General features: G+C 45.5%; 30 protein-coding genes, 9 long non-coding RNA genes and 1 other non-coding gene across 102 annotated transcripts; 20 read left to right on the forward strand and 20 right to left on the reverse strand.

Annotated features, from left to right (window-relative positions):
- Positions 1-5049: 5049 nt before the first annotated feature.
- LOC148054750 (uncharacterized) lies at positions 5050-179157 on the reverse strand. 2 transcript variants are annotated; one of them, XR_015706368.1, is made up of 6 exons: positions 178452-179157; positions 176333-177090; positions 115085-115134; positions 53837-53982; positions 6720-6832; positions 5050-5160 (listed from the first exon to the last, which is right to left on the reverse strand). It is a non-coding gene; the product is annotated as an uncharacterized LOC148054750 (long non-coding RNA). The 2 variants fall into 2 exon arrangements; XR_015706367.1 differs by lacking the exon at positions 5050-5160 and having other exon boundaries at positions 6426-6832.
- On the forward strand, positions 131924-141227 carry LOC148054751 (uncharacterized). The gene is made up of 2 exons (XR_015706366.1): positions 131924-132071; positions 139095-141227. It is a non-coding gene; the product is annotated as an uncharacterized LOC148054751 (long non-coding RNA).
- A 9619-nt stretch (positions 179158-188776) lies between the features above and the next one.
- Positions 188777-235287, reverse strand: IPMK (inositol polyphosphate multikinase). 3 transcript variants are annotated; one of them, XM_087764838.1, is made up of 7 exons: positions 234895-235287; positions 229821-229906; positions 213492-213588; positions 205368-205490; positions 204398-204570; positions 195614-195695; positions 191550-194598 (listed from the first exon to the last, which is right to left on the reverse strand). In XM_087764838.1, the coding sequence occupies exons 1-7, from the start codon at positions 235142-235144 to the stop codon at positions 193964-193966; spliced, it is 1446 nt and encodes a 481-aa protein (XP_087620964.1). In that variant the 5' UTR covers positions 235145-235287; the 3' UTR covers positions 191550-193963. The 3 variants fall into 3 exon arrangements, with proteins under 3 accessions (XP_087620966.1, XP_087620964.1, XP_087620965.1); XM_087764839.1 differs by lacking the exon at positions 205368-205490; XM_087764840.1 differs by lacking the exons at positions 204398-204570; positions 205368-205490 and having other exon boundaries at positions 188777-194598; positions 229781-229906; positions 234915-235287.
- Positions 200997-213360, forward strand: LOC148054752 (uncharacterized). 2 transcript variants are annotated; one of them, XR_015706365.1, is made up of 3 exons: positions 200997-201948; positions 205279-209046; positions 213139-213360. It is a non-coding gene; the product is annotated as an uncharacterized LOC148054752 (long non-coding RNA). The 2 variants fall into 2 exon arrangements; XR_015706364.1 differs by having other exon boundaries at positions 205279-208968.
- Positions 235288-243498: 8211 nt separating the features above from the next.
- Positions 243499-259605, reverse strand: CISD1 (CDGSH iron sulfur domain 1). 3 transcript variants are annotated; one of them, XM_087764841.1, is made up of 4 exons: positions 259430-259605; positions 258718-258834; positions 252232-252437; positions 243499-245738 (listed from the first exon to the last, which is right to left on the reverse strand). In XM_087764841.1, the coding sequence occupies exons 2-4, from the start codon at positions 258809-258811 to the stop codon at positions 245649-245651; spliced, it is 390 nt and encodes a 129-aa protein (XP_087620967.1). In that variant the 5' UTR covers positions 258812-258834; positions 259430-259605; the 3' UTR covers positions 243499-245648. The 3 variants fall into 3 exon arrangements, with proteins under 3 accessions (XP_087620967.1, XP_087620968.1, XP_087620969.1); XM_087764842.1 differs by lacking the exon at positions 259430-259605 and adding an exon at positions 259146-259215; XM_087764843.1 differs by lacking the exons at positions 258718-258834; positions 259430-259605 and adding an exon at positions 258070-258215.
- A 188-nt stretch (positions 259606-259793) lies between these two features.
- On the forward strand, positions 259794-277483 carry UBE2D1 (ubiquitin conjugating enzyme E2 D1). Of its 8 annotated transcripts, none has more exons than XM_087764441.1 (8): positions 259871-259914; positions 267674-267737; positions 267832-267863; positions 270063-270180; positions 270637-270714; positions 270980-271085; positions 273419-273512; positions 276586-277483. In XM_087764441.1, exons 4-8 carry the CDS (start codon positions 270130-270132, stop codon positions 276629-276631), a joined length of 375 nt encoding a protein of 124 aa, XP_087620567.1. In that variant the 5' UTR covers positions 259871-259914; positions 267674-267737; positions 267832-267863; positions 270063-270129; the 3' UTR covers positions 276632-277483. The 8 variants fall into 8 exon arrangements, with proteins under 8 accessions (XP_087620566.1, XP_087620567.1, XP_087620569.1 ...); XM_087764443.1 differs by having other exon boundaries at positions 259897-259914; positions 269105-270180; XM_087764444.1 differs by lacking the exon at positions 259871-259914 and adding an exon at positions 260046-260459 and having other exon boundaries at positions 269105-270180.
- Positions 277484-279534: 2051 nt separating this feature from the next.
- TFAM (transcription factor A, mitochondrial) lies at positions 279535-289064 on the forward strand. Of its 3 annotated transcripts, XR_015706284.1 has the most exons (9): positions 279535-279691; positions 279848-279984; positions 281957-282027; positions 283650-283799; positions 285256-285351; positions 285485-285608; positions 286399-286455; positions 286652-287157; positions 288120-288255. XR_015706284.1 is itself a non-coding variant. In XM_087764439.1 (8 exons), exons 1-7 carry the CDS (start codon positions 279624-279626, stop codon positions 286419-286421), a joined length of 669 nt encoding a protein of 222 aa, XP_087620565.1. In that variant the 5' UTR covers positions 279535-279623; the 3' UTR covers positions 286422-286455; positions 288120-288255. The 3 variants fall into 3 exon arrangements, 2 of the variants coding, with proteins under 2 accessions (XP_087620565.1, XP_087620563.1); XM_087764439.1 differs by lacking the exon at positions 286652-287157; XM_087764437.1 differs by lacking the exons at positions 285485-285608; positions 286652-287157 and having other exon boundaries at positions 288120-289064.
- A 327-nt stretch (positions 289065-289391) lies between these two features.
- Positions 289392-292663, forward strand: DNAJC9 (DnaJ heat shock protein family (Hsp40) member C9). Its single transcript, XM_087765224.1, has 5 exons — positions 289392-289649; positions 289741-289881; positions 290104-290358; positions 291154-291237; positions 291989-292663. Exons 1-5 carry the CDS (start codon positions 289470-289472, stop codon positions 292106-292108), a joined length of 780 nt encoding a protein of 259 aa, XP_087621350.1. The 5' UTR covers positions 289392-289469; the 3' UTR covers positions 292109-292663.
- Positions 292664-292848: 185 nt separating this feature from the next.
- FAM149B1 (family with sequence similarity 149 member B1) lies at positions 292849-309622 on the reverse strand. Of its 3 annotated transcripts, none has more exons than XM_087765222.1 (15): positions 309483-309622; positions 308402-308506; positions 307683-307815; positions 306546-306688; positions 305786-305905; positions 305012-305182; positions 303140-303327; positions 302741-302871; positions 302099-302152; positions 301517-301629; positions 300658-300864; positions 298676-298802; positions 298230-298355; positions 297183-297264; positions 292849-295415 (listed from the first exon to the last, which is right to left on the reverse strand). In XM_087765222.1, exons 1-15 carry the CDS (start codon positions 309572-309574, stop codon positions 295333-295335), a joined length of 1875 nt encoding a protein of 624 aa, XP_087621348.1. In that variant the 5' UTR covers positions 309575-309622; the 3' UTR covers positions 292849-295332. The 3 variants fall into 3 exon arrangements, with proteins under 3 accessions (XP_087621348.1, XP_087621347.1, XP_087621349.1); XM_087765221.1 differs by having other exon boundaries at positions 302741-302907; XM_087765223.1 differs by lacking the exon at positions 302099-302152 and having other exon boundaries at positions 302741-302907.
- LOC148054753 (uncharacterized) lies at positions 301536-308381 on the forward strand. Its single transcript, XR_015706424.1, has 5 exons — positions 301536-301648; positions 303628-304016; positions 305058-305156; positions 307804-307885; positions 308190-308381. It is a non-coding gene; the product is annotated as an uncharacterized LOC148054753 (long non-coding RNA).
- A 14-nt stretch (positions 309623-309636) lies between the features above and the next one.
- On the forward strand, positions 309637-321623 carry ECD (ecdysoneless cell cycle regulator). Its single transcript, XM_087765220.1, has 13 exons — positions 309637-309826; positions 309942-310059; positions 310251-310338; positions 312021-312199; positions 312951-313143; positions 314031-314159; positions 314658-314783; positions 315738-315823; positions 316612-316718; positions 318141-318318; positions 319706-319773; positions 319901-320121; positions 320750-321623. The coding sequence occupies exons 1-13, from the start codon at positions 309637-309639 to the stop codon at positions 320978-320980; spliced, it is 1914 nt and encodes a 637-aa protein (XP_087621346.1). The 3' UTR covers positions 320981-321623.
- A 7509-nt stretch (positions 321624-329132) lies between these two features.
- On the reverse strand, positions 329133-343711 carry NUDT13 (nudix hydrolase 13). 4 transcript variants are annotated; one of them, XM_087766859.1, is made up of 9 exons: positions 343675-343711; positions 335854-335965; positions 334803-334942; positions 333853-333960; positions 333382-333488; positions 332370-332495; positions 332026-332137; positions 331218-331372; positions 329133-330625 (listed from the first exon to the last, which is right to left on the reverse strand). In XM_087766859.1, exons 2-9 carry the CDS (start codon positions 335934-335936, stop codon positions 330431-330433), a joined length of 1026 nt encoding a protein of 341 aa, XP_087622985.1. In that variant the 5' UTR covers positions 335937-335965; positions 343675-343711; the 3' UTR covers positions 329133-330430. The 4 variants fall into 4 exon arrangements, with proteins under 4 accessions (XP_087622985.1, XP_087622983.1, XP_087622984.1 ...); XM_087766857.1 differs by lacking the exon at positions 343675-343711 and adding an exon at positions 337520-337645; XM_087766858.1 differs by lacking the exon at positions 343675-343711 and adding an exon at positions 336728-337287.
- On the forward strand, positions 340602-378786 carry P4HA1 (prolyl 4-hydroxylase subunit alpha 1). 7 transcript variants are annotated; one of them, XM_087766852.1, is made up of 15 exons: positions 340602-340620; positions 350999-351115; positions 352026-352122; positions 354713-354864; positions 357356-357493; positions 360042-360281; positions 361478-361668; positions 362207-362383; positions 366338-366408; positions 372561-372660; positions 374169-374222; positions 376407-376472; positions 376969-377037; positions 377745-377841; positions 378294-378786. In XM_087766852.1, exons 2-15 carry the CDS (start codon positions 351028-351030, stop codon positions 378362-378364), a joined length of 1611 nt encoding a protein of 536 aa, XP_087622978.1. In that variant the 5' UTR covers positions 340602-340620; positions 350999-351027; the 3' UTR covers positions 378365-378786. The 7 variants fall into 7 exon arrangements, 5 of the variants coding, with proteins under 5 accessions (XP_087622978.1, XP_087622977.1, XP_087622975.1 ...); XM_087766851.1 differs by lacking the exons at positions 340602-340620; positions 366338-366408 and adding exons at positions 343508-343646; positions 365164-365234; XM_087766849.1 differs by lacking the exon at positions 340602-340620 and adding an exon at positions 343508-343646.
- Positions 367137-377797, reverse strand: LOC148054754 (uncharacterized). 5 transcript variants are annotated; one of them, XR_015706697.1, is made up of 5 exons: positions 377667-377797; positions 376945-377490; positions 374934-374999; positions 373605-373890; positions 367137-368499 (listed from the first exon to the last, which is right to left on the reverse strand). It is a non-coding gene; the product is annotated as an uncharacterized LOC148054754 (long non-coding RNA). The 5 variants fall into 5 exon arrangements; XR_015706698.1 differs by having other exon boundaries at positions 376945-377236; positions 377667-377795; XR_015706700.1 differs by having other exon boundaries at positions 373605-373732; positions 376945-377736.
- Positions 377792-387704, reverse strand: LOC148054755 (uncharacterized). 2 transcript variants are annotated; one of them, XR_015706694.1, is made up of 7 exons: positions 387582-387704; positions 386130-386280; positions 385826-386020; positions 384417-384620; positions 382531-382655; positions 378278-380778; positions 377792-377928 (listed from the first exon to the last, which is right to left on the reverse strand). It is a non-coding gene; the product is annotated as an uncharacterized LOC148054755 (long non-coding RNA). The 2 variants fall into 2 exon arrangements; XR_015706695.1 differs by lacking the exons at positions 384417-384620; positions 385826-386020.
- Positions 387023-401168, forward strand: PLA2G12B (phospholipase A2 group XIIB). Of its 2 annotated transcripts, none has more exons than XM_009466025.2 (4): positions 387023-387907; positions 394257-394345; positions 396455-396620; positions 399215-401168. In XM_009466025.2, the coding sequence occupies exons 1-4, from the start codon at positions 387532-387534 to the stop codon at positions 399331-399333; spliced, it is 750 nt and encodes a 249-aa protein (XP_009464300.2). In that variant the 5' UTR covers positions 387023-387531; the 3' UTR covers positions 399334-401168. The 2 variants fall into 2 exon arrangements, with proteins under 2 accessions (XP_009464300.2, XP_087622987.1); XM_087766861.1 differs by having other exon boundaries at positions 387587-387907; positions 394257-394333.
- A 2930-nt stretch (positions 401169-404098) lies between these two features.
- Positions 404099-435535, reverse strand: OIT3 (oncoprotein induced transcript 3). 3 transcript variants are annotated; one of them, XM_087766848.1, is made up of 9 exons: positions 435517-435535; positions 424427-424835; positions 423842-423952; positions 419787-419909; positions 416720-416842; positions 411775-411935; positions 410710-411125; positions 406289-406388; positions 404099-404781 (listed from the first exon to the last, which is right to left on the reverse strand). In XM_087766848.1, exons 2-9 carry the CDS (start codon positions 424833-424835, stop codon positions 404590-404592), a joined length of 1635 nt encoding a protein of 544 aa, XP_087622974.1. In that variant the 5' UTR covers positions 435517-435535; the 3' UTR covers positions 404099-404589. The 3 variants fall into 3 exon arrangements, with proteins under 3 accessions (XP_087622974.1, XP_009464299.1, XP_087622973.1); XM_009466024.2 differs by lacking the exon at positions 435517-435535 and adding an exon at positions 428483-428563 and having other exon boundaries at positions 424427-424801; XM_087766847.1 differs by lacking the exon at positions 435517-435535 and adding an exon at positions 427508-427631 and having other exon boundaries at positions 424427-424801.
- On the reverse strand, positions 434257-529044 carry MCU (mitochondrial calcium uniporter). Of its 3 annotated transcripts, none has more exons than XM_087766856.1 (8): positions 528860-529044; positions 449028-449097; positions 444745-444915; positions 443712-443816; positions 440384-440544; positions 439692-439895; positions 437357-437473; positions 434257-436148 (listed from the first exon to the last, which is right to left on the reverse strand). In XM_087766856.1, exons 1-8 carry the CDS (start codon positions 528989-528991, stop codon positions 436032-436034), a joined length of 1077 nt encoding a protein of 358 aa, XP_087622982.1. In that variant the 5' UTR covers positions 528992-529044; the 3' UTR covers positions 434257-436031. The 3 variants fall into 3 exon arrangements, with proteins under 3 accessions (XP_087622982.1, XP_087622980.1, XP_087622981.1); XM_087766854.1 differs by having other exon boundaries at positions 434257-436152; XM_087766855.1 differs by lacking the exon at positions 528860-529044 and adding an exon at positions 511089-511120 and having other exon boundaries at positions 434257-436152.
- A 7923-nt stretch (positions 529045-536967) lies between these two features.
- Positions 536968-649704, forward strand: MICU1 (mitochondrial calcium uptake 1). 5 transcript variants are annotated; one of them, XM_087763870.1, is made up of 15 exons: positions 536968-537067; positions 538129-538219; positions 545094-545192; positions 549782-549943; positions 564926-565109; positions 572003-572165; positions 583094-583137; positions 596459-596524; positions 597747-597861; positions 608150-608232; positions 613322-613519; positions 632249-632386; positions 638607-638715; positions 646553-646642; positions 648761-649704. In XM_087763870.1, exons 4-15 carry the CDS (start codon positions 549783-549785, stop codon positions 648919-648921), a joined length of 1512 nt encoding a protein of 503 aa, XP_087619996.1. In that variant the 5' UTR covers positions 536968-537067; positions 538129-538219; positions 545094-545192; position 549782; the 3' UTR covers positions 648922-649704. The 5 variants fall into 5 exon arrangements, with proteins under 5 accessions (XP_087619996.1, XP_087619994.1, XP_087619998.1 ...); XM_087763868.1 differs by lacking the exon at positions 545094-545192 and having other exon boundaries at positions 648761-649701; XM_087763872.1 differs by lacking the exon at positions 545094-545192 and having other exon boundaries at positions 646553-646685; positions 648761-648890.
- Positions 649705-650286: 582 nt separating this feature from the next.
- On the forward strand, positions 650287-670499 carry DNAJB12 (DnaJ heat shock protein family (Hsp40) member B12). 4 transcript variants are annotated; one of them, XR_015706191.1, is made up of 9 exons: positions 650287-650561; positions 654143-654317; positions 655782-655927; positions 659073-659258; positions 661283-661362; positions 662521-662630; positions 665753-665925; positions 666974-667789; positions 668518-670499. XR_015706191.1 is itself a non-coding variant. In XM_087763873.1 (9 exons), the coding sequence occupies exons 1-8, from the start codon at positions 650429-650431 to the stop codon at positions 667093-667095; spliced, it is 1125 nt and encodes a 374-aa protein (XP_087619999.1). In that variant the 5' UTR covers positions 650287-650428; the 3' UTR covers positions 667096-667125; positions 668518-670499. The 4 variants fall into 4 exon arrangements, 3 of the variants coding, with proteins under 3 accessions (XP_087619999.1, XP_087620000.1, XP_087620001.1); XM_087763873.1 differs by having other exon boundaries at positions 666974-667125; XM_087763874.1 differs by lacking the exon at positions 650287-650561 and adding an exon at positions 650673-650882 and having other exon boundaries at positions 666974-667125.
- A 3186-nt stretch (positions 670500-673685) lies between these two features.
- Positions 673686-675205, reverse strand: DDIT4 (DNA damage inducible transcript 4). Its single transcript, XM_087765861.1, has 2 exons — positions 675089-675205; positions 673686-674851 (listed from the first exon to the last, which is right to left on the reverse strand). Exons 1-2 carry the CDS (start codon positions 675183-675185, stop codon positions 674376-674378), a joined length of 573 nt encoding a protein of 190 aa, XP_087621987.1. The 5' UTR covers positions 675186-675205; the 3' UTR covers positions 673686-674375.
- A 4402-nt stretch (positions 675206-679607) lies between these two features.
- ANAPC16 (anaphase promoting complex subunit 16) lies at positions 679608-687756 on the reverse strand. Of its 4 annotated transcripts, XM_087765388.1 has the most exons (5): positions 687364-687756; positions 685568-685725; positions 683509-683636; positions 683320-683394; positions 679608-681482 (listed from the first exon to the last, which is right to left on the reverse strand). In XM_087765388.1, the coding sequence occupies exons 1-4, from the start codon at positions 687417-687419 to the stop codon at positions 683335-683337; spliced, it is 402 nt and encodes a 133-aa protein (XP_087621514.1). In that variant the 5' UTR covers positions 687420-687756; the 3' UTR covers positions 679608-681482; positions 683320-683334. The 4 variants fall into 4 exon arrangements, with proteins under 4 accessions (XP_087621514.1, XP_087621513.1, XP_087621515.1 ...); XM_087765387.1 differs by lacking the exon at positions 683509-683636 and having other exon boundaries at positions 687364-687692; XM_087765389.1 differs by lacking the exons at positions 683509-683636; positions 687364-687756 and adding an exon at positions 686834-686961.
- Positions 687127-725649, forward strand: ASCC1 (activating signal cointegrator 1 complex subunit 1). 4 transcript variants are annotated; one of them, XR_015706445.1, is made up of 11 exons: positions 687844-688000; positions 689176-689294; positions 690543-690642; positions 691582-691679; positions 693111-693289; positions 700609-700745; positions 702955-703074; positions 707025-707149; positions 708990-709069; positions 717802-717923; positions 725030-725649. XR_015706445.1 is itself a non-coding variant. In XM_087765385.1 (10 exons), the coding sequence occupies exons 2-10, from the start codon at positions 689189-689191 to the stop codon at positions 725141-725143; spliced, it is 1059 nt and encodes a 352-aa protein (XP_087621511.1). In that variant the 5' UTR covers positions 687127-687243; positions 689176-689188; the 3' UTR covers positions 725144-725649. The 4 variants fall into 4 exon arrangements, 3 of the variants coding, with proteins under 3 accessions (XP_087621511.1, XP_087621512.1, XP_087621510.1); XM_087765385.1 differs by lacking the exons at positions 687844-688000; positions 717802-717923 and adding an exon at positions 687127-687243; XM_087765384.1 differs by lacking the exon at positions 717802-717923 and having other exon boundaries at positions 687846-688000.
- Positions 725650-728914: 3265 nt separating this feature from the next.
- On the forward strand, positions 728915-734593 carry SPOCK2 (SPARC (osteonectin), cwcv and kazal like domains proteoglycan 2). 2 transcript variants are annotated; one of them, XM_087767412.1, is made up of 10 exons: positions 728915-728946; positions 731872-731917; positions 732204-732318; positions 732409-732511; positions 732596-732704; positions 732780-732899; positions 732986-733204; positions 733597-733659; positions 733790-733927; positions 734024-734593. In XM_087767412.1, the coding sequence occupies exons 1-10, from the start codon at positions 728929-728931 to the stop codon at positions 734167-734169; spliced, it is 1077 nt and encodes a 358-aa protein (XP_087623538.1). In that variant the 5' UTR covers positions 728915-728928; the 3' UTR covers positions 734170-734593. The 2 variants fall into 2 exon arrangements, with proteins under 2 accessions (XP_087623538.1, XP_087623537.1); XM_087767411.1 differs by lacking the exon at positions 728915-728946 and adding an exon at positions 729242-729472.
- Positions 734594-735171: 578 nt separating this feature from the next.
- TYSND1 (trypsin like peroxisomal matrix peptidase 1) lies at positions 735172-737216 on the reverse strand. 2 transcript variants are annotated; one of them, XM_087765969.1, is made up of 4 exons: positions 736201-737216; positions 735987-736120; positions 735715-735810; positions 735172-735623 (listed from the first exon to the last, which is right to left on the reverse strand). In XM_087765969.1, the coding sequence occupies exons 1-4, from the start codon at positions 737214-737216 to the stop codon at positions 735412-735414; spliced, it is 1458 nt and encodes a 485-aa protein (XP_087622095.1). In that variant the 3' UTR covers positions 735172-735411. The 2 variants fall into 2 exon arrangements, with proteins under 2 accessions (XP_087622095.1, XP_087622094.1); XM_087765968.1 differs by having other exon boundaries at positions 735715-735900.
- Positions 737217-737720: 504 nt separating this feature from the next.
- SAR1A (secretion associated Ras related GTPase 1A) lies at positions 737721-743240 on the reverse strand. Of its 3 annotated transcripts, none has more exons than XR_015706337.1 (8): positions 743158-743239; positions 742750-742824; positions 741424-741543; positions 740813-740878; positions 740056-740159; positions 739587-739718; positions 738562-738880; positions 737721-738080 (listed from the first exon to the last, which is right to left on the reverse strand). XR_015706337.1 is itself a non-coding variant. In XM_087764654.1 (8 exons), exons 2-7 carry the CDS (start codon positions 742805-742807, stop codon positions 739232-739234), a joined length of 486 nt encoding a protein of 161 aa, XP_087620780.1. In that variant the 5' UTR covers positions 742808-742824; positions 743158-743240; the 3' UTR covers positions 738202-738880; positions 739193-739231. The 3 variants fall into 3 exon arrangements, 2 of the variants coding, with proteins under 2 accessions (XP_087620780.1, XP_087620779.1); XM_087764654.1 differs by lacking the exon at positions 737721-738080 and adding an exon at positions 739193-739237 and having other exon boundaries at positions 738202-738880; positions 743158-743240; XM_087764653.1 differs by lacking the exon at positions 737721-738080 and having other exon boundaries at positions 738202-738880.
- A 306-nt stretch (positions 743241-743546) lies between these two features.
- On the reverse strand, positions 743547-754695 carry PPA1 (inorganic pyrophosphatase 1). The gene is made up of 11 exons (XM_087764652.1): positions 754577-754695; positions 754327-754391; positions 751478-751531; positions 750912-751031; positions 748763-748849; positions 748326-748452; positions 747677-747804; positions 746066-746151; positions 745770-745839; positions 744596-744635; positions 743547-743884 (listed from the first exon to the last, which is right to left on the reverse strand). The coding sequence occupies exons 1-11, from the start codon at positions 754680-754682 to the stop codon at positions 743853-743855; spliced, it is 915 nt and encodes a 304-aa protein (XP_087620778.1). The 5' UTR covers positions 754683-754695; the 3' UTR covers positions 743547-743852.
- Positions 754696-754812: 117 nt separating this feature from the next.
- Positions 754813-759053, reverse strand: NPFFR1 (neuropeptide FF receptor 1). The gene is made up of 4 exons (XM_087764650.1): positions 758980-759053; positions 757098-757394; positions 756164-756263; positions 754813-755814 (listed from the first exon to the last, which is right to left on the reverse strand). The coding sequence occupies exons 1-4, from the start codon at positions 759020-759022 to the stop codon at positions 755013-755015; spliced, it is 1242 nt and encodes a 413-aa protein (XP_087620776.1). The 5' UTR covers positions 759023-759053; the 3' UTR covers positions 754813-755012.
- Positions 759054-760258: 1205 nt separating this feature from the next.
- On the reverse strand, positions 760259-768914 carry LRRC20 (leucine rich repeat containing 20). 2 transcript variants are annotated; one of them, XM_087766673.1, is made up of 5 exons: positions 768746-768914; positions 767434-767583; positions 765619-765695; positions 762462-762699; positions 760259-760826 (listed from the first exon to the last, which is right to left on the reverse strand). In XM_087766673.1, exons 1-5 carry the CDS (start codon positions 768825-768827, stop codon positions 760675-760677), a joined length of 699 nt encoding a protein of 232 aa, XP_087622799.1. In that variant the 5' UTR covers positions 768828-768914; the 3' UTR covers positions 760259-760674. The 2 variants fall into 2 exon arrangements, with proteins under 2 accessions (XP_087622799.1, XP_087622798.1); XM_087766672.1 differs by lacking the exon at positions 762462-762699 and having other exon boundaries at positions 765619-765786; positions 768746-768903.
- On the forward strand, positions 763407-765667 carry LOC148054757 (uncharacterized). The gene is made up of 3 exons (XR_015706654.1): positions 763407-763533; positions 764523-764674; positions 765641-765667. It is a non-coding gene; the product is annotated as an uncharacterized LOC148054757 (long non-coding RNA).
- Positions 768915-769462: 548 nt separating the features above from the next.
- On the reverse strand, positions 769463-769534 carry TRNAE-UUC (transfer RNA glutamic acid (anticodon UUC)). The gene has a single exon. It is a non-coding gene; the product is annotated as a tRNA-Glu (tRNA).
- Positions 769535-769639: 105 nt separating this feature from the next.
- On the forward strand, positions 769640-773171 carry EIF4EBP2 (eukaryotic translation initiation factor 4E binding protein 2). Its single transcript, XM_087765530.1, has 3 exons — positions 769640-769823; positions 770577-770753; positions 770838-773171. The coding sequence occupies exons 1-3, from the start codon at positions 769685-769687 to the stop codon at positions 770867-770869; spliced, it is 348 nt and encodes a 115-aa protein (XP_087621656.1). The 5' UTR covers positions 769640-769684; the 3' UTR covers positions 770870-773171.
- A 4538-nt stretch (positions 773172-777709) lies between these two features.
- On the forward strand, positions 777710-799536 carry PALD1 (phosphatase domain containing paladin 1). Of its 5 annotated transcripts, none has more exons than XR_015706435.1 (20): positions 777710-777832; positions 785450-785652; positions 785800-785902; positions 786079-786258; positions 786332-786496; positions 786638-786798; positions 786970-787045; positions 787703-787854; positions 787940-788036; positions 788144-788248; positions 791249-791344; positions 791561-791695; positions 792327-792443; positions 792529-792708; positions 793415-793612; positions 793964-794104; positions 794554-794625; positions 794803-794943; positions 795301-795477; positions 795824-796109. XR_015706435.1 is itself a non-coding variant. In XM_087765324.1 (20 exons), the coding sequence occupies exons 2-20, from the start codon at positions 785468-785470 to the stop codon at positions 799479-799481; spliced, it is 2610 nt and encodes an 869-aa protein (XP_087621450.1). In that variant the 5' UTR covers positions 777710-777832; positions 785450-785467; the 3' UTR covers positions 799482-799534. The 5 variants fall into 5 exon arrangements, 4 of the variants coding, with proteins under 4 accessions (XP_087621450.1, XP_087621452.1, XP_087621453.1 ...); XM_087765324.1 differs by lacking the exons at positions 795301-795477; positions 795824-796109 and adding exons at positions 797712-797867; positions 799332-799534; XM_087765325.1 differs by lacking the exons at positions 795301-795477; positions 795824-796109 and adding exons at positions 797712-797867; positions 799332-799534 and having other exon boundaries at positions 777745-777832; positions 785455-785652.
- Positions 799537-813402: 13866 nt separating this feature from the next.
- ADAMTS14 (ADAM metallopeptidase with thrombospondin type 1 motif 14) lies at positions 813403-848393 on the forward strand. Of its 4 annotated transcripts, none has more exons than XM_087767120.1 (22): positions 813403-813516; positions 813931-814352; positions 821445-821601; positions 822863-823059; positions 830781-830864; positions 832598-832754; positions 836787-836892; positions 837066-837209; positions 839088-839220; positions 839344-839457; positions 840830-840978; positions 841199-841374; positions 842197-842330; positions 842531-842654; positions 842792-842875; positions 843032-843195; positions 843894-844059; positions 845376-845508; positions 845639-845846; positions 846217-846343; positions 846802-846912; positions 847606-848393. In XM_087767120.1, exons 1-22 carry the CDS (start codon positions 813444-813446, stop codon positions 847959-847961), a joined length of 3519 nt encoding a protein of 1172 aa, XP_087623246.1. In that variant the 5' UTR covers positions 813403-813443; the 3' UTR covers positions 847962-848393. The 4 variants fall into 4 exon arrangements, with proteins under 4 accessions (XP_087623246.1, XP_087623247.1, XP_087623248.1 ...); XM_087767121.1 differs by having other exon boundaries at positions 842795-842875; XM_087767122.1 differs by having other exon boundaries at positions 832598-832745.
- Positions 848394-852397: 4004 nt separating this feature from the next.
- Positions 852398-855997, reverse strand: LOC104013555 (steroidogenic acute regulatory protein, mitochondrial). Its single transcript, XM_087766027.1, has 7 exons — positions 855934-855997; positions 855554-855661; positions 854655-854800; positions 853971-854129; positions 852935-853119; positions 852639-852732; positions 852398-852499 (listed from the first exon to the last, which is right to left on the reverse strand). The coding sequence occupies exons 1-7, from the start codon at positions 855995-855997 to the stop codon at positions 852398-852400; spliced, it is 858 nt and encodes a 285-aa protein (XP_087622153.1).
- A 1877-nt stretch (positions 855998-857874) lies between these two features.
- LOC148054759 (uncharacterized) lies at positions 857875-870970 on the forward strand. Its single transcript, XR_015706759.1, has 3 exons — positions 857875-858111; positions 870607-870741; positions 870832-870970. It is a non-coding gene; the product is annotated as an uncharacterized LOC148054759 (long non-coding RNA).
- On the reverse strand, positions 862954-875360 carry LOC104013553 (microsomal triglyceride transfer protein). Its single transcript, XM_009466075.2, has 18 exons — positions 875294-875360; positions 873958-874139; positions 873609-873752; positions 872994-873101; positions 872220-872336; positions 870406-870545; positions 869956-870109; positions 869105-869262; positions 868548-868713; positions 867988-868095; positions 867648-867860; positions 867303-867517; positions 866599-866696; positions 865370-865491; positions 864718-864945; positions 864276-864400; positions 863807-863977; positions 862954-863516 (listed from the first exon to the last, which is right to left on the reverse strand). The coding sequence occupies exons 1-18, from the start codon at positions 875358-875360 to the stop codon at positions 863369-863371; spliced, it is 2664 nt and encodes an 887-aa protein (XP_009464350.1). The 3' UTR covers positions 862954-863368.
- Positions 875361-882734: 7374 nt separating this feature from the next.
- SGPL1 (sphingosine-1-phosphate lyase 1) lies at positions 882735-930729 on the forward strand. 2 transcript variants are annotated; one of them, XM_087766765.1, is made up of 14 exons: positions 882735-883006; positions 907255-907420; positions 909342-909409; positions 911376-911523; positions 913208-913287; positions 914822-914950; positions 921951-922039; positions 923191-923296; positions 923778-923876; positions 924940-925089; positions 925349-925587; positions 926236-926382; positions 927414-927534; positions 927633-930729. In XM_087766765.1, the coding sequence occupies exons 1-14, from the start codon at positions 882791-882793 to the stop codon at positions 927771-927773; spliced, it is 1899 nt and encodes a 632-aa protein (XP_087622891.1). In that variant the 5' UTR covers positions 882735-882790; the 3' UTR covers positions 927774-930729. The 2 variants fall into 2 exon arrangements, with proteins under 2 accessions (XP_087622891.1, XP_087622892.1); XM_087766766.1 differs by lacking the exon at positions 882735-883006 and adding an exon at positions 898437-898537.
- Positions 930730-931554: 825 nt separating this feature from the next.
- On the reverse strand, positions 931555-936659 carry PCBD1 (pterin-4 alpha-carbinolamine dehydratase 1). The gene is made up of 4 exons (XM_087766768.1): positions 936402-936659; positions 933215-933346; positions 932769-932849; positions 931555-932228 (listed from the first exon to the last, which is right to left on the reverse strand). Exons 1-4 carry the CDS (start codon positions 936402-936404, stop codon positions 932130-932132), a joined length of 315 nt encoding a protein of 104 aa, XP_087622894.1. The 5' UTR covers positions 936405-936659; the 3' UTR covers positions 931555-932129.
- A 40479-nt stretch (positions 936660-977138) lies between these two features.
- Positions 977139-980723, forward strand: LOC148054760 (uncharacterized). Its single transcript, XR_015706254.1, has 4 exons — positions 977139-977446; positions 977885-978025; positions 979202-979384; positions 980511-980723. It is a non-coding gene; the product is annotated as an uncharacterized LOC148054760 (long non-coding RNA).
- Positions 980724-1135448: the final 154725 nt, after the last annotated feature.

A 1135448-nucleotide genomic window follows, 5' to 3' on the forward strand; every position in this document is an offset into this window, starting at 1 on the left:
AAGATATGGATTCACTCTCCTCATTTCACACTTTTTCCCAGCAGAGCTCTGGTGCAAATTAAATCTGTGGTTTGTGCGGCAGTGGGAGAAGATCGAAGTAATTTAGTAGAAGAAATCCCCAAAAAACTCCCTTCAGATATGAATCCCAGACGGATCAATTTCACTTGTTCCTTGCAAGTGCAAAATGCAGACTCCTGTCTAATCACTGCAAACATTAAAAGTGCTGCAAAATCAGCTATTTCATGAAATAAAAAGCTTCAAGCATAAAAACATACCCTTGGATTTCCGAAAACGGCCTGGCCACTGGGAGAAGTGCCAGGCATACCGGCGTCAGACAGACACAGTATTACTAAGAGTCTACGAAAATCTCTCGTTGCAGCTTCACAGCATATCAGGTCTCTGTATCAGTGGCTAAACAATAGCTTCTCACACCTCAGCTTTTGTTGTGCTCTTCTCAGACATGCCTTTCTCCTACATAAGCTTTCAGACAGCTTCTAGATAGAACAACTGAATGGCTAAATCATAAAAAGGTTTTAAAAGAGGGATAACTGCATAGCTTTCGTCTGACTCTGTGTCTGACAAGATCTCGGGTATATATGAACACTTTTTACCTACACAAGTGATCTGGCGCTGTTCAAACTGCAGGACTCAGCACAGAGATGCAGTGTTTCTCCAGGCCCGCTTTGGAGGTTACCTTCTTGGCAGGTCGATAACTTGAGTCAGAGCCTCCATTATGGGGTGACATTATGATTCTTTGAGTAAAGACAGCGAAACCCTCTTTTAAGTTTCTTGCACGTGTCCCATCATACTGTAATAGCACTTGAACAAGTGGGAGCAGCCAGGCCTTCCTCAATTTTTATGCCACACATCTCAAACAATGGCAGAGAGAGATTTGGAATAGCTATTTTCCACCAAAAGTTGGTCAGTCAGCGTGGTGGGTCACTCTAATAACATCTCCTCAACACTGATCTATATCCTATTACTGCCCAAGCTGCACCTCCTGCCTTTATTGACAGCATTTAGGGGGTTAGCCAGAGGGGTAGGGACCCAAAGGCAGTCACCAGCAATCTGCCATTTATCAAACAAGCTCAGAGCATCTCCATAGAGATGCTAGCACAGCTGCACCTTCACAGAGGGTTTTTGCAAGGCAAAGCCAGGGCACTGAGACACTGTCAAGCATGTTATTCCCCTCTGCAGTATCATTCTGCTTTCTAAGGGACTGCAAAGAACAATCAGGAGAGCAGAGCTTTTCACTGGTGGTATATAGATAAATAATTTGGCAATGAATGACAGAGCATAATAACTGTGGGTAAGAGAAAAAACACGTTTTGTGAATTGGAGACTCTCCCAACAACCAGTTGTTATCACTAAGCCTAATGTAAACAGTCTTTGCTGCTTTCTCCTGGTGTTTTCCTTTCCATTTCCATTTCATTTCCAATCCTCTCTGACATGGTCATTTGAGAGGGGGCTGCAATTATAGGGAAAAAGTAACCTTTGCTTCCCTGTAATGGGGTTCAGGGGAGCCTCAGGGCTGTTTAATTTCCATATGCCTCCTGGAACAGCCCGTTAATGCATTACCGAGGGGACTGTAGATGTGTATAACGTGCAGTCATCTCCTCCCAAATTAGTCTCAGTGTGAACTGGACATGGCCACAAGTATTGCTCATAAAGAAACAAGGAACTGAGGAAAGACGGATGGATGAACGTTAGTGCTATTCAGTAAAGATTTTGTGTCCCATCTCCTGGTTCTGGCCACCTTTTTGCCTTCTTTTGTCCCCTTTTCTTTCCCACTACTGCTTTTGTGAGTAGAGAGACATTTTCAGGAGCAATTTGAATGAAGCAGAGTGGTTCACCACAAGCTTGCAGAAAGGTGTCCATGCTCAGGAGGTAGTTCCTGGTAAGGCAGGAAAGAGGATTATGGGGAAAAGACTAAAGGAGGAGTGGAGACCACCATCGCTGGCACAAGGCACAGGAAATGACATGGACAAGAGGAACAAGCTGTGATCAAAATGAAGGGCAAGTATGAAAATTTGGATATCAATGTTTGGGCTAAAGCATAGCTTAGCTGGGTTAATAACATGGAAAAATAGAGATGGGATAGCTGGGACAGGAAATATTTGGATCCCAGTTAAGAAATTTGACTGAAGAGAGAGAACATAAATTTGGGAGTTTTATTCAGCATGCTGTGACAATTTGGGGTGAACATTACTTCCTGTACTGGTAAATAAAAAAGCCCACTCTTACCACCTGTAACTGCACGGCTTGTGTCCAAACAGCCAAACTCTTAATATCCCAAACAACATGGTCACATCCAGTCTGTCGGCTGGGACCACTCTCTGGGCTATGCTAACTCCAGAGATCAAAACTAAGGGAGAGCCTCTGCTAACATTTTAATAGTACACATGATTGTGAGGCCTGGCACGGTTTAATTTCCCACACAACCCAGATTTGAGAAAAGGAAACACTAGAGATGAAGACAATTTGATCATTTGCCTTGATCATGCAGACAGTGGTGGTAACATAAAACATCACAGACTAGGATATAACAGAAACAGCTTGGGCAAAGAGATCATGAACTCTGATTTGGGAATGGCAAACTTGAAAAAAATAGTAAACACATATGAACACAAACAGCCCATAGTAAAGCCTTGCCTAATCGTCCTTCAGCCTCCTTCCTTCACAAAATTTTGAACAGCAGGGGCTAAGACTTAGCTGAGGTCATCTAGTCTGATATCATCAAAACCAGATGATGTCTTGAAAACTCACGTAACTGTTACAAATCTGTTTTCTTCAAAGCAAGAAAACACTGTGAAGGCTTTTATGAACAGGAGACTAGTGATCTTGCTAGCTTTACATCAAGTATTCTTCATATTTCACTGTTTCAATGACATCAGAAAATAGCAGACACAAAAATACGTGGATTCTGCAAATTTTGCATTTTTCTGCACTTTTTGCTGTTTCTCTCAAGATCCAGGCTTTGATATGGGGGGGAGGGGGAAATCCTTATGTTTATATGTATTTACATTACAAAGACCCTTCACAGTAAAAAGCATTGCCCTTTTTTTGACTTAGTTATAGATACCTGCCACAGATACTGACTTAGCCATAGATACTAGCCATTTTTTGACTTAGCCATAGATACCTGGGATGGTATTCCTCCCCTCTACTACATCAATGATGTCTTAATTTCAAAGATTAGTAGAAACTTTGTAAAGAATATCATGCTAAAATTTAGATTAATCTGTTAGGGGGTCACTGTCATTATAGAAAAAGATTTAATTTTAACCAGGTAAGAGAAAAATAAGGACCAATCAATATAGTTGCCTCTCAAAAAGTCTACTCAGACTACTTAATTTGCAATTCAGGCATATATGCACATTAACAATCGTAATTAATAATACATTCCTGCATCTAGCATAAAATACCTTCAGTTCTTTGTTTCCTAGGGACCAACTGGAAAAAAAAAAACTTAATTGGGCTTAAGAAAAGCCTTTGCAAACACTACATACAGGTTATAAACTTAATTGTGCACAGATGGAGTCATTTGGTCTCTACATCATTTTGGACAGTATTAAACACTGTTGATCATCTATTAGAATGAAAGAGCTGATTATAATATTAAAAATCAAGGCAGGAAGGAAGTATTTTTCCTTCACAAAGCTTGGTTGTAAATAAGTGATTTTAAAAAACAACAAGCAGGAATGTGCAGTTTGCAGACTATCCCTGCGCTGACAGTGCGCGTACATGGGTTAAACCTCTGACATGTTTTCAGCCTGCACTTTAAGAAGCATCCCTAATCCTGGGTATTGATGGAATTAAGATGTTTGCCTCCATTTCTCCTCCCAAACGTCTTCAACTTTGCACAGTAATATGCAAATACACACATTTGGAAAGGAACAGTCAGGTTTTGAAAGAGAGCACAAGTGAAACTGCAGCAAAGAAAAGGTGGTCTTTACTCACAGGTGGGTTAAGCCTGCTCCCTAATGGGAATCCAAGATGCTACAGTGGTAACAGCTCAGGAAGAGCTCTGACTAGCTATTTTCCATCTTTGAATTAAAAGCCAGATTTGCAAGATTCAGGCGAGCAGCATGCAACTCAGAAGTCCCATGGCCAATAGCTCAACTGAATAACACACTACCAGGCAATATGTATTGTTTCTGCCAAGGAATGGGTTTTTAAGAGCTGCTTGTACCAAATGCCCCCGAAGCTCACCCAGTGTGCTATTTCAAACCACTTAGGAAACTCTTATTGCACGAAGCACACCTATGCAATATGATTTTGCTCAGCTTGTGCTTCCATGAAGCAAGTCGTTCTGCTTCTGAATATACTTTGGATACATCTTCTTAGGCTTTATTATAAAAGCATGAATTCCACCCTTTTCAAGTAGTAATACAGCCAGATTCCTCACTGTGGGTTACCTACATGAACGCATCCTTGAGAACAAAAACATCCTCACCAAAACCAAATGTAAAAAACCCACTAAAATCAATTGCACATGAAACTACAATGTTGTTTATTTCTGAGTATGTTGCAATGACATTAGTTTTTATTAAGCTCTAATTGTTGATGATTAATCTGCAGTCTCTTTCCTCACTCCAGGAGCAAGGCACTGAGACACTGCTCTGTGTGCCCCAGCTGAATTTTCAAGCCTTTTTCTCCAGACTGATCCACCACGCTTTGAAAAGTCGGATCCGAGGGCTATTTAGGGTCTTATCAGATATTTGACTCTGAGATATCCACAAACAAGAAGGAAAGAGGATGGTACAAAGTCACTTTGCTCTATAACCACATGTGACACAGAGTCTCATCATTTTATTACATTTTGCTACAGAGCAACTTCAACAACAGGAAAAGCAGTATGAAAAGGGACGAACAGGAGTGAGTCTTTCCCACTTTTAGCACTTAGAAATCTAGGAAAGGGGAGAAGGGAAGGAGACACAATCAATGCACATCCACACTGCCCAAGCACAAGAACTTGGCAGGAAGCCAGCACAATTTGTAAAGCTTCACTCAGCTTATGTTCGTCTCTTTTGGGGAAACAGTTTGCAGCTCAGATCAGTCAAGCTCCTTCTTCCTCTTTTCCACCAGACTTTCTCCCTGGAGACTTTACCCCGGTACCTCTTATCCCAGAAACGGTCACAGACGCAATGCTGTTGGGCACTTAGAAGGTGAAAAGTAATACAGAAATAATGCTCCAACAAAATATAGCTATTTCCTTAGCACCTGCATTCTCTACAGACAACACTAAGGACATAAAATTTTCAGTGCATGGGTAACCTTTGCCTTTTTCAAATTTCTCTACAAAATACTCACCTCCTGATAAAAACAAAGCAGCTACTATGCTGCACTTCGCTCTGTACATGCTGGATGCAGATAGCTTTAAATAACTTGTGATTGATTACTGGATTGAATAACCAAAAAAAGCTAAGGCTACGAGCACAGCCCTTAGTAACACTCAAAGGCTGAGTGTTACGGCTCACCTCTGCTTAGAAGGAAATGTAGATGAAGATTAACGAAGGATTTGGACAACAGCACAAGCAGTTCTGTAGGAAGTTCTGTAAGACAAGCCTGGTATCTTCTGGATTGTAAGGGCATCCTCTGGAGGACATCCAATTGCTGTCCAGAGTCCTGTACTTTCATTTTTTACAAAATGACTGCTGTCCAAAGTCCTGTACTTTTTATTTTTACAAAATGATGTAATTGGAATCATATACTTGTAGCACAGACACCATTTCACTTTTACAATAGAACAAAGCAAAACTGATGTGTATTGATCTGTCCATACAACTCTAATAAAGCAGAACTCCTTATACAGTGTGATTTCTCTTCTGATTGTATTACTCTTCCTTATTACTTTTATGTCACAGACACAATATTTTACTCATTCAGTGACATTAACAGTAACTTTACTGATATGGAGCACTGTGCTTATGTTGTTAATATGGGACTAAGGTCCAGCAGTTTTATATTGAATACATTTTCACTTGTTTCACTGAAACTGCCAAATGCCAGCTGAATCATATGTCTCTTATCTAAACAGACTTCAGATTATTAGCGCAAGAAACAGATTTTTCAAAGAACTTTCATTTACCCATTAAAATATTTTTATTCTTTTGAAAACTGAAAAAAAGTCCCTAAATGTATGTGTGCAGCCAACTTCTCAATGATACATTAAACAGCTCACACAAGCAGTAGCTGTAATGTAGATGCAAAACACCAGGAGCCAAAATTATGTAAAATGGCCTATGTCAATACTATAGCTAAAACCAAAAGTATCCCTCAGTGCACAATGCAAATAGCAGCAAAGAAACACAGAGCAGGAGACAGATGATGGGAATGGTAGTTTGTCCTCAGCTTTCAGCAAGGTTTTTGCAGGGACATTCCATAGAAACTGCTTTGGGGGTTTGAGGAGGGCCAGGTACAGGGATGGGAAGACAGTGGGAAGGCTTCAAGGACTCCAGGATGAGGCAGAGAGCCTCTGACAGTGTCAAGGGGTGAACCACCAGCCCTGCCAGGTAGCCTGGGGTGGCAGAGAAGGGAGAGGACAGTTAGAAGAAACTGCCCATCTGCAGTCCGTGCAGACAAGACCAGGATGCAGCCCTCATCTTTGCAGCAGGGAGGCTCTGCTCCCACACTGGCACAGGGAAGACCAGGAGCTGTGAGGCGACGGCTTGTACATGGAAAAATAATCATTAGCAGCAGCATGAGTGGGAACATACCTGTGGTCATTCCACATTTCATCAGTCAGAATTTACTTTTTCATGTAGATGCAGACCTCGATCTCCAAAGCCTTTGAAAATACTTCTCCCTTCAAACAGCCACAGACTTCCTCCTGTTGAAAAAGAAACAACTTGAATGAACTACATGCAGAGCATTTTCTCTTCTTATAAGCTTACCCGTGTAGTGGATTGACCATGGCTGGCTGCCAGACACCCACCCAGCTGCTCTCTCACTTCCCCTCCTCAACAGGCCGGAGAGAAAATAACAAGGAAAAGCTTGTAGGTGGAGATAAAGACAGGGAGATCACTTACCAATCACTGTCATGGGCAAAACTGACTCAACTTGGTGAAAACTGATTCAATTTAGTACCAATTAAAGTAGAGTTAGATGGTGAGAAACACAGACAAAAATTAACACGCAATCCCCTCCTTCCCAAGCTCAATTTCACTCCTTCATTCCTGACTCCTCTCCCACCCTGAGCGGCACAAGGGGTGTAGAATGGGGGTTATGGTCAGCCCATAACGGCCCCTCTCTGCCACTCCCTCCCCACACCTTTCCCCTGCCCCTCCAGGGCTCTGGCACCTGGAGCACCTCCTCCTTCTCCTCCACCTCAGTGCTGACAGGGTCGTTCCTCACACTTTTCTCCTCACTCCTCACATTTCCAGCATTTTTCCCCTTTTTTACATCTATTTCCTTGAGGTGCCACTGCACCTGGCTGCGGGGTCGCCAGAACCTGCCGGAACCAGCCAGAGCTGGCTGTGCCCACCCTAGCCTCTCCTCACAGACCCCTCAGGTCTGCTGCCACCCCTGGGCACGGGCACCCTGTAACGAGGGAGGCTCCTTGAGCCACCATCACTTAATAACAACATACACTCACTGCTTGCTGTGGTGTCAGGATGCTCGTCTTCAGTCTCTTTAAGGTTTCACTGTACAAGCACACCACACACAGGAGAAAAACACCTCCAAACCCCACATAACAGCCTCCTCTGCTGTTGCACAGCCCTGAACCACACACGCCTCGCTGGCCCCGGGACGGCAGGGAGCCAGTGAGGGCCTGACAAACTTTCCACTATGGAAGCTGTTCGGCATCGGTAACTCTACTATTCATGTCCTCACTTAATGCCTCTCCCCTCTAGTCGCCAAATATTAGTGAAAGGCAGATGACTAAGGGAAATAAGGCAGAGTGAGATAACAAATTATACATGCAGCTGTTCATTGACTCATTAAAAGCCACGCCTACAGCTGCACACGGAAAACAGAGATGAATACACAAGGAAAGCAGAAAATGAGAACATATCCCGAACTTTCATAGGGGCTGACAGTTGCTATGTGTATCTTGGTTCTATCGTGATGAGTAGGTTGTGGGAAGGCACCAGTCTAATCTGTTTTCTGCCTCCATTCTTCTGTCAGGTATTCAGCAGATGATACAATGAATCACCTTTAAATTCAAGATTTCCCTTTTTAATTGAACTCTAAAATTGCATTAGTCTGTATTCATGCTATCATTAACAATAAATGTGTGGGGTTTTTTTCTTCCCTGTTAAAAGCCAAAGCTGCTCATCCAAAAATAGCTACTGCCCTTTAGCCCAATAGGTTTTATGTGTATATTTTTCATATTATCATCTCATGCTTTTAGCCTCAGTAATGATATTCCAGTAATTAGATACAAACTGGCATGCAAATTGCTAGTAGCAGGTTCCCCTCAGTTATCTCATTTATAGCATGATAAAATTTTTACTTCCAGGAAAGTCAAAGGCAATGACAGAGGAATAGCTCACAACACACCAAGCGGTGGCTGACACACAGTGTGACACTCCAGCTGTGCGGTCCAGGATCATTGCTATAAATTGAGGCTGTTCCATGCCCAGATGTCCATCGCCGTTCTTTGCCCCTTGCCTACCCTGCATCCTGTCTCCAAAGTACTGATGTAAAGACCAAACCTCTTTCTCACTTTACTGATGTGGTTTTTTTCTGGTTGATGAATCCTAACATCTCTATAATCCTGCACCACAGCAAGGTTTCATATCTGCAGAGCTCTGCCCTACAACCCTATTGCAACTTCATCCTCACCTGAGCTCAGGTTTCAGATATTCAGTGTGCTGAAGTGCATGTGTGGGGTTGCCACAGGAGTTAAGAGAAGAAAGAGCATTTCATCACCCAAAGCACAAGCTTTTACAACTTGATTAATTCTGAGCTGCACGACATACTATGCAATCAGGACAGAAAAAAACACAGTTGTCTACGTTAGATCAGTGAATCAAAAATACATTCTTAGCGATGACAGATATCTACATTTTATTTTATTCTTTCAGTTTGATGTTGCTAAATATACATTTTAAATAGCGACAGCCCTTTTGGTTGTTCAGAAGGCAACAATATTCTCTGGGTTGCTACATGTCTGCTGAAAATTGGGCCACAGTTCATTCCTGGGTCAATGTCCATTGCTAATAGGAATAATTTTATACCAGCAATTCTTTGATTTTAGTGAGAATGAAAGCTCCACATAGACAGGGCTTAAGGCAGTTCTACTGTGTATCTGTCCTCACTTGGAAATAGGGTGTTATCTCCAAGAAGCTGGGCTGGCAGTGAATTACCTGTCCCTTCTCCTGAGTGTTGACAAGGCTTCTGTAAGTGGGGAATAAGCAATTCAGGAGACGTAAGCGGTAATCAGCCAAAAGGCCTATCAAAGTTTCAGAACGCAGGATGACATTGCGCTTCCTTTGCTTTTCATTAAGGGCCTGGTTTTCCTTACAGGTCACATTTACAACTGGTTTGTGTAGCTGCTGTAGCAATTACCACAAACGACAGCCCAGCCCCAGGAAAAGGGCAGAGACACTGCAGAGTGAAGCAAAAGGAGCCTTGGAGAAAATACGGACTGTGGTAGAGATTTCCCAGTGACTTCTGCAAAGCCAGCTCTCTGTTTGTAATGCGCACCTATTTTCTTCCCCTCACATAAACATACACGCTAGATGCCACTTGTGAGGTTTTATTCGTTAATTTTCTAGAGTCCTTTGAGATTCTGATGTTTGATCAGTACAGTGTTGATTCTTGATATTGAGCTATGAAATTCATTGAAATAAAAAAGTCTACCAGCGGACGGTAAGAAAATGAAGTATTGCCACTCCGAATGAAAGAGCAGTGTGACTAATGACAGTGTCAGGAATCTGATGCTCTCTGAAACTAGTGCTGTATATTAAAACAGCCCTTCTGTACTGATAACTTTCAGAAAGGACTATAATAGCATCCTTTCAACTAGAGCTTTCCATCTCTCCAGATATTTCATTGCACTCCTAACTTCAATATCACCTTCGTTTTAATAGCAAGGCTCTGCATTATAATATCCCCCATGCTTTGGCAGGGCCTAAAAACACCAGTGCGGTTGGTAGCAGAGACAAAGTTTAAGCTTCGTCAGAAATCTCTGCAGAAAACTCTAAGTATATATACACTTTTGATGTAGAAATTTCTTTTGGTCTGAAAACTATTACACCAATTGCCAGCAGAGGGGACTTTCTTTGCCCTTATCAAATTAAGAAAGTAAATAACAGTTGATAGGTGAGAGGGGGTGGGGTGTTTTTATGTTTTGGGTTTGTTTTTGGGGTTTTTTGTTGTTTTTTTTAAATCAAAGTGTATTTGAGCTCATTAACTTCATGAGTTTTCACAGGCTGATTAAAATGTGCCCAACTCTAACACATGTGCCAGGCAGCTGGTATTTTTTTCTAGGAAGAAAAAAGAAACAACAGGGCAGAGTACTGACATGTACCCCATATATTTTAAATAACTTGTGACTGCAGACCGGTGGCTTAAAGTGTGTGAGGATTCTCAAAGAAACTAGGAAACTGCTTTGCCCAACCATGCAGTGTACTGAAAGAGGCAATACACAGGTAGCAAGTGCAGTACTGCTAGTCAGTGACTATAGCAGCCCGAACCATAGCTCTGATGCCACTTTATGTACACTTAACCAGCTCCTTATAGAGTGTCTCATGCTTTCTCCTATCAGTTAACACATATGTTCCATATCACATTATTCCACTTTTGCCATTAGGTACTTTATCCATAGACTGAGCACTTGCAAAAGGACCAGCCAGACTAGCAATTACCACCACAGTTCATGTTCTATATCATTAAATAGGCTTTATATTATGTCCAGCTCTCTCAATCCAATAGCACAGGTATCCTGCACAGACTGTCATTAGCCCTCAGACAAATTATGGCCACTCTGCTCCTCCCTCTGGCAGCTCACTTGAATGCTCCATTACCTTGGCTGCACGCTAACGATGATCAACTGCCATATATTTCAGGCCTCTATTGGCATTACTACAGAAGGCATCCCTGCAATTGCCAGTGACCGCATTAACGAGCACTTTTCCATACACACAACTAAATTTTGGAACCAGGAGTTCCCACAGGAGGCTAAATAGACCAGAAGTATAAACAAAACCAAGTTGATTCCCATTTGGTTCCTGTGCAAAGGGCTTTTTTACCTTCCAGCCCAGCTTAGCAGAAGTACCTCCGTTTTTTTATCTTCCCCACTGCAGCACTTTGCAGTGATTTGAACCTCTATCTGCATGAAGCAGTGGAGCAAACACCTATCAGAGGAGGCCAAGCTATTCAGCCAGCGCAGCCATTCGATGGATGCTGTGCCACTGGCGGCCCCAAACTGTGCCCGGCTCTGTTACAGATCAGTTTGGTACTGGGAACAGCGGCCTCAGAGCTGTGTTAACTAACTGCGATAATCAATAGGAAAAGTGGCCCAACACTTAGCAACCTTGGTAAACATCACCCCCTTGCCACAAAAAACAGAAATGGATATGTACCCAGGCTGGGGAATGGTAAACGCTGGTCAGCAGAAACAACTTAAAAAAGGATGGAAGAGAAAATAACACATCCAGAAACTCAGTGTCACAGTTTCCATACCTGGAGGAAATGCTGCCTGTAGGACTCATCACTCACAGCACAGGGCATATTGCCTGGCATTCAAGGGCTAAACATAAATCCAATAGATGTTGATGGGCTTCACCTGGGATGAGACTAGTCCCACTTCTGTACAGAGAAGCAGCATGTTGAGGGCTCACATCTGGCACCTGCACCCGTGGCTGGTTTATGCAACTGCTTGCTGACCCCTATGGGGTCCCAGCACTGCATCACCACCAGCCTACTGCCCAGGCACGTCCCGTTCCCCAGTGAAATTGTGTTCTTCAAAATACTCATGATTTACCAGTCAAAATCCCACGTGCTATCCCTGCAAGCCAGCAGGCCACCATACTGGCCAGTTTGTTGTATTGCACAGCTGGATGAGACTGCACAAGCTGTACAAAGTCTGCCCTTCGGGCACATTGAAGACAAGTGTCAAATAAGTTGGTAGACCTGGGAGACAGAGAGGGAATTGCAGGGACAGCAGCAGAAAGTGATCTGGGCTTAAACCACATACCAGATCTCTGCTGCTTCTCTGCTCTTGTGTATAAAATCCTTCCTTATTCATGCAGCTGAGCAAACTTGGGTGGATTTGCCTCCTCTCCCAGACAGAGTGTCCAGAATGGGCTTAAAATAAAGGATAGCAATTGACATATAGATTTCTTAATAATGGCCTCCACCAAAGGCACTTTGTTATTTTTCTTTGTTACACAAGTTGGCCACTCAGCACATGCACAGCAACTTCTCTCCTGAAGACAGTGAGAAAAGAAGCCACAGCTCGGCAAAAGCCAAGTTCTACCACGCGCTAATTGCATTCGCAGAGATCAATAAGCTCCAAGCAGCATCTCTGCCTGGCTGCCACGGGGGGCGACTGGCAGCACAGAAGTGGAGCTATGCCAGGAGGGTGCCTCCCTACCACAGGGGCAATTAAGACAGGTGTAGGAGAGCTAAGAGGAGTGTGGGTTTTTTCTCTACCACACAAGCAGCTCAGAGTTCACTGACCAATCCTATCAGGAAAACCAAACTGGCCTCTCACCTGGGAAACACTGAGCATTTTCAATTCCCAGGGCAACCAGTGGGATCAACGGGTGCTCAGCCTCCTCAAGGGCTGCATAAGCAAAGCAAGGCCAAGCCCTTGCAGCTGCAAACATGCTGTTTGGAAACTTCTTCCCGCACACACCCCAAAACTTCTTTTCTCCAGATTCTTTCTGGTATTTGCATATAGCACAGGCTCATGTTTGTGTCTTGCCTTCAAGACACAAGTGTCCTGTGGTTAGCTCACTGCAGCACATCTTCATTAGTAGCATGAGGGGAAGCAGCTCCGGCAGAGGGAATGTCTGTCATCATGAAATAAAACATTCTCATTAAAAAATAAATCTATTTCCCGCAACTTTTTCTGGTGCTTTATTCCCTTTTGACTGTGCTGGTGAGCCTAAGTATAACCAAGCAATTTGAGTAACTGTAACAACTCAACAATAACTTGACAGTAAATAGGAGTAACTCTCTTTCAAAGGGCCAGCCCAAATTTCAGCACGTTCAGCGAATCTTACAGGATCCATAAACACTTTCTAAGTACAAGCTAGAAGCAAGTAGACACCTTGTTCTTTTCTTTTTTCCTCCTGTTCCATTTATACTCTTATCTTTTTTTTTTTTATGTGATTGATTTTTTTTTAAGCTTCTCTCAGCTATCCTTACTTCATCTTTTGCGATGTCCATCTCAACCAAAGAATGAGGGGATAGTGTTTAATATAATCTGATGTAGCAGAAAGAGCCAAAACAAGCCAAAGGGCAAATCCATGTAAAATAACACTAGATACTAATGATCCCTACAGTGTTAGACTTCAGTCAGCATTTAACCTGAGAGTCCTCTATTAATGCAAATGGAAATAAGTAAGGTTTTGTCACATCCTGATCCACATTATAGCAGAAATAATCAGCCATTGCCACAGAAGCTTTCGAAAAAAAGACTCAAATGAACAGAAATTGGTAAGATAAAAAAGCCACTATATAAAGCATATTCTTCTTATTAATGTTATGCATTTTTATGTTCCAGGAATCAAAACAGCATACTTCGTGTGTATTCAGAAATCACAGTTGTATTCTGAAATGTTTAATTTACATGCAAATTAGATTCAGGGACCTACTAGTTGCAGATATTCCCTCTCAGTCATAAACTGGCCTTTAAGCCTAAGTAAAAGGATAATATTATGGCAACAAGATTATTACTGGTCCTGTAAAAGTTTAGCTTTGAAAGGCCATACAGATTTGATTCAGTGAACAGGAATTGTAACACAGAAGAAAAAAGAAACATTATAACAATGAAAAATCTGGATCACCAGAGCAGCAAATGTGAAATTGCTTAATTTTAGAATAAACATAATAAACTGAAGATTTTTGGAATTACACGGCTTGCTTACGTGCGAATCGTCTAGCTGACGAGGCCTGTATATCACCTTTATTCTTCCAGAGAAAATGCTGACAGTTTACACTATTTGGTCCACAATCTCTTATGTTAGCCCAATATATTTCAATGACGTACTACTTAAAATGGTTTCATAGTGGTGACAGATACATAAGAAGTAGTTTAGCAACAGAAGGCGTTATTATCCAAAGCCTGATGAAGTGAAAGGAAGAACTCCATAATGCATTTAACCACAACAGCTCTGTCTTGTACAAGCCTTGACAAACAACTCTCCAGAGAATTATTTTAATGCACCGTTCAGCAAAGCACTGGACTATTCAGGAGCTGCACCTTGGGTGAGCAGTGGTACAGTATTTAGCCTTGATCATCACTCTAACAGATAAAAATGTTCTATGATGGAAAATTGCACATCCTGAAACCAAACCAAAATAGAAATATGCTTTTTCTAATGCTTCACATTAGGTTAGGCAAGTAGGAGATACTGAAAAATAAAAGAAATATTTTCTCTTTGCCTGCCTCTGGCTCAAGACGTCTAAATGGAACAGTTCTAAAGACATCTTAAATGCAGTATATTAAAAAGGTGCATGTTTTCACATTTGAGCCCTTTCCATGGAAACGGAGGGCATCAGACATCCTGCAAAACCAAGCCTCTTAATCTGTGAAAGGCTAAAATCTTGTGACTAGCCCCTGTTTCACAGAGGAGAAAATCACGTCATATAGCTCCCTTCTTGCAATTTTACCATACGTAGAAATAAAACATTATAGCATCGTTACATTGTCCATGGATGTGAGTACAACAGCAACGCGAACCTGCAGAGAGCCCACAATGGTTTCACAGTAATGCAAGAATATAGTAAGAAATTGTTTGGGAAGCGCCTGAAAATGCCATGACAATGTCATTAAGAGCCTTTTGCACTGTGATGGGAAAACAATTTGAATGCTGCTTGCGTAGAGGTTCTTATTACAAGGTTTTCACGTTGGAAAATTAGTTTAGCAAAATGATTTCCATGCGTGTCTGCAGAATTTTCACACCCATGCCATTACTAAGTACAGGCCTAATTTCTACCTGCCTGTGTGCTGTACAGCTTTCACTGAAGTGTAAGATGCTGCAAAGGTGATCTCAATCAAGAGTGTGCAATTAGACCCTTGTTTCAGTGTCAACCCGAAACCGAATTGGCAACAGTCGTTTTATCACACAGCTGGAGAAGGAAATCTTGCCCTTGTGGTGATGGATAAAGATACCATAAATTAAACTGGCAGCCCAAGTGAGTTACGTCTCCAGAGACAGGCTGTCACACTACTCATTTAAGTAGGGCTTTGTGACAGAAAATTTAAAAAGTAGGTAAAACTCATCTGTTTCGGCTTCAGGCTGGGCAGTGACAAGTTAAACACTCCATTACCAAACTAAAAATAGGTTAACACACTTTGCTTGCAAAGACACTGCTTCTCTAGGAGCCGAGGCTCCTAAACACAGCCAGGTCCCAGCTCCCATCAACCAGGTAACATATTGTGCCGGTGCCACGCACAGCACAGTTGGATGGGGAGCAGCTAGAAACCCTGTTTGCCAGGAACAGCGTGGAAGCGTGCCTGGTCTCCACCTGCAAGCGCCCTCCAACACTCGTGGTTGCTGCTATGCTGTAACCTTCTCATGACCTTGTCGTTCCTTTGGTCTTAAAATATTGATGTGTAGTGAATGATAAATTCACCTGCATAGAAAAGTCCTCATATATAGGACAGAAAAGAGGAGGAAGGAATCTGACCAGTTAAACATGGACAAGTCACTGTCCCAAAATCTCTGTGACAGCAGTAAAGGGCGCTTAGTGCCTGCCAGACAGATGGGACCTGTGTTCTCTAACTCATTTTCTACCAACATCCTCAAGTATATCATAAGATTTTATATTATAAATGTCCTCAGCTAGTTCAAGCACTTCAACAATTTCACTTCTTAATTATGCTCCAGGCAAAAAAAAAAAAAAAAAAAATCCATTTTTTGGTCTTTCCCTAGATAGAAATTCCATCTGTTATCTTAGCTATTCTACTCCTTTTTTTTTGAACCAGCTTACCTCCTTTTTTTTCCTTTTTTTGAAATTGGATGACCAAAACCCTATGCTCCAAACATAGTCTATGAAGTACTTCATATAGTGTTAACACAACACCTTGGAGACAGCAGTTTTCCCTGCTTGACCCAAACCAATATCTTATTAAACAACTTTTGCTGCTTATGCAGTAGACTGGGGATTTAAATGTGACATACCTAGTTTGATTTCCTTGACAAAGACAGGATTTGACTTGTAAGCTTTCTAGGTATCCCCATGCCTGCAAATATTACATACATTAATTTAGAACATTAACTTAAAAAGCAGGGCATTTATGTGAATGGCTGTGAATATTTTATGTTGGTGTTAGAGAAACACTTGCAGTATGTAGGCTTCCATGGAAAAAGCTAGTTATATTAAGTTATTTATGTCAGGAACTACAATGCCAGAGTTGAACTTTCATTCTGTTCCCTTCCATATACACAGTAAGTTATGACCATTTACTTTCCCCCCGCGTTCCCTCAAATAATACACTGTAATGGAATAACACGCTTTCTCTCTCTAACCGTGCTGACCCAGGTGGCATCTGGCAGTGTTATTAATTTGCACACACCAGGCAGAGTCCCTTGAGACCACGGACATGAAAAATCCCAACACAGAGTGCAACTGCCCACTGTAGATAAAACAGACTACATCAAAACTATACTGTGAGTCATCTCCGATTCCCTTGCATGCACTTTGCAGCAAGGTAAGGCCACTGGACTGCAGGAACTCATCCAGCATGAGCTGGTGACGCCAGGCTCTGGTGCTTGCGTTGCTGCTTTTCCAACCCAGGACCAGAGCAGGGAAGAACAAGAGGTAGGAAGTGCTCAAGACAGCTCGGGCAGGATGCTCTGGAAGGGCTGTCCCTCTGCCTAGGACAGAAAGTGAATTTACTTCTAAAATAATTCAGGGCCCTGCCTTAAAATCCATCTTGAGGGCAGCATGGTCACAGCATTTCATTTTATCCGAAAGATGAAGCTTTTTGATTGAAATTAACTATTCCCATTAAAAAATGTTCATAATGCAGAAAGGAGGAATTACAGCACACATTTCAGCTGCCTCAAAATGGTGGTAGCACACAGCCTCTGTTACAGAGGGAGCCTGGTGCTTCCTGGGAATATATAATCATTTCTTCTCTCAATTTCTCTTCATCCTTCAAGGAAACGGGGATTTTCTTCACTAAAATGTTCCCATACAGGTATCTTTGTATCGCTATCAGTTCTTCCTGTCATCATTTCATTTCCTGAATAATTTCATAGCTCACTGCTCTGACCCTCTCCTAGTCTTTCCATTTTTTTCAGTTTGAAGAGAACTACTGCATTACCACTGACTTATTAGGATTTTATCTATGGCTAATTATGACTGATTTCAATAACCTGTTTTTCAAGCTCTCACAAACTATTGATTAGCGCACACATTCTTTAAAACCCTTGCCTCAGATTCACACACTACATTAACTCATTAATGATTCCTACAAAAGACAGATAATAATATGATAAATCATTCCAACTGCCGCAAAATTTGCACATGCAGCTCTTAACCTTGTTCCGCCTGATCCCAGACAGGGGACCGTGTAAATACAGTTCACTGTGCTAATTAATCTATTGTGTTCTCTACAGAACAAGGTAATAAACAGCCTAATCAGGGAAAAAGGTCTTGAAAGGCTCACGTGCCCACTTTGATGTGGTGAACATTTCATAATGTTGCCATTTACACTGACTGTGCCTGCAAAGCAGGAAAGGAAAAGGAGTAATATCATCTGTGCATGCGTTCTACATATACGCATATATGTAGAGCATCTTAATGTCCAATTGAAGCTTGTTGAGAAGATTGCTTTATAGCAAGTGGAAGAAAAGAGGCACGTAAGAAAACAATTCTTCCTACCTACTGCGTTTTCTTGAATGGGATGTGATGATGGGAGAGACTGGACAGCTGGATTAACCCAGCTTCCTGACACTTTAGAGGCTTGAATTTGGTTCAACTGAACCTCATTGCCCATGTATAACTCTGTGTGTGCTAGGCCTGTTCCTACACTACCAACGCTGTGCAAAGTGACTCTGAGAGTAATAAACGCTTTTTTTCAAATCAGCTCCTGGTATAAAAAAATATTGGTTATTAAAATAAATATAAGGGTGTTATTGTTATTTTTTAAAAATGTTTGAATGGAAAAACTTCTATACCCCTTTTCTAGATTTACTCCGAATACCCCTGCATCTTGCAAATGCTTCAGCCTCTCTAAGCCAGCCTGAAGTTACAAATATGTGTTTGACATACAGATGAATCCAGGCCTACACATTTTACTTAGCTGGCCTTTTGCATTAGGTCCTGTTTCACAGTTAGCGAAGCAAAGCAACATGGTCACCAGAAAAATAGCTTTTGGTCTAACATGAAAGGAAATAGCTTTTTGCAGCTTATTACAGAGTACTCCTACTGAACTAAGCGGGGGGAAAGTGAAGCACAGAATGAGACAGGCCAGCCTTCTTACCAAGTTTTACTCCATGCAGCCTAAAATTGCTTTTCCTCCAAGAATCCCTAAGCTTACTGGGCAATTACAAACAAATTTGATAAGAGATGGAGGTCTCAGAAGTTTTTAAGTTCCTACAGGTTTTTTAACACTGCCAGCGGGATAAAAGCATGCCTCAGTCTGCCTCTTAGTCTGCAGCCTTTCCATAAGTGGAAAAGTAAGTCTCCACTTACGGAAAGGCTGCAGACTAAGTTCAGTAATTACATGCCGTTGCTAAGTAGTATACACGTACTGCGAGCCACCCAGCACACCCATCCCTCAGACCCAGCCACAATACTTGCCTCCTCTTCTGCAGAGGCAACTGGAGACGTGGGAGGGAACTCGGGATACAAAGGGGACACTGGAGATACTCAAGCGAGAGAATTACAGTATTAGGCAAGAGCCGCAAACCCTTATGAATTTAGGTCTCATTCCTTCTTCTGTAAACATAAGGACTTGCTTCTCTCTTTTAACTGCAAAAACGCTAATACAAAGTTAGGACTCCTAAGAAAATAAACATCTTTTGATTTTTATGTTGCTCTAAATAATGTCAATAGTAACATTCACATAGTAAACATAATTATTAAGACTGGATCCTATTAAAAAAAAAAAAAAACAACACCACCAAAGTTGAACTTGGAAAACCACTTGCTTGTGGTTAACAGAGATGCAGCTCTGCCTCTAAAGAGGTCTGACTACCTCCAAGTGAGCTTTCTCTGCCTAAGGCTCTCTTTCAGGAATTACATTTCAGGTACAGAGCTGTTACCTATCATTTATACAGATATGAAGCAGATAAAACATTATACAATAGCAGAAACCACTTTGGTTTAAGCTGGCAATGGAAGTTATTATCACCTAACCGCTGTTTAGTAGCCCGCATTAAATGAACTTTCAGCTCCAGCTCCAGGGGGACAGGAGGAAAAGCTCCCAAAAGCTTCGAAACACCAAACCACAGCTGCAGCCCTGCCAATTCAGGTTTTTTGTGTGGCCACGCTTGAAATTCACTTTAAAGATAAAGTTTCCTTTCTAAGGATGGTTATAGAATCATAGAATCGTTAAGGTTGGAAAAGACCCTTAAGATCATCAAGTCCAACTGTTAACCTAGCACTGCCAAGTCCACCACTAAACCATGTCCTCAAGCACCACGTCTACACATCTTTTCAATACCTCCAGGGATGGAGACTCAACCACTTCCCTGGGCAGCCTGTTCCAATGCTTGACCACCCTTTCGGTGAAGAAGTTTTTCCTAATATCCAACCTAAACTTCCCCTGGCGCAGCTTGAGGCTGTTTCCTCTCATCCTATTGCTTGTTACTTGGGAGAAGAGACCGACAAGAGGAAACTCTGATGGAGGTCCGTAGCGGTCCTGACGTGCAAATCGGTCGTCCAACCCGAGTCTAGGGGCAGAAGGCTAATCAAACCATCTAGTAGCTGGTTCCCGCTTAAGTTTCCCTCAGGACAGCTGGCACTTGGCAATGGGCAGTTTTACCTGGTAAAGCAAATGATTTGAGGTCTTGGGGCTGAAACGATCTCAACCTATTCTCAAACTTTCAATGGGTAAGGGAGCCGGCTCGCTGGCATGGAGCTGTGCCGTGGAATGTGAGTGCTCAGTGGGCCACTTTTGGTAAGCAGAACTGGCACTGCGTGATGAACCAAATGCCGGGTTAAAGGTGCCTGATGCCGACGCTCATCAGAGCCCAGAAAAGGTGTTGGTTGATCTAGACAGCAGGACGGTGGCCATGGAAGTCGAAATCCGCTAAGGAGCGTGTAACGACTCACCTGCCGAATCAACTAGCCCTGAAAATGGATGGCGCTGGAGCGTCGGGCCCATACCCGGCTGTCGCTGGCAGTGCGAGGCCCGTGGGGGCTAGGCCATGATGAGTAGGAGGGCTGCTGCGGTGAGCCTTGAAGCCTGGGGGCGTGGGCCTGGGTGGAGCCGCCACAGGTGCAGATCTTGGTGGCAGCAGCAAATAGTCAAATGAGAGCTTTGAAGGCCAAAGTGGAGCAGGGTTCCGTGTGAGCCCCAGGCGCACCACCGGCCCATCTCACCCACGCTGCCCGGCCGGGGAGGTGGAACGTGAGCGTCCGTGCTAGGACCTGAAACATGGTGAACTATGCCTGGTCAGGGCAAAGCCAGAGGAAACTCTGGTGGAGGTTAAACCCAGATGAACTTGGCCATCTGGTTTTCAGGGCAGCTAGAGCTCAACCAATGCAGCCACCAGGGAAATGCAAGAGGTGCCAGCAGTGCTGCCACATCCCAGAGGCACTGGGCGCCTTTACATGATGCTTCAGCTACGCAGCCAAGACACTGCCTCAGTGTCTGTGCTTACACCTGTGGCACTGACTCATTTGATAGCTTCTTATGGATCTTCCAACCCAACAGCCATGCCAACTGTTGAAGTACTACATGTAAAGTAACCTGAGATCACAGCTCTGAATGCTTCCCGGCATGAGTAAAGCAAAAGCACAAGTGCAAAGATAGCGCCAAGTCTTTCCCCTTAGGAAGCACCAGGTATAGGCATTCCCTGTCTCTGGGAAAGACCTGCTCCATTTCCCAGCCACGGGTAATATCCCATACTAGAGACCCTTGGGCTTCACCTTCCTTTTCCTCTTCACTATTTTTAATTTGTAAGGGTCAAGTTCACCTTTTCCAAGCAGATGCGCTTTTTGCTACCAGCCGATACAGGTTTTTACCAAGCAGGATATTCAGCTTGTGTATACCTGTTCTAAATGCTTACAAGATCACATTTTGGCTGTCATCTCATCTGCCTGAATTACCAGCCTCAGATTTAATAGAGGAAGATGAAGGACAGCATATTTGCATTAGGGATCCTTCAGAACATGAGGTTGATGTTTTCCTCCAGTTCATCCAAAGTTCTGCTGCATTGGGGACTTCTTTATTTGAATCTAAAAAGTCTAGTTGTATGAAACTGAAGGAACTTCAAATAAGCACAAGGAAATAATATACCATATGGCATATTCAGATTCATGGGGTTGCTATCCCGCTTAATAAATCTTCCTTTAGTTACATTTTTGATAAAAGTATTGTATCCTACAGGGATTTTAATTTTATGTCTCAAAAGGAGGTTAATATATTAGATTTTACTGTATACAGATTAAATGAGGACTTTTGAAAATTCTCAAACTTATCTGCTCAGCTAAATAAATTTTCTGACTTTGCACTTGGGGTAATTGTAATAGAGTTTTTGATCCCTGGGTAGATGGATGTAATAGTCCTATAAATCCCAGATTTTCAACATCTTCAAAGACTATAAAATGTTTATGAGAGAATATGGTTTTAGAGACATCTGGTGGTTATATAATCCTAAGGAGAGAAATCAACAGTGAAAGTATTAAACATAAATTCTACTTTTTCAACAAAAGTATCCTGTAAAGAGAAAAAGAGATTAGCTTATTCACTGTCTCTCTGCACACCAAGGTAGATAATTTGCCACAAGAGGCGGCCTTGTTTATGGCAGCTTTGCTCGCATTAGAAGAAAAGAAGAAAAAGATTTCTCAAGATAAATTAATGTATGTTTCTTTCAATAATATTTAAACTTATCACAGTTTAGTCAGAGTATGACAGGGGCAAGAGATTGGAGATACTTAATATTTTAAATCTTACTGCTGGACAAAAATTATTATCTCTCCCTGCATCTTGTTTGCTTGTCTTTTGTTCTAACTTGTGGCGTGCATTTTTTTTTTTTGTTTAAAAGTTCACCAACTCTCCAATTAACTTTTTACTGAAATGCTTGCCTACAGCTAGAACAGCTCAGAAACAAAATAGTATCCTTAAACTTGTTGGGCTCAAAATACAAGTACAGGTACTCTAAGTAAAAGAACCATACTTTTTTATATTCATTAATAACATACGTTAATGATTATCAGGGTGATTTATAAGGATTTATAATGTAAGTCCTTCTTAAAACTTCAAGTATTCAGTGCCACATTTAAAACTCCTCCATATTCTCACAGATCATCTACTGGGGTACAAAGCATGGAATTACTCTTTTGGAGACATCATATCAAATCCTGCTCTCAGTTACACTAATGAAAATCCAAAAGAAAAAATCTCCACTTCAGTAAAAAAAGAAATCACTTCAGATTTAAGTAAGAGTAAAAAAACTAAATCGATCTTACCTTCTGTACCTAAGATGACAGACTTGTGACTGTAAGAGAACAAAAAATTCCTCACAAGCCCACGCTATAATATGGATTCAAAGCATTTTAAAGCAAAACAAAGACTGAAAATTCACAGCTTCTGCTATCCGGAGGGAGGATTGCTCCTTTTGGTGTTTAGGTGGGTAGGGAGGCCCCGTGCTCCCATCACTTTGGTGTTTCCAGCCCATTGGCAATTTTCCTGACTACTTTAGGAGCATCTGTTTTATCAGCCCAAGTGTTGCACTCCTTCACTCTGAACTGCTTCCCTGCTCATAGCAATGTTGTCACCCTTTTTCACACTCCCTTCCTTTCCTTGCTTAGTGTTCGTTACAGCAAATCTCTGTAAGAGCTAGAATTGGCCTCACAAAAATGTACTTGTTCTCGCAGGCAAAAGTTGCTCGGAGAGTTTTTTGTTGAATGGTAGGGCAACCCACTCGCAGGACACGATGTCCTCAGACATAACCAACTCCAAAGCAAGACCTCGAAGGACCAAAGCAAAGAGCAATCATCGTTTTGCTGACAGCGCTCCTTTCCCAAATAACAAGTTGTGTCAACTTTTCCTGGGAGCAACACAAGAATTCTGCATCAGAAGGCACGCTCATAAACTTATATCCAATGCCGATATTCAACACTGCACACAAACTATATTCACATGCTTATTTTCAGCCAAGAAATGAATTGGCTCAGGAAGTTTGAAATAAATGTACTTTATTTTATTTTTAACTATCTGAGCATGAACCAGCAGAAATTCTGATACTAAGGAGGAGTTTCTCATGCATATTTTTCCATCCTGATCATTCAAAAGCAGTTTTCTCTTAAAAGTTTTAACTTTGAATGTAATTTACATGCAATGAGCTGCATTAGTATTTCATTATGTTTGAGATCATACACGTACATAATTCAGGATATTTAAAGTCATGGTTGCTGTAGAAACCGTAATTATGTTTCTTGTTAAATCATTAAAGTTAACATCATTTATGAAATTACAGAATATTATGCAGGAGTAGGAACTCAACAGTGTAAAGCCACTTTACAGCTGAGCGCTATCCATGCACACATACATCAGGAAATGCAAAATTAAGGCATCTCTAAGGACTCTGAATAATGTAAGGAGCTCCAGTCCCATCTCAGACATAATTTGGCCAATTCTGTCTATTGCTTTATAGTCGCAATTTGCTTTCATTGAAACGTCTTTTGGGGCCCGTTGATACACAGGCCCACTTCAAGTTCCAGGGGGACTGGTTTTATTGGGTTTGCTCTAATTAGGGCACTACCTACAGCCTCCAAAAGGGGACAGAAATTGGATGGAGGAAAAATGAATACTGACATTTCTTCATCTCTCACTTTGATCCCATGCAGGGCTTCCCCTTCCCCTCCCAAACTCGCCACCACCCTCTGGGAAGCCAACGGGCATCTCCTGGAGCTCCCGTCTCCTGCCCAAAAGCAGCCCCCAGCAAGGACAGGGATGTTTTGGCATAGCTTGTTTGGAAGCAGAGCTCATCACTCAGGCACGCGCGTCCTTGCAGGATGCTGGAAACCCCTGTATGGGCGACGGTGCTCTGAAGACAGCTGCGAGCACAGAAATCACTCTCTCAGCCAGACTCTCTCATCATAGCTAATCATTTCATGTCCCCGCACACCTGGGAGTGGGGATATGCGCTGCTCTTGACACGCTGCTGGAAGACAAAATCCCTGTTCGTGGATCCGCGTTTGCTCACAGAAGCCCAGGACTACACAACAGAGAACAAATGCCTTTAAAATTGATACCCAATCACCTCTTGAAAAATATGAGATACTTTCCAAACAGGGAACAGTTGCGGGCTGATATCTGGACACTTGTAGTCACATGAAAACTGCCTAAATTAATCAAGTCTTATGTTCCAAGCCATAACAAAATTAGCATTCAAGTGCACAGCACCTAAATCATTACTTAAATTATCATTATTTGTTAGACGAACCCTTCTCTCCCTTTCTAGTGATAATCCACGGTTAACGGAAACGTTGTGCAATATGAAACTTGCTGGGAAAATCTTACAAATCTTAGAATTTCCATGTTAAAATGTACTACTAGATCATCAGTATCAAGACATGTGAGTCTCCTCTGCTGAAGGCCGAAAGTTATGTCAGCATCGGTATTGGGTTTATATACTTCATTATACTGTAGTTTTCCTTGTAATTTCTGGAGACTTGCAGTTGTATTTAAAAGGCATTTCTACAGGGAATAATTATTATCTGCATTGACTGAAAAACAAATGGAAGAAGCTATAGAAGACAGAAAAAATAGCCAATGCATCACTACAGTTCGGATTCCCTCCTTAAGACCCTGTGCAGATAAGCAAACTTCTTAAATACAGCCCTTTTAGAGGCCACCAACTTGGGAAGCAATGTACAGTCCTCCTCGGGAGAGAGGAGTGGAAAAGGAGGATGAAAAGCAGAATACTATTTCTTCTTCCTTCCTGCAGCTGAAGGATAAGGAGTGAGAGGACTTGCATTTTATCAGACTTACGAGAACTAATACCAGCTCAGGAGATCATACGGACCTCTCACAGCTGCAAGATGAATCATCTCTCTCTTCTTTCTGCTCTCATAGCTCATCCTGCAAGACAGCCAGGCCCTTCTACTATTTCCCTCTCTCCTTCCTCTGCTTGAAGTCTTTGCACACATCAACATGGTGGGTTTTGTGACCTGGGTTAACCAAACAGCTCCATTACCGCCGTAACCATAAGGTGGTGGCTTTCAGCACTGAACATCAATGCTCTCCCTCCTTTTCTGCCACCCATCCCCATGAGAAGCCCTGTCACCAGTACTGAGAGGTTTTCATCCTTTTCTCCATTGAGTTGTTTTTCGCCTTGCTCCACACTCCAGAGAGTGGAGAGGCATTTCTCCATTGAGTTGTTTTTCGCCTTGCTCCACACTCCAGAGAGTGGAGAGGCATTTACCACTTTCCTGGGATTGCAGTGCGAGTCTAGACAGCAAGCTAGTGGGACTTGAGAAGGCAAATACTGAATAGGATAAATTTGTAAATTCAGGAGCAGAAAAACATGGAATAAAAGCCAAGGCAAGTTGTCTATGGATAGCAAAGGCAGATCCTGTCAGGCATATACCGTTCTCATGTGAGGATTACAGTGCCCAGCTCTGGCCTCCTTCCTAACAAACCCCCTCTACAATAAGTACGTGTGAACAGGAGGCTGCATTCTCTTAGCTCAAAAACCTGCTTCATGCCCTTGCTTCCCCCTGATTAAGAACAGAAAAATCACCATGAGCTGACAAAAGGCAGGTCATCTCTTGCTGCTTGCTGATAAGATATGGACTTCTGCACTTTCCTACTGTTTGTTACAAAATCTTTAAAGATTTACTAGAACACAAAGTTATTAAGGTTATCATGGTACTTGACAGTCTTAGCTGTCTGCACTAGGTAAGATTCCACTGAGTCTTTCAGGCAGTGTCCCCAAAAATCTGAGGTACCATCTACTTTCTACTGTCACTACTAATTATTTCTGATTGATTAACTTCCTTTACTGAATGACTATTACACTGATTAAATCAGAAAGATTAGCAGAAAGTCAAACTATACCTTTGAACATGAACCTATAACAATTATAAAACAAATTCAAAGGTAACACACTATTATAGATAATTTAGGAGCAATTCATCGTCAGCTGTCATTCGGATTTCTGCAGTCTAAGCTAGTTATTTCACATTGGGAATATATTTAGCAAAGATGTAACTGCTGATTTAATGAATAATTATAGTGGTTTTAGAATATTCACTTCAAAACTTTAAGCCACATAAAATTCATTAAAATTTGAAATTTCATTGGAAATTCAAAACTAAAATCAGATTTATCAAGCATTCTACTAATATTTGCAAAAGTCTGTAAAATTGAGAAGACAACAAGAAAAGAAAGTACTGAAATTTGTGCATCATACTAATGATACTACTAAGGGCCTCACCAGACTTTATTCAGAACTTACACAGGTAAACTAACATGGTGTGTACAAGTTTTCCTAAATAAATTAAAAAAGAATATTAATTAAGAAGGTCATCCAAAGGCCACTGGAGTCATTAGAGAAAGGCCGACTTCAGTTATTTTTTATCCAAGTTTACATATGAATGCCAAAAGTTGGCCTTACATAAGTAAGGAACTGATTTTTAAATTGGAGAATAACAAACATAGGAGAATGAAGTATGTCCCTGCAGATCTGCATGTGATAATTCATATTATAGAGCTCCATGTCTTTATTAAAGGTTAGGGTTTTTCATATGCTGTTCTGTGGCTTCCATCAATACTGCAAGTTAAATCTTCAAAGTTCAAAGCAAAGCACCAAAGATTTTCATGTTTATCTATGACCTGGTAAAAACGAACCTAGCTCCCTTTAGTATAAAAAACTGCAATAGATTTCTAGCACTCCCACTTCCTGACAGGGCTGGAATGAGCAGCTCTTTTGCTATTTAATTATGGCATCTTTTTTTTCCCCCCCCATAACATGTATAAAAAATAAAAGGGAGGAGATTGGAAATTGTACACTTTTTTTTTTTTTTAATTCTCCTTAAATTACAGTCCTGACATCTGAGGGAGGACTCCTGCCAGAACAGGTAGTAATTTCATCTTGTCACTACATGCCAGTTCTGTAGCCGACTGTAAGTTTTGTGCTTTTAGAAACCTCTCTTCTGGCCCCTTAGGAGGCAAGGCCCTCAGATGTGTGTTCCCTGAATGAGCCAGCACCATGCAGACGGGAAGCGCGTTTCAAAGCCTATTAGTTAAACATTACCCCTCTTTATTCACAGCTCTGCTGTGTCTTACTGTAGACTTGCTTATTAATGTTGCCTTGGTGACACCAAAATTGCCCTAAAAGATTCAGCTAATGATAAAATTAATCTTTTAAATATTTTTCTCATTGTTATATATTTATGAGTTTTATTTCTATTTGTTCACAGGTGTCCTGATTTTACTTTCATTGGTGTTGCTCCTTCAGCTTCTTACATTCTTGTAGGTTGTAAAAAAAAATATACGGGGGCAATGACAACAAATTAATTTTACAAATGTAATGCATAGAGGGGAGGCCTACAAAGCTGTCCTTCCTCATGTATCATTGCTGCTTAGGGCATATGAATTTAGATGTTCATTACTGGATGATGTAACTCAAAAAAGTAAAGCATGTCATGTATGTAATTTCTTTTTACCTTTTGCAAATTTAGTGAGTTTTTCTAATCTATCACACAATATTTTATAACCCAAAGAGAGAGAAGAAATAATAATTTACCCATATATTTCAGTAACAATTTTTCATGGCTTGCCAATGGAGGAAGAGGCCCCAAACCAGATCATCCTCATGTTATCTCAATAAAAGGAACTACATCTCTCCACCAGACGCAAGGTGCAGATTCCTGCATTCATCATCTCTTAGGCCTGTGCTTTAAATATCAGAGATCCTTGCCTGGTTTAGGTGAGTCTGCAGAAAACTGCCCCTCAGCAACAGCACTCTTAAGATTTACTTAAAAGCGTCAGGGAAAAAGCTGATAGTCTGCAAATCCCAACAAACCCTAACTGCAGCTGCAGAGAAAAGCAACATAAATCTCAGAGATTAAATCTGTTCTGAATTGGTTCATCATACCAAGACCCTTTTCCCCCGCCTAGCAGTTTTTCACTGCCATGCTGGAAACCCAGTCTGTGCTTACAGCCAGGACAAGCCACATCAGCCTCTCCCCAAAAACCCTGGATTGGGAGATATGGCAGAGGCAAAACAGGAGTGTCTGCCAAATGACAATTACTGTTACCATTTCTCTCCCCTCCACACGTTTTCTATGCCCCTTTTCTCCCCACATTGGTCAAGTGACCGTCTTCTGTTTTCGCTTGCTGGTGCAGAACAATTTTGGGTACAGTTCAAAAAACAGACTTAGTTTGCCTGTCTGGACTTCATGCCATCTAACTATACCCATCACACAGCACATAGGTCCTAGTCTAAGGCACTCATCCAGTTCTTTCCATAGTCTGAGAGAGAGATAAACCCAAATTAACATGGACAATTCACTCTATCTCACACAGCACTCTTACAATGGGATAGACTTGCCCTGGAGACATTTCTTGCTCCTCAAACAGTAACATTTCTGTACTTCCAACATGGTAATTAGGGCCATAAAAACCCTTCAGAGAGAACAAGGCATGTGCTACAGCCTGTGTTGCGATAAGCAAACCAGGAAAGGAATGAAAATCAAATTCTTTTAACTTACATATAACTACTCAAGGCATTTTTTTAAGAAAATCACTACAAATGGCCCGTTCTGATTAAGCTCTTCCAGGTGCCCTCAGCACTGAGCTGCAGAAATTTATCTGAACTGTCATTTATCAGTGAATAACTTACCTTCCTCCTGCTTCACTTTCTCACTCCTGCGCATCACCTCCAAATGCAGCTTTCTGAACATAAAGAAGACCAGGCCAGCAAGGCAGGAGTGGGTTTGGGATAAACCCTTTTCCTTCTGGACCCTTGGTGGCACAAGGCTTTGTAAAGCAAGTCGTGGTCGGGTTATGTGGTCTTGGTAGGGAGTCAAATTCATGGAGTGCATACTAGATGAACCAAATCTTTCCCCAGCAATATCCATCACTTGCACTACTCGCTAAGGCACTCCTGCTCTCAAACACATGCTGCACAGATGGTGGACAGCTACCTCCTCACTCTTCCTCCGGTTTGCTCCCCAGCTGTGCACACTGGGTGTGTAACATGGGAACATGCACCCCACACGCTCAAGGGACTAGAATAAATGCAAGATACACCCACCCAAGCTCACTTCCAGTTTTACCCTCTGAAATGTGGAGTCAAGGAAATCACGCTGCACTTAGGCAGCTGTTTTATTCTCAGTTTGCAAACATTAAACTGTATTCAGTCATCTGGCAGAGCATGACAACTTTTTCCTACATTAATAATTTCAGTCCTGGTACTGACACAGAGCAAGCCTGCAAGGTGTGATGCGCTATTATTACCTCTCGTTCTGCCAGCAGATTTCAGATTACGATGTAGTTACTTTTAATTTTAGTTTTCAAAATTTCCCATCAGGACTTTAACAAGAAATGTTAACGTGATAGAAGACCATATAGTCTGCAGTAGGTTTCTCACCGAGTCTAAATTGTGAAACTTAAAATGGAAAGACTTTATGGCATGATAAATTCAATCCAAAAGCTCTGTTATTGAAAATGTGTGCATATATTGGCCGTACAAAAGAATTCTCCTGCTCTTGCCTACATTGAGTTTTAATAGCCCTCGTTTTCCCCTTTTAGCTAGTGATTTGTTTCAGAGGAAAACTGACCTTTAACCTGCTAGCAGACTGCAAAGCTTATTTCTGCTGTCAGTTCTTTGAGAAAGATATTCTCATATTGACTTTATTTCATAAAGTTTATCTTCATCTCCCTTTCTTCATTTTAGGATAGACTTTGAAGATGAAGGTGTAGATAAGGAAAAGTTGCGGTCATTGTGATCTCTAGGTATTGAGATATCAAAATTCACCTCACTAACAATGAGAAGTAGGCATATCTTTTGTTTGTCAGAACCACCCCTCAAAAAGCTAATATCAGAGATATGTAAAAAAACCAAATAACCAAAACCACAACAGACTGATCACATACATGAAGACGTAGTAGCTATCAAGCTAGAAGTACATTTAAAAAAAAATATTTAATTCCCAGCGTTAAGCTCAAGTATTTTTTGTACCAAAAATGCATATGCAGTACCAATTGCAACTCAGGGGAGAAGTACAGACAACTTTCTGATATTGAAATACACATACACTTTTCCTCTAATTCACCCTCTGTAAAGCGGTTGAAGGCTTGGACATGATCAGAGACCAGTATAGTTGCGTTATCTATCTCAGTACACTACACAAAAACATGGGGCAGGACTAACACCAGTGTGCCAGGAACGTTTAACCTGCAAAAGTCTCACTGCCTCCATTTTCTCTTTTTCTGGGAGCGCCTCTGTGTTTTGCAGTATACTGCAAGCAGTGGCATCCCTGAGTTCACTCCCTGCTTCCCCAATGAATGGGATTTTGGATAAAACCAAGGGCTTTGGCACTGATTCCCCGTTCCCCCATCCAGTTACAATTACATACTGCACCTTTTCCAAATGTTATGTTCTGAAGTCTTTTGTAGAAATACCCGTGAAGTGGAGATAAGCTCATTGCTGAAAGCCTTGAACCTCATCTGTTTACTTTCTACTGCTTCTAGCTTTTCTCATAGCGATAATATCCCTCTTTCTGGCAATACTTTGATTTATGCTCTAGCACCCAACCAAAAGCATTAGCTTTCAGACAGAAAATAGTCTATTCATCTTCTGCTGCACCATTGTCTTCTGCTCCTATGAAGAATTCCTCCAAGCTAATGGGGGTCCCATCATTTCCTTTGTCCAAACTGTTGTCTTTGTTTTTTTACTAAGTGCTCATTATTATGTTGGCAGGATGGGCTTTTTTTTAATCCATTTACCTTTAGAATTATCTTCTGGGTTTTGAAAACCTAGTTTGAGCTTCACCTAGCATCCTACCTTATGGCACCCTCCTGGGGTTTTTTGGATTTGCTGCCACGTTCACAAATTCAAATCATTGCCTACTATCGGCTTCATTGCTGAGTAACTTCTTCTTGGTAAACTCTCACTGGTTTGGTGAGGGTTAGTTTTTGATCTCCCATAGTCCCTCTCTGAGCATGTCACAGCCTTTTATCAAATACTTAGTTCTCCTTACATTGCAAGACTGAGTTTTCAGGTTTATATGAGTTGCAAAGACTCCCAAGTTCCACCTTTCTTTTCATACTTAACACATAAAAGTATTTCCCTCGTATTTTTCATTTTTTAGTTAGACCCGAGCTCCCCTCCAATGTATGTACTGTAGTTTCATAATTATTGTCCCCCGAGTTAACAGAAAACAGGAAAGAAAAAAAAAAATCAAAATCAGCAACTGTGAAATACAAGGCTACTTCCAACCACCTCCTTTCTTGCTGGCACACAGCACTTACAAACAGAAGATGAAGCACGTTTTCCAGAGGGATTCAGATCTGGTGGGACTTTTAACTGCTCTGTTTTTCCACTTTCCAGAATGTTTTATTATTTCGCTCTGAAATGAAGACAGACTATCAGATAGAGTTTTCTTTCATTCAGCAACTATCTGATCAGCACTGCGTAAGGACTGCCTCACACCAAACTTCTACCAAATCCTGCAAGAGGCATTTACAAGCCCAGCTCCTCCAGTAACAGGTGATCTGTTGGCATGACTGATTTTGCTGACAATGCACATTTCCCCCAGAAATACACTTTGATAACTTGGCTACCATTAAAATGTTTACATAAAGGCTTAAGTACAGTCTGTGCATTTCACAATGGTTTTGGAATACTAGAGATGAAAGGAATAAGAGATTGCCATGATTATTTACATTCAGCTGAAGCTCACAGCAAGGGGCATTTACCCTGTTTTAGCCATGCCAGTAGCTGTAGGGTTCAAACCAAAAGTGAAATACGTCACAGGCTTAAAATTTATTTGTCCCTCCTGATCCGTCTTGGATGACAGCTGTTGGGTGGGAGAGGAGGAAGGGGCCAGGAAAACTGCATGGCTTCCACCTCTAGCTGCACCTGCTTCTATCTGAGAGCAGGTTTGGTCCTGTAAGCTGAAAAAAAAGTTCTCTAATGCCTCTCTAAAAAGCAAGACATGCACAAAGGCCGTGACATGAATGAAACCCATTGCAGGCACCACAGTCACATCGTGCTGGGGTTGACCCTTCTCTTGGTAGCCTTGATGAAGTGTTTAGGGTCTAGGTGCAAAGGGCTGCCATGCCCTCACCTGGGAACAGCTCCTTCCTAATAACACTGTGCCATTTTTTTGTCTGCTGGCCACCGTGCAGTTTTATAATGGAGCTTCATGGGTGCAGCTGCTCTGAAGATAAAAAAAAGACCCTTCCGCTGCTGGCACCTTTCTTACAATTGAAGTAAAAATACACTAAAAGAGGATGTAAATCAAAATGGTGAAGTACGTACTGGTGAAGTTATATTGGGATGCTGACATATGTATTTAACATTTTGTGTTTGTAACGGTCCTGAATAAGACCTGATGAACAGGACTGGAAACGGTATTACAAATATAACTAGCATACTTTAATGGAAGTGTATGGCTGATGATTCCTGTGCACAAAACCCAGGAAATTCTGAACTACGATTTCTAGAACAAACCTATTTCATCCCTCTTGTATTCTGAATTGTTGAATTACATGGTATTCACTTTTATGCTTTAATATTTCTGCAATGTTACTAAGTTACAGTAATATGGAACGTTTTATCTGCCTTCAGACAGATCCTGGTCGCAGATAGACAAGCATAAATCTGGAATAACTCAATTGTTGTGTTTTCTCAGGAGTTACACTAATTTAGCTAACAATCGTCTCCGGACCATTGAACTAAATTGCTTTACAAGGCAATACTTTAATGTTAATATTTTTTTAAATTAATATAAACGTGTCTTTCAGTTATATTTTACATAAGATCCATTTCAAATGCATTAATTCAATTACCTTGTTTTATAGGTACTAAACATTCAAGTAGGCTTTTATCAGTGCCAGAAAGCCAGTGGCAAGTTCCTACTGGCAAAACTCATAGCAAGACCGAACTCTAAATGTGCACACATTTACATTTGTAAGCTGAGACTTCAACGATGAAAATAATTACTAAAATTCCACAGACTTGGACAAAATTATGTTCTATATATTAGATTTTTTTTTTAATGCACATTTGTTTGAGCCTGCAGCCTGCAGATACCATGCCAAATCTTGCTCATTCTGAAATCAGCATCCCTGAGTTCCCATTGGCTCCAATGGGAACAAAATCGGGCCTACGTTCCCTGTTGGTGGAAGACAGTGAAAGAAACACAGCATTATGTACTTGTTTGATATAACTTTGTTACCTAAAAAACATCTTTCTTCAAACACACCAAAGTGCATCGATTCTCACTGAAAGCTTAATCTGTGTTTGAAGTTCACCGACCAAGAGAGACACTTTTCAAATCTCCAGTCACACAACCGGGACCAGGAAAAAAAAAATAAATTAGAAATGCTGCTTCTTACTTTTTATGCAATTTAATCCCACCCTCCTACGCACCGATAAGTAGGAAGAATAAACATTCATTTAAATCCACCATACAGTGGAGAACAAGTTCTTTGGATCGCTAATGTGCTTAAAGTACATCTGCACTTAAAGCATGCGCGCGAGAAGGGCAGGACTGTCGGCAGCATGCAAAATCAACCCCCTCCAGCATCACAAAGCACAGATGCTGGGAGCAGGTTATGCTTTTATCCCTCAGCATAATCTTCTACAGAGGAACCCCAACAGCGCGTATGGAGGGGGAAGAGCTCGGTGGCAAAGTGAGATTTCTCTGTCTGCTCATGTAAGGTTTTCCTCCCCCTGTTCTCCGTAGGTGCTGTTCAGAGACTATCGCAGTTCACAGGAGATGGCCCACTAATTTCACAGGACTTAGACCCTAATCACATTGCAACCCCCTGCATCAATGATTTAATCCCTCAGTTATCTCCTTTTATACATATTCAGGAGTTGCAATAACAAATTAAGTAACTCTAGAGGTGCCAGAGACAAACAGAAACTGAAATATCAGAAGGTGGTGGTGCATTTCCATCCTCTCGTCGGTGAGCACTGAGCTGTGAGTAAAAGCTGCCACATCTCCTGGGAGAGCAGAGAGCATCCAGCCTTCACTTCCAGCCAATAAATATTCAACCGTAGCATTTGTCCTGTGATTACAAATCAAATTTGTTTCCATCTGGCTGTCAAAGCTGAAGCAGCACTCAGCCAAAGTATCACTGACTATTTTTCAATGGCTACATTGTCCTTTAAACATTACCTATGCTTTACTTTATAGATAAAATTAATAGGGCAGCCACTAAGGTAGGGGAACATGGAGTATGATACAATTAAAAAAGGACTGGCATTATATCTTCAAATAAAGCGGTACAAAGATTTGTGTATATTTAGTGCCTTAAAAAAAGTTTGTGGGAAAGGGCTGATTTTTCCACAGTATTCATCCAACGTCCTTGAACAGCAAGTGTATTTACATATGAATTATCAGAAAATCAATAATCATTGTTTCCAAAGATGAAACTCTTTCCTCATGCCCATATTAAATTTCAATTTTCCCCTCTAAACAAACATCCTGTTACTGAGAAGAACGAAGAAAGAGGAAATGATCCACAAACGCAAGATCAGATCATTCATCTGTCCAGCCTGTGACTGAAGCCTGGGCACGGCCCCGTGAGTTAACACTCTGAGCGAGAAGCGCACGCCTGTACCTGCTCCTAGTGAACCTGGCCAGTCTTGCAGAGCTACAAATACCTCTGGACTACAGCACAGAAGAAAGCGATTCTCTGCCCACTCAGATTATCCCCCCATCTTTCCCCCCTGAGCAGTATATACACAAAGAAATTTGTCTGATGTAAACCAAATTGAGTGATGTTTTCTACCAGCCAAGGATCTCCTCCTGGGTTTTGTGCAATAACAGAGATGAAGTTCATTATTCACGTAACTGCTCCAAAAATACTATTCCAAGGCCTAATATTGCCTTTCTGTTCAAGCAAACCTCACACTGAAGTGAAGATTATTATTTTATTAATGTTTGTATAAGAACAAAGAGTTCTTTTTTTATTTACTAAAGCGAAGAAATTAACAGTGAACTTTAAAATACTACATGGGTTTAGATATTTCGAACCCCAAAGAGCTACGGTTTAATAGATGTATATTTTTCGCCTGTATAATGAATGTTCCTAAATACACTCAGAGAAAAGGAAGACTATTTACCTTTTTAATATTTGCAGCCATATATATGGAGACGATTTACCACGAGCTTCTGGTGAAAGAAAACAGCTCCATTGCAAGGCTGAAATGTAGCTTTGATTGCAAAACCACTGAAACACCTATGTTTTGCATTCTGAATGTCAAAAAAAACCAGTTGACCCCAGAATCTTGAGATGAACTGTACATAAAACAGCGAGTAATCAAATGCAAAATATGATTTAAAACCTTGCATAGTGGTTCATGCCCAGACCTATTTATATGCCGAAATACTTCAAAATTATATCAGCTGGAACTTCTGCCTCCATCCCAACGCCTCGCATTCATCATTTTAAAAAATGATGTTATTTGAAGGCTGTTCATTTCAAAGTGCCAACGATCGTGATTTTCACATCATCCCTTAAAATCCCATCACCCGTTTCTTTGATGTAGCCAACACTTAGGGCACTTAACGCCATTTCCTACACTCTAGGCTAACAGAGACATTGGCACAACCTGGCAGACAGGATGAAAGAATTGCCGGTGGGACCTATAGGAACCTCCCAGGAGACCTGTGCTCTCCGCAGGAAGCGGCAGGAGGCTGGGCAGGGTATCTCCCAGCGACCAAGATGCCAATTTAGACAACGGAATCATGTCTTCACATCACAAATTTCTAAAGGAAGGAAATTCATATTTATACTGTACATTAATTATATATTACATCGTTATATTCTCCCTTAGGTAATTTTTAGTCGAGAAATTCAATCATGTTCCATCTAATATTAAAAGTGATTATGTGATAGTTTCATGTGTTTACACTGCTTTCTCCATAGCAAAAATTACTGTTGAATACATAGCAAAGGCCAATATCGCTGTACAGATAATTAATATACTGTAAAGGGTTGATTCCCCACATCTTTATTCTTTTTATCACCTGCAAAATAATCTTCCCCCAAACCCCATAAAGAATAATCCTTCGTTTTTCTTTTTGCTTGATTTTTGTCAATTGCTTTCTTACAAACATAGTAAATAACACCTGGTTTCCCACAGGGTATTAAATCCTAGAACTCTATGGCTCAAGTTAAGACCTTGTAGTTTATCATTTGAGCAACAGATATAAGTCTTCAAATCCTATACACAAAGCACTAATTACATGCAGCTTTTTATGTGTGTCTTCTGTATGTAAATCAGAAAGTACAAACCTATTACAAACTGAGCCTGTGAAAATGGGTATCTTTCTGTTGTTGCCTTCTATTCAAGGCAGTGCCCTTGTAGGGGTTTAATCATCTAGAGAGAAAGATCTGCCACTGGCAAGCCCCTAAGGTCACAGATATTTCTCTTCTGAAGAGCCGGCTTTATTTATCCCAACCCAGTAAGCAGGTAGTTTGACAGCCTGCACTGGAGCGGCTACCGAAATATAGCAACCAAATCCCTGCCCAAACCAAAAGAGCAAAAAAGTCCTGACATTTCCTTACCTACCCAGGTAGGGTTTTTTTCTTATCTACATGGTTTGACTTTGGTACATGCGAACAGTCAGTTGCGCAGCATTTACAGTGATGTTTAGGTGGTAAATTTTTTCCAAATTCTGCTTATGCTTCCTTCTTTTGCACATAATTATGTTGCTCTACACCTTCAGATGGCCCAGACTCCATAAAAACATAGGACCACAGTGTCCCAGGAGACTCCAACATTAGATTGGATCAGCCGGGGCTTTGATTGGTTGCGTTGTGAAAAGCTCTGAGGATGGAGAGTCCACCACTGGTCCATCCTCCTGGGTGGAAAAGTTTTTTTCCTATCTCCAACCCCAACCTCACAAGACACAACCTGTGGCCCCTGCCACACTGTCTGGCACTGAAGAAGAGTCTGACTCCATCATCTTTGTACCTGCTCTTCAAGTAGCTGCAGGGTGCTTTTAAATCACCCTTAGCCACCTCTTCAGTATACTAAACAAGCCCAATTTCTTCAGCAGCTCCTCCTAGGTCTAGTGCCCTAAGCCCCAACATCTTCAGTTCCTATGCTTACACTTGTTTTCTTGTGCATGATCACAGCAGTACTTTGACACACTGGTGAGACAGTAATAGTCATAGTACCAGCTACCAGTTTATTGAAAGTAAAAGGCTGATCTTCATTACCTCTAGCAGTGATAAAAGCTCCTCTATTCTTATAATTTTCCTCATAAAAAAATTGCAACAGGTACCAGGCACTGCCAAAAAGCAGAAGTCACCCAGGCGGTATTGCTGCTCTTGCACTGAAGCTCAGGTCTTTGTCTGGCAAGGCTTCACATTGGAAGTGAATTTTAGGGGCAGGATCATCCCTTAGCAGACTAAAGGGGAAGAGCGCGTGTTAGGAAGACTAGAGAGCTGCCCACCCCACAGGGTAGCATGTGCATTGGGAAGGACAAATGTTTCCCTGAGAAGAGAAGAACAAGGATCAGGACCACCCACCAATCCTGGTAGCCAACAGACCACAAGAGGCAGTTGTGACCCCTGCTCAACCATGGTGAGAGCCAGCTCCTGATGCGTTTCCCCTCCACATCCTCCAGGCACTGCCACGCTCTCTAGCCAGCCATGAGATGAGTGTACGTACTCATCTACTGCCACGCAACTCTCCCCACCTACACGCTACCTGAATATTCCTCCTGAAGAAGGGACCTTGTTCCGAATCTCCTGCTTCCCTGGGCTTTGGGGCTATTTTCTCTATTTTGCAATGTTTTCATTTTTCTAACATTTTGCACACTTAAACATGCACTGCCAATTACACTCAATTTATCTATTCCTGCATTACAAATTTCTAAATGGGGTCTGTTCATCCTTTCAGTTTTGTTAATAAATCATTTTGGTTGCATGCAGATGCCTGCCAAAATAAGAAAGATTCATGAGACTGAGCTACAAGCATTTATTAATTAGAGGGATCAAGGTGTCACAAGCACAAAACATCATCCCAAACTGAGAGCTGGCAAACTGTCGCTGTAGTGCACCGCTATAGCAATGTGACAGACAGAAAAAAGCAGCGTATATAACATTCCTGCTCTATGAGCCCCCATTATAACATTAACTTTCCAATCGTTGCCCTCAAGGCTCTGGGCAATGCTGCCAGGTGGAAGAACACAAACCACACATTATTTCTTTTTTTCCATTGAGCCAGTCTGGCTACGCCCATCCCACTTTTAGATTACTTGTACTGGACCTTGAACACAGTACTGCCTTGAAAATATTGGACTATCATGGAAAATATTCCCATGTAGAAATATTCTCTATGAGCCTTGTACAAAGCAGCACAGACATGCATCCCTGCTGGCAGTGCAGTACTTGTACCATCTTGTACAATCACCGTCTTGTCTTCAGCCTGGATGCCAGCCCCCTTTTGCAGGTAGTAAGTACATAATTGAACCACCTGCTTTCTAGGCTTTCTGATGCAAGTGCATTATTTCATGATTTGCAGTGGGTGAAAGCAAAATCGAATTTCCACCGTGACGCTGGGCATTAATAACCCATAAATAAACTGCCATGTCGAGAGCAGGAACAGCTTGTCAGGTGGATACATTTCTTCTCTCCTAGTAGGAATAGACAGAGTGGAAGGACACACCAAGTCTTCACTACCTGCGCTAGCAGGCTGAATATGTCTCCAAGCAGATAGGGAAGATTTCCCAACACCTACCAAATTCACAGAGGACAACCCCTCTGTGAGCTGCTGATACCCCTGCATTCACTGCTAGCCACAGACACAGCTAAAACAGTCACTGGCTAACATAGTCCTGCATGCACAAAAGCCAAGAAACACATCCTCCCCCCCCGCCCCAATGCAGACCTGCTCCTAAAGATTAAATATTCCCCAAGCTCTTTCCCACCCCCAGAGCCAACAGTCTGCTTGGAAGTTTCTTTTAAGAAGTGGCATATATAGATATTCTGATCTAAATTTTTTATTCTCGTATATTCAATATAGCTTCAACTCCTGTTTGCTTTTGTATTATTTTATGTTTATATCTGCTTAATTCACTTTGCTTCTCTAGCACACAGAAGCCAGCTGGACATGGAAATGTATTTAATGAAGCAATTCTCTGGTATCCACCTCTTGTTTTCTACCAGCCTTGCTGCCTCCAGAAAATGCCAGGTAGTAGATGTCATGGCCAGAGACTTTAAATAGTCAATACAGCTTAATTTCCATTATCGCACTTCCCTCTGTGAACTCTGGCACTTCTTTTAAACCTTTCTGTCCTGGATGACAAACTACTGACATAGGCACGAGGTGGGATACAACCACCTAAGTGGAGATGTGACAAAGTCGTCAGCAGCTCAAAGAAGGCATTTTGTTTGCTCTGCTTCAGCCTGCCACCATGTCTTGTTTGAGCTGACTCATTAAAAAGCCATAAAGGTTGCTAAGTCATGTTCAGACTACAGATTCCGTAGTCATGTTGTTTCTAAATATTTAAATAACAGTCTTGCAGTGACAGCTACATGGTTTCCGAGGTGCTTACCTCCACAACAACGGTTTACTACCAAGCAGCCAATTTCTGAATCTGAATTTTAGCTGCTGAACTGCCTACAAGACAGGGAATGTCTGAGCGGGTGTTTACATCTTGCACATTAATGGAATGGAGGTTAGCACAGTGAAGACCTGCCAAGATAACAGAGAAGGATTTCATACATTCACAAGTCAAAAAAAGTTAAATTTTTATGAGCTATTTTGAATCTGGCCTGTTGCTGCCATCCTCCCTTCACTTATCCATCAACAAACCCTCGCTCTGTGTACCTGTTCACAACCATTTTTCCTTATATCTGGTCTCCTATATGAACTGCAAATCTCTACCTGCCCCTGCATCATATAACAAAGATAGGAAAGAAAACAACTGGCTCTGCATCAGTATTAGATTTATAAGTGGTTACTGCTAATCATCATGGAAATAACAGCAACCAACAAACCACAAACTCAGCCTTGTCATGCGCAAGTCCTGACCCACCACAATCAACGTGAGCTGAGCTGGTTTCGACAATTTCTATAACAAGCCTTGGCCAACTTGGCTTATTTTACCCAAAATGGGTATTGCACCCTTTTTTCGGCACAAACAGCGTCAGGCAGATGGAGAACACAAACCTGTGCATGTCGCACCACTGCAGCCAGACAGGGACACATAATACAGCCCCTCCCCACTGCCCCTCCAGTACTCCCACTCAACTGGAACCAGTAGCAACTGGAACCATTTTCTTCTGCCACCACTAAGGCTAACTCTCCTACAGTGAGTAATCTGCATGGGCAAACACTGCTGGCATTTAATGATTTGGGAGGCAACAATGCAGCATGGGCTGCCTCACCATCAGTTTTTTTCAAGGGTTGCCCCATAAAAATCAAGAATTGCTGCTTTTTATGTCCTACCGCCTTTAAAGCTCCTAATTTCTCACCAATCATTTGGGTCCTGTCTATATTGCAGAATCCCCTTAGGCAGAATCCTTGCTCTCTGGGCTTATAATTTTAATATATGATTGAGATGCCCAACACTTCTTCTAATAAGCAGTGATAAATAATCCCAATTAGATACTTAATATCAGGGTATTTGCCCTTCACCTATAATTGCCCTTTTCCACTCATAAAGGGAGAGGTTTTAGTCTCACCTATATATTTACTAATAATTTTCTCTCCTGTGTTAACATTTCCAGTGCTATTTGACATTTCATTCTCAGGATTTTCTCTTCCAATTATTTTTTATTGGCTGTGATTTTGTGTCTTTTATTAGAGGTGCAGAGGGCCATCTGCCAGAAATTCAACCCCTGCTGCAGAAGCCTTGTGTCAACATCTCCATCTAGACAACAGGCTTGTAATTAAAAAAAAAAAAAACAAACCACAAAAACCTAACTTATTCTTCTCCCGCCTTGCACTGCTTTGCTGCCTGGTGGGTTGTTGTTTTGGTTTTGGTTTGTTTGTTTGGGATTGGGGAAGGGGGGACAGCTGGGTTTTGGTTTGTTTGTTTAGTTTTGGGTTTCTTGGGTTGGTTTGTTGGGGGGGGGGGGTTGTGGGTTGGTTTGTTTTTTACAGACTGAGTGGTATCCCTGAGTTCAGGTAGGATGAAGCCTGAGTTGGGGGCGGGGGGAAGAAAAAATGAGGTTCCACTAACATTAAAAAGTCTTGCTGCCACAGAAGCTCAACACTACTCCAGTGCAGACATGGGAACTCCGAAAGGACCAGGGATATTTCCATCAAGTTTTGAATACCTTTGGTTTTCATTCTCTCTTCCCTATAAGGAAATCCTGTCTTCAATTTTGATTAACCCAAACTTTAAAATTGGAGAATATGTTTCAAGTATTTTGCTCATCCACCATTTAGTGGGTAAATAGTCCCAAGGAGACTTTGCAGAATTATTTTTTCTACCTTTTTGCCTGTTTCTTTTTAGCAGCATAATTACAGCAGAATTGTTTTCCTTTATCACTACTGCTTTAAAAACTAAACTATTTTATTGCTCATTTCTTTCAGGAGCATTTCAATTACTGACAGCAGAGCTACCGCACTCTACCGAAGCGCCGCTGTATTCCTCACCAGCAGAGCACCAGCTGCAGTCATCTAATCTGGCTATTGCAGAGTAATTAGCCGGACCATCGAAGGCCTGACCCGGCTGTTGAAGACACTCTGCCCTGCAGAAGTGAGCAGCTTTGGGAAAGACCTTGAGAAACAACAGAGCAGCAACGATGCTGAGATCACACATGTGGGCATAACCCGGGACAAGTAGACTTTTCTCTCATTCTCATCAAACTTCTAAAGTTTCCTCTTAAAAGACTGCAGCCATTAGCCCTCTAACATCAAAATAAATGTACGCATTACAGCCTGCATGTACACTATCTTTAAAGGCCATCAGTTTTTTATATTCCCCATTAGAGGTCACTTTTATCTAACACTTGCAGCCTGTAATGGAGCTGTGCATTTACCTTCTGTTGAGCACTTTGTGTTGGTTAAGGTCATTACTTTTATTCAAACTGAGAACCACTAGAATTTCCCCATTATTTGCTCCCAAATACCCTTTATCCATTTCCACATTTTGCTCATTTGCTCACAGTCCTCTGACTGGCAATTTTAATGGTTACACAGTTGTTTCCTCTAATTGAGCAGTGACCTGTTAACTTCCGAGACTATTTTTATTCTTCACTACCTTAGGTTAATTTGCAGCTGGTGAAATTGCATTTGTTGTATTATGCAGAGTGGCAGGCTCTTTGTCTCTTTCTGAGACTGTATACCAGCTCCTTTATCTTCATCACCAGGTTCCTTTCCCCTTTTCTAGCAGTATCCATTTGGTGTTAGCACGGTGCTAAATCTTAGTTCTTTCGCCATTCGTATGATTGCAGCCGGGCACTGTCATTTCCCTACTGGGTAAATGCTTACTATTCCTCATAAACTTTAACACCTTGCTACTCAGTCAAAGCAACAGCTTTGCAGCTGCTGTTTTTGCTTCAATATATATTTCTTTCATCTTGCCAATTCTTGGGGTACTTGATGATGTAAAGAAAAGAGCTTTTGTCTTGGTTTTCTTTCCATAGCAGTTTGTGTTGGCAAAAGTTTAGGTCTCTGCAAAAAGAAACTTCTAAAACACCTTACCCAAGCAGCTCTTCAGATACTACTCCGTGTAGCCATATAGATGACTAAATTTTCTCAAGTCATTCTTTCTATCCAATATTTTGCGGTTAGTTTTGGCAGGATTATGATGGATGGACACCGCTAAGGTCACTGAAGGCTAAAAAGGAAGGAGGACAAGTGTCTTTGGTCCTTCTCTGCTGATGAAATGTCCCCGAACAACTCGTGCTGTGTGTTGTCCAGCTCTGCACAGCCTGTGCAGCTGCTGAACGATGAGACTTCTTTGCTGCTGGCCTGAACTCTCATATGATAACAACGCCCAGACCCTTTGCTGGCAAACTACTAATCCCTGAAATCATTGCTTTCTCATTTTGTGTCGCCAAGCCCTAACACAGTCATTCCACCCCTGCTTCTTGAGGCTCTCCAAACAGCAGGTGCTTCTTGCTTCCATTTGCCTCTATAAAACGGGCAAGCAGAGAGGCTGGCTACCATAGACCTTATAAGTGCCTTAAACTACTCTGCGCCAACTGGAAACTAGGCCAATGCTAGAGAATAGCTAAAGACTTTGGTTATTTGCAGGGCAGCCACAACCCTGAATCTGAACGGTACAGGGCAAAAAAGGGGTTCCACTCATCTGTAATTTCCAGGCCAGAGCTATCGTATTTCAAAGAGCAATTAGATACTTGGCTTCACTCTGATTTGGAACAAAAGCCACATATTTCCCAGTTCCCTCCTAAATGAAATCACTATCACATCAGCAGCTTGCGCCAGAGCCAGAAACCCCAGGAGTTAGAGCTCCAGCTCGGCACGAGCCGCAAACGTGGGGCACTGGAATGTGCTGGGATTCAGAGGCTGCCCAAGATCCAGGTGAGCCAGTGGGAAACCCAGTTCTTCCAGCAGCACAGCCGGCTCCTGGAGGAGCACCACCAAACATTTCATTTTCCATCAGCCTGCACATTTCCCAGCAGCATTCATTGCCCATCCTCTCCCTCCATCTGGGAAGACAGTTCTGAGATCAGGAGAGATTTGAGCTTCAGAACAGTTGCCTGCTAGCTCCCAACATTTTCATTGTATTATCGCCAAACCCAAACGTCGTTTTCTTACTCAATTCTCCTCCAATTCTACCCTTAAATAGACTGCAATTTTTCTCAGTCATGTTCCTCCAGACTATCTTCCTAAATTAACATGTCATCTGTACAATTTTCAAATTAGTGCAATTTAACATTTCTTGATTCCATTCACATTATTCCTCAGGAATTTTCTGCTGCAAAATGTGACAGCAGTATCTGAGCTGTATATTAAAAGTGGATTAATGCTTTACAGACAAATCAGTTCCTCTTAGATTCCTATGCATACTGCTACAGGATTTGATCGATTGTATTAAAAAAGCATTTGGAATTTTTTTTTTTTTGTAATTTTGTACTAAGCAAGTGAGAATGACCTCCAGGAAATATCAAGCATAAGCGTTGTCTTTTTTCGGTTTTTGTTAGTTTTAAGCATTGGTAGTGGGATGCCTTGATAAAAAGGAGATAAATGTCAAATTCTTACCAAAAAAATAAACAGGCAACTATTAAAACCACCTTTGAATCTAGTGAAGAAAAAACAGAACTATAGTTAAAAGAATAACAGGGAATTACACTATGATTCAGCAATGTACACAGAAGGTGTGCACTGGCTTGAAGCCAGTGGTCTTCACAAGACCACTTTACTATGACTGAAATGAAGTATAAACCTATATACTGCTGATTAAGGTCATGCACTCAGAGGTCTTACCACAGCTATTACTTTGGATAACTCTTTAGAGAGGTGCATTATCCAGATGTATTTCCAGAACTTCTGAAAATCCATAGTCCAACCAAGGCAATAATATTCCATTTTCTTCAGTCGTTCACTGTTCATTACAGGCTACTGTTCTTAACATGCTGCACTTGTTACAATATAAAGTTATATTAGAGAGTTATATTATAAATGTTTCTTCGACCTTGAGATTTGTGTAAAGTGTTTCTTCATTCCTCTAGAGAACATAAACTGGCTGGTAATAATTTTAACATTGATTTTAATTTCCTCTTTAACTACGGATATTTTATTAAAATTCAAAGATTGTCCTTTTATTTGTACCTTTTACAAAGCATTTTTCTCCTAAGTGATGCTTAACATCATAAGATCCCTAAAGGTTTAAGGATTTGTGTTTAGAAGGCATTTAATCCTAGAACTTTTACTTTCGCAAGTAATTTCAAGCCACATTATCTCTAACTTTTACTCATTTAAATACAATAAAAGATTTTTCTCATTTTTTCACCCGTTTGCACTTCACACTGTAGAGTGTGAAGTGCAAACTAATAGCAAAGATACAAACACAGATAAACACTGAAAGCATGGATATGAGTAGGTAAATTTTTAAGGTTTTTGACCTTGAATATTCCCCTTTTAATAACCATTTCTTAACCTATTTATTATGAATCATAAGTTTTGAAGAGTTTTTTTTTCCAAACATATTGTGCCTACAACTGAGTACATTGTGGTAACCTCACTAGTTGCTTGAAAATTGATTTGGTTTAGTACAGTTTGGTTTGGGTTTTTTTTCATAACATATTTGTTGCTTTGCCACTTATATGGAGTTCTTTCTAAGACTGTCTATGCTTTCAGTCTGGTTGTTTGCTTTACATCACCTACCTTGACTTTCTCTGTGCCTGAAACAATCATTGCTGAACAGCCATGTGTCTTTGTTGTTAGAAGCATCAAGCCAAAAATTTATATCAAACGTTACATCAGTACAAGAGTTTCTGAGAATCCAAAAGTTATAAAATGAACAGTAAGATCCAAGCTAACTTACACCTTCGTATATTGGGCTAAAGCTTTTTATTAAAATATTTCTAAATCCTCAGGTCTGCTCTTGTAAATTCACACACAATGAATCACTCTGAAAATCCAAAAAACCTGTTGATTTTGCACTTTTGAAATACATGAATCTAGAGTTTCATTCTCCTGATTGCATAGTTAAAATCTTCCAGTTCCAGTACATATTGTTGAAACATTTAATACAGTCTTGAACTTAATTCAATTTTTTCATAAGCTGCTGTGCCTTCAACCTTTGACATCTATCAAAAATACTGTAATTGCACCTCATCACCATCCTTTTCATTCATACTACAAATACCTGGACTAAACACTACAACAGACCACAATTGATTTCAGAGGGTCCTGGGTTTCCTCCGGCTTCTCACGTTATTTCTGTATGCTGAGATTATTAATGGCGGTTCAAGTATTAATTTGCAAAATCTGCATTTCAGCTCTAAAAGGGAATGCAGTTGCTCCATTCCTCTTTAAAACTCATTGCACTGCAAATAAACTGTGTAACTACTCAAGACTCCCTTTTCCCTAAAGCACTATGCTACTAACAGTAGTCATACTGCAGGAGCATGCAAAATGTCCAGGGAGCTTTCAAAACATGTAGTACAAAAACTTTCCCTTATTGAGAATAACCTGGAGGTTAGAAAGATATGAGGGGGGAGGAAGTTTGAGCACTCAACATTTAAAAACTTAGCAGGAGGAAGAATCACTACGGTAAGCTGTTAAAAGAAACGGGACATAAAAGCAGACCAGCAATGGAATTACTTCAGAGAGCCCAGAGTGGTCTCTGATAGTGGCTGGGAGTGGAGGCTTAGGGAAAGAAGATAAGAATAGGGTAGATGTAGGGTGATACAACCCCTGTTATAAAATCTCAATTGCAGAAGGAGAAGTCCTTATTTTGATCCCTAAAAGAAGCTTTAAGCACATACAATGAACTTTGATTAGCATGCAGTTAATAAGCATTACTATTATATTTGTATTATCTTACCACTGAGGTATCTCGTTATGGATCCCATTGTGCTACCCCCATGCAAAAACTGAGTAAACTGAAAGCTTTCTTCCCCAAAAGCTTACAAGCCAAGTAAAAAAAAAAACAGCTCAATCAAGCAGAGGCAGATGGGAAGCAATGGGCCAGCTTCAGTCAGAATTCTGTCAAGTCCTCTGTATGCATGTCAGAAACAAAGACGACCATTCATTTCTTCCTTAAAGAAAATAAGGTGGCTTGTTCCCATAATGGTGAAGGTGGCACATTCAGCTAAAAAGACTTGCCAAAATAAAACATGGGAGAACAAACTTGCCATGGAGGCACCTTGGCCACAAGATTTCCACCCAGACTTTTCTGGGATGTGAGGCCATGCCACAGCACACCAGCACTGGGCGCTGGAGAAGGACAGCAAAGTGGGAAAGAAAGATCATGACTAGAAAAAATGAGATTTTACTGAGATTAGATCAGGGAACAGGTAGGAACTTGTTGGCAATGTTGGGCTCAGCATCCAAGAAAAGACAAGGGCAGCCAGTGCCATGTAGGAGCAGGTGACAGGCTAAGTGAAAGCCTTTGGCAGTGGAAAAATCAGTAACAGGGCATGATGAGGGCCAAATCAAGCAAAGAGCCCTGCCCTCGAGTGAGGCAGGTGAAGCCTCACTGCAGGTCAACTGAAGGAGCAACAGCAAAGACAGATGGAGTGAAGAGATAAGATGGGTCATCGGTATGGCAAGCTGAAATCACTAATAGTTAGCGTGGGAGTCTATGATGAGAAAGGACACTCTTGAGAGGAGGAACATACACACGTAGTAACATGAAACAAACTGCATGGAACCTTCAGCCAAAATCCAGTGTTATCAGAGCGATTTGAACTGCATACATTTGGTAGTATCTAGTGATTGCCTTCCTGCCATGGACTTCAGTAGATTCTGAATTCAGTGTAGGTCTAGCCAGGATGAAAGGCAGCCGCATTATAGTATATTTTTGTTACGGTTTTCCCATTGCTCTCTCTTTCAAGCTGAATTAACCATAGTTTAAGCTGACACGTTCCTCCTAGAGGAGGTTTTAGACTTTCAAAATTGTATAAAATCTGTGAAAGCAGGAGGTTGCAGTGGCACAGGTTAGAGATCTCTGGAGAGCTCTGGGGCAGGTAAAAGGTGTGGGTACTGGTTATGGCTTTGGCAAAGTAAATACCTTGAAGCTGTAATGAGGTTATGTCAGATGAAAAAAGTAATTCAAAAGAATCTTTTCTACCACCTTAACTGCTATAGTGAAAATTAAAATAATAAATCATTCTTTGACAGGAAGCAATTTTAAAAAGCAGTTTTAGATTTGGACTCTGACGACCATCACAAGCTTTTTGCACACCTTTCACAACACAATTCAGTAGAATGACACTTCATATAAACAACAGAAAAATTAAGGGGCTTGAGGTGTGCTAGTTTCAATCCAGAAGAAGAGATCAGTGCGGTTACTAAGATTTTAAAATAGATTAGCTTGTCTGTTTCTGCTGAATTAACTACAAAATCAGAAGCACTTTCCATCATAAACATACCTCTGTGGACTAGCTGGAAAACTAAACCTACCGATAGTTTGAATGTACCCAATTAAATACAGATAGCCTCATTAGTAACTAGGAAACCAAAGCAGTACCCAATTTACAGCTACTATAGCTAAACACATTACAGATGCTCTTATTTACATATCAGTACAATACTAATAAACTCGGCTCACAGCTTCCATACTGCAAAACAAAAGAAAATACCAAACCTTGGCATGGTGATATGCTCCCTGGCAAATGAGTCATACTTTTTTTTTTTTTTTCCTAACCTATTTCCAGACAGCAAGCCAAGTTACAAAAAAAATTCAGAAAGCAGCATCTATAGGCCCTTGTAAAAAGGTGGCTTTAGTTTCAGGAAAAACCTGCACTGATAGAAAGAAACCTCTTTCTCAAACTGTATAGAACAGTTTCATTAATCACTGCATTTCTGTGTATCATTGGTTTACAGAAGTTGTTCTGCAATATTTGCAAATAGGTATGTCCCTAGGCTGCAGCAAATGCAAAATATTCAGCTTTACTTACCCCAAGAATAGGTTTAGTTTAAATTAAGCGATCATAGTATACGACAGTGGTAAATTGCTACAGTTTGTCTTATCAGTGCTAATTTGATGATGCACCTGACCATCTTTGTAGAATCCAGATACTATGGCATGGAAGAAAAGACTTTGAGAATCAAACATCCCAAACCAGCCATGGTAGCCAGCCGTGCTGGGCAAGAACATGTCTGGTCTCATTCAAGAGACAACAGTATGTACGTCCAATTAGATGGTTTAGATGTTGCCTTCATCTAAAGTTTTAACATACACATTAATAGTGAGCGTAAAGTCCAGTGCAGAGCCCAGACCCTGCTGAAGGATGTTGTGCAGCCAGCAGAGCAGGAGGAGAGACCTTTAAATCTCACTGAAGAAGAAAGTATTTTTTGCAACCAGTCCTGCTATAGTAAAGTTATGTTTAAATCTGTACGGAGGGGAAACAACTTCTATTCTGATAAGACACAGACTTTCTCTACTTAAAGGGACAATAGAGATAAGAGATTAAACCTGTCAAGGCCCTTGAGGACTCAAAAAGTGGAGACTGGTTATAAAACGGAGACATTCCACCAAGAGTAAGAGAGGCATGCACAAAGGCCAACGCCCTTATAGCTACCTTATCCAGGGAATAACACCTGGCTGAATCGGGGCAGGAAAAGTATCTTTTCTGATAAAGCCTTCCAATGGGAAAAGCAAGTATGTTTGGGTTTGGGTGGTTGGGTTTTTTTTTTTTTTCAATCTCTTCACTTTCTGGGTGTTATGAATAAATGCATGTATTTTCACTCCATCAAATCCTTAAACCCCGCTTAGCACAAACCTGTTAATTAGATAACAACAACGAGGTCTTCTCCATCCAAGCACTTAGCAAACCTGTAAGCCAGATCCTTGCAGATCCCTTGGCTGCCAGGAAGCAGTGGCAGGGCTACTCATGGCCAGCAACAGGGCCGGTGCTCAGCTCAGCTGTGGGGACCAGAGGAAGAAGATGCTCCCCAAGAGCAAGACCAGTATCTTCCAGAGAGCGCCGGGACTGGATGGAATGCTGTGAGATTGGGGTACTGCTTGGGTCCCAAAGTCAAGTGCCATGTCACACAGGACCAACATCTCAAGCCATCTGAAAGAGCTTTTTTAACCTATCTTTATCTGAGAGCAGAGTAAAAAAAATGCCTTCTTGATTAAGCACACACACACACACCCCTTTCTTTTTTTTTCCCCAGAAAAACTCCCAGGAAGGAGGGAAGCTGAACAGAGAAATTGTAAGGAGGAGAAGGGAGGCAAGAGAGGTAAGATTGAGTGGCTGCAGGAAAAGCTGGCAAGGCAGCGGAGTTTGCTATGATCCCAAAAGCCACTGAGGTGACTAGACCAAAAAGGAGGGACTGACCTGCAAGGATATCATGGGTAGAAGGAGAGTTGAGTATTAATCCTTTGTATTATTCTGTTTTACCTAATCTTCTATTTTAGAAAAAGCTATTTATTCTAACGAGTAATCGAATAAAACATGTCTTTTTAAGTTAAAGAGCCTTATAAGTATTCTCTGAATGGCTAAGAGTAAGGTCTAAATACATCTGCCTCAAAGGTTTGGCCAACTAAGAGGCCTGTCACAAATCGTAAAGTACAATCTAATGCAAAATTTGGGAGAAAAAAAAAAACAACAAAACACACACCTATTTATTGAGCTCCCATGATCCTACATTCCTTATCCTCAGCTACAACAGTTTCAGGACATTTCCCTTAATAAGCAGTCTTAATATGCTCCATTTAAAGTCTCTAACTCATTGGTTTTATTCTGCCATGAGTAAGGAAACATTTACGTAAACATTATAAAACCGCCAGCAACATCAGCTCTTCTTTTACCTCGAACATTTTAAAAGTTTATGGGTTGTAGTTTTCTGCATATTATAAGTAGAGTTAAAGATTTACTACTGTTATAGTCTGTGATATTGCCTAATAGCCCTTAGCCAGTTTGATACAGTAACTAATAGCCATAAAATTTGAGTTAGATCACAGGAAAAAAACTCTACGCTCAACAAATGGAGAGTCACAATTTTTAAAATAATGCAGAAGTGAATAAAGAGGAAGCAGGAGAGAAAACCTGCAAATCACTTTGTTATGAATAATGGAGACAAAAGGAGTGATGAGACTATTTCACACACTCTTTACATACAGTACTTATAGCACTATCAGAAAAAACCTGCAGTTTTCCAGTGTTTTAAAAAATGGTTGCAGTTCCTTCAGTAATATGGTGAAATAACCAACAGTAGAAAACGCTCACAAAATACTCACTCTGGCACAAACACGTAACCATGTATTCAGCACATGCTGTTGCATACTTATTCATCCATTTGGACATGTAACTACACTCACATAGACTTGCAGCCTCTGATAAGTGTGAATTGTGCAAAGGATGCGGGGACATACTATTATTCCATGCCCTTCATTTCTTTGACATTTATAGGCCACATTCATGCATAAGGTCTGGTTGCTTTGCTCCACTCTAGTGACACAAAGCAATTGTAAACCTTGCTCAACTGCTCAGCTAAATTGGATTTACTGCACCTTTGAATCTCCAGAGCATGGGAAAGCATCTGGAGCCTACCAGTAAGCCTGGCCTTGTGCTTCCCATAAAAGCAGTAGGTGCACCAAAGATGATCTGCTTACACTGTATCCTGTGTTCCTGCCATCGCTCTTCTCTCTCAGGCTGCCTTTATTAACATGCCTTTACATTCTCTGGGCAATATTTTACTCATCATACAAGTGAAATCTTTTGTCTCATTTTTACTTCATCTAGAAATCTTTCAGTTTATGACAAATAATATTTGTGAACTGATAGACAAATACCATGGCTATAAGTACTCAGTGAAATACCCTGGTGTACCACCTGGCAGTTCTTCAGATTGTTACAATTATATTATGACTCTGAGCTGAGCTACCTTGGGGGAACTCGTTTTTTCAGTGAGAATCAAATAGCAACTGCTAAAGCTGAGTTGTACCTGTGAACTTCAGTTAATATATTTTACTTGAAATTCACTGTTTGCAATAGTTTAGTCCAGCTGAAACCAGAAGGGAAAAAAAAAAAAAAAGCTTCAGTATTTAGGAGGGGAATATCCCATGCCATTTTTTCCCTTCTTCTCTTCTGCAAACCAATGCCTTGTCCACATGCCCTTAAGGTGCAGAGGATTCACATTCTTGCTGAGCACTGCATAAATATAGTAGTGGAGTAGCATGCCCACATCCTGAAGCGTGACCGCAAGTCCTCAAAGGCACAATGCCAAGAGAGACACATGTATGAGAACTTCCCTTATGCCCCTGCAGTTCACATCGATACAAAAGTTGACAAGGCTGAAGCATGGGCCAGGATATTATCATCAATTTTGGAGCATACCCCACCAGTACTCGAAATTTTTGTGCAGCAGTATTAATACATTTTGCTGCCATATTATTTCAAATCCATTGTTGATAGATTTGTCTCTTGAGGGCCTTTTAATAGATAGTTTTCATTCAATAAACCTTTTTCCTACTCTCTGCAAAGATCAATTGTGTTCGGTGAGAGCACTACATAAAATACAACATGTCAGGAAGAGTAGCCAAAGCTTTGAATGAGGGCTGCCATGTACTATCAGCCTTCTCTAGACACTAATATTTCATGTTTAAGGTGCAAAGCATTTTCAGTAACACCACTTCAGTGGTTTTTTCTTTTTTTTTTTTTTTACAAAATTAAACTACTACTACTACTATTCATTTCAGTACTGAGCTGTAGCTGCCTAGCCCTGTTCAGTATTTAGCTCTTATAAAATATTTACAGAGTCAAGAGTCCCCCCCCCTAAGAAATTACACCACTTAAAATGTCATCAGCCTCTACTGCTTTATACTCAACATTAAAAATAAAGGTAAGAATTGGCACTGAGATTTGATGTTTATCCACAGCAGCTTACAGGTGAGGACTGGAACAATAACTCAAGAGAGACAAAGTCCTTGCATTTCAGTGGAGAGCTTTGTTGCCTGACCAGAAGAGGATGTTCAATGACAGTGTCAACAACCTTGTTGCTTATACATTCGGATGAAGAAATACATAGGCAGCTGTGGAAAAGAACGAGGTGAGCCAAATGTCAGGGTGATCTCGCAATCTAAAGTAACGGTCCTTGAAAAGGCCTGCTTCTGAGAGCTTGAATAGCAAAGCACTCAACTAACTTTTATCTTTTTAAGCCATCCACACATCTTCAAGCGTAGCACACATTATGAGAAGAAAGAAGGGTGTTAAGAGAATTACAGAGGCTAGGCCTACATGATAAAGAGAGAATACTTGGAAAAAACTTGATTCGCATTAAAAGTCATTACAGAAATATTTGGCAGTATTACATCTTGCCTCCCAAACCAATCAGACACCTGTCTGGAAATGATAACCCAAGGGGTCGCTTGCCATGCAAAGAAATGAGCTGTGCATGCAGCCTTGCAGTGATATTGGCACTATGACTAAGAATGCTCCCGCCAGGTAAGAGGCTTACTTGTTCTCTGTCCATCTCCTCCTCATCTAGAGAAGCAGGTTACTACTACTGATAGCACTGAAGAATCATTCAAATCATTTTCTTTATAACTTCATGATGCATTGTTTTAGCAGAGTGGCAATACGTGGTACTTCATTTAAAACCGTTATATCTTGAGTGTTTGCATTGGTTTTTAACTGTCTGACATTGTACTTCATAACATTTGTTGTTTTCGTTTAGCATCTTTCCCCTTTCTAGACACCAAAAAAAAAACTCTGAATAGATCATCTTACCAGCTCTGTTGCTGCCACGAGCCAGAGAATGCAGCTCCCTCCAGGTCAGGTCATGTGGCTCCAAATTCAGCATTTTGAAATAATGAGCTCTCCAATTAAAAAGGTGCCTTTGAGTGATGAATAGATGGTATAAAAGAAGTCAGCACCTGTACAGAAGAAAAATGAGATTTGCTGCAATGAAAACCCTTACTTTTTGCTACTTCTCTAGAAAAATTAAAACCAGTAAAGGCAAAGTAGAAAGAAGAGAGTGATGACTCTTCTGGATCTGCTTCAAATGTGTAAGAGTATAACAACATATCACATTCGGTGAAGGCTTGCTCTGGATCATTTATATAGCATCCTCAGTAACTCCCATCCCAGGCGGAATAAATATTTACACATAACACACACTGGCATATATAGCTTCTAGATATATATCAGCCATAATATTAACTTAAAAGCAAATTTTTATTTTATTACTTTATGCATCAAAATACAATATTTTCTAGAGGAAATAAAAGGCTCTGTCTTGTTTTTGGCACTCTGCAGTTGCATTCAGTAGGAACATTATAATTGACAGAGAATACATTTAAATATCCAGGGACAGGTATTATTTTTGGAGATATCAAGTAGTTGGATTCATTGCAGATCAAGCTGAGCCAGCTTCAGAGCATAAGACAAGACTTTCATATATTGTCAACAGACTGAGGAATATCTTCAGGAATAGAAAGGACCTGTAATAGCATTCAGGCACAAGGGATGTGATTAGAATCAAATGCTATCATACCCCTCTCTAATGAGCTTTGTACCCTCTTATTATCACGTACACTGAAGCATAAAGTGATCAAGCTAATTATTTTTCTTGCTTTACATCATCCTATACGTTATACTGCTTTTTACAAGAACTGTTCAGAGATTATAATCAGTACTCTGTATACAATCACACCTTCCCAAATGTTCCTGCAGTCTGTTCAATCAACTTAAGCTTTACTTCTGTTCTGCCCAACAGCCTCAACCAAATAATCAGCACTGATTTCCTATCATCCTCGATGTAGTTCAAACATATTGGTCCTATCACCTCCGAGCCTTTTCTCAGAAATAAGTAATTCCAGGCTTGTAAATGTATTAATGTCTACGCACCTTCATAGCGTACGCCATGTAAGCTTCCCTAAGTCAAAAATCAACATCTTGTATTTATAACCAAAAAGTAAAAAAATGAAGTCAACATTTTGAGAGACCTTTTCCTCTAAGTCATTGGTACAATGTAAAGGGTAGATACACCGCTACAATTACATTTCCAATTCAAAGCTATATATGTATCGCCCTTTGCCTACTCCCTATATCTGATAGGTGGCTGTACTTACACACTTAAAAGTCACAGCTCATACTTCAAAAAGCTTCAGTATATCCAGAAAGAATTCCGCTCAAACTATCTCTTTCCTATTAAAGGCATAATGAGGACCTAACATCTGTCCTTTTTATCACCATGAATCTTACAAATGTGAATTTTTACAAACACTAGCCTTTGGAAATGCCAAGTCCCAAAAAAGATATCATCATCTTGAAACATATACAAAATACCAGTATGTACATTTGGAAATCTCATCATGTATAATATAATGAATCTCAGTAAGATATTATGGTTAGGACATCACGTCAGATTAACAAAATCCTGTTGGCACTACAACGTTCTTCTACATAACTCTATTAAAATACAAAAGTTGCTGTATTTCCACAGGAAGCTGTAATTTAGATTAGTGCCTCAATTAAAATACTAAGTCTTTCACTTGCAAAGATTTGGTAGAATTTATTTGTTATAGGCCACAGCAGCGGGTACCACAGGGCATTCTGTCAGCGCTCTGCGATAATTGGTGCGGACCCCAATAATTGCCAATTTGTTTTCTTATAAATGGAGGAAGTTTATTAATCCAATACTGCAGAATGCTCCATAAAGGAAAGATGATAACACTAATTGGGATATCTGATCCTCAAATAACACAGCAGGGGGAGTGGAAGGAGGAGATCAGGGCAGGAATTTAACAGAAAACTCTGAAAGGAGAGAAGAAACTGTCTTGGAAGTCCAGGGAGGATTTAAGAGGCTAAAATTCAGTAATTTTTATTCAAAACCCAGTACTCTGTTCCTAATGACCTGTCCGTATTGTCATGCTCTGATGGCACTGCATGGGGCGGGGGGAATCAACTTCAGCACCAGTCTGAATCATGTTCTTCTTCAAACCTACCATCAAAGGGCTGTTGATATTAAAAGTGATCCAAGATTAGGTTGCCGAATCCTCACCTCCTTTGTTCCAAATTCAGGCAGCAGCACTGCTCTTCAAGAATTTATTTTTTCATGACAACATACGTATCAGATACCTGAATATCTAAAATGAGAACAGTTCAAAACAAATCCTACATGCTGACCTCAAACTGACAGTGAAACCCTGCCCAGTGGATTTCTGTATGCATTGGAAAATTGCTTTTCACAATAAGCACCACAAATTTTAAAAGAAGGCCATCTCTGACACTTGACTTGCTCTCTTCATTTTGTTTTCTATGAGGAAAGGAACAGATTTTTGAAATTCTCACTTTATTCAAGCAGTTCCCCTGAAGTCACCAAGGTGCTTCCAATACATATCACAGCTGCAGAATTGTATTATGTAGCTTTGAAAAAATGTGGCAAGTGGTAGGAAATTTGAGAATTGAGCAGAAACGAAGATATATCATTTTCAGCAAGCAAATGAAGGGACATGCAGAAAGCAGAAGCGTTATGGTCAATCTAATATCATACGACAACTTCTTCACAGTGATTTGTAACATTTTGCACTCAGCCAAAAAGCCGAATATTCATTTTTGTTATGTATTTTAGCCGATGATAGTTTCCTTCCTGAAACGGAGCACGTACTCCTTTATATTCCTCTAAATCCTTTCTTAACACTCGCCATTTCCACAGCACGTATACAATCCTTTTTTGATTACAAGTAATCAGCCCTGCTGATACCCATCGGCAGCTTCAGCTTCCTTTCCCCCCAGCCTGTGTTAAGGCCAAAACAGTTTCTAGCATCGCTCCACTCCTTCCACAAACAGCAACATCTTACCAAAACCAGTCAAGACTTTTTGGACCTTCCACTATCCAACCAGTGGTGTAGAAACAGCCCCGTCCCAGGAATGCAGTAGGGCTTCAGGACACAGCACATGAGGCTCCCATGCCAGCCAACACATGCAACTGGATAGTGAAGTGTAGAAAATGGGCAGTTTTGTTTTAATAAGAGAATGCCAACAGCTTATAACAACATTAAGGAACTTGTCAGCTGGTAGGTACACACCTCTGTAGTCAGACAATCCCCATATTGGAGAACATAATTTACAAAGTGTTGCTGGGTTCCTTAATTGCCTTTTTTAAAAATAATAATTCTATTTGAATTGTTGTAACCTGTGTAGTCTCACTGCTTCAAGTGTGTTGTTTTGCTTACACAACAGTCATATGCACCACTTCCCGAGAATCTATAGCATTTGATATATTATTTGCACAAAGAGGTAAATTCAGCTCCATTACACCCATCTGACTTTTCTGAAGGGTTGAGTGGTGATAAAGATGAAAAACTTGGGCGCTAATACAGTCAGAATAACTTAAATTCTCCCCTTTTAAATTCACTGCTGCATGGGCAGAAGCTTGGGAACACAGATTTAGTTGCACCTTAAAAAAAAAAAAAAAAAAAAAAAAGATTTTACAGGTTCACAAGAGTCTTGTGAAAACTAACATGCATTTTACATTTTCCAAACAATGAATGACCAGAATTAGGGGATGTCATCTTGTGCTGTGTTTGCAGCCTGTCTTGAGCTCTGCACTGCCAGAGATGCTGCAGCAGTAGCCTCACCTCAGATTACTTGTTTTGTTAGTTTAGCTGGCATCCACAAACGTTGCAAGCTTTACTGTGTACAAGTTGTCTGTCCGAAATGCTGCACTAGCCTCGTTATTCATTGAAAGCTGATGCAAATTCTCCAATTCCCAGACAACTAGACAAAAAAACCCTAAAATCCCACAAGGTGAACTTGTACTGTCTCTGTCAAAGCGCACTAGAAAGATTTATGCTAGCTGTATGCATGCTCATCCTCCGACAGACAGATGAAGCTGGCCTGCTGCTTCCACTTTAACCAGCTAAAGCTGTCGTGGCAGATAACCAAAATGAAGGTAAATTAATTTTCCTCCTAGTTTTGCAGTCATATGGTGGCCCAGGTCATCCCCTCCCAGAAGCTTTACTGGTTACAAGCTTCATAATCTGTATTTGCATGTTCAGAGGGAAATAATTAGATGGGAAAGGAATGCTTTTCAGGCAATCAGATCACCATTTCCATACAAACATAATAATAAAACCCCAAAACATTCAGTTTGGTTTCATTCTGTGTCATGATGGGGACAAACCCCTCAAGAAGGAAACTCCAATTGGCAATGTCTAGGACAAATACTTTTGCTTTAATTCAATTAACATGAAATGTCACCGATTTCTGTTATGAAGCATCTGATGTCCTTCCCATTTCTTCATTATTAAAAGGTCACATAAGCTTCTTCTTAGCATACATTATCTCTTTTACCTCAAACCTAAAACTCAGATTTTGAGGAACACAAACACCCCTTTTCTGTTATTTTAACTTCCATTTTACCCCTGTATACAAGAGGTGATTTAGAGCAGCAAATCACTATAATTGCATCTGCTACTGTTGCATTTTTCTTCTTCTTCAAAGCTGATTTCAGCATTTTTTGATGGCACAGGGTATAACATTTTATTGACCAACAAAGAAACATCCTGAAATACATTTCCATCTCCCTCATATTGATTTAAGTCAAGCCTGGCAATCATTTAAAATCAAACATTTTACAGTCTGCCAGAACAAGCTGAAACACACAACAAGAAAGAATTGTTTTCTGCAGAAGTGGATGCATGAAAAGCTTGAAAAGCCCCAAGACAACAAGCAGGACCCTTTTACTCCAAGCTCAATAAACAGGGTTTCCTCTCCAAAGCATCAAAACTCCACAACCTGTCAAAGCACACAGATGAGTAAAAGGCTGGAAAACATGCCTTAAAGGAAAAGATTTGAGGAGATCAACCCATTTAGTTTATCAAATGAAAAGGTTAAGTGGTGGCTTGATCACAGCCTCTTGCAGTCTACAAAAAATTGACAGTCCTTTAATCCAGCATTCAAAAGCATGCAAGATTCAGGGCAGCTCAACAACCCAAATCTAGAAATCAAGTCCAGCTTTTAAATAGCGGGGCAATTGCCAACTAGAATGAGACGCAACAGGGTGGGGTGGATTCTCCACAACTGGGATGGTCTCCAAAGAAGAAGTGCTCTGCATCAGTGGCTTTCGAACTTTTTCAATTTGTGGAGTCCCAAAAAATGTCCAGAGAAGATGCAAACATCCCTATAGATATTTTAAGGCTGTTGACAATTGACAATTGCTCTTTTTTTGTTACCTTTCTTTGGTAACTAGATGCAATATTTGTGTCTACAAATGGTGCGCAGGCTTCTGGAAAAAATACATCGGTCTCATTCAATAGCATTTAATTCAGAAAAGCTTAGATGACGTAAGAGCCCACACTATCAGATCACAAGTGGTCTCTTACCATCTTACAGTTCTGCACCAACAGCAGCTGCTAGAAAGAGCAAGAGCACACAAAACCATGTCTCTAGAGACAAATCAGCCTCCAGGGATCCTAAGGGACTTCAGAGGTCCTTTGGAGAGACCAGCAACTCAAGAGTTACAAAGAGGAAGACACAATAGGAGAAACCAGAGAGCAGAGAATACTGACTCCCAGCAGAAGGTCCCCAAATTTGCAAAGAAGCGGTAACACCCTCGAAGATTAGGTACTTGCATATTTTCTCACTTATGTAAATGCTTTCCCCTGCTTGATTTGTACCTTGTACGATCTACCTCTCCCACTCCTGCTTTTACTGAATGGTGAAGAATACACTAGGGAAAGATCATGCATTGAAATTTCTGTCATTCTTGTAAGTGAAGTCACAAAGAAAAATGTCTTGCATGTTAATCATTTTTGAAGCCTCGTAATTGTTTTCCAATGAAAGCTGATGATTGTGTGATAGCTCTCTGAAGACATATATTCAGCAAAATGACTCTTTCCTATTGTCTTATACATAAACTATAAGCCTGATGAACAGCCCCATACCCTATGAACTACCTTCTACACTACAAGTGAAAGTTTATATCTTACAAAAAGTGAAGTTAGTATCATACAAAGCTCTAAGCGTCACATAAGCACGCACAAAGCTACATGTTAAAGGGCAAACCCTGTTTCCTCCTTCAACATGTCCTGCCCAAAACTCCTCGGTCCATACAAACAGGGACAGGGTTTGGCTCATCTCCGCAGGCACCACATACATCCAACCTGCAAAGGGCTAGTATTGACTACATGAAGATATTTGGTACTTATATGAAGGCATTTTACAGTAACAATTGTGTTCATGTAGAAACTATTTCTACCCTTAAGAGTTTCATCAAAAAATGTGTTAATTTCTTTGGTTCTTACACACAAAATCAAAGCAAGTATCTAGAAGTTTACTTTATTACAGGAAAGGTTGCACAGAGTAGTAACAAGGAATATCATAATGTTACTTTAATTGCTGAATGACATAGCTTTAATTGCTTATGACATCAACTGTCATAAGATCACATTTGTGACGCCAAGATATGCCACCAAATACCTCGAAAAGTTCATTTTTAAGCTGTGCTGCCACTCTATTGTTAAAATTAATACATGTGTAAGTCGTCTTTAAAGTTAACCAGCAGAATAAGGCATATTAAGCATAAGGCACGCTACCAAGACAGAAGGTACAAAATGTACACATGGATTGGATAGTTTTTACCTCTAAAGTTTCAAGCGTGAGGGGTTTGTTCACTTAGAGGAGCAGGTCTTTTGTGAGATTTCTGCTGTTATTGCCTTGCCTCTGTTAAGCCATAAGGATTCTCACTATGATAATAAACTATCAGGGATCACTTGTTAGATGCATATCTAACCTCAGTAGTAAAGACTGTCAAACATACACTCTGCTGCTTCCACCACAAAAACATAAAATATTTCCTACAATAGTTTCACAGGGCTATTTTAAAGCACAGGCCCAATTCAAGAACAGGTCGTGTTTTTATCTGGCAGCCTGTGCCTGATTCCCTTCCACAAGCATTTGAACCAAGGTCTGCAGAAGAGGCTGTAGCAGTGGTTGGAGGGTCCCTTTCGGAGGGGAAAGGGCACCAGGGACACATAACTGGTCAGCAGGTAGCAGACCATGTGCAGAAGAGGAGACTGCAGACTGGTAGCACTCTGCCACGTCACTTGGGTACAGCTCCCCAAAGGAGATTTTTCTCCTGGCTAGCAGCTAGATTTGAGCATAGCAGAAGTAGACTGCTTAGGACTCACCTACACCGCCTACCTGGACATCACGTTGTAGCAATGGCTACTAAATAAAGCTCCAGCAGAGACATCTGCAGGAGCAGCTGACGGCGATGGCCTCCTCATCTTTGCCTTGACTGCTAGGGCACTGTTTCTCAAGTCACCCAAGGCTAAATGATTGCCAATACATGTGCATCAGCAAATTGTTATTAATGACTGTAGCATGCAGGGGTGTTGATTCCATGGTGCCAGATGGTGCTTTGAAAACGGTGCTGACTCACAGAAGAAAGAGGAATAATGAGATACTAAGCTACTAATAATTTAGCTTGACTCTAAATCCCCGAGTGCCATTGTCTTCCAGTAAATATCCCATAACAACCATCAAGTAAAGAAGCAGACGGCATATAGCTGAGAAGCAGAAAAATGCATCATGACTATCTAATGTTTTGTGCTTTTATATCAAAGGGATATTTCGCATAACAGATGTGGGGAGAAAGGAAGCAACATTACCAGGGATGAGGAAAGAACATTCACCGTCCTTTTGGGACAGCCCACAAATGCAGGCAGATCTGGGCTGGGTAGCATGTGGCATTTTTGTGGTATTTTGCAGTATTTGTGGTAATGCAGGTCTCTCACTTTCTCCACCGCAGCCACAGAGCCACCCACACAGATGCTCAAATTGTGTTTGATTTTAGCAGGCTCTGACCAAAACCAGGTGCTGGCATATCCAATTTTTTTTTTTTTTTTAAACCAGATTTCAGTCCCTTGGGCATTTTTTTTCATGGATTTAACTTTAAAGTGCAACTTGGGATTTGCTACTGTTTTGCAACCAGACTCTCACAGAACTAAAATACATTTTCTGAACCAGTCCTCTTCTGCAATGTCCATTTCATTCCAACACATTGGAAGTTTTACTCAGAAGTTTTTGGCTGGATGACCTAGGTCATAACCTAATAATATTTTTACTTTGTTGGGATTTCTTATAGATACCTACTTTAAATTTTAAACATTTAAATAACACATCCTGCACTAGCAGGTGCATTGTCAGGGTTAGGATTTTTCCAGTCTCTCCAAGTCATCTGACTGGCTGCAGTGCCAATGATGATCTTGTTTTTCTGAAGTTACAGGGAGCCCAGTAACACATTCCTATGACTAGCTGTGAAATTAAGTTCTGTTTCAGCAGTATGAGTAGCTTTTTTCCTTCCAGAAGCTTTCAAAAACCCAGGAATGACGCTATTTTCTATCTAAAACTGTGTCCAATTTAAATGAGTGATTTATTACAATTAATGCAAATGGCTTAAAGCAGATTTAAAAGACTATTAAGTGTCTACACTAAGTCAAATGTACTAATTATTTGAAGACAATCTAATTATTTTGACATGCAAAGAGAAGTTTGTGAACATACAGACTCAGGAAATTTAAAATCATTTTCCAGATACAACCAAGTACTTAATGATATTCCAGAACAGCCTTTTCAGTTTGAGAAAAATTAAACTATTCAAAACTAAATAGATTTCTATTTAAATCTCAATTTCACTTTCTTATGGACCATATTATCAAAGAAATTGCTCACATTAACAATAAAGGAAGCATTTAGAGCAGAGAAGTACTCACAGGACAATTAGTAAATGTAATGATAGACTCAGTCTTGTAGAAAGCAAAGAGGGAATTTTGCCTAAGGATGCCTGGGTTAGACATGAGATATTTGATACAGCTGCCTCCTCTGCTGGTATAAATCCAGAGAAGCCCCGTAGTCAGCTCACTGTCTACTTCTGTATTGCAATTGCTCAAAAGAAAAGCAGAGGGCAGTGTGAGGAGTCCAATTTGGCAAAAGCGGAGCTTTCTGATGCCTCCACCACAATTCGATGCAAGGAAAGCAGTGGGAGAAGAGGCCTCAAAAAGTGGGCTACTACAGAAATAACGTTCAATGAGGAGGCAGTTTTCTCAACGCAGAGAGAGTGTCAAAGAAATCATGAATGTCTGAGATCACTCCAGACCTCTGTGAGGACAGATTTCAGTCAGTCACATTAAGAATGCAGTTAAGTGCCTTGAAAAGTAATGAGCTCCCATCTGTAAAGTCCTCCAAAAACGTCCCTAAGTCTAAAAAAACCATTACTCTGTTATGCCAGAGCAGTCTCTTCTGCAAGGGAAAGCATGCGCCACTTGCAAGGAAATTTGAGAATTGTCCTCACCGGTGTTGTCCTTACTTCTTCAGTCAATTGGCACCGTCAATAAAATCTTGACAGCAAGGAACACTCAGGAAGGTGGGCAAATTGCCTTTACCCAGAAGTCTCCCTGGCAAGGAAAAAAAATTCTGTCTAGTTTTAAGAGTAAGCATATACTGACATCAAGTGGTAGAATACATCTCCCTTCCCTATTCCCTGTAGGGTTCTCCTCAGTTTGAAACAGCAGTTTGCAATTTGTGTCATATCTCTCTCCATCTCTGAAGGTAATGGCCATTTACTGAGTACCTTACCCAGCGCTCCTCTGCTGAAGGCTTCACAGTTCGCTCTAATCAGGGGAAAAATAAAAATTAAAGGGTACATTTATGTATTTGCCAGGAGAAATGTGCTCATTCGCATGACAGCTGCCTGTCATAACTCATAACCACAACTGGAGTAATGGATAATGTGCATTTTGCTCACTTAGATAACAATGATTAGCTCTGATCATTAACAACACCATGCATTAGTTAGACATGAGAGTGGCTAATCAATCTGACTCAAACTAGGGATATCAGAGATTTAGGAGCAGATCAAAGTGAAAGCTTCCACAAAATAATAGCTTTTCTAACACATTTCAATTTACACCATGGGTCCTGAATGGGGGCCATTCATGAGGCTCTTAATTACTCGACAAAGCTATAAAACAAGTCTCCAAAGCATTTGCTAAATATGCAGAGAAAGAATGCCCTTTAATATGTAAACTGGAGCCAATAGTCAAGACTAAAACATTCCTTAACTGTGAAAGGAATTAAAAATGCAAATTTGTATTCAAAAATACAAACTGTGCATCTCTTCTGCACACACCAACACACACCTTCTTCCAGGCTGTACATACCAGTGTATACAAACAGACAGCTCTTTGTATATAGATGCACAGTATTTGGGTTACAAGTTAGGATGCAAATTTCTGGAAAAATAGCGTTGAACCCCAGCATCATTAACACCTTGCACCTTCATTATCAAGATCTGCATCTTGTATCAGGAAGGGATTGTTCCCCTCTATTTTCCACTAGTGAGGCCAAATCTGGATTACTATGTCCAGATTTGAGCTCCCAAGTATGGGAAAGACATTGATGCACTGGAGTGAGTCCAGTGGAGGATTAGAGAGATGGTCAAGGGCTGCCATGGTACATATGAGGAAAGTCTGAGAGCTGGGTTTGTGTAACCATCAGAAGAGAAGGCTCAGGGGGGATCTTAATGCTGTCAACCACCACATCAAAAAAAGTTCACGGTGAGGGTTATCAAACACTGGAACCCCAAGAAGTTGTAAAATACCCCATCCTTGGAGATGCTCAAACCTCAGATGGACAGGCCCTGAGCAACCTGATCTATTTTGGAAGTTGGAGCAAACTTTGAAGCCAGCCATGCTTTGAGCAGGATGTTGGGCCAGACAGCCTCCAGAGGTCCCTCCCAACAAAAGTTATTCTGTGATTCTGTTATCTGGGACACAAATTAGTCGTGTTGATAATTTAACACTTTCTACTACATTGCTACTGCAGGTGTTTCCCTACAGAAAAGAAAAAGTCTAATGCATAAATAAATTAACAATCTGAAAATATGTTATTTTAGGTAATGTATGAAAACTACGATTATAGATCCCCAAACTCTCCAAGATGAGGAAGAAATAGTCAACTAAACTGGAAGGAAATGTATTATACTGAAAACACAGTCCTCTCTCAAATGTGAGTTGCATTGTCTGGCATTTAGTCTGGCTTTTGGGGGTCTTTTAACTCCCTTTTTTCTCTATGCTTACACTAGAGGTATAAATAAAATATGCTAACATGCGTCAGAGCTACATCAAAAATAAGTTTACACAGAATCCACAGTGAAACAAATTAACCTCTGGCAATATCTCCTGTGCATAATGACAAAAGGGATGAATATAACTCAAGCACATATAATTGCTGCAAAGCCAGATGCAGCTCCCTTTTTTGAGTCCCCTATTCCCTAATTTTCTTGCCACCTTCCAGCTGTGGGAATCCTGGTCAGGCTCCAACTGTTCAATTACTGCATTTTTTCCAGAGGCCCAATTCTCTCTTATTTCATGGGTTTTCAAGGTGATGCCCTGTGGACTGTAGGAGTTGCCTGGCCTTAATTTCAGCTTTCACACCAAGTTCAGCTAGCAAATTCTTGTTCTCCACTACCTGTATCACCTCAGCCGTGCTGAGTTTCTTATTGCAAAGGAATTGACATCAAAGACTCTGTTTTAGTGGAACGGACTGCAAAAGCAACAGTTAATGGTTGGAGCCATGGACACGCATCGCTTGCTTTTACAATGCATAATTTACCAATAGCTATATGATTACAATGGACAGTTTCCTGCTCCAGAGACAAAATGGTTTAGCACTGCAGCTACCACTATAGTCTTTGGTATGCGTGCTGACTCTTTAATGATGAGTACTTTTCAATATGCAATTGGTAATGCAAATAATGGCTTAGTTATACGCAGAAAATCATTTCGGCATAATAAAAATGTTCTCTCATGTTCCCAGTGTAACAGATGTCCTGTTTAATTGCACTCGAAATGTGAAAATATTTAAAGTTTTGCATAATAATTAAAATAGAAAGTTGTATAATAAGCAAAGTAAATGCCATCTTCTGGAAATTGGGGGGGGGGGGGGGGGAGACACTACTGAAAGAACAGTAGAATGCTTTATATCAGGGTACGAAATAACTTAATTTTTCTCGTGATCATGAACAATAAAATGTATTATTTGCTAATACGGGAACCTGCATGTCAGCATTTGTGAAAGAATACAGCAATATATTATGCTAAAATTGCACTTTGTTTCTCAACTCACCCTCACCATAAAATAATAATTAAAACTACTAATACCTCTTATTACGATTCTTGGACTGTTCGGATAAACTTGCAAGACAATCAGATCACTTACCCTATGTAGTTCTGCATTATATACAGGCATGTAGCACTGTAGACGTAGAAAATATCATATCAAGGGAAACCAAAGGACACTTCGATTTTAATCTCAAAATCATCCATTGTTCAATTCATTTCATAAATTGCAATAAGTGATAGCTATACCATCCAGAATTCCCTACTGTAACACTTTTATTCACTCCAAATAGAGCTTCAACCAGAAAAAGTTTCTCTAAAAACTAGTAAATAAATGCAACCGGAGTAGATTAAAAAAGGCAGTTTCCACAAGAAGAATGACCTTCCTTCTTTATAGCAAATATTATTTTATTATGCAGATTCCCAACCACATACTGTCACTCTACAGCTTAAAGTGAACTTATTTTCCTTTCTAACTATATTGTAATGAATTATTTGAAAACCTGAAGCCTGCCTGCAAAGCTTACTAAAACTGCTTATTACAACCTCTTTACCTTCCTTTTTCACTTACCCAAGACACAGAACACAAATTTTGTTTTCATTAACAAAACAACATTTCACATCTAATTGGAAATTCTTTACGTCCAGTGTCTCAAATACCACAACATGGGTTTTACGCCTCTGTGACACTCAACTATCATCCCTGGTTTCTCCTGCATTGAATAAAGTATGCAGATCGTCACTTAAAATTCCTCGTTAATGACACATGGCTTTTAATAATTTTTCCTACACAATTCAACACACTGTTTAAAACTGTTTTCTAAACTTCCTTCACTTCTCCTATCACTACCAGGACAGATGTGATGGAAGTATATATAATGCCCTGACATTCTTCACTAGCTGAATAAGCTTTCTTCCCTTAGCCCAGATCCTCTTTTTGTCAGATAATACAATACTTGTGCATTAAACCTCTAGGATATCAATAATTTCTTAGTACTCCCTTATTAATGGTACCAGCAGAGCCTGAAACATTACCCTTTAGCTTTAAGGAAGACACCCATAACCACACAGACTTCATTCCCACCAAAGATAACTAACATTTGCACATCTGGTTCAGATACTTCAAAAGACAGGCCATGGATCACTTAGACTGAGGACCAAAAAACAAGCCACAGTTTCTATGAGACAGCACAAAACTATTGGCCACAGGGAAGCCCAATATCTGTTTATCATCCCTGGCTCAGCCCCCTCTACGGCAGGGCACTCAAGAGGATGAGGAAGACCTGGGACCAGGGAGCAGAGCACCATCGAGCAAGGACATCGCATGCCCTCCGCTCCAGGCAGGGAGACAGGCTGCCCTTTCTGCAGGAACTGGAAGCAGGTGCTGATGAGCAGATAAAAAGAGGACGTGGGTAACATGTTGTGGATGGAGATAGTCCTAGAAAGCTGCAGGGCTACACTTATGCTTTTGTCACAGGCAGCAAATCTGCCATTTTGCAGCTCAATGCATGAAGACCGAATAGAAATAAAGAAAAGCCTTAACCAGCAATAGCTGGTGTGTGTTGAAGCTTTCTAATGGCACATTTCTTTCTTGCATACCTTTGCAAACAGACCTGGAGACTGCCTGAAGGGAGGTTACGCTATGGCTGCTACATCTCCATTTGCCATCTTGCATACAACACTGCCAGTGCCTGGACATGATAAAAGCCACCCATTTACAAGGCAGCTAGGCTGTCACTACCACTTCTGCTAACAGTCTGCCTTTAACCACCTTCCATTCCCAAGAGATAACCGGAATAATCTACATTTAGCAGAACAACGGGGAGAGTATCCAGTCTTAAGTCACTACATAGTCATTTAGGGATGAAACTCTCAGGTATACCATGAGTTAAGTACATAAATCTCTGCACAAAAATAAAAAGAGAAAAATTTCTTAAGTCTGCTAGAGGAATCCCGATTCACTTAGCTGAAAAATGTAGCTTGGACTGGAGGTAAAGTATGTGGGGGAACGGTTATCATTTTTTTAAAGAAGATATTCTGAAAACTGCCCTTAGGATTGATTAGCTCTTCCTATGTACGGAAGAAAATTGCTGGAAGGAGCTGGAGGAATTATGAAGATTAATAAATTAGACTTGATCAAAGGCTTTCACAGCACGGCACAGCACCAAAATTTTGAAGAAGGCCCTTATCAGATTTTTCTCCTCAGGACACTAAAAATGGATGGTTCAAAGCAAGCTTGGGAATCTTCAAATAGTTGGGGAAAAACTGGTAGTTGAGAAACTACTTACACCAGTCAAGGTATTAACACTATTCTCAGTGCCTGAATACAAGAACCTGGTTACTACCTTTCTTTCAAGCTTGTAAGCCACCTTCTTGTGGTTTAAAAAAAAAAGTGTTTATGGACATATTCCCAAGTGAAAGTTTTTAGCTTAGCATCTTTGAGATTTGTGGGAAAAAAAAGACAGGGGAGAGAGAGAGAGAGAGACTCTGTGTGTGTGTGCGTGCGTGCGCGCGTGTGCATGTGTGTGTCACATTGGCCCCATCTCTCTGAAAACATCCAAAGATGGAGAGTCTGGGCTGTACCACCATCCTGGTGGAAAAGATTTTCCGATGTCCAACCCAAATCTTCCAAGCCAGTTTTTGGCCCTTGCTCCTCGCTATGTCTTCTAGCACCACTGAAAAGAGCCTGGCTCCATTATCTTTGAACCTACCCCTAAAATATCTAGTCACAGGCTGCGATCAGATCACCTCCTGGGAACCTCAGGGGGACCTCAGCTGCTTTCCTTGAAGACAGACGTAACTTCCAGCTTTTTCCAATCACCAGGGATCACCCCAATCACCTCAGTTTATAGTTGACAGCTGCCTTACTCTTCTAGCATCCTTAAGAATATGCCATATTCCCCTGGATTTGAAGACATCCAGCTTCTTTATGCAGTCCCTAGCCTGCTGCTCCCCCACTGCTGGCAGCCTCTCTCCTTCCTGAAGCTTACTGATGGACACATCATCCTGGGCATAGGCTTTCCCTGTGAAAACTGAGGTACAAAAAGGCTTGGAGTACCACAGCCCTTTCCACATCATCTACAATTAGCTCGCCTCCGTCAGTCATGTATGGACAAATTGTTTCCTTGAACTTCCTCTGCCTACTAGCATACTTGTAAAATCTCTTCTTGCTGCTTTTTTTGGCCTTTCTTTAGAGCTCCAGCTGGTCTTTGGCCTTTCTGATTTTCTCCCTTAGTGCCTGAGCAATGCTTTTCAACTCCTCTGTTGCTTATTATTGTTTCCATTTCTTGTACGCTCTCTTTTTGCATTGTAGTTCATAGCAAAGCTCCTTGCTTAACCAAACCTGCTGAATTCCCAGTCTTCCTGCAAAAAAGCAGCTCTCAACCAGTTTTCTTTAAAAGTCAGGCATTTCTCCTGGGCACCATTCCCCTTCATTTTGCCTAGCAATTTCCCAAAATGCTCAAGTCTGCTTCCTTGAAAGCCAGGGTCCTACCTCTGCTGCTCACCTTCCCACCCTTCCTCCAAATCCTTAATCCAGTCATCACCTTGCGGTCACTGCAGCTCAAGCTACTGTCTAGAGCCGTATTCTTCCACTAGGTACTGTCTTCTGCTTGTGACCAGCAGGTCAAGCAGAGCACTACCCTTGATTGCCTCTTTTACATTTGCATTAGAAAATTGTCACAGACACTTGTGAAGACAACTCTACGGACACTACAAGAAAGCTTCTTCACACCCTGCCTTGAAAGTGGGAATGTGCAACTTTCACCCTCATCTCCTCCATCTGCAGCTCTCTGAGGGAACCTGGAGCCAAGAAAAGTTTTAAAAGTCAAAGCTTCTTTGGCATGTAAAACATCTAAAAGGCTCCAGTTTCCCCTGTTTCTGAAGCACCAGGTTGGGCCTTTGAACTGGAACCCTACAGCCTTTCCCATGTATGACTCTCAGTGTGTGAAGTGAAAAAAGATCAGCACTAAATTAAGCTGCAGATTTCCTTTGCTCCAAGAGGGTTGCAGCCTGGCCCTGTAGCTTGCATTGCATTTATCAGACAAAATCTCCCCATTTCAGAACTTGCAGTTCCCTTTACTAAGGCACAACTAAAATAATCAGTCCTGTATGTTCTGTATTGAATACAAAAAAAAAAAGTAGAATTCAAACAAATTCAAAGTAACCAGACTCTGGTTAAGGAAAATTTAAAAGTTTGTTCCACTTTTTCCCCCTTCTCCAAATCCAAATGGACTGCTTCAGAGAAATAACTAGATCTAAATATATCAGGAATCAAGGGGACTTGGGCTGCTGAATCATATTTCTGATGGATATTACACATTAAAAAGCAGTTAAACAATTGCACACCAAAAACCAGATTGTTTTCTCATTATATAAAGAAAGATGCTGGAAATCTATTGTAGCAAATTTCTTTTGTATATCAGAATAGTCTCCAAAATTGGTAAAAAAATTCTGTAGCTCATCCACAAGGTTATTTGTATGCTATGTAGCAACTTGAACAAATTTTCACTACTGTTCATCCTTCAGAAAGGTAGGTTTAAACAGAAATGGTGACAATACTTTTAACTGCAGCAGAGGTTTAATTATGAAGGATTTAAAGTATCATTGGAATAGGAGTTCATAAAGAAAAACGTTTTTAAAAAGTTAATGGAAAAACTTGACTTTTCTTTACTATAACCAAAAATAACATGTTAGAGATCATGAAGTACCAGAAACCTTTTCTAATTGGCAGTGATCTTGCATAATGTCTTCATCCTGGTCTATGATAATTGGGCCCAAAGTCCCTTTAAGCCAATACCAGAAATGGTGGTTTTATGGTTTCTTACAAAGTGTGACACTTTTTTTTATTCTTACCTGAAGCTTCAGCGGTAGTCTGCAGGGGAGTGAAACAGAGAAAATTTTAATTTAAAACCAATTAAAGATCAGTCACTCCATGTGATCAGTAATTGTACTCTATTGAGGTGGCATTTGTTTTCCAACTCATACAATGTCATGATTATGGAAAAGCTCCAAATTATACTTTGGTATAATGATAGGTTTTCTACTACTGGTATGCAAATGAAGCGATGTGATATACAAATCATGATTGTCAAATAACGTTTTAATGCCTCTGAGCAGCCCCAAGTTAAGTAGGTTTCCAAAAGCTAGAGGGCCTTGACAATTAGCAGAAGGATCACAAGTTGCTTTGCCTTCTCCCTCTGCATTACAAGATGTCAAGCCTGGATCAGTCGAAAAAAGATAATTACCTTTCCCCCTCGCAAAGTAACAGGATTTTCAAAGGAAATTAAAAAAAAAAAAAAAAAAAAAAATCACTGCTCGTTCCAAGCTAATTAAATATTTAAAACTGCCTTGCTTGGCCTTGATGTTCAAGGAAAAGCACTTAACTCACAGGCTAATTATATTCCTCCTCATGGACACCACCTTGTCTTTCCTCCCTCTCAGCATGCTTGCTCCAGAACAATACGAGTTTCATGAAGCCTATGGGACTAAGACGAAATGCAGCCAATGAGTCAGTTACGTGAGGCTACATGCCACCTTGGGCGGTCAGACTGCAAGACGACAAGGTGTCAGAGAGGGCCAATGGTCAGGGCTTAGCCCTGGTTTGGAATTCAAGTCTCTGGTCTTCAGCAGATTCCTTGTCCTACCCTGGAAATTCTGTCTCTTACATGGAAGATGTGCATTGGATGAATCATGCAGAATCAGGAAATGATGGTGCAAAATAAAACAGAGAAGCGAAATGCTTTTTCACACCTCTTTTGTACCCTGATCTCCTCAGAAAGCCATGGGGATGCCCTACGCTTCCTGGCTGAACTGTGCTAGAGATGTCTCAGTTTCTCTGGATAGGAAATTTCACACCTACTTTGATATAAGAACTCCTCTGGGAATAGGTTACATAAAAGTCAAGTAGGGATGAATTTGCCAAGACATTGTGGGTGAGATGCCACCACCTGGGTTTTGCTATCACCAGCAGTAAAAATCTTGCTTCCTGCAGCCTGAAATGCAGCTCAGACTTTCCATTTGAAATTTACAGACCAAACTCTCAAGACAGCTTTGTGTTTGGCAATTTATTTTTTTAGGACAACCGGGAAAAGAAAAATACGACTTTCCTTTTATTACTTTCTTCAGTAGTTCACGTTCCCTCCTGTGAATGATTTTACTTTTTATTCTCGTTATACTCTAACACATTGCTGATTTTCTTCCCTTTCTTTTCTTCCTTTGGGTTAAAGCAATTAATAATAAAAGTCACATGAAAGGCAGAACTACAGAGGAAAACCCCATGGCCTAAAGACTGCGCTTGGAAAAATGTGTTCTTCAACTGGACAGTGTCTGGTGGCCTGGGGAGAAGACAGCAGCTGAAAATAAGCAAATCTCTCAGTATCTGCAAAGACGAAGGAATCCTGCTGCTTTCCAGGAGCAGGGAATCAGCGGGTCTATCCCCACAGGAGATACCCACCACAGCGATACCCTTGTGGGCCTTTCATGGTCTTTCAGAGGCACGTTTTCACAGGATTTCCTAAGGCCGTAAATTCCCAGGTCTGCCTTAAAATACAAAACCTGCAAAAGTCAAAACGCACCGTGTGCAGCACTGCTGCAGCTCTCTGCAGTCATTAGTTACCTGCTACCTACAGCAGCTTTCACCAACAGGGGCCAGGTGAGAACTGCTCACCTGAGCACCCCCCCATCAACCAGAGGGATGAGCAGCTCCAAAGACCTTCGCAGACCCAAAAAAGAGACTTTATACCCATGCCATGCCACAACACATGCACCCCCTTCAAGCACAGAAATGGTCTTTTGGATTATTTTTCTCCTGGTTATTCATAATTTAGGAGCAGCTACTCATTGCTCTCTGTACAAGTCTGAGACTCTGCTTCTGGCTTTGCATTATTACTGGTGGTGTGGGTAATAATTCACATGACTTTGCATTTCACAAATATTAAATAACTAATTAGCAGTATTAATAAAAAGGACCTTCTGCTATCTGTTTCTGCTAATGAATAGGTACATGAGTTTTGCATTAGGTAAGAAGTTATGCATAAAGTACACCTCCTGCTGTATGCCCCGGTTTAAATTATAGCTGTAGGGTTAATTGAATACCCCAGTCTAATCTCCCTGCATAGGTGTTGCACCAGGCTACAAGTAGGACTGCATCAGCATTTTGATTTGAGTTTATTTTTTTAAACAACCACTATAAAACACTGACTGCAAAGAGAAAAACAGCATTAGGGGGAAATATTTAAAAACAATGGCCCTGTTGAGATCACCAAAAAGGGTTCTATTTTAACAGGCTGAAGAATAGTATTTTTCATATTTCAGCACATTTTTACCAAGCTACTCCTTTATATTTCCTGAATTTATAGGCTATCCTTGTCAAGAACATAACAAAAATCACTAAGACCATGATGATATGGAAAAGTTATCTGAATTAGATAGACAGTTCAGCCCATTTGATGAATTTTTTTTAGAAAACATGTATTTTATCATATATCACATTAATGTAGAAATACCTGTTCGTACTTCCTATTCATTCCTAAAATCCTACTGGTTTGCAGAGTTAATAAGATTCCCCCCCGCCAATACATAAACTCCTATTATATTACCAATATTCCACAAACTCTCAGGTATCACCAGTTTTATATTTGCTGGTATTTCCACTGATATCTGATTGCTTGACTATGCAGTCATTAGCAGGACTGGGCCCAGAAAAAGTAATCTAATTTTACAAGAGCGACATAATTTTAATTAAAAGTGCCTTGATTGAAATTCAGCCAAGCTCAATCCAAAGCAGCTAAGTCAACCTTTAAGGCCTGTCCATTTTGACATATAAACAAGCTACGTGTCACACCTTTAATCCACATGTTGTTCTCTCTGTAGCTATTTGTTGCATGGACTGTTATCTCGGTAATAGCTGGGAATAGCCGTAGACCTCCCTCATGCACGTAAGAGAACAGCTACATCTCACGCTTAATAAAACCTGACAAGACAAAAAGGGACCTATTGGCTATGTCAGTGTTACGGGTCTTCCTCATCAAGGTTCAAAAACAGGGCAGTCCTTTCACATTATAATGCTGAAAGAAGATGGCACTAAATGAGCAACACCCACCAAAAAGACTGACCCCTTAGCTCTAACTACCTACACAAAATATTGGCACATATTGCAAACAACCACAACTGCACATAAGGATATGAATGGCTATTAGAGAATTACACAATCTTAGGGAGTCTCTGAGCAAGTATATTCTAATTTTTTAAGCTTTTTGGTTTCAAAACCAGCTAAATCCTTAGCAAATGACTGAATTATTTTCCGTGCAAACGGTGTCTGAATTGTAAGTCAAAGGAGGAGAGGAACTTATTCATGGGGGAGTGGTTCCAGCCTTAGACAACAAAGCTGACATTTCAAAGTAGGGGAGTGATAAGGACAAAGCACTCGAAGCCTTCTCAGTCCACTCACTGAAAGAAAGCTGAAATCAGGAGACCTCTGCAGTTCGCCTCACAGGTACAGCAATGGTTTCTGCCACTATGGGTAGTGGTAACACGCTGCTCTGTGCTGTTAGAGGATAAGAAATTTGCCATTAACAAGTGGGACTGCAATAGCAAAACTTATCAGCCTTCTTTCCTAAAGTCTGCAAGACGATAGTCAGGGGCAATATTAGGAACTCGCTGATCATCATTCATTTTTAATTTGTTCTCTGTCCCCAATATGTTCCCTTTAATGAGCGTAACCACATGTCCAGATGAACTCATCCAACAACTGCAAGTAAGCATAGGCTATAGAAGCCACCTGGCCCTAAAGCTGTATTGAAGCGCTGAGATTTTCTAAGTATTCACTGATACAATTAATGCACTGGATAGGCAGCTTCTAACCCAAGAGTGTAAACTCTAATATGGATTAGACAAGTGGAAATAGCTTCTCACACCAAGAAGGTATTCTGCATGCTACCTAGTAATTAATCTATTTAAAATACAATAGGAGAATAATTAAAAAGTCCTCTTAAAATTCAAAGAGATGAAGCCAACAGCAAGGTCAAATTTTGAAAGGAGAAATAAAAAGAAACAGAAAGTCAGCCAGTATGGCTCCAGAATAATTTTATAAGCATCCTCTATTGATTGAGGCCTTATAAAAATGAACAGAGAAGGATCACAAGACAGAGCCATTTCTGTTCCCTGGGTGCTTGATGGGACCCCAGACCAGCAGGTAGGATGCAAATACAAGTTGACAGAAAGTGGCTTAAGAGTGGCTTGTATGTATTAAATACATTAAATTTTGAATATTGAAAGTTCAAAAATCTTCATATAATAAAACACACACAAAAATTAAAAATGAAATATTAGAGCAATAAAGGCCTCAGCAATCACCGCACATCAGAGATGTACCTCACAAGTGCCCAAAGCAACACAAGCAAACAGCAAAAAGAATGACAGAAGGCTCAGTTAATTTCCTAAACTGCTTTCTAAAAGCCCCTTATCTTTGTTTGAATCATACCGTCCCAAACTCAGCAAACTAGGAGCAGCTCTCTCCAGGCAGAGAGCTGTTTAAAGAAAAAACCCTACACCATCAGCAACACCATTTCTTCAATAGCACATTAACATGTACGGAAGACTGCATTAAGCTTAGCCTAAGTGCCCAGCAACCTTCAGCTGCAGTTCACAAGTTACATAACTTTAAATACAAGCATTGATTTCAAGACAACATACACAAACCGTAAATTATATTACAACTGTAGGACAAATATCAGTAGGTAAGACATTGCAGAGGTTTGTATAACATCATCCAGCCATTTAGCATTTGAATCTGAGTGGTGGCTTGCATGCTTATACTGCAGCAACAACTGCGCAGACGTTGTTTCTAAACCCCTTAAAAACAGCAGCAAAACAGTACAACAATATGAACAGAAACATCAGTTTGCAGCATGTTTTTCATTGTTGCTCTTACGGAATGTTGACAACCCAAGTTCTTGCATGGGATTTTTTTTTTTTTTTTGGTACAGTTGGAGATTGATAAAGAATCCCAATCCTGCGTCTGACACACAGTCTTTTTGGCTACATTGAATTTTGAAGGTTTTCAGGAGTTGAAAAATTACTACACCTGCCAACAGCATGTTATATTTATCAACTGTGTGTCTTCAGGAAAATGAACTTGCCACTCTGCCAGAAGCTGTCTGCTTTGGGAGGTGTGATTAGGCTTTAACCATTGGCGTAGAAATGCCATTCTTTCTTCCAGTTCATTGTGTTCCAGCCCAAAGGTTTATTCATGGACTATAGGTTATATAATACCTTAAAATGAATTGTGGGTGTAGCAACTGCTTTAAAAAAAAAAAAAAAATCAAATCTGATTGCACATTTTGAACAAAAATTCACTTTTGCATAAAAGTCTGTGTTATGATGAATCTTTATCTCGCTCAAGCCGTAAAAGCAGTACATGGCTGGTGAATAGCAAATGAATTGAGCCTCTTGGTTTGCATTTTTATGAGGTATAAGAAGTTTGCAATGTATAGGGAAGTCCACAGAGATGCCAGAGCAGCAGAAACGATAGAAACATTAGCAAGAGATGCCCAGTGGAGAAACTAGGGTCTAAGTAGGTCTCAGCCTAGGAGAGAAAGGCAGGCATCAAAGTTCAGTGATCTCTATTTACACCTGCTCACTCTGCATAAAAGTTAAGAGCTGGGGCTGACTTAAAGGTCAAGGTGACCCTTTGCTCAAGAACAGCCAAGAGCAGCAAATAAAAGTACATTTGAAACCACTTAACATTTAAGATTGACCCATAATTACTGTTGCTTATTCTATCTGGCAAAGGGAACTCCCCGTCCCTCCTAGGCATCATATGAACTGGAGGAGTCATCTGAGGAGACTCAGTATTTCCCGCCTCTGCAGAAAATAGTTAGAGGCCAAACCTGGGAAAAGTGATACAGACCATGAAAGGCTGAACACCTCTGCCAGTACACGGGGAGCTCCTTTGGTACCACCTCTGGCAGCGCTCCATGCCCCAGTCAGCCTGTCACCATCTCAGGCCTTTTTAAAGTTGCTACAAGAATGTTAAGTGTTGGAGATATAGAAGGAGCCCTCCCTATCACCAAGCTATATCAAAAGAGGTTAGTGCTGTCCCCTATAAAGCCAGAACCTAGCTGAAAGATCCATATTTCCCTTACTGGATGGCATTAAATGATTTTCTTATTTTAAAGAAAGTAGGTGCTATGAATAAAATGTAGAATAGGCCATTGTAAGAGATGCACTAGAAATACTCCAAAAGCAGAAGGTGGGCAGGAGGGAGCACAGTGCAGGTGGCATCCCTGTGTCCCACCCTTACCTGCTGCAGAACGTATACCAGTACGAGAAGCCAGACGGCCACCTGCTACTCAGACTTCACCGGAGATGGGTAACCACAGAGAGGAAACAGTTGCCAGCTTATGGTAGCCATTACTCTTCAGTACAGCTCAGATTTGGGGCCATGGGTTAACGATCTGCTTAAGCACCCAATTTTCAGAGGTAGTCTTTGCCCTCATACAGTGCAGGAGAAGGAACGAGTGAAGGAGACCAAAGGCAAGGAGGCTGGGACATGGAAAGGACGCCGGGCTAAACCTTGCCTTGCACACAGTGCAAGCAGCACTGCTACTGAGCAAATTTTTTGACAAGCAATCCCCATTTTATGTATGAAAGTATGTCCCATGCCAACACAGGAGGGACACACTCACTGAGAGTGACCAGGGTGCCCTGAGATGCAGCTGTGCAGGGTTCGCCCTATTAAAAATACCTTAATTCAGTTACCACAGAAAAAGCCCAGGTCCTGAAGCAATGAACACTACAGAAAAGGTAAAACTGCTTGGAAGAGCACATTTCTGTGGGAAACGCACCCTCAGAACAACAGTGCTACATCTCAGCTGCATAAGAGGCCAAGCTGCAGATGCCCTGTGAGGGTTCAGGGAGGCGAAAGGCTGCAACGGGCCACCCCAGTCCCTCTTGGATGTCTGTTTAGGAGACTGCCATGAAGAGCTTGTGCTCCCACGGTCACACACTCATCGGAATATCTTCTTGTTGTTTCGTACGTTTTTGCTGACATCCAAGCAGGGACTTGCAATTCTTCCCTATTTGGCTTGTCATAAGCTCAGACAAGCTCTGGGAAGAGTTGTCACCATGGGTTTTTTTGCCAGGGGTCAAGAGTTTTGCTTTTGAACTCCTTCAAGGGCTCCTAGAGACATCACGCCACTCTCCAATACAGCAGAGACTCTACTAGTGATCAGGCACACTGCACTCCGTGGCCTCCTGTACAAAAACAACAGTGTATCTTCCCTATTCTATGGAAAGTCATAAAAAATAAAACATTCTCTGCAGATCTGGGAGTACAGATCCCAGTTATGATGGTGCCTATCTCAAATAACCAAAGAGTAAAATATAAAAAGGCTGGAGTTATTAATCTGTCATACACCGTATGACAGCTCTTGAAGATATTGTAGCATAACTCATTTCCCATCACAACAGCTAATCTTTCAGGAGGCTAATACCTAAACACTAACGTTTTTGTTAGGTGAAAAAAAAAAAAAAAAAGACCAAGCCCTGTATGTATTACATAATCTCTACCTTGGGATGAAAGCAACGTGATTGTTTTCATTAACCTTTCATTCTTATAAAAGGGCAAAAATCAATAACAAATTTATTCAGGCAAGTGAAAGGCAATTTCAAGCAATTTCACAAGGGATTTCATTTCCATCACTTTTTTCCTCCCACAAATTCTAATAAAAAATAATATGATCTGTCCAAATGTAAGACAAACAAAAAGAAACCTACTGTCAGCTCCTCAAAGACACAGAACGAAACTGCCTTTTTACAGCTGGATAATTGTCTTACTAAAAATATTGCTTTCTTTTGAATCCTAACCCAGTCTGCAAGGCAAGATCTTATTGACAGCCTGTGAAACACTTTGTTGCACAGTACGGAGCTGGTCTCTTAAATAAAGCACCTATGATACATATTTTTTCATATGACAAATTAAGCAATTTCTTTTTGGTGCACTTTGCCCTTTCGTGCTATGAACAGAGGTTTAAATTACATGGATTTTGATGCACTTTCCAACTTTGTTATTCCTGTCATATATTCCACAGCATTTCACCTTTTAAAAGAGTTGGCTTTGAATTCACAGTCTGAAACATCTGACAAAAGCAATGATAAAAACCACAAAGTAATTTGTCGGCAGCTCCATTTTCCACAGAGGCCAAAAAATGCTGAAAAAGCACAATACATTATTAATAACTGCTTAATTTAATCTGTGACTTTACTTCACGCATCTTTCCACGAGTTCCTTGCGTATCCTTCCACATTTTCTGTCACAGTGCCACAAGGCCGGGGGGATCCCCTCAGGGCCAGAAAGGGAGCAGGGAGCAGCCCCAGCCCGGAGCATCAGGCCCACTGGTTCCCTCACAGTCCCCAAAACTCCCAACATGGTGTCTTTTTTTGGTTATAGTAGCCTTTAAAAATGTATTTAAAAGTAAAATTATAAATTATTTCTTTAAGCACCATAATTCTATAGATACATCTTTACTGTAGGTGTTCATTTTCTATTGATTTTCATTCCTTTGCCAATGCATTCCTTTTCCAATGCAATGCCACTGGAGAGCCTGAGGACAGTCACAGTTCGTTATAAAATTTAAATTTCTAGGAAACCTTGTGAATTATTTGCATTATTCAAAAAAAGATCTAAGACATTACATAAAGTTTAAGAGAATTTGAATGCCAAGCTACCACCGATCAGCAGGGGTGTTTAAGATAAGTGAGATCAGCTCCTTCTAGTGCTAGTTATCCTTATTCAGTTACCTTAGAGGGAAACATCATCCCACTTCCAGTGGCTGAAATTAGGGGCACTGAGTCCACCAGGGTGGCTTCTTCAAACCCTCTGCTGCCCTCTGAGCATTGCCATTCCCACAGCACTCGCACCGCACAGGGACACGCAACTCCTCTTCCAGCTTCTCCATGCTGGCACAAAATAGCCTGATAAATTTGCCCAGTGTGTTTGCTTTGAGGATGATGGAGATACCCAGTTTCTTACTTCTTCGACCATGTTTTCCACGGGGGAATGGAGCTTGTGATGTTGGGAAACATACAGGTTTCCTGTGAATTATTAATGGAAGGAAAAGCAAGCCAAAAACCTGCAGCGTTGTGTTGAAGCCCTAAATCCACAATGCATTTGGGCACGTGTTTCAGTAAGGCTATGCCCAAAAACAAACAAAAGAGATTTAGAGATATACTCAGTTCTACAGGAGAAGGAAGTCCAGAAAAAGCCCACTCAAACTCAAGTGAGAAAGTATAGAAGATTCATAAAACCTTCCAGAAACATCTCTAGGCCTTCATGGTTAGTGTTACAAGGCTACAGGGCAGCTACTCTATGCAAACCGACAGCAGGAAACCTTCGAGAATACTGCGTATAAGATCATGGTGACCTTAGCATGGCAGTAATATTGGAGAACCACTAGAAATGCTAATAATTCAGTTTGCACAGGAGCTCAAAAAAGCCCATAATCAGTATTCGTGTTTATTCACTGTAAATTAAATTATAGCACACACAAAGATTAAAGAAATACTATAGGGGACAAAAAGTTGCCTGTACAAAGGGATCTAATTCCAGTAAATGTCTTCTTTCATCAAAAAAAATACTGTATTATTATACTACCATGTTATTACAATGTTATGTAATTCACCATCACCTAGAAGCAGGAAAAAAGTAGATAGCAAGGGAATATTCTGGGGAAAACTGAAGAGGTTCTGGTTTTTTCACAGAATTAAAAAAACGAAGAAAACAGAAATAAGTATCTGAAGGTGCAGGATGCACTTAAAAGGTTTCTCATTTCTCTCAACAAAATGTGAGTTCCCAGGTGTGAAGGACCTGCCTTTGACAGGCCATCAATCTACAAGGATGAATCTACTGCTAATTACAGTTAGCTATGTTAATCATAGAAATACATTTTTTATATTCCGATTTCAATTATTTTCTGAGGAACTTCACAGAAACACAGATATTCTCAAAGACTAATGCTTTTTAATATATATATAGAGAGAGAGTTATAAATGTATGTTCCTAGGGTTATGCAAGTCAAAGTTGTGGTCACACTACGGTTTTCTCCATAAGACAGGACAACCCATTTCCTAGATGAAGTCAAAGATCTCATCAGTCTATACATCAGTAAATTTTGCGATCTGGTGTTTTGATACCATACAAAGCAAGAAACAGAGATTAGCCGACCTGCAAGAGGGGTGAGGGGCCAGCACAGAGGTAACACCTCCCAAGTGGACTTTGGCTGGGGATTTCTAGAAGGGATAATAGAAGTCAGGTTTCTGCCACAGAAAGGAATCAAGGGCACTCACCCTCCCATCCCATACTCAGATGGGTTTGTCAGCAATAACTGCTATCCAAGCTCATCCCAGAAAGACAGCTCTGAGTTTCAGCAGACTTGTACTTTCTAGGAGCAGCCGCAGCCCAGAGGATGGGCAGAAGCATTCAGCAGGAGCTGAGCCAACAGCCAAACCACTCATTTATTCAACCCTCATTTCAGCTCCCAGATTTGTCACTTACATACCAGATAGCCATTTTTGAACCCAACTCTGCCAAAGCATCAGAAATATAGCTTTTACCAATCATTTGAGGCTAGTTAGATCTGCCCGCTTTGAGCTTGTTTTCAGACTATGAGGACTAAGGACTTGCGTTTAAGCCAGCATCGTGCAAACATAGAACTGGAAAGGATCACAGATGATCACCAAGTCTGCCATGACTGCCGAGCAATGCAGGATTGATAGTATTTGTTGTCCATGAAAGATGTTCATCTAGTTTATCCTCCACAGAGTGATGGAAATGCTACATTTTTCCACATCAGTCTATTCTACTGCCTCATTTCCCATACAGGCAAAAAAAAATTTTGCAAATAGCTAGCCAGAACTTCCCTCACTGCAATTTAAGCCCTTTTTCTCCTTGTGCTACCCACCTTGACTTAGGAGAACACATTGATATTTATGACCTTTTAAAACTATTCAGTAGTGTCCCCAGCCCAAACAGATGCGTTCTCCATCATCAGTCATAGAAAACCCCAAACTCTATGTATGGATCAACTACTTACTTTCTCAGTAGTGGAAGTTTTTGTTCTTCTGATGCAAGGAGAGTTTTAAACTCCACTGGGAAATTCCACAGCTTTTGGGGTGGCAATGCTCTCCCTGGCCTGATATTAATCAAACTCTCAAGTCCGTCTAAGTATCTGTGCAGTTACTGCTTATTTAACCTGGGATTTTGTCATTATAGTTACAAAAAAAAAATCACCTCCCCTGGTACTTTAGGCAGGCTTTTGTCTTGCTGGTTTTGTTCTTAGCAGTTGACCAGCAAGCCAAAAAATGCCAACTAGCTCCAGCCATGTCAAGAGCAACTGAGCTCAGCTCCTTTTCTGGGCTTATGTCCTGCCGCATTATCCAAACGCAGACTTCCACATATCCTCCAACTCGCTCTGTTGTGCATTCAAGTGGCTGGCTTCCATTCTGCTTCATGGTACGCTGAATACATTATAGAAATTAGATTTGAGATCCTCCAGATATTGCTGTGGCTAATTTCAGATTATCCAAGCTTTTCAAAAGCTCCGCTCTCATGTGCAAAACCTTCCAGTGAATAGTACTGAAGTTGGGGCCGTTCCCACCATTTGAGTCTCAGAGCTTCACAGACTGGCTTAAGGATGTAAGAAATATTCCAGCAACTCAGCATTCCATTGCTCATGGGAGCTGAAGTGCCGAGGAGAGTGAGTGTAAGAGGCAGACCACATATACCATGCTCTTTCCAGTCAAAGTCCCAGCATTTCTGAGAACCTAACTTATGATTCACTGACACAAAGGGCAGTGTTTAAAACTGTAGTTTTCAACAAGGTTTAACAAAAACGTTTTGTTTAGACTAAATATGATGTGCTTATATTCTTTTCAACACAAAGCAGGACACTGAGACAAGCTGATTTATGGCCCCTCTCATCACGCCTAGAGTACAGTTACTTCGCTTGCACTGCAGTCTGTTGAAGACGTTAGTGGGTTCTTCTTTAAATATAGAGAGCAATTAAATCATTTTATGAACAGAGCATAAGCTGGGCTTCTTTCCCCATGACAAAATGAGTAATAGCTGGCATCTAGAATTAATCAATTATCCCTCCTCTTGCAGTTATTATTCCAATTAGTTTTCTTTTTTCATTCACAATTCTAGGGAGAAACTAAAGTCTCTAAACATCCCTTACACCGTGTCCAGAAGCAAAGGCAGTTTAACGCTGGTGGCAGATACAAAAGAAGGGAAAAGAACAGGAGAGCAATGGACCACATAAACCTCCTTTAGCTCCATGTTTGTCTCCATTCCTGAGCCAGTAATAAATTAAACCACTGTAGGAAGCCTGGCTGTATGGAAAACATCTGGATGCTGTCTCTTGCCATGCCTAACCCACTTTACAGTCCTAACAGAGCTCTCCAGCACCTACAACAAGGAGGTGGGTGAGCACAGGCGCAATGCTCAGCTGTAGCACAGCCCCTCCTACAAAGGACCTCCCCTTCACCAAAGGAAATTTTCACTTACAGACCTATGGAGAAATGAAACTCCCTTCTGTACAATAGGTCCATACATAATGCTCCAGAGTCCATGGGTTATAAACACCTGCCCTTAGCAATTCACAATAAAACCTTTGAGTAACATATAGTAGTGAGGCACATAAATCATGGTTAAAAGCCATATTTTATCCACAGAATTGCCTTTGGAGCTAACAGAGGTAGTTAGCAGCTATTCAGGGAGAAAAAAAGCTATGGCTTTGGCTTACAGGTACGCCAAGAAGAAAGGTCAACTAAACATCAAAGAAGCACATTTCACTAAACAGACACAGAAAACAGAGATTGAACACTCTCCAAACTCCCCTGCATCAAAATGCCATCACTGAGAGGCCCAGGGTGTAAGCAAAAAGCTGCCAGTCACCGTTTATCAGATGCTCTTGAACACTGGCTTTCTTACCCAACCAAGGAATTTGGGGCTTCAGGGGGTGGGAGCTTCATAAGACGGTGATGCATTGAGGCACTACCAGAATTCAGTACTATTGCACTGCGATATCTCTTCTTTAAGTTCATTCTTGTTGCGAAAGACAAATATATAAACTTTTACTTAGGATCTAAACTTCCACCCAACTCCATTTCCCATTCCTTGGATTAAAATTTCCTCTGATCCAAACGTGGTATAAAAAGGCAGATTTTGGGGTGCATCTCATTTTCAACTGCTTTTACAAATGTATTTATGTAATATAAAATATGAGTATATATTATACAATAAATATAATGCTGATTTATATACATCCTCTGTACACTTTTATATGTAAAATCCTTGCAGAAATAAGAATAGAATATACTTATAATGACTGCAGTGTACAGAATTTTTGCATTAAACGGCCAGGTATAGGTAAAAATATTTAGCCACAGGGAACAACCAACCTTCCCACAGATGCAGGAAGAAGCAAGTATTCAGGAGAATTAATATATTTTGGAGCTAACACTAAGTAAAGCCTGCTCAAAAAGGATTTGGAGAACACTTATACACAACATGCTCCATCAGAAAAAGGAAACATCAGTACATCCACAAAGTGCTCCCTAACAGGGGTGAGGATGATTTTCTCCTTTCACTGAAGTAGCAATGAAGATCAGGACACCCACAGTACAGGCTAAGGCCAGCCATGTCCCGTATTCAAATCCTACCCATCTTGGCAGACACTATCCTATTTACACACACTTTTGGAAACTGAGTGCCCCTGCCTTTCATACCAGCAACACCCTTTAGAGCCACCAGGTCCTAACATTTCACAGACAAAAGCCACCTCACCTTCAGCTTCAAAATGCTACAAGGGCAGGAGGAAACCATGACTAAGGTGCACCAGGCACAGCTTTGCTTGCTCAGAAGGGCATTCAGTAGAACTCTCAGCTGCTTCCTTGGCTGTAATCCTGCCATCAAGAGAGACGCTAAACATGACAGATCTGCCCATGAGCTGGACACAAAACACATCTGCAGGGCCAGCAGCTTGAGTCATTAGCAGCACTGCAGGCAGCAGTTGTATACAAGATGTGCCCTGCTCCAGTTCAAATGAAACAGGAGAGAGTTGGATGCCCACTGCCACCCAGAGAGGCCAAATCTTCACAGCTCCAGTAGGTCCAAAACACACCAAACAGCAAGGTGCTAAGCTGACCAAAGGTATCATATAATGCTTAATGCTGATTTTAACTTCAGCCACTTCGCCATGGCTTCCAGGCCATAAGCAGAGGTTAACTGTAAATCATATACAAGAATTTAAACTATGCAAAAAAAGACTAAGCAGCATTCTCCTGTCCTACCCCCAAAACAAAACAGAAAATACCAAGATTCAACCCAGTCTCTAGTCTGAGAGCAAAAAAAGACCTTTTGGGTTACCAGATGTTCAATAGCCAAAAAACCTTGTTTGTTCATTTGCCAGCATTTTCCACATCTTCTTCACTGTCTTGCATTGCGGTGTCTGCTCTCATGGGAAATTCATTAGGAAATTAATCTTCTAAGAAGATACGCCTAAGGTGGCGCTTAATTGATTTCCAAATTATTTATTTCATTACCTACAGCACTACACCTTGTTTGCTTTTGAATAATCCCAGGTACAACCCAAGCATGCTGAATCTTACATGTAACAACATACATGCTAACCTGAGCTAGAAAACATTATTTTAAAGTAGAGACATGCTGCAACATGTACCACAGTAAAAGGGCCCTATCCCAATTTGCTTTTCGCATGTGGATCAATTGCACTGTCACGCAGCATTTTTAAATTTATTACTTAACTGCCCATCTTCCACTGGAGGAGCTTAGCTGTCTATACATCTTACACAGTGAATTTGCTACAGTCTGATAACATACCTGAATTCTCTCCGTATTCAGCCACGTGCATATTCGACGTATTTTATATTTGTGAGCTTCTACTAAGACACACTTTGAAATTGTCAGTGGTATAAATCTAGAAAATTTTTATCCAAAAAAACCTGACACGTGTAGCCTTTTCTAGATGGTCAAATTGCTAAAAAGTGCTCCCTAATCCAGAATATTTTTAATAAAATGTTACTATAAGATGGCAGGAGGCACAGAAATCTGTAATAGTCCTTTTTTAAAAAAATCAAGAGAGTTTTTCTCCTCCCCCTTGAGGAAGTTAGACTCATATCATGTAGATTTACATACAGAATATTCAGTATCAGTTACACATCTCTCTCCAGTGCCAGAGACAGGTCATTAACTTGCTTTTTTTTCTTTTAATTATTAAGTTAGACACACTTATTTTCTGCTTGCTTTGAACAGGAAAGAGACAAGTTACCAATTAACTCAGCATTCAGACTACATCACTGTCAGCAAGCTCAAAACCTTTCCCAGGCAGAATGGTTGAAGTGTGACCAACCATTTTTCCTGATTAGAGACCTTATTGTACTTGCTCAGCTGAAGACACCAAGGTACCCTGGAATGGGCATCCACACGTGAAGGCACTTAAACGTTTCTCCTTATCTACAGCCAGCATTTTTACAAAGGAGGGTATCATTTCAACTGATCTGTACTGAGTTAGTTACTCAGCATAAAGTTGCTCTATTTCCAAAGCAGAACATTTGCTGCAATTGTCAGTAGGAGAAAGTTTCTTCTGCTGTATTTTTTTCATCTGACACTCCACTAATCACATTTCAGTTTGTTCTGCTCTTCACTCATCAGTTATGTTGAATCTGAACTTCCCTTTATTGTCACTGGGGGGAAAAAAAAAGCAATATACTGCAGCACTAATTCCCTTCCTTTTCCATGTTATTTCTGATCTCTGCATCATAAAATGCTCTGTGAATTTACTAAATGTGTTTCATTAAAAAGTGTTAATCTTTCTATTTTGGTATCAAATTTAAATACTTATGTGTCTTCCTTTAATATTCACCAACTGGAATACTATTAGTAATTTCTTCTCCAAAGATGGCTGGGCAGCGCCTCTCTAGAGTTATTTATTCTGTATCTCCCGCCCCCCAAAATGATCAGGTTATTAAGATGAAAGGAAAGGCTCATCAGCACTATAGTATTTGAATTTTGACTCCTACTGACTGGTGGTACACAAGCTCAGAAAAGACTCTCCAGCACAGTCTGAGCATTTTCCTGTGGGACTCATTACAAAGAGCTTGGTCCACTCATCTGTCAGGAAATTTTCTGTAATTTTTTTATGATACAAGACCTTAACACCAAGTATCTCACATGAGAGCTGGGTGATACGCTGCTCCTTGGGGGCAAGAAAACACAGCCTTTTTAAAGTTATCATAGACCACGGGGTTTGAACATTAATGCTGTCTTACAGGTTAACCATGGAGACACACGAGGACAGGGGTTCTGCCATTTCTGACGATAGTAGCAGATCTCTAGGGAAGTCTTCAGGGGCTGCTTTGAGTCCTTCAAATGCATCAGCAAAAAAAAAAAAAAAAAGTGGAATCTATCATACCATAGCACTAAGAGGTAAATTTAACATGAGAGAGAGAAAAGAAAAAGTGTAAGATCCCTGGTAATACTAGGGAAAAAAGAACCAAAAAACCCCACATGGTACCTACTTAATGTTCCAACTTTCTGCCAGCATGGTTGTACAATAGGCTCTGAAGACATTCAGGCTTAAGACTGCAAATAGGCCTTTAACCTCAATCGAGACCTTCAATAACAGCTCCTCTCCCAGTCTGCTCTTGCTGCTTTTCAGCAAAAGTCACTTGTGGTACACTGGCAACAACATGTATAACCTTAGACCTCTTCCTCCTACAGTCCTCCTCCTCCTCCCCACAGTGCTGTCCTAATGGTAACAACGGACACAGAGTAGTCCAGCAACATGTCAACATTTTCTTTCATGACTTACCTCTGTTATTGCCGAGATGCCGCTGTAAAGGACCTTCCAGTCCTTGGAAACAGCTACAAGTCACTCAGAAGCCAAAACCAATATACGTAAAGGCTAAATAAAGGGTATTTAAAAGAAGTGTTTGGAAGAACCAACCTATATAAACCCAGACCAGTCTCTGTTCTCCTCTGCATCTAACAAATACATTTTGGAGTTCCAAATGATAAATCCCCAGGCCGTGATACCAGATGCTCTCATCTTTCTCTTTTTCTACCTACTTAACACAGCTGACTGCAGAGGTCTGCAATGATGCTCACACGTATGAGATCTCCCATTCGTGTATCTGCCCGACAGGTAGATTGGAACATTAAAAGCAAGCTTTCCTGTGCACTGAAAACCACAGAGAGGTTTTGCTAATGATTTCCATTTCCAAATTGACTGTGTGTGAACAGAAGCATAAGCAGTGAAGTCTGCAGCGAGCTCAAGGAAATCAGGCAGCCTTTCTCCCCTGCCCCTGAAACTTCATGTGCTGACAGGTGAGCTCACACAGCAGCCCCTCTCCTGTAAATTCCTGCAAGTACTGTGAAGGAACCATAGGATTTGAAGTCCTGTCCCTCTGGTCAGCTTTAGATACTGAATCCAGCTGCTGGAGATAAAAACAAAAAATCTAAAGTAATCCTGGGAAGACATAATAAATGAACTGTGATGGCAAATTTGAGAAAAGACAAGACAATCAGCCCCCCTTCATGGATGCAAGTAACATCAAGCAGAACTGACAGATGCATTATAACAGCCAATACAACCAGCATTTTCCTGCATGAATCAGAGGATTTGTTCTCCAAGTCTGCCTTGCCTTGCCTTGCCTTAAGTGACCACTCACCAAGTATTACCTAAGTTTTACATCTTCCATCTCTGCCAGAAGAAAATGCCCTTCACTGAAGGCACACTAGGAAATACTGGTTTGGTTTTAGCACTATCCCAGCTAAGTCCCTTTGGTCAGCTGGGGGTACAGCAATGTTCTGGTTGTAAAACAAAGGATTTCTGATTTTTTAATACTGAATAATTTAGACATTGGATACACAACTCTGCAACAAAGGGTTTTTTACATTCTGTTGATGGGTGCATAAGAACTTGCCTGCAAGGTAGTCAAAGCCAGAAAGTAAGGCAAGAAATATGTCCAGAAACTGAAACCTACATCTTCTATTTCCCACTTCCTTTTTTTTCATTAAAAGAAATGTCACACTATTATTTGGATTGTGCTCATTATTTAATCAATTACTCCATAAAAGAGTGAATTAAGCTAGGGTATCAGACTCTCAAATACCCAACAATCAATTAGTGTTTTTAAAAAGTAGCCGAGATGTGCTCATTACATTACTTAGCATCAAGAAATCCACCTTAACTGACAGAATGGAATTGCTGCTGTCCTCTGTCAGCAATGCCTACGGCTCTATTAAGTCCTTTAAAACACAATGAATATCCAGCTATTCCTCTGAAGGTTTGAAGAGTGAGACAATGCTAATCCCTGCAGACATAAATAAAGGTATCTGTATTTGTGATATGTTTGCCAGAAAGAGACTGTTTAAAGTCAAAAGCCTGCATGTGAAAGGTGGGAAACCATCCAAGCACCCCTTCCGATTCCCTGAGCTATGGTGTCGTGTTAAACTATTCTGTGATGCTCACAAGAAAAGTTACAAATTTAGTACAAAAAATGTTTTGTATTTTCCATAATATGATGTATCCTGCTTTAAAGTATGTCTTCAGAAACTTGAAGTGGGAACGTATCAAGATACGTAATACTGATTGCAAACACGAGACCCAAAGGAGAAAAGGGGACAAGAAAAGAGGTCATATAGCAACACATCACAACATGTCTCACGTCTTAATGTCAAGAAAGGAGGAGGTGAGGTCTTGCAAGGTGTTACTGGGCAGAGCATTTGGCTATGACACCCTGGTTTACCATCTCTCAGGAAAAGGGACATAGATCATCTTATATCCTCCCTTTTTCTTGAGGAGGCAGAAAGGACAATATAAGGCTAGAAGGCACCAACTTCCATAAGCAAAGCAAGAGACTCATTTCAAGTTAAAAGAGGAAGATTCCAGTTAAACTGGAGTGAAGGATAGGTAAAAGCTAGCTTGAGGTGCTGAAAGACCCAAAGATCATCTCAGCTGTTGGGGTTTCTTTTAACAGTGTGCCTCCTTCCAGTGCTGCAGACTACACACCTTAAGCAAACACTACTTTATCCTGAAATCTTACTTAGTGACACATCCAACTCTAAATAGATACAACACACTGCTGGTCAATTCAGGGAAGCCGCCTTTAAACGTGCGCTCCCAGGGCACACAAGCAAGCCCCCAGCTCCCCATCATACTGCTTCAAGGGACACAGGACAGTGCCTCTGTAGACATTGGCCTGAGAGCAGATATCCCTGGCGGTAACAGCAGGAGATCTTGCCTTCTGGTGACCAGGGATAATCAAATACTCAACCTGCAGGCATCTCAAAGGTGCATGTGATACCACTGAGTCCAAGTAATTACCTCTTTCAATTTTAGCCTTTTGCAGGGCTTTGACTGACTTGTATTTTGCTGTCTGTGTCTTAATTACTGGAGCGGGCATTCTGTTTTCTTTTTTTTCAAACTGTATCTTGTATAAGCCCCAGAAAATGAAGTTGGCGAGTATTACTGTCTGACCATCTTGCTGTGAAAACTGCCATCTAATGACCTAATCTTTTTATATCAGCTCATGAATACGACATCTCCATGAGAATGACTGCCAAAAGCATGTCTGTATATTTACAATGCCTGAGTCCAAAAGCTTAATCAATGATGAGAGAGTTCAAAAGGCTAAGCATAAGCAATAGACAATTTGATACCATTCTTACTAAAGAAATAATTTTTCAGCCCAAACTTATCACTGGTTTTGTTGCCGTTGTGCAACTGAAATACTACACACTGATAAGAAGCATCTCTGCATACCATAGTACGTTACAGCAAGTACGTTACATGTCAGCATTTAGTACATTCTCAGATTTTTAACTGGGAAAACAACAGGACATAAGCCCAAGTGCACCTGATGAAATATCACTTTTCCACATTCAATTTAAAAAAAAAAAATCTATAACTTAACTGTCAATGCTTTTAGAAATATATCTATCTTCTCCCTCATTCTAAGCCATAAATTCTCCATAAATTTTATCATTTGACCTCCTTGTAGAGGATTTGTGGCATTTAAACAATAAATCAATAGTGTGTTATGAAACACTGGCTCACTGTGGAGATTCTCTGAAATGACACACTCAAGAAAAATTGGATTTGCTAGAAAGACTCTCTGTTTTCCCTTTTGGGATAGATAGCATCTGACATTCAACATCACTTCCAGTTTAACCAGAGCAAAGAAGCCACCTAAACTCTCAATGACAGCCACAGGAAAGCTGAATCTGAAAGGGAGACTATGACAAAAATAGTGAAAAATTTAAGGAAATGCACTTGGACTCTAGAAATATGGAGTTTGGTCCTTTTCATTGCTGCCTAAGACATCTTGCGGAACACTGAACAAGCCATTTACCCTTCCTGTGTCTCTGCTCCCCTCCACACAGAGGAACATACTCATTCTTCATCTTTCTTGTTTAAGACTGTAAACTGGTGGATGAAGTCTCTTTTTAAGGGGCACGCAGCGTTCTGCACGGGCCCTCAGGAATGTAACGCAGTACAACCAGTACTGCTCACAAAGCTGCTTCGCCTCTCCTGTCTTTGCAATTTAAAGCTCTGACTGGTAGAACCACATCAGTATCCAGCTCACTCTTGGAAAAAAGATGTGAGAAGAGAACAATTTAGTAAACCGGGCCAAAAGAGAATTAGAGAATGTCTATTATTTATTCATATTTTGTCCTCAGTATAGCAGCCATATTTTTCAAAGGGAAAACACCTATTAATGAGAAACGGGATTTTGACCTCTTTCGATTTAGAACCATTTTTTGTATTAGTATCAAAAGATGTCACAAATACAGTGTGGTTCATGAGAAAGCATCTGATAAGACTATTTCTATCTACAGCAAAGGCTAAACATAATATTTTATTATTACATTTCTTTCTTGTAAATACCATGTTTGACATCCAAAGAAAAATGCTGATGAAAATTTTCAGTCAACTTTCCACTTAAAGCTGAAAATCTGTCACTAACTAGTATTGGTAGTGGCGAGATAGCAGTAACACAGCCAAGAGCTTAGACAATTCTTATTAGCAGATATGCTTGTTAAAAGACTTCTCAGAGAAGTTAAATACCAAGAGGTATTAAGTTTTAATAGTCCAAGGCAGCAGCTGGCCAGTTAGAAATATATTGCAGGTGACCTGAGGGTGTAGTAATGTTGAAGTTGACTCCACTTCAGTAAACAGGCTGCCAGCAACTCGGCACCTTTCATGAGCAGTCAAGAAAAAGAAAGAAAAAGAAAAAAACAAACCCAAGAACTAGGCTAACAATGCCACTGGAAAGCCCATCACAGTGTCTTCGCTTTGTCTTTTTTTGGGGGGGGGAGGGCAGAATAAGAAATTGAAATTAAAATTCTGGTTTATGAATCAATAATTGTTGCTTTATGGAGCAAGATCCTGCTTCAAAAAAACCAAATCCCCTTCCCACCTGTTACGTTCCCTGTTTTTAGTAGCACCTCTGGTTCTTTTCTACAGCATTTAAAATTTATTCAATTATTTGTCCTGTAAACTTGCATTAGGAGTTGTCCAGACTTCATCTCACCATGTACATCTATGCACTTAACGTACTGCAGACTGGGTCTTGCTGGTACTGTCAAAGAAGACGAAACATTTTCCAATGCTTTGTTAGGAGAGAGCACAGTCATCAATATAGCTTACATGCAGTTTGCTACTCCCAGGACTCCTCTCACCAAACCTTTAAAATATCAAGCTGTTGTTTCCTCAGCCTCTTATATCATTTATGCTCCCTAACAAATGATTCACCCATTACTCATCTTCCTTTCACTCCCATCCCTGTCTTTTTTTACCCGGACCCTCATCTGTCTGTAATCTTCTCTCTTCTTCCATATGCCTAATTCATAATACTTCCCTCACATTGTCAGTCCTGTTGCAGAGACAGCTGCCACATCATCTTCCCAACTGCTCTCAGCTGGAACTGTCAGTCAGGATTGAAAAGTCACTTTTTAACTCAATAAAAAGCATATACAATTATTCTAGCTGTGGTAACTCAGTTTCATTTTCTGGAGAAACAAACCTTCAACAAGCATCCTCAGAGAGTTTACAAACAGTACATCGTGCTGTACCAATAGGATGTCCTATGCTGATGCCTATGGAGTAAAAAATCCACACCTTGCAGGAATGCATAACCGGAATGGAAAAGAATGAACTTTAGTAAGATAAACTTAAACCAGCAGAGAATTTAAACACTTCTTTATGGTGGCCCATTAATTTTGTTTTAAAGAACTCATTGCTTCCATTAGGCCTCTTCTCCCTACAAGAGATACTTGCATCAAAAACTCTCCAGTAAATTGCTCATCATTTTCCACACTTCCGCTCAGTGCTAAAGCAATGAAATAACAGTCCATTTCAGCAAATAAGCATTTACTCGCCCTAACAACAATGTGCTACAATTTGCCGGGGGCTGTACTACCAGATGGCAAACCTATAACTGCACATGCCAACCCTCCATTATTTATGCAGAGATTCCTCAGAAAAATCATTTTGTTTCTTTTCACATTTGGAGGCTTTTACTAAGAGGAAATTCATAGGAGGTCCAAAAAAATCCTACGTTCTTCTTGGAAGGGAGTTGCCAGCATTGGCCTGAGCTCAATACGCATTGCTGGCATAGCAGGGGAAGGAGCGCGAGCCAAGAAAAGCTTGAGCCACCGACAACATCCTGGCAGCCATTTCTGGCAGTTGTGGGAAGCTCATGCATCACTGCTGGATTTCCATTTCCATGCACCTACCATCAGTACCACAGGCTCTGGTTTTTCTTCTCCACCCCCCTCCACTTGGCACTGAGCACCAAGTCAGAGTTTAGAACCTGGGCACTTTGCACCAGCTCCTGCAAACAAGTTGAAAGAGAACATGCAGCCTTACGAGCATATTGCAGGATTGGTACCGTTAAAAGCACAATGATATACTGGGATTTTCTCTTTTTAATGCATAGAGGTGTGTCATACTTCTGCATACTGACAGAAACTCACCAATTTCTGAATGACATGAACCTGATCTTTCCCAAACGTAAATAAAACAAAGGCAATGACACACAAAAGTGCTTTTGCCCTCTACCAATGGGTTCTGGTAAGTTGGTTTTTTTGCTGCTTTGGAGTTTAGTGTGGTTTTGTGTTTTTTTCCCCGAAACAATAAAACTAGAAGACTTGTTAAAATTAGTAGGAAAATAATTACAATTTTTAAAAGGATGTGTGAACTGATTTGGATTTGGCAGTGTTCTAATCAGCATCAGTAAGTTAGGCAGGCATTCAAATACATTCACTCACAGGCATTTCCAACTGAATAGAAGTGCAGAGTTAGAAAAGTATGATGTAAGGCACAAAAGATTTTTTTTTTTAATATATATCTACATATGTGTATACATATACAGACATGATGTGTATATAAAATCCAATACACAGGAATGGTCTGTGATTAACTGTTTTCACACATTTATAGTAAACCAGACTTACACAACACCTTAACTTTTGCCCCATCAGTTATTTGCATGGATTTATAAAACGAACAAGGATATGCAACAACCACACACAGCTTTAAACAACTTAACTGAATCTGCTTGGAAGTTTCTTTCAGCCAAGAGAGAGCTCTTTGTACTTTCAGCATTTTCCAAATCCATTTAAAGAGTCGTCCCAGACAGAGCGTAGCCTGAAAGCACCTCAGAAGTATAAAACAGGGGCGAGGTCTGGAAGACACGGACACAGTCCCTGTTTGATGGAGACCATAAAACACTGCCCCGCAGGCGCTGCCGCTCAGCCAGCTGCCACCAGCAACCTCACTGCGCTGCAGACCCGAGTCACCCACCGCAGGTGCTTATCTCCGCTTGCAAGCGATGGGGTTGCTGTACGCCTGTTTCTCACTCAGTGCAATTTCAGTTTGTACCCTCAGGACCTTGTATACTGCTTTTAGTAGAGTTCATTGCACATTTCCCTTTACCTCAGATAGGCTTTTTCACCGCTGGGCTGAGAAGGCAATAATTCACTATGTCTAGCGCAAATGATCCTGGTATTCATACAATATAATAAAGACTTTAACATTGTCCTGAGATTCTCCGTATACATAGAAATGTGCTTCCAGAAACGTGCTTCCCATTGGCTTCTGTAGCTTCTAAGAGTATGCAAAAATCCTTTCTGCACGCAGGAAAACCTTGATATGATAGCTGTCACGGCTGCTTGTTTTTTAACTAAACCTCTTTTAAGGGAACCTACACAGAAAACAGAGGCTTAGAACCATTCAGGAACCCCAAAAGCTCCAAATATAGCTTTTTAGTGTCCAAAAAATGCACACCATTTCCCAAATGTTTGATGGTCTAGAAGCAATCGGACCCACCATGCTAATCGAGACACTGTCGTTCCTCCCCACCCTCCCATCTACTAGACCCAAAAAGCTGTCCTGTTACGTAAGGCCTTTGACAGCAAGGACCAACAGGAAGAGGGATGGAGGAGACTAAAATAAGCATTCACCCTGTGGATCTCAATTTTGTATAAACTGTCAATTATTACAGAAAAAAATCATTGGCATGCTTGGAATCAAAGAAGGGAGAACATCAGTGGAAGTTTTCTGGTCTTTATTTTGGATATAAGCCATCAGAAAGTTTTTCCTTTCTCTCTCCTATTTTGTTCCAATTCACGAGAAGGTTATCACCTTCATTACTGAGGAGCAGACATCACAACAAATACCTGAAGTGTAAAAGAAATATTTTCAAAGCTATGTCCTGACCAAGTAACTCACAAGCAAATTCATTGGATTCCTCCTCTAGTTTCAAAAGTATAAATAGGTCACGTTGTATTTTAGCCCAGAGCATTTCACAGGGAAACCATAAAAAAATCCTTACACTACAACCACACACATGACATGAGTTGTAAATGCAAGATGTTGGTACGGTGACAATTTGCTGGAAGCTACAATACTTCAAGTTAGAGACTCCCATGATAAGGAGAGAAGGCTGACACCTCATAGCAGCATTAGGCCTCTGGAAAAAAGCTGCCAAAGCCCATGCACTAAAGCAAGCTGCCTCTGCCTCGGTGTTTCAAACACAGAGCTTAAAACAGCAAGGTTCAACAGCCGTAAAACACTGGAATTGACAGGGGCTCTTTTGTCAAGCTCTCCCCACGAAGAGGACAGCGCTGATGCCAGCCAGATGCAGCTGGCACAGCCACAGCATCAGCATTTCCTAGAGGACATCCACTTCAGGAACTGTCTCCTCCTCACACAAAAATACTCCAGGGATTGTCCAAAGGAATCTACAACAGACAGGCAATTCCCAAACAAATACTGCAGCCATTCTAAGACAGGGAATATAGTGTATATACTAAGCATGCAGAGTAAATCAAGGCTTAACACCTGTTTGGGGGAATTTTGCTCTAACTTAGGCAAGGCATGTAAGTGATGTACACATTTGCATATACCTTTTGCTTAACACAGAGGTGTGCACGCTTGGCAAATGCAGTGTGAGCTGCGTCTGGGAAGGGCCATCAGCGTACAGAGATTTGAGGGCCAGCACAAGCCACTCAACGGCAAAACCTACACCAGAAAGGAGGCAGGAGAAAAGAGAATAGAACGAGGCAGGCCCACAAATTTGATGGTAGAGCTATGAGGTTGCATTTAGCACTCTGGGAATTTTGTAGAAGTTTGGCCCTTCATGCCCAGCAGACTCTGCTGACGCACAGCACTCACCTCCCAGTGCCGGTGAGATTGACCAAAATCTCTGCTTCAATCTCAAACACTCTTTTACCCACCACTAACATCCTATTTCATTTTCAGGCTAGGCATGTGTCTATATAACATATACATTACACAAACTTACCATGGCTGCCTGAATTTCAATGAAAAGTATTGAATGCAACAAATTCAATCAGTCAGGCAAATGAAATAAATAACATCAACGCTGGTGCATGCACCTGGCAAGTGCCTCAGGCTTTGCAAGAAAACCCAGGCTGCTGGGTGCATGAACCAAACACTTGTTATTCGTGGGTTACCTGAAAACAGTTTTTGGACTGGACAGCAGTTTTAAATTAACTATATATCCCATGATAGTTTGTGCTGTTTTCAGCAAGTAAGAACTTGCATAAACTCAAGAGGTAGAAAATAAATATTTTTCTGCTATTCAACTCATTCTGGTACACTTATTTGCAGGATACGACAATTAAAACCAGATACAAAAATAAATAGCTAAAGGTCATTTCTTGGCAGAATAAGGTTTGCATTCTCATTTGCTGCCAAGGAAGAAATTCAGGTGCAAGCCTAAAGACCAGCAGCATCCCTCATTGCCATTCTTGTAAGATGTGAGGAAAGTTTTCTCACACTTGAAATCTTTTACAGTAAGTAACTCAGATCATGGGCTTTCACTCTGAAATGTGACCCCACTGATAGCACAGGCAGTTTTGAGATACAATCTCAACCCCAAGAGGAGGATGCATATCACAGAATCACAGATGGGACTGGAAGAGATCGAAAGAGCTCATCTAGTCCATCGTCCTGAACTGATCTAAATGGTAAGTCACTTACAGTTAGTCTGGGGGGGATAGTCTTTTGTGCTACCACCAACTCCATGGGAAAGCAACTTAATGTTATTTATTAACTTTGTGTGTTAACAGATATTTTGCTGCCTCTCAATGAATAAAATGCTCTTATTTCTACAGCTTTAAAATAAAACTTTTCCCGTGATTTTTCCTGATCAATTATTCAAGATGACATGGAAAACATAATTTTGCATAATATGAATGACCAAGAGTATATTTTTTTGAATTATCTACACAACTTTTAGCCCTCAGAGCACACATATCTCATCAAGCATCTGCTTCCAGCTACGCTGCAATGTTACACCAGCCTGGTGCTTTCACATCCTTTTTACATCATTCTAAGATAACACTTGGGTGCAATTACTGGAGTTTGTAATACCATGCTACCAATTGTATACACATCATCATTCTCTCCCTGAGCCAATAAAAGGAGGTTACCCAGGAGGTTGAGATTGTTTTGAAATGCGTGCATCCCACAAGCTATCATTGCAAATACAAGAGGAAAAAAATAGCATGGCAGGATCCTGACTTGTTCCAGGCTTTGAGATGGATTTCCCTAAACTATCTCCTTACACTGAGCTCCTTACCATGATTTATTTTGAATGAAAAAACAGATTAGCTTTTTTTAAACAGAAAAAACTCAAAGCAATAGCAAAGACAAAACAGAAACAAGATGTATATGCAACCCTTGACCACTGCATCCCTGTAGGTGGATCTGTGCTTGCATCCTTGGGTTCAATTAGCTAAGTGACCTGCAGAGCAGCACAACATCTGCTCAGTCCTTGCAGGCTCCTCTTACCAGCTTGGAGGCCACGCTGGCTGCTCCCAGCTCGTGGCTGCGATCGCCTGTTCATCACATCCTGCTGCCTCTCAAACTTCCTCAAACACGCAGGAATGGGACTCGGTTATGAACACAAAGAAACAAAATGGAGTAAGAACAAATGCTGTCAGTCACTGGGAGCATCAACGCTCCAGACCAATTGAAAGCTCTTTACTAGCATGCATCAGAGCTTGGATATAAAGCATAAAATCTCATGCACTCATTTGCTTGGTTCCCCTGGGTGCTGTTTGCAGTTTTACATGAGGGTCTGTTTGTACACTGAAAGCATGACATTTGGGGATAGTCATGACTCTTCAGACAAGTAGAAAATGCTCACAGAAATAACTGTGAGCAAGACAGTATTTCACAGCTCAGAACAAAAAGCAGATGCCACTTTGACAGAAGTGTCTGTGGCAACTTCACTTATTGTTCACTAGCGGGCATGTTCATTATGGCCATGCACGGGCCAGAAAGGAGAACAGACACCCTGGTGCTAAGTATCAGACAGCTGCTGCCCATAAGCACTGGGAGGAGAGCAGGACCCAACGGGCAGGAGGGCGGAAACGGTGATAAAGAACAAAACTCCCAGCTGTATAGAAGTTGCTCTATTAAAATCAGTAACACAAGAAGGCCAGGAGTGGGGTGTCACCTGCCTGGCTCTGCCAAGCCTCAGACCCTCAGATAGCTGGCGGGCATGCAGCATGCCTCTCAGAGACACCATCTCTTGGGTTTTCCAATGTTTCTGTTGGCACCATGAGCCTCTAGTTTTCAACACCGGCACACAGCATTGGAAAGCTTCTTTACATGAGCAGAGAGGAACCTTATCCTTCCCAGTACGCACACTTGCCCTTCTTCACAGCTAATACAGGGAGTGGCACCACAGTGAGAAGAGAGGTTAGTTTCTCCTTTACAGCCAAATCATGGGATGACTTTTTTGGCAGTGTTTACAGGAAGCTTCACTTTCCTTCAGAGGAATTAGCCCCATACCCAAAGTCAAAACAATACAACCACAAGCTTTGTCTCCTTGCGCTCGCTCCTCTCCTAAAGCCATCCCCAGAAGCTAACCCACCCTTCTTACATCTTCTACTGCCGCGTTAGTTTTACCCATAGCCTGCACAGTTATTTCTGTAAGTCTCAGTACACCTTCTGTGGAGATTGGGTTCATACAATATTTACTAACCTTTCACTAGTAAGAACAGTATATTCAATTCAAAACTGAATTGCATGTTGTGGATTTTAATGAACAACTCAAATTATAGATTTCTTAAGTTATGTGAAATCTCCTACATACTCTGGAAATATCTAGACTATATATATCAGCTGTATTCCAAGATACTCTGGAGTGAAGATCTTTGCCAACCCCCTAGCTAAAGCAGTAACTGTCTGAATTTATAAATTACATCACTTTATCTCTAGCAAAAGAGCCGATGAAGAAGATTGACCTGACAGGACAAGTGCAGGGAGCGGGCTGTGGCAAAGCAGCTTGAGTTAATTCAGTCTGGACTTACCTTTTTTCCAAATCTATGAAGATATACAGATTCGTAACTGTGTTCAATGTCTTAAAATATCAGCAAGGGTAAAACAAAGCCAAAAATGAGGCTGCAAGTTTGGCAGACTGTAAAACTTTCATGAGTTTTACAGAGTTTTCTTCTCATAAAATAGTTTCTTGTCAAGTGGAAATATTTTGAGAAAACAGCTTGGTAGATGGCTTTTTCCTTGAACATAAATAATAAAAGTGAGGCATCTAGGTATGTCAAAACGGAGCCAGACACTTAGCCCTAACCCCAGCTCTACTTCACTGGTGAAGTCCCACTGCCCTCTGTCAATGCAGAGCATCTCTGCAATTTTATTGAGAAGGAATCTAGGCCAAACCAGAAACTGTTTGCTGACTCTGTTTTAGCATTTTATCTGCTTCATTTGTTTAAAATAAAATAAATAAAAAACTGACAAGCTATCCACTACCTTTTCCTCTCAATAACACTAGGACCAAATAGCTTCAGGAGACAAAAACAGCACTGATCCAAGCCCTGTTCTGGCTCCTCCAGCAGCACCAGTGCTCCCCATCACTGCTCAGCTGTAGGCCAGTTTCTTTCCTCATTTAGATCAGAGAAACCCCACTAAAGATGACAAATTTGCCAAGCTGCAAGGAAGGGAAAGCTCCTGCTTGCATAATCCTTATTGCTATGATGAGTCATTTTAAAAGTTTCTTTCAAGAAGGTAAATGAAACAGAACAAAATACAGCAGAGAAATTACTGTAGCACAAAACAAACTCTCCCTGGTGTCTTCTATTTGAGAGGAACAACATTTCTGAACAAAACTGCTTCTCTCCCTGATTACAAAATATATTTCCAAATATGACTCATATTCGGAGAGGAAAACTTGTTCTCAAATGCTAGTGCATTATGATCTACAGCCCAATGTTCCTTCAAGGATTAAGTTTGGAATTAATGCCAAAAGATACCTCTGAGGCCAGTCTCTGTTAATGTTGCAGCAGAGCCTGAAGAAGAGCTCCTGTTGGCTGGCCCCAAAGTGCTGCTTTTCCTGTTTCTTTAGTGCAGTTTGGAATTCCTCCTTCCAAAAGGAGTCAGAGCAGAAGAGACACCTTAAATCCCCTACCCCCGTGTGCAGAAACCTTTTGGAAACCCAGGAATTGTGAAGAGCAGCAAGACAGAGCAACTGCAGCTCAGAGCCATCTTGCTCTAAGAGAGGGGCACACTTTCCCAGTGACACCAGCTCTTTCAGAATAAGCCATCACAGACACACACTTGATACACCCAACATAGGGTACAAATAACCCTTGAATTAGATCGTTTCTTTACCCGTGAAAACTACTGGAAAAAACAGACTTTAGAGCAAATCTATTATCATTGCATTCTTATTATACAAAATAATACCACGGCACTTCAGACATCATAGAAATTAGTCCAGAAAAGGCAATTACTTATTCATAGAATCATAGAATCGTTAAGGTTGGTTATTCAACTCAAGAAACAGCAAACAGGTTCTTCACTAGCATCCTTCTTCCTTCACAATTTAAGGCAACGATGTAAATTTTGTCAGCTCCAGCAAAACCAGGGCAAGGCAAATGCTGAGAGCGCTTGGCAGCCCAGCACACACGCTGTACGCTCACAGTATTACAGCACTTTCACAGCCGTACCATTAGCATTCCTCCTTGCATGTACACTGGGAACTGTACTACCACATACTTTCATCTATGCTTTCTCAGTTTAAACACTTGCTATCATTTAAGTTCCCTAAAATGTAAGATGGCCAGTATTTTTAATCAAACTCTTCTGCCCCAACAAAGTTTGAGAGGCCTAAACATACTTTCATGCAAATGTGTTGGGATCTAGAGATTACTACCTGCTTACTGTGCTGTTTCAAAGAAAAGTAAGTTGCAAATGTTTGCACAGAGCCTAAAACCCAGCTTTAGCCTTAAATCAGCAAAACATTGCATTTGATACGATCATCTGTACAACTATAAAAATAACGTATAATATAAGTTATGGAAATGTGTATGCTATGCTTTGAGTTTTGAAAACGCTCTGTAGTTTTGTAGGGCAGCACAGGGAGAACAGTAATGGGAAAGATATAGCTTTATAACCCTTTTAAGTTTTGTTTGGTTGCAATCAGGAAAACATAAAACAACACATTAAGGTTTGGCCCAGAAAGAATATCAATTCAGACACAATAGCTGTTTGCACTGCTGAAAAGTTGCAATTCTTTTAAATGAAGTGTAACAGCAGTAATTGTGTTTCTCTGAGCGAGCTAAGAGGCAAATGGTGCATGAATCAATAATGATGTGGCTTGTACACCATTTATCTCTTCGCATGATCCACAGGAAATCCAATTGCATAATTACATCATTCCCAGCCTGTCGAGAGTGCAGAATAACTGCATCTTGTTAGCATGTGCATTTACCCCTATCTGCAAAGGGCAGATACCCACAAAGGGGGATCTGGCGGACCATCAGCCAAAGCTTCCACTAATAATGGCATCATACACTCTGAAATTACCAGCACTGCAAAGGGAGACTTAATTTCAGCTACCAGTGAATCAATTTCTATAAATATCTTCAACATTTAGAAATTTTCTGAAAGCTTCAAAGTCTTCAGCTGCTATAAAGCTGTTACAGAGAGTGCTACCAATATGTCTGCTGACTTCAGAATTCAGAATGCTAGGAATGAATTAGGACACTCAGACAAAGGTACTCTAACGCAATTATAAATTCCCTATTTCGACACCTGAGGAAGCTGCAGGTATAGAAGAAAGTTTGCAAACCTACGTGCTAAAACAGCATTAAACACTGCTCACAAGAATAGCCTCTAGCAGATGAAATTTAATGTTGGTGCTCAATAAGTGCATAGTTTTCAATGGTTTACCTTCCATCATCACTGAAGCACAGATTTGCAATGTTTACTGATTTCTGCTGCATCGCTTCTGAATTCCCGTTTAGGCCAGTCTGGGAATGGGACAGCAATGCCACACCTGGTGACAAGCCCAGGACGGCAGTGCACGTTTGTAAAAGTGCTTTTTCATTAAGCACATAGCCCCTTCCTCTGATAGCTGGCCAGGCAACCTCTGCTGTAAAATACTCATCTCCTCCCAGTGTAATTGATCTTACTCTGCAAAATTCTGATGTGAAACCACAAGGACCAATCCTGCTGACTCACTCAATTTAATAAACTGCAAGTTTCTACACACCTCTTAGTGATTTGGAGAACACTAAACCCTAGCAGACTTGTGGCTGAGGCACAAGGACTTTGCAGCTGTAATATAAAAGTGGAGCTTTTTAAGCTCAAAAGAAAGTCTATATTTTGGCTGACTGCTTTTCAAAAGAAAAAAAAAAACAACATTGAGAGAAAGAGATAACACTCCTAAATATAAATTATTTAGGAATAAAAAATTACTCCATGCTGCAGTTTTACTGTTTGTTTTCTGTACAAATTGCCCACTTCTTTACAATCCAACTCAAATGGAACAGTTACTGCCAGATGTATCAAACTCCAAGAGTTTCTTAGCCAGGAGGGATGCTGAGCACTCCGCCAGGCTACCCTCCCTCTCCCCCAAAGAAGTTTTCCAATTCTGCAGTCAGATTTTCAGAGGGCATCTGCAGTTCAAGCCTTTTTGCTGCGCTGTGCTGCCTGCTGTTCCCTCGCTATGTCAGAATCAAATAAAAAGTAAGCCTGAAAAATTCATCGCAAATTATTTCCTTTACTCGTCATAGAATAAAAGTATCCCCAAAGAAGCTGCTGTACCACAGACGAGTAAATGTCTCCTCAAGGCACAAACAGATGGGTTACAGGTCTCCAAGTTTATGAAACGGGGAGAAATTTATTGCCTCATACATCCTCTTCTGCCATGGGATTATCACTCCAATAGTTGACCTGCTTAAAAGCGATACTGCAGTTTGCTGTGGCTAAAGGTAGTTACTTTTATCAACAGGATGGATTAGAGTTACATGATATGAAACCAGGATAAGAACCAAACCTTATACTGTGACATTAACTTGGTTTTATTACTAGCCCTGAAGGAAAAATAGAAAATGGAAAAATTCAAATAAACAGTAAAAAAAAAAACACCACAACCCAGCAAGTGTTAAAGGGCAGATGAAGACTTGAAAAAATTTAAAAGCTGAAGACAACAAATTAATTTATATGTATTTTTAATACATTCCTAGTTTTACCACAATCATCACTTGCAAGAGAGGAGTTGAACTGCTTTACTATTCAGCATATTGTAAATCAAAATAGATCCAAGATTTTGGCATCACAAGCCCGCATATGAGACGACAGAAGGAACCAGGAATTTTGTTTTGAGGCCATATCAAGAATCAAATCCAAAAGATCGGTTCCCACACAAGGACCCATTTCAAGACGAACTATTCTTTAAAATAATGCAAGTTCAGTGAGCATTTATCTATTGATAATGATGTCAAAACACTGCTACTCTAGGCTATTTCCGGATACAACCCCAGATAACCTCTGTTAAAAGGATGCACAGGGAACTAGGATGCACGTATAAGACAAATGTTTCTTTTTTGATAACTAACGGTAGTGACATTAAGAGGAGAGGAGGAATACATAACAGGCAGAATCTTACAACAGGCAACATTTTTCATTACAGTACATTGAGGCTACAAAATAAAGTAGGAGACAAAAATATCAAATACGGATGTTCTACACTACTCATACTAAACCACTTTTTTCTAAATAACCCAGTAGGCTTTTTGTCACAGACTCTGCTACCAAGTCCTTTATGCAGCTTTCCTCTTAAAACAATAGATTCCACCTTCATTACTCATGTACTATACCGTTCAAAGTGATCCAGTTCAAGAAGTCCAAAAGTTGATCTAGGAGGCCAAAATCTGACAAAATTCTTTATAAAGACTAGTTTACAGAATTATTCAAATTTTATATGTAAAAATACACGCATCCTGTATCCTAGCACACAGGAACACAGGCCTCAGCATAAGCAAGTCTGCAAAAAGGAATTTTATGAGCTGTAAAGGAAGAAAGAAACACAACATACTACTTGTCTGTGGACACGTTCATCCTTCCCAGCGTAAGTTGAAATGCTGTCTTCCACAAAGCATCCAACTGAAATGAAACCAAACAATTCCTCTCAGCAGGCTTACTTCGGGGCCAGACATTTGGATCAAGTTTACAAAATTTCAGCTTCCAAAGAGCACCAGGCCCTCCCACATTCACTGAAGGTGAGAAGGTACCCAGGGCTCCTACATTCCTCAAGCAACCAGCAAAAACCATTGAGTCAGGGTCAGGTCTTCTATAATAAAAGCAACAAAATATCCTGAAGAAATGGATACCAAAAAATAATTGTCACTTCAAAGGAAGAAGACCAGAAAGACCAAACTGCAGTCTACTGAGGAAGATGAGTGAAAGTACATTGCTGTGTTGGTAAATTCTGACTGACGTATGTTTGTAATACACTATGTTTTACCACAACAAGCACAATCATGATAGTTCTTGTTACGTTTGCAGTGCCACTCTGGGCTGCATTAATATTTAAAATAATATTTTGACAGATGGCCATTACAAAAGCTGTAATTCAATCACAGACTTCTAAAACACTCAGAGCAAAAGTTTGCTAGATTTATTTGTGCCATCACAGGTCCATTCAGCCACAGACTCAACTTTGGCCCAAGCATACTTATTTACAATGCCCACAACACTTAGACAAGTTAAAAATTTAAACAAAGTTAATCCATATGTATAGAGAGCTTACCATGTATCAGATGCACTGATGTGTAGTATTCCATGGTAACACATCTTCTTGGCACAAAGCCAACTGAAATCATGGAAATCAGATTCTTCCCAAACTGGGGTTTGAATATAAATAGGCTGCTATGCTGCTCACTCTTTAGAATGAAATATTCAATGGGTGCAGAGTGCTATCAGTGTGAATGCGCTTGCGGACCACTCCTCAAAGTAAACCAGCAGTAACACCAACCTCCTACATAACAGATGGATGAGAGGGTCCTTCCTACCATCAAAACATGGTTTGTGACAAGGGTTATTCTGCTGAGAAAGGCATGGAGTTGGGGGGGGGGGGGGGGTCTTTGGGAAGGGGAGGCACATTCTTTATTTTTATCCCGGGGTATAAGACATTGTGTCATACTTTTTACTCCTACTTATATCCAGTATAACTTATTTAACAATTTGAAGTCCAAGATCTCTGACCGTGATACAGAGCAAGTTGTTTATGCAAAGATGAGATTCATGGCATTAAAGGAAGTACTCTCATGAGAAAGCTGAAATCGATTTTGTATGCAAGAGCAACCCTCTGCTCTCTTAATTTTGTATACTTCTCAACTCCTTTTAGAGCCAAAAATAAATACATGGAATAACTCAGTCCCCTCTAAAAGTGAAAGGTTCTCCTTGCACCAGAGGAAGAAGCACGTGGCCAGCAGAAACTCAAAAGTTCCCATAATCCTGAAAGTTCACAAGCTCCCAGTTGCTCCTGGCCACCATCAGAGGCAGGACATGAGGTTAGACAGACTTTTGGTCTGAGCCAGCACAGTCATCCTTAAGTTATTTTTGTATTCCAAGCAGAGGACATTGACATATGTAGGACTTGACTGCAAGTACACAAAAGACAGCATCGCTCAAGGCAAAAAGCTAATGTCGATATAACTCAAGTGCGTATGCGTGTTGCAAATTCTGCGCTGCGCCAATCCCCTTGTGCTGTGAATTGTTACAGCCCGTGGCTACAGAGTGTGGGCTCTGCAGTGCAAGCTCTAGGAGCGGCATGTCATTTTTCAGGTTATCGAAAACCCAGCTCAGCTAACAGGTCATTTATATGTGGGTCTAAACATGATGAGGCTCAGTTGCTCAGGGCTAGAGACCTGTGAGAAAGATAACATTTTAAATTATTTAAATCGATGCGGAGGAAGGCTTAGAAGCGCCTGACTGAAAGAGTTATAAACAGCACATGTCCAACTTGATTTCAGACGTGCTAAGTAAGACTAATATGAAATAGAATAAAACAGAAAGCAGAAGTGAAAGCTGCAAACGTGAGTAGTTCCAGACAGAGACACACGAACGAGGGCTTTTGCTAGCAGAGGTTAGCAAAAACAAGACCAACTCGTCCAATATAGATGTGAGATTAAAATGTTCTGACACAGGACCCCACTTACACTGACTTGATTTTCACACTGAAGTTCCCACCTACAGACCACCCAAGACCTCCTTTGAAGCTAGGGTCCAAATCTCAGCAAGAGAGAGATAAAAATCTCTCCCTTACAGACTACTCTTTGCTTACCTATACTGCATTGCTCATCACCTGCTCATTGTGCCTTGCCTAAGTTTTTAAATAAAGTTCTTTCTAAGCCCCCAGTGTGAGAGTCTGGTATCTCAGGGACAGATAGTTCCCTGAAGTTTCCAGGTTCCCAGCTCATGTCTTCTTTAGCAGAAGCAGCATGCAGCCTATGGATTAGTGTGTTTAAAGTGCCCTTCGTTATTATCAAACTATATAACTCCTACAGAGATTCAGCTGAAACTGTAAAGTCCTTTTATTCTAAACTCTATTCCCAGTTCAATTTTCTTGGGTATGAGCCAAGCAGTAATCAGTGCATAAAAAGGGGAGAGAGGAGGAGGGAGTTTTCCTTAATGAAAAACATCAGAAGTTCCCTCAAAAACATCCTCATATCAAATTTGTTTTATTTCATCAGAGAATTCCACAGCACAATTCCTCCCATCACTGGTAACCTCGGCTCACCTATACTAGGATAAATGATACTGCAAGGCACCTGGGATATTAGCAGCTGCTCTTTTAAAACAGCTTATTTAAACCCACATGGACAGCTTGCAATCCACCGAGATCAGACTCTTGCCTATGCCTGCACTGACAGAACAAAGTATTGCTGGGGTGGTTTTGGTTTTCACAAAATTTCTCTACCTGGAGATGAAAACTGAGAAAAATCCATTCCATTTGTAGTTATGTTCAATGAACTTTAGAGAGAAAAATTGCACTTTGCACACACAATACTCAGTTACTGAATTACAGAGTTGGTTAACCAGACAAGTAAAGGAAAAATATCCTGGTAAAAGAAAAAATAGAGGAAGGAGAAAATAAATATGCCATCTTGCCTTTTTCAAACCTGTGCAGACATTTTTATCTTTTGTGAGTTTAACCACAAGTTTTCCATATGAAATCAATGCTCATCACCTGAACTGGATTTACCCACACCATGTGGTTAAAGGAAAGGGCTGATTTGTGTCACATACAGCCACTTGGGATGAAAACCTAGCCAACAGAAGAGCTCCTGATTAATCATATCAATGGAAGTGATGGAAAACAAAGTGACAGACCCTGAAGTCAATTACTTAACAGAATGCAGCAAAGCACAAAAACACTCTTGCCTGTTAAAAATCCCAACATTACACCACATAATAGCACTTTGTGCTGAAGATGGTATTGCATTCTGTTTTCATTATGGGAACATCTGATAGGTATTTAAGGGATTTGAAAAAACTCAGAAGAGCTCCTTGAAAAATAAGATGGTATTGTGGTCCTCAGTGTTATAATCAAATGCTGAAATTCAAGTAACAAAAAAGCATATTCTGTCAGAGGTATCAGATCAAACTATTAATCTGCCTATCTGTATTGTAACAAAACAGGAAATAAGTTATCTTTCATCTCCTTAATCTGTACCAAAGTGAGGAAGGAGGTGTGTTTATTTCTGTTTTATAAATATCCAGACAGTTAATGTTAAAAAAGAAGTCCTTTTCAACACCAGAGGACAATTTGCCCAGAATACTATGAAAAGCCCAAAGCAGAGCAGAGATGTACCTATTTGGAAGAGATAATCAGTGCTTTGTGCATTTCAATTCTTCTCCGCATCACTACATCTTCCTTTTGCTTTTGTTCCCCATTCAGCAAATTTGTATGCTGAGCACAGTTGTTCAAGCAGCACAGATACAGGTATTATGGTGCCAGGAAAAAATGTACAAATCTACATTTATAACAAAAATACCTCTAGACTTTTTTAAGCAAGTGTTTGGATGCTAGTTAGCAGCAATCCCAACCTACCAAGGCCCTCTCAAACCCGCCTTTGGCATACCCACATTTAGGTTCAGTGTCTGTCTGTCCCCCTGACATAGATCTGAGTTGAATTCCTAGTCCAAAGGCCCTGACTCACCAACAGCAGCTACTGTAATAGGCGCTCGCTACAAATCCCCCACTGCTGACCCATGTTGCCATTTCTGCAGTGAGGACAACTACATGGCTCACAAAGCAGTCCATGAACTAGTGCAGTTTTCAGCCCAGCACGTTAAGCTAAATATATGATTTCAGTTCACCATAACACACCAACCTGAAGATCACCACAGGTCCAGAGCTGGTACTGGGGTGGCCGTTTCCATGAGGGAGGCAGATGGGCCATGGGCTTGGGTAGGGAAAGGCGCCTTCAAGCCATCCCAAACACTGGCAGCATTCGCACCTTGTACAGCTGATTTAGGACTAACTTTGTGTTACAGCATTTGGGTATTACACTAAATTTGCGTTACAGTTGCTTTTCTCTATGCCCATGAAAACCTTCTGGCATTCTGAATTATTTCTCAGTGATTTCATTGGTTATATGTACTGATGTCAACACATCTGTTCATTTGTATTGATTTTTAATTGTAGACCTCTTAAGTTGTGTCCAATCTCAGTTACTGCTTACAGTAACTATGTTAAAAAAAAAAAACCAACCCATGTGAACTGCAGAAGGAGCTTTGCATCATTATTTTTATTCTCACTTTAGCTTCTTAAGGCCAAATTGTATTTGAGATTAGAGGACTGAATTCATTTTCGTTATCACCATATAAGAGAAGTTGTGACATAATGCTATTCTACTTTTAGCAAATTATCTTCCAGAAATCCGCTTAACTGTCATGCTGCTTTAGCTTCTGTTACCATTTGCTCTAGGATGCTGTGGATGCTGTTTACAGGGATTTGAGATGAAGCAGCCAAGGTTTGTAGAACAGAAATCCACGAGGGTTACAAAACACAGAGAGGCTTCTTCAGACTTAGAAAAATTTTACTCCAGAGTCAGAAAGCCAAAAATGGTTGGACGTGTAGGGAAGGTGAGGGGGCAGGGAATAGGAGGGAAAGCATTTTCAGGCTTTTTCTTACCCTCTTCCTGAGGTATCCACTTTTGATCACTGTTAGAGAAAGGATCTTAGACTGGACTTGGTCCAGTCCTGCTCAGTTGCCCCACATTGTGTTATCTATCATAGAGGCACCACATGTTTGGGAGAGTGAGGTGGAATTAATTTCCCATAACATTAAGGCAATTGTTAATTAAGACCCAGCTGCAGCTGTTACTTGGGATTGTACACAAGAGAGAAAAAAAGAGCCAGAAGCCAGGAAATGAAAGTTCAACCACATTTTCAGAGAACTAAATAAATTTACCTCTCTTAATCGAGGAAGTGACTTGGTTACACTCTTGCTACAGAGAGAAATGTTGCAAAGGTAGGTCCCTGGTTCAAATACCTAAACAGAAATTCATTCTCTTGAAATTTCTCTGCCAAGATTATCTCACATAGGCTGTGTTGATGTACATACCATATACAGATGCATACTAGAACGATAAGTGCAAGCAGTGCGGTCACTCAGATGTTAAGTACAAGGCTGTATTATTGCACAGTTCTGCATCACAACCTTTCAAAGAAAGGGATACCTGCTACCAAATCAGAGGTTAAATGTTTGACTGATATTACATTAATAAGCACTTTGTAAACTTGGGCACTGTTAGACTCATTAGTAGGTGATATCAGTAACCCCCTGGAAGACCTGCATGGGTTAGATGTGCAAGTGTCACTACTGAAAAGTGGCTGGGCAGCTTCACAAAAAGGACCTATTCAATCTACACAGCACTGAGACGACCGAGGGCAAACACACTACCACTCCAGAACACCCTTATTTGACTGACTCATGTATTTAACGTTCATTTTGTATCTTTCCCTCCTGACTGCTTGTGAAAGAACACATTATATATATTAGCAAACAGAGGTGTGAGATTTCTGCTTTTGTTCTGAACACCCATGAAAAGTAAATGTCTCTGAAATCCCTGTGCATCAGCCTTGCCACAACCCCACTAATGAAACTGAAGGCTAAAACAAGTTGGATGCATTCACTCAGGAGGTATTTGTACTGCTTATTGCAGGCATTCACTGCGTGTGATTCACAAGACAGCAGTGGGGGGCCCAAATGCCCCTCACACTTTGGAAGAGGCAAAGGAGGAAGATTCAGCACACTTACGTTTTAAGAAGGTAGCTGAAAGCTACTGAAACCTGCACTGAGATGGGGCTCTCTCACATCTCAAGAAGCTGACAGCTTAAGATGTTTAAAAATAATACTGATTTAAAAAACAAAAAAAAAAAAACAAAAAAAACCACAAATAATGCAACATTTACAAACATCAGTAATGCAGGAAGGTCAACACTCACATTACTTCTAATGTGTCCCATAAGACATACTCCCAGAGAAAACAGCTAGAAATCTGATAGTCAAAACCAGCGGTCAGCACCATACCCAGACGCATTAGGGTGGGCATTAGTGCCTGCCAAAACCACATCCATAATCCTGTGAATTACAGAGCATGCGTGGGTACGAGAGGAAGGCAACAGGAAAGATGCACACATATCTTGGTGTATAAACCTCAATCCTAGGGAGACCCTTGCAGAAATGAGGGTTAACCCATCTTAGGCTCAGGCGGATACTTGTCCACTGCAAATAACACCCATCACTCCTCAAAAATCACCTCCTGTCTGAATCTTGCAACTGCAAATTCAGAGGTTTGTTTTGTTTGTCTTTATTAATGGGGTAAGAGCACTTGCCCAGGAGCTGCTTACATTTTGTTCACTCCTTTCCTTCAAGTGCATCAATACAAAAGATAAATACAATCTTTAGGCAGTATTTGGGAAAAAGCACATTAGGAGGGTAAAATATCAGCACTGTGGACCTTCCACAGTGCCAAATATTTGTCACTCTGCCTAAATCAACAATGGGAAACAGAAAATTGCTGATAATGTTGCACCTAGCTTCAGACCTCTGAAGAGTAATCATCACAAATAAACAAGCTAGAAGAAAAGTCAGCCTCTGAAATTAAAAAAAAATAAACCACAGGCTATTCATCAGGGGAGAAGAGGAGGGAGAAGCACGAGAGACAGGATAATCACAAAATGCACATTTACAAGCAGGAAGAATGGAGGGCAAGTAATCTTTCTCAAACTCCTTCGCGTACCTAGCACTTCAAAAAGCTTTATGCATGTAAATTGAGAACAAAAAAAAAAATATAAAATTTATTCCAGTGTTTATTATTTGTTTCTAACTCATTGCATGGATCTGTTGAGAAAACTCTTATTTCCCAGCAAAATCTCATTAAAGTTATTCCATCTTCCCCATTTATTTCCTGGATAAATCAAGTGACATCAGTGATAGATCTCGAGCGGAAGAGGTTGATGCTCTGTGTTAGCACCAAGGATATGCAGATTTGTTCAGGTATAAAAATGCTGACTTAAATACAAAAAAAAAGAACTTTATATTTGTGTGCTTGACAGGCACTAAACTGATAGTAGGTATGTATTAGGTACATATAGATATACTAGGTATTCTTAACTGACAACTGTTTGTTCCTCCTTGCTCTAACCCAGCTATGCAGAACAGCTGGGAAATGGTGGAAAGCCACTGACACTTCCAGGGGCTGTTTTTTGTGATCCATCCAGTCACATTAAAAAAATTATTAAGCTCAAAAGCTCATTTTTACACAGGCCTCCAAGCAGCCGTCAGATAGTAATGACATGCATTCAAACACTAATGACCTCAGTTCATAAAATTTCAATTGCAATCCCAATGAGCAAGTTACTGCAGTCAGAAATACAAGTTTTTGTAAATATCTACAAACTGCTCATTCCCCGGTTTTGTAAATTTGACAAGGAACATATCAAGTCATTCCATCAAGAAAGGCTATTCATAGCTGGGAGGAAAAAAAAAATGGGGGGGGAAAAAAAAAAACACACAACACAAAAAAAAAACCCACAACACCAAGAGCAGCAAGAATTTTCACTGAGAAATAAATTTTGCTGAAACTTCTTTTTAAATTTTAAACTGTCCTAGCAGGGAATGTAGGTTTTTTTGGAAGTTAAGATCTGAAATTTCAAATGCTTCTAAACACAGAAGTTGGCTAAATATTTAGTTTCAGAAACTTCTTATGAAATATATATATTTCAGAGACAACATATGTTAGGTAAGACACATGTCAGATTTCATACACAGACACTTCAGGCTATCAAATTTACTTTTAACTAATATTTTGTTTTCTCCTACCTGTAAGTAAATGGAAGTAAATTAACTTCCATTTCCTATGATCAAGTATTTACCTTATGCATGAAAAAGAACAGAAGACCACAATTACCATTAACTAATACTGTATGTATAATCAAGTTCATATCCAACCTGCTGCTGTATGTAGGGTTATTACAGATTCTGTGACCTTTCAGCTCATGTTCCAGTGGCTCTAGAACAAATGAGATTTGATGAATGCAATAAAATCTTTCACCTTCCACGTATAGCTAAAACTATTTTAGGGAGTGCTGTGGCAGGAGGGCAGCTGAGCCTCAGGACTGACACAAGCGCATAAAGCACTTGAAACTAAACTCAATGGCAAAAATTCCCAAGATATCTAAGGGTTGTTGGAAGAGAAGACACTAAAGGATAAAAACATTTTTAACAAAGTAGAAAATACTATGAAGACCTAGAAGTTGGACCAAAGAATATCGTTTAACAGCAATATGCTCTGTGGGGCTGCTCATTGGATGTAACTGCCCTGCCTCTGAAAACAGGAAAATAATGGCCTGCATTGTTCATTTGCAGTATGCAGAGAATAATTAGGTTTTTTTAAAGTGCTGAAAGGACACACCACTTCCCTCAGATCTGTATCTTGACATTTACCGAGATTTATATAACAATTCAGCTCGAATAACAGAAGATTGACAGTTGAGTAAATTGCAAACAGAATACTACAGAAGAATCTGAAAAATTATACCATTCCCCAAATGCAAGCTAGTGACTCTGCAAAAGTTTGAGAATAAAGACCAGTAAGAGTATTTTTAAGTTGGCAGGAAAATAAACCCACAGATTCTTAGAATAAGATCAGGTAGTTATATTGCATGTCAGACTTCAAGGGCTCTTTTTGAAAGAATTATATGCATGTTCCTATAATGACAGGGACTACATATTCTGAATTGAAACTAGGAAGCCCCTAGATCTCTGTTATTTGCTATATCACTGTTTTTTCAGACACAAACTTCCTGGTAAGCAGTAACATTGTCATGTATTAGGTGCCAGAGTTTTCAAACTAAGCTCATTTTTCCTGGATCCTCTGTCTCTTATCAAGCAGAGGCAGTGATTACAAACTCAAAACATGAACTGATATTCATCTTACGACTACACACTTTTTGTTCTTTCATCAGATTTCAATGTGAATAAAGAATAATAGGATTTAACTACAGAAGGTGTTTCATTAATGGCTTCTCCGAGGATAACACAGATGTTTTCTTCAGCATCGAAAGTCGGCAATAAACTTCCAATGCGGTGACGACTTTAACTGCTGTTTTATGCAGTTTATGCCAGGTCCTTATCATACAAAACCAGAAGCAATCGGGCCAAACAAAGTAAAATTACACAACTTAAAAGGCTTAATAATCTTTGTCAGAGAGCTTCTAAGAAGCCGTGGGCTATGGAGAAGCTCGTTTGGCATTATTGGCATATTAATTGCAAAAAGGCAGGGATGTCTGTAGGCTTGTCTGTAGGAATCATTTCAAAAGCCACTTGTTCCAGATTAGACTCAAAAGGGATTTTTAATAAGCAACTTGACTGTTTAATAACCACAAAAACAAAGAACGATATTCAGACCTACCATTGTATGTTTACTTTGTGTTCTCTTGATTTCTCGGTGGCATTTGGTCACTGTGAAAAGAAGAAAAGAAAAAGAATTAAGAAAGCTTTAAATCTTAGGCCATTGCCTGCTTCTGCACTGGTCAAAATCCACAGCAGCCCTAGTGAGATCAGTGACACGCATATAAACAAGATTAATACCAGATGCTTTCAGATAGCTTTAATACTGTTCTGGGTGGGTGGAGGGTATCATTTGCATAATATTTTCTTTTTTAGCCTTGGAGCAACGAATGCAACCAGAAACAAGGTGGTGATTGGGATGAAAATGCATTTCAACCTTTTGCCATGTAATCAAATATAATAAAGGTCTAATTACAATTTCACAGGTTTTGTGACAATCAAAATACGTCACATGTTAACTACAGTACTTGCAGAGAAAACAGTCATTAAAATGCACTAGAAGTCACACCCCTCTTCCTTCCATTTAGAAATCTGAAAACAACAAATTAGGGATGCCATAATGAGGAAAAATTTTATGGTGTTTTTATTAAATCTAAGAGGCATTTGAAATTATATTTGGTTTCAGTATATGCATGCAATTCTATTATTTATGCACAATTACTTGGTGGTTTCTGAAAGACCTAATCAGATTCAGATTTCTGGGGTTTAGATATTTTTATTCATTTATTTATTTTTAAAACTTCTGCCTTATTTAACAAGTTTAACGTGTATGCACTCCCCAGCTGAACTGAAGATTTATTGCTGATCTAACAGTCCCTGCCCTCAACAGAGACTTGCACCTTCACTCAAGGTAGCCCACTTCAGAGCAGTTACATGCTGTAGCTAATATTACACTTAAATGCAATTTTTTCCTCACTGAAGTTAATGAAAGCAGGTCACGCTCTTTTTGTTGATTTCGTTCAAGTTTCAGGTTGAATCTAATAGCTTTTATGATAGTAAAGAATAATATATAGAAAAAGCCAAAAGAGAGAATCCAGTCAGAGCAGCCAGACACCACAGTATCCAATCCCCAAAGCACACTTTGTGTTGGCTGTGTCAATCAGTGTAGGGGCTTACAAGTGCTGCGCTGTCAAACAATCACCATAGTTACTTTTTAATACCTGTAGAGCACACACGTTCACATGAGCTTCCAGAGGGCTCTTAGTAAATCATAGGATTTTCATCTCTGTAAATGCAAGTCTGCAGTTGATGCCCTCAACCACGCACAATTACTTCACCATACAGACCTGCCATTCAATACAGCATTCTCAATACAAAATCCAGAGAGTCTGGGAGGAGAGACTCATTCAATACAGAAGGCATTAAACAAGCCATGCAGGCTATACAGGATTAAGGTGGCATGTTTTGCCTCGGCGAAGCTTCGTGTTTATTCTATATCCATCTGAACTAAACCATTCAGCCTTGAGTTTCTTTACATAGCCCAAAACATATTTATTCCTACGTAGTGCATATGGTTATTAGTCTGCACAGTGTGAACTCCTACTTATGCTAGGAGCAAATAACAGCATCCAAGCACTACAAGTTCTTTTAGCTAGTAGTTTATTTTGCACATTGCAATAATGACTTAGGAAATTATTTCGTAAAATCTGTGGCTGCCACACCCACAGAAGAATATGTTAGTTTACTTGACATCAACATGAGTTTAAGACAAAAGATGCTATTTTCCTATAAGTAGAATAATGAAGGAAAGACATGAAATGATAAAACTGAAGCACATTAAGCTTATACCTTACAAGTTATCTCCTTAACGTTCTTCCTTCTGTTAAAATGGCCCTACTTTCTCCACCTCCTTTCCAAGAAGCTGAAGGGAAAGTCATGAAAACAAGAAGCTACATGTCCTCTTCCTCCCATTCAAAGGTCCCAGCCTTGCCTGGCCACCTCCTCCAATGCCATTAACTCTCTTTGCCCCACTAACCACCACCAACCACAGACAGAATCTCTGTCCCGCTTGCCACCTCCAACTAACCACTCTTGCACTGTAACCACCAGGATCGAGGCACCTCCATTTCCCACTAACTTTCCAGAGACATTGTACAAAGCATTACTGGTGAATTAAATGTGCAACCATCCCAGAAACATCACGGGGATACGCCACCATGGGCTGTGAAACTAGGGAAGGGGCAACCTTTCCCTTGGCTAGGAGAGGCTGCTGGTTTTACAAGGCTGTTTTGGGGGAACCCTCACCAAGCACCCCATTTAGCTGGCTCAAAGGTTTACCAGCACAGTCCCCAACCTATCCACCCCTTCCTTCCCTACATCCCCACAAAAACAGAGCGGCAGCAAGGCGCACCCCTCCTGGAATGCCACACATGCAACAGCAGCACCTGGCGTGATGGGGCTGAGGTGCTTCTACCCTAACAGCTCATCATCCCCATCTCATCCATTGCAGCTCTTCCAAGTTGCATAATTTGATACCTATTTGCTGGGAAGAGAGACCAATTCAAAAGCCCCATCATTAGGTGCTTGTCTAGAACAGGACAACCACCCATTCCAGCTTTCATTCCAGCAGCTGTTGTAGTTTCTTTTACAAAGAGCAGCTACAGAAGGAAAGACTTAGAGGCTTATACCCCAAAAAAGCAATGGGTTACTGATAGGGACAACATGGTCATGGTTTGCATCCCTTCTTTGAATAACTAAGCTGGCACAGACCAAGTTAAAAATGCTACAGTTTCTCCAAATGTGCTCCCTATAGACTCTTACTCACATGAGAGCAGAAAGGACCCATAGCACGTATTGACCACATGTTTACTGGGGTGTTTTGGGTGTGGGTTTTCTTTTTGTTTGTTTCAATCATCTTTCTGGTTAAAGAGTAGTTTATTGAGACAAATGCTTAGTAGGGTCCTTTCAAGTAATTTATTTGTGTGCCTCAAGTCAGGATACTGCTAGAAGAGGAGAGCTGCATAATCTCCATGCAGTCAGGATTTCTCTGTCTTCACAGTAGCAATCTAGACTGCATCCTGTAAACACAGGGGATAGGTAGTTTCGTATTAATGAAAGCCAAAATACAATTAAAATAAAACAGGCATGGGACTTCAGTGTTACGGTTAACATTTTGGGAATATACACAGTTTAACATCAGTCAGAGATTAAAGTCTTCCACAGATTAAACAAATACCACTTACTCATAACTCAATAATTTAATATTGAGCATCCCTCTCTCCTAACATCCTAAATAAAACTGTTTCAACATTATGCAGTGGAAAGCTCGGGGAAAAAAAAAAAAAAAAAAAAAAAAAAAGATGTATTTTCATCTTCCAAAAATTACTAAACTCTTTATCAACATACCTGTTTACTGATGTTAAAACAAATTCAATCACTAATATGCAGGAATGTGAACTTGAGCTTAATCCTTTCAATTACATTCATTCATTCAGACTCTTGATTCTGTCTTCTTGCTAGCTTAGCAAGAATGTCAACTTCTAGACTTAAAGTCCTAATAAATCTAATTTTGATGATGCATATCATTGCTTCAGCTTTCATTTTTGTTCACTTTTAACCTTACAATTGCCAGATTGATAACATTTCTGAAATTCTGCCTGTTGCAGCAGGACTCATACAAATAAGGCTTTGAGGTTTGGTCTGCCACCTCCCAGCACCTTTACCCCACAAATCCTTTTGGGCTTCCTCTTATCTCAGATTACTTCCCAGTCCCACCTGCCCAGCTAGCATCTGCCCTTGTAGGCTCCTAAACAGCATGTGATTTTCAACAAGTAATTCAAGTCTCCCAAAGAAACGAAGCTAAACTGTTTTTTTTTTTTTTCCCTACAGAAGAAGCCAGAAGCCAAGAAAATAGTCAGGGCTGCAACCTGGGCTTAAAAATGCTTCTCCACATCATTAGAACAATCTGACTGCTGGAAAACCCTGGTTATGCAGAATAATTTGAAGTTTTGAAATGTCATGGCCAGCAACAAAAAAATGCTGTAAACAGTTCTTGCAGTTTCATCTGTCTTAATGTTGAACTTAAGGAATCATCAGCATTTTCTGCTTAGCATGTGATCTAGGAAGCCATTCATGTTGTCCCTCTTCCAGAAGCTGGAAACAATGATCCCGCTCTGATTAGACATAAGGTAAGAATTAGCTGAAAGGGAAACACAATTTTCTGACATGTTGGAAGAGTTTAAAGCTATAAGGAAGAGGTTTCCAAATGCACCACCCAAATCAGCTCAGCACCATCCCCAGTGTGGTCTGAAGCCTCTCTACAAGGAACAAGGCAAGTGCCAGGTGACCTGCCCGAATTGGGCAAGGCACTGGAAAGAGGCTGGAAATAAGCCTCCTCCTGCGATCACTCATGTTTCCAGTGTGAGAATAGCAAAATTACAAGCTCAAATCTGACACTGCCATACTTTTATCACTGCAAAGATCCTGAAATCTCAGTCACTTTACCAGGAGGCCACTGAAGTGGAAGAGGAGCTCATGGCTTAAATGGAGGGAAAACACTCACAAGCTATAGCAAAGGTCAAGCCTGCTGAAGAGGTGAAGTGTATTTACTTCTTCAGTGGACCAAGTAAAACTTACTGGAGTTGACCAAGTAAGCGGTTCCTGAAAAAAGTATGTTTGAACAAACCATGCTTGGTGTTTAATTTGAAGGCGCAAGTTTAGTAGGAAAGAACAACCTTAGAACTGCAGCTTAAGGTGCCATGCTGCTACAGCGAAGCTTTACCTCAGGCTCTAGAAGATATTTAATTAGAATGGACTTAGAAGTGACATTTGGCTTGACAGCCAAGTGCTAGAGAGAAGACTGCTTAGATAGAGGTGGGAGGGTGAGAGCTAAGCGAACAGAGACAGGACCACCATGGCAGGCCATGTCCCACAACAGAGGAGCTCACACAAGCTAAAGCAGCTTGGAAAGACTGAGACGTGTTGCTTGTAAATATGTAAAAGGGGAGAGACGCACCAAGAAAAAAGTGCAATAGGCTAGAAAGAAAAAGGACTAAACTAGCTGCTTTTGCAGGTACAATCCACCCCTGGAGTCCCTCAAAGCTTTGGGGGACCCAGAGGTAACCTCCAACCTGGAGCAGATAGGCTGCCAGGAGAGGTGGGAGCACACCAGTATAAACAACCCATGAAAATATGAGAATCATGCCTTGAAAATCACTAAGGACTGAATTCTGCTTATATTCTAGATTCTCCATGTGCAAACACCAAGACAAAGAAACTTGAAAAGTTACTAACAAAGGCACATTCTGTAAAATTATTTTACTAAAAAAAAAAAAAAAATTAAAAAAAACCAACAGAACTAGGTACCTGAAAAACGTAAGCATGTTTAAATAGGAAAAAAAAAAAAACCAAACACCAAAGCAAAAACACCTGTAAACATCTGCAAGGTAATAGAATCAACAAGAAGCAGCAGAGACTCAAAGAATTAATCATGACAGATAGCATTTTATTTAATAGAGTTATAAAACTAAAGGCTGAGGGGAAAGAAGTAACTGTCTCATTTAGCTACATTGGGTAGTCTCAAGAAGTCATGCTTGAGAATTAATTCAAGTTGATGGGAACGAAACACGGGCATTATAGTCTAAAAGCTACATGGAAAACTACAAATAAAGTGTTATAATACATGAAAAGTGCAGGAAAAGGGAAATGTTAAAGCTAGGGGGTTTTTACAATCCTAATTAATCACCCAAAAGAGAAGTAAAGTAACGGAACTTGATGCTAAATTAGGAGGCACTGCAAGGTTAGTCAAAGAAGGGAGAAAGAGACCTAGCGATAGAAACATTGCCTGAAATAAAATAAAGCCATCATTGGTAAGATGCAGAAATGCTGTTTCTCTGAAATCAACATGAATTTTGCCAGAATCAAGATCATGTCAGTACAGAGTAGACAATAATTCATTGTGATTTCACAGCATTGCTTACTTTAGAGATGAAAACAAGCTAATCAAATTCAGGCTGCGTCTGCACAGGCATTGAAGAACACTGGAAAGAGATAATAGACTGTCATGCTGCCCCGGTACAGCCGAACCAAGACTATCTTGTAATTCTCAGCACTATTTGCAGAATCACAACAGCAGCATACAAAGAGATGTGACACAAGCAACACAGCAGAGCTGTGTAGGAAACATTTCAGAGAGCTCACTTCAATTTGACACTGCTCTGCAAGGCAACGATCACGCAGCAGAGACTGTAGCATCCACTAACACTTGAAAGATTTTGTTGCTTCTTGGTGTACTAATATCATTTTAGGGGCCATCAAATGAAGACAACACAGGAAGTGTTTGGGACTCCAGGGAAAGCTTCGTGATTATATCATCTATCAGGCACCAGGAAAGTCTCATGAGGAAAAGCTGTTGAAGTCTCAACACTTACATTTTCTGTCCCAAGCATTTCAAATGCTGCAAGAAAGGACAATATACTCTCATTTTTCTGAGAGGCTTGTTGGCCTAAGTACACTCTGGTGTCCTTCTACATCTTTAATTTGCACAATTCTTCAAGAAGAGGCAGAGTGAAACACAGGGAGAAGACAGCTGGGAAACACCACAGGAAGGAAGGGCACGGGGGAGCAAGAATAGGAAAGAAGCAACTGAATTCAAGGGAAAAAAAGAAAGAAAATTGAAAGACTTGTTTGAATTCAGATCTCCATCTATCCTACACCACTGCACTGCCATTCACAGCACAACTGAATTATGTGTTGCTTGGTGCTTAAAATTTACAGACCTTTTCTGCACGAACAACCACGTTTTTGAAGCATTTTTGAGAGTTGCCTTGAGAATTTATGATGCACTCAGCAGCTTGTCTGAATCCGCGAGATGAAAGCTAGGGGACAGAAAGGGGACTTAACTAAACTCAATGTCACAAGGCAGATCTGCTTTTCTGGGGGACAAATAGTTTCTAATTTATAGTACCATGTTCAGACTTGCAGATAAGACCTTAGAGAAACAAACAGAGAAAAAAGTTTGGACTGCCACATTTTTCACAACTGCACTGATGCCAAGAGTGATTCCTTTTCTCCCTGTCTTGGGCACCTTGGAATAAAGGAGCTTGCATAGAAGTGTGCACGCAAATTTCACAGGAATTTATAAAACCTAGCTAATTTTAACAGAAAGATATGCTGCCTAAAAGTACAAAGAGAATTAAATGTTCTTTACCATTGTTTCATTGCTAGGAGTCCCCTTAAAGTCTGTACAACTGGAAACCCACCCAGCTCATACAGAAAAGTCTGCAGGACAGTATCCATCTCCAGATTTTTGCGCTGGAGAATGCACTGATGAGCCAAATGAATGAATGCCTTCTACCATCCATATATGCCTCTCCCAAGGCACAGTTTTGAGCTCCTTTCAAACTTATAATACACTTCTTGGCTGAGACACCTATCCAGATGAGCTTCCTAGTCTAATAAATATCTTCAAGTTATGAAGCTGAAAGGAAACAGCATGATCTTTCCATCTGACATGCTGCACATTGGATTTCCCAGAGTTAAATCCTGTTCGCATTCGATTCATATCTTGTAGAAAAACAGGGCAATTAGTTTCTAAAATAACCAGTGTCAGAAAATCCTCTACAGCGAAGAGTGAGTTGTCCCAAATCTTAATTATTCACCCAGTAGGAAAAAAGCCAAGTCTTACCTGCTGCACTGTCAAATATCTGTTCCCTTACAGACAGTTATAGGCTATCATCAAGTCACCCTTCAAATTCTTTTTTATTAAACCAAGATTGAGCTGCTTTAAGGCAATCCTTGCCAGTTCTCCAGGCAACCCTCCTGCTCAGAGCAACCCTCCTCTGCTCAGAGCTCTCTCTGGTTTTCAGCTTCCTCCCAACTCAGCAGGACACAGGGCAGGCTCACAGGCATTGTGCTGGGTGACACGCAGGGCAGCAAAGCCTTGCCATTCCCATCCCACATGCTGTGCACGATGGATCACATCAGCTCATGTTTTCCTCATTTCACATTAAGTCCTACTACAAGGTATATTATACGCAATTCACCAGCCAACCCAGACTGCACTGAACCAATGATCTCATCTTCTCATTATTTATCACTGCAACTTCCCCCCGGGGTTAGAAGTTTACATATAGTGGTTATTTGTGCCATCTGAAAATTTCTACTGCCAGTGATCCTACCAAGATTTTTTTTCCTCCTCAAATCACTGATTTAACAACAAAATAGCATGGAGACAGGGCACAAATTGTGTGAAACCCTGCAAGGAAAACCACTCTAAGCGTACAGGTGGATGATGATTGTATTTAATCATGACCTCTGCAGTTCCACCAGTTAGTTGGCTTTTAATGCATTTGGTATTGGATGGTTAGTTTCTTAATCAAAATATCACGGCAGCTGAGCTTGCATCCCACAGAAAAATATATTGTATCAACATTATTAGTTTTATCATCTGTGATATGATCAGTTTTACAAGATGTATTTTCTACACCTTTGTTTGGTATGAGCTCAATTACTTTCTGATCTTGTATTCATCATTCAAAACCCGTATCAGTATTTCAGTCATAAGCAAGATTAGGGTAAATCACGCCTACAGCAGCTTAAATCACCTTCTCTGTCTGTTCAGCTGTGTTCACAACATTCACATTCAGCCTTTTGTATTTCCCCCACATTTCAACATACACTAAACAAACAAAATTAAAGTCAATTCAAGCCAAAAGTGTCTTCGCCCACTCTCATATAATGCAAGTCATCAGCTTACAAATGACTACATGTTACTCAGTGTCCTTCTGGTATCTGGCTATACAGTGAATGACAGAGGTAAGCAGCTGTGTGAAGTTTAAGTAATCAGCTCATCTACATTAAGTGCTCAAATACCTCAACACCTCCTGATGCACGTGAGGTGATTTATCCCTAAACAAAAGACTAGTCAAATGCAGAAAATCACCGCTGAGTAGCTCCCACCATCCAGGCTCACCCGAGGTCAGCTCACAGTAACTCCTCCATGGTACAGCCAGCCTGGAAAGGAGTTATCACCACCTTCATTTGACATCACCACATCACCTGACTGTTTCCCGGATACAGTTCAGAAGTACTAATTAAGTGCATGCTTCAGCATAGAACTGCCAAAAACCATCACTGCTATCTAATAATACAAGTAGTTTTGTTGGTGGTCTCTTAACTTAAACTCAAAAAATTCTGTATTATACTCAGTGCTGACAATTATAGTTACTTCTTGTATCCTGTTTCTTTCTTGACCAGTTTCTGCTCGTATTATCTAAAAAAACACCTCTTACTATCCGTGTCCCCTTGCTATTTTGGATATTTGGCAATTTTATTGTTGCCGTGTGCTTTACACTAGATGCAGATGTAGCAATGCTACAAGCAGTTCCTTTTCTTCTTGACTGTGGGTTTCAGGCTATATGGTGAGATATTCCTGGCAGTTCCAAAAGATCGTTTATTTTTTCCATTTAGACATCATCTTCCTACCTGCTTGGCTAATAATCTTTGCAGCTTTTAGAATGGGCCTTTTAAAGCACTAAAAATGTAATTGGTTGGATTTTATTCTATGCATATCACACATACAATCAAGTTATGATCATTGTATCTAACCTAGCCTCAATTTTCAATTCCATGTTTCATTTTCAACCTGCCAGAGCAAGGTCTAATGTAGGTTTTGCCCTTGTAAGGCATAGGAGAAAATTTTGCAGCTCAAAACACGCTGTCAGTTTTTTACTTTAAGAAGGCTCCTGCCTTGCACAGAGAAAACCATCACCAGGGATCAGTCCCCCAAAGCAGCTCAGCCTCTTTCTTGAGGGACAGTCACCTGGCTTCTTCTGGGGTCCTGCCACAAGGGGCAAGAAAAAGACAGTCTCAAACCCACTACTGAAAGGGTGCTGGCCGCTCTGTAGTTATTCAAGCCAGTAATTTATTTCTGATCAGAGCCTCAGAAATGGCAATGCCTTTCCTGACCGTAGCACTTGCATTCCTCTCTCTCTCATTCAAACTTTGCGAAACAGGTCAGACCCAGGGGTTTTAATATTCTAACCATGCAAATTTTGCTACCACGTTTCAGCAATGCAGTGCAGTCACAGCTGTGCTCAGAAATGAGCTATTCTAGGCCCTCCTGCCTATTTTTCCAGGTTCCTAGTACTGACACGGAGATAATTACAGATTCTCTTCTCCCCATACCCTTTTGGGTCTCGACTAATTTTGTTCATAACATTTTAATTTTGCACTAAACGAACACTCATTTGTTCCCTGTTTCACCCTTTCTTTCTGTGCAAATTTAGCACTCTCCTGTCTATTTCCTCAGCTACAAAAATTTGCTTTCTGACATGAGCCAGAGGCTAAACTCTCCATCCTCTTCCCTGGGGTAACTTGTGACTGCAGCATAAAATTCCCTCCGAAGACTAACATACTCCTCGTCATAAGGAATTTCCAGATGTTTCTTACCTAAATTGCTGATACATCTGGGACATTTAGAGATCTTCCACAACATCCAGAGCAGCTCCTCAGTAGCTGTCCTCAAGAACAAAAGGGAAATCACAGCTTCATGAATTTATGTAGCTTTTGAGCTGCATAAAGGACTTTTCACATACTTACACCCACAAGAGCCCAGACACAACTTCGCCAGGATTAGACTCAGCATTTCAATTTTATTCAAGGGTAACCAAGGAGAAATGGAGAGTTCACCCAGAACCATCTTCCCTTAGACAGGCACTTTCCACACTCCATGAAAGTAACCCCTATACTGAGCACCCTGATTCATCACCTGTTTGAGATAAGATGATTGTCTTTTGAAGTTATGACTGACCTTTCATAAAAGTAAGATTTGTGTGAAATGTCAATCCAAGTTTCAAAACAGATCTGACCTTTTACAAATACAGAAAATTTTTAGATCCAGAAAACTGAAAACTGTGCTGTATGTAATTTGCTACAAAGGAATCCAAAATAGTTGAGGAGACCTGTATGAAGCTGCATCCTCATTAGCATTTACTTTCAGATCTTCACCATTAAGCCACAATACAGCTGGGGAAAGGTCATTGAAGTGTTTCTGCAAAGCACACTTTCAAAGTGGTTTTATGTAGATGAGTCTTATTCTTGACCTACATTGCTTAGAAAAGCAAAAACTTAACTCTGATAACGAGTGTTGAATTAGAAGACAATAACAGTAAGGGTGGCCAGCATTTTGCCACAGGATCTGCCTCAAGCCGAGACATGGGGCAGTCTGGGGCCTGCACTGTTATTCATGCACTAACTGCACTGAGAGCAAAACGACGAACCTTGTGAGCACATCTGTGGGCTCCAGTTTCACATGTGTCTCACCAGATGGTAGGGAAATTGGACAAGAAAAATGCAGAATTTGATCTAAACAAATGATGGACAAATGTCTCAAGGTGCCCTGGGGTAACCTGGCAGTTTTAACCAACCCCAGAGGGAGAATAGGGACACCCAGCCAACTCTCTTCCCTCATATCAGACAAGGGCTACAAATCCCCCAATGCTGCTATAAGCTTTCCAGCTCTGTTCAAAGAGATTTATTGCCCAATAGGGCCTTGTGCAAACTGAAAAAAAATGGGAAATGCTGACTTCTTCCTTGAAGTTTGATTTAACTCACTTCCAGGAGACCTGTCCAAGGCATTCACATCCTTAATGCAGAAATAAAGGGCAGCCCCCGTATCACAGTGACAGGAAAAAAAAATGCAGCTAACATCCTGGCGAAGTATATACTGTAAACTCCGACTATGAACCTTTGATATCTAAACCTGCCCGCATTTATATATAAACTAAAAATTTACTAGTGTATTCAGGTGACCTTGTTCCTCTTCAACATACAGATTTGGGAGAATAAAAAGCTAATGAAGCCTAGAAAGAGAGATAAACCATAAGCAGTAACAATGCGGAAAGCAATCTTGTCTCAGATCTGAACATATACAGACTGAAAATAAGTTAGAGGGCTCTGGTAAAAGTGGCAGTCTATAGCTGAGAAAGGAAAACGGAGATGGGAAGAAAAAGGGATTTAAAGCATAGAAAGAACCATACTGTTATTTCTTTACTGCTATATACCAGGGGACTGAAGGAGGAAGATGAACTACATATGAAGAGACACAGGCACATTTCTGATGTCATTGAGACTACAATAAAAAACGAATAGTTTCAGCAAAGATAACAGATACAAAAAAAAAGTCAAAATTAGTAACATGCACAGGGGTTTTTTTTAAGAAAAAAAGCTGTCTTTAGGCTCTGATAGCAGATGCCACTGCATAAAATGTATAGGGACATGCAGATGAAAAAATTAACCCAGCTGCTGAAGTTTAGTTCCTCTCCTCCCATGCTCTGGTACACTCTGAGCCACTAGAGACTGGCAGACTCCCCCGTCTCGAGGAATTAAAGGCAGATTTGATGAAAAGCCTGAGCATTGTTAGTAGCTGCCACCGAGACTGACAGATTACTTCTTGGGTTGCTGAACTTAAAACAGGAGCAGCTGGAGATGCTGAGCTTGCTGCGCTGCCTCTCACAAGCTGCTGTGTTATATGCAGAGCAGGAGGACAAAGCCAGTCTTGCTCACCGAGGTATCCCACTATGCTAATTAGAGAGCACAATAAAAATTAAATTGCTTGTACGTTACACCACTATGTGAGTCTGGGGAGGAAGAGGTCTTTCATTTAAGAAAAGGAGGAGGGAAGAGGGAAAATTAAGTTATTTTTTTCTTTACCTTATTTGTGTTAAAAGTCTACCAGTATGAATTAATAATGTATATGTAAATCAGGCTTCATGATTTCTTATTGCATTAAGCTGCCAGTGTGTTGCTAGTAATAGATTCAGAGCATTCATTTATTTTGCACTGAACTTCATTATTGGTACTGTAAGGGAATATCCATTTTTATCAGGAAGAAAGCTAGCATATTGTTCAGCAGAAGAGTAAAATTTATTTTAGTCTCTTTGCATGAGCCATATTGGAACAGACTGAATTTGTTTCCTCGGAGTCCATCAAAATCTCATACGAATTTCAGATCCTTTTTACAGCAGTACAGACTTAGGGTCCAATCCTTGAAAAGCTTTCCTCCGCCTAGACCAACCCTCTTCTGAATTTCAGTTGCAAGATGAAGACACTGTGACACCCAAACAGTTTTGACAGTACAAAATACTTCCAGGAAAAAATTAAAAAAAAAAAAAAAAAAAAGTAGTTTTTAAAGAAAAAATTTAGCAGTAATATTTCAGGTGACTGTTAACCCCTACCACTTTTATTATCTAGAACAACATTTTGCCAACTTTTTAAGTCTAATGATTTGACAAGGGTATTAAAATACTTTTTCTAAGCTTCATGGTTTGCCCTCTGCTGTTGATGGTGCATGACTCATCAAGCTGAACAACAATTTAGATCACTGCATTAAGCTGGGCATCCCTTCATAATTTAAATTAATTAGGATCACTGAGCTAACCCCCTCACTTTTGCTGAGCACAGCTTTCAAAAGTTTACATTACCCTAGAGATGACAGATAGAAACTTCAAACCTTTTTCCAGCCTAAACTTGAAGAAAAGTTTTGGGTTCTTTTAAAAAAAATATACATATCCTTGAGACAGAAAAAAAAAACATAGGGTAGACAGAAAACTTTTAAGACAGTCCTGATCCCACCAGGGAAAGCCAAGCAGGCAAAGGCCAACTACCAGAAACATCCCAAAACCCTATGAAGGGGCTATTCAGGACAATTCCCTACTGACAGTGGCTGAATGAAGCGTAGCTCACATTACCATTTATAAGATTTCTGGACAGATACCAGTTCAAACAAGGCCCCAAAGCACCACAAACCTACAGATGTGCTCAACTTTATTGCCATGGGTAAAACGGGAAATTAATGGAACATTTTTTAGAAATAAAGTTAAGTACTCACTGCAAGATCAAGGGTCTTAGCTGAAGTCAGCCCGAAATTAGGATATGGGTACGACCTATCCCCAGGTGATGACTGCTGATTTCCTTAGGCTTTCTTGATGTATAAGTGGATGCGCTACTCAAATTTCTGAAGCTTGCTTTAGACACTCATATATTTGCAGCACCAACTTTCCTTCATTTCTTTAAGTGGGCCATTTCATGCACTGGGCTTTTTTTCTCAGAATAAAGGAAAAAAGGGTGTTATACTAAATGAATTATTTTTTAAGTCTTTTTTGCATTCTTAAACTGGCTATTGGCTAGTCATTCATGCTGGATACCAGCTTCTTTCACAGCTGGAAGGAGGCAACACTCCTCTCCCTACCACAGCATTTGTCCAGCGCATCCCTGTACACTAGAGGAAAGGACATGGTCTGATACGAGCTGAACCATCTCTCAGGAACAGGAGATATCCATCTCAGTCTGCCTTGCTTGTATAACAAGTGGATCAGATTTAGAGTATAACTCAAGTTGTGGAAAACTTTTTATCAGTTTCACAGCAATTAACACTGATAATTGCACTAAACTCCTCCTTTCCCACTTCATTTAACACATTACTGCCTGAAGTGACCTACCTGTGTACCCCAATTAATACCCGAGGAATTCCATCACAACAAACCTCTTCAAAGCGTTTACGCTGTTATGTCTTTCTTGCACAAGACCAGATTATTGGGGTTTTTTAAACCACTGTTCTTCTCTACGCCTTGCTTAGAAATAAATTAAAGATTTCACTAAAGAAGCAGAGGAGCCAGTAGGGCATCAGCAGAAGAGAATGTGAGATGCAAGTTCTTGATGGCAAAGATGACAAGATATTCCTTCTGACTTTTTTTTTTCTTGGTTGATTGCTGACTTGATTGCAGTGTTTAAGTTAGCAGGGGGGTCTTTTCAGGGTCCAAGCATTAGGCAAAGGCAGAGGCTTTTTAGCTGACTGTGTGATAGAAGCTTTGCTTTTAATCACTGCCAGATGACAGCCAACTGCCAAGCCTCATCACAAGCCTGACCTCAGCTAAAAGATTTAAAAGCCTGAGGAGCTGACCAACAGACACAGTGAGATGGGGAGACTATGCTGGAGCCTCTAAATGGTTGTTTTGGGGATTTACTCTTAGCACTGGGACAAAACAGGAGATAGGCTTTAAAAGACACAATGGAGGTGGCTTAAAGAAGGGTAGAGGTAAGAAACAGCAATTCATGTTTTCAAACAGAAGTTGTAGGTTCACGTTACTTCCTAATGAATGCTTCATATTAATACCTGAAGAGCGGGAACGAGAACAAGAGAAGCAGCAGACAGAGAGGGTGCCCTGGGGTGCCTGGAAAGTCAGGAGGAGTGATGCAATTTCTAAACTTATTAAATACACAAGACATTGAAAATCAGATAAAGAAGATGGGAATGGACAAAGTGCAGGAGCGTAAGACTGTAAGGAGAGGAAATGTTAGTGCTAATAAGGTGCTCATGGGTTGACAGTGCCCTCAGTGGGCAGACTCTGCTTAATCCCATAGAGCCGCAGGTTGGCACACAGGGAGAGCAAGGGCTGCACTCCTCATTACAGCTTCTCCACAACCTCCAACGTGTAACACAGGTTTGTCATCAGTGTCCAGCACAGGACAGCTGGGCAAGCAACATTGCTTGGCTGGCTGCATGCAAACAGGCACATACCCAGCCCCTATATAGAAAGAAGGGCTCAAAAAATAAGGACATAAACATGTAGAGACTACCTAACACATTAATAACTGTGTTACAAAGCTTCAAAAGACAAAGCAGCAACAGAAAACAGAACTGGTCCTGTTCAAAAGTACTTTGAGAAGAGCTGGTGAAAGACGTGGTGCAGCGCCAGCGGTTGGTGTGGACCACCAGCGCTGAGCCAAATGAGGACAGAGACTGTGGTGCACATGCATCCTGGAGACAGCCAAGGGAACAAATGTGATTGCCCAACCTGGTTATTTCCAGAGAAAAACTGGATTGTTGAAGTAGAGTGAGGAAATTTTCTCAGAAGGTCCCCAATCCATGTCTAAACCTACCACTTTAAAACAAAGCTGACAATTTGGCACTTCACAGGAATAGTCAAAATCTATTACCTTAAAGATTCACCCACAAAGGCATACACTTATCAGGCCCCATATGAAGCAAAAGATAGGCAAAATATTTGTAACACAGGTACAGCTAAACAGCAGAATGCGAAGTCATATACACTGATATACCAGTTTGAAATTTGTACTGCCAAAGTATCTTTTAACAATGGAACGATGTATGTTAAAGTTGGCATTAAAGTGCACAAGAAACATTTTTCTGAATAAAACAGAAGGGCTTTGCCCCTACGTAGAGAACTGCTAGAGCAAAACAAGAAGATGTCTCAAACAGCCCGGGTGCTAAAACCACAATGCAGAGCGACGGTCGCTAGGACCCAGGACTGGGCAGCCCCTGGAGCAAGGGTGAGGGAGGGAGCCCTGTGGAGACAGGGCAGCCTTGCCTCGGCCCCAACCCCCCCGGGCTGGGAAGCCTCCTGCCCCCCCCACACCTGCTGCCTGGGGGACAGCCCTGGTATCGCTCCTCTTGGTCTGACCGGTCACCCCTCTTAATTCCACCAGTATCTCTGATGTCATTTTCCAGTTAGCAAAGCTACTAACCACTCCTGCCTTGGGAAAGGAATCTGGGAGGGAGCTAAAAGATAACAAACCATGGAAAAATAATGGCTCTAGCCTTGAAGAAGAGCTAGCAAGCTGATAAAAGCGAACATCTTGGCACCAAAGACTGGACGGTGGCCAGAGAAGCATGAAGTCTGATAAAACTGCAGAAACTGGGTGAAAGGTAAATGCGGCGAGGGGAGATCGCGACCACCGACTCAATTCAGGACCAAAAAGACTTGCCCCCCCACACCTGGAAGGAGCATGCGTGCTAATTTACATAGCAAGCGAGGCTCATTGAAATACAGTAGACCAATAGTGTAGGGAATGTTAATCACTAACCAATAAGTGTAAATTTAGGCGGGTTTATACTAATCACGTAGCCTGATAAACGTGCTGTAGTTTGTATGACGGTGTGCTTGGGTGCGCTTGATTTGTGGAATTATCACCGAGCTCCCTGCGCAGGATCAACATCTCTGCAAGAACCTTCACTTCTCCTCCTCGCTCTTCTCCTTTTTCCCCACCGAATACCCCTGTCGGCAGGACCAACGCTGGATCCAGGACTGGTGATTCTCTTTTCCTCCTCTCTCTCTCTTTCACTTTTCCTAAGGTGATTAAGTTGTTAAACTGTAGTCAAGTACTGCACGGCCTACCTTGACTTTCCATAAAGCTGCATAGCTGGGGTGGATATAACTGAGAGAGGGCTGGCGGGTATCGAATATTTGTACTCACTCTTTGTCTCTATAGAAGCTTTCTATTAAAGCTGGTGTTTGTGTATGGACCTTGAGTGTTGGCCCACCTGAATCCACACTGAGAGGATTTACAAACCTTAGTCACTCCTCCCTCCTCCTCCCCAGGTGGGATGTGACATTTTTTAAATTGGCGTCACGGACAGGATCCCCTTGGTGCTGGAAGGTCCTAAGGGGATACCGATTCTCCATCCGGCAAACACGGACAGTGAGAATCGGGAAGTGACCTCTCAGGTATAGGCCAGGAGAGGTTCGAGGAGTGGCGAGTCATCACTACCCGGGAAATGTCGATGCTTGACTGCTCCCCAATTTTTGAGAAGTTGAAGGAGTACAAAGCATGCCCTACGCCACCTGGAATAGCTTGGGCTCACGATAATTGGCACGACCCTGAGACAGTGGTAAATCGTATAGTCACCCTTGTGAAGGAACAGAAGTGGCGGGCGGGTAAAGGAAAGGCTCTGGTGTGTGCTGTATTAGGAGCTGCGCTGACGGCGGCACAAAAGGAAAGGCATTTGGCGAGGCAGGCGGAAGGAGAAACAATTAGGTCTTTACAGGACCAATTAACAGCGGAACGCGAGAAAAGCACGAGTTTACAAAAACAGCTGGAGAGCTCACAAAAACAGCTAACTGTGGAACGTAATGCCGCTCAGCGGGCTTGCGTGGCTCTCGCGGATGCGTGGGACCGAGAGAAAATCTTATGGTCTGAATTAGAAGAGAACGAGTGGGGGGTTTACGATCAAACAGATTATGACTCAATTCCGGACAGCAAGCCAGGATTTTCGAGTTTGGCAAAGTTAGCCCACAAGTCAGCATCCAATTTAAAACCCCTATGCCTGCTCAAGGAATTGGAAATTAGTCAAGAAGTGTTTTACCCTGAAGCTGAAAAGGAGCAGGTAATTCTGATACCATTAATCAAAACGGAGACCACCGAAGGCCAAGGTGGAGGAGCTCCGCAAGTCACCACCTGGATGGTGCCATATTCGGCAACTGAACTAACAGAAATCCAGGAAAAATACACTAGGCAGGCTCAAGAATCTGAGACTGAATACGTATGGAGGGTGTCATTGACTGGCGGAGACCGAGTTTTACTGTCAGAAGATGAGGCACGGGGATACTGGGGGCCCGGTGTATTTTTAACCACTGATGATCAAAGAGAGCCATGGTCATTAACTCAACGAGCTGCGCATTGGGCAGGAGGTTTAGACCCCCTGGAAAGAGGAGACCCAGCATGTATTGAGACCCCCAATATAAATCATTTAACTGAAAGTGTACAAAAGGCTGCTTGCCTCCAGTTGATGCACGATAGGCATTTAGTCCCTCAACAGCCTTCCCCAATGTTGCTAAATGCACACCCTGATCAAATGACTCCCCTGATCCGGGGTCTTCCAGACTCGCTGAAGCTGTACGCGATACAGCTGCAGGACCGTCTAAGGGATATGCTAGCCCCAAGGGGAAGGGGGGGGCGAAACCAACGAGAAGGAGGGGCCATGACTTGGGGGGAGGTAGCCCGGGAACTGATAAATTATGGTAGGAGAATAGGTCTCACTGGGGGGGGCTATAAAATCAAGAACTACCATAAGGAGACTGGAACAGCAGGAAAATCGCCCTCCCCCTCGGGCCTCAGGGGTGAGGAGAAACCTATTGTGGGCGGAGGGAATCGAAAAGGGGATTCCCCGGGAGTTAATGGATGGTATGCCTACTACAGCCTTAGAGAAACTCGTGCAAGCGTGGAAAAACAAACAGAAAGTACCCCTCCAAATTGACCAGCACGCTCGAGAGAGTATGAGGGCAGAGCCCCGATCTGACAACATCACGGGAGTTACCTCTGAGGTACCCAATGCCCCTGAAAAGGATTTGATTGATCTTGGGACGGGAAACTAGACGCACTGCCCCCAATAAGTGAGCCGGGGGATGGCCAGTGGGTCCATTTGAGAAGGCTCACAGAAAATAATAGAGGAGACTTTGTAATTACTTTTCCCCTTGGTCCCTTTAAAACCCCAGTTACTTTCTTAGTTGACACGGGTGCTCAGATGTCAGCGCTTCGGGCGGATGTCGCTAATTGCAATGGCATAGTTGCTGATAAAAAACAAATTTGGGTCACAGATGCTTTTGGAAACTCTAAGCCACAGCCAACGGCTCGAGTCAGATGCTGGTTACCGGGAGACCCATCTCCTGTTAAGACCACGATGATATTGGGTACTTTGCACGCGGACATTTTAGGACTTGATTTATTGAAGGGGAGAGCATGGACAGACTCAAAAGGAAGGGAGTTGAAATTTGGACTCCCCATCATTTCTATAAGACTTTTACAACTGGCACCTGTGCTCCCTCCTTCCAAAATCATTAAGGTCAAACCGTACCCTCTTCCTTTAGGGGCTCGGGAGGGTATAACCCCTGTAATAACAGAATTGCAAGAGCAAGAGATAATTATCCCAACTCACTCACCTTGCAACTCGCCCGTATGGCCAGTCCGCAAACCAAATGGAAAATGGCGACTAACAATTGACTATCGGTGCCTAAATGCTGACACAGGCCCCTTGACAGCCGCAGTGCCTAACACAGCCGAATTGCTTGCGACCATACAGGAGAAGCGCATCAGATTTTAGCAACCGTTGACGTGAAGGATATGTTTTCATGCATGCAAAGCATGCACATTTTGTTTGCTACAACAAATCATTTTGCATAGCAAGATCAATGACTGACAATATACAAGTAACACTGTTCCAACATCAGTTCAAATGCCAGCCAGAACCTGTGTTTTACTGTTTGATACCATATACAATACTTGGAGAAAATTAATACTTCCAAGCAACGGTTAGCTACCATAAGGCAAAGCGGAAATGCAAAATACATACAAGCATCATTCAAAAATGGCAAGTACTAGTTTTTTCAGAAGACTGCTTGCTATTTGGTAGTTGTTTTTTCTTACCTTTTGAAAAGTCATACATGCAGAGTTTCATGTACCGTGGGTCAAATTACTGCCTGCAATTTCCTTGCAACTTGGACACCATCATTGAAATACACAATAAAAAGGTAAGATACCTTCACTTAAGAATTTAATTTCAGGTTAAAATTTCCAGCCACTACAGATACGAGGAGTCTGGGTCTCTGCCATGTAATACTTGGGCACATGCCCAGGCCACTTTACCTTGGACATACAGGGCTGGAAGCTGATCTCAGTTACCTGCTGGGAAAGCTTCACAAACAGAGGACGATGCCAGATTTTCCCAAAGATCATAACGGTCACAAGGATAACCACACTGCTCTAGACTTATATACTCAGATATTTATTCAGAATATGCATGCCCTCACAGACCTGGCTGTGGGAACATCCCTCTGAGCCAGGAATACTGCTACTATTTTTGTTGCAGCAAACAGCAATGATCATATCCTACCACCAGGTGATGCTGCATTTTTTTTTTGCAAGTACCAGTGTTACATGATTTTCTCCTTGCATACCACAATAGAGCTGAGAAGTGATGGTCTTTCCTCTCACCAGTGGTTTAGCTCTTCTCCACCAGTTCACTGTGCCCTTGGTCATAGCTCTAAATCATGGGGCTATAACAAATAAGAGCAAAAAAAGCAACAAGCTCACTACAGTATCTCTTTTTCCCCTCCCCCATTTGATTTGTGGAGAAAAATACATTTTTCTTATGATAAGACTATTTGATGTAATTCTTTCTTAAACAGAACCATGGTGAGGCATGATTAAAAAAATATTTGATTTATTTTCTACAAGATCTTTGAGAGCTTACAGAAAAGGCTGAATCAATTCAGAAAAAGAAACCACAGCAGCACTCAAATAGGATCAGAACTTGTAGGCTATTAGGAAAAAAGATTTTAAAGAGTTTAGATTTTTTTTCCTTTATATTTTCAGGAGTTGTGCAGAAGTGTTGTGGGTTGGCAGGGGGGCATGCTTTTGGGTTTTGTTTGTTTGTTTTTACAATCATTTGCTATCCAGTTCTCTTTTTATTTTTGTTATAAATTAGCACTTGAAGGCTGTGGTCAGACAACATACCGAAATATTTCCCATCTCAGCAGATACAGCCATGAGCACAAGGAATTCTGAGCTCTGGGAAACAGAGGAGATTTAAAAGCACCTGCTGTAGCTCTTAAAACCATGAACCCTGGCTAAGGGTATATCACTAGCAGGCAGGTGACATGTAGGAAGCCAGAGGTAACACATCTTCCCTAGAAAGCAGGGATAGAATAGAGAGGGCCAGAGAAATCCTATTATTGGTCTTTTCACACTGTATATAGAAACATACAGTGGAGTAAGGCTTCTTTAAGCGTAGCTGAAGAAAACAGAAGACTATTTTGGACCAATTTTTGTGCTACATTGCAAAGCTTCCTATTTTGTGTCTGCTGATAAACTTGTCAAGGAAGAAATTCTGGGACCTAGCTCAAGTATTTGACCTAAGCCAGTAAATCTGCCTTCTGGATTTCAGTGGATTTAGCAGAAACTTCATTGCCTACTTCTATTTCTTTTATATCTACACACTGCCACAAAAGGTTGTACTCAGTAACTTTTCTTAAAATTGGTTCTCCATAATGCAGTGCAGACTTCTTTTATGGAGGATGTTAAAAACAACTTTAACACAGAAAATTTCATAAGCAAATAGCCAAAGACGTGCATACCCCTTAAGATTTGCAGTGGTACCCAGACTTCGTGCTAACACTCTCCAGATAGCTGCTGCCTTATACAAGATTTTCCTTCATTTACCCTTACTATGATACTTAAAGACACCAAAAATGGACTAATATTCTGAAATTCCTTCCTAATCCACTATAGATATCACAGAAACATTTTCACAAATACAGAAGGAAAACTGCTGTCAGGACCGAACTCACATTTTAACAAATAGATGAGAAAACTAGCCCAGAAACGCAATACAGTTTAATAAATCACACATTAACACCTGCTTCTAGCTGGCTGGCTGGTTAGACTGTATTCCTGATAGCTACTAGGCACAACTCAATACAGAGTTGGTTGATTGCAACCAAGTACTATGTATTTTTTAATAAACACACACACTCATCTTGATGAGCACTACAGACTACATTAAATACCCAAGCTGAACTTTTGCGAGCAACAGAGCCAGTTGCACAGGGGCAGTTTGGATCCCTGCTCACATTAACTTTCTTTTGCTTAAAATCCTGTATTGAATTGACAGTCCTTAAGTAACAGCTCCTTCAGTTCTGCAGATAGTTTCACGATCATACAGGGAATACATACACGTGCCTCAGCAACACCGTGCTAATGTCTGCACCTTCCCATGGACAAATTAATAAAGACAGAAGGGGAAAACTTGCACGGCCCAGAAGAATTTCCTTTGTCTTTCTGGTTAAGAGTCTCAAACGGACCAGGCTTGCTCTTTCTTTTCCCCTGGAAACCCTGCTGAAATCCTTTAAAAAGGCTGAGCTGGTTTGGGGACCAAAGGAGAACAAAAAACTCAATTTCTGTTATTCCTATGATGCATGGGAATATAATGGCACAATATTTCCTCTAACTGAGATAATACAATGATGAATTTGGATCAGACAACGGTACATGTTAATAATTTGACCCTAACGAGTAGATATTACTTCCGCCAGTCAAAAATTACAGACAGAAATATCTAGAAACTGTCATGTTTTCTCATTAGTTCCTCATCTAACAAGCCGATCAGTTAAAAAAAAAAAGAAGACACATCACTTCAAAACAACCACTTTCCCAAACTGCAAGGACCTCTTCTGAATACTATTAAAAAATACTAAGTCTACTTTGACTTATCTTAGTATCTTTAACCTTGAATTACAAAGGCCCTCAAAACATTCTAAAGAATATTTTATTGCAGCAGGAGACATTATTACTACACAATATCCCGGTCACCGTTATAAATGAAGAAAGTCTCATTATTTTTGAATGTTAACCTTTCTAAATGCATTTATAAGCAGCATTGGAGCAGACTGAAAATGAAGACATCGATAATAAAGGTTTTGAAAAATGAGGTAGAAAAAAACCGGCTTCTAGGCTCCCACTTACTGCAAGTCATTTGGATAAAGCCGTATCATGAAACTGCAAGAGACAAATTTCATTTAGGAAGGTAGAGTGTAACGTTTCGTTATCAAAAAAATATCAAAACCAGCATGTACCTAATCATGGATTACTTATGGAAACGGCAGTGGGAAAGAGCCACATGTGCAGCCACAGTCACAGAGAGCAGGAGGCGTGGGAGCGCCTCGTGACAGGGATGAAGGACCAAAGGCGGTGGGGACTAAGAGCTCTAAGATTGTCTCCTTAAACACTTTCCCTGCATGTATTTGAGTTGTTTCTCTAAGAGCAATTCAAGCTTTTTTCCCCCTCCAAACCCTTAATCTAAACCGCTCTAAACTTCATGGCAAGTTCCTACTCCTGCAGCACAACAAGGCAAAAATACTTTTAGGGAGATCATTACCCCTGTAACACTTAAGAGTTTTTTGGGTTGTTTTAATAAGCTAGCTTTTGAAAAGCAATTTGAAATGCAGGATAAAGCAAGCACTGCAGAAGTGGCTGATGATTGTCCCAGTTCTTTGGGCTACCTGGTAGATAAGTGGATCTAATAACACCACCTGAGTTATAAGTTTTCATAATGGATTTTCAAAGTATATCCTGCCCATGAAGCTTCAAATCACATTCCAATTTGATGCTAAATAAAAACACACACAAAAATACTGTAGATAAATCTTCACTGCAGGTAAAATTGACAAAATACCACTATGCAGAGATAAGTTTATATAGGACTTTTTTTTTTTAAATAAGCTATACATGAAATATTATTTGAAATATTGCAACTGAAATGTACTTTTTCCCCTTTGGAGGTGTTTAAAAGATCGCATAGGAGGAGAGATTGAATAATTTGGCATTGCTTAGCTCCAAGAAAAGGAGATGAAAGAGGAACAAAAGGACAGACTACAAAAAAAAAAAAAAAAAAAAAAAAGCTGTTGCACAAAGGCAAGGAATAATCTGTGTCCTTGTGGATAGGGACAGAGATAACCTACTTCAACTGGGGCAAAGAAAATCAAAGTCAGTTAAGCAGTGAAACTTTTTAAATGGAAGGACAGGGCAGTACTGGGTTAGGCTTCCTGAGCAAGCCTTGAAATCTCTGACACTGGAGACCCCGAAGAAGCAGCAGGGCAAACATTTATCATAGAGGTACAGGGGTGCAGCTGATCCTGGAAGAGAGACAAAAGCTGGCATCTATTTTTGCTGCTATGGATTTCTACAGTTGTCATCATAACCGGTCATACCAGCACCATGAAGCAGCAGTCCCTCAGCATCTCCTATCACCCCCCTAAGAAAATCCCAGCACACAATACAAATGAAACAACGGTTGGGATGAAATAATCCATTTAAACCTCTCTTGAGAAGTAGCAGCTACTAAAGGAGCACAAGGGACAAGGGTTTTTACACTTTATCCGGTCTCCAGAAGTACTGCAGGAGGGGTATGACACTGCAATTCAGAGGTGTGATTAGCAGCATCAGCAGCTCTACCCAGTTTTGCTTGAGATGGAGAAGTACAGAAACATGAGTTTCAGCACGCGCACAGGCTGAAATCCCAAGTATTCCCTGACTTGACAGCAAAAGCCCCCACTAACAGCATTCCCCAAGCTGGAAAAGGGAGCATCAAAGCACCCTCCGTCCCCAGCGTGCACAATCACAGCACAGCGAGGCCAGAGCACCACACTGTCAGCACCACAAGGCATGATAAATGGATTATCCGTCAGAGCAAATTGGACATTAATTACCTTGAGGTTGGATGCAAAAGGCAGTGGGCTGCTGGGCACTGTGCCTGGCCTTAAAAGCAAAGGTACTAAGCAGTGGGATGTAAGCATGCAACGTCCTGGGCTCCACAGTTCAGCTCCAGAAAGAAATGTGTGATTTGGCTATATGGGTAAACACTCCCTTAATTTCACGCACTTTCTAGAGAAGCAGCTGAGGAAGCACTTGTAAACATCTTCCAGGGAACAGATAAAACAGAGGAGAAAGATCCCAGCCTCTCCAGGACTCAAGCCCATGGGAAAGCTCTCTTCCTCCTCCAGCAGCAGCCAGAAGAGAGGCTGAAAAAGGCTTATTTCATGGGGAATCAAGAAGTGACAAGTAAAAACCAACAAGGCAAGCAGACCCACTGGTCAAAGCAGGAGAAACATCATCCTCAGCACAGCTGATTGTTAAATGAGGAAAAAGAGGGAGTTTTCTGAAGGTACTACGGAAGAGGAAACTGCAGAGAAGAGCATCTGATGCCAGATGTTCTTCCACATTTTGTGTGGCCCAAGTACCCTGAGAAAGCCAGAGAGCACGTCTATGCATATCCAGCTCTCCCTTTGGGATGGACTCCTTCCACCAACTGCCACTCACATTCAGCAACTACAGCATTTTGCCCCCAGAGATATATTTTTAATAGCAGAGGGAGCAGAAGGTCTCCAGCAATTGCATTACAGATACTGTATCTAGAGACACCTAACTCAAGGGACAGCCCCACTTCTGGAGAGTGCAAAGCACATCCTTTGCCTTCCGCGATGTACTTTTCCATTTGAGATATAAATAACTTCTATGATACTTGACATTTCACAGAGGAAGCTCCAGGTATGATTTCTTTTTACCATATCGATCACGAGTCCCTTGTCAGTGGCATATAATTCACATTTATATCCTGGACTCTAAAGGCAGGGATGGGGCAGAACTGACAAGAGCCAATCCGCTACTTTTGGTTTTCTTCCAAAATGGTTCTGTTCAAGTTTTAAAGTGTAGTATCATACCATTTGTATTTTATAGAGTTAAAACTTAAAGAAAATGTTTCACCTGATCCAAAAGTCTACATTTCAGATTCAGTGCTCTAGAACTTGCTTTCTTAGAAAAGACTTTGACAGTCAGATTCATTTCCAGATGGGAATTTATAAAAACCTGAAACCTTGCATCTCTAAAATCTAAATTTAATGGTCTGAGAAACAAAACTTCTACTTCTTGCTTATTCTGCTTCCGCTGACTTCAGTAAGTTCAGAACACTAAATCACATCTTCTATGGATGGACTTTTTCTTCTCACTGTAAGCAAAATGCTTCAACTGGCTCAAGACTTACAATCTTACACCATAAATATTCTTGATTTACAAAATTTCACCCAGGTACTGTGCAGAAAATTCAAGTCTAATGAATGCATCCAGCAACTTGCTTGCTATTTTTGTTCTTGAATGCAGGGCTTGTGCTCCTTCCAAATGCCTCAAAAAATATGCGAATGTTAAAATCACTGTAATAAAAGTGGAAAATGGGCTGTCTAAAATATACTGTCCCTGCAAGTTCATGCTTCAACTTGCATTTGTTATCCTTGTTAATGTAAAACAATGGTAAAAAAATAATAACCTCTTGTCTTCCTAGTGCAGACAAGAGAGTGATTCTGGCTATAACCTTGTTGCGTTTCTCTATCAGAAAACTCGCTCATGTATATTTGATTTATAGGAGAAAGCTGAACTCCAAAGAAATAAAGGACATTTTTCAAAGTAGGAAGCAAGACAGAAGAGAATGTTATCTTCCATCAACAAATGTTATTAAACACATTATCTGACATTGAACTTGAAGACAGTCACAATGCTTCTCAGGATAAAAATCAGACATTTATGTTGCTTCTGGAATTTCAAGATTCATATTTAGCAGTACTAAAGCAGACTACGTAATTTAACTTGAATAACTTTATATTATGTAACAAAAGAATCTGAGCTGCATAAGCAAGAGGTTGTGTCCCTGCTGTTGCCTCCAAACTGAGAGGCTCAGTAGCCCCACCTAAAACTGGCAGCTAATACAGGAGGGTTGAGGAACAACCCAAAGGTGACACTCGGCAAAAATCAGCAGGGCTAAAACATAAAGCATAAAGCAGCTGCAGGCCCCAACTTGGCAACAATTGCAGCAATTTCAGCATACCTATGAAAATCACCTTTAGCTTCAAGTCTCCATGGGAGGCTGCAACCGAAGGACCTCCCCAGGTTCACATTTACCTTCATATTCTGCGTTCCAAAAGCAAATCTGACCCCCTCTGTATGTAGGGGCAAGAAACACATTTACAATAAGCTGAAAGCCCAAAGTCCAGTGCCGCAGCTAAGAAAACTCCGGGTGAGATTGTACCACCGTTCCTTAGCAATGCATCAGAGTTGCAAAGTGTATCATCATTCTTTTAGCAAAGAAACCTGATCTAAAATATGTAGCTAATAAAACGCAATGTTATATCAAATAATAATATAAACAGGGGATATTTTATTTAACATATCCAACCCTAACAGTATGCAAAACCCCTTCCCTGACTGGGTTCCTAACAAGGAATTTTCTGTCTAGGACCCTTTCAGAACAAAGGCAAATAGGCAAGACACAAAAGTTCATCTGCTAACAGCGTTATCTTGTCTATGTATGGAGAAACTTACTTTACATGATTTGCATGCAAGTCTATTCCCTTCTTTGTGTGCACACCTATTTAATCTGTTCACCAAATGGCTGGTTTTGCACACATGCTCATTTTTGCTAGATCCATTCATGGTACAGGCAGCTGAAATCAGGACTCAAATACGTGCATGTTACATCTTTTTGCTATGGTAACATTTTTCTTCCACAATTCACTATCCCCATTTTTCTGCAGACCTGACTCGCTATACCTCTCTGCAATTTTGTTTTCCAAGCTTATTTTTAACAGCATTGCCTTCATACTTAAAGCATGAAGTATTTCCATCTAAACTGTAACTATAGGCCCAACCAACATGTTATAAAATGATGGAGTCATACTGCACGTACCAAGCAACAGCATTGTCCTCTGGTACCACGCCATCTTTTTTTCTTTCACTGAAATACGACAGGCCTCAGAAAATTTAATGCATACAAATTGCTAGTGTTGCTATTTCTGCACTAATGCCTCTTATTATATTTATCACCACCAGCTAATGATTCTCTGGCACCATTTACATGTTTATTTCTTTTTCAACAGGCTTTCACTGAAGCTGCAAAGGTTTCTTTTGTCTGATAATAGTAATAATCATCTCTTCTTTCTCATTACTCACAAAATTAATGGAATTTATTGCTAGTAATTCACTGACTATCCCTTGTACACAAACATAATTCCATTGTTTTTTTTTTCTTTCCTGATATACAGTTTTTGCCAGATACTGATTATATATTAATAAACTTGAGTATTTATGCTGGATTAAAATCAGCAAAAGATTCCCTTACCTTTTTTCCTTATTCACACAACGATGGGTACACCTACTCCATTAAGTTTTCCTTTTATCTGAAGCCTCTGCTACCCCTAGGGTGTCTTCACTAATCAACCTCTTTCCTCCCCATTTGAAATAACTCCCTTTGAGCAATTCTTTTGCATGATCCCTTGAAGAAGGTCACTACCTCAGTGGGCTACAGAGAGATTAACCTGGACCTCAACTTACTCCTTTCCTATTGATCTAGAAATGCCTTCCCCAGCCCCAGCAGCCTTCCTGACGAAGGGCACAGAAGAACAGGGGTGCTTCTGTGAAGTGTTTTGGTACTACTAAAAAAAACCCTTATGGAGACCAATCTTGGCCAAGGTCACAGCACAAGCACACCAAACTCCATAGCACAATGAGACAACAAAGCCCCAACCAGAGCAGGTGCTTCCAGCACCTTGCACTTAAAAGTGGAGTGTGGAGACAGCCAATTGGCTTAGTGCCATTAAAACAAACCCAAACATGCACATATTATTTTCTCCTTTTTATTTTCATAAGGCATATGGGAAAGAGACAGACAGAAGAGCAAGACACAGAGAGAGCCTGCTCACTGTCAGCTTGCAAGGCACCATCTGCTCTTCGGGAAATATGCTATATGCACATTAAATCAAGATTTAGGTTTCTGACACAGTTAAAAGCAAAGCAATGTCAACACACACTTCTTCAGAGCACCTCTGGCACCAGCCTTCTAAACAGTGGATTTCTGGGACCCAAAGAAGTTTTAAATCTGCCATAAATTTGTATCAAAAAGGTTCCAAAAACAGACTCCCCAAAGACTATTTACTATGCCACAACAAGAAGATAACAGTAGCATCATTCCCTATAATACAATCCATCTTTCCCCCTTTTGCTGATTAATAGCTTTGGGCACCAGAGACACCAAGGGCCACGGCAGGTCATTAAGGTACACTCACTATTAAGAGCCAACTGCAGCAACACAGTGCACATGCTGGTCACGCTTTGGGAGTGACAGATGACGCTGGAACCAGACCCCTTGGGGAGGACCTACAGGCAGAGACACAGTTGCCAGCTCCCTTTTCCCCTTTGCCTTTAGAGGGAATTATCAGCAGCGCTTGATACCAGCCATAAACAGTGAAACCCAAGAGATGAGGGCCACTGACAACCACTTACTTTAATTCAGAGCCTTCAAAAACCATATGTTATGTGCAATTAACATCAGAAATGGCTGGCCTGTCTTAACTTCCTGACAGTCATCTCATGGCTATATAATTATAGGTCATTAGCAGACAGCAATGCAGAAGATGCTGCACAGACATATGTAGATTTTGTTTACCCTTATTAAACGATTCAGAACCATATTCACTATGCAAGGAGAGCTTTTAGAGGTCTTAGATCCCTAATAAAGGCAGAATGCTCCATTCCTGGCCTGTCTCCTTCCCTTCTGGTACAGGGAGCGACTTCCCTGCATGACCTGACCCTGCTACCTTGGATGTAGGCCGAGAGGAGCACAGACACCCTGTTTCCAGCTTTATCACCCCAGAGGGTGAAGAATGCCTTTTTGATGCTGAGTTTGCTTAAAAATCACCTTAATCATCTCATTGAGTTATACATGAACAGAAAGCCTTTACTCACAACATCCAAACCAGACTGTGTCATCAGAACTGTTTGCAGAAGATATATCTGTTAAATAAGAGAAATAAGCCTAATTTAGGGTTGAATCAGACAACTTCGCTCTCCCACATTATTTTCCCAGACTGGTTTTCTGCAAGCTTTTCCTCGGGGCAGATTGGTGTCTCAAGTCTCCTCCTCTTTCATACCTTGGGCTGCAGGCTGAAGCTCTTAAAGCTTTTTATTTTGGCCACACGTGCTAGATTTTGTAGCCAAACTCCCCCAGACCTGTAGAGTCTGGATAGATTATATCCCTTCTACTGACATGTATTTTGTTTCCTCTTATCCAGAAGAGCACCCAGCTTTCCTTGGAGACATAAAGGCTCATCATTAAACAGGTGCCACCCCCAGTGCTGGGCTGCCCAACGGACAGCAAGGGCAGCACTCTGCCCCCATTTCAAGCCAAGGTCTCTCTGCTAAGCTTTACGCTCCGTGTTAGCTCGTGCATTAGCAAACACACCGCACACGGGCAACTGAACAGGATCGATATGTTTGGCACATTACCGGCTTTAACATAAGGTCAGACACAGTGGTATTTAACCACTTTGTGGTGGCAATGCTTTTAGGGGTGGTTGAACCCCTTTCCCCTTCTCTCTTCTAAATATAGGGCAATAAAATCCTAGCCACAAGGCACTGAAGTGCTTAAAATGATCTCATAGTTTACTGTGTATATATTCTCAACCACCTCCTACCATTTAAACAATGAAAACAAGAGCCAGGCTCGTACTTTAGTCCTTTTTGGTTCCTCTTCTTTTCACATTAGTATTCAAAAAGCAGGGCAAATTTAGTAGGTGCGATGAAGATTATATTAGACCACACTTCACACATTTTAAGGATAGTAATAGTACTTTTAGGTAGTGCTCTGAAGAGCAGACTTTATTCTATTTCAATACATCATGCAAGACAAAGAAGCAGCGCCTGAAACGTTACCACAAGTTAGACACCTTTATCTTACACAGATTGATACTGTTCTATGATATGATTTTGCACTTCCATATACTCATATATCGATATGTCTGCAGCGAGAGGCAGAACCGCTCCCAAATGCGGTCCTCCTCCCCATAACCACAATACTGCTAGCTGGCGACGCTGAGTCAAAGTCATTTTATCAACTACTCTCCATGTGAATTTGAGGCACAGAGGTTAAGTAGCTTATTGAACTGAAATTCTAGGGATGATTTAGTTTACTTGCCCATTAATGAGAATTTAAGCACTTAGTTCATACTTTTTTCCCCCCAGTTAAATAAAAATGCTTTGGGGACAGAAAGGATTAAATAAATACCAAGTCTGTTTCCTTATGAAGAACTGCTGTAGGACTGTGCATGCCGTACTGTGGATCACTCACCTGTAAATTTGCGGTTATGGATCTTCACCATTAGATTGCACATTATAGATTAACAATAGTAGCAGTAAGAAGCTTTACAGTAAGTAGTTCCTGTGCTTGTTCAGCAGTTTCTTTATAAATTGTGTATCTGTACTATTTAATCTGAAAACTACAGTGAACACCTAAAAAAACTGGTCACATCTATTATGCCATTTATCTGATTTAAACAGCTTTTTGCTTCTCAGGTTCTCAGCAAGCAAACTGCACTTCTATAATGCGTAGAGTTGAGAAGCAGCATACAAAACCCAAAGTGAACCACTTGCTGTGCAAAGTTTTACTGGTCCTAAAAAAACCCAACAAAAATCTTAGATTTCTATGTGCAAACCTGCAAATACACAGTGACCATTTCACTGGAGGTTATATTCGCAATTCAGCTAACCTAAAGTGATAATGTAAGGGAGTTTTAATCTAATATTTATTGATGATAATTAAAACATTAGTTCAAAGATAAAAGCTAAATGCCACAACTTTGCATAATACATTTAGTCTTAAGGGCTGTATTCAATCTCCTGTTGGGTTTGGACCACGCTTGGTAAAATAAATGTTTTCTTATAAGTTTGTTCCAGCCATTAAAACATCATTATAACAGCAGTTTACACCATTAATTCTTCTCTTAAATGTATAAGTAATTTTACTACATGCCCATTGAAACAAGTATCCCTGACACTGCTATTTGAGCTGTTAATGATTCATTATCATGCTCATTTCAGAAATGATTTTCCAGTCATTTCTTCTGGTTTTTTCCCCATCTACGTGAAAAATAACAAAAACTTGGTACTGCTCAGAGGTGGTAGACATAATCATTACTGATGCACTAATTAATTCACTCAAAATAGTCAGGAGCTCTCCTTCCCTGGGGGTGGGAGAAGCTGGGTTGCACACAGTATCAAGGATGACAAACATTTAAAGAATTTCATCAACGACTGTGCAGCAAAACACCATCCTAAGTCCGGGTTTAGTCACAGTAAGATATTTGACTTGATCTGATACACTGAGACAGATGAGCAAAACATTTTGACCAAATCCTTACCAAAGTAATCAGGTCAACTGAAATAATTCACAGAACAATTGTATTCTTTTACATTTAATTGAATTGTTTGAGAAAAGAAGAGATCACGTTGTAGGTTTTAAAACTTGAGAATTAGAAATAAAATGTTCTTTCATTTCTAAAAATATTCAATATTTATGTTTGCCTAAGCAAAACACTTTTTTCGTTTCAAAATCACATTTCACCTCAAGATTGGAAATGCTGGCACTTTTAAAGTAGAAATATTTTTTATTCTTTTTCATTTAATTCTTACCTCAGCCTATGATTTGTTTCCTCCTGTTTTGCCAAACTCAACATATCAGTATATTCACAGCCTCCTGCTGACACATTGCCCTTGCAACCCTGCCTGTAGGGATTTCCTTCCTTGCCCTACAGCCACTTCCACCTTTCCCTGCATCCCCAATGGAGGTACCAGTCTCCATCAACCGTCTTCACAGAGGGCCTGATCTTATGCCAGCTCATTTCAACAACGAAATTTCCACTTCAGCCTTCTGTAAGACATTTCATATTCTGTCTACCCTCTCACCTTCCTGATTTTATTCATTACCCATGTCGGCAGTCCCCTGACCTTCTCCTTGGCATTTCTTAATTTTCCTCCACTACCGATAGACTTTCATTTTTTGTATTTGCCAAAAGAGAGGCATCACAGGCAGCTAGTGATTGAAATGGTACTGAAGGAAAATCAGAAGTTTCAAACAGGAAACTAGATTATTCATTATGCATTAATTTAGAAATTTCCTATCTGCTCTGAAGATATTGCATCAAAGCCTCCAATGAGAATGGTTTCTTATTAGCCTCTAAGTAAAATCTTTATCCCGTATTATCACAGCAAGTGGCTGAAACCAAAGGAATTTAATAAGCACCTCCGAACTGTGGGTCAGGTTCCTCACAGAGTCCTTAATTAGAATATAGTAGATCTTGCAGATGAACAAGCTCTATACCAAGAACATGTGCATTTTGCCACTTCTGCCTTATCAGGGGCAAAACATGTCAAACTATTTTCACTAAGTTTCAAATGTATTTGTTCATGAATGTCTGGAAGGCTTTTTCAGAAAATCACCACCCCACCTTCTCCCCAATTCATTTAAACCATCCCTCTACCTTTTTTATGCAAGTCCAGTGCATCTTACCAAGTGAAAGCAAATACACAGCAACGCAGTAAACACTTATTTTGGAATTTCTACTGCAAATTCTCACATTTCTCTCCTACAGCCATCCGCAAATTGCGGCATAATTTGCTTCCTGAAATACAAACTTGAAACCAGCCCATGTTTGAAACCAGCTGGCTGAGGAGGGATGAGGGATCACCGATACAGCGGGCAATGTCCAGCTTTATTCTATCAGTCTCTTCCCCTTCAGCAGAGGGAGGAACTTTTCCTACTGCTGCAACCCAGGAAAAGGCTCCAGGGAGGTCCTTTCCTGACACAGTGTGGGGAGGGGAACTTCTGACACTGCACAGTTTTTTACATGCGCGAGTCATCCCTTGGAACATAAAACCATTTTTTAATAAATTCAAATACAGTCAAAAATAGCATTTCTGTTTTCCCACAGGAAAAAATCCCACTGTTTATTAAAACATGAAAGTCTTGGCAGGGGGGAATACAACTCAGCCACAAGAACCCAACTCTGGCAGTCAACCACCCAAACCAAAATTCTGTTAAATCAAAAAAAAATAAAAATCCAAGGAAACAAGTACATATTGCAGTTTTCTCTTTTCCAAAGAGAAAAAGTTCACAGGGAAAACATAAGCAATCCTAATTTCAGGACTAGATTCTCCTTCAAGGGAATTTCACAGGAACACGAGGAGGCAGGGCAGAGACAGAGGAGCTCAGAGGATGCGTTGGACATAGGACTGCTCATGCTTAGGGCTTGTGGCACCACAGTGATAGGGGAAAACATGTTACGCCTGCAGGGACAGGAGGAGCAAAACCAGCCCAGCTCTGACCCAGGGCAGCCTGCATCAGCAGTAGTCATGCCCACAGGTCCCTCCTTGGCCTCTCACATCCCACATGTTACCTGAACACCCTGCAAGCAAGCACCAGGTGAGTTCTCTTCCGCCCACCCCCTCCCCCCCCGTGTTGAAGATTACTTGTACACCAACAGCATATCTAGCACATTTTGAGGACTAAAAGCATCCTTTATCTGAAATACACCCCTAAGGAGACCATATGGCATCCTCTTCACTAGTGTTCCCTCAGGTACTTCTCTGGAAAAAGTGCCTATAGCTCAGGATTGAAAAGAAAATATTGACAAAGTGTCTTTTCTGCATAGAATTAATAGCCAGGAAAAAAAAAATAAAAAAGAAAAGCTTTCACCTTCTGCAGTTTTTAAGACTAGGTTTGGATAACAGCAAATCTTCTCCTTTTATCAAGCCTGCACATTATGAAGGAATAGACATGCTGTTGTCCTTGTTTCGCCCCTGCGCAACAAACTCAGAATTGCATGATGTTGGATCATTGCAGGCAGCTTTGGGTACGCTGCAGTGGAGGAGCCTGAAGCCCTTCTCTCACCCCGCAACCGCCTCCTCTCCTCCATTACCAAAACTCTTGCTTCAAGCAAAAGTGGACATTTGGGGATGCCCTTTTTCTACTCTGGCACCTCACAACAGTAACCTGTATATAACAGCCACCTTTCTGTTATCTTTTAAAGCACATCCATGTCTAATTTGCCCTTTAAAGATCATTAGTAGCAAATTTGCTAATATAGTGCATTCTCTCTAGGGTGCCTTGCCCAAGGGGGTGCTCGATTCAGTACTTATTTCAGTTGGCCCCCTTCCTGCATTATCTGGGCTTCACACACCTGACAATTTTTCACCTCATTTGGAGCACATGCAGACATTCATTATTCTGCGATCTGGCTTGCTGAATTACTTCCAATGCACATAGCCTGAGTTTATTTACCTACCTAAGTCTGACAGCATGCCATGTTTGTTATTTGCTCATGTGGCTTACTCACCTTTCATGCAGTGTCATACATAAAGTTTTTAATCCTCATTTTTAAGGCCACAACAGGTAAGCACTAAGTATCATGGAAGTTCGCACGAAGCCCACATGAGCACAGGGGTATGAACTGGCCCAACTGTATGCAGCCTGTGAGCCAAGCTCTTCTTTCGGTGCTTAGCAACTCTTCTCTATTTATATCAGGCAGCAGCTCCAAGGCTTTACTTTCCGGACCTGGATTAGCTATTCATTAACACGGCAAAGTCCAAGTCACTCGGCACAAAGAAGTTCTTTTTATTTCATGTGTCAAACTGAGAAGAAATCACTTCCCGCATTGCAGAGGTTCTTTTAAAACAGCAGCATTGAATAACCGTTAAATCACAGCTAATAGAGGCTTTACAGGAAACATTTTTGTACATGAATACAACACTGAAGGGTAATGGACCTCCACTGAGCTAGCAAATTCTGCACAGGTAAGAGAGATGTTTTACCACGACAGACAAGAGCTGCCAGAACATAATTTTGAAAGGGAAAACAACATAAATAACCCCAATAATACAGCACAGAGACTATAGCATTGCAGGGATCCTTGATGTGACAGAGAATGAAAAGGCAGGTCAGCCTCACAGCGCCGCGCCATTGCAACACGACGCCGCATCGCTGTGACACAACACAGGGCACATTCAGTCCCTGATGTGGTCTTGCTAAAGAGCCACATTACCAAATGCCAACCTGACCCTGTTGATTGCCACCTCCTCACGAAAGACTGTAAGAGCCACCCAGGTGAGCGCTCTGCATAACCACTGGACAGATAACTTCAGCATTTTTATATCAGTGAAGGAAACCATTATTTTTTTTCCTCCCATACTTTTAGCCAAGCTGAGCTCTGCTGGCCCTAACGCTACAAGAAGAGACAACTCTTCATAGTCCATAGACAGGCAGAGGAAACTCCCACAATCAAGCTGTTGTTAATGTCTGATGTTAATTATAGAGACAATTTTAATAATAGTGTTTAACAGCATGAAACAAGAGCCGATGCAAAATGGCTTTAAGTAGTGAGGACTCCAGAAAATACTACTTCTATGTATTCATCCTGATACAATTCAGTAAGACGCTATTTTAAATTGGCGTTTCTGATTTTTACTACTCTGAATTTAATTATGTTAGGTAAACATCACAATCTAACCATTTTCTATTTAAGTTATTTACAGAAAAACACAAAATTAAGGGGACACATGAACTCAGTTTTCACTTCATGACTGACCAATAATAAATTTTTTCCATTAAAAAAGCCATTAGTGGCAACCTTGTTTTTTCCACTGTGCTCTCTCAGAAAAAATGAGTTTTCACTTCTGAGGGTCATAATTCAGCATTTCCTCAAGAAAACAAGAGTTGAGAGCTTACGTTTTCCCTCCTATGCCTGCCTTACTTTATTAACTCACTTCTGTTATCTTTCAGTGAGGACATGACTTAACTTACCGATTTTCTCTAAGTACTCTTACTATCACTTGATGTTTTATTCACTTCCTACAGATCATACTCTTCTTGAAATCATTTTTTTATTTGCAGTGCTTTAGTACATTTGCAGCTTTGCTACGTTTTCTCCTTTATTATGCATTCGTCTTCTCCTCAACACCTTTCTCAACTCCAAAAAAAAGATCTAAAGCCAGAGGGAAAGAAGTATTTTGCAAAGGGACCAGAGTGACTGGGGCTGCCTTGGACAAAATTAAATCAGTGTCTCTGCAGCAATCAAAAATACCATGCTAGTTATAGTTGCCCAGTGCAAAGCAATTGGATTTTCCCTGCTGAGCAGCTGCTATTGCATTTGCTTTACTGCAGCCTTTTGTGTCTAGTACCTCTATGTGAGAAGTTGCACAAGAATACATTACTGGCAGCATAAGAACGTGCTTAGGGAGAGCACGTGCTTAGGGAGAGCTATAGGCCACTGGGTTTTGTTTGGTTTCAGCAGTACTGCACAGAGCATTAGCTACATCAAGCCTATGCAATACGATTAGATGAGTCCAGAAACTGGAACTTGGCAGAAAGCTGCTGAAGTTCCCCACAAAAACCAAGGTGTTCACTAGAAGAGTGAGAAGAGTATCAATCAACCCTAAAAGCAGTAAGGATTGGCCCCCAGCTGTCAAAGAAATGAGCTATTTTCTCCATTATAAGGTTGTTCTGTCAGTTCACTTTCCCAAATCTCCCATGAAGGCTGGGTCACACTGTGCTAATTGCTGCACAGAAACCTCAGCACGGAAACACAATCACTCTTCCAAATCAGTTATAATCTTGATTGACTCAATGTCATAAGCAAATACTAGAAGAGTGGGCAGCAGAAAGATTAACATGTAGTGGCAGTGGTTATCCATGCTATCTGTTCATGGGGTTGGATGGTTCCATAATATCATTGGGAAAGCAGTGTTAACAGTAAACTATATAAAGTGTTGCCTTAACTCTAACGAAAGAAAGAAATGGCCTTAGAAAGTCAGAAATCTTAGAATGACCCTGCCATTTTATAGCTTTAAGCTGTTACCTAATGTCTGAGTTTTCAAGGATAAAAATGTCATGGCTGCCATATTCCACCACAAGCAGAGGCCCGGGGGGGGGGGGGGGGGGGGGCATGGAAACAAACAAACAAAACAACAACTTAAAAGATTAAAAAAAAAAAAAAAAAGAAAATGAGAAAAAGTGAAATCATTTCCCATGCAAACATTCTTTTTCTTTTAGAAGTAAATGATGTTGTTTTGCAGATATCTTTCTTCTTCTTTTATGGAGCAGGCAACAGACCTACTCAATAATCTTTAAGACAGTAAGAGACAGCAGCAGCTGTCTTTCTTTTTTGAAGCAAGGCAAAAATGCAGTTGAGATGGAAGGAATCTGCTGTTATGACAGTCCATGCCTGCTTCTTGAAAGAAAGACATGACAAATAAAAAAAAAAATCAAAAAGAAAAGCAAAAGGAAAATGAGTTTCTGCTTAAGGCAAGCTTCTTTCTTACGTGCAGCCTCCTTTCCAGAGGATGGCAGGTACAGCGCCTGGGCTTAAACCCACTCTGAAATCTGGACAACTTCTACCAAACAAGAGCATTTGAGGCACTGTTTTTAGCTGCTTTAACAAGCTCATAGCAGTGTTAAAAGAAGCTGCCTGAATGTTTTTGCAAGAAGTGAAAAAAGACAGACCGAAGGGGAAAAGAAATAAAGTGGAGGTAGAAGTCAGAGGATGACAGGCAGCAGGTCTCAAGCAAGTTCCCCACTGCTGATTAACCTTACACAAACACCACCTTTTCAGCTGCATGGGAAGACAGAAAAAGGGCAGATTTCAGAAGGGTTAGAGAAGAAGGAATAGGATTAAGAAGCAGCTTATGTATCCACAGAGGACAACAGGGAGGAACACAAGTGACCCGTGGCTTGCCAGCCTGATGACAGGTAAGATAGCAGTGATGTCACCTGTGCCAGAGAGCAGGAGGGAGGTTCAGGTGGTCAGCCTTATCTGTATTAAATTTAATCTGACAGAAAAGTATCCAAGGAGAAATGGCAGAGAAATGGATGAACTGGAAGGAGAGGACAGGCAAGAAAGAGTGAAGTGCAAATAAACCTTCCCTGGAGGTCATCTGAAGCTGCACCATATCTGTTCCACTATCCTTATCCTCAAGAACATTTTCCCAACACCCACCCTTAGCAGCTCTGTCTGTAGCTCAAACCCATCACTTTTTCCCCCCTCTTTTAAAGCCAGTTCCCATGCCTCATCCCCATGCTCCTGCCTGCACACATGCTGAGGGTGGGCTGGCCAGTTCTGCCAGTGAGCACAGGCACCCACACTATTTTGCAATGCCTGCAAGGCACGCCGCCAAGTAGAAACTCTGCACTCCAACTGCAGCTTTGCACTAATATATAGAAATAGATAAAAGTTTTGTTTCAGAACTCCATGAGGAGTTTACAGCTGCTACACACAACAAGGCTGATGCAGTTCTAGCAACATCACAGCACTTCACAGCCTTCAGCTCCTCTTGTCACTATACAAATTTGTGTCCTAAACCCAACACTATATTAAGACAATTTCTCAGCCAGATTTTTTTTTATTTTAAATGATGGCATAGCCTGTCTAGTGATATGAAATCACAGTTAAGCTACAGATTTGCACTGAAAGTATTATCCTACAATAGTGATTTTGCATTGTAATAGCTTCATTAGCACAGCCTCCAAAGAATCGCTCAAATACTTCAGTGCAATTTCAAATTGTAACAGGATTGTAATGATATTGGAATAGGCTGTCCATGTATTTGCATTGAAATTGGACTGATATTATAATCACCATTCATCAAGCCATTTACACTAAGTCTCTACAGACTTACACAGAAAATTTTGCCATTGAACTCCAGCACCATACAGCTTTATAACACTATTTTTCATTCTGGATTCCTTTTTAAACCTATATTTATTCCCTCACCATAATCCAGACAGAAATCTGGATAAGACTGTTCAAGACAGAAATTATGTTTCCAATTCCAGCGGCAAGGAAATATATATTGCAAAGTAATCATAACAAAGCCACTATGTTTCTCACCTGCTCATTATAATTTCAGCTTTTATGTGTCATTCAACACCACTGAGTTCTTTCTCCACCCTATTATCCTCTTCAAGAAACCTTCAATATTATTTAGGTCAACTTCTATCAAGAAGCTAGAGAAAAAGACTAGATCTATGGAAATGTTATGACATGGCTAGTTTAGTATCCTGTACTGTTCACTTATCTAAAAATACTACATAAGCGAAGAAATTCTAAGCCATAGCAGCTGCAAATGCCCAACCACTGCATTGCAAATATCCAACCTGCAGCTTTTCAGGACCAGGGAGGTGATAGTGCCCCTGTACTCAGCACTGGTGAGGCCGCATCTCAAGTCCTGTGTTCAGTTTTGGGCCCCTCACTACAAGAAGGACATTGAGGTGCTGGAGCATGTCCAGAGGAGGGCAACAAAGCTGGTGAAGGGTCTGGAGCACAAGTCTTAGGAGGAGCGGCTGAGGGAACTGGGGTTGTTTAGTCTGGAGAAGAGGAGGCTGAGGGGAGACCTTACTGCTCTCTACAACTACCTGAAAGGAGGCTGTAGCGAGGTGGGGGTCGGTCTCTTCTCCCTAGTAACAAGTGATAGGACGAGAGGAAACGGCCTCAAGCTGCGCCAGGGGAGGTTTAGGTTAGACATTAGGAAAAACTTCTTCACCAAAAGGGTAGTCAAGCATTGGAACAGGCTGCCCAGGGAAGTGGTTGAGTCTCCATCCCTGGGGGTATTTAAAAGACGTGTAGACATGGTGCTCGAGGACATGGTATAGATGGACTTGGCAGTGTTAGGTTAACGGTTGGACTCGATGATCTTAAGGGTCTTTTCCAACCTTGACGATTCTATGATAGTAATAATAATAATGTACTAAAAGCAAGTGCATTAGCCTCCAAAATGTCACAAGCAGATGGGAAAAGTCTTAAGGGGAGCAATTTAAGCAAATATGACCAAACAAATCTTTGCTCCAAACTGCCAGAAATTTACTTCTGAAAAAGTTGAGCTCATTTGCTTGAGAAATTTTCCATTATGCAGGTACAGCTTGGTGGGTCCCAGACAGAGTCACAGGGCTTAGATGGCTGTAAAGCAGCGGGTCTGGGTATAACCATGTTTCAGAGGGGCTGGCAAAAATAACCATCCTGAGACACCACTGCAGAATGGCAGCAAGATTTGCTCCATCTCCTAATGACTTCAGTCAACTGCACTGATGAGGCTGTTTAAATGCACCATTAGCCCCAAACCAGAGAATATTATTCGGTTAGCATCACACATTCACATTCAAAAAGCATACAGTTAAAATTCAAAATACGTAGTTTATGCCAAATACAGGCCGCTAATTCAGTTTTCACCTTGGGGAATGATATCAAAGTTATTCCTTGTGCCCAGTGTAATCACTCACAGAGAGCAAGAGCAAAGAAAGGTCCACTTTCCACTGCACAGAGGTAGATGGTAACAAGCCTCCAAACTCCTGCATTTTGTCCCACAAACAGCAAACCACACGTACCCGGGAAGATCAGTGCCATCGAACCAGCCTTCCCCACGTGATTTCCAAACTATTTGCCATTTTTCCAATGGGATTAATTTGCTACCTAGCACCAGCTGCTTTTCCAGAGATACAGCATTCTTACATTCCTGAAGATCAGATCTGGAAATACTTCCACAGCACGAGAGCAAGCTCTGGCACCTTCGGAGACCACAGAAGGTGGCGCAGCCATCAAACACTGAGGGAGCCGGGGAACACCTGGAAATCCTCCACTGCCTCTCACAGTTTGCTCTGATTAACACAGGGTGAGAAACAACCTCCAATACTTAATTTAGCTGTCTGATATACCATTATTTCCTAGTGACCGTATATTCACAAGTGAAGCACTGTCCCTAGCTGAGCCAGTTATCACCTGCCTGGGAAGAGTGCTGTGACCGCCAGTCCTTAGTGGCAGAAATCAGGGAAATCCCCAAAAGGCAAGAGCAGAGTGGGGAAAGTAACTTTGGCATATAACTTGAGGCTAAGCTTTGTTCCATCCCAATCAGACAGGGAAAGAAAAAGCAATAGGAAGAGAGATTTGCTGGTTGAGGGAAAGACAAGTTTAGGGATTTCCTGTCTGCGGGTGCTGCCAGCTACAAGCAGACTCAATAGGACTCTGCAGATCACACTAGTTAAATTAGGGACTATCCAGTTATATCCAGCTAATGCCTTTTATACTAAGAAATGTGTGACATCTGCATATTCACATCTAGGCTAACACCTTTATCATTTATCATAAAACAATCATTTTCCTTAAATTTCATTTTTAGCCTCCCAGTTCCAATTTTGTTTTAAAAAAAAATATCTGTGGTCAAATGAATCATTATCTAACAGACAGAAGAGGGAACTGCAAGGCAGCACTCCTGAATTTTATTCCCAGCCCTGTCACTGTCTCACTACATGACTTCTGGCAGTCAATAAATCTAACTGTGCTTTAATTTAATAATCTATAAAGTGGATGTAGTGCTCACTTAGTTTCACTGTCATCCAGTGAAATCAGTTAATATTCAAAAAAGTACTTTAAGATTCACAGATAAAAGGATATACTTCCAGTGGTCTCATTTGAGTATTTAAACTGGAATTCTACCAATTATATTTTCCAGAGTAACAAACTCTGTCCTACCCGATCGTGACTAAATCTGATATAGATTAAAAAGCCTTAAACACTGCCAAAGGAATCGGTGAGAGTGGCACAAGCACTCTGTGACATCCATGTGGGTACGGAGCACCATCTAGCGTCACACAGAATCCGTCTATCTCCCATCCCCGTGCCCCTCCGTAGCAATATTTCTGTTCGCCTTTATTTGTATCATTGTAACAGCCAGGGAGCCAGACAAGAACCTGATCATTTTGGATACATGGCCAAGATGTAAGAAATGTCTTCCTTGCATGTATCTCAGTGAATTAAAATATTTTCAAGGGCAAAATTGCTAGGTTACTCATTTAGTTTGTTTTGCAGAGAACTGCCCTGAAATCCGTTTTTGATCAACTCCAATCAGAAAATAGTTACAGATTTCAAAGGAGTTTTCCACTTCTTCCCTACACATACATGCACAAATGCACCCACCACAAACACCAAAGAAAGCAAACGTGATAAAATGGGGGAAAAATAACATTAGACCCCTTCTAATGAAAGCTTCTCCTACAACAACATACCAGGGTAGCACTTTAGAAGTGAGGCCCTAATACACCTCCACAGCAGCTGCTGAAGGCCATGCAGAAGAGTCAACACGCCACATCCTGAAGTGGCAGCTCTGCCGCAAACAAACAGTGGCAATTACAGCTTCTTCCCACAGCGGGAAAGGTGAGGGCCCAGGCTGCTTGCACTAGGCACAAAGTTCGCAACACATTGCTTCTGTGCTGGTGTATTTACACCCACCCTTCCCAGAGCAAGGCCAGATGCCCATCTCACCCTGATGCTTGCAAGCTAACAGAAAAGGTACGGTGGGAAAAAGAGAGGGCTCCCTCCATCTTCCTCCAAGTCTCCAAAAGAATGAAAGAAAAAAAAATCAGGAGGCAGACGGGGGGGGGGGCAGGGGGAAGCTCAAGTAAGTGGTTTAACAGGTGTTGCAAAGGTCTTAAAGCTGAGATACTAAAGGGCTGAAAAGCTTCAGCAAGTAACTTGATTACAACATTTATGTACTTTTATAAGATACTGGTTACTAAATTAATCTAACAGAGAAAGGTTGAGAACCAGCACATGGAAGTTGAAGCCGAATTCAAAATGAGGCAACGCACTTCAAAACAACTAGCAATTGGCCAACAAGGGTGGAAAAACACTGTCCAAGGAACTTGTATATTCTCCCCCTCTTTGGGTTTTCAAATCCAGTCTCAACCTTTTTAATATGCTTTCATCAAACGCCCATCCCTGAGGCTCAGTGCAGAGTACATATGTTAAATACAATGACTTGTGTTCACACAACAGAATGAATAGGGCAAACTAGGAGCTCCCCCAGGGAAACACTGATCAATCCCTGAAAATATTGTTAGGCTAATATTGCAATGAAGTACCATTTTGCCCATCTCCCGGTAATGTGCTTCATAACTCTGCAGCCCAGAAATGCTCCTGAAGCACACCCTGGCAGCTCCACCTTCTCGTTCCTCCTGGGTCTCATCTGCACCATTTCAGCTCTGGTGGCACTTCTGCTGAGCTAACCACTAAACATTGAAGAAAACAAGCTGAAACAGTCAAGCTTCATGTCTTGAGATTAAAAAAAAAAAAATCAATCATATATTGCTCTGTTGAAGCACAGTGCTAAGCTCAGCATGTTGAATTTTACAAGGATTTTCAATTGGCATTTTGCATTGTTTTAATATTGAGCCCCTTCTTTCATACAGATCACAAAAACATTAGGGTTCAGCAGGAATCTGTACCTCCGAGGAGATCATAATTTCTCTCATAAAAGCTAGCAAAATGAGAACAGGCATTACCAAAGGTCTGCCTCTGTGCAGCCTTCTTGCACTAAAACAGATGTATGGAGCCCAATTGATGCAAGTCATTTTTTTGAAAACAGCCCCTTGATTTATCACATTTGCAATGTCAAAATAGCTGTCCCTATCTCTACTACCCCTTTTACAGACTAATTTTTCTGCCAGTCATCATCTTAGTTAGGAGACATGGCTGCATGCTCCTCAGTATGCAGAGCTCCCCGATATACTGAGCACCGCCTACAAGAGACATAATCACAGCAAGCCAGAGCTCCAGCAACATGTCTAACTTGACCATGGGACAATAAAATGAAACACCGCACAGAAAAACGAAGCATTGTTTTTCAGAGATTTGGGTCCACGAGCACTTCTCATTCAGCAGAGCCTTCCATGTATGCAGGAGCACGTGCGCACACATCCACACGCAACAGGATGCACGCTCCACATGAAAAAGGCATCAGCACAACAAGGATGGACTTCTCACTTCCCTGACCATCCTTTGGTGGATGAGCCCTAGAAGTCTGCAAATCGGGGTTTTCACCAAGGAACAGAGAGGCCTTCAGCTGCTGCAACCAAGGCAACTTAATCCCATCACAACAGCCATTTTCTACCCAAAATTGTTAGGTCAATTCAGCCACAATATGCAAATATCGTACGGGTAAGCAACAGTGTGGACGGGAGTATTAGATTGTCTACACATGTAAGTGGCATTTTGGATTGCCTGTGTGCCTATGAAGGGCTCTGCAAGTGGAAACATGGGGAATCAGGGAAGAGAGAGGCTGGGAATCCTCATGCATATACATATGGAGCAGGGAAAGCCCAGATGGGGGAGAACTTCCAACACTTTGCCTCCGAGACCCCTTCTCCTACAGTCACCACAGGAAGGAGGTAGGAGTAGGACTCGATGTCCCCACCTGCAAAGCCAGTCACACAAATATCATTTTAAATAACCTTCATGGAAAATATAGTCACTGAACAACAACAACAAAAACAAAAAAAATCTAGCAAGCTGTGATGCGTAACAGTGCTCCAGCCCCAAATTTTACCTTTTGGCACTCCAGCAAGAGAAGTAGTTTCTAAGACCAGGTCTGCTCTAAGAGCAGGATCCTAAATTTATGAGATGATCAGGCATCAGCAGGTCCTACAAGAAATTATCCTACAAATGAAAGCTCTCAGTCTCAATACCTCAGCATCACATAAATATTCAGTCCTTGATGTTAGATTAAACATCAAGAAGTGAGAGAAAATAGTCAATGATTCCTGTTTCAGCCTCCATAACACATTTGGCTCTTGAATCCCTTTTCTGTTTTTTTAACCCATCAAATGAACTCCTGAATTTATGAGAGTTAGGCTAAGCAAAAGCTAGTGATCAGTGAAATTAAGTGCAACTGGGTATAGGCACTGCACTGTAGAGAAGTCTAGTAAAAAGCAGCATTGCTCAAAGATTATAGAAATCTGCTGTGATAACATTGCCAAATGACATGCACTTGGATGTATCAAGTGGAAGGGTACAGGCCATTTTAGGAAAAGAGTAAGATTTCTATGACACAGAGCAAAGCAGCACACCAAAAAAAAAAAAAAAAAAAAAAAAAGATGGGTTTGATGGGCAGTTTAGGGCCTTTTTTAAAGGCTCATCTGTAGAGTCATCTCTCCTTTAAAGACCTGATCTCAAAGACACTTTATGCCATTTTATTCTGTCACAATAAATGTTGCCAAGTATTGCCTGCTGTTTTAATATTCTTACAGTTTCATACTCTTTACATACAGCACTGTAAGAATATGAAATCTGAATATGGCTAGCTTAATACTGATTGGCATTTATATATTCTCCTTTTTCATGTGATGGGCATTTTCATTAGCCTGCTCTGTGTGGTAGGAGGGATGGTTTTGTTTGCTTGCTTTAAGGAAGATAAGCAGGAGCTAGCGTTTCAAGAGATTCATAACTAGGCTATGTGCGCTTCAGGTAAGGTATAATAAGGACATAAGCATTCAAGAACAGGTTGGATGGGGCTTTGAGCAACCTGGTCTAGCAGAAGGTGTCCCTGACCGTGGCAGGGAGGTTGGAACTAGATTATCTTTAAGGTCCCTTCCAACCCAAACCATTCCATGAGTCTATGGCACACATATATGCAGCTTCTGAGCAGCATGAAGGCAACACAAACCTGCAGCTCAGTGACAGCCCTTCCAAGGTTTATTTCAAATATACAAACATGCAGAGTGCTCCATTAGCTTCCTACACCAAACCACTGCACTGGAGAAGAAAAGGGCACACACGGTCTCCCGGCAAAGACCACAGCACAAATCAAGGAGGAAGGCATCCCTCAAAACGCACTTAGAAGCGCCAAATCCACAAACACGAGACTTCAGGAGTGCCGAAGCCCCACTGCAGCAAGCAGAAATACCGAGCTCTCTTCTTGCAGCAGCAGCTATGCATGCAGCACGATCCTTATGACACCTTGAAACAGGAAGTTGTCCGAGATGTGCAGGGGCTTCACTCCAAGGGCCACAATTTTCTGACAGCAACCCTGGATTAGCTCACAGAATAGCCTACTTGGTACTCACCCAGGCACCTCCCCCACTTGCATGAGCTCTAACAAGTCTTTCCAATCTAATTTCAGCTTTGGCCAATTTTAAAGCAGGTCTGAATTTTCAGGGGGCATGCAGCTATGCAGGACTCGCTTGCTATTTTCAGAAGGGGAAGTGAACCAGCATAGCTACTCAAAAAGTGAATAACAAAACATGAATTTTAGAAAGCAAGAAGGAAAAAACCCACAGTTACTAGCCTTTCAATTTCAGGAAATCAGATGTTTATTGTTGCAGCCTGGATTGGATGAGAAATGTTGAAGGATATTCAACAGTCTAGAAATACAAAGTTTGGGTGTTAGTACAGTTGTAACATAACAAGGAAATTCCAGCCCCCAGACAAAGTGCCTGTAACAACGTAGTAAAGTTTCTAATGCAAGCACAGAAGCTACTTTATATCAGTTTTCCACTTAACATGCGGCGCACTTCAATCTCCTCACATTAAAATAGGGTACTTGTACATAGCAGTACGTCTGACAGAGTCTACCAGCCCAATCATAAGAGGGTAAAATCTCACATTTCAGGACAACATGCTTTTAAAATTTAGCCTGGCACAAACACCAAGTGCCAGCCACAATCCCACCAGAATATCTGAAAATGTGACTGTGCCAAAAATAGCAGAAGTTTACACTTCCAACAAGGTTCATATCGGGTCCCCCTTGCAATGTTAAGAAGCAATTCACGCTAACTGCTTCAAAACATGCTTTATCATCACAATTTGTTGTGCTGTGACAACACTCAGCACTTGGATTCTAGAATTTCCTCTGATTTTTCAAGGGTGGACACGTATCAAAGCAAATATAACCAATGGTCTATCCTGAAAGCGTGTGTAAGCAAAGAGCAAGCAAAATGACACAGGAACATGCATGAGAACACCCCAGAATTCAGGTTATTTGAGGAACAGTAATACTAAGCCACCTGCTAGGAAGTACTTTTCTGTCATTCGTGGCTCAGAGATTAGAGATCTTTCCTGAAACATGACGTGAAGTGTTTTCTTTGATGTCTCCTCCATAGGCAGATGCCTCACATAAGATACTCACTAACTTTGGGCTCTAAGCTGCTCCTTCAGTGCCACTGCGGTGGCTTGCACAGCTGTGAATACTCCCTTCATGGGGAGACTGCTAGAGCTTCCTTTTGGAGACCTGAAAGCCACTTCCCAGGAGGTGATGTGGCAGGAGTATGTTGGCTACTGACTCATTCAGCCTTAGCCCTCAGCTGAAAAAACACTGGGCTGGCACGTGGCTCTTATGAGTGTGTACTGTGCTATAGGATAGTCCACATAGAGGTTAATGAAGATAATTTCACTTCCCTTGGGACTTCCACACAGAGGCAAGGCTTAGTTGACAGATGAGCAATTAAGATACACATCTCTTGAAGTGATATCAGCATCACCAAGTAACTAACTTGGACTTGCACCTTTTTTTGCTTTACCAACATAAAAGGTAAAAGCATAAAATGCTCTCTCCACTTCGTCTTTATAGCAGGATAATCAATGCCTGCTCATTATTACAGGGCAGGGGAGAAAAAGGGAAATAAACACATTGTTTTGTCTGCAAAGTCCATTGACATTTAATTGATTTAAAAAAAAAAAATCCCAGTGGTCAGTCTGGAGGGACAGCCATTCACAGTCGTGCATTTCAAGCACTGCACTACCGTGGTATGGCCTAGCTTCCTAGCAACAAAATGCCTTAAAATACTAGTAGCAGAAAAGGTCTTCAACAGGTTTTTTTAACATCTTGATTTTTTTTGTGGTTCTTTGCCTTGCAAAGAACAATTCAAGCCAGATTCTGCTGACACAAGTTATTCCGAGTTTGCCTACATCTACACAGAACCACAAATCTTTGCATTAGTCTAAAAATGATGCTTTCTGGTACAAAGTATATCCCCTGCTGCATGCAGGGATAGTTTCTTTACCTGCTCCCAGCCTCAACATGTTGGAGGGAGACTCCCCATCTTCCACCCAAACTCAATGAGTCTTTAGGACATGTGTAAATAATGAAACACTAATGCAAAGAAAAGTGTTCAGATATAGCCGTGATACGGGGAATAAAACCCACTCAATCTCAGGATAAGAGGAGACACAGACATGTTGCTTATGAAACTGCATTATCAAAAGCTGAACTTTCAGAACAATGTTATTCCTATTCCACTGATGTTCTCATAGTCATATTTTTTTTTAGTAGTTCTTTGAACTCCCTACCAAGTTTTTAGAGGAGCTGTACTCAAGATTATTCAGTATTACAGCAGTATTTTTCCTTACAAAGTAACCTAGCTTATTGTATCTATCCAAATATTGGACTGATTCCTACCATTAAATACTTCATTATAGTTATTCTTCTTTCAGCAAGAAGTTCTGCGAGAATAACAAATACAACAACAAATTCTCTGACATCATTCTTGCCATTAGCTAACATATGAGATGCACCAAGACACAGACAGCAGTAGCACACATACCCAGAAGAAATACATTACAAAAGCAGCTATAATATGTATCCAAGTTTTAAGGAACAATGTAAGATTGTCTGCAAGGTACTGACTCGTAATTTTTTGTCTCCCAATAAGCAATTTTCCTTTAAACACCTAAAGCCACAGCAGCCATAATAGCAGCCACTTCACATCCGCTACTGCCTCCTTTAAGAACAAAATGACACCAAAGACCCACACCGCAACACTCCCAGGATACTAAACCTTCAAATGCAACAGGTCGCCAGAGGCAGGCAAAGGCTGAGCACACCAGGCTGTAGACACTGCTTTTTCCTCAGCCTAAGGGGAAACATGGAGCTGTTATTCACAGGACCACAGGTAGCTCAAGGGACTCAAGCACCCAGAGTAGTCCAGTGCCCCCCAAAATAGTTCAATTCCTGGGTATGCTCGTGCATAGTACAAAGGTGACTGAGAAGAAATTCATCTGGCCCGTGATATCCAGAGAATGAAAACCTTGCTCTGCAACATCCTCCCTCTACATGTAAGGGCATAGGATGAATCTGCCACCCAGTCATCCTTTTTACCTGGTAAGGTTAGCGGGTGATGCAACCCTGAGATGCTATTCCTCTGAAACGCATATTCACCGTGCCTATTTCATTCCAACAGTGGTTTTCACTGGGACTTTTGCTGGGGCAGTTTGTGGAACAGATATTCTGACAGTTTATATATCCAGCAGCTGCCACACTGAAAATCACTAGGATTTACCTATGGGGTTTAGGGATTTTCAGTACCTAAACAGCTCCTAGGACAATACAAACCTTGGTGAAACACAAAAGCATCCGAAGTATACATGCACCTTTATAGGAAATACCCTCAGTGAGCTACATTCACGTATTTGACAAACTAACTCACCACAAAAAAATCCCTCTGACTTACTGCCATCATCTTCACTAGTGAGCACAGACCTGTGTCAAAGGGAAGACTATTGTGCTCATAGTTTCGGAAGCAGATAGAGATTCATTCAGGCAATAGCACAAACGGAATAACTATCTCAAGTGTTGGGACTCGGAGGTGGTATAACATCTTCCATCAAGACATACAGCTAACACAATGCTGTTCAGGAAGCGCTTTCAGTACTTTGCTATTGCTGTTGAGAGACTCAGATTTATAATAAACACTGGTTAGAGGGAACACCAATTTTGTTTCTCTCTAAAGGGCCACTCCATAATTTCGGAGTGAATCATCTCTCTGCACTTTATGTGCAAACAGGATCCCACATTACTACCAAGAGGAACAGTAGACGTGTAATGGCTCACTCGGAAAGAGTTAGAATACCAATTTAACTGGCTTTGTTAACCAAGGGAAATAGATATCTAGTCTACCAGCATGACAGCTTGGAAAAAGGTTTACTGAAATAAGGCAGAAGCTTCTGATAAACATATTTTAGACTGTCACAGTCTCATTAATACCTTTCAGCTGGTACTTAACTAGGTAACTCTGAGAAGCTACCTGGTGAATACTTGGTGTAAATATGCCTTGAGATCACTATTCATGAGCAATGGAGCAATCCCAAGTTGTACCACTGAAATCTCATTACCCTTTCACACCATCCTGTGTCCAATATGCACCAGTTTGGGATTTCATATTCTTTGGACCAAAGATCTTCTAGGGAGTCCTTCAAGACTTAGAGATTTTTTTTTTTTTTTTTTTTTCAAAGACTGGTTACTTCTTATCAATAAGATGATGAAAAATATTATTTCCAGTGTTGCTCCTTAACCTTGCACAGGCTGTCAGTGACCACCTTTGCTTAAGAGCAGTTACGTATGAAAACAGCTTGCACCCAAAAAAACCAAACATAGCCCAGCTCATCCCAAACACTTCTTCCTCCAGACAGAGAGAGACCCAGAGAACCATCAGCATAGGCTCAAGAGTAGCATTTTTGCAGCAAGTAAAGCAAAGCACCTCTCCTATGCTCTTGCCGCTGCAGAACAGTTTCACTGAATTCGGAGCATCAGAATATGGCAATGGCTCACCTGCCAACTCAACGGGATCAGCAAAAGGTAGCAGGAGCTGCAGAGGTGCATAGGAATACAGTGGGCAAAAGCAATGTCCAATGGCCCAGCACACATTATAGCAGGCTGCAGGGCCAACAACTTGTTTTTTGACATAACTCCAAGGACAGAAGTGATTGCTGTTGTTAAACCCTACGCGTTTACTCTTCTCTAAAAGGGGCTCTCACTAAAAATTTATTTTGTGTTAAGATCATGGTGTATTTAAGTGAACAACATGCACATCCTTTAGAAATAATTAATATTCAGCCGTGTTTGTGGCTTGATGTTTGTAAAGTACCCATTCAGAGAACTTTCTACAATTCTCCACGGATTTGTAGAACAATACCGGTGACTTCCATACTTGCACTAATGGCTTAAAAGCCAAGCACCCACCACTAAAATGAAAGCCAGCTTGATTCAGGCAGAGAAGACATAATCTTGCCGAGAAGTTCAAGACAAGTCTTAAAACAGTTTCATTGCTTCGGGTTATAGTTTTCTTACAGACTGCTGCCCACATTTCCATGCAGATTAAGAAAGGCAAAAGGACGACAGGAAAAAAAGCAAGCCCACAAAAGGACACTGCACATGGCCTTTCCTTAACACACTCTGCCACACAGACGGTCTCAAAATCAGTAGGTGAAGCCCACAAGGGCAGACACAGAGCTGCACGTTTCTACTAATCAGCCCCAGGTGCCCTGACAGCTCCAGCACAGTCCTTTCACATCTGTCAGGCCACTCCTGGAAAGCTGGAAATGAAAAAAATTTGCACAAGAAGCAATTGTAAAAGTTGTAGGAGAAAAAAAAGCTGGTCTCTCCTGCTCACGGAGCTCCAAATGCCTTTTCTGCCTTCCTCCCAGGCAAGGTTACATCTCTACCCCCTGACACCCCCTACGCATCCTTCATCAGGGACTTCACAGTGGGATTTCCTTACTGCCATCCTCAGCAGCTTCACTGCTGATGCTCATTTCTCAGCTGTTCCTCACTTCCCAGCCTGGCCACCTCAGCTTGAAAACAGCAGGCAGCTCCACCACCTCATCACTACCCCTCTGCTCTGTTTTACCACTTTTACTTCTTTTTCAGTCTTCTCAGGTTTTCCCCACTGACCTTTCTTACCCTTCTCTTATTCAATAGCACACATTTCAAGGCACAAAATCTGCCTAATTAACATGGGCAGAGTCAAGAGCCAAAATTAGTAGCTTTATTCTGGAAATAAACAGCTACAAAAAAACTCCCAGGGTGCTCGGACCCTCAGGCTACATTTCCTAGTGATATTTCCTACAGTAGCTGTCAGAAAGGCTGCTCTGTGCTTTATGGAGAGCCTGTTCTGCTGTACAGAAAGACCCCAGCAGTAAAATGGCTTTTAAATCTCAGGCTCCCACAGCAGGAACAGACTAGTAACAAACAGCAGATGGCAGCTAGCTGCTGGGTGAGCATCTTCTAACTTAGTACAAGAAGTTGCATTAGTTTTTCTTGGACCATTTTCTCTCCTCCAAGCTGGAGGCAAGACAATACCACTTACATCTTGGTATAATATGAATTTCACAAAGGCTGGGTAATCACCGACGTGCTCAAGTCACACAGCCACTGACAAAACCACATCCTCTGCATGTGCTGGTAAGGAAGCTCCATCTGGCCCACCTCACCACCAGGACATGGATGTACTTCTGCCTGCAGGAGATGCCAATACCATGCTGGTCCCATAAAATAAATAAATAATAAAGCATTCTTTTCAAGTTAAAAGTCTCTGCTTCAAGGAACTCCGATTTCAATTTTCTTTTCGCAACAGCACATAAGCTTGCTTGGTTCCTTACCCACAGGTATTTTCTGCTTTTTAAGTTACAACAAACCAGCTTTTAAAATTTCTCTTTCCAAAAGCCACTTCTGACAAGGTAGCCAGTTTTCTCTTGTCTGTAACACAAAAGTCTCCAGGTTTAGTTATGTCAGTACATCACTATGAAGAGGTAGGCTTGAATCTAAAAGAGACTCTTATCTTTTTCACTCCTATCTACCAATTAGCAGATCTAAAACTGTTAAAAACAGCATCTTTTGTGAGTGAGCCTTTTCACACCTGCATTCATCCACAGCATCCTGCAGCACAGCCAAATTTAATAACTATTTAACTTCTCTATTAGCACAGCCCCATAGCTGTCCTGGCTAATACCTGGTTAGTCCTGGCTGCAGGAACACCCAGGCTGGTTCACGAATGCTCTTTTGCTTGACACTACACCACCAAGCCTCTTCCAAACCTCTGCTGCTGCTGCCCTTGATTCCCCTGCTGCATAGCAGGCTGCTTTTCAAAAAATAATTCTTTATATGCAGAACACTGCTGCCAGCTTATCAAAAATGGCACCAAAGACCGTCACCTCCATCTTATCCTCTACAGCTTCTCTGTGCATTTTAAAGATTATTTATTTCTACGACAAAAGTGTCTGCAGTCCCCGGCCAAGGTCTTGAATGAGCGCACACTCTCCAGCAGGCTGGCCCCAATACAAAGAAACACAGTCTAAATACACAAGGCAGAGGATGAAAGGAGAAAGAAACACAGAGGTGCGAGGTCAACAGCAAAACCAGGGACAAAGCCATCTCTCCTGAGTCATGCACAAGTGCCCTTATCAGCATAGCACTCCTTTGCCTCGTGAATCAAAGGCCTCTCTGGACTGTCCTACTCAGGGAATTTACTTACTTGTTTCAATACTCCATTCTGCCACAATTTGTATATCACTAACCTCTTCCTACCCTTCACTTCACAACAAGCACAATTCTCATGGTACAGAAATCTCCTCCTCCCCTACCCACACGATTTCTTCCTATGAGGACAGTGACCTCTTGTCTCTGTCACTATTGCTAGATCATCCTCCTTCAGGAGGATTTACATCTATTTTGTTTCTATTCCAGCACTTTAACATTGCAGTTTATTTAATTTCACATTGAATATCGGAATACTTTATTCATTTTATTAACTCTGTCATAGTCACAATAAAATTTGTAAACACCATTTGAAGGCTAATGGAAGGTTTCAGATACCTTATGAATTTCCATATCTTTGAGAACCAGCATTTACAAACAGCCCTACCTGAACCAGCATTTACAAACAGTCCTACCTGAGGCCAGTCACAGGAGAAGGTCCTTGAAATTCTCAGCCCCTTACCAACAAAAAAACTCTTCCAGGTTTGAGAAGGAGCATGCCATGGCATGCGTTGACACCATGCTTAATTTTTCATCAGCATTAAGTTTGACCAGACAACAATTTACTTCTTGGTGTGAACCTACTCCCTGCCTCGTGGGGTTGGGGCAGGCTGTGTATGCTGATGGATTATTTCTGGGACACCATTGGAAACTCTCATCTCTGAAACTACATGCAGGAGGTCAGTGGCAAATTCATCACCTGTGGTGAAAGGCTCACTCCTCCAGGGACAGAGATCCTGCAGGCTCTTGTGCAAGCAGAAGTGATGATGGAGCTTTTTTGTGGCCCTTCCTGAGAATAGTCCCAAGCAGAGCTAAGTGAAGGTCCTATCACTTGAGGACCTGCTCTTACTTCTGGTGTGGAAAGCCCACCAGAAACTCTACAAGGAGAGGACAAGCTGATGTATAACAAAGCAGGAGGACTGGGATACAGACAAGGGAGCTGTGCCCAGAAAAGCCAGGGGGCCCTAGGAATGACCTTGGAAATCACTGCCTGCGGTACCAAAGCAAGCTCAAACGCAGACAGGTAACGCTTAACTTCACCAGCCCTATCTTCTTACAAATCATACATAAAGGTGGAGTCAGACTCATTTCAGGTTCCAGCACCAACACAAGCATTTCTCAACAAGCTTTCTCCTATTTTATTCTTGACCACCATTCACCACCACGACACATCTCATTTCCCCAATATGGCAAAAAAAGCACCACTTAGCGGTGGTAAGTAATCCATCACAGCAACAGGTGAGATGGCATCTCAAAGGTATGCCAACATCAGGGAGACCTCGGTGGTGCTTACTGCACCTGCCTAGACCATGATGAGTCCACAGTAGCCAGACCTGCCCATCACTGGATTAAGTTTCACCATCACAGATCTGAAAAGGTTCTTACCTTTGCAGTTATTTATTTTTCTGAAAAACAGAAGTTGAGAAAAAAATAAACTAGAACTAATCACAATTCATTAAAAGATTTGAAATGAGAGAATTTAATCCTTTAAGATTCATAATCCTATTTTGGAGGACAGGATGAAGCTCAGCTTTCAGGGAACAATTTAAGAAATTATACAGGATCTCTACCTTCATTTCCTATTTTAAAAATTCAGCTGTCTGGCTGCTTCAACTCAGGTTTGCTGTTTAATATATGGAGAGACATTGAGGAAAAATAAATAGAATAAGTGAATAATTTCATTGAAATCACTTTCAAGTACATTAAATCCTTACTTACATAGCTACGTTTATAGAATCTACTTTGTTAGCATCGAGCAACCAGATACTCATGCCAGCAACCCATACAGCTAACAGTATCTTATTGTAAAATATAATTTTCCACAACTCAATTACAAAGCTGTTTGTATAGATTAATTCAAGTATATATCTCCTTCGTATCTGCAATGCTTGTCTGTCTTCATAAGCTTTTAACAGCAATATTGCCCACATTATCATTTCACAACACTTTCTACTGTTATTAACTAGAAGTGCTACTATTTATTTTTGGGGAGGATAGAGCCAGTCACCTTTATCTGTCTTCATTTCCTTAGAAGGAAATCAAAGCTGGGAAGCCTTAGCTTAACAGTAACACCTGACCCAATTCCCCATACTGGAAATAATCACACAGAAAAAGCAAATTGTACTTCTTTCAGAGAAAGTCTGTGTACATAGAGTACCTACAGAGTTTTTAAAGTTTTTTAAAAAATTACTTTTCTGTCCTTTAGCTGCAAAACTCAGTTCAGCTGATGCCACCAAGCAGAGCTACAAAATATACTCAGGTTTTCAGGAGAGCACCTTAAACAGAGCAACACCAGATTATATTAAAAACAGTGGGATCCCAAAGTGGACACTCCCTTGCACAGGTTCACATTTGGACAGGCTTTTCTAACCTTTTTCTTTAGTTTTGGTTAGTCTTTGATAGTAGTTTGCAGGGGCTGGACAGCAATGTTCACTGCCAGGTGGACAATAAGATTGCACATGTTTTCCCATCAACCAAATACAGCTGTCTTTCAAAGTGACAACACATATCTCCTCATGCAGTAACTAAGAGTACCCACCTTTGCTGCTAGGCCATAACAGAGTATATCACTCCAGCTATTGCTCTCCTGGTGTAAACCTGAACCTTTTACAGCAGCAACATTTTGAAGTTTTAAAACATAATTTTATGTAAGCCCTTCTAAGTTCCCCAACAGCAACATAGCTCTGATGGGAACCTGCAGATTTGAGCCCCCATACCACATCCACGACCTCTTTTGGGAGAGAGGATGGAAAAAAGGAAAAGGAAAAAAGAAAAGTGACAGCTCACAAATTGCTTATCCATCTGGTAGGCACACATAGGGACAGCCTGGGGAGCTACCAACCACCACCCCACTCTCAGGGATCCCAGCCAAAGAGGAAGGGGACACTATACCCCAAGCACACACACAACACAGTCTTTCACTCCTCTGCTGAATAGAGATGGCAGGAATATTTTAAAAAGCCTTGTCTCTCTTCCCTGTTAACTTCCTTTGGATTCTTCCTACCATACAACACAGCCTTTGCCAAGCCTCTCTAGCCTGCTCAGGAATTCCCCAGGAAAGAAGTTTTCTCATAGTTTCTCTGCCTGTCACCTTTACTTTCTAAACACACATCTGCATTCTTAATCCTTGCTTTACTTCTCTCAAGAGTAGCCTGCAAAGCAGACGGAAGCCCCATGCTTGCAAAATTCAATGTGACACTATCTCCTGCAAAACAATACCAGCTGAGCACATTTTCATAATATTACTTGATATAGCCACACTCATGAAGCAATATAGTCTAAAAGTAAATAAAAAAATTAAAAGTAATTTCTGTTATGTTTTACTTATTTTGACTTGGAGCAACTGGAACAGCTGAATTTTGTCCCCAGAAACTGTCTCATACCCTAGTGATCAAGTACTAAAAAAACATTTTACGCACTAACGTTGCTAAAACAATAAGTTATTCTGTTGTTAAGGAGCTTCTGCAGACATTTTGCATCATGTTCACATGAATTATTTCTGTTCTTAACAAAATATTTCCTGAGGATGCCTTAAGCTGCTTGGTGAAGGAGAAACACCCATTCCTGGATGAACTACTCTTTAACCTGAGGGTGCAGTGGAGAACACCATGCTGTCCCACAATACCACAAAGATCCTAGTGGTTCTCCACAGAGATAAATGGATTAAAAGGTCATATTTTGATCACACATTTCAGCAGAAGGAAACTTACTCTCCAGGCTAGCTGACTTGGAGTGACAGCTATTTTTGACCACACAGCTCTCAAAGGGAAGGCAAGGAGATGCCACAAAAGCAAATATTACAGCTCGTCTCCAGTGGACTCTTCTATCTTAAAACTGATAGCATAAGGAGCGTAGGTAAGAAAGATGTGCATACCTACCCTGCATAGGTAAGGAATACATGATGATAGCACTTCTTTAAAATGTAACATTCCCTTACACAGAACTATTATTTTCTTTTTGGTTTATTTTAGCATTAAGGATTTACTAGTACTATTAAAAAAAAAAAAAGAAGTTCCTCATGCAGGACAGCTTCCCCTGGAGTTGTGTCCAGCATCTCCAGAAAGGATGGGGATAACTTGTTTTTCCCAGCAGAAGTCTCTTCCCAAATGCTTATTTTCACAAAATTCATATTTTTACATTACACAAAGACAGAAAGCAGGACAAGTGGTAGGGACAGAGGGACCTGCTGCCACACCTCCCAGGCTTGATACCCTGATGTGTATCAGCCAAACATCTGCTCATCCCCATACAGAATCTCTGCCAAGGCCTTTGCACACTGTCCCCTGTTCCATGGATCAGCAATACCTGGACTCCTTGTCCCTGATCTGGCTCTATTTAACAGCTCTCAGCTGAGTTGCCATCAATTTTTATTCCCCTTTTCAGAACACTTAAACTTTTGCTGTTTGCAATCCCCTGTGGGAATGTATTCTCCAATTTCACCAAACTTTGTGTAAAAGACATACTTTGTTTGCCCTGAACGTGCCAGCTAACTATTTCACGTTACATTCCCAGCTCTTGTATTAGGAGAAATGAGTAATGTCCTTCCACTTCGTTAAATCCAACACATGCATGAGGAGTGTGGATTATTGGAAAGATTGCTGCTCGTTGTATCTTGGGAAAATTAGCAATTTTCAAAGTTTCATTCTGTGATTGAGATTCCTCTAGCATATTTGATGAGCTTAGCAAACTCCCTCTATACACAGCTTCCTTTTTTCCTAATCTTACATCTCTCCTCCCCACACTGTGCAAGTGCTGCATCCAGGAGGCACAGCTGAGATCTGAACCCCATACATTGCCCAGCATCTAACCACACAAGGACAGCATCTGCCCAAAGAGGCTACAGTGACTTTGAAGGAAGAAAACAAGAGTAAACATAAGACATACTTACATTTTTAACTCCATCCTGAAGCCAAACAGCATAACTATTTGATATAGGTTGAATTTTCACAACAGCATACCCTTGAGAAATAACTACAATCTCCAGAAACTCTTCCAATAACAGAAATTCAGGTTCAGAAATTTTATGTTAACATATTAAATATTTCTTAGGAAGGAGAAGCAAGAAGTGGCTGCACTGTCTGGCTACTGTCACAACACTAGCTGTAGTATTTTTTATTAAGCATTATGAACCAATAAACAGCCTAGGATTACCACGAAAATGTGTCTTCTGCTTTATAGTATTTTAAGCAGAGAAATCAGAGTCCTTCAGCCAATTATGCTACCTCCTTTCTACATCTGCTTTCCTGAAGTGTGATAAAGGACAATTAATTAAAGCATCTGGCTGACAGTAGTCTAGTTTAAGTTTAATAAAGGAATGCAGCTAAACCAGAGCTTTTAGACCTAGGGTATCTTTTTACAAATAAAAAGTTCTTTGGCAGTGTTTGAAATGCTTTTGAAACTTTCACAGCTGAATTTTAATGACCAACTGCAACAAGAGTGATGCTTGCCAAGTTACAAGCCCAGATGCAACTGTTATAGATTGACCACTAAGAACAAAAAAGTTTATCCATGATCTATTGAAATGTCAGAAAACATGTCATTTTTGGAAGTCAGTGACCTAAGATGGTTATTCACCAAGGACAGCAAGTAGGAGAAAAATGTATTTTTGAAGGACAGCATATTTGTACGTGTTTATTCTGGAAAATATGGAATAAGGAGAGGGCATCCGTGTGCCAAAAGCCAGCAGCAAATAAAGCCTGTAAGGTCTGACACAGAAACTAGTGAAGCACTACTGACATCTAGTGCTACACCACTGTTTATCGTTAAACTAATACACTGCAGAAGCACCTATTTCTTTCTAATCCAAAAAAAGAACTCAAAACTAGATTTGAGACAACCCTAAAATAAAACTTTTAAGATATAAGATTTTTAAGAACGGAAGATCACAGCTTTTCTTCTCCCATTTTGGTCTGTACCTGAAGCACCATTTCATAGTCATGCACTACAAAGCAGTTGCAGTACCCACTAATATTTGGAAATCTTTGCTTCTGCAAGATGCTGTCTCACCTGACAGTGCTTCAGCATGAAAGGTCATAAGGACAGCAGGCAGCAGCTTGCTCACAGTCCTGAACCCTAATTTTACCTGTGCTTGACCTTCCTCAGTCTCCAAGCAACAAATGATAGCCAGGAAGAAGGTGACAAAGTATAGGCAAAGCCTGCCAGATTAACACAGGGAATTAAGCCCTTGACTTACCGAAGTCAACAGTGTCACTCCCACTGGTGGCAGTGGGGCAGGATTTCACTCCAGGACTTCAAAGTAGATCTGAGCTTGGATGAAGGCTGATTTTGCTAGGACACTGATGTGATGAGCTCCAAGCTCTACCTTTTTGATGGCTGCTCTTTCCTAACAGCAAAGCAACAACTCCTCCCACACTCATGAAAAAGAAACCCTTGCATGTAAAAAACCCAAAAGACTACATACTTGACACAATGTTTATTTTTGCAGAGTAGTATTACATCACCAGCATCCTTGCTAGCCTTGCTATTACCCTGCTCCTGCTTGCTATCCAGTGGGGTAACAATAAGCAACTTACAAACACCGAATTAGAGCTGTCTTGCTCCTGCCATCAAGGTTGCCATCCCCCAAAACAACTGGATAAAGCCTTGAAAACCTGTTTTCTTTGGAATGAAGTTGGGTCAGACTTGGTTCCCCCACATCCCAACAAGTCCTGTTCCATCAAATATTTGGACAAGAAGATTTTTTAAAATATTTTCTTTGAACAGGTATATCATCACTTTGTCCACAGTGATTCATAGGAGACATTACTATTCCTCCTACAGCTTTTACATTACTATACATCATAGATGTAGAGCAGACTACTGTCTGGGAACTTCTTTCCCTTCCCCCTCTTTTTTTTTCTTTTTTTTTTTTTTAAATTGTGTGTGGCACATGCCACCACTGGACATGTTCCAAATAGCATTGGCTCAGCTAGATCTGACTGAAAGTGTGGGAAGAGGTGGCTTCTTCTGAAGGAGAGCCCGTGCTGAGGGCCCACAGGGGAAGCAGGAGGAGTCATCAGGAGTGCAGGTACACAACAGCTCACTGCCCAAATAACAGAGCCACCTTTCAGCAGCAGCTGGTGCTCACCTGGCACGCCAGTCTTGGGCTAATTTCTTATGTGTGGTTCCAGTACAACTTGGCACATCCTCAGCTTTTGCAAACCCTAGGGCATCAGATATCCCAAAGGTTACATAATCAATGGTGCATGTTCTCTTCCCCGTCATTTCCAGTTGAGGACTAGTTTTCTGCCACATAGGCCAAGATGACCTGTGCACACAGCATGCAATATACTATTTAATACAGCAAATTACCCCTGCTGCTGCTCCCAGAGTGGGATCCCTCAGGATCGCAAGGGTGGTTTGCCCCCAAAACCCCTGCATGCATGACCCTGCTGACTGGAGACAGCCATTCCCCATCATCCTTCATCTCAGCCCCCAGTCCCCCTTCAGCCAGGAGGAAAACGAACTCCCCATAAGCTGGCCTCGAAGGCTGTAGTGAAGACATGGGCCTGAGCATTGGCAAGCTTCAGATTTACCTCAGTGGCCGCAGAGATGCACCCTGAGGAAAGCCTCACCGGCCGCACCACTGCTCAGCTCAGGTTTACCTCAGGCACCACCACTGACGGCGTCCCCCCAGGTCATTTTCCTCACACACACAACCCTCACAGGCAGCAAGTGGTTTTAAAATAGTAAGGTTTGGCTTACCGGCGGTGTGAGCTTTGCCGACACCCAGAGAGCTGGGAGCCCGCCAACCACCCAGGTGCCGCCCACGGCCGGGCGGGGGGCGGAGGGAGCTCGCCATATCGCGGCGTCGCCGGGGAGAGGCCGAGGGACCGACCGCTGCGCCTTGTTTTTTTAAAAACAAACAAACAAAAAAATCAACCACAAAACCCAAACAAATCTGCATTTGTTTTAGCGGTAAATACAGCACTAAACAGCCGCGAGCGGGTCGTTCAGCCGGGGGAGCCCCTGGGGCGCAGCAAGGGGTCGGTAATGCCCGCCAGCAGCGCCGCTCTCCTGGGCTCCGCCACTTCTCCTGCTGCAAAAACCTTCCTCAAACGCCTATTTTCCTTCAAAAAAAAGGCTCGCAGTTTTTACTGGAAAGGTCTTTGGTGAAAACGAGCACTACTTCACCAGAAGAAATGGCACATTTCTTACCATGAGGCATTCTGATCTGAATTGGGACTCAGAAGCCCGGTCCAGCTCCTCACACAGGCCTCAACCGTGACGAACAACCTAAATTATTCCCTCGCTCACGAGGAAAGAAAAATCTTCCTGAGCAGACAGGACACCTTGGAAGAAACAGCTGTCCTAAAACCGACACAAAATAGGAGCTGCTGATCAGGCTCTCCTCACACTGTACCTAAAATACCAACCGAGAGCAGAATGAGACAGCAGCCTCCAGGGCCTGGGGTAACTCCCACAGGCAAGGAAAACCACCCAAACTCCACATCAGCCTCTGACAAGGCTTTTTTTAATGCTTCTCACCCCACATTTGAGGTTGCATAGCTTCTCAGCAGTCATTTGCCAACAAAAAAAAGTCCTCCCAGTAGTTTATGAACATCACACAGCTAAGTGCTGTCTTTTGGCAGCCTTCTTTTTAAACACACATGCATCTCAGCGTTTTGTGTTTAAGTTTACCCATCCCCTTCTGCAATCACCATCTCAAAAACAGTAATAACATTCAAAAGCCATGAAAATCCTTTATCAAAAAAAAAAAAAAATCCACACCTGCTGTCTATATTTTGTAGTTTTACCTACCCTTCTGTTTCTCTATTCTAGAGAAAGTTGATAGCCAGCACAGAAAACAGAGCTGGCCTCATACACTGATGAAAACCACTTAAATTTGACCAGCAAAGGCACAGGTGAATACCGCTTGCAAAGACTTCAGTAACTACATTTGCAGCTTATAGAAACAGGTAAGGAAAACAATTTCTTTTCGTATCACTCAAAAATACATCCACTTTCAAATGCCCAACACACCACCTCTTTAAAGCTCAATTTTGGCTGAGAGGAGGAAAAAAAAAAAAACCTTGAAGCTGTGCTGAAACACTGTGCTTATAGCTCCCTCCAGAGCTTCTGTCGCTGGAGCCAACTTGGAAATCCTGCTGCAAGCACTAGCAGAGCTGTAAGTAGCTCCCTCAACTTTTCACTGGGAAGCAGCAGGTTTTCCCAGCAATTCCCAGCTTTACTGGCCCCTTACTCACTTTATTCACATGTTTAATCCTCAAGGCCAACACTGGCTCCTTCAACCTCCCTAATACAAGAAGCAGAGCAAGGAGATGCATTTCACAAGGGAAGACCCACATCAACTTTTCACCTGTGCACCATCCAATCCCCACAGACTTCCTCTGTCTCGCCATGCTAAATGCTTAAATAAAATAAAAACACCTTGCAAGCATTAATCACCCTGATGTTTCCAACTCCATCAGGAAAGCCAACAGAAAATTGTACTTGTCACAAGATGAAAAATAAATAACATGAAATAGAAAAGGAAATATATTGCTTTAGAGCCTTTCTTTTGCGTTTTGCTGTTTCCCAACAAAAACAAACACAAAGATCACTGTGATGAGGCAGCTGGAGTGTGGAGGGGAGATGGGCAGGATGTGGGAAGATCTCACCTCTGCCAGACAGCACTCATCTATGCCAGGGCACTATCTCATTTCAGCATTGCATTTTGTGCATCATGGAGCTGCTTTCCTGATGAACTTGGACACTCCACTGATCATGTCCCCTACACAGGACTTGGTCAGAGAGGATGGCTGATCAGCAGGAGGGCACGCTCAGGCACGTAAACCAACATAAGGGACCAAAGCAAAGAGAGGAACTTATTTCATATTTTCCACAGACTTCCAGCAACTTCTTCCCAATAGGTTAATAAACACTAAAGAGCCAAACTGGAATATCTGCTTGGTTGAGGGCTCTGGGGCTTTTAAAGGAGGAGGATTGCTGCTGGTTGCTGCATGGGCCATTTGCAGCTGGACCTGAAGCAGCTGTTGCCAATATTTTTGCCAAAATGAACTGAATCACCCTAATGCAATTCACTCAACCCAAAAGGAGCTGCCTCTCCATCCTAGCTGGGAGAGCAGCTGGTGCTGCATGCTCAATGAAGGCAGTTATTGCCTAACAGGTTATTCAGCTGCTTCCAGAATAATCCCAGACATCAGTGCATTTGTGCACATAGAGCGGGAACAGGCTCTCCTGTCATCAGGAGTTGACACAGAAGGGTGCTCTGGAGAGTCTTTGCCTCTCCTCTGTTTAATAAAAAATAGGTGCTGTGGATATTTCAAGAGCAACCAGGAAGGAGTGGTGGGAGGGAAAATAAGAGAGGATCAGAGAAGGAAAGAAAATCGGAATGACTTTCAACAGTCTCATTTTCTCCACAAATAGTTGTTTTATTTTGCACCTCTCTTTAAGTACTCTCTAAGTACTGCAAAACAGCCAGAAGGCCTGCAATTGCATTATTATTTTTCTTCCTTTTACAACCATTCGGATTTCCTTAAAATACAAGCCGCTTTCCTTCCACAGTCAGGTGTTTCAGCAACCTTGTGCCCATGTGCGCAGACATGAGCTGGGGATGACCAGCCACGGAAACCTTCCAGGCACCTGCTTGGTGGTGGGAGCAGGAAGTATTGTATCCAGAGTCAGGACCCATCTAAAGAGATTAAAAAAACTTGAGCAGCTTCATTTTAAGCTCTATGGACCTATAGGTGAACCGGCTCAAAGCTCGGCCTCTACCCAGCCAGAGGAGATGAGGATGGGCTCCTCTGGCCACCGTACCTCTGCCTATACAGCGCCTTGTTGCTGTGATTAATCACTTGTAGGTGCCTTGGGGAAGAAAATGCCTTCTCCTCAAGTGGCGGTAGGGGTGGGAAGCTCCCTGCAAGCCCATCCATTGGGCGTGATGGAGACAGGGTCTCCGGTAAAGGGGAAAAAGGCAGAAAGCCCCCCCCAAACTTCACTCTATCATCTTTCCAACCTCTGTCCTTTCTCAGGAGCTCTCTTGTAGCCAAAACTTAGTCTTTGGTGGTGCAAACCTACAGCATATTGCATCCCCTATGCAAGATGGCCAGGCAAGAGCTGCATGCTGGAGCCCTGAACATCCATGCTGCTACACAGACATGCACCAGCTTTAGGGCAGCATCTTCAACTGAGAATGTGCAAAGAGCTACAAAAGCAATTATTTTGTGAAATATACTGTTCCTAACACAGAATACAAACCATCTGCCAGAGGGTAAAACCCAGAGCAACTCCCTAAATGAGCTGTCCTAGAACAAGAAGGAAACTTATTCCAAAGCTGCTTCCAAAAGTGGCCGTAACCCAGCCCAGGCTGCTGTAAAGAAAGAAAATAATCAATCCTGTTCTTTCAACTTCCACTGACTATTACAGTACTAAATAAATAGAGGGATTTTGAAAAAACCAGCATTTTCCTTCTTTTTCCATAAGTCAGCAGGTTAACATGATGCTCTCAGGCACTCCAGCGAGGTTTCTGATTGAAGTCGCTCTGCACGGCCAGGCTGCTGTGCCCGCTGCTATCAAAGATCATTGCCACTGTCCTCGGGGGCAAGAGAAACCATCGCAGGGAGCAGCTGGTGCCCTCTTGCTCAACACCCTCTCTCTCTTGACCCTGGCAGGGCTGCTGGTTATAAGCTCATCTCCAACCTACTTTCAAGGGCCGATTTGTTGCAGAGACTGTGATTAAGGAGCTTTAACTGGAGGGGTGAGAGGATGAAGGCTCAACCAGAGGCAAAAACTGGGATCTTTCCCATATCCCAGCTGCCAACTGTGTCCTCCTCCTTTGCCACTGTCCCTTTATTGCCTGACACCTCATGAGGCTGCACGGAAGAGTTTGGGATTTTATTCCCATCCATTTCTTGTTCAAAGCCAGCAGCCTTTCCTCCTGGAGGAACTGGTGTTTCCCGTATACATACCTTTATCTTCCAGAGGGTCTCTTTTTTAGTTATGTTATTTTGCAAGGTAGCATGACCCTCACAGATTTTCATTTAAAAATACATATCTATTACAATCACACAGCTGAGGGAATTATAGACTGATGTCCTTAAAACCACATTTTTTAAGAAAACACATCAATATTTGTCAGTAACACATTGCACTAAGCATGTGCAACAGCTTCCCTTGGGAAAGTGCTCCTGCTTATTATTAGTAATTAATACTTAGTCCTAAGACTATTTACTGTAACTCCACTGATATAAGAGCTCTATTACTTCTCTGCATCTTGTGAAATAACCCCATTAATGTATAGAATGGTTTCTTTAATATACATTTATAAAGCCAAGAGATACGCAGTAGTAAACCTGTCTTGGTCAGGTTTAATGCACTGTCTCTAGCATTTTATTGGGGCAGAGCAGCTCTCTTTATTGTCGGCAGTATCTCAGCTGCTACCGCCAAAGAAAATAACTGTAGATCTCCAAGCAGGGGAGAGAAATTCAGGGACAACAACAACAGCTCCCCCCACATTCCCCCCCATCCCGTCATGCCTCTGACACAAGACAGAGCATCTCCAGCAACACAGGAGCTGTGGTCCTCCACAAAATACTCCCAAAATTGACAGTCCAAAATTTTATCCTTATTTAACCACATCTTCACTTCAACCCAATTGCCGTGCACAGGACTGACAAGTGTTGTCAATCCCTTCCCAGGTAACTGGAACACTGATTTTGGGATGTCTCACTTGGCAGCTAAAGATATCACACAGCTGAAACACAAATACACAGCATTTTCCAAACGCTCCTGAAGTATGCAGAGCCCAGCTCATGCTGTCTGCGTCTGAGTAAAAAAAAAATAACAAAAAGCAATCATCACCAACAGATGATCCTGGTGTGGAACAAAAATCAAGTCTGATCTGCCTTTGATGATGAAAAATGCCTTAAAACTATTTTAACTAAAAGAATTACAGGTCAAAAGCTAAGCACCCTATGCGGAGTAGCCATCTCTGCCATGAGTTTTGCAGGTTTTCATCCAGACCCATCCCAGGGTTTATCTTCCCGTGCTGGTGAGATATTCACATCCTCAGTAAGAGCAGGGCCACAGCAGTGCCAGAAAGTACAAGGGGACCTGGGAGGCTCCCTCACTGCGATGGGGATCTGCAGCCAGGGAAAATGCAAAAGATGCTATCTGCCAAAAAAAAACCCCAATCATTCTCCATGTGTAAGAAAGCTGCATGGGATATTTGTTATATATAAGATAGATGGTGGTGCACAAGCCAGAATTACTGTTACATGTTTTGGAAAAAAATGTGCCAACGGTGGAATTAAACACTCTCTGTCAGTGGTGGGTTTATCTCCTGATAAAGGAAAGGCGGGGGAAAAGAAAAAAACCCTGAAGCAATGAAAGTGTCTCAGGAGGGTCACTAGAAACTCTGGAACCAGGCGAGATGAGTGGCATGCTGCCAAAATAGGACCAGAATTCAGGGCACTCTCCACAAACAAACAGGATACTCATCTTGAGGCACTGAAGAAATAGAACTAAAAAGACTTCAGCTCTGAGAAATAGGACAAGTGCATGCAAAGCCAAGCTGTGGCCCGTGGAGGGCATCGGTGACACTTGTGCAGATACCACCAAAACTAGCAATGGGGACGCACGCCGGGCTGCCAGCACAGAGCACAGCAGTCCTGTGAACCAGCCTCCTCTGGTCACACGAGCCCCAGGGTCCCCATGGGGGAAACCCAAAGGCTCATTTCCCCTGGTCTGCCCCCTGCAAAGTCCTAATGGGAGGAAGGAGGCAGAGAGAGAATAAATCAGGAGCGTGGCCTAATGGCGAATGCCGTCGTCCCTGCTGGGTACAAGGGGCACATCGCAAATCAGCACCTAGCATCACCCAGAGAAGCAGCTGGTTTAGGAGGATGCTGCAGACCATTGTATCAGCCTCCAAACTCTCAGGATACTTGGCAGTACTCTGTAGTCGGGTGCAGTGTGCAACTGGAAATGGCACTGAATTCGATCAGAGGAGCAAAAGGGTCTTTTCCAAACATACTCCAAGAGGAAAGCTCCTGCTGACATCCCCGAGAAAAGCAGACCCAAACATTCTTCGTTCAGTAACACCAACCAAAATGCAACAGCTCGAGTTTTCTGTACCAAACGATAGAGTCACTTAAAGGCAAAAACTGAATTCAGTTTTCCACTTTATCAAAAGTCACGTGGAATATCGCAGTGGCCCCCATGGGGAGACCTGGCATTGGGATTTAAGGATAACATAGGTGAGGTTAAGGGCGCCCTTCTGCAATTCCCAGGCTCTGTTTTAGTGTGAATAAATCAATGATTTCTATTACTAGCCCATTACGCTGGTATGCTTCGCAAGCAACAAACCCTTATTTTTGTTAAACTTCTTTTATTTCGATACACTTTTCTTTAAAGGAAGACTCCCAGTTCCCTGCAAATGCGTTCCTCCTCTTCTGCCTTGTTCTCTCCCCTGTCCTTTCTTTGATTGATTGTCCGTTCTGTCTTGATTTCTATACCCTGGGAGCTACTTTCATTTCGACAAAGCTAACATAATTGAGGACTAAAAGTGGCACCTTCATTTCCTGCTGGCAAAAAAAGTTTTGCATTATAAAGACCTGATTCACTTCTCCGACTTCCCACGCAGGCTGCCCTGCCGACTGCTCCAACACACAGTGCAGTTGCTTTTGTATCGGCAAGTGCCAGGTGAGGTGGAAGCTTTGAAAATGAAAAAGGGTCAATAAAAAGGAGTAAATCAAGGGCATACTCAGGACTTCTGTGTCTTGCCTATTTTCCTAGAGGCACACTGGCTTTTACGGATCAAGGGATTCATGACTTCACAGAGTTTTAATAGTGTTAAAACACTACTGCTTGTAGTCTTGCCGCAAGTTGGATGTCAAAGATGAGCCATGACAGAGCCTGGCTGGTTATCGGCCCCTCCAAGGCACCACCGTGGCAGGGGAGAGACCTGGAGCCTCCTTGCTCCAGATATTGAGGTACCAATGTTGAAAACAGACCCAAAAAGCTGCCAGGCACGGGAAGAAGAAGAAATCAATTCAAGCTGATTAAATGCCAACGTGTGGTTACAGTCAGTGGGCTGAATCCTGTAAAAGCCCTGACTGAGGAGGGATGCAGGGGAAGCGTCGCACTGGAGACTCGCCTTCTTCTTCCACTCTGTTCCTTCTTTACATTCGTATTTCCCTCTGTACAATTAATTTGAAAAAGGCCACTGAACAAAAAGCTGCCAGCCCTGGAAAGGAGCATGTTTTACGTCCCCCAAGGATACCTCTCCTTCAGTAGCTGCACGAAGGTCTAACACCAACAAAGGCTTCGCAGTTATGTTACTCTCAGCAACGAGTAAGCAAATGCTAAACTTAGTCAAACTTAGGAACTACCATTAGTACTAAAATAACTTATGTCAGATCCAAGATTTCAGAGAGCTCAATTTAGGCTGCTGAAAACCTTCAGGTTGTTTCAGAAGCACCTCCCACAAACCTGTGTGAGCTGCTGGGCTTTAATCAGCCCAAAAAATCCAGTTACATGCATTTTGATTAGCTTTAAGGCTAACTGTAATTTAACGAAAATATGTGTACGGCCCCTGATTTTGGTTTAATTCGTTTAACAACACAAAGCAAAGAGAAGCATTTGTGCAAACTGCCCAGCTCTCAAGTCGCTTTATAATGCAGTACATTTTTCTAATTTGCAATGATAATTACAAACTCATCAAAATACATCTGTTGACCCAGACAGATCGTAACTGTTGCTTTGATGCCTGGATTGCTCTTTTTCCATTTTATTGCTTCCATTTTCCTCACACAGACCACAAAAGCAGTTTAACTGATAAAACCAATTATGATAAGTCTCTTTTAGTTCATTTCAGAACTATGGGGTTCATACTTAAGTTTAGTAAAAATCAGATTTAAAAGAGAAGCAAGCAGGCAGGCTGACGCCATGCTGTCTATTCACAAGAACATTATTTTTCTTTAAGAAGGCAGCTGTGCAACACAGTATTAAAAATTATTACTTAAGCCTGTGGCAACAACTGTAGTTTAATGGGTTATTCTGGACATTTGCCACATGCTAAGGAGAGCAGCGTACTGATGGAAAAGGGCACAGATAACCAACCCAGCTGCCTACGACCCAGAGCATCACATGGCACTTTACAGGTTAAAAACATTGCTTCCACCCCCCGATGGATTTTAGCAGAAAAAAAAGAAACAGTAAAGAAAAAAAAACTGGAAAGAGGATAGGGAGTCCCTGAGGTCGGCATCTCATGGTATAGGCAGAGGAGAGAGGAGGAAGATGCTCTGGCCACCAGTGCTGGAGAGGAGACATGCCCTGGGTGACCTCAGGAGGGTCCCGGGAGATGCATCATCCCCGGCTAAGGGAGTCCACAGTGACTTTAAACAGGGTAAGACCTAACAAGAGGCTGTGTGATTCTGCATGAGGGTCCGTCCAGCCCTGCTTTCCATCAATATTTTGCAAACCACACAGAGCATTCAAGCTATAGGAGACCCATTGCTTTTATGGACTTACAGAGTAGGACAACGCTGTTTTCTGCTTGGATCAAATAGAGACCCAATACAAATTCCCAACGGTTTTGATTGCTACTGAACACGATGTTTTTCCAGAATTACCTCTCCTACCCACAAACTTACATGAACAGGTACTGGAGAAGCCCGAGACCATAGGGGTGGCTTTTTGCATGCAAAAAGGATGACAAAACATCCTAGAGGAGATGCTACTCCAGTTGCAGACTCACACTATTTGAGAACAAATTGTTTGTGTTGACCAAATTCCAAGAAGTCCATATTTTCTTTGTAGCTGTTCCTGGTTTGTTTCTGGCTTTTCTTTTAGAAAGTAATTTTGCAAAATTGGTACTTTGGCATAGTATCTATTTGATAGCTTCCCATCTGCTTGCCCAATTTATATCCACTGAATTTGCTAACAAAAATCAACTTTTTATTGCTAGCCACATTGCAAAGCTTATATAGCTGTGGGAAAATGGGCTGCACTCCATTTTTCCTTATGCTTCATCAACCAAAGTGTGTGCTGACGCTGATTCTTTACTGCCGGCGGTGGGGACGCACAGTGCAGCAGGCTACAGGTTGCCCTACAGATGCACTGCACAGTACATAGGTAGATTTATTTGCTCTGCTGAGGGTCAAAGTAAATGTAGAGATGACCAGAGGAAAACATGTACTGACTGCAAGTATTTTAGAGTTTCTATTCAACATTACATTCATCATCAAATCTTGTGATGACCTAATCCACAAACTAAAATAAGTTGCATTTAGTGGAAGTCTACGTTTGGGGATGGCAAGAAGGACGAAAAGTACAAGCAAAGACAGCAGAGTGGCAACAGGAGATGAAGAGAAATGTTTGATATTAAAAGTAAGCCTTCTTAACGGCTCTCTAGCAATCCCCTTCCACAGCCGCAATCTCTCACCGCTTCCACTGTGCCCAGAAGAAGCACTTGTCTCCCCCAAAATGAGCCAAATCGAGGAAGTCAGGACAGCAGAAAATTAGTAATTTGTGTGTCAGATTGGTTTCCAGTGAAACCCACTCGCTGCAGAAAGCCTCGGCTGAGCTGGAGAGGTGGCAGGAACAGATCACCCAGGGCGAGGCGAGAGCAGGACCGTAATGTTTAGCATCCGTCAGCCGTTAGTCAGGCTTTGTGCAACAGAGAGGCGGGGGAAAAGAAACCCGATAGCTGTGCTAGCGAAGACTCGCAAGTAGAACTTTATGGTAAAAGAGTAGTAGGTTCGGTCTTCACACAGGGCTGTATCCAAACAGCCGAAACGCCACGTCCCTCCTGGATGGGGTTTCCTTGTGGGGGGGCTCTGCGCAGCTCCCCTCTGCACCTCCCCACGTGAAATTTTCTTTGTCTGAGTCAGTTTTCAGCCACGTCAGCTCCCCAACATGTTTCACTGTGCAGCCGGTCAAACCCTCACGTCAGCACGAGGAAGGAGACAGCAGAGATGAGGTGACCCCCAACTGGGCGATACCCCACTGACAAGTCATTTCAGCAGGCAACGAAGGAGCATGGTTCCTCCTTCACTCTAAAACAACAAGGAAATGGGGTTTTCTTTACAGGATTCTTCAATGCATAGCCACCAGTCAGATTTTTTAAATTTTAAACCCAATAAAAACTAGATCCTCACAAAACTATGCTTCTTGCCACAGCTGCAGCCTCACCCCATTTTTAATCCTTTCTCAAATTCTGGAGCATGGGAAGGAAGGCTGCGCAGACCCACAGGACAGAGAGTAATGAACGCATTTAGAAAGCTTTTGGTATACAGGCAAGACAACGCCTTTTAAAAAAAAAACCAACCAACCAACCAACCAAAACCCAAACACCAAAACCAAACAGATTTACAACAAAACTGGAAAGCTGTTCTTGCTGGCTTTCAGAATTAGCGACCTGATCGTGGACACGAAAGGACTTGTCGTCAACAACATACACAGCCTCTCATGGACCTGGTAAGTGTTTTGCAGGATGAATTTAAAGGATTATGGAAATTTTAGATACAGACATCCTCCATAAACAATTTAATTCATTTACTGGAAGGTATGGTGTAAAATAAGACTGCTATGCTCTATATTCCCGAATAACTGCAGGTATTGTCTGCAAGTATCCCTTAGCTGGAAACTACTATTAATTGGCACCCACTGTTCCCATATAATTACAACCACGAAGCCCATCAGTTGATTAATTCAATTTAGTTTTCGCATCTGCAAAGCAGTAACTCTGTTGCCTGCCTTAACATAGGCAGTAAATTCTTTCATGCACAGGTCAGATTATGTCCTCTTTGAGGACAACTCGCAGGATCCTGCTTCACAACCCAGAGCACAAAGGCAAATCATGGCTTTTCCACCTTTCCATCTCTGCCTTCCTTTTACTGCCCAACTACTCACTCTCTTCTGAAAGGCCAAGGAGAAAAACCAAGTCAGCTTTAACACCCTTAAGCTGTGATTTTCACAGCTTTCGATCAAACATTAAAGGTAACCTTGAGGTTCAATTCTTCTGGAGTAAAATAGCCATTTTCCAGTTGCTCATCAAGGCCTGAACTGTCGCAAATTTAGGAAAAATCCCTTTCAGTTGTTTTTTGCTGTGTCTCCATTAGGGGGACGGCTTTGTCTTTTCCAATCCTCCAATCCTCCCTTCCATTCAGAGAAGTATTTCCTAGCAGGGAATCAGGTTTTAGGAAAAAGACTGGTGGACTGCTATGGAAATCAAATGCAACGCTGACCAACAATTCACATGCAACACAGCAAAGCACGGGCTTTTGTTCAAAAAACAAGTTGTTTGGGGGTTATTTTTGTATGCGGATTTGGATTTTTTTTTTTTTTTTTTCATTTTATAGAGGTGATTCGTGTATACCAGGGCAGGTATTCCCAACAAACAATGGCAAAAATACGGTGGTAAAGCAAAACTGGTAAATCCAAGGTAAACACCCATTATAGAGCGCATAGAAAAGAGAAGAAAGAAAGAGGGATTAATCAGTGCAGGTATATTCAAGAAAACTTTTTCTCAATCTTCCTGTATTAAAAAGAAACCAATTATACTTGCAAGTCACTTGCAGAAAATTTTAATAGTTTGCCAAATATACAGCTATTAGAATTACCCTAAATATCACTTAATATATAATTAAGTTACAAAAGTTGGTAGATAGCATAGTACAATGTTCTATAAAATAAACACATGTAATATTAACAATGCCCCCTGCAGTCCAATAATGGCAAAAAATAGCAAATGAAATTACAAACACATACAAATTAGAAGAGATTGAGTGACGGCTTGAGACACTTGAATCAAAGAAACTGAGACCAGACTAGACTAGATACATTCATCCATCAAGCATAATTAATGTAGAATTTTAGATTTTAAAAACAATTAACAACACAACATCAGGTGCAATTTCACATGCTTTCAATTATCTTCCAGTACAGTTCCCAGAGTATTAAAGTGCCTTTGTGCACTCTAGTTTCATTTAAAGTCAGGTGCAACACACGTATTTGGAAGTTACTTCATAGGTCACTTTTTTAAAAAAAATCAAATAACTATTTGAACCAATCTACACGTTTCAAACTAAGGCGGTTTTAAAGTACCTTTGTTCTGACGATTTGCTGTTGAATGTCATATAGTAAACAAATTAAACTCCAAACACACGGGGCCCATCTCCGCTAAACAAGACTACAGTAAAAGACATTTCCTGAAGTGTGTTTTCTGCTGTACGATCCTTAGCTTTTCTCCTATTTCCCCTTTCAAACGCTGCTCAGTTACATTTGTCCTTTGGATGACAACCTTCTCTGCAGCTTTCATTTATAGATTGCCGTGAACATGGAAAACGGGCAGCATTTGGCCTGTGGCTATGGAGAGGAATGTACTTCCCAGGTAACACCCTACCACGGTCTGTTGTAACTCGATGCATACGCATGGCATATTCTCCCTGCAAGATACTTGAAGACTTGCGGCCTTTGGATCTTACCTGTAGCCATTACCTGCACTGCAGAACTGACCAGATGTCCTACTCAGGGCTCCTTATGAACTTTCACCGCTTCCCGCTATGCTACCTTCTTAAACCCAAACCTCAATATTAATTGCAGTAAGAAACGGAAAACTTCACGCAGTTTGGCTGTCACTCGCCTTGCCCCCAAAATGTCCTCTTCAAAACACAAAGAAGTTTCACAAAACCTACGATCCCGTCTCCCATCGAGGCATGCTCCCCACTAACGTTCCATTCCTAGTCTTTCATGGGAAAGAGTGCAAAAGGGAAATTGCATTTCCCACCGTATTTGAGGCATTTTGATAGTGGTTTTCAATACCTGCACTTTAAGAGCAGTTATGGGGAATAAGTTTTTTAGGAAATAAAAATTTCACTTTAAATCATTTCACAATGATGCTACAGGAGATTACCAGTGGCAAGGGCCGAAGAAGGCACTCAGGAGGAAAGCTTACTTGGAGAAAAAAAAAAAAATATTAGGAAGGAGGATGAACAACTAATCGTAACTTTAAACAGCAGATGTGGATGCAAGTCTCTATCCCTCCACTGTCTTCCTATAACTTGATAGTACTTCACATCTTGAAGTGAGAAAACAATTACAATGATTTTAAAAGTTCAGGCTGTAAACACCCCTGCCTGCCATGGCCAGCGCAGGTGATGCCTTCCCTTCCCCACTGCTGCTGTTACATCTAAAAAGGCCCATTTTAAATACTGCATTATCCAGACTCAGATCAGCAGGAGCTCTCTGCAGGTGAGGAAGTTTTACTGGGGCTCTAGATGTATAATACACTAACGTCTTAAAATATCACGTGCAATGAAATATTTCAAGAACGTATGCACTCTGTTAATCAAACTAGAGGGAATTAGTGATTTCCTAATCTACTGAGTACTTTAAAAGTTCTCCACGAAACTGTAGGGTTATGGACAAGAACGGTCTGGCTATGCATTACAGCAGAAAAAAAAAAATGGAAAACAGTACAAGTTTCATGTGAATTACAACTATATGTAAAGTGTCTGGTTTAGTTCATAAAATGATTTGATTAAAATACTTTAAACATCTCATAATGGTATAACAATTTCCAATGTAATTTATGCAACAAAGTCCACCCATATCCAAAAATACCATATATGTAAATGCTTTTTTATAAAACTTTATACAATTCAAGCTCTCACTAGGTAAGCCTATACACAATTCTCACAATCACCTAGGTAGAAAGTCTTCAGAAAAGTATATTCTCAGAGAGTACATGAACGACAGTGCTTCCATGAATCGTCCCTTTTGACAATTGATTCTGCTAAATCAAACTCTTATTGCTTAAAACCAAAACAGACAGCTTTCGTCAATGACAACAGCACTCAGATAGACCACACCAGTCTGGGGAAGGGGCCTGCTTGCAGTTTTATGGGACAGAAATACCTATACGCCTCATTACCATTTCCGTAAAGATTTCCACGTAACTGTCCCCTGTCCTGTACTCTTCGTACAGAGAACAAAAGAGGCATCGCTGGGAGGGAGGAAGATCGATGGCGATGCATAATTTAGCGACCAGTGCCTCCCTCTTCATTTTCTAATTAATTCTGTAATCTGTTCAATGATTTCTGTGAATGTGTCTCCAACTATAACTGAAACCAATCTGATCAGATACAAGACACTACAAACACCGAATCTAAAATGTGCAAGAACAACGTGAATATAACGCCTTTGCAGGCTTAAATTCACAGCTGGTACTACACCAAAACACCTCTACAGCAAGCTTTATTTACACAACTTCCAATTAAAAATACTGTTATCTCTCCAGCTACATTTTAAATTAATAGAAATACATCCATAATAACTACCGGTAAAAAAACATGATAAAATTATTTTATTTTTTTTATTCAAAATATTCTGACAGTTTAACAATATTCCAGGTGCATTACAAACACTGCCATAGTCAACACAAGAATCAATACTTAAAGAGCATTCAAACACTGAAGACATCTATCTTAAAGCAGAGACAGGAGAATGCGCTTATACTAAGAGCATACAGATCATTTTCCAATAACTGACTACTTTGAGGCAGATGTCTGATTTCTCCGGCACAAAATGGATTAAAATCCAGAAGAGATGAATTACAGAGGACAAAAATTCAGATGTATAAATGTTTCCCCCCGTATTTTCTATAAAACATTGTGAATTTATCATACAAGGCCACTACCAGCCTAGACTACTCTAGTGTTGACTATTTACGGGATAGAACAACAAAATCATAACAGAGAAACCAGCGTCAAAGCTAACAAAACCACAATCTCTTCCTAGACTATGGCTTAAATTAGTTCACAGAGAATTGGGAATATATTAACTACATGATGCAATGGAAATACCAGGTAGAAAAAAAAATACTTTATCTTCCTGATATTTTCCCCTCAGCCTTCACCATAATTTGCATAAAATTTTCAACAAAATGATACTGCCCCTCCTGCAAGCGTCTTTTCCCACGCTTCAAAAACATTATGTTACTAACAGATTGATTTCATTCTTGAATGTATTGGCCAATATTAGCTCTAAAGTTTAAACAATATAGTTCTACACATAATACCCTGTTTCTTCCAATTAACTCAGGTTCTCAAAGAGCTAAAATTTCAGCTTTATTTAAAACAGCCTATTTGTTTGAAAAAGTATCTCTTTCTGATATAGAAAACACATGTCAAGTAGAGAACTTGCAAAGACGTGTACACAAATGAGTGCATAGTGCAGAACATCATACAGAGAGAGCAGCAAGGCCACGGTGTCACATTAAGTCCACATGTAAAAGATGTACGTTTCCAATGACCAAATCCATTCTAAAAAGTTTTACTTCTGGGGCTTGCTTAAAGCATTAAAACCTTGCTCTATGGATGGCAAGGCTCCTCCACCCCGACTTTTCGTATAGCTGACTATATACGCATGGTAGGACAGCCACATACACGGCATACAGAAGAGAGACACCAAAAATGCTTTGCATACATCATCCTGATCTCAAATATTCCATATGAAAGCTTTAATTTTTCCTGTGGAAAAGAAGGAAGTGGGACAACTTTCAAATTACAGAGCTTGCCTGTGTTTCATTTAAAAAAAAAAAAAAAAAGAGACGGCTTTAGCCCAGGGTAAGAGAGCCACAACTCCGTTGCGACAAGCGGAGGTACGTCTGGTTGCTCCAGGGCTGAACCGGATCCTCGCAGTAAAGGGTCCTTCACCTGTATTGCTCGTCGTTTTCCAGTCGGTGCTGCCCAGCAGTGGAAATGTGAAACGCTTGTTGCAAAAATACAAGCGGCAAACGGCTACAGGAAATCTCTGTATGCTTACTCAAAATGCTTTGTTTCCCCATTCAATTAGTTTGCTTTTAAAAGCAACGTTTTTGGAGAAGGGCCATCAGAACAAGGGAGCGAGGCATTTCCCTTAGTCACAACATCAGACACTCCATTAACAGATTGACTTAATCTCCTAAACCAAATTAGTTCCTGGAACATCTCACATTTGCATTCTTTTACTCTTCCTTAGGAACAAACAGTTTCTCTAGCAGTTGTGCAGTTTAAGCCTGTTACGATATTTTACTCCAGCATTTTCTTAGCACCTCAACACAAATTACGTTGTAGCTTGTCTGTGGTGAACGTCGGCTACGGGCAACCACCAAGAGGGGAAGCGCCCACACCAGTCTTGAAATAACAGCAATATCGTCCCGTGACATTGAAAAGCACTTTTTGATACAGTGGCTTCCAGGTTAGAGCACTGACTCAGAATGGGATTTCTCTCAAAGTAGGGTTAACTCCAGTTATTTAAAGACAGTAAACACAAGAGGGCAGTACTGAGGACATCAATCCTGCACTTTATATAGTTTTCAGTCCATTTTCTAAAAACCTGTTAATGGAGATACGGCTCAGCGTCAAGGCTAAGTGGGCAAATGTTATCTATGCTAAAGTCGTTATGGGAACTAGCATAACCCTTGCTGATTGTACAACTGTACTCCTTGGATTTAAGCCAACCACATACATTTCATCCTACTAATTTACCTATCCTGCTTAATCTCAAGTATCTTCATCCTTTCACACTCTCTAATTAACTATCAATTATTTTCCTGAGTGAGATTATAAAAAGTTAAACCCTTCTACCAAAAGTACAAAGACAAATAAAATATAGAACAATACAAACCCAGTTATACAGCATTACAAGTGCAGAAATTCTTCATGTTGTTGCTCTTCTTTATCATTGGCCCCCAGTAAAAACCATAGCAAAGAATTTAGTTATCCAAAATATTTTGAAGTACTGTGATTAAATTCTTCAGACCATAAATGTAGCCCTCATCCTTTGTGTTGCTAGGAAACACATGAGCAAAATCTATCATTCGGACTTCTACGTTTGCGCTTTCCTTGATCTCTGCTGGCATGTGACAGAAAACTTTTTCCAGCTGGGGTATAACGTTTCCATTCAGGTGCTCCTGTGTAATGCACGCGCTGCTCTTCCACACGTTGCCTTGCTCCAAGTTTTCAACTTTTAGTGAGAGTTGACTGTGGTGCCTTTTAGAGTATGCCTTTTTGTGAAGTGCATAAAATTTGGACAAGCCTTTACTTACAGAGGCCTCAATTTTTCCATTCTCTGTAGAATTTATTACATGAATATTATTATTATACTCCAGTATGTCTCCACCTGTTAACAGTCCTTTGGGCACTCCTCTCTTCTCTGCCAAGGTGACATCACTCAACCGCACGGTTGTTGCCTGACATGAACCTTCATAAACAAACAGTAGTGAGCTTGCATAAAAGTTGAGTTGCTTCTGGCCCTCAAACCACTCCAAAATTTTTTCAATCTTCTGAATGCTGGCAGCTATTGCATCTTTTCTCAAGCAGTACCCATTGTGGAAAAACTTGGAGATGCCTGCAAGAAATAGACACATTTTGGGATTATGTTCGCCCTGAAAAGAAATCAAACATTTTCCATTTCTTTCAGGACGAGAATCGTTCTTGATTTGAAGAAACAGACAGCATTCACATAGTTTCCTTTCAGGCAAGTACTAACTAAATCAGAAGCGAACTGAGGAACTCAGATACCTTCGGTCGCCCCACCTGTATAAGGCCAGCTGTATAATACTACAGATTGGGCTTGGATTGTAAATAAAATTAAGCAGTGTAGCAATCAAACAGTAGATGAACATGGTTCCTGCTCCCCATGTCATTTTAGCAAGCATCTGGACAGTTTTGGGCAGGGACCCATTAAATTCCCCAGGGATACCGAAGCTCAAGCAGCTCTTTATCGTGAGTGACAGAGCTGACAAGTTAGTGCCGGCTCTGGAGAGGGGTGTGTTTGTGCATGTGTCCTTCTGTCTCTCGGTGGGGGACAGATAAACACACATCAGTTAATAACTAGTTTGAAATAGTTATCACCACCAAACAGATGTACGCCGGTAGCATTTTTATTTATTGTTAATGTAGAGCAACATATGGATTGACTTCAACCAAGAAGGTCACTTTAACTGAAAGATGCATTTACAGTAGCTTTCTAATAGAAAAGACAGGACATATTCACAGAAGACAACTAGAGATAAAAAACATATATATTATTAAATATTTAATACTTCTAAAAGTTTTCTATTTCATTATAGTCTCAAAGCTGCAAAGAAACTGAATTCTACCACTATCACGCCCTTATTAGTAGTAAAACACATGTGATGAGGAAATTCCTATAGACTACACTGCTGTTAAAGCCAACTGCAAACTTCATTTAGGAGCGACGGGTAGTTCAAATGATACAAGAAACTGCAAAAGACCCATCTGGCAAGAGGAGAAAAAGGGACTTTTTAAATGGGAACGCACAGACTACTACAGTTCTATAAATAAGTAAATAAATGAAAACTATCCAAGAGCGCCAAATTCTGACACACAAATTCCCTTACCGTCCTTTACTGTTTCCTTTGTCAAGCTCCTTCCGTAGTGCTGGTTTTGCGTCTCATAGCTGTCAGAAGAGACATGGTAAACCTGCAAGAAACAAGGAGGTAACTCCGTACTTAATTCGAACAACCAATATTTCTGCAGAATTATGAGACACCTCGCAAACAGGCTACAAAATCTTTGGTACCATTTATCCCTCGCATAGTTTTAAGTTACTTGCAGCGGTCAGCACTGCCCTCTAGTGCTCTGATCTGCAAAATCCTCCCCCTTCACATCTTGGGGTCTAAGCTACAGCTTTCCTGCATTAGAAAGACATCATTACGTTGGCAAAAAGCAACATAACCGTTACGGGAAAACATTTTATATGGCACCTGCCTTGCAAATCAATGCTAAGGCTTGAAACTGTCATGCTCCTACCCCGGTTACTTTGAATATTACATCAGCAAGACGTAACAAGCTCAAAAATTCAATGCCATTATTTTGCAGTTCTTAAAACAATGAAAATATTAAGCACAGCAGCAAAACAATAAGAAACACTATGATGTGACCAGGAAGGCCCAGCGCCATGAGACCCATCTGAAACTATAATTGTTGGCACAAATGAGGTTATACTAAATAAATGACAGCAGTCGAGTGAAAGCTCGGTTCCAGCGCTGATAGTGGTACATCAGCTCTCGCCTGAGAGGGAGGCAACTCATATGGGTACACTTTTGTCCATATCAGGAATTGTACAAGCTTAACAACTTAATTCAAAAATGTTTTACAAAGAGACACATTTTCTCTCTAACTGAAATAATTTCCATAGTAGAAACATGCCAGCCACCCAGGCCCAAGTAGAATTTGTTTATCAGAGTGTAGACAATTCTTACTTGCAGAAATAATGGTGTTACCAAGCAGGCAGTTGTCTCTGGCAGAAACTTTGCGCTTGGCACTTGTTCAGACCACCCAGCCCTGCGGCACCCATCCTGGCTGCAGCGCTCTGCCCTCCCTTCACCCGCCATAAAAAGAGAGGATCCCACGGAAAGCAAGTTGGGGCGCACCGGTGAGGCGCCTGCCCCTGATCCCTCCTTTGGGGGTCTTTTTCTTGCTGTAGCCCACAGAGAAAGTCCAGGCCAGTGAAACATCAGTGCATAAAAAGGAGTGGTACCTGAGCAATAATTAAAAAAAAAAAAAAAAAATTCTGTTTCCATTGTAGCCCCCCACCCCGAAACCTCTCTCCCCCATCCAAACCATGACGAGCACAATATGAAAACACAGGTCTGTAACTGCTGCTTCGCAAAGTAGCTGGGAAGAGAAGTCTCAAATAGCTCTTATTTTGACAAAAAGATAGATGTAATTAAATTCAGGGTCCCCAAGGAACTTAAATCATAGTGTGTGGAAACTGATTTAAGTCATCAACCGTGAATTGAAGGGGCAGTAAATAATTCTGGTTATATTCAAGAAATCACGGTTGTAAGCCTGAATGTTTAAACTCACTTGGTAGCAGAGACACTTCCCACTGTTATGATTCTTATTTCCACTGTTAGGATAGTTATAGAAACCGAGGCCCTGATATCCACAAATTGCAGAAGAGCATAGCAGAGGTGAGTTATTCTAAAACAGCATCTGACAAGTGTGATTTTGGTTTCATGAAAACAACCGTTTTTCACCACTTTTTTTTTTTTCCAAAGCACGTAAAAGAGGTACAGCACACAACGTATGAACCCAAAGATTACTTATGTCAATACTTCAGGTACCAAAGTTATTTTCAAAAACATACAAAAAGTTTCAAAAACTTTTTAAATTTAAAGAGCCACAAGCCAAACATAATTAAATAGAGCAAGAATAAAAAAAAAAATATTGCTTAAGACGAGGATCGAGAGTCTGACGACTACATCTAAGTTTTCACTAGCTGTGTCTTCATTTTAGTAATATTAAATGTTCTCATTTCGTCCATCTAGGGGCAGCTTCCTCCATACACCGGCACTGCAGCACACTTCTGAACCAATAATCTTGTTTACCAGAACCTCATCTCCTCCCCCGTAGGAGCTAACAGTTTTTGTGACATGGGCACTTGCTCAAAAATGCTGATTAAGATCTGCAAGCTCATTTTGTTTTCCGAAGAAATGCTGGAGCAGCACATAAGCCCCCTCTGCTTCTAAGCTGGGTTTCCCGTGAAGCCACCCAACTTCTTCTCATAATTTGCACAAAACCATTCCCCCCCAAATGGCTTTCTACACAGTTTAAAAATACCCATGCAGATGTGCATGTTTTGCATTAACAGTGCATTTTTAACTATACAAAATGGTCGATAACAAACTACCAAGTCCCATACACATACCAACAGCGTAATGTATATATTTATCTTGTGAACAAGCAAAGACTCAGAACACCCTCAGTTACCAATGGGCTTGGCTGCAGACAACAGCATTAAAGGGCAACATATATAAGTAATCATGAAAGTATTCTCCATGTTCGCCAAAGAGCTGTCTCTTAATATTGTTTCAAGCCTTTTCTCAACTGTGAGGACGTGGCTATTTGAAACATTCCTGGGAAACCTCCACCGAATTCAAATACATTAAGCCCCATACTGAAAGCAGAGGAACAGAAAACCAAGTCCAAACAAAAATAATCTTTCACCAGTTCTTGCTTCACCCTCACCGACTCCCCAAAACACAGGGATGGCTGTGCTGTAGTAGAAGACTAAAATCAATTCCCTAGTCTACGGACCTCTTGCTTCACCGTGCTTCTGTTCATGCTGTCACTGCTACTAATCTACTACTAACCCTTCCCAAAAGGATATTTGCCTTTGAATCAACCTTTTTCTGTATCCCTGTTGTTGCAGCTGTTTGTACTAGCCCATTTCTGTCAAAACGATGACAAGTCAAATAAGTCAAATCTGTAACCTTAACAACGGCCAAGAAATTATTAGACGGGAAAATCTCCATTCTTGTCCACCTGCCCCAGCTCGTTACATGTTTGCTCTGTATTCACAATGAGTTTCACTGTATAGTGCAAGATAAAGAAAAAGGCAAAGAAACATTCTTACTACACAAGATCAGAGCTGTTTTGGCTGACAGTGCGGAGGCTTCTCCTTGTGCCTACAAGCAGCTCCCATTCGGTGAGGTTTCTGCATAAACAGAACTGGAATCCAGCATGCTAACAGGTTTGGTTTTTTAATTAGTAGTAGTAGGGACTCTGTATGGGCAGCACGTCAAAAAATCCAGATGATTAACTGTTGAGGGTAATTCTCTTCAGGCTTTCTCAACCTGCACTTGGCTTTTGTTTCCCCATGAGGTGTTAAGTTCTTGCAGCTTGCATATGCACACATATTTTTTTTACCCTTTTTTCAATCACGGTTAGTTCATCTGGCATTCTTGAACCGAGGCAAACCTTGAGCTAAAATAAAAAGTTGGTCCAGCATGGTCTTTAAAAAAGCACAACCCTTGCAAGATCTCAACAGTGAGATACACAGTTTGGAAACCTCGCAACTGAAGACGGGATTGAGGGAAACAAATATCAAAGGTTATGTAATGTTATTTACGGCAATTCAGTACCGACTTCCGTGGCGAGGCAGAAAAATACACACACTGTTCAAATACTTATCTGTGGCAACTCCCTAACTTCCAGAAAGTATAATTTAAATACATATTAAAACTAGCCTGTTTGGTGGAGATACGGCTAGCACAAATAAAAATCTCTATTAAATAACTCGCAGAGCTCTTTCACATCTGCAAAAAATATTAACTAATCCACATCACTGAAACTGGGGGAAAAAAAAAAAAATATTTTGAGTGGGCTCATAGAGTACTCTGTAGTACTACTGCAGAGCAAAGACAAACTCGATTGCACGCATGATATGGACTCGTGCGCCGCTGGCATTCCCACGTGCTAGCCGGTGCCCGGGAAGCAATTTCCCGCGGAGGTCCCGGTACCCATCCCTGCTCCCCCGCATGCCCAATGAGGGCAGCCCGGGACCTGCTCTTCTAAGCAAGGACACGGAGATTAGAGATACACGCTCTGATGCCGAGACATCCAGGCTTCAAAGGGCAAAGGGCTGAGCTGTCCACCCCCTGTATTTTTTCCCGTAAATATACTTAACAGTCACCCCTATTTTACACTCATACAGGTAAGAGCGAGCGAGTGTTTGTTACACAGAGTCTTCTGTTTACAGCAAGGCACCTCTGTGCTCATAACTGGCATCTGAAGGTCAGTACCCAGCCTGCTGCCGAAACTGGAGCCAAGCCGAAAGCAGGGGGTAAGTAGGCAGCACCCCCGCTAACCCAGGACATCCGACATCAACATCAGTCCACCACCTTGGCAGGGGGCAACTCCAGCGCCAGGCCAGGACCCACACCCACAGCTGGGTACCTTTTGCCTGGACCTCACGATTGTCCCTATATAAACATACAGGTTTCCTTCATGTCTGAAGAACCCAGGTTTCTCTGGAGTCCTGTGATCTCTCAGGGACTGATCCTGCCACAGCGGAAGACTTAAACACTGAGTTTTGAGAAGACTTATTTTTTCTTTTTCCAAAAGAAAGTAAAACAAGGATTTGAAGAAAACAATAACAAAGGGAGAAACTTTTAAAAATACATTCTCTTATTTGATACTACTGCTTTATAGTAACACTACAACACTATTACTGCTGCTGAGTGTGCCCATTTATCTAAACACCTCCCCTCCCCCTCTTTTTTAAAAAAAACAAAAACCAAAAAACTTACATTGCTGTTGCTAGACCACAACTGATGAAAGTACACACATCCCTGCTTGCTGCTGGCTTGAAAATTCAGCACAGGAAGGATGCGTCCCTGCTCCCCCCATTTCTAAGACTATAGTTATATATTATTCTGCCTGGTTTGCTTCTTTGCTCTTCTGGTATTTGACAGAGTGCTTTATATGATTAAGCATACCACCAAATGCTCTGACAATCAATATAAGGATTCTGGTAAGGTCCTTACATAAGTAAGTTGTAGAATGAAATTACGTTGAAACTAATTCAGTGAAAAGGCAGATTAATAATCTCCTAAATAAAAGAAACAACGTCACTGCAGTTAAATCATGAACTATTTTAAAAATAGCTTAATACACAATTTTGGACTCCCAGAACTTCCACGGAGCACCTCATTAGAATAAATTTCTTTTATGCCTCCTTTTTATATAATAGGGGGGAAAAAAAAGAGGCCATCTCTCATCGCGTCCATCATCAGCTTTTTCCTAACGTACAGGAAATCTTATCAGCCATAAGGACACAAGTGGGCCAGCTGTCAGTTACATGACGAGTCTTTTGTGTACGGAAAAATTGCTGGAAAAAAAATGCCAGGGTACCCATCTGCTAGAACTCGCCCAAGAGGATGACAGATGAATCTCCTGAACTCTACAAATGAAGTACTTGTGCAACATACCCTTCAATCTCCTAGCACATACTGGACTCCAAGGAATTGCTGCATTCGGTTCCACAGCATGGATTCAGCACCGTCAGACTGAGAAACAGATAAGCCCAACTCAACTGCAAGAACCAGGGAGTGAAAGTGGAAAGAGAAGAAAGTGGAGGAGGCGGTGGTGCACAGAGGCAACACAGCCAGCACAGAGAAACCAACCGGAGCCTTGGTTTACTGCTCATTTCAACCACCGCAGACATTTATTTCCAGATTTTTGGGGGAGCTTACTTGTTTGGAGGGGGTTTTTTTTCAGGGCTTTTGGTTGGTTTCTTTGGTTTGCTGTGGGTTTTTTTGTTTGTTTCGGGGTAGGGAGGTAGGTTAATTTTTGTTTTGTCTTCCTGTTTTCTTAAACATCAAAGCTTGAATTAGACTTATAAATGTAAAAAACCCAGTTCTGGTCATTTTTTACTGTGGAAGAATATGAACACCAGATGCAGGATTTAATAGCTGTATTATTCCTCCCTTCCTAAATCTTGTTATTAACACATCAGAGCTTATGAAAATTACCACGATACTAGAAAGGGCTCATAAAGAACTCATAAAATGGACTCAGCTACAGTCAGTTTTAAAATATCTTGCAGGAACATGTGCTGTAGATTAGGAAATTCACTTGTAAAAACAGCTTTGATGAGGTATCTGCATTACTGCATGCAATAGTTCACAGGCACAAACAAAAATGATGGATTATACTGGTAAAGTTATGTAATCACCAGTTTGTGCTTTAAAAACATGTTTCAGAAATGTTATGGACTACGTGATATTGCAATCAAGATGTTCTGGAAGAAAAAGAAAACCTGCAGAAATCGGGAATTGTGGATTCTGAAGGGATTGCGAATCCGAAATGAAATCACAACCGACACATTCTGCTTGTATTCAACAGCATACAAAATACTCTATTTTTAATACTTCGCGCTGTGAAGGTATTTCCTATATATTTATACGTCTACTATTGAAACCATATTGCAACTTGTATTTTTGCTATTGGAACCGTACCTTAGCTTTCCAACTTATACTTAAACTCTCACTACTTTCATAACAAATCTATGCCCTCATCTGTTAAAAAAAGGAACCTCTCCAGTAAATACGAAAATGGGTTTCAACCAATGTTATTGAAATGACTGTATTTCCTAACTGCGTTTCCATGCATTTATTCTGTCTATTCAGTGCATTAAGATGAATATAGTTTAGCACATGCCAAATGCCAGAACTATGTGCATAAATCCAAGCTCTGCCAGATAGGAGACTCGCTTCTTTTAAGGACAAACCATACATATTTTATATATAAATAGATGACTGCTTATTTACAAGTGAATAAAAAAAAGCTGTATCAATGGCTTTTGGGGTAAAAACCCACTATAAATAAATTTTGGGGTAAAAAAAAAACCCACCTATAATACATTTTTGCTTGTTATCTCTTCGTGACAGCTTCTATGATGTGTGCTTTAAAAAACACAGATAATTACATTTTCTATTTTTCCTAGCCCTCTCTTTCTTGCTCTTCCGAAATAGAAACTTAATAAGCAAGCCCACCTCCATGTTAAAAATAACATTGAATGGAGAGATTAAGACCAAAACCCTCTACTTTCTGAATTGTGTTATACCATGTTTTGTCCAGCAAACGCTAGCAACCTTTATCCAGCTCTTAGAGGCAGTAAATGCCCGTACAGGAGAGTGTTTCACATTATGGCCGGAATCTTGCAAAAATGAAGCAAGCAGAGAGGCAGAGAGCACCCCATAATCAAGAGGCGGCAAGCTGAGCAGAGAAAACGCCTTGTGAATGTAGACTTTGCTAAGTGTTGCGCGAGGGGAGGAGGAACCTTTTGAATTCTTTTTGGAAAATAACTTCCAACGTGCAATTTGGTACCAAAGGCACAAACCAAATCTCATCTAGTTAAACACCGGATGGGAAACTGCAATGCTTGGGGGGAACCATCATTATACATACAGTTTGAATTAGGAAATCGAAAAAATTTCTGCAACAGGACAAAGATACCAATAAATGACAATGTTAGAAACAATAGTCACAAGCAAAAAGAGCGTGGAAGCAAGCATTCATTCCTTTTGCACCGTCATGAAACAAAGGACGTGAAGTACATTGTTTTACATGAGATAAGAAAGGTTATGTAACGACATAAGCCAAATCCAAAGCTATAATCTCCAGCCTTCCTTCGCAATCTAAACTGTTTGACTGGTTTTTGACTCGACTCCCACGTTCTTTCTCATAGGCTTACATAATTACTACTCCTGACCACTATAATTTATAGCTGTAAAAGCTTATCTCAAGACAGGAGTTAAGGCTGAGAGCCTAGGCAATTAAGTACAAAACATTACAGAGATATTAGAATTATTTCAAACAATGGTGCAATCTGCGTGCTGTTGCTATCTAACAGCAAAGGGGAAGCTTATCAAAGTCTTCAGCCATTTATGCTTGTTGATGCAGAGCTTGAGAAGCCCTGGCTTTGTGTATGTGAGAAGGAAAACAAAAAAAAAATCTCACATCAAGAAGAAAATTATTCCTGTGCCAATCATAGCAAAAAAAAGTACTTCAAATGCATTGCATCAGGAATTCATTACTGACATCAACACACTTATGTTACTGATCCATAAATGTTCTGTACAGCTTTTCTTTACATTGAAGTTTTAGAGGAGCCAATACACAAATATTGAATCTTCATCTTTCTCCTCACCTAAGATAAGGAAATGTAATAGCATTAGTATGGACATCTGCAGGGCCTTATCCATCTCAAACTAACCTTCAACTGACAGTTGTTCCTCAAAGAGCATCAAAGAGGTTTTCTTCTGGTGGAAAGCTTTTTTAAATGCAGAACGTAAGCAGCTATTTATAGCTACACGCATAACCTCTGAGAGCTAACTTACTCTTCCCTAAATAGAAAAATTGCACAAAAATTATTTTTATTTAAAAAAAAAAAATCAAGATGAAAAATTTGGAGAGGATACAGCTCATTATTAAATTATTACAAAGACCAGTTCAGCATGTAAATCTCTGATACAAGCCTAAAAGTCAAAAAAATACTTTGGTAATTTGAAATGTCTGCTGTGCAAGAAGAATTAATTGCAACTACATTCAGTTTTAAATAACTATGGTCCATCCCAAGCCCCTTCTTGTATACATATACAGAACCCAGGTTGCAAACAGATTCCCAGAAGGGACACAGCCAAGTTAAACACTTGTTGTGAACAAAAGCAGTGTTTTGGAACATGTTTCACACAACGGTTGATACCAGTACTACCAACATATTCAGATAACGCTTTATTTACGTAAAACTCAAGAGTATTGTCATTTGCTAGAAAAACTAGCCGCTGTATCTGGTGTGGGCAGCTGAATTTGAAAACAAAACAAGTTCTTACCCTCATGCCAAGTACCAAAAAGCCAATCTCTTCCATCAGCGGGTACTTGCTGACCTGCTGCTGTATCTTCTCAGCTGAAGCATACGGATCATAACTTTTCTGACCTATTTTTACATCCATTATGCAAGGCTTATTAAACTTACAGGTCACATCTTCCAGTTTTAGATACGTATCTGTTAAAAAGACAAAACTTTAATAAACAGTGGGTCAAAGCAAAATAATTATATAGTTTCTGCTGAGCTTCTGCGCAGGAAGGAGAATAGTTTAAAGCTTAACATAACGTGAGTTTTTTTAAGAGTCAAATTTGTCTCTGAACACAGACTAAATCATGGTCATTGACACCCACAAATTCTGTTGCATTAAATTCTAAATGCCTTATTGTTTAGAAAATTGTATATAATTAAAGTGTGCTAACCTAGCACTCAAATTCAAATTATTGCCCAGATGAAATTAATGAGTAGCTTTTATTAAGCTATTAATATACTTCAAATAGCATTAATAAGCACATACAAATGCAGGTTACTACATGGCTGGTTTTGCAACGGAGATGGCGTTTCCTTTCTATGTGTGAAAGGGCTAGAATTAAATAGGCAATTTTTCTTTGTGCCATTTTAAAAACGAACTTAACATTTCAGAGTCCTACCCTACAGGGGACGAAATGCATCTCATTTTTCTTCTTTTTATCCCACTCCCATTTGTACTCATTTCTCATGGCACACCTTTTGGTGAAAACACTCCCCAAAATCCCAGGCTGCCTTTCATCCATTTCCAAAAGTCCCTTTGGGATGGTGGGTGGACCAAAAAACCCCAAGCCCTTGGAGAGCCTGAAGATTTAAAAGAGTATCTAAAACCTGGTCAAACTGGTTTATGCTTTTCTCCAGTGCAGGTAAGAGACTATTACCAACATGATCTACAGCACCGACTGTCAGAACACAACAAGAAAACAAACTTCAGTAACTGCTTGACTCACAGACAGCTCTGCTTGGAGGAAGCTGGCACAGACCTCCAGCCCTTGCCAGGGCACGATGTGCACCAGAACAACACACGGCATTAACACACGTCTCACTCTTCACATCAGTTTCTGCAAATCCACCTGTTATCAGTCACAAACTTCACATTAAAGTTTGTTTTTCTTTCAAGTACAGCCTATTCCCCGAGTGGATTTCTTTGGCTTTAACGCAATACAAATACACAAAAACATTGTATTATTCCCCATTCCTGCAGCATAATCTAAAATGGGATTGCCAAAGAAAGCAAAAACAGTTCAAGTTTTAAAGAGAGAAGAGGGATGACAAAGTGCCCTGTTTCGATAGCTGGACAGACAGGTAACACAACCAGTTAGAGTCAAAACAAAGGGAACAAGCAACGTTCCATTTCCACTTAGATTCACTAAGCAGAATCACTTTCTTAAGGATAAGAAATGAAAGGGACTTTTATTACTTTAATAAGTGCTACTTAAAGCTTCAATTTTTACACCACCATGATCGAATGTCCCAATTCCCCAACGCACATATGTATCAATCTGAAATAGATTTGATTTAATCCTTAAATCCCTGCTTTATGTATAAATGGGACTAAGCATACCGCTAACTTAAAGTCATTCTCAGGAAAGCACGTCAAACCGATACACTATTTTAAAAAAATCCAGTCTTCTACTAACTCGCTGTATCAGCTTACAGTACTTTTCAATGTCCTTTGGGCTACAGAATCAATCTAGCTACAGCAAAAAGCTTCGTTGTAGACTAGCTCACCCATAAACCAGGTTTGTTAACTACAACTGCAGGGATATCCAAACTAAAATAACTCATACTTAACTTTGAGAAGCCACAGGCAGCAAACATACTCGATATTTGCTCACCAGACATCCCCTAAGGAGAAGCAGGACAAATACTCTCCCTACCAGGAAGTCTGTTCTGCGTCACCTGAACTGCAGGTGCCACTTTTCCTATTCAAAGGTTTTATACACATGTCTAATTCAGTCAGATATTAGCCCAGCTTTTGCGCGGCTTTGGGGAACCACTACTGAATCCAGGGGAAGCCGTATAACCTGTTAGCTATCGGTTATTATAACAAAAATTGTAAAAATCTAAGCGTCATCCTTCACACCTAGCCGTTTTGCAGATTATGGAAATCACTGTAATCAATAGATTCGTGTCATCACTCTGAAACAATCCAGAAAACAACAATTAAATGAAATTCAAGGTTTTCAGTATTTAGCTCTCAAAAGCACTGAGCCAGAGGTATGCCATGGGAGGCGGGGAAAGAAAATAAATACAAAATCCTCTCAGAAAATGGCTGCACTTTACCACCACCAACTCCAAAATGCTTTGGATTATGTTGTGAGCACCTCCAGTCTCAAACTGTTACAAAGAGAAAATTATACAAATTGCAAGTTACCAGAAATTATACGAATTGTTCAGACGCGATGCTTTTATCAACCCTGAAATATAACTATATATAAAGTAGTGTAAAACATCTGTTTCCATAATGCAACAAGAAGTGAATCCATAAAAATAGCTTAAAAAGTAGAACTTAAGTCTCCCAAAACCTAGCATACTTCCCTTCAGACAACATGCAGGCAGGATAATTGTGCTCTTTCCATCAAAGGCATTTGTAGAGCACCCATGGTTATCCACTGTCCTCTACTCCACTGGCCCAAATCCCTCTTTTTAAGCACTCAGCATCAACATTCAGCACCTCCAAAATATTTAAAAGTTCTACATATCTGTCACTTTTTAGTTCCCTATCCATTTTGGATCTGTTAAGCTAGAATATCTCCCTTACTGACCTCCTAAAAATATAACAATTACTATTTAAAAAAAAAAATTAAACATTAAAATAACTTAGGAGCTAACACTAACCCTGGCAAATACTAATTACTCAGCAAAGCCTGTGAATTATCCAGAAATAACTCCTCTCTCCTACACTTTTTGGAACTATTATTAAAGTCTTCATCATTAGCTAACTGCTAGCTCAGAATTAAGACTATGTTACATCTGTTCAATGCACACCCCCACTCTCAAAAAGCTTTTTGTCCTTGCAGGGAGAGCAATGCCACCACAGATAAAGCATAATACCAAGTTATGTTTTCTCATTACAGCTTCAGAAAAATGCATCAAGTGTTTATGCTTCATTTTTCCAGGCACTGTTTGGTTCTTACTTGCATTGTGTTCAAGATCTATGGTCTACTGGAACAGACTCCAACACCACAGTACCAGAACATATCACAACTTTCAACAGTTACCCCTACAATATCTCGAAGCATTAAGACTAAGGCAAACAGAATAAGCTTCAGATTCAGACATCGGTGGGTATCACTGCTCTACCTGTTCAAGTCAGGTGCTCTCATAGTCTTTGAGGATCTGACCTCAAGTGTCCTTCTCAAGGCCATGAACAAGTCCACGGCTGAGCCTAGATAACTACAGCACTCTCCTTCCTCTCCTTGTTTTGTTAAACAAAAAAAATTCAGATTTTCTAAATTATTATGTAGTACACTGCTAACCCAATGTGCTTCTGAAAATCATGCATTCACCATCTAAAAACAGGTGTGCTGGTTTTGGCTGGGATAGAGTTAATTTTCTTCCTAGTAGCTGGTATAGTGCCGTGTTTTGGATTTGTGCTGGAAACGGTGTTGATAACACAGGGATGTTTTCATCACTGCTGAGCAGTGCTTACACAGAGCCAAGGCCTTCTCTGCTTCTCACCCCACCCCACCAGCGAGGAGGCTGGGGGTGCATAAGAAGCTGGGAGGGGACACAGCTGACTCCAGCTGACCGAAGGGTTATTCCATACCATATGGCCTCATGCTCAGCATATAAAGCTGGGGGAAGAAGGAGGAAGGGGTGGATGTTCGAAGTGATGGCGTTTGTCTTCCCAAGTAACCGCTACTGCGGAAAGCCCTGCTTTCCTGGAGATGGCTGGACACCTACCTGCCGATGGGAAGTGGTGAATGAATTCCTTGTTTTGCTTTGCTTGCGTGCACGGCTCTTGCTTTACCTACTAAACTGTCTTTGTCTCAACCCACGAGTTTTCTCACTTTTACCCTTCTGATTCTCTCCCCCATCCCACCATGGTGGAGTGAGAGAGCGGCTGTGTGGGGCTTAGTTGCCAGCTGGGGTTAAACCACAACAGTCCATTTTGGCACCCAATGTGGGGCTCAAAGGGTTCAAGATAATGACAGGTTTGATTGGAATGTGCTAGATCAAATTTATAGACGTTTATTGCTGATTAGCTGACAGGCTCCTGTGCTTGCCATGGGGCTTGCTTGCCTTACTGTATATTAGAGTCTAGTGCTCATTAGTGGCTGCTTTTTGCTTTTGCGGCTTGCTGTACTGCTGAACTGCTTATCATCTTACTCTACTGTGCCTGGGAACATTTTGATAACAGCAATGGCCATGTGCCTGGGCTGGCAGATGGCCAGGGCATCGCTGATGTTTCTGTGCTGCTGCACTGGACAGGCTGGAGCTCCAGTGTGAACTCGAGTCGAAGGGACAGTGACCTGTGGATGAGTCCACACGGGAGCAGGACACCCCGAAGCATCTGTGGCCATGGATAAGCCCATGCCAGAGCAGGTACATCTCAAAGCGTCTGAGGCCGTGGTTATGTCTGTGCCACAGCAGGTATACCTCTGAAGGGATTGTGGCCCAAGGGTAAGTCCACGCTGGAGAAGGTACACCTTGAAGCACCTGTGGCTGTGGATAAGTCCATGCTGCAGCAGGTGCACCTTGAAGCATCAGTGGCTGTGCATGCGGTCATGCTGGAGCACCTCAAAGCGTGTGGCCATGGATAAGCCCACGACAGAGCAGGTATACCCCTGGAGGGACTGCAGCCATGGGTGAGGCCATGTTGGAGCAGGTTTACTTCTGAAGGGACTGTGGCTGTGGGTAAGGCCACGCTGAAGCATGTCTATCTCTGAAGGCATTGTGGTCCATGGAGAAGGCCAGGCTGGAACAGGTGCGCCTCAGAGTGGCTGTGGATGAGTCTATGCCACAGCAGGTACCCCCCTGGAGAGACTGTGGCTCATAGAAAAGGCTCCACTTGGAGCAGGTAAAGCCCTAAGGGACTGCAGTCTGTGGATAAGTCCAAGCTGGAGCAGGGGCAAGGGGAGGAGTTCATTGCAATGTCAAACCCCATGGTCTGGTCCAAAGGGACCAGTGGTGGAGATTGTAATGGAAATACCTTTAAATTGTGGTAATGTGGGATTTGAGTTGCATGAGTTCAGGAACCACCTGAACCAATGGAGGACAAGTCTTACAAGAAGCAGTGCAAGTGCAGCAGTGACCCAACCTGAGCTGGCTATTCCATACCATATGACATCATGCTCAGCAATATAAAGCTGGGGGAGGAAGAAGGCAGGGAGGGACGTTTGGGGTGATGGCGTTTGTCTTCCCAAGTAACCGTTACACCTGATGGAGCCCTGCTTTCCTGGGGATGGCTGAACACCTGCCTGCCGATGGGAAGTAGGGAATGAATTCCTTGTTTTGCTTTGCTTGCGTGCACAGCTTTTGCTTTACCTATTAAACTCTCTATCTCTACCCATGAGTTTTCTTGCTTTTACTCTTCCGATTCTCTCCCCCATCCCACTGAGGGCGAGTGAGAGAGTGGCTGTGTGGTGCTTAGTTGCTGGCTGGGGTTCAACCACGACAACAGGTTAAATCAAAATCCCCTGCAGAGAAAAGAATTCATAAGGATTTTTGTATCCTAGCTTTAGTAAATAACCCTGACTATGTATTTCAAGGATTTAAACAAATCATTCCTCAGAGGCTTGCCCTCCCACTTTGTATTTTTCAGTGGCACGGAAGGAGGCAGGAAGATGTGGCTTGACATATTATTTACATATTTTATTACAGTCCCAAAGGAGACAAACCAAAAGACCACCAAAATTCAGCAAGTATGCATGGCATGAACCACTGCAGACTTCAGCACGTACATGCTGATGCATTCAGTTCTCACTGGAATCAGAAGTGACAAAATAACTTGAGGCATCTGACTTCTTCTCATAACTTAAGAGACATCTCTCAAAACATATGAATAAGCAGGGAAAAGCCTCAGTTGCTCCCAGCAACAAGGGAAGAAAATAAAGGTTTGAAGCTGTCTTATATTTATCTACCCTGGTCTCAGTTTAGGCAACAAAAATTAGAGCACAGTATGAAATGAGCAGCAGTAAAGTTATGTAAAAAAAAATATGCAGGGGCAACAAGTAGGCAGCAAAACCCAGAACTCTCAGCAGGAGATATAAAAAGCTTAACATTGCTCCTACATCTTTATAACAACTTTTCCACTTCTTTATTAATAAACTCCAAATGCCCACAATGCCAGTGAACCCAAAGTTCAAATCAAATTGTCTCACTCCAATTTTAGATGAGCTTCGGGAGATGGAGTATCATCCACCTCTTACTCCATCTCCTGTGCAGTAGTACTAGGCATGTAATCTCAGCATAACAGGACGGTTATTTTACAAATTTTATTGGTACTGTGAATATCAGTCCATCTCTTCTGTCACACTTCCTATATTCTCATTTACACTTAATACATTTCACCCCTTTTACCTAGCAATTTCATCCACTCATCTACATTTTCAGCATGGAAGACTGATGCTTCTCCCTAAGTATTTCTCTAAGAAAATAAACTCTTTGCGTTCTCCACCTTACCCACCACAGTTCCTGGTTACCTGTCATGTGGAAACTCAAGAGATGGTCACAGATCAAGTGGTCCTAAATTAAGTTACTATTTTTTTTTTCCTAACACAAGCCTACGATTCTATTCATGTCTGTATGAATCTACTCAAACTCTCAACCCTCTACCCAAGATAACAACTATGGTGCTACACATGCAAGACACCATTTGCCAGAGAGCCCTCCTTCTTTCTTATCTTATAAAATAACTTTATACGAAACAAGGACACCAATGGCCATCCTCTCTCTGCCCTGGCAAACCAGGCAAGCAGTAGTTCCTCCCCACAAACACTCTTAAAATATATATATAGTTCAGAACACGCAGCAAGCATAGTTTGGTAACTGATAGATTGTTTAATTTAATTTTGGGGTTTTTAGGAGTCACCTATGCCCAGTTTAGCAACAATAAGGAATTACTGGGTTCACTACTCAGAGGTTGTATGGTGCTGTGTCCCCAGAGTCTGTAGAGTAGTGACTGCCAAAGGAAAGGTCAGGCTTCCAATGTCAAGACTGCAAAAACCTACAAATACATCCTCAATCTACATTTAAGAACTAGACACCTTTCAGCAGCCAGATTCCCTCATCTAATGACACTGGGACACATCATAGCAGCTAAGCATATTGTTCAGTTTTTTGAACCAGAGCTTAATGCACAGCTGATTTGGGGGGACAGGTAACAAACCCATCCCCGATCTCCCCAAAATAGCCTCTCCATCTCCCTCCTCTGTGTGGTTACTTCCCCTCTTCCTATTTTTCTAAACTTGTTTTCCTACTTTTTATGCAGTCTAAATGCAACACTGCTGATTCTTTTCACCTCTGGTGCCAAGCGCCGATGCACACACACAAATGCATCACAGAGGTTTTCTTTCACATCTCGCATTTTCAAATGCAGTTTTGCTAATACCTGCTAAACAACAAATGACTTCCGAAGTGAATGGCTACCTCCTTAGCTTTGGATGCACCCAGCACACATGCATTCTCTTAAGCTCCATCATCTCCAATGTATTTGATTTCTATCAAGACCACACAAAACTCATTAATACTACAGAGAACAGAGTTGGCAATGGAGTGTTTTGTTTGAACCCCCGCCATAGCTTTCTATGAAGAGGGCTCCTGATAGAGCAGAGTCTTTTCAAGAAGCAAAAACAAACAAAATCCAAAGTTACTCTTCCTTTAAACAGTTCTTCTTACTGGCTATGTCTGGACTACTGGTGGAGACCTGCCAAAATTCAGCCCCATGGTACACAGTGCTAGTGAATTCCCAAAGTAAACTAGGGATGTGTTGAATTACTGTATCTTGGCTAGACCACATATTTTTACATGTTAAGATCCTACTGTGAATAGAAAAAATTGATTTGCAATTTGGAGGGGACATTAAGTGAGCTCCATGACACACACAAAATTATGAGGGAAGGAAAAAGATAGCTCTGGTAGAGCTATTTGAGTTAGTGCCAAATATGGAAGTGTGAAGGCAAATCTGAGTGAAGAAAGTGCTGGGTACTACCACAATCCTCCTTGCATTTCTTTTCGTAGAGTTTAGACAGTGTCTTTGGACACTTACTACTCTCTTTGGAAAACAAGCCTATCAAGTGACAGCCTAAGCAAAAGAAGACAGAGTTATATTAAAGGAGAGTAGCATCTAGTTTTGGTGCCCATGTATTTAAATAGACTCAATGGCATCCTTTTGTTTCTGTATGTTCCAGAAGCAACATTTCTCCAGTGTGAATAAGAAAAGTCCCCAGAAGAAAAACTAGCTTCCGTTTTAAATACATCAATAATATCTATTTTCTCTTGAAGAGACAGTCTTCCAATTGTCCTCCCAAAATACCTTTTTTTCCTGACTCCTAACATGTTATACAAACACAAAGTTAAGATACCAGAGCTTTGTTCCATTCAAACTAGTAACAGAGGATGACAAGCAGAGCTCCCCAGCAAGGTACCTGCTGAAATAACTGCTTTGTATGATATAGCATGGCAATGGGATCCAACCTCTGGAGATCCAGCAGCAGATTCCAGTTGGAACACCTCCTCTTAGGCCCCAACCTATCCATTTTTTCTTCCTTACAGACCCACACAGTGCCTGTCTCTTGCTCTGAAGGTCTGACCAGACAAACATGCAACCAGCCCGTTCCTCCAACGTGACCCAGATCAGAGCAGCAGCTCCAGGGCAGTATGCATCAGGTCCAGCTACTCAGGAAACCTTTACTGTACCAACATCCATTTCCCATCTGCCCTGGCAGGAAGACCCCAAAGACCTAATCCAGCCAGAGGACTGCAAACTGGAACCATCTGTTAGAGGGAACATTAGTGGGTTACAAAACAAAACCAAAAAAAACCTACGGAGCTTGCAACTGCAAAAAATCAGTCTCCAGAATATTTTTCCAGGAGGTTTGGATTAGCAGATAAAATTAGAACAGTACCATTTGGTGCAGTAGGTGGTGACCAGACACCGAAGTATTTTGGCAGATATTCCCGCAGCTCCAGAAGAATGCTGTCGCAACAGTCAGAGTCATAAACCTGAAATAAATTAGGAAGGGGTGGAGAGATCATCAGTTTAAAACATTCATTTTATATTCCCAATTGTCCCATAATTATAATTTCTTACAGTCTTTGTTTTCATGTTTAAAATTTCTACTTTACATTTAAAAAACATACAAGATGAAGATGATAATTATCGCAGTCCAACATAAACGAATGGTATCCTTTCTTTCAAATTTTAAAGTGCGAAAGATGCACCAACTCTACCTAAGAATAGTTTATGGCTTAACTTGAATAAAAATCTAAACTATAATTGTTAGCACCAAAGCCTATTTAGCGAAAAGGGTGTTCTCCCATCCTGGATCCAAGACTGTACAGGATTACTACGTTGTATTGTATATCCAAAGCTTTTTAAGTTACATCAGGTAAAGTATACAAGCTCAGACTGGATAATATTTCCTCATTTCCTCCAGAACAACTCATCCTGTAACTACACCACACAGACAATGCACAATTCAAATCTATTTCTTTTCATTTGCTTTAACACTTTCAACATTTTTTTCAAACTCTGTCAGAAAAACAAGAACAGTTTGGGAACAGCAGCTGGCTTATATTCCTAAAGGAGTAATTCTTTGCGGAGTTAAAACGAAGCCTTGGATGCTATCTGCTACAGAATCGCATGACTACCACCAGTTTGCAGTGTTGTTGTTAAGAGGCTTTCAAAACCATTCCCTTGACCAGATTCCCCTTCAGCCCTCCTGAAGATCTAGTTACAGACACAAGGGATAGCCTACAGCACGGTTCAACAAGCTTTGCAGACCAAAAGATCTATGTCCCCACAAGTACAGGTTACAATGACTATGATTGCATTTAGGAACCATCTCACCCTAGTCCCCTTGCGGCTATCCCAGTTCTGATGCTATCGGACTCGCCTCCTGTCCCTCAACCCTGCAGCAGTTGCACAACAATACCCGCAGACGCTGCACCCGAGTGACCAGGGCAAGCTAACAATTCTGCTTTCACTTCAGTATGCAACGCACAGGAGCACGGTCAGAGCCTGCTGCAAAGTTGGAAGCAATGCAAGAAGGGTGTTCAGGTGTTAACAGAGCTCTGCAGAGTTGGCTCAGCTCGTTGCTTCAAGATCCACGTTTAACCGTAGTGGGAGAATATCTTGCAATGGAAACTACAAAGACTAGGTATCGCAAAATACATGCCGTTAGCGTTGTAATATTAATACATCTAGGGAGAAAAAAAAAACCCCAAAAAACAGACCTGAAGTCCAGCTACTATTTTAGAGCATCAAGGCAAACCTCCGCTATGATCACCAATGCCGTGTAACTCTAGACAGAGCCTCATGCAGCAGCAGAATGTTAAAATTAGTCAATGCGGGTCTGTGCTAAATTTAGGTTTCATCACAGAAACCTCAAACCGGGCAAATTCAAATCACCCGTGTGCTTCAATCACACAGCATTGTTCCATAGTCCTTTACGCACACCTAATATGGGGCTCTCCTGGGCTTGTACCAGCCACAATTCTGACACCTTTATTTCCGACACCTTTATGCCAGCACCGTTACTGGGCAGTGATCAAGAATGCGATACAATCAAATCCACGCCAACTTTACGCTACAGCATTTAATTTGACCCACTCCTTTAACTAGCTCATGGTATAAGCCCCATTTCAAAGATCATAAGGAGGGGGGTGAATCCTCAAAGCTCAAACCACACCAATACGTGCACAGCGTGCTGCAAAACACTGATGTACGCCTACCGCCGCACCCTCTACCACTACTGTTGCTATCTTAAGCATACAAAAGTTGCTGGGTGTGTATCTTACAAGTCGCACTGTCACGTCACAGGGCACTGATCTGTTTCCACATGTCCTGCTTTAACAAGCTGGCATGACCTCTGAGGACTACAGGTAATTGTACGTCTAGGCTTATTTTTCCTCTGTGTTAACACAAGCTGGTATGCTGATATTCTTGTGCTTTAAGACAAAACGACCTTGCTTGTCCCTGGGATCAGTGACTGTTGTTTAGTTTTATTTATGCAACATTTCTTTGCTGAGCCTCAGATGTTGCCAGCTGAAGACAGTGCTTTCCCCAGAAGACTGCAAGGTAGCTTGATCTCATTAGCTTAAGGAAGAGAAATAAAACAAAAACAAAAAAACACTAAGGGTGGGAAAGAAGAGAGAAAGATTAGCACCACGCAGATGCTGAGGCGCAGACCCGTCCACTGCTATCTTTTTATAAGAGAGTTCACTGTCCCCCACTGTACAGATGGCTGTTTCTGGGCCAGGACTCCAAGCACTGACTGGTAAAATTACTTGATGCTGTAGGTATTTTCAGACAAGTAGCACAAACCCAATTTTTGCTTACTGTGGTAGTTTATTATCGTAGCACCTCATAGCCAAGACAGGGAATTGCATTGCACCCTGCACAAATACTCTTTTCCCAGGTGAATTTAATCAGATCTGAGAAGCAGCGACCATCGTGCAGTATCACCGCCTTTATATGGGAACAACTATATGTATTTAGGACAGGACAAAGAGGAGAGAGAGGGAAGCAAAAAGTGCAGCAGACAAGGAGGAGAAACACTGAATGCAACTAAAACACAGGCAAACATAATTAAGAACTCATTTCCTCAGAATTTTTTTGCCAATAAATTAAGCAAGTGACATGTCAGGAGACCACTTCCATTTTTAAAAGCGACAGTACTCTTGCTTTGGCTTACTTTTTAATCACCAACACTAGGTGATTAAACTTAGCAAGTAACTATGAGTATGCTTGTGTGTATTTCAAATAGAAGGATACAATAAAGATATTCAGATAATTTATAAAGGGGTGTGATAGCCCAAAGTCAAGGCCAAATGGGGAAAAGAGCTCCAGGAGTGATATCTTCCAAGTAGTCTATCCCTTAATACACTGATATAAGACATTTTAAATGAAGACAAAACTCACCGTAATGGCGTTGTTCAGTATCATTACGTCAGCATAACAGAACTAAGTGCATTATTTCTACCTCTCAAGAAGTTATCTTGCTCCCAGAAATAGTAATAAACTCCCCTCAATAAGTTTGATGTAACGTAAGTAACAGAGCACTTATTTGACCTTAATATAGACCTCAATCTCAGCCTGTAAAGCATCTGCATGTCAAACAAGAATAAGCATGCAGTTAATAAAGATGAGAGGAAGTCATTTGGTGTGGGCAAAGCAACAAAACCAGACATTTCAGGAATCATGCAGTAGAGAACCACTTCTGCTCCTTAGAGAGGGGCCTCATAAACAGCACCCATGCCACGGGCATTTCTTCTCATTTCATACAACCTGGTAGCAAGCTACGCATTTCAATGTCATTCAGTATACCAAATATAAATGTATACATGACAAAACCATCCCTAAAATTACACAGGAAATAAACCGTGCACCTCATGCCCCAAAAGGTATCGCTACTGATACTGCTGGAAAACTCATGGAAGAGACCGGTTATCACTTATCCCAGAACAACCTTTAGAAATAAACCATTATATTTTTACTCATATCAGCAATATTCCAATTTCATTTCAAGCAGCTGTGCTTTTTTTTTTTTTTTTTAATGTAACAAGAGGTCCAGCATACACTGACAAATAGAAGTTATTTCTGCTTTACCGGTAACTGTACACAACGTCTTCATCCAACAAATCAAGAACTGCAAAACAATTAGTGTCAGCTCAGCCAGGGGAGGTACCCATTCTACATATCACAGGCTACATTCTTCCAATAGCACAAACTGGAGACATAAAATGTAATAACTGTTGAGCTTAAAAGCAAGTAAACAGGATGCTGACATTTGGAGGGCTCACAACACGACCATTACAAATTACAGCAACTAACTCATAGGAAGAATATGCCCCAGATATGTCCTGTGGCAGCTCAGATAGTCTAACAGACACCATGAAGTCATAATTTCCAGCTCCTCAGGACTTTTTAATTCCGAGGCAAATTTACCATTCCTTAGTTTTTAATCCAAAGTACACTCTGTTTGTTTTGGTAAGTCTGATCCAAAGGGATTCATCTGTTTTTTAATGCAAACAGGGGCTGCTTGGGAAAGTGGGAATGTTCTTTTCTTTATTTAAAGTAGCATGACATTCGGGTTTTTTTTGTTTTCTAAAGACTAGCTAATCACATAAACGACAGAGGGAGGGTAAAACAAATGTTTAATTTTCAACAAGAAACTAGTTCTGGCAGTACAGACCTGTCTTCCATTGTCCTGATGAAAAAATACCACTTTGACAGAAATGTAGTCTAAAGAGAGTCTTCTAAAGTACATAAAAGAGTTGATTTAAAAGAATATATTTTTAAATTTGCATTTATTTTAAAGCTATTTGAGTAGGAAACTTTAAATGCCAGAGTAGGCATGTCAGTCTGAAGCATCACCTTTTCTTGTTGCCTGCTATCATAAATTGTCCCTAAAGGCAGTAGCACTATAGCTTGCAGGGTCTCAGGATACCCAACCAGCTGCCAACATCAGGCAGAGAGTTCAGTTTCCAATGCGTTTTTTGGGGGGGGGGTTCTTGAGGAGTGGGGAGCAGTTAATAAGTCATGAGCTCAAATTAGCAAATGCAAGGTTTACAGATGACAGTGCAACCTTAATTCTGTCTCCCAATGTATATGCGTTATATTACAGACTTTAATTACCTGAGCGCACACTGCATGTCCCTCCGGACTCCTACATCACCCAGTTACACCAGGCAAGTACTAGGGCCAAAAAATTGAGGTTGAAACAGGTTGAATCACAGCAGCTGTGACTTTAGCAATTCATAACTGCTTGGCTTTACAACTCAGATAGTCCTTCCTTCTTTTTCAAAGTAGTACCATCATGTTTTGACTTGCGAGTATCCGCAGTATTTGTTTCCACAAACATGACTGGAATTGACCCAGCTCTGCTTATATTCAAAATATCTGATACCAGAGTAATTCCGAAAGTTAAATATTTGTGAATGCTCTTATACTAAATGCTATTATACTGAATTGCTTATTTTACTATCCAATATACAGCTGTACTATACATGAGATTGGAATCATTATTCTCACTGAAGATACCTACAGAAAGACAAAAAAAAAATCTTAAAAAAACCCCAGGATATATTCCCTTAATCTGATTGCGTAAATGGATTTTCAAATAAGAATGGCGCACACTTGTGACAATCATATCCTTCTTCCATGAGTCAGAAAAAAAAAAAAATTATAGCAAGAAGTTAGCCATCTTACCTTCCAAAAAACAAAGGCTGTGAAAATAAGCTTCAAAAATCTCCCAGAGAGATACTTATTTGGTCATGTTTATCAACCAGTCGCTCCCTAACAATGCCAAAAAAACAACAACAGGTCTTATTTTATCCACTTCCACATGCTTTATACAGTCAAATTTAGGCTGACCCTAGCAAGATTTGCAGCCTCAGGCATGGAATCATCTTTACAAGAGGCAAAGCAAACCCCGACCCATTTCTAAGGATGTGGCGGAGCTTCAAAACTTCAGCAGACAGAAGAAACCAAAAGGCAGCAGTCAGGCACAGCCACCAGTAGCAGTGCTGAACAAATACCACAGTGGAGCCGTGAGCGAAGAGCCACAAGACACCATACGCAGCAAGTCGCTCTGCGACGGTCAGAGGTAAGTTGGGTAGAGACAGATTATCCAGTCCCTCTTTCTTTCCGATAACCACTTACTGCAGAGTAAAGTATTTTGAAAGACATAAGCAGGCACCCGACCCTACCCCATCACAAGCAGAAAAGGGTTGTTTCCCTCTTCACAAGACAGCAAACACCCATCTCATCTTTCATCCCACAAGATTCATCCCACAAGATCCTGGGCAACGATTAACAACAAAGCAAGTTTAAATTATTCACTTTACCCACACCCCCCTATAATTGCTGTAAGCCACCCAGCTGAGCACGGAGCAGGCTACTAGACATCAGGGCCGCCTTCGTCAAAATTGCAAAATTAGAGATCACGTTTCAGCACAAATCTCTTGCCACAGAACTGAGCTTCCTCGTGCCCTTCAGTCTCTCCTAGGTTCACAACTCGCTAGCGCAATCAGATGTTACGTTCAGCTTCAACTGCGCAGGAGCTGAAGTCTTCAATGAACTTGAGAGCTCTCTGAAGTCAAAGATAATTCTTCTTTCAGGATGTGCAACAAAGCCTGATCCCTCAATCCGATTCATCTTTTTCTTTAAAAAAAAGTGCTCTTAAAGAAGATACCCAGGAAAGTGTAGGTGATGGTACTTAGATTAACAGCACAAACACCTGTTAAACAGCCTCCTAAGTAGGTTACAAGACTCTTAAGTGAATATCATCCAAAAGTACACAGCAAATTGCACATCAATGTCTCTACTGCAGAACCTACATTCCTTTGGTTCAGTTATGTCAACGTGCACGTACGACAGACTGGAGCAGAGTTCATATTAGGTACTCTCCACTAGAGGCCAAAATAAAGAGAACATAGCCTAAAAAAATGGTTAAGACATACTACTGTTGGTCATCTGATAAGGAAGTTTCAATTTTAACACACTAAATACCACTTCTCCCATTCTTACTTACTCTTCCTTCTTAGTTTGACACTTAACCATTCACCCAATAGAGCCATAGTGACACTGTCTTGAAGTTACCCACTGCAAAAACTGAAGCAACCTGCAGCCAGAGAGATCCAGCAAATTTCAAGGCAAAAAGTCAAATCACTTTGCCAATTCATATCTCCCTTGAAGAAGTATGGTACAACCAGTTTTCTCATCTTTCTTTACAACTATTGTGCCAAAAGACAGCTCTGTTACTGCAGTACACGAAGTGGTGCAACATAAACGCTGCTTAGCATCTTAAGGGAAGACACAGACCTGGTCAGAAACACCACCTTGACACATCCAAACCCTCACAGATGCAAAAGCAAGTTGAACAAAGACAGCAGCCAGAGTGTTTTCATACAAACTTTCTGCTCCAAGAAGATTTTTTTTTTTTTAAGCAACTCCAACTACTCAAGAGCTCAAGCTTAAATTATCACTGAAACTACTGAAAGAAAAGTGAAATGGTAGAACAATAGGACAAAAGGGAAAATAAGCCAGTATGGCTGTCCCACTTTCTGAGAACATTAATAAGCATTACCCTTTGTCTCTAGAAAAGCTATCTGATCACAGCTGAAGATTCAAGCTAGGGAGTAAGAAAGAACAAGGGGTGGGAGGAACCCTGAAGCAGTTATACTTCAATAGGCAAAATGCAATTTTACATTTCAAAGAGAGAAAGGGGAACCAAGTCCTGACAGATGTATGTTGGGTTGTTTTTTTTCCTAATACTGCAAGAGGCAGCCCCCGCAAAGAACTTACTGCAGCATTACCCTAAAGGTACAGTTTCACGGTAGTTTAAGTCAATCCAAGCCAGGGCTACCACAGTCCCTCACACACTTTCATCCCCCCCCCCCTGCAGCAACGTCAGCATCCAGCTGGTCCCACAGCCTGCTGAGCACCTTGAGTTGGTTCACTGCCTGAGTGCCAGGCCAAGGCACTCTGTTTGAACTGCCATCTACCATCAATACCCCTGGGGAAAAAAAAAAAGTCTTTACCTCCCTTTAAAAAATGCCTGTTTGCACTCTCCTTAATTTTAATAATTTTATTCATCTGAATTATTTGTATTTTACCAGCAACTATGTATTTTACCACCTCCTAGTATATCCTACCCCTTATTCCAGAATACTCAACTCTCACCTGCAGCCAGGTGTCCAAAACAATCATTTCAAGTGCTGCCCCACAAATGTTACATCAGATTTATAGTCTCAGTTTCTACATCAAAAGCTCCTCTGCCCGCAACAGGCTCTACTTTGTGATGAGAACGCTTGCCAAGACAGAGGCAGATAGTAATAATCTTTTTATTATTTTTATTAATTTTTTAAATGGACAGAGAAGAATGGCACCTACTAACAGGAATTCTAGTTTATAGCTTATGATTCTGGGAAAGTATGCAACGACTCCTTCCACAAGGACTAAAAATAACAGCTCAAAAGCTATTCTGACGTTTTCTACTCAAGTAGAGGGGTTTTCAGTTGTTAGAGAAGATACACTAACATCAGAACAGCTGGTTTGTAATAACTAGAGGTATTTTTTGGTTTGCTTTGAATAATTAACTCTTTGGAGTCCCACCTACGTGTTTGCCTGTGCAAAACTGGAAGTTACAGATTCAGCTATGAGCCCGCATCTTCCTTTTACTCACCAGTCTGCTGGGCAAGCACGTTGGCTGCTGCTTCCCAAACCTGCAAACAATTTCCTTGCTCACCATTGGCAAGAAAGGAAAGAAGCAGTGCTAACTTGTGCTAGAACAAGGGGCGGGGGGGGGTGGGGGGTGGGTTTGAAACCAAAAAAGAACAACAGTAATAACACCACTAAGAAACTCTGGGAAGCCTTTGATAAGAGTCTGCTCCAGTAAGGCAGAGAAAAAATCTGGGTAAGTGGATTCTGTTACACTCAGACATGGTGAGCCAAGTTATTTGTTTTGATTTGTCAAGAAGATATGTGTGTGTGTGTGTGTGTGTATAAAAAAATATGTACACACACATATATATTTGTGTGTGTGTGTATATACACATGTGTATGTTTATATAATACACACACACTCAGAAAAATAAATACTCAAAGAATGAAAAATAATTGCTACCAAATTGCTCCCTAAGTATTGGATATTACAGGAGTTTTAACAAGCATGTTATATACACAGTGGGACATTCAACATAATATTTAATGGAGTTTTTCAATTACTTATGGTTAATCTGGTACCTGGATGACCAAGGACACACCAAAACATTACATTATTTTCCACCATATGCATTGATGATTCACATCTCTTTCCACACATACACAGTCCTGGCTTTATGCAATATTCTCATATTCTCATATTACAAGCCTTTTTTTTTTTTAAATCTGGAAACTGGAATTCTTGTTTTCAGAGCCTGAATTTATTTTCCTTTTCTTTCAAGGAGGCAACCTACGCTTTCCTCAATCCCATACTGGCAGCCCACCAACCATATCTTACTTTCAAATAAACTTATAATGCAAAAAGTACTGTATTTCTGTATAACACCAACATACCTTTAGTAAGTTTATCCATATTCTGAAACATTCATAACCGAATTGAAGTTTAAACAATATTTCATCCAGTCTGAAAAAGTTAGCGCTCAAAATCAGGTTGGTAAGAGAACTGGATTTTTTTTTCCTGCTTGCTTACATAGCATGGACTGTAGACTACTCAGTCTGTTACCAACTCCACCCAGTAGTTCCTTGATAGCATCAAACTGCAATAACAGCCTTTTACTGTCTCCTTTTATGAGGTTTTCTTAGATTTATTAAAGCAAGTTGTAGTTTATTCTGTAGCACACAATATACAAGGAGCACAGGGAACACATGCTCACCAGACCCTTCTAGGTTAACCTTCTGCTGCACGGTGCGTCCCTTCCAAACTTGTTTTTGCTACAGAGTGCAAGAATCGCAAAAACCTGCCATACTTTTTAAGTCTTACTGTCCTGGTACAGTAGGCTTTCAGTCATTTAATAGTGATCTGAAGTACAAAAAAATGTGAGTGTTTATAGGACAGTAATAGGAACTCAGGAGATTCTTATACCTACATTTCATCCTTCCTCTCTCTTAGACAACTCTTAATGTGAAAAAAATCTTAGTACAAGCTGCCAGTATTTCACAATTTGGTCAAAAAGCCATTTTCTTCTCATTAGCTGAGGAGTACTGCATGTCCTTCCTTTTATTACAATGTCCAGGCTCATGGTTTAAAGTATAGAGTGTGAGGCAATTTCACACATTGGTTTGAGAACTTAAATTTGCTTATTTCCCCAGCAAAACAGAATTCCTCCCAGACAGTTCCTCAGCAGGAGGAATGACGCCAAGGGCAGAAATGGACTATATCAGAACGTGCTCGCTGTGTTTGCAAACAGGTAATTTGTATACTTTAGTGCCGCTCCCTCTTCTGGAGATGCAGCAGATCTGGATGTACCAGCATGAGACACAGCCAAAGATAACCTTTCAGGATATCGAGCTACAGCTCCGAATGCGGTAGTAATGAAAAGTCGGGGCAAGGCATTGCATCCCCCAAATGAGACGTTAAGAGAACCGTACATCCTATTTCTCCAAGCTTTGTCCATACAAGACTGAAAAGCAGAACCTTAGCTGGAGACTTGATCACGGGATAAGGATATTTTAGTACACAATAGCAGCACGATGGCCATCATCCACTCCTTTTTCAGTCAAGGATAATCATCTAAATCAAGACTATAAAATCAGTTAACTGAGTTTACAAAATAGGGTACTTCATCCTGAAGCAAGACATACTTTGCCTCCCCAATCCCTTTCCTTTTCCGTCACTAGCAGGGAACAGTTTATAGAACACAGGCTGCCTTATCGTGATTTGTGCTATATAGGCTGAAAGGGGGCTGAGCCTTATGAGTCAGTTCTTGCAACTCTATGCAAAAGCTTCCAGGCCAAAACACATCTTTCAGGCTGCTGGCTTGATTTTATGCCACGGAGGGGGAGGGAAGCCACCAGAAGTCTTCTGCACTGCCTGAAGCTGCTTGAATACTAAATAAATTAGACAATGCAAAAAAGAAGAAAGCATCAAGCCGTAATGAAAAGCCACGGCATAGAAGTAGTGGCAGGTTATTGAGAATGAAATAAATAAAACAGTAAGGAGAAGATTATTGATAATGGTTCAAATGAGCATACTTCCTGCACGTTTCTTCTCTGTAACCACAGAAGCACGAGGAACTATGGCTTCAGGAATATTAATGTAATTGGGTCTTCACTAACACGTTATCCTCTGGTCACAAGCTCAAAGACGAACTGTTACAAGAGAGACCATAAGAGTTGCACAAACGATATAAATTCTGCCTTATGTCAGGTTGTAAAATGAGTTAGTAAGTTCTTTAGGGAAAACAAAACAGAAAGACAAGTCATTGCCCTACTGAAAGCTGCATTATAATGCATCCAACAAAAGTTCAGAACAACAATTGTGCGGGCAACCATGAAACCATTACTTCCTAGCTTTCAAGCGCCTGACTCTCACCTAACTAATGTAAATCTCTTTTACATGCTGAGCTATTTGTGTCTCTTACATCCTGGCTTTGTTTTCAGGACATGTAACAAGAGTGAAAAACAATTTCTATTATCTACAGTGGTAACAGCTTCCTTGCATTCATTTTATATGTCAGCAGGGCTTGAACCCTGAACTTTCAGACTACTGCTACAGCGGTTAACAAAGCCGTCATTAGCTGGCAATGGGTCGAAGATCTGTTATCCAGAAGGGCCAGATGACTAGCCCAATTATCTTTTCCCAATGCTACGTGGGGTGAATCAGCTCCCTTGGTTCCCAAGCATTGGGACAGAGGTAGAAGGTTGCCAGAGCTGAGCTGGGACTGGAGAACCCCATCCACCTTTTCATTGCAACCCCCCAAAATTACCGTTGCACTCTGGGACAACGGTATCTGAGAATTCGGGTAAGACTTGCATTACAACAGCCTTGGAAACCTTATAGTATTGCAGGTATGTTACTTGGAGCCATGACTTGGCAACATCACGAGAACCAGCTATGACAATTCTGACATGCAGCCACTAGCAAACAGGAAAGAAAAAAAAACCAACACCTGGTAAGCGCTGGAAGTTGTCCATGCTGCAAGAGCTTTCTCAGGACAGTTTTTGGCAGGCAGGGTAAGGGGAAAAGGTATACTACTCACAGCCCAAGCATCACCCAGTCACCGTAGGAGAGCAGAAAGGCAATTCAAATAAAAGTTTACAGGAACATTTATTGATCTGTTAAGCATAAAATCCCCGTTTATTAGCTACTGCATTAGCAACCTTTAAAACTTCAGTATGCCATGCTCAGAACAGGTACACACAGTAACAGAGGTTTACAGCCCCACCGAGTGAATGCCAGAAATCAGAAGTGAAAGAGCTGCCATTTCAAAACAGTTCAGCGACCTTCTTTCATTCTGTTGAATGTAAGAAACACTCCATCTCTTAGTGCTAAACACACAGCTTATAGGAAACTGTACTCACGAAAGTAACCTCAACAACTGTAAATTCTCTCTTCCTCAGTTTTAAATACTGGCAGCCCAAGGTCTATCCTTTTGTGCCCACAAAAGCAGTGCCCTACTTAAAGACTGACATTCCAGTTTCCTCCCCCTCTTCGAGGCACCAACAGGACAGTAGTTTCTGCAATGCTACATTCTTGACGTGACAAATTAAGAAAAACCCCGTGCTGAAGAGGATAGCTCTTCAATAGGAAGAGAGAGTTATGCTAACACACAGCGCTCTTAGGTAGAGCCTGGTATGTTTGAGACAAGAGCCCTGTACCCAGCTAAGCAGGGAGGTTTTACCTCATACAGTGACTGCACTAACCTTCTCAAAGGATGCGTTTCTCACAGTTCCCAACTCATCTGCCAGAAGAGATCACCGTAGGAGGGCTGATAGGCTTCTTCCCTTCCCTCTCCCAACACTGCTGAATTAAATCAGACTGTTTCAGCATGTATAAATGCACCCTGGCATAAAGCAGGCTAAAGCCAAATACTAAACCACACCAAGTAGTAGCCTGCTTTTGTGGATTTCTTAGCATGCATGTGTAGGCAGCCTTACCATAAACACATACTGCCTTTTACCAATTTATTTTCTTTAATGGAAATGGGTCACTACTACATAATATATTATACTGCATCTTCCAACAGCACTATTTTCCTGTTTCCACATCTCTGTATACCGCTCCCTCCTGAAACTCCTTTAAAAGCAGACCTTTAGAGTGCCTCCGCCTACACATTCTGACCGAGTATTTCCATTAGATGGAAGCAACTGATACATAGTGTAGATAGTCCTTAAAAAAACACGACCCTTCTGTTTCAATTTTTTTCATTCTCTTGCTGCTCATACCTATTGAAAACAAAGTATTTTGTAGCTATTCAAGGTTAAAAAATTCCAAATTTTTTACCCAGATAATGTGGGTACCAGAAGACCTGGTAAAACACTCCATGGTTATGCAGCCTATGTTTGTAAGAAGTTCATGCCCCCAGGTACAGGAAGGGAGTTTGCAGGAACAAAATTAAAATGTTATTATTTTGATTTGATAGTTACTCATATTTACAGAACTCAATAGAAAGTGGACATTACCCCTGGAAAGTCACTCTCCAATGATAAGTTAATCAATATGTAGTAAGTTATTAACAATGGTTACAAACACCTCATTGTTCTACTACATTTCATCATAGAAGGTATTAACGATAATCTTGTCATACTCTATTTCCCCCCCTCCCTCGTAACACAGAATCATGGCAAGTCATTTCCCCATCAGTAGAGAATGACATATTGCTGTAGTAGAGATAAAAGTTTGGTTTACTTGCTGAAATAATCTCTTAAGAAAGACGACCTGTTTAGAGCGTGGGTTTGTTGTTTTTTTTTTTTTTTAACTGCTAAACTGAAAATACACTATCAGGAAAACAGAAGGGTAACCTAATGGCAATCTGAGTAGGAATTACTTGAGAGATTTTTCCAGTTTTCCACTTTGACAGAGACCTGTGAAATTCTTCAAAACTTCCAGTTGCCACCCACTTCTGAATAGGTTTCAGATCACTATTAGTATTTTGCACTACAGTGTCTTGCTCAAGTTTCCATTCCAAAATGGAAGCCCATTTTGTTTGGCTTCTACCAGTCAGCACTCAGCTTCGTGCTTAATAGAAAATAACCCATCGATAACCAGGGGAAAAAACTTCTGGTGATTCACTGATGCAGACTATGGCGCTCCGTCATGTTCACGCATCCAGCTGAAGGCAAATCCAGCAGTTTCAGAAGAGAAAACTGTCTTGTCCAGACAGAAGACCTGGTATCAGGTTAAATATATCAGAGTTATAGTCAAACTTGTCTCTTAATGCCTCATTATCTTCTATCGTGACACGTTCCCTGCAACCTTCAGATCACGAGAACTTGGACTGCATGCTGAAATACTGCTTCCCCGTCACTGCTGGTTATTCAAAGACACTTCTGCCTCAGATCTGCAATAGCTGCTCTCCAGCTGACTTGTGAAGCTGAAACTGAGACATGCTCATCTTCTTGCTACCATATACTACAGAGGTTCTCAATTACTTCAGCCAAGGATGTTTGCTTTACCCCTAAGAAAAAAAACCCACTTGTTTCTGGCCCAGGTACTGGGGTACTAATCTTAATTCAGGCCAGGGTAAGGTAGCATGCAAAGGAAGCGATAACTGATCTATCACTACAGACAAAACAGTTACAAGCACATGGGAAAAAGCAGGTGCAGAAATGAAAAAAATAAAGTCATGATTAATCCACATATACTAACGGGTAACCTTCTGGTTTGGTCTTATCAACAGACTTGCTGTCTAGTCATGACAAAGTGACAGTCTGGAATTCATCGGTCTTGTTCCACTTGTTTCATCTCTGGAGTGTTTCTTACCATCTCCTGTACCTGACTGCCTTGTAAACAACCCCTTGTCTCAAGGAGTGGTAAAACTCTCCTTCCCCCATTCTCTGGAGGCTCATTAGCCTACTCCCAGGTGATAATGTCTCTTTGATTATAGACCACAAGATGCATTGAGCTCAGTCACCAAAACAGGACAGTCTTGCTGTTGTTCCCACTCCTTATCAGTTTAATCACTAAACCTGACAGAAGACTACCAACACAAGGAAGTTTTGCCATCTTTTAAATAATCAAATCAGTTCATCGATGTCCAAAAAACACCAGCACGGCACAAGATAAATGGTAAGAATGGGAAGAAAGGCCTTTCCCTCTTGGCAGCAATAAGCTATTGTATCAGCTCAAGCGGCACCTGAAACTGTACCTTACACTGAACCTCACAATCCGCAGTAATCCTCATCTTGTAACAACCACACGTAGTGTTTAGGTGTCTATATCCTGCATCACATGGTTCTTGCCCAAGAGCAAATATGATAGTAGTTAATCATTGAGAAGCGATAAAACCCCAAGATCTTTCTCCTGTACTTTCACCTATGTAACGTACAGGCATTTGCTCTCCTTCCCTTCTCCCACAACAAGGCATCCTAACCCACGCACAACTAATTGTGTACACACATTTCCCTTTCTCCGTTATTTTTCAAGAATTGCCCAACCCCTCTCCCAAATGGCTTATAACCAAAAAACGCGACCCAGCAAGGCCCTGGAAGACATAATTGAAGCTAACTTTGCAAGTTACTAGCATTGAGACCTGACTTCTTCCACTATGACATGGCATACTAACAAGGGCACTATTAGTGTGCCAGACCTCTTTCTCGAAGATTTTGCCCAGGGTCTTGCTCATGGCTTGTTATGCAAGTCTAAGCAACAGGCAAAATAATAAAGCCTGTGCTGTGAATGGTTCATGTCTAAGCAATGCTCAAGCTTACCCCTCTCACCTGCCAGCTTTAGACAGTGATAGCACATTACTGTCAGTACCTCAGGATATCACAGAAGAGTAAGTAGCCTGACACTCAAAGGAGTCTGTTCAAGCTTTCTCCTTCTACTGAAGAATTACCACTCGGGCTGGATTGCATCTTTCTTAACCTCATCTAAATGACAGTCACTGAGAAACCTCAGAAAAATATTTACATTTAGATTTAACTGGCTCCTGCTGAGCTCCTACTAACTCAAGAGCTGCTGTTTTGTCTAGCAGTGCCATCATGAAAATTATCGAGTAATGCTAGTATGCAAACACATTGTTCACTTAGAGCACGTTGCTTAGTCTGTTTTAATGTGAGATGTTTCCACAAAATATGTAAGGTCATTTGGTAACTTAAATTAATACCCTTCTAGGGGAAAGAAATTATGGGGAAAAAAAAAAAAAAAAAAAAAGGAAAAACAAACCAAACACCACAGCAAAAAGAGGGTCTCAAGACTCCTCTCATCCTTCAAACTGAAGGATGAAGGCTCCTCCTCATCCTTCAAACTGAAGATTAGCAATAGGAGAAATACAACAAACTAAAGTTAAAACAACTGTAAAGTTTCACTTTTTATTGACTTTTTAAAGGAGCTGATTTTTAATACAGTGAACAATTTTAATACAGTGAACAGAGCAATACTTCTAGCAATAAACCAGACTAGACAGAAGTGTAAGATATGCTAAATTTAGGGGCTGTCACTGACCGACCGTTCAGATATTTAGGTTGCACTTTCCCAACCACAACAATAAGGATGTACTTCTAAAGGAAGGACACTTATTGCTTCACCTGCAGCGAGCCAGCTCCCTCCACGCTGCAGGACCCTCACCTTGTTGTAGAACTCCTGCTCCCTGGGACCGCGGGGTGGTGGCTGCAACTGCTTCAGGACAGTCCCATCTGGATGCTGCAGTATACCTAGAAGAGAAGCATTTCCTTCAGGGCTTAGTTTTAAGAGATACAGCTTTTTTTTTTTTTTTTCCCCTTCAGAAATAGAAAATACACCATCACGGACAGCCTATTTGCAAAGTTGTACTGCTTTCAGTATGTGCACAGCAGAGTCAAAATTGGCAGCTCCTACACAAAACCCTTAGGAGAGGTTTGCTTGCATTCCTCTTTTTCTAGTCACCAGATGATTTCCTGGGTCTAATTCTGCTGAAGGCCAACACAGTACTGGGATTTGACATGAAAAGTTCCACCCAAAAAACCCATTCAATCAACTATGGAAGATTACACAGACACTCCCTTTTTAAATAACTGATAAGTTGTTTTTCCAACAATGCCAAGAAGTTAAAGGAGTTAGTACCACCTTCAATGCATTTCTCACTAGCTAAAATAGAAATATATGTCCTGTGAATGTATTACTATACATGTGGCATAGAACGAGCACTTCTATATTACTAGAAGTAGCACCCGTATAGCACTCCATGCTAATCAGATGCAACTATTTTTATCACCCATAATTACAATACAGAATTTCACCTCAGCCAGGTGACCACCTTCACCAAAAAAAAAAATCCAAAATATCCTCCCAAAGCAGCCTTAATGACTTTCCAGTCAGCAATATTGCTGAGTAGCTGTGTAAGAAATGCAACTGAGTATCTGAGGGTACTCAAGAGATGGATATGGGCGAGAATGGAGAAAAGTAACTGCATCCCTGTGAAATGCGCTCTAAATTTCAAAATCATCAGTTGCAAGGGAAAAAGAAAAACCCACTTCTGGAAAAGAAATTTTCTCCTAGGATTTATTCATAGCTTTTCAGATAGCAATTTATTTGGCTTAGAAGGGCAACAAAAATGTGAACTGTATCCAAAATAGGTTCCATCTTCAGCTTACCACTTGAGGAAACACAGTAAAACGAGCCAGGAGCTTTGTATCTCAAAAAGAGTTTGCAGTTGTAACGGCAACGGTGTTTTCACCTTTTAGAAAGGATTATCTCTGAATGGGCTCTGCTGTGCAGTCTTAGAAACAAAACAAAATCTTTAGAGCCTAAGATATTTACTTTAAAACTACCACCAGACTTACAAAAGTTGTTTCATTAGTTGGCTGTGCCAATGAACAAAGAGTGGTTTTAAAAATTTGTGTAAAACAGCTCAAGTCATGTTACTTGCTGAAAGTTGCATTTTGTATACTTTCCAGAACTAGAAAAATATTGCCACACAACAGCTCGCAGACTACCACAACATCTTCAAGACACAACAGCTCCCCCTGCCCCGTACCCTTTTACATGGGCTGGAAACCACTTCGCAAAGTGCACAAAGTATTTGAATGGCGTGTGTTTTGAATGTGAATTGCTAACAATCACAACATTAAAAAAGGTTTTATAACACATACTCCTCAAAATCTGCATGTTGGCTTTGATGATAAGACAAGTAGACCATCTACAAGGCAGAAAGACCAGGCAAATATTCCTGAAGTAAAACCCATACACTACTGGATTGATACATATTACTTGAAGAGTTTAATATAACCTGACCTTGTTTCAAGTTCCCTCATCCTCTGGATTTCTTGACAGACTAGAGCACCTACTCTGTAACTGTGACTGAGGCAGGCCTGGAAACCAAAGACTCATGTTTCAAAATTCACCACGAAGATGAGAACTCCATAACCTTCCCTGTGATCTACACCACCACCCAGAGATACCATCACCTGCAGATCATACTAACATAAGGATGTTGGTCATGGGTTTGTTCTAGGGTAGTAGATAGTATTGTTTTAATAGATGAATAAGCAATTTAACATTTCTGAAGAAGCAGCAGAACTATACCAACATTAAAATTCTGAAATATCTCACAAACATTTCTCTATGGCTCTGCATGCAAAGCTTGCTAGCATTCTGAAACTCAAATCTACTGCAAAAATAACCAATATAGATATATGCACTCTTCTAAACAAAACAAAAAAAAATTATATCCAATCCACATGCTTTACTGAACTATAGGCAAAACCTGTTCTGCACAAACATGCCGAACATTTACTTTAGAAAAAAATCCTCTGTCCTCTGAGGGTATGCAATAAGGATTGACCAGTAGGTATGTGCCACCTTAACCTTTGCATCAGGAAAACTGCAGCCAGAGTTAGAAGTTTTGTGATTTGCATTACCGAGCAAGTCACACTGAAAGAGAATGGCTCCTTTAGCTACAGAATCCCACTGATGGCTTGAGGACCTCCAGCACTTTGCGGGTACAGGCACCAAACCACAGCCAGGTGCAGGAGGCTCTATAAGGTGGTGTATCCCATCAGCTCCTGTCTCTCTCCACCTGCCTATGGAATTAAGCCACAACCCAAGGTGGTTATCTTACTTACTACACATGATTTACCCTGTTCTGGGGGAAGCACTACTGATCACAGCATTCAACAACAGGTCAATCGTAACGCCCAGAAGCCGAGAGTCTATGTGCGCGTGCAGGGAGACTACTAAAGCCCTTTCTTTGCAAAGTGGTAACAGTCACAGGGAACAAAGGGAAACTGGAAAGGTTATTCAGGAGGGAGGGAACCCTATAGCAAAGAAATTTTAAGGCGTACTTTAACCAGAAAAATAAAATAGTTAAAAAATACTTTGGATACCTTCAAGTCCTCTGTGTGTTTGTATACGCAGACAGAAGGGAAGTTGAGCGCAGACAACAGCAGTGACATGCAGGAGGAAGCTGGGCAGAACAAGGAAGGCTCTGAGCTTGAATCAGTAAACAGCTCAGATACTAACCCCAGCCAAGTACAACCTTCAAGGTACGTTTGCCATGTTGTATGCATAGCAATAGAGGTATCCCAACAAAAAGGCATGCTGGTTTTATAGCTTTAGATTTTTAAAACGCTGAAGGTTCAATGGGGTAAAAAAGGGCAGAACGGAAAATAGCAGGAAGGGTGACTGCTCTAGGAAAAGGCAGAAAAGGTAACAGAGAAGGTAGAAGACACACTGGTCTCCTCACACATGCTTAAAGTTCTCACAGATTCTGGCATACAGATTGTCTGCGATATTCCTTACCAGTGCTATTAGCAACTACATATATCCAAACATCTGGCCACTAGCTTCACAACAAAGACACCACGAGGAGCAGCACTGCAGAATTATACATGACCCTGTATCTTTAGCATCTCGACTGCCTGCACTCCTACATACAACATCTGTAAAGAAATAAAACAAGAAGATTCAGTTACAAAAATGAGAGAGCTGTGAGTGCCAGAGAAGCTTTGGTCTTCATTTACATGTAAAGCTCAGTTTCTAAGATGACATCATCAACGACGGTGGTACCTCTGCAGGAAAATCTTGGTCTTGCTCATTAGATGTAGTGGAGCTAGCTTTAACGAATCCATTTGAGCTGTACCCACAATACAGGTGGTGTATCACCCATTTTGTCTTGACCCAACTGTGATAAAATTGACGTGCCAAAGGTGAGGCTCTCCCTGAAGGGACTCTTTTTTGCCTGATCCCACCCCATGTTATATTAACAACGAGGAAGACGTACAGCTCCAAGGATCCAATGTACCTCCCTCTACATTTTATTGCACCGGTTGCAGCACGGGCAAGGGACAAGAATTACTTTGCTGTGGAGATTATCAGCAGCAAGACGTGCCATGAACGCAGGCTGTAGATAAGAAACTCACAGTGCCATTAGTGCTGTAATTCCACTCGCTGATGGCTGAAGGGGTTCTGAAGTTCAACCCTTGGCCTATTCAGCAGAGGCAGTTTCTACCGACAGGATTCAAAGGCAGTATGACAGTGGGTACTCGTTATAGCTATACCCTACCCGTTATAGCTACCCTATAGCTATACCCTACCCTATACTCGCATATAGGGTACTCTCAAAGGGCACACTGAGAGCTGAATGGATGTATGCCTTACATTTGGCTCAGAGGCAGGAGTTATACCAAACGCGATGTCCTGGAAGGGTGAGAAATGCCATTTGGCAACGTTAACTTGGCCGCTTGCTCTGGCACTGACCATCGCCTACGTTAAAAGGCACCTTCATCAGAAGGGCCAACACCTCACTCCTCAACCTGGAATTAAAATAGAAATTTAAAGCTAGTGGAGGCACACTTAAAAAATGCTGTATCCTCATGATATTTGTATTATTAGACTGCTTACTAGCCGTTGGTTCGGACTTACCATCAAATAAACAAGCAACTAAGAAGTTACCCCAGACTGGTAAATTGCTTACTAATATTTTGCTGAAGTTTCTGGTGGCCATAGGTTTGGAGGTTCCCTTTAGATAAAGCATAGTTTAAATATACGTTCTGAGGGTACCAGCACGCCGTTGCCTAAATTCCCACTTTTTTAAAAGGTGCCTGTTAGAATGAAGCTGAACTGCAGAGGCCCTCTGGCTTAAAGGTGCCCGTTAACCATCCCGCCCTGACGGGTCGTTACCGTTTACGAAAACCAGCGTAAGACAGAAGCTCGGCAGCGGTGACACCCGCGCACCGCGGGAGAGCTCTGCCAGCCCCTCCGGCCCCCGACGGGAGGCGCAGAGCCCGGCCGGGGAGACGGAGCCCTCAGCGCTGAGGTGATCGCCGGACCCCTGCACTGACACTCACCCTCCCGCTGAGGCCGGCTCCCGGGGGCGAACAGGTGCTCGTACCTCGGGCAGAGCCCGGCGGCGGGAGCTCAGCCACCAGGGCGGCAAGCCCTGCCCGCCGCTCCTGAGGTCCCGCCTGCGGCCCCCCTCCCGCCGCCGCCGGCGAGCGGCTCACGCCTGTCACCAAGCCCCCCCCCCCCCCCCGCCCTCCGCCAGCAGCAGAGCTGCCGGCCGCCGCCAGCGGGACGTGAGGAGAATTGAAGCCGGACCCGCCCCGCCACAACCAGGTTGGAAAGAATTAAGGTAAAACGGGAGGGCGGGGGGGAACCCCCTCACGGGCGGCCCGGCCCGCCGCTCCCCCCGCCGCCCTCCTCCCCGCGCCCCGCCGCCGCTCACCGCCTTTATCCTTGCCGTACATGTGCCCGGCCACCTGGTGCGACAGCGGCACGCAGCCGTTCAGCCCCCGCCGCCGGCCCCCCGCCGCCGCCGCCGCCGCCGCCGCCGCCGCGGGGCCCGGGGAGGCGCCGAGCGCCGGCTGGGCCGCGGCCTCCTCCGCCTCGCCGCGCCCGCCGCCCGCGCAGCGCCCGCGCCCGCCCTCGGGGCGCCCCGCCGCGGGCGGCGCCGGCCGCGGGGGCTCCGTGGCCATTTCCCGGGGGTGGGGGGGTGGCGGCGGGAGGCGAGAGGCGGCCGCGCTGCGGCGGCGGCGGAGGGGCCTCAGCGGGCGCTGCGTGCCGGGGCGCGGGCGGCGAGGGCCCGCGGCTCCATCACCCCGCGCCGCGCCGCTCCGCACCGTGCCGCGCCGCCCACCCCGCTGCCGAGGCAGCGACTGGCCGCGGCGCCGCCCCGCCCCGGACGCGGCTCCGCCTCCGCCGCCCGGCCCGGCCCGGCCCGGCCCGCCGTGGGGCCGGGGTCGCCGCCGCTGCAGCCGAGCCAGGCGCGGCCCTGGGGGTAGGCCGCGGCCGGGCCCCGGCGCCTCGCTGAGGCTGGGGCGGGCGGCGCCTGGGTTGAGCGGCCGCCTGCGGAGGCAGCAGGGCCGAGCGCACCCGAAACCGGCCCCGAGCCGGAGAGGGGCCGGTGACACCCACCCCCGTGGGCATCCCCACGCCGCCCCGACCCGCCGCCAGCCCCCGGGGCCAGCCTTCGCTCCCTCGACTCTCCCGGGACAGCCTGCCGCCGAGGGCGGCGAGAGCCGGGTGTTGACGGGCAGAGGCCGTTCCCCCTCCGCTGCTTCTCGGTCACCAGAAATACGCCCAAAATCCTCTTCAGTTTTGTATCAATTCACCATCATCCCGAGGGTCGTTTATTTTCTCTCCAGTCGATCAGAGGGACTACAAGCGAGAGCGAACTGAAGCCTGTAAATAGTATCAGACCTTTAAAGTGGGTAAGGACCGTTACAGCAGTCTAAACCAGAGCGTTACCAAGCTCTCTAGGTGCTGGTCTTGCATTTGAGGTGGGCGCACCTGGCCTAACACCAGATCAAAACTGGATAAGGGGTTAATCTCTAATCTGAATTTTAACTCCCCGTGGGTAGGGGAAGGTATGCACAAGCCCCGCATTCGCTCACAGAACCCCAAAGCCTGCTGCCTGGCTAGGAGGCTTTATTAAGATTCCTTTTCACTAGGGCATACATCAGCTCTATTTGTCAGCCTGTAATTACTTCCTTTTCTTTTTTGCTGTTCCTTTCCTTTATAAACTTAGCTGAACTCTGTGAGTATTAGATCTGCACTTTTGCCACAGTATCCGCCAGTATCAAGTCATGTTTAGCATTAGTAGGATGCAGGAATGGGAAAACAAGGCCGGAGATAGAAAAATTAATTTTAGCAGATAGATGACGTTCCCCCAGGTTTTATAAAAAAGTGCTGATGTATATCAGGAATCAGCGTTGACATTGGAGGAACAACGATGCAGTGAGCTCAGCTATTGCTGCCTCTTCCCCATCCCATAGTTGGCAGGTGCTTGGGAGAACTGGATGGCAATTTGGGGGATTTACTGGGGAAATTAAAGTATCGAAGGAACAGGAAGGTCACAGGGAAAATGAGAGTATTGAAGAGTAAGGAGCATAGCATATGAATCTAGCAAAACTGAGACTCATTAGTTCATTGTTCATGGAACAATTTGTTTCACTCTCTTAATTGGGTAAGAGGGGGAAGACAGTGGTAACAACTCAGCAAGATCCTCTCTGAAGTAACAAGGCTGGTCAGAAGAGTTACATTTCTCCCTCCCAAATATCCCCTTCTCATCAGTCGTTACTGTCCAGCCCGAAACATTAGGAGTCAGGTGGTTGCAAGCGTAAGCTCCTGTCTTCGGTTCCCGAATGCTGAATTTTCCCAGGGGGGTGCTGACACAACAGATAAATACCACAGATTGGTCAGCCCTTGCACAAAAAAAAATTACCAAGGAGTACAGTCAAAAAAAAGCACAAGTGGTACGTGTCTGGCAGAGAGAAGGCTTCCAGTCTCGGCAGCAGCAGCTGCTGCAAGGTTTGGATGCCAACCTGAGCCTTGTGGAAAGATATTTCCCCCTGTGGAGATGCGAGACGCTTCGGCTGATCTGGGTCTAAACGCAGAGAGAAAAACATAGGTGGCATTTCAGATTTGCGTGAGTGCCCATTTAACACTGCGATCTACCTGAGCTCGAAATCTTAATGGAAAAAAAAATGGAATTAAAAGGCAAAAAATTGGAATTTAAAGGCTATTCAAGTATATAGTCCTGAACAGATAGCTTCTAGATATCCTTAGAGCTAACAGAAGTGGGCCTGGAGGGGATTAAAAGAAATACGAAAGCATGAGTAATTGGAATAAGCAAACACTGACTGTTTCCTTTTCCCTGATATTTGCTTTAGTCAGATTTATGCATATAGAAATCAAGTGACGCGAGACTCTATCTTCCGCTCACTCATTCCGCCCTCACGCTTTAGCACACAGAGTTCACTGATCTTATCTGGGAACTTCTCCTAAAATAAAACAAGCGAAACCAAGAGAATACCAGAAATGACAAATAATTAATTTCTCCTCCACAGAGTGTGATACTGTGAGAGTTTGCACTGAAAGCTGAATCTACCAGCAAGATTCCCAAGGAAACTTCTTGCAATTGCACTCGAAGAGAAAGTGAAAGAGGCTGCAAACAGCTCCTAAAGAAGGGGCAGGTGGTTGGGAATCCCCCCCCCGACAAAATGCATTTGGCAAAATTATGCTTAATTCTGGATTACTCTTTGTTGCTGGAAAACAATCTTACCTCACTCGGTCTCACAAAAATGTAAACGCTAACAATATAATAATTATAAATATTACACGCTCGTTTATTTTGCACAACCTGCTTTGCACTGCAAGAGGATGTCTCACCAGCAGATTGCAAAGCTCTCCCGAACTGAGCAAGGATTACAAAAGAATAACTTTCTGCTGAAATAAAGCCCTTTTTCAAAAACAACAGCTAGTTAATAACTAACCACAAGACGCACAGTAATTTAGTACAGGAAATAAGCTCATACTTCAGTGGAAGTGCAGGGGGACATTAGATAAACAGATTAGTGGGGCTGGGACTTAGCCAAAATATTGGTACTCTAGAGGTATGGTGACAAGTGCCACTGGATTTTTGACTGTCCTTTTGGATGGTTCACAGCCACTTCTTCCCCATCTCGCCAAAAATACCGCTCCTCTGCCGGAGCCGTGTCTTCTGCGCGAGCTCTGTGCAAGAGGCGTGGATCCTGCTGCCCACAGAGCTGCTTCCTGCAGCAGGCAGCCGTGCTTGTGTAGCTTGTGCCGGACAAACGGATTGCAACAGACCCGACCTGGACCGTGCGTGTGGTCCTGATAAGAAACGTCGATCAGTGAAACCAATAATTTGCTGGATGGGTGAGAGCATCTGCAGCGGTGCTTCTATGGGCAGGAGGGCCTGTCCTGCTCAATCGGCGTACGGCAGACGTTGTCACAGCAGTGTGGAAATTGTAGCTGTGTTGCAGTTCTTTTTTTCTCGCAGTTTCACAGCAGAAGGGTTGCTGTATCGTGCCCTCTTAAAATAGCTCAGGGTTTTTAATCCTTTGATAAATTCACAGAAGTTCCGTGCTGTCCTTTTTGTTCTTGTTAAGTAAAGGAAAATCTAAACTACCCTTGTCTGTTGTAGCTGTAAAACTCAACGGTGCTGCTATCCCACTTTCTTTCCTAGCTACTGCCTTGTCACTTAGGCATCAGGTCCCACAATCATTAATATTTTACTTGGCTCTGACTGATGCAAACTCTTTGACACTACTCTCCTCCCTGGCAACCAGGTAAATCTGGGGTTTTCCTGGATGAAAACAAAGGGACGGTGTCAAAAGCCAACCTGCACTCTCCAGAGATAATACAATACGTTTTGAAAATGACTGTGAGGTTAATTCATGGCAGTTGTGTGTTTTCTGGATCACCTTTTCTACAAACAGAACCACAGCTGTAAATTTGGGGAAGTCTTTTGCATTAGAAAGCTACGAGGACTGTAAAGGTGAGAAGCGCATTTCAGTAGTTTCTTCCTCACAGTCCTTGAGCTTTTCTTTTTTATCATTAAAGAAACTAAGCAAAGAATTTGGAGGAAACATTCATTTTTGGACTGAGAGGAGGTTAAGGGGTGGGAAGCAAATGGAAGGGTGGAGAGGAGGCAGCAGTGCATGGGTGCCGAGACTGGTTTTATTCAACATCTTCACTCACGACCCGCAGAAGGGAGCGTGCGCAAAGTCTCCAGGTCTGCAGATGCTCACGACCTCCTTAGGGCAGTAAAATGCCAGGCCGATGGCCAAGAAGAATCTCATAGAAGTGAATGAAAGGCACAACGTTGGCATAGGAGCTTCAGTGTGGATAAACGTAAGGTAATGCATGTAGAGGAAAATAATCCAAACCAAAGCTCCTCAATGCTGATCCTGGAACCAGCTGTCACAGACTAGGAAAGAGATCCTGAAGTCACTGTTGACAGTTGTCTGAGATCATCAGCGCGGTGTGCGTCTGCAGCCAAAGAGAGCCAACAAAATGTTGGGCAACATCAGGAAGAGCCTTGAGAAGACAAAAGGCATCATTTTGCTGCTACGTGTAGCCTTAGCGTGCCACTTATTGAGTCCGGCTTCCATGCCTGGTCTCTCACAGAGAATAGGAACATACCATTAATTAATTGGTGCAGAAGATGGAATTAAACCATGATTTGTGGAGAGTCTGAATAGACGAAACATTATTTTAGCTGCCTCCAGCCCCAGAAAACAGCAATGAGAGATGTGTGTGCTTTGACATCCTTGGGCAAGAAGTTGTGCTTCTTTCTGAAACAGAGGCATTAGAGCAAAGTCTTTAGTACCATCTCCTGATCTCATGGCTTACAGGTAGAAAAAGATTACTCCCTTTGTCCTTCTGAACAAGGACTTTCCAAGTACAGTGTTGTATCTCTATCAGGGGGTTGCTCAGGGTTTACAAATGCATGATGGCATTTTACCAGTCACATCCTAATGCTTTAGGATAACCCCGGTACTTGGTTTAAGATGATTAACACGCCAAGAGGTTTATTTAAAATGCCTCTTTGTCTTTCCCTAGAGGCTACTTACATTGCCTCCACCTGCAGTAGAATCGAACACCTATTTACTGACTAAACCCACTGCCAACTGGGCAAGTCTCTTCTATTAAACAGTATTCTATTCCCAGACTTTGCAAAGCAACAGAATTTCAACCCTTAAAAAGTAATTTAACCCGTGCAGATGTTGGAGCCAAGAATGGGATTGAAAGAGCAAGATCACACTGTTTGAAAAGAGCAACAAATTTAATAATTACTGAAGTGGAAGTCTGTTCTGGCCATTGTTTTGGTACCCGAGTCTCGAGCAAGAGTCCTGGCAGTGAACAGAGAGTGCGTCTTGACCACGTCTTATCCATGTATGGTTATATTTGCCAGCTGCAGAAAAGTATTTGAGAAAACTTACGCAGTCAGTGACCTTACCATTCATTTTGCTGTGTTTCTGTTGCCAGCTGACTTGACTGAACGGCACAAACATTCCAGCTACTGAGCAGATCCTTGCAGTGTGCTGAATTTTGAATGCTTCACACATTAAAGCTATAATTTCTGGCACGCTCAGGAAGCTCCTCTTTTCTGCACAGGCTTCTCTCAGAGAGCAGAAGGCAATTTTTTTTTTTGTATAAATGTACCATGCATTCAAAAACACCAAAAGAACACTGCAGTCTGCATGACAAAAAGGATGCAGAGCAGAGCAGATTAAGGGCAGTGCAATGTCAAATCGGAGAGGAGGGGTGGTTCAGTCTTCAGCCAGGAAAAAAAATAACAAGAGAAATGATCTCTCTGGGCTTGCGTGAGATGTGTGCAACTTCTATGTATCGAAGAAAACAGAAGTTGCTTGAGAACCCCAATAAATCCTTTCTTACCAGTCCAAGCTGCACGTGAGAAAGGTGGACTGAATTCTGCTTTGCTACAATCACATAAACCTACTGGGATTTTCCTGACTTCAGGGAGCGTACCGGTAAATACTCCTTCTATTTATTATAATTGCACATCTAATTAAACAGTTTACAAAGGTGGGCGTGAAGGAACATTAGACTGCTAACAGCGGACCCACAGCATGAGTGTACGTTGCTTTCTGTCCAGTACTGCGGGATTTCACAAACAGTTCAGGAAGAAAAACCACAGTAACAGATGTCTGCTCAAGGCACATAACCCCTTCAGCTCCAAGGGGTACATTTTTGGCTAATAGAACCGCTTCGTCCCAGAAGCTAACAAACAGCCACTTTGTACATCTCATGCTTCGCTCTACTAAGAGGTATAATTAAATGCAACACATCGTTTTCTGTACTTTGATTTATCCCTTTTGCTACCACCTAGCAATGTTACACAGTGTTAAATCTTCTCTTCTAGCTTATGCTCTCCTCCCATCTGCCATTTTATGTCTTCTTTTTCCCCTTCTTGTTTCTCTCCGCACATTTCATGTATTCATTTTTATGTTATTTAGTTTTTATTCAGCTCCTCTCTGCATTAGCCCCAGCATTAGGCAGCCTGGAGATCATCCTGCCTGAGAAGCACACTATGCACCGCAGGCAGCGCAGCTACAACACTGCTACAGAAGAAAACAAGCAGCAGAGAGCTTCAAGCAGCAGCCCCCGGTACCCATCCTAAATTAACAATGGATCTAGAAAATTACCATTCTCCTGCTGGTGCAGAGAAGCCACTCATCAATGCAGGAAAACGAGGGCAGAACAAGCCTGGGTGCACAAAGCAATTGGGGGAACGGGTATCCGACACTGCTGGGCTTAACGTGTACCAGTGACAACGCAAAAGGCATTTGGTCTTCTCAGCAGGTCCACACGAAACGTTCTGACCGGGCTGAAAGAGAGGTGCTGAGCACTGATAAACTCAGTCTGCTGGCAGCCGTGGCGAGGCATCCCTTCTCTGCCCACGCGCTATGGGGAAGTCGTGCTCTTCCACCTAACCCAGCCAGGGCTCAGGGTGGGTTTTGTCAGCCTTGAAGCTTCAGGAGTTGAAACGAAAGCCAAATTTAGTAAGAGGTTTCCATGCTCAGGATGGCTAAAGAGAAGGCAGCTGACAAGAAGGTTTCTTTGCAATACCAATGTTTGGTTTCACGCCTACGTTCTTCTCCTTCCTGCTATTATAAAATGTTCTTCCGTTATTGGATTGAGCGACTGTGATACCACAGTGACTCATGTTTCCATGTCTTTATCTAGCTGCATTACACTTAAAGGAAAATCCCACTCCAGCTGCTATGCAACTGTGCAAAATAAATTTTACAGACCCCAACAGCACCAGAACAAGGTCCAAACTGCAACAATACGGTGAAAATTTTAGTAGGGCCTGCGGTCAGCTCTGCAGCTGGCAGTCGGGGAACTGGCGATACAACTCCTAGATTCAAAGCGCACGAGCCTCCGTGCATGAAAAGCTGCTTAGTCCCAAACATGTTTATGCAGCACTTCTAGATGCCTGGGCTCAGACAGCCAGCAACGCTGCTGAAAAAAAAAACCCACATAAATACATGCATGCATAAAAAAACCCTACAAGAACAGCATTGCCACATCCCACAGCGTTTGTTTCCTCCTAGTGGACCAGCGTGTGATTGCAATGCTGGCCTCCACCATTGCAAACTATCCATTAGATTAACGGTGCTTGAATTAAACGTGCAGAAGACACCTGCAACTTACAGCCGTCTCCTCTTCAAGAATGCTGATGCTAGAAGCACTTGACTGTTTGACATTCAGACTATTTTGATGAGTCACACTGAATTACTGCAGAATCAGTACTTTAATTTGTTGACCTTCCTAACGAACACTCACATGTTGAAAAATAACAATGTAGAACATTGTAGGTACAGTTTTACTCTGGGACAAGAATCCTTCACTGCTTTAACATGAAGGATTTGTACCACATTTTCATGTAGGAGTTTCAATGTGATGTGAAAATTGCACATTTGCAGAAGAATTTCTTTATGGTTAAGAGCTTGGCAAAGATCTAACCAATTTGCTTTATATTCTAGAGATTATTTGAGGAAACCACTAAAGAACAGAGATTTCCGAAAACACTGGAGCAGGCAAGCACTTGGACTATCAGAACATGATAACCTATTATGGCACTAAGGAACAAAAAATGAAGTGTCCTCTGTGATGCTCATCAAGACTGCTGGCAAGTTTGTCTACTCAAATTCAAGTATCTCTCTTCATTGTCACGTTCAAACAGCTCACGTGTGAAAAACAGGAACTTTTAGGCACAGTACAGAAAATTGTATGTGCATCAAGATAAAATTTAACGACTTTGTGTCAACATTTATAAATGTGACACTTCTCCAAACCAAACTCACCAGGATGTAAAGCAGCAAAGACTCAGCTCCTGCATCTTTGCTTCCCAGGAAAAAAAAAAAACTTCTGATGGAGCCCACTTGCCTGATGCCCAAACTCCAGGAAATGTTTTATGGGCAAACTCCAGGAAATAGTTTTATGACTCGGGAGACTCATCTGAAACTTCAGGACTCATCTCTCAGAACACTAATGCAGTTTTCAGTGAACTTTTATTCCTTCAGGAGCAGCCAGGCTTTGCTGCAAACAGGAAAAGAAGTCTCAGAAGGAAAACCCAAACCAGACACAGGTTTATGATTACAGCAGCATTGGCATACAGCACTACTCACAGTGTAACTCTCCCTTGAAAGAAACAGCACACCCATGAGATAACACAGACGTTACAACCTCGAGATTAAGATGAGCTCAAATGTGTATTTGACAAAAATACAGAAATACCCAGTGTCATGTTCTAATAATACAGAAATAACTTTTGTTTTGGATAAAAGCAACGTATTTGATAACTTAAGGTTAAAACAACTTTCCATATGCATCAGTACTCAGCCAAGTAAAAAATATCAAGTACCTTTACAGTCAAGACAAGAAGAAAAGGTAGAAACTACGTGTATTTGACTGCAACTTCTTACAAGCAGAGGTCTCTCACAGACAGTAGTTGCCCCCACTATAGCACTCCACCTGTAAACCCTCTTTCTCTACTGCCACCTTCTCTACTTTCTGTGCCTTCTGCCAAAGTTCAGGCCAGTCAGCTAAGACCTCAGCCTCCAAAAGCCTCACATCGAGAATATGCAAAACATTTTCGTCAATCTTAACCAATCATACCAACCACACCCTCACAAAAAATTAAATAAAACCTCTACTGCCCCAATCATCTGGAAGAATCCTTAAGGGTCCAGGTTAAAATGTCAGCTTCTTGAAAAGGCCTTTCCTCTAGCTCTGAGGTAGTCTCTCTGTCCCAGGATTGAGAGCTCAATCTTACACAGGCTGCAATTATGCTAATGGACCAGGTTTAATAGAAAACGGCCCTCTGCCACCCCACTCTTTGGGTTTTGCTTTGTAGTCATTTGCATGTTAATAAATCAAAGCTATTTAATTTACGGAAACCAACATGATAGCCATCAATGCAACCATGTCAGATGAGGCAGACAAGTGCCATACAAAAGGAGGATAAGAGCTCTCCTTCTCTCATCCTTCCGTTCCCCCTTGTTTCTAGCTGTCGTCCAAGCCTTTCCTTGTCCATGTCAGTTCTTTTGGTAAAATGAGCTGAACCACATTAACAGTTAGCCCAGGGAGGCAGGAGTTATTTAAGACACATAGAGCCTAAGGCCACTTAGTAAGAAAGGTGTGCCTCCTCCCTCCGCAGCGGGAAGAGTCCTCCGGAACCAGCCAGAGCAATGATGAAGCAGACAGTAATGATGGGTGGGGTTTTAGGTTTTATTTTAGCTTCTGGAATAAATCAGCATAGCCTCCCCCACAGAAGTGTCCTGTGCTCTGGGGAAGTTAGCTTCACTGCTAGAGACTGCAAGTGAAACTAAGGCTTTCTAGCAGCAAAGACAACCCTGCCACCCCCTGCCCGTCGCTCTGAACACTTTGGATCATTCCACTTGTCTATTAAGAAAGCTCTTACAGAGACCAACTTCCTAATCCTACTCTAAATACAGGTCTGCAGTTCCGGTAGTGTGTTCTTGATACCATATGGTAGTAGGGTCAAGTTTCAACACGGCTGTAAAATCAAAGTTAACGTTGCCCTTTAGCCCCATCTTGCTATAAGCCTTTTATGTTGTCTGTTCATAGTTTGCCATTTTGTTTTTTTTTACAGAAGCCACACAGAACAGTAGTGTAATAGGCCAAACATGACACCTGCAGAAAATGCAGCATAATTAGAGGTTAAGCTGCATTTTGGCACTGTGATTTCTTTCCTGCCACTGCCTTTTGCATAGAAATCTATCCAGACTTGTGACTTTAGAACCTCTCCAGAATTTTAAGATCTACATTTTGAACACACTTTCTACTGAATAGCCTCAGAGTAGTACACATGTATTTGAAAATAATTTAATACCTATTTTCTGATGAAGTACATTCTGTGTGTCATTTTAGTTTCATACTCCATGAGATGGTACACACACTTTACAGGACAAAAAATTTAAACCATGACTATTTAGTAAATTATGCATTGTAGTGATTAAAACAAGACAAACACCAGAGAAAATACACATGCTGAAGCCTGATGTATATACTACACTGGAAAGTCTTCAGTGACATGACAAAGAATTTGTGGGTTTTCCCCCAATTACAAGTGAGCAGAGGATTTGTCAGACATTCATTTTGTAGCTTCTACTGTCCACTCTATGCCTCCTTCCTCTTGATGATCAGAGGCCCAACGTTGTCACCAGTTTCCTCGTTGTGCTTTGTGTGAGAGCCATCACACAGCGGGAACTGAAAAGAGAAAGAATAAACACATCTGAAGTACATCCAGAGTCAGAATTAAGAACCTAGGTTGAAAGTTCATTAGAACGTCTTATTAAATCCACTGTGACTGCAGAACATAACTTTTGTGCTGGCATCTCAGGTGTCCCTGAATTTTGGCTGAACGCTAGTTTTGTCCATGTGAGCGCAGAGTGGACGAGAGTTAAGAAAAGCGAGTGTTAAGAAAAAAGCAGCAACTCAGCTCTACACTATTTGTGTGGTTGTTTAGTCTGGAGAACAGGAGGCTGAGGGGAGACCTTATTGCTCTCTACAACTACCTGAAAGGAGGTTGTAGAGGGGCGGGGGTCAGTCTCTTCTCCCAAGTAACAAGCGAAAGGATGAGAGGAAATGGCCTCAAGCTGCGCCAGGGGAAGTTTAGGTTGGATATTAGGAAAAGCTTCTTCACCGAAGGGGTAGTCAGGCACTGGACCAGGCTGCCCAGGGAAGTGGTTGAGTCCCCATCCCTGGAGGTATTTAAAAGACAGGTAGACGTGGTGCTTGAGGACATGGTTTAGTGGTGGACTTGGCAGTGCTAGGTTAACGGTTGGACTCGATGATCTTAAGGGTCTTTTCCAAACTTAACAATTCTATGATTCTATTTGGTGTTCCTGCCTCAGGCCAGCATGAGGAAAATACAGCACGTGCTGACCTTCAGTGATAACCTACCTGGAGTATCTTGCTCTCAACCGTGCCCCACCCTCTGTTTTCCCAGGCAACAGACAGAGTTGAATGCAGTTACAGAAGATCAGTGGAGTGAGGAAGAGAAACAGGAGCAGATCCTTCACTGAATTTTTTTCCTGGTTTTCCATGGTGAGAAAAAAGGACAGCGTCCCTAGCTCATCTCTTATTTAAGAGACACCTACATTTTTGTCCTGACTCCAGACAGCTAGAGTGGCAAGCTGCCTTTGCTTCATCCTGACACAGCTAGCTTATCTCATCGACACAAAGGTCCGTTTGCGCAAGCTGGCTTTGACATTAGGATTTTGACCTGCTAATGGAAATAAACTGCACTTCCAACTGACACGGCTATTCATCAGGGGGTTTTAAGGGTAGCACTGAGGAAGTAATTTGAACAAATGTTTGTTCTATTAAAAAAAAACTCCTAGAACAGCCTGGTCAGAGCAAGACCCATGGGGACTCCTTTAGCCAGCTGTAACTGCCCAAGTCCCAGACCAGTCACAACCACTCTGCTCCTGGGCAGCTCTTCTCACGTGCAAGAGCCAAAGGACATTCTGTGAAGCAACAAGAGTGAGGTTAGATCCCATCACTTCTCAAGGATGTGTTTTCAGCGCTATGCCTCCTCTGCAGAGGAAACTCCGGAAACGATCACAGAAATCACACACCAGGATTTTGCGTTCAGTTACTATTTTGTTTACTTAGAAGTAATGGGAATCAAAGTTGGGCATTACTCAGCTGTTGCCTTTGCAACAGCAATATTCCCTCGCAGTACAGTCAGAATCAGTCTTTGACACTCCACTGATCCCAATGTTCATGCCTCAGTCATAGCCCTTGAAAAAAATTAACACCCGATCACTCACGCTTAGTTAGAATAAAAGATTTCGAAGTACTGCACAAAAACAATATAATGAAGACAATACACTTGCAAATACAATTCCCAGAGCTCTAAAAATAAAGCCACATGCCCTGTAGGGTAGTGGTTGGGGGGGAGGGGGAGATTTTTTGTTTTTAACAGTTACAAAATGTCAAAACCCACGCTATAAATGGCAGGTGACATTTCCCAATAAAGAAACACTGAATTCAGAGGATACTCATGTAAGCTGATTCATGCAGGAACTCTATCATCACATCAGTCATTTGTGACTCAATGAGAAGGTACTGACAGATACTTGGGAAAAATCTGAGCAAACAAGAACATATGTTCATGGGACACTGACCCGCTTCCAACCCAGATGTTCCTGGGCCAGTTGTTTTTCCATGCAACACCTAAGTCCACTGGTGTTCACTGAAGCGTCGACCCAGCTTCCATCAGACATTAACATCTCACATGCCCCAAGGAGGCAAGCCCAAGGTCCAGCAACATCATCACTTCAAGTTTGCAAGTGACAAAAATGGTGGGATTCATAGGCTTCAGAGAGCATCGAGACATCTTTAACAGCTACCAACTCTGACTGCTCTGAATTCATCCTCTGGGTCAGCTGGTCTCAGAAACACTGGCTCCCAGAGGCTGGCACACTAGACTTGAGCTTCTCAGGGAAAAAAAAACAAACACCAAAAGCCACCACACACCACCACTTTTCCAGAGCACCCACTTGGTCACCTTGAAGACCAGATACTGAATAGATGGATCCTGGGCCTGATAAAACATGTTCATCCTTGATTAAGATAAAGCAGGCTAGCAACAGCCGCCAAAGCTCAAACCCTGAGGGAACTGTGCAGTGATCTGGACAGCTCAGCTTATTTCCCTTGACAAGAACAGGTTTAGATTCCCTACCACTATTTCTTCTGATGTTCTGCAGCAGCGTTCCTTGACCTGCAGCCTGGGGACTACTACTTCTCTGGAAGACACAGAGGTTGCAGGTCATTGCAAAAGAAAGCAAATTAATCTTTTTCTCTCCAGCTTACACACTTAAACAGGCAGAAACAAATGTTCTAACTTTAGACTAATTACAGTTTGGTTTTAAGACAAAACTCTTGCCTCTATACTGGTAAATTTGAACACTGGGTTTTTCCACAAAACTTGACAAGCAGGGCTCTGAAGTGCCTGCAGAGCGCAACACTGAATAGGAAAGGGCCATTTAAAGAACTACCTACCACCTACTTTAACAGATAATGACATCCCAAGACAGACTTATTTGAAGGTACCAGATGTGGTTGGGGTTTTGTTTGTTTGTTTGTTTTAAAAACACATGTACTCCACAAAGACTTTGGCCAGCACAAATAAACAAAAAAAGCCTTTGAAGTATACTATTTCAGGAAAAAAAAAAAAAAAAACTGAAAATAATCCTGCTCCTTTTTTAAGAGTTACTCCAAAACACCTTGGTATAGTCCAACTGTTTTGTTATTCCCCATACAGGAGGAACACCATGCGAAGCCAGCTGTAGTGCATGCGCATCGTCAACACACACAGAAACATCCTATGGTTCATAACGCTACTGGTTCTGCTAACAGCCTCATGCCTCAAATGAGGCTAAATCTGATGAGAAGCACTCACGCAATCATACAAGAGGACATTTCTTCTAACCTGTATATGGAATAGAGATCCCCATACGCCACTTATTTAACAAAAGCACAGCGGGTACTTACTGCTTTTGGAGTAATTGTAATTCCCTGCATTGGAAGCACACACATTCTACCATTTTGCCATCAGAAAACATTATCTTACAAATTTTAACAGGATCATAGTTTGAGAACTGTAAGAAAGAGATAACGCTAGGTAACTACTTCCAAAGATGACAAGCATGTGAGAATGATGAAGAATGTCTCTGTATTTTATTACTGCTTGGCAATAACTGAACATGAGAAAAAGCACGCACACCACCTTAAAGACCATGCTACCCACCATACAAGGTCAACCAATCAGGGCAAGAGGAAGGCAGCAAAAATGGAAACTGCAGTCTTTGAAGCATAACATGCTGATTAAAATACTCATTATTAAGCATCAGTAAAAGAAAACAAATGCCTTCAAAATTTTCCACTGACCTCCTTAATGCCCTTACAAGACCTTTCAGATCAGAGTTCTAATAACAGACTCGTTATAAGGTAGCCCCATCTACTTCCTTTTAGTGTGTGATTACAGAGCCCTAACTCAGTAGGACAGTACGTTCCTAAACTGACAACACCCCTTCAATATATGCCAAAACGTACTTCTTAAGATTTTTATTTCACACTGTGCTGGTTTTGGCTGGGGTAGAGTAAATTTTCTTCATAGTAGCTAGTATGGGGCTATGTTTTGGATTTGTGCTGAAAACAGTGTTGATAACACAGGGATGTTTTCATCACTGCTGAGCAGTGCTTACACAGAGTCAAGGCCTTTTCTGCTTCTCACCCCACCCCACCAGTGAGGAGGCTGGGGGTGCACAAGAAGTTGGGAGGGGACACAGCTGAGACAGCTGACCCCAACTGACCAAAGGGCTATTCCACACCATGTGGCCTCATGCTCAGCATATAAAGCTGGGGGAAGAAGGAGGAAGAGGGGGACGTTCGGAGTGATAGCATTTGTCTTCCCAAGTAACCGTTAGGTATGATGGAGCCCTGCTCTCCTGGAGATGACTGAACACCTGCCTGCCAATGGGAAGCAGGGAATGAATTGCTTGCATGCGTGGCTTTTGCTTTACCTACTAAACTGTCTTTATCTCAACCCACAAGTTTTCTCACTTTTACTCTTCCAATTCTCTCCCCCATCTCACCGGGGGGGAGTGAGTGAGCGGCTGTGTGGGGCTTAGTCGCCTGGTGGGGTTAAACCACAACACACACACAAAAGATACTATCAAATAATAGCTAGAATATTGGCAGGAGCTGCAATGCAACGACTAAAACCAGGCACTATCTTCCACTTCTGTTTAGAAAACAGAGCAGGAAGCAGAAAATACAAACACCAAGGTTCAAGTTAGGATTTCTTTTTTTTCATTGCAGAAGCACTGAAGGAGGTGCCTACACTATTGCAACCCGAGGTAAATCCAAATTCAAATATTAAAATGAAGTGCAGATACTTAGAGCAGCCTTTCTCCTCCTCCTTTTTCTTTTCTGAAGCTGTAGCCCTTGCAGCACCTTCCAACGCTGGGTTCTGGCTGTAAGTTGAGACTTACCACAAAGATTTAGTGGCAATGGTGCTATACACATACATGATACCTGCATGCTGTACAGCCACCACTGCATGTAAACGTACGCTATTCCCTGTTGTATAATCATACAATATGTAACTTAGTCCACAGAGCACACTGCAGCAATGGCAGGGAGGAAGGGGGGGGCGGAATTTTGTTTTTCAGTTCAGCCTCCAGACAGAGCAAAGAAGACAAGCCCATCTCCACAGGACTATTTCAGAATCAAGTCACGATGCTGTTTAATCCTCAGTAGTGTTTTACTGTTAAACCAAATACAGCTACAAATGTGTAACTTCCCAAGTTATTTTCACCCACAAGGTAATTAAGTCAGATCTGACAACAGCAAGAACCAAAAGTTACAGTACCTGGAAAATGGCAGTGTGACCCGATTAGACCTGTGTCTAAGGCTTGAGAAGTCTAGTATTCAGTTCACTGATGGAGAGAGAGACAGATTTCAGGGCTGCTGGCCTCAGTTATCTGGCTTTGAAGATTTGTACTATATTTCAGTCTCCACACATTAGCACCTTGACTTCTAAAAAAGCTTTTAAACGCGTGCCAGTGGTAAATGGAAAGGACTTCTCATGCAATCTGTTTTCTCTCACTACAGATCCCAGAACTACCACTACAGATAAATTATACAAATCTCAGTTACATCAGATGTCATGCATCTCTACCTCAGATTTACATCTGATCTTCGTGTTATTGAAAGGCTAGGTATCACGCTTACCACTAATTTTAGGCAATTGATGCAACCCAACTTCATATGCAAGTAAGTTGAACCAGTGTCTAGGTCAGACTCCTAATTGCTCAACCATAAAAGCTTGAAGTATGGCTGGCTTTACTGTAGGATTACCCATAAAACTATTTTGAGCTGCCAAGGCACAATGCATTAAGTCCATCTATCTAGATTCTTCAAAAGCTTTTAACCACAATGACTTCTTTTTAGATTACTTCAATCACCACTGGAAACAATTCACCACTGTAATCATTCACACGAGAAAAGGTAGCTATCCACAGTACATAGCAGTACTACAACAATAAATTCAGGACAGAACAGCAGTACCACCGTAACACCATCTGCGCAAGACAGGCTCTTCCAAAGCAATTCTGCACTCACCCTGTCTACAAGATTTAATGATGGGCTCAGACATTGCAAGTGACAATTTGACACCAGCTCTGGTATACCAAGAGACTTCTTAATGGATTTGTGTTATTAACACCATGAACTAGTAGCACTTTCTGACTGACAGAGAAAGCTTCCAACTTCCTTCAGTAAACAGTGTTTAAGGTCCTCTCAGACTGCAGTTCCTGAGCTCCTACTGCCAACAGGCCGGTAGTTTTGTATAAGCCTCAGTATTAGCAAAGGCAGCACACAAAACGGTATCTGTCATTCATGACTGTGACTGCTCCACACAGCCGCTCTCCTTTCAAGGGGTCTGCTTCTTCAGAGCTACAGAAATATTTTGTTCACTATTAGCACTTATCTGCAGGCTTTACTCTGAGTGACAGCATAAATCTACATAGTTTTATGGATTAAAATACTACTACATCTCACTGCAGAATAGGTTAGAAGAAAAAAAGAAGAAAAGAACTTAGCTTCCTCTAAATAAAGCAGTTTGAAAATAGTTCTATTGAAAGATGCACACACATGAATGAAACTGGAGCATTTATTCTTCTCTTACCTTCTTAGATCTCCAACAACGACAGTACACAGCCTTGTCTCCCAGATCTTCCATATCAAATGCATGGACTACCTTGGGGTTATCCTTCTGGATATGGGGATTCACCATTGCTTTGCTGCATTTGTCTTTAGAGAGAAATTTTTTGTAAGCTAGATACCCAACAGCAGCTGCTCCAGCAGCTAAGGAGACTGCAGCAATCCATTCAGCTAGAATAAGAGAGAAGGGGAGAGAAAAAAAAAAAAAAAAAAAAAAAAAAGAGACACTGTCACTTTTTGACCACAACATTCTATTAAAAACTACTCAGTAGTAAATGTCTTCATGCTTGTGGCAACACTTCTGCTTTCCAACAGACCTTTTTGTCCTGTAGTAGTAACACAGTACTTTAGAAGAATATATTCTTTTGACGCTCACCTAGTTAATCTACTCCTTTCTCCTGATCAGAGTTCTCCTTCACCCCCATCCCTTCTACACAAGAGCAAGGATTAACCTGGCAGGGTTTGGTGTTTTATTTGTTTGTTTGTTTTTTTAACCTTTTATTTGGGAACCTGTGATACCAACATTGCTAGTATAGGGTTTCCAAGTTCAGCACATTAAACCAGCTATAAGTACACCCTGTAGCAGTAAAAAACCCTGTTGTTTCAGTTGCAGGAAAGTCACTAAAGAAGAATGCTCAGGATCAACAACCCAAGCAGGATCCCCCCAAGGTATGGGTACTGAGTAGCTTTTAATATAATGCATCTTGCAAATAAAATGTTAACAGGTGTTTGGCAATGGGGAAATTATTTAATATACTACCACTTCAGAAGAGTAACAAAAGCCATCTTAGATTATATCCCTACTGTGGTGTACAGGAAAGAATATGGATCCAAAAAGATTGTATTTAAGAATAATGGCACGAGTTTATTTTAACTGGAATAGGTTCTGACTCTCTGAAAGACAACTTCCATTAAAAAATCCTCTTCCTACCACCTCCTATCTTCACTTTCCCCCCCTTCTAGATATCTCTAAAATCTTTGCCTTGCTCACTTGGTATAATTTCCTTTTCTGCAAGGGGTTTTCCTACTTTTTTGTGGCTCTATTGTTTCTTCTCTGCCTCATGAAAATAAGCTGGACTTTGGCCCAAAGGTTCTGTTTGCAGCAACTGCCCTGGCCGTTTCTCTCAGAGCTGCAGGCAGTTACTCCTTTTTTGCTTTTTATCCACCACTTCTACTCACACATGTACTCCTAACATATAGAGTTTGGCTGCCTCTACAGAAAAATCAAACAGGAATTTAAATTTTAGCACATTTACACAACTCAAGAAAACTAAAACAGTCTCCAGTTGGGAATTTCTATCTTGCCCTTCAATGTTTGTATTGGATTTGAAAGATGCCAAGCCACATGGCATCTTTGGGGCAAGAGATGTTACTACATTAAGTCCAAAGGATAAGAAGAAACAAAATGCCTTTGTTAGCTCTTGCTACTTTCCACGGCTAATTGACTTGCTGTATTGCCACTGTGAACTTGCACTAAAAGGATCAAGAAAGTTTTCTGGCCTGTCACACAGCCTTTTCTAAAATCCCTACCTGGAGGCCTTGCCTCAGCTAAAATATTGTGTTAGCTCATATGCACCATTCCGATCCACAAAGGTCTGGATGTAGTAATACAATTAGACAAATATTTGTATGACGTCTGCAGCCCTGTAAGATCAGGGAAGGCAGGCACTCCTTTAGAGTCTTACTAAAGGAGTAAAAGATGCAGAAATTCTTCAGAGCTCATTTTCTTAGTAAATGAAGCAGAAGAGACCAACATACACTGAGATCTCCCCTGCAAGTGAGTGACACTCCCCCCCCCCATAACAACAGGGTGATATTAAGATACAGAAAAGCATCAAAGAATCAGAAAAACATCAAAGAATTTAGGGCATGTTTCCCTGCTCCCAAACTCTCTTAAGCAATAAAAGCCCCAGAGAGCACACTGTGAATTCAGTGGTTTATATCCATCCAGTGAGTTCTCACCTCTTTATCTCCCCGTTACAAACTAGCCAGAGTAATGCATTAATTTTAATAGGGTAAAGAAGTGAGGAGGTGAAATTTAAGAAGGGATTCTATGAAAATCTGCTTTAATTTAGCAAAACAGCCCAAACTAATCCAAAGAACAGCCACGGCTTAAATCAGAGGCAGCAGGTTCTTCCAAGGAAAGCCACCGCAGACAGTCTGCAGCACCCTTTCCCCTTCTCGCTTGAGCATGCTTCCCCAAGAAGAGCAAGGGAGGAGGTACCCAGCCAGTTCAGGGAGAAGCTGGGTCTGACAAGTTTAAAGTGATTTCTGGCAGCCACAACAGCGCCAGGCAAAACAGAGTGATCCGCCCATACTGGCGATTTCAGAAAAGCAGCAATTGCAAGGGTTGCCCAAGCCGCTAGCTGATGCATTACCAATAGAACAAATCTTAACCCATGTTTTTAAATCAAACCATCAGAGGAAAAGATTCTGATGATAAAAATACTTCTACGACTCACAGCACGAGTAGGGAAGCCTGTACTAAAATTCAGCAGCCTTGCAGCACATTCAGACGAGCTGATCCGCACATCTGCAGCTAACCCAGATCTCTCTGACTATCCCTCGGGCCACCTACCACATAACCATACACAGCACATCCAGCTCAACAAGCAGAGATCATTAATTTAAAGTAATTGTCATCTCATATTTCAATGACCCTCTACTTCTTCTCCCAAGGGCCAGATTCATCTATTACACACACGGGCAGACCGTATACATACAAACAGCTTAATATATTTTTTTCTTATAATAGATCATAGTGTCTTTTTTTACTATATTAGCTTTTTTCCATCACTTCCCTGGAGCTGTATCAGGGTGGGAAATAGCATCAACCGATAATACAAGAAACCCAAACATTTAAAGCAGTCTATTCTTTAAATTTCAGCATTACTTTAATAAACATAATTTAAATTTATGAAAGCTATTTGAATTTAACAAATGGACTCACTCTCTCTCAGGATGATATCATCCTGCAAGGTTTCAGAGGTAATAAGTTTTGTTGTCAACTGTTGTTTTGTTTCACAAAGAGATCTGGAAGAGCTGGAATGCCCATTTCATCTCTGAAACTAAGTTAGCCATAAAACTACACCTGGAAGGAAAACACTTTTCCGAAGTTTTTAAATACTTTAAACTCTGTTTCAAGAGGCCTCTGGTGCCAATTCAACAGTGCGCTGCCAAACTCTTAAGGTCACGCACGTATGCTCGAAAAAACATCTGTAAACAGAGTGACATTGATGTGGAATGTCAAGGTTTTTTACTTCTTTTTAAAATAAAAACACTAAGAGCAGCTTTTGCATGATTATTAAACAAATCCCAATTCTGGTGTAATACCAAAACGCAATGTTACAAGTCACTACAGGACAAGACACGACAGGCCTGTGTAAAACGGCAGAAAAATTGTTTCAATGTCATATGCACTATACAGTGGAAAAGGTTTGGCTAAAACTCCAGAAAAATTAACACACAAAGGAGAGAAGAGAAGGGAAGAGAGATGGGAAGAAGGAAACAGAAGTCCAAAGAATGCAATCCCAGGAGAGCAGGCAGTGCATGGAAGTAAACAAAAAAAAAATCAGAAGATGAGAAAAGCAACAAGCTGATAGTGGGAATTTATTTTCTTCTATATTCTTTGGACATAACCTAATGAACAAAAGATTTGGTTCACAGTTTCTCTTCCCTTCTCTCCCTGAACAGCTAGAAAATTGCTCTGGATGTTTCCACATCTAGGCCACAGAGGTACTTTTAAGATCTACCAGAGACCTCAGACAGATTTTATCTGCAGGAAGAACATGCATTTACCATCTGCACTGACAAGCACATGAAGAAACTGAGATGGGCTTGGCTCCACCAGGAGTACACAATCCTTGTTACGACACATATCAATTTACTTTCCAGGAACTGGCAACAACATGGGGGATAGCTGCACCCCTACAAAGTTAGTCCAAGACATTTCTAAGAGGCAATTTTCAAGTTACCTCTGCTGCTTAAAACATGTTCATGTTATTTGAAAGTCAGCTACAAAGTAATAACTCCAGACATGAAAATCTGTATTTTTTTGTCTTCATAAGTGCTTATAACTTTCAAGCATTGTTTTCCTCCTTTTGTTGCCAATGAAGAGGCTATTATTTTCCAAGAGTTGTTTATGACAGTCCAGTAACTGCCCACAACGAAAGGCCATGCTTGGAGAAGCACATGGCACTTGCTTACTGAGGAGTCGTCCACGATAACTGGCTGCACCCGAAGTCTAAGAGCCAACCAGTCAAGCAGATAAAGTCACTTCTGCCACTTCACAGCATCCACAAGAAATGGGATTATGACTGACAGGCTTAATTTAACTGAAACTGTAACGTAAAGAGGCCACCTGAGGGAGAAAGATCTGGATCTGGCCAATAAGCAGCAAAAAGACAAGTTACCATGCTCAGATCTGTGGTCAGTGTGGGGTCACACCTGCAAATAACCACATTACTCACAACAAAAAGCACTAGCTGTGCTATTCACTGCCTTCCAAATGGTAACCTTTTGGTACATATGCACACCAACATACACAGAAGCAATTAACTCTCCAACTACTACCAGGAATTAAGTCCCACAAAAACATGGGAAGTTTCTGGTGTCTAGTTTTCAGTAGGGAATAAGGCATTAGTATGATTTCCAAAATTCATCAGCTTGAGACACACACAAGCTGAAGACAGAGCTGTGACCTGCCAGTCGCCAGGCACCGATCAAGTTTAATCTTGACAGAAATCACATTAACCATATGCCACCTCCTCCTAAACAAAGCACCTTCCAGACTGCTCTGATCGGCTGTTCCCCTGCTGTCCTGGGATAAGGAGGATATTTGCAGTTTGATTAGGAGCATGTTCTTCTCCTTCCCCCACAAACTACATTTTCTTCTCAATTCCTAGCACATAGGAACTGTTCTAATTCTTGCAAGCTTATAGATGACAGTAAGCTCCCGTTGGGAATGCAACCTGGCTGCAAGCTATTATCAAGTCATCCTCAGGGCTTTGGTTTGATTATTTTAATAAGCACAGCCTTCCATCACTATAAACCTATTTTAGACTATAGCAATGCCTTTGTCGACATCCTCTATACCAGCAGTGTACCCCAAGAAAAAAAAAAGCGTATGGATGTATCCTCCTGACCTAAGGCCACAAACCAGGAGCAGCTTTGCAACTGGAAACCACAGCCAGGCAGGTGAAGCTCATTTTTTAGAGGAAATCGGATAACTCAGCTCTCCCTTCTGCCCTCCATCCATCCCAACCCTTTCGTCCCGCCCGGCTGCCCAACAGCATTTAAACCACACAACGCTACTTCAGGCCCGGTTTAGGTCAATCATTACACAGCGCAAATATCACGGGTATCTCTACCGTACAGTATCGGGCTTTGAGCATGAGTTAAAAACCCAGAAATTTACAGGTTTTCATGAAATTTACACCCGGTGGCTTCACATAAACTACGGGGCCCGAACAAAGGCAAATCCCCACAGCGAAGCGGCAGGGGGGAAAAGCAGAAATAAGACAGCGGTGCCTAAGGCGGGCTGTCCCCGTCACAAATAAAACCGGGCGGGCAGCCGGGGCCGGCTCCGAGGGGCGAGGCGCACGCGAGGGCCTGCCGCGGAGCTCGGCGCTCTCGCGGGGAGCTGCGCCAGGGGGTCCCTCCTGGTCCCCGCAGGGGGCGGCTGCGCCGCCATTTTGTCCCCGGGGGTCCGCCGGGGCCGCGGCCCCTCCGCTCTGCCCCCCGCCCGCCCCGCCGCCAGCACGCGGGGTGCACGCGGTCGCCCTCTCCCCGCGCGCGCCCCTACCCCGCACGTGGGAGTTCTGCCCCGGCCCCATCGCTCCCGCTCGGACTCCGTTGAGGGCACGCGCAGCTCCGCGCCCCCGCCGCGCATGCGCCGCCCGCCCGCAAGATGGCGGCCGGGCCCGCCTCTGAAAGGCCTCCCCGGGAAGGGATGGGGCTCTCGGGGGGGGGGGGCCGCCGCCGGCCGGGGCGGGTACGGCTGGTGCTGGATCGCACCGCGGAGGAGAACGGAGGGAGACAGGCGGCCTTGCGGGACACCGCCGCCCGGCACAGGGCCCTCCCTGGGGGTAAAGTGGGCTCTGAGGCCCCTGCAAGTGTAAAATGGGCGGTGGGCGGCGTCGCGTGCCCTGAGGAGACACCGGCTTGGCTTGGCCTTGCAGTTATCCTCCGCTAGTGATGCCATCGAGTGCCCTGAGTTACTAGCACTCTGCAAACCGCTTAGAACATATTGTTGTGTGAGCCCTCTCCTCTGTAGTTGTGGAGAGGTGAACTAAAGAGCGATATCCTCTGAGCGACAGCTGCCTTAAACCTCACAAACTCGGGTACTGACATGAGAATTACTCGTTGTTACTTAAAGTAGTATCAGAGTCCTACACCTGATTAAGGGCTGGCTAGTCAGGGACCTACTCAACGGCCTTTTCAACCAGCGCACCTCTCCTGTTCCTGTCACAGGGCACCGTGAATGTGGCATCTGGCTTTGACTGATAGGGGGGTGGAGGCGCTGTAACCCTGAAGCTCCAGGCCATTAGTTTCCTCGTCGCATCTCAGCCTGTTGGAGATATGCAAGAAATAAGACAAAGGATGTTGAGGCAGAGGACGTTAATCAACCTCTGTAAAACAGTTAACAAGGCCTGGACTGAGAGAAGAAACAGGAGGACACTACAAAACAGTCTAGCAAGGAAATACCAAGATAAGCACGAGAAAACAAGGCCGCTGATAAAGCCGAAGTAAGAATCACTTGAACCAGGAGTGAACTATCCTAATTACATAGTAAAAACCATACCTCCAGCAATGAAACCCCAAGCCCAGACCCCTGCCCTACCCACTGAGCATGCTCTGGAAATTTAAAACACATTGTACCTTTAAGCGCAGACGAGGCTTGTGAGAAGCAACAGAAGCAAGGATGAATAAGTGGAATTGTGAAAACACTGATAACGACTACTCAGGACGTAGAAAACGTCACCGCCTGTTACCCGAGGTGTGCTAGCTTTGTGGAGTTACCCCCTAGCACCCCTCTCTGCACAGACATTAAATAAACAAATAGCTCGACTCTGCCTGTTATTCGGCTTTTTTGCACACCGGGTAAGAGAACCCTGCTTTTTGGGACAACAGGCCCGCCTGCAAAGGACGCGACTGTCAAACACCTTTTGTTCTTTGAACACCAGCAGCCCGATAGTGCTTTAGTTTCCCGGTCATCCTCAGAATTCCCAGGGGGAGAGGACAAGATCCAAGCGAAGCCCGCTCACAAAATGCGGTGCGTTTTAAGTGCCGGTACAAAGAAAGCCAACATTTAAGTGCCGGAGACGTGGCCCCCCCGCCTCCCGCCGCGGCGCGGGGGCGGGGTGCGCACCGCCGGCCGCCAGGGGGCAGCAGCGCCGCCGCTCTCCCCGCGGCCCGCACTTCCCGGCGCGCCCGGGGCTGCGCAGGCGCAAGGCGGGCACAAAGAGCCCGGTGAGCGCGCGCCCCGCCCCGCCCCGCGGCCCTTCCCCCTATCCCCCCCCCCCCCCACCCCTCCGCGGCGCGCGCGGATGCCGTTACCCGCCCGCTCCGCCCCCCCGGCCGCGCTCCCCGCCGCCGCCGCCGTCGCCGCCCGCCCCGCGCTCCCATGGCGCTGAAGCGGATACAGAAAGTGAGTGGGGCCGAGGGGCGGGAGGGAGGCGGGAAGGGCCCTCCGCCCCGCTGCTGCCCGGGGGTGGCGGCGGGCAGGGCCGTGGCTCGGCATGGGGCGTCGCGGGGAGCCGTTGCGCGGCGTTGTCTCCGCCTCGGGGCCCGTCCTTCGCCCCGGTCGTGCGCCCGCTGCCCTTCCTCAGCTGCCGGAGCCGGTGCCGCGGCCCCGCGGGGGTCGCCTGAGGGGGCGGAGGGGCCCAGCCCGGTGCGGGGCGCGGCTGTCCCGGTCGGAGCGGGCGTGAGGTGGAGAAGAGGGGGGCTCCTGCCGCTCTCCCTGCGATTTGGGTACCCTTCATCTTCTTGAAGGCCCCCCCACCCCGAGTCAGCGTTTTATACCATCGCTAATAAACCACCGGAGGTGTTTCCTGAGGCTGCAGCCGTGTGGTGGTGAAGTCGCGGGTGGAAGGCGACGTTGTGTTAACGGGTTATCGTTAGTAGAGCTATACGTAAAATACCCGTTGCCAAAATATCGCGCTCCGGTTGCGCACAGCTTGGTCAGCTCTGTGCGTAAGTTTTTTTCCACATTAGGAAGTGCTGTCAGCCCAGTACTTGATATGACCTTTGAATGTATCCCAGTTGTAGAGTTTTTGGATAATATTTGTAAATGGCTAGGTTTCAACTGTGGAGTAAATTTCTAGATTCCTGTTGTTTGGCAAGACCTAACTGGTCATTGTACAGGAGAGACAAAAAAAGCGTTATGGATGGTAAACATAGAAGTTTAGTTAAATGGTAGCATATCGGCCGTGTTATAGAATACGTGATATTTTGTTGTTGTTCACGTGCCGTGTTTAGTCAGTGTTTGTGCTATCCTAGTTTAGTGACCGTGATGTAATTTCTTGTTCTGGATTCCCTTCGCTATTGGAAAACGTTGGTATTACAGAAATAGAATTCTACAATGACCAGCTGACCCTGCAACAAGCAGGTCTGGGATACCCTGTAATAGATACAAAGTTACTTGAATGGATTTCTACCAGAAGTTGCTAGTTAGGTCTAGTGCTACAAATCTTATGCCTTTCCAGGTAATTAGGGGAGAGCTTTGTTACTTCATATCATATATTTGTTATGAATGTTGCATTTGAACTTTATATAAAAAAATTAATAAATTGCTACAGTGATTTTTCTCTTAACAATAACTGTTATGCTTCTACATATTATAGGAATGTTTTGCCTTTTCTTGGCTTTTTAATTTCCCACCTTTTCTTGAATATCTCCTTACCCTTGTGTTTATAAGAAAAAGATTGTTCTGAATACCTTCTCTTTCTTCTTCTTGTTCAGTTTCATTCTGCTAACGTGAACAGACAAAGAGAAAGTGGGAAGTCTGGTAGTCTTCTGTCTTTTTTGAGATGGAGTGGTAGTTGTGGTCTTTCAAATGAGGTCCTGCTAGAATAGGATTGTTCTCAGTGTTTTTCTCTTATCACGTTCCCTGCATAATGTTTCTTTCTGCTTTGGAGACTTCCATGTATACACTGGAAAGCCACAACTTTCTTTTTTTATGACCTTCTTAGTATTTGTATGACAGTGTGTTTATTCCATCTAACTTTCTGATGTTTCAGACTGGCTATAAAGGTTGATGGCTACGTTGCATCTCAAGGGTAGGAAGGGATAAGATCTGGAGAGTAGAGAAAATGCTGTAAGGACTTCATAGTTTCAGAAAGTGCCTAGAAGAACTCTTTGGAGAACAAAGCGCTGTCAGAAAACACAATGGTATTACTTGGGAGCTTGTCAGTCTAGATGTACTGTCTCAAGTAAAGCTTGGGTGGTTTTAGGGTGGTTCAGAATTGTACTTGAACACAGCTAAGGGATTTTGATGGCAAGTTTGAGCGTTTGTTCACAATAATTTTGATACTATGTGTGTTCAGGATGATACTGCCAACAGAGGAAGCAAAGCTGTAATATATAGAAATGTTAGTGAGCATTTTTTTGTCTCATACCAGTTGGGACTCCAATTTCTAAATAGTATTGCCATTGTGATCTGTGTGGCTTCATCCCGTCTTTCATGGATCTGCCTCGAGGGACTCCTCAAAGGGTGACAGCCTGCAGACTTCAAGACTGTACACTAATAATGGAAAGATGTATTGTGCTTGGGAGCTTTCTTAAAATACGGGCAACTGAATAATGAACGAACAAGCTGATCATTGCACATGAAAGTGTATCAACTTAGTGCTGAGAGTGGAGGAGCAGTGAGGACGTGGAACCCTGCGGTGTAAGCACAGCCGTCAGTGCTGCCTCCATGACAAATTCATTGCAGGGTTCTTGGAAGGACGGGAGATTCTTATTCCTCTTAAGCTGAGGAGCCTGTATTAGCCTGTTTTAATTGGGAAGGGATATTCTGCAAAGAAGCCTTTATTGTTACTGCCTCTGGAAATTGAGACACCATGGCTTTTGTGCAAGGTAGAAAATAATTCAGGCTGACAGGTTATGTAAGTTAGTGTATAGGTCAGTTCTGCCCTGTGCAGATTCTGGGATTCCTGTTCTGAATCCTTTGTTTACATATCTAATTGTGAGTTTGCTCTTCCGTCAGTTCAGTATCACAGTTGAGGAGATTGTTTTCATCATAAATCCTGTACTTCTGGGTGCTCCTCTAGTGTTAATGAGGGGTTGATGTTATGCTTGTTAATGGCTTAGGCTATTTTGAAATACGTACAAACCCAGTATTTACTTTTGTTATACTTTAGTTTTACTTTTAAAAAATGGATTTAGAAAAGATTTTGAAACCAGAGACAAAGTATTTTATGACACATTTGAAGACTGGTTTAAAAATAGCTGTTGTTTTTTATCTTGTTGGTGCATAGTGCTTGATTGTTTTTTCTCCCACAACTCAGTAAGAATAGAAGCATTCAAACATTTAGATATATCAATGAACTATATGTCTGTTTGTTTCAGTATGTGTTTCGCATATGCGTAGACTACCAGGACATATGGACTTGAATATTTATGTTGAAAATAACTTTTCTTACTGTAAATTGGCTCAAGTAAATAAAATGTTATCAATATTTGTGGTTTAGATTTTGACCTTAAACTGTTGAGTCACATGCTTCCTTTGGATGGTAATAAACATACTAAGGAAACTTCTTTTTTGGATCTGTAATATAAAATGTTTTAATTAGCTTTCAAAACATCAGCTGTGATATCACAGCAATATTTTGTTGCATTAAAACAATGTCTAAAAATAAATAGATACCTTATTACTGAGACTTACCTTTATATCAAGAAATGTTATGATAATATTTGCTTTACATTTACCAAATTTATGAAGAACAGAGAATCCTTTAACTAGCCTAAGTATGATCACTGGGGTTTTTTTGACAGATGATTCCAAACAGCATTAATATAATAGCAGCAGGATATGCATGGAGTTGGTAGGAAGCGGGTCTGTGGTCTATAGTGCATTTTGTGCAAGAAATGAAGAACATAGCTGGCAAATATAAAAACCTGCGTTTTAAATAGCAGTGTGGAAAAAGGCTCTGCTTGTGGTTTTGTGTCACTTAGAGAATTAAAATAGCTTTTAGTGATGCTGCCTGCAGTTTATTTTAGTCTTCTGATAGTCTGCAGTCTTTTTTTCTGACTACATTTTTTTGAACTGAAAAAAAGGAGACATTTTTAGGGCTTTTTTTTGTTACTACTCATGCTTATAGCCATTGAGTGTCCATGAGTACTATGCTGAGAATATTTGTCTCTTTGTTATCAAAGTATCCTTTACAATCTTGTTCCAGTAGCTTTTTAGGAGAGAAGCCTGACTGCTAATGAAGCATGTAACTGTTAAACTGGCCTTCCAGCCTTCACCAACTTTATACTTTTATGAAATACATCCTGTATTATACTTTGTCAAAGAGCACTGGTCTGCACATTCAGAAATATTTCCAGCATTTATAGCTTACCATAGTGTATGTTTTCCATCTGTTACATTTGATTTTAAAATTTTTGTTTCACGCTGCCCACAGAGCTATTTATTCTACAGTGTGTGTGGTGCAATGAAATGTGATAATTTGGAGGCTTTGCTGTGTCCATCTCCAGTAATTGTCGTTTAGCATTTGTAGCATTATGCTAATATTCCTTTATTAGCCACACCTGGTCATGGATCCCGCTTATTTTTGTGCTTTGCTGCTGTTCTGTAGTTACAAACAGGAGAAATAGTTTACTGTTGCAACCAGTTAGAGGCATAGAATTAACAGTATTCTATTTTACTCTGTAATATTTCCTATGTTTGAGAGCATTAGAAGATTTATTCCTACCACTGTCCTCAGCTTAGCTGTTTTCTCTGTACAAGTTTATCCTGGCTGTACTGGGATAGTCTGGCATGTGTTGGAGCTCTTGATAGATGCTTTTATGCTGTGACATTCACCAGTGTTTGAAATAACTGATACTTCTGTTTGCATCTCTTGCAGACAAAATTTTGGTTTTGTATATTCTCATAAAAGACCTTGCACCAGTGTACACTGTAATTTGCAGTGTTGACTTTCTCTTTTGAAACTGAATCTGCACTGCTTTGAATTATAGATGCTGTTTGTTAGCTTATGTATGTCAAAGTCTTGCACCAGCATTTTCTGTACCACTAACTAAAAATATCACTGTGGACAAGGCCTTGAAGTAACCAGACCTGCATCATGCAGCTACATAGTGATAATCCATAAAACATGGACAAAGCTGCTAGAACCAATTCATTTAAACTTACAGGGAAATGTTTAGTGTTGACTGTGTAATGCCTTACGTGCAGTTCTCTTGCACTTCTTGAGGAGGTTTCAGCACATTGTGCTTTGTAACTCCTTCAGCCTTGTCTCTTGACACGAGGTTTCGGGCTTCTTGTGAAGAGCATCTTTGCTGCTTTGTATAGAGAATTCTTGTATTCAACATCTCATTCTTTTTTTAATATGTAAAGTCATGAAGCAGTTTTTCTACATCTACTTATTCTAGAGTATCATCACAGCTGTTCTGCAGTGTTCGGCTCCGGACAGTGGCAAGTCAGTCTGACTCATGGGGGATGTTCTGACTATCTCCTTGCACCATTTCAAAAGATGTAGGAAAGCTTGAAGCCTAAATCTTGCAGCTTTCCAGATAATCTTGCCTTGACTATGAAGCTTAAACAGCATAATTAACAGTATAAAGCTGAATAGTTCTTCTAGTTCTTTTACGACAGCTTGATCTGAGCTTCTGTATGTAAAGGCTCAAACTGTTAACACTGTCAAACTCAATTTACAAAGTTTGATCATGTTACCATTTGTTTTTTTTAAACCACATTAGCTTCAATAGGTTATTTCTTATGATTGGAAAATATGGCTTGACTTTGCTCTATCAGGATTTTGAAGTTTGGTCTGGCTTTGTTTCCTAGCTGCAGAAGCTGTCTGAATGTATCCGTGAACATTGCTCTCATTTAGTGAAGCTGGTTGAAGAGAGCCTTTTCATCATTATTAGAGGAATATTAATAAGAGGAGTTGATAGTTTTGGGTCTCTTCAAGGTATGATTAAAACCATTTTTTTTATCATGGACAAATTTCAGTGCTTTTAGCCTGAACAAATGGTGTATACCTGAGGAGCCTTCCCAGTTCCTACCAATTCTGAAGTGCACGTGTACATATGAATGAAAACCAATTTGTGTGGTTTTGCGGTATGTAAAGATCTTGAGGAAAGCATCTAACAAATGAGAGTACTGTTATAGACTCGTGACTCCAAAATTAAGTGCTTGCCTAGCAGTTTGTGTATGCATAAAGGAACGTTTGCAGATATTTTAGAGACTTTCTGAAGAGTTAAGCTATGTATTTTTCCTGTCATTGCCTTTTATTTAGTAGTCAACCATGACTGCCATAAACCGCGTGATTTCTAGGCATTGAGTTCTGTTTTGGCTAACAGTCTCATGTAGGTGGCTCTTTTTTAGTGGGTGTACAAGAGTTAATCTCTTGTTGGGTTAGATCTTGAGTTGCAAATTAGAGTAGACAGTGGCTGTAACTGCTCTGCTGTTGGTAATGCTTGTTACAACTCTTGTGACTCCTGGAAATTTGAGACTTGTTGACTCCCTTCGTGTACTGGCAAGGACTTGGCTTTGCATAGATTACTGTTTCTCCGTATCACTCCCTTAGTGAAATTTGAATCCTCCGATTAAAAAGGGAACTGAGCTTTTAAAGGGTTTTGCTATTGCCTTTATTAGTCAAAGTCTAGCTGGGAGTGTTTTTTCTGGACCAGCATACAATTTCACTAACAGAATAATGTTGAGGGCAGACAAGTAACACTAGTTGGCAACCTGAGATATGTCAGTATATATCAAAGAACTTTCTCTTTTATTTTAAATTGCAAAGATTGTGAGGAGTGACCTCAGAGCAAGTAGTAGTGTTACTACTCTATTACCTGGCTGAAGATATGTTGCAGTGCCTTTCTTTGAATTCAGGGCCAAGGGTGGACCTGTAAGAAGTGTGCCTGAATTTAGGTGCCAGGTCCATGGTAAATTGGGTCCCTCAAAGAGAGATCTGTGTGAGTTGAAATGTTTACTGGATGTCGTAAATGGATAAATATATCACAGCAGTTGAGAAGTGCAGAGTTTTAACCCTTGAAATTGTACATAAGGTCTGATCACACTATGTACACAAATTCTACACTTGAGAATTAGTTCCCATTTAAATCTTGATTTTGGAAGTAGTTGTTTTGACTGATGATTTTTGGGTAGAAATGTTTCCACTGTTACTCCTTACGCTAAAATCAAGGAGATATTTGCAGACTGCTTATGTCTATTGTTGACTTAAATGTTTATGTTTTGAGTAATTAGTTGACTGACTGATGAACAGTGGCTTAACAGACATCCTTTAGCTTATTTCAATGGAAGTATTTACACATAATTGTTAAACTTAGCGCGGCACAGTTCCTACCAGCTTAGAATTGGAAAAAGTTGTTTGTTACTAGTACAGTAAAACTTCAGACATCAAAAGTGGTATATTAAATTAAACAAGGAAAATGAAGCAACGTCCATGCCTGACTTGTTTTGCATTTGATATAGTGATGATAAATCAGATGAAAAGCTGAGCTGGTTTTGTGTAATTAAATAATAATTTTAAGTTATTTGGGACTGTGTGGATGTCTGTAAGAGAAATAAATCAGTTGACCTGCAAAAGCTTCTCTGAGTGCTTCCCTTAAGTTTCTTAGTAGTCATTTTGGGGGGGGGGGGGGGAACCACCACCATGCAGGGAATTAAATCAAGGTGTGTTAAATGAGGTGTAGAGCTAATATTTTTTCTTTGTTTTCTAGTTTACTTAGGAACCTTTATAGTATCTTTATATATCATCTGTAGGCAGACTGCAAGCATTTTATGAGCTAGTTTAACTTAGCTAGTGTACATAGATTAGGCCAATACAAGAAGCTTTTGTAAAAACAAAAGCTAAAAGAACAGTCAGATTAGCACATAAATTTCTACGTTAAGCAGTGAGTTTACAGAGAAGTCAAGAAACCCTTCATTTTTTTTTCTGTCTCTACTTCAGTATATCCAGCTTATTATGAACTTGGCTATAACTCTTAAATACTTTCAGATAATAATTTATAGCACAATGTTGTCTTTAGCTGCAGACCTATGTGGCAAAAAAACCCTTTCAATGTCAATGGGCATTTCAAGTGTCGATTTCTTTAAAAATACCACAGGGCTATTTAATAAAATCTGTTTGCATTCTCACTTTTGAAGTGATACTGCTGAGTGGTGTGTATTTTTATGTAGATGTCTTTCAAATATTTGTGTGTTTTTCTTACAGGAACTAAGTGATTTGCAGCGAGACCCACCGGCCCACTGTTCTGCTGGACCTGTCGGAGATGACTGTAAGCTCTTCACAGTACGTTGTCACAGTTGACCTTTTTTTGGTTAAGAAAAAGCTCAGAAAATCTCTAATTGTTGTATCTTCTTAACTTTCAGTGTTTCATTGGCAAGCAACAATTATGGGACCTGTAAGTATGTAATTCGTGCCCGTTAGAAAGTAGACCTTGTTTCCTTTTTTGTTATGGAAGGATTCATTTGGGTTTCTGTAAACATGGCAGTCAAATTCAGCTGTGCTGTGTACAGATTAAAGATTTAAGGTGGTATTGTTGTTCTTAGTAGTCTGGTACTAGTTTCTTTCTGTAACTGTTCAAAAATCTGTCCTCTTCATGAAGTTAGGGGTGCTTAATCAGTTAGCTGTAACGTTTGAGTTGGTAACGTGGGCTGCAAAGTGAAAAGCTTGCTTTTCAAAGATGATCATTTCAATTCTGGAAGATTCATCCATCTGAAAGGGGGAAGAGTGGGTGTAATCCAATGTTAAAGTTGGTAACTGTAAACAAGAGTGATGTTGCACAGGGTGATTTTGGGGCTTTTAGATAGAGCTTATTTGATGGCTGCGATGTGGCTCTGGCAAAAACAGAGGCTTTTGCAAACTATAGACTAGCAATTGTGGATACTTCTGGTTTCTGTGTGAGAAAGACCTGCTTTCCTTGGGTTGAGGGAGGTCTCTAAAGACACCATTTATGACTCTTGTCAAGGAAATGACAATAAAGCTTAACTATAGAAAGTTTTAAAGGAAAACTGAAAAGGGTTTCAGCATAAAGACCAACGAACAACATGACCTGAGGGAAAGAGTGTTTATTAATATCATGGTAAGGAGTTTGTATTCCTAGTGGTGTTGTTTTAGACTTACTAATTCAGAAAGTTTCTGGTTCAGATGACGAGCTGAACCACTGTGTGAGTTGAAATTTTGAGACAATACTTAATCCATTAAGATGCAGCATCACATGGTGGAGAAAAGTGGAATTGTGACTGCTTTGAGGCTATTTCTGCATTTTTCAGCACAGCTGCTCTGAAGCAGTGAAAGATCAGTTACTAATTTGCCAGTGGAATGCTGGGGTCTGTTGTCCGACTTGTTAATGGCCCAGCAGCAACTGAAATGATTGTGACAAGTTTTTCCTGTAGGATACTAATGCTTTTGCCATTTTTCTTTAACAGCTTTTTTTTCACATACAAAGTCATTGTGACCCTTGCCCTTCTGCACTGCTTAAAGGTGAATGGCAAAACAGCAAAGAATTTAAGAGTTAACAAAAGCTTATGTGCCAATTGCTACCAGTAATGTCACGGTCCTGAATGACTGTGATGACCTGAATAAGGGAAATACTAGCACATAAATCCCAACTTAAATTCCTTTTTTTTTTTTTTCTTCAAGCTTGCAGTTCATCTTCCATATTCTGTAGTGGAAAATACTCTCTTCTTCGCTTCAGGTTCCTCAGATTTCTCTAGTTAAAAATAAGAATGAGCATCTCCTGCCAACCTTTCTCAGCCATATCTGCCAACAAGAAAAGAACACAGTCAGCATGTTCTTTGTCTTGGTAACATAAGGTAATAGGGATGCACATCCTGTATGTTTCCCGATGGCCTGAGGGAAGCATAGGACTAAAGCTTACCTTCAGAATGCACTTCCTATGTGTAGAAGTAGGGTAACCTCTTCTCCTGTCTATGGGCATCATCAATTTGTTTTACATACCTTACAAAACATGCTGTGACTTCACTTTGCCTTGTCTGACGCTGAAGTTGTCTCATCTTCAGCTTATTTTAACTTTGACAAATCCATTTAGTATGCATGCAAGCAGTCCTTTCAAATGTAATTGGGAGTACAGCAGCAATCTCTTCTGATGTTACCTAATGCTGACTTCTTAGCAATACTATATATAACCTGCCTTACAGTGCAACACTGTCTGCATTTTAAGTGTGTAAGACGACATGTCTTAGTCGACCATTTGTGACTTTATCTCTTATATTCATCTCTAAAACAGTAATTTTTGCTCATTTCCAAGGTAAACATTTTATTTTAAAAAGTCTGCCTTTGCTTCCATAAGAAAACCCCAAAACTTGATCTTTTGCAACTCTGCTGCGATTGAGTTCCTATGTTGCTCTTTTAAATTTACCACGTAATAAGAAAGGTTTTCTTCTCCTTCCCTTAATCAGAAACGGCAGCCCTGCTCTCTATCACTTAGCATTGAGACTTTTCCCCTCACTTTTCTAGTTAATAAAAATGAAAGATTTCCTCAACAGATGACCGCAACAAAGTTATTTCTATCTATTAACTGTGTGCAACCTGGACGTAAACCTGTGCACATGTTCTCTAACAAAATGCATGTTCACAGATTTGTACAGGTCACAAAGATGTTGTGTGTTTTAAAACTCCCTGATGTCATCATGATCAACTGAATTATGTTGGAAAATCCTACTCTTTGCATCTGCAAAGAGAAACCACTTCTTAAGGTAAGTATATTTGTAGCTTAAGGACGGAGGAGGATCAGAGCAGCTGTGGTGTTGCACAGAGACAGGATTTGGAAGACCTGCTCTGGGTTTCGTATTCCCCTTGGTGTAGTGGAGCTGACGGATCAGCAGTTTTGTAGCTCCACCAGTCAAATACTGCTCCCTCCCTTTCTCTCCCCAAGAAGGGCAGCGCTCAGTAGCCATGTTGCGCTACTGCAGTAGTAGCCATGGTTGGCTCTACTGTAGCTCTGCAGGCCACTGGGAGGGTTCAATTCCCTCTCTGCCTTCCCAGTACACAGCCCATAGTGGGCTGTGGCCCATAGCATGGGCTGTGTACTGGGGAAAAAATGGATTTTCTAAGATACTCATAGCTTCGGGAGGTTATTTGCACTCAGAAGGGAAGCTCCAAAATAACTGAGATGTATTAATATCTTTTGTTTGTTTTGTTTTTTTCCCCAGCCTGATAGTGCATATCAAGGGGGAGTATTTTTTCTCACAGTACACTTTCCAACAGACTATCCTTTCAAACCACCAAAGGTAAGTCCTTTCTCTCAAAACTTATGCAATTTTTTGGTCAAAGCCTTGTTTCTGCATCTTAGTTCTTTGAGGCTTAATTTTGGAAGTTAAAACCAGAAAGGCCAGCAATAGGATACATGTTCATAGTGGTTGAACAGGTAAGATGGTACAATAGATTGTGTTGGCAGATCTGGTATGACTGAAACTGAAGGAACAATGTTAAGGGTTCCAAATGTAATAAACAGAATTTGATGTTACTTGTTTTTTATTTATTTTTTTATTCCAGATTGCTTTTACAACAAAAATATACCACCCAAACATAAACAGTAATGGGAGTATTTGTCTTGATATCCTGAGATCGCAATGGTCACCAGCTCTGACTGTATCTAAAGGTAAACTCACAGATCTGCTAACGGATTTATGAAACTGCATACACTGCCATGGTGCTTTTTTGTGTATTACTGCACTGTCTAAGGGTGGCAGTGGGAACTCATTTATCCTGCGTGTTACAGAAGTGGCAAATTCCATTGGAATGTTTGTTCTGATCCAAGGTCTTGCACAGTTTATTTGGAGTGTCACATTACATAAAATACTATGTGCATGGTGAAGAAATGTTCTAAGACAAGTTGAGTAAGATCATAAACGTCCAATTATCTTGAAATGCAACTTCTGTATTATAGCTGACTGTGCATGCAGAACTGAGGAGAAACTGGTGAAGAGAGCTTCAAAATCAAATTAATTTGGATGTAAATGGAAAACCCTGATGCTGATGTGTGTGGGCTTACCTGATTGCTTATCGATGGCTCTTTAGGTTGCCTGAGCATCCTTATGTGGGCTAAGGTCTTAATTACACTTTATTTTAAAATGAGATAAATTGTTCTGGTTTGCATTCCTCTGCAAGATGAATATTTTAAAATGTAGCTGCTATCAAAGTAACCAGTAAAAGATTTATTAAAATATTCTAGTCCTGTAGTTAAACTTTCTTAAATTGAACACTGTAGATTTTTGGAACATCGAGGTTACAGTTAAGCAGTTCTTTTATTGTAGGCATTTTGTGTCACTTCAAAAGCTGCTTAAAATGTGGGTGCTATCATTGTTTTTTCTCACCCATCTTCAAAATGCTTAGGCACGCTCTTAGTCATATTACAGAAAGTTCTCATGTGACTCAAGGTTAAACGGTATCACATCTTGCTTATGTGCTTGAGAGCTCTCTAAACCATGTGTCTTTTTTTAGAACAGTGTCATTGCGTTTGGTGTACAAGCAAGGAAAAAAATATTAGTCTTTGTCCAATAGCAATTGCATGTGCATAAAGCAATTTCCGTACCACCTTGGAAAAGCAACTTCTGCTCGTGCATAACAACCCTGTGCAGTAATCTCATAAGCTAAATAAAATCGAAGTTTAATACTGTTTCCTAATGTAGTTGCTGAAGACATGAATTACTATTGTGTGTAGTTGGTATTAACTTTCCACAGAAATTGGTTGATTGTTTTATTGCTGAGGAAAAAAATGTCTTGTCTCTAGTTATTTAGAAGGTATTTAGCAAATGAGAGTTGGCATTTTTATCATGTTTAACAATTAGCATTTACAACTGAAAACTCTTAAGTTTTTACATCTTCAGCACTTTTCTGTGTCTTTACTTGTTGAGTGTTCCTTCACTTATAAAGAGTAGCAGTCTGCTGGTCTTATGTGTTCTGATTTGACGTGCTTTTAATGTGCTTGCACGTTATATATTCCATAAACTGGAAATTAGCTCACTGGCTCATGGAATTTTCTCCTTTTATAGTTCTTGTTTTCCTGAATCAAAGGATTATAATGTACTGATAGCACCTCTGACTGGTGTGACCAAGTATTCTAACCTGATTTTCTAATATTAGCGGTGTACTTGGCACTTAATAAAATGAAATATGTCAGTATGAAGTGGTCGAACTTGCTACAGCTGAAAATAGGTGTTACTCCGGGCTCTTTTGTAACAAGACAAAGCAAGGAATAAATACTATTCTACAGTAGATTCTCATTGTAGCATCAAATTCCCTTTCACTACATGTTCAGAATAGTGTAACTGTGTACTCTTGTACTCATACTAGTTCTGAGTATAAAAATAGAAATTTCCTGAAAAGTATGGACTGAAAAGTTAGAAAAATCAAATGGCCTTGGTTCAACACCAGGAAATTAATATGGAATTATAAATGGAACCTGTGTATAATACGGGTATTATATACATATGATGAGGTATTTTCCTAAAATGGAAGACTCACTTCTATCAAATTAAGTGAAATATTCATATGAAGGAGAGAATAACTGGCAGCACAGAAGGATATGCACAAATAGAGTATTGCATGGGAGTATAATATTAACAATATTAATTATCTTAAATAATTGTAGATGGAAGAGCTTAGTTTGATCAAATATTTATGGGTAACCATGTAGTCTGTAGTTTGTTTAATGTTCATAGGTTAAAACATGCGAGACAGATCATTACAAAAGGAAGAGGTCCATGGGCTGCAAGTTCTCTAGGCTAGTATCACGTGTTGTTTACTTAGGACCTAGAAAAATGATGCTGTAATAACATTTCTGAGCAGAACTGCTATGTGAAAGCTTAATACTAATATGCATTCTCTTTCCAATCTCCCTTCCACCACCCTCCTTCAGTGTAGTGGAATATATTAAAGCATTATAGAAATAAAGCAAACTAAGTTGTTTAATCTAGTGTCTCTTTTATTTAGTTTTATTGTCCATATGCTCCTTACTTTGTGATCCTAATCCAGATGATCCTTTAGTACCGGATATTGCACAGATCTACAAGTCAGACAAGGAAAAGTGAGTATAACATATACATATTTGTGTGTGTGGTACTTGCAGATGGTTATCTGCTATGCACCTTCTATCTTAACTTTTAAAGATACTCTTTTCATAGATTTCTACAGGATTAGATTTTTAAATCTTGAAAATATTGCTCAGTGAAATGGCAAGCAGGAAACTGTAGGCTTACACAGCTGTTGGATACTTAGTATTTTTTTGTACTTGGTTGCATAAAACCTTCACACTTTTGTGTGTTTATATTCATTGCATGAAAAATCATTTCTCAAATATGAATTTGTTGCTACTGTGATCCTCTGGTTGTAAAACCTGTGCCTTTAGTAAGATGTTGGGTATGAACAACAAACGTGTTTTTGACAGAATTTTGTAAATGTAGGATAGACTTATATTCAGCTCTGTTTGGTGCTAAGAACCATTGTCACATTTATTGCAATTTGCAACATCTTACAGAGAAAGAGCACCTCTTTTACTTTCTGGAACAGCTGTAGAACTTGCAGCAAGTTTCTGATCTTGGGTAGGTAACATGGACAGCACATAACTGAAGCGTTACATGCTTCTGGACCAAACCTGATTTTGATTTGAGGAGTTTTAACTCTAAAAGTACTATACTGATGGAAACATCTATGCTGGGGTGTTCTACTTACAGTGCAGAACAACCTGGATTTCCCAAAGTTCAGTTTTAAGGCTTGCTGACTCCTTGATGTACACCACTTCTAAGGAGGGTTTTGAAATACTGTCTTGTAACTACATATATGGCTGAGCCCTCACAATACCAGAGGACACTAGCAAGCCCAATGCTTGGCAGAGTGGAGTTTCTTTCTAGAGCAGTACCTCTCTAGAGTGACTTCTTTGCCACTCAAACTTTGAATAGTGAAATTTATGGATAACTAAGCAGCGATGCATTGATTTCTTAAGAGAGTTTGTTGCAGTTGTGGGCAGCAGGAAGCTCAGGCCCTTTATTCCACAGATTAGACTGCATGATTTCCAAAAGGTTCCAGGGAGGGAACACTACCTGTGTGAGATTTTCCATCTTTTCTGCTTTCTGCTGATATATCAGCTACCTGCTTCCCCTGGGCTTACAAACTTTAAAAACTTTATGCATGGAAAAGGTTACAGAATCAGTGATCCAGGAAGGAAATATTTTGCTTACCACTGGGAGACTCTGTTGAACTCTGCTGCTATAGGTATTTTGAGCACAATCCAGGATGCAGCCTACAGTCTATCAGCATGGCCTGAGCTGTCTTTTGTAACAGAGTTTTAGCACCTGTGGATTTTCTAGGTGTGCGTGGCATTAAGAAAGACTGAAACACAAGATCAATTAGTGATAGTAACAAGGAGCAGGAGTCTCTAAGGTTTTCCAAATACATCCAGTCCTAATTTGCCAAGAGTGGAATAACCTTCCCCAAAATGAATCAGTCACAAATTTTCTGGTGGCCTTGACAATAAATTAAGTAGTCATAGCCATGCAGCACATTCATCAACAGCCTAACCACCACTGTTTATCTGACTACTACTTCAAGCTGTGGAAAAGGTTATGGATTTAGTTTGGGGCAGGATTTTATCCTTGGTACTTAAGCTGCTTTTTGGTAACCTTGCTGTTAACTATTTTAGTTGTTAGACTTCTTTGCTTCAGATTCTGTGGAATGTTTGTGATATCCAGAAGAATTTTTGACTCTCTGGTTAACTGACTGAGAAATTGTTTGGTACCTATTTTTTAGTACTGAGCCATTGAAGACTTCTTGCAATGCATGCTAATGGCCTGTGGTTCATCACATATCACAGGTCCATGAAGATTTGAGTATTGCTTTTACCTTGAGGACTGGATAGAGGAGGAGTGATGTAGAAGTTATATGGAAGCCTATGGTCTAGTATTTCTCTCCCTAGAGTAAAAATTACTAAAATGGCCTTTTTCTGACAGTTTGTCTGATACAATCAAATCGCATAACCCACTTCTGAAGTGCTTGAACTCTGTGGCTTATACTGCAAAGCAGATAGTATTCAAGTTGACGATGTTGTGGCTCAGCTTCTGCCCATTTGTGTCTCAGCTTTTGTCCATCCACTTACTTAATAGTGATCTCAGCTGTTGTGCCTCCTGTTTTTGAAGGAAGTGAGCAAGGGATATTTCTCTGTCTCCAAAACTTGAAATTTAATCATTGCTGGAAACAGTGAGAACATGTGTAGTCTTGACTATAGCTTTATCATCTTATGCTGATCGCCTATTAAATTTTTTTCGTATCAGCTTGGATTTAGGAAATGAAAGATATGGGTGGTTACCCCTGAGCATTTATCTACGGTTATTTTACTATAAGTAAAAATACAAAGACTTGTATGGTAGCATATTCTTAAGAACAAAACCAGTTAGTACATGAGTTGCTATACTGATCTTAAGAAATGGATTTAAAAACTTGTCACTGTTTTCTCTGGATGACCCAGAAGAAAGTGAATCTAGTCTAATGTAATAAATGCGAGGACCAGGGGGAAAGTTATTGACTCTCTAAGAACATTTACCTTTGGGAGTGCTAGTCAGCTTCATATCAGAAGGAAAAGACCCAAGACTTAAAATCTAGTCAAAAATGCTTTTCAGGAAATTTTCCTTTCAGGTTCTGAAATGCAGAATGGAGAATAAAAAAAACCCCACCAAACCACTGGGTCTTCCATCCCCACCCTTTCCAAAACCAGTTAATTATACTGAATTTTAAGCAACTAAAGTGTGTGAACTTTGTCAGACTGTTAATAGCATACACATTTAGGAATAATTGACAACAAAATCCTGTTAAGGTATGAATAAGGGGACCAGTTGTGAAATGCAAATTAAGTATGCACAATGATAGGCATTTTAATACAAACCTGTGAGATGGGGTTTGAGTTTGAGGCTAAATAGCTTTGATAGGTAGCCTTAGAAACTGAATGTACAGTGGGTATATGTTTCTTGGCTTTTAGGCTATTTTAATGTTGTTTGAATCAATGCTAAGAGGTGAAAAGCTCAATAACATCTGTATTAAGTAAATATGTGGCCATTGTCAATGTATCACTAACAGCTCTTCACTGTAATGCCTTCTTTCTGCACGTACAGATACAACAGACATGCGAGAGAATGGACTCAGAAATATGCAATGTAAACTTGTGAAGACTTTTTCATATACCACAGAGTACTGTAAATTCTAGTTTGGTTTTTTTTTTCAAAATTAGAAGGAAATGGAGCACAGTTTACTGTTTCAATGTATCATGATGCCCCTTGAATTTTTTTTGACCCATGTAAGTGTGTTTCTGGAGCAAGGGAGATCAAACTTCCAAAAATAACCTTATGACTGTGATAAGAATATTTATCCTCTTTGTATGCTTTGCAGAAGACATTTGTTACGGTTTTTAAGAGTTGGACATCTGCATCTTCAGACTACGAGATCCACAATGCAGTTGTAAAGCAACCAAATTTATTTTTGCTGGAAAGAGCTGTTTTTATGTGATGAATACTGTATGTGTGTCCTTAAAGTATGTTGTCCGTTTCATAAGTGTGTTCAAATTGCATTTTGTTAATTCACTTATATAATTTGTATTTTTTTTACTGTATAGACTAAATATTTTATTTACCATGTAAGTCATTTCATTTTAGACTTACTTGCTTGTGCACAGTATTGACAAGATACAACTGCTAGTAATGAAAATAATTGGAGTATCCCACCTGTTGGGATATTCTAAAGACTGACTGCAGATTTCTTAAAACCTAAAATGATCTTTGCACTGTAATTCTTTGTACGCTGATTATGGAGAAACACTTGGTTTTGATTCTGTTGCATACTTGACTCTAATTTTATTGCAATGTGAACTAATTGCACTGCTATGTAGAAAGATATGTAACCGTTTTGTTGCTATTCACAAATGTTTTTTGACATGTGGGCAACATAACACTATCACAGACCTTTTACAAATCTAAATGTAGCCTTTTCCATATAAATAAAATGCGTTTTCTACTACTTGTCTTGGCTTTTTTTTTTAATCGTGCATATCCTTAAAGTGCTTGTTCTAACATCAGAGAATCGAAATATTGTGTGCATGTGTCTTGTAGACAAAAGGGAAAATAAAGCCATGCATCGTGTACTACTTAGAACTGTGTCGCAATTAATTTTTATGCTAGCTTTAGCCTAATTTATTTAGCATGCTATGCCCATTGTTTTATATAGGATTTCAACTAGTTTAATGACATGTTACATCTATATTCATTTACGGAGGAAATAATCACAAGTGTTTGAACATCGAACGCTTCAGATAAGGTGGTGTGTTGGCAATCAGAATGTTACAGTAAACTTCTCACACCTGAAGCTAACTTTTCCATTAACTGGCATTTCAGTTGCTGCAGACTATGCATGTGGAAAAGCAATAGTGCTGGAGAGGGACGGTCTTGTCTTAGTAGATTAAGGGCAGAAGAATTTTGATTTCCTACTGTACATTCTTCTTGGGTATCTGAAAATAAAAATGCGTGACTAATGTTTTTCTCTGTACCTTGCACATTAAAGTGACTGCAGTCGGGGAAATTTGTCATCAGAAAATACCTTTTTAAGACTACAAAAATATTTGGGGTTTTTTTGCTGTAATGAATGCCAAAGTGGAATTTGGGTTGTGGGCGGGAAGCGAGCACAGCAGGAGCTTTTATTCCTACCAATGGAATATTGTTACCTTCATGCTTGCTGTCTTACTGACCCAAATGGTGCAAGTTGGTCACGTATTGGCAAAATGTCATTTCTGTGCTACAGTTTGGTCTATGATGTAATGATGACTTTTGAAACAAAAGCTTGATGGAGAGTGGCTCTATTGATCTTAAAATATCCTTGTTCACTTCGGATTGTAAGCTGAATAAATGTGGGGGGTTTGTTATTGAAATGAGTGCTTCATTATACTTGAACTAGGACAACGTAGCTAGGAGGGCAAAGCCATTGCTAAAATGGTAGTAGAAAACTTTGACCATCAGAATGTGTTCCCAGAGCTTTTATTTTTTTTCTGGATTGGTAGTAACATGTTTGTGCTAAAGTTATTTAAATGTTTGCAATATCTGTATTGAACTGTGTGAAACTGGAAGTTTGACTTGCCTCTCGGGATACTCACTTTCGTTTGGTTTACTGATTTGTATTAGGGGTGGTTTGAAAACACTTGTACTTCAACTGGTAATTGTTCTGCTGCGTGCCGTACGTGCAAGAATGACTTTCCATCACAGTGCAAGACCTGCAGGATGATGATAACAAAAAAAACCCAAACAACAAAAACGAGTAAGGCATTCTGCCTACAGCCTCTTTATATACTGAAAGAATAATTCTGTCTTATGAACATGCTGTTTTAGAGGCTTGAAAGTAAGTCTTTGATTCTCATGTTTCTCCTAGCATTTCACAAGCAGGAAGTCTAAAATGCTATTGGAGATAAATACGTTATTTAAATGTCCTTCTTTCAAAGAGTTGGACAATTTCATCTATGGCTACTCCTCAGTCAGAGTTCCTCTCTTAATGCTTTTCTCAGTACGTGCTCTTTTTAAGGGAAAAAAATAGTTTTAGCTGACCTGTTACTCCATCCTGTGGTGTTTACTATGACGGAGAAAAATTGTGTCATCTCTGCATCCTTTTTTTCCGCCTCCCTTCAGAGCTGCCCCGTCTCCCGTGGCCACCGCCGCGCTTGCTCTGCCTTTTACAGCCCTCCCTGCAGCGGACTCTCGTGACCGGTGCTGTTCGGTTCTGGCCGCGGCCCCTCGCCGCCTGCTCCGTTAGCTGCTGCTCGCTGTCCAGTTGTCTGCCTGCATAGCCTACCTGAGGCCTAAACGATAATAAACGTGGAAGAAAACGATTGAGAAACGCGTCTGCCTCTCTCAAAGGCTGTGGGAACGGCGGGGGGGCGGGGCCGCGTGTGTAACGGGGACGGAGGGACGGACAGACACGCGGCCGCCCCGCCGCGGGGTCACCTTGGCCCGGGCTTCTCCCGCTGAGGGGGGCGGGGCGAGGAACGGAGGCCCCGCCCGTCCCGCGCGTCACCGCCGCGGCAGCCACTCCTCTGCGGGTGGTGGCCGCTCTCCCAGGGTGCCGCGCGGCGGCCTGGCGACCCCTGCGCGCGCAGGCGCGGCGGGCGCAGGGAGGCATGGCGGCCGCGCTGGCGCTGCTGGGCCGCGCCGTGGCCCTTCTCGCCGGCGGGCAGCGGCTCCTCAGGTGCGGGCGGGAGGGGACGGGGGCTGCGGGACGGGGGGTGCGCCTCCTGGGCAGGACGGCGCGTCCGGCCTCCCTCGCGCCGGTGCTGGGCCTCCCGTGAGGCGGCGCGGCGGGCGCTGTGGCGGTAACCGGCGGTGCCGTTGTCGTTGCGTGCAGGGGCTGCGGCGTCGGCGGCTCGGCGGAGAAGTGCCTCTCCAGGGGGATCAGCTCGGATGAGCGCCCGAAGCGGCCCCTGACGGCCTATTTCCGTTTCCTGAAAGAGAATCATTCTGCTTTCAGGCAAAAAAACCCAGGTACGAGGCCCGAGGGGAGTTAGGCGCGAGAGGGCTCGCGGTTGGCTTGGTGTTGCGTTTAGAAATATAGAGTCGTGACACGTCAGGTGTGCCAGAGGTTTCGTTGTAAAGCTGCCGCCACTTCAGATGCACACGGTGTTTTCCCTCCGGAGTGTGTGATTTAAAAAGAAAACTGGAACAAAGCATTGCTTTGTAAAACTAAGCGTCGTGAAGTAACCAAAGCTGATTAAAAACTAAACCCTGATTTCAGGAGACCAAAACCATCTTTTTATCCGTAGCATACCACAAGTAAATTCAGTATTGCTATACTTAGTACCTGTGCGTGCATTAGCCTATTAATAACTCAAAAAAGTGAACGTTTGTGTGTAACTTTAAAAACGTTTGAAGAAAGAACTCACCGGGGCAATAAATGTTAACAATGATTTGTGTTTTTCAGTTATTTTTAAATCCGTATGTGTCTGAAGTACACTATTGTTGATATAACAACCTGTGTGTCTTTCTATTGTGATGCTTAGTAATTTAAAAACTACATGTACTGGATTGCCTTGGCGTGTATGGGAGAAAAAGTAAATGTATTTAGAGAAAAATGGTTTTCTGTGAATGTGTTTAATTTATTATCAAAAACATCATTTATAGGCAGTGCAGTCACTCTTCTTGTCAGAGAGCAGCAAAACGGAAAGCTGTGCTGACTTTAAAAATACTGTTGAATGTTTAAATGTTTAAAGAACTATGGTCATATTGGGCAAGCCATGAGGTAAATTTAAGTAGGGAAAACCATTTGATATCCTGTTTTGCTTGGTAGTTCAAGAGTTCAACACTCTGAGAGGTTGAGAACTGAACTTGCAGAGCTTCTTGTAGTTAAGTGCCACACCAGTGGTTTCCACATGTTTCCAAAATTCTGATAATCTCCAAATAAATGTACCGTCTCTCATATGCAAATTGAGAATTTTGGGCTCTCTTGTTCCAGTAGAGGTAACATTCAAAAGTAACCTGATAATTTATTTGTTTTCTTTTGTCATTGGCAAAGCATCGTGTTTTCGAAGGTTTTAAGATTGGTATACTTGCACTAAAAATTCCCCATCTGTCTTGTTTTTCCACAGTTCTGGAAGTCAGGTTACTGATAAGAGCTTAGTTCTGCTTTTCCACTGTTGAGATGGCTGAACTTGGCATTTGAGGTGGGAGAGAGGAAGATCTATTTTTCCTTTGTGAAGCAGAGGGGAAGCCTGTAAAGGATTTTTCAAGAAAAGAAAAGCTTATATCCTCTTTCCACCACCTTTGGGTTTTTTATTTGTTTGGTTGGGTTTTTTTCCCCCTTCACAAATTCAGGTCGGGCTGGAAACCTCATCAAATGACCATAGTGCAAGGGCCAGAGTTGAAGACAGTCAGCTGAAAATCAAAGCAGATTGAAGTCACTGTAATTTTGTGTGTGGGAAAAGGAAAATATTTCTTCTTTAACCTTACTTCTGTTGAATAATATTGTAAATAAAGGACTTTAATAAAGATCAAGCATACGTGCTATATCAGGTGGATAAGGTCACGTTATACTTGCTTTGAAGAATCCAGCAGATTCTTTTTGCCAAAAAACTGAGAACTGGAAATTTTACTTTTGGTTTCTTCCCCGGCCCCCCTCCAAGTTCAGACCATCTTGCATTGTATAGAAAAGGATCCAGCTCAAAAGAAAAAAAAAAGAAACTGTTGTGGAGTGATAATAGCTGTCTGTCTTGAAATGGTGCTTCAGTTTATAACTGCATGTTTCATTTGAGTTTGAACCAAGAGCAGGGACTCTTCCCCCCCCCCCCCCCCATATTACAGTTCCCTTTAACTGCCACAGTAAGTTAGTTTTATGAAAGAGGAAAATATATTTGTACAGGAAAAAGATACTAGTGACAGCTTTCCTTGGGAAAAATTGAAGCAGCTTACTAAAGATACCATATTGATCTTTATTTTCTTGCTTTCTAATTTTAATGTACAGAAATGAGCAACATGGAGCTGGTTAAAAAAATAGCAGGTGCTTGGAAGGAGTTACCAGCATCACAGAAGCAGGTACGTTTGTATCTTTGCCCTGTGTATGTTGAACTCGATAAAGTTTTAGTGGTGGTTTTACTTGGTTTGGTGTCCTCTGTCTTTTTTTTTTGTTTCGTGTTGTGGTTTTTTTGTTGTTGCTTGTTTTGTTTGGTTGTGGGTTTTTTTTTTTAAACAACAGTAAAAAAGCACTTGCATACAAAGGTTCAGACATAAAAACAATTCTGAAGAGAATTGGGAGCTTTGAAGTACTCGGGAAGATACTTTGATACTTCTACACATGCCCATACTTTTAGTATTTTTAATCTGTTGCTAGAGAAACAATGAGACAGATCTCACTCTATGTGACTGCAGGGCCGGGAACCAATATCTCATTTCTTTATGAATGGTAATTATATATGTGCACATTACATGTATAGTAAGTATTGTAAAGTTGTTCTGCTTTCATAAGCATCAGCTAGATGAAACTTCAGTCAGTTTTGATGAAAGGACCAACTGTTTTTTTCTACAGATTAGGTAGTAACCAGAGACCTAACTTACAAGTAACTTTAAGTTTCATCAAGTAAACTTTTTGTCAGAGGGAGTGTCTGTAAGAGTGGCAGTTTCGAGGGATAATGTAAAACAACTCTATGAATTGCTAATCATTGCTAAGTGCCATTTATAGCAAAGTAATGATTGTTCTTCCTTGATTGCAGTTAGCAATTAGATCCAGTTAGGAACTAATTGCAGTTTTCTAGCTAATGCAATATCTTTGTTCAATAGAATTCAAGTGCTCTTACATCCCTTCTGGACTTATGGTTCTATGTCCCATAGTATAAAATGCGCCTTTTCATTTGTATGTCTGAAATGGAGAACAGGATGGTGATTTTTCAGCTCTCCTTGGATGCTTGGTAGCCTGGCTCAGCTTCTCTTGGTGCCCTTGTACCAAGGCTATGATTTTATGATGCTTCTGTACCTGGTATTGGCCAGTGTAGGAATGTATTTGGTGACTGGAGCACTTGTGTGCTGCAATGGGTATACACGCTTTAATCGTTTCAACCAAGCTTCAGCTTTTCCTTCTTGTATGGACAATTGTTATTGCTTTGAGCTGCATCTGAAGATTCATCCAATGTTACCAGATTAACTAAGATGATCCATGGGAAGAGCCCACGTTTTGAATCTGAGTTCTTCTGAATCCATTTTGCTAATCAAGCAGATCTGAAATTGCTACTTTACTTCAAAAATCTTATGTTCCAGGGTAGTCTGTAATTTTTTTTATTAATAGGTTAGAAGTGGTAGCTTGTTTAATGGTCAAGTGCATGGAGCTGAGAAAACAAGCTGGCTATAAAGCTGGGAGGAGGTGGCAGGGTGGGATTAACAGGGCTTGCTTCTACAACTAGAGGAATACCAGACAATGCAGACTACTGAAATTTTCAACAATAGCTTAGGGTTTTTATAGAAGTATCTTTCCTACCTAGATGTAGGTTTGGGTTTGGGGTTTTTTTTGGTTGGGGTTTTTTTGTAAGTTGCAGTGATACTGAAATTGGAATATGTCAGAATTAGTGTGTTAAAAGGCCATTTATCTTTTTCAGTCATTATTTAAAGGCACCATGCTTATCTCGGTGAACACATCTGTTTAAGGTTGGTGGTTGTTTGCATTGCAGGTTTATGAGGAAGCTAGAAAGACAGACTGGCAAAGGTATGAAGAGCAGTTGGCTGCATATAAAGCACAGCTAACTCCAACCCAGGTGGCAGCTATGAAAGAAGAAAGGAGAAAACGGCTGGCAAAAAGAAGATCGTTCAAGGCAAAAAGAGTAAGTATTTTGAAGTTCAAGTTTCTCTTCTCTCAAGGAACCTGAAGTCTATTTGTCTAGTGTACAGAGCAGAGTTGAAGCATGTTCAGAAATAAAAAAACGACTCTCAGAATAAAAAAAAAACACACCACAAACCCAAAACAAAACCCAAAAAAACTCTATGGACTAAAATAATTGCTTGTATTAGCAGTTGTTTTAGTGGTTTTCCTGTGCTTGAAGACCAGAACTAGCACATATCTTTGTGCTTAGAGGTAGGTTCTCTATGCCTTTTTTTTTTTTTTCTCCTATTCCTTAAGCTGCCTGAGAAATGATAGATAATAAGAGACATTTGAACCAGCGACACTTTCTTTGGTTGGGAAGACATCCAGACATAGCTTTTCACAAAGATCTTGTGTCTGTTTCTTCAGTGGCCCCTACAAGGTAGTAGCTGTTTGAAGTAGCCTTTTTTCCTTCCTTTCTTTGGATTCTGCCCCTTTGCTACCTGTGTAGCTGCCAACGCATTGAATTAGGGCTGCATAGAGGCACATCTGTTAGTGTCCTTTATTGACTTGTTCGTACAGATTATCTTCCCTATTCCCTTTTAGCTGGTTTATGTATAAATCCCGAGAGACAGAACTATCTGTAAAGGTACAATATTATGGTTTGTCCAGTGGCAAAATCAGTTGAAGGGGTTACTTGTTGCTTCTTCATTTCTGTGAATTAAACTGCTCGTGTGACGTTGCCCTAATTGGCAAAAGTGAAATGAATTTGGTTTCAAAGACCCCTACTTAGAGGAGGTTTTAAGTCTGAATGATCCTGCTGATCCTTTTTTAAGAGTATGGCACCACAAGGAGTTTAGCTGGCATGCCTAATACCTAAGCAGATGTTAATTTGCAGCATGCAGGCTGCAGTGGGAATGTCTCAAGGCTGGAGAAAACAAGTGTAATTGCATCCATAACTTGCTGTACTTTCCCTCTCTCGCCATCATCCCTGTAGACTGATAGTGTTCTGATAGCAGAAACCTAGTTCTGTTTCCCTGGAAATCTGCTGGTTCTGTTCCACCCTCTCACCTCCCACAGTTAGATATCTGCCCTCCTCTCTGCGAGCATATAGTATTTCACACCAGAGAGCCAAGCCTTGTGAAGATAATAGAAAACCTGTCGTCATGACTTTCTTACTGAGCGGAATTTAGTAACAGTCTTTGGTTTCTAGAAGACTTAGCTGAAGTAAGAATCAGTTTAAAATGCCTTTTTTTATATCTGTAAAAATTTAAGTTGTTGGCTTTTCTTAATTTAGTTGAGCGCTAGTCCTGACAAGTGGTGAGAGCATCTTGACATACAGTCCAGTTTACAGAATAAAACACCAAAGAATGAATTTGAGTCTTATTTTTGTATAGAATATGAAGAAAAATGATAAGTTTAACTTTGGAAAAAAGCATGGTTGGTAGACTGAATAACTTTTCTTGTTGTTTTTAAAGGAATTGACTGTGCTTGGAAAACCTAAAAGACCTCGTAGCGGCTTTAACATTTTTGTGTCAGAAAACTTTCAAGAAAGTGAGGGAATTTCACCTGTGGTAAGCCAAAAAAGATTGTCCTTTAAAATAGATCTGTTGTATTTAGAAAATCTGTTCTAGATTCTGTCATTTTCAAAGAAACCGTTCAATAGTTCATTTTGCTTTGCTTTGCTTAGGTTGTTCTTTTTTTTAGGCTGCAGTGATCTGGCTATATGGCTGGTGGCATGTCCTATATAAACTGCTGTGTGGGTATGCAGACTTAAAGTATTTGCACTATTTTTTGCACTTCAGTGTTACAGACGTCATCTGTTCCTTCTGTAAGGAGAGAATTCTACTTTTCTTTGTTTTGGTGTAGAAATACATTAGTTTTTCAAATGCTTGTGGCGGTCTGCTACCATTTCTGTAGTAGAGGTTATTGTACCTCCTGTAGCACAGTCGATGTTATGACACATGCAAGAGTTCCTCAGCAAAGTCACAAGTTCCGCACCAAACTGCACTTTGGGGTAATTTAAGTTACACTGGAGGATTACAGCACTTGAAGCGCTGGAGACCTCCCCTGTATGCCTGATACGTTCCTCACCCTATGCATTTAGTCAGTAAATCAGGATGATGGAAATAGTTTGTTCCTCAGTTTTCTATGTACAGGGCAGGCATCTCCAGTCAGCTGAGGCCCGGTTTGACACACACATGGCAAAACACTCCTGAAGTGGCACAAAGTTTCCTGTGAACATGGCTAATACTTGTGTGGGCTTGGCTTAAGCTAGGGCGTGGTTTAAATGAAACTAATATGCAAAGCAAGATGTAGTCATGTTGCTATAAATCAGCTCAGCTATTCTGCCTGATTGCTTTTGTGGCAGGCTAAGTAACTTAAGCAGCTTCGCGCTTCTATTGCCTGCAAGTGTGACTCACATGATGCCCAGCAACTTGTTGAACCATACTGTTTATTATTTACTGACATTAAGAGGGTGGGATATTAAGCACATGTGACTTTGCTTTTCTACATTGGTTTATGCTTGGCTTTCGCTAGTGTGGCATTCATCTGTAACCCTCTGCGGTCACTCTACTGTTAAAATAATCCTAATGTATTGCATATTCTATATCCTGTAGGCAAAGCTGAAGCAATTATTTGATGCATGGCGAAAACTGTCCAGTTCTCAAAAGCAGGTATGTCTGGATTTTGATGAGGCTCTGATCTAACAGGAAAATGACAAACTTGAGTAAAAATTAATAAATTCATACAAAATATTGAACTCGGTTGTTCAAAATATGATACTGAGGAAAATACTCTGAGATTATATTTATGCGTCTTGAAAAAAGGTTGTCATTACTTTTATTCCAATAGTGACCATTTCTTTCACAGTGTTTATGAAATGTGAGTGAGTGGGATAGGATGGACGTTCTGTATGCCTGAAAATGGACGTGGAGTGGCATCTTGTGGCACTGTGGCAGTACTTGGGGGTGTTGGTTGATGAGAAACTCAACATGACCCAGCAATGTGCACTTGCAGCCCAGAAAACCAACCGTCTCCTGGGCTGCATCAAAAGAAGCGTGACCAACAGGTCAAGGGAGGTGATTCTGCCCCTCTACTCTGCTCTTGTGAGACCTCACCTGGAGCACTGCCTCCAGCTGTGGGGCTTCTGAGGAAGGACACGGACCTGTTGGAGCAAGTCCAGAGGAGGGCCACGAAGATGATCAGAGGGCTAGAGCACCTCTCCTATGAGGACAGGCTGAGAGAGTTGGGGTTGTTCAGCCTGGAGAAGAGAAGGCTCCGGGGAGACCTTATTGCAGCCTTCCAGTGCCTGAAGGGGGCCTACAGGAAAGCTGGAGAGGGATTTTTTACAAGGGCATGTAGTGATAGGATGCGAGGTAATGGTTTTAAACTGAAAGAGGGTAGATTTAGATTAGATATAAGGAAGAAATTCTTTACTTGGAGGGTGGTGAGGCACTGGAACAGGTTGCCCAGAGAAGCTGTGGATGCCCCATCCCTGGAAGTGTTGAAGGCCAGGTTGGATGGGGCTTTGAGCAACCTGGTCTAGTGAAAGGTGTCTCTGCCCATGGCAGGTGGGTTGGAACCCGATGGTCTTTAAGGTCCCTTGCAACCCAAACCATCTAGGGAGGAAGGTGGAATTATTTACAACAATTTGATTTTTTTTCTAATAATCTATAATATTTTTAAGTGCCAGCATAGTAATTTGGTGCTCGTGGAAAGACTTTCGACAGGTAAAAGTAACAGAAATCTACAAGTGATGAGCACACAGTAATTTATTAACTTTGGTTGTCTTGGGGATAGTTTTCTGCCAGCTTTCTCAGTGTATTGAAATACGAACCTGCAGATGGGTATGCGAAAATCGGAGTGGTGCTATAGTGAAACCTAATCGAAACCTCCAGATTTTCAAGTATTGTGTACCTTACTGTCCTTCCTCCTGACTGCCCTTCTTCCAGATTGTTTTGAATGTGTACTTAGAACATGCACTAGGTTCACGTTTTTTCTGTAGAAAAAGAAGTTGAAATAGTTGTGCAGAAATAGCTATTCCAGTTCCTTGCATAAGCCAGCTCTCTCAAACTAGTACTCAAAAAAAAGCCTTAGCTGTCAGTAGTAATATTGAATAAACTACTTCTTCAGGAACGGCCATCTGTTGACGTAACCATAGTTCAATGCTAAGGTTTTGTATTTTTGTGCAAGTTTGTGTTTTGAATTTTCTGGAGGTGAAAGTGAATGCCTGGGATGCGCGCTGCACAGGTCTTGTAGTAAGTGACGTTTGTATGAAAGGGGAGGATGTGATATGGCGGTTATCCTGACAAACTGTTGATACCTGTTTTTCTTGCAGCCGTACCTGCAGCTTGCTGAAGATGATAAGGTTCGGTACGAGAATGAAATGAAGTCATGGGAAGCAAAAATGGTGGAACTTGGACGTGAAGACCTGATACGTTCCAGAAAGCAAAGGCCAAAACAGAAAAATGCTGAAACTGCAAAGAAAGCTGAAACAGCCAAAGCTTCCTCACATGAAAACAAGGCAAAATTAAAGTTGAAAAAATCGGAAGAATAAAATGATTAAGTATTTTATATTTAATGCCCTTCGGTTGTCATGTCTTTATCCTGCTGCGTTAATGGCGCAGTCAGCATTAGCACTGAAATTTGGAAAACCCATAAAGGGCCCACTGGAGAAGTAGAAAAGGTGATCAGGTAAGAGAGGATTCAGGGTCTCTGAACTGAATCGACTGAAATAATCACTGCAGGTGTAGCCAGAACTGTACGACAATAACCGGTTAATCAAGCTGTGAATAGTTATACTCACTGACATCAGCAGAGCTCTCCAATAACGGTAGATAACAGCTAGCTTTTATAAGATTTTTTTTTTTTTATGAAAGCAAGGATATTGTACAATGTTACCATCTAAATTCTGTAAATAAGAGCTGAAATTTGAGTTAATGCTGCTGTGTTTTATGCCCTCCATGGTGTTGGTAGTGAAGGGAAATGTTCTACATTTCAACAAAAGGCACAAGAAATGTAAAATACTAATTTCTGTTTTATGCATCTGTCTTTTTGTACGTATCGATCTGTGTGTACCACTTATGTTGCATTTAATTAAAGACCACGTGAGTTTTGTATAAACATATCTTTTATCAGACTTTTATTCCCTGGTTTTGTTTGGATACATGCAAAAAAACACTTTCGCCTTCCTGTTGTCACATTTGGGACAGCCTGGAAGGAAAAAATGTGTGAACTGTTAGAACTTTGGGTTTTGATTTAATAAATACAGGTATTTTGAAGAGCTGCTTGTTTGGTTTTTTTTGTGGGGTCTGTGTGTCTTAACGAAAGTCATAGGTAGTTTGGAGCATCTGTATTTTTAGGAGGAAGGTAAGCTTTTGCGGTAGCCGGTGGATTTCAAAGTGACCCACAAAGCTTATTGTTTATCAGTGGGAAGTGGAAAGCCAAATAAGAGTCCCTTGCCTTTTTTTTTTTTTTTTTTTTTTTTTTTTTTAATTTACGGAGCGGTTGGAGCGGGTTACGAAGGCCAAGGGCGGGCGCTTCCATGCGAGGGCCGGCTCCCCTCAGCGGCAGGCCGCTGCCCCGCGCATGCGCGTCCCCGCCCAACTCTCGCGAGAGGCGGGCGGGGCGCGGCGGCGGTTGGCGCCCTGGGGCCGGCGGGCGCGGGCGGCGCCGCGGCGTTGGCGGGATGGGGCTGCTGGAGCAGTGCGAGGCCGCCTTCGGCTCCCCCGACCTCTACCGCGTCCTGGGCGTCCGCCGGGAGGCCTCGCCCCAGGAGATCCGCCGCGGCTACCACCGCGCCTCGCTCCGCGTGCACCCCGACCGCGCCGAGCCCGATGCCAAGGAGGAGGCGACGCGGCGGTTCCAGGTGAGCGCGGGCGGGCGGGCGGCGGTGGCGGCCCCTGACTGACTGACTGACCGACCGACCGACCGACCGACCGGCTCCCGTGTCCCCGCAGATCCTGGGCAAGGCGTACGCCGTCCTGAGCGACGCGGAGCAGCGGGCCGTGTACGATGAGCAGGGCACGGTGGACGAGGAGGGCGAGGCGCTGAGGGGCGAGCGGGACTGGCAGGAGTACTGGCGGCTGCTCTTCAAGAAGGTGAGAGCCGGGCCGGGGACCGGGGTCTGGGAAGCGGCGGCGGGGCCGTGCGGGGCCCCCCTCAGCGGCACGGCAAGCCCGCCGGCAAGGGGAATCCCGCTGCCTCGGAGTTGGAGCCGTGCGTCCTTTACGAGCTTTGTGGGGCGTTTTGTTTATGCTGTCTCTTAAATCCTTCTGGTGAGTAAATCCTGTAACTGAAGAAGCGTCACCTCTTTGCTTCAGATCACGGTAAAAGATATCGAAGACTTCGAAAAGAGCTATAAAGATTCAGAAGAAGAGCTAGCTGATATTAAAGCAGCGTACATGGACTTTGAGGGTGACATGGACAGAATAATGGAGTCTGTGTTGTGTGTGGACTATACAGATGAACCAAGAATACGGAAAATCATAGAAAAAGCCATTGACTCTGGAGAAGTCCCATCCTACAAAGGCTTTGTAAAAGAGTCTAAGCAGAAAATGATCGCAAGGAAAAGGCGGGTAAGCTACATCAATCAGGGACCAAAGGGAAACATTATTTATTATAAGCTTTTAATCTCCCCTGACAGAAATAAATGAAACTGTTCTTGACGCACGTTTGCCACAGGATTGCTGGGTTACAGATCTTGCTCAGTATCTTTGACTTTCACATTTGGTCACCGGTGTTTTCCACCCCCACCCCTCCAAGTTGTTGTGAAAGGCTTTTGAGTGGTAATAGGCTGTTGCTTATTACTTCTTTATTTCGTTATTATATACAATGGCTTATTACAGTTTTTAGTATGTCCCTGCATTTATTTACAAAGCTGTGAGTTGCTGGAGTTAAGAAGCGGACGTGGGGTGGAAATATATTATGCTTGCCTTTTGGCAAGTGTGAAATAACATTCTGGACTGAATGGACCTCTTCTCCAACCTGGGTTGGTTTTGGTTTGGTTTTTTTTTTTTGGACACTTCATACAATATGTTATATGCACATCCCAGTAACGTTTCTCCAATGTAAGAAAATGTAATAGCCGCTAAGACAAAAAAAGCGTGGGTGCGGGGAACAGGGATGGGGGTGGACGTCTCGTCATGTTCAGCATTGTGAAACAACAAAAAACTCTCTTGCTCTACTAAATGCCAGAACCAGAATGGGCTTCCTCTTTGCCTGATCTCTCATCTGTGGCCAAACTTGGAAACCGTTTGTGTTTCCTTGCAGCTATTTATATACAGATGCAAAATAAAGTGTTTGGCAACTACTATAAGACTTTGTCAAATAACGTGCAAAATACTTTTTAAAAAACTAGTTTGCTATTTCAGGCAGAAAAAGAAGCCAGAGAGGCAGAAAAGACTAAAGATGAACTGGGCCTTGGTGGAGAAGATGACTTGAAAGCGCTGATTCAAGTAAGGCTTTTTGTATCTGTTGAAGATAATTATGTTACTGGCTTATAATTGTGTTTTCCCTGAGCATCTTTGTATTTTGGATCCTTGCAACTCTTCTGAGTTCCTGAGGTTAAAATCTGACCTTAATGTTAACTATCTATGGACTTTAATAGCCAGTGTACGGTATGGATTTTATTACCTGTGTCTTTTTAAAAATTACTCTAATATGCTTATCCTTACTGCATACACAATCAAAATATTTAACTTCTAGTTTTAGGCAGTTAGACAAGGAGTGTTAATGATTATTGCTTTCTGAGGGATTCCACGAGGATGTGGAAGTTGATAGGTCTTACTAGTTTGCTTTTTTATCTTGGGGACTGAGGAAAGAAGCATACTGTTTACGTTCTGCTTTTCGGAATGTTTTCTGTTTCTTCTTTCTTATTGGCCGGTTGGGCTTCCTAGAATGTTCATGCTTAATCATTCCTCAAATTCTAATAGAGTTTTGGGTCTAAAGTAGAAATTGCTTTTCTTTTTCTCGCCTTATGTCGTGATTTTTTTTATAGCCGCTCTTTACATTTGTCATGATACTTCTGGAATTCAGGTACAGAGCCTAGAGTACACAAGCAGGCTTTTGCTTGACAGTACTATACCTCCTGTAGCTTGTGTTCCCTGTTTAATCTATTCTGAGATTTTATGTAGCTAGCTAACTTCAATAGAATAATCTGTATTGAGAAGTAGTAAAAGTTTTTGGTTTTGTTTTCCCCTCCCACAGAGCAGAAATAAAGATCGGAAAAAGGAAATGGATGACTTTTTGGCCCAACTGGAAGCAAAATACGGGAATAATGCTAAAAAAGGAGGAAAGAAGACTGCAGCCAAGAAAGGAAAGAAATAAAGAACTGTGTAGGCTGAAATACCGGGTATAGTTTTGTATGGGAACATGTGGATTTGGGAGAATTTCAGAGTTTCTCTGGGCTAGTGTTTTCGAGTGTGTGTGCATCAACTTGCTGTGACTGGGAGGTATGATGCAGAACATCCACTATGAAGAAGAAAGGCAAAGCATTCTGGTGCTACTGTTAGAAATCCTTTGGGTGCTCTTCAGTTAAGATCAAATAGATTCTTGACTAAAAGTTTTGTTACAGTAAGGAAGCAGCGTGATGTTTGGAATGCCTGGGTGTTCATTAAACTTGTGTTGAAGCACCTTCGTTCCCAACACCTAACGGGTAGTGGTACAGCTGATGGTGGAACACTCCAATCCCCCACCTTTGAGAGTCTTCAGCGCTGGTTTCTGTGGCTTCTGAGTGAGAAACCTGATCTTTTTGCGAGTCACACGTTTCTTTTGTAACAAACCTTCTGCTGTTTTTAAAGGTCTTTGCACTTCAGCTCAACAGGTGTTTTTTCAGATATTCCATTGGTTTTATAAAGATACTTCGGGAAATTGCAGATTTAATAAAGGACCAGTTTTTGCAGAATTCTGTGCTATGTTGCTTCCCCAGGCCTCTCTACATTTTCCAAGTAGCTGTTCAAACTGATCGTGTTGACTCTTCTGACTGATTTAAGTCAAGTAACTACTACATACTTCTATAGCAGCTGAAAACATGGCTGGATTAAGTGTGGCGTTGCTACATTAGATGAAAGGGCCATCTAGTGTTTGGTCTTTGATTGCTTGCAGATGCCCTGGGCAGAATGAGACTGCAGCATGTATGTGACTATGCAGAAATTCTCTAACACGCTGCGATGAGGTAATAAACAGTCAGTTCTGTGTATTTCTAGGCTTTGTGATGTCTCATGACAAGGCGTTCCAAGGCTTAGAAATGTATTGCGTGTTACTTCAATAGCATCACAGTCAAGTCTGCTGTAGGATGGTAGTGATTAGCTACTTCCTTGTATTTGTCAACAGTTCTGTTACTTCAGAAGTGAATTGCTTCTGTAAGATGTGCACGTACTTTGAAGGTTTTTGCTTCAGCTGTTTGTAAACCACTTGACGTAGTGCACAGGGGCATGAATTTGAAGGGTAACTAGTCTTCAACTTACTATAGCTCAAAGGAATGAGGCTGGCTTTATTTTGTGGATCATTTTTCAAAGGCTTACGAGCCACAAGGTGAACACTTACTTTTGAGTTGAAGGTCCTCATTGCTTCAGTGATGGCATTCAGGAACTGACTATTTTATTAAATGGCTTCCTAGGGGGAAGCTAGAGGTAGAATGGTAACTCTGTTCCCTTTCACTTGGCTGCTTTCTAAAATTATCCTGATTCTGAGGGAGTACAGCATATCATTACGTTGCGTAACACATGACTTGAACGCTACTCTTACTGTACAAAACAGATACCTAACAGCCCAGAAGTCTCTGGTGTCAACCGTTTGTACAGAAACCAAAAATTACCTTATGATGAGACTGCTTTCACTGTTTTAACACAGTGACTCCTCTAGGCTATAAAAAATACTGCATTATGGTACTAGAAGTCTATTCAAGTTTATTTGTATATTTTTGTAACTCTTATGCACTAGCGCTACAGAACACTAACTTGGTCCCTGAGGAATGGCACGGATATAAATGGGATGCTCATCTCCAGTTAGCTTGAGATAACTAAATGACACACTGTACAACGTTCCAGTTGTCTTAGCTGTTAAGAGAAACTGTATTTTGAAGGGGTTTAGTGAATAGACGCCTCTCTTTAGCATCAATTTATCTCTATGCAAACTTAAGAGATTTAGATTGAGACCAGAGCTTTTTTTTCCCCTCTAGAAATGCAAAGGAAAGTTAACCCAGCTTGCACACTTGCACACATTTGCACACTTCTGCTTTGCTTTCTTTTCCCCTCTTCTTGATTAGAGAATGCTTGGATCAATTGGATTCAAGAACTTCAATATTGATTAAAAATTATTAGCTGTTCTGTAGGTACCACTAACATTTGATGGATTTCATAACTTAGAATGGGGAAGTATGAGCCACTTCCTAGAGAATACTGACAGGTTTTTTTTCCATTATGAATTGTAATTTGGAAAACATTAATAAGGAAATTTAGAAAAAAGTGCTCTTTAATTGGATTGTAAAGGAACAACTGTTTTCGTGCAGTGTCCTAACTGTTAAAATACAGTAGTGGTTGTCTTCACCTTGTCTTTACACTTACTTGTAGTCTGGTGCTTACTGCTTGGGAGTAAGACCTTCGACTAATCGGTTATTTTGAGAAGCTTGTATTTCATGTTCTCATCTTATCTGGAGCCACAAGGGCAACTACAGCTAATACCTCCGGGACGTCTGTCACACAGTGCAGAACACATCTACTAAAAGCTACATTGCATCTGAAGGTTGTGGAACTTCATGGTGGAGTGCAGAAATCTTGTATAAGTACAGGTATTTTTAGAAAGGGAGACTGAACTATTCTGTGAAATTACCATAAAATATCTCAGCAGGAAGACAATGTACTTTCTTTGAATACTGTCCAGAACTACTTGCAGTAAGAGACTCCTTTTTGCCTCTTAAACCTTCTTCAGTCACTGAGGAAGAGGTATAAGTATATAACACAGGAAGAGTCAGTGGTGTGCAACCCTTGAAGCTGTCAGCTCTGCTCATCTGGTTTGCTACCTTAGTTTTACACAACTGTGTTAATATCTGCCGCAATTACTACAGGATTCACAACTTGTCTGAGTTGTAGAAGCAGTATCGTGTGCAGTGCTTGCTTTTGGATACTATAATATTGCTTTAAACATATAAATATAGCTTTAAACATTTAAATTACTACTGCTATGGAAAACCTGGTTAATCTGTAGAGCTAGCAGAAAAATCAGCAGGTTCTGCAGCGCCTGCCTGTAACAACATGAACCAGGAACAAGCCAGTAATGGCAAAACAGCAACGACTGAGAGCATTTGCTAGATTTTCTAGGAGTTAGGCATTACTGCCCACTGGAATATATTCACCCTTCCACTGGAGTATAACTTTTTCTACTGCTAGAAAATGGAATGTTTAAGTATACTCCTTCTAATCTTTGGCAGCTGCTTCTTAGATTTATATAAAAATAATATTCATAAGGAAGGGTGTTTGAAAACTCTGTAAACAATGTTGACACTGCGGAGAATGAGAGGTGGTTGATGACTCTCGAGGTGGATGGATACTTCTTCATGGCACGTTAGAACCCTGTTTGCTTTTTGTGACTGATCCACTTCGACTGTGGGCTTTCACAGAACCATGCAGCTGAAGACCTAATGAACAGAGATCATGTACAACTTTAAGACTTCTGGAAGGTATTAAAACTAAGTACCAAATACATCTTCTTTAGCTTAAAACTGAATTTTTTTTGGCTTTTTATTCTAATATGTGGCTATCAACTGCATTATGTATAACTTGTGCAAGTTTGAGACAAATGACTGGCCTTCCAAAAGGAGCAAAGTTTGTGCTTTTGTAGTCGCTGCATTGCAGGGAACTACTGTATTCCTTCATATTTCATTAAGTATTCAAGTCTACAAAGTTCTTCTTCTGATTTCAATTTTTTTTTTTTTTTGTTAATACAGCTGTCATAAAACTCATCTTGCATTTAAAGATACTGAGGTTGTTCTGGGGGGGTGGTAGAGCGTATATTTATTTTCATTTCAGTAGGAACCACTCCTTTCTTCTTTAAGAACAAGTTACTTCAGTTTTGTGCCTTTGTTAAAATCAAGTTGCCTCTTATACTGCTACATTAGTGGTGGTAGGCCATTCAGCTATTAAACAAGCTAAGAGACCCCTCCTGTCCTCTAATAATCACCCATGTACTTGTTACCTTAACGTTTGCAGCTTCAATCCTATCTTGTTAGTATATTTTTATGTGGGAAATTCTGACAACTCCATAAGGAATCCCAACACACTGTGATGAAAGGAATCCAGTGTAACTTGTCTTGACAGACCTAGTTTTCAGAAAGTGCATCTAATCCCCTGTTCTGTGCCACCCTTTCCAGGTGGAGGTGATAATTAGCATCAAAACAAAGTTAACAGGGAGTGCTCAAGGTGAAAGACAGCCTTCAGAAAAGCTGTTTCAGGGCACAAAAGTTAACTTTTGCTCTACTGTAATCTCTGAGCAAACTCCCTTTCAACTGACTAGACTAGACCCTGTGTACGCCATGAGGTGAAAAACCTAAATCTCTGAAGGTGAAGCTTAAATAAGTAATGTTCATTGGTCTACCATAACACTTGTGTACACACGTGCAACTTAGTTGTGTAGCTTCCTACTATTAAAAAAGAACCACAACCCTGGTTGTGACTGTGTAGCTATTCTGAAGCATATATGAAGACTATTTTCAAAGTGTATTAACCATAAACAATTTAAGGAGATGACTTGGCAGTGGAGGAAGGGAAACGGGAAGGAAGAGTATGCATTACATTCACAACAAAAATTCTTTCCTGCTGCCTTCATCAACTAAAAATGAATCTCTTCTAAAATCACTTATTTTAGGTTATGCCATGTAACTGTAAAGTTAATCCAATTGTTACAAATAAACAGTACAAGCATATTCTGATTTCAGAGTATGGATGTGAATTGTACTGGTACAGTTACTGGTTTTAAAATATACTTGGAGTTGATCTAGTCCAATTCTAGTACAATCTCTTCCAGATACAGTGCAAATAAATTTCTTTTGGACATAATGCAATTTCTGTCAGCTGTAGAGCTGAGCAGAAGAAAAACCCTTGGACAGAAAGTAGTTGTTGCTGGTTCCTGTTTAAATTGGGAACTCCTGCTCTTAGCTTTGACATGAGAGGCATTGGGGCTGATTGCATTAAGCCTCCTTAAATGATTTAAAATAGTAGGTGGTAATAAAAAAACCCCACCAAACATATGCTATATGCAAGTATAAAACTTGTATAATGGAAAATTTAAAACAAAGTAGAACTTTGAAAAACATCCTCAATGTAATTACCGATGTAGGAAATGCATCCTTGTTCCAAAAGCCTACTTCTTGCTTAATGTTATTAAATTCTATGACTGATGAGCATACCTGAACCTGTTGATCCTCTGCTTGTCCAAGATTGATTACTGTAATCAATAACAGTGCAAGAACGGCGGTGCTGTGGATCTGGCTGAAAAGACAGTTCAAATTATTTCATTGCATGAAAAATTCTAAACATCAAAATTGCAATACAAACTACTTAAACATATGTATTTTCTAATTCATAAGATGTTGTAAAGGTCTAAGTAGAGCTTTTACAAGTATAAGGAGGGTTAAATCAACCTAGAGTTCAACTCCTACAAAGTAGAAAATACGCTTCTATAACACTCTTACTTAGAACGATCACTGGGCCAGTTAAAGGCATTTTCACCACTTTTGGAAATTGTTCTGTTTCAAAATAGATTTTAAAAACTTTGTACACTCAACTGCTAAGTCAAGGATATTGAAATTATACACAGAAAGCAAACCAGCAGCTATTTAGATAAAAAGCTCAGATAATAATACTTTGTTAGGTAGGACAAGATATCAGTAGAGTAGATGTTTCAGTAAATTAAACCGAGCATGTGATAATGAAACAGACCGGACATCAACAGCACAGCAAACTCGTGCAAGAAAGCAATGAAGACTATCCTACCCTTGCCTTTCTGAATACAGCTCTAGGAATGACTTCTTGATGTCTACGCAAAACTTTCAAGCATCCTCTCCTACCCCACAGTTCTTCTTATGCTTCACAGAAGATATTAGATTGAATGTTACACCTCAAGTAACACTTAGCTTTTTCCACAAGCATCTCGAGCTTGGATTCTTCAAGACAAGTGTAGTACCACCAGCTGCTTACTGGTGTAGTTAGGAGCTGGCTGTGGGGAGTATGGCGAGATCGTTATCCGTGAACAAGTGACTTGTCCTGTTTGTTTCAGAAGTGCCAAGCAATGATGTTTCTGTTAACCTGTGAGTACCTAATCAAGTGGCGAACTTGAACTCCCTGGCACTGATCACCTGTGACATTTGGTTCTCGAGTAATGTTTACCTATGTTAATTGTCAAAGCACCCTACTCAGTAACTAAGGATGATCTGGTAGAATTTGCCATGCTTTACCAAGAATGCGTTGGTTGTGTTAGGCCTGGAGAAATGATCAGGTAAGAGAAGCGGCTCCTGTAGCTGCTGGTGGGTATCTTCCTGTGTTGTTACACTGTGAGCTCGACTTGAGTTCCCTCGAGATTTCTGCATTGAAGAATAACAGTTATGGCTACTTCTCGTTGCAGCAGTACATTTAAAATAATTAGCCTAAGAATTAAAGCTAATTTTCCAAGTCAATCATTCTACACCTAGTTATGGGGAGGAAAAAAACTCTGGCATTAATTGGAATTAAAGCATTCAACTATGGGTGATGCTGTTAGTCAAAATTGATAAAGCATTTTTTGTGCATCTATTTCAGTTGCTGTCACAAGATAACAAACAATCAGAACTCTTGGGTTAGGTAATTTGATCAGCAGCAATTACAATTTTAGACTATCCAATAATAAAATTGTTGCGCCCGTTACCGTTTGCCTCTGGGATCCTGCAGCGCCCACACGCTCTGCCACGCTGGTGGTAGTAATAGGTGGTAGGAGATTATTGCGGCTTAGCGGCAGCGGGGAGGGTGAGGTCAGCTGCTCATGTGCAGTGAGACTGAAACACACCAAAAAGAACGGAAAAAACATACAGTTTATATGTTTGGCATTGTGTAAACATACAATATCCTCAGTTTCTTTGGCACTATGTAGACAAACAATGTTAAAACTAACAGCAAGGGTTGCAAAATTCTGCTACAAGATGCAGGTGTAGGGCTGACTATTGGAGACTGTATTTAAAAGAGGAGTTCTGCAGTGGATGAAGTTTGGCAGAAATCTTCATCTATTACCAAGAACTTTTAGTTTTCAGAACACTTAATATTAAGCATATAGGCAAAGTGAGTTTGAGAATGAGCACCCCAGCAGAAATCCTGGTGATGGGTGTATACAAAAGTGGTTAAAATGCACCTCATCCAGTGCATTTTGAAGGAGTGTGCTGTGCAGCTGGTACCGCAGAATAAAGGTGTGTGTATATAAAGGTGTCTTCGTGGGCAGTCACCGTACAGTGGTAGAATCTTGTCTGCCCGTTCCCATTATTTTCTGCTCTTTGTTCGTGCCTTTTAGGATGAAGTACTGCTTACTGCTAACTTTAGCCTAGCAATTGAAGATAAAACAATGAGCCTAGAAAACAGCAGCGGCGCATATTTTAAGCAGAGCAAGTAAAAAAGCTACATAATGCAAATGCATATTGTAGCTCTTTCACTTATTACAAGCATCAAATAAAATGCCTGGGGGAAAAACAAGGCTTTTACCTTCTCCGTATTTTGTTTGAGTATATGAAGGAACAGGTGCAAGGGGCTTTCAGAAGCCTTGTAAAGGGAGCTAAACCAATCTAATTGCACAAAATACAAAATTAACTAAGCTTCAGTCACAGGAGGCATATAAAAGAATAAGTATTCTATTTTCTAGATATAGCCTTTCCCTATGAAAGCCTTTTCACATGAAAGATGTCTGCATATTATTGTAATGTTTGAGAAGTGCTACAAATGATCAAGAGGCCTTAGCTCTATATGCATTCTGGAGTCACCTGAAGGAAGGATGTTCTGTAAGAATACATTAGAAAAGCTTCAAACTATAATCAGCATTTTAAAAAAAGGCTTTCCTAGTGCTCTCTACATACATTTGAAAATATATGGTAATAAATGGGAGATGTTAACAATTGTCAGACCGATCGAAGCCTAAGGAAAGGGAACAGAAGCCTAAAATACTGGTAGTAGAAACATCAGTTGTGAAGGGACAAGGAACGAGTCTCTAAGCAGTACATGACAAAAAAATAACAGGCTGGATGAGTTTATAGGTAAACTGTAAAACTAAAAGGAAACTATGTCAATTTACAACACGTGTGGAATATAGAAGTATACTAAACCCTGCATTGTCTCCTAATACCCTGTGGTCCCTGTAAATGACTACATTCAGTCAGATCATTATGCTAAACAAAAATAAGATATTCTACATGTGATTGAGGGTTCACTGATTTCAGTAGGAGTCCTTCGGTCAGTCAGACAACCTAGCTAAGATGAGCACCTTCTTTATAGCCCAGCCTGGGTTAGGATAGCAACAGGCAGTTTGACCTCCAAAAACTAGACTTGTAAGGTCATCTTGAAAATAGGCTATAGAAAAAGAAGGCTGATGTTGAGAAAGAGACAGTGGTATTTGCTTTGCTTGTACCAGACAGCCTGAGCTCTATAGTTTATGTGCAAAACTACCTAAATATGTATGCGGTTCATTGAATCACAACTCGTAGCACAGTAAACATCAACTTTAGCAACTCAGCTTTCTCAGGGTAGACTGTGCTTTAATGGGCAGTTAAAATCAAATAATTCACGGTCTTTCTATTCAACTGAATGCTTTTTGTATAAGCTGGGTTCTCTAAATATGGTAACTTGCAGTGACAAACGAGTTTTGAAACGTACAATCGAGGTCCCCTGAAGACATCGTCCACAGACCCTGGCGTCCCAGTACGAGAGTGGCTTGTGTTGATGGGATGCAGGGTACGCGGTGGTGGGTTTCGCCTTCTTGTGGAACGCGACAGGGATGATGTGCTGAGCTCTAAAGGACGACTTGGCCACACTCTGGCAGAGAGGATGGAACTGGAGCCTGGCCGTTTGTCATCCAGGTCCCTAACAAAAGAATTATAAAACCAAAAGAGATATGGTCAACATGACTGGTAACCACCCTGTTACCAAAGTACTCACCTACATGTGACATTAATAGTGTTATGTGTGGATAGAGATGATGTGTTTTCATTTTTTTTTACATAACTATATAAAGTAATTTATAGCCAAATTAGAAAAGAACAGGGGATAAAAAAGAAAAAAGCACCCTATATTTATTTTTTTTACTGAACTATGAACTTTCTAATTCAAGATTCCAGTATAAAAGTGAAAATTAATCACAGAACAGATCAAAAAAACCCCATACTGTAAACACCGGTTCTCACACCCATAGCCTAGATCTAACACAAGTCCACTTCTAGGAACTGAGCAAATCAGTTTCTCTATCCCATTCTGAGCTTCATCTCTTTTCAGGATGTCGGTTAGGGCCAACAGTAATGTCACAGCTGTTCACTAAGTAGTGAACCAGCAGCAATCAAACAGAAAACCTGTACTAGAAGTATACTGTTTCACAGAGGACCAATAAACAAACAAGCAAGCAGGAAAATAATTGAGAATTGCTTTCTCCAGTGTAGAAAGTTATCTCGCAATGTTTTGGGTTGAATCCCTCTCACCATGAGAGTGCTCTACTTTACAACAGATGATCTATAGTTCTTACAGTGTTTTCTCCATTACAGGCAGATTCCTTTGCTGTAACTGGATCCCATGTATCACCATCAAGCCATTTAGATTACGTTGAGAGCCACTACTTGACCCGTGACAGAGATTTACCTGGAAGTTTAAAAAATAAGTAAGTAAATTACTATTTGGCAGACACATACACAAGTATTTACAGATTTTGTCCCTGTAAATAATTTTGGAAGAAATAAATTAATTTCTTCCATGACATCCAGATACATACTCAGTTATATTATTTCCCCATCTAAGATACGCATCTTAGCATTCCATTTTTCTTGCAAATGGTAGTGCTTAGAAAATGCATCCCACCATGCTATGTCATACTTATTTTCCATACAGTATTTTCCAACTGAGCTTCTCATTTGGACAGGATCTTCCAACAATGGCTATAATCAGAAGCTTTCAAAATTAATTTTCTGTGTATGTTGACATTTTATGTCAAGAACAGAACTGCAAACTCCTTTCCTAGAATACAGACTGATCTGGAAAAACATCAAATTCCACCCACCGTAACGACAGCAAATAGAAAATACCAGAGCTTTAATCTCTCCAACATACATACTTGAGGTGGTTTTCTCTTCTTTTTGCTTTTGCGGCCACATCTGGGTTTTGGGCACTACACATACAGTAAGGGGAACATAAGGAAGAGGCAGGGGTAGAAATAAAGGAGAAATAAATAAAAAGAAATAAGAAGGAAAGAGTTGAATTAAAATGGAATAAACAGATAACACTTTGGTGCTCACCACTCTAGGAGCAGATCATCTAAAGCAGATGATACAGTCAAATTCAGTGTCTGAGCAAAAAAAAAAAAACTGTTTTACGATTGCACTGAGATTTGTCCTCTATTGCCTGATGAGTTAGCTATAGGTAAGCTAGTGAGAATAGGATCTCACAAGCGCAATCCTCGATCTCACAATTTAGCTCAAACGTTATTGAAATGTAGAAAGAACTACATCATAATGAACAGTCACCACATGGTTGTCCAACACATATATAAAATACTAAGTTTTAAAGAGAAAAGTAGGAATTAAAACTTGCAACTGAGGAATAACAGAACTTAAGTGTTAGAAAGGACAGTCAGCATTCATACAAAATCCAAACTAGTTCTGTATCTAAACAGTCGCCTGACATACTCGAATCTGTTTGCTTAGGTAGTGCTGTATTGATTTGTCCCTACACAAACCAGCTGGCTAAAAATACTTACCAGATTTGATGTTGCTGAGGGCAGTTTAGTTTGTGGCACACGAGGTAACAACGCTGGCAGAGGATCAAACTGCAAAGGGCTTCCAGCATCTGCTCTGATTGGCTCTACTGTTATGATATTTTTCTCATCATCTATGCAAAGCAACACAGAATTCCTGTAAATACAGACTATTGGCATTGCTAATTGTGGACAGTGCTATGAATCCAAAACTTTTAGAGTCCTCTTAGATGCTAAGCTCTACTAAATCTTTTGAAGGCATGTCTCACGCTGTTTGCAAAATAACCTTCCCCCTGCCCCAAAGAGATTATTCCCAAACACATCTCTCTCTTTCATTGCATCCTTGCAAAATTAAGTAACTGAAATCCCCTTTTGAATCTTCAGTTTAACTGTGATCCTTACCAGAGGCTGACCCTTCCCAATATCTGCAGATTAATTCTTCCATGCAGCCTAGGACTTCACTCCACACGTCATCAAACACAAATGTGAGCACAGCGTCCTTCATGCAGGAATATGGAGAGATAGGAGGAAACCCCAGTTTCCGTCTACCAGAGGACAGTCCCATTGTCCTCTCATGCAGCTCCTCCTCCCTGTAAAAATGTATGCATTACCTGTACCATGAACATATTTTCTTTGTCTCCTATATTTTGTTACATTCTATTTAATAGGATTAAAACATGAGCTAAGGCTGCATTTCGGTCCTATTTTCTCTTAAACTGAAATAGATCAAGGCAGCTGGCCGAATAGCTTGAAGACTTCAGGAAAAGTTCTGTATTTATCACACGATATTATTTTCTGAGAGCTGATAGTTTATTAAACAGCAATATCAAATAACAGTCTAATACTGAAAGAAGCAAGCTTCTGTACACTTGAACTTTTATTTCTTCCAGAACTTATCACTGACCTAAATGAGGAAGGACTGAGACAATCACCTTACTACTGCACACCTTGGTTGACCTGTACAGAATGGCTATAAATGATACTTCATGAATTGCCAAGGAGATCAAAGTTTCATTTAAAAATAAATATTAACAGTTACAGTGATATTTGTTCATCACATTGTTAGGCTCCATATCTAACGTCACTACAGAATTCTGAAGACAAGAGAGGGGAATGTTACTTCTTGTGACTGTTTAATGCCACTCTCAGCCTGCTGCTCTAACAGCCAGGAGGTGTTCAGGGCACAGGTTTAACTCCGTTTCAGACAATGAGAGGGGAGAAAAAACATAATTCACAGCAGCAAGTGGCCTTTGCGGCAGACTCTTCCACAATGCAAGAGGTATTCTGAAGTTCTGAAACCTGGAAGACAACTGCTCAAAAAAGTTTATGTTCATCTGCCAAAAGAAACTTCATTGAAAGGAGAAAATAATACTGATGCAAGCACATTTATTATGGCTTTCATATCTGCTCCCTGAACTAGTACTTAACATCAAAAAGCTACAAACCTTGAAAAAAAGGGGATACCACTAGAAAAAGCTGGAATACTTCTACCATTATTTTACAGAGACAGCAATATTGTTTGCTGCAGCAGTATCTCTCTGGCCTAGTCAAAGCAAGCCACCTACCAATTTGAATCTCATGGTCCATGCAGCTAAGTGGCTTTATTTATTAAAACCAATTAAGTAGTTAGCAATTGACAGTACCATCCAGAGTCCTTACTCAGGCCATATGTTCATATTGTTGGGTTGAATAAAGTAAAGGGGCAAAAAGAATCCTCCTTATGCCACCCTTAATCCTTCTTAAGATAAAAATAGTGGTAACTATTTCTTGGCAAGCATCAAATCCACTCTAATTCTTAAATTACCACTGAAAATCTGGAAAGGTACAATTCCACCTCATATGCTAGTACAAAATCAAAGCGGCACACTGCTAGTGCATAACAAACAACAACGAATTTCACTTAGTATAAAAAATAAATGGCCTTTAAACAAGTTTTATTAAATTTGTCAATACATAGCAGGCTCTTAGTTATGATGGAATGAACTATTTAAACCAGGCACAAAAATGGCTAGTATGAACAGTTAAAAAAAAAAAATCAGAAAAATAATTTAGCAAAATAAATTGTTCTAGGAAATGGATTGGGAGAATTCCCAGTGCCCTAGCAACCTCAGGCTTTTGAAAGCTCTCTAGAGGAAAGAGATAAAAAAAGATAAATTCATAAAATATTTCATCAACTAACATCAAAACCAAATATATATATATATATATATATATCTTAACAGCAGGAATTCCAGGACACTGGTACAAGTTGCTATCTTAATATTCAATACCTACACATCTCTGCAGTCAAATGCTAAATATTCCTCCATTACGCCCTCAGAGACAATTACTCCATCTTCACCTTCTTCACTCTCTGGAGAACACAAGGTCGGAGACTTGGAACGGTCAGCCTTTTTGTGAACGGGAGTAACAGAAAGAGGTACCTTCTTGCCAAAAACACTAAATCTGAGCAGGTGACAGTTTTCAGAAAGCAGAAATGAAAATAAGTTGTTATTCCACTTCAAACAGCAGCATTTGGTGAGCTGAGAGACAACACAGTAGTCAAGGCCAAGCAGTAGGGAGGCCAACAAATTATGCATTACAGTAAAAACTCTTTTGGTTTGGATATTTTTAGTTCTTGCTAAGGAACTTGAAACTTCAGAAAAAAAAAATCAAAGCTAATTAAAAAACATTCTAAAACATTAAATAATAAAATTCGTACTAATGTAGTGCTTTGTAGTTTTGAAGTTCTATACAAATTTAATAGGTGATTAACAATAAAACGAGCTACAATATATGTATTTTCTTAAGAAGTCAGCAGCAGCAAAGGTACTTCTATTTACTGACCAGTTTACTGTAGTTAGCAACAAGCACAGCTACGTAGTCTTGCTATTCCAAATGTACTACTTGCAGTTAAAAAGAAAAAAAACTCCAAGCGTGCTGTATTCAAAACTCAGCCTAACAGAAAGGAATTAGGCTTCACATTTTAAGAAGCCTATCACTGCAGTCCACTGAGAACAAAATTACCTTCCCATCTTGGTATAGTCTGGATTAACTGCTGGTACTTACTCATTAGACTCTTTTTCTTGTGGTGAACTTATATCTGAGGAACCTAAACTGCCAGCAGGTGAACTTGAATACCATCCGTAACCTTCATCTGTGGGGATCACTATCTGCTTCCCCACAACCCTGCCATGGCAAAAGCAACAGATAAATAAATCAGAAAACATTGAAAGTAAGATTATTGAAGTGTGTAAGAACACACAGCAGCAAATCCTAAAAATTCTGTAGGGAAGCAATGGGGTTTTCTTGGTGATAACTAAACGCAGTTTCAACTGTTTTCCCAAGTACACATTGCTTCAAGTCAGGTAAATAAATAGAGAAAATTTTGCTTGTTTTTTTATGCTCTGCTAATTGTCAGGCTATTGAATATGGACAAAACTGTTCAAGTACATGTAACGAAGATTTAAAATTTAAGCTTCCAGATAGCCATAAGGACTGCTGAACTCGGGTAGGAGGATTTTTAAATTATTTTAAGCACCTGGCTGTTAGCTATACCATACATCTTTTCTAAGAGAATTTTGCTGTGTTAAAGCCAAGTCAGTTGCAAATAGCAATAATCCTCTGGCAAGGAACCAAAGGTGAGATAGCACAATGTTTATTAATGACAATGGCAGGCAGACTACCAGAGTGCTACCTCTTTATCTCTATCTACTATATAACTGCATAAAACCACCCTGCTACTAAGGTTGTTTTAAAAGCAACTGTTTCCATCCCTAGCCTTTTATAACTCTCTGATGGTACTAGCATTAGCCTATTAATAAAATACCTGAGATGAGGAAAGTTGGATGTCCACTGGTGGCATTCTTCCCGTAGTCCCTCAACATGCACATTGTCTTTCTGCTCATAGAGAAGCTCATCGATTTGTCTGAACATTTGCTGAACTTGTTGTGTCGCAGCTTTATCAAATTCCTAGACGGGAAAGTTATCCAATAAATACCTCATGATAGCATTCAGAGAGGTTTTTTAATTGATTTTTTTTTATAATCAAAAAAGACAACTATTTGTTTAAAGCTTAGCGGGACTGATTTAAACAGTTCTGTTTCTTTTGCATAGAAAGACATTAACTTTAAATAATTTACCTCTGGAGATGATGCAGACTGCTGTTAGGACTGATGGCAGCTACATAAGAGGCTTACATTGACACAACAGACAAACTATTAAAATGTCTTGAAATATCTGTATTATTATATGAAGTTAAAGACATGGTAACTTACATAAAAGAAATCAGAACAGGAAGGATAACATTCAGTGACATTTTAATGAAACGGAAAATTTGTTGCTTGCAATATCCATAGACAACAGCAGAACAAAAATCAATCCAGACTGGTGTGAAACACTGTGAAAGTGAAGGATGTTCAGGCCCTTTGTTACGTGTTCTCATGTAGCCAGAAAATGGGATCAGTTCTTGGGCAATTTATATCTAAACAGTTCCATCTCACCTCACAGAAAGCAATAGCACGCTTTGTTTTGGTAGATGGGGAATAAAACAAATATTTCTAAATAATGTTTTAGGGGCTTACTATATTTTGAGAAACATACAAGTACGCAGAAGTTTGATAAACTCAGACCAAGTGTCTGAGGTCATCCACTCATGTTTGGGATTCCACAGTAACAGCATTTATTATGTTGTAGAGATACACTTATGCATTAAATGATATGCGTTTCCAAAGTTTTAGATGGAGATGCAGAATATTAACTGAATAACATGAGTTTAATATGCTTTGATCCGAGAGAAAGGAAAGATGGGGAAGAGGTAAAAAAAGATGTTCTTTCTATAACAACTATCATGATTTATTGACAGATCCAATCCTCTTTTTTATCCTGAAATGTATTGGCAATGGTATTTCAAATGTCTTTCTACTCACTGTACTACATTTGGCTTGCACGATTACGTTCTACTCACATCATAGCCCCAAGAGACGACTGAGCTGTCTTCAGTGGAGGTGTCGGCGTAACTCTGACTAGCAGAACATGAATTCCCATGATCAGCCGGAGTAACAGATGGGTAATCTGATTCCTTCCAGATTTCAGACTCCCTGAAATGCACGTGTTGAGGCAAAAGAGGAAGGAAAAAAAACCAACAATACACATCGACAAATAAAGTGGGTAAGTAAACTTTTCTTTCTGTACAAAAAAGCATAGATGTATCAGAAGAGGTCTTAGCAATGATAGAGCTTTCATAGGGTAAATATTTACTTCAGAGGCATTTAAGCAGAAGCCATAGCACACAAGTAATTACAACAACTGTAACTCCTAATAATCTCAATGACATAGGAAGTCTACAGGTCAAGCAAAACATAGATTTTCCAAAAATTATCTCAGTTAAGCTGCAGACTATTTCTAGTCCTGGTTCTACACCACTCAGGAATTATTTTTATCTTTTCTCCCCTTGCTTCTGCCATAAAATTAGATGACCCGGGCTACTTGCAAGCTGGGAACAGAACACAGCTACACACTTTTTATTATTTCCAAAATAAGAAGGACATGTTCTGAAATGATATGGATCTGAGGTAAAGCCTAAGCCTACCAACTGTATTACTTCTGTAAAGGTAAGTCAACACAAAGGTCCCTGGTTTTGCCATTGTCTCCAGACAAAGATTTATTTTATGTTATGACAAGTACCTTGAGCTCTTGCTGTAGTTTTCTGCCGCGGGTGTGGCTGGGCACACCTCAGCCCGTGGTTCTGGCAGTGGATGATGCCGCAAGGCATGTTTTGGAAGTCCTTGTCTAAAACAAGAAGTGGAACTTGACATTACTTACAAGAATAAACATCTACAGAGTTCCCAAGTTTTACAGGTTGGGGTTTTTTTTCTGCTTTTCAAGGAATGCACTAATTTGCATACCAGAGCTCATTTATTATTATTATTAGGCTAATTCTTGTTACCAAAGCTTTAGAATTAAGGCATCGAAACTAACTGTAGGCTAAACACAGAGTTAAAGGTCTTTGCTTAGACATCAGTGTCTTCCTTCAAACTTAAAACGTTGTTGTGAATTGGTCTACAGCTCTCTCAAAGCGGAGACAATGTCATCATCCCTGTAGGAGACTTACAATCAAATAGAACAAGAGTAGCCACCAAACTCGGCACAGGCAAGTTAGGAGAAATAGTATTTGCTAGTTGTTTCGTTTTGTCAAAGTCTAGACGTCTAGGAAAGAGGGACAAGAAAAGTCACAGCAGCTGGAGACAACGTAGGAACAAAAAGTAACTAACTGCCAAAACCTATGTATTTGTTTCAACCTCTCACCCCCCCCGAAAAAGCGCCTACACATCAGTTACCTCCCGGGTCAAAAACAAAGGCAAGAGAAGGGATTTAATCGCGCTCTCTCAAACCTGTACTTTTCAAGCGACGAGGACACCCGTCGGCCACGAGGGGTGCAAAGGCGTTGCGGTGGCCGCCCCCACGCCGGCCACCTCCCGAGGCGGCACCGCCGGCCGCAGCCTCGGCACAGGCCGCCGCACCGCGGTTCCGGCCGCGGATCCCCACAGCCCCGCGTTACACCCGGCCCACCCCAGCCTTACGGGCAAGCTGCGCCCAGCGCCAGCCGGCGGCCCCGGCCCCCCTCCCTAAGGACGGGGCCCGCTTTTCGGGCTGAGGGAGGGTGCGGGCGGGCAGGCCCGGGAGCGGGGACCGGGCGGGAGCGGGGCCCGGCCGCGGCGGCGGGGCCGGGGACTGCGGGGCCGGGGGGGAGGCGGCGGGGACTCACTTCTCCAGAGCGCCGGGGGGAACCGGCTTCCGCGCGTATCGCGAGATCATCCTCAGCTCCGCCGCGCCGCCGCCGCCCGCCGCCGCCGCCATGACGACGCCTCACCCCCGGGGAGGCGGAGCGTCGGCGCCCGGTTCGGCCCCGCTCGGCCGCCATGGAGGGGATCGGGCGGGCCGCGCTGGCGGAGGACGCCGTGAGCTACCGCCTCTTCGCGGCGGCGGAGGCGGGGGGCGAGGCGCTGCTGCGCCGCTGCGCCGAGGGGATCGCGATGCGCTTCGCGCCGCTCCTGGCCGCCTACATCTGGCAGCGGCAGCCCTTCCGCCTGCGCTACGTGCCGCCGCGGGGTGAGCCCCGGGGGCCGGGGCTGGGAGGGGGAGCGCGGCGGGCGGGAAGCGGGAGCGTGGGAGAGGGAGCCCGGCGGGGCGCTGAGCCGCCTCTCCTCTCTCTGCCCCCGGCCAGGCGAGACCCCGGCGCACATCGGCGGCACCACGCTGTTCGGGGACAACGTGGAGGACGAGTGGTTCATCGTCTACCTCGTCCGGGAGATCACCCGGGAGTTCCCGGGGCTGGCGGCCAGGTAACGGCCCCAACCGGCGCCGGTTGGGGCGGGGGTGCTGAGGGGCAGCGCCTTCCCTGACAGGGCCGGCGGAAGGTCGTGTCTTAATATTAAAAAAAAAAAAAAAAAAAAAAAAAAAAGCAGACATGCATTTGGAAGCGTGCGTTGTGCTGTGCGAGACTTTCCCCTGAAACTGATTTCTCCTTGGCCAGGATCGATGACAACGATGGGGAGTTTCTCTTGATAGAAGCAGCTGACTTTCTCCCAAAGTGGCTGAATCCTGAGAATAGTGACAACAGGGTGAGTAAAACTTCCGTACCAGTTGGCAAGCGGCTCATGATGCCCAGTTTGCGTTTTCTCTTGCACCTCTGCCTAGCCAAGTGGTCCGCCTGCCACTGAGAATCCAGAGCGCTATCTATCCCTTACTAGTGAAGAAAATTCTGGTCAAAACTATCTGTTTTAATTAACGGCATGGGTTTTTTTCAGCACAGTCTGTTTTCATTCTGGTTTTAATGAGCTGCTTTAGCTTGCTGTGGATGTTGAATGAGAGACAACCACTGGAAGCCTCAGATACTCGATTCTGCTCTGTGTGCTCTTGCAGAATGCTGTGTAGAGTGAGTGTGTCCTGAGAAACTGCTGTAGGGATATCTGGAAATTGTTACAGATATCAAGTGGTTCTCCTAGAGCTGGTTTGTTGATGGAAGGAAGAAAGAGAACTTTCTTATACTAATATGTTTTTATGCTAAATGGCAAAACTATGGAGGCTGTGGCAAAAATATGGAGACTACAGACCTGCAGGCTAGGTTGTGAGTCTGTGTTGTTCAGCTAGATCTAACTCTTGCACATAAATCATTCTTTAAGAATTGTCCCATAATGCAGAGCTGACTAAACTTTTTTAAAACTTGCTACTCATGGTGGCAGATGTGAAGGCAGTGAAGCTGTCGTGCTATTGATTGATCTGTAAAATCAGTAAGTTTGGCCAGCTTTCCATCTTCTAGGTTATTGGAGTGCAGGGAAAGCTTGGATAACATGGGAACTATGGAATGTATTTGGCAGTGTAATACAAACACACTGTATTGCTCTCCTCAGGAGCACTCTTGGATCCACCTGAGCTTTCTAGCTCTGCTATAGCCACTTGGATTTTTTTCTACCATATTCTCGAGTGCTCAGGCGTGAAGGTTTGCTGCCCTCAAACTGGGGAATGCTCAAGACTTGAGTGTTGCTGACTACACAGAGACAGACTGGGTCTGGCATAGCTGAATTAATGAGCACCCAGAGTCTGCAGCCAGATCACCTCGCTGTGGATGATTGCTAGTAGTTATGTCACTGAGTTTCTTGGGAATGGATTTAAATGGAAAGAACTTACTTTTTCATTAGCAAAGATTTGGGTTTGTGTTTTTTTTTCCTACTACAAGACTCTTCAAAAGAAAAGGGGCAGAAAACAACACAGAAATGAATGGCAAACCTATATCTGGACTATCAGCACTATATTTTCCTTCTGTTTGAAGGAACAGGTGGAGTGAGAGAGTTGATAATGTTACATTCAGTTCTTTTCTTAGGATCAGGAACCAACAGAGGTCATGTGCAGCCCCTGAAATAATGCTTTTTAGTCCCTATCCTGTTCTTCAGCAGTTAGGTTATGCTGTCTGATTCTCCTGAAGCAAATCTCTAGTTGAAGAGAAACTTTTGGAATTACCGTTATTAAGGAAACAAGATCTATTTGACCAAAGTTGTTGCAGTTAAAATAGGGGTTTTTATTTACTGGTTGGATCATGATCTCTGGTATCTGTATTTACCTTATCTCCCATGTAAAAAAAAAAAAAACGCAAAAAACCCTCCATCTGTTTCCTGTATTATTTTTCTATTTGCACGTCAGTGTTTTCTGTGTTTAAACAAATACATTAATACATGAAATGAAATTTTGCATTGCTTAGTGTGTGACTGTTCTTATCCCGTCTGATGAGAATGTTACTGTCTGCCAGGTGTTCTTTTACAAAGGAGAACTGCACATCATTCCGCTGTCAGAGACTCACGAGCAGGAATGCGACCTCTCTGCTGCCAGTCCAACAATCTCGCAGGCGTTAACGCTGTTATCCAGCCGTTCAGAGGAGTTCCTGGCTGCAGAACCCATTAGGACAGCAGTGTACAAACGCATCAGTGGGTATGTGGGTGTTTTATTTTGGTCTTCTGCAACAGTAAGTTTTGATTCTGGGCTATCTGGGGTACTTTCTTGTAGTCAGTCGTTTTCCTGTTAGATGTGATAAAGTTGCTTCCTTTTCAGAAGCCACCAGCAAGAGGTTTTTCTGTGGCATTCTTCTAAAGAGGGGGACCAGTGTCCTGTAGGCTGTACTGTGATCTGGGGGCTCTGAAAGTGGCTCACTGCTATGATGCCACACCAATGACGAGTTATTCTTCCTTCACATCCTTCTTGTACTGAAAAATCTGAAAGTTCTGTGAGCCTTTATGAGCCCTTTGCTGGGTGAGAAAGAGGGTTGCGAACTAAAATGTAGAACCGGCACGCTTTTCAGAGCGTCAGCTTGTCACAGGTGCATTCAGCACTGTACATTATTTTTTTGCAAGGATGTGACAGCGCAAAGTGTCTACAGTGTCTACGCTCGGTGCGGTGAAGGATGCTGTATAGCTGGACATGTTAGTCAAGTTCGCAGTGATTCATCCTAACCAATGTGGAGATTAAATTTTTGTTAGCCATGTATATTTATATACATGTGTATATACAAACAGACATTCCAGGTGTTAGATTAGCTGAGTTTTAACTTTAGTTTAGAATAATCTTCTGGCCCTTGGCCCATAATAGAGATTAATATTAAAGTGAAAATGGGAATAATAGTTAAAAAGGAGTGGTTTGGGCTTGCAATACACTTAGTACACTATGCTGCTCTTGTATGATACAGGTATCCTGAGAAAATTCAGGCCTCGTTTCACCGAGCCCACTGCTACCTCCCGGCAGGCATTGTGGCAGTGCTAAGGCAGCGCCCTTCGTTGGTGGCTGCAGCAGTCCAGGCCTTTTACCTGCGAGATCCTGTAGATTTACGAGCATGTCGCTCTTTTCAGACTTTCCCTCCAGACAAGCGTGTGATGACTGTAGTAAGTGATCCTTCTAATACAACTTGTCACTTAATTAGGTTCTGTAACTGACAGAGGTTCTGTGGTCAAGTGATATCAATATGTGGATTTAATTTTTAACTTAGGATGTTTTCTAATGTATTTTTCTTCTTTTGACGTTAGATGTGAATTTCCAGTTCATTACGTTAATAGCTTTTCTGCCTTCAGATTGACATGGCTAGACTTTCAAATGGCTAATCATGAGATAAGCGTTTCTGAAATCAGAGGTTACTGCTAATAGTTCCTCTGCTGAAGTGCTTGCTAAGTGAATTGATCTAGTTCTGTGATCAGAGCAGTTTGACAGCACTGCCAGCCAACATAAGGAGTTGCTCCTAACTACCCCTAGCTGTTCATGCCAAAGCTTTTCACCTTCTCAGCTGTGCTTACACAGCTCTCTGAAAGCTACTTTATGAAGTGTTTTATGAGCATTGTCCAAGCAATGTTTTATCTGTTATGTTTGCATTACAGAGTTATACCCCTAGACTCCTGAAAATAAGCTTTGGAATCAAATTTTAGACTTCTAGACTGTTTTTGAAATCTCAGTTTTAGTTTCGTTAATTGAAAAGAGCCCTTACATTTTTCAAAATATACCTTGTTGGCATGAATACTGAGGATTTTTTTAATGTATTTAGACTGAATGAAGTTCGTGTTTATTTAGAGATGTCAATTTGGAATATCCTTTGTAAGCTCTAAAAAGCAACATATCTTAGGCAAATGTATCTAAGATTTATTTTGAATACAGTCTGAGGTATTGTCTGTAATATGGGTGCTTTAAAACAGAATTTAGATGAGACTGGTGGAGAGTTGATGCCTGTACACAGCACAGTCACCGTGCAGTGAGTGTGTTTCTTTTGCTCTGGCTTTTTCAGGTTACTTTCACAAAGTGCTTGTATGCACAACTGGTGCAGCAGAAGTTTGTTCCAGATAGACGCAGTGGATACACACTGCCCCTCCCATCTCACCCTCAATACAAAGCCTATGAACTGGGCATGAAACTGGTAATTATTTTTTATGCATTTTGTACTTAGTCTTTAGTTTGCTTGTTCACGTACGTCCGAGAAATGACTTTTTGCATGTAAGTTGCCTGCTTGTACAGAAAAATGCGAGCAAATTCGCAGTTACCATTTTTCTGGAAGTACAGTACCATGGGAGTTTTCTTTTACAGAATAGAGCACTCTTGTACTTCCATAGATTATAAATACAGGTGAAGTCTTCATGCTTATGTTATATAGCTTGTGCACTATAGATCCGTCTTCTAGGTTGCTTTGCCCATGTAGAGAAACTTTGCAAAGTCAAAATAGTCCGTTACTGCTGCAGAAAGACAGATTCCAACTTCCAAAGCAAGATACTGCTACCTGACATATAATTGGGTTTGGCACCTACTTCTCAAACGGCAGCATCAGGAGCTCGATGATAGTCAGTTCTTTATGCAGTCATTTGAAGGTGCACTTAGATTTGTCACATCTTGAGAACCTCTTGTTGCATCTCTTATACAGGCTCATGGCTTTGAAATTTTGTGCTCCAAGTGCAGTAAAGTGTCTCCTGATTCCAAGAGAAATGTGTTAAGAGGTCCCCTGTGGGAGAGATTCCTCAGCAGCCTGAAGGAAAAAAATTATTTCAAGGTGAAGTAGCGTATGTGTCTTTTAAACATTCCAGAAAATACATGTTTTAGCTCTTGAACTTGTGTAAGTACTTACAACAGGGCAAGAAATCTAATGCTTCTGTCTATGGAAAATGAATGAATGTCTTTAAAGGAGATATGTGCAGTTTGTTCCCCTTGAAATTAATTGATTTCTTTTGGAAATGAAAAAGGAAAAAAGCAGGATTTGGGGATGAATTCATTCATCTAAAGAAAGGGAAAATACACTTGAATAAAGGAAACCATAATATGGTTGTGTGTCAGAATAACCCTTTTCACTGTTTTATATCTCAATTGCATGCCTCTAGAATTAAATATTCTTAAAGATTTATACCTAACACCCATGGACCCATTTGGGCCCGTGTAAGTGTACTTTTTGTTTGTGTGGGTTTTGGTTTTTTGGGGTTTGTTTTTTTTTTTTTTTTTTTAAAGATGCCTTTGACTACTTATTTGAAGTTTATAAATTGGACATAAATTGACTACTTATTCGAAGGTTATAAAATTGGACAACTCTATTGGAATGTTTAGGTCATTATCTTTTAAATATAGGAAAAGGGGAATATTCTTACAGTACTGCAGTGCTACTTCTGAGGATAATTCCCAAACACCAAGAGATTCATTCACAATTCCTGTACAATTGTAACCTGGTCATGGTAAATCCACCCTGTTGTGGGAATCGTAGTATTGTCTTTGATTCTTTTTAGTGTACACCATATGATATTACAGCATAAGACTTCAGTTCCTATTTGACTGTGAAAACACCTTATACCCATTTCCTATATTGTTCCAAGTATACGTGGCAAAGCAGTATTACTTGTTCTGATTTTCTCAGCACTAAATTTCTGTGTGACAAACAGTCATCATTATGAAGCCTGACTGTGAAAAGGAAGGGGAGGGAGAATTGTTTAGATTCATACTTGTGACTTGCATTAAATAGGGAGAAATGGAAGGATCTGCGAAGTACTTGGAACTGTTGCATAAGGCAGAAGATTACTTCCAGCAATCTGTTACCAAGCCAGAAAGGTAAGAGCTACTTGAAATTCAGGAGTTACCGTACGCAGTACCTACAGATACTTTAACTGACCTTTTTTAATAATTGTTACGAAAAAACTGAACCCTTTTCTCCATTGTACACTTAATGTAGGTGCTGTGGCTAGGACATATGGGTATTAATTCCTCTAGAATACTGTCTACTAGTAGAAGTTATTGCTTGAGTACCTATTTATCTTGGTTTTGTAAAATGCTAAGCTATTCCAAGTGGGTTAAGAGGTGACTGAAAAGCATAATTTGGTTGGTTGGCTATAGAAAGTGTTTAAAAGTTTAGTTGAAAAGCAATCCCAGTGAATAATAAATATGGAGTAATCTGTCTCTTTTACTCAAGACAGGCAGCTGGCTGTAGATTTCTCAAAAAGATCAAATCCAAAAAATAAATCATGACAAAAATATCTGAGGGTTTGCCAGCTCATAATATCTTGACTGTTAGTTGCTTGAATTTCCAGTCTGTGCTGTTTGGGATCTGGCAATCCTAATGTTGACCAAGACAAAATAAATATAAAGAACAAAGGAAACATGAGAAATTGGCTTTGGAGCCATCAACAAGGAATTACAGTGATTGACTGTGTCTTGTTTTGGCTAACACTATCTGTGTAGTATTCTGGTACTTCCCCCAGATTCACTCATCTTTTTGACATATTTGCACAGAAGGAATGGTGAGGAATTTGAGTGAAAACCTGCATGTAGAGTGTGTGATGCCATTGGCATTGTAATGCTAGTAAAAATCCATTTCAGTAAATTGAATTTTTTTCTTCTAGCTCTGTTGAAGTGAGCCCAGGTGATGAAATCTTGACATTGCTTGAGACAACCACCATTGATTTGAAGGAATTTGAGAGAGAAGCAGCTTGTCTTCCTCCAGAGGATGGTGAGCAGGATGGGGGGTGGACTATTCCTATCACAAATTATTATTTGTGGCGGGAGAGGGTGAATGTTCACAGCACTGTACCAGACTCTGTACCTACTTAGTTTGTCTCCTATCCTGTGACTACTAGAGGTGTTATTCTTGGGCTGTGTCCTGGTTTCAGCTGGGGTAGAGTTGATTTTTTCTTCCTAGTAGCTGGTATAGTGCTGTGTTTTGGATTTAGTATGAGAATAATGTTGATAACACACTGATGTTTTAGTAGTTGCTAAGTAGTGCTTACACCAGTCAAGGACTTTTTAGCTTCCCTTGCTCTGCCCAGTGCACAAGAAGTTGGGAGGGGGCACAGCCAGGACAGCTGACCCAGACTGGCCAAAGGGCTATTCCATACCGTATGATGTCATGCTCAGTATATAACTGGGGGGAGTTGGCTGGGGGGCAGCGATCGCTGCTCGGGGATGTGCTGGGCATTGGTCGGCGGGTGGTGAGCAATTTATAGTGTATCACTGCTTTGTATATTATTATTGTATTATTATTACTATTACTACTATTCTATTTCACTTCAATTATTAAACTGTTCTTATCTCAACTCATGAGTTTTCTGACTTTCACCTTTCCAATTTTCTCCCCCATCCCACGGGTGGGGGGAGTGAGCGAGCGGCTGTGTGGTGCTTAGTTGCTGGCTGGGGTTAAGCCACGACAGGCTGTCATTTAAGATTGAGGCAACCAGTTCATTTGTACAAGCCCCAAAGCTTGGGGCTGTGAATTGGCAAGATATGCAATCCAGTTTCCAGTTTGATACCGCTAGATCAGTAATACCATGCACACTTCCACCAGATCAAGTACTGTGTGTCAGCTGTCTACCAGACAGAACTTATTTAAACCTTTTATAATAATAAACCGATTCCAATACTGGCAATACAAAGTTAATTACTATCTGGTCTACTCCGATGGCCAATATAAGACCAGCATAAACTTTATATAATCGTGGTTTTTTTAACTCATTTGACAGAAATGTTGTTGTTGCCAGTGTGCAGTACGTGTCACATCTGTATTTCTGAATGATGCAGAAGCACACAAATCCAACGTTCAGTGTTAATGATCATAGTCGAAGGTTGGATTGGCTCTCCCTTTATAGTGTAAGCCTTTTCTTCCTTCATTTACTGGCAGAAGGATTATCTGTGACTCGGACAATATCTGCTAGTTTGAAGCTGCATACAAAGCAGAGTTTTAAAGTAATGAAATGAAATCTGAACTCTCTTCTCAGCCTCTCACTGCCTTATACCCTGCGTTATCGAGTATCAGCATGAAAACTTAATAGTACAAAGATAAGCTACAAAGTGCTGGCAGTACTCTCAGCCGCCCGGATTGGGCCTTGTGGGCTAACAGACTTGTGCAGGATAACAAATATGTCCTATATTCTTTCAGATGACAGTTGGCTGGAGATTACACCAGATGATCTAGATCAGATGCTGAAGGAGGCAAGAAATGAGTCCCTTCCTTCCTCAAATGAGGAAGAGCAGAAATATGACTTGGAAGCGGTTGCTGAAAGTATGAAGGCTTTTGTATCCAAAGTCTCAACACATGAAGGAGCAGAAATGCCATGGTAGTAGTGTTTATAAGTTCGGTGTGTGGTGTGGAATGTGTTTTCATTCTGCTGCAGCCCTTTGGTTGATTCTGTAATGCAGAGAATCAAAGTTTGAAAGTGTTCTACTTAGCAGAGGCCTGAAACAAACCTATGTTAGTAGTGAATATGTAGTTGTTTTTAAACGAACTTGGTGACCACTCTGACACTGGTGCAGGTAAAAATGCTGGAAGTTGTGCTATTTTCCAGCACTCTTACTTAGTTTGGTTTTGTGGTTTTAAAAATTTTTTTAACCCTTTTAAGTTGAAGGCTTACTGTTGTTTGTTACCATAGTTGTTAGCACTGTTACTAAAATGTAGATGTCAAGTTCATTTGTGCTGAAATTTTTCTGCCGTGAAGGACTAACTGTTCAGACTGCTAAGATTCTTCTGATGAGGCTGTGCAGAAATGAAAATGAAACTTAAGTTGAGGGAATCTGTGAATTAAGACTCTTGATTTTTGTGGTACAGCTGTATTTAGATTTCCTGTAGATTGGTATTTTGAATACACTGGGCCTGTTTTTGCGCTACTGAAGCATATACTGTACACTTAGAAGCAGGAGAAAAGAATCACTGTGGATCCCTCTCATTGTTCCCAACAGCGGAAGAAAAGTGCTAACTGAAGATACTTAACTATTTAGACAACAGCAGAATGCCACTAGATTAATTGTTAGAGTTAAGAAAGTGTGTGTGAATGTTGTGTGGACAGGTCTTTAATTTTAAAAAACAGAGAGAGTTAGGTAGTAGCATATTGTCCGGGTTCTTATTAATAGCTTTAATATTAAGAAAATAATGCTGTGTAAGCTGTATCAAGCGTATAAGGGTCTACTCAATTTATGCTCTTAACTGATCCTTTTTAACTAGTCTTAGTGTCAATGTCTGAGTTACAACGTAGGTTTTTTCAGTTATTTAAAAAAACAAACAAACAAACAACACAACAACAAAAAAAAGGCAAACCACTGAGCCTTAACAGAGACCAGAATGGAGCCTTTAGTGTTGTTTCTAGGCAGGAGACCTCAGAGATTCTCAGCTTTTTAAATCTTTGTCTAAGGTATAACACCACCACTTTGTTCCAGAAGGATTCAGGCATGCTTATTTTGGTTGTCTTCAGTGCAGTTTTTGTTTGACCATGACAAACAATTAAAGTCGATGGTTTTGTTTTCTCTTTCATGCCAGGAGTTCCTCCACTTGCTGTTTCATTTCTAATTCATACAGGCCTCAGACTTCTAAGCACTTCCAAGACCATCAGTTCAAATGTCCCAGCTTTAATCTAGGCTTGAGGGAAATCAGTATGCCATATGGTTTATGCCTGTGTCAGGCTTTTGCAAGCATAAAAGCTTTATTTATTTAAAAATATTTTTATATTTCAGGTCATCTGATGAATCCCATGTTACCTTTGATGTAGATTCTTTTACAAAAGCGTTAGACAGGATTTTAGGTGAGATTGCTTCTTTGTTTCTTTTGTCAGAATATCTATGGTTATTTGGCTTCCCTGTGTTTGTTGAGCACCCATGAGCACCGTGCTGATTTGTTTGCTATCTGTACTGACACAAAATAATACATAGGGGCAGACTCAGAAGAGCTGGATTCTGATGATCTGGATGAAGAGGAGGAGTTTGACTTCTCAGATGAGGATGATGAAGACTTAGATGCTGAAAATCAAAGGCAAGATGAGAAGGTATCGCCTAATGAGCTTATAGGCAGTCTGAAGTCATACATGAATGAGATGGACCGTGAACTGGCACATACCAATGTTGGTAAAAGTTTCACCACCCAAAAGAAAGGGGTAAGTATGCCTTGAGTTCTAGTTTGTAGCATAACAGTTTTGAGAGCTTTAGTAGGAAAGAGGAAATACGCTAAAATTGGTCATTCTGAGTAATGTGATCAAAAACTTCTGTCTTCTGATCATGTGCCAACTGATTATTAAAAAAAAAAATCCCACGTGCAAGCAAACTGTGCTGCAGTTGCACGATATATTTTTTTGAAAAAAACAAAACAAAACAAAACACCAAAACCCAAAAAAACCCGACTTAGCTAAGCTTTAACTTGCACATCGTTTCGAAGACTTAGTTTTGTTTCTCTGTTTTACCCTGTTTTAGTAGTAAGGCAAGCAGCTGCAGCCTGACTTTTTGAGTTCCTGTCGTAGATTACTCCCATAGGAAGCTGAGCCAGGACTCAGTAACCCTCTCTGTCCTTCTCTTGGAACTTAAAAATAATCACTTTACGTTATACAGATTAACTGGCATGAGCATTTGGTGACTAAATTCCTGTCTGTCAAGACAGTGTGGAACGTAGTGAACTTCGTTGGCTGCAGAACTGTTTCCTTGTTTCTTTTCTGTTGTGGTATGTCTTTTTTTTTTTTTTTTAATCTGTTTATACTATTTGATAAAACTTTCTCTTTATACTTACTATAGGCAAGTTTTGTTAAAGCAACTACATCTCAAAGTGCTGGCCCTGATTCTGGCGCTGAAGATACTGAGTTGACACCAGTTGATGTGGATATGAACCTAGTAGCTAACCTGCTTGAATCCTATAGTGCTCAGGCTGGACTGGCAGGACCCACCTCTAACATTTTACAGAGCATGGGAGTGCATTTACCTGAAAATGCTGATCATGTTGGCTCTAATAAGGGAGCAACAGAATAAAAGACTATCTCAATTCAGAAGACATGGCTGATTGAGAAATGAAGCACAGAAAGACTAGCAGTATTTGGAAGAAGAGACAAAAGGTTTGAATTTAAAGCATTTTATGCATTAGTTACGTGTGACTTTAAAGATGCAAAGTGAATTTACCTGCAAGAGCCATCTGTTTGGATACTATCTTGGATAGAAATTGGATTTTTCCAGTGCTGACATGTTTTCAGAAAACTGAAAAGTGATATTGTGACTTGAATGGACTTTTACTGTAAAACCTGTCTTCAATTTTTCAAATCAACAGCCCAATTTGCCGGATTTCTAAAATGTCCTTTTACCCACTACTAGGTGGTTTCAATATCTGGAAAGCAGTTCATGTTCTGAAAATGTTCCTGCCTTCAGGGGGAGATGGAGGAATACCACATTATAGGAACAGTGTTCTCTTGTGGATTTGGGAATGCTGGTTAAATGTTCAGCAGACACTTAATCGCTTTTCCAAAAGTACAGTGCTTCATTGTAAGAACTTCTGATAATTACTGTAAGAATCTGTTCTTTAGTAACCAGGAAGATTTGAAGAGTAATTGGATTGAATGTGTAAATATTGGCTATAAGTATTTTTTGAATTTATTTAAATAAAAGCAGAAATACAACTTGATTACTGGAAATGGTTTGGGTTTTTTTCTCTGAAGGTATGCATAACTTCCTCAGTGCAGTATCGGAAGTTCTTGGAGTTAAAGCATTTTCATAATTGGGCATTTTTTGAATTCCGTTGTTGCTGAACGTTGGTATCGTGCCAGCAGTAGCTGTATATGAGCCCAGTCTGAACAGTTTAGTTTTGCTTTTCAGTGAAAATGTAGCTAGAAGGCGTTCAGCGTGTTGCTTTCACGTGGAATGAAAACTCTATTCTAGATACGAAGACCTAGTTTTAGCAAGATAAATTTGAAATAAAATGTGTAGAAATTCTTGGTTTACAAACAGCAAGAACACAGTTCTGCCAGATCTGAATTGGTTTCTATGAGTCTTTTCTTTATTTTTTTCTTCCCCATAACAATTAATCGAGTGTCTTAACTGGCAGAAGAGAAGCCTATTGGTTGAGTTTTTGGGTTTTTTTTCTTTTTTTTTTTTTAAACATATTCAGAAAAATAGTATTCAGTGATACAAAAGCCTGATTGATCCTGAAGGCATACCTAATTGCTTTTAAGGGGCTGAATTATTATTATTATTATTACTGTTGTTATTACTGTTGTTATTATTAATAATAATGTTGTTGTTATTAGTCTTAAGGTTTGGAGTCCATTTAGTTGAAGTCTTTGTTTTAATTTTTTTTGCATCTTAAGCGTTGGCATTATTTTAACTGACAAAGCAGAACTTCTGCTAAGTTGTTTCCATGAAGGACTTACTTAGACACTTGTTGGATGATGAGTTTCAGCATCTGACTGCCATGCCAACTGAGTTTGACCAATGCACAGAAAATTCTTTGAAAGTCACACATTGGCATAGTTTCATTGAAGTTCATGAGACCTTGACAATGTACAACGAATGCTTGCTTGCTGACTTCCCTACGGATCTATGCTCATGGGGTTTTTTTTTTCCAAATTTTTGTTTCTTTTTGCAAATGACAAGTATCTTGTCAAATGCTCCAGTACAATATCATCAATATTGGAGATTCTGTATGTGAATGCATGGAATGAATGTGGATGAAGGGTATGATGGCTATGCTACCTCTACATTTGTCCTCCATCGATGTTGTATAAGTTACTTTGTCAAAAGTTTACGGAGAGTACTGGCAAGTTGGACAGGATGGACAGCAGGAATTAGGAAGTATAAAGGTGCCGCTAAAGTTCAAGGAGTTTGTCTTGAAGAGAGGTGAGGTGGAATGGGGTTGAGTTAGACAAACCTACACGGGAAAAAATGCGCTAACAGGAGTTCTTGAATCTAGCAGACAAGGATAACCAGCAGTTAGTGGTGGAAAACAGATGTGCTTGAACCTTAAATAGGGTTTATGTTATAACAGGGAAGGTAATTAACACTGAAGCTACATAAAAGTCTCCACTGATGAGTAGTTAGATCACGTTTAGATACTTTAAAAAATAATTCAGTTTCAAGAACATGATCACGTTTAAACTCGCTTGTGGCCTGTGCTATACAAAAGGTCAAAATAGATCAAAGGACTCTTCTGATGTACTATGTGAAGAAAAATTCTAAGCTAATGCTCAGAACAAAGCTGCTCTTTTGGAAGCACTTCATCTGATCTTGCTTCTTGGATAATCTTACTTTTCCATCAATTGGACTGTTATTTCTGTGGGGCTGTACTTATTCCAACTATTTACATTTGTTTAGCAGCTTCACAGTGAAGACCTTCAAGACTCTGGAATTGCTCACAAGAGAATTTGCCATCGAAGAATAAGCATTTCCATGCTGCCTCTTCCACTGCTTTGAAGTAACATATGAGGCATTTCTGCTTTTAATTTTGAAAGAGAGTATTTTTAGTGAAGGAAGCCTGATGGAATTAATTAGGGAAGACAAGTGCAGTGTGGTTCCCTTTCAACAGATTGCTATCAAAGTTTCCATTATATTCTAAATTAATTTAACTAGAACTGCATTCCAACACAATTTATTCACTTTGCTCATTCGAGCATCTGCCTTTCGTACAGCCTTGTTCATCCTAGAACTTCTGACCCTTGCCAGAAATGTAGTTTTCTTGTTTGTGGCTTGACCCCTGTAGCCCCAGTTCTGAATGGCGTAGTTGTTGATCGGTATGTTTCAAGCAAGAAAACAAATAATGGATCTTTCATCTTCCATATATGAGATTAAAACTAATCCCAGGGGAAAGCAGAGACCTTTAACTTGTTAAAATTCTTCGAAACACCTGGGCAGTTTGGCTGTTGCCGCTCTTTCCACCGACCAGCTTTATGGAATAGTGAGGAGCCTGAGAGTTAATGTTAATTAACATCCTCTGTGTTAATGGAGGGTGTGCAGTTCATCTCAGAAGTCGGCAGCCCCCAGGCTAGCCATGTTTCCAGCATGAGTCTAACTCCTCTCTGGTCAGTGGGGAGGTGGTGTGGCTCAGGAGGAATGATACTTAACTACAGCTAGCTGTGTTCAAGTGTAGTTTGGTGTCAGCAATACTACCTGCTATTTGAAGTCCCTGTGCTTTCATCAATTTCCTGCAAATAAACTGTTTTCAGCATGCTTGCCATGTAAGTGGATGTCAGCTGCCTCCGTTGCCATGAAAGATCACCTCCCTGCATGACACTTGCCTCCTGCCTTTCCTGCCTAACACTGCAGTGTAGGAGTAACAGTTACCTCCAGGGCATGTGTTAGTTGCAGTGATAGAGAGCATTTTTAATGAATATTTGCACAGCTCCTGCTGTAGCTACTTATCTAACTCGTACGAGAAACTGGGTTTTGTTTTTAATAGCAGGGGGAGTCAGGGCAGGCCCTTTGTACCACCTCAGGATCCCTTGGGATGCTGCAAAAGCTGCAGGAACAGCTGCCCTCCCTCTTGCCATTTACATCTTTGGAATGGAACACAAGAGCATCTGTTCTGGCAGGTCTAAGATGGAAATTTATTTATTTTTCCAACTTTGTTTATTCCCCTAAGAAAACATCACCATGGAGGGCAGTTGGGGTTCTCAGCTTAACAGCAGAATACAGAGATATTGAAAAAAAGTGGATTGCTCAAGAATATGAAAAGTCAGGGGTATGAAGCCTAAAACATCATCTTAGTTGATGTGCATCAAGTTGATGTGATTACCACCTCGTGAGGATGGAGAAGGTCTCCTAGTACAGATTCCAGGTGCCAATAGTGGATAATTAATTCAACAGCAAAACTGTGCTTCCAGGGCAAATAACTGAGATTGCTGTTGTGGTCATGATTCAGTTTATCTTGCGTTTGAATTCTTACCGTAACATACAGTAACAACTTGTCGTGTTGAAACAGGATAGAAACAACAGGCAGATGTAGGAATATGTGCTGGCTATGCTCCAGGCTAGGAAACTGTCTTCTGGAGTGCTGTGTCGTGGAAAAGGGTGTCATGAACAACTTGCAGGTTTCTGGTGTGAAACTGTAGCTAAGAAGCGAAGTAATTAACGGAGGCAGAAGAATATCACATTGTGTGTTACTCCTGTGTAAAGTGTGGATTGCTGTTTGGAATAGAGCCTATACTTAAGTGGGTCAGCACTCCCAGATGGATATTCACGATTTTGCAAGCACACAAGGATGGGAAGTGAAGAGCAAAGCCAATGTGAAAGTAAAGCTCAGTTTATTCAGAAAAAAATACGTAGGTGACTTGAACACTGTTGCAGGTAGGAGGCAGAAAATGAGATATTTCCAGTAAAGACTTTATAATTTGATGGGGAAAAGGAGTAATGATATCCAATGACTGCAGTGATGTTAATCTAAATCAGTTCAGAGCAGATTTTTTTTTTTTTTTTTTTTTTAAATTGGTGAGGGTTATTAACCTTAACTGCAGTTACAAGGCCATACAGTTATAGAATTGGAATATAATCTAGTTTAATCTAGACATTCTCCATGCTGCATACCGACAGCAGCCATATTTAACTATCGTATTTCCTCAGATCATTACTGTGTACCCCTTGTGACTGTAGACATATTTTCATTCACTAATAAAAACTTTCCAGGTTTTTGTTGTTCAGACAGATCACAGTTACTGAATTTTGTGCAGTATCTTACTTGCTTTTGCTGTGTTCCTGTTATACACATCAGTCAACAATGTTTCATAGGTAAAGCTGTATAGCTGCTTTTGTCCTAGTCCAACACACATTTATTTAGCACCCTGACTGTAGTGTCCACCTTACCATTTATGAATTTGCAGTTTCCCGTTCCTTAAAAGATATTAGTTAATCTAAGAATCTCAACAATAAGTGATGTGTGAATTTGCTTCTGTCCCCATCCCAAACATCATCTTTCTTCTTTTTCTGCTTCTATTAATATACTAGTAAGTCTTCTGGGTCCCTTTGCAATATTTCCACTCACAGAAATAGAGCCTTCTTTGCATTTCCTACCATTAGAACGACCTTACTGTGTATCACTCTTTTTCCCCAATCACTTCAAATCTTACTGAAAAAAAGATTGCCTTGCCTCCTAACTTCTGCTATTTCTCCCTGTAGCTGTGTTTTCTCTGGATGTTAAGTTTTGTGGAGAATGCTATATAAAAAGATGCTACATACAGTTGAGCACAAGAACCAGCGGGGAGAAGCGCATCCTATCACTATTTTCTGTTCCTGCGCCGATACTGTTCTCCCTGTGAGGGAGCTGGGGAGACTTTGTGTCTCTGCCTCTGTGATCTTTGTCGTGTTTGTGACAGCTGATGCCAACTTCAGTTTCTCCATGTAATGATGATTCTGGACATCACTGAGGGAGCGCACCTGATTGTTTACAAAATACCACTGATGGCTCTTAATGAAAATGCAAGTCATGCCATTTCTTGATTGGCAACTGGGCCTTTTTTTTTTATCAGAAGTAGGTTTGGTGGTGCTCAGTCATTCCCAGGTGTATGCATTGTTGCATGAATGACGTCTGGCCATATTTTTTCCCTTACACAGCTGCTTGCCATCTGTTGCTAAGTTGAGAAGTGAACAAGTTTTAAATGGGAGCTGAAGGCTGGGGCTGCTGAATTCATTTCAGCAGTGCTTCAGACTGAAGCACAGGAATTGTATTTGTGTAACTACAAGTTGTTCTGACAACCTGTCCCTTGCAGCTGCCAGAGTTGAACTGCTCATGGTTACTTGAGAAATGATTACCTGAAAAATTACTTTAACATGGTCGTGTTGTTAGGGCGTTCCGTTAAGTGCTCACGTCCTCTCAGGCTAAACATCAGATTCGGCATGTGTCCACCGTGTCTCAGAGCATGTTTTAAGGTGAAGTAATTTCTCGATGTAAGAGCTTCCTCCTTGACGTGTAATGCCGACGTCAGACTTTCTGCCATTTACAATGGATGAATACCCCTCTGGGTAGGAAAATGTGACCTTTCCATGCAGCAGCAGAGCAGTCCAAAGTGATGGGAGAGCATGTGGTAAGTGAAGCAAATATTCTCAGTCCACACCATTTCCAGGTAAGATTTTTCTAAGCTCCCTCAGCCAGAGAGAAAGTTGTGTCATGTGGTTTGGTTACTTTAATCCTCTGCTGGCACCTGTTGGAGATGATAAACATAACTTCTATGCCCTGCTGCTTTTGGTAGGTAGGTGGAATGCTGCTCTGAACCTGCCTGCTTTGCTCTCTGAAAAGCTATTTCAAATTAATCAGATGAATGTTATTGTTTTATAGCTGCCCATGTATCCTGCTGACTGGTAATACTTGTAAACAACTGGGTTGTAACGCCACAGGCTGACTGCTTTTCAGTGGTAGGTCTTGCTGTAAGTCCCAAGCCCTTGCAGTCTCTGAAAGCAGTGGAGACTCAGTGATTTATACAAGCCAAGTGTCCCCAAAGAGGATTCATTTGACGGATGTGTTTTTGAGAGAAATGTGTTACTACGTTAGCCTGCTTGGTATCTTTTACATGGAAAAGCCCTGCTGTGTTTTGTTGAAGAAGTATCTGTCAGGAATTGCCTGTTTCTTCTTCCAGGTCACCTGCCTTTAGGGAGCATGCTCTGTCTTGACTGCAGTGAGTATTATTCAGGCTTCAGCCAGATTTCTGACGCAAATGCAAGTGCGAACAATGTCTCTCTCATCTTGTTTTTCTGTCCTGTTCACAGCTCTGTATTGCCTATAATCATTCCTGCTTTTTCAACATCAGGGATAGAGGCCACCATTGTGGCTTCATACCTAAGTCAAAAGGGTATGGATTAAGGATTTTTTTTTAAAACAGTTTAAAATTTGAGGACCTTTAAAAGATGTGATGGGAATACTGCACTTTGGAGTTGTTCTTGCTCTACAAAAAAAAGTATTTGAGTAGACTGAAGAGACTTTTTCTAATTGATAATTAAAAGGAACATGCAGACATTTAAAGCTGTGTTTTAAAAGGTAAGTCACAGAAGCAAACAAATCAGAAAATAGCTTTGCTTTTCCTCTTAAATTTCTTCTTGTAGAAAACAGGCAGTAACTGATGAAATCTGAAAAAGCCTGGTGTAGTCAGAGCATGAGATGGACTGCAGCTCCTAGAGTTGTCCTGAAGTCTACGGATATCTGGCAGCCTCAGCCTGGGCAGTGTCTGGCCCACCGACGTCAAGCAAGGGGGCAGCAGTAATGATCACATCTCCTGTGACCAGCCTGCCTTATGCCATGTCTTAAAATCTTGGTGGTGCCCGCATCACCCCAAAGGGACACCCTGCCAAGACGGGTCTGTATCAGCAATGTAGAAGGGACAGTTCTGAAGGAGCTGGTGTCAGTCAGTACTTGCTCTCTTTCAGTTAGAGCTCACCGATAGCCTGCATGTTGATGTTAAAAACCATCATTTAATACGCAGAGTAACCCAGTGTTGCCCAAACACAGGTGAATTTTCTCCGATGTTGAATCTGATCACACTGTAGCTGGTTTCACAAAGATACACTGCAAGTATGTACCGTAAAAATACAAAACCACACCACACAAAGCTCAGATTACTGCAGAAGTCACACAGCCGTTCCTCCTTTCACTCATATGTACTACTTCTTGCTGTTTTTACTTCTTAGTCCTTTTCCTGCCACTGGGAGAACAGATCACGTGTGGATATTAAAAAGTACTAAGTTCATCGAGCTGGATGTTGTACACTAGAAGCAAGCTCGGGGCACATTAATGAACTACCTAAGGGTGAGCTGGGAAGGCATTAAGGAGAAGTAGGAAGGAGGATGAGAGGTGGGAATATCTTGCTGGTGCGTATCTATCTAACTCTTTGATATCTTCTACTGCAGAGAAGGGGAAGAAAGGAGTGAGGCTGAAAATGAAAATGGCAGATTCCAGAGATGAGAGAGGAAGAGAGAAATGCTGGGGAATCAAAATGGTGTGATGGGAGAGAAAGCAGGAGGAACTACTATGAAGAGAGGCAGCGAGACATATTTCAAAGGAAACTGGATGCAGGAGTGTTGCAGTTCAGTTCAGTGGTGCGTGGGCTCCTGTGGTGTCTCTGGCTGGGCTGGAGGGGAGGAAGCAATGCCCTTGGCTGTACCAGAATACATTCTTACCGGGATGACTGACAGATCGAGTTCACAAACATGAAAGACATGCTCTGACGCGTGGGTTTTATTGACTGAGGGTTAGCAAGGGTGGAAAAGGTGTGTGCACATGCCACTGTGACCTGAAAGAATCCCCTCCCAACCTTCTAAAGTAAAATTAACCTGAGGGAACAAAGCATGTCTCAACGGTGTGAGAAAGCCGCCTTTTTTACTTATTGCTCCGGTGTCATGAGTCCAGATTTTTACCATTGCTCAAAAAGTTTTTCACCTGCAACGAATCCTAATGGTGGCAGTCAGTGATACATTCCTGTTCCCCCTTCAAGTATCTCTACTGATGGCTTTGCAATCCTGGCATTTGAACTCTGACCAAGTAGGCAGAAAGGACCGTCAGCCTGAATCAGCAGCAGATCAAACATCCTTCCATCCATCTCTGACTAAGCTTTCCTCAACCAGACTGTCTCTTTCTTGCTCTCCCTCCAGAGATGTGATACCATTTCATCAGTAACACGAGACCAGCTTTCCAGGCAAGCCACAGACTTTTGGGACAGGGTAAAAGGCACTGTGCCTTTCAGATTTTTTCTCTGTTGGAAGTGCAGTCCTTTCTTGCAGCAGTTCCTCTCACCTTTGCATTATCTGGGTTCTAATATACTTATACGTAGGTTTTGCTCTTCCGCTCTCCACCACCAGATAGCTCTGTTCTCTCTTCCTTGGGATGGAAGTAACACTGTCTTACTGGTGGGGAAAATGGTGCCTCTAGAGATGTTTTTAGTTGCTCAGATATCTCAACGGAGTAGCAGCCCACTTAACATTTGCAAAAAAAATAAGATGTTTTATATGAAACTGGAAGATTGAATAGGAAGGGAAACAGAAGAAGGGGAGAGCATACCAGCAGTGGCTTTTTTTCTGTTTTTTTGATAGTTCTTCCAGATCCATATAAATGTGTACACTGAAAGGCCCCGCTGTCCCTTTATTTTTCTCTGGAAAAACTGTGCATTTGATATCCATCCAAGATGGATAAAATGGAGGAAAATGGGACACAGGTGCCAGAGGCTCACTCTTCTGTTGCTTGCTGGGCAACAGCAGCAGCTGGTCATAGTAAGTTTGATGCTTTGGGACTAAGAATTTTAGTGTACATTTACTGCAAGTCATGGGATCTCAAAGGTGATCCACTGTACATGGAATTGTCTGAGGATGATCAGTTTAGAAATGCCTTTGTAGGTCTATGTATCTGAGTGTAAGAGTGCCATCAGTCTGGTGCTATCCTCACAGACTTTGCCTTCAGTAACTTTGGAAGCTTTTGTGTCGAGCTTTTCTAGTTCTGGTAGAATCGCAGACTTCATCAAGTCGTGGCTAAGCCGGCTGGGAAGTTTGCTGCTTAACCCACTCACAAATCAGCTGGTGAGCAATGGCCTGTTTGGGAGGGAACCAGGGTAAAAAACTACCATCGTCTTGCTTTGAAGATCTGGGGTCTCTCTTGAGACCCTCCACGATTTCCTCCAGACCAAACCAATGGGCTTCCTCTAGTTCCAGGCTGTTCATACTGATCTGGAAAGAATTGAGAGAGTACCAATTCCTTAAATCAGATTTAAATGGGGGCAGCAGTGCCTGGCTTGTTCTTGCGCCCACAAAGATCCTATGCTAGAATGCCCAGAGTGCTTTATTCATGCCTGAATTAAGTGCTGATGCCAGTACAGGAAAGGACATCATTACTATCCACCAGTGCTTTGTTGTCTTGGTTTCCTTAGGGAAGCCACAAATCAGGTAGCCCTATTCCATCGTGGCACTGGCCTGCAAAGCACCAGTGGCTGAGCACAGTAATTAACATGGCAGAATCTGCATGTTCTATGGCAAATAGATATAAATACTAGAGAGTACCTGCTCTGCAAAATTCAGAGGAAAAAATATAGGGGTGCTGGGCTCTGGGCTTATATTTATACAGTGATCTGTGCAAAATCTGGCATGTTGCAACAGAAGAAACGATTATTTTGAAGTTTGTTTTTCACTTGTGGAGAAAGCCGATGGAAAACTGCATTTAGAGAGGATCTGATACTCTACAAATTAAAGTCTGTGGACTGAAAGAGATTTTGCTATGTAAGGTGGGCAGCAAAATGCCTCAGGGGAACCTGAGTCTGCTCACCTCAGCCTGCTGTGCTCTCACCAAGGCGTGACAAGCTATCATTAAGCAGCTGCTGGGAAAGGGCCAATGCTGAGAAGCTGAGTACCAGAGTGACTCCACCTCCAGGCCCACCTCTTCTGCCACCTCTCGTCGGACTGTCTCCTCCACGTTTTCACCTAGAAGCAACCAAGGTTAGGTAAGGACGGCCTGGCCTCAGGGCAGCAAACCGTGGCAAAGAAAACGTAGGCACAGTCATTTCTGAGGTGTTCTAGCCCTGACCGCTCACGCACACGCAGGAGCTCCGACTGTGCTGGCCTGGAAACACTTGTCAGCAGGATGCTCAATTAAATTAATCAACAATGGTTACCTCCCTTAAACAGAGGCATCAGAGACATTTTTGGCCTTGTCTATATACAGCTGGTGGACAGAACAATACTGTCTCTCTTCATCATTTCCCTTTTTAAGTCATTTTCCCTCCTGTAACAAGAGGTCTGTAGTTTTTCTTCTGAGCTAGACTGCACTAGACACAAAACGGACTAAAAAAGTATCCAGTGTTCTAACCTGGGGAGTCTTATACTTGTATTTACCATCAGGGACTAGAGCAAGTGATATACACCCATAATTCCCATTCTCTTCAGATGCATACAGCTATTTTGAATTCTGTCTGAATGGCAACACTAATCTATTTAGATCCAGTATGTTTTTCCCTGATATCACCTATGTTTCTGTCCTCCTCTGTGAACAGGCATTTGTTCGCTTGATGTCTCATCCTTCTGCCCCCACGCCCTGCATGTCCGAGGACACCGTGCTGGATCAGAGACCACCTTACCCACGTCACAGAAGCCTGACAGAGCGGTGTACATCCCCTGGGGAAATGAGGGCTGTCGTGCGAGGAGGCACCGGCTCCCATCAGACACCAGGGTGATAACCACTGGAGACATCTAGCAAATGCAGCAAAAAGCAAAGCAAGGAGTTCAGACCAAACAAGTAAGTGTAAATTGTTGCTTTTCCTAGCTGGTTGGGGGTCACTGGATGAACACTAAAGACAAAGTACCCAGCTACATGCAAAGCACTCCTGCTGCCTTTTACAGGTTCCCCTCCATGTGTCCCAGCAGCACTGGCTTGTCACCACAGAGACCCTGTGTTGCTTACCTTGGCTGTTCAGGGGCTCACCTGCGGATAGTAAGTTATTCCGTTGCCGTGGCAGACACGCTTGCTGCCAGCTACGTTTTTCTGAGTGGGCTGCCCAGTTTTGCTACAATACTGGTGGGAATCGTGCCACCGGAGAAGAGACTGGGCCTGTGAACACCAAGAGAGAAACACAAATCTTATTTATACATGGGGCAAAGAGATGGTTCAGAGCAGTCTTTGCTGTCTTCTCCCCAGCATGCAGTCATGTGGATAAACTCTGATTATGTCTGGAAGCCACAGAAAGGTAAATTACGTACAGGGACTGCTTTGAAAAATGGCAGACTCTGCAATCAATGTTTCATGCTTCTTGCTTTAGCATCCAAATTTGAGCATGTTCGGGGGAGGTGGGGAAGAGTTGTTCTTTATTGGGATATACTGGAAGTAGTAATGGGAAATGAACTATTCTAAGGAGTCTCCAACCCTGAATACCTTCTTGAAAAATAGCCCAAGCACCACAAACATTATAGAGCAGGAAAAGAAACATGAGCTATTTCTACTTATGGGTCAGGACAGCTGATTTTCACACAAGTCTTTTCTTAGGACCTCCAAAGATACAGCATCTGCAGAGTAACAGCTTATAAGTGAGTAGTTTTAAAAGAGCAGCTCTGAGAGAAGATCTATGAGTTCATTCATGAAATTCAGTTTGTCTAGAAGATTACAGAAAAATAGTGTCTGATAGTTGTTGAGGACAAACTGGGATTGCTATGTCTACTGATAAGATCAGTATGTTTCACACTGGACATGCAGCAGGTTGGTGCTAAATGGCTAATTACTGCGGTCATTTTTAAACCACTTGTCTGTTTCTCTTTCTGTTGCAGCTTGCTTTTGGGATCACAAACGGGAAGACTGCTGTAATTTATAGTGTTTGTACCTAGGTCACTGAAAAGTAGGTACTTCCACAATACGTATTAAATCATAAAACAATATGGGAGACAAGGAGAAGGGTTGATGCTAGAAACTGCAACTTCTTAAAGTAAAAAATCCTGTACAATACCAAAGCCAGCAAAGGAGAATCTTTCCCGTCCACTACAAAGAGAGCCTTTCGTAAGTCAGTAAATGATCCCTTGAGTTCAGACTCAATGGCTGATTTCTCCAAGGCTCCTGTTTAAAAAAACAACAATAACAAAAAATCTTTGATCTCATAAATTGTGGTTATTATCCCAACTTTACGCCCTTCATTGTTCCGGTATACAATTTCTGGAAGTTCCCGTGGAAGTGACATCACACCAGTGGTAATATTCCCAAATGTTAAGTGACCTGCCAACAGCCCACCTTTACTAACACAGCAGTGCAGTTCTGTGGCTCTGACCTGCCATGCTCATAACAGCTCCTACAGAGACTCAACTGAGTCCTCTTTGGCAGTAAATGTTCGCCCAGCAAGGACTAGGGATGCTGCCTAGGCAGCATCTTCATCTCAGTGCATCAAACGCGATGCTGACACAGATGAAAGAAGAGTCATCCCAACCTAAATCCAGGGCAAAGTGTGGTACGTGCTCGTCTGAACAACCGATCAGCACTGACTTCTCTATCCACTGTTCAGTCTCTTTGAATTTCTCCAGGATCCTTTTCATCTCTAAACAACAGGGGAAATGGGAAGAAAAAACTGTGATGAAAGCAAATTCATACAACCATGGTGCTCTCTCTGGATCTTCAAGGGACATGCAATCTTTCTTCACCGAAAGGGTTTTCAAGCATTGGAACAGGCTGCCCAGGGAAGTGGTTGAGTCCCCATCCCTGGAGGTATTTAAAAGACGTGTAGATGTGGTGCTTAGGGACATGGCAGTGATAGGTTAACGGTTGGACTCGATGATCTTAGAGGTCTTTTCCAACCTGAACAATTCTATGATGCTGTGATTCTATGATCTTGGCTCAAGGCAGGGTGCTCATGTGAGAGAGGGGACCAGACAGGTGGTCCCACCCAGATGGAGGCCAAAAGTCTGGCTTTCCTCCTAGCTGTTGGAAGTTTTGACCATGTCAGGCTAAAGGTGCAAATGTTGTAATGCTTGGGGAGCAGCTGTCCATTCTGCTTCTGTCCTATACCAGCCAATCTCGTTCTCTCAAAGAAAACTTTTCCTGCATTACACCAAATAACCTTTGTCAGTTAGACCTTGCTTATTTTCCTGCCAGCCCTTTTTCTTCAAAAGGCATGGTCCCAAATGTTTAAAACTGATCCTCTCAAAACAGATCAGGTATATGTTGATACCGTATGGGTGTGAAGAGCTTGTGTCTGCATGCCACAGTTTTAACTCTAAATAATCTTTGGTTGTTAACAAATAGCGTGCTGCATATAGCAGGACGTTCCTGCACAGCGTGATAGATTTTCAACCCCCATGTAAGGGGTTGCTTATTGCAAATGACTCTGTATCATTTCAGCTGTGTAATGCAGGAGGTGTTTCTTTCCGGACACCTGCTTACCTGCTGCACTGAGCTGTGGTACCAAATATTTCTTTCCAACTTTCTGCAGGAAGGGGGAGAGATTGTGAAAGAGGTAGAAAGTTCCTGAGGTCTGGGCTTGTCTACAAAGACTATCATCTTCCTTTAGCTCGTTTAAGTATCTGTAGTGAGAAAAGAATTGGGAAGACGAATTCAAGATCATGTTGAGATTACCCGCATTATGCTTATTTGGACACATTTCTTTTGCACAGAGCAGGGGGGGCTGAATGGACAGTACAGATTTTTACGTACTCCACATGCTTCTAGAGTTTTCAACAGCTGAGTCTACTCTTTGGTGGGCTGTAGCCTCTAGTGAAGGTGCTGTGTGGCAGAAAATATTGCAATTCTTACTACCACACAAGTAGCCTCAAGTTCTGGACACCGGAGAAGATCAGTAACCCAGTCTCTTAATGCAAGAGGTCTTCTTTATAGACATGATCATTTGTGTGCAGGAAACCTTGATCTTCCCTTTTATCCCCCCAATCTGGATGGCTCCAAGTCCTGTTTGGCAAGGCTACTGAGCACTTTGGATGTTGAATACGCTTCCCATCAGGCTACGTGCATCACTGCAGGGTGCATTCCACCTGTCACACTGACGTGAGGGGTAAAGACCAGGCTGAAGTCTTCCGGCCCAGCTGGCCGGGACCTGAGTTAGTTAGGAAAAGCAATCATTGGAAAAAGGGTGTCAGGATGTGCTTCTTTCAGACTGTTTGAAGTAGTATTTAAAATGAGGTGAGCGGCATTACTTCAAGTCTGCCTCGTATTTTCAGAGATCTTTAGCTAGGACAGCAAGCATAGGCATTCATTAACAGAGCTTCAGCCTGAGAGAAGCAGTTCTTATCAGCGACGAAGGGAGTGGAGGGATTTTGACTGTTATCATTTACAGAGCTCACATAGCATTACTATATTATTGCTGAACTGTTAAAAAGATTAACCTCCGGGTTAGATTTAGGTGCGGCTGCTTGTGACAGTAGACACAAGAGTGCCAAACTCTGGTCTTCTCACTGTACACAAGAATCAGATAAGAACTTACCTCATTTTTCTCACATAGGTAGAGTGTAACCTGCAGAAGAGAGAGGAAGCTCTTCTATACACCGCTTGATAAATTGCAGCCATAACCAACACCTACAGGTAGCTGTCTCTGCCTAAAAAGAGAAACATAGCATATAATGCAGCGGCCCTACAAAGTTAAGTTTGATTTAAAAGGTGCAATAACCTACTGCTACCAGAAATCTCCCTCTCACAGGGTCTGCAGAATGCTGGCATCTGCTTTCTAAAGTTATCACTTTGGTCTTAGTCTCTCGTCACACATCAAACCCAGTTTCAGGCAATTCTTAAAACTATTTAAAGATACCTCAGTTTGTTTCCATCTGTGAGTGTGCACAGAAAGTCTTACAGAAATTGCTGTAAGACTAGGTTCAATGCTCCTGTCCTAAACTCCTGTATCCCTGGGGAGAAGAGCAGCGAAGGTGGCTGCTCTCTTGTTTGTTTCCTACACAGTTGTAATGGCCTCGATCCAACTGAACATCCTATTGCAGCGCACAGTAGATCTGTGGGAAAGGCGCTGATGCCAGAAGAGAATGAAAGACAAAATATCAGCTGCGGAAGAGAATTCCCCGAGTTAGACAAGAGACAGCAGTTGCAGCTGAATTGGATCATCTCCAGCTATGAATGTTTTTTTGTGCCAAAGGATCCTACCACATTTTCAGCCCAGGCAGTCACAGACTGCAGTTTGAACTCAGCTTCAGGATGTCAGAAAATAGCCAGAAACGCTACCATCTCTAGCCTTCATTGGAAATAAAAATGAACTATGATTCATGATCCTTAATGATTATTTTGAATATTTCACTTTTCAACCATAGAACTTGAAGCCCTTTAAGGAGGAAGTTATGTTTGCTTTGATTTACAAACACATAAGCAGTGCTAAAGAAGAGTCTGTGAGTCCTTCCTTTCGGTAAAGGTCAGCGATGGCTCCTGAGCCTGAGTGGTGCCTAAGCAGAGGCTCCTATCTGTACGTGGAGGCAGTTTCTGTAGCCAGCAGCATGGAGGCTTTGCCTTGCGGCTTCTGACATCTCTGCCCCGGATCCCTCTTTCCCACTGTCTCAGCTGAGGGTGGTCTTCACCGCGATGACCCCTGGGGAGATGGGGGAGCCAAGCATGTCGTGGAAGCTGCTGGGGAGAGCATCGGCATCCCTGCTCGGCGCTTCAGCCGCAGCAGCGGGAAGTCAGCACGCTGCCAATGCGCTCAGGCAGACACATGGGAGGATGGCGACTGTTGCAGAGACCGTGTCTGAAATGATTTTGTCGTGCGATGATTACGTGTCCGTCGCTTCTCCACCCCCACGTCTTGCATAGCCCGGTGTGTGAAAATCTCCGGCACGGCAGCCAGCACTGAATCGAGGAGTTTACAAACAGCTCTGCACTTTGCTCTGGAACGAGCAGCAGGATGTGACCGGCTGGGACCAGAGGAATAGCTTGTACCTGGAACCATGAAATGTATGCAGGCGTTTAACCCCTTCCTTCCTAGGAACCGCAATGCCAGATTTTGGTTAGGATCACTGAAAACTCTGAGACGGTAAAAACTTGATCTCGGGAGGCCGGCCCAAACTCCCCTGTCTTGCCTGTAAATCTCACCTAGGCTGTACAGCCAGCAGGAGGTGGATCTAGGCCCGCATCCCCCACACGTTCTCCCCACTTACTGTGCTCTGTGCAAAAGGATTGCTGTCTCCAGCAGCAGGGATCAGCTACCAGAGTCCCACCTTGACCTCTGAAGCACTGCTCCGACAGCAAAGAGCGGAGCAGCTGCCTTACAGGGCCTGAGTCGCTCTTGCCCCACTGGGAGCGCTGGGAAATGTAGTTCTGCACAGGCTGTTTGCAAGCCCTTGGCAAGGCTAGATGGCTGACTCTCTGCTCTGGATTTTGATTAACTCCTGGAGTTAGTGAGGCTGCCTGAGAGTAAACTCTTTTTTTTTTTTTTTTTTCCCCCCCCACACCTGCTTCATTCTATCAGAAACCCACATGCTGTATTTTGCCAAGCAGAAGTTCTTATGAGAACAACGCTGCTGCAGTAATTTGAGCTGTTGTTAGCAGAGGAGTTTGTTCCTGGTAGTTTCTTTTTGTCTTTTTTTTTTTTTCTCCCCCAAGCTTCTGTTTTTTGTATCGGTAACACAAGAGCATTGTTTAAAGTTAAGGACCATATGTCCTCAAACAGGAAAATATGCCAAGAGCTGTATATATCTAAAGGACGGACCTCTTCAGTGTTCAAGCACCCAAACCCGGAGTTAAATTTGCAAGTGAATAGCTCTGATTAGAAAGCGCGCTTTGCCAAGACAGATGTCAGAATAATGACAAATAGTTTTCATGCCTTTATAACTGAACAAACAGATTCCTCTCAAGTACTGAAAACATTATTCTGGGCTGGAACCTACCTGCCTATATTTAGCACAAAGAGAATTTTATAAACATATGAAAGTAAATATTTTCAGGGTAGCTTTTTTGCTTTTTGGTTATGAATTGAGACATTCTAATCGAGAAGTCACGTCATGTAATTTGAGAGCATAGCTTGTAATAATAATAAATAGAATATGCAGGGAAATAGCACTCTTGTTACCAGTGTTACTTACAAGTTTAGGTTTAATAATGCTTGACTGCTATTTGTGTACTTCCTGAAACAGAGCAAGCCCAATCTTATTAATCCACTAGCCTAATTGGATTAATGGACAAAACACATCTTCCCTTAATAAGATAAAGGATTGAAATATAATCTCTAAGGGAAGTATCCACCCTGCTGTTAAAACAAACTAACAGATTTATTGACCCTAACTGCCCCCAGAAATGGATCTTGCAAGAAGAGCTGGCTTTAGAAGGAAGCACCTGGGGGGGATACTTTGGACCTCAAATCTTGGGACAGCCTCTCCACCTTGTTCAGCCCAAAGCAATAGGTCATTTGGCAAGTGCACCCCTATCCACGTGAAGGATTAAAAGCCAGAGCACTATGCTGCAGCGTAAAGACTCCTTTGAAGGCAGTGCAGTGCTGTAGCCTCTCATTGCTATATGCAGCTGAAAAAAATCATGGATTCGCCCCCATCACATACACCTGGCCTCTGTGCTGTGTGAAGACAGGCAGAGAAAATAAGATTAGAGTCACTTCTGTGACTGATCTGACCGGTAGGAAGCCATGCAGTCTATGAGAGATTCCTTGTGCCTTCTCCAAGGGTCCATACGCCTGCTTATGATTGCACATTGTCCAATTAAATATTTCTGCAGCACATAAGCAGGGGAGATTATTTTGAAAACAACAGAGGCTTTCTCGCCATTTATTCACGTAATTATTTAAGGAGAACAAATATCAGTTGTTACTTTGGCACTGGGTTGCATCTTTGTAAGTATTTTTGAACTGGCCTGTTGAGTTGTGTGAATTGCATCTATAAACTGTTCTTTGTCCCCTGCAGATACTGTACTCCATGCAAGACGCAATCCTGTGAGTGAACTGAAGGCCTGGCCATACAAATGCATCTCTGACAGCTTCCTGTAGCTTACTAATTTGAGCTTTGGCAGGGCACCAGAGGAAGTGAATCCCTGAGACTCTCCTGATGCAAGAAGAGCAAACAAAAGGAGCAGGCAAGGAGGGCATAAGCAGTGGGAACAAATAGTTGTGATCTCTTACATGGACAAGATTGCAAAATAGGCAAATCTTTGGCCCTGTGTTGCTAAGATTTTTATTTTTTTTTAAATCTGGGTTTGTAAAATACTTATATTGGTATTAGCAGTTGGTAAAAGATTTTTCAAGTCAAAGAGGTGGCTGGAAAATGTAATTCTAGGCTAATAGTGGTTATACTAGTAATCTTGCTTTTTCTTGCTGTTCTGTGTCTTCCCAGCTGCCCCCAATAACCAGAAACAAGCATTAGAATTGCTAACAGCTGGCCCTTGCAAAACAACTGTTAATTGCTTTAAGTACCCAAAACTAGCAAAATCCTGTTGGAAACTTATGGTCAAGCCACAAGAAACTTCTTGGTTAAAAAAAAAAAAAAAAAGAAAAAAATTCCTTTTTTAGGAAGACACCAAGGAAAGATAAACCACTTCTTTAAAGAGAAAGTTAATGAGTAGTCTTTCCCTCTATCATTAAATTTTAGATGCAAACTGACCAAATCTGGCCTTGCTCTAAAGTTAGACTTGTAGTGTATGTTATGTATATGAGGGACTCCTACAGTTTCTCATACTCAGGGTGGGGACCTTGAAAGACAGAAACTGTCTAATTGGATACTGCTGATGACATTCTGTGCTCCTAAGACTTGCACAGGTGTAGAGGAGACACCTTAACATCTGAAAGGCATTTTAGTAGGATTTGCTCATTTCAGCTTATTGGGGTAGCGTGTGTGTGTGTTTTGTCTTTTCCTCTCCCTGCTGCTGGTGGTTAGGGAAGATCCTCAAACTCTGGCACTGATTTGCTGTGCTGCACAAAATAACTGATGATACAGGATCCAGTCTCTTGACTGCAGATAATGACTTTTTTGGGAGCAGACTAGCATTGACACACAAGCACCGTTTGATGAACGTGTGTGAAACTAGATGAGGCTGCTTCTCTTTACAAAGGGTAAACCTAAGTTGTTAATACACTTAGAAAGTGAAGCAGTACTGTGAGCTAGCTTGGTATGATATAAAGATGACTCACCCATGTCTTAAACACTGCATGCAGGTCACGGCCCGTTGTCTCTAAAAGGACACTGAAGAACTGGAAAAGGTTCAAAGAGGACAACAAGCATGATCAAAGACTTGGAATACGGCCACTGCAAGGAACTAGGTAGGTTCTGATACTTCAGCCTGCGTAAGGGATAGGTACCAACTGTTTTGTGCCTCTTCCCATGCAGGAACCTGGTTAATCAAATATAACTAGCTGGAGCCACGTTCCCAGTGAACAAGTGGATCTGGTTTTCCATGCCCTGGCTAAGGGATGGTGCAACTGCTAGGTAAAGGATGTTGTGGATGCAAAACAGTTCTAGCTTAAGAGAGAAATACTTAACAGAGAACTCCGCTGAGGGTTGCTAAATAGATGGACCACATCAGGCTGAGAACATCCCTAAGTTAAAAGCGTTTGGAGGCTATGACAGTATTCTAGGCAGCATGGGCTAAAAGAAAGCTTTGGTGTGAGCCACTACAGTTGTGTTCTTATGAGGCCTCTTGTGCTTCGTTTTTCTTTTAGAGGGACCTTTCTTTTAGTATCCTTCAGCTTAGAACCTATGGAGTGCTTCTACAGGATTGCTTAGAAAAGGAAGCATGTCGTTAGGCTTGTGCTTGCTACAAAGGAGTCAGTGCTTCTGCTAGAAAACACGCAGGGCTCTGCAAATCCTAAAGAAAGTCTGAAAGCCACTTGTTCTGCTGCATTTCTCTCTCAAGAAGCGTTCCTGTTGCACTTTTTCTTAGAGGTAGGAAGTGCTTCTTAACAAGGTGCTGACATAGCAAATTGCTTTGCTAAGGCCTGCTTGAAGCTGCCCAACCCCATCAGCGTTTGACAGCAGGTGATAATGCACAAGTCCAGCATAGAGCAATTTACAAACAATCTTTTAATGCAACTGGAACGTCAGTGACTGTGCCACAGTTGAGGAAGACAGGAGAAAATAAGTACTCTCTACCTAACCGGCGGAAAGCACCGATAAGGGGTTCATGGTGCAAGATGATGCCATGACTATTGGAAACAGCTCTTGATTTGACTGCTTGGTAGATGTCAAAATCCTGGGCTCCTTTTAGCAGAAATTTCTTTGCCTTCAGCCCCATGCTGAAACTTGTTGTTGTTCTCCACTGTCTGCCTTACTTTCTAAAAATATCAGAATAGTGCAGAAGACGATGAGAAAGCAGTGAATCTCGCTAGAAAGAATCTGAATGCCTCTACAGTGCATGAGGTTTTGCCAAATCTCTAGAAGCTGCTGTTAAATCTCTGGCTAGATATTATGGACTCTTCGGATAATAGGGCTTTAACTAGATGCCTCAGCTAGAAGCTTGGATATCATTCCAGTGTTTCCTGCTAGTTGTAGGAGTTGTATTTCTGTTGGAAGACGACCAAAACTAGAGGAAAGGAAGGCTTATTTTTTGACGGATAGTTCCACTAAAAACTGGCCTTCTTCCTGCTCTGGCGCAGCAGCACTCGCAGTACTGGCGATGTAGTTGGCTGTGCGGACACATCTGTGTCCACATCTGGACGAGAAATGACTAAATTCACTTAATGTTGTTGTTTGTTTCTGAGATGAGATATGGCATATCTCTTAGGCTTCCCCAAAATGGGGCACAACACCTGATGTTGTGATGCTTGCTCTTCAAAAGACGTTGCTGAGAGAGTTGAAGCTGAGGTAACAGTTTAGGGAAGAAATCTTAGTTATAGATTCTGCTGCAACCTCCAGTTACCTCTTAGGAGTGAGGTGGTTTTAAGCCAGTTGAAATTAACTCTGCTAAAGAATGTGTGATAGAAGGGGATTTTGATCCATTGTGTCTTTGCCAGCACTCTGTAATTGTTGTTGTGAAAGCTTCCCAGCTAGGGGTGACCAAAAATGTCTGTCTTAAAAGAAGGAAGATCACAGGCTGGCTAGGCTAGTAAGGAGATGATTCTTTATTTGAAGCCCACATCTAAAAAGAAAGGAAAAATTGCTTATGAATGTCCCTGATTCTAACTTAATTGCTGGAACTACAATGAACAAATAACTAGTTTATTTATGAACTCCTAAAAAACAAAGAACAGTCAGCATAGATCCGTCATGGCAAGACACATCCAAGCAGCTTCATGTCTTTCTGTGCTAGCCGAGAGCTCTTGTGCGCCAGAGAGGGGTGAGAGGTGATACGCTTTGTGATGCGGCTTTTGATACCGCTTTGCAAGATGCCTTTGGGAGCAGCAAAGTTTAGATGAAAGCCCTGGAAGAAGGAGAGGCTGCTTCAAGGTACTGTCAATCTGGAAACATCTTCACCTGAGCTTTGCGGAAGACTGGCAAAAGTATTGGCTACCGGCAAGGACTTGGGTGATAGAACAGAAACGTAGCAGATGACACCAGTCGGAGAGCGGGAGGTGCAAGGTTGGTTTAGAATCAAAAGCATCAATAGAAATTAAAGCACCAGTCAGAGATAAACGAGACTCAGTAAGAGTGAGGAGAGCTGGCTAGCCAGCCTGCTCCAGAAACGAGAATCTAGGCAGATGATGCTAAATTGTGCATCCAGCATGAATCACCGACAACATGCTGTTGCGGTCAAAAAGCAAATGCCGACTGGAATGTCTATTCAGAAGTGTCGGCCGGGAGCCGGGCCTGGCGAGACCTTGGCAGGAGCACGGGGCCCTGGTCTGGGCTCTGCCCTCCGGCAAAAACCCGCCTCCTCGGGGGAGCTGCAGGCAGCGACCCCCGCGGCTCCCGGCATTTTGGGCCTCTTCTGGGAACTTTTAATCCAAAAATGCCTGGTGGAGGTTCCGATTTTCATCTCGCTTCTTTCCCGCCCCCCCGTGCTTAAACAGGCAGAACCCGGACGCTCCGGGTGCCTCCTTGCAGGCGGTGACCAGCGGCTGCGCCCCCCGGGCGGGCGGCGGGGGCGCCCCGAGGGCCGCGCGCCGGCGGCGCCCACGTGGAGTGGCGGCGGCGCCTGCGCAGTGGGGCGGCCGCCGCTGTGACCGAGCTCACGTAGCGCGCCGCCCGCCCGCCCCGCCCCCCCGCCTCGCGCGGGACGGGGGGGCGTGGCCTGGGCGCCTATAAGAGCCTCGGCGGGGGCCGGCCGCGCGCGGTCGGTTGCGCCACGGGGCAGCTCGCGGTTGTCTGTCCCCGCCGCCGTCCCCTGTCAGCCGCCCCCCCCTTCCCTCAGGTGAGGCCCCGCCGCCCGCGCTTCTCACCGGTGAGCGGCGGCGGCGGTGGTGTGTGGGTGGGTCGGGGCGTGAGGGGAGCGTCGGGGTCCGGGCGCCGCGGCGGCCGCTGCGGGGGCGGGGGCGATACGTGGCAGCACGCCGCCGCCGCCGCTGTCCCTCCCGGCGAGGGGCCGGTGCCCCGGCCCTCCCCGGGCGTTACGTAACGGGAGCCGGCAGCCTCCGGAGGGGGGCGGGAGGGCGCCGCCGCGCCGGCAGGCAGGGCCGCGGGGGCCCGCCCGCCTGCCTGCCTTCCCCGGGCTGGTAGACGAAACGCTGTCGCCTCCTCCTCCTCCTTCTCCTCCTTACGGGAGCTGCAGCCGTGCGGCCCCTTCTGTGCGCCCGGCGTTTAAACGCGGCCGCCAGCAGCTCGGAGTCCCCTGCGCATCGGCGCCCTCCCGCCCGGCTCCCTCCTGGGGGTGCGCGGCGCAGGTGCGCTCCCGCCCTCAGCTTCGTGGCACCCGCCGGGAGCCGGCCGGTCGGCATCTCTGCAGCCGGGGGCTGCTGTTGTTGGGGCTGAGTAAAAGGGAGCTGATGGCTGGCGTGTTTGTGCTGCCCTTGGAATTTAAGAGCTCTCGGGCACCGAAACGATTTCATGCTTGGGTGGATGAAAAGTTACTTTGCATAAGCGCTGAAGGGGCTGCAGCAGTTGTCACACGCCGTGTGTGTAACCACGGCCGCCGACTGTAGTGATTACATCGTGAGGAATAAGGCTTGTCTTGGTTTCCCTCTCTTTCTACTACTTTGGGTTGGATTCAGCCAATTGCGTCGTGTAAAAGCTATCTTGCATCTAACTTTGCCCTAAGCTATACCTTTCAGCACGTATTGTGATAGGACCTAACCTGACTAGAAGCGAAAACTCCAACGTGGAGTCTTGAGAGTTCTGTTGAATGAAGAGAAAATAAAAATGTCAGATGTGCTTAGAGTAAATCTTCCAGTTTCCCCTAAGCGTATCCCTGTTTTCAGGTAAAGATTTTCAGGGTCACAGAGGGAAGGTATCAAAAGGATTGCCCGGCACTCAGTTTCACACATTCTGCTGAATTCAGTAAGAGGAGTTACAGAGGTGCTCAAGCGCTTAAGTGTTCTCCTACTTTTGATACGTAAAGATTCAGTGCTCAAGGTTTTAGTAAATGAAAAAAGCTATCAGTTACAACAAGTAGATAAATGTTAAATGCAGCTTCTTACAATGCCAAAGACTATTCAGCTAAGCACAAGCACTACTCTGCAAGCAGTACTCTGGCAGGGGTGGAAAGTAAAGGTAATGACTTGCCAGTTTGTTTGGGAAACAGAGGCCTGCTTTTAGGGTAAGAGATGTCCTCTCTCTTACTGTTCTGCACCCATTACTACTTGTGGATCATTGTTGGATACATTTGAACGTCTTGAACCATACTACAAAGCATTTGGTTTGACCTAGAGTACTCTGCACTGCTTCGTAATTATATGCTGACAGAATCAGTACTGATTTTTTTCTTTTTTTTTTTTTTTTTTTTTTCCTCCTGGGACTCAAAGTAACAGGAATATGCCTAAATTTTGCCATGCTAAGAGTGTTAATTCTGCCATTTAAACAGTAATTTTGGCATAGGTAGGCATATCTCTTCTAGCTGTTAATTCATTTAGAAACTGAGGCAGCAGCACCATTTCACGAACTGCTGTCCAGTGGCAGTGCTGTCCTAAGCAGTTCCTGATCTGCGCTCTTCACACGGGCTGGTACATCTGATAAACCAAATCAGAAATGAGCGTATGGGGGGGAAATCAGAACCTCATCGCCCAGCAGAAAATAGCTGATGTGGATTATTAGTTCCCTTTGCTAATTCACTGTGTAGCACTACACATGACGGGTCATCTCCGGGCACAGCCGAGGTGGTAGTGTGGAGACAGGAGCTGCTGCAGAAACTTCAGCTGAACAACAGGGTTAACGTATGCGTTAAGAGGTATGCATTGAGCCAGAAGAGAGCGAGGCTCTCTGACCTGTAGAGCTGTAAACGTTGCATAATGAATGGTTGTAAAATCTAGCATTTAAAGCTGTGATTTTTGAGGCGTGCACGTAGATTAGAAAATACCCAGTGCAGTTTGAAAAACATAAAGGATAGATAATGAGTAACACTGTGGAAGGAGTGAGGATAAATACAGGTTTATGGGAGGAAAACTCTGCCTCCATGTTGAGGTTGATATAGATAAGGAAACTTTTTTTTTTAAAAAGACAGTGGTCTGAAAGAATATACTCGTTAAAAAAAAATCTTACTTGATAAATTGTGTCTCTTGAACTGAGGAAAGACTGTAAATAAAATCTGTGCTGAAACAGCATCTTTGCTGTCACTTGTGCTGTGTGTTTCTAGGCAGTGTTCTTGCAATAACTTCAGAATGACTGGCTGTTCCCCTTCAGTGGAGCAGGCTTCCTGCTACTGCAGAACCACCTGTGGGGCTGCAACTTCAGCCTAAAAGAGCTCTTATCTGTTACTGTTTTTCAGCTGTTGATGGTTAGGATTGTCCTGCTTTCTTTATAATCACTTTTAATATCTGAAAACATTCTGTATCTCTCTATAGATACTCTGCTAATCCTTGAGCAGAAGGATAAATAGAAGGATAGCCTCCTGCTTGTTGTGTCTAGTAAGATAAGTGCTCTGCTCTATTGCCAGTGTTCTTTGTCTTGGCTTAGAAAGTTAAAACAAGTGGGCTCTGAGAGGGCTGTGTCCATTCAGTCTTAGTCTGGAAGAAACCAAGCTAAAACTTGCTTCCGTTCCTTGGGTACAAATCTGTGTACGAACACACCTGTTCCATAGTCAGACTCAGGAATGTTGTCTTCAAGTTGGCAATAAATGATACTTAAAACACATCACCTACTTGACTCTCAAATTGATTCTCATCTCTTATTAGATGTAGTATAAGTAATCTTTTTATATATATATATAACTTTGTCATTTAAAAGAAGCCTAAAACATGCCATGTTCTTTTGTTAGCAGCAATTCTGGAAAATCTTTCTTCTCTCACTGCTTGGATCTTAATTTTAAAACAGCCTTTAAATATAATGTGCTAGAGAACTTAGGGAACTGGATTCTGATGTTTCTGTCCTGTGAGACTGTTAAGCAATGATGACAGCTAAATGTTCTTGGTACTTAATGCCTACTCTGGGAAAGTTCTTTCCTTTTGAGTAGTATTTCCAGTCACATTGTGTCGTGAGACTAGAACTTGAGTTGTTCTTGAGACAGAAGAGGTTTAGTGCAGTGAGCAGCTATCATTTCTGCTATCCTCCCCCCCAACTCAGCTCAGTTAACTGATTTATTTTTTTTTTTTACATACAGTGGGATACAGTAAGGGTTGTGAGAGTGGACCAGTATTTAAATCAAAAGTTGAGGATCTTGGTGATACAGTTTGACTCCTGGCCTCACAGCAGACTTAATTTTGAATAGGTCACTTATTTCTTACCTAGATAAAGAAGCTGTTTTGGAATTAAGATAGAGCTATTCCAGAATAATTCCATGTTGAAGTACACCCTCAGTTTCCATTTTCTATCTTGTTTTCTGGATCCTGGTAAGCACCTGGGAGCTTAGAATTCGTAGTGAGGAGACTTGTATAATAAGCATCTTCAGTTAAATGCTTCAGTCTTTGGTCACCAGTTGCCGTGACCTTGATTGTTGTGAGGTTATATCGCTCTCCGTAGTTTGTCTTAACTTCACCTTTCCTTCTGCTTGCGTGGATGCTACATGCATGTCCACTCTCCAGACTCTCGCAGGTTGTTTATACTTGTAGGGCAGAGCTGAACTCTTTAAAAAGTCCTCAAAAAACCTGCCTCTAAGTTTCATCATTTGAAATGGCGTTTGTTCTGTATCCCTACTGTTTGGGGAATCCTGTGCTGCGCTTGGCAGTATCATTTGTCTAATTGCTGTTTTGTTTTACTTGTATCTTCATGTTTGTTTGTTCTTTGCTATTTTTTCTGGTTTTTTTGTTTTTTTTTTTCTGCTCTGCCATGTTTTACTGTTTGAAAGCTTAGTTAAGTATACTTCTTATGGAAAATCGGAAAGCTCCTGTGTTAAAACTGTCAGCTGGACTCCCACTTTGTATGTGGGTAGTGGATTCCCTTCTCTCTGAGATGCTCAGCTGCCATCTTTGTGTTTGTCTGAGGGACGTGGCTGAGGAGGAGAGTCAGACTGACAGGAATAAAGTAGAGAGGATTTTCATCTTGTTTTGCTTCATGTCACTGACAGGAAGAAATTAAGCCTACTTATTTGGCAGCTTGTGTGTCTAAGAGATTTCCAGCATCTATCTTAACTGAGCTTTATTTTCTTTGATTTGGGAACCTGTAGCTGATCCTTCTGCCGTAGTTTTGAAAGCTGTGCTACTTAGCAACTGCTGTTAGGGCAGTGAAAGCTTGGCTGGCCGCTGCCTTGGGCTCTGTTTCCAACTCTCTGAATTCCATCTGGGAGGGAAGTAATCTTGGGTGGCTGAAAGCTATTACAGGAGTCCGAGTCCCTGCAAATGATAGAAAATCTGGAGACTGCGAAAGGAAAGAAAAATGAAGTTGGAAGTGACCTCTGGACGTCATCTAGCCTAACGTCCTGTTTAAAGCTGGGTGAGCTTGGAGGTTAGGTTATGCTGCACGTGGGCTTGTCCCATTTAGTTTTGAAATCCTTCCAAGAATGGGAAACCGGTTTCTCTGGGCAACCTCTTCTAGTGCCTAACTGCTGTCACTGTGAGGAACTTTTTCCTTGTACCTGCTTAGAATTTCCCTTGTTGCAATTCGTGACCGTTGCCACTTGCTCATTCTGCTGTATGCCTGCGAAGGTGTGAGGAGGGAATAGGGTTGCAGCTGCGTTCGGAGTCAGCCCAGTATTGGAGCAGGCTGTAAAGGCAGGTAGAGAAGGGGAAAAACTGTTTCCAACGCATGCTACTCAAGCAGGCTTTAAGGCATCGTTCTGTTGTGCGAGGTGGAAGACTGTCACCGGGAGCTGTAGGTGGGGAGGAGACATTGTTTTCATCACATTTCTGGTGTTTTTTTGGTTGGTTTGTGTTTTAGAAAAGTTTTGTATTGATTAATAGTAAAAAGTAAACTTTATGAAGCTTTCTTTGTGTTTTGCTGAGTGCAGTAAACAAATAGCTCAATGAATTCTGCGTATTGATAACGTTAGCAAATATTTATTGTGAGTAGGACCGTTTGTGCTTTGTAATTGATTCACAGATGTATTAGCTTGAGTGCTGAATGAGCAGGAGGCACTTGGCTTTCTGCAGAGCAAAATATGAATTGAGCAGGGTTTCTAGTAGGAATGCAGGTACACATCAGTGTCCCTTGAGCATGTGGATACAGCTTCTTTTAAGTAAAGGGTGAAATTTGCCAGCAAGAAAACTTGCTTCCAGGTGTGACCCATTAATTTATGGCAATTACTTAATTGGAACTCTTGTTTAATGAGACTGTCAGTCACAGAAGAGGGAGGTACAGATGTTGCCACAATCCCTAGTTTATGCTGAAAACTAGGTAAGTGTTACAGGCTGGCTGGAGGGTTGTTTATTTGTTCATTGTGTTTAGGGCTGGAGTTTCAGAAAAGGATTAAACCTATGCTGCTACCAGAAACAACAATTTTGCCTTCCTTTGCTGTCTTTGGCTGCCAGTTCCTGCCTCCAAATTGCGCTCTTATACTGGCATGGATGTTACATGGCTATATAGTGAACTGTATCAGAATTGAACCAGCGTGAAATGAGCATTTGAGTTTTATTATTATTATTATTATTATTATTATTATTATTATTATTATTAATGTTTGAAATAGTCTGATTTAGCTGGTTGCCTGGCTGCCTATGGAGGGGATGAGCAAGCGAGGAGGAGGTAAGGAATGCTGCTGTGGACGGCAGGGCTAGTTTAGAGCACTGGTGAGACTGAGGTACCCGACTCGACTGGGAAAAAAGCAGGACTCCAGGTTTCCGTCCAGATTTTTACTTTACAGCTTACTTTCTGCCAGTAAATGTGCCAGAATGTTTCAGCCCTTCAATTTTGGTCATGCAGATTTCGGATGATTTACAAGAGTTGGAGATTGTGCTGCTTTTCTAGGCTCGTAAGAGTTTCCTGTTGTTCCTGGTAGTGCCAGTGAAACTGTGCTTGCCCTGTCCAAGAGGCAGTCCATAGTCAGTAAATCTAAATCAGAGTACTGCTCTTTCTGTAGTGCTAGAGGTGCAAAGGAAAGGAGGGAGCTGCTTCCTGACCCTTCAGGTGCAATATGAGAAGAAATGCTGCACTCTGGAGTCAAGGGAATGTTTCCTGTTAATACCTCCGCTTCTGGATGGGATGATTTTTCTTTGGGTGTGACTTTCGCACTTTCCTGATTTTGTTTACGCCTTGTGTGAATGGCACACCTGGTTTTGTTGTTTGTCACCGGTATTGTCAACTCAATCAAAAGCATATTGCTTTCTTCCCTAAACAGGCCGAGCCACTTTGTGGCTGGACTTGCTTTGCAATGTTTCTTTTTTTTCTTCTTCTTTTTTTTTTTTTTTTTTTTCATCATTAGTGGCCTTGCTGTTGGAGGCGTTGTAAAACAGTTTCTGTTAGTACATGTGGTTGTTTTAATTTTTCTGAGCAGCTGCAATACATCAGAGTTTAAGCTTTCGTGTTTGGAAAAAAGTAAATCTTGTGAATTCCAAGGCAGCATAATTACTTTTAAAGTATGCAGTAGTGAGGAAATCCTAGTCTGTTGAAAGGGTTCAGGATCTTGAAAGGCTGAGCTTGGCAGCTGTTTGTGGGAGAAAGTGCCGCCTGTAAGCCTGCTATGGACTTATCCAGGGACTAACTATAAACCAGCTGACAGAGAAACCTTTTGTATCAGGTATGGAGGCTGGCTTCATGATGGTGGCAGCTGAAGAGCAGGAGCATGTGAGGAACTTACTCTGTGGATTGGTTGTGTAGGGTTTTCATTTAGACCTGTTCCACTGGCATCTTTTTCACTGATCAAAGGAAACATTTTTTTTCGTTGAGTGGATGAACTTGATAATACGTATTTGAACTTGGTATTATGTTTTTTTCAGTGTTTGCTTGGGTTTTTTGGTACTTTTTGTGAAGCAGCTCTATCTGCAGTGTGTCTTAGATGTCAAAAAGATGGAGAGTGCTTGTGAAGACCCTGTCTCCAAGTTATTCTTTCTTCTCATACCACACAAGGCAAAAGTAGAAGAAAGTCTGCAGAAGGGCATCAGTCCTCTGTGAGAACTGCTCAAGCTTATCAAGATTCTGCTACCTCAAGAACTAGTGGCAGCCCCAAGACAATAAACTGTCTCTTTTGAAGGTAGATTTAACCCTTTGCTGAATAGGGATATTTTAACTACTTTGTTTCTTTCGTAGGTACGTGGTGAGGTGACCGCTATTGAACTATGGCGTTCAACAAGATTTGGTATACTGTAGCCCTTGGACTTCTGTTGCCCTTTTCTTATGCCCACACGGACTTCTTCACTTCTATTGGTGAGACGTGCTTTGGTGTATATGCTGCATAGCCGAAAGAATTTCTTGATGGCTCTGAAAACTGATTCTGCAACGATGTGTTAATGGCATGCAAGGCTTTAATTGGTTCAGAACTAAATCCACTTACTAGTTCATATGACCGTATTGACTTTTTTCTTTTGGGAGAAACGTGCTTTGAGTTAAGTTAGTCCAGTTAGTCTTAATGACCCAGGCTAGACTTTGTATTCATTATGTGTTCTTATAGGTACTGGATTTTAAACAAAATTTTGGTGTGGACTGTTGCACGTACGTAGAAGCAAGCAAAACAGCTGTTAAGGGTACATAATGATACCAGTATGTCAGCGTACTCTCTCTTGGGTTCTGATGGCCTGTGACACAGCTGAAGACGTGGACTGTATCACTTCACGATGAACCAGTTCAGCTGCTTCCTTGCAGGAGATTAAGAAATTATTAATTAATAACAGAGTCTGTTAGGAGACCCATTGAAGTCATGCAAGTAATCTTAAAAATGAAACGCTGGATTAGTATTGTATATCAAACATTAGTCTTTGTATATTTCTGTAGCTTTGTCTTTATTTGTTCTACGTTATATATGCTTGAATGAAAGATTACTCTGTTGCAACCTACTTCCTTTTCCAAATGAATCCTAAATTAGTTCTAATAATAAATATGTGATATTACATTAACTTCCATGGCAACAAGCTTGGTCCAATGTGAGATTTTTTTTCCTTCAAAAAAAAAAAAAAAGGGCAAGAAGCCTTACTCATACTCCTTCAGCAAATGCAGAAGGACTTTGGGGAAGAAAGGGTTCAAGAGGGGAAGAAAGTAGAAGAGAGGAAGAACGCCTCTAATTCTCAGTTCTCAGGTTTTTTTGTTTCTCCTTGTCTAACCAAGCTCATTTGTTTTCTAGGTCATATGACAGACTTAATTAATACAGAAAAAGATCTGGTGGTGTCACTGAAAGATTACATCAAGGCAGAGGAAAGCAAGCTGGAACAGATCAAAAAGTAAGCGGTTTGTTTCATAATGCTAATACCGAATAATGTGAGTCCACCCTTATGTAAAAAGTGCTTCCCAAGGCTGATTAAATTTGTGGAATTTTTCCTCTGAGGCAAAGCTTAAACTAGCAGTTTTTGCTGGGTTTTTGTCCTAAGTTATTATCTCCGAGCCATTGGTTTGTTTTATGCAGCTTTCTAATGATGAAATCTAATCAACTTGCTTTCTGTACGATACCTTCGCTTTAGGACTCCTGCTTGCATGTAATTCCCAAGGGCATGTAGTTCTTCGACAATCTGCTTAGTGGAAACTAAAACCCAGGAAGTCTCCAAATGAGCGTTACAAGGACCGCAATGATGTCTAGATTACACTAGATGTAAAAGCACTAAAAAGTGTTGGTGTGGCCATATCGTTCATGAGTGGCTAACCAATGAATAGTAATAACCCACTACAAGAGCAGTCTCTTTCTACGTGCTGTATTTAGATTTAAAAGTAAAATAAAGCAAAATAAAACTTCTTTACTGCTTTTAAAAATAACAAGAGACCTGATTATTGCCATTACTATGTTGCTCGGCTCAATAGGTGTGAGGACCAGAGCCCAATATGTCAGATTTTATCACAGCTAGGAATAAAAAATTTGTATCACTGAACAGGATGGTTTCCTGGCTTTCAAAAATGTATATAAATCTGTCATGAGGATGTTTAAACAGTTTTAGATAGATGGCACGAATTTTATTTTCCCTTTGTGTATTACATTCTGCCATCCAGGAAGAAAGATACTTCTATTGGACTGTGTTGGTTTTTATTGCTTCAAATGCAGAGTTGGAATTGCTCACTGGTTTGGAATAAGTATATTCTTTACAGCTACAAATTAAGATGGGAGCATGCCAGTTGGACATCCAAAAGTGTGTAAATACAGCTTATCATATAAGCACTGCAGCTCTCTTTTTATTATAGTAGAGGTGCTCGCTGTCAGGTCAGAAAAGTTAAAATAACTGTCACAGGGAGAAGAACCTGGAAAAAAATGCCAGCGTCATTTGAGTTTGTTGGGCTCTGTACTTTGGCTGAAGGATATTGGTAGCTTGTGTTGACTTAAACTCAGTGAAAGTTGGTAATTCACTGAAATGCGGAGGACGGCTCACACCTTGTGGGTGGCTTGTGGTGGAGGTTTTTATGAAACAGAAACTACTTGAAAGAACTCCTGGCCTTGTGGTTGTGGCTCATGGTTGCAGTGACTTTCAGCTACTTATTAGGTTTGATAGTCATGCAGTGGGAAACGTACGACCGATTTGACAATGTGCAGTGTGAATGCACAATTTGTTGAAATTGGTTTCTTCAGTCTTCAGCTTGCTAGAAGCTAGAGTTGGTCCACAGGAGCACTTTGAGCACTCCATTTTGGAGGGAACCATTTCACTCGCGTTGCTGCTGGCAAGAACCCAGACAGGGGCTGTCGGAGCATAGGAGAACAACTACAGACAGTGTGGGAAGAGTGAATGCAGATAGTGGCACCTTTAGCAGTTGTAAACATCTACCTGTCTCAGGTAAAGCAGGCAAACTTAATACAGGCATACCAAATTCTGGAACAAGCTGAGTGCCGGCTTGTGTGCAGAGTTCCCTCCAGGCTACAGATTTTGTATTTGCTTTATATTGATGTTGATGTTTGGTATTCTCTGTGGGGCGTGGCTCTTTTAATGTTAATTTATCCTGTTATTAGGGCATTCTTACATGTCTTCATGTCCTAGATCTGCATTGTTTTGGATAGAGGGGCGGAAGTTTGCCTGTTTTGCAGGCATGTAGTAGCATAGTGCTGGTGCTTATAGCATGACCGATGTGCTTGCTGACTTGAGGCTGGAGCAGACTCCCTGGATGTTTCCATTAAAATGATAAGATGAACAACAGCAGTTGTTGAAAGGTGTGCTTGTTTCAGAGCACATTGGAGTCGTGAATGGCTTGTGTCACTGACAGTGTTAGAGAGGGTTGTGGAATCAGAACTGTAGCACCAGAAATTTGATATGGGCTCCTCATTCAGGAGCGTGAGAACTATATGTTTCTTCATACAAGCTTACAGTATAGAAGGCAGTTCTGTGGTGGGAGGCAAGGGGCTTATCGTAGCTTTAAGAGTGTGTGTCTAAATGTAAAATAATTTGAGACAAGTGTTCTGTATTTGAACTATCTTATTGTAAACTTTAGAAAAAAGACCATTTGAAAATAGAAGATCAAAAATGTGGGTAAAACTTTGGTTTCGATTAGTCCTTCATGAAAACTCATAATGGAACTGCTGGCGTACTGCATTTGGTATTTGGAGGAAGGAGTTCGTTCAGCAGTGTTCCAACAGAGACCACAAGAGCAACACAAGATTTAGGCTGCAGCTGAGGAAGGTTTAAAAAAAAAAAAAAAAAAGGGAAGGAAAAAAAAAAGAAAATAAAAAGCCCTTTTTGTTCCTTCTAGGAGAGCTTTATATATAGATAATGTGAAAGCTTGCAATTTGTGTTGGTTGGTTTTTTTTTTTCAGTGAAGACTGTTGAGTAGCTTGAAATCAGTTTTATAGTGCATTGGCAGACTTTGACAAGGAACTTTAATGAATGTGTGTTTTCACTATAGATGGGCAGAGAAACTGGATCAGCTGACAGATACTGCTACGAAAGACCCAGAGGGGTTTTTGGGGCATCCTGTTAACGCGTTCAAGTTGATGAAACGGCTTAACACAGAGTGGGGTGAGCTGGAGAGCCTGGTTCTGAAGGACATGTCAGATGGTAAGTGTGCCTGTAGTAACAACAAGGATCACGTTATAATTGCGTTTACTTGACTCTCTTTTTCACGTGTCATGGTTTGAATTGGATTTGTAAGCCTGCTTTTGAGGTGCCTTCATAAAAAATAATCCTAGAAGACTTGCCATTTTGCTGTCAGTGTGCTATAATTTGAGCTTTACAAAAATTTAGGAAAACTGCGATGTTTAAACTGAATAATCTCCTTGGATGCTTTAAATTTTGCAAAGGAACAGGGCTTGCTTCATGTACTCTCCCACTTGGAGACTAGTATCTTAGGGAATTTCATCTCTAAGTGTGATGAGTCCATTGAACAGAAAAAAGGGAACGAAACTCTTCTGAGTGCGAGAAATGTGGGGCTGTCCTTTGAGTATGGTCAAGTGCTGTTGCTGCTGCTATGCCCAGAGGTGTGGTGGTTTGAAACCTGAATGTTGACAGAGACTGAGCATTTGTGGAACTGATCTGAATTAGTGTAGTAAACACTTTGCTGCCTCTTCAGCAAGAGTAGAAGCTCTTCAGTAGGGAACAGGACATAAAATAGTTAGCTGTGAAAGACACTTAGCAGCAAGGAAGCTGGGATGATTATATTTGACCTATGAGAATCTGTTTCAACAGGTAACTAATACCAGGTGCAGGTTTGTAATAAGAAATGATAAAAAAGCAGAGCTCTCAAAAGACCGAGGCTTAGTCTCTGATAAGGATTCAGCATATTCAGCTTCCCTGTTGCTGCTGTGAGGGACTGAATATAGAATCATAGACTGGCTTAGGTTGGAAAAGACCTTTAAGATCATCAAGTCCAACTGTTAATATGCCAACTGAACAGGCTCTGCACCTGCCAGCCAGGAATCTGGACCAGTGCATCTTAAGTCCTTCTTCTGAATGAGGGGTGGGGAAGTGGACTGTTTTAAGAAAATTGTCAGGAAAAAGGAAAATATTGGGGGAAGCATAGTATAGTAAAAGAAAGGATGGACAGGAGTAAAAGGATATGGTATTTTTTTTAAAATAGGAACACCTTTCCATGAACTAATAGCATTATCAGGTCTTAATAGTTAAAAAGGACAACTAGAGTGTGGCAGAAATCAAATTTGGCCAGTTCGTTATTTTTTGAATGGTTTTGCAGCTGAGCGTTGCATACTACACTTCGTCTGGTTTTGGTCGTGCTGTTTAGTTTTCTACTGGTGGATATTAGATGAGCTTAAACATCATACTGGCACTGTCCTTAGTTAACACTGTTGTTGTGCTTCTGGATCTTGGGACAAAAGAGTTTGTTGAGTAGAAAAGTTAAGTTTTCTGAAAACACCAGAGTGGCCGTCAGTTTGTTCAAACTGAGGTCCTCATGGCGGACTTTGTAGATGCTGTTCCGCTTGGTGGCTGCGTGTACCAGGGTGCTGGTGCTGCCCCCCTGGCTTTCTGGAGTTCTGTTTCCCTCATCAGTGCAAACAGCCCACCAGCCTCCTGACTGCGCAAAAGCAGACGGGGAAAAATGGCGTCAGTTTTCCTGCTGAAGAGAGGATAATGCAGCAGCTGTACAGGAGGGCCCTTCAAGTACCATCAATAGCAGTGGTTGTGTGTGTGCTCACCAGAGAGGAGTGGGAACCTTTCATAACAGGGGAGATGATTACATGCGACTCTCATGACTGGGGAAGAGTTCCTAGAAAGCATGTTTTTTTACTCTCTAGAACCTGCTTGTCTTCGGTTCCATAAACATCACCCTGATGCTTCTTTAAAAAGCCCCCAAGTTTTTCTTTTTGATTTTCTTTGCTTTCTTTTCACAAAAGAAGACCTGAAATACTAACTTTTCAACGTGAGCCTTGAGTTCAATTCAGAGTTATGTGAAGATGGATCTTGAGAAACCTTTTTGACTCTGTGTGTTTCTCAAGTTTCTATGTAAATATGTTAATGCCCATATCCAGAGAAAGCAGTTAGGTTCATAGTGGCTGCTTAGTTGCCTAAAGTCTTGTCAAAAGCTGTTTGCAATTAGACATCAGCATTTTTGGTTTTCATCTTTTTATTGATCAGCCCTAATCTTTGTCCAGCTATTCTTGGTTCCGTTTGGTTTTTCCATTCTAAATTATTTTTAAATGCCATGTTGCTAAATGAAAAGCCTTTTGGAAGGCGGATTGAGTGGAATGGTTGCAAAAACTACCAATGTATTATCTGTAATGTTCCCCATGTGGGGGTGGTCTTTTTGTTCTCTGTAACTTTTAAAAAAAAAAAAAAACACACAAAAAACCCCACCAAAAAACAAAGAACTGTTAAGACAAAAATAGTTCCTGCGTGAAACCAAAGGGGTACTCCTGTCCTTTAGAAACAAACTTACTGTGTTTGTTGCTGCTCTGCAGGGCTAGTAGCTCTTCCTGACTTATTAATGGCCTTTCCTGAAATATTAAGTTTTCCCCAGAGTAGGGAGTCATTTCATGCATAGAGTTTATGGAATTCATGGGACAAAGAAGGCCAAGTGTTTCCCTGTCTTTCCCAGGCTTTATCTCCAACATGACTATCCAGCGACAGTTTTTCCCAAATGATGAAGATCAGACTGGTGCAGCAAAAGCCCTCTTGCGGCTTCAAGACACGTATAATTTGGACACGGACACCCTCTCAAGAGGGAATCTTCCAGGTAAGAGTCATCGATGTTATTTTCAGAAGACACTGTGAACTTTTGCTAAATGTCCTGATTACAAATCATTTGACTCTGTTCTATCTTGTTTAACTGCGCAGTGTGAAGGTAACAACAGGAAAATATTTGAGCTAGCTAAGAATTTATGGAAAGTGGCGTGATGTGAGTGGTTGAATGTAGGTTGATGTAGTTGTCAGTTTTAATTCTGCCACACCTCAAGAGAGAGGAACCTGTTGCTTCAGGCTGCGCTAGCAAAGAGGAACACAGGAAGAGCTGACCTGCTCTGGCATGCTGTTGGGCCTGTCGCTGTGGTGGTTCTGTTGGAAACTACATCCGCTTGGCTTCCCTGCCTGCTGGGCTTTCTTCTGCCAGCACGCTGCCCAAGTGCGTGTGGGTAAAACGCACTGCACAGAATGCAAGTTTCTTTCTGAGTTGAGACTCTTCTTTATCCTGTCGCTCTCCTTGCTCTACTCACATGCTCGTTTTCTGCTTGTGCTAGAACTTGAAAATTTCTTTTTAGTTGAAGTCTGCATCTTTCTTCTAGTTATGGTAAGATAATTCAGCGTTAATAGTTTTCAATTAAAAAAAAATGAATAGCAATAAAATCTTGCTTGGGTGAGGATTTTCCTTGTATTGAAGTAGTTGTACAATGGCAGATACCTAGTATTATTGCACAATGTAATGCATTTTGACAAACAGTTCTGTCATTTATTATCCCTTTCCCTCTCACGGCTAAGATGAACCTTTCGGATTGGGAGTGACTGAAGTTTCTTTGAGCTTAAACTTCATGGAATGTATAAACTGAAAAACAGTCTGCATACACAGACTTGAGCTGATGTGGCATTACCTGAGGTAATCTCTAATAGATTTACATGCAGGAGAAGACACTTATAAGAAAGAAGTGTTAGACACTTTCTCTGCCGAGTTCTCCATGTTTCTTCTGTTTGAAAATAGTACTGTGCCAACTGGCGAAAAATCAACTCTGTACAATCCATCTGTGTTTTTGCAAGCGCTCATTGTGGTCAGATGCCTAATAAAATTAAGGGTAATTGGCTTTATATGTTATGATGTATAACCTTGCTTTTGGGTTTAATTCAAGACTGTCTCAAAGACCTACAGATTCATTCTAATGCAATAAGCAGTTTGTTATTGTTTTCTTAAAACAGCACAAAAATACAAGACAAAGTCCTTTGGGTGGACTGTAGTTTATTGCTTCTTTTGAAGTAATAAGCTGTCTAGACTGCGTGTAGTAAAGTGTAATTGCAGAATCTGAAAGTTCTGGAGTATAAAAGAGAATAGGTTGGTCTCTTCAGAGCTCTAGAGAGGAACATCCCACGTGGTCGCTTGTTCATGCTCCTTGTCTTCCTTCCCAGGGCATTTCTGTTTGGCCAGGTCGCCAAGTTTTGATCAGAATCTTAACTACTGCCGTGTCGCTCTTTCCTGCGTTACAGGCTGTCCTGTTTCTTTGTATTAACTATCAACCCTATTTGACGATTGCTGTCTTAAGCACCCTTTTAAGAGTTGCCTTTTCACGTGTGGGTGTTACGTTGCTTCTAAACGCACCAGGCTATGGCCCTGCAACCTGCTGCCCGTTCCAGAGGATCTCGCTCTCTGAGAGTGCTCCGCCACCACCACACCCAGTTCCCTGATCTTTGTGTTATTTTAGAGTTCGCAGCTTCAGGCCCAGAAAACCGAAATCACTGGCCATCACAGGATGGACCACGAGGTGTTTAACTAGTGAGCAGAAAGAAAGTTGTTCTGTGGGCTACTGCATTTCACAGACTGTCTCTTCAGCTATTTAATCTCTTAAGGCGTGTCTTCAACAGAAGAATTCCCCTGTTTGAACGCAGCTGTGGGAGCTGGTATTAGAAATTCAGGATGTATTAAGATGTAATCAGGAATGTAATTTTAGCTGTAAAACTGGCGGGTCCTGTTTCCTTTTTACGAGATTAAATTTGGTTTTTCATTGGGCCTTAATTTACAGTGGCAAAAATAGGAATCTGTAATTTGCTTACTAGTGCTTAAATCTTTCAGAAGTCTCTTCAAATGTTTCTAAAAATGACGTGACTTCAAAAATCTTGAGCAGCTGGAAGTTTACTGACTGGTGTTTTCTTTTTCCTCCCCGACTAAGTTGTTGCTAACAAGATGCGCTTCAGTAACGTTTTGAAAGCGATAATGCAGTGTCTTTGAAAACAGATTTCTGAAACTTTGTATTTGGCTTACTGTTGCTCTTGCTCAAAGCGTTTGGGGTTTTGAAGAAAGAAGGTTTATTTTATTTTATTTTATTTTCTGCTAATGGTAAAGACATTTAGCTAGTTGCTGGTATTCTGGCAATGGAAGACTCCATCTAACCACTTACGTGTTCTGCCAAGGATTTACAGGCTTTAGATACTTAAACTGAGTCTTCAACAAATAGCTACCACAGAAGGGAGATGTTGAAGAACAGAAGTAAACTATGCTGTGAAGAATAAGAAATAACTGAATGTTACTCTGAAGCTGGGTCTGGAATTCTGTGCAAATTGTTTGGTTTGTTTTGTTTTAAATACAGGTGTGAAGCACAAATCCTTTTTAACAGCTGAAGATTGCTTTGAGCTGGGAAAGATTGCCTACACTGAAGCTGACTACTACCACACCGAGCTCTGGATGGAACAAGCTCTGAAACAGTTGGATGAGGGAGAAGTGTCTTCTGCAGATAAAGTCTACATTCTGGACTACCTGAGTTATGCTGTGTATCAGCAGGGGGATCTGGGCAAAGCCATGATGCTCACCAAACGCCTTCTGGAACTGGGTATGTGGAAGAGAGATCGTGTGAACACGATCTGGCTCTGTGTTCGAGCAGGTGCTAGCTATGGATTTGTACCAAGGAGTGCGGTCTTGCCTGTATTCAGACTTATATATGGGTTTTTAAAATGGATTGTTCCTGATACTACCATTACCGTCTTGATGTGCAGTTTTCAGTAAAATAAGACTTGTATTACCATAAATCATATTTTGCTGCCATATTTTTAGATGGACAATTATAGTCTCACCTACCATGTCAGGAAGTGTCATGGTTAAGGATTGCTCCTTTCTACTGAAGTATTTTGTCTCCTGTCGCTGTTGGCTTCTAACCGCTTACCCATCTTAGTCATTACTACCTAAAATTTGGTTCTCTTACTATATCTTGCTTTCCTGTGTTGAGATTACTTCCCCTTAGGTACAGGCAAGAGCAAAATTAATGACATTGAAACTAGACTGGTGATACCAAAATCTCTGCAGATTATTCAAAGGCCAGTTGAGCATACTTGAGATGAAAAACTTGGAAAAATAAGAAATACAGAATGCAATACAGTGAGCTAAGATTCTGTCCATTTTATGAAATATGAAAAGTATTTATGGTTCTCTAAATATTCCACTGATTGACTGCGGAAAGGGTGCAGTGGGAAGTTCAGAACTAAACCTAGTATAGCAAAGGCTACTGAGAACTATTTATTAACCTGAACTGAAGCAAATTCTGTAAGTTCAGTGATTATTAAAAGCTTTGTCACCGGAAATCTTAATTCCCATCAGGGAGGTTTAAAGCCAGTCATGCTGTCCCAGCATTGTCCCTGTCCCGTTTCCTTCTCTCCCTCTCTGGTGAGATTGGCTGGAATGGCCAAACCCTTTTTCTTAGTGCTTGGAGCCCTGTGCCTGCAGAGGATCCTGGCCTCGCAGTCAGCAGTTTCTTAACGGTGAATAAGTTGAGCTTGGCTCTGAAAGCTCATTGCGTGTTTTCCTGCAGATGCGTAAGGATATGTGCATGCTGCAGGCTAGCATCGCTTCCAGCTTAGCTCGGTCTTAGCTGTCCTGTGAATGCTCTCAAACCAGAGTAGATGCTTCTGATTTCTGTTTGAGAAGCAGTAGTGCGCATCTGTTTTCTTTTTCTTTTTGTAAATAGCCTCTTCTGGATACTTCTTCACAAGTTGGAAACTTGCCTGTGATACTTGTCTGTTTCTTTGCCGATAGATCCTGAACACCAAAGAGCAAATGGGAACATGAAATACTTTGAATATATCATGGCTAAAGAAAAAGAAGCAAATAAGTCCAGTACGGATTCAGAAGACCAGACGGAGAAGGAAACTGAGGTTAAGAAAAAGGATTACCTGCCCGAGAGAAGGAAGTACGAAATGCTGTGCCGTGGGGAGGGTCTCAAAATGGTAAAGTGGAGTAGACTGTTTTCAAATGTACGAAACCAACCGTAACAAAGCAATGTCAAGAATTTGTCTGTGGCGTGAAAGCAAGGAAGTTGTTACAGCAGTTGGCAGAGTGTGTGGAACTGAGGATTAGCATGTGTTGGATTTCTTCCCCATTTCATTCTGTCCAGTAGACAAAAAGCAATACTGTCGCAGGCACTGCTGACTAACTTGGATGTGCTACGTAATTGTAACTAATTGAATAAGGACGCTGGAAGCCTAGCTTTACATATGGGATTGAATGGGGGTGGTTTTTTAGTGATAAAATTACTTTTAATAGGACTGTGTAAAGTACTGCTTGTTGCAGTGTTACAGAGTAACATTAATGTGCTGAAAGTACTAATTTCTCAAGCTTAAAGTATCTCTTTAGCTTGCAACGTAACATTAAGGTAGGGAAAGCGAGTCGTTCCTGTTTCTTGTTCTCGGGACATCTTCTGTTTCTTAGAGATATTAACGTCATGTGGAAGTTCTCTGATTATCTCTCACTCCACCTTGCTTTCAGACTCCTCGGAGACAAAAAAGACTCTTCTGCCGCTACTATGACGGAAACAGGAATCCTAGATACATTCTGGGCCCTGTCAAACAGGAAGATGAGTGGGACAAACCTCGAATTGTTCGCTTCCTTGACATCATCTCCGATGAAGAGATCGAAACTGTGAAAGAACTAGCAAAGCCGAGGGTAAATGCCTTTCGCTTCTTTGCCTTTTGGAATCTTAAATTTTGTGTGTAGTTTTCTGGGTGAGTGTGTGTGATTCTATCTCCTCTTGAACGCAGACGTGCGTGCAGCGTGCTCACACGTCGCTTTTCTCACCTCATAGCTCTGGGTGAAGCGCTCTTTGAAGGAGACAGTGGGAAAGCTGGAAATTCTGTGTAATTAAGAGAGCCAGATTCTGTGTAATGAAGAGCGCAGGATTGTCAGACTCTTCCGGCAGACACAATTTCAGTGCACGCTGTTTCAGATAAGGAGGAGAATGTTCTACAACAGAAAACAAACGTGTACTGCAGCTAGGTTGCCTTGGAAGTATACCTGTCACCTGGTTTTTGTTTCGTTTTCTGGTTTTCGGGTTTTTTTTCTTTTTTAAGTCTGTATTTGCCAAAAGTTGTGACATGGAGAAGAGTGCCGTCTAGGGAAAGGCAGCCGCTCCTCTGGTCCTGGAATGCCACGTTATTGTATAGACGAGAATGAATGGTTGTATTCTCCATTCGGTGTAAAACTGACTTCTGTCTCCCAGGCTTTGAAGTTGCCTGCAGGTGGAAGAGCTTTAAGAGGGCAGTACTTCATCAGTGGTACTCAGCTGCTTAGTCACCATGCCAGCTCATCAAATCCTATTTCAGAAACTGGATCCCGAGGTTCTTGTTTCTGAATGCAGAATAATCCAGGGCAGCTCAACTGTCAGAGCAAAGAGGGGCATCCGAGACCGACAGCGACCGGATAGAGTTGCTTTCTGTATCCAGTTGGTGCGACTCCGCATCTCAAGATGTGCGTTGAAGATGTAGTTAGTTAAATTGGTTTATTTTTCCATCAATTATCAGTTACTTCAAAAATAAGATTTAAACTTGTGGAAATACAATTTTCCTGCATTTTCTCTTTGTTTTTAGCCTAAATGGCTTTTTGTCCAGAGAGCGCTGAGCAAATGGAGGTTAGGGGGATAAGTGCATTAAGTACAGGACAAATGGGTAGCTTGGTCTGCTGCAAAGTAAACCAGCTGTGGGTTATACATGGGCACATTGAGGGTGAGGCTGTCCTGGGCCACTGCATGGAGTACTAGGTAGCCTGAAGGCGATTTTAAAGCTTCCTAAAGGTTGACGCGTTTTATTTCCGAGGAAATGTTCTGTTCTGAACTGTAAGCAAGAAGTACAAGCGCTTCTCTTCACTTACCTGTAAAAGGTCTCTTCCTGCTCTCCTGTCAGGCAGCCTTGCTGCAGGTCTGAAAAATCAGAGCCCCAGTTGTTTATCTGTTGACGGTTAAGCCCCTTTGCTGCTGCAAAAGCTCTGGCATTATGCCTGTGGAATATGACTGAATCGCTTCTTTATGGAGTAGAAATCAGTCTTAGCACTGAAAACAGGAACCTGTGTGGATCTCTGAAACGTGGCGATTTTAACTTCTAAACTTGCTGAGAGAAATGTTTTCCTACTAGATATTTGGCTTGTGGTAAAGACTTGCAGATTCATATAGTTCATTAATGTAGAAGCATCTGTATGCTGTTAGCGTTCCATATATTTCCTGCGGCCGAGGCCTTGCAGGGCTCAGTAATGAGCGTAGCAAGAAGATTGTGTTTTTTGAGACTGAAAGGTCATCTCCTTCTTCCCGATGCTCGGGATGTTACCATCGCCGCCTCTCGGAAGACAGCGCTGTCTGATCTGTGCCCAGCCTTCTGCTGCTCCGGTGGCATAAGCTGGCAGGATGAAGCCTCGTTATTCAGCTTACAGCGGAGTCTCGCTGGAATCGTAGTTTGTGCCTTGATTCTTCTACGCGTCTGCGTGGGATGAGAGGAGAGACAGCATATGAGGAGTTCCCGGTAACTTTTCTTGTTAGTAGGCATGGAGAGGCCTTGCTTTACTTGGTTTATTTTAACGACAGAAAAATACTTCTCATTGTTTGGGACTTGGTTTGCCGTTTTGTGCCTCTTCCAAAATTTGGGCTCTGCAACTCAACCTCTCTCTCTGCAGTTATGAATGACGGAGAGCGCCTGATAGTACGTGAACGAAGGTAAAGGGCGCACGTAAGGTTCTGAATCAGAGTATTAAAACGGATGGGATGGTGTCAAGTAAATGGAGCACAACAGAGGGAAAGGAAGGCCTTGAACCAAGCGTTCTCACTCTGTGTAACTGAGGAATACAATGTAAATGCGTCTGTGGACTAAGCAATTAGTTTGCCTTAGCAGTCGGTGTTAAAGGAGTTCACTTCAGTGCCGCTTTTGGTATAGAAAGAATCAAAAGGGTAGGGTTTTACTCATCTTTCACTTACACAAGATCACCGTGTTGCCTGGATTCAATGTAACTGTAAAACTCATCTTACGCGCGCAGGACAGAGTGCTAACAAAGGACCGATTGTACCCGTGCCATAATATTGTACCGCTTCCAGCAGTTGTTGCAATATGAAGGAAATGAAAGCTTCTAGTTTACTTTATTCAGACGACTGTTCTTCTTGCTACAGAAATGGAAACGTTGCTTCCTGGAGAACTTGATCTTCTCTAAAGCTCTGTTTAAAAAAAAAAAACAAACCAAAATGCCCTAAAAACCTCTCTTCTAGCAGAATTGGAGACTCCCCCTTCTCCTTCCCCATCACTGCTTTGTGAATTTCCACCCCCTCCATAAAAGAAAATCCACCGCAAGAGGTGACCGGGTGGCTCGCGTGGCGGCTTGCGTGACGTTTCCTCTTAGGCTTCTGAATGGTCGGATTGCTGTGATGCAGTATGTGCTTTGTAATGCAACTATTCTGATGGTTCGCTTCACAGCTGAGGCGAGCCACCATTTCAAACCCCATAACAGGAGCCTTGGAGACGGCACATTACAGAATTAGCAAAAGGTAAGAGCGCTCTATGCCAGATGTTTTGGGCCTGTAATGAGTGTGTAGAATCTGCTCATTATGGGGAAAAAAGAGGTGGTCTAAAAAGACAACTTCGGCTTTGTAGTCCACCGCTTTATTACGTGCAGATCTGTAACAGGCTGTTACTGCTGAGTTTCTCAGTCTTTTCCTTCAGCTAGAAGTTCTGGGGGTGCGTTTTGATGTCTTCCTTTTCTTTTTTTGGTCACCTTCTCAGTGTGTGTTACCAGAGGATCATCTTGTAGAAGAAGCAGGTCTCTCTAATTGGTGTAAAAATACACGATGCTACAAAACCTTCAGTACAACCTAGATTATTTTTTTTTATATTCCCTTCCCCTTGCTCTTCTCACCAACCAAAAATTGTCCTCCCTTCCCGTGTAAAACCTAGCAGACCGCTTGAAGTGCCTTTACGCATGCAAGAGACGCTTCAAGTTCTTACTGGGCATGACAGCTGGAGTGGCGTGCAAAGCACACGTTCGTTAGTCACACAGCGTTTCATTGTCCGAGAGAATCTCGGTCTGGGATCCTTTACCTCCTGCTGACACAAATCTGGCAGAACGCAAGCTCGTTTTCACTGGGCTCCTGGTTCTTCCCAGCTTGTCTGTGAAGTCCTGAATTTAGCCAATGTTTTCCAAAATTGGCTGGCTCTAAAAGAAACCACCTGCCCCCTCCCCGCCCGCGCGCCCCCCCGGTTTTAGTAGTGGTGATTAAAGACTGGCCGCGCATTCCATCAGCGTTAAGCCAAAATTCTGAAGGGATTTAAACTTCTGGGTGAAGAGGAATTGTCTGTGAAACTCAGCATCATAAATTATTTACAGAAAGTCTCTAGTTTAAAAAAAAAAAAAGGAAAAAAGAAAAAGGAAAAAAAAAGGAGGAAAAAAGTGAAAGGACAATCTAACCAAATTTTTCCAACCAATTTGTTTTGATTTGGACATGGCAGCTACAGCTTCTGTTGCCTTTCTAATATTGCTAATTTAAGAGCATTGCATACCATCCAGACCAATCGGAACCCTTTCAAACACCTGTGGCTTGGCAAAAAAGCAGCCTACGAGGTGGGTAAGCCCTTGTCCTTTCTCTTTTTGTAGCTGAGCCGTGCTACTGTTCATGACCCTGAGACTGGGAAACTGACCACAGCACATTACAGAGTCTCTAAGAGGTAAGGGGAACGTCTTCCAAAGGTACACCCAGTCTGAGGAGGTCTGTTCCGGGACCGTACCGCTTCATCTCTAAACGTGGGGCAAATAAGGATTTTGCATAACTGGTAGATTCGTAGTTTCTCTTTAGAAGAAAGAGAATGGCCTAAAGCAAACGGAGCTGTCGCATAACAAAGCAAGCGGTCCGCTGAAATAGAAAATAGTTCTGTATGTTAGCGGTAGCCAAGACGGAGGTGCCCTCTTCCGCTCAGCATGGCTCGCCTAGTGCAACTAACGTACTAAAACGGGAGCGGCACGCGGGGTTCTGCTTACGCTAACGAACGGTGGGAAAGGCTGCCCGCGTAGCTCACCTCTACCGCTAAACTCCGGTTGTGATACTTGCTGCTTAAAACTAGGCACCGATGAGCTGCTGTAATTCATGGGAATAATGCAAATTAAAGCTGGTTGATAATTTTAAAGCATGTCCTTGCTTAAATGATGGAAAGTAGTCGCTGCTTTAATAGAAAACTAGTGTTCTTTCAGCTTCTTTGAACAAAAAACCCTGAAAGTAGAATGGCTAGTAGCTTAAGGGGTGTTATTTAGCTATGAATATCTTAAAAAAGATAAAAGTGCTTCAAAATACTGGATCCACAAGAAGCTGATGGATTCAAGAACGATTATAACTCTCGGGGAAACTAGACAACCATTGTAGTGGAAGTCTAATCCTTAAAGCCACGCTTGTAACAAGTAGTGACAAGTTGAAAACTTTTTATTTTTATACATTGAAAACTGCCTTGCACCTTCAGCAGCACGCAGGTCTCCTTACTCATCAGGTCGTGGGAGTCCTGCGGGAATTGTCTGGTGAGCTCTTACACGTTTGCTCCTGAAAACTACCTCCGCAGGCCCCCTCCAGAATGACTTCAGGAACATCCATCTTCCTGTTTGACATGTGTTGCGTTTGGGTTTTAGTTTTTGTTTTCAAAGTCTGTCCGTGTCCTGTCTCGGTTATCTGTGACTCTGTTGTGAAGAAAGCATTTATTCAGTCTCGGTATTTGTCCTCTGTGACACAGACTGCTCTGGGGCATTTGCTGAGGAAACTTCTTAATCCATTTGAACGTACCCTCATGGTTTCTGTCAAACTTGATGTCCTAATAATAGGAGTTAGAGAAGGTGACCAGCTCACTAATTGAAACTGAGATGCATATTTGGCCCCTATTTAATTACATCATCCTTAGTAAAAGGACTTTTTATTTAGAGTTTTGATTTTTCATTAGTGGGAAGCGTTATGCCTTGAGGCTATCGCAGATGCCGCAGTTAGGAAAAAATAGTACCAGACAACACCCATCACGAAAAGCCGAGTCCCTCGTGAGTGTGTGCGGCTGACGGTGCAGCCAGCTCCTCGTTTGCCATTGCTGCCTTGTTGTTGGCCTTGTGACATGACAAAATAACTGTTTCTCCTAGGGCTTTAATCTGCAATTAACCGTGTGCTGTGCCTTGCCTAGGGCCTCTGTGATAAAGGATGAGGGCAGCTGTTGTCCGTGAGGTGCTGCCGCCTCCTTGGCGCGGTGTGCCGCAAGCCCGGAACGGAGCCTCGCGCCTCGTACCTGGTGAATGAGACCCTTAAAGGTCTAAGGTTTGGTGCTCGCAGAGGTGGCTCTTTGGGACTTCCTTCTAACGTACCTAAGGAACGCACAGAATTAAATCAGATTTTACTGAGCTAAGATTTTTAATTCCGTGTCTCGCTGGAAACCGGAAGTAGAATTGCAAAGAAACGTACAAGGAAATGGGGCACAGCACGTTGTGAAGTTAGCGAAGACAATTTTTTGAGGGTAGGAAGAGACTTGAGGAGGGGGGAGGGGGACTTCCCTTCTCATGCTTGCCCTTGCCTTTGCGCTCCTCCAGGTTGTTTAGGATGTATGTACTTTAAAAGAGAACTTGGCAGCTACATCTATGGTAGGAGGTAGAAGCCACCGCCAGACCCCCAAGCCAGACTGCTTTAGAAGGATCATGTTGTTAATGCTGGATCGCTGAACGGCTTTTGCAGAACCGCTGGTAGAAACATCTTTCTGGTAGAGCTGTTTGAGCTGGTTTGGATTCCAGATGAATCATTGCTCCTGAAAACCAAAAAAATGCTTGCTTTATTTTTTTAATACATGACTGCTTTCCCCCTTCAAACATTCTTTCCTAGCGAATGAACTTCTAAATTACAGCATTCCTCTCTTTGAGAGGACTACTGTTCGCTGTGCAGTACGTGGCAGGCTCTATAAAAGGGGGCACCTTGCCAGCAGTATGAGGAGCACCATCAAGCCGGGCTGTGTGCAGTACCAGAATAAACGCAGCCGCTCTCACACTGCTGCTAAAGAAGCTGCTTCCCCCCCGTGCCCCCAGCAGCCAGTCAGAGCTTGTAGCATATGAGCTTCAAGTTTCCACTTCAGAAATAACAGTCTGTGCTTTATTCACTCCCTGTTGCGTCTCTACTACTACTTTTTACATACTAAGTACATTTATGATAAAGTTTTAAAAACAAATGCCAGTATTATTTGGTGCGACCAATGACTGTTGGTCACAAAAGCAGTGTTGAAATACTACTCTGGGGCAGTGCGGGTGCAGCTGGAGACTAAGGACATAGCCGTTGTAGTGTCTGGGACTAGACCGACTAGTGCAGTTGGAGGAGATGAGCTTTTGGCCGTATAAGCCCTCGCACATCATGTAGCTTTTTGGACAGTTGGCTAGTGTTTTTTTTCCTAATATACTGCTTAGTCTAAAATCATTTCTGCGTATATAAGTATATTGTGCTATTAAAAATCTCCAAGAAGATCCCTGATTCAGAATTCTAAGAGGGAGGAGGGCATGTAATTACTGCTAGCTGTTTGTAATGAATATAAAAGTTGTTAAAAGCCAGATCTCGGAGTGAGGAAGAAGAAAAGCAATCCCCCAGCACGAATTCACCACGCTAATGGAACGCTCTCCATTTCTAGAACATATTAGCTTAGTTCATGGGTGTCTCTTCGCAAAGCCAAGTGCGACACCAAAATACCATGCCTTTCTAGTCAGGGAATTTTGGGGTTTGGTGTGGTAGTCATTAAGGAAATATCAGATCCTCCCGTAAGTCAGTCAGTCAAGTCACCCACATCTTCAATGGCCGTGCTTATAACTTCCCAGAAATAAGCCTGTCCCTTTTTGTTACGAAGGTTTCTGCCCACAGTGCACTCATAGGAGTCAGCTGGTCAAAAAAATATGACAGAATGCTGTTCATGCAACTTCTTAATTTAACAAATCTACACGGAAGAGTAGAGCTGTGTCCTTTTACTGAATCAGGCTGAACATTCTGCATCACAGATGCCACTGGTGAGAGAGTTGGGTTTTATTTTGGTTTGGTTTTTTTTTAATTAAGAATAGACAAGAGAAGGGAAAAAAGATTTCTTTGTGTGAAGGAATACCTGCTATAAATGCTCTTGAACTAGGCACACGCTTACTTTTTGCTGTCAGCAAAGGCCCAAGGCTGAGACTAGCAACAAAAGAGGACAGCGTAGGACAGATGATTGTTACATTCTGCGAAGGCCACTAGGCAAAGCCTGCAGTAACAGGAGACCCTCGTTGTGCATCCTGAAGGCAGCCGGCACAGCCACCTCCTGATGCTGGGCAGTTGGGGCAGGGTTCTGCAGGCCCTCCTGGGCACTCTGCCCTCATGGAAGCGGATTTCATGATGCTTACAGGGTTAAATCACGCTGTAACTCTTCATATGAAACTATTCTGCACTACATGCCTCTCCCTATGTTTTGCTCAGCAACCGGCAGCCAGGCTGGCACTTGAAATATGGTTGCAGTTCCCTGTTTCCTCCACCTTTCATAGACTTTCTTTGTATCCTTGGGCGATTAATTTTATTTCTAAAATACATATAGTACTTTCCCTTCATGAAAGGATGTAGTGTTTCTCCCCGTTGAAAGCATTCATTGCAATTCTAAATAACCAACATAGTAAGAATGCTTGCTTTTTTCTTTCTTTGGCTTGGTGGTTTTTTTGTTTTTGTTTTTTCTTAAAGCCTTTATGCATAGACGGGACAGATGGTAGCTAAAGCCTATGCTTTGAAGCTGCTGGCTGCTTTTCGTATGTATTAAGTGCGAGGTTAGGCTTGCTCGTGAGTGTTAGCTGTTCAACATGGCTGCGTAGCATGTGCCTGCAGAGCTGCTTGTCCTTTTGGGAAATGCTTCAGATAAGTAAGTAAGTAGTCTTTGCGTTCTCCTACCTAAATCAAAGAAAGAAGGTTGCATTGTAACACTTCCTTATACTAACAGTGTTGAGAAGTGGCTGAATCTTGGTATGTGTTTGTGCAAGTCTGTCTTGAGGAATGTTACGGATTTCTTTTATCTGTAGTACATTTGTCATTTAAAAAAAAAAAAAAAACAAACAAAACAAAACATGCTCGTAGAGATTCTGTAACCTGTGTCAGTGCCTTGTGTCATGTGTCATGCTACTGTTCCTCCCATGAAAAGTGTGTTGGTGTGGGGGTTTTTTAATACAATTTTTTTTTGTTAAAGAAAACAACCTTACTTTAGTACAGATGCAAAAAGTTCATTTGAGTAGAAGTTCTATGATGTACTTGCCAGCTAGGCGCTGGGCATAGGTATTTCTGTCCAACAGTCTTGTAAAAGCAGCAGGACCCACGGACAAGCCCAAAAGGCTGAGTCAGATGCTAGGAAAAAAAAAAGATAGAGCTAGCTGTCTCCATTTTCCTGCAAAAAAGGGGAAAATGGAAGCAATAGTATCATGACTAGTAGGGGACTGCCAAGGGAACTAGAGAAGAGGACCAGGGAGGTAGCGAGCATTCCCAGAGAGGGAAAAGCGGAGCAGGTAAAGTGAAGGTGCATGGCTGGAATGGGAGGAGTAAAGGAAGCAGCATTTGAGCAGATGAGTGGTTTTAAAAAAAAAAAAAAAAAAAAAAAAAGGAAAGAAAAAAAGACAGTGGGTAGATGAAATTGAGATTTGCCCCCCCCCCCCCCAAAAGAACAAAATGTTGATCTTGTAAAGAAGTGAAAAAAAAAAAATGCATGTGTGTTTCCATGCAAGCAACTGACCGTGTTCACAGCTGGTAGGGGTCCAGCAGGGATGCGCAGAGCTGTGGTTATCCTAAGCTTGTGCCTTTTTCTGCCAGACGCTGCTCTTCTGCGCATGTGGCTGCCTCTGGATGCCAGAGCTGCTGCCCAGTCAGGCAGCTTTCAAGAAGGAGCAACCACTTAGAGCAGAAAATGCCACGCTGGGGCTGAGCGAAGCCAGTGATTCTTGTGTAGAACTGCTTCTCTACCTGCTCATACCTTTCTCTGCTGACTAGCTTGCCAGTTATTTTAAATGCAGTATTTCTAGCCGAAAAGTTCTAATTTGCAGTAGGAAGCAGACATGTTGAAGATGCCTTTGGAGCTGTGAGACTGGTCTTTCACATTTATATTAAAAAAAAAAAAAAAATTGGTTTGGCTTTGGTCATTGTGTTCCCCTCCTCCCCTGCCATCATTATGTACCTGAAACATGTGCTAAATTCCAAATTTGTAATAGGTTGTTTTGCTAGAAATTGTTGAACAGAGAAAATAGTAAAGTGTTTTATGCATTATTTAATTGTTTTCGTAATGATTTTTAGTACCATTGCACAGGTAAGTAATGTGAAAGGACAGATCAGAGAGCCTGTAAGCACATGACATGTGGAAGAGCTGAGTGACAATCACACAGACTCTGCATATGCTAAATAAAGTAACTCCTCTATTCCTTCCCCAAGTGTTGCTTCAAAATGCATCAAATGTGGGGTCTAAATTAGCTGTTGGGAATGGGTAAGTGCAAAAGTGTGTTGTGCCTGTTTTAGAAAGCAGCTTGGAGCAGATTTCACTGTTTGGAACATTTTCTTCACTCATTTGGTAATTGGCCAGCATGGGAATTAAGGCCCTTAGTTTTAGAGCTTCCTTAAACCAGTGCTGTAAGCGTTTTTTCTAGAAAACGTATTTATTAAATGCAGGCCTTCATAATGGCCTGGAACTATTTCTGATCATCCTACCAAGTTCTTGAAAGTATAAAAAAAAAAAAATAAATCTCAAATTCAAAGGAATTCCAAGTGGTGCATTTGTACTGCTAGCTTGCTTACTGCCTATTACCACCATTTTTAATTGATTTTTATTCCCCCCCCTCCCCCCAGCGCTTGGTTGTCTGGATATGAAAGCCCTGTGGTATCTCGCATTAACACAAGGATCCAGGACCTAACAGGACTCGATGTCTCCACAGCAGAGGAACTACAGGTAAACTGTTAGGACAACTATGATGGTGAATGTCAACGGGCATTTCAGGTTGGATGGCTTTGTGTGCAGCACCGTGCTCGCCCAGGTGATGGTGGTGAGGTGGCCACAAAGGCTCATTCAACCCAGGGGCAGCTAATTTGATGGCTGGTTTGATTCCAGGCCCTGGGAAGAATGAGTGGGTTTTTTACAGGGAGGAAGAAACACAGTTGTCTTTGCAGAGTAGTGCTTATCTTAGTGTGAAACAGCTTTTTATTGCTGGAGGGAAACGGCAGTAACTGAAACCCCTGATGTTCGTTGCAGTGGATGTGTAATTCCTTTTTAGTTATACTAATGGAACTGAGTTTCATTGCTGCAGGGTCAAACTTTGCTGCTGTGGTGACAGCGAAAAGTTTTAGCTTCACTGAGATACTCAAGGAAAGGGGGAGAGAATGGTTGTTTAGATTTGCCATCCCATCCTTGGTCCGTCCTGGAAGGCCAACAGCGTGTCCGGTGTCTCTGTACTGTGGGAAAGACTGATCGTACATGTAACTTGAGTAAATTTTATTTCAGATTTACTTACTTTGTATTCGTTTGCTTGAGGCCTTTAAATGAACAGCTGCTTCACTGATTCTGAGAAAGCGTTAATACCTAGAAAGCAGGACACCTAGAAAGTGGTTCCTGAAAGCTGTTGCGCCACTGTGCTACTCCATCAAGACTCCTGATGATAAAATGCCAGAGCAGCTGGTTGAAAATTGAGGTTATGAATACACAGAAGAGATGAAAAAAAAAAAAAATCCAATTGGCAAAAAGGACAGTGGATCCTCTTTAGTGATGCAGAGATCAAAAAGTGATTTAAACTTGAATGATGTAAAAATGCCAGGACCTATTTTAAAGAGAATAGAGCCTGTCAAGTTTCTATAGAAGAAAAATATTTTTCTGCCCTGGGGAAGTACCAGATTCCTTACCCAGAGTACACTGCATCTTGCCGTGCCAGGCTTGGATGTGCTGCTGCTCCTTTAGCCAAACATCTTGGGGCTCCTTGGAGCCGGGGGCTGTCCAGGTCTTCAGGAGTTTCATGGTCAGGTTCTATGACCTGAGAGTCATTAGATCAGACAGTGGCAGGCACTCAGAAATGGGAAAATGTATTCACCATTCAGCTGGGGGTGGACAGAAGATCTTTCAAGGGAAGCTGTCCCCAGGGAAGGGGAGGTTCAGCTGCAGCTTTTCTGGGAGCTGGTGTCCAGTCGAGAACTGCAAAGGCAAACTGAAGGGCTGAGACCCTGAAGCTCAGAGTCCGGTTCTGGCTCGACACTGATGAGGGATCTGGGTGAAGTCAGAGCTACCTGTGACTAAACCCAGAAGGACTTTGCTGCATCGAGTATGGTTTAGCTGGCAGACTTGTCATTTCCTAGGGCTTGATTTTTAAGCTTCATCTATTGAATGGTTGTAGATGACAGTCCTATTCTTGCCCTTTCTTGTCTGGATAAAATACTGCTTTACTAGATTTTGTGCTTCTCCTTTCACCATAGGTAGCCAACTACGGAGTAGGAGGCCAGTATGAGCCTCATTTTGATTTTGGAAGGGTAAGTCCTGTTTTCTGTCTCCACCTCTTTCTTCTTCACAAGCACTGTGTTTCTCTTTTTCAGGTGGCAAATTACGGAGTGGGAGGACAGTATGAACCCCACTTTGACTTTGCACGGGCAAGTAAAGAGCTGGAGGAGAGATAGTCACCTGGTGAAGCCTGGGCCTCTTGGCTGTGGCACAGTTTTCATTCTTTAATGTGTATTAAATTTTGTAGCTCTTCAACTTTTCTAATCCGTGGTAGTGGAGAAAGCCCTCTAAACCACCAGCTGAACTGATAAACATTTGGGGCGTTACAGAGCAACAAGGCTTTTCTTTAAAAATACAGTTAAAGAATTGTTCTAAGGAGCTGACTGACAGTTCCTAACAGCGCAAAGGGCATTAGCTTTATTCCAAAGCTGCAGAAACGGTTAGAAATATTCTAGCTGGCCAGGGTACTGGCCATGTAAAGCCATTTTGTTTAAAATCACTGGAGGTTATCCAGCTAAACTGTACAGAACCTCGGTGTGTATCTGTCCTGTGCTCCTGACACGTGCGGCAGATGACGGTGGCAGCAGCTAACGTGCATCCACGCACCGAAGCTGCCATAGCTGTGTCCGCAGTGCAGAGCATTGCTGAGTAAGGCAGACGTGGCCGCACGGGCGAGAGCTTAATGCCCTCCTCTATGAGGAAGGCTTTGTAGGCAGCGTAGGAAAACTTGAGTTGCAGCTTACCGTGTAGGCCTGCGATGCGGAAAGAGAACTCCTTTCCCCAGAGCTGAGACGCAGGCGTCTTGCATGCTGTTGAACAAATTTTGAAAATCTAAATAAGTGCTCTGTGACTGTAGTTTATGTGCTGATTGCTAGCGCAGTCCTGAAACTGGAAAAAGCCTACCGAAGCCTTCTCATCTCACCATCCTTATTTTTGTTTTACTTGATTTAAATTTCCAGCCTGTTTCTATTCCAGCTTAAATTACAAACTGCTGGAAATAATGCCACTGAATTCAGTTGGTTATTTATTGGGCGTACTTACGTGTGATTTAACACCTTCAGATTAACCTTACGCTGTGAATCCAAGCCACCGACTATTAATCAGAATCTCTGCTCTGTAAGCACATGCTCAAAAGCATTGCAAATGATTAACAGGTTTTGTTTGGAAATGCATGGGTTAATTTCTGGAGTAATGATTGACAAAGATTTTAGCACACACAAATAGTGGTCACAGGGGGTGGGCTGCGAGGTGTGACAATAGTCTCATATCCTGTCAAAAAGTTGTGGTGTTCTTGTAAGTCAAATGATAAAAACCTCTTAGTTGCCCAGGTCTGTTAGCCTGTCAGAAGCTCGCACGCTCGGCTTCCTCCCTTGTCCCAGCTGTAATGAAAGATCAATGTAACGTGCGCGCGTGCTGGAGCGCAGCAGGGAGGAGGCCTCCCCTTTGACCACAGCGCTGGGCTGGCAGCGGCACAGCCACACACGTCCGCGTGTGTTGAGGCAGGGGTGTACCTCACTCCTGTCGAAAGCTGCGGGAACGGCTGCCACAGACGCCCCGCGGCTGGGATGAATCGCTCGTCGGATTTTCAATGGCGCGCTAAAATGCGCGCGTGCCAGGGAGGAGCGCAGAACGCGGAAGGCCAGGTAGCGCGAGCAGCAGCCTGCCTGGCGCAGCAGCCAGTGCCTGCGGCTCCGGCACGAGGTCAGAAAGGCCGGAGCGGGAAGGAGGCTGAGGGCCCCGCAGGCAGAATCCCCCCGAGGGAGCAGGGCCGACAGCTGCCCTCGGGGCAGGTTCAGAGCCACCCCTGCGGCAGGGCTCTGCTGTAGCGTGATTCCCAGTGAGCCTGGGACTGAAGAGCTGCCCTCACTGTTGCTTGTCTTGGCCAAGGACAAGAGGGGATAAGTGAGTGTAATTAAATAATTAAGTTTGTGGCTGTGAAGAGGATTTATGTACTCATTTTCAGACAGTACAGTTGTTCTTCCTACCCATTAGCAATTTGGGCTTATGCCCTTCCTGTCCTACAGAATTTTAAAATGCCTGGTTTGTTTAAATTAAAAGATAGACTCAAATTGCCTTCTCCCCTCCTTCCAAATAGAGGGATTGAATTAATTTTTCTCCATGAGTTTGTCTGCTGCTGGCTCTGCAGCTGTATGTCATTGGCTCCTCTCAGTAATCAAAATGAAATGCTTATTAAATCTGCTTGCTTTTATTCACAGAAAGATGAGCCAGATGCTTTTAAGGAATTGGGAACAGGCAACAGAATTGCTACTTGGTTGTTTTACGTAAGTGATATATTTCTGCCATGTGCTAGTGCCAAAAATATCGATCACAGCATATTCTATACCATTGAATGATTTCATTACATTTTCTTAACTGAAGTGACTTGCAAATGAAGGCAGCCACTAACTTAGCAGTAATACATACGGGGTATCTTCTTACCCGTAAGTAATGGTTCTTCCGTGTGTTCTTAAGGAGGTTTTTTGCCTCGAAGTTGTTGCGCATCAGTGTGAATTATCTGACTGTCTATTCATTTTTATATCTGCATAGGTATTTATAGCGTGCTGGTTGCCAAAACATTCGGGGACGGGGCTGGCTGTTGTGCTTTGAACAAAGTGGGTGGGTTTCAGCCTTTCTTAAGGCTGTTAATCACGCAGCCTTTGCTCGCTCATTGGGAGGCAGAAATTAAGTTGTTCGATAACCTAATTCTGTTTTACTAGAACGGGACAGTTGGGAATGTGTCGGCTTGCAACTTACCTGTGCCTTTCCCCACTTTTTCAGATGAGCGATGTGTCAGCAGGGGGAGCTACTGTCTTTCCTGAAGTAGGAGCTAGCGTTTGGCCTAAAAAGGTAAGCAGGGTTCTTTATCCAGGGTAACCACTCCTCTCCCCACCTACTCAAAAATAACCGATGGATAAACGTTTAAAAAGAAGCTTTAAAACGAGTTGATATAACTAAGATTAGAGCACTGTTCATGGGAGCGTAGAGGTACTTACAATTAAGTGAAGCGACTGGAGCAGCACTGGTGATTCCAAGGGCCTCTGACGTTCTGCGTGGTAACGCATAGTTACGTTTTGGACTTAACTGCTTCTAGTGCGTAGACTTTGCAAAACATTACGACACTTCAAAACACATTTTGAAAATACTCAAATCTGTAAGTAGGTTTAGTCTTGAGGCGTCTGTAGGGAATTCTCCCTGAAACTGTGTGTTCCTGTTATGTTTTTTCCTTTGGAAGGGTCAAGAGTAAGGTCTCGCTTTGCTGGCCTGCTGCTCATTTTTAGTGAATGATCTTGCTTTCTAAAACTGGTCAGAGTTGAATGAAACTGGCTTAGAGTTTTAAAAAAAATTAACAGCCAAGTATGTATACATACAGATACAGAATGAGTCAAAGGAGACGCATTCCTTGGGAAAGCGAACGTTAGAATATGGAAAAGAACCGTCAGTTTAAAAGGAACATCTGAAATACAAACACCACATACCTTTGCCTGATCGTTAAGTGGTGTGAAAGCGCGTATCACACAGAGCAGAACACTGAGGGTTTCCACTGCAATTTCCAGGGAACAGCTGTGTTCTGGTACAACCTCTTCCCAAGCGGAGAAGGAGATTACAGCACGCGGCACGCGGCCTGCCCGGTACTAGTTGGAAACAAATGGGGTAAGTACCCCTCACGTTGTTCTCCAGCCTGTGACCTACCTGGGGTCTGGGGCTTTGTTGGTGCGTTGTCTTGGTTTTCTTTTTCCTCTGGTGGAATAAAAAGCAGCCAGAAATTAGGTCCTTTATAAAAAGAAATCTATAGCTATCTCGCTTCCTCTCTCTCTCATGTATATGAAGTTATATGTATTATATATAGTAGCATATTTTATTATATATATAAAATACATGTAATACTATATCTGCTTTAATAGCTTATAGTTTTGCAGCTACTGGAAGGTTTTTTCCCTCTGGGATTTATTAGACCAACTTCACATTTGTGTGTGTATTAAAATACTTTAGAAATTTAAGATAATCCTGTGCTGAACTGAAAGCTGGCCAACAGCATGTATTTAGCTGAAACAGAAGCACGAGCTAACCAGGTGCAGTGATCAAATACCTTTATGTCTTTGCAGTATCCAATAAATGGCTCCATGAGCGGGGACAGGAATTCCGAAGGCCGTGCACTTTATCAGAGTTGGAATGATGCAGGCTCGTCCTTTGTCTCCTCTGTATTCAGTTTGTGTAAAATGCACACATCTCCTACAGTTTACAATTGACTAACACTCCACTACAGGTTCAGTCTTCAACTACACCGGTGTTTCATCTGTGGACAAAACAAATGTGCTTTTAGTTCCCTTAAAATATCCCCTTAAGGTTTTATGAACGGAATATATTAAGGTCTATGAGTGTTACAAGAAAACAAAAAAGGACACAATACAGGGCCACAACGAACGGTGGCGGGGTGTGTGGTGTTCCCTTCACCATCGCCCCTCTGATGAGCACGGAAAGCCAGCGGCTGCTCGCTTAGAGTCCTCCTCGCAACTGTCAGTCTGCTGAGGGGGGGATGATGGAATGGGAGGGCTCCGTTCTAAGGAAGGCTGAATTAAACCCGTTCGTATTCCTCAATTTCCAGACATTCGACTCCTTGCTTTTCTAGAGGGCTGACCACTACTGTTGACAACTGCGGGCACGGTTTGTGTTTCTCTGGGGTACAGGTTATCAACGTGTGTTTTAGCCTGGTTTTCCACTTCCACAAAAGCCCCCATTTTTAAACTGTCTTCCGTCTCAGCCTCTGTGGGGAATCTGGCTCTTAACCTCAAAAACGTGAGCCAGCAGTTACATACGCATAGGTGAGATGCTTCAGCAGCGTCGTGTCGAACACATGCCCGCATCAGAGCGGCCTGACAACAATTACAGCCCCTCTTCCCTCCATTTTTTTTCTGTTAATGTTTGTCCACATGAACAAATGCTGCTTTTGTTCTGTCTTAGTATGGTCAACTCCTACATCTGTTCCTTGGGCAGTGGGGATGAGAACGCTACCATCCTCAGTAATCAAAATAATTGTGCCTTAGGACACTGGAATTTCAAATTGGTTATGAGACTTCAGGTGATGAGGTAATACACGGTCCTCGCAGAATGCTCTCCACCCTCATCCTCCCAGTTCTCAAGGTTTTGTGAGAAACAGATGGCCTATTTATCATCCTAAATCTGTCTTAGATGCTTTTTATTCTGCAAATGTTTTTTCCGCTGCGGAGTGTATGCAGGCAGTGACACGCCTGTGTCACAGGCCAGTCACGGGGCGACTGTTTGCGCAGGATGCCAGAGAAGGCGCCCGCTCTGGATGGTTTGGTGTCGCTCACCTTGCGGAGGCCGCCTCCGCTGCAGCGCCGCGCCTCGCGCCGCCTCCCCTGTCTGTAGCTGTGAGCGAGGAAGCGCTGGGAAGGGGCCTCCGCCAGAGGCTCTGGTGCTGCTCGCTTCACTGCTGCTCTTCCCACGAGCCAGGGCTGGAGCCGTTCTGATTCATGCCACCCACACAGAAAAAGCGTCCCCAAAGTCAGCGGTGCCCGCGCTGGAAGAACTCACTCACGGTGACGTTCAGGGACCTTAGTTTGTGACGAGTCATCCTTATGCTGAGATGAAGTTGAAACCTCTGAGGGAGATGAGACTGTGGCTGCTGTAGCTGTTGAACTTCTGTTCCGCTCCTCAGATCCCTGCGGGAGGAGTAACTGCCCTCCCCGGGGCCCCCCGGCACAGGAAGAGCCGAGCGGGGCGGGGAGAGGCTGCAGGGAGGTTTGCTTTCCTAAGCCGCTTCTCTTCAACAGCAGGATTTTTAGCATAGCGTCTAAATATTCCATTAGCACGAGGACAAGGATCAAAGCGAGCTGCACCAGGCTCTACCTAAAAACAGTCTGATTTTCTGGATGATGATGGTTTTACTGATTTAGGGGTCAAGCCTGAAGTCTTTACCAAGGAAAAAATTCCAATTCTAGTTGATTGGGTTTTCTGCCTCAAAAAAAAAAAAGGTGAAAATTGAGCCAAAATGTAGATGAAACCAACTGTTAACATGTTAGAAATACCTCGGGCATACTGACAATGCAGCTTAAGGTACTACAGTTCGAGAAACTGCACACTTCCAGAAGACACTTTAAAACCTTTGCTGGAAAATGCGTTGTTAAATTTCTACTGAGCCCGTTAGCAACGGGACCTACGTAACTGTTCAGCCTTAACCCGGCACCTTCTTGCGTTTTGCCTGTGCTTTTGGCAGATGTGAAACAAAAGTCCATCCAGCACTTAAGAAAACAAATAAAAAAGAAAAATCAGAAATTGTTCCACCTCATGTCTGTACTGCTCATTTATTCAGAACAGCTGGTACACTAGAGCAGTATCGGATTGATATAAGTTCACCCAAGAAATGGGTTATCAGAGCATATTTTTGATCACTAAATTGGAATCATTAAAAAACGCCATAACATTTCTACTTACCTGCGTTTTCTTCCTTTTACACAGCGTCAGATGTTCAAGTCCATTCCTATCCGTGGTTTTCTCTTTCCTGTCTTTTTTACTTTCTTAAGCTCCAAAAAAAGGTAACTGTGGCCGCAGGCAAGTCCTGCCGCTTTCCTGCAAGTAAAAGCATACAACGAGCAGCGTGGCGCTAGGAGTCTTGCTTTGGGGCACTAATTCTCTCTCTGAGGCAGCTGTAAATGCTTTTGGGAAAGCCAACCCTGCATGGTTAACAAGCACAAAAAGAAATCGATGCATCGCCACTATGAACACGTTTAGAAAACAGCGCCTGGGTTTGCTATTACAGAAAAGCTCTTTTTTTTTTTTTTTTCCTAAAGTGAGCGGGGGAGTTACTTGACACAGTAAAATAATTAAAAGCTACAAATTGTAGAATTTACATAAGGTAAAAGAGGAATACTGAATAAAAAGTGTCAGTGACTGCTTTAGGTACTGCAAGAAAACACTCTGGTCTCTTGCATGCTGCATGAAGAACGGAAGGGTTGCAGCAATGAGAAATCCCAGGCTGGTTATATTTATTAAGGAATGGTGGGGGTGTTTTCCCCCCCACCTCTGTTCAGCCAGCACCCAAAGATGAATGCCGAGCTTGAGGGAAGTTGTGGGGTGTCTGGGGAAGTTTTTGCTGAAGAGTTAACCTCCCTCACCTCAGCTACCATCCAGTACTCCCAGTGTGAAACAGCATTTTAAGACCCGTCTCTAAGAGGCACGATTTGCTTGGGGAGTAAAAATGGTTTAGTGCATGACTTTTTAAAGCAGTGAACTGCTCAATGACGTGCCATTCTTTGGGAAGAAAAATACTTCGTCTTTTGACAGTGGAAAATTTCACTTGGTTTTTAAAAAAAAAAAAAACCTCCCTCAAAACTAAAACTCAAGTCTGCTGAGGCACATCAGACCGAAACGTTCCAGATGATTAGAAGAGAAAGGGTAAGCTGCTTTTTTTTTTTTTTAAACTGCAGACAATCCGTATTTCCTCTTTCTCCACCGCAGTAGCGTTCACGCACCTAACGCTGACTGTGCGGGGGATCACACAGGTGGTGCTGCTGCTGTCTGCCTTACCCCCTCCTGCTCAAAGGGCTTTTGGATCAAGAGCGCGGCTCCTGCGTGAATCTAGTTTTGTATTAAAGGTGACTGAAAACTGTTCGGCTCACAGTGACTGACAATTGAGAAACTGCCTTACTGTTAAATTTTTTGTAATAAAATTTTTAATGTAAAAAAAATGGGCTTAAAATAAAAGCCACTGCCAGTAGCAGTGAAAAATCCTCCACGTCAAACTCTCCTCGTATATGGCTGTTGTAACTCTGATCACACAGATTTTTTTTTTTAATCACCGTATGCGTTTCTTGGAAACAGCTCATTTGTTTCACTTCATAACCTAGGCGGGCAGGTACAGAAGATGCTCATACGACAAATTACAATTAAACACGTTCTCAGACCCAGACTTTGTGGCAGGGTTGGAAACACACAGCGCTAATGGACTGCGAAAGAGGAGGGCGGATAACGCCGGGCTGAACGCACGTTGTGTGCAAAAATTTACGAAAAGGAGCTGAACTGCTCGCGGGGAGGAGTGTGGCTCAGCCCCTTTGTCTCCTTAACGCCCTGATTTATGGCAGCGGCTGGTGTGGGATTTAATAGTGACGTGGGAACCGCACAAGCTGCTGGCTTGGAGCTCTAAACAGGCACAGCAAAGGATCAGCTGCTGAGAGACCCTTTTCCAGGGATGACAAATACTTCCGTTTCCTGAAGCCAAGAGGTTGAACATCCAGCTATTGGGAATAGTTCTCGGGAGGGGAAGAAAGATCAGGCTGTCCTGCAGCGCAGGCCCCAGCAGCACAGCGGGGACAGAGCACTTACCTGTAGGAAGGTCAGGCTGACCTCCTCCGTAATGGCGACTGCCGCAGTTGGTACGCTACGGCTGGTCCTGGGCTCCACTCGTTCAAAACAGTGGAGCTCGTACTCGATTTGTGGTCATCAGGAACCTGCAGAAAAGCACAGCGAGGGCTGGTCAGAAGCCTGGAGCCTTTTGCTTGTGGAATGGGGCCTTGCACTGCTGACAGAGCACTCGGGAGCTGCCCTCCCTTCCCCACGCAGCCTGCAGACACAGCGAATGCGCTCACAGATTTGGCAGCCACGGGATAGGAAATCAGTCTAAAGCGTACCGGCGTTGTTTTGTTTTGGAAACGGGAATTGATTCCATCCCCGGCTACTCTGTGCGTGCTGCTGAACTGCTGCCGTGCCCCTCAGCAAGGCGGGCCGACGCCAGGAGAACGCGAGCAGCCGGACGCCGCTGTCCTTTCAGAGGACAGGGCTTACTCCAACCCCTCGAGCTTTTTGGGGTGTTTGTGGGCCGCCTCCCAGCCACTCGGCCTGGGGACACCGCTTGCTTGCCTCGTGCTGTCACGGCCTGGCCACCACGCTGCTATGGCCGAGCCAGCGGTGCGGGGGCCTCGTGGGGCGAGATGCAGCTCACAGCCTTCCTTTCCGAGGCAAGAGAGTGGCCTGAGGCCCCTGCCCAGGATTGGGGGGGGGCTAGGTGGCCTTTGCCCCCTCCCGTGGGGGAAGGGAAGGATCGTGGTTCAGCCCCGCGCCATCCCGACCGCTGCTTTTGCGCAGGGGATCAAGACCACGGGAGGAGCCCCGCCTGGGTAAGAACGGCAGCAGCTGCAGCTAAAGAAGGTGGGGTAGGGACAGGGACAAAGGCCTGTGAATCGCCACAGGGCGGGACGAGAGGAAGAGGAAGGAAAAGGCGCGACAGTGCCAGCACCTATGGGTGGGGGAAGGCAGCACCAGGCTGAAGGGATCTGTCCAGGGAGAGAGTCTCTCCTGGAGAGACTGGACTGGACCAGGAACTTGAGCGCAGCCCCCTGAGGGAGAGGGTCTTTAACACCCACCCGCCCTCCTCCAGCTGCTGGACTCTGATCTGACTCTGCGAGGGACGCGGGCATTTCATCATCCAGTTACATTGCTCAGTGACTCATCTGGCTCCCAAACCAGGCTTTGAACCAACCACGGATTACCCACTCACCTTAATCGCAAGCTGCCTATTCCCCCCACTTAGGCCGTGCTTAAACATCGACCAGCAACTCACTGAGCCAGCCAAAACTGATGGAAAAAGAGCGCAGTCCCTCAGTCCTCTGTCCTCCCCCGTCTCCCCAGCAGAACACAAAGGGAAGGATCCTGGCAAAGCGCGTGACCACGCGTCTCTGCCTATGAGAAGTGCTCTGACAAAGAAATGCCCAGAAGGAGCTGGACCAGCCCCTGTGCTTCCCTCCCAGGAGCTGAGCCCAGGACGCAAGGGTCAGCATTTGCTTTGGCACGGCCGGTAACGCGAAGCCAAGAGGGCTTCCAGCTTCATCGGGGACGGGGTTCGCCACCGTTGGCATGGGGGGACGCGGGCACAGGCGTCCAGCTGCGCCGCTGCGGGATGGGTGACTGCCCTGCGTAGTCAGCTCTGCCTCCCCTTTGACAGGAGCAGGCTGCCAACAGCCTGATGGTGTCATTAGGAGCCAGTGACTCATCACGGCCCGAGGGCTGCTGTATATTTAAGCATTACAGAGGCAGAAATGAATGCGCTGCCTATCCTGAGGTCAAGACGAGGTTCAGAAACCAGCTGTCAGAGTTCACCACCGCGGCAAACATCATCGGTATCTCTCAAATCTTTAGAGAGAGAAAAACTGGCATAGGGAGGGGGTATTTGCAACCACAGGGGGTCAAAGCAAGGTCAGACAACCTGCAGGTACCTGCTGTGCTCATCCACTTCACCAAGTCCTCACTTCTGCAGCCATTGAGCCTGAGCAGCAATTCCCCGAGACGACTCTGTGTGCGGGGAGGTGTTGCGTACCGTTTGTTAGTTTTACTCCATCCTACATTTTTCCTGGTCTTCAGATCTTGAAGTCTGGGTGCAACCAAGCTATTTGCAGCTGGCCTGAAAATGTCCCAGGAGACTGGTGTGGGGAGGGGTGGAAGGAAGGAGGAGGAAGGAAGGAGAGTGGCTCACCCTTGGGGCAGGGCAAAGGGCCTGCCACATTTTGGGAAAGCAGTTAAGACTGCTTTTTTATTCACAAACTCTTGTTTCGGGACAACAAGTGACGAACTAGCAGGAAAGTTTCTGACTCCTCTTTTCCCAGGCTCTGCGCTTTACCAGCTGCTCCCCCCCTGCCCTGTTTAGCTTTCCTAACTAATTCTGATTGATTTTGCAAACAGCGCGGGCTCCACGCTCTGCCCAGAGCCACCCCCTCCAGGCCGCACGTCCGGCATGGCGCAGCACGGACGGCTCATGCAACGGCCACTGCGTTTTGCAACCTCTGCAGTCCCGCCAGCATTTTTTCCCCTCTCTGTTCGTGTTCGGCAGCACACGGATCAGCCCCCAGGGACTGAGGGATGATGAAGAAAGCCGTGTTCTGGAACTGCCTCCAGAGCAACCCTAAAAGGCTCTGCATAAAAGCACAGCACCAAGCACAGCCACCCAGGGGCTCAACACAGCGTTTCCAAGCTATTTCTGAATAGCTATTTTGCTCTTTTTTACATTAACTTCTGCCAGGCTCTTTCTAAGGGCGGGGAGCACTAGGACTGCAAAGCGACATGTCACGCAGGGCAGGGATTCAGCCAACAGAGATACGAACGGCTCCACTCAGCGCAAGGCGCAGCGTGGGACTGTTGAACCCGGTTTTCCCTCCACTGGGGCTCCTTGACAACAAATTCCAGGGACAGCGTCCCATTTCTATCCATGACTGACCAGTTCAGACCAGTCCCCAGCACGGTCTGAACAGCAGGACAGGCCCGAGGCCCTCCAGTCCTGCCCTGCGAAGTGCTCCTGCAGGGGAGGCCTCACCTCACGAGCGTCCCCACTGCTCTGTGCCAGTGATGACACCCTGTTCAGGAAAGGCCGATAGAGGCAGGGACTTGCTGGTTCCCAGGCTCGGGGGAACGGACCACCTAGTAGCAACCTGGCACCTCTAGCTCGACCCAAAACTTCACCCTAATTTCTCATCAGGCGTTACAGTGCTCCCCCTCCCTGTCTGCAGCTCGGACACTGCCAGCCTCCCTTCCCGATACCCTCTGCCTCTCTCCTTGGGCTCATCTCCCAAAAGACAAAGCTGGTTTGAGGTTCCCTTGGTTGAGGTTCCTGCACACCTTTACGTCCTCTCACCCAGTAACTCAGTCAAGCTTCCTCCCGCAGGCTGGGACAGCGGTGCATGGCTCCGGCTACGTAACAGCGTTCAGGGAGGCACCAGGCGGGTATCAGCTGTGGCTGTACAATCGAATCGCCTCCGGCTGCTGACTCGAGGAACCCTCACACCCTCTTCTGAGGGGTACTGAGCACGAACGCAGCCAGCGGTAGGCACTAGAACAGATGCAACGAGAAGGTGGCAGCTGGCTCCAGCTCCACGCCGTTTCATGGGAAAGTGACTAACCAGCTTGTTTGCTCCTCTTCCTCACTTCTTCTGACTTACCTGTCTGAGAAACCAAGACTTGGCTGTGGTCCCTCCTCCTTATCCCACGTCTGGAGCACATAACGCACGGCCGTATGGAGAAAGGCACAGGCAGACAGGAGCTGCAGGGCTCTCGCGCTTCAGAAGTAACGATACAGTGGGGCTGAGTCTCCTGCAAAACCATAAAGTGTCAGCATTTGCAGTTATGTTTGCCATATATTTGAAAGACCCGCTGCTCAGCTCCCCCTTCCCTCTGGAGAGTCTCCACACAACAGCCTGGCCTCAAACAGAAATGACTGCTGAAGTTGGCCGTTGGAGACCACAGAGACCAGCCGATCTGCTCATCAGCTGCAGAGCAGCTCTTTCTGAGAGGCAGTGCTGTGCTGGGACACATCCAAAAAGCTTTGCGAGAGCAGCCAGAACCTTCCCATGCCGTTTCCCTTCCCTATTCTTTATCAGTAGTTTGTGTTGTCTTTTGCTGTTGGTGTTCATTTGGTTGCTTTCTTTTAATGAAAAAGAAACCTCTTCGAAACCTCCACCAGCTGTGCAGGCCCCCAGGTCCTGGCAAGCCAGTTCCACCCCAGAGCCAGGACCTGCAGCTCCCCCACAAGCCCGTTACCTGACCTGGGTGTCGGTGCCAGCCCTTCCTCCCTCCGGGCCACCTGTGCTACATGTTTAATTCAGCAATGGTGGCATTACGCAAAAGCTGTAACAACCAGCCACCTAACATCAGCCTTCAGGAGTCCCATCAAAGGCAAATACTCATCCATGTCATTGATCTGGAGGGAACACGCCAAGGGATTGCCCTGAATGCAGTGTTTCTAAACCCAAACTACTCCTAGCTGCTGGACAACCCCCTACGAGGCCCAACAGCACCCTCTAGCCATAGCAAAGCAGGACCCGGCGCTCTCTGCCACCGTTCTGTCCCGGGCGTGCTCCTGCAAGGCAGCCTGTCCTGGGCATGCGGGCACGGAAAGCCCCTTCACACGACAGCCTGTCAGCCCTGCGGTCCCACAGGTTTTGCTAGGAGCAATCCCCCACCGTGTGCCCAGGAGGCCTAGGGAAAAGGCAAGGGGTGCTCCTCAGTCTGCTGCTGATCTATTACTCCCATTGCCAAAGCAGCAGAAATTCTGGACAAAGAGATACCCTTCATCTCCCAACAGGTTGGGGAGAGAGTGGGGCAGCCCATGGAGCGCCTCGGTGGGGCAGGCAGAGGGTCTCCTGTGTGCCGCACGGCCTGGGCAGACAGACCCTGCTCAGCACCCCGGGGAGCGGTCCCTTTAGGGGAAGCTGAAGCCCTGGTGCCGCAGGGGCTGAGCCTGTTCCAGCGGGATTGTGCAAACTCAAACCCCGGTGTTTCTCTGTGAGACGAACTTGGTCCAAATCTCCACAGTGCACTTTGCACTCTGACTGTGGTGACCTCATGCCGGCTCCCTCGGCAGCGTTTAAAGTCCAGGGGAGAGGGGTGCTTACCTGCTTCCTACGCACAACAGCTCGCTCCCACTCCTCCCTGCCTGCGCGTCTGCCTGGAGGAGGGCTTCGGGGCCTGGATCTGGACTGCAGCATGCGGCTGCTTTTCGAGACAGCGGTTCTGTGCCTGACCCTGTGCTTAGGGCAATGCACCGAGGAAACAACACAGGAGAACACCGTCCACCAAGCTTCCCAAGCAGAGTCATTCTATTCAGACTGGGGCATCGGGGCCATCCGGGACAGCTTTGAAACGGTTAACGGCTACTTTGACTCCTTCTTGGAACTGCTTGGGGGAAAAAATGGCGTTTGTCAGTACAGATGTCGATATGGTAAGTGAACCTCACTCCTGCTGGCTCCTCTCTCCTTGCCCTTTCCCCTCTTTCCCTCTCATGCGGAAACTCCTTCCCCGAGACCACAACCAGCTCCTATCCACGACCTGACCCCTGCTATGCTCGGCACAGAAAAGTCACTGCAGAGAGTCACAACTTCTCTGCTACTGCCAGCACAGGGACACTGAACCCTCATCCTTCCCTCTCACCAAGAACAGCCCGATCTTGAAGCTGCTGGGCTGTGTGCAAGGGGACGAGAGGACACAGGTTTTACAGGAAGGGCATGTAGGTAACCAGGCTGCCCAGCTGCCTGGAGCCCTGGAGAGAAGGACCAGGGGAGGCAGCGAGGCCCCGGAGAGGAGGATGAGCAGCCCATGCAGACCTGAGTCAGAAGGGGTGGTTAGTACTGCCCGCAGCCCTAATCTCAGCAACCTTCAGAGCGTCATTACACAGCAGTTGCGAGTTGGCTAATAATGTGGGCTGGAGGAGGGGAGATAACAGGGAGGTAAACCAGACCTGCTGTCACCATGTACCTTTAGTACTTTAGTACCTTGAGTACTCAAGGCGGAATCAGGCAGCTGCCACTTGCCTTGGACTTTAGAGTGATTTACCAAAAAGGAAGAGTTTGGTTTGTCCTGGGGGCAGGACAAAGGGAGCGACATCTCAGGGAGAGCAGGGCAGGAGCGCAGGCAGGGCAGGGGACTGGGCACGCAGAGGTGCAGTGGGGCAGGCCCCTGTGGCGCAGGTCTGTGGGGCAGCCGTCAGCAGGTACCTGCTGAAACAACCAGTTTGGGAAGAGCAAGGAGGTTTCCTACAGACTGTGTCCTCTCCCCAGCCTGCGACAACTGTCCCCACAGCAATAACTGTCCTCTGTCACCTTAGCCTGCCCATCCACAACTGCCTGTCAGCCTTTTCCCCCCAGCTTCATCCCATATCCCTAGTGACCACCGGGGCAAGATGCTTGCGAGCAGAGGCGACTTTAGCCCCCTCCTTCCCTGAGCATTGGTTTTCACAGACAGACTCCACGCTTTGGAGAGATCTCGCCAACTCAGTTTCAGTCTGTATGCGTCCCATCTCTTCCAGAACGTGGGCTGCACGCTGCACCTCCCCAGCCTGCGCAGGGCTGTCTGTAATGCTCCCCCACAGATGCAGCCAGAGGGAAGCACCTCCCGCCCCTCCCAGGCCAGCGGCGAGGCTGCCGGGAGAAACAGATGCTGCAGGGCTGGGACCTGAGCTCCCTGTCAGGGCGAGAGGGCAGATGGGCCACCCTTAGCCAAAATGGGGGCTACAAGGAGAGTTTAAAATCGGCCTTAAAGTTATTGGGTTTTTTTTTGTTTTGTTTCGTTTTTAAATAATGTGTCTCTATCTGTCCTCCCGCTCCTGCCAGCTCTGCTCCCCAGGCCCCAGGCTAACAGCCAACACAGAGCGGCAAGCCAGGCGCCTCAGCCCCATGGACCTGCTGGGAGCCAGGCACCGTAGCCCCGCAGTGGCCCTGGTTCCTCAGCCCTGCAGCTTTGGTGCCTCAGCCTGGGGCCCCATGGCACTCCCTGGCCAGGGCTGCCTCTCTGCAGCAGCGCAGGAGGGCCACGGCTGCTCTGTGGGGCCCATTGGTGGCAGCCTGTGCCCCGGGGGTGCAGCACCTGGAGGAGGAGACCCCCACGCACACCACGGCATCGCCCCAGCATGCAGGACGAGGCCATTTGCCCATCAGGCAGCCTGTCCCCAGGCCCACACTGCGGCAGCCCCACGCCGTGTGTGACAACCTCCCTTTAGGTCCGCACCATGCTCCAAATTCAGAGCAGAAAGGGACTTGCCCTTCTTAACGTAGGGACTGAAAACCCTGGTAGTGGGCATAACGTGGCTGGTACTGCAGTGTGCCTGACGCGAGGTTTGGGAAGGCTGATATTCAGAGCTCGTTTCAGAGAGTCTCAGGACTCACCAAGTCCTGGAGAAGTCGTCGATCTCGGGCACATCCCAAGGCTGGGGCTCGCTCTGCCCCTGTCCCCGCTGTCCTGGCCCTGCACTCTGGGCAGGGGGAAGAGCATCTCCACAGAGCAGAGCAAATGCCTGCCTGCTCCCTGAGAGCATCCTGTGTCTTATTGCAGAAATGCTTTACCTAGAAAGGAAAACAACCAAGCACATTGTTAGCCCTGTTCTCGTCCTCTGCTGAACAACTCATTAATCACCAGCTGAAGGAGGAGACTATTGAAACGCTGCCCGCGTGCCTCCAAGGGTCTCGCTGGACCCTTCTAGGACCATTTGCCTGTGCTGGCGCTAGCACGGACATTGCAAACTGCAAGTGGAGGGGATGCAGGGACAATCCTAAACCAGTGAGACCAGGTGTCTGTGCCCAGAAGAATGAACACAAACCACCTTTATCATCTTGCTGCTGAACCAGGGCCTGATTGCTTTTTCCCCAGGCACAAAGCAAAAATTATTATGCCTTCTACTTTCTTTCATTTCAGCCAAGAGACACCGATAATAGCTTATTTTGCCACGATAAAGGTCAGGACTCACCTGTGATTGCCACATCCGTCTTCAGCTGAGCACGAAGCACTTGGCTGTTCTGGCTGTAAGACTCCTCTCCTGGTTTTTCAGCAGCTAGTGAGGTCTGAAAACAAACAACTTGATGGATTCCTCCCTTAAATCAGGGCATTAGGGTTACACTTGCATTTGCTGGCAAATATCTCCTTCTCCTTACAAAATCTCTCCGGGCATCTCAGGGGGGAAAACAGCCTGAACTGGGAGTAAGTCCCTTGATAGCTTCCTTCAGCTGCGTGGCCAGGCAGGACTTCCATGTTTTGCCCAGAATTTGGTCCTGAGGGGCTTAAGATGAGGAGGCACATCCAGCCTGTGGGAATAGAGCCTTCAAAGTCAGGCTCTCCAACACAGTGCTAAAAGGCTGTGGTAAGTATGGGCAACATCTGCAAAGTCTGCTTGCCTGAGGCAGGGAAATAACAATGGACCACTCAAAACAGCAAGGAGCCCCAAGACCATCTATTCGCCCAGAAATACATTCGCTTCCCCCTGCCAGTGTACCAGTACTGCAGTGTCTGAGACCTCCTGCCTTGCCAGCAGCTGCTCTAGCCAGTTGGCTGTTTTCCAGTCTCTTGGCAGAGCTACAACAGCCTGGAGATATTAAAATGCATCAGGGAAACTCACTTCCCATTAGAAACTCAACTTCAGTTCTCCTCTAAGGCCGTGCCAACAAGGCAGTGCCCTGAGGTACATCTCCTTCCAAAGAACAGGCTTCCTCAGCAATGCTGTGCTTCTACATAGCAGCATCGCTCTTCAGCGTGCTGCTGGGCAGGTCCTGCTGTGCTTGCAGCTGCCTTTGGGTATCTCTCCCCAGTGATGCCCGGCAGCAAGCAGACAGACCACAACAGGCCCCTGGTGAAGCACAGCCAGCAAAACAGCCAGTGTGACCCACCAAGTCCCTTCCCCGTCACAGACGTGTCTATAAGGATGGGCAAGCAATAAATGATAACAAGAGCACTGAGCCTATGCTCACGCAGAGTCAGGAACGCCTATTATTTCTGCTTTGCTTTTGTTTTCCTGTTAGCTAGAAAACAAGATGTAGGAGGGAGGTTAACTGTGGTGTCTTGGACTTTATCTAGCTGAGAAAGAGTTCACAAAGGTGCACATTACAAATGATTAAGCTTTGTTTTTCAGAGAGCAGTGGTGGAGGTTTCCTACAAGGGTGTATCTTGAAGGCAGTTCAATGTTTTGTTGATCACCACAATTCTCATGTGAGATTTTTTTTTCCTCAGGACAACTTTCTAAGACGTTATAATAGCTGCTACTTCAGCTTAATGGAAGGTTTTCTCTGGAAAGTCAGTTATCTCCATATCCCCAGACAGTCTCACTCCTACTCTCACTTGCCACCTTATCCCATTAATTGACAATGTGCTGCAGGAACATAACTTATCAACAGTATTAGAAGCAAGTCATTAAAATTTGACCCCATTCTGCAAAATCCACCTTGGATTTTGAACTTTCCTCTGCCTCCTACCTCAGTTCAGGAACATTTGAATTCTGAGTCCCGATTCTCAGACGCTTCCAAAAGAGCAACTAGGCTGTGAACTGCACCGAGACCTGGGTGCAGCCCTCCTCTCATTATATTGCTTGGGAGCCTTGGGTTATGGGTTCAGCCATATATAGACAGAATTCCTTCTCTCTATAGCAAAACCACCAAAACAGTGTAATGCGCAATGTGTCATGAACTCAGAAATGACCTTGCATCAGCATACCTCAATGGGCTTAAGTTATGTTTTGGTGTGAAGATAATCCTATAATGACGGTGTGCTGCAACCAACTGATTTATGCTCTTTGTCTACTGTTAACTCAGCTCTACCTGCTCAAAATAACACTTTCTGCACCAGAAAATTACGTCTGGAGCATGAAGCAGATCTGATCTATTCAAAAGGGGCCAAAAAGGTAGAAACACAGTAGTAACTACTGTACTGAGAAATACCTTCCCACACAAATGCCATGACCCGGTGGTAATGTCAACTAAAGAGCTTTATCTTGGCTTGCAGACAGCTAAATCCTTGGTGCGCACTGCATTTCTGTAGGGTTGGACAAAATTGGCTATTGGTGTCTCACAGCTGGACAGGATTTCAGTTTGTTGTTTATTTGTTGCAAATCTGTTGTTCAAACAAAAGCACTCTGACAATTTTTGATTTAGAAGGTGCTGGCAACATTCCTACGTAAGACCTTTTGAAGCATTTGGCTGTAATGTCTTCTCAAGAACACAGTAGATTTATGGCTATATTAACCACTGGTACTTTAGGTACCTTGACAAAAAAAAGGGGAAAAGCATCTTAAATGATTATCAGTGCTGACAAGAAGAAAACAGTGGAAATAGAGTTTAAAAGAACCCAACCCTGCCCGAAGGGCTAAATTAGATCTATTTTATGTCTATATAAATTCTCTAGTGGTACTCAGGGAAGCAGAAACTTAACCCTAGAGGTGATGGACTTACAGAAGGCTCAACTCACACATGTTTTTGTTGGAGCATTCACACAGCTTATGAAGTTTTCCCAGAGCAGGGTTCAAATGTCTTGTTTTAACACCTCACTCTGCATTTGAGATCTCCCTTTTATAAACCCAGCTGGGACAGAAACAGAACAAGCACTGAACACACATCAAGGGACAATACAGAGAAACCCAACCCCATGAGGGGTGGTCTCCATGACTTCTCCAGGGAATAATCCTCTCCCACCTTTAAATGAGCTCCTAGCACAGCAGGGTCAAGCCACAGGAGCAGCCTGGCAACTCGTCCTCACCGAACAGGAGGTGTTACGTTAGATGGAGATGGGGGTTGAGGTAGGGATGAGAGAAAGAGGATGAGACAGGGCAGGGAACAGACAGATCTCCTTTCTGTATGGACAGTTTCCACCCCAACCCGGGGTGCCCACCCCTCACACCCAGAGCACTCTGTCAGCCATACACAAAGCCCCAGGATGGGCTGGCAGGCAGACAGGAGGGCTTCAAAGCCAAGTAAAACAGATTAAATTGCTGCTGAAGCTTCTGTTAGCTGACTGTCTGCTGGACTCTTTCTACTTTGGGTAAATAATCATTCATGGAGGAAATTCTTGCTCCTCTATGCATATTAAGAAGCATGCTAAGGGAAGGCAGAGATAAAGGGATAGCAACTATTTGCAAAATGTGAGAGTGCATCACCACATGCAGAAAACGGACCAAGACAACCTCCTGCTCCGAGTAAGATGGGGCATGCAAGGTCTAGCACGATTTTGCAGAGATCCACAGCTCACTGACACTCTGAAAGTGAACTGAGGATAGAAAGAAATCCCCTTGCTAAGTTAGTAGTTTAGCTAGTAGTTTCTTGGAGGAGTTAAAAACACATCTGGGTGATCCCAGCTGTGCAGAGCTCTCAGGAAGCACGTGAAAAAGCTCCTAGGAGATTTGGGAGGTCTGAGGCACTAGCTCTAGCATGGAGGGCTGCTCAGCTGCGAAAGCCCATGCTGCAAAGAGGGACTTGCCCATTTGTAAGAGCTGGGGAGAGTCCCAGGCCTTGGGACTGGACTCAGACCAGTTTAAACATTTGAAAAGTGCTGGGGACCTAGTTCACACCAACACAGTGCTCTAGTGGCCGTGCCAGAGGAGGTAGGAGTTAAGTCAGGCTCTAGAGCCTTGACAGAACTGATCTGAGAGCAGGGCCAGTGTCTCAGCCAGCTCTAGTACCCATCCTTCACTCCCTGCATCTCCTGGAGCAGAATGAAATGTGTGGGGATGCAGACCGGAGGGGAGCTACCTAACAATCCTTGCTTTTTGGTGCTACTCTTGGTAAGATCTGCTTTCCTAACATTTTTCCTTTCTTTCTCAGGGAAGGCTCCAATGCCACGACCTCACTACAAACCCCAAGAACCCAACGGCTGTAGCTCCTATTTTCTGGGGCTCAAGGTACCCGAAAGTGTATGTACTGCCACACTCACCATTCCCAAATTATGCAATTCTCTAATCACAGTAACCAGCTAATAATATTGGGGAGGGAAAAGGCTTAGCTGTGCTATGCACCGACTGTGCGATGGCTTCTCTTGACAGCTCAAGCCGGAGTTCTGGAAAAGGGAGGAAATATCACTTATATGGAGTTAGGGGACAAGCTACCTGCCTGGGACTGCCAAAAGGCACGGCTGCCTGCCGACGGCAAACAAGGCAAACATGTCAGTCTGAGCACTGCCTAACTTACTGTCCGTCAGGGAGGCGTTAAGATCTCAACTGCTGGTGGCAGTGAAATAGGAATCACATAGACAGGAGTTACATTTACAAAGGACTGGCCTGTTGCTCTGGTTGCCTCAGTAGGTACCAAAAGAGAAAGCTTCCTGAGCAGGTTAGCACTAGAAAAAGAAAAGGGGTTACCTGGCCAAGCAGAGCACCGGTGTGGAGAAACACATTTTTATCAAGGCCCTGATCACTCCCGTGCCCTTGTGATAGGACAGGGAACACGTTCAACGCCAGGCAGCTCAGTGACATAGCATCATGTGCAAACAGCAATACCTGAATGCATTCTTCACACCTGGCCCTTTGTCCCCTCCCATGCTTTTTGCCTCTGCCAAGCACTGAAATAAACCTGCAGGCTTTAATTCTGCACCCGCTTGTTATTTTAAAGGCAATTAATGAAATCATATTGGAATCACCAGGAAAAGCATTCCCAGGAGGCTATAAGAGCAGGAGTTACTATTTAGCTCATGCATTACTGCTGCAATTACGCAGATTCCTGCTCTGAAAAACCTTCCCTTTACAGCCCATTTTTCACATTAGATTAGTTCATAGAATCATGGAATCATAGCATAGTTTGGGATGGAAGGGACCTTTAAAGGTCATCTAGTCCATCCCCCCTGCAATTGGCCGGGACATCTACAACTAGACCAGGTTGCTCAGAGCCCCATTCAGCCTGTCCTTGAATGTTTCCAGGGATGGGGCATCCACCACCCCTCTGGGCAACCTGTTCCAGTGTTTCACCACCCTCATTGTAAAAGATTTCTTCCTTATATCTAGTCTAAATCTACCCTCTTTTAGTTTAAAACCATTGCCCCTTGTCCTGTTGCAACAGGCCCTGCTAAAACGTTTGTCCCCATCTTTCTTATAAGCCCCCTTTAAGTACTGGAAGGCTGCAATAAGGTGTCCCCAGGGCCTTCTCTTCTCCAGGCTGAAGAACCCCAACTCTCTCAGCCTGTCCTCATAGCAGAGGTGTTCCATCCCTCTGATCGTTTTTGTGGCCTCCTCTGAACCCGCTCCAACAGGTCCATGTCCTTCCTGTGCTGAGGGCCCCAGAGCTGGATGCAGTGCTCCAGGTGGGGTTCCTTAAACTACATTTCACTGCAAACCTTGTGGGCATTTCTGTGGTACCGCCTCCTCGTGCAGGCAGTCATGAGCACTGAGCGCAATGAAGAAAAAACTCACGTCCTGAATATTACATGAGGAAGGCCAAAAAGAGGAAGAATTCATAACAAGCTAATGAGTCCAGTCTCTCCAGGAGGCAGGCCTTCTGCCCCATCACCCCCACGGTTACTAGCTAAGCTTGCTGTTTACGTCCAAACGAGCAGAACTCCCCTGACCAAGCTATATTTGTCCTTGGCCTTGCAAGCGCATCTGTGAGAAATAAGGCATTAATAACACTTACAGCGGAATTATTAGGCCAAGAAACAGGACTTGTCAGGTTGTGGGAAAAAGAGAAAAGGGGCCTTTGTCACTGCTAGCAAGGACAGGACAGTGATCTCTGACAAACGAGAACTAGCAAATGGTCATGGATGGGCTGTTCCCCACCTCTCTACCAGAAGTTAATCCCCCATGACAGACAGAAGAGAAGAGAACATGGTCTATCCTGCATTGGACCTGCATTACAGTTGCCACTTTCTTTACGTGATGAGGGAGAAGCACGTTTTCCCTCCTGCCGCCCCAGTTATTGGGGGTGGCTTCTGGAAAAGAAGCCAGGTGGGCTCTGCAAAACCTCATCCAGTTGCAGCCGTTTGAGTCTGAGGCCAGGAGGCAGCCAAGTGACACTTTTTTTTCCTCTTTCCCCAGCTAGATTTGGGCATCCCTGCCATGACCAAGTGCTGTAATCAGCTGGACATTTGTTACGACACCTGCGGGGCCAACAAATACCGCTGCGATGCCAAGTTCCGCTGGTGCCTCCACTCCATCTGCTCTGACCTCAAGCGCAGCCTTGGGTTCGTCTCCAAGGTGGAAGGTAGGCCTCCCGACTCGCATCCCCTGCAGAGGGAACAAGCGACAGCAGGGAGGGGAGAGTGTGGGCAGGGAGCCCTTTCCTTGCCAAAAGAAACAAAACTCTGCGGTAGGGAGCAGCACATCTGTCCTGTGCTTGTCACAGATGGGTCAGAGCTAGGTGAGAACACACAGTTGAGATCTGCACACACACGCACACTTCTGTCCCAAGACTGGACACCTAAAATTATTTACATTTGGAAAATATTACAAAACACATCTGGAAAGAAGGAAAAAAAAAAAAAACAAACAAATGAACAAAAACCCCCTAGAAGCAATTCCTTCCTTGCACGCCCTCCCTGACAGTTCAAACACCTTCACGGGAGGTCAAAAAGCCTTCCAGAGCCAGTAAGCCACACACTGAAACCTGTATGTGGCCAAGGGCCAACAAACTGGGAGAGCCAAGGACAGAGGCCCTCTGGGATCTGGTTCACAGATAAGAGATGGCGATGGCACCAGGGACACACCACAGCGTGGGTGGTGGCTCAGCCATTGCAGGGAAGATCTGCATTGCTCAGAAGCCCTTGTGCTAACAAAGCTCTAGTGAAGTGTCAGCAGCTCAAGAGCCACCCTGGTTTTGTCTGATTTTTAAAAGCCTCAGTCTGCAAGTTTGAGAAGAACTTTTTGGTAAAGGCTGCATTTGGTAACCTCTGTGAAGGTTACGCATGTGATAGCCCAAGCCTGCCTCGTGATCCTCTGTGCCAACATCAAGCACCTCTGCACTGTGCGAGGAGGGGGAAACAACTACCCCACCACTACCAGAGGTCAGCCGTGGCAGGAAAGCCTCCCCCAGCCTGCTCCTCCTGTGGCCACTTCAGAGCATCCCCATCCCTGTAAGGCAGGTATCCATCTCTTGCAGAGGGTCTGTTTGGCAGCAATGCAGGACAGGCAGAGATAAGACCTACCAACGGCAGGTGACACTGAAACAGTTAAAGATTATTTACAGGAGATCTGGTCTGAAAACCTGGCAGAGCCCTTGAGCACAGCCTGTTCCCGAAGCCAAGTAAAACTCTTGTGGTGCTGCTGAGTTTCTCCCAGCTAACTGCAGCCAGGCCCTCTGGCTTCATCCCCGCTGCTGATGGCCTGTGGTAAGGTACATTTAAGTATGCATTTGTTTTTCAAAGGTGTGGCCTGATTAGGACACACGGGCAAGTCTGCATGATACCGGTACTAGTGCAGATGGCTTTCTACCTTGTCACAGATAACTCTTTGGAAAGAGTGTCCAGGCCAGCAAGAGAAAACAGAGACGTGGACTGAGATATAAGTGCCACCGGCCAAGTACAGGCAATCTTTCATGGTCACCTTTATCTACAGGTCCTCATGCAGCCAACCTCTTCCTATCTCTTCAGATTTTTCCCTGCCAGTTTTTCAGATCACTCCTCTTCCCTTTCTGCCTGCAGCAGTGAAGCCAACAGACAGATCCTAGGGAGTTAAGGTGGAGCAGAGCCCATGCTCCTTGGCTGAGCCAAGCCACTTCTGCCCATAGTCAAGTAGGACTGGACTTCTCAGCATCTCTGACTTGGTTCCTGCAGGAGGCACAAGTGTTGCTAACACTAAGGAACCTCTGAGCCATCCTTCCTCCCCTTGCTCTGCCTCCTTGTGCCTTGTGCTCTACACCTGCCGCTCCCTGTCCTCAGGGCTGCTCTGAGCAGCTCCTGTCACACAATCCTCCTCCTCCACTGCCATCCCAGCTCTTATCTGGGATCCTTTCCACTGAGTCCCCTGGCAGTTCAGAGAAGGCAGGCAGGGGAAGAGCAGCTGCACTCCCTTCATGTGGGCACAAACATCCCAGCTGCAGCAGTACCGGTTAACCAAAGCCCTGATTCTCCCACTGATTCACTACAGCCTCTCCAACACCTGCCAGCCAAGCAGACTCCTAAGGCAGCAAGAGCAGAACGAGGTGATCGGAGAGACTGAGACAGGAGGAGACAGTCCCAAACGCAGGGCCTTCCCAAATCTATTATGCATACAAGCAATCAATGTTACTGCCAGTGAGTAAACCCTAAAAGACCTGGTATTAACCTATTTATTTATTTATTGACAAGCAGTTTTGGGCTTGTTTTTTGGCAAGAGGAGAAACCAGGAGTCAGACAGACTGCATTAACTGCTCCGCTGCTGCAACCACAGCAGAATTTTTTTATGCCGGCTGGCAGCTGGCTTTGTAACTCCCAAAAAGCAGAAAAGGTTGGTTAGTAGTGGCTATAGGCAACTGTGGGGAGAGGGAGCTGGGACAGTGCTGTAGAGGTCTTCTGGGAAATCTACTTGGTAAACAGGGCTATTTACAGTGCCCCAAATGATCCATCAACCAGAAAAGCCTGAGAGAGGCAAGAAACAAGGGGGGTTAGGGGGGAAAGAAGTTAGTGCAGACTGGCGCCATCCTAGGGAGAAAACAGCCCCTAGTTCAGCAGAAGGGAACCTCTGGATTTATAAAAATGCAATACCCAGAGAGAAAAAGACAGCCCACGCTTCCAACGGCAATACCACACAACTCAGTGCAGGCCTCAGGCTAGGGTGCTTCCAACTTATTACTTACCTGCCTGATCTTTTCCTTCTCCGCAGCTTGTGAATCCGTCGCAGACGCAGTGTTCAACACCGTCTGGACCCTGGGTTGCCGGCCCTTCATGAACAGCCAAAGGAGCGCCTGCATTTGCAACGAGGAAGAACGAGATGAATTGTGAGGAAGAGAAGATGCCCGGCCTCCACGAGCCTGCTGCCAAGCGTCCCCTCTCTGATAGAGCATTTCAGCGCAGTGATTTCTATCAGCCCTCTGGCCCAGCACAGGACGGGGGAACCTGGGCCAAGCAATACACACCAACTACAGCTTTTGGGCAGAGGGCGGCAAAAGGGGAGACAGCCTGTGGATATAGGGCAGTGATGACTGCTGTCCACCACAGATGCAGTTCAACAGCCCTACCCCTTTCCACGTCCATCAGCCTGAATGATCCGATGCCAATTTTCTCTACAGACTCATCAGGAGAGGCAAGCAGGATACAGCACTGGTTATAAACAAGGGACTTCACTTGTTTGTTTGCCTTAGACACACGAGTATTAGCTCCCCCCACCCCTTAACTCTCTAATTTACAGTGCAAGCTTAGGTTTCTGCAACCCCTGAAAATCCCAGTCCACGGACACGCTATTTACATTTTTCCACCACTGGTGACAGACGGAAGATGAGGGGTAATTTGCTTTCAGTATGTTGCTCACACCCATCCCTGACATTTTCTATCCTATCATTACACACCATGACGACCCTGCTTATTTAAATACTTGAAGGATCCTAAAACGATTTAAAACATCCAGGGATTTCGTAAGCATGAGAAGGACTTTAAGTGTTTGTGATACAGGCACAATTCATATTTGGGCAGAAGGGGACCAAAGCCCCTCACGCCAGAGATGTGAAATCACACCACTCTCCCACAGTCTCACGAGAGGAAGCTGCCTTTTTTTTTTTTTTTTTTTGGCAGTGTCATCCAGATTTATGTAATTATTTTCCTCCTATATCATTTAACAAAGCTTTTCCCTTAGGATCCTTTTTTACGCAAAATAGCTGGGTATCCACCTCCATCTTTTGCATGAGGGAAACGGGAGGCTCACAGTTGCCTTGGATGAGATAGTCAAAATCCTGGAGGCTTATCTGTCAGGTGGCAGGGCTTACATGCTGCCTCTGTGGGACAGAGACACTGCCAGCTGAGGAACGATCAGCGGCCCCAGACGGCATTCCTTCTAAAACATAGTTAATACTTCCATCTGCTATCAGGAGCTTTTATTACATGCAAAATTAGAATTTAAAGTAGTATATGGAATTTCATCTACATATAACATTTGCAGACAGCTTTCATCTGTGTTTCTTGCTGAAAGGAAGTTGCTACTGGATGCTCGTGCCATGCCACATAAATACTTCAGCGTCTTCTGCAAACATATTTATGGTTATGTTCTTCTATCTGCCACAGAAAAGTTAAGGCTACGGAAGAGTGATTTAACAAGAATGGAAAGAGTCTGTCTTAGTTACTTTTCTTCTAGTTTGTATTCAAATGCATGCATGGACCTGTAAATTATTTAAGCCCCGTATTCCTGTTCTTGCCAGTCATCTTTGCTTTACAGTGAAGAGCAATAAGACATTCATCCAGTCCCAGATAGACTGAAACAACAAGAGCCCACTGGTATGAAGACCAGAAAAACAGAAGTGACCACATGAGGGGTACTGGAATGGTTTCCATTAAGGGGGACCTTAATTTACACTGATCAGATGCAATGACATCCTCTCCTAGCTGTGCTAATGCCACTGCAGAGTGAATACTGCATTGCCAAGGTTCATCGCAGTGTGTGTCTATCAGAGCGTGAGGCTGGACAAACAATCTGATTATCCATCTAAGAAACGCTTATTTTTGGCTAGGGATGGGAAGGAAATGTTCCTCGTTCCAGACACTTCCCAAACTTTGTATTTTGTTGGTGAAATGGTGCCTGTTGGCAGTTTTAAATGTGAGCATACTCTTATGATTAAATGACATAATTAAAAAAAAAAAAAAAAAAAATCTATCTTGTCTACGCTCGATAGCTGACTGGCTGGCAAATGTCTTAAAGCATTTTATAGTTCAAGTGATAGCAGATAAAAGCCAGGCCAAGTAACTGATGACAGATGATGATATACACTGGAGAAATTGAACAAAATCTCTCTATCCACACACTGACACTTTGGAGACACCACTAATATAAATCATAATTTCTTCATGCTTTTAGACCACCATTCATCCCAAAACACTACAGATGGCTGCACGCAGGGCAGCTACTGAATAAGTGCATTTTTCACTACAAAGTTAAGCCGTGGTAATCTGAAAAATCCCATGAGCTGCTCTACAAAGAAACTTTTGAACCTTCAAGCGGTGGCAGTGACTCAAAAAAACCACCAGATAATCCTGGGTAGGAGAAAACCAGTGCATGAACTACAGTAAAGCTTCTGCAGCCAAACTAAAAATCACTTCCCCTCTGCGCCGCTCCTGCTACTCAGTGGTGTACAGACACTGAAGCAGCTAATCATGGGACTCTCCAGGTCAATGCACAAACCTTGGGCCATCTTCACTTCCAGCCTGCTCTGAACAGGTAGAAGACACTGTGCTCACCCGATGGCTTCCTGTTGACTTTGTGTATTGGCAGGATTAGTTACAACTCTTGCTGATGTTCAAATCATTTGGCCAGCGTGCCCTCTCCTCGTAATGCTTCCTCAAACAGCAATCTCTGTGTTTCCCCTGAGGACGTAAAAGCAAGAACTAGGATGGCAGGTAATAGGGGTTTACTCCTGGATATCCAGTGTTCAGACTTTCTCCTTACATCCTGAGAGAGAACGAGGTGGCATCAGCCAGCACACCAACCACACACGTCAGACAGCACTGATGCAGCTCAGACTTTGAACTGAGGTTACAGTGCTGGTTGGACCCTCGGGAGCACTGGTCAGGTACGGTGTCTTCTGGCACACGCGCTGCCTGCTCGTGCAGTGCATTTTGCTCTGTGGCACGGCAGATTAAATTAAAGAAACAAACAAATCCCTTAGCTCTCAGATGAGTTTGGCCTTTGATTTCATGTCCAGGCTGTAATGCTGACGAAGACGACAAGTGGAAGCAAGAGGTAAACTGGGGAGAGCTAAAAGACTTTGAAAAATGGTTTTGTTTGTGCCTAGGAGGCATCCCCTCTACATCAGAGGAGGAAAGGCCACAGGGCAGTGGCAGATAGTAGACCTACTACCCTGCTTGCAGAGCAAACTAAACACCTTCCCAGACTGCTCCATTCACGTGGCCACACAAACCAGTGTTGCCTCCTCATTACTCTTACAGATTATTTAACTAAAAAGCTTCAGAGCAGAAAGGCTGCTTCGTATGAATTTGTCAGGAAAAACCGAATAACGTGCACGATAACTGAAATAAGTCAGGAAATGAACCTCTCCCTCCACCACTCCCCCAATGGCCCTTTCACACAAACAAAAACCACCAGTTGCCTCTCCAGAAGGCAACAGCTAATTAATTTCATTTCCCAGCTCTTGTTTTATCAAAACAAGTATATTTAGCAGGGACTGCCTGAACAAAGAAGTGACAGCGGGAAATTACCCATGTGGTCCTAATGCAGACATGAATCAGCAGAAGACACATGGCAATGCAAGAAGGAAGCTTTGTCATTTCTTTTTCTTTCACATATGGTTAGATAACACGTGAAAAGTGTCTTTCCACTTATACCCACTTATCAGCACAGAAACATTTTCAGTTATTCTAACCTAAACACACGCACACACACACATTCCCAAATTGGAAAAGCAGCCATGAAGCCATTTAGAAAAATCATGAAACTCCCAGCCCATCAAATGCCCATTCCTCACTGGAATCTCAGTCACCAGAAAAATAAATCTGTGAAATGGAATATTGCTGAGGTGATTTGTGACTCCCTTCTAAATGGCCCCTTCAAGCGGACTCCCCATCCATTTGAGAGCAGCAACAAATTTTGGCCTTGGCAGCAATTTGGCTGCTTCCAACCGAAGTAGAAAATGGGTAATGCAGACTGGGGAGGGCTTCCAGCACACCTCCAAACACACAGGACAGAGCTGCGCACTGTCAAACTTCTTGCGGAAAACCTCACGAACACACTGCGGTGCCACAGCCAGCATCGGGAGCCGGATCCTTCCTCTCTCACCCTCAGCCCTGCCTCTCCTACTTTGTCCTTCGCTGCTCGCTGTGCCTCCTTCCTTTCACCTCACATTTCTAATCCTTCACCACACAGCGCTCCTGCTCCTGAATGAAGCCCAGAGGAGCCCGAGCTGATCATCCATTATATTTTCTTTGGAAGGAGTTTGACAGCCCAGAGGGATTCCTGACAAGTACGATGCTGCCACCATCACCAGTAATTGTGTCTCTAGCCAGCTCTCACTCACCACGGGACTGCGAATGCACACAGTCACTCAAACAAGGCTGCCATGTCTCCTGTCACCAGGCTCACTGGGGACAACCCTGTCCCCACAACTACCCACATTACATATGATTGCTATGAATACTTAATGCGCATTCCTCAAATCCCTTTGTCAGGGATCACAGCCTCTCTAGGCCAGGGTAATGCATTTCAACTTTCAAACAAAGACTTGGTAGCAACACGCTTTGGGGGGGCTGTGTGTGTTTATAGATGTTTAATGGTCTTTTTCTTACAATCAAGGTGCTATAGCACTTATGAAAGGCACCACATTTTTTTGGTGGGGAGAAAAGAGGGAGAAAAATAATGATACACTAAATACAAGAGGAAGCACTGTTAAACTGCATGCGATTATCAAAAGACACTAAAAAAATCAAGTTTTATTAAATACCTTCTACTATTTAAAAATAACATTTAAATGTGCCTGCGATAGGTCTGAGCTTTAGCTGCCTATAATGACAACTGTTTTATAGCTCCAAGGAACTTACACATTATGAGATATATATTTTTATACATGTTTTTATTAACGGTCATCCAAAATCTCAGCACATCCGAAAGCTTGAGCATCATTCACAGAACTGCACAGCAAACACGTTCAGCTATGATACTATTTGTATTGTCTGATGAAAGAAGGGCTTGAATAACATTTGTTTAGTCAAGGACAAACAGTCCTGTGGAGCCTGCAGGCGGATGTAGGGAAAGACAAAGTTGGGTAACATTTCAGGCCTGTAAAGAAATAGGGTCCCTTCAACCGAAGGGCTGTTGGGAAGAAATGCAGGTAAAAAACAAACTGTTCTGCAGTCTGGGTTGCACTCAGAGGGCTGCCTCGTGTGCCCAACATACTTCACAAATAATCACCACGCAGTTAGGGAGACAAGTCCTGAGGTTCAAGTGGGGCTTTACCAAATACCTCGTTTCTCAAACCACCATGAAAGAAGGCATTGATAAGGAAGGTTGGTGTCAGGCAGAGATGGTGTTCCAGTGGGTGGGTGTTAGTCATCAAAGTCGATTCTGATGGGGCCGCCTGTCAGGATGTGGTTTGCCACGTGACCAGATTCCTCCTCCTCCTCCTCCTCTTTCTCCGTCGCAGCCGACCTGCGCACCCGTCTCCGGCAGCCCTGGGCGCAGCGAGAGCTCTCGTCCAGCGCCCCGCACACGAGGATGCGGCAGTGCAAGAACACCTCCTGGAGGGTGGCGAGACAGCAGGCCAAGTCAACATGCAACTCTGGGAATCAGACTGGCAGTGCTGCCAGTGCTCAGAGAGCATGAGCGACACGATTCCCATGGTACAGCCATTTCTGTCCCCACATCAACAAGGTCCTTATCCACCACTGCCACCCACAGCCAAATTGGCTGCTCCATCTGTTTTCTTATGTGCCCCGGAAAGGGCACGTTTTCCAGAGTGCCTGGCTGAGATCTCAGAGCATGGCATCTGTCTGTTAGCCAAGGGCTAGACAGGGAATATGAAGGCGTGAAATGATCCTCCAGAGGAAGGGAGGAAAATGCCAGGAATAAGCTCGGCAGAGCTCGCATGGACTGATAAGAGCTGCATGGTAGGAAGCAGGCCAAGAACGCATGAAGCCTCACAAGGAAATGGACTGATAGAAACGTGCAAGAGAATTTGACATGAGCTGAGAAAACATAAAGCTAGGAGACTGAGGGGCAAAAGAGGAAAACGCAGGTTTATGAAGGGCTAAGACTGGTAGCTGAGGGGAGAAGGAGAACACAAAGGGCAGGGAGACAGCTGCCTTGTCTTTCTGCACAGCAAAGGCAGACAGTGACAGGATTGCTGCTCCCTGCTGTTTAAACGACAAGGAGAGTAAGCAAGTTCCCTGCGAGCAGCAATCAGGGAAGCAAATATTTGTGAATGTTTGGTCAATGGTGAGATTTGAAGCAAAATCCATAGCACAGGCCAGGAGGATGCAGGTTGGAGGCAGCAGTGGCAGACAGACAAGCGAAATTTCTGAATTTTGAAAGATCTCATCCATTTTAACCCTACTGAGGCTTTCCAGGAGCTGGAGAGGCAACTTTATGCCTTTAGGAGCAAGCAGCATTGGCTGAGCATAACAACAGTGACTGAAGGACCTGATTTCTTCTAGCACAGAAAAGGAAAGCTATTTGCATTAGGAAAGTGGCATTATCCTTCAACTGTCCTCCCTCTACAAAGCTTCTCCCCCAGAGTGCCACCAGCCTGGATGGCCTTGTTTCACATTGAATTAAGCACTATGGTGGCCTTGTATCTGGAAACCTGGTATCTGTACTCACAAGAGCTAGAGAAGATATAAGGTTGAAGAGATTCAAAATTATAGACTGTCTTGTTTTAAAGACAGGACACTGCATAGTGTGCCTAACTCCCCGGGTTTCTGTTTGGTGACTGGGAACACTTTTCTCACCCAGCAGGCAAGGATCCACTAAGACTGCCCTGGAAACAACAATGATTTTAACCTGCTATGGCGCTGATGTTCCACAACTGTCCCTCATATTTTATTTAATTTTAGTTGTTTTCATCACTCTCTCCTAAAGTACCTGCGTCAGGCTCCTGAAAGCCACAACTGCTGGAACAGACACAGCAGCATCTGCCTTGGGCCAGCCATTCCTCCCCTTTGCCCTCTAATACAGCCAGCTCTGTGCTGGGAGTTTTCAGTCAGATCAAGGCTGATGCAATATCTAAGAGATGGGTTTTGAGCTTACCTTGTTGTCTTTGCCCACAAACTTGAACACAGGAACCTGGAAATGCTTGGCAAGGTGGTCCTTTGACGTGTACTGTTTCACCGAATCATCGGAAACGCAGCTGGGGAAAGCAGAGGGATAGGCTTTAATGGGTTTCCCAGAAATGGAAAGAGAAAAAACATCCCAGCCTATTTAACCAGAGAAAGGAAAGGAGGGCTTGGCTGTCTCAAGCTAGGCTACCATCCACGTTACTTCCTCTTTGGCCACAGGAGAAAATTTGGGAGTGATGGGGAAAAACACTAGCGATGATAATAGCATCTCCAGACAATGAACAGCTCAGCAACAGAGAGCTGGCAGGACATGGTCCAGTCCCATCAGCAGAGGTACTGCCAGCGAGCTGCAGGCAAGTTTGTCCTCATTTCACCTTCCTGTGCAACAGTCTGCAGTGATCAACAGAACTGTTATGCAGTATATAATGTATTATGTACTTTCTGTATACACATATATATGCACATAAATCACACTTAAAATGAATAAGCTGTTACCCACGTTACTAAAATATCACAGATGATATTTAAAAAAAAAAATCAAGATCTACTTTGCTTTACATCATTTGCATTCTTCTTCCTGCTGGACTCGATTGGACAGCTCAAATTCACTATAGCTAAAATTCATAATTTTAACTTGTCCATCACTAGCACTACACAGTCATGTGAGAGGTCACAGAACTGTAAGAAAATAAACTACTTTTATAAAAAGTTACATTTCATGTGCAGTCTATTTATAAACTATTACAGCCTATTTAGAGTTTGACAGAGAAACAGCAAGACAAAACATTACAGTGACTTGATATTTACTGCTGCCTATTGCAAAGCCTTAGGCATTTTGAGAGGCCCAGGTATTGCTTTTGTGTTGCATTATAATGCAGCTTGTCCTTTCTAGCAAGTTAATTCCAGAAACGTGGACTTTGCAAGATATTAAAAAAAACCAACGTGGTGGTAGAAGAGACAAGAGGTAATGGTGTAACAGCTGAAAGTCCTACTCTTGCAGCAACCTTTAGCTTCCATCTTTAGACTAGAAATATGTAAGGCATTGTCAGAAATGCTGATATTTGACATGTTCAATTATTGAACAGCAGCAAACCCCACATCTATATGTAGCTCTGCTTTCACTAGAACACATATTTGGAAATCTGTATGCTGTTCGGCTGACTCTGCTCCGTGGGCGGCAGCCTACTGCAATCCCTCCCAGAATGGCCCTTCTGCTACGTGCAGTAGAGCAGTGTATGTTCATGGCAGCGCTAAGCATTAGTCTGATCGTAGCATTATTTTCACCATCACGTATTTCTGTAGCTTTACTCAGCCAGTGGAGGTCATGGTCTGAAGCGGTCACCCCTGTCTGCAGCGCTTGTCTAGTTAACTTGCCTGGGAGGCAAACATAAAAAGTCATCCAAGGGGACCTAATAAATTAACACTGTGCATCTAGAAAAATTGCCATAGATTCCTCCCCCTTGAGGCCAAACACTAGATGTTACTAAGTTCTTGAGGATAAAATTGCTTTTAAAAGCAGCGTTCCTAAAGGCATCTGATTGTAAAGAATGACAGTTAAAGACTTCTCATAAGTGACTGGCCAAGCTTTGGGGCCACAAATTCAACTCATAGGCATGTCCTCATTTGTGAGCATTTAAATTGTGATGCTTTGTGGACACTGGCTCAAACTGACTCCTAAATCCCAGGTTCTCCAAAGGTTCCCCACACTGGTGGCAAGAAACCTACTGGTTTGGGGCTAGGGAGAGGGAAAGTGGAAGAACAGCAAGGAGGAATCAGGGGTACATGGAGCCCCTACCATGACCCTAAGTATGTCTTATGGAGGTTTCCAACAATGCATTGCGGCATGACAAAAAGAGCTCAGAAACCTCCTGAGTCACAGGGTCAAGCCCTTTTGCATTATGCATGGGGCCATACCTTGTCCCATCCTCCTAGGAAACCCCCAGACCCTGCTTCCCACCTTGGAGAGGTAAGAAGGGGCAGAGAGCACAGGTATGGAAGGAAAATGAGTGACCCTGGTCAGGATATGGGGAAAATAACTCTTTCCTGTGAATGATGTGCTCAGGTTAGAGGAGCAGAGAGTGGATGGGCCATGAGAGGCCGTGCTCTCTCTTATTGGGGGGTTGCAAGGTAGAAAGGAGCCACCTCACCTACAAGCGAGGGGCAGCCAGAGGTGTAACAAGATGAGCCTTGCAATGGAACTACCTTAATCATGTCATGCTCAGATAAATTGCAGCTCCTGACCACATCAGGTTACAACGGATTGCCCTCAGTGACATGACCTTGCTCCAAACACCCCAGAGAGCTGCAATGTTTATCGCCCATGCAATTGGTCAATGCCTTTTATTTATTTTTGTTCTGAGAAAGAGGAAGAACAAGATCAGAAGTGGGAGAGCTGCTCTGGGGCGGGCTAGCTGGGCTAGCAGCAGTATAGGGTATTACAGAGACTGCAGGGAGGGATCTGGGAAAATCCTGATTTCCAGCGTGGTCACATCAGCCCAGGGAGAGGGTTGAGGTGTCCCACAGAAGGCAGCTCCCACCTCTTGCCAACTGGAGATGGCAGGGAATTAGCAGGGAAGAATGCAGGAGAGGGAATTTTCCCATCCCTCAGTCTAAGGTATATCCCTTAAATTTAAACAGCATTTCCCTCTGGAAGCTGCAATTAACTCCTGCAGGTCTGATCCTACATAATCAAACTGATTTAAAAATCCCATCTTTATTGCCTTGGGCTTTTGGGGCTGGGTTGATGGAAGGAAACTGGGTTATTACAGAACTGTTTGGAGCAGGGACAAATCAGCAGTGTATTCAGCTAATTTTACTTTTTAATTGCTGCGAGCACACAGAGAGACAAAGAACTCCAATTAGCTCAATAGCGCATCATTAGCCTTTGGTCTAAGTGAGCGGTCCAATTTAAATACAGCATAGCACACGGGGGCTGTCATGTCTGGGGACAGTGGGGCCTGCGGTGACCGCTGGAGAGCAGAGCAGGCAGGATGAGGCTCCAGCCAGCCGGCTCCAGCCCACTTTTCCCTTCGGTGAAGTTTTAATGCCCTCTGCAGGATAACAGTACCAAAGGGGCTGCTGGTGCCCTAAATCCTCCAACTAGTGCTCTGGTGAATTCAAGAGATGACATTTTCTTCCTTCTCCCTTCTCTGTTTGGCTCAGGTTTTGACCACTGTTTTGAATCCCATCATTCTTACTCATAGTGGGAAATGAATGAATGTTTGGAGCGTTGACTCTGAAGGGTTCACAGGAACAGCCAAGCCAGGGAGTTGATAAATCAATCCTTCCATTATAAATCTGCTTGTAAACCCCAGAAATGTCAGGCACAGAACTGCAGCCTAGGATGGAGGGAGAGCAAGCTAATGCTGAAACCTTTGTCAGAAGGAAATGAAAGCAGTATTTTTGTGTACTGTGCTCTGCAGGACCCTTTGGCTACAAGACAAACACATAGGACTTGTCATCACCAGCTGTAACGGTGGATGATTTAGCCTGGCAGCTGAGGAAATAATTGTCTTCCTCATTAGATGGTTTGGCAGACAGAACACAGGACTTACATGAGTGCAGTCCCTTGACTGTGGGGCCGTAACACTTGAGTATGTCTTAGATATTGCTTTGGCTGGACTTTCCTCCCTGGAGGATAGCAGACTGGTTCCCAACTGTGAGATTTCTACAGCATTGTCTGGTTAAGCTGCCAGGCACTGCTGGATGCAAACACTCTGCAGCAACGTTGCACCCTGGCACTGTCATGTTAGCACCCAGACAAGTGTCTGAAAACAGGGTTCATCTCAGGAGCCACAGCAGAGCCCACAGCAATGCTCCCCAAACCTCTGACACAAAGCAGCCAAACTGAGGGACCCTAAGCTTACTGCATTGACAGGCACCAGAGAGAGAGCAAAGCAAGGGGAGCTCCTGGAGCTCCAATCAGGACCAGCCATGGAATCTTCTGGCTCATGCTATAATAAGGCCATTACGGGAAAATTAAGAAACTTGCTCCAGTTGCTGTGGTGGCCGCATGGCAGTGGCACACAGCCATCGGGGGGTTGTGCCGATTGGTTTGGCACTCTGCAGGCTGGCAGAGAGAGGATATCAGGAAGGATATCTTTTCTACTGGAGCCAACTCAATTATCCACAAGGGTAGTAACAGGGAAATATGTCCTGTAAAGACTGCACTTGGAGTAACCTCTTTCACTGCCTCCCACTGTTTCTCCCAATCACTTTTGATTGGACAGGTGGTTTCAGCTTGATGGCCTGGCTGCTGGTGATTGCTAGGAACACAGCAGATAGGCTGCTGTGGAGAAGTGATAGTGTTTCCTGCATCACACAGGCAATGCAACTTAGCCCCACTGCCGATTCCCGTCTCATAGCCAACAACAAAGGGAACAGCGAGCTCACCCGTCTTGAATCAGGTAGTACTTCAGGATCTCATCGATTTTTGAGGTGGGAGTGGCAAAGCAGCTCTCTACCAGTGACTCTAGTCCATTGACATGTACCAAGGGTTCAATCCCAAAGTACAGAGAGTCACGAAGCTTGAGGGTGGGAAGAGCACCCCTGTAGGGTTCATCAAAGTCTTTGTCTTTGAAGATCTCAAGAGTGAAGGGAAATATGCCCTGGTTGCGGCTCATGATTTCCAAGGGTGAGTTCTTGAGGTTGGGCACATAACCTTCGGAGATGGTGTACCGGCGTGGGAACTCACAGGTCACTGGGATCAGCAGCTTGCTGGTACGCACAATGATGTCCCCATTGCTTCCTGGAGTCTGCTTTGGCAAGCCGGTCACCAGATTGGTGGCAATGATTTTATCATTTATTACCTGCAGCAAAGAAAGGAGTTTAAGGGAAAGGGGAGATCATTGAGAAAGACCTCTGAGTTCAGACTAGCAGCTGAGTTTACCTTGTTCAGGAAACTCAGACATAAACTAGCCACTGAAAGTACAGCTTGTAAATTTACATGCTGCAACCAGGATGATGTTCATCCTTACCTATGACCTAAGGGCCTCTATCAGTTTGCTGTCAACTTCAACGCACTGTACTCCTGCATGAAGCAGAGAAATTTGCTTCCAGCTGCTACCCATCTGCTAAAACAAGCTCTCTGGTTCCTGACCAGCTGCCAGTGTTTCAAAGGTTACATTATCAAGGGACCAGATTCTGTCTCAACAGGAGGGTGAAGAGTGACACCACTTGCACTTCTTGCACTGGAATGATGGTGAAGTGGCCTCTGTGAAGCACTGGGTGAGCAGAAAGCAGTACCCGTGCTGACAGACGCACACCACTGGAGAGGAGACAGAATGAGCTCTCCTACTTTGGGATGCCACCGCAGGTCTAGTCTGAGGCCAGCTGCATGGCAACACAGGAAACTGCTGTGATGGTACAGCTAAATCAGCTTTATTCCCCAAGTAAGCCATAGCCAAGCCCCCAAATCTGAGAGATCCCAAGAGACGGGACAGCAATGGGTATACATACATCTACAACAGTGCCGCAGGACTTCAAGGAGAAATGGATGTTGACATGAGTGCCATTGGATACTCCTTTGCAGGAAGTGTTGATGAGGGAAAGGTCCAGGCCTCCAACCAGGTCCTTTGGGATGCTCACCTCAATAGAGCTGGACTTGCACAGCACTGGAACTACAAGAAAAGTCCCCAGAATAACAGCCTGCACTATAAAACTATCAGGGAGTATCAGTATCAGGGAGGTGGGGAAGGGCTACACCAATTACTATTGGGGGAAAGAAAGGGCAATCATATGCCACATTTATGATACTATCTAACCATAGTAATCTAACTACCTATCTTACATTCCCATCTACACAACACAAACCTCCTGAGCTACCACTGCCTCAAATTCTCCTGGCGCAGCGACACCACAAAAGACGATGAAGATGACCGCTATATTTGAGGCAGAAACTTAGCTATGCAGTATTTCCAGCTATACTTAATACTCAGCACAGGTTTGATAGATATGTCTTGCACTGATACGTCCTGGGAAGAGCCTTTCCCAGCTATGGATATCAAATTCACAACATCCCAGACAAAGCCATTTTTTAAGACCCTTTATCAGGTTTTACATCAAACCCAGAACAAGTCAAAACAAGGCAGAGTAATTCCATATAGATGCTGAGCTAAAATGGAAGCACCTCAAAATACCATAGTAATATTTTTATAAGCAATAAACCCAGCTCTGACAAACAAACCCAATTAGCTCACTCATTCCACCTCCTTCCAATCTTTGAATTTTAATACAGATGTCCATGTGAACTTTTTTTAATTACAATTCCATTACATAAGAAGTGGAGAAAACATAGAGATTCCACAAAATGAAAAAGGAAAAAAAGAGGGAATAATCTTCAATAAAAAAGTAATTGCTATATATATTCCTTGGGTGTATACATATCTATTCAGTTAGATACAGGACAAGCATACTGGTGCATATATTTTAGTCTCTTCTCAGCCAGAAAAACAACCCCCCTCCAGAATTTCCATTTATCATATTTTAAAATCACACAACAAAACTTTCTGCAAATATGTTAGTTCCCCAAGCTTTTTTCTAAAATTAATTACAGTCCCTATCCTTGACATTCATATGATCTGCCTTCCCTGAGTTTCAATCAAGTTAATTATATTATGCAGGATTCTGGACCTTGGATACAAGGCACACTGCTAAAACGTGTCTTTTCCCCGCCTTAAAAAAATTCTCATGTCCCAGCTAAGGTAATTGTAACAGCTATTGCGTACCTGCAGGGAGTATTTTTTCTTAAAAGCTGATCTTTTCAAGGTGATATGCTAAAATGTATGCAGTGTGCCCAAAGCAATGTGCTCTCATAATGACATTGCTGGGTTAGAACAGAAAATTAAAGAACTAAGAATTACCTTAACTTTTCCTCCATCCGCAGCAGAAGGCAAGCGGGAATAACCAAGCATGTCAAATGGCAAAGCTCACAAGGAGAAAAAGGGACTTTGAGAACACAGAGCAATGCAGAGATGAATCCTTTGGAGAACTGATTGGCTCAATTTGGATTTAAAGCTTCACTGTTCTAGTGACTCCTTGATGAATAAGAAAATGTAATGCTTTTATAAAGGTGTAATTCAGGGCAAGACAGTTTGGATCCCAGCTGTAATCCTCCAAAGTTCAGGACCAATTTGGTTCAGGCTATCTCTGTTTCTAAATGTCTTTGATCAGCACAAAGGGGAAGAAAGAGGAGACACCTATTTAACCTCCGCTCTGGCATTGCAGGAGTTGTCTGTGTGCACTCCACCACCTGGGCACAGAAACAAGTGAATGAAACCTGTGAGCAGATCCACTTTTGATTCAAGCCAACTCATCACTATTTGGGAAAACACTCTGGGAAACTCCTTATACTAACCATCTCGGAGTAACTGGTAATGTAATTCAAAACGCCCTAGACATTTGTACACAGAAGAGCAATCAATACTGAGAACAGAGTTTCAGTTCTACCAATTTAACAGTGGTGCTGCAAGCAGAGAGACTGCGCGCATCAGCGTGATTCAGCTCTGAGCAGGCCTGATTCCCCCAAGACAGACTGTCAGCAACAGCATTGTAGGGGGAGCAGAAAAGGAGCTGGGCAAGGTAGCCGTGACTATATGCAGACATGCTATGCCAGGGCAAGCAATGAGGTCCCGACTGCCAGGACTGAGATGTCCAGCAGAAATGAGTTATCCTGGGTGCTAAGGAATCCTCTTTTATTCACAACTTCTTGCATCCGTTCAGATGCGCTCTCCTGACTTGCTGCCAGCATCCATCTCTTGTGTCCCTGCCCTGGGCTGACCCCAGCCTGCGAGGCTCCCAAGAGCCTCACCCAGTCTTTGCCAGTCAAACGTTTCAGTTCTTCACGCTCGTACACCACAGAGCACCTGTAAGTACTAGGAAAGCCTCCTCATTACTGCTTTAAACTCTGCTTTGCACCAATGCCTGCAAGTAGCCTGACCCTGGTAGGAAGCTTCTCTGGCAAGTCCAACACTCATTTTGCTGTATGCTATTGTTGGCACCACGTTCCTTGTCCAGCCCGTGGCTCCTTCCTGGGCCTTTCAAAGTACAGCTGTTTGGAGCAGGGGTTATCTTTTTGCACAGACTGCTCAGTAGAACAGGCTCTCTGGTGCTGGGGAGCCCTGAACCACTGCTACAAACACAAATAAACTACACCGTCGTACCCTGCTTAGCTGCACACAAGGCTTGAGCATGGGAGATGGGAGAACGGCATTTCACCATTACACTTCAGAAAGAGGTGGGGTACTAGGATGGTCTGCAAAATTCCAAGCATTTTGTTGGCTGCTATCTTTGTAGGAAAACTGTAGCCAAGGCTATGATTTCTGTTGAAGATTTTTGTTTGTTCTCAATGTAGAGACAGTGCAGGGGAGGGCTGATAGGCTGCAGATCCAATTGCTTCAGGCAACTGTGCCTGCCCTGCACTGTTAATTGTACCACTATAAACCTGATTAGATGCCATAAAAAATTGTGTGGTACATTTCCAGATATATTCTATCGTATCTGCTCAAAATTGCAGACCACTGCGTGGGGACATAAATTCATGAAATGCAAAAGAACAAGCAATCTCGCTTTATGAGATGCCGTATCCCGAGCCCCAGCTTGGCACCCGGCAGTGCTGCTGCTCTCATTAGCAGCCTCAGAAGAAGGAGAAACACTGGCTGGGAAATGCATGGCCTTCTAGCCCTGCTGGGGTTGCCTCAGGGAGCCAGGATTGAAGAACATTGTGCTTTACTGGCCTGTATCCATCAATCAGACCTTCAATCAGTAAGTATAATCACAGCTCTTGGAAACCCCCATCTCCTCCTCCTCACTTGACTCTGCTGGAGCGGTAAGCACTACCGAATCCCAAGTGTGCAGTGCTCACCTCTGAAAACAGTGCCCTGCATTTCTAAAAAGCTTAAAAAGCAGAAATTTCATCAAGTAGAACCATTCTATCTTCCTCTCTGAGGCATACCTGCCCTGTTGGCCACCATGAAGTCTGGATCTGTTCCTCTAACAGATGTCTGAGCACTTTGTAACACATCAGACCACAAGAGATTCTGAGCACAACAGGTAACACCAGCTCATTGGTATTATCTAAAGCCCAAGTGAATTAGCCCATGACAGACTACCTTTCATTGCATTTTAGATCCTGCTCTGGCTATGGACCAAGTCCAGCACATTAGCAAATTCCCACAGAAACGTCTGAAAGCAACCACACAGGTCCTTCGTGGGCCCACCAAGGCAGAACACAGGCAGAGAGCTATGAGGTCTGCCTCTACCAGAGCAGTACCGTGCCTTCTCCGGCTTTGTGCTGAACCTGAGAGGTCTGAGAAGCGGCCAGGCAAGTCAGATGAGGCCCACCAGAGAGCATTACCTCTGCCTTTCACATGCCCACATAGCTCTCCTCAACACACAGTTTTGACTGAATGCCCCTTCAGCAGCGGATCATAGTAGACAACATCTCTGTACGACACAGGCTGCATGATGCTTTCAGCACCTCAGGGGCTCAGCTAGCTGTGGGATTATGAGACCCAGAAGAATCTTGGATGTAATCCTAGATTGTAAGAAGTCATTGCATGAGGAGCTACAGACCCTCTGCTTAACTCTCAATGCCCTCAGGAACTTCTCCCTGATCCTCTGCTCCTTGCACTCATCGCTAGAGCTAAACTGACCCCTGGGAGCCTGGATGTATTTGCAAAGGAAATCTCACTCAGCTCTTACAACCCAAAACAGGGAACATGTTTATTCCATGTGCATGCTATAGGTGCAAGTGAGTCAGCAAGGACTCCTTGCATACAGGAATGGAGTAAAGTTCAGATGGAAGGTCTTCCAAGGATAATGTTGCCCTTGCCTCTATGCAGCAGAAGCAACAGTCAATTTTCAAAGGCTATCTTGGGCACTTTTCCAAGGGATAGCAGAAACACCTAGTAGCAGAACTAGTGCCCTGCTTCAAGACATAAGAATGCTTACTGGAATGGCTACTGAGATACTTGGGGAAAAAAAAAAAAAAAAAAGGCCTTTCTCTTTAACTCCATTCTTGGAAGGGACTAAACCACTTTAGCTGAAATTTTAAAAGCCCAGTTTGAAGCATGGGAAATTTCAGTTCTAATAGCATAAATTTGTCAAAGGCAGAGCAATATAATGGGAGATGTTAAGCAATCTTAATTGTAAGTGAATGCTGCCAAAACCACCTGTGATGCAAGATGCACCCAGCTGGGTCCTGTGTCTCTGTTCTCCTGCCTGGTAAAAAGAGCAATGTCTCCAGGCTCTCAGTTTTGGATGATCTGTCATTAATGACAACGCTCCATTAACCAAACTGGAAAGGACAGACTAAGAACACAACAAAAACAAGAAGAAAAATTCCTTCATACATACTTTTGACTTCCAGGGGACAGAGGCTGTTAGGCAGATTTTGTTGACCTACCTTGGCAAGTGTGGTTGTCTTCTGACAGAACAAGTCCTCTTGGACATTCACATTGGTATGCGTCTTCCACTTCAATACAGGTATGGCTGCAGCCTCCATTGTTATTGTGACAGCCTTCGATTTCTGCAAAGGAAAGGAAAATCAGCACACCCTGCTCCTCAGGCAGCTGCGTGGCGGCTACGCAGGCCCCAACATATACTCCTCACTGACTAACAAACAGTACGACCAACACGGAGCTCAAATGCAACAGGGCAGTGAGAGCTTGCTTCCAAGAAAATGCAGTGGAAACCTATTTTTAATTGTACAATTTCCTGTGTTTGTCATTTCGCCATGAAGTTAACAAGGAATTATGTGAAAAAGCTTACCAAATTAAATCACGTGCTACAACTGGCATACATAAGAAGGCTGAATAGGCAATCTTCAGCTTGGCCCTTTCTAACTTCTGAAACATCCTCTCAAACTAAATTTTTATGTTGTTTCTTACTTCAAAAAGGTGGAAGGAAAATCCTCTTAAAACTTCTACCATGTGAAACCATACTCACTCCCTTAGTCATCAGCAGAATTGAAGCCCTGAGATTTGCACGGGAGGTGTCTTGGGGAGGACAGACTCACAGGTAGCCAGCTCCTATTCCCATCAGGGAACACCAGAGAGAAGATGATGCGCTCTTTGCCTGTGGGTTTCTCAGCTGTGATGAAGGTGGTGCGTAACGGATTCCTGCATCCCCTTTGTAGGCTGAGGATGAAACTCTGCTCATAGGAGTTTGTTTAGCAGGAATTTTGTTAGTTTGTGAGTTTTAGGCTTAGTGGTCAGTGACTCTGAGATGCATTATCACAGGGACAGAATGACACAAGTTGGCAGCATAAGGTCGATTCCCCTCCTAATTTTCCCCTGTTCTAAAGTGCAGAGGAGAGAGGGCAGCACAGCTAATTGAGGAATTCGTCATGTCTTGTCTTACATCTTTTCTATTCAGGTGAGGCAATTCTCTGAGGATCTGAGTTTTCATGTAGAACATATTCCTAGCCACTACAGCTGCAGAAAAGAGCCTGAAAGGTCATCCAAATACATTCTGAAGATTTGAAAATCTAAGGCAAGTAAGGCCATTTCCAGTTGTTGTTGGCTTTCTGTTATAGAGAAAGTAAGAGTATCATAATTTTTTTTAGAAAATAACCTTCACTGCTTAATTTTTTTAACCCTTTGGGATGAATACTGCTAGATGTTCTCAATAAAACAATAGTACATATAATATAAACAAATCATAAATACAATATATTTCTCCCGGAGCCGGCCATCAGAAATGACTGTTTGGTTTTCACTGAAATATAAAGAAAAGAATGGAAATCCCATACTCAACCCTACACATTGCATGGAAAACAACAGCCTGAACACTCCACGTGAGTCAAAGTAATAGGTAAAGCATTATGAGGGAAATTTTGGGATACTCTTAACCCTACTCAGCCTCACCAGCTCATGTAATCAACTAAATCTCCTGCATTTGTTCTTTTTAGTAACAGCTCTGAGATGGCTCACAAATAAATCACATACTCTAATGGTTCACAAAGCTGAGGGCACCTCTTTAGAAATAAAACTCACTAACAAGATTGTAAAATCCCCAGCAGCATTGTTAAACTCATGAAAAGTACCATCCTTCTTACAGAAGGGGAAATTAAATGATACATCAAAGGCCTTAAAACCCAGCCTCGGGAACAGCAGAAACAAACGAGTTTCCAAGCACAGACTATTCCAGCCCTGTCAGAAGAGTGCAGTGCTCAGGAATAAAAACTGCCATGTAGCGCAGCTGGTTTACGGGACAACCCCCCTGCTCAGTGCTGGATGTGGAAGGGACAAAGCCCACAGATCACTTTTGGCCCCAAACAACTTAACAAGTACTTAAGGAGCACTCTGCACAGCAGCTTTCCCCACGGAAGCGTCATTTTCTGGATGAGTGATATTTTTATCAACAGAGCTCAGAGGAGATTTTCACAGAAGTGAGATGAAACGTGCTTTGGTACCATAGAGGGGGGAAAACAGGGACAAAAACTGCAGCTTGGAGCCATATGTCAGTGAATCATAAACAAGGGTGGAGTCCAGCCCAAAAATACAATAGCAATCCCTCCTTCTCCCTGCACCACGGATATCTACCACACAGCAGTTAATGTAAGGCTGCATGCAGGATGCAGATGTATTCAGTTCTGGCAATCAGGTAGCTCAAAACTGAGGCACATCTGTAGCTATTATTCTTGTCTGAGGCCCCACAGTATCTGTGAACATACAACACAGCAGCTTTGCCTGTGAGGGGCCACAGTGCTCTTCACAACTGACCACAGAAAACATCAGGCACAAGTCTATTTTTGCTGGGTTTTCATATTTCTGCTCAAAGATGTTTGTACATTGTTAGTGACAATAGATCAAACCTACAATTTGGTCTTTAAGCCGCTGCTAAGCTACCAGTCTAAACTCATCAAGGGTTTTCAACCTGGCTGTGCCACCACTGGGAAGTTACTGTGGCAGCTGCACGTGGCAGAGCCCACAACTAACTACTTACAAAAAGCAAACAGTCAAAAAGGAGCTCTCATTTCATATCTAGCTTCTGTTTACAGACTGGCACCCCCTTCTCCTCAATCTCTACCCTGGGAGGCTAAGCAATCCTCATCCTCTAGTCTAATGTCATGACATTACCCCATACCTAATGACAGCTGTTGAAAAACAGCAGTGCTAAATCTGCCCCCGCACAACTATCATACAAATCTCCAGAGCCAAATTCCAGCATCTCCAGCAATAACTAGTTCTGTCTGGACAACCAATCTTCCAAGATCCACTGCTGCCTCTCCCCCTGTGGAGATAAATACAAGCAAATCCTAACAGAAACGAACAAGGCAGGGAGGACAACAAGGAGACTCCTCTCTGCTTGATTAGAAGGATATTTCAGTAACAACCCCACTGGCTAGCGCAGAAGTGGTATGAGTGACATTTAATCCCAGCCGCAAGGAGCCAAGAGAGAACTAGTGCTGCAAGGGAAGGGAAATGATCTATATCATTTCCAGCAGACCGTGATAGCTGAAACCTCACCTTCACAGGTTTTCCCGTCACTTCCCAGCGTGCGCCCGATCCCGCACTCACAGCGGTAGGAGTTCTTCAGGTTAATGCAAAATTCACTGCAGCCTCCGTTGTTCTGCTCACATTCATTTTCATCTGCAAAAAACCACGCTGTCAGAATGTGCCTCCTGGTAAACACATGGCTGGCAAAAAGGGGGTGCTATGTGGGAGCGCTGGTCAGACTGTGGACTGGCTTTCCTGGCCTCATGACCTGGATCAAGGCAACAGAGGTGAGTAATTCCACTAAATGCTAAAGACCACTATCTACTGACAGTAGTAGAGTGTTTTGCCATGCTGTGTCTAACCCAGGAGCAAAGCAGACCTGGGGGGAAAGGCAGCGTGCACACAGCAGCCATTTCAGAGTGAAGATGGACACAGTCCAACTGGGAAACTTCCAAACAGGTTCCACACACTGAGGGAGTTCATGTTTTCATTTATTTTCTCATCCTAAACTATTCCCCATACCACTCACAAAGACATTAAAATGAAGTTAACGTGACTTCACTGCATGGTAAAACTAGGTGAATATCAGAATCAGTCAAAAATAAACCCTATTTATTTTTGTATCACACCTGCTACTGCTACACGTGGCTAACTATCCTACAGCAATTATAAATGATTCAACCCTTATTTCAAAATAAAGACACAAGAATAATAAACAGCTGTAAACATATGAACAAAGCTGAAATCAAACCAAAACATTTTAATGAACCCCATGAAGCTTCCCCAAGAAAAATCACATCATGAGAAATTTCATCGTTTTGGCTTCTTGCCCTGTGCAATGGTTGCTCCCTGTCCTGGAAAGCTCAGGAGTCCTTGCAGAACAGAAACGTCATCTCACCATGGTGAGGCCTAACCTGAGCACTGGTGCCACGCAGGCCACCACAACCATTAGCTGCTCACTCTGTACCAAAGATGAGTCAAGGAGCTGAGTTCTGAGCGACTCCCCTTCTGAGGACTCAGCTCCTCACTGCCCCACGATGTCCCTCCCTGCTCTGCTCTGCCACAGCCCTCTGCAGAGCTGTGGCACCTACCTTTGCAGCTCAGAAGAAAGAGGAGTGCCTGAAGTGGCATCCCACACTTTCTGGAGCAGACTCTGGATAAAGGTTGCAAAATAACCTTGTAATAGGCCTGGACTAAGTTTTTATAACCTAAAGCAATTTACCCATGAATAGTACCTGTGTCAGGTTTCTCTGCTGGCTGCATTCAGCTCGAGAGTAGAGCCCTCCAGGGTGCTGATGGTCTTTTTTAAGGAAAAAGCACAGCATATGCTTTTGAATCTCTTGGTAAAGCTCCAAAAACTCCTCCTAATTTTCTCTGTTTTAAAGGCTAAAGTTCCTCCATGTCTCTGCTTTTTTTTTTTTTTTTTTTGAAAGGAACTTCGTTCTCCGAGATTCTCATTCTTCAACCTGATTTAATCTCTGTGTGCAGAACGTGAATCAAATAGAGAGAAAGGGACAGTCATTGCTATTGCTGAGCCACAAAACGAACGATTTCTCTTAGGCAGGCCAGAATGCTGAGGTTATCAATCAATGTTCATGTGGGGTTTCACCAAAACAGCTTAGAAGTTACCATTTACTAGATGCCAGAAGCTTAAAACCAAGAAAAAAGAAAAATACCATTTTAAGAGACAGGTCAGAGATGAGCTCTCTTAGGTATAAGTGGTCTCACACATACACAGTATCTGCAGCTTGCAGCTGTTGGCATTGTCTCCTTCCACAAGCGATGCGAATTGAGTATTTTTAGCCAAAGAAATGGCTGGTACCCTGCTTTGGGAGGCAGGAAGCATGTCCAGAAGACACACACAGACAATTCCCTTTTCACACATGTGAGCAGCTCCACACTTTCCCCTCTAACAATAAAACTAAAGCTGCTTAAAAAACAGAGGTGAAGAGGGAAAGGGCTACTGGCAAAGGCACAGAGATGCTGTTAGAAGGTCCTAGAGCTTGGCTTGTTCAAGGGCTCTACCCAGCAATTCACCTTGCTGGTCCTCCAAGTTGTACAACACATGGCAGATCTGTCCCTGCTCTTCTGCACCAGTGACAACCAGGACTTCTGGGACACAGGCTGGCTTTCTTGAGACTGGATTAGGAGAGTGCTGAACTGATTTTAACCATGGCTTAGTCCAACACGGATCCAGGTATTCAAGAGGTCAAAAGGCAATGCACTGAGTTGGTGGATCCATGACAGAAAGTCAGACCTAATCTAACCCCTAAGTAAGCTTGCAAATGAAAATATAACTTAGGATCAGCAGTTGTACTCTGGGAATTTAAAGCATATAATGTTCTGAAGTCAGCCTAGCACTGGGAGATTCACAGAGCTGCTTAGCATTATTGCAGCATCTTCAGCCCTTCTCTTAGAGTGAGCTGGGAAAGGAATAATATTCTCCATATAGGAAAGGCACAGGAAAGGCTAATACAGAATTGTTTGGTTTCCCTGGAAGGCCAGCACAGTTGCTCTTAGATATGCAATTGCACAATTACTCAGCACAACAGAAAGTCATTAGAAAGATGAGTGAGCCATACAACAAGAGAGGCTGCAGGTAGGTAAACCAGTGTGATTATTACAGCTGAGGTGTTGTGCCATCTGGTTATCATGAAGAGAAGCAGCAGTGCACAATTCCTGCCTGGTGTGGCCGTTGGGGGATGAAGGCAGCTCCAGCACATGCAGACAGTCTGGGGACTCCTGCATGCCTCCCTGCTGCAGGAAATCCTTTCCTGCGAGGCTGCCACACATTTATTGAGTGCTGGTGCTTGTCAAGGGCACTTCTGTGCCTGGAAGTCTTGCAGAGAAGCAGGCAATAGATATTTTTAATTAGCTGAGAGAGCTAAGTCAGCCACTCAGCTGCAGAGTTGTGGAGCAGCTTTAGCAAAATTGTTCTGTGGAATCGGTCTGAGCAAGCGTAAATCTGCAGTGGGGCTAGGCTGCTCTCTCCACAGATTTTAACGACTGTGGCCCCTACCCTGATGCCCACAGACATGAGGAGTGTGAAGAAAGAAACCACCCACGCCTGCTTTGTCAGCTATAGGCCGTATAGAAGAAACTCATCTGCCACGCAGCCTGCTGGACCAACTCTGCTCTCAACTTCTCCACCAAATCAAGCCTCAAAGACAAATATGAGATCCCACTTCCCCCAAACACTAGCACCCCTTTCTCCCTCCAGGCCACCTCTTCCTATCCATCAGTCTGGCTCTGCAGCTCCCCAACAGCCACCCCTTCCCAGCCCCTTGCATTGCCCCACAGACCATCTTCTTCCTAAGACCTCACAGCCCAGGTGCTCTCCTCCCAGCACCACACACAACCACAGCCGTCCTTGCCTCAGGGGTTCACGAGGATTCCCTCACAAATCCCTGAAGCCAATGTTCCCTGCTCTGCTCTCACTTACAGCCCTCCACCTCCCTCCTGGTCGTGTTAGTCTCTGCCAGTGGAGTCACCAAGTGCCAGCCCCCTGAATACCACCTTGGCATGCCGCCTAGAACCATTGAGGCTATGCTGTGACCTGCAGCCCTTTAGCTCTCCTCAAACCCCAGGCCCTGGACAATGCTCCACAAGGGCAGTAAGTATGGTGAAGTTTAGTGCATGGCCCTATGCCAGCCAGCAAAACTTTTGTTGGAGGAAAGAGGGATTCAACAGAGCAGGTGAGAGGAAATCTCTAATGACAGACTGCACAGCCGTTCCTGAATACCAGTGAGGCTGTACTGTGATCTTGCAAAGCGACTCTGCTACTGACAGTGAAGCTGCTGCCTTCAGCAGCTGGACTGTGCAGAAGGGAAATCTAGCCTCTGTACACGCGCAGCTCCAGCAGCACCAGAGTGTATTCAGTCATGGGATGTCGTATCTCACCCCGAGGGGAGAGATCTGGAACCATTTACAGAATCAAAGACCTGTTCTAGGCAGCAAGGGGGAAAAACTCTCAGAATACTTTTCCTTTTTTATACTGCTTCGTAAGACAATGAATTGAGATGCGAGCAATGAAACAAATGGGAAAGAAAGCATCTGTAACTGACACAAGTTATTTCCATCCTTACCAAGACATGTCTGTCCATCAGGTCCTAGTGTTGTCCCCGGGGAACACATGCAGTCACTTGTATCCAGGCAGGAGCCCTGGCAATCCACCACATCACAGATGTCATAAAAATCTAGGGCACAAGTATGTTGTCAGCACAAACCACTGAGCATGCACCAAAAATACTGTATTTGTACTGATGGCTTCACGCCCTATGTCTAGTCCTTCAGTTACAGACTTAGGCCACATTAGGAAAGCTGAAGAAAAACAATCTAGTTTAATTACTGTAAGTCAGAGATGCAAATTTTGGCTTTGGTAGCATGCCAAGACAAACCACAGGGCCCACAGAGAGCATTAAATCACTGCGGCCAGGTCAGCTACAGAAGATTTCCGCTAGCTAAACAAAGGCTAGAATTCACGGAGATGAAACAGTCTAATCGATCTCTTATAGACAGGCCACCATCTGCACTGCATCACCTGACGCGCTTCTGCATGAGCAAGCCAGAAACCAGCCACCACCTCTCTCAGGTGTACGGATGTGCTCACTGCCTCTCCTGCACCGCGGGGACGAAGGGCTTTCAGAAAAGTGATCTCAGTAGTTACTTACGCCCACAGTATGCATGGAAACAAACGCTAGGCTTGGTTAAGTGATACACGTAGTACCCCCCTGGACACGCCTTGACGTCAATTGTGGTATTCCAAAGGCAGCAGTTCCCATTGAAGCTGGCACAGGCTTGGCGTGGGACGATGCCATCTGACTCTCGCGGGTGGCTGCCATTCAGCCAAATAGGAGCATGGGTGCCACAGTGGTTCTCCGGGATGCAGAAGGTAGGCATAGCATCACCAGCCATGCCAGTGAAGCGATACCACTCCCCGTTGATTTGACTGTCGCATGTCGGCTGGCCGTGGGAACCATTTATCTGATGATCTGTGTTCCTCCAGGGCTCATTCAGGCTGATGTAGGCAGAGCAGGGGTCCAGGGCTGAGACACGCAGCAAGAGACAAGAGAGAAACATCTGACAGATATCAAATCAAGTTGTTGACTGATAACTACAAGGAACGCAAAATAATTTCTTTTTCTATTCTTAACAGAATCATTGTGATAGATAGAGATCCCCAGGGAGAAACAGCGATACCAGCTAACTAATTGCCTTATAGAAAATTCTGACAGCTCGGCTTAAATGTCTTGGAAGACAAAGTAAATTAACAGAGCTCTTACACATTATGCAATAGTCTGACTTGCTGTTTAGCTGCTGTAGAGTACAACAGGGGAAAAAAATAATATAAATAAACTTCAGGTCCAGGGAGTGATTCTGCCATAGGAAATAGATGCTGGGAGCACTGGATCAAGCCTAGGACATCTACCCTTTGGTCAAGTGCTAATTGAGCACCTGCAAGCCCCTCCTGAAGTCACGGGTAACTCTCCCACATGCCTTGGAGAAGAGGACCAGACTTCAAACAGGTTATGCAGCCTCTCTAAAAATCCATCCATAGCCTGTGTCAGCCCTCACAGTTGAGTTGCCATAACCACAAGCCAGAGATCACCTTGCAAAGCATCAGTCAAAATGTGAATTGCAAGATATGCAACAGGAATGCTACATTTAAGGTGTACAGAAAAAGAATATTCCATTTCAATTATTAGACCCCTAAATAATTGTAAGTGATCTCTAAGCATAATTTATCAGCTCCTGCTCACTTCAGGGTACAATTTTAAACAGCTAAATATAAGAACTGCTATCCCAGGTCACAATGAAGTTGATCTGTAGCCCAGCAGGCTGTCTCTAACCAAGAGTGTAGGCTTAGAGAGGTAAGGCAGGAGAAAGAGATCCTGCTCCATTTACCTGGGGTTTTGTTCTCCACTGTCTCTCCTATAGTACATTTACGCCAAGGTGAGTTGAAAGAGCTGTAACTCAAACCCGTGCACTCTGTAAAATTCTGCAGCAGGGCAAGCGAGAGAGGTGGTAGCCCCCTATAAAGATCCGCTTAGATGTGCCCTGGTCTCCTTCAGAGACTCTATCCCCCACTTCTCTTCTGTCAGATGCTAACCACCTCTACAATTCACAGTGGTTTTGTGTGATGTTGCCGCCTACCTGCATCTGAAACAGCTTCCCCAAATCTTTTTATTTATTACCTTAAAATCTAGACAGCGTGAAGGTCTGAATTAGGACCTTCTGGGGAGCAAAATGTTCAACTCTACACAGCCATGTTCCTTGCAAGCCTACAAACCCTCCTTATGTCCACAGGAGATCAAATGTTTGTGAGTTGTATCTGTGGCAAGATATAAACACATGAACCTCCTGGTACGTGCGTGCCTGTTCATGCAGTGCTCAAGGAGTGTGTCCCTTTTCAGAGGCCTTTCTGAACCTTCTGCAAACAATTAAAACTTAAGAATACCATAGGGAGAAAAAAAAAATGAAGAACTAAAGTGTTCATTACATTTTCAGTCTTCTCCTAATTAACCCTGATTTGGCAGCTTCCTCGCTAAAAGTCCAGAGGTTTCATTTTCACTTAACATTTAATACCTGATTAAGCACCACTTACCCATGACTAGCTATTCCCTATTAAGCAAAATGAATGCTAATACTGTCTTAAGTAAGGAAAATTGATTACCATTTGCTAGAATTAGGCTAATAAAACCAATCATTCTGATTAAATGCATCTCAGACTGGAATACCCTCTACTTTCCACGTCACATTTCTTTTTAAGTTCTAAAATTGCTCTCTCTGTTTTGTTTAAACAATAGGGTGATGCAATTGGGGGGGGCACACATTGATTCTATTAGAATGCACTGGATGCAGGCAAACCTTCTTGGTTTATTATTTTCATTTGCTTCACTGGCTTTAAAGTGGGAATTACAAGTGCTTCAGAGAACAGACTTCAGGTCACCCTTATTTAGCTGCGTCCTCTATAAACATCTGTCTCACCGACATGCTATCTTGTATGTTCTCACAAATACAACATCTCTCTTGACAAACATCCTTACACCATCCTCAGCCATAGGCACATTTTGTTTGGCCTCAAATCTGCATAAAAGGTAGGAGCAGCTGCCGTAGTCATGAGTGTGCTGCAAGCTGGCACACGGAGTGCGAGTCTGGGTTAGGAAGGGAATCTGTAGTGCCATCATTCATGAGATAGAGAGGAGCAGATTCACTCCCACCACAAGCAGCCCCTAGTTCTGAGCAGCGGAGGGGGAACCACAGCAGGAATCTCTGATGAGATTCACTAAGCAATCCCTCATGAGCTCTCACTTTCACCTGCCACTCCTTGCCTGCCCTTACCCACAGACAGCAGCAGCACTGCCAAATCCCATCCTCCAAAAGCTTGCTTGACTTCTTGCGATAGGAAAACATGGGTCCTGCCTTAGCACACAGCTGAAAAGAGCTTCCTCTGGGCTTCCCTCAGTATAACTCACTTAGTTTCCACAAGATGATTTGGTGTGGCCTTAGAGTGAGTCACTGACTAAGATTAAAAGGTTTTTGTGTTGTTAAAAGCCAAATAAGGCGAAGCAAGGAATGCCCTGTCAGCTTCCCAGCTGGGCAGCACCAAAAATACACACATACTCACTAGCTTTCATATAGTATAATTAACTTTATGAAATATCCTTTGTAGAACAACTCAGAAAACATTCATCCAGGGAGATCACATTGTCTCCTAAACAGACAGGAGATAATTTAAAGACAAAATTTACCGAGATAAACATGCTGTGGCTCAGAGGGAGCTGGAAGAAGGCATTCCAGGGGAATGGGGTAGCACACCCTCCCATCTTTCATTTCTCTGAGAGCTTCAGGCAGGAGTGAAGGGGAGGCAGACAAGCAGAAAAAGCAGACAGTGCTCTTTTGCTCACTGCAGACCCTCGGGACTGCCAGGGCTGCCCCAAGCCAACCTCCCTGCAGACACCACGCGGTCTTTGGCAGCACAGTTTACTGAAAACTAATTTGAGTTTTTAAGAAAAAACTCCACAAAAATACAGAAGCAACCAATCAACCTCTCATCTCTTCTCCCTAAAACAACGAAAGCACGGGGGTTTTGCACAAGACGTATAACTGTCTCCCGCTCCTTCTGTTTTTCATTTTTCTTGGCTCAATTTTTTTTCCTCCCCAACGCTTCTTGCCTGGCCTGAGCAATTCAGCCTGACAAGCATTAGCTATGAAGTAAAGCTTTTCAGTTTGTAATCTTGATGATATCATTAGTTCTCTAGCTGACATGCTAGCATATATATTGGATGACAAATCATGCTCTAGCAAGCCTTCATAAGCCCACCATTCTGCAGAGAAATTGATCCTGTCTGTATTGTGTAACTGGAGGTCTCTGCTCTGGCACAGCTAAGCAATGAAATGAGCAGCACTGCATTATGACACTAAATTCAGTTAAGATTTGTCAAAGAAGCAGGTGAAAAAGTAGCATAATATCTATTCATAGAGCCTCTCCTCCGAAGGAAGAGGAAAATCCCACAGTGTCTTGGCAGTAGAGATTCTCCCAATATGGGAGCCTTCATGCTCTGTGACAGAAAGATCTTTCCAAGCGGAAAGAATTTCACACCACCTTCAAAGAAAAAGGGTTTTTCTCACATCTTCCAGTCTTTCACCTAAGAATACCAAGGCTCAGCAAGAACCTTAAAGATGGCAAACAGAAATAAGCTTGAAGGCAATGCCTCTTTACTCACCCATCAAAAACACTGGCTGCAACTGGATGACGAAGCAGATACAGAAAAACAAGTACTGGAACATCCCACTCAGCCAAGGAACAGTTACCACTCAAGTAATAGAGGCTTGAAAGCCCTTGCACACCCTGTGGCTCTTGCAGCCGCCTTCTCGGTGGAGCTTCTGACACCAAGCTTTCTGAAGAGCAAGTGTGATAGCTCTCCTAGAAGTTTATCAGAGGAAGAAGCTGAAGGGATGTGGGGTACAGCTCCAGCCTTGACCTCTGCAGAGCAGCTCTGCCCCTTATTGACAACGGAGATGTACTTACTGATCAATCTTGTTTTTTGGACTCAACCCGCTATTGTTTTCTGGCCTGACTGCCCCACAGTGACACCTCCACTATCTTATCTGGAGAAGAACCCTAACCAGAGGACACCCGGACATCCCGAAGGGATGGAAAAGAAGAACAGATGGGTGCTACTTGTTATCTCTGCTCCTTCCACAAGTCATACAGCTTCACGGCTCCCCACAGGCAGAAAACACCAGCTAGAGAGCCTTAACTGCAGGAAATAGTGGCCAAAGGAGAACAACTGATCCTTCCGAGCCGAGATTGTAGATGAGTGCTTGGAGCAGAGCTACAATGGGAACATCAGTCAAAGTGAAGGACTGCTGTCCCACAGGGAAATAAGCTGTTCCTATGCTACACAAAGACACTTTCCACTCCTGGTCACATAACCTGACCATTGCAGTGAGATTATCAAACAAGGCAAAGACATTTTTCTACAGTAGTCTTATGAATTTTGTCTTTAAAAAACCAAACAAACAAAAAAAACCCAAAACAAAACAAAAAACCCAAACCAAAACCAGCACTAAATTAACTTCTGTGCAACACTGAGTAATTACGAACCTCTGCCTTACCAGTTCAAACCAAACTAGGTTGAGTTGCAGGTCATAACCACGTGCTCTGGTTATAGATGAGAGCACACTGAAATCTGATCTCTACTAAAGCAAACTAAGCACCATGACTGGTAGTGAGAGATACCAAGAACAACATGAATAAGCAGAAAAGGATCTTCCCTCTCATCCCGCTAGCTGTAGCTCTCATTATAGAGAATAGATTTAAAACTCTCTTTTTAACATATACATACATATGCACATCTACAGGTCCCTCCCTGCTTATGGTCACACAGTTCTCCAGAAAATCATCTGCAGGCAGAAAGCTCTCCATCAGCAAAGAGTACAGCTAAGCCTACAGTAATTGCACAATCAAACAAGTGTAGGCATTTCCCCGTTTCCTTTGCGCTCTGCATTTCTGCAGCACGTTGGTGTAAGGAATAACATCAGCGTTGATGTGCTACCTTCAAATCCCAGTAGGAAAAAATTAGCTATGTTATTTTCATATTGAGTTTCCACGAGACAAGGAGTCGGGTATTTGCCTGCTTTGTAGGGATTGTACATTATAGAGAGCTCTCAATTGCCTGCCTCTGTCTGGGTGTTCCCCTGGCAGTGAAGTGCAATATGCTGCTCTGCTCCACCCCAGCAGAGGAGTCTTTGTCAGTGGTGAATGACTCCAGGGAACAACAAAAGAAGCTTTATAAATGACTGTCATTGCTCCCAACAACAACCACCAAAAAACAATTTGTGGCTATATTGTGCTGACAGCTGTGCAGTACCAGAAAAGTTTTTTCAACAACAGGAAAGGAGAACAAATTCACTATGCAAAGCTAGCAAGGCAGATAACCCTCAGAAGGTGATTATGTGAATTCCCAGAAGAGAAACTAAAATTGAACGGAGAATAATACAGCAAGCCACAGGAAGTTATATTTTGCCATTTTCATTGAGAGGTTGATTCATACTTAAGATCCTGGGTAAATAAAACTGACAAGCTTGAATTGAATTTTCTATTTGTGTTAGAGGTATGTGTATTTTCTGAACCATTTCATTACCAGCTGCTTTTATCTTTGTAGATAGTATATTAGGCCTGACACTAGTAACGTTTTGACAGTTATATGTAAGTGACTGACAACTGACAATTAACATAAGGAAATGAACTGCATCATAGCAGTTTTGAGCCTTAAAGGTGTCACAAACAGGCCCCATCAAGTTCTCCAAAATGGATTAAAGCAGGAGATGCTCCAGCGTTCCCAGAGATGACACTATGCCAAATCACCATAACATCTAGTTCAAGAAAACTTCAGTCTAAAGCTAGAGAAGATTCAGTGCATTGCCTCTACACATTTTTGGGATCCACAGGAGAGACAAAGACCATCTCAGTCTTCCAGAAGAAGCACCAGCAGAGGCAACTCTTCTATCAGCACTTTCTCTTTGCTTTGCAAGGTATTTTGGGTGACAGACATAGCTCCAGTTCCCCCCTCCAAACAATAGTAGCCTGTATTAGAGTAGGCCACTGCAAATCTATGTCTCAGGGAGCTGGAGCAATTATTCCCAAGAGGGGAAGAGGGGAAAAAAACCAAAAATCCCTCCCTGCAAAGACCCTCTGGGAGAGAGGATACAGTTCCAATGGAGTACTCCAGATGCTGTAGGGCCTGTGCTTTCTAGGCAGATCTGGTAAATCTGTTGTTCCTGGCCTCCGCTTCCCAACCCCAAAGATGAGTGAGCCTGACTTCCCAAGCAGCAAGAAGAATCAGGATCAAGTTAGTATTTCTTAAAAGTAGTCACCACTATGGGTTAGAAGATATGAAGAGGGAAGGCAATATTAAAAATAGAGGGTTGGGATTTTATTTTGGTACCCAAGAGATGGGATCTTCTAAACCTGCTGCTGTCTAAGCCTGGGCATGTCTATTCTTAATGCAAGAAAAGATGTTAATTTTACAGGTGGCAACCACACTTCTTGCCCCTCCCAGAGATTTGGAACGTTTTACCATCCTTACACAAGGAACTCAAATTCTTCAAAGCATTGGCTAGGCTGGAAAGCCTCATGCCTTTTGTAATGGACTAATGAAGAAAGACCCTTCGGTGTTTGCTGAAGCTGGCCTTGTCTGTGTCAGAGCCACCTCTCAAGACACACGAACGTTTGATGAAAGTGAGGTGTGTGAAGAACAGCTCTTGGTGCAGGAGTAACTCCTGCCTAGAAGGAGCAGGCGGAAGAGCTAATCAGCGCTTCCTGCCGCTGAGAGAGAGGAGAACGCAACACACACGACACGATCCCTGCCTGCAATTGATTTGAGGATGTACGTTCACAATAAGCCTTGACAGGCTGCTGAGATGGATTGCACAAATGTCAAGGACTTAAAGATAGGCCTTGTTACTGTAAACAACTTGTCCCAGGACACAGCGCCAATGAGAAGAGCTGTTGAGATCAGGGAGTGAACACGAGTTTGGTGAAACATGAGCAAACTCAACACAAGAAAAAGTAAAACACCAAGACCCCATTAAAATCGGACAAGTACGTATCTTCTAGCAAACAGCAGCAGTTATTTCCTTTCCCTTAGTGGAGCCCTGTGATGCAGAACTTGGTGTTTTGAGAGTGTTCTTCCACAGGTCCTACAGAACCCAGTGTATTTTCCATGATCCTCAATTTCTAGATGGAAGAATTAGGGCATAGACAGCATACCCACAATTGTAAAACTAGCCAGGGGCAGAAACAGGAATAGGACCCATCTTTTATAAGTTCACAGAGCCACAGTGACACAGCATAACACCAACTTCTCCCATACTTCAGGGCTTAGATACACTGCAAGTTTAATTTCCATTCCTGTATTTCACTTTTCACCCCCTTAATATCAGTACAGAAATAAAACTGATTTTTTTTTTTTTAAAGGGAATAATTGAAATCTCTTGGGATAGGTAGAAAAATACTTAAGATATAAACATCTCCTTCCTACGTGAAAATAACATCATGCAACATGTCACAGAGGAAAGGAGTTTGCATTTACAACTCCACACAAAAAACACAGAGGAAATGAAAGAAGTTGTTCCACTGGCTCAGAAAGACAGGGCAACTTGGCCAGCTTCACATGACTGACATAGTGCCAAGGTCTGACAGCCAACAGCAGCTTCAGAGCATCATGCAACCCCCCTTAGACCCAACATGGAAGCGTAAGAACTTGCAGCAAGGTGATCATCATCACCGCCTGCCAGGTAGGAAGGGTTACAGGGGAAAAGAAAAAGGGTTTCTCTTTTTTGCTCTTCAGGAAAAAAGAGCCATCAACACCTTCCCTGGAGATGTTTGCAAGGTAGAGCCTTGCAGGCATGGCAAAAGGGGAACCTAATACATTTCTCCAGACAATTTTGAACTTGATGTGCTTATTTGAGAGCTCCCTCACAGAAGAGAGGGAAGAGAGATAAGGCAAAATTGGTAGAAAAAGCAGCATCTGAATACTGCAATGCACACTGCTGTTTATCCTTCATAGGGTCTTAAGAATGCAGCATTACATTAAGATTCAGGCAGCAGTGCCTGCTCTTAAAGTGCTGCCAGGTGGACAGGACCCTATTACCTGCCTGGCTCCTAGGCATGAAATAGCTACTGCAAAAGAGTTTGTCCATGTTGATATGCAACGGTGTGTATCAGGAGAGCAAACAAACATCACCTTTCCCTTCGGTGTTAGCATTCAAGGGCAACAACTGAGATTTGACCAGGTGTGCACTGGTGCAGAGAGGAGTGAGACAGCAATCTTCCAAGGGTACAGACTAACAAGACCCGCTGGACAGCCCATATTTCAGGGTACAATTGTAGACTCTTATTTTACCTCCTTTTCCCCCATCAACTCTAGAACAACATTAAAGCATGTGCAGGAACAATTTTGTCACACCATTTTCTTGCTTTCAAAATAGGGATTGTGGTGCTAGATGTCAAAGTCTTCAGTTCTTCTGGATGCCAAAACAGATGACTTCGTATGCGACTGTTCCAAGCAATTTGTCTAGGCTGGGCAACAGCTCATCTGCACACACCAGCAGACTAAGGGCTGCTTGGAGGAAGAGGGTTTGTCAGCATTGCTGAAATTTCAACAATGATTAAAGGTAGGTCACAACTAACACCTTCCAGCCCATCATCTCTGACTTTAAAAAACACAGGAGACAGCTGGCTGTTTCTAAAACTGGCCAATCATGAATTTTTTTTTTTTTAATACAGTCAATGGACATGATAAAAAAAAAGTCTTTTGGCACCAAACATCTCATCTTAACATCCCATAAAGTTAGGACAAAGTGCAGTCTGCTGATTCCCGAAGTTAATGAACAAACAATACGTCATCATGATAAATCAAACCACAGCCAAAGACCCAGAAAGTAACAGAAGCTTAAAACTTCAGTTTTCCTCTGAAACAGCACTTGAATGCAATATAGAATAAACTGACACCACTTGGTACGTTTTAGGTTGCTGGGCATTACACACCCATATATATTCTTATCCTGCAACGTGCCACATGTCTCTAGATTTTTGTCAGCCTCCACATGGAGCTACTATACTGGTCAAACAAAGGCAGATCTTTGTTGGACCAAACATCTCTACCTCACCACCTCAACTGCTCCTGAGATCCCTGTGTTACGCAGCTAGGCATGGCAGCAAGATCTCCACCCGAGCTTCTTCAGGAAAGCTATTATCTGCATCACCACGGCCTCAGTGATGTAAGGTCAAGAAGAAACAACCTAAACAAAAAGAAATGGAGGAAACTCAGGAGACAGCTGCCACACATACAATATTCTCTTTTCAGAGGAGGAAAATAACATTATTCAAGAGCACTGATTCAAAAACTGAATAGTTATTTATTGTTCCAGAAGTACATTGCTCTTTTATACATATTTCATAAATGATACAGGATTTTACACATGTTCAGTGTTTGTTTTTTTTTTTTTGTTTTGTTTTTTTTTTTTTTTAAAGAAGGACTTTTCTCCATGCTCCCTCCCTCAATCCCAAACACACACCAAGGATTCAGCTACAGGATCGTGTTCAAATTTTTTCCCTTTAAAACTCACCACACAAACAGGATAAAACAGATTAAAAAAATAATCACACAATGTAATTAAATTGAAAGACAGAGGAAAAGGGGAAGGGAAAAAAAAACTAGAAACATGCACCCATTCGGTCCAATATGCCATTGAGTGAGAAGAGGCAGCAATTCCAGCTGTGTTTCCACATCTGCAAGGCACCTGGCGTCTAGTTAATACTGATTTGTTTTTTTCTTTCCTATGTTTTTTTTTTTTTAAAACATGGTTCTCAAAAAAAAAAAACACCAAACAAAAACCAAAACCAGAAGCCTCTTTCCATGACACAGTGAGGAGTAATAGTGAAACATCAACAAAGCAGCCAGCTTTTCTGTATATAAAGCTTAGTGCCCTTCTTCCACCTTCATCCTGTCTCCACAGTATTTATCAGCAGGATGCTAAACCAGACTGACCTGCTTTGAAGGAAGAGATGTTTTATCTGCTTAGAAATCAGCCAGCCTTGGCTAGAAGAGAGGGCAATGGGTTGACTTTCCTTCCTCCATTTCTTTTAGCTAAGAACAAGAGATGTCATCAGCCACTCCTAAGAAATTCTGACCTGTCGGCGCAAAGTTCATTTAAAGCTACTTAAGTAGGGGAAAGTGCTGTAGAACTGAAGTAGTTCTGCGTCTTGCACTGTAAGAGCCCCGGGCTTTCAAAAAGCCTCTGGGCAAGGAAAATGCTTTGACCATATATGAGACCTTTTATCCCATTACATAAGCAGTCAAATATCAAGTTTAATTATTTCATATTCCAAAACTGTTCATTCAAGCAAGAGTCATGATTCTGCAACAGTTTCATAATCCTTTAAACCTTCACAATTTCATAGTCCAGGTGACTATCAGATTTGGGGTAGGAAGAGGGGAATCTCCCTCCCTTAAGACTGAATATAAAAAAACCTCTCATGCAATGCTGCCATTGATTTCTAGAAGGAGCTCAAGGGCATTGGGACGCAAAGTTTATATAGTTACTATGGAATAATCCAAAATATCAGTTATCAAATGTCCAGAAGAAAACTCGTTCCTTCTCTCACTTGGCTACAACCAATCTGTGCTACAAATAAGCAAAGGAGGAAGTCAGTGGAGCACATGGGGTGGGCTGGGAAGGGGAAGCTCACGGTTTTCCAGTAGAAAGCAGTCTTGTAGTAACTTTATAAAAGAGACCAGGTCTGATCAGAAGTGTGCATGTTAATGACGATGGAGCGCAAGTTCTGATCACCAGCCATAGTTCCAGGTGGCTTGGATTCTTTGTTCTTTTTTTTTTTTTCTCCTTTTTTTTGAGAGAGAAAGAGATCTGAATCAGGTAAAGGAAAATTTAAAAAGCTAAGCAGGCTGCTGGTGTCTTATCAAGAGGCAGACCCTGCAAAGCTGGAAGAAGAAAACCCTACACCCCAGCATTACATTCTTTTCATGAACCCCCCCAATCCTGTATTTGTACACAATTACCATTTAGACAGTTTTTAAATGTGACTATTTGCCAAGCCCTTTTCAGAACTAACATTCCACAATGTCCCATCTTCAATTTAAGAGATTCCCCCCCTACAGTCCTTTGTCTTGATTAAAGGTGAAAACCCTCCACCCCCACACCACCTCCCAGCTTCCACCTGCAATGCTTTAATTAAAAAGGCAAGAGCTATGAACAGGTTTTTTGCCGGGGTTCAGAGCTTCTTTGCTGATCAGTCCTTTTCATCAATTTGCTGGATGGGCAGGTGAACCTGCAGTGGGTCTCGAAGCCTCTTAAGGTCCAATTCTGCCTAAAAGTAAAAGACACATTATAAAGAACAAGCTCCCAATACACCTTCCCCAATACCATTCCCCTTTACAGAATGGAAAGCTTTTCTGTATTTCTTTGTTTTTCCTATCCAGAAGGGAAGCGTTCAAAGAGTAAAACAAAAAATTCACAGGCTTATATCTGCAAAAACCATTCTCGGCCCTTACTGAAAGACGTTTGCTCTGTACTTCTTTGAACTTCTCTACATGCAGCCACTTAAAAAGAATATGGTAGGGAAGATCTGATCCCCATAAACTCATGGAAACCTTTTTTTTTTTTTTTTTAAAAAAAAAAAACACCAACAAATGAGATCAATGGGAACTGTTGATTCTAGAAGAAAAGCTCCATAAAAATACAGCCACCCAAGGGTATCTGTGTTCAATACAGAATGAGAAAACCCAGAAGTCTTTCTGGGTTTTCTCGTGAAACAGAGAGAGCCTAGCCCTGACCTCCCTCTACTGCTTGCACAGCTCCTTCTCCAAGGCAGGGGGAGAACACATCTTGCCCTGGATATCCTATGCTGTCATTTCCAGAGCCTAGGAATAAACAGAGAATGATATGGAGCAGTAGAAAAGAACGTGGTACTCTGTTTTTTCTGCTCATGCCATTCTTCTGCAGAAAGGCTCTCAGAAACATGAGAAAAGATCTCTACCCGACTCCTTTGTTGAACAGATCCCGCAATGTGGATAGTCTGCCAAAAGGGTCTGTCTCCAGAATGCAAGAAATCTGCCCCCATTGCTTCTAACAATACAGCTAAATTTTTTGAACATTATTTTCCAGGACTGCAACCCAGTGCACTGAAGTGCTATGTCAGGAAGACATGAACTGAATGGGTGCAAGTCTTCATTCCTCACTAAATCCATCTGGTGTGTAGGAGCTGAGAAGAAAGGAAATCTTGAATTAGGCTCCTCTGAGGCATGAAGTGCCTGAAGCAACTCAAGATTTGCCAGCAGTTTCTAAAAGGCCCTTACAGACAGATACAGGCAACTTTCACATTGATTACACATCCAGCAGTTCTATTCCTGGGCACATCAAAGCCAATTCAGTGATTGCACTGGGGCTGTGACAAGAAAATGAGCTGAAAACTTAAGACACATCCATTTGTGTTTGAGGTGCATCTATTAATAGCAGCTAAGAACTAGCAAGCAGTAATTTCTTTGTCTTATTTCTGGAAAAATTCTTGTTACCTGAGCAATTGCATCCTTGAGTTGATTGTATTTCTCTAGATCAAATTGTGTCTTTTTGGCTCCTTTATGGAAAAATAATAAGTACTGTCTGTCTCTGGCATCTGGATAAACATATTCCTAAAAAGAAAAAGGCAGAGAAGACAGCAATAAAGCATCAACAGGATGCAACGCAGGATACCATTGGCACAGTATTTATCAGTTGTGTTTTGGAAGGATGACTAGCTTCTGTCAGCAAAGGCACAAGATCAGACAGCATTGTCTAAGCTCACCCAGTGCGGTGGGGTGACCCCAGCCAACAGCTAAGGCCCCACCCAGTCACTCACTCCCTCACAGCTGGATGGGGGAAGAGAATCAAAAGGGCAAAAAACCCAAGAAAAACTCATGAGCCAAGATAAAGACAGTTTAATAAGTGAAGGAAAAAAACCCACAAGAGTAATGCAAAGGCAATCACTCACCACCTCCTACCAGCAGACCAATGCCCAGCCAGTCTCTGAGCAACAGCTACTTTGGAGAAACTCCCCCCCCAGTTTACTGCTGGACATGACGTTATATGGTATGGAATGTCTCTTTGGTCAGTTCAGGTCAGCTGTCCCGGGCTGCGTCCCCTTGCAACACCTTGCCCACCCCCTCGGGGGGGAGCGGAGGGAAGCAACCAGAAACAGAGATGGCCTTGATGCTGTGCAAGCACTGTTCAGCAACAGCAAAAACATTGGTGTTATCAAGACTGTTCAAGACTGTTTTGGTCACAAATCCAAACCACAGCACCATACCAGCTGCTATAAAGAACATTAACTCCATCCCAGCCAGACCCACTACTGTTTCTCCACAAGTATGTTACACTCCAGCAGTGAGTTACCATCACCTCCCTCCTGTCCCAAACGTGTGAATCCTTCAATCCAGAGAGAACAAAAACTAACACATTTCAGGGTTCCAATACTGACAAGTTTGTGGAGAGAAAGTAAAAAGAAAAAGCTATAAATACCGGAAGAAAACCTTTGTAAGATGGCTCTTACTCTCTTTTTCCTCAAGGTCATAAACATTCAATGGCTAATTAAAGTAACAATAGTTGCTCGTGAGTTCATCTCTCAACCAAGCTACACAGGCAAGAATAAGAATCCAATACCACAGCTTTTGCCAGGGATACTCTACTGCAAAATGTCCCACCTTTTTAGAGCGTGCAGATAACTCAGAGCAGCAGAGCTGTTCACACCAAATCCCACATAGCCTCTACAAAGCACAGGTCTGCCTGCTGAAGTTAACTCTCCCTTGCACCGGAACATCACAGCCTCTGTCTGGTATGCATCCAACGATCAGGGCTGTCAGGTGGAGAGAAGCTGCATTCCTAGTCAAGCCATCCCTGAAACACTGTGATTTTAAGTCTGGCAGAAGAAGTACTAGTTTATATGGATGACTTGATTAAAATATCACATCTGAGTCCAAACAAGGCAGAAGTTCCAGCCACACTTGGCAAAAACTACAGCAGAAGCCCTGACAAGGGCACACGTATCCTCAGACCCTGAAACGATGCAGCTGACAGACCGCTGGAACACCACGCTGGAACACCCGCAGCATCTGTTCTGGTGGTCTTGTGACAGGAGAGACTCTTTGAGCCCTCCCTCATTATTTTGATGGGATTATGAAGTTTGAATGGGAGTGCTGAGACAAACCAAACCATGTACTAGAAATCCACACGGAGTCTGGCACAACTACAAGGATGCAGAGAAGCACAGCTCCGCTTTGTGCGAAGGTTTTCCAACAATGGAGCAGGTCTGGTTTTTAAAAGACTGAGCCTGAGAGCGAACAGATCTGGAACTGCACCAAGGGGGGCAAGCATTCAAATGCCTAAACAAAAGCATTTTCAATATGATCCCTGACCCTTTCTTGTCTCTTTAAAAAGGCCAGCATATCATGTCAGAGAGGTGTGCTTCCCTGAAACTCAGTAGGTACCTCGCGTACCCACTGTTTATTTGGGCTGATAAATCACAGCACTTGGAGGCCTGCAGTGCAAGTCAATGTGTGTGAGGCTGCGTGGGTGCGCAGAAACCATTACCTGTCAGTAGATGAACCTGTATAGCTAAAGCAGTCAATCACAGAACATATGTAAGCATTTATGGTTAGGTAACCAGGAAATCGGCAATGACCACCACCAGAAAACCCCACAACCATACACCACCGTCCTGGACAGCAACGATTAAATCAAGTGGCATCTAGGTTCTCGCAGGATAAGGAAGGGGCAAAGTAACTTCTAATAGGCACAATTTTGCTATTTGTCTAGGGAGTAGAGCTCAAAGCAACTCTTCTATTGAAGGGTCAATGTCAGCACAACAGGTCCTACCTGGCGAGTCATTACGAAATAAGCATACATTGCCATGGCACTACCATAGGTGATGAAATAGGTGACTGGTTCCATAATGTCCCAAGAATACTCCCACCAGGTTAGGCGGGCCAGAATCCCAAACTGAGTGGCCATGTAGGCCAGGCCTCCCCACAACACCAAGGTTGTCCTCTTCTCTGCTTTCCTGCTGAGCTCCATCCTTACCTGCAAGAGACAAAAGTACATGCCTAGTATTCTCAAAAATAATTACATTGATATAATTAAGAGAAAGTGTAAAAATAATACCTTGTATTGATATTAAATGCTAAGTGGTTTGAGACACATGATTTGAGTCTAGGTTTTGCAGACAAATCCAGACTTCTTTTCCATCTGTATCTTGCCATCATCTGTACTTTACTCTGAGCATGCTCTGGATAGCTCGCAAAGCTGCTTATTTCTCTATGTTCAGAGATGTTCTGTTGCATTAGCCCCAACCTTTATTTACTACCAAGCTCATTTCCAATTATATAAAGCAAGGAAACAAAATACTTCCACAGAAACCAGAAAAAGACACGGTTTGGTATACACTTAGTGCATCTTCTGCTTCAGTAATCTTAAAACTATTCAAAGCATGCCAAGGACCTAATTAAAACCTTGAAATAAATTAAGACTGCGTTTGGAGGATAAGTAAAATACAATGAGAAACTTCTCACTTTTTCTAGGGGTGCTAGTTGCTCCTTCAATTCCTCTAGTCTTCCTATCAGCTCCTTTTCTTTGTTCAGCTGGTGCTCCTCAATGCACAAGGCGGTATACAACTGCTGAACCAATGTCTTGACATCATTCAGCGTCGTTGCGTTTTCATGGCTTAAGAGCTCTAGGAAAAAAAAAAAAAGATACTGCTTTTATATGCATTTATCCACAGAACTTCTTATATACTCTTCAGAAACTGCTATTAGTCTGCACAGGAAACGCATGAAACTATCTTCTCAACAAAGAAGCCTTTGTAAGAGCTCCAGCACCCTAAGACAATGCAATTTCTTCAAAAGAAAATGAGGCTTTATTATTGCATATTCCTAAAATTTGATAAGAACAAGGAGAAGAAATACATGCTATTAGCTTGACAGATATCAACAGCTATTTCTGATGCATATTTATATACAAGATTTAACGAAGACAAATGAAAAACTAAACTAGTATGATCCATCACACCAGCTGTCAAGAAACAGCCAGAATTCAGACTACAGACCATCAGCAACCATAGTTACTGATGACTGCAACCGAAGATCTTGGGTTAGCGGCCCCAGAACATGCAGTCTTATGATAATTATTTCAAGTACCAACTCCAGGAATTGTTTCCCAACACACTGTGGACAACCCTGTGCTGTGCTGCCTACAGGGCAATTAAATTCTCCCTCACAGTATTTAAATAAAGACAGTAACAGGGCCACTAACTGCAACTGCCTTTATCCCTGCATTTCAACACAAAAAGGATTCCTAAAGGAAATCAATTCGTAACAGTTGTGACTAGTGGTATTGTATTACACATGAGGGGAAAAAACAAGTTTCAAATTAAAGCAAAAGAACTTGACATTAGCCAAATAAAGAAATAAATTTTTTAAAAAATAATTTTTTGTAGCATCCTTGGGCTTGTACCTTAGGTTATCTTCTCAAAATATGATTTTACCAACACATAAAAAGCTATAGACAGCTTAAGTTTTAACACTAGCAGCTCAAGGGAAACAAGTGATTCAGTTGTCTGCGCCAAGGCACACAGAAAGCACACCACATCCCCCTCCCAGCTAAAGGGCTCCTGTTCCCCTATGAAGAAAAAAAAAAAAGTGTTCCTATTGCAGCGGACCATCAAAAAGTACTTAGTATTTAAGATTACAGTGTTCTGGCATTTCCATTTCAAAATATACAGGGTGATTTTGTAAAAATGGAAAAGCAATAGCTGAAAAGTTTAACAGAACTAATCTCAGTGCCTATTTACAGGCACATTCATTTTAATACAAGCTAACTATAGAAATCTCTTTGGCAAATGAATCAGAGGCAGCAATTTCACGTAACCTAGGTGATCCCAGAGCTCACCTACCAGCGCACAATGGGTATATCATACAGGCGAGCTAACCAAAACCACACCGACTCACTGACAGACTTTGCTCTCTTAAACATTAGGTAAGGGGGCTGTATGAATTGCCTTACCTTGGGACAGCAATCTCTCCAGTGCAGAAACAGACACCATGTTCGCATTCTCATTTAGTTGTACTAAAAATTACAGACTAGACCAGTTAGGCTTGATACTGTCACCTGCTCTCAGGGGCTAGCACTTGGAAGAGATACCTTGTTAAAATCCTCACTCCGCTTCTCTGGCTTACAACATCTTATAAGTGTGTGAAAGTACCACATTCAGGACACAGTGGGGTGAGAGAGCAGAGAGTAACTTTGTGTGTGTGCGTGATATCCAGTGATTTAGATATCCAGTCTTAACGGAGAGTTTTCTGTTAAGGTGCTTTTAAGGAGATTGGAAAAAAAACATCTCCAGTGGAGGTCAGTCTAACCCACATATAGGGGAGAAACAGCACCTCACCAATGCTGCACTCCCCACTTTCAGAGTCTCCCACATACTAAGGACAAGCGGCTGCACGGAGTTCCCCGAGTCAGAAATTTCTTTTTTACTTGGTATTTTTATATTGTGAACAATAAAATGCTAGAACACGTTTTTATTATTTTCCCTGCAAAAAGGTCCTTGGAAGTTAACTACATCTACAGAGGAAGATGGCGTACATCAGCAGATCTTCCTAGAAGTCGGCCACCCAGGGCAGTCTCAGACCCAAAAGATATGGTCAGTCTCATGACTTTTGATAGATGAACTTCCTTTAGCATGTTGTTTTATTCAGGCTGCTCAAGATGGTAAAAGGAACATTAAGAGTTCCCTCACAGCTTTTGCCTTATGAATGATTTTGTTCATTACCTACTGCTTGAACAGAGGCATAGGAGAGAAAGACCCAAACACTAGGGAAAAACATCCAGATAAACAGGGGAAGACATTTTCACCATCTAACCTCAATTGGATGTGCAAGTCAAGTTAGAAATCCTTCCTAATTTGGTTGCCTGTCTACATGGCTAAAAATTCCTTTTAGAAAAATACTGCTTGCAAACTTCACATTATTGCCTGCAACAATAACAGAACAGTAAGGTAGACAAAAATCACCCACTGTCTGTGAGCCAAGCAACAAGCAGATCAACATTTCCAAAACTGGTCCTTTAAGTCCTCAGCAGTAAGTATAGGCATGCAAGAACCAGGGGCTTCATTAAGCCTAGAAAGTTGCCTAGCAGAAAGAGTAGACAGCAGATGAAAATAGCAAGTTCCTGCCTCTGCCAGTAACTCTGGAGTGTCTCAAAAGCTTCTTGCAAGTTTTCACATCTTGAAGCTTACAGAAGTGTCCAAAGCCCGTTATTTAAAAGGATTTTCTTATTGATTCAAAATAGGTTGTTTCCCTTCCTATTTGATTCTTAGTAATCTAACCTTGTAAGAGCACTGTCTCATTTATTTCAGTTTGCTAGCTAACAAGATTTCAAGGTTTATTTGCAATATTCAAAATACCACACTTAAAAGGAAACAATGTTAACTGTCAGGTGAGGGAAGGATTTATTCTTCCAAATCGGATAATGTAAGTTTCAATCTAATTCCCATTTTATATTGTACTCCTTCAGAATAAGTTAAATTAAATTACTTTTCGGTAACTAGGAAAAAAAAAATCCAAAAAATTTAGAAACAAAAAGAAATTACATTTCTTCATTTATTCCTCTTACGGGGGGTACTGGCTTTGAGCAGAACAAATATTTGCTTTTCATCGCTGCCTACTCAGATTACTTGAATATCACTAAATTAGGCTCCAAAGGCAGGATTAGAAACTGCAAGGTTTCCTTTAGAAATAACACTTCATGTTCTTGAACAAGTTAATAAAGCATGCTGCAATTAAACAGGGAACCGAATACTGAAATTTCTTTCTGATGTTTACCAGAACCAGGCTGGTTTACCTCTCTTTGGTGGTCTAACAAGGTATGTGACATCATTAATGATCAGTTTGAAGTCATCCAGCAGAAGCAAATCTATGCCTGTGGAGGAGGCAACACGTGTGCCATCTGTAAGGCAAACACAGATGACTCATTAAACAGTAGAAACAAAGCACTTAAACATGTTGTGGCTAAGCAAGTTGTAATGCCACCCCAAATCCAGTTGTTGGACTTCCACAATACGCTTTGTCAAGACGGATATATAGTTTGGGAGACCTTACATGGCAAATACTAGCTGAGCTATGTATGCAGCTGCTTTTCTAAATTTGTGATATTTTCGGTCATCTTATGAAAAGCAGTTCACTTCATCCTACACACTTCGAATATTTTACTATGTTTTGTAATATGATCCACTTAAGTGATCTGTCTCTGTTCCTCACTGGCATTAGAAATGATTATTTCAATCTCTGGTATTGGACAGCTTTGACATCACTAACCTAGCAAACACCTTCCGGCCCAGGCCCAGACTTTTCAGGAAATACCTGCTTTGATAGCACTTTCATAAGACATCCTCGCGATGTTTCAGAGCTTTGGTGGCTAGCAGATACATAGCAATTCAGCAAAACATAGCAAAATATGATATCAAGTGAAATATGACTGAGTTTTCATAGCTAAGCAAGATACTGTTTCCCTTGTACCACCTGTACACCCAATTCCTTACAAACCGATTAGAACCTCTATGTAGATTGCGTAACTTGCATCTTTCCTACTAAATAGTAAGAAACTCACCAAAAATATAGACATTAGTCTTAATAGAGACAAGCTAAGCATTAGGAATGTTTTCATCCTCCTTCACTCTACAGTCAGATTTCCTTGGCAGACCTAACTACACAGGGACAGCTAACAATATTCTTACTCTAGGAATGGCATTTTTACCTTCTACTTTTTCAGGAATGTCCAAGAACTCACATCATAACAAGCTTTTACTTAAAAAGCAAAAGGCTGGATGGAAATAGCTGGCAAGCAAGTGAATCAATTCGTTTGTAAACAACAGTACCTGCTGAGTAGATTGCAACCCGATCAATTCCTCGGTCCTCTGCTTGCAGCTGTTGTAAGAACACACCAACAGAGTCTGAGATAGGTTTAAGCGTGAACTGGCAACGCTCACGCCGGGACGGAAGATTCACAGAAATCACAGGTAACCCGTTTTGGTAAACCACCGTCACTTCTACAAAGAAAACAAAAATAGAAGTTTAGCATTAAAAAAATAACAGATCATCTTCTAGCAGTTCTATATTAGTCCCATGGAGAAAAAGACAAACATGGTTATGCTGAACACGAAAGAGATTTTAAATTTTTAGTTCATCTTTTATCAAGAGATGTGTCCGTCAAAGAAAACCTGAGCGATCTCAGAGGTTTTCACTTCCATTAACTTGGCAGTATCTGTTAAACTTTCTGTGCTTTATAGAAAAGTAGAAGATACTTACTCTAAGCACAATCACATTTATACTAAAGGCAACATGATATCTAAAAGCCACAACATGGCAGCATAGCATGTTTTGATTAGCTTTTGAGAACCAAAGTATTTTGGACTATGGAAGACAAAACACTGTGCAATTTATCAGGATTTATAGTCCAGAAGACAAAGGCAGACTGTGTATATTAGGAAACATCAAGGAAGGACCTACTTCAAACCTTTCTATTCTTGTTTAGTTCTGGTTTCCTCCTCTTCTAAGGCAACAAATATTTAAGAGAGCCATCAGGAGTATGAGGTTGTAGGAACAGCGTTCTGAGTTTAAGCTTCAAGGTCATTTCATCTAAAATTCATGGGATCAATACACTTTGTACTTCAGAAGATAGACATTACTACTTAGGTGTAGATAAAACAACATTTTCCATTTCTTTAGTGCTGTCAGGAGCTTTTCCAAGAGCATTCTTAAGGATTTCAGTGCACCTTCCTAAAATTTATGGTAGTCACCTGTATGAACTGTAAGCTAGTTATTTTCCTGCCAGAAAGAAAGCCCACTCTGTGTGCTTCAGGATATCCACACACAGAAAAAAGTTAAGAGTTCACATTCTACTGAGTCACAAACAGTGGAAATTTTCCCCCAGTGCAGTAGTTGCTAAGATATAGCAGCACACCTAAAAATGATTCACTTTAGATTGCTACGTATTTTTCTTATGTAAAAACGTAAGGTCTTTTTTACTGCACAGAACATTTGCCATGTCTCAAGGACTGTGCAGTCACACCCACCTACACTGCATCTGGCTTAGTATTCCCCCGTTGTAGCTTTGGCCAACTACATGAACCACACCATCTAAACTCATCTAACTCACATATTGGCATGCCAAGTCAATTTAAGTAGCTAACATCAAAACTAGTTGGTCAAAGAAGTCAACGCAAGTAGAAATAGAAGCAAATAATGTAATTTTAACTACCGAAAGAAACCATTTCTCAGCATGCCACTGTTCAGAAAGTTTTGCCACCAACAGCCTTTATACCTCCCCTTTCAGTGATTTGCTGCCCGATGAACTCATTTATCAGAGGATCATTTGCATATTAGGACAAGTCTTGGGGCAACATGCCTTTCCAAAAACAGAGGCTCATGGATGTTGAGAAAGGATGTGCCAGGTACACTTTTACAGAGCCAGAAGAGCTCTCTCGGGCTTTTGAGTTTACTGTCACATGCCTTCATGAATTGAATCAAGCATGCAAAGGCTTTTTCCCTCTTCCAGGGGATTGCTGTCCAGTACTGACAAAGAGCTCCTCATTTAATCTTTAAAGACTAGGTGGAAGTGACCAAGTATGGACTTCTACAATGACTAAAGCACCCCAAGAGACCCCAGTATTTGGAAATCTATAAATGCCTATTATTGAGACTCAGACACCTGACAGGATTTGAGTAGCTTTAGTGTTTTGAAGATTAAAACTCAGACAACAGTCAGATATTTACTGAAAAAAAATTAAGCAAACTGCCAATTTATTTGGACAGTTAGACAGAATTTTAAGCTCCTTATCAGCAGCTGTTATGACACCAGCTATCAGATTTTTGCATTCTTTCACTCAAGTATTTGAGCAAGAGGCTGGTAAGAAATAGATTAGCATTAGCTACACTTGTGATAGCAGGCTCAGATCAACATGTTAAAGTGGCTATTTTAAGCTTCTCAAGTATTGAATTAATTGGTTCTGCGAGCAGCGTATACAACTTATGTTGTATACAACTTATGTAATATACACATATTAACACATGTACTGCTTACATAACCACAAGACAGGAAAAACATTCTTTATTTAAAATGCTACCTTCATTACATAGGCAGTGAGCCAGTTTATTGTAGAGCAGAACAGATAACAATGTTTGCGCCAACACTTCTCCGTGTATCCCCATTGGTACAACACAACCACCGCAGCTCCGTGACTGCCAGCTTTGGAGGAAGGGCCTACCAGCACCAGCCCTGCAGCATTTTAACGCTCCACAGACCAGACAGAGACCACAGTGATAAACACAATAGGCCAGACTGCACCAAGAGTCATCAGCATTGGTAGCACACACAAAACCTTTCTTGAGGATTTCCAGCCTAGGTGAAGCGTTAAAGACCAAATTATTTCTTTCAGCAAACAAGCTCAGTAAGTCCAGAATTACAGCTGGTTTATGTTTTCCTTACAAAAAGCTTGTAAAAGTAATTTTCTAGCCTAATTCACTGGTGGAGAAAGTCCATAATTCCAGTGTGGTTCTCTCATCACCTCCCACACAAGTAATGTCTGGTCAGATTTTTACTGCATTAGAGAGGGAAGAGCTCAGAGGCAAATAAAAAAAAATAAGAAAAAATCCAAAGGACATGTCAATAACACAAACCTAACAGACAGCAACAGACAGCTCCAGTAAAAGTTATTAACAAGACACTGCGATATGGTTGTCTGCCTTGTTCTCCTCTGCTCTGACAGCCCTGTGGATTGCCTGCATAAGGGCAACCACAAGTGGACAAACCATTTTGGCATTTCACTAATTATAAAGCTAACATTTTGGCTAATCTTCACTGATTAAATTTCAAGCCAGTATTTAAATACATGGGACAAGTTAATTGTATACAAGTGTATTTTGCTTACACTTACAGATACCTACAACCTGGCCAAGGATGCTGCTAAATAAGACCATGGAGGATTTTAAAAGCTTTATACGCTATATGAAGCATGAGGTTGCTTTGAGGTATGAATTCCATCCAAGCACCACAAAGTTTTGACTCAACCGTATGTGTACCAGTAACAGGTCATTAGTATTTTTTTTAAAGACTTCTGTTCTTGGGTAAGAACAACTTAAGCAATGTATTAGGCCAAAACAAGGTACAGTAAGTAAAAAATAAAAAGGGTGTGGCCAAAGAAGTCAGTGTTGAACATCTACTACTGGTAAAGGCGAAGTTATTGGAAGAAATAACAAGAGAAACACTCAAGCACAATATGAGGAGAGGTAAAATCAAATCAGGCAAGTAGCTACACACTTACATTATCCTCTCAACCTTACTTGTGTCCTCTACACTTCTACCTGTTTAAGCCTTCAGGCTTTCATTTTGAATTCTCTACAGCAGTCATGTTCTCTTTGTGTTTGCACATACTCGCTATCCTGGCAGGGGAAGCAATTGTGCTGGAACCCTTTACTTTATTAGCTTTCAGCCTTTATTAACAAGCCTTAATGGGGAGGGGATCCACTAACTGCTTATGTCAGTCAGCATAAGCGCTCTAGTCTTTGTGCACAGCATGCAGATGTTAAGCAGGCAGCGACCTCAAAGCTGCTTGTTTCCTCGTTGCATTCTGGCATACTGAGATTTTTTAAAGTTCCACCAGTGCATTCTTTTGCTTTATGTTATGAGAACCTTATCAAAAAAGCTTAATGTCTGAGCTGCCCCAAAATTTAAATAAAGGAACAAAATTGCCTTGGCTTCACAACTTATTCACTGCAGCAAACAGTGCTTTCAATCATTTGAGCAAGTAGCTGGTACGAACTGCACTTTCGTTACATGAAGTTAACAGTGCACACAGTACCCTGGAAGGCAGGCATCACACAAACCTCACGGCTACAGCAGGAAAAAGTCTGGCAAAAAAATTTGGACAGTTGCACACAATTACATCTTTCTTTATAAAGCCTGCCTGGTTTTGTAAGGACAGTTATTAGAAAACATTTCCTTAATTCTTCTTGACTGACTTTGTTCCCTGTCACTTCCTTAGTTCAAAAGTGGATTACTTCCTAGCCAAAACAGCCTCAACCACAGAAGGGGGTCAGGGAACACGATTTAAGTTAGTGAAGTCAGAAGTGAGCCAAGAAGTTTCTGCATGTCAATACTCACCATCAGAGGGCACTACAGTACTGCAATAGACCACTCTCACACTCTGCCAAGGAGAAAGCCTCTGATGCACCTAGAAAATACAAGCACAGCAAAAAGGACAAGTGTTCAGTGCCACTCGTCTGGCAGAATCACACCCCAGTGCCACCTCCTGTCCCCCCTCCCGCCATCACCTACCCCAATGCCTGCGGCTAGGCATTTCCTCCCATCCGCCCCGAGGGCAGCCACAAACCAGGAGCGCCTGTCAAGAACAGCCTCTTCTCTTACCATCTGCCACCCAGTAGGGTTTCCCCCCCTCAGCCAAGTTCACCTCTACACACCTCACTCTCAATGCACACAGTTTAAAGTGAGAACGTATAACAGAACAGCTGTGATTTTCTCCTTCCATTTTTTTTTTTTTAAAGCCACATTGAGTTAATCAGTTCTAAGAAATCAATTTAGATTACTATGCAGAAGTGGAAAGTAGAAATCACACAACAGCATCAGTCTTTAAAGGTTAAAAAAAAAAAAGGAAGTTTTAGCATAACAGTGGGGGAGGGCTAGGGAGTTGTGAATTAAGAGGTTCATTCTCTTTCGTTGTTTCCTGTGCTGACATGTATTTTTTTTCTTGTCCTTACAGAGGGAAGCCAAACTAAGATACAAGTAGTAAAGATGCCTGTTCACAGAAGAACAAATTGTTCAAGATAAAAAACAAATATTGTGATACCAAGCTATAAAAAAAAAAGAGCCCAATAAGAAGAAAGCACATGAATGGTTCGTATGTTCTGCAGCCTTGGCAAGGGACTAATTTATTCATGAAAATCTAGAATCAGACTGATTTAAAGTCTGCCTTCTCAGATAAGTTATACTAGTTACATACTAACTCTCCCCCACCACTGAAATTACAATTCTGGCACAGAAGAGCCCAATTTAAAAAAAAAAAAAAAAAAAAAAAAAAAAAAAAAAAAGAGTAAGGCGCAACACCAGCTCTCATCTGTCTTTGGTGGTATATATTTCAGTGACTAGCACTCAGATTTTTCAACAGTTGCAGTCCAATATGGGCATTCCTATGGTCTGGGGTTTTTTGTTTGCCGATTTCTAAAACACAGCTGGCAAAACTGCAGTTCTATAAAGGTATTTCACAGGTAGGGCTTATTTTTAAAGCAAATTTCTAATAGAAGTTTACAAACAAAACCCAAGCTGTTGATTATTTCTCTGCCAAGTTGTCCAGACCTCCATATTTTGGGAAGTTGCTTTCAATAATCTATGTAAAATAGCTTTATCTGCTACTTCACTTTTCTTCTGAAGCCTGCTATGCAAATCGAGGATAGTTTCAACTACACTAGTCTTGAAAGCAAGACCTACGGTCCAGGTGGTCAGTGCATTGACAGCTCTGGAAATTCACTCTCATTTGTGCTGTATTTACACTCCATTTTTCTCAGTCTTGACAATGAAAAACCAGTCAAGTCATTTTCTATTTTCTCATTGCAATTGCATTTTCAGCTTCCCGCAGTCGAGTCAAACAGGCAGCTAACAGGAAAAGAGAACTGGGCATTAAACAACTGTAACTGAACTTAAGTGGGAAGCTGCATGTTTTGGCAAAAATAATCTTTAAAAGAAACCCTATATGTCAGGAACCAAAGGGCAAATTTGTCTTTTTAAATTTGAAAGATAGCAAGTCGTCTGGACTGACAGACACTCATGTACTACCGATGAGCAACCAGGAACACCCCCCCACACCTGAGGAAAAACAGGTTTAAAACTCAAAAATACACAAGCAAAACACAGATGCAACCTCACATCCCAGACAAATCAAGCTCCACTGTCTTGGCATCCTTATTATATTATGAAAAAAGTCAGAAACTTCAATGATTAGAAGCCACACCATATGTAAGCCCATTTTCAGAACCAAATTTTACCTAAGGGGAAACCTCTATAGGAAGTTTAAAAAAAAAAAAATTAGAAAAACCTTTTCCTATTTGAAACCATCAACTTCAATTTTAATCCTTCTAAAAACAGTATCAGACCACATACAATAGTAAGTGGGCAGAATTTATACAGTACCACACAAAGCCTCCTGTCAGAGAATGCTACCACAAAGCACTGTTCATATATACTTATTTTACCCAATCCTATGGCAGAGCTGGCACTTTCAGATACATGCTTTTCACTGCTTTACTCTTCCTTTTTACATGACATTAATCACCTATTTTTGAAACACTGCACATCAAGAGCCTGCCTTTCTACCAGATTTGCACGGCAGCCCAAAAATCTAGTAGCAGTTTTCAGAAAATCCTAAACCCCATTAAACTCACTGTTATTCCATTGCAAAACAGCTATATAACTGAAAGATATTAGCAGCTAGCACCTGCAAAGACTTTACCTTAAAGCCATGAGCATTTGACAGGTATAAGCTTGTTCCAGAAGTCTCCTGCCCTCATACAATACAGGCAAGAACAGGGGAAAAGGCAAAACGAGTTGAAAAACAGGGCATGTTAGGTGACTCATCAAAAAGCTGAGGTGTCCCCAGATTTAACCTCTCTGACAACTCTTTCACCCTGGTTCAGGTCTGAACCAACTCTATGTTTCATTAACCCCACAGCAGTACGGTGCCATTACATTTTACAGAAAGTGACACTGGTTAATCTATACGCATCTGTCACTCCTGCAGTTCTGAACTGTGCCTTGCAATACATGCTGCTGTTCGAAATTTCTTATCTAAGAAAACAGTCTCTACTGGTTAGGAAAAGAAAAAAAGGAACAAATGAACTCTAAGTCAGCAGAGACCTAAATGCCATCTCCTGCCATCCAAGGTTAGCAAGAGCTTAAGGAATCAATCATTTTTATTCTTGAAGGGTGGCTCTTGTTTTAAAATTGAGATAGAGAGAAACGTCTAAACCCTTTATGCAATGTCTGCAATTCAACAGCTTTATGCAGAAATGTGACAGAAGGCCGAGGCTCAGGACTGAAGCAGTTGCGGGGCAGAGGAGAGGAACTTGTTTCAGGCTTTGCTGACCAGATCTTACAATCGTTTGCCTGCAGGTAAACAGTGAACAGCTCACCATTTCAGCAACCAAGTGCAGAATAACTACATCCAGGTTTCAGCTGAGACAGACTTGTCCACCACTTCCAAAATAAGAGGTATTGTGAGCGTGAAAAACACCAAAGCCAGACCACTGAAATCAGAAGCTTTAAATGTCAGAATAACTTTCTGGGTCTCAAGAGAACAGATGCAGGAATTCACTTTTCACATCCATTCAATCCGTTATTTCCTGTCTTACCTGCAGTAAGATGCATGTTAAGAGGCTCGGGGTACGCAGCAGCTTCGCTCCCAGAATGATTATGGGAGCAAGAGGAAAAAAAAATCCCAGTCCTTTGTCTAAAACTAACACTTTCCTCCAGCCTTATCACGATCTATATTGGACAATCCAAAGATTAAAAATAACAGCATCTCTATAGGTCCTAATGTAGCTACCTCAGTTCTACGTGAGTGACAAAGTTAATCAAAGCCCTACTGGAAAAAACAGCCTTTTATCTACCGAGTGCTCTCTGATGAGAAAAGAGGGAGCAATCTGGCAGAGCTCATGTTCTGCATTTTATGTAACTATCAATGATAGAACGGTAACAACTTTGGGGTACCAAGTCTCCGAACCCTAATTAAAATCAGAAAAGAAGTTGTCCAGAAAGAAAACACCCCAAGCATGAAAAAGGTGAATATTTTAATCTAGAACACAAGTAAAACATGCTGCTAACCCATTACCTGGAATGCCAGTGCAGCAAAAGCTGCAGAGCTTTCGTGAAAGAGAGCATTCTCCGTGTCAAAATTTCTTACCATGAGTGAAATCTTTAAGAGATACATTTGCAAGTGCCAGCTGCAACATGTATTTTACAATTTATGAAGGGCTTCCTTTAAATTAGGCTGCCTTAAGTCAGACATGAAGCAGCTCACCTTTTCCAACAAGCAACAGCTATTTTCCTCTCTACCCTGATTTTCATAGCATGAAAAACTGTATGTCTTTCCTAAAACCTCCTGGCTAGCATCTCAGTGACAAAAATTGCTGTAAGCTTCCCCGAACAATCACGGTAACCCAAGCCACCCACCTCTAAAGTACTCAAGAGCTCAATTTATCGACCTTTCCCTCACTTCAGTGCTCCAGCTACTTCTACTCCTGTACCCAGTTTGTTACATTTTGATCTCTCTACTTTCATTTTAAGTCCTTTTTGTCCTCCCATTTTGCTTCCCTCTCACACCAGTTGTGTTTGCAAAGCAGAGAAGACAGAGTGAAACTGTGTTCTGATCAGAAATCTGCTGTCCAAGCTCCATGATGAGTAACTTATCAAAACCACTAATACTTTTATGCCGCTACATAAGCTCCTATGGGATTTAAGTACGTACAACCATGTTTTCCAGCATTCTCCCCCTTTCTTACCTCAGTTTCCCCATGACGCCATCGCTGAGGGCTGAGGGGCTGGGCTGTGCCTCACCAGGGGCCACCAGAACCTGCTGGAACCAGCCTGAGGCAGCCCCGGCCTCCCCTCAGAGACCCCCCGGCCTCCCCTCAGAGACCCCCCGGCCCCGCTGCCAGCCCCCTGGGCACCCAGTGCAGCAACTATTAAAGCAAAGGTTGCAAATAATGTCCTTTGGGTATGAACCAATGCAGGGCTCTGAGCACCGACCTTTTCAGTCCCCAGACGAGGAAGACTCCTACAGCAGTCCCTCACACGGGCCTGAGGACAGCAAGGGGACAGGGAGAAGACCTGATGGCGGCCCTTACCCCTGCAACACCAGCGAACAGGGATGCTGCTGCTGCCAGCACCCAGGCGCAGCCCTGCTAATTTCAGATGCCTTCTTCAGCATCCTCAGAAACCTCCAAAGACATACAAACGGGCCAGTCTGGCATCGGAGATCTCTGCCTGCATCTCTCATCCCCTTCTTTGCCACCTCCGTTCTTTTGAGACATCTGGACACCTTGGCCTGCTTCCATGATTTCCCTTTGAAAAAAATCTCAATCTTCTTCTGAAATTGAGCCCAACTTTACCAGGATTTGTTCAACAAATCAGTAACCTTGTATGGAAGACGTCGTCCAACTTTTTGCTGTGGTCTCTGAATACATTCATATAGCAAATATGTGAAGTATTTCCTTCAAGGTACGCACCGTGCTTCTGCTTGAGAGCCTGGTACGCAATAAAACAGCGCTTGCTCTTGCAAGGGTAACGCTCAAACCACACCGCTTTGCTGCCCTGCGGCAAGCTGGCATGCAAAAACCCCAAACATTTGGCCAGAGAGAGGAGCATGGCGGGGAAAGCCCTTGTACCTGGGAGCCATGCTCCTGCAGCACAGCTGTGGCAAAGGAGCCCCACACCCCGAGCACAATTTTCTCCCTGGTTTCCAACACCACCAAACTGCTGCCTTTTTAAACCATACAGCTTGACTCCCAGGACACAAGCACTTGCCTGATTAAATCCCACTGGCTTGAACTCATTTCTTGTTCTCTTAGCCAGTACACCCTTGCTCACATCCCACTCAAGAGGTCATATTTTGTCCCAAAAAGAACATTTCGCACCCACTGCCTCCATAGGGCAACGTTTCTGCGGATGAAGGTCAAGCAAATGAGAACCTGTCTGAACTGCAGTGCCATTCCTCTTTGGTTTTGTTTTTCTTTTTTGTTTTAAAATCAGGCTGAGGGGATGGACACAAAAAAGGCAATGCCAGTAAGATGTGGGAAGTGTTAATCTTTGCATTTGGAAGCACTTCGTACGACCTACACATTAGCAAATGGTCTTCATTTGCCACACTTCTCATTCCTGCCTGAATTTTCTCTTCTTCCAGCATTAGTACAGAGCTTCATCACATCTGCTAGGAAAGGAACATAAACAGGAGGTGAGCTATAAATATTCCCTTCTCATCCTGCTTCCTTTGCCCATCTGCCTAAAAAGAAGCAGGTAATCCACAGTGTCCAGGAAGAGGTGGGGGTAGGAGGAAGGAGATTCATTCTTTACAGAAAAACAAAAAAAAAGGATGAAGCAACTGCTCCTTGTTCTTCATTGCGCCTTTCTCCCAGGCATTACTGCTGCTGTGGAGATGCTGCAACCATGAGTCTTATAACAGGAACATCACTCCTTTTGATGGCTTTGATAGAGCCTCTTGGGAGCAAGAGAGGGAAAAGGAGGTAATGAAAGGGAAAAGGTTTAACAGACATGTTAAGCACATTGGTCAAGCAGTCTCTACTGCTTTTAACAGGCGATTCCCTTGCCACCATCCACACCACTTTTCCCCCCAAGAAAAACCCCAAACCAAAACAAAAATGCAAACCAAAACTTTTTTCTCAATCTATATTCTTAATTTTATTGCAAATGTCAACAACTTACAGAGAATTACGCTATTCCTGCACTTTACTTGAAACAGATGACAGCAACAGTACACCAGACCACCACACTCCCTCTTTCATCCAAACTTTACACAGTTTTTGCAACCTCTAGCAGGCAACCCAAAGCGGGACTGCAACATCTCCCTTGCAGTTTGTGATGCCAGATCACCGTTTCACTATGAAAACATTTTTGCTTTCCTGGAGTAGGGTGGTTTGAATTCCATTTCTTTAATACAGCCTTCATGGTTACTGGAAAAAAGCTGAGAATTTTAATTCCCTTGCATTCTGAAGGCTTGAAAAACAGAAACCAAACAAAATACCATGTTACATTTAAGCCTGTGTCAGGTTTAAACCTGACCACAAAGATGAGGCAGAGCTGAATTCCCTTCCCTAATTTCCAGATTCGTTACTTGAATCTTCCTGTACCAAAAAGGATGGTACCTCTCTTCTCAAATTAAAGGGACTTCCAACACTGGTTTAAAAAGCAGTTGGAATAATTTAGTGAGTTTTGATCCCACTGATTTCAGGGTTCATAATTTTGTCTCCCTCAGCCACTCACAGCTGAGGATCGTGTAACCAGAGAGAAAGAATCAGATGGATTCCCCTCAGCGATTCCCCCAGGGCAGGTTACTGTTGTCTGTTTTTTCGTTTGTTTTTCTGCCTCTAGCACTTATCAACCCCATTAAGCAATTCCTTTTGTCTTTGTTATAGCCAGTTTAAAAGAAGAGCTCTTACCCCTCTTCTCCCACCTTGCTGCCATACCGCACAAAGAGCTTCGCAGCGAGGAACCAGCAGCTAACTAACACATCCCTGGCTCTTACAGCATCAAGAATGAAACAATAAGCAGAGTTATGAAGTGAGATTTCCACAAGTGCAAGGAAATTCCTTCTGCCTCAGTGCATGCTGGGGAGCAGCCAACTCGCACTGGTTTTCCAGGGGAAAAAAAAAAAAAAAACACCACTCAAACGAGGGAACCTTGCTTTCAGCTCTTGAAAAGAAACAGCAGGCTCTTGCAGACTTTGGAGTCAGTGCCAGCAGATGTACAGCTTCAGAGAAGCTGCACACTGAAATATAGAGAGGCACAACATTCTGCAAGCCACAGCAGTCCAGTACATCCCAGTACTGGGGGAGTCCTACACCATCAATTTCCTGCTCATTTTCCTGGCAGAAAGAACACACACAAAAAAAAATCTCATCTCTTTATCTAACCTTAACTGGGTTTGGTCCAAAAAGGGAACTGGTGGAGCAGAAACGTAAGTAGTCTTGGTGGAGGAATGCCTTGGACAGTAAGAGGCAGTTCCTTTGTACCCAACAAAGTCACATCAACTCAGTCCAAGCATTAAAGACAAATAGCAGTTCCTTCTCTCAGATGATGAGCCTTACAGGTAAGTGTGGAGACTGAATTAGCTTTAGGATTGAATCCTTTACGAGGCACTTAGTTGGCAAGTTTAAAAGTATTTTAACACCCAGAAGCACCAGATTAATTTTACAGATTCTCTCACATTCAATTCAGGTCCTAAGACAAGAAACATACATTTGATGAACAGCTACAAATACCTGCGGCCAATTAACACTGGCCAGGTTTCTTCTGTAAGAAATACCAAAGCTTAGGACATTCAGCTTGGCATGCTTCTTTGCTGTCTACATCCAGTTTGCATCAGTTCACTACCAGGTGTGATTAGTGCAGTAAAAATCAATCCTTTTGCTAGTCCCACACATGTCTTACCATGCAGCCCTGAAAAAAAAAATCTTCCGTTTGATTAAGAATGGATGCCTGACATTTTTCCCCTAGATAGGCTATCTGCCATAAAATTTGTTACTGTACAACTCTGAGTTCTAAATCACTTATGTTCCCTAGCAAATTATCGTCATAAGAGCAACAGAAAAACACGAAAAACACTCCAACAAAAATATATTAATATTTTAAAGCCATTAAGGACCACTGTTTCATTTTGCTACCAGACCACAGATCAAGGGAACTTCTATGCGAACTTAGTATCTCTATATGTTAATGTTTAATATCCTTTACTTAACGATGTACCTTGTACCTGACTAATCCACAGGATGGCCTCCCACCTCCACCCTGAGAGGGGAAACTGTGCAATGCTCACCTACTGTGCGCCACAGGTATGTGCCTGGAGAAGGCAACTCAGCAGAAGATAAACACAAGTGAAAGGCAGTGCTCTGCAGAGGCAGATCTTTATTGACACACTATTGAAATGCAATAAGAACAAACACACTTGTTTTGAACCTGACATCTAAATAGCATGTTAAATTCAATTTTGAAGGTTTCCCAGTAGACTTTCCTCAGCTCATCTCACCTGACATTCTCTGCGAGGAGATGGGAAACCGGGGTTGACCCCTTCTGTACAGCACAAGGAACAGCCATATGGTACCCAACAGCATTTTGTGTAGTTTCGGAAACGCAAACTCAGCAGTATTTCCCAAGCTCCTCAACACTGTTGTGTTACAGTTCCAGCCTGGCTAGGGAGCACACAGAAGAGCCACTTCGGTCCTGCTCCTCTGGAGGAGGCAAGCATTTATCACCTGTGGGACTGCTCCCCAAACCCACCCATTCCCAACCTCAGCAGCAAATGGGTCTGACTGGAACTCCAGTGCCTGTGCTGACCATCATCAGTCATCTCTGGGAAAATAAGGTGGAGACCCAGAGATCAAAAGGTTTTTATTTAATTGACCACTGATAAAGGAAAGGACTGTAATGGCATCTCCCAGTAGTGCTCACTAGCTCAAAGCTATTCATTTCAGCATCTCCTGCATGGAATTACTGTGCTACAAAACTGAACAACATAATTATACTTCAATGCATGAAAGCATGACAGAGGTACGAACAGCTAAACAAAGTTTCAGGAAAGCTAATAAAAGTCAATCATTTCATCTGACAGCCAGTGCTGTCCTCGGACTGAGCTCAGTTGTGTCCTTCAAGCTGAGCACGGTGGGACGAGAGGCTGAACACCCTAACGAAGGGCTGCTTCTCCCCATTAGGCGCCACTGCAGAGCCTGTGGCCAGGCCCTCGTCAGCGCCAATTAATTCTGTCACTTCCTGGACCTCCCTCCTCTATCTTAGGGAAAGTAGTTGACAGTGGGTTTATGGACACATGCACTATGCACAAACACACCTTTAGTTTATATAATGATTAATTAAGTCAATGCATCTAAGTTAAATCACTAGTTAAAGAACCTTAAAGAAAAACAGACCAAGAACTTTCCTACACATTTTCAATGGTTATCAAGTATCCGCTACCTGTATACATGATAAAATAGGATTATAGGGGAGCATTATGGAAGGAGTTCCCAAACATTTGGTTCTGGTTTGGTTTTTGGTTTAAAAATGCTGTATTCTACTAATTCTATATCATCCAGATCACAAGGATTGTTTTAGTAGGATTTTAATTACATTTTTTTCAGATTGTTTCAGCCCAAGTATTTTTCTTCTGTTTTAAAAATCCAGAACATTTACTGTGTTTATACCTCTAACCATCTAAAAATTTTTCCCACAGAAACTGTTGCAGTTTCATCCAAAGAATAAGACACAAGGAAGATCCAACACAAAACAAATCAATTTTCAACAGCCAGTCCTGAAAAGCTGATTTGAACCAACTGCCAAATTATAGTCTGTAAACCGCACATCAGAGAGATGCATGCTACAAAAGGTTTGCAGTTCACACTTCTTTCCAGTATGAACACTGAGGCTTAATTCATATTAAGAGACTGAGAAGCCTTGGAAACAATGCACTAGAAAAAAATGACAATTTTTGTAGTCATTAAGACCATTTAAGAATGAACAGCCCTGAGAAAAAAGATTATCCTGGGAGAGGGGGATTTGGAATGGGAAGTAACGGGAGATCTTTGGCTAGGTCACTTCCTCAAAGCTTTTCCAAATCAATTAAACTGGGTTTAATATATTGTGATAGGTGTTCAGTGGCCTAGAAGAAGGCAATTTACAATTTGGCTCTGAATTATACAAGCTGTCAGAGACACCTTTACAGTTTGTATTTTCATTGACAGTCTCAGCTAGTTAATGAAAATTGAATCATTCTTCTTAGGAAAATTAAATATACACATGAAAGCACAAAAAAGCCTCCGCGGAAAAAACACGAAGGGATAGGCATCAAGGTATGGACTTCAAAACATATGCTTTTGATCCAAGCAAGGAGGCTGGCTCAGCTCACGCAGAATAGGATACTCTCCATACTTCTCTTTCCAAGAACCTTTTCAATGCTTTTTGACTACAGTAAATAGACCTGGGAACCAGGACTTTTCCTTTAATCCAATGCTAATTATTACTTAAAGTTCTTTCAACCTTGAATCCCAGGTTTCTTCTCTACAGGGACAGTCTTAAGAGGCCAAAGAGCCCCATCTACCACCTCACACACATGTCCGCAGCCTGTGCTAATGCAAGTTGAGTAAAAGCCCCCTCAGTTTCCCAGACACACACCCACCCACCCCCCTCCTTCTGACGATTTCATCCCCTGCCTTGGTGTCAGATGGCAAGCAAACAGCCAAAAAACTTTCCCTCTACAACCACCCAGGCCTTGCAAGCAAGTTGTTACAGAACCACCACAGCACTGGAGACAAGTTACACTTTTACTCGGTTATGCTGTCTGCATTGCAGGGACTTCACATGTGCAAGTGAGAACAGGCTACACGCTCCAGAAGATTTATCAAGACCTTCACCAGGACCAGTCAGTCAGTTTGGGTCATTCCTTAATGAGAAAAGTTGAAGTTCCTATACAGTAAGGCCACTTCCCACTTTAAGATGTCATCATCTTAAAGCAGCTCAGAGTTTCCATCCGAGTCTTGCTGTAGTCTTATTTTGGCTGTATTGAGTGAAAAAGTGATGGAGAGAGCAAGTTTCCATAGCTAACACACTGGTAGGACTCTGCCTTGTCTTCAAAGCAGCCCTGTGCTTGTGAAGTCTGTTGGGTTCACAGTTTTGCAGTCTTGTACTTGCACCGAGCCACAGCTTGCAATTGTCTCCAAAATACTTATCAACAAACTTAGAAGATCCAGACACAAAGGGAGAATGAGTTGGGTTTAGGACTCTCTTACAATTGGTTTCTTCCATCCCTGCCTGCTTTATGGTACTTCACTGATGGGTGAAGTGGATCAAAACAACTTGTAAGTGAACCACAATTAGCTGTCACAGCTGCTAGTCCTGATTTTCTCTATCTGTTAAAAGCTTGCATGTCCAGAAATACTCTCATGAGGCATTGAAAGCAGATTCCTCTTATAACAGTAATTTTTTCTTTTTTTAGTATAGACAAAGCTTATCACTAAAACAAGGCAGAAAACAGCAAGGCATTACTAGTATAAGAGTTCAGGTATGAGGCCCAGACACTTCCAACCAAACAGGTTTTTATTTGCAGAGATCAAGTCCCCTGATGGCGCACTTGAACCGATTCAGATAGCGCACAAAGTTTCGGCTTTCTCAGCACAGCAGTAAAAATACATTAGCCATTGAGAAAGCATTAAAAGAAGTAGTAAAGAAATAAAATAGCTAGATGCAAGCCGTTTAAGTGGCTGTCCAGCTGAATACTAGGCATACTAAAAGAGCCCTAGATGCAAAAAAAAAAAAAAAAAAAAAAAAAAAAGTGGAAAAGCAGACCACTGTTTTAGACACACAAACCAGCAATACTTATATCAAGTTCAGATTAAATATCAAAGACAGCTAATTTCCGAGGGAAAACAGTCATGATGGAAACCAAAAATATGCACAATGCATGGCTTGAAAAGCAATAGCTAGCATGGTCATAGAGCAGCAAAACGGAAGGAATGCAGGTCACAGCCTTGTTACAATGCTGCACAGCAGAGCAGGACACTGCATCAACTGCAAACAGTATTTTTTTCAGGAATATGAAAACACAGCAAATCCACTCAGCCAGGGTACATCCCACACGGACGACAAGATGACATGGTTTGTCCACACACAAGCACAATTTCTGCGGTGGCATTTGGAATAACCTTGTGCTATCATCAATGAGGAGGTTGTAGAGCAAACAGAATCCTTTTACCTTGCCCTTTCTCATAGTGGGCACAGTGTACTTCAGTGTTTTGAAGCTAATTTAAAAAGGCAAAGAAGTCTTATCTGTACATTGTGCTCCTGTAATTCAAGAACATCAGTATTATCTTGGAAAAAAAAATAAGACCGAGTTACAACTGCAAGAGTTTGAATACATCTGTGAAATCACGCATGGGTGGTGAGTGACTGGTATACACTTCTCTTCGGACAAATTTCTTTTCCACATTAGAAACCAAGGAAGATTAATTCCAATATGCCTACAGACAAGAGCAACAGAAGTAATTTAAGTCCAGTAGATTGATTTTTTTTTTTGGTGGCACTGAGAGGTTCTTGGCATGCAACGGCTAAGAAGGTATTTATAAAGTTAAGCTGCATTGGAAAGACCGGAAAAACACTGGCCTGTTCCAGCCTTTCTGCATGAGACCATCACCAGTTACAAGTTGTCACAAGCCCCTACTTACACAAGGGGACTGCATCATGTACTTCACAAAACACAGTATTTTAACTTTTTAATTAATAACGATAACAAAGAGATACTGTGACAGTTTTACAGCCTAGAACGCAGTCTGTTAGTGGTCATTGGTTTGGAAACATTTGTGAGTGAGACCTGTTCTATTTCTCATAGTAGGTACAATTTGTTATTAATATATACAGTATATTTAATAATACAGAAGCAAGTTTGACAGACCAACATTACACAGTAATAAGTCTGATCAGTAATAACTGCTGATCTCCTCGCCTTCTTCCTTGCTTATTATAGAAAGGAAAGATGGATTTAAATTTAGAGCATTAAATTTAATGAGTTTGACACCATGACTCTTTGGATTACCAAAGTCTTGCCAAAACCTCCATCCTCCAGACACTGAAAAACACAGAAGCATCATCTCTGAGACCACTGAACAACCACCACCCTTTTGGTTTTGGGGGCTGGTGGGAAAACCCGTTGACAAGTTTGTAGGAAAGCATGTGGCAGTTGAGGGGACTTCTTCTGGGAGAGGGAGTTTTCCCACACACATTTATTATTCTTCACTCAGCTAATCTGAATCTCCCGTTTTGGAATTCTGCATCTTCCAGACAGAAAGTCTTGCCTAAGGAATAAAGGAAGGTTAAATACCTGGTTTCACCAAAGGAGCAATATCTCTAGGAGAGCATCCTGTCCAAATAACTCCTCTTACCAAAGCGTCAGATTTGTATGTAATTTCCCTGGACAGAGGCAGCTTCTATGATGTTTAACCCCCCCGAAACCCCCCAGAAATCACAGCAGGAAGTTAGAGCACTCCTTGTGCCTCCTGGCTGAAAGCCACAAGCATGCAAAGCCAGCTCAACTTCACGCTGTGGTGCTGTTACTTCGCTGATATACATTACAGATGTCATTGGCATCACGCTCCTTTGCTGCGTACCAGGAGTTGGTATTAGCTGCAGGATCCCCTGTGGACATTTCTTTCACAGCCACCTCCACGCTGCCAAGTCACAACCAAGCCCCTGCAGTTTTGCAGAGGTCCACCTCGTACCCTTTTGGGTACTGGGAGACATACAGCGAGGTGCTGTACAACTGCCCCACTACCCCCCATTTAAAAGAATTGCACAGAAGAATCAATACCTCTGACACTTACTGGTTTAGGCGGTGGCTTATTTCTGGGTATGAAAAACAAGTACTCACGGACTTTGCGTAAAAGGAAGTTAGAAAGATAAACGGAAAAAAAGCCTGCATAGCCCAAAACAGATCTCAATAAGCTTTCCCACACCATTTTCAGCCCAGCAAGCAGCTTACAATGCTCATCCTCATCTGCCTGAAGGTAACTCACACAAGTGTCAGGTTGACCTTAATGGGGTGATATGAACTTCCTTTTATGCCCCAAACCTTTGTAGAATTGCATTTAAATGCAATCTCTTTCCCTGTTTTCCTCCTCCCCCCACAAGCCAGGATTTCTTTGATTCTCAGTGTAATTAGGAGATAATTTTAACTCTGTCACTAGATTGATTGCACTGGTGCTTAACTGCACTATTAAGCAAATCATTAGCTGACATGTGGTATATTTTCCATCTGACAGAGCAATGCTCAATTTTAGCAGGGGGTGGGGGGATGTCCTCCAGAGAAACAGCCACCACTAACCCTTAGATTGCATAGGCATACGGCTACACCTGTTAAAGCAGTGCTTGGGGAACCATATATGCTTTATCATTAACAACAGAGGCAAAACAAGCAGCCTTAACTTTAGCCCAACCTGCTTGGCATCCTGCATCCAAGGTGACCTGTGAAGGACAACACAACAGCTAGATGTTGGAACCATCACTGGGTAACTTCAGCAGCACTACTATAGGTACGAGTTGCAGCAGCTGAGCAGATGACCATCAGTTTTCTGCACTTAAGCACCAACTGTGGAAAGACCCTTCCTACTTCATTTTTACATCCCTGAAGTCTGAGACTTCCTGTGGCATGTTCTAGCAAAGGGTATTAGAGCCCATCAGCTCCAACTCTGAAATGCTGCTTTACACGTTTATCACATTAGGAGGAAATATAACATGTTCAGTCATTCGCTGCTACCTGAAAAAGGCTCCTGTGCGTCACATCTATTTGGAAGCAGACTAATTCAAATGAACACCAAGTTAGGCAGTACAATGTCTAGCGAGAAGCTTATTTCAAAAACTGCACAACAGCTAGCTAAGTTCTATGAAGGGAGTGTTTTCCCACCTCTTCCACCTGGTGATTCCTTCAAGGATCCCAAATTAAGTAGTTCAGTAAACAGTAAGAAATCATTTAACAAGTCATTGTGCACAAACCGATTGTCAAGGACTCATCAACAGGTGAGTTCAAAACAGCTGTTTTCTCCAAGGAAAATTTCTGTCCACATATGAATTTGCACAGAGGAGCCATTCTGCAAGTCTGACACCAAGGCCTTCTGCTGCAGCAGCCACGGCTACCGACGTCGCCAACTACCTGCTTAGCAGCTCCTTCAGCAACTCCTTCCCCGCACATCTTGCCTCTAAACCACTAAGTCATTCTTCCTTGTTGGCACGAGAATCAAAGGCAGTTACAAAGTCCAGATTTTGTAGTGGTGGATTTATAACCACAACAGCAGGCATTCTGCAGTCTGGCCCATGACTGAAAACCACCTGAAAAATGCAGTGTTACTTCAGAGCTGTATCTTCTTTCATTCAGATCCTGTTTGCTCAGCTGAGCTGCCTCAAAATTCATGTCTACTTTGTTCCATATGAAATTTCACCTAGTTATTTGGTTTCATTCTCACTAGATACATTGCAGCCTACGTCTAATGCTATACAGAAAGAGCAGCCGTGCAAGCCTCCATTTCAAAGAACGATGGGCCTATGAAGTTCTTGGCTGACAGTGGAAACTGAAGCCACGCAAACACGTACACCTGAACACATACACCTGCACAGCGTCCGTACAGCAGCAGGGCTGACCAGCTTTCTGGCTTCACCAACTGCCAGAGCCACATGAAGTTTCTTTTATAATAGTGGACCATGTGAAGAGCTGGAAACATCAGTTCACTCAAGCAGACAAGTGTCCCTGATTAGCTGCCTTCTGTGCAGTAACTGGCTTTGTCTGGTCCTCGGAACAGTAAGAAAAAGCAAAGAGCTTGCTTGTAGTGAAGGTTAAGATAACAATGGAGGCTTTAAACTAGTGTCAGTGTTTACTCTTCACAGAAGGTACATTTCACAACAGCCATTTGGGTGACTGGCACCTTTTCTTTTCCTCTCCCATGTGCTGCAGCACCTGGGAACAAGAGAAGTCTGAGAGACCAAGCAAAGATATTCCACGTCCCTTAAAAGGAATCTCACATGATAGAAATCACTAAAGCATTAACACAGTGGATGCTTATTATACTATTTTACCACACTGCAAGAAAAAAAAAAAACCAAAAAAAAACCTCCAAGGTCTCTTGCAAGCCAATCCTGGAAATCCTTTTTTCCCCCCTTTTTGCCACAACAGCAGAGTTTACAGTCCCTGGACCATGGAGAAGCAGCTAACCTGACACAGCCAGGGAACCAAATCAAATTCCAGATGGGCTTTTAAAGGTCTCCTTTACTGACCTGTACCTTAAAATACAAACACAGACTGTCAGCGCTTTGCTGACAATTGCGGCAGCTATTTGCCTTAACATGTCAGCCAAATACAGTTTGCCGGCGCCTCGCAGGGCAGGGGGTTAGAGCATCTCTGTAGAAGTCACCGGGGCCATCTTAAAAGAAACCACTACAGACATGGAACAAACTGCATGAATAGCAGAAAGCACTCAAAGTCAGCTGGCTTATTTTAAAATCTGTTGCTGACAGCACATATGATTTGTGTAGTTACAACATTTTACAAGAGAGTGGTAGTGTTTCAAGCTTCTGCCACCATCATTTCTGCAGCCATCATTCACTAGCAGCTTTAATGGCTATCAACAAGAACAAGATGAGTAGCAAATTCATGAGCGATCAAAGACAGTACTATTAGGGCAGCTCATGGACATCCATGCCGCTGTAATACATGAAAAATTTTGTAGAGCCCTACACAAGCTGAAAGAGCACAGAATTTTTTGTTGTTGTTGTTTATGAAGAAAAAATTAGGGGCTTCAGGTAACCCCCCAAAATTATAAACATTAATACTTCAAAACAAACAAAATTCAAGGATGAGTAAGAGGACTATTTTACTCTAAATTTATATTTCTGTACTAGTGCATTTGTACCTGTCATCTTTTTTTCCTTTAAGGAGAACACCATCCAGTTTACTTTATGTAGCAAGCAACCGACACAAGTAAAGCACGCATACAGGACAAGGGAGATTTTATTCAACCGGTTCTCAGAGAGTTCAGATTATAATTTCCCAGTACTTTTTCTTTTTATAAACACAGCTTGCAAACAAGCAGCATGGGCCTCAGTACAAATTAAACAAATCTTTAGAGTCCACATGGCATCCACACCTGACACAAAGGTGGCTAAAGCTGTAGTCATACTGCAGTTCTGAACAGGCCCACTGGCAACCAACATAAAGTGGGGGGTAACTAGACTTTCAGAGCAGTAACCCATTTCTGTGCAAAATAGAACAGTGACAAGCACCTTCAAAGCACCCACACGGGTCTGTCGGGTGCAGGCAGCACAGTGGAAGGGGTCAGTTCCTACAAGGCAGTGGCTCTGTTGTCACTCTGAACATTTCCACGAGCTCTCCATAGCCAAAGCTAGCTGAAAGCAAAGATCTTTACGGAGCATTTCCATTGCATCACAAAACCCCGACTGAGTCCTTAATCCCAAAGACAATCATCTTTGAAAGGCGGGCATGTCTTGAACTTGACTACTAAAGCACAGTCATCTGGATTTATTCATAATATCTTTTCAGAGCAAACCTAAAATACAAGAAGTGATACACGGTTGGGCTATGCCACATATTGGGCAACCTCATACATTGCATTTGCAGCTGTTTCATCAGCTGTCAGCAGTCATCTAGCACTTCTCATGTACAAGAGAGGCTGCCCTTGCCCTGTTTACCAGCTTCCCCCACCACACTTCTGACCTCAGCATCTTCAAAACACAGTCCATGACACCATATACTATACGTACCCTACTAACATAAGCATTTCATGCACTCCCCCTTCATACAGACAGGCAGGAATAAAAAAGCTAAAGCTTTCTCTTTGTAACTGCATGACTGGCCAAGAGTTACAGAATTAGTGTCAAAGTGAAAACCTATGTAGTTTTGTCAAAGGCTACCAGTTTTGGCTTGAAATTTGAGTGGAACATGCCTCTGCTAGTCACCAGTCTACAGAATAACATATTTCAGAGCTCAAACCACATTGCATAGGGAAAACAAACCCTGCAGTCCTGGGAGAGAAAGATGACAGAAGAGGAAGGGAGGGTATTTACATGCAGAAATACTAAATTGCTTTGAAGGAAAAGGCTCAGGTACTTCATTTTGGGTTTTGGAAAATGTTTGGAGTTTGTTTGTTTTTTAAAGCTGTTGGGAGACTAAAACAGTGGAAAAGAATTTGCCATACTGCTACATCAGAAATGGTAGCTCAGTGGCAGTTCTCCAGGAGCATATTCATGGTGGTGACGTGTGCGGAAGGAAGCAGATCCACATCACCAGACTCAGTAGTATGAAGCGAGTAGGAGAGACAAGGATTAAAACTGAACTCAAAATGGAATCAGTTACTAAATGCCAAGTACAAGCTTGAAGCCTGTTTCTATACTGCACTGAAAATTTTCATTTGACCCTTAGCACGCCTCATTTCAGGGCTTCTCAACAGGTCAAAGAGATGCGCAGATGTCACCCCCACCCTCTGACACAGAGCACACTGCTCGAATGCCTGAAAGAGTGCAGCAACTGAGCCTGGAACCCATCCTTTGGGAGCAGACAACAGATCACAAATAGCAGCTTCACCATTTCTTTTTCACTAGCACATTTGCACGTGCTTAGCAAGTGAAAACCTCCCCCTTCCAGCAGCCTGCCTTCTGACAGCCTTGCCAGTTATTTTATTCTTGTTAAGCTTTTCCTCTTCCCACATTATCAGCCATACAGTATTTTAACATTTTAGAACTGCAAGTCAAATTTATCAGAGGAAGGAAACCAATACCTACTTCCACTATCCCAAGTTTCCAGACATCTGGACTGTACTGCATTATCAGCCCAGTACATCCCACAGTGAATCACCTAACCCCAGTACTGCGCATCGTGTGATGCTCTAGACAGGCTTTCATAACGTCCACCTTCTTCAGGTATCCTTGCCTCTTGTCATTCTACCACTCACTGCTCCTTATTACAATCCAGGGAAACTTCCATAACCATTTCCTTACAGCAGCAAGACCGAGAAAAATATTTTACTGAACTGTGCAACCTTCATTAGCTTCTTGGCTCACAGACATGAGAAAAAGTTATCACTGGCTCATAGAAAGATATCCAAGGATATTTAATGCAGTTAAAATTTCTGGCACAGAAACAAGAAAAAAAAAATTGAAGTTTTTTAATGCTTGGCTAAATTTGCTACAATAGTTGAAAAAGTACTTTCCTAAGCAAGTTTAGCCATGAGATCACTGCTTTGTGATGCACATCAACAGTTCGATTAATCACAACACTATTTTCAAGGACTTGCCAGAAATGGAGAAATAATAGAACAGACACTGCAGAACAGTTCCCTAACACAGGCACATGCGTGTCAATGCATGCAAGCACTTTATCCTCCTGTATAAGGAGCCATTCAAGAGTTCTCTGTATTGAAAACATTTTTTTTCCTATTTAAAGTAATGAGTGTAAACTAGCTGTGTCACTTCTCAAGCGGTCACTGCCTTACTCTCTACAACCCTCTGTCTGCACAGCACTTGAACTGTTCATTAGGTTCTTTCAAATTAAAGATTTCAGGTAGGAAAGCACCAAAAGAGGTGATTCAGGTAAATAGCATGTGATTTATCAGTGTACCTGCACACAGAAAGTGCTCTTCCTCCAGTCAATAAACTTTATTCCTCCTTAGGGAGGATTTGACACTGACCTCAAGCACAAAGAGATCGTCCAACTCAAAGCATGAAGTACACAGGTCAAAATACATCATCCAGCTCCAAATAACCATTCTTGTCTCGCTCGCTGTAAAATAAACTTCCATTTCATACTAAGGGTGAATTCTCAGTGCTACCAGCTCTTGCTTTATTGCCCCAAACTCCTCTTTCACTCTTAGCCGTCCTACTACCCACTGCACGAGGGTATACTGCCAGGACATCACTATTAAACCCTACAATCTTTATGTATTCTGTTCTATATGATTAGGTTTAATCTCTGAATGTGGCATTCCTTGGAGCACAGCCCCTCACGCCATGGCATGGGGCATATGCATTGCACAGGAGTCAAGCAATTGCTGTGCTAAGCAGGATAAACCACAGGGAAAAACTTCTTAAAACAGTTATATTGCCAAGAAGCATAGTATATAACTTCTGGTATTAGATAGCCTTATAGTATCAAAGAGTAGATGAGTCATCAGAGTAAGATTAAAAGAACTAGTTTTCTAATATTGCCAGTTAAAAAAAAAAAATTGGTTTGTGGAAGACAACTTATAATCCTCAAATGTAAGTTCTTCTTGGTCCGCTTTCCCCTCAAATGGATGCTGTCATTTTGATGCATCAGTGGATCCTAGATCAATGCAATCCTACACTTCGTGTCTTCGAGAAGTTATCTTCCAAAACTGTCTGGGAATTGTTTAAATATTACACAGGCTGAAGAAAGAATAAATCAAACCTAACTATTGAAAACAGAGGTCATTTATCTCACAAGATGAGAACAGAGACAATAGGCTATAAATAATGCAAAAGAGGCAAGATAGAAAATATTCTGTTCTGTCTATTACCTGCAGCCTGAAGTGGGTATAAAATAGTTGATTAAATTGGAGAGCAAAAGCTATTCAACCCAATTACTGAATAAATATTTTAGAGCAATTTTTCTGTTAAACATTCGAAATTCATCTACTAGCCTGCATTTCACCCAAGGACACAAGGGGAGGACAGCAGGCTATAAGCATTAGAGAAAGGCTAAAGCTAACAGGATGTTTTGAGCAAAGACTTCTAGAAGAACGTGTGCCCTTTCAAAGGCAGTAGTCCGAGAGGGCGCACAAGGTGAGGGATGAGCATTCATAGGATATACTGGCAGGCTGCTGGTCATGCTTCTAACAGCTGCTGTGAGGCTACAGATTTAAGGAAAAGCAAAAGCACCCAGCCCCAAAACAGAAAGCAAAAGCTCAGGTTTTTGCATAGCTGTAACTTCAGTAGCTATTTGCTGCCCGCGTGCTGCACGCTGCATGTTGGCACCGCTGCAGACAAGGCTAACGCCAGGATGCACTTCACTGCTATGTGCTTAACAGCCCCTCTTCCCATAACCAGAGCTAAGGGAGGCATGTCCCGAGAACTGTCGGGAATTTTCTACCCTCTTCCCCCGGCAAGTTTGCTCTTCGCTCAGGCCATAGCCCTCCCCATCAGTTACCACCCTTTTGCCTAGCTTTCAACCGTGGTGTCATTTCATCTTGCTGTGGTCACCAATACAGGCTTTCAAAATCCTTGTTAAAATTGGTATGCCACCCAGCAAGTCAGTTTCTTACGTGTAGCTTCAGACAGCTGTTGGAGAAAACCTAAAGTTAATAATTCTGCTTGTGAAGGTATGATTTCAGGTTCTGCTTTGGGAAAGCATCAGCCTCCCCCCCACCCCCCATTTTAGCTGTTGAATAAAATTAGAGCCTAGAGAACAGATATCACAGATCATTTAACCTGCATTTGCCCACCTCATTTAACCTCATCATTGCACTATCCAGCAGTTACAGGGAGCATAATGAGTACCACAACAGAATTGCCACCTGATAATGCCAAGGTAAATCACTTAAACCAGCTGTGATCCGTGTTATTTCCATGCAATTTGTTTCAGAGAAGGACTGGGCACATTGTTAGCCAAGCTACTTGAAATTCTAGAAAAATATTCTTAATTGCCATGTGAACTATAAGGGAGGTATTTCTCAGTGCCCACAGGAGAAAAGAGCAGAACTTGTGCAAAGACAGAACCTAGCCTGGATCACCAGGTGATCCCTGCCAGCGACTTCACGCACTGCCCAGGATGTAATTATGGGACTATCAAGACTTCAGGTATTTTCCCTGAAAGACCTATACCTGTGAGGAACTTCATGGTGACTCTCAGCCTACGTTTGGGAAGGGGAGGGGAAGAAATATGTTCACTAAAGCTAATCTTTGTTCTAACAAAAAAGTAAGTTTCAAATTATGACTTTAGTCTCATCTTTCCCCCCAGCCCCCAATGCTTAGGGGTAGCAAAGATATCTAGAAAATGAAAAAACTCCAATCTACATTAACCCAGTCACCTTCAAAGGCGCAACCACAATAAAAAGAAAAACATGTTTAAGTGTGAAAAGCACAGAAGGGAAAAGGAATAAAGCTTCAGTGTAGGAGTTTGGAAGCAGCAACTGATGCTTGGGTCACTGTTTTAGCTGGAGTTCTTAAAGATTAAACACTCAAAAGCAGAAGGGTTAGTTGTACCCACTTTTAACTAAGGAAAAAGTAAATGTTACTGATTTAATCAAGCCTAGCAAAACCTGCTTACCTATTCTTTGTGGTTGGTTTAGCAGATACTGCAACACAAAAATTATTTTTGGGATATATGACTTCAAAACCAAGCAATTTCAAGAATCTCTAGCTTCAGTAAGTCAAATCACCAAGCAGGAAAAACTAATTTTAAATAGTCAACCCTAAATATATTCACCATTTCGACTTCATTTTCCTGAAATGCTGCTCATATCCCATGACATGAGATTTACCTACACTCAGGTGCATTGATCAGACTCTGTAATCATTGCTCCCAGTTTAGTACTATGCTTATTACCTCAGAAAATACACAGCATGTAAATAGCTATATAGTTCATATACTTTTGGATATATTTAAACCAAGGAGATTTACTAAATAAGATTTTTATGACTTACTCAAATTGAAGTTGAATTATAAATATCCAATTCAAATGTAGTTACCTTAATGGTACATGATAGGTAAATACTCTAAACACACATTATACATAGCATTTAGGTTAAGAAACACGAAGCTACTGCTAACTGTAATAATAAATAGACACAACAATTTAGCATATGTGGACTAAAAAAAAAATCCACAACCAGATACTTTTGAAACTTCCAGAACAAATATGGGAGGTCTGATGTCTGACTGACATGAAAACTGAAATGGTGCAAAAAACAAACATCAGTAAACCTATTTGCCCTTTAGATGCCTAACTGTCTAAAAATCTAGTCCTATATGCCCCCCAGTTCTTACAAGGGGTTTAACCTGTTTCTTAGTAAGTGTTATTTTCATACACTAGAAAAAAAAAAAAAGAGCTAAAGAATCAGGAAAGTTTTCTTCCACAAGAGAAATTAAAAGCACATACACCTGGGAAAAACTATGGAATATCTGCATTTCCTGCTGCAAGTACAGAAAATATATTTAATGTGGTATATGCAATTCTGGCTTTTACAGACTGGAAAGTGATCTTAATTATGAGATATAACCCCTTCTACCAGCCTGTATTTTAAAAGCAGCTCCCCTTTAAAACATTAACATTTCAAGGTTTACAAGAATTTGGTAATTAAAATAGCCTTTGGCATACTTATGACTATTTATGCTTATTTTCCACCAAGAAATAAGTATGGCAAAGTTAACATGCACAAAAATAGACCTTTAGGCATCCTTATCACAAAATATTTAAAGCCTAAGACCTGACTTCTGATTTTGACAGTCAATATTTTGCATTTGGCTTTACCTGTCTTGTAACTGCCCAAGCCTAAAAAAAAAGAAAGATGCTTCAACTCACTCTGGCAGAGGAAGTCTCTTGCAAGTGAGGAAAAAAAAATAGTCATTGACCATTTAATTCCACAGAAATCGGTTCTTTCTATTTGGTGCCCTCCCAAATTTTAATAAATAAGCTGATATCTTTCAGTTGACCCATTATCCCATCTATCCCATACTTCAGACAGTTACTTTAAATTTCATCTGTCTGCAAAATCTGTGCAAAATCATGCTAAAAGAATGATTTAGAGGGTGGTGTTATTATGCTAACTGCATCAGCATTAAGTGCTATCTCAAAGCCAACCACCCCATTCATGCTTTGCTCAGAGCAAGCTGCGTGTCATTGTATGCCCAGTACTTTCTCCTTTTGGTTGCTTTCTGCAGTGCTTGAGACCTATAAATAAATAAAGAGCAGGGAATCCCAGTAATGCTTAGGGCTCTGTGATCGCCTTTTCTGCCAGTGAGGCTGATAACTGGAACGAACGTTTTTGACTCAAGGCTACCTCCTTCCTGCTACCAGCACATGAAGGGATGCAAGCAGAAGCCCAAAAGGAATACACTTCAGTTCTGCAGTACGGTTTTGAGCAAGGTCTTTCTCGAGGGAACGACTCGCCGCTCAGATTTCATTCATACTGAACATTCATCACTGGTTTTATTTCAGCAAGGACAAGCAGTGCACGTACAAAGCAGAGGCTTCCCCCACCCGAAGCTGTGCCCCGGGGAGATCTCGTCCAAAATGTTCAGGGAGAGCTTCTGCCTGCGCTAGCAGCATCGAGGGAAGCACAAGGAAGCCTGCCCTTGTGAGCTGCCAGCCAGCTCAGCAGACCTGCTCACCCTGGCAACACTGACCCATGGTTAAGGCTACTCAAATAAGCCTTACTCCTCCCAACCTGGCACTGGACTGACAAATCCATTAGAATAGCTTTGGATCCTGTCAAGAGATGCCGCTTCAAAAGCATTACTGTAGTTACAGTGGTCAGTGGGTGTAAAGATCTTGGTGACTGGACTGAGAAACACAAGCTTTTGAACAAGCAAGGCTTAGGGTTTGGGGTTTTTAAATATTAGTTATCTAATAGTGATTCTAGAGACTGAATCTCATTTTTTCCATCTCAACACAGAACAGTCAGAGATACATAAATTTCTAAATGGGCTAGCTTCATAAACAGCAGCAGCACTGCTCACAAAAATTGACACCCTGCTCCTACAGCAGAATACCAAGGACCCCAGTAACACGGACAGACACGTCCCTGCCCAGTCCAACGAGCATCCCATTTACAGTATAAGCAGCTCTAACAGCAGAGACTGAATAAACCCTGTAGCGTGATAGTTCAGGCATTCATCTAAGACAATACATTTGTTTAGATCCTATGTGTGAACAAGCAGAAATTCCTTAGGGTTGGTTGGGGTTGTTTTTTGGTTGGTTTGTTTTGGGGTTTTTTGGGTTGGTTTTTTTTGTTTGTGGGTTTGTTGGTTTGTTTTTTTTTTTTTTTTTTTTTTTAAAACACAGGTTTCTTGCATCCTGGAAAATTAATCCAACTGCTATGCTTCAGAAGAAAATCAGAAGTACTAGATTGCCTCAGTCTCTCCAAAAGGCTCAAAGCACTGTAAGTGACCACTGCAGTGAAGCATTTCTTACGAGTACTTCCTGAACCAAGCCAACTCTATCTATAGGTTGGCAACTTTTTTTTTTTTAAATGAACATTTTTTGCAAAAGGAAACACAGCCAAGGGGTGCAAGGATCAGACCTAGACTCCCACCCTCAAGATGCCTTCATCCCAACTCCTGCTTTTTGCCCATACTGCTCCAAGATTAAGAAATACAGCAACAGCAGCTCCACCATTAAGAGCAATCACAAAATTTTCCTAACGCTGCTGGTGGGTGGCAGTTATGCCAGCAGCACTGGTCTTGCGCAGCAAGGTTTTACGCACCTTCCAAACGCTAGAGTCCAAAACCTCCCGCTGTGCAAAACCACCAAACTCTGCCTTTGGGAAATACTCCTCATTTGGTACCTTCATTATTACATCTGATATGTCAGTGTCATTTTGATCTTTACTTGCTTAAATCTCATGCCACCCACAGTTCTTCACCCTTCACATTAATTTCCAAGATGCTTCCCTTGGTGTTCTGTGAGATAAGCAAGTTTGACCCAGAATCACGAGCAACAGTGCAGCCAATAGGAAATCCAGGGAATCAACACTTCCTCTCCCTCTTGGGGCTGCATTTTAAACAAGACTAAGCTTTGGCGTTGATGTATCCCCTGCATCCCTCTCCGAGTCTCAGCTGCCTGCTTGCCAACACATTCCCCACAGGCTGTCAGCATGCACCATCCATCTTGCACCGGTCTTAATTGGCTGCAGAGCATTTTACCTTCAAGGAAGCTTTAGGGAGGAAGTTTCCCTGGACCCGTTGATGCTAACACAAACACGGATTACATGAATCCTGAGTGTTGCTATTATAAAATATACCTCAATTTACTATACGGATGAAGCCTCCTGACTACAGGAGCAAGATCTGTCGCATTTACCTTAATTAAGGAGAGCCCAGGCTGTGCTGCCACTGAAAGGGGCTGCCTTCCCAACTCCTGCCCATGACCATGCTCTCTGAAGTCCTCTTGTGTGCTCAAGCTGAACCATTTTTTGTCTGTGGGGGACAGTTATCAGCTGGATAAGAGAATCGATACAGCTTGCTGCCCAGCCACATGACCACTGTTTTTCCTGCTTGGGGCGTTTGCAACTGAAAGATGAGAAACACCCCATCATCCCTGCTCACATCTGGGGCTGACATTTTCTTTCTAAATAGAAATTAAGGCTGGCATTAACAGAAGCTTAACCTTATTAAGCACTGTACCACTTGTTAGCAGATCTTCGTTTGCATTCATCCTTGTTCCCCAACAAAAACCACATAAGCGTTGCCAAAAGTGGCAGCTGAAGCTTTGATGGCTTCAATCGAATAAAGCTCAGAAAAATTAAAGCCTTGAATACTGCATTAATGGTTGAGAAGTACTCCATTTGCCGTGAAGGGAGGACATGAATTGCTCAGATGAATTTTCTAACTTTACTTCCATAAAAGCACAGTGGTAACTTTTAACCCCCACACAGACATTGCCACATGGCTGGGTCAGACCTTTGTTTTCTCATGCCTTAGAGAAGACCACTGTATTAACAAACTATAAACATTCATTTCAATAAAACCTCCACTATTAATTTGGGGGGTTTAAACTCACTCAGGAGCCCAGGCAATACATCAGCCCTCTATAGACACACAGAGAAAATCTTATTTGTTCTCATCAACCCCATCACTTTGTAAAAAACCCATGTTTGCAGACAAATTCATCTTTCTTCAGAAACCTGCACACATTTTCTGCAAGCATTTAACTTAAACTTTCCTTTAGACAGAAGAAGGCTTGACAATGCTGCAATCATCTAACCAAAATGAAATCCATCTTAAGTGGCAGAAAAGCAGAGAAACAGCCCCTTGAGCTTGCTCTCCACTCCAAGTTCAGGGTTACAATTACCCAAAACTAACCCCACACCCTTCCCCTCTTCCTCCAGTCCAATCTCCCACTGTTCAGTGGGCAGGAAATGCAAAGCATCTGCTTTTCAGAGGAACTAAAGTACTGTTATCTGAAATAGCTACTGAATTTCTACTGAAGACATCAGTCCTGTCCCATTTCAGCTGTCGCCCAAGGCTCATCTCACCCTCAGCTAACATTGTAGCTATGTGCTTTATAATAACTAGAAAAGGCAGAAGGTCTTCATGTCCAAATACTGGGACTCAGTGCTTCAGGAAAAGAATAAAGTAGTATTTGAAAACTGCTAAACCCGCTGGCAGACAAGTAATATAACCCATCACTTATGCCTACTCATTTCTGTCTGCAGGTGTGCACTAAGACACCAGCTTACCATAAACCTCCAAGGAAAACGCAGTTAAAAGATACCCAGCACCTAAGCACTGACACACAGAGACTCAAGTAATTTTACTGTGCCTCTGCTTTTCATGTCAGCTAGAAGACTGAAATTTTCCAGTAGGACACACACCTCAAATAACTGCGGACTCACTGCCATCCTTTGAAAGTCAGTGCAGTGGTCTGCTCCTGAATGAGAACACAGCTGAAGCTGTTTGTACAACCACCATATATCCAAAGTAGCATCAGTCTGCATATGTATTACTGTGTCCCAGTACAGTCAATCCACGTCTATTATTTACAGCTGTGTTTCACAGACAGCTGCAAAATTTACCAAATACAAGTTCTCCAGCTTCGTAGCAATTGTTCATCTCTAAAGCACGTTTTCTTGAAGCCCTCTGGTACAGAGCAGGCAGACCAAGGACCACGGCACACATTTTGGACCTCTCCAGCCTTCTCGCCTTACAAGAGAAGCAATCCACTTGCACGCCACCCCAGCTTTAAGTTCCAGGCTGCAGTGCTATGCCCATCCTTCTGCCGGAGCAGGGCTGCTCCTGCCAGCACGCCCGTCGCCTAACAAACCCTTTGTGCCATTCAACTTATACAGGGGGGTTTACTTTGGGGAAAAGAGCATGTCAGCATGACAGGTGCCCCTAAGTAACTAGTTTGGGCTTGTGGTTTTGGAAGCCAAATTTCTAGAGGAACGATGTTTTAAGGTCTCAAATTCTCACTATGCTTAAAATAAATTACAAATGCTTTCAGTATGCCTCCAAGTGGCTTGCTAGCAGGCATGTTTCATCTGCCTCATTTCCTCTTTCAGGTCACAAGCTGAGAAACACCATTAAAGCGAAACAAGTTAAGAAATGGTGATAAACTTCAGTCTGAAACACCACCACAAATAAATACAAACCTCTGGCTAGCAGCCTTTCCTCCAGCGCAAGACTCACCTAAACCGTTCAAAGCTTTTTGTTAGGTAACCCTTTGAAAACCACCAAGTCCAGCAATTATTACACTGCAAACCGCAGTAAGGCAACAGCCTGGCTTTGGGATCCTCAGGCCAAGAGCAGACCTTCTTTCACTTGCCATGATTTGGTACATCTGACAGATTTTGCCCAGTAAAATCTGAGGAGAGGTGTAGGGCACCTGACCTCTATTTCCTCCTGGCAAGTGGACCATGTAGAAGGCATAACACAAACCTCACTCAGCCATTTAAGTAGGAGAGAAGGAAGGAAAAAGTCTGGTTTTATACAAATACAGAGTATCCATTCCTTTCAAAAGGAACCTGTATCTGCTGGAGGCAGGAGGCAGAGTACTGCAGCTTTTAGCAAAATATAAAAGTATCAGTTCAGCCAGGACAGACTGAAGCACACCACCTTTCATATGCTGCGTGGATGAAAGTAAAGTTAAAATAAAGTTGCAGTCCTAAGGGCAAAAGAGCCGGGGGAGGGAATATCTTTCTCCCTCCCTGCTTGCCTGATCCCATCCCGGCAGCTGTAAGTAGCACAGATTTTTGGAATGCATTTTTGACAGCATTCATTTAGAAAATAGTGCCTTGTTTGGAAAATAAGGCTCATGAAAGTCCTCAACAGGACCTTCCTTAGATTTCTAGCAGCAGAGACCTGAAGTTCAAACTGGTGATGGGTTTCTCACTCGTACTGATAACGGTCAGAGAACCAACACCACGCTGCCTCACTTGGCATGCTTGCTGTACAACTGCACCACTGGTTTATTTTATCACCAAATTTCACAGGCTTTAAAACACACAGACCAAACTTCTCTTCCACATGTGGGGCAAGCATCCTTGCTATGCTCAACCTACATCCCTCATCACCAATAGCTGTTCCTGTGCTCGGCACAGCAAGCCCACACAGCTGACACATGGAAAGCCCACCTCCAGGATCTCCAGAAGGATTCCTTCTTGCCCAGGACTGTCCCTTTGCTGCCTGGAGCTTTGCCTGACTGCAGCAGTGGGACCTCCCCTCTTCCTTGGGAAGGGGGATGAACTCTCCTCCTGTCCCAAGGCATTCTTCCTCTGCAGTTTGCACTTCCAAGCCCCGGGAAGATGCTCGGGAGATGATCCATGTCGCAGTCACCCTGCTTGATATCTCACAGCTCCGGGGACTAGTTCCAACTTCATGCACGGAGCAACCTGCATACAGCCTCGTATTTGAGGAAAAAGGACTTGGAAAAAGATGCAAGTAGAAATATTCTCACTAGCAGGGATTTTACTGATTAACCTGCATCTCGCATCCAAGAACATTTGGCCATAGCGTGTAGAAATACGTAGCACGTTTCAGAGAAGCTAATATCCTCCAGTGTACAGCAGTTATCAAATTCATTTTGCAAATCCCTATACACATGCCTAAATTTCCAGCATAAGCTTTTCATACATGGTCTATCTGAAACCACAACTAGAAGCTTCCCTACACAAGTTGAGCACTTTTTCATTAAAAATCAATTTTCCTAGTTTTATCTAAAGGGCTGACAGTACACCTAATTTCAGTGTTCTCGTGCTGAAATCACTCTCGACTAGATAAAAATAGATTTTTTTTTTTTTTTTTAAATACCAATGCCTTCACGAATGCCAGTGCAAAACCACACAGGTATTGATGGCTTACATGGGAACCATCAAGAGCCGAGTCTGAATGCAGCAGGGCTTGGCAGTCACCAAGACCTGGGCTGATATTCAAAACAACTGAAAATTCACATGCAGATAAACTGAACTGAAATCTCAATATATTCTATACAACAAGGTTAGTTTGAAAACAGTCTCAAACTAATTCTGACATTTCTAGAGTAATTTTTCAGTGCAGATGCTGTAATTTAGTATCTGCATAAGTGATACTGGTTCATTCCTACCACCTCTATTTTACAGTCAGATTTGTGTTTCAGGTAGTCTAAAATCATATACAATCATATTTTGTCTGCAGAGAATAGAACTGAAGTCAAGCTAAGCAAAGGGCTATAGAAAGATTATCTAATCTCTACTACACATCATCAGTAATGCACAGGACAACAGCCGAGACAGTGATGTTAACATGCAGATGGGCAATAATCTAATTAACAGTGACCTTTTTTTCTCTTGTATTGCCTACAGGTCAAAATATTTGAGTCGCTTTGAAAAGCAAGATGATGTCAAAAACGGCTGTTCCAGGAAATCCCTGAATATAATAATTGCTTTAACCAGCCAAGTCACACAGCAAGGCTCGCATCTCAGAATGAAGAACACTTGAATGGTGCAATGAATACAAAGGGATTTCCATTCATCGTGCACTGCACGGGAAGCAAGTCTTCATGATTAACTGCATCCCTTCTCTCCCTGCTCCACAGACCCCCCAGGATAATAAACACTCTGGGACAAGAGCGCTCAAGTCGTATTGTTTCTAAATTCACCAATCAAACCAAACACAGTGAGACCATCTGTTTCAGTCTCCTTATCACATATGTATTTCCCTCTTTTAAGAAAGGAAAGCTACTTGTTAGCAGCAGGCTTTCTAGTACAAATTTTGCTACTCCAGCAGCAACATTTTCAACAGCATGCTCTAAAAGGAAAGTGTAATCCCCTCTTTTCATATTATTTAAAAGGGGGCTTGCTTTAGAGACAAAGAGCACCCAGAGAACCTGACATGAGAAATTAAGTTATAGCTTTCAGCCAATACAGCCAACAACCTTGCTGCAGGAGCTTGAAGGTTATTAGTAGAGCATCAGCAGCCGGGGCTGCCTGTGTCCACTGCTTGCTTTGCTGAGCATGGGAAGTAGGTGGAAGATGGGAGATACCCTTGCTGGATGATGCAGCACTCCCTGCATACTAATTGGGAAGGTGGGGGAAGAGTGATGCAGTACAAGGAATCCCAGCTCCCCTGGCAACGAGATGCCTTTACTGAACAGATTTCAATATGGCGTAATAAAAGGCAGCTTTGAAATTAAGTTTAACTGAACCTCCATCTCTTCTCTTCCCTTCCTCTAAACACTGCTAGCAACTGCTGCTTTGGGGAATTACCTTTGCTGCAGAGAACTCCCACGTTAAGCATCAGAAGCGCAAGGAAGTTCCGCAGTCTCATTTTCAACGTGCTGCTCTCTGCGTGTGTGTCGGGGGTTCCCCTGGTGCTTTGAAATTAGAGCCTTATCTCTGCATTGCATTTACGGCCATAAGCAACTGCAGGGAAGTACGGATGTATGAGAACAGACCAGAATATTTTTGTCATCGACTCCCCCAGTTCTTAGCATACTACAGCATGCAATACCAGCAGATATATTAATATCTTTTTACACTCCTACCTCATCAGTTTTCTGTTTGGAAATTTGCTCCCAGAAGTAATTACATTGCTCTAAGAGCAAAAGCAAGAAAATCCACAGAATACCAGAAAATTAGCGTATAGAGGAGATAGTGTTGAAAGCGCAGTCAAATGATTTGAGGCTACAAATTACACACCCAAAACAATGCAGAAATTCTTCACACAGAAGTAGTTTGCATATTTATATAGCATAGACTTTGCAAAATTAGCCTAAAAATATTAACCCTTCAAGATCCTTTGCATTCACCCATCTTGCTAAACAAAGAATAATTTTTCTCTGTGAAGGATATGTATTTACCTAAGTGCAAGCATGATCCAGAGTTGCATTAATACTACAACTTACTCCTGCAGAAATCATTCTGCTCTTCTACTGCAGCCAAATGCTTCTAGTGTAGCTATTGCTGCAGAATGAAATCTTTGTAATATGCTACAGTATTTGCTGAAACTAAGAACAAATTCTTCTTAGTCTGGTGCACCTGTCAATGTAACATCTTCTATCCACATGTAATGCTAAGCAGCAGAACTAATTATGGAAACTACATGAAAGAACCAACATGGGGTTTATTCTTCCTGTTCCAACATATGTCTTCTCCTTCAAAAAATGAAAATAATCAAGCTTGAGAAATGAGAGTGTTTTTAACTACATTCAGAAATTAGGGTTGGTGGGCAGAGTGCTTTAATTCTGAGACACCAACAGGGATTTTAACTAAAAAATAAACTTACACACCACAATCTTTACACTAAACAAACTTCCTGGAGATTTTACTTTCTCTTGAACATTCACGCTCCCCTCAGAAGCCTGTTTCTCCAACAGGAGAACTGAACAAGCCCTACTTTTCCTACAGTTGCTGTTTCACCAGCCACAAGAGTGCCCAAGACCTACACCAGAATCCCCAGGCCAGGGAAATAGCCCTGCACCAGGCAGTGTGCTCAGCTCCAGGCAGAACACGGCAACACGAGTACACAGGATTGCATCAATGGCTGGTTTCCTGTGTAGTAACATATTGTACTCTGCAATTAAGTCCTTCTGTAGTATTACTTTTAATTATATTGAGAGAAGTATCTGTTTCAACTAAGTAAAGATGCTAAACATACACAATAGGTAAGCGCTTATGTTTACGGAATAACTTAAGATTTTCAGCAAATACAAACTAAGAAGCCAAGATTTCCCACTCCTGGTCAACTGCCCACCACCGGCTTTTGTAAATTTTTTGAAGCAGATGAATATTCTTAATATCAGGAGTTTGGTTCCACTTCTCAAGCCCAGAGGAACTTCACATCCTGCCCAAGCTAGCAGCTACATCACACCTGGTACCTGAACTTGCCCACTGAATTTTGTAGGGCTGAAGCATTTGTTGTAGCCATACCCAGGGTGTTTACACTCAAACCACACAGCTCGGCACCCCTCTCTAAGCTCTATGCAGGAAGGTAGCTGTGAGGGGGAACCTGAGCAGCTAAAGGGAAGGGAACTGAAAATGCAACTTCTCGTCCATATTCCAGCCACAGCAGAGCACTACAGGAAGGGCAGGGGTGAAATCAGACCTTATACAAAGATGAGACATCAGCCATTTGGACTGTGCGTTATTTCAATAAACTTATCTGGAAAACCAGCCTTCTGTGCTTCACATCTACAACAAACACAGGAGGTATGCAGCCTTGCAGCCCTTGCACCTCACCAAATCAAGCAATGGAGTGAAGAAGGTCACTGCATTTAGAAAGTGCTTTTCCTCAGCCTTTCCCCTCCAGGTCAGAATCCCCGTCTTCAAGGAGAAGAAAACCATCTTTATCACTTGCCGCATTGAAGACAGAAAAGACTCGAGAAGGGACAAACTTGAAGACCCACGCAGAGCCTGCACGTACAACAAATATAATCCATGAGACCACTACCTGCCCACAAAAGCTGAGTGCATAAACCTGTAGGAACTCTCCCCCGAAGTCCTCAACTCATTTAACTGAAGTACAACTTCTTGGACAACAAGCAACAATGTTAAAAGTTAAGCAATTTATCACAGGTAACACCTCTCCCTATGCAAAACAAGAAAAACGTAGGCAATAAAACTGTGTTATGACGCACAAAATTTCCACCTGTAAGCACTAAGCAGCATCTCTTTACATGGAGACAAGGAGAAGAGCAGAATACGAAAGGAAAAGCTGCAGACAAACCACAAAATGACATTTTACAGCTTAAACTTGGTTGTTTATTAAATATTCTGCTCAGTGTATTTATCCAATATCCTGTTATATACTCAGTTTTATAAACACCCAGGGAGAATGGCAGCATGACATTGATAAATAGGTAAACATCAGCCACATTTTGCATACCACACATGCAAAAACTAACTTGGGAGGCAAGAAAAAAGTAGAATACTTGTAGTCATTCTTCATAAGAAAAAAATGCATCTCTTTAGTCAGCTGTGGCACCATTATGAAGAGCGGAAAATTCATATTCACAGTATCAATGAGTTTAAGAGAAATGCATATGCTCCACAATGAAATAATTTCTGTCTATATTAAGTAATTTTATAAATCAGAGGAAAAGTAAACACACTCTTGTCCTCACTCCCTCCAAGGCTCTGCTATATGATTTCCCTAAAGACAGTAGTTTGCAGACTATTACATAGCTAGGGGAGCACGTTTGCAACAAAACATTTATGTCAGAGTGATATTAATATCATTCAAGCACAGGGGAAAAACTCACAGATTTTAGTCTGAAGGTTGCATGACAGACAAACATCTCTGACACTATACATTAAATCTTCCTAGCTCTGTAGCCTTGCTTACAAGCTGTTTTCACCACTCTTGCACGTTTCATGAGAGCGACACCGCCGAGCTTTAAAGCACATAGAGAGCACAGATAAATCTGCTGCTAGCCTTGTGTTCACAATTTCACTCCCATATTGATAGCAGCAACCCATGTTTTTAGTTTATGGAGGTGGCAGGGCTTGTAAGTGCAGACAAAAATAAACTCATATTCACAAGCTCATAGCAACCAGCAATGCAAAAGTTTTCTTGAAGCTGCTCTCAAAACATTCAGTCCTACACAGCCTATGAATGAAAACACAGCCCCTCTGTTCCTTGTTAAAGAATGGTATAGCAAGAAACCTGAGACTCCCTCCTGAGCCTCAGGACACATTTCAGTTTGCGGATGTGTGAAAATGGGAAATACAAGTTAGGCTCTTGTGACATCTAATAAAATATTTTCTTCCTCATTCCTTCAAGACCATATACGAAGCAGAAATTAAAGAATCACTTGCCTCTTCAATTACTAATTTTGATATGCATTTAGAAAATCTACGGCAGTACTGAACAACCTCAACCACCACCGTACTTTTGCTTAGCAAACACACAGCCACAGAAACTGCAGCACAATGCTGTTTATTAACAGAGCCACCTCTAAAACACTTCCACCCCCAGAGATGTTTCCACAGTCCACCAGGCAGAAAACACTGGATTTTCCATCCAGTCTCAGGGAGCGGAAAACCCACATTCATTACTTCAGGTCTACACCACTCTTGCTACAATTGCCTCTGAAGTTGACAAGTACATGCCGCTGTTTTGAATGGCTTTTTATCCTAAAGTTACAGGTTTTCAGGAGTGATGTGCAGACAGAAGTATAATGGAGAAAAAGACAAAGAGACCCCATGACACCTATCCTACCTGAGCAACAAGACACACACTAGGTAACATACCTCGAGGCTATGCTGCTCCTTCTCCCACAGGCAGATTGAGATGAGATCAGTGTAATCCACCAGCATTAGAAGAAAAGCATTTTCCCTTACAGAGTAGAGCTGAACTGATAGTGCCACTGAAGAAAGATCTCAAACACACCAAAGGGCTAAAAAAACTCAGCCAACATATTTACCAGAGATTCTTGCAGGTTTTTGCAAGTGCTTCAGGTTCTTTTTTTGCTCAACTCCAAACTCTGATGGCAGACAGAAAGACATCTCCCTCTTTGTTCCATTCTCCTATGGCTATTTTTATATCACACGACTTCCTAGCTTTGTTGTACCAGAAGCTTGCACTGTTTTATTATCCCATCAGGGCATCTGTATTTCAGACAAGCAGTCCCTGAATTTATCTCACTCCCTGTTGCGAGGCTTAACTAACCTCAGTTCCCTAATGTCAGGCACAAGATGCATGAAAGCATCCACTCAGTAGATACAGAATTGGCTGGATGGTCGCACTCAAAGAGTTGTGGTCAACGGTTCGATGTCCAGATCTCCATCTGAGTGGTGTTCCTCAGGGGTCGGTAGTGGGACTGGCCCTGTTTAACATCTTTGTCAGGGACAGGGACAGCGGGATCAAGTGCACCCTCAGCAAGTTTGCTGATGACACCATGCTGTGTGGTGCGGTCAACAGGCTGGAGGGTAGGGATGCCATCCAGAGGGACCTTGACAGGCTTGAGAGGTGGGTCGATGCAAACCTCATGAAGTTCAACAAGGCCAAGTGCAAGGTACTGCACACGTGTTGGGGCAATCCCCAGGCTGGGTGGAGAATGGATTGGGAGCAGCCCTGAGGAGAAGGACTTGGGGGTGTTGACTGATGAGAAGCTCAACATGACCCAGCAACGCGCGCTTGCAGCTCAGAAAGCCAACCATATCCTGGGCTGCATCAAAAGAAGCATGACCAGCGGGTCAAGGGAGGTGATTCTCCCCATCTACTCTGCTCTCATGAGACCCCACCTGGAGTACTGCATTCAGCTCTGGGGCCCCCAACATAAGAAGGACATGGACGTGTTGGAGCGAGTCCACAAGACGGTCAGAGGGCTGGAGCACCTCTCCTATGAGGACAGGCTGAGAGAGTTGGGGTTGTTCACCCTAGAGAAGAGAAGGCTCCAGGGAGACGTTATTGCAGCCTTCCAGCGCCTCAAGGTTTCATCACCTTCCTGTGCGAGTACAGCCATCTCAACCACAAGAAGTTTTTTTAGCTCCGTATCAATAAAACTCAGAAGTCAGTCACAAAAAAAAAAGGGGGGGGGGGGGCAAAAATTTTTCTGTCTTGAAAATAATACCAAGGGTCAGGTAATCAGGATAATAGGAACAAGATGACTACGGGATATCTCTCAGGATTATAAACTGCTAGCCTTTTCATAACTCCTTAGATAGCGAATAACTGTCACCTAGAGCTGCCACTATTCTTTCAATCAAATCCAAGTCAGCTATAGCTCTAATGTAAAATTTTCTTGGGTAGGCAGTTTGGAAAAAAAACAAGGAACAAACTGCTTTTTTTAAAGCATTATTTCTAGCATCTTTTCACTATGGCTTTAAATGGAATATCAAAGATACCAAAATATTTCAATCAATAGCTGTGAAAAAGAACATAGCATTCTGCGATACAGCTAAAAGGGAAGAACAAAAGCATGAATTTCTTTGGAAATATTTACAAGAGAAATTTGTCCCAATAGATCTCCACATGGATAAGTATTCCAGGCAATTAAACCTTCTTGTTAACTAAATTGTAAGCCAAGTTAACTTTGACAATACTGCTATAAAGCTCAACGGAACAATTTTTATATCCATCGTTACAGAGAGCCTATCTACATCTAAGTGTCTTTTGCAGGAAGCTCTTCAATTTGACTTCCCAACAAGCACACAAGTCAAACCAGAGGCATTTCACACACACAAATTAATGCCAGCTGTTCTTAGCTGTCCTATTATAAACAAAACCACTTTCAATGTCTTACAAATCACCTTATAGACATGTCTAGCCCTCTGTAGAAAGGGCTAAGTTTAATACTAGTGACTTGCATTAAGAATGTAACCATCCCCACATAAGATTTTGCTTTCACTTAGAGATAGCCCAACAGATATGCAGCAAAAAGATGATAATATACTCAAGAGAAAAAAATGACTGCTTTAGAGGTGTATTTTCTCATCTCAGCCAAATTTGAAGGATCAGCTCCAGGGAAGAAAAAAAAAATAAAAACAAAAAATAGCGTTCGGCATCCTTCCTCTTGCATACATCCACAGTTGTCCATACCATATCGCCTTTATGCTTCTAGGAAGGGACATCCCGTGCACTTCACGTGCTCTGAATGACTTGCACACGGACCAGGAGCGGTTTCCATTAGGTCTGCTCTGAAAGCGCATTAAGCATCTGCTCCGTGCAAGCTGTGTTAGCATCACTGCAAACTGTGCCAACACACTTCCCACTGCTGCACTGGCAACCTCTCGGAGCACCCTGGGACCTATCACTCTTCAGATCAACCCCACATACTTTGAGACAGACACACACAACACCCAGCAGTGCCGACACAATGGCTTTTGAGATATTTATAAAACAAGCTATGTAGAATAGGAAACACAATAACATACCCTGAATTACTTTAGTGTGGGTTTGTAGACAGTTTTTAGTAGCATACTTGCCTAACATAGTACATTCATATTAGAACCATCTCAACTTAATCCTCCCATCTTGTCATACCCAAGGGATGACTTTCAGAAAATAAAATTCTCTTTTCATGCATTTATGTAGGGCAACTTCACAACATAAAAAATGATCCCATTATGCTGGCTACAGTGTAGTCAACATCTTCAGTTCTTCTACAAAGTCCTAGATTTTAAGGCAATTTTTTCCAGCTCGTACAAGAATGTTACCTTTCAGATCAAATGGTAAAGCAAGTTTTCAGTTCTTGTACTAGCACAAAGAAAATATTCAAGTAAGCCAATGATTCTTATGCCACCTACTTGTTCCTCATCACTACAGTTCCCACAAATTGGGTGGTTATACCCTGGGCCATCAGCAGCTCAGCAGAATCCCAGTGCCCTGTGGCTACCATTTCTTTCCTCCCTTGTAAGAGAAAGCTATCCCTTTTTATGAGGCTGTCCAACCAAGAGGAAAACTGTTCAGTGCCAAGTGACCTCTGGAAAGCTTGAGAAGATGGTCTTGACTTTGGTGGAGACGCACTTCAACCCTGCGAAAACACCGAGTCTTCTCAACGCTTATTAAAGTACACAGAAAATAAGAACACCCACACATTGCATGACTGTGCCCTAAAGCCAAGGGATTTTAGATTGCTCATCTTACTTGGATATTATTTGGAGGAGTGCAGTTAAACCTGCCAGCAAGAATCTAGCCACTATCTTATTTCCACTAGTTACACACAAAAAAAATCTCTGAAAGGACAGTGGAAATTCATTTATGCAGCAAGTTGTTGTCATGAACACTTGGGAAGCAAAATCTTAGGCCAGGATTGTTTTGTTAAGCAAACAGAGCTGAAGTCACACTCTCCTCCAAACAGTTTTGTTCCCTGTTTGCATGGCTATCCAGGGTAACCAGTTCTTTCCCATTTCAGGAGTTGAAGGACAGTCTCAATGTTGGAAAAAACAACACAGTGATGCCAGTTTTTGAGTTGATGAATTTGAAGAGTGCTTGACTGCGTTATCAATAGCTCCAAGCATTTTGTGCCTTCAATCTCAGTTTAAGATGACACAAGCAGGTTAAGAAATAATATTTTGTGAACTTGTTTCTGATTTTAAAAATACCTCTGATAGCCAGGAGAGCAGCAGCAGGCTATTCGCACAGGTCCTGTTATGTCGCATTAGGCCAAGCAAAGGTTATTCCCTTCTTTTGCTGCAGTCTCCCCTTCTTCACACCAACCATGGAGTACAAGGATCCATACCTTCACATACACAGCAACGTGTATATGTATTCATTACAGACAGTAAACTGCAAAACACATTATATACCACAGTTTGCTGCTAGGCAAGATCTGTCATTATGTGAGCAACAGCTCTTTCTCCAGCTTGCTTTCTTAGACTGTTTGATCACTCTAATGGTCTCATATTATAAGGCAGTGTCAGCAAAACTGCAATTTTAGTTTTCTTTTCATTAAAGCTTAGAAAGCCATCAAGTCCTTTCCAAGTGATATTCTTCAGCTCCCCAGTGGCTCAGCCGAATACTGAAAGCCAAGCTGAAAATTATTTAGTACCATTAAAAAAGTTCCCATCAGAAGGAATTCCCAATTTCCAGAATGACTCACCCATCACTCTTCAAGCACACCGCTAGCACGGAAAAGCCAGCCATGGTCCAAGACAAACTCCTATAGGGTCAAAGGTACCTGAAGCCAAATTTCTATCCTGGGCAGCTGCCTGCCAAGTCAAATAATGATTTTTCTTTTAACGTACTTTATTATATCTCCTATCACAGTCACCTCCTCCCTCTGCAAGGGTTCATATGAAACTATTTGTCTCAGCTAGCCACCTCCTTCTGAATATGAAGATACTTCTGCATAGACAGCCTTTTAAAGAGAATTTTTTAAAATTCTATATGATAAGTGCCAATAGCCAATAACACTCCCGAGTAGCAGCACATGGCAAAACATAAAGAAGGCAATTAGCCCATCAGCTTTGTCTTTTATCTAAGCAGCTTATAAAGAAGCAAGTCTTATACCTCTCCTCTCACAGCAACCAGGACAGGTTATCAGATCCATTGTATTCTGGGCTGTACAGGATAAAAAACCCTATCCTGAAGCACCTGGAGTTTAAAGCTAAAGTTGATTCCAATATAGCTTCCAAAAGACATACCATGGTTATTTATTCTAAATACACTTGATGGAGCTCGCTTCAGGTAAGCTGTGCCTGTCACCCCAGTAAATTAAGGAATCTACAAATCAGATGACAAGCAGCATTAGTGCCATGTTCACTCGGTACGTCTTTAAGGAGGAGAGTTGTGTCATGCTTTAATCATTTTCACTGCAGCCACTGAAGCAGGAAACTAGTGTTTTAAGAGACAGACATATTTCCATATGTGATTTGTGAACCCTGAGGTTTAGAGAAATAAACTGCACGTAACAAAACTTAGAATAAACAGATTTGGAAAGAGTACTAGCATTTCATTTTGCATTTGGAGCTCTGAAAGGTTACCTTTACTGTGGCAGTGTTGTTGCTTTAAGACAGAAATAGAAAAACAGGCCTGATTACGCATTTTCTTCAATAAATAATGCAAAATGCCTATGCAGTTCTGTGAACGGAGATGCAAACCCAGGTCACTTAGGTAAGCATCTCACCTACTACAGATACACTATAGAAACAGCTCCTCCAACAAATAGCCACATCTGCTTTGCAGAACCGAGTCCGAGTAAATCTTAACTTTACCTTACCATCATGACTATCAGCATTTATAATTAATACATGCAAAAAGAACTTACTATGCAAGTCATTATGAAAAAAAATGATAGCATACGTTTTGGAAAGCAGAGCACATCAATTCCACTGTTAGCAGAACTGATTGCATCTTGATTTTTACTACGTCCAGTTTTATGTACCTATGCCTAAAAGAAAACTTTGCCCACAAATAAAGCTGCAGAGAATCATAAATTTTGACTGTAGGAAGAGAAAGTGAAAGATTTTTTTTTCAGGGGAAGGAGGACGATATGCCTCTGAAGAATTCACGAGCCAGTTACACATAAAAGTTACAGCTGCTACTCAACATCCTCAGGGGAGACAGAAGATTACTGCAGGATGTTTTCATGAGCTAAATGTTAGTCAGCGTAAGTATTTAACAGCTCTAACATATGAAATCAATATCTCAACCTCTGTTCTAAGCCACACTAGTCTTGCATGCTGTCAGGTACACAAGGTGAAACCCCCTCATTTCCACAGAGCCCCTTACACCAATTCCACAGCATGCCCAAAGCGCAAGCGCAGCAGCGTTTGCATTGCTTCCCTCTTCACAGTGAGCAGGAAAGGGTACGTACACACCCCTTCTCTGCTAAAATGGCCAGAAAGGCATCTTGCCACTGGTGTGTTGATGGGCGAGACAAGCAAACTGCTAGACCAGTACAGTGAGGCGTCTATTTTTACTGATAACCTCTTCTTTAATGACTACACATTAAACACCAAGCATTTGCCTACTCTGCCATCTAGGAGAAACAGCCAAAACAGAGAGTAGGCAGACTTCCAGCAGCACAATTTCAGTGACCAAAGACTTCTTGCTAGGTATCCTCCAGCCACACAGAGCCAAGACTATAATGCACGAAGCCTGTCTTCGCAGCATTTATGGCACACAGCTAAAACACTCCCTCCACAACGCTGCATGCAGTACTTCTAGAACAGGGAAACAAGACTGCAGCTTTTTTGTCAGGTTACTGACACCATAAGAAGGGCATGGCAAGAAAGCAGTTTTCTGTTTGGTTAGTCACCATCTAACCCCATTAAAATTTAAAAAAATCAGCAATGCCTTTTTTTTGACAGGACTCAAGCTTTTTTAAGTAATGCTCAGGTTACTTGTTTCCTCCTAATTTCATGGTAGAATCCCCAAGTCCTCACTTTTTCTTTTAAGTGATTCTTTATAGCCTCAGCTGTTCTGGGTAGTAGCATATAATCCAAAATGTTAAAGATAAATAATATGACATTAAAAACCAGATTTGCTAAACCCCATGATTTTTAGGGCAACACCATGAAAAACAAGTCACTTCCCTTCTTCCTCTCAGATTCCAGCAGTTTTAGATCTCCATTCCAGGCAGTCTTGGTACCTCAACTGACCTGCATTTTCAAGTGCAACAAATTTATTCCAAAACAACTCAGGTATCCAAGATCCCAGCTAATTAGATTTTTTTTCTTCTCCTACACAGAAAAAGGCTTTCTTCTTGCCTCTCAGGAATAACGGATCACATCTAGATTCGTCCCTCGGAGTATTCTTTCTGTGTATGCTTGTTTCAAAGCAGTAGAGATGATGAAATAGCAAGATGCATTACAGAAAATGCAACTGATATCACAACTGGAGATTATACCAACTATTAGACTCTCCTGCATTTCTCACGTGGCACATGAGTTCAGGAGCCGAAGGCAATCAAAACCATAGCTTGGAGGCAATGCAAACAGCTGCTAACCTGCATTTGAAGTCTTGGATGCAGCATCTGAAGCTGCAACATTTTTATACCTTTTTCACTCCAGTATGCCAACCGGTTTCTTAACAACAAACTCTGAAAGCAGGAGGCAAAATAACTGACATACTGAAGGCATTTCTACAGTCTGTCCATTTTCTCATAGCATGCAGACCCCTGCAAAGGAACTAAATACATTAAGGTCTCAATTTGCTACACAGCTAAAAGTCATAACAGATCTTTAATAGACTATTAACTGACAGTATACTATTATTTGTTCCTCAGCATTCTACATCACAATTCACGGCTTTCAGCGTACAAGTTATTATTACAGTTATTCAATGTAATCAAAGCCTCATGGTATGTTGGAAACCTGTACCACCATTTTTTTATACAAAGAGGGAGTAAGTTTGTAGACAATCTGTTGACTCAAGTGAAACATTTTGGTCCCTAGAGTATTCTGCCTCATTTTTTAATATAAATTTTTGTTTTCAACAGCTGCAGAAATTTTTCACAGGATTAGAATGTTACAAGATCTATTTTAGAAAGCATTGCACTCAATTAGCCACTGCACATTCAGCAATGCCACAACATCTTATTTTTGTTCACATCTGCTGATGCAGCAACAGGTGTGGGGCAGTGCCCAGGCAATAATATCTACTACTACTTGCACAATCCATGTTGCTCCCAGAGCCATGGTGAGCCTCTAAAGCTCCTGCCAGCACAGTGCATTATTCATCAGAAGACAAGTCTTTTTATAGATACGTTATCTGAACAACCAAAATTCCTCACACTCAACTCTTCCCCCTGGATCTTTTGCTAGATGATTTTAAGCAAAGATTTACAAAATTGTGAAGCTTGACTAAAAATACTTATTATGTACAGTATTGTATAAGAACTTAAAAGCCACAAGAAAGTGTAGTATTCACAAAAATCAGTAGAGCATCGAGAAAGCAGCTCAAGAGATGAAACAGAAACGTTCCCTAGACATGCACCAAAGGATGCATAGGTGAAAAATCAGTTCCCCATTGCTATTCTAGCAAGTTCTGCACGGTCGTTTTTAAAACACGTAGAGGCTTACCGATTCAACTCCTCTGCAGAACCTCTGACTTTCCACTGATAACCCAGTAATAAACAAGACCTTGGCAATATTGCTTCTCATCCCCACCCTTGTCCTGCAGGAGGACAAGCTTCCAAAGGATAGCAGGTCTCCTGTCTCAGTCAGAAGCAAAGTCTAGAGACGAAAGAATCAGTTACCATCTCTGAAATACGGTTCATCGTAAGTCATCTGAGCAAAAAAACTTCACAGCAGAAGGACAGGGTGAAGCTCAAGGAACGCAAAAAGCCTTTCCCACCCTTTTAATCTGTGCGGGGAAGGCCAAAATGGCTTCAGAATCCTGTTAGATTACAAAACTAAAAAATAAAGACATTTCTCCAAGTATGGGTTATATAAACTCAATTTAGAAAAATGTATGTTATCTGTGGAATAAAATTGCTTTCTCTCTTCAGGAGAAGAGAATAAGGTTACTCACCTCTGCTCACAAAACAGGAATAAGAATGTTCTCTATTTTTTGGGTAATCCTGTCCAACTCCTCATTACTTACCCTCAATGTTCCAAGCTTTGAAATCATTTAAGTGTGAATTGGGGAATACTACTATACGGGAGGAGGAATAAACAACAAAAGCAACAGAGCGCTGCACTTGAAAAAGCTGCCACCTCTCACGAACACGAGACACACCAACAATTACATGGAGAGGAAGGAAATAGAAGTGTTCTCTCTTGCAAAGATAAACACTTTCTCCAAAAAGCAACACATCCTTGCTTTCTATCAAGGGAGTAATCATACAGGGAAACAGAAGGATGGAAACAGTGGTTACAGTCTGAACAAGAATTTACAGTCTAGCACAATAAGTATAATATCCAAAGGCTAAGTAAAAGTATCTCTGGATTAAGGCACTTGACAAGTAGCAACATAAATAAAAATCTTAGGAGACTATAGAGTGACATCTGAGAAAAAGGCTAGGGGGTCAGGGCTACTCCTAATTCACACAAGTTTCTTCAACACTGATGGGCCAAACCTGCACTCATGCCACGATGCTGAGCCCAAACAATGTTGCTTCAACAAAGCAAGCGGGGCACGCTGAAGGCTGCCCTGCAAACCTCCTGGGTAGGAACCCACATGAGGCTGCCTGCTGCTGCTGCTGACATGCCTCTGACCCGATGCGCCTTAACATGCCCTTCAAGGTTCAAATCTGCCAAGGAAAAAATAAAAAGATGTAATCAGACAGCTATTTCTACATGTTCCTAGAAATATCCTGACCTAGTGTGTTATACCAAGGCTTCCAAAGCAGCCAGTGGAAGATGCAATTCCAAGGGAGTTCAAAGTCTCAGTTCATGAGTCCTCATTTAAATATCAGAGATATTTACTGTTGATACTGGAGCAGCATTAAGGTGCCAGCACTTGTCTCAGGCACTCAAGGACCCTTCATCACTTCAAATTAGATTAGTGCTGCGTGATTGACTCCAACTTTTAAGATGCTGAAATTCATGACGACTTAGAGAGTTCTACTGGAAATATTGACCTTGTTTCTCTCCCCAAGACCTTTCCTCAGCAGAACCATTTATTTAAATTCAGAACTGGCGTGAAACTAGAAGCTTCTCCAGTCTTCAGTGTTGATAGGAACTCTGTCTAAACAAGCCTACCATACAAGAGCTTATTACATGACATAACAGCACACTATCAAATGACCTGGCAGTCATCAGGTTGTACAGATGTTTCCATCCTGTTTAGAAAGGTGAGAGCAGAGCAACATTAAGATTTTTCAATCTGATTAGACTAGGTTAGTGTGCTAACAAAAACTAGAAGGCATCACATCAGAGAAGTAGCGATGACCTGGAAGGAGAGAGGGAGAAAGACATCACTATTATCACATCCAACACAAAGGCCATAGGAACACAGGTCAGGGAAAATAAGTGGGGAAAATCATCACTAAGGGCCAAGGACATCAGTGATTGGGACCAGGAGAACAGCACGTGTCACCCACAGCAGCCTCTTGCCAGAACTGCAACACCCTTCTCCAGAAAAGCAACGCTTAAGGGATGGACGGTTCCTCAGAGGAACTCATCATAGCATCTGGCTAGCAAGTTTCTTAACTTCATCCTACTTACTCACCTGCTGAAAGCTATTCCTTGGCAAGTCTTTGCTTATGAAGAGACCATATAAGAGCTAAACAAACCAGTCTCAATCCTTGAAGATGACTAATCCCCATATAGCAAAGACAACTCTTGTCACAGTATAGAGACCAAAGAGACCAGGATTTACTTCAATGCTGCAGTCATTATTTGGCACAGCTATAGAGAGACAATAAAGATTGCTGTTAAAACTAAGGCACACCAGCATAGCTCAAACAATTGAGAGGTTTCTGTTCCTGCTGTTACGGTGAAGTAAACAGATTAAAAGGTTCAAGGATGATTGAAATATGCATATTGAAGATAACTAACTCTACATTTTGCTGCGTGTAGTTACTAACATGAGTGTTTTCCACTTGCCAAAGCATTCCCATGTAAACAGCACTACAAGATTTTCCAAATAACTATTACTATGAGATGAAACTGGTTTTGGCTCCTATCCTCCTATCCACATACATGTATCAGTAACTTCTATAGTAATCACGTATCACTAACTTCTATAGTAATTTACATGGAACAAAACACTTCAAAGGACTTAAACACCAGCCCAGGCTAATTTCCTTGTGAAGAAATTAAGTGGAAGTTGTTATTAACATATCTCTAACCCAAGAAACACAGAAAGCGAGAATAAAAAGGAAAGAGCAGGGTGATATCATGGCTAAATAGGATTTGTTTATTGCCCTGCAGGCACCTTGCCTCAGCACAGTGCTTCTCAACAGCCACTGAGCACGCCAGTTCCACTGCTCTGTGTGGCCACAATCACAAGTGTCCATCCAAGCCAGGAAGGGACAGGCTCAGCAACAGTTTCTTGCTTCATTAAGAGCCTAAGCAACAACAGAAATGAGTGGATCAACTTAGACTTTTTTCCCAAAGTCTCTTAAAAGATAGGTAGTGCTGCAAGTCACTGAAGACTAGACATTCAACTTCCATGAGTATAAAAGCCTCATTAGCTCCCCATCTCCCTCCCTTGCATGCTAACATGCAAAGGGATAAAGGGCTCAAAGACATGAAGATGTAAGTTGCATAAAAGCTGGAGGAGGGTGGCTTACTAAGGTGTGGCTTACCAATTAGTACATGTTCTGGAGTAGTACCTAAAGCATGTATGTCATTTCAGGCCATTCATAACATCTGGCAAGAGCCTCCCCACAGCAAGAAAAACTACATGCGAATGTCTTTTTGATTCAAAGCTCAGCCATCGATTACATTTCTAATAGACAATGCAGTGTCTCCAGAAAAACCTCAATATCCAAGACTGCAGAGTAAGTCATCATTTAGCTCCACAACCCCAGGGCAAGTATATTCCAGCTAGTAAAACCCCTGAGAAGTCAGATTAGGATATCAGGCTATAAGAAAATTAACCAAGGGTTTTCTACATGAGGACACAAGCAAGAAAGCTAAACCAAATTATGGTCATTTTGGTTTAGAGTACCTTAATTGAAGAATCACATCAGGCTTAGTATCACTGAAAATTCCAGAGGTTTAAATTCCTGTTCTGACACCACAGCTTAATCCCCACTCAAAATTAATTCAAAGTTACCTTTTACCAAGCAGCTCATTAGAGACAAGTACTTAGATGACCAGCTGCTATAAGACATGAAAAACTCTTTGCTATACACAATAGGAACTGGATGCTGCAGAACTGAATTGAATGTCATTGTCAAGAGCTTTTTCCTGCAGGAAGCAGAAGCTCAAGTCGCAAGATCAGTCATGCCTACAAAAGCACAGGAACAGTTACATACACACTACTGAAAGGGAAAGCCCAAGCTACACAGGGACAGCACTTCAGGCTCTCCTGGAGAGGAAAAAGCCTTCCACTCAGCAAAGAGGAGAAAACAGGATTTTTAAAACCCTTTGGATATATCTGAACCATTAATAATGTTATTTCCTCTTATCGGATACCGTTTAATCAACAGGTTTTACCTTGCCTCCTCTTTTTTTTTCTGGTAAACATTCATGTTTTACAAGCAGCACCCCAAATCCCAGGCAAATAACCATTCAGAATGCCCCGTGTGTCTATATATATAAAAGCTTGCTATTCTGAAATGAAGGATGTAAACTTGCAAGCACCTTCGTCACCATGGTTATCAACTCAGAAAAAAGAATTCCCTTTACCAGGAGTTTATATTAAAGTGAATTTGTCCCAAGGGAAAGAAAGAGTAGGTTTTGGGAGGTCTTCTAATATTTGTTTTCTTAATCATCTGAATGTTTCTGAGGCTTTATGGAAGAGGCACTGCACTCATTTCCAAGTGTTGCAGCCCTCCAGCAACAACAGGAAGAAAGAGTACACAACAACTTGAAAGTCACTTCAAGCTCAAATGCCTAAAGACAACACTGAATACATCTACACTGCTATTTTATCAAGCCTCAGGTCTCCCACTGCCTGTCTTGTCTTCTGCTTCACTCTGTTACCTCAAAGGAAAGGGAAATTAATTACTCCAAAGCAAGAAAGATTGGATATGTCAGAGCTCCTAATGATATTCAGATACCTTCCACACTAGCACCCTCATACACAAGTAATCTCACAGTCAAAGAGCAGAGGGGTGTAATAGACCCAATTAAGATTAGATGAAGGTACTTGTTTTCTTCTTTAAGTAGGTGTAGTTCACTTCCCAATTACCTAATCCATTACACCTAAAGGTGCCCAAAGCACTAACACTTACCATCTCTCTAGATTTGTTTCTGCAGGGTATTTATTTTGGCAGCTCCATCCGTTTATACCAGTGGTCTTGTATTTACAGTTTTAGGATGAGCACGGGGGGGGGGGGGGGGGGGGGGGGGAATTACAAGAGACTTATCAAGGCCCTCACATTCCCATTTTAAGGCTAATTCTGTTGGGGTGGGGTTAGGGCCTTGCGGTTGGCAACACTGTGAAGATCTTTCACTACAGGAGGCAGAGTTTACATTGGTTTAAAACTAGTGGGCCATTGCAATCCGTAATTGCCTGCAATGCCAGCCTCCCTTCAATAAAGGCTGCCTTCGCCAGGAACACAAACGCAGCTTTTAAACAAGCAAGCACTTCGATCCCTGTTTCGGATACAGCCATCACATGTGCGCTGAAGTGGAGATACCACTAGCAACAACTCCAGCTCGTAACATTTCTATCCTACAGCCCAAGCTGGTGCTTTCTGCAAGGCTGAACTTGCCCAAACACTTGCCAGGCCCTCGGGGGGGGGGGGGGAGGGGTGCAGGATGGGGACGGACAGACAGACCTGGCCTGGTGAGCTCCAGGACTGCAGAGTGCCACCACCACTCAGCCAGAAAATTCTCAAGTTGCTCACAAAGCAGAGGAGCTCATCACCAGCCTTGACTTCCACCTTTTGACAGTTCACAAAACTCCCAAACAGGATATTCAAGTAGGGCTGAGCAGACAATCACAGGAAATTAATTTTATATTCTGCTAGAGGGAACGAAGCAGCTTCTTTCCAGCTGAGAGCATATAATTATTTGGCACCAACTGGCTACATCTCAGAAGCTATGACAGCAGCTGAACAGTCCCCTTTAGTAGTGTAAGCCCATTTTTCCTTTGTCTTAACTCTATTGGTTTTCCAATCCTACCAACCACCTGGAAAAATATAAGCTGCCGGGAGGATTTGGGGCCATGATGACCAACGTGACAGTCTCTTCCATACAAACAATTTTGCAATACACCGGCTACAGTCAGGCCAGGCAAGCCACCAAGGACACAGCAGGGCAAGAACCACAGCCCAGCCCAGGCTGGAAGGGACCTCAGAGACCCCCTGAAGCTATTTTCCTGTTTTACTCCAGCATTAATATTAAGCATAACAGCTCAAAATACATCTAACAGACTCTGAAAGGAAGAATATTTGTCCTTATCTAAGGATATGAAAAACAGATGGTGACCACAGCTTTTATCTCCCAAAAGCACTATGACCAAGTTAAAAACCCAAAGCACCCCGGTTCTTAACTGTGCCGTGAAGCTCAATTGAATCTACACTTAACTGCTTTTATAAAAAGTAGTTATGCTGTAGTAGGGGAGACTTCCACATTTTTTAATAAATGCATCGAGGTGTTTCGAAGAGATTTCTTAACAAGGACTATCCAAACTACTACAGTTGACTCAACTGCTAGACCCAATGTGGCCAATGACAGCAATGTCTCATTAGTCTGCATATTGATATTGTTTGAGGCAAATTTCAAGCAAAATTCTGACACTAAACATTTGTCTTTTCAAGATGGGAATTCAGATAAGGTTTCCTGTCCAATATATTTAGAGATGTCATTGTTTTTCCCAGCTGTCTCTAATGAGTAATTTGAGGGGGAGGTTGGTTTTGTTTTGTTTTTAGAATCAGAACTAGTTACGGCCTCTCTATAAAGCGGAAAGAGGAATTCAGAGCAAGTAGCTCGGGTGCCAATATTTCAAAAATAACCAACTTGCATAATCTCAAAAACATTCTTATGGAAGCTCTCCTTCAGAAAAAGGCCTTTGATGATTGCTGCCGTTTTGACAGCAAGACCCTTATATGGATTCAAGCCACACAAAATGTTTTATATAGAGTGGTAATTGTCACGCCGATCACTAAGAATGTGTTGAATGAATAGAGGACAGAAGCAAAAGATTTGGGAAGGCCTTGAGATTGCTAACTTTCAAGCTTCATACCAGAGATACTAGGAGATTTTGGCAGAGCTTTTGTTTTTATTGAGACACATGCAGTTTTTGTAAGAACGAGCTCCATGCCAAATGAGCTTCCAGCCAGGGATGCACCCAGTGGCCAGGAGATCAGCAAGAAGTGACCAAGATGAGGGGTCTCCGCTGTTCTTCAGAAGCAGGACAACGACCTCCAGATACATGGACTGTAGCACACACGTTTCCTGAGTATTTATAATGGAAGCAAGATAAAGAAGTGTCATTTCTAAGAACTGACATAGTGCGAACAGAGCACTAAATCAACGGGAACGCTTATCACAAAGTTCGCCAGGCTGCACGGTTCCTTGACAGTTTGACAGGGAGCTTGAACTCTTCACCTATTAAAGCCACTCAGCACATACATCTGCACCCAATCTTTCCTTTCCCCTAAAGCCTCACGTCCGTGACAGGCAAGATGGGTCCTCCCCATACCTTTACGGGGCTAAGAACCAGCATGCATACGTACACTACGCAGAGTGTTATGAGGAAGGATGCTTCTGGCAACGAACTCTAGACAGCGTCCCTAATATTTCAATTTCTCTGCAGCTTTATGAGGAAAACACGAACTGAAGACTTGGTGCATTTATTGCATACCAGTTCTGCTTCCCAGACCTCTAAGGAGAAAACTGGCTGGAGAACAGAAAAGCACAGGCACGATGAAAACACCCAATGTGCCTGTACAGTTATATACTGTAGCTGCTTGTGCGCCCTAGACAGTCCTCATGATGGGAAATAAAACAGCATTCCCCTTGTTCCAAAGGGCTCAGAGCTCCCACGCCAGACATGATGTAACCCAACTATCCAGCAAAGCGTTCCTGTAAAGAACACTGAGGAAAAATGAAATTTCAATATATGTTTTGACAGGCTCTTAACACAAGCTAGCAGGAATATATTAGAGCAATGTTACTCATTCTATAGTCAGCGCAGCACTTCTGATCTGGAGAAGTGAAAAGTGGTCCACTGTAGCATTACAGAAGACCACCCCCACAATTTCCCCATGAAGTAGTAGCATCTCGGTAGGTACAGCTGGAGCCCATCAAAAGTGTCTAGTTTTGCTCGAGTGACATTTTATCAAGCAAAACAGTTTGCTTGAGCAATGCAGTTGAGACCGTTTAGTAAGGCCAACTTTGAGGTACTGGTAAGAAACAAGATTATCCACACATCTTGCCTGCTCCTTTCCTCAAAAAGGAGATTACCTGGTCCCTCAGTTTCAATGGAAGACAACATTCAAGCAACAAAGACAAACCAAACCATCCAGAAAGAAAGTAGCATCGCATGCAGACACACAGTCACCGCAGCTTGCTCATAGAAGACAAACTAGTGTCCAACCATCATAGCGGTCCCCTACTAAACACAGGGCTAAAAAAACAGTGAGGGGGAGTAGAAGCAGCAAGCTAAATATTTGGACAGACTTCTGAAAAGCCAATGAAGCTTTTCAGAAGCAAACTGGCTTAGAAAAAAAAGCTGCAGCTTTCATTTTAAACCAAGAATATACTTTTATTATGATTTTAAACTCTTCATGGGAAAAGGACACATAACTCATTAAATGGTCAAAAACCAGGTAAGAAAAATCTGTATTCAGACTGACAAGCTTTTGCTGGAGTTCTAGATTTCCATTACATTTTTGTGCAACACTATATTAAGCTCTACCGAATACCAGAGCAAGGCATGTAATAATTCATTTTACTTGTCAACAGTTACATTTGGACATATCCTATCTTGCTAAAATGAGAAATGTAGTAATTTGCATTTCCTTTATCACCTGTTATTTCAGAGACGAAGCATTAAGCAGGATTAAATTATGTCATTTTTGCCAAAAGTAACATCATGATTATAGCCACAGGGATTCACAGAGGAAATCCATTCTGCACAGGATTTTCTGTGAAAATGATGTTAAGCATTTAAAAATTATCTGTAATATGTAGGTGTTTCACAAACTTCCACGCTTGGGTACCAAATTTGAATTGGAGAGCTCCAACAGCGCTCAGTAGTAAAACCTGAAAAAGCCTCTCTGCTTGTCTTTTAGGAAAATATTTTTATGTATGGCAACCTAATGCTGCAAAAGACTTCATTCTGTTTCTCAAAAACATGTCTAAGAATAACACTTGCCCTTTGCTCCCCCCCAACCTGAAGACCACATCAGTTTAGGAGCTTTTAGGAGCAGTAGAGGGGGAGGAGGAGGGAGAGAGAGGAGCTGATCCACAAGGTTAATGTCAACAGGATCCTCAAGGCTGCAAGCATCTGCAATGTTCTTGGATGTGCCAGGCCTTTTATTTACAGCCGCTGCAGGAAGTCTGGAGAGGGACAACAGAAGTACTGAAATTCCTACCTCAGAAACCCAAATAGCAACTGATCTACAGCAAAAGGCAAAAATGTGTCAGGAGCCTGTTCCATCAATAATGGAGGAACAAAACTGAGGGGGCGTAAGCAGCTGTGGTTCAGGTACTATATAGTACTATCATGTCAGCACAACTTTTCTGTCTCTTAGATGACTTGATTACTCAGAAGAGAAGTCTGGATCCATCTGTTCCCGTTAGAGTGTAAAATGGCTTGGTGTGACCCCTCTACAGCCCTTTATTGCAGTGAACATCTGTTCCTCCTCTATTCAGTCTTGCCGTCGCCCCAGAACAGTAACACCCCCCCACAATGCTAGCAATAAAATATATATACCAAAAGAAGAAAAACGCTTTCCAGCTGGCAAGTATAGCTTTACCATTTAGTCCACATGAAGTTCTAGGAAAGCACATAAAGCACAAGTGTTTGAAGTAGCTTTCCTATTTCAAAGGTGCTGCTGCTGAAAAAAAAAAAAAAAAATCCCTCTCCCACACAACTCTTCTGGCTACTGCAGAATCCTACTAAACCTGAATTAGACTGCAATTTGCAGACATCTGTAGAGCACTGACAAGTCCTGCACCACTCCCAGGCTGCTGCATCAGCTCTTAAAGTGCTCTCCAGCAAGCAGGTCTGGCTTTGCTTCTTGAGGACACCTCTCAGAGCATCCAGCAGATTGACAGCTTGCCTCTACTCCTCTGCCCAACAGCTTGGTTACTTCCAGTATTTATCACCCATCACAACATCCCCAGACATACCACCTTGCCACTAACAACTTCCAAAAAAACTGGAGACATCTGAAGAGGGAGGAAAAACAAAAAGACCTGGGAAAGAACAGGTCTCATGTGTACAAGGGACAAATAAGCAGGCAAATAACCCACCCAGAAGCATCAGCTTAGCTGGTCAAAATCTGTTACAGCCAGGGCATCCATAGCACTGCTCAGTCTCCGATTCTCTGTGATTTTTTAAGCTCTAAATAACATTTGGTCCCTAGATAAATCATGAAGCTGCAGAATTCATATTCCATGTACAATCCTGTGTCCAACATCATTTGGCTTTGCATTCATAAGAGACAGGCTTGTTTGAACAGAGCCAGATTCATATGCTTCACTTGTCACAATCTGCAAACTAAGCTTTGTACTAAGACTTCAAGATGGCTCTGGCCAAGTCATGACCCTCACCTGAGTAGGGCATCTCAACAAGTAGGATTTGCCAAAAAAATTACATTAATGGTAGGGTAGAAAAATGAATAGCAGCACTGAAAAACAGAAATCATGGTCAAGTATTACTAAAATTGCACCAAAACTCTTACCCATCCCATGAGGAAAGTACATTTTTGATCCTGTCTTGTATTTCAGGAACCCCCCTACTGTGGCTTTTATAGACCTTGCTAGAATCACCAGCAAAAACCAGAGACAAGAGCCTATGGAAAAGCTTCTCTCAGTTCACATCATGGATACCTACAATCCTACCATCTGCTAAAAGTACACAAAGGGAAACACTGTGAGCTAACACCAACCTGGAAAAAAACCCCAAACCCACACAGGTCTACACAGCCTCACACTATTTACATACACACAAATCCCATTGATAAAGGTCTCTGTTTGCTTTTGGTAAATTTGCAAAAGAATAGGGCTATAGAGGGATGAGGCAGGATACATCCTGCTTAACCTATCCCAGCCAGTAGCCCTAAGGAAAAGCCCAGGCACACATGCGACTGGTGCTACTATTATATGTCTAATCTTGATCTTCATTAAAAAACTACTACGAAATCCATTTCTATTACACTTATTTTTATACATGCTTTCAGGGGCAGAAAGAAAAAAAAAAAAAAAGACAACCAGACAATGCCTTCCAGGAACTAACATCCTGACCAAGATTAGCAAGATCTACTGATACCACCAGTTCCCTCATCCCAAAGAATCATTTACTCTGGTGTAGTCATAATGAGTGCACAACCACAAGTGTTTACCGTTGCCTTCCTCCGTATGTTTATCTGAAGATAAGTTTGGCATCGAAATAAAAGTACGGAGTGAATGAGGTTAGTTCAATCAGCTATACAACAGATATTTAGAATCCGTTTTCCAGAGCACAGCTGCCAAGTTCATGTATGCATTTAGCATTAAAAAAAATCTCACAGCGATGCCAAATCCATCCTTTGCATGTGAAGTTACAGATCAGGTTCTTGCAAGTTTAGCCTTGAAGGAAATGAACGCAGGGGAGCCTAGAGGAACTAAGTGAACTTAATAAAAAAATCACTCTATCTGCTTCTTGTTAAAAAAATTCCCTCTCAAGCCATTGGTATGTGAACTATGTTTATCACCTGAAAAGTCACAACAAGTTTTGCTTCAATTTTGAACATGACTGGTCCAGCTGGGGGGGGGGGGGGGAAATAACCAAAACACCCAACACAAACTGTCTGTCAAACCGAGCACTGTGCTCAGTTTGACCCGAATAAAGCAAAAAGAGTCACAGCTCAAAAAGCAAAAATTTCTTTCCTGCGCTTATCCCACTGTCCCCTCCAACCCTATCAACCGTACTGGGGATTCTGGACTGAAACACCTCAGTAAGGAAAGATAGCAGGAAAGCTGTAGATGCATCTTGAAAAAAGAAAACCTTTTATGTTTGTACACTACGCATTATCCCCTTAAAATACAAACGTTGCATTACTCGTGCTAAAGCCAGACTAAAAAGAAAACAAACATACATCTGTAACATCAAAACCCAGTCTAACATTAGGACAGCACCTTGCAGTTTGGTATCAAGAACATTTATTTTGATCGAATGCATGCTTTCACATTCCCATCTACTGCCAAAATCTACCACAAAAGCAAGGTAGAGAACAGACGATTCTCTGAAGCATGTTTATTTTGGGTTTATTTTGAAAAATCATTCAAAACAAGTTCACTGAATAGAAATTGTCCCAGATACTTGACCTGCTACAGAATATCAGCCAAGTCACTTGTTAATCATGGTAGTCTGCTAGCCTTCAAGAAATAAGTCTACCTCATACGAGACAAAAGCATTAAATCCACCAGATATTTGAGAATATTTCTTGCCATCTAAGACAGGAACAGACACAAGCCATAAGAGGCAGACCACCACCGGAAAGGCTTGTTCATGAATTCCATTACTAACATTTGAACTGGTTAGAGAGAAAAGATAGGTTGCAGTTTCATACTAAAAGATTTTGCATATTTTCACAGACTGAAATGGTTGCATGAATGGTTTTGCGTGCTTCTGCTCAGCCACTATGATAGCACAGAACATAGCAAGAGACTCAATTATCCAAAATATACAATTGATATATAAATACAGGCCCGACCCACAATTTCAGGCTATCAACAAAATGCCAGCACACTCCCTGTGCTTTAACCATTTGCAATAAGCAAGTAACAGATGTCACAGCAGCAAAGGCTGCTGTAAGCCAGTACTGGAGGATGCATGTAGGACATACCGAGTTAATCATCATAATATTCAAAGGTTCTACAAGTTTGCCAGATAAATACACATCAAATAATCCCAAGAATGTAAATTCATCCTCCAGCACCAGTCCTCCCGCTCTTGCTGTTTATAGACTCCAGCTGAACTGATGAAGCTATAAAAGAACTCCCTTTTTACCACCTGCTCAGCCTCCAGTATACTGCATATCTTCAAAAGAGGAAAAAAAACCACCCCAAGAATGTACATATTGCCAAACTGGCTCTCGCTGACGTGTGCAACATTCCTCTAATAAAATAGTCTTACAACATAGTATGCAACTGTGCCCAGACTAAAGCCATAGGAAGGAAAGCAAGAGTTAGGCACAGTTATAGCTAAACTAGAAAAGCCCGTTTAATCTGCCATTTCATTATTTTTTCGTTGAAAAATGTGGGCATTCAATTTGTTTTAAATCATCTATCAGGTCAAACATTAGGAAGGTGAATAACTTGATTGTTGAGACCAACCATGCTATAACCCAAGACATTTTTCTGCCCAGCAAACACTCCTAGCTCAGAAAAATCCTCACTACTTCCTTCCATTTGGTTGCCTGTATTGGAAAAAATGTGGGGTTTTGACAGTCCTTAAAAGGAACAGACTACCACATCCTTTCAGAAGCTTAACAGCCACGTAAGGCAGTATTACAACCTGGAGAAAGACAGTTACGATGATAACAATTCCCCTAAATCTGCCTAAATACCTGCAAAAATATGACAACAGCTAAGAACAAAGACTTTAAATAAAAGCTTGCACTTAGTTGAATACCCAGTCAGTTCCCCAGCAAGACAGGAAAGCACACGCTCAAGATGTGGCGAGTAGTTTCTAAACAAACGCTGTAAGTGTTCAGCTGTAAGCGTTCAGCTGTAAGCTTGTTCCTGCAATGACGGTAAGGCAATACAGTAACCACCAAGGATTACAGCTCTGACCACTGCACCCACCGGTTCCTGAGTCATAAGCACTCACCAGCTCATCCTCATCTTTAAGCTGCCAGGAACTTCTACACATGGCTACATTCATGGGGAAATGGTATTAAAAGATTCAGTCGCTGAATTAATAACAGCATTGACTTAGTAGTTGTATTAATCATCCTGTTGATTGTTGACTTCAGTGGGTCTCAAAATACTGCACCACACTGAATAGAGACTTTCTCATTCTACACCTTTCACTGACTTGACCGTGTGAGAACAGCATGCTCAGAGCTCTAAAACATAATTCAATGATAAATATGCTTTATTAGACTTAGAAGTTTTCATATACAGTTAAACTCTCATCAGAAAAATCAGAGGCATATGATGAAATGAACAGACTTGTCTCCACATCAACTTCATTCAAAAATGCTACGGCAATTTCCCTCATCAGCAGATAATGAAAACCTATGAAATCGCAACTATAATAAATCACATCCCATTCTATATTACTACTCAAAAATTCATCAGTCATTGCCAACCTTAAACAAATACAGATTTATGTCACTTTTTGAACAAATCCCATCTAGTTCTTCCTAAATTATTTTTCGGTCAGTCTTCCCAATAAACAGGAGCATATATCCAATGTAGTCAAAACCCTATTGGACTTCCAAATACGTGGTGCAATTTTTCAGGTTATTCTCAAAGCATGTTAACAGTTCGCACCTTTGATGAAACTTTAAGGCTAGCACACAGAGAACAAAGATTTTCTTTTTGCCTTTTACATGTTATGTAAAAAGCCTCAGAAGTTCATTCCCACTAACAGACACTGAAACTTGAATCAACGATGATATTCAACACCTCTTAACATACCTCTAAGAACTGAAACCTTTACTATCCAAGACTTTCAGGTTTTTACTTTCATGCTGGTAGACAAAAGCATGAAGATCAAAATGGTAAAATACTGAAGAGATGAACAAAAACATACCAGTAGAGAACAAGTAATGTGGCGGGGGTGGAAGGGAAGTGGTGAAGAACCTCATTAGTCAGGCAAGAGTTTAATTAAAGTGTGGAAAGAACAGTACTGCCGAATTCCAAAATTAAATTATTTTTGAACTAGAAGTATACAACCGCAGAACGCAGGCAGTTCAAGACAATTGAAGATTTAGTGCAGTTGCATTAAAATAAGAGATGGGAAAGCAAAAGCAGAGCTGTAAATTGGGATTTATTTTGTTTGTTTGAAGTCATAAGTCTACTTGTAAGCCAGGTAATATTGGGGCAACACTATTACCTCCCTCACTGACCCGGGTGAAGGCAGCAAATTCACTCTCAGCACGTTTAAAGACCACATCAGGTAGGGTGAATGGCTGATACACTAAAGGGCAAGGCTATTACTTTGGGCATCTCAGCAAGTCAGATGAATAGGCAAGCAAGCAGCTCAGGAGGTTCAAATCCAACTGTGGTTATAACCACATGTTGTGCTGCATTAACAAAAGCAAAACTGCTTCCCTCTGCCTGCAGGTTATTTGCCTCATGAGGCCACACGTGGCATAGTGCAGTTCAGTTGTGCACACTCACAGTAAAACAGAGAAGTCTGAAACTGGAAAAAGCCCAGGAGAAGGTCCACCAGGTGGTCAGGGGCCTAGAGGATTGGATATATAGAAGAGGTACATATAAAGAGAGGCCAGAGGCTGTTCAGCTTGGAGAAGAGACTACTACATGATCCAATCCATCTCTTACTACCTAAAGAGGAACTGCAGGCAAGATGGAGCCAGGCTGTTCCGGGGGTTGCATAGCAAAATTTCAAGACACAAACTGTTTTAACAGAATTCCCATTGGCATAAAAAAAAAAAAAAGTGGAAAAGTTATCATGAGAGCTGTGCAGCACCAGAAAAAGGGAGCCCAAAGAGGCAATCAAATTTCCATCTTCGTAGATTTTTCAGAGCACACCCAAACAAAGCCTTAAGCAACCTGATGTAGCATTGAACCCAGCCATGCTCCAAGTAGGTTAAAGTTGCCAACCTGCAGAGCTCCCCTCCAATCAAAACTACCCAATAATTTTCAACAGCTGTTTAGGTTTACTGCTAATTAACATTCATAGGGAACACCTGCAAAATTTGACCCTTCTTCCAACTTGAACACTGACAAAGCCATGATAAATATAATTTAAAAATATCTTAACATCCTTCAGGATGATTAAATTCTCCATTCTTCAAGTTCCTAGTGTAAAAACCCCCAACAAGTTTCTACTCAGACACTTACATATAGCAAGCAAAATCACCATCTATGAACACTGCTTCTTACCTAATGGTATGATTAGTTAATCATTCCTTTGCTTATCAGAAGATTAGCCCCATCTGAAGGTCCTAATTGGATGCAATTTCAGCTAAGATGATGTTGCCTATAGTAACTTTTAAAAACGACAATACCACCCCACTGATATTTGGATTTATCCTAGTGCCTTTTAAGCTTTTAATAATCTGCCTGTACATTTTACTTCAGTTTTCATGCCCTCTAACATTCAAATAGCCACACTACTACCAAAATCTCCTAACATCATTCAAATGCTGTGCCCCCTGCTCAACAGCCACAGCTTCCACACTCTGCTTGGCAGAAAAAGAAGAAAAAGGAAACCCAATTTCATGAGCCCATTTTGAAGAAGGAATATCTACATTCCTAAGTTAAATCACATGAGAAGTAAGAGCATGTATACCTGCAGTAACCTGTACACTACCTCTTGCTAACTCAATCCCAGTGGGTCACTCATGCAGTTCTTACACCCTGGACTTTTGTTGGAATTACCTGGTCAGAAACTTGCAATAAATCCTACACATATCTATTGTAAAGATCTTAATTTTACCAAGCAGTGTTGAAACAGGCAACACTGCCACTAGTTCCAACAATAGGGAGGACTCCTCATCCGTTCTTGTTAAGATGATTAAATCTGTATGTAAATTCATTCACTCTTTCTATAAAAAAAACAATAAATATATGTATAAGGCAAGCTCATGGAGGAACTGGATTTTAGATTTCTACTAATACCTGCTCCTGCAGAAGAAACATTCCTTTGTACTCCTGTTTATGCCTGAATGGTATATACTTTCTTAAGGCCCCACACAGACTGGCATGACCTTGTTCCCTTTGGAAAACACAAGATACATACAACTTCAGGTTATTTAGTTGACTTGAATTTTGTTATGAGAAAAACAACTTTAAATTTTTTAATAAAGACTTACCCAAAACATTTGCTAGCAACATTTGTTTAGACTTCTGTCTCTAGGAAAATCCAGATAATCCTGCCTGCACAATTTTGTTGAAGAGGTGACTGCAGAATTTTTAGTATTGACCTATTTGTTAGCTTGAAAACCAAAAATAAAACTGACTTTGTAAACAAGAGGGGGGAGTTTATAGTTTTAGATCAGATACTGAAGGGTTTGGAACAAAAAATACTAAACAACATGTGTTTACATCCTTATCAATGGAGGACTTTGTATTTCTGGAAGAGCTATAGATGATATTTCCCACTACACATTCAGGAAACATCAAATCAAACACGAGTAAGAAAGAAGGGAAAGAGGCAAAGTTTTTCCTTCCACAACCCTTCCACACACATAGGCTCACTTGGAAAAGATTCTTTAGCCAAAGTTACTAGATATATGCTAGAAAAAGCCCCATTATAGATAAGCAACAGAAGCAGAGTATTCACCCAGTTGGTAAACAAGAATTAAAAGGTGACCATTATGTTGGTAAGCCACAAACCAACTGCCTCCATGGGAACAGAGTCACAGCTTCAGCCACGGCATGCCCCAGCAGAAGAAAAAACAAAACTTCGTTAGCCATGTGTGTTAGTATACACATATTCATTTAAACTCCTTATCTTTTCAGTAGGAAGTGTAACTCACAAGATAAATTCTAGAGAAGGTACCAGCTTTTTCTCAAACCTTTACCCAGAACCAGTTTCTCCACGGGCAGAAGCATTAGAAAGCAGCCCTACGGCCTCCCCCATACAGAGGGCACAGCTGGGGACTTACAGCATGTGCTCAGAGAGCTGCCTGTCTGCCTTCTCACACTCAACATGATCTTAACAGCCAGCTTTCCCTTATTATATGTTGGATATAATTCTCTGTATTTACCCTAGCAGATAGGATGCACACCCAAGTTTTAGCTTTTTTGGGTTTTTTTTTGCCCACACCATACTCAGCACACTATCACACAATCCAACTAGCAGGTAGAAACTTGTGTAATATTACCTTTATTTACTTTATCCAACCACTTGCATACTTGAAAAAGCTATTCTTTGTCCCTTGCCCTGCCAATATAAAAGGCCTACTTAGATCTAAGCACACACATAACCACCAAGACATCATGCTGGTTGTAAAGGTTCCAAATGTTTTTTCCTGAATTACAGATTTTTTGCAAAGTTATTACTAAAGATTAAACAAGGATAAGAGGCTCTGAAAATATCTATGCCATAGTTTTCAAGTTTGTTATGTACTGCCTTTGAGGTCTGAGGAAAGGCTGGAGGAGAAAACAAGCCTTACAAAGCAAAAAAACCCACTATTTCCCCCTCAGGCCAGTATCTTGGTGGTAAATAGTAAATTCTTTCTCTACAAAGAATTTCTTACTTCCCCGAGCCACTGAGCATTCATAACACCCCAAGCACTGGCCCACACTCCCAACACGTAAAGATTAGAGGACTTAAAATGCCAAATAATTACAACACAACGCATTAAGTAACTTGGAAGGCTGTTCAAGCAGAAGCCCAGAACCCTCTAGGCAAAAATAATACATATTACTCACTGCACGCTCCATACCAAGGGAGGGGAAAGCTGACAACACCAAGCGAGGTGATAGCAATCTTGCAGCATTTTTGCTCTGCTCGGCCCATGCCTGATGCCATCCCCCTGACTCACCAGAGGACCCAGGGGCCCTTCCACAGCTGCTCCTAGTCAGGCTGTTGCAAACACAGCCATTCCTCGTGGACTTAACGGGCACCAAGCCCCTCCAGCCACCAATGCAGAGCCCTCTGGGCCAGGTGGGACTCAGCCCTCCAAAAGCACCAAAGTCAATCTGCCATTTTCTACCCAGCTGGTTTTTCTCTGAGCACTAAGCCAAGCGGCTACAGGGACAGAAAAAAATCTCCCCTTAGAAGAGAAAGACAAGGCACAGCAGAAGGGATTGCATTGTGTTCCTCCCTTGTTATTTTTTAAAACCAATTCCCTTAATATATTAGCAAACTTTTTAATTGGTTTAATCTCTATCCTAACAGTTTGTGGATTTTTGCCATAGAACATTGAAACTTATTAAGAAAAGGGTTACTAGACATTGCATGGAGAAAATACCCAGTTAAATGCTGCAACAGTAGAAGAGGCATACAATTTTGGAAGCAATATAAAGTCCCTTCCTTGTAGGTGCTGGAAAAGAGGAATAGCTTCCCCAGCTGGTAAGCAGTTATGCCCTTCAAGCTTCCTGCACTTTTCTGAAGCATACACAAGTTGCACACTTTGCAGCAGCAACCACGCTGGCTAACTACATTGCATACAAATCAAGCTCTAACCCTTGTGCTACCACAGCCACGTGTACAGATTCGACACCACAAAGATACCTCCTAGAGCACAACAATGCTAATACTACAGTTGAAGAGGGGATTATTTTTTATTACCATGTTGCAGAAGTAGACATGTCATCAGTCCAAGGCAAATCAACTGCTGATACCATCTCAGAGAAATAGTCATATATTATGTACTATACATCTATATCTAGTAAACTTAATGCTAATTAAATTTGTTTCATTTAGTGGTATTAAATAACGATCCATTTCTGCTTATCCCTGGCAAGCCATGAGAGCTGCATAAAGAAACCCTGTACCAAAACAGCCTGGTGTCCATCTGCATGCTCCCATAGTCACGGATGCTCACCGACCCCAGTCTGACTTATGATAAACTTCCTTCTTTCCAGCTCACACTTGCAACATAAACTAGTCCACAATCCAAAAGGCAGTTTTAAAATCGGAACAAATAGCCAGTTTAACATCATAGGTCAAATATCCTTCAAGAGGTATGCCATTCACTTCAGTAATGACTCAAAGGTCACCGATTCTTAGAAACTAAATATTTACTTACAGAAAACCTGAGAGAATCCCCACAGCCGCTTCAGCTTTCTCTGAAAAGCACTTTTGCATCCAGACAACAAAGGATTCATGAAGCTAAAGCACAGGAACTGCAGAAATTGCTTCCTTTGAGGCCTCTCTACCAGCAGTGACTACCTAGCCAGCGTGAAATAAGTTATACCAGACTCTCCCAGGCAGGGTCACGCTGCAGCTCCTGCCTCTTAACCCATGCTTACTTGTCCTGACAACCTGGAAAACAGCCAGTTGGTCATTCTGCACATTTTTACTGACAGAAGAATATGCAAACGCCAGTTTTTGCTAATGAAAAGCAGATATGAATGCCTTCACATCTCTAACTCTAAAGGGAGATCAGAGCAGTCCTCCAAGCCAAACATTAACTTTTCCCAGTTAGAAATCAGAGCATACTGTAACTACAAAAGACTGGTGACGTTGTGTACAGTCCAACATTTCCAGCTTCATGAGGACTTGCAAAACAGTTCTTTGCCAAAAAATGCTTTCAAAGAACCCAAGAGAAGGCAAAAAAAAAAAAAAAAAATCACTATGGCCCTAAAACTCAAAAAATACAAGTGATTTTCCACTTTCTTGACTGTGGAATCAGCAAAATGTAAAGAAACTTGCACATAACTTCCCACTGTAAAAATAGACATGGGGCATTTGATCTCATCTGAATTTATAAAACAATAAGAAAGCCAGAAATATTTGATACTGAACCTCTGCTTAGCTCACTGCAAGCGATTTGTTAGCAATACTGATGGTGTATACATTTAACTCTGTATCACAGCAGTCTGTCAGATTACTGTTTTACTAAAAGTAATTCCATGTTATTTTTCTAAACTAGGGTAATCTTAACATAAGTACAGTAAGATAGGATGTTTGGAAGCACATATCTTCAACTCTGTATTCCAAAGACCAGTTTCAACAAATTCTGAATGAAGACCACCCCCAGAAGTTTTAGGAACCCCAAAAACCTCCTAGTAGTGCTCTAAAAATTAGAGTAGAAGTAACAGTTCTTTCCTAACATTATCATCAGTGAAAGGGCTGAACAAGATGAGTCAACCAACAAAGCTCTCAAACACAGCTGGTTTGGGATTTTTTTGCTATTTCACATGGATTCTTTAACAAGTTTTATTAATCAAAAATTAATTTGTAGAAATGTGAGACTGGTAGTAACCAGCATGCAACAACAGATTATGGCTTGTGCTGGATCAAGTGGACATTTTACACCACTGTGTACTCTGGGTTTGTCTGGGTTTTTTTAGAAACTATTCTTGGTAGAAGACAGAAGAAAAGGGAGAGGACAGGGAGAGGTGCAGAAGTAAGACATATTTATCATTGGAGGCTCTGGAGCTTCAAGTCAGCACATTATATAAAATTAATCTTGCCAGCTACTGGTAGTTAGCTTTTTCAGCAAGGAAGGCATTAGTCACAGTCAGTAGCTCAACAGAGAGGCACAGCATCTCAAACACCAGAACAAGCGCTAGAAAGAAAGAAGGACTAATGTACAAGGTGAGATTCTACCTTGTTAGATGCACATCCATTTGAAGATACAGCAGAGGGCACACCCAAAACAGCAGCAGCAAGGGCACCTCCAGCATCACAGGGGCTGGAAGTAGCTCTTAGCAAGCAAAAGAAATAGCGCTCAGTGGACTAAAGTCACAAGGAGCATTGAGGGGCATGTTTCAGAGATCCAAAGGTAATTTTCATTTAAGTAGCAGCTTAAGGCGAATAAAACTCCATGTGCAATAGTTAATATTTTGTTCCACGGGATCCAGGAAGATTCCTTGTCTCATGACAAATGAAGCAAGAACTGCTGCTCCAAAGGGAGGAGGTCCTGTACTCCAAAGAAAGCACTGGACACTAGATTATAGCTACAAAAACTAATGCTAACATTCATACAGTCCACACTGCAATGTAAAGTTGTTTCCAATAAAACCTCTTGCCCTACTAGTAGTATTTATAGCTGAGGAACTCGGGATGTTTCCTATGCAATTAATAAGAAAAAAGAAACAAGCAGCTTTTAGTAAGAAAGGGAAGCTTCACATTGCTTTGTCACACATTTCATTCAACTTTATTATTCTAAATTCTACCTGAATATTACCTAAATAAATGCCAGCTAAAGCTGACAAAAAAGCAGATCATTTGCGCTGTCACTCCAGTCATAGGAAGGCATCACGAAGGCATACCTTCCCGTCTCCTCTCTTCAGGACACAAGGGTTAATATACTATGTTCAACCTTTGAGCTTCATAGCTCAATCCTAATTACTGTGTAGAGGCAAAAATAATGAATGGCTGATGAGACCTGTGGGTAGAAAAGAGGCAAGTGTCTAGTCAGAGACTGGTTATTTTTTTCCTATCAGCTTATTTACCTGCAAAAGCCACACCACAATTAAGCCTGCAAACAGCAATTATAACTGTTAGAAGTTAAGATGTTTTATGTTGGGTCATGTGTAAGGTCATGCTCCTTCAGACTCTTTTGAAAAAGTTGAACTAATAGCCCCACAATAACATGGTAGTCTTATTCTCACAGCAAGGATGAGGAAAAAAACCCTATTGCTACATAAAAGCCTTAGCACAGGAAAAAAAAGTGTTCATGATTATGAGTACACTATTAAGCAAAGGGGAAAAAGTAACATTGCAGGAACAGCACTAGAAAGACTAAGTGGTGAGTAAGAACAGCATCTTTGCACCAAAGTTACCAGAATATAAATCAGGAATATAAAAGAAGTCACTGAAGTGCTTTGATGTGCCATCAAATTCCTGTACTTATAATAATAATAATGATAAATGGCAAAGCGGAATACAAGCAAATGACAGTAGTTCAACTGCATCCTATTCTTCATCGACCTTTTTTTTCCCCCCCCATTATTTTCGATTTTCTGCCTGGAACTCTCCTCCCCTAGCTTGGAAAACAACCAGCTTCCCAGCGAGTCAGTGACATTTATTTATATGGATCAGCAAGTTATCAATTTGCCTTTCGGTATTGATCAACTTGAACTTCATTAACTGATTTAAAAAAATACGAAGTTATACTTACAATGTCCTTTCAATGGGTGTAATATTTTTCAGTTCTGCAATGAATTATGTAGGTGTTTTTCACTGTGAGACCTGGAAGGGTTTTTACATTCAGGTAATATACAGTAAATCAAGGTTTCCCTACCAAGAAGTCATACAGATTTCCAGTGCTTATCTCATGTTTATGTACCAGCTCTTCGTGCATCTCAGACAGCCTACAGTAGAAGCTGAGGGACTCCGCAAAATACCGTTGCAGTAGGAGAGAAGATACAGTAACAACAACGACAACAACAAAATGTCTTTTCTTCTGTTTTGACTAGTTATATTTCTTCAGACAACAAACAAGCTAGTGGTAGACCTGTTCATTCGTACAAGCTTCAGGCCGGAAAGCTTGCAGAGACTGCTAATAAGGATGGGAAAAGCCTCACATAACTCAGTGATTACCATGACTGACAATTAATATGAAGGTGCAAGCTTCATCCCAGCGCAGAGATAAAGCCAGAGCAGGAGAGCTGCAGCTGTAAACACTACTCATAAAATGCTAATTCTAATCGCTTTAGATTAAACAAGTTTCATGCATATTATTTGCAGGGCTAACAAACCAAGCCAGTCACTATCAGGTAAGCATAACTGTCTTCAAATGAAGTGTTTCAGAGAATGCTTTTCCCAAGGCAAACTGTGGCCAAAGTAACTCATGTGGAAGTGTTTTAAACTACCTCATGCTTACAAATGGAGAAAAAGGGAAATACTTTTGAGAACTACATTAGCCTAACCTAAAAACAAGATTCATGGGATACTAGTTAGTACTATGAAAACCAAAAGCGTCCTGAACTTGGAAAGTATGACAATAAAAGATTGAAAGCTTTATTTTTTGTTTTACTTTGTTTTCTTTAGAAAAGCTTGAAGGAAGCACAGTAACAGAGCTGGAGTGCATTAAAAAAAATTACCAGACAACAATCAGAGGGTTTTGTGCGTGCGTGTGTGTGTGTGTGTGTGTGTGTGTGTGTGTGTGTATGTTCAGTGGAAAGGAGGTAAGGGCTTACTTTATTGGTTAGCCGAGGCAATTCAGTAATGGTAGACTTGAGTAACAATGTGCATCCCTAGCGAGGCACATGTTTCCACAGTCAGCTTACTCAGACACCCATATAGTAAGGTCTCCATATACTCTAGGGTGTCTCCGAGCACTGCGATAGCAATTCAGCTTTCTTCATGTGCCTGCAAGCCATGTATTTCCACATTCCCAAGATTATAAGAAAACTAAGCGTTCATGAGTTAGAACCCTGCTTGAAGCATCAGCAGCTCTAACTTGTGGCTAGAAAAATCACATCCTGAAGGAGGCAAACAGAGCTCTGTGCTGCCATCAAACTTGTATACTAACTAGCTCGGATACACAGTAAAGATGAAGATACACCCATTATTTGCTTGTCACATGGCAATGCAGATTCCATCTAGTGTAGAAATCCACACAAATTATGTAAATACTGCCTTGAAAAGTACTGTGGCGCTTCGACATTGTAATTCCAAGAACAAACAGCACTCTACGGTGCACTCTATTTTATAAAATGTCACGCCAATCATAGCAATTCGACTTTACGAGTGTTGCCAAATCTCCTAAATGAAAGTAAAAACTTGGATAAAAGGTGCTTAGGATGAGTCAATTACACACCTACCTCTCTTTGAGGGACAAACTAAGAAATTAATTACATCTGACTGACCACAATAACAAACAATTCCTTAGGAGAAAAAAAGTACTTGTTTTAAATCCTGAAAGCAACGCTGTTCTATGGTTAGGTGTTCTTGTCTATTCCTCTCCTCTTCACTGATACTTGAATAATTCAGGGGACAGCCAGTTCCTAAACTTGAGGAGTAAGACTGTATCAAACTAGACTCTGATTATTTTTCAGCCCAAAACAAAAAAAAAACCCAAATCTCTCATCTGAGCCACGAAGAGCAGTTTTTACTTCTATGCTTGCCCAAGAAGTAGGTCATGAAAACAGCATCTCCACCAGACTCATTGCCCTAGATCCAGAGCCCTTGGTGCTCTGCTCAAACTGGACCTGTGTGTTACCAGCGTGCTTGGGGGAACGAGACCGAAGGATGTCCTGCAACAGATATAATGTGCGTATCATTGACTGCAAAAGGAAAAAAGCATGATGTTATAATTACAAACAGACATTCAGCACAAGAAAAGGAGCTGCTATGTAGAGAAAAACTGAATGGTGTACAGGAACAGTCAACAGAAACAACCCACCTTTGGAGAAAGATAAAAAAACAACATCTGTTCAAAATGCTATTTACAAAACAATTCATTTCACAAGTGCCTGTGTGGTATTAATGCTTTTCTCAAAGTCCTTTCTTACAGCATCCTTGCCAACTCAGACGACCATATCTGCATAGTCTCATATCCTGCTCTACTCAATCTAGCTAAATAATGAAGAGGAGTACTTTGTGAAACTGTTTGTTTAAAATTACTCTCTTGAGCATTAAATGCCAAAAGGAAATATGAAAATGGTCACTCCTACACACAAGAGTGACTAGCTGATTCAAAATTGTGATTTATTTTTAATGAGTATGTGTGCAAATCTGAGTCATGTTCTTTATCTTTGGATAAAATCATTCTTAAGCTAAAATTAATCCTGGACACTCTATTAAACTTTGTGGTCAGAAAAATCCGTGGCTTTTTGGCTTCAAACCAAAGCTCTGTCTTGGACCATCAGCTTCTTGTTACTTAGCAATCACACTTGCATCACCCCACCAAGCAACTAGGAATGGACATTTCAACACAGGTAACTGTTTCTCCCTTCAACACCACTTTTCCAGGTGTCAAAAAAAAAAACAAACCAAACACACACAAAAAACCAGGTCCACGGTGAGACTCTGACTGGAAATGTTTCAAAATCTCTCTCCTTTCAGAGCCTCACCTCATCTGTCTGGCCAGTAAATTCTGTGAATAATATGGCATTGTAACATGCTTTTGAAGTGTGCAAGAAGTTCTAGCAACAATCCTTTTAAATGATGAAAAAAGCTCTATTAATGAAAAAGCTTTTCAGGAAAAAATTGCTGCCCCAAAGCAGCAAAGTGACCTCCGATTAACAAACCTGATATTTTGCAGCAGGCAGGCTGCAAGTAAGCCAGTACGTTCAATCTCAGGTGATGCTGCAGTCAAAACGGAGTCTGGATATTCACATAACTCTTACTCCAGCTGCCTTCACTTGCCTGGAAATAGTCTCAAGCAACATGCCCTCTGCTTCCTCAGTCCTTCTATGTGATGCATGGCATGGACCATAGCCTGAATGAAAGCCAAATAGCACTCCGTCCTAAGTTTTCCAGGCAGTTCATAAAGTACAAGAGCAGCTTATCTGGAACTTGCAACAGGAAGGGAAAATTCTTTAATATATTCCTTTAATTCAGAGGGGAGTATTTGGAGCTTGTTTCATTACTAGCAATATACATTGCTCGTAATACAACTCTTCTTTCTTAAGATAGAGACTAGATTTGGTTCTCTTGAATCCCTTACACCCAAGTCCAAGTGAAGAATCCCACTCTCCTCTACTCTCCTCTTAAATACAAATATCCCCAACTCCGAGGAAACCACACAGCACTGTACTAGTGTAATTATCAAATCTACTAAATATTTAGACAATGGAATTTCTGTTATCACTGCCTTAGCAACAAGTCCCTTGATATCGGGAATAGCCTTGCAGCAAGCAGCAGTCTCCCTTGGGAGCTCTTTATGCAGCAGATGCTGTTATGCATCACAAACATGCCATCTTCTAACATCCGATGTAACGTTCAACTCCCCCTTTCCCCTCTGCAGGAAGCCAAGAGGATTTCCCAAGTCACATGACAAATTAGAGCATTTTCATTCCAAAAAAGGAACCACATTTTTTTCTCCTGGGAAATCTCTGCACTTTCTCAGTTCACTGTTATTTCAGAGAGAAATTACTTTCTCTGCCAGCCTTCCCTCCCATCTATCCCCCACACAAGAATCTCTGTGATGTTTCTGACAGGCTCCCGATTAATTTAAATGACTTTAAAAAGGTTACTGCTGCATTGCATATTGACTGTGTCTGAGTTTTGTCTAGAACCAGAAAACGTGAATGGGACATGGTATATCAATTTGTTCTCAGTGGTAAGCATTATGCACCAGCCCCCAGCTATTGCTTTCTAACACGCAACTTGGAAGATTCCTGCGTCACTCTTTTGCTATCTTGGACAGCCCATTTTCTCTTAAAATCTTCATTTGTCAGAGTAGTATTTAAAATTCTCACTTTTGGAATTACTTTGCCAGGCAGAAAACTCACTATCACTTCAGTCCAAACATCTAAGAAAAATGACATGGGTAAATTATGAGGATGTATTTTTTAAAAAATGGTTTAAGTGGTGAGAATAACTCTATTTCCTTTTACAATAATCTGTCACAACTACTTTCTTTAATTTTGAGACATACCTTAGAGTCTCCTATTCTGATTAAATTTCACAACCTGCATCCATTTGCTATTCAATCTAGAGATTTCAGCTACAAATCAAGAAGAATGCAGCATCATTAGAAGTCATTTTTGGCAAAAGAAAACGAGGACTTAAGACAATTATCACCGTGCCTTAACAAGGGGGTCTACAGTACATAAGTCAAGTGATAGGTAGGCACACAGATGAAGGAAACCACATAGAAGAGAAGAGCAGCTGATAAGGAATCAACAGTCATGGTTCAGCAGATACCGCCAATTCACGTTTCAGCTGACAGTGAGCAAGCCCATATGTCAAGGGAGTACCTCCTGCTCATCGGAAGCTATACCTTTTACAAATCATTGACAAAGCCATGAATTTACAAGGACCATATGTTGGGTTCTATCTGAACGGTTCTTAAAGTTGCTCTTCCAGCCATTTCCAAAACATACAAGTCTCAAATGTAGAAACAAGCCATCTCCATTACTACATTTAGGGAACACATTTTTCCTCGGCAGCTCCAAGGTACAGTAATAATTGACATGAGCTCATCCAAATAAACTCACTATGCAGCTTAAGGAAACATGACATTCTTCATAACAAAATAAAACAAGGAAAGCTTTGCCTAGCTCAGTGCTTCTCAAGATAATATGGTGACGCAGAATGGAGAAAACATGGAGCAACTTTAGACTCTTTTCCAGCAACTGACCTAGAAAATTGGAGGATGAGTTGGAGACTCCCCTCACAACATGGGAGGAAAAGATGCTGTTTGCCAGCCACCAACCCTACGGTCACTTCACTCATGAACTGCTCGGTGAGCTTCACCTGAAATTGCATGCACATTGATCCAAGAAATCCAGTTATTTTGTGTTCCACCTTCCAACCCATGTATGTCAACTAACTAAAGTTAGATCCACTGGCAAAGGTGTCCTCACCTCACTCAGTACTCAGATGCTCTGCAGTGAGAAGCCCTGTGCGGTACCCATTTGATACGAGTGCTAAGGTATCCCTAGCTCCTGCACACATACAGAGAAATAGATCCTGCTCTGAGGTACATTGCAAAGCCAAGGCTTACCACTTTTAGCTGGCAACCATTCTCCCTTACCCTATTTCTACAGCCTCACACCACTTTGAGTCTATGTAAGCTTCAGATAACAGCAGGAGCAGCAAGCTACATACACATCTTGGGACCTACGTGACGTAAACAAGTGAAATTGTTACCATAGCATTATTCCAAAATCCTCTCAAAACAGCAATACGTTACACAAAGCTTTTCTTAAACCCTATAAAACTTCCTAGGCTATGACCTCAGAGTGAATTATTTTATTCCCAGCAGGCTGCAGGACAGAACACAAGACTGACAATCACCCAGAGGGTATTTTATGGTGGTTGCCCCCCAGTAGATCCTTCCTAAGTTATCTATCCAAGTGAAATTTGAGTTTTAAATATTCCAATAAGCAGTTTCAGAGATGTGACAGTTTCCTCATCGCACAGCAGTCCCTTCCTCCTGGGGAAGCCAACAAAACTGAATTGCTGAAACAAGCTTATTCACCGTATTTTTTCCCCTCTCCTGCTTATGCAAGTTGTTCTACATTTCCTAATTCCTTAAGAGCTGCCAAGAATGCAGAAAAAGATAGCGGACATGCTTCATATTTTACACGAGACATAAGTGATACCCCATAGGCTTGCCCTACTGGAAAATAATGCCACATCACATTCAAGTGCTGCATATTTTCATCCTCATTAAAATGACATCTCATTCTGATGACCAATTGAGACCTTAACAGGAAGAAAACCCTTTGCCAAAACTTTAATAGAAAAGGGACAAGTAATTTTCTTTTCATCATTAAATACTCAAGGACAAAACAGTCCTTAAAGCCAGCTCGGTCTAGTTCGGTCTCAAAAAGCAAGTATCAAAATATGACGAAAACCACATCAGCAATATCACAAGTGGTCTCTCACCCAGAGAGCACTTCAGAGATTAGAAGTGTTCCTCCATGGCGAGCAGAGTGCAGAGTTTCATCTAGCAAAATTGTCAAGGTCAGTTTCTCATCCCACACAGGGCTACCAGAGGCCATGGGAGCAGAAAGCAGCAGTTGGGATCTCAGGAAGAGTGACCGCCAGCTGACACTACAATAAATACGGAAATAAAAAAAAAAAAAACAGAACAAAAAGAAAGCCACCCAAAATCTAAAACCATTTCTACATTTCCATGGACCTACAAATGGGAGAATAATTTAAATTATATATTTATGTCATCTGTATGCTATTTTATAGAATGGCAAACAAGTGACTCATAGCACAAATCTGAAATGAAATCATAAAAGTTACATTTCACCCTCAAGACTGGGTGGGACCTAATTGCACAGAAAGTTTCATCTTTAGTCTAAAAACAGCTTTAGAAAATGAGCAACAACAAAATATTTTATTTTTTTTTTTTCTTTTTCAGGCTTGACTCTGGTAAGGCGAGCTAGACCCATCCTGTCTGAGAGCAGCTGAGAAACACTCCCCATAGGGAAAGAGATCTGTCCTGAAATTTTTGTATTAATCACTGGATCAATTTTACCATGACTGTAAATTCCTTTCCCCATCACAGACCCTACATAAAAAGTCTTGATTATTCCCACAGGCTGAGTTACAGATTTTTAAAAATGTAGTATCATCAAATAATTGTCAGAAAACCCAACATCTACTCCTTTCTGTACAGTGCTCCTCTTTCACATAAAAAGAGCCCTGGAAGGGTGTTCTCCAGACACTACCAAGTAAAGCTTTTTTCCTATTCACTGAATGAACAGGCACATCAAAAGTCACAAAATGTCTTTTTTTTTTTTTTCTAATTCAGCCTCCCTTCAAAACTTATTTTGCTCTGTAAGAATGAATGTGATCAAGAGAATGTTTCAGCCACTTTCATACACCAAAAAAACACTTGCTGGTCACCCCCCTCTAAATTTTTGTTCGTGCAAAAAAATCCCAACACAATCTAACAAAAAAAGCTAAAGAGCACAAAATTTTCAACTCAGTACAGGCATTCTGTTGCTCTATAATTAGCTAAGGGCAGATTCCCTTCTCTCATTTGAAGTAAAAATGCTGAAAAAGTTTTCTTTCCTTCTGAACCTTTCAAAACAGCATTGAGTCGTAGCCTTCCCTCTGGCAGTAAATCTGGTATGAGGCCACAGATCTTGCTTCACCTTGCATTTTAATCAATTTAGGCAGCATTGGATTGGGCAAGTGGCAACGACAGCTACAAGAAATCGTTACGTTTTCACCACCCTCTGCCAGGGTGAGGTGAGCGAGGAGTCAGCGGGACAGCAAGTGTGTGCGCGTGGGAAGGAGCCAAGGGAAGAAGCAAGAGAAAAGGGAGGCTCGGTGGAGAGACCCATCTTTACGGTCACATCAGCTCTTCCTAAGGCTTCCTTGACATTACAAATGTTCTGCTGGGTTGGTATTTATTTATATTTCAGTTGAAGCCACATGTCATCTTGACTTCCAAAGCGACAGCAGATGCATCTTTTCCTGGCCTGCAGCATGCATGTCACTGCTCCTATGGATGTCCCAGTACGGGAGACATTTGAGGTAAGGGTAGGCAACAAGTGCAGCCAAAGATCTGGCGAGAGTAATTGTTTTATGCCCCTTTAAACCACTGAACAGCCACCAGCTCTTCGACTTTTTAATCATTCATTTGAGAATTACAATCAGCAGCGTGCAAGGTCAGGAAAACAGAAGTTCAGTTAATTAAAGCAGCCTGCCAGTTTCCATCCTCAGCAAAAATACAGACACCACACCAAAATATTCTTCCAAGTCTCACTGTCCTTGCAGCCAGTCACTGCTGCTACGTGAGTTTTGTGAGCCCCAAGCTTCACCTGTTAAATAAATTTGTTTCAAGAGATGGGCAACAGTAGGGCAATAAACTGTTGCTTGTGACAGCAAGGGCTTGAGGTGGTTACAGGGGCCCACCAGGGAAATTATTGCCACACCACTCAGCAACAGCTTCTCTGGAAGTTGATGCTGCAACAGTTTCAGCCATAGCATGGGGGAGCAAAAAAAAAAAAAAAAAAAAATTAAAAATATCACCAAATACATGAATACACATTGTATCTATGCCAAGTAAAGGACAGCTTCAGCAGGATGTCCACTGCACCTCCCTCCCAAGGCTTCTCACATCCCAGGACACCTTTCCTCGGCACAGAATCCTCTGGTCTTTGTGGGATACGCTCTCTATGGCATCCTTAATACAGGGCTACCTGCACCAAAATCCTACCCCGCTTGGAGGACTGATCAACACAAGTAATCCTGGTCCTCAGCTAGAGCGGAGATAAAAACCTGCAGGTTGCCGAATACCTACTTGAAATTTGGCTGCAGTTCAGTTACGTTCAGTTTTTCCTTTTTAGGCTTAGAAGTTGTCACTAGGAGTCATTATTCCTGATCTATCCAGAATTGTCAGGATTAACTACCATAGGAATGTCACATACAGCCGAGCCCTTGATTTTCTACAGGTATTTTTTTGGGATCTGAATCAGCTGATTACACACCAATCCAACACAACTCAACCACTGGCCACATGCACTAAGAAACACAATAACAAGAAACTCTAATCTTTGTAGGAAGAAAGCCATGAAGATTAGGCATTCAACATGCGAAAGCAGAGCATTTTATTTAAGTCCTTTGTCCGCCACTGCATATTTGAGAAACATTTATAGCTTACTTCTTTGGGAACCTTTTTCACAAAGGACTGCTTCCCAGCCCCACTGCATCTCAGCGGTGTGGAGCTCTCGCCGTTGGCAGCTTACCCTCAACGCCCACAGGACCGGGAACAAGGAGTCAAAGAAGGGGCTTCCCCTTCCTCATAAGAAAACTTCCTCTGAGAAAAATCCACTTTAATTCTCTCTCCACACTCCTCTGAGGGCAAGCTAACAGGAAAATAGCAGCAATTTTTGTATTAAGCACCAGAAATTACTGCAGTACAAGAGCCTTAATTAGTAGGTAGTATTGTGCTTTATGGCTGCTATGCTTCCCACCAGTTTATAACGTAGCAAACACCACTAAACTGAGAAGTGCCACCTAATCGCCCACCAAGCACTCGGCTCCATCCTGCTTCCACTCCCATTGCTTAAAGAGTCTGTGCACAGGACTGTGTGTTCATACCCCACGGCACACCTTGTAACAGCCCACACACAATACTTTTATTCCACCTCATCTTGCTTGCTGATACCGACCTTTGCCATTTCTGGTCTTCCCACCAGCAGAAGTTACCTTGGGCCAATGAAACAAACTGCCTCTCTTACCTCCCGTCTTCACACGCGACCTCCCAGCAATGCATCAGATCTCCACAGTTCCCTCCTAATGAGGAAGCGCTTACAGCACCAATTTAAAACAAACACCAATACTATTGATGTTTCGCTCTATGAACTACTCAGCCATGCTCATCTCCAAAGCTGTAGCCATCCACCCACGTTACAACCCCTCCAGCCTACTTCTGCAGTTTCTCCACTGCAAAGGTGCTTGCTGACTCTCTCCTCCTCTACAAGGCTTCTTCCACTTTCACGTATGTTTTAAGTAAGACTGGGAGAATGGAAAGACATGCAACCTCAGATACTTCTGCTATAAGTCTATTTATTCCGCTCTGCCATAGTCTTCTAATACTATGGATACTCCAGCCCCACTTTCAACATGGTTATGCCAACTGACTCTCTCCTTGCCCTTCACAGTCATCCTGCAAGGCAGAACATCTCTTTCAGAGTGGAAATTCACAAGTATCAGTAAACACTTCCTCCTGCCTGCTTCTTCCTATTCCAAGATCAATAAAAGAATTTCTCATTCAAATTTTCTGCATCCTCCTCCCAAGATCTCTCACACCCTGCGATACTGTTCAGCTAGGACAGAATGCAAAGACTTGCTGCATCCTCCATAACCCCACATTGATATGCTGAGCCCGCTGACCTTTCCCAACTCTCTCAGGTTTCAAAACTCTTAAGCAAGCTGTGAATGCTTCATTCAAGCCCTACATTTCCCAATATTACTGTATTCCCATCCAGACCTTCATAAACCAAGTATTTATTTAAGAGTTCGGACCTCCTCGCCCTTTCTACTGTTGGATGCTATCACAACTTCATTCTTTACCCTTTACCCATATGGAGGGGTTTGTTTGTTTTAAAGTACTGTCCTCTCACAGTAGTCTGGTCAATTGGTCCAGGCTCTTCCAGCATATTTTATATCCCTCTTGAAAGAACTCATCCATAACACCATTTAGCATTTCCGCCCTATTTCAAGAAAGCCCATTTAAGTTATCACCTCTGCTAGAAACCAGCCATCCTGAGAAGTAACAGAGCAGGACTTATTGTACTAAAAACAATACTGCACAGACATAGCTAATATAATCACTCTATTAATTACACCTATATTACACAAACTCTTCCTACCTATTTTCTCATATCATCTATCGACTCAGGAAGCTTATATGGTCCAGTCCTATCACAGAGCAGGATCAATGCTTCACCAGCCATAACTGATTGATGCGAGTCTAACCTGTCCTAACCACCTCCAATAATGCCGATTGAACAACTTTCCCAGGAAATAATTCAGCATTTCGCTACTCTTCCTGTCAGTACAAAGATTCCCAGCACCTAACCAAATCCCTCTTCTCGCACTGTAAGCCCATTACTTCTTCTCCTGCCCAACACAGATTTTGTTTTTCTGCCTCCTCTTTGCAGCAACCTCCTTTCGATTTTCTCTTTATTATGAAGAGCTCCAGTTCCTGTAATTTTCTCCTTGGAGATCATTTATTCTAGGATTCGGCAGCTCTTGGGTCTCTTACTCTCTCCCACCGGTCCACATAGTTTCTCAAGCAGTGTAATGGAAAGGATAACTCATCTTTTCTGTGAGGAGATAAATAGGCACATTACAGATTCTGTCAAAAGGAACAGTTAGAATTCTGGGTACCGACCTGCTCTGAGCAAGCTTTCACTTGATCGCTAAGTTCACAGGCACACTACACCATTCAACACCCAGTGAACTGACTTGTGTACAATCTCCCTATTGAAAAGAAGAAAACCTCAAAAACTAATCACTGCAACACCACAAATGGCTAACAGCCAAGCTGCCAAAAATCAAACAGCATAACCCAACTGGTACTAAAGGCAGAAGACTTTCTAATCATCAGTCCATGGGACACAAGCAAAATCCTTCCTCTTCCCCAAGCACCTGAAGGAGACAGCTTAGAGAGTACAATTTTAGCGTGCTCCTGAATGTGCCCACACTTCAGCCATGTCCACTCAGCTACAGCCAGAGCAGCAGCAGCAAACTATCCCAGACAAGCAGAAGAAATTCAGGATAATTTTTAATGGTTGTTTTTAATCTTCTTGCATGTTTACTGCTACACTTAGCCTGATTAGCGGAATCAAGCATGAATCTGAGTCTCTGTTACATTAATCACAAAGGTCAACTTAAATTTAGATAAATAATTTATTATTTTCTGGGCCAGAGACTGCTAAAAGCGACAACTTAAATGATAATTAGAAAAGCTGAAAAGGCTGTTCCACATCTGACCAGAATCCAGGGTACCGGTGGCCTCACTTGTCAGGTTGGTATTTACAAAGTCTGAAGTCAACGCTGCAGAAGTCACACTTCACACATGTGAACAACCGCGCTGCAAATATGGGACTGATGCAATTGAGACACTCGATACCGACAGAACCTCTGGCATCCCATCGCTGTGAAAACATACCGACACCATTAGACAAACTACCGGCACCCTGAAGATACAAGGCACAAACATTTAGCTGCTCTTTAAACAGGACCCTAGGGATTTAGCGTTGTATCTCCTGTTCCAATGGAGCTCAGAGCCCTGCTCCATCACCCGATTAAGACACGCTTTCGGTGGCTCTACGTAGTTTCGCGATTAGTTGCTTCAGCAAAACAACAAGTGAGCGACAGGTGCACACCTCCAACGGCAGCTTTTTTTATAGGCAGCAATAAAACAGATTGTGGCAAAAGCTAGAAGAATATCCCACGGTTACATACTGTTCCCTTAGTTTAAAAGGAAAAAAAGCCTCTCGGTATTTTTAGCAAATCTTTCGAGCTCCAAGACGCAACCTGCCGCCTTTCCAGTTTTTTTCCGCCCTAAGACACATAGTAAGCAACGCATGTGCTGCCAGTCATCTCTTTTCTGGCAAAGCCATTAAGCACGCTGCTTCTGCAGGGGAAGCAAACAAAAACTGGCTTTTTTTTTTTTTTTTGTCGTGTCTCCCTCCCCAAGCCGCACCGACCCGGCTGACCCCACCGTCTCGGAGGGGGGATTTGGGGAGCCCCCGGGTGCCTCTCCCCTGGCTGACCTTGACGGGGGGTGGCAAAAAAGGGGGAAAGTGATTAAAAAACAAAACAAAAACCAAAACCAAAAAGGAGGAGATGCGCTGGGCATTGCGCTCGCCCTCTCCCCTCCGCGCCCCGCTGCCCCGGGCCGATGCTTCCCCGCCGCGCCGCCCGGGGGCTGCCGGTCCCCCCCGCCCGCCGCCCCCCCCCGCCGCCCCCCCCCCCGCTCCCGGCGGCCCCGCGCGCCACCTGGCGGCCGCGCCCCGCCGGGACCCGACCCCCGCCCCGGGAGCCCGGCCCCGGTACCGGCGGCTACGCCGGGCCGCTCCCGGGCCCTCCGGAAAGAGGAGGGGGGGAAAGAACCGGCAAGGCGCAGGGCGGGGAAGGGGGGGGCGGGTCGCTTGTTGCCGGGGCGGAGCGGCGGCGGGAGGGCCGGGGAGCTGCCCGCTGGCGGAGAGGGGCCGGGGGCTCGGCTGCCGCCGCCCGCCCCGCTCAAGTTTCGCCCGGTGACGGCGCTAAGAATAACGTGCAGCTGCCGGGGCCGGACCGGGGAACGGGGCGGGGGGGGGGGGGGGGGGGGGGAAGAAAGCCGGGGCCCCCCCCGCCGCTCGCGGTTTGCCGGCACCGCGCCCGCCTCAGCCGGCCGCCGCCTGAAGGGCACGGCTCCCGCCTCACTCACCGTCCGGTGTCGCTGCTGCTGTTGCTGTTGGCGGCGCCGCCCCAGCGCCGGGAAACAACCGGCCGCCGTCAGCGCGGCGGCGGGGCGGCGGCAGAGGAGGAGCGGCAGCGATCTGCCCGCCGTGGCCGCCATCGCGCCGCTGGAGCCGCCTCACGCTGCGGCGGCGGCGGCCGTTGCTGCTGCCGCCCGGCGGGGGGCGGGGGGGGGAGAGGGAGCGGCGGGGCGGGGCCGGCCGGCGGCGGCGGCCAATCGGAGCTCCTCCTTCGCCGGCCCGGGGCTCGTCAAGCCAGGCCGGGGCCGCCAATCGGCGCGGCGCGGATGCCCTGTCCGGAGAGGCGATTGGCCGCTGCCTTCCCTCCCCTGCCGGCGGTGGGCGGGGCCGCGCTGGGGCTAGAGGGCAGGGAAACTCCTCAGCAGGGGAGCCGCGGGGCGGGGCCGGCGGGGCGGGGCGGGGCACCCAGGGGGCGGGGCCATTCGGGGCGGGGCCAGAGCCAGGCCCGGGGCGGGGCTGGGAGCGGCGGGGAGGGGGTGCGCTGGGGGAGGTGGGGTGCAGCGGGGAGGGGGTGCGTCGGGGGAGAGGGGGGGCCGGGGAGAGGGTGCAGAGAGGCAGGGTGCAGCAAGGGAGGCTGCAGAGGCACCACCACGGCCCTGGGCATGAGGCGCAGGGATTTGGGGTGCCGGGTCAAACCGGCATCCCACCCCCGTGGCAGTTTCGATGAATGCTATAAAAAGTGGGTGACCAAAATATATATATATTGCAGAGAGAGAGATGCACATGCATACATGGTGGGCCGGGCCGCCAGCATAGACCTTGCAGCACCTGGGCTAAATAAGCAATATGTGCTCAGTTGTTTCTTGAAAGGTGACTTACTTGGACTATTTTTCTTAAAAAAGACTTTTCCCTTTGGCCTGGGAGTTTTTACAATACTGCCGGCGGCTCCTTTTAAATTCCTGGGAAGGAATAGTCCAGAAGGGAAACGAGCCTATCGCTTTTAATACTGGAAGTGGCCCCAGAATTGCTCATTAGAAAATGGAGCTTTAAAAAATATTAATGCACAAGCAGTCCCCATGTGCAGCAATACTGTTATGGCTGAGAATGAAATGAAGTGGCTTGGCATAAAACATCTGGGATCCTGGATTACTATTATTTTTGAAGTCGAGGAGCCCAAGTCCTCGCTGCATGGAGCGATCGGGACGCACCTTCTCCTGGGAGGTGAGGAGAGGAGGATGCTCGGGAAAGGAGAGTCACTGGAAATTAATGGCGAGAAAAGAGTGATGAGGCTGGAGGTTGCCGAAATCATCAGGAACACGTGGGCTTAGAGACTCCAGCTGTTACTTACCACCCCTGTTTGCCACCAAAACCTTCTAAAAATACAGAGGGGAGCATGACTGGGTGATGGGGTGATGCGGATGCGCTTCAGCCGTCACCCACACCATGGCGGCACCCTGGTGCCTTCCTCCTTCCATCCCCACGTCCCTCCAGCTGCCTTCTCCTTCCCCTTTCCCTTCCCCTCCCTCTTCCCCTTCCCCTTCCCCTTTCTTTCCCAAGTGCTGCCTTCACGTCTGCTCAGATGCTGAAGGGTTGTTCTCAGCTTTTCCCCAAGCAACGCAATTTTGGAGCCACACAGCTCGTCCCTGAGCAATCCTCCACCCAAAGCCTTCCAAGACAGTTTGCAAGGCTACGGGCTCCTTTCTGGCTAGGTTTTCCTGCAGGGATGTGTTTTCCCTTCCTTCTCTTTGTCAGTTGGAAAAAAGTGGTTGAAGCCATTGCATCCTAACTGTGTCCTTCTGGAAGGATTTACCTATGGTCTTTCCAGCTTAGCATGTTTAGCATTTCAATAATTATTTGCTTTTTCTTGCAAGATCAAGGAGACTTACTGCAGCAGCTGCTCTGAGCTCCACTGCTGGAGGGCCAAGAGGCAAAACCCACCTCTGAGGGCTTCCCAGGCCAAAAAGAGCAAATGCTGGAGGACAGTGGCTTGCTTTCAAGACACCAGTGCTCCTGAGATGGACAGGAGACAGGCAGTCTCGCGGGCATGCAGCCTAAGCACCTGCAAAGACAAATTCAGATTGAACCTTTGCTCAACCCCTGCTCATGCTATTTCCCTCTCCTTCCACACTGAAAACTGACAGCAGGAGGAAAAGTACTTTAAAATAAGGATTTTGTGCAGCGTAGCCCTCTGCAATGATCCCAGGAGCATCCACACTGGAAGATGCTCCCACGCACATCTCAGCTGAAGAGCCACCTCATGGACCACAGACGGGGCGTCCCTCTCTGGGGACATCAGCCTCTCCCCGGTATGTTTTGCAGCGTCCCCACACAATGGGATGAAAAGCTTCAAAATGGCAAAACTGGAGTTAACACAGCCTGGAGGAGATGGAAAAGGGAGATTAGAAAGGCAGGAAAGGGGGAGGAAGGAAGTCCCCAGGATGGGGAAGGTCCTGGGGAGGGCAGAGGATGCAGCCCCAGCAGCCCTTTGGGGCAGAGCCATCTCTTCATGCCATAAACTACCCAACCCAATGCTTTTTTTTGGCTGGATGAGCAGAAATGCATTTGGGACGAGCCCTTGTGCCCTGTCCGTAGGTTTCCTATGGGGGCTTGGTGCCAGCAGCTCCAGGGGAGGGCAGTGACAGGGCACATCCAGCAGACCCTGGGCTGCCAGACCTGCCTCAACCGCTTTCTCCTATTCCCTACTCCTCCAGCCATTCAGATTATATATCTAGATATTTATTTCTATTTTAAGAGGAGCTGTAAGTGTTCACCTGAAGTCATATTTTAGGCAGAGTTTAAAGATTTCCAGGAGTATTTGACAGAGGTGGGGGAAGACAGGCCGCCAGCAAAGGCTGAGTGTGACACAAAGGTCACTAATTCATTAGCAAACCTGTGCTGAGCATGTGGGCACTCGTTACAGTGCATAGAAATGGGAATTAAACATGAGCCCTGACATTAATACCCCATGCAATTAAACAAGCCGGGAGGGAATGGCTTCCCAAGAGTGCAGGGGCTGAAAGCGGGGAAGATATCGGCCCCAAAATGAAACCCCGTCTTTTTAGGTCAAATAGCTCCTGGTACCCTGCTAGAAGCATCTTCCACTCAAGTTTACAAAAGTAAAGTGAAGCTGTGCCGAGACAGCATGTGGGCAGTTTCATGTTGCTAGAAGGACTCTTCCCACCCAACACACAAATATTCCCATGGCAAACCACAGAAAAAGACTGGATAAAATAACCATTCCCCTGTCATGCAGCCCAGAGGATGGTAAATGGCCACAGGTTGTGTCAGAGCCCCCCTGCCCTGCCAGCAAAAAAAGCAATGGTAAAATGCTGCTGGTCCTCCTTGCTTTTCCTGGCAAGGTTTTTTCCAGCAGAGACGCGCTCCAGGCATCATAGCAAGGCGGACGATACCTGTGCTTTCCCTTTGCTGTTTGCAGAGCAATAAAAAGAAAATCAGGTATTTAATGAGGCTTCCTCCTGGTGCTTATAATTAGAATATTGGAAAGCTGCTCCCAAGAAGAACTGATGGGGAAAAGCATGCCAGTGTTTGCAATTAATATTATTGCCATGGGAAAGACTGAAGTGGAAAGCTAAAGCCTCAAACCCCCATCAACCATCCCGACACTGCCAACGGAGGCATGGATGCTGTCCTCCTGCAAATAAAATACTGATTTAAGAGAAAGTGAGTGTGTGATGAGCCGTAGGCAAACCCAACACTTTGGCTCAGACCTGAGCAAGCCCCAAAGCGCTCGGATCAAATAAGCTGGATAGGAACAAAAAAAACCCAAATGGTCTCTTAGTCCAGGGGCTCATCACTTTCTTCATGTTATTTAAATTTAGGATTTACCCTATTTTATTCCTATAGATGGCCAGGGCTGTGATACTTGCAAAATCCTGCACGCAGAGGTCAATGCATGTGCAAAATCCTGCAGGTGCATCGGGCGTGTGCGGATGAGGAAATTCAGGAGGATACTGGGTCCAAGTACATCTTATCTCCTTTTATTTAGAGGAAAGGTTGGTGCTTTCAGACTAATGCAGATAACACAGCACAGCCCTGAGGGAGGGGGGCAGAGTCTGTCTGCCGATAAAGGAATGGCTCTGGTCATTTTCCATAAGCTGAGCACTGCAACAGCTGCTTGTGGAGCAATAAGATACGATGGGGAAATGCCCCTGTGCCGGGCAGGACGATGGTCCCTGTCCCATTGCAGGACCTCAGCCGTAAACCCTGAATTACCCAAACATGCCAGCATTTGCTCGCTGTGGCGTGCTCTCCTCCCATCTCCTTTCAGGGTCCCGTGTCTCCATCATTGATGGCCAGACCTCCATGTGCCGCTGCGCCCCAGTCCCACAGCAATGCCTCCAAGTCTCTCTCGCATCACCTTAAGCCTTGCCAAAAGGTTCATCCTAGAAATGACTGCAGCATTTTCACTGCAGGAGGGCAGTGGCAGGGCTCCCTGGGACTCAGCAGTCTCCCACGTTCCTGAAGAGCAATCGCTGTCTATTTATGCCTCCGGAAAATGTATTTTTTAATGGGGGGTTCATTAAAGCCTGAAGAGAGCCAACCTAAGAGGCATCTGGAAGCAACTAAAATTAAAATACCTAAAATTAGCCTCCCAAGCAGCGAATCCTCCCTCTGATCTAGATGCCGAGGCGCACATGACCCAGGCATGCCTTTCTCATTTTCCCTTCCTGCTGCCATCCCGTTCCTGAGCTGCCAGGCACAGCCCCAGGAGCCGACGTGCCCACCCACGACCCCAGAAAAAATAGCATCCCTCCACTGGGTTTGCTGGGGTCCCTCCCTTGGTTCAAAAATCAGCCTCCAAGTTTACATTTTGGGACTGTCCCATCTGAGTAAGGGCTAAAAAAGATGATGTTCCCCTGTTGCTGTGGGAACCATTTGGGATGAGGACCCCCAGGCATCACTCTGTCCGGAGGGAGCAACACTTACTCCCCCAAATCCCAGTTGTTGATGACACCTGGCCACATTTATTTTTGAAATGTCTTGTTCCCTTCCCAGCTCCCTTGCCATCCAAAAAAGCCCCTTTTTGATGAGGTGCTCAGGCACGTGCTTTCCTGATGGTTAAAATCTTATTAGTGCATGAGATTAATTGAAATCACAGTGCTGCTGGGCTGGCATGATGCCCTTGGTGTTGCTTTCCTCTCAGATAAATTGTGCATGGAAAGGTTTATCATGTTTTGTGTCTCTGGGCAGCACCCATCACCGTTAGCAGGTGGGTGCTGTGGGAGGGATGCACTCTTGCCGGACCTCCATGTTGTTGCAGGGTCTCCCCAAGCCCAGACAAGCCCCAGGGCTTGCAGAGGTGTTTGACCCCCGGGGAGGTCCCTGCCCCACATGTGTGGGGCAAAGCCCTTGGAAGGGTGAATAAAACCATGGATGCCTTGCTGCCTGCTTCTTCTCAGAGGCAGGAGCATTTGCCATTGCCCTCGTTCTCATAAAAAGGAGGTGCCAATTTTCCTGGGGTGCTAAAGCACCCCAAATAAGAAATTAAGGCATTTTCAAAGACAGGGTTGAAACAGTAACACAAGGGTCAGGGATTTTTGGAAGTCAGTTGTTGATGTCGAAATCACCACCAGCCTGCAGCAGCTGCTGCTCCACTGTAGCATCCCCTCTGCCCCCGCACCCCCTCCCAGCGCCAGTTTGGGCACTGGATTCAGGGAATGCAGGACAGGATGCTGCATCCAGGCATCTTCATATGCATTGGTAGAACACGAAACCACTCTGGGGAGTGTTTCGATGTGGAAATGTGCTGCACATATAATTTCCCTTCCTTTCCCTTCCCTTCCCTTCCCTTCCCTTCCTTTCCCTTCCCTTCCCTTCCCTTCCCTTCCCTTCCCTTCCCTTCCCTTCCCTTCCCTTCCCTTCCCTTCCCTTCCCTTCCCTTCCCTTCCCTTCCCTTCCCTTCCCTTCCCTTCCCTTCCCTTCCCTTCCCTTCCCTTCCCTTCCCTTCCCTTCCCTCCCCTCCCCTCCCCTCCCCTCCCCTCCCCTCCCCTCCCCTCCCCTCCCCTTTTTTTCTTTTTTCTTTCTTCTTTCATAGAATCACAGAATTGTTTAGGTTGGAAAAGACCTTTACGATCACCGAGTCCAACGGTTAACCTAGCACTGCCAAGTCCACCACTAAACCATGTCCCTAAGCACCACATCTTTTCAATACCTCCAGGGATGGGGACTCAACCACTTCCCTGGGCAGCCTGTTCCAGTGCCTGACTACCCTTTCAGTGAAGAAATTTTTCCTAATATCCAACCTAAACCTGCACTGGCACAACTTGAGGCCATTTCCTCTTGTCCTATCGCTTGTTACTTGTTTCTCTTCCTTCCTTCCTTCCTTCCTTCCTTCCTTCCTTCCTTCCTTCCTTCCTTCCTTCCTTCCTTCCTTCCTTCCTTCCTTCCTTCCTTCCTTCCTTCCTTCCTTCCTCTCTTTCTCTCTTTCTCTCTTTCTCTCTTTCTCTCCTTCCTCGCTCTGCTCTTGTGACGCTTTTCTGCACCCAGGCTCCACGTCTGTGCATTCCAGGGGCGGGCAGCACCTTCCATTCAGGGTGCTGCAGGCAGTACGAAGGACGTGCTGTCGTGGCAGCAGCAGGGCAGAAATATCTTTTCTATCTTGATTAAGAAGAGGTTTTCCTACCTGTGGGCATCGTCCCGAGCCCTTCCTCGCTCTCCCCAGTACGGGAAAAGTTTGTGGTGGTTGGGAGGTTTCAAGCTGGCTGCTCAGTGGAAATATTTCCCCTAGTGTTTTGTAAATATTATGGTCAATGGGAAAAATAAACCCTCCCATGAAGATTTTGTTTGTAAATTCAATAGCCTAGGGAGGAAACCCGTGCAGAAATAGGAGGACGTGGTGAATACTGCCTGGCCAGACTCACGGGCACAACTGGGAGGGTGAGGGATAGTTATAACAGGCCATGATTTCTATTTTATTGCTAATATGGCCCATGCCACGCTACAGCAGTGTTGGCTCTCCTTGCTGTGGGTCTGGAGCTGAGCAACTGTTCTGGACCCCGCAGAACGACCTGCTTACGGGACACATTTCTCATGAGACAATTCCTTCGATTTTTGAAGTGAATTATCATTGGAAACACACGGAAATGCTCAACCAGATATGCCAGGGGAAAAAAAAAAAAGGCAAGAACAAGCAGTTCAGTTCATACACTGCTAAGGAACTTGAAGTTTAAGTGATCAGCACCTGAAAAATCATTTTTTCTGCATTTCTACAGTGAAAGAACTCCCTTTTCCTTCTCGTACTGGGTCTCTGGATCTCAGAGAACGTTTTTCAGTGCCAAGGGCACCTCCATTGCCTGCCTGCTCCAGGGACAGGCACAGGCGAGCGGGAAGCCCCTCCGGCGTGCGAAGCGTTTGCCCAGAGGGAGAGAATTACCTAGTGCAGAAATAAAATTGGGGGGATTCAATAGGGTATGGGGGAAATGGCCAAGGGCTGCAGCCCCTGCAGACCCTATAGACAGATGCCTTAGCCCCCAGACATTTTACACTGCTGTCTTAAACCTATATATAGGTACCTCAGACCCTGCATATAGACCCCTCAAACCCTGTGTATAGATCCTTTCAGGCCCTGTTTATATGGGCTGCTCAGACCCTATATATACACACTCCTGAGACCCCTTTGAGGACCTATATATAAGCCCCGAGACCTTATATACGAGCCCCTCAGACCCTATATACAGCCCCTTCAGGACCTATAGATACGCTCCTCATGTCCTGTAAAACAAGCCGTTCAGGACCTATATATAAGGGCCCTGAGACCATATATACAGACCTTTCAGAACTTATATGTAAGCCCCTGAGACCCCATATACAGGTCTTTCAGGCCCTATATAGAAGCCCCTCAGGCCCTATATACAGGACCTATAGAAACGCTCCTCACACAGTATATACACACATTTCAGGACCTACACATATAGGTCCCTGAGGCCCTACACACAAGACTTTCAGAACCTGTATATAAGACCCCGCGACCCTACACAGGGGCCTTCCAGGATACGTATAGACGCCCCATACGGCTCCCGGGCGGCACAGACGCCCCGCCCCTCCGGCCCCAGACCCCGCCCCTTCCGCACAGACCTCGCCCCTCCATCTCCAGGCCCCGCCCCCTCCCGGCGTGCCACCGCCCGCGGAAGCGCGGCCGCGGTGGGCGGGGCCTGTGTGCGCTCCGGCGGGGCGGCGGGGCCGGCGGCGGTACTGAGGTGAGCGCGGCCGGGCCGGGCCGGGCCGCTCCCCCGCAGCCGGCGGCGGGGTCTGGCCGGGCGCGGTGCCTCTGTTCGGGCTGGCCCTTCCTTCCCTTCCCCGCGCCCCGGCGGGAGTGGGCTGTGGGGACGTAGGCGGGCGCTCCCCGCGAAACGGGCTGAGGGGGGCCCAGGCCCAGGGGCTGAGGGAGAGCTGCTGCCCGGGTCACACGGGGCTCGGGGCTTCTCCGCCCCCCCTGCGGTAACACTGTCCTGTCTTCCCTATGAAATAAGCGTTCAGGGTCTGTGCCTCCGTTACGGCGTTCCGCTTTTCCTGCTGGGAAAGCCGCAGGAGAAGGAAGGATCCCCCTCGGCCTGCCCGGGCCTCGGGGGGCCCGCAAGCAGTGCGCCGGGCTGAGCCTCTGCTCCCCGCTTCTGGTTTATTTCTGTTGTTGCTGTAGGGGATGGTCCCGGCGTTGCCGGGGCTGCGTGAGGTGCTGCTGTATGTTACAGCCCGTGTCAAAGCAGTTTTTCTTAGCAACAGTTTGTTACACAGCTTTAACTTCACTCAGTGGCCGAACTGTATTTGATGTGCAGTTTGTCTTTGGAAAAACCTTTAGGGTTAATTTCGGTTAATAAACTACTGAGAGTATAAAAAGGACCTATCTTTATTGTAACTTGCCTTACGTGTACTGTATTTGCCTTTTGTTTAATGAGCCACTTGGGAAATCTGGTAAATCTGAGTCTCTTTAGTGGGGTCTGCTGACCAGGGGTGAGCAGGTCAAACAAAGCAGGATTTTTTGAGCCTTTCTCTTCTAGAAACTTGAGTGCCAGCTCAGACTTGAGTTAAAGTAAAGGCCTGGCTTTTTTTTGTTTGTTTGTTTGTTTGTTTTTTAAAATCAGCTGCATGACCGTTTTTTCCCTCCTGGCTTTATTTGGTGGGCAGTCTGAGATGTGAGTAGCGAGGTCGATATGTGTAGGCACTAATACGCAGAGTATGACTGCCAGAAGGTAGGCTGTGTGCAGCACGTTGCTGGCAGCAAAGAGTTATAATCTTTATTATGTTTCTTTCTTGTTTTTAGAACACAGCCCTGCAATTGCTGAGAAATAATTCCCAGCGTTCTTCGTGACCCTCTGGCCCACAAGCTGGGAGCAAATACACTTGCACTACAGGTAAGGATGGTATTGCTGCCTGCTGGGTGTGCAACTCACAGCATGCTGTGCCCCTACTCTCAGGTACTCTGCTGAACTAATCATTTGGCTGATATTTACCCTTAAATCTGCCCTGTTTGGAATTATTCTTGTTCTGAAGTGTTCACCCAGCATTTTTCCTGAAGCTGTAGGAAAATAGGTTGCCTTTTTGCAGTGTGAAAAGTTATGTTGACTTCTCTGTTGAAAGGCTTGGGCAGTGCAGTGTGGTTTGGAAGGAGGAGTGAAGCAGGCATGGGAGCAAGCTGTGGAAGAAGTCTGCTGCCTGGAGCTTCCTCTCAAACCAACCTCAGTTGTGGCGCTTTCACAAAACATATTAAAAAAAAAAACCCAAACGCAATGCAACTCACTATTTCTATGCACTCAGTAAAAATGTATTTAAACATAGGGAGGTATCTTAAAAAAACTAAACCAACCAAAACTAACTAAAGATGCTTAAACTGTGTGTGTTTGTCCATCTGGAGCAACAAAGTATTTCTTGGCCAGGCCAGCAACTTCTTTAGCCGATATAGCTGCTGCCAGAAGAAGAAGTGGAGGGTCCTATGGCTTATAACCATCCTCTTAAATTTTCTAGTATTCAGTGGTATGTTAGAGTCTAATGTGTGTATTCAGCAGTGTATCTTAAGCTCATGTAACCCCTGTTCTTTGTTTACTCGTGGAAACAGCTGCTTCTCCAAATGACCCATTTTCTGCAGAAACTTTTGTGATATTCATTATGCTTCCTGAACTAAAGAAGCTGAAATTTCATGCTCTGGAGGAAGGAGAATGGTGTGCCTTGCTTACATCATTAATGTCTGCCTATTGGGGGTTCTCTGGAGCTCCCTGTGCCTTATTAGTCTTTGTGTAACTTCTCTGTGTAGGTTCCTGGTGTGCGCCTCGGGCTGAGAAGTCGGGTTCCGGGGTAAGCTTGCAGTAGTGTTTTCAGAGGAGAGATTGTACTGGTGTCCTTGGGCAATTTAATAGGACAAACTGCAAGACTTGCAAATCGTTTGAAGTCTCAGAAGGGCTTTGAAGCAGTATCCTACAAGCATTAAATTTTTCAGGTGATACGTGAGGGAGCCATCGGCTATGTTTAGATCTAGAATGTGGAAACAACTGTTCTTGCATTTTGGAGCAAAGTGACGATTCTGTAGCAGTCATGTTAGGTGTATTATAAAACCACGTTGCTGGGTGCTGTTCCATTTGCTGCTGTAACGTTCCTTGAAACGGACTGAGCTGGGGTATAGAAATACTTGTTTTATTCTTCCCAAGTTTTCAGTGGCCTTGCTGGTGCACAATATTTAACACATTTCGGTGCAATAGGGCTGAGGACGCTTGTGTACAACAATAAAAAACCTTATTTGTTAATTTTGCAGATGCTGTGCGTTCCTGTTGGGATGTTGCAGGGGTGTTAGTGAAAAAGCATCTTGGTGTAGTTGTGGCTTTGGGTGAGATGATGCTGTTTGGAATAATTCAGTAGGAACTAGTTACCCAGGGTCTTTGAGTATTGTAGTGAGTGTTGTATGCCTTTGAGAAGAATATTATTACTTTATTTTTATAAACAGAATGGTTTTAAGACAGGTATGTTGCAGATAGCATGGCTACCTCTTAATGAGGAGGATGGCTATATTTCTTTAGGGTGATGTGTTTCACACTTTTAGTAAGAAATGCAAGGACTCCTAGTAAAATCTGAGTCGAAATGCACTTTGTCTCCCTAAGCACATCCCATCCAAAAGTCTTTGGCAGGCTTGCCCCTTAGTGAAAGATTTAAGATACTATAAAACAGAAAAGATAGGCAACTTGACTGTTTAGATTGTGCGTTGTTTTACTGCGGCTTCTGTAGCGTTATCTGAAAAGTCCTTGGCTAGTAAATTCTGGGTTATCTTTGCCTGCTACTTTGTCTGGGAGCGCAGTGACTATTTTTTTCCCCAAAGAAACCTTCCATGGAGTTTCTTTTCATGCATTTTGGATTTAATCTCATTTGAGAGCAGCTTTTAATTGCAGTCCCACCATCGCTTGGAGCTGGCAATACCGCCACATGAAGAGATCCTTGTGTCTGTGGTGGTACTACTGTGGGTGTGGGGCAGGAGAAGGTCAAGCAGAAGTGCCGAAGTCCTTGTAACTGGGAGTTTTAAGTAGCCAGGTGTGTGGGAATACACAGCTGGGGGCAGGCCAGCTACTCGTGCTGGTTTATAATAGCCATGAATGTGTGGCCTTAAATGCTTTGCATAAACAGCCTTCGATTCATTACAGGGTTTCTTTTCTGTCCCTGCAGCCTGTGACAGCTTGTCACCCTTCCTCTACCCGCCATGAAACAAATCAGTGGCTTAAAGTAATGGTTTTCAGATTTTGTTTTTTAAATAGAAAATAGTTGGTTTCTCTGGTGCGGGGGTTTCTTTTAAGTCTCCAGGGTCCCTGAATCTCAAATTCTTTGGTTTTTCTGTTATTGTTAGAGTTTATAGCTCTTTGAAGTGAAACCCAAGATCCTCATGCAGACAGAAAGAAAGAAGATCATGGTGTGAGATGAGCAATGCTGCAGCTGACCTGTGCTTGAAACATGAGACCTGTGAATCTGTGTAGCTTCATTATTTGTAGTGTGTCAATCTGTGATGCAGAAAAAGCTGGTCTATGGCAACGTTGAAATCAAACCCAGTATCTGCATAGACTAGTTGTGTTATGTACCACCACTTTAACATCTGTGTTTTCATTAGTTTGATGCAAACTTTCCATCTCTGTCATTTTTGCTTCAAGAGCTAGAAGAGTAGTTGTATTTTTTTCACTAAAATCTTAGCTATGATACAAACACAAGGAAGATCTGCAGGAATTGATGCCTGCCTTATGCCAGTCAGTGTTAAAGAATAAAGGAGGATTGTCACTGTGTTCGATGCTGTGTGTGCGGCTGCCCAGTGCGTGCACCAGGTATGTGCTTGCTGTATATTGAAGCTGACCGGGAGTTTGCCCCCGCCTCTGTTAATTTAAACCCTAATGGTGCTGACATGTGGCGGTGTTTCTTTACACCTCTTCTTACAGCCTGTAACTATGGGTTGCTATTTTCATTAATGTAATCCCCCCCTTTTTTTTTTTGCTGTTGACTGAAGTTTTGGTGGACTGCAAAGTAAAACTCCTCCATCTGCTGATGGATATTTTGCTTTTTGGTTTCACGGCTGCAGGGAGGGAGGTGGTGGGTAATAGTGGTCAGGCACCGTGACTCATCTGATCCTCTGCTCGGTGGGGCGTTTTCTTCAGGTCAGCACGTGAGCACAGGCATGCTATCTGCCTGGCCACCTTGGATGGCACCAAGTAGTTGTTGCTGGCTTGTTCATGCTGAAGGCGAGCTCCTCAGGCCGTGTTCTAAAACCACAAGGCACTAGCCAGGCTTATCTGTATCCTTTTTTTCTCTCTGAAGTTCAAGCTAATCCAGTGATGTGTTGCTGGAAAAGCAACTGCAGTGGTTCAGACTTGCTTTTCCTTTTTTGGGGGAAACCAGTGCTCTTCTCTTGAATTCCCAAGAAATCACCATCTCGTAGATGAAATGCAGATGCTGTAACTTTTTTGTTTGTTTCAATAAGATTTTTATTTAAAATTTCTTTGGATATGTGCCATCAAAGTGTGGCCCTTTGGGCAGGAGAGGCATTTTCTAAAGAAGCAAGTGGCTGTGGCAGGTGATGTTTCTGTTTAAAAGACGCAATAAGAAAGGGGGAAATTACTGTATGGTGATATTCAAATTCAAGTTCTCAGTGGGTTCACAAATCCTTTTCCTCCTTGTTGGAGAGGAAAAGAGGTACAGACTTCACTGTGTCAAATTCTGAGATGATCTTCTGCTGTCTACCTCCAAAAGGAAATTTTCCTTTTTCTGGAGCTGGACGTGTATCTGCAGATAACTCACGCCTGTTGAATTGTCACCTTCACAGCCGAACGAGGCTTTTGCTTTCTCCTCAGACTACGTACGTTTTTCTCTTCCAGCGTTATTTTCTTGTGAAACGCATGTTTATTCATTAAGAATGAACACCAGTTTTCTTGGAGCCAAGTAAGCCATAAACACCTCTTAAATCTACTTTAACTGCTCTAGGATTTTTTTGTTGTGATTGTAAGGTACATGCAGGTAGGTGGCCGTTGGCTGGAGAAAGGGCAGGAGCTTCAAAGGAAGGTCTTTCCATTTGGTGTGAAAGTTAGGAATTCTCAGGAAAATCACATCCCATTGACACGGATTGTGCAAGGCAAGTTAAATCACTCAGGTCATTAAGCAGGCGTATTCCTGCTGGCCATAACTTTCTACAGAAAAAGGCAGAAGTGTTATGTTTTCTGCCCCTCTGCCAACAGTTCTCTGACAGATCTTTGCTCCTCAAATTGGTATAATTTTTTGTCCTCCTGCAAAAATGCCTCCGCTCTGGTGCGCCTGCTCTTGTGGCTGGTTTGCAAAGACAGCCTGATTATTTGGGAATAGTGACTGGAAAAAGCAAATTTCACATTGGAGTGATAAAGGTCATGAAACAGGGTCATTATCCTTGATAAGGGGTGAGATGAGTTTTTTTTGTTTGGTTTTTGTCTTTACGTCTCTGGTAGTTACTGACTGGCTTCTATTGAGATCCTTCTAGGGAGTTTGTCAGTGCTGGGGTTTACTGTAATATTTTCCAGGTAGAAAAGCCGAAGGAATAGGCTGCATTTTGGGAACTGACAGCATTTTGGGAAAACTTTAACCAGGAAAAGCATCATTTAGCATTCATTTCTGTGGAAGATTATAGTTGCCCATTAAAAATCTGCTGTGCGTTGCTGGAGACTGACTGTCTGAAGTAGCAAGCAAATATTTTATCCTTGCTGAAGGTTGAAGGTGCTCTTTTCAGTGCTGCTGTAAGAGATTTAACTGGTTTATTTTGTTTGAGTGCGCTCATTTTTCATTTGTTTCTCAAAAGCTGCAGTTTGTGGTGTCTACATCCACTCACAAATCCTCTAGCAGCTCAGCTAGCAGGTTAGATTTGGGGTTGCTGCTGAGCTTGCCAAGCGATGCTGCTTCTGCCATTTTAATTGGCACCGAAGTCTTTATCCTAAATAGACTTCAAATGTTTGAAGACACGTGGGCAAAGATCTTTCCCCGGTGTGTAAATGCTCCTGTCTCCCTCTCAAGGGAAGACCGAGACCAAGCTAGCTACTGACCTACGCCCTTATAAATAATCCAGTTGTAGTTACTAATAATGCTTTATTAAAGCTAAATCAAAAGTCTCGTGTGTGTCTTCACAACGTGTTGTCTTCTCTACTTAGCTCTGAAGATCAGTAAAATTATTTTCAATCTTGTCGGTTTTACTCTAGGCTCTGAGTGGCAGTGTTTGGGGTTCGTGATGCTTCTCTGGCCAATTTGCTCAAGTCTAAGGTGAAGCTCCTGTGGCAACAGACTTGGTAGAAATCGGCAAGGGTAGTTTGTACAGCCCAAGGAGAGATGGTTATTTCTTCTGTACAGTACTTGTTATCTCAGGATGATCTGCAGTTTGTAGCAGACTATTTGTTTTCAAGCTGTGAGAGCCCAGGTATGGGCATGTGTAGCTTAAAAATAGGGGAGGGATTAGAGCAACTGACAGTAACAGAGAAACCCATGTTTTCCTTAATTTAAATATAGCTAATAGTAAGGATGTATGCATTAAATTGAGGAGATCACCTGTGCATAAAAGTGGTAGTTTAACAAGTTGGATTCTAACTAGCCATGGTTTTGCTGTTTTATTTTCACTTTGTGTCTTATGATGCGAAATGATCCATTTGGCAGAATAAGGCAACTTGTGAGATGAGGATGGCATAAATAATGGAGTCTTAATGGATATCATCCCAGTAAATCATTATACTAAATAAGCCATGTTAATGACGAGGTGATTGCACAACACCAAAACACGTTGGTAAGTGCAATATTAGACTGAATTTTTAAACATCTTATGAAATGCAGTAGTATGGCTTTAATAGCAGCTGCATTCAGAGCAGAACGAAGGTCAATACTAAATCCTGGCTATTTGAGGGACAGCACTGATCGTCTCCAAGGGGAGGATGAGCGATGGTTGGGTGTAGTTACAGAGCTACAGAGTTGGGAAGCGTGCATTTTCAGGGCGGAGGATTTTAGGAAGAGATGAACCCTTAGTGCAATGACAGTTAAAAAGAAATTGCCAGGCTATGGCTTAGGTTTCTGCTAAAGACCTGGCAGCATGTTATCGATTGGTGCTTTGTAGACTCTCCATCAATTTGAATTGTGCTCCGAAACAAATGTGGTTGCCCTCTCTAGCGAAATTAATGTGATCAAATATTGCCCCAATCTCATACCTGAGAAGAAATTACTTTTGCTGCTCGATTTCATTTTCATTCTCAAAACTGATTTATGTGTCTTAGTAAGCTAATAACTTCAGTAATGTGAGTAATCCTTTATCTGAAAATTGCACTGGGTAAGGTGAAAATTTGAGGTTACAGGAGGGGAAAAGAGCAGGAGCGGTTCGGTCTCTCTTGGGGATGGGGGAAGGGAGTGGAACTAGATGCCTCGGTAGCTGGAAGCCACCTGTGGGCACCCTTTGTATGAATTACCCTTGTACAAATCTTTCTCGCTGGTACCAGTTTATAAATGGAAAGTTTGGAGAACTGGGGGGAGAAGTCAAAATTAATAACTTAATTTTGGTGGAGGCAGGTTTAATGCTAAGAGTTTTTGTCCCCCTGGTTTATGTATCTCAGATTATTTTAAGTATCTCTATGTTAGTGTTGACAGTGAAACTTCTCTCCCAATTACTTTCCCCTTTCCCTCGTGTCTTGACTTTTCCTTCCCATTGGATTTATTTGTCCTACTTTTTTCCCCATTGCAATTTTTCCTTCCCCTCTTCCCAATAATCCTCTTGAGAAGACGGAGGCAGGAGAGCTGGGAGCCGAGACCTGCGCTCTTCTGCTGCTGGATCTCTGCCTTTTGGAGCCGATGACGCTGGATTCAGCGAGCAGGGGTGAGGTATGACTGACAGTCAGGGGCTGAGATGGAGATAGGCGAGGAATTTTCCTACAGTGGCTGTTGGGTCAGGATGTCTTGGTGTGCTCTGCCAATGTCAAACTTTGCCTTTTAATAAACATACGGCTCCAGAAAGCGCTCTCAGTTCTTAGTGACACCATCTCAGCCAGTCCCAGCAGAAGTCTTTATGCCTAACCAATGCCTCGTAAATGCAAATCTTTTTTTGGCAAGATTTTACTACATAACAATATTTTTCATTTAAATTTACAATTGACATTCTGCACTAATGCACAAGCTTACCATGTCGTCGTAAAATTGTTCCAATAAAAAGTGCCTATGAGCCCTTCTCTGATTAAAAATTAAACACCCATCAGCTTATTCAGGTACTGTTCTCCCTCTCGCATGCTTGTGTCGCTGAGGCCAGCTTCGACATCAAAAAGCTGCTGTAAGTGTGTTTTATCTTAAAAACTGATGCTGCTCTGGATTGCCAAACAGGACTACAAAAAGTTCAGTGCTGGGGGGTACCCAAGTGCGAAGAAGTCCCTTTTGCCTGGGCTGGCTACGTAGTGCTTTCAGTCTTGAAACCATCAGCTAATTGGGGTGCTGGAAAAACAGGAGCAAGTCTTTTTGTTCTTTTTCTTTCGGTATCTGAAAAAGGATGCAAGAGAGATGGGACCTGCCAGTTCTTATATGCACTGAAAAATCCAGGGCTGAACTGGTGATGCTCTGGATGTGGCAGGGGGGAGAAGCAGAGAGCCTGTCTCTCAATTTCCTTGCAAAACAGGTTAGTGGACAGAGGATCATTGTTTGGGAAAGTAAAATATCCACATCAAGCAAGAATGTATATAGCTGTTGAAATAATTTTGCATTTCTTCTTTTAAAGCAATCTGGATGTTCTCAGTTTGAGTGATGCCTGTTGTGTCTCGGATCAGAAGTGTTACTTTCTTAATGGGTTTGTGGGTTTCCTGGACATCAAAGATGGTAGCATGTTTAGTGTTAAATTACAAATATATGAGGCTTTAGGCTACCACTTGCCGGTGGTATGTACCCATAGAGCAGGGCCCTGAGCACTTACCTGATGGCAGTGAGAGCTGCTGCAGCGGCTGAGGCAGAAACACAGCTTAAACCACAAAGCTGGAGCACAAAAATGTGGTGCCGAAGTGGACAGAAAGAGCCAGGTAGCAGGATGGGTTATCAGATCTCTTTTTTTTTTTTTTTGAATGTTTGGGCTTCCAAGGAGTGGGTTTTGGTGTAGCAGACAGTAAACAAAACTTTGTTTTTAAATCTTCAAGTCTGTCAGTTGACTCTTCTGCTTAAAAAAATAATACCCATGTCTTGTGGCACAAATAAAAGCAGATATGTAATTCTTTTCTGGGAAAAAAAAAATCTACTTCTTTTTTCCAAGGATATTAATTCAACTTCTGAAAGTAACTGTAGAGCTGTTCTTAAGATAAGACTGGTTTGTCTCTTAGAAACAAAAATACGATCTACAGATTCCTTGTAGTGGTATTGCTAGAACATCATGATAATTATTTATGCTTGATCCTTATTTTCAGTATTTTAGAGTTAAGATTTTTTTTTCTCTGAGCTGCTTTGTTGTATCTTGTAAAAAAAGAAAAATTACTGCATTACATCATGCATGAATTGAGGTTGTTTCTTATTGTAAGCTGTAATCACATCAGTTCTTGGGAGTTTTAGACTTTATCTCAGTTTTATTCCTTATCCTACTGCAGATTGTGGTGTTAAGCTTTTCATTGCTGCAGTTAGGGCAGGATGCTTATTCTTAATCTTTTTAAAAGTGAGCATCAGCTTTCTTGAGTGATCTTGACTTAAATGCCTGGAGCTTTTAGCACAACGTACTGTATATCGCGGCACTTTTGCTGTAAAAAAAAGAGAGATTGTAAAATTGCAGATGGAAAGCATGGAAAATTCAGTTTCCAAAGTGCTTTTTTTTATTCTGAGATAAGATACTCTTTATGTTAGGATTATTATGGGAACTGCCTGCTTTTGGCTCTCTTGGGCAATTGCTACCAAGTGAGCACTGTCTGGGTGAACCTCCCAGCACCATCAAGGATGGAGATTACTTGGACACAGCAGATAATTTAGTGTTTCTTAGGGCTGAGACAGAGAAAACATTTATGCAGTACTAAAGCCACCAATCTGAAATGTTGTAAAAATCTCTTCAAGCTCAAAAGTAAGCACTGTGGGGCTTGATTTTCATTTTGACTGATTAAATGATACTGGCAGCACTTCCCTTATCCATTACATCTTATGCGTATAAAGCTATAATTAGGACGGGGAACCCAAGTAAGGGCAACATTACCTTCTCTGTGAAAATAACACTTGCAGATTTTTCTCTGCATATGTAACAGAAATTCATCCCTGGAGATGAAATGGGAACATCAGGTTTGTGAAGGATAGAAATAATTATAAATTTGCAATAAAGGGTGTTTTTCATAACAAAATCTTCTGTTGTTCAGAGAGGGAGAACTTTGGAGAATAGGTGCCGTTGGCTGGCTGTATTCCATTAAAACTTTAATTTTAAGCCTATTTCTTTTTAAAGGAATAAATGAAATGGTAATGCCGGCTGCAAAGTTGGTTTTTAATATGTGCAGAGATGAATTTAAAATGCATGCTATTCAGATGCACCAGCTGCGAGCAGCAGAATTCGTGGGCTTTGCCTATAAACCAGGGTGGCAAGGGATAGACACCCTTTGGCTTTGCCCTGCCCGTCAAGAGCAGTATTGCCGCTCCGTCCCAGCCTGCCGTCACCTGCTGGTGCTCCATCCCGTCTCGCCTGCCCCAGGACCATGCAAAAGCCTTAGATCTGATATGAAAAATCACCGATAATGAATTTGCTAATGTCTTTTCATTATCTGTGCATTTTTTTCTTTCACCATGTATTTCTTGATTGTGCTGTGAAGTCTTCAGATGCATCCCCACCACCTCTCGACTTAAAACATGTTGACCTCTGGCGCTCAAAATTATCTGCTGAATTTTTATGTGCGTCTTCCCTCCCTCTTCCTCTCTTCCCCTCCCTAAGTTCACGTCACCGGTTCGTGTTATGAAATCCTGAGCTGCGTGTTGCTTTAATCAGAGGAAAAGGGCAGTAATATATTCAACTCTTTATAGCTGAAATGGGGTAACACACCACACATGTAAGATGCATTTATGCAAAATGGTCCCCGGATTCTCATTGTTGGAAGATAATGGTTTAGCAAAACAGTGCGGTGGCATCTTGTGTTGCAAAAGCAAACAAAGCAATAGATGTGACCTTATTTTTGTATTCTGTGGTTATTCACTGGCTGGGAATATTTGAGTAGAACAGCAAGAACGGTGAACAAAAGGAAAAAATCAGGCCACTGCTCCCTGCTCTCTGCTTCCAATGTTTTTGCTGGCCTTGAGAATTCTCTCTTTTACCATTCTACTCCCAATTTCTTTTTTTTTAAGGCTGACCCCGTGATAGAAAAACTGAATTTGTATCTGTTAGAAGTAAAACCTTTTTTCCACTAGAAGATACAGCACCCTTTCTTTTCAAAGGGAACTCTTACCCTTCACCTCCAATCTTGTGACCTAGCAAAAATTGCTTTGTCTCCTGTAGCTGGTGTGTGTGATGAGGTGACATTTTTGCGGTTGAGATTTCTCTGTTGTAATAGTGTTTAGATTTGTAGCTCTGTTTTCCCATTTGTCTCTGTACCGTTGTGTGTGTAACGGGGTATGGACTGTATTTTACGAGCTTTAGAATCATAGAATCGTTGAGGTTGGAAAAGACCCTTAAGATCATCGAGTCCAACCGTTAACCTGTCACTGCCAAGTCCATCACTATACCATGTCCTCGAGCACCACATCTACCCATCCTTTAAATACCTCCGGGGATGGAGACTCAACCACTTCCCTGGGCAGCCTGGTCCAATGCTTGACCACCCTTTCGGTGAAGAAGCTTTTCCTAATATCTAACCTAAACCTCCTCTGGCACAGCTTGAGGCCTGAGGCCTTGAGCTTTGACACTTTGAAACTTGCCTTATACTTAAAGTTGAATATAAATGTTTTTGCTCCAGGCTAGCTAGAAAAGTGATTTAAGAATAGTAGGATTTTCTTAAGGAAATTTAAAATGACTGGGTTGGAGTTTTGTTTGGTTGGTTTGCTTGTTATTTGGTTTAATTTGCCTTTTAAAATCCAGCTGTGTCTGTCCCTCTGGCCAAATGGCTCTTATTTGCTGTAGTTGCTTGTAAGATCTATCTGCATCTTCCATGCCTTGGCACTTGAGTGGGAGCATGCAAATATTTGCTCTTAATGAAGCATGCTGGGGAAAGGCTGAAGAGGAATTTGGAAAATGCTGTAAGAGCAGCTGAGTAAGTAGTTGGGATGTGACAGCAAGGTGTGTCAGCCAGGTGTATGCCAATATGCAATACTTGTAATTTGCTATTTATTGGACAGGTTACATGCCTATTTTGGAACAGCTAAAAAACATCTGTGACAGTTATTTTCTGTAACTTTTCCTATTTTATTAAAAATGCGAGGAAATATCTGGTTGAGGGTCAGTGAGAGTCCACAAGTGGAAACCTTACTAATGTGTTGTTCTTATTTGACAGGATGTTTCGCCTTCGATTTCTTCCTGTTGCAGCAGGGCTGTCTGCTGTTTCACGGCGTTACCATGGGACAGCACATCACCCTAGGACCAGGCGCAGGCTCGTGGTGGCGGCTTTCATAGGGACAACTGCAGCGACAGCAAGTGCCAGATTCCTTTGGCAGAGGTAATATATTTTTTTTTTTATTATTATTTTTTGCCTGAGAGCTCCTGCTGCTTTTGTGCTGTGGTAAGTACCTGCAGATGGGTTTAAGATCTGCAAAGTGTTATTGCTTGTCCTGCTTCTGCTGCATGGAAGGAATGGCTGTTGCTGACTCCCTGTGGAGCTTCTTTGCTGCTGTGAGTAGCCAGAGATGTGAAAAAGCTCAGGGCTGAACAGATTTCCTCTGTAGCTGTCCTCAACATGGGCTGTTTGCCCTTGGTGGGGTTTGCTGCCCAGCTTCTCCCTACGTGATGGTGCTACACGGGTCTATGGTGTTGTGCAAAGAGAAATCTGTTGGCTCTACCAACCTGGGTGAAAACGTTGTGCTTGCAGCTTCTGCGAGGGGTGCTAGGGACAGCACGCTTGGCCAGGGGATGCTGCTCTGGTTTTCTTTGTGTTCTGCTGACTGCTTCACGTACAAAACATAGCAGAGGAGCAGAAGGGTGCATCTTTGCACCCCCTTTTTTTTTTTTTTTTGGAAGGGTCCATCTTTGGTGGTAAGGTAACTGCACACGAGACTCGTGAGGTTTTTCAGGGCCAGAGTCTGAGCACACCTGCTCTGAGCAACGAAGCTCAAAGCTTGTATCCATAACTGCATGGAGAAAGGGGATATTCGTGCTTGCCTGAGGTGACCCTCACTGAACCCTTGGCCCATGCCACATTTGAAGTAAATCAAGGACTCCCTTCTCTTCCCTCAAAATGTGGAAGTAGTGTGGCACTGGCAGTGTCGCTGAAGCTTGTGGCTGCAGAGTCCGAAAATAAAGTCTTCACTGAAAACCTGTCTTATTTCCATTCCAGTGTTTAGGTGATTTATTGCTGGCTCTCTGCACACCTGTGTTGTGGCTAGAAGGCTCTAATTTTAATGTAACAGGAGGAAGATGATGGTAATGGTTCTAGCTGTTCCTAGAGCTGTGAAACCTCTATGTCTGCTAAAAGGAGTTGCTCAGGCAGGGGAAGAACACAGTGATCCAGCACAGTGTCATCATATGCTGCATTTTGCTAATAATCTGCACTTATGTAGGGCCTTTTTACCTGCAGGACCTGAATGCCTCTGTGGGGATGGCCAGGATAACACCCCTTTTCAGGCAGGGAAGCGAGGAGGGTTTTTTCCATTTAAAACATCCTCAGTGTGATTGTAAAGTAGATAGGACATCCTGTCCTACGTAAAGCTCTCCCAAAGACACCGAGTTAATATCTTCCTCCTGCAGCAGATTCACCCCTGCCTTTAACAACAGCCAAATTGTCAGTCGTTAGCTTTGCCTTTTATCAGGAGGAAGGTGCTTCCTGCAGCAAGGAACTGCTAAGGGTATGTGGAGTGCTATGTCAGGGTGATTTTAGGGACTGATTTTTGGCTCCTGGAGTACTTGGCTGTTCCTTGGAGGCTCCTGGGCACTGTGGCCAGGCCTGGTGTTACTCAGCTGAGGGCGCTGATAGAAATCAGATAAAGGAGATGTCAGCCTCTTTGGTCTCGTGTGGTCTGTGATCTCCCCAGTCCTCATCAATCTGGGGAGGTTGGCTTGCTGTGACATTTTTTTTTTTCTTTCCTTGCTCTGCCTCCTTTGTCTTTTATAAATTTGTAAAGCACTAAATAGAATTGTACAGATATAAGTATTCCTTTCCTATATCAGCCATGAAATAAATCCACAATGTCTGTAACTGTAAGGTAAAAATACATCCAGGCTTATGGTGTTACTTTAATTAATTACTTGGCATACAGCTGTTGAATAAGAGGAGAAACAAAACTGATATGTTTGGTGTAGAAAATACTTCATACTGACACCTGTAGGAGTTTTAAACAGACTTTCAAATAGGCATTTTAACATTGTGTTTAAATAAACAAGGGATGAGAAACTGTGGATTTCCTTTTGTCTTTCACAATATATAAATCGAGTGATTAGTTTTAAGAATAAGCGTAGGTGAATAAAAAATGTTTGTAATGACATTCTGGGTTATTCAGGTAGTGACATCCTGGGTTATTACATTGTACTTACTGTTACTTACTGTATTAGTTATAAAAGGTAAATATGTAATACATGTAGCCAGGGCATGGGGATCGAATAAGCCAAGTGTCACTGAAAATGTAATTTAGGTACTACAGAGAGAAATATCTGTATACATTTGAGTATTTACACTTAGTAAGTGATTTTGATTTATTAAATGTTGCAGCGGTATTTAAATGGGAAGCAGGTTAGGGAGGTCCTTTGCGTAACCAGTTGTTGGTGCCGTTAGTCTGTTGTAGGGATGACCTGTGATGCTTGTTTTCCTTCAGTTAGAGAAGCAACCATGCTTTTGTTGTGATATGAAACTCTCCTGTGCTGCACAGTTAGTCTCTGAGGGGTCCGGCAGGTCCTGAGTGTGTCTCTGTCAGCATTGCGAAGAATTACTGTCCCTTTGATGGCAGATGACTCTAACACGCAACGTGTGCTGCTAATACTCTGCTTAACCTTGGATGATCTGTCAATGAAGCTGAGATACTCCATTGCCCTTTGAGTAAGGGATGCTCTCCTGCAGGCTGTCAGTGAAGTTTTCTTTTACGATGAAGGATGTCTCCCTCTTTTTGTTTTCTTATAATTATTTTTCTTTTCCATTAAGGCATTAAAGATGTTATAGGCTAAATCAAGAAGCAATTGAAAAAAATTTTACACTTTTTGGGCTAGGTTAAGTAAGAGTTGATGCAGTGTTAGAGGAAGAGCAATAATAAAAGGAAAAGAGTATTTGGCTTGTATTTCTTTGTCATCTGCATAGAGCCTTGTGTAAATACCCCAACTCTTCTCAACTGACATGTGGGAAGCAGCACTGCATCTTTTATCAGTACTTAAAAAAAAAAAAACCAACCTTTTTATTTCAAAACAGGTTTCTTGTACTTCTGATGATGAGGAACCTTGCAAAAAGGGATTAATATGGTGGTACCTGTATGTGAATTTACCCTTTCCATTACTTATCATGAAGACAGACAGGATTTCTCAGGTGGTTTCTGACTGTCATGTGCAGCCTGAAACCAGTGTATTTCAGACTGATTCTGTAGGATATGCTTTGAGCAGCATCAGAAGCCAGTGCTGGGGTAAGGAAGCCCACACAAAGGTAGAGGAGAAGTCAAGGATTGAGAAGATGTATATAAAAAACCCCAGTGGTTGTATGAGGTGAGACAGGAAAGACTTTTGTGTCTTCCTAAGACTGGAGTTAAGTTGATGGGATCTTCACGTTTGATCTGCATCTGTGTGGTTAGATTTCTGCATAGCTGTCCCTTGCAGGTGAGTGTTGGTCTTGTTGCCTTCGCTGTCCTCCAGGAGCTCCTGCTGCCTGCTTTTGTTGGAATACCTCTCATCTAAATAATTACACGACAGGAGTAGGCAATGCTGCTCTGTTCTGCTGTGGTGAAGAATACTTCAGCAATGCAAATAACTGAGCTTAGAAGACTAATGACGTTTACCCTTGCTAAGCAATAACTTAAACTCTGAGGATTTCCAGCTGGCAACAGAAGCAATTAAGTATCTGGGCATTGGTATATGAATTGAATTAATTAATTGAAATAAATATTGGTACAGTCATGGCTAATCTAAATGAGGCATTAATATATGAGAAGTACTGAACCTCACAGTTTGCAGCAAGCTTAATGTTTATTAGAAATATTCTGTTACTCATACTCATGTAAAGCTTGTATTCTCTATTTGTAGTTCCAAATACTGATTTAGTGTGTTATTAAATGGCCACAGGTATTGTCTTTGTCTCAAACCTTCCTGGCTGAATCTGTGGGCAGTGAGCATGTGAAAGCGCTTAAATTGATGTTTCAGTGCTGAAGCTTGTCACTCAATCAGCCTCATATCGAATGAAGTAAGGGAGCAAATGGGGAGCACAGAAGGATCTCTGTAAGCAGAGTCCTATCAGTGCTGTTTCTGATTGACTGGAAGTATTTGGTTATGCTTAATTTCTTATCCTTCCACAAATATATTAGCAGTAAGAATAAAAGCAAGACATCTGTGTTGCTCTGGAAGTTGGTTAACAAGATCTTTGCTACCGGTGTATTTGTCTCTAACGTGGTACTCAGTCTTATTTTGCTGCATCCCCTTGGCCTTGTTCTGTGCTCCTCTGGTTCTTGCCCCATCCTGTCCATAAGCTGAAGCAATTAATCTTGAGATACCTGTCTCCCAGCCCTGGCGGTATATTCTTATTCTGTTACAAGCTCTGCTTTCTCAGGCTCCACTCCTCACCAGCCAGCTGAGCTGTTTTGGTGCTGGCTGCCACTTCTGCAGATTTCATTCCATCTCTACCATTTCTTCCTCTCTTCCTCCACCCTTTTCTTCTTTGGCCATCCTGTATCAAGTGCCCAATTGCTTTACTGGAAGATCCTCTGTAGGAAAGACCCTTTGTCTTCCTTGCTCTGCTGACCTTCACTGCTTTTTGTGTTTGGCTTCTCTCCATCAGTGCTTCTGAAATTAATTTTGAAGCTGAGATCAGCCCTTAGCTAACTCTGTTTAAGAATGTGGTGCTTTTTTGCATCAGTGTCTTAGGGGCTTTAGAGTAATTTGCTTAGATACATTTTTTTAATGGCAGAATTGCTGGAAGTATCTTATGCCAGCTGAAACTGAGACTTTAAAAATCTTTGTTCTAGTGAAACAAAGGAAACCAAATAAATCATAATCAAGAGGGGAGAAGCGTGTTTTATAGCTGTAGATGTGTCAGGTGCTACTTAACCTGATGTAGGAGAGAGAAGATGAAAAAATGTAGGTATTATCCACGTTAGGTTATTTTTACTCTGAGAGCTCTGCTCCATTTTTTTAATTCTTTGTGAGAGGTGACAGACTTAAGAGACTATCCTTGCAATTGCTGTGCTGAGGGTTTTCTCCTAAGGCTTGAAGACACGTTGATCTATGAGTAGTGTCTTGAAAGAGCACTGTGTCCGCTCAGGTGGCTTTTGGCTTCGTATTATTTTTACCCATGAGCATCAGGGGAAGGAAAGAATCTGATGCCAGGGAATGAGCCAAAGTCAAAACTGGAGTCAATTAGGAAGACATCTGAACTGCCCTGGAGGGGAGTGACCTCAGCTGACCTGCAGAGCTGAAAGCACAGGTATTGCCCTAAGCCTTGCAGGGCCCCGGAGTTTGATCAGTGCATATTCATGATATCTTATTTAAATGTTGCGTAGCAAATCAGAGCTGGGATTTGTGCAGTGAAGCCAGGTGGAAATGCAAGAAACTGCTTCCCAAATCATCTTGGTTTGCTGCAACTTTATGGGGACTACACTTTGAATTCTCTGTCTCTTGACAGGATAAGCATTGTTTGAACCCTGGGTCTTTAATGTCACTGGAAATGACACTTTTAAATCTTTTTTTAAAAATATGGGTGCCCTCTGGTGGCCAAGTTCATGCCTACCGCCTCCCCTCTGCACCGAATAACTAAAAATACCTGCTCACCTTGCCCTCATCCCCAAAAGCGCATTGGCTGTCCTCCAGTAGCTATCTGGAAGGCAACATCTCTCCAAGAAGTCACATCATTTGGGAGTGGAGTAGGGGGAATAATTTCCTGGCTCAGTAGAGGAAGCGCAGAAATTGTAAATATCACTTAGTTTTGATTAGTTCCTGATTTGGAAGTGCCAATGCAGTCATTGAGTGTCACCTTTTTAGGGTCTAGTCTTGTCACGGCTGTCACTTTCTAATGATGTTTGGTCATACCACCACCCGATGGCCCAGCTGCCTTCTGGGATGTGCTAAAGGTTGGATCTGTGGGGAGGAAACCAGGGAGAAAACTAGGGATGGGCATAATGTTCATTTATTAAGGCTTTAAAACAGAAGTTAGCCCAACCTTGGGGTTTTTTATTGCTTTTTACTTTGGCAAACTTCTGCAGCTTCAGCTGTCTACCGCAGTTGGCTGTTGCTGAGACTTCCTGGTGGAAGCTATACGCTCTTTTTTTTTTGGTGTCTAGATCGCATATGGGATCATGTGTTATTGCTGCTCGTGGGGCCAGCTGAAGAGAACAAAAGGCTTGTGAGGTTGAGGAGGCTTCGTTTAACATGTCACAGCCCATCTGTTTTCAGTCTGCCAAAACAGCTGCAGGATTCCATGAGGTACTGGCTGGGAAGGGAATAATGTTATTAAATGCCCTAGAGTTTGTTAGAGCAGAACAGTTTTTAATTGGTATTAATATAGCGGGGGATTGCTCCTGCCTTGACTTGCAGATGAATTCATTGGGACTTTTGTCGCAAAAGCATGAGGCCAGATTCTCAGAAGCATGCAACTGTGTGAACGCATTCCAGGCTGGAAAGCAAGAAGTGGTGCCAGGAATGACCTCTGGTCTTCCAGCTGTGAACAGCAGTATGGCCTGAAAGCTGTAATATGTTAGCCCTGTCTCTGACTGACCTCCTATGATCTTCCCCTGCTGTCTGCTTTTAGCTACAGACCAGGTTTCATGAGAATTAAAAACTCTGAAGGGATCTCGTTTCCCCCACAAGGGATCTTGTAGCCCTCATACCCTTTCCCATAAGTCAATTAAAGGTTTCACACTCCTTTGGTTACCCAAAGCAATAAGATGTTCCCTGCATTTAAACAACTCCATCTTGCACGTTCCAGTTGTGAGAGTCAGTGGTCAGATGCTTGGAGCACTCTTCCTTTCTTCTTCCCCACTGACCTGCTTGAGTTCCTCTCTATTTCCAGAGAATTATTTTATGTAACTTTAGTCCTCTGGCAACACCACATACCGTAGCTCTGCATTTGCTCTCTTCTGTTCTCGTGTCCTCAATGGAAATGAAGATGGATCGAGTAGCACAGTCAGACAAAAGCTGCTTGTTGGGAGCCTATAAAACGCTGTGGTGTGGAAACACCTGCTTTGCTCTATGCATGCGAATAGGCTCACCCATTTCTTACTGCCTTGCAAGACTGAGCCTGTAGTTTGCGCAGCAAAACCAGATGCTACAGTGATTAAGGTTGTAGCACGTCTTCACTTAATGGCTTGTTGCATTATTGCAGATGGTCTGGGAAAGGGAACAGATGCTGATGAGAATTCATGTTCCTTCCCTGCCAGGTAACTGGGTGCTGGGGCTGCTCTCTCTTAGAAGTTCTTCATGATGCTTAATTATAGATACAGGCTAGTTAAACTAGATGGGAAGTAGTGTGTTTTGGATTAATGAACTTGTGTTCACATTTTATATTAGTAGAGAGGCCTGATTTGTCTGTCCTTACAGGGAAACTAAATATTTTCAAGGAATTTGGAGAAAAAAAATATTGAAAGTCACAATTCACACCAGCTTTTCTTTAGTTGATATTTGATGTGTATAACATCACATATACACACTTGATGTGTATAACATGCCTGGTAAGTGAATAGTGCTTCAGTGCAAATGAACTCCTTGATTGTTGAAGGTGCAAGTAGATTTAATAGACAACTTCCCAGAATTACTGCTTGCCTTGGCTAAGCTCTGCTTGAGCTAGAGCTTATCTCCTCTTGCTTTAGCGGGAGAGGCCCACTCAATCTTGGTTGTTTTTGAGACCATTGGGGGAAAAGAATCTGTACATCGGGAAGATTGTTAATTATCTGCACTGTGAACAAGGCTCTGCGTTATTGTCAGCCTCAGTGTACAGCAGTGCCTACTTTCAGCCATTTCTTGGTTTTGTTTTTAGGTTACAGAGGTTTCCAGCTTGTTACTCTACCAGCAATGCAGGCTATGATCAATTTACTCCGTTTTATCTCAGCCCGGCAGGAGTAAACTCTCTGACTCCAAAAAGCTTACCCTACTAAATATTGAATTTATGGCTTTTGGTAGGATTTAGAGAAGAAAAGATGGTAAAAATCTGAAGAGCCTGAGCACAGTAGCCTAGGGGGGCGGCATCGGTGTCAAACAGGAGCATTATTTAATATTTAGACTTGATTTGAGATTCTTGTACATACAAGGTTTGCATTTGTCCTTAAGACTGTGATGGTTCACCAGGAGTTATGATCAACTGACAATCCACTAAAGCCCAAAGTGACTTTCACAGGCATTAAGGTCTAGTATGGATGAAATTAGTCACATACACACGTCTGTGTCCATTGTGCCTACACGTTTCCCTTGCTCTTTGGCCATCTTGATGGGTATTGTGTGCTTGCTTGTGCTCAGCTTACCGAGGAAGCGAGACCGTAATTTTTAGTTCTCTCTGAATCTTTACTGATAGACAGCAGGGGACCCAGGGACTTGATCCTCTAGCTCATTAATAAAACAGGAGGCATAAGGCCAGGAACTTACCCTTGTCGGGGCTTGGGAGAAGCTCAGCCACGGGTTGATGATCAAATGTTCATTTTTAACCGTGTTATTAACCATTTTTTAATCCACTGAATGTTTCATGTTAATTTTTGTGTTGCTTTGGCTTATTAATCAAAGTATCATTTAGTGGCAAGTGGAATAATACAGTGTGAGAACTTGCATATATTAAGTGAATGCTACTGTGATTATTGACAACACTGGTAATCTTATCAAAAAATGACATCTATTTAGCATAAGACTTATTTTCCATAAGCCCTTGGTGACTGTCATGAAATTCTTCTTTACCCTCCTTTAATTACAAAGCCTAGATCATCTTGTCTCCTCTGTCCAACGTCAGTCTTTGTCTAAATAACAGGTCTGCGATAACACCTATTGCCCCGTTTTACTCTTTTAAAATATTAATAGCAATGAGTTAAGGCTTACTGAGTATCAACAGCAGTTGGGTAGAGAGTCTTATCTAACTCTTAGTAAAACTAAACCTCAGACTGCTGCAGAAAGCTTTATAAAGAGCTCAGCAGAAAATAAATCTTTATAGTGTTGCTGTGTTGTATAGACCTTTGCTGCTGTTCAAGTGAAGAGAGTCTGTGTTCTCTCTTGAGAAGATCAGGATATGTAGAATATAAAGCATTGTAAACAGAGTAAGTGTTCACTTGGAAATATATAGTTCTGTCACTTCCAATACCATGGTAAACAATAATCTCAATTTATTACATGCTCCTTGTTTTTGATAACTCAGACAATAAAAAGATCACGTTCTCTTGGTCATTGCTTCCTTCTTGGGTGCTTCTGTGTCCCTTATCAATTTCCTACAGTATGTAGCTTTCAATTTATATGGAGTACCTTTAACTCTCTCTTCCTATCTTTTCTGTTTCCTTATTTCTACAGGGCTTGCTTTCTTCTAAATTAAAGTTGTGAGTTTTTTCACTTTTTTTTTTTTTAGCAGTTATGGCATCCTTCTCACCCTTGGGTGTAAGCTTTGATTACCCAATAAAACAATCTTCAGCAGTTGGTAGTTGTCATTCTAAGTCAGACTTATTTGTATCTGTTGATCTGGCTCATAATGTTAAGCTGATAAAGCCAGGCTCATACAAACCTGCAAGTATTGTAAAAAATAATAATAAAACAAGGGGGGAAAAAAGACTTTCTGTGGCTATTGATGGCACCTTAAAAAGCTTGTAGCATCAGAGACTCTGCTTTGCCTCTCTTACTCTCCCAACCTAAGATTTTTTTTTTTCTTGAAAACAAATGCTGGTGAGTGACAGTCATGAAGGGTGATGAGCTTGCTGTCTTTTGGGGGGGACAAAGGATAGAGAATAGGATGCCAGCTGTGATCTTACTGGGTTCATGTGGGCATCCGACCTTGTGCTTCTTGCTATCTCTGCCAGCCTCACTGTTTTTTTGAGTTACCTTCCCTTGCTGTACAGTCTGCTTGCCTAGGAGCAAATATGAGGGGAGTTGCAGCAGTGACTGAAAGGAACTGCCATTTTCTTGGGGAAATAAGAAGCTATCGAGCCTGTCACCCTTCAAAGTATAGTTCAGATCAAGAGAAGTTCAAGTGAGCAGAATGTTTGGGAGGGGAGAAGCACAGGCTTGCAGCTCTGTGCATGGTGGATGTTAACCAAGTTGTGGCTGCGTGCATCCATCGGGGCTGCAGCTCCAAGGGTATGGTCCTGTACACCACTTGGGCTGAGCTCTGTTTGGAAATGGAAGCAGTGTCTCCTGGATTAAGAAATTAACAGATTTATAGTTGATGAGGATATGAGGGTAATGTCAGTAGGATGCCTCCAGCGTGTGTTATTAGGGTTGGCAACCTTCATGAAGCAATTATTTTCCTCTGCAGGCTATCAGGGAGTCATCTCTAAGGAGCAGCACGTTACCCTACATGATCCAAGTTAGCTGGTAAGGCTGACCTAAAACATTCAGCTTCATCTTCTTCAGAGTAGTCCCCTTCAAGGGTCTTGAAGCAGAGGTCCTCAGGCTCTGGCCTGACTATCTGCACCCACGTGCTGATGGTGGTGCCTAAACTGGGCTGTGGCAGAGGCGAGTGGGAGGGAGCGTGAGAAATCAGCTTGTCTGCTGCCAAGGCAGGGCTGGGTGCCTCCAAGCTAGTCCTGACAGGCAGCTGTCTCGCCTATTTTTAGCAATTTGCTGGTGATGGAGAAAGCAGTGATGGAATAAATCCTTCCCGGCAGCTGATTCTAGTGTTCCCCCTGTCCTTAACATTAAACGCTTTCTGCATATATATACACATGTATGCGCTGACATCTTCTTCTTTCCCTAGTGTATAAGTCTCTTCCCTTATGATGTCCTTAAGAACATGTCCCGTGTCTTGTCCTGTCCTCGCTGGACCAAGAGAACAGTCCTGCTGCAGCTGTTTTATATATATTACAGTATCTCACCTTCCTCTTTTCCATCTTTCTTACAGCAATCTGACTTATTTAGGTCGGTTTTTCCCACAGTGTGTTCTGGACTCTTAACCATTCCGTGCTGCTCCCTGTCAGATCTTCTCTGGTTGGTCCAGCTCTTCCTTGGAGTGCACCATCAGTAGCTGAAGGCGCTTTCTGCAGGGACGTTCCCGCTACTGGCTGGAGTGGAAGGAAGGACATTCATATCTCTCAGACTACACTGCTGTCTCCTTATGTTCTTGGACCTATTTTAGGCTATGGCTGGTATCCAGAGCTGTCTCTTCAGTCTAATTGTTCATGTTCATCTCTGGAATCTGTCTTAATTTTGGTGTGTTCATTGCAGTTCTTACTACAAATTCATTGTGCTAATTGATGTCATTGTCAAGTACCGTGAAAGACAAGGAAGGAAGCAAAGTAGTAAAAAGTCTTGTGAGTGGGGTGACATCCTGAAAAATTGGGCTGTGGATTTTCATCATTTCTGGTTAATTTCTTATTAAAGTTTCAGCTAACTAATTTAGTTGCTGAACATGATTGAGCTGAGGATGAGACAGAGCTCCTCACTTAAAGTACTCCCCATCCCTGGAGGTTGCCTATTTTTATGAACTTTGTGTCCAAGCTTGCTTTTGTGTTTCGAAAGCCTGAAGTTTTAAGTGGCTTTTAAACCTCACTAGGATGTCTCCAGATGTTTACATGCAGGGAGAGTGGCAACTCTATTCAACTGAAGAACACATCTGTAGGGCAGGATTCCTCTCTCCTGCTTTTTGTTTGGTGGCAAGGTCTTTGCTGACCCCTGAGTGCCCAACTTCTTGTTAGATCTCCTATGTTTCCTTCTGAGACTAAATAGCATCTGATAGCTAAGTACTTTTCTGCTGTCTTCAGGATTAGAATAACTGAGCACTGTTATCTCTGGCATGAAGCTTTGTTCTTTTAGCACACTTGTCTGCTTCTGTCTCTCAAAGAAGAAAAATACTTTTAAGTGAGGGATTGTGATTTCTTTAATTGGAAAACCTGCAACTGTGGACTATCCTGCCAATGCCTGGTGTGAGTCCCCGGATACTTTGTGGATGTATGTCCTAGGGTTGCATGTGTTTGGCTTTCTCAAAGAATGATTTGCTAAGGGGGAATTTAGCATTCAGTAGTCCTCTGTGGTAGCTAGGTGGTTTTCTTTGGGGATGATGAACCAAATCTTATGCTTGATTGTTGGCTTTCTCGAAGGATTAAAAAAAGAGATTACTAACTAGGTGGGAAATAACGTGTTTGCCTCAAATTCCATTCACTGGGGGGGGGGAAACCTAAAGAGACTGGGAGGGTCAAATCTTGGCAGCTAGGATCTGGGGCAGGCACACTCCCTGGAGAGAGGCTGGCAGCTAGCCTTGGCACACAGTGAAGGGCGTCTTTGTATTTTCGTTTCCCTTTTGTGCAGAAGCTGTAGCAACAGGCATGCCATTGAAAAGTCAGTCTCATCAAAAAAGGAGGTGAAGAGTCTTCACTTGGTGACGGCAGTCCAGCAGGGTGGATATTTCTGGAGCTATGGGGTTTCTCCAGCAGTGCTCTGACATCTGCATTGAAAGACTCCTTTATGTGGGCGCAGTATGGAAGTTGCAGGTGTTGGAAGCCAAGAATTTCAACAGAGGATGGTTGTGCAGGATGTAAAATACACGGAGTAGTAGGTGTACATAGAGAGTGGATCATTCAATGGTTAATTCAGTGAGTAGTTTGGACTGTGGCCTGAAGGTGAAGAATAGCAGGTACTGTTTAAAACCTTGTTTGAGAAGTAGACTAAAAGTTCCGCTTTTATTCTCATAGCGCATTTTGCTTGTATGCTGGGGAGGTGATCTAACTGTAGAGCAGAATTAATTACGTAGATAAACCAGAGGGGGGGAAGAAAGCTGACTGTATTCGAACAGCCTACGTCTGTATCGCTGTAGCCAACTGGCTTGACAGCGTGATGGATTGAAGGAATGCGTAGGATTTGCTGAAAATGTTCGATTTTGAATTTTATCTATCCCTTCCCTGGTTTGCTAGCTGTCAGTCAAGCATTACAGGAGCAAATCTTCACTGATACAGCTATTCTCTGGCATGTTTCAGACAGACTAGCGTGGTTGTGTGGAGAAGCAATCAATTTTCTATTGCTTTTCTGTCCCCAGGACCTTTTCCCAAGCGATTCTCTCAGAGCTACTTAAGACTCGTGTCCTGCCTACACAAGGGCTTTCCTTGTCAGCACTGCTGTTGCAGCCTCAGCTGGCAACAGCTTATTCTAGCAAACTGTGTATCAGCCAAAACCACGACTCTGCAAGGATGTCCCAGTGCTGATTAAACTTTCAGGAAAGGCTTCAGGAGAGGTGCCAGTGTGGACTTGGTGCTCCAAGAGATGGATCGGCTGCCAGGCTCTTCTGGGCAGATAATTTCCCTATCTTCAGATGCTCATGGAGGACTCGGGTTTGGATCTTGTCTCGGAAAGTTTGGTTCAGTGGAAGTCTTAAGGATGGTGGTTTGCTGTAAGACTTAAGAAAATATATTGGCAGATAAAGGCTCAGGACCTTTTCAGAAAGGAAAGGCTGGCATGTTAGACTCCATTTTGCATGAAAAGGCTTGGTGGGTACTGCTCTTCACCAGGCATTTGTGTGTATCATTAAATCAAACCCTTGAACTGCTTTAACCCAGCTGTAGTGCCATGGGTTATCGCATTTCAAAGCAATGCTGAGAACTTGGTGGTGGTTGTTCAAGTGCTTTTGGTAGTTTGCTGAAGTAGTTATCTCAATATGAACAAAAGTTAATTTTCTGTCATCGTGATTCACTCTGTTCTTAAGTATGCTCTTTTGGAGTTTATTCTAGAATAATAAAGTTTTAGCTTCCACTAGTACTGTGGAAGGATTTGAGTTCTTTAGTCCTTCCCCATTTATCCTGTACGGTGACTGTTAGGGAATTATTGGAGTGCATTGTCTTTCATTTTGGTAGCATTTAAATTAATTGAAGGAGCACCTACCCTCATTTCTTCTCTTTGCAAGATGATACACCGAGATTGCTGCAAAGGTGTGTATTGCTTGGCAGAGGGGCACAGACTCTTCTCTGTTAATTTTACATACCACACCTGTGTTTTCCAAGAAACTGGTAGGATGAAATATGCATAGCCTTTTGCTTAGAGCTTGGAAGACTTCAAAAATCTTGGTTTGTGTTTGTTTTTCTCACAAGGCATCCTTTCTTGAATAAACTCATGCAGCTGTAAGTGACTGTGTTCACAGTTACAGGGAGTACCAAAGTACCAGCCTTCATCTGAAGGCTGCTGGCTAATGAGCGGTACCTAACTGTGTGCAAGCCCTGTATGCTGTGATAAGTCCAAAATAAATCACCAGGAATGCAAAGTAAAGGTGGCTTTGCTTAAGTTACAGGCAGGCTGGGATGTTTGCCTGAGCTGTTTGAGTCCTTTAGAAAGAGAAATAATTTCGTCAAACCATTTGCTTTGTTGCTTGTGACATGTTAACGTATCCTTAGAGATCATATTTTCACTGATGTTAATGTGGTCTGAGCTCTGTCCGGTTATAAACCTCTTTACAAGTAAAGCATAGGAAAGCCCTAGCATTGTTTGGCTTATGGATTTATCCTGCTTTTTATTTAACCACCCCATTGCCAGCTGCAATTCTGCAAGTTGCTCGTGGCTTAGACTGAGCGACTTTGAGTATTGAGTCTTGGTCTAAAAACAGGGTCGCCAGAGATCTTTGTATTTCAACAGCAAGGGACAGGGGTCCTTTGCTCTGCCAGAGTTGTATTTCCAGCTTGAGTATAAACAACTCCAGTTTTTGTTGTCACAAATCCTGTAGCACTGGAGTTTAGAAGAGTCATTGGTGGAAGAGGGACATAAAACAGCCTGTCACCTGCTGGAGGTAGAAAATAAATTAGCTGAGCTGAAACAAAGAGGCTCTTCTTTCTGAGTCCTGCAGTGCTGATGGTAAAACACATTTCTATCACTTATATATAAATCTTTTTGGGGGGAGTGGAGGTGGAATTTAGCACTAAAGGAGGTATGGTATGCCCTTCCCAATCTTTCTTGCACGTGTGGTTTTTGGGAGAGGGTACTGGTGTTCTTGGACTGGGAAAAATCACTGTGATTATTAGGTTGGGTATTGGGGTGGAGGGGTGGAAATCTGATTACAGCAGGGAAAAGCACTGATCGCTGCTTTACTTTTGCTTTGCAGTCCTCCATGCTGAACTGTAACAAGTGTTTCATTCAGGGAGAGCCTTGCAGGGCCATCTTTGTAGCCTTAGCACCCCTCTCAATTGCCTAAACCAATGTTTTCTTTTCCCTTGTACAGGGCCTACGCGGAAGACTCATCCTCTGTAAAACACGATCCGAGGACAGAGCCGAGCGAGAAGGTGAAGCACGAGGAGGAGGAGGAGAGCAGTGGCAGGGAGGGTAGAAAGGCCGTTGCATCAGGTGACGAGGGGACTCCGCCAGAAGGGAAGAAGAAGAAGCGTTCCGGGTTCAGGGACCGTAAGGTACCAAACTTGGACATGTTGCACCTGCAGCTGTTGCACTGCAGTGGAAAAAGGGAGAAAACTTGCAGAACACTTTATTCAGTTTGTGATACAGCATGTGTATAGAGTCTGGCTTTTGCTCTGTACTTCTCTTTATTTTCTAAGGGACCGTACTATTTTGGGAACCTACTTGCTTGGCATGTTACCTTGAGTTTCTTTAGGTTGAAACTTGTTTATTTGGAAAGCACAGTACACATCCTCTGAAATGAAGACCTCTTTTCCCATCTCCAGTTGGATGTCTGAGAAGTGGCTCACTGAGAAATCAAAGCTCCTGCATTGTTGACTGTTAGGATGGTGCGTGCGAAGTAGGGAATTGGTGTAAAAGCTTTAAAACCATCTAGGGCACCCAGCATGTCTGTCTCTGTGAGTCAGTCTGTTTGCCTGTGAACATACACTGTGTATGTAGGAAGAAGTAGAGGATGAGTGTGGAAGGGAGGGTTATAGGAAAGGTGTACTTCAATTTTTCCTTTAATTATTCCATGTAAACGTAGCTGTTGAAATACAGCTTCACTCCCTATTCATGGTTAGTTGTGTCTCTCTGTTGATGCTTATGCCTATTTAATTTTCATATCAGACACGTTTTCAAGAGGAGGAAAGCTTGAGTAATGAACTGTGTTGTCAGCTTGTGACCTGCCTTCACCGTTGGGCAATCCTTAGAGCTTTGGGCTCCTCAGAACTGTCTGACAGCTAGTTTGGTACTAGCTGTAACCACTGTTATTACAAGATGTACGATTTGGTCTGATGGAGAGTCCTGTAACTGAGAGATGGCAGACAGCAGTATTTTATTTTTTTAAACCTGTCTGGATGTCTGTTTTATTGGGCTGTGTTTGATGATTTAATATCTTTGCAGTGCCAAAGAGGAGAGCAGGAGTATATGCTCTTCGCAATTCCTTCCTGTATGATTTGCTTCTGATAATTATTTTTAAGTTTGTATCCTGCAGGCTGCATCTCATCAGCTGTTAAATTGTGGATAGTCGTATATAGTGGCTTAACAGCTTTTCATAAAAAATTAAGAGCTGTTTCAGTTGAAGTTGCTGAATCATACTCTGTTCTTGGTTAGAGTAGATTACACAACTTGAAATTTCCAGGTGCCTTGCGGTATTTGGGGCTCCCAACCCTCTCTGTTGTGACATGCAGGTGGCAGTTCAGTGAAGTTATGTTGTAAGATACTACGCTGAGATATTCAGAACTGTCCAGGAATACGGGTTCTCGGCTTCTGCTAATTCCTGGCAGCTGGGTGTCAGGTACTCTTGACAGCTTCAGCAAAACTTCGACTCTTGCCAGTACCACTCAAGAAAAGCGGGGTATTTTTTCCAGTGTCAGCAGATGGAGGCAGGTTGCAGAGAGCAAAGAAACAATCCACCTTCATCCACACTCTTATTTTTAAAAGAGAACATTTGTTGATACAGCGAATGTAATGATTGATTTTTGTCTTACGTGGCTGGTTGCTTCTGGCTAGGGAAGCCAGAGAACGTTTGTTCGCAAGCAAGGGCACTTATTCCAGTTGTTAGGAGACATGCCTACATTGACCAGCTCTTTCCTTCCCATACTAGGCAGGGAGGAACGTGGCCACACTTTCCAAATAAGACATGAGCCAGGCGTGGAGGGTGGCCAAGAGGTCCGGCGGGAGCGATGTGCAGCCTGGATCTCTTTTTCAATCCACAGCCTTCCTTCCTCCTGCAGTGCTCGACTTGGGAGCAGCCATTGCAGCAGGGAGAGCACTGTTTCAAACAGATCTCGCAAGCTTTTTGCCAACATAAGACCTTTTCTCTCCAGCGTTATGGTGGAATGTACATTCTGTGACCTGAATGCCAGGGTTGCTTTTGCTTCGTTTAATGCAGGATGTAACTGGTCGTCTCCCAGGTGCCGGGTTCCGTGTTTACGTTTGAGCAGCTCCGTTGTGGGCTTGGTGTTTGATCAGCAGTTGCCCTAGTGAGTCATCTCAGGAGGTATGTTTGAATGTTTCCAGCTCCGATGACAGAGGAAGGTGTGCCCCAGCTCCCCACTCAAAATCAGGGCTGCTCCCAGGATGTCCTCCTTCCCTAATCAGTTGTGTAGCATCTAGGGAACTCCTGACTCTTGTATATGTTTTTAAAAAACCAAACAACAAAACTCACAGTAAAAACCCTTTCTAACTCTTCCCATAATTGAAAATAGCATGGGGTTTTCCTTGAGAAAAAAATTAAGCTTAATTGAAAGTGTTTAACACTTGTTTGTTATCCCTATGTTGCTTTTAATGAAGTTGATGATTAGTGGTAAAATAATAAATTAGGCATGACGTTGCTATTTTGGGTAGTGATTCAGTGAAGAGGAAGTTGAAATGTAAATCACTTGGCATCTGCTGGGGCTGGGATTGTGTGTGGCTGGTTCTGGGGCGCAGCCTATGCGATGTTTAAGTCCTGACTGCATAAGGGAGGAAAGGAAAAGATTGTTTGAGTGCTTTTATAGTTTGAAGGCTAATGAGTGGTAATACATGATGTGGGTGGGCTGTCATGTTAATTAATTTGCTAAAAGAGTTGGCATGCAGCATTTGAACTGCTTTATCAAGATCCGCTTGCAGTGTTTGCTGGGTCCTGCAGGTATCCTGCCTTAGGAGTGTTAGTCGTGCTAAGACTTCATTTTAGTGTGCATTACAATAGGAAACCCAAAGAAAATAAATCCTAATTAATTTATCCTGCTAAGATGTGGGTGGTGGAGCTGGACTGCCAGAGTTTCTGTTCTGCTGTATGGTCAGGGAGGCCCTGGTGATGCTCTGGAAGTGAATTGAGATGTTAATTTAGAGCTTCATGTCAGAACAGGCTTAAGTTTTGTTTTTTTTTTCTCCTTTTAACCTGAGGCTTAGCATAAACATTGACTGTCTCAACAGCAGCTTCACTCTTGTAGAGCAATAGGGATTACTTGCTCATCTTTCTCCTCCAGTACCTACTCTATTAATAAATGCCAAAAAGGGACTCTTCCCTTTTGGTCACATAATGTCTTTCTGGAGGCCCCTGATTACATGAGGCTGCAGTTCTGGGGGCAGGATGAGAGTTTTTGGCTGGTGTCCACTGCGTCGAAGATGCAGGTGCGTACTGGGGGAAGGCAGCCGCCTGCGTGCATGCTTTGCCAGGAAAGTATTTTGGAGTATTTCATAGGCAAGAGATCGTGTGAGGAGAGACTTGTCTGGGATGATTTTGTATCCAGATTGTTTAGAAGTAGTGTAAAAAAACCCTCATAAATGGCTGTGTGTACACCCAAATATATACACATGTGCTTTTTATCTCCACATTTGTACAGAGAGATCGGGGCATCCAGACTCTTGCCCACTTTGTGTTTTGTTGTTCCTGATTTTAGGATCTTGGCTGCTCCCTTCTTGGTCTGGCTTCATGTTCAAGCCAGTCTTGAAGTTTAGAGGGGTGGGTTGTAGTGTATTTGTTAATTTTTGCCAGCTGATTAGATCATGTTAGCAAAAATGAGGTAATTGAGAGTTCAGCTGCGGACAAAAGGGGAGAAGTGTTGCTGCATTTGCTGACTTCTCATAGGGAAGTTTAAGGAAGTGTGATTTTGGTTGTGATGACAACAGTCTGTGAGATACTAAACAAGTGGTTTAGATTCTACTTTTTTGGTCTAGATTGTGAGTTATTCAAGACTGTGGTTCCTCAAAATTTTTCAGGAACGTACTTGTCCTGAAAATTATGGGTTTTGTGTATGTCACAGCTAATTGCTGGAACTCAAAAGGTTGCAAATAATTAAAACTAACAGTAGCTTCCCATGAAACTCCTAGTAGCTGTACATAATCACATTCCCTTGCGGATCTGACACTCAAATCGCTTAGCAGGTAACACCCATTCCTTACACTGCAGTGGGCTTAGAGGGGCTGCTTTGAGCTTTCAAGGAGATGGTATGTCAGCTTAGCTCTCTTTGTCTAGACATGGCAAACTGTATCAGAAGAACATGGTCACTAAAATCCTTCACTTCCCATTTTACTGTCTGATACTGCTCTGAGACCTAATGCAAAATGAGACTATCGGCTCTCCACCTGCTGCACCCTTAGGTCCTGTCTTTGCAGGGGTGTTCATCTGCTCCTGTTGGAGAAGGGGAAGCCTCAAACCACTTTTATGTTTCTCATGAAACAACAGGCTGCATGGGGACAAACCTTTGGGTTTGCAGATCTGTGCGGGGTTGTTGTGTTGCGCGCTGAGATGTGAGACCTCTTTTTAGCCTGTGTTGTTATTATGCTCTTGTGAGCCAGGCCATGTTGTTTTGGGAGCTGTACGTGGTTTTTGAGCAACAGACTGACCCTCCCTGCTCTGCAGCTGGGTATTCAAAATTGCATCCTCGTGAGTGTCTGGCAGTCATCCGAGGAAGCTTTTCATTTTGCAGTGTGTGTGGATAGAAGATGGGATGGCAAATGATCTAGGAAAGGGCCATGCAATAAATGGATGCTTTGCTTCTGTTGCAAGTGCTGATCGTGGTGGATGGTGATGAAGGTGCGGCATGGATCTGAATGAGGTGTTGGAAAATTGCTGTGCCCAAAGTTGAAGCAAAATGTAGACTGCTTAACATCAATAAAATGGGGGCCTTGAGGATCATTCCGAGTTTGGGATAAGAAAAAGTTGGCAGTGAAGTTGCTGGACCAGTAAGGAGGAGTCTCAGTACAGATGTCAGGCGAGGAACAACAGCAATGCCCATACTCCAAAAATGGGAAGTACCTGACAGCAACAGGCCTGTCAGTAGCATCTTAGATCTTAAAACAGATACAGAGGAAAGATCCATTGCAGTTGTGAAGTCGAATGGGATGCAACATGGTTTTGCTGGCAGAAATGTCAAGACATTAGTCTCTGGTGCAGCAGTGGAGTTGTTGAATAAAAGAGGTGCAACTTACCTAACTGGGTTGAAGGAAAGCATTTGATGGTGCCTTGCAAGAAATTATTCCACCGGCTTGGAAAATCAGGAGTAATGTAAAGTCTCAGGCAGACAAGTGTTTTAGCTAGAAAGCAGGCTGTGTTGAAAGGGTTTCATGGTTTGTGGTTGTGGTCTGTGGTGTCTGCTCTTGGCTCCAGTCCTGGGCTTGACACTGTAGCTGGTTTTAGTTGTCTTGCTCGAAGGTAAAAGTTCTTAACTATGTTTTTTTTGGCTGATCAGGTTGGGTGGGGTGTTATTCGTAATGAGATCAGGTCATTGCGATAGGAAGAAGTGAGAAATGGACCTGCAATCACAAGTCAAAAGATCACTTCGGCATAACAAGTTACCGCCTGCCAGGTAGGAGCTGTAGGCAAAGACGCATGCAGCTTTGCAGCTGGAAAGAGCTGGGAAAGTGCGTGTTGTCATTTACTGCGGTTCGGCTGATAGACGGCAACTTGTAACTTTGCAATAAAACAATTGCTTTTGATCCAATACCCTTATCTTTGGAGGATCTTGTGGACTGAAGCAATAAAAATGGGATGAAGTTTGATTCTAGGTGCAAAGGCCAGTAAGAAAAGGGAGTAGTGACAAAAATTTTCTTTTATGCAGGTGGCTACAGGAAAGAGGAAGCTGGTTGTGTTGGTTGATGCAAGGACATTTGTGTTCCTGATGGGCCTGATTATAAAAAAGTTACGGTGATGCAAAGAAGAATAGGGAGAATGCTTAAGATAACGTCAAAGCCATATCAGTGGGACCTTCTGCTGCATGTTGCTTGTCCCCCGGTCGGATTTGCTGGAGAGCTGAGCTGCAACAAGTGTAGAGGAGAGAGGCTCTGCTTTCCCCAGTGACTTTACCCAAGCCTGGGTTGGGAGATTAAAAGCTTTTGGCTTGTTTTATCCTAGAAATATGAAAAATTAGAGTGTTTTCTTTCTGATAAACATCGGGGTGGAGAAGTTGTTTGAGTTAAAGGACAAGGCTGAAACGGGGCCAAAGCCATAAATGATCTACAGATGCCTTGGCAGTACCCTTGATCTTGCCTGTTCTCTTCCAGCAGATCGTTGGTGGTTGGTTCCCCCCCACCCCCCCACCCCCGTGGCTCTTGGCCAGAAGTACTGAAGGTTTCAGGTACATTATGGACTGTTAAATGTGATGTATAATGCAGGAATAAAAAGCTGAACTAAGAAGGAAAGTTTTCTGCTCTAATACATAGCGAAGTGTAGGTCTTTGTGTCTTTTTTCCTCCCTTGTGGTCTTATGTTGTGATTTTTGTTTATAAAAGCTTTCTGTTCTCTTTGATTAATTCTGTCTGTGTGTTGGGGAAACCAGTGCTAGGTACAAAATAATCACTGCTGGCAGCGTTAGCAAGTGGCAGATTGGTGGGGAGAAATGGACTGAGTAAAGGATGTTTCTGTGGAACTTCGCCAATGTGATAGAAAAGAGGAAAAAATGAGGTTGGGTGACTGAGCAACCAGCTGCGGCTCCAAGTAGTTTTTTCCAAGACTCGGCCTGAAAGTAAAGGTCTCTCCCAGTTCTCCAAGACTTTCCTTTTACCTTGTTTATTAATCATAAATCAGACCCTTCAACACTGTTTAATTTGTTGAGCTGCTTTATATTCACAGATGTGATACTAGTGGTTTTTTATGTTAGTGTTTAAAAGTGCTTTCAGGGCTTTTGTTAATTTTTTTTTTTTTTCTCTGCCATCATAAAGAGTCAAAACTTATCAATAGTAAAGACTTTTAGTGTGTGTTCTTAATTCTGGGACATCAGGAGTTGATACTTCCAATTTTCCTGGTAGTTCAAAGGCTGAGGATAGGAGGAATTTTGACCCTTTCAACATTATTTCTTTAAAGTGTTGTGTTGCTGCACACAACTTTGTTGTCATGTGGCGAAACCTTCAGAGGACTAAGGTGCTAATGTCGGTGTTAGGGGAGGAACTGTGCACACCTAATGCTGGTTGAATTTCATTTCCAGGTGATGGAATATGAGAACAGGATCAGAGCCTACTCCACACCGGACAAAATCTTCAGATACTTTGCCACTTTGAAAGTCATAAATGAGCATGGTGAATCGGAGGTTTTTATGACACCGCAGGATTTCGTGAGATCGATAACGCCTAATGAAAAACAACCGGAAAGTAAGTGATGTGTGTGTAGTAATAGGAGAAACTAATACAGTGAAGGGGAATAAACTCTCCAGTCTCTGCTTACCTGATCTTTATATTTCCCATCAAATGGTTTTGTTGTCAGGTATTGTCTGTCTTGTTATGTTGAGAGGTACGGCACAAAAGGGGGGTTGCTGTCTGATTCGGGTGCTGCCACAGTCAGAAAATGTAGTGTTCTCAACCCACACGTTATGGCAATGTGGCGATGTGCAGAAGGATAATGGAGATATAACAGATGCAGGAGTAAGGCAGAAAGCTACCAGTGCAGCCATGCAGGAGCCACGCTTGTCTCTCCAGCAGAGCCTGCAGTGTGTCCATGCCAGCTTGAACCCAGCTGACTCGCAGCAGCATGGTGGTGCCAAATAACGGTGATCATTCAGGTTCAGAAGTGCTGGTCACGGTATGCTTTTTGGGAGCTTTGAACCCGGAAAGCACCTCCTGAAGCTATCTTTTCTATCTCCGTGCTCTAAACCCCAAATTAGCCTAATCCCTTCAATGTTGCCTGAAGTGCTATTGCAGTGTAGTAGATCTTGTTGGTATGAGCCCTTGAAGAGCAGATGAGATGTCTTTCTTGCATATTTACTAGGGAAAGATTACCTTCAACTGAAACATTTTAAGAACTGTTCATAAACCTTCAAAAGGAAGATGCTTTGACAAGGCAAACCTTAGCAATAAAGGGGTCCAGGCAGCCCTATGTGCCTGGCTGAGCTGTGATGCTCCTGGCCAGGGTGGGACTCACCTCTGCTGGCTTCAAATTCTCTGCAGATTGCAGGGAAGCACGTCAGCTGTGGTGCCTGTGGGGGTTTGGCAGGCAACAGGCAGGAGAGCAGATGCTGTGTTTTCTGGTCTGGAAAGCTATGTCCTGAGCATTTGGTAAGAGGTTGGTTTTTGTGGGGTGGTGGGAGGATTTTGCCTGTCTTCTGTTTTGGGGGAGATTCGAATGTTGGGTGAGACATGGGAAATCAGGTTTCTTGGTCTCCCACAGTGTATCTCAAAGAATGAAACAGGCTTTTGTCAAGTTAAAACTCCTCTTCTCTCTGCAGGCATTAATGAAGAACCTCAGCCCCCAAATGTTAACTTTTTGACAGTGGGGTTTATGTACAAACTGGGAAACTGTTTTGATATCTTACCTGACAGCTGCTAAATAAAAACCACGTATGCTTGTGCTTAGAAAACAATATGAAGTATGTGCAGGAGGGAAGAAAAAATAATCCTGGCATTAGTGTTAAAAGCATGTTGGTGAATTGATATTTAGGTTTTCATCAAGTCCTGAAAATGGCTGTAGTTTTCGTATGAATTCCATGGTTCCATCTTCAGTGAAGAAGTAGTTTGAGCAATAAACAGAAGATAATGTTCATAGATGCTGAAATTGTGTGTTACCATCTTATCTATCTAAAGCTCCTTGAATTGGTAATTTGAAAAGCAGTAGCACCTGGTTGCGTGTGAATCTTGCCATGCAAATAGTTGGAGTTTTTTTTGTCAGACAGCTTAAAAATAGAAAACATCCTATGTTTAATTTCAACACATCTGATTCTTTTTTACTACTACTATGCAATATATGTGCTTGGTGCATTTTAAAGTGTACACAGAAAATACTTTGGAGAGAAGCAAAGGTGACTAATGGGAAATAATTTGTCAGTCTTAGCCCCTAACTTTCTGCTGTAACTACTATTATTCTGGCTAGGTGAGTGGCTTAAATGGTCCCGTGAAGCCTGTCGTGCCTTTAAGTGCCTGCAAATGCTGCCAGTCAGTGACACAAAGCAGCCTATAAGGGAAGAAAATTGCCTTAGTGATACTTACAGGTGCTCTTGGAAAGTGGAATGAGATGGAAATTGAGCTTTGGCTGCCCATCAGCAGGCAAAGCAGGAGCGTGAGCATCTTATATCTTGTTGGTTTGAAAACCGGTCTTGAGGATAGTTACTGTCATGGACTTGCTTCTAGACAAAGCTGCTGCTAGGATGGTTGTTCCTTATGAGTGCTGTATATCATGACTATCATGGTAAATGGTTTTTTTTTTTTTAATACCTAATGAATAGTAGAAGAGTAAAACACTTAATCATAGAATCATAAAATAGTTTGGATTGGAAGGGACCGTTAAAGATCATCTAGTCCAACCCCCCTGCAATGAGCAGGGACATCTTCAACTAGATCAGGTTGCTCAGAGCCCTGTCCAGCCTGATCTTGAATGTTTCCAGGGATGGGCCATCTACCACCCCTCTGGGCAGCCTGTTCCAGTGTTTCACTACCCTCGTTGTAAAAATATCTTCCTTATATCTAGTCTAAATCTACCTCAACCCGTTCATCCCCCAGGACCCTGCACATGGCCTTGTTGAACCTCGTGAGGTTCACATGGGCCCACTTCTCGAGCTTGTCCTGGTCCCTCTGGATGGCATCCCGTCCCTCAGGCGTGTCAACAGCACCACTCAGCTTGGTGTCGTCTGCAAACTTGCTGAGGGTGCACTCGATCCTGCTATGTCATTGATGAAGATATTAAACAGTACTGGTCCCAGTGTGGACCCCTGGGGGACACCACTTGTCACTCATCTCCATGTGGACACTGAGCCGTTGACCACTACCCTCTGGATGCTTCCATCCAACCAATTCCTCATCCACCAAACAGTCTACCTATCAAATCTGTATCTCTCCAATTTAGACAGAAGGATGTTGGGGGGACCATGTCAAAGGCCTTGCAGAAGTTCAGGTAGATGACATCCATAGCTCTTCCCTCATCCACTGATGTAGTCACTCTATCATAGAAGGCTGTTAGGTTGGTCAAGCAGGACTTGCCCTTGGTGAGGCCGTGCTGGCTGTCCCCAGTCACCATCCTGTCCTCCATGTGCCTTCGCATAGCTTCTAGGAGGATCTGTTGCATGATCTTCCCAGGCACAGAGGTGAGGCTGACAGGTCGGTAGCTCCCAGGGTCCTCCTTTCGACCCCTTTTTAAAGATGGGTGCAATGTTTCCCTTTTTCCAGTCACCGGGGACTTCACCTGACTGTCATGACTTTTCAAATATCACGGAGAGTGGCTTGGCACCTACATCAGCCAGTTCCCTCAGGACTCTGGGATGCGTCTCGTCAGGTCCTATAGACTTAGGTATGTTCAGGTTCCTCAGGTGGTCACAAATCTGATCTTCTCTTACAGTGCAAGGGACTTTGCTCCCCCAGTCCCTGTCTTGTGGTCCATCCATTTCAGAGATGTGGGAAGAGAGGTTGCCAGTGAAGACTGAGGCAAAGAAGTTGTTGAGTACCTCAGCCTTCTCCTTTTCCCGTGTTACCAGTTTGCCAGTCTTGCTCATCGCAGGTGTGTGTGTGTGTGTATGTTTTCTTTGACCTTCCTTTTCTGGCTGACATAATCAAACCAGCCATAAAAAAAAAAAGACAATAGGTCTGATTTTAAAACCAGAAGTTAAAGACAAAGACTGCTACCTGCTGGCTGGTTGATTTGTGTACTTTACAGCTGTTCGGTACTTCTGACTCATAAAATAATCTAGATTAGTAGGGAAATGCCGGGGCTGCTTTCTCCCTTAGTCACGACTTGGGTGTGCCCTCCGCCAGGGGTGGAGCATCCTGCCTTCATCCCTCCCAGGGAACTTCTTCCTTTGGGTAGTGACGTAGCCCCAAGTGCTCCTTGGAAATCTCCTTCAGGTGGTGATGTAGCCTGCTGCAATGGTACTAGCTAGGTAGGTTAATGCTTGAACTGAATTATGGATTACTTTCTGCAGTCCCACTGACCCCAGAGTTTTCCATGAATGGTATTTTTTGATAGGTTTGTGGGGCGAAGCAATCGCCTTCTGGTCCTGTGAATTAATATGATTCTGCATAAGCAGTCCCAGACATGAGCAGGGCAGGAGATGCTCTGAATGCTCAAGATGCTGGTCGTAATTTCAGTGAGTAACTTCTTGTTAATGTGTCTGCTATTTTATGGAGAGAAAATACTGTGGAATGTAAGTGATACGGAGTAATGAGGTATCTAAATCCCTGTTGTATTTATTTTTAAACCGCTAATCTACTGCAAGGTATCGTGTGCCTGATTCATTTTTTATGGATGATATAGGGGAAAGTTTGATTTATTGTCAATAAAGCATCAACTGAATTCTAGACTACCTTCTGCTAGCTTGGGGAAAATGAATGCCAATTCATTAGCTCCTGTAGATTGCTTTTTCTTAATAGTTCAGTAAAACTTTCTGCTGTAGCTTTCCCAAGTAGGCAAGCTGTGCTTAAGGTGTGACACTCTCTTGCTGAGCTTGGAAGTTTCTGTCAGAATAAGCCAAAGAATGGCATTAAACTGGGAAGCTGCTTTCAAAAAAAAAAAAAAATTTCTTTATATGCTATCTGGAAAGTCCCAGTGCCAACAGAAGCGTGGGCGGCGATATCTGCTCCCTGCAGTCCTGTGTTGTTTCTTCCTCCCACCTCCTCTGGTACCCAAGAGGTAGCTCGTTACCAAGGCTGGATGAGCAGGGGATGGTTGCTTCGTACCTGGTGCTTGCTTGTTACCCCAGCCCAAAACCGGCTGAAAATAATACCTCTCTGTCTCCAGTGGGAAGGGTAAGGGTTTGCAAAAAAAACCATTTTAAATGTTGCAGCGCTTTGAAGACCGCATGGGCTTTTGCTGAAAAAGGTGTATGAAGCCATGACAATTCACAGGAGCCGTAACCGTGCCTGATACTTGCAGGTCACTGCTGCCATGTTCTCCGTAGGCCTACGTAGCTGTTGGCCTACATGAATGTTTCCAAGTGCTTGGACCTACTTGGTGGTGGCCTGCCAAGTCCTCCTCCCTTTCCTATCCTCTGAGTTCCCTCTAGTTACCCAAGTCTCTCTGTTTCCATTGTGCATGGATTGTTTGCCTGAAGGAAGCAAGTACTTTGGGGCATCTTGGACTAAAAAGGAGCTGTGGCATACTAAGCCAGTACCAGGGGTTTTGGGGGCCTTTGTAGTTAGGATTAAAAGAAGTTAAAAAAGGCTTCATATCTCATCACAGCACGTTGTAACGAAGACAGGTTGTACCCAAAGCAGTCTTGCTTTTCAGTCCCAGTTTTAACCTCCCTGGTTAACCCAAACTCCTGCTGCATGAAAGATGCCATTCAAGATCCACCATGCTTTGCAGCAGCTCAAATATCTGAAGTCTTGGAAATGCCCTGGAAGATTTTTCTTTTTTTTTCTTTTCTTTTTTTTTTTGTCTGCAAGAAGCCACAAAAAGGCTGTTGAAGCTCAGGCAAAAGCAGCAGCTGTGCCCCTGCAGCCTCTGTGTGCAGGACAGTGTCAGCAGAGAGGAGCTGTGAAGGACAGAGCTGATGTCTGGTGACTTGATCAGACCATATAGCTTGATTCTCAGTTTTTAAATGTTGGGTTTTTTTATGTCTGGGCTTCAAGAGCAGCTGAGCACCAGCTGGGTTCTGGATTGTTGCAATGCTTCAGTGATTATTTGTTATTTTGAGTTAAGTTTGTAAAATACAGATCTGATCTTCTGTAGAACCAGCAGTCATGAGCTGTGGCAAGTGCTCACCTGGTCTGGTGGGGAGGGGGAGGACTCCCTAGATTTGTACAGATCCCTAAACTTGTGCAAAGTGTTTGACTGGGATATTTAAGACCCAGAAGGAAACTAGAGATGCTGAACTTGCCTTCTGGTTTTTGATGGGGGCTTATTTCTGTGTTCTCCCACAAATATATCTGCTGGAGAGGCCTTCAGGGAAAGGGTGTGAGTAAGAAGGCAAGGTAACTTGGTGGTTATCTTCCAGAACCAGGGGGGTGAATAGATGCGGGGTTTTTTTCTGTGAAAAAGTCATTCCTAAGCAAGGATCACCTTTGAGCCTGTCATGCCTGATACAAGACCCCAGGAACCCCTAGCCAAGGAGGAGCAAGTGAGAGGTGCATTTATGTGCATGCTTATGTGATAGTCATCAGAAGAAACAAATAATTAGAGCTTCCAGTACAGATGACAGGTTGGTATGGCTGATCTGTTGTGTTATGAATGCACATCTTGTAGAGAGACTGACTTGCCTGTTGGAAGAGGAGGAGATAGATGAGAGCAAAGTAGTTCCTTGGCCAAAATAATTCTGGACTTCAACACAAACCTGGAAGTGTTGCCCTCTGACAAGTCTCGGGCAGCTCACTGTTTGCTTGCAGATTACATTTTAAATTCGGGGGAAAATACTCATACAAAAGTCAGAAGCTGGGTTACAGCTCTGGAGGGGAAAATTTGGTCCAGTGTTTTTTCCTCCCATAACATAGTATGTTGCATGCATGGCTAGCAGGCTCTTCTTCAGTCCTGGTAATTAGCCCTCTTGCTCACCTACTTGCAAGAAAAAGAGTCCATGTTATGTATCAAGCAATGGGAAAGGAAAAGCAGATGATGAGTGTTACCCAAATAATGTGAAAAATCTGACAAGAATATAAAAACTGGAAAGAGTTGAAAAGGTTTTTCCATCAGTGGAAAACTGCTGGCATCCCAGAGGAAATCATGATGCTTCTAATTGATCTCAACTGTGTTCTTGGCATAATATAATTGTTCTTCTCGAAGCTTGTTTATTAAATATTTTTTAAAACTGCAATCTATAATCTGCTGCCCATGGCTTTTTTTTTTTACAGGATAACATGAAGAGCTTAGTAATTGTTTAGATATTTATCAAGTTTGGTAATTAGCTATCTTTGAGTGAATATGTGGTATGTATGTTTTCGTTAATCAATAGAAATACAATAAGAATTTGACTTTAGATTTGATTAGAGCTGAACAAGAGTAACAGCGGGTTATTCTGTGTTTTTTTTTCTTTCACATAAATAATTCTTTCTCCATTAAAACATCCTCCCCAGCCCAAAAGAAAGAAGTAAATGCAGAGAATATGGTTTTCCTGTTGAAAATCCTCTTTTCCCCATTGTGGCAGGCAGTGAGTGTAAATAATTCTGATTTGTTTTGAAACATTTTAATTTTTAGAGTGCTGTGAAAGTACCATCACATGAATAAGAGTGGGGGCCTTTATTCTTAGTGTTGGTGAGTAAGTGGTGTCAGTCTAATCTGAAATAACACTTATAGTGATGCTACTTGCTTAGCTACTCCACGGCAGTGCTGCTGTTTCTTTTGGTCCCCTGATGGTACTTTAGGTGGTATCAGAATTTGTGGGAGTAATACATAGTGGTACTTAAAAATTACAAGCAAACTGGCTATGGTGACCAAATTTGGAAATTGTTGCAGGTCACCGTTGGCGCTGCTGAAGGTGAGCAGCTGGTGCAGCACCCTTGGCTTGGTGAGCAAAAGGGGCTTCGATAATCCAGATGTTTAGTGAAAGGTGAGGTGTTGTACAGTGTTTCATGCAAATAAAAGGTGTATTCTGGGGCAGGCCATGATGGAGACTCCGGGTTTGTTCGAGCAGAAACAAGCACTGAAGCCCAGCTGCTCTGGGTGGTCACTATGCAATCTGGAGTAGCTGTGGTGCACATCGTGCTGCCTTCGATCCCGGGGAGGCTTAGTGAAGCAGCCAGGTATCCTCCTGAAACGATTTCTGGATTTCATTGCTGTCTCTCTTGAAGGAAATCCTTTAATTTGTTTCTGGGAGAACGGTCTTTCAGACCCTGCTTTTCAGTGAAAGGTGGAAAAGCTCTTTTTTACTTTTAAACATGCCTATTAGCTTGTGTTACTGCAGCTCGTCAGCAATAGCCCAGCCAGGGGATATTTGTCTTATGAGTGTTTCACAGGCAATCCTGCGGTAGCTTTAACTTAGCATGCTGCCTTTTGAATAACAGAGATGTAATAACTAACATTCTTTCCTTTCCTTGTTCAGATGTGATTGTCCTCATTTGTGCCGTGTTTCCACTGGCTCTCCAGCCTACACAAATGCTGAATTCCTATTGAAACATCTTGGAGGAAAAGCCTTTTGGTTTTTTTATGTAATGTAAAGAAAGAACAACACAGGAATCGGGCAACAGTCCCTCTTTTTTCTCGGTTTCCTTTTGTCAACTTTTAAGATTAAAGGCTTGTGGAAAAACGCATAGCTAAGTCCATAAAAAAGAAAATAAATTGTATTGTAAAAAGGAAAATGTATTGAGTAAAACTGTATACCTTGAACATATAAATGCAGTTTTTCAGCTTTTGAATTGGCTTATTCTGTCGGGAGCTATGATAAGGGGAATTTTATAGAGGGACTTAAGCGTGCAGCTTAGTTAATGCAGCAGAGCAGCGGGGATGTCGTTGTGTATGGCTGGGAGAAAGGGTGAGCATAAAACACTGATGTGAACCAATATGCTTGTGCTTGCAATAGGTAACACCGTCTTCCAGGGCATGCTGATACAGTGACATGAAAAAAGGCAGCAGCAGAAGTGACAAATTTTTGTGCTGCGTTTTTGTAAAAATGTCTCTCCCCAATTTCCGAGGCATGCATAAACCAAGGTTATATATTTGCTTCTCATCAGATGTGATTGTGTTGAAGGAGGCTGACATGATACGAGTAATGATAACTACATTTCTGTAACAGCTACGGTGCTGTAACCAGTTTCTTCAGCGAATAATGAAATGCTTGGAGCTCTTAAGCTTGAGGGCAGACCTGGCAGCTTCTATACCTGCCATGAGGGTTTGGATGCAGTTACAGAAAAACTATGTGTACGTCCAAGTCCGTTGCTCTGTCCTGCGCAGGAATAGTCTCAGGTTACCCAGATGTTTTGTTTTCCTGTCTCCTTTCCTTATGTGCCATAGCAATTGCAGAAACACATGGAAACAAACATCTCCGTGCTTAGGTGAATGGGGCTGGACCAAACCCCAGTCCAGAGGCAAATTACCCTGTATTCAAAACTCCTGATTTCACCAGTGTGTTTTTCTTTTGTTGACTCTATTGCTATTGTAATCTATTGCTGTTTAGCTCTTGTGCTTTTTAGTCCCTTCCAGTCATACCCCACTTCACCTCCCCTTTTCCCCACCTCATGTTACATCTGGGGAGAGCACAAAGTTTGTTATTAGCCTTTTCATTTAGCATAGGTACTGGTATTCTGCCTTTTTAGGTGTTATTTGATTGTTTTTAATAACTTTTCTATATGTACATACAGACTCATGTATATATATATAATTATTATATAGTACATAGATATATATTTATATATTTAGAAATATATATACTATTTCTTTTTTTATATATATATAAAAGAGAACCATTGTTAGTTCATTTTTCTTGCTGCTCATCTGCATGAGCATCCATTTATTTTGGGTCGTCTTTGAAATCTGTTTGCTTTCCCAATAGTAGTGTCCAGTTGGGGCAGGGTTGCCATTAAGACATACTTTCACTTGCTATTTTTAACCTGTGTCCTTTTTTAGCTTTCCATGAGTACATATGTAATGTCGGGCTGTCAGGGATATGTCTTACAGCACTATTACCTGGCACGGGAACAGGAGGTGTGCTTGAGAAATTACTTTATTATGACACATGGACATAAAGCTGAGCTCAGCTTAGTGGTCAGCATCCAGATGGATGGTCAGAGGCGATCTCCAACCAGATAATGTCTCTAGTAAAATAAGCACATTTATTAAATGAATCCTGCCTCTAAATGTGACAATACTTACTGTACTGGGTTTATACCCACAACTTTGAGGAGGACAGAATTTTTCAGAAGACGATTAAAGTCTGAAAGTGTGTATGAATATGCAATTTTCGCTCTATTGTCAGGCACACAAAATATTGAGAAGGTGCTTTCTGGCTTGAATATTCACAAATCGAGAAAGCCCTTTGACAATTCCCTCAGTCTTTGAAATGGTGATGGAGGAGTTTTAGCTGCTTTGGTTCAGAAAGGTTGAGGGGGTCATCCCAGAGCAATGAATAACTCCATTTTTCTGCACTGTAACCATTATGAACCTTTCCAGTAGATGGGAAGGGGTTTATTATCCTCAATCACAAGCAGGTGACACAGCAGGCATGGGAGAAGTTTATTTTGGTTTTTCTTCCATCTTTTCTCTAATTTAAATTGAAGTGAGGATGTGATAATTATCATAAACAGTGGCAGAAAATGCATGGGACATAGCACCGCTGAGGGCTTTTATTCTTCAGAGAACTGAAAATCGGCCCATCTCTCCTGAATTACTGGAAGTGCTCAGTTTGAGTTCTGCTTAATCTCCTCTCAGGGTGCATCTTCCCAACTTTGGATTGCAAAGCTCAGCTAATTAATCTTCCTGAATATTTTTGTCATCTTGCTTATATGTGCATTCATCAGTGTACGTATCGCCTGCCAGGCATTGCGGATTAGATTGAGAGCTCTGTGCTTTAACTCTGCAAATGCTGGGATTTTTTTTCCTCTTCTTCAACATAGAAAAAACTTTTTGTGATGATATGAGAGATTGAATTTAATAGTATAAATAATCCCTCTCCCTGGCTTTCTCCAAAGCTTCTTCAAGCTAAAGCACTTGCCTTCTTACAAATGCAGCTGCAGCTTACCTCCTTTAAAACCTATTTATGAGCAATTTTATACTAAAATTTGAACAAGTTTTGAATTTATTTGGGGATATCCCAATTCTTTGTTTTTCCATTTGTGAGCCATTCAAAAGGTGTTACTAGAAACAAAATAAGAGTTTTATGAATGTGCATGAACATGAGGCATCACAGGCGAAATGTCTGCCTGGTAATAGTGCAGAAATCTGCTTTGGGATGGGTGTTTCAGGCTCTTGAGAGATGCTGGGAGCTCTGCTCCTATTGTCCCTGCTAGAAGGAGATTTTCTTTGATGCCACGAGTTTGTTGTCTTTCATGATCAAAATACAAAGTACAAAATGCACGAAGCCAAAAAAATTTTCCTTCTCTGTCCTTATATTTTCTACTGATGTTATTCAGGCAGTGCATCTTACTTTGTAATCGTCGCTCAAAGAGCAAACCCAAGAAATGCTAACTTTTATACTCTAAGAGCATTTTTTAAGTATCTTTTTTTTTTTCTCTTTCAGACCTGGGCCTGGATCAGTTTATAGTGAAACGCTATGATGGGAAGGTGAGCACATTAGACTATTAAGTGTGTATTATTCAATGGCTTTTTTAACCTAGAGTCCTTTAGTTATTACCTGCATGTGGGTGTATGTTAAATGAAGTATTTGAAGTATTTTCTTCTGAACTTTTTGTTATTTAGTAGCATTGCAGTACTTTTTACGTAATGACAGTGAATGAGAGATATTTTTTTAAAGGTGTTTTAACGTTTACAGATGAAATACTACCTCTTCTTACATACTGGTAGGCCAAGAAATTATAGGTTGTGATTACATTTCCTTGGTGCTTCTTTGTGATTGTGAGAGCTCAATGAGCTATCCCGTTTTGGGGAAAACTCACTTAATCTTTCCCTTTCAGTTTCATCTCCAGATTCATAAAGGAAGGAGACACTCTTGTGTTTCTTATCTGCATCCCGAGCATGTTTTTCCCCTGCTTCAAACACCCTTACTCCGTTCCCATTTTGAACCCTAGGTCCTTCCTACAGCGGTCCATGACTGTTCTGGATGTTTGTGCTGTCACAATACGTGTTGGTAAAATGTTGAGCATGCTCTGACGTAGTTTTGTCTGCCTGCGTAAGTGGAGCTGTGCAGCATCCTACCTGTTATTATGCAAATCAGGGACCCAATTAACCACACCGTAGATCCCACTGGTATGGAGGAGTATGGTAAAGGCAGCTCTGGCCCTAGGACTAGCAGCTCATATCCACTTCTTGATGCAGATAACTGCAGGTTAGTTAACTTTCCATCATATCACCATGGGCACATAATGGAACTCCAGCTTTTAGCAGTATTTTCATTTCACCTGCATCATCTGAAAGTAAAGCTTCTGTTTCTCCCAAAGTGAAATCAGCATCTGATCCCTTCATTGCTGAATGATGTTCATGACACACAGTGTCAGATATTTCCAGGAAGAGTCGACACTGAAAAAAATGAATTTAAAGCTTTATATAAACACACTGGGCTGTACACATGAAGCTCCCCGTCTTCATTTGTGTTTAGTAGAGAAAGGTAAAGACAGAAGGTGATCAAATACCTGGGGTCCCTGTCATCAGCGGTGTACAAGTGTTCTGGTTACCCAGGCAGCAGAGCGAGATTTTCCTTGAAAACAGACAATTGGAAGGTAGTATTTTGGCAGTTAGTTTTGATGCATACAACTACGAAGCATGTTGTGAACACTTGTTTTCTTCTTCCCCTGCCACAAACCCAATGTCTGCTTTTCATGATTCAAAAAAAAAACCAACAAACCCCACCTAACAAAAAAAAAGTACATACATTCTTTGGAAAATATCAAATGTTTCTTTCTCTGGTTTATGACAGTCTATTTTGCATCCACTCACTTTCATCATTTTATCTTGTCAAGCTATCACATTCATCCCTTAGGCTTTACATAAACAAGATTTGTTTGTAGGGAAGAAATGCTGAATCCCACGCTATTTTTGCTAATCGTTCCTCTGTTCCTGAGCACTCTGCAGTCGGTTCCTATCACATTGGATAAAAGGTCCAAAGGCAATCCCTTTGCTGAACTCAACTTTCTGTTCCTCTGCCCTTCAGCACCGAGGGCTTAAATTGCGACGCATTTGGATGTGAGGGACAGTCACCACACAGGGGTGTTGAGAACCCACAGTTTGTGTCTGAGGTACTGTGCTTGACTGTGCATCATCATCCATGCTCTTAGGATCTTGCCATTCAGCGTGGTGAACATCTGTGCTGGCTGAAAGCTGGAGAACAGATAGCCTTTGCCTTTGCCTTACACGCTAACCACCTTTCACTCTGACCTGTAGCAGAGTGAAATTGCTTTTTATATAACTTTATAACTCAGTGCTGCACTTGGATGTCTACGTGCTGTGATTTGGATAGTCTGAAAGTGAGGCAGCAAATTTAGGGTACTGCAATGGAGTTTTCTTTGTTGTTATCTTCTCCTGGGACCTATTTTTTCCACAGACCAGTAATACCCTAGAAGCAGTTTGCTCTGCTGAAAATGAAGAAATAGAGGTTCTTGGCTGTCTGCTTAAAGACACCTTGGGACTGGCTAAATCTGGCTGTGGCTATTAGGGTAGTGGTAATGTCCATGTGAGAGGATAATTCGAGGAGAGTATAAAATAAGTTAGCCTTGGCTTTCACTTGGTAATGAAAGAAGCTGACAGTAGATTTATCTGTCTGATAGCATCTTGTTCTCATTTTATTGCTTGCTTTGAGTTTCAGTTTAAAAAAAGTACACTGTCTTTACTCAGCCAAATGCCAACTGTGGTGCTGCAGAGCTGACCTTACTCATTTGAGTTTCACTTGCATAGTAGCACGCGAGGGATAAAACCCTTTTCTATCTCTTCCTCCTTGCCTGTTTCCAACTACATATTTCTCTTGGGTTATCAAAGCATCCTCTACCTGGAGACAACTTTCTGGTGCTTTCCCTTTGTGCATTGGCGGAGCTGATGAGCTCAAGCAGAAGGGTAAGAGGTCCATTATTCCCCTAAGCATCCTTACGAATGTCACGCAGAGGTAATGGGACTTGTGGTGCAGGCATCCGCTCAAAACGTAATAGGCCTGTTCACTGGAAATTTCCTTTTCATTTTTAAGGTGAAAGGAGTTTGTGAGCAGTCAAACACAAGCAAGCTGTGGTACTGAAAAGTACTGACAATCTGCAGGCTAGATCCTGGCTGAAGTGTAGAAAAGAGAACTAATTTTAGTTCCAACCAAAAATGTATACCCAGGGTTGCATGCAAGTGATAATTTAGAAAGAGATTCAGTTAAAAGAATAGAACCAGCTGTGCAGTCAGTTGCATTTTAATTACTTATTACAGGACAATGTTTAAAGTATCAGTGTGAATTTTGAGCATGTATGTTTCAGATTTAAATGCTACAGCATTAGTAAGCAGATGGATGAGCTGCTCTTTTCACAGAACCAATTTTATTTACATAAAGCTACCATCAAAACAACTAATTGGCTGTAGTGCGGTGATCGGGCCTGGTCTTGCCAAAGGATTTTGTGGAGTAATGTGCCTCTGTATTTGTAACTGTGTCGGGTTTCTGAAGCATCTTGCTGTGCATGTGACTGAATGCTGTGGTGAGAAGACAATACCTGCTTTTTTTTCCTCTTCCTGCCCCTCCTTTTTCCTAGTGATAATTTATAGAGTTGATGGAGAGGGAGGTAAATGTTACTGCCTTATTAATGGGAACAATGCTCCTGTAATTTGAGCCTAAATGCTTTTTCTTCACTCATTGTGAAACCAAAAGCCCTGGAGACGTTTATCCAGGAAAAACCATTGGTCAGATCTGTTTGCTAACATGAACTCATGCTTTTTGTTGATCTGCTGCTGGGCTGAGTGTGTAGGGAGGCAATTCTGTCCCTGGCTCCGTTTTTGTCTAAGTGTGGTGGTTTGTCCCCCAGGGAAACAAGGTCTGGAAAGTAAAGGAAAAGAGGCATTGATTACTATTCATTTGGAGTAGAAAAAAAGTATGAATCAGTCTGCTAACACTTCAGCGTGTTCGTATTGAGCCTGAACAAAAGGCTGATGCGAGAATAGACACAATCTAAAGCGTAGCTCGGAGTGCTGTGGCATGAAGGTGTCCAGACCACAACTGTTCATCTGCTCCATTTCCACTGTCTCCCTTTCCTCCTCTTGCATTGTGGCAATGGGAAAGCAAACGCTTTCTTAACCCATCTGTTGGAGAAGTATCTCATGTTGTCCCTTCTCTTGTCCTACCATCTTGAAAAGCATGCCTCCAGTTAGGAGGAGTGAAGTCCTATTTAATTTAAGATGTGCAGTTCCCCTGCTGCATAATGTTTGTTAGGGCTTAAGAAAGGGCACTTTTAAGTGTGATGTGGAGATGTTCTTTGCACATCTGATTTTCAAACTGAGGCATTGTGCTGTTCTATCACTCACTGCTTGCATCTTGCTTAGCAAGATGATAGTAATGAATAAGCTCTCACTAAGTAGAAGTATATATCCTAGCACATATAATATGGCATAAGCTTCATTAACGTTACATAAGTTGTAATACAGATTTTGTTTAAAATTTTCTTTTTTCATGCCCTCTCTGTTTACTTGATTTTTTTTTTGCCTTATGCATTAATTATTGACAAGCTTAATCTCTCAAAGAAAAAAAGAAGCAATGCTGTTAGTGGTGTTCCTCTAAAGTGTGAGCTGCATATCCACCCTGTTCAGAGCAAAATCACGCCCTGTCACCTGCGTCCTTTGGTGCGGTCCCTGTCCTGGTGAGCCAGTGCAGGGGAGCTCCCAGGTGTCCCGCAGCTGAGCTCTCAGCAGTGCTGCCTGGTGTAAAGGTGGGAGCGGAGGCAGAAAATGGATGTGGTGGGTGCGCAGCATAGAGCTGTCTTTGTGCAGTTGGGTGTTCATACTGAAGATAAGCTGTAGTGCTTTTAAGAGACCTCTAGCCCATTTAGGAAAAAAAAACCTAAATGGCTTATTAGTTTAATACGGAATACACTTGACTTGCTCTTTTTGTTCTCCCGTGGGGAAAATTTCTTGCTACTGCTTAATACGAACAAAAGCCTTCGAGCTACCAGCAACAGCTTACCCTCTTGTTACCATTGCTGCAGTAAGTAATTATAGAGGCTTTCAATGCCCTCTAATTAAATTTATGAATTAAGTATTCCTTGCCAGCATTTATGTTTACATCTCTAGATATTTTGGGATGCCTGAGAGTAATGCAGAGCAATAGCAAAATGAAGGAAAATACTTCAGATCATTTCTGTGGCTTTTCCTTGCAGGGCATTGTCCCTCTCTGGTTAGCAAGAAGTCAGCCCCTACCAGAGGCAGCAGGGTTGCTGGTAGCCAGGAGAGTCTGCAGATGTTCAGCTCCAGTCCTCATCACATCACAAAAGGAAAGGCAGTTTGTGCTTAAGCATGCCCACGTGTTCTGGCTACTAACTTACATAATAAGTGGGTTTTTTTCTGTTTTATCCTGGCACTTTGTTCAAAACTGTATGTGCGTTTTTGTTGGTTTCTTTCATGTCCTCCATTGAGCTTGAAGCGTAGGAAGGGAAGAATCAGGTAAGGGCCAGGAAAACACCTGAAACTCACTTCCACTGTATAATGCAGGCTTGTATCATGGACCAGTACAATGATTAGTTTAAACTACACTTATCTGCCAAGGCCCTGTAACTAGAGGTGTGTGTCCATTAAAGAAGAGCTGCTGGGAGTCAGCTCAGGAGGAAGATTTCTTGCCAGATGATTTAAAGAGCATCTCAGGAGCACAGGAGCCTGAAAAAATGTGCTCGGGAAGGATCCCCATGAAAAGAACTTGGAGGTAGATGGACCATACTTAGTACAGGCTTTTCTGGTGGGTTGAAGGATATTGCTGCCACATTTGAAAGAGGGGGGGGAAAAGGGGGCCTTCATTCATTAGCCTGAATTTCTGGGGTCCTTTGCTTTGTGTATGAGCTGAGGCTGGAGCATGAGACTTCCACCAGAGTGGCATAAGCTGCCATAGACCCAAGCTTGCAACAAGCAAGACAAGCTCAAAGTCCTGCTGTCATTCAGGAGCCAAACATTGGGTCAGAGCTCTGAGCTCCTGTGATCTTTAAGTGCTTCTGAAACTTTCATTCAAACTCTAAATGATACCTTAACAAAAGCAAGCTATTGCAGTTCAGTAAATAGCCATGTAAAGTGCACGTGCGGTTGATTTACTGAGCCCATTAACTGAGAAGGGTACTCAGTACTTTCTCGGGCTGAGACGCAATGAAAAGAGGTGAGGAGTCCTCTAAATCCAACTGTACGAGGTCTTGCCAATGTCTGTTTTAAGAGTATTTGAAATAAATGAGTCCCCAGTGTCATCAGTTTGAGCTGTTGAGTCTAGGTAATGGCTTGCTTGGAGATATCTTGAAGCATTCAGCTATCCTGGCCTGTAATCTGTGTAGAACATCTCTGTCTAATTTCAGATTTCCTGCTTTAAATTCCATCAGCTTCTGATCTTAGTGCAGGTAGTTTTTTTACATAATAATGAGGAGGCATTTTCTTACATAGATAATAAACTTACGCTCATCTATACAAAAGTTCCTCTGCCATCCCCAAAAGTGTCCTAATGAACTGGCAGGAGATAATTCTTGCTTGTGACCTTTTGTGGAAGCAAGCAGAGATGCAGTTTATTGCAGATAATCAGCAGATCTGAGCTGAGCTGACACGATTTTTCTCTTCTTAACTTTCTTCGCTGACACCAGTGTCTGTGTTTGTTGGTTTCTTTGCTCGCTAGCTTTCTCCTCCCAGCCAAACTTGGTCCTCCCATTTTCTCTGGTTAGGAGTTTTGAGTTACTTTTGTGTTCCTCACCCCTTTTTCCTGTGTGTGGTTCACTGGGACCTGTGCAGACACTGAACTGCAATTTCTTCTCTTGGCTTGTTTTTCATAAAAACTAATTTCATCAAAGAAAACGCTTAGTTGCTTCTAACACTGGTAAATGCATGGTGCACAAACATCCTGGTGGACACCTGGGTTGCTTTATGTCCACATACAGAACATGCTTCATCCTTCCCTACCTCCTCTACCAAACGTTCGTGGCGTATTTCAGTTTTGACAGAGCTCTACTTGCTGATATCTTTTTCTACTGCTAATTCTGTTGCTCGTTTTCACAGGGCTTGTTTGGCAGATGTTACTAAAATGCGCTGGTTGCTGTATATCTTCTTTTATTCTGATTTCTAGGTACCCGATGGGTGTTTCTTCCAGCTACTAAAATCTCTGATACTTGTGTCTTTATTCTAATTATGGTTTCGTTTTTTGGTGTAACCAAGCATTCCCTCATTTTCTTCCCTTTTCTAACCTTCTCCCCTTCCACCAGGATTTCTGGCAGGTACAAAGCAGACAGCATGTGCTTTGATTAGTTTGTGCTTCAGACCTCATAATATGCACTTTTCATGTAAAAGGGACAGTGTATGCTCACCCCTTCTCCCTGCTCCTTTAATAAATAATCCTGAATTCTCTCCTTGATCCTCAGCCTAAAGGATTTATTTCAGAGTACTTAAATTTGGCTTGTTAAGAGTGCGGTCCTCAGGTAACCGTTAATATGTGGCTTTATTAACGGGAACATCTTTGAGCAAAGCTCAAATGTGTGCCTTCCTGTCCTCTTATTTTCACGGTGTCTTTTGAGGCTTCTGACTTATTTTGCAGCTTGATGAAACCATGATAGAGCTGGCTCTGGAAAATGGCTTTTTCCGTTTGAGGCCACAAAGTTAGTTTTGTTCTGTGAGAAAGGACAGGTGTTTCTCTGGCCAAATGCTGTGGGGAAACATTGTGTATTTGAATGTTTGTAAATTTGGGGAAGGTTATTTTTGCAAACTTTCTTGAGTTTTTCAAGTTACAGAACTACGTAGGGTGAACTATATTAAAGAATATTTTGGGAAGAAGATATTTAGATGATATAGTTCATAAGATGGTTCCTAGGAAAAGGAACTAGAAAGCAGAGGGAAGTTCACTTAGTATTAGTAAGTAAAGAGGGAAATGTACTCTAAATGCTTCGTTGGCCTTGTAGCTTTGTGGTGTTAATGAAATCCATAGGGGAAGTTAGCAAAAAATAAGAAGCTTGGTGACAAAGTGCTCTTAGTGGGTGTATGCAGTCTTTTAATGAGAAAGTGGTTTATGGGATCATTTTTGGCTTTAATTTGATAGTTTTGCTGGCATAGATTAATGCTTAATACTTAAGGGATATAAAACTGAGCTCTGAAAACTGTCCTTGGGTAATGTGGAGTCAGTAGGGAGAAGGGCAGAGGGAAGGAGGATGGATTCAGCAGGATGAGAAGGAATGTTTTAGGAGATGCTTGACCTCACTGACTACAGAAGGAGGGCAGGTCTGGGTGGGAGAAGCAGGTGAAGAAGAAAGGAGTGAGAGAGTGGAAGGGAATGGCAAGATTTTTAGTTGCATCTTAATTCGGTTCCTTAAACCATTTGCAAGTGTGATGACAATCTCTAATTGCAGTTTTTCCCCAAACCCCTTTCTCATTTGGTGAGTGATTAGTACTGAGTGTCTGACCCTGACCTCATTGTCTGAGCCAATGTTTAATACTTGTTTTCTGTACAGAATTATTATTTTCCTCGTGTTTTTTCACACTGGAATTTTTATCAGAGAAAATGAGCAGCGTGCATTATCAACATAATGAGTTCATCTTGGTAATGCAGGCTGAGACGAGAGAAAGCGGTATCCCCATTTCCATCTGGAGACCTAAACAGCCATTTAAATTCAAAGGTGTCAAAAGTCAACTCATTTTAGAAGCATGATTTGGTACATCAAGGACCTAATTTTAATCTTCCCCTATCAAATTCCCATGATGAATGCTGCTGTGGTCCTACAGATTTTGATTTCATTACCCTGCAGAGGACTGAGACAGTGCAGTGGAGGGAAGCAGAAGTATAGACTGTCCCTTTTCTGAGGCATTTCCTATTTGCTTTTCCAGCAGGGGTTTCTCCCTTGCATGAGTGGGTCTGCTGCCTGCGAAGGGTCGGGAAAGTCTGTGTCATTTTTTTTCTTGGTCGTACAGAATGCTGGCCTTGCGTTTCAGGTGCCATTTGTTTTAGAGGTGATGAATATTTACAGCCTTGCTGGAAGGAGGGAATGCAGATTTCTCTTTCCAGTCTCAGAAGACCACCCATAGTAATAATTGCTGCCTAATTTTTGATTCTCTGTACGTGTTCAAATTCAGAGGGAGAGAGTATGCAGAACAACTTCATCCATGTCCAGCTCTGTATTTTTTGTCCCCCTGTGTATACATACAGATAAAATAACCCCCAAATCAAAGGTTTTAAAAAACTCTTTATTAAAATGTACTTTTGAAAGGTCATAAGCTGCAGTATTTATCTGTGAACAGTAAATTTTAAGCATTTTCCTATGCTAACACTCACCCACCATGATTTGCCATGCAAAATCTGTTTGCGTTTGCCTATGTGAGTATGTAGGCTTCATAGTAAATTATCTAGAGCCACTAGGAATGCTACTGTAAACTTTTCTACTGCAAAAGGAGGTTTAGGAGTTTCTGAAAGTCCTTGTGCTGTTTCTGTCACAACCTTAAACACTTTTTTATTATTTACTGATATATAAAAAAAATCCCAGGCAGTGCATCTAAAATGTCATATTTTGCATCCACTTTATAAAGCTAGCTTTAAAAAAACCTAAATTCCTCTACTCTTCCCCAAGTCCTTTTTTGTCCTTGTTTCACAATGCGGGGAGACCTCCCTGCCTCTTTTTTCCCTAAAAGGCTTTTGAACATCTGGGCTGAAAGGCTCTATTTTTAAATCTGATTCTGAATACCTTTTTATTTCTTTATTTCCATTTTCTTACTGTAGGTAGTGAGGTGCCAACATGAGTTGTCGTGAAATCTCTAAATACATGGCTTTGGTTCTTTAAACTTTATATCTTAAAAAAAAAAAGATCAAAAATTAAAAATCTCCCTCATTTCGGAGCCTCCAGTTCAGCATTTTGATGTAGACAGAGTTCAAAGTGTTAATATTTTTTAGTTACCATAGTAGGCTGCATTGCCTGCAGTTTCCACTGGCATTTCTTAAGGGTTTTACCTTATCTGTCCTGTGTGGTAGACTAATACAGAGCATCTGCTGCAAACGCATTAGTCAGTGGGTGTCTCGGTACATACTTCCCCAGATTTTCAACAGTCCTGCTTGGGAAGGAGCTGTAGTAGTCCGTGCCAGCACAATGCTGTCCTGCAGGCTCTGCTGGACCAGGCAAATAGGAGCCCTGTCGCTGCACATCGAAATGTTGCGTAATGCTAATGAGATGGCAGATGCCAGCTAATATTTTTAAAGATGTCAAACAATACGCGTGGTAGGTGCTAAACACTGTTTAAAATGCAGTCATTAAATGGATTGTCCAATAAATTTTATTAAAAGATTTGTTTCCCCATCCTTAGAAGGATTCCTAATAGCTTTTTATTTATAGGGGTGCTGCCTACTGATTTAAGCCCAAGGTATCAAGCCATGTGCGAGCAGGACTAATAGCACATCGTGTCTATGCGTACTGCTTGATGTTATGTGCACAAGTACTAATGTGGTTTTTTTTCTCTTCTTAGAGAGATTTCATTTGTAAAGAGACACATATCCCAAAGTTAAAATAATATGGAGGGTCATCTTTACCTTATAAAGCCAGAAAACTCAGAAACAAGGAAAGAAATTGCTTATATTAGGCAAACTTGTAACACAGATTTTTTTGAAACTTCTACTGTGGAAAAGAGAATATTTCTTTTTAACGCTGAACATATAGCATTTTAACTTCTTTTCCTATATGTCTACAGCTAACCATAAAAGAAATACGTTAATAGATGCCTTTTAAATGGTTTGCACAACTGAAGGTGGTCGGTTGGGACTGAAAGAGAATTGCTTTGCAGCAAGGTGACTTCACTGTTTGAAACATTTATGGTGGTGTATTTGCTTACACAATATTGGTAACCTTAAAGTATTTCTTTTAAAAAGGAACAAACTGAATATGATGACGTTTGTCAATAAAAGATGGTTATGGTTCATCTAAAATTCCTTAGTAATTTACAAAATTACTTTCTGGTTCTGGAGAAATGCTCATTATCTTGCATGCACTTGGATATCTATTCCGTTGTTGTTTTGGAAGGCGTAAAGTCACTGTTGAGTGGTCACATAAGGCTGATGAATTCCTGAAGCTTTGGCGTATATAAGCACAAAGGTGATGTTGAAAGATAAACAAGTTATGTGAATAAATGTGCTGAACGTGTGTTTTCTCCTCCAGATTGAAACAAAAACTGTCGACTTTTAAGTGACTTATCAAGAATATGTTCTTCCCAAAGCGGCAAATTAAATGCTGCTCATTAAGTAGTTTCTGAAATGCAAAATGAAGTGGAGCTGCAAGGATTTAGCTGATAAGGCTTTTCTAAATGTGTGTTAGGAACGCAGAGCACACACCAGCACCGCACCTTGTGTCTGTCTCTGCCTTTGCAGAAGGCATCCCTTAATTTGCAAAAACACATCTTTTTTCCAGATTTGTGTAATTAAGTATTAACATGTTTCACTCTTCACTGAGCCCTGGGAAAACAATTTTTAAATCCAAAATAAAGGTAATATTTGACAAGGAATGGAAGGAATCACTGGGGTTCTCCCCTGAAATCCTTTGTACCTGGGAGCTGTACCATGTACGTGGCTCGAGGGAGGCTCCAGCAGTAGATCCAGTTTTGGGGTAGAATATGTGAAGTCTGTGCTGTATCTTTGGGTGCTTTGCTTGCTTGCAGCCAGGCCGTAACACAAGTCTGGGGAGTTGCCTGCATACAGCATGCAACTTCATTTTCTACAGCACATGGATCTGGGGCAGGGGGAGCTTGGTCGCTGTTATCGATATGTTCAACCCATGTTCTGTTGTTGTTTGTTGGGCTTGGAGCCTGAGTTGGAAAGGGCAAACCAAGCTTTACGTTTTGAAATGCAATTACATTATATTTTTTACCTGTTGTCGATGTCTGGTATTGTAAGATAATCTGCCTGAATGCCTGTAAAAAGTTTTATTCCACTGAGACTGGACTGGCAGCTTTTCACTGAACTTACACAGCCATGCTTGTGCTGAAAGCAACGGTACACTTGGATTTCTTTTTCTTTCTACATGTTAATTTGGATGTTTGCTTGTTTGTGTGCTTGTTTAATATGAATCTACTGCTTGATTAAAAAATACATCATACTTGCAAACTGTTTCCCATGGCTTGCTCACTTGTGAATGCTCAGTTTTGAATGTTTTTCGGGCGTGCTGAATGATCTTAATCAATTACTCTGGTTTTGGGAATGGATTTAACATAGAGAAAACTTCGTAAACGGAAGGGATTTGTCTGTTTTAACAGAGCACTTTGAGAATTAGCTTGTGTTCAGATACAAAAGGGTGTGAAACATGAAAGTTGTCCTGAAATTGTGTGTATAACTGATTTGTGAAGACATGTCTCTAAAAGAGGATGGAGGCTTGGAAAGGGGTTTTTCCCTACATTTTCAGATCCCATGCATTACCTGTCTGGCTAGAAGGGATTGGTTAGTATGCTTGAAGGAAAGCAGGATGTGGAAAAGAAGCTCAAGGTCTATAGACAGTGGTTTTAGGTGTTAGTGAGGACTGTGTTTGGGTTTCTCCACCTTGAACTTTGAGGAATCGCAACAGTCCACATTGTGCTTTGTAAAGTAGGTAGATTTATTTCTTTTTTATTCTTTTTTCCTGGGGACTATAATATAATTCTGCAGAATACAATGTTTAATGGTGGGGAACAACCCCTGAGAAGGATGCTTCCAGCCTTTCCCGGAGTGGGGCAAACTTCCCATGTGCTTTGTGGAAAGCAAACACGCAGCTTCTTGGTGAGCCAGAAGAAAATAGAGTTGTGAATTTTTTTAAACTTCTGTCCTAGTGCTGAGAGCCTGAAAAATCTTATTGATTGGGTCAGTTGATACTATAGCAACTTAGCTGCATGTTTTTTCCCCTATTAAGATCAGTGGGAGAAATTCTCTTTCCTGTTAGCTGCCGGCAGGCTGGGCACTGTAGTGACAATGTATGTTCCCCTTCCCAAGGTTTCTGACAAGCAGATGCTTGTGTAAAATAAATAAATAAAATTTTTTACTTTGTTTGCTCAAAGAAAGATGCAAATGAGTAAATGCCTCTCCCCCATCTGTCTAAACCTTTGTATTTCAGAGAGCGATTAATAGGGGTTTTATCTTGTTAGTCTATGGATGTGGTTTTCGGCTTATGAGGAATATTTTGAGCTGTTTGATGCCGACTATGAATTTTAGGTGCAGAAAAGAAACCCATAAAAATTAATAAACTGACCTCTGGAACTCTTTCATGGGATCCTTCGAGTGGGTGAAGTAGACTGCTAATAGCTAGTTTGTGATAAACGCTGCTGAAGACAGGCAATTGTAGGAGGGGGCAATAAATCACAGGAGCAGGTGAGATGCTGCAGGCAACACCGTCAGCAGCAATCACAGAAAACTGCTTTCTCCACAAATCCTGCTTTCAGTTTAAAGGAAAACCAGACATTGTTTATTTGTCCTTAACATAAGCATCAGTGTAACTTTGCTTTGGATCCATCTCAATGGGAAGGGAAGCAAAAGGCTGCTTTTTTTTTTTTTTTTTTTTTAGTAAATGATAGTTCAACCTGGTATCCCGTAAGCATAAATAGCAGTTGTGTCGCATGAAATTAATGCCACTAGCATGTTGTCTGCTGTTAGTGATTCACCTCTTGTTAAATTCCTGATGCTCTCCAGAAGGTAAAGGACGAGCTACTGGAAAGAGTTTTATTTGATCAGTAGGGTTGAACTTTTTTTTCCTGAAAACTGTATTTTTTGGGTGATCTATATGATTATTTTTTATTTCTTTTCTTGTGGTTTCCGGGCCAGATACGGGTTAAATTTTCATCTAAATTATTAGCTGAGCTCATCCCCACTCTGCAGTCACATACAATGGTGAGTTCTCTCTCAAAAAAAAAAAAAACAACCAACCAAACCTGAGGTGGATGAGAGACATCAGCTGCAGACAGTGGGTCTGACCCGGAGAGGCTACGTGCTAACTCTTGCTGGGATGTCTACTCGGGCTTCTTAGCAGCACCCAGTCAAAGCAACAACCTGGTTGCTTCAAAACTTTCTTGCTCTTCGCAAGTCTAACCGTTCAACTTGATGTTATGTTTTGCCTGCTTATTTTATTGTCGGTTAACCAGTTTTCTTTCCTTTATCTTGTATATGATGGGATCTCCGCTAGACAGAGGTAACAGTGGGGGACAGTTGTGTAGCTGGACCCTCGTGTGGTGGTGTTTGTCAGTGGTTTTTCCTAAAACCGTTCCTAAATTCAGCCTTGCTTTCACCATGCTTCTGTGCTTGCATGACCTGGTTTCTGTGGAATAACCTCATCCATGCCTACTCTCCTTTGTAATAATTTCATTTTCCTCCGTGTGTGCGTGTGCCTCCTCCTGCTGTGTTCTTAAAATGGGTCACCAGTGTGGATTTCCTAACAATTTTATGGATCCTTTTCAGTCTTTGAATTTTCAGTGGATCAAAGGGACTTGGATTTTTAGCCTAGTAAGGGAGATTAGCTGATAAAACACGTGGTATTTTCTATTAAAGCAAGGTGTTGAAAAAGAACTGGAGCGAGAGAGAGAGGTTAAGATTGGTATCGGTCCTGGTCCTCCTAGTGAACTTGCTAAACACGCTCCTGAATTGTATGCTTCTGATAACTGCGCATTTTTGATAACTTTGATCATGCTTTCTATTCATGTGAAATAGTTCTTTCTTGGCTAGTATAACTAAAATGCTATTAGTGAAATATAATAATTTCCTTTTTGAAGCCTCTATGAAAAAATCTGATTTTCATAACACTAATCTCTGATTCAGACAATATTAAGCAAAATGGACATAGTTCTATTTATCTGTATTTCAGCTAGGCTAAAACAACTAATTATTGTTGTGCAGTTCCTTACCCCTGATTTGAGACGGGGAAGCACTGACCTTTGCAGAGCATTTCTGACAGATTTGAAGGCTGGAAAAGGTCCACTAAATATGAATGGAGGTAGTAGGGGTGTGTGTACGTGGAATGGCTTGTTGGTGGTAAGGATACAAATAAAGCCTTTTGTGTCTCTATTTAATCGATTACTTTATTTTCTCTTCTTGGGGTGTGGGTCGGATGAATAAATAGAAATTATCCCAGGAGCGAGAGAAGTTTGCCGATGAAGACAGCATATTTTATGCGCTTGGAGAATGTGGACTCATTTCTTTTTCCGACTACATCTTCCTTACAACAGTCCTTTCCAGTAAGTACACGGGTTTTTTTTTCCCTCTACAATTACTGCTTTTTTATGTTTCTAAGGTTTACAAGCAATGAGTTTGTTATTGTTGTCTACATGCATTTCCCTAAAAGGAATTCTTGATTGCTTGAAACTTGAGTGAATAATTGCTGTTGCTTCATCTGGTTTAGACTTAGCTTTGAGTGATTCAGAAAGATAAGCAGATCATTGACTTCTGGAGACTTATTTTAACATGTGACAAAATTTTTTTTAATGAGTCATTTGACCTGCTGTTCAAAACTGGAAATGGAGATGTGTTCTTGAGTTATGTTCATATGATATTCTTGAATTTGGATGAATATTGTTTTCCAGCTCTCCACTGGTTAGAAGACACTTCAAACTCTCTTCTCCAGCTCTATTTTCCCTTGGGTAGGCTTAGGCTTGTGCGTGGTGTAATCCAATGGGGGGAGAAGTTAAGCTGTTTACATTTCAACAAGTATCATTAGATACCTTCTGTCTTTTCACCCTGCTGCATTTGACTTGCATTTGTGATATATTTCTGTGATCTGCTAATCTGTTCCAGCAAAGTCTTCTGCACTTGAAGTGCTGGCACTTCAAATTTGCTTCGTTGGCAAGAAATAGTGAAACTGAAGCCTTTGGTAATGTCAAGTGGCATTTCTAGACTTTCTTCATGGGGAAAGCAAGCTCAAAACATCATTTGCAGAGCTTCTCTAGCTTCTTGGAAGGTGCTGCATCACAAACAGGAAAGTCAACAGAAATTCCAGTTATTTTTCAGCCCCATTAGAAAATGTGGGGTAATGGAGAACATGGCACTGTCCAAATAAGCTTGAAACATTGTATTTTTAGATTTTTTTTAAAAAAGAGAGAGAGAAAATTTGGCCATCTAATCTTGTATCTGTTTCATGATGACCTGATCACAGGAATGAAAAAGCTGGACATTTCCCAGTTTATTGTAGATCCCCATTGCTACCTGCTCTGTGCTGTTCAGGGAGTCAGCTGGGTAATTCCCTGATGTTTTGTAAAAGCAACAGGTGCTTTATTTTTTGCCCCATGTTCTTCCATGCTGTAACATGGACAAATGAAAGAGGTAGCTTCTCATTTACTGAGGATCTGTTACCAGGGCGCAGCGCTGTTCAAGGTCGTGTTTGTTGTCAGATGGACACGGTGCAGGAAGGCATGTATGTGACCTTCATGTCGTGAAAACAAACACCGAGGGATAAAGCTAGTTCAAGCTGGGGAATTTGTTTTATGATTTTAATCTGCCTTTTTGTTTGACTGAGTCTCAGAACTGACCCTTATGACTCTTGTTGTTCCTTTCCTATGTTAGGCTAGTCTGTGCCAAAATTGTCTAAGGTATTTTCACTTGTGTAGTGAGGGCTTTTCATCTCAGTGTCCACAGATGACAATGAACTCTCAAACCTATAGTATCGCATTACTGCACATGGTTTAGAAAATGCTTGTGCCCTTGACTGTATAGCTGTGCTGGTGGTGAACAACCCCCTAATCAAGTACGCAGGGCGCAAAATTAATTTCATGTGTTTCCACAGGCGGCAGTAAGAGAAATTGTTCTTGCTTTGGTTTAATGTCTTTGTTGTGAGAATAAAAGAAAATGGACCACCTTGTGTTAGAGTAGCAGCCAGCCTTGTTTTGGAGGGCTGTATGGGAGGAAAGGTTTTTTTTTTTCCTCTTGTTCTTGGGCTTTTAAAGGTGTTCACAATTACTGGGGAATCAGACTAATGAGGAGACAGAATTGGGTGGTGTGTGCTTTGAGGAATGATGGGAAGGGTGGGCAAGGCTGGAGCTCTCAAAAAGGAAAAATAAAAAATGAGAGAAGAATAAAGTGTTCAGGACTTTTAGCCTGACTTTTAGGTATTTTGGGAGCTTGCTGAATGGTTATTGAAGATGGAGGAGTGTCTCTGGAGCTACTGTCAAACAGTGATTCCCCAGAGGAAGAGTTTCGGCTTCGTTTTTAAAGCATTTGCTTTTATAAAAATAAAACTCCCAAGCCAACCTTGCCCTGTGGCTAGGTAGAAAATTGACTGTTACGCCACGCTGGTTTACTCCCTACTAGTGAACATTACCTCCCAGGAATTCAGTAGTTCCTGATTTTTTTAAATTTTTTTTTAACTGGGAAATAAATAAGATAGAGTGAGGAAAGTACATCTTAAACCTGACAGTTCAATATTGGTTTTCTTGCTGTGTTGTTTAAATAACCCAAGCATTAAGAAGGTATCCAGACAAGAGAGAGCTGTAGATTACATCAGATAGCTAAAAGCCACTAAATATTGAGAAAGGAAGGTGGTGTACTGAGCTATAAAGCATGGTAATCAGAAGGGGAGCGTGAGGTTGGGTCTGGGGGTGGGAGGCAGGAGGGAGAAGTGTTCCTCTGCCGTGCTCAGAAGTGATGGGGAGAGATCAACTGTGGTCTGCTCTGCCTTATGGAACTCAAAACTGATCAATGATAACCTCTGAAAACAAGAAACCCGAAGGGCTTTGTGTTTATCGTGCTGCTCAGGGGTTGTGCCCAGCAAGTCTGCTGAGATGGCTCCTGCCCATCTCCTTGGCTCTACCAAAAGCACTGCTGGGCTTTGAGAGTGCTTCCCAAAGCTTTTCATTTAATTTGTCTTTGCGGCTTCAGCTGAAGCTCACTTCAGTTGTATTCTCTGAAAAGCGGGCTGTGTAGCAGCTGCCGGGGAGGGAGAGGAGGAGAGAGGGCTGGAGGCTTCATCTGCATGTTGCTCACAGAGAGCTGTTTGCATATTGCACAGAAGATGAAGTCTGTCACCATATTTTATTTACAAGTGGTTTATTGCTCTAGCACTGTCTGTTCTTGTTGGTTGCTGTGTTTCTGTGAAAATGTATTTTTAAAACAACTAATAAAATTGCTTTTAACTGCTTCAGAAGGTCAGCCTTCTATTAAAGGCAAATGAGAGCGGAGTGTCCTTGAGGGTACCCCACGGTTTTAGTTGCTTCAGCTGCTCCCTGTGTTTTGGGGCAGAGGTAGAATGACAAGCAAAGTACAGGCTAAGCAAAATTTCGATGGTATTTCCCCTAAGTCCTTCAAATGTCAAAGGGAAGCAATGTGTTTGCTTTCTTAAACCGAAGAGTTTTTTGCTTTTGGACTTGCAGAACAGGTGGAGGAAGGGGAGAAAGAGCTTCTCTATCATCAGCAACTGCAATTTCAGAGCAAACGTGGTCTGTTGTCCGGGCACACTAATGCCTACTTGATTAACGAATGCTGAAGGGAGCTGGACGTTAAAAGAATAAGTCGGTGTTGTTTCCGTAATTGGACTATCACTGTGTCTGGATTTACTCCTCATGGAAGGAGGGTTACACAGCATTGGCTCAAGCCAAAGGAATTATTCTCTTGCCAGGGCTCTTGTGGCAGACCTGCAGCTCCTTCTCCCATCTCCTGCAGGCTCTTTCTGGAGCGCAGTGTGCTGCCATCCCTTACGGGTACTCTCACCTGGGATAGATTGACTTTTTTTTTTTCATTTTTTCCCCTGTGTAGAAAATAAATCCCAAATCATCTAGCTCTAGAAATGATTTTCTGGCCGGATTTCGAGCGCTGTGCAGGTGCCTGCGATGGAGGCGGCACGGCGTGCTCTCCTGCACCGCTGTGTGCAGGCGACGTGATCTCTGAGGTCTGTTTGTGCTGTGGTCACCTTGAATATCTATTGCTGGCTGACACGAATGTCTTCAGCCTCCTCCCTGCCATGAGTGACATCATCACCGTACCGGCGGAGTTTTAATCATGCAAAGCAGCACTAAGTGCCGTAGGGCTCATTTCTATGAGAAAAGGAGATACAAGGTTGCTTTGAGTTTATAGGAATATTTTTGTCTGTGGTCCTGTTCATGCTAATTTTATCTTTACTCTAAACTTTCAAGACCCTCCGTTTACCTCATGCATGTACATGGGTCTCTCATATCCACCCTATGTGGCGTAGGGGTGTCTTCAACACCTTTTTGCCCAGTTGCTGCTGTGTGGGATTTCCAAGATGTGTCTGAGCAGCGCAGAGATCCTCTCCCAGGGGGTGTCCCAACTTCTGAACATAAGCCTGGTTGCTTCACATCAGACCGAGAGCGCTCTGGCTTAGCATCCTGCTTCTGCTGTGGGCTGGTAGCTGTGCTAAAGGACAGAAGGATAGAAACAAGACAGACTGCTCGCAATTGGCAGTTTGGGATCTTCCCAAGCAGGGCTTGACCTCTCCAGTTTGAAAACCAATGTTAGGGCATGGGATGCTCTACCAGCTCCGCCTGTAGTCTTCGCTTGGTCTTTGTCTGTTCATCTCCTCATCCCTTGCATTTGCATGATGCGATGGGCTGGTGGATCGCTGCCAACCGCATGTATCACTTCTTTAATGGAGTTTTAGAATTGTTTAAATAGAAGAAAGGTTAAAAATGGGGCCACCTGGGACATCACTCCAAGGAAAAGCGTACTGCACGCTTGGTGTGAATTTCAGTATCTGAAGGTGGCACGTTCTCATGGTACAGCTTTCCAAAGGGTGGATCGGAGCATCCATTCACGTGCCACATCCTTTAGCTCTTCCTCACACATGTGTCCGATCCATGCATTTCTGTACAAGACAACAGTTTATTTGGGATTTTACCTGTCAACTGTACTATTTAACCCCTTCTTTGCTTTCTGTTGGGCACCTCTCACTGTCTCTGGTGGCAACGTGGGCATGTGCAGCTCAGTAGCTTTGGAGCTTGGTGCTCAAGTAGGGCTTGAATCCATGTGCCTGGGTTCAGGCATGTGAACCTCCGGCATGGATTTAGAGTGGGGAGCTTAATTAAAACTTAATTTTCCTTGGCCTAGGTTGTTTAGGGCTTTTCTTACTATTAGTAGCGGTGGTATTTTTACTTTGCATGATGGCAGGTTCCTTATCAGCCACTTCCTACCCCTTTCTCCGCATGTGGAGCTGCACTGGTGAGCCAGGCGTGACAGTCCAGCCAACGCAATCCAGCTCGTGCTGTTAGGAAATAACACCTACTCCAAACATGTGCCAGTAATAGAAATAGAGTATACTTCTACCAGGTATGAAAGACCTGTTTTCCACTTGTGAAAGCAGCATTTTATTTTAAATTTTAACTGGAATTAGAAAATCAAATGAAAACTTGATTTTTCTGGGTGTTAGACTGCTTTAAAGCTGAAGTCTGTATTTTAGTGGGGTTTGTACACTTAAGTTTTAAAATGATGCATTTGTATTATTTCAGAGGTAATTCAGGTTCTTCCTTGTGATAAGAAATAACCCTTAGCTATTTAGAGATATTTTACCTTTAGAACGAATGATATTGTGGCTCAGTATTCGTGCTGTGGATTCAGTTATTTTAGATGCCTTTCTGGATTGATTGACAAAAAAAAAGTTGATGGGGTTTGAATTCGTTTTCTGAAATAGTGGAATAATTTGAACAGAAAATATCTGCTACATTAGGATATTTTAATGTTTAGGGTGGTTTTTTTTCCATATTTATTGCAGCTGGGGCTTAGCCATCTATATTCTATGGATAGTTGCTTCCCTATAAGGCTGTAACTCTGTTCTCAGAAAAATGTTACGGCATTTGAAGATGCATTATGTGATAGTGCATCATCTAGCTCTTCCCTATTACCAGTGCAGTCACTTACAAAGAACTAGATACTAGTGCTGGGCTGCTGGCTGCGGTCTTGTTAAGGGTGAGATCATCTATGACCCTGATTCTTTCCTTCAGACAGAAGTGTTCCAATTCAGACACGTACAGAAAAATTTCTCAGGTAAAATACCGCGGTGCGGAGTCAGACAGAATAATGATCATGCTGATTCGTGTAACTTAATGGGGTGTGGGGGGAAATCTTGATTAATCTTTGGCTGGAGGAATAAGGTAAGCTTTTTTTGATGTTGTGACCTGAAAAAAGGAAAGGAAAAAATATTAAAGCTGCAAGGCTTGAAAAGCCATCTCTCTAGATGAAAATCTGTCTCTACCCTAGGAGGACTGTGTTAATTTTGGATTGATTATGAAGATATATTTTTTCAGCTTCAGGGTACTATGGCCTTTCTACATGTATTTTTCTTAATTTTGGGATAGATGGGGAAGAAGCAGTCATAAGATATTTAACTCCTAATGACTAATTTTTCTTAAAGGAACTCCCCAGCTGGATTCTTGATCTTTCGTCCCACACTGGAGTTGCTCGGGGAGTTACTAGGTTTCAGGATGGATATTGAAGTCCTGAGCTGCTTTGTGTTTAAATTCAGAGAAATAAATTTTCAACTACATCTGAAGGGTGCAATGTTTATTTCCAAAAGTGTGTTCAAAATAGTTTTCCTAAAATGTGGTACCTCCACTTGAGGTGGATGCTCTACAGACACCTAATTTTTGTGACTGTAGCCATGTACTGCATGAGATGCAACAGGAGTCAGAGGGGAAGACTTGTTGAGAGGTATCTCCAAGTGTGGAGCATTGAGTTTGGGGGAAAGAGAAGATCAAGTGAGTGCAAAAAGTAGTAAAGTGTGGCCTTTCTCATCAGTGAGCATTTGTTGTCTTTCAGAATGCATTGTGCCTGGTGAGAGTAAATAGCAATAAAGAGCAATTGAGTGCTGCAAATTGGTCCATTGAATAATTCAGAATAGTTAAAAATGACATAATTGGCTTAAAGATGCCTAATCAACCCATCTAATGCCTCAGAGGTTCCCTGGGGCTTTATACTGAGGGATCGGGTGGGTTTTTCAATGTGGTCAGTGCTGCTGCTCGTCATCTGTTTATCTGGTGGAGGTTGCTCATGTTTGTAATGCTACTGCATGTGGCCTTTGGTTTTCTTATTGCCTCTCTGTTTCCAAATATTTGATTTGAACAAATGAGTCAAGAAAAATGTTAATTGCCCTTTGCACTAACTCCCAGGTTAGGTAAAAAAGCAACTGGGTTTGTAGAGGTGGTGGAGCTATGGATCTAGAGAATACTTTCAACCTGATCTTTTTAGATATATTTGCATGTATCTCAAAGCAGGGAATAGGTGACTCATCAGTTGGTGTAGGTGTGGGCTCCAGTACTATGTTTCCATTTGTGTTAATGACTTGGAGGAATCAATAGGAAGTTGTTGTATCCTCTTGAACACCTAAAGACTAGAAATAAAGCTAGAAAAGAAACTGCCGCTGCTCTGACGAGTTCCTAACTTGTTGCCCAAGGGAAATCAGTTGCAATGAAAAATCTTGATTCTGAATAATGTCAAAAAGGATGGCGAGGAGATAGCTTGCAAAATCAGAGCGGGCTGGAAATGCAGCTCAGCACTTGAGGAAATCCAGAAGTGGTTTTCCCTTGTAAAGACAGGCATTGCGCCGTATTATAAGCAATCAGTCCTTTAAATGGTTTTGATAACCATTGCAGGAGGAATATTCTGTTCATTTTGATGCATCTTAATTAAGGAGGCAGTGGGGAAATTTAGAGAAGCTGCCGTCAAGAATGGTAAAACTGGGGGGCAGAATAAAAGAGGGAGGAAAAAAAAAGGCTAAGTTTAGCCAGGCAAACCAGTATCTGCGGCTTTTATGGTCTGCAAGTTTCAAAAAGATGTAAGTACAAGAGGAAGAAGAGAAATGGCGGTTGTACAGGCTGATGTAACCACGAGTAATGTGGGGAGCGGGGGGGGCAAAGCAGGGGGGTTAGGTGCCGTTGGAATGACTCTTCCCCAATAAATCCTGGTCAGAAACATCATGCCCAAGAGGAGAGGCAGAAATCATCTCACTTGGGACCAATAAATTCAGGCTGCCCGGAGATGAGGGACATATATCTTAATGAACATTTCTTCCTGAGCAGGAGCAGGATGAGCTAATTGTCTTTGGTGCCCTCTGGTTTCCCTGGCTCGGATTCACATTTGTTGGATTTAAGTGTTGTTACAAGTAATTGGAGTTAGATATGCGGATCAGAGGAAGAAACGGGCTGTGTCGCTTATTAGCTAAAGGAATGAAGTAATTAAATTTGCCACTTTAAAGACACTTTCCTTCCCTGTCCTTAGAAAATACTGACCCTGCAGATTTTTGATGCCGAACTGTTCATTTTAATTTTGCAAGTGATGTTCTCCTTTGGGGCTTTGATAAACTGCTCTTGAAAATGTGTCTTTAGAAAAGGGAAAGGAAGGAAATGGCCTTTGCAAGGGGTAAGTTAAGTGCCTTGCTTTCTCTGTTCACCCTGTGTCTGCGCGAATGGGACATAGTATTGTATTTTTCCTTAAAGAAAAGGGGGGGTGACCCCAAACACCAGTTTTTAACAAGGGGTAACAAATTTTCCAATCTCAGAATATATATCAGTGTACCCTGGCAGGGAACATGGAGGAAGAAAGATGAGATGTGTAAATTGCTCTTTTTCTAGCATCTTGTAACTAGATTAGAGCTTTGTATAGTCCCCTATTTCCTCATAGAGGAAACAACTCTTTGGCTAGATTTTGGGGACTATAAGGAGAAATTGCATCCAGGCTTTCATGCAGTACATGCAGTTAAAGTGAATAAAATTGGATGCGTTATTTAAACGCTAGGAGGGTAGCTGGAAGGTGCTTAATATTGTTTCTCTCAAGGAAATGGGGAATTAATCACTGGAAATGATGGATGGATACAGAGGAGGCTTGTTGTATAAATCCCTTTAATTATATTGCATCATTGAAGAGATGATGAAGTTGGTGTTGGGGACAACTGGTCCACCTGAGTACATCTCAGCTAACACTGAAATAAGGAGGGATGGAGAGCAAAGGTCTCCCCATTGCAGCAGGCAGGAGAGGCAGGCTGGGTGGAGGCATCACTTCTGCTGCAGGGTTGTGTGAAATAGCCCACCACGTGCTGCTGGCGATTACCGTGGTTACAGGAGACATCATTTATGCATGTAGTGTTTGGAATATAAAGCCCGAATAATTGGCATGAGGAAATTGGAAATCCAGAGATAACGGCAGGACTGTATGTGCTATATATATCAAGTGGCTAGTGACAGGCTGTTCCTGCCATCGAGTTTAATGTTGTTATACATCTGTTGAAGGCACAAAGTGATTGGAAAAAGTGGTATCATCAACATGTTTGCTAAATCTTTTAGTGATAAAGTGCTACAGTTTATTATAGCAAGGGGAAAACACAATGTAAAAGTCTACTGGCCCTAAACTGAAGCTGTAACTAATGTACAAAATCCAGTCCAGTTAATTCTATATTAATTTCTTTTTGTCTGAGTGATTCCTCTTTGCACTCACCCTCTCACCCCCATCTGGGAGATGCCTTAATGCAGAAGGCTGGTTGCAGAAACTCATTACTTTTTGAGCATCTGCAAGAAATATTAAAAGTTGATTGCAACAGATGAGGTTAAAGGGGGATGAGCCTCATCAGTGATCCACATCCTGCTGCCAGATTTGGGTGGAGAAGAGCCTCATTTAAGATGACAACCTAAGCACTAGTTATAGCCTAAAGGATTCCCTAGAAATCCCAGCAAACACCAAAATTCCTGTAGGTGGTATGTATTTGAAAGTAGCAGAGCAAGATAAATTCTCATATTAGCTTAATTTGGAAAAAAATTGTGGCGCTATGTTGTGGCTTTAAATGGTGATGGGTTACAGAGCCCAAAATGGAAATGTGCCGAAATTCTTTGGTGGGGTGCAGGGGAAGGAGCGCAGTTTTGCTGTGATGGGTGGCTGTGAAGCAATGCTTTTGCAGTTATGGCTAAATAAACCATGACAACATAGACTAAATGCAATGAAAAATAAGGTACCATGCCGTCTCGGGTGCGTCCCAGCTGGTGAGCTCCAGCTTGTGTGTTATCTCAATGTCATAACTGGACTGAGACAGAGCTGGTAATGATTTGTTTTAAATTTGCACAGTGAGACAAGAACTGAGTCTGGAAGAGAATTACCCAAAGTTCAGGTCTGCTCCTCACCCACCAGCTGCTTCACAAAAGCACGGAGAGTGCTCTGCAGCGCCGGAGGAACGTCCTCTGGCCAAAGTGGTATTATGCTGTATGGAGCAGACTGGAGCTCTTGCTACAGCATCATTTTCTGTTGATTGTCATGAGAAATATCAGATGGTGTCTTGTTTTTGTGCTTTTTCTGTCTGTAAATGGAATAAACTTTGTTCAAGAAACATCTCCTCTGCCCAACCTCCTTGTAAAGACCTTTGGTAAAAGGAGCACCATGAAGCTCATAACTAGAGGTTCCTGAGAGCTGCATTTTCTTCTTAAAATTGCAAGAATTATGGAAAATTGTTTTTGGGTAGAGTCATTCTGAACTTGTGCCTTTTTTTATTGAGCTATTGTATCTTTGTTAACTAGTCTTTGTTTTTTATTGTGTGGTTTTTTTATGTAGCTCCCCAGAGGAATTTCGAAATCGCCTTTAAGATGTTTGATCTGAATGGTGACGGCGAGGTGGACATGGAAGAGTTTGAGCAGGCAAGTTGAATGACAGGTTGACTTCTTGATGCTACAGCATCTTAGTCATAAATGCAGCACTCCTCTGCGATGTTAGCGTGATTTATATTGGTGGTTACTGCTGGTTTACATCTTTTTCTTCTGTGCTCTACTGTGTTGCCTCAGTGCCTGTTTTTCTTTGGTTTTGTTTGGTTTTTTTTTCCTACTGAGTATTTCAAGACACAATTTTTCATTGAACCAGGACAACTGTGAGTATAAACTCTGAATTCCTGTGACTTTATCACCAAGGTATCTTTACAAGATGTTACCTCCAAAGTAAATAAAGAATTTTTTTCACTGTATTAGTGTCATAGCATTTTGATCCTACTTTCTTCCACAGCTTTTACTGCATTCCTTGATTTTGTTTGTCCTCAGAGAACCACCAAGGCAAGTCTGCTTCAAAGAATTTAGCCATTTATTTCAATGTAATCTAAACCTGTGTTTGTTGAGAGTGTATTTTCATTAGTTTCTTTCCCATACTTCTTACAAGGTTTCATCATCAGGGAGTTTGATGCAGGCTTTTTAAGGAGCTTAGCTGGCACATCTGATACTGGTGAGGTCCTCCTATAAGCTATGGTTTGTGACTGTGTTAGAGTGAGAATAGATTGAAGACTTGAGCTGTCAGTGGGGAAGAGATCTGACCTCCCGAGGCAGAAGTGTATGCTTTTCTTGCCTATGTAGAAAACAGCCTTAAGGCTTTGGAAACTCATAAACATCCTGAAGTCGCTGTATATTAGCAAAGCTTCATGTGTGTGCTACTCATGAAAGGAAAAGTAAATGCGTTTGTAAAGAAGGGAACTGGCCAGTTGGATGAGGAGTCACCACCTCTGTTATCAAAGTAGGTAGGTAGAGGAGATACACCACTTATCTACCTGTATCTACCACTATCTGTTCATGTGGCCCCTGGCACTTCTTCTGTGACCCCACATCCCTCGGGGCTGTACATTTAATGGGCAAGTGGAAGTTGCTCCTTCTGGGCAAAGGAAATGAAACTGTGGTCAAAAAAATAACGTGCCTTTGTGGGTTTTTTTTTATGCTGGAGGACATACGTGTTTGGAGATGGTGAAAAGCTGTGTACTGATATCCAAGAACAAAGCAGCCCTGAATAATCTCATTAAAAATTCTTACTTATCGGTTGGTTGAATGATTAGTTAACTTCAGAAGAGTCTGTAAAAGGTCATGCTTGGGGCACTTGCTATAAATGGGGAAAACTAGTGGCAAAGCAGGTCTGTAAAATTAATTCCCCCTTTCTAATCTTTTGCTGTCATCCTCTTTAAATTATTACCTGTGGGTGTGAAGTCATAATTATGAGTTTGCTCCAGAGCTGTGTAATATATCTGGTTAACTGTACATTTTAGATGCAAATTTTGGACTATTAGGAGAAAGGGAGTGTGTTTATCTCCAATATGATATCCCTTCACATGACAGTTTGTAATGTAAACCCAGGAGTTTATTCATTTTCCTTTGAGTGCAAATCTGAATCCACCACTGTGTCCAGGTTATTGTGCTGTTTGGAACTGCCTCCCTACAAACTACTGATTTAGCTATGAAAAATTCCAAGTTTCCTATGTTCCCAAGTAAAAAAATACTGCTCTGTCTTCTGTTTGCATAGTGCATGAATATAGCACTCCACGGCAGCTATCTGATAATATTTAACAAATCAAAAGATGTTCTACAGTAGTTACTAATGTTCTAGAGTGAAATCAGTTATGGAGATAAATTAGTTTAAGAAAAGTGGAGAACGGTTAACTGCCTACTTAAAAATGCATTGGCGCCAAGGTACTAATGCAGGTGTCATGTTTGGCTTTTTTATTAGACATGTAAAGTAAGAAAGAATATTTCTTGAGGATGAATGTTTCGGAAGCACTGTGAAGATGAAAGTACAAAATTGAATTAAATTATTTCAAATCATCTGTTAGGCTAAGGGAAGTTATATGTGCATTAAGTCATGTAAAAATCCTTAGGAAGAGGGACATATTTTTGTTAAGCTTGTTACATGCGTCACTGCCTCTATATAAAGGGATAAAATTCCTGGTTGGCATCACAGTATTTTGGTAAAGGCTGATCTTCCAGAGCTTTCGAGTCAGAGGATGAAGGAGCTGTTTTGTAAAGTGAGAAGAAGCTGACAATATCTTCGCAGATATCACCATAACTGATTTGCTGCACTTTGAACAGAATTAAAGCAAAGGCATAGCTTCAGTGGGGGGCACGTATATAACATTATACACGTTTAATATAACACACGCAATAATTTGAGATAAATACTCTTTTTCACTCCTTATGGAAATGCCTCAGTAAGTGCATGAAGGATGGCAGAGTTTGCAGATCTGTACCATAAATATCTTACCTGGCAGGGGAAGCTGGAACTGGCCCTTCCAGGGGAATATGCTACTAGAGGTGGCATCAGTTTAAAAGAGCAACATCATTTTGGGGAGAATGGGAAGAAAAAGAAGGGAAAGAAAAGGGTAATCACAGAAGCATCGTACCGTCCCCACTGGCTGTGAGCACAGGGGGAATAAATTTCTTACTTCTTTTTCACAAGTCGTCTTTGGAGACAGCCAACAGCAGGTCTCTTCTCATTAACGTCTGACAAACCTTAAGAGTATTCATCAAAGAAGAAAATTGCTTGTGGTAATTTAGCTAATGTGCGAGTAAGTCAGAGGCTTTAACTACCTAATACTGAATTTCTTCAGGCCTCACTGAAGAGCCTCAGATATTTTTTTCCAGTTGATGCATATGGCTAGTGCATAGCGCTAAATAGTTTGATGCCTGCCTCAGTATCATCTTCAACTTCTCATCCTTCACCATGTAAATTGTTAGTTTACCCTTCTATTTTTAATTAAAATGTCAGATGAGAAGTAGTAAACTCTCAAGCAGTGTTACTTGTGATTTCTCTTCAAACCATTACCTATTTTCATTGGGTTTTTTCTTTTTTTTTCTTGTCTGGTGCAAAACATGAAGCAGATCACAAACACTTAGGCTGAAATACGTACAAAAGACAGTGAAGCATCTCTGTGCTTCCCATCCTCGTATGATCGATGAGCTGTGGGGGAGGACAGCACTGGTTGGGCTGGAGGACAACTTCTTGCAGTGGTTGCCTGCCTTTCTGGGTATTAGAAGGATTACCCAAAATAGGGACCAGGCGAGTAATTTTGGCTCCAGTGCCCACAGATGGATTTTCAAACTGTCTGATACTTGTTATAGATGGGGAGAGAAGAGGGGTGTAGGATGCCGTATAAATAACACCCGGGAAAAGATGCTCTATTGAACAGCCTGCAGTGTGGTAAACACTTGCTTCTGCAGAAACAGAGGCCGTTTTCCAAGCTGGTCACAAACTGCATTGCTTCAGACAGTTTATAAATATTTGTCTCCAAAATGTGCATGCAGAGCTCGCAGTTAAAGTGGAGCACGAAGCAAAATAAGGAGTTGCTATTTACAGTGCAAAAATCCTTCCTCACATCACAGTGCATATTTCAAAGAAAAAAACCCCACACCTTTTTTCTGTATTTTTTGTTTTCTGACTTGACTTGGTTTTCTTTGTAGTGGAAGAATAGCCAGTAGTCTGGGGTTCAGAGGCAGCGTTTCAAGCGAGGCGAGCCCAGCAGCGATATGCAGCATTCTCCTCCGGAGCACCCCCTTTGGGCTTGTTCCAGAACTTACCCTCTTGTTAGGAAAAAATGGAACACGCTGTATACCACGATAATGAGGTTCTGGTGTCCTTTTGACAGCTGGAGCTGTTGGCAGCTGTTTTTCTTCCTCCCTTCCAACTTTTGTCGGCAGGAGGAAGAGGCTGAAGGCAAAGCAGCGATGTTTGCTGGAGCTTCGGGAAGCCTGTGCTGTCAAGGCTGAGTGCCAGGCAGCACGTCAGGTGGCTTTTTTTTTCCCCTGCTTTCTCACACTCGTCCTTAATATGAATCCTCTACCTTGTTGGAAGAGATCAGCTATTATGCAGAGAATAACCCTGGCTTCTCATGTCACTGCAATAGCCATTCAGATGGGCGTGTGCTGGGAAGGGGTAGTGGGATACTTGGGGATGGAGAGAGGAGGCGAGTGTGCCTTTGGCTTGGCTGCCCCCTTAAATTAGCACAGAACCCTTAAAATAACAAACCGTTAGATTTTTCAGGCTGCTGCATCCTTCAAGTTCAACCTTTTGCTATATTGTAGGGGGTAGGGAAGTTGTCCTGCACATCCTTGCCCTGTCCTGTAGCATCCACTTGCGTTGAGCGGTGCCTTCAAGAAGGTACAGGGCGCTGCTGAGAGCTCAGGGGAGGAGGAGGATGCTGTTTGCCTGCATGGTTTGTTAAAAACATTGAGATATTGGTGTTACATGTACTTTCACACTTGGCTGTCTTCGTGCAAATTTCCCAGTCTGCAGGTAACTCAGATACCTCTGCATTACTTGTTATTCTGCTGCCGCTGCTGCTTAGGTTGTATTTGGGTTGATGAAGCCTGTGGGACTTTTGGAGAGCCCTTTGCTCTGGGTGGGTCAGCCTGCGCCTGCAGCTCAGCTTCCCGCACAGCCCCAGGGACGGAGGAGCTTCCAGACGCAGCACAGAGTGGCAAGCAGCAAGGAGGGGGTGCCCTTGGGTAGAAATCCCCTGGTTTTGTGCACAAGGGGAAAGGAAACGCGATGTGAGCTAACTGGGGTTGGTGTGAATTAACAAGGATGGGAAGTAAAGTAAGAGCAGAAGCTCCAAAATGTGCGCAGGCTTTTTTCTTCCTCGCAGTTGCCTCGGCTTTCTCTCCTCCTGCGACTCCGCTGGGAACAAGCTGCTCTCTGCTGACCAGGCGTAGGATCAGTGCTAAAATGCTCATCTGTAAACTGGGTGAATTGTTTCTTAAAACTGGTTTTAAGCATTTTATACTCTTCTTTCTTTAAAGAGGACTGAAAAATCCAAAGCCTAAGTTCAGCCAAATTTTTGAATTGCCATGTCCTTTAAAGAATTATTTCAGGAAAAAAAAAAAAATTAGAGGATGACATGTCTGAGCCTGGAGCACTTTTGTACGGATACTTGACTAGTATAAGTGCCAGTGGTGTTTTTGATGCCAACATTCTCCCTTTTATTTTTAGGTCCAGAGCATCATTCGCTCCCAAACCAGCATGGGCATGCGCCACAGAGACCGGTCTACAACGGGGAACACCCTGAAAACTGGCTTCAACTCTGCACTGACAACATACTTCTTTGGGGCGGATCTGAAGGGGAAGCTGACCATCTCCCACTTCCTTGACTTCCAGCGCAAACTGCAGCACGATATTCTGAAGCTCGAGGTTTGGGTTACTTTTTACATATGGTGGAGAGGGCAGTGCAGCGTGGACAGTGCTGCATGACACGCTTTCTGGGGGAAGAGCAAGAGCATGGGAGGGATTTGGTGGGAATTACTACAGCTGTGGCTTGTAGCACTCAGGGATCAAACCTGTTGTTGAATTTCTGATGAGCATTCTGGTGCCTGTAGCATCCCCAGGAACATCTACAACTTTTGTTGGTAGCTGCTCTTGTGGATTTGCAGCAGCAGCCGGTACGTCCGGGGTGCGTGTCCCTCCATGTGTGGTGCTTGCCTTGGCAATGCCTTGACGCTGCCGATGGAGATGATTGAGATGCAGTCTGTTGCTACCTTCCCGAGGAAGGTTTGTCTCATTCCTAGTGAGCAAGCTGTGCCCTGAAGGACCAGGGTTCATAACCATCCTAAAGCTCTTCATCTCTGCTTTCGTCCCCACCTTCTCGTTTGCTTCACTATTCTGAATATTTTGGCTGTGTAAGTGTTCAAGCCTTGTGTGAATCCTGCTAAATAGGTGGTCTCTGTTATGTGACCTCCATTATTCACTCCTAGGTTAACGTGCATTATAAGAAATGTCCGTATATTCCGAGACTCTTACCCTTCAACTGAATTGAAGGCTTCCTTTTTTCTTTGCATTACCAACAGTTAACAGCACCTCCCAATCTCCTTCCTGCTAGTCACGTAGCCAGAATTTAAACATCAAGATACAAAATTTGGGTCTTTCGACTAAAGCGAGTACAAGAATAGCAATGGGGGACTCCTTGGTCTGTGTCTTAGCTCCCAAGTGAAGCTGACTCAAAAACAGTGCCCTTCTCTGGAGCAAGCTCAAGGGTTTGACCTGGCTTGAGCAAAGCCAGGCTTTTATTTGCATCAGAAATGGGGATTTTGTGCACAAGAAGATCCCCCCACAACCATAACCTGTTAAGACAAAAGTATTCAGAGCTCACTACTGTTTCAGTCTGATGCATGAATGTCTGCGTGCTCAGGTTGTGTGATCCAGCTAAAGGACAGCATTTTATTAAATTCCTATTAAGTCAGTCGTTGCGAACTTAACTTGAATTTATTCCCTTTTTTATTTGGGGTTTTACAAATCTAAGTAAGAAAGTGACCCAAGGACTAAATTTCTTTTTATTAAGGTAATTGTCCAGTTCACTGACTTCATTAAACTGGTCATTAAAGCAGGTGGTGTGGCTCTACATTTGCAGTGGGAATAAGTTGGTTGAAGAAAATGTTCTTCATGAATTGGAAAGTGTCGATTCCTCAGTGCCTCTACAAATTGAAAATGAATGCAATACTTGTTAAGGTTAAGAAACGTAAGCTGAAATTTGAATGCAAAGGGAAGAGAAATAGAGATTATTCTACCCGCGTTTGCCGTCCTGCTCTGGTTTCCCACTGCCACGTTTACTCCAGGAACAGGCAACAAGGAGACACTGAAGTGGCATTCCTGACCCTGTGCTGGAGTCCTGTACTCCCTCCATGGGTCCCTGCTTATCTCATTAAGAAGCAGTGGGGTGTTTTTTTTTTTTCAGTTTCATGGTACTAGTTCTTCTTTTCCTCCTGCAACAGTTTAGCATTAATTTAGTTTTTAGTGATTTCACTCAATTGTACATCTTTCTGGTGAATGTTAATTGCCTTTCTAACAAGTTACTTATTAATTGGGGACAGTACAAAATATTTATGTCTTAGTAAGTTAATGAATATCATAAATGCGTCATTACTGAATTCCTGACAGCACCCTTGAGCACAGTACCATGCTGTGCTTAGCATTTTTAATACTCATTTTAACTGAAAAATTGGCTTATGCAAAGGTAACAGTTCTGTTCTACCACACTCAATTTTTTCCTGAGTTCGTGATACTAAAGCACCTGATTTTTCTGTTCATAGTTCTCATCAATTTAGGCAATACAGACCTATTTCTGTGCTCAGCATTATGCAACATGGCCTCTCTCGTCTTCTGCTTTTATCTCTTTTGACATGATCTCTCACCTTCTCTCCTTGCTTCACATTTGATGTGTTTGTTCACGGTTAAGCAGCTTTTCGCACAAGTGTCTAGTAGGTTTGCATTGCTCCTTTCCCAGGGAGTGCTCTAATGAACTCAGCCACTTTAAAAAAGTGGTAATTCAGAGAAGAGACATCCCTCAAGTATTTACCTTGACCCATGCAAATCAAAAATGTGAGAAGTGGTGCTAGGAAATACTGTACTACAGAGCATTAGGTAACTCACGTAGCTGATTTTTAATGGCTTCCCTTGTTTTATGTGTCTGTTTGGATAATGAGCCTGTGAGCACAGTGGTCCTTTGTCAGCCTCGTGCTCAACTGCCCATGCAGATCATCTTTGGATCTTTCTCTTGGCGTGGCTAGTGTTACCGGTGGATAAGAAGGAGGAGAGAAGAGCTGGTGGCAGATCTGCCAGGGGCTCAGCTAAACTCTTGTACCCTCATCTACTCATCCTTTGCTGGCTTAGCAAAATTAGTACATGGTCTGAAGCTGGGTTATTAATTTGAAAACCAGTTTTTGTTCCTGTTCGGTGTCTGAACTCCAGAAAAGGCTTTGGGGAAATGCATTGTGAGCAGGTCTGAAGAATATCTCCTGGGACTGGTGCAGCCCCCGAGTGACATGGTGCCTCTGTTCTCAAACTGGGATGCTTGCTTTCTCTCTTCCAAAAGAAATCTACTTTAAGTAAGACCTTTTTTAAAGCTGTTTTCCCTTTGGCTCAGGGTCCAGGCATATCTGCAGTTAATACACTTGAGAGCTGGTTACTTCTGCTGATGGTGAAGGTGGAACAATAGTGTCTGACCATCTGAACCCACTTTCCTCTTACTGATTTTGGTTCTTTTTTTTTTCTTGCCAAAGTATTAATGCATATTTCTTAAGATCGAGCAGAAACTTTCTCAGGGGAATTAGATCAGACAAAGCCCTGAACATTTCAGTATTCCTTATGGCTGAAGTGCTGACAACATGTTTAAGTAACCATGGCCTGGTGTTTTCTTCTTCCCTTCTGCTTATTTTTTGGATGAAAGTACGTTTGCCATCATTTTATGGAAACTCGGCAATCAGCTCAGTTGCAGGAAGGGAAGGATGAGAAAAGTAACCACAGCCAGAGGGAAAGGAGAAGCTTTTAACGGCTTATTGCAACTTTTTGTGGTTTGGCTACTTTGAGGAAGCCACAGCCTCCTTGTTGTGTTGCAGGGTGGCCCAGCTTAGCTAAGGCTGAGCCACGGGAACCAACGCACCGAATGGGGCAGGCTCCTGGCAAAGCCCTTGCCATTTTCTTTCCGCATTCACGCTGCCTTGCATTAGTGCCTATGGAAAGATTTCCTTCCTTCTTGTTGCTTAGTGTGACGAACGGTGACAAGTTTGTCTGGACAGGCTCTGCAGCTATAATGTGTCCTGTTAGGACAGGCAGTATTGGGCTCGAGCAGTGCTGCTTTTTTTTTTTTTTTTTGAGTGAAAGTACTCTGTGAATTAGGAAGATTAATAGGACTTGACATGATCATTTATGCTATTTCTGTGTGTTAGTGTCTGTCCTAGATGGACCAAGAGGAGTTCCAGCCAGCCCATGGGTCTCTTCCAGCCTAAGTTTTTCTAGGATTCTGTAAGCACACGTAGAAGAAATGAATTAGCCCTTTGTTCTCCACGTCTGTGTCACCCCTGAAAGGCAACTCAAAACCTGCTAATAGCAGTGATTTAATCTCCATATTTAGTCATCTTTTATTTCCCCAGGTCTCTTTCTGCCAGCAGTGGGATATTTGCCTATGGTATAAGGCCTTAGTAAAGAATTTTTTTTTCAATTTGCCCGCAGTGAGATTTCTATAGCACATTGTTTCCCTGACAGTTACTCATGGAGGGCATTTGTTCTCAGCTGAATTGGTGAAGCAGGTACTAATCTGGCTCTACGCCTTGTAGGTGTGGGGCTGTCTTCCTCACGGGAGTTGCCACGGCTGGAGAGGCAAGGTTGTGCTGCGTGGCTTTGAGCAACCCCACGTCTCAGTCTGGTGGGATCTGGGGTCCACACTTTGAGGTGGTGGGATGCAGCTTCCCAAGGAGGAACTTGCCAGATATGCTGAAGAGTCAGATCCTCGTGCAGATGTGTATCCTTATGCTTAAATACAGGGATCTTTGCAGATCGTTGTTTACCCAGGGATCAAGGATGCCCCAATAGCAGTCCCTCCCAAGCAAAAGGTTTTCCAAGTGCTGGAGCAAAGAGAAGTAAAATGGGATTCTGTGAGAATATGGCGAAGGTGCCACAAGTTGTTGCTGTCATGCAGAAAATCACTTATTTTATATATCTGTTCTGTGACAGGTGATGAGAGAGTAACTTCTTTACCCCAGAAATTCCTGTTTTCGTGACCCATACCGATAAGATTGCTGCGTGGTTTGGTTTTTATGAAGAAGGGGTGATGGATGCTCTTCCATCTGCACATATCTCATTAGAAAGTCCTAGATCTTCTTGGATCTCAACCCGTCTTAATGAGTATTCTGGTTTCAGAAGGCATTTCTAATTGTTCGCAATCTGGTTTTAAGATAATAACTTGAGTCTGTAAGTGCCTTTCTGTTCTGAGTCCCAGTGCTGGGGTAGTTGGTATCTGAGTAATCTTGTACCAAGTATTAAAAACTACTGAGTTGTTACCAGCTTACTCAAGAGTTTTTGGGTTCTGCCTTGTTTTTATATGGGCTTGCACACTGATATAGATTTTCAGTGATTTGTTAACATAGGCAACAAAGTTTGCAGTAATGAATTATGTATCTTAGTATCTGCTGCCCTGATTTAGTTAAAAGAAAAGAGTAACTTAAGTTGTTTTGACTTGCCTGAAAAATGAAGTCTGGCAGTGTCAGATTGGCTAAGCTTTGTAAGGAAGGGCCCAAAACTTGGTCTTTTTGGAGGTCAATTTGCTATCGAACTTATACAAGATATTTTTATTTTGTCACCCTTATGGCAGTCTCTATCACGGTTAGCTGTGTTGTCTCACAGAGTTGTCCCTTACCTGCTGATCTGCTCACCCTCAGCTTCACTGCTGGCCTGGCCACTGTGGGAACAATGATGGGGGAATGTAATATTTTCCCTTTTTTCTTATGAATTCCTCCTTGTCTGCATCTTGTAATGGATTTTGTATACTCACATAGTTTTGTCAGTTCTATACCTAGTTCTTATCTATATCCTCTATATCTGTATCTCCTCCTTTAGTCCTCTACTTGCTTTCTTTTCCTTCACATGGTCCTTACATATAAAAAGCCAAATCAACACTTGTGAAGTTGTCTTTTTAATGGGGCAATTAATGCAGACACAAAAATTGCTTGGGTTCTTTGTTAGTTATTTCCTGACCTGGTTGCAGTGCTTACCCGAGGTGTCTGTCACTGGCATCTCTGATGTGCAGACATATTAAGGAATGGTTTGAGACACTTGGGATGCACCAGTGAGGCTGTGGTACAAGGTATTAAAAGATATGCTTTGAAACCATTCAGTGTGCCATGGGGAAGGAGGGGAGGACAGGCTGATTGTTAAATACAGAAAGCCTAAAGCGTGCCTCACGGGTCCTCTGTTTATCCCAGAGGATGAGCAATTCAATGGGAGGGTGAGGTGGGGATGCAGCATCGGGAGGACCCAGGCTGGGTAACATGTACCGCGCGGCTTGAGATCTCCTGCCCCGGGGAGTACAAGGGCTGTAGCTGGGTTGTGAGCAGTGGGAGGGAGGCAGTCCAAGCCCTGGGGGTGGTGCAGGGCAAACAACGGCTGCTGTGAGAGAGAACAGGTAAAGCACAGAACTAGAGTGGGGAGAGGAATATCAATAAACTGAAAATACAATTAAAAAGCAGCCACTTTTTAGGCAACCAAAAAAAAGCCCGGAGCAGCTTGGCTTTTACGTTTGTGTTCTGGTGGGTTGCCTAGGAGCTTCTTCTCTGCTAAGACAACAGACCAAATGTGCGCTTACGGACTGCCTGTGCAGCTGCGGGACGGATGCTGTGAAGCAGAGAGACATGGGAGATGGGAGATGGCAGTGGAGGATGAGAGATCTGTTTACTTGAGGGGACACTGCCTGTGGTGATCCTCTTGCTGCCCAGTTGTCCCTTTGTGCTATTCCATACCAAGTTCAGCCTGAACCATTTTCTCTTGGTCAATCCCAGCTGGCAGAGGCAGACCGGGAATGAAGGGGTCAGCAGATGGGATGTTTTGGAGATCATACCTGTCTCCATCCGAGTCTGAGAGCACACGCTCTGGGTCTGTGTCACTACTGTCATCCCCTGACTTCAAGGTATGTTGATAGCCAGTAACCTTTGAACAACAGCTCTGCAAGGAAAGAGGAACTTTTCTCCTCCTTGAAGTCCTTACTAGAGTCAGGGATGGTCAAAACCATGATGGGTTTAGTGCCAAGGAGAGAGCAGTTATCAGTCTTATTCCTGCAGATCTATATACTCGCTCTTCTGTGTTTAATGTGTTAGGAGTTTTGGGGACTAGAAATAGGGCTGATGACCATGACTTTGTGATGGATAGCCATGAAGGTGTTGTGGATGACAGAATTTTGTGACATCTCCAGTTATAAATGGGATCATCTGACCACCATGAATGGTTTCATGTCAGGGAACTCTGTAGATAAAGGAGCCCAGCGTATACATATGTAAGCCAGGAATTTCTAGGCAGGCAGTTGAAATTATTTGGACAGCTCATCATGTTTTTGATGGCATTCAAAGCTTCTGGCAGCCTGCTTTTGTCTTGATGTGTGAATGAAAGGGTCATGTGAAGCTTTCAGGTTGACCGTACTGTCTCAGTTAGGGTTTGGAGAAAAGCTGGCATTCAGTTATTGTGCAATGTTGGCCAAAGACTTGGTAAGAATTCAGAGTGGGATGTTAGTATGGAAAAAACAATCTGCAAAATAGGAGCAAGTTATGAGGCCATGCAGCTTAAAGGAAAGACAGAAAGGAGATACAACTGTCTCAGTAAACATGAGGAGTTACTATAAAGATGCCTGAGGCAAGTAATTTTCATCAATCAGTAACAGCAGAGCAGGTAATGAGAGGCTCAGATGTGCACCAGGGAAGGTTTAGTTTAAATACAAGACAGGTTGAATTTCAGTCCCTTTTTTCATTTAAGAAGGGAGAGTGCTAGTGAGTGGGTGGGTGGTTCGCCGTCATGGGTGAGGTACCAAAAGCTGTGCTTCATGCCTCTATCGGAAGATGCTGTAAACACTATTCCTAACTAATTCCTCCCTGGTACAGGCTGCAAAAGCAAGTGGGGAAATCATCCGTGCCAGAGAAATCAAACCCTTCCAGTGCCTAACTCTGAAACGTGGAAGAAGAGTCAGGTATCAGCTGTGGGGTGGTTTAGGGGGACTTGGGATCATAAGAGCACATCAAGCATCTGCATGTCAGCTGTGAAATGCTTGGTGAGATGTTCTGGGGGTGCTAACCGGCGTGCCTCAAGGAGCGATGGGCGCAGTGGCTATTGGGCTCTGCTTCAGCAACGCTGTACTCAGCCTGTGTGACCATGGGAAGACTGTGTCTGGCTGTGTGGTCATCTTCAACTTAGCTGTTGGATTGAAATCAAGTAAAAGCACTCGGGCAGCCACTTCTTAAATTGGGCCTGTTCCATCAACAGTGACAAGTGAGCACTTGCAGTGCTACAACTGGCACTGACACTGAGGTTAGGGGCAGTGACACCAAGCAGGTACCCAGCGTCAAGCTGAGGATGTCCTGAGATCAGCAGATCAAAATAGTCAGTGGTCCAGAAGTGTGCCAGTGAAGCACATGTGCATTGAGGTGCTGCAGCTGCTTGTGAGCATTGCTGGGACATCGCTCGAATGCACAGGAGCAGCTTTGCCATCTCCTCGTTTGGGATGGGTGCTTCACAGACCAATTAAAGCAACCATCGCAATGCCTGGTGGGAAAACACCCACTATGGTATATGCTGCTGCTTTGCTTGTATTTGAACCGGGTGACTTAAATGTGATTGATGCAGCAGCTCTGCAGGGGAAGCCGTCTGAGGATTTTATTGGAATTTCTATTTATTGCATCGTTAGTAGCAGTAGAGGGTTCTGCTCTGTAACAACAGGCTCCTTTGGTTTATGAAGTGTGTGTAAATCCACTCCCAAGCTCCCGCAGTGCAGTGCGCTGAGCCCTGCGCTCATGCAGGCAGCAGAGCCTTTTGTAGGACCCCTGCAAATAAAATCCCAAGAGTGGTATTTTGATTAATTATGTTGCCATGAGAGTGTGTATGGAGCTTTGTATCTCCGAGTCCATAAAGTAGAAGGGATAAGCTAGTTAGCATAGATGTTTTTGTTCATGTGTGCACAGTTCAGTTAACAAAGAGCCAGGTAGTCCCAAAAGTTGATGGGCAAGAGGCTGGGGATGTCTGCGTGAACATGTTGGGATTGCCTGCGTACGCCTGCGTTAGCTGGGTGATATACCTGGGCGCGTAAGCCCCAAACAGAGGAAGGCTTCGGACCAACGCTAGCTCGTGCCCAGCAAGCTCAACACGTGTTGTTAGTGAGGTAGGAAAGGCAGGAACCATTTCAGAAGCTTCTGCGGCTTTGTTTTGTTACTGCAGAGTCGTTGCTGAGGCATTTGCAATGTCCCGGTTAGCTGACAAAAATCAAAGCAGACGTCTAGGGCTGCATTGTTTTCCATCTTCCCATGGACCCTCGAGTACAATGACTATGGGAGCATGGGCAATGTGCTTTATTAATCACAGAAAAAAATGAAACGTTTATCACCCAACGTGCTTGCTGTGCTTCCTTGGGTGAGAATGTCAGCTAGCCTCTTAAGCATGACCCAAAATAAATACAAATTCAGTCCTGCATGATAACGGCATGCTAATATCGCTGGTTGGGAGATTTCCAATGACCAATTCTTGTAGCAGCTATCTGACTTCTGCCTCGTCCTTCTGCTACATGAACGAATGCTTTAGTCCTCTTGCCCTTTCAAGCTCTGAAGACAGAGCTGGTTCTGCACCTCCATGCGTTGTTGTCTGTGCTTCAGCTCCTGACTTTGCTTCTGTTAGTGCATTAAGGACATGGGAGCAGGATGCAGGCACTCCCTTTTCCCTGCTAGGCTGAATCAAGCTGCTGCAAACTTATTTTTCTTGGCAAATTGAGCACCAAGGTCAAACAGAAACAACATAAACTCTAACAGGCAGTAAGAGAACTATATTTCTTAATAAAATTGTGTATATCAGTTCCATGGAGATTTTGAGTTGTGTTTTACAGAGTAACAGTTTGGCTTTGGTACTTGCAGCTCTGCCATCCCATGGGTATCCCTGTGGGGGGGCTGGGAACTTGTACTGCTTCTGAACTTTGCTCTTTTCCCATTCAGTGAGCATGTAGGATGGAAAAGCTATTCCATTGCTCACGCTGAGGTACCAGGAGTGTTGTCAAGGGCAGGAATGGCAGTAATGGAGCCAGGTCTGGAGAGCAGCAGTGGGAGGTGGCTGCTCATCTCTTCCCCCTCTACATCCCGGCAGTCAGGCGAGTGCTTCCTTTTAATTTATCAGATGTGTCCTTTCCCCTTAGTAATACTGATTCCTCTCCTTTACATTTCCTTCCTTTCATTCCTCCGCTGTATGAGATTTCAAAATAGAGATCTTTTCAGAGCTGGCAAGAAGTTATTTTGATTCATGAGGATGAAATTCAGGTGTGGCCATCTTTACATAACCTTTTTTAATTGCTCATTAAAGTGTAACAAGTTGCTGGTGATAGGAATTAATTTTTTTCCCCTTGCAGGCAGCAGTGTCATGCCAAGGTCAATGAAACCTCAAAAGCATCTATCAAACACCTGGTCTGCTGGGATTGCACTGCTGCTGACAGATGTACATTTTTAATCTGGCTGCTACATATTCACTTAAGCTACTCTTGGAGAGCAGAGGGAAAGTGTGAACAGGGAAAGCATTCAGAAGGTTGGATTTTTGTTGTGTGAAAATAGCTCCTTTTTCTTTCATATGGTGTTTATTTAAGATAAAAAGAAGCAAGCTGCTGCTGGTAACATTGGGAGTTTTTTCTGACCTGATCCAGCTGTACAACCTGCACTTGAGTCCAAGGAGTCAGGTAGGGGAGGGAGTTAATGGGCAATTAAATAATTCGGATGCTCTGGCTAGTTTTACAAGTGTCAGAAGTGGTTTCCAAACCTGAGGACTTTGGGGTCCTGTCTGCCCGTCCCCAGTGGAGCAGGTACTGCCACTAGCAGTAGGCAGCACGCCAGCTCAGCGCAGCCAGTGTTGCAGCATGCTGGGGCAGGAGCTCCTGCAGCGCTGCAGGCAGGGAGCCTCTCAGCCTGCTCCAGGCATCGGAGGTGGGTCATGGTGGTCGTGGTTTGCTTCTCCATATGGGTTATCCAGCTCTGGACCGACTTTCTTGGGCAGCCCGGGTTTGCACTGCCCAGCATTCCAGCGTGATGCCCAGAACAGCCTGTGCACGATGGTCCAGGCTGGGTTTGACACTTCTTCCTCCGCATCCTTCCCATTTGCATTTCTCCCGCTGTTGGTAGCTCTGATAATCTTCAGAGGTGTTTCTTCGACTGGTTTTTACCAAATAATATAATTGGGCTTTGTTGGTCCCATCCAGTGGCTCCTTGCAGGCTGCCAGCACAGTACATCAGGCTGTATCTGGAGCAGGCTGGCTTTCACCTTGCAAAACACAGTGTTTTAGATCCATGTGCACTGGAACCTTTCAGCATAGTTAAAAAAAAGTAATATTTTGAAACCTTCGATCTTTCCAAATAAAACATCTTTAGAAACTTCTGCCTCACTTTCTTTTTTTGGCAATAATTTGGTGCCTGTGCAAACACTACAGCTTACTCCCAAATATATTAAATTATTTTGGATGGAGGAGGTTGCTGGGGTTTAGGAAGATGTACACAGTGTTTTCCCCCCCCCCTTTTTTTTTTCTTTCTTCCTCTGTTATAGTTATATATGCAACTTGACAAGAGACCCTGGCAGCCTGCTTCTCCAGAACAGTGAACAGGGCCAGTGCTGCAGTAGTTTGTAGATAAATAATGTATTACAACCTGTCAAATAAAGCTTTGAGCAAATACCACTTTAAAGGGTCATATATTGTGAATCTAAATTTTACCCTACAAATCATTATTTCCCAGACCCTTTTGATTCCTTATTATGCACATCGCGGCTCTCGGAACAAGTCACCTTTTTCAAGTACCCCTAAACCTGACAGAATTAGTATTAGCAATATTTCTGCTATTGGTGTTTGTTTAGCCAGCATAAATAAGCTCAGAAATCACCCCTCAACACTTGTCTCTCCATCCAAAAGTTGTTGTAGGTTGGTTTTTTTTTTTTTTTACTATCTCAATTGGAAATAAGAAGTGGTGCACACACGTTTATTTTTTAGGTGCTTGGTTTGAGATTTTAGGGAATACATTGTTTGTTTGATTGGTTTTTAGGAGAAGCCTTCCTAGAAATTTAAGAGCCTTTTAAAATATAGCTAGGTATTTTGCTAATATAAGTGTTTAAAGAGGGTGGAAATTATATTGCCAGGATGTCTGGTTGCTGTTAGTTTGAAGTTCAAGAATATCTACAGAAGATAAGTTTAGGAGTATTTCCGACAAATGAAAACCTAGGAAGTTGAAGATGTTGATTCTTGCACAGCAGGACTACTATGCTTTGTGGTATTTGTGTTTAACATCCCTTTTAAAACTGTGGTGTGACCATGTTTCATATTCTTTCCTGGTGTTTATAGACTAGCAAGGCCATGCAGTAACTCTCGGATGAGCCCGCGCACTGATAGGCATGGGCATAATTGCAGAAAAAGCAGCGGAGAGTATCACTTCGTCCGTGCGGCTCAGCAGTTGGTATTCCCATCATGGGATAAGTCCGGGGAATATAGATTCAAGTCCCAAAGCACAGACCAAGCTGATTTCCCCGTCCTGTCACCTCGGGGCTGCTGGAAGGGTTGCACTGTAGAGGTAATCAGCAACCAGCCTGGGAGGTGCCACTGTTTTTTCTTTTGGAGTTGCTTTAGGAAAAGTCCAAGCTGTGTTTTCATTGTGCTGTTTTGTGTTACAACTAGGTGTTTCCCTCTCACGTCGATGGGCTTTGAGGCTCTTGCTGGTTTTGGTTGATCTTAAACACTGTTTGAACCTATGCTGAGTGCAGCAACTGGAAGGGCGTGATGGTTATTTTAACAACCTTCTTCAGCAAACAAAGCAAGGAAAGCAAAATAAGCCACCATTCAGTGTACGGACCAAAAAATGCGATGCCAGGTTAGGAAGAACTTCTTCCACTTTTCAAGCGTGAGGTTTTTACATCCATTTGTGGTTGTACGGTGATGCTAAGCCCTCTCTGAGGGTTTTGGTGCTCTGGCATCACTCCTCAGGCAATTGCCGAGCTGGTGTTGCTCTCTTGGGCATAGTTCAGTCCAGTGGCAGTGATGACAGTACACAGTCCCTGTGTTTTAAGCAGTTTTTTATACCTGCAGTCTCGGGTTAGACAGGGTTTCAGCACTGGGCTTTTAGGTAGAAATTTCCCGTATTAATGCTATTGGTTATGACAAATTGAATGAGGAGGGAAGAAAGTCAGCTGGAATGAGAAGTCTTCCCCTGAAGAGTGTCTGGTACCCAAGCTTGATCATTTTCTGAAGGAGGGGTGTCCTGGGGGCAAATTAAACTTTCATCTTACATTTTCTTTCTGAAACACCACCATGTCTCAGCCGAAGCCACGTGTCCCGCCGCACCGAGCCTGAACTGGAAGGGGCAATTCAGCCCTTATCCCACAATGTACCGTGTGCCAGGGCTGCAGGTCTGTGCTCGTAGAGACATAATGCTGTTAGTACCCTAAACCTTTGGTTTAAATGACATTTCTTGGTTTCCCCGTTGTTCTTTAAATTGGAAAAGTCTACATTTACGAGGTAGATGGTCTGAGTCTATGGCGGCATTTGCGATGCCCCATCTCCACAGTTAAGGAGGACCCAGAGGAGGTCCTTCTGCCTGTGCCAGATGGCTCCTTAGCCATCAGAGCTGCTTCATTTCCTAGCAGTGAGCCTTGCAGCTGGTGGTGGCAGGAGGAGAGATGAAAGGAAACCAATGCCTGTGTTTAAGAAGTTCCAACTTTTTTTTTTTTAATAAAAATGTTTCTCGTGGTGGTGTCTCTGAATTGGTTCAGGCTGGATGCCTCTCAGAAGCTGGCATTTGATTTCCCGCAGGAGAAGGTGGATTGAGTTAGTGGGGAAAAAAACAGTGACGTCTGGAAGCAGAGGGATTATGGGTCTGTTGTTTTATGGTGGATCCTTGTATTGCCTTTCTATAAAGTTAAGCAATTAAGGGGATGTGGAAGCAGAGAAAATTGTCTGTTTATTTGCCTTCTGCTTTCCTCATGTGATGAAGCCTTTCCTCCATGCATTGAAGAAGAGAGTGTAGGGTTATTTATTCAGATAGAAAGATAAGCTAGAAGAAAGCTTACCCACATTTCAGCTTATAGAGGAACATGAAGATGTTCATCCTGCCTGATGGGGGGGGGGGGTAGTATTTAACACGTTTAACATTATGGGTAGTCTTTTAAATGATTGTAGAAAGTATCCTAATGCAGTATATGGACTGGCTACTGGGACTGGGCTAGTGAAGCTAGGTCAGGTTGGCAGTGAGAGAGTGCTGTGCCCTATTTCTCCTGCCTTCTTACCCTCCCATAAACGCCTTTGATTTCCTTGCACATCACATCGGCTTTTAATGAATTTCAAAATACTGCTGATTATATTTTAGGCTAATTTCTTCAGCATCTCGGGCGTCCTGGCTTGCGGGAAGAACACTGGAGAGTTATATTTCATTATTTACTGTATCCTTGCCAGTGTGCGGATGCAGAATCCGCTGCTGGCACCAAGTGGCTGCGAGTGGAAGCTGCTCCGGAGATGCTGGACTCACTGGCCATCTGTGTTACATGTGTAGATTTTGGGGCTGCAGTTCGGAGGGGGGCAGGACCCACCCCTGTTTCCTCCCCAGTTTCCCCGATGGTGGGGTGTCATGCATGGGAGCTGCTCCATCCCGTGCTGGCTGGTGCCCTGCGATGCCAGCTGATTGCCTCGGCCGTGCTTTTCCTTTCTTTAAGGTATATGAAAGGGAAAAAGGCTGTCAGAGGACTTGTTTGCTTGTAATAAATCTCACCGTTCTCTGCCCTGCATCCCGTCCTTGTGGGGTTTGGTCCCCCCGCTCTGAGTGACTGGAAAAATAACCAGTACAGTAACATCCCATGCATGAAAGCAAAGGATCGTGCTTACCTGGGAAAGGACACTATTTTTCCTGCCTTTTCAAATACCTGGGGGATTTTAACACTTAACATTGTTCATAGACTGTGTATTGAGTAGTGAAAGAAAAATTACTGTAGGCTTTGCTCCCTCCTTCAGTTTCAAGTGGAGACGATGGGTGAGCTGTGTTCAGTTGGCCAGAAGACATTCAAGAAGGCAGGAGAGCACAGATGTGGTACATCTGCTCCCAGACAGGGAGGTGGGAAAGGGGGTGTCAAGGGTAGCTGGTTTGGGTTTTTTTTTTTTTAAAAAAGCTGAAATCAAGATTTTTTTTTTTCCACTCACAAATCAGTTGAAGCCAAGTTTCTTTATGAATAAGCACGATTGCTAACATATCAGAAAAAAATAGGCAGAATTCTCTCACCAAAATTTTTCTTTTTTTTGCATCATCTTTAAATGACATCCCCTGCTCATCCCTTCTGTAATTAATTTAAATGTATCTGACGCTTGCTTGGAGGCAAGTTTTGAACTTTCTTTACCCATCACCGTGATTTCGTTGCTTTTTCTCTGTTCAGTGGTGATTATATTTGAATTTGGAAACTGGTTGTTGATGAGCTCTCGCTTGCCAGCCCCTTTCTAGGCTGGTCTTCACAATGAGCATAGCTGTGTGCCTGTGTATGGGAGAGCGTAATGCTTGGCCTCCAGGAATTGACTTTGGGCATCTATGAGTGTTGCGGTTTAATGTTAGAGGTGTTCATTTTAAAGTGAGATAAACCCAGAATAAGAATCATTAATTCCATGGTTTTCAGGCTTTTTTATTTCTTGTGAATAATATTTGTATGGTGTTTGGGCTCATCACTGCACGTGATGACCACCTGCAGAAATTAAAAGTTGGAACCAGTTTTGGAGCCCACAGGGAGGGGGAATGAGTTGGTTTATTCACAGGGTCTCAGGATGATTTTGTACTTTAAAGAGATTTTATAAATAAGTTATTTTAGTTACTTCATCTTAGATTTGGTTTATCTTTATTTTGTCCTTTAACACAATCTCCCAACTGTGCAATAAAATAAAACACTAGCTCTTTCATCTCATGCAATGGGTCTGCTGCAGGTGAGGCTCTTGCTACTGCTGTGATCAAGACTCGGGCTATGGCAGTAGCATGGGTGCTCCACTTCATTTTCAAGAAATTTTGCAAGATGCCAAAAATACTGCGAGCATCAGCATGTTAATTGTGCTCCACGTTTCAATACTGCTGCTCAGAGCTGGTGAGATCCTCATACTTGAATATTGGAGTTATTTTTAACAGATGCTGTAGAAAGTTTGCCTCCAGAAGGACTTTCCCTGCCTGCCTTGCCTCATGTCTTTGACAGCTGATGCAATAGCACTTGTTAATTTTTATTTTCCTGGTAGTACTGAAGAATCCCCGGTGCCTGGTCTAGACCAGGTTGCCCAAACCTCAAGTTTGCATGTTTTGCTACACCTCTTGCCCATCCTTTCCTTGCGTGAGTGATGGTTGAAAGCGTGCCAGTAGTACCTGCCGGGAAACTTTTGGGCCAGTACACTTCATTTTTGTAATGTAAAAGGAGTAGCGGGTGCCAAGTGGCATCAGGCAACCTCTTGGGGGAAAAACTTGTCGTGTGGCTATTTAGACATATCGGTCCAGCTGCAGCTTTCCACCAAGGAAATCCCTAAAACCCTGAGGACCAGAAGCTGAGAAGGTGAATCACAGGAAGAATAAGCATTTTACCCCATTGCTTATTCTCCAACTATATGCATTTAGTAATAGGTGCCACTAAATAAGATAACTTAGTTTATCAGTTTTTAATACTGACATTTGAGATGCAGAAGTTAATTTGCATTGAATTTTACAAGTAATCCTGCTTAAAGCATGCTTGTTTGCCTTTCTCCCAGCTGCGTGGCTGCAAAGATTGATTGGAAATTACAGCATTATTCTTAACATACCAACTTTCTCCAGGTAATCCTTAAACCATAGGTGTGTTTCATCATCTTTTATTTGGCAAAACCCAAGCGAGGGGAGCCGAAGGGCTCACTGAGACCCTCTACAGCGGCAGTGGGCCAATTGTTTTGAACATCTGAGGGTCATGGCTGAAAATGGGAAACAAAGGAAAGCTGGGCTGAAACGATGTGTTTCATCATCGTGCTCCTGTTAAGACTTCTTCAGCGTGGTGTTTGGAGAATAATCCTGCTTTCTTATCTTCAAGTTGGCACCAAAAGGCTTTGTGTGAGACATGTCAGGAGAAAAATGCAAAGTTTTTTTAAAATTTTTTTCTGGTCTTTTTTGCATCCAGTAGTGCAAATCTGACCACCATCTGAATGCCTAGTTACAAAAAAAAACTGTGAGGAAATGGCCCTTTTTTATTTCCCCATCTGCTCATGTTACCCCATGGAGCTGCACAATGCCTGCTCCTTAATGCAGGGCAGGGGGAGAGGACTGGCAGGCTTTTACATGCTGACTCAAGACTTTTCTAAGCATATTCAACACTTATGAGGTTGATTTGAGATACTCAGACCCGTTTCTTATCCATTAATAAAAGATGCTGGCTCATGCTCTGCTAAAACTTGGGATATTTGAAGATGGTTGGTAGAAAAATACTGACTTATGTATTTTGGGCTGAAATTAGGAATATTATAGTTGAAGAAAGCATTGGTGCTGCTTTTGAAACAGTACTGACTGTGAATTTTTGTGTCTCTTGGGTATTGTAAAACTTGTTCGCATTCTTCAAACATGGCATGCTTTTCAATGAAGAACACATACTTTTCCTCCAAATGAGTTTTCCTCTCCCCAGCACACGAGAAGGGGAGAGGCCAGTGTTTTGTGTCATGAGTAAACCCCAACATCTGCATCAGACGACAGTAAAAAGTGCCATCTTTTTCCCCAAATACTGCGTGGGCCACTCAAGCGCAAGCACAAGGTGCTAAGAAGCAGAATTTGTCCAGCTGGGAGCTGCCTCCTGCCAGCATAGTCCATCCAAACCTCTCCAGCCCTGGTGTTTCGTGCATTTCAAATGCAGTAGGAATCACTTGGTGTCCCACTGGGAAAAGCAGCAAAAGTCTGGCTGATATGCTAATAACTAAAAAATATTTACCTCCAACTTGGCATTAGCGTGGAAATTGTAATAGCTTGTTTGCAAGCAGCCTAGTTGTTACACAGCGTAGCTGAAGAGCATATATATTAAAAGCGTATATAGCCAGCCATGTCTGGAGCTCTGCCTACACACAGATTGAAAGCAAGGCTGGTGGATCTGCCAGCTTTCATCTCCCCACCTTGATTGCGGTTGGGTGCCTTGCTGGCTTTTGTGTTAGCTGTGTAATTAAGCACAGAAGAGCAGTTGAGGCAGAAATGGTTAACTCGCCGAGCAATATAATGTCAAGTCAGTGGTACTGAGTTGTTCCATAGGAGTTTAAAAATTAATTTTGTTGTTAAATGTCATCTTCTGGCTTGTGATCAGCTATAGTGTAGGTCATGTGTTTTCTGATAGATATGAAGGAAATCAAATAAAGGGTCCTGAAGGCTGAGGTCTGTGAAACTGAAGTCGGTTGAAGTCTAACGTTGATGTTTCTAGAGCCACAAACAGGTGGAGGGAAAACGGAAAAGTTGAAATCTGCATTATTCATCTGGCAGAGAGACGTGGTGCTAAAACCCAGCACCTTCCCATAGTCGGGAGAACTGCTCTTCCCTTCTCCCCTGCAGTGAAAGCCAGGAGAACATAAACTAGTGCCGGCAAGGTGGGTTGATGGAGAAGACCTTTCTCTGCTGAAAGGCTTGTGGGAAGTTCTGCAGGGGCCTCACAGCAGCGTTCGTAAGGGTCTTGAAGGGGCTTAGGACAAGGAGAACTTTCTGGGACTGGGGAAGGTGAGGTCTGGAGACCTCCATGAACCTTCCCTTGCTGAATCCGCCTCTACAGGGCTTGGAGCAGAGAAGAGCTACAATGAGACCTAGTTTTTGCAAGATTTTTCTTTCCTGGTTTATTAAGCACCAGCCCCTTTTATAGCAGTCACAGAACCGCTCCTACATATACTTCTTTAGAAGCACACACTTGCATGTTAGCTCAGTCCTGCACAGGTTTTTGATCAATCAGAAGAGATTGCTGCTGCAGCAGCCAAATTCTTTGGGTGCTTATTCAGACATCCAAGCTGGAAGTCCCTGTGTAGAACACCTTAGAATTTGTTCTTGCTTTTCACCCCTTTGGAGACCTGTGGACACTAGCTTGGTTTCAAGTTAATAATCCCGACTTTTCAAGTCGAGCTCTACAAATGCTGTCCCCCTGCGAGATAAAACTAGGAGGGCAAGATACAAAGACTTTTTCCAGAGGTGGTCCAAGAAACAGCACATAGAGAAAACGTTGACTTACTGGTGGAGACGGTCTCGGGGGAAACAAATATTCAAATGCGTTAGGATTTCTCCTTCATCAGTGTTTCCTGCAATATTAATTATTTATTACGGTGCCTTTTTACACCCTTCCCCTGGATGGAGCTTTCTGCTGCACAGCCTTGTTTTCATCTCCCCTTTTGTTTTTTTTTTCCCATTCCAGTTTGAGCGGCACGACCCAGTGGAGGGGCGGATCACGGAGCGGCAGTTCGGCAGCATGCTGCTGGCCTACAGCGGGGTGCAGTCCAAGAAGCTCACTGTCATGCTGAAGCAGCTCAAGAAGCACTTCCAAGACGGAGAGGTCAGTGGCGTCGGTGGCAAATTTGGGAAGTTGCAGTGGGGGCAGCCCTCCGGCACTGTGCTGAGAAATGAGTAAGGAATCTCCATCTTCTTAAGAAAAGCACCTGTACCTTGTTAAGCAGTGCGGGGAGACATGCTGACTTTGCAAATGATAAATACTTTGCCAGCAGCAGGGAGATGGAAGAGGTGCGAGTACAGTGATCAGTGTCCAGATCAGGGTGTAGGCTTGTCCCTATTAAAATGGATGCTGTAATTTTCAAAATTTAAATTTGCTGGACAGCACCCTGGGTCTGGAGCCAGAATAAACATTGAAGACGTGTTCCTAGTTACTGGCTCAACCTTGGATTAATTAGCTGCTGCAACTGGGCAGTTTAGTATTTAGTTATGAACTTACGTGAAAAATTATTTTAATTACTCATGATTTAGAGAGGAATATGGTTGCAGATCCTACACTCGTTAATTTAGTGAGAGACCTTGGAATAAGACATCCGTACCGAAAGGATGTGCTTTATCAGGTAAGGCAAGTATGGGCTGCTAAATTACTTCAGTATTAGAATTTCACATCTGCTTCTATAAAGGTGGATTGTTCCTTTATTAACTAGGTTATAAACAAGCAATTCATCAAAACGAGAATGGATAAAAAGTCTTTGGCTGCGTATTGGGTCGGTCTGACTGTTTTAGAGTTGCTTCCTCCTGACACCAGAACTGGTGTTTATTTCTTAACTGGTTTAGATGCAAAGTGTGTTATAAAACACAGGCATTGGCCAGGGTCCAGTCCTTTTTTTGTCCCTCTTTGGTGCCTTAACTGGACTCCTGTGATGTGTAGGAATCCTCAGTTCATGTGAAGCCACTCCAGTGGCTTTTTTCCCCCATTTTCTCCCTCTTTCACTGGTGCTGGAGGAGAATTTGGGCATACTGAAGCAGTGGAGCATGTAGACAGATAGGTCTCTGTTAACTGCAAATAATGTCAAAAAGTTAAAAACTGGAGGAAACCATAAGTGAGCCAAAAGGCTGCGCTCAGAGTTGCATTCCTGCCAGAGGAGCTGCGGTACCTGCAGCTTCTCATGGCTCCAGAAAGAGCTGCTTTTTTTTAAGATTTCCCTCATGTTTTGTAGGAAAATAGGCTCAATATTTAATAGGCTGTTATCAATAGATGGTGTCAATGTGTCATTGGAGCTGGGACGCGTTGCATGTTAATATTTGGAAATCTCACTTCTCAAGCTCTTTGTTGCCAGCTTAAATAAGACCATTGATGTTTCCAAGGTTGTGTCCGTTTATTTGATCTTTGAGCGAGACACTGCAGATTCAGCTTTTCCAATACCTCTGCTCCCCTTGAGTTTTAACAGGAATCATTTGATTTCTTGCTGAAAAAATACCTGTGATGCGTGTTTAAAAGAAAGTATCAGCTTTGTTGTTAATGTTCCCAAACTGTCAATTCTTTTGCTGTGATTTTTTTTTTAATATATATATATGCACATACACACACACATATATATATTATTGAACAGTAGCTGGGTATTTGAGAAATTAGACAGAGGGAGTTATTTTGGAAGGTTTCTCACAGCAGATGTTTTAGTCCTTTCATGTGTAAGCCAAGACCCTGACATCTGTGGCAGAGGAGGAACTTTTTGTTTTTACCTTATTCCTCATCCCCAGCCAGATTGTGTTTCTATTTGCAGATAACCGTATTCAGAGCAAGTCTTTTTCTTTCTTTATTCTGAGGACTTTCAAGGAGAGAAATTGGGGAATAGGACAAAAAATGACATTTGCAAGAAACAGAATTGGTGGAAAACACTTGATTCCTTAGACCAGGGGGAATGAAACACACAAAATCCTAAAACGAGACAGCCTCTCTGTTAAGAACTACAAGGTATTTAATGGTTTAAGGAGATCTAAAGGATGTGAGATGTGCCAGCCACTTTGCACTGGAGGCAGATAAGCCTTTTTTGCAGCCAGGGCAGCTTAAAGTCAATGCTTATTCAGAGCTAGAGAAATCAGGCACTTGAAATCCTCCATTTCAGCAGGTTTTAGTTCACGGACAATCCAGCCTGGTGCCTAACTTTGCATGTTCTTTTATACAAGAGAACCTTTTCTTGAAAGTTCGTGGGGTTCTTTTTTCCCCTGAGGTATTTTAGAAGACCATATCCCTTGCAGATGTCTGCAGCACGTTGTATCTAAATACACTTATGTACTTTTATTGGATCACCCTGGTGCAGCTGTCAGTGTTTTTATGTAGCTTAAATTTCCCCGTCTCTTTAGAAACAGGACTGCCGTGACCAGAATCACATTAACTGCCTTTCGAGCTTTCTGGATAACTTACTCAGGGATGCGCTTGCAAAGTTTTCTTTGTAAATGAATGGGGTATTAAGCCAGAGCGCGTTCTCCCACTTGAAACTGCAGAAGCTCGACGCTGGCGTTGCTTCTTCCTCTGTGTTTGTAACCCAGACATCTGCAGAGCAAGCAGCCGCTTCGGTCGGGCTCTGCTTTACTCCCATCGTATAAAAAGGGAGCGGAGCCGGTGCTATCCACTGCTCTCCTTTTGGCTCCCAGACCTCAGAGACATTAAAGCCACCCAGCCACTTCTTTTGTCCTGTGATACTTTCCAGTCCCTGAACTCCTTGTAGGTCAAAGAGGTTTACGATGCAAACATGTTTTGCAGGAAGAATTTTTCCCCAAATCCCTTCTTTTCACACTTCACTAGCCTACTTTTAGAGCAGCGTAGTATCATTATCTGCACAGTTTAGTAACCTGCCGTAACTCCCCTCTATGCCGAAAGCAGTAGGAGCTTTGACTTGTTATTGCTTTCCAAATAAAGTGGGACTAAAATATTTTTAATAGTGTGATGCTGGGAGGGGAATGGCAGTAATTGTACCAAACCTACCCGGCAAGCTTTACGTCAGAAATGCAGTTTACCTTGTAAGTGCTTTCTTACAAAATCTGCCAAACATAATCTTCATTGTCTGATGCAATTACCTTTTCTGCACAAGGCAATCCTGGCAGCCTCCAAAATGTTAAAGGTCTGGTTTTAATCTAACCTTCAGCCATTTTCCAACATTGTTATTCTACATTCCTGCTTTTGGAAATGGCATGTTTTCTTGTATTAATTGATAATCTGCTTTCATTCTTATTTTTCTTGAGGAAAAATCCCATCTTACCCTGGATACGTGAACTCCTCTGCATATTCAGCGAGCTGCCACACTCTACTTTGTTTAAAATTGCTTACGATCATCCTCTTTGAGTTATACTTACACAGCTGCTTTTCCCCTAGTAAAAAGGACTTGAGTTGTTGGTAGTCTTTACAAGCAAGGTATTTGGTTTATGTCTCTCTCACTACTAGAAACCCAAGCTGACTCTTCAGAAACTAGTGATTCAGGTTATCTTCTACACGTGCTTTGGGGGCTGTGTAGCATATTTTTCTGTTGAGATGGCAGAGGGTGGGAGCGAGTTGTAATTCTCCCCAGCTGAAACCTGGGTTCCCAGGTGAAAAGCCCTAACTTTTGCAGAAGGTGTTTGAGCTGTTGTTAAGATGCATGTTGCAAGCAGATACGTGTTTCTGGAGTCTGCCTGCTTACGTTATCGTTAGTATCATCTAAATGATGAAAGGATTCAGGCTTATGAATCAACAGCTAGCTCTACAAATGCCTTGAAAGAAGTGATCATCCAGATCCCATAATCACTACCCTAGTGCTCTCTGGATATGCAATTTCTTGTGATTCCAAATTAACACAAGCCTCTCATATCATGGAAACATCTATTGGTCTTTGAATGGAGATGTGAATAACTTACGAAGAGCCGAGCAGCGCTGACAAACACACTGATGGGGAATAGATACATTCCCATACTCAGACTTTTGACTGATGAAGGTGATCGGTCATCTGTCAACTTGAAAGTGCAAGCTTGAGGCTGTCCCAGTCTCTGACTTTATTTTTATTTTGGTAGCTGGAAAGGAGTTAATGCTGATGCCAGCCTCAACTATAGGATTCATCAATAAAAATACTAAATTTCATAATACTGATGGCACTTTTTCTACAGAGATTCAGTGTCTTTGTCCACATAAAGCCCAAATTTGTAGGATACCTCAGTATGTCATTGTTTTTGTTTTTTCAGCTGGTGAAAGGACCATGAGTTTACATATGTAAGCATGTAAACCTTCTCTGTTACCTGTTGAAGCAAGAGCAACTGCAGTGTTGGTACTAAACAAGGGGCTGTTTTGCCTGCACGGCAATGCTGTTTGGCCTTGATGTCTGCCATTTCATGGTGGAAAATTCCAGGAAAATGCAAAATTGGGGGTCTTTGCCTAGAATAGCTGCTGGGATGCTTTGCCGCCACTACTGCAAACCTCAGATGTCCCAAACAGAGCAGGTAAACCACAGCACAGTGTCTTCTGCTGGCCTGAAAGTGGCCACACGCCTCCTGGTTCCTGCAGGCTTTCCACATTTTTAGTGCTCTGCTCCCAGGCAGGAGCATGTCAATCAGGAAATGCATAGTAGGGAGGCATCCGTATGGCTATCTGAATCGCAAAGATCTTTTCTCCTCTAGATCTGTTGTACAAAACAAAGGAATCTTTGCAGTACTTCCTGCAGAAGTACCTGATTTATTTTTTTTTTTTGCTACGACAGTATTTTATTTAATTTTGCCATACATCTTTTAGCATGCCGCTTGGGAAGCGGAGCAGGTCTACATTTAAAAAAAGCTCCCTGTATAGTAACTGGGGATTTTTTTCAGATCCGCTGTCCATGTGTGTGTTTTGCTATCTCATCCTTTTTGGTCTGGATCCACGAATCCAGGGCTGACAAAGCCTGCTGTTGCATTTGTCGCTGTGCACACTGTGCAATGTACATCAGTGGTGCGTTGCCACATACTCAGTTACAGCAAAGATAGTAACAAGCTGCACATTTTCTGTAATTCTGCTTACAATTCTAGAGGCACCATGTCTGTATGAGAAGATCATAAAAAATGTGCTTTTTCTTTCAAAAAAAGATAGGTGGCTTCTTCCCTGGTTAGAAGTTGTTGGGAAGAGTTTGAGCAGGGATACAACGGATCGTATAAATTTATATTTGACAGTACCTGCTGAACATGTGCTCTTCCACCCAGACCATGAAACAGTGCCATGTTATGCAGTTGGGATTTTTAGTATCTTGCTATATCAGTCTGTCACACTAGACAGGATAGGAGGAGCCTGAACCTGAACTCCTCTTGACAAGTTGATTTATCTCTTCCAGAGAGGAAAGCTGAGTGGTTATTACTGTGGTGAGGATTTACGTCCTCCATTGGCTCCGGGCTGTGGCTGTGGTGGGGGAGTTCGGAGGCTGCAGCTCTTATCCCAGCACTGATGCTGGAGCTGAATGGATTGATAAAATTGGGTGTTGTGTTGTGTAACCGAGCGAGGGTCCCAGAGCTGCACTCATCAGCAGCCGCTCTCCTGGCACGCTCCTCGCCGGTCAGATCGGTGCAGGGAGGAGTGTGTTACTTATCCCCTACCTGCCCATCGGCTGTACTGTGATGCAGCAGTGCCAGCGCTGGGGAATCTTGGGATGCGTTTCCGTGACTATCCGGGTGCGTGGCTGTAGGCGCTCACTGAGCACAGGCTCACCCATCCCTGGGTGAGCCAAGCCCTGGGCAACTGTGGCGGTAAGTAGAGCAGACAGCGATCCAGCCCCGCAACCATCCTGCCACCAGCAGCAGAGCTAACTGGGTCACATCTATCCCTGCTGTGGTTTGCAGTGTCACCTTCTGCGACACTGGGTAAGACATGGATCCCCCCAGGGATCCCTGAATCTCTTGGGAGAGACTGTGCAGCGCTTGAACTATTTCATGATTGTCATTGCAAGTGTGCAGGCTTGGAAAAAATATATAAATGAACCTGCTTGCAGCGGTCTCCTGCATCCCAGGCTTATGATGTGTCTGCTCTTCTGGGCGAGAGCGGGCTGCAGAGTGAGGGCCAGAGGAATGCTTTTCGGTCTCTGCCACCGCTGACCGTGCATGGGGAAGTCCCTTCGGGTCGCATGACTGGGGGGGCCAGGAGGGGAGCGGAGGCAGTTAACAAAAGTACGGGTCGCCACCCGTATCTGCAGGTGCCAAGGTAGGAGCCTTTTGAGTGTGCAGATTAATTCCCCTCTGGCTACAGCTTTGGGCCGATGAGTTACTTTGTTGTTCGTAATCCAGGCAGTGTCACAATCTCCTTTTCCCATCACCGTAAGACCATCTTTTCTCTGTCCTAGGGGCTGACGTTTGAGGAGGTGGAGAGCTTCTTCACTTTTCTGAAGAACATAAATGATGTGGACACAGCTTTGAGCTTCTACCACATGGCTGGAGCTTCACTTGATAAAGGTATTAATACTTGCGAGACGGACAGGCACTGGAAGCTTGAGGGAGCAGGACTCATGCTGTGTCTTTGAAGTTGGGAAGATGTTGAATGAGCCCAGGCTGACAGGTTAAAAATGTACCGAAATTTCAGTTCCTCCCTGTAATGAGAGGTTTAACTTGCCACGTCCATGGATAAAGAGGGATTTCAAGTTTTATACCTTCCAAGTTCTAGATATAGAGGGGAAAAAAAGGCCAAAATGTATAGCCTGAATGAATAGATTAGGAAGCAGTGGTAACATGGTGAGATCTTCAGCAGGACCATTTAGGTCTGATGCGTGCAGAGGCAAGATGACCTAGTGAGTATATCACGTGGTCTGGGACCAGAGCACAGGCACACCAGTGTTTCTTCTTCATCCCTGACTTCTGGAGTGACGTTTTTTCTCCTTTTACGAAGTACTTGAAAAATTATTGTTGGCAAAGACAAGCGGTATTCTAAGAAGTGTTCTTTCAAACTATATCTTCTGTAGAGGTCTCCGTGATTGACACGGCAGAGGCACTAACCAGCAGTGACACTGGTAGTAGGAACATTTCAACCCTTGTTTTGTTTCAGCTTTGCTTAAAAATGATAAGCTTTGCATAGAAATAAGAGCTGCGTGGCTAGGTGCTGCATTTCTGATCTGAAATCCAAGTAATGGCAAGCACCTTTGGAGCTCCCCAGCACGCTGGAGGGAAGGAGGGGGAGCACTGGAACCCCACTAAGGTCCCAGACTGAGCATTGAAGTCTGTCCAGAGGAGGCTCTCTTCAGATAACCCACAGTCCAGTGGCTGTGTGTGGCCAGAGGAGCTGGCTGAATAAACTTCAGAGCTGGTGTTTCCTGGGGAGCTTGGTAATAGTGTGGTTTATTGATCATAGCAATCCATATCCTTCTTCATCTCATTGTGTTTTGTCCTTTTCTGAGCTAATCCATATCAGGCATGTTCTCAGATCTTATGCACCGATTTAAAAAAAAGCAACCAACCAACCAAAGAAATCTATACATTTTTTTGAAAAGTCCAAGTTTCTGCTGCTAGGATTTGTCACAAGTGCGTGCTTTGCTTTTCTAGATCTTTAAGAGTTGTTTTTTTAAACAACTCAGACTGGGAATATTAAAAAAAAAAATCAATGGCAAACTCATTAAAAGTTTTTTAGGCTAAGTGGAAACTCTTGTCTACTAGAAAGTTAAAGCTGATGTATTTAGGCAGCTGCAAAATTAAATGTTTCAGAAGCAAGCTATTCTTCCAACCACTGCTGTTGTGGGAATATTAAGACATTAATAGTTTTTTGGGCAGTGGAACTACAAAGGGAGTGAAACGTGTCACATCTCTTCTTGCGTGTGTCAACAGCCCTCCTCGTCTTTGATTTTTCGGGGGAAATCATCTGTACTCTTTGTTTTAGATCACCGTTATGTTAAGACTTAAAGTTAAAAGAATCTGATAGGATTTTCTTTCATTTAAAAGTAAAAATAGGAAGTATAGGTGTGCTGCTGCTGCGCAGAGCCCTTTCTGCAGCGTCCCACGAGGAGGTAATAGCCCAGTGAATCCAATTTACTTAGTGTCTACAGTAAATTAGCAATTGCCCAGATGTGGAATATGTATTTGTGGAGCATTTAGGTCCGCACGCAGTTGGTAAATCAGCGTGATTGCTGTTTAATTACGAGCGATTAATGAGCTTGTGCTGGAGTCACAGCCATTGAGCTGGGAGTCCTTTGGCTGGAGTCAGAAACCTTGGGGAGGTTGGTGGTGTGCAGGGCATGGCTTCAAACCGCTGGCCGGCTTGGCTGTCGCCAGATCCCCGTCCCTGCCTGCAGGGTCCTGGCTGTCGGGAGAGATTTCCTCCAGCTTGGGCAGAAGAGGAGCGTTATCCTGCAAATCCCCTCTTCACGTGTGTCTGGTAGCTGACACGAATCACCCCTTGCATCCTTCTGTGCTGCTCAACCCAGAGATGCTCCTGTGTATCTGGCAGAAGGCATAAAGGCAGCGTTTTGCTGTGGTCCTAACGAAGGTGCAAAGCAAGCAAGCTGCAGCGATACACCTGGGTTTTGCAGCAGGGATCTGTGTGCTCCCATGCCTGAATTGTCTATGCATTACCCGTTTCCATATGCGTACACTCTGAGCCTGGATATTGCACCCACAAATCAAATAAGCAATAAATGGGGTGTACTCTTCTGAAAGTCAAGCTTTCACAAGGTTGCTTATTAAAAACCAATAAATGTAAAAATTATGCATCATATGGGGAGGAGGAAGAGGATAGTTTGTGTATCAAATAAATTGCTGCTAACCTAATGCAGCAAATGTTGTTATAATTTTAGAAGGGCCGTTTAAAATTTAAGAGGGGAAAAAAATGGATGGCACCTAACAGCCGTAGCTTGACAACCTGTTTTCTGTGTTGAATTAAAGTAGCCTCTTCTTCTAAAAAGGATCATAAACCTGTATTTTAATGATGCATAGAATAACACACAGATTATTTGTTATTCCATCTTTCATTTTACCAGAAACATAATAGCCGTCGTTCTCTTAAATCATAAGCATTGCTTAGAAAACTTTCCTAGCCTGGGCTTACAGCTGGCAGCAGGACAGGAGCCAAATTCATTGCTTATTCCCCTTTTGAGGCAAGGGTGCGAATTGCACTTTTTTTTGGCACCATCTACAGCCACACTTTCCAAGCAGCCGTTCTGCTGGCACTAGCAAAGAGCCACGGTATAACTCTTTTGTGGGTTAGGGCAAGGCACAGATGCGATTCGCTAGAGATGGGCCAAAGCAAGGGGAGACGGCTGAGCCCGCTGCTCGCTCCGGTGGCTCAGCCAGCTCGGAGCGGGGCTAGAGCCCAGGAGGGGTTAGTGGAAGATCATTTTATTTGAAGTATGGAGCTTGAAACGGCTGCAGACTTGACAGGGAATTTGGAAGGAGGTAGAGGTGAGTTTTGAGTGCGGCATGTGTTTGTCATTGAATTGCTGCTTGCTTTAATCCGCCTTCGGAACTGGATGAAAGAAGTCAGTCCCCCATGGAGGCACAGCTCAGATCGCTCCTCTGGAGTGATGGCATGTAGTCAACGCTGGTAGTTGGGTGGGGAGGACTTCTGTAGGGTAGGTGAGGTTGATCTCTAGAGACCCTCTAGACCAACAAGGTCACGTACAGTCAGGTTTTGGATATCTCCAAGGATGGAGATGCCACAGCCTCTCTGGGTGTGTAAGAAAGCCTGGATGAGTATTTGCAATAATTTGTGAGAAGGAGAAGAGTTGAACGGTGAAATCTGGTGTCCTGCAGAGGCAAGTCAGGGTCACAGGTTGTCACCTTTGCTGCCCTCACACCAGAGCGTTGACGTGTGTGTATGCGTGCATCCTGATGGAGAGGGACCGTGGCAGTGCTTGTCCTCAAGCAGGAGGGGTCTGGAGCTCATCTGCCCTTTGGTTTTAGTACATGCACAATTACGGTGCAGTGTTTGCTGAGCACTGATGCAGCGAGTTGTCAGGCAAAGCTTCACAGCAGAGGATGCCTGTCCACAAGGCTTTAAGAAATCAGCTCAGTAACCCTGAGGACAGGCTCTCCATAGATCAACAGCCCCTGGAAGATACCGTTCAGTTCAGAAACCACTTTCTGGGTTGGAATCTCCTTTCTTTACTTATTTATGACTGCGAATATTACATAAACAGTGGATTGGCTCTGCCTTTGGTCCGGTAGCTCTGCTTTTTTCCCAGAAGCGTGATCTCCATGACTTTCCATCATGCTTCCTTTGATGTCAAAACAGTTTCTACTCAGCTGCAGTGCCGCAGCCTCGCATTTTGAAAAGAAAAAGCAAAATGTGCTGTGCCACAGGATTGTGTAGGGTTTGTACTTCTCTCTCCTGGATGGATATTCCGGTATGTGCACATGCGAATGATTTGAAAAAAGTTAAATAGATTTTTGCTAGCTTTATCGTCAATGGCATCCAACGTTTCCAACTGGGATGCTTAAAATGAAACGTGCGTATCAACGTGAGACCCTACGTAGCCTGATTTCTGGGAGCCCAGAATACACGTGTCCTGCCTCTGCAGCCCGGGCCTGCCCAGGGCAGGGAGCCCTGCTCCCATCACCCTGGGTGCCGTTCAGGAAACGAAGGCAGCAGCCCAGCTGCCCCTTATTTTTCCCAACTGTGTGATTAATCTCAAGATGGAGGAAAAAAAGTGAAGTTTGCCATCTCACTAGGCTCTTGCCCATAGAAAAGCCCTGTTTGTAAGCACTTGGTGAGGTATTACTCATGGTGCAGTTTTGGGAATTGGAGGGGAAAAAAAAAAAGATAACTGTGTCAGATGCTAAACTTGCATAAAATAACTCAGATGGCTCATTAAAGGCACCAGTGGGAGACACTAACACTTAAAATTTTAAAAGCCGCATAGCTTTTCAAGATAGAAATATGGAACTCATTTTCAGTGGTATAAAATCCAGGAAACTTTCTCTTGTAGAGATGGATGCAGCCATCCCAAACCCCCAAATCTGGACAAGCTTTGTTTTAGGAGATGTTTCCCCAGATAGCACCTATTTCATTTTGTGAAGTGGTAAAGAAATGATGCTGGGAGGTTTACTTCAATTTTATTTGCCTCATTGAGATACCTTGTAGTCTGGAGTATGTGCATCAAAGTGGAAAGCAGAGACACTTTCCCCTTCCTTACGAGTCCTTAAAAACCAACAAAATTGTTACTGAGCACAGCACAGTCACGCAGCCCCTGTGAAATAACATTTTTGCAGAATTTTTGCATCGGGCAAGAACAGTGTGATGGAGGTGACACCTACGCAGTTGGATTAATGAGAGGGGAAGCAGTAACCGGCAGCTGTAAGTACAAATTACAGCTGGTAAAACTGCGGCCATGAAAAATAAGTAAGCACACGTCAAAGAGAAGGGAGGGATCAGGCGACACCCTGTAGAGATGGAAGGAGAGGGGTGAAAACTCAGCAGAAAAACATGACTTATAATTAAAGAAATCATTCTAACTTCTTTTTTTCCTATATAAGGCTATAGCAGATAACTTCTTCAGTAGGGTACCTGGGGCACCAGGAGGAGGGGATAGTATCAAAGCTTGGTTGAGCACCTTTAAAGAAGATTTACATTTAAAAGGAGTTAAATGAAATTCGGTGTTGCTGTCTGAGGAAATACAGATTTGCTTTTGCTGTCTAAAGGTCTGGGTCTCTGGTAAGAGATGGCTTATAGCACTTAAAACCTCTGCCATTGCCAAAGTTGAGGTGTTTTAAAATACCTCCCCAGCAGAAGGACTTTCTGGGGAAGAAAAATAAGCTGAGAAATAAGTTTAAATAAACTTTTACCTCAGCCTCTTCTTTTTCCTTGAGCTTTACACATGTTACTGAAGTCCCCCAGCAGTGTGCGGGGCAGGTAGGAGTCACAGCACATGTTTTGCAGCTGGCTGGAGCCAGGGCTGTAGTTAGGGAATGAGCATTGCCTAATTGGAAAGGAGAAAGGTGCCTTTTACAGAGGCATATATAAAATCCAGAGGCAGGGCATTTATCTTGGTAAAAGGCCTCTACCATCCACCGTTCGGCTCTGGCATTTGCTGTCACTTCGTGTTCATGGCGTTTAATCAAAGGGGACCTATAAATACTGCATTATACCTGTGCAATTTATAGTCACCCTCTCCTCTGGTTTGGGGTATGTATGATGCTGGCCATCAGTCCCTCTCTCTCGGATCGAGAGGGAAAGCTGAAGGCAGCTTTATCATTTCATTTGTGTTTGATGTCAGTGTGAGCTAATTAAACGGTGGACCATTAAAGCCCTTTTTTGGAGGGCTGCTGCCATGTAATGCGCCCACTTGCTTGTGTTGCAGTTCATTCATTGGATTGTGTTTCATCTTGCTGGCTAATTTGTGCGCATTCAGAAGAAGAGAGCTGAAAGGAAAGGGATGCACGGACGTGGTGGCTGCCCCTGCGCTTAAAACGTGAATTCCCCCCTTTCCTTTGCCATCCAGGTGTTCCTGAGAGCTGTGCCACGTGTGTGGCATGGTATATTCTGCAGCCTGGTTGGCGTGGGTGGGCTGGGAGAGACAGGTGGTCTCCCCACAGCTTGGTTGGCAAGGTTCAGGCATCAGGCTGGGGAACAAAATTAATTCAAATTTTCTTTAATGATTACGTTGCCTCTGCCCTCCCCAAAGCAGGCTCTGGCTGCCAGCAGGACAGGCACAGAAGTGGCAGCCATATTCTGACTTATGGTGACAGAATTGAAATATAGAGCAGTAACTGCAGACCAGAGCTACATCTCTCATCTAGGACAGGACTTCAACTCAGAAAGAATAATTACAGGGAAACAGCGGGGACCTAGTTGAGACTATATATATTTTAATCCATCTTCTATTTAATTTCAGTTTTCTCCTGCATTATTTAGTAAAAGGGGGGATTTTACTAGGAAAAGGACCTGATGGTGGCTGTGGATTCCTCCCCAAAACCCTCAAACCTCAGTCAGGGGAGCAGAAATGGGGTGGAAGGAACCAATAATCTGAATATTCATGGAAAAAAAAAATCCTATTAGAAACATTTTACGCAGTTTCGAATTAATCCAGTTATGGTATAGATTGGGTGCTTATTTTTTCCTTTCTGACACATAAATCTTCAAAATTTCTGAAGGGCCAGTAGCTCTGCAAAGGGACCAGAGTGTGTGAACCCAGAATGATGCTGTGGATGAAAGCAGAGGCTTTTTTTGGTTTCAATCTGATTCTGTGTCGCACCACTTCCCCCTTTTGCCCCACTGAAGGGGAGCTCCGCAGCTAAACATTCATCCCAGTTGCAGTGGGCTTGCTGCTGTGGTGCAGAGTCTCTCTGGATGGGGTTTCTTCAGGTCAGACTTTGAAGGGAAGCGTAAATTTAGCTTAAAATACGCTCACATTCATGCAAAGCCCTTCCATTTTATCGGGTGTCTGGAAGGGAGCAGGGTGTTTCAGCCCTGACAAACAGTGGCAACTGAGCTGCTCTTGCCTCCCCTCCTTCCTTCGATTACCAGCCATCAAAGGGAGACTAGAGGGCAGCCAGACGCACACGAATACATGTAGGGAAACAGCTAAATTAGCCCAGTGAGGGCTTTTTTCCCTTCATGCAGCAAAATCTACTGCATAACCCTGCCAGACTGATAGCTCCATGGATTGCTCTTTCCTAGAGGCATGAATAAAACTACCACTTGCTTCTTTGCTGATGAGCTCAGCTGCCAGTCTGGGGGGGGTAGGGGGGGTGACATAATTCGTTACAACTCTTTATTTTATTGCAGGGTTAACCTGTTAACCTTGTCTGCTTGCTGCAGAGCCTGTCGCAGGGAGAGAGCGGATGGGTTCGTTCTGCAGTTACTGGCCCTGGGTTGCTTAACAGGAAAAATGGTTTTTATTATTCCCAGCCTGTTGGAATAGTTGGTTCATAGAGTATCATCTTTGCAACACTGCCAGAAGGAGCTGCCTTGTTGATCAAGCCCGTCAGGAGAGGTTTCCCACCTCATGTTTGCTGTACTGCTGACACTTCTTCCGATTTTGTAACCAAAGAGGGGGCAAAAACATCTCATCTCCGTGTTTTTAATGTTTATGTTGAACACACAGGTATCAGCATGTCGGTGCTCACCAGCAGCCTCTCCACACCCCATGCAGTGTTGCAGCAGGAAGGCGAAAGCTTTGAGGAGCCTGGTTTTGAGGCATGTGTTGAACAGGCTGGGGACAAAGCTTATTTCAAGCCTCTTTGAACATGACATGTTTTCATAAAGGCAGTTTTCCGTGGAGGAACAAGAGTCTTCCGCTCCTCTGCCTGCGTTCGCTGCGGTGGGCAGATCACGACATCTTGCTAACCTTCTGCCTTCCCTCTGTTGCAGTGACGATGCAGCAAGTGGCCAGGACGGTGGCCAAGGTGGAGCTCTCGGACCATGTCTGCGATGTGGTGTTCGCGCTCTTCGACTGCGACGGTGAGTGACCAGAACCTCGCCCCGTTCTTCTCAGCCAGGCTGGGTGAGAGTCGAGCTGGGGAAAGAAACACAGGGGGGGAAAAAACGCCAGCCGTGAAAGCTTGCCATGGCCTTGGCTCTTCTTGCCACACTACCATCCGCTTTTTGGCTGTGGATCTGTACCGATGCTCATGCCCTTCTAGGAAGGGTATCTGATGTTACCCAGCTTCCGAGATGTTGATCTTAAAGCAGGGGATGCAAGCGTTTGGTGTGCACAGCTTGCTACACAGCTTTTTTTTTTTTTTTTCCTTCCACAAAACCCTATTTTGTTTAACAAAACGAGCTGCTGTGCTCCAGTGTTGGAAACGAGCCTATCTGGTACTTTGTTATCTCCAAAGTCCTAGACAAATATCAGTTTAATTAATTAATGGCAGCTCTGTGCCCTGCTGGGAAGCTTGTTGCTTTGCTGGCCCACAGAGGATGCAAGCGCTTGGGGGTAGCTTGTTGCCACACTGAAGCAGTCTCGGGTTGATTTAATGAGAATTAGTGGAGTCTTTGCCACCAGGGGATGATGGCAGCAATTCAGACTTGGAAAGTAGCAAAATTCTGCATTTGCGCAAAACTATCAAGCCAAAACCAGAGACCTTGCTGGCACCCTGCTTCTCCAGCACAATCACTGGGATCTGGCAGCTCTGAGCGGCAGCAGTGATGCATAAATAGACAGTTGTTTGCTTTCTGATATAAATATGAACATGAAAAAAAAAAAATCTTTATTTTATTCCTTGTTGTCCCTCTTGGTTTCAGCCCCACCTGCTTCTTTGCACCTTTCTAAGGTTGCATCATCTCTTGCTTTATTTTTTCTCTGTGCTTCGGTGCCACTTTCTGATACAATCCTCAAGCCAGATGATCAGGCTGGAGATTAGAGTGAACCGAAGCGTAGCCAAATATTCTGTTTGCATCCTCTCATAGGAGAATCTGCTAAATATTTTGATAGCAAACCTTTGGGGGGAAAGACTGTAGTTGCCAGAGTGGTCCCTGTAAGGAAGGAATCAAGTGGAAAAGCAGGCGCAGACCTCTCTTTTTTTTTTTTTTTTGGTGTGGGTTGTTTTTTTTGTGTGTTTTCACTCCGTTGGTGTTTATAGACATTACCATGCATGCATCAAAAACCTGCAGCGCCAGAGGGAATTTTACTCGCCCCTTGATAGTTTGCTGGAATTTCGCTGCCCAGATTTGCATTCGGATGTAAAGCAGGAAAAAAAGCTTTCAAATGAAGAAACTCATTCATGAAATATAATGACGCGGTTCCCCATATGAGCCAGAGAGATTCTCTCTCCTTTGATCTTTGGAACTGATGGCACTGGCGGGTTTGTTTCTCGAGGGCTGATGTTCCTCATATTTCTTCTGTGCCCAAAGGTGGGTTGCTTTCCTGTGCTGCTCCCCAGAAGCTAAAATCACTGCTATCAGCTGTGTGCCATAGGCAGGGGGGCAAAACAGGCAACGGGATACATGCAGCATCATGGCAGAAGGCATCAGCCCCTCGGCAGACAGGCGTCAGGCTGTCGGTCACGCCGTGGCTTGCTGCTCTCCCCTCCTATCAACCAGTGCCCTAAATAAAAATCCCAGAAGTCTTAATTTATTGGTGGTTAAGCAACTACAGAATAAAATTTGCCCAAATTTACTATAATCTTATTTTTAACATAAATTTAGTTGACGTAATTCTCAATAACCTCACTGGATTACTTTAATGAATCTTCCCTTCTACTCCATTAAGAAAAATCTGTGCTCTGGTACCCTGTGCTCCTGTAATTTCCTAAATCACATAAAGCAGAGAGTTTTCTGTGGGTGCATGGGCATTTGCTTTGCATTTGCTTTTCTGTCTTCAAGCCCCCGCACTCCAGACCCTGCAAGACGTGGCAGTGCCAGGCTAAGCAGGGCAGCATCCGTAGGGTTGGGATTGAAACATGCAAGGGTTCGGCAACCCTTGTTCAGCAGGCTGTTTTGGGAGGTTGAAGCCAAACGTGACTTCAGTCTCTGCGAGAAATGTCACGTGTGGCTGCTGCCCTTTAAAGTTAGTGCATGCAGGGAGGAGGTGGTTGGTGGGTTTTAGTGTTTCTAACATCTTTTTTGTTCTTCTTGCAGGGAATGGCGAGCTGAGCAACAAGGAGTTTGTTGCCATAATGAAGCAGCGCCTTATGAGAGGCTTGGAGAAGCCCAAGGACATGGGCTTCACGCGACTCATGCGGGCGATGTGGAAATGCGCCCAGGAGACGGCGTGGGACTTCACCATGCCCAAGCAGTAGCAAGGTTGGGGAGGAGCGCCTGGCTTCCCTGTCTCGGCCCTGCCAACACCGCCCGTGGGCAAGAGCCACTGCTGCAGACACCTGCAGGGTGGCACCAGGCTCTGGCGAGCCCAGACTGTTCATAACAGGAGATTTTTGTAAATCGAAGTTAGAAATCAAAGCCTGTTGTATTTGCAGCTTCTGCTTGCTGCTGGCCCCTTAATATTGCTCTCTCAGGAAAAAGAAAAGGACTTTTCTTGCTGCCGCCACCTCTGCTTTGTGATGTGCCCTGCCTGCAGAGCTGGGCATCGAGTGACTCGGTGGGGCTGCACCCAAATCACTTTTATTTAATGTTATTACAAAATGGCATGGGGTTTATTTTAATTCTTAGATTTCTCCTAAGAAAGAAGCCATGGGCTTCCTGGATAGATCGTACCGGTGGGACCTCGGAGCAGAGGCTGGAGCAGCCAGGTGGTGAGAGCACCCCAGGATTTCAGTCAGCCAAATGCTCCGTGCTCCCCCAGACTGTTGGGGGGTGGAGGGGACAGGTGCACCCCCACAGGGGCTGCTGGAGCTGAGGTGCTGCCTCTGGTTTAAGAGCAGTTAAAAGTAGTGGAGCAACTGGCTCTCCTGCCCATCCTGCCTTGCATAAGCAACGTGCTGCAGGAGGTTTCCAATTATCTTTTTTAAATGGAGAGCCCTCTCCGTGGGGAATTGCTGCTCTGTAACGGGAACGGGCTGAAAGATGTTATTTGCTGAGTGCTGCCCTCTCTGTAAAGTATCATGTAAAGATGTTGCTCACAACAACGTGGCTCGTGGCTCATCTCTTTCAATTGCTTCAGGTCTTCACCTAAGGCTGGTGGTGAGTCACTGGAGATGGGGTGTTTCAGAAGGGGGAGAAAAAAAACCACCCTGACTTTCTAGAGCTGGAAGGGCAAGGCCCAGAAGTCAGGGCTGGACAGGCTGGAGCTGCCGTGTTTGCTGTCCCGCCTTGCCAGCCAGCCCCAGGCAGGCGGTCTGGTTTGGGAGGGCCACGCCAGCCATCTGCCGCGGCCTCCGCGCTGCAGAGAGGGGCGCCCCGCCGGCGCTCCAAGGACAGCCGTCAGCTCCGGGCTTCCTCCGAGGGGGTAAGACACTTCCAGAGTATTTTCCTGCGGGGACATCGCTCCTTCACTCCAGCTACTGCCATCTCTTTCCTCTCCTGTCGTTTGCCTGCCGGTAGCGCGCTCTGTTGAGGCGTCGCTCCCTGCGCCGTGGCACGCGTTACATCGCGCAGCGAGGACGCTGGGGTGCTGGCGTGGTTGTTCCTGCTGCCGTCACCTGCCTCGACATTCTCTCTTTTGCAACGAAATGGAGCCTGTTGCCATCCCCGCACGGAAACGGGGCGGGGGGCCCTCCGCCATCGCCTAAACCTACCGCAGGCTCCCCCAGCCAGTCCTCTCCTCCGTGACGTTGCCGTGCCGGGGCGGGCCGCCGTGACGCCATCAGGCCGCGCCCGGCACCGCCCCGCCCGGCCGCCGCCGCCGCCATGGAGTCGAACAGGGACGAGGCGGAGCGGTGCATCGGCATCGCGCTGGCCGCCGCCAAGGCCAACCAGCCCGAGAAGGCCCGCCGCTTCCTGGAGAAGGCGCAGCGCTTGTACCCCTCGCCGCGGGTCCGCGGTGAGCGCCGGGGAACGGAGGGGGGGCGGCGGGGGGGGGGGGCGGGCCCGGGGGGGCGGGGCCTGCGCCGCCGCCGCCGCGCCTGACCCCTCACCGCCCCGCGCCTGCGCCCTGCGGCCCGCGGGGCACGCCGGGAAGGCTAGGCCGCTGCCGCCCGGCCCCGCCCCGTGAGGGGCTGCGGTGGGGCCGGGCGTCCCCCGGTGGTGTGGCCCCCCCGCCCCGGAGAGGGGGCTGGCCGTGGGGACCCCCCCCCGGGGCTGCCGGTTACCGGCCGGAACCCGCCGCCGCTGGCCCGCGTCTCCCCGGTGCCGTGCATCCTCGGTTGGCGGCCCTTTTCCTTACGGAGGGCGGGCGTGGGGGTGTGAGGAGAGGGTTTCCGTCCGGGCCGGGAAGCGGTGCGCCGGGAGCGGAGCGCCGCGGTTGGCTGCATTCTTCTTTTCCCTTAAATTCCCGCTGTTGTCGCGCCCCTGACCGGCGGGCGGCCGACAGACCCCGCCGGAGCCCCCGCGCAGCGTGGGGCCAGCGCCGCCTCCCGTTCCGCGCCCCCGCCTCGGTCGCCCCAGCGCGGCCGCCGCGCTCCGCCGCAGGGCGCGTAGAGGGGAATCTTCCTTCGGGAAGGCTCTCTGCCGGTTTTGGGGGTCCTGGGGGACGATCCCGTTTCCTGGAAGCCCGGCGGCGTGCGTAATCAACCTGTCGCGACAGCAACCGGGAAGCGGTGTGTAGAAGCAGCCAAACACGGTTCTCTGTCCGCGTGTCCTTAACGTTGCAGGAGTTTATGCAAAGGGCTGTAGATTTTTTTTCTTTTCCCTTTTTTACTTTGGCAGACCTCGTCTGAGTTTTGATTCTTCGGCTGTGTTTTGCAGCTTGTCTGTCCTGCGGCGAGCTCGAGGCTTCCCGTAATCCTCGCTGCGGCTGCACGAGGCCCCTTCCCGTTCCCTCAAACACAGCCTATCGGCCCGTCCTATGTGTGGTCTGGTTTTCCTTCCCATTCAGAGTTTATGCTTCTGTGAAATTACTGGCTAGGAAAAGTGACTTTTGGAGGAAAAAAGCATGGCGTAGCACATGGAAAGGCCCACCCTGACAAGGACTGCTCTTCCTGAGGAGCTCTGCTAGGGCGTGCACCAGAAGAGCAGATCTGGATGACAGCGAGCACCAGTTTGCGATGTAAAGCAGTCGTGTTTTGCCCTAATCCTGTGGCCTGGGACAGCCAAAATAAAAGATGGGATACGCACTGCCAGAGAACTGGAGCATAGGGGAGGAAAGCAGAGGAAAGGGGGGCAGCAGGGCAGGTTAATGTTAAATACAGCGTGCTAATTTGTGGCCAGACCCAACCAAGCTGCTGGTACAAGTTTCATGCCTGAGCTGCTGTCCAAGGACCCTTTGCTTGACATCCTGCTGGTTGCTCGCCCGTGCACTTTGGGTCTGTAGTTGGGAAACGTTGCCAAAGATCCTGCAGTTACACGGTGGTTACTGAGTCTTTACGTAGTTCGTCTGCCCCTGGGAAACCTCTTTCTCACGAGTTACATTGGGTTTGGCAACGATCAGCAGCGTGGACCTTGCACAGCCGGCGCTTCAAACTCTGACCCTGGCTGGGTCCTACAGGTGTCGTCACAGGATCAGCAGAGTTTTGCAAGGGGATTTCAGCAAAAATGTTCTCTTATGTAAACGCAGCCGTGCACGCTGGTATAGACAAAATCCCACTGCTCGCCTTTAAGCGGGAGTTCTGGAAAAATTAACAGAATTTGAACAAATGTTGGCTAACAAGTGAGGAAAGGCGATCCATAGCACGTGCTTGGTGGGGAGTTGAGTTGGCAGAACTGAAAACTAATTCAGCAGTCTCTGCTTCAGTAGTTTAGGAATTTGCACTGTGCCGCGACTGCATGGAGGAGCAGCGTGGCCCTGGGGTGCAGAAGCAATAGGACTGGGGCTGTAGAGCAAAACAGGACTGAGCTGTGGCCGTATGTGGACTTCTGCGGCTGGTTTTGGGTACTACGCTACCAAAAATCTCTTGGCAAGCTGTAGGGAACTGAGCCCAAAACAGCAAGAGTGGGGTGGGCAAAGGGAAAGCCTCGTGAGATGAGGTTTAAAACTGCCTGGCGGTTTGCTCCAGGTTTGGAAGGAACAAAAGCAAAGGCTACAATTTTATGAACGCTCTAGTAGTGTAAATATGAGCGAGGGAAAGATTAGTTTTTCTGAAAGCCGAAATCCATGAAGCCCCCAAGCGCAAAAGCTCGTCATCCAGTGAGTTACTGCTCGTTAGCCTGCTGTCATTTTTATCCTTCGTCCTGTAACGATTGCCTGTATTGGCTGTTGGATTACCAAGCAGTTTTTTCTTGCCCCTACAAGCTCTGCGGGGCAGATAGGATATCTTGGCTCGTCTCTTGGCCTGCAAGCGTTGTTTGCGCTTGCATAAAGAATGTGATACCCCCGTAGTGCAAGGTCTGTAATGTGCAATCTGCAGGAGGAGATGAAACGTCCTTCTCAGTTCTAGGCTCTGGATAAAGGACTGCAAGCTCGTCAAGTTACTGATGCCTTTGTAAATAACATTGTCTGGTTTTAGTCATGTTACGTGTGCCTGTTCTCTTTAATGGGGATGCAATATATAAACTTTAGAAACTATGGGCATGAAGAGATCGGTCTGATATTTGGTTAAAAAAAGACAAAAATAGTTTAAAAAGATGACACTATCCAGCTGCCAGGGAAATGCATGATGGAAAGGGACTTCTGTGCTTGGAGGAGCCTCACTTGGTTTCACAGTGTTGTCACCTGTGTGGTTAGGCCAGGCCTGAATGTTTGTCCCCTCTTGACTGAAAAGGACGGAGGACAGCGTCTGAGCCTCGCAAGGAGAGGCCATGGTCCGCAGCACCTTACCCAATATGCGTGCGCACCCCACTTAAGAAAAGGGAAACTGAATTTATGCAATTGATATTCGGTAATTGAGGGAGAAGATGGTTTTCGTAGCTTTGTCTCTGTAGGCAAGGCAGTGCAAGAGAACAAAGCACCCTTCTGACTCATGCGTTACGGGTCCTACCGTGCTGCCAGCAATCAGTGCTGCAGCTCTCTGTCCCCGAAAGGGGAGTGTCCCCGTGTGACTGGCATCCCACGGTATCATTTTCTAAGCTCTCCAAAGATATGGCGTAATTTACCCAGCACAGTAGACTCTCAAAGGCAGGAGATAAAGAAGAATAATATGCTTTGTAATATGCTAGAGAACAAACACGGAAATGCTTTGCTGTTAAGGAGAGACGTGGGGAAAAAAAGGAGAGAACAAGGATGCACCGCTTTGGCGATCCACTGTGGCTCCTGGACTGTCCGGCCGGGTAGTCCTGGGATTTTGGTGGAGGTCGTGTGCACTGGGAGAAGCAGGCAATATTTACAGCAGCAGCCCTCACATCCGGGCAAGAAGCAGCAGGAGCTGAAGGGCTGGGTGAAAAAAGGAGGGTCTTTCTGATGAAGGGTGGGAAGTCTTAGAGTGGTGGCAGAGATGAAGAGGGGTCTCTTTATGGGAGAGTGTGAAGGGCAGATTGAGCTTGGTGGTCTCTTCTTTTTTTTTTTTACTTTTCATCTTTTTCTCATTTCAGTTCTGCTTGAATCGCTCAACAAGAATGAGCAATCAGCCAATGGCCAGTCCCAATCCAAGGAGTCCACAAATCCTCAGTTCAAGAAAATGAGTGGAGACTTCCCATCGGCCAACGGAGAGGCTGGTGGGGAGGCCCCCAAGGGCTACACTCAGGACCAGGTGGATGCAGTGAAGAGGTGTGTGTGCAGCTCTCCATGGCTTCAACTCGCAGTTTGAGTTTATCACATGATACCAGTCCGTTTTTCAGAACGTTTTAAAGATGTAATGATGGAACGTGAAGGAGGAAGGCAGAAAGAGTAGGTAGAGTTGGACAGCAACTCATATTCTGTGCCATATAAGGAGATCTGGTCAGCTTTGAACCATATCGAGTGGTTTTTAATTCACTAGGTGTTTAAAAAGGTATCTAGGAGGATTTATAACTACAGCGGCCCTGGGAGGCAGCTGGGTTGGGTCTACAAGGGATGAGATTTTTCCCCCAAAGGCATGTAGGAGGGCTAGAACTGTAGGCACGTAGGCCTTTTCCAGGCTGAGGTCCAAAGAGGCATTTTGGATGCATTCATCTCATAGACTTCATGTTAATGTTTGCTTTAGTGTTATTCAGTAATGCTGTGAAAAATCCCATGTGGTCCTGAGATCCTGTAGGTGGAAGACGCAGCTCGTAGCTTACAGTAGGCAGCCCTCCTGCTCTCAGCTTTGCTCTAGTAGCAAGTGACAGGGCACGTCCTTCTTCCTCTCTCTTGATTATATTCTGCTCGTGGTCTCCTTAGAGGCCGATAAAGTAGAAACCCAACACGGGATGCTTCGCTCTGTTAGCGTGATGCACTTATAGAGCTGCTGCTGGAAAGTCCCAGGACATGTTTGTCCAGTCACCTGTTTTCCCAACCCTGTTTCAAGCCATTCTTTATTCCTTTCTACCATTTGCAAATACTGGAAGGCACAGTCACTTGGTAAACTTTGTTTAAGGTTATGGGCATGGTCGGAATTGCGCAATAACTGCTCTGGCTAATGGACTTATGGGGATGCTTGTTACGTCATCCATTTCTCCAAAAACCCAGCCTGCCGTATTCTGTCTCATCGAAGTCATGTGAGAAGGAGGAACCGTCGCTGGGCTGCGAGTGTACCGAGAACGAGCTGGGCTGCGCGCACAGGCCTGGGCAGCTCCCTCTTTCTTCCTCTAGCATTCAGCTGATGTTATTTTTAGGTCTGTGAATTAACTTGAGTCTGAAGAGAGGGGGGAAAAAAGCCAATAGCCCAGCTATCCTTCAGATCCCAGCCTGCTGTTTGTAGTCCCTCCCAAATAGCCTCCAAAACATGAACGTGATGAATCTGAAGCTTATTTGCCAATCACATTCTTCAGCGGTTGATATCATTGCCTGAGGAGAGGCCCTTCTACCTCTACTGGCTTGACTTGTTCTGTGAGAGTGTTTGTGTGCTGGTAATGCAGGCACAGCAGGAATGAGTCTGTGAAAAAAAAAATGGGTCACCCTCTGAGGAATTAGAGCTGAGTAAACCAGAGTTCACTGAACAACATCGATCGAAACTGCGATGCGTGAGATGTTGCAGAGTTGACATATTTGATGCAAAGTGGTTTTCACAGCTGAAACTGACTGTCCCGTGTTTTCTCCCCTCTCTGCTGGCAGGGTAAAGCAATGCAAAGATTACTATGAAATTCTGGGAGTAAACAGAGAAGCTTCTGATGAAGACCTGAAAAAGGCTTACCGGAAACTTGCACTGAAATTTCACCCAGATAAGAACCACGCACCAGGGGCTACAGAGGCATTTAAAGGTAAAGAACATTTCCAACTTCGTGATTTGTCCTCAGCTATCAGGTGATGGTGCTGAGTTGGGCTAGCAAGGACTCTTAAAAACAACCTCATGAGTCAGGTAGAGTGAAATAAAGGTCTCAGTAACGTTGGCTCTCTTCTTCTGAGCTGGTTGTATTATGAGCAGAGTATAGTCTAAGCTTAAAATAATAAACACAGGTTGGCATGGATAGGCTTCACCTCTGCTAGTCAAACAAGGAGAAGCCTTCCTTCCCTTTCTCCTAGCAGGCCTTCCTGTGTGTTGCTCCAGCCTCCTACCACGCTGCTTAGGAGGAAATTCCCTCGGGATGTTAACCATCCTGTTTTTCTGAAGAGATGCAGGAGCATTCACCTAGCAGGGAGAAGCTCCAAGTCCTGCAGCCGCCCAGCACAGGGCAGGTGCTGGGGTGCACCCCCGTCTACTGACAAATCCAGTAGAGACCCAGTAAGTTGTGCAGCACCAGAGGCAGCCCTTGGGTTCATGAATCCCTCGAGAGAAACGTTGCTGGGCAGGCCCAATGGCAGGAAACATCTTCTTCAGAACTGACATTTAGACTTTTCCACTCATTGAGCATTTCAGGCAGCCAGTAAGCCTTCAGGTTTCTAAGCAAGCACTCAGCACCTGATCATTGCAGAAGGCTGCAGATGGAATTGGTGGATAGAAACCCCAGGTGAAAATTTCTAGGGTGAAACTGCCCCAGCTGTGCAGCTGAGCCCAGCCAGAACCCCAAAAAAAAAAGGTCACCAGGAGCTTCAGTTCTGCTGTAAAGAGCCCGATTCGCAGGGCCTCTCTACAAATGCAGCAGGGATATTTCCTGGGTAATAAGATACCTTACAACTGGAGTGATTTTCCAAGAGAAATGCTACTGCTTGGAACATATAACCCCATTTTCCTTTGCAAGCTGCGGAAGTTTGATTATTATCGTTGAGCTAAACGGAGAACTTCTTGATGCCAGTTGTACAGCACTGATTTTGCAGTGTTAAGCCATTTAAATACCGTGGTCTGATTCAGGCCATCTTGGGAGTGAAATGCATGAGACTTCTGCTGGAGCAGGGAGCAAGGCTAGCCTAGTGTGAGTGTATTGATACAGTATTCGGGTAAGCCTCTAGTAGACATGAATTCAGCAGTAAAAGTCTTATGTAAGGTTTGTTCAGGTCTTTGAAGACTTAAATCTGTAACTGATAAGTGTGTTGCTGTTAGCAAATAACGAGCTGACCCCCAGCTACTTGGGAGAGCCTGTTTTAGTGTGGGGGCCAGATTAAAGAGTGAGCATCTGCAGACATCTATCTACGCCGCATGTGCAGTAAGCCGCTGTTCGATAGTTTATCCTTCAGTCCTTGCTAAGTGGCGAAAGGCAGGTTTCTTCACCTGTAATCTTAAATAATGATGTTTGCCAAAGGCTTTGACAAGAGTTACATGCCAGAAGTCGTGCGTTAAGCAAGGTGCCCTTTATCCTCCACTGCAGAGCTATCTGCTCCCAGGTTATCTCTCCTCCAAGCCTTGCCTCGTTGGCTCCCCTGTCCTCTAGCCCCCGAGCTGAGCTCCTAGTTTGCAGGGCTCGCTGAAGTCCAGCTGTTTGGTTCCAGAGGGTGAAGGGGGAAACGTGCACTGCTATGAGGATTTTGGTTAATTTTTTCTTACGTTGATGTATTAGCTGAAGTCTTGGCATTCGTCTTCCCAGTGACAGCTGATAAAGCGTTACGTCTTGTCCTGAGACCTTGTTTCAGTCCATAGTTGCAGTTGGCTGCAGTCTGTCTCATAGCAGACTTGCATCACTGCCTTTGGCTGACGTTGGAAAAAGAGTTGAACCTGGCTACTTTGAGCTAAAATCCTGATTGGGAATGAGGTGTTTCTTGGGCTTTGTCAGCAGAAAGTTAGACAATGAACAAAACCCTGATCCGCTCCATTTTCATTGCTTAACCTCACAGTTTGAAAGAACAAGCTAATATGCTGAGAGTCAGTCCTTGTCGTCCGGCTTCCTTGCCTGGTTGTAGAAATGTTTGCTCTGTGAGCACTAATTGTAACCAAGAGGGAGAACAAGTGTATTGACGTTACATCCTCCATACTCCAAATCTCTAGTCCAAGAAGAAACCATACACCTCTATCTGACTAGCGGCAAAATGTTGAATCTTGGAGTTAATCTCCTCCAAAGGACACGTATCTCCCTTTTCTATCGCTTCTGCCCCTACCTTTTATATACCAGGCAAGTACTGCCATGAACCTTTTTGCCTCCTTGCGACACGGGGAGGAGAGAGGATAGGCTCTGCAGTCACGTCGGGAGGCTTTTGGTTGGTACAGAGGGGAAGTGGTAAGCTAGAACGCGTCGAGAGAGAAGTACAGAAATAGGGGGGTGGCAGACAGACGGTCTGGTAGAAAGGCTCAAACGTGCTGAGGCTGGAAGGAGAGTGACCTGGGGAACTGGCAGGGGTTTAGTTCCAGTACATTTCCACCGTCACGGGCGCTGGTTAACGGTCCTGGTAATTATGCACCTTACTTTTGGCATCTGGAAATTTTGAAATTCATAGCTGACAGACACAACTTCTAGCCAACATTTCCTTACTAGTTTTTATGGGAGGTTTTAAAGTCTCTTTCAGTGATCTAGCCTGTATTTAAATTCTTTGCAGTTCTGGTTTTAGGCTATGACATTGAATTCCCTTAATGCCACTTTTGAATAAAATTTGTCAACTAAAATTGTATTTTCCTAAACAGTTGCTTACGGCTGAAGGATTTGGGCATTAGTTGTCAAAAAGAAATAACAAGTTTAATTAAGTGAAATGTATAGCTGCTCTACTACCAGTGTTTCCTTCGCAATTCGTAGTTTCATTCATCTGAGAGGGTTTCTCTAGGGACATATATGGAACTCATACCAGTCATATCATAACGTCTTCATTTGAATTAATTAAGGCCTTTCTCATTGAGTCTCTTGGTGTGGTTTCCTTCTGTCTGTGTTTGCCAGAGAAGCATGCCAGGTACTAGAGCTGCGCCGCTGAAGTAGCCTGTTGAAAAGATGTGGGTAGTTGAGAATCTCATTTGTGTAAGGAGAAAGGCAAGTCCTGGCAGTTTGCAGGGCTAAATGTATTATCTGCAGAAGAAAGAAGCTAATTGCTTCCTTATTGTCAATATTTCAGCCATTGGTAACGCGTACGCGGTATTGAGCAACCCAGAGAAGAGGAAGCAATATGACCAGTTTGGAGACGAGAAACTCAACCCAGCTCGGCACGGACACAGTCACTCGGACTTCCACCGCGGGTTTGAGGCAGACATCTCCCCCGAGGACCTCTTCAACATGTTTTTTGGTGGTGGTTTTCCTTCTAGTAAGCACGTTAAACCTTAATCTCTTGAATGAGACGCGATCATTTTGACAGAGCAACAATGCAGTAGTGATTTATTTGGCCATGCAAGGATTGCTGAGTTTGATGAGAGAGAGTTCTCCTTCACACATGACCTAAAGGTGACCTAGAGTTTTCTAAATTGTTCAGATGAGTACTTGGAGAACTCAGCATCCAGCAGGTAATACCATCAGAGCTGGACTTCTTCCCAACTTCAGGTGTTTGCATGCTGGCAACATTAGCTGTTATTAGGTTGGGTTGAATGTTAGAACAAAAAATGACTTGTTTTAAGGCTAGTTGTAAAACTAATCCTATTTTGAAGAAGGCTTTTCTGCCTGGTAGTTTTAGAAGTTAAATCTTCTCATCAGAACAAACTATGGGAATGCCTGAGCCTTGTTCTTGGTCTGTGTCTGCTCTGCCACGCAGCTGAAGCATTTTCTCTGAGATCAGTGTCCACTTCCTTCTTTCCACTGTGTCCCATAAAAAAGAGGAAAGTGTTATTTCTTTTAAAGCATAATTTAAACCTCTTGAATTGAAAATTAAATCTGTATCCTGTCTGTCAACAGTGCTGATCATGGTTTGGGTAGCAGGAAAGGACCGAGTGACTGTTCCTTCACTTGATCAGTTCCAATCAAAAAGACACAGATTTAATACAAGGATAAGGGTATTTTAGAAGACTCCTTTGTATTCGCTCTAGTCATATTTGACTGGCAGTGGAGGCAGTGGTTATTTGACCTCTGTGGACCAACTCGGAAAAATAAATATTTTTGTTTCAATTGAGAAGATTTACTCCAGTAGCTCTTTCCTATCTGGTATGTAAGAATTCACACCCTAATGTCAAGTACTTGCAAAGGCACCTTGAGCGTTTTGCAGCATTCGTGTTCTGCCTGTCAAAGAGGTAAAGCTACTCCAGTAAAAACAGCAGGTTGCTATTTTAGCTCGGTCTTTTTTTCCTTTCCTCACTGTCCCAAGAGAATTCAGGACCGCTTTCTCAGCCGGCCTCCCTTTTCAGCTGCAGTTTTGACATTTAAAACAAGACATGGAAGAGCTCTGGTTTTAGGGTCGAAAAACTACCAAAACTATTTCTTTTTGTAATTGGTTTTAATCAAAAGTAAATTCAATTAGAAGCAAGGAGGCCTGTACAAGTTATTCTCTCTACGTAGCTGACCCTGTTTCGAGCAGGAGGTTGGACCTCCTGAGGTCACTTCCAGCCTGAATTTTCATATGATCCTACAAAACCCTATAGATGAATCTCTGTGCCCACCACCAGTTCGCCTTCAGACATACCTGCTCAGTACACCTTAGGAATTCTCCTTTTTCAGCTGTGGCTTATATAGCTCATTTTGTAAATGCTGGCTTCAGGTGATGAATAGAATTTTTTGTATGAATTCTTCTATCAGTCTTCTGTGGAGTCCCGTATTCGCTTCGCCCTAAAGCTACAGCCTTCTCTGTCAAGACAGCATGATGGAGTGGCTTGAGTCAGGGGCTTTGGCCATGTGGCTTGCTGGCCAAAACCACGGACGTGCACCTTGTACACTGGGACATACGCAGGGATCTCAGGAACAGCCCAAGTTTGTCAAATCACCATTTCACTGAGACATCCCAGCTCTAGCCTGGGAGCAGCCCAGCCGGGCAGATGTGCTGTCCTTCTTCCAGCTCTGAACTGGTTGGCATGCTGCTGGCTACGTGAAGTAGGCTGAACTGAGAGCGGTGGTAATGGCAGACCAGATCTAAGTGTGGGCACAGCGTGCATTCCTTTACAATCTCTATGTCCTTATATCTTTGCTGAGTGTGGCCCCAACCAAAGAAACAGATGAAGCCCATTCTGACAGTGGTCAAAGTTAAAATTCCTGAATTTCCTGTTGCCAGCACCCAGTCTACTTTTTCCTACTGTGTTTTTATTGGTGAGGCTGACATGGAACATGGCCACCTTTTGAGCTTCCTTCTCGGCCAGCCAGCACCATCTTACATACTCTGACTTTTGTGTAACAGTTTTCTTTTGCCTATAGGTAACGTTCATGTATACAGCAATGGCAGGATGCGATATACCTACCATCAGAGGCAGGACAGACGAGAACATCAGGGTGACGTAAGTGGAGAACAGGCGGGGGGCTGGGAGTCTAAAGGTTTTTGCGATACATGAACTGCGAGCTAGTTGGTGTGGCTGTCTTGTGAAACAGTCCTGCTTGTTTCCACCCCCTGAACAGAAAACTGGAGTCATGGGAAGTGAGCTGCCTTCAGTATTTACACCAAGTTGTGGTTTAATTTACCGGTGGTTGTTCTCCCAGGACTCTCATAGCTGTTGTCCAGTGGGGAGAACACTGGTGTGTCTTGAAACAGTGCTGCCTTGAAATAAGATTGCACCAGTAAAGTGTATGTGTCTTTACCACAGAATAAGCATTTCCTTTCTGATTTATTTCTGTAATTTCAAAAGGTAAATCCAGTTTTCAGATAATATGGATACTCGTGGCTCCTCCCAACATGAACTCATTCTCCCTTTTATTCCAGTATTGAAGACGGGGTGTTTCTCATCTGTGATGCTTAATTAACCAGGAAGGCACTTTATAGCATGAGCTATTCTTATGTTTTCCCATCACAGAAAATCTAAGTATATCTCCAGCACTCCAAGCCCTCCGGTCTAGAGAAGTGAGAATGAGGGACTTAGTATTTAAGAGACCAGGGTTATGTATTGAAGATGACTATTTTCTGGGGATAGCCAATTATATTTTCTAAAAACAAACAAACAAACAAGAACTTCATGAATATTTTTTATCAAGCTTAAAGGGGAAAGTGTACTCTGCTGGAACTGGAGGGAGCTCAGGAGGTGACGTAGAGGGGGAATTACTTTCATCTGACACTGAAGAGCGGAGAAAGCTTTCCATAAAACCAGTTCTGCTCACTAGCAGAAGCAGGACAGAAACCACATATGCTCTAGAAAAACAAAATACGGGCATGAGGCTTTTGAAATTCACTCACAAGGTTCCCCCTGCCAGTCCCCCCTGCCCTTTGTCACATCCGGAGAAGGCGCAGTGGGTTTGGACCTTTGGAGTCACGCTGCCCTTTCTGGAGGGGAACTGTGGGCTGCTGGGTTCCCCCCAGTTATTTTGGGGTGCCTCCTAAGCCAAGTGCCTGCAAAAAGCACGAGAGTCGAGGCTGTGTTTGGGCTGGGAGGGAGGGAGGGCAATGCTATGGGATCCTTGCGTACAAGTGTATGGTGGCACTCCACTGTGTGTTTCTGTTCCTTCAGGGTGGCCTTGGGTTGTTTGTCCAGCTGATGCCTATCCTCATCCTGATCATTGTGTCTGCTCTCAGCCAGATGATGGTCTCCAGCCCGCCCTACAGTTTGAGCCAGAGGCCGTTAGTACCCGTTACTCTAAAACTTATCTAGCTGGGGAGGCGGGTGGGTTCTGGAGGGCAGGGTCGCGTGACAGGGTAGGGATCTGGGCTCTCTGTTTTTCCTGTCTTTTGGGGTTTTTTTGCTTTATCTCATCGCACTGTTGCTCTTGCTGCCAGATGTCTCGCACATGAGTGAAGGCCTCGTGGTTCTCAAACAGGTCTTGAGGTGGAAGGTGTGGGCAAGGTTGGAGGGTGGTTGCTTGCCTAAGGGAGGATGTTCTTTGACAGGGACCTCCTGCAGCCCGTACCCACAGCTGAGAGTGTCTGTCCTAGAGAGGGACAGACTAAATGACTTTGAGAGACTGTAGCCCAGCACTGAGATCCCATATGCAGAATGAATTGAGATGTAGAGTTAAATTGGAGTGGGAAAAACAAGCCAGATCTGTTCCTCATGAAAGCCTCAGTTTATGCCTAGTACAAAGCAATAGAGGAAGAGAAGAACGAATAAAAGACACTCCTGTAGAGTACAAGACACTCCCAGAGAAATCCCCTGTTTTTGAACTCTTAATCTTGCTATGAAGTAGCTACGGCCAGACATTTACTATGTGAAAATGAAGCTGTTTCATTCTAGACCCTGTGGAGATGCCCCGATCTGCTCACTTGGCTGACAATTGAAATGAGTCGTTATTCTTACTCACTTTGCAGTGCCAATGAAGAATGGGGAAACTGGCTTGATTTCTGGCTGCTTGCATCATTCTTGACAAAAGCTTAATGTATTTTCAGTGGAAGTTCCTTATGTGTATTTAAAGGGGGTAGACTTGGTTACAGCCAGTGGGCCCTGTTTAGTTTCACAAGTGACAACATTTGCCATTGATGATGTTAAATACTATAAAACCCAGCTTAGCTTTCGGGTCCAAGGTAAAGACTACAACATTAGTGCCTGGAACCGAAAGATGGAGCGCTTTTGAAGAGGGCACAGTTAAGGGTTATTCTGACAGGCTAAAGAGTATTGAGATGTGATTTCTGCAATTGATATTAAGGCTATAAAATTAAGCATTATATATGTATAACAATTTGTTTTATACTGGTGAAGAGGTGGTTTATGGGGTGAGAAGATGTTCAACAGAGGGCAGCTTTTAAGTGGGATTTGCTTCCAGCCTTGTCAGCTGTCAGAGGAAAGCCATCCCTGAGCCCCAGGTGTTTCTCTGCTGCTCGGTTCCCCGTTCCCTGTGCTGTCCCTGTCTCTGCGTGCTCAGGTAGCAGCAAGCAAACTGATTTCCAAGTTTGGATTTGGACAAGAACAGCAGATGAGCTGATCCAGTCCTCCGTCATCCTTCCTGAGTGACCAAGGCACTTCAGATGAAATTAGCTCAGGAGCAAAAGGCGTGCTGTGCCGGCAGGCGGTGCTGCTCGCTTGCTCGCTCACACGCGCAGGCAGCCAGGCCCCTTTTGCTGCCTGATGTAAAGGGAAATGCTGTGCTTGGCTGTCGTTTGGCAGAAAGCTGGAGCTCTGAACTCGCTGAGCAGGAGGCGAGAAGCTTTTGAACCTGGTGAGGTTTTAATGGCACATGGAGATTTTAATGCCACTTCTTGATAGTGAAGCTGTCACTGAGAAAGGCAGAGTCCTAAAGAACCATTTGTCACTCTGTTGCCTTTGTAAATCTCTTCCAAAAACTAGCTTTCTGCCAAAAGACCTGTCTAGTTGTGGGCCTGTCTGTGCTGCCCTGCTCTTCAATAACACCTCATCGAATTTGCCTGACTTAATTGCATGTGTGACTTCATGTGGCAGGTTTCTTGCACCAGATCCAGCCCTTATTTTCATGCTTTACACTCAAGCATGCTGCTGAAGCTCTGCAAGCTTAAATACCCCTCCTCTGAGGGCACGCTTTGTAGCTTCCGTAGTTCATCTTTGTACAGAGGAGGAATAGGAACTTTGGGAGAGCATAGGGCTTTGTCTTGACAGGTAAAATAGTGAAGTGAGCTTCTTCCAGACTGCATCTCTGCCAGCAGGCACTGCTGGAGATGCGTTAGCCTTTGTCTTGAAAAACGCCAAGAGAACTTTTTGGTCATGCTCAGTCTATCCAGTTACCCACCACTCGTCCCTGAGTGCTGGACCTTGATGAAACGTGCAGGAGTCTTTGAATCACTCCTGTAAACCCTGATAACAGACTGAAGGGCGAGCCGGATGAGTTAATGTTTATATACCTAGCTTAAGAATCAGGCTCGTTTTTAATGCAGCAGCCAGCTGGTATTTATTATGGGAAACTTCGGGCACGTCTCCAGATGGAGCTGTTCCTGATGAACCCAGCGTTTGGGCACAGGTCCTGTGTTACAGCTTGCAAACACGCCCTAGTGAGAATCTCTAGGTTTGCTGGAGTGCTGGGGAAAATAAGTACAGGGCTCTGTCTGAAATGCAAATCCACGGGGATAGGGTACGAAGAGATTTCCTTCTAGAAAGTGCTTTCTGTACTAGTCGGTGCAGGCTCGAGTGCAGAGCAGGTCTAATTTTGTTCTTGCAGCAACAGCGTTCATTGCAGCATGTGGCGCAGTAGAGGAAGCTGACGCTCTTGGGGTTAGCAGATATCTTAGTAGAGGAGACTGGGTTCGACCGACGGGCGGCCTTGCTGAGCAAGGAGGGCTGCTGGGGAGCTGTGACAGCCAGCCCCTGCTCTGCCCTCACCTCGGCGCTGCCGTGCTCCTCCGCGCAGGCGCCGTTCTGCCTTGCTGGCTGCTCTCACCCTGCACCGCACAAGCATCAGCCTCTGAGCTTTGTAACCATCCTTGGGGCTCACTGCCAAAAACAGATGATGGTGTCGTCAGCAAGGAAATTGCAGAGGGATTTAATTAGTGCTGAAAATTCTAATGAACACTTTATTTTAAGTGGGTTTAGGCCTTGGGCAATCTGCCTCAGAGTTATGTCTGTATTCAGAGCTCTGCCCACCTAGCTAGAGGCATGGCAGGTTTTCTCTCCCTGTGTTGGCGTTTCATTTCCACCAGAAATGCTTCTCCTTTCCAAACCTTCAAGTCTGTGGATGCATAGGAGCGATGTATGTTTTCAGTGGTTTGGTATCGTGGCGCTGGGAGCTTTTTGCTCTGCCCTTGAAGTGTGTCCTACACAGTTCTGACTCTTCTCCCTGAACTAGGTCTGTGGGTCACATACACAGGAGAGTGACAGAGCACTTGAAAGTCGTCTACTACGTATCCGAGAACTTTGCAGATGAATACACGGGCACGAACCTGAAAAATGTTGAAAGGAGCGTGGAGGACGACTATATCGCAAACCTTCGAAATAACTGCTGGAAAGAGAAGCAGCAGAGTGAGTAGTGTGGGGTCGGGAGCGGAGGGTCTTGGCTGCTGCATGAGGTCAGCTTTGGAAAGGTTCCTTTACTGGGGACTGAGTTAGGCTAAAGTTATACTTTAACATGGTGTGAGTACATTTCCTGTGTTGTTGGCTTTTTTTTCTATCTACGACTTCATGACAAATCCAGTATGTGGGGTTTTTTTGTTTTGTTTTGTTTTGTTTTTTAATGCTGCTGTAGAACTGGTCAGACAGGAGTTGTGCCCCGGAGGGTCCCTGCCGTATCAGTAGGATATCTCTGATTTCCAGTAGAGGGGGAAGGTTGCAGCCATCTCATTTTCAGGAGGCCGTCAATAGCTCTATGTAATATTTTAGTTGTTCGAGGACCATGTCTGAAAGGCTGCTGCCCGTGGTGTCCTCCATCCCACATCCCATCCCTGCTCAGAAGGCTGTGGTGGCAGCACGGACGTGGCCTTGCATGCTGCTGAAGGCACGCAGGGTTAGGAGGGACGGCTACCCAGCCAGGCAGCCTGGCAGATGATCTGGCCATCTAGCCAGGCAGCAGAGTGTGGCGAGGGCAGCAAACTGTTTGCCAAGCACAGGGGCGACCTGACTTCTCTGCCTGCCCGTTCCCAGCAAGTGATGATCACAGTTCTTGGAGCAGTGGCTGGGGTAGGACTTGAGCGCCTGGGATGCAGGAGGGGCTGTTAGAGCCCCCAGTGGTGCCAAATGAGGCCGCTGCACCAAGCTCTAAGCCTCTGTGTTTCTTCTTCCCCGTGCTGCTGGAGTAACTTTTGTGTAGGCTGCCTAATGTGCCTCCTGGGACTAGAGGCAGGTCCCGTCAGGTTCCTAAGGCTTTCCCTGGGATGGATGAGCTGTCAGCAGATATTACGCCCATCCTGTCCTAAAGGGCACGGGGCATTTCCTCAGCCTCGTCCTGTGCTTCAGCTAGCCTTGAAGAACTTGAGGTGCCTCCTGTTCCCAGCAGAGCCCGTGGTGGGACGTGGCCTGGTGGGTGGGTCTCCTTCCACATCGCCTCTATAACGCCGGGCTTTTCCCTTTGCAGAGGAAGGCTTGTTGTACCGGGCACGCTACTTTGGAGACTCGGATCTGTACCAGCGAGCACAGAAGATGGGCACCCCCAGCTGTAGCAGACTGTCAGACGTTCAAGCCTCTCTGCATGGATAGTCACCGCCTGCCTGCTCAGCAGAGGTCTAAGTACGAGCTGGTGATGCTTCCCCTGGCAGCGGAGCAGGGCACGATAGCGCTTTTCATACTTACTTAAATCTCCGTTTGAGAGACAGATCTTCCTGAGTCTCCTCTGGATACACACACGTCACGAGGGGAAGCACCCCCCTCTGTCAAGCATATACTCGTTCATTGGGAAATTGATTTTGTTTAGTTTGCATGTCGGCATCCTCGGCTCTCTCCAAGCTCCCTGTTTTCTCTGGCACTGTCAGTGTTTGGTCTCTAGGAACAGAGCAAAAGCCCCAGGCGTGTTGGCAACTCAGCTCTGGTCTTGTCAACTGCGCATTCGATACAGCGGCCATGCACGCCTCAGCTGGTTGGAAGTTTTTTACCAGCCGTGGCAGCCAGCCGCCACGTTTTAATGAACCTTTTTTTGCTTGCTCTATTGTCTGTTTTACTGAAAAAGCTGTTATCCCCCGGCACTTGAAGCAACATGATGACAGGGAACAGACTCCTACCAAACAGATGTCCCTTGCCCCCCTGTTGCCTTCCCACGACACTCGAGGAGAACAAAGCAAATGGCCAGAGTTCACAGCAGGTTGTAGAAGTATCTTACTGCGTTGAACTGGGAATCAAAGTAAAAAGAGCTGAGGGGGAGTCTGGAAGACTCAGGGGTTGGAGAGCTTGAATGAAGGTGAGCCCAGATAGCACACGTGAGATGGGGTGTGCTGGGTCACGGGACAACTGTACAAAAATAATGAAAAAAATTGGCACAGAGCGAGGAGTCTTTTTTCTGCTTAATTATCTGGGCTGATTTCACCTACCAGATACTGCTGGGATGGCTGTACAACATACAGAATCCCTCCTGCCACAAAATTATTTGAAAACAGGGTTTCTATAGAAAAAAAATTGAAGGTGAAGCTTGCACCAAGTCTTAGTTGTATGGACACCATTTAGGCTTACAAAGACTTCTTGGGGACGTTCGACATCTGTCTGCTCGATTTGTAGACACAAGTAAGGAGGTTTAGCAGGGGAGTTTTTGTTTGGTTTTTATTTTCCTTGGCAAAGTCAGCACATCTGAAAGTTTGGCCCTTAAAGCAAATCCTCTGGGTCACATTCGGCATTTTTTTGGGTGTATCCTGGTTTTGGAACCATTCTTATCTTGATATGCCCTCTCTCTTGTTTTGATAACTGAGCCTCTTCTTTCATGATAGACCGGCATTAATTGCCTGCTTTTTTTTAATTCCCTCTCTGTACCCGTGGTCTGAAAAGAGAACTGCTCTTAGGCAGAGGGCCTGCCGCGGACTGAAATAGCGTGACTGAAAAAGCCACCGCCTGTAACGTGGGGGGGGAAGGAAGGGGGAGGTACGGTGACGTGTGATTGTCCGGAGACTGACACCCCGCTACCGCTTTTGTTCCCAGACTCTTGAAATGCCTGAAGACTTTTGGTGAAGTGCACTGAGCCGAGGTGACAGACTTGATATTTAAAAGAATCAAACGTTATCTTAAAAATGGAATCGGAGAATTAGCAACGCACAACTGCCCTCTTTCTTCTCTCTGCCTGTCTCCGCCGTTTGACCTACGTCTCAGGCATCGATTAGGACAGGAAATCAAGCTGCCCGCCTTCCTCCTTCCCTTCCGACACCGCCAGCGAGCGACAGTCTCGTTGCTCCTGGGATCCCACCACCCCGAGAACAAATGCGTAGAGTGTAAAATAACACAAACTAACTGCAGAAGCCATCAAGCAGAAGGAGACCCTTCGCGACTGCGCTGGTCACTGCTGATGGAGAGAGAAATTGGACAATTTGGTGAAAACAGAAAACTTTAAAAAAAAAGAGAGAAGAAAATATAATCTATTTAGAATTAATTTATAGCTGTATATATGTTGTACTTTTAAACTATGCAGGGGTTGGATGATTAAATTATTTTGTTTTGTGCCCGGTTTGGTAAACAGGGAAGCAGGAAGTCTCTTCCCAGGGTGTCTCGCTCTGCAGCACTTTCCTGCCTGACACACTAAAACAAGAATCACTTCACAGTTACCGTACTTTGCTTTCTGGAGGACAGCGGCGTTCTGCGGCTTGGGATGTTGATACCTGCCTTTCGGGTTTTAATCAAATTCCAAATCTGTAGGGGGTAACAAAGAAATGGGGAAAACTGTCCAGATTTGGGGTGTAGTCTTGCAGCGTTGGCAGAAGCTGCAGCAGGTCAGCTGAGCCCCAGCGTCGCACTCGGTGATGGGAAGGATTGTCCTGGATGGTTTTTGCTCATCGGTCGTTGGGTTTATTTGTGCACGTAACTTTTTTTTTTTTTTTGCAGAGTCTGCTTTAATTTTGCCTCGTAATCAGTGTGCGGTGTTCGTTCTGTAAAGAGGGCTGTCCACGAGCTGTCTCCCTTTGTTGGTTTTTTTTTTGTGTGTGTGTGTGAACACTTGTGGTTCCTCACCCACCAGCACTTCTGTTTGCGACGTGGCCGTGGCCTTGACACCCTATCTCTAACGTTTCCTAGAGGAGACCTGTAAAATACCGCTAATTCATAAGAAACGGAGCTTTCTATTGCTTCTGTTGAAAGAAGTTTTGCCGGGGGAGATCAGAGGGTGCGCCTGGTATCTCCTCGGACCCCGCCTGAGCTCTGCAGCGCGTCTCTCACTCAGTCGCCGTCGGGCAGGACTGTCGTTAGGGCAGCAGGAGGACGCTCGAGGTTAGGAGCTGTCTCTTCAAAGCAAAACCGGCACGAGCAGAGCTACCTCCCGTGGAATAAACTGGATTTTTTTTTTTTTTGGTACTCTGCAGTTCATTTTTGTTTAAAGATATTTCCAGTAAGAACCGTCCCCTGACACCATCAGGGGAATGAATCAAAAGTGCGGCAGCTCCCGGGTGGGGTGGCAGAGGCTGGAAGAGGTGAGAGTTACGGTGGTTTTATTTCTTTATTGTTAGGAGTCCACGTGCTCTGTCTTTGGCTATTTATTTATTTTGCAAAATATCAGCCCTCCCGTTAACTGCAAGCCTTATTATCCCACAGCCACCACAACTTGGACCTCATTTTTAAGGGTTTTTTTTTCCCTTTTTTTTTTTTTTTAAATGATTCCTTCACCTTTGGAAGGAATGGGGTGGAAGTACGGCATTTGGCAATAGCTCGTAATAGGCCAGCTGGCATGAAGAGATCAGGGGGAGGGGGTTAAACAAAAATCATGTTCACAGAAGGTGCTGAGTGTCTTGCACAACGGCATTCCTTGCCCAGAGCCTGCCCGCCAAAACGTTTTGATTTTTTTTTTTCCCCAAGTAGATATCCATGGATAATAACAAGCGAGAAGGCGTAGATCCTAACGGATGCTCACAGAGGCTGTATCTCGATTTAGAATTAATTATACAGTTGTACATCTATAAATAAATGTTTATAATGTGAAAGGCTCTGGCTGTGTTGGTGTCCTGCAGATCCTTGCCCCAGCCAGCTCCGGTTTTACAGCTCCTTCTTCACGCCACCTTCGTCGCATCTGCACTAGCACTCGGTAAATGAAATTTGGCGTCTGCTGTCCCGGTGAGCCCAAGCGGCTGAGAGCTCCAGCGCTGTGGGGGGCTGCAGGGGCCCCCCGGCGTGGGAGAGGGAAGGACGGGGAGAAGATGGAGAGGAGGTGGTGCCCACTGAGTTAGCCGTGGGAACTGGCAAGGCGACGGCGAACGCTCACCAGGACGTCTTTGCTTCAAACTGGTTCCACTGGGATGCTCCCAGCAGGGTGCCTCGTGCCGGGGGGACTGTGCCTTCTTCCCCTCCCGTTGAAGTGCTGCTGTTTGCCAAGTCCCCTGCATCCTCTGGCCGAGCTCTTTTGGGGGATGCTTTATCCTCATCCTGGCATGCCACCATCCTGGCAGCATCATCCCAGCATTTTAAGGTGCCCTTTGGACGGGTCCCCACCCGGGCAGGGCGGCGGGCAGGAAGGCTCGGGCTGCCTTTGTCCTGGATGGAAATGCTGCCTTGGACGTGCTTCCTGATTGCGGTGGCTCGGAAACTGCCAGCTGCTGGCCCTAAATCCTTGGGGTCAGATTTGGTGTCCATGCTCCCAAAAGGCTCCCTTTTTCCCACGTCCCCCCTCCCTGGGGCAGCAAAAGGCTTTTCCCGCAGCGCCCGGGGCAGGCTTGACCCTGCTGGCACTCCCCTCCTCCTCCCCAGCCCCACGCACCAAAGGGGTTGGGGTTTTTTTCCCCTTTTCCCTTTTTCCCCTTCTCTCAGAGGCCAGGGGTCACGTCACTTCCATTTCCCCTCAGCGCTGCGTTCCCAGCAGCAGCGGTGAGTCAGCCCGCCAGCCTCTCGCAACACCCGTGCCGGCACGCCAGCCAGGAGAGTCCGGCGTGACCCAACTCAGCCGCCAGGCAAAACCCCCCCCGTGCCACCGGCGCAGACCCTGCTCCATTTTTTTTTAAAATTCTGCAATCAGGTGCATCCACGGCCCAGTTTTTGGGGTGGTTTTGCTGCATTTCGGGTCATTCCCAGCCCGGAGCAATGGGTGATGCTCTGCATTTCGGTGTGCTGGTCCCTGCCCGCTCACCAAAGGTGGGGGTGATTTGGGCTGCCCATTAGCTCCTTCCCCACCTGGCAGCTCATTAGCCTGAGTTTTTAATTGGAGCTGCGGCCAAAGGCAGCGAGGGCAGGCGGGTGCCCCACGAGCATCCTCCTCTGGCAGGTAGGGAGCGATGGGGAACCCTGCTTCTCACCACCATCTTTTTTTTGGCAGCAAAACATAAGGGTTTAGCGTTACCCTGAGATTTAAATCTTTGTTTGCCTTATTGCTGCCGATGCCGCAAAAAACTCCCTTACCCCGTGATGGCACCCAGGAGCCCCAGGCCGATGCTGGTGCCACAAATAGCCCCATCGCTGCCTCCCAGGTCCCAAAATATCCCTCTGCCTGTCCCCCCCGCCCTGGGAGAGGCTAAATACAGCCTCGCTGGAAGCTCCTGGCACCTTCCAGGGAGCTGCCAAACCCCGGAGACCTTGACATCCCCCCCAGATTTGTCATGGAAAGGCCATTTTGCTATAAATAGAAGCAAAGCTTCACCTGCCATCGCTCGTGGTTGGGGCTGTGACCATGGGGCGGTTTGGGTGCACGTGGATCCACATGGACAGTTTTGCTGGGCACCCCCCCAGCAAAGAGGCTGGCCTATCGCTCTGCGTTTGCTTTTGTGAGTTTTGGTGGGTTTATTTTGTTTTCTTGGCATTTTCTGCAAAGCCTTGGTTATTCCTTGTAATAATAATTTAAAAAAACATGATGCAGAGTCCCTTGCCCACCCATGGAAAGGCTGGCAGGGGACGAGCTGGGGCCACGCTGCTGCTGGCAGCACGGCGAGACACGCGGTGATCCCCTCCACGTGCTTAGGAGCTCGATATATAAAAATACATATATTTATGGAGCTATATAGAGAGAGCTTCAAGACAACATATCTCAGCAGGGGATGCTGGCACAGCCCGAGCCGAGCCGCTGGTGTTGCTGCCGTTGCCGCGCCGTATGTCTCTTGCCACAGCTGGAGAGCAATGTGCTGCTTCCGTCCCATGCTGGCGATGCCAAAACCTGCTCCTCTTGCGACTGTGCCAAAAAACTTCAGGTTTGGAGTTTCCTTTCCAGCCCCTTCAGTGGCTGCGGGGCTGGTTTGACGGTGGTTTTGCCACTGGACGACCCCGCAGGGCCCCGCGCTGCCTCATCCTGGCACAGGGATGCCCCTCACATGGTGGGGGCGTGCTCCAGCACGTGACCCTCTGAGAAACACCCTGGTCCCCAAAATTTTAGGGGACCCCCCCCCCCCTTGCACAACGCAGCTTTATAAAGGTGAGTTTCCAGCTGTACCAGTCCAGCCCTGCTTGTTGCTCTGCTTGCTCCTACGTGATATTTATGTGGGTGAGCAACCTTGGCTGCAAACACTTGGGTTGTCTTTTCAGAAACAACTTTTTTGGTGAAAATTTTCATCAAAAAGTCAGTGTCTGTCTCCGGGGGGGGGCGGAAAACCAACCCCAACCAACCAACAGAAGCTTGAGCCAGAACAAACATGCATTTGAATAGAAATTTGGGGGGGGGGGCTGGTTTTATCCCCCACACCTTCCACCAGGCTCTTCCTTTTGCCGAGCAGCTTAATTACACGTTAGTGAAAGCCTTTTCTCCAAGTGGCTCTAATTGCAGGCTTGGGTAATTGGTCTCATTTTTGCAGAGCATGTTTGGAGCTGGGGAGCACTCCCCCTGGCAGGTGTGACCCTCCCCCTCTCCCTCCCAATTTTAGCCAATTCTCCTGGTTTTCTGCCCAAGCTCCCCCCATTGTAGCTCCCAGGGGAGGAGCAGCAGCCCCTCGCTGGGCTGCCAGGGTGCTCTCCCTGGGGCAGAGGCAGGCACCTGGCTGGCCTGACTCAGCTCCCCCCTGAGTCACAGCCCCATGGCCTGCGGTACGGAGTGGGCGCAGCGGGATTCCCCACCATTCCCAACACCTTCCACTCCCACCACGGGGGCTGCCATGCCAGGGAACGGCTTCCTGAGGAAGCCAGCGGGGATTTCGGACCAGCCAGGAGCAGTTGCATCATCCCTCTCCAGCCCCGAGTGACAACAGGGAGCCAGCAGGTTATCAATGAAGACAGCTTTTATTAGAAAAGTAAAAAAACCACCCCGACACGATTGCATAGGAAGTCTTGCACTTGAACATCAAGTGTACGAGTGTAAACTGTAACCAATGAAGCGCCCGCAGTGTGTCACGGCAAGGGGTCCTGCCCTCCGTCCCCGTGTCACCTCGCACGCCCCTCTCCCACCCACTCTTTCCTCTCACGTTCAAAGACACAAGGCGATTTCGGCCCCCCCTCCTGCAGTACCTGGAGCCAGTGCAGAGCTACCCAGGTGCCAGCAGTGGGGTTTTGTCTTTGATCCAGACCCACAGCCCAGCCCTCACTCACTCCCACACACACCCTCCCCCAGAAACCCCATTGATTACAATCTTGTTACAAAAAAAAAAACCAAACATGATTCATCAGCCAACAAGAGGAGACTGTCTGCCCCCCAGCAGCCCCGCTGCTGCATCACCGCAGTCATCCCACAATCATCGATGGCGTGAAGCTACCTCTGCTTGGGTCCCGGTCCGCTCCACGTCAGGGATGCCCCGGCACAGGCAGGCGCCCCGCAGGGACCTCCGCCTGCCTGAACTACTTCCACCTACAGCCCTACTCCAGCCTAACCTAAACTACAGCAGCTGCTGGGAGCCGCCACACTCTAACTGGCTCTTCCAAAGCGCTTGGGTAAGTCGCATCTCCAGCACGGCCCATCAGCACTCCTCTATGAGCAGCTGCTCGGAGCTGTACAGCTTCTTCTTGATGACCCTGAAGCCCGTGCTCAGCTTCAGCGGCGTGAAAGCTGGCCCTGAGGTGAAGAGTCCCTGGATCTTCGGCCAGAGGCGGGAGTCCAGCCGGAGCACCAGGGTGAGCTGGAAGGTGGGGACCACGGCGGGGTCCACGGCGATGTGCCCCACGTCGTGGCAGGCCTTGCCATGCTCCACGCAGAGGTCGAGGAGGGCCCCGCGCAGCCCGCAGGGCTCACTGCAGGCCAGGCGCAGCAGCTCCGTCCTCACCTGCGCCAGGAGCTGGGCCGGCATGAGGAGCCGGGAGCAGCGCTTGGCCCCCAGCGGGGCTCTGCCCAGCGTGGCCTGGACCACGTCCATCAGGTTGGCGCACAGCAGCTCGTCCTCGGGGTCATGCAGCAGCTCCAGGTCCGGCAGGGAGGCTGCCTCGGCGTACTCGGCATCTGCGGAGGGGACGGGCGGCAGGTCAGCAGCAGAAGCGGGTCTCACGGTTGCGGGGGGACATGGAGCCCAGGGGCTGGGGGGTGTAATTGGGGCACAGAGGCTTGGCACAGCACCGCGCCCCCCCGCCCCCGGTCAGAGACCCTCAGCCACCGTCAGGGACGCCCCCATCCCTCAGAGGGATCCCGGACCCCTCAGGAACCCCCGGGCGGGGCCTCCCCCCGGGAACCCCCACTCACCTCCCTCCGAGCCGGAGGCGCTGCCCAGCGACTCGCAGTCGGAGGTCTCCAGGCGGCCCCGCTCCCCGCCCGCCAGCCGCTCCCACAGCCCGGGCATGACGCCGCTGCCGCCTCCGCCGCCCGCTCTGCTCCGCCAGCCGCCCACCGGCCGCCTTATATAGGGGCGGTGAGGGGGGCCACGCCCCTCCGCCTTGCGCCCGCCAATGGGAGCGCGGGGCACGTCCGCGGCGTCTCTCCTGCCCGGTGACAGCGGGAGGCCACGCCCCCTCCCCCCGCTCGGCCCCGCTCGGCCCCGCTCGGCTCCGCTCGGCTCGGCCCCGATCCGGCCCCGGCCCGGGCCCTGCAAACGGCGCCGGGGGTTGCATCAGGAGGGCCGGGCCGGGCCGGGCCCATCCGCCTGCCGCTCTCGGGCTTCCCCAGCCGCCTGCCACCCCCTCAGGGCCTGGGCCTCACCCCCTGGGCACCCCCGCAAAGCCTGGCCTGGGACTCACCCCCTGGGCACCCCCTCAGGGCCTGGGCTTCAGCACTGGGCACCCCCTCAGGGCCTGGCCTGGGCCTGGGCCTCACCCCCTGGGCACCCCCTCAAAGCGCGACCTGGGCCTGGGCCTCCCCCCGGGCACCCCCAGGGCCAGGCACCATCCCAGGCCTCACCCTTTGGCGTGCCGGTGGGGACAGCAGTAAGGGGGGGACGGATGCCAAGAGCGGTTTGTGCCCCGTCCCCACCGCTCCCTGACCCCTCTCTGGGCCGCGGAAGGGGCACCGGGTGGCACAAAACCAGGCGGGTGGGGGGGGGTATTTCGTAACCCCCGCCTGCCTCCCCCCGTGCTCCCGTAAAACGGGGGCGAGATGCCGTCCCCCTCCGAGCCCTCTGCTCTGGGAGCGCGTTCCCCCGCCGCAGGGCCGTGCGTGCCTGCCCCTGCGTACGTGACCTTTCTGAAGCCAGACCCCGAGGAGCGCGGGGAGCTGAAGGCCCATTAATTGGCGATAAGGGGCTTGCTTTGTCCTCCCGCCGCGCTCCCTGCTGCTTTATCGGAGGAGCTGAGCACACTCTGAAGTCACTCCAGGAGCTATCTTGGGTACTGTCCTTCCCGAGCAGAGATTGATAACAGCCTGGTGGTAAACACGGCAGAGAGCAAACGCCGGCTGGGAGCGAGGGGGACAGGCCCCCCGCGCCGGCGTCGTGCCCGCCACCTGCGGCCTCCATGGCGGAGGGGACGGGGACAGATTCTCCCACCCAAGAGCTGTGGGTGCGGAGGGTCTGGGCACCCCACCAGCAGCTGTAGCGGTGGGAAAATTGTGTTTTAGGGGTCCAAGGAGAAGAGGGGCTTGAATCCATCGCCGTTACAGGAGCAGAGGTCCAAGCCGGGGAGGAGGTGGCATCCCAGGGAGCAGCGGGGCAGAGGGGACGTGCGGGGAGCTGGGAACAAGCCCTGGCTTGTGCCCACAGCATGCAGGGCTACCGCTCTGCTTTTCGGGATGAAAAATGAACAAACCCCAATGCCAGCTGTTAAAAATACACGCTGATATTTGCACACTCGCCGTGCAATACAGCAAAATATGCACACACGCACTTGGAAATGGTTGGATGGTGCTTGGGATCCTGTTTTTAACAAAATCTAGCTCGTGGTTTTTTTTTTTCCCCACAACCACCAAGTCATTGGTATGAATGTTCCCTGGGTGAGGCTGAAAATAGATGAAGAACTGCTGGCTTTGGGGTCAAAACAAGGGGAAAAAGGCAAATAAAAGAGGTAAAGGACCATAGGGAAGGCGCCTTGCTAAAAATAAGCTTGAATTCTGAAGCCCAGCATAAATATTTTTCTTTCTTTGCCATAACATCGCCTGGCGGGCTGGGGAGCAAGCAGCCGCTGGTGCAATGGCAAGTTTTAAAGTGAAATATAATTTTTGATCTCTGAAATAAAATAATCCTAATGGGATGCTGCGCGCTCGCGCTTCTGCTGGGAGGGGAAGCATTGCGGGGCTTGCAGCTCGTTTTCCTTCCCAAAAGAGACCGCGAACCCGGGCTGCTCTTCTGCAGCAGAGCCTCTAGAAATGGTTTGGGGGTAGAAAGCAGTTTTAACTATGGTGTTAGTAACCCCTGCGCTTCCTCTCCCTGGGTAGTGCTGCTGGCGTAAACCCAGTGTGATTTTTGTGGCCAAGCAGCGTGTCTTTCCCCCCTGACCTGCCATCCTTTCTGGGGAGAGCCGAGGGCGCTTCAGGAGGATGGATGAAACTTTCTGTACAGCCTGTTCCCGGCCAACTGCACCTTGTGGAGCCCACCCCTCCCCGTGATGAGATTTGCTCGATCACTCGGATTTCCAGCCCGGCCGGCTTTGGAAAGGGTTAAGCAGGAGCCGGTGGGGGCGGCTGGCGTTGGGGAGGGTCCTTGGCTGGGCCCCTGCCCGGGATGTGCTGAGCTCAGCGGTTTTGCAGGGCTGCAGGGGGAGGGGGCTGGGGAGGAGGAGGAGGAGGAGGAAGGGAGGAGATCACGTACCGGGGGCTCAGCGAGTGCCTTGCCGCACGTCGGGCACAAACCGTGCCCCACGTATGCTGAGGGGGATAAATTCCTTCCCCGTGGGGCGGCTGCCACAGCCCATGGTGTAGTCCCCATCTTCACGTTGGTTCCCAGGCCCAAAAAGCCACTTTTAGGTAGATTTACACATTATTTCGGCACACGATCGCCGGCCAGCATTGGCACAGAGGCTGCTGTGATCCTCTGTCCAAGCACTCACGTGGGGAACGTAACGATGGGGCTGAGCTGGGGGGAGGCCGCGGTTTTCGGGGTGTCCCATGGGTGCCTGCAGGGAAGGTGCCCTTTGCACCCTCTCTGGCCCCGTCCTCAGCCAGCGGCTCCCCGCTCGTGGCAGGGGGTGACGGGCACATGAGGGGTGACCCCGCGCATCCTCCGCCACCGCGCCAAGCCCGTGGCCAGCTCAAACAGGCGAGCTGAAGGCCGCGGGCTGGCTGGGATGCCGCGGCAGGTCCCAGCGCGCCGCCGCCCGGGCAAGTCTCTGCTGCAGCCAAACCTTTCGGGCCCGTCTCTCGCCCCCGGGACAGGCAGCTGCAGGCAGGCTGCTGGCCCGCAACGTGCGGGAGTTGGGCAGAGAAACGAGGAACGTGCGTCCGAGGAGGACGGTGGATGGGTTTTGGCAGCTGAGATGCCGAGTGCCGGGTCGGCACCGTGCCCGTTTGCAGGGTGGAGCTGTGAAATTCATCTCCCCTTGGAGGCTTTTGCCCTGTCCCAGGCAAAAGCCGGGAGCGGGTGTTTTGGAGGGGCTGCTGGGGTGCTGCCCCACACTCCCGCATCCTCAGCAGGGGGAGAGGCCCTCCCCGGCCGGGCGTTTTGGCCGGGCGGCAGGGCGAGCGCGTGCCTTGGCGCCGTGGCCGGTGCTGGGGCCATGGCCAGCAGCCCGAGGAGCTGGGGAGGGGAGGCGCGAGCGGGGCCTGTGTGCCGGTACATAACGTTCTGCTGCGAGCACCCACAGGAAAACCAACCAGCAGCTCTGAACAGGGCTCTTTGTTCAGCTTTTTTTTTTTTTTATTTTCCCTCCCTGCATCAACTTTTGCTCGCAGCTGACGGGCTCCCTTCCCCCTGCCGCTCCGCTCCCAGCCGCAGCCTCCAAACAGCCCCCGAGCTGCTCGCCGAGCCCCCGCTGATGCTGCAGAGACCCCCAAGGCGAGGGGGAACAGCGCCTCAAAACCCCGAGGAGCAAGTTACCGCCGGCTCTGCCCCACAGATCTGCAAAGCAGGAACAGGGCAGCTGGGGAGTTTCCATCTGCCAGGGAAAACCTGCGTTTGGAGGAGGGGGAGCACAGGGTTTGGTTTTTTTTTTTTTATTTTACCATGCAGCAATCCCTCTGTTTTTCGCCGCCTTACATAAAGTGTTTACTGAGCGGGAGGAGGGAATGGCCAACAACATGTTTTTGCATCTGTAGTACTGTACAGGGTGAACTTTTCACTTCCTCTCAATGGCTCTCGCACATGTGTCTATTTTGGTGCTGGGCGCACATACAAACAAGCCATGTACGGCACGGAGCCGTTCCCTGCTCTGTCCAGCCGCCAGCCCGGCACGCCGCCGAGAAACTGCTGGAAAAACAAGGGATGGGAGGAGGGCGAGGGGGTGGAGGGGGCTGCCCTGGGGAAATCTGTTTCGGATCCTTCGGCACACACCAGGCTTGTGGGGAGATCTGGGCAACGCTTGGGCGCTGCATCCCATCGGCGGAGCCGCAGGCGCCGATCCCCCGGCGTCCCCGGAGGGCTGGCGGAGCGGAAAAGCCTCACGTCGAGCAGTGAAAAGGAAAAGCTCTCGCTGCAGCCGATTACGCCGGTCGCAGCACGTAGGGTCAGCGAGCGGGTGGGACTCGGCGCCGTCGGCGGGAGAAGGGGCACGGCTCCCTTCCTAAACCCCACAATGCCATCTTGATACGGGGCGTATTTTTGGCAAGTTTGGCCAAAGTAGGTTTAGGTGGCTGGAGTAAGCAGGATTAAAAATAGATGATATAAAACAAACAAACAAACAAGTTGATGATTGAAACGCTCCTTTCTTTTCAGAATAACCCCGTCTGGGATGGGAGTTCTAATACCAAATGCCATCACGTTTAAAGCGATACCGGCCGAGGAGCCGCTCGCTGTGCTGCAGGCCCTCGCAGGGCAAGGGCTGGCGGCCCTCCAGGAGCGGGGAGGAGGTTTTCCGGCCCGGGCGGGGGGGAGGCGGCACGGGACACGTCTCAGCGGAGCTGCAGCCTGATGTGAGAACACCCGTACACGGCTTCGGAAACCCCACAGTGATTTCCACCGGTGCGGAGCTGGAACTGGGGCTTCGTCTCTAGATCGAGGCTGGCTTTTGGGCGGCGTGCAGCTCTGGGCGACGAAAAGCTGGCTCTGATACTAGAACTAATTTATAACCAGAAACGAACACAGAACGTGTCTGCATACTTTTTTTACCAGTAGTTTTAGCTAACGCAAATTGCTGGTGATATCACTAAGACGGGGATGGACTGAAATGAATCTGTTTCAATCCAGATGGGGCTGGACTGAAATAGCGAGTAAAAATAAAATAATCTCATAAATAAGATGTTGAAAATGGAAGAATTAGGCATCTGGAGCAATAAGTCGTACAATTGCTTAAATACAGTGCTGAGCATATCCCCCTGCTGGCTAGCAAAAACGTGGTGTTAAGGCTCTCATCAGAGGAAAATTAACATGTTGAAATGGTTATGCCAGAAAATGGAAATCCAGTTCCCCTCAAGAACAGAAGTGAAGTGCAAATGGAAAACAAGATGATTAAAATGGATGGATTTAAATAAGGGTTTTCTGCTGGCAGAGTTAAACCAGGATTAAAATCTGATTTAAATCAATCCACTTTTGAGTGTAAAGCAAGCGTGGTTTGGTTCCTCTCAGAGGGTTTTTTTTAAATCGCGCTTAAGTTGACCATCGTAACAGCCAAGCTGCCTCTGAGCTTCATAACACCTCCTGGTACCTACCGAGCAGCTGATCGTTTCTTTCATCGGACCCTCCCCGCACCAAGCTTTGGAAAGATAAACGGTTTCAAAGACAGAATTATTTTATTACCACAGAGCAGTCTGATGTAGAATAAAGAGGAAAAAGAGTTCCAGGGTATTAAAGATACAGCTTGGGCATCAGAGAGCGGTGTCCTACCAGCAGTCGCTGTGCAGACACAAGAGACACAAGCAATGGGGAGAAAACAGCTCTGGCGACACACGGGGTACCTCTGGAGAAAGCGTCACCGCTTGCCCCCTCCCAACCGACCCGGGACAGTTCTCGTCCTCTTCATCCCCCAAAACAACGGCTAGGGCTGAAGAGCGTTTCTGGCAGGGCGTTGTCGTACCTCTGCTCTACAGAGGCCCGGCTCGAGCGGCAAAGACGCAGGCTTCCCAGCCTGCGGATCGCCCAGTCCTTCGGCCATGCGCCGGGGAAAGGCCAGGCTGTTACTGGGTTGCCTTCCCTGCCACCACGCTGTCAGTCTTCCCTCCTCTGTAAACAAGAAGGCGATTCTCCAAGTTCTGTAAAACTGATCCTACCTTCTAAGTTACAGAAGCCGAGCCCTGCCAGCCTGTAACGCTGCAGATGACTTAAAGAATCCTGTCACTTCCATTTACTGGCAGCTTTACGGGGGATCCCTACTCTCAACTTAAAAAAAAAAAAAAAAGCCCTGTCCTGCTGATGCAGCTGTCAGCATCCTGATAAATGGGGGTGTGTTCTGAAGCCAGGCCAGAGAATGTTTTTCTTCTGCTCCCTGACAGCAGCGATCCAGACACGCTCAGCCCGAGGAGGGAGTGAATCCCAGGAGCTGCTCTATTGGCTTGTACCTCCACTCATCTGCCTCCAGCTCTTCCACCAGACCGGCTAGTTTTTCCATCCGTGCGACTTGTTGATCTGCGAGAAGTTCAAAGGTAACTGTGGTTTGCAATGACAGCGCAATTAAACCTTTCAATTAGATGCAAATTCCCAGCTGTCAATGGGGAACAGAGTAGAATAAAACCCACCGAGCCGACTGGAATACAAACCCACTCCACATGACGCCCTGTGCCCATGGCGAGACCTCGCCAGATCACAGGAGGAAGCAGGGACGGGCTTTTCTGCCTCGTCCGGCGCTGATGTGTATTTACCCATCCCTGCCCGTGCCATGTAAATTCAAGTCCTAACAGGGAAACGCGAGGCCGATTAGCGTATGGGGGTGAAAACAGGATGAAGCTCATTTCTTTAGCATAAATATTTATAATGCAAAAGAACAGAGAAGTTCAGAGAGAGCTTGGTCAGCCCACGGTAGAGCTGGGTGCTGTGCAAGGAACTCCTCGTTTTAACGAAGGTCCTTTGAGGAGGACTGCAATCAGAGCATGCTAATGGCACGAAGGTCCCCGCACAGAGACGGGCCGCCTCCCTGGGGATCCCCAAGACAACTTGTTCCTCTCGGCTTTATTTAAAACCGGTTGCGCGTTGGGCACGCAGGCTCCATTTTCAATTAAATTAGCTGCAGTAGTATGGAGATGAGAATAGCCCTTCTTCTCTTGGCTCTGCTGGAAGTTTTAACAGCACAGCGGCCTCTTGGAAAAACAGCCCAGTACGAGCCAACTTACTAGCGAGAGGAGTAACATAAAATGTGCATGATTTATGCTGACTGCAGCAGTGGGTGCTTTTAAGAGGGACTGTTCTCACTCCACCTCCCGCAGCTGAGTGCTTTTGGGAACTGTCAAACAAGCAAGCCAAAAAAACGATGACCTCGATCTTTTTTTAAGCCTTCCCCCTTTCTTAAAGGGAGGCGACCCGTGCTCCACAAACCAGTTTCAAAAGCTGGTGGTTATCAGGATGCCAGTCTGCGCAGCAGCCCCCAGTAGCTACAGCCGCAGTAGCGCCGGAGCTGTGGGAACAATGGCTCTGAAGTTCGGCTTTGCTTTTTGGCTCAGAAATACAGGATCACGGCCTGGCAAGCTGCTGCACGCCCCCACACCTCCTCCTGACAACCCTTGCCGGTGGAGGACAGGAAACCTCTACGATCAGAGACAACCCATTCTAGCTGACAAGGGGCGGGGACCAGAAAGGATGTGACCCTCAAGCAGCAGAGGCCATCGGGTGCTGCGCTCTGCCCAACATCTTGAGAATGAAAGCTGCCGTGCAGTCAAGCCCATCGTTCAGTTACAGGCACCTGGGCAGCGGGCGAAGGCCCCGGGAGGGAAGCAGAAGTTCAAACGAGACGTAAGGCTCTTTTTTGGGGAGGCAGGGAGCGGAGTCACCCCCATTGTGCCACGCCGGGCACCCGTGTGTCCGTCTTCCCAGCACCTTTGGAAACCTCGCTTGACCCTGCCGATGGTGTCACCAGGGCTCGGCAGAGAAGCAAAGGTGGAATCGAGTGTCTCTGCCCGAGGCCAGAGAGACAGCCAGCGCTGGGCCAAGATCACAGCGTGGGCGTTTCCTGCCCATAACCTCCTCTTCTGGCCTCACCTCTCCTGAAGGCAGCCACAGCACACAGCGATGGAAAAACAAGCTTCGAAAGGCACAGCCTGTTCCCACCCAGGCTGTGTGGGTTCCCGTCGCTTTGCATAGGGCTTGCAAAAGGACTCGACGATGGCCTGACTTAGCGTTAATTCGCCAACTTAAAAGGCTATTCTGCTTTTTTGTGGTCAGCACCCAAGAACTTGTCAGCCTTTTCTCCCCGCTCCCCTGCCATCTTCCCCGATCGACATGCAGTTAAAATAGACGGCGCTTTGGTGCTTACCGTGTTTCACTTGCTTTAATGTCGATGCCACCTGATAGCTGAAGACAGATTCACAGAGGAATCTTTCAGAGCCATCTGTAAACAGAAAAAGGGAGGTGGTTTAATCTGAGAGTTTTAAGACTGCGCAGCCTTAACTGAGTGCCGCTGACTTTCTGTTTTTATGTTCGAGGTTTGGGTTTCCCCACTTGCCTCGTTCCGACAGTTTCCCCTGCGCCAAGTGTGCAGCACTCCGATTTCTGGCCTGTACGGCCCCATGCTCAAATCCTGTGCGGGGCTTTGGCTTGGCTCCTGGTGCCGCTGGGGAATGGCTGTGCTACCTGGGAGACATCCCGGCTAATATTGTGTTACATCCCCCTCTGTCAAGCAATTTTAGTCCATTTTAAATAGAAGGTAAGCTAAGGAAAAGCCAGCTAATATTACAGCAGTCTCCAATTCCCTCGGGGCTCAGACACTTGTGTCCTTACAATGCTTTATGATTTCCAACAGGCTTCGACCATAACCCCGCATAAAGGATTTCAAATAATGTGTATCTTGCCATCTAGGTCAGCAATTGATCACACAACTGTCTCAGCAATCTGGAATACATAGCTAATTGTGTGCCAAGTACTGCCATAGTTTATACTACTTCCTTCTAAAAAAAAAAAAAAACCCCAAAACTAAGGGTTTATTTAAAAACAAGCAAGGTGGTTAAAATAACAATAAAAATCAGTCGGTTAGTGGGGATTTTTGAAGGGGAAACTGGTATGCAGCTACCCCACTAGCACCCGCCTGACGAAAGAATGGGTGTATCACCTTTTATCTCAGAAATTAAAAAGCTAACTTAAAGCTTCCTGCCACAGGGACAGTGTTTAGTTGTTGCTGCCACCCAGAGCAGACAAACTGCCATGTTACTGGCAAACAGGTCAGCCCAAAGCAAAATCAAATAAAAGCTCCATGCCGTAAAAACGAGGAAGAGAAGCCATTTTTAAGACTCAGGGTAGAAACAGACCCCTGGCCCTGGAAAATCTAATCCAAAGCTGAACCCCAGGTAAGATGGAAGAGTCAGAGTTTCACCATGCTCAGAGCATCCTCTTGCAAGCTGTTGAAATGCTGTGTTGGTACTGCACCGTGCTATTTCCAAATATACCCTTCCCTCTTCTCCAACGCCCCAGCCCGGCCGTCCTGCCGAGTGGCTCTCAGGAGGAACAGCTGTCTGTCTATTTGGTAACACAAAGTGCTTCATTATTTTAATTTGTTTTGAGGGCTTGTTAAGTTCTATGAGCAAGCCTTTAGTCATAATTACTTCAATAGACTGGCATATGGGCTCTAATGTGTAATAAAAACAGTCCTTAAACGATGTAGCGATCAGTTCCCAGCTGCCCTGCGCTGCTGTGTTCGTCTCTACCGGAACGCAGTCACTTCTGAGCTGCAGGGCCACCCCAATGAACTTCAGGCTGACGCAGTCAATGGTGACACGGGAAGTTCAAGAGGAGCAGACAGACAGACCTTGGCTTAACCCTGTCATCTGGAGGACCTGCCCTTCCTCCCTGACGCAGAGCAGGGGCAGGGACCTGCAGCTGCGATGTGCCCGGGTCCTCCTTCGGGCAGCCCCGACAAAGCGGGTGGCAGCGCTCGGGCACCCAGAGGCAAGACGCCGTGCTGGATCAGAGCCCCGACCCTCTCCAGGCGGCCCTGGAGAAACACCCCGACAAGAGTGAGACCAAAAGGGGAACATGCTCAGCCCTGAAGGATTAAAAGAGAGGTGTAGACCTGATTTATCCTCTCACAGACCTCTGCGGCGAGGTTTTAACGTGGGTCAAGGGCAAAACCAAGCCTTACGTTTCCTGGCCAGCAAGGATACAAGCTGCCTCCTGTACCAGCCCAGTCAAATCCAACCCCAGAATGCATTTTGCCAAGAAAAATACTCCTGCCTCAGCTATCTTTATAGCAATTCCTGCCCGACATCAAAGGAATAGCTAACAATGAGCAATTAACACCGTCATGTTCCTTTTCAGGTAGATCGCTTCCTCATCTGAAGTGTTGTCATGGAGCTAAAAAACAGGTGACTGCCAGAAAAATCACTTCCTCATGAGCAACTGGTGGGAGAGCCGGAGCTGCTCAGGACCTACCTGAGCCCTGGTGCTTCCTTCCTCCCCCCAGCTCTTGCCATCTAAAGTACGAAAAAACAGCGGGGTGCCAAGCTCGGCAACTCCCTTGCAGGGCTGCCTGCACACCAGGAGTGGGGAAGGAGAAGGCTGGGAGCAGTCACCTTCCAGCATCTCGCCAGCTCCTTTGGGGTAAGTGAAGAGGGCTTTTCGGGGTGGCGCCAGGTCCGAAACGCTGAACCCCGATCCCGTTACAGAGCTGCCGCTCACTCCGCCGGCTGAAGAGGATGAGGAAGAGGCTGCCATTTCACCCCGTCCTAGCCTGAAAGAACAAAAAGGGAGCAAAGCAGAGTTAGGAAGGGCGTCTCGGAGTTTCCCAGGGCGCAAAGCCAGCGACCGCGCACGTATCTGATGGCAGATGAAGGTGACGAGGTCCAGGAAGAGCCAGTGAGCACAGCTTCGGGCTGCCGCCCCCGCTCTGTAGCTCCACAGCCTCAAAGCGCTGGTGGTTCGAGGCTGCTCTGCCTGCGTGGGAGAGGCTGCCTGCGCCCGCTGCGGGGAGGGGTGCAGTTAGCTGTGGCACCACGCGGTGGCACCCAGAAACTGAAGGTAACCTACGCTCTGACCCCTCGGATGAGGGGGCCTGGGAATTCAGCTGGACGATTGGAACATGCATAAAAATAACCTGGCACAGGTCTTTGGCCTGAATTCACTGCCCTTCAGCTGCCTGGCACTTTTCCCACTCCCCAGGGTCATAAAAAGGCTTTTTATTTTTTTCTTTTTTTTTTTTTTTCCTTGTTTCCAGGAGCACAAACACAGAAAAAGTCCTGCTGCCTCATAAAACCTGGAAGCCAGCAGGACCGCCAGTTCCAGTGCCACATCCTGCATGAAGCCGCGCTGTGCCTGATTCGCAGCAACTGCTCTCTGTGCTGCTCCAGATGTGCTTTTGCTTTTAAAACACTGCATTTGACCTAGATTGGCAAGGGCTGAGCATCTGCCTCTACAGCAGAAGCCTGGTTGCCTCTTGCACGCCCTTTTCTCAGCCTTGTTTCTAAGAGGTATTGGCTGTACATTTGTCACGATGGAGTACTAAAAACTTGTCACATACCCATCCGATAGTAAAAAAAGCTGTCACTTGGCACTTATAAGTGACAGCGCTTGCTACTCCTCTGAATCACTTATAAGCGCTTGCCAGTCATCCCTCCCATTTAATACGTATCTATTATCCTACCTATTTAATACACTTCTGCAGACTCTTTAGGCTATGCAGACAGCGCCTTTGGAAAGCACTCAAGGTTTTAGTGGAGAAAATGGGTTTTTAAAAGGCTGTCACAACTAGGAATTGCACGTTCGCTCCTAGTCGAGCTCAAGGCTGTTTCATTTATCGCGTGTGATACAAACCAGCGGCTCGCAGGAGGCCGGGGGCTTACCGGCTGTGAGGGGAAATGCCTGGATAAAAGAAACCTTTAATACGGCAACGATACGTCCAGCCACGCCGTTCTGGACAAACCTGGGCCGGGCGGGCCCAGCTCCCCGCTTGTGAGGGAAGCCAGACGACGCTTTCCACCGAAACGGCGCCCGCCCGGGCTCAGACGCCGGGCGGGCGCCGGGGCACAGCGCCGCGGGCTTTGCTTTAAATAGGACGAGGCAAACACAAGGAGAAGGGGCGGCGGGCAGCCCGGGACGCTGCCGGCACCGGCTCCGGCTCCGACCTGAGGCACCGGCCGCGCCGTGTGTGGGGGGGTGCGGCCTCGGTAGCGCCAGGGCGCGCGCGCGGCCCCGCCCCAGGCCCCGCCCCTGCCGCGGCCCCTCCCCGGCTTCCGTAGCCAGCCGCTCCCCGGTGAGTGAGGCCCCCGGCGCCAGCCTCTCCCCCCGCTCCCCTTCAGCCGCGGCGCCCCTTCTCCTCCCGGGCCGCCCCCCCGCCGCTCCCGGGGCCGCGCCCGGCCCCTCCGCACCTCACCTGGGCGCCCGGACGGCTTCGCGCAGGCGGCGCGCGTGATCACGCTCGCGGTGCATGCTGGGGCGGGCGGGCGCGCGCGGCCCCTTCCTACTTCCGGCGGGAGGAGGAGGAGGAGGGGGCGGTAACCGTTGGCAACGGCCGTTACCCGCCGGGCCTGAGGCGAGCGGCCGCCCCTCGCAGCTCCCGCGGCCTTCGAGCAACCTGGCCGTGCCCTACAGCGTCGGGGCCTGCCCGGTCGCTGCCTGCAGCGCCCTGGGCAGGGGGGGGGTTGCCCGGCGGTGAGGCCCGGCAGGCGCTCGCCCCGCGTCTCCCGCAGGAGCCGGGCCTCGTCCCGCGGCCCCGCCTGCTTTGTGTCTCCCCTCGCACCACGGCAGCGTTGCTCTTCCTGCGTGCGCAGAGCCGAGACCCCCCCCCCCCCCCCCCCCCGTCAGGCATTGCTGGTGCGGTGGGGTGTGGTCGCTCCCGGGTTTTTAACAGAGGTCCTGTATCAAGAAATGGTGACACCAGCTCTGCAATTTAAAAAAGGAAAAAAACCCAACAGCAGTGTGCTTTTTCATGGCTTATTCCGCCTTCCTCGGTGTATGGTTCACACCTGCACTTCTTCCCTTGAACCACAGGAATGCCGTTTTATTTAAATGTAAGTTCAGGTGGTTGTGAGTCATTTCAGGAGGTGGGGCTTTAATTGAGGGGAAAAGCATTAACCTTCTGAACCTGATGTCACTCCATATCCAACTCTCCAATCCAATTTAGGATAAATTCATCTTCAAAGGCAAGCTCTTCATTTTTTCCTCTCAGGTTCTGTTGTAGTGGACAGGGAAACCTTTCTGACGAAGGCAAATTTTTTGCTGGAGACTTTGTTTTCTAAGTAACTGGAATTTCCATTTTAAAAACAAGGCAAACCGAGATATCCCACGTTAACAATTTCAGTGAACGTAGAAATCTAAATAGTGAAGATGTGAAGTCTTGACAGCTGGCTGCCAGTTCTTTGGATCTCCCTGTTGCTTTTGCACCGTTAAATGTTCTCCACCGTAAAAAGTTTAACGCCCTGTTTCTAATATCGTTTGGAATAATGCAGGGTAGCATAAGACTTTTACGCACACACCTCAAACTTAACCACGGTGCTCTGAGGCGGAGGGCAGGAGGTGTAACCACTCATACTGGCCAGCACCGACCCCTCAGAGCGCTTGGTTTCCCTTCCCCGGCCGCCTCCCGAGCAGAGCCCAGGGAACTGGGTTTGCTTTAGAAAAGCTCCTTAGGCCTTTGAGAAACTGGTGGAGGATGGCAGGTATTTTGAGAGAGGTCAGTGTTGTAGGGGATTCCTTGCAAGAGGCTGGGGTCTCTTTGGTCTACAGCTGTGGAAAATAACGAGGTGAAACTGTTCAGAATCCTGAAGGGTGCTAAAACGGCACGTTGACTGAGGCCGCAGTGAGTTTTAGCTAAAACCTGTGAGTTTCAGGGAGAGTGGTGATCAGTTGCTGACCTCCTTGCAGGGGCAAAAAACCCGATGCTTTGTTACGTATCTTACGTTGCTTAAATTTCCCGTTTTTACTGGGTTGTCCTTTACGAGCTGACAAAGAGTATACTTGTAAGTTCTAATGAATTTAGTTGTTGAATGAGTCACATAAGGTTTGAGAAGGTATTGCTTTTCTGAAATTTCTCATATATACGTATAGGAGGAGGTACAGACCTCGCTTTTTACTTCAGAGCCCCTCAGAGCTCCCCCAATGCCTCTTACAAATTATCCACGAGGAAGCATGGAAATTTACCTTTCCTTGGCGTAAGTTAGCGAAGCTGCCTTTGTTTTTGCATTAGGAGGAGGAGCAGAATGGATGTTCTGCGGCCCACCCTGATACAGATCGGGGGGCGAGTGTACAGGAAGAATCTCATTCAAGAGCAGGCCTACCAGCACGAGGAGGAGGATTTCTGTGCAGGTAAAGAGTGCTGCGTGAGGGGTGACCGTGGTGCTGTCAGGATGTGCTACAGGTGAAAGCATCGATGCTGGGGACCTGGGGAGCTCTTGATGTTCTCTCTGATGTCTTTATGTGCACAAGGACCTGCCCGTGTGGTGGACTGAGGTGTTCAAGAGGGAGAAAAATGCTTTGCCTTGGTCCCTGATGGTTCTGCTGACCAAAGAGTGGACGTAATCGCGGTTACCTAATGTGGGCTTGGTGACTGTGCTGCTGCTGACTGTCAGTTTGCTTGCTGGCCGTGAAAGATCTCCAGTAAAAGGGGAAAACAAATTAGCTCTGTAGATCTGTTTTCCCCAGGTTGCTGAATTGCTTTTCTTTTCAGTAGTGTGGTTATTTGCAGATATGGCAGGAGTGGAAGCTGCTTGCTAAAGATCTTCTGCCCTTGCAGTGTTTGCTGCTTGAAGAACTGGCCTCTTATAATGTGGCTTTTGGAATGTGTTACCTATTTTGGGGGCAAAATTCTTCCTGTTCTGATGTATTTTACTTTATCTTTCTGCCTGTGTGTTTGTTGTAGTTCTGCACGAGTTGTGGGCAGAGAAAATCTCTGCTGTTATTTCTCAAATGGAAAGGGTTGTGGCTGTTGTGTCCTGTTTCTCCCTCCACCCTGCCTTTCAGTGGATTAAACAAAGCTTTAATAAGCTGCTTGCCACCCAGATTCGTCCCTGTATGTGTTGGAGAGGAGACAGAAACCATGGCCTGTTTCTGGAAATCACGTTTGGTCCTAACAGGCACGACTGAATGGCCCACAGATGAAAGGCGCATCTATTCCTCTGTGCCGAGGGTGTGAGAATTTCTCTGTTTCCCAAAACACCGTATCCGAACCCTTGAATTAAACCCATCCTCACCTTTTATTTGTATTCTTCTGCGACTTTGAATCACTGCTAGGGTCTCTGAATGTGCTGGTGGCTTCCACCCTGCCAGGAGAAGAGGCCATTCCCACTGGGTAGTTGCACAACTTCCAGCTGAGACAAAACCTGGGCTGTAACTGCTGCTTTCCTATGCCTCCCAGCCCAGCAGATTTAGAAGCAGTCATTATGTTTTCCACAGCTGGTAGTAAGGTGAAATAAAAAGCAGTTAGCTGCAACAGAGGGGAGTCCGTTTCTTCCTTTATTTAACCTTGGGAGAAGGTGGCTGTGAGACTCTTGTCCTACCTAAAGCACTGCCAGACTTTACAGAGGTTGTACAAGGTCTGTTGTTTTTTTCTGGTAGGCCCCAGTGACTGTGCAGACGAACCCTGTGATGCCTTTGTCGTGGAAGAGACTGAGAAGGGCTTCCAGTGCAGAGTGGAAGTTCCCAGCCCCTTATACAAGTGAGCCTATCTGTTTCTGGTTTCTTTGAGTTGCTGCTGGCTGGGGAAGCGCTTGAGTGCAGGATAATTTTTTTTTTTTTTTAGGTCAGGGTAAGCACCAGATCTCTGAAATGCATTCTGTTTTGTGGATGTGGATTTTAGCATTTGGGAAGGGAAAATTGGCAATGCCTTTCTAGTGCAGTTGGGCCACGCTTGACTCCTAGCCTTCCCTGTGACAGAGACAGCAGGTGGTGCTTTCTTGCTGGCAGGAGAGTTTTTGAGCATCTCTTCCCTTGAACATAAAAGCATCAGGGATGGTGGGAGAAGGGGAGGAAGAACTGGGGTGAGCAGCCTGGCAGGGAGAGTTTGTAAAAGCTTTGAGAGAAAGCACACACGGCTGGAATTGACTGTTGAGTCCAATCTGATGTTTACTGGGAAGCCTGTAGTGTTCAAAGCTTTATCTAGTTATTTTTGACAGTTTTATTGATCGAATAGTTCTACTGAAATGTAGAGATGGAAAGTTGTTCTGTTGTGTGTTTGGATGCTGGCAAATGACTACCTCGAGCAAAGCAAAAAGCGGAAAAAGAGCCCTTCGTTCTTCATCAGCTGGGGTAATGGGAAAAAGGGATAACCCAGCTGACGAATAAGCTGTGGCAGGATGTGCTGGGCAGAGCTGTGGTGGACCGACTGACTTATTTTAGCTTAAGCCAGCTGTGAGCCACGGCTCAACGTCATCCCATGCTCCTAGGCTGGTCTTGTGCGGAGTTCCGGGAGAAGCCTCTGTGCCTGGACCGAGTCCTGCGCACGAGGCTGGGTACGTCCATCCCTCTAGCACGGAGATACTGAATTTGGGGGGACCCAGCTGCCTGTGGCAGGGTTAGTCTGCTGGCTGGACACGCTTGATGGAGAGTGGCGCAGTGATGCTGTGCGAGTGACCCTCTTGCACTTTTATGCCTCCAGGTACATCATTGGGAAGAAAGGGGAAACCAAGAAGAGACTAGAAACAGAGACTCGAACCTCCATCAGCATTCCCAAGCCTGGAGTAGAAGGAGAAATTGGTAAGCTTTAACCTGCACAAAAAGGGGGTTTTCTCATCAGCGCTTGCACAGACACGATTTGAGCAGGGAGGGGGCATAGGCAGTGTTTTTCCTTTAATTCCTGCTTCTGACATGGCACTGACTCAATTTATGGCCCTTGGAAAATCACTTCACTTTTCTCCTGTGTTTATTTTCCCTGTCTATAGATCCTTGTAAAGCAGTGTAAGTTTTTCGGGAATAAAAAAATACCTATTTTAAGCCTATGAATAGTCTCACTGAAGTAATTTCAGGGCCTTAAATGACTGGCTGGAGGACTTTGGGGCTGAATGCGTTGGGGATTTTATTGTTGTTTTGTTTTTAAATTAATACCATTTTCATTAATAACGAGCTGTAATATACACCCAGAAAAAATACCATGTTGTATATTTATGCATGAAATAAACTTCAGCATCTGCTTTAATATGAGAAGTGTTTTGCTGCCTTTCTGGTTTGTCACTTGATCCTGATAGTGAGAGCAGGCTTTCTTGTACCGTATGTTCCTTCTCATCACTTCCAGTGACTTAAAAAGAGAGGAGGCGTTGCTCATAAGGGCTGGCCTGTGCGGGTTTCTGCCTCAGTGGATATCCAGAGGGCCCCTTACGCACGCTCCGGTGATAATTGGCACAGTGTAGAGTTACATTCGTGACAGAGCTGTAAGGAGTGACGGGGATCCAACTGCACAGGAACGTGGTAGTACTTCTCAAGAAGTGGGTCTTGACTTCTTCCTGAGAACCGTGAAGGACTATTAGGAAGGGTGAGAGGTGTTGAAAACATGTAATAATAGGAAGCCAAGAAAATTTTACTCCTTGCAGTTCTTTCCTTTCAAGCTCAAGTGTTCTCTGTTTGGTGCCTTGAAGTGCATGCACAAACGATATAGGCCATCTTGATCTTTGATAGATTTTCTTTTCTTTTTCACTTTGACTGCCTTTATGAAAACTTGAAATAATGCTCTAGAAATCTGAAGAGCCGCTGAAATGATAGACTCTTAGTTACTGTTTTTTAGGCACTCAGAGCTGACTTTCTTGAGAGCAGAGGGATACTTTTGATGGCATCATCCTGTCTTTACAGAGGAAAGCACAGCCGTGTCAGGCATTTTAAGTCAAGCGAGGAGCCTGGCGAAATTTCTCTGTGCAGGGTTGGGGGTTTTAATTCCTATCGCTTCTTCAGTGAGCCCGGGGCTAACAGTAGAGAGGTGCTGTTGTGCAGATTTTTCAAAGTCCCTCCTGGCATCTCCTGGATGAAATATTCTTACCTTCTCAATGTGTTCCAATATTGATATTTTAAAATGCATGGATAAATATCGTGTAAAATCATGATCCATTCAATTACTCTTTATTTTCCATGGGCATGGGTGTCAGTAGTCTCACTGTAGCTTCACAGAAACCAGACACATATTGCTTTGTTTCCTTGTAGTGATTACAGGGCAGCATCGCAGCGGTGTCATCTCTGCCCGGACGCGGATCGATGTTCTCCTGGACAGCTTTCGTAAGAAGCAGCCCTTCACACACTTCCTGTCCTTTGCTCTCAACCAGCCCGCCATCCAGGAGAAGTTCCTGCAGTTTAAGGAGGAAGTGTTGGAGAAATGCTCAAAGGTAAGGATTCACGTGAGAATTAAAATCAAGTGGAAGCCCTTCAGCACAGTGCCATTTCGTTGACTGAGATAGCTTTTTGGTGTTTACCTTGAAGGCCTTATTCTATTCTATTTCCTAGGAATTTATTTTTAACAGGCCTTTCACTTAAGTTGGCGAATCTGCTGTGAATTTGTTGACTGCTGTTGTGAAATCTTCTGGAAAGTGGAATGGCTTACTTAGTGAATTGTTAGTAAAATATTTTGTTCTCCTTAGAGATTTTTCCTAGGTGGAAGGATATCCAAGATTCAAAAGAGGGCTGGGGTTTTTTTTGTGGTGTTTTTTTTTTGTTTTTAATAGGAAAGCCACTAAGTAATCTAGTGGACCTTTCTACATTTTATATGATTTCTACATAACTATGAAACCAGGTAGGAATTCACAAGTTTGCTGCTGCTGCTGCTATTTCATTTTTCTTTTGGTTACTGATGGTGAAGGAAGATGAGTGTCATTACCGGAGCTGAGTGAGAAACAACTTGGTAGCACATGCCATCCTGCAAATCTAATCGCTTCCCTTCTTCCCCATGAGACTCTGTGCTGACAGTCCCTCCTCCTTGCCTTCAAATCTTATGCTGAGAGCAGCAGGAAATAGTTAGGCACAGGGAAATGAGGAACAGAATGAAGTGAAAGCTGTGTATTCCCTGGTTTATTTTAGCGTGCTTCTAGTTTGTCAGAAGTGGTATGTCAGCGCACAGGGCCAGGCTGAGGAGAGGGAATGGTATTATTAAATTGCCATGTCCTCTGAGTGCTGGGAGGACATCTCCAGGCAAGAGAGACGAGTTCCTCTTTGTGGCCGCTGCAGGTTAGATTGCATACACGCAGCAGGATTTTGTGGGCTGATATTATTACCTTCATGTCTGTCACTTCTGCTTGTGCCTTTCAAAGGGGAAAATACAATCTTGCAGATAGCACAGCTGAAGAAGTTTAGTTTCCTATGTCTTCATGCCGTGGGTGTGAATTATCTGATACCTGGGGAGATAGGAGTTCTTGGTCAAGTTTTCGTGGTCACTTGCATGTCAATTATCTCTAAGAGCAGAACTGAGCTGGCTTTGCAGTCTTCTCTTTCCTGGCAGTTCTGATTTAAGTCCCTCTTCTCCACCCAGCTGCCTATTTCAGTGACATCTTAGGAGTGTTCTATCACTCAGGTTTCCACCTGATGTTAAATACAACTGAAATTGGCTAATAGATCCATGTATTATCAAACAGCGCAATGCCACGAGCACACTTTCCTCAGGCTAGGAAGATATCACTGTCTCGATCGTCTGTCCCCGTTAGCCAGCAGCAACTATCTTTATTGAAGCTTACTGTTATTAAAGGAAAGGCCTGAAGACAGGGTAATGGAAACCACCTGAGAAAGTGTTAGCTGGACAGAGTGTTGGACCTCGGGCTGGCGACAGTGGTGGCCTGGCTCCCTCTGTTGGTTTCTCGTTCCAGTCCTTGTGGGTGGACACACCAAAGTTGCAGGGAGAGAAGCAGTTCTTCGTAGGGCTGGTAACTTCAGCACAGGGCTCTGGTAGTGACTGTTCAAGCCGTTGGCCCTGGACTGAGACCGCTGCTTTCCGTCTGGTGTTTCTCTTGCCCTTTATCCCCTTCTAACTGGGCTTATGGCTGCTACAGTCCTCTTCCTTGAGCTCCTCAACCTGTCAGACCTTTCAGACATGACTGGCCCTGCTCTGCTTGAAGCCTTGGCATCCTGTACTCTGTTCATCTGAGCCACCTCCTCCTCTCTCTAGCTGTCTGCCAGCAGGTCCTGTGGATCTCTCTTCTCCCTCCTCGTGGACAGCAAACCCAGATCTGCCTGCTGCGCAGGGCAGTAACCTCAGTGTCATCCCGTACGTCTTGCTGGATTCTGGCCTCCAGGCTGTCTCGGTGTCAGGCGAATCCTTTCAGTGTCGTATCTCTGTGATGTGGCCTCTTTTAGTCATGTTTGCAGCTAATGCTCTTGTTTGTGCTCTCACCCTGTGTTTTTATTCCTGCAACACTCTGCCCTCACACAGGACTGGCTCTTCTCCTTGTAGAGCACTCATTTTTCCTGCCTGCTGCTTCGGCCGCATCTCTGCAGCCTTCCATTGGCCCAGCCTCTGCTGGTGATCTTCCTTGCTCTCCAGACCCCTCCTGATCTGTCTCTATCACTTTGTTTGTCTCTTACTCACTCATAAGTAGCAGTTTGCATCCGCGGGTAGGCAGGGAGGTCTGCCATCCACTTATAAACATTTTAATAAATTTATCTTGGGGCTTTCCCCAGTGTTGTCAGTCACATTCAGAAGGAGGTGCCTGGGAACATCTGCAAACCTTTGCATGCTCCTTGTCCTAGAAAGCTGCAGAAACCCGAGCTTGGTCAGAGGAGTGCTGAGACCACTGCTGACCAGGCTAGTCATGTTAATTTTTCCTCTTCTTGCCTGACCTTCTGTCTCTCCTGCAATATTTTTGGTCTGTGTCTGGATGGCACTGAGTCCTGTAAAGCTCTGCTTCATGGTTAGGGATCCTGCAGCATGGGCGTGCGTGTGGGAACGAATTTCAGTCTAACAGCTACTTCTGGGCTTCAGTAGCCTCGGAGCTGAACTGTACTCAGAACCAGCATCCAGGCATGAATCCTCCTCATACCAGCAATACCAACATCTCTGAGAAAGTGCGGCGTTCAAGACATAGCATACCTTTTGCTGCTGCTGAGTCATCAAGGTGCTTTCTCGGGAATCTCGCAAAACGGTGGCAGCTGAAGCTGCCCTGCAGCAGGACGCATCTATATGGGTGCAGGCAGAAGGTCTGCGGCTGTAGTTCCTGCTCTCTACACTGCATGGGCACAAGGTGGCCCGGCCTGGGAGCTGCAGCGTCGTGTTAGCACTTCTCAGGGCCCTGTGCCTCTCAGGAGGGCCTGAAATGTTCCTGGTACTGCTTACATCAGCTCTAGAGTTTCCATTTTTAGTCTGAAATGTGGAATTCGGTCAGTGGCAGGTATTTGGGGATTTGCATATGTTAGCCTAGGAATGTATGGTGCTTTATTTTTCTGCCCTTCCTTCTCCTGATGGTAGCAAAAGGGTTTCTAGATATATTGCTGCCTGTTAGTTCAAGGAGTATATTGCAGCCCTGTATGTCTCTCAATCACTCCACCAGCCGGTAATGCCACTCTAATACCACTTTATCTCACAGCAGGGTCTGCTAGAAAGCACATCAGTAATGAAAAACAGTAATTCAAAACGGTCCCTCACAGAGCAACAAGAGAGCTTATAGATTTGTCCAAAGCAACAGGATTTCTCAGGGTACTTGGAGAAATTTGAATAGGTTTCAGTGACAGAAGTGGTGCACTTCTCTTCCTGTTGCAGTTTGCTGGTGCGAAACGTTGCAGAATTAGGTAAACTCCAGTCTTTGAATGAAGCTTGGTAATAACGGTAAGGAAGGGAAAGGAGCAGGTGTGCATGTGTGAGGATTTCTTCTGGCCATTGAGCATTTGTGAGTGACTCTATTTCTCTCTGAAGCAGTTACCATGCCAACCATTCATTTCTGTTTTATAGCATAGGGTTATGTTGGTGGGTATATGCTTTCTAACTTTTTTTCATCTTTAAGACCTTTTTTAAGATGAATGTTGTGTTGAGATATGGAATGCGTCAGATGTCATTCATGCTATTATATGGTCAGAGCAGCCAGACAGTGAAGCAGGGCCAAGAGGAGACTCTTTTGAGGTTAATTTAATGTAAATGTGGGGAGGTGGCTCACCTGGACAGGCTCTTTACTGATGTGGTGCAGTGGGAGGTCCGGATGACTGGATGACCTTGGAAGTCTCTTCGCACAGTCGTGTAAGTGTCAGAGTGAGGAGGACTGAAACGTCTGTCTGAGTATGCAGGTGGAAAAGGGAAGCGACTTTGCAGTAATATTGCCGTGAAAAATCACAGTTGGGTCTTTCAGAGCTGTGCAAACGCAGCATTTGCAGTCTTAACAGGCTGCAGATGTAGCACGGAAAAGAAATATGATTGCTGTAATATATGGCAACCTGTAAATATCAAACATTGCTAATGAGATATTATATCTCAGAGCGGAAGGGACAGAAAATGGGTGGGATTTTTCAGCCTGCAGCTCTTCTGTCAGTTCTGAGGAAATGCTGTTTTTCTGGCTTGCTCCTTTGTTTGTGTATCAGGGTGGGAGAAGGCATATAGCTGGTATGCAGTATCCTGCTATTAAGAAAAAAACCCAAAATCATAAAGCTGTCTGCAAATATTGGAAGCTCTTAAGACAGTAGAGAGGACACAGCCAGGGAGGAAGAGCTAAGGAGTCTGATCCTTTGCCTTGTCATGTAGAAGGCCTGAAGTGTGTTGTGGTCTACGGTTTCCCTACTGCAGGGCCTTAGATTTGGAGGAACAATGTGCTTGGGCTTTGCAAAGAGAGCTGAAGACTCCAGATGAAACCCTTTCTGTGTTCCTTCTAAAGGAGGAGAGCAAAGGTAGTAGTCTAAGTAGCAGGAGAGAGGACAAAAATGAATTTTTAAGGCCAAGTGGAAATGAGTTGTTTTTTTTAACCATGACAGGGCAGTGTCAGGGAGAGGCATAAGCTAAAATGGACAGTCTTCACATACAGATGGTGCGTAAAGGGGATATTCTTCCTGTCTCTCAGTACATCCTTCAAGAACCCAAGTTTGAACAGTAAATTTTTAGAGAGACGATAGAGTCCATTTTATGTGTTTGTATCTGCCAGTGAGTTCTTGCAAACACGCTGCTTTCAGATTCCCCTGTAGAATATGGGGATTCCCCGCTGTGACACCTCGCCTCCCCTGATCTGATGCTCCGCTTTCATTAGGGCTGGAAGCCACTGCTTGCCACAAGCCACTGCGACTTGTTCTATGAGGAATGCCCACCTTCCACTGCATGGGGGGAAAAATGGTGAAAGAGGAGCTTGTCGCCAAGAGGCACTCGGAGAACATGGCTTAGATCCCAGTGGATCCCGTGTCCATCTCCGATGCTGAATCTCAGCCCTGCTCTTATAGTTGTAGCTTACCTTGGGAGGGTTCCTTAGGTATTTGGAAGATGTCCATAAAGCCCTGGAATCGTTGACAGGATCACATCTCTTGGGCTCGTTCTCCCTGGAAGAGAACGTGATTTTTCCTTAGCAGTAGTCATGAACACATATTTCTGGGCTCTGTATTGCTGTTGTCCAGCCCTGCTGCTCAAGTTGCAGAGGGCTCATACCACTGGACAGGGCTTCCTGTGAGGCGACACAGTGGTTGCTGATAGTATGTCATAATCTGGGATTAGAATAAGTGGGTTCAAGCTTTTTTGCATCTCGGTGAGCAGCATCCAGCGATGAAGGGCTGCTAAGACACCCGCAGAAACATTGCCTGTTCCAGGGAGAGCTACCTCTGATGTAGCATCTATTTTATGCGTGGGAGAAGTGGGATCTGCCAGCCTGCGAAAGAGTAGGGGTGTAAGCAGGGTTTTTAGGAGCTGTCTGAAATACTAGGGAGCAAACCAGGAAGATTATCTAGGTCTTGGCCTGCTCACTGTGCACTGCTCTTCCCTGCTGATCTACCCAGCAGTGGTAGTGAGGCTTGTGGAGGTGACGTGCCATCGCTTTGTCAGCTTTCAGCCCACACTCAGGTGTTGGAAAGCTCAGGGGAAAACGCTGCTTTTGGGGCAGGTTGATGTTTACAGTACAAATTGTGCTGGGGCAGAAAATGAGGGTAGGGCTTTTGCTTTCTGACCTGTGAACTACTTTCTCATTACTGTACATCATCAGTGCACTCCGTGGGAGTGACATCGGCTGGTTGTGGCAAGGGTACATCGAACTTTCTCCCAGTTTCTGTTACCCAAGCTGTTGTTTTGTGATGGGCCAAATATCCTCTGGCTACAGATACCATTGGAGAAAAAAGGCTGATGGAGAGAAATCATGTCCTGTCATGCATGTTAACAGCAGTATGAATTAAAGGAAGCCGAAAGGCTTTTACCGCACAGAGGGGAAGGTGGGGAGAAGTGAGATGGAGCCATCCCTCTTTCCTCTGCCTGACGTAGTTAGTCTGTGCTTGCTTCAGGCTGCTGCACGGTGCTGAGGTTTGCAGCCTGCTTTGCTACTACTAGCATGGTACGATTTGGGGTTTCAGTCAGCAATAAAGTAATTAGCAGCAGTGGAAGGTATGAATATGCTCTCTCTCTCTTCTGGGAACCACCACGCTTTGCCAGCCTGTGGCTGCTGGAGCAAGCCCCCGGCCTCTGCGGTGCAGGCTGGCTCATCTCTAGTCCAGCCCATAAGCACCGCTGTAAAGAAGAGAATGGATGTTGTCATTAGACATGAAAAATGCTGAGTGAGATGTGGGGCATTAAACTCTGACGGGCTGAGATACTGCAGTGTTTAAACATCTGAAAGGTTTTACTTCAAACTCTGAAGCACAGCTCAAAACTTCAAAGCTGTCATTCTCAGTTGGTAGACTTTTTTCAGACAGAGAAAGGCTTTGGTGGCTGGCAAGTGGTGTTGGCTTCTTCTGGAGTTAAAAGTGGAGGTTATTTAATGTGCTGATGGGAAATGGCCACTAAGTGGAAATAATTGTTTTAATATGGGTGTGTTAACCATCCTCGAGGTATTTTTATAAATATCCTAGAACAAAAGAGCATGTTTTTTAAAGCTGAATGTAACCACTGCTCCACCTGGGAACAGTTCTTCCCCAGCAACAACACGTAACTCTTCTTATAAAGGGAATTTAAACTTAATTCATCTCAGCAAACTATAGGGCACATGGGAACAAGAAAAACGTAATTATCAGAGCTGGTATTAGCTGTGCTTGTGTTGTGAGGTGCAACCTGTGTTTAGACAGGATTTAGAGACCATTTAGAGCTTGTCACTACAGCTGGTTCCAGCTTTATTGCACAAAAAAACAGACTTAAGTTTTAAATCTGTGCTGACTTGTGTTGAGTTTGTTGCTGATGGCAGCTGCCGCTTTGACAGCTGTGGAAGTTTCCTCTTGAAACCCTGTACGAGCGAGTGCTGCTGTTCCTGGGTCCTGAGTTAGAGCCTGTGGTAACGAGCTTCCAGGCTGCCATTTAGCAGCTCCGATGAAAAGGCAGGCAGGCAGCCTGCGTGCAGTGGGGGGCTGTGCCTCGCCTGCCAGGCTAAGCTCGCTTGCTCGCAAAGCCTGTGAAATTCTGTTACTCGTTTCAACTTTGAGCCACTACCAACCCGACCAGTGATGCAGCGATAAAAGGTTTGATGCCAGTGGCTTGGTACCTGTTCTCTGTAGTATTTATCCCTCTGATAGAGGGGGGTGTGTGTGGATGAGATAAGACAACTATATATGATTGACTGATTTGTAGGATCACGGAGTCAGCAGCAGCCTGTTCCAGAACCCTGCAAAGCTTCACCTGACTCTTGGGACGCTGGTACTTCTGAACGAGCAAGAGATCCAGAAAGCATGTGACCTCCTACAGCGATGCAAAGAGGATTTTGTGGAGTAAGTGATAAAAAAGGGATGTCGTCACCAAGGGCATGAGTGGGGGAAAAGCAGCAAGCTGTCTTTGACAAGGGACAGCGAAGAGCAAAGCAGCTCAATAGTCTATCTCAACTCTAGAAAGTTAGAAAAAGGCTGAAACATTTCAAATGGGAGCAGTAGAAATCACTAAGCAGCCACAAAGACTCTTAACAACATCTCACAGCTCAGCTCAAACCCTCAGCGTTCCCTGAAAACCTGCTCTGCTCGTTTCTCTTTCCCACACGCGTCCCCGTTATTTTTGTGTGAGCAGTTTTTGCTGTTGTCCCCTGCCTGCTGCAGAGGGAGGGACGAGCTCCATTACCTTCGTGCATTGCCTGCAGTGGGCTCTGGCACGCTGCTTCCCTGCTGCCTCAGAGCAGATGCTGAGGTGTCCTTGACATGCATTTCTTGATGCGGGGAGCTGTGTGCAGGGAAGCCAGCATGAGCCGTGTGAGTAATCAGTCTGAAACGTTCAGTGCTGCTCCAGGACTGGGGCTTTCTCGTTGCCTGTTAACACTGAGCTGCAGATGTTAGGGCTTTAACTGCAAGTGTGGTTGAATGACACTGTAATTAGCTTATCTCTGTTCAGCTTAGAAATTGGAGATGGCCTGAGGGATTGGTTTATTTATTTATTTCTGCAAAGCCTTTGCGCATAGAGCACAGATCCTTGATTTTATTTTTTTTTTTATTTATTTATTGCCTCGGTGCATGAAGAATTAGCCACGCTGTGCCAGCTAATATCTGTGGGAATTAATGCGTGGCCAAAATTCATACCTCTGCCTTTAAAATGACGGCTCCAGTTGTTCAGCTGTTGAACAGAAATGCAAGTGTGTTTCCAGGGGAAGGCTCTGCCTGCAGCATTTGGAAAGTGCCAGCTTCCTCACAAGTGGGTTGAACTGAGGCAGACAAAATCTCTACCCTCCATTTCCTTCAGTGGAGGGGGAATCAACACTTGAGTGTAACCTTTAGGTTATTTCCCCTGCCATACCCAAATAAATATACTTTGAAAATTAATTTAGGCTCCCTTCCACCCACGTAAATTTTCATTAGCGATCATTTACTTTTCTAAATGCAGGCAGTGCCATATGAAGGTAGATGTGCCCTTTTTGACCCTTTTTAGAATACATGGCCTCAAATGCTCTCAGTCTCACATGCATGACAGTGTACTTGTGCTGTTTTCTTCCCAGTAAACATAATGGAAGGGGAGCTCGCGCTCTCCTTATTCCACCTGGGAAGCTTCGCTGAGAATCTCAAAAGCAGTCTCTAGGGCAGGCTGAACAGAAGCGAGCAAGGTTAGAGCAAAGTCACGCTCACATTGTTAACTCGTGTTTGTTACTTCTGCCTGCCCAGACACTCCCTGTACTTTTCAGGAGACCTCGGCGTTAAATGAGACAATGGCACTTGCTCACAGGGAGCTTTTGCTGCGGCGCCCTGCCTCCCTGTGATGTTCTGGGGGTAAAGGCAAGGAGGCGGCGTGTTTGGAAGCAGATACACTTCACAGTGTGTTTGCAGGTGTGGGAGTGCATATTATATCCTGCACACATTTTCGGTTTTGCCTTCCTGCAAGAGTAGCTGGAGCTGGTTTTAAAACAGCTCTATTTACTTCCAGCATTTGTAAGTGGATGTTGAAATGTACTTAAAACTGCATTCTGTGTCGAGTCCTTTTTCCAGTGAAAATCAACAAGGTGGAGGCTTTGTGTCACGATTGCTCTCTTCACAGGGAAGACAGGAGCTGCTCTGGAATGAGAACTTGTACCGTTTTATTGCTGATGGGGTTTGGCTATGGGTGATGGCCTGTGAACATTGACAAGTTGACTTAAAACACTGAACGTATGAGTGTAAATGTTTTTACAGTATTTCTTGAGATGATGAGACAATAGCAACTGTAGCCTTTCGAGCTTTAGAAATTAGGGAGCCTTTTTTGTGAGTGAGTTTTTTTCAGTGCAAACAACCTGAAAGATATGGGAAAGAAAAGAAGTCCTCAGTGGAGTTCACTGCCCCATATGATCTGTATGGCATTTAAGTCCCGCTTAAACTCGAAGTTGTGTTTAACTATGGCAAAAAATGTATCTTATGTCAATCCCTTAGTAAAACCAAATATTTAGTGTATGCATAAGGAGTACTATGTGTTGTATTTCGAAAGCAGGTGTGATGTTTTGCTTTTTAACATAAGGGATTTCTTATATTTTAGCCAAATTGCTGGAGGCAAGCCCCTGACCGTGGAGGTGGCAGGAGTGGAGTACATGAACGATGACCCTGCCATGACGGATGTCCTTTATGCCAAGGTCCACATGAAGGATGGCTCGGACAGGTGAGTTCCCCACGCTCCTTTCTTTCATTCCTCCTGGATGTGCCACGGCAGCAGTAGTGGTGTGCCAGAGAAACCCTCTGCCATCTGAAGCTGGTGGGTACTGCTAGCAGTCCTTGGGCCAGCAGTCAGGAAGATGAAGTCATTCTTGCTTCCTAAACCGGTTAAGGCAGTGATCTGTTTGCTCTTTAAATTAGTCACTGGTGGTGCGGCTGAAAGATGTCATTTGTTTCTGTAGCAGTCTGTCAGATTGAATAATGGTGTCGTGGCTTGTGCAGTGATAAGATGGCCAAGGAGATACTGCTGAGATGACTTAGAAGGCAAGACAGCTTGGCCTCTGCTGTCTAGTTCCCCAACATGCCATCCAGATTAATCTGGACAGCCTGGCATATTCTGCAGCACTTAATTACTCTTAAAACCCAGGTACACCAGAAGATCCTCAGAAAAGCATGACTTGGTTACAGAGTTGGGTTTTGTGTCTGTAAGCAGCCTGGAACAGGCGCTGGGTGTGAAATGCCTGTCTTCTGACCAGCTGGTGTGAAATCTCGAAGCCTGGTTGGTGTCAGTGCGTGTATTTGTGCTGTTCGCCACTGTGGCTGATGGCTTTAGCTCTACAAACAGCACTACCTGGGATGTGGCAGTGTCTGGACAGCCTTCCTCCATCTTGTTTTTGACAAGTACATCACCAGTGGCAGCACCGTCTTTTCTCTTAGTGCTTTCTGGAAGACTGGGTAAACGTAAGAACAGTTGTACTCTGTGCTGCCGGTTGTGAGATGGGTGCAGAAGAGGGTAGGGGAATAGCCAAAAGAGCTTTAGCTTTCTGTCCCTGAGCCTTAGCCTTCTCTTTTTCTGGCAGTGCTGCCCTTTTGTGTCTGTTCCCGTTGCTAGAGGACTGCAGGAGCTAGCAGGGGAACACAGAGCAGTGCAGCTGGAGGAGGGAGGCTGTGAGCAGGGACTGGCTCAGGGAAGAAACAACATGTTCTGGCATCTCCTTTCCCCGAGGGCTGAGGAGACAAGGGGAGGCCCCCTGCTTAAAACCGCACTTTGGAGGCTGTGTTGAAGTAAGAGATCGGAAATGGGATAAGGAAATGGGTGGGAAAATGAAAATGTAAGAATTGCTGGGAGGCAGTAGGAATTGAAATCTTTTCCTCTTCTCGGCTTTTCCACTTTGAAGTCTGTCCTACCCTGAAAGAGGTGAGATAAAACAAACAGGGCAGGTGGAGAACCAGGACAAGCTAGAGATCAGCCAGGAGACAGAAGAGAAGTGCAGGGAGAAACAAGGCACAAGCACTCAGAAAGATGAGACGGAGGCAGACACTGGGTGACCCAAATGCCCTTCGGTGGGTTTGTTGTAGAAAGCCTCCAAAGTGTCAGCTCTGAGAGCTGAGGTATGAGCCTCTTCTCCTGAGTCACCGAGCTCTGGATCACCTCTGAGGTGCAGTGCTTGCAAATCTGCTTGCATCTGAAAATAAGTCTGCGACCTGAGGAGCTGGTGGAGAAATTCTGTAGAGCGTAAGTAGGGGCAAAAGTGAGGCAGTGATGTCTGCCTGCATCTGGAGACAGCTCAAATTGTTGGTACTAGCACTGCAGTCTGCTTCGGATGCCAGCCGTATCCGTTTTGCTGAGAACCCACTTAGCCATAGTGCTAGCAGATGATGCTGATGTGCATTAGGGGTGGCAGAGCTGATTTTGGCAGGGGAGAGAAATGAGGTCTTCGAGTGCCTTGAAACTGAAAATGACCCCTACCTGCCCCCTCTGAGAAAGGGCTGATGTCTCCTCTGTCCACCACAGAGATCTATTAGCTGAGGTTTTGACCAAACCCAGATCTTGTGCTTTGCATGGCACCTGGAGGCTCCCAGACTTCTTTTCCACAACACCTTTTTTTGCTTTTTGCATAGCAGTGTGCTCAGAGAGGGCCACGTGATCTTAAGTTTTTTATCCTTGGCCCAGGTTGGTACTGACCTCACCTGCAAATTAATTCATCTGGCACTTCTCCCCTAATCTAATTCCTTAGCTGTTAGCAATCATCCAGAAAACATTTAGCTTTGCAGAGGGAAAAGAAGATATTTTTGTGTTGATGGAGAGCAGTGAAAGCTGCTTTTCCTACCTTTGAGATTCCAGCATCACAGTGTTGGACAAACAGTGATTATAAAGAGAGGACAAATGGTGAACCCTCTGCTTTGTTTTCGGGTCTGCTAGATGGATCATTGCTGAGCAGCTCCATGCACCTTTTGCCTGCTAAAACCTGCTGTGCTTTCCTCAGGGAAATAGGGAAAGCAGTTTCTCAGCTGCAAGGCCAATACTAGAGGAGAGTGGCAGCCACGTGGTTTGCTGTGCTGGATCAGACCGCTGCAGCCCACGTTTAAGGGAGGTGTGTGCCTTCCTGTCTCATGCAAAAGACGTCTTGCTAGCTCTGTATAGTTCTTGGCATGGCTGAGAGGTGGAGTTCCTTCCTGATCTTTGGATGATCTTGATCAGCTTAAGCTATAAAGCAGGAGATTTGATTTACCCTGACTTAGCTTGCATAACTGCAGACAGAATTAGGGGTTGGCAAGCCCTTCTGCACATATAATGGCTCAGACTGAGAGAGGGATCACGCTCTGATGCCTCCCACATGGCAAATAATTTCCATTATAATTCATTCTAATTTGTTTTATTTCCTTGATTAACTTTATAACGTAATGAAGCACCATTTTCACTTGAGCTATTCTCTGTTAATTTGTTTTAGTATTGTCTGTAATGATATTCATTTAAGCTTTGTCATTGCTAATTTTAAAGATCACTGATGTAAAGCCAGAAAGTGGTAGAAAACCATGACAATTGGTAGTTTGAGAGTCTTGAAATGGTCACATGGGGGCTGGTAGCCCGTGAGGGGCAGTACAAAACCGGCGGTGGGATAGGAGCTGGCATCCGGAGCGTGGCAGCCCCAGGCTCTGGGAGCCAGCCTCAGAGAGGCCACGGTCTGCCTCTCCCGCTGCAGCTGAGATGCGAAAGTGGTGGGACCTGGTGGAGCAGAGAGCTGTCTAATCCCTTGGACGTGGTGAGAGAAGCCCAGATTCTTCTGCATAGAGTAATACCCTCTTGCCTTGTTTTCGGGGATGGGAAGCTCTTGTTCTAGCACATCCTTGCTGCTTTTGGTAAGGCTGAGGCACTGCAGAAATTTTGTGGGGGACAGCAGCAGCCTGGAAGTTCTTCAGCTCTTTAGACATAGGACATATGAGCGCATTGCTCTGATCACCTGCCTGCTCCTGCTGCCTATCCTAGGACAGGTCTGCCCGCAGATCCCAGCAGCCACAGCCGCTTTCATCCCTGACCGAGGCCAGACAAGAAGGTGGCAATAAGTCCTTCGATTCTGCTCGCTCAGTAGCTCCAAAGCTGGAGCATTCACCGGGATATGCTCGCTGGGTTTCTGCCCTCTGTCACCACATTCTGGGCTCTCCCAGAAATTAAGCCCAGTGACCGGGTTGCTTATTTGGGACAGAGAGGGTCCGAGATCTGGCCCAGTGCACTGTAGAGGTCGCAGTCCCTGAGCAAAGCAGGTCCTCCAGGAGCCAAGGTGCCTAAGCCCCCCTGGGGGTCTGCAGATTTTAGCCTTTGTAAGAAGAGTCACATTGTGTTCCCTGGCAGTAGAAAGATGCATCCTTCAAGTCCCGATAACATCTGTCACTGCAAACAAGCTCTCTGCTATGCTAAATCTGCCCTTCTTCGTGGAATATTTGCAGCAGAAGTGATCACCAAGGAAGCTTTGCGAAACAGCCAGAACTGTTTGCATTAGAGCTGAATTTTGATGGCTCTGTTCCCTTTCCATCAGAGACTGGCTCCCTTTCCCCGCGTGCGTGCAGAGACTTCATTTCACACATGCTGCCCTCCCTGGCTGAAAAGCAAAAAGCTGATGATGCAGGGGTTTCTCCTTGGTTCACACAGCTCTGTTCTTTCTGGTTTTGCCTTCCCAGATTGCAGGTGATTGCTGATCAACTGGTGGAAAGGTTCGTGGCCTCTGGCCTGATGCTTAAAGAATGGGATAGGGTGAAACTGCATGCTACAGTCATGAACACTCTCTTCAGGAAAGACCCAAGTGGTGCGTATCCCTCATCCTTACTGATAAATGCATTTAAAGTAGTACCTCTGAATGGGAAATGCTTTTGTTGGCTTTTATGTTTCTTTTGTTAAATGTTGTGATTTTTCTTGATCTCAAAAATAACTACAAGCAATCAGCAGAGCTGGAGAAGGCAGGCATGCTTTGAGCACTTTCTGGATCTTTTCTAAGATTCTTTGTCATAGCTTCAGAAGCGCTATCACCCAGTAGCACTTATAAGATCTGGGCCAGAGAGCAATGCATTCAAGTACCGTCTGAGGTCTTGGGCTCTCTGTGCCCCAACGTTAAATTGAAATTCCGTAACAACTTGATGTGCTGTGCTGACCTTTAAACAAGGTGAAAACATGATCCTCTTTGGTCGAGTTAAAGATTGCCCGTTGGTTTAGGAACGCGATTCCAGTGTCATTCTCGTTAAATCAGATTCAGACAGCTATTAGGATGAATATGGGCTATTATTGGGTGTATAGTGTCTGCTGTCCCTGCCAAAAGATTGTCTGCTCTAGCAGTCTGTAGCATCGTTCTTATCGCATTACTTTATAAAGCAGCCTCAGATGCATTGCGTTGAGGGAGGGGCAGTATATTACAGCCTTGTTCTCCGTGTGCAAACATGCGTATGCTCTGGCACTGGTGTGTGGTTTGCAAGCCTTAACAGCACTGCACTAAAGCTTTTTGTAGCTTTCTCTGGCATAGCGGCCTCTGTGCAATGCCGATAAGTTATGTCGAGTATTCTCCAGTTACTGCCTCTGTGAGCCTCTGTATGGACAGTGATAATAGCAGGTGGTTTGTGTTACGGTTTTCTGTGCACCCAGCCGCAGACTTTGGGGATGACTGCTACTGAAGTCAGATAAGCATACTCAGGCAGTAGAAACCCTGAAAAGATGGGGCTTAGCTCTCAAACTGAGCCCTGAAAATCGGTGAACATGTAAGCCCAAAGTGCTGATGTGGCTCTCTGTTAGGGGAGGCACACGGGGAGCTGCGTCTGGCGTTACGAGTCTGTATTCTGACCAACCCCCTGAGGCATGTGAGGCATTCAGACACAATGGTGAGAGCATTACTCAGATAGCCATAGAAGTCGCTTTATATTCAATACAGGATTTGAATAGCGTGCTAGGTGTGAGTGGGACTTCATAGTTAATGCTGGAGATGAAAAAGCAATATTGAATGTGTTCACTGAGTGAGGCAGAGGTCCTGTGGAAAGAACAGATCATGTACTTGGGGATTATATAAAAATCCAGACATGCTCCGGGGAAATGGATCTAAGACGTAGGCATTTGGCAGTTGCTATAGGCCTAGGTTGCTATTCTTAATGTCTGTGTGTGTGGCTGCGTGCCCACCCCACAGAAGCATACACACCACATGTATGTGCTTCCTGGAGCAGGCAGCAGAGGTTTGTATGAGTGCTGTCCGGATTCTGCCTGACATTGTGCTCGCATGGTTAGTCTGGTATTTGGTGCTGTTCCAGGCAATGCAAGCGCTCGTGGTGCTGACTCTCACCCTGGCAGAATGTAGGATTAAAATCAGCCAGAGAGAAGCAGATGTGTTGCACTGAGCCATCAGCCCTACAGAATCACCCTAGCAGTAGCTATGATTTAGGGTCTTTCCTCCAGGTAACATAGGTGATCCCGATAAAGGCACCAATTCCTGTGTATTCAGCCTTGTTCTCTTTAAAACCAAAGTGGAAGTGCTTTTGCACTAAGAACTGGGCAAAGATGGCTTATTAGCTGGCAGCTGACTTTGGGGAGGGAGAGAGTGGGGGGTGAAGTACGGCACACACAGTTCTCCCATCTGAAGCTCATTCTGGTGGTGGCTTTTCTCTTTACAGCTGAAGAGCGAAACAATACAATGACTGGTAAATCATCTTTTAAGGAACGGGAGTCGTTTAATGGCCGAAATATCCTCAAGGTCAGTATGAAACAGTTACGGAAATCAAGCCAGCTGCAGATATTGTATAGCCAAAAGAGGTTGAAACACCTCTTCAAGACTGCTTTTGTCTTAGGCTTATGGGATCTCCTGGGGGGGGGGAAAATCTGTTTAGAAAATAAATAATCCAGATCACTCGTAATTGGGAGCATTACAGTATTTAACAGAAGCGTTCTTAAAGCTGGTGAGGCTCAGATCAGGAGTATGTAGCACGAATGCTAAGTGGGTGTTCGTGTTGTTGTTTACTTCGCTCGTGTTTTACCCTGGAGACTCAGGCTCGTGTCGATTCTCAGCCCACCAGAAAGGAGTACTTTGTTGCTCTTGTTCTACTCACTCACATATATTTATGAAACTAAAACCAACTGCCATTGCACTTACTCTTTTCTTCTGTTTTTTTAATCCCTGCTATTGATTTGCACGGTTTTGCTCCAGAAAAATAACAGATAGCGGTAGGGAGTCCCACCAGCAGGATCTGAGGGCTTTGGCAGTGATCAGAGGGTAGGAAGCAAGATCCCCCAGACCGCGGAGGTGAGTAAGGCTCGAAGGGGAGCATCCTGCAGCCTCCCTGGCTTTGCCCGCCAGGGTCGAGACTGCAGGCAGCCTCTGCTGCTCATCCAGATGGCAGTCTCAGACAGAAGCTGTGGTGCTTGGCCCCTGCAAGCGTCCAGAGAGAAAAGACAGGCGCAGAGAAGTAGAAATGGAAAGCAACACTGGGTTGTAAGCAAATTTGCGATCCTCATTGTGCAAGGGGATTTGTTGCAGGCAGCTATGATAAGAGAGAGATGAGACAATGCATGAATACATTTGGGAACTGATAGAAGATATTCTGGCAACAAAGAGACATGAGAGAGGATGCAGACTGGAGGGAAGTTGGACAGCCCAGAAGGACTTTACGGCACCAGAGGAGGGAAAGGCTGTGTTTTATTTATGTTTACAGTTTTGCTGTATAATGTATTAGGCACTGGATGCATGGGGATCTGAAGGCAGGGAGTGGAACTGATTGATCTCCTCTGCGCAAAGGACAAACAAAGGGACAAAATTAGGTTAAGCTCTCATTGTCCTCAATGCAAGCGCGAGTCTGTGCAAGCGCGGTGTCGTGACTCAGCATCGCCACATGTTGAGTGTTTGGTGTGAGACTGCAGTATTGCAAACTGAAGCAGGAAGGCTACAGCCGTGTTCCCTTTCTTCATGTGACCTGCAAGTTTTGGTTCGCTCCCGGTGTCTGAGAGTCCCTGAGTGCCTGCAGGGACTCAGCTTGCAAGGCGTACGCCCACGCTTCACTTTGCCCTTTGCTCCTTTCTCTTGCCTCTGTTAAACTTGTCCTCAGACTTCAGAGAGACGTAAAATCAAACCATCAGTCTTCCGTAATGCTCTTCATCCAAAAACATTCACGATTTGGAAGGCATTAACGATGCTCCCTCTACTGGTCACACCATTTGTGGACCGTGCTGTGGGGGTCTGAGGATCTGTGGGTCTGGTGGTGTGAGGCGCTGAGAAATGCAACTGCCCTACCTCGGATGGCTACTTCTTATTCTTGCTGCTGTCTGAAATATGAGCCGATGCATTTTTAAAGCTCCTAATTGATTTTGTACTGATGTAGCCAAAAGAGCTGCTGGCTGTTTGGACTGTTGATAATTACTTCAAAGCATGTCTTACCGCAAGAAATGTCATCCTTCTCCCCCACCTCCACTACATTTCCTAACCTGCTCGCTTCATATTTCCCTTTGGTCTCCCACGTGCCTGCAGCAGAACGCCCATTGGCATTAATTAATTACATGAGTCATAAATAGCTCCAGGCTTCTTACCAGAGGAGCCCAGCCTCAGCCAGCCACTGATGCATTCTAGCATGACCTTGCAAGGATGTGCCAGTTCCCTCCCAGCCCCCTTTTATATACATTATTTATCTCCTGCTCAGGGAGGCTGCCCTCTCGCAAAGTGGCTTCATTAACTTTTGCAATAGGATCTAAACGACGGGCTGTTAATGAATATGGCTGCAGTAAGACAGGCTGGCTTGCGGGCACCGTCCCCTTGTAGGTAGAGTGATGTGCCGTGCACGTGTTTCCAGGCAGTGGGACTCTGCAATAGCTGAGTGGCAGTGTTCCCACTTGGAAAGCTGACAAAGCATGGCTACTGGTAGGAGGGCATCAAGTCGGAAAACTCAGGTTCCGTCGCTCTCGTTCCCATTGTGCAGCTACGACCGGCGCTGTCGGGCCAAATGCTTTGCCTAGCGGAGGGCAGGACCGGAGCTGTCGGAGCACAGAGCACCATGGGGACACCTTGGTTCTGCTGTTCCAGTCTGAGGCTCCCCCCGTGGTCAGAGCTGGTGTGTGTGTGTGCAGATGTGCTGGCAGCACATGTTTGCTGATAGCATGCCTGCGTTACCCCAGGCTCCAGCTGGTATTTTGCTTTCAGCAGAACTAATCGGAATTTTATTTAATAATCCTTTGTTCTACCCGTTCCGCAGAGTTAAACATACACTCCTATTTGTGCTAATAAATGGTTGTGCAGGCCAGTACCTTCCCACACTGCTCAGAAAATAGTTCCTGTAGGATGAGTTGCGTTTGGGAGTTTAAATTACTTCTGTCTTGAAGAATACCCATGAGAAAGGCTCCCTGGCCTAGCTGGTGCTGAAAGCCCAAGGGAGTGTGTGCCCCAACAGCTGAGTGATTTGTGTCTCTCATGAAAGTATTAGACGCTTTAGCTTTGTGCTTGTCTAGTCTAGTCCCAAGAAGCTGGGGGTGCTTTATGAACCGCTTCATATGGAGCAATATGTATTTCTTCTAGCGGCTAGCTGATCGACTCCTTTGAACATGCGAGTCACGTACTGGACTCTTGCTCCGGTTGGGAACGAAGTGAATTGTCTCTTGGAGAGTGGAGGGAGGGGGCAGCAATTCACAGCTGAAGGAGAGCAGCAGCTCCTTCGCCGTGAGAGAAGGGTCAGGCCGGCCAGGCGGCCGGGCCCTGGGGAGATGGTGGTTTGGCAGCCCCCCTGCCTTGCCTCCTCCTATGTCCCAGGCGGTGGCTGTGTGCCCTGCGTCGCAGCTGGCCAAGCGGCACAGCCCTGGCACAGAGGCGGCTGGGGCAGCTGCCTGCATCTCCGGAGATGAGGCTTGGCTGCCTCCGGGCTTTTATTTATTTTGCTTACTGAAAAAACTAAGGCTGTGGTGAATAAATAAAAATGCAAAGAAATGCAAAGGTACCACCTGGCCAAAATTTTCTATTATACTTTTGAAGGACAGGAAGGTTTACAGTACGAAGAAAACCACCTGGACTCTCACTGGGTTAAAATGGAATGATTTTTGACTTGAGGTCTGAGGAGTAAAAGGGTGGTCTTTGCCACATTCAAACAAGAGGGAAGCAAATTTTGAGTACAGAAAAAGATGAACCCCGCTGCTTGGCACAGATCTGTGCATTAACAGCTTACAAAATTAAATATTGAGGGAACAGCTACTGAGGTACAACAGCAGAAAGCTGCACATCTTATGTCTTAGGGCATTAGGGGAGACTTTAAGCTGGGATGCAAGACTGGGAACTGGATCAGTCAAGGCAGTGACACATGCTGCCATGCCCTGGTCCAGCAGCGGGACCAGAGCATCCAGGCTGCAGAACTGCTCTGGGAGGGCTTCTAGGTCGGACAAGGTGTAATTCGATGAGGCTTCTTCTCTTTTGAAGCCTGCATACAGGGTATTAAATTACGGGACCATATCTGCTTTCGCTTGGAGCAGGGGGAAAGTGCATTTACTGACTGATATACTGAGGCTAGTGGAGAGCCGATCATAGCAAACAAATCTGGTAGTGTTTCTGTGATCATTTTTATCTTGCTGGGTGAGAATAGTGCAGTGCCTGTGGTGTGTAGTAGTTCAGTTTAAGACATTTGATGCAGTGCTGTATAGAGAGAGACAATGAAAAAGAAAAATCCTGTCCTGGATAAGCCCCCTAGCCCCTCAGAATACCCCAAACCCACCAAGCACTAAACAAATTAATATCTGCCCCTGTGTAGAGCCACCACTACCAGCTCTGCTTGCAGATGAGGAGTGCTTCTCGTGTTCTGCAGCCATCGGTACCTAGGCCTTTTCTGTGTAACTTTTGTTAGTGAATTTAAGGAGACCGAGTCTTTTCCTGATGTATTTTTAAGCTGAGGTGAAATCAAAGGGCCAAAGAACTCGCGTTAGGTGAGATCAAGACTGCCCGGTGTTCAGAAAAGGTAAGAACATCTTGTTATCCTCAGTGAGGTGATAAAAGTGTATATCCAAAGTAGGACTGGCAACTGGAACAAGTACCTAACGGGAGGTGGCTGCTTGGAAAGTTTAGAGTTAAAAATACCAAACAAAAATCCACTGGGGTGAGAACAGACTGAATAAGAGATTGTGGTGCAACATCACTGTATCAGAAATAAGCCAGTGCTTTCCTCGCCTCGGTTTTGCAGAAGAATCAAAAGCAGAAATGAAAGGCTGTAATGCTGCTTTGCAGAGGAGAGGATTTTTGCCTTCAGTTCTGATCCTGCCATTATCGAGGGATACTGAAACGATCGAGGGGGCTCAGCAGTGCACAATTAGAGCAACAGTGGGATGGGAGGATGTGACAGTTGAGCAGATGAGACTGGAGATCAACGCTTGTATGATCTTGGGGGAAAAAAGGAGATTAAATCGGGGTTGCCATGAAAATGCTTTCCTACGAATGATATTCTTCAGGAAAAAAAAGGCTTATTCACATTATTTGCATTTGGTGAAATGGGAATCTGAAGTGGCATTTGAAAAATCAGACTAGTCAATAGAGGGAAAATATCTTTGTTGGAGTGTTTGGGCCTTGGAGCAGAGCAACGAGGCGGCGTTGGAGGTGTTGAGAGAAGGCTGAGACGCCGCACTGAGGAGAACGCAGTGCAGGAAGTGCAGAAGGTTTGTGCTAACTTGCCCGCGTGTGACAGAGGTCCGTTTGGTGACCTTACCGTAAAGGGGAGAAGCCTCTTTTTTTTCCAGAGGTGTGCAGCACCTCTCTGACTTAGTTTTAGCAGGAACTGTGAGTGCTGCAAGAGGGAGGATTTGCTGAGAGGGTTATAAAGTTTCTGAATCCCCTTGCCTCTTCTGGGCAAGGCTGCCTGCGGTGTGCCATAGGAGAGCAAAGCGTTGTGCTGCTCTGCGCCCCCCGGCACCGCCACCACCCCCTCCAGCCCAGCAGCTCAGCCGTTTTGGAGGTGCTCTGGGTGCCTCTGCCTTTGCGGGTCGTGCTGTGGGTGCCTCTGCCTCCCACCCAGCGAGCATCCCGCCTCCTCATTTCCCTGAGACCGCTGTTGTGCCACCAGCCAGCCGAGACAGCATCACCTCTTTGATCTTAAGAGGACAATTTTTCTCAGTGGAGCTGGCAGGGGTTGAATTACAGCGGCACCTTAATAGAAGACAGGGACCCAGCACATTAAGTGCAAAAAAAAAAAAAAAAAAAGAAAGAACACATTGGTTAGCAAAAGTAGGCAGATCATCCCAAAGGTGCCGCGACCCTTCTGCCGGATAATTTCCTGGCTCTGTCCGAATTAATTTACTGGCTCCGTAGCTGAGCTCCTCCTCTTAGTGTTTGGTGAGTGTAGCGAGTAGGTCACATTGATGGGAGCTCCTTGTCCTAGTATTCCCGCGTGTGTCTCAAGCCTCCTGGCATCTCTGCAGCAAAGCCGAAGCCCAGCTCTTAAAGACTGTTGCTGCCTTTGCTATAATAGGCAGTGTTAGGAGCCACGGGGATGAGGCTTCTTTGGAGAAACGCAGTGCTTGGTTGTTAATTTCCTTAAACAAGTTGTACTGTAAATCCCTCATGTTTGAGGTGTAGCAGGGTCTGGGAAGTTAGCAGAGCCTTTAATGTGCTGGAGGTTTTTTTTATTCATGTCTGAAAGATGTGCAAAAATCCGGTAACCTCCAAATGTCCCACTTGTATTTGTTTCTTAGTTTGCAGAATGCGTTTCACCATAGCAACTAGGGTTTGATTTCCTCAAGCGCATGAATTTTCATGGATTTGTGGCGAGGGGGGGAACGAACCCAAAACCCTGAGCTAAAGCAAAGGTTTTGCAGTACGGCAGTGGCAGGAGCATCTCTAGATTTGGCTTGTGAAGGAGGGGGCCCCTGGAGGGAGAGGATCTCAGCTGAACAAAGGCCTGCATCTGGCCCCAAATAGTTTTATTTGCAAGAAATCAGGCCTGACAGATTAATGTAGACTATTGCTGAATGTCACCCTCCCCACTGCTGCATCACCCGCTGGCAGCTGAGGTGGCTTTGCTCCAGTTTTACGAAGAGCTGAGGTTTCACATGGCAGCAGTCAGAGGAGAAGGATCGGCTGCTGCCACGTTCGCAGAGCTCATCTGGAAACCTCGTACCCTTCCCACCCATGGAGGTCAGGAGGGTCTTATGGACGGTATGAAGCATGCTCCTCTTAGGTCTGCAGATGAAACCCAGCTGGGGAGAGGCAGGAAAATTGTCGGAGGGAACAGAGCTCCAAATGATCTTGAGAAATTGGGCAGAAACAAATGGGCTGCTGCAAGCAAGGGCAGGTCAGGAGGGAGCAGTGGCATCGGTGCAGGAGGGAGAACTGCCTTGATAGCAGCCCCACAGAATGGGGTTTGGGTTATGGGGGACAGCTCCAGAGCACAAGCCAGCTGAGTGGGTCTGTGGAAATAAGAGAGGCACATGTCTGTAAAGTAAACCTCTGACTACGCTTAGCACTCAGCCCCCAGCTGAAGTACTTGTCCAGTTTTGGGCGCCATGGGTGGGTGCCTAGAAGGCAACAATCACATAGTTGGAGGGTTAGAAAATGTCTGTGAGCTGAGACTGAAAGAGTTGTTTTGAGGCTAGCAAAGGTAAGGAGGAGGTCAACACATAAGAAGAACTCTTGAAGCATGCGAAAGCTTTTGCAGGTAGTGGATGCTCTATCCTCTGTGCTCTGATGGTAGGGTGAGAAATAATGGGCTTAAATTGCAGCAAGACCTTCAAAGTAGGTGTTAGAAAGATCTTTGTAATGGGAAGCATGATGAAGCACTGCCCTAGAGGAGCAGGAGAAATGCGGGCCTCGGTTCTTTGGAGGGAGCAGAGACGTTAGTCCAGGATCTGCCAGCAATGAGCTCCTCCTGCCTTGGGGAAGGAGAGGACGGTGGAGCCGGTAACCTCTTTCGGTCCTTTCTTCAGCCTGTCGCTTTATGATTACTGCGTGAAATATATACGAAACACCCATGAGATTGCATTTGCAAATGTGCCAAAAGCTTCTTGGCATTTATGTGCCATTTACTTTGGCTCAGTAAAATAAAAATATAAAAAAGAAACCTCCCATCGTATATGCCTAGGATCTTTCTCCCTGAACTCCATACGTGCTTTTTGCTCTTACTTTGGTGCTTTTCCAGATAGAGATGGTTATATTGTTATTGCTTTCCAAGGGACAGCACCAGCGATTTAATCAGAAGGGCTTTTCCTGTGTCATGAGGAGATACCCCTGGCTTGCATCCCGTGTTGGGCTCATGCTAACCTAAGATGCTCGCTTGTTTGTAATTTCAGGTCTTGGTGGTTCATGGCAAAGCTTGCGGATATAAATGACTCGAGTAGTAGCAAGCTGAAAGTGAACGATAAAGGAGTTAGTGCTTTGCTTATGACACAGATCAGCTGTGCTCCCAAAAGATAGGCCGCTGGGACTTTTATGGCCAGATTTTCTCCCTCCTCATGTCTGCATGCTTTATTCTTCCTAAGGGAAATGAGGTGAAAGGGCCTCTGCTGCCACCTTTTAAAACCTGCCAGAGGCTGAAAGAAAACGAGAGGGGAAGGGCTGTTCCTCGCGTTATCTGGGTGGAAGGACTCGATGCTATATTGGTGACGGAGAGACACTCCAGAGCCAGCTGCACACTTGCAGAACAAAAGAAACGATCCGCATACGCCTGCTGAGCTTTGTGGCTGATGCTTGGAGGCCTTGGTGCCGGCAGCGTGGTTGTGGTGACAGCCCGGATGACAACTGCCTTCCCTTTCTGCCCTTCCTAGCCCTCACTTCCACCCTTGCCTTGCGACTCTGCACGATGTCTTAACCCTGTAACACGGGTGCAGTAATGGAAAGTGTGGGATGCCCGGTCAGCGGTCCTTTAAAAAGCCATGAAAAGGAAGCAGTTGCTAATTTGGAGAGGAGGTGGGGAACGCCGGGAAGAGCCACCTCTCTGGATGAATGCCTGTCTACCTGCTTTTCCTACGTTTCTCATGCATTATTGCTGGCAAGCTTCCAAACACTATTAAACCTCTGACAGATAATCATTGGCGGAGTGGTGTCCAGAGTGAATAATACAGGAATCAGATATTTCTTTTTTGGCACCAAACTGTTTCAGAAAACATATTTTGAAAGTTGAAAATAGAAGAAAAAAAAAATCTACTAATTGAACAAACTCCCCAGATCTTGACACGTTGCCCAGTTGTGTCTCATCCTCTGTGACCCACCAGGGGATTTGGTTTGGGGTTTGTCTGTTGTAATTTGGGGGAGTTTAGGTCGCAAATGGAAAGGGTTTTGGTGCATTTCACAGGAGGAGGAAGGAGCTCTGCCAGCACATACTGCAGCCTGGGAACTGGGGCAGCTTCTGCCCTTCCGTGCTGTGGAGGTAACAGCCTTCTGTAGACCTTTGGGGTTGTCAACAGGGAGGTGCTGGTAGCATAAATCCGCAAAGCCAAAACAGGGCACAGGCAGGCTGGCCCTTGAGGTCCCTCTTTTACCAACAGCTTTCCATTGCTGAACTGCATTCACAAGTCAGCCTGCTGAGGAGCGACAGAGGTGCTGCTCAGACCTGAGAGGCCCTGAGAGGTCTGTGCGGGAGGTCACAGGAGCAAGCCGCGTTAAGCAGGTAGGTGGGATCCCAAAAGCAGAATTGGAGGCTGTGGTTCATACAGCAAAGGAGGTTAAGCAGAAGAGCTCCGATGGATAGAGTTTGCTGGAGTTCAGTGGACTCTTCTTAGAGTCCGTCAGTGTTTCTGAGTGTTACTTTCACATTTCTAAATCTTTTTCTTTTTTTTTTTTTTTTTTTATTTTTAATCTATCCATGTTGTTTGCCATGAGTAACTTTTCCTCTGTCAAACCTTTTTGCTTAATGCTGGTATCAGCTCTGTAACACAGCAGTTTGCCGAAGGCGCCTTCCCTGCTGTAGCTGGCATGGGTACCGCAGTTGTGCTTTAGCCAGATGATTTGGAAGAGCGACTGTTCTCTGCAGTGTTTTCCATCCCAAGCTGTGGACGCGTTATACAAGAGTTAATTCAAATGTAGCATCCCTTATGAGATGGATAAATAGCCTGATGTTTATTTGGGCAAGTCGCAGCCCGTGGTCTGATCCTGTCTGGGTCGCTCCCCTCCCTTGTAGTGTAAGATAGTGCAAGAAGGGTTTGGGGTGTTGGGGTTGTGCTCTGCTGCGAGTACCACTGGGAATATCCGGGGCAGGGTGCGGAGAGCCTGAAAACAAACAGGTTTCATTGCTCCGTGTTGAGGCACCTCTTCAGAAACGCCGCTTAATTTTTCTCCATGCTTGTCAGTGAGTGCCTGGGATTTTGTTTGCTTCTTCCCTTCCCTGAAGGGGATAACAGCACCGTAGCATGCCGATTTCCCACAGAAAGCAACCTCCTGTCCCTCCCGGCTTTCCGAGTTCGTTCCTTCGTTCACCGCTGCTCCCGATCAGGACACGCTGGGGGTAGCGGCTGCCACCGGGCGAGCTGGTGACTGTTGTCACTGCGTGCAGAGCAGATGAAGCTGTAAAGCCTGCGGCTCCTCTGAAGCTTGAGTTTAATCTCCTGGTTTGAGCTCTTTCCGCGCTGCTGTCTGCTGCTGGACCCTGATTCCCAGCGTGATCTTGCATGGCCGCAGCACCGGGTTGCCTGTCAAAACGATCCTCCTGTGCATGGTCTCCCATGGAGGCAGAGACGAGTGGCACTCAGCCTGTTTGCATGCCTTCCTGGAAGGGGTCTTTTGGTGGATAAACACCTTCAACCCAGGCGAAACAGACGAGAAGGGATTGCTGGCATCCCGTCCTCAGTGTGGACTGCGCAACAGGAATGACAGTGAGCTCGTCCTCAGCCGTGGGTTCCCGGAGCTGTGAGCCTCTTCCTTCCCACATCTCAGAAGTTGCTAATTTCTGTGCTTGTTCCAGATATGAAAAACAGGACCCCCCTTAGCTCCCAGCCAAGGGCAGCTGGGTTTCTTAGGCTGATTGGTCACAGGCTAATGACATTACATGCCTCTGCTCGCCCGCAGTGCTGATTCACCGGGGACAGTTTTGTACTGTTAATCTATAATACCCCTACCCTAAGGCACTGCTTTCTGTGGCTGGAGTTCACAACAAAGCGAGCTCCCTGCAGACTGGGGCGGGGGGGGTGTGTGTGTATACATTTTATCCTGTGATAATGCTGATCTTTGGTGGGAGTTTTTAATTGCAAGGCATTGCAGTGAATCGTTTTTCTCTCGGCATTTCTGAGCACCGAGGCTCTCGGCAGAGCTGCTTGGACTTTTTATTGATTCAGGATGGGTCCTTTTTGGCTGACTACCATAGACGACGTAAGGCTTTAAAAACTGATCAATAATCCTGATGGTAGCAGCAAAATCCAGACCAGGCAGTGTGAGGGCAAGCCAGAGATTACGTGAAGGAAGTTTTAAATACCTCTTACTCCCTTCCCTTGTCTGGACTTATTTTGTCCTCCCGCTGCCCAGTGCCTCTCCAGGCGAATCCATTAATATTTCTCATGCTTGTTGAGCCTGTGACAGGTGATTTAAAAGCACCAGTTTGTGTTGGCATCTCCGCTCTTCATAACCGGAGCTGAAACGCACCGCTGCTGTCCTTACGTGGATTAGTGCCGTGATTTATTACTGTTGTTTCCAGGTTTGAACACAAAGGTGCTGTCTCATTCTGGGAGGGTTGTCTGCAGGAAGCGAGCCCCCGAGGATGGCTGCTTGACAAATACCCGTGCTGGGGAACACAACACCATTTAGACACAGGTTTTAACTGCTTCATCGAGGAATCGTCTTCCTTTGCATTTGTTTCTACAGTGTTTTGGTAAAACCTACTTTACAGGCTTAGGCAAAAGGGGGAAAAATGCAGAAAAGAGACATCCTGGCTTTGATATGTTGCTCTGCCTTTGATAAGGAAGTTGTTGTGGTTTGGGGGCTGACATTTGTACTAGCGTTTTTGGCTCAGGTTTGCAAGAAGCGAGCAGTTTGATGTGTGATTCTTTCTTTCCCAAAACAAGTCTTCAGCCTCTGTCTTCCTTCAGAAAATGATTGTTGCACCCCAAGGGAGCCCTGCTGTGTAATTTGTGGGTAATAGAGGGGAACGGACCTCGGAGGAAGAAGAGTTTCCAACATCTGAACGGAATTGTCTTAAATGAGAGAAATTGGGGTGTTAAAAATGACAGGCATGCTGCTGGCTTTTGCTGGCTCAGAATAAGTGACTTTGGGGGAGAAATGGAGAAAAGCTTGCTTTCTGGGAGTTACCGCAGGGCTGCCCACCTTTCATTGTTACCTGCGCAGTTGTGTCCTTGGACCCGGCCCTCCAGAAGGCGGAGGGAGAAGGAGGAGCGCTTGCACACGTTGGCTTACGGTAGTTTGCAGGCTGACATGTGAAATATGGGTTATCCATGGACCAGTACGCTCCCTCTCTCAAGGGCTCGTGGCTTTCGGGGAGGGCGGCGTGGCTGCCATCCCTGCCATCCCCTGCAGGTCCCGGGATGCTGCTCCCAGGAGGATGCTGTGCCGCTCTCTAGGCACCCGCTTCCTCCCCGTGGGAGACGCCGTGTCCTTCTAGGCATCCTCGCTGAGCCTTTGGCTGTGGTTTGAAAGGCAGGCCACATCTCTGGCACGTTTGCTGAGAGGTGCTGGGTCTGGGGTTAAAAGTTAACAATGCTCTTTCCTTATTCGGTTCTAATTTAATTTGGGAAGGCAGCAGGGAGACAGAGGGCACTTAGTCCGGTAAGTGCTATTCCCTTGATGGGAGTTAGTAGCTTGCACGGCGTGCATGGTGTTGACTTCATAAGCTGACCTTTACCTCCATCAGGTTCATTTTCATTTATAATATTTAAAAAAAAATCCCAACCCCCAACCTCTTATTTATTCTTTAGGCAGCAAGGACGTAAATCCTTCAGCATGTTTGGATTTATAGAATTACTGCGCTTTTGCTGAGCCTCACGTACCACTCCAATCAAATGACACGGCTTTCGGTAACCGTGCGGGTGATTGCGTTTTTCCTCCCCCCGCCTCCCTCCTAGCTGCTCCTGATCCGCGCCTCCTCGTGCCCCCTGCAGCCTTTTTGCGGAAAGGTGGGCCCTTGGCACCCATGGGAAGGGACAGGAGGGGGACTAGGCAAGTCTTGGGGTTATCAGCATTTGGGCATGAAGCGTAACAACCTCCAGGTATCTTCTTTCCTCGCCCGCAATAAAAAATGCTAAAATGCTTTTATAGGAGGCATTTCATCAGCTGTGCTACAGGCCTCCTCCAAAACCGGAGCGTTTCCGTGGTGGCTGGGGAGAGGGGGGAGATATAAATATCTTTCTCGGCTCCGCTTGGCTTCTCCCCAAGATAAATAGAAGCGAAAGTCGAAGGCAGAGGCTTGGCCTTCTGAAATCTCTTCCCGAGCCCCCGGGGACTCGAGCGCAGAATGCTTTTGTGACAGGAAGCCGGCTCCCAGTGTTTTGGGGTCTCAGAGCATGATGTTTGAGGGGCCTTCCTCCCCACTGCCCGAGGCAGATCTCGGCCGTACCGTGGCTTGGCTGCGATCTCCACGCCTGGCGTCCGGTGGCTTCTGTCGTGGGAAGCCTCAGGGAGCAAAGAAGCATCGGTGAGAAGCTGGCTTGAAACGAGAGCAGAAAAAAATGTCTGTGGTTGTCCTCTAAATCTTGTAGCATGTTTACTCTCAGAAAGTACAGCTACATTACCAAAAATCAATAGTTCTAGCAGCGTTCTCCCTGGGAAACACACACACGCTCGGACACACGAGAGGTGGTAGGTCTTAAAAAAGCCAAGGGAATACAAAGTGCTTTGGTACAAGGGTTTTGCTTCACTTTTAGCAGTGTACAAATGGAGGGCCCTTGGCCTGGGCCGTGTCTTCTGGGACTTTCCGATTGTCTTTCTGGTCCGATGTGCCTGAGGCTGTGCGAGGCAAGAGGGGCTGGGGGGAGGGTTTGTCGCTTTAACTAATTTTTGCTTTGAAGTACATATGTTTTGTAAGAAAAACAGGTTATGGTGTGCAGAGATAATATAAACAAGTATTTGAAAGACTCTTCCTTTGGCTGTTTTGTGTAAGGGTTTGACTTCCAGGGCTGCTGATGGGACCGGCACATCCTAGCATTTCGTTTGTTTTCTTCATGTTTGCAAAGACTTCACTCTACAGAAATAAATGTGTCTTGCCCCCTTCTCTTTTAAAAAAAAATCCTTTTCAAATCCTAGTATCTCCTTGCTTACCTGCGCACCTACCGCTCCCTCTGTTAGGAATGGAGAGAAATGATTTCCGTTTTTCCGGAGTGGAGAGTGCTCTGTGAAGGAAAGGAGTGTCGATACGAACGACCGTTTTGACGGAGACGGGTGTTAAGGTTTGGGGTGAGTGGGCACGCTGGTGGCAAGCAGTGCAGCAAGCCCTGGAGAGCTGGAAATCATCCTTCCTTCTCAGATCAGCCAAAACAAAAAGAGAAAAGAGACCAACCCCTTTTTACTACTATCTCTTATTAATGAGACATTTTATCCTAAGTCCTCTAACATGAACTACGTAGGCTTTTGGGAACATAATTAATCTTTAATTGTATAAATCTTTAATTGTATAAAATGGAGTTTGTATGGCTGTAGTCATTTCTCTTCTCTCTTTTCCTCCTCTCCCTGTTGGAGACACTCCCTTAGCACAACTTCTTTACAACAGGGTGCCCCGCTTTAGGGCAGCAGCCACATGGAGCCGCACACACAGTGTCCCTTGAAGCCAGGCTGCTGCGGTGGGGCCTCTTGCTGGGACGGGGACCTGCGTGACCCCTCTGGTGGGGCGCCTGGCTCCTGCTGAGTACACGCTCGGAAGAACTGGCAGCAAGTTGCAGCTTAATATGAGTCTGAGTGATTAGCAGTGAATTACTTTGGGCCTTGTGCAAAGCAAGTCCTTGTGGCAGGGTCTTAAGGGACAAGTGTCACCTCAAAGGCGGGATGAGGTGCAGGTGGGCTGGAGGCTGCCCACCACCTCTCCTGGGCAGGCACAGTGACTAAATGGTCTGGTGCAGAGAAACCCAGTTCTTCACGGCGTTTGTGCTAACCCAGATGCTTTTTGCAGAAGCAGCTTGAGGGTCGACTGCCCATGCTGCCACGCAGGCAGGTCCAGGGAGGAGGAGGTGGTCTCTGGCAGGTGGGCTGCTGGCAGCAAGAACTCTGCAGCACATCTGACTGCAGCTGCAGCCGTTTCAAACCCAAGCAGGGGCTTAGCAGTCGCTGAGAGCTGGCTCGGCACGCCTAAATACCCCTTCTCTTCAGAGATGCCGTTCTGACTGTCGTGTGTCGATAGGGAATTGCTGGTCTCAGCCAGATCCTGAGTGGAGAGTTGTCTGGATGAGCTGGCAGTCCAGACCAGGGGCTGGATTCATCACGGTGCCTGGCGTCCGGTCTGCGGCCTGCATACCTCGGTGGTGCTCCCTGCCCGAAGCCCTGCTTGCTCTGCCCTGAAGATGGGCAGGGAATCACTTTCCCTAAGGCACTTTTCCTTTGTGGAGGAGTGACAGCGAAACCAGGAATTGTCCTGAAAGCAACCTAGCTGGTCCCCTTGCAAAAAGGGGTATTTGCAAAGTAGAATACCCTTGAGAGACCCAACAAAAGAGCAGTCCTGCCCAAATCAGTGTTAGGCAGAGCCAAATGCCTTTTTGGAGGAGGAGAAGTGCAGCCTTTCAGATGCTAACTAGGTATTTGGGGTTTCGATCATTCGCTGTATGGAGGAATTGATGCAGCATTGGCTCTAGGAGCACGTGTTGCAATTAACGCACGGGCTTTCGCTGGCCCTTAGCGTTTGGAATGTGCCTTCTGTAATAGCAGGAAGGGGTGTGCAACTGTCTTGAGCCAATGCCTGCAGGGACAGATAGAAAATTCAATAGGAGACAGATGGAATGGACATTTCGGAGATCTCCATGGTGGGGAGATGTCACTGCTCAGGCCCTCAGTGACTCACAGTGCTCCGTTAAGTTAAGCGGAGTTTTGAAATTAGCATCTCCACTGAAGAGTTTTTCCTAAGGCATGACTGATGTTTCCAGGTAGAGCAATTTCCTGCATCTTAATGGAACGGGAGGAGCACTTTACGCTTGGACACGATGCCTTTCCAGCAATATTGCTGAATTTCTCTATAAGAAATTCTGATGCCATTTTTTTGGTCTGCTTCATCGATTGGATTAATCAGCAGAGACGCGCCCTCCGGGTCCCAGAGTTGGCTTGCTTTCATTAATTTGCACTCAAGTCTCTGCCGAACAAAGAAGGATTTGTTGAACAAAGCGGGGTCAGTGCTGGGATGAAGAGCCTTGTGCCTCTAGCCTGCTAGTTTGAATTAGGACTGAGCTGTAACTGTAAGTCGTACATCCTGTGGCCTGGATTGGTAAAAACGTCCTGGCCTCAATCCTTGCTCCTGCAGAGCTTGCGACCTCAAGAGCTACCCCAAGGTGGTGGCCTTCAGGGTGGTGAATAGCCTCCCCAAGTTCCCTAAATGAGACACGGTCAGAAAGCAAGGTAGGGAAGGTTTGAGCAACCGCTGCTGTAGATAAAAAGAGGTGTTCATTTCATACCATTTGCTTTAAAGGCTAGGTGCAGTCTCTAGGGGGAAAAATAATTTAAAGAATAGTTTCATTAAAGGCAAAACAAGTCTGTGAGTAGAGGCTTGTTGTAGGGCTGGCTCTTGCGAGAGATCCGTGGCCCAGCTGCAGGCTGCATTTTTCTAGGTGCCCCTCAAATGTTTTTTCTCCTCTCTTTCAGCTCTTCGAGAACTTCTACTTCGGAGAGGTGCAGCTGGACTCGGTGCGTCTGTCCCAGAGGTTCTCCTCGGACGCCTCTGGCTACTACGCGACGTCTGGGCAGCTGACCTTCTGAAGTGGCAACACAGCTGCCGCAGCGGGTCCGCTCATCGGTGAAACGTGTTTTTATAGGACAGGAATTTTTAACAGGAACCTGGGAACTCCAGGCGGGGGTGCCTCACGACTCCTCAAAAGCACATTGCAGCTGGGAGCCATGGCATTTCCCAGTTTTTCCTACACTTACTGCCTGCCCTCCCTTCGGGAGGAACCAGCATCCTTCCACCTCCTTTCCCTGTTGGTAACCAAAATGTTGCAAAGTTGCCTGTTTGATGTCTGTCACCTGTTTGTTTTCCAAGAAAACAACTAGAAAAACTGGTGCAGGTGGCTTTTGAGGAATCACCGATGTTTAAGCATGGCTTTATTTCAGAAGAAGGAAGTTTGTTCTTGAAAAAAGTATTTAAAATCCAAGAGAGCTCCCCGGAGCATGATTTAACGATATTGAGGTCAGGCATCACTTGGATCTCCAGCAGCCTGCCTGTGTGATGTAGATCTCCAAATAAATTCATTCTCTTCAAAAGCAAATTGTTTATCTCCTGTTGCATTGATAGTTTCTGTAATTAAACTTCCAGCACATATTTCTGTTAATAAGAAAGCATTTATGGTAAGAGCGCTTTCCGGTGACCGTTTCGGAGCGTGTCAAAAAACATATGCCTTGTAGGTGGTTTCTCCATTAAAAGAAGAGCAAAACTCTTTGATACCATTGTAAATCCTTCAGAGATCTGAAGACGACTGGTTTTTTTCTTGCAAATCTCCCCTTTCGGTAAGAATAGCGACACAGGCTTTCAACTCGCCCGAGGATGAACGCTTTGAAAAATGGAAGATGCTGGTGTTTAGTTGTTTTGCAGCAAACTGGCGGCAGCAGCAGCTGCTGCTGCCCATTCCTAGTTGCTGCCATGAATGTGGAATGGCACTGTCATCGAGGCAGAGAGCATGTTAGCTAGGGACAGGGCTGTGCCAGCAGCACCTGCTTGTACGAGTGATCATTTTTAAGAGGTTTTCATCCCGTTTCCTCCCTCCCAAAGTGAGCTGGCTGTGTGGCCGTGCTCTGACTGCAGGCACAAACAGTCAGGATTCGGGGTGGCTTTCCTTTTTTCCCCAAATACGTTGCCGGTTGTATTTCCAAGACCAAGTTGCCCATCTCTGCTCGCAAGCCTGCCTGCCAGGAAATCAAATCATCTGTGGTTTGCTGCCAGGTGCCCTTTACCCTGGTGTCCGCACTTGTGCCCAGTTACAACCGTTGGGCTTTTTGTCTCTGCTTTTCCTTGCAGCCGAATGCCTTTGTGCTCTCCAAGTGGAGGAGGAAGGGCCGCCTTCGAAACCGTTCGCTCGGCGAGCAGAGCACCAGCGCGCTCGCTAGCAGCCCGATGCTGGGAGGTGCAGAGAGCACTCAACACCGGTTGCTGTCATCTTGCCGCCATCCTGAAGAGGTACTTGCCAAATCTCATCAGCCGCCCAAAGAACAGACCTGGGAGCTGCTCATGCAGCCGCCAGCTGCGCTGCCTGCGCAGGAAGGGGAGAGGCACCTGGGAAGGCTTCTGCCTGCTTGGTTTTTAACAACTCCCAGTAAGAAGCCGAGCACTACGGGACATGGGGTGCTGTTTGCGCTCTAGTTTTCCTTAACAGGGCATTGGTGGCATTTCTGTCACACCTGCTTCCCTCCGTGGTCACCGAATACTGGCGATTCTGATTTCTTCTTCACTGAGGCGGACTTAGAGTCTTCCCACCTTCTTGATGCAGGAGTAGCTTTGATCTTGCAAACAGCATCTCGGCGTGGAGGCAAACACGGCTTCTCTACAAAGAAGGGCCGATCTGAGGATCCTCCTCCACTTCCCACTAATGTAGACACGTTCTAATGACAATTATTTCTGTGACCGTTTGGAAGTTGGTTGAATTTCGGCAGTAAGCAGCTTACCCCGCTGCTCTAGGCTGGCACGGCTGAATTCATTTCAGGCCTCTGTCCCCAGGCAGAATTAAGGGCTCCGGTCTGTTCCTCTCATCCACGGAGTCACAGGTTAGGCTGTGATCCAGCAAATGGTTGTGCGTGTACTTAAATTTACACCTTGCTTGATCCCCTTGTATAACGTTAAGCACGCACGTGAGTGTGGTGGAGTGGCAGCTCCGCTTTGCAGGTAGCGCTTTTGGAACGCAAGTGCTTATTACACAAACGAGAGGGGCAGAGTTGGGTGTTGTATCCCCTTACCCTTACGCAAGGGAGCTACTCGCGTAAATAAAACACACCTACTGCTTTCCGGGGGGTCGGGGCCAGAAGAAAATGTACCTCAATGGATTTACCAAGCGTTTTCCCTTTTCTGTCATTATTCATGAATATAATTAGAAGTTTCATATTGAGCACGATAAAACTGTTTTATGCATGGTCCTGCACTGAGGATTTGAAATCCCATTAAACTGGGCCGTGTTAGGGGTTTGCAATATACAACCTAATACTTCAGAACTTGCCTAAAGCTTCTTAAAACTGAAATCTGCGGCTCTGCTTCTTTCCCCCATCTAGGCTGTGTTGGAGGCTGGCCGCCCCGCTTGCAGATTCCCGCATCCTTACTGCGCAGAGGAAGAAGAAAGTCGTTTCGTGCCGTCGTTTTGCTCGGCAGCAAGCCTCGCTGGAGCCCAGGTCGGGATTGCGGCTCATGGTTAACCGTAAAGTTGAAAATAACACCGTTTTCTTAAACGCGGCGCCTGGAAGTTCTATTTCCAATTGCAGCAGGCCTCGCTTAAGGCCAGCATTGCTGCTTCAGGGACAACGCGTGCACCTGCTGCGGGCTGTAGCTGCCGCTTTTCCTGTGAGGAAATGCAGGATAAAAGCCGTGTGTGTGTGCTGGGAGCTCCCCGGCTGCAGCTGCGAAGGAGCAGCGGGGGCGCGGAGCCCCGCGCCCCCGCTGCTCCTTCGCAGCTGCAGCCGGGGTGAGTTGTCACCGTCCTTCGTTGCCAAGCTGAAGCGGACGGAGACGTCCCTTCGAGTGGCTCTGTGCCCGCCCTGCCTGCCTGCCTTCCCCCTGCTCTGCTCCTCGGCCTCCCTCGGGGCAGGGGGGGGCATTTTCCTGGAGCCCCAAAATGCTGCGGCGGGGTGGCAGAGGGACGGGGAGCGCAGGGGGACAGGGGTTGGAGGGTGCAGGGTGGGGACATGGCTGGGAGAGAGGATAAAGGATGGGGAGAGGAGTTGGAAGATGGGGGATAGGGATGCGGGGGGGGTGGGGCGGCACGGCAGGGACAGGGATTATAGGATGGCGCACAGCAAGGGCAGAGGATGCAGGATCGGGGGATAGGACGGGAACAGGGGATGTGGGATGGGGAATGCAGGATGGGGACAGGGCAGGGGACCAGGGATGCAGGATGGGGGCAAGGCAGGGTCAGGGGGTGTGGGATTGGGGACATAGTAGGGACGGGGAATGCAGGATGGGGGAAGCGGGATAGGGATGTGGCAGGGATGGGGGATGTGGGATGGTGACAAGGTATGGACCAGGGATGTGGGATGAGGGATGCAGGATGGGGACAGGGCAGGGATGGGGGATGCAGGATGGGGATGGGGGGGGACCGGGGCTGTGGCATGAGGGATGCAGGATGGGGACATGGTGGGGACCAGGGATGCAGAATGGCGGATGCAGGATGGGGACAGGGTAGGGACGGGGGATGCAGGATGGTGACAAGGTACGGACCAGGGATGTGGGATGAGGGGTGCGGGATGGGGACGTGGTAGAGACCAGGGATGCAGGATGGGGGTGTGGCAGGGACAGGGGATGCGGGATGCAGGATGGGGGATGCGGGATGGGGACAGGGCAGCGACCAGGGATGCAGGAAGGCGACAAGGTATGGACCAGGGATGGGGGATGAGGGATGCGGGATGGGGACAGGGGAGGTACCGGGGCTGCGGCCGGGCCGTGCCGTGCCGTGCCGTGCCGGCGGCTCCCCCGCCCGGCTGCCGGCGCGCAGGTGCGGCGGGCGCGGCGGAGGCCCCTCCCCGTCCCTCCCGCCGGTGCCGCCCGGTGCCGCCCCGCGGCCGCACTCGCCGCCGGCGCCTCCCCGTGCGCACCGCACCGCACCGCATCGCACCGCTCCGCTCCGCTCCCGCCGCTCCGCACCGCACCGCGCCGCCCGCTCCCCCCGGCGCTGCGGCAGCATGCGGGGCTGCGGCGGGCACCGCGCCCTGCTGGCCCTGCTGGCCCTGCTCCTGCCCGCCGCCGCCGCCGGCCTCGGGCCCGCCGCCAGCCCCGCCACCGGCCCCGGCCCCGCCGCGGCGGGGGAGAGCCCCGGCAATTTCATGGAGGACGAGCAATGGCTCTCCTCCATCTCCCAGTACGGCGGCAGGATCAAGCACTGGAACCGCTTCCGAGACGTGAGTCCGCGGCGGCGGCGGGGCCGGGGTGGGGACGGGCCGGGACGGGCCGCGCCGCCGGGCACCGGGAGCCCCCTCCCCGCCCTCCCCGCCCCGCCGCTGCGGCTGCCGCAGCGCGACCCGGCCCCGGCTCCACCGCAAGGCTGCCGGTGATGCTCGGTGCCGCCCGCATCCCGCTGCCACCCGCCGCGGCCGTGGGCGGCTGCCGGCCCCGGTACCCGGGGGATGCTCCCCGGCTTCGGCAGCGCCAAGGCCACCGTCCCCGGTGCCACCCTGCCCATCGCCAAAGCTGGCGTGACTGATGCCGCGGCCACCGTGGCCAGGGCTTGACGCCAAAGCCGACTTCAGCAGGGAGCCGGGGGTGCTGTCCCCTGCACCCCGCGCACCGCACCAGGGCCCAGGCAGCGGTACAGGCAGCAGCGGTATAGGCAGGCCCTGCCTGCCCTTTGCGGGCAGCGGCGGGGGCTGCGCCGTGGCCTCAGCCCCTCGGTGACAGCTCAGCGCAGGTTGGGGCACGGACACCTTCCCTCCCGGAGCCCCGCTCCCCCCAGCCCCACAGGGTGCCGCAGCCGGGCTGGCCCTGGCTCGGCGGGGTGGTGGTCCCTGGGGACGGGGGGGACCCAAGGCGGGGAGGGCGAGGATGAGGATGCGGAGGCTGCTGGAGCGATGGCGGGTGACCTGGCGCATTCGGCTCAGGATCCAATAACCCCTTAATAACGGCCTCAATGCCATTTAGTTCCAATCCTTAATTTTATGGGGCAATCGGGGATTTTTCCTGGGCTCATTTTACAGGGGCGGGGGCACGGCGCTGCATCCCCACCCGGGGCTCCCCGGGGGACGCGCGGCAGCCGAGTGGGGAGGGGACGCAGGCCGAGCCGCCCCCCCAGCCCAAGCCGGCCCCTCCGGTCTTTGTTCAAACGCACACTCCAGTGTTCACCTTGGCAGCAAGGATGTGCCCACGGGAGATGTGCCCCGCCGTGGGCAGGGTGGGGGGCACCGACACCCCCCCAAATAAACCAGTTAGGGAGGCAGAGCACGGGTGAGGTGCAAGGGATGGAGTAAACGCCTCCCCGGAGACCCCCGCCAGCAACATCCCCGGCCGGCCAACGCCAGCGTGGGGCACCTGGGACCTCGGCCGGCTGCGGATGCTCAAGGGGGAGCACATGTGGACGTGCCCCCGCCACGCTGGGCACCCCCGAGGGGCTTCGGGGCTGAGAGACCCCCATCCCCGGGCGCTAGCAGCACCCCGCTAGCAGCACGCTGCAGCCCTGCCGGCGGTTACCACGGATTAATAAGCAAATCCCGTGGATTTGTGGGTTTTTCGGCCCAGCAGCACCAGTGGGGGAGAACGCGACTCGCCGTGCGGCAGGGAGGAGGCCGGCGGCCCTGCCGAAAGCCACGCCGCAGGGAGCTGCTGGGAGCCGCAGTGTTACTAATCACGGCGCAGGAACGCGGGCGATCGATTGCGGTGCAAACGTCGCCGCGCCGGAGCGAGAGACATCCCCTCCAGAGCTGCCTCCCGCGCCTCGGCTTCGAGCTGTCATCTGAAAGCCTGCCCGCCCTCCCCGGCGTGGCAGGGATGCTCCTGCCTCCTTATCATGAAACCCACCCGGGAGCATCCCACGGAGCGAGCGATGCTGAGGATGCTTTTGGAGCCCCGGGGGAGCAGCTCTGCCTCCCCAGGCAGCAACATCCATCTTAGCCTGCTCCCCCCGGGGTTAACTGCTGAAAAACCGGGGTGGCGGCACAAGGGCCGTCACCCCGTGAGGATCCTGGCAGGGCCTCGCTGAGCTCCCCGGGGCTTCCTCCACCCCATCCCTATTGCCACCCTCCCCACTCCCTGCCTTTCCCAGCTGGCCAAGGGGCGATGGGGAAAGGTTTTATCCTGCACAAAAGCTCTCCAGGACGACGGGTCTAGAGCCAGAGGTGGGGGAGCATCTTGGTGGTGGGTGCTGGTGGCATCTGGGGCTGGCAATGAGAGCATCGGGCAGCTCAGAAAGTTGGGGTGCCCAGCTGGCACAGGATGCCCGTCACCATGGGCTGGGGCTGGCAGCTGGGGGCTTTGGGTTGCCCCAGGGCTGACGGCGGGCTCTCTCTTTCTCTCTCTTTTTTGGTGTTGGCCGGGCCATCTCGCCACTGCGCTGCCAGGAGGTGGAGGTGAGCGTGGAGGGGCTGCCGGTGCTGCCTCGCCCAGGCGGCAGCCCGCTTTGGGGGGAGGCTGCTCCCCGCCCCTGCTTGCTCCCCTCCCGGGGTGTGGGGGGAGTCCCACGTGTGCATGTTTGTGTGTGCGACACACGTGTGCAGGGGGAGCCCCGCCGGGCCGGTGGCCCCAAGCAGGGTGGTGTCACGCCTGGCCCGGTGTCACCTCTCCCGCTCATCCAGGATCACCCCCTTTGCAGGACGACTACATCAAGAGCTGGGAGGACAACCAGCCCAGCGATGAAGGTACTGCTGGGACAGGTTTGGGATGGGGCGCAGGGAGTTCGGTGACAGCTGGCACGGAGCTGGGGACGCTTTCTGCCCGCGCCCCCCAGGCTTTTCCCTTCCGGCTGGGAGCAGCAGCGGGGGTCGGTGCGTGCCGGGAAGCGGCAGCTGGTGCCGAGGCGGCCGCCCAGCTGCAGCCTGAATGGCGCTTTGTGCGGGGCCGGCTGGCGCCCAGTGCCGCCGGGGCTCCCCGGGGGGTCCCTGCCTGCCCCCCCCCGCCTGCCCCGGCCCCTCTCTGTCCCCCCAGCCCTGGACACCACCAAGGACCCCTGCCAGAAGGTGAAGTGCAGCCGGCACAAGGTGTGCGTGGCGCAGGGCTACCAGCGCGCCATGTGCATCAGCCGCAAGAAGCTGGAGCACAGGTAGGCGGGCGGCAGGGCCGGGGCCGAGCCGGTGGGGGTGGGGGGAGGCCACGCCGGGGGCTCAGCACCGTCCCCTCTTGCCCCACGCAGGATCAAGCCGCTGGGTACCAAGGGGCATGGGGGCTGCAAGCCCTGCCACGCCGCCCCGCTCGCCGCTGTCTGCGGCTCCGACGGCCACACCTACAGCTCGGCGGTAAGGACGGTGGCACCTCGCCGCGGGGAGGGGGACGCTGTGCCGTGTCCCCCCACCCACCGACGTCCCGCTGCTGCCCCGCAGTGCAAGCTGGAGCAGCAGGCGTGCTTGGCCAGCAAGCAGCTGACGGTGCGGTGTGAGGGGCAGTGCCCCTGCCCGACCCCGCACAGCCCTGCCGGCGACGGCAAGCAAGGTGAGCGGGATGGGGGGCACCGGGGGGGTGTCCCTGAGCCCTGCCCGGCCTGACACCCCTCTCTGGCACCCCCAGAGCCATGCACCGGGCAGGACCTGGCCGACCTGGGCGACCGCCTGCGTGACTGGTTCCAGCTGCTGCGGGAGAACGCCAAGCAGAACGGCTCCGGCGGCCTCCCCGCCAGCCCTGCCACCGGTACGTGTCTCCGCCGCGCGGGGAGGGGATGCAGGGTGCTGTCCCCAGGGGGGCCGGGCAGCCACGGGCCACATCCTGCCCTGCAGCGCTGGAGAGGAGCGTGGCAGCCAGCTGCAAGGAGGCGGTGGGGTGGATGTTTGCCCGGCTGGACACCAGTGGGGATCTCTTCCTGGAGGCGGCTGAGCTGGCCGCCATCAACCTGGACAAGTACGAGGTGTGCATCCGCGCCTTCTTCAACTCCTGCGACACCTCCAAGGACGGCCGCGTCTCTGCCCCCGAGTGGTGCTTCTGCTTCTGGAGGGAAAGTGCGTCGCGCAGGGGCCGGGGGGGTGCAGGCTTTGGGGGGGGGGTCGGGGGGATGCACACGGCAGGGTTGGGGGGATGCATGCCATGGGGGGATGCATGCTGCAGGTGGACACACACCATGGCGTCACAGGGAATCCATGCTGTGGGGTTGGGGTGCGGGGGGGATCCTTGCCATGGGATGTACACCATGGGGTCTGGGGGGGGATGCACACCATTGCGGGGGCACGCATGCCATGGGATTTTGGGGGATGCACACCACGGGGTCGGGGGCTGCACATCACAGGGCTGGGGGATGCACACCATGGGGGGAGGCATGCCATGGGGTCAGGGGGTGCCCGCCACGGCGGGGGCTGCACGCCCACCCTGAGCGCGGCATGTGGGGGTGCTGCAGAGCCACCCTGTCTCAGGGAGCTGGAGAAGATTCAGATCCAAGAAGCAGCCAAAAAAAAGCCAGGTGAGTTGGGGTCCCGGGGCCCCCGTCCCCTGGCAGGGCCCTGCAGGGGATGAGGATGGGGAGCTCCGTGGAGGGCTCTCGCACTGCACGTGTTTGGGGGGGTGTGGGGGGTGTCATCATTTCCCCGCAGGCACCTTCATCCCCAGCTGCGATGAGGACGGGTACTACCGGCGGGCACAGTGTGAGCCGGGCGGCGGGGAGTGCTGGTGCGTGGACCAGCACGGCGCCGAGCTGACAGGCACCCGCGGCCACGGCAGCCCCGACTGCGGTGAGCACCAGGGGGAGCTGGGGGGAGCCCCCCGCCCCGGGGAGGAGGCCGCAGCCCCGGGACCTGGCTGCGAGCCTCTGCCCCTCGCTTCCACAGAGGAGGCAGCAGGGTTTTCAGGCGACTTTGGGAGCAGCGTGGGCTGGGAGGATGAAGAGGAGAAGGAGCCGGAGGAGGCGGGCGAGGAAGGCGAGGAAGAGGAGGGTGAAGCGGGCGAGGGCGATGATGGCGGCTACATCTGGTAGAGGAGCAGGAGAGCCCAGTGGGTGGCACGGCCGGGCGGCAGCCCCCCAGCTGGGGGTCGCCGTGACCCCCCCCGCTGCCAGCGTGGCGTGGGGTGGGTGCGTACCCCCAGCCCTGCACGGGACGGGGCGTCGGGGTGCTCGCCCAGGGAGGGGGCGAGCAGGGCAGGGGGCCACGCTTGTGCGAATTCGAGCTTTTTTTTTTTTTTTTTTTGGGTAGAGCCTTGTAGGCCTAGTGTGCTGCTGCGTGGTCTTCAACTGGGCAAACAGCACTAATAAAAGTGGGAAAAAAGGAAAAAAAACATAAAAACCCCATAGATAAGCTGCCCCTGCTCCCTGCATCCCCCCCATGCTGTGCTTGCGTGGCCCCCTTGGCCCCTGGCGTTGTGTAGCGGCTGTGAAATAAATACCCCGTGCTGTGTCAAAACGCTTGCCCGTCCATTCCTCCCTACTGACACCCCCTCCATGCCCCACCTGCACCCGCCGGGCCTGCACGGGGTGCTGGGGGGGGTGTCCCCCCGTGGGGGCATTCCCTTAGCAGAGGACAGGGATGCTGGGGGTGCCCTGCTGCTGCCGCCCCCCCCCCGGTTTGGTGCCCCTGGGTTTTGGTCCCCCACACTCAAGTGACATGGGGCTGGAGCTGACGCATCCCCCCACTGCCATACTCCCAGCTCCAAGTATGGCCCCCCCTATGTCAGCCTCTCCAGGACCCCAACCCCAAACTAACCCCCTCCACCCCCAACCCCTGACAAGGACCCCATCCTCAAACCACCTCTGACCCCCCCCCAAATCAGTGTGCAGGTGCCCCCATGTGCGGGCTCACCCCCAAACCAGCTTTCAGACACCCCCGGGCCAGGGGGGGGCACAGAGCCTCCTGCCCAGGAAGGGGCTGGCGCCCACCACCCACGTCCCACGCACGCAGGGAAAAGGTGCACCCACCGCCCCGCCACCCACCCACCACCCACTCGCCACCCCAGCCGCTTGGCACCACAGGACACCACGGCCTCAACTCACAGTATTTAAGGCTCCAGGGAGAAAACAAAATAAAACAAAGCACCTCCCCAAACCCCCAGTTTAGGGACACCAGCAACTGGTAAAGGCACCACGCCACGTCCCTGTCCCCCGTCCCCAGGACGCCCATCCTCTGCCAGCCTGGCGGGGTCCAGGTGCTCGGCCGTGGCACTGCTGGGGCCAAAGGGGGGATGTGGCAGCTCCGTCCCTGGCACAAACCCCCTGGGAGGGGGGTCAGAGCTTGCTGGGGGGTCCTGGCTGCCGCTGGAGCCGCCATGCTGCCCGCACCCCCTCGTCTGCCTGATTGAGCGCAGCAAAGGCGCTGGGGTTGGCAGTGTGGTGGTAGCGAGCAACAGGGGACTGCAGGACGGTGATGGGGATACAGAAGTTGAGGTGGGGGTAGGTGGTCCCTGCGCCGGTGTCCCGGGTGTTGCTGGCCACAATCCCTGGTGGGGAGAGGCGCATCACCCATGTCACCGGGGCCGGCCAGGGGACACCCATGAGACCCCCCCCAACCTGTGGGGACCCCCAGCTTACCCAGGAGGCATCCGCTGCGGGAGGAGATGAGGGGGCCGCCGCTGGAGCCCCCATGCACGGCGCAGGTGGTCTGCAGCATGACAGGGTGCCCGGCCACTGGCACCACGGCCGAGAGGACCCCTGATGTCACCGAGGGGCCGCACGCTCGCCCCAGCGCCCCGAAGCCCACCACGCTCACCTCCTCTCCTGGGGTGGGAGGCGGGAGGTGGGTGCGAGGGGTTGACCCCCACCCCCAGCACCCCACGTCCCGTCCCCCCCCCCCGGCCGCTTACCTGGGAGGAAGGTGTCCGCCAGGCGCGGGGGGACGAAGCCCGGCACGCTCTCCTCCAGCTCCACCACCGCCACGTCGAAGGGGGACGACTCTTCGGTGGCGAACACCACGCGCCCACCGAGTATGGCAGCAGCCCTAAGGACACAGCACACGAGACGTCAGGGTGGGAGGGACATGGGGTGGGGACAAGCCGGGGAACAGGCGGCCACACTCACTGGCCAGGGCCGTGCGCTGGCGTCACGCTGAGCGGGCCACCCGCCTCCACCACGTGCCGGCAGGTGAGGAGCAGGCGGGGGCCCAGCAGCACGCCTGAGCCCCACACCGTCCCGCACTCCACCAGCGCCGCCCAGGCCAGGGGGTCCCGCCTGCCTCCTGCCTGCACCGCGGCCACCTGCCCCGGCGCCAGCGGCACCACCACCCCGGCTTCGTCCAGGACGCCGGCGCTGCTGCGCAGGATGGCGGCGAGGGAGCAGAGCAGGGTGAGCCCGACCCACTCGGCGCCCTTCCAGCAGAAGGAGGCGGCGATGACGGCCACCAAGCGGGGCCCGGCGGGCGAGGGCAGGAAGGCGCCGCCGCCCTCGGTGCCGGGCAGGCAGCGCGCGTCGGTCAGGACGAGGGCGTTCTCCTCCCCGGCCAGGTTGCTGACCACCCCCCTGCTCAGGGTGTTGAGGAAGAGGTCGGGGCAAAGGGCGCCAAAGGGGGAGCCGCAGGCCAGCAGCCCCTCGCCCTTCTGCAGGCAGCCGGCGCCCGCCCGGGCCGTCCAGCCGCCCCCGGGGGTGTCGAGGCCGGGCACCCGCAGCCAGGCGAACCAGCCCAGCGCCCGCGGGTCGTCCCCCGCCGCCTCCCCACCGAAGCGCCACTGCTCCGCCGGCCCGAAGGCCTGCGCCAGCGCCCGCCCGAAGGCCTCGCAGGGCACCAGGGCGAGGAGCCGGGCCTCGTCCCGCCGCAGGCCGCCGCCCCGGGGGGCGTCGAGGGCGCCGGTCCCCGCCGGGGGCCGCAGGACGAGGAGGCGCAGGCCGGGCTGGAGGGCGGCGGGCGGCAGGGCGCGGGTCTGCGCCCAGGCGGCGGGGCCGTCCCGCAGGAAGGGGGCGAAGACGGCGCCCTGGCACAGCACCAGCCCGGGGCCGCGGCTCAGGATCACCCCGCTGCAGCTGCCGGGGCCGCCGGCCGGCTCGGGGGCGCCGGGCGGGCCGCAGACGCTGACGGCGCAGCAGGCCGCCTCCTCCGCCATGGCGGCGCTGCCCCGCCTCTCCGCCCCGCCCCCCTCGCCCATTGGCTGCGGCGGGGCCCCGCGCCCTCCCCATTGGCTGCGCGGCGGCGGCGGTGAAGCGGAGCCGGTCCCGCGGCCTCGCCCGTCCCCGGCGCAGGGCAGCGGCGCGGCCGCGCCTTCCCCGGGGGGCGAAGCGCCGGGGCCTGCGGAGCCCCCGGCGGGGACTCGGAACCGGGAGCCTGCGCCCCGCCCCGCCCCGCCGCGGCGCCCTCCGGAGGCCGCATCGCCCGCCCCGGCGCCGCCGTCCATACCTACCGCGCCGCCCGGCCCCAGGGCGAAGGCGGTTTCACGCCCGGCCCCAGGGCGTAAATCGACGTCGAGCGCTCGTCGCCGCCGGGAAGGCGACTGGCGACGGCGAGCTTGCTCTTCCCCCTCGCTTCTTGGTTCCCCCCCCCCCCCCGCGGACGGCTACGCCACACGCGCGCGCGGCAGAGGACGCCAGGTTCAACTGAGGCTCGCTACCCCTTCGGAGGAGAAAGACGTGTCTTTATTTAACTGGAGACGAGCGCTAGACAGGAACGAAACTTCAGACAGGAGAAAAAAAAAAAATAATCCATCGAGTATAAAAGAAACTGGCTTAGTCTACACCGATAACCTCGTGACAGGCAAATGTCAAACGCTCCCATGCTGCTACAACCACCAGGACAGCTTCGCGGTCCCCGCTGCGAGGGGATTCCACGTCCTCGAGCGCGGGTGCGGCCCGGAGCTCGGCCCGGCCGCGGGGAAACCGGGCGTCGCGCCGGGGCGGCCCGTCCCCCCGGCAGCCAGCGGGGTCACCGCCTCCCAACGCCCCACGCAGGCGCGCTGGCGGGTCCTCCTCTCCAACTAAAACAAAACAAAAAAAATCCCCGTAAACTAAAGAAGCTTCGGATTGCACACGTCGGTCCCAACGGCACCCTCGTCGTCGTCGGCCAGCGTGACACAGCACAGCCACCCTACAGCTCAGTTAAGCCCAAATGCTATGTTTATTGAGGACTTCTAATATCGTGATACCTTGGTTCAGTAATTCGTGAAATACCTAAATATTGTTAAATATGTTTTTAAAAAACCCTAACCGGACTCTGGACTAAACAAGATGAACGTTAAACTAAAAAGTTAGAAGGGACGCCGTTCACATTAACACTTTCTTTAAAAAATATAATTGCTTTTTCTTTTTCTCTCTTTTGTTTTTTTTTTTTTTTGAAGTCAATTAACCACAGTGGTGAGACGTGCTCTCTTTTTCAGCTGTTACAGTGCAGCGTGCAGAGTTTTCCTTCCCTGATCACACCAGCCCCGCTGTAACCGAACTGAAAGGGACAACTCGCACCCGCGTGCAGAACGGTGCCGTCTCCCCGTCACGTGGAAAAGAGTTGTGTCACCACTGTGCGATAGGGCAGCCGAAAACCAGGAGTCTCTTGGTCAACGCCAGCAGGCGGTTGGAAAGCCTTCCGTGTTCCGATAGAAAAGTCCATAGGAAGCTGCGAACAGGATCAGTCCAGAGGAGTAAAACTCTTATGTCCGTCCAAGTATCAGTCAATGTACTGCGATAGCCAACGGAAGCCTTCGCCGTAGCCTTGCCTCTTCAGCACGCTGCACATGAACACCTCCATGGGACGCGCGTTCAGGTCTTTCAGCGGCACGTTTCCCTAGGGAAAGCCAAAGGGAAGTCAGAACTGCACCCCCGCCGCCCCTCAGGGAAGCGGCGACCCAGCCACCACCCTCTAGGGAAACCCAGGGAATCTCCCCTCTTTGCTGCAGGCCGGCCCCTGCCCCTTGGCGAGAGGGACCTGCCCATGGGACTTTCGGAGCCAGCAGCGTGGGAGAAGGGGCACGACAAACCACGTTCGATGCGCAGTCTGATGCGCCTGCGACACTTGGCAGCGCGATACAAGAAGCGATCGTCACCGCCTGGATAATCTAGCGCCAGGAGTAGTCATGCAGTGTTTTACTACCCTTACCCAGCATTTCCGATCAATTCTCTCTAACTGTACTGGTTTTCAACGCTGAAAAAAATGATCAGATGGGTAACTGGATGGAAACGCAGAGTAACGAAACCAGAAGAGCCAGACAAGGTGTTAAAATACCAGCTTGACACCTAATTCCCTCATCACTGTAGAGGTACCGTGTTTTGCACGGTTCTGGCAGTTTCACAACTTGCCCGAGGGCGTTGTTGTTATTATTATTATTATTATTATTATTATTGTTATTATTATTACGGCTTCAGCTTGGTCAATAATGTGGACAACTTGGCAGAAACACCTCAATTAGTTTCTAGATGCAGCCTCATTCCGCGATGAAGCACGCAAGCCCTCCCTTGCTCGCAGATGACCCAAGATTTGGATGCCTCCCTACCTTTCCCGTGGTCTGTCCATAGAGCCCAAAGATCTCCCGCAGTTTCTCCTCGCTGATGGCCTCCGGTCTGTCGATTTTGTTACCCAAGATAAGGATTGGCACGTTGGATATTGTTTCATCTGTCATTAGCGCCTGCGTGCAAGATGGAAGAATAGTTAAGCAGAGGCAGAAAAAAAAACATTCATCGTTTGAAGCAAATATTTTGCTTCTCCAGCTCTGGGAGAGTACGCGTATAAATCCATACTGTTCCAGTCCCTGCATAAAGTAATGTGCAAATTCCTATAAGCACGTGCTTTGGACACCGCATTGCTGGCGTAAAAGATGCACTGGAAGGGCAAATCCAAAGCACGGGACTCTCAAAATGCACTGTGCCCAAGTTCCAGCCCATAAAAGAAGAATTATTTATAATTTAGCTATTCAGAGGTCTTCGGGGAAGAAAAAAAAAAAAAAAAAAAAAAGGTATATTTACATTAAGCTCAACTTTGGATTCCATAAGACGCAAGTGATCTGCGCAGTCCACCAGGAAGACGATCCCGTTGATGGCCGGCAGGTAGTTCTTCCAGACGCGGCGAGCTGGAACACAGAAGCGACAAACGCTGCCCTGTGAAAACGCTCCCTGAAGCGACGGGAAAACTACAGCCAAGAGCGGGAGCCACCCTCTTCGTTACGATTTCCTCAAGGCAGCGTAAGACCTTCTGGCGAAGGGACTGGCCGAGGCCGCAAGCCAGGCAGTTCGGAGAGCCAGTTACGCTCTTTCTCCTTTCCTAAGTAAGCCTCGGCGACCAAGGCTGCCTTTTTAGCCAGGCTGTCTGTCTTCCAATATTTTTGTGTATTAAAAACGGCAGAAAAACTTTGCTTAGAACTTCTAGAAAGTCTAAAAATAAAAATTCAGCAATTATTCAAAAGAATAAGCTTGTGACAGTCAAGTCTTCCATGGCTAAAAATATTTCAGGCAGCAGAGGATGAACTGGCAGCATTTTTTCCAAACTGCCAGAATTAAGCAGAAGTATTGAACCACTGAAACAACCGGTATCCTAGAGCCAGGAGGTTATTTCCACATATTGCTTCATAAACAATTTCAGGCGACAAATGATTAGGTATTGCTAATTGCTATCGCTTTCTAGTATCACGTTTTGGTAGATTTTTCTTAAGGTGGCTGGAGAGCATCACAGGAATCAGAAAATTAACCTCATTTGTTGTCTCCCACTCAGCAACTTCACTTTTACCTTGTTCATGTCCACCCAGATCAAAAGTCGTAAAGGTCATTCCAGCAATCGTCAGCTCCTCTGATGCTGAAAAGGAAAAATACAGGCTGTGTTGCAGGAAAATAAAGAAGCTGTCACGGACAGAATTTCGTGGGGACGCTTCTTAACATCACACACACTCCTCATGTAAGGTATCCTGTAGAATTCAAGAATTCCCCAAGTCTCCTGTCGAATTCAGCCACTAAAATGGAGTCGCTTCGCAAAATCGCGAGCGGGAGAAAATAACTTCTCCTACCTCCCCACTTAAGCACAAGCTTATTAACCTGCATTATTTTACTTTATTACACTTTTCATCAGAAACCCACTCCCTCCCCAAGACAGGGACATCATATTAATTGAACCACGCCATTTCTCGAGCTCTCCATTTTATATTTGAGAGGAAAAACGCAAATCCGCTTCAGGTCCGGCAACCAACGCGCAACTGCAACCTCAGATGCAGTCTTGAAGACTCTTAAAGTCTGTCACCCCAGTGCAGAGCTATCACTGAGGCATCTTTCAACACCGCGTCCCCAAAATGAAAGAGGAAAAACCACAGCACGAGGCAGGTGGGGCTCAGTCGCCGGCAGACTCACTGGGATGTAGTGTCGGGACATGCTGACCCAGCCTGTCGTCTTTGAGCATGTGCAGCAGAGTGGTTTTGCCTGCGTTATCCAAGCCCAGGAAGACAAGTTTTCCAGACTTCTTGTACAAACCTGGAAGGAAAACAAACAAGAAAAACTCCAGCAGGTTTGTCTCGGCAGAAATGCTGCGACGCTTGCTGGTGTTTATATACAAACCCCGCTCCCAGAGCTATACTGCCACCTGTGCATTTACGGTACTCCCAGCACGGAAAAAACAGTACAGCTCCAACTGGCTTCTACCAAGGCAATGCAAGGTAATGCCTACAAGAAAGGATGTTTTCTAAGCTCATATTTTTACAAGTAATGTATTCTTTTCTCAGACACACCCTAGCAGAAGAGTGTGCAGCAAAGCATTACTTATGCGCAATGGGTTACGGATCAACGTCACCCCAAAGGGGTGTTTAAATGTAAAAATGTAATAAAGTCATAAAAGATAGCAGCAAGTTGTTGAAGGAAAAGCGCAAGGCATGAAACAACACATCATTTTCTTTAGATAAACTCATTTTTTCCCACTTGCAGATATGCATCTGCTGCAGGAAAGTTGCCTTAGGTTTCCAACAAGACTTTTTCTCATCCCTCACGAGGCGCTCCGGGCAGAGAGCACCCCGTCCTCCTCCAGCAAGGACCTCCCCTGGAATCCAGGACTCTGGCAGGAGGCGCTTTGCCATCACCCGCGCCTCAGGAAAGGGCCGCTCGCGCTGCGGCGAAGCAGCCAGCCCGGCTGTGCAGGTCACCCTCGACTGGGCAATGTTTTGGCCAAGCACCCCCGCAAAGAGCCTTCAACCCGGGTGGCGCAGGGGGCGTCAGTCAGCGGCCAGCAGCTCCCCCAGGCACGCCACGGCGGGCAGTGGGAAGCGAGCGTTTGAGGAGAAGGCAGCCAGCCGGCTGCAGCGGCGAGGAATAAGGGTGAGCTGTAGCTGCGGTGGAGCTGGTGAGCTCGGGTAGCAGGAGGACGGGGTTCCCTCCCTGGCTCGGCAGCAGGTCTGGCATCAGCCCAGCTGCTGCCACGCTTCTAAACAGCAAGAGGAAGACGGAGCGGGAGCCAAACGCCTCCAAATTATTCTCAAAGTTTCTCCTGGTGTAAAAAAAAAAACCTTTATCGATTTGTGGCTTTCTCGCCAGACTTTATCCTGGCCGGAGCCACGGCGCGTACCGAGAGACGCGCTTTCATCGCTAACTTTTAAGCGACCCTGGCAACCGGCACAAGCCAAGCGGACCCCCGGGCGGCTCCTGCCGCCCGAGCGGAGCGGTTTAAGAAGGAAGGTAAGGCGGCGTTACCTAGGAACTGCAGCACGCTGCTGAAGCCGTTGTAGATCCATTCGAAGATGAAAGACATCGCTGAAGATTATTCGCCTGCGGGGGAAAAGCGGAGCCAGGGTTACCGGCGCCCGCGCTCGACGGCAGCCGGCCGCACGCCCCCCGCCCCCGCGGGACGCTGCCGCTCCGGAGCAGCCCCCGCTCCCGTCCCGGCCGGCCGCCAACGCCTCCCCGGGACCGCGGTGAGGGGACACGGCGGGGGGGGGGGCCGCGGCCTCAAGGGCGGGCGGCGCGGCCTAGCTCCCGCCCCGCCCTGCCTGCGTGTCACCCCCCGCCGCCCCCGCCACCGCCCCGCGCCCGGCCCGGCCCGGCCCCCGCCGCCCCGCTCGCCCCCTCCCCGGGGCCCGGCCGGCCCCCGCCGCCGCTCACCCCCGGCTGCCCCCGGGCCGCCGCGCCACCGACTCCCCTCCTCGGCAGCCGCCAGCTCCCCGCCGGAAATACGTCGCCCCGCGCGCCCCGCCCACTTCCGGCCCGGCGGCTTCGCCGCGCTGGCTTCCCACGTCGGCCGTGCGTCTGACGCCACGCCGGCGCGCGACCCCGCCTGGGCGTCGCGTGTTCGAGACCGCCCCCCGGCGGCACCGCCCCGCTCCGGCAGGGCCCGGGTTCGAGGCCGCCCCCCGGCAGGGCCCCTCCCGGAGGGACACGACATTGCATCACCCGGTAAATCCTCCCCTAATCCCCCACGAAACCCGTCCAAGGGCCGCTGTTCACCCCTCGGCTTCGCTACAGGGAGGGAAAGGAGAAGGAGCCCCGCAGAGTTCAATTTCAGTAGTTTTTATTTCTCGCATCCACACACGTACCAGGTGAGCGATCTTCTGTCGCGATTTACAAAGCACACTGTACGACCACGCGCAAGCAGGGTGTTTTGATTTTATAAATTATGTCTTCAAGCCTCCACAAGACCTCGATGCAGCAGACACGTCGCTGCTCGATAGGTAATTCTAATCGGCAAAGTTGCAGGCAAGGTCTTCTTGTTGACACTGAGCTATTTTTCTGGTCTATTCCCGCTCGTGGCGGCTCCTCGGTGGGAGGGACGCGGCTGTTCCACCACCCAGCCTCAGGTCTTAGTTCTTCTGGTAGTAGAACCACTTGTCAACTGCGTGGGGCAGGGGAAAAAAAAGAAAAAATCCCGAGGGGGTCAGTCCTCCGTTAGCCACCCACTGAGCTCGCGCTCACCCTCGGGTGCCCGTCGCCACCTCGTGCGGAAGGAAAAGGCGACGGCGGAGCGAGGATTCCTCCCGCAGCTGCTGGTCTCTCACTGGGTTGCGTCCCGAGGCACCGAAAGGCTCGTTACCGGCTCGCAGCGGGCACTTGTCAGTGACAGATCGCCGATCAGCGGGTTCAGCGGCAGCTGAAGCGCCGAACGCGCAACCGATTTCTGCCCCTGCTCCACGCAGGTAGGAAGTAATTCCCTTCCTCGGCTCGCCTGCGCTGAGGATGCTGATGAAACCCGTTTCAGAGGAACTAAAACTGCTCTCCTGCTGTCACTGCACGCGAGCCCTCTGCAGTGCTGCTCTTTCTGCTCTAAATCGAATCTCCTCTGGAGCAAACTATGGCACCTCAGGCCCCCTACTTACTGCTCATTCGCCCGCCTCGCGTACCCAAACGAGGACGTAAGGCAGCGACAGAAGTCATTCAGGAATTAAACGGCATTACTGACACGAGTTAGGTCCAACAAGGTCCTTCGTCGCTCCCAGAGCTAGAGCCATGCCTAGCTATCAGTTAAGACCCTCATTTTCCTATTGCTAATTCCTTTGAGGAAGCCTCCGCTCTGCACTGGACCATAAACGTGGGTCGCGAGACTTACCTTCGGGTGGGATCGGGTTGGCAGCTTTACACGGTGGCGCCTGAAACGAGAAGCGTATTAGCAGACAGCAACTGCCGACAAGAGGCTGACCTCACACCCAAAGCTCGCTAGACGTCATTCAGAGCTGCACCAGTCTTTACCGAGCACCGTTTAAGATCTAAGCAGCATAAATTGGTCTGTGGCAGCCAGGGCTGGTCAGCTGTGAGGGAATAAAGGAGCTCACATGTGGCGTGAGTCCCGTCACCCCCACGGCCTCCTCGCTCCGTGCGTGCCCGAGGTGCTCTGCTCCAAGCACAGGCTGTGGTGCCACCTGCTTCTCACCACAAGCAGTCACCCCTCCAGCATCCATCCAGTTGCAGGCAGCCTGCTTTTTTTAAAACCTACAATGCGATGGTGGAATAGAAGTACAAAGGACTCTCGAAAAACTTCTCTGAAGAGCTTTCACCCGATGTTTAGCAACACAGACAAGCGTCCCCAGCTGGTGACACATCCACAACGGTTACACTTTCAAAAACTTATAAAGTAATTTGGATACCACCAGAGGACACAAGCCCTTTTAAAACCAAGATGGCGACAGAAGGCTACGGAGAAACTACTCTGGTTTCCAGTCACATTTCCATACACTGAGGCAACATTTGCATTTTGATTTTCCTGGTCCGTTCCTCTAACCCCTTTCAAGTTGCCAGCAACAGTACCTCGCAAGCCTAGGGAGACGCGGTTGAGTCCTGAAGCCGTAGGGGTACTACACGGGGAACGTCACGCTTTGCATTGCAAAGGATGCAAGGTCCCTGCCTGCAAGGTGCTCGGAAATTACGACTTTCTCTTCTCAAAGGGTGACCCTGTGCTGTGAAGCTCTTGGAAGGCCAAATATTAAAACACTCTCTGAACAGCTGACAGCCAAGCTATGGTTCAGAAGTTTAGCCCTTCACGCAAACTCTGTTTTGGATTCCGTCTCCCAGATGACTAAGGGCAAGGAGAAGCCTCCGGAGGAACGTCTGGCTTGCTCCACATCCAATCCTATTTAACCAGAAACAGGTGCTGCGTTCAGTCATCCAAAAAATTCTGAGCGCACAATGCGCTATTCACACGGCGAGGACAGTTGACGGTACCACGCAAATCGTATCATTTTGCCTGACACTGATGCTGGGGGTAGGACACTCAGGTTTGTACTTACTGCATCCACAGTAGCTTTTGCACACTCTTGACTACAGCAGAAAGGGCTGCCAGACACCGTCAGATTTGTGCTAGAAGAGAAAGGTCGCTTGTGAGGACGCGCAAGCCAAGTCTCTCCCCCAAGAGTATTAAATAATGGAACATCAAAAATCATTGTTACAGTTGCCAAGTTGAAGGGGAAGGCCTGCGGAGACAGCCAGCAGCTAACAGAAACCATGGCACCGCTCAGGAAAGGAAGTTTCAGGGTTATTTGTTTAGGGGAAAGGAACGCGCGCAGTACCACGAGTATTAACCTACCAGTTGATCTCCCCTCCGTCAGTTTTCTTCGCTATTAAAGCTTTCCAGTGTTCATGAGTGCTTTTGATGACGTCGACTGCAAAATCCTGAAGTTGAAGATGAGAACAAACATCACGTTATGTGTAAGCACTAGGCCATCTTCTCCAGGCTATCGGTTATGTGGAACGAGAGGCCAGTATTTATAGGCTGATTTCAGATAGTTTCTGACTCTGGAAGGGACTCAAAGAGACCTCTTCCATTATTGCACCTTTCAAGAAGAGCAGCAACCTCCCAGCACACAGCAGCTGAACAACGGGGATTCTATAATGCCAATTGTTTTACTTTCAAGATGGGAGGATGCACCAAGGTCACCTAGCGAGCTTGAAGCCAAAAGAAACTGAACGCAGATATTCTAGTCTCAGGCCAGTGCTATATTATAAAAGCACCTCCACCCCGCTGCTCCTCCCACTCGGTTTGTCTTCGGCAGCTAGTTGATCCCGACCTATCTATCTGCGGGCTTTCTTCCACTCCAGGCAAATCACTCAACTGCTGTGCAGATCAACAAGAAGAGACACGCACCTAATCTAGCTTTGCAACTATTTAAATGAATCTGCTTCCAAGCATATCACAGCTTTTTTTTCCTTAAGAAAAAGCAGTACACGGTCAAGCATTAACCTGTCAGCTGGAGAAGGAAGCACACGCAATTCTTTGTTAGCATGAACACAGCAATAAATACCCTGGTCTGTCACCACACAGAGCCAAATAAAACACCACAGGGACCTGCGTGAGGTTCTTTGTCCCTACTTTCCGCCTTGGCCTTAATTCCGGTTTCACCCATCCTGAGGGGCCAGGAGATGTCCCAGCCCACCCAACCTAGTGCCATGCTACAGTCGAAGGGGACAGGTCTACTTCAGTTTTTGCCTGCTTTACCATTCCCTTCCCACACCAGGCTTTGCAGGCCCTCCCCTTCTCTGCACCAAGCCCGGAGCTCTGGGGGGGTGAGTCACCTCACTAACCCACTCACGGCACACCAGGACTGGCAGGAGGGAGGCTGCGGAAGCAGGATTTCTCCCGTTCAGGAGCAGCAAGTTATCTGACCCAACCCAGAGAAGAGGCAGAGGAATAACGCTGCCAAGGCAGAGGCTTACTCAAAGGGCGTGAGGGAACACTTTACGCCTGAAGGAAGAAGCATTTTAACTCCTGAGCAGTCAACCTGCGACAGGCTGCAGTGGAACAAAGCCAGCGAGTAAGGGAGGCAAAGGGTGACGTCAAGCACCCTTTGCTGCAGAGCAGGAGCAAATCAACCGGGTGTTTTCCATCCTGGTTCTGATATGGAGGCTCCCAGCCCTGAAGTGATCCCACATGAATGGCATCTAGAAGAAAAACTGGTAATATCCAACAGCAGCCAGGCGATAACCCTACGCTTTTTCTCCTAGTACTCCTGCAAGCACCGGGCTGGAATGGTAGAATGGTAGGCTGGAAAAATGGCAGGAAGAATGAAGTCAGCTATCAGCAGCCCCGCAGAAACCCATTCTCCCAGCAACTACTCATTTGCGTCCCCATGCACCTTGAGCTCACGCTTTGGACAGCATGCCTTTGCCCGGTCACAGCAATGAAGAAAGGCGATCCTACCTTGTCTTTGAATTCTCCATTAAAAGCAAACTGGTTTTCTGGCTTTCCATCAGGTACTTTGTATCTTCTGAACCAGTCCACTGTAGCTTCTAAGTATCCAGGTTTCATCCTTCTGACATCATTGATATCTAGCCAGGGAGCAAAGGTTTGTTAGCCAGACCTAGTAACAGAAGTTACTTAGCTACTACCCCGCTCTTCTGAGCTGCCCCTCTTTCAGCCCCTCCTCAAGCAGCCTTAGCAACATTTCAGACAGGTTACAGTAAAGACACAGAGTGGATACCTGCACAGGAAACTTAGTGTTTCATTTTCACAGTATATCCTGATTGCCCCCAGGAGCACAGACATGTTTAAACAGCTTTGATTAGAGACTTACTGGTCAACCCCTTTCCTTCCACACAGAGGGCAGGCTGTACAGCCACCCTCTTCTTCAAGATGCCAGGCTGTGCAGAGGACTGAGAATTTGGGATAAACAGCAGTAAAATGTTTTGCTATAAGACTGATAACATCCTATTCTGCTGTCCTTCCAGTATCACATCTGATGAATACTGGCATAGAAGGAGCAAGCCCATGTCCTGACTTGAAAGCTTCCTGCAGGATCTCAATGGAGAAAGGTAAAGTACTAAGCCTGCTCCTCCCTCCTGTTACTGACCATTATAGTTGTCCGCTTCAGGGTCTTCAACATTGATAGCGATTATCTTCCAGTCTGTCTCTCCCTCATCAATCAGTGCCAGTGTGCCCAGCACCTTCACTTTGATGACTTCTCCTCGAGAGCAGACCTGCAAGGACAAAGACCTTGTTGTCTGAACTGATGCATCCAAGGAATGCACAACAGGAGGCTGCGCAAGCTGTGAGATTTCGGCAAGCGGTCGGGTACCATGAAATTAGCTATCGCTTATCAGCGGTTCACGAGCCCTGGCTCACAAGGCTCCCACTGTAAAATCTCATCAACAATCTCCAGAGGCAGCAGAGGGAAACATCACATTCTTAAGGCAGAGGAGGTAGGAACTGAATAATGTCTCTGGATAATTTACTTCAGAGACATTAATTACACGTTTCAAAAGACAGTTACCCTTTAGAATGCATTACCTTGCTTCCAATTTCGCACACATCAATTGGATCGTTATCTCCACAGCAGCCAGTATTTTCATCTTTGTGACCTGGGTCTTCCCAAGTCTGCAAAAAACCGCCCCCCCACACACACAGATAAGTACTCTCAGGTTTCAAGAGGAAACAAAAAGCAGGTTTATTTCAGGCATGCAGTTGCCTCCAAGATACAGATGATGGCCCACTTCACACTTGCTTTCAGATCTAGTGGTTGTGGTATTTTTGGGGACAAGTGAGCAAACAAGATTTTGGGGGCTATGTACTATTTCACTTGTGCCGGCAAATGCAGTTTGAATCCAAGTTAAAAGGTCTTATCTTGCCAAGGGTAAGCTGCTCCCTCCCACTGATAAACCTTTTTTCAACTACTTTCTAGACTTTCCTCCTCCGTTCCACAGCTGCATAAAGGTGAAGTTCACATCTATAAAGAACACTCATTGATTTGGCTGCCTGCCTGTTCCTCTCCCTATTCATTTCTTAGCAGAAGTTTCCTGAACTCCAGATAGCAGTCCAACAGAGCTGGAAGACAGACAGGGTGTATTGTTTCCTTTTAATCAAACAATTAAAGACACGTTGTTACACTAGAGCAGTGACAAGATGTGGAGTCCCATACCCTGCGCTACCCTGTGTCCTAGTGCATCTCACCTAAAGTGGTGACTATAAGTAAGTTGACTATAAGTTGACTATAAGTTGACTGAGAGGACTCCAGAAGGCATTTGAGCTATGCCTCCAAAAATAATAGCTGCTTAAAACACGTTTCTGATCGGGAGCAAAAGGACACCGTGCCCACTTGCATCATAAGGAGCATCTACCTCTAAGGTTGTTGAGATATAAAACGAAGGAATGCTTTTCCCAAACCTCTGTGTGCCAGGACACGACGAGCATAGTCAAGAGCTCGTGATGCACCCAGAACATTCAGGAAGATGTTCTGAAACCCGGGTGGTGCTGAAGACTCTTCACAAGCGCTATCGCGCTTCCCTACAAGGAAGCGTTAAGTTCGATCCCTTGTCCTTGATGCATAAACATCTTTGATCCACTAATGCATGACTGAGCGAAGGCTTCAAAAGCCGTGATTCTGTACAAAGAAACTGGCTCCAGAATCCATCTGAGTGGAAAACAATTCAACTTGGAAATACCGTCTTAAGCCACCTGGAGAAAACACTCAACAGGCACTGCTATCAAGACCAGAATCACAAAATTCAGCGTTTCCCTGTGAACTGTCACGGGCAATTTATTTCTCTATAGGAAACTCAAACCTTAGAGATCATCAGAGGCAAACAGCCTTGCTCAAAGTTCCTCTTTACCTAGCAGTCACCAGCCAGTTAAGGGCACGTGTCCAGGTGTCACCATCTGCCTGTCCCCCCTTGCCAGCTGTTTCAGAGAAAGCCTGTCTGTGCAGCTGCGGACGTCTGCCTTACGCAGTCTCTGGACTTCCGAGCGCCCTTCTGCCCCTCAGACCCAACACTGAGAACAGGGCATCCACTACCATCCAACAGCTCAATATGTTAGTCTAGCAGTGTGTTTTAGACCCTAAACAACAAGAGGGGCAGAAATGGGAAAGATACACTCTTCGGATCTATTCAGATTTTCATTGTCCACATCCCAAGTCTCAAACAATCAGCTAACCCACTGCAAGAAGAATCTTCTGTAAAGATTCAGCTTAAGTGCCTTACACCGAGATCCTATACAGTTAGCTGAAAACTTTAGCTCTTTATGGTTCACCAGGCAGGAACTGAGGGCATTGCACTGCCAGATGCCCAGTTCCTTGTGTAGTGGCAGCTTCCTCCACCCAAAGACAAGGGCCTGCCAGCTACTGTCCAACCGAACTGCCAAGCGGCCAAGGAGAGAAGCAACACAGCAGGTACCTCACTAGCAGCAGCTGCTCATCCTCAGATAGCTTGTTTGCAGCATTAGCTACAAGCCTACCTCTCCAGATTTCTACTTAAAAGTACCCCTGCTTTCTTGACAGGTTCTCCTCATTAGCAAGATTATATATGCAGCTGCAAACACTGTGTTCCAGATCAGACTCTCAGCTGACCTTTTGCTCATTAATACAGTGGTAGTCAGAGACACACACAGGCATCCTCCCTCCTCCCCAACAGAAAGGATGGGCCACCGAGACAGGTTACAGTACCTGTGGGATAGCACCGTAATTCCAGATATAACCCTTATGGGGAAACACGTTGGCTACGTAGCGCAGTTTTCCTTTCTTCACGTCTTGCTTAATTGGGTTTAAGGGATCCTTTGTTGCAATCTGAAAGAAAAGTTACATAAATCTCTCTGCTCTCTAAGAAAAACCAAGTGATTTTTTTTTTTTTAATGAAGCTGGCTGCTAACTGGCAAGCCAAGAGACCAGGAGCTGACCCTGAAGCCAACAGCAGATATTGGGCAACTCCATTTCCTGCTGCATTGCCATCTCCTGGGACGTAGTTTTCATCAGACTTAAAAACGTCAGAACCACATGGGGTTGAGAGCCCTAAGATGCTGCCTTAATCAGAAGCCACAGAAGAATACAGTTATTCCAGCTTCTGCAAGTCTCAGCCTTCGTACTAGGCCTTTAGCATTAAGCAAGTATTTACACGAGAAGTTGGAAACCACTCTGATTCAGGAAGTGGAACTGAGGAGGAGAGAATCAGCAAAGCCCAAGATTAATAGACTAGTCAGTTCAAGCAGGTAAGGTAGGAACTGTAACATAGTTACCTCCATTTTAGCATTTGTCCATCGAGGTACTTCCACAACCATGTTGAACACATTCTGAAGAAAGCAAAATATCAGTGAATGGGAAGGAATCTCAAGACCACACTTTAAACTAGGCAACACGAATAAGTAAGCAGGAAAACCAGCCAGTTCGCATGAAAGCCGTAACTTTTTTCCTGTTTTTTCTCCAGTGCCAGTTTTGATACAGTTGACAGAAGTCCCATAATCCGGTCACATGTCATTACTCAAAGCTGAATCCCATGAAAGACACCAGCAAAAGCCAGACTAAGGTTACCCACGCACGCTCCATCAGTTGCCACCTATGAACATCTGCATCATGTTCCTAGGTTATGGAACAGCAGGTTTAAATGAATCGAAGACAGCTGCGTACAAACTATCCTGGGCATAACAAAGCGAGGTTTTAGGCATATTTATTAAATACAAAGCACTTAATGCCACAGCAAGAGCCACCCTGGCAATTTAGAAGAGACAAGTCTTACAGGAGTAAGCTATCTATTTAGTAACGTGGATCCTGAATGACTGAGAACGTTGCTCCCAAATATTCTAGTCTGTCTAGAAGGAGGGAGAGATGCCCGAACTTCCCGGCTCCAAGCTGACAGACCTTGTTAGCAGCATGGTGCAAGGATAAAGATGTGGGGGAGAAACATAGAAGTTTCTAAACTAGATCTTGCAGTGTCTAGTTTACGGGTGATGCTTGAAAACATCTCCTGTGGACTACAGCTGGGCTGAGAGGACTCTTGAGAGTTCAATGTCAAGAGGCTGCTCTTCAAGAAAACAAGCTTTTCCACGCTTGAACCTTAACATTTGCTGTTTGAAGAGATTATGGCTTTTAACAAAAAGTCAAACCTTGCTCCCTAGCATCGACAAGGTTTCTAATCCCCATGCTAAGCAGTATTAGCACTGCAAAATCCCTCGCACCTGTATTGCGCCATAATTAGATTGATATTGTGCAATGAGTGCTGTTATATCTTTGCCCACACCCTTACCTAACGTAAGTTTATTACATCCCCTTAATTGCAGGCGGTCACTGGTCATTTGCAATTTTTATATATATATAGACACACACGCACATATATACGTACACACACTATTTTTATATTTTTTATAAGTAACTCGAGGAAAGGAATGAGGCAATCAGAACTGGCTAGGCAGGGTGCTTGCAGCTTTGCAGACAAGGAAAGATGACTTGGGGGTGCATCTTTGTTAGGCTCGCAGTTTCCCCACAGTCCAACTGACAGATCTGCCTTGGTCTAAGACACCTGGTGAGTAGCCCAAGGTCATTCCGTCTCAACGCCAAGGCACACCGGTACAGATAAGGTCAGCACATCCCAGCCCTAGACTGAAAAAAACACCCTGCAATCCTCTCAGTGTCTTAGAAGGCTAAGGATAAAGATCAAGGAGCCCAGACAGAGTAAGACAACCTTTCTTCTCCAAGCTGGGCTCCCTACCATAGTTGGTAATGAACCTCTTAAGTAACGAGTAAAATCTCTGCAGAGAGGCACTCCAGCAACAGAAAGAGGTCTAATGTGATCAGCACTATTGTGTAACTTTGGGGACTACAACACTTGCTTCTCTTAATGACTTGGCACGGAAATGCTGGCAAGCAGCACTAAGCACCTGACGGCACACCAGTAGTCCAGTTTCCCTTGTTAATCATTACCAGTCCGCAGAAACCCTCCTCACCCCTAGTCACTCCCCGGCTCTTTCCTCCCCTGTTCTGCGAGCATCTGCAAAGCATAGTATTATCTGGATTTTCCTTCTCCGAGTTACCTTTCGGACACCTGCTTTTGAAAGCTGCTTTCCCAGTTGGCCACAGAAACTGCTTCGCCACTGTCCCTGATGATTACAATCTGTCTTTTCCCTTCTGAGCAGGCAAAAGCCACCTCAGACTTCCCAGAGCATATTCTGACAACACCCGCACCCCAAAGCTAAATCAGCTACTTTTTAGAGGTTCATGTCTCAATTCTGCATACTCTTTTCCTCTCCCATAACCACTGTCTACCTCCAAACTACACCTCTCTCTATCCCTAACAGTAGAACAGTTCATCCACTACCGTTCTCAAGCTGCTCAGCTTTTTAGCACGTGTTAAAAGAAGAAATGAGCTACAAAGGTAAGGAACACGGTCAGAGAGCCCGAGTTACCACTGAAAAAGCATTCAGTGAAAACTGAAGCACAGCCCGTTTGGTTTCCTAGAGCCGAGGCATTTTAGACGGTGATTCAGAACAGCCTAATTTGACTAACACTGGCTGCTGGAAGGATGTAAAAGCCCTGCATCACTGCATGCGGCAGGTTCCCCAGCTGTGCTTTTTGTGAGGCAAGAGGTCCCCAGGAGCTGCTACAGCAAGAATTTGACATCCTCACCTCCTGATTATACTGCAGACATAAAGTGGTCTTAATACAGCCAAAACCCAAGCCCGAAATATCACGCAGTGTGAGCATATACCTCCACAGGAGTGGATGTAGATATTTAGCTAAACGGAAAACTGCTTCTTTTAACCCAAAATGCTTTTGTGTGACCTCACCGGCAAGTTCAAGACAACCACTCGTCTCTCAGACACAAATATGAGAATGAGATCGTGCGTTCTCTTCTCCTGCCTCCCTCTACCCGAGGGCGAGACTGCGGGAAAAGGGCACCCGTTCCTTGCAAGATCGGGCGACGCTTCCCATCAGGGTGCTCCAGCCGAGAAGCAGCGTAAGGAACTGGGAGCCTCCCTCGGGTATTTCAGGCCTGCAGGACCGCACTCCCGGAGGACTCCCCGGGCCCAGAGCTCCTGTCACCGGCCCCAAGCCAACGAGGCCAGACCAGCCACCTCGCTCCGGCTCCTCTTACCTTGCCGGCATCCGCGTAGATGGGGATATCGTGGAAAGGGGAGATGTAGCGCCCGGCAGCGTCCTCTGCAAGGAAAAGGGGGGGGAGGCGGGTCAGGCCCGGCCTGAGGGGACGCCTCAGGTGAGGGGCGGGGGGCGCACCTCAGGCCGCGGGTTCTCCCCCAGCGCCTCCAGAGGAGCTCGGTCCCCCACCCCCCGCGCCGGGCGGATGAAGGGAAAAGAGGATGAGGAGGAAAGCGGTGAGGACTCACTGAAGAAGAGCCGGTATTCCAGGCTGTGAGGCGCGGCGCGCTCCTCCACGCTGTAACCCGCCATCCTGCCCCGGCGCCTAGCCCGGCCGCCTGCCGCACTGCGCATGCGCCGAACTCCTCTTGCCCCGCCCCGCGCCACGCGGCCGGGCGCCCCGCCCGCCACGGCACGCCCCGCGTGGCGTGGCGGGGGTGGGCGCGCGGCCGCGTGGCGGGAAGGCGCAGCGTGGCGTGGGCTAGCAAAGCGCTGCGTGGTTCTCCACGGCGTGGGAGAGCCCGTCCGCCCACCTTCTCCCCCCGTCCCGCCCCGTCCCTCATCAGCGAAGGAGCCAAGGCAAGGACATGGCGTCGGCTTTATTTTGGTGACTCACGACCCACGAGGTGGCGAATCCCCCTTCCCCACCCCGCAAGCCCTTGGTCCGGAGGCGGCCGCAGCCCTTCAACCGTCCCACGCAGGGACGCCGGCGCGGCGCGGCGCCAACGGCCCCGATTCGGAAGCTGGAGGCGAGTCGCTGGCCCGTGCCTGGGCGAAGACGCGGTTGCGGGTGCCGAAGAGGATCCCGCGGCTGTGGCTCCTGGGGGCGTAGGGCCCGCGGTGGCGATGGCGGTGGGGCGAGCAGAAGGGGGCCCTGAAGGCCTCCTGGAAGCCCCGTCGGAAGTTCTCGTTGAAGTAGCCGTAGATGATGGGGTTGGCGCTGCTGTTGAAGAAGGCCAACCAGTGGGCGAAGGGGAAGATGTAGACGGTGACCAGGTGGAGCTGGCCCTCGCTCAGCCGCCCGTAGTCCGTCAGCAGCATCAGTGTCCAGAGGGGCAGCCAGGAGAGGGTGAAGAAGAGGGCAACGATGATGAGCATGTTGATGACCTTGGCCTTCCTCTGGGAGACCCTTCTCCCCTCCGGCTCCTCTCGGCCACGGGCAGGCGCCGTCGACTTGAAGAGCTTGAAGGCGATACAGGCGTACATGACGACAATGAGGGCAAGGGGGCCCACATAGATGTGGGAGAAGAGGATGGTTGTGTAGATCCTCCTCATCCCTGTCTCAGGCCAGGCCTCCCAACAAGAGTAGAGGGGGTAGGAGTTATTGTAGGTGTCCACCATGAAGTGGTGCTCCTCCCTGGTGACGGTCAGGGTGATGGCGGCGGGGCACATGATGAGTAAGGCCAGCACCCAGATGATGGCGATGGTCACCACGGCTTTCCTCAGCGTCAGTTTCTGCCGGAAGGGGTAGACGATGCAGCGAAACCTGTGGGAGGGCAGACAGTGGTGGCTTTGGGCACCTGGTGGGACGTCCCTGGGGAATAAGGGTGGCCAGGACCCGGGGCTGGGAAGGGAGAGTAAGATGGGTTGCTCTTTACATATGGCTTTTGGTGGCAGAGATAGGTTGGGGTCTCTTCAGCTTTGGTGTTTGCAGCCCAAGGTGGGGAAGGACACCTTGCTGGGATGCCCCATGGACAGCTTTGTGGTCCTCCTGGAGAGCTGGGCCACGTTCCTGATGTCCCCAGGAGCTTTCCCGTGATTGAAACCACACGGGACACCTGAACACACTGGGGGTGGCTTGGTCCCCGTGTCCCCACGTCCCTGCACCAACATACCTCTCCACAGCGATGGCCACCAGTGTGAAAACTGAGGCGGAGACGGACATGCCCTGCACCAGGCCGCTCATTTTGCACATGGCGTTGTCAAAGGGCCAACCTGCGAGGGGACACCGTGGAGGCTGTAGATGCCTTTGGCTCGGCTGGGTCCATCGGCAGCTCCCTCTAGATGTCCCCATCTACCATGTCATTGCTGGGGGGTGCTAAATCCTGCTCCTAAGGGGGGGCTGCATTTTTGGCTCTTACAGAGATGGCCTTTAGCAGTACAGATGCTTGGAGCAAAACCCCCAAATTGGTGAAAAAAGATGGGTATTACACTACTTAGAAACTCAAGGGGCACAGTGGTTGTCATTTCTCCTACCCTTACGTAGGGCTCTAGTTGTTACCATGGGGGCTGACCTTGGGATCCTCGATCAGAAGGGCTTTCATCTTGTTTCTTGACCCCTGCTGAGGGGTTGGCAATAAATAAATTGCACCCCGTAATAAATAAATACAGAGTCTGCCCTGTGCCCCAGCTACTGCTTTGGCTAATCTCCACCAACCATGCCAGTGCCACGCTTTATCTTTGGAAAGGTTAACGGGCAGAGCTGAGCCAGCACGGGGAGAAGATCGATGCAAGAAGAGGAGGATTTTTTTTCAGTGCTGCTTGAGAGAGAACAGCTGAACTTTAAATAAATATGTAAATGCAGTGTTAAGGTCATACTTATTTTGCCAGAAAATGTTCAAAACCTAAAAAAAAAGAGCACTTTTCCCCTAAAACAGTAGGTCTAAATGAAATGATGATACCTTTCATCAGATGTGGTTGAGTGGCCACCACCTGCCTTCCTCATCCTCAGCAAAAAAAAACACCCATGGGCAGGAGTGGCCTCGTGTGGGGGGCAGAAGGTGGGTGATGTTCCCCACTGATTTCACCCCCCCACACTGCCCTGCTCACCCGTGATGAGGTTGTCCACCAAGGTAGTGGGCATGCAGAAGATGCCCACCAGCAGGTCGCTGATGGCCAAGTTGAGGATGAACATGTTGGTGACCGTCCGCATCTGGCGGTTCTTCACCACGATGAAGCACACCAGGATGTTGCCGATCATGCACATGAGGAAGATGAAGGTGTAGGCCAGGATGAACATGGCAGCCACGGGGGAGGAGTGCTGGTAGTACGCCAAGAAGGTGTAGTTCTCCCTCAGGAGGTGGCTCTCGCTTGCGGTGGAGTTGGGCCAGCTGCCGTTGGAAGGGCCTGGGGAAGGGAAGGCAGGAAAATGAAGCTGGCAGAGGATAAAGTGATTATTCCCTTCATTTCTTAATGCCCTCAGAGGTGGGTTTTCATATTTCTACCAGTGCCCAGCCTGGCTGCGACGTGTCCTGCTGGGATCATCTCAGTGCCCCAACAAGTCTCCTCCTCATTGGGTTACGCGGCCCAAGGTACCGCAGCACCTCGGCTGAATTATTATTTTATATCATTATTACTTTATGTCATTATTTTGACGAGGAATTAAACCAGCCCAGAAGACACTCTGTTCTCTTTTTAGGGATGATGCAAGGAAGAGAAATCCATGTCCTGTCACCGCAGCGCTCCGGCCATGTGGGAGCTGTGTCCATGCAGTCCCCGGCACAGCAGACCTGGGAGCATCCCTGCTCCCGGGTGTCTGCTGCTGTTTCTCTTTGTGCTTCTGAGGTCTGCAATTTGAGATCCCCTAAAATCTTCTTCCCAGCAAAGCCAGAATACCCGAGTGAGACGGGCTGGGGCAGAGGAGACCCTGCCCTCCCCTTACTTAGAAAGCGATGATTATACATAATTATGATCATTATCCGGGACCCTGAGAGCTTCTGATGGAGGGGGGGATGGCATTCGGTCGCTACAGATTTAACAGGGGGAGCAGGTCTGGGCAGCACCCCCCCGCGGGTTTCCCCAGCTTTACGCAGGCAGGGATGTGGGAGGATGCTGGGCACGGGCAGCAGCTGCCTGCAGTGGTGACGGGACTCACTCCAGGCAAACCCAGGCTGCAATTTTAAGGCAGAAAAAGGCATATTTTTGCTTTAAGCCTCAGCCTAACCACCTGCAGGTCAGCCCAGCTCTGTGAAAGCACTGCAAAGCCGCTGCATGGTGGGCGGCCGTATCATCCCCCCATCCCCGTGCCGGTGCTCAGCTCGCCAGCCAAGATGCTTTTCCCAGCTGCTGGGAACACCGGCTTTCCCCGAGGCTCCGGCACACAGAGAGGCCCTGCCTGGCCTCTGTACCCTTGTCCTGGGTGCAGAATTCGGCCAACACGTTTCCAGCGGGGCTTCAGAAAGGCGCCGGAGGGGTTTGCAGCACCGGCATGGGAGAAGGAGTGAGGAAGCAAGCAGGGCTGCTGGGGCAAGATGCTCCAGCCAGTCGGCATCAGGTGCAACCGCACAAAGAGGCTTTTTTAGCAGAAGCGATAGCAAAGACTGTCATGAGATTGCCCGAAACCTGTGATATTAAGCCCGAAACTTTGCTGGACTTTATCACTTTGGGCTGCAATGTCTTGCAGCATTAGCGAGCAGTAGGTATCCTATGGATGAGGAATGACAAAAGCGAGGTGGAAGATGAGGAAAGGAAAATAAGAGGCTGCCAAGCACCCGGGTCGGTGTGGGATGAATGGAGGCGTCCTCAATTCATCTCGGACATGGTGATGAGGGGCCGGGGGGGACCAGCTGGGGGGGCGATGGGCCACCCACCTCCCTGCCTGGCCATGGGAGAACACCACAGGGAAAGGCTGGGCAGATGGAATAGGGGTCTGGGGCGGGGCTGGACACCTTTTTTGGGGATAGAAGAAAATAAATCAGGTCTTGGTACTCACCTCCGCCGGCCCGGCTCGGCTCCGGGGGCTCCATCGCTGGCATGCGGGCAGCGGGCGTCTGCTGCCGGGGGGGGGGGGGGTTTGTCCCCGTCCCTCCCCCAGTCCCCCCGCCCCGGGCTGAGCCCCGGTGCCGCTCCCGAGCCCCGGTACCGCGGTGCCGCCGCGCCGGTTGCGGCTGCTCGCCGGCTGCAGCGGAGGGGGGGGGGGGGCGGCGGGGGGACAGCCTCCCATCGCCATGGATACCGGGGTACCCGCACGGACCCCCCCACGCCTGAGGCAGCCCACGGGAGGGGGCAGCCCATGGGAGGCAAGGAGAGAGCCGGGGCAGGTTTGGTACCTGGGGAGGGTTGGGTCCCCCTCACCACTCCTAAGGTCCCCAAGCTGATGCTGGCACTCTCCTCCAGCTGACGGCCGGTGTCCCCAGCAGCGCTTCTGCCCATCCCGGGGTCGGGGGAAAACACGCTGGGAACCCCAGCATGAGTGGGGAGGACCCCCAACCTCCATCCCGTGTAAATCACCCACACGGTGGGGAAAAGCAGCACGCTCCTTCGGGATGCTGGTCCTGGCCCAAAGCTGCTCTGCTCGACTCCAGCTCTTCCATCATTGCCAACATCAGCAAATCCCCTTTTACCGTGGTCTTTTACCAAAGTTTGGCTTTGGTGAGTCTAGAAGTCAAACATTTCCAGGATTAACCATTCATGGCTGCCTCAGCCATACCCCAGCATTGGGAAGCTTAAAAACATGAAGGAGCAAACACAGGAGATCTTTCAATGGGGCATTTTGAGATAACGTCTGTGATTTCTCCCAGGAGTTTTTTTGCTGGCAGCCAGCTGCCAAGGGACACCAGCGTGCCTAGCAGTGGCCTCCCTGCCACCAAGGAGCCACCCTCCCAGGGCCGTATCCTGAGCCCCGCAGCCCATTTCTTCCTTGGAAAGAAAGCAGCACGATTTGAAGACCCGCACCACCCAGGAGGTGGGTGCATGCTTCTGGGGACACCTGTGGGGTGCAGAGTGTGTGGGGACCTGTTGGCACTGGGTCACTTTGATTCCCATGGTGAAAAAGCATGGGAGAAAAAAAAAATTCCCTGGGAAAATCCAGAGAAATACTGCTCAGGTCTGGGCAGAATCCTGCTGGAGGCATCAGCCTGAGCTGCAGCAAGCACCTGCGGGGATGTGCAAAGGGGCTTCTTTAAGAAGACAACCGATAACTCATAAATTTAGCAAATACAAAAGAACCCCCACACTTAACAGGAAAACATTTAATCAGGCATTTGGCAGATTGCCATATCAGCAATTCAAGGGGGAACGCTTCCAGCCGCAGGGATGTCTCCCACTGTCCTGGCCCTGAACCAGGGCAGCAGATGCTACCTGTCAGTGGCCGGGTGGGAGGGATGCGGCCGAGCATCCAGCTCCCCCAATTTTACTCAAACCTCGCACTGCATCCCAGCTGCACTTCCTCCGCAAGCGCTGGCAAAGCGCAAAGCAGGAGATTCCCTGGCTCAGGAGCTTGGCAGAGCCATCCCTTCGCAGAGGAGCCCTGCTGCTTGTGTTTTATTAAGGAAAAAAAAAGAGGGACTGTCTGCCTCGCTGTGGGTTTGGGACAGAAATAGCGGCGTAGCAGGGACTGACCTAAGCCAAACCACTCTCGTGGGTAGTCACCCCTCAGGAGAGCTCGCCCGGGCACCCCAAGACCCTCTCAGGCTTTGGGGACGGGCTCCTCTGGTGACAGCAGCAGGTCGAAGGGGACGAGGGGCCGGACAAGCAGCCGCACCTCGGGTCCGATGGGGTTCTCCCGCAGGTTGAGGCTCCGCAGCGATGCCATCGTGGCCAGCTTCTCCACCGGCACCTCTGCAAAAGAGAGCACCGAGGTGAGCACCCATCCCGGCATCCGCTGCTGGGGAATTTGGAGTGGCAGAGGGGGCAAAAGCTGCGGCAAGATTGGCAGCCCAGAGCAAACCCCACTCCCACTGGTCTCCAGGCTTTTATCAAACCAGAAACATCATCAAATAATATTAAATTATATGACTACTCAAATGTCTTGGCAAGGTGCAAACACCATGATATTAAACATGGACACTGCCCTCCAGTTCTCCCAGTCCTAAAAAAACCCTGCTGGGGTGCTCAGCTGGTATTCAAAGACTTATTCCCTTATTTTATTCCCAGTGTTGCAATGCCCAGGAGCCCTACCCAGGCTAACGGGAGAGCAAGCGCTCTTTGCCCTTGCTGGACAGGCTGCAAAATGGCTCTCGGCCATCACCAGGCACCCTCCTATTTTGCAATTTCCATGAATTCAGGTGTTTTCCTTTAGAAAGGGTTTCTAACGGAAACACTTTTTACATGGAAAAAAAGGTGCCTTAACCTGCAGGTCTCTGGATGGTCCCAAGGCAAATCCATTGAGAGCAGAGAAATGAGACCCATACAAAAACCTAACTATTAGGATTGTTAAAAGATGATAGATTTGGCTTTTTGTTACAAATCACAATATTTTGGGCTTGAAAACCCACCTGCCTGAGTTCATCAAGAACAATTTCTTTTTAATTTGGCCACCAAAATGACAAGAGCCTTTTATATCCCCAGCTCTGATTTTTTCTGCCAATACTTGGAGCAGAATTGTGGTGTTGTAATTATAGCTGGGCGGATGATTATGTGACTTTTAAACCATGAAACGTATTTTATGCTGGAAAAAGACTCAAACACCTTGGTGGGTTTTTTCTTTCCCCTCCAGAGAGCAGTGCTATTTTCTGTAATACACGTATTTCTTTGCAGCGCATGTCTGGTGGATTTGTTCACTGCTGCTCCTCTTATATCATTTTACATTTTTTTCCCCTTGATACTCAATTTTTTTTTTTTTCATAGATCTCCCTATTTAATGATCTTCTAAGGCTACGCAGGGTAATAAATGCTCACTTTGCTTAAATTTAGGGGCTAATGAAAGTATTTTAGGGAGCAAGACTTGTCCAGAGTGGGAACAGCCCAGCTCTGCAGCTTAATTCAAGGTAAGGAGTGGTGACTCACCCTCAGCATGAAGCGACAGGCAGAGCATGCAGTGCAGCCTATACCTATAGGGCACTGCCATGGGTGCCACAAACTCTATAAGCAACCCAAAGCATCACTTGCTGGCTCCCCAGTGAATAAGGAACTCGTGTTTGAGCCTGAATTATTCATGCTGGCTTCACCAGTTAAGCAAAAAAAGGGGAGGGGGGGGAAAGGCTTTTTCATAATTAAAGCAAACAGTGATTTTCTCAGATCAGAATATGATAATAAGTGAGTGAAAAACCTAGCTCCTTCAGATGAAAGAGCTGCTTGAGGCATCGGGAGGTATCCGAGGAGATGGATATGAAAGGGCTGCCGAGGCATCTGAGGAGCTGGGTAATGAACACTAACAGCCCTGAAGGTCTCGCAGCCACGTATGGCTGCAAATTGAAGGCAGAAGGACCCTGCTCAGCTCAGCAGAGCTGATTCCCAGTCACGTTTCAGCATTACCCATGTCCTTTGGTGGCCACCAGCTCCTGCCAGCCTCCTCCAAACCTGCTGATGGAAACCCACTCGCTGGCTCCTCTGCAACTATTAACAAAGATACATTTTCCATGCCATTATCCCAAATTAAGAGTGGCTGTCTTTGGTGCACAGGAGGAGAAAACTCAGCCACAGTTGTCCCCAGCAGCAACCTGCCCAGCCTTGCTAGTGGTCTCCAGCATCCCCCTTGCTGTCTCAACATCTTCTGCATTAAACCATTAATCAAGGAATAAGGGAAAGAGAAACTGAAGCTTCATGCACCAAAAAACCCCATGGACTTGGGAGCTGAAAATGCTAATTTGATAACACTCTAATTAGCAGGGAAAGAGTTAAAAGCACTGACATTAATAGATACATAATTACACTCCAGGGTTAAGAGCTCATTGAGATGAAAAGGGCAGTTCATGGCACTAAATACCTCTTTTCAGAGCCCACAGACTCCATGCAGGCATTAATTAATCTCCTTTTACTCTTGTTTTTCTTTAGCTGGAAAACATTACCTACCATCTCCAGCTCAATATGTCTTAGTAAGTGACTCAGCCTTCTTTTAGCAGGTGCTTTTAATCTGGTTTGCAGCCCTGCTATCAGCTCCTTCAGCATCACTGGGAGGGCAGAGGAGGGACAGACAGGCAGGCAGGCAGGCAAGACTAGAAATGGCACATGACTGTACTAGTACCAAAAACCAGACCAACTGCAACCTTCTTGCTGCTGCAGAAAGCCCCAATCCTTCCTAAAACCCCTATCTGTAGGGCATCTTTCTCTCACCTACCAGTCTTTTATCTGGAGCAGGGTCCTCAACTCGTTATTGGGCTGAGTGGTGCTACCTGGGTCCCAAATTATAAAAGGCAGCAAAAGAGAGCTTTTGCCCTACTAGGGTAGGTCTTTCCTGTGTTGAGCTGGCTGGAGGTATGCAGGAACTGCTTCTGGGGAACAGCACCTGGATGAACTTTCAGATACCTTAAGAGCTTCTTCAAGGATGTGCCAGCTGCTCCTCCTGAGACCCTGCTGCCAAAACAGGGTCCTCAGCCAGCTGTAGTAGGTGAGTTGTACATGCATGCAGAAGGGGAAAGAGAAGGTGCTATCTCCTACAACCTGGTCTAAGATCTCCTGGGATGAAATGAGTGTGAAAGGCTCAAATCTTACTTGGCTGTTAAGGAAAAACAAAACTTGTGCCAGTTAAATTCAAGCTGATGGGCTCTCCTTAACTCTCCTTCCCCTGTTGTGCCAGGCTAGTGTGGGAGGAAAAGGTATATATAAATACAAGCTCCTAAATAATATATAAAACTCTATTAGCATATAAAAATGCTTATATATGTACAGATAAATGCAAACTTGTGTGTAGATGATTGACACCAAGGCTCATCCCACAGCCTGGCTGCAAGCCCCCAGCGTGCTGCGCTGTGAAGAGCAGGGAGCTTGGTCCTTGTGCTAGCTTAGTGCTGAGCAAGCTCACTCTTGAAGGCTGGAGGGCAATCCAGGAGATTTCACCATGGTCCCAGAAGGTGGAACTGGGAATGAGCTGCTCTTCATTGGATGTGAAGGACTTGAGCTGCTCTGGGTTCTTGGGATGCTCTGGTCCTTGGGAGGCCATTGCATGAATGAGCCCAGGAGGTATCAGGGAAGGTAGCCAGGAGTGATGCAATTACCCAAACTTTTGTTTCCTTAGCAAAAATTGGCTGCAACACCCCTGGCTTTCTAATCTCTACCTCTTCCCTTCCCGGAAAATGCACAAAATAGGCTAACTGTGCCTATTTCTGCAGCCAGACAGCATTGTGTGCGTTTCCAAGATATGTCCTTGAAGCATTTTAGCTTGAAATTGTGAATTTCTACCCTGTCATCATTTTTCCTGAGTCTGATAACAGGAGCTGAGGGGGGCCTGGCAGGAGGTGACTGAGCCTGGCAGCTGGGTTTTCTAGCTGCCCTCTCCCCCAGGATTAATTCAGCTGGGTACAACCCTTGCTGCATCCTTTCCTCCCTGCATTTAAGCAGGGAAAAAATGCAACAAAAAGCTGTATTCCCTTCCTCCAGCAGCCTGGTTGCATGAAATGTGAAGGAAATATGAAGTTTGGAGACCTCAACTCCTGCATCAAGTCTGCTTGAAGCTGGCCAATTAAGCTCAAAAAGTGATGGAGAGAACTAAGAGTGAGACAGCTCTCTCCAGAAAGTGAGAGAGAAAAAAGGTGTGAGGAAAACTCACATCTTTTGTTGGTTCTCATGGGAGCAGTATTTAATGTCTCATGTTTCTACAGGCATGGCCAGGGAGCAGCTGATGCTGTTAATAAAACTTGTGTTGCAGGGAGCGGTTTTCCCAGCAGCAGCTGAAGCCAACCCAGATAAAACAGCAAAATTGAGTGGACTTGGTATTTGCCTCCCTGGGGATCTGTGCGGGCTGTGGGCTGCTCCAGCCTGGGCTCTTTGAAAGCTCGGTCCTGAATAAATCCCATTTTATCTACGTGCAACAGCTGCCCCTTTTTGTCCAGCTTTCTGGGACTCCAAAGGCTTCAGCTTTGTGCATGAAAGGTTCTTCTTCTGACTGCAGGGTCTGGGGGACAAGCAGCTCTTACCATTCCTTTAATTTCACTTTTTTTAGGGGATTTTGTAGTGTTACGGCTCCTATTTGCTCTGGGAAATGTTCAGGTGGGCTTGTGCCCTTGCTTTGCCTGGCAGCAAACATCCCAGCCCAGCATCCTTGGGGCTGGGTTCTGCAGTCAGGTCTATTTTTTATTAAATTTGGTGAGTTTGAGTCACTGCTGGAGCTGCCTTTGAGAGCCATATCCCAGTGTGGTGTACAGGGTGGCCTGAATGGGCCTTGCTTCCCCCTGTGTCTGCAACAGCTTTGTCCCAGGAGGCAGCACAAGCATTAGCAAAAGTGAGCGGCTAACAAGGCTCTGTCTATTTAGCATCTCCCCTGTGCCCTTTCCCCCTGCTGAATTCATGCTCCTTTTGCTGGGTCACTAAGCTATCCCTCAGCCTGGCTGCACCTGCAGAGGATGGTGGACCATGAGTAAAGCTTCAAGCCAGCATCCCTCCCCGCCCAGGGATGCGGATGGCATCACCGCTGGGAAGCGTGGTTGCCCTGGGGCGATGCTCATCCTCACCTCCAGCGGGAAAAGGTCCTTCTCACCTGTGATCTCATTCTCTTCCAGGTCAATGGTCTCCAGGGCAGTGACGGCAGCCAGGGGCTCTGGGAAATGCCGAAACCTGTTGCGGGAGAGGTTGATGGCCCGGAGGTGCAGCAGGGAGGTGACCTCTTCAGGCAGGCGGTGCAGATAGTTGCCTGCCAGGTTGAGTTCTGTGGTTTGGAGAAGAGAGGAGAGAGGTGGTGGGATGGCAGGGGAAAAGATGGGAAAACTAATGTATAGCTTAATTTACAGCCTCTGTCCCCCATGGGCTGCCAGGTCCAGCAATGGCATTCCAACTCCGAAAATGGGACTTTTTTGCTCATCTCCATGGTTTGCCGTCATACTTTTGCCTCCTGTGAATACTGCTTGTAGGAGTGATATGTTTCTTGGCTTCCTCAGGCTTTCCTAATGAAACCCGTGCAGCATTTTGCAAGCAGGGGCTGTAGAAATAAGCAATATTTCTTAGTGAAGTCAGTGCAATTCCCTTCCCAATGGACATTTGTCATAGCTTAAGGCTATTTTTCCATCTTCACGTGCCTGAACCCCTTCTGAGGTATAAACAAAGTGGTGGAGGAAGTGTATTTATATGTGAAAAATATCTGTTCTACAGAGTTTAACCCTCTGTGATGCTTTTTCTCCCTGTAAAAATGAGCTGCTGTGGGGCCAGGAGCAGCACTCCTGCACAAAAGGCTGTTAGCCGTGGGAACAGGAACCCAAATCCTGCTGTCCCAGCACCCTTCTCCAGTGACACAGGGCTTTCTGCTCTATAAATACCCACACAAGCTGCCCTGCCCCTGCTAATACCTGGTATTTATAGGTCCTGCCTTATTCAGGCTGGTGCAAGGGTGTCCCCAGCCCTGGGGCATGTCCCCCCTGCAACAGCCCTGCTGAGGCCTGACATGTTCATCACTGGAGTGTCTTGTTCACTGGTGGAGCAAAGCCCTTGCTGGGAAACAAGACCTTTTTTTCACCTCACAGCTCGCTGTGCTGTCTAGAAAATGAAAATTTCCTTTGCTTGACATGTTTCTTTAGTCTAGGGGAGTTTTCACGGATGATGCTCCAGCATAACATGGGAAGCCTCCCCAGACACCCACCACAGCGGCACTCGTGCAGTGCATTGTATGAGCAAAATACTTGCTTTTAAAAGCTGCCAGAGCCCCGGGCGCTGCTGCGGGGGCAAAGCCCTGGTGCAGTCCCCAGTGTTCAAAACCAGAGTGCTGGATGCTCTGAATGCTTTAGCATGTTTTAGCAAGCAGATCAGCTTCTGGCTGCTTTCTCTGGGCTCCGCAGGGATGTGTCCCCATGGCACCAACCATGCACTGACAACCGTCCCCGTCTCCTGCAGCAAGTTGAAGAGCAAGCAACCATCACCAGTATCTCACAATGGGGGCTAATTAGCCAGCAGCAAGCCAGCATGCTTTCTGCAGCCTGAAACACCCCATCTTTGCCATGCACCATTATGCCCAGGCTGCCTTTCCTGTCCTCTTTCCTCTCCGGCCCCATCCTGGGAGGGAGCTGGAGCATGGTGAGTGACCCTGCAGCAGCCTGGCCACTGCTGAGAGTGGCTGGAGGTGACAGGGCATGAGTTTGGGAGAGTGGGTGAGAGAAAAACCAGTGCCCTTTTCCTGCAAGGGCTGGAAAGGGTAAAGAAAAATGGATTTTGGGGGGGAGCTGAACTAGTGCTTGGAATGAGCTACGAGCGCAGAGGAGCAAAAACTGTGTTGGGGAAACTCTCTGATGCTGTGCCCCCTCTGCAGCAGCCTGGGGGCTCTTTGCTGGGTCCTGGGCATTTGGAAGTGGCTGTTGCTGTCCCTTACCTCTCAGCTGGCTGAAGGTGGTGACGAATCGGCTGGTGAGGGACTTCAGCTCGTTGTTTGCCAGGGAGATGTGGTGGATTCCCTCGGTGACGCTCCTCATGGCTTTGTAGATGCCGACAGGGAAGGTTATCAGCTTGCAGTTGGCCAGATCTGCCCCCAGAGAGACCCAGGCACCTTACAATGTACCCAAGCTGGGGTGGAGCAATGCTTTCCATCTTGTTTTCCACCCCTTAATGCTTGTTTTGCCCACTTGGGTGCTGCTACCCATGGATGCTGCCATGTTCCCTGCTGTACTGCTCTCCATTGCAGGGATCTTTGCAATCACCTCTGCAAGCACCAATAGTTTGTTCCCATCAGCAATGCTAAGGCTGTTCTGCCTTAGGTGTGTTCAACCCCGAATCATGTTGCATTTACCTCCATGCTGCAATGTCCTTCTGCAAACATTCAGCCAGCCTGTTCATGTCTAATAACTGCAGTAAGCCCCCTTCCCTATGGCCCTAACCCCCTGGGGAAGGTTAAGCATCACAGGGATGCTTCCTCCACTGCTGATGGAGATGGAGCAGGGTTTTCCCTGGGCATGCTCCTGGCTGGATTTCTCATGGTGACAGGCACTTGCCCCATGGCAAGCAGCAGGGACGGAAGAGGTTTTGGCTGTGCTTCTTGCCTGTTAGCATTTTTGTTTCTGTGTTTCCCCTGCTGGGAAATGCCAGGGGATGGAAACCCTGTATCCCGGCCCTGTGATGCCCACCCAGGCTTTGCCCCCTCCCCAAAGCCATGGCGGGTGCTGCACAAGCTCAGTCCTCCCCCGCTTATCGTCTTGCTCAAGAAGACATCGAGAAGCTGAGTGATGAAGCTCTGTCTCTCAGCGTACACTGGTTTATACCCCAGGGCTGGGAATCCAGCACGAATAAAACTGAGCGTCTTTCATCTCTCTCTTTTGATGAGCTGCGCGTGGGTCTCTGATATTAGCTAGAAACAGCGAAATTGCAGAAAAACAAATCTGACAAGGTGACACGGGGAGAGGTCTGGCTCCTGCCATCGCTTGCAAAGGGGGATTTTATCCCTGGGGCATGTCCCATGGGATTATGTGCCATTGCTGGGAACCCACTCAAATTTTGGGAGGGCTGAGAGCCCTTTGGGGGAGCCTTTTTCTTCCCCAGGGCTGTGGGAGCTTTGGGCGCAGCACCCAGAGGAGGGGCAGGCAGCTTTTTTTTTTTTTTAGACCATGGCAGTAAAAAATAGAGCCCTGCTCCCGGACACCCGATCCTTCTCTGGGCCCCAAGCGGGAGCCGAGCCGGAGCACCGGGCTTACCAAGGGAATCCGTTTTGTTCTCCACCGTGTCGTTCACCTTCCTGGCCACCCGGGCCACCGCCTCGCCCATCTTCTTCTGCATGCGGGCACCCGGTCCCGCCGGGGACGTGCTTCGGCTGGGAGGATCCACGGCTGGAGGGAGAAACCAGCCGTTCCGGCCTCTTGGGAGAAGGATGCTAAAAATAACCGGCGGGATCAGCGTTCCCAGGGGAGGGAGGCTGTGCTGGGGCTGGCATGGCCCTCGGGGTATGAGATTGCCAACTTTCCAGGGTGGCATGTCTGGGATATGGGGATGCCCCCCCTTTCCTGGTATGGAATGTGGGGATGCACCCCCTTTCCTGGTATGGAATGTGGGGATACATCCCCTTTCCTGGTTTGGGATATGGGGATGCATCCCCTTTCCCAGTGATCTGGGGATGGTGTAGCCATTGGGGCATGGGATTCCTAACTTTTTGGGTTGGTACATTTGTGATTGGGGATACATCCCCTTTCCTGCTATAGGATACAAGGATGCATCCCCTTTCCCGTTGATCTGGGGCTGGTGTGGCCCTCAGGGCACAGGATTCCCAACTTTCCGGGTTGGTACTTTGGGATATGGGGATGCGTCCCCTTTCCTGGTGACCTTGATCAGCTCGGCTCAGCCAAAACGTTTCGGCAGAAGGAGCCCTGGATACGACGAGGGGACAACCCCCGCCCGGCTCCCCCAAAAAACCGCTTTTCCCACGCCGGGAGTCGAACCCGGGCCGCCTGGGTGAAAACCAGGAATCCTCACCGCTAGACCACGTGGGACGGCGCGGGCAGCCTCGCTCGCCCCCGCGCCTGCCCCCTGCCGGCGGCGGGCGGAGCGCGGTTGCGCGGCGGCGGCGGCGGCGGCGGGGGGGCGATGGGGGGGGCGGCGCCCGCTCCGCGCCGCCTCCGCGGGGACAATAGCGCGGGGCCATGTCGTCCGCCGGCGGCCGCCAGCCCAGCCAGAGCCGGGCCATCCCCACCCGCACCGTGGCCCTCAGCGACGCGGCGCAGCTTCCCCCGGATTACTGCACCACCCCCGGCGGCACCCTCTTCTCCACCACCCCGGGAGGTAAGCGCCGGGCCGCACCGGGCCTGCGGGGCGGCGGCCGCGGGGCCGCGCCGGGGGAGCGCTCCCGCCGCCCGCCCGCTTCTCTAAACCCCACCTATCGCGCGCTATCGCGCCTATATCGCGTCTGTCTATCGAGCCAGCCGCCGGTTGTCCTTGCAGCCAGCGCTTGGAGCAGGGTTTATTATTTTTCCGGGGCATAACGGGGTCCCGGCGGGGGCGGGAGGTGGCAGCCGGCCCCGGCAGGACGCGGGCACCGGGGGCTCGACGCCCCGCGGGGTGCGGGCAGCGAGGGCTGGGGGCTCTGCCCCGTCCCGCCTTGACGGCCCGGGGCCGGGCCATCCCCAGGCGGGGGCGAGGGGCGCGGGGGGCGTTTCGGGGTGCTGCATCCCTCGGCGTCCCCAGGGCGCCTTCCCACCCCGGCCGTGAGTTTGATAGGCCTCTGCGCCGGGACGGCGGCGAGCACCCGGGGCCAGCTGGGACGTGAGTTTGCCAGGCCTCTGCGCCGTCCAGGGGCAGCTGGTACCCAGGTGCCGCCGGGGATGTTTATCCAGCGCCGAATTATCGCCCGCCGTACCCAGATAAGAGCGGGCAGAGCAGCGGCAGCGTGCACCCCCCCTGCCCTCCCTGCCTATCCTTGGGCCGCAGCGGAGGTCCTTGGCCAGGGCGCCCGTCCTGCCAGGAGACTCCTCCTGCAAATAAGCGCTGCCGGGCCAGATTCCCCCCCCCCATCCTCCTCTTATCCCCCCCCGCCAGGCACACGGATCATCTACGACCGCAAGTTCCTGCTGGACCGCCGCAACTCCCCCATGGCCCAGACCCCACCTTGTCACCTCCCCAATATTCCCGGCGTCACCAGCCCCGGCTCGGCCGGCGAGGAGCCCAAAGCAGACACCAACAGCCTGAACCACCAGGAGGGGAAGCCATCCATGGGTAAGGGACCCCCGGGGTGGGGTGGGGGGATTTGGGATGCGGGGTGACCCCTCTCCTAACGCTTCTCCCCTTGCCTCTCACTAGGGGACGACGCTCAGTTCGAGATGGATATCTGAGCGGGAACCACAGAGAGGCAGCAACTCCCCAGACCTGTGCACACCCCATTCGGCTTAGCAGGATCCGTCCCGGCGAGGTGGAGGTGGCAGCGGTCCTTGCTGGCGTCCCCCTCCCTGCCCGCGTCCCCCCCTCTTTCTGGGGAGCATGGCTCTGGCTTCTCCCCCTTTGCGGGTGACTGGTCCCAGCATATGTCGGACGGAGCATCCCTTCCGAATCTGGCCCTATTCCTCCTCCTCCACCCACCAGCAGCCTGATCTCCACCAGGCTTCTTTTTAAAACATCCTTTCGCCTCTTCTGCCACCTCATGCTCCCCCCCGCCAAAAAAACCTTCCCGTTACCCCAAACCTCCCCATTGCTGGCAGCTTGGCGGTGTGGAGCTGTGTCACCCCCTTTGCCCCTTCTCCCGGAAAATTTGGGCAGCCTCTCGGGAGAAGGGGGAAAGCATCGCTCCTAAACCAAGTGCCCACTTGCACGCTGGGGCGGCTTTTTTTTTCGGTTCCCCCGGGACTTGCTGGCTTCAGCAGAGGACAATGTTGGCAGCCCGTTCCCTTCGGTGCTCCGGGTGCCTGCATCTCTCTCCTACCCGGATTTCTTCCATCTCAGCCCTTCGACCAGGGGCTGTGTCGCCAACCCACCAGCCAGGACTCAGAGTGACGTAGCCATATGTTACAAAAAAAACCCTTGCTTTTATTTTTTTGGTACTAAAAAGGGGCACTTTACCAGCAACACTTCTTTTTTCGGGCTGGGGACGAGCGCCTCCGGGAAAGTGCTTTCTAGTGCATTTTTTTTTAATTCCCCCCCTTTAAAATGTGAATAATACAGGAGCAAAATCCCTCAGCACCGTTGGATGTCTCAGGAATAGCTGGGTGCCCGAGGGGGGATGTGGTGCTGCGGCTGGGAGCATCGTGGCTGCACCCGGGGCGCTGTGGTTGCAGGGTGCTGGCGTGAGTGCCGTCCTCCGCTTGCTTTTTGCGCCGGGGCTTCCCCCGGCCGAGTCGTGCTGCTGTGAATAAAGGGTTTCCGTGTTAAACTCCCCGCTGCTGGCGGCTTTGCCAGCCTGGCACGTTGTGGCCATCCTGCCTGTGGCTGGCATCTTGAAACCCCTCGGAGATGGGATTATTTTTTTTCTCCTCTCTCGGTGCAACTCTCACCTTGAAGAGCAGCGTTTGGTGAGGGCGTGCGTGGTGGGGGACGCTGCGGCGGTGCCGTGTTCTGCCCCCCGAGCCTGCCAGCCCCCCCCATTTTTTTTTTTACTGCCTTTTGGGAGCCGTCTACAGCTTTGCAACCTTCTCAAGTGCCATTTTATCAGCCCCCACCTGAGTGCCTGCTCCATCCATCCTCCCTCACTCGCCGGGGTCCCCCTTCCCCGGTACCCAGCCCCAGGGACCCATCGCCTGCCGGGGCAGTGGCTCCGTGCTCCGGGGATGGGTACGCCCCGCGCTGGCATCCGTGCTGCAGGCTTTGTGCACTTTCCGTCCAGTAATTTATTTCTCTAGGTGTGTTTGGCGCGGGTCAGTGCGGCAGCTGGTTGCGAGCTCCTGTCTTCCACCTGCTGTTCTCGCGAGGGAAGGGGCTGCCGCTCATTTTGGGGGGGTAAAAGCAAAAAAAAAAACCGAGGGAATGGGATGTCTCTTCCATCCTTTCCCTCGCATGGGTAGGGCTCGGTGGGATGTGATGTGAACATGTAGCCGGCCGTCGTAGGCGTGTGAGTGAGTGAGTGCAAGTAGAAATATGTATATGCGTGTGGGTGGGTGGTGATAAGACACACACAAATATATATATTATATATAAATAAATATATTTTCCTTAAAGCAAAGATCCTAGGAGGTCTGTTAGGCCCTCGGATTGAGGGAGCGGCAGGGGCAGGGGGCGAGGACATCCTTTGCGGAGCGGGGACGGCCACCGTGGATGCAGGGACCCGGCGCCCTCGGCTCAGCGACTCGTTTCGGGAAACCTGCTCTCCAAGCCAAAAAAAAAAAAAAAAGAAAATATCTGAGGACATCTTAACTTACGGACAGGAGCCGGAGGGAAACCACTTTTTTTCTAAATGCCCCCTTTCCTGACCTCCTTTCGTCTCCGTTCCCCAACCCAGTGACTTTCTCCTGGTTCTCTTTTATAATGGGGCTCGGGGCTGAAGAGCAGGGAGGGAGTGCCTGGCCTCGCTGGGGCAGCTCCTCTGCTAGTCAGGGTATAGATTTGGGTTTTTTTTACTGTCTCTTCAAGCAGGTGTTTGGGAGGAGAAAAGCTCTCGCCAGTGGTTGCTGTTACAGTGAGATCAATAAAGATCTTGGTTCTATTAAATCGAGGTGCTGGAGGTTTCTTCTGACGGTGACTTAGGGTGCGGGGGAGGATTCTCCCTTCCCTTCAGAGCAAACTCCACCTGGGCTTCACTCCCCTCGTGGGTCAACCCTCCTTCCTTTATATTTTAGCTTCCCCCTGCCCCCCAAATTCTTTAGGTAAGTTGCTTTCCAAATTTCCACTTTGGAAGAAAAGCAGATCCAGGCCAAGGACAGTAAATCAGAAGTGAGCTCCCGCCTCTCGCCAGGCGTAACAGTGTTACAAAGAGCAGGGGATGGTCAAACCCAGAACCAACAGCGAAGGGTTAAGGGGGGCACTCGACTGCAAAATCTGTACAGAAAAATCTGATGTTACCATAAAAAGGTCTCCCACGTACAAAATTGCTGAAAACTGGTCATTTATCCTGCACCGCCAGGTGTAGAAACCTATATAGACCTGGGCGTCAAACTTGAGAGGTGCCAAAGTCCTGCTTGGGACATGTCCAAGCCAGATTCCAAACGCGCAAATAAACCACCGAACTTAAGCCGAACTTAAATTGCAAGCCCCCAGCAATTTCCCACATTGCTGCTAAATGCATGTTTGCACCAGCCTGGGGTTAACCCCCCCCCCAGTGACCCCTTCCAGCCGATGCTGAAAGGAGCGTACACCAGCACACAGCACCCATCCCTGCCTTGCGAGTGCTGGGCAAGTTCCCGAAATATCAGCTGCGCTGCTAAGGCTGTCGTAAACGTGGTTTTAGCTGCTGGGGGCTGCAAAGCTGTTGCAAAGCCAAAGCTGTCTTGCAAATTGGTGCTGGCCAAGGAGAGCAGGTGGGGATGAGCATAGGGGTACAGCCACCCCCACCCAGGCTCCTCCTTGAGGGCTCTGATGGACCCTAACAGCCCCAAGCAGCCTCACCTGGGGTCCCCCCATGGCCAGGAGCACATTTAAGCCCAGCTCCTGGCCTGGCTGCATCCCTCAGCTCATGCTGTAGCCTTGGCTGCCCCATCTCTGCTGCTTCTGGAGGCACCCAGCCCAGGCTTGCACTCTTGCAGGGGGTTGTGCTGACGCAGGTGTGTTGCCACAAATTGTCCTGGTCCAGGACAATTGTCACTTTAATAATATATATATTTAAGTTTTAAACCCAGTGGCAGCAAAGTCAGCCTTTTTTTAGTACTATCTACTCTGTATGGGGAGGAGTTAGAGCAGCAAAAGCCTTTTCCCCCCTAGTAAGAAGGGTGCTGCGGGGTGGGTGGGAGCAGGGTGTCCCCTCCCTCTGGCTGCAGCAGCCAGATCCTGGGGGCCCCCAATTTTTGTGGGTGTCTCAGCAAATTACCAGCAACCCCCCCCCCCCCCCGCACTGTGACACCCCTGAAAGCACATCACTTCGGGATGCAGACTCCGTGTGTGAAATACCGCAGTGGCACGCTGCATTCCCAAACTGCCCACGCCCACTTGGGTCCCACGGGTGAAGCTGGGAGGATGATGCCAAGGGTGCCGCTGACCTGGGTTTGGGGGGGCCCCTTGCGTACCCCAGTTTGGCTGCAGCCGGTGTGGTCCTGCCGTGACCTCCCATGGACGCGGACGCATATTGCAGCAGCAGCTCCGCTCCGCTGGGAGCCCGGGGAAGAGCTGTCACATCGTGCTGTTACCCGGGTTATTATTAAATTATGACTATCAAATTATTTTTATGACTATACTCTTTCTTCTTGCGCTTCTCTCCAGCCTGATCCTGAGTAAAAAAGTGGGATGGAGGAGGAGCGGTGGAGAAGGCAGCTGGTGCAGAGGGTGCATGTTGCACAGCTGCTCCCTCCTGCAGTTTCTCCCCAAATTCTAGCTCTGTGGGTTGTTTCTTACCTGAAGTCTCTATTAAGGGAGTGCCTAAAGCCTGTCAGGGCAAAAAAAAACAGAGGAAAGCTGTGCTGCTTGCAAACAGGCAGCAAGGCTTTTTAAAAAAGAAACGAAAAATAAAACATTTTTCCTTCCACTGCTGAATGGGAGCGGTGGATCGTGGGTTGCTCTTTTTTTATTCTGAAATGTTAGCAAATTTTGAAGTGTGTGTACAGAGGAGAGGAACAAGATGACAAAAAATGCTGACGAAGCATTTGGGAGCTCCCCTCTTCTGGGTTTGGCTTAGCCTGTGCGATGCCAAGCTTAGGGGAGCGATAACTGTTTTCCTCCCAAATTTTTGGGTACCTTTTTTTTAATCCTGACTTACAAAGCCCCTGCAGCAAGGTGCATGTGCGTGGGGAGCCCTGGCTTTTGGTGCACTCCTTAGGGCAGGGGGAGTTTCTAGATGCCTATTTTGGAGGTAAAAATGGAGAATTTAAAAAAAAAATTTATAAGATTTCAGTCTAGGACTGAAGCTCTTAATTGATAGTGAGCTATAAACGAACATAACCAGGGTAATTCCACGTGCAGCAGGGTGAATGAAACCTTGGTTGGGTTTATAGCTCTTGATTTGAGTTTTAAACTGGAGGAGCTGCTGTCTGTGCATGTGGCTCTGCTGGGGTCTGCCCTGTGGCATTCGACTGTAAAATTAGGCAGAATAGAGGGTATTTCAGCTGAGCCAAAGGCTGGGAGCCTGGCTAGTGTCTAGGCTCCCGATTAACAAACTTTCCAGCCCTACTTTCCAGCCGTTACCATTTTCGGACTGCCTCCGGGCTCCGTTTACATTCCTGGCCCTCCTTCCCAGCGCCGGTGAACACGTTAATGCCATTTTTCTCTTTTTCCTTTGGCCTGTTGGTGTCCTATAAACGTTTATTTGGCGGTGCCTCCTGGAGCAGCGCGGTGGTTGGGGATGGTCCTGGGTGTGAGCAAGGCTGTAGCGCCAGGGCGTTGGGGGTCTCTGAGGGAGGTGGGGCTGGGGTCCCCCAAGTGCAATGGGGGGAGGCAGCTGGGAGCTGAAGGAATTGGGTTTTAATGGATTAGCTAAAATAGCATCTTTCCGCAGCAGCAGAATAAGCGCAATGCCTGTTGGCAAGGAGGGAAGCCTGAAGTCATCTCGTGGCTTTACTCTGTGCTGTGATGGAAACCAGCAGAAGATGAGCAGACCTTGATGCGGAGCCGTCGCAGGAACCCACCACGGTGCCTGTACGTGCTGGGGAGCAGCCGGGTGAGCGGCAGCCTTATTTCCCCAGGCATTTGAATGGCCCAAGCAGGGAGGGATTGCTCTGAGACTTGGGGGCCTGGAGCTACCCTGATGTTTCAGAGGATGCCTCCAGGTCTACACTCTCTCCACCATGCCCCAAAAGCCTCCCACAAGGTGGGAAGACCAAGCGCGGAGGCTCTGCACATGGCTTGCTCCTAGGCCAGGCTGCTGTAACCAGCTGTGTCTGGGTCTGTGAAAGGGATGCTACATATCCAGCTCCACTTAGGGCAGCTTCTTCTCACCCTACCTGTAGTTAAGAGCCCTGGGTCCTGCCTGTCCAACAGTGTGGGGGAGAGGAGATGTGCTGGGGCTGGGCAGGGGGGGTCCATCTCCAGCAGGCTGCCAGGAGGCTTAAAATTAGCAGAAAGTGTAGATTCCTCTGTAAGCTTCAGCTCTCAGCCTGCTTTAAAAGTTGAGCTCGACCTTTACTTTCCCCATGTGAGTTTGAGGAGCAATCCCTGTTTGCATGATAAAGCAGGGGGGCAGGGGCTCCCTGCAGGCTGTTTCACGCCAATCCCAGCCTGGATCCAGCAGCATCCCTTACCCTGGCTCCCATCACACACATCCTTCCATTTCTCTCTCCCATTTCTGGGGAGGAAAAGGGCATTTTTTGGCTTTGAGAGGTGCACACAGTGCCTTGATGCTCCCAAAACTGCTGTTGTCCTTCTGAACCTGGCTGGGGTGGTGACATCTGCTGGTCCCCTGTCTGTCCCAGGGGGTTGACACCAGGAGGGGATGTGGAAGAGCAGTGTGGCTGGGGGATGCTGTGTGCTGGGGGTCCCCGAGGGGATGGGTGCTGTGGCTGGGGGCTGCTGCACGCCAAGGGGCCTCTGAGGGGATGGATGTTTTCTGGAGTGTGCTGTGGGGTCCCTGAGGGGACAGATGCTGTGGCTGGGGGATGCTACATGCCAGGGGGTCCCAAAGGGGATGGGTGCTGTGGCTGGGGGCTGCTGCATCCTGGGGGTCCCCGAGGGGATGGGTGCTGCATGCCAGGGGGCCCCTGAGGGGATGGATGTTTTCTGGAGCGTGCTGTGGGGTCCCTGAGGGGACAGACGCTGTGGCTGGGGGATGCTACGTGCCAGGGGGTCCCAAAGGGGATGGGTGCTGCATGCCAGGGGGTCCCCGAGGGGATGGATGCTGTGGCTGGGGGCTGCTGCATGCCAGGGGGTCTCCGGGGGGATGGGTGCTGCATGCCGGGAGGTCCCTGAGGGTCCTGGTGCTGTGGCCGGGGGGTCCCCGAGGGGCTGGGGGGTGCCATGTGCTGGGGCACCACGGCGGGGCGGGCCCGGGGGGGATGTCCCGGGGCGGGGGGCGGTGCTCGGCAGCCGGCGGGCGCGGCGTGGGGCCGGACGGCAGCGCTGCCCCTCCTCCGCCTCCGCCTCCTCCTCCCCCTTCTCCTCCTTCCCCCGCCGAGGCTCCGGCGGTCGGGGCGGCCGCGGGGCTCCGCTCCCGCCACCCCGCTCCCGCCGCCCCCATGGGGCGCCCGACGGCGCGGCCAGCCCGGCGCGGGAGCTGAGCCCGGAGCCGCCGCCAGGTACCGAACCACCCCCCCAACCCGGGCCCGGCCGTCTCCCCCCCGCCCCGAGCCGGGCATCCCCCCCCGGGACCGGGCATCCCCCCCGGGACCAGCTGCCCCGCTCATCCCCTCGCCGCGGGGCGGTGTGGGGGGGTGTCACTTCTCTTCCCGGGGAAGGGGATGGAGGGGCAAGGCTCGGCCGTGGGGTACCGGCTTGCAGCCAGGCGGCACCTCAGGGGGTGCCCCCCCACCTCCCAGTGCCATCCCGGGGGGGGGTTGCAGCCACCCCCGCGTTGGGAGAGGGAGGCAGGTGGTGGTGCTGGGAGCAGCCTTCCTCCCGTGGGCCCGGGGTGCTCCTTGGGCAGGGGGCCCCTCGCCCCAGAGCAAAGGAGGTGGGGGGGGCGATGGGAGGAAGCTTTATTTTGCCCCAGGAACACAAACCCTACGGCGTGGCCATGAGGTGCCCAAACCCCAGCGAGGAAGATTTATCTGCAGCCAATGCCGTGCTTCAAACCTCTAGAAAATAGATGGATAACTAGTTTTGAGGCCCAACATCCGCCCCGCGGCGTCCTCCCAGCTCTTGTGCCTTTGCAGTCCCGTTTCCTATTTAAAAGGGGCTTTTCTCTCCTTCTTGCTGCCTGGAAGCCAGCCCTGCAGGAGGCTGACCCAGGCGAGGAGCCCAGTGCGGCCGGCTGCTGCTGCCAGCCGAGCCCGCTGTGGCTGGAGTGCCTCAAAGTGAGTTTTGGGGTTTGCATCCTTCGTCTGCCTCCCTTACACCCCCAAAGCCACCTGGGGAGCAGGCTCTAAAACAGGGAGCTGCGGGATGGCTCCCTGTTGGAGGATGAAGATGGAAGAGGAGTGGATGTAACCACAGTCCGTTCCCGGCTCGGAGAGCATCCCTGTCTGGGATTTGGCTCCGCAGCCTCCTGTTCGGGGAGCGCGGGAGGAGCACAAAACCTGGGATCACTCAGCGATGGGTTTCCCACTGGCCTGTTGGTGTAGGTACGTCAGAGAGCCTGGTGGGCTCCCACCGCCGTGTAGGATGGGGTCACCTTGGCTGCCGTGTTGCCTGGGCAGAGCCGGGACATGGAGGATGCCCTAGGCGGGCAGGCTGCCTGCTCTTGCTGACTCCTCCTCAGCATCTGTAGCTGTCGGGGCTGAAAACTTCCAGAAACTGCTGGGTTTCCTATGGCTGCCGGACTTTTCCGGACCCCTTCCTCTATCCGTTCCCCAGTGCATCACTCCTCTTAGTGCCGGGGGGGGCGGTGAACACCACCTCTCTTTCCCACAGCACTGAGGACTGTGGCACTCGTGACATCGCAAGCTGTGTTCCTGGTAGTTACCCCCCCCCGGTTGGGGGGGGCAGCAGGTTTTCGGGTGGCTGTACTGGGAGCGTACAGACATTGCCTGGGGAGGGAGCAGGCAGGCAGGCGGGCAGGCAGGAGGGCAGGCAGGCAGCGGTGGTGGGACATTTCCTTCCTGGAAGGCAGGAAGTGATTATGTCTTTGCACGAATGACATGGAGCCTAAAAATAACCGGCAGGTCTCTGTTGTGAGCAAATATCGCCCAGGATTTGCTTGATTTTGCTTTATTTAAGAGCAGGGTGGGGGAGAAAAGAGCCCGGGAGAGCGAGCTCCGCACGCTACCGCATGCAAAACCACCGAGCGTGCAAAGGCACGCGTGATGGTGGGCGCGGGTGTGCATAAGGTGCTGCTTGTGTTGGGAAAGGTGTGGTCTGCAGCAGCCCGGCTTTGAAAAGCAGCCCCCTGTAAATGGAGCCGTCCTGTTGCTCCGCCAGCCTTCCCGGTCAGGAGGGGAGCCGGTGGTTAGCTATGAATAGCACAAAATCATAGCCCTCGCCTTCCCGAAACGCCCTGGCCAGGCTTCTCGTGGCGCTGAGCCTCCTGGGGTTGGGAGCGGGGTGCTGTGCCATGGGTGCCATCCCGGGGCCCCCACCCTCAGGGACCGCCCCCCGCCGCTGGCCAGCGCGGGGTCACGCCACAAAACCTCCTGCGGGGAGGAGGTGGAAATAGCACAGGGTAAAAAATTTGGCAGAGCGGCTTCGGGTGTGGGGCCGCGACGCTTCCTGGTGAGTCGGGGAGTATTTGGTGTCAGAGGAAGGCTCCTCCGCAGGATGGCCATCTCTTTGGAGATGCCCCCAGCCTTTATCTTCATCCTTCATGGCTTTTTTTTTTTTTCTTTGCACTATTGAAAGGAAACTCTTCAGTAAGCATGCTCGCAGACCTTGAAACCGCTGGCAGCGAGCTGACGGCACAACCGGCAGCGCTGGTGTTTGCAAATTAGGGCTTTGTTCCTCTTTCCATTGATGCTCATTGATAAAAACCCCTCACTGAAACATCAGGCAGCCTGAGCATCTCCTGCATGTCTGTGAGCTGCCTCTTGGCCCTGTGAAGCAGCACTCCAGGGAGCGGTGTGATGTGTGAGAGGACCTGCTGGCGGTCTTTAGAAAGGGTATTAAAGGAGTTTTTTGGAGAGGAGAGCGTACATGCGGTAGCTGCTCATCCACAGGGCATCCTGCACCCGGGCTGCTGTTAGGCATTACAGGTGAGCTCTGTGCAAAGTCGAGGCGGCTCAGCCAAAAAAGCCATGTCTCTTTTGTATCCTGCTAACAAGATCCTCATGTTTATATCTTAATTCCTCTCGTGCATTGCCCAGGCTTTGCTTATCGAGGAAGGTTTGACATTGCTGATTAATAATTCATTGTAAAACAGGTTTGGGAGCGGGGGCTGCAGCCTGGTACCATTCCCGGTACCTCCTAACAGGTACCAGCATCCTCCCCATCAGTGGCTGCCTCCGTGGCTGGGGTGCAGAGTTGCACCCACATTTCTGGGGTGACATACCTGGATGCCTTCTTTTTTTCCCCACTTCCCTGTCTCAAACAGCTTTCTCTGACTTCAGGGTAAGGACTTTTAAATCAAGTAGCTAAAGGCGGGTTGATCACGTGGAGGATGGGGATGTGGCGCTCGGTTTTCTGCCAAAAGGCAGGATCGCATCGGGGAGGGGGTGTGAAATGCTGGATCCTCATTATCCCGGTGCTCCTGCTTGGATCTGGGGGAAAGCATCCCCCTGATGCTTTCTCCCCATTCCTGGCAGATGCTGGCAGTGGAACACAGGGCATGCAGGGGATCGGCAGCACCAATCTCAGCCTGATTGAGAAATACCTCTGTACTTTCTAGGAAATGCTGCTTATTTAGTTATATTTTTGGCTGTCAGCACTGGCTCTCCGAGGAGCCTGGAGCCCGTGAGAATGGAGGGAGCTTGCTTTTCTTGTTTAAAAATAATAACACCACAATCAAGGCTTGTAAAATCAGAGCTGTCTGCTGCAAAGTTGGCTTTCCAGAGCCTTTACATCCCCATTCTAAAGCACTTTTGGGTTGGGTTAAGGCATTTTGGGTTGCGTTGCTTCCTTGCCTTATTGCACCCTTGCAGCTTGGTGGGCGAACAACGCGTTTCAAATAAACCACAACTTAATGTTACTTCTCACCTTTCCTTTTTGTTTTATTATGTTTTTTTTTTAATAAGCCAAGCTGCTTCCTTCCAGCATCACCTGGAACAACAGGAGCCCGGTTCCCACGCAGCCTCTGCTCCAGGATATCTCCCAACACACACGGGTTCCCCCAGCAAAGGGCTTGCTGTTTGTGTGTTATTTTATTTTCACCTTTTTTTTTGAAAAAGAGGGTTAAAGAGCACACTGGGGTGGGGGGCTTGGCTCCAGCGCTTCCTCCGGTGTTCGGTGATGCCCCGGGCTTCCTGCCGGCCGCCGCGGTGTTTCCTGCCTCCCTGCTTGGGTCAGCGGTGCTGGGTGCTCCCCGGTCCCTTGCGGATGCATCCGTGCTGGCTTGGTGCCGAAAAGCTGCTAAGGGAGGGATGGAGGATGCTGCAATTGCTGCTGCTTCCCAAAGGGCTTTGCATTTTATTTAAAAAAAAACTATAAAATAACCTGGGGATGCACAGAGGGAGATTTATTTGATTTATTTCCTGCTGACAATGAGGCGGCCGGGCAAGTGCACGCTTCCTCCTCATCACGGTGGCCGGGGCAGATGCATCCTGCAGCTGCAGGACGGCCGCCTCCCGCTATATTTAGTCCATTGTTTGCTCCGGCTTTGAGCCCTTGCCAGGTCCCCGGGCACGGGAATAACCCCCGTGCTGGGCGGCGGGAGAGAGGAGCGGCTCTGCAAGGTGGGGAGCTAAGCACTGTACATCATCGTGACTTACGTGGGAGAGGCCGCAGAGCCCGTGCGTCATCTCTCGGGATGCTCAAGCAGCATCCCGGTGCTGTCTTCAGCTCCTCCGGTGTTCCCCATCCACCCTGGGCTTGGCAGGGCTGGCTGTACTGGGAGAGGGTCTAAGGGGAAGGAAGCATCTATGCATTGCACATTCATAGGCTCCGCTTTCTCGTTAGGCAGCAATAATTAACTGGTGGCTGCTGGAGCTTTGAATTTAGGCAAAACACCTGGAGAAGAACAGTGCCAGTTTGTTTGGGCGGGATGTGCCCTTGCAGGGTGTTGGTCCTTTTTGCGGCTGGGGAGAAAATAGGCTCTTTGTTAATGAGCCATGGCCACAGTTTATCTCAGGCTTGGCTTTTAGGTCCCGGAGATTAGGGCTGCAAGTGCCGGTGAGGGGATGAGCTGGCTGGGTGAGTGTTTCTGGGGTTTGTCCCTGTGCCCCTCACCCTGGGGTGAAGATGCAGGCAGGAGGCAAGGATGCTGTACAGGGGGTTTTGTCTCTGCATTCTCTGTCTCCTAGAAAGGAAACCCCTAAATATGGTGTCGTGCAAGGGAAGGGATGCTCAAAACCGGCTCGCCCCGGCTGATGGCTAATGCCATCATAAAATCCATGCGGATCACTTCCGAGTGTCCTAACTTCTTGTAGTGGCATGAAAACAGAGCAAAGCCCCACCAGCTCAGCTGATTTTTTTTTGAGAATAACTCAGATCTTAATACGCCGGGCTGAGATGTCAGATACAGTGAGGTTCTTTAAAATACAGCTAAAATAATAAAACTACTTTTTTTTAAGGGTAAGTTGCCTGCCTAAGCACCTGTTTACTGTTTGCTAACTGTGTTCAACTATTGGGGAAAAAAACCTGATATTTGGGCTAATCCAGAGCCCTTTGGTGGACTGGTCCCTCCCAGGCTGCCCTGCTTGGCTGACCTGGGATGGTGGCTCTGCTGCATCTCTTCTTGTCACAGCCACCAGCAATATTTGGGAGGGTTTTCAGGCAAGATCATTTTATCTGGTTGCCTGAGATAGGGTTTTGCTTCCCCACCCATCTCATTTTGTGTCCCAGCTTGCAGGTTGGGCACTGGGAGGGTATAAGCCATCCCGCTCCCATCGGATGCAGCGGTACCAGTAAATAGCTGCTCCCGTACAGATAGCACCAGTGCTTCCCTCTTCCCGTGGCTTTTTAGAGCAGTTCCCGTGGTTGCCCAGAGCACCCATTTTGGGTAATTTCAGTGCTTTTCTAGATGATGTTTGCTCTTCCCTGCCCAGCGAAGGGGGGGCGGGAAAGAAGCTGAAATGTGATTTCCTCTCTCCATTCATTTTGTGGTTTGAAAGACCATTTCCAAATCTATCCGGTGTCTTTTATGTCTGTTATTTGCCGGTGTGGTTTGTCAGGCAAAAAAAATATCCCTGGGGGATTTACAGCAAAGTTGGGTGACTGCAGCGGGGGGAGAAGGACGAAGGAAATACAGAAGCTGCCTGTGTCTGTCTGCAAGTTGGGGGATGAGTCTCCATCCCCCAGCATAGCGATGCTGGAGCAAACCCAGAGGGATCGGTACAGCTCATCGGGCTGCGCCAGCTGCTTTTAAAAAGATGCACCGATTCTGAGCAAAATAAAGAAAAAAAATATCCTGGCTGAACGCCCCATTCCTGCTTGCTGGCTGAGCTCTCCAAAGCCATGAGCGCCTGCTCTGAAACACTCAAAACCTCCCTATATATATATATTTTTTTTTTTTTTTGCTTTATTTTTACCCCAACAGTGTTTATGTGAAAGAAAAGCATAAGCGCACTTGGAGAAATGGCACGGGCCTGAAACAGCTGTGTGGTGGTTTGGTTTTTTTTTTTTTTTTCCTTTCTTCCCCTCTTCTCTCGCACGTAAAAGAAACCAGACTGCCTAATGGTGCAGAAAATTCACGGTAGAGCAACAAGTATTCTGCAGAGCAGGGAAGAAGAAAGATGGGGAGGAGGGGAAAATCTGTGCTGGGGCACGGCCGTCTCGAAATAGCACATTTTCCGGAGGCTTTTCCCCCCCTTGAAGCATTTGCAGCTGCTGGGGGCATTGCATTCCCTTGGACTGCAGTAAGAGACTGATCCTGTACTGCTTGCAAGGCAGCAGAAGCAGCTGCAAAAGCATTTGTAGGTCTGGGTTAAAGTCACCCCTTGGTTTCTCAGTGCTGTGCATCGCCACCGAGCAGGTACTGTCCCCCTTTGGATGCTGCTGGGGTTATTCCCCATGCAGCATCAGTGCAAAGGAGATTTTATTGGGGACCGTCTTGGTAGGGGTGGGCAGAGTTGTTTTTTTTTTCCAGGCTACCCGTCTCTTGCTTCGTTTGGTTACCAGGATCCGGCCCTGGCTGGCGCAGACAGTCGCCGCATTGTCCTGGACCGGTCGAGTGTGGCAGGATGCTCCTGGCCACCGCCAGCCCCCACGCCCCGGGCTGGCCCTTTTGCTTTCATCCTTGTTTAGGGATGAGCTCCCTGGGGATGGGGGAGGGTGGGTCTGTTTTCGGGGTCCCCCACCTCCCCTGGGGGTGAGGGTGCTCCTCCAGTATGGGAATAACCGTCTGCTTTAAAGGCAGCTTTCAGATTTGCTCATTAATAGCTGGAGGAAATCCCTCATCCTGCTGCCTCGAGGCTCCTGATGCCTCCAGTGCAATCAAGGGGGTTTCTCTGCACAGCAGGATTATTTATTGCTGCACGGGGGGCACCTTCCCTTGCTGCCTCCCACAGCTTCTGAGGCTGCAAAATCACATGTAGGAGCTTCACAACCCACCCCCCTGGCTCCTCCTTTGCTTGCACTTGTATCAACACGTGTGTGTGCACACACATGCATGCACAGCCTGGACGGGGGAGCAACCTCCCTGAGCCTTGCTCGCTGTTCCAGGCATGCTGGTAGCTCCTAAGTCTTGAATTACTAAATATTTAGTAAAATTTACTTGGTGTACAAGTGTTTTCCGCCTGGGGTGGGACCCTGGAGTGGTTTACAAGTGCTGTGAAAGTGGAGGGCTCTGCTGGGACAGGGAGCTGCTGGGTCCCTCTGCAGTGCCATCTGCTGACGCAGCAGATTTGGGGGGGCCAGATCCAACATTTTGCCTTTTCCCCCTGCACTTCCCCAGCCCCACTTTTGGCTGCTCTGAGTACGGACCCTCCCTGATGGAGAGAGCTGCATGGCAGGGAGGAAGAAAGCTCTTTGCAGGAGCGGGAGGGAAAGGGCTGGGTTAGCATTTCTTCCCAAATGGGCCTCTCCTCGCCGGCTGTTGGCAGGGGGGGGCGCCCGGCACCCGCCCAGGATTTTCCCTTCCTAAAACGGGAGCGGCTGAAAAAAAAAAATTCCTCCTCCCCCCTCCCGCTCTCCTTGTTTTCCCTGTGGTCGCTGCCGCTTCCCCATCCCAGCGCAGCCGCCTGCGGATTATGGGTACGACTGCCAGCGCGGCGCAGCAGGCAATCTCAGCATCCCCTCTGGAGAGCGGGGCGCCAGGCGACGGCAGTATGGAGGACCAGCGCTCCCTCAGCATCCACTCCTTCCAGACCTTGGGGCTTCACAACAGCAAGGCCAAGTCCATCATTACCAACAAAGTGGCGCCCGTGGTCATCACGTAAGTCCTTGGTAGCCTCTTGCATCCCCTTGCTGCCTTCCCCAGACCTCTGTTTTTCTGCACCACCTTCCCTAAATATTGCTTTTTTTTCATCTTTACCTATGCCATTATTTTTTCCCTTTACCCACCTGCATGTGGCTTTTGCAGGTACAACTGCAGGGAGGAGTTTCAGATCCATGATGACCTGCTGAAGGCCAACTACACGGTGGGATGCATTTCCGAGGCCACAATGGAACACTACCTTGTGCAGGTGAGCATCACTGCCACCCCATGCCAAGCATATTTCAGCCTGGGGTTTGGGGACCTCGCGGGTTTTTTGGGGCTAATTTTGAAGATTTCCAAGAAAAAGCCACTTTTCTTTCCAGCTGTGTTCAAGCCTGCTTGCTCAAATCCACTTATTTTCTCTCTGCCCATCTTGTTTTGCAGGGGAAATATTTCATGGTCAGGGATGTATATGGCAAATTAGACGTCTTGAACACTACTGGCAGCTGCGGCGCTCCCAATTTCCGACAAGCCAAAGGAGGTTACGCTGTGTTCGGCATGGGGCAACCCAGCCTCAACGGCTTCAAGCTCGTGCTGCAGAAGCTGCAGAGAGAGGGCCACAAGGTTGGTGGGAGGCTGGGAATTGGGGTGGAAAAAGGCAGGGGAGCTTTTGGGCAGCTTCCCCCCCTCTTCGCAGGAGTGCGTCATCTTCTGCATCCGTGAGGAGCCTGTGGTCTTCCTGCGGTTGGAGGGGGACTTTGTGTCCTACACCCCCCGGGGCAAGGAGAACCTGCATGAGAACCTCCAGTGCCTGCAGCGGGGGCTGCAGGCGGAGAGCCTGGAGCTGGCCATCCGCAAGGAGGTGAAGTGGGATGGGATGAGGGGGGTCATCACCCCAGCGATAATGGGGTGCATGCATTCCCCCGGCTCAAAGCTGAGTGGAGGGGTTGTTGGAGGTGGTGGGTGCCCCATGGGTTTTGATGGTGGTCCCCATCTCCACTAGATCCACGACTTCGCGCAGCTGAGCGAGAGCGTCTACTACGTCTACAACGACATTGAGCGCTTGCGGGATGAGCCCCACACCGTGCGGGTGCAGTGCGAGGAGGACATCCAGGTGACGGAGGAGGTCTACCGCAGACCCGTCTTCCTCCTGCCCTCCTACAGGTGCTGCCCTTCCTCCTCCTCCTCCTCACACGTGGTTGGTGGCTTTGCTTTTGCAAGCTGGGGTGCCTTTCCTCTTGATACCCTCTTAAGCCACATGTCCTTCACCGTGGTGGGGGTGAAGCCCTCCCACAGCCCCATCCTCCTAATGAGGGCTGTCCCTGTGCCTGGCAGGTACCACCGGCTGCCCCTGCCCGCCGAGGGAGCCCCTCTGGAGGAGCAGTTCGATGCTTTCATCCACTTCCTCAGGGTGAGCTGAGTAAAAGTGCCTGGTCCATGGGGCCACGTTGGGTTGGTGTTTGCTCCTGCGCCTCAGCAAGGGTGCCACGTCGGGGAGTGTGACTCCCTGAGAGCACCTTCTGCTTTTGACTTGATGCTGTCTGTTAAGAGGATGCCTGTGCCCAAGGTTGCATCCCGTTCCCATTTCTGTGGGCCCTGCTGGAGAAGTCCATGTTGTCCAGCTGCTTGTCCCTACCCTTAGCTGGAGGTGATCATCCCTTGCCACCTCCCAGCATCCCTGCACACGTGGCTCTTCCCTAAATGGGTTTGGGAGAAATGATCTGGGTTTGGTGCAAAGGCTTTTGATGGCAGGGCTTCTCTTTTTATTTTTTTTTTTTTTAGCTTGGGAGTTTTCATCTCAGCGGCTTGGGGACTGGTGGTAGGAACATCTCCAGTGGGGTGGACAGGCCAGTGTCCACTGGCGGCTGGGGAGGGCATGGGGACACAGTGGATGGACTGCCTGTTGTGCTGTCCCAGTCCATCCACGCCATCCCCTGAGCAAAGGGGAGATGCCACCCACCCCTCCGCACCTGGGCAGGGCTGTCACCTCCACCCCGGCCATTGTGGTGGCAGACCCGGCTCTCCTGGATGCCCCTGTGGTCCCCATCCCTCTGTCCCTCCCTCCTAGGAGAGCCCCAGCCTGCTGTTGCGGGACCCCGGCAGACCCCCGCCGGCGCTGCTCTTCGGCTGCCAGACCGGTGTGGGCAGGACCAACCTGGCCATGGCCATGGGCACGCTTGTCCTCCACCACCACCACCGAGGAGCCGCCCAGAAGCCCGAGTAAGTGGGGCAGCCCCCGGGGCTGGGGCGGCAGGGGTGCCCGTGCCCCCAGGGCTGGTTTGATTTCCCTCTTCTCCCACCCCAGCCTCTTGCACCTGCCTAAAACATCTCCCAGGGACAGGCTTCGGGTCATCCAGACATTCATCGAGATGGTCCCCAAAGGCCAGCAGATTGTCGAGGAGGTAAGGGGGTGCTGGCGAAACCCCCGGCAGGGTGGGTTGGAGGAAGCGAGGTCAGTTCCCCCACCATCTGGGGCTTGCTGAGCAGCTTTCTGCTTGCTCCTTGCAAGGTGGACGGTGCCATCGCCTCATGCTCGGAGATGCACGACATGAAGGAAGCCATCTATGAGTACAAGAAGAAGCTGGAAGGGATTGGGGAGGACTATCAGATCCAGGTATGTGAATGAGAGGATTGCTCAGACGCAAGCTGCCTGCTCTCCGCGGGGTAATTTATTGAGCTGTTTTTGCACGCGGATGAGAAGAATGTAAATTCTGGAAATCCGAAGCTTCCTGTGAGCTGGAAATTTCCCAGGGATGCGAAACCTAGAAAGTCGTGGAGCTTCTGTTTTTTATTCCCCAATTGTTTAAGAGCCATAAAATGGAGCAGGCTGGAATTTGGGGGAAAGTTGGCTGTTTTGGGCTTTGCCACTGCTTCTGGTAGATGACCTTGGGGGGCAAATAATATCCTGTGCCCTGGTTTCGTCAGCTCTAAAATTGGAAAATACGTACCAGCCTGGCTGGTAAAACTCCTCAGGAGCTGGGAGGGATTGTTGCCTAGAGGTTTTCCTGCAAATATAGTCACTCAAGGTCAAGCTTTCTTATCTGTAGACTGTTCTTTTTTCCCCTTTGCTTTGAAAAGCCATCAGGGTGGTTTTCCATGCTGGAAAGCTGTGGTCTCCCCTGTCCCACCGGGGAGCTCCTTGCCAGGCAATGGATGGATGGAGAGAGGATGCTCAGATGGAAACACTGCCCCAATCCCAGCCTGTTTGGAGATTAATTTTCCTGTTTACACGCTGAATGCGGAGTGGAAGGGGCCAATTGTAAAGCGCAATCTAAAAACAGGCGCTGTGCAGCCAAAGCAGGCTGGAGCAGAAAAGCATGGTTAAAAATGATTAAGTGGGGGGAAAGGAAAGGTTTTACTGGCACTTTTTTGGCATTTAGTGGTAACCCCCAAATTTTACCCCCTTTTTAGGGTGGATTTGGATATGTTTGGTGCTGCTTGTGTGATGGCAGATACTCTCTTGTAGACCTGTGGAAGCTTGGGCATGGGGTAGGGGATTTTCCTGCTGCCTCAAAGCCTTTCCCCGACTCTTCCCTACTGAGGAAGGCTGCTCTATGTCATCCTCGATGCCGGGGAAACAAACGGCCGGAGGGCTGCTGTAAATTAGCGACGAGGAGTGTTTATTTGAAGTCTGCATGGAGCGAGAGCAGGTTTAAACAATGGCGAGGGGCCAGGAAAATGTGCTGGGGAGGGAGGATGAGGAGGGGAGAGGGGCTGATGCTCGGCCATCGAAAAACCAGCCTGGACTTGGTAGGGCTGGAGGGGCTGCAGGTGGTACCGGGGAGGCTTTGCTGGGTGAGCCGGAAGAACCCCTCTTGCTTTTGGGGAGAGGAAGGGCTTTTCTGGGCCTAGAGGAATGATCTCGCGCTGGACTGTGGGCTTCTGCCCTGTGTTGGGGGTAAAAGTGGAGATTTAAGTCCTCAAGCGATGGTGATGCACGGGTAGGTGCATCCTGGTGTGGGATGCTGAGCCGCAGCCAGACCCCTGCGGTACCCAGCTCTCCATGGCTGAAACGTGAGTGGAACGTGGCTTTTCATCAAAAGCCTGTTTCAGGGGAATATTAAGGGATTTACCTTGCGTGAGAGCACGGGGCTGGTTTTTACTGCAGGAACCCAAGCACTTGGAAAGAAAAGCCGCTCCGATGGCAGTGCCGCTGGCAAACCCGGCACAGCTCCATCCTCGCAGGCTTTGTTTTGAGTTTCCAGAGCAAAGCCTTCTGCTCTGCCTCTTGATAAATGACAGCGGGCCGGATTTCTCTTGTGAAGAATGAGTAAATATTCATGAGTCAACCATGTAATGTCAGAGATGTGTGAGCCCGCTCGCCAAGCCCTCCCCTGTACATATACAACCCCATCTTATAGGATTTTCCATCGTATCCTGGGCAGGGGGTCCCAATAGGCTCTCCAGGGGTGCTCGTGGACCCCGTGATGGGTGCTCTTTTGCTGGTGCCAGCATTGCAGGTTAATTTGTTGGATGGGATGCTTGGATGTACAAACCCTGCCCCGAGGCAGCATGGGGGTGGTTTCCGAATTATGGAAAATCCCATGGGTTTGAGCTTGTGTCTCTGGGAGAAGATAGCTCTGCTGGGGCAAGTGCCTGGTTTGGGGAGGTGATGATGAAGATGAGGAGGAGAGCTTGCTTGAAGCCAGCTACGTAGGCATCGGGATGCTTCTGGGGATGAAGGGAAAGAGGAGACACTTGGAAATGGCGGATATTAGAGGACGTGTGGCTTATGTCTCTATTTAATAAGCCCATCTTGCTCTTACTTCAGTTTATCTAGCGTCGCCTGTCATTTAGGGGTGTGCCACCTCCCATCAGATGCTGACCCTGCTGATGGAGCAGGTCCTGGGAGTCCCGCTGGGCTTTGATGGCAGACGAGGGGTCCCTGAGAGGTCTCTGGCAGTTCCTCGCCTTACTCAGAGCTGGGGGCTGGGAGGTGATGTCTCCGGCAGGCTCCCCACATCCCTACCCGTGGCATCGCTGGCATGAGGACCTCTCTCCCCAGGGATGCTGCTGCCCGAGCATCTTGACTGAAGGCCACGGAGGTGGCCGGGGTGGGGACAGGACCTTGCCTTAACCAACCCACTCCCCTTGTTAGCATCTGGACAGTGTATCCCCCTGGGACAGCAAAGCCCCTCAGGTCCAGTTGGAACCACTCCCAGTGTGTCCTTGGGCTAAAGGCAAGGTTTTGTTTGAGCTGAAATGTAAATTTATGTCTTTAAGCATCATTTAATGTGGAAAACTTGAAATGTTTCCTTTAAAGAAAAAAAAAAAAAAGCATAAAAAACTATTACAGATTGGGTTTTGTAGTTTCCTCACACCCTCCCCCCCCACCATTTGGAAGCGATATCTTTCCAAACAAACAGCTTGGTGAAGTTAACATGAATACACAAAAAACCTTCTGAGCGGCTTCAATTGCATTTCTGCCCCTTTTCCCCCCAGAAACTGCTGGATAAAAAAATACGCCTCAGGCCTGTTTGCTACTTGCTTGTCTCTCTTCTAAGGCAGCCACAACAAGTGTGTGTAGGGCTTTTTCCCGAGCCTCCTGGTCTGCCCAGGGCTGCAGGACCGGTCAGCATTGGGCATCACGAATCCCACCTGCCTTTGCTTTCAGGGGAGCAGCACCAAAGAGTATTTCCTCCAGAGGACTTTGCAGAGCCTTGAACGATATTTGTACTTGATTGCTTTCAACTACTACCTTCATGAGCAGGTAAAAAAAAAACAATACAAACAACCCACCAACCCAAAAAACCTTCCTTTGCTCTTTTTTTTTTTTTTGGCTTCCTCATGTAGTGGGAGGGAAGGGGTCTCTTCCTCTGAGTTTCCCAAGCAAATGCAGGCTTTTTTGGTGGGGTGGTGGGTTGCATCCGGGCAGGGGGTGTGAGCCCAGGCTGATGGCGCGTCCCCCCCGGCCCCCCGCCGGCAGTACCCCCTGGGCTTTGCCCTCAGCTTCAGCAGGTGGATGTGCCGGCACCCCGAGCTCTACCGGCTGCAGGCGGAGATGAACTCCTCGGAGCTCACCGTCACTGCGGATCTCATCACTAAGGGGACGCGAGTGCTGGTGAGTAATCCACCCTGCACGTAGGGATGGGGCTGGCAGCTCCTTGTCATCCCCTGGGAATGGCACCTTCCTGGGATGCTGACCCCCAAAGACGTTCCATGGGGTGGGAGAAGAGAGGAGTTTCCCTGTTGCAGGGCAGGTGCTGAGTCTTGGGGTCTCCAGGTCCATGCTGGGGTCTCAGGTCCGTGTCCTGCCTGCATCCTCGGCAAGGATGGGCATGTGGCCAGAGAACCCCTGTGCACACAGATGAGTCCAGTCCCGCAGACCCTGGGTACCGGGATGCTGGAGCACCCAATAACATGAGCCTGAGCTGCAAGCCTAGCTGCAGCTTCACCTTTCTTGGTGCTCCTGGGTGGCTGTGGCAGGGGAAAGGAGTCCAGAGCTGCTGGTGGCTCGCTGCTGCTTTGGCACAGTCTTGCTGTGAGAAGAGCATCTCCCACCTTTGAAATGCAGCCGTGCAGCTTTGAGCCCCGGCTTCCTAGGGTTGGAAGGGTTTGGGGACTTCTCCTGAGTGGGAACCATGGGTGAGAGGTTGTGGTGTGCTGGGAACCCCCCTGCAAACCCATGGGTAGGAGGGGGCAGCTGCAATGCCGGGGGGTGCACGCCGTGCCCAGGCTTCGCTCCGCTGCAGGTGGCGGATGAGCGCTTCTGCCCAGACGTTCTGAGCACTGCCAAGGAGATGAGCGTGGCCAACTTCCGACGGGTGCCCAAGATGCCTGTCTATGGGACGGCGCAGCCCAGCTCCAAGGTGAGGGGCATGCACTCCACAGCGGGCAAGTTCACCCACGACGGGATCCCAGCCCTCTCATCACCCTTGCTGCCCCTTTCCCTAGACCCTGGGGAGCGTCCTGCGGTACCTGACGGACGCCAAGAGGAAGCACGCCCGCATCGTCTGGATCAACCTCCGGGAAGAAGTGGTCCTGGAGGGGAATGAGCAGATCTATACATTGCGGGAGCCCGGGCACCTGGAGGAGCTGATCCCCGTGCCCGGCGCCTCGCCCCAGCAGCTGGAGGTGAGCTCCTGCCCACTGAGGGATGCTGGGGCAGCAGTGGGGGTTTCTGCCTGTGCAGCAAGGGCTGATCTCCTCCCAGGAGCCCTCATGGGCGACGTCTGCAGGCTTTGATAGTCCCTCACCCCCCCGAAACGGCTTCTTTTGGTTTTTTTTTTTCTTTTGGCAATGAGGGGCAGCAGTCATATTGGGTGCCGTGCTTGGCTCGTGGCCTCCGTGTCTGTTGGAGGCTGGGGACAGCCCAGCTGATGAAAAAGCAGGTGGTCGACCTGCTCTTTATCGTACTGCAAAAATAAAGGAGTCCTCCTGACTTCTCTGTCACTGTGTAAGAGTTTGCAAAGGCAGAGCAAAGCAGAGATCCTCCCCTGAAGAATTTATAGCGTGGCTTGAAAGCCAGGGTAAAAGGCACCCGGGGAAAGGAGAGCAGATGTTCCCAGCTGGGTTTCCAGAGGAGCTTGGCTGCCAGCAGCAGCGCAGCCATGTGGAGGAGCTGCCCAGGGTGGTGGGAGACGATGCTCCGGAGGCTCTCATCAAGCACGGTGGGGACCGTGGTCCAGGGCAGAAGTGGTGGCCAGGACCTGGTGTGAGGTTTTGTGTTGACTACAGGGTGTTTGAGAGGGGTGTCAGCCTGCATCTAAAAATATAATTAAAATCCTGAAAAAATTAAGAGGAGCAGGTCTTAGGGTGAGGGTTTCTCCATCCTCTGCAGAAACTAGAGGCTACCCTGAAGGGCGACCTGCTGAAGTGCCAGAAGTGGCTGGAGGTGTACCTGGAGACAGAGAAGCAGATGAAGATGTTCAAGAGCTGCCTGACCATGCAGGAGATATTCAGCCAGCAGAAGAACGCCTGCCAGGGGCTGACCTACCGCCGCATCCCCATCCCTGACTTCTGCGCTCCCAAGGAGCAGGTACCCTGGGGATGGGACTGTCGTGCCACCTCCTTCCCAAGCCATCCCTGCTGCTGTGGGGTGAATGTCACTTAGGTGCTCAGTGCCACCCAGCCCCAGGACTATGGTGGTGTGCCCAGGCTTAGCGTGGGGTGCTTGCTGGGGCAGGGAGGGTCCCTGGGGAGATGCTGCATGGAGACCCTGGGTGCCTTCAGCCAGCTGGGGATGGAGGGGAAGCTGCTGGGCTGGATTCGGCATGTGCAGCGAGCAGCTGGGGATTTTAGCTTGGAGGCTGCTGGACAAGGAGGATCCCATGGTGGGGAAGGAAGGTGGGCTGCCCTCATAAAACCCCCCTCGCTTTGCTCCTGGCAGGACTTTGACCGGCTGCTGGAGGCGATGAAGAGTGCCCTGGCCGAGGACTCGCAGGCAGCCTTTGTGTTCAACTGCTCCAGCGGCCGGGGCAGGACCACCATGGCCATGGTCATCGCTGTCCTCACCCTCTGGCACTTCAATGTGGGTACCAGGGTCTGCAGCTCTCCCTGGGGTTCAGGCTGGAGCGGGGGCTGCCGGGGAAGCTTCAGCACAGCCCACAGCAGCTGTGGCACAGTGCGGGGGTTAAAAGGAGCATGGGGGGGGCCAGGGTGGGCTGCAGGGGGCAGATGCCCATATGTTGGCCTCTTGCTGTGCCTAGCCCCCAGTGAGCTCCAGGAGAAGTGTGGGTGCATCCCTGGTGAGCCTTTACCCCGTTCCCGAGAGCTCCCACCCCAGGACAAAGGGTTAAGGGCAGGAGAGATATGGCTTCCTCCTTGCAGATGCAGATGGTAGGGGGTAAAATTTTGGTCTTCTCTGCCTAGGCAGTGGGGAGGTGGAGGATGCCTGGGGTCCTGGTGGGTTGGGGGTCTGCATTTCTGGGGATGGGGCTGCACAGCCCATAACAGCCTGGCCCTCTCTGACTGCCCCAGGGCATCCCCGAGATGAATGAGGAGGAAATCGTGAGTGTGCCTGATGCCAAGTACACCAAAGGGGAGTTTGAGGTGAGTCCTTGGGCCTGACTTTGTTTTAGGGTCCCGCTCTGAGCCCGCACCTTGCTACCTTAGCCACAGCTGCTTGTTTGGAGGGGCCGGGTCCTCTCCCAGGCAGGGACAGAGCAGTCGGGTCAAGGTGAGGAGGCACCCGGTGATTTTCTCCTGCTGCTTCTACCTGCGCTCCAGGTGGTGATGAAGGTGGTCCAGCTCTTGCCTGATGGTCACCGGATGAAGAAGGAGGTGGACATGGCCCTGGACACCGTCAGCGAAACCATGACGCCCATGCACTACCACCTCCGAGAAATCATCATCTGCACCTACCGGCAGGTGAGCGGCACCTGCGTGCCCACTTCCCCATTGGCACGGGGCTGCCCGGGTCTGTTGCACCCGATCCCAGAGGATGGAGCCGGGCTCTGGGACCAGCCCTGCTGAAGCTGGATGGTCAGGACTCTTTTGGTCATGGTCACCCAGTGCTGTCCTGCATCCTGACCACCATCCCACCCAGCATCCCGCCCGTCCGGCACCGTCCCACATCCCACCCGGCAGCCGGCAGAGGGCAGGGCCGGTCCGTCCCGCTCCGCTGCCTGCCCTGAAGGCTCCTCCAGCTCCTCCAGCTGATGAAGGGGAGAAAGGATAATTTTTATTAGACCTGTTTTTTTTTTAAGCTGTGCAACTATTTCACAGGGCCTCGGAAAGGCTGAGCTCGGGGCTCAGTATCGTCCCTGCCCGGGCTGGTTTGCACCACATCCCTGCTGGTGATGCCTTGCTGCAGCTCTTGCCCACAGCTGCCATTGACCCTCGTTTTCAATTAATGGTTGTGAATGACTGACTGGGGGAGGAAAAACCGAAGCATTTAATGGGGTGAGAAGGGGTAACATCTTAACATCAGTAACATCTGCAGCTCCCTGGGTGTTTGCCTCCTGGTTTATGGGGTCCTCTGTGTATTTTTGGGACTGGGAGAGAAAACCTGAGCTCTGTGGGATGCGCTACTGGGGACTGAATATTTGCAGCAATAGCTACTGGGAAATTATTGGGAATAAGTAATTTTATTTTATTTTTCCCCCCCCCTTTATGCATTATGGGGAGGTGGCCACGTGGCTGGTGGGAAGTCTCACCTACTTTATTGTGTGCTTTGCTGCTGCAGAGCAAAAGAACTCCCATGCTAAACAACTGGCTGCCTGCTTATGGGTTTAATTCTGTTCTCCAGTGACCCTGAATGATCCCCCTGCCTTGCTGCTGGCTCCTGCTCGCTGTGTCCATAGGCTCAGCCTTGGGAGTCCCGGGAGGAAGACCCTGGCGGAGCAGCATCGCCGGGCTGCTCCCGGTGTGGTTTTTTTTCTGGAAGACAATTCCCGCGACCTCCTTGCCCTTCTTCCCGGCGCCTGGCGGTCAGGACCAGCACGTGGGTGTTCCTGGGCCATATCCTGTTTCCGGGCTGGCCGTATCCAACTCGCCCTGGCAGCCCGGTGGGAAAGCGAGATAAGGAGGGACTCATCCGCTCCCCCTGCACCCTCTGCCCTTGGAAGAGCCTTTTGTTGCTGCCTGCATTTTGCATTTCCCTCTCGGCTGCTCCATCCATCCCGTTGGATTTGGCTGGGCTGTGGGGGGATGCATGTGTAAACGTTGTAATTTTTATTTACATTTTTTTTCCCAATGATGAGCAGCTTGAAGAAGAGAATTATGGGAATTGTCTAGTCTAGGCATTGCCCTAATGGTCATTTAATTAAGGTATGGTTAGTGTTTAGAGAAACGTGGGGTTTGGGTGAAGAGAGGGAAGGAAAAGGTGCTCTGGTACTTGCGTTGGTTTGGTCTACCCCTTCCCACCCCTAACTGGGAGGAAAAAATAGGACAATATGAGAAAATAGTAAATAATAGGATAAAAGATAAATAATAGGATAATAAAATGATAAATAATAGGACAATATAATAAAAAATAAATAGGATAGTATAATAACATGATAAATAATAGGATAATAGGATCCGCTATCTGCAAATAACTGGCACATAGGTGCAGAGGAGACACCTTTTCCGAAGGGCACAACCGCTTGCCTGCTGCTGCCACGAGTAGGGGTGCAAATGGGTTGAACAACCCCAGTTTTCAAAGTCCATGGGTGGAAATGTTTGTGTGCCGTGGCAACAAGTGGCTGGGGAAGGACCTAGAGAAAGCAGAGCGGGCTTGTCCCTGAGAGCAGGTTGGTGCTCACACTGGAGCGAGGAATTGCTGCTTTTTGGGATGGTCTGTGGGGTTCACAGCGGGATTGACTGTGGGATCAGGGCTCTTATGCCGGCTGGCTATTTATTCCTTATTTATTATTTATTAATTCCTAGAAGGTGCCTCACTGCAGGGCTCATCTGTTCTTAAAATAACAGCTATAATAATATAATTTAATGTATGTGTATATATATAAAAATAACAGCTATAATAATATTACTATTTTTTATATATGTATATATATGCAGATAAAAATAATAATAGGAGGCGTGATGGCCACGAGCCTCGGAGCAGGGCGCTGGGTGGCTGCTGTGGCCTATCCCCTTCTGGCAGCAGAGGCTGAATCTGACTGGGAGGTGCTGGAAAGGGACATGTTTTTCCCTGGCGAAACGCTTTGCAGTCCTGGAGCTCACAGTTTCGGCTGTGGTTTGCACCTGGACATCTATTCCTGGTTCCTGGGCACACCCCCACCTCACCCCCCCCCCCCCCGCCACATTTAGCAATCCCTCGTCTATTTTTCAGGTCTGCCCAGTAAAGGGGAAGTTTTTATATGCTGGAAACCACAAGGTAATGAGAGCCTGGACTGCCAAGCCACAGCGGGAGTGGGCTGGAAGGATGTGCTTACTTTTGTCCCCAAAGTGGTCCTCCCTCCTCGACTGGAGGCTAGGCTGGGCTCCTCAGGGGGAAAACGGGGCCAGAGGGCTGATGTGTAGTGGTATATGTGGTTTTTCCCTAGCGCAAGAAGTTCTCATGGGTCCTTCACCACCAAACTTCTCACGCAGGATGGAGAGCAGGACCGTGGATGAAGACTCGGTGCAGGAGCTGCCTCTCAGATGCTCTCCCGAAGCAGGTACGACTTCAGCCGATTTCTTGCTCCTTCCAGGGGAAGTCGGGCAAGGAGGAGAGGGAGACGCGGATGCTGCAGCTGAGGAGCCTGCAGTACCTGGAGCGCTACATCTACCTGATCCTCTTCAATGCCTACCTGCATCTGGAGAAGAAGGACTCCTGGCAGCGGCCGTTCAGCCTCTGGATGCGCGAGGTGAGGCTTTCCCCACCTAAGCTGCCAGCAGGACCTTGCTCCACCTCATATTTACGGGGTGCTGGGAAGCAGACCCCCATTTTTATTTTATATATGATTTTTGAATGGTTGTTGGGGACATCATATCCAGTTCCTTTGCTCCGGGTGAGCTCCCATCTCACTGTGCTGGTGGCTCTCGGGGAAAGCCAGGCAGGTCGCTGGAGACGGGTGGCATCCCAGTGCATGGATGGGGGTGCTCCCCCCACCCCAAACCTGCCCTTTTCTGAGTTTTTCAGGGTTTTGTTTCAATCTGCTAGTTGAGGTTACAGCTTCTGGGGGTGGGAGGCCACCAGCCAACCCCCCTGGGCTCCTCTACCTGGCTTGGCTGGCTCTCCTTGCACCCAAAACCACATTTAGTCTCTTTGCAGCATATTAAAAATACAATAGCCTGGCCAAACTGGTTGGGGAAGTGAAAGGAAAGAATAATTAAAAGCAGCCCCGCTTTGCCTTGCCTGGCTGGGGCGGGCGGCGCAGGGGTTGGAGGGTCCAGGGCGATGGGGATGCTGGCACCAGGCATCTGAGAGAATTGGGGGTCAGCTGAAAAAATGGAATAGGGAGTGGGTGAGACAGCCCAAAGTCTCCATATTTCCTGCTTTTTATTATTTTTAATTATTTTTATTAGCACATAGAGATTAGTTTTTCTCTCCCCAGTTTTGCGTGGTGCAAAGAGGACAGTGCCTGCCTTTGTGGGGAAAAAAACCTCATCCCTTCGCTCGCTTCCGTGAGCGCTGCTAATTCATATTGGCATGTTTGATCCGCCGGGCGGCAGATGAAAGCAGTGGCTGCCAGCTCTGCTCACCGTCCCCCCCCGCCCCATCTCGCTGGAGGGGACCAGGGCAAGGAAGGGGGGGATGGCCGGTGCCCACCCCGGCGCGGCATCCCGGTTATGCCGGTGTTTGCATTGCCCGGCGGTGTGGGGGGAGGCGGTGGCTGGGGCTGGATCATCTTTTAGTGGAGACATGGGATGCTCGCTGTTGGCTGCATGCTGGGTGTGTGGGTTTAAATGCTACATCTTTTAATGCTGCATCTTTAATACATGGGTTTACATTTGCCCCCTGCCCCCCTGTTTGCTGGAGGGGGGGAAATACACCCAACCTGCGGATACAAGGAGGCTTTGACCCCAAAAGCGCCCCTTCCCGCTGCATAATCCCTGCGTTTTTAGCAAAAACAAGGCACCATTGTAGCTTTTTGGCAGAAGGGTGCCAAAGCCAACAAACCCTGTGAAGGCTGACCCCAGCAGTGAGGAAGCAGCCTATGAAATGTATAAACTGTGGCTGGAGGAAAGCTCGGGGGGGCTGCGGGAGTGGGGTGGATACCTGGATGTGGGGAGATGCTGGGGCCCATCCCCGCGCATCTTCACCCAGGTGGCAAAAGCATCCCGAGGATGCTGGGGGAGTTAAATATCTCTTCTCCCTCTGTTTTCAGGTGGCGGCAGTGGCTGGGGTCTATGAGGTCCTGAACCAGCTGGGTTTCCCTGAGCTGGAGAGCCTGGAGGGCAAGCCCCTGTGCACGCTGCGGGGCCGCTGGCAGGTGCAGGGGGCCACCTCCCGCCCTTTCCGCGGGGACTTCGTGTAGGGCTGGGGCGCGGGGGGACCTTCCCGCTGCTTTCTCCTGGCGGGGGGGGAGAGGAAAAAGACTGTTTTCCCAAAACCTGGGGGTGTGGGGAGGGAGGGGTGAACCCTGAAACTGCCTTAGAACGTGGGAATTTCTGGGGTTCTTTTGGACGCAATAAAAATATTGTAAATTAAAACTCAGTCCTTTTAGGCAGACGCTTAATTGTGAGCAGGGTGTGATTTGAAAAGCGGCTCTGAAATGCTGGGATGCCATTGCATGAATTTGGTGGATGCATGGAATCGTGCCAGATTTTTCAAGACTATTCTCACTTTCTCCTTATACTAGTACAGCATACACACACAAATATATATATATATACACACACACATATGTGTATATACATGCATAGATGCGCAAATATACATATACATGTATATATATATGCATATATATACATAAATATATATAGACACATACAGAGGTATATATTTATGGGTCCATGTGTGCATATATATGTATATCTGGAGCCATAAACACTTGTAGCCTGGATTAGGACTCAGAGAGATCCTGGTCACTGCAGACCTGACTATTTTTAAAGTTTGGGAATCTTTGTTGGTTCTTCCCTATTTTTTTAGCTGTGGAGGCGGCTGGGGGGAAAGGCAGCCATGGTGCCAGGTTTGGGGCTCCCCGCTGCCCCCCTTGACCTGCCTTTTCAGTGCCAAGGTGATGCTGGGGGGGGCAGGGGTTTAGCTGCTCAGCAAAGGGTAGACTTAAAAGCATAATTAATGTAGGGATTTATGTATGTGTTTTAAGAAAAGGAGAAAGAGGGAAGAGTGAAAAATAAAGTTAATCAAAACAAGGTGCAAATGAAGCCTCCAGTGCCCCCTTTCCCTTGCAGTGGAGGGAGAGGAGCCTGGTGGCTGAGGGGACGATGGAGAAGTTGCTGGTACGGGTGGGAGCCAGGACGGAGGGATGATAAAATAGGATGGGGAGCACAAAAGCAGGAGCACACACACTGTCTCTCCCAGCAGCTGCTTTCACCTGCTGCCAGTGGCGGGGGGCGCAGGCAGCAGAAATTCAAAAGCAGAGGGTGGAAAGAAAAATATCATTTTTCATACCAAAAATAGCAAGGGATGCTTTTTCTTAAACATTGGGATGGATCCTGCTGTGGCTGCGAGAGCCCTGATTCCCACAGGGTCCCTCGTTCTTTTTGACTTAACCACACGTTTTGGTTTTACTTTTTTTTTTTAAATGCAGAAACACCTGCCTGAATATTTTGTCCCTCACTGGGTATTTCAGTGTTTGGATAATTTGCTGCTGCTGTAGTAGGACAGTTGACTTTTAGCTATTTGCAAGAGGCCTTAATGCTATTTTTTCCTCCTTTTTTTTCTTTTTAACAGAGCACATGCTCTCCATCTCCACAGTACAGTACATCTGCATTTATTCTGCCTTACTAAAGAAATTACCTGTGGGCTCCTTTTCTTTCAACCAGGCTGCAGATCCATTCCCCTTCTCCTACCCCCAGCAGCAACCCTTGGAAGTCCTGCTTAATAGCCGTGCTTAATTAGGCAGGGGTTTTAATTGCTTAGGAAATCCCAGCCCCTTTAATCTTGATAATGAAGGCTGGAGCTTTGCATTACCTGGACCGGGGGGCTGAAAGGCTTCTTTCCGCTTTCCCACCTTCCTAACAAGCAATTTCCAACGCTAGGCAAAAGCAATTGCCTGGAAAAAAAAAAAAAAAAAAAAGCCTTGGGGATGGAAATGTGTTTGAACACGAAAAATCAACCCTGCTGTATTTATTTCTTCTTTTCCCCAGGGGGGGAAGGCAAAAACCTAGCTCGCTCTCCCAGATAATAAGTTAAACCCAGCTCTGAATGGGTTTGGGGGGGGGGGGAGGGTGTGTGTTTCAGCTGAAGATCTCATTGCAAGGCAGGGAGGAGCCTGGGGGGGATCCCAGTGTGGGGGAATGGCTGGGAGATGGGGCACAGCATCCTCAAGGGCGCTGGGTGACCTGGTCACCATCAATTCTCCCATCCTGATCGCTGCAGTAAATTGATTTTCTGCAAATTCAGGTCATGGTTTCACTTCTTCCCATCATTCCAACCAGCCATGGTTGCACCACCAAGCTCTGCCGAGATATTCGGTTGTGCATCTCCGTCCTGACCTCCAGGACTTTCCTACCCTCAGCATCCTCCGTGGGCTCAGCACATCCCCTCTGAGCTACGGTTTCGCTGCTTGCTGGCGGCAAAAGGCTCGTGGGGTCGCCAGGGGTGCCAGCGCCGTGCTTGCCCCAGCTCTGCCGCTCAGCCCTGCCTGCTGAAACTGCGGCTCTGAGGAAAAGATTGGCAATTGCAAAAGCATTCAGCCCGAAACAAAGCAAACGGGGGTATATATAATATATTATATATAGAGAGAATATAGAATAATTATGGAATGTATATTGTATATTATTATATGTAATATATGGTATATAGCAAGTATTGTGTATTATGTATCTTGTATATAGTGTATATATTATATAGATTTTATATATTATATATAACATGTAATTATACAATAATATAAAATACATATTCTATAATTATTCTATAGAATATAATGTATAATAGATATTCTGTATAGCAATGCATATATATATAATATATTCTATATAATATATATTCTATATAATATATATTCTATATAATATATAGAATATAAATATAAAGATATATTTAAAAACCAGCTGTTAGTAAGATGGGGTTAATGAGCTGACCTCCAGCCTCATTGGGGTATATTCCCTGCCAGGAGCAGCACTTAGGCAGGCAGGGAGGCATCAGCAAGGCGGGTCTGCAGACAAAAATACTTACCAAGAAGAAACTTAAAGGGTGTTTTTATATTTAAAAAAAAATGCTATTTTCCATAGGCTGGGTCTGCTAGCTGACCTTTTCACTGCAAATCACTTAACACGAGGTTCAGGGAGCAAAACAAGCCTTTATTTGTTTCACCTTTTTATTTGTTTCACCTCTTTATTACTCCGGAGTCCTATTTACCCTGTTTTTTCAGAGCCAGCTTTGCTCGGCTGGGGAAAGCCCATGGAAGGACAACTCATTGATTGATTTCATTGATTTTCATGAAAACTGGTTCTCTGCAGGTTTCTGACCCTTGGTTAACTGCGTTATACTTCTATTTCTCTGCTACCCCCGTCGTCTTGTTCAGGACTTTGAGCGTGGGAATACAGCCGAGGGGATCCAAGGTTATTTTGGGGCAGATAAGTAAATGTTTACATCCCAGCCAGCAGTCCTAAGGGATTGATTTCAGAGCAGGAAATGCAGATGTCTGGCTGGTTTTCTGCTATACTGGCCTGATGGTATAGCACCCATCCATATAGCAGATGGTATAACATCTCGGTGTTCATCCCAGGTCTGCATCTCGTTTCCATGAGGGCATCCCTACAGCTCTGGGTATCACTGCCCATTTTTTTTTTTTGCTTTGTTTTATTTACAAGCCCTTTTTCCCAAACCCTCAGGCTCCTGGGGAAATGGGAAAGAGCTGGCTCTGCAGCCATGGGAGCCAGGCTGGCTTTAGGGATGTGATGTCTGGGCTGTCTAAGGATGCAGAGCCAGGCTCCATGGGCGAGGCAAGGGGAGAAGCCACCACCCCTCGAAATCATCCAGCGTCCTGCCATCGCACCCATGTTTGTACACACAGGCTGGGGTGGGTCATGGAAACTCTTAACATTGTGTAAAAAAACCCCAAAATACCCAGCCCTTATTCTGCCTATGGAAAAAGTTATTCGCGGCATTGAAAATGTTCTTTGTGGCAACAGCTCTGATGGAGCCTGAAAGAGATGAGAATATTTTGAAAACGGGACCACAGCTGCCTTAATAAATAGTGCTAGCCTGTGCCAGAGAAAATATATATATTTTATATATATTTTTATATATGTATATATATATAGCTGTAGGAGTGAATTTAAAGGCTGCCATGCTGGCACAGCCTTGCCCATATGCACCAGGCTGGACTGCATCATTTTCTCAGAGAAATCAGGGCACTGCATCCCCATCAATGCCTCCCTCCCCACAGGGCTGGGACCTGCAGTCTTAAGGGCACCTGTGCTGAGTGAGGGCAAATTGTCCCCAGGTGGGACCTGCTTTACACCCCTCCCCAGGAGCTGGAATCAAAGCTGGGGGCACCAGGAGCTCCCCCCAATTTCTGCTTGCAGAGCAGTGATGTTTGCATTTCTCCCCATGCCGCTCAGGAAGCCTTGAGCACAGAGCAAAGGAGGGACGCTTGCTCCTGCACGCCAAAATACCCTGGATCATCATCAAAGAGGTTTTTTTTGGCCAGTTTGGGAGTCCAGCTCCGTTGTTGTAAAAGCAGTGAGTGATTTTATTACTTTTTTTCCTTCTTTCTGGCTGCAGCGTGGGGGTAACGTGGCAACGGTGACTTTTGTAGCTGTGCTCTGCTACTGGCTAAAGAGATTATTTTTTAAATGGATAATATTGTAGTTATTTATATTTCTATTTGCCTTCCCATTCCTGAGGGTTTGGTGTATGCTGATATACCCTTTCCAGGTTTTTTTCTGCAGTAGATGTGCTGTACTTCTGCTCTTTTCACATAGCAAAGGTCACAAATAAGGGTATAATTAAAAAACCCACCTATATATAATGAGACATGATGAACCCGTAACCGTTGGCAGTGCTAAATGGTATTCGCTATCCATACAGGGATAAAAGCTGTCTTTTAAATCCCTATTAGAACATATTTTAATATAAAATGCTTATAAAAAAAAAAGAGGAAAACCTTTTTGGAACTGAATAAAAGCCCCGTGACTTGATCTGTGGGAAGTTCAGGGTCGAAAGCTGCCTCGTAAGCAGAGGTACACTCTAATTCCTTGCGTGTGCAAGGGCATCGGTGCTATGCAATGGGTACAGACGTGTTTTCTCACTGCTCAGCCTTTGCGTTTGGATGGAGCTTGTTTCTTGTGAGCAATATTTTAGTGGAGAGTTGCACCCTGTTCATCCATGTGTACCCTTAGATCAGCTGCCTCCCTCCATGGAAAGCCAAGCTTTCTGGCAGAAACTATTTTCTGGAGAATAATAATACATATAATAAACATGTGCAATAAATAAATACATAAATTCTCTGGATGGGGGGGTGAAAAGGTGGCCAGGGACCACATCCCAGCTCCCTTGTCCCCCTCCAAAACTCCCCTGAATAAGACAACCTGTGAGACCCCTGCTATTTTGTTAAGATTATTGACAGGCTGATTTTTTTGACTCAAAAATATGCACAAATACAGCTGTTCCTGGCCAGATTCTCCTTTTCTGCATCTGTCCATCAGACAGGGGCCCTGGCAAAGGGACCCCTCTTTGGGCTTAACAGAGGTAAAAGGAATGGGGCTCCTCTTACCTCAGCCGGGGTCCTGTCCCCCCCCCTTCTGGGTGAGTAGAAATCCTTGGAAGCTTAACTACAAGTGTCTTTATGTTTTTTCATACATCGAAAGGGGAAAATATGCCGAGGAGCCAATATTCCACTGGCACGTGGAACTGCAAGGGGAAACCTGCCGCAGCCCCAGATAATCACCGCAGCTATCAGGGGCTTCAGGGCTGTGTTTTTTTTTAAAAAAAACCAACCCTTTTTTCCTATTTTCTCCACCCAGCTGTGGCAGCTCTGCTTAATATAAAATGTCAGATGCACCCCAGTCCCACGGACATCAGCTTTCCAAGTACCAATTCAGGAGTATTACCTAACCGTCAGTGAAAATAAAGCATGTTTTGGGGCTGGGGGTAATATAATTTCTGTTTACTGCAGCACGGGAAGAGGCTGAGGTCAGGGGAGCTGTCGGTGGGCCGGGATGACAGCAATGCTGGGGAGGCGCGTGCTGGCACAAGGCCACCGCAAATAGCTCTGACATAAAATAATAATAATAATAATAATTTCCATGTTTTTCTTTCTATGATGTACCTCTCCAGCAGAACCCCCCGATGAAACCGTTGGACCTCTGCAAAGAGAGTGCATCTGTGTTTCATTTTATAGCTGAAGAATAGTAATTAAGATGCTTTTGCGGAGCCAGGGCCTAGAAAACTAAAAATAAAAGCCATATAGGCGCACCATAAAATTTCCTTTCCCCCCCTCTGTTCTCACCCTCCCAGCCCCATCAGAGCCCTATGCATGGCTCATTTTGGGGCCAAGCCCCCAATCATTTTGCAGAATGGAGCAGCAGGTCCGGGGTGTGCTGCGGAGGCAGGAATAAATCACAGGCTAAAAGGGGATGCTGCAGAGAAGGGGGATTTTTGGCTACATCCAGAAGAGCAATGCAAACGCCGTCCTGTGTAGAGGGGAAAGCATCCCTGCAGGCAGCAAGGGGAGGTTTTCTGGAGCCGCAAAAATTGGGGGCATCATGCAAAGCATCGGGGTTGGCTCTTTTCTTGCAGCGAAGTATGTACAAACCATGGTCCCCAGGCTTGAAATGACTTTCCTCCTCTCTTTCTCACATTTGACCTGTGAATATTGCAGGGAAAAAAAAAAAAGCTGTTTTCTGGCCCTCCACCACCTCAGGGTGCTTCTGGCCCCACGCAAATGAAAAATTAATTTTCCCCAGCTTGAGCTGAAAGCACTGAAAGAGGAGATGGGGCTCAATGAGATTCACTCAAAAGCGCTTGCTGGCTGGCAGGGGTCATGCCGGAATGATAACCATCAGCCGAAGGGATGAGTGAGGCCCTGGGGGATGGGGAAATGCTCAATGGCTAGCTTAAAGAGGCAAAAAAAAAAAAAAAAAAAAAAAAGATTTGGGTTTTACACACCAGTAAGCTTAATTTTAGCAGGAGGATGATTAAAAATTAATAAGATGGTCAATGTGTGGAGAGGGGAAGGCGCATCTGGGGGGATGCTGGGCAAGGCTAACCTAGTTTGTGCTGGGCCTCAATGGGAAAAACGTTGCTGTAAATAAAGGAAAGGGCTGGGGATGCCAAGAGAGTGGGAAGGGATGGATGTCTCCCACCAGCCAGCCCCCTGGCATGGGTGCATATTTCAGCAGGGACAGCTCGTCTCCCCAGAGACGAAGCGATGCTGGTGGGATGTGGGCGATGCCGGGGTCAGCATCCCACCCCCCGGGTGGTCCGAGCCGTGGCCGCTTGCTGGCTCAGAGAGCCTTTAACAACCCTCTGGGTCCCAAGGATACAGAGTATATATATTTCTCTTGGATGCCACAGCGATCAGGTGGCTTTAAGCCTCTATGTAGGCACTGTGTTTTTGGGAAGGAGCGGTTAAATAGGTTTCCGCTCGTCACGGTGGGGAGCCCCTCACCCAGGCGTCTGGGCTGGCCAGGCTGCTGGCTTCTTTAAACTGAGGTGGTGCTGAACACCTGAACTCCTCTGCGGTCCCGCTGACTCGGAGTTCAACATCTGCTGCAGCTGGGCTCCGTGTTGCATTACAATTGGAAAACAAGGTTTTGGGGGGTTTGTTTTTTGCTTTCCTATCGGCGGGACCCAGCCACGCCGGCGGAGCTTTCTCCGCAAACCTTGCAGCACGGTTCCTAGAAGGAGAGCAACTTTTTCCCTCCTCTTTTCCAAGCCTTCACCGCTGACAGTAGGGGCTGGAAGCCATCCAAGGCTGTCGGTATAAATCTCGCTGACCTTGTTTCACCATCCCTTAACTTGCAGTTCAGCATCTCCCATCAGCTGGCGTCGACTTCCACTTTCTGGCTCATTTATTCCTTTTTCAGCTTTACAGTTTCATTTCCCAGGCTTGTCTGTTCATCCCTGGGTGGGCAGGGGGCGGAGGGGGGACTCCTGGCCCCTAAAAACCTCCCAGGTTTGTCCCTGTGAGGTTGCCAAAGCAAATATCTCACAGGAATTTGGAGATGCAGCCATAATCAAGTGCTCTGCAAGAAGACATGCTTTAGGGATGAGCCTGAGCCTGGCTCGCAGGAGAAGCAATGCTCGGAGGTGCAGTGCGATGTGGTTAGGTGGGAATAGCAGGAGATGCTTCCCCTCTGATCGGGAAGGGCTCTGATCCCAGCAAATGCTGCCCGGTGCCATCAGGAGGATGCGTGTGCCAGTAGGGTTTGTGCTCTGTCCCCGTCTTGGTGCAGGGTGTGCATCTGTATGGGAATTTATCACCCTCCAGAGGGTTCTTGCTGTTGTCCTTCATGCATTATTTCCATCTTTCTGCGATAACTTGATGTTGTGTTTGCTGGCCAGCTGTTTCCAGGGGTCATTGACTGCAGGGGAACAGCCTCATGCCACATGCTCGTGGGATGCTGGCCTTGCTGAGGAAGCAGAGAAGCCAGTAGCCTTTGGATATGTGGGCTGTGGATTGGCAAGTATTGGGAAGAGAGTAGGACCTTGTACCATGGGACTTCACCACGGTTTCCCATCCCAGCTGGCCCAGCTGCTCTGGAGACCTGGCCCTCCCTTCTGGATCTTGGAAAAGGGCACTGGGAGCCTGAGTGCTCCCAAAAATCCACAGCATCGTGTGCTACTTGCTTCCTAGGTGCTAAATCCATATGAAGAACTTGGTTTTCCACCTGCAGCCAAGTCTCACCTTAAAAAACTGTGATGATGCCAGTGTGTTTGGAGCCTTGTGAAAAAACAGTGCCAGTCGCTGCCACTGTTGCTTGGCTTCGTAATAGCATCCAGCATCTTTGGTATTTTAGCAGGAGGAGTCTGGTGGCAGGATGTATCAGACGTGTATATTTGCATTAGTGCTTTCCCTAAGCAAAGCTTGCGGCTCCGAGTTTTGCATGGGTGTTGCAGGTGCTTGTGTGCAAGGCAGCCAGGGGTGTGCAAGGGAGCCAAAGGGTGTGCAAGGCAGACAGTCATGGCTTTGCTTTTGCACTTCTGGAGAAAAAGCCCAGAAGCCTTTAAGTCGTATCCCCATACCTTTGCAGAGGATTAGGATGGCTAATTGGATTTTATTCAGGGTGCACCGTGAGCTCAGCATCACAGCTAGGGAAAGCGCTGGCCTGAATAGGGAGAGGTCAGAGGAGATCAGAGAAGGCTGTGGAGGGGCATGGCAGCTATCCTCATGTAAGGAAAGGGCTGTAGGAAAACCAAGAAAATCCAAGTAAATGGCACAAAAACTCCTGGGCGTAAGCAGCTGCAAGAAACATTTAGATTAAACAGGAGGAAGAACTTTCCAAGAAAAGAAAAGCAAGACACAGCAAAAAAAAAATCAATATTCTGGGGGCTTGTGGAAGCTCCCTCCATCTTAGGAGGTCTTAAAGCACGGATTAGGGAGAGATCTGCCAGGAATGATCCTGCCTCAGGGCAGCCAGAGACCAGATGATGTGCCTGTCAGCTCTCTGCCTCCTAGAGCAGGGCTTGTGCTTCTCCTCCTCTTCTCCTGGATGAGCACGGCATCTTTGTGACCCTCCTTGGTGGTGTTCCAGCAGCGCTCCTAAAAATCTCCCCAGAAAGAGCTGAAATCCTGGAAAAGGGATGTCTTTCCCCTCTTCGGCTGGGGAGTGCTTCAGAGAGGGAGGGGAAGATGCTCAGGGGGCTTTTCTCTCCAAAGAGCAAGGCTCCCCTCCTGCCACCGGCGCTGCAGCAGTAACTATTTTCTGGTTTAATCTCACGGCGGCTCTGCGTGTCTGAGGGATGAGGTCATGCTCGCTCACCCACAGCCCGCTGGCGCTTTTGCTTCGGTCCCTCTAGTTTGGGGAGCCGGGGGGGTGGGGTGGGTGGGATTGCACTCCCTGCAGAGGCTCTGGGTCCCTGCATGGTGGGGTTTTGGATGTCTCCTTAACCACCAAGCACTGCTGCAGACCTTTCCCCTTTCTCTGTGCATGGATGTGTGTTACATCCAGGGTGGGCATAAGCATCGGGTAAAACCCCCGGCTGTCCCCCCTGCCCATCTTACCTGTGCCGGGATGCTAGTCCATCTCTCCTGGGATGCTAATCCATCTCTCCTGGGGCTCCTGCTTGCTTCTTGCAGCCACTTTTAAAAACACAAACCAAACCAACCGGCTGGAGAAATGCTTTTTCCTTCTTCTTTCTTTTCTTTTATTTATTTTTTTTTTCCCCCACTTTTACCACTCGACAGGAATCAGCCGATCATGAGGCTTTAAATCTCCGGGAAGAAGAAATGTGGTGACTGATGGCTGGAAATACAGCCTTCGCTTCTCGCTCTAGTAGATCCTAGCTCCTAAACTCATGGTAGTATGGGTAGAAAAGCTGGTTTAGGTAATCAGTGGAGATTGCTATGATTTTATTAGACCCTCCAAGAGGCTTGCACGGCTGAGCAAAACAATGGGTGCCCATAAAGACACAAAAAATAGACCCAATTAAGTATTTTATTTTAAGAAATCCTTCCAACCTGGTGTGAAGTTTTTCCCCTCCCTCAAGTTCAGGATTAATTGCACTTGGGGGCCTATAGCCGCATCTACTGCTGGCAGGGAGGGAGCACCCTTTGCGGAGGTTTGGGGCACGTCGCCTGGGCTCCGGCTCCAGATGGTACCCATCTGGGATGGGCAGAGCTTGGTCACACTGCATCTCTCCAGGACGGGCAGAGTTTGGGTACCGCCAGATAAAAATCAGGCTTTGGGAATACACGCTGGAGTCTCCTAGAGGGAAAACAATCTGGTTTGGGGTTTTAAAAGCAGCAGCTGTTGGCAGCCTTCTTCTCTGGAAGCTGGAAAGAAAAACTGCTCCTCCCCAGACCTAGAGGTCACCTAGTAAATGGGAAAGTCCCTGAAAAGATGTTACTGGCAAAGCTCAGGGCTAAAGAGAGGAGCGCCTGTTGAATCAGAAAGCAGAATTACAAAGTTTATTATAGATGGAGGAAACGGGAGCTCGAGATAAAATAGCATTCGAGGAGGGGAAAACAGGAAAAGGCTCCATTTGAACTCAAAAACAGAAAGGAAAAGGTTAAGCCTAAAGTCAAGGAGAAGGGTCGGGGCAGAGTGAAAGGCTGGGAGGGGAAAGGTGAAGCTCGGAGTCAAAGAGGAGAATAGAGGGGCCAAAGCAAAGGGGAAGGACATAGGAGGGAAAGGACAAGCAGGGAAGGAAAGAAAAGGACAAAATGGGGGTTGAGGGGCTGGGGTTGCTGCAGGGGTTGCTTCTCCTCAGCTGCAGCTGAAATGGGGTGTTGCAGGGCTTTTGGGGGGCAAGAGTGAATGTGTTGGTGGGGAAAAGAAGCTGGGATGTCTGTGTACCCACCCGGCCACCTTGGCCAAGTCCCCTCTGGGGTGTGTGAGACACTCTGAGTCTCCTCCTGCCCAGCTTGGGGTGATGCTGTAACGCAGTCACTGTCTCCCCTCTCTGTTATTAATTTATTATAAAAAATTAAATGTTTGCAGATCTTGATTTAGCTTTCCTAGCAAGAAACATCCCATATTGCTTTCCCATCCTCTCTTTATGCTGGGAATTGGGAGGACAAAGGCTGGAAAGAAGAGCAACTTTTTGTTTTTAAATGATGGTGTATTGGTAGAGACAACACAAAAATCCACTTGCAGTGGTCGATCATTTTAATATTTCAGGCAGGTAAGACCAACGGGTAGGGCTGATACCACTGCAAGGGTGAAAAATTAATATCTCAGCATCTTGGAGCTCATGAGATCCACTTAAGGGTCGTCTTCTTCCCACCATGTGTAGCAGGCTATAGGATCGGTACCCTAGACCATTTCTTTATTACCTTTAGAAGGTCCGCACGTGGGGGGAGTTGCATGTCAGTCCAAGGCCATCATTGTTCAGCCAGATTTACGCTGCCGAAGCCAACGGTTTGGTGACGCTGGGGAAGCATTAATGGTCTAGAGGGACTGGATGAGTTCCTGGATGAAGAAATAGTTTCTGCCTCTGCAAAAAAGTAATTAAATGATATTTTGTGGAGCCGTTCTTCACAAGTAAAATATGCTCTTTATTACGTGTTTTGGCATAAATCTATTTAGTCATAATTAGGGCTTGTTCCAGCTTTAATGTTCTAATGGGTGCATATCTGCCTAAATCACCTAAAATGCTTGGAGCACAAATTCTTTTTCTATCTTAAATGCGAAGAATCTCTTACATATCACTTCTTGTGTTTAATTATGTATTGCACTATGCAACAGAAGCACGCAAAGATTTAGTTTAGGAAATAAAATCTGTTCTTCCAACTTGAAATTCTCTTTCTCTAGCTGAAGTAAGCTTATTAATCTCTTTTTCCGCAGGTATCTTGTGGCTTTACGTACTGGGTTTTTTTGCTTGGATTTTGATCCCTGAGACTCCTCTCCCCTCCTCTCCTCAAAACCCAACCCAATCACCCAGCTAGAAAGCAAGGCTCTTCACCCTCACCTGCAGCTCCAGAGCGATGCTTTGTCAGCACCCATTCTACATAACACAACCAGAGAGCACTGAAGTACCGCTTCCCTCAGCACTTCACCAGGAACGGCCGCAGCAGGACCATCTCCAAGGGGTTCCCTGTCCCCGCGCGTGGATCCTTCCTCCGGCACCCAACAGCCCCACCATCCACCCACATCCACAGTGCAGGTAAGCTTTCCAAAAGTCAGCTTTTCTCACATGGTCGTCCTCTCCTGCCGCTCCTGGCATCACTGTGCTGCTGGGCTGGGAGCAAAGCTCCAACCAAGGTCCTACCAAGAGATCCAAAATAATAATCCTAACGGTAGAGCTGATGTGAAGTTTGCAGCCTGGCACGTTGTTTTCCCTGCTCACCTTGTCCATGGCACTCTGGCTGCTGTGGTGGCTTAGACGACAAGGTCTTCAAGGCAGGGATTACCTCTTAGGACAGGCTTTGCTTCCCTGAGTGTAACCCAAACTGCCCCTGAGGCCCCAGATAAGTATAATCCATGCAGAACCAGCACAACTGGTATTACCGGTGCTGCAGGACAGCCCCCTCCCTGGAGCTGTCCTTAGAGTCCTGTCCAGAATGAGATTTAGAAGAAAAAAAAGAGCTGGACCCAGCAAATGCAAAACGTACCAGGAGGTTTGCTCCTCTGCGTTGATGGAGGTGAGGTTTGGGTAAGAGATGCTGAGAGGCCCTGCTCTGGAGGGCTCTGGTGACCACCCATCCTCTGCCCTGGGCTTTAAGCATTCACATGGTGGGTGTCTTCTGCAACGAAAATAAGCCATGAGAGAAGCCCCTTTACTGGGACATTGGATTTGCTGGAATTCTGCTTATTTTTGGCGGACTACGTAATTTATTTGCCCCTTGTAAGGACAGTAGTGAGGAACCCGATGATGCACAGCACGCACCGAACTGTGCGATGCCTTTTGGAAAACCCAAGAGGTGGTCATCCTTGGGAGAGCCGGCAACGCGGCATCCAGAACCGAGGCGCTGCTCTCATGCAAGCGCCTTCTCCCATCGTATCTCTTCCTAAAAACAGAGAGGAGTAAAAAAAAAACCAAAAACCAAACATCCCAGATGTTTCTAAACAGGATGTTTACCTACACCTCAGGAGGCGGCAGCGGTTTAAGTGCTGGGAGAGGATTTGGCTCTCCCTATGGAGCTCCTCTGTGCGGGGTCCCGCTCCAGCGTGGGGCCAGGGGTGGGTTTTGGGGAGACCCCGAGGGAAGGGGCAGAGCGGGGGGGGCTCCCGGCGCGCCGTGCCTTTGTTCGGGCAGGGCTGGAGCCGAGCGGCCGCGGGGCGGGGAAGGGAGGGAGGGAGGGAGGAGGGAGGGCTGGCAGGCCGGAGCCGCCTGCCCGAAAAGGCTTTTTAAAAAAAAAAATCTTCAAGAAAAGAAGCATCTGAACGCAATCTGAGAACTTTTTTTGATCTTTAAGAAGAAAAAGTAACGGGAAAAAAATTAAAAAAAAATTTAAAAAAATTTAAAATTAAGAAAAATAATTAACCCCCCCCCCCCAACTCCCACCCCTTCTCGCAGACCCTGCCCCCGGCCCGCCCCACGCCGCGCACGGGAGCCCCGGGGGCGGCGGCGGCGGGAGCGGCCCCGGCCCCGGCCCCGGCGGTGGCGGCGGCGGCGGCGGGGGGAGGCGGGCGCCGGGCGCCGCCCGCCCCGCATCCCGCCCGCCCCGCAGCCCGCCGCGCCGCGCCGCCGGCCCCAAATGGATTATCTGCGGCTGGTGCTCTCCTGCCTCGTCCCCCTGCACGGCTGCCTGGCCGCCGGCAGCGCCCCAGGTACGGCCCCTTCCCTGGGATGGGGGGTCCCGGGGGCTGGGGGGGGGGTGGGTGGTGTTTTGACAGGTGGCTTTTGCACCCCGGAGGATGGGGAGAAAGGAGAGGGCTGCCGCCGGCCTGGGGGTTTGGTTTCAATGGGAAACTGGGGGAGATGGAGGTTGGGTGAGAAATAGTTGGCGTGCTTGGCGTGCGAGGGGCACGTCAGCCTGAGTTTATTCTGCTACGTTTGACGGCGCCCGGTTAAAACTACAAAGCGGAGCTGCATCAGGAGGGAAAAGCCGTTGCTGGGCTTATCGAACGCCAGCAGTGCTCGCCAAAGGCTCCCCGAGTTGGGTTGGCCACTGACATCCTGACGCGTGAGCGGGACGCTCCGTGCCTGTCGCCGAGCCCATTCCCTCTGTCTTGCCTCTGCAGAGCTCCTCCTGTCCGGCAAACTCAGCGAGTATGGTGTGATCGTCCCCTTCAGCGCCGATTGCCGAGGCCGCTTCCTCTCGCACGTGGTGTCCGGCGACGCGGTGGCGGGGATCGGCGAAGCCGCCTGTCCCCCGGCCCCGCGCCCGTCCCGCCGCCGCGTCCCCCGCAGCCCTCTGGATGAGTCCCCCCAGCGCCGCGGGGCCGGGGGCCGCTTGCTCTACTTCAACGTCACGGTTTTCGGGAAGGAGCTGCACCTCCGGCTGAGGCCCAACCAGCGGCTGGTGCCACCGGGCGCTGTGGCCGAATGGCAGGAGGATTTTGAGGTGCTTTTCCGAGAACCCCTCCAGCAGCGGTGCCTTTTCATCGGTGACATCTCCGGCATGCCTGGCGCCGCTGTGGCCATCAGCAACTGTGACGGACTGGTAAGCTCGAGGCCGGTGGGGCGGTTTGTGCGTGCTGCCTGTGTTTTGGTGCGGTTTTCTCTTAAGAGGTGGATCGCGGTGTCCTGAAACCTGATTTTTGGGTGGCTGCACCATACGTTGCCATTTACCGGCTGGCTGTTGTGGGTTCCCTTCCCCACGTGGCTTGTGGCGTAAGCAGGGCAGGGTACTACACGTGCGAGCGCTCCATCGTTCCGCTATATGTGCAGCAATGCAGCTGTATTTATTTAAAGGGGTTGAAAAAATTGCCTGTCCCATGCCTGAGCTGCCTCCTGCCCAGAGGTGGACTGTGTCAGATGCCGTTATGCCCGCGGGCTCTGTCCCTGCCTCCAGGATGGGTACCCACGCTGCCGGTGATGCTGCTTCATTCTCGCTCACCCACCTTTTACCTTGGGACTGCTTCAGGAACTTTTTCTCCGCATTTCCCACCTCTTAAATGAGGCCGAGTGACCTCGAGCATCTCCTGAAATCACTGTTAGCGTGCAGTCTCGCTTCTGCTAAGCACCTTTTTGGGGGAGGACCTCTTTTTTTTTTTTTTCCTAATAGCTGATATGCTCAGAGCCTTTTGGTTTTCTGAGTGCAGGGTGAGCGCAGTTCAGCATCGGTAACTTACTGCCTCAGTGCTTGAATTACTTAAATGGCTCGGGTACCTCCTTAGCCCTGGCATCTGGTCTGTCCATGGGTTTCCTACTTTTGATACACTTGAGGAATTTCTTCTTATTTTTTTATACCTTTGGCTCATTGCCCTTCAAATTTCCTTTGAGCCAATTTAATTCTTGTTTTAGGTGCCAGCATTTGCTGTTTTCTCCTGGTACCACTTAGGTTACTCCTGGGTTGGAATAAATGTCTTATTTTGCTTTTTTTATATATATTTCTTTTTTTGGTTGTTTTATTCTGGGAGTTCCTTAGCCAATTTTGGCTGCTAGCACAAACAATTTGGCATTCCTTTCTTTTTATATAGCGCCTGGTGTTACTATAAAAGCAGAAATGATAGAGCAGCACAGCTAGAAATACGTAGTTCGCCTACATATAGCAGTTTATTTTTTTGCCAACAATTTTAGTACATAATCCACACCTTTTGAAGCATCTTTTTTGGAACTGGATGAAGCTGTGAGTTTGCAGAAATTTCTCCGCAACATGGATCACGCTGGGGCTGGCGAATTTGGGCAGGCTTGAAAGCTTTAAAGGTATTTCCTATAGCTCCAGCAAGCAACTAGTAGTGCTGCGCCTGGAATGAAAACCTATTTTTGAAGTGTGCAGGTTTCATTGAAGATATAATTCCCACTGGCATCATGAGTGAAGGGATGCTGGAAGCCTTCGGCAGCTGAGTCTGTGTCCCGCCGTGGCTGGGAAGCAGCGAGGATGGTGTTAGGGGGTTTCTCTTCCCTGGAGCCCACTCTACTGTTAGAGTCCATCTCAAGTAGGCTTTAGTTTAACTTTTCTAGGCTTTAGCCCCAAGTTCTCCCATCTCAGCCCCTTGCACACCGTCTCATGTGGGGATTGTTACTATTTTTGCCCTTGTTCCAGCCATCCCTTGGCCACAGGTAGTAGCAGCGATGCCGGTTTAGGATGTAGCTTGTACTGCAGGATGCTTCTGCACGTGGATTTATGCAGCTGTACCCGTCTTGCCATCTGTGGTACCCCCAAGCCCGCTCTTTTAAGCTCATGTAAAGAAAGAAACGTCTCTTCCCCCAGGATCAGCAGCTCAGGGTGCTTGCTTCATCCCTCTTTACCTTCATTAACCCCCAATGCAGCCAGCTCTGTGGGGGCTTTGCTGTTGCTGTGTGGGGTGGGATTAGCCGAGCCATGTTGTGCTGATGCACGGGGCTTTGGTGGTTTGCAAATGCCGAGGGCTTCTGCAGGGTGGTTTTGGCGTGCCCCCATTTCCGAAGCTATCCTGGGACACGGTGTTAGCGTTGTGGTTGCTGATGTGCTGTCTCACAGATGTTTTATTTCTTCATGTAGTGCTCCAGCAGCACTAAGGAAGACAGAAAAAAAACCATGATTTTTTTTTTTTTTGATTCCTGCAATGTATTTATTGCTCCATGGCCAACAAATAAATGCCCTGGCCTTAAGCAGCAATTTCCCATCATCTGGCGAAGCACATGTGGCGATTGCAGGCTGGGGGAAGAGGTCAGGAGGACAGAGCCTGAGCAGGCTCTGCTCCTCCCCCGGTAAACAGGATTTTGTGCTACCGCCAACGTAGCAGTTGGTTGCTCTCTTTCATGTTTTTTTCTGGCTGGTGTAGATTGCGATATGGTCCTCTGGCTTAACTTAGTCTGACAGCTTATATCTGCTCAGGGTCCGTTCTCTTTGGAGGAGTTGTGAGACCAAGAGGACCCCAAAAAAGCAGTGAAAAGAGCTTGATTTAGCAAATGGAGCAAGAAACAGAACCAAAACACGGTGGTAGGTGTGGATGGGATGGGAGGATGGTATTTATGACCACGCTGAACTCCAGCATAACCCGTCAGAGAAGCAGCAGAGCATCTGGGAGGGATGTGCATGGCGGGGACTGTCGTTAACATCGTGCTAGATAGGGACTAACTTAATGTGGGGCGCACTGGCTGTAGGTAGCTTTGTTGCTCTTTGAGATGCGTGCACCCTGGAATTGCTGTGGACTTTTTCTGGAAGTTACCCATGAGTTTCAAAAGGGGACTGTGGCTTTTGCATCCCGGTATAGCGTGCGTGGGAGGCGCAGGACCGCACTTGGTCGCTTGTTTCTGGTCAGAGGAAGCATTCTGGGATGCTGCGGATGAAGGCTGTGTACACAAAGAGATTACGCTGTGTATAAACGGAGACTGAGATTATAAATAATGAGGGGAACAAAAACCCCAGTTCTAGAAAAACAGAGTACACATTAAGTCTTTCTTAAATCCATATTTGGCCATGGAAGTGAGCTGATACTTTTCACAGATGCCAAACCCATGGCACCTTCCACGGCTGTTATTTGCTACAGGCATCCACACATGAAAATCCGGCCTTTTTTTTTTGCAAGGGCGTCTCATACCAGGGTAGGAAGATGCTGTCGTCCATAACATAATTTCGAAGCTGATCCAAGCCACCAAATTCCTAACTGGTAAAGCAACATTAGTCAGAAATCACCCCCGGTGGACACATCTCGCTGCAGTGAAGGCATGCCATCTTTCCACGCTGGCTTTAGCAGCGTGTGGTCGACCTTGCTTTTCCGTGCTTTGCTGTTTGCAGAGATGGGTGAAGAATTATTGTCTGTAGGCACCGTATTTGCTTTTCATGGCTGACTTTTCCCCCACTGCTCTCTGGGGTTATGTGCACCAAACACCAATGTGCTGCAAACTGTAGAGCCAGCGTTTTCCGTCCCTGTCGCCCTGGCCTGCTTCGGATGGGTGGCAGCAGATAAGCAGAGCACAAAAGCCCTCAGGAACAGTAATTAATAGGGAACGAAGGAATAAACAGTCCCCATAATGATGCCCCTATGCAAAAAGTATGGATTTGCCTTCCACGATTTTCTCTGCAGCTCCTGAACTGTAGGGTTAATTTTGGGAAGAAAAAAGGTGTTGGTTTAAATGCCTAGAGGGTGAGATGTCTCAAGATGTTGCTCTCAATGGGAATGGAGCAAAAGTGTCTGAAGGTGGTATTTTACACCCTCCCCCCGACTTCACTGGTGGAAAGCTCTCTCTGCGTCCCGCTTAGCATCTTGCCTGAGTTTGCAATACTAGACCATGTGCCCAGTAAAGAACGTGGAGTGAAAGTCTCAGTGGTTAATTATCTCGCTTAATTCTGTGTTCCCCCGTGATGCCAATGAGCTTGCAGATGGCGAGGTACCAAAATAGTGACCAAGCACCTCTGGGCCATACCCTGGTGCCACGCACACTGTGCTGCTCCCAGGTGTGGTCCAGGTCCGTGCAGGGCAGATGCGTCCCTTGACAGATCCCCCCGATGCCCTCACTGGGCAACCTCTGGATGAAGGGGGAGCAGTGCCTGTGTTCACACAGCCCGGCTTTCTGGGACTTTTTGTCCAAATTAAGTGTGAATCGCTTAGGAAAAATACATACTATGCACGCAGCTGGATTTCCCCCTCCTCGGCGCTGTTTGCTTCTCTGGCTGAGTGGAGCGGCTTTATTAATTTTTCCACATTTCAGCTGCATTGAAGTGTCAGAATTTCCTGAATTCCTGTGGGAGCTGGAGCTTTTTACCCCCAGCGCTTACCCCGGGGTGCCGGGGGCGTCCTCCTTAGCGAGGCTGGCACTGGGCCAGTGGGGCCAGTTCCTCTCTCCCATAGCCTGGGGAGACGCAGGAGAGCTGGAAAAGAGACTTCACCTTCTGCGAGCTGGCAGAATTGAGTTTGGTGTTTTCCTTAAAAGAAAAAAAAAAAAGTATATTTTCCCTCTTTCCAGTGGAATTGTCTTCAAAGGGCCTTTTTCTAGTTTGGGAATTACCTTCACCGAGAGCTGCAGACAGCATCTCATGTTAGAAATATCAGAAATGGTAGTCCCACCTTGCCAGATTTCATTTGATTTGGTATTATTAAACCAAATAAAATTGGGGGTGGGAAGCGCATGGCAAATTGATCGCTGAGGATGGGATCGATCTCTTGGCAAGAGCCCAAGGAAAGCTTATTGAGGCTTTTTGGGTGGTGTCTGGCCTCTCTTGCTGCCTCCCTACAGTCATAACCTTCCCAAAATGCTGAAATACAACCTGAGCTGCTCCTTTTTAAGACCGAGCAGGTTTGTGCATGCCTCTTGCAATGGTGTTTTTGGGTTGTTTTTTTTTTTTAATTTATTTTTGCAAATGCCAAGGTGACCGCTGCGGTTTCTGTTTCATTTATTAGGCTGCTCTGATCAGATGTGCGCACAAGTCCTCGCAGTATCTGCTTTGCCTGTGGGTCGTGGCTGGAATCAGTAGCGTGTTGCATCCCGCCTTTGGGAGGAAGCACGGGCGAGAAAGTCTGGGCTGCTTTGTTTCTTGAGCCATATATAATTAATCACGAGCTGTAGAGCAGCGCAAACCTGAGTGGGCTGTGGCTTGGGACCAGACTCTTTCATATTTTAATCCAGCCTTGCCCCGGCACAGCGGCGCAGCCTTCCTCCGGCCGCCTGACTCAGCAAGTCCCGGCTTTCGTCGTAAACCCTTAAGCCAGCTTTGAGGTGCCTCGTCCCAGGTGAAACACCCCGTGACAGGTCTGCGAGGGGGTAGCAGTGTCCCAGCAGACCTCCTCCTGGGGCAGGGATTGCTTCTTATGCCGCTGGGCTAAAATAGGATGCTGGCAAGGGTACCGTGCCGGGTGCTTTTGGGTAGCAGGAGTGCCACTCCAGCCTAAATTTGTAGCCGCGTGCAAGCTGGAAGCACGTTAGTTGGTGGGAAATTATCAGCGTAATTCATGCGTATAAAATCCAAGCGTGTTTGTGATGCCTGTGTCAGATGCCCAGGGCTCTGCCCTTCGTAGCTACTCATTTTTGTGTTAAGCAATGGATGCCCACCTTCTCTTATCATATAATAAAGAGCAACGGCTTGGACCTGCCCCATCAGGGACTTGCCCAGCCATCACTGGACCTGACCTGTGGGTTGACTCCTTGGCTTGATCTCTGCCTTATCACCACCACCTTGCCTGGTGCTCCAAACTCATGGTTGAACCTGGCTGTGATCTTCATCTCCTTGACTGGAGGTGGTGGGACAAGCTCTGGCTGGAGATGTCCTGCTCTGGTGATCTGAACGTCTCCTGTGGGAAGGACCTGAGATACGTGTGTCAGGCGAGTTGATCCTAGCATAACTGCCCGTACTTAGATTCCTTGGGAAGGAGGTGAAACAAAACCAGCCAAAAACCTTCTTTCCAGAGGAGTTAAGCAGCTAATAAAACCCAAGTGTAGCAGGAAATTTGATGAAGTCTAACAGAGCCAGGTTGGCTGATGCCACGATGAATGCAACGGTACGTGAATGCGAAGGGGATCCAATGACCCAGGCAGGCTTGGAAGAGCCCCAGCTTTGCCTGGCTGTTTACAGAGCCCAGCTCACATCTTCGTACTGCTCTGTGCAAAATCTCTCTCTCTATATATATATAGATATAATTTTTGTTTTATTTGATGAAAACAGTTCCAATACCCCAGCCCTGATGAGGACTCCAGTAGGTACATGCTGTCAAAGCCTTTGCTGTAAGAACAGATCCATATGTTCTGCCTGTGCTTTCCAGGCAGCTATTCAACAGCAGGCAGCAGCGGGCAGCGCGGGAGCAAGGAGCGCACGCATGCGCGATGGAGGGAGCTGCGAAAAATGCTGGGCTGGGGGGGACTGCCCACGGGATGGAAGCCAAATCCTGGTGATCCTTTTGCTTGCCCGAGGTCTGAGCCAGCCGGCGCTGCGGGGTATGAGTGCTCGGGCTGATGTCAAGGGGGATTTGGTGGGAGCTTGGTGTTAATTAGGAGCAGGTTGGTAGCCAGGACAACATTTCCAGCGATGTTTGCCCTCTCATTCATCTTCCCCTTCTTTGGGAGGTGGAGTTGTAAGGCTTTCCAGCTTCTCCTCTGAAGGGATTCCCCTGCTTTAATTCCCAAGCACTTCACAGGGCAAAGATGATGGTTTCTTTTTTCTTTCCTTCTCGCTGTGACTGCAGTTAGTAGCGTCGGTGAAATGGCTGATTTCCTCCCCAGCACTGTGGGGGTGGGGATGGGGATGATGGGGAGGGTGCAGGGAGGCGAGGTGGCGTGGGAGCCCGTGCAGCCTGTATCCCCTGATGCGCAGGGTTAGGCAGAAAAACTTGTCGCTGATGAGAAGGAATGGTTTCCTAGCCATGTAAAGACATAACTTGAATCATGGCCAGATTTTTTTTTTTTGGTTGGTTGGTTTTCTCCCCCTCTTTTTATTTTATTTTTTTTCCATCTACAGGAGAAATTAAAGGTTATCATGCATGAACATGATAATGGATCCATCCCAGTGTCATGGAGTAGCAACAAGACACCTAGTTGATTTGGGATGCTTTATCCCCTTGCATTCATGCATGCTCTGTATCAATCTTTAATGAATATATTGAGTGTGTATATACACATACACGTATATAAAACCACACCTTTTTTTCTCTTTTCTCTATTTCTTTGTGGAGTCCAGGCTGGCCTGATTCGGACAGACAGCAACGAGTTCTTCATCGAGCCCCTGGAGAGGGGGCAGCAGGAGACAGAGGAGCATGGGAGGGCCCATGTCGTGTACCGCCGGTCGGCCATCCGGCAGGACAGTGCCGAGCCCCGCCAGGACCTCCACCCCGAAGGTACGGGCTGCTTGAAGCTAGTCTTTCCCAGCAATTGATAATAACTGTTTCTTGTCAGGAGAGGATTTCTCCTTCCACTTGCCCTCTGGCTTGTACATCTCACCCTATGGCTTTAGGCTGGCTTTAACTGCCAGTTGGGTCATCAGTGAGAAGAAAGGAAAGAAAATGCTGGGAACTTTGAAATTCTTCCAAATTTGGTTAAAATTAGATGAGTTATATATGAGTTATTCTTCCTCCTCTTCAAAGAGGAATCTCCTAGATGATGTGGGTGTGATCAGGCCCATGGATGATCACATTGGCCTTGGGATGGGAAGCAGAGTTGGGACTCTTGAGCGAAGGGGTATGGAGGAGCCTGACTTGGTCCGACTTGGCTGCCAACTGCAGCTTGGAGATGTAGGTGCTGCAGTCTTGTTTTAATCAGCCATACGCTGTGAAATGTGGAGTTGATTTGACTTTTTAACAGATCATAGAAGCCCTTCCTTTTCCCAGTGTTCATAATTAATTTCGCTTTTCTAGTGCCTTGTCCTTTTTTTTTCGTCCTTCTTTCCCTTGAAGGAGAAAATGTGCCTTTTTTTAATAGCATCACTTAGCTGTGCGCTGCACTCTGCGTGCATAAATTGCCTGCTGACTTCCCCTCTCACCCGCACAAAGCCAAGCGCACCCAGAAGTGTTTACAAGCGCAGGGTCAACCTTGTGCAAAAGCACTCTATAAACCTATTTATATTTACATGGAGGCATTAGCCTTCCCCGGTGTTTATTCACCTCTTGTGGCACCATAATCAGCTCCCTGATTTTTAAAAGAGTTTAAAAGTTTTCCAGGGTGTGCTCATTGCTTTTGTAGCATCGCTAGTGGAATTGCAATTGAGAGCTTCGAGTGAGCTGCTGGATGCTGGGGTAAAGGATGCGATGAAGGGTGAAGGATGCTGTGAAGGACAGAGGATGCTGTGTCTGCAGCTATCTGCTCTCAAGGAGCAGCCCCCAGCTTCGCACACGTCCTCCCCAGCTATCCACCACCGCCCCAGGTGTCCCACCACCACCCAACAGGCAGTGTAGGACCGTCGTTGCACTGATGTGTCTTTTAGTGCTGGTGCTCCCAATTCAGAGCCATTTCCCCACTGTAGAGCAAGCTGGATCAGCGACCTGGTTGGAGTTATACATCCTATTTATTTTTCCTGCTTAATTTATATTTTTTTGGAGTGTCACCATGGTGTCAGGTCACCTCAATGGCTGTTTCTTTTTCTGTCCCCCATGCCTTGCTCAGTGCCCGGCGTGCGGGTGGGCGATCTCCCCAACTCCCTGGAGCTGATGACGGAGCGGCTGGGGGATGCGGAGCGCAAGAGGCGCCATGCCAGGAAGGATGACTACAACATCGAGGTCTTGCTGGCGGTGGACGACTCGGTTGTACGCTTCCATGGGAAGGAGCACGTCCAGAACTATGTCCTCACCCTCATGAACATAGTAAGGCTTGGCTTTGGGGGCCCGTTGGCTCCCACCCCTCCCTTGGTTTACTGCTCTTCTGTGGCTGCGAATCTGTTATCCCGGAAAAAAATGGGTTGGGGGCGGGAAAAGTGCTGCAGGAAGGGCTGTTCCTTTGCTGGAACAGCCGGCTTTGGCATTTAATAGCTGTGGCAATGGGAGTGATGGAAAGGAGAGCCCCTTTATGTTCATCTCCATCATGTTCCCCTGGCCAACAGCAGGGTCCGTCATGTTGGTTGCTGTCACTGTCTGTCACCCGAGTCCAAGAGCATCTTCTGTTTCTCCTGGCCAAGACCATCTCATCCTTGTGGCCGAAATCTCAGCAAATGCTAAGGAAGAGAATGGTTGTTGACTGTTTAGTTTGAAATTGTTATAGTTATTATTTATTTTGTAATTATGATGTTTATTATTTATTTTCAATAGTATTTGGGGGGGGGCAGATTTTTATAGATTTCGGAAGTTTTTTCACGTTCCTTGGAAAGCCTGTGCACCTTGAGGATTAGTCAGATGTGTTTGAAAAGGAGTTTATAGCAGCTTTACAGCAGCCCTGCTTCTGCATCTCTCCTCATCCAGTGGCACAGGGCAGCCTGTACTGATTACCTACACTGCTTTTCTTTCTTTTTTAAGATAAAAATGTACATATTCCCCAAGTTCTGAGAGATGTGGAAGGATCAATATTTATTCAGCTAGTCATCTTGCAGGAGGCTTGCTCTGCCGGCATCTAAATGTCTGCGAATAGGGTCCGTGTTCAAAGATCTCTTTTGTGCGCTCTCCCATTTTTGTTTTCCATGCTTTATCCTTGCCTCTATTTATTTATTTTTATTTAAGTACTCTTTTCCATGGTGATGGAAAGTGTTCAGAAGGCACAATCAGCTCAGAAATAACCGAGCTGTAACGATGCTTTTGCTTTTTGATTGCTTGCTTGTTTGTTTGGGCATTATTTCTGCCCTGGCAGGCAGGCTGAGAGCCATATTGCCAGTAACGAAGGTGAAATTATCAACATAAGGGGTAAGGATTTGCGGGATTAGAGGCAAAGCATAATGTGGCCAGTCCCAAATGGAAAAGATGTTGGTTTTAAAAAGCAAATGCCTTCATTGCAACATTTTATTCTCTGGTGCGTTATCTTGATGCTCGTGGTAGGATGCTCTCAGCATCACTTAAATTCTCTCTCTGAAAGTTTCTCCCCTTTGCTTATTAAATCCTTCTGCAAGGGGGAAGCCGCAGGGTTCCCCGTTCTGACCCCAGGCTCTTCCCACGTTACGGGGGTTGGAGATGATGTCATTTTTCTTTTCCGATCCGGGGGGACGGACGGTTTGAGTGCCTGGGGATTGTCAGCTCTAATCAAAAGGTTGGTTTTCAGGCGCATTTCATGGTTTATACCCCGCGGGCAGGACTTTTCAGGGAGTGAATGCGCGGGATGCTGGGCTGGGAGAAGGGAGGACCACTGTCTATTCAAATAAAGGCGGTGCTGGAGACTTTAATGAATTAAATAAAAGGGGAAAATGCAGCATCAATAAAAGGGGGGAAAAAACCCAGGATAATGGATGCAACAAATACTTTCCCCAAGTATTATTTCCTTCTATACATTCTTCCTCCACCCCCTTCCCCTTCTTTCTTTCTGGTTTTTAGTGCGTTTTCTTTCCAGCTTTGCCATGACCTCCGTCCGCCTCCTCTTCCCTTGGCGCCGCCTCATTTCCTTACCGGCTCGGATTGCCTTAAAATACCCGATTCAGCAGAAAAAAAAATGCTTTCTGGCCTGTATGGCAGAGGGGAGAGAGAGGAGGGTGCCGGGGGTTGGCGGGGAGGAGCGTGCTGGGACCACACAACTGAACACTAATCCCATTAGTTGGAGGCAAGGGGAAGGAGGGGAGGGTTGGCCAGCCCTCTAATGAGAAAAGGACTTAATGAGCTGGGCTGGAGTATGCTGGGGAGATGCTGCATGGGAGCCAGCTGGGAAAACCTCCAGGAGTTTTCTTATCAAGATATATCCCAAGGAAAGGGGGCAGCGAGCTTGGAAGTTCATAATAAACTTCCCTGGCCTTTTCTGGGGTCCCTGTTGGGTGCTGAGGGGGTAGTGGGACAAGTAGCCCTTCCCGGTGCTGCACGGGCTTGGCTTAACACAGTGCTGCTGTAGGTAGGGTCCTGGGGCTCTCCCCAAGGCACAAACCCTTTTAGTAGGAACTCTGTGTCAGCTGAAGCTCCGTGATAAATGATTCGTCATGGAGAACTTTTTTTTTTTTTTAAAAAACAGCCCTTATTTCATTGCCAGAAATGTTGATGCCAGGCTTTTCATCGAACGGCGCTGTGTCCGTCCCGGGAAGCTGACATGAGGATGACTGCTCCTTTTGTGCACCTAAGAGCTTCCCTGCAGGCTGCCATCCCCTCTAGCTCCCAGCCTGCATTCCCAGCCTGCCACTCCCTTCTTGGCTCGGAGGCTACACGAGGATTTTGGGTCAGGTTGAAGTGAGCGGGAAACGCATCCTTTGCCATCGCTTGCTGTGCATGCTGGAGAGGGAGCATCTGATATGAGCATATCTCATAACTCCAAGCTGAGCATCACTGTGCCCGTCCTAGCAAAACCTGGCCCCCTCCCTGATGCTCTCGGGATGAATATTTGGTGATGTGGTGGCTGGGGCAAGTTGTTCCCCTGTCTTGCTTGCTGCCCACGGCAGGGATTGCAATGCTATTGAAGCAAAATTAGCATCCCCCAGCCACAGTGACTGCCGTGTGCGAGGGCTGAAGGGTGGGAGAAGGGCTGGGAACCAGGAGGGGATCCAGCACCCTGTCAGGGGAAGAGGAGAGGAAATGTTTTGTGTCCTGCTTTGCTTTTTCGCCTCTTGCCATTCAGTTGGGCTCCTTGGTTTTCTCCTCCGGACTTCCCACCGCTCGCCCCTGATGCTCTCAAGGCTGGGGCTGGCCCTGCTCAGAGATGACAAGCCAAGCTATGGGCTCTGTTAAGCCTGGCCCTGGTGTCAACTGCTTAGCTGGGGTTTTTGTAGGATATTGCCCATGATTTGCTTAAGGATGCAAAGGTACTTGGTGTTTTCCCATTGTTTTGGGTTACTAGGGAAACCCCGCGAGTCAGAGCCCTCTCCAGGCTGGGACTTGCCCGACTCCCCTCCGGCACATCGGCCGAATTATTGTTCCCAAGAGCTGAGTGATAAAGAGTGCTACTGAGACCCTGCGGAGGAGAGGGTTAGGGGGGAAAAAAACAAACCTCTGGCTATATTTTTAACCTGGGATTATCTGAAAAGCCAAACCAGAGCGTGGATTGCTCGAGAGACTGATTTGCCAAGCTCGATGCCATTTCAGGAGGGAGGCCAGTCTAAAATAATGGGCAAATTATAGTCCTTCTGGTGTATGGATTTGTTTTGGGGTGGTTCATGAGCCATCTCCTTGCTAACTGATAATAGCAAAAAATACCTCTGATGTCTCTCTTACACGTGCATGTGCTTTTTCCTGCCCCCTATATAGACTCACGTGTTTGTTGCTATGTTTTTGTGACAACATAGCCTGTTGCATGGAGAGCTGTGATAAAATCTAGAGTCTTGCTCTGCTGAGCAAACCTCCCCTTTCCTCCATTCCTCTGTATTGAAAATGTGGGTAACATGGGTCAGCCCTTGCAGAGGGCTGCAGGGGATGCAAGTGCATGTAGCAAGCCCAAAAATGTGATCAGGAGGACCTTTGCCTCTGTTCCTACCCCCTCAGCCCCAGAAAATGGGGGGGTGAATCCACCAGCCTGAAAATTGAATGAGGGAATAAAATAAAGGAGCTTAAAGATGACTTGGCTGTTCTGAGTAAGCGATCTGGGGTTTTGAAATGTCAGCTATTCTGCTGGTTTGGCAAATTCTTCTCATGTCTCTCTCTTTTGTTTTCCTTCCCTGAAGAACGTTAAGGTCTAGACGTTGCCAGTGCGGTTTGCTGTCGAGATCTCATGTCTGGGGCTGCAGACTCGGGGCTGGCCAGACTTGCAGGGATTTAGGTAGGCAGCCTTGCTCTCTCCCAGTGCTGGTGAGGGTCTGGGGGGGCCCCGCACTTTGTAAATTCACTGAGCATTTTGGAGAGGATGCACAAAGTTTTAATGTTCCTTTCATTGTGTAAAGCTTAGCATCATCCCCTTGGCATTGCAGGGCTGGGGGCTTTTTTGTTGCCTGCGGGGGGTCCTCTGGACTGGTTGGTCTTGCTGGTTTGCCCTTAACATACATCTAGCCTTAAGGGCTGGTCTTTTTTAGGAGAAAAAAATCCTCTTTTAAATGGAATAGGAGATCATTTCTTGCCAGGTGACAATATTATACAGGCTGGGCATCTAACCATGTGGGCGAGAGGGATAAGAAGATCTTTATCCCATCTGTCTTCAGGGAGGTGGGTCCCTTTACCGGAGCCCTTTAATGAGCAGGTATTTTCTGGAGGGATTTTCTTTGAAGATGTTGACTCGCTTAATGGCATCCGCAGAGGGCAGGGGGAGTTGTGCCAAGCCTGCAAACTGTTCCCTGGGCCCATTTCCATCCCCTCTGCCTGCTTGAACCAGCTCCAGGGTGGGCTGATGGGCAGCAGGCACCAAGCCCTTTTGATTTTTTCTTTTTTTTCCCTCGATCAATTATTTATATCTGGCTATTAAGGGAAGTCCATAGCTTTGGGCAGTCTGGTTCGACACCTGCTTTCTGAATTAACAGATACCAGCTTGGACCTTTACAGTTAGGTACAGATCCCTGCCTAAATGCTGCCCTCCCCTAGACAAAACAGGGGCTGGGGTTTAAGGTTAACCCTTTGGCTCAGAGGCTGGAGGGGTACCTAGTCCCTGCTAGCTGGAGGAGAGTGGGATTTAGCACTGCTTTAAAAGGAAGATTTAGGGGATTAAATCCCATCTTGGAGTAATACAGCTTCTTGCGTCTTAGTCCTTTAATGAGCTGTTTCTAAGCTGCTCGTGGTCCTGCTGCTGTCCATAGGCACTTCTCTAGCAAGGCTGAGGAAGGACGCATGGTGCTGGGAGGGTATTGATGAGTTTAGTTGTCAATGCCTGTGAAAAATATTGCTGTTCCCCAATTTAGGATATTTTCTTTCTCCTGGGGTAGCTAATGTTGTCTGGGGGTGCATGGTTTGGGGCAGGGAGCTTGTCTCAGACCTGGGGACTGTTTGGAGGCACCACTGGTAGGAAGAGATGTTGCTAAGAGGAGGGATGAATGGTAGGTCAGCCGGCAAAGAGCAAAGCTCTTGCCCTGACAGCTCCCTCTGTTCCTGCTCCTTCCTCCTCTGGGTGCGACCCTCCTCCCGCTGGCTGGGGCTGCCGCGTGGAGGCTGTCACGGAGCATCCTTTCCTGCTGCTGGAGGGGTCTCCCGAGCATCCTGCTGAAATATCCTGCACAGCCAGGAAGGATAGTCTGTGCTGCTCCCTTAGATGCTCTGAGTCGCGACAAGGTCAGGCAGTGGCTTGGCTGGGAGCGCCGGCTGGTGGAGAGGTAGCTAAGGCAGGAACATGGTTCATCCCAATGGATCGAGGGGTCCTCGGGAGTGGGGAGCAAGCAGCAGTGTGCCGGTGGATGATGCTGAGGTGCTGACTGAAGCAGAGGCTTAATGATGCTCCAGCTCCTGACAAGTGCTGATGGTGAACTAAAATGTGTAAAAATTTTGGGAAGTGAAGGAAATGGGCATGTTTTCCCCCTTGTTCCCTTGAACCGTCCCCCAGGTCCAGCCCTCCAGCTCTTCAGGGCCATAGCATATTTTTCATTTCTCCCTCTCTCCTCCCATTTCTTGCCCTTTTATATTACCTCTCATATGACACGCGTTAAGGTTCAAATATTTTTATAAAGGGTCAAACTCCTGATGTGGGACTTCTCAGATCCGCTAACATTTTCTCCAGGATGCCAAAGCCTCCTGTGTCCCAAAATGCATGGCTGAGTGTGACCACCCTGGGGTGCTGCAGCTCCTTGCTGGGATGGATGCTTTGTGCTTTGGTGGGACTGTAGGTATGAGTAGTGTTTGCAAGTGGGAGCCTAGCTGCAGCGCTGCATGACCTTCCTCCCATCTGCACACATCCCCCCCCAAAAAGCATTAGTGTTGGAAGAAATCCATGATATTCTCATTATTCTTACAAAATGCCTTTAAAAGGTACCAGTGCAGCATGAAGGAGCATCCCAACCACGATAAGCAGGGAGGAGCTGAGGATGCGTTGTGTGGCATTATCTTTCCATGCTGCTGAAGCAATGACCCTGCGGGGCTTAGAGCCTCTGCATCCAAAGGGATGCATTCATGAGGATGGACTGGCGAATTATTTATTGATTTTTATTTTTTTTTTTAAATCAATTTTGCTGCATTCAGGATGTGGCAGGCTCAGGACCTGCATCACCTCTCTGCAAAGCTCAAAGCTGCTCCATGGGAGTATTAGTTGTCATGGGGAAATGTTAATGCTGGGTCTTTGGGTTTAAAAATGGCCCGAGTGGGTATTTCAAACATAAGCAGAGCCCATAAATCTGAGGGCTTGTAAAGCACTCGTGCAGTCTGGAAAATGGCAGACTTGGATGCTGGCAACAGTAAAGGGGCAATTGTCACCCAACCCTTGAGTTCGAATGTAAACCTAAAAAAAAAAAAGAGGAATGAGGGGAAAAAAGAGAAAAGCTCCATAAATCTGGCTTTATAATATTCATCTATTCTGGAAAACTATGATAGAACCGAGGTAAATTATTCCTCTCTTGGACAAAGTTGAAAAAGTATATTTTAATTTATACATTAATTCTGGTCAATATTAAAAATTGTTTTAATTTTACTTCCTCAGCTTCTGCACTGAAGCCCCATTTGTGGCAGTGTTCATTTTGGAGACATTTGGGGAATAAGAAAGTCCCGTTCTCTAAAAATCAGTATTTTTTTTGTCTGAGCTGTATTTTCACACATGCTGTGCAGGTGGGTGAAGGCTGGTGCAGGATCTCCTGTGCTTGCATGGGTTTATGGCTGCCCGCTCAGTGCCTCTCTCGGTGGCCGGCTGTCACCATGCTCAGCTCGCAGGGACCTTTCTCACTTGGCTGTCTTCTTGTCTTGGTAGCACTTAGGAGTAGAATTTGTTTATTCATCCTAGAAACACAGAAGGAAAAGGTTATAGCTCATTATTTCCTTTGCAAAGTAATTTTTAATAGCCGACGTTGATAGATGCCTTATTGACTCACAAGTCCTCCCTCTTCTTCTCATTGTATTGTCTTCTCCTGGGGTTTCTGAAGCGGTAGGTCAACTTTGACTCACTGGTATAACTGAGTAATGCCCTTGCTTTGATATGATCTCTTGCCTCTCCCCAAAAAGCCATTTTTTCTTTCCACTAAATGCAAGGATGCTGGAGTCCGAAGCGTTTCCTTCCATCTGAGGAATTCATGCTCTGAAGGGGGTAATGGCTCATTGCGAGATGCTCGGCAGTGGAGGCAGCCCCCGTGGGAAATGCAGCCCTCCTCCGCGCTCTGGATGGGACGGGTGATGTCATTGACCATCTGAGCCACCCATCCTGGGGAAATTTGGCTTATTCCAGCTTGGCTTTTTGACTTTATGGTTTTTACACAGGGGAAAATAAAAAAAAAAAAATAGCTGGGGGTGGGAGGAGGGAGATGTGACCTTTGCGCCTGGTCTTGTGCAGTCTTGGAAAGCGGGGTAGGATGCTGAACGTGGGAGCATGGAGGGGCTTGAGAGCTGGGATGATCTTCTCTGTTTTATTTCCCTCCCTTCTTCAGGTGGATGAAATTTATCATGACGAGTCCCTGGGGGTTCACATCAACATCGTGCTGGTCAGGATTATCATGGTGGGATACCGCCAGGTAAATACAGCACTCGGACGCGGTGAGGAGGAGATGCTATTCAGGCTGGCCCCTGCTTCTCGGCCACTTTCCCGGCTCGAGCCCTGCCTAGTGAGGGAAGAAGGGTTGCTGAAATGCAATATAGGCACAGCAGGCAGCTGCTGCTTCTCCCGAGGCTGGCAAGTGTGCAGCAACACCATGTCTTAGTGTCTCATCACCATAATATTTAGCACTTAGGTAAGCCCTGGCTTGGAAAAGTGTGGTCGTTCAGGTCAACCATCGAAGCCTGAGTGACAACTTGTGCTGAGCAGGGATGAATTTGAACCCTTATCTTGGCTGGTTTCTGGAGCCTGAAGGTCTGGAGAGCTCCATAGCCATCCAGCCCCAGGGCAAAGAGGGGGTCCCTGGGACGATGGCGAGTGGCTGCGATCAGCCTTTATCTGCTTGCTCTGGGGTGCGGGAAAAACCATGAGAGGCTTCCTCAGAAGCTCTAGGGTGGCAGTAGGTGATGGGACAAAGGTGGCTTCCTAAGCTGGCAGGAGCTGGATATTAGTGAGGAGAATCCAAGGCCAGGATCACCTGTATCCCAGCCTTGACTCAGCAGCCGTGGAAGGCTTTGCTGGCTGTCCTGCAGCTCTTGGATGGCTTGGGCATGGACAGAAAAAGCACAGGAAGGTTTCATGCAGTTTCTCAGATTGCATTTATTTTTTAAGGCTCATTTGAGCATGACAGCCAAAAGATTTTCTTTAAGACAGTATGATTTGCCATACTTTTTGTGGCAAACCCCTATCCTACATGAAGCATTCTAGCAAGGGTATTCATGACTCAACACGGTGATGTCTGCGTGTGTGGTCCACAAATTATTAGGTCTTGGGAAAAAAACCCTGTTTGTTACAGAAATCTGTTTGGCTGGCAGAAACCCAATGCCTCCTAGAGACCCAGGGATAAGCAGATGTTTGAATCCAGGCAAGATCTCAGCTCACCACTGTTTAGGTCTGATGCTTCCTGAGCGAATCCTCCTGTGGCTTCTTGTCTCCCACCTTGCGCTTTGTAGGGTAAAACCTCCATGGCCTCCACTTATGGGCCAGGGGCAGGGCAATATTTCTTTTCTTCCCACCGTTGCAGCTCAGCAGGTACCTACCTAAGAGCATCTTTTATTTTAGAGAGCATCCTTTATTTTAGAGAGCATCCTTCATTTTAGAGAGCATAATTTTGCAAAATGCTGATCTTGAACAAAAAAAAAAAAAATGAAGGACAAGGTGACTGCTGTAATGCAGTCCTGGACACCTCTACCTATTTCGTATTAGGGTTTCGGTCTCTGTAGGTCAAGTTTTACAGGGGAGCATTGCTCTGCTTGTTGCTGAGCATCAGCATCACGCGACGTCTCGACGAGGAGCCAGTGCAGGAGCTGGGAATCCGAATCCTCTTTGCTTCCCAGTCACTCTCCTCTTTTATCTGCTGCTGCCCCAAGAGCTTGTGTGACCAAAGAGGGTCATATACCCTCCTGTACCAGACCACATCCATTTGTGGGAATGATTTTCTTGCTATTTTTAAATATAAAAAGGCGCAAGATGCTTTGCAGACGCAAAGCAGGATGTTGTTGCTTCTAATGATGGAGAAGCACTGCTTAGGAGTCTTTCTGACCCCAAAACTCTTGGCAGGCTCCTTCTCCCCCCACTAACTTACCCATCTTTTTCTTTCTTTTTTCTTTCTTTTTTTTTTTTTTTTTTTTTTTTTTTTAATTCTTTACCCAGTCAGTCAGCCTGATAGAGCGAGGGAACCCGTCTCGGAGCTTGGAGCAGGTCTGCCGCTGGGCTCACTCGCAGCAGCGCTCCGACCCGGAGCATGCCGAGTACCATGACCACGCTGTATTCCTCACCAGGCAAGATTTTGGTCCCGCAGGTATGCAAGGTACTGTATTTATCTCAATCAGGTATGTGCAGTTTGCTGGGGGAAAGCCAGAGAGGGGAGAGGATTTCTTGCAAACACAGTCTGTTTCTTGGCCAGCAAGGTCCAGAAAAAGGTTATAAAAATTGGTATTTTTTTTATGTGAAGTAGAAGACAGGCAGAATTAATCCAGAGCATCAACCTGAACGGATAAAAAAATTATCTTTATTCATTCTGCCCTTACTTTGGTTTCATGCACCAATCCTCCCCTTGTCCCAAAGTGCCCTAAACAGTTTAAAAATAACATAAAAAAGGTGGAATACCACAGGGAGCTTCATGGGGCCAGTCAGTCCTTTTTGTTCTCTGGAGGACCTTTAAAACCTGGTTTTACATGGGGTGGTTTCTTGGCCCTCTTAGCACTGGACATGGGAGCATTGAGTAAACCCTGGGCCAAAGAGGAGGTCAGAAGGAGTGATGGCAATAGTCCTCTCACCCTCTTGGTGCAGAGGCTATGCTGACATGGTCTGAGAAGTTGGAAACCTAGGCAAAAAAATTAAAAAAATTGCAGGAAAAGCTTCTGGCATTTCATGGCTCCATTAGAAACGCGGATGCTTTGGTGGCATCATGAGAAGTGACTTGTCCCAGTTCTCCTGAGCCTGCTGCCTCCAAATTGACACCTCCTTCTTCCCACCCTAGTGGCACAGTCTGAATTTCCCATCAGGAAGCTCCCTTTGATGCCACGAATGTGCTGGTAATGTCACACTGATTTGTAGCACAAGTCCTTCTGGTGTGCATGGGAGGAAGAAGAGATGGAGCAGGAGTCCTGTCCTCGCCTTGATTACCTCCCTGAACAGGTTCTCCCTGCAGCAGGGGATGAACCACAGGAGACATCCAGCTGGAAGCCCTCTTGAATGTGCTGTTGGCCATCAAAGAGCAGAGCTTGGGTTGTGCCAACAGCCTCTCTGCTGAGCTGTTGACCTGCCTTGGACACCTCATCCGGAGTCACGTGGCAGCATGGGTGAAATACCAGGTTTTGTTTCATTTTTCTAGATCCTACCTGGCAAAGTGACTGTGTCCAAAGGCATTGGTGAGAGGACCTTTTTTGGCATGTCAGCAGAAGGGGGAGACTGGCTGGACTCCCCCCTTGGTGGGAAGGAGTCGTGAGATCAGTGGACTAGCCCTGCTCTAGGAATGCTTGCTCCAGCTCCTTCCCCATTTCCCTGTGGATCTGGCACCCTGCTTTTCATGCATCTCCGGGATGGATGTTTGCTTTCTGCAGAAGTCCCCATGGCTGCCATGTCCTTGCCTGGCTGTGTTGCATGGCACAAGGTGCAGGTGCTTCTCACCCATTGGGAACTGCCCTCGTTTTGCACTGCTGGAATAGTAACACTTTGCTTACTCTTGCCTCTTTTCCTCAGAATGATGTCCTTTTAGCTCCATATCATCCCTTTTCAGCTCAGGGCTATATGCAATGAAGGACCAGACCGCAGCACCTCCAATACTTACTTGCTCATGGTGTATGTTCGCTGGTGGTGTCTAAGCGGCTTGCTGAGGTGATGGCCCAGGCTGAAGGATGCTTTTGCTTAAATTTAATTTGCTGCCCTGTAATCACCCATGGTTGGCCTTTGAGCAGGCTGGTGGTAAATGTAGAAGGTCAGAGAGGCTGAAAGCAGGTAGGAAATGTCCATAAAGAAGAATAAAGTGCATTTGGAGGAAGGAAGAGACTGTCTGGTGTCTTGCCGGTATGGTGAGGACATGCCGCTTCTCTTAGGTGTGTGTCTGGTAAGCGTTTGCAGGATAATCTAGTCTTCACCAATTACATATTTTCCGGGTAGTAATTTCTCGCCATCATTCTCCTGTGGAGAGCCCTTTATACTTGAGAGACCAGTGTCTGCCTTCCTGAGCATCCACCTTTTCATATTCCTTTGTCCCATCTTCCGTCCAGACATCCAGAGCCTCTTTGGTTGGGAACGTGTCCCATTTTCATCCTAGATAAAATATATTTGCTCTCCCCTTGTACAGAAAACTTTCCACATCTTTGTTCTTTCTTGTGGAAAGTTTTGGGGAGGGGGGGAATCTTTTAATGTGGTTTATCCAGGATTTGACTCATTACTGTATGGTTAAACCCAATTATCTGATTCTCTCTCTCAAGCTTTTAGTTTGCCCTGTTACTGTTCGCTTTCCTTTTGACTGCAGTGCCCATTGAGCATGTCATTTCTCCGCTCTCTTTCTTAAGGTGTTTTAGTTTATTTGTTCATTGGAGTAAGTCTCGTTGCCCACTTGAACGTGGGGAAGATGAAAAACAAACGCTTCCTCCAGTAAATAAAACCTCAAGTGTATTTATTGAAGCTGCTTTGAGAAGATCCTTGTCATTGCAGAGGTTTCTCTGAGGTTACGTGGTGCTTTGCAGGCAGAAGCGGACTTGCTCTGCATGTAATGAGAGTTGGGTATTTATTTAATCTTGAGCTTTGTGCTTGGCCACTTGGGTTCACCCAACTTCTTCACTTGGAGCACAGGCAAAAATGCATCCATCACTTCCCACAAAATACCATGTGAGTGAGCCCTTCAAAGGTTCGTGTCTGGGCTTGTTTCGAAAAATTAAATTATTATGATGAGAGAAGTTTCCTTTAGAAGTTCCAGTGCAGGTGGACACCCTGGAAAATCTCTGCTCAGCTGATAAATAGAAATATTGAGGGAAATGCTTGCCCCAAACCCCTTTGGTTTTGCCTTCTGCCTGGGGTGATGGTAACTTCTGGGCATCTGGCGGTGCAGCAGCAACCCATCCCTTGTCCTGTCAGGCATCCGATCCTCTTAGTACAGCCAAAGTCAATTACTGTTGACTTTAGGGCAGAGCTGTAGGAAACCTTTTATTTTTTACTTTAATCTCTTGTCCTTGGCCAGCTGTGTGGTGCTGGGACCCACCCGCTCGTTCAGTTTAGGAATTAAGCTGAGTGCAATTGCGTCTTTCCTCTCCACCCTCTTCCAGGGCAATTAGTCACGAGTTGTTCCTGGGGTGCTGGATTGGTGTGCAGCAAATGGCCCATGAGGATGGTGGCACGCAGGCTCAGTGGACCCCGTTTTTTGGCCGGGGTGTGCGCAGGAGGGCAGGTGTAGGGGTGTGCATCCACCCTCAGCTCATCAGCACTCCTCTTCTGCTGCAGCTCAGCCTCCCTCTTGGCTCACTGAGCTTTCCTCTTCGAGCATCCCTATCCCCAGGGCAGAGTTATCCAGCATGGTCCTGCCCTGCTTTTGCCTCTCGGACCTGTAAGTCCTTCCTTCACTAACTTCCTTTCCCCTTGATGCCAAAAAGGGTCAGTCGTTTAAAAAAGAAAAAACAAACCAAATTGGAAAGTAAATTCTAGAACGTGCCAAGGAATTCATTGAATTGGGCAGAAATAATGTGAGAAAAGAAGGAAAATAAACCAAAATCGAGATGACGCATCGCTGAATGGGTGGGGGGAAGGCTTCCCTGCCCACAGCTGCCCCACTGCACTGCACTTGATTGAGGGCTGGGGGCCGGGGAGGTGCATGGTCCTCCCCGGCTCTGTCTGGCGGGGGGGTGCCCCTGTGCCTGGGGCTGGTGCGGGTGCATGTGCGGGTGCATGGCAGGGGTCCCCTGTAGCCTGCAGCGAGCGAGGCTGTATTTTTGGTGGGGCTCTGGGGGACACCTCATGCCTTTTGTTCTCTCTCTTCCTTTCTTCTTTATTAAAAAAAATAAATGTGGGGGATGCCATTTCTGGGCTGGGAGGTGGTAGCCACTGACACCGATAAAGCACCCATAGGTCCCTTGGCTGCCCTCTCGCTGGCCCAGGTGCATTGGCACGAGGGCAGAGAGATGCTGGAGAGCCTCGGCGTAACCTCAGCCTGCTTTTTGCACTGGCAGCCGGGATGGTTGTACTGGCGAGCAAGTCCTTGGGCTGCTGTCCTCTTTGTTTTCTTCTCCTGTTGCAGTGAAGCCAGGCTGTGTTTTTTTAAATTTTTCGTTCCCCCCACCTCCCGCCTCAAAGGTTTTCTCTCTCCTCTCTTCCTCTCTCCTTCCCTTCTCTCTTGCCCCAGGCTACGCACCGGTGACAGGGATGTGCCACCCGCTCCGCAGCTGCACCCTCAACCATGAAGATGGCTTCTCCTCGGCGTTCGTCATCGCCCACGAGACCGGCCATGTGTAAGTCACGAGGGCAGAGCTGTCTGTCCCCTTCGGCGGGGGGACAAGCGTGGCGGTGCCCCTTTCTTTGCAAAAGGGACTTTCTGCTGGTGCAGGCGTGCTCACCACCGCAGCATGAATGGGCTGGTGTAAATCCCCTGGGAACCTGACCTGACACCAGCCTTTCCCACCAGGTTAGGCATGGAGCACGACGGCCAGGGCAACCGCTGCGCTGACGAGACGAGCATGGGGAGCATCATGGCACCCCTGGTCCAGGCTGCCTTCCACCGCTACCACTGGTCCCGCTGCAGCAAGCAGGAGCTCAACCGCTACATTCAGTAAGTCAATTTTAACCAGGAGGGGATGTTCTCCCTTCAGACGGCATGACTGCCTGCTTTTTGTACCCAGCAGCTCCTGCGTGAAGCAAGTGGTGGACAGGTCCCCACTGGGATTGCTTGTTTTGGCAAGAATAGCAAAAACTGGTCCTTGGGAGGTTATTTTCCCTTTTTCTTCTGCAAACAGCTTTGGTTCCTTGCACAAGTCTGAACTGGTTTTGGGCTGTGGAGGCTGGAGGCAAATAGGAGCCTGATAAAAGCTGGAGATGTCAGCTGAGCAATAGTTTGTAGATCTCTGCTGGTGGAGCCCAGATGCAGATCTCAAATATTTTTGCCATTTGCTTTGGGGGCAGCCTGTGATAGCCTTTATCCTTTAGGCTATAAAATGTTTTGTGTGCTGCATGAAAAAAAAAGGTGTAGAAACAGACCAGCAGCTTTCTGTGTGTCAGGGCCAAGAAGAGTATCAGAGAAGGAGGTGGCAGTGGTGGTACCCACTAGTGCCAAGGTCTTCTGTCCCCTAGGGAGCTGCAGGCAGGGGAGGGATGCTTGTCTTTGGGGGACGCTGCTGTGACAGGTTGACCCTGGCTGGATGCCAGGTGCCCACCAAAGCTGCTCTATTGCTCCCTTCCTCAGCTGGACAGGGGAGAGAAAATATAACGAAAGGCTCGTCGGTTGAGATCAGGACAGGGAGAGATCACTCACCAATTACCATTCATGGGCAAAACAGACTCGACTTGAGGGAAATTAATTTAATTTATTACCAATCAAATCAGAGTAGGATAATGAGAAATAACAACTAAATCCTAAAACACCTTCCCCCCACCCCTCCCTTCTTCCCGGGCTCAACTTCACTCCTGATTTCTTTCCCTCCCTGCCAGTGGTGCAGGGGGATGGGGAATGGGGGTTGGGGTCAGTTCATCACACGTCTCTGCTGCTCCTTCCTCCTCAGGAGGAGGACTCCTCACACTCTTCCCCTACTCCAGCCTGGGGTCCCTCCCACAGGAGACAGTCCTCCATGAACTGCTCCAGCGTGAGTCCTTCCCATGGCTGCAGTTCTTCATGAACTGCTCCAGCGTGGGTCCCTTCCATGGGGTGCAGTCCTTCAGGAACAGACTGCTTCAGCGCGGGTCCCCCGTGGGGTCACAAGTCCTGGCAGCAAACCTGCTCCAGTGTGGGCTCCTCTCTCCACGGATCCTGCCAGGAGCCTGCTCTAGCACGGGCTTCCCATGGGGTCACAGCCTCCTTTGGGCATCCACCTGCTCCGGCGTGGGGTCCTCCACGGGCTGCAGGTGATCTGCTCCACCGTGGACCTCCATGGGCTGCAGGGGGACAGCCTGCCTCACCATGGGCTTCACCAGGGGCTGCAGGGGAATCTCTGCTCCGGTGCCTGGAGCACCTCCTCCCCCTCCTTCTTCACTGACCTTGGAGTCTGCAGAGTTGTTCCTCTCACATATTCTCACTCCTCTCTCCGGCTGCAATTGCTCAGTTGTTTTACCCCCCCCCCCCGCCTTCTTCACTATGTTACCCCAGAGGCACTACCACCGTCATTGATGGGCTTGGCCTTGGCCAGCAGCGGGTCTGTCTTGGAGCCGTCTGGCATTGGCTCTATCGGACGTAGAGGAAACTTCTAGCAGCTTCTCACAGAAGTCACCCCTGTAGCCCCCCCTGCTACCAAAACCTTGTGATGCAAACCCAATATATCCATGCAGTTATTTTTTGCTGAAACCATGTTTTCCAGCAGTGGGTAGTTAGTGTCAGCACCAAGAGAATTCAGATTTCTCCATATCTGAATCTGGAGAGAGGGCTGGAGGTGAGGGAAGGGTGAAGGAGGGAAATCCTCCATATCTTACTCCGCTTTGCCTCTGCCCTGCATCTCTGCAGCTCCTACGACTGCCTCCTGGATGACCCCTTTGAGCACCAGTGGCCCACGTTACCCGAGCTGCCGGGCATTAACTACTCCATGGACGAGCAGTGCCGCTTTGACTTCGGCGTGGGCTACAAAACGTGCACGGCGGTGAGTACGGAGCCAATACAGGTTGCATGCCCATATTGCCCCTCCTGGGACAGCCAGCCAGGCTCTGCGAGCCTGCTGGGGCTCCCCACTGCCGTCCCAGCCCAGCTCCTCTGCGCTCCCCAGTTCCGCACCTTCGACCCCTGCAAGCAGCTGTGGTGCAGCCACCCGGACAACCCCTACTTCTGCAAGACCAAGAAGGGGCCACCCTTGGATGGGACCGAGTGCTCTCCAGGCAAGGTAGGGGCTGATCCTCCTTTGGGAGGGGACGTGGACACCCTCAAGGGCGGCAGTCGGTGGGTGCCTGGTTTTTAGCGGGCATTACTCCTTATTTTACCCAGTTTGCGCTCAGATGAGGACTTTGTTCTTCCTTCTGATCTGCCTGCTTCTGCAGAGACTCGTCTTGTCACCTGGCAAAACAGCGATGATGTCACTGCACATTCAACCTCATGATGTCATCAGGCTTTTACTTTAGGCTCTCTTAGCATGTCCGTTAGCACAGTATGAAAGCATGGATACGTTGGAAAAGCTGCTGGCCCATGTAGTTTTTGGGTGGTTCTTTGCTGGAGAATGGATGGGTGTAAAGTATCCAACAACTTTTGATAAGTTTCTGCATAAATCCCAGCAATCTCACTGAAAATGCTGCCTCCTCGAGTGCTTGAATGACACTTTGCCAAAAGCTTCTGAAATCAGGCTTTTTGAATTGTGTACAGATGTGTTACATGTCGTGCTGGCACGTGGCTCCAGAGGACTGCAACATCTGGACTGGGAGGTCCTTCCTTCAGGCCTGTGATGGGCACAGGCTGGGCTTTTCCCTAAGGCTGGAGTTAAACCCTGGGCTTAGGTGCCCATGGGGTGACAACGCAGCTTCGTGCCAGGCGTTGCATGCATGACTGGGAAGAAGCGCGGAGCTCTGGATTTCATTTATCAAAATGCCCAGCAGCTTGCTGCTGTGCTCCTTGCAAAAGTTTGGGTTTATCTCCTCTGTGCCAGCGGGGATACATCCCCAGGGCTGATCTCGTCCCAGGCCCAGGTGTAATTCAGTGCCTGCCCGAGTATCTGCATGGGTAGGGAGAGGCAGTTTGAATACAGAGAGAAAACCAGTCCAGGAGCTAAAAAATTTGGTGTTAGGGAAAGAAAATCAAAGGAATTTGTTTTGCAGAGGGATCTTTGTATACCCCAGGCTTGTGCCTTCAGCAGCTTTTTGCATGAGTTTTTGAGCAGCTTTATGAAGCTGCAGGCTTTTCTTACCCGATCCAAAGCATGGATATGTTGGGAGCCTGCCCTGCTGATCCCTGTTCCTCTGCTGCATTTTCTGCTGCGAGTCCCAGCCGTGGAGCTGTGCTGGGCTCTCAGAGCAAAGCTGTGGGCTGCTTGTGCTCCTGGGTCGGTTGTGAAATGATGCAGCTTGCTCACCCAGGGACCACTCCTGGTCCTGCTTCCTACAGGAGGGACGTGCCCAAGGGCACGATGAAGAGCACCTTCCTCCTGTGCTTTGCAAACTGCGAGCCGTTTTTGCAGTGCTGTGGGTGTAGGAGGGCTCTCTTTACTGGTGCCGAGGGCTTTGGAAGAGACAGGTGTAGAGCTCACCCCTCTTTCTCCTCCCTTCCAGTGGTGCTTCAAGGGTCACTGCATCTGGAAGACGTCGGAGCAGCCTTACAGCCAGGACGGTGGCTGGAGCTCCTGGTCCAAGTTCGGCTCATGCTCCAGAACCTGTGGGGGAGGCGTGCGCTCTCGGAGCCGGAGCTGCGACAACCCGCTGTACGTTTGGCCTCCGCCTCCCTCCTTTTAGTGGGGGTAAAACTGGAAGTGGCCGAGAGCAACAGGTTCCTGGCTCTTCCCCTTGTGCGCTCAGTTGGCTGGGATGAGGACATCTGCTCCTGCCTGGGCTGTGCCATGCATTTGGGTGCTGAGCTGTATCGCATTTGAACAGCATCTCCCCCCCTCAATGCTTTTTTAACCCACTTGCTTTATTTTCCAGCCCGGCGTACGGTGGGCGCCACTGCCCGGGAGCCACCTACGAGTACCAAGTGTGCAACGCCGAGGAGTGCCCGGGGCCCTACCAGGATTTCCGTGCCCAGCAGTGCTCCAAGCGCAACTCCTACTACACCCACCAGAACAGCAAGCATGCCTGGCTTCCCTACGAGCATCATGACGGTGAGTGGTGGCAGGTCCTGGCAAAGGAGCAGTAGCCAAATTGCCTTCCTTCCCAGGGGAAGCCACGCTGGTCACCATCACCATGGGATGGGGACTGTGCCAGCTGCACAGACGTTGGGTTGTGAAACGCTCCTGAGCTGGAAACTAGAGTGCAATAAGCCAGCATCAAGCAGCCAGGTCCTTAAAATCAGTCTCTTGTGCTTGCCCTCAGGTGTCACTTAGAGAAACCCAGATGTTGCTCTGGTTCCTGCTGTCTCAAAGCACAGCAGAGATGGGCTGAAAAGATCAGCCTGTGTTGAAACCTCTCCCTGCTCCTCCTGCGCTAGTAAGAGGAGAGCCCCTTGTAACGGTAGCAGAGATAAATCCATTTGCACTGCTTTAAAAATTTTATCTCCACTCTCTGTATGCTTTGGCACACAGAGGACTTGTTTTCCTTGGAGGTGGTGGGGTGACCATGCTGCCTGCTCGCTCCTGGCGCCGCAATGGGGAGCGTGCCGCTCCGGGCTGGGATGGGAGCCAGGTCCGCCTGCCTGGCTTGGTGTTCCTCATGCACGCAGCCAAGCGTCTTGCATTTCAGTGTCACGTAGTGTGTCCAGTCCAGTTGCCTTCTCTTAATTTCCTGAGTGTGCTGGGCAAAAGTTCAGGCTCTTGAGCAGCAACCGGGCACGGCAAAATGAGGCACACGAATAGCTTGGGCTTTGGAAATCTGGCTGTGCTCAGGCGTATAAGCTGAGATGGGTTTCTATTTTCGATCACCCTAATCTATTTCCGCAAACCCTTTTTCCCCCTGCCTTTTACCCTTTACTTTTTATTTTGCTGCAGATGCTCAGAAGTGTGAGCTGATTTGCCAGTCCGAGGGAACGGGGGACGTGGTGTTCATGAATCAGGTTGTTCACGACGGTACCAGGTGCAGCTACAGAGACCCCTACAGCATCTGCGTCCGGGGCGAGTGTGTGGTGAGGAGTTGATTGCTGCACGACTGTCCCTCTCCTTTGCCTGTCCAGGAGAGAGCTTGTGCATCCCCTTGACCCACTACCCCTTGGGGACACATGTTTTAGCCTATGGACCGACGAAAGGGCTATGGGCATGGCGGAGCGATGGGATGGGCTGCAGGGATGTAACCCCATACTTGTCTTCCCTTCCCCACGGGTGACAGCACGTCGGCTGTGACAAGGAGGTCGGCTCCCTGAAGCAGGATGACAAGTGCGGGGTCTGTGGGGGGGACAACTCCCACTGCCGGACGGTGAAGGGTACACTGGCCAAGACGCCCAAGCAGCCAGGTGAGTGGGCTGGATGGGTTTGGGAGCGGATTCGGTCAGGGTCAGCTGGATTCACATGTTGGGTGTGAGCAGGTGTGTGTCTTGTTGGAGGAAACCTGCTCTTTCTCTTCCCTCCATCCTTCCTCCCTGCCTTTCAGCAGGTGTTTTGAAGATGTTTGAGATTCCAGCTGGGGCGAGACACCTTCAGATAGAAGAGATGGAGCCGTCATCCCACAGCATTGGTGAGTACGCTGTAGTTCACCTCTCCCTTCACCCACTACCTCTTTCTCAGCCCCATTCTGACAATTCCCACCCAAAGGGTGTTATTTGGGTCATTCCAGTCCTTCAAAGGCAGTGACCAGAGGAAATGACATTGAAATACCTCCTTTCTCCTCCAGCTGTTAAGAATCAAGCCACAGGTAACTTCATCCTTAATGCCAAGGGCAAAGAAGCCAAAAGCCAAGTGTTCATTGAGATGGGGTTGGAGTGGGAATACACCGTTGAACATGGCAAAGAGAGCCTGAAAACCAGCGGCCCTCTGCACGAGGCCATCAGTGTTTTGGTAAGCCTGGCTGATACATCCTCTGGGAGTGTTGGGGATGACCGTCACCCAGCGGTACAGAGAGGGAAGGTGGTCTGAGATGGGATGTAGGAAGTGATGGCAGGACTTTGGTAGAGAAAGGATGTAGGGCATGTCATTAAAACCAGGGAAATGAGCTAGCCAAAAGCAAGGGGCAATGAGCTGTGTGCAAGAATCGCATAAGTATGCATCGCTCGGGTGCTTGCCTTTGAGTCCAACTGTATTTTGCTCCGTGCAGCAATTGCTTATCACTCCACATCTCATTTTAGTTATACTGGTATTTGGGGGAGTTAGGGATTGGGTTCCCTGGGCACCCAGGGAAGGGTAGGTCTTCACTCCTGTCCATCCCCATGGTTGGCGCTGGCTTTGGGCATAGACTGTGGTCCTGCAGGTCAGAGGAGAAGCCAGGGGCATGCAACCCAAGGCTGGAGTTGGGATGTTTGGTCAGTGTTTTTCTCCACAACTGGAGAGGTACGTTCCTGAAGGGTGTGTTCAGAACCCACCTAATCACGTTGGAGGTAGTTTGGGGGTTTGTTTCTCCTACTCTTGTGTGTACCATACCATGTGGTGGTCATTGTTCACTTCTTTTTTCTGTGATGGCCTCCTCTTCCCTTCCCTCTCCCATGGCATCACTCCTTCCTCTCCTTCCCCCTCTCTGATTGTCCTCTCTCTGCCTGCAGGTCATCCCTCAGGAGGAGGAGACGAGGAGCAGCCTGATGTACAGGTACATCATCCATGAAGACCTGCTGCCCATGATCGGAAACAACAATGTCCTGCTTGAGGAGATGGATTCTTACGAGTGGGCCCTCAAGAGCTGGTCTCAGTGCTCCAAGGCATGCGGAGGAGGTAGCTTTCCCTTCGTAGTAGCCTATGGCATGTGCTTGGGAGGATGCTTGGGTGCGTTAGGCAGTGCATGAGTCCTTTTGGGCATCTCTGGCTTGGAAACATATAGATGCTGTTTTAAAGTGTTTCTCACCAAGATCACGCATGGCAAGGCTTTAGCCCTGGTACTGCTTGGAGGCCTGGCTTTCTTCTCCACACCCATACCCATGTTGTTTGCATCTCTGTAATTTGAGGGATCTACCACGAGGGAACATGAGTGTTTAAAAACCATTATTGCAGAGCAGTTTAGGTGAGCATTTTAGCCAGATTTCTTATGAAAACAGGCTTATGTGATCGTGTGTGCATACCTTTGTCTATCCACTTATCTGCTATGAGTTTTTAATTTGCTGGCTGTTTTTAGCCCAGTTTGAGCCCAGGAGTAGTGATTTTGCAGATGACTGCTCCTAAAGCTTGTGTGGAAATAGGTGTGGACACACCCGGAGGTGCTGTGATGGAGGGCGGGTAGCACATGTGAGCTCCTGCCAGAGTTATTGCTGGATTTTTCCCTTTGGGAGGAAGCATGTGTGCCTGCACGCTGGCATCAGGGGTTTGCTGATGAAAGCCTTGCCTCAATATGTCCAGTGGGATGTGACTTCGAAGCTGGCCCTGCTCTGAGCAGGTGCTGGACCAGAGACCTCCAGAGGTCACCTCCAACCTACCTGACCCTCAAATGATGGAGAAGACATCACGCTTCCAACTTGCACTGTCCAGCTCACGGCTGGACGATTTTAGGACTTGCAGAGCTGGAAAGCGAGCCCTTGCTGGCTCCCCGGACCTTGCTGCAGCAGGGCTCCTGACAGGGCGGCAGGCAGCTCCTGGTTAAGGCTGGCTTAGTCCCAGTCTGGTCTGCTCCCAAGCAAGCTCAGCTTATTTGGCACATTATAGCAGTGCTTTGCCTGGGCTTGCGATGTGCTGCTCTTTTTCCCCGGTCTGGAGAAATAAAGCCAAATCCGTAGCTCGCTAAGTGCTCATGGCTGTGTCTCCTGCAGGAAACTCTGATGTCTTGACCTGGGTTTTCAGGAGAGCAGCTTGGGGGAGGGAGGGGGGGGAAGGCTGAGTCTGCTTTCGCCCCTCTCTGTGTGTGCACCCCAGGAGGCTGGGGGAGGTCCGGCACCCACACGAGCATCCTCTGCACACCTGGGTGAAGCACTGCTTGGGTCCCACCTGAGCAGTGACATCCGTGAGCACGCGTCCCAGCAGCGATGCTGGAGGGGACCGGGCGGGGAGCCGGTGGGACCCCTGAACCCATTGCCTCACCGCCCGTGCTCTGCTCTCCCCAGGCATCCAGTACACCAAGTACGGCTGCCGGCGGAAGAGCGACAACCGGATGGTGCACAGGAACTTCTGTGACAACGGCAAGAAGCCAAAGCCAATCCGACGGCGCTGTAACCTCCAGGAGTGCTCCCAGCCAGGGTAAGTCCTCCCCAGCTGGCCTGAGGTGCTCTCATCCCCTCTATGGGGGTGTTTGGAGCGCACCGGCCGCTTCCCAGCACAGGCATTGCCTCTAATGCCTTCACCATGTCCATCTTCCCCCCGCCGGCAGCTGGGTGGCCGAGGAGTGGGGTGCATGCAGCAAGTCCTGCGGCAAGCTGGGGGTGCAGGCGCGGGCGGTGCAGTGCGTGCAGCGCCTGCAGGACGGCACCAACCGCACCCTGCACACCAAGTACTGCCCCGGGCAGCGGCCTGAGACGCGCCGGCCCTGCAGCCGCCTGCCCTGCCCTGCACAGTGGAGGACGGGCGCCTGGTCGGAGGTGAGCTGGGGCGGGGAGGAAGCCCCCTGGCTGCACGGTGGGGTCTGGAGGAGGAGTACAGGGGCTGGGTGTGAAGGCCAGGTGCTTATAGAGCAGGCTGGTCTCATAGGGATGGAGATAAGGGTACAAAAGCCAGCGATGTTTACATTGAGGTTTGTGGGGAAACTCAAAATTAGACAGGCAATGGCATCCCTGTGCATCCTGGTGGAGAGCAGGGGGGAGTTGCTGGAGAGGGGGAAGGAAAAGCCCTTATTAGAAAGCAATATCCACTCGAGGCACTGTCATTGCAAATACTCCTCCAGGGTGGCTGTCGGGGTGTGCTGGCTCCCCCTCTGCCATCGCTGATGTCTGTCCATCTGTCTGGGCGCAGTGCTCTGTGAGCTGCGGGGAAGGTGTCCAGCAGCGGCAGGTGGTTTGCAAAGGCAGTGAGAACGGCGGGCGCTGCGAGGGCGACAAGCCGGAGGCCGTCCAGGGCTGCCACGTGGCCCTCTGCCCGGGTGAGAGGAGGAGGAGGAGGTGGTGGCACTTGGCAGGGGTCACGCTGGCGGAAACCAACCCTTCTTGCATGCTTCCAGCCCATATCTGCTTCAGGGGGATGCCAGCAAAGCAGGTCGTGGTGAACGTCCCAAATGCTGGCAGAGAAAGGGTTAAACACCAGCCAAAATATGACGCTTTTCTGGTCTTTCTGGCCCTGATATTTGCTGTAGATGGTTTTGGGTTTTCTGGCAGTTTGGGAATACAGTGAGCTGAGGGTACGATGGAGATGGGCATCCTGGAGTCTCAGGGGTTTTTGAGTGGCTTAAGTCCTGGGCCAAGCGCATGCTCCCCAAGGGACCTTGTTTTTAAGGAGATCCCTTAAAACAAAAAATTCCCCCACCAAAACACCCTCCCAAGGTATTTCGAGTGCCCCCAACCTCCCATGGCAGGGCTGGGCATTGTGGCGCTCTCTCCGCAGGGAAACTCTCTGGCACCACCGCCAGCGCTGATGCCAATGACCCCAGCACGCCCAAAGGGCAGCAGGTGCCCCAGGACGGACCCAAAAACCCTGTTAGCAAGATCTCCTCTAGTAAGTGTCCCTGCTCGGGTAAGGGCAACGCTTCCTGGGATAACCCTCCTGAGGGCTTCTGCAGCTCCCTGTGGGAAATGTGGGTGGCTTGGAGAGAGGATGCACATCCAGCAGCGGTTTGGGAGAGTTTTACCCTCCACTGCTGCATCCCTGCTGCCTCTGCTTGCAAAGCCTGCCGCTCGGTTGCCATCTCGTGGAGTCTGGGATCTTGCAGTTTCCACTGCCTTTGGCTGGGCACCGTGTTGTAATCCCTTTGCCGCCTGGATTTTATGCTGTTTCCTTTTTACTGTGAACTTTTTTCAGCCTCTAATGTTTACCCAAGGGGGGAGGTGGCTTCTGGCTTTTACCCCTTGCTCTAAGGGGTTGCTTAGGGCACTTTGTACCTGGGATGAGATGCATCATGATCTGATTTAAGATGCTGGTTTGGAGCATCCCTTGCTCTCTGTTTTTTCTCCTGTGCACAGAAACCTTGAACACTTTGGCTTTATTTTCCAACTCCCTCGCCCCCCTTTCCCATACAAGCATTGCCAAAATTGCTGCCCTGGAGCAGAGAGGAGTCATATGTTCGGCAGCATCCTGCAAGGGGGGCACCCCATGTCCTTGGGGACCACTGGGAGGGTGCAGGGGTGGGAGCCTAATGCCATCCTTGTTCTTCATGCTGTCTGACGCTGCTCTGTCCCTGTCCCTCTCCAGGGGAGCCTTGCCTCGGGGACAAGTCCATCTTCTGCCAGATGGAGGTCCTGGCCCGCTACTGCTCCATCCCTGGCTACAACAAGCTCTGCTGTGAATCCTGTGGCAAGAAAGCCTCTTCTGCCACCGGCTCACCCCCTGCCACCGCCCCCAGTGCTCCCCCGGGAACCGCTGCTCCCAGCCCTGCTCCGCTGCTCTCCCCCCGCCCCACCGCCCCTGGCCGGGGGGGACCCGGTAGGGACCCCAGCCCGGCTCCTCGGGCCGGGTCAGCAGCCGGCGGAGGGATGCCCAGCAGCAGTGCTTTTCCTGGGGGGCTGCCAGCCCCGAACGAGCCGGACGGGGGCCGGGCAACCAGGTAACCTGCTCGGGACCACCTCACCACAGGGCAGGGGAAGCCTTTCGCCTCCCTCCCTTTCCTCCTCCCCTTCTTTTTGTCTCTCTCCCCCACTTTCAGTGATGGTTTTCATGGGTGGCGCTGCCGGGTTTGGAAACAACCCGTCTCACCCAAAAATTCCTGGGAAAACCACTTTTTTCTCATGATCCCCCCCGCCCTCCCAGCTGTGGCATGTTTTTTTTGACAGCACCACAGAAAAAAGGTGAAAAGGAGCAAAAAAAAAAAAAAAAAAGCAACAGCGGCTTGGCTGCGGGTAACCCGCAATGGGCTGCTTCCTTCCAAGGTGCTAAAAAGATTTGGGGGGGGGCTTTAATGTTGCTTTTTCCTTTCACCTGCCTCAAGCAGCAACACAAGATGTGCTGGAGAGGAGGGTTGTGGATTGTCGGTTCAGTCCTGGTGCTTGGGGGTGGCAAAGGGAGGATGCTGGGAAGCTGGGGGGGGCAAGCAACCGGAGGGAGGTGGAGAGGTGGGAGGGGGAAATGTCAGGAAATATCCAAAACTGCTGCCCTGGCCTGTCCCCATTGGGGTAGAGAGTTTGGGAAACATGTCTGGGGGAAGATGGAGCGTGAAAACCTGCATTGCAGGATAGGCAGGAGATGGTCCAGGCAACTCTAATGAGCAATAAGAACAAGGTCAAAGACCAAAAATACATGTAAAAAATGCCTGTCACCCAGCAGTGACTTTTTAGCCAATACTGCCCTTGGCCAGCCTTGAGCTGATACTGATGCTCAGCCTCCCCAGGACCACCAGCCTGAGCCCTGTACCCTTGTACCCAGTGTCTGTGAGGCATCAAAATGGGGATGACTGAGAAGCCAGGATTGGATTTTAGGGGCAGTTACAAAGAAAAGAGAGAGGAAGATTTATCTGCATCCTTTTTGTCGCTTGGGAGGGGCTGAAAGGGAGGTGATTTAACGCCGTTAAAAAATATTGTGCCAAGTACTAAACGTATGCACAGCACTTTAGGAGCCTAGGGCTGCGTGCAGCTTGCTTGGTGTCAGGCCAGCTCCAGGCACAGGGTCTGCCTGAAGGAGTTACAGTCCTCAAAACCTCTCCAAAGTGGGGCCAGGCGGGCTGCTGTGTCCCTGAAGGGTGTCTCTGAGGGGGCTGCTGAGGTTTTGGTGCTTAGGGGTGTGCAGCCTCCCAGCTGAGGGCATCCAGCACCTCCAGGTGCGGTGGCAGGGGGAAGGTGGGATCCCGTGGAGGATGAGCCGATAGGGTGGAGATTTTGGGGCTGGAGAGGTGGAGTCCGAGGAAGGCAAGGCTGGGTGGATAGACCAGTTTGGCATTGCAAAGCAGGATCTCTTAGGAGCACGTGCATGGTGTGGGTGCAGCCACTGGTCCTGATGGTGCTGCTTCCCTGGCCACCCAAGGAACAGGATGGGGCATCTATAGGGGCAGTGGTTGGTAAGCTTTTCAGCTGTCCGGGGCTTGCTGGCGAGGTGGCCGGGGGTACTCGGCACACACCAGGAGCCCACGGGTTTTAGGGCACGCTGCTGTTCGAGGCCTGGTGCTTTCAGTGCCGTCGGTGCAGGGGCAGAGCACTGCATCGATAGCACTCATGTGGCTGCGAGAAACTTGAGGTCGGGGCATCTCAGAGGAGCTCATGTCAGTGTGCAAGCTCCCCTCAGCCTTTGCTAGTCTGGTGTGGCTTGCAGCAGGGGAGAGGTTGAGGTACATGCTTTAATTGAAATGAATGGAGACCTCTGTGCATTCTTGACGTTCTAAGCATTGGACTCCCTCTGCAATGCTCCCCTGGAGCTACCCGACAGTACAAAAAGGGCTGAAGAGATGTTAAGATGGCAGCTTGTGCACCCTTCTGCTCGTGGATTGCCTCTGAGTCAAGGCTGGATGAGCATTTATCTAACTACTCTTAAAAGCACCTGAGGCTGGAGGGCCCCTGCCTCCTGGGCGCTGCCCTTTGGCATTAAGTGGGCTTCATGAAAGATGGAACGAAGCCACACATCTGTCTGAGCCAAGCAACCAGCACACCTCGTGGGAGCGGACAGACGGAGGGATGCCTATGAAACGCTGCAGCGGGGTGCCCAGGTCCAAGGCGTGCAGGTATTGGTACCCATGGGATCGACGAGATGCTGTGGGTGTACCAGGGTGGGATTCATCCCTCGGACTGCTGACACCACCGCTGTGCCCCTTGCCAGCGTGTCCACCACTGCTGCCCTCCGTGGGAGTGCCAGCATTTATTTATTGTGCCAAAGATAATGCTTCATTTACTCTTCAAGGAACATCTCTCCCCAGCGGCGCAGGGCAGGAGGGCTGGGGCCAGTGCAGGCTGTGCCACAGCCCTCTCCTGCTTCTGGGACAGCCCTGGGCTGGCTCGGGGCAGGACTGAGCTTGCTTCACCTTTCCCTGCCCGAAGCAAGGCTTTTCTCGAACGTTCAGCCCCCTGCCTCATAGCCTTGGAGGCATTGAATAAAAACAAAACCTTCCCCCGTCAAAAATGGGCTGTAAGGTCTCCAAGGCGCAGTATATGTGCGTGCAGGCATGCATGCTCACTCCTTCCTCCCAAATTCTCAGCTGCGCCCCTCCCTTCAGTGCTGTCCTGGGCACTAGTGCTTTATTGCATTAGGAATATTTGCGGTGGTTCCTTGCTATACCTCAGAGGAGAGCTGTGGCTCAGGACTGGTCCAGCCCCCTTGCACCCCAGGTCCCCGGGGGGGGCTTTGGGGCAAGGAGGCTGTGCTGCAGGTGCTAACCCCCACCGAGAGGTGGGTGAGATTATTTAAAGCACGGTGCGATAAACTCCCCCCGGCTCCGCCACGTGTGGATGCTCTGGGGTGGTGATGCTGCAGGGCCAGGACCCAGCACTGGGATATTTACTCCAGGTGAGCGCAAGAAGCGCCTTGGGCGGGCTGAGGTTGGGTTGCTTGTCACTGTGCAGACGCCACGGTGGGTGGAAAGCTGCGGCGTGGGGATGTAGTGGTGCGATGTCCCAGCTCCCAGCAGGGATTTGGTCCTGTCTCTGGGAGGAGAGGGTGCGTTTGGTCCCCTGTGTCCTCCTGGGCCAGGCGGATGCGCCAAGTCATTCCTGTGACATAACCTTGTCCAGTGTTACGATGATGTATAAAGTTTTGTACATACGAGATTCAGAGCTTTTAAACTTTTAATATTTATTAATTTTGTTGGGTTCTCTTTCTTTTTTTTTTTTTTAACTCTAACATAATGTAAAAAAAAAAATCACATCAAAATCTCTTTCTGTTGATTTATTTGTGTGTGTGTGGTTATTGAAATGAATTTGACACTGTGAGCCACTACCTCTTTATTTCAACCCAGCTGCTCCTCTTTATCAGCCAGTTTCACATAGCTGTTTTGAGATTATTCCCCCTCCCCCCCCCCCCCCCCCCCCTTAAATAAGACAAAGCAAACCCCAGGGATGTATAAATTACAAGCACCCTGCAATGGTTGTAATAACATTTCATGGCACCCAGCTGGCTTGTTTTTAGCTGCGTTTGGCAGCCGCTTTATGGCACAATGTGTTTGTTCCCAGGGTGCAGGATCATGTCAGGATCACTGGAGCGGCCATCCCTGCTGCAGGGATCTCCCAGGGATCCACCTAGGACGAAACCCACCGGGCGGTTCATCATGCTGCAGGTCTGCAGTGACAAGTCCCCTGGCTGCATGGTCCCCAAGGGCGTGATGCTGCGTTATGGGGTTGTGGGGCTGAGTCTGACCCTGCTGCTGCCCGTCTCCATTACCTGCTTTCTCGCCTGCCTTGCCACCCCTTTCCACGTTGCAGTACCCTAAGTCAATTGAACTGATGGTGAAAAGCACATTTCTGACTCCCTGGGACGTGGCTTTAGTACCATACGCCTGCTCTGGCTGTGCCTGCTACTGTTGGCATAGCAGGAGAAAAACGTCTATCTATATACATATATACACACACATAAATATATAGCTTAGCCATTCCAAAATAAATAAAGATGTGTTGCTGGTTCAGGCCAAGAAGAGCCCCTGAGCTTGCACTGACAACTGATACCATGGTCAAGTAATAAATAAAGAGCAATGAAACCGGGGTAGGGCTGAAGCCGCAGAACAAACGGCACCGTGGGCAGTGATGCCCAACGTTGGGGTGTGTTTTGGCAACCCCCCCCTTCCCTTGTGCACGGCGGTGAGGAGCGATGCTGAATACCAGCTACCGTTGCTGCTCACGGGCGAGGTTTGGGCAAGGCTCAGTCCTTGCAGATGCTCCACTCCATCCCTGAAGCAGAAGCACGGTGCTGGGTGAAGGGTGTCCTCTTTGCTCGGGGTTGCTCAGTGGGTACACTGCCTCGCCCCATTGCTGGCGGCCGCGGCTCCTTGGCTGCAGCAGCAATGAGCAGGGGAAGGAGCGGGTCTCCAGCTTGGGCCATGTCCCTCGTGCTCGGGCAGAGCCTATCCTCCCGCAGCTCAGGAGCACACAGCGGCAGAGAGGTGTCGGCGGAGGTGCTTGATGAAGTCTGCTTGGGACTGCGGCAGGACGTGGTTAACAACAGATGCAGGGATCCAGCCCTTTGGGAGAAAAAAACCCCGAATTTGGTCCTGCTGGGTCAAAGGGAATTGGGGTGCCCATCCTGGGGAGCAAGGTGCATTTGCACGCCAGGATGCATACCCCTTGCTGTCTCACCCCAAGTAACACGGTGGCACTTGCCTTCAGGTCCATGCTGAGGAGCCAGGTGAAGTGGGTACGGCCGGGGTCCTCTGCCAGCGGCTGCAGGACGATGCAGCTCAGTCGGGACTCGGCCCTGCAGTGGGCAAGGAAGCAGGCAGTTAGGGTCCCCCGTGGGGGGAAAACGGGGGTAAAGAGATGCCAGAGCAAATGCAACAGGGAGGTAGCTCTTGGCATGCCTCCCTTGCCATGCCCCGTGCAAACTTTCATGACTGCAGCGGTGGTGTCCCCCCACCGGGACACGATATCCCATGACGGTCACTTTGCGGGGGCTGTACCTGATGCACCCTTCCTGCAAGGGCAGGGGCTCGATGTGGGTGGTGGTGCCCACCAGGTAGATGGCTGTCTCCCTCCTCCCGCGGTGCCGCACGCTGACAAAGTCCCGCTGGCCCACCAGGTTGCCCGGGCTGGGGGCGGTGACTTCGTGTGTCACCAGCGTGTCTGTCCCAATGCGCTGCAGCACCTACCAGAGCAAGAAGTGCCCTGGGGGTTAGGCTTCTTGTGCCTGCCCCTCCAGGGACATCCCTGCCACCCCCTTACTCCCGCCCAGGGGACGTTAAGCCACCTTGGGGATGGCAGCATGAGCAGGAGGAGGAGCAGAAGCAGCAGCAAGGCTGGGGCTTGGGGCTGGCACCTGGTGGTAATTAAATCCCAAGACCCTGCAGGCTCTTAAGGGGGAAAGTGGGTGATTTTTGCAACCTTTTTTTTATCTGGGATGGGATTCTCCCTATGCTATTTCTTTTTCTGAAGGGACAGGGAAGTGGTAGCTATAAATAAGCAGAGGCTGGGTAGCATCTGAGCCAGCCCAGGTGAGCTAGGGGAGGCTTTCTGAGGCTGGCAGCTTGCTTAGAGATATGCTGTGGTTTGGGACCTGAGAAATAAGGCAAATAAATACTCAAAAGAAGCCCAAGACAACACATCAGCTTCCTGGGGGTGCCCCCCACAGCGTGATATATTTGGTTTGGCCTCTTTTTTTGAGCTGAATCCCCTGAACAGCTTCTCCCCTGACATTAAAGTCTGAGCAATGTCAGAGTCCCCCAGCATGGAAAAAACTCTGTGAACAGGTGCTGTGCGGAAAAGAGAACTTGGAAATGACACGTTTCTCAATGCCACGCCAGTAAAGCACATCTTCTGTCCCTGGGGTGATATCCTGCTCTTGCAGGAGTGTGGAATTAGCTTTAATCCTTCAGCAATCTTAAAAGCCTCGACAAATACGATTTTTTGGATGCTAGCAACCCTGGTGATGCAGAGTCTCAGACCGTCTGCCCATGATGGCATCGCTCGCTGCCTGCAGTGCATCCCTCCCCACCTTACCTTCACCCGGCTAAGGGTCGGGTTCCACTGGGGCATTTGCTCGATCCTCTCGAACAGCTCTCGGTGCAGCCGTGCCACTGGCACGGCCAGGACCACCTCTGCCCGAAACACCTTGCCCAGTCCAGGGAGGGCAGCACTGGACACGGTAGCCTCGGCATCCTGGGAGAGCAGAGAGCCTGTATCAATGAAATACCTTGCTAATAAACCATCCCAGTTGTCTTTTTAATCACTGTTTGGTTTACAATTGAAAGCTATTATATCTAAATCATGCCACTACGATTGCTTTTTTTTTTTTTATTTTAAGCTCCTTTCTAGCTAAATTAAACAATTCAGCAAACAGCTTAATGAACAAACACCGTAAATAACAGCAAAGTCACAATCTGTTGGGTTTTTTTCCTGCAGAAATGCTCCTGGCTTTCCCTGGGAACATGATTATCTGAGTTTTCCCTTCCAAGCCTTTTCCTGCTGTCTATTTACTTTGCAGATTTTCTTGTGAACGTGCTTAACGAAGGCTTGGTTGGAAACCCTTTTTGCCGTGCTTTTGCATGGCACGTCTCCTGCGCCCATCGTTTCCCTTCAAGCAGGAGGAATAAGAGAAACAAATGTCATCTCCCCAGGCTCATTTCTCCTCCCGAGAGCGTTTCTGGCATGAAGCAGTAAGGGCAAAAGGTGGCCGGGCTTTACCAGCATCGTTTCTGCCTGCCAGCTGGTGTGCTGCTGCAGGATGCTCAGTGCTCGCTGCAGGGCCGTTTCTCCCTGGTTGATGTAGGAGAGGTCCACGCTGGAGAACCGGCTGGGGCTTACATCTCTGATGGGCTCGGCACAGGCAGCTGCAGGAGCAAGGCAGAGTAATGTGAAAAGCCCCCCTAGCTTTGCCTGTGCACATGGCTGTGGGTACAGAAGTGCAAACATAGCTGGAGCAGAGGGTTTTGCTGACCCAAAGTCTCGGCTCTGACACTGCTGTTTCCACCACGCAACTGGTCCCCTCTTGGGCTGGGGATGGCTTGGTGCAGAAAACCTTTCTGTCAGGAGCATCCCTGGCATTCAATCACTGTTTCTGTGCCGACTGCTTGGAAAGCTCTTTCAAATTGCTTTCCAAATCATTTCCCAGTAACACTGTGGTACAAATTGCACGTTGCATGGGTATTATTAACATTGCATAGGCAGCCTTTGGACCAAGCCACACTTCAAAAAAAACCCAGATGAATTTGCCAATTTTCAAGTCTTTAGGTAAGTGGGGGAACTAGAGACACAGCAGACATGCAACAAAACACTGATAAGTGCCTGTAACCTCTGCTAAAAGCTTTGGCTGCCTGTACAGTGAGCCAATGCAATTTACCTTCCCAGAATCTCAGGGTCTCCCCGCTAACCCAGTTTTCCATCAGTACAGGGAATGCTTTTAAGCTACCAGCAAGCTGGAGACTAGCCCAGCAGTGAGAAGACAACTAACTCTGTCCCCCAAAATATGGGTCAAATCATATAGAGAGGTGTGCATTTTAATACGCATCCCTCCATCATGTGTTGCAAGGACGTTGTGAGCAGAGCTAGGAAACGTGGTACCCAAGCGCCCAGGCTGAGCTTACCTGTCTCCTTTCCCATCAGCCTCTGAAAATAACATGGAATTTTGGAAGGCAGGCAACGGAGCCCTCTCACGTCCTTCTGTATTGCTGCAACGGCTGTTATCTTCAAGCCTAGGGGAGATATGTGTGGGCTTTGGTGAGCACAGAGTGTGCAAGGAAGATGCCGAGCTGCCCTGCGTCTCTGCTGGAAGTTGATTTGCAGCTAAGACCAAGACTACCTTGTGCATAATACAGTGCAGGAGGAACATAGATGCATAGATGTGACATTTCCAAGGGAGCACCTCCCAAGGGGATGCCCATCAGATGCAAGCTTAGCATCTCCTTTAGGACCTTCTTTTCTGCCTGTTTTTCCCAAGGTTGGAGGGGAGGCAAGCGGTGCTTACCGGGCAGGCGGCGGTGGTGGTCATGGGCGATGCCGCAGCACAGCTTGATGGTGGCCTGCAGCATGGCGCAGGAGCAGGGCTGCCTCCGGGAGCACGCCGCATCCTGGCATGCCTTTATAGACGGCCTGAAGGACGGCACCTGATGATAGGACCACGCTGCCAGATAGCAACTGGGAATAAGGAGTACTCAAGGACAAGGCAAGCGAGGGGAGGGGCTGGAGGGAAAGGCCATGCTTCCCTCTGAATGAGCAGTCCCTGCCTTGCCTCCTGCCCTGGGCAGGCGGCTGTGAATGGCCGCATCCCCAGGGCACCGCTGAGATGGGACGCTGTAGTGGTCCCCAGTGCCACTTTATTGAGGACTGTGGTGGCAAACCCAAGCTGGCAAAGGCAACTGGTGGCACTTGCATAGGGGGAAGGATGGGGTGGGAGTTGAGAGCAACGTGGCTTTGCTCTCGGAGAGCATGGAAGCTGCTGTTAAAACCACATTTGTGGAAAATGGTGTTTCTTCCTATGGAAACTTCACAGAAGTTATGGTGGTAATTGCTGCTGTTGTGACTCCTCAAGTAATGCTTTATATTCTTCTTTCCTACTTTACTCCCTCCTAATCATCCCCTGCAGACCTCTGTTCATCATGGTGGTGGTGGGACCGCTACATCTTTTGGCATGAAGTTATTCAGTCCTTCCTCTTGTATTTTTAATGGTCGCTCTTAAAAGGTTAAACACAAAACCTACTGGGTCACTCCTTAAAATACAGCCATACTGTATTCCTCTGGCCCTTTGCAATACCTGCTTCTTCAAGTGCTTTGAAAACCCTGCTTGATTTTTTACCATGGAAAGGCTCTTCCACCTGTACGAAGCCGAGGGGTCAGATGCTTCTGTTTCAGACAGCATCATTACAGCTCACTTTACCTTCAGTCTCTGAGGCTACAACTGCCAAAATATTTGGAGTCCAGGAGGGCTTTATGGCTTTAAAAGGGATAGGAGAGACTTCAAGGCTTGCAGTCTGGGGTGGTTGTGGCCTGTGGATTTCTTGCTGGGATGGGAACAGTCCTTCTGCGGCTGCCATGCAAGCACTGCAGACCCCTGTTCCTTGGCAGCTCTGAGGCTGTCACAGCAGTGAACAGGGACAGTCTGCTGAATCTATACAATATTGCATGTTGATTTAATAAGTGTGTTATTAGGAGTGGCGTAGCAAGAGAGATGCCTGTGGATGGCTTTTGGGCATGGCAGAATAACTGCGGTGGAGGGTAATTGAGTAAATAGGAAAAGCAGTGGTAGGAAATGACTGTTTTCACCCAAAGCTGATGGAGGTAAATATGGTTATTTGCTCTTTCTGACTCATAGTGCTGGGTCCCTTCAGGAGCAGTCATTGACCGATGGTTTGACCCTTGCAGCCTGCCCGGCATCCCGGTGGCTGAGAAAGGCAGCAGACCCTGCCAGTGCAGGGAGATGGGCCAGAGCAGGGGCTTGTCCCCATGTCACCCTTCACAGCCTTGTCCCACACAGGAGCTGGGGGCTCCAGCTGTCTCTCCAAACACCTTCTGCGCTGCTAATATATTTTTTTCTATAGCAAGCATTGCATCCATTCAATACTCCCACTATTGGCAGGGATCGAGTGGGTAGAACAGTTTCCTAGGAAAAATGCAGCTTTTTTCCCACGGGTTTTGGCCCTGGTGTGCCAGAGGGATTTATCCCAGCCATGGGGACTAGTTGGCTCGGCTCAGCCAGTTCCCCAGCTCCCTGCCTGACTCACCAGCCCTGGCCCTGAGCTTTTCCCCCTGGCTTTTCCTGCAGGGATAACCTCATGGCACATCTGCTGTGGCTTGCACAGCTGTGTCCTGTTGCAGCTTCACAGCTTTCTCCCTCCATTCCTGATTGCTGGGCAAGTTATAACAGCACCTCCCTGCCAGCTGCTGCTCCTTGGATGCTCTGCTGCTTACTTGCAGTCTGCTCCAGGGTGACTTCCTATGTGGTGGCACCCAGATAAGTGCCTGTGTGCATGTTCCATGCTTGCAGGAAAGCCTTGCAGATATACCTGTGTGATATGCATGGCCCAAAGCAGCGGCAAGCTTTGCAGCAGGGGCTTGAGAGGTGCACTGTAGCCCAGCTGCAGCTCTATGGGAGATTTGCTACTGCCAGAGCTCTCTGTTCAGTGCTGGGATTTACACTGCTGCTTTGGTGAGTTGCAAACCACTTTTTCTGGATTTTTCATGGGGTTTGGGGAGTCACTGGGGCCCAGCAGTTAGGAAATACAACACCTTTTTTGCAAGCTGCCTAGGAAGGAAGGAGCAGTGGGTGATAAGATCTGCCCCAGCGCATTAAATGTGCACCTCCGCTAGCTCCCAGGGAGTGCCAGTCCCCATGAATGGTCTATCCTCTCACACACATTCCCCTCACTTTTGCGCACGCTTTCTGGTTAGTTTTGTCTCTACAGAAAGCTGTAATAGACAGGCAGATAATGTTTTATCACCCCATTTGGTGAGCAGTGTCCATACGCTCTCCTGAGGGCTGTACGAGATGTCCTGGGAATAGAGTGACTTACAGGGGAAAAGAAAATATGAAAAATTGCCTGTGATGGCAAGCTTGGACTCCAGGAGAGGATGGCATTGCCACATGAGACCCCAGCTCAGAGTGGTGAGGGGCTGCCATGGGTCAGCCCTGGTCCCTCCCCTGCTGATGCAAAGGTCCTTGGGTGCTGGTCGTGGGACACCCCTGGATGCAGGGTGCCAGGCATCCACCCCCTGCATGGCTGCAGCGGAGCGGTTTTGGCCTGGTATCTCCACCAGGTTTGGCTGCAGCCACTGGAGGTCACTGCTGATCTGCAGCTCCACAAGCAAAGCCACTTTTGGAGAGGCAGGTGGGAGCCCTGCTCCCAGGTGCTGGCTCTGGGCTGCTCTGCCCCTAAGCCCCTGCAAAATCCCTGGGAGCTGGGTGGTTGCTGGCACATAGGACCTCCACTAGAAATAAGATCTGGCACCCTCAACCCTCCCCAATTATCCTGCTCCTGGATGCAAGGACCCTTTGAGGACTCATCACTTCCAATTGCACAGCTCAGTGTAGGATCTCCTGGGAGGGATGCTGGCTCAGGGAACATCCTACAGCTCCCGAGAAAGAGCAGTGCCAAATGTGAAATGCAAAGCCTGTAACTGGCGCTTTGGGAGGCAAAGGCAGGATTTCAGCAGCTAATTCTTCCCTTGTTGTTCTTGTCAAATAGTCTGAAATGAAATTAGCTAGTAGGAATAATGTACCTTTAAAGGAGGATGCTCTTATTCATTTCTCCTCTTCGTGGCCAAGACCCTTTCTGCCCCCTTTGACTGAGGCAGCTTGGTGTCCCACGGGGTGCTGCACTCCAGCTCTGTGGGTGCGATACAGTCAGCGCTGGGGGTTTGGGGCTGAACGGTCCCTTTTAGGAGAGTTTGGAGCCACTGCCAAAGAAACGAGTGATTTTACAGAATGCCCGTGTCCCTTCACTCTCTTGCTGTTTGAACATCCAACCAGAACTGGAAAAAAAAGATCTACAGAAGGGACCTGGGAAACTTTACAGTTCACTGGCTCAGCAGGAGGTCAATACTTCCAGCAGCAATGCAAACTGGTGAAATCCCCATTGAAATGTCCTCGCCATTTCCAAGATGGGCTGGAAACACATTTCCAGCTCCAATCCCAGCTATAGCCCCTGGCCCCTCTGGCAGGACAAGTATCATCCTTCAGGACTAGAAGTTCAACCAATGTAGGGTAACGCTGTTGCTCGATGTTAAAGTAAAACCTGGACTAAAATCTTTTGGGGTTTCCATACCCCCTGAACACTGATGTCTTCTCATCTGCAGGTAGTGAGCAAACCTCACTTATTTGTTTAGGGCAAAACTGATCTGCTACCCGCTGTAAGAGCTCAGCCATCAGCAATATTATCTTCTCTCCACCCCAAGGGGCAAGGGTGGCATTTTCTGATTTAGCCTGTGCAATGCAAACATCAGCTGAATGACAAATCTGCCTCTCTCAATCTCCTTTAGAGAAGGAGAAGGGGGGGAAAAGAGCAATGGAAAAGGTCTTAAATGGCAGGTGGGTGCCTTCTGGCTTTGACTGAGGAGCAAATGCTGAGGCTGAGAAAGGTTTTGGGTCCAAATGGTCCTCCCCAAACACCTGGCAGAGCAGCGTGGCTTTGGATGAGGATTAAGGCTTGTGCAGGTCCATAAGCGGTCACAGGGGTGCCAGCAGAGATGATAGCAACTCATCAGCATGTAAAACAGTCTGAGTCAGCCCAAACCCTGACCGTGAGACAAGAGGAATGGGAAATAACGGGATGCTCCCTGGGGAAAGGGTGAAGACGGGGAGCTAGTGGGACTCAGAGCTGCTATCAGCAGCCCTGCAGAAAGCTGAGCAATGCAACAAGGGCGATATGGGCTCCCTCCTCCCACGGTCACACAGGGATCCGCCTGTTCAGACCCGAGGGCAAGTCCCAGGGCAATTTCTCTCCGTGTCCTTGGGGCCCGCTCTGAGTGAGACTGCTCTATAATCAGCAGAGCCTTGATGCAGGGGAAGCCCTGATTTTAAGCAAAGTCTTGGATGGCCTCCAATACCTTTGCAGAAGTTGGCAGGAGAGGATAAAGCAGCATCTTCAGCCCCATGGGAATCCTCTTGCAGGTCTGCCATCATCCCTAACAGTGCTCTGGGGCTTTCTGGGAGCAGAGGTAGACCTCGTGTTCCCATCTTGCAGCCCTGATGGGGCATTTAGTTACGTGTCTCTGGGGGACCCTAAATAGGGACCTAGAAAGCAGATCCCTTGGGAGTGTGACTTTATTTAAAGATGGCTTTGGCCATACTGTTCTTGCTGGAAGTGCCTGTGCTATGGGAGCTGCTTTCTGCCTCTCTCCTCTTCCCGGCTGTGTGTCCAGAAAAGTTAAGAGTCAAAGAGAGAAAATATAAAAATACATAGCATTTATTTCTGTACATAACCAAAGCGCTTGTAATTAGTGCCTCTAGATGGAAAACTAGACAAGTTTTCTTCTCCCAAACCAGGAGACTTGGTGCTACATTGTCAGGCTCATAATTTTAAAAAATGGTCCATGTCCCTCTTTTTCCTAAAAAGCATGTTTTATAATACAAAATAATATTTCAAAGGCACATTCTTATCAGGAAGGAATAAAGAAATACTGCTTTTTCCTTGTGAGCCTCCCTCCAGCGCTGGAGAGGTGTTCGGTGGTTGTGGCTGATAACAATCCAACTTGAGAGGAGAATGCAAAACAGAAGAACAATATTTACTTGAAGCTAATTGTAATTTTCACAAATGGTCACCAAAAGAGCCCAAATATCAGCAGAAAAGGGAAGCTGCTGTATCTCTTTGTTGCTGGAACGCTGCCTTCCTGCATGTAGGGTTGAGGCAATCTTATCTCCATCTGCTGCCTCGATTAAAAGAGAAGGAGAACTGCTGTTCAGGCGATAAAAGGGGCCAGAGGCTTCTCCATTAATATGTAAACTTTGGATCAAAAAGGAAGACGAGAGGCTCTAGGCAGAAGCTGCCTCTCAATAGATGGGTTCTGAATCTGCATGCCCCCAAAAAAGGCACATCTAGTATGTGCTGGCTTCTATAAAGAGGAGGAAGGGGACGGAATGGAGGTGTGACCCTGCTATTTAACTTTTCCAGTTTGGGTTGAATAATGTCCACCCTGAAAGATGATTACCTGAAGTAACAGCTTTGTAATGTTTGTCCAAGCTCTCTGTGACAGATTCCTAAATCGAGAAAGGACCACATCAGTCAAACATGATCTCTTGCCCTCTATGGCAACCAGCATCTTGATTTGCCCTGTAGGATGGACTGAACCACCAATAATTCATTAAAAAAAAAAAAAAACAAAAAACAAACCCAAAGGACAGAGAAGTTTCCAAACACCTTGGCAGTGTGTGCCCATGGTTTGAAATCATCTGGTTCCCCAGCTGAGCACTGCTGACTTCAGATCCAGCTCTGCATGCCACCCCTGTTAGAGTAGTAATTTCTCTGCTTCCAGTGTCATCGCCCCATGCTGGGAGTCCTGATAATCTCCAAACACCTTTTTAATGCACTCTTTGCAGACACTAAAATGCTTGTGCTCTTGTGGTTTTTAATTATAAGGTGTTTTTTATGACTTTGGATGATTCTTGCAGCCCTGCCTGTCTTAGAGGAAAAAAAACATGTGGAAAAAGTCAAGCGTAGACACTAGAGCAGGAAGCAGTCGCTGAGGATCAGCATCATGAGCGGGATATGCAGAGCTGCGAAGAGATGCTTTAATGGCTTGGAGACACCAATGTCTCTTCTGTTTTTCATTCAGCCAGTCCATGCTCGAGTCACCTCATCTCCTTCCAGCCTCTGCCAGCAGCTGGTGGGTCTCCAGCATTTTTTTCTGTATTTTTCAGCTCCATCTTCAAGACAGTTCTCCCTGTTTCAAGATGAGGATTGAGACTGCTGGTCCATGCTCTTTAGAAGGGTCTCTTGCAATTTGCTACACTCTCCCTCGCTCTGTTTTAAATTTGCCTTCATTTCCCCAATTTTTGGGAAAGCTCTGTGGGTTGCATTCCTCTGCCTTGCTCCTTTTTTTGTTTGTTTGTTTTTTTTCTCCAAGTGTGAATCTGACTCCCACTAAAATACAAGCTGTTCCCCACCCCGGCCTCATGCTTGCTGCCTGATGTGGCACCAGTCACATCCCTGGCAACAGAGCGCAAATTCCCCCCAGGAGTAAGAGGATGGCACCAAGCTGTGAGAGCACTGAGTTGCCTTCATATGCAAATAAATACAAACACCTTCGATTAATCTGGAAAGCACACACAATAATTGGCAACAGGTTATGCAGCATTTTGTCTTGCTTCTCTGCCCTTTTCCCTGAGGATCATTCTGGGGTGGATGTCTCTGTGGTTGCATTAAAAAAAAGAAAATTAAAAACCCCACACCTCACCCAGAAATAAATTTTTGCATGCTTCTAGACTCTTTTGGCAGCTGCAAAACTGTGCATTAAAGGAGGGTCATTCACTCCCTCCGTGGGGATCCTCCTCCCTCTGGCTGCAGATGTGCTCCCTTCTGACTGCTTTGATAAATGGGGAGAAAACAGAGCATTTTTGGGTATAGGCTTGCAGAAGGGTTTCTTGGGCCCTGAGAAACTCATTCATTTGCAAAAGGAGACTGTTTTTCACAAGGACCAGTTTGGCTTCCAGCAAGCCCTTCCCCTGAAGGGGAAGAGTTCAGGTGGGGGAAATCTCAGCCTTTGGGGTGAGGATGGCAGGCTTGGATCCTCCAGCCCCAAGCAAGGGGTGCCTCTGGCTGTCCTGCGGCAGTTCCTCTTCTGCTGCCCTTATTGCAGCATTTTTCTTATTAAAAGATGGTTGTGGAGGAGTTGGGCAGAGCCTTTGACAGCTCATATAGAACTGGGGTGTGTGGCAGGCAGTTATCCAGTCCCAAAGTGCTCCGATTCCGCTAGTCATCTTCCGCCGTCAGCAGGAGGTTGCAGACCTTGGAGTTGGCCTGGTGCAAGGCAAACTCCCGCCCAGGCATGGTGCCCTGCCTGCCTTTTCGAGCGGTGCTGCTCTGGCTGCCGGCAGACTTGGAAACTGTGAAGATTTCTCTGTGGGACAAGGAGACAACAAGATGGTCAGGAGGCTATGGCGGTGGTGGACTTCATTCTCCTCCCAGACCGGCATATTCACCTGCAGGGCTTCTCGTAATGGTCTAGGCATGGCACTTCCATCCCCATCACCATGAACTTGTGGTGTCCTTCACCCCCTCCCTACTGGTTTTGACCCACCCTGCTCAATAAGTGCACAACCATTAATTCCCTCCTCTCCCCAAGAAGTCCTCTTTTCTCTCAAGCATGTCATGATGTTTCTGCAGTATCTGGCTGTATCCAGAGCTTACCTGTATGGGACCTGCTCCTCTTTCAGCTGCAGGCACATGAGCACTGGGCTGCTGGAAAACCTCAGGATGGTGTCAAACTGGATTGAGGTCTCCAACTCTGTCTGGCTTCTCAGGGTGGCTTGGAGGAAAGGGGCATCTAGTTCTGCCTGGAAATCAATGGCGAGACTTCCCCTGCGAGAGGGAAGCACGTGGGTCTGGTCACAGAGCCATGGCCCTGTGCTGGGCACTATGCACCAGCACCAAACCACCCCATAAGCATCTCAATTTTAGGTCTGGCCATGGAAAAGGAGTGTGTAACCAACACCTGCCAGACACCTAACCAACATGTCCACCAGGCAGGGCTGGACCCAGCAGGAGAAGAGCAGGGGCCTGTGGAAAGTCAGCCTAAGGTGGAACATCCCTTGTGCTGGGTGCTGAGCCCCCCGAGTACCCCACATCCCCAGAGCCAAGCAGTTTCCCACCCACTGACCTCGTGCTGATGCTGGTTTTCAGTTCCTGCTCCCAAATGCTCACATCCATGTCAGCTGAAATGTCAAGCCCCAGCCCGCCCTGGAGTTTGATGACTGCTTGGAGGCCAGACTGTAGAGGAATGACCTGGGAGATTGAGAAGGTGGAACTTGCTGTGATCGGACACCTCTCTTGGCCGAGCAGCTGACATTGGCAGTGATGCATGGCTGCTGGGACTATCCCAGCCCCGCAGCTGGACTTTTGTGGGAGGAATTCAAGCCACGTGTGTCCCATGGCAGAGCTGAGACGTCCCACTGTTTTACCAGCCCCAAGAGACCTCTGGCAGCACCACCTTGCTCTTAGATGTGTATCCACAGTGAGTAACTTACCTAAAATCCACTGGCTCATGCTATGGGATTCACTAGGATTTGGCATGGAGGCAGGTCACCCAGCCCATCCAGTACCTGGTGATGGTCCATCAGCAGGAGGTTCCCTTTGACCACACTTGTGGGTTCTCCACTGCTTAATAGGACCTTGGCCATTAAGTCTGTATATCCCTGGAAGAAGACTATCGGCCGCAACTGAACATCAAAGAAGATGGCAGACATCCCGGCCATGAGCTCTGGCTCCTCTTCCCCTTCCAAGACATTTTCTCCCAGCATCGACTCCATCCCTTGTGCTTCAATAGTGACCTAAAACACAGAAGCAGAGACGTGCAAGCTGCATGCAGCAAAGCTGGAGAGTTCGTTTTGTGCCCTGCAACGCTATTTGAGTTGCTATACTTGTCCAGCCCTTGGACAGGCATCCTTTGAAGCAGGAGGATAGTGACAGAGTGGGCTGGATGGGGCATCCAAGCTATCCCTGAGCACCGTGCATCTGTGGTGTCACATCCCCTGTTTTTTTGGGGGGGAGGGCAGGCTTCTCCAGAGCAGGTCTGTCTGGCTTCACATTGGTGATGAGGGGTATGCATTTATGTATTTCTGATACAGGGCACACTGAGTGCAGAGGTGAGGTCAAGCACCATAAGGAGGTTAAGAGGGGACACAGAGGGGGCAGTGTCACTGCTGGGTTAGTGTTGCCACCCCCCTCCATGTACATGCCCTCCCAGCAGCACACCTGAGCAGCACGAAGCTGCTGGCCATGGCTGAGCAGTGAGAAGTCAGAGACGCTCTTTCTCAGGAATCCACCCTCCAAAAACAGCAGGTCCAGCCCGAAGGTGGAAAGCAGGTCCTGGGTGACTGAAAGACAGAGAGATGCCTGTAAGCATCCCTGGGCAGTGCCTGGCACATCTCTTTTTGCAAATAAGTCACTGAACAGTGGTGAACCATAAATGTTCTGAGAGCAGCAGCAGGGGATGAAGGCTGACAAGAAAATAAAGAGCCCATAGGTAGGATGTGCAAGGCTGCGATTCCAGCAAGCGTGTTCCCTGCGCTCGGTGCCACCAAGTCAGTGCTTAGCACAATGGGGCAGTTTCTTAAAAGAGCTTGTCCAGATTGATTGCAGAATTGGGAGGTCACAGACACATGTCTAAAAGTAGGATCCTGAGAGCTCCTTGGTAATTTGTAAGCCTCCTCAATAGATTGTATGGCTAGTCCTGTAGAGTTGTCCTATCTATGGTCAGTGTGGCTGACCGGCACAGATCTCGTATGTTAGCCATTAAATATCTGGTAAAGCTAAATGATTCAGAGGGGAAAGCTTCTCTGCACCATATCCTTCCACTCCTGCAATAATCAAAGGATTTAGTAATGCAATGTTTCTCTTCCAGGTGTTGGCTATTTTGCCTCCACCGACCCCCTACAATGCTAGACTGAGATAATTTGAAGTGGGACAGAAATGAGAGCTCAGGGGCGAAGATTTAAGCAGATATTTAGCAAGTGTCAATTGTTGCAGTCTCTCTGAAGTCTGATGATTTTTATCTCAGTACAAGGATTCTCCTCTTTGAAGGGCTTATTAAAAATACCTAAGGATCTGAGGAACGGAGCTAAATATCTTGACTTATCAGGAAAAGCACAGTAACTCCCACCTACAATCTACCATTGGTTTCATCTTCAGCTGAAGTTCCTCTTTTAAATCAGCAGGATTTGGGGAAAGTATGTAGCACAGCCCAGCCCTCCTGCTGTAGAAAGCCGGGTGGTTGCAGGGTTGTCAGAGAAAGGTATATGTATCTCAGGTGATGGCAACCAGCCAGCCTCAGCTGGCGCTGGGGGACATGCTCAGAAACTTCACACCGAGATTTTGGGGCTTTTCTATAAAGCCAAGACCTCTTCTGAAAGTTGCCTTTCCCCACCAGCCCCTCCTTTAGCCGTTTGAGAAGGCCATGGGATGAGTGTCCTCTATGGTGTCACCTGTCAGAGGTCCTGAGAAAGAAGAGGAGATGCCAGCTTTCGAGAAGAAGTTGTAGTTATTTATCCGTGGGTCTCTCATGATGTCTTTCATTATCTTCCTGGAAGCAAGAGCGAGAGGGTATGTCAGCACTGGGAAGAGAGAATGTCAGTGGTCATTACAGAAGGCTGTCCAAAGAAGGAAATACAAATTTCTGAACTATTTCTTTCAGTTGCCCATGGAAGTGTGAGCAAAAAAGGAAACAAGCAGACGTGGGCTACCCTGGAATTTCCCTCTCCTCTGCTTTATTAAGATAACCCAGTCAGATATTTTTGTGCAGCTTTGCTTAGCTCTGAAAAATGTTAGTGCTCGGTTCGTTTTGTGCAGATAGGAAGATTAATGCAGTTACAAATTGTGCGCTGCCCTGAGAGCCAGAGCTTTGGCCTCCAAGGACTCTGCTGAAGCCGTGAGCCTCGGTCCGTCTGCCATGGGGCAGGACGAGGAGGGATGCCAGGTTTCGGCTGGCTGGGCATCGTCTGCATTAACAGCCCTGCTGTTTTCTTCCTCCTGCAGCTGGGAATTTCCAGGCAGCTCCAAGAAGTGATGCTAGCATGCACTCTTATCCAGCTTTAAAGGCATGTTGGGTCAAAAGCCACAGCTGGAGTGTGGAAGAGGAAAAAACAGCGATGACAGGGGAGAACAATGCAGCCTTCCCCTCCAGACCTACCTTGCTGGGTGGTAGTCGGCACGCAGGCAGTTCTGGACCTTCAGCAGCAGAAATGTCGCTGTCTCTGTCTCCAGCTCGTTGGCAGCCAGCAGGATGTTGATGACATCCATGGGCGAGGGCTCGTTATCTAGGAGGATTTCTGCAGCAGCCAGGCGACATGCTTTTTCGTAGCTCTTCCTCTTCTCGTGGAAAATCCTCCTCATCGCTCGTTTCACCTGGTGCAAGAGGGCAATTAAAATGGTGCTGTTAGGGTGGTGATTTGCAAATGGTGGCTTCATTTGCACCCCAATGGCTTGGCTTTGAATGGGAGGAGGAATACCAAGCCTTGGCAGTTTTGTTTCATACCTTGCTGGAGATGTGCCGAGCAGGGAATTGCTGCAGGGCAGAGATGGCTGCACTGGTGATAGAGGCAGGACCCTCCTCGGCGTGATCCAGGAGGGTGGGTATGGTTTCGGGGAGCACTGCATTCCCCAGGGCCAGCAGGTAAATGACCACCTCAGACTCTTCCTTGGCACCTTTTAGCCCCCTGAGGATGGTTTCCACCCCACGCTCCACCTCCTGCTCAGGGTTTGCAGGAGGGCAGAAGAGGAGGAGAGTGAGGTGAGGGACAGGAGACATTCTGGGCACCCCTGGAGGAGGGTGGGGGTCCAAAAAAGCCAAGCATGGGGGTTTACAGAGGACCCACCTGCAGCCCACAGAGCTTCTGCTGGCACAGCTTGCCGACCAGAGAGCCCATGGCAACTATCCCTGTCTGCTGGACCTCAGGGGCCAGCTGCTTCCCATTCAGCTTGTCCTGGGCACCGGGAAAAAGGGGTATTAGGAAGCAGGAAAAAAAATGGGGAAAGAGAGAGAGAAGGGGTATGTTTTACCTCTTATCTCAAAGCATTTACCAAAAAAGTAAGGAAAAACTAGTTCTTATCTGCCTTGAAGGAGGCAATGCACAATTTAATTGGATAAAATGCTGATTTTTCACAGTGGCTTTTAATTAAGCTTTTATTATCTGTAATGCACTAATATAAAGCACTTTTGGCTGAATGCTTTTCCTCTGAGGAACATCTAATCCCATCACCACTGTCCCATTAAAAGCACATAAAATAATCCCATAAACAAGATATATTTCTACAGAAGCATATTTTCCTGTTTCAGGAAAATATGCTCGCTGTTCCCTCCTGCCTGAAACGGGGTGAGGATCCATCCCAGACTCAGGACCCTCAGGGAGGGAGGGATGGAAATATCCATACTTACTAACACCAGTCGGAGAAGCTCTCCTGAAGGCCGGGGAGAGAAAGCTGCTGCGTAGAGAAACTTCTCCAGCAGGGACTTGGGCTCCTTGCTGAAATCCAGAAAGTCCGAGAGAGCTGCCAAGGATGCCACCGACTGTGCGGCCACCGCTGCCTCCACAACGAAGGGGCTGGAGCAAGAGGAAGGAGGTCATCAGTGGCATGAGCCTGGCCCCAGCACCCACACTGACAAGGGATGGATGCTATGGCCATGGGTGGATGATCTGTAAATAACAGATCTCCAACAATATTTGCAGAAAGCCTTGTTGGAGCATTCACTCTTCTCCAAAGCCGGCCAAAAAAAAAAAAAAAAAAAAAAAAGCCATGCAGTGTTTGTCCAGAACAGGCATTAAGAAAAAAACTGAGTATGTTTGCACTAGTCAGGACAGCTGGCTGGACTAGGTATGGTGTATGGACCAGCACCAAATGACCCTAGTTGCCAGGGCCAGGAATGACCCTACATACCAGGGCTCTACATGCACAGAAAGCCAATTTTGGCAAGATAGCTCCTGGGAGTCTCACAGCATCTCCTCAGGCGCTCTCCTCAGCAGCTGCAGAACATCTCTCTTCTTGGCGCTGCGCAACATCTGGATGAACCTCTGGAAATGCCACGTGGTGGCCGCCTTCGAAGTGTCCATTTTGACTCTCTGGCTGTCAAAAGCCTTCAGGTAGGCTCTCAGCTGCAAAGATGAGGTTTGTTAGGTGGAATTTAGCTTCTTTTAGCCCTAATCCTGAATCACGAGGTAATGTTTATACTAGGAAAATATTTAGGAGTGGGAGGGGCCCATGGGGGTCATGCAATTACCTGCGGGCATCTACTGCAGCCTCCCACCCCCACCGCTGATGACTTGTGCTGAAGCCCCAATGCCCCAATTTGTGGTATGTGCCAGGAAAAGAGCAGGAGAAACTGTGAGCATCACCAGTGCCTGAAAGTCATTGCAATTCCAGATTTCCTGGGTGAAAAGTCTGGAGGACTTGAGGAGGCAGAAATGACCCCTTCTTTGCCCTTGCTAGCCTGACCTGTGGTGGAAATGTTTCCTGACCTCAGACCTGTGATGAGTTTAACACAACTGGATGTACCCGCTGTGCACCAGGTTGCTTCTCCCATCACAGAAATGCAGCTATGTCTGGTGGGACAGAGGGGTCCTTCCACCATGGGCAGCAACATTAGACACTATTTGGGAGAGGTAATAAGTCAGGCTGCTGCTCTACAGTGCTTCTGGGGCCGCATCGTGCCTCGACAGTGGCAACCAGCCCCTCCAAATGCACCACTGTAGTTTAATCCCAAATCCTGCAGCCTTCTCCTGCCTGCCCAGGTGCCCAGCTTGGGGGAGAGCAGGTGGTGAGTTTTGGGGATGGGTAGCATCACTGACCGATGGGCAGCGGGTGCAGACCCTCCTGAAGGGCAGGCTCGCCATGCCCAGGGGCTGGTGCGGTCCCTCCATGCTAGCCAGCGCATCCTCGAGACTTTGTCCAGCCACCTCTGTTGGGCCAGGCATCAGAGGAGACGCTAGCTGGAGCTGCTGCCTGTGGAGGAAGAAGTCATCGGGAAATGCTTTGTCATTTACACCCTCCATGGCTCAAAGGCTGGTTGGGTTCATTGCAGGGTTGAATAAGGAGGAGGTGCAGGCGGAAGCTTTCAAAAGGTGTCTGGTGTTTCCTCCGTGCCATGCTCAGCTGCTGCACCCTGTCCTCCTTGCTGCCTGTGCCAGGCTGTGCCAGCCGAGCTGGCAGGAGAGCAGCAACACTTTAACTCCGGCAGATGCCCCTTCATCCCATGCCAGGCTGCCCAATTTGGGCAGTGGTATGGGGACATCACTCACCTTGAACGGATTTTGATGCCGATGGTGGACCTCAGGGCTGGAGACACCATGTGGCTTTCCTCTGCCAGCACCCACTGGAGGAGGTTGTCTTTCATCATGTACTGGCTTTTGCTGGTGGGGTGCCACTCGACTCCAAAAATCTTGAAAAAGGAATAGCAAGGAGGAAAAAATGTAAACTTTTCTCTCTTCCCCTCTCCCCAGGAGATTTATCTCCTCTCTATTAGCAGCAAAACAGCTTTCCAGTCCACAGTGTCACCCGCTTCGCTTACAAAATGTAGGAAAGGAAAATCCAGACGAGCTCAACCTCTTCCCAGACGCAGGAGAAGGCAACACCAGGTGAGGACCGTGGCGAGGGGATGTTCTGCCTGTGGCCGATGTGGGGAGACAGACTGGTGACACCATGCGGACTTTCTCTTTCATTACAAGGTGGTGTCACCCCGGCTCAGCCACAGAAGAAAAGGGCAGCAGAGGGAGCAGGAGATGCTCCTGCCTGGTGTAGGGGAAGCCTGGAGACTGCAAATTGGAAATAAATGCCTCCCAAAGCATCGCTCTTCCTTCAGGTCCATTAGACAGTGTTAGCTCCACAGCCGCCCCAACGCAGCTGCACGGTGTGGGAAGAGGTATGGCCCTCGATGCCAAAACCCACCTCAACCTGACGAGCATCAGTAAGGACATTCTCCAAATGAAAGAGAAAGCTAAGCAACAGCAATTTCCACCGAGCTCATGCCAAAAAATGCTCGGCTTCCTCGCTGTGCTGCGTGGTGACCTTGGGGAAGCTCTCTGGCTTTTTTCCTTTCAAAAGAAATGATGCACTCGCTGGACTTCACCTCTGTCTCGTCTCTCTGCCCCAGCGAAGGGAGCGCTGGTCATGCCAGGAGGTGCTATCGGAGCAGCTGGGCTTGCATGTGGCAGGTCTTGGGGAAGGGGAAGAGCTGAACCATGTGCAAGCGGTGGTTTTTGACAGCAAATGGTATTAGCAATAATAATACCACTATTTTAATAAAGAGTTTTTTATCCATAGGCTTTGCCTTTTACAGATCTGGGCAGCATCATTATTTTGCTGTCACAGCTATGGACACAGGCAAGGTCCAGAGAGCTGCCTAAGTTGTCCAGATGGCAGGCTTGTGGGAAAACCTTATTGCCAAAAATGTGCTATGCAGGGTTTGTTATTTCTTGGGTAAGTTTGTCATGATTCATACCCCAGAAAGCTTTTATTATAAGAACACTCAGAGTTTGACTGCCAGGTGTTGAGACCCCTGCTGAAGCCCATGGGCTCTCTGTGCAGTGATATCCATTTTTATATTGAATTCAGTAGAATTTATATATTTTTTAAAAATGCCCATTTTAATCATGGCAGGCATAACTGCATTAAGACCCACAGAGTTTCATCTATTTATGTCAGGGCTGATCACGGGCTACCGCTTTAAATGAAACAAACAGCGGTCTTTGGTCCTGTCCCCTGTCAACCTAATCCCCAATCCGATGAGTCTGAGGTCTAGAAAACATTTCTGTATGTCCACTTTCCCAAGCAGGATTAGCTGACAGGTCAGAAGTGATAACAAGAATGGGGATGGGATGACCCAGGACATCTTTTCTGCTCCTACCCGCCTCAAAACCGTATGCTCCTCCTGAGGTATGTTGGTTCATCCCACTTTGTGTGTGGGTCTAGGAGCCGGAGACCCATCCCAGGCTGGTGCAGAAGGCTGAAGCCAGCTGGGAGTGGGACTCGCAGCCCACCTGTAGGAAGACTTTGGGGACAGCCCTGATGTACTTGATGTAAGTTGAGCCCACCACCGCGAGAGCAATGGACTTGCTTTGTTTACGGAGGCGAATCCAGACTTCGGCTTTGAGCAGCTGAGGAGATCTTTTGTCTTCGTGACGGAATGGTTGGACACGGTGTACGTGACTTGGCAGCTCCCGGAGACATCCTCCTGAAACACAAATGTAAGTGACCATGGTTAAGGGTATCGGCTTTGATTGAGCCTGAATAAAATTATCTGTGTAGAGGACAGACACAAAGGACAAACTAATAAATAGAAAAATCATCAAAAAGCTAGAAACTGGGCTGTATTTGGGGGTGCTGGATACCTCCAAGACCATCTGGGCAGGAAATGTGCTTTTGCAAATTTAGGCTAACATCATCAGCAGCACCTTTGTGCTTGCATTTTGGGTTTTGAGGTTATTTCATGTTGTTCGCAGGTCACTACAGCATCAGTTGAGCTCTGGAGGGAGGAATTTCCCTGCCATTTGCCAGCTGCTGGCTGGGCTGGGCAAAGCAAATCCTGCTTGGCAGAAATTCTTGGAGAGTTTTTTCTCCACTTTTCCTACTGTCCAGGGAAAGACAATGATTTTGTAAGTAAGTGTGCCCATTCCTGAAAATCATCTGCAGAATATTTTAAAACTTCTGTCTTTCCAATAGTCATCCTTGCTCACAGCCCAGGGGCAGCTGGATCAGCAAAGCCCATGATATTTATCCTGAATTTTGGCTCTGCTGAAGCACCTCGGCTGGCTGTACTTTGGGGCTGGCTCTCCTGCTGTGGCATGGTCCCTGGCTTTTGGGCAGGATCTGGCCCCGGCTCTGCACCTACCTCCACTGCAGTGCCGGCATGGGGCTGGAGCTGGAGCAGACTGACGATGCCTCGCTTCAGGTTTGAGACCAGGATGCTTTCTGTTTCATCCCCGTAGAAGGCTTTGACCTGGGAGGGCAAGATGGATGGCTCTGGGGGCCCTATGGGCTCCCTGCTGCCTTCTCTGCTGAAAGGCATCTCTCCCCAGCAACCTAAGCAACGCCCTGTAGATACCCAGATATTTGTCACAAGGAGGACCAAATCCCTCAATAGCATGGGCTTTGTGGATGCATGCCCACAAATTTTCCCCTTTTTTCCTCTGATGGTTTTCCCAAGCCTTAGAGGAGAAGGTCAGAAAGGAGCTCACATCCCACAGTTAGGACCGAGGCTCTTTTCACATGGGATGCTGCAGCTCCAGCTGAGCCTCCAGCCCCTTTGGAGGATGGGGCTGCATCTAGGGTCACACTGGACCCTGCAGGAGACCTGCATTTGCCACCCTGTCTGGTTCCCTGTGCTCTGATATGAAACCAGAGGTGGAGCAGGAGTTTGTAAAGGCTTTGTAGCTGGGAAAATTTGGGATGTGGGCAGGAGTGGTCTGCAGAGGGCATGAGCAAGCCTAGGAGGTGTCCAGCTGACCTTCCCGCTGCTCCAGGAGATGAACACTGGCTGCTGGAGTTCTGCCCGTGCCTCCTGGGTCAGTGCAATCTCTGCAGGGGGACCTCCAGTGCCATCCTGGCTCCTCTCCACTTCTGGCCTGTGTTGGGCTTTCAGGTCACGGATCTATGACAGCAGAAGATGGCAGAAAGCAGTGACCAAGCATGTCTGCTCCAAAGTTGCTATGCATTTTACCTGCAAGTGATGGCCTCTTGGACAGAGAGGTCATGTTTCAGATGGCTTGGCCTAGAAAGGGAATGGGGTAAGGAAAGACAGCATCACTGCTCCCAGGAGGAATACCTGGCTGCAATGGCTTTACCACCTCACGCACCTGCACCTGGAGTAGCTCTTCCCCACCTTGGTCCCTCCAGAGCCGGTGCAGCTGGACCAATGCCTCAGCCCGCAGCCAGGCTCCCTGCAGGGACTGTGTGGATGTGTGGTCCAGCTGGATGTCTAGGGTATAGCGGTACTGATACAGGGTCCCAGGCTGGAAAGAAAGCGGCTGCAAATCCCCTAAGGAAAGATGCAAATGTTGAACGTACACAGCCACAGACCTCAGTCCCTCCGCTTGCTGCAGCCAGCATCCTCCATCCTACAGAGGACCTGGACTTGCAGGGATGCTTGCGACCTGCATCACTTTGTCTCCTGGAAGTGTCATTTTTACGCTGAACAGTAGGTATAGCTGACATGTTTAGGGGAGAACATGGGAAGGTTTTAATGGGAAATTATTTGTGCCTGCGGTTTGGATATTTGGGTGTTCTTGGGGTGACAGCTGATTCCCACTTGCATTTCCAGTCCTGCCTCAGAAATGATGGCCAGAGTGGGGGCCCTCCAGGGGGACTTCAGGACTTTTTGAAAGTGCCAGAGAAACACACTTCAAACCTGAAGGAAAGTTTCCTGAGCGTGCCCATGGACAGGAGGGATGCCTTGAAGTGTCTTTTCAGCATTGTGCATTAACTGGGGCAACTTAGCATTTTTATTTAGGAGAAAAGACAGGCCATATCGTTCATATGGTGTGTTTCCCATTGGAACTGTCAAATCTTAATTAAATTACTGACTTTGTGATGAGGCAAAATGAAGTTGATGGGGCAGCTTCAGATCAAAACTCCCTGCTTCAGTCTTATTTATCTAGAATTATTTGCACTCGCTTCTCTTGTTCATATAAAAATATGATTGTAGGGGGGAGGGTTGCCTTTGCCATGACATAACCAGTCTAATCGATTTTCTAAAGTCATTTGAAATTCTCCTGCAAACCTGACGCACTTGCTAGGCTTCTGAAATGTTTTACAGTTTCGCTACTTTTGTCATAATGATAAATGAATCGAGGGAAATCCAGCTCACTCCCTGGGGCTTTCCCCTGTGGGTCAGACTGAAGAGTTTCTGTATTTCTGCACTGTGTGCAGTTTGAAAAGCCCCAGCTCTCCGGTTTTCCTCACCCCCCCACGGAGGACTTCCACGGTCCCAAAAAATTTCCCTGCCTTGGGAGATGCTCAGACCGTTTGCAGTTGTTGTGGCAATAACTCTTCCCTTCCCAGCCAGAGACCGGGGAGATGTTGCATTACGGCAAACCCTGGGAAGCTCTTTGTGCACTGGGATGAGCACCCCACCTCTCGGGGCATCCGGACCCCATCGTGTCCCTGGACCCGAAGCAGCCCAAAGTCTCTTACCTTTTGCTGTGGTCATGAAGGAAAAGCAAAACAGGCAAACGTATCCCAAAACCGCCTGCGGATTCATGGTGGGCTCTGGAAGCTGGGCGGGAGATGGAGAAGGAAGGGGGGTGGGAGAGGGACTATACAACAAAAGTGGACAAGATCTGCAGCGTCAGGCGATGGGGCCCGACCTTCTCCCTATCCCCGCCTTACACACCCATAGAAAAGCAAATAATTAAACCTTTGCACCAACCCCCAGCAGCCATGGAGGGTTTGGAAATCAGCTGAGGTTTGCCAAAGACCGGCGCGAGGGGAAGCAAGCTGCAAAAAAGAGCTGCCAGAAGCATTGTGGGGTGGAGAATTTGCCAGTTTGCCTTGCTTTGGGAGGGGGATGCTCAGAAAGCTGCTCTGGCCCTTGCTGAACCATCCCTTCCCACCAGAAGGAAAAGGGGAAGAAATGGTTGCTTTTAAAGGAAAAGACGCAGAAGGGGGAAGGGGGAAAACTGCTTTTCCATCTTTTTAGTTAGAGACTGGGATTTGCAGCCTGAAGGCTCAAGTTACTTAAAGGGCCAGGCTGGAGGGGGATGGGGAGAGCCTGCTGATGGGTTGGACTGTGAACACTATTACCCCCCCAAAAAACAGCATGGGAAAGGGTTTAGAAGATGGGTGCTTTGCTGGTTATGCTCCACACAGCCTGTTAACCCCTTGGCTCACCAAACCTGCATTTTTTTTTTTTTCCAGGCATGATCTTTCTGATGCTTAGTTTAATTAGTTCCTAAAGACACTATAGACTGCAAAGGGTTAAAGTCCCTACGAGGTGGTGATGGAGTGGCTTGGGGTCCTGTGAAGTCTTTTTCCCAAAAAGAGCAGGCAAGCAGGAGAGAGCAGGGCACATCGCACCCTTCTTGTACAGGGATCTGAGAGGCAGTAATGTCATTATGGAAGCGATCTGTGTATTGCAGCGGGACCAAAACCCAACGGGTTTGGTGTTATGGCATTTTCAAGGGCATATCTTCCAGCTCTGCATCACCAGTGGGCTTTTGTGCCACTACTGTGACTCAAAAAGCAGGGCAGATCCAGCTGTGAGCTACCTAGGGAAAGTCCAGCTATAGGTTTCCCATATGTAGTGTCTCCACTTGGTGCTCTGATGGTCTTTATGGACAAATATCCAATTTTTAGATTGAAGCCTTTCCTTCTCTTTATTATTGTCTTTCTTGCTGGTCCACCAGCTTTTCATTCAACAGTTTCTTTTTGAGTGACGACCATTAGGGCTGTTCTTGAGACAGCTGCTCAAGATGTACCCCACAAGGTGTGTCACCATTAGTTGGGAGAGTCTGCCTGCATCAGCTTCTCCTCCTGGGGTGCATGGACCTAGGGGACTTCTGCTCTGCCAGCATGCACTGAGAGAGCAAACCACACTGGGGATGGACGAAAGTCCTGCTGAACACAGAAAGCTTTAGCCCCTTAGCTAGGGTGGGGAAAAAAATGAAATATTTAAAAGAGCAAAGTGGCTGCTCAGGGTCTAAGTCCCAAAAATAAGGTCCCAGAGTGTTTGCTGGTTGCAGCTAAACACACTACCTGGAGAGGAAAGGCAAACAGAAATAGCTTGTGGAAAAGACCCTGCTGATAAGGAGGCTTCAAACTGGAACTGAACTTTGGCAGGCTTCCTTATTTAGACTTGGCTGCTGAGTCCTTCCAGGACTGGGATGTGGGAAGCCGACAAGCTGCCACCTGCTTTCCTGTAGGCAGCTCTGGACTGTCGATTTCTACCCTTTGGGAAGTCTGGGAGACAAAATCATGGGATAGTCACTCGGCAGAGTTTTCCCAGTGGTCCCAAGGAAGGGAGTTTATCCACTGCCTGTGCTGCCGGGGATGAGCTGCTGAGCTGCCGCTTGAAATCTGCATGGGAGGTGTCTTGCTGTCATTTCTTGATCTCCTCTGTTATAATCTCGTCCTCATGACAAGATGGCAATGGGCAGGGAAAGCAGTCACGTAGCTGGAAAGTCACCAGGGATGGGATTTATCTCTGCGTTCCTACGTCAGGTCTCTAGACTAAACCAACCATCCCAGATCCTTCTAAAGACAGCGGAAAGAGAGAGGTGTCTTTGGAGAATGCTATGTGCTGCTTATCTTGGGCACTGCCTTACTGTGACATTAATCTCCCTCTGATGGTATTTATTTAACTCCGTCAATTATGTAGGAAATTTAATACCTCGCTCAGACTTTGATGTGTAACTTTGAATCCTGCTTTCTGATGTGCAGCTTTGCCAGTCACTGCGACAACTTCTCTGCCTGGAGAGAAAACTCCCCCGGGTTTGTTAGTGCAGGAGGGGATGCTGGGATGCACAGTGAATTTCAGTGCCCGTTTTCACCTGGTTTCTCTTCCTCTGGACCTGGTTCTTGCTTCTGTCTCTGGGAGAATCTGTGAAAGAGTAAAGCAGAAGTTGTCAGATGTTTTATCTTCCTGGTGCTCGTCATGAAAATGGGCAGATGGCTTCGCCTGTTGCTCAGTGTTGCTGTGTTTGTCCACTCCGTAGTGACTATAGGACACCGTGGCTGTGGGTCTAGGCAAAGGCACTGCTGCCCCGCATCACTGCACGGTTACCCATACTCTGTGCTTTCATCTGCGTACTGCTCAAGTGATGGGATAAACATCAGTGAGCTTTGAATCCATCCTGCAGCTGAAACAAAAGAAGGGGAAATAAAGCATTTGTGCAAGATTAATTTCACAGCATCCCCTGACACATCTCTTCCCAGGCGCCGGTCCTTCCTCCGTACATGGGGGAGCCCCAGAGCATGGCCTCCCCCAGCCTCCCGCTTGGTTCTCTGGACTGGCTCTGCAGGTACCGGCTGGGCTGGTTGGTGCGGATCGCCGGACGCCAGATCCACTGTGCTCCCCCGTCTCTGCCCCCATCACCTGTGGCTCAGGCTGGAGGTTGGTAGCTGCAGGCTCCAACAACCCCAGAACGATGCTCTTATCAGTAAGAAGAGGGCAAAGTGGAAACAGAAGGAAGCAGGTTTCCACTGTTGCATTAAAACGTTTGATAGTAGCATCATAATCTGATCCTCTTTTCTGGACCTTCACTTTTAATTTCCACTCACTTCAAATTTAACCAACTTTTATAAGGCCTCCAATTTGCTAAGCATTCTTCCTAAACCCATCTGGGGCTGTTGTGCTCTTGGAAAAATGCCTTATGAAACTTTTCAAACCCACAGACAGATGCATGGCTGTGTTATCAAGATTATTCTCATACTAAATTTGAAACACAGCACTATACCAGCTACTAGGAAGAAAATTAACTCCACCCCAGCTGAAACCAGGATAATGGCCTCAAAAATGGCACTGCTGAAATCCTGTGTGCTCCTCCAGCCCCTCATGTATCATCCAAGGGAAAGGTGATCTCCCATTTCCATCCGGGCACATCCTGCTAGTGCAAAACCTCTTCTAACAAATTAAATTAATGTAGTGTGGTCAAGGATACCTCTTCATCATTTCACTTTCTTATTTGGACACTGTGCTGCTGTCTAAGTCTAGGTTCCCTTGGAAGTGACCTGGTAGCAAGCTTTACAGACAGAATGGGGATGCCAAGCCCCCCACTCTGGTCTCCAAGCCTCATGGTCCAGGTGGTCCTCACCACGCTGGCCAGCTGTGAGCAGCCACTGCTGAATCGCCAGCGGGGAGTCCGGCTGCAGGACCTGACGTGGCAGCTCTAAAACCTGTTGGCAGGAGAGCAGAGCAGAGAGGGTCAGCGTCACCAGGTCACCGTGCCCCAGGGTCAGAGAGGCACACGGGGACCTTGCCACTGAGGTTTGTCGTCAGGGTGGACTTTGGCAAAGGGTAGTCAACCTGTCCAGAGGCTGAACTCACCTAGATGAAAGCAGGATGGAGGCAAAGGGGACTATTGCATCAAAGCCCATCGACTGCAAGCCCCAGTCCATGGGTGTTTTCAGGGGATTTTCAAGTGCAGATTCTCATCAAAAATGTCTGGTGGAAATAATGAGGGCCAAACACTTATTACCCAGGGGAACACCAGTACCAGTGGCCAGTCTCTAGGCTCAGAGGCTACTGTACTGGGGTCTGAACTGGGGAGGTCGCTGCACCCTCTCAGGGATTTGTCAGCCCAGATCTTGGCTGGCTGGGGAGTTCCCAGCTCTGTTTCCAGTATCTGATCACCCTGGGGTGGATGGGAGGGTGGAAGGAAAGGCTCCCTAAGGGCTCTGTTCCTTTCCCATTTTTTTGTATGTGATCTTTAGTTACGCACCCACTCCAGCCTCTTATTATTCAGGAGTTTTTAGGAAGGACCTGGAAGCAAGTAGAAAAAAACTCCCACTGATAAAATATGCAGATAGTCCAGAGGGGGAAGCAGGAGATAACAAAGAGTACATAACAGGCCCCAGGGGTAAATCTTTAGAGGCTGACTCAGTAGAAAAGAGCAAAGGATGCCGGCTGCACTTCCAGAGCGGGGGAAATGTCATTCTCCCAAGGGATGGTGTGGCTGCTGCCAACCAGAACATCGCACAGCAGGTCACCTTAGCAGTGAGGATGATTCACCGTGGAGCAAATTGCCAAGGGAATCAGGGAGTGTTCCATCCCTCCGTAACCTCAAAGCCAGAAGGATGGTTTTGCTGGAACACATTCAGCAACGCAAGGATAACCAGGTGAAATTCGTCAGCTCTGCTAAACATGGCAGATGACATGATAGAATGACCTATAGTGGCTTTAAATCCCATTTGGTGCCACCCATCTTTTCTACTATGGACCAGAAGCTTGTCAAAGCAGGTCTTGCTGTCTGCCTGTCTGTCACAGCCACCTCAGCTACAGCTCTTTTCCAGCCATTCCAATCTCTTTTCCTTACCATGAGCTCTTGCTGCTGGAAGGGGAGAGCAGCTTGCCCTCCGCCAAGTGTTGTGTTGCACTTTGCTCCTCATTTGCAGAGGTCTCTCCTTCCAGCTTCTGCTCAAGTCCCTTCACTCCTGTCCCCTATCAGCTTTTCCACGCCCCGTGGTCCTCTGTGGTCCTCTGTGCCTTTGATCTGCAGCTGCTGATAAATCTTGGCCCATCTTTGCTGCCGTGCCTCTCTGGGGTGTTCGAGTCAGGACTGTGTCAGCTCAACTGTCTGCTGAGGCAGGACTGAGCTCGTGAGTCAAGAAGTGGAAAATGACTGTCAAACCAGTTCTTGGTTTGGCTCAAGCCCCTTCATTTTTGTTGCCAGAGGCATTGGCTTAGAGTGGTGAAGGCAGGTTTCCAGCACTGCAGGGAAGGGGTTCACAGGGCTCCAGAGACTGCGAGTTTGTACATGACAAAAGGATGCATGTTGCAGGGGTTCACGATTTTGGATGGGAAAGCTCAAAGCTTGGGTTGGGGAGCAGGATTCCTCCTGCTGCACCTTTCACTCTGAGCGAGGTGCTCTTTTACACTTGCCTTTTCCCAATGAAATTCCCAACAACCCTTGAAGTCCTGAAACCACCCCAAAACCCAGGACTTAAAAAAGTGATGGAGCAGCCTCCAACTGAATTTAATTGAGTTTTTTCTCCTTGTTGCATCCTCTCTTTCTCTCTTCCATTCTAAGCAACCTTCAGTGGCAAAGCTCCCCATCATGCCTCCCACAGCACCTTTTCCTGCCTTGCCACCTCCCTTTTTGTCATTGCAGCAGTAGAGAAAGCACTGACTCTGCCAAGAAGCTCCTTCAGTTCTTCCCTCTAAGAGAAGAGAGAAAAACTGAAGATGCATGAGCAGTTCCCACATAATTATACTGGTGGCACTTAAAAGTCTCCAAAAGCCCCGAGAGGAGAGATTTCCTCTTGTTTTTCACTCTCCTGTCTTTGCATGCTGTCACACCACCAAGCTGGTGCCACACCAGCGTTAGGACCTAGGGGAGAAGCTCTGTCCAATGCTCTCCCATGGATGGGTGAAACCAAACCCTCACCTTGCTAGAGAAAGAGCTGGGTAGAGAGCTGGGCTTGCAACAAAATGGTCTGGTGTGGGGAGTGAGGCAGGGGGCAGGCAGGACAGGACCTTCTCTGACTGATGATCCACCTTGCTCCACTTAATTTGGGTGCTTCTAATCAGGTTGCTTGCAGCAAACCAAGCTAACGGCATGATGAAATTTGATGGTGGTGTACTTAGTTAAATTTTCATGGTATTGCACTTGATTGGGAAACATGCAGGTGACACAGCGGGTCTCAACTGGGATGATGTGGCCTCCGCTGCTCGCAGAAGGTGATGGACCTTCGCCTGTCACCAGAAGAGCCCTTCCCAAGATGCTCTCCCTGCTGCACAGCAGGAGACAAGTGACACCTCTGAAACCTGACAATATCTTTCTGTGGTTCAGAGCCATTTCAGCTCAAATAGGTAGGGTAAGTTACCAGATCATAGAATCATAGAATGCTTTGTGATGGAAGGGACCTTTAAAGGTCATCTAGTCCAACCCCCCTGCAATTGGCAGGGACTCCTTCAACTAGATCAGGTTACTCAGAGCCCCATCCAGCCTATCCTTGAATGCTTCCAAGGATGGGGCACTTACCACCTCTCTGGGCAATCTGTTCCAGTGTTTCACTACCCTCATTGTAAAAAATGTCTTCATTATATCCAGTCTGAATCTACCCTCTTTTAGTTTAAAACCGTTACCCCTTGTCTTATTGCTACTGGCCCCACTAAAAAGTCCGTCCCCAGATGGAGGAAGGGACCTGGTAGCCCCTGATTTTGCCTTTACAGCCACATGTTTCAAATGTGAAGTCCATGCTCCCTCACAGGGTGACCATTGATGGGTTGTTTCCTTATGCAGCAGCTGAGCTGCTATCCTGCAAAGGTCACCAACAACTCTTTAAAGGCCAATGCTCAAGTATCTAATGGAGAAGTTAAATTGTCCATTCCCTGCCTAAACTATTGCGTCTCTAACCTGGACCATGCATTGCCTCTCTCCTCCAGGCTGGAGGCGACTCATCCATGGGAAATCACGGAGATAATGGAGAAATCTTGAAGGAGTGTCTTCTGCAGCCCCTTGGAGCTCCCTGGGAGCAGATTATGATGCTCTCCTCCAAAAGTGTGCAGCACTTTGAGTGATCAGAGGTAAACAGAGCCCTGCAACAGTTTCTAAACACCCATTCAGGTGTGCCTGACGGGTGCTTCCTTAGTGCTTTACCAATTCTTGTGCTTATGAACCTGTGCAGACTCTCCTCCTGCTAAAAGCTGTGTTTTGACACAGAGGGAGCCTTCCCTGCAGTGTTTCTTAGATGGGGAGGAGCAGGTATGGTCTGGGTGCCCTGAGGCTGCATGGGACATACTGGCCAGGAGGAGCCTGGGGGCCAAGTGTGTCCAGTGTAAAGCTGAGGGCACTAATGAGCCTTAACAGCCCTAAGGAGGCTCACCTGGGGCCTCTACCCACACCCATGGGCCCAGGAGCATATTTAAGCTCAGCCTCCAGCTTAGAGAGGTTTTTCAGCCTGTGCTGTAGTCTTGGTATCTGCTCTGTTTGCACTGTATCTGCTGTTTTTGGATGGACCCAAAGCTGCTTCATGTACTTGCTGTGTTGGCAAGTGCTGATGGAGCCTTTTATGAGGACCCAGCCTCAGATGCTTCCAGACAGACTCTGTTGGTGGGTGCACTGCCTGTACTGGGTCACCTTAGCTCAGCCCCCTGTGTTGCATGGGGCCATGGATCCTCCAAGGAGCAGTTATCATTCTGAAAATGTCTACCTCTTCCTCCTGCTTCCCCTTGCACAGGTCTCTGAGGTAGGTGAGATGTATCCTGTGACTCTTTGCTGTGCAATAATTTTTTGTTGGGCCAGGTATATTGGGCACCTGAGGTCTGGCTGTGCCACTCGAGTTCATCATATAAATGAAATGAGATCTGAGGAGCAATACTGTGCAGATTTATTTTTTTCTAGAAGACAAACAGCTTAGGACATAATATATGTTCCTGCAAAGCAGCCCGTTGCCTGCCTTGTGAGCAAGGGCAGGAAAGTATCTGACTAGTGTCTGTGTTACCTGTTTAAAAAGCAAACAATATTCAAAGACAAGCAAAAAAAACCCTCAGACACACTCAGGTAGTAATAGTAAATATTGGGCTTTCAAAGGTTTGGAGCTATTTTATTTGTGAATCTGTCTTATTTTTTCATACAACTCTGGTCTTGGACCAGCCCTTTTTGAGGTAGTTCACATAAGTTGGGTCTGGCAGCCAGAACTGCTCTCTTCTTAGCCTGCTTTTTAGGCAATTGTTTCCCAGGAAAAAAGTTAGATTATGCTGCCTGGGTGGAGGAAAGCAGTCAACACCAGTGATGAGTTTGTTATGAGACATATAAAAAGAGCTGCTCACCACCAACCCTGTGGAGAGACTTGCAGGTTGCCCGCGGCCCCCCCCCCCCTTGCATGGCACTGTCTGTGCACTTTGTGCTTTATTGTGTGGAGGTTGCTAAGCTGCATTTCTCAGGGCAGCAGCAAAAGCCTGCCTCCTTTTTGTCTTCCTTGTTTCTCCATTCCATTGCCTGAAATGGGCTGTGAAATAACCTTCAGGCTTGGCTCCTTCTGTGCCGTTGGTTGCTCACCATAGCTACATCTCAGGGGGCCTCAATAGATGAGGTTGGGGGCAGGGGGAAGAGCCTGGGCACAGCAAAGTGGTAGGAGTTGGGTTTACGTATCAATCTGAGGTCTCCTGAGGTCTGATAAGCCGAAGAAAAGACTTTGCTGTGTTAATGAGCAATGATATTTTGTGCAATTGCAGGAAAATAGGGCTGGGATTGACTTCAAGAGGTCACCTGGCCCATCTCCCTGTGGCTGGCTTTACCATGACGAATTAATGTTTGACCTCTTTGTAAAGAGCCTTTGGTGATGGAGATTTCTTAGTTCCTATAGTGAATTTATTCCAGTGCTTTACTGCTATAAAGATGTCTCATCTTGCTGCAATTTTACCTTATTGCTTCTAACCCTAGCCCCAGTTGACATGGAAAGTTGTTTCTTTTCTTCTTTAGGAGAGGAATTTGAAAGTGTCTTGGCTGCACCCCTATTTCCTTCCTCTCTCACCTCATAGATTCTGTTTTCCAGACCCCTGCTTTTTCTATATAACCCTTGGTAACCAGCTGAATTACAGGGTTTGGTTCCCTAGTTAAGGCTTTGGTGTATGCTTGTTTTTCTGCCTTCTGGGAGCTGTGGAGGAAGGTCTGGCTTTGAGAAGCCCATCCTGTTCCCTCTGCTCAAGCAGCTAATCTTGCAGTTATTTTAATCTCCCTTTGTGGTTCTTGTTTTGGACTTTGGCACTGATGTGAGGGCTTCCTTAGGCTAGTGCAAAGCACTTGCTGAAATTAAAAATATCTGGGAAATTTTTCCTTTTTTAACATTATAATGGTTTTTCCAAGTTGTTGAGATGTGACCATATTTGTTAAAAACCAACAGTGCAAATGCACATACATTTCCCCCCTCCCTAATCACCCCTGCTCCATCTTCTCTCTGCATGGTTCATTAGTTTGTAATCTCAACAATTGCTAGGGAAACATTTCTAATCTTGTCAATTGGCAATGCAACTGCTTTTTAATTTAGTTTTAAAATAGGTTTTTAAGTCAGGCTATGCCTATGCTATTGATTTGAATTCTTGATTTAGTAAGCTGCTGCTTAACAAGATCTTTGCTACGCTTCTTTAATGCCTTTCTTCAAGGGTCAAAGAATAACATTTACAGGGATGCAAGAAGTGTTGCCCAGGAGTTGTTTATAAATGTAGTGTATTAAGCTAGGTTTCTTTAAAAGCCGTTTTGTGTAACTTGTGCTCAGTGAAATTAAGGCACTTGAATTACTTTGGAAAATGGTCTATGTAGGGCCAGTACCCTCATGAAATGTCTGATCTGAGCTAAGCCCAGCAACATAGAGGAAAAGGCACAGGCTGAGCTTTGTTTGCTGTACACATGAAATCCCCCTGATGTGCCTGAAGCATGGTCCTCCTCAGCAGCTTTTCTTGTATGTAAATTAAAAGCTAAGAGCTGGTGCTCAGTACTTTGGGATCTAGCTGCATAACTGCAGAGGGGATGAGCTCCCTTATTGCAGGTCGAGTGGTGGAGTATCACCAGCCTGCAGCCAGATCACTTCTGGTTAAATTCAAGGCAAACAAAAGGATTTTTAGAGATGCTCCAGGTGGAAAGAATGTAAGAGAACAAAAATAGATTGGAGCATCACTGGCATAGTAATTGATATTTTACTGTTCCTCTTTTTTTTTTTTTAAAAATACACACAACATTAACTTTTTAACACAGTGTTTTAGGAGAAACACTATAGAAAAACCTCACAATCCTGCTTCTGCTTTCTCTGTTCAATTTTAGTGGGTAGTTTGCTTCATTCACATGCTTTATTCCTGTAACCAGATGGTTTCCTGAACTGAGGTCCCTTGAAGTGATCAAGCTTTCAGAAAGCCAAGAGCCTTCTTCTATCTGAGAGAAATTGGGTGGTTTTGATGACACAGCAATATGTTTTAGAAAAATCTTTAGAACACTGTGCACCTTTTTAGCCCTGGTGGTTGCTTCTTACTCTGATTAATACCAGGGGAGGAGATAGCTCTTAAGTGAGAGCTGCCAGGAGCTCCTCTGCTCGATGGATGCCTTTCTGCAAATGCTGGTAGTCATTTCATAGCATCTATTCTCCAAGACTAACGAGGAGATGCTGACATTGGGCTTGCAGAAGTTGGAGCATCCAGAGGACATGAAAAGCCTCATGTCAGTGTGCATTCAAGTCCTACTTGGCCATTAATTTTTCAATGTACGTGGTATCGTCAGCAATGTCTTTGTTTACGTGCTGGGATGTAACTACTAATTACTTTGCTGAGCATCCTGATGTTTAAAGCAAGATATCCTACTTACTAGCATAATCGCTGGCCAGATACAAGAGTAGGCTCCATTAACAAACACAACAGTGGCCAGAGAAGCCAATGCTGGGCTTGTCTTTCAGTTGCTCCTAATCTCTGCTGCCACTGAAAGCATCACCTTGTGGCATAGTGAGGATAGAGAACAAAGTCATGGGGTGGTTCCAGGGGGTGTCACTCTTTAACTGGTGTTTAAACTGATATTCCTCAGACATAAGGAAATCACAGAGGCTTTCCTGGCTCTGACATGTGCATCTTATTACCCATCAAACCACTGCTGTGCTCTGGTGTTGGATGTGGCTCTGAGAAAGTGAGAACTTGCTTTGAATTAAAATGATGCTTGACAAGCCTCAAGTGCAGCTGAAGGATCTTTCGCTTCTCTTTGGAAGAGATATGTGAGTCATGAGGCATTAGGCCAAAGCTTGCTGCATTTTATTTACATTTTTGTAATTGAACAAGGGGTTGATAAGATTGACAAGGAAGATATGACTTAGGAGCTTGTTAGACAGCAACCTCTAAACTCTCTGGGTGATTTAAAGAACAGTAGGGTATGAAGACTCTTTTCCGGTGTGAGATTAGAGTAATCAATAATAACATGCTCACTGACATAAAAGTCACTTCTTAAAAGCAATTTATCATTCATTGAAATGCAGGAGCTATGGTGTTTGACAAAGCCCCAGTGGAACAATGGAGAATATTCCTGACTGATTTCTCTTTCTCTTCTTGTGCCAGCAAAGAGCAATCAATCATATTTAAGGAAATGTTTTTTCCTCTGTGATCCCCTGTAGTTTGGGGGGGAACAGTATCCAGGGGCATTAATTATTTAATCCTCATTGCCTTCTTCCTCTATGTGTGAGGTCTGGGTATTGTGCTGGGAAGTGGGCCCAATATAATTTCTGGGCTGTATATTGGGACTTGGAGCTTGAGTGCCTGATTTTTTTTTAGAGGTTAACAGTGGAGACTCAGCTCCCTCTATGGTTAAAAGAGGGAGAGACACATTCCTTCAAGGGGTCTTTCAGTCCAGATTATGCTCTTCCAGAGTTTGGTATTCACTGTGTAGTAGATGAAGTGTTGCTGCCTCCTAAAATTGTGGTATAAATCCTACTCAAGGTGGTAAATCTTCCAAGTGTATGAGCTATGAATTGAATCATGCTCTTGGGCCAATACACCTACTATGGTATGACAAGAGATGCAAAAGCATTTGCAAATGAATAAAGAATAATTGGGACTGGTAAAGAAACACTGCTCTGCATTAAAAGACAATAGGTCTTGAAATGCCTTTGTATTGCACTGAAAATCTGGCAAGACATGGAGATTTTTACTGTGTTAAGCACTCTTGCCTAGGGGCTGCTGGAGGTGAGATGAAGCTAACACAGAGGAACTGCAAGTGCATGTTTTTTTCAGCCAGGAACCTGTATGGATTTGCTGCAATTATGAGGCTGTGGTTTATCAGACTAGAGGAGCCCCTTAAAGGATTGCAGAGAGATGCAGAGATGGGATTTTAGGTTTGCATCCTCGGTTGTTGAGCAAACGGCGGGGTCTGAAGTATCCAGATGCCTCTTAGCAGAGCTGGAAGGCATGATGTGGGCAGCAGTTCCTCCTCCATTGCTTTAGGGGCTTAAATTATAAAGATGAGTTTAGTGGCTTGGTCACCTCTGAGCTGTGCTGTTGTGAGCAGGAGAGCAAGGGACACCTCCAAAGGCAATGCAGCCCATTCATGGTCAGGAAGATCCTACTGCTGAATCTTCTCTATCAGCTGCAGAATGCTGCTCAGGCACTTCAGTGAAGTGGGATAAATCCAGGCTGTGGTTTCTGTGCCACACAGATAGCAAGGAGCAATTATACAGTCTTCTCAGGCTAATTCCTGCCATGGGGCTGTTGAGAGTAGTTTGCTGTCATTAGACTTTGGAAGGGGACCAGAAGTGCTATTACATGTCTATGCACCAAATATAGTGGTTGCAGCTGTGGCTGTGTTATATGAACAGGTCCCTTGTGAGGCTTGGAGATAATAAACTGATATGCATGAGCATGTGCAGATATGATGATAGAATACAGTTTTCCAAGATGGGGCTTACTGTTATAAACACGGGGCTGTTAGCTGACTTCCAGGTACCCATCTTGCAATCAGCTTTCTGGGACGTTTCACCATGCTGAGGCTCAATTTGCTGTGCCATATGGGACAGTCAATATTTTTTCCTTGCTACCAAATATGTTTGGTGTCAGCATGTGAGAGCAAAGAAACAAATACGGAAATTCTTTGATGCATACATGACACCTCAGAGAATTTTGGCCCTATTTGGTAAAAAGCATGGCTTTTAATTTCTGCTTGCTTGCCTTGCAAAATGCTGGGGTTTCTGTGTTGAAGGGGGGAGAGGTTGTTGCTTCTTTCACCCCTTCTTCCAGAGAGAAGCTAGAAAGCTTTTCACCAACAAGAAGCTCTGAAGAAATCAGTGGGAAACTGATTGCAACACTGAAAGAGCAAGTTGAAATTGCAAATATTACTATAGCCACTCCGAAGCCAGGACCACGAGGTGCTTGTTGCAGTAATCTAAATCTGGTTGGAAAGGCGCCTCTGGCAGGGAGCAGTGCCTCTACCTAGTCCTTCGCAGGCAGGATTTTCTCTGAATTTAAACAGCTGCTGCTGGAAAGGTGTTAGAAACTGTCTCAGTTGTGGTCTAATTGTCTGGTAACAGCTTGCATTGCTTTCCAGCCTGGACTGAACTTATTCTACCAATGGACCAGTAAGAAGTTTGTATCCAAGTATTTTAATATTTATTGGGCTAATTCAGTCCAATGGTAAAACTATTGCCATTACACTGGGAATTGTCATCTTCTGGATTTTACAAGTCTGGTTTATTTTTAAAGTTTCTTTTGTGACTACCAAGAACATTACCTGAGGTAATATTGAAAAAAAAAAAATACAAACCCAAAATTGTCTGGAGTGCTGCTAGTATGCTGCTTGGATGACTGACCAGAGCCAGTGTACAGCAGGATGTGGTAATTCATGGAATTGCTCCAAACTGGGCTGGATTCTGGTGCTCAGGGTGGTGAAACACTGTCAAAGTGCTTGTGCAAGCACCAACTGTTACAAAATAGTTGAAAGTGTGAGGATCTCATCTGAAGCTTGTCTGATGTGCCTTTGTATGTAGCCTGTGCTGCACAATTAAACTAGAATGTGATATAGTGATTCCCCAAGCTGTTTTAAGGGCATAGCACTGGAAAGCATCTCTCAGATGACTTAACCCAGACCTTTGAACTCTTGCAGCTGTGGAAGAAAGTCCAGGGTCAAAACCTGAGCTCTGCCAGCTCCTGGGTGCTCCATACAGAGACCTGAGGACAAGCAATGAGCCATGGGAGGAGAAGAGGGGATTTGTTAAGTGAAGTTCCCAGGTGACTTTTTGATTCTGTGGATGTTTCAGGCCCTGTTGCTGCCTTGAAAGGGTGAAGCTAATAAAGCAGATGTGCAAACAATCAATCCATCCCCCTGCTTTGGGTAAGGACTCTTTCAGCTTCCTGCACCCAGAGCATCCTCAATAGAGAGGGCAGCAATGTGGTACCAAAGGGCATCTGGGAATGTCTCCTAGCAGCAATAGGACCTTTAATTTTTTTATATCTCTCAGTGCCTGTCTAGAGGCTTTCTTGGGACAGTAGAGATGGAGCTTGATGGTAAAATCACATGCATGCAAATGCACTAGGAAGACAGTGCTTATGCTGATGCCATTTGGTCCATCTTGCCCTTTTATGCCACTGGTCTTTAATAAATCCAGTGCCTTTGGAAAGAAACATGTCTTGAGCAGGGCAATTGTCAGACCTATAGAGATCAGAGGGATGTGAAAGCAGACATGAAACCAGGACAGGAACAAGGGCAGAGTTGCGGAGCAATAGTGGTAACAGGAGGGACAGGCTGGGGAGGACCAGAAGGTGGCACTAGGACAGGTCTGGTGGTGTCACCTCCTAATTGACCCATAAACACCTCCTCTGTGGGTGCTAACTGGGGCAGGAGGGGGCTCAGTGTCTTTCGAGCAGGACTTTCCCTTGGAAAGGAAAGCCTAAAGTGTTCTTGCCATAAACATTGTCAGAAATGTCTGGTCTGGGTGTGCTGGGGTCAGCACTTGCAAGAAACCCTTACGCTGACCAGAAAACATAGATGTAGTAATCTGCTACTCAGCATCTTGGATTATTCAAAGAGTTGAACATTTCCTGTTTTCAACTTGTGGTAGATGGTGTCTAATACTAATGGCTCTGTACTTGATAGGCTCTTCTCTTTTTTTTTTTTTTTGGAAAGGCAACAAAAATTTCTTTTGGGGAGCTACATGTAGGGCTGTAAAACTTGACAGGAAAGGGAAAAAATCCCCTGTATCTGTTTTCCTTCTAGAGAACTGCTGCTCTCTGACTGATTTGCCATTTCCCGATCTTGTGCTGCAGTCATTAAGCTAAGTCATTTCTGAAGTTTCTAGGGGGAAAATGTTGAGAATGTATTATACTGTGTTCTTTAACCTGTGTAGAGTTTATATAAAACCACAGCTTTGTATTTCTTAATATATACACAAAATGCATAACCTAAATATTTATTTCCAAGTGCTCATATTTCAGCACTTTGAGTATCTTCTGTCCTGAACAACTTGGAAACAAGAGAAAAAATGGGATTCCTTTTAATTCCATCAATTCCGGTGTAATTGTCTATAAGACAAGAACCTATGTTGCCTGCCAAATAGGAATACTGTACAGTTGTTTCAGGAACTGAGCCCATATGTGCACAGTATAAAGTTGCATCAACAAAGATTACAGGAAAGATCTTTGCTAGGGTAGAAAATAGCTACTGTTCTTCATCTGTTTAGTTATAAATCAAACAAATCAACTGGAAAATTCTAGGTTAACCAGACATAATGTTTTTTTATGTAAACCCATGTTAGGCTTTCACTGTGAGGGCCCTTTGGGCTCATTTATTTTAATATTGCTTTTTAAAAGTTGCTTCTCCGATTGGTATGAGTTTTCTTCTAGTCCCTCAAAGGTGTATTCATGTGTTTAATTTTATGCACTGTAAATTTTGATTAAGTTTTTGCTGTACTTTGAGTTGAGGCTTAGAACATCTGCTCAAGACCGGACTTGCCTCTGTAGGTCTTCAGGGTAAGCTGGGGGAAGAAAGCTCCTGTTGACGAAGGTCTAAATAACCACATTTTCCTGGAGCAGTCAGGCTGGATGTACTGTACCTGGCTCAGCCTCTGTAACACATTGCACCCATGTGTGTATTGACATCGCGTGCAACATGGCAAACAAATCTTAGGAGGGCACTGATGCAGTTTTCCCTGAGGCAATCTGGGGTTGTAAACGGCCTGTATCTGGGCTGTCCTTATAACAGCATCTTGCAGCCAAGTTACAAGTGTCCTGTGCAATATGGATGTGAGCAGTCAGATCAGGGCATGCTGTGCTGAAATACATCACACTCGGTCTTTGCAAAATCAGGATTATGTTTGTAAAAGCTGATCAATGGGTGCATGAATTGGGATCCTCTGTGATGGGTTGTGCCCCAGCAGCCACTTGGCTGATCTCTATGGGCTTGCATGTGCTTTGGCCATCTGCCTGATGTGAGCCATGGAGCAGTGGAAGGGAAAGGGGGAGGAAATTGTTCCTTTTTGCCATTGATCTCTCTTATCCTCTGCTCCCCCAAGACTTATACAGAACCACACTAGCAAAACAAACTAAATGACAGGAGAAGTGTGATTTGGGCTGTGTTAATATCATGGATGTTTGGAAATATGAATCTTGACCCACACAAACCACTTGTGGGGAATGCTCCATTTACTTAATTTTGCTGCTTCTACTTTCTGCTCCTAAATAGTGGTCAGATTCTTTTCTTAAAACGATTCAGCTAACTATATCATCAGTTTTTTATGAGATTACCTGCTTAGCAGATGAATTGCTTAGACTGCATCTGCTGTGTACCTAGTTATGGACACTTTTGTGGATGTTCAGTGTGGTATTGCCCCTGTGCTTTGATTAGGCAGGGGGAAGGACAGGGGAAGCCTGGGTGGCATCTCCTCCTTGGGCCTGTTATATCCTCCAAACAAGCAAGTGGAACTGGTCAGTGGACTATTTCTATGCCAACTCAAGCCTCAGCTAAAACAACATTAGCAGGTGACAGATGTGACTTTGATTTTATTGACCCTGCTTTTATACTTCAGAAGCATGTCGTCTTGAAATCAAACAAAACAGCAGCTCCACACTCCTGCGGCACAGCTGTGAACTTCAGATCCTCACATGAACTTGCTTATGACCCTTTCCGGCAGGGCTGGGTCCCGGGGCTGCGTGGGCTCCTCGGTTGCATGCTCTGGATTCCTGGCCGTGCAGCACAGAGGGCTTAGCCAGTTCAGCGGGGCAGAGGAACCCTTGGAGGTCCAGATCTGCTGACTTGACAGCTACTCGGTGACCTGCGTGGCTGGCAGCTGCTAGCAACTTCCCAGTGCTGCGTACTGTGGTTTTTAATCAGTCAGTAGAGAATGCATGGAAAGGAAATGAGTCTGGGGTGAGACACAACGCATACATCGTGATCTATTCTAGGAAGCCAATGTGTTTCTCATTTCCATCTCCTACAAGCCATGGCTGACTGGAGCAGAGATTTTAATTCCTGCCTGTTGCTGAAGCGGAGAGCAATGTTTCTTGCAGGAGCTTACTGTACCTTCCTCATGGCTGAGAATTACGGCTGGAAGTTTGCTAATGGCTAACCTATTGATTTGTTTCTTAATGTGGTGTTGATGATATGCTTAGGTAGGCAACATTAAACTGCTTGTAAATGGCAAATATGAATGATTGCAAGTCCTATAGAATCAGAGAAAGTAATTGTCTCTAAAAGAAGCCCTCTGATCTGATGTGGATCAAGAACCTTAAATCTACATTAAATCCTGTTACTTCTCCCTGTCTTTTAAAGGCTAGCCCATACCTTCTCTTCAGGACTGCCAGATCTAAGCAAAATGGGGTTGAATAGGTGGAGCTGTTACTACTTTAAACTGCATCAAGAATGCAATATCCCGTTAAAATCCTCACCGAAAATATTTAAATCTACTCTTTCCTCTCTGCCTTGTGAGGTTGTCTCACAAATGCATGTTGACGCCAGGGTGCTGTCGACACCTGAACTGAGAGGCACTGGCTTGTGCTGCTTGATCGCAGCTTCTTTTGTTCCCCTCAGCCAACTGGTTGCTGCTTGCTTGCAGGAGTGAGCAGGCAGCGCTGGGGCTGAGAGAAGAAAGAGGGGTTTGTTCCATTCAGAAAGTTATTATAATCCCCTCTTTTCATTACTTTGTGGAAGGAGGAAAAAGCGCTCCTTTTTTTCATACTCAACTGCTTTCAGATTTGACTTTTTGCATCAGCCTTTCAACCAATTAGTCCTGCTGGATTGGTCTCAATGACATTTTTTTCCCCTTATAAATATGTAACCTGTAATACCCACACACAGCCCTGCTGGCAGAGAGGGTCTTGGAGTGTTGCAAAACTGGGACTTATTTTGGTTTTTTTTTTTCCTCTCCAGCCCCTTTTCCAAGACAGCCTTTAAAGGAGGGTGTGAGAATTCTGTTTTAGCATGGGCAATGCTGGCAGGCATCTTGGTTGGCAGAGTGGAGGTGGCCAGACTGCGGCTCTGCAGGAGAGGTCCTCTTGGTATTGCTAGGAGGCTGCAAGTGCTAAGAGTGATCATCGTCCAGCAAACCTACCCTTTTGGCCTTATTCTGCACCAGGCTGTAGGTCAGCTCAGGCCATGCAAGCAGCCTGGCTGTTGTGCTCCTCAGCCTCAGGTTTCCCTTCCCAGCCCTTCTTGGGGCCAGCAGCAGCAGAGATGGATGGAGAGCAGGACCAGGAGCTCAGGCAATGGCAGGCTGCTCCTGGGAAAGGCAACTCCCTTCTCTGTGCGAGAGCAGCTGCTTTGGCACAGCCACAACACTAATCCTGCTACCTGCAAGGAGAAGCCAAGGTACTTCCAATTTTTTTTTCTTCACCTGAATAGTGGCAAAAGTAATTTCTGCCTCAGCTGTGGAGGAGCTGAGCTGTGTGATGGATCAGAGAAAAACAGAAACCCTGCTTTAAATGAATATGGAAAACCTAATCTCTATGGAGTAAGTCTCCCAGTTTCAAGATACGTTCTTAAACTCAGTCATAAAGCTGTGAAGAAGCCACAGTCCTTTGTTGTAACATGGTTTGGAGAAGTGGTTCTGGCTTTTGAGGCTTACAAGTTATTACTGTAATGCAAAGGCTGTTGCAGAACCTCAGCTCTCTCATGGCTACAAACCCTCTTGCAATTCTCAGCCTAAATGGGTTCAGGGTCAACCTGCATCCATTTGTTCTCATGCCACCATTGTCCTTTCACTCAAATGGCTCCTCTCCCTACCTGGTGGGTCTCCTCTTCCCCCACCCATGTGTTTATAGTGAGATACAGTATTCCTCTCTCCCTGTTTTAGCCAGATTAAACCAAGCTGTCGGTTTCCTGGCATTATGTTGTGATGGATGTGCTTGACCCCTTGACCAGACTGGCAGTGGTTTGGTGCAGACTCTGGAAGAGGTAAAGGCCTGAGCTGTAGCTGGGCTGTGAACTCCACTTGTTTCAGTCTGTTCTCTGAAAACCCACAAAGAAGCAGAGCAACACAGTGAGCATTGATGCATATGAGCTTGGAACACCAATCATGTGATTAACACATGGCTTTTCCAAGACTCATTTATCAAGGAACAAAGTAAGTTATGGGTACGAGGAGTCTCCTGCACACCTTTTCTATCACGTGTAATTTGACTACAAGCCAACCACTTTATCCTATAAATATGACAGCTTAAGTGAGCCTTCTTTGAGCTCTCCATGCTAGGCAGTAAGGCTGCATGGCAGTGGTCTCCCCTTGAGCTAGGACACCTCTCAAGGCTGCTCCTTGAGGCAGAGACCTTTTACCAATGACAGATCTTTGGTAAGCGACTGATATAGAATCATTTAGGTTGGAAAAGACCTTTAAGATAATCATGTCCAACTGTTAACCTAGTTCTCAGTCAAGTCTACCACTAAACCACGTCCCCAAGCACTACATCTGTCTGTCTTTTCAGTACCTCCAGGGATGGGGACTCGACCACTTTCCTGGGCAGCCTGTTCCAGTGCCTGACCACCCTTTGGGTGAAGACATTTTTCCTAATATCCAACCTAAACCTCCCCTGGTGCAACTTGAGGCCATTTCCTCTTGTCCTATTGCTTGTTACTTGGGAGAAGAGACCGACCCCCGCCTTTCTACAACCTCCTTTCAGGTAGTTGTAGAGTTGTATATTGAGCATAACCTTGTAGTATGGCAACTTTGATTTTTGTCTTGGTAACTTTGCATGCTGAATTGATGCTAATGAAGCATTATATAAACTTTGTGTGTACAATCCCTTAGACATAAACTGTTGACCAAGTCTGAGACTGATTGGACCCAGCTGCACCTAAGCTCCATCAGGAATTTAGAAAGCAAGGGGGTCTACTCTGAACCTTGTGACTCAATGGGAGGGTCTTCCTTATTCTTTGCATCTCCAGTCTCTGTGAATTGTTCTAACTCAAATGTAAGTCAATTTTCCCTTGTATGGTTCTTCCATGCAGTAATTAGAGTGAACCTTGCTATCAAACTTTAAGTTGCACTTTTACAATGTTGTATCAAAGCCACCTTTGCTAGTACCTTTGTCAGTGATTCCTTAGGTATTCTAAGTCACCCATTTGCAACATATGTGAAGGTGTGTGTAAAGATTAGCAAGGCTTGCAATGATGCATCCTAAGAGGCTTTTTTTCAGGGCTGAAGGAACAAATAAGATTTCCTCTCACCCCCTTGAGACCAAAATGTTACTTGGACAGAACCTTTTTTTAAAGGATATTTTCCAAATAGCAACATTTTTCTGTAAGTTTGAGGGCCTCGGTGCTTATTGCAGAGGTTTTTTCAATCAGAAAACACAGCACTTTCTGGGTCATCTCAAATAGATGCTTTCTTGCTTGGCAAGTGCATGGGAAGACGACCTACTTTGTGAGACTGATAGTGGGTGAGTAACAGATCTGTTTGTTCCCTTTTCTGCTAAAAAGAACATCTGATATCTAGGAATACTTATAAAAACAATCCCATGAGGGCAGTTTTCTTGAGATAAAAGTACTGTCTGGTGACTTATGTAAGATGCCATCTTCTGTGAGAAGACAGCTTGGATGGCACAGTGACAGCTGATGAGAACAGTTACCACTTGTAAATACAGCACAGAATTAAATATTTGTACTAACTACAAATGCCAAGAGCTGATACTTGTATACCCATTTCAAAACATTGTGAAAACAAAAGCATGGGGGATTAAATGCAATAATTTAAAAAGCCACACCTGAATCTGTGCAAGAGAATGTATAGACTTATACATTTTAAAACCAAGATGTGTTCTGGAGTGACTAACCAGAAATCTTCAGTTTTACTTCTAATGAACTTACTGTCTTAATAGGTTTGGAAGCTTCCAACAAAAGCTGCACCTCAAACACTTTATTATGGATACAAGGGGCATCAGAAACCTGCAGGTTTCCATTCAACTCTGGCAAAGACACCAATGATTATTTAATAACTGGTTTGAGTGTGGGCTTCAGACTGTGCTCCAAGACCTCCTGTGTAGGCCCAGGCGAAGATGGGCACTTGCTCCTGCTGCCCTCTCCAAGGAGAGGGGCAGTTGCTCAAGGTAATGCACCAGCCTGGTGGCAGAGGCAGCACCCTGTGACACACTTGAACCACAATTGCTCCATGCGTTAATTTTTGGGCTGGAAATGAGCCAAATGCTACTGTGGTATTTGTCCAGTTCACATCACTTACTGGCAACCAGAGCATCCACTTGTGTGTTTGCCCTCAAAACACAACCCTACCTGAAGCGAAGCTGCTCCGTTGTCACTGCACAAGGAACTACTTATTTGAAATGTTTCCCTTTCTCTTTGCCATTGCCTATCTCTCCCTCTTTCCAGGTTGCTTTTGGTTCCCCAGAGGCAGCCTCCCACCTCCATGCTGCTGTCCCACCCTTTGGATGTGCTCCCTAGAGCTGTGAAACATTGCATGGCTACCTCCCTCTTTGCAAACTGGATGCTACATGACTGGAAGCATCCTGTGAGGAGCCACTAAGGACTCTGGCTTTGTCTAGTTTGGAGAAAAGGAGGCTGAGGGGTGACCTCATTGCTCTTTACAGCTTCCTGAGGAGGGGACATGGAGAGGGAGGTGATCTCTTCTCCCTGGGAATCCAGTGATGTGATGTGTGGGAATGGTTCAAGGCTGCATCAGGGGAAGTTCAGACTTGACATTAGGAAATATTTCTTTACTGAGAGGCTGGTCAAACACTGGAACAGGCTTCCTAGAGAGGTGGTTGATGTTCCAAGCCTGTCCATGTTTAAGAGGCGTTTGGACATTGCCCTTAACATGCTTTAACTTTTGGTCAGCCCTGAGGTAGTCAGGTAGTTGGACTAGATGATCATGTAGGTACCCTTCTAAGCTGAAAATATTCTGTAACATGATTTCTTCTAAATGTTGCTTCCCACAACTTAAAAGCCCTTTGGATGTTTGCCAGGTGGGGTTTGCCCTGGATGCCTAAAAATTGCTGTAGGAGGCTGGTCCCAAACAAGATTCTGCTTGTTGTGTTTGAAACCCAGCACCCAGCTTCTGTCTCGTGGGGTCACACTCGATCTACCCAGAACAGAGTTTAATGCTATGTTGACCAGTAGCTCCTGCCTTACATTTTGCACAGAACAAAAACTTTCTTCCCCCCAAAATGGAGGAACACTGTGCATTTAACAAATGTACCGTAAAACCAGTGATATGGGTTAAGAGCAACTGGATGCTGGAATAACCTCGGAATCAAATTTCTCATCAGCTTCAGCTCCGCTTGTGCTAACCAAGTTTGTCATGCACAAGGATGACTGCGTGTTAATGTAGAGCTCTTGAAGCAAGGGGCTCTCCTTGTGTTTTGCAGCAGCTGATTACGCTCAAGCTCTGAGAACTGCTTGCTTGTTAATTCCCTAAATTGTCATTATCGGGAGCGCCTCTCCCTGTGGAAGTTCCTCGTGGCGTGAGGAAGCGTTGGGGTGTCAAAACTGGGCAGGGATCAGAACGAGTTTATAAACCGCTTTTTCAGGCTTTTAACCGAAAGCCGGCCTTTTCCCATGCGGCAGCGCTGACTTCGCACCCCTTATGTTGAGGGAGCGGCCCCCGTTAAGGTCTGACCCGGCTGCCGTGCTTCCTGCCTGCCGCTGCCCGTTTCGCGCCGCTCCTCCCCTCCCTTTCGGCGGGAGCGCGCGCTGCCCGCGGCGCGCCCGGCAGGGGGCGCCGTCGCGAGGGCGCGGCGGGGAGGCGCCGGGCAATCTCGGCGCCGGGGCGGGGAGAAGCGGGGCCGAGCCGGGACCCTGCGGAGCCGAGGAGGCGGCGGCGGCAGCGATGGTGAGCGGGGAGCGTGGGGTGGCGGGTCCCCGCCTTGGCCGGCACACGGAGGGGCGAGAGAGAGGGGCGTCCCGGCGTGGCCTGCGCCGTCCCGGCCCTGAGGCAGCGAGGCCGGGGCCTTGTCCGGCGGTGGGCGGGTGCGGGCCGGGGGCTCTCGGGGGCCGGCTGGCCGAGCTCGGCCGCCGGCGGGGGTCCGGGGCGGGGGGCTGCGGCAGGAGGGAGGCGGCCGGGCTCCGGCGGCCGGGCGAGGCCCGTGCTGTGCCCCTAAACAAGGGGGATGTCACTCTCGCAGGCCTGCTAGCCGTGCAGTGCTTCCCTTGCCTCCCACAGGTGTCTCGTTTCAGGGCAGGGAGGGTTGGAAACGGTATTTTCGGATGGCTCGGTGGGTTTATTTCAACGGGGTGGGGTAGAAGTTGTATTTTCCGCTTGCTCTGGGTTTTGGTGAAGGTGCCTGAGCTTCTGCTAAAAGTTATCTGGCTAATAGACACCCTGTTTACTTACTTTTTTTTTTTTTTTTGCTAGAAGTAGTAGAGAAGTAAAGTCTACAGTCACAATCGGGATTGCTTGAAATAGAGTTGGCTCTGGCACGCAGTTTCTGAGTCCTCAAACCTGGAAGGGGTGCTGTCTTTTTTGTTCACCCCCAGGAAGGTGCCTTGAAATCGTGGCTGCTGCTGGGTGGTAGATGAAAGAGCATCATCTGTGGCCGGCTGCCTTTTCCCACTTGGTCACAGGGAGCAGCTGTCGGTGCCCAAACACTCAAGAGCCGCTGCTTCTTCCCACTCTGGCGTGGAGCTGTGCCCAGCCAGTGTGTCACCATTTCCATGTGGGGGGACAGAGGCAAGGCCCGTGGCATGCCTCGGTGGCTGTCAGCGGGTGTAGCCTGGGACAGCATCGAGAATTTGCACAGCTTGTGTTTCAGTTGCTTTTGTTGCTAAAAATTAGCTTTTTTGGAACCGAGTAAATACTGCGCATCTTGCGCACGGTGTGGTCTAGACTGGCCTGGGGTTGCTGGAAGCGTGCTGTGTGGTCAGGCTGTTCTCACCTTAGTCTCTCCGTGCCAAGGCTTTGCGGAGAAAACGGCTACTTACTGAGTCTAGAAGACCTGTGCAGATTTGCTATTTTATTCATTAGACTAGATGGTGGCTTTTGCCCAGGGTTCCTGGCTTCTGGAAAGCTAACGAAGTTGGCTGTATACTCAGAGGCTGAAGCTTTCTCTGGAGAAACACCGATACGTGGCATTTTTCTGAAATTGTGGTTTGAATCTGCGATCTTCCCCGTGACCTTAGCAAGAGAGATTGTGAGGCACTGGAAATTCTCTTACCTAGATGAAGAAAAATCTTGCTTCTCCCATGCGCTGTGCACTTTCAGCCTACTAAGTACAGATTTCCACTCTCTTGCTACCCTTACAAGTTATAGATGAATTGCTAACCTGAGCAGGGGAGGATCTGCTGAGATGACACCTTGCTCCTTGCCTTTGATTTCTTCAGCGTGTGCTTCCACTGTTTGGTGGTGGTAAGGTAAACCTAATCACAGTGTTTATTGTGTATATGTGGTTTAATTGGTGTGGCAGCGATCAAAACCTTGCTGTGACTGTCTTGGCAAAAGGGGTTCAGTAGAGCCTGTTTCTGCGAATACAGATTTTGAGGTGCTGCTTACTTCTTCTGCCAAACACACGGTTCTGGCAATAAAAAGGCGTAGTTTCAGTGTGATCTCCTCTTGTACCAGCTGTCTCCCACCACAGACCCCAGCATGCAATGAGGGTTGTTTCAGAAGGCCTGATCTGTTCACACTCTTTGGTTTTTGGAAAGAGAGTGATGTGTTTTTTGACCTAGAACTATTGCTCTTATTCTCTGCAGCCCAGGCGGTCAAAGACATTCCCTTTCAAGTATTAGAAGGCCTTCCTTCTGGAGTATTTAGCACTGAAATCTCTTTGTGTACCAGCTAAACAGCTATGGCCCTTTACTGGTTAGTGCAGTGGGCTTTGAAGTACGTTTTAATACTGTCCTTAGAGTGCGATGTGTAACTGAGATTTGGATTCCATCGATGGATTCCATCGATTGACGTTGTAGTAGCAGGTGTGTTGGTCTCTTTGCAGTGGGCTGTGGTGGTTGTGATACGATTTTCTTAATTCTTTTTTAGGAAAAATTTGTGTTTCCTAGAAGTTTGCAGGTAAAAGTCCCTTGGAAGCCCTTGTGTTCTGAGCGTTTGTTTCCTTCGCTCTTCTTAGCTCATCCAGATCCATCCATGCCACGTATCGGGAAGGGCATGTGACTAGGTATCACAGGGGATGAAGGGTTTTGCATATTGGTGTTGATAAGATAGTCTTTGAGGATTCTGCACTGTGGTCAAAGTTGCCCAAGAACAGGGCCCTTAACGTATAATAGCGGCATTCAGTTTGTGCTGATACTAGGGGTTTTGTCGGAGGCTTGCATAACCCTGCTAGGAAGCTGTGCCAGGTCTTGGTGCTGCCTTTGTTCGTCGATGCCTGTTCCCAGAACAATTGCCATGCTATCATCTGCTTTCAGACAGCTCCCGCCAAGACTTTATCTTTTAATGCTGCGTGTACCTCTGCGTGGCACTGAGCTACTTGCAAAATGTTTCAAATAAATACCCATTTTGTTCTCCAGAAGGCATGCAGAAAGGACTGTGTGATCTGCATCTGAGAGGATGCCGAGTGGAGGAATGAACAAATGTGTCCCGATGAGTCCCAGCACACAGAGAACTGAGCGCTGCTTTTATCTTAATTATTGCAGGTGCTGGGAGAGGATGTTTCCTTGCAGAAACTGCACTTTCTTGGAGCCGGTGACCCACAAGGAGATCCTTAATGGGTTCACGCGGGGTGTCTATCGAGTGAATCCTGTCTCTTATGAGATTTGAGCTCTGTGCTACCTGGAGCGTGCCTAGATGTGTGCAGAGACATTGCTTTTATAAATTAGTTTGTTGTACTGAGCAAAGTGAACAATAGGTAACAACATCTTGTATGTGTTTTGTGTTAAATGAAATCTGAAATTGCACCTAATTTTGAAAGTCCTTTGGGCTCTTGTAAAACTACAGATTTTTTGAGCCTTGAATCAGCCTTTTTCCGTCTTGTTTTGATAGTTTTATGTTCCTTCTCTGCAGTGGAAGCCAGGATGCTGCTGCTCTTACTCTGAGTTGCTGCCTTGTTTGTTTTTGTGCTGAAGCTATAATTAGCCATTGTCTAGCCACTCCCCTTGAAATCTCAGGGCTGGTGGGATAGTACATATACATTAATTTTGCATACACTGTATATGCCAAAAAACCCAAAAAGGCATCCCTCTGGGGGAAAAAAAAAAAAAAGGTTTTGGTATGGCAGTGGTGGAAATAAATGCAACGCAGAAGCAGCTGGTGGTACCAGGGAGCTGTGGTAAGATGAGCATTACGTGTTTTTGTTTCATACGGTTCAGCCCACACATCTAAAGGTTCATGATTCTTGATTTCTGAGAGATCCTGTACCTGGTATCGCTCTGTATGCCCACATCCTTTGGTGAGGGGGGCAGCACGCAGTCCAAACCTCAAGCCATAATTAGGAGCTGACTAACAAATATTCTCTGCCTGGCGTTTATGTAAAGATATTTGTCACGCTGGGGGTGGCAGGGAGGGACGGAGGAACAGATTCATTACCGGGGTGCGAATCAAAACACTGCAGGCACATGCAGCGACTAGCACCCTCCGAGGCTGAGGTGGTATTGCTCAATCCCATTCCCTGGCTCTCTGGTAGGAAGCTGGCTGGCTGAAGGCTGCAAGTCCAGTACTTAACTGTGACTAGGCCAGTTATGCTGCGTAGTTATGCTGGTCAGACGTGGCTTTTGTGGCCAGAGCCTGTACTGGCAACAAGGTGTTAGCTAAGGCATTGCTAATTGAAGTCTTCCTTCTTTTTAGGAGCAGAATAAATAAACAAAGCTGCTGTGTCGTTTCTGGTTTTGCACAGTTTCTTTTCAGTCAGGAAGCCTTCTCCTGGGAAAAACTTGTTGCATAGGAGCACAGGCCTTAATTACAGTGGCAATACCTGTATTCTGCACATTACCCTAATCAGAGTTGACCTAGCTCGTGCAGTTGCTGTGAGCAATCTGCCTCTGCCTTGATTTACTACGTGCTGAGTTGTGCGACTCGCCGCCTCGTTCATCGGCTCTGTTGAAGTGAGGAAAGGCAAATGGCGAACGCAAATGTTAAGGTTTGGGCATGGGGATGTGGTCAGAGGGTCCCTGGTTTGGGAAAATGTGTGGATTCAGGTGAAAGCTGAGGATGTGGTTTCATCTTAGCAGTTCCTAGTTGCACAGTGAGCCTAAGACTTATGCTATTGCTTAAAATAAACTTGCCTTTAAAAGCTGCTTTTATTCTGTGGCCCACTTTAAATGTTCTCCTGGGGGAAGGAAGATTCTGCTGATAAAACCTTTTTTTTTTCTACTCTTCCCACAGGTAAACTTTAACAGTGCTTCCACTTTACAATGTCAGAAACAGGAGGCACTTGCAACAAAAGTGTGAGGTTCTCCAGTTTATTGCCTGTTTCTCTCTTTCTCTTTCTTTTTTAAAAAAGGGCTTATTTGAGTCCTAAAACTTGCAACTGAGGAAATGCTGTTCTGGCAAAACTGCAAAATCTGCTCTCGTTAGCTTTGGCATTTTTTCCCGCTTCTTTCTTTTCTATCATCTGGGACAGAAGAGCATTACTGCAGTTAATTTGTCCTCTTTTGTAGTGGCATAAGTGCTATCCCTGGAACCAGCTCAGCTAGCTAATGGCTTTCAGAAATAAAGTACTAAGGATGTATTCCTAATCTGTGGAGCTAAAAATTCAATATGTAAACTGCTTGGGTTGCCGAGTGCATTAATATTGGTACAAATGAACACTGCAAGTCCTAATGATAGCAATTAGTATTTTATCTGATACCTGGGCCTGTCTTAATGCTCTGAGAATTAAAAACAAATCCTCCGGTGGAGATTTTTTCCCCCATGCTTTTTAGTGTGCTTATAAGTTGGGCTTTTAAATGGCTTCTAAAATAATCCTGTGTCTTGTGAAGCTTTTGTGGGGGGAAGGTTCTGTTAAGGAAATAAAACCAGCTTATCTACTCTCCTATAATGGGAAGGAAAACCTTTTTTTTTTTTTTATGTCTTCCCGCATAGGCAGGTTATTGTTTTACATGAAATTCTGTCCTGTAGGTAGGCTTAAAATCAGGCCAGCTTTTGTTGTCTTTAGCCCAGCTGGGGGAGCGGTAATAGCAGGGGCGAATGGATGCTATAATCCTGCAAAGCTGGAAGTGCATCCCTTCTTATTGCTTGTGACAAACATTTCTTTTGGATGAGGCTGATTGGAAAAAAAAAACCAACAACCCTCCCTGTTTTTTACTCTGTTATGAGCAACTTCTTCAGGGCTGCAGGGGAAGAGATTCAAATGGCTTGGCTGAATGGAGGCAATGTATTTATTACCCCTGCCTCCTCCCTGTAAAATAAGGAAGCGGTGTAGGGCCGCAGCAGTAAGGCTGCAATCACATGTTGTTGGGTGTAATAAAAACGGAGTACATTCGAATGCAACCTTCTAAATGCCCTCTAGTTTCTCTAGGATTAAGTTGGTAATTCGGAAAGTAGACGTCTCTCATATCGTGCTGGATACTTTGGGGCAAAGAGGTGCTTTAAAAAACAGTGTGTAGTTAGCCAGGGAGCTGAGAAATTGTATTTCATTGCTAACTCGCCTTCTATGCCAATTTTCACTGGTTTTTTTTAACCCCTCTTTTTAGTATTTAAATTGATCAATCTCATCCTTCAAACTCTTGTAAGTATGAAATGACTGAGGAAGGAGAAAGTGAGAAATACAGAGAAAACTTTGTCAAACTGTATTCTTTGTGTAGTGATCTCAGATTGTTTTTTAAAGCCAGAAGGAGAAAGAAATTCCTTAATGGCTTAGAATTAACATCATGAAAATCTTCTCTTATTTGTTCAAACCTTGGATGTAGCATTGAGTTACCATATAGCAGTGCTGGTGTGCATGCTTCTAGCTTGAGGTAAACTTAAGGTAAAATATTTTGTCTTGCATCTCAGTAATGGAAAAGTGAGTCAAGGCAGAGGCACAACGCCTCGTATATACGGTAGGCTAAGAGCGATGTTGCTCATTCATCCCTGATGTCTTTGTTATGCACCTGAGCCTTTTTTTGCTGGTAATCTGGCTGAGAAAATACCTTGGTGCAGCAGCACGCTGGGGTTACTGTGGTGTCAGGCATGGCAGAGCTTCCATCTGCACTTTGCTTGGGATCACCTGAAGTTCAGAGTCGAGCAGTCTGAATTTACAGACCAGAGCACTGGGTTGGTGGGCTCTCGGAAAAGAGAGGACAGAAGGGCTTTTCCAAGGGTTTGCTTATCCCTGTGATAGGGTGCAAGATATGCCACTGGTATTCGTTGCGTCTAGAAAAACTGACTTATTTTTTCCTCTCATGCCAGTGGAGAGCTGATGTGGTGCCGAATGCAGTGGTTTCAGTGGGGAGTGTGTGATTTGACAACCAAATGTGCAGTTGGCTAGGGTCTTCTGTCCAGAGCTTTTTCCAAAAGCAAGATCAATCTCTTGCCAGATTCATTTATTTTAGCTTGGCCATTGACTTAAGTGGCTGCTGTCTAGAAGGTCATGTTCCATTTGATTTTGGGCTTAGAGCTTACAGTATCCCACATCTTCAGGAAAAGAAGCAAAACCCACTTTATATTTGATGCTGCAGCATTTTCTTGCCATCAGTTGAGAACAGCTGTCGAGACATCAGCACATTAGTGGCTCTGTTTTCCATCCTTTAAGTGCAGTTCCAAAACTGGATGATATCCCGGCATTAACTCCTAGGCAATGAACCAAAGTCGTCATTGTTGGTTCAACATGCCTTTCCAGGGATTTTTCAGAGAATATTGTGCAAACTCGAAACTTAAGTACCACCTCTGGTTAGTTGAAAAAGGTAGCTCTTCCCTTAAATTCTAGGGTTAAATCAGTTTTGTGGTGACTGGATTGGAGGACTGGGCATTAGCTACGACAGTGCCTAATTGCAGTGGTTTATGCGGCTGTCTTGTTTTCAAGGCTGAAGTAGCTGGTGTATTTTTAAATTGCCCTTTGCTAAGCGGATAGGTGCTAATTTGACTGCTCATAGCTGAGTGCTGCTCCTTACGAGACCTGGCTTTGCCCTGTTCGGTCTGTGTCCTTCGGCCTGTGCTGGGACGTGGGTGATATTAGTCCTCTGCGATGGGCTGACACTGTTGTTTTCCTGGAATTTTTTACCTTTATGTTTGGGTTGCTTAAATATTTTTAAACTTTCTTGCATTATATGCATTTTACTGCTTTTCCAAAGTAATGAATATTTATTAGTGGTTTTTGTAAGGAATCTTGCCTTTTTCCATTGATTATTTGGAAGAACTTGGCTTTTTTAAGGCTGTTTGTAGCCTCTCCAGTTGTATTGAAATGACACGTTACCCCTAAATGTGACCTAAAAAACCCTTAAATGCTGTTTCTGTTGTTGGCTCGACCCAGAAGTGAGATCTGGAAAGGGTGCTGAGAAGGGAAGTTTTAGCAGCTTTTAATTTAGTGGTTTATTTATATCAGTCTTTGCAAGCCGCTCTAAACCCACCAAAGAGTATGACCGCCTAGGTATTAAGGATATATTCCTTCCAAGGTTTATTTACAAATCCTTTGAAAGGCCCTGTGTGCCTTCTCTGTTGTTTGGAGGGTGAAGCTTTGTAGTGCTGAAGATCCCCCTGAAAACTCTCCAGCAAAACTGGGGAAAACTAGGCTTGATGGTAGGTTAAAAGGGGAGAGGGCTTGGGAAGAGTGCCCTGGGGGCAGCTGAAGAAGCTTTAAAAAAAGTAAAGTAAAATGCACAAGCTTTTGTCTGTAACATGCAAGAAACCCCCCAAATACTTATTTTTGGTCATAGCTCCAAACAAGGTGTAGTTACCTGGATTCTTCTTATCTCCAGAAACCTTTTTCCAGTGAATTGTACTGAAGACCCCAGTTTTTGGGGAAAATGGCTTTTTTCCCTTGTGTATGTCCATTTTTCCCCACCCTGTTCTTCCGAGACTCTTGAAGGGAGTGCGCTTTGAAGATACTGATTAGGTACTTGGGCTCTGTCCTGACAGTAATTGCTAGTTTGACATTGTAATTGTTATTGCATCACAGTTTTTTCTGGGTTTTTTTTGGCAGCAGCAATGTTTGTCTCTTCTGTCCTCCGTTTGTATGGAAAGTACTAATTAGATCTTAAACTTAAGGAGTTGCTGAGTACTTACATCTTTAAAAATCCAGCCCTGGGTACTTAATAGACCTGTTTTGGTGGTACGCGATGAATGGTGGCTCCTCTGATGGGTGTACTGTAGTAGTTCAGTCTTCACTCACCACCTAATAATTCCTTGGAAAAAATATTGAGATAAACACGATTGCTTCTCTCAGGCCATGGTAAGATCTGGTGATCAGTCTTAGGACTGTGAAGTTTACACATCTTACACGTCTGCCCTTGGCCCTTCTCTCTGAATATTTGAAATCTCTCAAGATGTGTATTTTTATCGGGAGCTCTTGACTAGAAATGCGTGACAGCTATCTCCTGCGTGTTCTGTTTACAGGAATTAAGGAAAGCATGGGGTCTGCAGACTGAAAAGCACCTTTTTAATAGACAGTAGACTCATAGACTTTTTGATGCCGTTTGTGTGCATTTGAACTTCTCTCAATATCAGTCTCACTTTCTTTTGTGCAGGATGCCATTATTCCCTACAAGGAAATCCTCCAGATGTATTGGGAGAAAGCAACAAGCTTTGTGAATGCCCAGTGCGATGGACTTGAACCTTGGCAACTGGTTGGGTTGACGATTTCTTCTACGCTTATAAGTGTATGGCTGCATGGCTTCCTCTTCCACTCTGAGAGTAAGTATTAGAAATGGGGGATTTTCTTGTGTTTGGGGGGAAGGGAGAAGGGACAGAGTTGGTCCTAAGTAGTGGAGGGAAAGAGGATGAAACAAGGCCAAACACTTGTTAAAACAGGCCTTCTGCTGTTAGTATTAAAACAACCCTCTTCCAAATTAAGGTCAAGGCCTGTCCAATCAATGAAACACCTCCATTCCTTCAGAGGGTGCGGTAGGCCAGCCTGGAATGAAGAGGGAACTTCCTCTCGTCTCCCTTTTGCTTTTGGCTAAACCATTTACTTGTCACAACACTCTTCTTGCTCAAAACCTGGGGAAATTTATGAGAGCTGGGTTCTTGTGAACTTAGTCAGTGGTGAAAAGTGCCTGGATAACTCTTGCTCTTGATTGTTTCCCTTCCTGCTGGGGGAGGAGACGTGGTTTTGATTCAGTGTTGGAGGCATGTTTCATCCTCAGGATGTTCAAGGTAATTGCATGTGGTATTGTTGCGTGGATTTTTTTTTTTTTCTGGAGCATCTTCCTGTTTTGAGCAGTTTCTGGTGTTGACAGCTCTTCATTGAGATCTCTTTTGGTGAACCTGCAGTTTTCTCTGGCTGCGTGATGGTCAGAGGTAACTACTTTGCCCTCAGAGGAGAATATGGTGCTTTGCGGTTCCCACTGGCCTTAGGGTTACACTCCAGTGGCAGTTTGTTAAAAATAGCTGACTTTTTAACTTGACGTTTACTGCTGTGCCTCTCTGTTCCTCAACCAGCCTTTTTTCTTTTTGAAGACGGGAGTAGGCGAGTAGTGGGAATGTCTGTGGAAGGAACAAAATGGTATGAAGCCTTTCCTCAGTACAGGGTTACGTTAGCTTCTTGGCTGGTATTTGTACTGTTGCACAGTATTTTTTTTTAAGTATTGACTAACTATTATAAGATCTGATAAGATTGTCTGAAATTTTCAGGAGCTTGCAGTCTTCTCTCACTGTGGAAGTTATTAATGAAACTGTGTACACTGAAATGTGCAGCACAAATGTTATTGTCAGAGTGTTAACGAGTATCTGCTACAGATTGTGCCAAACCGCAATTACTGTCCTTCTGTAGCTTTTCAAAATATATATAAAGTGGCAGGGAAAATGTAGATAAAATTGCAAAGTCCTAAAATGGTTGATTTTTAAAGTTTGTTTAGTTATTTCTTGGTGTAAGTGTTCTGCTGGTGCTCAGCTGAAATGCCTGTAGGCATTTTTGGTGGCTATAAAGCATCTGTGTCATCCTGCTTTCATTCCTGCCTTTAGAGCTGCCCTGGGAGTTTTCCGGTGTTTGTCATCAGTGGCTTCTGTCATTCCAGTATTTGCACTGTGGTGGAATTTCTGCCCTTCCCTCTGTCCATCCCCTTCCCCTGAGTCGCATCCCGTTGCATCACGCATTTCCTATATCGGATGGCCGGACACCGACCGGGTGAATCCTTGTCATGTTACAGCTGAACTACTATTTCCTCCTTTGGTCTGGGAGACTGTTTCATATTGCTGAGTGTTTTCATGTTACGATACTATTCTGGTTTGAAGACACAGAAAATAATTTCAAGAAGTATTTCCCCTTTTTGCTGGAGACCTTGTGTTTAGCGAGTCCTAGAGTCCCTGTTGTCTCTGTAAAATTCCACATGTGGGTGCAAATTTCCATGTAAGTAACAAAATGAGTCACATTATTGATCCTTATAGATGGCTGCTGTTCTGCAAGCCAGATGTTTCGGTAGCCTGGTCCATTTCCGAACCTTGCTCTTTGATATGCTAATCTGTCTCACCATGTCCCCTTGCTCACTGTGTTGTTTTAGCCTGGATCAGAAATACTGAGCCTGTGTCATGGGCTGTATTGGAAGTATTGTGCTCCGAGTCCATTTTTTTTGTTTCTTGAATCACATTAGGTTAATTTCTGACTTTTGTCTTTCAGGTTTAACATCCCGAACTAAAAAACAGTTCTTTAAACTACTGAGAAAAATGCCGTTTATCGGGGCTATAGTAAGTATTTGAAAACTTCTCTTAATGTTATCCTGGGTCCTTGTTTCAGCCTGCATAGTGCTCTCTGAGACCTTACAGTTCTGTGCATCTTTGCTGTAATGTTACTGTGATCATAATGATCCAAGGATACAGGTCTGGAAGGTCTTCTGCTGCCACCTGGTTTAATGAAAGTTACAATTTCTACCTAGTCTTTTTGTCAGAGTATCACTGTCATAAAATGGGGGTGCCACTTTTTTTTAAAGAATTGGTAAGTACAGTTACAGAATTTTCCAGTAACATCTCCTCCTTGTTAGATTTTAAGAAAATAATTTTATTTAGGGAAGAAGGGGACAGGATTGAACTTGAGTTGTTCTTCTGGAATGATGTCTTATTCTTGAGCAAGTGTGAGATAGCCGGGTGTTTGTTATACAACATGGAAAGATAATTTTTTTAATCAGATGACTGTCCATGATTAGTTTAGAGCTCAGATACCTATTAGCAACAGTTAGCATTATAGCACATAGATATCAGAAGTTTGTGTAATAAAAATGAGACAAGCTTTAGTGTTTGGGAGATATTTCTTTTTTCATAAAAACTTGAAACTACAAATGTCAGCATGTTTTAGCATGTTAATGACTTAATGATCGAGAAGTGCACAGCTTGGTTTATTTTACCTAGTAAATGATGGTATCACACTTGATGATTGCCCTTCTTTCTGCTTGATGCGTTGGCAGATTTACACATTGATTCGGGGGGGGGGGGCAGGTGTGTTATAGGCGATTTTATCAAACGAAAATAGCAAAGAGGAACTTTTTCCTTTTGGAGTGGACACGGAAGCGGTTTTCAAGTTTCTCCCCCAGCCCTTTGGAAGGGACTAGCATCTCCCTTTTATTTTTTGTCACGTTAAGTGCCCTAGCTTTCACCTTCTGACTTGAGGAGCCTTTGATGAAATGAATTAATGACTTGTTCTCTTCTTATATTTGTTGTCTACCTATTAGAAAAGGACACTTTCCGGGCCCTTTGTATACAATCCCTATTTTGTCCAGACTTACCTTCTTGGGGCTAGGGCTGTTAAGCTCTCCTGTGCCAGAGGACTCCTGGTGTGTCCTATCTGTGTACTGTTTCTGCTCTTTGGTCGGCTGATACCTGATAACATATCAGTTGCTTACAGGAGGCCTTGACTTTGAGGCATTCCAATTTCCAAAAGTCTTTAAAGCTGATGATAACCCAACACCTGTGTTGCCTGGAAGAAGAGTCTCTACTTTGGAATGTGTTGTGAGAAGTCTGGGCCTCCTGAATGTAAGGTGTGGGTGGGAGGAAAGAAGTCTCCCAACTGTGCCTGTAGTGAAGATTTCTTTATTGTTTCTCTCTATTTTCATGAGTTTCTGAACTGTGTGTATGATGGCAGAGGAGACAAGGTTCAAAATGGAATGCATTTGAAGACTTCCACAAATTAAAAACTGAATTAAACAGATTCGGTGGATAAAAATGCAGTATTTTTGCCTTGAGCTTTGTTTTCTCAAGCATTAAGGAAGGGGCTCAAAGCTCCCACTGCTCATCTGTACCCAGTGAAGAACGTACTCTGTCTGAATGTTCTGGTGGTGGTTGTGTCTGTGCTGTTAAATGAAACGCAACCAAGCAGCGGCCTAAGTGCCACTCTGCAATCACCCATAGCGGTTACTTGGCACAGTTCTGGGCTGTGCCAGCTAGCATTCCCATAGGCAATTCCGAGTGCGGTTTAGAGACTAGTGCGTGCCAGTTCACCATTCTAGGCAGCTTGTTTTTGGAGGGAGAGGTAGGTAGGAAGGAAGAGTTGAGCTGCATGGCTGTCAACTCTGCTATGCTTTTTGGTCATAGAGCTGAAACAGTTCCTATCTATTCTGCACAATAGTACGGATGTAGCTAGTGAGTTCAATCATGCATACACTCAACAATTGTTTATAATATGGCCAGCGCCATTGTTGATAGGGTTTTCCTTTCTTTTTAGATTCAAAAGAAGATTGATGAAGCCTTGAATGATGTCACTTCCAGTTTATCCTTCCTGAAAGATGAAAAGGATTATATCAAAGCGCTGCCAGAACAAGGCATGAGCCAGCCTGAAGTACTAGAGAAGATGAAAGAGTACAGCTCAAAAGGTATGAATGTGAGTCTGTACTGCAGCAGAGGTGCGTCTGTTTCATAGACCTAACGTTAGACTTACTCTCTTAAATGAGATCTAATGACTCCTGCTCATGGTTTCATCTTAAATATTTCTTCCCTGATGTTCTTTGCTTGCAAATTTTTGTCTGTTTTCCTTCTGGAAGTGACTAAGATCAGTATTCATGACTTCTAATACTGTAATTGGGGTATTTACAGTGAAATTGCGTTCCTTCCCCAAGAGTTTTAGACTGACGATGGGATAGCTGAGGAGAAGAGAAATACGGAGGAAATTATTTGAATGCATTTTTGATTACATTTCTGAGTAGTTTCCTTGATGTTTGACTTTTACCAGAAATGTGTTTTCTGTGAAACCCCAGGGAATACTCAATAAACCATGTCGTCCTGTCCCTGTCCTGTCCCCCGCCAACTTCCAAGCAGGATTTTTAGGGAATTTCCAAGACTGTCTCTCTTAATTGAAGTCATAATGGTTTGCACCTTGAAAATGCCCTTTACGGAAGGCAAAGTCATGATGATGTTTTCCTGGCTTGCATCCACATAAGCAGTGTCTGAAACTTAATTTGAGTTGCCTCACTCATGTAAATATTTCCACCCTGATTAATGTACCTATTACTTGTAATGAGCAAATTTGGGTGACTTGCTGTCCAGAGGAGAAGATATGAATGCCCAGCTCCTATCCCAAATTTGAGAAATGCCCAAATATTCTGCTAGAACAGTGCATCTACTCCAAATTCAGAGAGTTTCGCTGTTGAATATCCTGTAACAACTTCCTTCTTTACTACTTTTATGTATTGCTTATGTAGCTTCTGTCTGTGTTTTCCCTCAAATGATTATTTCCTTCCTTCGCTGGGTTCTTCTTTCTTTTTTTCTTTTTGTATGGCCCTCTCCTTCTCGCACATGTGCACGCCCCTTTGAAAGTTGCTTGGAAATGAGGGTTGGATTGTGACTATATTCACCTTATATATGCTTGTGAAGGTGATGCCGTTGAGTTTTATGAAGGAGGTTAACAGTTAGGAGATGGAGCAAATAACCAAACAAGTGGAAATACACTGCTGGGGTGTTTAGAGGCAGAAAGTTACTTGGTTAAGTACCATCACGTTGGGCAGTGGGTTGAAACGCTTTTCAACAGGGTGTGCTGCTGGTGCTGTTCCATCCATCTGCTCTCATTTGTTAATGCTTCAGTGGCATATCATTTTAGGTGAAATTTAGTTGAGGCACCCGGTACTGTAGGTTTTAGCAATACAAGCTTGGCCTTTCCATCTCTTCTCAGCTTACAGTGGTAATGGGTGCTCTTTGAAAGTGGCTTTAACTTTAGCCACTCTAGAGTTCAGTTGGTTGGACAGCAGTTTGGGGAGACTGAGTGGGGATTAAGTGGATTACATATTAATATAACTGCTTGCTGCAGCTAGATGTTGTGTATGTGCTGACTCTTGAGTAATTTACTTGCAGTTTGATAAGTTCATGGGATACACGATCCCAGAGGCTTAGCGTCACGCACACAGTTGTCTCTGTGGCACAAAAATCATACTTGTTCCTCATCACTGAAATCTCAAAAGCTGAATCCTCATCTGCAGAACTGGTGGAAGGACTTCTCTGTGCACTTCTATGTGCTTTCTGTGAATGGCTGTGTTTGCAAGCAGTGTGCTCTTCCTTCTCTTTCAGGAGATGTACGTTGGCAGGATGGAAGAGTCTCTGGGACTGTGTACAGTGGTGAAGAGAAACTCACCCGTCTGCTAGTGAAGGTAACATGCAAGCAGTCTAACTTTGCATCTTTGCAGATATCCTTAGCATCTTTAGGGTGACCAGAAACCCCTCAACACTGTACCAGCATCTTTCAAAATAAATAGGGAAGATCTGAAACTAAGACTGCCCAACTATGAAGACGGAACCTAGGGTAAATGTAGGTGGAAGGGGAATTACTAGCAAAACATTTGGGCAATGTAAAGCTGGCCAAGTGACCGTCCCTGTGAAAAAAACGTATAGAGATAACTAGGATCCAATCAGATGAGATGATGTTTTGAGTAAGAAAGTAAGAAGCTGGTTACAAGTGAACTGGAAACTGGTACTGACCTTCTAATTTAGGGAATAGTAGGAGGCATAAAATTGCCATAGATCAGCTTCAGCAAGCCCCCCAACAGATGTGCCTTTGCTGCAGGCTGGAGTGAAAGCATCCTTCACTGTTCTGTTACTGGGAAGTGGTGGGACTTTGAACTGCAACAGCTTCACTGAGCAAAACTAAATTCCTCTTGGTTTAAGCAAAAAAAGTTTGTAAAATGTTTTTTGGCGGTCCACATCTTACAACAATGGAGCATTGGCATGCTTCAGTGGTGTCTTTGTTAGGTCTGTTTACCTACTCAGGAATTTTTCCCGTTGAGAAAGTTGGAAAATAACCTAAAGAGGTTGTTTTTTTTTTTTTTCAAACAGGTCTGTTTTCAAGTATATCTACCTCCAGAGTTTTTTTGCTAGAAAGGGAAATCTAAGCTTCTTGCTCCTGGGAACAGCTTTTATAACAGCTGTAATGAGCTCTGTTCGGTGGTTGCTAATGGTGTTTTCTTCTGCTTGTTGGCATTTTCTTTGCCACTTCTGGGGAAACATAAAGCTCAGAGCAGCCTTTCTAGAGGGGCCTCAGCTTGGACTGAGTGTTGTGGAAACATTTTCTCTGTGCTGATTATTCGCTGTTTTTTCTGCTGTATTTCTTTTAACATCCTTGCAGTTGGTTTTTGATCTCAACTGCAGGAGGTCGGAACTGGCCTGTTCCAGCCTTATCCTGTGAGCCTGCAGTTGCAGAACAAGCATGAAATACTGGTTTCCACTGCCACTTTTATTGCAGTGTGGGTGGGCAGTTGTGCTTTTCTAGCTGCTTCAGAATTCCCCTTTAATAGTAAACTTGAAAACTAGTTCTGCAAAGTAAGTTTTTTTGGCCTGGTTTGTGTAAAGCAATCATAGAGTGCATATTGCGTTCTCTTTTAAAAATAGCTAAACAATTCAACCTGTCTTTACAAAAAGAAATATTGTGATGTTACAGAATCACTCCAGAGGCCAGAGTGCCCTAGAAAAACAAGTCCTTCCCCCCCGAGCCATAGCTTCCCAGCTTGTGATATTCACTTGCAGCAGGAGTTGAGTCCAAGGAGATCTGCAGTATTGACTATGGCTAAATGCAGCTAATTTGCTGTGTGTATGCTGTGTGTATACAGTGTGTATGGTGAGTTCCCAAATCTGCACTGATAATTCAGTGCTTCATCTGCAAGACTAACTTTCTGTCTTTGTTTTCTGAAGGTGTATGAAGAGTTTGCCTGGAGTAATCCTCTCCATCCAGATATATTCCCTGGTTTGAGGAAGATGGAAGCAGAAGTAGTGAGGATTGCCTGTACGCTCTTCAAAGGGGGCCCCAACTCTTGTGGTGCTGTAAGTAGCCTGTCTTCAAGTGTCCCATGAACATTTTGGATATTTCTGACTTTGATTTAAGTGTAAATGCACCTTCTGCTATCTGGCTGAGGTCAAGCTCATTCTGGTATATGCCATGCCAACATAGCTGTGCAGAATATAGTTGCTAATTGCTGCTCTTGGTGAAGCTTTATGAGAGAGAGTTTAACTCGGGGAAGTAGTTCTTCAGACAAGACCATTTACTTCAGCTTTTTTTCACACTCTTATAAATGGTACAGGCTTGATGGCAGTTGGAAAAGAGAACCAGTGTAACGTACCCTGGCTGGTTGTCAGTGGGGGATGGTGAACAGAGCAGTGTCACTTTGAGTAGCTCCCCTCAGTTTTTATCTCTGAACTGGAAATCTGTGAGCCTGCCAGAATGCTAAGATTGAGGACAAGGCTGGCTGGCTGACCGGTCACCAACAAGCAGCTTGAAGTATTGGTGATCAAGCAAGCATGGCATGTATTGTCATCTGTCCAGCTGGAAAGCTGTCTTCCCAGGCTCATGTGGCCTTCCAGTGTGCTAGGCTGGAAACCAGTTTTAAAGCCTTGATAGAGTTCCTAGCAAGAGTTCAGGTGTGTGTCCTTAAACTGATGATTCAAAGTTGGTCAAAGAACAAAAGTTGTGAACTTGCATGATGAATTACTGTTATAAAAATGAGCCGGTTTTTTTTGTGCTCTCCTCTCTTGCTTTACCTTTTTGGTAAGGATCCTGAATTCCTTAGGCCAAATCCTCTCCCTGTTTACATGGTGTATGGGACAGTGAGGTCTTACCTCCTAGCATGGTGGTCAGGTGCAGCTGTGATACAAGCAGGCTGCTTAATAACTTGCAGAGAAAGTAGTTCCATTTGAGAATAATCCAGATGAGATTTTTCAGACACTGGGTGTGAGGTGATTGCTGTCTGTAAATATGCTAGGGAGGGAGAAGGCCAGCGATGGCTGAAGATCAATAAAAACCTGTTGACAGAAGAGTTTATGAAGTGAACTGGCTTTGAATGGTCTTAATCTGACAGTTGGAGGCTTGGCTGTGTTAAGTAAGTAAGTACTGGAGTAGCCTTATAGTAGGTGTAGTTGGGACCAAACTCTTAACTGGATTGAAAATGAAACTTGGCTGTGCAGTGTCTGGGAGTGTAAGATGCGATTTGCTTTTGATAGCAGGAGGTTGCACCCTGTGGCTTGTCTTTTCGGAACTGTATTCCTCCTGCCGCCTTCAAGCTTAGAGAAGGAACATGCCTCTTTGCTTATAAAAAACATTTAACCTCACCTCATCTCCTTCCTGGTTTGCAGTGCTGAGAACACTGGTGAGATTATCCCTGGAGTGGGGTAGAGGCTAGGTCTAAAGCTGTTGAAATTCATCTTTATCAGCAGTTGAGATGTCAATTGATACAAGTCAGATAGCTCTGTGACACTTACTGTATGCTTGGAGAACTTTGCTTGCTGAAGCCTGCAACGCATGTGTTCAGTTTTTGTTACATAAAGCATGTGTTGTAAAAGTGTCAACCTTGGTCCTGTGTGCTCTTTCAGTGAAATTTAAAAGTAGAATTGCCTAAGAGGAGAGGTTCAGAATGAGTAAAAAAAACTGCTTCAAAACAATCAGACAGTGATCATGGCCACCATGAGACCTCCACGGATGCTCTCTGGGGAATTCTGCTTTTCCCTCTGCTCCTTTCTTCTTTCCTTCTGTTCTGAGGATTGTGCTGCGAAGCTGCAGCTGAGATTAAAGCAGAAACAAAGCAAATGGGGAAGCGTGCAACCTGCCGTGGAGTTACGTTCTAGCTGGTTGCACAGTCAAATTTGCAGGGTGAGAGGGAGGATTGAAAAGTTGATTGGCCAGAAACGTAAGATTAATTGCATCCCTGTAATTATCTTGTCCAAATGAGTCTCTCCAGTGGACTTTTTGTCTTCCTTCCATGTTGCCCTTCCTGACTGCGAAGAGTGTCCAGAGTTGCTAATCATTGATGGAGAGATGTGGCTGAATATATGGAGGTCACATGCTCTTTAAATAGTTGGGCTCAAAGACTTCTCTTATTTTCTCCTCCCCAAAACAGAATCAGCATTTCAGAATTATTTCTAGAGGCTTCGACAGTTACAAAGTCATTTTAAAAGAGCATTTTTTCAAACTGATGCTATGCTTTCTGTCTCTGGAAGGCCCTGCTGTAGCTGGTTGCTCAGACTGCCGCAGTTATACTTCAGCAACCGGTGAGGCTGTAAAACAGAGGTGGCTAAACCAGCGAGGGTGCAATGCTGTGAGTTATCTTTATCTTTAAATTGATCTGTTCAGGAGGTGCTGCTGGCTTTTTCTACTGAGAAGGCTTATGGTTTACCTGATTCAACTTTTGCAGTGTTGTAAACTAAAACAGTTTTTTTTCCTGAATTTCATCACTGCCATCTCCAAGAAGCAATGTGTCTTATTGCCGGGTCCCTGTCTGCTGGGTTTGCTAATGTGATTTAAGCAACTGGGACTGCTTGTCCAATTTTGTTGGTGCCTGGTGATGGTCCCTGAAGGCAGATGGAGCTTGTTGGTGTTTCTGGAGAGTGTATCTGTGGCTATGCTATGTGGAAAACACCAAAAGTTTCTGTCTGTGCTTCTCAGTGAGGCAATTTCACTTCCTTTGTGCTCTGATTTCCACGACACGTTGCAGAAACAGCACTTTTTGGGGCTAATACTCTGCTGCTCAGTGTGGGAAAAGCAGCAGAGTGACACACTTGTGTTGTTCCCAGAGCCTTCAGCAGCCTGGGGATCCCTGCGCGGTCCTGCCCGGTGTGATGTGGACATCTTCCTAAGCAGGGTCTCTGGAGAGCAGTCCCCTGCTTCCTCTTTGAAGGTTTTTGGTGTGCTTAATAAATGCTAAAATGAAACATGTCTTTTTAGATTTCTGAATGTTAAGTCAGATGAGCAGCTTGCATTATTAAAAGCAGTTGCCTTTATTTGAGACACGGGGGCTGTAATTCTCCTTAGCTTAAACATGGGCATAAAAACACTAACAATGCCCTTGTGGTGGGGGGTGTGCAGGCATGCCTTTTGCCTTAAATTGCACTGAGAGATGTTCCAGGTTTTTAAGCAGTTTTTAAAAGTAATCATTTTCAGCAGTGGATGGATGCTTCCTATTTCTCACTAATTACTACTTTTGTTCTTACTTTTAATCGTGTTATGCAAGAGCAAAGAGACAGGAATTGGTGATTTTTGGCTCCCAGGAGATTCTAATCACATTCTTGCAATGATTTGGGAGGACTAATTAAGCTCAGCACACGGAGGAGGAATGGGGGAGTTTGTTCTTGTCTGATGTGTGCATGTGTTCCTGTTCACAAGGTTCTTTGTTTTGCGGTGCTGGCTCTGTGGATTTCCCCTCTAATTTAGGGAGAAATCACCACTTTTATGCAAGCTTCAATGATTTTTTTTTTTTTTTTTTTTTTAGTAGTTGTTTGAACTTTAAAAAGAAAGGGCAGCTTTGAAGTGCAGGGGAAAATTGCATGGGGGGTATTTGATGTCTGTCTCTATGAATTCTTCTTCCTGCAGCTGAGGACAGGAGAAAGGAGGCGAAATCAGTAGATGCAAACCTAAGGCTCCTGTAGAAACCATCTTGTCTCTTCCTCCCAAATTCTGGGGCTTCCAAACTTTTGTCGTAGTGCTGGCTGCGCATTGGAAGTAGGACTTTAACAGTGAAATGTGAGTGATGTGTCTTGGGGGGGCTTAAACTCTGCAGATCTGTCAGGTTTTATCTGTAGTGATGAGCAGGTCACCTTGAGAGAAACAACTAGTGGAATTTACTACCTGCAAGTTTACAGGGGTTTTATGTGAGTCTGCAACTACGTTATGACTGTGCAGTGGATTGTGGTGTATTTTTAGTCTAATGCTACCTTAGAAATAAATTGTAGTTTGTTTTCTTATTCATGGGGTAGTTCAGCTCAGTGAAACTTTTGGTCAGCTTTGTCTCCAGGGTCTGAATGGATGTGTTTCCTAAGGCGAAAATGCAAGCAAAACTTTAGAGACCACGAACCAAAGTGGTTCTTTTGTGTCTGACAGTTTGACAGTGACATGCAGGTGGCACGGCCAAAGAAATCCTAGAATAGGGACCGTAGCTCTTATTGCTGTTTTAATGATTTGGAGGGAGGGAGCAATGGAAGGGAATATACCGAGTTTAGAAAGCAGGAGGGATATTTTTTCCCCTGTGCTTTCTCCTTTCCCCTCCCATGTGGAAAATAATAAATAAATCAAGAACAAAGAAGTCTGTTTGCTTGCCTTTTTCCACACACTTTGGCTGGCTTTTGAAGATAGCGCAGAGTTGGAAAGCTGCTTAAAACAATGCCTATTTCCAGCCCCTTTTCCCCATGGCATTGCTTGAGTGGACTGTGGACTTTCATTTAGAGGAGAGAAAAAAATATTTGTGCGAGCCATTGGCGGGTGCTGAATCACTGCGTGTTGGCTAGCTGCCGGCGTGCCGCAGGCAGTGGGGAAGTTGTATCCTGTGACAGTGATTCAAGCCCTGGCTATAGCAGAACGAGTTTGCTGTTGACACCTAAGCTGACAAAGCCTCCTGCAAAGGAGCAGACTCCCTCTGCAGGTATAAATGGCGTGGACCAAAAGGGGTTTTGCTGTTGTAGCTGCGCCACGCTAAAGGTGCTGCTGTAGATCAAGCTGCTTTGGCACGTCTCTGTGGCGTACACTCATGTTGGTACTGACTGTGGGCCAATTTAGGAAGCTGATCTGGCTGAAATTCAGCTTTTTGGGTGGATTTTCAGCTGCCTGAACAAGCTGTGTGTGTGGTCATCTGCATGCCAGCCTTGGGGCCTGGGAGGAGGATCTGTCCTGGATGCTGTTCCTTACCCTGTATCTGACCGACTGCCGAAAAGCATTGACTCTGACCTCCCCCAAAAACCTGTGTGGCTCAGCGCTTGCACGCAGGTGATAAGCCGGACTTTGAAGGAAGGTTTGTTGGATATAAGGGCGAGATGTTGGTGCTTTGGTGGAAAGATTGAAACGGGAATAAGACTGAACAGAAGCTGCTCTTTGAAGAGCAGGTTATCTAAATGAGAGTAGAGGTGTAGGGACTGCCTGGAGCAGGCCTGGTGGCATGAAGTGTCTAGCATTCAGCAATGTGGATCCTAGATCTCCAAATCTTCCCTAGCAAAGTTTTCACAATCATTGCAATATTGTAAGCAATGTTGCAAGCAGTGTTACAAGTATGCAATAATCCCATTCCTCTTCTCCCAGCCAGCATTGGGAAGGCAATCCATGTTATACCAGCTGTTTGGTTTTTTTTTTTCCCAAAGGTAATAGCTGACAACTTCATAGATCTTTTCATAAGAAGGGTTGAGAAGTGAATGACACAGCCCATAAAATGCTTAAGACATTGTGTTCCTGCTACCATCTATTTGCTTCACAATAAATGCAACGATTTCTTTATCCAGTGTGAGGCTCTGTTAGGGTTTATCTGTGACAGCTGTTGCTTTACAAACTACCAAAAAAGCAGAAATTGTCTGTGGTGTAACAGTCACTTCCACACTGCCTGTGGCAGCAGCTGCTGCTAGCTTGGATCATGTTAGGAACAAATGTGGCAGGCTGTCTTGTGTCTGTGAACTTTGTTCCTTATCTCTGTACTTAATGATTAGTCATTGTCATGCAGTCACACTACTTCTTTGCATTTTGGGGTTTTGCAGCTATGTCAGCTGGGAAAAAAAAACAAAAGAAAACCCACACTAGCAGATGTCATAAGGCATGCAAATGTGATTGCATCCTTTTTATGTTTATTTTTTGGGCGGAGAGGTTAAAAGGGGAAGTTGCAGTTTGTTCAGCAGGTTTGAGGATCAAAGTTAGTCCTCCATAAGCACTATAAGTAGGTTTTGATTCCTTTCTTTCACCTGCACTTCTGTATACCTGTCCGAGGTGCCCCCCATCCTTGAGTTATGGCTCACCCAGTGTAGCAGTAAGTCAGTGCTGCAGGCTGCTTGAAAAACCAACCTGACATTTTACAAGGTTGAAGTTTTACTTTGGAAAGTTTGTGCCCACACACTTTTCTGTCCCCTGCATGTCAGAACTCATAAAGGCTGGCTGACAAGAGACAGTCCTCCCACTTGAGGAATTTCTTCCTGTAAAGAGTTTAATTTATTTACTTGCAACAGCTCTTGAGTTTCAGTATGCAATAGTAAACTTAATCAAACAGCTTGTGCGTATAGCTTCCTCTCTTCCACCTCCTGATGCAAACCCCCTTGTTTTCCTATGGTGAGGGTAAAGAGGGCTGGGACAGCATGGGTAGTGGATTGCGTGGATACCGAGGCACTTGCTGGGGAGGGTAATGCAGAAATTCCTTCTGGTATAAAATTTCTTGGGTCCTTGAAGACTTACAAGCTCTGGCCTGGCGTTGACCAGACCTAGGCTGGTCTCTGCAGAGAGAAGGTGGGAGAGAGCTCTGTACTCTGCAGTGTTCCAGGTTCTGGGAAGGTTTTGTAGCTCAGGAGTGGTGCCAGCGCTGAGCTGGCTCCATGCCTCAGCGTGGCACTGCGCCAGACCTAATGAACCCTGCTGTACTTCAGTTGACTTAATACAGACTCAACTTTGTTGTTTCCTTATATGTGGCATAATTAATCTGTAATCCAGATAAACAATCCCTGGGTAATCAAGAGCTAAGTATGTGCTGGTAGTTTCATGAGGTGTGGTCATGTTTGCCAGCTAGTGACTGCGCAGTATGGTCCCTTCTTGTCAAGCTTTTGAGTTGGATTTTTTTTTTGTTTTCCCTTTCCCTCTGCCCCTTTAAATAGAGTCAACATTTATTTAAATGTGCGCTTTCGAGCTGAATGTCAGAAAGCTGCCTTGAGCTGTTCAGTGACTTCTACTGCCCTTGAAACCTGAGCTTTCCTGTACATCTCTTGCCTCTGAAGCATCTCTGGGCAGAGATGCTGTGGCAGCATCCCTTTTTTGCTTTTCTCTTCTGCAGCATCCATGTAAGCGGTTGTTTTTCTTGTTTGCTTCTTTTCTTCATGACAGATGACATCTGGGGGCACTGAGAGCATTCTGATGGCCTGCAAAGCATACCGAGACCTGGCTTACGAGAGAGGTATCAAACAGCCAGAAATGTGAGTGATACTTCCGCGGCTTGGTTTTTGCTTTGGGAGCTTGTGGGACTTACTGTTCCTCTGAGTGGAGGTGGCTGCTAGACCCCAATATTCCTTCATTTTATAGCTCATTACCCCCTCCTCCTTGTCCATCTGCATCTGAAGGAGAGAAACCTGGGTTGAAAGAAGCAGTGTGAAAGCACAGAAACCTTTAAGCAGATCCTGGGGGGCTGTGGTAGCTGTGCTGTGCAGATGTTTTTGCCAATACCTGCATGCTGCTCTAGACAGAGCCTGCTCATATCCGCTTTGGGCCCCTCTCGAGCAGAGATTGTCAGGCCCTTTGAAGTGTTTAAGGGTTTTGATTTATTCAGATCAAAGAGGGTTTAGCCTGGGACCAAAGTTGGGGCTGGTTGGAGCTGAAATGAGGAATCGTACTGATCATTACACTGCTAATAGAGGATTTGCTCTCTCTAAGGTGCTTCTTTTTTCTAGACGGCGCATCAAAAATGTTTCTCTGGTTAATTGCTTACGGGGGAAAACACAGAGAGAGATGAAACACTGTGGTGTTCATCTTCGGCTGATTTCCTGCGGTTCTTTTCTTCCCTCTCTAACATTTTTGCATGCTATTAAAGGCTCCGATAAAGATACGATGCCTCAGAAAACATGATTAATTAAGGGTGTTCAGCCACTGTTATTAGAGATGGGATACAGCAAATATTGCTTTCATTTGGTGTATTTATGCTGTTCCTTCCCTTTTGTATTGTCATGTGCCCCTCTCAGGGAGGGTAACTGGTTGGAGATGGTACGATATTGTCCGATATGACAAGAAATTAACTTTCTTGGGAGCTCTGGTTCCTGGTTCACAGGAGACCATGCAGTGGAATAGAATTACTTTAATAGGTTTTCTCTGGGTTGTTCAGATTGAGTTTCCATCATTTTAGTTCAGAACAGCACGCAGCCTCTCGTCTGTCCCAGACAGCATTTTCCCCAACTTTTTTCTTTTTTTTGGTCTGTATGATTTTTGGCTAGTTGAAACATGCAGTTGACCTGTTTGTGACCTGTCTGTCACATGCAAATACCTGCAAGTTGAATTGTTTTGCTCTTTCCCCTCCTGTTCACGGTAAGGCTTAGGTGCTACCTGGGTTGACCTATGCAATCTGTTACTTTTCTAGGTTGGTCCCGGTGAGTGCTCACGCAGCGTTTGACAAGGCAGCACACTACTTTGGACTGAAGTTGATTCACATACCGTTGACCAAGGCTATGGAAGTGGATATTCAGGTATTACTTTAGGCAGCACAGCACTCTTTCTGTGGGAAATTAGCATTGTACAGCAAATAAGCAAGAAATCTACCTATCCAGGTGGCAAATCAGTGGATAGAGGGATGAATGCTTCCTGGAAATAAGGAACAATGGCAGGAGTAAGTGTCTGTCATTGCAGATAAGGTTTTGTTTGAAGTAATTGGATGTAAACCATCCCTTTTTCCTGTGTGGGTCATTTAGAATCAAATAATTTATGTATTTCACAAACAGCCCCAGATTTCAGATGAGGGCGAACAAAAGCATTCTAGTATTTCCAAGTGGATGAGTTAAATTACTCAGTTGATGTCTGCTGATGCTTGTAGCTCATTGCTTTGCTTTCTATAGGCTTTTGTGTGTTGGTTTTTAAGACCAGACGCTGCATGTTTTCACTTTTTATCTTTTCTGGCAGGGTGGCACTTGGTAAGTGGAATGTGAGCATCTTCTCTCTTTAAATCTTCAGGCAATGAGGAGAGCTATCTCGAAGAACACAGCAATGCTGGTCTGTTCTGCTCCCCAGTTCCCCCATGGAATTATGGACCCGATTGAAGAGGTGGCAGAGGTAGGGTGCCCCTGGGATTTCTGGGGTGCTGTGGCAATAAAACCAGCATGTCCTTCTGTACGAGAAGAGCAGAGGGGTTCCAGGACACTAACCAGCGAATCTGGTGGGAGGAGCAGTGTTGTTGGGAGGGTATTACTGTCCTTAAATTGGGTATTAACTGACAGCAGGATATGTACAACACAATTTGGAAGTTAGGAGGAATATGGGACTATTTTCTTGCACTCTGTAATGGCTGCGGGAGGGTGGGCTTTAAATACCAGAAGTACCTCTGGGCATTGTCTTAAAGCTATTTGTGTGGGGCTGGATTTTGGACTTGAGCTGGTGCATGCAGTGTGTCACAGCAAGGCAAAATGGCAAGCCTTTTGCACATGCTTTGTCTCTGAACTTTCAAGTCTGTGCCGTAAACTTCTGCTGTAACTGAAGGTATGTATGGTGTATGTGACTTTTGAGCTCTGCTGCACCCACTGCGAGACCAACCAGAAGGGTATTCTTTGATATCTGAGCGGAAATAACAGCGAAATAGTCCACCTGGTAAAAAGGCTTTGATTTAGGGCCTATTGGTTGTAGCAAGCTCGGTGCAGAAGTTGGAGGAATGCGTGGAGAGAGTAGAAGTCAAAGGGCTGGGATCTTATTTTTCAAACACACATCTTGATTTTTCTGTCCGTGCTCCAGTTGTTATTTATTTTGTATGTAACCAGCCAAGGCCTCTGACCTTCTTTTCAGTTGGATCATGCCCTTACACTTTATTGCAGATGTTCCTTTCAGACCACGTTGTCACATCTCTTTGGCAAATACAGCAAGCTGCCAAAATGCAATGTTGTTATTCCTCTTCCTGGCAATCTTCAAATGTGTGGAAAGCAGGAGAAAGCATCCCACAAGTAGTGAGGCCTTCCAGATCTCCTATCCTCAACAGCTTGAGAGTGGCATGATGTTCCAAAAGGGTCCAGGAAACATTTAATTGTGAAATGCAGAGTACCTTTTGGTGCCTGGAGTTTGGGTGCCCCGACAACATTGTTTTCTTGCCTGATTGCATGTTACTCACCAGAATGTCTTGTTCACACAGCTTGCAGTGAAGTACAAAATCCCCTTCCACGTTGACGCCTGCCTGGGTGGTTTTCTTATTGCTTTCATGGATAAGGCAGGGTTCCCTCTAAAGCGTCGCTTCGACTTCCGTGTAAAAGGTGTGACCAGCATTTCTGCTGATACCCACAAGGTAAGAAGTGGAGAGAAAGGTCTTCCAATGCTTTCATTTTTGGGGAACAATTCCCGATGCCATCCCTGCCTTCAGACATTTCTTCTCTGCTATGTGGAGGAGTGCTAAAGTGCAGGGGTAAGGCCTGCCCTATTCAGGTGCTTTGTGCAATGCACCAAAGTATGAGCAAATGGGATCTTGGTGATGGCATGCAGCCAGTGCTTGAATGTATTCCTGTGCCCTCCTGCTGCTTTTTCAATGCTTTCTGTGCCCCTTACAGTATGGCTACGCTCCCAAGGGCTCCTCAGTGGTGCTGTACAGCGACAAGAAGTACAGGAGCTACCAGTTCTTCGTAGCACCTGACTGGCAAGGGGGCATATACGCCTCCCCCTCCGTGGCAGGCTCCAGGCCTGGTGGAATCATAGCCGCGTGCTGGGCAACTCTGATGCACATAGGGGAATCGGGCTACGTTGAGGCTACGAAGAGGATCATTAAAACGGCTCGTTTCCTCGAATCAGAGTACGTGCGTGCCTTAGTGTTTTGATCACGCTCTGACCCTGTTCTGGACTCGTTCTCCCAAACTGCTTTTGTTTCTCTTGCAACTTTTTCCCCCCCACCCTGGTGAAGCTATAGCGTGTTACCTGCTGGGTGGAGATCCACTGGGCAGTTATGGGAGAAGGTCCTTTGTTTATGCCCAGGTTGCTGCCCTGTGCCAGATAGCCGAGAGGCACAGGGAGGAGGGGTGCAGGCATCTTTATTTGGCTGACTTTGCTTTGAGAATTTCTTCTGCCTCAGCCACGGCTGAGGGGGAATCTGGGAGGACTTGCTGAAGATGGTGAAAGAAGGGTTATACTTGCTCTTTTTGGGGTGCTTGTGTTGCTACGTGAGCTGATAAGTTGATCTTCTCTGCTACTCTGATATCCCTTGCCTCTCTGTCCTCCCTCTTTTCCATTTCTTCCTGAGTGTACTTGACTTTAGGGGCCTCTAATGACCTGAGTCCTTTTGCAAGTTCACACAGCCTGGGCTGGTTGCATGATTTTTTTGATAGGGATGTGCTGTCATCTGTTCCCTTCTGTAGCTTTTCCTTTAAGGCTCCAGATAGATGGACAGAATATCTGGCCCTTGTAACCCTGGTCGGTCACTTCTTTCCTCCTTTTTCTTTTTAAGGTTGAGAAAAATTGACAGCATCTTCATTTTTGGGAAACCTGAGGTGTCTGTCCTCTCCATCGGTTCGGACACTTTTGACATTTATCGATTATCTAATTTCTTAGCTGCAAAAGGATGGAACTTAAATGTCCTACAGTTCCCATCAAGGTGAGTTTGTGGAGACCAGTGGAGAGTGATGTGCCTAGCCAGGCTATGCAAGATGGTTGTCTTCAGGCCACATAGCTCTCTTGATTTGCTGAGTGGTGTTGTCCATATCTGATAAATTGTATGTAGACTTTTCCTCTGCAGAAAAGGAATTACTTTTGTAATTGCTTATATATAGCAGTTACTGCAGTGAAGATAAGGCAGTAGTAATTTTAATGAGCCTGGCAGAGGACATATCTGAGGCTTCCTTTCTATTTACCTCTGTCTAATACGAGCAGAAAAATATAAATAGCCAGGGCTTTATCTCATGTTAGTTAACTGAGGTTTTGTAGATTGATTTATTTATTTTTAGTATCTTCTTGCTGCCTGCTGAAGGTGAAGGTAATTGAAAGAACAGTGAGGGGCTGATCATTTTCAGTGATTTTTTCCAGTCTGGTGTAAAATGAATGTTTGTCAGAGAGTTTCCTTGAGTGGGTAGTTGTTGTTTTTCTGTGGGTAAAAGGGGCAAATGCTTTCAGATGTAGCTGCACTGAAAAAATTTCGGACTTTCAGTTAGCATGAAGTGACGTCTGGAGAGCCTGAAGCGATAGCTCAGAGATGTGAGTAGCCTTGTTCCTTCTGGTGGATGCTAACTTCCACAGCTGATGGCTTATCTGAGCTGGAGAGGAAGGGGAGGAAAATGACGGCAAGGATCACCATGCTTGCAGGCAGCTACATTTTTCTCACCAGAGGTAGCTGGAATGAGGTGAGAATTATAGGCCTTTAAATGTGTATGGTGAAGTCAGGAAGGAAGAGTTGCCGTTTTACAAAAGAACTGAATTCTATGCAGCTTGGTTCTAGCAAGTACTTTGCAGGGGTTACCTTTAATTGAGAGTTGGATCATCTTCTCCCATTACACTGCTGAAATGCTGTTTTAAGGAGATACACGGTTGTCACTGGCCAGGGAAGGACTAATTTGCTGTCAGTTGCTCAGAAAATGCGGAGCTGTACGTACTTGAGATGGTTAATCTCTCCCCTCTCCCCTGCCTGCCCAGCATTCATCTCTGCATTACGCAGTTACACACGAAGTCTGGTGTTGCTGAACAGTTCCTGAAAGATGTGAAAGACAGCATTGAGGAGATCATGAAGGACCTCAACGCCAAGACCACAGGCATGGTAAGGAGGCCAGCATATAGTAAGGGTGCGTTTGGGGTGAGCGTGTTTCTCTGATGGCATTAACGATCCTATGTAACGACCTCCTCTTCTCTGCTTAGGGAGCCATCTATGGAATGGCCCAGTCCGTCCCAGACAGGAGCTTGGTGGCAGAGATTTCTCAAGCGTACTTGGATGGCCTGTACAGCACGGATGTTCCTTGCAGTGAAAAGCACATGAATGGCTCTCCCGGCCACCACTGACTGTAGTGCAACGATCGGTGGCTTGCCAGCTAGCACTGGGGTGATTCTAAAGGCTTCCTAGGGGAAGAGATTGCAGTAAGCCTTTGTTCCTACAATTGCAGGTCTGATGGCGGCTTGATCTTGAAAACTTCCTTCCCCGTCTTAGTCTGTTCTGAAATCTGCATTATTTTCATGCCCAACTTTAGTTTTAGGGCTTTTCTCCCCTTCCCCCTGCCTATTTTCATCATGACTATTGATGGTGAATTGAACGTCCATTCCACAACTCCAAATTCCTCAGGTATTCTGTGTGTCACTTTCATTCCTTGCTGTTTCTTCTCCTCAGACCTGGTATTCAGCCGGTGTCCAGCCAAGTGTTAGATTTGAGTTCTCATGTTGTGTTCCAAAGCTTCAATCTTCCCAGAAGCTGAAGGTAGAAAATAAATTGAATATTTTGTTTTCTTTTGAGTATTCCTCCAAGCTACTGCATTTAACAGACTGTGCTGGGAGCCTTATGTCTATGTAATGCAGAGCCGATAAATTGGCAAAGGAAAGATGGTCATGTACTCTGTTTGAAATCCCCTCTGGAGATCTCAGTAAGACTGCAATCAATATCTGCTGAGGAGAAAACAACCCAACACAAAATCCTTTTCTGGAATCTCTTGGTTTGTATAACAGCAGAAATAGAAACCAAGTGGGTGGCGTAAGGAGAGGAACTGGATGGTACTGAAAATCCTAGGTACATAGTAACTGTTTTGCTTCCCTGCCTCTTCTAGGAGGCATGCATTTACCACCTAGAGTGCTTGTTGTACCTTGCACCATTCTGGAGGTATGTGCAAAACAGTGATTTCACTGTTCATAACTTGAAGGTTTTGCACTATCTCACAATGCTGTAGTAGAGTCAGTCAGGCCCTGGCGTGTGTCATGGCTAGGGACTTCACGTGCAAACGGATGGCGCCAAAGCTGACCTTTTTTTACCGTGATCTTTTAGTATAAAAAGGTGACTTTTGTAATAGTAGTAATCTCTCTGCTCTTTGCACTGATTCATTTAAGGCACATTCTCAAAAGGGCATTCACCATTGTGCCTTGACGCTTCTCTGGCTTTTTATTGTGGGATGCCAGGGAGGGTTTGAGGGTTCAGCTGTTGACTGCAGCGTTTGCTGCGGTTGTTTCCTTATGGTACTATACTAAAAAAAAAAACCTCAAAGGCAGACTGGCCTCAGAGAAAGTATGCTTGCCTATAGGTAGAATAGTAGTTGTATTGAGCCAAGTCCCTTCACAGTATTACAAAGATGCTGGTATAGCTCTGAGAGGTAGGTGATAGGATGCAGCAAGTTGGAGGTATTCAAGCCTTGGGCATGTGCTCACCCTTCCTACTTTTCTCTGTTTTTACAGTGAGAGAGTTTTTCCAGTGCAACTTGTGAGGCAGTTGCGGCCTTAAGGACAAGCTAGAATCTCTTGAGTTATTAAACAGTGGTAGAGTCACTCCTGCAGGGCTTTCCCAGGTGTTGCCTCTCAGCTTTTTGCATGATACTGAGAGTTTCCCAGGCGGAGTTCAACACTTGGGAGAAGACTTTGTGCCATGTCTAGAGAGTCTTGTGCAGGGCAGTTGAAGGCATCTGTCTCTCTGCTGTAGTGGGCTTGTTAGCCTGAAGCTGACCCTCCACTGGCTTAACGCAGCTGAAGCACACACTTGCACAATAATTACACCGAATGAGAAGGTTACTTACCAGCCGCTGCACAAACTAGTGCAGCAGCCTTGGGCCCAGTGATTGTGGGAAGAATACTTGCTTTTTAACAGGTTTATTCTCAGTGCTAGGAGACAAAAGTATTTTGGCCATCTGCCCTTAAATTGATGACTTTATGCATGTCTCTGAGCCCTTGTGAAAACATCGCATTTGAATTGCCTGATAGTCTCTTGGTGGTGTTACCAGCTCTGGCAGTCAGCATTTATGTTGGACCTATTTATTCTGTTAACGTCTTACCAATGTGACCATGAATTTGCTGTACTTCGGAGACAGTCTTAAGTGTCTGGCTACTGTGATGGTTCTCTTTTGAACCGAGATTTAAAAAAAAAAGAAAACAAAAACAAAAAAGGGAGGTACTCTTTTTGTTTCTGCTTTAAAAGAAAGGGGGATGGTTTGGGGTGGGGTTATGGAGAGAAAAACTCCCTCCTCTTCCCTGGTTGCATTTTCCTCCGAGGAAGTAGATGGATCTAACAGATCAGTGCTCCATTTCACATTTTTGGATGTATTTGAAGATGTTATTTGTAAGTCAGTGTGTTCCATTCTGGGCCTCACTTACTAGTGATATTTGTGGGTTTAATTATTTTATGTGTATTTGTTCTATACTGTTAATGTAATCTGGTCAGGAATAGGCCACTGTAATTTACTGGTGTGTAGTCTCTATTCATCCTTGTCATCTAACATGTAATCTGCATCTCCCTTATCATGCCAAATGGTCTTAGGAAAATGGTGCAATTAACAGGCAGTGTAATTACTTAAAAGAGGAAAAAAGAAGAATTTTATGGACTGGATTATGATCTGAAACTGGATGGTACTTTAGACCTGGAGGGATCTTCGTGACTATTAATTCCTGCGAGATTTCTGACTGTCAGGTTTTCCAAATTTGTTGCTTGTACAAAGCACTCCCAAGGGATTTGCGTGCTCTTAGGTACTAGACTGAAGAATATCCAACGGGATGGACCAAGAAGAGATGTGTGTCTTCATGCCATGGATTTCATCTGCACTTTTCTGATGACTTGGGGGAGGGGTGAGTGGAAGGGTTGCATACAACACAATAATATCTTGCCCAATAAATACACATTAACTTTTTAATGAACAAATGGGACGAGTTGTTCATCTGATGGCAGTATTCTGTATTGTTCTAATTTGCCACTGTAAAACTGTAGGCTGAAATAGCTGAAGAGGTGGTGAAAATGGGCCTAGTTTGTATTAAAATGGTGCATTTAGCTATCTAGGCTCATTGAACTCTTATTTTTCTGTTTCAGTGCTTATTTGAATGAATGGGGACCTATTGCTCCTGGTCTTTGCTCATGCACAGCCTAGTCTGTAGCAGGGAGAATGGTTTCTGAATCTTACTAACTCTGCCCGAGGGCTGCTCTTTCATTCTGTCAAGATAAAGGTGGTGTCCGTGGCTGCACCTTGCCTGTGGTGTTCAAGGATGCTGAAAATCGTCATTTTAAAAGCTGTGGATTTTCTCTTAATGCTTTATAGAACTTTAAAGGGTTAAAAAAAAAAGGAGAAAGACAGACCTGAATTTTGGGTGTTTGTAGTGTTTCTCCCAGACTGTTTTGCTGAAAGCAACTAGGGTTGGTTTCACAGCAAATTGTTCCTGTTGTACCGAAAACGCAGCAATTTGGCTGCAGACTCCCTGAATGCTGAGATCATTGTGTTACTGGAGTGAAGATCTTACACCACCAAATCCACCTACAACCTATTTTGGGAGGTATCCCACCATAAGAAGCCCCTGGCCCGGTGCTTGCGCTGCTTTCGTGCCTTTTGGTTGTGCCTTCCCTGTGTGTGTGCCTTGGCCATGGTATGCTTCTGATTTTAGCACAAGCGGTTTTTATCTGATCTGCTCTGGCTTTGATAATCTCATTCTCTTTCAGACTCCGTTCACTTTGAGGTGCAGGCCTGCGTAGGCACGTGCCATTTCTCCATGTTGCTTTATCAAGAAGCTTTTCCGTGGCAGAAGCACCTTCTTGAGAGCAGCCAGGCCAGTACCTGCCTTGGGAAAACATGCTGGCGTTATTTTGACAGTGAGGCCTCTTTCCAAACTGACATCAGGTTAACCAAGACCTTTATTGTAAACATTTTCAGTTGATATCCTACTGAAGGCCGGTTACAATAGGGGTGAGATAACATGCCTGCTTGTAATACTGCTAGAGAGAGGTTACAGTAATAACCAAATTGCACATCACAGTTGCTGGTATGTTGTAGAGAAACCAAAGGGTTCATGTACCATGTTTTAGGTAGAAAGCATATTCCAGTAGGTAAGAAGCAATACCACAGTGGCTGGATGGGGTCAGGCTCTGGAAAGATTTACTGGTGCAATTGTGTAACATGACTCCTGGTAAAAGGGCACCTCTGCTGAAAGCCAGAGAGGCTCAGCAGTTTGTGGGCTGGTAGCGCACAGCTGATGAAGGGTTTAAGAATGGAAAGCAACAAGATCAGAGATGGATATATGCGTGGTGCCCAAGAAGCACCTCCATCCATCTGAGTTGTGGCAGGGAGTTTGGCGTGGCGTTAGGCAGTCTGGATCCAGGAACTAGCTTGGAAGCGGGAGAAGGCCATCCAGGCGAGATGCAGGTTGTGGCAGTGGCAGAGTCGATTTTTGGCTTCATGTGTCTCTCTCTAGTCAGGAGAGGGAAGCTATAACCTGCTCGATGAAGCTGGCCAAGTTGATGTCTCGCTCCGATAAGCCTCCACACTCGTGGGTGCTCAAGGTGATGTGAACCTAAACCAGACAGACAGACCGACCAAGTGTTGCTGGCAGAAAGAGCAGGAACAGTTCCCCACAGTGCTGTAGACAATTCGCATTTGATGAGGCAGGTATTATGTTCTCCAGACTTGCTAGCAAAATTTCCTGGGGTGGGAGAGGTGGTCTGGGATTTTGCCTGGTTTTCTCCTTCCTACAGCTCATCCTGGCCACAAGCTGTCACTGCCACCCCTGCCTTGGTCACAGCAGCTGGCTGTGCCCACTTTTCAACTCACTCTTTCTCCAGAAGCTTTTCTCCTTGCTGCTACTTGATTTAAAAAAGCAACCCTGGTGTGCCAGACTACAGGCAGCTACTGCTCAGCTGGACAGGTTAAAAAAGGGGGAGGAAAGGATCTGTGGGTGATAGCTGTAGGCTGTCTGTGATGTGCCAAGGGAACAGCACCTGAGGAAAGAGGTCCCACTGATCTGGACAGCACTTGCTGCTCCTGTCCTATGCCTCACAAAAGGGATGTGTTCTCTGAAGAGCTCCGGTTGCCTGCCCCCATCCCTCTTTCTTACCTTATTGTACACATTGAACCATTCGGGGTGGTGATCCAGTTTTTCTGCCTGTAGAGCCACTCTGGTCATGAAGCCAAAGGCCTGCCCAGTGCAGTAAGAAGAAAAGTTAGCTCTGAACCACTGACCCTGCAATATATTGTTTTTCACCCCATTGCTATTAATTTTATATGACATGTTTCTAGGTAACCCAACTAAATGCAAGGCCTGGGATGTTCTGTATCTTTGTTGGGGTTTTCTATGGGTTTTCCTCTTTTTGGGGAGCTTTTCCCAGACAAACCATGTGCTGGGTTGAGCTCTTTGGTGTCTTGGGCAGGTTATCTTGCTCAGCCATTACATTTCAGGAGAAACATGGAAGGGTTTCTTTGGCTGAGCCTTGCAGATGAGACTCCCTGCTCTGCAAACCAGGTCTCCCGCATTGTAAAACTCTGTGCCACTAATGCTCATACCCGGTTGAAATCCTTGAAGTGGAACTCTTTGAAGATGGCGTCTCTGCCTTCCACCTCGTTCCACCCTACGGCTCTCAGGTTTGGCAGCAGCTGCTCCCTCTCCTCTGCGCTCAGCCTGTGGGCTTTTCCTGCCTGACACCGCAGAAAGGAAAGGGAAGAGGAGCAGATCAGCGTGGCAGAGGTAGGATGAAGCAGATGTTCAAAGCAGCAAGGCATCTCATGGGTCATGAAGTCTGTGCAGACTGGGTGGGAGGGTTAGAGTGTGTGTGTGTGTGTGGACCTGAGTTGGGGGGTGCTGATGATAGGGGATATCAATGCTGTCCTCTGCTCCCTGCCCTGGGTACATCCTGCATGTACCTAGGTCAAGTGAAGTCCAGCTTGTCACTTTTGTCCTCTGACCTGCAAGACCTACCACTTTACCAGTGTATATATGTATTCATTATAATCTGAGATACTAAGAAATGATGGCTGCGTGAGGTTAAGCTCCCAAATACATTACATATAATCCTCTAGGAAAAAAACCTGAAACTTTGTGATGGCTTCTAAAACTGAGTATTGCTTGCTTTTGATGTTTGTGAGGTACCTTCCTGAAGCAGGAGGGCTTTATTTGCAGGTCATCTGCACTGGAAGCCTGCTTTAGAGGAGAAAGAAGTGTGAATCAGAGAGATGAGTCACACTAAATTGGAGTTCAGCTTCTTTTCCTTTTCAATCTCCCTTATGTTACGATGGAGTCTAAGAGGCTGTTTCTGAGTAACAAAGGGCAGGGGGAGGGATTGTGATTTAGCATTGTCTTCCCCTCTTGGGCAGAGCTGCTGTTATTTGTTCTTTAAGGGGAAAAGAAAAAAAACCAACCAGTTCTTCTTGGCTTTGGGGAATGAATATGGTCACAGATGAAACTAAAATGGAGTTCTTGGGGGTGGGGGCTACCTGAGCCAGTGTATCTTCTGGCTTGGTGGGGAAGGCAGGAGTGAGTGCGGAGGGGTATTGCTCTATCTGAAAGATTATGTTTTGGCAATTAAAATTCTTTCCTAGTGGGTGATCTGATCTTTCCACTTGATGAGGATTGTTGTTTCTCAATGACAAAGACCAACATCTCTTTGCAATTTTTTCCTTTATATGCTGTAGAGCAAAGCGTGGCAAGTTAAGTACGAGTCCCAACAAATACAGCCCACTGTTTTTTGTGGGTGTTTGCTCAGCTGTTTAAGATGCTGCTTCTGAGCATCAGTGTCCAAGTGAAGCATCTCGAGGGGCTGCTGACCAAAGAAGGCAAATAGACCTTTCCTATAGTTCATCTGCTCACAGGCTGTATAAAGCCAAAGAGGCAGCCATGGCGCTGATGTTTTTGTGGGGGGTTCTTCGGTTTTGCATATTTTGAGGAAGACTGGAAAGATGACGCTCTGTTCCCCTGTTACTGGTTCTGCTAAGCCGTTGGGGCCGCGTGGGCGCCTACCTCTCTGCGTAGCCGTGACCCTTATGTTTAGAGAAAGCTGTCAGCTGCAGAACACTCCATGAAATGGAGAGCGCCAGGGCGTGCGCTGAACCTTAGCTCAGGAGTGGCTGGGTGTGGGATGGTTCCTGTCCCCCTGGCATCCCAGCTGCACGCTCTCCCTCTTGCACAGCGTTTGGGGAAAGCCTTCCTCACCCCTGCATGCCCCGGCCTTGCTGCTAGTGTGCAAACCACCTGCGCCACCCCTCAGTTTGTGCGGCGTTTTGGATGGCCTCCTGCCAGCCCCGGCTCCACCACCCCCTGCTAACGTCAACCCCATCCCTTCCTGAGCTCTGGAGGGAAGGTAGTGAGTAAACACAGCTCAGTGCAATAAACCCTCAGCCGTTGCCCTTCTGTGCCGATGGCGTGATAAGCCGGTGCGGGTAGCTTAGCAACTGGATAATGTGGGGACGGAGGCTGGCTCTGCACAGGGCCGCTGGCAGGGGGGCACCCATGGGGGCTGCCCTGGGGGGACTCTGGTGGGAGTGGGGTAGGGGGTCTACACTAGGTTTTGGGACCAGGGGCTGAAAGCTCCTGCTCATGTATCGGTGCTAACAAGAGGAAAGGCTGCGTAAAGCCGGAGCTGTTGCTTGCCTGGAGCAGAGGGGTATGAACACAGGGGGCTGGGTGCTGAGCCAGCCTCCTCTGGGCAGAGCAAGAAACCAGGCTGCTTGGAAGGGATGCGGCTTAATTGTTCTCTGAACCCTTTTCTGCATTGAAACTACACGGGAGGATGGGCCCCGGGCCTTTTTCCAGGCCCAGCTCCTCTCTAAGAGCCCAGCGCCAGTGGGAGGCATGACCAGGCTGGGGTTTGGCCAACAGGCCACACGAAAGCCAGCTCCTCCGGCTGCGTCTGGTGGTGGCAGACCCCCTGCCCATTGCACCCTGCGTGCCCCCCAAGCTGCTCCCTTCCCTCCTTCTCCACCCGAACACATTGGCTAGCTTGCTGTTTTTGTCAGCATAGCATGTTAATGCTTTCATGTGCACTCACTCCTTTAAAACACACTCTTCTTGTTAGGGAAATTTAATTATTTTGTGTTCTTTTCCTGGCTTTCAACTGCTAAGGCATTAGGATTTTTGTTTTTCTGTCAGCGGGAAACCAAGTTGATGCGTTGTGCAACCAAGGGAAAGGAACCAGCATGGGAAACTGGGAGAGCTTTGGGCTTTTTGGAGATGAAACAACCCTCTCTGCTCAAACTAACATCTTCCCCTTTAAGGGTGACTTGTCACCTAGGAGAAGGTAAAGGGGAGAGCCCTGGCGTGAGCAGGACCTGCAGGCAGGGCTGGAATGCCGTATGCCACAAGACCCACAGTCTTTTGCTCCTGTCCCCTCTGCTGCCGTGAAAAAGCTGATTTCTAGCTGGCCAGGGTGGGTTGCATGGGCTGTGCAGATGGAGCATGCTTGGGGGTCATAGTTGCTGTGCGGAATTGAGTGGGGATCACGCTGGCAGTGCAGCCTTGCTGATGGACCCTTTCCCTCCCCCTCACAGAGGAACTGAGCCTGGAGAGCACTGGCTTTGGTAATTCAGCAGCAGCTGGCGGAGCTCCCTGTGTTATTTATTAACCACAGCGTAGAGCTCTGCTCCTTTCTCCCTTTCCTCCTGCCTTTTCTCAGAGGCCGAAGCTACCGCTGAAACCTTCCTGCCCCATCCTTTGCTGCTGCCTGCAAAGCAACAGTCAGATTTCCCAGTAGTGACTTACCATCGCCTCTGGGTCTCCGTGGCCTCTGTCCCCGGTCCAGGCTGGGTGGTGGACGCTGTACCGTAGCCCGGTGGAGCAGTGGCTTGTCCGGGGCGGCGGGAGGGAGGCGTGGCAAGGGGGCCGGGTCCACCCACGGTGAACTGCTGCCCGTGCTGCCCGCGCCTTTCCCAACGCTGTCTGGCAGCCGTCACCTGCCTGCGTGGCCTTACTGGACTGTGGGGCTTGGGGGATGCTAAAACAGGGTGTCTTTGAACCCCTGCATGCTGAAGCGGTGATGCATCCACCCCTGAACAACCCGCCCCTCTTCTATAGGGTCACATTTTTAACCTGTTGCACGAGCACAAAGCAGAATGGGATGGAGAAGGGGCAGTCAAAGCCGGTACCACTGGATGCTGCCGGCAACACATGTGATGAATGCGACAGTCATCATGGCTGAGCACACGTGTGCCTCCCAGCCCTTTTAGCTCTGTGATAAACACGACCCGAGGGCTGCATTGTCTGGGGACAGCCTGGATTATATTGCAGCACGTGAACCAAGAGACAGGGTAATGGGGGGAACCGTGTGCGGCACAATGCTTCTGAGCATTTTTAAGGTGTTTTCTCCTGTTGCTGAGGGAACCGTGTTTGCACGGATGCCTCATGCTGCTCCCTGGCGTGTTTTTGCTCTCCAGGCCTGCCGGATTTGTGCCCATGTCCTGCAGCTCATCGTCTGCTAAACCCGCTCATGTGATGGGCAATTTTCCAGTGCTGACAACAATTTTATATCATGCTGATGTACGTGGTAGACAGAAATTCAGCACTCTGCTATACCCGCATGGCTTTCTTTACCCTTGAAGCAACTGATTCTGGAAATTTTTTAATATAGTGTGACATACATACCTTGTATATACTCTTGTGCACATTTTGTTTTCTACTGTTAGGGTTTGCGGGTGCCACAGAGATGATTTGTTTCTCCAGCAGGCAAGTTAGAGGGAAGCAAATTCTTCCTTTCCTTTTTTTGCCCTCTATAGATTTGCTTGCCAGGGTGATGAAAAGGGAAAGTGAGCATCTTCTGTGTCTTGGGAGACCCTGAGTGTCTGTTCGGGGAGAAAAGACTTGGAGAGCAATGCAGCACCTGAGAAGAAAATAATTGTGTGCAGACATGAGGCTGGAGGCTTTGATATGGATGGGGAGGGGTGCTGTATGGTTTCCAGTAATGAAATCAGGAGATGGGATTGTTTGTAAGGTTGGGAAAGGCCAGCAGAATATTTTCTTAGCATAAGTTTGAATTACAGGACTGGCAGTTTCATCAGCACAGCCCAGCAGAAGCGCCCCTGTAAACAGCGGCATAAGCAGGAGGTAAAGGAAGCAATATTGTCATGAAGTTGCAGGTGGAGATACGGGTGCTGCAGATCTGCAGCTGAGATCCCCTGAACATAGCTGTTTTTTCTCAAGAAAATGCCATGACAGTTTTGATGGTGACTTGTCAGGGCCTCAAATGCACCTTGGCTAGCTGACAGTGCCTCTGTTGGCCTCCCTATTGATTTGGAGATGGGGGAGGAAGAAAATACCCCATCTCTCATGGAACTCCGATTTCCCTCTGTTGGATTTTGTTCCAGCACAGCTGGGAGATGATCCTATTTACCTTGCCAATACGTGTGCTGCCAGTGCAGAGCAACTGACAGACACCTCAGCTCATTAGAGGTGAGAATTTCTGTGGCTGGAGAACATCAGGAGAAAAACGATTAATTATACTGTGTCTGCTGATTACCCAGCTCCTTTGTAATGGCATTTTCTCTCCTAGGTTATAAATCAAGCCTTAACTGCCAGCCTTACATCCCCTCGCAGAGGGATGTGCTTTTGCTGAAAAGTGTCAACAGGGCAGCTGTGATTTTCCTCGGTCTGCGGTGTGAAATTGTGGCCGGGGGGATCCTTTGGCTGACTCCAACTCCTGAACCCCTAAGTGCATGAAAGTCCCCCTCTGCACAGCTTTAATTTCTCTTTTTGAGATGGGACTCTTTAGATTTGCTTTTAATGATTAATTGAGTGATGTTGGGCAAGGTGTTTGCTCAGAGCAGTTTGCAGCCCCGTGCAAGGGGCATGCTTGTTTACTGGCAACAGATTTTTTTTTTTTTTTTCTTTTTCCCTCCCTTGTTGTCTAGTTTAGAGCTGTGCTTCTTTGGGCTAGGTCAATGGCAGCTAAACCCACATGTGAGCATTGCTTCTGCGTATTGGGAAGGAACTCTCATATCAGTCACCTACTATTATTATTTTTATTTTGTCAATACTTTTTTAACATAATGTACCTGACCCTGAAGACTGCTTTGGTTGAGATCAGTGTACTATCTCTCGTCTCAAGATTTGCTTTTTGAATTCCCCCCCTTTCTCATTTCACGTTTTCTGAAACATTTTTGTGGTCCCTTTGAGGGAAGAGGGATATGAGTTTCCTTCTCTGAGAGCGCTGGCTGCAATGTGTGACTGCTTGCAATCATGTAAGAGATGTGGAGAGCGTGATCCTTGGTGCTTCCAGGAGAGGGAAGCTCCCTGCAGGAGCTTAGGACTCTCCAACAGAGCAACAAGTGGCTTTTTTTGGTGTGCTTTCCGCCCCCCCCCCCCCCCCGTTTGATTTTTTTTTTTTTCTTTTCTATTTTTTTATTTCCCCACAGTATGTGCTGGCTCCTCACTTAACAGTATTAAAAATGTGCTCAATGTCATCTTCCTGCAGGTGTGCTTTTCCAGGTGACCCTTGGGAACCGCTGACCTGTGGGATTAGCATTAGCATGGTTCAAGTCACGGTAAATTCGCTTGTGACTTTGCATCTTGGGCCCTCTCGTGAGGCAAATGGGATTAACCAGCAAAGTGGTGGCTTCTGCCATCTTGTTTGTTGCAATGCAAGTTTGCACTGGATGGGCTGTTAGCAGAGCCGCTCACTCAGCAGCAGGATGTTTGCTGATGACACTGGCAGGAGTCTTTATCTCAAGCAAGGTGCAGTTACAGGGCTGGGTGTTTGTTTTATATATTGTACTTTGGAAGAAGGGTGGGTGTCCTCCGGCACTGTGTGGGAGAGGTTTGTCTGTCACGTCCAGGAGGGACCCAGTGGGGGTTACCAAATAGAAAACACACATCATGTGAAGATCTCCTGGGCCTGAAAGTAGGTGAAGGTAGAAAAAGGGAGAAGCTTCATTTGTGCTTGTTCTGTTCTTGTACTTCCCAGGTCCACTTCTGGCTGTAGCTGGAGACAGGGTGTGAACTAGATCCTGTGTCAGGATGTCCGTGCTCCTTAGAGAAGGCCTTTAGAAAATTCTGGGCGTGCTCTTAGTTTGCTTCAGCTCTGGCTGATGTGCTTGGCTTTTCTTCAGGTCTGGCACCATCTGCCATTCCTTCTTCCCACCGTTCGCGAGGGAGAAGGGCTTGCTATGCTTCACCTCTTCCCTGAATGGGGAGAGCCAGGGCAGGAGGGCTGTTAGCAACCCACGAGACGGGGGAGCAGATTTTTGCCTGGTGGGTACTGAATTGTCCATGTATTTATGGCTTTGAGGTTGCTCCTGTGATGAGGCTGAAACTCATGTGTTGTGGGTAGGGGGGAACAGTTGTTTAGTCAGCAGGGAAACAATTAACCAGCTGCAGTGCCTCAGGAAATCACTGGGAATACATTTTCAGAGTTTGCATCCATGTTAATGGCTTTTGAGTGAGTAGCTTGGGACAGGGTCACAATCCCCTGGTGTGAACCTCAGCCCCTAAAGGGTGTTTTAAGCCAGGGTGGGCCAACCTCTCTCATCATTGACTACTCTGCTGGTATCTGAAGCATTGCTCTTGTGGCACAATAGATTTAATTAAAGAGTTTGTTTAGCACTGGAGGGGATTTATCGCAGTTGTGACAAGTTTAAGTTGACAAAAGGGCGCAATAAATAGAGATGAATCGTTAATTATTCCTGTGTGAGACTTCCTCTTGTAGCATCATTTTATTAAAGTCAGTGAGGGCCAGGAATTGGGCTCAGCACAATGAGCAAAATAAATTGGAGGTTGGTACAAATAGGGGCTTCTCTGGTCTGCTCACACGATGCTTTAGGTAAAGGGCCCTGATGTCGGGCAGTGTGCAGGTACCCTGGAGAAGGCTAGATTGAAAAAAATGGCAATAAAAGTGGCATAACCACTGTAATGTGTAGAAAACGTCAATACCAAAGTGGGAGACAACTGCGTGCAAGACAGTGGAATATCATAGTATCTGGAATTGATGACGGTTGCATTGAAGGGATATTTCCCGGAGGAGGAGGAGGATGAAAACCTGAGTCCAAAGTACCTGAGTGCGCGTTGCCACGGTTGCCTTCTCCTGTCAGACGGGTGCAGGAAGAGACAACCCATTGCTAGCTGATGCATGGAGAAGCCTGGCATGAATTAGATTTGCAAACTCAAGAGCTGAGCCAGAATAATCCTGCTTTCACTCTGCGTTTGTCCTTGAAACCAAGTGGCGCGACAAAAACAAGGGCCATGGGCCCTGGCAGTTAATGTACTCCTGTGTCACAAGTCTTGTCCTCAAGGTCCCCAGGAGTTTGCCTCATGGTCCATGGGGGATGGCGGTGAGATCATGCAGTTTGCTGCCCTGCCAAGGCCTCTCCGTTCCCTGCAACAGGATACATTTGCCCTGGGGGAAGATAATACATCAAAGCCGCCTTCTCTCCACCCCTTGCTTTGTCCAGTCTGCTGATGGATTAATCACATAACTTCCCTGGGCACAGCTGGAGCCTGGTGCAAGGGAAACTTCTTGTATCCAGTTTGTTTCCTGACTTTCAGTCCAAATTTGAGTTTCTTTGCTAAACAGGTTGGATTTTCTGGCAAATTTGCAGGGGTTGAGGAGCATGAGTATCTTGACAGATCTGGAAACTTTTCTCCCATGTTAAAGAGTGAGTTTTGCTCCTCGTTTATGCAGGGAGAGTAGGGCGCTGCATGTTAAGCAGCTGCTGTACAGCCATGTCTTGTCACTAGGGGTCAGGAAAATGCTGAGAAACCGGAGAGCTCCCTGAAACTGCAGCCCCTGGCAGGAGGGCACAGGGTTGGGGCTCTCAGAAACCCATCTGATCCTGAAAACCAGGAGTGATTGCTGACGTTATCAGCTCTGCTAAAGAGTGGCTGCGCTCAGCAAAGCGGCTCTTCAGCTGGACCTTCATGACCAAATTGTGTCTCATGAGAAGCACCTCCAGATCCTTTGGTGTGCACCAAAGCATTGGTGCCACTCCTGGGACATGCTCGCCCATAGCATTGAGGATGTCTCTCAAGCCAGATTGCTCAAGGTCTTTGGTTACCATTGCTGTTTTCAAGTCCTGGAAGTCCTTGGCTTTTATTTGCAGCTTCCCAATTGCAGGTCTTGCAATAAGCTGCCCTGAGGTAGGGTCAGGAGAGGGCCCCTGGGTGTGGACGTAAAGGCAAGGTTTGTCTGTACAGACCTTTTATTGGACAGGATTAAAAGGTAGGATTAGAGAAGGCAGACAAGCTTTTGGGGATATAAGCTCTTCGATCGGAACTAGAAACGGCAGGCTTCAAAGCCACGAGTTGAAAACAGTAGCTCAGAGATTAGTGAGATATTTAACATGTACAGTTGCTTTAGAAGGAAAGAGTGGCTGTAACGTACAGGAGATGATGATAGGTGAGTGGAGAAAAAAAAAATGTGCTAAGGCAGTGATTTCCTTGGAGATGGAGACAGGTAGCTTATGGGCTGTGGCACATGGTGAGGCTGGTAGAGGGCACAGTGGCCAACTCCAGGAGCTTTGCTCTACTGTAGAGTTGTGAATTTTATTTCCCAGATCTGCCTTTCCGAAATGTTTCATAGTTCCCCCCCCTCCCCCCGATCAGGGCTGAGAGAGCAGAGGGAGTGATTTTCTTCTTCTTCTTTTTTTTTTTTTTTTTGTTTTTTTTTTGTGATAAATGGTTCCATGCTGGCTGCTGGGCATGCTTGTCCCTTGCACACATTGTCTGTGGGAGTCTGTTTGGGCACTCGGCAGGTGCTCAGTTTCATCTCCAGCCTTCCCAGAAGGGCAGTAGGTGAGCTGGGTGAAGTGTATCACATTGCTGGAAGCACAGGGGTAATATCCAGGCATAGAGCTGCTGGAGATACATGGGCAAGTTTTGCATTTTTTTTGTGCAGAATCTGATAGCAGAAACTCATGTGTGAAATTCATGTCAGGTGCAGCACTGTTTTTTTTCCTTGTTAGCATTAAACATACTCTTTTGATGAGGTTACTCTCTTATTTATATTACCACCTCTATTTCTCGCCAGCCTAATGAGTTTGTACTGCTTCTTACAAACTGAATTCATCTGCTTTGCTTGTTCTTGCTATTAGTGGGAACGACCACTGGACCATGCTGTCTGCACTGTTTGTTCGAAGCAGGATAAAAATTAATGGGAAAATTGTGTACACAGCAGTCTTAAGAAACCAAAATGCCACTGTGCCTCACCCATTGGGGGTAGCAAATTAGATAACGTAGCAGCTCACTTCAAAGCCTGAGGATAAAGCGTTCTTGTGGCAGGCATGGCAAGGAGGGGAGAGATGAAATACTACAAGCTGTCACTGATTCACAGCCTGGGCTGGAAGTTTGCTGATGTGCTACAGCAAAACGGAGCTGTGTTTAATTTCAGCCGCCTCCACTCCCTCCTGTGACAGCTGTATCTTGGAGGGGCTTTGGGCTCAAAAGGAGGGACCTGTTACTCGTAATGGTTTGCCTTGGCTCTTGGACCTCTGCTTACATCCCTCTGAGGTGCTGTTGAAGGTTGTCCGAGTAGTACCCTGAACTGGGCTTGGAAATTGCTACTCAGTGTAGGCTGGGTTTATGACCTTGCAAAGGTGAAGTGTTGAAGCCGGTGGGGAGGAAGGAGAAAGGCAGGTGGTCGTTTCTGACGTAAAGTGGAAAATCACTGGTGCCGTGAACTCCTGGGGGATATTGCACGATGGCGCAAGCTGCCCTGTGTTGTTATCTCGGAGCTCATGTCCTGTGGCAAGATAGCTTTCATGGGGTGCTGCCGCTGTCTGCTTGAGGCACCATGAAGAGTCAAGATGTTGGTGACAGTAAAAAGGACAAACAGTTCCAGTGCAACTGGGAGATGTGATATTGCCTGCTGTGGCAGCAAGGACTTAAGTCAGCAGGATCAAAAAGCAGCCTCTGTGCGCTAGCAGCAACATTGCTCAGCAACAAGAGGGTTTCTCTCCAGGAACCAGCTATTGATCAGCAGTTTACAATGAATGCCCAGCATGTAAATAAATACAGATGCTGCGGTGGTGCTGTAGACTTGAGCCCGCCCTTGAGGTCTGCATGGCCACGTGCTCTGCGATAACTCGGCTGTCTCTTCTGATGCACAATTGAGCAGGTGAAGCTGATTCACTCAAGCCTGGTGACTGCAGCTGATCTGCTGCCTTAAGCAGGTAACTAGTGGCTTATATGACTGACAGGTGTCTTAAATCAGCAGGGATACTCCATGAAGTATTTGAATGTACCTCACCCCAATAGATGCTTGGGAATCCAGTCTTGCTTTTGCTACCAAATTCAGCATAAGGAGGGAGGACTGTGATTTTTAAAAGCACCTGCATTTTTGGGTGCCCTCCTGGTGCCACTGCAGTCCTCCAGTGCACAGACATGGCTCTTGTGGGGGGAAGGAGTGAGAGCCCATCTGGTGAGAAATCAGGTCCGTCTTACCCACTGTGTCTACACACTAAAATTTGCGATCTGAATTGTTCCTTCTGGAGCCTGCGTGTGGACTGCAGCTTAATGCTCCCGTTTTCCTTAGTGGCGCATAGTTTTCATTAAGTAATGCTGTAGAATATTTGCATTACAGGCTATGAACCAGAAAAATCAGACTGTACTTGCTGTGGTTCTGGGTCATGTTTTGCATGCGGTTCACTGACAAAAGTAACCAACCAGCAGGGACGAGTTGGGTAGAAGTTTTTTTACTGTCTCTGTGGTACCATCTTCTGATGAAATTTGAGAGGCAACGTAAGATCTGCTCCACGTTTAGTTTAAGAGGAAGAGATAGTACGCTAGTTTTTATTTCTCTATTTCTTTCATTTACGCTGCTGGAAGGTTTGGCTCTGCTTTAGAGCATGGAATTGCATTTCCTTACAGAAAACGTGTTTTAGAGCTTGGAGGAAACTTTAACAAACTGGAGAACAGGCCAAGATCTTCCCCCTCTTTGCCCTGTGCCTGTATCTTCACTGGCAGTAAGTGTGGTGCAAAAAGCACCTGTCTTTTATTTTCCAAATCACTATAGCCAGTGATCAAGTCTGCCATGTCAACAAAAAGCATTAAGACCTCTGCTTTCTGCTGATGCAGAATGATAATTTGTGGCTCAGGCATTACAGAGATGTTAGATGCTGAAATTATGACCACTCTGTCAGATTGGCTGGATAATTTTTGCTCCTAAGCCTTCCACCAAGATGATTTTCAGTGCTTGGAAATTAGTCTTACTCTGCAGAGCTGTCAGTGTCTCCCAGCTGTGTCAGTATGTGATCTAACAAATGTGTGTATATATGATATAGCTATTTCATCATCATTCCCTGCACTCTCCAGACACCTGGGAAGCTTATCTTAAGTGCAGCTCTCCTCTCCCAGGAGTCACTTTTGTTAATTCTTCTTTTCATTTGTTTTCCAGTAGTGTAGAAAAGCCCCAGAACAGGCTTCTTGTGTTTGGTGGTTTTTTTTTCTTTTTTCCCCCCAAGGCCCTGTAGATGCGCAGGGGGAGAGATTTTGTGCTCCGCGTAGGTTATGTTTGAAATGGATGGGGGGAGGTTTTATTTGTATAGGTAGGAAACTGAGGCAAGGAGAATTCAAGGTGTTAAAGACCCAATTCTCAGCGGAAGTTTGTATCCTCAAAAGGTAGAAGGCAGAAAATTGTTGTATAGGGAGGCTGTGCTGAGGTCTCTTGGGCAGGTCTGAAAGGGTTGCAGATCCCCTTGCAGAATGGGAAAAGCAGGTGCTTAAAACAGCAGATCCTTTGAGAAACAGAGCGCCCATCCGCTGACCTTCCCCATCACCGATCTGCAGCTATGCTCTTGGGTCGTTGGAGAGGGGCCACCTCCATCCCCAGGGCACTGTTCCTCCCTGAGGATGCCTGGCCCTGTAGCAACTCATCCTGGACACATCCCTTCCTAGCAGGAGGTGGGAGATGCAAACAAGCCCTCTGGAAGAGTTTCTGCCTTTGTTGCATGCAGTGAAGGTGAGCTGCGAGCCTCCGGTTGCCTCATCTTCCTTTTGGATACGATCCCCGACCGATTGAGGCTCTATTATTAGTAGCTGATGTGCCGGTAGAGTAATTCTCCTCCTAGCTCTGCTAATTAATCAATACACCCTGTGACAGCTCTTGACCATTAAATTGACATTTCATTAGTATCCAGACCCCAACAGCATGGATGAACCCATCTGTCTTCATTAGCTCTTGGATTTCAGCATCAGGAACAGGAGCCAAAAGTGACAGTAAAAGGGCAGTTTCCTGTCTCGTCCCTTCCTCATGCCAGTGAAAACTGACCTTGCTGATATTTTTCTTTCTTTTCTCTCCCTACCCCTTGTTGTATGTTGGTTAAAGGAGAAGGTGGGCAGCTCCTCTCCTTTTTATCCTAAGTGATTATCCTTAGGAAAAAGGTGGACAGGATCCTCTTTAAAGGTAGATAAATAATGTATGATTATCCTCATTTTGTAAGTAATCCGAGAATGTTTCTCAGGTCACGAAGGAAAGAAAGTGAAGATCAATACTTATCGATGTCTGAATTATCTTCCGCCATAGTAAAAATTAACTTTGCCAGTGGTGTAGCTGCATCTGCGCACAGGTAACCCTAAATTGGCCAAAATTGTATGCACAACCTCAAAACCAGGAAGGAGGAGTTAGACTACTTGGAAGTTTTTCCTGACCTCACCGAACATCTGGTGTTTTCCTGGAAGTGATGAGAAACCACCGCTGTATGCTCAACCTTGTTCTCCAGAATGTGAGGGCATCGCTGTCCTTGCTCATCTGCGAGGTTATTTCCTGAACACTGGTGTAACGCGGCAAATGTTCAGTCATGTTGGGAAATAGTGTAATTTCCTTCCTGCCAGTTGAATCTGTCCTGAAGCAATTCCTCCTTCTGTCAGATTAATGTGATTTAGATTAAAGAACTAAAAGGACTCGGAGAGGCCTCCTGAGATGCTGAAGTTTGTCCCCTGCTCTTGGGTTACACGATGTGGTCGTCCAATCCATGAATGTTGTGGGGGTGGTGGGTTTGGCCCCTATTAACTTCTCTTTCTGCTAAAGCGCGTCCTTTCCTGTTGGTTGGGAAGAAAAAAAGAGAATAAAAGCCAAGCTTTGAAGAATTGAGCTGGCTGAGCAGCTTTGCTGCTCCCATCAGGTGTTGTACACCATGTGGAGTTGTACTCTGTGCTGCCCAACGACCCATTTGGCCATCCCAAACGGTGGGGCTGTGGGGCAGGGAGCGCCTGCCCATCTGTTTTCAGTAAGAACCGCAGAAATGCAAAGCGGGATTTGCATAAGGCTTGTCAAACCGAAAGGAGATGAGTTGTACTTGGCTGCGGTGCTTATGGGGTGAGTTGCGAGGGTGTTCTGTGGGCTCAGGGTGTTTCATCGGCTAAAAGTGACAGCTCCCCGAGACTTCTGGAAATCTCATGAGGCAGGGCACCAAAAACGTGCGCTTTGAGTACGAGGAAATTTCTGTGTGCTCCTTTGACCTTTCGTGGCATCAATACCATGTCCCATGGGTGGCCCAGGGAGGGATCGTGCAGTGGATAATTGCGCTGCGTCTCAGAGCCATTTGGGCCTCGCTCCCTCCTGCACCATGGGTGCCAGAGATGAACAACAGATGTTATTCTTAGAGTTTGCTCCTCCCAGGCTGCTGTGCGTAGGCACTGCTTGAGCTTTTGTGTTTTGCTCTCTGTTTTTGCAATAGTGTTTCTGGGATTATCTTTTTTCCTCTTCCTGTAGAACTTACTCGGAGCTGCCTCCATTGATACGTGTCTGTATCTGCTGAGAACCCTTCTATCAGTTGTTTGCCCAAAGCCACCACTCTAAGTTATTTATACAGTGATTAGTTAAAGCTTCAGATATTTAATGCAACCTTTAAATCACACATCCACCAACGGCTATTGGTTACATAAAATTTCATTGAGTGGTGTCTATCACTTACTGTTTTTCTCAATGTGTGCATATATTTAATTTTCTACAGACCTCTCTTGCTGATATTTTCTGCTGAGTAAATAGTAAATCGAGGGACTTCAAAAAGTGTTTTGTTGCATTGCAGTGAATGAATTACTTGTAAAGAGAACATGGAATATAAAAATTCATCTTGCAAAAAAAGTTGTCCTGTTGTATAAATCCCATCTCTCTATGTTAAAACAGAATCAAACATTATAAAATGAGATGTATTTTTTTCACAGCATACGTAGCTAGTAAGGACTCTTCCAACCAGCTAGCTTTGATTAATCAGCCTTGTTGGGTTTACTTCTGTTTTTTGCCTCTTCTGCCTCAGCTTGTAGTATGCTTATGGGACAACATCTGCTTTCTACTAGGGGTTCAAAACTGTGCATGTAAATGCTTGAATTCAAAGAGAGAGTCAAAATTTAGTATTTTTAAGTTGGCTCACAAAGCCAAGTTCTTGGCCTTACCAAAGGAAATGAAACTTGGAAGAAATGGAGGTAGAAAATGTAAATTTGAAGTCTAATGAAACAAACTCAATTTTTGGAACAAGTAGTAATTAAAAGAAGTGAAACAATACTATGCCTGCATCTGCAAGTGGAGTAGCACTGAGAGCTGGGCTGAGCCCAAGCCAGCATAGACCCTGAAGTGAAGCATCTGGGTACCTAATCTCACCCTGTGGTCAAGAGAGGTGGCTTGAATGAATCTCAAGGGATGATTCAGATCCTGAGTGCATTGAACTGCTCCATGAGGGTCTGTCCATGACCCCAGCTGGACGTGACAGCGGCTGGAACCAGGGAGCAAGGAGCCTGGAATTGGGTAGGTTGAGCGCCAGCCTAAAGATTCAAGTGCTTCTGTGTACGTGCAACGCAAATTCTCCTTTGCGGGTGTGTGGGTCAATTTGGAAAGCCATGCTCAATTTGTGTGTCCTCAGCTTGGAATTTGGGGGCGCTTTTGAAATTTGAAAACATTGTAGTTCGGTTGGTCTGGAGTAAAATGTTGCAATATGTCCGTGTAACATGGTTGTGACCATCTTAGCCAGCTTGGAGTGAACAAGTCTCTCCCTTTCTGTAGGTTTCTATAGGGTTGGTGAAGAAAGGAGGAGGCCAGGGACTCTGAAGAGGAAAAGGCATGAGCTTTCCCCAGCTCTGTGTGCTTCAGCAGAGACCTGCCAGCCTTCCCTGCCATTGCAGAGCTGCCGTGATAGTCCCACAGCTGCCTTGTAAATGGGATGTCCACGTGCATCCCCTGCTCCTTCAGTCACAGCCTGCAGCCTGTTTGGTGGTGAGCAATCCAAACCCTGAAACAAGTGCAGTTCTGGGGAGCGACAGGCTGGTGTTTCTACCACCCTCTGGCAAAACAGCTGGCAAATTTGGAGCCCCATCTGCTTGTGGGGTTCGGTGGAAAGGAAAGAGAAAGTTGCTTGTAAATCTAGTGCCAAAACAAGGGACGTGCAGTACTAACGGGGGCTTACCCTGGGGTGCGGACACAGCCTCACCTTGGCACAGGCCTTTCCCAGCCCAAATATGGGGCCAGCAACTCCTTTCTCCTCCTTTAACCTGGTTGTAAGGAGCAGAGGAGAGGAACAGGAGGGAATAAAAGGAGAAGCTGAGGTTGGGGAATGGCAGGAGAAGGCTCTCAGTGGGCTGTATGGATGGCTGGGTTGTGGGTTGGCCGCCTGCCTGACCCTCACCGGGCCTAATAATGTTTTCTTCAACTCCTGACTGCTCACTGCAGTTCATTAATTGATTTGGCAGAGCAAAAAGGAAAACAGTAGTGACTGACTGAAGTGAAACTACATATTTTAAACTGTCCTCCTCGATCCCAGCAAGATTTCCTTTGCCCTCTTTGGAGCTGGTTGATGTGTCGGTATCCTGCTGTTCTTCATTCCCCTCACCCAAGGTTTGATGGATGCTGAGGTCTCATCTTTGGCTAGAAGATGAATTGGAATTTCAGTCATCCTGGAGACAAATTTGCCTGGAGTCTCGTTCCTGTGGCAAATAAACTTCAGGCAGAGTTAGCTGCTGCCCTTGCTACAGCAAAGGCCTTGTCCTAGTCTGTGCTACAATTAGGTCATTAATTAAAGAGCTCTCTGAATAATTCCTTTCCCCCTTTTTTGAACTAAGGATGGAGTCAGACTTCCATTTGGCCAAAACTGTACCTGGTTGGGCTGAGTAATAAAGACACAGTAAATACAGGTGATGGAGAGTCCTGCCTCTGTGTCTTCTCACACAGCTGTGATTACCTTACTCCAAGCCTTGTTATAAATAGGGGCTTGACCTCTTTTTAACCATAGTTAAAAGCAGTGTAGCCCCTTCCCAGCATTATGTGGTATGGCACAAGAAAAAGGGAAAAAAACCTCCATGGACTTCAGTGGACCCTTTCCAGGTGTGAGGGAGCTCCTGCTCTATTTAAAGTTCAGAGCCAAAGACTGTCTTTCAATACATTGTATTCAACTTTGTCCAATTCCGTTCCCTTTTTCTGCAGCGATAAAACCACTATTGCTCTTTCATCTCTCCCCCTTTCTTCCCGAGTAGGTTCTGTGAAAACGGTGTTTGGGGGCAGTAAATCACAAAATGGAAGCATGCATTCATAAAATGCTTTATGCCTCCCTCCATCAATATTTCAACGTGCAACACAGACACCAACATTTCATTTTAATTATGCTGCAAATTTCCCTGTCGAGGAAGAAAGCTGAACTCTGCAAGCCAGCCCAACCCTATCCCCATCCCCTCTTTGCCATGGGAGTGCTGCAACATCCAATTAGCCACGTCTTTTGTTCATCTGAATCACGGGGCTGTATGTGTGCCTGGTGTGTGTCTCTCCTGCAGGAGGAAGAATTCCAGCTGGGCTGAATCTGGCCTGACTCGTCCTTTTCTTGCCATGGGGTGAAGAGAGGTCTTGAAGCCATTCGTGGAAGTATCTGTGGGAGCTGGCATGTTGCCTGGAGCCCTCCAGCGGGCAGGAAGGGCGATCCAGCGCAAACAGAAGGTTTTGGAAGATAGGCTCTGACAGTGATTAGAGGCAAGGGAAGGCTTCCTTGCTACAGCGAGCATCACGTTTTTCAAAGCTACCCTTTCTGAGGTTGCATTAGTTGCTAGGACTAGTTTCCATTCACAAGAGAAGAGAAAGAACATGACTGAGGTGTGCCAGTTACCGATCGACACGGGCAAGTCAGCCTGTGCCCTCTTGTAGCCCTTTCTAGGAGATGTAAGAGATGGCCACTTGCAACTGAGTGGCAATACAGGAGTCAATACGTTGCACACCCAATTACTGTGCTAACCTGCAAAACTTGCCAGAAGATACTGCTGAGTCCTCTCAAAAAAACCATAGCAGATTTTCTCAAAGTATAACATTCATAAGTATGTGAGCTAGGATAAAAATACACATGACAAAATGCTTAAGGAGAGGGTCCCCTAATGCAAAGGAAATATATCCCTCGTGGTGGTGCTATTCCATCATTGTCAATTATAAGGAGTGTTAAATGTTCCTCTGTAGCAGCTGGTGTGGGGTATTATTTTAGAGAGGGCATTAAATTAGATGGGTTATCAGTGTAATTCAATATGACAACTTCTGTGGTCATATCCTGAAGACAGTGGAAAAGGTGGGGAGAGGGAGCGGCACCCGTGACACACACAAATGCTAACTGGAAGGGAAAGAGGCATTCATTTCTTGTTAGCGCATACAAATGTAAACGTACTGATTTATGTAACTTCCCAAAGCTTAGCTGCTCGCTGCCTGAAGAAGCATTCTTAAAACACATATCCAAATTAAGATGCCACGTGTCAGATAAATTGCTCCGTGTAGAAACTTACTTTGCAAAGTCAACGTTTTTCCCACAGCCTTTTTAAAGTCCTTAAGAAACCCAGAACAAACTATGGAGGAACAAATGTTTGTATGTTGTTGGTATCAAGGTCCAAGAGGTGTTTTTGAGGCCAACCGTGTCAGAGAAAGCCAGTGTCATGGAGTCATGACAGCCCAGTCTTAGATGGACAAGTGTTGGCATCTTTGGATATGTACTCATTAAAATTAATTCAAGTCCAAACAGCACCAAAGAAATGATTTAACAAATGAATAGCCTTATTTTGACCTGCCTGAGCACAATGATTTGGGATTCTGTAATGGAAGGCTACACATTTGAAACTGAGATGGGGAGCGTGGGATGTGTTATGCTTCGCCCAACATCTTAATGCAGCATTTCCTCTGCGAGGGAAGGTGTGAAGAGTAAAGTTAAAGCTGTGATCTCTGTTTTTTCCTCTCCCTAGGACTGGTGGCTCCCTTTCACTCAGAGCTACACCAGACTCACATAGAGGAGCTCTCAGGTAGTGTTATCCATGAGGTAATGGGTATTTTCCTACTCTGTATGTATGCTTAATAATGTATGTGCAATGCCCAAACGATGTTAGGATAAGAATGGTTGCTATTTTGAAAAACCTTTCCTAGGACCTCCTTGAAGTTCCTCTGAAAGAGCTCTTGGCGGGGTGTGTGTGTGTGTGTGTGGCTACTGATGCAAAAATTAATCTGATGTCTTGTAAAGACAGAAGATGGAGAGATATGTATGAGGCAGAGGGCCCTGAAATAAAGTTAATTTGCAGAAAGACCGTAATAGGTCAACAGGTAAGTCTTCATCTGTAAGTCTGGAGAGGGTCATGTAAGCTGAGCACTGTTAGGAGGATGTGCAGTGGGATGAAAGCTAGGCATACCACCAAAAAGCATTTCTGGAGATGGGACTGGCAGTCCTGGTCATGGCATGCCAGGTGCTAGATGGGTCACCCCATGCATTAGCAAGGAAGATTTCATTGCATGGTCTTAAGATGACACAGACCATCCTAACAGCCAGAAGTCTTGAACAAGACTGTTTAAAAAGAGCTGGAATTTGTCTGTCTTTACAGGAAAGGAGTGCTGGCAGGTTAGGGTTGATCTGCAGGAGAAAAGAGGAGTCTGAATGGGATGCCAGATTAATTTGCCTCCCTGCATGGAGCAGTAGTTGCTGTAAGTCAGTCTTAAAGAACCTGTGGCTGATGTACATGGCCCGTAGGCGTAGTCAGCAAGGTTTTTTGGGGCGAGACCTTTTTATCTGGACCCTGAATAACAGGACTGTTAGAGAGCAGGTAAGAGGGAAAAAGAAAAATAGTAGTGTCTTCTAAGCATCCCCTCCCCAAATACACGTTGGCATGTCCCCATGCAGCACAGAAATAAGCAGAAGGGATCTATTTACGTGGTTATGGGTTTGCTGTCCTTGAATCCTGTTTGAATACACTCCATCCCCGAGTTGTTTTGCATTTCACCAGGGAGTCTTTTGTCTAAAGGGCATCACTGCTACAGCAAAGTGGAGCGTGTCCCTGCCCCTGCTTTCTCCAGTGGATATCACATTTCATTACCCTGATGAGCCTGAGTGAATTCTCCCGGTTGTGTTAATTTGCCCACAAGCCAGCCTGTGTCACGTCCGCAAGAAGCCTGTGACATTTTCTAGCCTCCCCCATCCCTCCTGGTTTCGAAACCTCGAATAATAATTGCAGCCTTGTCCCTTTTTCTACTTACTGCTTCTGAAACAGAGGGGAGAGGGGGTGGAGGGGCCGAGACACCCCCTTCCTGTCCGCACGGATGCGGTCAGCCCCAAGCCCGGCGAGCATGGGAGGTATTCGCCTCTCGGGGCTGTGCGTGTGCCCAGCCTGCCGTGGTGCTGCCAGGGTTCATGGCGGCGGGTGCCTTTGCATGACCTCTGTCTTTGTGGTTTGCAGCTCATCAGTGAAACGGAAAGCAGGTGGTGGTGAGCGGGGTGGCTGTTTTGGCATCGTCCTACCCTTTGGGCTGTGGGTTGAGAAGAGGAGTGTTCCTGTGCATTTGATACCTTCACCAATGCTTTTTTTTTTTTTTTTTTCCTAAAGCATGAGTGCATTGCTAGGGAGAGGACCACGTAGCATTGGACAGCAAACGCTTTGAACCCAGGATCTGAACGCTGCGTTTCAGAGTGCCCTGCAGGCAAGGCGTAGAGGAAGGATTTAAAATTAGATGCGTGGGGGCAGGTGAGAAGTAAAGTATTTGTGTTCCCAGTGTGGTGCTGCTCCTTCCCCAAGTCTTCAGTTTAATCCACATTTTGGACTACATTGATAGTACCAGAGAGTTGAGGCTGTTTTCTAAAATATTGGTATCTCAACATGAAGTGAGGTGTGCTTCTGTGTGTATCGCAAATAATATTCTTGGATTTTTTTTTTTTTTACTTTAAATAATGAAACTTCTGCTTTAATTAATGATGCCTTTAAATGATGATAATTTTGCTGTTCTAGCAGCCCTGAAGTTGAGCCATTGAAAAATCAGTGATGCTTGTATCAGCCTAACCTTAAGGACAGGTATTAATTTCTCAAGAAGTAAAATAAGCTCTAACAGGACAGAGAAAATTAGCTACTGATTATCAGTACTTTTAAGAAAGATGAAGACGCACTCTTTCAAAATACTTCTTCTGTGATTATGCCCTTCATCAAACTATCCCAGGAAGGCAATTCAACACTCTGCGAGGCTTACCCGTGCCTTGTGCTCTCGACTGGTTATTAGGCCTTTTGGATAACCATCGTACTCTGTATTCAGGTTTCCAAGTGGAAAGGTTAATGCACATTGGCTCATAAACACCACTCTGAATGTGCTGAGATGCTTTGTACCGAGCGCACGAGAGCCTTGGTCACGTGCAGACGAGAGTTACTTGCACATGGAGAACCGGCGACTGATTGTAAAAGAGTTTCAGGCTAAGTGTGTGAAGGGGCCTTTGAATGGATTTGGCTGTAACACAAAGCTGTTGCTGGAGAGCTCTTTGGCAGAAGGAAAGAGGCTCCAACTAAGAACTGGTTGTGTGTTGTATGAAAGACAAGAGGTCAGGGATTGGAATAAGTGGATCTTAGAGTAAATAGATCAAAGAGATCAAGATACAGAAACTAAAGTGAAAGAAAATGACAGGTAAGAGTAACCACTAATGAAACTTGAAGCCCTGAGCACTTAAAATGTGGTGAAGGAGCTCCAGGAACTTCACTCATCCCTAAATAACCAGGATAGGTGAGAACTGACCTGTGATGTGCTCCTAGGTGGGACAGAGCGATGGTCTGGGCGGCCAAGGACTGCAAGGACTTCGGGAAGGATTTGGTTGTGGATAGCGTGGATGTAGCATGCATGCCCCTCCTCAGACCCACTTGGTAAGCAAAATCCTTGTTTTTTCCAAGAAAAGGAAAGGCTAGGACTTCTAGGCAAGCTGGATGACAGCTTGGAGGCTCATTATGCACCAAGGCTGTTGTTACTACCCCTTGCTCAGCTTGGTTCACACCTGGGGACAGATACACAGCACCACGTATCCTGAGGATGTTGCTTCTGATTTGTATTAGCCATTTCACTTAAAATGAAGGCAGTGAGAAGGCTTTGAGTGGTGTTAGGGGGAAAGGAGTAACTGAGGAGGATGTTTAGGGTGTCCTGACTGAGTGGATCACCTTTTGAGGTGTCTGCTTCTCCCTCTAGGAGCCTGCGATCCCAACCTCACCCCTTTACTGGGTGCTTAACGTCTGGGGACATCAACACACCTTCATGGGACAAAGTAATGTGTACCCTGAGCTGGGCAGAAGCAGATGATTCAAACCATCTCCAAACACTCCTAGCCTGGCCAGAAGCTGCTGTGGGGAGTCGTTTCTAGTCCAAAGAGAAATTTCTTCTCCCAGCATCCCTCTGAGACGTTTTTCTTTGCCCTGAAAGGATTCCTCCCTGCATGTTGAGTCATGCTTGAAGAAGTGGTTGTTAAATAAGTACCCTCAGCTTTGCTTAAAACAAATGAAGTTGATTTAATAAGGCTATAGAACGGCCAGGTATCTGTGTTATTTAAGAGTATTGGCACTTTGAAGGCCGAGCGCTAAAAGCACTTCATTTTTATTTCAACTGTTAATTGAAAATCAGCTGGTTCGTCTTGTTCTTTCCACTACTGCTCCTTCTCCTCTGCTCCCCGCTCTCGTCTCCCCTATCCCCCTGCGACAGGATAACAGCTGTTAATGCAACACCCCTGCACAACGTGCTAGTAAAAATGTGGCACAAGGCCAGGCTTTCACTTGTGGTTTATTGGTTTAATTAACCAGGGTCTTGCAAATACTTCTTTGTGAGGCAGAAATGAGAGAATCTAATATTTCTTGGGCTGGATCCTTACATCATTTTTAGGCACCTGGTGAAGGCACCAAGGTAAAAACTTGGCTTCTCTGATTAACCTTGACTGAATTCAGTAATACCTTGGAGTTGCATTATTGCTGACCTTGTGTTTTGCTACCTTCTCATCTTTCTAATTTGTCTTTTCTTCCTGCCTTTGCAATAACAGTCCGAAGTGTTAAAAAAAAGTCTCCTGGTGTCTTGTGGGAGAGCTCTTCTACTTGCAGTGGTTGTTTTTTTTTTTTTTTTCTTTTCAGTATATTTTTTGTTGTTTGTGTTTTTCTTGCATTTGCACACGCAAACATTTGCATGAGGATAGCTACTTGAGTTGCTTGGAGGTGACCTTCTAATATTTTTTTAATGAATTTGTGTGATGTGCTGAATACTGCCAGCCATCAAGATAATTTGGCATTTGTTCATGCAAAAAGAAATTCTTCCTATGTGTCATTTTAGGAGATGATCTTGACAGCGTTCATGAGAAAAGCAGTGTTGAAGCTGGGTTGTCCACAAAGAAAAGTCCGGGTGCTGCCTGGGTTTGTTGTGAGTGATTTGCTATTCCCCCCCTCCCTGCCCCGTTTCTGCTGATGTGATGTCTTCTCATAATTTCTGTCTATGCTGCTGAAGTTGTGTGTATTATTTTGGGTGAGGCATGAAACAGAGGATCTGAGCACTCATAGTGATCTGTAAAGCCTCTGGCATCTGTTTAGAATCAACTCCAGGGTCTTGTTCAGGGGTATTTGTGTGGATGCAGCAGAAATCTTGTAGATCAAAGGACAGTAAAGCCAGATCTTAAAATCCTTTAAGGATTTTGAACACTCTAGCCCTGTTGCAATTCCAGTTTTGGGGTAAATGCCATTCACCCTTCCATTTTGAAGTTTCTTCCTCTTCTTTGCTTCCTTTTCCTTTACTGATACCTAACATCATACGCAGTTCTTGTGGTCCACCCTAGAAGGTGGTAGCAGTAATTCTTTCTTAGGACTTTCTAATGATTTTAAGGGGAATGGTTGCCTTAGAGAGAATATTGATAATCATCTTAATTGACAGTTCTCCCTTGCTAGGATCTCTCCAGATCAAGCCCGTGGCAGGTCACATTCCCATGGGGTGCCTAAAGCATGCTGTTAATTCCTGAAAGCATCCAGTTTTGTGGGTAAATAGTTTATTAAGACTTGCCTTCCCGCAGTGATTTTTTTCCATTGACATTCAAGATTTCTATGCGAGAAATGTCTCCTTTACTAGGAGCTTTGATACAGTAATGTGGAGCTTGATTCAGGACTTCAACAAATAAACGGCTTGCAAAAGCCAAATTGGGATATTGGATTGGGATATTTGGATTTGCTATCCAAATTGGGATAAATAAAATGCTTGCAAAAATAAAATGCTTTCAAAATATCCCCAAAATAACCCTGTTATTTATTTGGCCCTTGGCGAAGTGGTTTCTGGACTCTCTGTGCATGAATGGCTCCAAGGCCCAGGTCCAGGTAAGCGGGAGTGCATGAGGCTGTCGCTCTGAGCAGGCCACTGTGTGAAGGTGCTGGTGAGCTATCCGAGGTATCAAATAGACTGCAGCGTGTCTCCAGAGTTTTTCCTAATGTAGCCCCACGTCTTATGGTGGCTGTCTTTCTCTTCCTTGGTGTTCTTGTGGAAACCCAATGTTGTGATTCGGTAAGTCACGGGCAATTGAAATACCATCATCATCTGCTTCATGGGTGACAAAAGGTAGATAGACTGCAGCTAGGTAAACTACATCATGCTCTGTCTCCTCTCACCTCCTAAACTGCTCTGACATCACCCAAGTAGCTGCAACTGGCTCACCCACTCACCAATGGTGACAGAGCCAAGTATAGGGAAATGACTGTAGTTGTCTTTACTAGAGTTTGTAGGTGTCTAAGGCACGTAGTTGGTATTTCTCCTTTGGTTCTGCTGTTTCAGCTACCTGATGCAGCTGGATAATTCATCAGTATGATCATCTATGCGATACACGTTTGGCCAGAAAGTCCTTGCTTTTAGATGTAGGCAGGTGGGGCTGGCAGGACCAAGTTGTTGGCTCCAGCCCCCTGTATTTGTGGGCAACCAAAGAAAATGTTGAGTCCAGAAGGGTCCAGGGAGCTTCTGTTGTCCAAAGCCATTGCACAGGCACTAGAGCCCAGGCTGGCTGGCGTCCACGTCCAGCATTGGGAGTGATCTCTTCGTGAGGCTGTGCTTGCAACACACTCCAAAATGCCAGCAAGTATAAAATCTGGTAAACGTATTGCTTTTTTCCTCTCTGAAGCATGTTGAAATGCTAACTGCCTGTTTGCTATCTTGTCCAACTTAAGATGCTGCTTGGAAGTGCAACGTTCTTAAGCGAGATGGTTGGTTGCTTGCTCGCATAACACTTCTCCACTGCAAATCACAGTCTTGGTAGAGTTTGTAGTCTGGTGGATTTGCATAGGACCATCTCATTTGGAAACAGATTTAATCTCTTAGCTAACACTCTGCTGACCCGTCAGATGCGTCATAGGTTTCAGCCGTTTCTCTGGGAAGGGGTACTTACCAGATGAGATGTTTTATCTTTCTTTGGGGGAGTGGGTTTAGTCCAAGAATATACCAATATAGAATTTTCTTACCTGCAGGTCAAGAGGAAGTCTACATGTATTTTTAGAAACACAGACAGTCCAACCATTAAATTCATTTGTCTTTGCTTTAATAAAAGCGCTCCTTGCCTTTAAAGAATGATAATGGCACTAGATTAATGTATCCAGGAGTACCATTGTGAGTGGCAGCTGGAGAATGAGAACTTGATGGGATCTAAAATGAAAGAAAAATGTTTGCAATCAGTTTTGTGCTTCATTCTCCTCTTACCCCAGCTACCTGAGATGTTCAACACATAATTCTACAATTATGTAGTGTTTTTTTTCTAAAGAAAGGCACTGTAAGTCTTCCATAAGAAACTCTCAAGATGCTATTTTCATGCAAATAGCTTTGTGTGCTAAATTGAGGAACTTAAAAACCACAGAAAATATAGGAAATGTGGGCAGAATGCATTTGAAATGTAAAAGTTTCCTGGGAGTTGTCAACAGCTCTTTAAGTGTATTGCCCGCACCTTTCAGCAGCTTCTCTTTGTGATTGCTGGCGGAAAAAAACAACAATTACCAAACTGAAAAGATTGTATGTAGTTTGTTGCGCTGAGGAACAACTCTCAAGAAGCGATAATGGAGCGGAAAGACGTTCTGCAGTTCGCCTTTCTGGCTTTGACGAAAATCGAGACGACAACAATGCCCCAATTCTTTTTCTGGTTCGCAAGCTTAAAGTAAGAGGATACCCAGTTTTCTAGATGGCTTTCCCTTAAGGGTTCTCTGACACCTCCAAACACATGTCCTCGTACCTGTGCCTTTCCTTCAGTGGCAAGCCTAGCAAAGAAACCTGAATTTCCTGGTGGAAGGATCTTTATCACTCACACAGACTCGTACAGAAGATGAGTGTATAAACCTTGATTCTTGAGGGCAAAACCAGCCTGGAAAGCATCCTCTTGAAATTGAGTGTGGTATGAATAAAGCAAGTGACTTTTCCACACCACAAAGATGAGTACTTTCTACTTCACTGCTGCGGATGATTAAGGAAAACAATTGCATTCTGACAACATGCATTGACATTTTAAAATGAAAAAGAAATGCAGAACAGATTCTGGGAGGCTTGCCACTAATGATAATGGATTTCCCTGAATGGGAGCCTTTTTGAAAGCCTGATTCTGTTTTTTTTTTTATCATGTTGCCTACAACAGGCAATGCTGTCACAGGGGACAAGTAGTGGGTCAGAGGAGTTCAGGGGGTAATCTGGGGAACCGTTCTCAAAGCAAAAGGAACAAAATAGCTTTACACATACACTCATGAGCCCACTTAAAACCAAACGAGAAAAATGCCTGTGAGAGCAAAGAGGGGAGGAGAAGCTAGGTTAATGCTGATAAATGAATATTTGACGTTTAAGTTCAACTTTCATTTGCTTGCAAATGAAAACTATTGTGTCAACACTGCAGGAGATGGTCCATGCATGTGTTTGGGTTTTTTTCCCCAAAGGTTAATTCTTCTTTGATTAAAAAAAAAAAAAAAAGTGAGAAACGTTGACTTTAAATGATAGGCAAACACAGAGAGTGCCTCCCTGGCAGTGCGTGCTGCACATCGACAGCACAGTCCTGCTCAGGCATCTGGCACGGGGCTGTGGCGTTATGTGATAACACGGCATTGAAGGAAGAGCTTCCCAGACAGGTGTAAAATCTATTGCAGTTAGCCATTTTGCTGTAGGAATTTTTTTGCTCCTTGTGACACTAACTTTCAGCTGTAGGGTTGAAACTGGGACGTTTACAGCTGCATCTTTTTATAGGCACTATGTGATAGGTAATTTTATGTGAAAAATCTATTTAGTCCCCTGATGGAAGAAGTAAACTTAGGTGAGACTCATTCTCCTGTGAATTCTTGGCATGCCATAAAAAAGTTGCAGTTCTCCAAAATATCAGCTGTAAAACTGGTGCCTTGTTAAAGTTACAATCAGAAGACGTAATAAACGGATTATTTAAGCATACATTACCATGTAATGTTCATCTTGGGGCACTTGGATTTTGACTCTGTAGTACTGTGCTTTGCCTGGCAATCTTGTGGTGGCTGCTGGGGTGGAAAACACAAGCCCTCCTTTAAATAATGCATCCCTTCCCTGCTGTGCCTCTCCTCTGGTTCAAAGATAGTCCCCCTTTAAAGTTTAATCAGTAGTTTTATCATTGCTCACAGGCAAAAGGTACTGATCCAAAAAAAAAAAAAAAAAAAAAGAAAAAAGAGTACCTTGGGATGGAGAAGTTTAACACTGGATGGAATTGCACCTTCTCCTCTGTTCCTGCTGTTTTTAACTGATTCTTCATAACTGTGTGTGCTTATTTGGATGGGCTGGCCCTGGGAGGGTGACGGGAGTTTGTGAGCTGCTGTTCCGGCAGACATCTACACCTCTGCTGAACCCATCCATGGGGGAACCAAGCTGGAGCAGAGCAGGGGACAGATAGTTTCTTGGGCATTCGGTGGGGTTGCTTTCCCCAGGCAGCTGTCCCAGAACTGTTTCTGCCCTTGCAAAGTGCCTTTGGCCTTCTTTTTTTTTTTTTTTTTTTTTTTTTGGTATCTCTCACCTGTTGATGCTCCTAAAACACTAAAGGGGTAGATGTGGCAGTGCGGTAATTGAAAGGTGGATGATATGAAAGGTATTGAGACTTGAGCTCTGATGCTTTGTCAAAACTCACGTTGTTAACGTTGTCATTTTTCAGAGCAGAGTTCCAGTGCTCACTGGCAGCACTGCAGCAGGAGGGAGCTCCCTGGGGGTTGGGGAAGGAAAAGCACTGGGGAGCAAGCGGCAAGCTGGGGAGGCAGGGGTATGAAATGCAAACTGCTTGAGTTTGGGCTTGTCTCCGTGCCTGGTGCTCCCTGTTGGCTTTTCAAGGGTGTTTGGAGGTGTCTGTCTAACAGGAATGGTCTGGCACAGGTTCCCAGAGGAAATTTAAGCTATCTCAGCCTGGGCCTTAATTTCCATGAGTACTGTTTGGTCTAGAGACTGCTTGGCCTTTCAGGCTGAGACTGCATTAATCCTGACTTCTCAGAGGGCATTTCATTACTTAAGGAGGATAATATCAATGTGTTGGTATGTCGGCATCAGAGGGAAAAGGTTAACATTAGCTCTTTGTGCTTCTCTGGCTTCTCTCCATGGGAACACCCAAATGGTTGGTCATTTCCAAAGTGGAAAGAGGAAAGTGCATCTTCTTCTTCTTTCAAAGACCAGCACTGTAGACAACCTGTGGTGATGGCATCTGTGGGAATCTCCTTCAGTCTGTCCCTGCAATGAGGACGCACAGGCACGTGCGTTAATGTTACGTACGTTCTTGCTACTGTTGCTTCATCTCTGAGACCCCTGCAAAGCCAGTATAGGGTAAAAGGCTTGTTTCTAACTCTGAATCACCACTATTCTCTGGAGTCTCCTACAAGCCTAAATTTGGTTGATAGAGCTGGTGAAAACGATCCAATTTAGGGCAATTCCCACAGAGGATACTATTTTACTGTTTTACTCAGTGTGTACTACCGTGGCCTTTAGTCTTTTTTGCTTTTCCACCAAACCTTTTTCTTGGTCAGTCCGGCTGCCACTTTAGATCTCTCGTTCTTCCCATGCTACTTTTCTGTTTGAAGAGAGATGCAAGAAAATTACCCCGTAACAACGAGGGCTGTGAGACATTTCCAGTGTTTGAATAAACCGTACAGGATTTTTCTCTTTTTATTCTTCTGTGATTCCTGTCTGTATAGGTAAAGCCAGGCCCAGCAAATGCTGATAATTCAGATAAAATGCACAGTATTTAGGCCCTGTGTTGTTAGCTGTGTGGTGGAAGAGTGTCATTTAGTACAGCTTTGCAGTGGATTGATACAGAGACGGGAGCAGAGAAGTCTCTGGCATGGGGTTTTCTCTGGAGCTTGGTGCAGAATTTTTATGCATGGCTTTCTGGACAGCTGCACAGGTATTTATCCACTATATAAATAGGAGATTGGCATCTTTATAGATCTATTACAAATGTGTTCTCAGCTCAAGGTCACAGTTGTCTTCGTTTCTTGCGTGTAGCTCGTTTGCTGCCTCTCTCCATGCCTTACACTTGCTCTGGGACTGACGATCCATGCTGTGAACTCTCCTGTCTCTCATACTTCGGGTCCTGTTTTGCTGCCTTTTGTCTGCAGGTATTTCTTCTGTGAGCTGTAATGTGCTCATAGATTTCTTTGTTGCTGTTGGTGCTGTATGGATAACATTTAAATATACATTTTTTTAAATTATGCAGATTGAAAGTTTCCCCCCAGAATCTAGTAAGTTTGAGGGTTTTGCTCTTGGTGGGAAAGCACTGAAGGTCTCTCTTTTTTACCTCTTAACAGTGTTCCCCGTTTAATAGGATGGGTTACTTATGAAACCAGCTGGGTTGCTACTTTTTTTAGCCTGAGCTTGATGCCCAAATCATGTCATGTTTCTTGAAGCTTCACAGAGACTTAATTCACCCCCACCCTCACCATGGGTTGCACACTTACCTCTTTGGGTTTTCTCTCCAGTTCAAAGCCAAAGGCTTATCTGCCGCCTCTGGGGCGTGCTGAAGATAGGGATTTGCAGCTCTGCCATGGAAACGTACTTCTCCAGGAGCTGCACTCTTCTTCTTGTGTGATGGGAAGAAGCCTCCCGCAGAAGCCATTCCTACTGGGCAATGAATTCCAGTTTGGTTTCTCTTCCATCGGAAATAAGGGAAGGTGGCTCTGGGCAGGCAAGAGAACCAGGTGAGCCCTTTCTGCAGGAAGTTTGTTCATCTAGACCGTTGTTGGTGTATTTGCTGGGCATATACGTTGCCTCAATTTATGTGATTAATTTTTTTTTACTTTCTCTAGGTGAAACGTTTTGGAGATGACCACAGTTTTCTTGTGCTCCCATTTGTGATTATTTGCCAGACGATGTTTTTTGTCTGTAGGTTCCAAAACACAGTAAGTTCCTGATATTTAAAACGTGTAATTAAAGAGGGGGGTAATTTTGCAAGGACATACCAATCGTCTGTTTCCTGATTTAGAGGAGTAACTTTTTTAGGAATGGCATTTGTATCATGAATGTCCCCTTCTGTCAATTCAGATTTAGTTTTGCAAATGTTCTCTAATATTTCTGTAAAATTCAGTTTCAGCAAATGTTCTTTCTGGGAACTTCAGCTGCCGAACCATGCAGAGATACTGAATGCAGAGGGAGTATGGGCTGGAACAGAGAATTCATGAAGGTTGCTGGAAGGCACTCTTGGGAAGCTGCATTCAGCATTTCCTGGGGGATTATACCAAGGATCCCAAACCCCTTGACTCTCCAAGCTATTTAATAGTATTTTTGTACAGCCCCAAGACTCACCACCTTCCCTGTTTTACTAACCTGTAGCTTGCTTCTCTCCACCAGCCTCAGCCTCCTCACTTCGCTCACCTCCCTGAGCCATACCTTTCCCATCTAACCTTCAGAGCTTTCTCACTGGCAGAAATTCCTGCAGGTGGAGCTGGAATGACGTCCTGCTGCTGGAATAAGTTACTAGGCATCAGTTGTCACAGAGTAATTGCTTCCCTGTGGTTCCTAGTTCTTATGCTTGCTCTCGATATGCCTGTGCGTGCAGCTGCCTGGACAGAGCATCCTGCATGCGTGACGTCCTTGCGGTCCGCAGGCAGTCTGAGCAGCGGGTGGCCAGCCTGCCATTCAGCTCTTGCTAAATTGTGGCGTTTCGACCACCTCCGGATCATGAAACTGGAATATCAAAGGATATTGTGCAGCAGTTGAGTTTGTTTTCTTATAATAGGTGTCCTGATTTAATTCTGACAGGAGGGAATCTCATTCCATTGCTTGTCCCCTAAGGACTGTGATGAAGGCATGGTTTATAGCAGAAAACAACTTGTTACTGGATTCAGCTATATCAATATTATCCATGATAAGGTTGTCCTCACCATGGCTTTGCACTGATTTATCTAGAGAGGCCTCTTAGCTTTCCCAGATGCTGGGCAGGGCGAGGGTATGCGAGGACAGCAAGAAAATCAGGGGCTGGCTGCGCTGTTGGTGGCTAATTCTCCTGTTGACTGTTTTCTGCAGGTGGCTGTTGCCTCTAATCCTCAAACTGGAGATATGAGCCGCTGGTTTGGCTCCCACTGCACCTTCACTGTGCTGTTAGATCCCACCAGCAGAGTGTCTCCCAGGCTGAGAAATAACCGGTAAAGCACAGGAGAGCTCTGAAAGGTTGGGAACGTGCTCAAAACACCAAAAAATAGATCTGTACAGGATTCCGGCTGTAGGCACCAGTATAAAAGGATGGAAGCTTGTGAGAGAGAAAGGAGGCAGGTTGGATTGCATGAGAAGACTGAAATTAATTGTAAGGGGGCTGGGATATTTTCACTGTAAGTTGTTCATTGTCCTGGGAGAATATGGGATGTCTAGCCTGGAAAGGCTGTCCTGAAGGCCACGCTCCAGCAAAGCAATCATTACTTCTGTGCACAATTGTAATGCCATTGCTTGGGTGTGTTGAAGGATGGGATGCTCAGTGTGGGGTCTTCTCTGTGCCTGCCCCCAGTTACCTGCTGCAGGTGATGAAGGGGTCCTAGATATGGGTGGGTATAGCTCTCCATGGGTCCCCTTCAAGTGGCCACACTTCTTGGGACTGCGCCAGCAGCCTCACAGCCCCTGCACCAGTGAAATGCGGCCATCGGCCCTTTTATCTACAGCAGGTACAAAACATTGGCTGTGCTGAGTTCACTTGGTGGGTCTCCAGCGAGAGGCAGGATCTGATGACGAGCCTGAGAAAGACCCTGTGCCCCTGTCTTGCTCCCTCCCGGTCTGGGGCATTTTCAGCTTTGGGGCTTCCTGAGTTGGAATTTAATCTGTAACTGTGTTTAATAGTCCTTGATGGAGTTCGGTTGGTTTGCTTAAACATTTGTGTTATGGGCCCTTTGCATGCATGCCCTGTTGCAAGAAGCTCTGTAGTTCATGCCTTGTATGACAGAACTGGAGATGCGTTTCAGTAATGCTCCAAAGTCTTTGGTTTTCCTGGTACGTTGAGTTTATATGGTTTCTTACCCTAGGGGCCCCCTGCATCCCCTGACCTTTCTCTGGCAGGAGGAGCACCTTGCAGTCCTGCTTCTGATGTCTCTTTCTTCCTCTCTGAAGAGTTTTGGAGAGGGCGATCTGCTACCACGGAGGGCAACAGGCCAGGGCTGGGGGAGCTGCTGTGCAAACTGTTGAGCTCGTGCTGGGGTTTGGTGCCAGTCCCACAAGGCTCTGCTTAAAACATGTATGTTCTCAGCTCTGTCCAAAAAGCAGAGCTGAGCTCAAACAGCTGAGCTAAGCAAACCAAGGTGCTCCCCCCCTTCCCCCCGCTGCTCTGCTTTCACTATGTTTCCCCATGAATATCTGCTGGAAGACCTCACGTATGTCCCATCTCAACGTCTACCTGGGCACGTCCATGCCCCTCGGGTGCAGAGCTGATGTTCTCACAGTTCCCTTTCCCGTGGGTGTTTTCTTTTTTTTTTCCTCTTTCTTCCTGCAGTTCAAGAGCCCAGGTTATTTTAGCACAGTAAACATTTTTTTGACAGTTAGTGACATGAATAAATCCTTTTCCTCTCCTCCCCCTAGTTTATTATTTAAGGGGAGAAGATGATTAAATCCAGCAGAGCTGATTTGAATTCTCTGTTAGCAGGAAGAGGGCGGCCGATGGGGGTCTGTCAAGCCACAGAGTTTGCGTTCATCAGCATCTTGGGAGAAACAGAGATGCCAGCTGCTTAGAAACATCTGGTTTTGGTTGTTCTCCCTCCGCCCCCACCTTTTGCTTTTCTTTCTTTTGCTGTTTCTGGAGAGTTTAGCATTACTGACTCTAAATGTTTGATCTAGTGGGGTGACAGCTTGGTTTTCCCTCTTCTACTCAATTACCAGAGCCCTGCCAGGGTACTGGGTTGGAGTCCAAGCAAGGGTTAGCCAGAACAGTCAAAAAAATACTGACTGGTCACAGGTTTCTGAAGGAGAAGCTCTTTCTATTTGGGGCTGGGCTCTGTGCGCCCGAGGGCCCGGTCTCTGGTTAATGCAATGCCAGCACGAAGCAGGGAGGGAAAGCCAGGGCCCCTCTGTGCAAAGGGAGAATATGTTTTCCTAACCTCGGTGGCATGGAAACACAAGCAGTTAGAGCAAAAGAAGCCCCAGTAGAGTTAATTAAGTGTTGCATTTAAGAGGTGGAATTGAATGGAATTGCTTTGCATTCATTGAAGCTAGCTTTTCCCGCTCTCAAGGGTTGGACAAGGGTTGAGTACCTGTGCTGTTAGGGATGGGAAGGCAATCTTGAGTGGTGCATTAGTGTGGACTCAGCTGTGGAGTTTGAGAGCATTTGTGAGCTGCTCTGAGCAGTGTTTTTGCTCTCCAGCAAGCCCTTAGCCTGCCCAGCAAAGGCAGCATGCTATATGTATGGTCGGGAAAGATGCAGGGGTGGAGGGTCCCCTCCTCTCCATCCCCTTTCCCGTCATCTTGACTAAAACAGGTGTCTATAAAACCGGTACCCGCTGGTGACTGAACTAACCCAGCTGGTGTATCTGTAGAGCAGAGTGTCATCCCGTGCTCAGTCCTGCTATGTCATCTCCCAGTGGTGCTCATCCTGGCTAATTAAGCAGGGGCTAAATAACCCAGGCAGTGCGCTGTGTTGAAGTGGTTGACCAGCTTGACGTTGGTTTGGGTCCCCCATCAACCAGAGGAACTGGTGGCTGTGCGGTGCAGACATTCCCTAAAGCCTGTGGCTTGGCCGTCACCGGGGTTAGGAACCTGTGACTTGAAATAATCAGTGCTGTTTCCTGGGGTCCGGATGCCGCTGAGACTGGAAAATTCAAAGTAATCTTGTTTGGTGTCTGCCTGCACCTTGCTAGAGGGGAGTTCTGTTCCACTAAAAAATACACACCAATGTGTGCCAAAATGAACAGTTTAACGTATAAAGCAGAGCAGGCTCCTTCTCTCAGCATCGAAACGGAGCTCCTAGCCTCACCTGGTCACATCCCCTGCTGCCAATATTTCAGTGGGATAGATTATGTCTCATGGTATTTTGGCAATAGAGGATGACTTGCAATATTTCAGGTTTTCTTGAGGTTGTCCTTTCACCTGCCTGTCTTTTCCCTTCAGTCTTTTGTGCTTCTGATGACTGACTTTATTATCTTTGCTATTTCTAACCCTCTTTTTGGTCCCTGTTGGAGCTTGATTTCTGCTGGGGGGAAGATGGAAAAGGTCAAGCTCTTGCTAGTGAAGCTTATTTAATTTGTTTGCTGCATCTGTGGGCAAACTTGCATGTATGTTGCTGGTATGAACTACTGGGATCCTCCTGGACACATGGGCCCCATGATTGCTTATTTATTTACTTCTTTGTTTCTCACTGTTTTTCTTTTCTCCCATCTGGCCCAGTGTTCCCGGTTTTACTCTGCTTCAAGAGAAAAGCTTAGTGGACTACAAACAGTAAATAAAACTGACATTTGCAGCAGTCAGTCTGATACAACAGGACTGGGATGCAGCAGCACTTCTTTGTTTGGGCTTGTTTCTACTCTTTCTTTAAAGCCTCTTTTAATCAGGAGCTAATGACAACTTTTGGTTCTGAGAGCTGATGCACAGGAAAAATCGAGTTTGCATTCAAAATAATGCAAACCGTTATAAATAGGAAGATCTGCAAGGATATAATCAAGCTAAATTGCCCATTGTTACTCTCACCATAGATGATTTCTTGCCTCTGCTATCTGGGTTGAGTTGTCGTCTGGGTTTAGGAAAAATGTGTTCTCTTTTTATTCCAGTTACAAACCTATGCAGCAGCAGCTGGTCGTTGCAAGAGTGGGTTTTGCTCTGGGTTTTGTGCAGATCAAGCAAATATTTTGGTGGTTTGGATATTGCCATTCAAATTGTCTCATAAAAAGTGTCTAACAGACTTCTGCCACTCTCTCTCTGCAGCTAAACTGGCCCCATAAGGTGGACTCATCTCCTCGGGGAGCGTGTTGCAGACAGACGTAAAGAAGTCTTGCAACAGGTCAAAGCAGCAGCCTGCCAGGAAAAGCTATGACTTTGGAACAGAGAAACTGTCTCTGCCTGCAGATGGTATGCAATAAGCTCTGGATTTTAATGACTTGGTGCAATTTATCCTATTGAAAGTAGCTGAGCCTGTAAAGAATTGATAGCTGATGCTGAAGTCTCCAAACAGATCATAAAGCATTGAATACTTGCGTATTTTTTTGTTCTAATTTTCCTGAACTCTCGTACATGAATGCAATGTAAAAGCTGCACGCTTTTCTGTGCTTTTATTGAAATAGGGTATTGTGGAAATGGCTTATAAGTTGGTCAACAGTATTCTGGCCTTCTGATTTTTCTGCTAAATGTCCCTGATATTTTTTTAATAATTTGGTTGATTTTTTTCACTGGACAGTTCTCAGAAGAGTGTTGGTGTCTTCAGTTACGGCATGACAATGAAGCTTGCCATGAAAATATCGCAACATGACAAAGCCCTCATGGTTATGGAAGGCAGGTGTTGTTTGATGATGTCACTTTTGTCCCAAAACATGGTCTTTTACTTATTTATTCTGCATGTGTGTCTCTCAAAGCATTTTCCCCTTTGCCTCATTGCGTGCAGAACAACCTTTGCTGAGGAATGGTAGCATCCTAAGGGTTAAGTGACCTAATTTAATCTGTGCTGCTTTCTTCTTTCTAACCTCAGAAGGCAGAGACCCTGAACTGAAAAGTATATAAAAAGATTCTAATTAGCACAGGACAAATAATAAAATAAGGCCTTGCTTGAGAAGGGGATTGGTTTTAATTTTTTAAATTAACAAAAGGGTGGAGTTAGACCAAACCACAAGTGTGGCACCTACCTGAATGCTCCACAGCATCTTTTTTTTTTTTTTTGGCCTAGTTCTTGGTAGGAAGGCAAGCTCCTGGGTAGAGTTATAGCTCTCATCAAAGAGTTGTCTTGTTTGGACATGTTGACAAGTCACTCATGTCCTTGTCAGCTGTAAATGTCAACCTGGCTGTTGGGAGGCAGCTATGTATGAGAGAGGTGAAAATGTCTGGGCTCACCTCCTGCCTCCTCGTGTGGCCCAACCGTGACAGGCAGGAAAAATCTTGCTTTGATGAGCAGCTGGGAAGGACACTGGCTTGTGGCTGAGCATGACATTGAGTCTTCTGGGGTACAAAGAGGTTGTCTCAATCCCTCTCTCATCACAGCCTTGCTCAGAAGGTCCCATGAGGAGGAGCTGCTCTTAACCTGCCTTCAGCTTCCTTTCCATAGAAGACAGACACCCCTGGAAAGATGATTTTTGGAGTGGCCAGCATTGGAGGGCTCTTGGAAAAAGGCCCTATCCATCTGGGATTAACCACTAGGACATCACAGCCTGTAGCATTTTTGGCCAAATACCTGGTGAGCTGAGAGGAAGAGTTTTGCTGGATGCTTGGGGAGCTCTTTCCTCCACCTGCAATTGTTTGGCTGAACCTTCATTCATCTTTATTGCTGTTTTTCATATTCTTCTCTGGGCTCCTAATGACCGTGATTATACCAAATGTACCACATTTCATGTACTGTGGAAATGATTTTCAGGCCCAACTGTCTTTTTCAGTGCCTGGAGGATCATTAAAAATACTGGTTTTTAGAAGTAAGGTTTTCTGTCCTCCCCACTCTATTTCCAGTTCCGCGTTAACCTGCAAAGTAGTAAAATTGCTGACTTTAGTATGTTGCATTAATTAATTATCTCTATAGCAACATCCACTGATGTCATAAATATGGGAATTCAGCAGCAGAGCTGGATGGAAGAAGAGCTAATAGATAAATGGGGAGAAAGGCTTTTTTTTTTTTTTTTTTTTAAATGCTCAAATATCTGCAGTAGTTAAGGAAACAGAAGATTACTAGTAAAGTAATATTTTGCATAGTTTCTCTTTTGGTGCCCCTTTCCCCTTTTGACTGAGCCTTCTCCATTACATAGGTCCTGCATGTTCCTGCTTAAAGAGGTTTTCCAAGCTGCTGGTCTGCCTTTCCATCTGCTCAAAGCACTGCGTTATCTCCTGCTTGCTTTTACACGCTGATAAGTAGAAATATAGGCAGCAGGGCTCCTCCTTGCAGGAGGAATCCCTTCGGCTTTGGCAAAGTCACCCTGCTAAGGATGGTTCTCCGGGGGAGGAAAGGGTATGGATCTTGAGAAGAGAATAAAGTTAATTTTGGCACTGTGGGAGGGTGACATGGTGTGAGACAGAGGATGTCAAGAGGCAGAGGAGATGGAAGAAGTGAATTCTGGCTCTGAGAAGGCCAGGATGCTCTGCTTAATGTGTATGCTAGTAGTCATGACTTGTCTGGCTTTTAGGAGTCCTGAGGTCCTGGCTGGGCTGTGCCACTGTCTCTTCCTTGCCTCGGCGCTACTGCCTTGGATAAAAGGCAGTAGAGAGTGTCTGTATGAATGGTGCCTGTGCTTGCACTGAGCCCTCTGCAATGGGGCTCGGACAGGAACTCTCTCTCCCTGTCTTCCAGGCGTTTGTAGCAGATGTGATGTCCTAAAAACGCTGCAGCAATGGTTTGTGATGATAGCTGCAAAACCAGGCAGGGAAGAGGGCTAAGTAGTTGTTTCAAGGGAAGAAATATGATAAGAAGAGACCATAATTGCACTGCAGGTCTAAAGCTCCCCGGAGGTTGAGACCTGGTGCTTTTCTACCTCTTTTTTTGTCAGATAGTCTATTCATTGAACACTTTTTTGTTTTGCTGTTTGTTTGCCACCATCAGCTGTGAAGCTGATCAATTCTTACCAGTCCAGCACAGTGCTTGAGGAGTAACAGCACTCTCCATTAAATAATTTATTCAGTTAATCTATTTTGATTTTTGGCATTTGACAGGTCCCAGGCAGGGTACAGTACGTCTGTGTGGAGGAGTCTCAGTATGCAGCGCTGCTATTTATACAGCATCCCGGCTACGGGAAGTGCTGCGCGGATGTGCTTGGCGGGGTGAAGAGCTTGTGATCTCGGAGAGAGGGTTTTAGGATGCCAGACGTCCTAAACACATTGTGTTCTGCTTCATACAGAAGGAAAAGACTTTGGAATGTTTGCTTAGTTTTGCATTGAGGTGGAGCAGAGAAAACTCACGGCACAATTGTGATGGACACTGATAGGTGAGCTGTTGGGCAGTCCCTAGGATGCATCCCTTGGGATGAAGACGTTGAGGATTAAAACCCTTCTTTGGACCAGCCCAGATCATCTGGGCATCTGCTGGGAAAAGAAGGCCCAGAACATTGCTGGTCTGCTCTGTATTTAATTAACTGCCGTACCCAAGCCAGGGAAGGTTTAACTCGGAATGCAGGACACTACACAAACCTCACTTTAAAAATCAGTGCTCTCTGCCTGAGATATGGGCAGAAAGGGTTAAGCTGTAAAACAACCTGCCCTTTTCTATATAAATTAAAAAAAACTGTTAACATGGTAATATTTTTATTTCCATAGAAAAGTGTTTATTTTTGTAGTGTGTACAAAGTTTCAGCTATTCTAAAACACTGAGATTTCACAGCCAAGCTTTCATGTTCCCAGCAGAGAAGGAGGTGAGATACTCAAAGAATCTCTGTTCTTATTTCAGCACTGCACTTGCCAGCCAAATTTTCAAAAGAGCCCAGTTTGCTGACATAAATGGGGTTGCTGATGTGCCGAAAGAGAAGGAAGTGCCGGAGAACATATTCTTCGCTGGGTCCAAGTCTCTCCCATTTTATCTTTCTCTTCCATATGTTTTCTCTGTAATGAGAGGAATTATTTATCGTTAAAGTGATATATAATTTAAAAATTAAAGTTAAAATTAATGAATGCTTAAATTAATTTACTGACAAAAATAAATGTCTGTCCTTTAGATCCTATAATTTTAATTGAAGTGGGCTACAGCTTAATTAACATGTATTGATTGTAGTCCTGTGCGTATCTATAGGTGGGTGGACTGTGTAGCCGCATTGGGAGAAATCCTCCTCGCAGATGAAGGTGCGTTAAGATTTGCTGATAACGTTCTGAATAATTGTCCTGTGAAGAGACAGAAAAGTCTTTGGTCTCAAGCTGTTTTCTCTGCAGAAAGCTTAAACAAAATATGTTGTTTAAAATTAGGGCTAAGAATTGGCACGGCCACTTTATAGATGGGAAGAGAATTCTGCTCCAAAAATATTAATGATCTGAATCATTAATTAGATGCATGAAGAATACAGAAAATTGGAAGGAAGCTGGAGCAAATAAAGAAGCTGACGCAACTGGAAATTTTGGGGAAAAAGAGGTAGGCTTTAATTTGGTCTTGGCTCCCTGCACTGTTTCCCCCTCTGGGCAGGTGTCCCCTGTTTCCTGGTGGGTGATGGTGGGGAGGAGGAGTGTGCCAGCATGGGGTGTCATTTTAAGGGAGGTGTTGGCAGATTGGCCTGCAGAGGACCACCTGCTTTGGGCTGGTGGGAGGAGATGACATCCCAAGGCCCCTTCAACCCAAGATGTTCTGGGAGCCTGTGAAGCCTCGGGGCAGGCACGTTGCAAAGCCCCTGCAAGCAGGAGCCTGTAGGGCAAGGAGAGAGAAGGCAGTCCTTGTTCCCTGGCACAAAACCCTCTGCCTGATGCTGAAGACTTTTTGCTTGACCTGTTCTGCACAGGAAAGGACCCATTCCTAACCTTTGCAAATCAATCTCTTTAATGAGAACTCTGTATTCTCTGGCGTTAATATTTTATGTTTTGTCAATACTATGAATTAACAGAATGGAAAATGTGCCACATCTCACCTGGCAGCTGCAGCCCACAAGCTGCCCGGCCTCCTCTAAATGATTCAGGGTGCTCTTCCTTGGGGACCCTTGGCTATACGTAGCATGAGAGGTACCCACAGGAGCCTCTTGGCCCTTTGGGGCAGGTTTTGGTGTGCAAGGGCCATCCTGTTAGGGGAAGGGTTTGAGTAGCACAGGCCCCATAGCAACTGGGAACAGGCTCTGGCAGCATCTCTCACTCCTAACCCTGTGGATGCCTCTGGAAGGTCTATGGATCCTGGGAGCGTAAGAGACCATGAACCTGCTGCAACAGGCAAGGCGATGTGCCAGGCTGTGAACAGAGGGTTCCTGTGCTGAGCTGGCAGTGCTGTTTGCTGCCTTGCCCCAATTAAGGCAGGGCACCTTCATTCCCCTGTGCTCAGCACCCAACTCTGCTTGGCCCTTTAGGGTTTGCTGAACCCCAGTGATGCCTTGGAACTTTGCACCACGACAGGACTTGGTGGCAAGCTTGCAGCTCCCTCCCTTCTTCCCTGCATTGGTTTCTGTGGCTCTCCTGGGCACGTGGTGGCACGAACAGGAGGTTAGCTGAAATCAGCCTTTGGCATGAACTGTTCATAGGGTGGTAAGCTGGCATAGCTCAGGGCTGACTGCCGGCAATCGACTCTTGGATGTGTGTCTTTGTCACTGCGCTGTCTGCAAGGGAGAAAAGCCGGTAAGCGTATGTGTTCTCTCAGCCTTGGATTTGAGCAGTTTTTCTTTCTGTAGCACAAGCTCCTCTTTCTTCAGACAGGTGTTTTTTTTTTTTTTTTTTAAATTGAATCATATAGGTGCAAAGAAAAAAAAACCCTCTAGACTTGACTCACAGCAAAATGTTTATAAACTCAGATTCAGGTTGCAGAGGCAAAGCGTAAAATAAAGGAAGGGAGATTTTTTTTTTTAGGGCTCGTGAAGTGTCATCTCCCCTCAGCTGGAAGAGCCTCGCAGCCTTCTTCTGTCACTGCTTTCTGCTCAGGGGATGGGGAAGGAGCAAACGGCGATTCTTGGAGTCTTCCACCCCCTCTTCTGCACCTAAATACAACTTGTAGCTCAACGTGCCGTTTCTTGCCTTGCAGTGAGGCAAAGGTATTAAAAAAGCAGCCACAAACCTACTAGCTAATTAGGTAGTGACATTTGATGTACGTATGAGCCACCAGCCGCTTGTGTCTGGGAAGTCCCTTCACTGTTGGGGCATGGGAGCACTGGTCCTTTCTGCAATCATGTATGCTCTGACCTATATCACCCTATATAGCCACTGTAGGCGATCCCATAAGCAATTACCCACTGCTCCCAGACACAGTGCTATGCAGGCTTCTGTATTTACTACACACAACAACAGACAGGTTAGCCCTTGGATTTCTTGGGTTCCTGAGCATTTTCAGGCAGGCGTAATATTTTATCCATGTTTTCTCATATTTCACACAGCATGATCTGTTGCTGCATGGGATAAGGATGTCCTTGCTCCTTCTGAATTTTGTTAATTAAAGTTTTCCCTTTGGCCTACATGCCCTTCAGGAGGGGTATCTTGATTCATCCAGCAGAGTCGTGTAAATGGAGACTCCTCTTCCAACTTGTCAAGCCCCCATCCCTTGCGTTGTCCCTTTTTATTAAGGTGGTGCACAGGTAATGCCTTCCTGAAGACTTTTTTTTTCTCCAATGTGTTGAATAAATTCTACATCATGAAGGAAAGTAACTTGCAATAATGAACCATCAGTGGGTATTTAAGTTTGCTTTAATGGGTCACGTTGATGTAATCTACACTTTTTTCTGGGAAGATCATACTGGGCCATAATCTTGATTCATATTTATGTCAGAAGAAAATATACAGTGGAGATGGCTCAGAAACAGCATTTAACTGCTAAGCAGCCAGATATAAATGTACAGATCTTCTAGAAATATGCCAGTGTTTGGATTGGGGGAGGAAGTATCAGGTGTTTAGGACATTTTCTTTTGCTTGGAAAAGTTCCTCAAAAACCAGTTTCTCACCCCAGGATGTAACCTAAGAAGGTATGTGCTCATGGGCCCAGAAGTGTGCAAGGTTGAGAAACTTTAAGGTTACCTTTAAGAGCATCTTTATCATATTTGTCTTTTTTCAGTGCTCTGCTTTGCATGTGGCTTAGAGAGATGTGTGGGCGTGAGAAATGCCCATAGGTAGTTTTGCTGGTTTAAAAAAAATAATCGGAAGGGAAGGAGAGGCGATTCAGTGTTATACAAATAAAAGCAACGGAGGTAAATATAATCAATAAGGTTTGACCTTCCAGTCGTGTCCCTATGCCCATTATTCCTTGTTGGTCAGACCCTTCTGAAGGCCAAGAGCCAGCCTGGAGTGGGGTATTAGTGGCATTTAGGTTGTCTGCAAGAGAAAAAAATGAAAATTGTGTTTAAACCCATTCCTCTTGGCCAGGACAAGCAGTTCTGTCTTGATCCACCGCTGCAGGAAGATGAGATAAAGTTGCGAGTTCACTCGGTCAAGATAGATGAGGGTACAGGGGAAGGCAATGAAAATAATACAAATTATTGAAGCTGTCTCTGTGAGGCTGGGAGGAAGGGACAAACATGACTAATGCCGCGTGAATGATTTGCAGAAAATGATTTCTTCGACAAACTTTGCCTTTATAGAGGTAAACTGTCAAAGGCCACAATGCAAGTTTTCTGATGTGTTCATGAGTCAGAATTATTTAATGAGGAAATGAAGCACCCGTCCTCCAGGCCTTCAGGCTGGGTTACCCAGGGGACTAATGCTCCTCTTGGCGAGAAAGGAACTCAGACACCGGCTCCAAGCAAAGAGTACTTGTTCTTGAGGTCCTTCCAAGCTCTTCCAGATAAAATTAGGCTGCTTAATTTGAGGCTTTTGGATTACAGGGAGTACGTATGCAACGCCATGAGATGTGAAACCTAAATGCGAAAAGGGGGTTGGTAGCGCAGGCATTCAAGTGTTGATGCTGGTGCTCTGTTTCTATAAATATTTCTAGTGGTTTGTATCTATACACACTTTATTTTTTTCCTTTTCTGATACACTGTCTTATTTTTTTGTTCTTTCCGTCAGCCCTTCTGATACACCTGTAAGAAGAATCATTTATTCAGCCATTTGTTCAGTGTGATTATCTCTAGCAGAAAGCCAACAACTAAAAATTAGTGGTTTTGCACAAATACAGGCTAAAGAACTAGACTTACTTTTTTTTCTTTAAACATACATAAATGCATTTGTTGAAAAATAGGGTTTCAGGTCAGCTGAAATTACTTGTGTTGAACTCAACAAAAAATTACAACAGAAAGTAGCAATTTAAAAAAAAATCAAACCACTTCTTTGTGTGTTTTTGAAATGAGATGCTTTGACTTCTACTTTTTGAAGCAATGTTTGCAGCCTCAATGAAGCTAATGCTAGCTTTAAAAAAAAAATGTTTGGTGCTCCCCCAGTGAACCTTTTTCCCCATTTTCTCCTTGCTTTTAATTTTGTTTAGAAAGAAATAAGCAAAACTTTGTCTTGAGTTGCCCCCACCTTGCTGAGGGGGGGAAAAAATAAAATCCACGAATTACATGGTTATTAACTGTTTGAAGCCCCCATGAACAGAAACACAAGGCGAAAGGAAATCTGCCAAGCGTTTGACATTTTCATTCTAGCAAATATTTGCTTTTTTCATTTGGTTGCCTGAGCTCTGATTCAGGAAAACGTTACTTGCATGCCTAATGATGAGTATGTACTTAAATCCCTTTGGCTTCTCTCCTTTCAGGTGAGTCAGGCCACCTCTTCCCCTGAACTGGGAATGCTCAAAGGCTCCTTGATGGAGGCCACTTACACCTACGGTCTGCTGGAGTACCTGCAGACCCGTGGGTGAGGTCCAGCTGGGGAAGCCCTCCCGTCTCAGGCGTCCATCCCCTCTGGCTCTCAGGTGCCTGCCCATCCTCTGGGGTGCAGGATGTATCCATGAAGCTACTTGAATTTTCACTGCTGTGAAAAGGGATAACAAGCCACGAGTGCAAGCCATGAGAAACAGGAAAGATGGAGACATCTGAGCAGCACCTAGGATGTCCTTGTACCGGAGAGTTACTCTGGCTGCGCATGCCAAAGGGAAGCGCAGCACCTTAAAATAACTCCTGCCAGCACAGCACAAGTATCTTGGATCCTTTCTGGCATGGCAAGGGATACCAAAAACTGGATGCCACGGAGGCTGCTGGAGGAAAAGCATCTGGAGGGGGAGGTGACACGTGGCCTGAGCTGCAGGATGGGTACCGGAGACTTGGACTTTGCTGCACCCCTGCTGCAAGAAGGCTTTGAAGCCTTCTCCCTCCTCACTGCACAGGTGTAACTCATGTCTCAGGAGCAGCGAAACAGCTCATGTTTGTGTGGAAGTTGCTGGTTTGAAGAATTAAGTGAAAGACCACCGCGTTTTTCCTTGCTTTCCCAAACGGGAGATTCATGAGGTGGCCGTGTGAGTTTAAGGGAACTTGCACTCTTTTCATCATATTGATGGGTGGATGGATTTTGTTTCTTGGAGTGTGTTTAAGGCTTTAATTAAATCAGGAGTACACTCTCTGCAATGGTTTCCTGCTGCTTATCAGCCTCTTAAGGCCTTGATTCATTACTCAGTATTATTTTTTCAGCCTAAAATAAGCTTTAAAGACCTGTTATTGGAGAGATTAAAGTTATAACATAAACAAACTCATATGCATGTTGTTTTTGCATGGAAGATGCTTTTAGTATCATATTTAATGTTGCAAACAAAACCATTGCTTATAGCGAGCTTTGCAGCCTGAATGCTTTTGAAAGGGTAGATACAGACCCTGTTTGATCTTGTGCTATTTGGGGCTTTTTATTTGCATTTTGTGGCTCTTATCTTGTAAACAAAGGCTCCTTTATATGTCTGTAGATCCGGGTGTCACCCACAGAGCACTATGGAAATGGAAGATGGCTCTGGAGGGTGCAAGACACAGGTTCAGGGGCAAATGGAAATTAGGGATGTAAAAGTGCTTTCGCTTCGAGGTTTGGCTCATCGCAGCGGAGGCTGGAGGTAACTGTTTTGTTTTCCCCCGTGCCATTTGATTTTTGAAGAGGTGGCAGACTGGGGGGGTGAAGGTGCTGCCGGCACGATTGTTGTTGGTGAATTTGCTGGAAATTTGCAATGCCTCACCCAAAATGCAGAGAGGTGCAATAGCTGCCCCGGGCAGTTGCAGGGAAACAGTCTCCCCATCTCTGGTGACCTTCAAATGAAAACTTTCCAGGGAGCGTGGGGCAGTCTGCTCTGTGCGGGTCCCCTCTGCCAGCCAGCAGGGAAATAAATACCAGGGAAATAAATACCACACACACAACTAACTTCAGCTGTGCATCAGGGGGCAGGGAGAAGAGGAAGAGCGTGGTGCAGAAGAGAGGTTGTTCATTTGTTTGCTCAAGGGATGCACCACACTTAGAGCTGCAGGTCACATGGGGGTGTTTGTTAGGGGAGGACTCTCAGTTTATTGCAGGCTCGTTGGCGTGCAATGACCTGAGTTGTTGGAAAACTTGTGGCTGAATGCTGCTTAGGAGGCTTTCTGCTGGTGGCCGATACCTGCTGGAAAGGAAAGTCCAAGGGGAGCAATGGGGAGGCTCTAAGCATCCTGCTGCACAAGCCACTTTGTCTTGTGCCACCATACAATGCCATGCACATCCTTGAGGCACAGGGCAACCCTGAGCGGCCTCTGGTCCTGAGCTCTTGAGTGCCACTGCCCTGTGGGATGGGAGATGGGTACCCCCTGGTCCTCTGAAAGGCAAGCCTGCTAAAAAGCCACCCTCCAAATCCGGCTGCTTCCAAAGCCACCACTGTATGGTGGCAATGCTATTTTGCGAGGCTCTCATGGTGGCAACCGTAGCATCAGCTCTTTTGGCACATGTGCACAAATGCAAGGGTGCAGGAATGAATCAGGCGGTTGCTGCTGTTGTGTGCAAGCAAGTTTTTCTAATGTAGTTATCTCTTGTTTCTGTAAAGGTTATAAAAGTAAATAATCCTGCTATAACACAGTGTCCTTGCAGTCCCTGCATAGTTCCATGGATAACTCTTGCCGAGGCTGACTTGTGGTGATTAATACGCTACAGAGGGAAATTATTTTTTTAAAGGGAGCAAAGAACTAAAGCTGAGAATGTGCCCTGAAGAAGCTTGTTCCCTTCATGTCCCCTGTGTTTGAGGCTGATTAGCTTTTGTTTCTTCTTCCAGCCTTAACTGGGGAACTGTTGTGGTTTTTTCCCTCCTCCCCTGCAACGTTGATCCCCAGCAGTGCGAGGATTAGCAAGTGGCCAAACACATTGGGAGGTGACCTTGCTTTGCTCTAAGATCCCTCCTTGCAGGCCTGGACCGCTGGGCTGCCATGGAGAAGCAGGCAGCATCCCTACGGACCAGGTAAGCAACGTTAAGCCTCTTTCTGCACCCCATGTAATGCCTGGGGAGCCCAGAGAGGTACTGAGGCCAGGGAGGAGGGGATGTGAGCTGGGATGAAGCACAGAGCTGGGCAGGAGAGATGCTGGCCCTGTGCAGGAAGGGCTGAAGTGTATCATCCACTCCCTTCCTGGCAGTTGTGCTGTGCTGAATTAATATTTATGCTGGTCCTGTCTCTGTAATGGGTCTTTTAGCACTCTTCCAGAGAGCTGTATTGGATAGTGCCTTGGGCTATAGCCAAGAAATGGGAGACCACTGGGAACTAGGTTGGTGCTGCCCAATGTTTCTCTGAACAGCGTGGCAGGGTACCAAGTACACATAATATAGCTGCCAGGTATCTTACCTCCTAGGTGCATAGCGAAATGCACCTCTAATGTTCAAATGCGGTTAGCTGGTTACCACCACTATAGTCTTCTGCTGAAAGCACAAAGTGAGGCATACAGCTGTTTTAAAAAATAAGAAGAGTAATGAAAACTGTCCCTTTTTCTTTAAAAGTTCTCAATATTGCACCCCTCTCTCTTCATTCCGTATGTGTAAATTATCTTGTGTGGGATTTAAGTTCTTCAGTTTTGCGTTCTGTAATTTACAAGAAATGCTTTGTCTTTGTGGACCACAAATGTTCCCCTGAGCCATCCAGCTCTATTTGCTCCCCACAGACATGGCTTTCTCCAAAACTCTCTGGTTAGTGGTCAAATCTCTTTCGACCTTTGAAAGCTTTGGCTTGGGAGGGAAAATCTTCCACCCCAGGATGGATGCTGCTCCCTGCACAGGGATGCTGCAAAATAAATTCCACCATGAGGAAAGAAGCAACATCTAATCTTCCTGCTCAGTCGATTTAGCTGTGCCATTAGCTGGACCCTGCACATAAAACTAATTTTATAATTTGTAGACGTAGCTGAGTGGGTTTTATAGAGGAATGTCGGGAAGTGATGAAATACCTTCAACAGATTTATAAAGAAGTTTAATGCACAAAGCTCTCTTCCCCCCTTCCATCCCCCTACCTCTGTCTTGGAGTTGCATACAACAAAAAACATGTCCATGGTAAGGGCTTTGTGGCCAGCACTCAAGTCTTTAATTTTGTTTTTACAAGACAGTTTTACAATGTCAAGAAGAATGGAAAAGCTGCAAGCCGTGCACGCTCAAGACGCTGTGCTCCTGGAAAGCTTTGGATGGGCTCCAGGCAATGTTTGGTGGCCAAGAAAGATGAAGGTCTTGGAAATTAAAAAAATAATCAGCCAAGCCCTCATCCCACAATCTTCCTGTTCCTGTGAGCTGGGAATGTCGTTGGAGGATGGAAAGGACAGAAAACATGCATTCCTACAACATCACATGTCCGGGGGTGAGTGTTGATTGCATGAAGAATAGCTGCTTCTGTTCCACCCTATTGAATTTTCCTTATGTAACGAAAACAAGCCATCCTATGACCCGCAAGACTAAAAAGTTTGCTTTTTGCTTGTGGTTGGGCTCATCATGGAGTTCCTGTGTGGTTTCTCTGGAGTTTAATAAGGGAGAAATTCCCAATTGTTGGCTTTTTCTCTGAATCAGAAAAATGTCTCCCCTGCCTGCTTTCACCAGGGAGGATGATGCTTGTGGTACAGAGTGTTTTTTATTTTGGGTGGGGGGGCTCTTCTGTTCTTTTTGGATGTAGTTAAAATGGACTGACAGGTTCGGAAGTGATTAGCGAAGGGACGGACAGATGAACGTCGTGACCATATGTACTCTGTTTCCTTAGGGAACTAGGCTAGCAAGCATGCCTGGATGTGTCACAAAACGCCCATAACACGAGTGCCTGCCTCAAACAGTCCTGGCCCCATATGAGGGCTTTATAGGGTTATGGACTTAGAGATCTGGATTAGCAAGCTGGTGCCAGGCTGAGAATCAACATTTATAGAGCAGACTTATCATAACCAGTAGCAGCCCTCCGCTCCCCCCTCTGTATCACCCAAGGACTGAGCAAATGCGTTGGCCAACTTTCCTCCTTCGCTCTCTACTGGGGATTATCAGAAGATCTTGCCTGGTGTGAAGGAGGCTCCTCCCAGGTCAGCTTGCCGATCTCTGGCTCGGCAGCTTGCAGATTAATCTCTGCATTAAGACCTTACGTACCTGAAAAGTGTCGGAGGGTGGCTCAAAGCTGGAAGGATTGCCCGAGTGTATTTTTTCACTCCATCTCTCTGATTTTATGTTCTTAGTTGTGTTTTGTTTTAATGATTCCCACCTTGGACTCTTACTTGATTTTTCTTCTTCCTTCTTCTTCTTCTCCCCCCCCCCCCCCTTTTTTTTTTTTTACTGTCTTTCTATTGAACACTGATGGAAAAAGAGAGTGCTTTCCTCCTGCCTACTTAAATCTCTGGCTGACTCGCACAGAAAAACAGTCATACTTACTGCAGCTCCCAAAGCCTTCAAATCATCAGGAGAGAGGGGAGGAGGGAGCCGCGAAGGGAAGGAAATAATTTGTATAGGCGTAAAGTGAAGAATCACCTTCCTATAAACTCGTGATCTGTCTGTGTTCATACAGACTGCTGTCTCTGATCCTTTTTTTTCCTCTGTCCAATATCTCTTTTCTGTTATCTTTCCTCTGCCTTTGCCGTCAGATCTGTGGTGTGTCCCTTTTGCTGGGACATCTTGCTCCCAGGAGAGCTTGGATAAGGACACTGGGACTGGAGGATCCAGATTATTGACAAGAAATCATTACTAAAACCTTCTAATGCATCTTCTGTAATTGATACAGCAATGGGGGGAGAGTGGTTTTTCCTGTAGACGCAGGGCTTTTTCCCCCCCCTAATGTCTTTAAAAGCACTGAGCGTGGTGTCCTCCAGCCATTTCCTGATGGGTTAAAACATGTTGGTTCCAGATGCTTTGGGGTCTGTAAATATTGCCCTGTTTGCTACTCGGGGATGAATACACTTGCAGGGAAGCAGATGCAGTACAAAATATGGAGCAGCAGAAGACCCCGATGGGCAGAGAGCTCACTCCCAGCTAAGCACCATGCTATCCATAATATTGGGGTCCCACTTTTAGCTCCCAAACTGCTTGGTCACCCATGTATGGCTACGTCCTGAATTGTGGCCCTATTGCCCCGAGTTAAGTTAGGTGGATCCTACAGGGGAAGAGAGCAAGAGAAGTGCTCTTAGCGGGGCTGAAAACACCTCAACCTATTACCTGGGCCACTGGGGGCAAAAAGGAGCCTGGCTGGGGCAAGGGCAGTGGTGTTTGTGTCCATAAGGAGCCCAAGGAGGGGAGGGATGGGGGTCCATCGGGGTGAGACTTGGCAAAGCCCCCATTTCCTCAACCAAAGACTATCTTCTGACCATCTCCCTTGGCATTTTGCTGGCATCTGTTGCTAGGAGATAGAAAGCACGGTCCCTTTTGAAGCATCTTCAGCTGCCCTCTACCTTCCTGGAGAGCTTCAGCTTTGCGCAGTCTCCCCCACTCCTTTCCTCCTCTCAGATTTGTCCCTGTCATCTTTCTCCCTTTGCCTCCATTGATCAGGAAGGACTTGCCTGTTGCAACGTGGTGCCATGCTTGTTGTAGGGTGCTTGCTCCAAATGGTGCTGCGAGCCTGTTCCCCAAACACACTTATCTTGATTAGCATGGGATTCAGCAGCAGACACCTGTCTGTGAACTTAAATCCTGTGCCAGATGTTCACATTCCTCCCCAAGGATGGAGGAGCTAGGACTAAGAAAATCAGCCCCTCTGGCATGTGTGTGACTCCTTCTGTGTGCAGATAGGGGCTACACAGGGAACCCTCACCACCTCCTTGGTCAGGACTTTGCCTTCAGGATGTGTACCAGCTTCTCAGCCCTCTGCGGGCATTTTTCTTCTCTGTGGGCTTTGCTCGGGCATCAGTCCTACTTCAAATAAAAGCTTTATGGTGCTGCTGTTAGGAAGCCAGGCAGCGGACAGGTTTGCCTTCCAGGGTTAAAGCAAAAAGGGAGGTGAAGGATACTGCAGAGGCACAGATGAGAACGGGACAAATACGTGGGTAGGGACGTTTGCCCCAGTTTTGGGCTCTAAATCACTCTGTGTGCCTTTTAAAAAAAAAAAAAATCAACAAGGAAAATGTATAAAAAAAAAAAAAGAGAAACCTGTTCTCAGTGTTACAGACGTGTGCTTGCAGCCCGCTCCCACAGCCACAGAGCTGCATATACAGAGCAGGTGGTCACTTAGGGCAGCAAAATGTTTAGCAATTGCCTAGCGAGTAAGTGACATTTTCCAGCTTGCCTAAGGATGCAAGAAAAATGCATGCGTGTCTCCACCGGACCCACGAGCCAGCGCTGACCTATATACATGCACAATTATAGGCACAGGCAAATGCCTCCTTCCCCACCTCAGAGCAAGGGGCTGAGCCCGGTGTGGTCATACACCAGAACAAAAAATAGCTGGTGCAGTGTTTTTTCCTGAGAAACCCCCCGGATCCAGGGATGTCAGCGGAGGGCTCGGGCTCAGCAGGAGCTCAGTGGGGTTGGAGTGATGTGTTTAGCCAAGCTCCTGTTTACTTGCCTTTGGAGTCAGGGATGCAGCCGGTTTGGGGGGAGCAATGAAAAATTGAGCCAGTATCCCCTCCCTGCATCCATTAATGCCTGCTGAGTGAGGGGCTCCCTGCTACAGCTGATGACCTGCCTCGAAGGCAATGGGGCTGGTACCCCTCCGGTGCTCTCTCCTCCTCCTGTCTGTGCTGATTTACCATTTCCCATTTTCATTTCTATCATGGCCTGCGGCAGCCACCGTTAGTGATTGCTTCACACATTCATCATGCTGCGGGCATCACAGCGTGATGGCTGGTGCCTTTGTTTGATTTCCAAAAACCTCCCCCCAAACCACCAAACCCCAAGCCAAACCAGTTTTAACCTACCTTTAAAACTGAGATTGCAGGAGAATTTTCCATGGGAAATGGAGTAGTTTTCAGTGATTTCTTACCCTTTGCAGCCTTGCCCTAAGATTTGGTTTCAACATTATGGGCATTGAGTTCTCAGGGAATGCTTTATTTTGGAGTGATAGCAATACAGAAATGAGAAATAAGGATCAATCTCGAGCTAAAATGAACTGATTCTGGGAAATTTTTCCTTTGGGCCAGGCCGTGCAAGTGTTAACTCAGGGTGGTTGGTGGCAACTTGGAGGCATGTCTTGCTTCGTCACCAAGAGGTCCTTCTGCTCTACCGCACCTGGCCAGCATCAGCTGTTTGAGCCTTAATTCTACCTGTGCTTCGTATATGGAAAGGGAAAAGCTCACTGTAGAAGGAACAACAATAAAAACCAATTTATTCTGTAAGGAAGGGCTCATCCTACCTGGCTCCCCAGCTGTGGTGCAACACAAAACCCTTACCATAAATATGTTAAGGTCCATGCTAGAAGCAGCAAGGGCTTTCTGCTTCTCTACACCTCCTTCTGCCCGCCGTCACGCTTGGGAACATATTGCTTGTGTCGAACTTGAGCAAGACAAACTGCTCTCCCCGCACCCTATCCCTGGGCCACCGTCGGCTGTGTGGCCACCCTTCCGTCCCACTTAACTGCTCAGGCTAACGAGGGAAATCAATCACGCCGCCCCGGGGCTGGCCATCCATCTCTGCCAGTGCTGCCCCCTCCTTGGCGGCGCTGGAGGGGCCGGGGGAAGCCTGGCCACCCCTGTGGCACGGTGGACAGCCTGAGCTTAGGTTCCCCACAAGCGTCTTGCAGGAGAAGGGCGCAGGTTGTAGGGAATTGCCACGTTGCAATTACAAGCTAATATTTCACAACGGTGCTCGATGCTTTGCAGTTGCTCTCTTGGTATTAATAATCTTCCTTTAACTAGGAGGCGTTTGTGCTAGATCTGCTTGTTTCTAGCTGAAAGAAAACCCATTACAAGACCATCTTGAGTCCTCTGTAGTGGGCACTTCTCTCTTTTAGCAGAAATTGTTGGCACAAAAAAGCCCCAGCAACTCAGAAGTGTAAAATCACAAATGAAGTGAGTTGTGTTGGAGGACACTGGCAGTTTGCTTTATTTTTAACACCCAATTTCTGCAAATCCCCCGTGGAGATGCTTGAAAAGAACGTATTTCCCCTTCTCTTTTCCTGCTAGTTTTGTCATTCTGGCAAATGGTTGATGTGTTGGTTGTGTTTCTAATGCTGCTGGAAATGGTTGTGGCTTTCGTGTCTTTGAGCCGGCACCAAATGTGATTTCCGCGAAGAAATGAGAGAGAGAGCCTGGAGATAACTGTTCCTCTGGCCCTATCGCACCCCACTACAGTTTGCTCTCCTACGAATAACACCTGCCTATTTTACATCTTGACAACAGCTTTCCTTATTTATTGAAAGGCTAGGGATTCTTTGAGGATATTTCCATTTTTCTCTGCTATTTCTGGCGGTTGCGCTACAGCAAATTGGTCTCCAGCTGCACCTTTTCTCCTCCGTTTTGGCTGGAGGGAGCCTGTCTTGCTTGCTGGGTGATCAAAAATCATCCCACGAAATGGTACCCAGTCCTGCAACGAGCTCTTGGGGGATACGGTATTAAAACAGTGCCTTACTCGGCAGCAATGCGATGGCGCACGGGGGCAATATCGTGTTCCTCTGCACTGCCTCGTAGAGCGCTGGCACCTCCCTGGGGTCGGTGGCCACCGAAACAGAGTGACGTACCCCTTGCCTTTGGTGACACAAAGGACAGCTTGTGCTCGTTTCTGTCAAGAGGAGACCGAGATGGAGTGCGAGAAGTTTGTTATTCTGCATGGAGTGCAATGAGGAGCTGGTCTAGGTTATCGGTGAGAAGGGGAGAAAAGCATGCTTATACAAAGCAGAAAAAAGTTTTTGCTGGGCTAACAAACATTTTTGGATAGGTCAAAAAGCGACGTTGCTCTCTGACGGAGTCTTTTTTTTTAAATGTCAGCCCAATACCAGCTGCAAAGACACCGAGTTTCTATGCCTCTGCTTTTCTTAAGATGTCGTATCCAGGAACTAACCACCTCCCAGAAATAGTTTGGATGGCAATTGCCTCGCAGCTGGGTTTGAGCCGTACCCTGAGCGAGTGCTCAGGCGGTTCGCTGTTTTTATTAATCTGTCCCTTTTTCACTCATATTGAAGGAAGGCCATGCTAAGTACCAGCTTCTAGTTAGAAAATGATAAGTACTAGTGGCATGAAAGATCTAACATTATTAACATTGTTAATCAAATATTTAAACAAAATACTGTAAAGTCTAGTTTTGTTAAAGCTCTGTGGATTTGCTCACCATACCCTATGTATGTATGTTGATGTGATGTTCGCTTTTTCCATCTTTTGAAAGCTTTTCTGGTGTTCTGGCTCTTACTAAAATGAGCATTAAACAGTCCAAATGGCTCCTTGGCTGGCTCTCTTAAAATTCTTGAATCCATGTTCCCTAGCCTCTATCACCTAAATATATCTTGCTCTTGTAGCTGCCGTGTTTTGCCACTTTTGCATAATCTTTAGTTGTTATGAAGTCCATGGATTTGGCTTCTTCCCCAAGTGCTAAGTGAAACAGCAATATTTACATCCCATGCAGTCTGCTGTCAAGTTCTCTCTTTTCATGAGACAAGCAGGAATGAAACCTCTTATTGTCCTCCACTGCTCTGGACATAGCTTTCTCCTTTTGCAATACGAACTGCTGTCTAATACCAAATAGGATAATATTTAATCTGACGGACATCATATGGTTTCACAAAGTGGCGTAGCGTAATTGGAAAAAGAAGAACAGTTCAGGATTATGGTGAGACTACTCAGCCAAAATGTAAACTGAATACATTACAAAGCATTACGGGACCTGCTTGTGCTCCAGAACACTATTTATGATCTTTAACTGATTGAAAATAGCTGACAGGATAAAAGACGAGCCTGTCTGTGTTAGTTTGCAATTAGGCACTCGGCTCACAAGCATCTGTTTTTAGGAGAGATCACCACTGGCGATTGTATGGCTCCTGTTTTCCTCGAAGGGACACTGGAGCTGGACCAAAGAACTGGGGCTGGGAAAGGGCTGCTAACGTGATAAAAGAAATGAAGCTCGTGTGTTTGGAGGGAAGACGAGGAAAGCCTGACTTAATTAAATTAGCAAAATGAAAGCTGAGGAAGATAGCTGCCTATAAATACATTGGTGAAAGACGGGGAGGGGAGAGCATCAGCGAAGGAGAACTATTTATTCTCGAGGACAGTGTTGGCACAAGAACAAATGTACGTAAACTGGTCTAGAATAAATTCAGCCTGGAAACTGGAAGATTGTTTCTGACAATTAGAGAGCAATCAGACTATGGACCAGCCTCCCTGTGGGAATAGAGGGGATAAAACCCTTCCTGCTTTTAGCAGGACCTTGCAGGAGGGCCGGATCTGATGAACCAGGGATGCTGTGTAGCCCAGCACTCCTTCTCCTTTCCCTATTTTCCTATGATTTCTGCCTCAGCCTTATATTTATGCCAATTCTCATCACGTCCCACCCTCCTCCCGGTCCCCTGATATGTATCTCAGTTGCTGGCTTCACTCCCTTCTGATGCAAGTGGCTTTCTTCTAGCTGTAATAACTTTTCTGTGTGGTCAGGAGCCTGCAATATTCTTGGTGCTTTTTAATTTTTTATCTCTGTGCCCAATCCCTCTTTGTCCATTTGTCCTTCTTGCATGGAGGAGGCCAGACAGGGGACAGACGGTGTCCTCCAGCCAAGGTGGCTCTGCCAATCCCCACACAGGTAAGAGACTCCCTGGAGGGGACTCTGCTATTTTTCTGCTTGTTTTAAATAGGCACAAAATGGTGATTGGAGCCTATTTCCAGCCCTTGCACGATATGGCCCTGAAAATAACTTGTACCACTGATGGAGAAGGGCTTTTTGGAAATCCAGAGTACTCCCATTTGTATGCCCGGGAGCTGCAGATGCTGAACAGCCTCGGGAGGCTGATGGCAGTAGTTTGCAATCTGAGCTCTGGGAGATACCCTGTTTACACAGCTCTTTCTAGGACTGGGAAACAAGAGATGCTTCGTAATACCCTAAATGGCTTTTTGTGTGCCTTGGCTTGTGTTTCCCTCAAACTCTTGTGAAGGGGATGCGGGCGGTGAGGTCGCTGAGCTCACCTTGTCTACAGGGACATTTCCAGGATGGCATCAGTGATGATCTTGGCTCACGAGACTGGATGTTTCTATTTGTTTTAGGTGCACTAATGAAGCTTATACGTTTAAGTTGCCTTTTTGCTAAAAACATGGGCAGTGGATGGATGTGAGCGGGTGTGAGGAAGAAAAGGGTTTGCTTTGCTTGCAGGTTGTATCCATTACACTAGGCTGGAGCCTTTCTTCATTTATTGCCATAATAACTAGGAAATGCACTCTGAAGCTTCCAAAAAGGCTGGAGGCCTTGCGAGGAGAAGCATAAACTAAATTCCTCATGCAACCAAATCATAATGCTGAATCCCAAGTGTCCTAAGGAAAAAAAAAAAAAACAAACCCCAACAACTTTGTAGGGTATTATGTAAGCTTTCTGGATTATCTAAAGAAATCTTTTCAGCAAGGTTGTTGAAATACTGAGTTTTCAGGGGAATTAAATGCCTGCCTGTGTGTGTTTTGGGCACCTAATTCCTCTAAGGCCTATAAAAATGCCTGCCTTCATTCATATTCTCCAAGTGTCAGCGCTTAATTAGCCTCAGCTGCATGCGTGCTACATCAGATATTCAAACAATTCCTCTTGATGAGGGAGGAAAGCCTTGTGCTAATGCTTCTATTCTGCATGCACACAGCTCTTGCAAAGGACTAGCAAGTGCATCTGTTTGAACTTTACACTGCCTTCATCTCATTTCAATTATATATTTAGTTATCATTATCAATCTTATCACACGTGGAAGTTGGGGAGGGGGGATATGGAAGTTCTCAGGCAGCCAAAATAAAACCCCTTCACTGTGATGCTTCACCTCATTTCCTAACCTACTGCCTCGCATCTCAAAAGCATGCATTTCTAACCCTGTTAATGCCATCTTTTGTAAAACTTTATTCCCCTTCCCCGCCATTATTGCAGGTTTTAGATGCATTCTTATAAATTCTTTTTTCATAAAGCAAAATAGAAAAGATATCTGATCAGAACGCATTCAAAAAATAATCCTAAACAATACAATCAACCAAACTAATTTAGTAAAGCAACAGTTTGCACACATCAAGGGGTTTTATTCCCTCAATGCTTCGACATATAATTGGGCTGCAGGTGAAGTCGAGCAAATCATTTATGGAAGGACAAAACCATGGACTTTCTTAGCAGAGAGGGAAGCCTCTGTGCACCGGGCTTTGCTGGGCTTCCTTCCACGCTGAGGGGCAACTGAGTGCCCAATCCTTGTGGATGGGTCACTGAGGAAGGACTGTGAGGCCACATGAGCTGCCTTCCCCCAGCTGATTGGAGCCAGCCTTGGAGAAGGCTTGGTTTGCGTCCCGGCTTCCCCGGCAGCATCAGGGAAGGATCTGGGCTGTGAGCGCCCGAGCTGCAGGGTGCTACCCTAGACAAATCCCAGCAGTAGGGCGAGTGATGCCATGGGAACAGCGCTGGGGTGGGACTGGTCAAACTTCTCTTTGATGGGGCAAGACCTTAAGGGGGGTGAATTGGTAAGAAAATAATTTGCAAAACTTCTGCCTACTCCTTCAAACTCCTTGCCACCCTGTTTTTTTGGTATGGACCCATAGGATATGGCCCCAAGGCAGCTTTATCGTTGTCAGAATTGCACATATTCTGATCCCAACCAGGTCAAACCTTATATGCCAAATATGAAGCAGTTGGGCTGTGTCTTGTGCTCCCTCCCAAATTAAGCCCCTTGCCTCATGCATCTGTAAAATGACTTCAGAGTGCTGCATATCCTGTTTGGTTTTTGTTTGGTTTTTTTTTTTTTTTTCCCTCAATTCCTGCCTTTGTTGATTTGGGTCCTAAAGTAGCAAAAAGAATATTGAAATTCTCACACCTTCTCTTTATTTATTTAGTGTTACCTTGGCTCTGCTCAGTCAGGGTGCCTCACCATTAAGATTTTACCAGCCAAGCCCTGCTGTGCAATGCGTGGGAGCGTTTCTGCTTGCCAGCCCCCTGAGTGCAGGTGGAGAGTAAATCGATAATTCTTCGGTAACTTAAACCCAAAGGCAGCACTGTGCTCAACTCTGGCTGCTCTCCCATGCGTGGCTGGTCCGATCTCATCTCCTGCTCCCACTGCTGTTGCCCTAATGCATTGATTCTGAGATGCTGTCCTAAAGACTGTTTTGGGGGGAATATGTTAGATGAGGTGGAAAACCAGGCTGAATTCTTTGCTGGAGCTCTCAGCTTAGCTGCCTTACTTCATGCCTCTCCAGTGTGTCTATCTGGTAGCGTAAAGGAAAACGTCATTAATTTTCAGCCTAATCCCTATTGAAGTGTTGAGCTCCTTCTCCTGATGGCCAGCAGCAGTCTAGGAGATGCCAAGACAACTTATGTGTCGGTCAGGGCTGTGGGAAGCGGTCACCCTGGCTGGCGGGTGCAATTTGCTTGCAGGTGCTGCAATGCAGCTGCCAGTTCACCCTGGGACTAGACCTACGAGGCTTTTTGCCATTGCCTTTATCCCATTGCAGGGGCAATGCTCTGTTCCCTCTTCAGTAATAATTACTGACTCTTGTCCATCGTCTTAAGATGAACCGGTCTCTTCATGCCAGCATTGCCAGCCCTGCATCTCCTCTAGGGCTGTGTAGGGACAGAGCGGGTGGCGGGGAGCCCCGGGGCTGGCAGCAACTGCTGCTCTGCAGGTGAACAGGGAAAGAGAGGAGGAGGATGGAGGAAGAGTGGCTGGAGCTCGTGCTCGATACGCTCATGTGCTTATTGGCGACCACTTCAAACCTGGGCTGGCATCTATTGCTGCCGGTGCGGTCCTGGCAGAGGGGCTACGCTTGTCCCTTCTGCAGTCATCCCTGTGACCCGCTGCTGTGGCATGCTTCCAGGAAAGTCATCAGGTACTAAAAATAACTGGGGAATAGCTGATGGTGTGTCTTCTCTCCACGTATTAGTGGAATTAGCCAGGAGGCTGACTCCAGCTAGGACTGCTGCTGCCTGCAGTCAGCTGCTCCCCTGTCCTGCTGGGCAAGGACAGGAGTCTGCTTGTCTCCTGAACAGGACTTGGAGGTCACGACACCTTGGTGTTGCTTTACAGTTTCACTGCCACACTTGCTAGGGTGTCAGAAGCAGTTTTCCTCTTATGCTATGAAACTAGGTATTGACAGGCAAGTCAGCTCTTCCAACACTGGTTGTGTTTGTTGCCTTTTGCAGGCACGGTGTCACATCTTTGGCACAGCTTTGCTTGAGCCTCTGGATGAGTAGATGCTATGGATGTAACTTCACATCAGAGAGACTGAAGTCCTCCGGCTTTGTTACTGACCTCATCGTCGAGTGGGAGTGAGCAGCTGGTGTCTAGCGTATCTGTAGTCTAAATCACAGCCCTCCCTCTCCTTATCTGTGCAAACAGACGACGGGTGCGAACACCCTTAACTTTCTCCTACAGGACAAGCCAGAATTTCTGGACTGCCCCACAGGAGAGGAAAAACAAAGAGCTTGCTGTGTGTGCTGCAATGGTCTTCTGTCCCTTGCATGACCGGAGAACGGGGCTTGCAAATTGCTTTGCTGCTTTTCTCCCTCTCCACGTCTCTATTTGTTGCTTGTTATCATTCAGGACATTGTTCTCTTCACTGGCCTTTCCTGCTAGATGATGCAAAGCCAAGTGATGCAGGTCTCTGAGGAGCATGGGCGAGCTGACGTGGACCTCGCTGATTCAGCGGGGCTTCTTTGGTGGTGAGGTCTGGAGGTTACAGCTGCAGGCTTTCTCCGGCGTGGTTGTGGGTCATAACCACCTAATAAAAAGCTGTGGGTGCTCAGGGTGCCCTGTGGCAGGTGGCGGAGGTGGTCTACACACCCTTTTGTGTTAAATAGCTGTTTTATTCTGGCTTCTGTCTGAAAGGACCTATGCTCTGTGACCTTGTGTGCTGGGTTGCAAATAGCAAGATGCCCTACCTTAGCAAAGCGCGTTCAGTTCTTTAATCAGCGATGGCAGTGTCCATAACCTTGCTTGTAACAGCTCTCTGAAATGACTACGCTTTATCATCCATGCTAAACATATTCAGCCCTGGAAACTAATGATGGGGGGAGGTGTCTCCATCCCTGTTCGTGGAAAAGGGGCTCTCGTACATCTCGCTGGCGTGGGGGGCTGTGTGCTCAGGGTTACTCTGTCAGCTAAGCCCTCCTCTTCTCCTTGGGTGTGTGAAGTCCTTTGGCTGGAAACACTGAGAGCCCTGGCAATGCAAACCAAGTTCAAGGGCTGGTCAAACACTGCAGCCGGGGACATAGATCTGACTGCGCTCAAGCTCTGCTTTCCTGCTCTGGACTTATCTCTGCTTTTAATTTAGCTGTTGTATTTATGACTCTTGCCCTCTAATTATAGGCGATATGTTTCTCAGCTTTCCTTTCTGGGAAACTTGTCTGCATGTGTGATTAGGGGTGCACCTCCTTCGTTAGGAAGTGGGATGTGATTCCCCTCGCCTTTTCCCTCCTCTCGCAGCTGCAGCCCTGGTGAAGTGTGGAGTTCACAGAGGGGACAGCGACCACGATTCAAGGGGAGATGGGTATCTACTGTCCTCTCTAACTGCAGTTGCCTCTTTTCTTATTTATAAGTGCAAGCAAACAAGTGCTAAAAGCTTTTCCCCCGCCCCGTCCTTCTCCTTGCATTGCATAGTCAGACTCTCTCCTGAGATATCTCCTTGCAATGTGCTCTCTCCCTGCAGAGCTACTTCTGTATTTCTTGGCATTTCTGCAAGGACTTGATTTATTTATCTTCCCATCTCCCCTTCTTCGTTATAACTGGAGTTTGGGAAGAGGACTGGGTGAAGTTTCCTTGAGCAGGTGATGTGGGGACTGGAGATCCCCTACTCACGTTGGATATTGCTTTTTTTTCAGCAGGGTGCTATCTGGCATCCCTGTTCAGAGTCACGTTTTGGACTTGTGAAGCATTATGCTTTAACAAAGTTAGTACCTGTGAATCTCTGCTTTGATGGGTCTTAGTTTGCTCGTTCAATCCAGTCGCATGGGTGGATGCTATGGGTATCGATTTGCCCTCAGAAGGGTGCTGCTTTGGAAACAGGTTTGCATATGTTTTCCGCATGGTGTGGTTCATTAACCTTTCTGCTCCAGAATAACCCAGAAAGCCTCATAAATTCCTTCAGATGCTACTTCTGGCTGTTCACAGTGCATTTTTAACCAGGCAGCTTCTAGATGCGCTCTCTTGAAACATCTACTTTGTGGTGAAGCAAAACCCCATCACTGATGCTGTCAGTGGAGAAAAATGTATTCATTATTATTATTATTATTATTATTATTTTTAGGAAAGAAGCAATCACACCTCATGCATAAAATTAGTTTAATGAAACAGCAGGAATGGGAGGGAATATTGGCGTTCCTGTGCTTGTTTGTGGAGTGAGCGAACAATTTCTTTGCTCCCTCTCAGGCCTTGGATGAATGATATGTCATTGAAACTGCATTTTTAGCTGAGGTGTGTCCATGAAGGCAGCAGGGAACCAAAAATTAGGTTTCAAAAATTATTTAAAGAAAAAAAAAAAGGGGAACTAGTGAACTTCTAAACATAGTCCTCAAGCAGCCACTAAGGCTGAAGCCTTGAGAACAACTTAGGGAGACAGAAGGAGGGTGGCAGTGGGGCAGCAAATGGGTTTATGCTCTGTCTTGTAAATCTTCAAATGAAAGGGATGCCTTTCATCTAGGGTGGAGGGGGCAAGCGGCACCATGTCAATAGGGTTGGGGGCCCAGACCTCGGTGTGTCCAGTGGTCTTGCCTGAGCTAAGGTTGCACCATGCTTCTCTTGAGGTTATCACTTCTGAGTTTAGCTGCAACAGTGGCTACAGGCAACAACACTGACTACAGCGTGCTGGTAGCACTGTTAAAGTGCACTTATGCTTGCCTGCCCCTCTAAAAACTTCTTCTTTCACTTAACTCTCTGGGAATTGGAAAGGAGAGATGAGGATAAAAGTGATAATGTCATCTGAGGGCATCCAAACGGCAGTGATGGCAGCGCTGCTGCACAAGCTCTTGTCCCCTCCAGCAATCTCACGCCGCTTTGTCCTTTGGCTTGTTTCCCCTCGGGACTCAGGGTTATCTTGGGGATTTTTTCACTGAAAAATGAACTTTAATTAATAATCTCCCTCTCCTGTGGAAGCAGTAACTTTGTAGAAATTTCAAACCAGAAACTGTTCATTCTTCAGCAGCTGGAGGTTCCTCCCCCTGCGTTTGGAGGGACATCTTGATCAAAAAGCTGAGCTGGGTGCTGGCAGTTGGGCTTATTGCGGCTTCTGGCCCTGGGATTTAGGTGGGACCAAGTCAAGTCCTTCACTCAAGAAGATGAGAAAAGGAGGGATGACGTACATCGAGAGAGGCAGGAGGAAGCAAGCAAGCTGTGCTGTGAGCAGCAGGAGTAGCGACGGAGCAAGGACATAAATAAAAAGCCTGATTTTCCCTGTGCCCCTGCCTTTCTTGTACCACACCCCTCTGGTCTGTCTGACCACCTTTAGTGCCTCTAGATACCCTTGCACAATATCACAGCTTGCTGATGTCCTTGTCCAGGCCTGCACTAGTCTGGATGTCTTTGCTGGTGTAGACGTATATTTTCATGAAAGCTGGTAGGAACTGTGTATCGTGGGGAGCCTCGTTGTCATCTCAAGCTTTGGTGGAATGGGTCAGCTAGAATTCAGGGCTCTTTGAGTGAGAAGGACCAAAGGATGGGCTGGATATATGTGTGGGAAGGAGGCAGTTAGAGGCAAACTCATTTTATTTCCATCAATAGATGGGATTCAAGCTTGGGGTTCTGTTGCATGTCTCCTGATTCCTTCCTTCCCTTGCAATTTGTATGGGGTGTTTACACTTTTTCCCCCTCCTCTTCCCTTCCCTCATTGGCTGTAGGAGATAGACACTTTTTTAAATACAAGGTGAGGGTTTTTTTCAGCTTGTCAAATCATCTCTGGTGGCGCCAGGGCTCTGAGAAACCCTAAAAGACTGAGGCTAGCTGTGTGCAGTCTCATTTCATTTGGATGCCAACCCCTGGCACTCCCTCCTTCAACAACCTTACTTCATTGTGATGGCTCTCCAACATCTCCTCACCCTGGGGCTCCTGCAGCTCCCTCAGTGCTGCTTGCTGCTACTCACTCCAATCCCTTTCCTTCCTCCAAGTTGTCTTTGGTCCTTGTCTATCTCACAGCTTTCCTGTACGACTGTTCTTCAACTCACATCTTCACCTTGATGCTCTTCAACCATCTCCTTTCCATTCCCCACACCTCCCTCTCTTAACAGCTCAGGTACCTCCATGCTGGGGTTTGACCCAAGCAGGCAGTTCCCCACTGCCCAGCCCCTTTCCAGAGGAAGCAATTAGCGTTGTCTTGTAACAGTAAATCTCATGCACTGCAGCAATGTGCTTGAATGAATGCGATGCTGTTGAATACCGTTGGCTTCGCTGACCAACATCTACTACTTACATTATGGTGCGGTGGCAGGGGACAAAATCTGCCTGAAGCCTGGAAGCAAGTGAAAACACCACCTTGAATGAGCTTCCTGTGCTCTGGGTGTGAAAGTAACTCTGCTGGTACATGAAAAGGGATTTAAAACTCTTTTTCAACCTGCTTTTCTTCCTTCTCCCCTTTGCCATCACTTGGTCTTGCTGTAGAGAGTTGCTTTGCTGTGAGTGCACGTTTGTGGCTGCTGGCATGCACCGCAGTGCCAAGATGATGGAAGCATTGATCCAGCTTGATGTGTGACCCTGTTCAACACAGCAATGTGCTGTGCTGTCAGCGTTAAGGTCATCTCTAGAGCTCCTCTAAGCCAGGATCACAGGCCAGATTGAATTGGAGGAAAACCTTACAGCTTTTTCCAGAGCTCCTGCTCTTGGGGGTGTGGATTCCCAGAGCATACAGGGACTTGTTAGGGATATGCGATCTTGAGTGGAGCAGGCTTTGCTGGGAGATTTTATCTATTTTTCTAGCTAGCATAGGTGGATTTTTCTGTGATAAAAGCTGTAAAAACACCGAAGAAGCCAGAATGCTTCTTCCTGACTTGTAATAATCAGCTTCTAGCTCTGAATCACCCCAAAGTAATAGGACTTGCTGTAAATATGGCCGAGGTCAAGCTTTGTTTGTAAGATATAAGAGAGTCTAGCCTTGAACCAGTTCCTTCAGAGGTGAGTAGAGGAAGCTGGGCAAAGAGGAGGTGCTGTTGGTGTCCCCCTTGGGGGAGAAATTTGGAGTCAACCAGCCCCTTAGTACACATCAGAGAATTTACCTACACCAGTCTGATTTGCTGGAGACTGTTTTCCTTGCTCCTGCGAAGAAGGTGGACATTGCTTTATAATACCTTTCAACATTAGCTGCCTGGTGCTGTTTTACTTGGCAGTAGCATAGTCTTTTTTGCTGTCTCTCCTTGTCCTGGTTTCAGCTGGGATAGAGTTAATTTTCTTCCTAATAGCTGGTACAGTGCTGTGTTTTGTATTTAGGATGAGAATAAGGTTGGTAACACACTGATGTTTTGGTTGTTGCTAAGTAGTGCTTACACCAGTCAAGGACTTTTCAGCTTCCCTTGCTCTGCCCGGTGCACAAGAAGCTGGGAGGGGGCACAGCCAGGACAGCTGACCCAGACTGGCCAAAGGGCTATGCCATGCTGTATGACGTCATGCTCAGTATATAAACCATCGGAGTGATGGCGTTTGTCTTCCCAAGTAACCGTTACGTGTGATGGAGCCCTGCTTTCCTGGAGATGGCTGAACACCTGCCTGCCGATGGGAAGCAGTGAATAAATTCCTTGCTTTGTCTTGCTTGCATGCACAGCTTTTGCTTTACCTATTAAACTGTCTTTATCTCAACCCACGAGTTTTCTCACTTTTACTATTCCGATTCTCTCCCCCATCCTGCTGAGGGGAGTGAGCAAGTGGCTGTGTGGTGTGTAGTTGCTGGCTGGGGTTAAACCACACTCCTTTAAACTGGTTTTGAGCAGGAAAACAGTTGCCCCAAAGGTTACTTAAAAAATTCTTGTCAAAATAGAGACAACCATGGCACTGGGGTTTGTGCATTGAACCCATAATGCAAACAAACAGACCCAGCTTAAATCCTGCACCAACTATAAACCTTACGCTTTTTAATTGGGAAATTGATTTTAAATCCAAGCCTCTTTAAAAATCTAATTCATTTCCTTAAAAAAAAAAAAAAGGGAAGAGTCTTTCTCTCTGTCATGCTCCACCAGGTGAAAGAGAGGGAGGAGGAAATAATTCTTGGCTGCATCTCTGCAGGGTGCTCTGTTGATAACCTGGATAATACAATCTGATTTTGGCCTTGAGTCTGTTCCCTTGGATTATCACATTTCTTCAAGGACCAAAAGCTGCGATGGTGATTCAGACCTGGAGGAGAATGTCTTTTTTGGTGGTAAGCTTTCAGGTTTTTTTTTCCCCAGCCGTCAAAAGCCATGGAGAGGAGGCTTTTATCATGTTATCAGTGGCTGCTTTATAGAAAACAAGTTGTGGGCATGCTGACCGGAGCCCAGGTCTCCTTCCTTCTCAGTGAGGACCATGCTTGTTGGATTAAAAGGGAGAGAGAGGAGGGGGGAAAAAAGGTGAAAGAAAAATCTGTCCTTTGAGAGGCGTTTTGGAGAGAGCATGCACGTGCGTACGCCATCTGCCCTGAAAAGAAAGTTAGATGAATTTGGAGAGGAGGGTGTGTGTACATATAAAATCTAAGGTATGCCACACTTAGTGTTTTGGCTGAGTGATCCATCAGTAGCCGCATGCTGGATGTGAAGCCTCAGTGCGTAGCCATTTTCCATGCTTATAAATTTAGGTAGGGAGCTGTTTGTATTTAGCTGGGGGTGTGGGATCTGCTTTGTCCATCAGATGCCTATAGGTCAAAGGCTGAAATCCTAACTCTCATATGCCTTTTTTTTTTTTTTTTAAATCTTTATGATCTAGGTTTTATAGCACTCACTGCAAGACTGGGTTCACAAGTCTTTACTCGAGAGGCGAAGCATCCTGACTTTTTCTCCATGCTTTGGCATAGCTGCAGCTGGTTTTGCTCTGGGGGAAAAAAAGAGGTGGGTCACCTTGCCTCTGCTGCTGCCTAAGCATGCGAGCATGTACGTCCCACATCTCTTTCTTTGCAGAGGGGTTTCTTCCCCTCCCTGGTCCAGGCGAGGCGTTTCTCCTGCAAGCCTAGGTGCTGAGGGATGGATGATGGAGCAGAGGGATGCCAGCTGGCCTGCTTCCAGCAGACTCCTTGCCTCCCTTCACTGCCTGTCATGCACCCGCAGCCACCTCGGAGCCGGGTTTGTTTATAGAAACATTGTCAAGGAAAAAGTCTTTCCACGGGCTCAGAGGAGAGAGACGTTTTCATCTACTCAGTCACCCTCAAACTGTGACAACGCGACATATCAGCTGCATAAAATTAATTTATTTAGTTAAGGGAGGTGTTAATTAAGAGATCTCATTTATTGTGTCTCTGCAGACAGCTCTCGAGGGCCTTTTGAATTGTCAGCTCTGGTGACAGCAAAAGCTAATGGTGTCACGAGTTAATACCGGTATGATTCATGCCGAGGGATGAAGTGGGAGATGGTAGAAGGGGCTGAGAAAGTAGCGAAGGAGACAGAGCCAAGAGCTGGTGGCAGAGGCTTGGGCACACCTTGCTGGAAGCCGGTGAGCCAGGACAAGGTGCTTTGCCCTTCCTCAGTCTCCCCCCAGTAAATCCTGGTGGGGGAAAGGCTCCGGCTAAAGGCAGCTGCCCCGGCTGCAGGAAAGCCTGGGGTTTGCAGGGAGTCGTTGGTGGAACAGCTTAGCAAGCCCGCAGATGCCAGGGCATGTGCAGCCAAAAATGCATTTGCATGGATCGACTTAAAAATAACCGACTATCTGTGTGATCTGAACTGGAAAAGGATCTTTCATTTATTTTGAATAATCAACTCTTTCTGCACTCTGAGAGGTTATTTCTCGTTGGTTAATCAGAACATGTCAGTCTGATAACCCAGTGTAGGCCTAACACCAAACTTATGGGTTTAAATGTAGTCTCAGAAAATAACAAATACCCTTTATCTGAAAGAATTACATGCTCCAGTACAGGAGTTTATAGGCATCTCCTTCAGTAAAAGCTGCGCCAACACTTTTTTTCCCCACTTTTTTTCCTTCTGATGATCTGTATCAAGTTGCTTTTGGAGGGAAATTGGAATTCTCTTGATGCAGAAAATAGGCCAAAAGGGGGGGGGGGGGGGGAAGTCCAGGAGAAATGTTAGACTCTGAGTAGGTGGTGCTGCCTTCTCCTTGTCAAAGATGTTTTGTGTTTTCAGCTACCTAGTTTGTTAAACAAAGGCGGTATTGCTTGTGCCCCATCTCTTCTGGGCTTTCCTTCTTGTGTGTCCTCAAACCTTACAAACTAAGCTCTGTTGCAAAGCCAGACTTCCAATTTCTGTCTCAAAACAAGTGTGAGAGGCGGAGGTCGACGGGATGCCCCAGCCATTTTCTAGCTGCCTTCTCAGCCACGAAGGAACCACCTCCTGGACTGCAGCGAGCTGATTAAACAAGTTAGTATTCAGGGAGAATATGGGGCACCTATAGAAAAATATATGGCTGCTGGAAGATTATTTTAACTGGCTCTTGTTGCACATACTGAACTAGCAATTTTCTCCAGGTTGCTGGTTTGATTTTCTTTAACCCTCTGCTAGCGAATGTGTATTACTTTTTCCTTTTTTAATTGACTTTCAGTGATTTAAACCAGGCTAAGCATCAGCCTCGTGTAGGCTACCCATTACTTTAGTAATGATTTATATATATTTTTAATTATTTTTAATTTAAGCATGCGTGGGTTGGCAGCGGCCATGCAGCTCAGATGAGCCCCTGGTCATGCCCCTTGCTGGGTGAACTGTGTGCCCCTGCCAAGGGGGATTGAGGCTTCAGGGTAGTTTTCTGCCATTGTGAGCTCAGGGTTGGTTTTTGTTCTGCTCAGTCGCTCGGGAGTGATTTGAAAGAGAGGAAGGGCATTTTTCCAAGCAGACCCTGTGAGGATTTTAGTCCGAAAGCATCACTGGGAGGCACCTCGGTGCTGAGCGCCTGCTTCCCCGGGGACATGCTGTATTTTCCTGTCCCGCTCTCTTGGAGGGAAGAGAAACCTCGACTTGCCTGTGGCTCCCATCACAGCTGTGGGACCCGTTTCCCCTCTGAGTTTAGCTCTTCCTTCGTGATGCTCCTGTGGAAATGGGCAGAAAGGGAAAATATGGTGCGAGACAGAGGTTTTTGTTTCTGATTTAACCCCAGAGCAATGGCAGGGCTTTCCTGTGATGGGAACTGTAGGGCAAGGAGTTTTGCCCTTTGGGAGCTGCATGTCCAAGAGATTTCTGCCTTGGGACCAGCTTCTCTGAAGCCATGCAGGGTCTGACTGAGGCTTTTCCCACAGCTGTGTGGTGTGGATTCTCTGCTGCCTACTACTGTGGTTGCATCCTCAGGGCTGCCTTGCCTTGCCCTGCCCGGCTCAAAACCAAACTGCTGCTGTACAGCACGACCCCTGTCTGCGCAAGAGGAGCAGCAAAGCAGATGCCTTGCTATTGTAAATGATGGGAGATTGGCAGGCTGGGAGGCAGAGGGAAGTGTGGATACAGCTCCCAACCTGCCTGGGAAGGATTATTGCTCTGCGTGGAATGAGTGCGACGGAGCCCTGAGGAAGGGGTGCTGTGGGAGGGGGCACGAGCAGGAGACAAGATCATCAGGGATTCATTTAAACCGCAGTGTCGTATCCTATAAATCTGAAGGCTTTTGCATATTTCCATATTTATATATGAAAATTCCACGAAGTGGCTTAAAGGCAATTGAAATAAAAACAGGGCTGTCAGAGCTTGAAAAGTACTGGCAAATCTCTAACAGACCATTTAATACAAACGTATGGACTTGAAAAAGCTCCAAGCGGGCAGAGGATTTCTGCATGCAAATGCCTGGCTGGCCCCGTGTTGATCCCCGCATGCTGCGAGCATGCCGTGTCTCGGGTCGCTCCGGCTCCACTGGCTGGGAGGGTGCGGAGCGAAGGGGCCTTTCAACCCGGCTTACATCCCACGAGGAAGGCGCTGGAAGGGACTCTGGGCTGCTGTCATTTCCCTCGGGTGCTTTTTCACGACCCTGCGTGTGTGCTGTGATGGTTTGGGGGTGGATGGGAAGTTGATCTTCATGGCTCCTTGCTTGCAGTACCCCAAAACTATGAGCTGGGGAGGGCTGCAGGACTGAGCATCGCTGTGAGGGATGCCGGTGGCAGCGCTGGGACAGTACGGTGAAAGCGTTTTACATCCCGCAGAGGCTGTGGTTGTGCGCAGGCTGTTTCCCTTCCCAGTTGAGACTTTCTGCTCCCTCTCCTATGAGCGTCTGCCCTTTTCCTTCCTGATCTTTGGTTATTGGTCAAAACAAGAATTCTCCAAACCACTGGTCTGAATCACCCTCACTGACCTTCTGCTGTTTAGCGAGTCTCTTCCCATGGATTAATTTGAAGAAGCATTGCAGAGATTTATGCTTTGTACCCGGCATGGAGCCTGAGTGGGTAGAGTGGCCCTCCAGGTTTGCAAACATACTCTTTAGATTATCCCACATATCCTTGTGCTGTTTTTTGAATGCCTCTAGTTGTTGTTCTCCTTGGCCCAGCTTGGCTACTTGATCAGTGCTCCTTGGTGTAGGACCTCAACCCTTTCTGGTCTCCTCGAGTCAGCCCCAAATCTCAGTGCAATGTACTGTAGCTCTTAGGCCTGGCCTTTAGTTTTCATATGCACCAAATATCTCTAAAGAGAAACTCCCGCTTTCTTGATGTAAGGACAAGAGCGAGCCTCCCCCTTCTCCGAGTCCTCTGTCATTCAGGGCTTTTTTCCCCTCTTCAACCCCAAGGCGGATAGCTGGAGGCCACCGCCGCATCTTCTGAAGTCTCCAAATCAAAAGGAAATAATTAGCGGAGGATGAGAAAGCTTGGACGAAAACAAGCTGTCAACAAGAAGAAGGTGCTAATGTGTCTGTCATCCCTCTTCCCTCCTGGCCGGTCCCCAGAGGTGGAAGGCTGGGTGCTCCATCTCCGATGGAGGAAAGGACGGCGTCACTCGCCCATCAGCCGTGGCCGTCTGTAGATATCAGCTCTTGTCTCATGAAGACGCGTCTTGCTCTCGGGCCAGTTCCTTCTGATGTCCCCCGTCTTGTGGCTGGGAGGGATTTGCTCCACGGACAGCTTAGACGTCAATGGCTGTGACTTCCCCGGCACAAGTGCTTTCAGCTCAGGTTTTATCCACTAATCTGGATGCCTAAAATCGATTTATAACCTAAAAGTGCCTATTTCTCTTCATTACAGAGAGACAGGCGTGCAGAATGAGTAGCTCAGATGTAGGTGTCTGCAGTTATTAAGTTAAGCAAGATGAAAACCAGTGTCAGCATCTCCCTTGGCTTTGCTAAGGGATTTGCTCCTTCTCCTGTAGGACTCCTCATGGTGACTTTGGTGCAGGGTGACATTCTTGGGAGTCTTGAAACTTGCTGGATATTTTCTGCCTGAGATGCGATGTCACTTCCCGAGGTGAGGGGTGGGCTCTGAGGCTGTATTGCTGCAGCAGTCCCACACCCTGGCTTCTGTTTTGCCACAGGATAAATTTTTTAACGTTGATTCAAAAAGCATGTAGGATATTGGCATTTCAGGGTGTTGCCTGGCCTTAGCCTCTGAGAGGATGACTGGAACAAAACCTTGACTGAGTGACTGTTTTCGGTGACAAAATACACCTCAGTTATTTTATTCCTTGCTAATTTTGGGGCTGAGAAGCAAGCTCTCGCTGTTTGCAGGCATTTCTTGCAGTATCCTTCCTTTGCCTTGATGAGCAAACAACATCACACGTAATAGCATCTCTAAGGGATCTTCAACTAGAGGTTTCTACCTGATTTATCTTTAATGTCACTGTTGGCTGAGGCACTTTGGGGTGATTCTGGTTTGTCAGGCTGGAGGATGAGACTCCATGGAGGTATCTTCTCTTTCGCTCCCCCTGTCCCTCATCCCTGCTATGGTGATGCTGCTATGATGGTACATATAGGGCCATGTAACCCCATAGGAGGAGGACACACCAGTTCCTTTCTCACTCGTGTCCTCTGTGGTTCCAGCGCCTGGCCACCAGCAAAGGTGTGGAGGTTGATTTCTTCTACCCAGAAGAAGAGGGCATGGTTTGAGGGAAGGACCTGGGTGCCAGGGTGCAAGGGGCAGTGGTCCTGAAGTGCACAGCTGGCTCTGTTCATTGCTGCCACCTATTGCTGGGTGAGGGGGAGAAGTGGGGCTCAGCTCCAAAAATCCAGAGGTGCAAACATTTGGGGAGCTTTGCTCAAAGTTCATATAAACGTTGGGTGTAAATCTCCCCAAAGCTGTGACCTCGGTGTTGGGGCTGTCACTCTCCATGGCCCTGCTCAATCAGGGACTTTCTCCTGCCTGGTGCCACGAGCGATGGGTATTACAGGAGACAGGTTTTAAGGCTGGCAGTGAATTTCTAGGGGGTTTTTGGGGGCCAGGGCTTGCTAGCTTTTAAATGAACTCTTACACACTTCAGCCTTGGTCGTCTTGCTGTTGGGAAGCCTTGGCTACGCGGAGGAGAGTTTGCCTGTCCAAGACGAGCGCAAGTGTGGGTGAAGCTTCCAGCAGCTGGGGTGGAGGGAGCACCACCCCAGCCTTCAGCAAGACTTTTGTCCACTGATTTCAAAGAAAAAAGGGGGATCCCTGCCAGTAACCGTGGCCTAAAATACCCGGTAAGGGTGTACAGTGCAGTGGTGCTGGTTTCTCCAGAGAGGCAATTCATTCCTTGGGCTGTTCTTGGCCTCCATCCATCAGGTTTACAGCAGCATCTCTCATCTTCTTGTGGGGATTGCTTCCAAGTTCTGCTGCCTTTCTCCTGGCAGGACCTTGCGGTGTCCTCCTGCACCCATCACTTTTTCCACTACTTGGCATTAGAGGGCAGTCAAAGGAAACCTTCCCTCCTGCTCTCTAGGCTCTGCGGACTGCCAGACGGTGCCTGCACCCGCCCCAGGAGTAGAGGACTGACCCCAAAGCGGGACCCAGACGCAGCCTTCGCCTTGCCTTCACCCTCACCACCTTGTTTCGGGTTTCTGGCCATGCCTTTGCCAGTCAAAGCCGCTCACGGTTTTGTGTCTGACATTTGGGAAGCAGCATTTGCAGTGCTGATAAATCCTGCGCACCATTTCTCCCCTGCCTCGCCCTCAGTCTCCTCCTAATTGACACCCTTGAATCTTGTCTCTGTTTGACAAATCAGGCTACTTATTATAAGTGATGACATGTATAAATATTGCAGGCATTCGTTTTACATCTGGATACCCTGATAATAAAAGCTATCAGAATCTCTTCCCCCTCCTTTGCATAGCAATTACTACCAAAGGGTTTTCTCCTCCATCACTGGAGTGGGATGCGGAGAGTGAATTGTGTCTGTGACAGCAAGATTTCCCTCTTGCATCGGGGGAACATCGTTTTGGCAGTAAAATGGCTTTTTTTTTTTTTTTTTTTAGACTAATGCAGTAGCAGCGTGGTGAAACCATGCAAGTTGCAAGATCCCCCGGCTACGTATCCGCAGGAGCCCTTTTGCTCGCAAAATTCTGGGTTTGGTGGGCCTTGGTGTCTGGGGTGGCCGCAGTGGGTGCCATCACTGGTCAAGGGTGTGATTTCGACTTGTGGGTGCTGTCCCTGTGCCTTACTCGAGCCCGCTCGGTGCTGTGGGAGCCCGGAGCCAGCACCCGGCCGGGCTCTGCTCCTGCATCCTCGCCAGCATGCTGGCGGATCTCCTGGGCTGAGGCTGTCAAATTGCCGGGTATTATTTTTAGCCTGGTTTCCTGAGGAAAAGAAGCTTATGCGATTGTACTGTCTGTCAGTGCTTTTCCTCCCACTAGCCGCCTCTTAACAAGTTTTGAACCCCTTGTCAAACTTATCAGGAGGGATAGAGAGCTCCAAGATGTGAAGTTCCTGCATGTTTCCCTGTAAATTAGCAGCTGGGGCCACCTCGAGGGGACAAGGCTGGGTGGCAGCACCCAGGGGCAGAAGTTGATGCTGGGGAAGGTGCAAGACAAGAGGCTGGGAACGGACTCTCCGCTGAAGTCTTAATATCTCAAATACAGATATTAAGTGCTCATGCCTTAATTAAAGTTAATTTCTGGGAGAGGCATTTTATTACAAAAGGTTTCTCTAGCTCAGGCGTGTCCACGCCATCTGCTTGGAGCTGGCGGTGGCAAAGCCCTCAACCCTGCCAGCAGCGGGGACTGGCTGTGAGAATCGGCCGCTCTCAGGAGAAGGACAAGCTCAACAGAAAAGCCTCTTTTCTTTCCCTCAGCCTCTCAGTCCAGGTTATTATTGACAGTAATTTTTTTTTTTTTTTTTTTTTTTTAAGCACCAAGTGATGCTGCTGGCAGGGGGAAGTGCAGTGTAATGTCCCATGACTTTCCTTGGTGTAGGTTCTCTGATGGCTAATAGTGAGGTTGAGCAGGCTGTCCTTCATGGGGCTATCGCTGTCTCCTTTGTCTAGCCGTTGATTTTCATTAAGCTTGCAGAAACGTAATAGTCTGTGATTTCTACCCTATGTCAAAACTGGATGAAAGTTATTAAATGGTGGCTTGAGTGAGGTGGATGTGTGTGCATGCACACACAGGTGCTCCTGTTTCTTAGGAAACTGATCTTAATGAGAGACAGCTCCTATTAATGCTTGCTTACTTTTTTGGTTGGGGTGTTTGCTGGGACTGGAATTTTTATGGGAAATCTTAAATCAAACGATGATGCTAATAAGCTGTAATCAAAACCAGGGAGGGAAGGGACCTGCTTCTTTCTCATCCCACAACCCTTCCTGAGATTACGAAAGAAGCTCTTTTTCCTACATCAAGATAAAACCAAGATATTTTTTAAAATTATTATTTTTTTTAATCAGAAGATGAGAGTGAAACTCCAGAATTGGTTTATGGCTGAGGCTTCGCTGGGAATGTTGGAGACAGAGAGATACAAATCCCTGCTTTGAAGGGTTTGAATCTGAGCCATCTGCATCCCTGGCCAGTACCCAACATACCAGGTTATTCGTGCTTTGTGAAGCTCTTTTTTTTTTTTTTTTTTTTTTTTTCTTCTCTTCTTACTTTCTTCTTTCTTCCTTTTTTTTGGGTTTTTATTTTTTTAGCTGCTGACAACTCCAAGATGACACTGAAAAATTTCTGGCCTGGGTAAATAAATTTGTCATTTGAAATGGCCTTTCTTCCCCCTCCCTGTGAGATCTTGGATTTGGCAAGTTGACGTTCTCTGACTAAAAAACATTTTGTCTCAATTTCTGACCGTTCTTACTCACAGTGAGTGGGTTTTGCCCATAAACACAGAAGTTGATGGGTAAACCTGAGTAATTCTCCTTTTAGAGGCCTTTGCCTGCTGTCTTCTCCTCCCTCGGATAGCCGCCTGAATTTTGAGGCTTATTGTCATGTATTTTGATGTAAAACCTCAGCCTGGCTCCTGATTTACTTGGGAGAGATCCAAATGTACTCAGAATGAGTCCAGGATTCCTCGTGAAATGTTCACCTGCTTAAAGAAGGCTTTAAAAATAACACCCTGTATTAAGAAGAAAAAAAAGGAAAAGCCCTTTTTACCACTTAATGCAGTGACGGATTTTTTTTGTGCGTGTGCAAACTTTAGATAAAAGGGGCAGAACTTCTAATTACATTACCTAGGGAGGCTTAATAATGTTTGCCCTAAGTATCTTGTCGTGAAAATTCACCAGAGTAAATTCAGTTTAGTTTCTGCTGAAATCCCTTCGCTTCATCCCTGCTGCTTTCTAAAGACCTTGTGCGTAGGACTGCCCAAGGAAGGAGAAACTGTGGTTTTGGGTTCCTCCAAAGATGATTGTTGCATTTGGAGAGGGCTGGTGAAGATGTGGGTTTGGAGATGCTGTGTTGCATGATCTCCTGTGCTGGCAGGACCTAAGACCAGCTTATATTGCATCTGTTTCTTGGTGTTTTGTTTTTTGAGATACCTATTGATATCTGTATTCTTGTAAAGTCGTCTTAGAGTGAGTGAGAGGTACTTCAGACTAAATTTGGCTGATTCAGTTGCAATAAGGACTAGGACTCCCCGAACAAGCAAGCCTTAAATTAATCTGTTTTGGACCTGGGAAAAAAACCAGGTGGGTTATTTTCCAAGCATCTGTAAAAAGCAAAGCCCAAAAGCCCTTAAATGACATTTGTGGAAAGCACGTTGGGCTCTCAGAGAAGCCCTGCTGTGGGATGAGAAGTGGCTCTTCAAGCTGCTAGGGGACTCACCCATTTCTGGTGAAGTTGGCAATGAGGTGCCAACGAACCAGGTGTGCCACCAGAAACTAATTACAAGCTTAACTATGCTAGCGCCTCTCTGTGTCCCCATATCACATTGCAGGGATCTGGTGAGCATGTAGATGATGATGAGCATGGGGCCAGCTGGGGAGTATCGTCACCCCTGTGATAATTACTGGTGTAAGAGGAACACAGGGCTGGAAGGATCTCATGGCTTGCTGTCTCCAGTTGCTTGCTTTTACAAGGAACCACTCACCATATCCGTTTTTATAACCTTTATTGAGAGCTATCTCAATGGCAGTGTGTTTTTGCTTCTGCTGTTCCCATGGAGGCTGTGTCAGGCTCTGGCTTGTGTGATAGTGAATAGTAATTAGCCAACCTAACTGTGCTGATGAGTGGTTTATATCTGCTCTCTACAACCTCACCACAGTACTCAGGATATGATCTCTCTGAGATGTTCTTCATTAGCAGTTAATAGGGGTGTCTTTGTCTCTCCTGGAAATACTTTGAGTTGTAGATGCCTTTTTTTTAATCGCATTGTGTCAGTGGCCCCTGATCTGTTGTAGGAAGGCTAAACCACACAGGTGGGTCTCCTCGTTTGTCATCACCAAGTTTCCATCCAACACTGGAAGTCCTTTCCACTGGTCTTCTAAACCTGGCCTTGGATTTTATACTGTTGAATGTCATTCCATGTCTGTTGGTCTGGTTCTCAAAGTCATCGTTTTGGGTTGTTTTGCCTCCTAAGCAGTGAGTTTGAGTGTTGATCCCCCATCGTTAAGGAATCGTTGAATGTGAGTGGTGACTGAACAGTCTGCTCAGCAAAATCCTTCCAGACTGCCTCCTTTTTTAGTATTATCTATTGTAATCTTATTTTTTTTTAGGCAAGCTTTTCTTTGATTCATAATTCTTATTGTAATGTTCCCCTCCTACAGTTTAACTAATCATTTGTCCATGTGGCACAATATCAAATGTTTTTCTGAAGTCCAGATGGTCAAGCTTTCTCACAAAAGCCAAAGATTGGCTTTTGTCTAAAAAAAAGCTGTTATCTCCCAGAAAAATATATTTACTAGGCTCGCCTGGCAGAATCCATCTGTGTGAAATCCAGTTTGTGTTTTACTCATTTTCTTAATTTTTTGCCTTTGAGTAGTTTCTCAAGCTGACATGCTGCTCAGATCAGCCTGAGCAACCTGTAGCTGCCTGAATCTCATCCTCCCGCCCCAGTCTTAAATATTCTCTCTTCTTTAATCTTATACCCTCCTTCCCTCCTGCTCCCCCTTGTTAGATTAGTTTAAAATAATCTGCGGAGAAAGAAGTCTCTGGGAAGCAAGGCAGCGCCACTGAAGTGATTATTTCCACTACAGTAAAGGTTGAAAACTGGTTACAATTATCACTCCTAGTTTTACATGCTAACAGGATTTGCCTTTGGGGGATTAAGCTAACTATTCTGTCATGCAGGTGAGTGTTTTGTTTTGCTCCTTTGAACCATCCTTTCTCAGGCTGTCAGGGAGTTTGCAGAGGAAGATAAAGGATGCCATCCATATCCTGCTTTCCAAAGCCCCGACCATGGCTTGGTGTGCGCGCCTGCACAAGAAATGCTTCCCCTGCGCAGCGGCTCGGGTTGGAGAGATTAATTTCGGATTGTTTCAAGGTCATCTCAGGTGCATCCTTTTGTTGAGTGCACTTGCACTGCTGGAGAAGTGCGGATCATTTTTAAATTCTTCCAGGCAATATAGCTGTGAATCAAGGGGCAGCAGGGAAAAATAAACTTGGACATTTCAAGAAAACAGAAATAAGGAGACTCAATCCAGACTCTGTCCAGTACGAGGAGGGTGAAGCTTTCAGGCTAGCACCGTGCGGATTCTCAAGCTGAGGGCAAAGAGTTGCTCTAGCCAGGAATTTTCCACTTAATTTTTCATTTTGACAGGAAGTATCAGTGTAATTGACTTTTTTGGACAGGACTGCGCTCAAAACATTTCAGTGAGCTCTTGTGACTCCTTGCAAATGGGGCCAGTGTCAGCTCCTGCACTGCCCACTTCAAAATCCAGGGCTTCATTAAAAGGACTGCATAGCCTTGTGCCAAAAATTTAGGGGATGGAGTTGCTGCCTTCAGTCGATCGTTCTTTATACAAAGTGGAGTCATCCGTCAGTGCCACAAGACGGTTGGTCCTCGGTAATGGGAAAAAGGCAGCTAACTAGGGCAGTAGACCACCATGGACAAACAGCCTTCATGTCTGGGCCTACTTTTGCCAGTGGAGAAGACATCAAAAGCTGGATGGGTGTGTTTAATTTACAAGGTGGCAGCTGGGTTCCACTGGACAGAAATGGTCCAAAATGGGAACAAAGCAAGGCTAGACCAGAGTCTTGAAGGGAATGGGAAACACTGAGACTGGTTATGATTTCTGGGAGAAATAACCAGTTTTGCTATAGAAAAGCGATCTAAGGCTTTCAACAAGGAAAGCCTGGGAGGAAATCAGGTTGATATAGCCAGTGAGCAGGACAATGAATGTCAGCAGGAGGTGGTCGTGCACTGCAAAACTTGTATCCATTTCCATGTCTGAATTGTGCAAAATTAGGGGATTTAACTTGTGCATTGCTCTAGGTTTCTTTGAGAAGATAAAGACCCTACAGCCCCTAAAGGGTTGCATTCTGCAAATGTCCACCCTTGTAAGCACAAAACATCCTTTCTATCATTCCTGTCTGAGTCAGGATTACCTTAAACACCCCTGAGTAACCAGCTCTGTTACCCCTTAACAGCTGGTGTAGGAGAAAGGCAGGACCAGAAAGTGGTTTTCTGTTGGCTGTCTGGGGAGGCTGTAGCTTTAGGAGATGATTGGAATGAAAGAAATCCCTGGTGAATTAATTGAAAGGGTCAATGTCTGTAGTTAATCAGTTAAAATTGCCTATAGTTATCCAGCTGCGTCTTTCATGTCAGCTAGAAGATGTCTGTGAGGCAGGAGCCATCTAATATGTAGACTGGGTTTGTTTGGTGGTGTTTTTTTCCCTCCCCTGTGGCAAGTGGTTTTTCAGTGGACACATAGACAAGTATGTTTTTGACATTTATCTGGGTTTATCTAAGATCTAGTTTTGCCTCTATTTCTCCTTGCTGGTTTTTTTTTTTCTTTTCTCAATTTGGTGGTGGTTGGAATAACTTGACTTAATGACACATTTTCAGCACTGATTTCAGTGGTGACAGTTATTAACGGTTTCGCGATAAGAAACAGGTGTTTCAGCATGGTCCATCAGGCAGAAGAAGAACAATGCCTCCCCAATGTCATTGTTCATGATGTATTCAATGACTGCTAGCTTTTTTTATGAAGATTTTATTCAACCTCATAGGTAGCATTTACTATTTAGTATGCAGGCTTTGGGCAAGCTAGTGGAGTGGAAAACCTTTTAATTTCTTTTTAATGCAAACATGGATCTTGCAAGACCTTGTCAAGCAATTGGAATGGGTGCAGGCTCTTGCTTACATCTCTCAGCATCACTTGGTGGTCCCCTGCAAGAAAATCCCGGGTACTTCTCATGGGAGTTGTGGTGTGAGGGACAGGTCCAAGCCCAAAGGGACTGGGGCGATTCTCCTGGCTACCACTCTTGCAATGAGGAGCCACACCTGGGATGGTTTGGGCAGAAAGCATCATTAGTATAATAGGGGCATTGCAACAGCTCCTGGGCTCTGCTGCCACTTCCCATGCTTTCTCATGGATGGGCGGATAAGGAGCGATGCTTTTGATCTCTCAAATATCCTGGGTAGTTTTTTCAGGCAAGGTGTGAACATGGATCACTTGCCCTCAGTATGCAGGTGGGTTTGTTGGTCGTTTTGTTTGGCCAAGACCTGTACTGTCCATTTTTGCTAACCCCCTGCTCCTCTGCTGCTGTTCACACTCTGCCATATACACTCTATCTCTTGTTCTCTGTCTGATCTCACAGTGAATAACGCGAAAGGCCTCGGGCTCATTGTAGGTGCTGCGCAGAGCTTGGCTGCAGCCGGAGAAGGTGAAGGGGCAAAACTTCATCTCTATCTTGGATCACACATGCTGTGAGATTGATTGGAAGATAGCTGCCACAGCCGCTAATAGTTGGATCCCACCAATATGCTGCTCATGTTCTCTGGCCATGCTCCCAGTGCTCAGAGAGAAAGGTGAATATGAGGTAGAGTAACCACACTAGCTCTTTTCCATGTCCCGTGCAGGAGATATTCCCAGAGAGAGCTGCTCTCTCTGACTTAGTGTAGTTGGCTATCTGGCCAGCTGGTAGATGCCAGAGTGGATATTGTTTGGTTTCTCTTGAAGGACAACTCTCTGCATCTTTCATCTTCCCAGGGGGAAACTCCACGGGAGCCAGAAAGAGGCAGAGCCCTCGGTGCTTGGACTGCTGCCTGAAGGATGTGGCAATGGGCATCTTCTCTTCTTCCTCACCCTCTGAGGATGCTGTGGTCCAGCTTTGACTGCAATGTAGGGCCATGCCCGCCTGGTCTTGCTGGAGTGGCTCTATGAGCCTTGAAAACAGGACTGGGACACTGCCTTTATTTTGTACCACAACCTATAGCTTTGTTCTGCAACCTATTTATTTCCCATTGATATTTGATATCACAAAGGGTTGGATCAGTGCAAGGTTCACCAGAGGTGCTTGATAGGTCCCTTTGGTCTTCAGCGAAGCAGTGCTGCCTCCTGCCCCAGTCCTACTGCTTCAGCTCCCTAGTGAACAAGGAGAAAAAAAGATTAATTGGTGATAAATAATGCATTTTGTTCCCACCTGAAGGTTGTTTGATCTCCATAGTCTCCATTCCTCCAGTGACAGGGAGCTCAGTGTTAATAGCTATTTGTCACCCATCGCAGTGCTTAAACAGCCTGAGCAGGGCTGTGCTCAGCTAATACATCCGTGCCACAGGCAGGGCTTCCCATTATTACTTTCTTTACAAAAATAGTAAAAAAAAAAAAATTTCTGCTCTCCTGTGGTGACTTTTCACAGCAATTTCTTGAAGTGAAACAATTAACGAACATTAAACATCCTTTTTCTGGGAAAGTACTAATCAGGAGAGAAGATACAGTATCCCTCTAAAATGTCCCTGTACATATATACATGCGCACAGAGCCCCTTCAAGGCTGAGTAGAATTGGAAGTGATAGTTACCAGTATAATATTTAAATGAGCGTTAATTACCATAAACTGTTTGGATTTTAATGTCTCCTTCTGTACAGTATGTAAATCAGGGCTGGAATGGGCTTGTGAGCATGCATTGGGCCTCTGGTGTTGTGAATAAAAGGGCTGATTTTTAGTACTGGGATTTAGCCGAGTGGTTTCCATTAATGTTAATGGGAGCAACGGGGCCAAACCCTGGCCACCGTGGAGAAGGTTTCCCCTCTCATCTTCAGAGACAGCCCTGCCCCAAGGACAGCTTGTGCTTGCTTTCCCATCCCAGCTCCCTAGCTGGAGAGGCTTCCCGAGGAGGATGCTGATTAGATGCCAGAACGACTCGGGTTTGGATCTGGATGGAGGGATGTCTTGCCATCAGTGTGAGGTAGCAGCTCTTACGCGTTTTATTGGGTACTAAGGGGTTTTTATGGTGTTTTGGTGTCCAAACCGTGAGTGAGGTAATTCTGCGGTACATGGTTCGCTGGGCAGTGCTGTACTTGCATCTGCACCCTGCATCTCCTGTCCTCCCTCCATTCAGCCTGGCCTGCAGCCTCGAGCAGAGGGGAAGGGACTTCCCATGAACCCACTGGAGATCGGCAGATCTTCAGGCACTTTGTGATAACTCCACAGCCCTCGTCTTGTCCTTCCTCTTTGCCCCCCTCTCCCTCCATGGGGACCTAGTTTGCCTTGCAAAGTGGTCTCATTATAAATGCATCAGCCTCTGCCGGTCTCACACGCACAGCCTTCATTTAGCCCTCCAAGCTCGATTACATCTGAGGATGTCTTGGGGTAATTAAGTAATATTAGAACATTTTCTTTTCTATTTTTTTCCCCTTCCCTAATGCAGCTTTCAAAGCGCAAGCTTCAGTTCTCACCCACTGGAGCCCACTTCTCCGAGCCTCTGAATTCTCCCTAATGTACCTTGCCATGAATGAAGGCTAATTACATTTCTGAAAGATGTCATTAGTGTCATATTCATGCTGGGTTTCAGAGAGCTAGCGTGGAACAGGAAACGCTCCCTTAGGTGTCTTTCAGCTTCACCATGCGCAGTGCCACTGGTGAGGTGTGGGGTTCAAACTGGCCCGGCTTTCTGGACAGCAAAGGGGGAGCTCAGCTGGCAAAGCAGGGATGCTTTGGGCTTTGCTGTGAACAGCCTCTTGCCTTGGATGTTTTGCATCCTTCATCTCCAGAGCTCATCATGGTTTACAAATATTAACTAATTAAGCCTCTCAGAGCTCCTGTGAGATAAGTAATTGCTACTCTAATGATTGGCATTATATCTGCTCTCTTCTCTAAGCATTGGACAGTGCTTTTTGCTATAGAGAAATAAGGAAGCAAATCTTAAGCATACAAAAAGAGAAGTGATACTTTTGGATTATCTGGCCATTTAACCTGCTGGCCGCTGGCCAGAAATCTGGAGCTACTGCAACAAGTACCTGTGGCATCGCTTTTGAAGCCTACAGTCCACATTTCCTCCCTTTTATGTCTGTATAAACCCAAATGAGCGCTACTGACTTCAGCAGAGGCTCCTCAGAGGCTTCCCCTCTGAAAGAGAAACCAGAATTTGTCTATTTGGGTAGCTCATTGTTTGCATCACCAATAAGATGTTGGTTCCCAAGGAAACAAAAAGAAAACGGTGGTCACAAGTTGGGGGTTTTTTTGTTTGTTTGGTTGGTTGGTTGTTTTTCCCCTCTCACTAGGTGGTTACAAGGACAACGTCCTGGTTTTACACTACCACTGCTCTCCTGTTCAGCCCAGGGTGAGGTGGCCACCAGGCTCCCGCAGGTGAGTACTACTGTCAGGATGCTCATAAAAAGAAGTCATGTATAATTTACGGTAAAATTGCCATGAAGATGCTTGTTCGTGTTGTACTGTGTTGCATTTTGTTGTCCTGGAGAGATGCATTAGCTCTGCTAGTGAGGCTGGAGTTTGATGCCTCTGGAAGAGGTCAACTATCCCAGGCGGTCCCTAGCCCTGCGGGGAGCCTGACGTCCCTCTCTGCCTGCCTGGCTTTTTGGGGCACAGCCATAAGCAGTGTGGGGACAGGGGCGCTGCTGCTGTGGCCCAGGCTCGCTGCAGATCAAAGGAGGATAGTGAAGGTCGCTGCAGCCTGGCACTGTGTGCAGAGAGCAAGTGATGTACTTGGCACTATTTCTTCCTATCTTCCACTTCAAAGACCACTTGATTTCATTCTGCTGTATGACCCTAATATTGGATACCCCATTGACCCTGTATGGAAGTCTACACTGAAGTCCAGGATATCCCACAAGGTGTTTTGGTTTTGTTTGAGATTCCCCCCCCCCCCTTGCAGGTAGATTTTTGGCTGAAACAATAAGCAGGAACCAGAAGGAAGTAAGACCTGGCTTTATATCGCATGAGGATGGATTGCAAAGCTTTCATAAAGACTTATGTTGGGGAAAAAGAAAAACTGCTTGAAGATCAGAGACAGTATTTAGGTACAGCTGCTGCAGTTAATTTAGGTCAAGCTGGGCTCTGTAGCACTGTCTGATTTGTAGATGTGGGTGAGCAGCTGGCCTTGGAGGCATTACACCTGAGGCAAACGATGTTGGAGCCATCTTCATCCTTGGGCATCTCTGCTACAGCTTCCTGGCTTTTAGGAAAACCTAGATCTGAGAGGCCTCTGGGTGTTGAGGTAGAGGTGAGATGGCTCACCTCCTCTCTTCATCCATCCTCTTGGAGGCATCTCTCACCTCTCTGCATCTGCTGTGGGTGGTTTCCAGCCTTGGATAAAGGATTCCCCTTGTCCCTCCTCTCTGAACAGGAGCACGGTGCCACCAGGAGCCCTGATGATTCCAGACGGGGCTGCATGTGGCTGTGCTTTGCAGAGATGGATGGGGAGACTGGCTTTTCTGTTTCGTGCACTAGTGTGAAATTAAAGGGATTTTGGAAAAAAGGCTGCACTAGCAAAGCTAAGCTGCCCTGGGAAATGTTGTGTGGAGAAATAGTTGTCTGAAGTGTGGGAATCCCAGGCTTTCCCACAGGCTCTGCCTTTCCAGTGTTGGCCAAGCTGCCGGCTCTCTCCCGTCTGGAAAAGGAGACGGACGTTAATTGAGAGGCTGTGTTTAATTTCGGGGGCAAAGGTAGTATCTGGGCTGCGAGGCAGCCGCAGCGGGGAACTGCTGCATGCAGGGATGGGCCGGAGCAGCCATCTGGAGGTGCAGGTCCAGTCTGTGCCCTGAAAAGCAGGGGAGGCTGAAGAGAAACACAGCAGGGAGATTACTCCAGGCAAAAAGAGGAATGAGTCACAGACACAGAATTTGGGGCAGGAAGAAACCTGGGCTGTACCAGTCTGGTAGGTAGGAGAGTCCTAAACGAGTTCATTTCTGTACACTGAGATAAGGCCAGGAACCTGTGTTCACTGGCCCTGGCTGGTCCCATCTGCGATGCGCTGGCAGGGTTTTTACGTAGACCCAAACTGACTTTAAAACCTCTATTTTCTGCCTATTGATAGCTCTGTAATTCAAAAGCCATCCTACTGAAGGCAGAGTCCTGGCAGTGCCCAGTAGCAAAGGGACAAGAAGCAGGAGCTGAAATGCTGTAGCTCCTGGTGTAGTGGTGTCTATCCAAAGGAGTGCTATGACTTTACTACGAATGCCACATGTTATTTGGCCGTATGAATGAGAGCCAAATTTCTGAAAGACTCCCATGGCCTGTAATCAGCTGCAGGCCAGGGCTGCCTGTGTTCTCATGAGCATCCCATCTGTCCCAGGTCAGCAGCCTTTGGCGGCTGCAGGGATCCTGGGGGGCCGGCGAGGCTTCCCAGCGTGAGAACAAGCGCCTCATCTCTGCACGGTCATCTAAGGTCGAGGCAGGAAAAGTTGAAGATAACCAAGAAACTTTTCTGAGCATATTTAGACCACTTGAGGTTGCCCATACTCTAATGATACATTCTACAGATTACAGAACCTAGTAATTACAGCTAATAAGTCCAAAATGTGTAATTACCCTGTAAGCACTTTGAGATAGAAGGCAGGAATAAGCATGGTTGTTTCTCGTTAGGTGATCTGTCGCTTTCCCCATTCGGCTTGCAAAATCCAGGGGCAGCAGAAAGTGTAGCTGCTCTCTTCCCCAGCCTCCATGCTCGTCAGCGCTGGATGAAGGGAGGAAGCCAGCTCGTTTTCCTGTATCTATTGCCCAGCGAAAACAGCTCCAAAATCCAGTTTCCTTTTCTTAAGAGAGACGATTCCTGATCAGATTTTCAGATCTGGAGTAGGAGGCACTTGAGGGGGGGTTGTGTTTGTTTTTTCTTCCCACTACTTTGCTTTCCTTCCTAATTAAAGTAGCTCTTTTGTCAGTCCCTGAATTTCTTTCCACCCTCCAGTTTTCCCAGAGAGGCTTCTTAACATTTTCTGCCTCTAATCAATACACAATTTATATGCAATAACTTTGTCCAGAGAATAGGGAAGCAGCTATCAGGGTTTCTCCTATAATTTTAGTGTGCTGTAGCCGTCGACTGAAGGTCAATGGAAGCTTGACTATGACTGATTTTTACTGTCTTTGGGCAACCCATCAGCAAAATGCAAGCTTTGTAAAACCTCGACTCGATGCAGGCCGTAACAGATAGTGCTATGCAACCTGCCAAGCGCACCGTGAAGCTGGCTTCCTCGGCAATGCTGCACACGGCAAAGCTTCGTCTTGTGCTTGTGCAACCTTTTTTGCTGGAAGGAGGGGACCCCATGCCTCCACAGGGCATGATAGATATCCTGACAGATGCTATTTTCCCCAATTATATGGGTAGTGGGTGCTTTGATAGCAGGTGAAGCTGGTGCCTGCTCAGTGAGTGAGGAGAAGAGCTCCGTTAGGTGCCCCTGGGGATGGCAAGACAATTCTGCAGAGAGGACCTTGTGCTGGGGGAGTGGGCACCTCGTTTAACCTGCCTCCCAGCCAGGCTCATGCTCATCTGTCTCCTGTCACTTGAGATCCTGCCGGCACCTCCTCAGCATCCCGTCAACCGCGGTTGTACTGGTACGGCTCCCACCAGGAAGGGGACAAAAGGACAGAGAGCGGGAGGGGTAGGAGAAGATATTAGCAAGGACCAGAAGTTGTCTCCATCGTCAGAAATGAATCTCTGGGAGATGGATGTCATCCTCTGTGCTCGTGTGTACCCTCACCCTCCGATGGACGTTGCTTGGGAGGAGTGGATATGTCCAACGGCAATGACCAAGGCCGCTCCACACCACACGCGGCGGGATCAGCTGGGGGACACTCCGGCTAACATGCTTAACAAGCAGGGAGGCGCAGACTTGTGGCCATTTGGCATCTTATTAATCACATTTAATGTGTAGGTTGCTTTAGTGTTGATCATTTTAAAATTCCCTGTCGGAAAGGTTACCCGTATAATTATAGGTATAAATCTCGGGGACGTTCTTGCCAAAACAAATGGAGCGTCTCATGCTCAGGCCAGGGATGAACCCAAAGAAGCCGTAAAAAGGGTTCCTAATGATGGACCAGGAAATCTGCACCCAGTGCAGGGCTGAGAAGAGCCACATAACTGCAGAGATAAATGAGGCATTTGTGTGCTTGGGAAGAGTTCCTGCAGTTGTCCTGGCTTGTACAAATGTAGGAACTAGTGATCTCCAGGCTTCAGGCATTAAGCGATGCCCGAGTAGGCAGAGGCGAGGAAGAAGTTTGTTCCAGGCCACATGGGTGCTGCAGGGAGGGACGTGGGTGACCTCACCACCTTCTGGCACCAACCAGCCCTGCCACCTGCTGCTACTGGTTTCTGGTCATTGATGGTAAAATTGGGAAGGGCTCCAAATCTGCCTCATCTGCTGCTGACTCCAGCAATATCCAGGGTCACGTTGCAGTCGGAGCTGATGGTGGCAGTGTTTCTCAACAGTGTCTTGAACGCTGTCGGGTGCAGACTTGGGAAGGCACTGCACAATGCGTTGAGTGTGGCCCTAAGGGTCCCAGCTAATAGGGCTGGATCAGGCTCGGATGGTGAGGAGTCATGAGGTGCCTCCTCCTGAAGGGTCTCAGGTGTGGGTGAGGAACCTGAGGATAACCTGTTTATGAAGAACTTCTGGGAAGTGCTGATAAATATCTGGTTAGCGACAGAAAGCTTCAGTCTTTTTAGTCACTGGCTGAAAAATGCATGTTATTTGGTTATGTTAGCGAAGAAAATGGAGTTGGGCCTATCTGCTTGGGTTTTTTTTGACATTTGGGATGCACAGGCTAGGTGAAAAGTCTGTCGGAGCATCATCAAGTTCACATGTGCCCTTAGAAACCTGGGTGTTGGGAACTGCCTCTCCCCTGCTGCAACACCTTGTAAAACCAACCTCATGCCCTTTCTCCTTTTCAAATTGCAGGTGCCTCCTGATCAGAGCAGGTCTTGGATGGAGATATTCACCCCGCTTCACACTCCTTGTCTCCTGAAGGCCATGTTTGTCCACCTCCCCCCTTTCTGGAGAGGATGCTATGTGAGTAGTTGGAAGGAGAGATGCTGATTTGGGTTTTTGGTCTGTGCCTGTGCTCAGCACTCAGAAGAATTAGTCGTTGTTCACACTGTCATAATAAATTAAGGTGCACGGACAACAGTATGTTAGAAGTAAAATATTCTGTGTTAGCAGTAAGAAGAAATATTGAAGACTTAAGTGTTTTGGATTGCTAATTGCAGGATGTATTAATTGCAAAGCAAGCAATATAGGCTTTTATATAAACTCCAGTGTCCATACCTTACATTATGAAGAGCAAGAAGAGTACATGGGACATCATCTTGATGAAATCAAGACAAACATCTAAAAACACTTAAAATACTCATCTGAAACCATTCTCCTGTCTCTGTGGTATCCCAGTTAATCACAGCCCTCTCTAAAAGCACTGCCTGGGTTTTGTCTTTTACACTTATGTTAGTTGCTTCCAACTTTCTCATCAGCCTCATCTATAAATTCAGACTGTTCTTAAATAAGACTGGTGCCACACAAAACCACTTCTTCCATCCCCATGCACTGTCTAATGATTATTCCCTTATCCCTTTATATAACTGAATCAAGCCTGACACTTAAAGCACTCCCTTAGGGAAGTAATTGAATTTAACAGGGCTGAAACCAACAGGGTTCTAGAGAAATGCTCTAAAAACCTGTGCAAGATAATGGAAAACAATATCCTTTTGATAAGTTTCTGAACCACCCTATAAAATTCTATGGCAAGAATGAAATTCAGTAGGATTTTTTTTGCCCATAAAGGCTAATTATGAGTAAATGGGCCCCGGTGTTTTTATTGCTGAGCCCCAAAAACTCAGTAGATACTGCTATCCTGCTTTCCCAGGCAGAAGGATGTTTTGGTGCTACTCCTTAGCAATTCGTTCTTATTTCGATCCCAGATGGGATCTTGTCTAATTCAGACCTGTGGTACACAGTTCTGCTGTGACTTGCTCCTTGACTGGCTTTTTCTGGAGTCCCCCACCTTCCCATGGCTCTGACAGTGTTGGCTGCTTGGCCATCTCTCCCTCCCCCCCCCCCCCTATTTTTTGGAGTTCTGAAGGAAACTTAGCTTGTCCTCTCCATTTCAGCTCAAGGGAGAGATAGTGGATGGGAGAAGAGAGGCAGAGGAAATACAAGGCACTATGAAACAGAAACAGAGCAAAGATAACAATTCTCCGAGCTTTTCCAATCCTTCTCTAGGCTTCCTAAGCCAGGAAAAAAAAAAACAACAAACAAACAAACAAAACCCCAAAAAACAAAACCAAACCTAAAACAGCTTAGGCCCTCAGCTCTCAGGAAAAGATGTTTTTTTTATTGGACAAGGAGGATTATGGAGTGTCCAAAGCTTTGACGCTACAAGGGATTTTGTATTACCTTGCCTGATAATTCTCCCAGGAGCCTGTGCAAATATTCTCGTGAATGAAAACTACCGAGCTACTTCGCTGGTATTTGCAATTCCTTTTATTCACGCCGACTTTTTCTTGCTGAGATTGCTCACACAAAGGGCAAATAAATATTCAAAGTGCTCGTGCCTGAAATGCTCCTGCCAATGTTATGGAATGTTCTTTTTATTATTTTTCTCGGTGCATTCAAACAATTTTAATTGATGAACCTTAAAAGAAACTCCTGCATGTAAGGGGAAGGTGACTCAATAAGGGAAGAGAAAGAAGATCACATGGTGGTATTAATGTCATTACCTACTCACCAAAGTGAAAAAACCTGGCAGCGACTAGGGTATATCCAGATATTAATCGAGAAGCTGAAATGAGTTCATTTAACACTCCTTGCACAGATAGTAAATGTTTCATCCCATCGACTTGTTTGTATGCGTGTTTTGTTTTGTGCTCTTTAACAAGAGGTGGGGAAAAAAAAAAAAAGATGCAGCCAAAGTACTCTCTGTAAATAACTCAGCTCCCTCTGCTCTCTTCTTTAGAGCGGTGGATTTGCCTACTTTTGAAGACACAGTTCAGGCTGTGCCCCCTTCTCTCTGAGGTGTACCTTAAAGTTGGCTTTCAGCTCAGTGTGATGTGATCAGAGATGACATTGCATTGTTCTTGGGACAGGGTAGTAGGTAAAAAAGGGCTGAAAAGGAACAGTGAAATTCATGGCTTGGCACAGCTGAAGGACCCCAGTAGGGGAGGGATTGAGCTTTCTTGGTGAAGGGAGGCAGATATGGCTCTTTGCATCAGTGGTACTAATGCATCTCCAGTTTAGTCCTAAGCTTTCTCTCCCAGTACTGTGAACTGAGAAGAGCAGAACTGGCTAAAGAGACTTGGGGAGTTGTCCTAGAACCATAGCATCAGTCTGCATCCTTTTCTGTTGGTGGACCAAAGTCCTGGGCTGCTCAAAGCCTGCTGCCTAACTGGTGTCAGCTGTTTCTCATTGTCCACCCCATGCAAACGACACCAGTGGGGACAGCTGCCTAAAGCCATCTCAGCAGAACAGCCGTGGAAATATTAACTTCTTGGAAAAAATTAAGGCTGCTTTTTTTTCTTTAGTAGATAGAAAGTCAGTTCCATTTCTGGAACTGTTTTTAAAATAACGCTCAGTCAAAGTATTCTCACGTGAAGGATTCAGGACTATAAGAGGAGACAGACATGTCTTGTTTTGTCCAGCTGGAGTGAGGTTGCTGATCTTTGCAAGGAAACCCCTTGCTCCAAGGCACCCAAAATAAAGCTCCCCTCTTCTAGGCTGCACCTTCTCCTCTGGAGCGGGTGACAGGATGCTAAACACATGGTCAGGATCTCCTGCACCAAGGCTGAACGTGTCCCAGCCCATTTACTGAGTCCCTCAGTTGGAAAGGAAGATCTAACACTTTGGCTACAACTGGATCCTGGCTCTGGTCAGCAGAGACACCCTGAGTCCCCAGTAAATCTCTATCCTGGGCTGCACCAAGAGGGTAGCAGAGGCACCAGGTATGTCTTTTTGGGTTGAAATGCAGAAGTGAGCCAGCTGGTGGTGAGCAGCATGCAGCCTTTAGCTGGTGTGTCCTTCCCACTGGGACGAGCAGGTCCTACCCCACGCCTCGACATTTCTGTTTGCCTTTGAACCGAGCGAGTTCTCCGCTCCTGGCTCCGTAAAAGTACCAGATTATGGCAGGTGGTGGGAGGAATAGGAAAAATAGTAGCCTGATAAGTGCTAAAGAGACCATCTGAGTAACTTGGTGTGATCTTCTCAGTGTGACCAGTCAGGCCAGGTCTGGCAGGGCCACACCATTTCCTCACTACTATGCCTACAGAGAACTCGGATGTCCAACCTCAACTATCAGTATTTGGGGTTTCCAAGGCAACCCTGGCTTTAATAGCCTTCATAATGACATCATTTGGTTGAAATGAGCATGCATGATCTTTTGATTACCACTGGAAGTATAAATTAGGTTACTCTCCCCACCCCCAGCCACTTGAAAAATAAATGCATTGGAGGGAGGTGGGGGGGGAAACCCTCAGAAGAGGGTAAATGGAAAATCAATTTTTACATTAATGGAGTCCTCGTTCAGCATTTCTTCTCTTTATAGATTTAGATAACAGTGATATCTTAGTTTCACAGAGCAAAGAAATTAATTACTTACTAATGGTGCAATTCAGAAATTAATTTGTGTTATCCATTTAAATGTGTCATTATTAATCAATTTAAAGGAAAGGACCTGTAAGCCAGCACCATCTGAACTGACTTATGTTGCCAGAGGACTCCCCCTGCCCCCTCCTCGCCAGCAAACGCACCCCTCCTGCTATCTGCAAGTTGTTGCACCTCGAAGTGCTCTGGCATCCCTGATGCAAGAAAAAAAGGGATTCCTTGGCTCCTGGTGCACGGATCCACCCTCAATGCATTTCCCTCGGTATGGGCCAGTGCCAGGGTGCTGCAAAGATTTTAAGGCTCTTTTTACATTTAAGTTACTTGAATTCCTGGCCCGAGGTTCAATTTTTTTCTGTTTTTTTTTTTTTTTTCCATTTAAACATGCACTGTACAGAAAGAGGATGCGGTCTCCTGAGGTAGCTGCCTTGTGGAGATGTTTTGCTGCTGGCTTCCCAGCAGGTCTTAGCCAAGTTGTGGGGTTTTAGCACACCACAGGCTCCCTAACAGGGTCGGGATGGGGCAGCCGCCTTAGGAGGGTGATAATTAAATTGTCACAGATCTGATTATCTTGTTTTTACTGCTGCATTTAGATGGGAAGAGGTAATATATTGATTCTTCTTTTTCTGAGTAAGGCTTGTCCCAGGCTGAAAAGGGGAACCTCATACCATGCAGCAAATCTTTAATTTAGTAAATCAACTAAAAAGCAGTGCTCAAATTCTCTTTGAAACACCTGCGATCTCAGTATGTTGCTGCTTTCCGTACCTGGCTGCTCAGGCTTTTCCCTGGCAGGCAGGAGCCTGATCTAATGGTTTACACTTTTGTGTTATTAATGCCTCCAAAAACGTTGGATCTGCCACATATTTCTCTGTGTGCTCCTTGGAGCAAATGGCAATGCCGATGACTTGGGAAGACAACCTGCTGAAGGATCCTGTATTCAAATCCTGTTTGGGCTGCTAGTATAAGAGTGTGATAGCCATTCCTTTCCTGTAATGATATATTGTCATGTTAATTTTGATGATATCCTACTCTAAAACAGAGGGATGTGAAAGCCTGCAATTTCAGAGCCTACTGTCGTACCTATCTATCTGTCTCTATATTTGTACACAGGTTATTTCTTTCTTCTTTTCTTTTTTCCCCCCCTTTTAAAGTAATGCTTGCATTTAATATCTGCTGTAGTGATAATGCTTCTTTATTAGGTCTGGAGAAGTTTAGACATGTTTCAATGGTAAACCAAAGCCTCTATCTAGCTAAAAGGGTTTCAGATTAGTTTCATGTTCTTCCTCAATGTTTTGTTTTTCAAACCAATTACTGCCCTGCTGCCCACATCAGGCAAATTTCAGCCTGAAAGTTCTCTTTCTTGAGCTAAAATACTTTGTCTGTGAAATGCTGAGCGGTGAGGGCTAGAGGCAAGTAAGCAGCAGGTTGCAGAATTAATCAAGAAATCATTTAGCACCTGCAAATAAATACTTGTATCTGAAGTCTTTATTGTTTTTCTCCACTCTCCCTTTGCTCTGGATAAATCTCTGGCTTCAGAACAGAAATACTGGGGAGAAGCAGCTGAGATTTAACAATTTGGTTTGACTTTGCGCTGGAGCAGATTATGGACTGTCCTCACCCTCCCTTTTGCCAGCTATGGTTGGGGGTCACCAACTTCTGACGGCAGGGAGGGAACCCAGAGCTGGGAGATGGTGACAATATCCCTCTTACTACCCTTTCCAAAGTGTTCATGTGCCTATGCGTGATAACAAGACTTCAGCTTATCCTGGCTTGTGCCTTTTTGGAGCCAGAGAGCGCCAAAAGATACCACACCCTCTAGCCCATCCCTTGAACCTCCTGCACCCACGAGTAAGAAGTATTTTTTTGTGATTTCTACCATGCAACAATCCATCTCTCCTACAGTCCATAAGTCATGAGATAACCTGGGCAGTGGGTTTACTGTCTGGGCTCTGGAGGGTTTGATGTAGGATTCAAGCCTTTATTCATTGCCAAGCAAAAGGGAAAAGAAACCTGTAAAAAATATTAGTATGCATAGCATTCAAAAGCTTTTTGCTTTCTCTTATGTAGAAATTGAGAAGGAAGGATAAACCCAAGTTAAAAACCTTGACTTTCAGATGTTTACTGCTGATTATCTCCACCCAATTTTCAGAATCCTTGTCCCTTCTTAGGATGAGAGAAGAGCAGTCTGGGGTATTGGCAGGCTGATTTTTATTAATTTTCCTCCTCTTTCCTTCTCTCCTTGTCCAATAGCTGCAGAATACTTTGGTTATGTTTTTTTTTCTGGTGCCCTAGACTTGCATGGAGGCATGCTCTGATCTTTTTTTTTTTTTGTGTGCTGACAACAGCTCCATAAAATTAGGGTCTAGGTCCTTGATCACTCTTACTGCTACAACCTGTTGAATTAATTTTGAATTGCCCTTGCTCCTGAGCTACAAATGAATGGCTCATAACAGCCCTTGTTGGGATGATGTGTGCTGGTCCAAGTCTATCTTATCCCCAAACTGCTATGGCACATGATAAGTAACTCCAAAACACACAGCACTCATGAGTTACGTTACCTTGCTGCTGTGCAGTTTCTGGAGAGCTGGATTTGGTGCCACCCCTGGCATGGGAACGTGGGCCCTTTATAACCTGAAAAGCTCAGATTCTTGGGATTCTGCAGATTCCCTTATAAAACAACACTGAAATGGTCCCTGATAGGTGAGGTGGGGACAGAGCAGGCTGTTTGCTTGGCCTTGCTTCTCTTCGGCTCTGTTGTTCTCCTTTGCCTGGCCTAGAGGATCTCGCCCCAATTTTTTTCGCATTTGTGGTGTGTGCCACCAGCAGTCCCTGCCGCAGGGAAGGGAGCAGGGTGGTTTGGAAGTTGAATCCCTCCCTCCTCTAGCAAAGATCCAGAGACTCCTTGGACCCTCTGTGTCCAGCAGGGATCCCCTCTTCCAAAATACAACCTGTGCCACCACCTGTGACAGGGTCTCAAGATCCTTGTATACCCCCAGCCTTGGCAGCTGCCCCTTGCGCTGGATGCAGGACTCATTGCTGATGTCAATGACACACAAGGAAGTCAACTGTGATGTTACGCTTGCCCAAAGAAAAAATATTCCCAAAATTGCGGTAGCATGGGGAAAATGCATTGCAGTAAGCTACCCTGCCATTGTTCATATGCTGCGGGCAAAGTTTTGCAGACAGAGCTGCTCTTTCCGTGTGTGCGTCCCTGCCACAGCGCATGACTGATCCTACAAGGGAAGGGGTAAAGTCACAGACAGCCATCCCCTCCCACCTTCAGCCAGGTTGCTGCCCTTGGGTGCTTGCTGTCGTCCAGGCTTGAAGTTTTAATGCATGAGGAGATTTGGCGTTTGAGCCGCGCTGAATGATGAGCTGCCTCTGGGCTGGGCAGTGTGCCCTTAACCCTGCAGCCCCAGGGTTGGAGATGGTGGTTCGGTTATTGCCACGACCTTGGTGGGCATGGCCACCCCATTGCTGCTGTGTGCACCCATGGAGGAGGATGGCACGGGCACTTCTGCACCATCATCGGTCACCTGGAGAGAAGGGAGTATGGGAAAGGGCTGCCCAGCAAGCACGATGCTGGTGCTATTTCAGCCTTCTAGCTGGAAGCTCTCGAGAGGCAGGGAAAATGTATGAAGGGGTGAGAGGGGAAGCAGAAAATAAACGTGCAGCAAGCCCTGCCTGGGAAGTGCCGTGCTGGCAAATAGAGCCTGGGTCAGCAAGAGCAGTCGGCTGCCCCTCTTGACTCGACAACTTTTCTGCTGGCAACTGGGGGAGCAGAAGTAGGTTTTATGGTCCTTGTTGCCCGTCTCTCTTTGCTGTTCTGTTGGATCAAGTCCCGCTGCAGGGATATAATCTTGCCAGGCCAGAAGGCTTTGGAAATGCTGCTCATCTCCTCCTGCAATGGGTGTCATCATTGCTGCAAGGAACAGATCTTGATAGGGCTTCGTCTCTCTAATCCTGTACTGCGTCCCCGGTGACAGCTGCAGTGGTGCAGAGCAGAGCCCCGTGGCAGGAGGGCTTAGGGCAATTTGCTCCCTGGCTGAAGCTAATCCTTCAGGATGGTTACTGGCTTAAGACCTGAAAATGGGGCCTTTTCATGACTTCCTAGCCACTTCTTTCTCTCCTTCCAGCCTTAACAGTGCGATCCATGGGGTCTTCATACCTATTGCCACAAACCAGTTTTCCCCACTCCCTAGGTGCAATATTTAACCTAGCAGGTGTTATCCAATGTGATTACCTGGCAGTATATCTTGAAAATAAGAACTGAGACCCATAATTCAGGCTATTAAAATGGGGGAGCAAGATCCCTAGTAAGACAATAAAACATCTCAGCCTGAAAATGGGCTGACACATGGAAATAGGTGAGTCTGTTGTGAATACCTCTCAGGGCAGGGCTGTCCCCTCACCCTGTTGTGATGGAGTCCCCTTACTCATCTTCAGGATGGGTGAGTGTAAGACACAACAAAGCTTCACAGCAGCGAATGATGTGCTACAATAAGAAATGTTATGGGGAGCAGGAGGCAGGTGGAGGAGGCTGGAGACGTGTCCTGGAAGCACATCACTTTTTCTCCTTCTATAACTTATTTAGACAACTCGGGTCCTTGCAGGCTCTTCTATTCCAGTGCGGCTGTGGGATTCCCACGATCTGCTCCTGCTCCCAAGCCGCTCTTTCAGCAGAGCTCAGGCCCCTGCGTGGTCAGCAATCAGCCTGGCCAGTCAGGCCATCTTCACTCGCTGCTGATAATTGCCCTGAGAAGAGGATGTTTGCCAAGCCGGTCACTTTACCTTTTCCTGGCTGTGTCTAAGGGCAAGGTGCCACTGGAGTGGGACAGCAGCACATGAACTTCATCTGCTGAGAGGCAGTAGGTATCTCTAACACCATTTTGGCCCACACCGCTGATTATCTTGCATGAAATGAGAAGCCCATTCAGTGTAACTAGCTAAAGGACAGAGGGCAGCTCAGCACCAAATAAATGATGGGTTGGTGTGGCAGCTGCCAAGAGCATCAGCCTGATTTGCAGGTCTGTGAATGCAACTCATCTTCCTGCCAGTGGGCAGGGAGGGGAAAGGGGAGAGGATGGCTGAAAGAGGAAGAAACTTGGAAGATGGTTCAGCTGGAACCCAGCCCCTTCAAGTGACAGTGATTAATATTGCATACTTTGCCACTAAGCGGGCTGAACATGTGGTAGGTGTCTACCAACCCTTCCTCTGAAGGCACTTATCTCATAAAAATGAGTTCTCCAGTGTATTTGACAAAACTTGATTGATTTTCATCCTGCCTACCTTTCTGGACCCTGCCTCTCACAAAATCACAGTGTATGTGAGAGCTTCCTCCAAGACAAAATCGACTCTGGAGCCGTATTAGCACCAGTGAGAGGAAGAGCTGGGGCCAGCTCCTTTTGACGTGGATCTTTTTGCCCGGTGTGCACCCCACTCTACTTCCAATGCTAATGTCTTTCCCGTATCTTCAGTGCTCTCTAGCTCTGCCTGTCAGCCAGTTAAGCCACATTCTTGCAAAAGTTTTAGCATAGACTCACTGCAGTGCAGCTATTCACCACTCCAAGACACTGGAGAGAGTTGGAGAGTTGGAAGGGATGGAGTTACAGAGGGACACAACTGTGCCTGCAGGAACAGCGCTAAATGCCCATGAATGATGAATAATACCTTGTTATTGAGCACAAATAATCTACGTTCAGAGGCTGGGCAAGCCAGGCTGGGAAGGGAAAAGTCAGAGAGACAGGATCATCTTCCACAGGCAAGGTGTGACTGTGCAGCTAGGGAGCCTTGTTCCCATCTCAGAAGAGACTGGGGCACAGAGCACCCATGAGCAGCCCACAGCTAGGAAAAAATACTTATATTGATAGCAGGTGCTATATTTTCATATATAAACCTTACAATTTATCCATGAGAAAGAGTCCTGTGATGAAGTAATAACACAGATTATCAACATGTAGAGGTAATATGAGGAAAAGCTTCTCTCCAGCACATTTATCTCCTTTCATCTCACCCAAAGCTCATCTATCTCTGTGGTATGAGGTAGTACCAATGAACCAAGAGCTCCTTTTGAAACACTGGCACTTTCAAATCAGTTGTGTATCCTCAAAGTTAGAAGATAGGTACAGGAAAATACAGCATTTGTAAAGCATTCTTCAACTGATAAGCAATTTAGCAGTAGAGTACCCTCTCTGGGAAGATGCAGCAAAGGAAGCACCTTAAGAAATTGAAAGGTACACCTGGATTCACTTAAATGAAAGGATCTTGTTAGGGAGGCCTAATTGGGCTGCCATAGTTATCCCACCTGTGAACAGTTTTGTAGCTGCAAGAACTTATAAAAGCAGGAGCAAGGCACTCATGAAGTTTTCTGCTTTATTCTGGAAGCTGAAGTTAGAAGAAACTTGAAAACTTGGGATATCAGGTAAGAAATATTTGGGGATTGTGGATGTGGGAGCAGATTTGAGCTAATTAGTTTCTCAGAGGGCTGCTACTCTGTTCAGAAATTCTTCTGTTTTAACTTGAGATACACACGCAAGTAAAGAGACTGAGCTTACTCTGTTCAGAAATTCTTCTGTTTTAACTTGAGATACACACGCAAGTAAAGAGACTGAGCTAGACACAATGTTTTTGGAGTCCTCTAGGGCTGGGAGCAGGCTGTCTTTTCTCTTGCAAACAAATACTTTTGGGAATGAGCTTGGATCTAGGGTGCTCTGTTGCAGGATGCAGATGAAACGGTGTTTATCGCTGTATTTCTAGAAGAGATTAAATGAAATGCGGAGTAAGAGATGCTTACCTGAAGAGCTAAGACTCTGAAAGTGGCACAACTCTTGTAAAACTTCTTTAAAAAGGGCTTTGCCATGCAAGCGGGGCTTCTTCTGGGCTATGGGGATGACCTCAGGGTGCTGCAGCTCTCCTGCTGTGCCTGCAGTGGGGACAGCTGGGAGGGCAAACTCTGCATATACTGCAGCGACTAAAATAAGATCAATTAATTAATTCCTCAGAGGTCACTGACTCTCTTACAAACTCTGGTTTTGGTCATAAAGTGTAGCATGTGTATAAAACCTGCCTTTTTTTTTTTTTTTTTTTTTTTTTTCTTTCTAAGCTGCTGTAAACTATCAGGGAAGGAGTAATGTGGGACTGGATCCTCTGTCTGGAGGATCTAGAAATATATATTTTGCTGATGGGGGCTGCCTCCCTGGGGAGCAGGGCGTGGTTGTGTGGGTGAAGAATGGCCTTGGGCGCTTCTGCTTTCTCCTGGATCAGGCGATGACCCTGGTTCAGTTTCAGCTCCAGCATGCAAGGTTAGACCAAAGCTTTGGGTGTAGCTGGTTTCTAGCTAATATCAGTATGCTGCTGGTGTTGGCTCAGTCTCCTGGTCTATCCTTTTCCCTTAATCTACCTTTCATTACAGAACTGCAGGTAAAAATGGTAGATGTGCTGCAAAAATGCTATTTGGATCAGCCTTCTAGGTAAATGGCTGTAAGGACAGGAGTGACTATCTGTTTTCTTCTTTTTTTTTTTTTTTTTTTTAAACTTAGCTTCTTCTGATTTATAGCCTGAAATGCATTAGTTTAGTTAAATTTCTTCAGTGTAATGGCACGCTAGGTGGCTGGCTTAGTCTATCATGCTGTGTATCATGGTATTCTGCTTTCCTTTTGAATTGCAAGCCTGTCTGTTAAATGCATGGTGACTTCTGTTGGTCCAGGCCCCCATGGGCACCCTGTTCTCGTCTCCGGATCCAAGACCTTCCTCTCTATGTGGGTGGGTGCATCCTATTCTTCCCTGTAGTTGAGTCGTGCACAGGAGTGGTCTGCCTGGATGGGCAAGCTGCTCAAAACTGTGCCTAGGCAGTGGCAACCAGCAAGCTGAGAGTATATGGCCACCACTGCAAGATGGATTTTGGGCAACTGAATATGGATGCTGGGCAAGTAGCTGGTTTTTACTTGTTTAGATCCATTAGCTGTTACAATGTTTGAGAAACTTGGGTGCTTTTATGTCTCTGGGATTCAAGACAGACTCCTGTATCTTTTCATTGCTGCTTTCTTGCCTGCTGCTCGAGGTCCTTGTTAAACTAATTTTATAGAAACTTCCATCCCTGCTCCAGACTCCTCATAATGGGGTCACCTGTATTTTCTAGGCTGTTGCAGCCCTGCAGTGAGCAGGCCAGACTGTTTGCAGCTGCATGTTGCTTTTTCAAAAAAAAAAACAAAACCAAAACCCCTCCTCTTTTTCTTGTGCGGCATTGTACTACCAATGCAAAGCCTGTCTCACTTTCCCAGTGATAGACTAATAAATTGAGTTTTCCTGCAGGAGCAGGGATACCCTCTCAGCCATGAATATCCACGTGATCCCAGCCATGAAAAGTGGTGTTCAAAATCAAAGATGATGAAATCTTTTCATTAAAAAAAAAATAAAATTGGACTGACTATTACTATTTCTTCTCTGTTCCCCCCGAGAGTGCTCTGTGAATCGCCCTCTGAGCAGATCTGTCAGTTCGAAGTACTTGGGGCAGCACTTGTGGTAATTTATCTTCTGTTATTTTATTTCTGCTGGTTTCTAAGCTAATAACAAGTGATGAGGGTGCATCTCCTGCTCTGGGCACCTTCCCATTACTTAACTAACAATTAATAAACCAGATAATGGAGTGTTTCTCCCACACAGGAATAAATACTCGCTCTATTAAACTGCGGCAATGCAGCATCTCCAATCTGTTCAGAAACTGCTGCTGGTGCACAATTCAATGGGCCACTTAGAAAAAAGTATTTCTCCTAGTTTGCAATATGAAAATTGTGCTCTGTTTAGTGGTGTCCAGGCTGGACTGGGTAAAGTTTCTCACCCGTTGAGCCTACTTGGACTAAGGGACCCTGGGAATTGCATTGCCCTTGAAAACCTGCTGCCCATGAGCATTTGCTTTGCCACCCTATCCCTAAGGGATGCTCTGCGGGTCAACTGTGGACATGGGGAGAAGGAGAGCAGCAGGTTTGTAGTCTAGCTCTTTGCAGTCGCTGTGCATGAGCTGATCTGTGGGAGGTGGTGGGTCTGTTTGTTTGCCATACACTTCTTTAATTGCTAGAGCATAGGAAGGGTGCTCTTTTATTACAGTGTGTATATGTCAAAGTAAATACATTAACTCCACATAAACATTTAGTTGCCGAAAAGCCTCTAATTAAGAGTTCTCACCAGCAGGCATCCAATTACTTATCTTGGCAGCTTCTCCTGTCCCCTCCCCTTCACCCACTCCCTGCATGTCCTGGGGGAGGGCTGGTACTGACAGCATGATCTGGAGGGCGAGGAGGAGGATGACTTCCCCACGCTGCTGGGATGACACAGAGAAGACCTGTGCTCTCATGACCGGTCTTGTGTGCTCTCCCTAATCCTGTGAACAGGCTCCATGCATTTCTTGCAGGAGCCACGGGCTGGTGTATGAGATTGGGAGGAATCCTCGGAGGGTAATGCACCACGCTGGTATGACTGTCACACGTGGAAACCTCTGACCTCCCACTGTGCCATCAACCCTGCGCTCTAGCATTGCATAAGCTGGACCGCAAAGTCCCTCAGCATGCAGTTGTCCTTTTAAGTATCCTTCCCCCCCCTCCTCTGTCTGCCGCTGAATCTTTTGATTGTTTCACCTCACTCTGTTCTTTCAAAGACTAACCCCTGCAGAATATTGCTGGTGGCGGTGCATACTTTTTTGACATCCAGAAGTGTGCTAGACCACTGAGCTGCCATTTGGAGAGATCAAATGATTCCCGTGGCTTTAAAATTATGACACTAGCCTTGAGGGCTGGAGGAAGTGGATAGTCATGAGCTGAAAGCTGCCCCTTTGAAGTTTGGGATTTCTGGAGATGTCATCTTTTATATATATCACCAGCCAGGTTGCTTTTCATTTTGTTCGAGTGCTATTCTTGTCTAGATTCTTAGAGAGCAAGACCTTACTTCAAGGCAGAAGGGATGATGAGAAAGATATATGATCCCAGACGCTTATGCATTACATATCCCTTTGAAATATAATAGTTCAAATTTTTCAGAAATAACAATATGCTAATGCCTTACACATTTGTACACAGCGCTTCTCTCCTGGACGAATGTAAATCAGAAGATCCCCAATCTGTGGGGGAAAAATCTGTGCTTGGTCTGGTTTGACTTGTGCCAAAGCTGAGCCTGGTTTCAAGCCAGAGGTACTTTCCCAAAGTCATGGAGTGGATCAGCATCAAAATCTGTGCTCTTTGTCAAGGGACTGCCTTGCTGTCCCCATTTTATGGGGACAGTCACTGATGGCAGTGGTGGTGCGATAGCAGATGCTGACGTGGAACAAGGAAACCTCCCTGTGCCCTTTCTGGTGCACACCCAGCCCCTAACACACAGGGTCTGAGCATCGCTTCTTCATAGGGTTGTTGGAAGGACTACCAAAAGCAAAATCACTTAAGCAAACTGAATGATAGTGTTATAAAGGACTGTGTGTTCTCTCAGCTGGGGGCTGTCTCGTCCCCCCTAGGCATCCCTCACATTGAAAGCTGGGGGACTGACTGAGGGGCGTTTTGTGATATGCCATCAGGTGGGACTATGACATGATGGGTACAGGTTAGGCAGGAAAAGCCTTTCACCTCCTTAGAAGAAAAGAAAAAAAAAATCTATTATTCACTTCTGTACTTTTATCACTTTGTTTACTGCCTAATCCTCAAAAAATCCAGACGCAATGTAAAATTGTCCAACGCATTTTGTGAAAACCCACCACTGTGTTTCTGCCTCTTGGCTATGGTGCTAATATCCCTATCTTGTTCTGACATCAAGCTGTCAAGGGGCCTACTCCCTGCATCGCTGTTATTTTCCCCATCTTTCACCTTTTCTCATACTAGAGTAAAGGAGTAATTATTTGTGATCTCATGGTTAACATCTGATCCAGGGAGAGACGAGCTGCTCTGTGTCCTGCAGCATCCGTCCTTCTCATCCGCTGGGTCATCAGCCTTGGGCTTGCAGGATGTTGCTGCGGGAATGGAGCCTCACGTCAATCTAGTACAAGTGCTTCTTGGCCAAAAAACTCCTTTGGTGTGGCTTAACGTGATCCAGATCTTTGCCTGATCGAGAAGTGGTCCTGACCGGACCCTGCAACAAAGCAATAGGCTGTGCCTGCATGGATACAGGCTTAAAAATGCACTTTAGCCAAACAGGACTAGCTAAACTAAATTTTTCCTTGCTGGCTGTGACCTAGATACTGTGTCCGAAGAGGCCTTTGTGGCCATGGTCCTTGCTAGTGGAGGCAGCAGCTCTGGCAGGTGAGCAGGCAGAACGAGCTGCGGCAGCCAAAGCTGTGCAGAGACCCTCTCGTCAGGCTCCCACATACATCAATGTCTTGTGCCTATGAGGAACTCTTGGACCAAAAAAAAAAAAAAATCCCCTCGCACACAGAGCAGTGACAGATCTGGATTGTCTGGAGAAGATGAAATAATTTATAAGCTTCGGTTTAATGTTCCTGTGTCTTTTTTTCTACAGCTGCCACCTCCCCACCTTCTGTCACTGTCATCTAAATAAATTTACAAGGAAAAGAAAATAGTTCTCACTAATGTTCTCACACAAATGAAACATTAGCCAGAGACACAAAAAGGAAATAATTGATTGTGAAAGCAAACCCCCTCTGAGACAGGCTGAGCATTATCAGGAGCAGCCTGGGAGAGGAACTGGGGGGAAAGGGAGAGGGGAGGAGGAGAACAGAGCGGGCTGGAACAACAAACGTAGCGTTTATGATAATTATCCACATTTTAATCCCTGTTTCCAACCAAGCATTCACTTCCTTTAATTAGTTCTCGATTAGAAGGAGATTATCTAATAAATTGTACAAATAAAGAGCGGGTTATCTTTGCGGTGTTCCTGCACGCGAAGTTCTGAATGGATGGGGACATAGGGACAGGGTTTGAGAGGGGCAAGAACACGCAAAGCCTTGCTTTGCTTCTCCCTTGTTCCCTTGGCTGCAAATATTGGCCGTCGCTGGCATTAGCGATGCGGCCAGTGAAGTAAATCCATAATTAAACTGAATTAGCATGTACTTGGAAGTTGTACATGCACAGACACAAAGAAGGTTCCTGCTTGGAGCATTTCCAGTATGATTTGCAGGGAAGGGTGGGGAAACCAAATAAAACCTTATACTTCATTTAAAAAGTACTTTGCTGAAGTTGGTTCTGAATTTTTATCATGCTGTGTGCTTAGAGAATGTAATTTGGGGTTTCTGGGTGGCTGGATGGACGGGACCTCCTTAGTTTACGAGGTGATCTTTGGAAATGGCATGTTGAAAGTTGCTTCTCGATTGGTGTGTGTGTGTCATCTCAGTGTTGCTGTGCTGAGGTCTCTGGGTGATGTCCACAGAAATTAGACAGGGGAAGTCAACATAGGCAGCTTAACCCACACTCAAACTTCAGCAGAATCCCCTGGCCTGCCTGGAGAGGGCTTTCATCTCGTATACCTTCACAGGTCCTCGCTGTTGACCTGAGCTGGCCAGCTGAGATCCCTTCACAGGCAGAGATCAGAAATGGGTGCATCTGGGATGAGATTTTTCTGGTCTCTTTTTGATGTTAAGAGAAAGTCGGCTAATCCTCAGAAGTGCGTGTTTCTTCTCCATTATTTATGGAGGGAACGCACAGCAGCTTTCACGGACGCAGTGACATCCTGAACATTTATAGTGAGACAAATGCATCTCTGCTATGGTTTCTGTAGTAGGTGATTTTCACTGCTCATCTCTCCAGTTTGCTTGAAACTTGGATGTTAGAGTTTTCACTGGCCTCTGCAAAACAGTAAGGCAGCTCTCAAACCTAGCATCCCGGCACTCGCAAGTTGTGCTAGGTGGATGTTAAAAGGTAGTCAGGACTTCTGCTCTTAGGACGACAATCTTTTAATTGTACATCTTGCCCAAGTGCAAAACCAAAGTTGTGCTAACAGATTAATCTACAGACCTTCATTTGTTTCTCTTGTCAACTCTGATAATGAGTTACCTGTGCTGTTTCGTGAGGTTTTTGGAGTTGGTGGGAGGCACGTTATGGTGGGGGGTTATATTGTGTCACACTTGCCCTGTGCGTGGTTTTTAGTTGTCTGAGGTGTGTAGGTGTGCACTGGCTGTTCAAATCGGAGTTCTGGCAGACTGGGTCAGGTCTAACACCTTCCACTGTCTCAGTCCAGCTGCTTTGAGTTGCCTTTCAAAGGCTCTATGTGACCCCTTCTTGCTGAGCTAGTAGGGAGCTGGATTTTGACTCCAGCCTCCACTACGAAGTAGAGCCAGATACTGAACTCTTAAGATTCTTGGAAAATTTCTTGATTTCTTTGGGCAGCAAGCGCTTTCCAGAATTGTGTCTGAGTTATGACTGGTGTCAGCATTTGTGAGAAGGCAGAGTGCCTTGATGCACTTATTATTAAATACAGCTGGGTGGGTTTGAAGGTGAAATCCAGCATGTTTGCAATGAGGATGCTCTGGGATGCCTTCATTGGCAAGAAAGCCAGGTTGTGCAGTCATGCTGTGGTCTGACTCCACCCTTTCTAATGATTTTCTAGACCCGTGGTTGAGCAGTCAATAGTTTCGTTGTCTGGTTTCAATCCAACTTGACAGGGGAGTAGAGATCTTGAAGATACCGAGTTCATGCGTGCTCCTGCCAGCACAAATAAATCAGTCTGTAGCACCCTCTGATATTCATTGCTGTTGCTGCTATTGCCTCTTGAACATAGACTGATGGTTGGGTGGTGTCCTCCAACGTGCAGTCTGGTGTTGCTGGACGGAAAGATTTTGTCAGCATCTTGTGATGTCTCCCCTAGATACCATACGACCAAGTTTGTCCAAATTGTTGTATAATAAGATATAAAGGGGGAACTTGGCAGAAGCAGGAGTGAGAGGTTGGACAGTGTCTCGCTGGGTTTGTCAGAGTGTGTATTTCAGTCAAGGACATGTCCTGCTTGCGTATCTGCCCAAAGTGACCTCCCTATTGATCAAGGCAGTCAATAGGCAGCTACTTAAGAATGAAGTTCCGTTTTCTTTTCTTATTTCTTCTTCTTCACTTTAATTATCTAAGATAGATAAGCAGCTGCAGGCCAATTAGAAAACAATTACCTGCTGTAATCAATGCTGGTGTGGAAAAAGGGGAAGGGCGAGCATAAAAGCTGAAGAAATGTGTCAAAACACAGCGCTGAGGTAACACTATATGCAACCACATCCTTGAAAGACCTTTGTCATAACTTTTCTAAGGTAAAGAGCGAGAAATCCCTGTGCAGTGAGGAGTTTCAGACAGAAACGAGCTGAACCAGTTGAAGAGAGTATGGAAACACATTGCCTGCTCCTGCAAAGGGCAGAATTAAGGACTTCAGGATAAGGAGGGGGACAACAGCCCTCTGATTTTTGAGCAAGTCCCTCTTTTTTCCTGTGCTGCTTTCATCTGGGAGAAAACAATCCTAATTTTATATAGGCGGTAATGGGCTCTGCACCAGTTATTACCGCTTGCCAATGAGATCTCGTGGTTATAATAGAGAGCCGGATGAAAATATCAACTTTGTTCTCAGTGGCAGTCAAAGGAAGCGAATAAAATGATAGGAATTACTAGAAAAGCAGAGAAAAAAAACAGCAAACAGTATTATGTCGTGATAGAGGGTGCATCCATGTAATGAGTGCTGTGTGCAGCTCTGGCCTGCCACCAACTCGGGCAGAAGAGGGAAGGGTGGGGAAATGTTCAGGGAGAGGCAAGAAGGATGATCAAGGTATGGAAATGCTTCTTGCACAGACCGGCTAGGGTAGGATTCAGAGGTAATGAATAGAAATGATTGCTGACTGCTTTTTCCAATAGAAAAGCTTGTGGATAGCAAGTAAAACTAAGAGACAGCACATCTGAGGTGGACTGAAGAAGACTAGTTGGTTGTTTTGTTTTGGTTTTTTTTACATGATGAGTCGCTAAGCTGTAAGCCTTTCTGGATGTTAAACTTCACATCTGCTCAACATGCAATTGAAGGGCCCTGTGGAGTGATGCAACACATCTGCATCCTGGTGTCCCCATCCTCTGCGGAGCCCTGCTTTTGGGTAGAGTCTTTACCTGCCGCTAAAGCAAAGTTAGACTTTGGCGCACAAGAAAGGGCTTTTTTTTCCTTCACAGCCCAATTCCAGTGAGGCTGTGCTGGTGTTTCACTGACATCACCGTCTGTCGCCATGCCAGTGACTGGACTGTCACCATCTCGGCGTTATGACCTCACTGCCCGTGCCCGAAGAGGAAAATCCCATCAAGTGAGAGAGGGCAAACCTTGGTTTAAACAGCAATTAACAGCGGTTTATTCCATTAGCATTCAATTATCTGTCTCCTTGTGGCAGGAAATCTGCACGCCAGTGCCCTTTGGAAGTGTGGGGTGTTTAACCCTCTAAAACTGCAATTAGAAAGGGAAAAACTAAATTTTTGCTAGCCCAGCTTCCAAGTTACATGTGCCTAGATGTTTTCTACCTTCAACCCTGTCTGCTTCTCATGACAGATGACCGGCTGAAAGGTTTTGGCATTAAATCTATTGTCGATGTCCGTGAAACGCAGTGACTGAGACAGAGGATGGGATGACCGGTTATTAGCAATAAAACAACTCTTACAGTCCTGCAGCCCCTACCCTGTGTGATAAAATCCCATGGAGACACAGGAATGACCCGAACGCCTCCGTGTTCATACCAGTTCCTCTCTGCCCTGCCAACTTGCATCATAGAAAGTAAGACATCAAATGGACCTTTCTGCTCTCTTTTCCCTGTTTTCCACAGTTGGGAATGGCTGAAAGGTGTTATTTTCATAGGGATGTCACCAGAAAAATGCACCTAAGAAGAGGTTGTACCTCCTCAGACTTGCTAAGGACTAGGGAATCTGGGTGACCCATGTAGTTCTCCTCTGATGTCAAACAAGCCCTGCCCAGAAAAGATGGTGATTTCTTAGCTGTGTTTATGTGATAGGAAATGGCATAGCTGGAAAAGGGGTGTTTCCAAGATAGGAGCCTGGTGAACGATAGCTACCCTGGTCGTCCTGCCTGCCAGTAAGCACTTGTGCCATATCGCAGGACCCACAAAATGGAGAGTTTATATTCACATTGTTGGACACCTGGTTTTACCTGGGTGTTGAGAGCCTCTCAGGAGTCTGAAACCTCCGAGCCATGGGTGAATGTCTCAGAGAGCCTGTTGGATGTACCAGAAGTTGGTGTGGGTCCAGGGTGTGCTCCTGGAGCCATGCCTGAGGACCCCATCCTTGTTGGCAGTGTGTTCTGTGGGACTGGGCTGGAGAGAAGCCACCCTGGCTACTTCTGCACCCCAACACCACTGGTGAGCCCCCAGACTTCCCCCAGGCTGGTGGAAAGTAGCAGTGGGGTCCTTCCCCGCCCTGTTCAGCATCTGCTGAGATCAAAGCTGGTGGGTGAAAAAGAAAGGGAAGCAACTGGGTGAATTAGGAGCACAAAATGCCCTGGGATGTAGCCCATGCAGGCTTCAAGGGCCACATTGGTTATTCTGCAGAAAGACAGTGTTAGCTCAGCTACGTTGAAGTGGCTCTTTGCTACAAAACCTCGAATCCCTGCTTGCAAATGTGGGGGAGATAAGCTCTCTTCTTATTTCCCTGGCAGGTGAGAAGCTCTTGGGGCAGCTTTCTCGTCTCTGCCTGTTCTTTGTTCTGCCCCTGCCAGTGCAACCGTGGGTAAATAGCCGCTCGGTTGCTAAATAGCTCCGTGTGAGCAGCAGGCGGACAAGCAAGACTGAACTGTCTGCAGTCCTTGAGAGCCTGAAATCAAAAGCAGTGCTGGGGCTTCCTGGCACTCATCAGCAAAAGGTGAATTTTCTCTGCAGTTGCCAGCTTGGTTCTTCGTCTCCTCGGTGCCTGTGCTGCGTTTCTCCAAGGAGCACATCCCAGCTGGCTCTGAAACCGGAGAAGGTGATGCTAGGACCGGCGCTTCACTCGGAAAGGCTGTTTGAGAATTAGTGAGAAGTAGCAGCATTTTCCCTTCCACACTTAATGTCGCTCTGATTGCCTCCGACAGTCGCCAATATTTCTGCTTCATTATATATGATGTGCAATAACAAAAGTTTTTTTGTGAAATATTAACTGCGTGTAAGTGGTTTGCTCATAATGAACTGTCTACATGGAGATCGCTAACTACAATGTAATTATCAGACCTCAGTGAATAATTCATAGCAAATAATTTAATCATTTTAGTCCTTTCTGCCTAAATCAGACAGTGACTCATGATTTCTGAGAATTGTTCTTAGAACACTTTAATAGCACCTATTTTACTCAGTGAGGTCAATCAGAAGTATTTGAAGTTCGGCTGTGGCAGGCGGATCTGTTCCTTGACCAGACAGGAACAGGCTTTTGTTGCAAAAACTTGAAAGAGGAAAGATAAAGATGATTATCTTTTGTTCAAACTTGCTGCTCCGAGCTCTGCTATTCTTGAATGGCTTTGCCAGTAAAATTGGGGTGCTGAAATGTTTGCGGTGAGAACAACGCATGAAAGCAGATAACGTAGCTGCCGTAATGTGTTGTTTTCATCATTTGTCCTGTTCTAATAATCACAAGCTCAGCAAACAACAGGCTTTAAGCTCATCCTCATTGCAGGTCTGTGCACGGAGCCTGTGGGTTCAAAGAGCTGTAGGAATAGGGGGGTGAAAAGAGGTTTCCTTCTCCTACGGAGCAGAATGACACCAGTTCTGAGGCGAGAAGCAGCAGGATAATGTAAATTTGTCTCCCAGGCCTTTTGCTTGGAGAACTTTCTGTCCTATTCCTCAATTCTCTTTTTTCCAAGAGCGCGCTTACTGCCTTTGCTTCCCAAAAACATATATGATCCGTCACAATTTATAACCTCTGGTTTAGTGAGGAAGGGGCAGACAAATCCATCTCTACAAAAGCTTCTTTTTTTTATTACAGTTAATACGCACCTTTTGCCTTGTATAATGGTGCTTACGTTTTGAAAAAAATAAGTTTGACATCTTCCTATTTTACATCTTATTTCTCTTTCGCTGCGCGCAGCATCCCACGATATTCACGTGAGCTGGGCAGAGCAATTTTTCTTTCTCTACATCTCCCTTTCAGTGGGATGTGGCATTGACATTGCTGTTTTGCACAAACCTCTTTCTCAGCACCGGTATGAGACATGTTTAGGTATTACCCAGCTGTACAGATTTCCTTGTTTCCTTCGCTTTTTTCTTATCTGAGATATCAACACTTTGCAAATTGCTGTAGAGTCCCAGTGACTTCAGTGTTTTGGGCTCCTTTTGCTGGTGAGAAGCATCCTGTAGATGATGAGAGGTCTCTTTTTTGGGGGAATTGTGTGACTCTTGACATCACTTCCTACGCTGATCTGCTCCCAAAGCAGGCCCCATTGGTCCCTTGGCGGTTACGGTGGATATAGCCTAGTGCTCTATGGGAAGGGGTGTTGGGGTGAGATGCTGCTGAGAGGCACCCATGGGGATGAGTCCCCTCTTGGGCAGGGGACAGGACCAGGGCATCCCCCCAGCGAGGTGCCTTGGTCTTCAGCATCCCCGCTGTCTCCACTCCTTTGCCCATGCTTTCCTCTGTCTACCTCCGACCTTTTTTTCCCTGCAGGGGCTGCAGACCCTCCCTTCGGCTGGGCTCCCGCGGCGAAGAGATGGTCTCCTTTGACTTTGGCGTGTTAGAGTGTAAAAGAGCTGACCCCACCGAGGATCAGGCTTGACCCCAAACTGTTAAGGAAAAATGCAGACAATCCTGTAGCCCCATCCTCCCTCCCTCCCTCCATGCCCTCTCTCTCCCTTTGCGGGACCCGGGAATGCTGTCGCTGACTCTGGCAGCCCTCGGCCCTGCTCACCCATGGGGGCTTTGAAGATTTATTGTATGAAAAGGGGGGATAAAGAGCTCAACAGACATACAGAATGATTTTTAGGAGTTACTAGGAAAGGAGCATTGCTGTCGCTATTAGAGCAAACCTCACTTTTGAAGCGTTTTTGTTATTTTGCTCCTGTTTCCTGCAGCTGCAGGGAAAGCACAACATATCATCCCTACCTGTCTTGTCTGGTGGGTGCCCGTGTGTCTGTGTGATGCTGAGGGGAACGGGCTGTCAGCACGGGGGTTTTAAATGGGTCCAGGAGAGCCTTGCCCAGCCTCTGCCTCATGGGTCGGTGGTGTTTTGTCAGGGAGATGCAGCAAATCGTGGCTTTGCACTGTGAATAAGGTGGCCTTCAGGGTAGAGGAGGGCTGAAGCCAGAGGGAATCAGGTTTCTGTTTTCCAGGTAGCTTTGGGAATCTCTGGCTTAAAAAAAGCAGCAAATGAGCTGCTACATAGGTTTGCTGCAACACTTTTAAGCTGAGAATGTGACTTGCAGAGTGCCTGTTTGAGAGCTCAGCTGAAGGAAAGATAATCCAGGTTTAGAGACATAGAAGGGGGGAACAAACACTAAAACATGAGTTTTATTTTTTTTTATTACTTGATGTGGAAAAATCCTGGTATGGCAGCACCTCCTGAGGTCCCCACAGTGCTGCTGAAATATGGGATCTGCTTTGAAACCAACTGGATGGGAGCTAGAAAGAAGGCTGCAAGTCATGCATGCCTGGAGCAGCAGGAAATGTCTGGTGCATCTGATGGCTCCCTGGCCTACAGCTATGAAGGGGTTAAAGTAATGTTTTTCTCTTTGCTGTGTAGGAAAAATCACTGAAATGATGCTCCTTTTTGGAAATGGGCAACTTTGTCCCCCTCTGCTGGCCCCTGCCAGCGTGGAAATCTCTGGAGAGGGGGAGAGTGAGGTATCAGGTGCTGTGAAGAAACAGTGGGGTGCAATGCCTGTGTGAGCAAGGAATATGTAGCTGTCCTTCCTGGGAGCTCTTCTCCAGGGAGATCCCATCCCTGGGAGAAAGCAGAGTTTCTAGAGGAAAAATGAAAGCAGGAGTCACTAGGGAGATGGTTTAGGACAGCAGCTCACCAAACCCATCCAACCTGGGCATTTTTGCTCTGTCTGAAAGAAACAACCTGAAAGCCACCGCCATGTTATGGAGAAAAATGCATAAGCCTGCCTTTTTTTTTTTTTTGAGAAACAGATGTGATATCTCATCAAAAAGTGAGAAACTTGATGTTGGCTCCATATGATCATGGAGCCCTGGGTAAGATCAACTTAAATCCACTCAGAGAGGCTGGTTTGTGCTATCATTAACTCACAGTTTCTCTTCTCTTTCCCTAGCATGTTTTCCTGCTAGATGATCCCCTCAAAAGCAGTACATCCTAGCTCCTCTTTCTAGTTTTGATCGAATGTATCCTAATTCTCACGCTTGCAAGAAGCCAGCTATATTTCCTGGACGTCTCCTGAATATTACAGGGATTTTTTTTTTTCTCCAAATCAAGTCAAATAAGGCCCCCATCTCACTTCACGAGAGGTGCAGATTCTCTGGATGCTGTCATATACATTAGATACTAAAATTACCAACTGTATATTACACAGAGGATGTAAACATGAAAAAAATAGACTCTTTTCTGAGTAGAAAGAAATTGGATGCATGTGTTCGTACGCACTCCAGATTTGGATACTGCATCATTGTGAAAGGGATACAAGGTGCAGAGTATCTGGGGTATTGGTATGTAAATGACTGCTTTAATTATTGCAGTCTGATTGCTGATTTCCCATGTCTGGCACTGCTGGTGCACCTGGATTCTACATGGATGTGGAGTTTACTCAGGTCAGGTGAGCAGCTGAGGTCTCATAGCTGCTGCTGGCACATCAGGTCAATACATTAAAAATCCCTAACCTGGGGTGGGAGGGAGAAAAAAGGTGACAATGATTTTGGTGCCATAACATGAGGCTTTGAAGACCACTTTTTAAAAACTGGGACCAAGGCAGAGCAGGGATGCCAAGTGCACCTGGGAGCTCCAGGCTGACCCCCTCCGGGTGCTGCCTGCTTTCCTTGTGCTGCAGGCAGAGCAGTTCCATGCCAAATATTGAATCAAGCCTTGTGCAGATACCCTGCACATCTTCCTCGTCCCTGGCGCGCCCCGGTCCCCGCCGTCTTGCCGGGAGGTAGGAAGCCCCCAGCCATGCGAGGGCTTTGCCTCCTCATTATCTCATGGATCCCCCCCGTCTGCACCCTGGGCTTTTCACAGACCCCCATTATTTCCAATCCCCTTCACTTGTCAAAAGTAATTTGGCGACTTATTATCGGTCAGACAAAACAGCTCTGGGCTCTGTCAGCCCCAATGAGGGGCCCAGGTCCTTTCAAACTTTTATCCCTCCTCCTCTGTGCAGACTCCCCTCTCTCTGGGCAAAGCTGCTGAGTGAGCATGCAGCAGGCAGATCCCAGCCCCAATTAGCAGCCTTTGCAAAAGGGCAGGAATTTTAATTAGTTGAGCAGCCAATTATATCAATGGACACCCTTTGCCTTCTCCCCTTGTTCCCCTCTCTTCTGCCCCGCAGCTATCTCCCCGTCACCCCTGTCGCCTTGCTGTCTGTGGGCAACCCTGCTCTGAGCCCTTTGCAGGGGCTGGCAGCTGCCAGTGGGACCCGGTTATCCCAGAGCCTGGCGGTGGCTGGCAGGTTTGTCTCCTCCAAGGCACGGCCGCATCCCTGACCTCTGCTTGAACCAGGGCTTTGTGCCCTCCCAGACCTGCCCTGCCAGTGGTCGTCTGAAAAAGGGGGAAATTGAGCAGGAAAGCGCTTCAGATTAGTGCAGCCGGAGGCTCGGGCTTGGTTCTCTCAGTCGGATGTCAGGGATAGGAATGGGACGGGGAGGTTTTGAGAGATGAGCCTCTCCTCCTCTGTGTACGTGGCTCTTGATACTGATCTGACTGTCAGCTCTCCTCTGAGATGGGTTTAGGAGTTGGGGCATCAGAGAAACTTCCAGGCTGTTAATGCTGTCACTCGCCTATCGGGAATAATCCCTTCAGATCTGATCTGCTATTTCTATTTTATTTACTTCCTAAAATTGCCTCCTCTCCCACTCCTGCACCATGCAGCTGGCAGCGCTTGGGGCTTTGCTGCATCTCCAACGTAGCTGAAAGGCACTTCTACCCACCACTGCCTCTCAACCTAGCTGGGGCATCAAATAGCCGTCCTAAGCACGCTGGGCCTTGCCATTGATTAAACTCTTCCTACATTTGGTGTTTGTTATCGTTTCGCTCTAAGTATTACTCTTTTGCTGCAAGATCAGGCTACAATGAGTCCTCAAACCTGTGCGAAACCACATCCTAAAGTCACTGGACGTGCTTTACAAGGTAATGCAGCTGATAGCACGACTCGGTAAATAGATGAGCTCCTGCAGAGTCATTCCCAAATTTTGGTTGCAGAAGCTGTCCCAGTCCTCTTCTGCACAACAAATACCTCTTCCCAGGGCATGAAGCAGCTTGGTTGTCTGTCCATCCATCCATCCGTCCATCCATCCCACCTTTACCCTGCGGCAGGATCTAACCGCATCTTAAGCAGCACATTAAAGACTGAGCCTGTGTAAAGCTGAACCCCTGACCTTTTGGTGCGGAGGTGCAAGCGGTGGTAATTGAGTCGTAGTGACACATGCTGGTTATCTACTGTAGTAATTACCAGGCATTTAACGGCGTCTCGGCCATCGGAGGGGGAAATTCTCTCCCACAAGTTGCAGGCTCTGGGTTTTGCAAGAAGGAAAGTGTAGTGGTGCCGCACGGGGACGTGTGCGCAGATGTTATGGTACACGCAAGCAATTACCATGGGCACCTTGTTCCCCTCTGCAGGGGCTATTACGTATCAGCGGCAGCAGCAAGATGATCGGGAGCTGATGATACATGATGGGGAAGAGATTCTGAAGCCATCTGTCTGTACCGAGTGTGATAGGGGTAACATCTGGTGGGCACGTGTAAAAATAGGATTACAAGCAAAAAAGTGACTGTGGGAACGTCTTGCCATCCTGCCTTAATCTCCCTTTTCCCATTATTCACTGTGATATCAGACATTCTCAGGTTGTGAGTCAGTGTTTTTCTCTGTGCATCATATATATATATACACAATTTAATAGCTGGGTATTTTAATATGCTCTGAGCACAGGAAAAATAACTGGGTCTGTTTCCACTTAAAATGGGGAAGAAGGGGGGGAAAAAAGGTTGGAGGAGAGGCCAAAGGCCATGAAGGAGACCGTGTCTTGCTGTTGGTCATTCAGCCAATTAGGGGCAAAGAGAAAGGGATGACTCCCGTGCCATGAGTGGCACTTGCTTTCCTGGAAGGTACAATGTACACTTGACAAGGGACTGATAGAGCCTCCTGGTTTCAAACCAGCATGATGTTAAGTGGATAAAATGCTATGCAGAAACTTGGGTGAGATTTCCTACCAGGAAAAAAAAAAAAAAGATGAAGTGAACAAAGTGGAGAGGAGAAGACCATAGCTAGACTAGGAGAAAAGAGCTGATCCCATGCTTCCCTGTCAAGTGTCTCTCTTGCTTTGATGGATCTCTGCGAGGAGCAAAGGCTTGCCAGGCTGCCAAGTGTCTTGTATACCCTGTCGGTCTGGTTTGAGTTCCTCCATCTATTGTGAATGCAAGATCTGAGATGAACGTGTCTTGCTCGAGATTCAGCTGTGTTCCTTCTGTTTCCATCATCTCAAACCGTAAATATTCCAGGATTAGACCAAAACTGGCAATTCTGCTACTCGGGGATGATGCGGAGTGGGACAAGCTTTGACTCTGAGGGGCTGGTAACAGTGAATTGTCAGTTTTCTCATTAAATCAAATAGATGTGATTCACAGGGATGAGATATGGGCAGCACATTAACCACCTCCTTAGAAGGATGGACACTGTTCAAACCACAAGAAACCACCCTCCTTCACCTGGTGCCCTGCCTTTTATCCCGTGCTGTTGGGAAAAGACCTTCAGATGTTGTGAAGTACTTTGATTTCCCCTTTGAAAAACTGAAGTGAAGGAGGACAGATGCATTCAGCTGCCGGGACTGCACACGAGCCATTGTGCCTGGCGTTTGCTGCCTTCTCAAGCATGTGGCAAAGGCAGACAGAGATACTGCTCCTCATGGGGGGAAATAAAAGCCCAGGAACTAATAAATCTGTGCAAAGTCGCTCATTTTTTGCCTGCATCTTTTCTACCCCTGCTCCTTCCTTCTTCAGGGCAGAGATTCCTATAAATGCCCATGATGTGAGATTAGGATTGGCTTTTTTTTACAACAGTTCAGCCTTCACTTAGGACCCTAAATAACAGCCAAATTCTTTCATAAGGACACTGCATCCAGCAGCTCTTAATATTGCTGGGCTCACTTGAAAATACTGTCTGCAATGGCTGCAATTATGAATTGATGGCCTTAAATTTGCCATCAGACCTAATGCCTGGTTTTTCTTTCTGTTCTTGTTTCCATTCCGCCTTTTCGTTGGTGTTCCACAGCCACAATTATTTGTCATTAGTCATTAATCTTGAAAGCATCAGCTTTTGTTTTTTTTCTTTTTCCTCAGGAACTGTTGCCTGCTCCCTGGTTTTATTGTTCACCGTTTTCCATCACTCTTTCTCTTGCCTCAGTCTAATCAGTTTTGTACTGCTCTAAAAAGTTGGTGTTTTTTTTTTTTTTTCCAATGGGGGAATAAAACAAGGCAGTGAACATGCCCAAGAGACGTGTGCGCAGCTGATGCTGGCTACACCTGCGGGATGTTTATGCCCTGCTTACAGCCCAGCCCGCTGGGGAGGGGGCAGCATCGAAGCATTTTTCATTAGAGCTGTAACAATCCTGGATTTTTCTGGCTTGTGCAGTGCCTGAGTCCAAGCACGGATAATACCTGCAAGCGGCAGATTTTGGCAGGGGACAGGCACGACCCACGCTCATCCCACAGACCTCCCACCACTGCGGGAGAGCCCCCGTGGGGTCTTTCACTGGGGACCCGTGGGGCTGTCTGCTGCTGGTGCAGGGAAGGAGCTCTCCCTGTGGAGCCCAAATCTCGTTAAAAGGTGGGTGCAGGTCGTTCTCAGCCGGGATCCTGCTGGAAAATGATGAAACAATACAAGAGGGGCAAATTTGTCAGACCTTCAGCGGGCATCAGAGGCGAGAGTAAGGGTCTAAAAGAATAAGGCCATGTCTCAAAGGGTGTAAAAGGCCTCAACAATACACGAAGGTGTTTAATTCAATGCTGCTCTCTTTCCCTGGGGTAGCTGAAAGAGCTGTCTTGCCAGAGATGGGTTAGGATGGGTCCTCACTGGCAATGCAAGCAACATAGGCATATTCAGATACCACAGATGTGCACTTCTTGCAGCATAAATTAATAGGTTTCTAATTTTTTGAATCCTTTGACTAAAAAAAGTCATTCTGGTCAGGTTTTTTGGTTTCTGTTCTAATCCTCCTCTGGCCCTGGTCACGAGGAGGTGTGAGGAAAACTGTTGTATTGAATGTGCAAAGGGTTTTGGCTTACTGGGTGTGCCCATTTGTAAGCCGCAGATAGGTGCTGAGTGAGACCTGGTAATTGGCAGGTGGAGAGTTGTACCTTGGAGCTGAATGAACCCTCTGCTGCCAGAGCAGCAAAACATCTCCCAGCTCTTATTGTCTTCGTCCCTGGGGACAGTTCTGCGTGGGAAAGGAGTGCCATTAATGGGGGACCACCGTGGTGGTTCACATCTCGTTTGCGTTCAGTCACCCAGACAGTGTCTTCATCCCTCAGTAGAAAGAGATGCTCCTAAAGATTGCTTCCTACTCCGAGATCTCCATCTTCTTCCTTCACCCTCTCTGAGACTGACTCTAACAGTGTTTTTCACTGCTTCTGAAGTTCTTGCCTTCCTTAGCGTTGCCAGGTTTCTGTGGGGTTTTTTTGTTGTTTTTTTTTTTTCTTTTCTTCCACGTTTTTTTTCCCCCTGGATCCTGCGTCTTTCCAAAGAAATGGCAGGGGTGTTTATGCTTCAGCTGCTGCCGGCCCCTCTGGTGCCTGCCAGATGGAGAGAGTCAGTGCTGGTCCCGGTTTTCCTTCCTCCGTGCACACACAGACTGGTAGGATAGGAGAGGGAGGGAGTCTGCAAAGGATGCTCAGGGCAAGAAGTGAGGGATTGTCCATCCATCCCATCAGTGTGAAGAAAGTAGATACAAAGCAGGGGCAAGAAGAAGCTGTTTAAATCAGGCACGTGTCCGACACTCATACGTGAGACATTTTGGCAAATGTGATCAACAGCGGCAAAGCATATAATCTCCGATAGCTGAGCAATCTGTGGCTTTAATTATAAAAGTCACCAGGGATCTGGCAGTAGGTCCCTCGGCAAAAGGAGATGAGGAGGGGGCAGAAGAAGGGAGACTCTGGGCGGCAGCAAAGTTGATTCCCCTTCCCCCGCTGCCAGGGTGTTTGTTCCCCTGCTTGTCCCTCCCCAGATGAGACCAAAGGCCCTTGTCATATGCAAACGGCCAGGGCCGTCTTGTTCAGGGTGGCCTTGATGGGACTAGACAGCATGAGATCATTGCTAGATGGAGGGCGATGCTTCTCGTCAGGTGCAGCATCATTTCAGTGGCGTTTTATGTTTGGCCATGTCACATTGCATCCGTCTGGGCGTGCAGCGTGCTGTCAGATGGTCGCCTCTGAAGTCAGTAAGGCAGAACAGACCTGCTGGTGGAGAGGAGAGCGTGCCACCTCCGGGGGACCCGGGAGGGGAGAGACCTCGTGGTGAGCTTGTGGGGAACAAATGGCACCAATGTGGGAGCAAATTGGACATTCTGGGGAGAAGCGGAACAAAAAATATCTCCCAGGAAGACAATATCCAATAAAACCAGAGAGTTGCAGGAGGGAGAGAACTTGTGAGATTTAGGGAATAGCCTAAAATTCAGGCAGATGTATGACCAACAGGGAACACAATAGCATTGCAATATTTGGGGCCCAACTTCATTAGAAATAATGTTGCTGAAACATGCCGAAACCACACGTATGGCCTCCTTCTCTTCTTTACTATTAAATGTAGGAAAATGGTGTTGGGAGGAAGAGGGAAGAAAAGGGTTATTTTTGTTGAAATACTGCGGGACTAGAAAGGATCAAAAGCTGTGCCGAGTCTTCCCTGAAGCACTAAACATTTCTTATGCCAGCCAAGTGCCCAGAACTTGGCAAGCCTTCATCAACTTGATCGCTATCCAGTAGTCAAATGCTGCTATGGAAATCTTCCAAATAGCTGATGACTGATCATTAGTATTGTTTAAAAGCATGTGCAGCTTTTAGCGCTGGGTTAAAACACGTAAGGAACGTGGAGGTGCCTTACCTTTCAAAGCTGAGTTTAATGCTTCCCGAGGCATAGTAGCTCCCTCAACCCTGCATCTGCCTCTGTTTATAAACAGGGAAGGCGAGATCTGGGCTATGCTATCAAAGCTGGTGAGGGTTTTTTGGCTTGGTACCAAGTCCACCTGGTAGCAGCCCCCGGCTGCCATGGAGAGGCTTGCTCTGTGTCCCTGCCTGTGGTCACCAAGGATGGAGGTCCTCAGCGGTTGTGTACCCTCACCTGCAATGCTGCAGCAATGCCATGCAGCAATTTGGCTTTGCCTCTTGTGGGGGAATAAGTGGCCCAAGAGAAAGAATGAAGGGTGACAGGCATCTGAAGGAGACATCTCCAGCTAGCTGGTCTAGCAAACATCCACTGCATGCGCTTCTGCCTGTGTGCATGCCTAAGGGAATGAAGCTCTGCAAAGGATATACACCTTTTGCTCAGCAGCTTTCTACCCAGTTATTGCTGAATGGAGAAGGGAGGGTGCAACACCTTCTGGTGCAACATCTTTTTGACTCTGTTTCCCATCGGGAGATGCCCACCGAGGTTTTCCTTGCCCCTGTAGGTGAGGAGTGCTGGAGATGTCAGTCTGCTGCTTTCCTGATCATCTCCTCTAGCTATGGGCAGAAGAGAGTCATGGGCTGACTGTGGCAGAAACAGATGGAGAACTCCCAGTCCAAAAAACTTCCCTTGTTTTTCTGCTACTTGGTGCGAATGTGTTGCCTTCTCTTGGCAGCAAGGGCTTGGAGGCCTCTCAGCCCCTGGGCCAGGCACCAACTCCTGCTCCTGCAGCTGCTCCCAGCTGGAGGACCCCGGTGTCCTTCCCGGGCGGTTGGATCGCAGGAGCGGGGTGACTGTGGGGAAAGGGAGTTCTCCTGATGCTTGGAGAGGTGGGGAAGCATATGTTGCCCCTCTGCTGAGGAGGGGAGGAGAAGACCTGGATGTGTCAGAGAACCCTATTTTTTTCTTTTCTTACCCTGGCTGTATCGGATCATCCCGCTAGGACAATGTGTTGTAAAGCTCACGGAAGGGAGGGAGAGAGCTGTGTTTGACACAAATTGTCTGATATGGCTTAAAAAACGTTCATGTGTTCATAGCACTAGAATTAGCCAAATGTTGTAGCAGAGCTAAGGGGAAAGAAATCAACCAAACACTCTATTTTCCCATTTAAAACTAGCTAAGATGGATTTGGGAGAGACAGAGAGAGAACAACACAGGCAAAGTGGATTCGTAAAGACAAGGTAGCAAAGGCAAGTCCTGAATTTCAGAACAGTGCCTGCCCTTTCTTGCTGCCTAGCAGAAATCAAAACAAAAATAAGCTGAAAAACCTTTTTCAGCCTCATTTTCAAAGCCATCTCTGGCCTGGAAATAGCTCTGAAATGAGTCTGAGAAGTTAAGAGCCACACAGGGAGGCTTAGGGAGGGCCCTGCTGGTGTGCTAGGAAGGTTTGTTTGTGTGCAAAATGTATTATTACATATCTCAGAAAACAGATGACATTATATTGCTTTACATTTACGCTATTTTTGCTTCAAGGCTCCAGCGTGATTTGTGGTGGTGGGGCCAAGGGAAGATAACAAATGGGTGTCAGGAGCCTATGAAGAATGGAATTTTCCCCCCTTCTGTTATAGTATTAAATAGCTATTTGTATTACAGCAATTTTTTTTTTGTGGTGTGCTTAGATTAAAAAACTTTATTTGCTAATGCCACATTATTTAATTTAATCAGGCTGAATTACAACTTTTAATAAATTTGCTTCCAAAATAAAAAATTATAAAGAAGTGGCAGAAGAATATTTTAATGAAAACTGATGAAGTAGCAAGTTAGAGCAGAATTATGTCCTCTTCCTGCCCTTTCCTACCACCCAACAGCACAAGAGAGCAGCCGGTATCTCTCAGAAAATCACGGGCCATGGCATATAAGTCTTTTTAGTTTTCCTATCCTGCCATCTACTCTCTTGGGGAGTTGTTTCCTGATTTCTAGATGACCTGCCAAGAAACCAGGCCCTGGAGGAACTGCACTGAAACAAGGCAGGCAGCAGTAGCTATCAGTCTGCAGGCTGTGGATGCAAGACTGGACTGTCCAGGTGTTGAGGTATGCATGGGGGGGGGTGTTCAAGGGCAGGGAACGCATGACAAGGAGGACTATTCTTAGACGGATCCTCAACTGGTCTCGAATCCATCCTGCCATCCTTCCAGATGATGGCACTCAATGGTGCCAGCAAATATTTACTCAGCCCCAAAGCAACCTTCCTTCTTCTTATGCCAGGAGAGCAGTGATTGATGGATGCAAAAAATCGACATTTGCAAGTACGTAAAAGGAGGAGGATCTACATGCACTCGGGGATGCTCTTGGGAGAGCTGAATTCAATGAGGCTGACACCAGCCTCTTCAAATAACAGGATCATTGCCTTCTGCCCCCCACCAATGCTGGAATTTAGTCTTTGAGCATTTCCCTTCTATTCTGTGTGGATATATGAAGGAAGAGTAACCACAGCTTTATCAACAGGCTGAGTTGCAGTACCACAGCAATATCAAACAAGGTCTCACCTAGACACAACCCTGTTTTCCTTCAAAATCTCTCTCTGCTCATAAAACTGCTAAGTTGTCACATGGAGGAATGGAAGTTCTTTGAAACAGAGCAAAATAAACCCAGAAAGCAGAGCAAACCTCCACAACTAGGAGACACACACTTGCTCCTGGGAGCAATGTGTCCAAACCTACGACCTTGACAAGGTCTCACTTTGGCAATAAATACAAAAGATAAATCTGGGCTGAAAAGCAGGAATCCTTCCCTGCTTCTCAGTCCTTCCTGCGGGCATTCGGGTGTGAAGTGTCCTGTCAGCCAAATCATTGCCACTTATGAGAGAGAAGGTCCTTTGCTTAGCCCTGGAGCTCTTCCTCCTTCTGCTTGGTCTGTCAGTGATGTCATCATAATCACAAATTTATGACATCAGAATGCGAGTCCATGAGAGCAGTCATGACAGATGAAGTATTACGGGTGCCCTGTAAGCAAAGTGAAAACTCAGCGGAAGAAAACTCAGATGAAATTTATGAGTCTTCTCTAGGAACCGATGTCACTCCTGGCTTGGGGCCAACAGGATTTATGCTGTCTGTGCCATGGGCCTCACTCTCGTGGGATCGGGCTGAGATTAATCCAGCCCATACTGACTCCATGCTACAGGGCACAGGGGCAGTCGTTGGGGAGACCTGGTGAGAAAGATCAGCCATATGTGGAAGTGCCCCTAGGGGAAGGCCAGCACATGAGAAGCTCTACCTGCTGGTCCATTTTTACCTGCTACTTGACAAAAAATGCAAAGAATGAAGCAGTTACGTAGCTGTAAGACACAAAGCTGATGTGTAATTTTTTCCTCGTCATCTCTCTCACTGGGTGGACCTCAGTTGTTCTTCAGGCTCATCCACCAGGCATGATCAGTGTGCTCATGATTTCATTCTCTGCATAACGAAGTTTCAGTAATGAACTGCCTCTGCTAGCAAGCTGCCACTTCATGTGTCTTCCACTTCTCGCTGATCTAGGCTGAATTTCAGCTGATGGCCTCTGGATCCCATGGTTGCTCTCTAGGGTTGGGCAGACCTTTAGGGTGGTCTTGTGTACCGTGTCCCAAGCATGCTCCATCAACTGCAGATCAGCAGCGGCAACAAAAGCTGTCCATATATTATATTCTTCCCCAAAGGGTGAGCTGTGTTTTTCCAGGTTTCCTCGCTATCCTTTTACTAGTTTCCATGAAAACAAATTGCAGTTTTCATAAACATAAACTACCATCTGGCCCTGAAACGTTGGTGGGTGTTTTTATCTCCTGTTGACGGGATTTGCAAACTGTCAGGAAAAATCCTAGCAAGGTGAAAATGGATAATTTTGGCATGGCTCCACCAAGCTTCTGCTCCAACCCCGATCTCTCGCTCTAAGGCCAGGTTTGCTGTTGTGGGTTCAGCTGCCTTGATTTGGTTGAGTGCTACACAGCATCATCCCAAGAAGGTTTTTTTCTCAGGAAGGCTTGTTAGGGCCACCCAATCCCTTCACTTGAAAAGAAGCACACACACACACAAAAATCATCCTTTAAAGCTGTTTTGGTGCAAGCTTTTGTTCAGTGGTGACTCAGGGCCGGGCATGAGCCTGGCACCATCTGCCCGTGGCCCTGGTATTCACGCCCCAGGAGCACAGCACAAGGACAAAACCAACGCGGGACTGGGATGTACAGGCTGCCCGTTAGTGCAAGCCCAGTTCCGTCATCCTAAACCAAAGGAATGCTTTCCCCCCGCCCCTAACTTCACTTAACAAAGCCATTAGCACTCCTATTAAATATTTAGTGTGGCGTGTGGTGTTATCCTACCTGCGAGCAGGGAAGGGCAAAGACCAGAGCAGATGGGATGGGGATGATTCAGAGCATGGTGTTACGTCCCAGAGCGCTAGCCAGGGAGCTGCTTAAATCAAATCAGGCTTAGTAATGGGAAAGTACATAATTAGATGCTATAATGATCATGGCTGCCGTGTGTAAGGTTTTGCATGATCTCTACAGGCCGTTTTTTAGAGTGAGTCAAGTCTTGGATGAATTCTCTGGAAGGGTTTCTGTGATCGATCTGGGTTGGGGGAGTGGAGGGGATGTCTCCAGGATGGTGGCGATTAAAAGAATGGGTTTGTGCATGTGGCAGAGAATAAATAAAAAGGGGAGACCTTACTGAAGATAAGAATTTAGGCAAAGGCACGCCAGCTTTTTGGGTGCTGGAGAATAGAGGTAGTAAGAGATCAGCAGAGGTACAGTTGCCTTCAGTTTCTGTGTCTGCTCACCAAAGTTAATCAAAAGGTGGGAGTCTGACAACAGAACATAGCTGGCAAGGAAAAATGCGTGTCCCTAAAGCTGCCTGGCAATCTCAATGCACTGAAGAGTCTTTATATTCTCACTCTCTTTTGCAAATGATATCACAGTGTTGTTGCGGGTTTGGTGGATGCTGAATAGAGAGTTGGCATAGAGGTGGGGGCTTGACCGCTTGAGGCCTTGCCCACTTTCAGCACTCACAATGAAGAAGGGCTGTGAGATTTTTGTTTGGTTGGGTTTTGTTGGGAGGTGGAATTTAAGAGGACGGGTTTGATACACAGACTCTTGGCAGGCCTGTTGACAGAGGTCACGTTACAAATACATCTCCAAACCAATGTCATTTCTAAAACGCTTTCTCCCTGCGTTTATACCAGTAAACAGATTCAACCTCTTGATGAGACATTTTCCGAGGTAAAGTCTCCAGAAATATAACAAAACCTGACATTGCCCAACGGGCTTAGGAACAGCTTGGGAAAGTCTTTGAATGCCTAAAGGGCTCCAGCAAGAGGACTTCAATAGGTCTTTCATCTGTGCTGAGGCTTCGGGTCCATCACTGGCATTAAAAGATGACTTATAGCTAAGAAAGGAAGGAAGCTGGCCGGACACCTTTTACGGAGATTTTTCAGGTAGAAAATGCTTACTCACGGGGTATTCATCCAGGATATGGGAGATCATGTTCGAAACCTCTGGCTGATAGAGAGCAGGGATTAATTAAATATGCATGGGGCCAGAGAGAGAATCAGGCAGAGCAAACATGCAAAATCCTTCATCTTCTAGGGGAATGCTTGCAACCTGCGTATTGTGTTTTTTAGGCTGGTGTGCATTTCCTCTCCTTCTCGAAAGAATCAAACACTAAATTAAAAGGTCTTGGAAGAAAAATCCCCAGATCTCACAATTCACACAATTCTTGTTTTCTGGCTTGTTCTCATTCCCGGTGCAGGCTATTGATGTATTCGGATAAGGGTAATTCTGGGGATCTTGAGGTCTTTCTTGGATGCTGGACTTGAAAACTATGTTTAGACATGACTCAGAGTCCACCTGCGTTTCAAAATTGATCAGAAATGAGAAGTGAGATTTTTCTTTCCTTTGTGCTCGTGTTTTTTCTGTCACTCCCATATTCCTTAATGTGCGCTCTCCCCATCAGAACTGCCCTCCTGCCTCAAATACAGAAAACCTGAATGTGCCTCCTCTCCACCACCCCCAGCCTTGGCAGATCTCTGTGCCCCCCACCCCTGTGCGGATAAGGAGCTAGCACATCTCATCTCCTGCACGCTTGGCATCCCGTAGGTAGCATCTTCAGTCTGCAATCAGCTCGAGGAGGAGACCCTTAACATCAGTCACTGGGGTCCCCTCTATTTTAAAGAGCATGCAGCGTATTGCACAAATAGTATGTGAGGATAAAGAACTTAAACGTGGCCTGATTTGGTGCTTGTCAAAAAGGACTTTCATGCGAATGCCGTCTCAAATTGTTGCAGATGAGAGACAAAAAGAGAAAAAGTGTTGGTATGAGTCCCTCCTTGGACACTTCCACTCTGGGCTGCTTTGCAGCTCTTTCCTGCATCTCTGAGACAAACCAGGAGCGCTCTTCTATTTAATAATAGGGGAAATTCAAGTGATTTCAATCAATCATCAGCCTTACTCAGGGTCTCTGGAGGACCGCAGCTCCAGCTCTCCTTCCCTTCCCCATTACGCTCAAAAAAATACCCAGGAACATCACATTTGTAGGCTGGCAATTAATAAAGAAATCCCATCATTCAGAAAAATAGGTAAATTTTGTTAGAGTCAGACTATGGGCTCAGCTGCTTAGTAATGAAGAGAGCCATCCGAGGCTGTATTTTACCCTGCTTGGCATTTTTTTGAATAAAACGCTGTCCATCCCTTTCAACTCCTCTTGGCTGGAAAGAGAGAAATAAACTTTTTTCCAGGGGCCAGGCTAGAAAAGCTCTTCATCTCAGCTCTGAAAGGGAAGAGGCTGCAGTTTCCTGCGGGAGGATCTGAGTGTACCTGAAGGGATCGATATATTTTTTTTTCCCCTCCCTTACAAAGTCCATCTAACTCCTGTCTATTGAAACCTTTTTAAGTAGCCATCCTCATCTCTGGTGGCCAGTTCTTGGTAGTACCCCCAGCTATCAGGGGAAGAAGAAATAAGTTGCTGACGTTTACCTGCAACAGGGAGCTGGTGTGGGGGGTTGAAGAAGAGAGAAAATGAGAAAGAAGAATCTCTTTCTTGCTCTGCTCAACATGTAAGGAAAAAAGTGCTCTTCCCTTTAGTGAAAGCCATTAAAGAGAAAGAGGGAAGGAGGAAAGAAAGGAAGAGGAAAGTCATTACAAGTCTTTGAATCTGGAGGTCTTTTAAATCTCTTCAAATGAATGTAGGTTGTCAGCAAAGAAGAAAAGCAGACACTTTGCTGATAGTGCAGGTACCAGTAAAACCTGCTGTGCTTCTAATGAATACTGACAAAGCACTTTCCGAGGGGAGGGAAAGAAAAACCCACTGGCTTTTGGAGATCTGTCTGCGGTGTGGCCTTCATCTGAACCAAGATGCGTGTTGCATGGTAAGGAGGACCCGGTGGTTTCTCATCGGCTTGCAGGACTGTCCCCGGGCTGTCAGGAGGGAGGAGCAGTAAAAGCGATCATGGGGTCTGGGAGCACTTTGGCAGGGAATGACTGCAGGAGATGGCTTCCTTCTTCTTGCATCTGATTTAATACCGACAAGGGGGGTTGGGAGCAGGAGGCCCTGCTCATGTATGGATTTAGGAGGAACCTCCTGAACTTCCAGAGCAAGTCTTTTGAGATTTCGGTGTTCCCTGGGGCTTTCTGTAGAGCCTTTCTGAACTCAGCCTCAACAGGGCCGTGGGTTGCTCGTTTAGCTGTACGCTTGCTGCCAGTGCCAGGTGGAGATGCTGTCGTAGGATTATGCCTATAGCTGTAGGCTCGTGATCTCAGGCCATGAGACCCAGTATGGCAGCATGCCTTTTGCACCTTCTCTTGGTGCCCAAGTAACGAGCTGTTGCTTTGTTGTGACAAAGGGCTTCGAACTCAGGCAGGGGTGAGCTCTTTTGCCACCGCATCAGGTAATGGGGTGAGATGGGAGTGTGCATCCTCACCTGCTGCCTCACCTCCCAGCTGTGAGCAGATGTGTTTCCTTTATCAATGGTCCCATGGAGCCTGTCTCCCTGCTGCTGGCTGGGAAAGCAAATATTCCTGCTCACGTTGCAACTGTTGCTTCCAAAGTTACCTTCAGCAACTGCAGAGGCAACTTCTCCTTTGATGATAATGGGAAGAAAAAGTAAAGATGGACAAGAAAGGATGACAACAGTGTGAATTAGCAGTCCACACAGCCAAGAGATGTGTGTAGTAACCTCTTTTATGTCTTATTCTTGCCCAGGGATACCTTTGTCTTCTGCAGCACGAAAGGATTTTTAATCTTCTTCACAAAGACAATCTTTGCAGGAGGGGGAAACAATCAGCTTTTATGGGGCTGTTCACTCCTTTATTTATTTGCAAATTCTCAGCAACAGTCAAACTTGAGCAAGGGATAAAAAAAAAAAAAAAGAAAAAAAAAAAAAAGAAACAATCCAGAAAAGGTGAACAGGAAGATGGGTATTTTTCTTCTTACTGTATTGCACAGAATAAGAAATGGATGTCTTACACATATATAAATAATAGCCATCTATAACCTACTAGTATTGAGATGTAAATGAGGTAACAGTGGGAATTTTATTTCATTCAGCATGAAAAATGAGTCTCCTGTTACAGGGAGTTTAAAGGCATGCCTTTGAAGCTGAAGGCGCAAACCCTTTGCTGAAGCAGGGAGCAGTAAGGGAGGAAGGCAGGTGATCTCTGGACAGGACCCCTCCTGCCATGCGGGTGTCCCCCCATGTAGGGTCTCCAGCACGTGATCCCAGGGCGGCCAAAAAACTGGAGGGGGAAGAGGAAAGGTCTATGTACTGCTGAAGAAGGGATGCGTATTATTCTGCTTGAAGCATGGGAAGAGGTCAGTCTTGATCTCCTTCCCTCTAAATTGTCCCGATGAAGCAGCCTATATGGCAGTCCTTGATGCCTGCCCCTGCCTGATGCCGGAGAGAGGCAAGGGGACCGTGGGCTCTCCTGAGGCACTTTGCACTCTCCAAGCACTGAGACGTTTCTCCTCTTGATGTGGGGAGTATCAGACAGCACTTTGTATCCATTCTTTTCTTCAATTTCCCATCAAAAAGTTAGTATACAAAGGACTCTCGACGTGTACAAGAGTCTTCCCGCTCCATGAGTGTTTTCAGTCCTGGCATACCAATCACTCAGGCGAGCTCCAGACATCTTATTAACAATTCCAAGTGAGATCCTATTAAAATGGCACTGTCAAGTTGGTTAGGACCAGCCTCTCTTCATCTGTCAAGGAGTCTTCTCTTGATTCTCACTGCTTTTAAAAAAAAAAAAAAAAAAGAAAAAAAAAGAGACAAACAGCATCTCAAATTCACAGCACCTTCTGCTAAAACACAGATTTTGGTGGTTATTATTTAATTTGATGGAAGCCACTTTTCATGCAAGGTTAAGCCCACGTAGTTAAGAATTAGGAAATCAGGGTCACAAAGATGAAGATCGATTGTAGTTTGGCTCCCTCTGAGAGTGTTTGTCAGACAGAATAAGATGGAGGAAAAAGCCTACAACAAAATAAGATTCCTCTAATGCTGTCACATCCTTGTTTTTTGCAAGAGGTTTTTGTTCACAACAGTGTGACTGGAAAGTCTTTATGGAAAAAATCATGTCGCTTATTGGAAAGATGCTGTTCCTGAAGATCTCTGTGGTCTCCACTCCTGGGGGAAAAAAAAAAAATATATATATATATATACACACATATATATATATATGGTCTTTCACTCATTGAGATGCAGAAAAGCAATTAAATCTTGCAGCTCAGACTGTGATCGATTATCCTACAAACAGCATATGGGCATGGAGAAAAGGAATAGTTCCTGAAACACATGGGTTTTGTATCGAAGCGTTCATCAACCAGTGAATGAACTGGGAAAATCTGTGAAAACAGCTGTTTGTTCCTGCATGCTCCCCAGAAGTCAGGGCTGAACTCAGCCCTTGGGTTCTTAGCCCTAAAACCTGGCCTTGCCTGTAAAACACGGGGTTGGGACTGGATAGACAAATGCTCTAATCTCGGTGCATCCTAAACTTGGAGTGTGCAGATTCATCACTCTGCTCTTCAGCTGTAGAAAAGGGAACAGCAGCATTTCTTTCTCCTTGCTGCCTTTCTCTGCTTTACCTTACCCAAACTGCTGGCCTTTCCTTGGAGATGTCTTTCTCTGATGCATGTGGTTTGTTCACCATCAAGGCTGCTCACTTCTTTTTTTTTTTTTTTTTTTAATATCTAAGTGCTACTATAGTAAATGGTCATTATAAAGCTATAAATAGTTCACAACACTCCAATTAGGAAGCTGTACTTAATTGTATGAAAAACCAGAGGAAGAAGTTAGTTTCTGCTGCAGTCCCTGATGAGGAGACCCTTGAACTTAGCAGAAGGCATTCTCGGGTCATTCAAGTGTCCGGAATGCAGTCAAATTAGACTTTTTTTTATTTTTTCCACGGGGTCAAGGGCATGTGTGGAGAGGCTGGGCCCTCTTAGCAGTCAGATAAATACGCGGTGATGTTAGGGAAGTGGGAGACAGAGGTTCAAACAGTTTCTGAGGTCTGATAGCCAAGCCTGACGTCAGACGTGCCATTTTGGCTGCAGATGAGCGACATGCCCTCAGCTTCACATGGCTTTTTCTTACCGCCTCTCATTTACTGGAATTGCTCCTAATGAAGCAAGGCTCTGCTGCTCATGGCTTACCTTTCACACCAGCCTTTTCACGCTTTGGTCATCCTCCGAAGTGCTCCGCAGCATCGTGGGGCTCCAGAGAGAAACCAATGGGTTCCTTGGAGGAGTAAGTGATGGCAGAGCAGCCCCCGCTTGCTCCCAGGCTGTCCCCAGAGCTTTGCTGAAGTCACCAATGATGCTGGTACCTACCAAAGGATGCAAGAACTCGTATGGGACTGCAGCCCAGAGTGGATCAGCGGACTAAGGCACTTTATGTGCTAACTTCTACAATAGTATCACAAAAAGCAAGGTACAAAAATTACATTGAAAAGAGTACTTGACAGTGTCCTTTTCACATTGCTCAGACAGCGGCCTTACTTTCCAATGCCTTTGTAGCAATTTGCATGCTATTACCCACAATTCCTTCAGCTTTAATGCTATTACATCTTGGCAGCCTCTCTAACCTAATGATGACAAACACTGCCGTATTCCTTATCTGCTCTGTGCCAAAAACCCCCAACAGTTATTTGGGGGGGGGGGAGGAAGTGATTTGTGCGTCGTCCCCGTCCCCCCCCCTTTTTTTTCCTTACCTTAAAAAAGCTCTGGAGGAACAAAATGGGAGAGAGATAACTTTAGGACAGGACTGGCCATGATGCCAACTACCAGGTGGAGACCACACTGCTCTTTCTGTTTGCTCACAGCCCCAGCATCCCACACCTTCCACAGCCCATTCCCTGGCCCCTTTACCGCGCTTCTACTACCTGTTTCTGCCATTTTCCCTGATCTGTAGTATTTCCTTTCGTCTGCTTCTTGTCTTAACTGAGATGGTAAAGGCTTTGGGGCAGGGGCTTGTGTTTGGGAGTAATGCTGCAAGCTTCCAGGTGATGGTTTAAGTGCTGTCCTTTTCTAGGTTTATGTTGCTCTTCAGGCTTCCTTCCTTGCTCTTCTTTGAATAGGAAATACATATCTGAGTGATGCAATGAGATATTCTGAGCTTTGAACGTAATTTCTGCTTGGGCTGGCAATGCTAAGTTGGTGTTTGAGCCTGAGACCATGCCAGCCAGCCGCTTGTTCCCCGGCAAGATGCCCGTAACACGGTTGTTGCAGACCTGGGCTTTGTAATATCGTGTTTGTAGGTGCCTGTCTCTGCCAGCACTGCAGGATTCGGTCCCAGGGGAAGGCACTGCCATGCTAAAAGGACACCCTCTGGAAAGTCAGAGAGATGAGTGCTTTGGCAGGGCGGCAATGTGGCGTTTTTCTTTGTTCCCTGGCACAAACCCAGCTTTTCATTATCTTATTAAAGCAAACAGAACTGGGACAATCAGCTCTGTTTGTCCACCGAGCAGAATTAACTCCCTGCGCGCAGCGGCTGTTGATCCAGCCCAGGTGATGGGTGACCCCAGGTGATGGGGACGTCCCAGGGATGGGTTTAGGCATCCCGGGGGATAACGGCGCTGCTGGGGCTGGCATGTGGCTTTCTCCAGCCTGACCCGTGGGGAAGGGAGAAGCTTTGTCCCAGCGAGGCAGTGGGGTAGCACAGGGCAGCGTGCTGAGCTGGCCCGTCAGCTGTGTTTCTCCAGACAGAAAATGGTACGAATAAGGCTCGTAAAACATCCATAATAGCTCTGGTTTTGGCTTCTGCAGAAAGCCTTGCTGCTTTCCCCTCTTTAGCTTGCTTCCTATTCAAACGTCCCAAGGACTCTCAGGGGACAGTGGGGAACACGCGCCTGGGATCGGGTTTTCAGCGGCTGAGTGTCCACACCCCCGTCCTTTATTTTGTGCTCTGCGAGGAAACAGGCTGAGAGCCAGGGGCAGAGCAAGATTTGTTTAGCAACCGGCCCGAAAATAGAGTCAAAGCAGCACATCGGGTGCTCGCTGAAGTGTAGGAGAGGTAACCGGGTTCTCTTGCAAAGCTGCCCCTCCCTCCTCCTCCTCCTCCTCCCACTCCCTGGCTTATTAATTAACCTCTCTTAATTAAGCCGCAGCTCTCATGGCTAGAAGGTATCGGCATGTTCAGGAGCTTAGCAGGATTAAATATTATTAGATGTTCTTGGATAATAGGAATGCCTCTGTGCTCGGAGCTCAAGTTTGGTGGCTGGCCTGTAAACTGGAGCTAGAAAAGCGGGGGAGAAAGTTTTTATTCACGTAGTCGTGCCCAAACCGGATAGTCTGGCCCTGTGGAGGGAAAAAAAAAAAAAGCTGTTTTCAGTAGCAGAGCTCTCCTTAACCTCACCCAAGGAGCCAGAGGCTCGAGCAGCCTCTGCAAAATAGGATGCAACAGGAGCCAGTGACACAGGAGATGTTATAAACCAAACACAGGAGCTTCATTTGGCTGAGATTGGCTGAAAGTAGTATATTTTGTGTGACCTCTTTCCCATCTCTGCTCAGGGCTGAGCCTTGTGATGCCACCCTACGGAGGTCCTGCCACCCACCGCCCCAGGAAAGCATCCCGCCAGGGGCAGGAGGTGGACATTTTCATCCCTCTCCCCCTTTGTATGAAGATCCTATAGCAATCCTATAGAGAAGCAAAGGCAGCTGCGAAGCGTGCCAGCTTATAAAGGGAGCAAATGTAATATTTACATCAATAAGACTCCCTGTGTTTGACTAGCAGCTAAACAATTTAAGGGAAGATTGATTTGTTACATTAAAGGGTAAACCGGGTCAGGGTTATGAAAAGAAGCTTTAAATACCATTCACAAAAGCGACATACCAAATCCCCCCGCCGCTCTTCAAGCGGTGGAAATGTCACAAAGAGATAATTCAAGCGGTGGAGGAGCTGCCACATGAAAGCAGCGCTGGGAAGATGTCCACTTTTGAGGCCTTCATCCAGTTCAATATATGCAGCTGGATCAGGAGCTGGAACTTGTGTCGAAAATTCAGACCATTTCCAGGTCGGAAGTTGATTTATTAATTTTTTATTTTACTTAGGAGCAGAAAGCTGAAAATTTCCCATAAAATAAGAAGTCAGATTCAGAGAGGCAGCTTGTTTAGATAACAATGCAGCAACCTAAAAATGTTAAAAAGGGCTTATAAAAGTAAACAAAGCGAGCGTGAGAGAAATTCAGGTGGTTCCCTTCCCCGCTCCGGTCAAACTTTTAATTGCTGGGAATTCAAAGCAGCTCCATTTTCTGCTGGAAAAAGTGCTCCGTTGCATTTTTATAGCAGTTTCCTTTACCATAGGAGCCTCGGGAGCAGGATGGGGCCTGGCTCCATGGGTCAGATGGGCTGTGCATGAAGCAGGGGATTTCAGGCGGGGGGAAGCCAAAAAGGCTCTGGATGCCTGTTAGGCATCTAATAATCTTTCATTGCAGAAAAAAAAGAGGGTTATTTGGCCCCGAGGCGTGCAACGAATGGCCTTTAGCATGTTTTGCCCTTTTTCCCATGAGCAGGCTGTGACTTCTTCCTCCCCAAATGAACCATGACAAGCCCCTATCCAAACAGTAATAACAGTAGTAATAACAGTAATTATCCTAGCAGCAATATTAATCATAAAAACCTCAATTTTTCTTAATTCGCCGCTCTCAAGAGCCCTAAGCCACTGACGTCAGCTGCCTGCCTGGGCTGCCTGCGCAGGGGTCCCGCCTGTCCCAGGACCTTCCTGGCCGGGAGCACGCTGCCCTGTAGCTCATCTGCGTGCTTGATGCTCATAAGCGGGGTGCACTGAGCCCTCCGGGGCAGAATTTTGCCCGTTTTGGACTGATGGAGATCCATGTGCTTGGTCCCTTTTGCTCTCAGGGATGCCCGGTGGGTCCGGTTCCGCCGTGTGGGTGCCCGCTCCCGCACACCAAAACCCAGCAGCCTTATCAAGAACGAATTAAATCCTCCTCTGATACCGCTCTGTGCTAAAGTCATCTGTAGCCCCAGGTGCTCATCTGTGGCGGCTGCCCTTTTCATTCCCAAAGCTCACTGGGTGCAGGGCAGACAAGGCAAGGCACACGTGTAACGGCTGATGAGGCTCATTCAACGTGAAAGGGCAAGTGGGTGAGCAGCCTCCTGGCTTGAGATTCTGCTGCTTGGGAGCCATTTCCCTTTATTCCCTTTTCACAAGGAAGGGGAAAGTGGGAGAGGGAAGCCGAAGGGCAGACGGGCATTCGGAGAACTCCTCCTCTTTTGACTGCTGCTTTTTCCCCCTGGTTTGGTGCCTTCACGGTTTGGTTGCTGGAAGCAGAGAGTGAAGCAGTCTCTCTGCAAGCAATGTCTTTGGAGGCCTGCTGGTATTTCTCCGTGCAAGCAGATTTGGGTAGCTGTGTCACGGGCTGCAGCAAGAGGTGATGCTCCTCCATGGTCAGCATGTGGAGGGGTCCCCAGCAAAGGCCTGAGGAAATGCAATCAGGAAATTAGGAGTTTGGGGCAAAAAAATACTTTGCGAGGTCACAACAGATATGCACAGCCAGGGAGAAATCCTGGCTCCGCTGAAGGTTTTTTTTGCTGTTGTCTTCCCAGGGACTGGGACGTGTCCCATGTCCCAACGCTGGGGTGAGAGGAGCGGGCAGAACCGCTCGCAGCACTGGGATGGAGCCGGTCCCTGCTGCTCCTCTGGCCGTACAGCCCTGCCCCGTGTCCGGCGCTGGGAGAGGCGTGGGCTTGGGGCTCTCCTCTGGAGAGAGATGGGCAGCCCCCATCCCCATCTCTACACCATGCTGGCTGCTTAGCACTGCGGCAATTAATCACTTTGTAAATATCTTCTGTTTTATTACATAAGCAATAAGCACTTTGTTGGAAATTACATAAGTTATAATCCAATTAAACAATAATTACATTGTAATGGCTTTGTAACTATGGCATTAATTAACTTTTATTGGCCTGTAAATTAAGCATGGTATTGATACGGAGTTGAGAGCAGGCAGCTGGCTCTGGTGGCGGGCAGGAGAGAGATGGGGACCCCCAAAAACTGTCAGGGGGACCGTCGAGGCCTGTAGTCGCATGGTCGGCCTTGGCAAGAGAGAACCGTGAGCATGTCCATGTGAATCCTCTTCCTTGCAGGGAGGTCTCCTTCCCCAGGGAAGGGTCCTGGTGGCCAAGGGTCCCTGGGGACCGGCTTTGCGGCATTGACGTGGAGCCAGCGGCAGCACCGGCGGCTAGCGGAGGAGTGGGAAGCCGGCTGCGTGTCAGGAGAGCTGCTGCACGCCTATGCGTTGACGCTCATCCATACCAAGCACCAGATTCACCCACAGGTTGCAGGTGCTAAAGAGATGGGAGCTATGCCCGAGATCCTCTGAGGTACTCCGATACCTATCGTCATTTCTGGAGGGAGGATCTGTGGCTCGCTATTGGGAAATCACCTTCCTGCAGGGGGTTTCTTAGCTGATGATGGCACTTCAAAGTGCCTGGTGTTGATGGCAAGGCAACGTGCTCTTGCCAGCTCACTTGCCACCAGTAAGCGGTGCTGGGATGGCACACCCTCTCCAGTTAGTAGGGAGAGAGGAGCCCTGGGAGAGACTGGACCTGCAGCTCCTGGATGCTCGCCCTCCGCCTGCAAAGCTCTCCTGTCGGCAAGCCTGGAAGAGAGGTGCCCTCGTCCCTGCCGCTGCAGCAAGCAAGCGATGGGTTGCTTCAGCTGGATCTCTCCCAATGGCTGTCCAGGCAGAGAAACTATTCTGGGGACGTGGAGAGTGGGGAGACGTTTCGTTCGAGGCTCGGGAGGCTGCTGCTTTGTGCACACAGCTTCCTCCCTTCCTCTTTTGGGAGGAACGTGCTCGCGCATAAACACTTCCAGCTGCTTTGGGCTCCCCTGGGTGCAGCCAGCTCTGTGCAAGTGCTGCAGGTCAAGGAATTGGGACCAGAGCTGGCAACACTCTGGGTACCCCTCTGCCTTCCACCCCCATCCACCCCAATCCTTACACGCCCCCCTTCATCTCTGCTTTAGATAGAGACCGCGACTCCCGGGCGAGCTGCTGCTTGCCTGGCACGAAAGGGCTGCGAGGGGCAGGATTTTGCAGCAGCTGCTTTGGGAGCGGGCTCCCGGGAGGGAAGGGCAACCAGAAACCTATCTGGGCCATCTACCACAGGCTTTCAGGTGGAGCAGGGAGGCAAATCCTGCCTCCACTCCTCACCCCCACTTGTGGCTGGGGATTTGGTGACCGCATGTGAGTAAGGGCGTTAGCTTGTGCTGGGACTCATTTCTTTGCCATCTGGAGATGCTTTATATGGGATGAGTGGCTTTTCCTAAGACAGTTCAAGCCAGAAGCCAACAAGTTGAGTCCTGGTAGGATTGGTAGCAAAGATACCAAATCGAGATGCCAAACTCTGACCAGAGAGCTGCTTCATTTTTGGGGGGGATTCTGTCCTGTGCTGATGCTCCCTGACACCTCAGCCCACACACACAGCCTGCGGCTGTCGCAGGAAACATTTGCAGAATAAATCTCCGGGTCTTGCAAACTAAATCTCCAGGTCTCACTGGGTTTGCCTCTTTGCTCCTGAATACACAGTGAGCAGGTCTGATGAAAGATTGGCATTTATTGCCAAGGCTTTAGAAACATGTTCTTTACACCAGGCATGCTTGGAAACTAGAAAATCAGCACAGCCGCTCGGATTCTCGCATAACCGGTAGAGTGATGCAGATAGGGAAATGTAACAAAAATAATTATCCTTTTGATCTGGCGTAATCTCTAAATCTCCTCCCCACCTTCTGAACCCTGTTGAACCACCTCTCTGCTCCCTCCCAGGTTTCTACCTCTACGGCATCCTCCTGCTTCGCCACGTGTCTGCTCTGAGCTCTGCAATCACTCAGGACGGACAAGGAGCCATGATTTGGCCATGCCTCGTCCTAGTTTTTTGTGCTGCTTTTTCTTCTTTGTCCTGGCATCTTAATTTTGCAAAAATCGCAGTTTACATGTGCAAAAGACCCGTCCCACTTTTGGAGAATGACTTGCTGGGGCTCGGCTCCTCTCTTGGCAGAGCCGGCAAGCCACCGCTGCTGCCGGTGGGCTTGTGCGATCGGGATCTCAGCATATAAAACAATTATGGAGACCTGCCACCTTGTGGGAGCTGGGAGATGTGGCAGGACCCCCCCCCCCCCCCCCCCCCGAGCCCCTCACCCTGTGCACAGGCTGGGTTTAGGGGCATCCCCACGCTGGGTTTTGGGAGATGCACCTCCATGGAGGCAAAGCACGAGCCTTAGGATAGAGATGGGCAGTGCTTCACCTTGCCTTGATTTAGACTGGGTCCCTCGGGCCACCTTCTGGAGCAGGTTTCAGTGCCCAAAAAGGAGGAGGATAGTTTAACTGCCAAAAGAATAGCTAAAAGACACCCTCCCTTAAAAAAAAAAAAATAAGGAAGGGGAGAGAGAAATAAGTGAAGAGAGACGGTAGGAGATGAACTGCAGGGATGGGTGATGGGAGTGCCATCCATCATGTTTGCTTTCGCCCGATGGGAATTTCCACTCTCTCTCTCCAGCCTGCGTTCAGGCGCTGTGACTGCCTCAGCACGCATTTCCCCAGTGCCCCGTCCCCTCTCCCTGGGTCAATAGTCCATCTTCTCTTGCTTCACCATGGACCTGTCGCTGCTGTATAGGGCTGTCATTAGAAAGGTGAAGAGCATCTGTGAGAGAAAAAGCCAGTGTTTGTGGCAGCTCTTAAAGAGCTGCTGATCCTGCAAGAGAGGTGGATGTAGTGATGCGTGGAAATCACTCCCCAGTATTGCTCAGGGGGTTCCCTACTTTTGCGCCCCTTTTATTTAATTTCCATTTTCTTTTTAATTGAGGAAGGAAGTTTTCCTCTCACCTGGACATTTGTCCTCCCATCCCCAGCCAGCCTCTGCTCCCACGGCATCCTGCCTTTCTGCAGTGACAGATTATGATGTTGCTACAGAGACCTCTGACTTCAGGTGGGCATCTGGCAGCAGGAGCCAACGCGCTCCTCAGGCAGAGCGAGCTGTGTGCGAGCGGCTCCAGTGACTGAGGGGGTAAAAAGGAGGAAAAAAAAAGAGATGCAGAAAAAAAAATAGAATGAATTAACTGATGCTATAAATAGCTCTGAGCTGTTAAATGAAATACTTTTCATGGTGAGTTGTGAAACATCCGTGGGGTTTATTTAATGCCTGGGTTTTTCCATCCGTCCAGCTCTGTTAGCGAACATAACCCATATGCTGTTGTTTTGGTCTCCCCCACCCCACGCCGGAGGCCAAAGGCTTTGCTGACTGCAGCTCCCCATGCTCTGGCAGGCTCTGCGGAGAGGGGAAGGTGCTGATCGTCCAGCGGGACCATGCCCACAGATATGCATCCTTGCCCGGCTCCCAGGGCAGGCAGGAGGGCGGCAGCCCGGGGGTCCCCGCCGAAGCAACACCCCCATGGTGCTGGGAGCACGTAGGCAGCCTGAGAGCACCCGGCACTGCCTGGCTCCTAATCGGAGCTGACAGGGCTGAGGAAAGGGAGAAGGGCAAGGGAGGAGACAGGGAAAGCAAAGCAATGGTTCTTCTTGGCGTGAGCCTTCGGTACCGCGAGCATCCCCCTGGATGGGCCAAGCAGAGCGGGGGACAGAGGGCAGCCCCTCACCTTGCTTTCCCCTTGCAAAGGGGTACTGGGGGTCAGTGCCACCCCAGGGCTCTGCGACTTGGGTGGCGTGGGTGAGTGGGGGCTTGCTGAGAGGGATAAAATGAAGCCCCCTCCTGAGTGGGAGGAGGGGGCAAGAAAGCAAACTTTCAAGGGCATTTCCTTTCCTTAAAGGAAATATGTCATTGCCTAAATCGCTGCGAGATGGCAGGAGCAAAAACACCCCAGACGGGGCCAGGCAGGACTCAGCCGTGGGTGCTGGCGGAGTGCTGGGTGCACCCCGGGCTTGGGTGTGCTGCGGGCAGGGTGAGTAAGAGGTCCCGTGTGAGCGCCGGCCTTCCCGAAGGACCCAAGGTTATTACTGATTATTTAAGCTTTCTAAGCTGGCAAGTCAGAACCTGAACTTCGTCCCATTGAAAACTTGAGTCCTGTAAAGCCGCTGGTTAAATGGGAATTCATTGAGCATTAAATCCGCCAAAGCGTGTTTTGTTTTTTTTTTTTGACTCAGTGCAAGCAGGATTTGGTCGCTGACACCTCCCGGCTTCCCCGGGGCTGAGCAGGTGCTCGCAGCAAACACGAACATCCCGATTCCCCCTGTGCTGGGTAAAACATTTCAGGATGCCCTCGGTCACAGGGGGAGGCTGAAACATTTTGCTGGGTTGTGGCACATGTGCTTGCACTTTTAAAAGGGAGGGGAGGGAGGAGGAAGGAAGGGTAATTAATCACCAAAGATACTTTGCTCGTTTATTTTAACAACTGGAGTTTAGCTTAAATTATTTATGCTGAAGCTTCATAATGCACTAGGAAATGCACTGCAACATATGTCATCAGAAGAATGAAGCCTGGGTAATGCGAAACCGCGCTCCAGCCCTATTAAACTTGCGTTTAAGTGGGAAGAGGATGACTTTTTTTTCCCAGCAAATTAATAATGTGTGCTGATTAGCACAAAACAGATTAGCAAGGTTCCTCTCCATGTGCTTTGTTTCGTCAATAGAAACTTAATTAACAGCCCTCTGCCTTCTGATACCCAGTTATAAGACAACACTCCAGCATCACACAGACCTTAATCTTAGATTATGAGTTTGTTCGTTTTCTTTCATTTTAGCTACTATTAGTTACGCGCTGGCCGGGAGCTGTGTTTTCATAGCAGACAGGCCCTGTTTGGTAATACTCTTAACTTTCCTTATTTCAAGGCAATACTGCATGGGGTAGAGCATTGGGGCTCTCTTCCAGCATGAAATGATGACCTAGTTTACCAAAAAAAGCACCAAAAAGTTATTAAAATGGTATGCAGAATATTTGGGACACGCTACAGATACAGATACAGGGTGTGATAAGGACAAAAAATACTGTATGGCATGTGAGACAGAGAGGCTCTAAAGCATTTTTAATAAGAGGGTAAACCTTGATAAAATAAGAGCATCACCCTCTTATGCTCCTGTGGACCCAAATGGACCTGATTATGGAGACTCCAGCCCTAAGGTGCAAATACCTAGTGCGAGGTGCGGTGCCTTATGGCTTGCTGAGCTCAGTGTGAGGAAACATCCCATCCTGTAGTATTGTTATCCTAGATCAAAATTAAAAAATAAATTAAGGCCAAATTTCTCTGAAGCTTTGGCACCCCAGAATATGTTCATCCACCCCTCCCCAAAAGACCCACCGTCCATTAGAGGATCCCACACATGCTTGAAAATTGTGCAAGTAAAAAATGACATTATAGTATGGCCCTTCACTCATTCCTTTAGCTAAGGCTACTCTTTCTTAAATCCTTGAGTGGTTTATTTTCCCACATTTGCTTCTATTTTCCCATAATTAGCGCACTTGCTACATTAAAGCTCTGGCAGAGCTTCATGCCCCATCCACATAAAAACTGGTCATCTGCCCCTCCCTGAGGCAAGTATCTGGACCATCAGGTTTTCCGCGCGGGCATCAGCAAACCTGCCCAAGATGCCCACACGCGCGGTCCAGGCACCACCCAAATTCCTCTTCAAGTTGTGTCTTGAAAGGAGAGGAGCCAAAGTCCTGCTCCCAACTCGCCCTGCTGGTCTCCAGCCCTCCCCTTCCAACCCAGCGTACGCCTTGGCATCCCAGCCGCCACCCGTGGAAAAACCACAAAGAAAAAAAGTCTTTCGCCCAAAGATGCTGCCCAAATTAAGGACAAGATGAGAGCCCCTGGCCTTTGATCTTGTGCGCGGCGATAATAACTCATCTGGCTGACAGCAGCCTCCCCCTCCCCTCTCCTGCCCCCACCCCGCTTAATTAAAGGGAACAAAGAAAAAGTTGCTAATTAAAAGGAACAAGGGAAGGAGGGGGAGAGCACGTGGGAGGGAGGGATGCGGTGGCAAAGCAGCGCGGGGCGGTACCCACGGCAGTGCCAGGGACACCAAAAGATGCGTGTGCGGTTGGGAAGGAGCTGAAAGCAAATCTTTATTGCCCGTGTATTGGGTACAGGCTGATCTGTGCTGTTGGGTCGGGCAGGGGATGCTGCTGAAGCACCCCAAGCCTCCTGCAAGCCAAACCCAGGGATGAGAGCCGGTGAAACCGGCCGTATCTGGCACTGTCCTTCCCTGTCTCAGGGCTCGCCTTGCAGCTTCTGCTGCGATTTAATCGGAAAGCTGCCTTCTCCCCACCCTCCAGCTGCTCTTTTTAGGATGCTGGGAAGGGCAGCCCATCATTTTGGCTGGGCCCCCACTGGCCCTGGCTCCGGTGCCTGCCTCCCCAATTTATGGCTTATGGCAGTCCCGGTGTGCTGTAAAGGAGGGGTGGTTGTGAAAGAGGGACTGAAGTGCAGTTACGGAGTAAATTTGCAGGCAAATGACTGGTAGTGCTGATGTGTGAAACATTTAGATCTGGAAAGGTCTTCTGGTGACTTTCAGAGAGCAAAAAATGTAGCCTGTGGGTCCAAAGACCCCAACTAGCCGTAGTAACTTCTCCTGGCCTTATATCTGCCTGTTCCCAGTGAATTTGCAGAGTCTTTTCCATCTCAAGGAACGACATGAGCTAGCAAGGATTCCTAGCCATGCTCACATGCAGGACAGCCAAACACAGCCTGATTCAGCCCCACAGCACTAAGTTCCTGCAAAGCTTCGTGCACTGTGCTTGGAGAGGAGGGATGCTCTTCAGAGGGCCACGGGGCACAGACCTGCCTGGCTGCTCCCCGAGTGCCATGACCCCTGCTCCTGCTGACGGCTCATGTCGGAGCTCATCCTCACTCCTAAACGATCCATAAGGACTTTTAAAGGTTCGATAGAAATAGATTTTATTCGCAGCTTTGCTGTGCAGCTTTCAGTTAATAGCTATCCTGCTGCTTCACAGTACAGCACTTTCCAATCCCCTAATATGTGGCTGGGCGGTAAGAGACCCCGGTTCATGTGCTCTACCTCTTCAGCAGGTTCCCACTGAGCAGAGCTCCTTCGCCGACACTGCCTGAGGCCTATCTTCCCTAACTTTGGATTTGCAGGCAGGACGTGCTTTCTTTAGGGAAGGCAGCAATGCCGGCAGCGCTATGCCAGATGCCGCATCTCTCCTTGGTGCTGAGAGAGACTGTCTGCCCCATGTCTCCTTTACGAGGGATGTGCTGATTTGGGACTGAGGCAGGTCAAAAGTGTACTTCATCCAGGAATGTGTCTCCAGCCAAGGGCGAGCAGGGATGCTCATGGAAGGGGTGGAAAAAAAGGATGGGTTTTGAGTTGCCTGTGCATAACCTGCCAGCATCTTGTAGTCTCCAGCAGAGGTCCATGTGCATTCTCCCATCCCACCCCTGCTCCATGTGGTCCCCGTGAAGAGCATATTCCCCTTCCAGCCAACGCTGGAGGGCCCTTTGAAAAGCACAAATCAAAGCTGTTTCCATCTTAACCTCCGAGCTGTCTGTGTGCCTGGTTCTGTGCATAATTCATGTGTTCAGGCAGATTTAACCTGCCCCTCCGTAGATAATGCCCGGCTCCCACTGAAGTTGTTCCTATCTCTATTGCCATGTGTCTGAATCGTACTACCTTCCAGCCCAGAGGCATTTTTGGAGGAAGACCCTTGAGCAATTCTGCATCCTCTCTGGGAAGCGGTCTCAACTCTTTGGGGGATTTTTAAAATTTTTATTATTATTATTTTCTCCTTGTTGTCTTCCCTGCAAGTTGTCCTTCATCTGCTGGCAACCTGATGTTGTGCTGACGGACAATCTGACCTGACATCAGTGGGGTCAAAAAAATTTAAAAACCCCAAAGCTTAACAATAAAAACAAGCAGCCGGGGCTGGCAGAAAGAGAAGATGAGTAAGTCAGAGGGCTGGCTTGGGGAGCTGAGCAGCTGCCAGCAAGCAGAGGGGCTGGGGAAGAAAAAGCATTGCAGGATGGAGACAGGGCAAAAATCTTGTGAAAGTCAAGGAGAAAAGGACACAAAGAGTTGTAGGGGAGCGGGAAGAGTTTGTGAGGGACTCAGGGAAGATTTCATCTGCGTAGCTCCATCTACGGTGTGCCAGCAGTGCAGCGGTCCTGCTGTAGCTGAGCACTACCCAAATTACCCCGGGATCCAGGGAAGACACCACTTGCACCTATTGTTTTGAAAAATGGGTCCTGTTCTACCTGTCTTGCCATTACAAATAGAGGAGCGACAGGAGTCAAGGGGAACATCAACTTCCATCCAGGAGTGATGGGTGAAGCAGGGAGGAGAACAGCAGCAAGGGTGGGGGGACAGCCCATCTTCCTGCCTCCTTAGCTGTAATTAACCCCAGTGCTAATGAAGTGCAACCAGACAGCTACCTTCACATGATGGAAAGCTCACAAGGAGCAGCACTGGCTAATGAGGACATTAGAGGCTGATCTCTCCCTTGTCATCCTCCTATTGCTTTAATATTAGGCTAATTTCACTTTAATGTAGATTAATTGGCATCTTTCTGCCTACAAATTCCTTGGACAGTCAAAAATATTGTTATTTTTTTGAAATTTTATTTCCCACCCAAACAAAATAGTTTCCTTGGATTTGGAGGGGAGGTGGAGAAAAGGAGAATATCTCTTCTGAAAACCAGAAACAAGACCCAGATGGAGGCTGAGCAGGAGGAAAAAACACGTTTTGTTATTCAGTGAGCAAATTCATCTCTTCCATTCCTTTTCTGGGCAAGTGCCATTCCCTCTTTGCTCAGTGTGATGGCAAGGCAGAATGAAAGTAGGCTAAATCTGGCAAATAAAGTGAGGAAAAAGCAGAAGCAAGCAACATCAAGTGTCTGGCCTTGCAGACTAAAGGAGCCAAAACCCCTACTATTTGTATAAATGTCTTTGCTCATTTTCCTCCTGGGCTGAATTTGGCAATTCCTTCGTTTCCACATGGTGAGCAGCCTTAATACAAGCCTGCCTGTGCTGTCCCACCGTTGTGCTGCAAGGCTGGAAAAGGAAGGGTAATTGCATGGATCCAGACGTTGGCTGCATCCAACTAGGGCAAAAGCTGGGAGACTCGTGACGGTGTGGAAAGCGGCACCGGCTCGGCAGGAGCTGCGAGGGAAACCTCCAGCTCCTTTTAGAAGGTTGTCAGAGCAAGGCTGGGTGGAAAAGCCAACATGGGAAACCACCACGGTCTTCTGAAAGCTGTCTAGCAATGGGACAGCAAACCTTGCACAACGGCAGCCTGTCACTGCTGTGAGATAGGAAGGGTGATTCAGAAAGGGAGGCAAGATTAGAGTGTGTTGCAAATATGCTTCAGGCTTTGTGGACCATGTTGCTTGTGGTACCAGCTAGGATCATGCAGATTGTGGGCTAGATAGACCAGGCAAAGCTGGTCTGTTTTGTTGGTGCGTCTAAGTTTTGATAGACATCTAGGTGGAGGAAGGAAAAGGTAGTGAGCTGGCTATCAGTTTGGTGTGGGGTGAACTAAGGGGAAAAAGATGGGGAGTGGTAAGGGACATATGCAGGTGGAATTGATTGTTTCCCCAAACTGCCTTGTCAATCCATCCTTGGATTGAACTCACTGGGATTTCCCTCACTGGCAGCACATGTTGCTGTGAGTGGGCAAATGTGTCTCCATCCAGCCTAGTACCATGTCTCAGAAGATATAATCTCCATTAGCTGCAGCTAGATACTGCCTTCAACCCCTGAGCTCCCCAAATGTCCACACTGCCCGTGTGCTGCCTCCTCGTCTGGCTGGAGTGACCCAGGTGGCTGGCCAGACAAGGAAGCCCAACCGTGAGGAGCAGGGACTGGCTTGGTCATGAACTTCATTGCCATAGGCAATATGGACATGCCTGACATCTGCCAATGGGCCAGACTCAAGTTCAGCTTGCAAAAACCATACTGACTCAGCTGGGACTTGTGGATCAATGATTTTCTGCTGCAAGAAATATTTTCCACCCCCAAGCATGCAATTTTGAGGTAACGTTTCCTTTTAATAAGGGAAAAACGGGTATCTGCAACCTTGGACGTTCTTCATATTTCTCATTACTAGTACGTAATCATCTCCCCAGAAAAAAAAGCAAGATCTTTTTACACCTGGCTAATTCTGCTGCTGTTATTCAGTGCTGCTTTCACACCACTTCCCAAGCCTGCCAAGACACCCTTGAACCTGTTTAGGAAAGGTTAGGATGCTAATTAAGAAAAGCTATTTCCCCCCCCACCAACCTGAGGGAGAAATGTAAAAAGATGCATGAGCTGGGGCTGGATCTATTATTACTCTTTTTTTTCCCCCGTGTTATGAAACGTATGTCCCACTTTTCCCCAGGGGAATGCGCTGCTCCTGCAGGTCCTGTATGCCAGTGTGAATATGGGACAAGAGGTTAATTTGTAGCCCTGTGATGCACGAGCTTTCCCTTTGCACAAATATTGATCTAAGGCTGTTCGAATATCCATCCTGACCGTAATCGCAGCAGTGTGATATTGCTGCTGGAGATATGCAAGGACATCGGAGGGGAAGGGAATGGAGGAAGAAAGGAGAGACGGGTCGGAGCTGCAGGCTGGGCATCAATGTTCTCTGCTTCTCCCTTCCCTTCTCAACTTAAATATCTTTTTATTGACATTTCTCTCACTGGGCTGAGCGATCTTTCAAAGAAGAGGAAAGCAGCAGCTTTGTTCCGCCCTGGGCATTCATTATACAATATCGTTTCACCGCTTGAGTTGTCTGAGCTGCCTCGGTAGTGTTTAGGAGAAGGTTAAATATAGCTGTTGAGTCCTAGGCAAATAAAACTCCCTTTGCCAGTTCAAGCCATAACAGAGGAGACCCTCTGCTCTCCTCCCCCTTCCCCAGAAGAAGAGCAATCGGCAGGCAGCAGGGATAGCTCCTTCGCTGAAGGAGCATGAGTCGGGCTGGTCCCATCCTTCAGCCGCACAAAACCAGATAGCCTGAGAGGACACAGAGGTTTTAACCCACTCCAATGAGTTTTGAACATGCTTGGCTTTAGGCAGAGCTCCCATTCCCTCTGTCCGGTGGGCTGCACCTCGCTCCATGCCAAAGCTCTCCAGAATTCTTTCTCTGTGAATAATAATGAAAAACCTTTCTAAATTAGCTGATTAGTCAGCTCCCCTAATTAGCTAATTACTCTGCTCTGCTTTCACTTGTGCTTTCCCGTCGTATTCCCAACCTCAGGTTGAAGGAATGAGCACGCACGTGTCTGCGCCAAGATCTTATCCTGCTTTGAAGGCTTTAAACTTGCATGATTCAGCCATGTAAGGCTGACACGCGGCCGACCTTACACAACTTCTCTCTTTAAACTCTTTTGTGTTGAGTGATGTACCTGCCTCCTGCACCAGGGACCAGCAAGTCTCCAGTGCTGGCTTATGCAACCTTCCCCTCCTCCATCCCCGCTGCCAGCATCTGTACCCATTAAACTCCAACCCATCTTCATGCTTCATGTGGCATCTCGCTGTTGCCTACAAATCCTGCGGGTTTTCCCCAAAGCTGGAGAAGAGGGGACATGTTGTCTCTCAAGCCGTGTCCTAGAACTAGTGAGGTATGAAGGCAGCTGGCTACGGGTACCAGGACATGACAGCAGTCATGCCAGGTCAGGCCAGACATCCCGCAAACACAAGCTTCTGTCTCTGATGCAGGCAGTAGTGGGTGCCTGGAAACTTGTGTAAGTACAGGGTGAACAGTAGTGGTAATGCTCCAGAATACTTTCCCAGCCTCCCGTGGTTTGCAAATCAGGGACCTCCTCACCCATAAGCGATGTGTTCGTACATAGTAGCCTCTGCAGACAAGCTCTCAGCAGAAAAGTCTAGGTTTTTTATGAACTATTATGAGCTTTTAGCAGCCACAGATCCTCTGTTGAAGAGTCCCATGTGCCATAGAGACACTTGGGTATAAAAATAGCTCATTTTGTTTGTTCTGAACCTCTGAGTTTCCTCTGATGCCCCTAGTCCTTGCTCCAGAAGACATGGAAACAACTTTTCTTGTGATTCTCAGATTTCTGTCGTATCCCTTTCCAAGGCTGAAGAGCCCTTACCTAGCTAACATTCCTTGTTCCTTTGATCATCTGGTTGCCAGCCTCTGAAGTTGTTATTCTCTGAATCTGTGATAGTTACCCTATAACCTTCAGATGGGGACAGGAGGAGCACAACTTCATGGAGAACTTAAGGCTGGGCCAGTGCTTTTTGCTTTGTTCTTTGCTTTTCCCCCTCTGCAAGTCTTTTCCTTGATCCTCCATGGAAATTCATGAGCATGGTAGAAACCTGAGAGGGCCAAGGAGAGGAGGCTTTCTTGGTCGAGGGGCCCAAGGAGGGAGACTGCAGGGGGAAAGTGGATGGATTGTGGAAGAGAAAGAGACGCATCGATGGGAGAGAGAGCCAAAACCAAGGGAAGTGCCAGAAAAAACTAATAGTGAGTCTTCAGGTGGGCATTTTGTATTTGGCTTTGGCTGTCTTACATGTTGTACAGCTACAGCCCCTTCTGCAAGGAAGGTGCAGGAGATGAGCAGTCGGTGTGGGTCATATCATGGTAGAGACCTTTCCCTTACCAAGGGCTATACAGAGGAAGAATGAGTCATGCATTTACTGTCTTGCTACACAGAAGTTTTTAATGTGAGAAAACAAAACTTCAGAGACAAGGTACTGTTTTTATTGTAGTAGCATATTGGACCCACTTCTGAGGTATTTTGGGGTGACTACAGGTGTTACCAGCTGTAGGTGACATACAGAAGTTGGTTAAGCAGGCAACTTCCTCACCCCATACCTAATGTTGGCTTTGAGAGCTGTTAAGTTGACTTTACTCTTTTGCCACTGTCTCATCGTCCTCGCGAAGGGCTCAGCAAGCGACCGAGAGACGATCCCATCTGTAGTCAGAGGCAGGAATCCCCCCCCTTCCTCCTGCCTTTCCCATTTACAGACAGAAATGAGTCTGTGGTATGGACCCTTAAGCTGGTTAGACACTTGAGACTTGGAAGTCCTTAAGCACATTATCAGCTGGAGGTCCATTATTATTCATTGAATCTCTCCGGGGCCGATTGGAATCCTCCTTTTAATTGTCTGCATTCCCCTCTGTCCTTTTATCACAGAAGAAAGAAAGAAAGAGGGCGAGAGACGCGGCAGTCGGGTTATCTCATTACCCATCCCGGCCCTGGAACGGGACGCAGGCTTGAATCTGCTCTTCCCCTCCAGCGAAAGGAGGGAGCGTCGCCCATTTTACATATTAATGGCAAAATGACAGCCTCCCACCTCCACCCCCCCCCCCCCCCCGCCCCGTATCTCCCTTAGCATGCTGCAGTTAATTCACATTTCATTAGCACGTCTGTGTGGCCTTACGGTGTTTCCCTTCTGTCGATGAAGAGATATTGGGAAGGCTTAGAGGAGCAGGAACTGGGGCAGGACAAGCCGAAACAGCTGGTAAGATCACTCGGGCTGGACTTGAAGCAAATGAGCTTTCAGATTAGGGGACTTTTTGGCACTCCTTTGCATATTTACCATGCCAGCCAGCGTAGAGCAAAGGTACTAGGGCCATAGCTCCTCAACAGTTTGTAAAGAATCAGAGAAGATCCTCCAGATTGACCAGCAGCAGAAAAAAGCCTAATCATTTCCCGTCGGCCAAGCAGGAGGACTGTTGTGGGCCATCAGACCATGGGCAGTCCTCTGCCTGGCTGGAGCAATGTCCTGCAGAGGGGAGGGAGCTGGGTAGATGGGGACACCAAAGCCCATCTGAGCAGCCATCATTGGCAAGTTCTGCTACCTCATTGCACATTAGTGCTCCACAATTGTAGGTCAAGTGTTGAACTAGCACACTCACAACGCACCAAGCCACTGGGCAGGAGCAATTTTGAAGGGGGTTAAATGAAATACACCCTCGGAGAAGTTGGCTGTACGAGCCCTGCTGCCAGCTCAAAGAATTTTACATCAGGAAACTCGTCTCCTGAGCTTGGTTTTCCGCACGCTGAAACATTAATCAACTTTTGAACCATGTACCGTATGAAATATTCATCTTTTCTTCTTGTGAAAAACAAACCAGAAACCCCAGCTATCTTCAAAGCTGTCTCGTGGCGTTCCATGCTCTGATCCTTTAGGAATTGCTGTGTCATTTCCACCTAAGTTTAGTCTGTGATTGCTGGAGAGTGAGCGAGCTAAAAATCACTTCTAGAGTGACTTTACTAGTGTGTCTGGGTTTGAGAGACAAATGTTTTTTGGCTTGGAATTTGCTGGCCAGACCCAGGCTGCTTATATTTCCATTAAGGAGAGAAGAGGGGTTTAATGCCATTTTCAAACCTAATTTCATGGGTAGCCAATTCATGCTGTGATCCAGTGGCAGGTGATTTCTTTATTAAAACGTTTGAAGAGAAAGCAGCTTAGATCAGCCATCCTTGAAAGGGGAAAGTCCATCCTGCTGGTCCTTTAAACACTGGTGGAAAACCCTTCCCCAGTGGGCATTGCTGCCTTTCAGGAAAGGCAAGAACCGTGAGACTTGCAAGGATGGTCTTTTCTTTCACAGAGATGGGCGAATATATCCTCAGCATGAATCTTCCTCTGAAACTTATTAAGCTATGTGTGCTTGAAAAAGAGCTGTAATAAATAACTGTAAAAAAAAGAATAAGTAAAAAAATAAAAGAAACAATCAGATATAAAATGTACCTTCCATTAGCAGACCTTAAGGCACTTTTAGAAACATTGAATGAATGAAGTCTCTTCCTTGCCCTATCCGGGGTAAACAAATCCATCCTGTCCTTCAGCTTGATCTTGCAGTAATGTCATAATCCCACCTTTATTACATCACTGTTGTCATGGAAATAACTGTGATTTCATAAAGTCTCCGTAATGACTTTACCACAAGATCCATTAGGATGGGAAGATGGATTGTGAAGGCTAGAAAAATGCTTTCTTTAAGCAAATGCATACTGGATAATTAGCAAATGCGGCAAAGGGAAAGAATGGAAATTTGATGGGAAAAAATAAATGGATCCATCTTTAACATGGGCTATTTGTGAATGTTTTCTCTGATTTGGTTTCAAATGGCACAAAGGCACTATTATAATACTCCCAATCAAGTCTAAAAGTCCCATACTTCAGGGCATAGTCAGCACGTGTTGAACAAAAAGCCAGCCCCTGCTATAGCGTCATCCCTCTTAAATCCCTCAGACTTTGAAATAAAGGTTTTGGGCTTTCACTGGTAGCCCAAGAGCCTCCCACTTTACCGTGGGACTATTTGCCTAGCTGAATGGAGGAGCAGGTTGGGCACATGCTGAGAATGAGGATCCTGGGGGTCATCCTGGCCAGAAAGTCTTTTGTATCTCAGCACAAACCCAGCCCATCAGCTCACCTTAGAAACCCTGCCATCATCCCCCAAAAGGTCTCTGGATTTGCCTGAACTAGGGAACCTTCAGTAGGGAACACCTCCAAGGCCAAAGAGGCATTTGATGCCGAGGTGCTGGGCATCTGGAGGAGGCAGATGATGGAAATAAACCTTGGGTTAGCAGGAGCTGTTGTGAGTCAGGCTATAAAGTGGCAAAGAAACTGCTTTGGCTTGCATCTCATGACAGGGTGTTGAAAGAAGAGGGCTGCCTTAACTCCCTAAAAGTGTTTGGAGGTGTGATGCTGAACGCAATTCCTAGCTGGAAGCCAGGCCTGTGGGTGCCCCTTGCATTGCGTCCTCAAAATGCAAGCACGTGGCTACTGCCTGTTTCCCTGCAAGGAGACACAGGCAGGTGATTAAAGGCTTGATGGAATATCAGAGCTACCTGAATGAGTCTTGCATCTCTCAGCACTCCAGGCATCAAAGCAACCTTGTGCTAACAGTTAATGCATGAAGTAATTCTGACTCTGGTTTCGTCTCTCTGAGAGTGGTCTGATGCCGATGGCTCACTCCTGTGTCTTTCTGCTTCCCTTAGGAGCAGATGTCCTATTGACATGTATTTATTTTTAATTTCTGGAGAAAAATATGGTATTTGTGATGGCGAGGCACACATCGCTCACTGAATATTCTGGCCCAGGCTGATGGAGGATGCTGAAAAGTCTGCAAAGAGTGCTGGCAGTGGATTTCTGCTCTGACCTGTGCGTTCTCTTCTCTCCTGTCCCAGTGCCCTTGTACCATGGCTGGCAGCACCACGTGTAGCCAGTTCCCCGGAGGTGCTCACAGCTCAGGCAGCAAGGAGTAGCAGGGCACTGGAGTTCAGAGAGGAGGTGTGGGAACACAATGTATGGGAAATGCACAGGCACTGGACAGAAATGCTCAATTGAGGTCTGCTGGCTCAATGCTAAAACACCTTTCTGTGAGCAAGGGCTGCTTGCGCTGCCATTGCCTTCAGAGTTTCAGCATCTCTCCAGCTTCTCTTTGCCAGCTACGCCTGGCCCAGGAATAGAGATGCAGAAAAGCACTCTGAGCTAATTGAAGCCATCATGTCCTAGCCAGCAGCATTTCTCACATTAGCCAAATTTGATCTAAAACTAATCTCCTAGTAGAGGCAGATCTCTCCTCTGCAATCCTCTTACTATATTTACATATTGAAATCCACGTACAGTTACTGAATTGGGCTATAGTGACACTTGTGGGGATGGCTTGTGAAGCCCCTGGCATAGCTGGCTGGAGAGGGTATGAGCACTAGTGACACCTGCATTCCCCAAATCCCTGTCCCCTCTGAAGGACTCCCAGGAGCTGGGTAGCTGGAGCCCAGTTCAGATACTTAAAGTAGTCTTGAGCTGATGATCTGGCAGTTCCTTCTGGTATGTGAGTAATTTTTGGCTAAGGAAAAAAAAAATATGATAGGACTCAATACAGATACATGATCATCAGCGAACGTTATCTTGTTAATCAGAGGGTCTTACCTAACCTTAATTGCCAGTGTTGTTACTGACTGCTGTCAAATCCATGATGGAGGCATAACATGAATTGGCTTTGAGAAATAACAACTTTTCATGATTAGTTATTGTGGCTGGTCACGTGTAGTCTCTAATGATCTCCTGCGATGTCTGGCTGGAGCGGGAGAAGGTATTAGCCACTTGTCCTGGCCGGGCTCCAGCTTCGACTGTGATGATTGGCCAGACAAATTTCATACCATGCCGTCAGCCACTCATCATGATGTTCCTCACTTCATTCTGGCAGTGACAGAGCAGGGTAATGTGTGGTCTGAAACATCTGTTGCAGTTCGTAAAACCAGTGCGTTACAGGGGGGATTATTCCTATTCTGCAGAGCCAGGGAGCCAACAGGGGATGGAAGAGCTTGGCACAGCCAAAACAGGAACCACCTTGCCCCTTCCCATGTAAATACCTGAGCCACCTATAAACCAGCTCTTGAATGCATCCCCAGTTGCCTTAAAATGCTTTGCTGGAAAGCAGCAATATCTCGGTGCTGACTCACCGTCAGCTCCACTGTCTGCGGACCAAGGATGGTGGTCACGTCCCGGCATGCAAACCCCAGCCCTGCTTCCACCCTTGTTCCTTCTGTGGACTGCTGAGGTCGGTTTTGGGCTCACAGCTGTGGAGCTTTAGCACAGAGCATCTTAGCTTCTAAGCACGTTCACCAGCTGCAGTGGTCAAGAGAGCAGGTTGAGTGAGGTATTTTCAGGCTTTGGGTCTGAGTTTGGAAATAGGGTGCCAGTGAAGAAAGTAACTTGTATTTTCATTTTTTCAGTTAAAAAAAATTGTTCAGTTTTTGTTGGTTTTTTTTTTTTTTAAATCAACTGAAACCAGAAACTGAACTATGCATTTTGGGTAAAATGAAGCATTTTCATTCAACTTAAAATGAATTTGTTAACCTCCAAACCATTGTTTTTGGGGTGTGATTTTTCAGTTGGACTGGTGAACCAGGAGACGTGCGACTCACACTGCTCTGCTAATGAGGTCCTGTGGTCTGAAGAATAGGTACTATATTGACAGCTCACTCCCTTTTTGCTTCTGATCCAAGCTCTGCAAAAGTCAGTGGAAAAAAAATGCTTTTAATAGGAGTCAGACCAAGCCTCTAATGCCATGTTTTGTTTGGGCCTGGTTGAAGGACATGGGGATCCTTTAGGATGCATTATGAATAGAGTCCTATTTTGATAAACAGTGCCATCTTTTTACTTCCCTGAAGTATATTCTTAGGCAGCTCTCAAATAACACCAATTTATTCAGATAGGCTGCTCAGGGCTGCAAGTTCTGCCTATTTATTACCAGGATGTTTTCATCTTTAAAAATACGCCACTTTTGATGAGGTCTGTAAGGAATGCTACTTTTGCAAATCTGGTGATGTCTCCTATAATAGGGAAGTAGCAGTAGGGCAAGACATAGCCTATCTTCTTGGCTGCCCATGCCATTCAGAAGAAGAAATCCTTCCACCGTGAGAGGTGTCCCTGCACCATCAAGTGCTTGTGTTGCTTGTTTATGTACTTGCTCATTTTATTAGCAGTAAGAAATAAGGCTTTTGGCAAATCACCAGTGATTTAAGAGTTGCTCCCTGCCAGGGCTGGGGTTGAAAAATATTTTAAACCAACTTCTGATCTTAAACTTACCCCACTGTGCTCACTTCTGAGCAGCTAATCACTTGCAAGACGAATACTGTACCTACCACCCACAGATGAGTTGCAAATGTACCCCTATAGTCAGGATATCTCCAAAGGGGAATCAGAACATGCCTGTACCACTGTCCTAGTGCCGTATTTCTGCGATAGCTTCACATTGCTGGTGGTGTTCAATAACGTTCTCTCCGCTGAGAACAGCCAGGTGTTGCTTCTTCATGGCTCCCGTGGATGCAGCTGAGCTATCGTCTGCTTTCTCCCCGTGCTTAAACGGACGTGAACCATGCAATTTGCAAAACACCCCTGAGAAAGAAGTAAAATATTCCTGGCATGGGGAGCGATAAGGTGTCCAAGTGTCACTATCTGGTTTTCTTAAGTACATAGTAATCTTCACACTCCTCAGTGCCTCCATAAAGGACACATAAAGGTCACACAGAGTTCAGAAAGGAATGTGGATGGAGAAGGGAGAACATGGACAAATTTTTTTTTCCATAGGAAGAAGTTAGGAAAGGGTCAACTTGTCATGGCTGCTGCCATGATTTTTGCTATTAAAGCCTCTGTTCTAGGTAAGGGAAACAACCGATACCCCTGCAACTCCCTCCCCTCTCCCCCTCGGAGGAGATACCTGGCTCAGTGTTAACCCTCACCTGCTGAAGACGTTGTACATCTGTGAATGCACTCGTGTATCAGCCTTTCAGGGTGACGGGGCTGATTTGCCATGATGTTGTACTTCTATTTGCCCTATTCTTTGTTTTTTCAAGGAGCGTTTCTGCAATGCTGGAGACCTACATCTGCTCTGAGCAGATGCAATCAACCCCCTGTCTTGCCCCGTACAGTGACTGCAAATGGAAGGAGCAGATCATGGATATTTCAAGTGCAGATCCCAGCTTGTGCAGCAAATACGCCAGGCAGGGGGTCAGCCTCATGGATCTGAACAGCCACTTCTGACTTAAACCTCAGGCCAGGCTGCGAAACCAGCTGAGACTTGTTCCTACAGCACCGCAGGCTTGAAAAATCAAAGCTGAGCTCCAGGGGGAATATAGACTGCATTTGGAGAGTCAAGAGGAGCCCAGCTAGCGGGTAGATCTGATTAGCCTGACATGCCACCAAGCCTCCCACCCTGCCATCGCCGGCGGGGAAGAGCATGGGATCTCTCCATCCCTTAACTCGCCACCCTCCTGCCACTCCAGCGGTGGGTTTAATCACCGCCTCGGCACAGGCGCAGCCGCTCCAGAAGCATCTGCCTTGATTTATGCCGGGAGAAGGGCGAGGAGGAACTGATGGGTTTGATTTTTCTTCTGCCACTTCTCTGCAGAGGGACGGCTCTGGGTCTGAAAAGCTCAAGAGCTTTTTCCACAGCCAGGCTGGGCTGCTCCGCTGGGCTTTGGAGGCATCGCAGCCGTTTGGAGTGCAATCCTTTCCTTCTTTAATTTTCTATTTTTATTTCATCACCATATTCAGGACTGAGTGATAACAAGCAGGTCCCCAAATAACCTGGTCTTCAGCAACAGCATTGCTTTTTCCACTGCAATGGAGAAGAGAAGGCAGAATTTCTAGCATAGTTTTTTTTTTCCATGCATGGCTTGCATGCCCCAGTGGGAGCTGTGGGCTGTTCCCTAGGGGTCTGGGGAGAGGGACTGAGCAAAGCAAGCCCATTGCCAACAGGTCTGAATTCACCCCACCGGGTTTATAGCCCCACTGGAAAAATCCGTAAAGCTCCACAAATCAAAAGGTTGAAAAATCGCTGGCCTAGAGTCCTGGGTGCTGTAAAAAGGCCTGGGGATACACAGCCGGTGATTTGTGTGAAGGAGGATTTCTCTGAGAAATAAGGCTTCAGACAAACTTGCAGAAGTGGAAGTTCAGCTTAACAGCAGAGCTGGGTTCATTTGTCAAGCCCCTTTCTGCTTCTGTACATAGGAAAGTGAAATAATAATTGGGAGCAAAGCTTAGGTTAATCTACGCTGAGAACATGATATTCAGTACCTTTATTAAAAGAAGGGGTGTGGGGGGAAGCACGAGGCCTCTTTGGCTCATTTTATTTTTCTGCTTCATCTTTGATGCTTGCTGGCATTGGAAAATAACCCTCTTCTTCACTGACTGAAGTGCTGTGCGAGGAAGAAATCTCAGCTGGAGAAGACGCTCCCTTTCAGACCAGCCTCCTAATTGTGAAAGTGCTGTTAGACAGCTTTTGAAATAAGCCTCCTAGGTGCAAAAACTGCTTTCCTTTTGCGGGCTGAAAAGGCCAACGTGGCATTTGCAAAGCCCTGGCGAGCATCGTCGGTGTGAAATTTCCCTCTGTCCCCTTTCTAAATCCAGCTCCCTGCCAAGCTGTCCCCAGGCACCTTGGGTTTCCTTCTCACTGCAAGCCACAAGAAACCCGGCTTCTCTCTCTCTCATTCGCTCTCACGGCCAGCTGCTTATTCCAGTGCAGATTTACACCGAACCTGACGATGGCTTTTCCACTGGTTTGCACTGGTTTGGTCCATCTGACCAGCCTTGCGTGATCCAGGATGCTTTACCAGGTCACCGTTCGCCCAAGAGGGGAAATAAATGTCAGTGTCTTCCAAGTCAGGTTATTTTATTGAAATAGAAGTTGAAGGGAATATATGAGAAGAGTAAGGAAGGCTGGGGAGAGGGAGGAAATCCCCTTGATGAAGGGCTTCTCAGGCATTAGATAATGACTTGGGAGGTCCCTGGGACCCCTCGAAGGAATTATGGGGCCATAACTCACAGCTGCTGCTATCTGAGTCTCCATATATAGGAGCACCGGTCAGGAATTTATTACTAATGTAGTTTTATACCAGCCTTTATAATAAGTAAAGAAAGACTCCAGCTGCCTCTGGTGACCTTTTAATCACCTAGGGATGCATTCAGCTAAAAGCCCTACACCTGAGGTGACAAACATCCAGCCCATTGGTTGGAGCCACTTTGCTTGATGTATTTATGTGAGCTGCATGGCTTACTCTACAGTATCTCACCTCTCATAGCAAGAAAAACAGCTCTGTATCCTTTATGGCTGTAAAGAAAGCCTTTCTGGAGTGTAGCTGGTACAGCAATGTCTTCCTGAATCAGCTGCTTGCCATATTTCATTTAAAGCATCTCATGGTACCTGGGTGCTATGTTTGCCAGTTGGTGTGAGGGCAGAGCATGAAAGAAGGCAGGCAGCCTGCAATAATTGTGTTGGCGGATGAGTTTTCTCTTCTGCATGGCTAGGGAGAATCCTTTTGGTTATATCAGTTAACTGTGCTGTTAACTGTGAAGGAACAGAGAGGAGTCAGTCCATTCAGGATGAATGCTTCTGTGTTAGCAGCACAGTTTTCCAATGTGCTTAATGGCAAGTCTTAAATTTCTTTGCAGGCTTTCAGAGGAGATCCTGCAGGTCTCTAAAGTTGAGGCAGACCAAGTTATGATACTCTAACAGACACCCAGACTACAAGGGCTCACATTTGCCTCCCTGAAAAATGCTGAGGATTGGTCAGAACAACAGGGTTGTAGGAGTTTGCTCCAGGTAAGTGGCTTAAGAGCCTCAAACTTTTGTTCTTGTTACAGCAGGGAAATACAGCTCTTTTTACCAGATTGCCTGCAAGTATAAAGAACAGAAGTAGAAAGGAGATAAGCAAGAGCATGGTGCTCTAGAAGCCAAATAAGTATCTCAGTTTCTTCTGTATGAGCATGCAGAAGGATAAGGGCATAGGAGATCCTGAGATGGTCTTATGCTTTTTGAAAGGAGAAAAAAAAAAAATTGTTTGCTTGAGTCCCACATTCACTGGAAGAATAAACTTTCAGGGTTTTTTGGTGCGCTCTTCCCAAATTCCCACTTGCTGAAGAGAGACAAAGGCTTTCTGTCAGTGGAACCATTGGGCTTCACTTGTAGAAAAGATGGGGTGGTAGAAAAGGATAAGTGGGATGGAAATGGGACAAAAAGAGCAAGCTGCTGGGCAATGAAGACCCCTAAATTCTCCGAGCATGATTACACAGCTAGTCCATCAATACTTTTAATGTTGCTGTTGCCCACCCAAGGTGCAAAGCAGTGTGTAACAACACTGTTTGGTACATCCAGATGGGAACTGGTAAGCCCACTTCAGTGACTGAGTGAAATCAGTTTAGCAAAGGCCTCCTTCTTGCCCAGGAAGGACTTCCTATGTGGATTTACCAGCATTACTGCTCCTCACCTGGGTTTAGCACTCATGCATTTTAGAAACTAAAGCAGGTACTGCCATGCAGATGGCAGGGTTGAATTGTCAGACGACTTTGTGCAGGATCTTCTGCAAATCCAAATTGTTAGTGGGCTCCAACAGTGATGAGATGAATTCAAAGAAAGGGTCCATCATGGGACATTAAACACAGAAATTGAAACATAGCCTCTGGCTCAGAGTATGGAAATAGCAGACTGCTGGGAGGGTAGGTTTAGGGAAATAATGCTCTTTTGGTGCTGTATTTTTAGTCTCTTTCCCAAGATTTCTGCTGATGAGCACAGCTTGGGGAGGAAATGGGTTGGATGGACCTTGGGTATGACACCGAGCAGCCATACTGATGTTCCTATGGCATGCACACGTGTTGACAGTATCACCACCAAGATGTGTAAATCCCTGTGACACTTTGGCTCACAAAGTTGATCTTGCTTGATCATACCCTCTTTTTTCACTGAAAAACCAATGGTTTTAGAGGGCCACATGGGGAGCTATGTCTGCAAGCTGACAGCAGAGTCCTCCACTGACCCTTTTTCCTAGCATCTCTAGGAAGTCCAGGCAGATTTCTCGTGTAAAGCCTCCCCTAGGTTTTGTTCCTCCATCAGGCATAGCAACAGCTCCTGGGAGCTTCCTGCTCAGCTGAGAGCCAGGTTAAATTCAGTTTTCCCAGGAAATGTCTCTTGATATATTTTATGGTTTAATATTTGTCCTCTGTGAAGCATCTTCCTTTCATGCTAAATGTGCACCTATTATATGCATGGTTTATTTTCAAATTCCTAGAGGAGGCTGGAGGCTCAGTCTGTCTATAGCATAGAGAAATGCATCTCTCCAGCATGTCTCAAGCAATGAAGCTCCCAACTTTAAGTGACTTTCAACCTAGGACCTTGGGAACTGGGGTTTCCCTGTGCCTCCTGGAGGACTTGGCTAGAGGCTATGCGTGCAGGCTTCTCCCAGATACAGGCTACAAGCATTAGCAAGTTCAAGGCCAGAAAAACATTTTTGGAAGGGCAATGTGTTGTTTTTTTCACTTGCTGAGGAAAGCATTTATCTCTGGATTTGTAGAAGTGACCTCCTGCAGTTGCTCTGCGGATTTAGGAATCTTATCCCACTGTCAGTAATTTTTACCAAGTTGTAAGAGCTTGATTTTTCCACTCTAAAGTTTGGCTTATTATACACATTTGTCATCAGCTCTGGAGTCCTGCTAAAAGAAGACAAAAAAAACCCAACCAACCTACCCAGTATGTCCCAATAATTGTTTTGGATGGACTTAGGATTTTATTAAAAAGCTTCTCCAGTCCTCCTGAATTTCAGTGCAAGCTATATTCCCAGCTTTCCTCACCTGCTGCCAACACTGCAACAGTCAACCAAGGTTTTAATTTGGTTTATTCTGAAGACGGGGCATTTTGCAGGTAACTCGTTGGGATGTATAAGTGGACGTGGACAGTGCTGAGAGGCTGGTGGTCCTGCCTGGGGTCCCGTGCTTCTTGCAGCATCGCAGAGGGGGTTGCAGGATTGAGGCACGCACGTGCCGCCGTGGCTCTCTGCGCACAGCAGGCGAGAGAGGCAGCACGTAGTTGTTCATCATTTTGATCAAGCCTCCTGCCGGGAGCAGTGCGAGTTTCAAACACTAAACTAAATGAACCAGGAATGTTGTTGTTTCAAAAACAACTGGCCACAGTGACTGGTGTTGACACGCATCCTAACAGCTGACAGGTCCCCAAGGAATAAAGAAGAGGGGAGGAAGAGATGGAGGAAATATGAAAATACATCACTGGAAAGCAAATCTGATCTTGGAAGAGTATGAACAAGAAGGACCTTTACTCCTTTAATAAAACTTCAGCGTGAGGAGCTGCCTACTGAGAGAGGATCCGTTTCAAAGCAACATCTCGCACAGAACAAGCTCTTCAGCTCACTTCACTGGAGAAATACCTTTTGCTGTGGTGATGTTTGCGTTGCCAAATTTGCTTCTTTGGGTACTGACAGCATCTGAAACCAGAAGGGGGAAAACAGGAATTAATTTGAAAACGTCAGTCCCTGTTTCCATGCTCCCAATTTTTTCTTGAGAAGAATCTGACCATGCAGAATTGATAATCTCCTCTTTTCCTGTGAAAACCAGAAAGCCCAGAGAAAGTTCCCAGGAGAAAAAACAGGTACAAGATCATAGTGGGAAGCTCTTCTTGCCCCAAGCTGCTACGCAGTGGAGATCAGGGCATCTGTTCGGCATCCAGGTGGCCTGACCAACAGCATCCCCAGTGCAAACCAGTACTGATTGCGATGGACTCACAGGAAAGCGCAGGGCAGGTTGCTTTCCCTTGCCGCTCATTTGAGGCTTGCAAGATAAATGTCGGATTTGAATGACTAGACTGTGGGCAGCCAGTGCAGAAAATCAATTAAAATACCAAGCGGCTTAGAAACAGGAGCTTTAATTACTCCACAGACAGGTCTTTAAAGGGGAAAGAAGCCATCACCCCTGAGTAAGACCTCTTCTACCCTTGTGCTTTTTATCCCAGGGATCTCAGGATATCCCTCCGGCATGTTTTCTGCACATCAAGAATAGGTGGCTGGATCTCCTTTGCGCTGAGCAAAGTATGGGCACAGGGCTTGCATCTTGTTTTGTGGTGTGTGAGCTTAGTCACCTCGGGACATGGGACATCGGCTGTGCGGGCTCCCTGCGGTGCAGGCTTTAGGGGTCTGATGGTGGCCGGGCTTTAGCAGCTGGGCTGCAGAGAGGGATAAAACCGCCTGGCAGGCAGCGTGGCAGGGTGGCCAGTCTCTGTGACTAAGGCTTAGGCTTTTCATCCGGAGTAAAGTCGGCTCTCTGTAGGACCTGAGGCTCAGCAAGCACTTCGTTTATCAGTGGATTGGGTCTGTGAGCCTGGGAGACAGAAGATGCCCTTGTGCACACAGACTTGCTGACAAAGTGATGGGCATTAGAGGAAGAAATTATACTTTTCTTGGGGAACGCTGGGCTGTAGAGCTTGTTTATCCTGTCTGCCTGTTTATTTGCTTTCTGCTGACTTACTGTAATATATCCAGCATGGGCCTTCAGCGATTGCAGGAACTGCAGGGATTTCAGTGGGTCTTTAGTGGCAGCGACTGGCCTGCAGTGGCCCATCTCCTTCCTCTTCAAAGCAGCCCAACGCTGTTCCCTGTGCTGTTGCACAACCAAACCAGCATGTTAGTAATACCCCAAGCGTGGAAAGTACAGAACAAAACAAAGCATTGATGAAACTCTTGCAGGCTTTCCAGATGCCTGTCCACATCAACGTCCTGCTGGGAAGTACACAGAGTGAAATAAGGCTCAGTGGGAGCTAGCCAGGGAACGGTCTGCGCTTCTCCTCTCTTTTCCCAGCCTGGTGGAAGAGTCTCGGGACACAACGTTGCTCTGCAGGATGTGCTGCTGGCTGCCAAGAGAATGAAACAGCCTGGTTTTATTTTTATATAACTTTGAGGGGGACAGGGAAAGGAAAGACAAGCCTCGCTTTATCCTCTGCATCAAAAGTTTGTATGCACAAACTTTCAGCTCTTCTTTCTGACTGCCTGCAACAAGCTATTCCGAGTCTTCCTGGGGGTTGTTGCTCAACTGTCATTCCCCCACCCCAAAAGAAGGCAGGAGGATTTGGGATTTGAACTCCTCATCTAGAGGAAAATAACAATAATAATAAAAAATGAATCTGCCTGGAAAGAGTGGAGGAGACTGCCTGCCTGCAGGGAGGAAGAGATTTAAAAATATTCCCTGTTGACAGAGAGATGAGTTATTGCAATCCCTGAGCAGCCTGGATGGGGCAGAGCTAAAAGTCTGTGCTGTGCAATGGGGGAGTTATTGGTGGGTCTGGCAAGAGGGGATTCACACCATTGACCGCTGCTTTTTGCTGGGGCTGTGCTCCTGGCCCAGTTTGCAGCGATGCTGCTCTTGGGTCTCAGATACCTCAGCATGTTTGCACCATGGTTCATGCCGTCTTGGTAGGTGGTTTCTCGTGGATGATGGAGCCAGAATGGGGGAGCTGGAAGGGAGACGTGCTCTTGTCTGCTGAGCACTGTGCTGCCAGCTCTTGCTGTTCTTGAGAGACTCTTGCAGCATCTGGTGTTGTTTCCTGCTATTAGATGCATGGCTATGTGATGTTCTCTGCTTTCGCTTTTCCTTTCTACAGAAAGTTTCCAGGCTTGAGGGTGCCAAAAACCATCTTGAAGGCAAAGAGCTGAGCTCACCCAGGGGCTTAGGAACAGAGAGGAAGAGCAGTGAGAAGCCATTGCTGCAAATCTCCTCTTCCTGGGGAGAGGAGAAGGACCGAATGCTCCTTCTGTATCACTGGGGTAGGGATGGTGCTGCTTTGCATGAGAGGGACAGGACAGGGTCTCCTCCTGAGTCTCCTCCATATCTGCTATCGGGGACCTGGGATGCGCAATACCTTGAGCGACCTTATGCTCTTGGCTAATGTGTCTGGCTCTCTTGCAGCTGAGACCTTTGGAAGGTGTTGCTTGGGTGCCAAGCAGCTGTGTGCCATAGCCTTGTCTCTTATCTGGGGTCAAGCCACTTCGGGTTGCTGCCAGTGCCGCAGGGACCAGCTGTTCATCAGTGCTCCTGTGCGGTGCCTGGGACACGCAGCCCCATCTGAGTGCGGCTGTGTTGCGTAAACACCAGCTAACGAAGTTTCCCCCACGCTGAAGCCAAGAGATGACATTGCAGAAACAGTCTAGGTCAAAATAAATTGCTTTCTGGCATTCTGAGATTATCTAAACCCTTCCTTTTCCCAGGATGAAAGGGAACAAAGGCTCTTGCCTGCTCAGGAAAGAGCCTGGAATACCATTTCTGTGAGCCACGAGAGCTTATTAGGGGCGAGGGTAAACAAAGAGATTTGGGGTTAATTTACTCAGGAGGGGGAGGAGGGAAGAACAAGATGCTGTTTTTTAAAGCCTGCCACTTCTTCTGTCAATAACAGCAGGTTGCTGGTTTGGGTTGTTGCAAGCAGTAGTGTCTTTTCAGTGTATTGACTGGCAGCCCTCGGTGGTTTCTCTTAACGGCGCATTGATTTTTACATGGACTCTCTTCCAGCTCAGCAGCTGCCCAGTTGATTTAAAGCAGTGGCGGTGCTACCGTGTCACTGCTGACGGGGCAAAGGGGGGCTGTGAGTCAGCCCTGGCTGCCGGCAGGGCTTTTTTCCCTGCACGGGGAGCCCTGTGGCCTTTTTCCACTCAAAGGCTGTACTGTCGCTGTATTTCCCCACTCACCCTCCCATCACATCTTCCTGCACTCCTGCCGTCTGTTCGCCAGCAGATGCCTGTGCACCTTCAGAGGCGGAGGACACCGGGTGTTTTCAGAGCTGTGCAGAGCTGGCAGGATCCGAGTCTGCCGGCAAATCCCCATCCTGGGTGAATATAGCTGTTGGCAGCTGGCTGGGGCTGCTGGAAGCGGTTGGAAGCACCACCTCTGATGGTGGGACCGGTCTCGGCCCCCAGTGCTGACCCCACCCTCAGCACGCAGTGCTCTTCTCCTGAGGCTCTCCTCCTTCTGTTGAGGAATCAAACCATACAGAAGAAGCAACTAGTAAACCTAAGTGTGGATTAAAAAAAAATTAAAAGCTATTTCTTTGCTTAGTAAGTGGGTTTACTGACCACATGTTGAAGTCCTTTTGCTGTGGGAGTGTCTCCTCTGGGTTAGGTGTGTGTGGCAAAGAAAAGTATTTTCCGGAGCAGCGTGCTGAGCCTCCATAGCTGGGGATTTTCTTTAAAGTTTCATAAGATCGTGATTTTCTCATGCCTCTGGCTGCTGGAGCCAGGTGACTATGAAGCTTCCTAGTCCTTGTTCCAGCACAGAGAAGTTTGCTCTAAAGGGTTCAGAAATGAGAGGGACAGACAGAGAGAAAACCAAATTTTTAAAAAAATCTTACGGGTTTGAAATGCTTGAAAATTGGCCATAGTGCAAACCTTTCTTTTCAAAAGGCATGTAGTTCCATGTTAATGCTGTCTGTGGAGAGCCATGGCATGAAGGAAGAGTTCTTTGCTCTGAGCTTCCAAGCTGTGGACTGAATAAAATCCCTCTTCCCCCTGGCCCTCCTGAACTCACTTTAGTGAGTGCTTTTCTCCTGCTTGGGAAATAAAGGAGATAGGTCTGTAGCTTAAAGATAAATCTTTAGGTCTCTTAGCAAAATCAGTTCCTGCTGGGGTCTTGGCAAGAGCTGCTCGGAGGGTGCTTGTATCGACTGAAGCAGGGCAGATCTGGCTTTCCCCCAGAAGGAAACCTCTGACTGTCAGAGGAAATGATCATTTTCATCTGATGCAAAATTGAGAGCACTTTGATTTATCCATGGAAATATCTTGTTTTAGCAAAGAAAAATCTGAAAACTTTAATTTTCTCCCTTCCTCCCTCACAGTTTATAATAGCACAGCAGATTTGCCTGTTGCTCTGGTGTCTTCCAGCTGCCCGTGGGACTCCTTAGAAGAAAAGACCATGCCTCCTACCTTATGGTGTAGACCTGTAAATACCCATGTACCTTGGTTTAAGAGCAAGTGCCTGCAGCTTCCCCCTCTTCTATGGCAGAGCTGGATCCTGCATGGCAGGATCATCGTGGACCAGGCGTCTGGGTTGCCTGGTCCCTTGCCAGGTGAGTTGGCAGGAAACTGCACATCATTCCTTTAAATCCTCTGTGGGGTTTGATGGACGTTTGCTGCTTGAAACATTTTGGTTCTGTTTAATTGTCAGTTTTTGATGAACAGCCGCTTGGGCAGGAGGTTCCCACCTTCCACTAGGGAATTCCCAAGGTTGGCAGAAGCTCTAGGGGATTTTTGGGAACAGTCTCTTGAGTTTTCTATTCCTGAATTTTGTATTTGGAGCAAATGCTTCCATGTGGGCTGAATCTGAAAAGGATCATCACTTGTTACTATCATCTGATGGTAAAACTTGGCGCTCTCCACCCTCCACCTTGGGCAGACAAAACCATGTTAAAAGCAGCCCCTTCTTTTTGTCTGTCAGTGCATGAAAACAAAAACCTGCTGGGGGAGTGAAGCTGAAAGTCACCTCTCAGGGCAGATTCAGAGCTTCCAGAGAGAATCCCAGTTCTCATCCAAAACTAATAGAGAGAAAATTTCCCTAGGAATTATTGGCATGGGCCAGAGAGCATTAAACTGGAACTTACGCCAATTAATAGCCATATAATTACAACCCGTCCCCTCCTACTTGCTGCTGACTTCCCCGTGTAATTTTCTTTTAATTTTTTGCTTAATAGGCACGCATGAAAGATTATTACTTGGCGCGCTGCTTGCATTTGATATGTAGTAGGCTCAATGGTAAGGAAGACTTAGACGTGCTCTGTCCATCCTGGGCCAGCCCAAGCTACAGCGGAGTGACACAGCCCGCCAGAGCAAGGAGCGTGCTGGAGGGACTGATGCTGCTTCTCAGCTCTTCAGGGGATGGAGAAGTTAAGGAAAATGGAGGGGAGAAAAAAAATGTCAAGGCTGAACAGGAAAGGGAAAATGGTGAGTAGAGCTGGTTGCTGGCTTGCAGCATGACTATGGCTTTTCTTACCCTGCTCTGGGTTGGGTCTATTGTAGCACCCAGCACCCTCCGTCCTCACTCATTTTCCCATGTGAAAATGCAAAAATGGCATCTTCTTCATCACACAGAAGAGTCCCCTTCTCCCTTGCAGAGGGAAGAGTCCCTCCATGCCAGCCCTGATGCAAAAGGGAGAGAAACTTCCCCGGCCACACTCTGCTATACCAGTTCCAATGAGGGGAAAAAAAAAAAAGTCAGAATTGGAGACTGTAATGAACATTAAATTAAAACAGTGTGCAGGGTCTGTTTTGGTTCCTGGGCATGAACGTGTCTCCACTTTGCCTGCTGTCTGATAACAGCGGTACCCACCGGCTAGGCTCAGCCTGTGGTATGATATGCAAAAAAGAGGGAAAGAAATAAAAAGCAGCAGCCTCGTGTAGCCTGCTAAACGTAATTTCAGGTGTCTCAGCCTCTCTTGTTACTCCTGCTCCCTGGCTTCCAGGTGATTAATTCTGCAGAAGGAAAACCCAAAATATCTGATTGAGTCACGTTACACTGGAAGTGGCGGGTGGTGGGAGCTGGGAGCTGCTTGGGCTGAATGCTTGGCAAGCTCGCCTGCATTTCCCAATGGGTCCTGCACAGGGAACAGAGCAATTTGACCCAGAGGAGGTGACAACACTCAACTGGAGACCCAGAGCAAGGCTGTGGAGAGGCACAGCGGGACTGAGGAAAGGTGAGATCCCGTTTTGGGGACATCCCTTGAGGATGGGCGGAAATGGGGCTGTGGGGATGGTGTCCCCCCGTTAACTCTTCCTGCACAGCAAAGGGAGGTTTGTCATGTGCTCAGGGCCTTGAAGATGCAGGTCCCAAGCCCAATGTGAGCCATAACATGCAGGTTTGGTGCAGCCCCTTTTCCTGCCTCTCAGCAGGGTTTAATGCCTCGCAGCGTTTGCACACAAACCACCTGAAGAAGCTTCTTCTCAGCTGCAGCACCCTTTGCGAGGCCTCTCTCTGATGCACTTGTGAGGTAATTAGATAACTGCTGCCAACAAATATGTGCATTTAATAAGTATGCTAATTGGTATTGACCAACATGTGGCAGGCACTTTGTCAAGTGCCAATTAGGAGTGCCTAAGAACTGCTCGAGATACGAGAGGCTGGTGATTAGACCTCGGAGTGGGGATCCAAGGAGATACCAGCTGCTAACGTGGCTGTGCCGGCACCTCGTGCCTGGGCAGGACCCCACAGCCCTGGCAGAGAAGGAGGGCAGGGACGGAACCAGCACAGGCACGTGCAAGGTCCTGTTTATCAATCCCATAAGCTTGCAGGGGCTTGCCTGCGATGGATTAATTTGATCGGTATCAACCATGCACAGTGGTTTTATTTATGCTTCTGGGAATGTAGGGGTTGGAATAAAATGGTTGGATTAAAGGGACCTGCTTCTGCCTGGGACCATAAATCAGGGTAGAGCAGACCAAACGGGACTGTGTCTGCAGAGGAGAGAGTCATTCACATCGAATTCGGCCTGCACGTGGTAGCAGAGCTTGTGCTGAGCACAGGAGAGGGAGATAAATGATCAGCCATGGCTGCTGTCCTTTCCCTGGGATGCCCTGTGCTGGCCCACGCTCATACTGCAGCCCAGTTTCACCCAGTGTATTCAAAAAGTGTGTTAGCTCTCCCTTCCCTTTGCTTAACAGGTTTATTCCTTCATCAGACATGCACTAGAAAAAGCTCTCCTTTCCCTACTTTTTTTTTCTATCATGTTCATAGGAAAACTTATCTAACTGGCTCTCTTCCCCCAAGTATAAATGACAGGGGGCACACGCTGCTGGATAACCAAGCAGAGCAGCCAAAAAAACCCTTTCCCACCGATAGCAGCAGGCACTGACTGGATGCTGTGCAGTCAGTAACTCCAGTGGTCTCCCTCTGACCTGTGGGCACTGCCAGCTAAAATTTCAGCCCAAACCAATAGCATGGTAGAGCAGTCCATCCACGCAAATTTACAGGTGTGTATCTCAGCTAGCTGCCTTCCACATGAGCAGCATGGGGAGGAGGAGGAATAGCAGGTCCAGAGATGCTCACGGGTGGTACCACCTTGGTGCTCGTGTTGCCCAACCCTACTGTGTGGCCAGAGCTGCTTCCCAGGGTGCCTCGCTGCTCTGCTGCCACCCACGTTTGCAGGTGTTTGGCTACGGGGTGTCCATCACCCCAACGTGAATCCTGCTCCCACACAAGCTGCTTCCCACTGTGTGCCTGCAGCAGCCTCCCTGGAGTGGCTCAGATGCTCTTATTCGCCTGGATTGGTTTATTTATTGCCACCATTAATTAATTTTGTTTGGGTAGGAAGGACAAGTCCCCTGAGACTGTCTGCACACTGGAGACCATTACTGCATTGGTGTCTGAAAGCTTCAGTGCACAAAAACCCCTTGCTGCTGTCAGCCTGGCACAATTAATCAACTGGCACCATTCAGAAGCTGCAGTCCAGTGTGTCTCTATTGTATAACGAGCCTCTTTACTTAAAGCCTCACTTAGGGTAAAAAGGCATGGGGTTCAGAGGCATGCCTACTGCTAGGACCCCAAAGCTACACCAAATACACCATCTTTTCCTAAGAAAGGGCCCAGGCATTGCATGGAAAGGCTACCCATCTCTCCAGGTGGTACTCGTGCTGCCCCCCTCCTGTTGAAGGACCCCGAGGTGGGAGCTACTGCTCCCATCTTCTGCTGTGTGATGGCTCCTGGGGCTGTCAGCTTAGCTGAAAAGCCAAAATGGAAGCTTGCGATGGTCCCTCTTGACTTGGCCCAAATTCAGGCTCTGCATCCTTTTTACAAGAGCAGAAGAGAACAACCCTTGCTTTCTTCAGGCTGTGCTGCTGTCTTGGCACACGTAGCTGGTCCTGGAGCACAACAGCAAGCGAAAAGAAGCGGGAGCTGGTTGGTTTTATATGCTATCAGGAGCACATTTCTCAGTAATACAGTGACCTAATCTCACTGTTATTGATTTTGAGCTATATATATATATACATATACACACAGGGGGAGAGACACGTGCTGCTGAAAATACAAAATCCTGAACTCCTAGAAGGGCAAAAATTGTTTCCTCCAGGTTTGTTTTCAAGCCCAAGGAAACAAAGGAGCAGGCAGAGAGTTTGACCCAGCTCGTAGTGGGTCTATGAAATGGGTCCCTGTTCCCAGCCCCGGCAGTGCTGCAGGAGCATGGTGCATGCTGTATTTAAGTAGGTGCTCCTTCCCCGGGCTGGAGTTATTCAGCTGCCCAAGAACATTGCTTTCTGTTGTTATTGCTGCCCTCCCTGGAATATGCAAAGTGGGAAGAGAAAAGCCCCAGCAAATTAGGCAGAGCAGTTTATCTGACAGGCCAGCGCTCTCCCGGATAAAGGAACAAACAGAGTTTGTCTCGTGGTCCAGGTGACACTTTGCCACAAAAGAAGAGCAGGGAGAAGTTAATTAAACTCTAAAGAAGCCATTTATTAGAAAAGGAAAGTAAGACATGGCTTTTCTTCAATACTGGAGAAAGGTTCATTATAGAGAGAAACCATTCTTTAGCAGTTAATAAACTATTTTCTACCACCTAGCTTTGAAGAACGGCTAATGGAGTGTCCATGGCTCATTTTAATGTGCAGTTTTGCAAGGTGTCCATGGCCCATTGGCTAAAACAGTTTAGAAAACAGCTGCCTCTGAAAACTAGGGAACTGGAGAGCTTGGCAGGTCTGTAACCGAAGGTAGAGCCTTTGGTGCATCATTTTCCATTTGCCCTGCATACGCAACTGCCATGAAGTCCCTACCGGGCTCTGTTCCTGATGGGGTGTGCTGGTGGATGTTCTGTCACTGGCCAGAAAGGACCTTTCTCTGTCCATACACAGACCGGCAGCCCTCATCGGGCAGGCTGGGTACCAGCTGGAGCACATCTGGAATGCTTATCCAGATGTGCTGGCAGGGGCAGCCTTTTCCTGCTGAGGGCTGACACTTTAAATAATTCGTTGCCACTGGATAGATTTTAAAAACAAAAAAGCCAACCAAACGTGATTTTGGATGACATGGACCCATCTTACAGAGCCAGACACTCAAATAGCAACTATAAAGCCCCAGTATCTCCTTACTGAGAAACCATTTAAATCCTGAGTCTCTGTTTGCTCCCAGCTGCATTCGATTTACCCCAATAACTCTTTCCCTTTGGGGTTGGAAAATAAAATCCTCTTATTTGCCTCAGTCTGAAAGGACCCACTTTCATGGAGGAGCTGGTAAGTACGACAGTTACAGCTCCAGAGAAAACTTTACAAGCAATGGAAAAGGCTACTTATTCTAGAGAGGCCTTTTCTTATTTCAGCTTATGTTAGCTACACTAAAATTCAACAACCTTATTATCTATGAAGCCAGTATGCATGGAGGCAGATGTGACTGTTTCCCACCTGCACCTTGCTCTTCTATGGAAGATGCTGCCTTGAGAAGATGCTTATGCACTTGATGATACAGCATCAACATGCATTTCACTGTGCATCAATCCGGCTGCATCTCCCTGAATTCGGGGAGTCCAAGTGGGTCAGGGGAAAAAAATGAAACAACAGTGTTTGCTGGCAACGCTGAGTTAATACCAAAAAGATTAAAATACAGCCAACCCCCAAGAATGGGAAAGGACCTTATGATACTTAGTGAGCGGATAATAAAACGGCAGATGAAATTCAAGGCTGCTAAATGAAAACAATGCACAGGGGAAAAATCATTCTGACTTTACACATACAGTGATGGGCTCTGAACTGGCTATTACTGCTCAGGAAGGAGATCTGAGAGTTATGCTAGAAATATCTATCAAAATGACAGTTCATGCTCTGTAGTAGTGTAAAAAACAAATATAGTGATAGGAATTACAGGGAGGTAAGAGAGAGTGAAATGGGGAATATTACTATGCTGCTTAATGAATGCCTGGCATATCCCACCTTGAATAATCTGTGAGTAGGTCTGGTTTTCCCACCCCAAAAAGTGGATGGGAAGAAGCCTAGGAAATTATCCACCGAAGGCAAGGATTGATAAAGGTGGGGCCAGATATGAAGTCATGTGTATCGTAGAGCTGAAGAATTAATTGGCAACGATTGCTCAGTTCCAGAAACAGTTGGTATCAGGAGCAGGGAACACCTAGAGAAGTTCCAAGAGAGGCACAGGCCAATGCTTTACCCAGCACCCAGTTAAAAAGTAGGACTCACTGCCATGGGAAATTATAGGTACTGAAAGCTTACATAGACTGGGAAAGTGGTTAGATATTTTCACAGGTAAAAGCGATGCTGTGTGTGATGAAATGGTTGTTTCTCCCCATCCTGGTGCGGGGTGCCTGCATGGTTTGACCAACAAAAGGAGCTTCACTGGTGGCTCGCTAGGACCTGCTCTGTGCCACCAGAAGGAACCGATGGTCCCATCCAGCTGGTGGCTTCAGCTTTCTGCCTTTTCCACCTCCGTCCAGACCTGCTGACCTCATTTCAGAGGCTTCTGAGCAGACTGGCATGCTCCCAAACACCATCTCTGAAATGGTTCATTTGGCCAAGCATGGAATTCCAGTTAATTATTATTTTTACTGTGAGTATTTAAAGAGTGTGCTGAAGGCATCTGTGGTGTTTTCCCTGTATTGCAAATATATCAGGAGGAACCCCGCAGCCTGCCAGGCTACCCGCCCTCTCCCCACGGGGTATGTGGGATCTGGGTCTCCTTCCCTGCCGCAGAGCGGGCACAAGCAGAGCCCGGGCAGGCTTTTGCAGACGCAATAGTCCTCAGACCTGGGAGGCGACGCTTCATTCCTAGCGGAGCCCAGCTGCCGGAAATAATCTGCCCAGTGGTCCACTTTATGGCCGGGCAGACAGACTGAAATTCATGGCCACCACTTACCAAGGAATAATGAAACATTTCCTGAGACAGCAATAAATATCTCCTGCCATGACAACACTTACCAGTACCTCTTCGATCCAGGAAAATGTTTTAAAACTCAGCAAAGTGGGATTTTTTTAATGCCTCTCTACTTGCTCATTGCAGTTGCCCTGGCTGCTCCCAGTTGGTGCTGGGGGAGCGGCGTGATATGGCTCATGGCTCCCTGGGGAGCTCCAGCTCTGGCCCAAAAGTGGGTGCTGGGGGGTAAGCTCCTTTCTGGGCTGCTCCTATGGACTGGGTAGCTGTCCACCATCCTCCTCCTCCTCCCATCTGGGGCCTTCATCAAATGCCCCTGACGCTGACTAAAACAATGTGAGTGAGTAGCTTTATCAGTTACAAGGGATCAATAACCCCTGGCTTGTATTCTTCAGTCTAAGAAAGTCTGAATAACATGGGGCAGGGGAGATCCGAATAGTCATCACCGATCAATAGCTCTCCCCATGTAAGCATGCAATGGGTCAGTGGGTGAGGGTCATTTATCAATGCCACCCTGTCCCTCCCTCCCCAGCATCGCCTCGTGTCGTCCTCAGCAGCTGCAATTAATCCGTCCCCGTAATGCAGAGTGAAGCAGCGCTACTTGCTCACCTCCGCTCTCGCCCACGCCGCCTCCAAACAGCATCATGTCCATTTAGCGGTGCTTAATGATAAACAAGTGAGCCAGACGGATGCACTCACGTGCTTACATGGCCGTCTGGGTGTCGAGGAAGTAAAGCTGCATTTGAAAGATGTCCTTGAGCCAGGAGGATGACCAGGAGGAAAACTCCTTCTCCCCGGGTTGATGGAAAGGAAGAGGTTTGCAGCTGCTGTTCCCTAAAAAGGTGCTTCGTTCTGGTCCAGAGCAGCCATTTCCCACCGTGAGGAGAGGCTGACGGCATGGTTCATGCCAGGGTCTGCTGGAAATACACTGCACGCTCAACACAGCCCGCTTGGCTCCTTCCCCCAAGGACAGTTTTCCAACAGTAAGGGTGCACAGTGTGACTTCTTGGTGTCAGGCTGACACAGATTGCAAATAAAAGCCACTAACTAGCAAAAATTATCTCTGAGAGCCTCCGGGCCATAACATGAGGCTCAGGGAAGCCCAGCCAAATGTGGTCAAGTCCTCTTTAGGCAGCAGCAGGGCTGACTATAGTGGATGCAAGCCAGTCTGCACTGGTTTCTCCAAGGGGTTAGGCTCCCTCCAGCCCACAAAGACAGAACTGCCACAGCCAGGAGAAAACTTCATCAGTGCCCACCATGCTGGGGACTCATCCTGCCTCTCCCCATGCTGAGGATAACCAGCCCTCCATGGCACAGAGCCACGGCATGGTGGCTACACCCCATGCCCCAGTGCACAGGGCAAGGGCAAAACCAGGAGGAGATGGGGATGCACCAGGCTGGGCCAGGGTCAGCACAGGGCTTGGAGGGGTTTTGCCACCTCTGAGCTGGACGAGAGGGTAGCGATGGCCATTCTGGGAAGAAATGCTCTTAGCAACCCTGGCCACAGAGGGAAAAGAAAGTGTTTGGTAGCAGAAGAAAAGCTGATGATGGAAAAAGCATGGAGAAGTGATGGATTTTTAAAACCCAGATAGTGAATCAGTCTCATTGCTGTGGTCACTTTAAAACGGATCAGCAGAAATAAAGTGGGTTTAAATCTATAGCAGCTTGGGGAACCCTGAGCAGGAAAATGAAGCCGGCAGTGTGATAACTTGCTTGCGAGCTGGTCAGAGTACAGCCTGTGAGCATGCCTTGGCTGGGAAACACGGTAGAGGTCTGCTCTGTGGCATGTCTAGCATGCAGCAGAGCTGCGCTATGCACCGTGCAGCGATGCCCAGCACAGCAGGCAACCTCCCAGCACAGCCTGCACCGTAACATTTCAGTCCCCCACATCTTCCTGCCTTCCTCAGAGATGATAACAGCTATAGGCAGCACAAGAAGAGCAGGGGAACATGCAGCAGGGCACGATGGGGAAGAAGGAGACATCAGATGGCAGCAACCAACAGAGAAGATGATTGACTTAATGGGATCAGCCCTCATTTTGTTCTTATTATCAGCATCTTGGGAGTGCAGCTTCTCTAATTAATTCCTTTGGTCTCTAAAGCATGCAGCTGAGGCCTGTCTCCCATCAGCAACTGCTTGCACTAGTGCTGGTGGGTTAGGGCAGGCAGAGAAGCATGGAGGTCCCTATGCAGGCACTCAGTGCTAGATATCTCTCTACAAACCTCTTCTCAAGCAGTTTAGCTCTCCTTTGGAGGAGTGAAAGGTCTCAGTGGGTTTTAATAACTCAAAAGGGAGGGCTTTTCTTCCTGATGTTATTATGGTGAGGTTTTTTTGGTTTATTTTGCAATACATTTACAATGTTATTCTGTTCAAGTTATGGGGGGTGGGAATGGCTATTTCTTAATCCTGCTTGGGAAAGAGTGACCTCTTCCACAAGGCACTAGCATCTTCCAAAATCAGCATGTATTTTGAATGTGTTAGACTGTAATGTGGAATTTTCTTGCTGGCTGCATAAGTGCCTGGTGTGCCGAAATCCAGCCAAGCCTGCGTCTCCCTGCTGTCGTGTGGCCACTAATTCACTGGCTCGTGGGGGAAAGTGTTTCCTTTGGTCTCCATCTCTATCCTAGGTTTTTAATATGAAACGGGAAGAAAGGAAGAGCTCAATTTATGCTCTTGGTATCACTCAGCATTTTATATGCCTTTGGTGAAGTTGTGATTTTTATCAAGGCTATCAAAATCTCTAGAGTCTGAAAATCAAGGTGAAAGCTTGCTTTCATGGATTATTTCCAGTCACTTTTCTTTTGGCTCTGCTAAAAATAACACAGGAATAGCTTTCTTCGAACTTTCCTATTCCCTCCTGGCTGGAACGGAGAAGGTCAGGAGGATGAAAGTGAAAAAAGAGTGGGGGGGAAGAAGTCACAGCAAACTCTTCACATGTATGGGTTTGGATGAGATTGCTTGCTAGTTTGTTGTGTTTTTTCTTCTTTGATCTAAACCTGATTAACTTTCTTTCTGCGTTTCTTTCCTTTAGCTGATGCAATGGCAAAGGCTGAGTGTTTCAGTCCTTCTGGAGCAGAAAACTTGCCATTTTTAACCATTTCCTTTTGAAAGTTAATTAGAAACATCCCCAAAGCTAGAGGTTGGTCCAACAATATTGCCCCCTGTGTTGTAGGACCTTTATCCAAGACCTCTGGATGATGCTGTGTTGCATATCTTGTGTTAGGCTAGCTGGCCTGCTTTCCCTTGCAATGGCTATGGGTTTTGTTAATTACTGGGTTGGTGCCTAAATTTGCTGCATCTTTTTAGTCTGAAGTGTTTCCATATGATCTAGCAGGAGATAACGGTACACAGGAGATAGCGGTACACAGGAGATAGCCAAGATGTTATCTCAAGGTGCGCGTCCAGGAGAGGAGAACTCCTTTAGGCCACTCAGAAATGGCAGAATAATAGTTTCTCCTGAGAAAAAGGGAAAAATAAGAAACCTGGTGCTAACCACAAGTGGGAAGGCATTGCAGCTGAAAAATCCTCATATGGCAGAGACTTCAGCTTGTTACAGATCTACTTCAGTCAGCTGCAAGTTTCTGAATTGTGATGGTATTTTTCAAGCAAGGGGATGATATGATGTTGTTTTTCTTCAGCTGTTCATTAGTGGTGTAAATAACCATGGATCATCAGGTATCCTTTCCCATCCATAAGCTCATACTGCTTTTAATATCCTTTCTTAAAAAAGGAAGACGGACAGTCCAGTGTCACTCATGAGAGAAGGCACCTTTGCAAGACAGATGTTTGTTCTTGACCCTGGCCACCATAAAAGCTCTCCTCAAAGCCTCTTTATTCCTTCCTGCCCACTTCACTTCAGGGATAGGTTGCCCCTCTGCAAGGAGATAAGGTGAAGGGTCCATCCTGGCTGCCACCTCCTTGGAGGGGACTTTGCTCACTGCTGTGGGTCAGCCTCTGATGGATGCCCTCCTGCCTGCAGGAGCAAAGGGAGAGGTGTTTCCTCAGCTGTGGCTTTTCCAACTGTTCCCTTTTTGCCGTTTCCTGGCTTATGGTGGTCTCTTCCCCTTATAAATTGATATTCTAATCCAAGCCTAAAAAGCTGCCTTTCCCACCCAGCCCTGCTGCCCTTCACGCTGGGTGCCAGCTGCAGTAGGAGATCACACTGCAACACAGCCGGCACAGGAATTTCTGCCGTGGCTTGGCTAATGAGAGCCTAACTCTATCGCTTGAATGTACCTCAGGTTAATTAGAGGTGGAAACGGCCTTTTATTTTCAGCTGAAACGCATTCCCTGCGGTTTTTGCTGCTTGCCCTGAGCTGGCACAGCAGCACTGCATGCAGAAGCAAGTGGTCTGCAGGAGCTCGCGTGGGGTCCCAGCCTTCTTCCCTCAAAATTTCTGCTTCTGGGCTGCCCTGGGGACACCCAAAGAGCTGAGCTGGCTCCCCACACAGAGGAGATGCCGCCACAATAAATCTGTGGCACATTGACCCCTGTGGAGCCAAGAGAGCCCTGCTGGTCCCATGGGGAGGAGGTCATGGGGGCTTCCTCGGGTTGGTGGCACTAGCAAGTTCCACTAGCTTCTTTGGCCATGAGTTACTGATATTATTGTGCACCCACCCACATGCCTAGACAAGCACGGTGTTGCTGACATGTGTTGTCCCAACTTTTTCAAGAAGGACTTCTCGGAAACATCTCCCAGGATGTGAGTGGTGGGAGGATAACCTTGGAAAATCAGTAGGAGAGGCGTGTGTTTCTCCAGGGCTTGTGATGCAAACCCTAACTTGGGGCAGGGTTTGCTGGACAAGACGTTACAGGCTATTTCCAGCTTTCTAAGTGGGGCAAAGCCAGAGTTTCCCCACTGTTCCTGCACTGGTGTAAATGTTGCAAAGATCAGGCCCTGCTTAGGTTTTGAAGCAGCATCTGCAGAGGTCAGATGTGTAAGACAAGAGGATCACTGAGGATGACAAAGATGGTCCCGGGGGGACTAGAAGAGAACTGTAGCTAAACCTTCAGGCTCCTGAGACAGCAATAAACCCTTCAGCCGCGGTGCCCTGGAAGGCACCAGGACATAGCCCAGGGCAGAGCCAGCACCGCAGGAGAGCATCCCAAGGCAGCCTGGGGTATCAGGTGGGATGCCCGGGGACTAGCAGCCACCTGAGGGACCCGTTGAGGCAATGCCAGGTGCCAGGCACAGGTGTGGGGACAATGACCAGACAGGAAAACTCTGGGGCTCTTTCAGCAGTCTCCTCCTATGTCACTTAAGGAATTAAATAATAATGTATTTATTGAAATTCGTTGTGTCATGCCATGCACTGGAAGCAGAAGATACACAGCAGCTCAGGTAGACTTTAAAAGGAAAAAAAGCAACATGTGGAAGTGTTTGTCAAAATTTCTGCTGAAAGGAGGAAATATATTTATATGTATACATATATAGTCCATCAGCTCTGCCAAAACTGTGGCCGCCCTTGCTTCTCCAAAGAGAAGGGGAAGATGACCCACAGCACACCTGGCAGGTAACGTAAAGGTAATGCAACACTGTATTTTTGGGGGGCAAAGCATTGCCATCATGAAGAGTTAAGCTGAAGCTGCAACTGTGCAATATGTTCCCAAGGACGAGAGCCAGGCAGGCACTTACAGGAGACACAGATGTTAGCAGAGCCAGGGGACGGACTGCTTGGTCCCCTATTCCTTGGTAACTAAGTACCACTTATTTATAGAAGCATATTATGGGCAGAAGTTGATGTCTGCGCCCCTTCCCCATGGGGGGATAAGTGACCATGGAGACCCCCACAAGCCTTCTAGTACAGTTTAGAGCAGCATTAATCAGATTTTTGTCTAGCCGCAGCTCTTGCCGCTTCTGCTGGCAGGGCTTTGCTTTCGTTTCCCAGTTGTGCGATGGGGCTCTTTTTGCTTCCTGGTTTCCTTGGGTGGGTTTGCAATGACAGGAGAGAAGCTGGGGTTGCATTAGGATGTTGGAAGAAAGGCAATAAAATTAAATAGCATCATCTTGTGATATAGTGATCTACCTCATTCTTAGAGCAGGAAAGATTATCTTCAAAATAATTTTTTGTGTCATTCTAGGGTGCAGGAGGGTTGTTACTAATTTTCTTCTCATCTCCTAAGCGACATGCTGGCAGGCATGCGATGAACCTCATCCCTGATCCAGATGCATGTGCTTACATCTCGAGTGTGTAAAGTAATCCACAGGCATGGATGGCTTGCTAAAGGCTTGGCATTAACGATGGCCTTAAGTGGGTGTTCAGCCTGAGATCCTATTCATCGCGCAGAAGTGGTCACTGAGCAGCTTGCACAAGCCAACATTAGCCCATGGATCATCTCAAGTGGTCAATCCAGCTGTTTATTATTCCTTATTGGTAGCGTGTGACTGATCACCGAAATTACCCTCTGTTGCTTCTGCGCTCTGATTAGATTCCTGCAATTTTGGAAGAAGTGGGATAATAAATAACAAATCATGAGGAGTGAATAACAAGTGCCTCTGTTTGTGCCAAGGGGTCCTTCTTTGCATGCCGAAACAGGGATTTATCTTGCTCGCCTCTGCCCACTATTTTTTATTAATGCAATGAGTTTAGGTGTGTTTTTTCCCAGCAGCAGCTCAGGTCTTGCTGAAGCAAAGAGCTGTTTGCAACCTGAACGTGCATTAGCCAGGGGAGATGGCAGCATTTGGCCAACTCTGAATCCGCTGAAAAGCCTTTAAGAGAAGAAGGGGAAAAAAATATAAATAAAGCTGGGGGGAGGAACCCAACCCTAATGCTTTTTGTTCCAGCAACTTTCTGCCACCAGTTAAATAGAGGATCAAATATGATCGGCCAGGTAGAAAAATGGAATAAAGACTGGGTTTGCTTGACGTTGCTGCTTTCTTTGGCTGCGTTTTTCTGCCAGCGCACGTGGGCTGCTGTTGCTGACATAGTGTTGGCCATGTCAGCAAAGGCTAGGAATATTTTTTTTATTTTTTTTTTCATCTGGTGCTCTCTGCCTGCTGCTGTCAGCCACTCGGACAGAGTCACCTCCCTGCATCACCTCTTCTTTGGTGTCCTTTGAAAGCTGGCAGCGTCACCTTTTCAAAAGCGAGCATAAAGCTAAAACTATTCTACAGCTTTACTGGAACGCTGTGGAAAAGTGGCAGGAAAGGTAAAGTCGACTAGGCAGGGAGATAAATTGCCTTCGCCTGCCCATCAAAAAAAAAAAAAAAAATCCCTTCTCTGCATGGATGGAAAAGGTATTTTTCCCCCATTTTTTCCTCCTCCATGCTGGCAGCTGTGCTCAAAGGGGCAGTAGCTTCCTGCGGAGAGGTCCTTGCACCTTGTGGAGTGCGCTCCTGGTCCCCACGATGCTTCGCTGTCAGCATCCATCGGGGCTGGGATGCCACACTGGGTGGCGTTCGGTTCCATTCGGTGTGGCTGTGACCAGTTGTGCCTTTCTAACGCCATTCTGCAGCGCTGAGCGCAGCACAAATGTTTGCAAGGGCAAGGCTGGAGGTACCAGCGATGCTTGTGCAGGCAGCTCCATGAAAGCTGAAACCATCCTCAGCCCCTTTCCTACCAGTAGTGAGTTCAAGTGCTTGCAAAACCAGTCTCTTGCTCTCGGCTCTGTGCACTGTAACAGCCTTGCAGGCTCCTTCTCCCTCCTATTTTATTTTTTTTTCTTCTTATTTTCCCTAAGGACTTTTGCTTTTGAAATACTCTGTTGATTTTTTTGATCTCCTCTACTTTTGAAAAGGCCACCAGTAAGGTCTTGTCAGCAATTTAATGGGGAGATAAAAGAAGAAGGAAAAGGGGATTGTTAACAGAGGGATAGTGCCTGACATCTGGACAGGGCTAATGCGTGATAAGATGGGAGGGTTGTAGGCAAATCTGCTGCACTTGATCTTTTGCCAAGGCAGGGCTCGGACTCGACGGCTTTAAAGCACATCCATGTGGACAGAGCCCGAGTTGCCCAAATCCCCGGTGATGCCTGCAAATCAGGTATGTGGAGGCCTGAGGTCCCTGCTCAGATGATTGCTGAAGTTAAAAGTCTTTTGGTTGACATCAAAGGGATGTAAGCCCCGATTGTCTACCCTGTCCGTTTTGACTGGGGGAGATAAAAAAAAATAAATAAAAAGGAAGCTGCTGCTTCAAACCTGAGTCCCCAGGAGATGGAGGATGCTTGTAGGATGTGAAGTTAACAGCCAGGGGTCTGGGGGTGCTGATGTCCTTCCAGAAAGCTTTATGCCATGCAGAGCTCCTCGGCGATCCACCCGAACCTGCACGTGGAAGTGGTTGGAGCAGGCACTAGGAAGAGTGATCACTGGCTTGTTAGTTATTGAGCTTGTTAATTATTTGGTTTATCTTGGTGCTTTTCCCTTCCTGCAATGACTTTGAGCTGGAGTAGCTGGTTTTCAGTAAAACCCAGGCAAATGAATAGAAGGATATATTTAGATGCTGGCTTGAGACTTCTCTGGGTCTTTAAACACCCTTCAGCTCCAGTGGAATTGAGAGAGTGCTTTAATAGACAGGATCTGTAGTAGATCACATCTACTACCTCGTCTCCAACCCATGCATGGACCTGGGGGACAGCTCTGAATCTGGGCTCAGGTTTGCTGCTTGGGCCCCATTTCTGGTTTCTGCTGGCCTCCTCCTGCAAAGTTTTGCTCTGTGCCAGAGAAAAACACGATGACAAAAGCTCAGCGTTTGGGGAAGGACTTTTCCCGTGAGTGCAGAAGTCTGTGCACAAGGAGAGGTTCCAGCAAAGAAAGAAATCAACGTTGAATGCACACTACCTTCCTTTTTTTGGTCCATAGCCGGGAAACAAGAGACAGGTTTGCTTTTTTTTAAGAGCAAAGAAGGCAGCATTTAGCCATGGAAATAATTTTGGCTACTGCCTGCATTAGAGATGATAACTCATAAGAGATGATGGCTCAGATGCTTCTTTCTCTCCATCCACAGGTGAGAACAACTTTAAAACTTCAATCCAATATATAAAGGCAGAGAGGGAAATGTTTTAATTGTCCTGACTCTGCTGCAGGCTGATAAGCTCACATTGATTTTCTGTAGCGAAGTCTCCAGAGTGTACGTGTTGGTGTGGGTGTGCATGTACGTGCGTGAATGTTTCTCACTCCTTGGGTATTTCTAATCTCCTGTTCCACGGCAAGAGCTCGATGCTTCCTCCAGAAGGTAGCCATTTACAGCACAAGGTTTTTTTTTTTCCTCCTTTTCATCTTTTGTATTGGCATCCTACAAACTTTCCACCAGAGTGGGGAGAGACGTCTCAGGAAAGATGTCCCTTCACCAACGTATATCCCTCAACCTGAAGCTCAAAGGCAGGTTCATATTCACCATGTCATTTAAAACCATCCTGTCCAGGGGTCTAATCCCTGCCTATTTCTGCTTGTAAATATAAACAGAGGGAATAACATAAATAAAGGCAGTACCCAACTGGGGCTTTAGATTAGCTTGAACTATTTTGTATCAGAGAAGCACAGAAAAAATGTCCAGTTAACTCTTTATCTATTTATTTTGAGGGTTTGTTGGAAAGAAAAATAAATGAACGCAGCAAGAAGGTATGGTCCAGCAAGTTTTATAGCTCATCTCTGAAGCCTACGAGCTCCAGAAATTTTGGATGTCTAGCTGGAACTTGGCTGTTTATCTCACCTGAGCCTCCAAACTCACTGAGATTTTTTTCCCAGTGCTAATTATAAAAAATTGGTTTGTCTGTAGCGACGGAGAAATGTCCAGAGGAGCCAAAAAGGAGACAAGCAGTGTTCAGATGGGGGGGTAAGTAAAAGAGAAAGCACAAACCTCCCTGGAGATGTAATAGGCTTAGTAGGCCTGCTTGACACATGTCGGATAAAATAAAAAAAAAAAACACACAACAATGTTTATAAGAAGATTAGCTTGAACATGGTGAAATTTCTCTAGGGACTGTCCATGGCTGAAGCTCAAACCAACAGCTCCCAGGGCCTTATCAGAGTAATGAATTTCCACCACTTTGGGCCATTAAAAATCCTCCTCCTGGCCCCTTTCCCCACCCGACACGTCTTTGATTTGGGGCGCATCTGCTGGGGACGGTTCGGTTTGTGCCGTCCCCGTCCTCGGCAGGACGGAGGTGCGGCATTGGGAGTTAACTCGCTGGAAATAACGTGATGTGACTATCTAATTTGTGGCTGCCACCCCTCTGGGAAAAAGACCTGTCTCTGGGCAGCAGATTATCCTTGGGCTCATTATGATATTGTTCCGAAACAAATCCCCCAGGCTTCTGCCTGTAATCACTTTTACATACGTGTAGGCAAATGTCTCTCCATCCACGCTTACCATGTTGCAGGTGGAGATGGAGCCAGACCTGTGGTACAGCAGGGAGAAGAGAGACGGTGATAACCGCTTGCATGGGCAGTGGCTGGTAACTACTGGTAGTAACCACTGGTTAAGTTTTAATTGAAATTAGGATTAGGTTTCATTTTCCTGAAAACCAGTGGACATGGGTTGGGTGTTTTGGGGTTTTCTTTGGTTGTTTTTTGGGTTTTTTTATTTGGTTGGCTTTTTTAGAAAAGCAACTAAACAGCAAACATAAAGAGACCAGCCTTGAAAAATTCCATCTTCAGTTCTCAGCAGATGTAAGTATATGGGAGAGCAAAGAAGTTAACCCTTACTCCCCTTGACTATTTTTGCCCCATCCAGTGGTGCCATGGAGCCACTCCGGTGTTTTCAGCGTTGGTCCCTGCAAGCCTTGCCTTTCCGATGTCCTGGGCTGCATGCTGCAGTGCTCCTTCTGCCGCTCCCACTGCTTTTTCTGTGAATGCTTTTCTGGTAAAAGCCATAATTATCATGTTTTTAACCCATATACTTCTGTGAATCAGAACAACCATGCTACTGAATGCAACAACAAAGTGGCTCTTATATCCCCTTAATAGTGGGAAGCACTGAAGACCGTGCCAACACCGAAAGCAAGATTTTCACTAGTGGTAGCCAGTCTTTAGAGACTGTTTGGGGACCTGTTTGGGGATATTTTGGTGATATCTCTGGGAGTGTATGTCAGCAGGCTGCCGGGGTCGGTGGGGCATCTGCAGCACATAGCTGTGAGTTATTTCAAAGATGCGTTGTGGTGATGTTTGTCAGGTATCGGGTGAGCAGCTTGTGATATTTGGGATGTTTGCGGTATACGGAGGGCACGCTTATGGTACTGCGGGATTTTGGGTGGGATTTGTGATATTTCGGCATTCAAATTTGAAGGTTTGAAACAGCTTGTAGTTTTGGGGTCAGCTGTTCTCCCTCGTTTTTGGACCCCTTGAGATGGCTTCAAGAAGTCCCATGTTGCTGCCCGTTTTCAAAACCATGGACGGCCAGCTCCAGCTGGGTTTATTTATTATGGGGCATCAAAATGAATCTGCCTGTTGTCCTGATATTAGTTGGTGGCAGCAACATGCAAGCTCCCGATTAGCAACTGCTTTACAGTGACCCAAGAGGGGCTTGATGCTTCACTGAAACAAGACCCACAGCCTCAAGAGCCTGTGCTTTGAATTGCCTGCATGGCTAACGTGGCCAGAAGTTGTCTAGAGGCAACTTGGTGTTTTTTCAGTCTATGAAATGCCCAGATCCAGTCTGGAGCAGCTGGTGGGGGAAGGACCCCGTGCTGGCAGCCAGCACTTGCATCATCAAACCCGCGCTCACCCCGGTGTGCTTTGGCATGCTCACCCATCCCTGGCAACCTGCTTCTCCGGGATTACAAGTGATTAAGCAGGTGTGAAAACACAGCGACCCTCCCTTGTCACGCAGAGGCATGCGTGAAGGCATGGGACCCCCCCTTCACCCTCCTTCCCACCCCTTCCCTTGCTCCCCCCAGGCATCCAAAGGTACAAGTTTCCTGCTGGCCCTACAGATTCATATGGGAAGGGCTATGCAAAGGGCTTGGGAGCAGCCCTTGCTTTAAAAAATGCTTTTGCAAGAATTTGCTCTGGCAAAATTGCCCTCGCTACAGCAGACATCCTCCTGGGGTTTGCACGGTGCACTGTGAGAAACTCCCCAAGTGCTGGGAGATCTTTGCCTAGTCTGGCTTTGTCTCCTTTCCATGAGTTACGATCATCCTCTCTCTTGCCATCCCCCTGCTCCACTGTCATGAGGAAATTATTTATTTGGGAGGGGAGGGGCTGTTAAGGGAGATGGATTATGCATTTGTGGTTTAAATACGTGGAAAAGGGAAGACAAGACTCTTCTTCCTTCTCCCTCCCCACCCCATCTCCCTTGGTGGGCTCAGAGCTACATCCTGTATTTTTCATTCAAATGGAATGGTTTATTTTTATCTCTTTAGAAAAATAAGCATTAAAAGTTACAAGATGGATCGCCCGCATGCAGATCTTCAAGGGCTGGAGGGGAAGGCTGCGGGGAATATTGCAACCGAGAGGAGGCTGAAGGAATAAGTCAGTAATATGTGTGGAACTGAAAGGCGGCTGGACCATTCATTCCCATTATGAAGAGGTGCACTACCATTAATAATCATTTTAACAAGAGCTGGCCTGAGCTAGCAGGTCTGGGCTGCATTTCTGGAGAGTGAATTTTTATTTAATAAAAAAAAAAAACCATGCATACAAATGAAAAGGTACGGCAGTCTCACTTCTCCTACCTGATATTTATTATTGCTTCACCTGCCTTGAAATAGGAACATTTATTTGGCTAACACATATTAAAAGGGCTGTGCATGCTGTATTTCCTTTCCTACAGCACTTGAAACCCAGAATACTTTGATTTAAAGCTCCAAAAGTGCTGGCTTCTGAGCAGCTGTAACCTTTCCAAGGAGGAAAGGACCACCTCACCTGGATGCAAGCATCTAAGCATCAGAAATCCCATGTTTCTAAGGGGGGGGGGGGGGTCGTACAAATCTTGGAGGCTGCACAGCAAGGCTGGAGTTTGTTAAAACTTCTGATTTTGCTTGGGGGTGTTTCTGTAGCTCTGGCTTGTCCAGAAAATCAGCGGAGTGCAGGTTCAGGAGACGGAGCATTGCTGAGGATTTTACCCATAAACCCACATCTTTTAAAATAGATAATGTGTTCCTTTTTAAAGGAATAAATGAGTAAAAACCTTTGGGTCTTTTATGAAGCAGCCATCAGGAAGAAAGCTTTTAATCTTGGTGATTTAAGACAACAGAGAAAGTAGCTGTTAACCAGGCACTCCTTGTCTACTTTATTTTTTAGGGAAAAAAGCAGCAAGGCAAAGAGCCAAACCTGAGACAGAGGTGTGTGGGCTGCAGGCTGGGAGCTAACTGAAGCCCATCAGTACAATTCCCGCTCCAGCCGTGTTGCCTGAGGCTGTGGGGATGCGGGCAGGAAGAGGCACAGGAGGTCTTCCTGTGCTCACATGTGCCAAAAGCATCCATGTACCCAAATACAAGCACCTTTATCACGGTGTACCAGTATTTGTGCCTACATGTGCCAAGGCAGGTATGTAGAACAGGGGATGTACAACCAGCTTTGCATGGAGCAGGTCCTACTGATGGGCAGTGGGCTGTGGCACCTTGAAGTGCCACCAGAAAAAAAGTCAAAAGGGCAGAGAGACTGGGCAACGCCAAGCTAAGGTGTTCATTTGCCAGCATGTGTTTATGAAAGGGAGGTCCTGTTTCACTAACCTGGTCTCCTTCTATGACAAGGTGACCCTCTTAGTGGATGAGGGGAAGGCTGTGGATGTTGTCTACTTGGACTTTAGTAAGGCCTTTGACACTGTCTCCCACAGCATTCTCCTGGAGAAGCTGGCTGCACACAGCTTGGATGGGTGCACTCTACGCTGGGTTAAAAACTGGCTGGACGGCTGAGCCCAGAGAGTGGTGGTGAATGGAGTCAAATCCAGTTGGCAGCTGGTCATGAGTGGTGTTCCTCAGGGCTCAGTACTGGGGCCGGTCCTGTTCAACATCTTCATTGATGATCTGGATGAGGGGATCGAGTGCACCCGCAGTAAGTTTGCAGATGACACCAAGTTGGGTGGAAGCATTGATCTGCTGGAGGGTAGGAAGGCCCTGCAGAGGGACCTGGACAGACTGGATCGTTGGACTGGGGCCAACTGCATGAGATTCAACAAGGCTAAGTGCCAAGTCCTGCACTTTGGTCACAACAACCCCATGCAACGCTACAGGCTGGGGGAGGAGTGGCTGGAGAGCTGCCTGGCAGAAAAGGACCTGGGGGTGTTGGTTGACAGTCGCCTGAACATAAGCCAGCAGTGTGCTCAGGTGGCCAAGAGGGCCAATGGCATCCTGGCTTGTATCAAGAACAGTGTGTCCAGTAGGACCAGGGAGGTGATGGTGCCCCTGTACTCGGCACTGGTGAGGCCGCACCTCGATTACTGTGTTCAGTTTTGGGCCCCTCACTACAAGAAGGACATCGAGGTGCTGGAGCGTGTCCAGAGGAGGGCAACGAAGTTGGTGAAGGGTCTAGAGCACAAGTCTTATGAGGAGCAGCTGAGGGGGCTGGGGTTGTTTAGCCTGGAGAAGAGGAGGCTGAGGGGAGACCTTATTGCTCTCTACCACTACCTAAAAGGAGGTTGTAGTGAGGTGGGAGTTGGTCTCTTCTCCCTAGTAACGAGTGATAGGACGAGAGGAAACGGCCTCAAGCTGCGCCAGGGGAGGTTTAGGTTAGACATTAGGAAAAACTTTTTCACTGAAAGGGTGGTCAAGCATTGGAACAGGCTGCCCAGGGAAGTGGTTGAGTCTCCATCCCTAGAGGTATTTAAAGAACGGATAGATGTGGTGCTCGAGGACATGGTATAGATGGACTTGGCAGTGATAGGTTAACGGTTGGACTTGATGATCTTAAGGGTCTTTTCCACCCTTAACGATTCTATGATTCTATGATTCTATGAATTAGACTTGAAGGTCATGGCTGAGATACCTCTGTCAATGAGGAAAGGACAGGCAAACTCTGGAGAAGGACTGTCCCAGGGAACTTCTCATGCCGTGGTGGTATCAGAATGGTCCTGGTCTCCAGCACCTGATACGGCACCCTGCAGGTTGAGATGCTCTATAGGTGGGCTCTTCTTTGTAGACAGACCTATTGCTACAATAAGGTACTTGAATTTGGACACAGTTAAGGTCTGAGAGGTCTGCAGGGCATCCCAGTTTGTTTTGTGCTCTTGGTGGTATGATCGCAAAATGAACTTAGTCAGTTTTTCCTCAGGAAAGTGATTTTTTTAATTAATCCAAAAAAAAAAAAAAAAGAGTGAGAACACAATATCAGCTGGGCTCCTGCTACGTCTGACACCTTCGTCTTCCCCTCCTGATGCTGCTTGGCCAGACTGTATGGTAAACATTTTTGATGTTTTCTTCTTTAGATGGGCTGGGATAATTGATGCTCACCTCCTGCCAAGCACAGGGTACCACATATGGGAAGGCATGCCATGTCCTGGCATACCCTGGGGCTACTGAAAGGTGCTTCACCAACAGCAAACCCCTTATTTTGGGTAAATAAGTCTCTTTTCCCAGTGATGCAGCTTGTTTCCCTCTTTGGACCTGGTTATTTGATCATTGGGCTTTCAGAGGTGACTTGCTGTTGCAAGGACAGCATATCCCACTGAAGAGATTTGGGTAGTGCCAAGCAGCTGTTCTTTGGAAACGAAGGTGATCCTAAGTGCCGAGGGACAGGGACAACTTGCTTTCATTAGTCACTGTTAAGATCTCGGTCCCCAGATCTCACCAAGGCCAGGAGAGGTTGAAGATTTGCTATTTTCATGGCGTCGCAGCAGGAGATGCTACAGGCTCGGTATCTGATGGGAAGTGGAGAGTGGAGGAGCTATCTCCCTGGAGAAACAAAGGAGATGGGGAGATATCTTCTCCTCCTTATTTAACTGAGCTTTCCTGCTATTAACCCAGACACTTCAACCCTCTTTCCAAAAAGACCCTCTCCTGTGGTAGCACCTTCGTTTTTGCCTTTAGTGAGGGCACTCACAGAAACTCTCTTTTGCAGCTTTTTCCACAAATTTATGGGAATTTTCTACTTTGAGAGCACTACCCTTCTGCCAGGTTTGCTTTAAAAGAAAACAGAGTCAAAAGCTAGTAGCAAGGAATGGGCAGACAGGTGCTGATGTACAAACACAGATTGGGATCCCATGTGCCTTTTCTCTTTAGGAAATGAGAAAAAACTTATATTACCGAGATTTCAGTTTCCTCACTGATGATACACAGCCCTCCTGTCTCCGTACCCAGCTCACACCATACCCCCACCTCCTGTCTCATACCTGCTCTTTCTCCATCTCAGAGATTTTGGAAATTCAGATCCATCTGGTTCTTTCCGATGGAAAGATAGTGTATCACAGGCAATGCAGGCAGGGCCCTGGCGAAGCTGCAGCGTTAATTAATGGTAATCCCTTAATCCTAGGGTTATGCGAGAGACCGCATTGCCCACTTTGTCTCCTCCTGAGTGCAGAGAGGTGTCAGACCCGTAACAGCAAAGCTGCCTGTCCAACACTACACCAGAGGTGAGGGTTTTTCCTCTGATTACCTATATTTGAATAACTAGGGTTTTTTCCCCTTTTTCCTGTTGGCTGTCATAATCTGGTGAGACCACCTTTGCCACAAAAAAAAAAAAAAAAAAATTATTTCCCTTGCAATTTTAAGGGCAGTTAGTGGTGGAGTTCGCTAGGACAGGTTTTCTTCCCTTCTGCCCTACCCCCTGGTGTCAACATTTTTATTCAGAAAGGAGCCCGAGTGCCGAAAATCACCATTTCACTTGGACAACTTATCATGATTGATCTGGAATTTTCCTGAACGCTTTCATCCAGTCGATCAAAACCTTTCAGCTCGCAGCTATCCAACATAAAAATATCTTTTTTTTTTTTAAATTTTGTGCATGTCAGTTCTTCAACACCAACAAGAAGCAACAGGAGAAAACATCAAGGTCATGTAATTCCCACAGAAAATTGCATTTGGATGAAAAAGCTGCTGGATTGGTTTTTTTTTTCACCCTGGAATGGTAGTTTGAATAAAATTAAAAAAAAAAGAAATATTGTCTAGTTCTGCTTCTGATGGTGCCTGTGTTTCCTTTTCCAAAAGGAAAGCACCCAGTCCTGGCGTATGTGGGGAGGCACTATTGGGCTGTGAGGATTAAGGCCACAGTGACACAACCTACATCCTTACCTCTCCTATTTCCCACTGGCAGACTTTGAGCTTTCAAAGTCACCAACCCAGTAGGAAACAGCAGGGCAGTGTTTTGGTGTCCTAAATTTCGTCTGAGTCACCTTCGCTGTGCCTTTCTTCTCTTTAATTTGCTCTTGTTTTGTTATATTGCCTGCTTCTGCGTTTCCCATTGTAACTCAGCCTTGGGTTGAGGCCAGCATTAAGCATGTTCAAGCCTCCAAAGGAGCTTGTTGATATCTTATGTTGGGTCTGGCACAGGGGTGAACTTTATCCCTGAATCATGCTGACCTAGGATTTGAAAGGCCAGGAGACCTCTCCAGCTGCAGTGTAATACAGCTCTGCTCAGGCTGGATGCTCACACCAGCTCTGGTTCTTCTAGGCCATGATGAGGTCAAGGCTAGCAAACCAGAGCACAAAAAGGAGGGTAATGTTTTGCTAAAATTTGTTATCTTATGATGTGAAACTCCTCAGAGTGTCTCACACCCTCTCTAAGGATGCTCAATGCTTCCTCTTGGACCATCTTCACCAGGGTGGTCTGAGTCCTCCTCACAGCATCCCCTGCCCCCTCCCTATGCTCCTCGGGAGGGGAGGATTTACCCTGGATTTGCCTGGGTGTAAGAGTTAGGGAGCGCTTTCACCTTTTCTCAGCATCAGCAGAGAAAGCTAAAACCTGGGCTTCAAATTAAAAATGAAGACTAATAACAGTCCTATATATGTCATTAAAAACTGCTGGGTTAAACAAGTACGGCACATTTCCACACACCCAAGAGTGCTATTCTAAGTCTAATGAAACCTCTTCCTCTAATGCAGAAAAGGATGAATATTTCTCCAAAGCACTCTCTTTAATAAATTATTGTCTGCTGTAAACACTGGCCATCTCTGAGGGTCTCTAAGCGACTGCTGTTGGGGTCAGTCCTGTCTCCAGCCTTCATTTGCTGCTCAGCTGTGTGGAGGCAAGCCTGGATGGGTTAACAGGTGAGGCATATTCCCAGCTAAAGCCATTTAATTGAGTGGACCCAGCTGCTGGGAGAAAAAAAAGGGATGATCTGAGCACCACTGGGTTAGTGAGAGGCTGCTGGGATGGTGGGGGGTTCTTCTTTGCTGGGTCTTGGACACTAGGCATCTGCAGAAAGAGTTCCAGTTCTGCTGTATTTAAGGCTAGTGTTTACTAATGACCTGAACTTTTCTTCTTCCTTTATTTCAAGAGCTAAGAGGCTTTCTGCTACTTTTTGCTTTCTACACCTTTTCGTTTGTAGCACAGGAGATGGTTTGGGGGAGGTAGAGCCTGTCTTGTCATCAGCTGTTAATGTATTCAAGGGCACCAGCTTTTCCTTCTTTTTGATGCTTGAATTTCCTTATCTTGTTGTGCTTGGAGCAGCCTTCTGGTTTATGAAAGCTGCATGTGGGAATGCCTGGGAAGTCAGGAGAGATGCCTGCTGAAAGCCTCTTGATTTGTGTGTAGTAACAGCAGCAATCCTTCATATGGGGATAAAAAATAGTGGAGGAGCATAGGTGCTGCGATATGTGCTGATGCTGTGCGTGTAATAGCTGTGATGTGGATAAAACCTCAGCTGTGTTTAGCCTTAGTTTTATATTACTTTGGATGGGTGAACCGGAAAAGGAAAGAAATGAAAAAAGGAGCTATACATGCATAAAAATTAGAGATGGAAAAGACCTAGGGCATCTACTCAATACTTTCCTGCCACCAGATGATTGTTCCTGGGCTGAAATCTCTGCTTGGAGTTGTAGCTGGGAATACATTAACCTTTAAAACAATAGTATTAGAATGTTATATATTTTCTTTAAGCCAGATGCTGGAAACCTGGTAAATGTGAAGTGCAGGTTGTGTCTGAGCGAGTGGTCCCCCAGGAAATGGGGTTTGGGGGCTTTTTTGTGGAGGAGTGCTCAGCCTGCTGTAGTTCACTAGAAGGTGGTGTTGACCTGTAGCACAGCTGGCCAGCCCCTGATCCGGGGGTTGTGCTGTGTCCTGCCTGGGATTTGTGAGCACCAATGCAGCAAAGTCAAAGCCATCAAGGTCCTTGCAGTAGCAACCCTGTGGTTGCACTGGTCCTGCTGTACCCAGGACTGCTCTCTGATCAGCTCATGGCTTGAGCTGTAGGAACAACTGATGAGAGTAAAAGGAGGAGAAAGTGTTGCCTTGCAGGCATGCTGTTGTTTTTTTAACCTCTTGTGTAGGGTATCTAAATGATACTGTGGAGCTGGACTGTAGAGGTCCTGGATAATTTCAGCTCCTGCTTCTGTGGCTGTTTCCTGAAGGTGGGTGGCAGGGGAATCTTTCTTCATCTCTCCTCACTTCAAAGCAGCATAGAAAACATCAAGGGGATGCATTTCCCTGAGTTTTGTCAATGCCCAGGAAGGCACTTCAATAGTGCCTATGATTTGCCTATGACTTTCAAAGTGGTGCTCTTCAATTTCTGTCTGTGTCTTTTGCCTATGCTTCATAGGCAAAGGGACTGGGATACCAAATCAGAGAAACTCTGGTGCTTGATCTGCTGAGCATTTCTACCTTCCTGACCCTCTGCTGAAGGTCTGACTTCTTATGGGCTGAGATGGTGCCTCAGTTTTAAGTGGCTGGAAACTTTTTCCAAAGGCAACAGGCTGGTAGACTGGGTCTGCATTTGGAAACCACTGTTTTTTTTAATCTTGTGTTTGGACTGTTGTCTGCTGCTTTTCTGAGTTGTTCAGCAAGTTGCAACACAAAGACACAGAGATGTACTGTTATTATTGGTAGTTGTTGTTCCTAAGTCTTTATTGATTTTTATGAAAGAAATAATAACCATGTGCATGAGGTATCCAGCTAACAAAAGAGGTCCTGCAGTACTCATCTCGAATTAAATATATAGAAGCAGAATCCAACTGGGATATTGACAGGCAAATACAAAGCTTTGTGATTCAGTGTAGTGCTGGAGTGAAAGCAAGACTTTGCCTTGCCACAGCCCGCCTTGGCGAGGAGAGAGAGACAGCATTGTTCTTCTCTGCAGCTCATTGAGAAACGTGGCCAAAGCATCTTTGCCTGAGGCCAGACGTAAGTATGTTATCAGTAGGAGGGAGCTGCTACCTGAGACCCAATGTTGGGCTGCTCCATGTTAGCTGGGGGGGAACTGGGATGCCCCCATGGCAGCAGGAGTGGGGCTTGAACCCATCCCCTTGTAATGCAAGAAGGTATGCTGTGCTTGAGCTCGCCCTGGGTGAGCAGATCTGTTTCTGTACAGGGTTTCTGGAAGACATTTGTTGTTTGTCTGGGTTTCTGGTGTACATCAGCTCAGGGCATCCTGCCTTTCAGCAATAAAAAAGCCATGAGGAAGGAAAGCAAAGACAAAAATCTGTAAATCTGTTCCTCACGATTGGTCTTTTCTTGCTCCTGGATTAACTTGCCAACTCTCACTCAATGGCTGATACATCCCGAGTAGGGAAGGATGTGAGGAACCATCACTGACATTGCAACTGCTCTGAACTCCATCCACTTTAAGCCAAACCTAACAGAGGTGCTGGAAAAGCTCATTCTCCTTTTTTTCCCTTTTCTCCCCTTACTTTTGCATGTCCTCATGTGGGTCAGGATGTAACCCACAAGAAAGATCATGTTGCTGCTGTTACACCTGGGAGCAGAAACTACCAGACACAACATGAAAAGGTCTCTCAGTCTTTGTAGGTTTGTTGCCTGATTCTCACTCCAAAAAGATGCTGAGAAAGTCAAACAAGTCTCAGGTAATCCTGTAATGTCAGAATTTGTCTCTCCCTTGACTTTACAAGGAATTCCTGAGGACAATATTGAATCACAACCATATCTCTGCTCTTAAATCATTTCCTCTAGCAAAACATCACCTCATAGAGGAAGTCCTTTCAGTGAAGACAAAAATGAAAGCATTTATTGGTTTGAAAAGATCCCTCTGTGCGCCAGAATCAGTGAGAGAGAGAATGGAAGTGTTAGTGCCTCTGGCAATGGCTTCGCAAGGCTGTTTGTCATCCCAGCACAAGAAGCTGCTGAGCGCACACAAATATTAAACTAATAATTTTGGCGCTTGGTGAATTTTGATCATCAGTTCATGGTGCCTGAGGCAGCAAACAGGAATGAGATGTGGTATCCTTAAGCTTTGTATTCATGGCTGAATTGATGCTCCTTTTATATTTATTTATAAGTATGTATGACTCTTAGTATTGCTATTTATCTGTTGTGTGAGAGAGAGATGCTAATGATAGCCAGTAGCAGGACCCAACCAAGACTGCAAAGTCAGGAAGCAAAACAGCAAAATAAACTGCTTTTGGTCCTCAAGGTGCTGCCTACGCTAAATCGATGACATGGCAATTTTCTGCTCAAATATGAATGAAGAGACAGCTGAGGATGCGTGGGATCACCGGAACAGACTCCACATTTCCTAAATCTCTGCAGTTTGGTGTCAAAATCCTTCATCCTACCTAGATGTGGGCCAAAAAAAGAAAAGGAAACCTGAGAGCTGGTTAATCACCAGAAGGTCAAGGCTAGTGCTGAGACTTTTGCACAGCTGTGGGATGGAAGCCTGTCCTCTTCTTGCAGATGTGCCCTAAATTGGTGCTACCGGACTTGACTTTGAGGAGCCAGGATGTTTTTTCTTGGACAAATGAAAAAACAAGGAAAATAAACGAGGTTGTCCACCCATGACCCTTCTGAAAAGATGAGGCCACCCTTTGCGCTGCAAATAGCCACACTGTTGGTTGAGATGTACTTTGTTGAGAGTGTACCAATTATGTGGGCTTTTTTAGAGCCTGGGAGCGGCATGAGCTGTTATTTTCTTGAGTGAACAAGGAAGAGGCTGAGAGGTACGAGAGGTGATAGACAGCTTTGCAAGGAAACTGCAGTTAACCCAGAGTTAAATTTAACTCCCTGGGAACACCAGGATCCCAAGCCAAGCTTTGTGCATGACAACACATGAGGACAAGCACTCTCCCAGCTCACCGCCTGTGGCCTCATGGAGGCAGCTTGTCTGGCACCAAGCTCCTTAAGCTCCAAGCTCCTTCCTATGGGGAGCTGCAAGAAAATTCCTGCGTTGTGCTCCTTGCTCAAACCTGGGACAAAAATGAGCTGAATGACGAAGAGAAAGGACAAGAGATTCTCTCTCTCTCTCTCTCTCTGCTTCTCTTCTCGGCCATCTTTGAGGGTGATTCATCCTCCCCAAATTCCTGGCAATTTCTCTTGGTGACCAACAGCTCTATCTTGCGTTGCTGACTCATAACTGCTGGAAGGTTCTTTGGCTGAATTCAGAGTAAGGAAAATTTATGCTTTGGCTTTGATCTTGCGTGAAGTTGTTTTATAGAGGGCAAGGGGCAACCCAAGAGAGGGAAGGAACAAAAGATGTAGTGAGGAAGCGGTAAAGATGAAGGAAAAGGAGGTAAAACCTAAGAAAGGAAAGTTTTGTGTGGATTTTGAGCAATGGGGAAAAATATTCAGCTGATCCAAAGCCAAACAAATGAACAGCATGATGAATGGAGCAAAACTATGCGCTGTGGTTGATTTCTTATTGTGGCAGTGATATTAGTAATAAAGTCAATACCAGTAGTTAGCTAGGCCTAATAACTACATGGATAGGCTTAGATTGATATTACTTCTCCTAATAACCTGCTATTGTTGCTATCATGCACTAGGTAGGAACAGACATCATGTCTTTTAATTAAAACAGGGGCTCCAGCACTTTCATTCACTCGTAATCATAACTAGAAATGGCTAGTCCATACCCCAGCAATTAAATCTGTCCTGAAGGCTCTTTATAAATGAAAATAAAGAGAGAATCTGCCCTGTTAAACAGCACCTGCCTGACAGCCTGGCACCATGGGCATGTGTGACAACCAGGTGAAAGGTGTGGGAAACAAAATTAATTCAGTGCATGGAAAATCAAGGCAATTAAAACCAGGCTTGCCCTCAGCTTTGGGCCACTCAAAAGCCCCAAAATAGTCTTTGCAGCAATTTTTGAGGTTCTGATGTCAGCTTTTGAGGCTACATTTCATGCTGGAGCACAACCAAAGCCCTTCAGATGTTTGTCAAAGAAGACTCTGTTGAAATGTCTGCCTCCAGATGAGACAGGTCAGGCTGGAGGTGACCACTGTGCCCGGCATCCCACCTCAGAAACCTCCTTTGCGAACTCCTGGCCTCAATCAATGCGCTTCCACGAAAAACGCCAGCTTAGAGAAAACAGCATATTTAAAAGCAAAAGGCATGCCGGGTTTTATTGAATTTGTTCCAAACGGTTCTACATTCAATCACCCAGAAACTGTCTCCCTGCAGGCAACAATATCTTTTACTAACGAGTGTTTGCTGTACGAAATAGCCAGTCTAGTACTTCACAAGTTCTTTGCTCTCACTCTGCACCTGCCCTGTGTTAGGATTCATTTGGGCTTCTTCATGTTAGTGAAATCATCTGCAAAGGGGGAAGGAAGAAAAAAAACAAGACATGAGGTCACTTCAGGTCTGAAATGCAGTGAGAAAGGTGGTGTGTTCACCTCAGATCCTGGCCCTGAGGGCTGGGGAAAGACACTTTGGGTTGCTCTCCTGATCTCCAAGCAGAGCGGGTTGCAGTGCAGCATTTCTGCTGAATTACAGCCCGGGTGCAGCCTCGCGTGCTGTGCTGCAAGGATGTTTTTGGCTCCGCAGAGGCTGGGTGTGTATCGGCCACACCAAACCAATGCGCACAGTGCTTTGGCTTGCTCGGACCTGATGTTCTACTCCTATTAGCTTTATTCTGGTGTCCCTGTGGTGCAGTCAGGGCATTACAGAAGAGTGGGCTTTCCTGCACTGTGGTGTTGCAGCCCACACAGCTGCCTTCCACCCTCTTCCACTGGTTGCCTCCTTGGTTTTGGTTTTATTTTTATCTTTAAATATTTTTTCTTTTTTTAAAAAAGCAACTGAAATACTTCTTGAGGGTGAAGTTTGCTCTCCTGTCTCTCCTCCCCTATCTTTCCACTCCCCAATTGTGGTCGCTGTCTCTGGTGTTGCACCCAGGGGACTGCTGTGCATCCCAGCTGCATTGGGGCAGGGATTTAACTCCAACCTTGGGGTAACTTTGCCATAGTGAGATTAAAAACCTGACTAATCAATCCGGTCAGCTGAGTGTGGGTTAAGTGAGATGTCTGCCTTGCATCTCTCAGGTGACAGCTGTCTGCAGAGGGGAGAGCTGGAGGAACAGGCTGCAACAACAGGAGCTTTGGGGTTTGTGTGTCTCGCAGAGCTGGAAGAGGATAAAACTCTCCAGCTGCCCAGGAGGGAAAGGGAGAGAGACTTTGAATTTCTTCCCTTAAATCATAAGTCACTCTAATTGTTTTCTTCTTCCTTTTTCTGCTTTTTCTCACTCTCGCTGCCTCCCTTTGAATCAAGGATTTATCTTCACTGGCACATGTATGCAGGGCTATTGCAGACAGCGTTGTGTAGCAGAAGACCCGCAGACTGAGTAGGTGTTAACGTTGCTGTCAAACCACACTCTCCACCTCCAGGACCCTCCCTTCCCACCTGCACCCTGTGCACAACAGCATCTCCCATCTCGCTCCCATCAGTCGAGGTGCAAGAGTTTATTAGCAAAACTGCTCAGATGAGCAGAAAGGATGGGACAAGGGGGAGAAAATGCACTGAAGAGACTGGGAGACAGTAGGTGACTAACCCAAAGCCAAGGAGGAAAGCCTGCAGGATTCCCAGGGTAAGGACTGTGGTGGGGGGCTGTACTGCTGCCCTGTCTTGACAGCATCCCAAGGTGGATGCTGAAGGACAGCACACCCAAAACAAAACAGATCGTGGTCAGAGACCAACTAGCAGCCACGGCTGGATTTGCCCCGCTGTGGTTTCACAATTAAATATCCCAAAACTTTGCTTGCCCTGCCAAACCTGGGTGTAGATGCTGTCCCAGCACAACTGGTGCCCCAAAAGCTGCAGGGTGTGGCTGAAGGGATGCTCAGAAAGCATCTCCCTTGGCATCCACCCCTGAACCTGCTCTCACACCTATACCGGAGGGGTATGCCCGCCCTGTGCAAGGAGACAGGTACCTCACAGCATGCCCCCTCCCCACGCAGTCATCCCTACTGCATCGCTGCTGCCTCGTTTCAGCAGCCCAGTGGCTGTTGTCAGTGCATCCAGCCTAAAAATAAAAAGACAGATTGTCCACTTCAGCTGTAATTACCGACTGAAAAGACCCAGTGGGGAAAAGAAGGGGCGGGCATGAGGAAGGGAGGACAGCGAAGGAAAAGAAGAAAGGGAGAAAGCAAGAAAGAAACACATCCTTGAACAGGTTATATCAATCATCCAGGCTGCTGCCTGTGCAAGGTCCCTCTCTGGTTCCCGGGAGGGATAACTGCATCCTGCACTGGGAAAGCATCCCCTGAGTGATTAGCTGGAGCTGTGGCTTCCTCAGGGTGCAGAGGGAGAGGTTCCAACCTGAATTATCCATCCACCCCATTCCTGCCATTCCCCAGCAAGCAGGGCTGGCTGGGGTTGCTTACCCTTGCCCCGGGGCCAAGCCAGGCACTTTTTCAAGCAGCATTGAGCTCTGTGGTGTGCTTAGCTGGTCTTTGATCAGCCCTGACCTGTGCCCACATGCTGAGCTGCTGGCGAGCACACATGGAGTTTCCTCTTGTCGGGAACCAGGACTAAAATACGCAGGAATGCTAGATCCACAAAAAATTTTGTTTGGGCTTCTTTTGCCACCATCCCCACCCCATAGGTATCCAATTTGCTTGTGTCTCCATTTCTCTGGAGTCTTTAAATACCATCCTCCCCACCAACTAGGTCCTATTTGTAGAGCTGTGGTTTGGCTTATACTTATTTCTTTGTTTTTAAGTGTATCTGCCTCACCGATTGGAGAAGCCGATGCTCTTTGACTGGACTTTGAATGGGAGGGAATTGCAACGCCGTTGCTCCCAGCAGCACTGCTGGCCCCGTGCCTTCCTCTTGCCCCAGCCCTGGCGAGTGATGATGAATCCTGGGTGTCAGAGGTAGCAGGTGATGAATTAGCTGGAGAAGCAGAAAGCAGTTCAGGTGACATTCCCGGAGTCACTGACATTTCTCTGCACTGCGGCAAGGTGTCAGAGGCAAGGATGGGTCCTGGGGGAGCGGTGGCACAGGTCACCCAAAGGGTCAGCAGGGAGAAGGCAGTGATGACCCGTGGTAGGGAAGTGTTGGGGTTGCAGCATCAGGGCTCCCGTGCCTGCCGCAAGATGGGTGCTATGTAGCTGCTCCTGCATGGCTCCATGGGCCAGAAATGCACCCTGGGGATGGTCACCTTTCCATCCCCTGGCTTCCCACCCCCTCAAGCCTCCTCCAGCACCCAGAAAGGATTGAGAGACCATGTACAAGTCACTCCCTGGGAGACAGGAGAAGCACTACAGCTGGCCAGAGACAGCATGACAGATGGAGAGGCACACGCATACCCCAAGCCTATAGCTCAGGCTACGCCTGTGCGCACTGCCTCTCTTTAAAATGCCTGCAATGTCCTGTCATTATCAGCTAATGCCCTCTAATGGGTCCATTAAACAGCTCTGTCTTTGCCTTGGCTTCTAATTCCCCCTCCCCTACTCATAGTCAGACTGCATTACCTGCTTCAGAAGATACGATTACACTACTTAATTCTTTCTAAATGACAGCGCTGAGCCAGCAGCAGGGAGCTGTTCACCCTTACTTGGCCAAGCAAGACCCCTAGACGCTGGACCGAGGGCAGCGGTGGCAGGGGAGACCCAGCTCTCACTCCCTTCTCTCACCCAGCTTTCCCCTTTGCTGCCGTGGCAGTGGTGTGGGTGTCCCTAAGGGCACCTGCCTATCATTATAGCAGATTTATAGCAAATAGTTCCTCCAGCCGCATCTACATCCCTGCAGAGCAAAGGGCTCTTTGCCTTCTCTCTACCTAAAGCAAGTCTTGCCAGCCTGCTGTGGACCACAAGGCTTGCTGCCCCTCCAGCCTCACCAGCCCAGATCTTTGCTTGCTGCTGAGGCAAAATATTCCACAAATGCCAGGAGGGCATCCAGACGCCCATTGCCATCCCCTATGTGCATCTCTGTGCAACGGTCTCTTAAAACACTAGAGGAATGGGGACTGGAGTGACTCAAAATTGACTGCTTTTTGCTCGGTACTTGGTTGGCTTTCTCTGGAGTTCAGAGAAATTTTTAATAGCGCTGACTATTGATAATATGTCACTGGGAATTTGCTTAGCACTTCACGGCACAAGTGCTAAAAATACAAGGTCCTGCTCCCCAGAGTGCCTGGAAACGTTGAGAGAAAGCAAACTCAGAGAAGTGGTAAGGTTATGGAGAGACGAGGAGGTCCCAGGAGCACAGCCAACCAAGAAGGCTGCCAGGGACAGGCCTGAGCAAGGCTCCTGGGGGACTCAGAAGAGAAAAGGGAGAGCAATGGGGGTCTGTTGGAAGCTCAGTGTCTGCACTGAAGGGCTGGTGGAGCATTGTGATTTTGGGATCCACCACCACCACATGACCTTGGGTCAAGTTATTTGCTTTTCTCCACTCCCCTTTCCCTGAAGACAGGGAAAACAGGGCTCTGGGGGCTCTTTGAGATCCACAGGTGGAAACCACAGCAATACTAATTTTGGTTATTCAGGAGAAGGCTAGAGGAAGATGTAGACAAGAGGAGCCACAGACCCGAGAGAGATGGTGAAATGTGTGCGCCATTCCATGTCCTATAGCAGAAGGTTATTTGTAGCATAAGGTAATGACAGAAATAGCTTTTAAGACAATATGGCCCTTTGTGCAAACTTACCGTGCATTTTACTCTCAGTTTTATGTGTCAGTTTTATTCCTAATGACCTCCGATATGGCAGGTGGGCCTTCATCTTCTCCTTTTCATGCTGGGCTGTACACTTCTTGAGATTTGGTGGTTTTGGGGTTTTTTTTTTGCTTTTCCATGTTGCTCTGTTATAATGTCATGCTGAGCTGCTAAACCCAGCTGCAGTTTTGACAGATGATGTACTAGTTCCCTCTGCTTTGGATTTGACATTTTCATGAGCACTAAACACACACGCTTACAAATTTTAAAAGGGAAAAGAACCCCCACACACACACTCTCTCCTGTTTTTTCAGTTTGGCTTCATTTTGGAATTGATGAAAGATGCCAGATTAATGGGCCTTAAAACTGAAACCCTCTATTTAGCTGCCGAACAAGCAGGGCAAGGGAAGCCACCACGCGTGCTGCTCCTCTGCTGCTTCTGCAGCAAGCTTCACCGCCATGTCAGCGCCATCCCTGGCACCCTCACACCATGGCTTTCTGCCTCCGCTGCGGCGATGATGCTGCTTGGAAGGTGTCATCCATGCCATTAGCCTCTCTCCTGTTGCTCTGCGGCTCTGGATTTATCACATGAAGCTCTAAATATTTCAGGGCCGTGCTGCTAAATGCAGCAGCTCCTTCCTTCTTTGCAGCCAAGGCGGTATTGTGCAACCAGTTTGAGAGATATGATCCTCCGGAGGATGGGAGGGAGGGTTAACCCCAGAAGGGAGCCCGTACTTGAAGCCCAGTCTCCTGGCAGAGGAAGGATAGCGAAAAAGGTAGGAAGAAATTTAAAACCATCAGCCCATGCTGATATTCTGGGAGTTTTCATGCTGCAGCAGAAGAAACCAAGGGGAGCTTTTCCTTCTGTGTTGATGGAAGCAGAATTAGGCTATTTATCTTTGATGAAATACCAAGAAGTGGTTGATTGTGTTTAGAAGCAGCAAAAAAGTATAATAGTATATATAGTGCTTCTTGCTCTGTGACAGGATGAGAAGTGAGAGTGAGGAGACCAGATCTGATAACCATCTGCACACATCCTTTTTTGTGCTGTGGCTGATGTGACTCCAGTATCCACAGTGGATCTTGGGCTAGGCAAGGCATTGAGGTCTATTAACATTTCTGCCACCTGAAGAACTGACTAACCTTGCATTGGGATATTACAAAATGGGGAGTATTCTGGCATAGCAAATTGTAGAGGTCCTGCTTCCACAGGGTAGCTCTGGATAATGCAGAGGGAGGGGCCATGGGTCAGTTATTGTACAGAAGAAAGGCAACCCTAATCCTGAGGCTGGTAGGCTCACCTAATCTTAGAAAGCCAGCTGATGAAGATCTCCAAACTCCAATCAAGACAGAGAAGAGCTTCAGGCTGCTATTTCTTGTATGAAAGCACCATGAAGAGAAGGCAGCAAGGGTTTGCTGTCCCATCAGCTGTCAAATCAAGGGCAGCTGAAGGAAGAAGAAGAAGGAGGACCTCAACACATGTAAAGGAAATCCATCTGAGTCCGTACTCAGCACCCTCCCAATTTCTGTCTGATGAAATGCTGATCCTATTACTGGTGGAGCTGAAGCAGTGTGAGATTTAAGAGGCTGGTGTAGACAACTGTGAAGTTGCCCACATGAAGGTTGGGTCAAATCCTCTGGAGGGTTGCACCTGGTTGTATGGCATTGGGCCTGCAGGCGTCGTGGAGGAGGAGGTGTTTTGGTCCTCTGTTGGCATCTCACAGAGATTTGGTCTTCAGGAGGCACAGTGTGGAAACTTTCCTCTTAATTTTTTAATTAAAACCCAAACAGGTGAAAAAGAAATCTTTTTTTCATAGAATCATAGAATGGTTTGGGTTGGAAGGGACCTTAAAGATCATCTGGTTCCAACCCCGCTGCCATGGGCAGGGACACCTTCCACTAGACCAGATTGCTCAAAGCCCTATCCAACCTGGCCTTGAACATTTCCAGGGATGGGGCATCCACAACTTCTCTGGGCAACCTGTTCTAGTGCCTCACCACCCTCATTTTTCTTTCAGGGAAAGTAAATGCTTTCTTGCAACACCTTAATTTTAAATGCTAGGGGGAAGAGGATTTTCCTTGTTTTGGGCCCATTATCCACCCATCACAGTTATACTTCATCAGCTGTACTTTGTCTGAGTTTAGGCCGTGAGCTCCTCAGGCCAGGACTGCCTCTTGTACACAAACCAGGGGTGTAAATAAATGGAAAAATAAACAGCCTTGCAGAGAGAAGTGGTCACCAGTTTTATGCCAGTGCTGCTTCGGGCACTTGTGGAATGGAAAAGGCTGCACACCATGGGTCAGCTCTCCACGACCTGGCATGCAGATGTTGACCTGCTTACCTCAAGGAAAAGGCAAGTGCATCGTTCACTCATTAATATTTTGCACTGAAAATTGGAAGTGCCATGTAAATCCTAAATGCCATTATTGGGTTTTTTGTTATTATAATAGAGCCAGAGGAGCAGCAGCAAGCAGGAGGAGCCTGCCCGTGTGCAGGCATCGCAGCATCTCATCAAGAAGATGGTTTTGCTATGCTGGCTACCCGCTTTTGCTTGCATGGGAAACACTGACCCATGGCGTTGCAATGGGTGAAAAGGGAGAGGAGGGAAGCCAGGTGTGAGAAAGGCTAGCACAGGCAATTGGGTAGTATTTCCCTTTACTAGTCACAGAAATTAATGCTGAAGCATAAAAGGGAAAAAAAACCCAGAGGATTTGATCTTGCTTGCCGCTTGTGCCTTGCCCCAAGCATGGCATCCACCTCCACCTCTTGGACCCTCAACAGCTGGACATCACCTCGATGTCCCTTTCTGCACCTGGGCCCTGGGGCAGGAGCCGATGGTGCGTTGTACCACCATGCTTGAACATCAGCCTTGGGGGAAACGATCGGCATGGAGGAGCAGGAGCAAAAGTCCTCGAATATGGCAAAGCTGAGCTGCTGCTGGAGACAGCAGTCCTGCCAGATTCGGTCTGGAAGAAGACAGGAAAACAAAAGGAACAAATTTTTGCCGGCATCATGACCATGCTTTTCTCAGGGCCCTCTTCATCTTGATCCTACGTGCTCTGTTGAAAAGAGCTGGCGGGTGACTCTGATACACCATCCTGCTCTGCGGGAGAAGCGCATCTTAATTTCAGGGCTGAATGGATGGGCAATCTCCTCCACCGGAGGAGTGCCCACCCTAACACCCCCTCTGAGATTTCCCAGTCAGCATCTTGTGGTGAAACTCTCCTTTTTATTTCAAATCCAGGGCAGAGCGTGGCTGGGTGCCGGCGGGAGAGGTGGGCAAGCACGAGCCCATCTGGGTAGGAGGCAGTGGGCAGAGATGTGACCGTTCATTTCCCACTGAGGCATCCTGCCAGTCACACACAGCAACCCTTTGCACGGGGAAATGATCAGGGAACAAACCCAGCTCCTTATCTGCACCCATGGGACTGCTCCTTCGGGCACCCCCAGGCCCCAGAAGTGCAAATGAGGCCAGGGAGAGCATCAGAGGTACCAGCCCTGCATCAAGCAACGAGCAAAGGGCACAGGTAGGTAACAGCTACCCAAATGCTGCCTCTTTTTTTTTTTTTTTCTTCAGTGCTGGTGATCTGGGGGAAATGCATTTGTTTGGGAGATTTGAACAGAAGTGGCAACAGATGCACTGCGTAATAAAAAAGCGAGAGCCACTATTATGCTTTCAGGAAGAGAACAGAGAGGAGGAAAACTGCAGGCATTAGAGATAAACACATGCAGAATTATGGAAAGGCAATATTTAATAGTTCACCAATCACATTCTTATTTGCAAGGTACATTACCCCTAGAGCTGAATTAAATATCGAATCTATTTATATTTTTTTTTTTTAAAAAAGCACAAAACCAAGCACCTACAACCACCAAAAAATAAAACGTTGGTTGCTGCCCCTCCATTAGCTCTCCTATTTCTCACACCTGCACCAATGCATCCCCCACTTTTAGGCAGCCTGGGTCAGTTCTTATTCAGCATCACTGGGTAGCACCTTCCCGATGGCTGTGCCTAGGGGGAAGCCACCTCGCCGCTTGCAGAGGCTACGCTGTGTGCCCTGCAAGGGAAATTGGGCAGTGGTTTTTTGGAGCATCTCCATAAGGGCTGTGTTTTACCCTTCACACCTGGATGTTTTCACTAGCGCAACCCCAAATCTAGTGAAACTCATGCTACTTGATGGAAGGTGGGAAGAGGCGGTAGGTAAAGGGGAATGGGCAGTTATGGGAGCTTCTTATACCAGTGTCACCTCTAAAGGTTGTGACAGGATGAAATCAAGGTCCATCTAGACCAGTACCTTTTCTTCTACCGTTGCTATAGGTATATCTTCAGGAAGAATAAAACCAGGCAAGCTGATATGACCAGTCCTAATCTCCTCATCTTCATGTCCCTGTGCCGTTGTTTGTTATCTCCTTCAGCCAGTGGAGGTTATTCCCCCATGCACAAGGCAGAGGTGCCAGGTCCCTCAGCTACTGGCAAAGTTGGCAGTGATGTGCTAAGGCCGCTACGGATCAGAAGGACCACGGGTCTCGTTCTCCCCTGGCTATCAGAATCTATCTGGTGTCTCTTCTCTTACACCTCCATTGTGGGACCCTCTTGTTCTGCACTGATATCCCACCAAGTACAATAGGACCTGTGAATAGGCCTTTTAGGCACTGCATTAATACCACAAATAAAAAAAAAGAATAACCATTCCTAAATGGAATAGCTCTTTCAAGGAGGTATTACCTTTAATCATTTTTAAATTCATGTAAGGCGACTTGGAATTACCTACAAAGGTCTCTCTGTAAAGCCAGATTGTATTGCATTTAATACCTATGCTTTTAGCCCTCTCTTTCCTTATTTTCTTGTACTTAGATAGATTTTCATTTAGAGGACTGTATTTTTTTCTTTCCAAGTGTCTGTGCTGGCTCAAAAGTGACTCAGTACTTGATCAATACCTCTGGTGGCTGTTGGTACAGCCACTGATGGGAAGCCGGCAGAGAACTATTCAGGTGAAAGCCTCCGAGAAAAATCAGTCGGGGGAAGGTTGGTTAGTTTGCTTGCTTTAAGTCTTCATTGTTTTCAGAAACAGGGGGAAAACAGAGAGACAGCCAGAAACAGATTTTGGAGAATGCCAGAAGTATTTAAATAGTCAATGGAAGGAGGTGGGAGTTTATAGCAACAAAACACATTACCAGTTTAAAAAAAAAGAAGTATATTTCCAATACCATTGCACTTTGCAATGGGGAAAAGCCTGTAAGGAGATAAGAAAGGCCTTTTTGGTTCAGCTGAAGAGCGCATCTATACTTACCACAAAGGCTGTCCTGACCTCCAACTGTTTTCCTCTCTGGGGAATCCTGGAGTCTGATGTGATTTCTCTGCCTAGTAACACCCAACAGATTTTCCTCCTGCCTTCGCTCCATCCCCCTGTGAGCCTACACAAGCATCTTCCTCCCAAAGATGTTAAAGGCACAGTGAAAAGGCGTTGAAGTTTGCAGAAGGGCACGGGGGGGGGGGGGGGGAAGTCCAAAATTCTTTAAAGGGTCAAATTTCCTTGTAGCCTTTTACCTTGATATGTGCTGCTGTCCTCTTCTCCAGCACAAAGCCTCAGCCTGGAGCAAACAGGAGCACCCTCCCTGCCTTTCCTCTCATGTCCTTGGGAATGAAGTTTATTCCTGATGCTTGCAGGGTGTTAAACCCCCCCGACACATCTTCTGATGCCAAGTGATGCAGGATGCAGTCCCACTGCATATGATGGGGACCAGTCCCATGGGACCCTGAAAAAGTGCTGCTTTCCACCTGGGACTGAACCAGGTCACACCACGCTCAGACCCTTCGATGTTCTGCTCAAGGGATGCTCTGCTGTCAAAATCCTCCCCAGGGAGTTTCCGCTCCAGCAGAGCATCCTGACCTTGCAGCGCTGAAGGTACTTGAGAAAAGACCCGCATCGCTTCTGCGTCTGGCTTTGGGCAGCCGAAGGGAGGAGCAGCAGCTCCTTAGCACCTGGCAGACATCGCTGCTTGGGAAACCCA

This window comes from Nipponia nippon, unplaced genomic scaffold, assembly GCF_047370975.1.
Source record: "Nipponia nippon isolate SJK-2023a ecotype South Korea unplaced genomic scaffold, ASM4737097v1 scaffold_3, whole genome shotgun sequence".
NCBI lineage: Eukaryota > Metazoa > Chordata > Aves > Pelecaniformes > Threskiornithidae > Nipponia > Nipponia nippon.

Coding starts and splice junctions, on each gene's coding strand:
- UBE2D1 (XM_087764440.1), top strand. CDS start 259,891: ATGGCGCTGAAGCGGATACAGAAA. Junction 259,915..267,673: donor CGCTGAAGCGGATACAGAAA/GTGAGTGGGGCC, acceptor TTTTTCTTACAG/GAACTAAGTGATTTGCAGCG. Junction 271,086..273,418: donor AGCTCTGACTGTATCTAAAG/GTAAACTCACAG, acceptor TCTTTTATTTAG/TTTTATTGTCCATATGCTCC.
- ANAPC16 (XM_087765387.1), bottom strand. CDS start 687,419: ATGCACCGCGAGCGTGATCACGCGCGCCGCCTGCGCGAAGCCGTCCGG. Junction 685,726..687,363: donor GAAGCCGTCCGGGCGCCCAG/GTGAGGTGCGGA, acceptor TTGTTCTTTCAG/GCTAGGACGGGGTGAAATGG. Junction 683,395..685,567: donor AGCTGGCGAGATGCTGGAAG/GTGACTGCTCCC, acceptor TTCTGTTTACAG/ATGGCTCTGAAAGATTCCTC.
- ASCC1 (XM_087765384.1), top strand. Junction 689,295..690,542: donor GGAGGAGGATTTCTGTGCAG/GTAAAGAGTGCT, acceptor TTTTTCTGGTAG/GCCCCAGTGACTGTGCAGAC. Junction 691,680..693,110: donor TGGAGTAGAAGGAGAAATTG/GTAAGCTTTAAC, acceptor GTTTCCTTGTAG/TGATTACAGGGCAGCATCGC.
- DNAJB12 (XM_087763873.1), top strand. CDS start 650,429: ATGGAGTCGAACAGGGACGAGGCGGAGCGGTGCATCGGCATCGCGCTG. Junction 659,259..661,282: donor TGGTGGTGGTTTTCCTTCTA/GTAAGCACGTTA, acceptor TTTTGCCTATAG/GTAACGTTCATGTATACAGC. Junction 661,363..662,520: donor GACGAGAACATCAGGGTGAC/GTAAGTGGAGAA, acceptor CTGTTCCTTCAG/GGTGGCCTTGGGTTGTTTGT.
- ECD (XM_087765220.1), top strand. CDS start 309,637: ATGGAGGGGATCGGGCGGGCCGCGCTGGCGGAGGACGCCGTGAGCTAC. Junction 309,827..309,941: donor GCGCTACGTGCCGCCGCGGG/GTGAGCCCCGGG, acceptor GCCCCCGGCCAG/GCGAGACCCCGGCGCACATC. Junction 310,060..310,250: donor TTCCCGGGGCTGGCGGCCAG/GTAACGGCCCCA, acceptor CTCCTTGGCCAG/GATCGATGACAACGATGGGG.
- IPMK (XM_087764838.1), bottom strand. CDS start 235,144: ATGGCCACGGAGCCCCCGCGGCCGGCGCCGCCCGCGGCGGGGCGCCCC. Junction 213,589..229,820: donor AGCAGGAGTTCTACAACAAG/GTGAGGGTCCTG, acceptor AATTTATTTCAG/GTTTATGACTCTGACTGTTG. Junction 195,696..204,397: donor TTTTGGTACTTGGCATGAGG/GTAAGAACTTGT, acceptor TGTTTCTTGCAG/GTTTACCATGTCTCTTCTGA.
- LOC104013553 (XM_009466075.2), bottom strand. CDS start 875,360: ATGAATCCGCAGGCGGTTTTGGGATACGTTTGCCTGTTTTGCTTTTCC. Junction 870,110..870,405: donor GGCATCAAAATCCGTTCAAG/GTGAGTGATGTC, acceptor CTTCCTCCACAG/GCAGCAGCTCCAGCTAGCGT. Junction 867,861..867,987: donor AGAAGCTCTGTGGGCTGCAG/GTGGGTCCTCTG, acceptor AACCCTGAGCAG/GAGGTGGAGCGTGGGGTGGA.
- OIT3 (XM_087766847.1), bottom strand. CDS start 427,589: ATGAAAGATGGGAGGGTGTGCTACCCCATTCCCCTGGAATGCCTTCTT. Junction 411,126..411,774: donor CCTGCGGCACTGTTGTAGAT/GTATGTATACCC, acceptor TCTTTGCTGCAG/GTAATAAATGATAAAATCAT. Junction 404,782..406,288: donor TTGTGGGCAAAGACAACAAG/GTAAGCTCAAAA, acceptor GCCACCCTCCAG/GAGGTGTTCTTGCACTGCCG.
- PPA1 (XM_087764652.1), bottom strand. CDS start 754,682: ATGCGCAGTGCGGCAGGCGGCCGGGCTAGGCGCCGGGGCAGGATGGCG. Junction 751,032..751,477: donor GGACAAATGCTAAAATGGAG/GTAACTATGTTA, acceptor CTTTTCTTTCAG/ATTGCAACAAAGGATCCCTT. Junction 748,850..750,911: donor ATTACGGTGCTATCCCACAG/GTACTGTAACCT, acceptor GGTTTTTTGCAG/ACTTGGGAAGACCCAGGTCA.
- PLA2G12B (XM_009466025.2), top strand. CDS start 387,532: ATGCCGGCTCCCTCGGCAGCGTTTAAAGTCCAGGGGAGAGGGGTGCTT. Junction 394,346..396,454: donor GGCTCAAGGTACCCGAAAGT/GTATGTACTGCC, acceptor CTCTTTCCCCAG/CTAGATTTGGGCATCCCTGC. Junction 396,621..399,214: donor GTTCGTCTCCAAGGTGGAAG/GTAGGCCTCCCG, acceptor CCTTCTCCGCAG/CTTGTGAATCCGTCGCAGAC.
- CISD1 (XM_087764841.1), bottom strand. CDS start 258,811: ATGGCCTGGAGCTTCAGGGTTACAGCGCCTCCACCCCCCTATCAGTCA. Junction 252,438..258,717: donor CTGTGACAGGAACAGGAGAG/GTGCGCTGGTTG, acceptor CTCTTATTCTAG/CTGAATGGATTGCTGCAGTC. Junction 245,739..252,231: donor GTTGTTGGAGATCTAAGAAG/GTAAGAGAAGAA, acceptor TTCTCTTTTCAG/TTCCCGCTGTGTGATGGCTC.
- LRRC20 (XM_087766673.1), bottom strand. CDS start 768,827: ATGCAGAAGAAGATGGGCGAGGCGGTGGCCCGGGTGGCCAGGAAGGTG. Junction 762,700..765,618: donor GGAAGAGAATGAGATCACAG/GTGAGAAGGACC, acceptor GGTTTAATGCAG/AAGATGTTGAGACAGCAAGG. Junction 760,827..762,461: donor GTGGCCACCAAAGGACATGG/GTAATGCTGAAA, acceptor TCTCTTTTGCAG/AGGTGCCGGTGGAGAAGCTG.
- LOC104013555 (XM_087766027.1), bottom strand. CDS start 855,997: ATGCTGCAGGCCACCATCAAGCTGTGCTGCGGCATCGCCCATGACCAC. Junction 855,662..855,933: donor CCACCACCGCCGCCTGCCCG/GTAAGCACCGCT, acceptor TATCTCCCCTAG/GCTTGAAGATAACAGCCGTT. Junction 852,733..852,934: donor TTGCAGGAAGGGTGCATCAG/GTACAGCCCCCG, acceptor TGCCCACTGCAG/GGCCGAGTCCCGACTGAGCT.
- MCU (XM_087766856.1), bottom strand. CDS start 528,991: ATGGCGGCCACGGCGGGCAGATCGCTGCCGCTCCTCCTCTGCCGCCGC. Junction 440,545..443,711: donor TGTTAGACCACCAAAGAGAG/GTAAACCAGCCT, acceptor TTTTTTTCCTAG/AGCTCTTAAGCCATGAAAAC. Junction 439,896..440,383: donor AACTAGCACCCCTAGAAAAA/GTGAGAAGTTTC, acceptor TGTCTCTTGCAG/GTAAGGATGGAGCTCAGCAG.
- NUDT13 (XM_087766859.1), bottom strand. CDS start 335,936: ATGGCTGCAATTTATCAAGCGGTGTATAGAAGAGCTTCCTCTCTCTTC. Junction 333,489..333,852: donor ACACTTTGCCCTGGATTTAG/GTTGGGATGACT, acceptor TTTTTTAAACAG/GAGCCTTGGAGAAATCAGCC. Junction 332,496..333,381: donor ATTCTCCTTTGCTGGCTTTG/GTATTGTACAGG, acceptor TGGTGTTCACAG/GCCCAGTCTCTTCTCCGGTG.
- MICU1 (XM_087763870.1), top strand. CDS start 549,783: ATGTTTCGCCTTCGATTTCTTCCTGTTGCAGCAGGGCTGTCTGCTGTT. Junction 572,166..583,093: donor TAATGAAAAACAACCGGAAA/GTAAGTGATGTG, acceptor TTTCTCTTTCAG/ACCTGGGCCTGGATCAGTTT. Junction 583,138..596,458: donor TGAAACGCTATGATGGGAAG/GTGAGCACATTA, acceptor TTTCCGGGCCAG/ATACGGGTTAAATTTTCATC.
- DDIT4 (XM_087765861.1), bottom strand. CDS start 675,185: ATGCCCGGGCTGTGGGAGCGGCTGGCGGGCGGGGAGCGGGGCCGCCTG. Junction 674,852..675,088: donor CGCCTCCGGCTCGGAGGGAG/GTGAGTGGGGGT, acceptor TCCCCTCCGCAG/ATGCCGAGTACGCCGAGGCA.
- P4HA1 (XM_087766852.1), top strand. CDS start 351,028: ATGGCGTTCAACAAGATTTGGTATACTGTAGCCCTTGGACTTCTGTTG. Junction 361,669..362,206: donor GTGGGGAGGGTCTCAAAATG/GTAAAGTGGAGT, acceptor CCTTGCTTTCAG/ACTCCTCGGAGACAAAAAAG. Junction 366,409..372,560: donor CATTACAGAGTCTCTAAGAG/GTAAGGGGAACG, acceptor CCCTCCCCCCAG/CGCTTGGTTGTCTGGATATG.
- TYSND1 (XM_087765968.1), bottom strand. CDS start 737,216: ATGGCGGAGGAGGCGGCCTGCTGCGCCGTCAGCGTCTGCGGCCCGCCC. Junction 735,901..735,986: donor GGCGGACACCTTCCTCCCAG/GTAAGCGGCCGG, acceptor CTCCCACCCCAG/GAGAGGAGGTGAGCGTGGTG. Junction 735,624..735,714: donor CCGCAGCGGATGCCTCCTGG/GTAAGCTGGGGG, acceptor TCTCCCCACCAG/GGATTGTGGCCAGCAACACC.
- EIF4EBP2 (XM_087765530.1), top strand. CDS start 769,685: ATGTCGTCCGCCGGCGGCCGCCAGCCCAGCCAGAGCCGGGCCATCCCC. Junction 769,824..770,576: donor CTTCTCCACCACCCCGGGAG/GTAAGCGCCGGG, acceptor CCCCCCCGCCAG/GCACACGGATCATCTACGAC. Junction 770,754..770,837: donor GGAGGGGAAGCCATCCATGG/GTAAGGGACCCC, acceptor GCCTCTCACTAG/GGGACGACGCTCAGTTCGAG.
- SAR1A (XM_087764653.1), bottom strand. CDS start 742,807: ATGTCTTTCATCTTCGAATGGATCTACAACGGCTTCAGCAGCGTGCTG. Junction 741,544..742,749: donor CAGCGTGCTGCAGTTCCTAG/GTAACGCCGCCT, acceptor TTTTCCTTCCAG/GTTTGTACAAGAAGTCTGGA. Junction 740,879..741,423: donor TGTCCCGACACTACATCCCA/GTGAGTCTGCCG, acceptor TTTCCTTTTCAG/CATCAGAGGAGCTGACGATT.
- TFAM (XM_087764437.1), top strand. CDS start 279,624: ATGGCGGCCGCGCTGGCGCTGCTGGGCCGCGCCGTGGCCCTTCTCGCC. Junction 279,985..281,956: donor TTTCAGGCAAAAAAACCCAG/GTACGAGGCCCG, acceptor TTTAATGTACAG/AAATGAGCAACATGGAGCTG. Junction 283,800..285,255: donor GATCGTTCAAGGCAAAAAGA/GTAAGTATTTTG, acceptor TTGTTTTTAAAG/GAATTGACTGTGCTTGGAAA.
- PCBD1 (XM_087766768.1), bottom strand. Junction 932,850..933,214: donor ACTTCAAGGATTTCAACCGG/GTATGAGCATTA, acceptor TGCACTGGGCAG/GCCTTTGGCTTCATGACCAG. Junction 932,229..932,768: donor GGTTCAATGTGTACAATAAG/GTAAGAAAGAGG, acceptor TGTCTGGTTTAG/GTTCACATCACCTTGAGCAC.
- ADAMTS14 (XM_087767120.1), top strand. CDS start 813,444: ATGGATTATCTGCGGCTGGTGCTCTCCTGCCTCGTCCCCCTGCACGGC. Junction 814,353..821,444: donor TCAGCAACTGTGACGGACTG/GTAAGCTCGAGG, acceptor TGTGGAGTCCAG/GCTGGCCTGATTCGGACAGA. Junction 842,655..842,791: donor CAAGACGCCCAAGCAGCCAG/GTGAGTGGGCTG, acceptor CCTGCCTTTCAG/CAGGTGTTTTGAAGATGTTT.
- PALD1 (XM_087765324.1), top strand. CDS start 785,468: ATGGGTACGACTGCCAGCGCGGCGCAGCAGGCAATCTCAGCATCCCCT. Junction 787,046..787,702: donor CTTTCATCCACTTCCTCAGG/GTGAGCTGAGTA, acceptor CCTCCCTCCTAG/GAGAGCCCCAGCCTGCTGTT. Junction 794,944..797,711: donor TCATCTGCACCTACCGGCAG/GTGAGCGGCACC, acceptor TGCTCCTTCCAG/GGGAAGTCGGGCAAGGAGGA.
- FAM149B1 (XM_087765221.1), bottom strand. CDS start 309,574: ATGGCGGCGGCGGCGGGCGGCGGCGGCGCGGCGGAGCTGAGGATGATC. Junction 298,356..298,675: donor CAGGATCCCAGAGGCAAACG/GTAACGGGCGCA, acceptor TCTTCAATGCAG/AAATCTCGAGGGAACTCAAG. Junction 295,416..297,182: donor CAGAGGATCAACAGGTTCAG/GTATGCTCATCA, acceptor TCTGTTCATTAG/GTCTTCAGCTGCATGGTTCT.
- NPFFR1 (XM_087764650.1), bottom strand. CDS start 759,022: ATGCCAGCGATGGAGCCCCCGGAGCCGAGCCGGGCCGGCGGAG. Junction 756,264..757,097: donor GGTGGACAACCTCATCACGG/GTGAGCAGGGCA, acceptor GTCCCCTCGCAG/GTTGGCCCTTTGACAACGCC. Junction 755,815..756,163: donor GTGGCCATCGCTGTGGAGAG/GTATGTTGGTGC, acceptor GCCCTCCCACAG/GTTTCGCTGCATCGTCTACC.
- DNAJC9 (XM_087765224.1), top strand. CDS start 289,470: ATGGGGCTGCTGGAGCAGTGCGAGGCCGCCTTCGGCTCCCCCGACCTC. Junction 289,650..289,740: donor AGGCGACGCGGCGGTTCCAG/GTGAGCGCGGGC, acceptor GTGTCCCCGCAG/ATCCTGGGCAAGGCGTACGC. Junction 289,882..290,103: donor GGCGGCTGCTCTTCAAGAAG/GTGAGAGCCGGG, acceptor TCTTTGCTTCAG/ATCACGGTAAAAGATATCGA.
- SPOCK2 (XM_087767411.1), top strand. CDS start 729,257: ATGCGGGGCTGCGGCGGGCACCGCGCCCTGCTGGCCCTGCTGGCCCTG. Junction 731,918..732,203: donor CAACCAGCCCAGCGATGAAG/GTACTGCTGGGA, acceptor CTGTCCCCCCAG/CCCTGGACACCACCAAGGAC. Junction 732,319..732,408: donor CGCAAGAAGCTGGAGCACAG/GTAGGCGGGCGG, acceptor TGCCCCACGCAG/GATCAAGCCGCTGGGTACCA.
- SGPL1 (XM_087766765.1), top strand. CDS start 882,791: ATGTACTTGCTGTGTTGGCAAGTGCTGATGGAGCCTTTTATGAGGACC. Junction 922,040..923,190: donor GGTATCAAACAGCCAGAAAT/GTGAGTGATACT, acceptor TTACTTTTCTAG/GTTGGTCCCGGTGAGTGCTC. Junction 927,535..927,632: donor ACGCCAAGACCACAGGCATG/GTAAGGAGGCCA, acceptor TTCTCTGCTTAG/GGAGCCATCTATGGAATGGC.